General features: G+C 37.2%; 2 protein-coding genes, 4 long non-coding RNA genes, 2 other non-coding genes and 6 pseudogenes across 33 annotated transcripts, besides 16 other annotated features; 8 read left to right on the top strand and 6 right to left on the bottom strand.

Annotated features, from left to right (window-relative positions):
• On the top strand, positions 171,006-862,645 carry FGF14 (fibroblast growth factor 14). Of its 22 annotated transcripts, none has more exons than NM_001321946.2 (7): positions 171,006-171,326; positions 171,914-171,978; positions 206,836-207,004; positions 698,153-698,263; positions 704,621-704,724; positions 846,639-846,837; positions 850,482-862,645. In NM_001321946.2, the coding sequence occupies exons 4-7, from the start codon at positions 698,212-698,214 to the stop codon at positions 850,616-850,618; spliced, it is 492 nt and encodes a 163-aa protein (NP_001308875.1). In that variant the 5' UTR covers positions 171,006-171,326; positions 171,914-171,978; positions 206,836-207,004; positions 698,153-698,211; the 3' UTR covers positions 850,619-862,645. The 22 variants fall into 22 exon arrangements, with proteins under 22 accessions (NP_001308875.1, NP_001308867.1, NP_001308876.1 ...); NM_001321938.2 differs by lacking the exon at positions 206,836-207,004 and adding an exon at positions 352,516-352,752 and having other exon boundaries at positions 171,006-171,495; positions 171,851-171,978; NM_001321947.2 differs by lacking the exon at positions 206,836-207,004 and having other exon boundaries at positions 171,006-171,313.
• On the bottom strand, positions 177,744-178,871 carry FGF14-AS2 (FGF14 antisense RNA 2). The gene has a single exon (NR_036487.1). It is a non-coding gene; the product is annotated as an FGF14 antisense RNA 2 (long non-coding RNA).
• Positions 178,795-179,024: an enhancer, noted in NCBI's record as "active region_7964". NCBI's record gives its function as "activates an Ori minimal core promoter by ATAC-STARR-seq in GM12878 lymphoblastoid cells {active_cell/tissue: GM12878}" and the evidence as "EXISTENCE:reporter gene assay evidence [ECO:0000049][PMID:35858748]".
• On the top strand, positions 178,930-281,129 carry FGF14-IT1 (FGF14 intronic transcript 1). Its single transcript, NR_036486.1, has 4 exons — positions 178,930-179,095; positions 179,618-179,691; positions 206,836-207,004; positions 279,409-281,129. It is a non-coding gene; the product is annotated as an FGF14 intronic transcript 1 (long non-coding RNA).
• Positions 199,783-205,919, bottom strand: FGF14-AS1 (FGF14 antisense RNA 1). The gene is made up of 2 exons (NR_125912.1): positions 205,808-205,919; positions 199,783-200,025 (listed from the first exon to the last, which is right to left on the bottom strand). It is a non-coding gene; the product is annotated as an FGF14 antisense RNA 1 (long non-coding RNA).
• Positions 220,777-221,278: an enhancer, noted in NCBI's record as "H3K4me1 hESC enhancer chr13:103004521-103005022 (GRCh37/hg19 assembly coordinates)". NCBI's record gives its function as "activates a minimal SCP1, AML or CMV promoter by ChIP-STARR-seq in naive H9 embryonic stem cells {active_cell/tissue: H9 hESC(naive)}" and the evidence as "EXISTENCE:reporter gene assay evidence [ECO:0000049][PMID:30033119]".
• Positions 239,342-239,925: an enhancer, noted in NCBI's record as "OCT4-NANOG hESC enhancer chr13:102985874-102986457 (GRCh37/hg19 assembly coordinates)". NCBI's record gives its function as "activates a minimal SCP1, AML or CMV promoter by ChIP-STARR-seq in primed H9 embryonic stem cells {active_cell/tissue: H9 hESC(primed)}" and the evidence as "EXISTENCE:reporter gene assay evidence [ECO:0000049][PMID:30033119]".
• On the bottom strand, positions 260,625-295,161 carry LOC107984615 (uncharacterized). 2 transcript variants are annotated; one of them, XR_007063856.1, is made up of 5 exons: positions 295,050-295,161; positions 275,431-275,562; positions 274,939-274,981; positions 271,966-272,030; positions 260,634-260,706 (listed from the first exon to the last, which is right to left on the bottom strand). It is a non-coding gene; the product is annotated as an uncharacterized LOC107984615 (long non-coding RNA). The 2 variants fall into 2 exon arrangements; XR_001750082.3 differs by lacking the exon at positions 271,966-272,030 and having other exon boundaries at positions 260,625-260,706; positions 295,050-295,133.
• On the top strand, positions 310,196-310,611 carry RPL39P29 (ribosomal protein L39 pseudogene 29; annotated as a pseudogene).
• Positions 380,551-381,750: an enhancer, noted in NCBI's record as "MED14-independent group 3 enhancer chr13:102844049-102845248 (GRCh37/hg19 assembly coordinates)". NCBI's record gives its function as "activates an origin of replication core promoter dependent on BRD2, BRD4, P300/CBP and CDK7 cofactors, and independent of MED14, by STARR-seq in HCT116 cells {active_cell/tissue: HCT116}" and the evidence as "EXISTENCE:reporter gene assay evidence [ECO:0000049][PMID:35650434]".
• Positions 504,163-504,662: an enhancer, noted in NCBI's record as "H3K27ac hESC enhancer chr13:102721137-102721636 (GRCh37/hg19 assembly coordinates)". NCBI's record gives its function as "activates a minimal SCP1, AML or CMV promoter by ChIP-STARR-seq in primed H9 embryonic stem cells {active_cell/tissue: H9 hESC(primed)}" and the evidence as "EXISTENCE:reporter gene assay evidence [ECO:0000049][PMID:30033119]".
• Positions 504,663-505,164: an enhancer, noted in NCBI's record as "H3K27ac hESC enhancer chr13:102720635-102721136 (GRCh37/hg19 assembly coordinates)". NCBI's record gives its function as "activates a minimal SCP1, AML or CMV promoter by ChIP-STARR-seq in primed H9 embryonic stem cells {active_cell/tissue: H9 hESC(primed)}" and the evidence as "EXISTENCE:reporter gene assay evidence [ECO:0000049][PMID:30033119]".
• On the top strand, positions 527,445-527,515 carry MIR4705 (microRNA 4705). Its single transcript, NR_039854.1, has one exon. It is a non-coding gene; the product is annotated as a microRNA 4705 (primary transcript).
• Positions 554,661-556,877, top strand: L1TD1P1 (LINE-1 type transposase domain containing 1 pseudogene 1; annotated as a pseudogene).
• RNY1P2 (RNY1 pseudogene 2) lies at positions 556,380-556,496 on the top strand (annotated as a pseudogene).
• Positions 570,563-571,318, bottom strand: LIPT1P1 (lipoyltransferase 1 pseudogene 1; annotated as a pseudogene).
• On the top strand, positions 605,703-605,807 carry MIR2681 (microRNA 2681). The gene has a single exon (NR_039603.1). It is a non-coding gene; the product is annotated as a microRNA 2681 (primary transcript).
• Positions 654,672-655,173: an enhancer, noted in NCBI's record as "NANOG hESC enhancer chr13:102570626-102571127 (GRCh37/hg19 assembly coordinates)". NCBI's record gives its function as "activates a minimal SCP1, AML or CMV promoter by ChIP-STARR-seq in naive H9 embryonic stem cells {active_cell/tissue: H9 hESC(naive)}" and the evidence as "EXISTENCE:reporter gene assay evidence [ECO:0000049][PMID:30033119]".
• Positions 697,036-697,330: a silencer, noted in NCBI's record as "tiled region #11112; HepG2 Repressive DNase matched - State 9:DNaseU, and K562 Repressive non-DNase unmatched - State 24:Quies". NCBI's record gives its function as "represses a minimal TATA promoter and a strong SV40 promoter by Sharpr-MPRA in HepG2 and K562 cells {active_cell/tissue: HepG2 | K562}" and the evidence as "EXISTENCE:reporter gene assay evidence [ECO:0000049][PMID:27701403]".
• HMGB3P7 (high mobility group box 3 pseudogene 7) lies at positions 770,740-771,617 on the bottom strand (annotated as a pseudogene).
• RNU1-24P (RNA, U1 small nuclear 24, pseudogene) lies at positions 794,401-794,565 on the top strand (annotated as a pseudogene).
• Positions 821,513-822,014: an enhancer, noted in NCBI's record as "NANOG hESC enhancer chr13:102403785-102404286 (GRCh37/hg19 assembly coordinates)". NCBI's record gives its function as "activates a minimal SCP1, AML or CMV promoter by ChIP-STARR-seq in primed H9 embryonic stem cells {active_cell/tissue: H9 hESC(primed)}" and the evidence as "EXISTENCE:reporter gene assay evidence [ECO:0000049][PMID:30033119]".
• Positions 833,528-833,717: an enhancer, noted in NCBI's record as "active region_7963". NCBI's record gives its function as "activates an Ori minimal core promoter by ATAC-STARR-seq in GM12878 lymphoblastoid cells {active_cell/tissue: GM12878}" and the evidence as "EXISTENCE:reporter gene assay evidence [ECO:0000049][PMID:35858748]".
• On the bottom strand, positions 852,593-1,120,774 carry ITGBL1 (integrin subunit beta like 1). Of its 4 annotated transcripts, none has more exons than NM_001271754.2 (11): positions 1,120,518-1,120,774; positions 1,005,604-1,005,750; positions 997,903-998,025; positions 994,022-994,162; positions 990,093-990,233; positions 975,150-975,296; positions 880,748-880,864; positions 866,547-866,693; positions 858,898-859,011; positions 857,779-857,886; positions 852,593-855,950 (listed from the first exon to the last, which is right to left on the bottom strand). In NM_001271754.2, exons 2-10 carry the CDS (start codon positions 1,005,641-1,005,643, stop codon positions 857,795-857,797), a joined length of 1,062 nt encoding a protein of 353 aa, NP_001258683.1. In that variant the 5' UTR covers positions 1,005,644-1,005,750; positions 1,120,518-1,120,774; the 3' UTR covers positions 852,593-855,950; positions 857,779-857,794. The 4 variants fall into 4 exon arrangements, with proteins under 4 accessions (NP_001258683.1, NP_004782.1, NP_001258684.1 ...); NM_004791.3 differs by lacking the exon at positions 852,593-855,950 and adding an exon at positions 1,119,349-1,119,566 and having other exon boundaries at positions 857,003-857,886; NM_001271755.2 differs by lacking the exons at positions 852,593-855,950; positions 1,005,604-1,005,750 and adding an exon at positions 1,119,349-1,119,566 and having other exon boundaries at positions 857,003-857,886.
• Positions 864,976-865,500: an enhancer, noted in NCBI's record as "OCT4-NANOG hESC enhancer chr13:102360299-102360823 (GRCh37/hg19 assembly coordinates)". NCBI's record gives its function as "activates a minimal SCP1, AML or CMV promoter by ChIP-STARR-seq in naive H9 embryonic stem cells {active_cell/tissue: H9 hESC(naive)}" and the evidence as "EXISTENCE:reporter gene assay evidence [ECO:0000049][PMID:30033119]".
• Positions 884,409-884,640: a silencer, noted in NCBI's record as "fragment chr13:102341159-102341390 (GRCh37/hg19 assembly coordinates)". NCBI's record gives its function as "represses an EF-1alpha promoter that drives an FKBP-Casp9 reporter gene in an ReSE screen in K562 erythroleukemia cells {active_cell/tissue: K562}" and the evidence as "EXISTENCE:reporter gene assay evidence [ECO:0000049][PMID:32094911]".
• Positions 993,717-994,011: a silencer, noted in NCBI's record as "tiled region #3234; HepG2 Repressive DNase matched - State 9:DNaseU". NCBI's record gives its function as "represses a minimal TATA promoter and a strong SV40 promoter by Sharpr-MPRA in HepG2 cells {active_cell/tissue: HepG2}" and the evidence as "EXISTENCE:reporter gene assay evidence [ECO:0000049][PMID:27701403]".
• Positions 1,099,092-1,099,592: an enhancer, noted in NCBI's record as "H3K27ac hESC enhancer chr13:102126208-102126708 (GRCh37/hg19 assembly coordinates)". NCBI's record gives its function as "activates a minimal SCP1, AML or CMV promoter by ChIP-STARR-seq in naive H9 embryonic stem cells {active_cell/tissue: H9 hESC(naive)}" and the evidence as "EXISTENCE:reporter gene assay evidence [ECO:0000049][PMID:30033119]".
• Positions 1,120,692-1,121,196: an enhancer, noted in NCBI's record as "H3K4me1 hESC enhancer chr13:102104604-102105108 (GRCh37/hg19 assembly coordinates)". NCBI's record gives its function as "activates a minimal SCP1, AML or CMV promoter by ChIP-STARR-seq in naive H9 embryonic stem cells {active_cell/tissue: H9 hESC(naive)}" and the evidence as "EXISTENCE:reporter gene assay evidence [ECO:0000049][PMID:30033119]".
• Positions 1,122,530-1,123,729: an enhancer, noted in NCBI's record as "P300/CBP strongly-dependent group 1 enhancer chr13:102102071-102103270 (GRCh37/hg19 assembly coordinates)". NCBI's record gives its function as "activates an origin of replication core promoter dependent on BRD2, BRD4, P300/CBP, MED14 and CDK7 cofactors, with strong dependence on P300/CBP, by STARR-seq in HCT116 cells {active_cell/tissue: HCT116}" and the evidence as "EXISTENCE:reporter gene assay evidence [ECO:0000049][PMID:35650434]".

The raw sequence follows: 1,134,990 nt of genomic DNA, 5'->3' as shown, positions 1-1,134,990 counted from the left end.
CAAAAGTTTCTCCTCCTTTCATTTTGGTAAAAATAATGCAGTGCAATAATTTGTATTCAATACAGCTATTAAGGTTCAACAGTAATGATTATTTACTGTGAAATTCGGATACAAGATATGTACAACTCCCCACTTCATCGTTCTCTTTCTCCCTCAGAAAAGCTTATTAACACGAATGAGAGTTTCTTTGTTTAAGGAAAACCTTTATTTCCCTCTGACGTGCAAAGCTCAATGACTTTGCCACTGCACTGAATCTTGAGTCCAGTCTCACGATAAGAAAACTCCCCACCTCTCAAACTGCTCCTGGTAACGCTTCATTAGGAGCAAACACTTTCTTGAGACAAATCTCACAAATGATCAATAGAGTTTCTATTGAGACTCTCAGGTTGAGAATCTCTGATCTAAATGTCTAAACTCAATGAGCATAGATGCACTATTTATTTTCACTTATTCAACCTTTCAAAATGTACTTAAAATATCAATATTCTTACAGCAAAGGCCACTAGCGGCTTCCTCAATTAATATCTGGATGCATGAAATCCTTTTTCATTCTTTGATACTTTTAAGCAAAAAGGACACACTGATTCTCAATCATGGAAAATAATAAAGGGTTTTTTTTTAGACTAAAATGTGTACTGCAAAAGAATTAAACGGTAATTTTTTTTTTGTTTCTAAAGTTGTTGAACTTCTCAATAGAAAAAAAGCAGGCAGAGTTTCTGCTGATCTCACTATGAGGCACAAAGACTGAAATTTAGTCTTGTATTGATATGTAAATATTAAAAAATGCATATGATTTTTTCCTTTATTCCTTCTCCAAATCTGATGACCGGCAAAGCTCTTAAATTGCATGCACATATTTATGTGTCACATGTAAACGCTGTTCATGTCATCTGGATATCAGTCAGTCACCAAAACGAAAAGTAGGTTTGACAGGCCAGATCTGGTGGCTCGTAAATGTAGATTTCCATCAAAGAACAAAGACCTGAGCAGTGTTCCGAACAAGGAAGATCCTGTAGATGTCTCCAGTTCGTCTTCTATATTTGCACTTGTGAGATCATTAGTCAGCTGTATTATTTATCTCCTACACAAAAATATTTCAAGGTCTGTGGGAGTTTTCTCCAGTTAAGGTTAATCAATTTTTATTACTCTCAGTTTATAGCTTCCCAGATGCTTAAGTTGGTGAAGACTTTCTTGTTTTTAATTTAAGAAAAGAGAGTTCCTTATTTGTCCCCTTTCAACCATTCTTGAAGACTTGAACTCACATGGCTATTAAAAATGATGAACAGAGAGACTTAGATTTTCACTGAATGTCTCTGAGAAACATCTGCAGCATAGCATATCATGATAAAGTAAGAATAAGGGAGGAATGTTAACAGTTTTAGGCTTTGAAACTTAGTATGTTTCCCCTGAACCTTTTGAAAACCCATAAGCTCTACATTTTTAAACTGAGGAGAATTACAATGTAATTTGTTTAGCTAAATAAATCATTTATACAGGAGGAATAGTATTTGTGCTAAGCTCTAATTTACTATGAAACAAAGAGCTAGATTTAATGTAATTGTGTTTCTGCATATAATAAAATCTACACATACATTTTGTCCTAAAAATAAGTTATTAAGGCTGGACGCAGTGGCTCACGCCTGTAATCCCAGCACTTTGGGAGGCCGAGACAGATGGATCACCTGAGGTCAGGAGTTCGAGACCAGCCTGGCCAACATGGTGAAACCCTGTCTCTACTAAAAATACAAAAAAAGTTTGCCGGGCCTGGTGGTGGGTGCCTGTAATCCCAGCTACTTGAGAGGCTGAGGCAGGAGAATCACTTGAACCTGGGAGGCAGAGGTTGCAGTGAGCCAAGATCACGCCATTGTACTCCAGCCTAGGCAACAAGAGCAAAACTCTGGCTCAAAACAAACAAATAAATAAATAAATATAAAAATAAGTTATTAAGCGAGCTCCTGGGCTTCCATGTGACTCTGGCTTGCTATTACAAATGCTCCAGACCACCAAACTGGATTCCTTTCCTAAAATTGCAAATGAGATTTCCCCACCTTACCTTGGTATCCTCAGATATTACCTTTGCCGATATTTTCTTCATTGTTTCCCAGAAATCAATGATGCAACTAATATGATCTGCAATTTTTTCACCAATAGAGGGAACCATCCACCTGCATTTCTTTGCTGTGTCCTACCAGAGCCCCCAGGGCCTCATGGCTTCTGTGGGTTGCTTTCCATCTCCTCCTCTGGCTCCTGAACGGGTCCTGTCCTCTGTGCTCCAGCTGAAGCAGTGCCGTTTGTCTTTTCCCCTGCTCTCGCCAATCCTGTCTCCAGCAGATCCCTTTCAGGATTTTTTTGTTGTTACCAGCCAGTGCCAGGAGTGAAGAATATAGATTTTGGTATCTGTGCCTGCACTCTAATTCCACTTCACAGCAAGCCATGGAGTTTGCCTTAACTTCACTTCTATATAAAGCTGCTTTAATTTTCTTAAAACTCACGACTTGCATTTAAATTGATTCCATCAGTCAACAAATATTCCCTATATACAGCATTTACAAGCTTCCTGCAAATGCAATCCAAATGAAGAGTTCAGGTTAAAAGGGGCTTTCAATACACCATCTCGGGAGACTCGGTGGTAGAATCTCATGGGATACAGGCATTCATATGCAGTCTGTAGTAATAGTTTCCTACTGTGGAGATTTTTCAACATCTTTAGATTGAAAAAAACCATCTTTATATATAAATGTCATAATTTTTTTGCATGACTTTCAAGGAAAAAGTAATGGATGATATTTCTGGAGTACTTAGCTCCAAGGCTTAATGGGGATGAAGGTACTGGAGGAGATATTTTCTTTGATACAGTAAATGAATTAGGAAAGTGTTGCTTATAGGGACATTTAAAAACATGGACATGCAGAAACTTGCAAAGCGGGTAAATACATGTGAGTTAGAGACTGAGAGATAGAGAGAAGAAATGAAAGCAGGAGATAGAGCAAGTGTATTTTCATCTTAGTATTTAGCAAGTATAATCAGGCAGTGCAGGTGACCACACTGAACATAAGGCTGTCATCTGGGTGCTTCAGGAACTTCGTGCTGAGCGAGAGGGAGGAGAACAGCTGTCAGGAACAGCTGGAACAAAAAGGTTCTTGAATCATGTGACTACCATGCAATGAGATTGGCACGTGTCACCGTTGTACATGATCCTTATTAGATAGACTGTCACCCACAGGTCCTGTGTCTTTTCCATCTTTCACAACTCCTCCTTGCTGAGGGATTGCCCTCCTTCTCCCCCACACTGGACCATTTAACTGAATTCCCCAGGATGCAGAGGTCCTTAGTTGAGAATTAAGGAGTGCAGCCATACTCAGAGACATGCCTTCCAGGGCAGATGTCAGCACAGTAAAGACTGTCTTCTTTGCTATTAGGCAAGGCATGGACTGTAGTAATAGCTGCTGCATGTTGTTAAAACATCTTTGATACAGTAGATTCTCAGATTTTCTGAGCAAACTGCCTTGGGCAGAATAGGTACTCCATAAATGTTTATGGTTAATGGTTTCTAGGACTTTCATTATCAATGTCATCTTTACAGCTCACCATTCTGGCTGGAGAAATGGAAATTCAGTGAAAACAAGCAAGCAGTCCTGTCTTTCCTAGTATGAATATACCTAAAGAAATGAGCTAATCATAAATTTCTTACCAGACTGCAATTTCCCAATTGTTTTTGCTGAATTCTGTTGAGCATACATATGTGATGACTGCTCAAACGATTCCCTGTGACACCCCCTCAAATGAGAAGGCATCTGTTTGGCCTCAGTTGGGAAAGCATGCTAAAAATGTCTCCACTTTGGCATTAAATCAGCTTATTGCAGCAGTGTACACTCCAAAGTAGATGTTTCTTGCTTTTTCTCTTTTAGAGAAGTGATTTCATTTATAATCTATTTCTGGATAATCCAGGGACTTTACACATTGCATTTGACCTAAATGCTAAGGTAAGGACAAGTTTCTGCTAGTAAGAAATGATAACAGTTTTTTTTTTTCTTAGACAGAGTCTCACTCTGTCGCCCAGGCTGAAGTGCAATGGCACAATCTCGGCTCACTGCAACCTCCGCCTCCCGGGCTCAAGCGATTCTCCTGCCTTAGCCTCCCAAGTAGCTGGGATTACAGGCACGTGCCACTGAACCCAGCTAATTTTTGTATTTTTAGTAGAGATGGAGTTTCACCATGTTGCCCAGGCTGGTCTTGAACTCCTGACCTCAGGTGATCCACCCGCCTCGGCCTCCTAAAGTGCTGGGATTACAGGTGTGAGTCACTGTGCCCGGCCAGTAACTGTTTTAATTATAATATAAGGTGATCATAAAGAAGAGTTTCTTAATGTTTGGAAAGACTCCTGAGATAAAAATCATAATGACACATGGATATATTAGTTTAGTAGAAAAATCACTTGTCATCCTAAGCCAAAAATTGCCATTTAACAAAATTTAAGCCAAAAGGAGGACTTTCATAGGTGATTTTAAACAATAAGATGAAAGTTTACTTCAAAACAATAATAATTTAAGCTTCTCATCCCTCCCTAAAGTAATGAAATCACTTATTTAGTTAGGATAGCTACAACTTCTATGATATGGGTGCATTAACAAGTTATGTTTTTTTTTAATTATTTTATTTTATTGAGATGGAGTCTCTCTCTGTTGCCCAGGCTGGAGTGTAGTGGCATGATCTTGGCTCACTGCAGCCTCCGCCTCCTGGGTTCAAGAGATTCTCATGCCTTAGCCTCCTGAGTAGCTGGGATTACAGGTGTGTGGCACCACGCCCAGCTAAATTTTGTATTTTTAGTAGAGACAGGATTTCACCATGTTGGCTAGGTTGGTCTCGAACTCCTGGCCTCAAGTGATCTACCTGCCTCGGCCTCCCAAAGTGCTGGGATTACAGGCATGAGCCACCACACCCAGCCACAAGTCACGTTTTAATGCTTTAGTGACACACTAGAATTCACTCCTTAATTGATAGCAGTGATGCTGGAGTTTAGTGATAGATGAGAGTGTATGCTGATGTGACAAGAAGAATGTGCATGAACCCGGTGACATTATAGGTATACATGGTGACTAAAGTATTAGCAGTGTCGGAATAATAGATATCTTCATAGTAGAAGGTCTTTCTCCAAGACAGCCCTGGTAGTCCTCCAATCTTGTTTGCCATCATGAGAATATTTATTACTTTTATACACTGACATAAAACTGAACTCACATTTCATAATTTGGTAGGTGATTTCATGCCTTTTTGTGTTTCTGCTGGATTTAGGGCAGTTACAATTCCCTCCACTGGGCAGCTGTGTTCTCTCAACACCAGGTGAGTGGTCATACTGATGAGGGTTGAGATGTGGGGACCATGGACAGCAGAAAGTAAGTGCTCAGGGCTAGAAAGCAGTCATCGGTGGGGGAGAGAGAGTGCCTCCCAGACAAGGGGAAGCAGCACTGGAGCCTGTGGAAGAAGCTGGGAGAGGGAGGTCAGTGTGCTGGAGGAGCTGCACTACGGCATGAGCAGCTATTGCGGCCAGTGGTGCCTCGGACCATTCCTGATTTCCCTGCCACCTTGGGGGTGTCACCATTATGGCAAGACACCTCAGGACATGCCTCTGTTTACTGAAGTGTGTGCAACAAGGCTGTGTTACTTAGGAGATTTATTAAAGATGCAGCGGCTTTCACCTGATTAGGTGAGAGCTGTCAGCCTCAGAGGGTATCCTCAGAGCTTAGGAAGTATTGACCTTCCAAAACTCTATCAGGGAAGAGATAGAGCAGAGTCAGAGAACTGATGGAACCAGCGAAGCAAGTATCACCAGGGCCTTTTGCCCAGGTCTTGACTCTATGTGTCCACTCAGTAGGTGGGCTTCCTTCCTCCTTATTTCATGCGCTTTCTGCACATGACGGGACACGTGTCCAGTGAATTCTTGACTTTTACATGTCATGGTTTCACTAATAAAAGACTGCCCTTTTCTTTCTCCATAATCAATTCAAAAGTCTTTTTTTTTAATTTTAATGCCAGAGAGGGGTTAATTTGGATTTCTGGGTCAGATGGTCAAAAATTCCAAGGAAATCCCATTGAAACAGCTTAGCTCAGGAAGTCAAGCCTGTATAAATCAACTGTGGCCAGAGATTTGGGGTCAGTGAGAGAATGGAGCTGCCATTCTAGCCATGGGGCTAGCAGGCCAGCTACTCGAAGGAAGGGGAAGCACTGGGAAGAGGCATCATAGATTTTTGGCTACAGGAATAGTATCAGTCCATATGGTCATGATGTAGAAAGTTAATTTTTGTTATTACTATTATTGTCATATGAATGATGCCAATTTTATTTTCATTAAATTCTCAGCCCCATCTTTTGTTTCTCTTGTTCTTACCAAAACTCAAAGTGCATAATAGGAGCTAAAAGGATATTTGCTAAATTGAATGAGATTTACTTTCATGTTAATTATGACATATACATATTGTTTACAATTTTCAGTTAAGAATTACAGAAATTAGTATTCTAAATTTTCTTTCAACATCTGTTACAAAAAGTCTCTTTTGTAAGGAGGCATATTCACTACCCTTTGTATTTGCTTTATGTATACCCGTGAAGTGTAGAGATTAAGGAGGACATGAGCCTACTTTCTTTTTGACATTTACAGTAAGGTGACCTACAGCTTGCAAAGTGGCTGTTTTTTGTGTTCTTCCCTGCTGGGCTGGATGGTGGCCCACACAGGGCACCAGGGTCACATGTCAGGGATTAATGCCAAGTACTGTGAAGTAGGCTTTAAAGAGAAAGGAAAAACAAGGCAGAGTCATGAAGAGAAGTCATGGATCCCCCTCCCCACCTGCTTTATCTGGAGAGAAATGTTCTCAAGTCTGCTGGACACAAAACAGGGGTTGAATTTCAGTGGAGTCCCCTTTCTTATGGTGCAAGAGTTAACGCATCAGTAGGGAACACAGCATCAGTTTGAAAACCAGACAGTCTCGATTTGGGTGCCAACTGAAGATAGGAGTTTTCTGAGGAAACAAGCTGCTCAGAACCTGGTGACTTTGGGGACCTGGGGGAATGAGGCCACCAGAACTATGGGAAGATGAGATTGGGAAAGGCTCTTCCACGGGGAGAAGAGGATGTTTATGCTACTTGCTTAAGCCAGCTCATTGTCAGGTCAACCAGAGTGGGACATCACAGTCATGCTGGGGGCTAGGGAAAATAAGGGCGTAGGTGAAAAAAAGACTACTTTTAAACCGAGGGACCAAGATGCACTGGATATTTTCCATTTACCACTCCAGGTCCACTTTCTGTCCTTCTTCATCCTTCTCTGTGCTCTGAGAGAATGACTTTTCTCGTCAATGGGTTTCCTTCCATCCTAGCTCCTAGTAAATGGGAGGCCCTGGCAGAGATGGGATGGAGATAAGACAGGAAGGCCAGGGTATTTATTTCCATAGCTTCACCCTTTCGGGGTATCTGTGGTTGGCTTCATCCTCCCACCAAAGGCTCTTGTTGGTTGTCCCTCTTCTATTGTGACTGTGACTGCTCCCTCTGGTTTCCGCACATTCTCTCTGACCTGGCTCCTTTGCCTGTAGTGATAACTGCTGCTGAAGGGGCTGACCCTGAAGGCAGCTGCTGGGCTATGGGTCACTGATGTGGGATCTTGGTGGCACGTCGCCATGTCTTCAGCACCCTTATGGCTTCTACATTTGTATTCTACTTCCCCCATGGTCTTAAAAGTCTTTTCTAAATTAAAATGTCTTTGGTTCTAACTTTAACTTTTTGTTTATATTTAGTAATCTAAGCTTCTACTGTAAACCTAAAAAAATGATATTTATTGAAGGCCAACTATGAGTCTAATAGTATGGTAAACTTTTCCATATATTGTGCCTTTTACTTTTTTCCACAATAATTATGTAAGATGTATTAGGAACTTCATGAGGAGGCTCAGAAAGATTGAGCTTAAGACGCGTGTCTTTTTGACTTGGATACCTGCACACAAAAACACTACACCATGCCTCTTCAACCTTTCACGAAACAGGCAAAAATAACTTACTTTAATTAAAAACAAGGATATAGCTAACTCTGTATTTGTCAGTACTGAGCATTGGAGGAAGAATGCTGTGGGAAGTCAACACCAAACAACCACGTTAGAACCAGTAAATTTAAGCTACTCTTTAAAAGGTGCGATTTTTTTTTCCCAAAACTTATTTTGGGTTTTATCCCTAGAGAGACTTTATTGCTTCTGACTGTCTTCCTTCTGTCCTTTCACATATTCAATTATCTTAAAATCAATCCACCATGGCGTCTGAACTTCTCTTTGTTTCTTCATCATAAACACTCATCTATTTGCCTTTAATTCCATCCCCCATCTCTTCCTTGGCTCTACTCTGCTCTTGCAACCCTAGTGTTTCAGATCTTACATAACAGTCAGTCCCTCCTCTAGCTTTTGAGTGAAAGAAGTCACCTCGTAGGGGTAGATGTGGTTTCCTTGGCACTGGGCTTGGTTAAAGGATGCTGTCTTTGTACAAATTAGGATACAGTCCTGAGTTTGGATGGCACATAGTTCGGCTGAAAAAGCATGGGCTGAGTGCCCGTACCACTTCCCACCTTAGTTGGGTGTCCTTGCTCAGGGCCAGGCAGCCCTAGCTTGGGTCAGCTACCTAATTTTCAGGGTTTCTTTGCTGCTCTACCTCCTGTGGTATCTATTTGCTTATTTCTCTGAACTTAGAACCTAGTGATCTTGTGAGCACGCCAGGTAGCAAAATGCCTCTTGTACCGAAGATTCCACTAGTCTTTTTCCAGTTGTCTGGCATTGCTCCTAAACATTTCTTCATTATGTGCCTGATGTGTTTATTACAATTTTATTTGTAAGAGTAAAACATTGGAAACAAACTGGCTATCTGGCTATTAGAGAATGAGTAAATGATTCACTTGATGTCATGATAAAATAACAATTTTGAAGTTTTGGGACAATTGTTAATGATAAATGCTAAATTAAAAAAATTCTTTAAAATCTATGTATACTATGATTGCTCCTATGTAAAAATGTGTGTATAAGATTATTTGAAAGACATACTTAAATTGTTATTAGTTATTGTATTATGCAGTTATGAGTGGGTTTTTCTTCATTCTCTAACCTTTTTTTGGAGAACATTACAAAAATCTAATGTCTTGGATTTTTCCAAAAATGCTCATTTTGGAATATAAAAATAAAGTATTTCCTTTAAATTGATTTTCTTATTTTTAAAAAGGCTCTATTAAGTTGCATATCTATTAGTTGCCAATATAATGACTAATGAATAGTTGTTTATAAGCTATATGAAGTATAGAATCTCATAAAACATTGTTGTCTTACAGTGTTGCAACTCCAGCTTGAGGGTGTAGAATTTAGTATACTCAATTCAGACTGTAAAAGTATAAGTTGGATTTGGATAGATATTGCAGAATCTTAACTTAATCACAAAAAGCTGTGTAAGAAGTTACGTCTGCTAAGTTATTTTTCTGTAAGAAGCTGCTCAGGGAATGGCTCACATTGAATCATCCTGGAAGAAGCTCTCAGCCCTTGTACTTGATATCATAAGGCCAACTGCTGTTGCAAGCCCAAGAAAGGTAATTCTACCTTCTTAGTTAAGGGATTAAAGTGCATCCTTGAAAAGGTTTTCAAGTAAGAATAGAAATGATAAATAAATTTATAATTTTGTGGAAGTTGGATACACATAGGTATTACAGTAAGTTCTCTAGCTAGTCTATTCTTTGCCTGTTTTTTCTTTCTCTGCTTTAAAATATTTAAAGTAGTTAAAAGAGTGAGTTTCAAAATATATCCTTAGACTCCTTAGGTTGTCCAAGACCCTTTCAGGGGATCCTTGCGGTCAAGACTATTTTCATAATATAAGTTGCTATGTGCTTCCCCCTTCACATGTTATTTGCCTGTTAGGAGCCTGCAACTTTTAAGAAAACAACCGACAGTTTTTTGCCAATCATAAAGTTTCAGTTTTCAAGATAAAATTAGATACTTGAGTCTGTCACTGTGAGTTCAACACTTTCCCAGCACTTACTGAGACTGGGGGTGATACTGACACACTTTTTTTTTTTTTGATATTTTGAAGTAAAATGTGTCCACATTTGGAAGAAGTAATTAACTCAGTGAACCAATATATTCCAAATGACCAATGCATGATGTTATAAAATCATACATAGGTAAAAAATCTATTTTAATCGCAAGAAAGACCATTGGATTTTAATGTCACAGAGTACAAAAGGTTCATTAATATGATTTCAGATTCCACATTGCGACTAACTTTTACTAAACTATCACTTACGGAATTCTGGTGTAGTATCAAAGAAGAATAGCCGTAATTATTTGAAAAGATAATTAAAAATACTCCTACCTTTTCCAAATACTTGTCTCTGTTAATCTGAATGTTCTTTATATACTTTAACCAAAACAACATGTTACAATATATTGAATACAGAAACAGATATAAGAACCTAGCAAAGCTATCCTTCAAAAATGAGGGAGAAATAAAGTATTTCCCAGACAAGCAAAACCTGAGGGAATTAATTATCGCTAGATCAGCCTTACAAGAAATGCTCGAGGGAATACTACATTTGAAGTCAAAGATTATATCACCTTCATGAAAACATACAGAAGTATAAAGCTCACTGATAGAGCAGATAAACAAGGGATAGAGAGAAAGAAAACCCTTATAATTCCAGAAAACCACAAAACCACAATGATAAACACAAAAGAAAGAAGAAAGGAAAGAGGGATATATAAAACAATCAGAAAACAATAAGATGACAGGAGTAATTTATCATCTATCAACACTAATCTTGAATATAAATGAATTAATCTTCCACTTAAAAGGTATAGACTGGGTGAATGGATAAAAAAAATGACCCAATTATATCGTACTACAAGAAACTCACTTCGCCTATAAAGAAACATGTAGACTGAAAATAAAAGGATAGAAAAAGATATTTCAAAAAACCAGAAACCAAAAGCAAGCAGGAGTAGCTATATTTATTTGACATAATGTAGACTTTAAGTCAAAACTGTATAAAGAGATAAAGAAGTTCATTATGTAATGATAAAGGGATCAATTCAGCAAGAAGATATAACAACTGTAAATATATATGCACCCAACACCAGAGCACCCAGATATATAAAGCAAATACTAGAACTAAAGGGAGAGACAGACTATGATTCAATTATAGTTGGGGACTTCAACATCCCACTCTCAGCATTGGGCAGATCATCCAGACAGAAAATCAATAAAGAAACGTTGGTTTTAAACTGTACTTTAGACCAAATGGACCAACAGCTGCAGAATACACATTCTTTTCATTAGCACATGGAACATTCTCCAGGACAGACCACATGTTAGGCCACAAAACAAGTCTCAACAAATTTACAAGGAGTTAAATCATATGAAGTATTTTTTTCTGAACACAATGGGATAAAACTAGAAATCAATAACAAGAACTTTTGAAACTTTACAAATACATGGAAATTAAACAACATGCTCCCGAGTGACCAATGGGTCAATTAAGAAATTAAGAAGAAAATTTAAAAAATTATTTAAATAAATGATAGTAGAAATACAACACAGCAAAACTTATGGGATATAGCAAAAGCAGTATTAAGGGGAAAGTTTATAGCAATAAATGCCTATATCATACAAACAGAAAGATTTCAAAGAACCTACTAATGCATCTCAAATAACTAAAACAGCAAGAACAATTCATACCCAAAATTAGTAGAAGGAAAGAAATAATAAGTATCAGAGCAAAAAGAAATAAAATTGAAACTAAAAAAAATTACAAATGATTAACAAAATGAGAAGCTTGCCTTTTGAAAAGATAAACAAAATCAAGAAACCATTAGCTAGACTAACCAAGAAAAAGAGAGAGAAGACCCAAATAAATACAATCTGAAACAAAAAAAGGAGACACTACAGTGGTTACCATGGAAAGAATCTGAAGGTCTAGCTAGAGCAATCAGGAAAGAGAAATAAATAAAAGGCACTCAAATTGGAAAAGAGGAATTCAAACTATCTCTGTTTGCTGATGACATGATCTTATATCTAGAAAACCCTGAAGTCTCCTCCAAAAGACTTCTAGATTTGATAAATGAATTCAGTAAAGTCTCAGGTTACAAAATCAATGTACACAAATCAGTAATACTGCTATACACCAATAACAACCAAACTGAGAATCAAATCAAGAACTCAATCCCATTTACAATAGTCACAACAAGAATAAAATACCTAGGAATACACTTACCCAAGGAGGTGAAAGATCTCTACAAGGAGAACTCCAAAATACTGATCAAAGAAATCATAGATGACACAAACAAATGGAAACACAGACCAAGCTTATAATATATTGGAAGAATCAATATTGTGAAAATGACCATATCATCCACAGCAATCTATAATCAATGTACTTCCTATCAAACTACCAATATAATTTTTCACAGAATTAGAAAAAACAATTCTAAAATTCATATGGAACCAAAAAAGAGTCTGATTAGCCAAAGCAAATATAAGCAAAAAGAACAAATCTGAAGGCATCACATTATCTGACTTCAAATTATACTATAAGGCTATCATAATCAAAACAGTATGCTACTGGTATAAAAGTAGACACATAGGCCAATGGAAAAGAATAGAGAACCCAGAAATGAAGCCAAATGCATACAACCAACTGATCTTTGACAAAGCAGACCAAAACATATGCTGGGGAAAGGACATCATATTCAATAAACGGTGCTGAGAAAATTGGATAGCCACATGTAGAATGATGAAACTGGATCCTTATCTCTCATCATATACAAAAATTAACTCAAGCTAGATTAGAGACTTTAACACCCGAAGCCATAAAAATTCTAGAAGAAAACCTAGGAAAAACTCTTCTGGATATTGGCCTAGGCAAAGGATTTATGACTAAGGTCAAAAGCAAATGTGACAAAATAAATAAATCCATAAATGGAAACTAATTAGACTAAAATACTTCTGCACAGCAAAAGAAACTATTAACAGATTAAACAGACAACTTACAAAATAGGAGAAAACATTTGCAAACTATGCATCTGACAAAGGACTAATATCCAGAATCTACAAGGAACTCAAATAAATCAACAATAGAAAAATAAATAATTCCACTAAAAAGTGGGCAAGTGACATGAGCAGACATTTCTCAAAAGCAGATATACAAATAACCAACAAATATATGAGAAAATGCTCAACATCTCTAATAATCAGGGATATGAAAAATTAAAACCTCAATAATATACCATCTTACCCCAGCCAGGGGACCATTTTTTTTTTTTTTTTTTACTTTAAGTTCTAGGGTACATGTGCACAGCATGCAGGTTTGTTACATAGGTATACATGTGCCATGTTGGTTTGCTGCACCCATTGACTCATCATTTACATTAGGTATTTCTAATGCTATCCCTCCCCCAGCACCCCACTCCCCAACAGGCCCTGGTGTGTGATGTTCCCCTTCCTGTGTCAACAGAGTGAAGATGCAACCTACAGAATGGGAGAAAATATTTGCAAACTATTTATCTGACAAGGGATTAATACCTAAGAGGTTGATAAAGATTATCCTCAATGTCTACGGCCTCTATTGGGCTTTCTTCCTCTCTAGAATTTCCCTGCACTTACCAGGGGCCTTGTGACAACCCCTCCTTGACAACCCCACCCCCAAGTATGCTACTTATTGGGTTCTTCCTGGAGACACTTCTCATATCTCTTGGCCTTTATCAAAATGTGCCTGTCCTGTGCCCACTTTTCTTAGTTATCTATGTTCCTAACACCTGTTAATGGGTTTTAGAAATATATTTTAATATCTAAATTTCTATTGTGCATAGAAAGGATTGTTATACTTACTTGTGTTGTAAATAACATGTAACTTGTTAAAAGTTTAATTTTAAACTTTTAAAAAATATAGCCTTTACTATTTAAATTATTTAAACTCTTAGAACTGATAAATTCAGTAAAGCTGCAAGATACAAAATCAACATACAAAAATTAGTAGTGTTTCTATACACCAACAATAAACTAGCAAGAAATCAAGAAAGCAATCTCATTTGCAAAAAATCTTATTAAATTTATAAAATCAAACTAGTAAATGCTATACAAAAATACGAACAAAGTTATCACTGATTCTTTAATGAATATTGAATTAATTTGTAAATACAAATTGATTTACCTTAGATAATCAACACAACTTATATACTTCAGACATTCCCTAGGATATTTTAAGTTAAACAGGAAAAAATACAGTTCTCTCAAACTCTTCAAAAGACAGAATGACAAATCTAACAAGGAAGATTTTCTGAGGTTCTTAGGAAACCTCTATGTCTTTAATAAATCAGACATGAAAAATCAATAAATCAAATTCTCTTAACTTGTTAGTTCTCAGACCTTCTGGTCTCAGGATTATTTTAACTCTTAAAAAGCATAGAGAATCTCAAAGAGTATTTGTGTTTGTGTGTTTTTTTCTGTTGACATTTACTGTATTAAAATTAAAACACAAATTTAAAATTTTTATTTATATGCTTAACATGAAATGAAATTTTAATTTAAAAAAACTATATTTTCAAACACAAAATGTGTGAGAAGAGTAGCATTGTTTTATACTCTTGTAAATATTTTTAAGACTAGAGTTCTGCAGCTACAGGCCAAGGACACCAAGGAATGCCGGCAACCACTAGGAGCTGGAAGAGGTAAGGAAAGGTTTTTATCTAGAGCCTTTGGAATGAATGTGGCCCTGCAGACACCTTGGTTTTAGACTCCTGGCCGCCAGAACTATGAGAGAATAATTGTGTTATTTTAAGCCACCAAGTTTCTGATAATTTGTTACTGCAGCTTCAGGAAGGCCTCTAACATATGGTGTTTTATTGGGATAAACTCTTATCCGTAATAGTATGCCTCTTTAAAAACAGGATCCTATTTTCAGAATTATATATATCTGTCGCCATCAAAGCTATATTTAGGAGGTATAATCTCATGACTCAAGTGATTTTCTTGATATGGATAACAAATCTCTCATAATGGTCTAATATTTAATCAAGCTTGAATGCACATTGTAAATTTTATATCTTCTATCTCTGCAAATATTTCAAGGTGGTAATGACATTTTTTCCAAATGAACTGTCAGGTTTTTGATCAGGTTTCATCTCACTTATTTGTAAAGTCTACTCATATTTCCTGCCGACATCAATCCCCTCCTTCCTAATGGCCTGTCGTTTTTCAGTGTCTGAACTATGCATTTTGGCACATCAATCAAACTTGCTTCTGCTTTGTATAACATAGTACAGGTTAGTCATGACTGGGTAATAATAGCTACCATTTATAAAGCACATAGTATTTATGTATGCTTAATATATGTCATTTGTAAATCCTTTAGCTATAGCAATATAGCTATCTGTATTTATTTATATATCCCTATTTATATATATATCTATATAAAAATATATATGATATAATATATCTCTCTATATAGGATATAGCTCCAGATATATAAATATATATTTCTGTATATTATAGATATATCTATAATCTGGACTTTACATATATAAATATATACCTATATATTTATATTATGTATTATATAAAGATATATCTATATATTTATATTATGTATTATATATAAATATATATCTATATATTTGTATTATATATTATATAAATATATATCTATAGTTATATATTATATTAAATATATAACTATAGATATATATTCTATAAATATATAACTATAGATATATATTCTATAATATAACTATAGATTTATATTATATATAATATAAATCTATAGATATATATTTATAGAATATATATCTATAGTTATATATTCTATAAATATATAACTATAGATATATATTCTATAATATAACTATAGATTATATATTATATATAATATATACCTATATTTATATTAATATTATATATTATATAAATATGTATCTATATATTTATATTATATATGATATATACATATATATCTATATTACATATATAAAATATATCTCTATAGATATATAAAAATATATTTACATTACATATATTATATATATTTATATTACATATATAAAATATATATCTATAGATAATATATGTATATTACATACATTATATATGTATAATACATATATAATATAAAATATATATCTATAAATACATAAATATATTTATATTACATATATACATGGTATCTATAGATATATAAATATATATTATATATTATAAATATAGATCTACATTTTATACTGTATCTGTATAAAATATATCTGTATTTTATAAATAAGGAAGCTGACATTCAGATAAGTTAACTGACAGCAAATATAGGGCAGAATCATAATTGAAATTTACTGTCTCTTTGACGTCAAAGTCGCAAGCCTTTCTACCAGGCTATTCTGCTTCCTCAGAAATTTCTGCAAGTCAGCAATTTGAAATCTGAACAGAGAAACCAAACCTCCCATATGTTTATTTAACCTACCTGTACAACAACATATGCAGCCATAGATAAATGTCCACATATGAATTCCAACTTAACTTATGTTGAAAATATTCTCCCCAGTTGGGGCAGCAGAGTTTGGGAACTTAAGCTCCCGATCTCTGGAAACCAAGTGAGTTCTTCTTGGCAGGATTTCTTGGTAGGATCTCTGATGAGGTAGGGGCTTAAGGTCTTGAAAGAGATCCCAAGGGTTTGGGGAGCAAACTGCTTTGGAGGGGCACTTCACCATCTTTGGCTGGATTAGACCCTGGGCTCCAGAGTCTCTTCCTTCTGCCTGCTACTTCACGGAGAGTTTTGAGGAGCAGTGATTTTGTTTGCAGGCTTTCATTTCCACTGCAATTAATAGTTGATTCCGACGGGGGGTTCTTTCCTCTGGCCTACTGCTGAGTAGAATAAAATCTACTCTTTTAAAATCTACAGCTTTTCCCAAATAATTGATATAGGCATGGAACTCTTTAAGCATGTTTAGTGATTTTTAACCATAAGCAGTTATGGGGAAATACAGGGCAGAAATAGGAAAAAAGTAAAAACTTCTAAGAAGTCTCCCTAAAGCAGCTGCCGTTGATGTTTATTGGATGCTCACTCTCTTATCTTTCCCTTGCTACAAATTCATCTCTACTCTTAGGAGCTCCAATCTTCTCCTCTTTTTCTTCTAGAATTTGGGGCTCAAGTCTCACTTTCTTCTAAAAAAAGCTCCAGCCCACGTCTTCTCTTCTCAATTGCCGTCTCCTAGCTCTTGAACCTCATCCTTTTTATTTTGGAGTTTTTTGATTAGCCTCTTGGGGGCAGCAATCTCTCAGTTCTGAGTGACATTTTCCTGGACAGATGATGTTAAACTTCAAGTGAATCAGCGGCAGCTAATTTGTTTTGTCTTGTCTAGTGGAGTTTGTTGTGATGTCACTGTTTTAATTCTATGCTTCAATCCACTAACTGAAATAGTAAACCTGTGAATCAAAGTCAGATGTCTTCGTAAATTAACAAAGAACGAATTTGCATGTTCAATGAAAGGAGCAGTTGATAAATTGGCTCACAGCTTAATTTAGCTCATTTTCATTTTTCTGAAAATCTATAGAGTAAAATTCAGTTTTTTCATGAAATCACCCAAATAATTGGATTGTTAACTGTCTTATGTGTTTATTTCTATACCAGACTGTAACCTCCATGAGGCCAAAGGGAATAAGTTATTTTTTCATTTGTTTTTTAACTAGCCCAATGCTCATGAATGCATAGGTAATTAGTAATGTGAAAGCTACTGGCTTGAATTTAGTTCTTGTTTGTTTGTTTGTTTGTTAGTTTTAGAAACAGGGTCTTGTTACGTTGCCCAGGCTGGTCTCGTACTCCTGGCCCCAAGCAGTCTTCCCGCCTCAACTTCCCAAAATGCTGGGATTACAGGCGTGAGCCACTGTGCCCTGCCTCAATTCTTTTAATGAATATTTAAGTGTCTCTTTCAGGGCAAGCATAATGCCAGATAATTGGGACGCGAAGATAAATAAGATATAATCCCTTTATTCTCAAAGACCTCACATGTCTTATTTATTTTTGTGCCCTAAATCTTTATGCATTGATTTGAATCAGTAATAAGGACACGTGATTCCAAATTAGAATGATAGCTTCTACTTATGTCTCCATCCAGCCCGCACTCCCAGTCCAATCAATCCCCATTTGGTATCATCTTCACTAATTCCCCGTGTATCATTTTAGGGTTTCTTTTTGCAGACAGAGTGTACGCTCACGTGTGCGTGCGCACACACACACACACATTTTCCTTTCTTGCTTGCTTTCTTTCTTTTTCCTTCCTTCCTTCCTTCTTTTTCTTTCTCTCTCTCTCTCTTTCTTTCTTCTTTCTCTTTCTTTCTTTCTTTTCTTTCTTTCTCTCTTTCTTTCTTTCTCAAAAGTTAACAGGTAAACCATCCCTGACCTTTTTTTTTTCACTTAATGTATTACAAAGATCTTTTAATATCTGTACACAGAAAGTATTCCTATTCTGTTTTTAATGGCTGCGTAATATTCCATTGTGTGAATGATTGTTTAACCCAAGATTTCTCACCCTCAGTTCTAGTGAGAATTAAGGCTAGATAATTTTTGTCGTGGAGGTTGTCCTGTGCAATATAGGATGCTTAGCAGGATCCCTGGCCTTTACCCACTAGATGCCGTAAGTTTCCCTCTCTCCAGTTGTGACAACCAAAAATAAATCACTCCTGGTTGAAAATCCCTGGTTTAAACAATCCTCTAATGAGGAACATTTTTGTTGCTATCAAATTTTTATCATCACAAGCTATGCAGTAATGAGTAATCTTGTAACATGTTATTTTGCACATGTGCAAGGATATTTGTAGAATAAATTACTAGCTATGGGATTTCTTGGTTAAAGTGAAAGTACATTTTTAATTTTGGAAACATTGCAAAATTTCCCCCATAGAGATTGTGTCATGTTGTATTCCCATCAACAACGTATGAGATGCAATCACCTTTCTATGTGATAACTGAAAACCTAAAGAAACATGTATGAATGATGTATGCCAAAAGGTCATTGCACCCCTTCTGGTAAAGAAATCTGTGTTTGCACTAAGGAAGGTTGAATGACATGCAAATTCCATATTTTTGTACAGGTATCCTTCTGCCTAGACTTACACTATCAACCTATTTAGTGAGAGGCCAATAACAATTTTGAGGCTTTGCCTTCCAGGGATGAATGGGGGGCTTTGTGACTGGCTTTGACCAAGAAGCTATAATTTCTAGGCTCATAGTCTTTAAACAGAATAAAAAGAAACCTGACTTCCTTCCATTTAGGTACCAAGTGGATGTGCAATAGATTCCCTGCAGAAGCTGAACTCTAAGCTCAGTAGGAAGGATGTTTCTCCCTACCTTCAACAAAAGTGAGCAGGCAGTACCTCCAGGATGTTCAAACAATTGATGTTTTCCGCCTGTAAACAGAAGGCCTGGAGCAAAGCTCAATATTTAATAAGGAATAAAAGGGTCTAAGGAAACTATGACTAGTTTCTTTCTTTTGGTGTTCTGACATTTCCATCTTATTGAGATCCAAGGCCTAAAATATAGCAATATGTAGTCAAAGGAGGAGGAGTACATCTAATTGGGCAGATCCCAAAACACTATGTGAAATACAGCATAGAGATACAAGAATGAACACAGTTCTAGGGGAACACAAACAATGGATCAAAAGAGCCTGGGGAAGTGATGAGGGAGAAGGGGAGAAAGGCCCTCTAGGCAGAAGGAATGGTATCTTCAGCCACAAGAATCAAGACTGGTGCACTCAGACACTGAAAAAGGCTCACAGAGAGAGGTGGGCAATGATCGGCAGCAGTCTTAACAGTCTTTTTTTTTTTTTTTTTTTTGAGACAGAGACAGGGTCTCGTGGTCTCCCTCTGTTGCCCAGGCTGGAGTGCAGTGGCACAATCTTGGCTGACTGCCTCCCGTGCTCAGGCGATTCTCATGCCTCAGCCTCCCAAGTAGCTGGGACTATAGATACGTGCCACCATGCCTGGCTAATTTTTGTAATTTTAGTAGAGACAGGGTTTCACCATGTTACCTGCTGGTCTCAAACTCCTGAGCTCAAGTAATCTGTCCACCTCGGCCTCCCAAAGTGCTGGGATTACAGGCGTGAGCCACCATGCCCAGCCCGGAACAATCTTCTATGACAAAGAAGAGGGTCAGGATTTGATGATGTAGGAAACATGGAGCTAATAAGAGTTTGTTAGCATGACAGTGGGGCAGAATAGAGTTCGGTCTGTGTGCAAGACAAAGACAGTGGCTCACTGTCTTTGGAAGAAACTCACCTGAGTGGGAAGAAACTTGTGGCCTGGACTTAGTCGTTGCAATGGTCCAGCAGAGAGAAGACGGGCAGTGGGCTTAAGCCCAGATGAGAGACCAGGGCAGAATCCTCATGGGAGAGGTTTCTCCTCACTCAGCAGGCTCCTTCCATACTACTTCTCCAATCTGAGGCTAGAACATAAGTTGGATCATATCACTTCTCACCTCAGACCCCTCTGGTGGCTCCCATCTCATTATGAGAAAAGACCTAACTGATTAAAATTACAACAGGGCCCTATATGATCTGCTAGACCGAGACCCTAGAGGGAAACAGAAGCTTTCCAGGAAAGAGGGCATGTGCACAGGCTTGACTTCTTCCACTCCCACCGGCTTCTCTCCCTTTCCATCTCAGTTACAGAGGTCTGGGAAGCACCAGGATAGCTGGTTTCTGGACCAGTCAGGACAGAAGTTCAGGACAGAGCTTGTTGGGAGGAACAGGGGATTGGGAATTCAATGTGTGTAAATAGTTTCCATCCTAGTGTTTAATGTAAGTGGTAGTGATGAATTAGCAAATGGGGAAAAAAAGCAAATTAATTCTGATTCTCTAATAGTTGAGCTCCTTGGCATGCTGTTGTAACTAATAAAATATATTTTATTCAGACTTTGATTGCCACGAAGTCACAAATATGTGTATATTTATTTGCAGTAAGCTTCTTACCCAGTTTTCTTTTGTGTTTATCTTCTTTCATTCTCTATGTTTGTGACCTTTTATCTTGGATTGTCTTATTGTGGTGGGATGAATAATGGCCTGCAATGATGTCCACATAATCACCTGGGACCTGTGAATGTTACAGGGAAAAGGGACTTTGCAGATGTACTTGAGTTAAGGATCTTGAGATGGAGGATTGTCCTGGATTTTCTTGGTGGGCCCAGTGTAATCACAAGGTTGTTATGAAACAAAGGAAGGAGACATGAGAGTCAGAAAGAAGGCGATGCAATCATGGAAGCAGATTGGAATAAGGTGCTTTGATGGCAGAAGGGGCCATGAGCCCAGAAATGCAGGCAGCCTCTAGAGGCTGGAAACACAAGAAAATGAATTGTCTTCTCAGAGCCTCTAGGAGGAATCAGCCCTGTGACGCTGTGACATTGGCCCAGTGGAACTGACTTCTTCCTTCTGGTCTGTGTTATTTTAAACCAATAAGTTAGTGGTGATCTATTATAGTAGCAATAGAGAACTAGCAACCTATTGACAGCTTTTTTTTTTTTTTTTTAATACAATGATCTACCTAAGAGGTATAGTCTAGTGATCAAAAACATGGTCTTGGGAGACAGGCTCCTGGCTCTACCACTCACTATCTGTGTAGACTTAGCCAGGCTATTAAACCCGTCAAGTGCCATTTTCTTTTTTTTTTTTTTTTTTTGAGACGGAGTCTGGCTCTGTCGCCCAGGCTGGAGTGTAGTGGCACCATCTCGGCTCACTGCAAGCTCCGCCTCCCAGGTTCACGCTATTCTCCTGTCTCAGCCTCCCGAGTAGCTGGGACTACAGGCGCCCGCCACCAAGCCCGGCTAATTTTTTTTGGATTATTAGTAGAGACGGGGTTTCACTGTGTTAGCCAGGATGGTCTCGATCTCCTGACCTCGTGATCTGCCTGCCTCGGCCTCCCAAAGTGCTGGGATTACAGGCGTGAGCCACCATGCCCGGCTGTGCCATCTTCTTCATCTATAAAATGGCATATTGATTTATACCCTACAGAGATTTGTGCAGATTGTACTTTGACACTTGTGAAAATGCTATACCCAATATCTAGTGTGGAGTAGGCCTTCAAAAAACTCAAAATACAAGCACTGGAGGAGTAGCTAAGTATATTAAGTTGCCTTCATCCAGTCTGCTGTGCATTGAAAATAGGGTTCAATTTATTAAAATTCCATTTTGATTCATGTTCTCAGGGACCCAAATAACCTATGTTTTCAAACTATTTTATAGTTTCTTCTTTCCTTCTTTCATTAACTATGAAAACCAAACATTTTTAATTTTTGGATCAATAGAGAAGTTACAACTTATTTTGGGGAAGTTGTTGCCTCCCTAACATGTCATTTTTAATGGCTTAAGATAGTACTCTCACTTGCAATGTCCCTTACCTAAAAAACAGAAACATTTAATGGAGCACAGTAGTTTAAACACAGCTTAAATGACACCTTAATGATTTCTTTATGTCTTAAGGATCCTTTCAGCTTCAAGTAACAGAAATCCCAATTCAGATAATACAGAAATATGTAATCTCACCGTCACAGGACTTCTGAGACAAGGTAGCTTTCAGGGTTTGGTTCAGTGGCTTAACAAAGATATTGTTGAGCCCTTTCTTTCTATCTGCTCTGACCTCTTCGATGCTGGCTTCATCCCCAGGCTGGTGGCATGATGTTGCTGCAGGCCGTCCCTCATGTCCCCCAGAGGTCAGAATCCTGAGCCAATGGCTGGCAAGGAAAATGAGATTATACTAAAGACAAGGGCGGAGTCAGCTTTCCCTGTGACCACTGTAGCTGGGGAAGAAAGGTACACACTTTGCGGATGTATTCCGGAGGAAGAGTGGGAGAATGAATGCTGGCTCAGCAACCATGATCTTTGGAGAGTTCTTCCGTTTTATCATTTTTCTAATGGGATCCCTCTGTGGAAACTGCTTCAAGGTTTTCTCAGGAAATATTTCTACTTGAACACTTATAAATGGTTAAGCACAACTTCTGAAATCAAATTTTTAATTTCCTAGTGTTTTTAAATTTAAAGAGACACACGTTCTTTTCTAAAATTCAAGCAAATTCTTTTGGTTGAGATATACTATAGAAAGTTCATGTGAGAGGATGATTTAAGAATAACTAATAGCTTATTGAGGGAATATTTTATCACTGTAGTTATACAGCACTGATGGTCATTGCATAAAATAACTCCACTATTCAATAAAAAAGTAAAATTTTCTTTGTGCAACTGGGAAGTGGCATGGCAGTGATACACACACACACTCTATATATGTGTATGCACATATGTGTATGTATATACTATATATAGAGAATATATATATGTATGTGTGTATGTATATACATCACTATGGTTTCATTACAATGACAATAAGTCTCTGTTCTCATGTTGATAAAATATCATTTACTCTCTTCTAAAACTCTCATATGATTGACAAGTTTTAGCTTTTTACTTTGTGGATTTTTCCTCCTATTTCTTCTGGTTCTATTTGACTCCATCCCAAGGGTTGCTCTCTTTGGACCATATTCTAGGTCTGTTATGGTCCTTTTTGCTTTATTTATTGTAAAAAGAGACTAAGGAAATATAGTTATCTATATTTCACTCAGAAAAATAATGTTACAATGTCAAGAAATATTGAAGGGAATTGAAGAATGTAAAATAAAACCATATTTTGGGATCTTGTTTCACTTAACTTTGTTAGCAGCCTCAAATTATTCTCTATTTTTCCATGGAGGGATTCTTTAATCACAATAATTGAGATTTTCCATTTCCAGGGCAATTTAAAGTGTTTGTGAAGGTTTCACATTGACTCATTATTATTAACCTCAGGGGGCACAGAAATGTAAAGAAACAATGTGTAAGTGGAGAAGGCTCTTTAAAACTGCAGAGACAAACGTATGAGAATATCAGCTATTTCAAAAATAAGGTGTTTAAAATAAACAGCCTTGGGAGATTCATAAAGACAGTAGCTTGACACACAACAAAGCTGACTCTGGCAGGCTTTAAATATTGCTGGGACAAAATCAACATGTTTGAACACACCTCAGGTTCCAGGTTGTCTTTAAATCACTTTTTGTGTACTGTCCCCTCTCAAAATAGGAATTAGCCATGCCAGTATGTATACATGACACCCCTTCATAATCACTACTGTGAAAACATCAAGGCTAATTACACATTTTTTATATCATGCCATTGATCTGAGTTCTTGCCCCACCTCTCTATGGAAACCTAACTCCCCTCAACAATCCCATCTTAAGAGTACTTTAGGGACCCCCAACTCTGCTCTTAAAGATACCTGGGCATCTTTATGTGTAGTCAAAATCAACATCTACAATGGCTGGTAATTTCCTTGTCTGTTTCTCTCACTTGAGCATGGAATATTTGAAGGCAAAGGCTGTCTTACTCACTTTTGTGTCTGTCATCATTGCATCATTTGTGACACATGAGGCTCAGTAAACATATTGAGGAAAGAAAATAAAGAAAGGCATGAAATACTTTTTCCAACACAGTTTTCCTTTTAAACACTTCTAGGGTTGTCTTTGAAATATCTGCATATTAAATAGTGCCAAGATTTCCATGTCACTTTAGCAGGTGCTATAAAGGTGTGGCTGGATCTTTCTTTTTGTTGAATTCCTGGTATGGAAAGAACACAGATGCGATGCCTCTCTGGCTCTCTACAACCCCAGTGGGAATTGCATAGATGTTTAAGATAGAAAAGAATTTCCCTGAAATATCCAAATGATGGAGTCTGAGCACATTCAAGCTGTTGTGGAGAGGTGTAGGTTAAACATTATTTGTTTAATTTCGGTTGAATAGAGAGCACAAATGGCTAATTCAAGATAAAGTACACTTTGGGTAATGCCCAAATTTTCTACTTTAATTCATTTTGTTATCAAATAATCACCAAGTCTGATTTCTTTTCTATTAGGCAGATACAAGGGAAACCTTTGCTGTTTTTCAGTTACCCAGGTAATTGTTTTCAGGTTCCTTTTTTTTTTTTTTTTTTTTGGTTGACAAGTTTCAGGGAATTACATTCACTTTCTATAATGAAATGGTAACAAACCAATTGGTGAAATTGGTGAGCAGGTAAGGGGAGAACCCTACAACAGACATTTCAAGAGGAAAAGAAGGAGCAGAATGATTGATGTGGAAACAGTGGCTGTGAGACTGATCTTCATGCTTTTTTTTTTTTTTTTTTTTTTACAATAAATAGGGTTTAGAAATCTCTTTGGCACTTTGGAAAGTAGTCTGAGGCTTAGGTCTTCTCAATAATGACCAGAGAAGTACTTGAGGAAAGTTTCAGGGGAGCTGGGGTTCATACCATTTCCTTTAATGTAGATCATTGAAGACTGCCATAAAAATGTAGTTATTATTTTGATAATACAGTACTGCAGTGCATAGAGGTGAATCAGATATCTCTGACTGGTCAGCTAGCAGACAGAGGGGTTGATGCAGCCACTTAGCATTGCAGGACATCTGGGGGCAAACACCCTGAAGGAGAAGAGAAATTACAATAGAGGTGTAAAAATTAAATTTTGCTTTAATTTTTTTAATCTTGGAATTAACCTGACCATAACCAGGAATGGCAAAGATAGCTCTTCTATGAAATGAATAAGTGGTAAAATATTTGCTTGATTTTTTCATTTCACATTTATGCCCTAGTTAAATATACAGTGAATTCATTTAAAAGAAATAATTCTGCAAATTTTTCTTAGTTTAGCCTTTAGTCGTTTTGTTATTTTTTCATATAAAACATACAATTAATTATAAGACATTTGTCCTGTGCTATTACTTTTCAATCATTTAAACATATGCAGACTGTAATTACATAATATTGATTGTTAAAATGTGGATGCTTAGTTTTTAAAATGTTAAATTAGATCCAAAAAGGATGATATGCAATAGAAATCTATTTGTTTTATCTCAATTAGCACCATCAAAGTAAAATAATTTCTAGTCACCTTCTACATTGTGTGTTTTTTTCTTAAGATGGAAGAAGGAAAGCAACTGTTTCTTTATCAATTATTCTCATAATAATTTCAAAATGTTTCAAAATCTATCTATAGGTGTTGACCTACTGAATATCATTTTAAAAATAATGTATACAGGAATAAAAATATGTTAATAAGGAAATGATATTGCCTGTTTGCCTATTTGTGACTTTTTTTGGTATTTCATTTCATTTTATTTTTAAATTTTTCCATAGGTTATTGGGGTACAGGTGGTATTTGGTTACATGAGTAAGTTCTTCAGTGCTGACTTGTGAGATTTTGGTGCACCTATTGCTTGAGCAGTATACACAGTATACACTGCACCCTATTTGTAGTCTTTTATCCCTTGCTCCCCTCCTATACTTCCCCCTAAATCCCCAAACTCCATTGCATCATTCTTACGGCTTTGAGTCCTCATAGCTTAGCTCTCACTTATCAGTGAGAACATACAATGTTTGGTTTTCCATTCCTGAGTTACTTCACTTAGATTAATAGTCTCCAATTTTATTTTTAATTTTATTTTTAAATTTTTCCATAGGTTATTGGGGTACAGGTCACTGCAAATGCTGTTAATTAATTCCTTTTTATGGCTAAGTAGTATTCCATCGTATATACATACTACAGTTTCTTTATTCACTCGTTGATTGATGGGCATTTGGGTTGGTTCCATGATTTTGCAATTGCAAATTGTGCTGCTATAAACATGCGTGTGCAAGTATCTTTTTCGTATAATGACTTCTTTTCCTTTGGGTAGATACTCAGTAGTGAGACTGCTGGATAAAATGGTAGTTGTACTTTTAGTTCTTTAAGGAGTCTCCACCCTGTTTTCCACAGTGGCTGTACTAGTTTACATTCCCCCCAGCAGTGGAGAAGTGTTCCCTGATCACCACATCCACAGCAAAATCTACTGTTTTTTGATTTTTTGATTATGGCCATTCTTGCAGGAGTAAGACGGTATTGCACTGTAGTTTTGATTTGCATTTCCTTGATCATTAGAGATGTTGAGCATTTTTCCATATGTTTGTTGGCCATTTGTATATCTCCTTTTGAGAATTGTCTATTCATGTCCTTAGCCCACTATTTGACGGGATTGTTTGTTTTTTTCTTACTGATTTGAGTTCGCTGTAGATTCTGGATATTAGTCCTTTATCAGATGTATAGATTGTGAAGATTTTCTCCCACTCTGTGGGTTGTCTGTTTACTCTGTTGACTGTTCCTTTTGCCGTGCAAAAGCTCTTTAGTTTAATTAAGTCCCAACTATTTATCTTTGTTTTTATTGCATTTGCTTTTGGTTCTTGGTCATGAAATCCTTGCCTAAGCCAATGTCTAGAAGGATTTTTCTGATGTTATCTTCTAGAATTTCTATAGTTTCAGGTCTTAGATTTAAGTGCTTAATCCATCTTGAGTGGATTTTTGTATAAGGTGAGAGATGAGGATCCAGTTTCATTCTCCTACATGTGGCTAGCCAATTATCCCAGCACCATTTGTTGAAAAGGGTATCCTTTCTCCACTTTATGATTTTGTTTTCTTTGTCAAAGATCAGTTGACTGTAAGTATTTGAGTTTATTTCTGGGTTCTCTATTCTGTTCCATTGGTCTATGTGCCTATTTTTATACCAGTACCATGCTGTTTTGGTGACTATGGCCTTATAGTATAATTGAAATCAGGTAGTGTAATGCCTCCAGATTTGTTCCTTTTACTTAGTCTTGCTTTGGCTATATGGGCTCTTTTTTGGTTCCATATGAATTTTAGAGTTGTTTTTTCTAATTCTGTGAAGAATGATGGTAGTATTTTGATGGGGATTCTATTAAATCCATAGATTGTTTTTGGCAGTAGAATCCATGAGCATGGGATGTGTTTCCATTTGTTTGTGTCGTCTATGATTTCTTTCAGCAGTGTTTTGTAGTTTTCCTTGCAGAAGTATTTAGCTTCCTGGTTTAGGTATATTCCTAAGTATTTTATTTTATGTTTTATTTTTGCAGCTGTCGTAAAAGGGTTTGAGTTCTTGATTTGATTCTCCATTTGGTCGCTGTTGGTATATAGAAGAGCTACTGATTTGTGTACATTAATCTTGTATCTGGAAACTTTGCTGAATTCTTTTATCAGTTCTAGGAACTTTCTGGAGGAGTCTTTATGATTTTCGAGTTAAACAATCATATTGTCAGCAAACAGTGACAGTTTGACTTCCTCTTTACCGATTTGGATGCCCTTTATTTCTTTCTCTTGTCTGATTGCTCTGGTTAGGACTTCCAGTAGTATGTTGAAGAGGAGTGGTGAGAATGGGCATCCTTGTCTTGTTCCAGTTCTCAGAGGGAATGCTTTCAACTTTTCCCCATTCAGTATTACGTTGGCTGTGGGTTTGTCACAGATGGCTTTTATTACATTAAGCTATATCCCTTGTATGCCGATTTTGCTGACAGTTTTAATCATAAACCAATGCTGGATTTTGTCAAATGCTTTTTTTGCATCTATTTAGATGATCTTGTGATGTTTGTTTTTAATTATGTTTATGTGGTGTATTGTCTTGTGTATGTTAAACCATCCCTGCATCTCTGGAATGAAACCCACTTGATCATGGTGGATTATCTTTTGATATGTTGTTGGATTTGGTTAGCTAGTATTTTGTTAAGGATTTTAGCATCTATTTTCATCAAGGATATTGGTCTGTAGTTTTCTTTTTTGGTTATGCCCTTTCCTGGTTTTGGTATTAGGGTGATGCTGGCTTTATGGAATGAATTAGGAAGGGTTCCCTCTTTCTCTATCTTGAGGAATGGTGTCAAAATGATTGGTTCCAATTCTTTGAATGTCTGGTAGAAATCTGCTGTGATTCTCTCTGGTCCTGGACTTTTTTTGTTGGTAATTTTTAAATTACCATTTCAATCTCACTGCTTGTTATTGGTCTGTTTAGGGTATCTAATTCTTCCTGATTTAAGCTAGGAGAGTTGTATATTTTCAGGAGTTTATCCATCTCTTCTAGGTTTTTTAGTTTATGTGCTTAAAGGTGTTCATAGTAGCCTTGAATGATCTTTCATATTTCGGTGGTGTCAGTTGTAATACCTCCCAATTTTTTTCTTAGTAAGGTTATTTGGATTTTCTCTCTTCTTTTATTGGTTAATCTTGCTAATGGTGTATCAATTTTATCTTTCCAATGAACCAACTTTTGTTTCATTTATCTTTTGTATTTTTTTTTTGTTTCAATTTCATTTCGTTCTGCTCTGATCTTGATTATTTCCTTTCTTCTGTGGGGTTTGGGTTTGATTTGTTCTTGTTTTTCTAGTTTCTTGAGGTGTGACCTTAGAATGTTAGTTTGTGCTCTTTCAGTCTTTTTGATGTAGGCGTTTAGGGCTATGAACTTTCCTCTTAGCACCGTCTTTGATGTATCCCAGAGGTTTTGATAGGTTGTGGCATTATTGTCATCCAGTTTAAAGAATTTTTAAATTTCCATCTTGATTTTGTTTATGACCCCAAGCTCATTCAGGAGCAGGTTATTTAATTTCCATATATTTGCATTTTGAAGGTTCCTTTTGGAGTTGACTTCTAGTTTTATTCCACTGTGGTATGAGAGATGGCTTGATATAATTTAACTTTTCTTAAATTTATTGAGGCTTGTTTTATGGCCTATCATATGGTCTATCTTGTAGAAAGTTCCATGTGCTGTTGAATAGAATGTGTATTCTGCAGTTGTTGGATGAAATGTTCTGTATAAATCTGTTAAGTTCGATTGTCCCAAGGAACAGTTTAAATCCATTGTTTGTTTTTGTTGGCTTTCTGTCTTGATGTCAGTGGAGTATTGAAGTCCCCCACTATTATTGTGTTGCTGTCTATCTCATTTCTTAGGTCTATTAGTAATTGCTTTATAAATTTGGGAGCTCCAGTGTTAGGTTCATATATCTTTAGGATTGTGATATTTTCCTTTTGGATAAGGCCTTTACCATTATATAATGTACCTGTCTCTTTTAACTGTTGTTGCTTTAAAGTTTGTATGTATGATTCAAAAATAGCTACCCCTGCTCACTTTTGGTGTCCATTGCATGAAATGCTCTTTTCCACCCATTTACTTTAAGTTTATGTGAGTCCTTATGTGTTAGGTAAGTCTCCTAAAGGCAGCAGATAGTTGGTTGGTGAGTTCTTATCAATTCTGCAGTTCCGTATCTTTTAAGTGGAGCATTTAGGCCATTTACATTCATTGTTAGTATTGAGGTGCAAGGTACCACTGCATTCATCATGCTATTTGTTGCCTGGCTACCTTGTTTTCTTTTTTTTGTTTTGTTTTTGCTTTTTAACTTGTATTTTTTTTTATAGGTCCTGTGTGCTTTAGGCTTTAAAGAGGTTTTGTTTTGATGTGTTTCCAAGATTTGTTTCAAGATTTAGAGCTCCTTTTAGTAGTTCTTGTAGTGGTGGCTTGGTTGTGGTGAATTCTCTCAGCATTTGTTTGTCTGAAAAAGACTGTACCCTTCTTTAATATATGATGCTTAGTTTTGCTGGATACAAAATTCTTGGCTGATAATTGTTTTGTTTGAGGAGGCTGAAGATAGGGCCCCAATCCCTTCTAGTTTGTGGTTTCTGCTGAGAAATCTGCTGTCAATCTGACAGGTTTTCCTTTATAGGTTACCTGATGCTTTTGCTTTTGTCCCATAGCTCTTAAGATTCTTTCCTTCATATTAACTTTAAATAATCTGATGACAATGTGCCTAGTCAACAATCTTTTTGTGAGGAATTTCCCAGGTGTTCTTTGTGCTGCTTGTATTTGGATGTCTAGGTCTCTAGCAAGGCCAGGGCAGTTTTCGTTAATTATTACCCCAAATATGTTTTCCAAAGTTTTAGATTTCTCTTCTTCCTCAGGAATACCGATTATTCCTAGGTTTGGTCATTGAATGTAATCCCAGGCTACTTAGAGGCTTTGTTCATATTTTCTTATTCTTTTTCCTTTGTCTTTGTTGGATTGGGTTAATTCAAAGATCTTGTCCTTGAGCTCTGAATTTCTTTCTTCTACTTGTTTAATTCGATTGCTGAAACTTTCCAGAGCACTTTGCATTTCTATAAGTGTGTCTAATGTTTCCTGAAATTTTGATTTTTTTTTCCTTTATGCTATCTATTCCTTGAATATTTCTCCCTTCACTTCTTGTGTCATTTTTTGGATTTCCTTGCATTGGGCTTTGCCTTTTTCTGGTGCCTCCATGATTAGCTTAACAACTAACCTCTTGAATTATTTTTCAGATAAATCAGAAATTTCTTCTTGGTTTGGATCCATTGCTGGTGAACTAAAGTGATTATTTTGGGGGGTGTTAATGAGCCTTGTTTTGTCATATTACCAGAGTTGGTTTTCTGGTTCCTTCTCATTTGGGTAGGCTCTGTCACAGCGTCTAGGGCTGAAGGCTGTTTTGTTTTGTTTTGTTTTGTTTTGTTTTGTTTTTTTGACAGAGTTTTGCTCTTGTTGCTCAGGCTTGAGTGCAATGGCACGATCTCAGCTCACCGTAACCTCTGCCTCCCGGGTCCTTCAGAGGGTCTGTGGTTCTTCCTGGGATTTCTGGTTTGTTCTTGGAGTTGTTCTGGAGCTAAAATTCACGATGCAAGACTCCACATGCTGCTCTGTTCACCAGAGACAGAGTTGCAGTCTAGTCCTGCCTCCTGTCCGCTATGATGATCTCCTGTTTGTCTATTTGAATAAATCTAGTCAGTTGTTCAGTTTACACAAAATTGAACCAGAAAATTACCTAGATTCAAATTTTAAAGGAAATTTTAATCAAAATAAGACCATGCCTTAATACTAATTCTGTTAACTGTGATAGTCTCTACTTTGATGTCCTTTTTTTTTTTTTTTGACAGGATCTTGCTCTGTCACCCAGGCTGGAGTGCAGTGACACTATCATGGCTCACTGCAGGCTTGAACCCCCAGGCTCAAGCAGTCCTCCCACCTTAGCCACCTCAGTAGCTGGGACTACAAGCATTTGCCACCACAGCAAGGTAATTTTTTTTTTTTTTTGAGACAGAGTCTCGCTCTGTCACCCAGGCTGGAGTGCAGTGGTGCGATCTCGGCTCACTGCAAGCTCAGCCTCCCGGGTTCACGCCATTCTCCTGCCTCAGCCTCCCGAGTAGCTGGGACTACAGGCGCCCGCCACCACGCCTGGCTAATTTTTTTTTTGTATTTTTAGTAGAGATGGGGTTTCACTGTGTTAGCCAGGATGGTCACGATCTCCTGACCTCGTGATCTGCCCGCCTCGGCCTCCCAAAGTGCTGGGATTACAGGTGTGAGCTACCGCGCCCGGCCACAGCAGGGTAATTTTTAAATTTTTTGTAGAGACAAGGTCTCACTATGTTGCCCAGGCTGGTGTTGAACTCCTGAACTCCAGTGATCCTCCCACCTCAGCCTCCCAAAGTGTTGGCATTCCAGGCATGAGCCACCATGCCTGGCCAATATTCTCTACTTTGAATCTTACTCCTGGCCTTTGTATAGTTTTTATTAAAAATAGGACACATGAAAAGAAAAATTTTGTTATTTTGTTTCCAGATATACCCTCTGTATAATTATTTAGTTTCTAAAAATTTAGAAAAGTTTAGTATACACAATGTATCTTTCACGTACATCTAATGTAACTTAAAACAACATTTGCTAACTTCTGGAATAGGTCTTGTTTTCTTTAGTTTATAAACAAAATTGATCTTTTTTGTTCACCAAGGTTTTTTTGGTCTATTTAATAACTATGATGAAAAATTGACAGCTTTATCTAGGCAGCGTTTCTCATGCTTTAATGGGTATGTGAAATAGCTGGAACTCTTGTTAAAATGCAGGTTCTGCTTTAGTTGGTTTGGGTTAAGGCCTGAGACTCTGGATTTCTAAGTTCCCCGGTGGTTCCAGGACCACACTTTAAGCATCAAGGACATGGGGAAATGCCTTCATTTGCAAATCTTCAGGTGTTTCAGCACTGCTTGAAAACCTGCTGGCTGGTCAGAGTTGATGCCAGTCTGTGAGAACTGGCCATAACATGCAGATTATAGGAATATTTTACCTTGCCTAGACTTCCTACTACTTTAAAAGTATTGGCTATGGACACTTTCCTTATCGTTATAAACTTCAAAATATTTTAATAAAAGTCAACTCATTCTTTTAAAGAAAAATAGCCTTCCTTTAAAAAAATCATACTTTTACCTGAATTGCCAAAGCAATCTTGAGCAAAAAGAGCAAAGCTGAAGGTATCAAACTACATAGCTTCAAAATCTACTACAAAGTCTACTACAAAATTTACTATTAAGACAGCATGATACTGGCATAAAAACAGACACATAGACCAATGAAACAGAATAGAGGACCTAGAAATAAATACAGGTACTTGCAGTTAATTGATTTTCAACCAAGGCACCAAGAACTCACAATGGAAAATAGACAGTTTTATTAGTAAATAGTGTTAGGACAGTTGAATATCCACAAGCAGAAGAATGAAATTAGACCCTATGTCACACTGTAAAAATTAACTCATAATAGATCAACAACGTAAATGTAGACCTGAAACAAAACTACTAGAAGATAACATAGGAGAGAAGCTCAATGACATGGGTCTGGATAATAATTTTTTGGATATGACCCCAAAAGCACAGGCAGCAACACCAAAAATAGAGAAATAAGATTACATTAAACTAAGAAGTTTCTGCACAGCCAAGGAAATAATCAAGAGGGAACAGACAACCTATGAAATGGGAGAAAATATTTGCAAACCATGCATCTCATAAGGGGTTAACATCCAAACTTAACAAGGAACTCAAACAACTCAATAGTAAGAAAACAAATAACCCGATTTAAAAATGGGCAAATGACCTTTATAGACATTTCTCAAAAGAAGACATACAAATGGCCAACAGGAATATGAAAAAATGCTGAACATCACTAATCACCAAAGAAATGCAAACTAAAACCACAGTGAGATACCGCCTCACACCTATTAGAATGGCTATTGTCAAAAATAAGAAAGATTGCAAATGTTGGTGAGGATGTGGAGAAAAGGGAACCCTTGCACACTGTTGGTGGGAATGTAAATTAGTACAGCCATTGTGGAAATCAGTATGGAAGTTACTAAAAAAATTAAAAATAGAACTACCATATGATCCAGCAATCCCAGGACTAGGTATATAGCCAAAGGAAATGAAATCAGTATGTTGGAGAGATGTCTTCACTCCCATATCTATTGCAGTACTATTCATGATAATCATGGTATAAAACCAACCTAAGTGTTCATCATTGAATGAATAAAGAAAATATGGTATATATACGCAATGGAATAGTATTCAGCTATGAAAAAGGACATCCTGTCATTTGGGACAGTATGGGTGAACCTAGAGGATGTTACGTTAGGTGAAATAAATAAGCCAGGCACAGAAAGACACATATTGCATGATCTCACTCATATAAAAATTTCATAAAGAGATGTGGGAAGTCAGAAGTATGAGAGATTTCCCACTGAGCAGCGTAAGAGTACTTTTTGTTTAAATAATATTCAAGGGTCAAGTATTAATAATGGAAACCCCATTTGAGCTTCAACTTCAGCTTGGTGGATGTGTGGGAAGAAGATGTATTCAGAGCTGCTGTGTTGTGGGATTATTCATTTTTGTGTAATGAAATATTTAAAAAAGCAAACATACCTTTTATGAATGAATGGTTTGGCCCGTTGTTTTTCAAACTGTGATCCTCAAACCAACAGCATCTGCATAACTCGGGAACTTGTTAGAGTCCCAAATTCTCAGGTCCCTTTCAGACCTATTGAATCAGAAATTCTAGGGGCAGGCCCTAGCAATCTGAAGTTTAACGCTCTCCAGGTGATTCTGATGTACACTAAAGCTTGAGAATCACTTGTTTAGTTAACATAAATCTCAAAGGGATGCTTTTACCCCACACTCCCTTCTGCGGACATTTGGCAATGCTTGGAGATATTTTTGATTGTCACAACTTAGGGGTGGTTGTGTAGGGGGGTGCTACTACCATCCAGTGGTTGGAAGCCAGGACTGCTACTTAATGACAAATGCAGCCCCCCACAATTAGCAACCCCCCAAATGTCGGTAGTGCTGAGGTTGAAAAATCCTGAAATAAATCCTTTAGGAGGACTTTCCCAAAAGTAGCTAAATTTAGTCAACAGAAAGATCATGGATTAGCAAAGGCCTAGAATTCAAATTCTGCCTCTGCTAATTAATAGTTTGTGGTTTCATGTAAAACCCTTAATCTCTCAGTTTCAGTTATCTCCTTTACAAAATGGGAATAATTTCTGCCTATTGCATGGATTACTATGAGGATCAAATGAGATAATGTGTATGAACACACATTGTAAACTGTAATGCTAATTAAATCGAACTGAAGGATTTTTCCAGTGGGAGGAAGATATAGACCAGAAGTGGGCGTAGAATGCTAAAAAAGGTTTGAGCATCTGATTCAGCTGTCTGAAAATAACCAGATTCTTTAATGTAAATCTGATTTGTGTTGGAGACTTTTTCCCTTAGTGTTTCTTACTTCCTTTCCTGTAACTACTTCATCTCAGCTTTTTTTTTTTTACTTTCAGTCACTGCATGATACAGAAATAACTTGCTCCTGGCTTCTCTTTATACTAGGGGTTCTCTAAGTTTAGCCTGCATCAGAACCACCAAAAGATTCTTGTTAAAGCTTGTCAAAACGAAGATTACTGGGTTCCATCCTCGAGTCTCTTACTCAGTGGGTCTGGGAGGAACCCAAGAAATTACACTTTCTGACAAGTTACCAGGTGATACTGATGCTGTTGGTCTGGTGAACACATTTTTAAGAACTACTCTCTGCCTTGTTACTAACTGGAGGACAGAAGATAATGGTTAGATTGCTAATTTTTAATTGTCACTAGCAAGGTTTGGCTATGTACATCTCAATGGTTCATTGCCCAGTGCCTTTTGACATAAGGAATAGCTTTTATTTTCCTGGCAAGTGAAACCATTCCCCTTATTTATTCTTTGTCTGAAGTCCCATTTATTTCTCTTTCCTATTCTCAACGATGTTAACAATTTTAGCAATTTAGTATTGATAATGGCTTTGGCTTGTCTTCTGTTAATTGAGGCCACTGTGCTTTAACAATCATATATAACAGCAGAGGAGGCACATTTGGCTTAAACAAAGACAGGATGTGCTGGCGTGCTTCAGATAAAGAATAGCTTAGTTATTCAGTGTTTGTCCTCAATCCAGGAATTGCTGCACTGTCAAAAAAAGCAAAATCATGAAAATGAAGGGCAGGTCTGATCTGAAATCTTTGTATTTGAAATGTACGTGTACACAGTGTGGCTTATGTACTATTTGCCTCCAAGTAAATTGGGGTATTTGTTTAAAATGCAGCTTCCTGGGCCCCACCCCAAAAGTGAAGATGGTCAAATATCAGATGCTGTAGAGGGTTTCTGAGAAAGGGCCTTGCACCTGCTGTGCCTCAGTTGAGCCCAGGGTGGGGAGCACAAAGCCCTCCAGATGGTTTGGGGCAGTGATGGCACATGGCGCTGGGTGGAGCATGCTTCTACCAGCGGAGAGAGTCCTAGGTGTCAATGGCGCCGTGCCAACACAAGAGGAGCCAAGGTGGTAACTGCTGGCCCAGTCAGAAGGGGCCTTAGATAGTCCTGGGAGTCTCTGACGTTTCTCCTGTGGCACAGGCAAGCCTCCAACAGTTCCTCAAATTCCCAGGCAATAGCTAAGAGACACCTGGTAGGCCTGAAGTGACTTTGCCATTAAATGAAGAAACTGTCAAGGGCTGGCCAGAAGTTCGTGCCAGGGGATGTAGGTTCTCAGGGTGCCTGAGTTTTGCCTTTGGGCCCAGATGAGCTTCCTCTGGGTGGAGGCGAGGGCGGTATAAGAGCTAGAAAACATATGAGCCACCTGGGGGCAAAGACAAGTGACCTGCAGTGGTGCCAGCTAAGAACGTCCATCTAGGCTCACACCTACATTTCTGGGCACACTGCGGACACATGGCACTCACAGCCACGTCAGGATCTGCAAGTTCTTGTGCTCACATATTTGAGGAAGAAAATAGATTCGTCAGCAACTTTTTCAAGGGAGGGAGTACACATAAACTAGAAGCAAATTTACAAAGATTTATTCTGATGCAGTAGGCGTCTTCTGGATCAAGGTTATAAACCCCAAAAGGAGTCATCAAAGATATCAACAGCCTGAATATATTAAAGATAAATTGTGTATAAATTGAAAGTATCTTATTGGGCTGAACATAGCCTCACAGGTTTAATGTTCCAGGTGTGCCCTGTTAGGTGTTAAGAACCACCTGAGCCTCACACATCATGAAGAGGGATCTAAGAGAGAGGGTGTGTGTGTGTTAACTTCTGTAACATCACAGTTGTCAAGGAGGCTGCAACAGGAACAAAGCACATTCCAGGTATGGAAACTGAGCTATGAAACTGTGTTGCTGTATTGAAAGTGGAAGATTATATCAGCAGTTCTGTGAAATGAATAGGTCTGTTACACGGGACAGAAATGTGGCAAGGTAATGTCAAGTATTCAGAGTGTTAAATGTGTAAAGTATTCAGTGTGGCTTGTCCCCCATTGTCTTGTTTCCATGACTTCTCTCTGTGTAGGCTTTGTGTCATGAGGTATGGAAATGAGGGAAAGGAGAAAATCTGAATACACTGATGTGGCCGACAGAATAATGCCCCCAAAAGATGTCCGTGTTCTAACTCCTGGAATGTGTGGACACGTTCCCTTACATGGCACAAGGGACTTTGCAGATTTGAATAAGGATCTTGAGATGCAGAGGTGATGCTGGACTATCTGGGTGGGCACAGTATAATCACAAGGCTCCTTCTGAGGGGAAGGGAGGCAAGAGACTGAGAGAAGGGGATGTGGCAGTAGAAGTTGGAGTGACGTGGTTGCTGATTCTGAGGAAGGATGAAGGGGCCACGGGCCAAGGAATGTGGCAGCTTCCAGAAGCTGGGAAAGGGAGATGAATAGATTCTCCCTTAGAACCTTCAGAAGAAGCACAACCCTGCAGATGCCTTAGGCTTAACCCAGGGTAGCTCCTTTTGGGCTTCTGACCTTGAGGAGTGTAAGTTAATAAACGTGTGTTGATTCAAGCCTCTAAATTTGTGGTAATTTGTTACAGCAGCAATAGAAAGCTAACGCAACTGAATTTCAACCTTAACTTCGAATTCACCAGTAGTATTCTCTGAACTTAAACAGACGGGTTTAAAGTGGAAATTCAGTTCATCAATAGAAAACTGTCTTGAGAACTCACTTTAGAGGCACTAATTTATAATAATAACTGCTGGCTTGAAGATTTAAAATAGAAGATATCAAGCAGGGCAGCAATCTTTCCTTATTTATTTGAAGGTGTAGTCTATTAAGTAACCACATTCATTTTTCAGCGTGCTTCATCAACTGTATTCCCAGTAAATTGAATATTTAATAATATATATTCCTTCATCCACCTGCAGAGGATGAAGGCATGCCACCACAGATATTGGTACATTATTCTGCAATTTGAAGACTTAAAAAATTATTTTACTTGATATAGTGCAATAGCTAAGTCTTCAATTTCACTGACCATTTAAAATGATCTAGAATGGTGCATTAATGGGTGTTTAATATTTTCAAAATCATAGCATCATCTATTAACTGTTCTGTGATGAGAGCAGACATAGACAAGATAAGAGTCTGTATTTCATGTAACTTTCAAGAACCAGGGGTTTTTTTTGTTTTTTTTTTTGTTTGTTTGTTTTTGTTTTTTTTTTTTTTTTTACCTCATAGTGCCCTTTCCCATGTACTTCTCCAACTTCTTTGATGAATTAATATAAATTTAATATTGAAAAATGACTCTTGAAGACCAGCTACCTCATTTTACCAAGTTCATAATGCAGGGCCGTGGATTAAGTATCTTCAAGTGTCCCCAACTAGAAGGTAGATATGCCAAGGGCAGGGAAGCTGTGATCAACAGGAAAAAGCAGACAGCATTTCTCTTGGCATCCAGGTTACATTCCTGTTTCCCTACAACATTCAAAGTAGCTTGTCTTTCAATGTCTTTTGCAGCAATTTAGATGGAACTGGAGGCCATTATTCTAAGTGAAGTAACTCAGGATTGGCAAACCAAACACTGTATGTTCTCACTTATAAGTAGGAGTCAAGCTATGGGTATGCCAAGCCATACAGAGTGGTATAATGAACATTGGATACTCAGAAGAGGTACGGATGGCAGAAGGGTGAGGGATAAAAAGCTACATATTGTGTATAATGTACGCTGCTTTATTGGGGGAAATTCAGCCAGATATCGGGCGAAATTCACCCCCGATATTTCACATAGGTTCTTTTCTATTTTCGCTAAGTGTCAGCCGATCTGAGAAATAAAGGGAAAGAGTACAAAAGAGAAATTTTAAAGCTGGGTGTCCAGGGGAGACATCACATGTTGGCAGGTTCTGTGATGCCCCACAAGCCACAAAACCAGCAAGTTTTTATTAGTGATTTTCAAAAGGGGAGGGAGTGAGCGAATAGGGTGTGGGTCACAGAGATCACATGCTTCACAAAGTAATAGAATATCACAAGGTAAATGGAGGCAGGGCGAGATCACAGTACCACAGGACCAGGGCGAAATTAAAATTGCTAATGAAGTTTTGGGCACACATTGTCATTGATAACATCTTATCAGGAGACAGGGTTTGAGAGCAGACAACTGGTCTGACCAAAATTTATTAGGCAGGAATTTCCTCATCCTAATAAGCCTGGGAGCACTACGGGAGACTGGGGCTTATTTCATCCCTACAGCTTTGACCGTAAAATACAGCCACCCCCAGAAGCGGCCATTTTTGAGGCCTCCCCTCAGGGACACATTCTCTTTCTCAGGGATGTTCCTTGGTGAGAAAAAGAATTCAGCAATATTTCTCCCATTTGCTGTTGAAAGAAGAGAAATATGGCTCTGCTCCACCCGGCTCACCGGCGGTCAGAGTTTAAGGTTATCTCTCTTGTTCCCTGAACATTGCTATTATCCTGTTCTTTTTTCAAGGTTCCCAGATTTCATATTGTTCAAACACACATGCTCTACAAACAATTTGTGAAGTTAATGCAATCATCACAGGGTCCTGAGGTGACATACATCCTCCTCAGCTTATGAAGATGATGGGATTAAGAGATTAAAGTAAAGACAGGCATAGGAAATCACAAGGGTATTGATTGGGGAAGTGATAAGTGTCCATGAAATCTTCACAATTTGTGTTCAGAGATTGCAGTAAAGACAGGCGTAAGAAATTATAAAAGTATTAATTTGGGGAACTAATAAATGTCCATGAAATCTTCACAATCCACGTTCTTCTGCCATGACTTCAGCCGGTCCCTCCGTTGGTGGTCCCTGACTTCCTGCAACATTGCCTGCATGATGGGTGCACTAAAATCTCAGACTGCACCCCTATAAAATTCATCCATGTAACCAAAAACCATTTGTACTCCTAAAGCGATTGAAAATTTAAAAAGTAGCTTGTCTTTTCCCCTAGACTTTCTCATCCTTGCTCCTGTCTATAACCTGATAAAACTGTGTTCATTGGTGTGCCAGCTGCTCCCTGCGGATCAAGTTCTCCAAGGTGGCATGGCCAGAATGGTATTTGCATTTTAGGGTAGAGCTCTCAAGCATAGAGTAGCTCTGCTGCTCTCCTCTCCAGCTTTGTGCCCTATTTCAGGCACTCGTCATCCCTCATCAGTTAGGATGGCTTTGCTTTGCTTGCTTTGACTCTGCCCTAACAATATACGTTCCACATTTCCGGCAGGGTTTTCTCAATAATTACAATGGCAGGATCCTTACATGTCAGACATACTTCAAAGCTCGTTATATGTATTAATTCCATTCTCATAGCAACCCTGTGGAGGAGATTTTATTGTCTCCATTTTATGCATGTTCCTCCTTCGAAATTCAGGGAAGTTAAGCAACTTGCTCAGGATCACAAAGTGGTAATTTTAGGATTTGAACTCAACAGTCTGGTTGCAAAGACTGTGCTAAATTTGAGTCTTCTGCCCCTTAAGTCACATCGCTACCCTGCTAAAAAATCTGTGATGGTTTATATAGCATCCATTTCACACTAACCTTGAGAGTTGGAGAGCAGACTGACCTCACTGCATGCCTGCTTTGTTGTATTTGCTGAGCAACTAAACTGCTCTGTGCTTCTGGCTTGTGTCTGTAAAATGGGAGTAAGAAAATCCATTTCAGAGTCATCACCAGGAACTAACCTGACAGCACAGGCAAAAAATTTAGTATTGCGCTTAAAGTGCAGAAGAATTCAACAAATGGTAGCCATTTTAATGCTATAAAATTGTGATTATTTCACATTTGAAATAACCCACTCTCTGCCCCAGGCAATATATTTCTTGCAGGAAGTACTCTTCTGCCAATATTCCTTGTTAGAACTTAGTGTGAATTACTGGCAGTCTTTTCAATTTGGGATAGAGCCTGTTTAACTCATTTCCCAATTAGTATTTATTTGCCTGATTGCTGGGTAGACTTAGTCACCAGTAATCAAAATTCCCAGTGTATTAGATATTTCTAGGTCCAGGTATTATTTATCTAAATTTTGGAAGGATTAATTGATGTTAAGATTTGAAACTAAGAGATATACTGAAAGGAAAAAACAACCGTAAATGTCAATAATAAAGAGCCCAACAGAATAGGTAATTTAGGTATCTAATAATGCATTGAAATATATTTTGGGTAGGTAGATTCACTTTTTTTTTTTGAGATGGAGTCTCGCTCTGTCACCCAGGCCGGAATGCAGTGGCACAATCTCAGCTCCCTACAACCTCTGCCTCCCAGGTTCAAGTGATTCTCCTGCCTCAGCCTCCTGAGTAGCTGGGATTACAGGCGCGAACCACTGCACCTGGCTAATTTTTGCATTTTTAGTAGAGGCAGGGTTTCACCATGTTGGCCAGGCTGGTCTTGAACTCCTGGCCTCAGGTGATCCACCTGCCTTGGCCTCCCAAAGATTCACTTTTAAGTAATTTAGTTATCTCATGCCACGTACCTTCTCAACTTCTTCTCTCTTGCTTTTCTCCACACATCCTAGGTGTAAGCCATGTTTAGTTACTAACGATTTTCTAAACATGATGAGAAGTTTTACGTCTGTGTCCATGATGTTATTTCTACCTGAAATGAAAAATCCTGAGAAATCCTCTTCATCTGAAATGTATGTCTGCCTTTCCCCTGCCCCTGCACCCTCTTTAAAAAATTCCATCTCCAGCTAGCACTTATCATAGCATGGGAAGCATTACATTGGCTGAGTTCAATTAAATTAAATCTAACAATAATTTCTCAGTACCTGCTAGGCCATGCTAGTGCTGAGGGGACAAAGACAGACATGCAGCATCTTTTTCAAGGATGTTTGAAATACATGTTAAATGAAGCAATTCCACATATTGTGGTAGATGCGTACATACTTTTATTGTGGAGATGAAGAGAAGGGAGTAAGTGACTCAACTTGCAGAGGCAGAGGCCACTTCACAGGAGAAGTGGCACTTGAGTCTTGAAGAATGGGCAGGAGTTTTCAAGGCTCACAAAGACAAGAGCAGTCAAGTTTGAAGGAACCCCTGTCCAGGAGCACAGAGGCATAAAGTAGCTTCAGTAAAAGAGGTGTATCTAAGGGAATAGCAAGAGGCGACTCCATAGAAAGAAGCAGGGTAGAGGCAATTTCAACATCTCAGAGAGAATTGCCCTGAACGAGGGCAATGCCAGCCAGCATGGGGCTGAGATTTGGAAGTAGAATTGACAGGCTTTGAGGCTGCTTAGCGGTTGGCGGTGAGTGAAATGGCAGAGCCAGGAATAATTTTTAGGCTTCTCATTTGGATGAATGAATGATTGCCATTAATTAGGTTTGACAACAGAGAAATCAATCAGATTTTAGGAGACGAGAATTGAATTTGGTTTCTGCCAGTTTAAGTCTGATTTAACTATGAGATACTCAGGTAGGGGTGTCTGGTAGCCAGTTTGTTGGAAGACTCTAATACCCTGGGACCTGGACTGAGGATAGTTTTGGAATCATCTGCAGATTATAAATTAATAAATGCAAATTACTTAAAACTAAGGCCTGGCACATGGCAAATGCTATTATGCATGTAGGTGATAGCAAAATCCACAGTAGTGCATGTAATTCCCCACAGCCAACAAGAAACTTGCTGAGCAGACTCCAGTGGACCTGCGATATATGGGGACAAGTTTGAGGACCTCAGGCCAGCCTGAGATGGAGAAGAGATGGTCAGAGGGAAAGGAGAGCACAGAGCACACAAGAGTCAGGTAAGCTAGACAAAGAAAATGTTTTAAGAAGGGAGTGCTGTGTGCCCCCGAGCTGTCTAGTGTCTGTTTATCCCACAGTGGAAAGGCATTATTTCCCTTTCTTCGTTTTCCTCTCCGTCCTAACCTACAGCTTTCATCTGAAATCCATGGCAGCTTTGTGTTCCCTACAGAAACAACTCTGGGAATCGGGGTTGGATAATAGAATTCCACTTTATAAGCTGCTAGAAGTTCTACTGGGCATAAAGAGTTTGACTGCCCATTATTTTGCATTGTTAATCCTCTGTTTTGTTGTGTGGGATTTCATTCTACATTTCTTTGGGTTGAATCTTTCTATTGTAATTTATGAACACTAGAAGCCTCTAAAACTCAGGCATAAGGGAAATGATCTGATGTTAGAATTTCAATGTTTAGTCACTATTAGCTCTCAATCAGATCTTTGGGGCATCATCTATCTCTAAGGAAGTGGTGATGGTTACATCTCTCACTTTGCAAATTAGGTATTTCCTTGAAGGTAGGAACTCTGAACTGCGTCTGTCTTGCTCATCATATATATCCCCAGTGACTCTACCTGAGCAGGTGATAAATAGTTTTTGAATAAATCAATATATTTTTGTGTTAAAATAATTTTCTTTTCTTCTTACTAGTATTTTTCACAAAGGCAAGATATGGAGGTCTAAAATGGATTTTTTCCCAGTTGGTGTAGTCTATTGTAACTTCTATTCCTATTTATTTATTTTAACAGCTTATTGGGGGTCTAAGTGATATACAAAGAACTGCATCGGTTTGATGTGTGCAATTTGATTAGGTTGGACATATGCAAGCCCCTGTGATACTATTACCACAACTCAAGGGAAAAGATACATTCAACGCTTCCCAGAATTTCTATGTGTTCTTCTGTTTTTGTTTGTTTTTTAGTGATAAGAACACTTAGTATGAGAGCTATCCTCTTATTAAATTTTGAAGGGCACAATGTGTATTGTTAATTTCGGCGCTGTGTTCTATGGTGGATCTCTAAAACGTATTCATCTAGCATAACTGAAACTTTATACTTATTGAACAACAACTAGGGCTGTTTTTATATAAGGTAGGCAACGTAATCAGTAACAAAGCACTTTAACTTACAAGGTGTTTGATAGGCCTCTACAATCAATGAAAGCTCTTGGAGCATTGCTATCTGGTTTCTAATTTTGTTCTTTTTGGATTATGAAACACATATGTTATCCCGCACTGTCAGTGAAGTTTGCTACAGTAGCCACCTGTGGTTGGAATGTGGAGACAAAAGGCTGTATCCACACTTTGGGCAGAGATGTGGGAAGGTATAAGAGTAGTGCCCAGAATGACAGGTAAAAAATGTCACCAAGGACTTGCGAGAACTTAGCCTCAGAAACATGCAAGGAGGTGCCTGAATTTCCATTGTCACACAGAATGAGGCGTAAGCTTAAAGGGCATTAAAGAAAGAGCAGGTGGTCCTGGAAGACTGGAAAACTTGGTAGTACCTGGTAGATAAACAGGAAGAAATTCAAGGGCATGGCATGTAGCAGGAGAGCAAGTGCTCACTAAAAGGAAGCAACTTAATAAGGACATGCTATCACGATGATTCTCCAAAACTACAGCTTGTGTTTGGGTGGCACCTTGCCATGTACCTTGTGATGTTTCTTACTGTAGTCCACGTGGGAAAAGCAGGATTAACAGAATTATCTTTTGAGATAGTGACTCAGAAGTTGTAACTAAAGCCATGGTCACCAAACTGTTTCTTTGCAGAGAGAACTCAGAGGATGACTTCCATCTCAATACCCTTAGTGTGTTTTAGTGATACATTAATTGAGGAAAATGTGGAATTTTAAAGTTATTTACAAGTGCAATTTAAAGAAGGCTTAAAAACCCTCCTTGAGGAAAGGCTCGTGTTGATTTCATTCTTGTAGCCTCACTCTGCTTTGTAGATTATGACATGATGTGTATTTGTTGAGTGAATATTGGTTATATATATTTTTTATTTTATTTTATTATTATTATACTTCAAGTTTTAGGGTACACGTGCACAATGTGCAGGTTTGTTACATATGTATACATGTGCCATGCTGCTATGCTGCACCCATTAACTCGTCATTTAGCATTAGGTATATCTCCTAAAGCTATCCCTCCCCACTCCTCCCACCCCACAACAGTCCCCAGAGTGTAATGTTCCCCTTCCTGTGTCCATGTGTTCTCATTGTTCAATTCCCACCTATGAGTGAGAACATGCGGTGTTTGGTTTTTTGTTCTTGCGATAGTCTACTGAGAAGGATGATTTCCAATTTCATCCATGTCCCTACAAAGGACATGAACTCATCATTTTTTATGGCTGCATAGTATTCCATGGTGTATATGTGCCACATTTTCTTAACCCAGTCTATCATTGTTGGACATTTGGGTTGGTTCCAAGTCTTTGCTATTGTAAAGAGTGCCACAATAAACATACGTGTGCATGTGTCTTTATAGCAGCATGATTTATAGTCCTTTGGGTATATACCCAGTAATGGGATGGCTGGGTCAAATGGTATTTCTAGTTCTAGATCCCTGAGGAATCGCCACACTGACTTCCACAATGGTTGAATTAGTTTACAGTCCCACCAACAGTGTAAAAGTGTTCCTATTTCTCCACATCCTCTCCAGCACCTGTTGTTTCCTGACTTTTTAATGATTGCCATTCTAACTGGTGTGAGATGGTATCTCATTGTGGTTTTGATTTGCATTTCTCTGATGGCCAGTGATGGTGAGCATTTTTTCATGTGTTTTTTGGCTGCATAAATATCTTCTTTTGAGAAGTGTCTGTTCATGTCCTTCGCCCACTTTTCGATGGGGTTGTTTTTTTTTTCTTGTAAATTTGTTTGAGTTCATTGTAGATTCTGGATATTAGCCCTTTGTCAGATGAGTAGGTTGTGAAAATTTTCTCCCATTTTGTAGGTTGCCTTTTCACTCTGATGGTAGTTTCTTTTGCTGTGCAGAAGCTCTTTAGTTTAATTAGATCTCATTTGTCAATTTTGGCTTTTGTTGCCATTGCTTTTGGTGGTTTAGACATGAAGTCCTTGCCCATGCCTATGTCCTGAATGGTAATGCCTAGGTTTTCTTCTAGGGTTTTTATGGTTTTAGGTCTAACATTTAAGTCTTTAATCCATCTTGAATTAATTTTTGTATAAAGTGTAAGGAAGGGATCCAGTTTCAGCTTTCTACATATGGCTAGCCAGTTTTCCCAGCACCATTTATTAAATAGGGAATCCTTTCCCCATTGCTTGCTTTTCTCAGGTTTGTCAAAGATCAGATAGTTGTAGATATGCAGCGTTATTTCTGAGGGCTCTGTTCTGTTCCATTGATCTATATCTCTGTTTTGGTACCAGTACCATGCTGCTTTGGTTACTGTAGCCTTGTAGTATAGTTTGAAGTCAGGTAGCGTGATGCCTCCAGCTTTGTTCTTTTGGCTTAGGATTGACTTGGTGATGCGGGCTCTTTTTTGGTTCCATATGAACTTTAAAGTAGTTTTTTCCAATTCTGTGAAGAAAGTCATTGGTAGCTTGATGGGGATGGCATTGAATCTATAAATGACCTTGGGCAGTATGGCCATTTTCATGATATTGATTCTTCCTACCCATGAGCATGGAATGTTCTTCCATTTGTTTGTATCCTCTTTTATTTCCTTGAGCAGTGGTTTGTAGTTCTCCTTGAAGAGGTCCTTCATGTCCCTTGTAAGTTGGATTCCTAGGTATTTTATTCTCTTTGAAGCAATTGTGAATGGAGTTCACTCATGATTTGGCTCTCTGTTTGTCTGTTGTTGGTGTATAAGAATGCTTGTGATTTTTGTACATTGATTTTGTATCCTGAGACTTTGCTGAAGTTGCTTATCAGCTTAAGGAGATTTTGGGCTGAGACAATGGGGTTTTCTAGATATACAATCATGTCGTCTGCAAACAGGGACAATTTGACTTCCTCTTTTCCTAATTGAATACCCTTTATTTCCTTCTCCTGCCTAATTGCCCTGGCCAGAACTTCCAACACTATGTTGAATAGGAGTGGTGAGAGAGGGCATCCCTGTCTTGTGCCAGTTTTCAAAGGGAATGCTTCCAGTTTTTGCCCATGCAGTATGATATTGGCTGTGGGTTTGTCATAGATAGCTCTTATTATTTGGAAATACGTCCCATCAATACCTAATTTATTGAGAATTTTTAGCATGAAGGGTTGTTGAATTTTGTCAAAGGCCTTTTCTGCATCTATTGAGATAATCATGTGGTTTTTGTCTTTGGTTCTGTTTATATGCTGGATTACATTTATTGATTTGCATATATTGAATCAGCCTTGCATCCCAGGGATGAAGCCCACTTGATCATGGTGGATAAGCTTTTTGATGTGCTGCTGGATTCGGTTTGCCAGTATTTGATAGAGGATTTTTGCATCAATGTTCATCAAGGATATTGGTCTAAAATTCTCTTTTTTGGTTGTGTCTCTGCCCAGCTTTGGTATCAGTATGATGCTGGCTTCATAAAATGAGTTAGGGTGGATTCCCTCTTTTTCTATTGATTGGAATAGTTTCAGAAGGAATGGTACAAGTTCCTCCTTGTACCTCTGGTAGAATTCAGCTGTGAATCCATGTGGTCCTGGACTCTTTTTGGTTGGTAAGCTATTGACTATCATCACAATTTCAGAGCCTGTTATTGGTCCATTCAGAGATTCAACTTCTTCCTGGTTTAGTCTTGGGAGGGTGTATGTGTCGTGGAATTTATCCATTTCTTCTAGATTTTCTAGTTTATTTGCATAGAGGTGTTTGTAGTATTCTCTGATGGTAGTTTGTATTTCTGTGGGATCGGTGGTGATATCCCCTTTATCATTTTTTATTGCATCTATTTGATTCTTCTCTCTTTTCTTCTTTATTAGTCTTGCTAGCGGTCTATCAATTTTGTTGATCCTTTCAAAAAACCAGCTCCTGGATTCACTAATTTTTTGAAGGGTTTTTTGTGTCTCTATTACCTTCAGTTCTGCTCTGATTTTAGTTATTTCTTGCCTTCTGCCGGCTTTTGAATGTGTTTGCTCTTGCTTTTCTAGTTCTTTTAATTGTGATGTTAGGGTGTCAATTTTGGATCTTTCCTGCTTTCTCTTGTGGGCATTTAGTGCTATAAATTTCCCTCTACACACTGCTTTGAATGTGTCCCAGAGATTCTGGTATGTTGTGTCTTTGTTCTTGTTGGTTTCAAAGAACATCTTTATTTCTGCCTTCATTTCATGATGTACCCAGTATTCATTCAGGAGCAGGTTGTTCAGTTTCCATGTAGTTGAGCGGTTTTGAGTGAGTTTCTTAATCCTGAGTTCTAGTTTGATTGCACTGTGGTCTGAGAGACAGTTTGTTATAATTTCTGATCTTTTACATTTGCTGAGGAGAGCTTTACTTCCAAGTATGTGGTCAATTTTGGAATAGGTGTGGTGTGGTGCTGAAAAAAATGTATATTCTGTTGATTTGGGGTGGAGAGTTCTGTAGATGTCTATTAGGTCTGCTTGGTGCAGAGCTGAGTTCAATTCCTGGGTATCCTTGTTAACTTTCTGTCTCGTTGATCTGTCTAATGTTGACAGTGGGGTGTTCAAGTCTCCCATTATTATTGTGTGGGAGTCTAAGTCTCTTTGTAGGTCACTCAGGACTTGATTTATGAATCTGGGTGCTCCTGTATTGGGTGCATGTATATTTAGGATAGTTAGCTCTTCTTGTTGAATTGATCCCTTTACCATTATGTAATGGTCTTCTTTGTCTCTTTTGATCTTTGTTGGTTTAAAGTCTGTTTTATCAGAGACTAGGATTGCAACCCCTGCCTTTTTTTGTTTTCCATTTGCTTGGTAGATCTTCCTCCATCCTTTTATTTTGAGCCTATGTGTGTCTCTGCACGTGAGATGGGTTTCCTGAATACAGCACATTGATGGGTCTTGACTTGTTATCCAATTTGCCAGTCTGTGTCTTTTAATTGGAGCATTTAGTCCATTTACATTTAAAGTTAATATTGTTATGTGTGAATTTGATCCTGTCATTATGATGTTAGCTGGTTATTTTGCTCATTAGTTGATGCAGTTTCTTCCTAGCCTCAATGGTCTTTACAATTTGGCATGATTTTGCAGTGGCTGGTACTGGTTGTTCCTTTCCATGTTTAGTGCTTCCTTCAGGAGCTCTTTTAGGGCAGGCCTGGTGGTGACAAAATCTCTCAGCATTTGCTTGTCTGTAAAGTATTTTATTTCTCCTTCACTTATGAAGCTTAGTTTGGCTGGATATGAAATTCTGGGTTGAAAATTCTTTTCTTTAAGAATGTTGAATATTGGCCCCCACTCTCTTCTGGCTTGTAGAGTTCCTGCCGAGAGATCCGCTGTTAGTCTGATGGGCTTCCCTTTGTGGGTAACCTGACCTTTCTCTCTGGCTGCCCTTAACATTTTTTCCTTCATTTCAACTTTGGTGGATCTGACAATTATGTGTCTTGGAGTTGCTCTTCTCGATGAGTATCTTTGTGGTGTTCTCTGTATTTCCTGAATCTGAATGTTGGCCTGCCTTGCTAGACTGGGGAAGTTCTCCTGGATACTATCCTGCAGAGTGTTTTCCAACTTGGTTCCATTCTCCCCGTCACTTTCAGGTACACCAATCAGACGTAGATTTGGTCTTTTCACATAGTCCCATATTTCTTGGAGGCTTTCTTCATTTCTTTTTATTCTTTTTTGTCTAAACTTCCCTTCTTGCTTCATTTCATTCATTTCGTCTTCCATCACTGATACCCTTTCTTCCAGTTGATCGCATCGGCTCCTGAGGCTTCTGCATTCTTCAAGTAGTTCTCGAGCCTTGGCTTTCAGCTCCATCAGCTCCTTTAAGCACTTCTCTGTATTGGTTATTTTAGTTATACATTCGTCTAAATTTTTTTCAAAGTTTTCAACTTCTTTGCCTTTGGTTTGAATTTCCTCCTGTAGCTCAGAGTAGTTTGATTGTCTGAAGCCTTCTTCTCTCAACTTGTCAAAGTCATTCTCCGTCCAGCTTTGTTCCGTTGCTGGTGAGGAGCTGCATTCCTTTGGAGGAGGAGAGGTGCTCTGCTTTTTAGAGCTTCCAGTTTTTCTGCTCTGTTTTTTCCCCATCTTTGTGGTTTTATCTACTTTTGGTCTTTGATGATGGTGATGTACAGATGGGTTTTTGGTGTGGATGTCCTTTCTGTTTGTTAGTTTTCCTTCTAACAGACAGGACCCTCAGCTGCAGGTCTGTTGGAGTTTGCTAGAGGTCCACCCCAGACCCTGTTTGCCTGGGTACCAGCAGCGGTGGCTGCAGAACAGCGGATTTTCGTGAACCACGAATGCTGCTGTCTGATCGTTCCTCTGGAAGTTTTGTCTCAGAGGAGTACCTGGCCGTGTGAGGTGTCAGTCTGCCCCTACTAGGGGGTGCCTCCCAGTTAGGCTGCTCAGGGGTCAGGGGTCAGGGACCCACTTGAGGAGGGAGGCAGTCTGCCCATTCTCAGATCTCCAGCTGCGTGCTGGGAGAACCACTGCTCTCTTCAAAGCTGTCAGATAGGGACATTTAAGTCTGCAGTGGTTACTGCTGTCTTTTTGTTTGTCTGTGCCCTGCCCCCAGAGATGGAGCCTACAGAGGCAGGCAGGCCTCCTTGAGCTGTGGTGGGCTCCACCCAGTTCGAGATTCCCAGCTGCTTTGTTTACCCAAGCAAGCCTGGGCAATGGCGGGCGCCCCTCCCCCAGCCTCACTGCCGCCCTGCAGTTTGATGTCAGACTGCTGTGCTAGCAATCAGCAAGACTCCGTGGGCATAGGACCCTCTGAGCCAGGTGTGGGATATAATCTCCTGGTGCGCTGTTTTTTTAAGCCTGTCGGAAAAGCATGGTATTGGGGTGGGAGTGACCCGATTTTCCAGGTGCTGTCTGTCACTCCTTTCTTTGACTAGGAAAGGGAACTCCCTGACCCCTCACACTTCCCGAGTGAGGCAATGTCTTGCCCTGCTTCAGCTCGTGCATGGTGTGCTGCACCCACTGTCCTGCGCCCACTGTCTGGCACTCCCTAGTGAGATGAACCCGGTACCTCAGATGGAAATGCAGAAATCACCCATCTTCTGTGTCGCTCACACTGGGAGCTGTAGACCGGAGCTGTTCCTATTCGGCCATCTTGGCTCCAGCTCCTGGTTATATATTAAGGTACATTTTTCATACCTGCATCTCTTAAAATTACTGACATTTTTTTCTTACTGATAAAAGGTTTTAATTCATTCTCTAATATCAAAACCCTATAAATACAGTTTGTTTTTCACTGATCTTGGCTATATAATACCATCATAGAAATGTTTTCAGGTATAAAAACAATTTATTTTCCAGAACAAGCAAAATCATTTTTTATTTAGTTTTTTAAAGAATCTAATCCAGCTGGAGAGGTCTCTGATTTTTCCCAAATCTCTCTTTAAAAATCTATATTTTCAAAAATATTCATGCGAAGTTTATGAGGATAAAATTGACCCCTTGTTAGTTTGACTCTTTTACTTGTCATGTGATGAGGTTGTAGTAGAAGACTCTGTCCATCCAATGACATGGGAAGCTTTGGACATATAAATGTAAAATAACTAGATTCTTGTTCCTATTACAAACATTACCTCACTATTTCCAAATATTTCGTTTGATATCAATATTTAAAATCTATCAGTTGCTTGAGTATTCTTTTTTTTTTGAGGTGGAGTCTCACTCTGAAAATTACTGACTTTTTAACATTGAAAGCTGTTCTGGAGATCCTTGGCTCTCTCTTATTTCTGATATGGGGAGGACATAGGTGCACAATGATTGAGGTACTTGTTCAAGGTCCTACCTCAAATTAATGACAGAGATAGAACCAGATCCCAAACATTACTACCTTCCATAACATTTTGCTGTCATTTCAGACAGTTAGGACACAGGACAATACCATTGGCAGTCTTTTAAAATCAGTGTTTCATTACACACTTATGTTTTAAGTAAGGTGTTTTTCCATTATTAAAGGCCTTAGTAATTATCTTGCAAATCTGTGACCCCTTCTCTTTGTTTTTTAGCCACATCGAACTACTCACTTCCAGTCCCTGAACAAAACAAACATTCTCCCACCTCTGTACCTTTGCTTATGTGGTCCTGCTCCCCAGAAATGTTCTTCCTTTCTCCTACTCAGTCTTCAAATCCCAGCTTAGTAAAGACTTCCTGACCTAACCCAACTGATTACTTACTTTTTCCTCTGAGCTCCCGAGCATTCCAAATGTAACTCTAGACTTGGTTATAGCACTTGTCACGACATTGTCTGACAGACACCATCCCCTCTGATAGCCTACTATTGCTAATAATAAGTTGAGGTCTGGAAGGATACAGATGTGCAAACAATTCAGGACCCTGAGTCATTTATTTTGAATCCTTTTTTTTTTTTTTTTTTTGAGACGGAGTCTCACTCTTTTGCCAGGCTGGAGTGCAGTGGTGCAATCTCGGCTCACTGCACCCTCTGCCTCCTGGGTTCAAGACATTCTCCTGCCTCAGCCTCCCAAGTAGATGGGACTACAGGTCTACGCCACCAGGCCAATATAAAAATTTTTATATTTTTAGTAGAGACAGGGTTTCACCATGTTGGCCAGGATGGTCTCGATCTCTTCACCTCGTGATCTGCTCACCTCGGCCTTTGAATCCTTCTTATATAGAACCAGGAGCACTAAATTTACCCAAAAAAACCAGATTCTCCTTTTTTGTCTTTTTTTTTTTTTTTTTTGAGACAGAGTCTTGCTCCGTCGCCCAGGCTAGAGTGCAGGGATTACAGGCATGAGACACTGTGCCTGGTCAGATTCTCCTTTTATGTTGATATGTGGCATATTCAGGCCATGGAAACCTTCTAGACCTCGGGACACAGTATTTTACACTGGATTCTTGACTCTGCCTCTCTCTTTAAATCCAGCTAGAACAGTGTTCAGTACCTAGGATGTACTGTGGAAGAAATTGCTGTTCTTATTGTTCAAAAGCCAGAACTTCCAACATTTTGAATCAAATGCAGATCTTTTCCCATAGTTTCACTTTCTCTCTGGGAGACTATCACTTTGATACCGACTTCTGCTTTCTGCTCTAGGCTAGCCTTGAGGAGGCAGAAGCTGGGGACCAATTCCTAGAGGAGGACATGCTGGATCTGGGTCTTGAAAAGTTACTAGGAGACATCTAGATGAAGTGGGTGGAAGGGAGAAAAAGATCCTGGTATTCCAGGCAGAACAAAGTTGTGGAGGCACCAAAAAGCATAGTGGGGTCTGGAAGCCTCAAAAAGTTCAGTACAGAAGGAATGTAAGAATCAAAGAGAAGCTGCTTGCAGAGAAGAGGGAGGGCTACGTGGTTGGCACTGGACGGAGGTCTAGGATTTGATCTGGCAGATTACTGGCAGTCAAGAATGGACTTTAGGCAGAGAGAATTTCATTGATCAAATTTCCATCTAAGACTTCTGTCAGTATTTAGCAATCATTGTAAAGAGTAGGCTTTAGGCTTTAATAGAAGATGTATAACTACAGAAATAAGAAGACTCTTTCTTGCTAGAATGTATGTAATTCATTCTTACTAGAATGTAAGCTACGTAGCTTCAGAAATAGGGAGAATACCTTGCTAGAATGTAGTGTATAGTCTCTTTCTCTCTTGTTTTATTCTTTATATATATATATATATAAATAAATTTTTTTTTTTTTTTTACATAGAGTCTCATTCTGTCACCCAGGCTGGAGTGCAGTGGCATAATCTTGGCTCACTGCAACCCCTGCCTCCTGGGTTCAAGCGATTCTCCTGCCTCAGCCTCCCAAGTAGCTGGGACTACAGGTGTGTGCCACCATGCCCGGTTAATTTTTGTATTTGTAGCAGAGACTGGGTTTCACCATGTTGGCCAGGCTAGTCTCAAACTCCTGGCCTCAGGTGATCCACCTGCCTTGGCCTCCCACAGTGCTGAGATTACAGGTGTAAGCCACCGCGTCCGGCCTCTCTGTTGTAATATTAATGTGGACAGAAAACTCTTAAGTAAACTTTACTGCTATTTATTAACTATTTATGGAACGCAATTGTTTTAAAAAAATCAATTTGTAGGGCTGAGACAATTCTCTTGTCAACCATTGCCTCGCCTATCCAGTCAAATATTTATTGAACTCCTATAATTTACAAAGAGCTGCAACTGATGAGGGGAATACAACAACAAATGTAAGAACTGATTGAGGTTTTGCTGTGTACCTGCGTGCACTATGCTAAATGCTTTACACGCATTTTCATTTACTCTTTGTGAAATTAATTGTACACTTTATTCTGTACAACTTCCTAGAGAAATGTTAAATAGCCCATTATCTACAAGTTACTTTTAAACTCATTTAAATGCAAGTCACCTATTTGACTTATATTTCAACAATAGTATCAATACATTACTGAGGATCTTGTATATATAAAACATAAGAGTATAATTTCTGACCATAAAGGTGTTATGTAGTCTGGTTGAGTAAATTACATAATTACAAACACACGTGTTATAGGGCATCTTAACAGTGCTATATGTACAGTTGTTGGAGAAATTCAAAGGAAGAAGATATGCACACTAGAAGAGGTAATTCAATTGGTTCTCACTAATTTTGACAGGTTCCCCAACATCACATTTAAATAATAAAGCTGCAGCCTAGTTAAAGCTTTTCTTCAGTAATATGAGTAAAACATAAACAAACCTTACTTTTATTTATAATCTGGGCCTTAGAAATATACTTTTCATCCACTGGCCTACCAGGTTTATTCTGGCATTCAAACAGAAGCCAAAGACGAAACAGGTGGTAAGTGTTTGCTTGTAACTTACAGGGGAATGTGGCGGGGACAAGAAAATAATTTAATTTTCTTGCAAAAACAGAGCAGCAACTCTTCGCAGTAAGAGCATTGGCTTCAGCAGGCCATTATATGCAGTATGCATTATGTGCAAGACTGAAATTGTAGAACCTTATAATTTGTAAGTATGTGTGTGTGCACATGTGCCTGTGTGTTTCCAATCGGCCTCCTTGCTGAATGACTCACATTATAGTTGTCAGGGGGGAAAGATGGAAAGATGAATCAGATTAACCAGCTCCTTTAAGAAGCAGTATTTCCACCTACAAATATGCCAGTTATGGTGATTCTCTTTCCTCAAAGCTTTTCCTTCTTGGAAGGAATTCTTAATACCCTGCAGCAGCACAGGCCATTAAAGTCCAGGTGGAGTTTTGAAGAGTTCTTTTGAACCTGGGACTACCCATGTTTTGTGGAGGATAAGTCAATGTTTTCAGCAGAGTGAAAGAATGGAACAAAATAATGATTCCATGTCCCTGTGATTGGACAGGTTCAAATGTTAGTCAAGCAAAGTGTTGACAACTAGTTGCACCCTGAAATTATTCTTGCTAAATAAGCAAACTGAATTTTTCTTTTACGTTTTTGTATTTTCTTGCTTCCTAGTTATTTTATATATTATGCTAAATGAAAGTAAGTTTCCTCAAATTCTAACATATTCTAAATTTTCTCATTACTAAAATGTTATCCTTTCATTTCATATTTTTGTTACATTATTACATTATGCATCACAGATCAGTGATCTGTGATACATATCTAACTCTGCTAGTTAGATAATAAAGTTTAACTGCTTTTAAATTTCTGTAAGTTTAATTTTATAATCAATGATAATGTAAGAATGTGATTTCTTCTATAAACTGGGCTGATATCCAAGTTGTTGCAGAAGATATATGTATAACATATATATCTTCATACATATATAAATATACATGTAAATATATGTATTTAAAGGTCTGAGTAGCTCCAAGACACTCCCGGATACAAGGTTGTTAACCTAAAGTCCATGAATCACCTGAAATTTTATGCACACTTGTGTGAATATGCATTTTTATGAAAATTGAATTCAAAGCTTTCATTACTTTCCTCAAAGGATTTGTGATTCAAAAAAGATTATGAATTACCATATTGAATAGTATTTAAATGCCTTGATAATGCTACCAGGAATTATATTAATTAGGAAAATATGTTTTTTCTATTAATGAAACTGAAGTATTTTCCCTCAAAGTCTGTGTTGTAATAAAAACTTATACAAAGAAAAATATGATTTGACATTTTCATCCCTTTTCTTCTTGCAGTTACGATACCTCTATGTATTCATGATGTGCGCTGATATTTTTGTAGATCAGAGCTTCAAGTTTGGTGGCTCGGTTGTTAATTTAAAATAGTCTGGATTTATACCCACACATTTCATATCTTTGAATCTACCATGTCCTGATAGATTCCTCATTATTTAACTGTCTTAATGGAAGATGTCTAAAAAATTTATCAGAATGTATATGCAATTTATCTGGTTCTGTTCTTAATATCACCAAAAACAGAAGACTGACCATTTTCACTTCAAAATAAACTTTGCCAATACATAAACTATGTAGTGATTTTTTCTGAAAAGGATTTTCCCGAGGTAGTTTCTTAGCAGAAAAGACATTTGTAGAATAGACCTGACCAATTCTGACATTTAAAGATGGTTACAAGCCAGTAAAAATTTTCTACTTCAAAATATTGAAAGGCTCAGACATTTAGTTGTTCAAAATTTGAGTTGCTAGTGTATTGCTGGGCAATCTGAGGCACTGAATACCCAGATTAGTGAAACTCAAAGGTATCTTGCTCCAAATTACTCATTTTATAGATAAAGAAACCGAGACTGTCCTAGGATGGTCCTTAGTTAGCCAACAGAATCAGAGATCACCTATTTTGGCTTTCTTTAACCCACTCCCATGCACCAGTAGATTTGGAGATTCACCACCTGGCACTGATGTCATAAGAAAAAAGACCCAAATATTCTGTGTGGCGAGTAACAGTGGAAGTGGTACAACCTAAGCCATCCCATGGTTTTCAAGCCTTTGTCATAAACAAGGACGCTCATTTTCCAGACATGCTTCTGCTTTTAAGGGTCTTGGGCCATTATATGGCCATTCCAGGTCTCCACCCCTCCCCGACCCCTCCCCAAATGGAACTTAAGTAAAACCAGAGTACTTCAGAGGCTTCAAACACTGCTGTTTGTGAGTTGAGATTATTGGTTTTCAGAGTTTCTAAATTTAAGGTCAATGAAAGAACACCAAAACATATGCACGTGTAATTAGAAATGTTCGGAAGCTTATTTTGGAAAACATTTAGGCATATTAAAGATTTAGGTGGTTAACTCACCTCTTTTCAAAATGAAACTTTGAGGCAACTGTGTCATAAAATATAATGTTCCCACCATGAGAATGAAGGCAACATGTCAGGTGGGAAACAGTGGCAGTGTTGGAGTTGTTCAGAAGTGGGTTAGAATCCACTTCAGGGCTGTTTTATCCTTGATCAAATTACTGAATCTACCTGAACCTGTTTTTTCATCTGTTAAACAAAAAGTGGGGATGAGTAAGGTTTAAATTAAATGCTGCTTGACTATTCAATGGTATATACATTCTTCTACATGATAAATGGAAGATGTATAGCCCATGATAGGCACTCAGCAGACAGTGACCATGTCTCATTCTATATACTCAAAAGATCAGACTTAGGATAAGAGAAAAAATTATTTTAACATTTATTTGTATGTCATAAATTAAAATCAAAATTAGAAAGGCAAATCAGACTGTTAGACTGGTACTTTCATAATACTTAAGATTATTTAAAGTAACACATGGACTGAACATCATTAGCAATACATCTTTCTAGTTTCTTTTAGAAGCTAGAACAGATTCTCTGTCTTGCTTAGAATTGAAAAGTAATAATAGCAGCAAAACACCCCCACCTTTATTGGGTAACTAATATAAATGTCATTCTACAACTTTCAAAATTTAGTTAGACGTAAATAAAATGAGTCTTTGTAACTATAGTTCAGCCAGTAAATAAAACGATTTGCAGCAAATATCATTGTAAGTACTTTTGTTAAACCTAGACACACAGTGAAAAGAAAATTGCATAAATATATGCCTAGAAAACAAGGCTAATAGCTCCTGGTGCTCTTTACACCTAGTAAAATGCTATTAGGATTTATTAAATTGTACTATGTTTGCTTTATAATAGGAAAACTCATAGCGAGTTAAAATAATATGACTAATGATGTAAACAATTGACATTATTCTGCTCGATTTCTGTATAATCATGTCCAACATATTTTCAGATTTTTTTTTTTTTTTTGGTGGGGGGAAGTCAGTAGGGATTGTTGAGACTGATTAAAAATACAAGCTTTGTTTTATCATCATTCATCCTTGCTCCTCTTCCTTCTTCTTCTTTTTCTTCTCCCTCTCTTCTTTCCCTCTTTTTCTTTCTACTTCTCCTACCCCTCTCTCTTTCTTCTTCCTCCTCTCCCTCATTAGTATTCTAACAATTCAATGTTTATTCAAGAAAGATTATTTTATGCTATTAGACATGTACCTGGGTTCCATCTTTTTAAAATCCAGCAATGACTCTAACACAGTGTCTAGTAGGTATTGAATAAATAATGTAAAGGCTGGAAGGCTCCTGACCCAGGAAGAGGTGATATTTCCACTTGAGTCTGAAGGCAGGGAAAAGCTGAAGTCCCACCTCAAGGCAATCAGGCAAGAGGAATTCCCTATTATCTGGGGGAGGATCAGCCCTTTGTGCTATTCAGGCCTTCATCTGATTGGATGAGGCCCCCACCCACATTAGAGAGGGTGGTCAGTCTCCTTTACTCAGTCTCTCCATTTTAACGTTACACTCATCTAAAAACACCCTCATAGAAACACCCAGGATAACGTTTAACCAAAATCTGGGCACCTCGTGGCCCAGTCAAGTTGACACATAAAATTATCCATCACAACGACATTTACAGTTTTCAAGAATACGGGTCAGAGATTTTGTAGAATGTCTTTCAGTTTGAATTTATCTGATGTTTTTTCCTCATGATTAGCCTGAGATTATGGGTTTTGCAGAGGAAAAATCACAGCAGTAAAGTGCCAGTCTCATTGCATCATGTCAAGGGGATGTGCTATCAACATGATTTATGGAGGTGGTGTTAACCTTGATCACCTGGCAGAGGGAGGGTTTATCAGGTTTCTCTATTGCCAAGTCACTCTTTCCCCCTGTTTGTCCTGCAGTCTTTGAGAGGAAGTCACTACGTGGAGCCCACACTTAAGGAAGGAAGAAGAATTATGCTCCACCCTCTTGAAAGTAGAGTAGCTGATACATTATTTTGAATTCTATCCTCCTCCATTTATTTATTTATTCAATCACTTATTTATATCAGTATGTACTCATAGCTGTGTATTTCATACTTTGGGTTATAATCTAATGTAATTTCATTGATTTTGTTCCTCAAATTTTCCTGTTTGGCCACTGGGGACTGTTTTGGATGGCAATTGATTATGTTTTTAACCAATCTGATCTGGGAAAAATATTTTATTAATTTTGATTTTTCAGGTTGCAGATGAGATTGGATAGTTTTCATAGCTTTATTGTTCTTCAGTGTTGTTTCTTCTGTAAAATAATTTTCCATCCTTTGCCCAATAATAAATTTCCATCCTTTGCCCAAAAATGAATTTATATTGGTAACTCATAACTTATATATTTTATATGTGTGTATATATACGTACATGGCTTATATAATCTTATTCTTTATCTTTTATTAAATATGTTACAAATATATTATCCTATTTCTTGTCTTTCATCATATAGAAATTGCAAGTTTTATACAGTCAAATTTGCCAATACTTTCTTTTATGGTTACTGTTTTTTTTTCTTTGTTGTATTTAAGATTATGAAAATGTTCTCATGTTTTCTTTTATATTCTGCTTTACGTCAGTATCTATATTAATCTGAAGTTTCTTTTTTTATAGATAGGGATTAAATTTTATTTCTGCTTTTTCCATGGATCTACCCAGTTGCTTCAGTACTATTCCTCAAACAGACCATTCCTTTCCCAATTATTAGGAATGCCATTTTTTTTTCCTCTTAGGCTCAACTTTTCTATATGTATGGATCTGTTGCTGCAATGGCTACTCTCTTCTGTGATCTATTCTCTTTAAAATAAAGTGGTGTGTATCACTGCAAATTTCAACCTTGTGAAGCTGAATTAAAACTCCTGTGACTTGACTTTGGACTGTAGAATTCTTGGCCTAGTTGTTGAATATAAGATATGGCACATGGAATCTTTTACAGTAAAAATATTTCTGTATGGTACATTTTAAGATGACATGCAGCCTACATTTGTGAATAGCATTTTCCTGAAAAACACAATTATTCTTGGCTTTATTTAGTGTCCGATTATGTTTAGTCAGGGTTCAAGTGGGAGAACAAAACCCATGCCAGGAAGAGGAAATTTAGCACAGGAAACTAACTAAGGGGTTAGAAGGGCTGAGAGAGTGAACAGAGGAAAGAAAGGCAACCAAAAGAATAACAATTACAGAATGAAAGGAAAAGGGAAGAGGTGGTATTGCTGGAAGAGCCTGAGCCACCTGGATGGTACTGGGCTCACCTGACGGTAGTTAGACCTGTGGTCTAAAGGACTGGGAGAAGGAAGTTGGACTGAAGAAGGAGATGCAGCTCCCACTGGAGATTCCTGAAGTAGGGAGAAAGCTGAAGAAATGCTCTGGCTTCTTCACTCTTCTCGCCCTTCAGTCTACCATCCCTGAGTATCAGAGAGCCTGTGGAATACAGACCTGCAATGCCAAGCAAGCAGGAGAAGTTTGGGAATGGATCCAGGTCTAAACAGTCACTAATCACCAGCGATGGCTACATGGTTGTATTACTCTGCCTGGGCTGCCATAACAAAACACTGGGTAGCTTACATAACAGAAATTTATTCCTCATGATCAGAGACTGGGAAGTCCAAGATCAAGGTCCTGGCGAGCTAGGTTTCATTCTGAGGCCTCTTCTCTTGGCTTGCAGATGGCCACCTTCTTGCCATGCCCTCACATGGTACAGAGAGAGAGAACTCTGGTCTTTCTTCCTCTTCTTATAAGGACACTAATTTTATCAAATTAGAGTTCTACACTTAAGACCTAATTTACCCTTTTTTAAAATAATAGGGCCAAAAATTAAATCCCGTAATAATGACCACTTAGATTAGTATAAGGTTTTATGCTTTCAAACTCTTTTGAATATATCTTTTTATTTGATCTTCATGGTTAACCTTGGCATTATATAAGGGCAATGTACCAGTTAGGGTTGTGTTAGGTAACCTAAAGAATAGCGATAACAAGAATGAAATGAAAAAGGGAGGAGGCATTACCACTGGAAGAGATTGAGCCACCTGGATGGTCAAGTTAGATCTATGGTCTAATGGCCAGGCAGAAGGAAGCTGGGCTGAAGAAGGAAGTTATTTTAACTTCCTCCTAAGGACACTATCTCCAACTACAGTCGCACTGGGGGTTAGGGCTTCAACACAAGAAATTTTGGGGGAAGTGGGGCACAGTTCAGTCCATAGCAATGGTAATAGGAATATCACTGAGTGGAGACTCAGCATACTTAGATATCAGCCCTGCCTTTTCCATTCACAACTTTTGTAGTTTCTCATCTGAAAAATGGGCATCTAACATCACCTGCAGAAGAGTCTGCTAGTTCTCCCTCAAAATCCATTAATCTTTTCTTCCATTGTAGTAGAAACTTCAATTTTTTTAAGGACACATGGTCTCTCAGACTAAAACAAAATACATTTGCCAGTCACCTTTGCAGTTAACTGAGACTTTGAGACTACATGCCAGTCAATAGGATGTGAGCAGAAATGTCATAATGCTCATGACATTTACATGATCCCTTATAATACTTAGGATGTACCCTTTGTCCTTCCTCCTTTTTATCTCTTCTTCTGTTTTGCAGCCTCCAATTATAAATGTAATGGATAGAGCTTTAGTCCTCATCTTGGCCAGGAAGATGAGGGCTCTACCCTGTTGATGTGGAAAGATTGGTCTTGAAGGAGCCTGGAACCTGGAATATTTCTCAGAGGAGGGTTATGATAACAATCCTGGACTTTATCATGAGAGAGAAATAAACTTCTGTCTTATTCAAGCTACAATTATTTTGATCCTTGTAAGTGATGATGAACATAACCCTAACTGGTACATTGCTCTTATATAACTCAAAGGTAAACTGTGAAGGTCAAATGAAAAGACATATTCAAAAGACTTTGAAGGTGTAAAATCTTATACTAATCTAAGTGGTAATTATTACAGGCTTTAAGTTTTGGCCCTATTATTTTAGAATTTCCAAATAGATTCATTTTGTTCTCTATAAAGTCATTTTTTCATATATGTATTATCCAGAGGACTTACTAACATATGTGTCTCCCAAGTATGTGTTATCCAAGCAGCAGTTGAATATTTTTATCTCTTTCATTCATATTCAGAAGGCAAAACTCTTTAGAATTTTGATGTATTTCCAAATGACCTTACCCTAGAATTGTTTGGTAACTGTGCATGGAGAGTTATGGAAGAATAGAGGGAGGATATAACCACTGGATGTCAGAGCTGTGGTATTAATTAATTATTCATAGTTCCATATTTATTAAGTATATACGTGCCAAGCACTGTGCTAGGAACTCAGGATAGTAAAGTAAATGAAATAGCTAAGGTTTTCATGGAGCTCAGATGCAGGGTATAAGACAGACACTATCCAAGTAATCAAACTAAAGGAGGAAGTACCACAAGTTTGGGGGCTAAATCAGCATAAAGCAGGGAGCCCTAATCACATTTCATGGGTCAATGAAATTCTTCTGTAGGAAGTGATATTTGAGTTGAGACATTAAGCAAGAGTAAGAGTGAGGCAGTTGAAGAATAATATTTTAGGAACAATATTTCAGGCAAATATTCTAGGTAAGAAAATAGTTGAGGTAGCAGCATCAAGGGGAAGGAAGTTAGGGCTCCTTTGAGGAACTGAAAAATCTTGAGCATGACTGGAGGTAGTGTGAGTAGAATACTAAGTCTAGGTCCAGGGAAATGCGCAGAGGCGAGACCCTGGAGGTTTATCATCTGTGTGACTACATTACAGAGTTTGAATTGTGTCCTAGAGACTGTATGGAGCCACTGAAGGGCTTTAAACCAGGAAGTGATCTGAGCAGATTCTCATTTATGAGAAGTCATTTAGTTAAAAATGGAAAGAATGGATTAGGGAGTGAGAAGGAGGGGCAGAAGATGGGAAGCAGAGAGAAAAGTTAGGAGGTCATTGTAATCAGTCTTTTACTGAGAAAGATTCATTTTTCATTCATTCAGTTGAGCAAGAGGTGATAGTCTGGAGGAAGTGAGGAGGCAGAGGTAAAAGATAAATGTAGGGATTTGACTTGACAGAATTGGATTGTGTTCATCTGTTCTCATGCTGCTAATAAACGTATACTCAAGACTGGGTAATTTGTAAAGGAAAGAGGTTTAATGGACTCACACTTCCACATGACTGGGGAGACCTCACAATCATGGCAGAAGGCAAAGGAGAAGCAAATTCAGGTCTTACATGGTGGCAGGCAAGAGACTGTGTGTAGGGGAACACCCCTTTATAAAACCATCAAATCTCATGAAACATATTCACTATCATGAGAACAGCCTGGGAAAGACCCTCTCCCATGATTCAATTACCTCCCACTGAGTCCCTTCCATGACACGTGGGAATTATGGAAGCTACAACTCAACATGAGATTTGGGTGGGGATACAGCCAAACTATATCATTCCATCCCTGGCCCCTCCTAAGTCTCATGTTCTCACATTTCAAAACCAATAATGCCTTCCCAACAGTCCCCCAAAGTCTTAACTCATTTCAGCATTAACTCAAAAGTCCACAGTCCCAAGTCTCATCTGAGACAAGGCAAGTCCCTGCCTATGAGCCTGTAAAATCAAAAGCAAGTTAGTTACTTCCTAGATACAATGGGGGTACATGCATTGGATAAATATACTCATTCCAAATGTTGGCCAAAATGAAGAGGCTACAGGCCCCATGCAAATCTGAAATCCAGTGGGGCCGTCAAATCTTAAAATGATCTCCTTTGACTCCATGTTTCACATCCAGATCATGCTGATGCAAGAGGTGAGCTCCCACTACCTACGGTAGCTCTGCCTGTGTGGCTTTGCAGGGTACAGCATCCCTCCTGGCTGCTTTCATGGGTTGGCTTTGAGTGTCTGTAGCTTTTCCAGCACATGATGCAAGTTGTCAGTGGATCTACCATTCTGGAGCCTGGAGGATGGTGGTTCTCTTCTCACAGCTTCACTAGGCAGTACCCAGTGGGGACTCTGTGTGGGGGCTTCAACCCCACATTTGCCTTCTGCACTGCCTTAGCAGAGGTTCTCCATGAAGGTCCCACCCCTGCAGCAAATTTCCACCTGGACATCCAGGCATTCCCATACATCCTCTGAAATCTAGGCAGAGGTTCCCAAACCTCAATTCTTGACCTCTGTGCACCTACAGGCTCAACACCATGTGAAAGCTGCCAAGGCTTTGGGCTTGCATCCTCTGAAGCCCTGGGCCAAGCTGTACCTTGGCCCCTTTTAGCCACAGCTGTAGGGGCTGGGAAACAGGACACCAAGTCCCTAGACTGCATACAGCAAGAGGGCCTTGGGCCTGGCCCATGAAACTATTGTTTCTTCCTAGGCCTCAGGGCTTGTGATGGTAGGGGCTGCCATGAAGTTCTCTGACATGCCCTGGGGACATTTTCCCCATTGTCTTGGTGATTAACATTTGGCTTCTTGTTACTTATGCAAATTTCTGCAGCCAGCCTGAATTTCTCCTCAAAAAAAAAAAAAAAAAAAAAAAAAGGGTCTTTCTTTTCTATTGCATTATCAGGCTGCAAATTTTCCAAACTTTTATGCTTTGCTTTCCTTGTAAACATAAGTTCCAATTCCAAACCATATCTTTGTGAATACATAAAACTGAATGCTTTTAACAGCACCTAAGTAACATCTTGAATGCTTTGTTGCTTAGAAATTTCTTCTGCCAGATACTCTAAATCATCCCTCTCAAGTTCAAAGTTCCACAGATCTCTAGGGCAGGGGCAGAATGCTGCCAGTCTCTTTGTTAAATGTAGTAAGAGTCATCTTTATTCCAGTTTCCAACAAGTTCCCCATCTCCATCTGAGACCACCTTGGCCTGGACCTTATTATCCATATCACTATCAGCATTTTGATCAAAGCCATTTAGAAAGTCTCTAGGAAGTTCCAAACTTTACCACATCTTCCTGTCTTCTGAGCCCTCCAAGTCTCTAGGAAGTTCCAAACTTTACCACATTTTCCTGTCTTCTTCTGAGCCCTCCAAATGGTTCCAACCCTGTCTAAGTTCCAAAATTGCTTCCACATTTTTGGGTATCTTTACAGCAGCACCCCACTCTACCAGTACCAAGTTACTGTATTAGTCTGCTTTTGTGCTGCTAATAAAGATACCAAAGACTGGGCAATTTATAAAAGAAAGAGGTTTAATGGACTGAGAGTTCCACATGGCTGGGGAGACCTCACAATCATGGCAGAAGGCAAAGGAGAAGCAAAGACACATCTTACATGGTGGCAGGCAAGAGAGCAGCATATGTAGGGGAACTCTTCTTTATAAAACCATCAGATCTTGTGAGAGTTACTCACTACCATGAGAATAGCCTGGGAAAGACCCTCCCCCATGATTCAATTACCTGCCGCCGAGTCCCTCCCATGACACATGGGAATTATGGGAGCTACAATTCAAGATGAGATTTGGGTGGGGACACAGCCAAACCATATCATGGATGAATGATGGGATGTCAGCATGCGGATGTGGGGAGAAGCAAGATTGCCCCAGGTTTGTGACTGTGGTAGCCACTGGAGGAGAAGCAGGTTAGAAGGCTGGAGAGTGGCTGGAGGTAATGCTGGTAATAACAACCAGAGCTGCTGAGGGTTTCATATGTGTCAGATACTGTCTAGATACATAACATGTGCAAGCCCATTTAATAGGAACCAGAACCCTATGAAGGAGATGCCATTATTATTCACATTTTATAGTAGGGGAAACTGAGGCACAGAGTGATTAAAGGCTGTGTTCTAGGTTACATAGCTAAGAGGTGTTTATTAGTCCATTCTCATGCTGCTATGAAGAAATACCTAAGACTCGGTAATTTATAAAGAAAAGAGGTTTAATTGACTCACAGTTCTGCATGGCTGGAGATGCATGAGGAAACTTAAAATCATGGCAGAAGGCACCTCTTCACAGGGTGGCAGGCGAATGAGTGTCAATAGTGGAAATACCAGATGCTTATAAAACCATCAGATCTCATGAGAACTTACTATCATGCGAACAGCATGGGGAAACTGCCCCCATGTTTCTGTTACCTCAACCTGGTCCCACCCTTGACACATGGGGATTATTACAATTCAAGATGATATTTGGCCAAACCATATCAAATAGCAGAACAAGAATCTAATCCAGGCAATTGTTCTAGAAGCCATACTCAATCTTTTCTCTGCCAATGAATTAGTTTTGGAGTCTGAGTTTGGACCTGGGATTAAACTCTGGGCTGCCTGTGTGTGAATGATGAAATCACAGAGAGCAGCTTCAGTCATAATCAGAACATTTTAGTTTTTATTCCACCCTTTGGCAGAAAAATAACTGGATGATCCAGGGGAAAAGCATGGAACAAAAATATCAAAGAATCTTTGTTCTAATAGTATCTTACATTTGTTCATAACACTTTGTACTTTTCAAACTGTTTCCATGAATACTATCTCATTTATTTTGCAGAATGATTAGCAAGGCAATTATTATTATCCCCATTTTACATGGATGAGGAAATTTCAGCTTGGAGGGATTAAGTAAACTCCAAGCCCAAATATCTTATAAAATGGAGCACCCAAATTTAGATTCAAGTCTTTTGATTTCTTTCTATTCAGGATTATTAGGGAGAAAATTGTGAAGAATGCAATACTTTCTAATCTCAGTTAAAATAGTTAATTTTAGATAGTTTTCTTCTCACTACAATCATCTTCAAGTGGCTGCTGTGCCATGTCTACTTTATTAACTGGAATTATAGTCAGCCAAAATAATTGAAAATTTCAATATATAGAAAGGAAGCTTATGTATTTTAGACATGATTGAATCCAACTTATTAATCATGAAAGCCATCTGGACATTGGCATTCATTATTTTTCTTCTTTGGGTAGATATTTCTAAATTGACTTTAAACAATTGTCTCTCAGTCTGTTTTGTTCTTGAGTCAACATTTAAGAAACACTGTTTGAGAGTGGGCTTTGGCTTTGAATTGTAAAGAGGGAGTAGGGGGGAAGCAAAAAGCTTGACTCATTTTCCCAAATTATGCATGTTGAGGAGAGCAGCACAATCAGCGTACTGCTCATAACATTTGCAGTGAATGCTGAAGGAAAGGACCCATGGTAGTGTGTACTGTCCACCAAGATCACTGTCATTTTTCAACTGGCTAGAGGTTGGTCCTTTTGTTCTTGATTTCTGCCAAGCTCCTAGTTTTGTAGCCTGTACACCGTCACTGTCACTAAACATATATAGAACAATATTAAGGGTTCGCAATTTGGCATATGTTTTATTGAGAGCCCTAGGAAGTAGGACAGGATTAGGGTATATCGCAAAATTGAAGATAAGGCTGTGAAGTTAATATCATGTTTCTCTGTCAACAAGAAGCTTAACTAAGGCCTTAGAACCATTGACTCAAAGGTTTACGTGCAAGTGGATCTCTGAGAACTGATAAAAAATGTTTTTAATTAATTGATTAAATATTTATCCACCATTTTAGTGGAATACGAGACAGACGTAATGCTTATCCGTATAGAGTTTACAACTTAATGGGAAAGACACAAAATTAAACAAGGAAGCATCTGCTTGGCTGCCAAACCACTGGTTATCCAACCCTCTCATTATCGTATCTAGTGACTGGACTATCCTCACTCCATAACGTGGTGGTATAAGGCCTAAAACTGAGGCCTAGCATTATAGGTGCCTTGACATTTGGGGAAAACTGGGAGGGCCTCAAGTGGCCAAACTGCAAGTTCTGCTACTTCCTCTGCTCCCATGGATGAGGCCCCCTAGTCAAACAACCCTTCTTGATCATGGGGACTATGCACAGTACCTATTAGTCCCTGAGTTGTGGACTTCAGTTTCCTGCCAGCCTGCAAATGTATTCAGACAAGCAGTTACATACACCCTCTGCTAGAAGTTAGGGGCCACCTCCCTTTGCCCACAGCCCCCGATTGTTCACTCAGTTCCAGAGTGCAATCCCTGCATGGCCCTGCATGGTGTGGTGTCCTTTTCTCCCAGACTGTGAGTACATGTAGCTAATACACTGCTCTAAATCTCATCTGTCCAGTGCTGGATGTTGTGTGTTTGGTCATAATCCTAGGGTAGGAATCCCTTCCTCAACAATGGGCTGAACAAGAGGTGATCAAAACAAAGGTACTTTAGATATAGGGTTAAAATTCAGTTTTTAAAAATAATATTCACTTATTGCAGGGAATTGAGAAGTGAATGGGAGTTCAGAAATAATTGATATAAATGTAGACTACTCTTGGAAGTGGTTGAACTCCAAACAAACATACAAAGGGGAACACTTAATACTGCTGTCCCCCTTCCCTCCAAACCTTATTATTGTGAACTCAGAAATGGTTAAACAACATTGATACTTATTTGTCAATTAGTTGTATTTATCTGAGATATAAATCAATAGAATTTAGAGACTTTTTAAAGGGACAGAGATTGAAATTTTATATTTTTCAGTTCAAATGGTTGGCTTACTTGGAAGGTTCAATTTTTCATCTGTCAGTTTTCAATCCTAAGTTTGATTTAACAAGTCTTGCAGAAAATTATTCATCTTTGTGTCAGAAATCTGCTGGGAATGGTGGACACACACTTACAATGCATGTCAGGATAAAAATGAGGTGGCTTATGCCTGTAGCAATATTACCACTTGCTTTCCCGAAGCAACACTTCCCTGTCTGAGGACAGACTCATCACTTATCTCATCTTAATTAACTTATATTTTCATTTCAGTTAAAAGCAAACACATCTCAGTCTAGCAACCCTGAAGATGGATGCTCTTCAAGTCAGATGCGTGCTGTGTTTGTCTGGCTACATGCCATGGCATCCATGATGATGCTGGTTTATAATTGTCGAGGACAATTTTTACTTAACTGGACAAACAGTGATTGGAATAAAAATGCATAACGGTTTAAAAAAGTAATCAAAACAGCCATATTGTGCCACACAGTAATTAGAGTTGGAAATGGCAAATCAAAATTGTACCCCCATTGTCAGCCTCGTATAGTCAGTGGTGACGAAGGGTCTTATTGAGAGGCAGTGGGACGACACCTTGATCTCCAGGCTGCTTCACTCTTTGATTGTGAAATTCTACTTTGAGTTTTTTCTATCCTATCCTGGCATCTTTAACTTTAGGGGTATTAGAATGGTATTTTATTAAGGGAATAGATGGGGAGCAGGGAGATAAGAAAGGAGGATCTTAAGGGAAAAACAAGATGAAGTTGGGAGGAGGGAGGCTCTAAAGTCAATTTGTACTCACTTTAACAGTCTATCTGGAGACCTGCAGATAAGAGAATGGAAAGAAAGGGCAGACGAAAAGACACGGTGAAATTTGATAGGATAGAATACTTATAGCCACCACTTACTGAAAGTCTGTTCAGGGACAGGCAGTGTATTAGATATTTACATAGACAGTACTAACTCAATAGGGTTCTAAAGCTTGGCAGCACCTTGGCATCACCTGGGAAGTTAAGAAAACAAAACAAAACTGACACTCAGCTTCCCTCCTAGAGATTCTGATTTAATTGGCCTAGGGTTAGGCTTCAGCCTCAGGATTTTGAAAAGCTTCCCAGGTGATGCTAATGTTCAGGAAAGTGCAAGAACCACTCAAGTTAATTCTCCAAACAACCTCAGAAAATATGTATTATAATCCAAATTTTAATAGTGTCATAAATAAATAAGATTCAGAAGGCAAATTATTAAAAACCAGGCAGCCAAAAAGTGTCAAGGCCAGGACTGGAAACTTCCTCTGCCCGACTCTGGCCTGTGCTTTTCCTGAGCTAATCTACTGCTCTGATTATATTGGAGGGCAGGGCAGGGAGAGGAAGGAGACCCTGATTTGGGTAAATGAGAGCTGACAATATAGCTTTGCTACTCATTATTCACTTTTTATATTAGGAGCAGATTGTACATGTAGAAACTGGGACTTCAGCAGCTTAAAAAATGGTACCATCATTTAACAGCCCTACGTTCCTAAGTTAAACTGATTTTTCTATATTTAGAGATGTCAGAGCTGAGTCTGGTTCTCTGAGCTCCTTGACTGCAAGAAAAGAAAGGTTATATTGGAATTATGCTTCAAAGATTGAAATCGGTTCTCTTCTGTTTTATGAATGAATTGCATTGAATATATTTGGCATTTTATAATTTGTCTTACCACTCCCATTATCTTTTTTCTAGTTCACTTTTCAAGTGACAGAGTGATTTATTGACTGTCTTTTAAAAGTTCCATTTCACTGAGCAAATGGTAAATATGAAAATCTGCCACTTGACCTAACACTGACTCAGATATCCAAAAGCTTCATTTGATGAAAAAGAACTCATGGAAATGGAGGCCAATAAATGTTAGAATGTAAGGAAATTGAGAAAATTCCAAGATTTGTTCTTTCAAAAATCAGCAGGAGGCAATCTAAATTACATTTTCTTTTAGGGTGACCAGAGGCTGGGTTTGCTTACGCTTTGTAAATAACATGTTTTATGTCACATTTTGTCTATCTCCATTGACTTCACCTCAGGAACCAAAACATATTACCACAGTTAAAGAAATACTCTCAATAAACATACCTCCTTTATCCCTCTTCCAAAATCCAGAGCTGGTTACTTGCAGAAGGACTTGAATGTGTAGCTCTAAGCCAAAATTAAACTTCTATATTCTTTTAGGAGTTATTTCATTATGAAAGTTCTGATAATGACTTATGAAAAGCCAGACTGGAAATAACCCAAATGATCCTCAGTAGAAGACTATTCTACAACTATAAAATGCCCTTACTATAGACTACTATGAAGCATGCATTATGTTATGTTTCTTAGGTGTGATAATGATATTGTGATTTTGTAAGACAATAGAAAATTTGTGTTACAAACTCCATAAGTGGAGAATGTTCTAGTTTCCACTGGTCTTGGGGGAATATTACCTATAACCTTTATTGCTTAAAGTAGCCAAGGCACTGTTTAACTGACATGACTCAGTTTAGACTGGCTGAGATTTTAGCAAAACAACATCTTGTTATTTTAATACTGTAAATAACATTGGAAAGGAGACTTGCAAATGTCTGCAAGCTTCTAGAAAGGACTTTTTCTGGGACAAATTTGAAAGACAGTACCAATTTGCCTTTGGAAACTTCCTTTGATTCCTATACTATTCGTTTTCTTATTCTGCTTCTTCCAATGCAGGGAGCAGTGTGAATTTTGGGGGCACTTACCTGGGTCTACCTCTTTTGTCAATGCTATGCCACAGGTCCAAGCCACTCAGGACTTCTGTGCTCCTTTGCTACACTCCTTCCTCTTTATTTCTGCTTACCTTTATCTTAAATATATCTATGTTTAATTGGGAGAGTAAGATGTGAAACAAATGCAATCTGGGGGAGCAGAATTTGAGTCTTAAACTAGGTGACACTGCAAAGGAGCTGAAAGGGTCTTAGGCGGTAATACCTCCGGTTTGCTGCAGACACAAAATATAAATGCTCTCTGAGTGAAAAAATCCTCAGTTACAGCCTCCAGTATTTCTACAGATTAAGATCAATGAAATATGAGCTTATATTAATCACATTATTAGATACAGAATATAAAATGTTTGTAAAATATTTAACAAAATAAAGAGTAAAATTTTAAAAAATCAATGGGGTTATTCAAAAAATGACCAGTAATATATAAATATAATATAACATGATAGTTGGGTTGATCTTACAAATGCAATGTTAAATGGCACAGACATACTCTGGAAGATCTTTTGGCTGTTTCTTATAAAAGTAAGCATGCACTTACAATGCAAACTAACAATTACACTCTTGGGCATTTACCCTAGAGAAATGAAAATTTCTGTTTACACAAAAACATGTGCATGGATGTCCATAGCAGTTTTATTCATCATAGCTCCAACTGGAAACAACTAAAATGCCCTTCAATGAGTGAATGGGTAAACATATGTACTTCCATATCACGGATCACTATTCAATAAGAAAAAGAATCCATTGATACATGCAACAACTTGGATGGATCTCAAGGGAATTATGCTGAGTCAAAAAGCTAATCCCTAAAGGTTGCATAAGGTATGATTGCATTCAGATTGACATGACCACATTATAGAGATGGAGAACAGATAGTGGTTGCCAGGGCATAGGCGAGGGTTGGGGGATGGGGAGGAAGCAAGGCTGATGTGGATACAAAAGGGCAGCCCAAGGAATTCTTATGGTGATGAAATTGTTTTGTATCTCAAATGTGGTGGTCACATGAAGCCACACATAAAATTACATAGATCTAAATACACACAAACACACACATGTGTACAAGTGTGTGTAAAACTGGTGAAATCTGAATATGATAGGGGAATACTATCAAGGTCAATTTCCTGGTTGTCATATTGCACAATGATTCTGTAAGATGTTACCCTTGGGGAAACTGAATGAAGCATGTATGAATTTCTTTGTATTATTTCTTATAATGCCATGCAAAGCTATAATTATTTTAAAATGAAAAGATTAATTAATATTACAAAAAGATACCTTTTTAAAGGAATAAAAATGTAAGGTATGTTGACAAAAATCTAACAAAATTTGTGCAAGAGCTGTATGGACAAAATTATTATGTTTTTCTGTTGGATTTTTAAATTAAATTTATTTTTAATAGTTGTGGGTACATATTAGGTGAGTATATTTATAAAGTATATGAGATATTTTGATACAGGCATACAATGTGTAATAAACACATCCAGGTAATGGGGTTATCCACCTCAAGCATTGATCATTCCTTTTTGTTATGAACATTCTAATTGTACTCTCTGGTATTCTAAAAAGTACAAAAATTACTGTTGACTGTAGTCACCCTGTTGTGCTAGCAAATACTAGATCTTATTCATTGTATCTAACTATATTTTTATACCCATTAACCATCCCCATTTCCTGCTCCTTCCTCGCTACCATTCTCAGTGTCTGGTAACCATCATTGTACTTTCTACCTCCATGGGTTCACTTGTTTTAATTTTTAGCTCCCACAAATAAGTAAGAACATGTGATGTTTGTCTTTCTGTGCCTGGCTTATTTAACTTAACATGACGACCTTCAGTTTCATCCACTTTATTGCAAATGATAGCATCTCATTCTTTTTTATGGCTTGATAGTACTCCATTATGTATAAGTACCACATTTTCTTTATTCATCTGTTGATGAATACTAAGTTGATTTCAAATCTTGGCTATTGTGAATAATGCTGCAATAAACATGAGAGTGCAGATATCTCTTTGATATACCAATTTCCTTTCTTTGGGGTATATACCTAGCAGTGGGTCATATGGTAGTTCTAGTTTTAGTTTTTTGAGGAATCTCCAAACTGTTCTCCATAGTGGTTGTACTAATTACATTCCCACAAACAATGTACAAGTGTTTCTCTTTCTTAACATTCTCACCAGTATTCATTATTGCCTGACTTTTGGATATAAGCCATTTTAACTGGGGTGAGATGATATCTCATTGCAGTTTTGATTTGCGTCTCTCTGGTGATCAGTGATGTTGAGCACCTTTTGATATGCCTGTTTGACATTTGTATGTCGTCTTTTGAGAAGTGTCTATTCAGATCTTTTGCCCATTGTTTAATAGGATTGTTAGATTTTTTCCTATTGAGTTGTTTGAGCTCCTTATATATTTTGGTTAATCCCTTGTCAGATGGAAAGTTTGCAAATATTTTTCTCCCATTCTGTGGGTTGTCTGTTCATTTTGTTGATGAAATATTTCGTTTGCTGTGCAGCAGCTTTTTAACTTGATGTGATCCTACTTACCTATTTTTGTTTTGATTGTCTGTGCTTTTGGAGTATTATTCAAGAAATTGTCACCCAGACCAATGTCCTGGAGAGTTTCCCCAATGTTTGCTTGTAGTAGTTTCATAGTTTGAGGTCTTAGATTTAAGTCTTCACTCCATTTTGATTTTATTTTTGTATATGGTGACATATAGGGATCTAACTTCACTTTTCTGCCTATGGATATCCAGTTTTCCCAGCACCACTTAATGAAGAAACTGTACTTTCCCCAATGTATGTTCTTGTCACCTTTGTTGAAAATTAGTTCAATGTAGATGTATGTATTTATTTCTGGGTTCTCTATTCTGTTCTATTGGTCTATGTGTCTGTTTTTATGTCGTACCGTGTTGTTTTAGTTACTGTAACTTTGTAGTATAATTTGAAGTCAGGTCATGTGATTCCTCCAGTCTTGTTCTTTTTGCTCAGGATGGCTTTAGTTATTCTTGGTCTTTTGTGATCCCATGTATATTTTAGGATTACTTTTTCTATTTCTATGAAGAATGTCATTGGTATTTTGGTAGAACTGCATTGATTCTGTAGATTTCTTTGGGTAGTGTGGACATTTTAACAATATTGATCCTTTCCACCCATGAAAGTAGAATATCCTTTTGTGTGTGTGTCCTCTTCAATTACTTTCATCAATGTTTGACAGTTTTTATTGCAGAGATCTTTTACTTCTTTGGTTAAGTTTATTCCTATATATTTTATTTGTGGCTATTATAAATTGGATTACTTTTTTGCTTTTTTTTCAGATTGTCTGTTGTTGCCATATAGAAATTCTACTGATTTTTGTGTATCGATTTTGTATTCTGCAACTTTACTGAATTTCTTTATCAGTTTGAATAGATTTTGGTGGAGTCTTTAGGTTTTTCCAAGTATAAGATTATATCATCAGCAAACAAGTATAACTTGACTTCATCCTTTCCAATTTGGATCCCTTTTATTTCTTTCTCTTGTCTGATTGCTCTAGCTAGGACTTCCAGTACTATGTTGAATAACAGTGATGAAAGTAGGCATCCTTGTCATGTTCCAGATCCTAGAGGAATGGCTTTCAGTTTTCCCCCCACTCAATATGATACTAGCTGTGGGTCTGTCATATATGGCTTTTATTGTGTTGAGATATATTCCTTCTATACCCAGGTTTTGAGGCCTAGACTGCCTTTCAGGATGCCAGAGTGCTTTATCCCACAGTGGTGGGGCTAGCTGGAACTCAGACTCTGACTGCTGGGATGGACTATTCCCATCTGGTTAGGGCTGGACTAAATGCTCCCTTTGTGGGTGCTGGCCAAATTCTGCCCTGTGTATGCTTTCTATTGTAACATGGCAGCACTGGGTTCCAATGTAAAGTTCCATAATCACTTTGCTCTTTCTCCCCCAAGCACACAGATTCTCTCTGCCCCTCATGGCTGCTGCTGGGGAATGAGGGAAGAATGGTGTTGTCAGTCCAAGACTGTTATACCTACCCTTTTTAGTGTTTCTTTCCTTGATATAATGTTAAAACTAGGTACTGTGATCACTCACCTGATTTTTGGTTCCTATGAACGTGCTTTCTTGTGTGAATAGTTGTTCAATTTGGTGTTCCTGTAGGGGTAATGATCTCTGGAGAGTTCTATTTGATCATCATTCTCCACCTCCCTCAAAATTATTTGCTGTATTAGGAGACACTATGAAAGATATAAATAAATGGAGAGATAAACACATTAATCTATTAGAAAGTTTACTATCATATCAAATCACATTAATAGATATCATACATAAATGGAATTACAAATGTTCAACACAGTTATACAAAGATGCTTAATCTTATTAGAATTAGGAAATGACAGTTAAGACAACAATGAGATACCATTTTATGTTCACTGAACTGGAAAAAGAAAAGAAGTCTGTTAAAGTTAAGTGTTAGCAAGGAGGTAGAGTCATGGGAGGTTTTTGCATAGATTTTGTACTGGTATAAAAAATGTACCTTGCTACAATGCTTGTTGTTTGTTTGAGATAGAGTCTCACTCTATTGCCTAACCTTGAGTGCAGTGGCATGATCTCAAGTCACTGCATCCTCAACCTCCCAGGCTCAAGTGATCCTCCCACCTCAGCCTCCCAAGTAGCTGGGACCACAGGCATGCACCATGATGCCTCGCTAATTTTGTTTAATTTTTATAGATATGAGGTCTCACTATGTTACCTAGGCTGGTCTTGGATTCCAGGGTTCAAGCAGTCCTCCCATCTTGGTCTCCTGAAGTGCTGGGGTTGCAAGTGTGAGCTACCACAGCCAGCCTACAGCAATACCTTGGAATGCAATTAGGTACTAGCTGGTAAAGTTAAATAGTCACATAACTTCTGATATGGTTTGGATTTTGTCCCTCCCAAATCTCATATCAAATGGGAGGAGGACCCTGGTGGGAGGTGATTGGATCATGGGGACAAATGTCCCCCTTGTTCTCGTGATAGTGAAAAAGCATGTGACACTTCCCCCTTCACACTCTTTCTCCTGCCACCATGTAAAGAATGTCCTTGCTTCCCTTTCGCCTTCTGCCTTGATTGTAAGTTTCCTGAGGCCTCCCAGTCATTCCTCCTGTTAAGCCTGCAGAACTGTGAGTCAATTAAACCTCTTTTCTTCATAAATTACCCAGTCTCAGGTAGTTCTTTCTAGCAGTGTGAGAATGGACTAATAACAGAATATTGGTACTGGGAGTGGGGCATTACTATAAAGATATCTGAAAATGTGGTAGTGATTTTGTAACTGGGTAATGGGCAGAGGTTGGAACAGTTTGGAGAGCTCAGAAGAAGACAGGAATACGTGGAAAAGTTTGGAACTTCCTAGAGACTTGTTGAATGGTTGTGACCAAAATGCTGATAGTGATATAGACAGTGAAGTCCAAGCTGAGGAGGTCTCAGATGGAGATGAGGAACTTATTGGGAACTGGAGCAAAGGTCACTCTTGTTATGCTTTAGCAAAGAGACTGGCTGCATTGTACCCCTGCTCTGGAGATCTGTGGAACTTTGAGCTTAAGAGAGATGATTTAGGGTATCTGGTGGAAGAAATTTCTAAGCAGCAAAGCATTGAAGATGTAGCCTGGCTGCTAGTAAAAGCCTATGCTCATTTGGGTAAGTAAAGAGAACTTATATTTAAAAGAGAAATAGAGTGTAAAAGTTTGAAAAATTTGCAGCCTGACCATGTGGTAGAAAAGAAAAACCCTTTTTCTAGGGAGAAATTCAAGCCTGCTGGAGGAATTTGCATGAGTAAAGGAGAGCCAAATGTTAATAGCCAAGACAATGGGGAAAATGTATCCAGGGCATTTCAGAGAACTTCACAGAAGCACCTCCCATTACAAACCTGGAGGCCTAGGTGAGAAAAATGGTTTAATGGGCCAGGCCCGGGGCCCAGCTGCTCTGTGCAGCCTTAGGACTTGGTGTCCTGCATCCCAGCCACTCCAGCTCTAGCTGTGGCTTAAAGGGGCCAAGGTATAGCTTGGGCTGTGGCTTCAGAGGGTGCAAGCCCCAACCTTGGTGGCTTCCACATGGTGTTGGGACTGTCAGTGCACAGAAGCAAGAATTGAGGTTTGGGAGCCCCTTCCCAGATTTCAGAGGATATATGGAAATACCTGGATGTCCAGCCAGTAGTCTGCCACAGGGACAAAGCCCTCATGGAGAACCTCTAGTAGGGCAGCGCAGAGGGGACATATGGGGTTGGAGCCACCACACAGAGTCCCCACTGGGGTACTGCCTAGTGGAGCTGTGAGAAAAGGGCCATCATTCTCCAGACCCCAGAATGGTAGATCCACCAACCACTCTCACTGCACACCTGGAAAAGCTTCAGACACTCAAAGCCAGCCCATGAAAGCAGCTACAGGGGCTTCACCCTGAAAAGTCACAGTGGGAGAGCTGCCCAAGGCCTTGGGAGCCCATCTCTTGCGTCAGCATGCCCTGGATGTGAGACATGGAATCAAAGGAGATTGTTTTGGAGCTTTAGGATTTAATGATTACCCTGCTGGGTTTCAGATTTGCATGGGGCCTATAGCTCCTTTGTTTTGGTCATTTTCTCCCATTTGGAACAGGAGCATTTACCCCATGTCTTTACCCCTATTGTGTATTGGAATAACTAGCTTGTTTTTAATTTTACAGGCTCATAGGTGGAAGGGATTTACCTTTTCTCAGATGAGATTTTGGACTTTTGAGTTAGTGCTGAAATGAGTTAAGAAGGTGTTGAGAAGGGTTAATTTTTTGCAAAGTGAGAAGGATGTGAGATTTGGAAGGGGCCAGGGGTGGAATGATATGGTTTGGATTTGTGTCCCCACCCTAATCTCATGTTGAATTGGAGGAGGAGCCTGGTGGGAGGTGATTGGATCATGGGGGTGGATGTCCCCTTTGCTGTTCTCATGACAGTGAATGAGTTCTCACAAGATCCTATGGTTTAAAAGTTTGTGGCACTTCTCCTTTCACTCTCTCTCTACCTCTCTATCCTGCTGCCATGTGAAGAAGTTGCTTGCTTCCCTTTTGCCTTCTGCCATGATTATAAGTTTCCTGAGGTCTCCCAGTCATGCTTCCTGTTAAGCCTGTGTAACTGTGAGTTGATTAAATCTTTTTTTTTCATAAGTTACCCAGTCTCAGCTAGTTCGTCATAGCAGTGTGAGAATGAACTGATACAACCTCATTGACAGAAATTCCATCCTTAGAGTACATACTAGAGAAACACTTGCTCATGTGTCAGATGTGTATATGAATTCTCTTTACAACATTGTTTGCAGTATCAAAAAACAAAGTAAACCTAAATGCTTAGTGATTAGAAAAAAGATAAACTGTTTTACATTTTATACAGTAAAATACTACATGGCAAACAAATGAAATATAACTACATGTAATAACTTCAATGAATCTTAGAGAAATCATAGAGTGAAGAAAAGGTAAGCTATACTAGAGAATCTTTACTATGCCATCATTTTCATAAATCTTCAAGATAAGCAAAATTAAACATTTTATTATATTTATTATGTGTTTGTATTCGTCCTTTCAGGCTGCTATAACAAACTTCCATAAACTGGGTGGCTAACAAACAAATAAAATTATTCCTCACAATTCTGGAGGCAGGGAAATCCAAGATCCAACTTGTGGACTTGATCACTGTGTGGTGAAGGTCCACTCCCTGGCTCATAGGTGGCTGTCTTTTTGCTGCAACCTCACGTGGCAAAAGGGACAAGAGAGCTCTCAGCTATCTCTTTTATCAGGGCCCTCATCCCGTTCATGAAGGTCCTTCCCTCATGACTGAGTCACCTCCCAAAGGCCCCACCTGCGAAAACCATCATATTGGGGATTATGTTTCAACATATGAATTTTGGAGGAAAACAAAAACTTTGTCTATAACAATATCATTACAATGTATTTTAAAACAGAAATAATAAACAATTAAGAGTAATGATTACCTCTGAGTGGGTGTAGGAACAGGGAGATGCCAGGTTAATAATATAAGGAAGGACCACATATAAAGATGCAAGCTCTCGGCAATGTTCTAGATCTTCAGTTATAAGTTTATAGTGTTACTTCATCAGTTACATATATGTTACATATATTTTTCATGTATCACATATTAAATAATACATTTTAAATAGAAAAAAGAAATGTCCCCTATAGAAAATTTCAAAGACAAGTTCAAATGTCAGTACAAATTTAAGTTCCTACCTCAGCATAATATCTATTGATTGAGAAATTACATAATAAAAATCTATTGTGATTTTCATACACTTTTTGAAAGAATTAATATATTATCAATCATAACTGTATCTATATATATTTAAAAAAAGACTATGACATACAGTTAGCTCCTCATACAGTTCTTTGAGGGTTAAAAGAGATAATAGATGTGGAGTGCTTAGGAATGGTGGCCGGCACATATTAAATGCTCATTAAGTGTCAGTTGCCCATGTTGTTATTTATTCAGTTTAAAGACAAAGTTTGGGATACCTATGGGTTCAGCATTTCTGTAAAATCATTCCAAAGTTTTAGCTCATGTGTAGGGAACCAATGAGTTAAACTCATCTGTGGTAAGCAGAATAATGATCCCAAAAGATGTTTCAGTCTTTAATCCTGGCACCTATAACTATGCTGGGTTATATGGAAAAAAGGAGTGTTTGATTTTTTAAAACTGCTGTTCTTGTTTCTCCCATTTTGAGATATGTAGCCTTATAGTCATTTTGAAAATCTGTGGGGGCCCAGGGGAGCATTTACTTTCAATCTGGTGTTCACTTCAGATGCTCACATTTTTCTCAGGGCTGAGTCCGATTGCTGACCCAGTGAGTAAAAGAAACTGCCTAGGAGATATGTTGTAAAAGGCCATCTGCCCAGGTGCATCTTTTTTTTTTTTTTAATTTCTATTTCTGTGTTCTAAAATATAGGGATGCCCAGATATAGGCATGAGGGCATTTAGGGCCATTCCCAGGCAAAATAATGAAGCAGAGTCTCGCAGCTGTTCAATCTGTGCTTACCCATGCAGCCTGCCTCCCTGCCCAGACAGCTTAATTTTGGCATTCTGGTCCCAGCTCCCTCCCAATGCTGCTGCTGCCTGTACTGCACCTTCCTCCCTCCCCCTGCCCAACTCAGATGTGCCCATCCTTCTAAGCAGCCAGGCCCACAGGCTTCCCATTGTTTGTCTACAGTTTGGAACTTTCTATTTTTTTTCCCCCTTAATCAAGAGTTATGTATGAATATAAATTGAATTTAATATAACCTGAGTGAATAAAATCTGGATTTAAGTCTAGAAATGTCTCTAGTGTGGAGCTGAGCTGCTTTCTACCTGCTGGAAGAGCCTGCAGAAGAAAGATAGAGAGACTTTGGGTGGGTTCAGAGTCGTGGCGTTGAGTGTAACAGCTGCTAGGAGCAGTACTGGTTACTCCTGTCATTTCTCAAGTAGTCAGGCAAGATTTGCTTGACCTGATGGTTAACATTTTCACAAGGGATAGAACAGTGTTTGGGCAAAAGGAAGTCTTGCACTGTGGCTGAGGGTAAAATTAGGGGTGGGACAGAGAGAAAGTTGGTCATGAGAGGTAAACGGACTCTTCTTCTCTGTGATGTGTTTTCCAAATTTTCTACAATGGGCATGCGTTACTTTTATAAAAAAAAAACAGTAAAAATATTCAGTGGCTATGTATGTATGTCCCAACAATGAGTTGAAGAGTGAGAGTTTCAGGCCATATGGAGTCCCATAGGGAAGCCACTATGGAAGGGCATCTGGTATCTTTCTTCTTTTTCTAAAGTACACCAAATATAAAGTGCTTTTCTCTTGAAAAATCAAATTAAACTTGTTCTATTTGCAATAAAGTTGCCCACTGATGTCTATTTGGAAAGCACACTTGACAATTAAAAAGTAAATGTAATATGGATTTAGTGGTAACTAATGAGAAATCATGTTATTTACTTGGATATTAGTGATGTACCAATAGCATGGCTAAAAGCTACCAAATTTTCCTTTAAAATGTTATATTTATTTCTTTAAAAAGTATACAATAGGTCTTTTTTTAAATTTTCATAGATTATTGGGGAGCAGGTGGTGTTTGGTTACATGAGTAAGTTCTTTAGTGGTGATTTGTGAGATTTTGGTGCGTCCATACCCCAAGCAGCATACACTGCATCCAGTTTATAGTCTTTTATCCCTCACCCCTTTCTCCCTGAGTGCCCACAGTCCACTGTGTCATTCTTATGTCTTTGCATCCCATAGCTTAGCTCCTGCTTATGAGTGAGAACACACGATGTTTGGGTTTCCATTCCTGAGTTAAGGAAGTCATTATTTTGAGTTAATTTCATAGCACTTTTACTTTACAGTCTTTTCTTTGGTTGGTCAAAAATTAATTGTGTCATTCAGTTGAAACATTAATATTGCATAAGAAGGCAAGACATTTTGCAAACCTAAAAATAGTTTAAATGTAATTCTTGAATTGTCAAGAGACTTACTATTAATTATTTAGAGGCTTTTTGAATTTTTGTACTGAAATCTTAGTCATTGTTTAAAATGGATCACTTATATAATTCTCTCAGTTATTCATTTATGCATCAAATTTATTTTGGTTCTCAGCTATATGCAATATATTCCTTGAGATATAAGAATGGGTGCCTCTCTTCAGAGAGCTTACAGTCTAGTAGAGGGGATAGGATGCACACAAGGAATACTATAAGAATTAGAAGGTGGTAGGTCCTGCAGGAATTAAGATAGGTTAAGGTGGTTGCAGTATGTGGGCAGGATAGGGACAGACATAGTAAGATCATTCTTAGCGAGAGAAAGAACACAGCAAAAGAAGTAAGGCAAGAAACCCAAGATGTGATCTGGGAACAGCAAGTAGAGGCTACATGTCTATAGAAAAAATGCTACTGGCCTCTAGACACTATGTTTATATAAAGTTAATGGTAGATTTGTGGGTTTTATGGTTCTTGTTTTGTAATAACCTCCAACCCACTAAATATGACAAGTAGATTTTCATTTGACCCAGTAGACATATACTACTCAGCCTGGAATTTCACTTCGCTGAGGAGTGAGTGTCATTGTTTCATTCCCAAGGCTGTCTCGATTTCTCTCATGGTCATTGATGAAGCAAAATCCTCTTTTTTGATTTTCATACCTGTGATGGACAGTTTTGCATGTCAACATTGCCAGACTATAGATCTGAGCTATTCAATCAAATATAAAATCTAAGTGTTGCTGTGAAGGCATTTCATAGATGTAATTAAAGTTTATTATCAGTTGACTCTAAGTAAAGAGGCATTATCCCAGATAATCTGGGTGGGCCTGATTCAATCAGTTGAAAAACCTTAAAAGGAGAGCTGAGGCTTCCCTGAGAAGAAAGGAACTGTACCTGTGGACTGGAGCTCCAGCCAGTGCCTTCCCTGCCAGCCTTCCCTATTGATTTTAGGCTTGCCTAGCCAGCTCCTGCAAGTGTGTAAGCCAATTCCTTTCAATAAATGTCAATATGTATCTCCTAATGGATGTACTTCTATAGTTGAACCATGAGACAAAACAAAGCTTTGTCTACTCCTTTTTGAAATTATGCTCCTTGGTTCCCTTTGCTGAATGTTTCCCTTTCCCAGTGGTCTAATATATGTAAAATTCTCCAACTTTTCTCTTCCCAAGCTTTATTTATTATTTTCCATTGCTAGCTCATAATTCTCTTGCTTTTTACATGTTTATTTTACTCCATTTCTTTAATCTTTACTCCTGTATTAGCCCGTTTTCACACTGCTATGAAGATACTACCTGAGACTGGGTAATTTATAAAGAAAGGAGGTATAATTAACATCCACAGTTCTGCATGGCTGGGGAGGCTTCAGGAATCATGAAGGAAGGCAAAGAGGAAGCTAGGCATGTCTTACATCAAGGCAGTAGAGAGAGAGAGCACAGGAAAAACTGCCACTTTTTAAACCATCAGATCTCGTGAGAACTCCCTTGCTACCACGAGAACAGCATGGGGGAAACCACCCCCATGATCCAATCACCTCCCACCAGTCCCTCCCTCGATACGTGGGGATTACAGTTGGAGATGAGATTTGGGTGGGGACACAGAGCCAAACCATATCAATGCCCTAACAATCCTTGGCTCTAGTATGTTCTTTCTCTCTTTGTTTTGGTCTGTCTCTCTCATATATATCAATATCCGTTTACCTTTAGAAAGTCAGTTCCACAGGACAGGGAGTCTTTGATTGATTCATTGATGTTTGCCAAGCACTTTAGAACTGTGCTTCACACATAAGAGATGTTTTTTTGTTTATGAAAGTATAGATTTTATTAAATTAAATATTCATTAAATGACGTATTTTATTTATTTGTAAATGTCTTTACACCTGAACACCATTCATCGAATGATAATGGCATTGCGTGAAACATTTCTCTCTGCCTCACTGTGGGGTTTGTTGGTGCAAGGCAGTTATTTTGGATGTTTCTGCTTTGAAGATTCAAACTCTCCATCAGGTGCGTAATCTCAATATCTAGACATAAGACCAAGTATAAGGCAGATAGATACCCACTGTAGATCTGAGCTCTTCCTTCCAATTCAGCATTACCGATAACACAGGTAGCTTAACCCCTATCCATCTGTTGTCTGCATTTCTCTCTCAATCAGTTCTAAACTCAGAGACAGTTGAAGAGGTATGCTTAATTCTATCCGCCAAATTCTGCAACATGTACTGTGGAACAAATCTATTTTTAGTATTCTCTGGGAAAACATGCTTTTTCTCTTTTTGGAGAGATCCAATTCCTTTTCCTACTTAAAATTTTTTTTGTTATAGTAGAACTGCCGATCACATAGTAGTCTTTCTTTCTTCAAACGTGTGTATGATTGCAAGTGAGAATTCTTCCCAGACAGTTTTTTTTTTTTTTTTGAATTGGGATTAAGAAAAGTGAGGCTGCTCTTCTCTGGTGTCATTCTGATATTTTATATTTTACCTTTTTTCATAAAATTAAAGATAATAAGATGGCCATCTTTCTGCAAAATTAGTTGTGAATTTTGGGAAGTCCCCTGAAGGAAATTGTAGAGGGAATTGACCAAGCACACCCTTGGCACTGTATTGGCACCAATTGAAATGAGACATAATTGGTTCAGGAAGGCCCCAATGCATACTTTTATATGGTTTTCTTCACTAATGCTAAAGACATAAAGGCAGGGAAGGAAGTTGTGGGGTGAAATAGGATGGAGGCTACTAGCTAAATTCAACTTTCGAGTAGTTCAGGTGGTAGGTGGTAAGATGTCATGCAGCCTGTATTACTGAAAAAGAATTTGCATAGTAAAATTAATTGAATGACACCAGTCACTATTTCCTGGGCTCCAAAATGCCTATATCTTTGTCTGCTTTCTCAGGTAAACAATCTGCAGTTACTGTCCTTGGAAGCCTCCCTAGAATTCTCAACCTAGTTCTCGCATTGGGCATCCTCTTATGGCCTCTCCTCCTGGTTCATAAACTGAATCTGGCACCCACTAAATATTTCCTTAATATAAACTCTTACAAGCCACAGACTCTGCTGGGTACATTAATATCCAGGTTCTTTTACCAGACTAATATTACTTAGTTCTTTTAGTAGTTTAAATCTTTCAAATTGTTCTCTAGTAATAAAATAACAGTGCATTTTTATTTGGGAGAACGTAAAGATTTATAGTCTTTTGAAATACTGGGCTTGTCTTACTTTCATTCAATACAATATTTATCACTTTTGGTCATTAGAACATAATGTTCATCTCAAAGAAAGTCAATACTTTTATATGCTTGTGAACATGAAGTGCTGTTAGATTCTAAAACTGATTCAAGTAGACAATAGAGTGACTAAGCAATGTGAGTTTGCCTCTTTTTTGAAAACCTCCCACTTGTAGAAATTTGTGATTTATGAGGCAAACTGAAAAAGCTTATTAATCTCTCTGGTAATCAGACAATTATAGCAAAGAATACCATAGTTAGAACTTAGGAGAGGGATATTTGAAGTCAAGTATAGGGCAAAATCAAAGGAAACAAAAACAAAACATTAAAATCTTCCAGGTAGATGTAATAAAATTCCTTATGTTAAGAACAAGAGGCATAAAAGTGTCCCCTGGCCACGTTCCTGCCATCCCTTCTGTTTCTTTGACACTGGTGTACTTTCCAGCAAATGCATTGTCAAGGCAACATCATTGCTCATTTGCTGAATGTCTGTTGCTTGCCAGGCTCTGGGCCAAGAATTCTGCTAAATGTGAACATGTGCAAAACGTGGCTTCTTTTGAAGGGGAGCTTGTGGTCTCCTGAAGGAGCTAGACAGATAGGAGGTTTGTAAGTCAGAAAGGTGTCAATATGTCTGATTCCACCTTGAGGAAAGGGCCAGCCAGGTTGTTCCATGCCACTGGGAGATTTGGGCCTGCATGGAACAGGGTAATTCCCTGTTATTCTATTGATTAGCATTTGGGTAATTTTCGGTTTTTGGTTATCATGAGGGAAATGATTGTAGTAAGTGGAGCAGGAGAAAAGCTAAGGGCTGAGTGAAAATGGCTGCAATTGGAAATCTCAACATAGGAGGTAAAATTGGGGGCTAAGATCTTGGGAATACTAGAATATGATAGGAAGTAAGCAACATATCAAGAAGGAAGCAAGAATCTTTAAATATGTCTGTGATTCGAACTCAGGTATCAGAGGTTTTCTATTTTTTTCTTTGTTTGAACAATGTTTTCTTCACTTTTTTATTGAAGTATAGCATAAAGAGGAGTACAAAAATCATAAAATATATGAGTTATTTAGTGAGTTGCCACACTGTAACCATACCTATGTAACTACTAGCCAGGTGTATTAGTCAGGGTTCTCTAGAGGGACAGAACTAATAGGATAAATGTGTATATGAAGGGGAGTTTATTAGGCAGATTGACTCACACAATCACAAGGTGAAGTCCCACAATAGGCCGTCTGCAAGCAGAGGAATAAGGAAGCCAGTCTGAGTCCCAAAATCTCAAAAGTAGGGAAGCCAGTAGTGCAGCCTTCAGTCTGTGGCTGAAGGCCTGAGAGAACCTGGCAAATTACTGGTGTAAGTCTGAGTTCAAAAGCTGAAGAACTTGGAGTCTGATGTTCAAGGGCAGGAAGCATCCAGCATGGGAGAAAGATGAAAGCCAGAAGACTCAGTAAGGTCTTCTTCTACTTTCTTTTGGCTGCTTTATTCTGGTCACGTAGGCAGCTGATTGGATGGTGCCCACCCAGATTAAGGGTGGATCTGCCTCTCCCAGTCCACTGACTCAAATATTAATCTCCTTTGGCAACACCCTTACAGACACACCCAGGAACAATACTTTGCATCCTTCAATCCAATCAAGCTGACACTCAAAATTAACCATCACACCAGAACATTACCAGGGCTTTACAAACATTACCAGGGCTTTACAAGCAGCCCTCTCCATCATTACCCACTTCCTCCTTCTGACTATTCCCAGTAGCCCCATATTTACCCATTTTTGAAATCTGTTTATTAATATTCCTTCTTTTTTTTTTGATACAGAGTTTAGCTCTGTCACTTAGGCTGGAGTGCAGTGGCACCATCTCAGCTCATTGCAACCTCCGCCTCCCAGGCTCACACAATTCTCCTGCCTCAGCCTTTGGAGTAGCTGGGATTATAGGCACCCGCCACCACACCTGGCCAACTTTTGTATTTTTAGTAGAGATGGGGTTTCACCATGTTGGCCAGGCTGGTCTTGAACTCCTGACCTCAAGTGATCCACCCACCTCGACCTCCAAAAGTGCTGGGATTACAGGTGTGAGCCACCACACCCAGCCTGTTTACTAGTAATTTTGAACAGTATTCCACAGTATAAATATAAAAATGTTCTTTAAAATTAATTCTATTGATTAGCATTTGGGTAATTTTCAATTTTTGGCTATCACGAGTAGTACTGCTATCAATTCTTATATGTGTCTTTTGGTGAACACACAGGTACTTTACACATTGAGTAAATGCCTAGAAGTGGAATTTCTGGGTCGTGGGATATGCACGTTTAATTTATTAGATGATGCTAATAAGTTTTCCAAAATGATTGTAGTAGCTTATACTTCCACCAGCAGCAGATGGAAGTTCCAGTTGCTCCACATCCTCATCAACCTTTTTGTTTGTTTGTTTTAGCCATGTAGGCAGATTGTAGTGATATCTAGTAATCTCATTTTGTTTGCAAATTATATTTCCCTGACAACTAATACAATTGAGCACATTTGGCCACTGACATGTCATCTTTTGTGAAACACCATTCAAGCCTTTTGCTTCCTGCCCTTTTTAAAGTTTGGTTTAACTCTTTTCTAACTAATTTGTATGTTTAAAAAAATGCATTCTAGATATGAGTCCTTCAGTCCTGTGTTGAATATGCATACCAAATATTTTCTCCCCCTATCCGGGTTGCCTTTAACTCTCTTAATTGTACTTTTTTGAACCGAGGTTCTTTACATTAAAAATTTTTATTTTTTTAAGTTAGCACTTTAGCACTTTTTGTATCTGTTTAAGAAATTTTTGCCTACACTGAGGTCATTAAGACATTCTCTGACGTTTTTGCCTAAGATGTCATTGTTCTACCTTTCACATTTATATCTGCATTCGACATGGAGATAGATATCAAATTAAGTTTTTTCATGTGTGTGCCCAACTGACCCAGTAATAATTTATTAAAAAAATCATCCATTCTCCCTCTACATTGCAAAGTCACCTATGTCATAAAGCAGGGTACTGCATATATGTGGCTCTATTTTTAGACTCTTTATTCTGTTTCATAAGTTAGTCTATCCTTGTACCAATTCCATATTGTTATACTTCTGTATTTTTATAATAGGTCTTAATATCTGGAGGTATAAATTATCCAGCTTTGTTGTTCTTTAAAACTGTCTTGACTATACTTGCCATTGGATCACTATTTATATTTTAGAATCAAACTGTCAATTTCAAGAAATAAAATTCTACTGGGTTTTGAATGAGTCTATTGTATTAGCTGTCTATTGCTGCCTAACAAATTACAAATTACTACAAAACTTAGTGGCTTAAGCAACAATGTTGATTAATTCACTCTTTCTGCAGGTCAGGAATTTGGGCATGTTTTAGCTGAGTCCTTTGGTTCATGGTCTCTTGTGGGCTTCAGTGAAGGTATCAGCCGGGGCTGTAGTTATTTCAAGGCTCCACTGGGGAGCAATATTGTATACTTCCAAGTTTGCTCCTGTGGTTGTTGGCAGGATTCAGTTTCTCAATGATTGTTGGACGAAGGCTGACCTCACTTTCTTGCCATATAGGCCTCTCCAGAATGGCATCTTGTTTCATCAAAGCATGCAAACCAAGCAGGCAATAGAGAGAGAATACCAGCAAGATGAAAGTTTTTAATGGAAGCCACATCCCATCACTCTTGACATATTATACTGATTATACACAGGTCAGTAGGTCCAACGCACAATTAAGAGTAAGTTATTTAAAAAGAGTGAGAGTAGTAGAAGATGGGGGTCATTGGGAATGTTGTTGAGTTGTAAGCATTTTTAATATATCCTGAATACTAAACCCTAATCAGATACATGGTTTGCATGTCTTTTCATGTTCTTTTTACTGTCCTTTTATGCACAAAAGTTTTAAGTGTTAATGAAGTCCAATTTGTCTATTTTCTTCTTTTGTTGCTTGTGCTTTTGATGTCATAGCTAAGAATCTATCAAAATTGAGAAATGTGGGCCCTCCAACTTTGTGTTTTTTTTCCAAGAATGTTTTAGCCATTTGAATCCCCTTGCAATTCCCTCTGAATCTGAAAATCATCTTTTCTATTTGTGCAAAAAAGACCATTGGAATTTTGATAGGCATTGCGTTGAATCTGCGGATTGCTTTGGGTAGTATAGACTTCTTAACAATATTGTCTTCTAATCCATGAACATTAGATGCTTTTCCATTTATTCAGGTCTTTAATTTCTTTCAGTAATGTTTTGAAGTGTTATATATATAAGTCTTTTACTTTCTTGGTTAAATTTATACCTAGGTATTTATTCCTTTGGATGCAATTGTAAATGGAATTTTTTTAACTTCCTTTTTGGATTGTCTATTGTTGGTTATTCTTTTGCTTTTTGAGTCTCATGAGAGCTCTTCTCAATTTCAGCCTCTCATTTACAATCTCCAAAATTTTCAGATGCCTCTAAAGGAAAAGTGGTCCAAATGCTGCACTTAGCACCTTGGGCTTCCCTCTTCTTCTGGATTTTGGCCCCAAAATTACATGCCTATTCTATAGAAAAATGTGTTGTCAAGTAGGACGTAGGCCCTGTGGTATTTGGTTGGGTCTACTATGGTTCAGAGCAAAAGATCAGACAGTGACAATACAAGTTTAGCACAAAAAAGTGGGAAAGATAGAGCAAATAGACCTGCAACCATCCTGACCTCATCACTCTATTTATGTTTCCATGAGGAGGTATTAAAACCCTTTCAGTGTCAAGTTTGTTATCTGAATGGAAATAACTACCTCATAGAGTTGCTTTGTAAATTAATGATGATAAAGTGAGTAAAACTCTTCACAAATAGTAGTTATCCTTCCTAATTGCCATGTTAGAGACAGAAAGTAGTGTGAGGTTTGGCTGATAAAACCAAAGTAGCCTCAATTGATCCAAGTTGATACATGTTCTTTATTATTTTATAATGCTGCCTATCATCCTAAAGAATTCAGCATTTGCCAAATTGATCTAACAAAATTTATTTAAAATTAAACAATTTTTTAATTTATAATGTTTTAATTAAAAATATTACATTTGATAACATTCTAAAATAATTTCAAAGTGAAACGTTTTTCTTTTGAACAAAACTGAATATAAGCAAGTCTTAATTTGGTCCTATATACTGGAATTAGTGTCAAATGGGGGACATCCATCAGATATGTGGGCATCCAAATGCTCTATGCACAGCAACAAATGCTTAAAACAGTAAATGGAAGAAAAAAATTAAATAGAAACATTAGCACTTGATCATATAAATATGGATTTAGGTCTCAATCATAATTATGATTTTTGAAATGTTCTGCAGCTATGTTGTACACTGGTGCATTAGAAATTAAAAAATAAGTAGGCAAGCTAGAGCACAACACCTAGATATTAAATATAGAGATATTTTCTAAAGCCTTCAATTATTTTTATTTATTTATTTATTTTTGGGACAGAGTTTCACTCTTCTTGCCCAGGCTGGAGTGCAGTGGCATGATCTTGGCTCACTGCAACCTCTACCTCCTGGGTTCAAGTGATTCCCCTGCCTCACCCTCCCAAGTAGCTGGTATTACAGGCGTGCGCCATCGCATCTGGCTAATTTTGTATTTTTGGTAGAGATGGGGTTTCACTATGTTGGTGAGGCTGGTCTCGAACTCCTGACCTCACGTGATCTGCCTGCCTCAGCCTCCTAAAGTGCTGGGATTACAGGCATGAGCCACCATGCCCAGCCAGCCTTCAATTATTAAACAACACTTATAAAATCAAAAATTCAAAAAAATGATAGTTTTATTTCTATCCCTGCTTCTGTAAATTTTGCCTGTCTCCAACTTTTGCCAGCTGTAAAAGCAAAGTCTGTCACTTGTCACATGGGCAAAGGGAGGGTAAATGAATTTGCTTATCTCCATCACTACAGGTGGAAAACAATTTTTTTCCTGTCCAAATAGTGAGTTATTATCTCTATTTTCTTATATAAAAGATAACACATCATTTTTTCATTAGTTCAGCTACAAACCTTTTGAACAACTATTGATAAGATTAAGTGACTTACTGACAATTTCAGCCAATAAAATAATGATGGCTTATGTTAACCTCTGAATATTTGTTGTTCAAAAGATCTGACTTAACTACATTGAAAATAAAGTTAAGAACTTCTTTAAAAATGCTTTCTTTATTACTTTATGATTGAAGTCTTAAAAATATTTAAGCATGATACATTTTCCAAGTTTATTTGAGATTTTAGTTGTTATTCTTAAAACATAAAATAGGTTTCTAAGGTCAAATGAGTTCCAGAACCTTGGAGAATTCCATCAAGGTAACATTTTTTTTTTTTCCTCTTCAAGACAATGCAAAATCTGTAATATGAATGTCCACTGTGAATCTCCAGGAAAGTGAGTTTGGGGTGGAACTTACTAGGTATCAGTTCCCACAATCACAGACTGTGTTTCTCAACCTCTTTTCTTAGGAACATTTAGGAGAATTCCTATAAGTACTTGAATTTAAGAGAAAGTTAACTTCTTAATCAAATCATCCACAAATTGATCCACTTCAAAAATTTTGTGCTTCAGAATCTAGCAAAAATGTTACTGAGATGTTTTAATTTGATTTGCCATTATCTGTTAGATTCAGTTATAGAGAAAACTCATATCTCAGGATCCCATATAGTAAGAAATTCAGCATCAATATATGATGAAATGATATGCTAAAAATGCTTTTTTAGTGAATATATTGGCAATGACTCTTTCAATGGCAAGTAATAAAAATTACTTGAACCATATTAAACAACAAAAGAAGGATTTATTATAATGATACAAATTTATTCTCCATGTAATTTATTTTCTATCATCAGAACCCACAGGCAAGAATGTATCTGGGTGTCAAGATTGTCTAGAACCATGCTGTCTGATAGGAAAATGTGAGCAACAAATGTTGGCATATCTGTAGTCCTGATTTTTCTAATAGCTGGATGAATTTAATTTTAACAATATTTTATTTAACCCAATATATCCAAAATATTATCATTTCAATATGTAATTAGCCTGGAAATATTAATGAGATATTTTCTATTCTTTTGTTGTTGTACTAAGCCTTTAAAATCTAATGTGTGTTTTTATGCTTAAAGAACATTTTTATTTTATTCTATTTTGAAAGAACATTTTAATTCTAAGTAGTTACATTTCAAATGCTTAAAAGCCTTATGTGGCCAGTGGCTATCATACTGCACAGTGCAAGTCTAGAGCAAAGAATAAAAATTTAGGGAACCCAGGTAATTCTCTCTCAGGTTTAAAATTTCAGAAAAAGTTATTTTGTTGAAAACGTTCTAAATTTATTTATACCTGTTCAAAGGCAAAAAATGGCACAGAAGATTGAAAAATAAATGCATCTGTATGTTGTTATTTTCAGGAATTGAACCTAGAATAGAGGACAAAGTTTGAAAAATAAGAACACAGAAAAAGATTTATTAGGCAAATATCAATTAAACAAAACAGATTAGAATATCACATGACAGAGGCTCTCAGGAATAAAGAGGTATGAAGCATAATAATAAAGTTTTCTTCAATTCACCCAAAATACGTAACTCCATACTATGTACATAACATAGCCTCAACACATATACAGTAAAAATTGGGAAAACAAAGACATTCACGAAACAATTGTTTTAGTGGAATATTTTAAAACACTTCTCATTGTAATTGATAGAGGAAGGAAAAATTAGGGAGGATATAAAATATTTAAATAATGCAATCAATGAACAATCTTGTTCTAATGGACATATATAGAATTCTGCACACAACAATCAGAGAATACACATTTTTTTCAAATATACATTTAAGCCTTTCATTTATGAAAAGCAGCAGCATACTACACCATAAATCTCAATGTGACTTAAGCAATGTTATTATACAGAATACAACTCAGTAAAAACCAGTAATAAAAGATAATTAAAAAGTACTACACACTTGAAAATGTAAATATGCAGCTTTAAATAACATATGAATTATAAAAGACATTTTAATGGAAATTAGAAATCACCTAAAACTGGTAATAAATATGCTACATGTAAAAACTTGTGTGATACAGTTAAAACCATACATAATAAAATTTATATCCCCAAATTTTTGTATACATGTTACAGAAGAAAGGATAAAAATTAATCAGGTCTAACTTAAGAAATAAAAAATGAGCAGCAGAAGTTCAAAGAATCCTGGGAGTCCAATTATAGCATTTAATTTCCTTTTCTTTCCCATGTAAATTTCTCACATAATATTGTTGATTCTACTTTCTCATTTTCTCTGATATCAGTCTTTTCTTCTTTATTTCCCATGCTGTTGTACAGGTTCAATCTTCCTCATGGCTTCCTCATTTCACTGGTTTTTTTTTCTTTATCACCTGTGTACCCCATGCTTTTAACCCAATCTCCATAACACCAGAGGATCTTTCTAGATCATACATCTGATAATTTTAATCACCAGTTTAGATTTAGTCTTAGTGTAAATTCTTTGTGTATCTACACCCTAAAGAGCTTTCCCACCCTGGCTCCATGGGGTTGGATCATGATCGGTCTAGTCGTGGTCTTATCATCATTTTTCTCCTGTCCAGGGATTGATTGATTCACGGGCATGTGACCAACTCTGGCCAAATACTCCTGAGGATAGTCCTCGAGGGGCTTTGCAAATGTAAATTAGTAAAGCCGTTATGGAAAAACAGAATGGAGGTTCCCCCCCACAAAATAAAAAATGGAACTATTGTATGATTCAGCAATTCCACTATTTCATGTATATCCAAAGGAAATTAAATCAGCATGTTGAAGAGCTATATACATTCCCATGTATGTATATTGCAGCATTATTCACAATAGTGAAGGTATGGAATCAGTCTGTGTCTATTGACAGATGAATGGATAAATAAAATGTGATTATGTATACATCACCCTCTACATATATGTGAAAAGTGATATGTATATAACATGTATATACACACACACATATAATGAAATATTATTCAGCTTTAAAAAAAGAAGAAAATCCTGTCATTTTCAGCAATGTCCATAAACCTGGAGGAGATTATATTAAGTGAAATATGCCAGGCACAAAAAGATAAATATTACATAATATCACTTATATACATTATCTACAAGTTGAACTCAGAGAAGTGGAGAGTAGAATGGTGGTTATGAGGGGCTGGGGGGATGGATGATGGGGAGATATTGTTCAAAGAGTACCAAGTTTATTAGACAGAAGGAATAAATTCTGGATGTCTATAATACATTATTATTAACTATTTTAACAATAGTTAATAATAATGTGCAGTACATGTGAAAATTACTAAGAGAATACATTTTAAGTCTTCTTATAAAAATGTGAGGTGATGGAGATGGTAATTAACTTGATTTAATCATTCCACATGCATACATACATCAAAACATCACATTGTACAGCTTAAATATTTATAATTTGTATTACTTACACCTCTATAAGGTTGGAAAATAGTACTAAAAAAGTTTATTGTGGTGGGTTTTAATATTTTCACATTCTTTATATTAAAGGGGAAATATCAAATTAAAAAAACAAAATAATAAACATTTAAATCCTTGTTTTGGAATTTTCTTTCTCAAGGGCCCAGACAAGAAACCCTTTCTTTTTGGTAACTGATATGGTCTGGCTGTGTGTCCCCACCGAAATCTAATTTGAATTGTAATCTCCATAATCCCCATGTGTCAAGGGAGGGACCTGGAGGGAAGTGATTGGATCATGGGGGCGGTTTCCCTCATGCTTCTCTTGTGATAGTGAGTAAGTTCTCACAAGATCTGATGGTTTTATAAGTGTTTGACAGTTCCTTCTTCATGAGCGCTTCTCTCTCACCTGTTGCCGTGTAAGACGTGCCTGCTTCCCCTTCCGCCATGGTTGTAAGTGTCCTGAGGCCTCCCCAGCCATGTGGAACTGCGAGTCAATTAAACCTATTTTCTTTATAAATTACCCCATCTCGGGCATTTCTTTATAGCAGTGTGAGACTGAATTAATACAGTAGCTTTTCTGATTTTATTTTTCCTCTGATAGTGTGAAGTTCTATCATAGTTATTTCCTAGATTAGGTTTTGTTTTTCTTCTGTTTCTCCTGATCATACTCAGTGGGCTTGTTCCAACCAAAAACTTTGGTCTTGTCATAATTCTTGAGAATATCTGTTTATAGTACTTTGAATATTGCTTCTCCTACATTCTCTCTAGTCTTTCCTTTAGGTGTCACTAATAGATGGATATTGACATTCTAAAGTCATCTCTTTTATGTCTGTTAACTTTTCTCCTCACTCTTTCCTTCTCTTTAATTCTGTGAACTGTGTACTTGAGTACTTCCTTAGTTTGATTTTCCAGATAGCCAATTCACTTCTTATGTCCAGCCAACTCTTCATTTGTTGAGTTTTTATATTTAAAGTTTAAATTTTAAACAGGTAGGTTTTTTTTGTCTTTTTTATTGTGGTAAAAGATATATAACATAACATTTACCATTTGAACCATTTTTAAGTGTACAGTTCAGGGGCATTAAGTACATTCACAATGGTGTGCAACTATTACCACCATCTAGTTCTGGCACTTTTTACCCCAAACAGAAGCTCTGGCCCATTAAACAATAATTCCTTCTCCCCAACTCTTCCAGCCTCTGGTAACTTCGATTCTACTTCCTGTCTTTATGCTTGTTCCAGGTACCTCATGTAAGTGGCATCATACAACATTTGTCCTTTCTTGTCTATGCTTATTTCACAAAGTATAATGTCTTCAAGATTCCTTTAGGTTGTAGCATGTGTCAGAATTTCATTTTTGTAACTAAATAATATTCCATTTTATGTATGTACTCCATTTTTGTCATCCATTAATCTGTTAATGGACATTTGTGTTTTCACTTTTTGGCTATTGTGAATAATCCTGCTGTGAACTTTGGTGTACAAGTGTCTGTTTGAATCCTAAACAATTATTTTTTTAAAAGAAATGTTAGGATCTCTAAGTGGTACTTTTCCATGAAAATCTACTTTTTGTTTTATAACTTCCTGTTCTTATTTATCATTTGACTTTCCTTTATGTCTTTACAGTCTAAAGGATACTTACTTTAAATCTTTTATTGTTCTTCTCTTATTTCTGTTCAGATGTAAGTTCTTCAATTTGTTGGGGTTTTTTTGTTATGGTGGTTTTAGATACATGTCTTTCATGGTGTAGGCATCCCTTATAGGCTTGTTGGTTCTTTTGAGCTCACCTTATGTAAATGGAGTTTTCCTACCAGTGTCCTAGTCTGCATCATTTCAATGGCCTATGTCGCTGAAATTGTCTAGTCATAGGGCATTAAAGGTACAGTTTCCTGCGAAGGTAGTGGCATCTTATTTGGTGACAATTTGCTGGAGTAGTTTTGATTTAGCTCTGAAGTTAATGTATTATTACTTCCTCTGAAGTTGCCACAAAGCCTCTGGTGTAAGAATTCCTTCCTTTGCATCTTGAAGGCAAGTATGTATTCATTAATTAAGAATTTACATATATATTTTTCTTTCTGTAGGTGTAGAGCAAAAACGGATTTTGCTTTGTTCATTTCTTCATCTTGAAGCTGTCATCCTTTTTCTTTATTATGCCAGAACTTTCTTGCATTATTTTCTGCTCCACTTTCTTAGTGATTATATCTTCTTGAACTCTATCCAGGTGTGCTGATTACTCATAAAGTTTCTTCTGAAGTCTTCAGGAGTGTGCTTCCAGGAGAATGCTCTTCCCCAGAATCCAAGGTTTGGATGTTGTTAACTTTCTCTTGCTCTGCAGTATGATTTCATGAGACTCTTGCTTATCTATTTTAATATATCAAGATCTGATTAGACCCAATGATTGTAGACACAAACAAGCGGATTGTTCTCTGCACCACTCTCTGTTTGTTGATATTCAGATGAAATTCTCACCTTAAGTCTGTAGTGTGAGTCTGAGTTGATGTGCTTAGTGGCCATCCAGTCCATTTCTAGCATGTTTTTACCTCCAATACTACTTTTCACTATGTTTTTATCTTCTCATAAGGCCATTTCTTGATTTTATGATCTGACAAAGTATGTAAAAAAATTGTCAGTATGCGTTTCCTGTATTTTTTTTCTTTTTTTTTTGTAGTTTCTTTTTCCTACATCACAAGTCATCAAGCAATCTTCCTATATTTTCTTAATATGCTTTTATCCTGTTTCCACCCTATGCTTTACTCATACAAATTATTTGCTCCAGAATAAGCTAGCTCCCTTAACCTGCTTGCATTCTATATGTGTACATTACAGGCAGAAGAACTTCTAGGGGATTTAGTTTTGGTTGGTACCAGATCTGGGTCTCTAAATTCAGGAGCAGATCATGGGAGATGAAAAGCATCTCTTTACAAATTTTTAGGAGTGGATTCAGTTTAGTCAATCAGAGCTGGGTGGATTATTATTATTATTATTATTATTATTAGTAGTAGTAGTAGTAGTAGTAGTAGTAGACAGAGTCTTGCTCTGTTGTCCAGGCTGGAGTAAAATGGCACAATCTTGGCTCACTACAACCTCCATCTCCTGGGTTCAAGTGATTCTCGTACCTCAGCCTCCTGAGTAGGTGGGACTACAAGCATCCACCACCATGCCTGGCTAATTTTTTGTATTTTTAGTAGAGACGGAGCCTCACCCTGTTGCCCAGGCTGGTCTCGAACTCCTGAGCTCAGGCAATCCACCCATGTTGGTCTCCCAATGTACTAGGATGACGGGCATGAGCCACCATGCCTGGCCTGTATTGTATTCTAAAATCTGTATAGTTTTCAGTGTAATTTCCATACTTTATCTGTAATTACTTACAGATTCTGGTTTTAGGTTGAATGTTGTCTTAGTTTTTGATACTGTAGAGAGTTTTCCTAATAGCTTTATAATTATTTAGAGCTGTTAGAAAAGACCACATTGGAATGTGCTAAGTATACATGAATTTAAAACTGAAAATCAGTAATTCTTTTTGATAGAATAAAGGGATAAAACATCAAAAAGGAGATAAAGTACCTTTTTTTTTAAAAAAAGTGCTGCTTTTGAATTATCAGAAAATTTCAAGTAACAGTGAGTAGTTTTATGTTCTATTGTTCTCACTGTTTGCCTCTTTTTTTTTTTCAAAAGGAAGTGTGAAATTACTCCTTTCTGAATTAAAAATAGACAGTTATGGTTGGCTTCCTCTACTGCAAGTATATACTATATCATGATAATGATTATTCTGTGGATATTGAAAAAGGAAGGAGAAATGAAAGAATCTGTAAGAAAGACAGGGCCTAAAATTTATGAGAAATGATTTCAGCAGTAAGCTAAAATCTACAGCAATAATTTCTTTAAAACTCATTATTTAGGAATTCTTTATTTCATTCCTTAATGTTTAATACTGAAATTGGCTTTTTTCTCTATAAACGATTTTTCTTCAAAATAATTATAATCAAGCAGAAAAACAAAGAAGTATCTCTCTGTTTTTGGATATCTGTTTCAAGTAAAGAACCATGAATTGGGTTTGCCACCTGTTAGCAGGTGGCAAAGCCCCCAGGATGATTTCGTATATACACGACACTAGCAAGAATAACAGGTATCACAATTCCATTCAGCTGTTTTTCCCATTAAATAAAAGCACTTAATAAATGTTACCAAATAGTTGAAAGTGAATTATTGACTAATACAGGGAGATTATTTTTCTAATTATGTGGCTTAATAATATTTTGTCATTTTCAGCTTTATTGGGAGCTTTAGAAGTTTTATAGTGTTTTGAGTGTAGGTTTTTTTTTGTGTGTATATATATATTTAACAGCTTTATTGACATATAATTCACATACAATATAAGTTACCAATTTAAAGTGTACAATTCATCAACTAACGTTTTTTATTGTGGTAAAATACACAACATAAAATTAACCATCTTTCTTTCTTTCTTTTTTTTTTTTTTTTGAGAGAGAGTCTTGCTCTGCTGCCCAGGCTAGAGTGCAGTGGCACAATCGTGGCTGACCTCCTCAACCTCCACCTCCCGGGTTCAAATAATTCTCCTGCTTCAGCCTCCCAGGTAGCTGGGATTACAGGCACCTACCACCACGCCTGGCTAATTTTTTTGTATTTTTAGTAGAGACAGGGTTTCATCACGTTGGTCAGGCTGGTCTCAAACTCCTGACCTCAGGTAATCCACCCACGTCAGCCTCCCAAAGTGCTGGGATTACAGGCGTGAGCCACCAGGGCTGGCCTATCTTACCCATTTTTAAGTGTATATAGTTCATTGGCATTATGTACATTCACATGGTTGTGCAACCCTCACCACTATCCATCTCCAAAACTCTTTTTATCATGCAAAACTGAAACTCTGTACCCATTGAACAATTACTCCACATCCCTCTCTTCTTAAAGTCTCTGGCAACCCCCGTTCTTCTTTCTGTGTCTATGAATTTGACTACTTTAGGTGCCTTAATAAGTACCTACCATATAGTATTTGCGTGTGTGTGTGTGTAATTGCCTTATTTCACTTAGGATAATTTCCTCAAGATTCATCCATGTTGTAGGTCATATTAGGATTTTCATCCTTTTTAAGGCTAAATAATATTCCATGGTATTTGTGTATCACATTTTATTTATTAATTCACCCATCAAAAGACTTGGGTTGCTTGAACTTTTTGGCTATTATGAATAATGCTGCTATAAACATGGGTGTTCAAATATCTCTTTGAGTCTCTGCTTTGGATTCTTTTGGTTATACCCAGAAGTGGCATTGGTAGGGCATATGGTAATTTGATTTCTAATTTTTTGAAAAACTGCCATTTGTTGTCCATAGTGGCTGCAGCATTTTACATTCCCACCAACAATGCACGGAGTTCCAGTTTCTTCACATCATTGCCAACACTTGTTATTTTCTGTCTTTTACAAAAATAGTAGCCGTCCTAATGATGTGAGGTGGTTAAGTATATTTTTGAACACATAACATTCAACAGACCTCAGCCAATATTAATGTTTCATTGATTTCTAAATGAAATATCTTCTCAAAGCATTACACAGTGGAAATACTAAGTCTAAGAAGCCACTAGTCTACCAACTCTGTGAGGGTAGGGACTGCACCCTAGCACATGCCTGCCACATGACTGCATCTGGGAGAGAGCAAGGCCCATTTGCTGAATAAGTGAAGGGTGTGTTTCTATTGACAATGAGCTTGGAAATGAATGGTGTGGTGCTTGTCATCCTGGGTGGAGGAGACCAATGTTAAACATGCAATTGATGGCAGCAGCCACACTCCAGGCAGCTTGCCACTGCCATCACACCAGCTGCAGCAGGGAGGCATGGCTTGGGCTGCATGCTCTGTGGAGCTGGTGGGAGCAGCACTCCTTCCAAGTTGGGGCAGGAGTTCCCCAGGTGGCATTGCAGTCACCCAAACCATGGCTGTGGATCTGAGCCTCCCTCTGCTCTTGGTAGGCTGGGAGCAGGCAGCTGCCCAAACCACAGCTGCATGGCTGCAGACCCAGGAAAAGGCAGGAGCCCCCGTCCACCATCCCTGCACTCTTGGGTGCCCGGGAAGGCCCTCCTGCTCTCTCAGGCTTGGTAGTGACTGCCCCTGCTGCCTGGCTTCTCCCTGCTTTAGGCACCTGCTCTGACCCTGGAGCAAAATCCAGCAAGCCCAGGGCCATGAGTGGCAGCAGGAGGCAGACAGATTCCTGGGTGAAAGGGGGTGGGTTCCAGTAAGGCCTCATCTTCAGGCCAGGGAGGGCCTGAAGGCTAGTGGCCAGGCTGCCTGTCCCAGTGGACTGGAGTGGGGACCTCTGGTCCCTCTTCTGGGCCACCCGTGGCTGACCATGGACCAATTGGCATTCACTTCCTCCCCTCTGAGGTTCATAAAACCCCTGGGCTCAGCCAGAGCAGGGCAGAGGACAGAGAGGATGGAGAGATGTCTGCAGAGAGGAGCTACCCTTTCTGCTTAGAGCTGGGATGTCTACGGCGACCTGCCTGCAGACAGGAGCCACTCTCTCCAGGACCTCCTCTCTGCTGAGAGCTGCAGAGATAACAGGGAAGACCTGCCCTCAGAGAGGAGCCACTCTCTCCTGGGCCTCCTCTCTACTGAGAACTGAACACTGGGTGAGATAACCTGCCTGCAGAGAGGAGCTGCCCCCTGAAGTTCTCCTCTGAGCTGTCCTGACACTCAGTAAAGCTTCTCTTTGTCTTGCTCACTCTCCACTTGTCTGTGTACCTCATTCTTATCCTGGATGCAGGACAAGAACTGAGGCAAAGGAGCCACTGGCCACAGAGGTTTCTAGCCAGAAAAGCGACACCCTAAAGATCCCATAACACAATCAGTGACAAACCTTGGGATCAGGCTTGTTACACAGGGCAACAACAGCCTTGAGTTTCTCTTTAGCGGTGGGTGACACGAATGACTACTCTCCTTGTTGGCATCAGTTGATTTTGAGCTCTCAATGGGTAGTAATGAGTTGCCATTCCTTGTGTTCCCTGAGTGCCCGGCTGGTTTACCTTTTAGAGAGGCAGCATAGCGGAGTGAGGAGAAGATGTGGGGAACAGGGCTCTGTATCCCTGGCCACGTGACCTTTAAGAACTATCTCATCTCTCCAATGCCATCTCCTCGCCTGTAAAATGAGATTAATAATAGCCACTCCAGGAGACTGTTGAGAATTTAAGTGAAATAATGTATGTAAGGTGCACTGCGTACGTATGTACACATTATTGTAAACATTTTATTTTTTGTTTTAGAACTAGTTATTTTATTAAATGATATTAATACATATTTCAAAGAGATTTCATTGTTGTTGCTTCCAAAGCATGTACTTGTTTTGTTTTCCACATTGAACCCATGAGAATATGACTTCAACATATCTAATTTTGATTTTAACAGGCATCCCTGCCCATTTTTGAAAAGAGGGAGGAAAGTGAGGTGGCGAGGGTGGCAGGGGCGGGAAGTAGTAATTTACAATGGCTTCAAAAAAATAACAGTTGGAGCTGAATTCTGCATAAACTGGTAACTTCAAGACTGACAGTGAATTTTCATTGTTGTTTTTCCTTTAATGTGTGACCTTTTGTTTCTGCTTGTCCTCCACTTTGTGCCATGAAACTCTCTGATAGTTACAAAGTATTCAAAGTATTTCACTACTTTTGTTAACTTATTCTTTTTTTTTTTTTTTGCAAGTGACTCTCAAGACACAGGTTGCCACACATAAAGTCAGTGCTCAAGAGATGTTTTATTCACCAGAGTTCCTCACAATGTGTACTTCAAAGACATCCTCAGGGGCTTTGGCTGAGGCCATCTGCTAGTTTTGAAGACTAGATTTCAGTGTGTTGGTGACTGGACTCATGCATATTCTGTCCTGTGTTTTGCAGCTCCTCCTACAACAAAGAATCTTCCTCTTAGAATTTAGAAGGAAGTCCAAGTCTTTTGTGTTTTATTATCTTTACACCAGTTCTGCTTTGGCTATGCTCCTTTTGTTTCAGCTGCTGCTGTCTCCTGGGTGAGGCAGTGAAGTGGACCCATTCTTCCATCACTGTTTATTGAGAAATGCAGAAACATTTGTACAGAAACCACTATGGGTTCAACAGATTTCCTGGTAGAGAAGTAGATAAACCAGCCAGACAAAGACGTTTTGAAATGAGATGTTATCATGTAGCCAACAACTGCAAATTTACAAGAGCTCTCGGTTGAAAATATAATTGTGGCGTTCAAAAATCTCATGAGAAACATCTGAATTAGAATGATTTTCAGAGGGCTCTCTCACAATGCTAAGATTTTGCTCGGATGATCTCTGTCGACCCCTGAAAACAAAAATAAAAGTTTCTGAAATACCATAATCTTTTATAAAGACATCTTAATAACTTTCAATATAAATAACTTATGTTAAATATAAAGTATACAATCATATATAAATGATATATATTTCTTTTTTTTGAGATGAAGTTTTGCTTTTGAATGATATATATTTCTATAAAACTTATATACAAACTCATATAGATGTGAAGAAGGTAAGCTACCATGAGTAAAATAAAGCACATATTATACCATAAATATTTCAGGGTGAGAATAGTCAAACTATGCCTCACAGACCAAATCTGACCCACAGCCTATTTTTATATTGCTTGCAAACAAAGAATTGGTTTTTACATTTTAAATGAACTACTTTTAAAAAGAATGTGTAGCTCCCAAAGCCAACATGTTTAATAGCTGCCCCTTTACAGAAAAAGTCTGCTGAGCATTCATGTAAAAGGTAATGTTACTTAAGCAGCAATTATCTATTAAAACAAATATTATATTTTTCAGAAACATGAAGTGGAAGCTTAAAAATAGCTTGCTCAAATGGGGAAAGGATTCCCTATTTAATAAATGGTGCTGGGAAAACTGGCTAGCCATATGCAGAAAACAGAAACTGGGCCCCTTCCTTATACAAAAATTAACTTAAGAAAGATTGAAGACTTAAATGTAAAACCAAAACTATACAAACCCTAGAAGAAAACCTAGGCAATACCATTCAGGACATAGGCATAAGCAAAGACTTTGTGAATGAAACACCAAAAGCAATTTCAACAGAAGCCAAAATAGACAAATGGGATCTAATCAAACTAAAGAGCTTCTGCACAGCAAAAGAAACTCTCATCAGTGTGAACAGGCAACCTACAGAATGGGAGAAAATTTTTGCAAGCTACCCATCTGACAAAGTTTAATATCCAGAATCTATAAGGAACTTAAACAAATTTACAAGAAAAAAACAAACAACCCCATCAAAAAGTGGGAAAAGGATATGAACAGACACTTCTCAAAAGAAGACATTTATGTGGCCAACAAACGTAAAAAAAAGGTCATCATCACTGGTCATTAGAGAAGTGCAAATCAAAACCACAAATGAGATACCATCTCATGGCGTTAGAATGGCAATTATTAAAAAGTCAGGAAACAACAGATGCTGGTGAGGCTGTGGAGAAATTACGAACGCTTTTGCACTGCTGATGGGAGTATAAATTAGTTCAACCATTATGGAAGACAGTGTGGTAATTCCTCAAGGATCTAGAACAAGAAATGCCATTTGACCTAGCAATACCATTACTGGGTATATACACAAAGGATTATAAATCATTCTACTGTAAAGACACATGCACACATGTAGCACTATTTACAATACCAAAGACTTGGAACCAACCCAAATGCCCATCAATGACAGAGTGGATAAAGAAAATGTGGCACATATACACCATGGAACACTATGCAGCCATGAAAAAAGGATGAGTTCATGTCTTTTGCGGGGACATGGATGAAGCTGGAAGCCATCATTCTCAGCAAACATTTTCAGGAACAGAAAATCAAACACTGCATGTTCTCACTCTGAAGTGGGAGTCGAACAATGAGAACACATGGACACAGGGAGGGGAACATTACACCCCGGGGTCTGTCAGGGGGTGGGTGGCAAGGGGAGGGAGAGCATTTGGACAAATACCTAATGTATGTGGGGCTTAAAACCTAGGTGATGGGTTGATAGTTGCAGCAAACCACCATAACACATGTATCCCTATGTAACAAACCTGCACATTCTGCACATGTATCCCAGAACTTAAAGTAAAATTTTAAAAAAGCTTGCTCAAAGTTGTTTAATTGATAATAATCTTGTATCAGTGTCTTTAACATTTCACTTCATGTAACTTCTATGAGAGTCAAGTAGTGAAACATTATTAGTTCTGAAGGAGTAAGTTGTGACTAATGAGCAAGAGACTTGTAATCTGATTAAAAGAAATGTCAGTTCAGGTCAAGAAAATAGCTAAAGTAACATTAAAGTAGTGTATTATGCTCTGGTGATTGTTGAACTTTGGGTGGGTTTATACTCAGATATTTTTAATTTAACCATCCACCAAAATGTATTGATGTAAGATGACAACCTTGCACAACTCAGCTTGGATGCTGAAGTCAGCAGGTCTCTGCTTCCCACCAGCTGCCCACACTTTAAAACTGTCCCTTTCCCCACCTCACTTGACCTCTTTGCAGGGGTCCTTCCTCCTTCCAAAAATTATCTTTTGCTTTGTCATCACAGCAGCTGATAAGTAGGAGAACTACAACCCTGGTTCTCCTTCTACATATCAGTCTCGGACCCTGTAACCAGCTTCCCTTCCTCAACTGGACCTCTAGGCATAGGAATCCATCAACCTCTGCTCTCTTCCTGTGCGTCCTTGCCTGGCTGACCTGAGCCAGCAAATCTGGTGCCTCCCACTTCTGTCTGTGCTTCCATCCACTCTTGTCAGCTTCGAATCTACTAACTCTAATATCTAGACCATGTGTGAATCTGTTTGGTGTCTTTTTTTCTTGATTATCACTCATATAGTCTTGTCTTTTTCCATGTCTGGTAATTTTTTGTTGTAAGCTTAACATTATGTATAAAACAAGTCCAGAGGCTCCGGATGACATTCTATCCTACAGAAGATTCTCCTTTCCTCTTTTAGGTAGTGTAGAAGCTTGATCACTTCATCCTGGTAAGAATTGAGGTGGTCGGCCAGGAGGCTGAGGCAGGAGGATTGGTTGAGGCCAGGAGCTTGAGACTATCCTGGGCAATATAGTGAGACCCTGTCTCTACAAAAAATTAAAAAAAAAAAGCTGGGTGTGGTGGCATGCAGCTATAGTTTTAGACACCTGAAGGCTGAGGTGGGAGAATTGCTTGATCCCAGGAGTTCAAGGCTGCAGTGAACTATTATTATTGCACTACTGCACTTGGCTGACAGACCAAGACCCTATCTCTAAAAAAGAAAAAAGAAAAAAAAAAACCCAGAATTGAGGTGGGTTGAAGCTGGATTGCAGTTTTGGCAAGACCCAGCCTACTTCTGGCTTCACTCCAATTTTAGGGGTTGGCCTCTCAGACTTTATTAGAGGTTTTCAGCTTAGTTCTGTAGCCTCTCATTCCACATAGTTCAAATGCTGGAAAATATATTGAGAGGAACTCCAGGTCTGTGTTGCCTTCCACACAGCCCGCAGCTCAGCAAATGCCCTGTCGTCTGTGTGTTTGAGGCACACCATGTCCCTAATTAGTCAACCCAGACCTTGTTAACTGCCAAAACTTTGCTGAATTTTTTCCACCATAAGATCTCTTCCTGGATTCCGGCCAATCCTGAGTTTATGCACAGAATCAACATATCTTTAGAGGAAAAAATTTCTGGAATATGTTAGCTCAACTGGAAATGGGTCTCCCTCTCTTATGCATATAACAATGTGATAATTGTAATTTATCAGGCTTTTTCTCATTGGAGTGTTAAGTTTCCATGAACACTCCATCCTGCATAGAAGCAGAAAGCTTCTGGGAATGACATTTACAATTGAAACTTTCCTTTCACCTCATCTCCCCACTTGTGAGAAGTTACCAAGTTCATCAGCTTTGCTTCTAATAATTCCCCAATCTGTTCACATCTTTCCAATTTCACTTTTATCACATTGTCCAATACCATCATATCCCATCTGGACTTCTGTAATACTCTCGCTACTTTTTTAACACATTCTTTCTCCCTTCAGTGTATTCCTCATTCTTCATTGAGAGCTATTCTTTAAAATGCAAGCCTTTACGTCACTTCCTTGGTTAAATCCCTTCAGCAGCTTTCTATTCCCCCTAAGTCAAAAATCCTTAAAAATTCTTACTGGTGCAGCACCTTCAAATCTCTAGGGCCTCAACTCACAACTTGTGTCCCTTCTCTTTTCCGTATTTCTAATTATGGCAGCTAAGCCCTTATTCTGATTCATATGTAGATTCTTTCAAATATGATTTTCTGTTTGTCTTGAACACTCTCCCCACCCTTGCCTTTTCTGCTAGCTAACTCTTCCTTATCTTTCAGTCCTACTTTAAATAAACATAAATTTTATAAGGAATCCCTTTTTAACCCCATAAAATAAATCACATATTCATAATATATGCTCTCATAACACTGTATATGTTTTCATTTTAGGATTTATGATGAGTGTAATAATTATGGAGACATATGATTCGTTTCTTTACTTTTCACAAAGGGAGGGACCATGTCCATGTTGTCCTCCGCTATAACCACTATTACAGGGTATCTAGCACTGATTAGGCATTCAATAACTCTTGGTGGAATGAGGGAATAAAGAAATAAACCAATGAATAAATTCATAAATATTATAGAAACACATCCAACTATATATTAAATCAAATCAACTTGTGGTGATGAAATGTATTATTTGAGGGTTTTTAGGAGCTTAATATTACTCATATATGGACAGCCATCTTTGCCAGGAAGAAAGCCACTTTGTTCCCTTTTATAAAACCCTTGTTCCCATCTCTTCACCTATAATTTCAACACCTGTCCCCAAAATCTATTCACACACTCAAATACATGTGCACACGCGCGCGCGCACACACACACACACACACACACACACACCGTGTCATACAGGCTGTAGAGGCTGCAGGCAACTCCCCATTCTGCCCTTCGCATCCCGACCGGCTACCCTGTCACTCCCTCTCACTGATGCCGTGGATCTATTACGTTCTCCCTGCTACTTCCTAGTTTTTGCAGCTGTTAAGGCTCTCCTTCCTCTCTCCTCCTCACAGTAGCCAGTTTTGTATACAGAATAAAAGGAAAGAGAAGCTCTCCATCTAACTGAATTGTAAAAATTCCTAGTCTCCTAGTTGAATTCCTACGATAACAATGTTAAAAATTGTGGTTAGGCCTAACACTCTTAGAGTTTAGAGACAGGAAGAAATGAAGGTTCTGTGGTGGAAATTCCGAAATGCATTGCTAACAGAAATCCTACCCTCTCTTTGAATGTTTGCACCAGCACAGATTCACAGCTTGAAGCCTCATAACTAGAGAAACCCACTTAGTCAGTTCCCTGTATAACATATAGGATGAAGAATGTTCTATTTTATGGTATATTTGAAAATCACAAAGAAAGTAGATTTTATGTGTTCTCATCATAAAAAACAAGTATGTGAGGTAATGCATACGTTCATTTGCTCAATTTAGCCATTCCACAATCTGTATATATTTCAAAACTTCACATTGTATACCATAAATATATACAATTTTCATTTGTCAATTGAAAAAAATTTTTAAAAGAATTTCCATTTCATGAGATACATTTGGAGGTCTTCTCAAGACCTCCAGATTCTCAGATTCTCCATTCTCTTGGCACATATAGTAAAATCCTCCTTATGTATTACGAAAATCCTGGCCATAAAAACTATATGTAGGCCTGCTATCTGATCCCTGCCCCCATAAGTTTTATCTTCTATTTATGGCACCATCTTTGGCACCCATGGCCAATGATCAGTTCAATCTTATTTTTGGTCCTGGTCAGGGTTGTAGACATCTACAACAATGATACATATCGCCACTTCCCTTCTCTTTTTAATAATCTGATAAGTAATCACAAGTCTCAATGGAACAAGGGAACTTTAAAAAAATAATGCTAAACACAGCTAAATCAAACTCTCGAGAATGAGAAGTGTTTTGATTTTTGGCCGTCAGAGGCTCCTTATATCTCTGGGTCTTTATACATTCTAACATCACCAAAATAAATTTTTGAATATTTTTATTTCTAAAAAGAGTGTCGTGTACCCATGAACAATTACTGTCCTTCTTCCTCCAGCCTCACCAAACCTAATCAACCACTAATCTGCTTTCTGTGTGTATGGGTTTCCCTATTCTGAAAATTTTATATCAGTAGAGGCAGCAATATGTTTTCTTTTGTGTTTGACTTCTTTCACTTAGCATGTTTTCGAGGTTCATCCATGTTGTAGCATGTATAAACACCTTATTCCTTTTTATTGCTGAATAATATTCCCTTGAATGGATATATCACATTTTTTCCATTCATCAGTTGATGCACATTTGAGTTGTTTCCATGTTTTTCTGCTTATGAATATGCTGCCATGAACATTCATGTACAAGTTTTTGTGATGACATATGTCTTCATATCTTTTGGATATATGTATTTATATATATAGATATCCACTCAGGTATATATATAGATTTACAGATATCTTCATGTCTCTATATATGTATATATAATATATGTATATACTATCTATCATCTATTTATCTATCTATCCATTTATCTATCATCTATCTACCTATCCATCTATCTATCTATCTATCTATCTATCTATCTATCTATCTATCTATCCATCCATCTATCTATCTATCCTATCTAAGAGTAGAATTGCTGGGTCACATGACAACTCTATATCTAACCATCTGAGGAATTGCCAGACTGTTTTTTCTTTCTTTCTTTTTTTTTGAGACAGAGTCTCGCTCTTGCTGCCCAGGCTGGAGTGCAGTGGCGCAATCTCAGCTCACTGCAACCTCCGCCTCCCAAGTTCAAGTGATTCTCCTGCCTCAGCCTCCCAAGTAGCTGGGATGACAGGTGCCCACTACCATGCCTGGCTAATTTTTATATTTTTAGTAGAAATAGGGTTTCACCATGTTGGACAGGCTGGTCTCGAACTCCTGACCTCAGGTGATCCATCTGCTTTGGCCTCCAGAGTGCTGGGATTATAGGCATGAGCCACTGCGCCCAGCCCAGACTGTTTTCTAAAATGGCTACACCATTTTACATTTTCACCAGAAATGTATGAGGCTTCCAATTTCTCCACATTCTCACCAACACTTATTCCTGAATTACTCTTGTTAACAGCCATCCCAGTGGGTGTGAAGTGGTATCTCATTATGGTTTTAATGTGCGTTTCCTTAATGACTAAGAATCTTGCTCATCTTTTCATGTGCTTATTGGTTAGTTGTATACCTTCTTTGGAGCTATGTCTATTCAAGTCCTTTGCTCATTTTATAAATGAGTTGTTTGCCTTTTTGTTGTTAAGTTGTAATAGCTTTTTATATTTCTGTATTCTGGATACTAGACCCTTAGCAGAGGATTTGCAAATATTTTATCCCATTCCATGGGTTGTATTTTCACTTTCTTGAGGGTATCCTTTAAGGCCAAAAGTTTAAAATTTTTTCTCTTTTTTTTTCTTTTCTTTTGCTTTTGGTGTCATATCTAAGAAGGTTTGTCTATCTAATCTGTTAAAAGCAGCCAGAAGCAACAACACGCTATCTCCTAGAAATGTTTTCCATTTTTGGATACATGTTTCCTTCTTTCTGGCTTTTTGCAAAATTCCTAATGAGGATTCTAATTTTATAGCCCTTATTTTGAAACCTCCACCAGTATCTACGGCATCATCATCACCCTTCCCCACTTCCTGCGTGTCATCATGCTGTTAGAATCTCTTCAGTTCTTCCCTTTCCAGGTCCAACCCCTAACAAGTCTTCTTTCAGTCTTTGATTGGCTTCTGACAAATAGTAGATAAATCAGTTGACCCACATAAATCATTTCCCCAAAATGCCATCCTGACCACCAGCAAGGCAACCTTTCCTATTACCTTGCAAAATAATTTGACTCTTCTTTATCCTAAACTCCTCTTTCTATACCAGGCTCTGGACACCACTTTGTATAATTAAAAATGCCCATTAAGGTATTTCCCATTTACCCCACACTTCAAAAATGTTCCCACCAAATGTTCACTCTTAGAATGGGAAGAGGATGGCAATTAAAAAAATAGTAGTTTTTAAAAATATACCATGTGTCTTTTGGTAGGAAGGAGGGGGACATATGGCAAAAAAAGGAATAATTTTTTCCCATTGCAATAGAGGTGTCATCAGTGCAATGTGGCTTTGGTACAGTGTCTCATCTTGGGAAAGAGTCAGTTGAAAGTAACAGCAACAGTAGAAGGGGGCACCTGGCACAGTGGTAGCATACCTAGCTAGTGCTTTGCAGACATCATGAAAATAGCTGTAAGACATTTTTATCTTCTATCTGAATACAAGAAAAAAAGAAATATGTTGAACAGGTTAAAGGAGAGTTGTTGTTCAGAAATGCATGTGAGACACCCCATTGTAATTTGTAGAAATAGTTGGGGAGACTGTGGAAGTAGAACTACAGATTCTAAAATGACAAGTGGGGTCAAATAAAAATAAAAAAAGGATAATTTCTACAATACTTCAGAGCCTGCATAAGGATGGCTTCATGCAGAAGTGAGCCCTTGGATGAAGCTTAGAGGTGGATTTCTAATTTAGGAAAATAATAAAATGGATAAGTTTTTAATTTTTTTACACTGACTTCCTATAAAACCTGGAAATAAACTTTATAAGTTCCAGGACAATGATTCATTAATTGAATCTGACAGTAGCACCTTGCAGAACATATTTATTGATTTCTCAATTTTTTGAAGTACAGTTGCATTTACTGTGATGCCTTCAAGGCTAGACAGAATATTAAAGACTGACAATTGAGAGAACTTACATAAAATTAAATAAATCAATGTGTTCTATCATACACTTGAATACTTGCTAAAAAGAAAAATTAGTTAGCATTAGAAGCATTCTATCATTTTATATTAAGAAAACTGTATTTTCTGTGTGTTTTTATGGAAAAATATGAAAATCATACAGCTATAGGCATTCCTATGCACTGACTCAAACATGGGCCAGTTTGGAAGCGTTGTTTATCCTGTTATGGTAAAAGGCAAATGTTTTGAGTAATACAGTCTGTCTTCATTTCTGTCTTACTATCATTTCATGAGGTATTATAAATAAATAACAATTCAAAGGCAAGTGAATCAGAACCCCTGATTGTACCATCCAATTCAGTAGTCACCAGCCACAGGTGTCTCTTGAGTCTTTGAAGTGTCACTGACTGAGAGATGTATTGTGAGTGTGACATACCCTCCAGGCTTCCAAGAAGTAGTATTTAAAAAGATACAAAATATAACATTAATCATATTTTTATATCGATTACATGTTGAAAATATATTGGCTATATGGGGTTAAATAAAACATATTAAAATTACTTTCACCTGTTTCTTTTTATTTTTGTTGATGTGGCTACAAGATAATTTCAGATAACTTAGTTGCTTGGATTATATCTGTTGGACAGGCTGCCTGCAAGAATGCCAAATGTTTTAAGTATTGTTAGGAATTGGAGGGTGCAGCAGGCCAGTGTGACTCAGGCGTTGCGGCATCTGTGGGTCCTTCTGCCTTGGTTATTTGGCGGAGATGAGCTGCCTGCCAATTATATCCACCCGAGCTGTAGATCCGGTTTTATCCAAGACCTTCCAGAAGGGACCAAGAATGCATTGGTTCCACCCCTGTCCAACGGACCAGAACAGGCAACCGTTTGAGGACCTAGACCAACACCTGCTCAGGCTGCTTTTGCGTCCTTGACAACAGCTTCAAGACGCTCATGTCTCGAGTAAAGCCCAAAGACAGCAGTGTTTGCAAGTGAACAAAAAAAATCTACAAATGGATACATTGGTATCAATCTAATAAGAATTTTGAGAAGATTAAAGGAAATTATATGTAGAAAGTCTAGATCAGTTAATTCACTTTTGATGGCATAGGGGGAAGTATTAGAAACTTTGGGAAAGAATAATAAAGAACCCTGGGTGGTGAGAATATTGTGAACCATTCAGTTAATGAAGCGATGTTTAACTGTATTGCGCAGAGCCGCAGAGTCGCCTTGAAATGGAGAATGGAGGCCACACCTGCATCAGTCCCAGAGCAACCAGGAAATCTGCTGTTACCCGTTTACATATTAATGCATGTGGTTTATAGATTTCATGAAATATCAACTAAAAAGTCCTCTGCCCTTTAAAAGGTTGGATAGTCATTGATTTAAAGAAGTTAAAATATGTATTTGATGTAAACTGAACTGAGTTTTTCAGTTTAATAATGTCATTTTACCTCTTTCTTAATCTCTAGGTGGAAATATTTATTTGAGGACACTGAAATCTGGCATTAAAAAGTAAAAAATCAAATGTTTTTACCATAACATTAAGAAAGCATTTTTATTTTATTTTTGGTTTAAGAAGAAAGGGAGTTTATCTAGGGATAGTTCACAGTTCTTGGGGTTTCTGAGAATTTCACAAGAGCATAATGGAGGTGGTGTGCGTCTGTCCCATAAAGACCCCAGCTTCTGCCGCTTAGTGTGAGTGCTCAGGATCACTACCCCTACGATGGCTGCTGAGTGTGGGGTCCACTGCCACCCTTCCCTGGAGTGCACCTTGTCAGACCCTCCTCCAAATTCTCCAAACCGGCCATCTTGAGCAGGTGTGTCTGATTGGAGGAGCCTGTGCCCCGTGCCTGTTGTAGCTGCGATGGAGGTGGGGAAAGTGAGATTCCAGCTTCTGCTCTGGGGACCCGTAGCTCATAAAACAGAGTTGCCCAAACATGGGAGAGGCTTCAGAGCCTTCTTCCATACCCATGCAAGCGCCTTCTCCTCCACGTTTCTGTATTTCCTGTGCAGAGCCTTGCTTGCCCTCTGGTGTCCCACAGTATTCTGCATGGACCTCCGCCACATTATTCATCAAGCTAATGGTCAAGAGGTCTGCAACAGTCTGCGAACTCCAGCTATTCATGTTTGGATCCTCATTCCATAGCATCGTGCCTGGCACAAAGAAGATATTTAGGAAGTGTTCGCAGTGAACAAAAAAGTGAATTAACTGCAGTAGATTAATTTTCCTAAAGTAACTGCTTGCCTCACTGCCAGCTTACCATCAAAAATTCTAGGGGACATCAAATAGGTGCTTGGAGAGAGGGGCACGTATGTTCGTCTAGAGCTGCAAAAGGGTTACTTTGGGGACAGAAGAAGAAAGTTCTGAGGAAGTTGGATCATGTTTTATTATTACTACTATTTTAATAAATACTCATATTTAGCTATTACCAACATAACAGCTTACTTGCCACGGAAGGGGATGAGTCTTAGCCCTCTCAGATTTGGCATCATTCAGGGTCCTCAGTGAATAAAATTCAAGGGAAGAAATAGAACTTTGCAAGTTTCAGACCCAGGGTGGCATCCCCTAGTACCTGGCCAAGAACAACTAGAATGTGGCTGAGAAGTTGAAAGGCTGTGTCCTCCCTCGCCTTCCCTCCTTCTTTCACAGACCCAACCTCTTTCTCTGTACATTTATCTAAAGTGTGGGAACATAAGAAAGAGAAGATGAAGCCCCAATTTCACAGAACAGTAGCCGAAATTACACAGAAAAGCCATAAAGCAGTGCTTCTATTTCGTTTCATTTTTAAAAGTCATTTACTTTATGACTATAAAATCTGAAGCTGTTTCTCCCCCCAAATTAGAATCCCATGAACTAGAGAGATAAGTTACTAAGATTTTTTATTTTTTTATTTTTCTGAGACATCGTCTTGTTCTGTCACCCAGTCTGGAGTGCAGTGGCATGTTCTCGTTTGACTGCAACCTCCGCCTCCCTGGTTCAAGTGATTCTGCAACCTCAGCCTCCTGAGTAGTTGGGACTACAGGGGTGCATCACCATGCCTGGCTAATTTTTGTATTTTTATTAGAGACGGCGTTTCACCATGTTGGCCAGGCTAGTCCCAAACTCCTGACCTCAGGTGATCTGCCTGCTGTGGCCTCCCAAAGTGCTGGGATTACAGCAGGTGTGAGCCACTGCACCCAGCGGAGTTATTAAGATTTTCATATCTCCTTTAAGCAACTATTTCAATGCCCTTTGAATTCCATATATAAGGCATATATTTGGATATGAATACTATATGAATATATGTAAATATGATCCTGGTTAAATTACACATGATGTGAGGCTTGATGTGCTGCCTTTTTTACTTAATATTCTGTCAATGCTTTCTAATGTCATTGAAATGTGCTGAAGGCTTTATTTTTAATGCCTGCATAGTATTTCTCAATATGAATTCATCATATTTATTTATTTCCCTTTCATGTAATTTATTCCAAATTTGTCATTGTTATAAACATTCAGGGATTAAGCCAGTTGTAACCTTGGCTGTAAACTTTTATGCTGACAGCCAAATCAACAATTCAACATATCATGAGAAGAGGAGAAAGGATGTGAAATTTCTCACTGTGGTAACACTTGATGACTGTAATTATGACATTGATCCTATATCTCACCTCCATTGGTAGATATAGAAACTGAGGCTCATATTGTTAAGAGAACATGCCCTAAGTTACACAATTAATCAGTGGAAGAAGTGAGATTTAAACCCAAGTCTACCTCACGTCAAAATCCACACCTTTTCCTCTGTGGTGTATGTCCCTGTTCTGACTTAGGAAATTTCCCTCTGTAACTCCAGTGGGGCTACTAAGTGTAAACGGGTATTGTGAAGGAAGGTCCGTCTTAGAGCTGCAGCCAGTATGCCCTGTTCCACCAGGGGTACAAAACAGTTAAATCTCTATTATTCTCCAAATCAAAGGAATCGGGCCCTCCTCTTACAATCTTTGAAGATCTTTTTGTTTTCTTACCCCTGGAATTTTACTTCTATCAATTTTCACACCTGAAGCACACATACATGCGCGCACACCACACACACACACACACACACACACACACACACTCCACATGACAGGTCAAGAATCTCAGGCTATCCTAGATGACGTGTCAATCACCTCGCACAGAGGAAACCGGAAGTTTAAAGGTTGTCTGCAGTCCCTGTAGCCATTGCTGCCACATGGTGTCACTGTTGAAGCACAGGCAGACCAGCTGCCCCAGTACTCTCTCCTTTGTCCCCAGAGTTGGGCATGAGCCTCCCTACCTCCATGTCCCCTCTCTAAACGACATGGTGACCTGGAAATCGGATACAATCCCTGGCTGCCTCTGGCTCAGATACTTCTTTCCATGGGGCAGAGTCGCCATCATTCATTACACATATATACAAGACACACAGGTATGTGAGCTGCCTGTCTCAGGTGTGCAAACTTAGCCCACAGCCTCTTGGCTAGATCACATACCAGTGATCTAGGTTCAACGCCACCCATTGGTAATGTGGCTACTTGAATTAAGACAAGTAGTGGGGGTGACCTGCTAAAGATAGTGCTATCAGTTTCTTTCCTCCTTCAGCCAAAAAACGTTCTTTTTTGCTGTTGGGTATGTGGAGAGCTGGTTTACTCATCCATGTGGAATGATGGAGATTTTTCCCTTCCACCCCTTCTCAGACAGAGGATAAAAGCCCTTATGTTTTTAGGATCTAAGTCTTACTGTCTCTTAGAGAAGAGAAAAAAATTTCTTTATGTCTCAAAAGTCCAAGGTTTTGTCTTGGGCAAACGTGTAATTTTAGAGAGAAAAAGTTGGTGTTTCAGGGAATGAAACAAAAAGCAGTGAACTCTGTGATTATCCCCAAATTCCAGGAGAAAGGGCAAGGTGGGTGTGGATTTCGTTATGGGCAGGTGACATGCATGTTTTGGCACAGGAATCCCTAGCACTGTGCCTAGTGCTGTGGCTGGGGTGCCGGATGCAGGTACCATGTAGAAGAGGAGGTGGAGACACGAGCCATCAAAGAACCTGACTGGTCTGAGCCTGCAGCTGGTGACAGCCCTATTTTGTTGTGATTGGGAGGGCAGGTTGCAAAATCAGAGAAAGAAGGGCCACTAGCACCTGCGGGAGCTCAGCGACATCAAGACATTTCTCCTCTTAGGAGTGCACATTTGGAGGAAGCCACCTCTGGGACATGGAAGATATTCCTTTTCTTTGAATATCTAATGGGAAGTGGGAGAATCCCCAAGAGTTTAAAAATGGACTTTGTGTCAATCTGCCATTTGGATGCCAAGCCAGATGAAATTTAATGTGGAGACATTAAAGCAATGTGAAATTGCACCCCAGTGTTGAGTAATAGTCTATAGAATTACCCCTCATGCATACAACCACCTGTCCAGATTCAAGCCTCTACTATACTGATCAATTTTACCTACCTCTTGTCAGAATAGAAGAGACCCATCTCATCACTGACGTTCAGGATTCCATCTTGTCCAGCTGGCTCAGGGACTTCTCCGTCATCACCTTCTCTTTCTTCTGTGTCTTCAACCCTTTGCTTTGCCTTGATCTCTTTCCCATCAGCTTTTTAAATACACCCTAGTCTCTTCCATCTTAATAAGCTTTCATCATTTGCCAAATTATCTTTGCGTTAGGCCCTTGTTTGTAGCTAGAACACTGACCAAAGCCTTCAGGAGTGGTCCTGCTCTGTTGTCTGCCAGAATAACTGCTTATGACCTGAGCAACCAGTAGCAATATCAACAATAGAAATTTTGGGAGCATAATGGAATGCTAGAGCCCAAAGCTAATCTGCCTTTAAGACATAATCATGGCCATCCCTAGTATGCCTCAATTCACAGTTTGCTTTGGTTATCCCCATAAGTCCAAACCTCTGAGAACGTTTGCTACCACTTGAACTTCCATTTATGTTCCTCTCTGTAAATCCCTAATATGTCCCAATCCCACAACCTTCCCTGTCACCTCAAACCCCGTCACCGTGCCTTCTAGAATTCCTGCTCTGTGACTGGCCAAATCCTCTTTGTCTCAGCCAGCTCAAGTTGCTATAACAAACGATTGACTGGGTCTCTGAAACAGCAGACATTTATTTCTCACAAGTTCTGGAGTTTGAGAAGTCTGAGATGAAGTTGCTGGCAGATTTGGTCCCTGGCGAGGTCTCCCTTCCTGGCTTGCTGATGGTTGCTTTCTTGCTGTATCCTCACATGGTGGAGCGAGAGCAAGCTCCAGCCTCTTCCTCTTACATGGACACTAACACCATCATGAGGCTTCACCCTCATGATCCTATCTAAGCCCAATTACCTCCCAAAGGACTTACCTTCATATACTATCACATTGGGGATTAGGACTTCAACATATAAATTTAAAAAACATTATTTTGAACACATACATTTTGAAAAACATTCAGTGCATAACATTAGGCCCCTGGCTCCCCACTCTAATTCATGTCATTCTTGCATGCAGAGTACATTCATTCCATCCCAACAACCCCAAAGTCTGAACTTGTTCCAGCATTAACTCTAAAGTCTGAAATCCAAAGTCTCACCTAAATATCATTGAAATCAGATATAGGTGAGACTTGAGGTACAATTCATCCTGAAGCAAAATTCGTCTCCAGCTGTGAAACCGTGAACCTGGATATGTTTTGTGTTTCCAAAATATAATTGTGGAGAAGGCATAGGGTTAGACATTTCCATTCAAAAAGAGATAAATAGTGAAGTAGATGGTGATGGGTCCCAAGCAAGTCAAAAACCTAGCAAGGCAAAATCCACTGCTTTTTTTTTTTTTTTTTTTTTTTTTTTTTTTGAGATGGAGTCTCACACTGTCACCTGGGCTGGAGTGCAGTGGTGCGATCTTGGCTCACCGCAACCTCCTCCTCCCGGGTTCAAGCAATTCTCCTGCCTCAGCCTCCCAAGTAGCTGGGATTACAGGCACCCGCCACCACGCCCAGCTAATTTTTTGTAATTTTAGTATAGATAGGGTTTCACCATGTTGGTCAGGCTGGCCTCGAACTCCTGACATCAGGTGATCCACCTGCCTCAGCCTCCCAAAGTGCTGGGATTACAGGCGTGAGCCACTTTGACAGGCCCCCACTGCACCTTTAGATGGAGAATACTCTTGTGGTTTGATGCTCTGCCTTCCCAACCCACAGGACCCACTGGAGCTGCTATCCTGCCTCCTCAGCTCTGCCAGGGGGCAAGGTGAGGGTTGTGCTCCAAGACTTCCAGTGGCCCCTCCCTCAAGGCTCCAGGTGGCCACAGTCTGACCTGTTGAAATAGAAACTGAGGAGATTCCCCCAACTCCCACCCTTTGAAATAGGAAGAGGCAGCCCTGATGATCTCTGCAGAGACTTTGTGGTCATTCTTCCCTTGTATGAAGAAGGGTGCATCCAGTGGAATAGCTCTGTAGTCTGTTTCTGCAGTCTAAAAGCCTTCCTTCATTTCCTCCCATTTTCCCCTCCATCCTCAAATCTTGTTTTCACTACTCCTTCCAAGCAGGGCCTCTAACAGAAATCTGGCTGGTATCTCAGCATACAACTTCCCCTGAAGCCTTTCAATTGGAGGCATTTTTTCCCCTTCTTAATTCTCATCGCCACTTCTGAACGATTAGGCTCTCTCTCACTTTCTCTTTTTCTTTTAAAAATTTTCATGCTTATACCATCTGATTGATTCTATCATGGTATCAGTCAGAGTCCCAGCTAGGAAACAGATGGCACACTCAAAGTAGGAAAATTCAAAGAGGGGTTTAAAAAAGGAGCATTTACACAGATACAAGTAGGCTATAGAGAAACTACGAGGAATAGTGCAGGAACCTGGAACTAGTAAGAGTGGTCACCTCAAGGGAGGCATTCGGGAGTTGTTATCAAAACCTAGAGTAAGAGACCCATGTAGAATTGGCTGCTGTATTAGTCCGTTTTCATGCTGCTGATAAAGACATACCCCAGACTGGATAATTTATAAAGAGAAAGAGATTTAATGGAATCACAGTTCCACGTGACTGGGGAGGCCTCATAATCATAGCAGAAGGTAAAAGGTGCCTCTTACATAGTGGCAGACAAGAGAGAAATGAGAGCCAAGCAAAAGAGGAAACCCCTTATAAAACCATCAGATCCTGTGAGACTTATTTACTACTATGAGAACAGTATGAGGGAAACTGCCCCCATGATTCAATTATCTCCCACCAGGTCCCTCCCACAATACATGGGAATTATGGGAATTATAATTCAAGATGAGATTTGGGTGGGGGCACAGAGCCAAATCACTTCAGCTGCCTTGAGCATTCAATGACCTGGAGCCAAGGAACAATTTGACGCAACCTAGGGAATAAGTAATCCGACCTTCCTCCCTTCAGTCTCCCAAAAGTCTCCCCATTGGCTGAACCCCACCAGAAACCAGGGTGCAAGGGAGCTTTTTGAGGTGTTCCATGGGGGACTCAGTGGTGCACAGAGCAAGTGCAGAGCTGATCTGATGAGCATACAGACATGGCTCACAGCAATCATTCTCTTCTTTTCCTCACCGCTGTGGTCTACTGACCTCCTATTCTATTAGACATTTAATAACTTATTATTAAATTTTAAAACCTTATTTTCTCTCCTTCTGTCATGTTTTTTGGCCTGGTAAAACCCCAGTCTGTGATGACTCAACCATCCAAGCACATTTCAGTGCTTACATACAGACAGCTGAACATTGCAGGAGGAGAGTGATGCAGCCAGGCAGACTCGTGGCTTCCCTTTAAAGAAATTGTATAAAACTCCAAGGGGCCACTCAACCCTGACTGACAACTCACCTGCATTTGTCTTGTAAGTTGCTTTTCTCACTCTTTAAGTGAACTATTTTCTGCCTTTTCCTTTCTCCTCAAACTTCTCATTTCTCCTTCCTATACTTTCATCCCTACTCTTAACTTTGCCTCTTATTTCATTTAAATGTAGCAATCGTCAGTGAGGAGTCTCTTCATCTTTACACTTCCAAGTCCAGAAATCTACCTGCATTTAAATCTGTGTCCTTCTCTCTAGAGGGAGAAAGATCATTTTTATAAAAGTGCAATGCCCACGCCCACGTTTACCTATGTAACAAACATGCACATCCTGCACTGTATCCCAGAACTCAAAATTAAAATTAAATTTAAAAAACTGCAATGCCTCTACTCTTTCATTTGGCTCTGAATCCCATTATCTTTTTGGCCTTCTCACAAGCTCTGATTAGATCTCCACTTTCAGCTTACTTCTCTCTCTTTCAACTGGAACCATTTCTGCACAAATATTAACAATCTTTTGTACCTCGTATCTGAAGGAACTAGAGTCGGTCTTCTGACTTTGCCCTTCCTTCCACTGTAACTTTATTTCTCTACATCACTTCTTCTGAGTTGGTTTTTTATATTCCTCTCCTTGATTTCCTTCTACATAATTGGCAGCTTTTCCTCAGGCTCCCTTTTTGGAATCTCCTGCTCTATCCACCCTCTATCTGGAGGCGCATCCCAGAGACAGTCCTGTAATTTCCCTTCTTCAGAGCCCCCATTCATTCTTTTAAATACAGATAGCCCCTGACTTACCTTGGTTTGACTTAATGACTTTCCCACTTTATGATGGTATGAAACTGATATGCATTTAGCAGAAATGGTACTTCAAGCAAACACACAACCATTCTGTTTTTCACTTTCAGTACAGTATTCAGTAAATTACATGAGATATTCAATACTTTACTATAAAATAGAATTTGTGTGAGATTATTTTTTCCAAGTGTAGGCTAACATAAGTGTTCTGGGCATGTTTAAGGAAGGCTGGGCTAAGCTGTGATGTTTAGTAGGTGAAATGTACTAAATGCACTTTTGACGTATAGTATTTTCAACTTGATGAGTATATTGGGGCATAAGCCCATGGTAAATCAATGGGCATCTGTGTCAACCACATATCAACAATATTTTCTCCTCTAAGGTTATGCACTGGCACAGGGACAAGAAGGAGAGGAGGAATACATGAACTTGAAAACTTCTGCACACTTCCTGATATTATGCGTTTCTGCATCCCAGAAGAACTCTCATGGATGAGGAGTCTTACAAAACTCCAGCCATTTTCCTGGAAAGAACAGTTTCAATTCTTGTTGGCTAATCTTCATGGCCAAAGGCACACAGGGAGGGCAGACCTGGGTCTCACCAGCTCCCACTCTTTCCTCCCGTCATGGCAGGCACATGCCAATACTTTTTCCCAGCTAATTGGAACATAGCCCCATAAGCTTTCCCCAAAGAGCTGTCACGTCATCCACTTCCAATTTATTTGGTCTGTCATAGCAGATGAACCTAATTTGCCATCCTTGGCCCAATTTCCTAAATTTAATGATCTTTTCATTAAAGAATGTTTCTCCTTCTCCAATTTAGGGAGTCCATTGAAATGGTAAAAAATGTTTTAATATTATGAATCATTCCATGGAACATCTCTAATATCTGCATCAACTAACAACTCTTCTTATTTAGGTTGGTAATGTGATTTTTTCTCTAGATTTTTTCCTTTCTGAAGGCTTAAGTTCACAATTTATAAAAATCTATAGCCCTTTCCATCATAAAAGGGGTCAGCCATTGTACTAGTCCGTTCTCATGCTGCTATGAAGAAATACCCGAGACTGGGTAATTTATAAAGGAAAGATATGTAATCGATGCACAGTTCACCACAGCTGGGGAGGCCTCAGGAAACTTATAATCATGGCAGAAGGCGAAGGGGAAGCAAAGCACCTTCTTCACAAGGTGGCAAGAAGAAGTACAAGCAGGGAAATGCCAGATGCTTATAAAACCATCAGATCTCATGAGAACTCACTCACTATCACGAGAACAGCATGGGTGAAACCACCCCTATGATTGAATCCACTGGGTCCCTCCCAAAACATGTGGGGTTTATGGGAACTATGATTCAAGATGAGATTTGGGCGGGACACAGCCAAACTATATCAGCAATACAATATTTCAGTTGAGATGTACCAAGCTCGCCTACTATAGGTCTTAGCACAGCACCAAAAACAATAGGCCATACACAGTGGCTCACACCTATAATCCCAGCACTTCAGGAGGCTGAGGCAGGTGGATTACGAGGTCAAGAGATCAAGACCATCCTGGCCAACATGGTGAAACCCTGTCTGTACTAAAAATACAAAAATTAGCTGGGCGTGGTGATGCGTGCCTTAGTCCCAGCTACTTGGGAGGCTGAGGCAGGAGAACTGCTTGAACCCGGGAGACGGAGGTTGCAGTGAGCCGAGATCGTGCCACTGGCACTCCAGCCTGGGTGACAGAGCGAGACTCCGTCGCAAAAAAAAAAAAAAAATGTCCAGGAGTCCTCCTTGCCAGGGCCCAGCAGGTAAGACTGGAATATAGGAAGCTTGTCATATTAATAACAGTGTGAAATCTAGTGCGGATATCAGTCCTGTGCTCTAGCTTGGCGACAGAGTGAGACTCCATCTTTAAAAAAAAAAAATTCCGTGTAACCTAAACTACACAGAGGTGTGGAATCTTGTTTGCTCTGTTGGAGTCCTTGGAGTAAATGTAATTCTCTTAAAGAAGAAATAAGGAGTCTGAAGCAAAAAGTCCAATCTGCTACTTTTCGTTTGGGTTATCAAAAATGTTTCTAGAAATAGATTCTAGAAAATAACTTTTTTCATTTCTCAGCCTCAGATCTTCTTTCCAATTACATAAGAAAATATTCTTGGCAGTGATAATATTTGGTGAGCTCATCAATTTCAGTTAAGAAAAAAAGTTCAAGGAATAATTATGGAGCTCTGTCCTCATGCAATAAGAACTTGTTTCTCTCTATTTTGATTCAATCCCCATTTCCTCCTTAAAATGGATGTGTTTTAAAACTCTCATTCACTAAATAAGATACACTTGGATTCTTTGGATGCTTGATTTAGTAATCATTGTCCCTTATATTCTAAACGCTTTAGGTCTGAGAACAAAGATGTTTGCCAATCCATATACCAGGATAATAGTGGTAATAGGCTTCCCAGAAATGAATAGGGGTTTTTACTTTGCAACTTCTATTTCTGAAGTCATGGCATGAAAATTATATCCCCAAATCTATTTGCGTTATTGTTTTCTTATCCAGCTTAATAAACACTTCCACTAGTTCTTCTTTTTTTTTAAAAAAAATTTCTTTCTCCCTAATTTATTGGGGTACAGGTGGCATTTGGTTACATGAGTCGGTTCTTTAGTGGTTATTTGTGAGATTTTGGGTACCCATCACTGGAGCAGTATACACTGCATCATATTTGTCATCTTTTGTCTCTTGTTCCCCTCCCACTCTTTCCCCTAAGTCCCCAAAGTCCATTGTATCATTCTTATGCCTTTGCGTCCTCATAGCTTAGCTCTCACATATCCGTGAAAACACAAAATGTTTGGTTTTCCATTCCTGAGTTACTTCACTTAGGGTAATAATCTCCAGTCTCATCCAGGTCACTGCAAATGCTGTTAATTCATTTCTTTTTATGGCTGCACAGTATTATATATATATGACATATATATCTATATATACATATATCGTATAATATAGATATATATACATATATCTAGATATATGTATATATCTATATGATATATACCACAGTTTCTTTATCCACTCATTGATTGATGGGCATTTGGGTTGGTTCCACGATTTTGCAATTGTAAATTGTGCTGCTATAAACATGTGTGTGCAAGTATCTTTTTCGGATGATGACTTCTTTTCCTCTGGGTAGACACCCAGTAGTGGGATTGCTGGATCCAATGGCAGCTATACTTTTAGTTCTTTAAGAAATCTCCACACTGCTTTCCATAGTCGCTATACTAGTTTACATTCCCACCAGCAGTGCAGAAGTGTTCCCTGTTTACTGCAACCACGCCAACATCTAGTTTATCGATTTTTTGATTATGGCCATTCTTTCAGGAGTGATGTGGTATTGCAATGTGGTTTTGATTTGCATTTCCCTGATCATTAGTGATGTTGAGCATTTATTCAAATGTTTGTTGGCAATTTGTATATCTTCTTTTGAGAATTGTCTATTCATGTCCTTATCCCACTTTTTGGTAGGATTGTTTGTTTTTTTCTTACTGATTTGTTTGAGTTCATTGTAGATTCTGGATATTAGTCCTTTGTCAGATGTATAGATTGTGAAGATTTTCTCCCACTCTGTGGTTTGTCTGTTTACTCTGCTGACTGTTCCTTTTGCTGTGCAAAAGCTCTTTAGTTTAATTAGGTCCAAGTTATTTGTTTGCTTTTATTGCATTTGCTTTTGGGTTCCTGGTCATGAAATCCTTGCCTAAGCCAATGTCTAGAAGGGTTTTTACAAAGTTATTTTCTAGAATTTTTATGGTTTCAGGTCTTGTATTTAAGTCCTTAATCCATCTTGAGTTGATTTTTGTATAAGGTGAGAGATGAGGATCCACTTTCATTCTCCTACATGTGGTTAGCCAATTATCCTAGCACCATTTGTTAAAAAGGGTGTCCTTTCCCCACTTTAAGATTTTGTTTGCTTTGTCAAAGATCAGTTGGCTGTAAGTACTTGGGTTTATTTCTGGGTTCTCTATTCTGCTCCATTGGTCTATATGCCTATTTTTATACCAGTACCATGCTGTTTTGGTGACTATGACCTTATAGTATAGTTTGAAATCAGGTAGTGTGATGCCTCCAGATTTGTTCTTTTTGCTTAGTCTTGCTTTGGCTATGTGGGCCAAAGCAAGACTTTTTTGGTTCCATATGAATTTTAGAATTGTTTTCTCTAATTTTGTGAAGAATGATGGTTGTATTTTGATGGGGATTGTATTGAATTTGTAGATTGCTTTTGGCAGTATAATCATTTTCACAATATTAATTCTAACCATCCATGAGCATGGGATGTGTTTCCATTTGTTCATGTCATCTGTTATTTCTTTTAGCAGTGTTTTGTAGTTTTCCTTGTGGAGGGCTTTAGCCTCCTTGTTTAGGTATATTCCTAAGTATTTTATTTTTTTGCAGCTATTGTAAAAGGGTTTGAGTTCTTGATTTGATTCTCCTCTTGGTCTCTGTTGGTGTACAAAAGAGCTACTGATTTGTGTACATTAATTTTGTATCTGGAAACATTGCTGAATTCTTTTATCAGTTCTAGGAGCTGTCTGGAGGAGACTTTTGGGTTTTCAAGGTAAATGATCATATTGTTAGCAAACAGTGACAGTTTGACTTCCTCTTTGCTGATTTGGATGCCCTTAATTTCTTTCTCTTGTCTGATTGCTCTGGCTAGGACTTCAATACTATGTTGAAGAGGAGTGGTAAGAGTGGGCATCCTTGTCTTGTTCCCATTCTTAGAGACAATGCTTTCAACTTTTCCCCATTCAGTATTATGTTGGCTGTGGTTTGTCATAGATGGCTTTTATTACATTAAGGTATGTCCCTTGTATGCTAATTTTGCTGGGAGTTTTAATCATAAGGGGATGCTGGATTTTGTTGAATGCTTTTTCTGCATCTTATTGAGATAATCATGTGATTTTTCTTTTTAATTCTGTTTATACGGTGTATCATATTTATTGACTTGTATATGTTAAACCATCCCTTCATCCCTGGTATGAAACCAACTTGATTATGGTGGATTATCTTTTTGATATGTTGTTGGATTCACTTAGCTAGTATTTTGTTAAGGATTTTAGCATATATGTTCATCAAGGATATTGGTCTCTAGTTTTCTTTTTTGGTTGTGTCCTTTCCTGGTTTTGGTAGTAGAGTGATGCTGACTTCATAGAATGAATTAGGGAGGGTTCCCTCTTTCTCTATCTTGTGGAATAGTGTCAAAAGAATTGGTACCAATTCTGCTTTGAATCTCTGATAGAATTCTGCTGTGAATCTGTCTGGTCCTGGACTTTTTTTGTTATTGGTAATTTTTAAATTAGCATTTCACTCTAACTGCTTGTTATTGGTCTGTTCAGGGTATCTCATTCTTCCTGATTTAAGCTAGGAGGGTTGTATTTTTCCAGGAATTTATCCATCTCTTCCACGTTTTCTAGTTTATGCGCATACAGGTGTTCATAGTATCCTTGAATGATCTTTTGTATTTCAGTGGTGTCAGTTGTAGTAACTCCTGTTTTGTTTCTTAGTGAGGTTATTTGGATTTTCTCTCTTCTTGCCTTGGTCAATCTTGCTAATGGTCTATCAATTTTATTTATCTTTTCAAAGAACCAGGTTTTAAATTTATCTTTTGTATTTTTTTGTTTCAATTTCATTTAGTTCTGCTCTGATCTTCGTTATTTTTTTCTTCTGTTGGGTTTGGGTTTGGTTTGTTCTTGTTTCTCTAGTTCCTTGAGGTGTAACCTTAGATTGTCTGTTTGAGCTCTTTCAGACTTTTTGACGTAGGCCTTTAGGGCTATGAACTTTCCTCTTATCTGTATCCCAGAGGTTTTGATAGGCTGTGTCATTATTGTCTTTCAGTTCAAATAATTTTTTATTTCTATCTTGATTTCGTTTTTGACCCAATGCTCATTCAGGACCAGGTAATTTAATTTCCATGTATTTGCATGGTTTTAAAGGTCCCTTTTGCAGTTGATTTCTAGTTTTTTTTCCACTCTGGTCTGAGAGAGTGCTTGATATAATTTCAATTTTCTTAAATTTATTGAGACTTGTTTTGTGGCCTATCACATGGTCTATCTTGGAGAGAGTTCCATGCCTTGTTGAATAGAATGTGTATTCTGCAGTTGTTGGATGAAATGCTCCATATATATCTGTTAAGTCCATTTGTTCAAAGGTATAGTTAGATCCATTGTTTCTTTGTTGACTTTCTGGCTTCATGAGCTGTCTATTGCTGTCAGTGGAGAATTGAAGTCCTCCACTATTATTGTGTTGCTGTCTGTCTCATTTCTTAGGTCCATTAGTAATTGTTTCATAAATTTGGGAGCTCCGGTGTTAGATGTATATATGTTTAGGATTGTGAAATTTTCCTGTTGGATAAGGCCTTTACCATTATATAATGTCCCTCTTTGTCTCTTTTAATGGCTGTTGCTTTAAAGTTTGTTTTGTCTGATATAAGAATAGCTACTCATGCACACTTTGGGTGTCCATTTGCATGAAATGCCTTTTTCCACCCCTTTACTTTAAGTTCGTGTGAGTCCTTATGTGTTAAGTGAGTCTCCTGAAGGCTGCAGATAGTTGATTGGTGAGTTCTTATCCATACTGTGGTTCTGTATCTGTTTGTTGTTGTTGTTGTTGTTTTTTGTTTGTTTTTTTGACAGAGTTTTGCTCTTGTTGCCCAGACTGGAGTGCAATGGTGCGGTCTTGGCTCACTGCAACCTCTGCCTCCCGGGTTCAAGCAATTCTCCTGCTTCAGCCTCCCAAGTAGCTAGGATTACAGGTACCTGCACCATGCCTGGCTAACTTCTATATTTTTAGTAGAGACAGGTTTTCACCATGTGGACCAGGCTAGTCTCGAACTCCTGACCTCAGGTGATCCACCCACCTTGACCTCCCAAAGTGCTGGGATTACAGGCATGAGCCACTGCACCCAGCCGGTTCTGCATCTTTTAAGTGGAGCACTTAGGCCATTTACAATCAATGTTACTATTGAAATGTGAGGTAGGGTTGCATTCATCATGCTCTTTGTTGTTTGGGAATTTTGGATTTTTTTGTTTTTTGTTTTTGCTTTTTAACTTTTAGTTTTGTTTTATAGGTTCTGTGTGATTTATGCTTTATAGAGTTTCTGTTTTGATGTGTTTCCAGGATTTGTTTCAAGATTTAGAGCTCCTTTTAGCAGTTCTTGTAGTGGTGGCTTGATAGTGGTGAATTATTTCTCTCAGTATTTGTTTGAAAACGACTATGTCTTTCCTTTATACATGATACTGAATTTTGCTGAATACAGAATTCTTGGCTGATAATTGTTTTGTTTGAGGAGGCTGAAGATAGGGCCCAATCCCTTCCAGCTTGTAGGGTTTCTGCTGAGAGATCTGCTATTAATCTGATTAGTTTTCCTTTATAGGTTACCTGGTGTTTCTGTTTCACAACTCTTAAGATTCCTTCCTTCGTTTTAACTTTGGATAACCTGATAACAATGTGCCTAGGCGAAGATCTTTTTGCGATGTATTTCCCAGGTGTTCTTTGTGCTTCTTTTATTTGCATGTCTAGGTCTCTAACAAGGCTGGGGAAATTTTCCTCGTTTATTCACCAAATATGTTTTCCAAGCTTTTAGAATTGCCTTCTTCCTCAGGAGCACCGATTGTTCTTAGGTTTGGTCATTTAACATAATCCCAGACTTCTTGGAGGCTTTGTTCATATTTTCTTATTCTTTTTTCTCTGTCTTTGTTGGATTAGGTTAATTCAAAGTCCTTGTCTTCGAGCTCTGAATTTCTTTCTTCTACTTGTTCAATTCTATTGCTGACAGTTTCTAGAGCATTTTGCATTTCTGTAAGTGTGTCCAATGTTTCCTGAAGTTTTGATTGTTTTTTTCTTTAAATTAGCTATTTCCTCAAATATTTCTCCCTTCACTTCTTGTATCATTTTTTGGATTTCCTTGCATTGGGCTTTGCCTTTCTCTGGTGCCTCCCTGATTAGCTTAATAACTAACCTCCTGAATTGTTTTTCAGGTAAATCAGGAAATTCATCTTGGTTTGGATCCATTGCTGGTGAACTAGTGTGATTTTTGGGGGTGTTCAAGAGCTTTGTTTTGTCATATAACAAGGGTTGGTTTTCTGGTTCCTTCTCATTTGGGTAGACTCTGTCAGAGGGAAGTTCTAGGGCTGAAGGCTGTTGTTCAGGTTTTGTTTTGTTTTTTCCCCCACAGAATGTTCCCTTGATGTAGTACTCTCCTCCTTTTCCTATGGATATGGCTTCCTGTCAGCCGAATTGCAATAATTGTTGTCTCTTTTCTGGGTCTAACCACCCAGCGAGTCTACCCGGCTCTGGGCTGGTACTGGGGGTTGTCTGCACAGAGTCCTGTGATTTGAACCGTCTATGGGTCTCTCAGCCGTGGATACCAGTGCCTCTTCTGGTGTAGGTGGCAGAGGATACAATGGACTCTGTGAGGGTCCTTAGCTTTGGTGGTTGAATGCTCTATTTTTGTGCCGATTGGCCTCCTGCCAGGAGGTGGTGCTTTCTAGAGAGCATCAGCTATAGTAGTGTGGAGAGGCACAGATGGTGGGCAGGGCCCTAGAACTCCCAAGATTAAATGCCCTTTGTCTTCTGCTACCAGGGTGGATAGTGAAGGACCATCAGGTGGGGGTAGGGCTAGGCGTGTCTGAGCTCAGACTATCCTTGGGTGGGTCTTGCTGCAGCTGCTGTGGGAGATGGGGGTGAGATTCCCAGGCCACTGGAGTTGTGTACCCAGAAGGATTATGGCTGCCTCTGCTGAGTCATGCACATTGTCAGGGAAATAGGGGAAAGCTGGCAGTCACAGGCCTCACCCAGCTCCCATGCAAAGACATAAGAGCTGGTCTCACTCCCACCATGCCTCCCCCAACAGTCTGCTTCCAGGTGGAGGGCAAAGAAGAGCTTGAAAACTTTCCTGAGGCTTTCCTCCTTCCAGCTGCGAAAGAAAAGGGCTTTAGTTCTTCCCCTTCCTGTGAAGTCTGCATGCCAGATTCGCACTCTCCCCCAAGTTCTGGCCAGGAGGCTTCTTGCCCAGTTCAAATTGTTACAAAGGCCAGCTAAAAACCCCCTGTGGAGTTTTACCCCCTGTTCCTCTGGCCACCCTCCCTATGGATCCCTGTGGTGCCAGGCAGGAATGGGCTGCTTGGGGACCCAGCGAGCTCCCAGGGCCTTTCTGCTGCTTCCTCTACTCCCGTATTTCGCTGGGGTCGGCTCTCTAACTTGACTCAACTCCAGGTAAAGTCAGAAACTTCTCCCACAAACAGACCTTCAGCTTCTCCAGTGGGGGTGTGTTTTCAGGAGAGGAGGGCCTCCCTTTCCCACTTCTGTAGTTGGGGTTACTCATAGTATCTAGGGTGTCTTCGAGGTCCTGCAGGAGCAGTCAGCTTCCTTCAGAGGGTCTGTGGCTCCTCTCAGGATTGCTAGTTTGTTCCTGCAGTTGATCTGGAGCTAAAATTCACATTGCAAGCCTCCACATGCTGCTCTGTCCGGAGCTGCAATCTAGTCCTGCCTCCCATCCGCCACGATCCCTGCAAATCCCCACTAGTACTTCTTAGTTTAAAATTTGTCTTGGCTATATGAGGTTTAAAAAATAAGGTAACCAAATGATTTGTGAATATTCTATTTTATATGCTGTCTTGTTTAGTATGTCAGAATTTATTCTTATTTTTCACTCTTTCCCTAAAGCCTGAAAGAAGGGAAGAACAGGTTCCACATTCTCCCTATGAGACCTACTCATGATATATTCAGTTGTCCGTAATGTCTGACACCAGAAATGTTGGAGGGCTTCTATAGAGAGTTCATTAAAGTAAAGCTATTGAAGATATGTAGAAAGAAAAAAATGTTAATCAGATTAAGTCAATTTAATTATTTAATTTCACTTGTTGAACTGTCAGTATAAAGAAATTTGGGTCTGATATATTAAAGGTTAAGATGAATAGCAACCAGTCTATTTCAAGGAGATCTAATATTTCCATACCAATAGCAGAAGGTAAGGAAGAACTAGGTACTAGGTAACTTGCAGCATTAATCCTTTATTAGAAAATATTTTTCTCCCAAACTACCATTCAGTAATACTAATTTATGTTTATAAATCAATGTGGGTGGTTTCCTTGTTTGATTCAATGAGCCATGTCTTTAAGATTTGACACAGGGAGAAATACTTCCAAATTTTTTCCAGGTAAGTCTTTAATAACAGCAATGATTTGTCTAATTATTCCTCTGGTTTTGAACACAAATTAACAATTTCCCCCTTTTTAGAAATAATAACAAAAACATTTTAACTTTTTCTAGTTAAAAACACAGCAATGAGCATCTTTGCTTATAAAATCATACTACGTGTAAATTATTTTCTTGACAGTGCAATTTCAAGTCAGAAATTAGGATATAGAAAAAAATCCCACAGGAAAAAATAGGTCAAGATTATAGTGAGGTGGGAAAACAAGTAAGAAAAACTCCCAAAACAAGGTGCTATTTTTAAAATCTCATAAAAACAAGAGAAGAGAAAATTTTGTGAGCTTGAAAAAAAGTTAGTAGAGCTAGCTAACCAATCTTTCTTCTAAAATTTGGGAAAATAAAAAGAAGCAATAAAAACATATTGTGATGAATCCCATGCTATAACAAAGAGAAAAGAAGGGGCATGCTGGAAAGACATGTTTAGGAAAAGAAAAAGGAGTGTGTGTGTGTGTGTGTGTGTGTGTGTGCAATTTCTAGCTCTATCCATAAAGAGGTCAAGAAACAATGACCAGCTCACTATGAACACACATTCACAGCATCCAGACTATGGTCTCAAAGATCATTTCTATTTTTTAAAAAGAGGGGTTCTTGGAACATTGATTGTGGACAGGAAGTGTACAAAATGAAACTGGGACATTTTGACATACCAGATAGCATAGAAGCTATAAAAAGCTACTAGGTTTGTGTCAAAAGGACACAAGAGTCAATTCAAAGAGGCTTGTATTCACCAAGGGTAGGATAATTTGAACCTTAATAAAGATACAGATTTCAATGGGTTAAAAACTATCAAATATGTTTAAACTTAAGAGTCTGTAATGACTATCAACAAGAGAATATCAATCTATGTATCCTGCCTTTTCTATATAGCCGCTATCCCTGGGTAATCAAGTAGCAGATGAGCAGAAGTGTCGTTTTACAAAATTATTACAGCCAATAAGTGAAAACAAAATGATAGAATTAAAATATTACCATTTGTAAACTCCTGTGAATTAAAGGGTCCTGAGCATTGAGCATCAAAGGCTGCTAACATCAAGAAAGAGAAAGACATAATGTGCTTCATGATGAATGAACACACCACCACTCTAACCTTGCCAAAGGGATCAAATTGATTCTGATCAAGACTCTGGATCCAGCTGCCAATATGCAGGAAAAAGCAACATGTTGCCCTGAAGCATGAGAACTCACTTAGCAAAAGCCAAGCAACGGGAAACTACAGCTCACAAGTGTAGGCTCTTCCAACAAATGAGTTAGGAGAGAAGAAAAAAGATAGATTGAAAGGAAGTTAAAGGTATTGAAGGAAGACAGAGACCCTCTCATATTGTTTTATACTCAGTACCTGTTTTAAGAAAAAACAGCAAGGAAGTAAAACCAAAGACAGGCAGCCTGGCGCCAGGCCAGAAACCAGGTCTGAGCATGCCTGGCCTAAACCCAGTAGTTAAAAATCAACTCATAACTTAGAAACCAGTGTTATTCATAGATTCCAGACATTATATAGAAGAACACTGTGAAACTCCCTGCCCTGTTCTTGTTCTCTCTGACCACTGGTGCATGCAGCCTCTGTCATGTACCACCTGCTTGCTCAAATCAATCATGACCCTTTCATGTGAAATCTTTAGTGTTGTGAGCCCTTAAAAGGGACAGAAATTGTGCATTCAGGAAGCTCGGATTTTAAGGCAGTAACTTGCCGATGCTCCCAGCTGAATAAAGCCCTTCCTTCTACAACTAGGTGTCTGAGAGGTTTGGTCTGCGGCTCGTCCTGCTACAGTATCAATTTTAAGAAATGAGAAGGCTAAACTACAGTATCTAGGGATGTAAATTAGGATAACAAAACAATACAGTAATAATGTAAGGAAATGAGTCCTCTAAAAGCTGTGAGAGTAATTCCTCATGGAGGTAGAGAGCTGTGGTTGGTCCTGGACATTCTGGGGGCCTTCTGGAGTGGCTGGAGAGTTCTTTTTCTTTCTTTCTTTTCTTTTCTTTTCTTTTTTTTTTTTTTGAGTCAGGGTCTCACTCTATCACCCAGGCTGGAGTGCTGGAGTGTGCTGATGCAATCTCAGCTCACTGCAGCCTCTGCCTCCGGGGTTCAAGCGATTCTCCTGCCTCAGCCTCCGGAGTAGCTGGGATTACAGGCATGTGCCACCACACTTGGCTAATTTTTGTATTTTCAGTAGAGATGGGGTTTCACCATGTTGGCCAGGCTGGTCTCGAACTCCTGACCTCAGGTGATCCACCTGCCTCAGCCTCCCAGAGTGCTGAGATTACAGGGGTGAGCCACCGGGCCTGGCCTTTTTTGTTTCATTTTTTTTTTTTTTGAGATGGAGTCTCGCTCTGTCGCCCACGCTGGAATGGAGTGGTGCAATCTCAGCTCACTGCAACTTCTACCTTCCGGGTTCAAGCGATTCTCATGCCTCAGCCTTCTGAGTAGCTGGGATTATAGGTGCCCGTCACCTCGCCTAGCTAATTTATTTTTATTTTTAGCAGAGACAGGGGTCTCCCCATGTTGGCTAGGCCAGTCTCCAACTCCTGACCTCAAGTGATCTGCCCGCCTTGACCTCCCAAAGTGCTGGGATTACAGGCATGAGCCACTGTGCCCAGCCTGGATAGTTATTTTTCTTCATCTGTGAAGTGGGTACAGAGATCTTAAAAGAGACAAAATCAGAACAAAACTGACTAATTTGCAAGCAAGAAGCAAGAATGGAAAAGAATAGCGGTAATGTAAATTCAAGTACTTGCAGGATTGAAAAGAGAACTGTTTCTTAAACCTAATTATTAAAAGATAAAACTGAGGAATTTTTTTTTCTTTTTTTTGCTCCATCATCCACTGACACAGAAACCTAGAGGAATTTTTGGAATACAACCTAACTTTACATCTCGAGGAACTAGGAAAAGAAGAGCAGACTAAATCCAAAGTTAGCAGAAGGAAGGAAATAATAAAGATCAGGCAGAATTATTTCTACTAGAAAATCTATAGAAAAAATCAACAAAAATAAGCGTTGGTTTTTTGAAAAAATAGAGAAACCCTCAGCTAGACTAAGAAAAAAGGGGGGAGTTTTAAATAAATAAAATACAAATAAATGTGGAGGCTAATCAAAACTTAGCGTTAAGATGAGGATAAAATAAGAGCATGGTTGCCATATTCATTGTTAAAACTTCTGAAGAGATTAAGGTTTTCCCAGTAAATTCTTTTAGTTGGATAAAATGGCTGAAGAAAAACAGACAAACATGTAACTCTCCTATCTCTGTCTCATAAACACAATATACATGCATGTATGTTAGGTGTGGGACATGGAACAAGAAAATTGCCTGGAATAAAATAGGTAATAAACTATCTAGATTTTTGAGAGAATTTTGTTGTGCCAAGGGCCATCACTTGGACTAAAAGAGGCTGTAGCTGGTACTTAAAAAGCCACATAGGCACCCATGCTTCTGCTAGAAGGAAGCTGGCTAAGAAAGCTGCTCAGCTCTCAAGGAAGGCGTTTTCTTCAATGCTCTCTCAAGGTGTGGTTAAGGACGATAATGGACAAAAGGAGGACCCCTCAGAGAGCTGAGCAAAGGGGCACAGAGAGCAATGGGCTGGGAAGGTCATGTCAGAGAGGAGACCACATCTCACCCTGAATACGAGCCCCTCAGCACATATGCTCTGCGTAACTTTGGAATTGTTATTTACTAGTGACTTCTCCTATTTCTGCTCTTTCAGGAGAGGATAGTGTACAGGTGTTATCCCTTCCCATTGCCTTTTTGGAGTGTAAAGGGCCGATACCTTGTCTCTAGTTATCAAATCTCCAGATCAAAAGTCAGATCTAGACCCAATGTAGAGGCTGTTGTGCGTCACTTGGAGATCCTGAACTTTGAGAGTAGTGATTGGTTGGAAATTTTGGATATGTCCTTTGGGGAGAGGTTGAGTGTGATTTGCACTGAGAAAGAAGAGGAAAATAAATATTTGGCAGGCCCTGAAAAATTGCATGACTGCTTATCCGTTTCTGGTTTCTATTTTATTGGAGAAATTGCATTTCCTAACTCTATCAAGCTCAAGTGCAGTTATGAGATTTACCTTAGGCAATGTAGTGTGAGTGGAAATGATGTGTTTCACGTCTAAGAGGAAGGCTTTAAAGCTGGTGTATGCTTCTCCATACTCCTCCCCAGCCCATTCTGCTATAATTACTGAAAATATTCCAGTAGTCTGTCATAGTATGTTACTCACTGAAGACACAAGTGATGAAGTTATCTGAAAAATATTTTGAGGGAAAAGATAACATTATCTTCCTCTGGAAAGGTTTTTTTTTTTTTTTTTTTTTTTCCTTTTTGGGGGCACTAGAAACAAGGATTCCTTTAATCAGTTCCAAGACTTGAGATTATCTGCTCATCCAGTTGATTTGAACTTGGTTCAGCCATGCTGACTTAGACACAACCCTTGGCTGTCTGGGGACTCTTTGACATTGACCTGCAGCTCTGGGATGTTGTCACAACTGTGGCTCAGTCCATGAATAGCTACTTTTTGATGACAAATGCTTCTAGAGAAAGAGGTGCCATATAAAGAGCTAAAGTCTCTTGATTCTTTTCAATACTTTTGACCTAGCAATTCTTTACATTTTGTTATTTATTAAAAGGAAGTTGATTCTACAAAGTATACATATTTCAAAACAACTTGTTGTACATAATAAATATATACCATTTTTCTTTGTCAATTAAACAATTTGTTTAATGTCTAAAAGAAGGAAGATACCCTTAGCTGGAGTGGTGGAATGACTTATCTAGTCTTCTGTTACTGTTAGCTGAAGTAAACTTTTATTATCTGTATCTCCAAGTTCTCTTGGAGGCACTATGTTGTCCAGGTAATGACTATATTTGGTTTCCTTAATGATCGCCTGTGCATTATTATTTACTATAACAAAATTTTTCTAATTTGTCATGTTTTTGTTTTTCCCTTGCTTTCTAAAAGCTCAAATTTGAAGCTTACTCATTGATCCAACTGAGTCTTTGTTGATTTTATACATAATTTTATTGTTCTATATTCTTGCAAGTATCCTGTAATAAATTAATTTTAAATACAAAGATAAAGAGGCAAAATTCAAGTAATTCACCAAAAACACAAGATGCAAATTAAAAAATGGAAATGGTTGATCTTATTTTGAGGGAACAGGATTATACATCGCACAAATCAAATGAACATGCAAAACATAACTCTGAATATTCAAGAGGTCATTGATAATATTCCAGACATTACTCAATATAATTGTTATCTGAGTAACTCCCTATCTGCATTTGTTTCTTCTTAATTTTTTGAAAGAAAATAGAGAGTTTCTGATAATACTTTATTAATTTGTGCATTACCTAGAGAGTTATCATGCAATCATAGTCTAAATTTTTAGTGTAGATTGCCTAGCATTTATATAATTAATTGTCGTATTTGTCCCTGAAGTCAACAGTTCAATGCCAGCTCCATTGATGTTGGTTACTCCATCTGTTTCATGACTTTGTAAGCTTCTAATTGCCTATATTAAATTCTTTTTTTTTTTTTTTTTTTTTTTGAGACAGAGTCTCGCTCTGTTGCCCAGGCTGGAGTGCAGTGACGCAATCTCAGCTCACTGCAAGCCCACCTCCCGGGTTCACGTCATTCTCCTGCCTCGCCTCAGCCTCCCGAGTAGCTGGGACTAAAGGCACCTGCCACCACGCCCGGCTAATTTTTTTTTTTTGTATTTTTAGTAGAGACGGGGTTTCACCATGTTAGCTGGGATGGTCTCGATCTCCTGACCTCGTGATCCGCCCACCTCGTCCTGCCAAAGTATATTAAATTCTTAATTTACTCAGAGTGATTTCTCTTTCCTGAGTCAAACATTGACTGATATAATCTTTGTTTCCACTGAATTTACTTTAATGTTTATTTGAAAGCCATGATGGAAAGGTATTCTTTTGCCTGCCAAAACTAGTACTCGCTTCTTTCTTTAACCCCCTCCCTATTTTATCCATGTGGTTTGAATGAGTGTTGCCATGTTATTAGATATCTGACACCCAAGACTACTTTTAGTTGGCTCAGGGTGGCCAACTCAACTGACCTAAGATGAATCAAGCAAAGCTGGAATCCCTAAATTTGGGTCTAGAGAACAAGTCTTGAGTTTATCTCTACTGGTAAAGCTGTGAGATATAAGACATAGCAGTTTCCAGCAGCCATTTTTCCCACTCTTGTGAATGAAGCTGCTCTGATAGAATAAAGCTGACACATTGAGAGGAATGGAGATAAAAGGCAGAAAACTCTTTTTCTTTCAGCTTTGAGAATCAGTGAAATTTTTGCTCTTCTCAGACTTACTGGAGTCAACAGAGTTGTGTTTCTATCACGTACAACCAAAAATGTCTTGAATTAAAAAAAAAATCAGTTAATGTGAAGCCACTCAGTGGAAATGGCTATTCTTCAGTTGGCCAATATATGGATGCTAGAGTTTCAGAAAAAGGGGTTTATTAAGTGATAGCAATTACTAAGTGGTCAGTAGAGATGTTAGAGCTTATATTTTCCATATTAGTCAGAAAAAATAGATGCACATCCCTTGGTGCTTCTTCCATTTAATCTTTATTGACAAACACTTATGATTAAAGGTGGGTGAAATTAAGATGGTAGAGTTTAGATGGTTAATAAATATGGCACAGTAAATAACATCTTAAATTATTCTTTTTGTCCCAATAACATTATAGTGATGGATGCAATATAAAAACCAGAAACCAAAAATTACACAGCCAGGGTATTTAATATTGAAATTTTCACAGACCAAGGCAGGGAGTGGTGGCTCACACCTATAATCCCAGAACTTTGGGATGCCAATGTGCGTGGATCACTTCAGCTCAGGAGTTCAAGACCAGCCTGGTCAACATGGTTAAACCTCATCTCTACTAAAAATACAAAAATTAGCCAGGCATGGTGGCTCATGCCTATAGTCCCAGCTACTCAGGAGGTTGAGGTGAGAGGATCACTTGAACCTGGGAGGCAGAGGTTGCAGTGAGCCAAGATCACGCTACTGCCCTCCAGCCTGAGTGACAGGGCAAGGCTGTCTCAATCAAAAAAAAAAATTTTTTTTCACAGACCAGAAGTAGAATAGAAACTCCCCAAAGAGATGGAGGCAGAAGCCACAGTGAGATTAATATTGGCAGAGGCATCTGGGAGTTTGGTTCTTGAGGGGTAGCAGGGCCTGGAGGCCAGGAGGTGGAATGAAACTCCTTGTTTTGTCAAAGGACTCTGAAACACAATTGTGCTTGCTACTGAGACTTGGGCATTTATGAGCCTAGGAAGAACAGGAAGATAAAGGCAAGTCCTCATGGCTAGGTATTGCCTTGGGGACTTAATTTAATCCTGAGTGTCACTGCATATTGTGAGCACCAGCAAATCCATGCCTTCTATTTTAGACTATGGTCCTAGGGGATGCTAGAGGGAGGCAACCATGAGACAGAGTGGGACAAAACAAGGAATAGAGAGAACAAAGAAAAGTAAACAAAAATCTTTCTTCTTATTTTCTTAAAACCAAAATTCAAACACCCATTTAAATTGAATGCTAAGAAATACTACTAATGAACTCAACAATCAGAATATGAATTTACTCCATATTAAATTTACTTGATGGGACAATGTGACCAAGACTTTAGGGAAGCAAAAGAGCAGTTTACATAAAACATAAGCAAAAAAAAATTGGAAAACAAAGACAAAGTAAAACAGAATCAATATTTCTAATTTAGAATTTCCAATAAAAGAGAATGGAGAGAATGGCTAAGAACAAATATCTGAAGAGATAATATCTGAGAATCTTGGAATTGAAGAAGGCTACCCACTGAATAGAATGTAGGCTCAATAAAGATAAATCCACTCATAAGCACACCATAGTGAAGCTGCAGATCATCAAAGAGAAAGGGGAAAAGCTTAAGAGTTACCAGAGAGTAAAATCAGATTACTTGCAAGGGAAAGACAGACTGTGAGTGAGCAGACATCTCATCAGGACAAGATGGGCTAGAAAACAATGGAATAATAGTCTCAAATTGCCTAGAGAAAAAAGTGTCAATCTAAAATTTTATAACTAGCCAAACTATCATTCAAGAGTCAGACAAAGGAAATACTAAGAGCATTTTCCAATCATTGTCATTCACTAAAAGAATTGTTAGAGACTACTTCAGCAAGATTAAAAGTGACCCCAGAGGAGAGATGTGAGATACAGAAAACAATGTTGAACACAGAAACTGATAAAGTATATCAGCAAGTAATTATTGACCACTCAAATAATCACAAGTTTTTGTTCAGCTATCACCAAAACTCTTAAAAACAGTTAGAATACTAGGAACGGGTGGGCAGTTTCCAATGAGTCATTAAACTGTGTTGAAATTTCTGTTGTGATAAGGAGAGAAATACCAAACAATCATAAATTTTGTTAGAAAAACTTCAAGTCAAAGATCGTGCTGGGTATCTTCAATTTGCCTCTCTAGATCCAACTTTTCCCTTCTGGCTTCTCAGTGATGTGCCAGTGGAGCCCTCTTCAGAAGATTAAAGGGAGGCAGGAGAGTGAGGTTAGTATACACAGCATCTTCTGTCTCCAAGTTTGTTCAGTTCTAGTACCCTTTCTTCCTCTGCCCTTCCAGGCCTAGAGGGAAGTAATAACCCTGCTGTACCTTCTCCTAAGTTTCAGCACTATCCTGTATGGTTTATACCCATGTTGTTGCCTACCTACATACTTTTATTAACATCTTTTCAAATAGCTGAATATGAGTGAGCTATCTGGGACCTTGAATAATAGAAGCATACATGTTAAAAAATGCAAACTATGAAATAATAAAAATTTAATCTATAGCACCTAAGCCAGTAGCAAGAAAATAGATTTAAACTCTAGCCAGGGCAATTAGGCAAGAAAAGAAATAAAAGGCATCCAAACTGGAAAGGAAGAAGTTAAATTGTCCTTGTTTGCAGACAATATGACCTTGTGTATAAAAATTCCTGAAGCCCTGCAAAAATCGTGTTAGAGCTAATGTATGAATTCAATAAAGCTGCAAGTTATAAAATCAACATACAAGAATCAGTAGCAGCTCTATACACTAACAACAAACTATCTAAAAAATTTTTAAATCCCACTTACAATAGCTACAAAGAAATAAAATACTTAGGAAAAAATTTAACCAAGGAGGTGAAAGACCTGTACACTAAAAACTGTAAAACATTGATAAAAGAAATGAAAGAAAACACAAACAAATAAAAAGATATCACATGTTAATGGATTAAAAGAATCAAAATTGTTAAAAATTTCTATACTACCCAAAGCAAACTATGGATTTAATGCAATCCTTATTAAAATTCTGATTACATTTCTCACAGAAATACAAAAAAAACCCCTAAAATTTGTATAGAATTACAACAGACTCCAAATAACCAAAGCAATCTCAAATAAAAAGAACAAAGCCAGAGGCACCATACTACCTGACTTCAAAATCTATTACAAAGGTGTGGTAATCAAAACAGTTCGCTAGTGGCATAAAAACAGACATGTAAACCAATGGAGTAGAATAGAGAGGCCTGAAAAAAAGTCCACGTTTATGGTCAGTTGATTTCCAACGATGGTGCTGAGAACATACAGTAGGAAGGATAGTCTGTTCAATAAATAATGTTGGGAAAACTGGATATCCAAAAGCAGAAAAATGAAGTTAGATCCTTATCTCACACCATATACAAAAATCAACTCAAAATGGATTAAAACTTAAATGTAAGACCTGAAACTGTAAAATTATTAAAAGAAAACATAAGAGAAAACTCCATGACACTGGTCTAGGCAATGATTTTTTGGATATGAACCTGTAAACATGGGCAACAAAAGCAAAATAGACAAATGAGATTATGTCAAACTGAAAAGCTTCTGTATAGCCATGGAAACAATCAACAGAGTGAAGAAACCATCTACAGAATGGAAGACAATATTTGTAAACCATACATCTAATAAGGGGTTGGTACTCAAAATATATAAGGAACTCAAACAATTGAATCGCAAGGAAACAAATAATCTAATTAAGAAATGAGAGAAGGAGGGAGGAGGAGTTGATAGTGTGGCAAGAGAAACAAGAAACTGAAGAAGTTAAGGGAGAAGAGAGTTTATGAAACTCTCTTCCAAAGGAGGAGATTTGAAAGCCATTGCAAAGGATCTGAAAATACATTTCTGAAAGGAAAGGAAATGGCCAAAAGGTATATGAAAAAATTCTCAACATCACTAATCATCAAATAAATGCAAATGAAAACCATAAGGACAGGAGTGACATCAGCAAGATGGCTGACTAGACTAGCTGGTGCTTGTGTCCCCTACAAGAAAGGACCAAAGCAATGAATACACAGCTAAGATTTGACTGGACTGTCAAAGGGAGAGTGCTAGAGTGCAGTGGGGGAGTGGAGATGCACATGTGGTGATTAGAAGTCCAGGAGAGTAGCATGAAGACACCTGGGTTCTGTAGCCGTGTCTCCTCACCAAGATCAGATCAGCCCAGAGACAAGAGGGACTTCCTATTGTGGGAGAAAGGTAAGCAGAAGATCCCCACAGTCCCCATTGCCACCACAAACACATACAGTTCTTACTACAGGAGATTTCCATGGTCCTCACAGCCTTGAGCCCAGTTTGGAGGGCTGCTGGGAATTCGCATAGCTGCATTGCCCCAGATTAGGAGCACAAAGTGTGTACTTTCCACTCCCCACACACTCTTTGTGAGCCAAGCTGCTAAAACGTAGTATCATCTTGAGACCAGAACTGCTTCTGGAGTGCCCTGCTCTGGGAGCCAGTAGCCACTGCACCTCTCTAGCACTGGAGCTTCAACTTCATTATGCCAAGCCCACAGAGGTGGCTGAACACCAGAACCCCAACTATGCAGCTTAGGCCTGGTGCTGGCTGTGACGTGGTTTTGAACAGCAGGGAAATCAGCCCCTGCCACTGCACTTCCAGCCAGAGGAACAATCTGCCAGTCCTACCCACAGCAAACCTACCCTTGAGCTGACCAAACCACTGCATGCCCTCCCCCAAGCAGGAGAGACCCCTGAGTCCCTGAGCATCTGACACACCCTCAGTTCAGTGGAATGGCTATGTGCTCACTCACGGGACCTAAAAAACAGCCCTGCAGTGCCCCCAGCCCCTGAAGACATGCCCCTGGACTTCCCAATGGACCTGCACTTCCAATATGGGCTTGAGAAACAGTCCTGCAGGCCACCCTAAGAGGGCATGTCCCCAGGATCATCCAAGGGCTAAAAGCCCACACCCCAGACCTGAGAAACAGCCCCATGGGCCACCCTTGGCAGGCATGCCTTTGAGCTGGTGAGCAGCCTTGAATCTATGTCTCAGACTTGAGAAGCAACTCTGTGGGATGCCCCTAGAAGACACGTTCCCAGGCCAGCTGAGCAGCCCTGTGTCCATATTCTGGGCCTACAAAATACAGTGTGAGCCACCCTTGACAAAAACATCCCCAGGATAGGCAAGGAGCCATGCATCTATGTCCTGGACCTGAGGAATTGGCTCATTCCATTGGCTAACCCCAGCAGACATGTCCCCAGGCTTGTTGAATAGCTGTGCGCCTGTGTCCTGAGCTGGAGGAAATGCCCTGTCAACCACCCCCAACACACACACACCAGGCCAGCTAAGAAGTGTGTGACTACATTCTGGGACTGACAAACACCCCTGTGGGCTGCTTCTTGCAAATATACCCCCAGGCCAATTGAGCAGCCTTGTACATGCAACCCAGGCCTGAGAACTTCCCTGTAAGCTGCACCTGGCAGGCATGCCTTCAGGTCAGCTGAGCAATGATGTGCCTGTGTTCCTGGCCAGAGTTACAGCTCCATGGTCCCAACCCTAGTGATCCAGACCCTGAGTTGGCCAATACACTGTGTGTTTGCACATACCCCTAATCTGAGAAACAGCCCAGCCAGCTTGCCATTAGTTGAATGGATTACAGCTGAAGATATTACGTGAAGAACACATCACTGCATCCACCTAGAACCAATGCCAACGCAGTTCACTGAAGTGACACCCTAAGACCCATTTACATGAATAATTCTTTTCCTATAAAACCTACTCCATAAAATTGGAAGAGATGACTATACCACCAGATGCATAGAAATCAACATAAGAACACATCAACCATGAAAAAGCAAGGAAACATGTAACCTCCAAAGGAAAATAATAATAGACCCCAATCATAAGGAAATACATGAAATGTCAGAAAAGGAATTCAAAACAATAAAGTTAATAAAACTCAGTGAGATACAAGAGAATGAACACAATCAATACAATGAAATCAGAAAAACAATTTATAATTTGAATGAGAAATTCAACAACAGACTAGACAATGCAGAAGAAAAGGTTTCTGAACTTGAAGAAAAGTCTTTTGAAATCACATAGATGAATAAAAAAAGAATAAAAAAGAATGAAGAAAGCCTACAGGACTTATGAGACACTATTAAGTGAACAAATATTGGTATCATGAGCATTCCAGAAGAAGAGGGGGAAAGGTGAGGAAAACTTATTTAATGAAATAGTAGCAGAAAACTTCTTAAGTCTTGGAAGAGAGATGGATATCCAAGTCCAGTAAGCTCAAAGAAGTCCAAACAGATTTAATGCAAAAAGATCCTTTCCAAACAAAGTAGTAAGAGAAAAGCATCAAGTCACACATATGGGAATCTCCATTAGATAAACAGTGGATTTCTCAGCAGAAACCACTGAGAGGAGTGTTAGGGATATGTTGGCCAAAGGATTCAAAATTTTAATTAGATGAAAGGAATAAGTTTATGAGATCTATTGTACAACATGGTGACTGTAGTTAATGCATTCTATTCTTGAAAATTGCCATGAGAGTAGATTTTAATTGTTATCATCACAAAAAGGAAAAGCATGTGTGGTAATGTGTGTGCATTTAGCCATTTCACCATGTATACATATTTCAAATCAACATATTGTACACAATAAGTATACACCTTTTCGTCAATTAAAAATAATTTAAAACAAAAAAATACATGCCAAAACGAAAAGAGAGTGTAGACACTGAATCCAACAGAAGTCAGAAAATACTGTATAAAAAGGCTAATAAATAGAAACCAAAATTACATGATGGAAATAATTCTAAATATGTCAGTATCTCAGTATATATCAACATATGAAGATCACACAACTAAAAGGCAGATATAATCACATCTAATAAAATTCTGTCACATATATGATAGACACACTTGAAACTACACAGGAATGTTAAAATTAAGGAAGTATAGTTAAAAATATGGAGCGTAAAAGTACCAACCTAAAAGGTAAATTAGTATAGCAATACTAATATGGAGAAAATACCACTAAAAACAAAACATCTTAATAGAGGTAAAGTGAGATACTAATTAATTATAAAAGAACAATTTGACAGGAAGCCATGAAAGTCATAAGCCTGTATATACCTAATAATAGCTTGTTCTAATATATGTTGAAGTTTCATCTGAAGTGTATATAATGGGCCGGGCACATTGACCCATTCCCATAATTCCAGCGCTTTGGGAGGCTGAGGCAGGAGCATCACATGAGCCCAACAGTTCAGAACAGACCAGCCTGAGCAACATAGTAATACCCTATTTCTATTAAAAAAAAGTTTTTAAAAGTAAAGTATATATAATAAGAAGGAACATGTACTGTTCTCAAGTGCACATAAGACACACACAAAAGCAAACCACATTCTCTCTCTTTAAAATGGAATACCAAACAGCAACAAGAATGAATGAACTACTGATTCACAGAACCATGGGATGGAATCCCAGAAGCAATGTCGAGCAAAAGCAGCCAGTGAAGGAGTGTATACTGAGTTAGTCCACGTATATTCAGTTTAGGAAAAGGCAAAACCAATAAAATGGTGTAAGTTAGAATAGTGGTTATTTCTGAGGGCGGGTAATGATTAAAGGGGGCCAAGGAGGTTACTATTTCATGTCTTGACTAGGGTGCTGGTGGCGAAAATTCATTGAAATTTGTATTATAATTTGTGGCTTTTATGCATGCTTGTTATACTTAAAAAAAAAGTTTACTGAAAAAATTACTATGTACCAAGCCCTAATGGAAGGCTCAACACATCATATTCTCTGAGCATAACACATAATATAATATAATATAATATATTATAATATATTATAATATAATAATAATAATAAATATGGTCATCAGAGATAATGAAAATATAGAAATTATAATAGATAATTAAAAGGTCATAAATTATTGTGAAGAACAGCTTAAAAATAAAAATATACTTAATGATTTTCCCCCACATATTAGTCTAATTTTTAATATACAAATATGATATTGGACAATGCAAAAGGTTAATGAGGCATTTTGCTTAGGAATTGCTAGTTAACTTTCTTACTTCCTATAGCTTCATTGTGGATGGAGGTGGTAGAGAGGAGGTAACAGAAATGATTTGTTGGCCTTGGGAAATGATGTAAAAGCCAAACCTCGTGGGATTTTACTCAGCTCCATTTTGCGGAAGTGATCCAAACCTGTATCACGTCCTTACATCCCAATGCCAAGGTTTCTAGAGAGACATCTGTGAAAACACTTTCTGCAGACAGCATCATGCCTCTTTTTTTTTTTTTGATGAGAAAAACAAATGGTCACCTTAGGAAAAATTAAGTTCAAATAGCTGTGTTTGTGCGTGCACTCATGCGAGTTACATGTTACAGGGACAGAGAGGGGGAAGAGACAGAATTAATAGAGATGGTCTGAGTTTCAAAACTTTCATTAGTTGGTGTTATGAACTGAATGTCTGTGCTTCCCCCAGATTCATAGTTGAAGCTCTAATTCCCAATATACTGGTATTTGGAGTTGGGGCCTTGGGAGATAATTATGTTAAATGAGGTTATGAGGAGGGGTCCTCATGATGGGATTAGTGACCTTTATAAGAAGAGACACCAGAGAGTCCTACTCCCCCGCAACTTCCCACACCAAGGAAAGGCTGTGTGAACTTACCTCGAGGATCTGCAAGCCAGGACTAGAACCGTCACTAGAAACAAAATTGGCTGGAAGTTTGTCTTGGGCTTCCCAGCCTCCAGAACTGTGAGAAAATAAGTTTCTGTTGTTTAAGCCACCCAGTCAATGTATTTTGCTATGGCAGCTTGAGCAGACTAAAATAGTTGGTCTCATGTAGACAAAGCCAAAATCTTCTAGAGCCTCAGAAACAGATTTTCTAATACTCCCAGAGGCTTGCCAAATTTAATTCTAATGAATTGGCTGGCTAAATGTTGGAGATAAAATCGGCAGACATGGGTGATACAGATTTGCAAAATTAAAAAAATATAAACTATCAGAACTATTAATTCTCCAGTACTTTAGTTACAGATAAGTGTTAAACTCTACTTTGGGTTAAATGCCTTTCAATGCTGATTTTTGTATGTTTAAGATAAATATTCTTCACGTGCAGAAGATGACATACCACAGGTTGGAGAAATGTGGTGTTTGAGAATAGACTCGGATACAAAGAATTTAAAAATTTTCAGCGATTAGCACCCACTTTTTAAAGAATGACAACAAACTTATTTAGAATATTATCAGGCACATTATCTGAACTCTATGATTTATCTTTGAGGCTCATCTTTGTAAATTGATTGAGAATAGCTGCTTCATTTGAGTAGCTGCTTCCTTGTGACACCTGAGCACATTAATGTGCAGAGAAATACTCTGAAAGCCAAGTGTTTCTCCATTTTCAAAGTGGTAATAAAGAGCATCACCTTTGGAATTTAGTCTTGGGTAGAGTGTCTGCTCTACTGAGATGAGTGACATCAGGGAAACTCTAAACTTTAGTTTTCTTCTCAGTGAAAAAAGTAGTAGTAGCTTTAGCGTTGTTGAAATTTTAAGTGAGAGATATGTACAAATCACTTACCACTGTGCCTGGTACTTAGTAAATACTCAAAAAGATTTAGCGATTATAATTCCAACATTATCATCACCATCAAGTAGGAAAGGTCTGAATTATAATAGTTATGTATTCTCCCTTCTGAATAAGTACATTTCTAAAATATTAGACACCAATATAGTTATATTTAAATATAAAAAAGCTCCCAAGGCTAACTTACCTCTTAAAAATGTTTCATCCTTTTGGAGACATCTTTTCCATTAGAGTAATATTACTGAATTGGTTTGATCAAATGTATCTTGCTATTTCAGGTGTGATCACCTCCACTAATCCTCCATGAACTCTCTGAGAAGACATCAGTTAATTGTACTCACCAAAGGGTCTTTGGGAAAATAACCTATCCTGGATGATGGCTCTTCCTGGGAGCTTTGTTAACTTTCCTATTTTGACTTTCAGAGCTCTGGCTCCAAACCTGTTTTCCATGGCCAGCTGTGTTTCAGGAGCACAATATGCCAAGAATGGTTCCTTCTTTCTTCAGTTAATTCCAATGGCTTCAGAATAAAGATTCCATCATAGGTGCAGGATATGGGATACAGGAGCATTGTTGGACATCAAGATATCTACGAGGTTTCCAAAGGCTTTTTCTTCCTGTTTTTGCTTTTAATGGATTTAATTTTTTGTTTTAGTTTTTAATTGAAATATAACAAAATCTAGAGAAGTGCTTAAATCACAAATGTTCAATGAATTTTAAAACATGTGTATGTATATGCCTGTGTAACCAGCACCCAGATACCTTTCTGTATTTATTAGTTTTGGGAAGTAAAACACCTTATCTTCTAACAACATAGATTGGTTTTCCTTGCTTTTGATATTTATGTAAATGAAATTATACAGTATATACCATTTGTATCTATTTTGTGTTCTTTTGAACATTATTATGTTTGTGAAATTTACTCAAACGTCCACATGAACATAGGTGTAGTTTTCCCTTGTTATTGCTATAACCTATTCCACTATGTGACTATAACAAAATGTATTTATCCATTCTTCTCTTAATGACCATTTGGATAGCCTCTTGTTTTGTGCTATTGCAGTTAGCATTATTAAGAATGTATTATTAGGTGGTTGGTGCAAAAGTGTTGCAGTTTTTGCCATTAAAAGTAATGACATTAAAAGTAATGGCAAAAACCACAATTACTTTTGCACTAACCTAATAGTTGCACATTTCTTTTGGAGGACATATGAGCATGTTACTTCTGAGTATGTATGTAGGTATGGAATAACCAAATGATGGGCATACCTATGTTCTACTTTAGCTGATACTGACAAACAGTTTTCCAAAGTAGGTTTTTCAATTTCCACTCCCACTCACTGTATGAATGCTCTAATTGGTATTTTCTCAATATTCTCTGTCTTTTTATGTCCATACTCACACACAATCATTTAAACTATTTTGTGGGGTTGTATAATCTCAATGCCCTTTGAATGCTGAGTAGTTCTTTTGAGTATATTTTCAAATGTTCATTGACCGTTTAGATATCCTCTTTTGTGGAGTGCTGGTTCAAACCTTTTGCCCATTTTTCTATTGGGTTGTCTATATTTTCTGTATTGATTTGCAAGAGTTCTTTATGGATTCTGGATATGATTCTCTTGATAGGTACATGTTTTGCAAACAACTTCTCTAACTCTGCCAGTTGTCTTTCCAGTCTGTTAACTGTGAGTTGTTGACAGGGGCTATTATCATTATCACTTATATTTTTCCCTCATGGTTATTTGTCTTGTTTTTAAAAATGTGGTGTACACCAAGGTCATACAAATGTTTTCCTATGTTTATTCAGAAAGCTTTATTATTTTACCTGTTACATTTATATTTGCAGTAAATCTTGAATAATTTTTGTGTAAAGTGTGATGTATGGGTCAATCTACCCTTTTTAAAACATTTATACAGTTGACCCAGCACGATTTTGTGAAAAGATGATCTTTTTACATTGTAGGACAGTGCCACTTTATCATAAATCAGGTAATAGTGTAACTGTAGGTCTGTTTTTGGACTCTCTGGTTTGTTCTATTGGTCTATTTGTTTATCATTGCACTGATACCACCTTGTCTTAATTGCTGTGGTTTAGAATAGGTCTCGATTACTGGCAGTATAAATCCTCTAGTTTTATTATTCAGGATTCCTTGACTATAGTTGCCCCTTCATATTTTCATTTAAGTTTCAGAATCAGCTTGATCATGTTATTTAAAATGATGCTAAAGTTTTATTTGTGATTGCCATTAAACTTTGTGTAAAATTGACAAATTTACAATTTGAGTCTTCAACTACATGAATACAATATATCTCTCTGTTTATGTAGGTCTTTAATTTTTTAAAAATCTTTTAACAGGCTGTGTGTAGAGGTTTTGCACATCACATAACTGATGCTTCAGGTACTATTATAAAGAGTATTATTTATTAAATTTTATTTTTCATTTTTAAATATATCCACCTTAAATTTAGGGACCTTGCTAAAATCACATATTAATTTTAATCTTTTTAAAGATTCTACAGAATATTTCTTATGCCTTCTTGTGTAATGACAGTTTTATTTTTTCCCTGTAAAACTTTTTACTTAAGTCTCTCTCTACATTCTACAAGCCCATAACTAATGCAACTTCCTCCTCTCTACTATAACAACTTGCACCTCATGAAATGCAGCAGGTGCACCGTCAGGAAATAGAAGACAAATGAAACTTACAGTGACATCTCTGACCTAAATTCAAAACATTTATTTTTTTAAATGCTTTTTTTTTTAACTTTTATTTTAGGTTCAGGGATACATGTGCAGGTTTGTTATGTAGGTAAACTTGTGTCATGGGGGTTTATGGTACAGATTATTTAATCACTCAGGTGCTAATCCTAGTACCCAATAGTTATTTTTTTTTTTATCTTCTTCTTCCTCCCCCCGTCCTCCCTCAAGTAGGGGCTAGTGTATGTTGTTCCCCTCTTTGTGTTCATGAGTTCTCATCATGTAGCTCCCACTTGTAAGTGAGAACATGTGGTATTTCATTTTCTTCTCCTGCATTATTTTGCTGAGGGTAACGGCTTCCAGTTCCATATATGTTCCTGCAAAAGATAGGATTTCATTCTTTTTTATGGCTGTATAATATTCCATGGTGTATATGTACCACATTTTCTTTCACCAATCTGTCTTTGATGGGTATTGAAGTTGATTCCAAGTCTTTTCTATTGTGAATAGTGCTGCAATAAACATTCGCATGCATGTGTCTTTATGGTAGAATGATTTATAGTCCTTTGAGTTTATATTTAGTAATGGGGTTGCTGGGTCCAATGGTAATTCTGTTTTTAGCTCTCTGAGGAATTGTCACACTGTTTTCCAGAATAGTTGAACTAAATTGCACTCTCACCAAGAGTGCATAACTGTTACCTTTTCTCTGTAACCTTGCCAGCATCTGTTATTTATTTATTTTTTTACTTTTTAATAATAGCCATTCTGACGAGTGTGAGATGGTATCCGATTGTGGCTTTGATTTGCATTTTTCTAATGATTAGTGATATTGAGTTTTTTTTTCATAGGCTTGCTGGCTACATGTAAGTCTTCTTTTGAAAAGTGTCTGTTCATGTCCTTTCCCCACTTTTTAATAAGATTGTTTGTTTTTTTCTTGTAAATTTGTTTACATTCCTTATAGATGTTGGATATTGGAACTTTGTCAGATACATAGTTTGCAAATATTTTCTCCCACTTTTTAGGTTGCCTGTCCACTCTGTTGATAGTTTCTTTTGCTATGCAGAAGCTCTTTAGTTTAATTAGGTCCCACTTGTCAATTTTTGTTTTTGTTGCAATAGCTTTTGGTGACTTCGTCACAAAATTTTTTCCTGTTTCTATGACCAGAATGGCATTACCTAGGTTGTCTTCCAGGACTTTTATAGTTTTGGGTTTTACATTTAAGTCTTTGGTCCATCTTGAGTAGATTTTTGTAAGGTGTAAGGAAGGAGTCCAGTTTCAATCTTCTGCATATGGCTAGCCAGTTATCCCAGTACCATTTATAGAATAGGAAGTCCTTTCTTCATGGCTTGTTTTTGTCAGCTTCATTGGAGATCAAATGGTTGTATGTTGGAGATCAGATGGTCATATGTGTGCAGCCTTATTTCTGGGCTTGAAATAGATTCTGTTCCATTAGTTTGTATGTCTGTTTTTGTATGAGTACCATGCTGTTTTGGTTACTGTAGCCCTGTAGTATAGTTTGAAGTTGGGTAATGTGATGCCTCCAGCTTTGTTCTTTTTGCTTAGCATTTCTTTGGCTATTTGGGCTCTTTTTTGGTTCCATATGAATTTTAATAGTTTTCTCTAGTTCTATGAAGAATATTATTGGTAGTATGATAGGAATAGCATTGAATCTGTAAATTCCTTTGGGCAGTATGGCCATTTTTAATGATTTTGATTCTTCCTAGCATGGAATGTTTTTCCATTTGTGTGTTTCATCTCTAATTTCTTTGAGCAGTGTTTTGTAATTCTTCTTATAGAGATATTTCACCTCCCTGGTTATCTGTATTTGTAGGTATTTTTTTTTGTGGCAGTTGTGAATTGGATTGTGTTCCCGATTTAGTTCTCAGCTTGGCTGTTGCTGATGTATATAAATGCTAGTAATTTTTATACATTGATTTTGTATCCTGAAAGTTTGCCAAAGTTGTTTATCAGCTGAAGGTGCTTTTGGGATGAGACTATTGGGTTTTCTAGAAATACAATCATGTTGCCTGCAAACAGGGATAGTTTGAATTTCTTTTTTCCTATTTGGATGTCCCTTATTTCATTCTCCTGCCTGATTGCTTTGGCCAGGACCTACAATACTATGTTGAACAGGAGTGGCACGAGAGGTAAATCCTAGATATTTTAAATTTATAACACATGTTCACAACTATCAAAACATTTCCAGACAGTGTCATATTGTCCAGACTTCTTATTACCAATATCATTGCTTAGGTCTTTCCCTGGGTTTATACTTGATAAGTGAAACAAAAATAAAACTTAATAAATCTTGTGCTGGAAACCTAGGAAAAAGATAAAAGCAAAATGTTCAAGGAAAAAAGGAAGTCCAAGGCATCACTGGGTAGCTCTTTTTATGGACAAGGAACTAGAGTCTGGTGCATATCATGACAGAGTAGCCGATATGGAATGAAGTCTTCTGCCAATAATAATTATAAGAGCTGGACAAATCCAACTTAAAAAATCTGAAGGCACTGGAAAGCCATGAGAGATGGCAAAAACTGAAAGGAGTACATCCTTAAAAGAATGAGATCCACATTTTCATAGCTTTCTTTGAGGGCACGTTCTAGTTTTCCATGCTATGAGTGAGTTCTGTGCAATGGGAACTGTTTTTCTTGACTGAGACATAAACAGGAGACGAAGACTGTCAGGGCAGCCAGAAATTGAAAGGCAAAACTTGCAGAAAGGAGAAAGGCACAGAGGAAGAAACAACAAAATCTGAATGTAAATTTTCTTCTAGGCTTGACTTTCAAGATACTCAAATACAGGATATGACTGCAAAAAACCCAGTAGAATGCATCAAGTTGAAGGATAAATATTTTAGCATCTGGCTCGTTCTGTAGAAGCAGAGATTGCAGTTTAAGTTTCATAAGTTATGAGAGGCTTAAAAACAACAACAACAAAGGCTTATAGTTGTGACCTCAGAAGGGCCACACCCATGACAGGATTAAAATGATCGGCTGGTACTCTATCGGCCTTCCAAAATAAAAATACAGTTTTTTTTTCAGGAATAAAACAAAGTTACAGTTTCCCCAAGTTTATATACACAATGTGGCATTCAATTAAAAATACAAAGCATGATACAAAACAGAAACAATGCACTTGAAACTAAGAGAAATAACAAATGATAGAAGCAGACCCAGAGAAGATTTACTTACTGGAGTTTTCAGACAGGTATGTTTGAATAATTATGATTCATATATTCAAAATAACAGAAGAGAAAAAATTTCAGCAGATAACTGGAATCCATAAAAAAGCAAAACTGAAATTCTATAAATAAAACTTAAAATAACTAAAATTAAAATTTCAAGAGATGAGAATAACAGCAGCATGAAAACAATATTTGTTATCTGAAAGATAGGTCAGTAGCAAGTTTTCATAATGACACACACAGAAAAAACATGTAAAACATAGAAAAGAATTTGAAAGGCACATGGGAAATTTTGAAAAGATGTAGTAAATCTGTAATTGGAATCCTAGGAGAATAGAAGAAAATTAATGGGATAAAAGCATTATCTAAACAAATTTCCCAAATAGCTTAAAAGACATCAACTTACAGGTTTAAGAAGCCCAAGTCAAATAAATGCAAAGAAAATCACATGTAGTCATACTATGTTCAAGTGGGAGAAAATAAAATACAATGAGAACAAAAGCAGTCTCAGAAAATAAAACACATCACCTTTAGGGAGACAGCAGTAAGGATATTGCCCACTTGTCAAACAAAAAAAAATAGCCCAGGGAATATAAAAAATAGTAGCAATATATTTAAAGTGTTTAATGAAAAACTTAACCTGTAATTTTATACCTAGCCAAAATGTCCTTAAAAAGGAAAATGAGATAAAGACATTTTCAGACAAGGAAAACTGGAGAATATGGTGTAGAAAAGAACAAAGAGTACCCCTGAAAGATAAATGTAAATAAATATTGATTATAATTACAATACATAATTAAAAACCTATGTAAAGTAAACTGTATGCAACATTAGTGCAAAAGATGAGAAAGAGTTAAGTGAATTTAAACTGTTATAATTTTCTTACATTATTAGTGAAACCACTAATAATGCACTTTAAGTTCACTTACCTACTTGAAATTAGAAGTAAATGTCTTGAAATAAGACATTGTGTTACAAGTAAATCACTTGAAATTAGAAGCAAATGTCTAAAACATTTTTAAGAATTTTTTTTTTGGAGACTGAGTTTTGCTCTTACTGCCCAGGCTGGAGTGCAATGGCGTGATCTCGGCTCACTGTAACCTTTGCCTCCTGGGTTCAAGTGATTCTCCTGCCTCAGCCCAAGTAGCTGAGATTACAGGTGCCTGCCATCATGCCTGGCTAATTTTGTATTTTTTTAGTGGAGATGGGGTTTCATCATGTTGGTAAGGTTGGTCTCGAACTCCTGACCTCAATTGATCAACTCACCTCAGCCTCCCAAAGTGCTGGGATTACAGGCGTGAGCTACTGCGCCCAGCCTTTGAGAAATATTTTTAACAGAATCTGAGCTTATATTCTTGGCCCCCTATAAAGAAGCCTATACTTTTGAACACACATACCCAAACAAAACAATATTGTGATGAAGAGATGGCAAAATAAATCACTATTTCACTTATGTAAATTTGGTTAGAAAGTTAAAAGAAAAATACTCAAAGAATTATTTTACAAAAGTGGAAAGATCTTCAATTAAGCTACCAAAAAATCACCTGGAGAATACAAGATGTTTCTAACAATAGCAATGATTAATTGATTCAAAATTTTAAACATTTCAGGTTTATAGTTAAGCTTTAGATGAGTTGTATAATATAAAATGCTGCCCATTTAACACTTTGGCTATGCTTTGTCTCAAAATATTTCAGTTTTTTTAAAGAAATTTCAATGTGCATTCTAAAAAATTTAACTCCTGTCATTAATATTTTTGGAACTTTCATATTTTTCAAAGAATGATTTCAGATAGATATAAAAAATTTGTTCTATCACAGTTGTCAATGTTCCAGCTATGTTAGGTCAATGATAAAGATTTACTGATATTTAATGTGGGCCTGACATTTCTCTAATTGCTTCATTCTACTGCATGACACATATTGAAAATATCTGTAACTCCAGTTTTTGAAGCAAACTATCAAAAGTGTCATGGATATTACTATTAAAATCATTTAGTATATATGCACAAATGTTATGGATCACCAATTTGCAATTTGTAGAACTGTTGTAAGAAATGAGACAATCTAATAATCTTGGATTTTTTTCTAATGTTCACTTGTTAAATGGTGGAAAAGTTTTACACGGATTTACTATACTTTTGAATCTAATTCTGTATTTTCTTAAAGCAAAAGAAATGCTTGCTAAATGTTTAATAGTCAAAGACAAAAAATGACAGTAACTTGTTTTCTCACTAATATTATACTGCACATTAATGAGCTAAATTTGAAGTTCCAAGGAAAGGAAAAGCTAATTTCTGACCTAACTAGACAAAATCAAAAATATATGTTGAAATGTTGAAATTAAAACTTTTCATCATACAAATGAGCAATAATTATTTCATATATTTTAGCATAAATCAGCATAAAGAATATGTTAATTGTTAACAACATTATGTAAACTGGCTTCAAAATCTTTAAGGAAAATTCAAAGAATTATTTTTGAAATTAATAAATTTAGAATAATCACTCAGTTTATGCAACACTCTTTGAATTAAATATTAATAATATTCTATTGACACAAGATTTAGTAAATTTAACTTGGAAAACACAATTTTAAAACTAATATACTTTTGCTTAAAAGTCAAATCAATTTTTATAGAAAAAAACCTCAACAAATGCTGTTAATGTGAGTGAGATTATTAATGGAAAATGATTCTTAGTAGTTAAAGTTACTGGAAAGTGTTTAAGTGTATTTTGAACATCTTGGGTATATGAATCTGCTTCTTCAACTGTAATTTTATGAATTAATATAAATCAAATAGTTCAGATAAAAAGTTAGCATTTTAAATGAGATACACTGTCAGTGTAAAACACATCCTCAATTTTAAAGACAGGACAGGAAAAGTAAAATATTTCTTAATAACAAAATTGATTAAATATTGAAATGATAGTATTTTGAATATATTGTTTCAAATATAATATATTATTAAAATCAATTTCTTTTTTATTTTACCTTTTTAAATATTGCCACTAAGATTTTAAAATTACATATGTGGCTCACATTATATTTCTATTAGACAGTTCTGATATAGATTATTTTTACGACAGTATGAAAGGACTGAAACTAATCAACATGTAGAGAACACTTCACCAAACTACTGAAGAATATACTATTTTTTAATGTTCATGGAACATTTTCCAAATAGAACATATTCCGAGCCAAAGTCACTCTTAAACATATTTCAAAGGTTTCAATCATATAAATGTTTTTCACTGATCACAGTGGCATTAAACTAGAAATTAGCACCAGAATATAAATAATGCTTGAAAATTAAATAATATACATATTAATAACAAAAAATCAAGGAGGAAGTAAAAAAAATCAATTAGAACTTTTTTTCTTTTTGAGATGGAGTCTCACTCTGTTACCCAGGCTGGAGTGCAGTGGCGTGATCTTGACTCACTGTAAGCTCTGCCTACTGGGTTCACACCATTGTCTTGCCTCAGCCTCCCAAGTAGCTGGGACTACAGGCACCCACCACCATGCCCGGCTAAATTTTTTGTATTTTTAGTAGAGACAGGGTTTCACCATGTTAGCCAGGATTAGAACATATTTTTAAATGAATAAAAATAATATGACTTCAAAAACTACAGGATGTAGGAGAAGTCCTTAAAGTGGAATTTATGACACTAAATGCATATATTAGAAAAATCAAAAGCTTGAAAATAAGCAATCTAAGCTTCTCTTTCAGAATGCTAGAAAAAGAACATCAAACCAAACTAAAAAGGTAAATGGAGATAAGAGAAGAAATCAATGAAAATTAAAAGTTCACCAACAATAAAGACATTCAACAAAACCAAAAGTTACTTTTAAAAAAGATATTAATAAAATTAGTAAACCTGTGGCAATAGTGTTTTTTTTAAAGACAAAACTTGAGTGACATTACTAGAAATAAAATGGGGCATCATTATAGATCCTACAGACAGTAAAATCATAAGAGGACATTTTAAACAACTTTATGTCATTTCATTTAGATAGTGTGAAAAATCCCTTGAAAACATAGCAAAACAGAAATAGAAGAATAGAAATAAATGAAAAAATGTGAAGCATTCTATACTTGTTAAATATATTGAATCTGCAGTTAAAACCTTTTCACAAAGAGAATTACAAGTTCAGATGAGTTTGCTGGTGATGTTTTCTCATGCATTATTGAAAAATAATATCAATCTTACATAAATTTTCCCAGAGAAGAAAAAAAGAGAGCTCACTTTCTAATTCATTTTATGAGGCCAGTATAACCTGATACAAAGATTGAAAGATGGTATTTCATTAAAAATTAAGAACTTCTAATAATTAAAATACAACCTTAGAAAACTGAAAAGGCAAGTCACAAGCTGGGAGAAAGTATTTGCAGGCTGGGCGCAGTGGCTCATGCCTGTAATCCTAGCACTTTGGTAGGCTGAGACGGGCGGATTACCTGAGGTCAGGAGTTCGAGACCAGCCTGACCAACATGGAGAAACCCTGCCTCTACTAAAAATACAAAATTAGCTGCGCGTGGTGGCACATACCTGTAATCCCAGCTACTCGGGAGGCTGAGGCAGGAGAATTGCTTGAACCTGGGAGGTGGAGGTTGCAGTGAGCCGAGATCGTGCCATTGCACTCCAGCCTGGGCAACAAGAGGAAGACTCCACCTCAAAAAAAACAAAACAAAACAAAACAAATAACAACAACAAAAAAAACCACAAAGTATTTGCAATGCATATACATAACAAAAGATGTGGACTCATTATGTAAAGGACTCCCAGACATCAATAGTAAATAGTAGACAACCTAATAAAAAAAAATCACATGACTTGAAAAGGCACCTCATAGAAGAAGGTAAACGAATGGCGAATAAGCATATGAAAAAGTGATAAACATGATTACGCATCAGCGAACTATAAAATAAAACCACAGTGGGGTACCACTACACTAGAATGCCTAAAATATAAAAAGAGATTATTCTGATGTTGGTGAGAGTATAGAGAAATTGTAACCCTTGTATGCTGCTGGTGGGAATGTAAATTTTCACAGTCATTTTGAAAAACTGGTAGTATTTATTAAAGTTGAAAATATTGCTAATCTGCAATCTAGGTAACTACCCAAAGAAAATGGGTTATCGTGTCCACCCAGACATAAACAAGGATGTTCATAATCCTGATATGGAAAACACCCTAAAGTCCATCATTAACAGAGTGGGCAAACAAATTGTGGCATATTCACAGTGGAATCGATCACAGCAATCCAGAGAATGAACCACTGCTACATGTAACAGTATGGATGGTTCTCACAGATATAATGTTGAGCAAAATATGCCACCCAGGAAGAGTACATTTATGATTCAATTTGCATGAATCTCAAGCAAATGTAATTCTTGGTAAAAGAAATCAGAATAGTAATTTCCTGTGGGAGTAAATTTACTGGAAAGGCACACAAAAGAGCCTGTGGGGCACTACAAATGTTCTGTTATTATGTGCATTGTGGATGCCCAAATATAAACACGTGCAAAAAGATCAGTGTACATTTAAGATTGTATACTTCTCTGTTGTATGTTACACTAATTGTAAAAAGGTAAGGATAGTAATCATGCCTAATTTTGAAATTAAAGGAGTAAAAAATGCTAAGCAAACATTTTTATTCTCAAACTTTGCCATTTACAGAGATATTCCAGTGTGGATTTTTCAGTTTAGTATTTCCCTGCTCTATACAGCATACCCTAAATCCATGTAGCTTTCACAATTAAATGGCCATTTTTGGTCTGGCTCTTCTTCTCCAGAATCCCTTAAAATTGTGGATTCCTTGGACCACAGAATAAAACTTCCACCACATCCTGCCTCCTCCCTTTCTTCAACTCCTTCATTTGGCAGCTTTTCTGCAAAGTTACCCCAAGTTCTAAGCCAGCTTGCAAACTCCATCTGCTTCCCAGACTCGGAGAACTCATGACTCAAAGACTCAGAGCAGGGCAGCATAAAGGGAGTAAGAACTACGGAATGAGAGCACACATGCGAAATTCTGACCGTACCACTTACTGGCTGGGATTCTGTGGGTAAATCTTTCAACCTCATCGAAACTTAGTATCCTCAGTTATAAAACGGCCTCCCATTTCATAGTTATTGGGAAGTATCAATTTATACTCAGCAAAATGCCTGACATGTATTAATAGTAAATAAATGCTCATAAATATTAGCTATTGCTTCTTAACATTGTGATGTAGACTTAATGACATGGGAGATTAAAGCTGAAGATATGCAGTAAATAGGTCCATGATTAACAGTTTATGAGGCTCATATGTCAGGGCTCAGGGTCTATTATGGATTATCTGTGGCACAGACCACCACCCTCCAGGATAAAAATAAGGTCACCATCAAAGCCTGTCTTTAATAATGACTAGAATTTCCCAGAGGTTACCTTGGAAATGATCCTTAGTAAAGTCTTCTTGGGGCTACCTATGTTATTTCTTTTGCAGCCACCTTGAACTGATCAAAAGAGAGACACCAGGAACCAAGGCTATGCTGTGTTTCCTCATGAAAAGGGATGTCATGTTCCCTAACTTTGCGTTATTCTGTGCAACATACATCCCAAAGTATATGGCTGTGTATCAACTGCAAAAGGGTACTTACTGGGTGAGTGCCACTTTGGACAAGTTACTTAACTTCTCTGTGCCACAATTGCTTCATTTTTGTAGGATGAAGGGTACCTATCTCATGAAGTTGCGGTGAGAACAATGTGTAGCACAAATTAAGCCCTTGCTAAATCTATTATCACCATCATCATTATTATTGTTATCATCATATATTGTGGTAGTAACATCCCACATTGCCATTTCTTGTCTGTTAGCTCTACAGATGTGTTATTCATCTTTCTCTGCTCTGTGCGCCACGAGCCTGGACTGCAAACACTGCATCACCTGGGCTCCCCTGTCTTCTATTTTCCAGTTGGGTTTGACAGGGAGAGGCAGTAGCTGGAGAACAGTGGCTAGAAGGAAAAAAGATCAGAGTATTTTTTTTTTTTTCCTATGTCCTCTCCTCTGTTCCTCCACTTTGGTCTTGGAAGTAGACTTTTCCCTTGACTCATACAGCTCATAATGTCAGTCTCTTCTTCTACTATTCTGGCTCTCCCTGCAATCCAGTAATATTATGTCCTCGATTTCCCCTTTGAACAGGGTAGCGGTAATGATTTTCCACTGTTGCTGGTGTCTGGTGAACCTCAACATCACTTGTTGGTTTCCTTAACCCTGCTCATATTGCTACACATACTCTCTTCAATAAACTCTCAGTGGGTAAACCTTTCTGAATGGAACTGACTTCTTACTGAAATTTATTACGAATATAGTGTTAAAAATAAAACTACTCTGGTGTCCCTCTCTCTGCACCCTCCACAATCAGCCACGAATCCATGGAAAATAGGCCACAATCAATAAATTTCAAACTTCGTACTGTATTCAAAAATCACCATTCTTTGTGAATCTGAGTCTGTCTTCTTTGATCTAGCTTACGTGTCTGAACAATTCTTTGAGGATGGATCTCCTGGGTCTCATGGGTACTTCTCGTGGGCCTCCTTGGCCCACGAGTACATAGCCAGGGAGGCCAAGCATCCAGTGCTCTATGCAAATTAGAAAAAAAATCTCTTCTGGATGGACCAATTTTAAAAAGGTACACTTTCTAGGTTGACTAATCAGAAAAAGCATATCCTCTGGGCTGCCCAATTAGAAAATGGGAGCCAGCCGCATTGGGATGAACCAGTTAGAAAATGGCAGCCCCTTTGGGATGAGCCTATTAGAAAAAGATGCCTTTCCTAGCCTAGGCTTTTGCCACCCGGCCAGGGAAGTGACTGGGCTAATGGATGCAAGCTGCATTTTAGTTATAATTCATGCCCCATTGGTCAGCTGATGCCTTGGAAGTTTCAATGTTCAAGAGTTAAATGGCAGTGTTTTGCTGTAAATAGTTGTTTTTTCCCCCAATACTGTAAGAAATAAAATAGAAACATTATTGATAGATATTTTTAAATTCAATTTTAAGTTTTCTCCTAAATTCTACTTGATTTTTTTGGCACCTGCTGCTGCTAATGTTCATACCGTAATCTGATAGAGATGGTATAAGTTTTATCACTAAAGTATATTTGATAACTTTAATTTTACTGTAACACTATTCCACATGCCTGTGCATTGAGCATCATTACTTCCAATCTCCCACTGCTTGAACATACTTGAAAACCTTACTTTAAAATGTTACCTTAATGCAATAAAATCAGACCCAATTGACCAATGGCCTTTTAAAACAGATACATTCCTGAACATGGGAATGTCTATATAAAAAGTATGTGCCTATTTTAAGAGGTAAAATGACAACAAACAAAAATGTGTATCTTAATGTGTATCAGAGTTTGAGAAATGTATATATTGATTAAGGGAAAGTAATTGATATTGAGGTTAAAATATGATTTTTGCATACTTTTATTCCAATGTTACGCAAATTATAAATTCCTTAAAAGTAACCTAATATGTGAGTCAAGATATCCTTGACTAATTACTTATATATTGTTTATTTTAATATTTATCAAAACAATTAAAACTAAGTGCTAAGTAGTGTTCTGAGCCATCATATGTATGTGTGTATTCTATTATCTATCTCATTCGGACCAGTAATAAAGTAAAAGTGCATTGCTGTCAAGATGCCAATACTACATTAAACCCAATCAATGTTCAAATGCAACATTTAAGCATTTTTCACACCTTCATAGACAATTCAATTATGTGCATCTAAATCTACAATATTATAAATGCTCAAGAGGATCTCTGTTGACATGAAATAGGATTTTTTTTCACATAATGTAATCTTCTGAATCTAAATTGTTGTGGAAATTAAATATTTTGGACATGAGCAATTAAACGTGTATATATCCGAGATTATTAGGATGCTGGATTAAGCAAGTTCAATAACCTTAACTTTTGACCTCTGGAAACTTATGGTCCAACAGACTTGTACCATTTATTTTTTTGAGTATAAAATCTCTCTGGGTTGGCATTTTTCTTCATTAAGTTTGTAACCTAAATGTTACAATATATGACACATTTTTCTGAATTGCAATTTTTACATTTATTTTGAATAATAGCTTTTTGAATGACTCATTTTAACTTTATGACAGGAAATGTGAGATTACAAGTGCAATGATTTTCATGTTTTTTTAACCACTTATCCTCAAGTTCTAGTAAAATGGTTTTCGTATATTTTCTTATGTGAGGGTTGAATTTGATTTTACAAATCTCTTATTTGAAGAAATATGATAAATAAATCCAACTGAGTCATTTTCTTCAGAGCAAAGTGAAAAGTGCTACAGATTCAACTTGATTCTCTCCGAAACAGGCCTGTTGGAAGCCTATGCTCAGTAAGCACTTATGGAAGGAAATAATCCCTGTTTACATGTTTCATAGTGCATGTAACATGTGCATATTGGATTGAAGTTCTCATTGTCATACTAGATGTTTAGGGATCAAGTAAACCATTGCAAACTCAAAGCGAATTCCTTATCAGTAAGCTACCAGGTACCTATAATGGCTTAGAACCTAGGCAGAGAAAACACTGTGTATCCATCTGGGATCAGTCAGGAATACGTTATTTGGTATTTTCTGGTTTCAAAGTGTTTTAATAGAGGAATTGGAGACTTAGAACTGTTGGGAAAGCTGGGAAATGAAAGTCAGGGAAACTATCATCCATGATCTCAGCCTGAAGTACTGAAAGTGGATGCTCTTAAGAGTTAATTGGGAAGTGGCTGAGATTTTTGTCTGCAGCAGCAAAGCGATGGTTTTTAAGAATGTGCCAAGAATTGACTGCGAATCTCACACTGGTCCTGACAACTGCCTTCAGAGAATAATGACCTCTCTTCTGCCACCCAAATCTCTTGTTTGTGGGCCTCTCATTGGAGAAAACTATCCTGCAAACACACAGAAAGGGTAGTCTGGGAAATTTATTTCTGGCTTCTTCAGGTGAGCTTGGAATGGGGTTGGTGCAGAGTTGACCACGGAAAATTCATCATTCAGAGGGAGGCATCTCTTCCATTTAGGTACATATTTAATAATGTTATTTTAATTCTCCAGTTATCCAAGTTTTATAACCTATTGTCCAGGGTAAATAATATTCTAAATTTTTGCATATATAAATCTCTCCTCAAATGGAAAAAGTTCAGCTGACAAATTTCTCCTGTGATTTAAAAGTGATATATCCAAAGTTGTCCCATTCAATGGCTATAGAAATTAAGAAACTGGATTCCATGTATGTAAAATATTGTCTGACCTTAGAATACTTCAAATCACAGGCAACAATTATTTTCAATTGGGAGCATACTTGCCTCGAATAAGGCATCAGAAAAATTTGGATGAGTGGGAAGAAAGTAGCGTGTAGTTTGAATTAGTTTATAAAAGTTACTGTTGCTTTGCTTTTAGTCAAGGCCTTAATTTCATATTGAAATTTAAATCATATCAATGAAGGTTTAGGAGGTTTATTAATAGGAGACATGGGTTATAAAGGTCTAGAGGCATTGATACAAAGAGCTTTGCTGCATATGTCCGCAAATTGTTCAGGGCCAATTCAACTTGTAAAAAGATCCCCTCACGTGCCTCAAAGGATGCAGAGAGGGTCCTCTGAACTCTTGCTGGGCTGTACAGGGAATTGGGGTTTTATTGTCCGTTATATCTATGTAGACTGTGATAAAGTTCATTTCAGTGAGAAGTGAAGCCTGTGGAATATTGCCAAGAGAAGCTCATATTTCTGAGGACTCAAGGGAATTCACCTGCTTTTATCTGTATCTCTTGGCAGGTTCTTCACTGTTTTATTATACTTTCTGAACATAATTGGAACAAAGGAGGGTTTTTTTCTTATATTATTTTCTAGTATTTGGGGGCCTTAAGAGGTGATCATTAATTTTCCCTTTTCCTCCTACTTCTGAATTCAGATTCAATTAAGAAAAATGACCACACATGTTAGAAAGATGAGAATAAAAATACTATTTATATTACTGATAAGTTTGGTTGGGGGCTGGAAACTTGGCCTGAGGACAAGAATTTGAGTCTCTAGATACTTCCTCCACATCTGGAAATTGCAGTGGCCATCTAAGGAAGGGTTTGGATTTGGAGAGCAGATACTTTTATCCAAAACCCCTGTTGTATCTGTTCAGCCTTGTCTTGGCTTGATTTTCCTTAGAGGACAGATTCTGGTGCAAGTAATTTACTTGGGAGGAAATACAGCAGGTGAGTCAGGAGTGGATCTAGGGAAGGGGAGGAAGCCAATAGTGTGGTGATAAGCCAACTACTCCAGTGGGAGACCATGTCTTTATCCCACAGGAAAACTGTGGATGGATGTAAAACACATGCTTCATCATTATCCCTCCCAAGAGGCAAAGGAGCTGGAATATTTAGTGATGGAGAAATTCTCCTAGGGAGCGTTAATCTCTAGTCTTTTCTTTGAGTGCCTAGATAAAGGGCCTTCTGTGGTTTAAATAAAAACCCCTGGAGATCAGATGAGATTGGGTGCATTCAGGGTGGTATGGCAGTCAAAGCAATTACAACAAAAACAAAAAACTGACAAATGGGACTTAATTAAACAAAAGAGCTTCTGCACAGCAAAAGAAACAACCGACAGAATAAACAGACAACCTACGGGATGGGAGAAAATATTTGCAAAGTGCATCTGACACAGGACTAATATCCAGAATTATAAGGAACTTAAATCAACAAGAAAAAAAAACAAATAACCCCATTAAAAAGTGAGCAAAGGACATGAACAGATACTTCTCAAAAAAAGACATAGCAGACAACAAATATAAGAAAAAATGCTCAACATCACTAATCATCAGAGTAATGCAAATTAAAACCATAATGAGATACCATCTCACACTAGTCAGAATGGCTATAATTAAAAAGTAAAAAAATGGCCGGGTGCAGTGGCTCAAGCCTGTAATCCCAGCACTTTGGGAGGCCAACGTGGGTGGATCACGAGGTCAGGAGATTGAGACCATCCTTGACAATATGGTGAAACCCTGTCTGTACTAAAAATTCAAAAATTAGATGGGTGTGGTGGCGCGTGCCTGTAATCCCAGCTACTCAGGAGGCTGAGGCACGAGAATCACTTGTACCCAGGAGGCGGAGGTTTCAGTGAGGCGAGATCATGCCACTGCACTCCAGCCTGGTGACAGAACGAGACTGCATCTCAAAAAAAAAAAAGTTAAAAACAAAATAAAACAAATATTGGAGAGGATGTGGAAAAAAGGGAGCACTTATACACTGTTGATGGGAATGTAAATTAGTTCAACTCCTATGGAAAACAGTCTGGAGATGTCTCAAAGAACTGAAAATAGAACCACCACTCAACCCAGCAATTCCATTAGTGGGCACATACCCAAAGGAAAATAAATTGTTTTAGCAAGAAGACACCTATACTCATGTTTATTATGGCACACTTCATAATAGCAAAGTCATGGAATCAACATAAATGTCCATCGACAGTGGACTGGATAAAGAAAATGTGAGACATATACACCGTGGAATACTATGAAGCTATAAAAAAGAATGAAGCTGTGTCCTTTGCACCAATATGGATGCAGCTGGAGGCCATTATCCGAAGCGAATTAATGCAGGAACAGAAAACCAAATACTGCATATTCTCACTAATAAGTGGGAGCTAAAAAATGGGTGCACATGGACATAAAAATGGAAACAACAGACAGTAGGAACTCCAAAAGAAGGGAGAGAAAGAGGGAGGGGCCCAAGGGCTGAAGACCTACCTATTGGATATGATGGGTACTATCTGGGTGATGGGTTCACTAGAAGCCCAAGCCCCAGCATCACACAATATACCCATGTAACAGACCTGCACATGCACTCCTGAATCTGAAAAAAAAGAAGAAATCTCAAGCTCAGAGATAGAGATACTGGCGATTAGAGGTGACTCAATGCTTCTCACGTGGAAGAGCTGAGGCTGAGGAGTCTAAAAGCTTCTTGCAGGCAGGAAAGCTTCTTGCAGACAGAGAGAAAAGAAGGGGTTGGGCCCCTTAAGTTGTTTCTCCTTCATTGAGGAGTTGGGAGGGGAAGAGAGATGAACTCAAGTTACCTTCCCAGACTGTTCCCTCCAACATAGAGGAGCAGAGGTTTTTTATATCATGGGTAAATGTAGGAACATGGGGAGAGGAAGAACAGGTACTAATGAGTAGTATAGAGATGTGAAATTTAGAATTATTCCTTAAAAGGTGAAGATAATTGTTAGCAACAAAAATAGAGAAGGAATACATGTGCAAACAACATAAAGCTTCATCTTTTTGAAAAAGATTTACAAGGTAAATATAGACACTGAAGTCCTTATATACACATTGGTCTTTTTTTTCTATCTCTAGTGCCTTGACGGCCAACTCTTTCAATCACTTTGCCCTTCTATTTCTTCGGTGATCAAAGCTTTTTTGTCACGGCCATAGGCTCTAAACTGCCATAGGTTATATTTGATGAGCAGGGAGCAGGACAGAGAAGGAGGCAGGGAAAGTAAAATCTGACAGTGGGATGTTTGCACTCGTGCTGGAAATAAGCAAGGGTGGCTTGCAAGAGGCAACTAAGAGATAAGCAGCTGCTGTAGTGAATGGAAATGAGAGTGGCAGACTGTGGGTAAAGCCATAGGTATATGTTATGTACTTAAGTTCTTTATTCTTTTAAAATAAATAACTAACCCAAATATAAGTGCGTTGTTATTAACACAAGCCCAGCCCATAAGGTAGTAGAGAGAATAAGCTGCTGTAACAAATTCACACAAAACACGTGGTCTGCTATGGATGGTTATGTTCCTCCAAATCCAGATGTTAAAATTGAATGCCCAATGTGATAGTATTGAGAGGTGGGTCCTTTTGGAGGTAGTTAAATCAGGAAGGTGGATTGCTCATGAATGGAATTTGTGTCCTTATAAAAGATACCCAGGGGGAACTTGTTGTCCCCTGCCACCATGTGAGGTGAGGACACAGGTAGAAGTCACTGTATATAGGAAGCAAGCCCACACCAGACAGTGCTGGCACCTTGATCTTAGACCTCCTGCCTCCAGAACTGTAAGAAATAAATATCTATTGTTAATAAGTTACCCAGTTTATGGTGTTTTGTTATGGCAGTGAGAATGAACTAAGACAACCTCAAACAAGATAAAAGTTTCTTTCTTTGTCAACAGTGCAGAGCCTGGTGGGCAGGGTAGGTTGGTGGCTCTGTCCAAGGTGCTAGCTTTCTTGAATCTTGATACTACACCACTCTTGGTGTGTGTTCCTGTCCACATGAGTAGTCAAAGCTACTCACACCATTTTCTTTCCAGCTCACAGGAAGGATGGAAGAGAGACGTGGAAGGCAAGGAGCTTCCTTTGAAGAATATGACCAGGAAGTTGAACATGTCACTGCTGCTCACATCTCATTGATCAGAATCTAGTCACGTGACCACACTTAACTATGATGGGGCTGAAAATTGTATTCTCCATCTGAGTACCCATGTGCCCTTCCAAAACTGTAGAGCGGGTGGGGTTCAATACTAAAAGGAAGAGTGCAATAGAAGAGCAATAATTGGAAGCAAATAGTAAAAGCATGCTGCAATAGTTTTACAGATTTTTGCTGATTAATATCATGAAAGTTCACATATCTTACATTAAAATAAAATGCAAATGTGATTGTGTCATGAAATTCTGGTCATTACAGTTACTTTTAGAATTGTTTACTATAATATGCTGAAGGTAGGTTTAATTTTTAAATGAACTTGTTTATGAGTACTGGGTTTATTTTACGTTAGCCTTATGAAAACAGTCTTACAGATTTTCTCTCCTATATACTACAAATTTTACTATCAATTCTTACAGTCTCAGATTTTTAAATCTTATTTCTACTTACATGCATTTCAAAACTTGCATTTTTCCCCATAGTTTTTCATTTTTGTCATCTAATATTGATTGGAATGTAGCATGGCAAAGAGTAAGCAAACATTTTGATATCTTCCAAAACAAACCTTAAATAATTGTCTGGAATTCAGGTCAGCATCATATGTATATTTGAATCATCCATGATCTGGAGGCCCCAGAACCTGAGTTAATTCTTGGACCATACTTAGTCTTTCTTGTATAACTGGAAATCTGGTTCAAGTTCATCATTTAGTATCCAACGTGGAGTCTTGTACAGTTATTTTCACTGAGCGGATGCTTAATAAATATTGGTTGAATGACTGAATTGGGCTACTCAGAAAACATCAAAAATTGAGGGTCCTTTAGACCAAAAGTAACCTTAATTGGTTAGTCATCTTTTCCAGACAAAAACAATTGCTTTTTGCGGGGTTTAATGATGTGAATAGTAGCCTATGTAACCTAAGTAAATAATATATCAATAAATATAGGAAAGAAGTGCAGAAAGAGCAAAATGTTATACATCATAAGAAAGTTTCTCATTCCTCTAAATAGTATAAAATATGAGAAGCAACTAACACATTGCTTGGCATAATAGATTCTCAATAAATAGTAGTCACAGTTAATTGTCTTTTATATTGTTCCTTAGGTCACAAGTCAAAGAAGTTTTTCACCAACATGTAGCAAAAGAAATGACAGTTTTCTGGCAGTTATTCCTTATTTCAGTAGGGAACAAATTCACTGTCAGAATGCAGAGAAGAAAGTCAAATTCTCATATTCAAGAAGAGCTGATTTGAGACAGACTGTCTTTATAACAAACTAGCATTTAAGAAGATCCAATAATTATAGAATATTTCCCCAAATTTTACTCTATTTGTGAAATACTCCAGGGAACTCAGAAAGTTTTAACATAACATCAGAGCCTGTGAGTTTGGAAGGCCTATTTATATTTCAGCTATTTCTCTGGCATTTGCCCAGTGATAATATATTGGGATATTCTGGAACCCCCTAGGAGACACCAACATGTTATAGAAGCAGCATATGGTATCTGTCTCTGATTGATATAAAAATTATTTTCTAATTATTTGGCCATGCTATTCCATTTTTCCTCTTTCAAAAAGAATTCCACTCTTCATTTTTTTTTTTTTCAGTCTGTTTCTTCTTAGTAAGTCACTGGCATTACATTCAGGTACTTTTAGTATTCTCTATTTCTTTACCTCACAAACCTTTTTAGACCATATTTAAATTGTAGTAATTTTTAAAAGCTGTATGACATGATCCTTTTGACACATCAAGGCCATCATGATATAGCTTTCCAATGTCTTAACCTTTATGGGATTTACTGGTTTTAAATTCTTCTATCTTACCTAGAATTGACTGATGTTTCCCAGAAGGTCAGGATATCAATGCTAATTTTAGCATCCTAACTAATAGAAAACTCTAAAAGTGGTAAAGATGTTTATTCCATTTTTTGTTTTTTGACAACTGATAATCAAGGAGTTAGTCGATTTTCTTTAAATCAACTTTTAAAATCAAATCAGTCTTTTCCATCAATCCTCAACTATATAAATCGACATCTAAGTTTATATACCATGCAGTAGAGGCAGTAGTTTTAATTTTTTTGAAATTATGAAGAAACTTCTAAATATATATATTTAAATTAGAGTTAAAATTTTTATGTCAGTTTACCTATAAAAATAGAAATAAGCTGGCATAAGTTTAATTCATTTACCTACAGAGAATGGGAGTGGTCAGTTTTACTTCTTTAAAATCCTTATCTCAAAAATATGATGAAATGCTAAGTTACTTTTGAGTAGCGGGTACTCTGGAGTTTGTTATATTATTTTTTGTAATTGTTTGTATCACTTTGCACATTGTATTTTCCTCCAAGTAGAATAAAATAAAATAACAGCTTGGTCTGAAATCCTTTGATTTTTCTGGGCAAGTAGGAAGCTGGGTTATATGTTGGTGAAAATAGAAAACTTGCCTGTTTTGTTAGGTTGGATTAGTGTAGGTGAGATGTGCAGATGAGAAGTAAATGAGGGTGAATTTAATGTTAGCTCAATTAATGAGTGCAGAAACATGCAAAGAATTAGGGCGTGATTTAAGCAGGGACTTTCTGCACAATTATTTAAAGGTAACGTGTTGTCTATAAAAGGCATACATTTTCTCATGTATACATGACCCTCCCCACAAAAGTACAGTTTGCCACCTAGATTTTAGTGGTTGTCCTTTTAAGAGGCGGTTTCTGGTAATATCTGTTATATATCTAGTTTACATTTTTCAAACAGCCCCTCAAGTAGGAGTCCAATAATAAGAATTAAAGGAACTTGAGTTTTCCTTAATGTTTTAGGTGCATTATATGCTGCTTTTGAAAATGTGAAGGTGGAACTGATTTTGGCTGGGTGGAGAAGCATTAAACCCATTTTTCTCTTTATTTCCCCCCCACCTCCAACCTCCCAACATGCATTTTCTAAGGTTTACTCATTATAATTTTTAATTTTTACTTTTCAAAATTCACTTTTAATAGAAGGCTGTCAGATTGGCTCCAAGAGCAAACAGCAGGCTGACTGGCGCTTGGCGGAGGAGGGAGAGGGTCGCGCGTTGGGTCTGGGTTTGGGGCTGGGGCTGGAGCTGGCGGGTGGGGAGACTTCAGGAGGGGCCCTAGCAGAGAGACTGCAGTGACACTGCCCTCCCTGGGCTGGTTGAAGCATCTCACTGGTGACGGGTCTGAAAGCACGTGGCTACGTCATGGAAAGCCAGTCTTTTCAATGCAAACTTCAACTCCTCCTCCTCCTCCCTCTAATGCCTGTAACTCACATCCGAGGCTGGGCGAGGAATCCGGAGGGGAGATTTTCCTCATGCTCACGGTTGTTGGAAACTGGAAGAGTGAGAGGAAGGAGGAAGGGGATTTGTGGCGCTCTCTACCTACTACAAGACTGACAAGGGGAGGGGGCACCTAAATTTGCATCTTTTCTTCGTGGTGATTGAGAACTGCAGGTTCAAACCGATCCCACTGAGCACTGGCGATTGATTATAAAAAAAAATCGACACTGGGAGAAGGGAGGCTCTGTCTTCGGCTGTCAGACTCAATCTCGGAGGTGGTATTGGTGTGTGAGTGTGTGTGGTGGTGTTTTTTTTTCTTTTTTTTTCTTTTTTCTTTCTTTCTTTCCTCTTTTTTTTTTTTTCCTTCTCTCCTAGGGGCTACACAATGGCAGTCTTCTCTCAGTAAGATGAATCCTGCTTTGCCTTCTGCAGATCCACCCATCCTCATAGCGATCAAGTAAAAAGGCTATGGTTTTCTCTTTGGGGATCTTTTGTGCATTACTGTTCTCCCTGATTAGTTTTGATCTCAGTTGGGATCTCTTTGCTTTTCTGTTTGGCTTCATGCTGAAAAAGGATTTTTTCTCCAACCCTTTGGTAATAATCCGGTGGTGATCGAGGGGGGATAAATCATTCACCCTGGCCGAAAACAAACAATCACTGAGAAGTCTCAAAGAAATATACCACGTGAGGGGAAAAAACTGGGAGAAGATCCGGAATATTATCGTTTTTCCTATGGTAAAACCGGTGCCCCTCTTCAGGAGAACTGATTTCAAATTATTATTATGCAACCACAAGGATCTCTTCTTTCTCAGGGTGTCTAAGCTGCTGGATTGCTTTTCGCCCAAATCAATGTGGTTTCTTTGGAACATTTTCAGCAAAGGAACGCATATGCTGCAGTGTCTTTGTGGCAAGAGTCTTAAGAAAAACAAGAACCCAACTGGTAAGCGAAACATGCATCATGTTATGTTTTTCCTCATAATAACCTGTCTGTTGCTCATCGAGCTAGATCTGCAGTTCTGCTATGCAGGAAGGCAGGGGAAACATACCAGGAACCAGGACAGTGTTGCATATAGAGGTGTTGCATGAATAAACAAGTAACAGCTGGATCGGCGTCTACGAACCCCAAAACCATTATTGGCATCCCTTGGCTGTGACACAATCCATCACTAGGAGGGAGGAGGAAACTTTTTTTTTTTTTTTAATGTATTTGGTTGCCTATGTTTGGTGGAATAGTGAAGGGCTATGGCTTAAGGTTGTGCCCCAGGCAGCTGAAGCTTCGGTAGTTGCCAGGAAAAAGAACCGCGAGCTCCCCTTACTTCTGCAGCAGGTTCGAGGGACGTAGCTGGGTTCCGAGAACCTGCTCTAGACTTTCTGATTAGCTTGCACAATATTCGCCACCACGATCACCTTTACCAAAGTAAAAGAGGCCCCCTCCCTCGCGGCCCCGCTCCTCCGTCAGCCCCCGCGTCCCTCCCCCGTCCAGCTCCGGGTGCCCGAGCATTAACTCATTCCCCCTGTCTGCCTCTGACACATCCTGCCACCGGGAATACTTGAGCAAGGCTTGCGCCGGGAGGGAACCCCAGACTGAGAGGACAAGCCCAGCCCCTCTAATATTTGTAATTGAAGTCCCCCCCTTTAGAAAGCGGTGTCAAAGCCCTGCGTCGGGGTCCCACAGGGCCAGGGGTGGGGATGAGCCAGGCCGTGAGTTCCTGCTTTTAAGCCTACTGGTGATCATGCGCCCCGATTCCAAAGGGCTCCAACAAGGGAACTTGCAGTACATTACATAAGAAATGCAAATGCATCTGATTTGGGGAGTCGGATCCCAGGGGTTCCCGTCCCCGCGTCTCAGTCCGAGGCGATTGGGGGCGGCCGCGGAGCTGTGGGCGAGCAACCCAGGGGAGGCAGGCTGGAGGGCTGCATGGTGGTGGCGGCGGCGCTGGCGAGGAGGCTGGGCGCAGCCTTTCCCGGAACCGCTCACGCTGGCAGCCGGGAGTGTGTGGCGTCCCCTAGCTCCGTTCAGGGTGGAGAGGGACCCGGGGCCGGCTGTTTTTGTCTGGGGTTGTGTCTGAAGGAGGGAGCGGGCAGATCGGCCGTCCCGCAGTGGCAGCCCGGGCTCTGGAAGCTCCTGACGCTGGCACTGCGGTGCAGTAGATCATGGCTCTCCACGGCCTCCCTGACGCCCTGGGCTCTGCCGGGGGCCGCACTGGCACCCAGAGCCCCAGCGACTGGGGCAGCAAGTGGCTGCTGCCCTCCAGCCTCCGAACCTTGCCAATGCAACGTAGCTGGGGTGGCGCGCTCCGAGGGGTCTGCCGCCTGCGGGTGCAGCGCGAGGCAGAGGAGGAGGAGGTGCGGGTGGGCGGGGACGGAGGCGGTGGGTGCGGAGGCTGAGACCGTTTGCGGCCACCATTCCTGCAGCAAAGGAGAAACTGCGAGTTGTTAGACAGTCTAAAAGGGCAGAGGCTCCTATGCTGGGGCGGAGAAGATTGCCCCCAGCTGGTACTTTGGGGTGGCAATTGAGGCTCTGGTAGTAGCCTCTGGCTGCTCCGTGGACTCGGTGCTGCAGTGGGCTCTGGGCTCTGCCCTGAGTCCTCCTCCCTGTGTTCTAGTTCTTACACCGTTTCTATTCACCCCATCTGTTTCCTCCTCCTCCGTCCTTTTACCCTCCTCTCTTCTTAACTCCTCAGCGTTTAGCAACTCTGAAACGACACACCAACCTGAGAATTGCCCAAGGGGAAAACAGTGTTGTCACCTTTCCACCCGCATGTCTAATTCAGCTATGAAGTGTACCCCAAGATGTACTCCAAGTCCCCGACATCAAACCTAAAACTTGCTGACGCTTGGTTCATACAAAACCAACTTACATCTGCAACACTATCTCACAGCCTAATATGAAGACCCTTTTTGCAAGACTTCTCAAAGTGAGAAAGGCCAAGGGCTGCAGTGGGAAGGGCAGGGGTGACTGCTTTACACTGCAAAAATGGTGGTCTTTTGAACCCTTCTTGTGTCTTTCTGTGAAAAGATTTAACTCTCTTCTGAGAAAGGAATAGTGCAAAAACATTTTTTATTTAGATGTGACCATTTGTCTTAGGGACCTTGAAGTCAGTCCTTCCATAGTACTGGAGAGTGGGAAATAATTTAGCACAGAACAGTAAGTTTCTTTGTAGGCCTTTATAATTTTTTTTGTAAACAATTTTACCGGAAACACTAAATTTCTCCCTATACACGAGTCACAATCTTATTACACTTCCTCCATCCCACCCACTTTCATCTCTCTGGAATAGTTTTTCCCCCCTTCCAAGGCATTTTTGGAAACTGTGGAACAAATGACAATTTATTTTTAGAACAATTCATTTTGCAGCTTATGAATGCTAAAGTATTTGGGTATGAATTGATGGGCTAACTCAAAGTGTATCTAAGAACATTACCAACTATTCTAATAGGATAATTTAGTGTTAGATAACCAGGGATATGAGTTCCAACCAGGGAGTTGGAGCATTTAGTATATATATATATTATATATTATACATATATATAATATATATATTTAAATGGGACATTAATGTGTCACATTATTTATCTTACCTTCTAAAAGTTTTAGCCTGTTAAGCTTGAATCGAACCCATGCCAAGCCATTCCCTTTCACTATTGTACTTCGTGAGTTCCATTCTCCTGCTAGTAACATAAAGCCTAAAATCTTTTGCAGGTTTTTGATCCCAAAATAGCAGTAGAACTAAAAAGTTAATTGGGTAATTAAAATGAAACAAACACTAAAATTCTTTTAACTGTTACAGCCAAAAGGAACAGATTGACTACTACCTATTATGTTATCTTAAATTTAAAAAGAGAACAATTAACTGGTTTCAAACTAAGAAACTTGGGAGAATACTGCCAAATACCAGTGAATTTGGTGTAAAGCACCTATTCTTATTTCAGAGATAAATAATAGGTTAATTTTCCTTCCTATATCTTTGGAAGTTATGAAATAATTTACTGATTATTTCCAATTCGCTAAACTGTCAACAAGTGTAGGTGGTTCAAGCATTCGTGGAATTTCAGAGCACCGCTATATAATCAAGTTGGTGTGAAAATAAGCAGAAAATAGAGTTACGAATTTAAGGACAAAGTTATTCATCTACCCAAAAGTTATTGATTAGCTCATTATTAATACTTATATAAGAGGTCTTCATTAAATAGTGTTTTGGGCTTGTTTTATGTAAAATTTAACTGGAAGAGAACATGAAAAATGTGTTTGCACAATATATGCTTTTTAAAATAAATTCCAATAGCTTAAAAGTCCTGGATATAAAGTAAATTTGCTATCTTCATTAAAACACCCAGTCTAACAACTATTATCAGAGAACACACACACACACACACACACACACACACACACACACTCTTAAATGTCCTACTTTCCTAGCAGAGCAACAGCTATGCATTTAGAATAAATGTTACCTGCTTCAACTTTCACTGTAGGAGTCATGCAAGGTGACTTTATTTTAGGCAAATCATTAAATAGGGAATACTAAGTCCAAGGCATTTATTTTGCTTGAAGGAGGCTTCATAGGTTTCTTTAAACCAGTATGATAGTTTGGATTGACCAATGTATATAATAGGCCCGTTCTGGAAATAATCTAGGTCACTGCACTTTAAGCCAAGGGTACTAAGGAAAGAAGTGTGGTTGAAAAAAGAAAATCCACAATAAACATAAATACTAAGGTCATGTCATTGCTGTCTCTTCAGGCACATAATGTAAAACAAGCAAAGGAAGCCACAGACCCTCAAATAGATATACCCACTCAACCACACACAGGATATCCCCAAACTTCCATGGCTTGGTAGGATTTTGGAAAACACAGATTTTAAGATAAATCATAATCTAAGAGGATTTTATTGAGTACAAATGTCAGTGCCCAGTGTTAGTACGAAGCAGACGCCCTAGACCTAGTTCTGCACAGCACACTGAGAACATTCCATCAATTCTCTTTTTCTGAACTCAGTCTCCCGCTCTGTCGTGTAACTTTGAGGTGGAACATGCAGGGCTTGGTAGGACCCATGATCACTTTCTATTTCCTACTTGTCTGGCTGCCTTTCAGCTCTGCTTTTGCCTTTCACTAAGCTGTTTTAGGTGCCAAAACACCTGGTATGCCACTGTTACTCATTTAAATATACGTTTTTTTAAAAAGCTACTTGCTTTACATCTAGGGCTGTCATGGTGTTTGGAAGTGAGAAAATAGGAAGAGAGGGAAGAAGAGTGAGCACTTTTTACTCCCCTCCTTCTCAGCCTACCGACTCATCCTAGGTTCCAGTAGAGCTGGGTGAGCCACAAATGGGCCACAACCTCTGCAAGTCTAAACACTGAGTATATTTCAAATGAAAACATCAAATTCAGACTGCACGTCTGGAACAGCAAACAGATGTAAGCTGCTTCTTCTAACATGCTTGGCTGTAGAGTGGGATTCAATGTAGTATTAGTTGGCCTTAGACTCCATCCAGGAAGCTTATTTACTGAGGTAACAAAATGGGTTTTGTAGAGCAGTGCCACTCCATGAACCAAAGGATGGCATTTTAGGTAGGCTTCGGAGTACTGCCTTGTTGGGAGAGTAGATTTTTCTTTTTTGAAATGTATATCCCAGTTAATAAGTGTAAAATTCAATGCATGATAATCTAAACTTAGTTTTAACAATGAAGATGACTTTGGCTGTACAACTTGTTCTCATCTTAGACAGCATCCATAACTGAGAAAATTTGTTCAAATGATGCAGTACTTTCTGAAAGTGCTAAAGCTAATTCTATACTATACTTCACGTTTCCTACAATGAACCATTCCTTTAAAATGTTCGAACCCAGTCTTCCATGTTTTAGCAACACAAACATTGGAGACTTTTGTGAAGTGTTTTTATACATATGGTAACAAGGACAACAACCAATGTTTTCACTCCTTTGCACATTTTGGCATCATACCTCACTCAAATTGACTCATACGCCTTCTATAAATACCACGTAGATGTCTCAAAATGGAAGCATTTATTCAAAATAGTGTCTTTTGCCTTAAGGGGAAACAGTTGGGCTGTTTGAACAGTCTAACAGGAGCTCTTCTCTTCAGTGTTAAACAAGTCATTGCACTGTGCCTATTTTTAATAAAACCTTTGAGCCCAACTCAGTATTACCTCCAGGAGGGACTGTGGAGGTAATACTATTTACCTCCTGTAAATAGGGACAGGGAAACACCTATTTACACATCTGCCTGCTCACTGCCATAGTCTGTGTGGTGTTCCTTAGGACTTGTGTACCAGGTACAAGGTTTAGTTATGTGTTGAACCCGGGTACTGAAGGGCATGGAGTTTTCTGAGGGAGACTTCTCAGCTCCCCGTATACCTCTAGAGATGCAATAGCTCTTTTGTATCAAGACCAACTATGTCCTGATGTTTTCCCTGTGTAGTTCTCTAGCTGCCACTATTTTTTTTACTTTGGTCAGAATGTAAAAGGTAGGATGATGAAGAGAAGGGAACAAAAGGAGGGATTCTTAGGGACTTCCTAAACTTGAAGGCAAAAAGGATGAATGTCGCAGACATGTTTTATAGGGAACAGTGAAGTTCTTGTTTGATTAGTCTGGTAACATCATGTAAGAAAGTCACCCAACAACTGCTGGGCACCACTGCCTTTGTCACTGTCTCTTGACAAAAACTCTGTTCACGACACATGGTAGGTTTTCAATACACTTTAATAAAATAGTGAAAAATAGGTATCTCTAGGATAGTGAACTATGGGACTACAAAGGGCAGGACGATACATTTTACTTGGTTAAATTCGCTTAATGCTTACTCCTTTCTCAAAGCGCCAACCAAGAATTTGGCTACTAAATAAAGAAAAAAGCTGTTAGTGGCTCTTTATCCGCCACGATAGGGTGCTCTGAAACCCGGTCCTGCAGACATTCCCTTGGCCCACATTTTATAGCTTCCTTCTCAGTCTCAAGGCCTGTAGTCTACTGTTCACACTCGAGCCTCTCGCAAAATACACAAGCTCAAAAGCTCATGGCGTTCTCCCCATCTGGCATTCTCGGCCTTAGAATAGCAAACGTTAGGGCACCATTAGGTTCATAGTTGCCAGACCCTTCATTTTCTTTTTTAATCTTTAATTTTCTTCTTAACAAGGAAGACATTCCGCAAAAAATAAACTCCCTCTTTTGAGCTCCTTTCTCTGAAGATGGTAACTGGAACTCTCATTAGTAAAGAACCTCGAGTTCCAGTTGCTTTGGACGGAGTTTCTCGCTTAGTATTTTGCTCTTTGGCAGTTTGAAAAGCAGTAATCTTCCAACTTCGCAGCTCCCTGCACTCGCGCCTACCACCCTGATCTATTTGGCTTTCTCCTTTTTGGAGCCACTTTAAAAGGTGCAGGGTGCTGGGCCGCTGTGGCCTCGGGCTGAGAGGCGGGGAGTTGGTGTCCGGGACCAGAAAGTTTGGCAGAAGCCACGGCTCTGGGCCCAGGCCCCGGGCTTCCAGAGAAGTGTGTCATTATTTGTTTTCTGCAAAGCCGCGAGCGGGCCCACGCTGCAGCTCTGCCTCCAGGCGTGGAACCCCTCGGTAATCCGGGTGAAGCTGGGTTCCGAGTGTGGACTGCTTCGGCTCTGAGGAGGAGGGAGCCCAACGGGCCAGGCACGGGCTTCCTCCTGGCTTTACCCATTGGCCCAGAGTCCCCGGTCCCGCCGCCGCTGCCCTCTGCTCACGGGGACCGGCCATCACCGCGCTCCCAGCCTCGGCTCGCCGGGGGCTTCGCTACGCAATGCGGCGGAAGCGGCCCGTTGGAGCCGCCGTAGCGCGGGAAGTTTCCGTTGCCACGGAGATGACCTCTGACCCTAGGGCGTCTCTGGGACCCGGCAGCTTGTGCTGTTGTTGCTATGGAAACCATGGCGGCCGGAAGCCGCCGCGCGGGAGAGACTTGGGGCGCGGGTCGGGGCTAGGGCTCCTGCCCTGGCAGAGATCTTCGCTCTTCCGTGGTGGCCGGGGACCGGGCAGTGAGCGGCCGGCTCTGCCGCCCGCGGGGCGCGGGTTTGCAAGGTCACTCCTCCGGCGTTGACGCGGGGGCACCCCATGTGCACTGCTGGACCTGAGGGATGGGAAAGCCACAGGTGGCTGCCTTGGCCCTCCCGGTCTGGCCTCCCGCTAGCGGGCGCCAGCTCTGGACCCGAGACCCATCTGAAGGAAAGGGAAGGGAGCTGGCGTTGCTGGTGATTCTGCCCAAGCTCAGGACTGGGAGAGAACGAGCCAAGTTCTGGTCTCAGCTTACACACTAGCTACTGGGAGACCCTGGGCGGGTCCTGAAGTTTTCTGGGCTTCAGTCCCCTCGGCTACTACAAGAAGGATATTGATTAGAGTAATCCCAGATCAGCCCCAGCTCTAATATTCTAGGTTCCCATAACGTTCACACCCAGTCCTGATTGTAAGTAAACTTCCCTCACCCCTTCCCTGTATCTCTCCCGGACTATGTTAACTATATATTTAAATTGTACTCTAAATTCAGAGACCATCAGAGATAAGAGGTTGACCTTAGCGATCACAAACAACCTGTTCCTTTTACAGGTGTGGCAACTCCTTCCCAGTGGAGGAAGCGACTGTTCCAAGAGCCAGTTTTGGAATTGTAGGCACAAACACAGGTAGAAGCTTTGAGCCTTGGGTGAAGAAACGCGTATTTTACTGGTGACACTAGGAAGAGCTCCTCATGCGCTTCATAGAATTGTGTGGTTGGTGCTGAAATAGATGGCATTCCATTTATCCATTATATTCCCCAGATACCTTTTCCTTAGACAGTTTTAAGATTTTCGGGGTAGGGGAGGGTATCTTCACTAGTTTATTTTTCCTTCTCTCATATCCATGCTATTGGGAAAAATCTTTCTTAAATCTTTTTTATAAACCTCATTTGTAAATTAAGAAGTTGAAAAAGATTATTTTCAGAGTTTATTACAACTCTGAAATTTATGAATTATTTCTTTTAGGTCCACGTGCTTTTTATCACTTTTTCAGTAACTACAATCTCAAAAAAACAAAAAACAAAACTTAGTAAACACTTAAAAAGTGCTGCTGTGTTTGAACTGTTGATGCTGGAGATACAGGGGTGAAGAAGAGTTCTTCCTTCAAGGAATTAGCAGGAAAGACAAAAGACAGGATCAATTATGATGTGGTGAACAATTCTGTGTAGGTGGACCAAGGTGCTATAGGGCCAAGGAAGAGGGGCATGGAAAGGTTTCTGGAGGGAATAAAACTCAGACTGAGTCATGAAGAATGACTAAGAGTTAGCCACGTGGTAAAGGCACTGGTTAGGCTGTCAAGGAAGAGAAAGAAGCATACTTTAAGCTTTGGGGGCGTCAAAGATTGTGGTGCAGACCGAGAATATCAAGTACAACTGAGAAATAGAGGGTGTTTCTAGGGAGTGGCAGGTAGTGAGTGGGGTTGCAAGGTAGTGAGGCACAGATCGTGAGCTCTCTTCTGTGTCATGATCATATCTACCCTTTAGACAACCATTATGACTACAGCGTGGAAAACAGCTCTGGGTTGGGCAAGGTTGAAGGTGGAAAGACCAGGGAGGAAGAGCAGTGAGCAGTGGTGAGCGGTCCAGAATAAGGCAGTGACAGGCACTAGAGAGGAAGTGAAGTCCATCCATCTTAGTGGCCAGTTTGAATTTGGGAAGGAAGTTGAAGGAGGAGTCTGGAATTTTCTGATTACAGGTTTTTGATTTGGACAGTTCTGGTGAGCTAGTCTTCTGGCCATTTGCCAACAGAACACTTCCATCTTCTTGAGACATGGTTGGCTGTCTTCTGACTGTTTATATTGAGGGGCCGAGGTAGCTTTTAACAGCAAGTAGGAGACTTAGACAAGCTTCTCTTTCTAGATTAAAATTTAAATGGACAGTTCTGGGAGAGTTGCTGTGGGATAAAAAGTTCATCTTGATTTCAAACCCGAAAATCCTTAGGACTGGGAAAAAATGCTTTACAATAAAGATATGCCAAAATGATTTTTTTAAACGATTATGTACAATTCTTTGTCAATAGCAGATGTTTTTATGGACACAATACTTTGTTCAGTTTGAGGAGTCAAGTAGTGCAATTAAAAGCCAAGTTTTCAGATTTACTATTCAGGTCTGGCAAGAAAAGAGAAGGAAGTATGAACTTTATTGAATTTACATATGTAAGTTTGCACACGTGCTTTTTTAGATAGGAATGAATGTAGTTAAAATGCCTTTTTTTCCTCCTGTAGCATTTTGTTGTCTGCACAATTATAGTGGATCACTGAAGTGTGTGGTAACCTTATCTGTAATGCTGCATCTTAAAGGTGTAGCTTGGGAGGGATTGTAATATCTGTTCTTTCCACTTCCTGTGTGGAGCACATGGTATAATATTGTACTTTAAGAAATATGAACATAAGAAGGCTTAAAGACTAAAAGAGAAATCATATCTCATAATTGTAGTCCTTTTTGTTTCAACAGCCACTTATTTGTAGTCTGAAACTCATCTTCTTTAGTTGTATTGCTGCTGTATACCAGGTGTTGTAACTTTTAAGCAAAGAAAGGACCCTGTCTGCTAGGAGAACTGAGTCAGTTTTCTACGTAAGCACTCAGTAGTAACCATCATTTGGCCTTAGCATTTTATTGTTGGGACAAATTGAAAGCAGTAACACAATATGCTCTTTCCTCCTTCATTGCTAAATGAGTTGATTTGTTTCCTGAGAAGTGATGTTTTCCATTAACTTGATTATTTTTTCTTGTACCTTTAAAAATTTTTTCAACTCACATGACAAGTAACATAAAATACCTCACATCTCAGACAAATAATAATGACTGTTAAATATTGGAAATACTTTTAATGAGATCAGTACCAAATGTTAGAGATATTTTAATGATGCAGTTAAGAAATTTGATATAGGATAAAAATTTTACATCATTATTGCTTATTATTATCTCTTTTCTAGTTTTCTTTTAAAATGTTGGGAATAATTTTAAACAACACAGTACTGAGGCCATTCTGGTACATGTGTGGCAGATGTGACTCTGTATGGGGGATACTAACTGTGACATGAATGCTATAGTTAGTATGTGGTCTGATATGCAGCCATAAAGTCCGCCCAGCTTTGTCAGACCGCTTGCCCTTTGTTGTAGCAAAGTGCTTTTCCAGTACTGATATTTCATCCCTTTGTCTCCTTCTCCCTGTATTTGTACTATCCGATTCTAGATTTTGTCCTTTTACATATTTTTTAGTCATGTTTTTCAAAAATTTTGTCATCAACTTACTCTTCAGGCAAGATCAGGATTAGTATTCAATTGGATTTACCTCTTTTACATTCATTACATTAGGAAAATAGACCCAAAATAATAAAATAGTTGTCTGAGAGTAAATGAGAAACATCTGTCTGAACTTGAAACATTTACCCAAAATGATATTTATTCGGCTTAAGTTTTTTCTTTCTGTACTTCAAATTAACATGTAAAAGAACGGTGATGTGGATCTACTGCATTATTTGATTATATAATTAAATGACTTTTAGGGCATGGTAAATCTCTCACCTAGTTTTCCCGTTAACGAATGTATATTACACTTACTAGATTTTTAAAATTATATTACTCTTTTGCTTTAACAGAAATGTTCTGAATTATTTTGAATCCTGTGTTATTATTAGTTGATAACAACTAATCTTTAGAGAATGCTTCTATATACTAGGCACTCTACCTATACTATCTAATTTCATCTTTAAAATCACAGGAAAATCTTTTATACTTCTGTTAAAAATTATGAAGCCCAAGCATGAAAAGATTAAGGAAGTTACTGGAGAGTACCTAGCTAGTAACTGAAAGATCTGAGTATAAAACCAAAACCAAGTAATCTGACTCCAGAATACATACTCTTAAATCCCTAAATTGCAGCTACCGCTCTAGAAAGGATGTTGAACAGAATGCTTGTGAAAGTGATCAGTATTTCTCCTAATGTTTTTGTGAATTATTCTGTCCTGAAACTAAAAGGGACTGTGATATATTCACTGTTTAGCTATCTAGAATTTTTAATGCTTTCTTAGTGAGATATAATTTATATACATTAAAATGCACAGTCTTAACTTTATAGCTTGATGTATTCTAACAGTTGTGTGCATCATTGTAACCACTACCCTAGTTAAGATATGGAATATTCCTATCACCCGCCCCCAAAATTTTTCTTATTTCCATTCTGTTCCTACCCATCCCCACTCTGAGAAGCAACCGCCATTCTGATTTCTCTCCCCTTAGTTTGACCTATAGTAGAACTTCATATCATTAAATCATGAAGTCTTCACACTTTTGAGTTTGCCTTTTTCACTCAACATATTGTTTCCGGGATATGACATTGCATGTTAGACGTGGAGAATTCAACATGGTAGCTTCTGTTTTATTTTTTAAACCGGAAACTCCTAACATCTAAAAATTTCAGGAACTACCAAGGGTCTCACAGTTTACCCAGCTTGCTAGTCTGCTGCAGTTACATGATGCTGGCAGAAGACAGGGGACTCCTGGGTCAGAGACAGGGGATTTTATCACTCAGAGCATAGAAGACAGCATGAGCTTCATGTGGTTGTCAGTTCCCTGTATGTCCCAAAATCCTTTCAGGGGCAATGCTGAGTGTCTCAGGTGGATGCTTGCTCACAGCGGATTTGTGTCATTGCTCAGTGGTCTGTAATGCAGCCATATCAGGAAATTCCCAATCTTTTAAGGGGCTTCTAGCAAAGCTGCCTAATCTTTCTCTGCAGGGAGGTGTTATCTTTATTATCCTGGTCAGGAAACAAATCTGTCCTCTAACCTGGAGGGAGGCACCATCTCTAGATGACAAGGTGGTTTGTTATGCAAATATTTTTGCAAGGACAGTCTGGTACAAAAGCTGTTAGAAGATGTGCAGTAATGCCATGAGAAAATTCTCATTTAAATCTATTTCTGCAAGGTAACTCTTTCTTCCTTTTCTATTTCTCTTGGCACTGCCATGCTTACTGCTCTGTTGATGTATTTACTCTTTAGAAAAATAACTGTTATTTGGAAATTATCTTAAAATCGATCATGAAGTTTTGAGAAGGTAGTATACATCCTATATGATAAACTTATCTGCATTTATTAAGTAACTAATATGTGATATGTTAACATTACATGTTAGTTACTGGGGGAGATTTAAAACATTCTATAAAGGTTTGGTCTTTGACCCACAAGTAATAAAACTAAATGTATGGAGAATACTAGATATGAGAAAGAATTCTGCTAGAAAACTCATCGAGGATGAAAGGGGAAGAAGGGGAAGAAGGGGAAATCTTTTAGAGAAGCATGACCTAAGTTGACTCTTGAATGTGTGTTTCTATTGGTAGGAGAGATAAGCATATTCTTGGCAAGAGGAGTAATGTGAATGAAAGTCAAAGGCTGGGATTATTTATGGATAGAGTGAAAGGTACATGATTGGGAGTTATGGGAAGTTAATGGAATCATATTTTAGCGGCTTAGTGAAATCATATTTTGGGGTCCAAAAGCCTTGTAGAGGAATTAGCTGGGATGTGGTGAAAATTAGTGAACTAGAGAACTTTTCCAAAAAGAGAAACGACATGATTGAGAATGGCTCAATTATAATTGGGTTGTATAACTGATTGTGGGGAGGGGCAGTACTAGGAGGAAGGAGGGATTTTTGTACTAAGAAAGCAATAAAATGAAAATGTCCTTCTGTTAGTTCGAAATGGGAAACAGGAGCTTGGATGAAGGGATGGTTCTGGGTATGTAATATGAGCAGGAGAGAAATTGCTCAGTAATTAGGAAGGGATGAATCGAAGGCATACGTTGAGAAATTGTGGGCCAGGAAGGGCATTGCTTTCTTGGAACCTGGAAGGATGCGTGAAACAGAAGGTGTAAATGAGAGACATGGGAGTCAACTGTGGACTGTGGTGCCTCATGGGAAAGTGGCCTCCATCGACTTTTGGAAGTCATAGATGGTTTGTTGAGAATGTGAGATAGGAAATCTAGTTAGCAGGTACATTTATGTTGTTGTTACATGTAGTTGATAGTTGTCTGAGCATACATTATACATCTTTCTATACAATTTGAGCCTACTTTGTAGTTTTAATTTTCTTATGCAATTTGGAGTCACTTTGCTAGCCCTGATGACGTTACTGGCTTTCTAAATAAGGGGAGAATGGCTTTGACTACTTTCTTCAAGATACACTGAACAACTTTGTAGTATTGACATACTCTTCTTAGCAGCATTTTATTTCCCTGCAAAATGATGTTTTCTACATTGAGTACACATGGACACAAAGAAGGGAACAACAGACCCCAGGGACTACTTGAGAGTGGAGAAAGAGAGGAGGATGAGGAGTTGAGGATCAAAAAACTACCTATGGCCTGGGCACGGTGGCTCGTGCCTGTAATCCCAGCACTTTGAGAGGCTGAGGCGTGTGGATCATGAGGTCAAGAGATCGAGACCATCCTGGCCAACGTGGTGAAACCCCGTCTTTACTAAAAATACAAAAATTAGCCGGGCGTGGTAGTATGCGCCTGTAGTCCCAGCTACAGGAGGCTGAGGCAGGAGAATCGCTTGAACCTGGGAGGCAGAGGTTGCAGTGAGCCGAGATTGTGCCACTGCACTCCAGCCTGGCGACAGAGCGAGAGTCCATCTCAAAAAAACCCAAAAACTCTCAAAAAACCAAACAAAAAAAAAACTGCCTAGTGGGTACTATGCTTATTACTTGGATGAGAAAATAATCTGTACACCAAACCCCTGTGATACACTATTTACCTACATAACAAACCTGCACATGCACCCCTGAACCTAAAAGAAAAGTTTAAAAATATAAAAATAAATGATGATGTTTTCTAGTAAAGCCCTGCAACTAAGAAGGACTGAAAATGTCATAGGCTATTTGGATATAAGGACTTTTTTTTTTTAACCAGTTTGGACCATTATTTTTTCTGTAAGAATTCCAGCATGCTGCTGTGGCTCTAGTGTTGATCATATGTTTTAGTAACCTTTATGATCATTGCTTAGAGGAGATACACATTAAGGAACAGTTGGCTAAAAGCACAACTTTTAGAAATAATTTTTGCTTTCCTTACTCTTTTCTGTTATAAAATTTGAATTGTGTTTCAAGGGGTCAGTATCTGGCTCCTGGATGTTTGAATGCTTAAGAATGACACAAAATTTATAAAGTGATATTTTAAGGAAGGTAACTTTTGTGAAAATGAGAGCAACTAAATTCTCAATGGCTATTCAAATTTTATAAAAATGTAACTAATAATGCCTTATTCTCAGCAGTTGCAATTTCTTTGATTTAAAACTAGGATCCTTATTGGAAATCATGGTTTATAAGACTGGTATTTATAGGGCCACAAGCATGATTCATACAAGAAGGGGAAGGGTCCATTTTAGGTGGTGATAGCAGTAGTAGACATACTGTGGTGGGAGCAAATTGGCAGCACAAACCTGAATTCTGTCATTTTAGTGGGTGAGTGAGTAGTGATTTAATCAAACTTTTCGCAAATGAGTGCGAATGCAATAGACAGCTGCACAGTACTAAATCCTGCAGCATTAAATAAACGGTTTGAATTTTGTATGAACATAACTTTGAATGAAAAAGTAAAATGTACACCCTTTCCATGTAGAGGTGCCACTTCGGAGTCACGAACAAATCTGTGTCATATGGAAATGTGCACAGTTTCCTACCCAGCCTCTCTGGTGCCAACTAACTTGTATTTGTGAGAGCCTGAGGAAAGGAAGTCAGGGTCATTCAGTTCACTCTGTGTCTTACAACTTTACTCTCGCTTTTGTTATTGAAAGCAGAAGGAGGCATTATGTCAGCGTATCTTGATAACAGTTTTTGCCTGACTATGCTTTTTCCTTTTAGTGTTACAGTTTTAATGTAAGACAAATCTTTGACCATTTTTTATGTATCCTTTCAAATTTATAATTGGTAGAAATACTTTTAAATATTTTTGTAGGGGCCAGGCGCGATGGCTGACACCTGTAATCCCAGCACTTTGGGAGGCTGAGGCGGGCAGATCACTTGAGGTCAGGGGTTCGAGACCAGCCTGGCAGACATGGCAAACCCCATCTCTACTAAAGATATAAAACTTAGCCTGGCTTGGTGGCACATGCCTATAATCCCAGCCACTTGGGAAGCTGAGGCAGGAGAATCACTTGGACCCAGGAGGCAGAGGTTGCCGTGAGCTGAGATTGCTCCACTGCACTCCAGCCTGGGAGACAGCAAGACTCCGTTTCAAAAAAAAAAAAAAAAAAATTACTGTATATTTTGTTGGGAGCTATTCTTATCTCCCTCCCCTTTAGAATTACAAGAAAATTAAGGAAAATAATAAGAGTTAGTACTGTTAATAAATATGCCAGTGTAAGTTCAAGGAACTTCAAAAATTGTGTAAAAGTGACGTTCGGGTAAAACACATCATATTTATTTCCTAAACGCTATATTACATTATGGCAAAATTGCTGTATTTTAAGCTGCTAAATAGTGAAATACTGCTTTAACACAGTACTTCACAGGTTAAATTTTTGTTTGAGTTTTCCCAATTTGAAAGGCAAATACAAAGCAAGTTGAATGTATTTATGGGTGTGTATGTATGCCAGACATTTAGCTTGGGACAAAATTTTAAGTGTTTGTGCACTTACCCCATCTGTTGGCCATTAGAATCTTTCACCCAAGAGAGCTACTCAGAAAGGATTGATATTAATAGTAATTTGAAGACAGAAATAAATAGCTTAGAAGTGGGTTCAGTACAAAAATAACTTTTTGTGTTTTAAATTTGTGATTTTGAAAATAAAAAATGATATTTCATATCCACATCAGTTCATTTCATGGCTTTCAAGTAGCTTTTGTTGAGATTATTTTAAATTAAAATTTAGATGCTGAGATCTACAGAATAGGATGTAATTGAAGAACAAGACATTTTTAAGTATGTCTGTTTCCTGTATCAGGTTTACTAGTCAGGCATCTTGGTTATTGGTATTTATTCATTGGTACAGTATAACCAGCTATTACTCACTTCTTCTCATAAGTAAGTAAGCCACATAGATAACTTAGAAGTAAGTGTTGGAATCTCCAAATGTGTGGTATATTTAAGTTACATTATAGGTTCTTCTATAGGTTCAGGGTTGTCTGATACCATGATTTTTCTGTATACTAGCAGGTATTAGAAGAAAGGCAGAAAATAAGATGCAAAAGAAAAAATATGTAGTCAGTAAGTCTTTAGGCTATTCAAAACTTCACAGGGAGGAAACGAAAAATGTTCTGAATAATTCTGTTGGCTGCTGTCTCCATATGGTCATTGCAGGAGTTTTAACATATCGTATATCATTGATTTCTATTGTATGTGGTTAGACATACTTGACAATAGTTGCCAATACTTTTACCTTATAGTCTCCTAAGGACTGCTATGACTCTTTCATATCTCCTTATTAATCTTTTATGTAAAAGAACAAAAGGTGAAAATCTCTGGTGTAGGTGCTGTCCTGCATTATTTTTTGTTTATTTTGTTTGTTTGTTTTTAGTTTTCCTTTAGATACTTTGTAAGCAGGGAGGAGATTCAAAGGTTTTGATTCCAAGACTTCCTTAAAAATTAATCAACTTGTGATGACTTTGAGAGCTGATCTCCAAGTTGATCAGAAGCGATGGTTTAATAAAACAGTAAATAAAATATGTAGACTGTGGCATGTATCTGTAAGGGTAACATTTAACAGTTTTTTTTCTGATTAGTATTGTAGGGTACAGTAATATCATAGAGTAATCTTTCATTTTTGTGGCTCTGATGCTATAGGGCTCAAGAGGAGGGCATGGCAGGCTTCCTGCAGGGCATAAAATTCTGACTGACTCACAAAGAATGATTGAGGATTAGTCGGGTAGGAAAGGCACAAGGTAATTGTTCAAGAAAGAGAAAACAGTAAACCTTAAATATTTTTAGGGGCATGAGAGAGTGTGGTGAGTACCAAGAATGACAAGTATACATAAATGAGGGGTAGGAATTTGAGTTGATTTGCCTTCCAGTAGACATAATGATATGTGAAATCTGAGAGTTTTACCTTATCAAGAATATTTATCCTTTGTACCTCCCAAATATACCTCTAGTAGTTCTTTGTCGTGTAATACAAGAGACAGATTTGCAGCCATTTTTTAATTTGCCACACATGATAGATAATATTCTCATGTCTAATGCAATTTTATAAATATTTTTTCCTACCCACAAGTTTTAACTTCCCTTTTTTGCTACATCTCAAAAAAAAATTATAAATCATGTAACAGAAATGCTACTAGAAAAATAGTTTTGAATACATTTTGATTATAGAAAAAACAAACATTGAAAAACACTGGAACTTTTTTATTATTAACAAGTTACTTGAATAACATCTTGCGTCTGATCATGGCATGTGAGTAATTGGAACACCATGACTGAGAACTGATATTACATTTTAACATATGAGAGTTGGTCTCCTTTTAAAAAAGATATTAAAATTTTTTGTAACATTTTTAATGTGTGATACCCCATTTCAGATAGTTGATTTCACACCCAACCCTTCCTGAATTCCTTCTACATGAAGGAGAGTGCGCTTGGCCCCATGGGTGATACATGAATCAGACAGGGTCTTAATCTTCCCAAGGGGATTAGAGGGCACTGGAAAGTTGGATAAAAATGAAGAATTGCTGGGGATGGTCAATCCTGGAGCTAAAGCAGTGATTGATAGAGGTGGAGGAATAAACGGATCTATCCTCATTCCCCTTTTTTCTCCCATTCCCTTTCTCTCCTTGTCACTGCCAGTCATGACAGGAGATTCTACTCATTGGACCAGATTAGGAATAGATTTGGACTGGAATATTTCCAAACAGAATGAAGAGTACATGGCTGTCCTTAGATAGCATTTGATAAGTTGGGTACATTTTTAAGTTGAAAAGATAGTAATATGTTGAAAATAGTAATAGCTATTACTTCTACAAAGTAGGTTATGACTGGAAATTGGTTTATTGTCCAACAAAGCTGATTGACAATGCTTTTAGGGCCTTTGTGCATTTTTTCTTTTAAATATGCTTACTTCACCACAAATAAACATATTTGTCTAATGAATACTAACACAACTTCAAAGAACTTTTTTGTTATTTAAGAAATCTAAAATAATTGATATAACAATTATTTTTATAACATATTTTTATGTAAGAAATCTAAAATAATTGGTATAATTGATCACAATTCTAGTTGTAATTGCATTTCTTAAGCCCAGATTGAGTTATAAATCTCACTTTTGTAACAGCTTTATTGAAATATAATTCATATACCATAAAATTTACCCTTTTAAAGTATACAATTCAATAGTTTTTAGTATATTCACATAGTTGTGCAACCATTACCACTATCCAATTCTAGAATATTTTCATCAACTTAAAAAAGAAATCCCATACCTATTAGCAGTAACTCTCTATTTCCCCATTCCCTATCCCCTGGCAACCACTGATATGCTTTCTATGTCTTATGAATTTGCTTATTCTAGATATTTCATAAGAATGGAATCATTCAATATCTGGCTTCTTTTATTTAGAGTAATGTTTTCAAGATTCAAGCATGAATCTATATTTCATTTTGTTTCATTATTGTATAGTATTCCACTGTGTGGATATACCCCTTTTTAAAATTCATTCTTCAGTTGATGGACATTTGGGTTGTTTTCATTATTTTACTACTATAAATAATGCAGCTATGAACATTTATGTATACATTTTTACATGGACATATGTTTCAATTCTTTTGGGTATGTAACTAGCAATGGAATTACTAGGTAAGATGATAATCTATGTTTAACATTTTGAGTGACTACCAAATGTTTATCAAAACAGCTGCACATTTTACATTCACTCTAGCAATGTATGAGGGTTCTAATTTCTCCATATCTTTGTCAACACTTGTTATGATCTGTTTTTTTGATAGTAGTAATTTTGGTGGCTGTGAAGTATGTCATTGTGTATTTGATTTGCATTTCTCTAATGACTAATGATGTTGAGCATCTTTTAGTTGCTTACTGACCAATTGTATATCTTTGGAGAAATGTCTACTCAAATTATTTGCCCATTTTTAATAGGGTTGTCTTTCTATTTTTGAGTTGTAAGAGCTCTTTTTGTATTCTAGATACAAGTTTCTTATCAGGTATATGATTTAGAAGTATTTTATCCCATTCTGTGGATTTTCTTTTCACTTTCTTAATGGTGTCCTCTAAAGCACAAAGTTCTTAATTTCGTTGAAGTCTAGTTTATGTGTTTATTCTTTGTCACTTACATAGTTGGTATCATACCTAAGAAATGATCTCCTAACCCAAGATCATAAAGATTTTGTCCTAAGTTTTTCTTAGAGAGTTTTAGCCCTTATATAGGTCTGTGATCTGTTTTGACTTAATTTAGTAGATGCTGTGAGGTAGGGGTCCAACTTCATTCTTGTGCCTGTAGACATCTAATTTTTCAAGGAACATTTGTTGATAATCTCATGGGACATGTAAATCTCATTTTGAATTGACATATAACCAAAATACCTTTTTACCATTCTTAATTTGTTTTACCAAAGAACACTCTAAAAATGTCCTGGTGTTTCAAAGAAATAAATTATTGTATATTACATGAAATGATAATAGGGATACTGTAAACATTTTTTCTAACAATGCATGCCTACTTTTACTATAGCTTTACTTAGAACTTTTAAAAAATTAATACTCTTGTGAAACATATAAGCACTTTCAAGAAATTAATATCCTCTTGAAACTAGAACATGTTTTAGCCCATTCCGGCTGCTATAACAAAATTCCTTAGACTGGGTATTTATTAATTTCTCATGTTTCTGGAGGCTGAAAAGTCCAAGATCAATGCACCAGCAAATTCAGTGTCTGGTGAGGGCTTGCTCTCTGCTTCAAAGATGGTGCCTACTTCCTGCATCCTCACATGGCAGAAGGGAAGAACAATCTTCCGTGAGCCTCTCTTACAAAGGCACCAATCCCATTCCTGAGGGGAGAGCCCTCATGACCTAATCATTTCCTAGAGGCTCCACCTCTTAATATTAATTGCATTGAAGATTAGGTTTCAACATATTAATTTTGGGGGAACGCAGACATTTAGACCACAGCAAACACTAGACTATTTGTAGATAATGGAGTGAGCAATTTTTATGTACAGATGGTTGCTGACTTAGAATGGTTTGACTTACTATTACTCAACTTTACAGTGGTATGAAAGCAATATGCATTCAGACTGCCCATACAACCATCCTGTTTTTTACTTTAAGTACAATATTCAATAAATTGCATAAGGTATTCAACACTTCATTATAAAATAGGCTTTGTGTTAGATGATTTTGCCCAACTGTAGGCTAATATGTGTTCTGAACATGTTTAAGGTAGACTGGGCTAAGGTAAAGATGATTAGTAGGTTAGGTGTATTAAATGGATTTTTGACTTACAGTATTTTCAGTTTACAATAGGTTTATTGGGACATAACCCCATTATAAGTTGAGGAGCAGCTATATTTATCTTTGATTAAAAATGGTTCTGACTCTTTATCTGTGTTTATTTTTCAAAGCATAGGCATTTCATTAATACACTGACAATATGGTGCTATATTTACTTTTAATTTGTCTACTTAGTTTTAAAGTTAAATGTAATGAAAGTCAGGATTCACTGTGAGATGTAAATTACACTTCTTGTATTTAAATTTATCCTGGTTTCTTTATTAAATGTCTCTTGCAAAACGTAAACATTCCTTGATTTGAATGTAATCTAAAGTTGTAACAGACCAGCCTCTCCTGCTGCAGCTCTCTGTGCTTTGTTAGGAAAATACCCGATTGAGTAGATTAAAGCCCTGTCATCATAAGTAGGTAGAGCCTCTCCTGAAGTAGCTAGACATTCTCAGGGTCAATCATCTGAGGAAAGTTGCAGCCATGAACTTGAACCCTGAAACTGGGAGTTAACTAGATAGCAAAAGGGACTTCATGCTCTGTTTCATACATTTCTTGGGTTTGGATATTTAAGTTGCTAGATATAATTGGGCATTTGGGGCAGGTTAGAGCTGAATAGGGAGGCACTCGTGCTGAACTTTAAACTGAAAACAGGTAAACTATATGCCTGTTCCATGACATTCTGTTTACTTGGAATGTCAGTTCCATGTATGTCAGTTCCATGGAATGTCAGTTTCATGACATTCCATGTAATGTCAGTTCCATGGAATGTCAGTTCCATGACATTCTATGTTTACTTCCTTTGTATTATATCTAAATATTTGGTTATCTTGCATTTAAGATTTCAGCCTTGCCTTGGCTGTGCTCTGAGAAATTAAGAAAAGGGACATTTACCTTTGCTTAAACCAGAGTGTTAAATTCAGAGAGTATTAAACTCAGAGCCTCACTCACTATTCTCTCTTTTGAAGCCATCATTAGTGAGCTATCTAAAGGGGAAGATGAGTCTCTGGAGGCTTGAATAAGGCTTTCAGAGACCTAGCTGGCTTTCCAGTGAAAACTTTGGAGGCTCTTGGTTTATTTTCTTAAGGAATATGGCAGTTTTTCTCTTAAAAGATAAACCTTTTGTTTTATGATAGCAAAAAATATTTTCTTTTCAGTTACATTGCCAGAGAAAAGTACAATTATGTGAGATGAGTTGCTTTACCTTTCTAACTTGTTTACTCGTTAGATAAGTAAACAAAGTTGGCCTTTTAGAAGAGGTAGACTTGTTAACATGAACCTGTTAGGATGTAGGTGTTCTTTTGCCTTAATCTATATGCACGTGTTACATTCAGAAACATAGTAAATGTTTGACCACTGAACTATCTCTCTTTCTCTCTTTGCATATTGGATGTGTATATGTGTGTTTGTGTGTATGTATATATATATATACTTTAAACTGAAAGTTTAAAAATATATATACACACACCCATATATAAAGGTATATATATATATACATACACATATATATAAATATGTGTGTGTGTGTGTGTATGTGTATATCTATGTTACCTAAGTGTACAGGTAAATCAAATGTAGAGAATAAAACATATGTACCTTTGCTGTTTCTTTACTTTTAGTGTCAAGACATACTGCTTGATGCCTTGTGGGTTTGCTGAATGAATGTAGTTAGAGTAATATTGATTTCCTTGAAAATAATAGTGGTATGTTTCTAATGCCTTTAATTTAGATATCTCTAGCCCAAACTTGAAAGTAGAGCTCTTTCAGTACAAATAACCACTTTATAGAGATTTTTGATGATGTTATTATAATGTTAAATAATACAGTGTTTAAAAATTGGAATTTCGATTTGCCTGGGTATTTCCCTTTAATAGACAGTGTCCTCCAGAATGAATGAAAAAGCTCAATCTTTTATGTCCTCCTTCATAGGCTGGACAGAGCTTTTGGTACAACTCCTAGACAGATGATCGTACCTTCTTTTGGCTTGTACTGGTCAAAGTGTGCCCAATCCTGTTGATATCGATGGGCCAGTTTTATGTAACCCTGTGTAAAGGCCACTAAATGCCTCTGTGTTTTCATTGTCTTACTTTGCAATTATTGTTAGATAGTCGTCTGTTTTAAAAATCATTTTTGTTGCTTTTTTTTATTGATAAAGACAGCACTATATGAACTTTGGAGTTAAAGATGAAAATTCTAGCTGTAATTTCTCTGTGCCTCAGGATTCTTTTTGTTTTTTTGTTTTGTTTTTGGTAGTAGAGGGAGAATACCGCCTTTAAATATGTAGTGATTAAAAGAGAAGATATATATATATATAGATAGATAGATAGATAGATAGATAGATAGATAGATATAGATATATATAACATACTTAATGTAAAACCTAGAATGTAGATATTTATTTATTCTTGCCTGTCCATTTCCTTGTCAGAAACAATGTTAGTTTCTTTCCTTCGTTCTCTGGTAAATGATCTATGCTGAAATTAATATTTTTATTTGTATAGTATTTTAAAGCTTTTACCTATAGCTAGTAGCATAGGGCTTATAAATCAATGAAGTTTTTAATTTTTAAAGACTTTATATTTTTGGAGCAGTTTTTGGTTTACAGTGAAACTGAAAGGAAGACATAGAGATTTCCCTTATACCCTTTGCCCCCACAGATCCATCACCTCTCCATTACCAATATACCACACCGGAGTGGTGCATTTGTTACACCTGATGAGTCTACACTGACACATCATCACTCAGAGTTCATAGTTTACATTAGGGTTCACTCCTGGTGTTGTGTGCTCCATGGGTTTAGACAAATATATAATGTATTCACCATTATAGTATCATGCAGAGTATCTTCACTGCCCTAAAAATCCTTGTGCTTTTTAAAAGTATCCAAGTTAAGCTTGAAGGTAGACATATTAGAGGCCTAGTAAGAGCCTTGTTCTGTCACTGAGTCTTCTTTTGTACCTTGTAGGCCTAACGAGTTCTTGATTTGCAAGCCTTTAGGACCTAAAGAAGCCTAGAACAGTTTGTGTTTTGCCTACAGTGAGACTGGCTATAGACAGACAGTTCTGAAGTCTTATATTGTTCTTGAATTGTAAAGAAAATTGTCAAGTTATCTGTGCTAGAATTTTTTTGTTGTTGTTGAGACAGAGTTTTGCCCTTGTTGCCCAGGCTGGAATGCAATGGCACGATTTCAGCTCACTGCAACCTCTGCCTCCTGGGTTCAAGTGATTCTCCTGCCTCAGCCTCCTGAGTAGCTGGGATTATAGACATGTGCCACCACACCCAGCTAATTTTGTATTTTTAGTAGAGATGGGGTTTCTCCATGTTGGTCAGGCTGGTCTTGAATTCCCAACCTCAGGTGATCTGCCTGCCTCAACCTCCCAAAGTGCTGGGATTACAGGCGTGAGCCACTGCGCCTGGCCCTTTATCTGTGCTAGAATATTAAGATACCTGCTTTTCTTGTATGTACTCTAATATTAGTCATGTGTATATGCCAAAATGGATATTTTAAAATATTTTCTAGACTTTTATAATGTATGTATTTCACTTCATTTTTACTATTCTCTTCCCTAATTATTTACACCTAAAAATAAATATCTCAAAAACTTTGAGGTGAATTTTATGGTCATTCCCATTCTCTGATGCTTTTTACTCTAGTTATAAATGAACAAAGCACATATTAAAGCAAACTAAGTATTTAAGCCTTAGCTTTGCTATTGGTGATTCTGCTCACACCTGAACACTATAAATAGCCTGTCCTGTCAATTTTTTATATTCATGCAAATTGTAGCCTTTCCTTTATTCCTACCTGACTACTTTGTGCTCTGTCATTCACTTCTTTTTCTTAGGAAAAAAAAAAAAGGTGACCTAGATATTTGAAGACTAGCTTGAATTTGCCTTTTTCAAGGACCTTGTAGGAAACTCTCTGCTCCGTCAATAAGCATCCTGTCTTGGGTGGTAGAGAAGTTGGGCCCAATAAGCGCATTTCTCACTGCAGGCTTCAGGTCACTGGGGCTGTTCCTCACACTTGGTGCCCATGGGCTTGTGCCAGTGACAGCAAACAACAAACTTCTCCCTTTCTTGGGAATATCATTGGAAAACATGGAATTCCAATGTGCTCAGAGAATATGGTTTAGAGAAACTTGCAAGTGAAGATGACCTGATTCAAAATGTCAATCAACTAATTAAATAATTGATTTCCTATTGAATATTTAATATCCCAGCAGCAATTAAACTTCATTTAAAGTTACTTCATACTTCCTTGGATATTTTATTATTTAGAATGTTACAGAATTATAGCGAGGGTTTTCTTTTTCCAGGAGAGGCAATGGGTGAAAGGAAATGTCTTTTAGAGAGCTGTAGACCAGACCATTGTGTATACTACTCACAAAGGAGGCCTGGGCTATAAAAGCCATGATGACATCATCAGTGTCTGACTGCTAATTGAAAACCTGGGAATGAATGAGGGCATGGAGGAGAGGCAGACAGTGGAAGGAAAAGAGCACAGAACAGGGTTGTATTAGTCTGTTCTTATACTGCTAATAAAGACATATCTGAGACTGGGTAATTTATAAAGGAAAGAGGTTTAATTGACTCACAGTTCCACATGGCTGGGGAGGCCTCATAATCATGGCAGAGGTGAATGTGGAGCAAAGTCACATCTTACATGGTGACAGGCAAGAGAGCTTGTGTAGGGAAACTGCCATGTATAAACCGTCAGATCTCGTGAGACTTATTCACTACCATGAGAACAGTATGGGGAAAACTGCCCCCAGATTCAATTATGTCCACCTGGTTCTGCCCTTGACACATGCGGATTATTACAATTCAAGGTGAAATTTGGGTAGGGACACAGCCAAACCATATCAAGGGTGCTTACAGATTCCAATAGTTAATGAAATAATAGGCCCAGCCACGCATTTTTATTGACAGTAGAACCAGCAGATTTATTCCTTAAAATTTCGATGTCAATGTGGAGATGTACTCTAGATACTACAGCTTCAAAATTAACAGTTTTTTCATTTCAATTAGGTTTGAATTCAAGAAGATACATTCAAAGAAAATATATATTAGTACATCCTATTCTTTTGGTTACGATTTTTGATTTTACATGTGCAGTTTTAAATTTGTTGTTGATCTTTTTAAGGAACAAGATTGGAAAAACAAACAAGGCAGATAGCTTTTATTGATACTTTAATTGCTGATTTGGGTTTGGGTTCTCTTGAGACTAGAATTGTTTTTTCTTGCATGAAAAGAAACTCTCATGAATATTTTTCCTTACTGGAATTTGGAAGATATAACCTAAAATAGGAACTAAAGTTTATATTTAAAATTGTAGCCTCCCATATAAGCAGTCTTATTTATTGAATTTCGAGTATTTATTTTATTTCACTCAGAAGGTGGGTTTTATATGTATGATTTTAAATTTTTTATTTGTAAAGCCTTGCCTAGTCTTCTACAACGTTATTAAATAACGATAAATTGAGTCAAAGAGTTGATTTCCAGTCATTAATTTACTACAAAGTCTTATGCTTTCAGTTAAAACATTTTATTATTTGTATTACACTATATACTGGCTGATTTGATCACCGCTGTGTCTTGTACACTGTGCTAGAAATCAGGATACAGGAGCACAAAATACTTAATCTTGGCTCTAGCTGAGCACCTGCCCCTGGATCGATCCTGCCTAGTAGTGAAGATTAAGACAATATGGATGTAGATTTCATTTGTGGGGTGTAACTGTGGCAGCAGAGGTATTACTTTTTACCAGCATGAGTGACCTTTCCTATCACTGTGTGTTTCCAGTTCCATTTGGGTACAGTGAGCTGAAATGATTGGCCAGATGTTATGGCTCATTTTTCTAAAGTCTCCCTTTAACTAGTTGTGTTACATTACTCTGCCTTTTTGAACTCTGTTTTGTTTAGTTCAAACAAACAAAAAGTTTAGTCAACCAAAGCAGAATTTAGCAAATGTGTATTTATTAATCAAAATTCTCTCACATCTCACATATTCTTTATCTTGCAGAATCAGCATAATTCACTAGCAAGCCTGTATTTTAATGAAATTGTTTCAGGTTACTGGAAATTTAGTTAAAATTGCATAAACTACCTATATCTCTTGAATCACTTAAAAATTTACTTTAGCCCTTAATTGAAAAACCACCAGAAGAAATTGATTTGGTTTTGTATAACGTAATTCCTTTTGGTGAATGTTTAGTAAGGCTAAAGAATCTGACACGTCTGCTTACTGACATATATATATATATATATATATATATATATATATATATATATATATATATATAAAATATGTAAGATATGTATTAAAAAATATGTGAAATATCACCTGAAACTTTAAAATTTACTTTTACATTTATTATTCTTCAATAAAGTGAATAAGGTATGGACTTTTGCAGTGATAAAAAGAATACTTCTGCCAGCCTTTCTACTTCACAGCTGAACATAATCACTTAAATGAACCATCATGCACTTAGACTGCAAACATACTCCCCTTACTTTTGTAGTACAACCATTTGTGCCCATTGAATTGTAAGTTCCAAAAAAATCTGACTCTGGCTTACTCATTAATAAATGTTCAGTACCCACATTTTTGTGGGTACTGTGTTTTGCTGACAGTAGATGCTCAGTATATTTTTAATAATTGAATTGATTAAATTGTTTATTTTAAGGTCTCTTCAATAGATAATCAGAACTTGAAAGAGAAGTGTAAATAATAGCAGCATCTTCTTTGTACTTTGAAACTACATCTAGAAAGAATGACTGTAACGATGTATTCCTAATTTGTATATCCAAAGACATTTCAGGTCTGCTTTAGTACGATGTCATAGTAGGGTCACATGTACAATTAGACATAGACTTTCAGAGTTGAAAGGATCCTGAAATGTCATTATTCCAGCTTTCCATCCAATGCTTGAGTTCCTTCTGTAGCAGTTGTTCTCAACTTTTGCTGTATATTAGAATGAGTTGGCAAGTTTTAAAAATCTCAGTGCTCAGGTCCCACCTCAGCCCAATTATATGAGAATTTCCAGGGGTGAGACCTAAGCATTGATATTTTTTTAGAACCCCATAGGTGATTCCAGTGTGCATTCAAGGTAGAGAGCTGTTGTTCTACAAGATCTCTACAAAATGTTTTTCCAATCTAATTGAACTCCTCTGAAGATGAGCACCTCACTACCAAAGTTTGACTTGTGTTTATTCCATTTATTCAAATAATAAGTATAAGAGTGTTTAAATTATAAGCTGGTGAAGTGAAATAACACAAATCAAGCTCACCAATTTTAATACTCAGCTGTTGATAAACAACACTGAAGAGTGACATTTAAATTTGAATTATCTTCTTTGAAGTAGCATTGCAGCACTTTTGAATGACTTCCAAAAGGCTGATCATAAAAATCACTTCAATCATTTTCAAATTTTACTTTAGCAGCAATGAAGTTATTTGGTATGACTCAGATGAACCTTCTGCTCTGTCTTGGAGTTATTATGGTCATTTCATTTTCTGCAACCTGGGGAAACAGAGAAGGGATGAGCAGACTTGTTTTTACATGTACCTTACATATTTACCTTACAGTGTTTATAGTTAAAAGTTAGGCACTTTCAGAAATGTGCTAGCTTCACAGGAAGGTAATTTACCATGTAGAAAATTTCAAATATACTGAAAAAATTGAGTGGAATAGTGAAGGCTTGGATTTTGTAAAGCTCTTTGATTTTAGAGAAGAATTTTCAGAGGAAGCGCCATGTGACCACACACACAAACACGCAAGCCTGTATTCTTGCTTAGGAACTTATCTGTCCTGAGACCATCCACCTGTATGACAGCTCTTTTGAGTACCTTTACATTTTTGGTTCTTTAGTAGGACCTGGGTACGAAAAGTCAATATATAACATCACTGATAAATATTTAAGTAGTTCTAAGGTCTTAAGAGCTGTGTTTGAGTTTCACCTCCCTTCCTACTCATGGTGTAGCCTTGGGTAAATTATTATTTTCAGCCTTAGTTTCCCTATTTTTACAGTAGAAAGAATGCCATATATCTTGTAGGAATGTTATGAAGATTTATAGTAGTAATGCATATAAAGCTTCACAGTAGCCCCTGCGTTGTAGAAAGGGCTCGTGGACTTAAATTTTGTGATACATTGGAATACCAGCATTGCTGGGCAGACTACAATGACGATACATTTTCTTGTTTTTCCTGACAGTGGTAGGAAAAAGTCCTGAGACTAGTTCTGTAGAGAACATCATCTGTATGCTCCTTTATAAAAAAAAAACTATTCTGAGACATGATCTTAGATTGTTCCTTTACCAAAATGAGTTTCCTGTTGGAAGTCCTAATGCCACAGCACATGGGTAAACATGGGTCTCTTTAAGAATATAGAGGATAGGGGATGGTTGACGCCCTTAGATTTTCTCTGGGGAACCAGGAAAGCTAGCCTTTCTAGTGGCATACGTCAACCAAGACTTTCCTGGCATGTCTTCATCGCTAGTCTTCTCGTCTGCTGCTTTGTAGAGTTGCCAGATAAAGGACAGCCATTTAAATTTGAATTTCGGATGAATAACTAGATTTCTGTTAGTATAAATAGGCCTCAGATGTTGCAAGGGACTTTTATATTTATTCATTATTTACCTGAAATTAAAATTTAACTGAGCATCCTGTAGGTTTCTTATTTTTTCTAAATCTGACAACCCCTACCTACGTGCTATGTAGGAATTTTGGGGTTAGATGTTGGGCAGGTTTTATCCTAGACTAATACATTACTATTTTTGAATGAAGTAGAGAGAAATACTTCTTAGTAAGTGAAAAGACTAAATTATAGCATTAAAATGGATTCATTGGTTAAAATACTACAAATATGATTGTTACAAATTAATATCAATAAAGAAAAGTAGACGATGATCCAGATAGAAGAACATCTTCCTACTTATCTGATCCCAAGAACTTCAGGGAATCTTGAACCTAAGCATCTTCCAACTACATACTTAAGGCATATTAAAGAGAATGTGTGATAGTATAAGTATATCCTTTTTAAAGAAAGTCTGAAATTAAACAGGGTTGAAGTTTGATTATTCTTTGTTTAAAGCTTGTTATGTACATTTTATTTACATATATTTTACATATATGTTAGTGTAGCAATTCCTAATTACTCCATAACACACTGAATTCTCCTTTCTGTAAACTTGTAAAGCATTTACTTTGTTATTCATTTATTCATATTAAGTAAGCATCTTATTTAATATTCTTGGCACATCGATCTTCTATGTGCCAAGAATTGTGCTTAGTGCTAAGGGTATAAAAATAAGAGCAAATCTCTGTCCATGTGGAGCTCATCATACAGCTCTGGAAACAGATACAATATTGACATTATAATGCAACGTGACAAGAGCTATAACAATGAAATGAATTGCTTCTGAGATCCAGAAAAAGTAGTCTGATGGAGGTTTCACTGGAGAAGGGACATTTAGACTGGATTTTCTAGGATGAATAGAAGTTTGCTGGCTAAGAAGGGAATAAGGCTATTTTAGGCAGAGGAGAGAGAGAGATAATGAGTAAAAAAGAATAAAAAAACCCTCAAACCCAGCACCCCATCCTGTGAAATAACCTGTTGTGACTTGGAACCAGTGAGAAGATGGCATGGGGAGGGGCATCCTGGAAACAGGGTAGAATGTACAGAGTTGGTGATTCGATTTAAAGACAGGCAAGAGGAGCCCATGAAGAACATTTTGTATCAGGTTATAAATTTTGTTTTTATTGTATAGTCAACAGGGTTTTAAATAAGACTGAGGCCTTAAGTCGGTAAGACCTAATTGTTTGTTTCAGGAATATACCTGGAATATGAAATAACACGTGGCCAGAAATTATTGCAATAGTTCATGGGATACATGAGGACAATAGGAATAGTGTAGTTGCACTAGAAGTGGAGAGATCTTGAATGCAAGACATTTCTAAGTTAGAATTATTAGGATTTGAACAATTTTTCTGTTGGTTTTTTTTTTTTTTGGTATGCGGAAGAAGGTATGAGGATAAAAAATAGGGATAGTTCATGTATGTGAACTATGTGTGTTATTTCCTTAAGGCCTTAAGGTCATTAGAGGCAGGGTTTCTCTCCTAACAAACAGTACTCAATACATTCTTGTTCAATTTAAGAAGAAACACAAAATGTTTAAGATGGGTGCATTTGTGTGTCTGTACTTCATTATTATTTTGACAAATCTAGTCGGTATTATAAGAATAACAGGATGCACATTGGCAAACCCATTTTTTATCTCACTTAGTTAAATAAAATAATCCAGTTGTCTGACACATAATGATTTTATCAAAATTAACCTTTGTCTTTGATAACTTCTGCCCTGTGATTGTTATCATTTACTTTAAAATATAATCATGGCCAGGTGTGGTGGTGTATGCATATAATCCCAGCTACTCAGGAGGCCGAGGTGGGAGGATCAAGACCAACCTGGCAACATAGTGAGACCCCATCTCATAACAAACAAACAAAAATATTTGTATCAAAACATCACATGTACCCCATAAATATATGTATGTATCTATTATGTACCCATAATCACTAAAAATTTAAAAAATAAAAATATAATAATGTATAGTTCTTTTCATTTTTTAATGTGTCAATAGAATTGTTCTTTGATGCCAGGCATGGTGGCCCACAATTGTAATCCCAGCACTTTGGGAGGCCAAGGCAGGGATCACTTGAGGCCAGGAGTTCAAGAGCAGCCTTAGCAACATAGTGAAACCCTGTCTCTACAAAAAATTTAAAAAATTAGCTGGGCATGGTGGCATATGCCTGTCATTCCAGCTACTCAGGAGGCTGAGGTAGGAGCATTATTTGAGCCTGGGTAGTTGAGGGTGCAGTGAGTTGTGGTTGCAACACTGCACTCCAGCTTAGGCAACAAAGCAAGACCTTGTCTCAAAAAAAAAAAAGATTTATTCTATTTGATAGTTAAAGAATTCAATGCTGGGTAATTCTGAGGCAGACCAAATTGTGGACTTTGAATTCGTAGTTTTAGCTTTGTCGCTCAGCATTAAAATCATAAAACCTGAGACAAAGAAGCAACAAGCAGTAATGCTTTATATGTAAGGACTTTCTTGTTCCAAGAAATGTATCACCTTATATACAACACAATGTACTATTTAAATGTAACATAAATTATATATTCCTATGCATTATTTTTCTGTTCATGTATATTTTTATATTCACAAATGCTATTTGTGAGTCGAGTTTTACATGGGTGTATTAAGGGAGGCACACCAGTTGATGAGGTCTTGTGTGAGGTCTTTAAACACACCCAGACTCTAAGGCAGCAATGGATAACCTTGAACAGGTAAGGAGCAGGTGGCCTTAGGGTAGGGAGAAAGTGCGACATTGTAACATCCCTTTGGATAATGTCTGCAGCCAGATCCTGTGTCACCATGACTCAGCATCGAACAGACATTGATTGCACAGCATAAGGAGCACACAGGAGGCAAAGCTGGTCTGTCACATGGCAATTAGTTTGAGACACCACACCTGTATTCCCACAGCACATCTCATTCCCCCATATCTTTGGCTACCACAGAGGAAAGCAGAATGGATCTGGGCAATTTATTGTCTTACTTTTGTTGAGGAGAGGGAGAGCAGCAGAATGCATGCTGTTCCACTTTTTCTGTGCTGCAGTGGGCATATTGGTCATTGCTGGGAGCCCTTCAATGAAGGACAGTGACAGAACACCAAAAAGTGTCAGGAGCTTCCATGTGGCTGAAAAACCACATTCAAAGGACATCAGCCAGTGTTCTAGTGTTAGGCTGTGACTTGGGCATGTAAATGGGCCAATGATTCCAGTTTTGCATGGAAAAGACACATGATTAGTTTTTCAGTGAGGAAGTAGACAAGTTTTACTAATCTGTTGACTGAGAGGTTATAATATACTCATGATGAAATCTCTCTGGAGCAAGTCCTGTGAAACAGTGTAATGACTTGGCACAGGATGGCTGGATTCGCTTTAAAAAATTATTATTATTCATGTTTATTTAGGTCCAAAGGATCCATTATACTTCAGCTTTATATGCTATTAAATTTAGAGATGACACAAGTCAGGACACATCTTACATAGTTCCTTTCATGGGACAAAAGACCTGATAGAATAAGGTGGCATTTATGGGCCTTTAATATCAACATTACAAAAGAAGGGGAATTGCATTTTCTTTATATGTAAGAAAATAATGACTAATTTAGAGTAATTCTGAAATGAAATCATGGCATTATTGTCAGGATTGGTAAATCTTTTAAGCTATTATCATTTCTGTCATGCAGCTGCATTCAATGTCTTAAGTAGGCAATGTGATATTTTCACAGGAATTATCAAATAAACTCAGTATGTTAGCTTCTCAGGGACTCTGGAGCTTTGAATATAGAGGAGGAGAAGGTCCGATGAGGGGAAAAAGACCTTCTGAACCCCCCGTGGTCATAATTCCAGGGAAAGAAGGAGAAGAAACTTAAATATTTATTAACTCCTTACTGGCTGTTAAGATTTTTAATGTATTTCATTCCCTTTAATTTTGAAAGCAATTCTGTGAGTTGAATATTATTTCGATTTTTTTGCTAATGAGAAAACAAGCTCAGACAAGGTGAACAGAAACTGACATATTAAAACCCCTATCATGTAGGTACTGTGTAGGAAGTTAAGATGTATTTTCTCATTTAATTATCAAAATAAGTATTATTTTATGTACGTGAATTAAAATAGGCTAGATTATACTTTGTTAACAAATAGACCCCGAATCTCAGTGGCCTAGTAATATAAAGGTTTATTTTTCGCTCACACAAAGTTTACTCTGATGCCAGGGGACTTCCCAAGCCAGTTCCTCCTGTGGTTCCTTGGCAGTCGAGGCCAAGGGAAGGGAATTAGCACCACGATGCGGTCACACTCCCTGGAATGAGGACTCCTTGCTTGTTGCCGCAGGGAAAAGTAACAGGAGAAGAGTGCATGGGTTCTTAAGGCCTCAGCCCGGAACTTAGGCACGTCCTCTTCCCTCTTAGTCCATCGTCCGGGGTCTAGTCACATGGGCTCACCGCACCGTGGGCAGGCTGGGAATTGCGAGAGAGAAGATGGATAGCAGTGACCCCAACTGGGTCTGCCATGGCACTGTCACCCCCATTTTAAAAATGAGAAGACTGAAGTTCAGAGAGGTTAGATCATGTATCCTTGATCACTTCCTTGGTGATCTGTAGACTTAGTTCTTGAAACTAGATCTCTCTCAGTCCAAAGAATCTGTTTTTTTGCCCTCTACTCCATCTTACCCGACACACACTCCGAGTAATTTGGTGGTTTGGAGTTAGGTGTGGATCTGTGGTCGCCAGCCTTCAAGATGGCTCCTGTCATCCTTGCCTCTTGGGGTTCATGCCCTTGTTGTTCCCTCTGTCAGTGAATAGAGCTGACCTGTGTAACCAGTGTGGTATTGCAGAAGGGACAAAGTGTGACTTCTGGGACTAGGTCATAAAAGACAGTGGTGTTTTCATGTGTCAGTGCTCTCTGTTGGATCACTTGCTCTGGGGAAAGCCAGCTGCCATCAGGTGGGGACACTAGAGGAGCCCCAGGGAGCTCCCATATGGCAAGGAACTGAGACCTGCTGCCAACACCCAGGACCAATTTGCCATCCATGAGAGTGGGCCGTCTCGAAAGTGGGTGAGTCAACCCAGGTCAGCCTTCAGATGGCTGAGCCCAGGCCAACATCTTAACAGCAAACTCATGAGAGACCCTGGGCCAGAACCACTCCACTAAGCTGCTCCCAAATAATTCTTGACCCACAGAAATTGTGTGAAATGATAAATGCTTACTGCCATTTTAAGAAGCTAAGTTTTGGGGTAATTTATTATGTGGTAATAGATAACAGTACAAACCTTTTTGGATTATTTCCTTTCTCTGTGTTTTTCCCTCAACTCTGGGACAATTCCTGCTTTTAACGGTGAGTTTTTAAGTTAGCTAAATGAGAAAGTAATTGCCACACAATGTTATTAAATTTTAGTTAAATACATCTTATTATTTACTTTAATCTTGTAGTTCTAGGCAAGCTCTGTATGAAGGTCTATACTAAAAAATGATATACTCTGCTAGTTCAGAAGAGAGAAGTTTTGAAATTTACTTTCCATCAGATGTGTATTTTTCTGTTTTAAGATATTACCTGCTTGAGATTATTTTATAGTTTAAATTACATTGTGAAGTTTTGAGAAAGAACAAGCCAAGTACATTTTTATTAAGAGTTTACTGTCAGGAGGAAGACAGAATCTAGAAGTAACCGCTTTTTTTTTTTTTTTTTTTTTTTTGCAAGGAGAATGTGGTCAGTGTTTCAGCCAGTGCTTGCTGCTGAGGCAGGAGAGAATAATTGTGTAAAGAGGGGGCTCCCGCAGTGCAGGACAGGAAGCCACCATGTGAGCACCACATCCACGTGCAGGTCGCAGGCTTCATCATGTCCTGAATACCATGCCTTAGCATTTTATGTGAGTAATCTTAGATCATTCATCAAAGAACAGGTTATGTTTACAAATATAATGGTTTTAAGGAATATTATAATTCAGCATCTTGACCACTGGTACTGGTACGACATGTTATAATATACTGTGCTTTTAAGTATTTCAGTCACTCATGATTTACTCTTTAATGTTGTACAATGTTTCTGAGATTGTCTCTAAGCTGGGCAATCTTGTGTTTCCCAGGGTACCAGGAGGGGAAGACTGGGTACGAGTCAGTAGTCTATGAACTCCAGTGAAAGGCAGCAGGATACAATTTCTATTTGATTTAACATTCTCTTAATATCGCTGTTTTAATAACCTTGTGTTGGGTGAGATAAAATTTTCTTAATGAAAACCTTTTCACTAACCATTGATGCCCATTTGCTCCCTACCCCCATTAACAAACACTTCCTATATATGCACTCTAAACTTTCTATCTTAGCTTACTTTTTGACAGTTGGGCAAATGACAGTGGAGAGAACATTGTTTAGATCAAACAACATATTATTGTTGGAAATATGGCTGTCTCATAGAAATATAGCCAAGTCAGGGAAATAGTGACTATATATTATATTCACATATACAAATTTTGTAGGTCTACATATACAAAAAATACAGACACATATACATTTCCACATATAACTATATATAAACTATATATAACTATAATTATAACTATACACACACACACACATATATACATAAACAGGTTGGAAGTAGGAGATCCCCAAGGAAGTGGAGACTGAAATTCAGACATGAGGACCTTAGCAAGGTGAGTGAGACAGAGAACTGATGAGAGATTCCGTGAAGGAACATCTAACAGATTTTAGTGGACAAAGCAAAACAAGGAATCAAAGATAACGCAAAAGTTTCTAATGAAAAGTCATACTTTAACAAGCATGGGGAAATATAATTACAAAATTTTGATATACATAATAATTTTTATGAGTAGAATCCAGAGGGGTGGCTGCAGCAGGAATTATTATCGCCGTTTTGTAAATGAAGAAACCGGCTCAAAGAATTCTAATTGATTTTTTTAAGGTTTCATAGTTAGTCGAGGATAAAGCCAAAATTGGAATCTGGGGGTGTTGACTTCAGATCTTTCCATTTCCATGGATTCCTCTACTGGCTGTCCAGGCATGGCCCTCTAGGATCCATGCTGTGCTATCCTGTCATGCCTAGGCTGTGTGTGTGTGTGGACTTTCCCGATTAGAGGACCCAGACTTTGAGATTCTCAAAGGGGCTGTGACTCGATAGAGCTTAAGAACTTTGTTTCTCCCTGGTGACTGCCTGGCTCAAGGGACCAAAAGGATGCCGAAATTAGAGGGATGGTCCTGCTTAATAATTAGATCATGGAAAATTACATTCCCACAATGGAGAAACCTAGTGGTGTAAAGACAAAAAATAGCAAGAGCGTTGGAAGTTAGGTAAATTTTTAAGGGAAAAATCTTACTTGGGACTGGGCTAACTCTGCATCCCACTTAGGGAAACAGGTCAGACTGAACAGTTTAGGCCACATGGATGTTATGACTAAGCAACAGTTTTGCATCTCGCCCATATGTGTGCGGTTTCCAGTTTTTTGGACATTTCTCCCATAGACAGTTGTTTTTGCGCTGTGTTGTGTGCTGATGCTCAACTGCAGAGGAACTGAATGGAGAAGTTCGGAGAGACCGTGGTTTCTGACCACTGGCTGCGGTGCTGTGGATGGTTCCAGTGAAGGGTGGATGCCTTTTGTTGAAAACTCGCTTAGACTTTGTCATCAAGGTCTGTCTCTGCCATTGTATAATCTAAAGTCAGATCTGTTTATACTTCGTAAGTATTGTTGGATTTAATTGGCAATATATAGAAATGTCTATTGAGAAGTCCTTCAATTGCCATAATTCCTTTTTTCTCAGGAGTAGTAAATAGGAAATACTCTTAAGCATGAAATAGTGAAGAGCTAAAGTGGGAGGGCTGGAATTTGAAACTGCCTGAACAAACTCAGTCTGTAGAAGAACCCCACTACTGTTGGAGTTACTGTGAATATGTGAGCAACCTTCTAAGGCTGAATTGAGTCCACCATGAAGTTGTGGCCTGTTATACACATTTCAAAACCATGAAAACAAATTGGAATGAAAGTAGTGTCATGCTAAAGCATCCTGGTTGCTCTTAAACCTCAAGCGTGGTGCCTGGAAACATATTTTACAGCACAAGTGCTTTTGATCATTTGAGTGTTCACTAAGGAAATCATTGCATTGCATTATTACAGATGTGCACATTTGTCCTGTTGAAATTGACTTAAAAAGTTTAGTGTAAAATCCAGTGGCACTTACGGCATCTTCCTTATAATAAAAAAGTAGCAATAACACAATTTCCTTCAGATCCACAACCACGTACCTGGGTACCCAAATGATCTAAAATTGTTAGCTTAGTTCTGCCTCCATCTCAGGTGCAAACAAGGAAGCTGAAAGTGTGTTTGGGGGCTAAGATATTCAAATGCAACAAAATGGTAGTCAAGATCTTTCTTCAGGAAAAGATCCATTGAAAGATGCTTGACCGGATCCTGCAGGGCACTGAGTTCCATTCCCCTGAAAAATGGAAATACCTCCCTGTTAAATGTTAGACATGAAGGTAAAGAATCTTGGCTATACATTTGTGGAAGACAGATAGAGAAGAAATCAATCAAACTATTCAGAGTGGCAACAGGACAAATAAAGAGCTCCCAACAGCGGTCACAGGCAGATGATGGAGACATCACATTAGAGAAATAAAGAATAATATATTTTCTCTGGTTCAAGAAATGCCTTTTGTTTTTCCTTCTTGCATGATAATAATAAACATTAATCTTAATGGCAGAATCCTGCTATGGGAAAAAGAGCCTTTTCTAACGGAATGCAGTGGTGGTGTACTGGAACACATAGTGTTCTAATTGAGCATGTACCATGCCTACATTTTTAGAGCACTTTACAGTTTACAAAGCTCTTAATACTTCTTATCTCATCCAAATAGGCTGGAGTCCTATTTCTGATTTCCCAGTTGACCATGTGAAATACAGAAACTTGCTCAACCTCTCTCAGAATCACTTTCTTTTCCTTGCAAAATGAGGAAATTAATGCCATCCCAAATGAATATTTTCTTTCTAAATCAGTGAATAAGAGTATGTTTTCTCTATAAATAAATTAGCAACTCTAATAACTGGAGGTCACAACTGATCTAAATGTTAAGTCGATTAGCCATTCAATTTGAATTTCAGAGTATATTAATTTTAATTGTGATTGGTGCAAAATTACATTTCGATTTCTTTGTTACTTAAACATTTTTCTTTCAGATGTGTATATCGCTTAAAACATTGAATTTTATTGTATTTCATGTTACCACAATGAAATATTATTAAAGTCAAGTCAGTTTTTATGCCTTAATGGTTTAATATTCTTAACATGCTCACTATTTTTCATGAGTTTTTTTCCTATAGAAAGTAAATCATTCTCTTTTTCAACACTTCAATAAAGTAACCTTTTCCATGTGGATTTAATTAACATGTAAGTTTTTCCCTTCATGATATGATTAGATAAAGATAGTTATTATTTTAATCTGATTTTGAAAATTTTACCCTGCAAAATCGTTATTTAAAATTTGATTTTTTTTTCTATACTTGTATGGACTTTAGAAATGAATACCAAAATAAAATTCTTTTCTTTCTTCTTTTGGCATTGGATAAAATAGTGGTGTGGGGACCGTGGGTTCTGTTCTCACTAAACTCATAATTTTATGAGAAAGAGAGACACAGATTTATTGAACATACAAGTGCTAAGTCAACAAAGTGCTATTGTACATAGAGGTAACAGCTGATTTTGCCTGCAGGCAAGATTAACTTACCCCATATCATTCTGTTCATATTGCAGTTATCCTGTTGATAAGATATTATAATGAGTAAAGTTTCCATCTCCTCTGCTAAATATTTAACCTCTTAGAGCAGAAGCACTTTTATTTATCTCAATATCTCTATTCCTTACCTTGAATTATGCTCATTAAACATTTACTGAATTCAGTTTGGTGGAGAGAAGTTGGAAGAGTCCATAGAGGAGATAACATTCAGCAAATGAGATAATACTTGACATAGGCTTGAATAATAATGAGCCAGAAAAAGGATAAAATAGGGGTGAGGAGGAAAGTACAGTCCCAGCAAAATCACGAGGGAATGAAAGCTTGTAAAGTATTTGTAAAAGGGTGACCTAGTGTTAGGAGTGGCTAGAAATGGAGATGAAACGGTTAAACCCAGGCCATAATTATAAGGGCCTGGACTATCATGGCAATGAATTTAGAGTCTTCTGGAACAAACAGATCACATCAGTTTCTGGCAGTAGTGAGGACACTGCCAGCAGCAGTGGCCCCAGGAAGAAGGGCACGACAATACTTCAAATAAGAAGATGAAGTCCTGAACCAAGGCAGTGGCCATGGAAATTGAGAAGAGGACATGATACCAAGAGACAATGAAGACTGAAGGAGACTGGGCTACTGACACCGTGAAACCACCATGTCAGCCCTGGACTGCTTTTCATGTCCACACTGTTATTTGAGAGATTAAAAAAAAAATCCTATCTTGTTCAAGCAAATGCTATTAGGTTCTCTGTTATATCAGTTAAAATCATAACCTAATGAATACAAGGAACACATCCAATTGGTTCAGTTTGGAAGATGTGAAATCTGAAGTTGTTTTAAGGGTCTAGAATTCAAAATAGTGTTCAAAGGTAAAGACAAAAGTTTGGAAACGAATCCCACATGAATTCATAGCTGAAACCATGGAACTGAAGAACAACAGCATTTGCAGGGAAGGCAAATAAGGAGGGAGTGGCAAACGGTGCAGAAAACATTCAGGGAAAACAGAGCAGCATTTCTGGAAGTGGATTCTGTTACAAATTCCTATAGTACTGGCCTGTACGTGTGCTATGAAAGAAAATTCACAACCAACACAGCTTGGCTGGAGTCTGAGACCTAAAATCCCCATGGCCAGTCTACATCTTAAGCACCATTTCCTAAGACATTTTGGCACCTGAATGTTTTGAACATTTTGGGCATCAGGCTTTGAAGCCAGGTTAACTTCCGTTCTTCTCCATGCTGTCTTTTCCAACTTGATGTCCTTCAGGTGAATAATATTCTGCCTGTTCTTGGCTCACCTCCTCTCCTGGACCACAGACAAGTCCAGGTGAAGAGTGCTGAGCCTCTGACTTTCTGTTGATGATGACATTTGCTTTTCTTTGAAACCGCTCTGATTTGATGGTCTGTCTTGAAATGAGATGCTCAAAAAAGAGCATATCAATTAATATTGCTGTATTATATAACTTTTTAATTTACAATCAAGACACTGAGATACCATTTGCTTAGTAATTTTTACCTGGAGATCTTAACATGCACTCTTTTTTTTTAAAGTTCTCCAATTTAGACAGGGATATAATTTCACTGGGAGATATTTTAGAATTACCTTCAAATGATACAGCAATCTAATCCCTTCTTTGCTTTGTAATTTATGGCCTTCTTTGCTTTGCAATTTGTGGCTCGTGTGTGTGTGTATGTGTGTGTGTGTGCACGCACAAGTATGTGTACTGTCCAGTGTTTAGAATGGAGTATACAGTGGGAACTGGCTTGGTTAAGACACGAGGACATAAGAATTGTATTTTGACTGAGGGTAAAAGTCCATCTAAGAAGTGTTCTCAGACAGGTGTGAATGGTTGACTGGACAGTCTGATAATTTTGCTCCTTGAAATTGACTTCAAAAGGTGTTTGTATTCTTCTCGCTAATTTTTCTCAACTTACTGTGGAGGTATTACCTGTGATTTATGTAAACTCTAATTGAGAGTTTATATTTTCATCTTGTACTATCTCTTAAGGGTAATCATTTTACCAAGTAGCTAGTACTGCATGGGATACTATTTTATTTGTCTCATAATTATTTCCTTAATTTTTAATGGACACAGTCAAGCTCTGTCATTTCTTTTTAACCTGCTCTACCTCATCCATGACAGGGAAAATTTTCAGTCACGATGCTGCCATCTAGATCAACATGCTTGGGTTTATTTACCTTTGAGCAGATATAAGTAGCACACATTTTGGGGCAAGTAATTTAATTATTTTGTAGGCTAATTTTCAAATATGTAGACTGTTCCCAACAAGATCATCTGGAAATTGTATGCTATGCCATAGTTTTAAAATCACCACAAGCTGACGAAAGGGATGATCTTGATCCTTCTTCAAATGAGGATTTTGCACATAGCATATCCTTTTTGTGTGTATGCCAAGATAGTGGCTTTAAGTAGTATTAATTATTGCTTAATAAGAGTGAAGTTAGAATGGCTGAAGGGGCAAATGAGTAATGAATCCATATTTTTATGTGTTATAGCTACTTCTGATATTTATAGCTCTTTAGCTTTGTTTTAAAGACATCATCGTGTTTTTTGGTTGAAATTATATTTTTATTCAAAATCCAGTCTACTCATTCTATGTTATTCTGTATACTATAAGATTTCCTTCTGTTATTTTTAGGGCTTAGAAAAAAATTGTAAACACAGCAAATTATTTTCCCCTTGGACTGTTTTTTTTTTTTTTAACATAAAGTTGATTTTGGTTTATTTCTCTTCTAAACCACCATAGTAGTTTCCCAATGGAATTATGTTGAGATTTTCAGAAAGTTAACATATAAAGGAAGTGAATTCTCTTTTTCCTACTCTACTTAATGCAAAGTTTCACTTAATAAGAGAATTTCACTGAGATATAAAGGGCTAAAAATGAAGTTTTAATTTGGAACAGCAGCTTATAACTTTAACTAAACCACTGTACATCTTCACATGTACTGTTACCAATTTTCAAATTGATCATATTATTTTTCCTTAGGGAAACTGAATAGTGGAAGAGCTGCCTTTTAGCTGGTGTTACGCAGAAAGAAATGCAAAAGTGAAAACTAGCAAGATGTATGGGAATTCAGATTTCTGTGGTATTTTGATTACATCATCAAAATGTGGCCAGAAATTTATATACTAAAAATTATGATAATATGGAAAGAAATATTAAGGTGCAACAATAGTTTATATTCTTGTCTGTTGTATGTGAAGCACATATTCTTTTTAATTTAATGTAATTTTAAGTTCTTGGATACATGTGCAGGATGTGCAGCTTTATTGCGTAGGTAAATGTGTGCCATGGTGGTTTGCTGCATCTATCAACCCATCACCTAAGTATTAAGCCCAGGATGCATTAGCTATTTATCTTGATGATCTCCTTCCCCCCACCCCCACTGACAGGTCCCAATGTGTGTTGTTCCCTTCCCTGTGCCAATGTGTTCTCATTGTTCAGTTCCCACTTACAAGTGAGAACATGCTGTGTTTGGTTTTCTGTTTCTGCGTTAGTTTGCTGAGGATAATGGCTTCCAGCTCCATCCATGTTCCTGCAAAGGACATGATCTCATTCCTTTTATGGCTGCATAGTATTCCATGGTATATATGTACCACATTTTCTTTATCCAGTTTATCACTGATGGACATTTGGGTAGATTCCATGTATTCACTATTATGAATAGTGGTGATGCACATTTTCCTTGTGGCTGGCACGTATCAGATTATAAATCTTATCTGAATCTGACTAATGAAGATTTTTCTAGGGTTTAACTCCATTCATTATAGAGTTAATCTCAGATGAGCATTTAAAACATTTGAAAAAGAAAATTTTATAATCTGCAACCTTTCCAATATCTTCATTATCTTTAATTTTTGTTAAGAGACGTATTTTGTGGTCCATGCAGAGAATGGTTTTGTGTTAGGGAAGTAAAAACAAACACACACTATATTGTGTTTTCAGGTGGAGTACAGATCAGAACATACGCACACACACAGATGTACACGATACTACTTGTAGATTAACTGATGACCTCAAATCATAAAGTGAACTGGGCCTTAACAGCTTGTGCAGTCTTCACTGCACTCTCGACCTTTGCTGGTTTATTGGCACCAAACTGTTTTCAGTCCTCCTAGCAAAACAGTATGTAGTTACAAGCCTGTAAGTTAGGAAACCTCTTAAGTTCACTGGGATGTATTGGAATATAAAATCTTTATAACTGTTATGGTGTCAATGTCTACTAAGTACAAACACTAATTAAAAATGGCCCTCAGTGAAGGTCATAGACAGTGATGATAAATTACTTGTTTCATATAATTAATGTATTCCTGAAAATATATACATGAAACACATTTTTGTTAATGATTCATATTTCAACTGTTAATATGCAATCATTATTTAGAGGACACCAAGGGTTTAAAAAATTATGTTCTAATATAATTTTTAAAGGTAAATAATTTTAATATAAAGTTCAAGAGTTTTAAATATAAAGTTCAAAATTTTGCCCATTAAAAATAAGATTTTCCTGATGTGAGGTCAAATTGGAAATAACTCTGGTCAAAATAGAAATAATCTGATTGCTGTTGGTGAAAAATCTTTCCCTTCTGATATCTCTGCCCATACAACTGTTTGGTGTGTAACTGCTGGTATAATTCCTGTGTATCTACAGATATGTACATTTTGCTCTAGAGGACGGTAAGCTAGACCTTGAGGGCTAGTGTGTGTGTTTCTCTGTGAATGTGGCTATTCTTGAGACATTTATAAAGTGAGTATAATCAGTGAACCCATTTTCAATAATAACACCTTGCCTACCAGACAAGAACACTAGCAAAAAGTGACATTTATTGAACACATGATTGTCCAGGCACCGTTCTAAACACTTCATCTATACTAACTCATTGAAACTCCACAATGTCCCTATTATTTCTGTCCACATTTTATAGGCTATGGAATTGAAACATAGAGAAATTATTTAATTTGCTCAAAGTCCCCTAGCTAATAGCTGATGGATTCAGGATTCAAATTTAGACAGTCTGACTGCAGAACATACTGTTTTAACAGCTACATTGAGTTGCATTTTAACAAACAAATATTTAACAAATAAATATTAAAATATTTAATTCTGGAGTTCTTATTCTGTTATTTCTGGACCTTGGCTACTGCTATTGGTAGAACTTCCGTGTATCCTGACAGACATATTGTCAGTGCCCTCGCACACTCTCCCAGAGGAGACCTCTGGGCCCCACTTCAGAAAGCCCTGGAGTGTGCATGCAGGTGTGGCTCCTTCCTCCTGGAGATCTTACATAGTACACTGTGAAGGACCATGAGGGACGTAAGATGTATAATGTACATCCTACACCCTCGAGGTGTGCAACCTGGTGTCCTTGTTGGAATGTGAGGAGTTTACCATGATTAAGAGCTCAGATGCTTTCATTAAAAAAAAAAAAACATTATAATGGAAGTAGCCTGTGTTAGAATTAAACAGCTCAGATTTTATGATTTAGAATGTACACTAGTCCCTGCTCCTCCACCACTTCCTAGCAATAGTCTCTTTTAACAGTGTGAAATGGAACTTTCTAGATATTTAAGAAGTATCTACAGATATGAATATCTGTTTGTGTGTATATATATATATATATATATGCATTTTATAGATTAAAATCATACTTTACATGTTCTGGCATTTTTTTTTTTACTTAATAAGTTATAATTATCTTCCAGTCTCAGAAGTCCATGTCAGTATATTGGGAATTAGCTCATTTTAAAAACAGCTGCTGGGTATTCCAGAATATAAATCTTTTTAATATAAATAATAATGCTATTAAAAGTAATCAAATAATTTATGTAACCAATGCCCTGCTATTGGAAATTGGGTTGTGTCCCAGTTGTGTGATTCAATGGGACAGTAAACAGTGGGACTTGGACATTGAGGATAGAGAGGCACAATCTTGCCCTCAGGCATTGGTGCATTCCTGCCTCTTAGACCATCAGATCTTTAGCAAATTTTCAAGGTTTTTCATTAATAATAATGACAGGTTTTAGGTAACATATAACTTTTTGGTGGGGAAGCTTAATGTACTCTATGTGGTTGACTGACATATGAACCTTCACTATGTTTTGTCAGGCAAGAGGTAGGCATTAACTTTCTGAATCCTATATTTTTAAAGCAATTACAACTCTTTCACACCTGAAGTTCTAGATTTATGTCTAATTGCTTCAGAGTTATCCTTCTCTTGCGAAGAACTCTTCAGTGTTGTTTAAAGTTGCATGGTTGCGTTTTAAAAAGTTTTGCTCTTAGTAAGGAGCAAAGAATTGTATTAAGGAAGAAGTGATGTTTTCTGGGTCTAGCTTTACATTCAGCTGAGATGTTTTAAGTGCTTATCAGCAAGTAATCATTTAAGTCTCCTTTCTTTGACCTTTGTTAAAATGTTCATCTCTTTATTTTTCTCCAATTCTCCACTTAAAAATGTTATGACCTAATGTTAGGTAGTGAAACTATTTTGTGAAAAGTTCTAAAAATAATAATCCTGAGCAAGTGACTTCTAAATGGCAATTAAATTGATGTCTGGGAGAGACGGGGACATTGTGCTAACTCAACTGCTATTCTCTCTGTGCAAAGTCACATGAGGTTTTAATAGCATAGGTTGTTACCTGAGATGGAAAAAAATCTTAGGCTTGAATTAGTCCTAAGATAATCTATAATTGCATTATTTTGTTGAATTTATATGAGTACTTTCTGTAATTTTTAGAAAAATTAATCGAAGGAAGAATTATTTTAAATATATTCACATACGTTATGTTCAAAATATTCTGCACAAGGTTTTCAGAGTATGAAGACACAAACTACGGTGGAGACTATACTGTTATTAATAAATTGTAATTTTTTAACAATTTGAGTAGAGTTACTCAAAATTCTGTTCCTTCTACAGAATACCTCATGCTTGTATGAATTCATGGGAAGGGCAGATTGTGTTATTTGGGGTAACAATTTCACACACCTTGTGTCATACGAGATGGGGAGTTTCCACTGTCCTAAGGCAAACATTCCTACTGTGTCAAAGCTGCAAACTTCCAGCCAGCAGCACATACTTAACTTTCCAAGGAATCACCATCTGGGGGAGGCCTCAGTAATACAGCAACACCTTGTTAGTCTGGACATATCTCACTGACTCATTCTTCGGAATGTGTCACCAGCATCCAACCAACTATAGATGGAGGACTTCAGTATTGTGAGTGCAGGGATACCTGTGAAATATAATGGTTGTGCAAATTTCATTGAACAGTCGTTAATGTGACCTACAAAGCCTAATGCATTTGTTTTTTGTCAGGATCTACGTAAGTCCATGCTTTGTTGGAATCTGTGTTAGAAAACATGTCAGTCTATTATTCCATTATTGTTACTGCATTTTGCTACTTCCATCATTCATCCCTCAACAAACATTCATTGGGTACCTTTTAAGTAATAGGTAGTAGATACAGAAAATACAGAGGTGAAAAAGACGTACCTTTTTCCCTGAAGACTGTCACAAAGGCAAATAGTTCCATGACAGTGTGAAATGGGCTACAAAATATGTAAGAATATGGGTCTTGATCGCACAAAGAAGGGTATGACCAGCTGCAGCTGAGATGTGAGGGGAGGTCAAGGAAGTTTTTACAAATAAGGTAACTCAAACTAGGTCTTGAGGGATGAACAGATTTTACCAAATATATAGGAAGGAAAACACTTTCTCTCCAAAGAGAGAATAAGAACAGAGGTGTGTATTTAACACATTATATAAAGGGAAGTGCAAATGATTCTTTCAACAATATTGATGAAGTTGTGAACCAAAAGTATCTGAGATAGGACTCAATCAATTTAGAAGTTTATTTTGCCAAGGTTAAAGACACACCCATGACACAGCCTCAGGAGATAAAAAAGCTACATACCTTCCTCACAATTTGCCTACAAGGAAATTCTTTGTGGGCCTCAAGATGATGACACGTGCCCAATGTGGCTGGGGTACAGCTTGGTTTTTTATATTTTAGGGAGACATGAGACATCAATCAATATGTGTAAGATGTAGATTGGTTTGGTCTGGAAAGGTGAGACAACTTGCAGTGGGTAGGAGGCTTTCAGGTCATAGATTGGTAAGAGACAAACAGTGGCATTCTTTTGAGTCTTTGATCAGCCTTTCACTGAATACAGAATTTACATGTGAGAGAGGGGGTAGAGGAAGAGTCACTTTTGTCTTAGTCTGGCTCAGTGAATGTACATTTTTGTATAAACAATAGGTGAGAAGAAGCAATCAGATATGCATTTGCCTCAGATGAGCAGAGGGATGACTTTGAGTTCTGTCCTTTGTCCCGCAGCTGTGAAGATAAGCTATCAATTTACATTGCCAAGGTGAAATCCAACTGAACTCCTTTAAGATAAAGATCTTGAGTCCCAAAAGGAATTTCCTAGTGGGCAAATTGTGAGGGAGGTATGTAGCTTTTTTAATCTTTGTAGTTATCTTATTTAGGAATAAAATGGGAGGCAGCTTTGCCTGAGCAAGTTCCCAGCTTGACATTTCCCTTTGGCTTAGTGATTTTGGGGTCCTGAGATTCATTTGCCTTTCAAAAAGTCTATACAACAGACATGGTGAATGTAGGCTCAGGGTGGGAAGCTACCAGAAGGGAACCTAGAGAAGAAATGAGAATGAAGTCAAAGTAGGCTTCCCATAGCTATCAAAATGAACTTAGAAGAGCCTGATGGTTGAAGTGGAAGCCACAGAAGGATTTTAAATAGGAGACTAATACAGTTAGGAAAAACACTCTGCAGGGTGGAGAATAGATTTGAGGGGTCGAGAGTGTAGGATGGGAAGAGTGAATGAAGAGACTGTTGCAATCAGTAGTCTAAGTGGGAGGTAGCGAGGTCCAGGAAGTGAGGATGGATTGAAGTGATCCATCTACTTTGCAAGAAGGCAGAGTGTGGGAGTACTGGGGACTGATTCAATTTGAGAGGACTGGAGGTGTGAAAAGGAAGCTTGAATTACAGCGTGATTGTACCAGGAGGCACCTGAGGAGGAACTTCCGTGGAGAAGATAATGCTTTCAGCTTAGGACATTGTGGTAAAGCTTTTCAGAAGGCAGTTGGGTATCTATGTCAGAAGCTTAGAAGAGGGGCCTAGGTTGGAGGCACAGCTTTGGGGTGATCACATTGAACTGGTATTGAAGCTACAGGGGTTGATGAGATCACCAAGTATTTTAGATGAGAAGACAAGAAATGATACACAGAACTTTGAATGACACCAACAGTGAAGACTTGGATGGTGAAGGGGAGATGGCAAAGAGATTGAGAGAGAATGCACAGCAAGACAGAAAAACAAGAAGTTTATTAGCAAACTGTATTTTCTTTATGCCTCACTGCTCTCGTGACTATGTCTAATATTTTTCCATGAGTCCAATATACATTTTTACTAGGTATATTGCTTTTATTTTTAGATATAATGGTTTTCAATTCCTTGTGACTTGACACTGGACTCCAATTATTATAGACAAGGCATTTTGGAATTTAAACTATATCCATTCACATAGTGTTTATAGAAGATGAAAGTAAATCTAAACTCTTGATTCAAGACTCTTTCAGGATAGCAGAGGTGCGCAATGGGAAGGGGAAGAGGAGTGAGAATTAGAGCAGTCTATTATAAGAGAGGATATTTTGAGAGGAAAACTTTTCTCTCCTAAAGACAAATTGTTTTCTGGCTAACTATATCTTAACATCTTTTTTTTTTTTTTTTTTTGAGACAGAGTCTCGCTCTGTCGCCCAGGCTGGAGTGCAGTGGCGCGATCTCGGCTCACTGCAAGCTCCGCCTCCTGGGTTCACGCCATTCTCCTGCCTCAGCCTCCCGAGTAGCTGGGACTACAGGCGCCCACCACCGCCCCCGGCTAATTTTTTGTATTTTTAGTACAGACGGGGTTTCATCGTGTTAGCCAGAATGGTCTCGATCTCCTGACCTCGTGATCCGCCCGCCTCGGCCTCCCAACGTGCTGGGATTACAGGCGTGAGCCACCGCGCCCGGCCAATATCTTAACATCTTAAAAGAATCCCTAGTTTATGTAATTGCTGATGGCTAATGATGGACTTGTCCTGGTGTTTGAGTAAATGTAAATAAGGTTTATGAGCCATTTATTAAAACAACTTGTCTCCTTAGTAGCTAAAATTCCCCCCATGTTTTCCTCAAGGAGTCATCCAATCCTGTTATTCTCTATGGAACCCTATAGCTATTCTGTAGGTATTTCAATTTTCAAATGAATGTTGCAGGTGTGTGTGTGTGTGTGTGTGTGTGTGTGTGTGTGTGTGTGTGTGTGTATAAAGGTACAGATATTGTGGTTGTTTGGGTATTTTATAATGATGAAATCTATAAACTTGCAGCTTTCAGTACATTTCAAAGGCTCAGTAATACACCATAATGTTTGACAACGTCCCAGCCATATTTATATAATATGAGGTGTATCTCCTTTACCAAAAAAGCTGCGTTTTAAACATTTGCTTGTAGTTAGGTTGCAGAACACTTTTTCCCCAGTGGAAATAATGTCATAAGTGGGACTTGCATTCAAGTCCTGCTTACTGTGGTTGTTTGAAATATGTTCAGAAATTCTTTGACAAAACCTTCAAATGGTAGAGCTAATTCCTCTCCCTTCAGCATGGGCTGGATTTAGTGACTTACTTCTAACGAATAGAAAAAAAAGAAAAAAGCAGAGGCAACTGAATGTGGCTTCAGAGACTAGATGACAAAAGCCACCTTGGCTCTCTTTTCTCCCTTTCTCCTGGATCCCTCACCCTGGGGCCAGCCAGCTGTCACATCCTGAGGATGCTCAGGCGGCCTGTGGAAAGGCCCCCATGGTGAGGAACGGAGGTCTCTGACCAAATGCCATGTGAAGACGCCAGCTTAGAAGTGGACCTGCCAGTCCCTGTGAAGCCTTGAGAAGACTGCAGGCCTGCTGATAGCCTCACTGCCTAGAACCACCCAGCTAAGACGCTCTGCATTTCTGACCCACAGCAACTGTCAGATAATACATCTTTGTTGTCTTAAGCCACTGAATTTTGCAGGAACTAGTTACCCATAACTAATACACCCACAAAACCCTGTTTAATTCAATTTAAATACTCTCTGAAGATTTCCAATGAAAAACTATTAAAATATAATTTCAGGCAAAGGAGACACTGTAAACCTGAATAAAGAATGTAATTTGAAGACATGTTCGAGGGGAAAGAAAGCACATTTAATTAGAGAAAGATGAGGAAGAAGATCGTTTTTTTTTTCTGTTATGATTTAGGTTCCAAAGGGAAATCCTGGGTTTTTAACTGGGTATAATTTTATTATACTTGTAACTGTACTTTTTACAAAATTTTAGTCTTTTTGATTCACATAGGAAAGAAATATAATGAGAGATTCAGAAGGAGGAAGAATAATTTTCCTGAGGCAAGAGTTAGAAGAGAGGTAGAAAGGGAGATGGGGAGAGATTTCCACGAGGCCTGAGAAAGGAGAGGAGGCCCTTAGCAGTTAGTGGTGAGAAGCAGAAGGGAGTACCCAGTGCTGGCCTGCAGGTCTGAGGAGGAGCAACGTGGGTGTTGTGGTGGATACCTCCACCCCCATAAGAGGAGAATCTGTTGCTCCCTGAAGCAAGTTAGGTTGGAATGACCTGGAGTTTGGTGAGAGGGAGGCCGTGTCCAGTGACCACGCTTATGTAGAAAGCTTGCAGGAGATGAATAGACATTCGAGAGAAACTTGTATGAATATGGCTGCATCTTACGCCACTCCTTACTTCAGTGGAAGCTCTGTTATTCCCACATAGCGTCCTTTGAATTTCCATATCATCATTTTACACCTGAATACGTGGACAGTTGTCAAGAAGTACAGTGCTTGTCGGCTGACTGGTCATCCCCTTCCTGTGTTCTATACAAAGGCTATGGCAGGCAGCTTGACTTTTGCCAAGTACAAAGAGGACTTTTATTTATCCTAAAAAGTTGTGCAGTTTGCTAAGGAGGGTGTGCAAGTTAACTACACAAGATAGGAAGAGAGATGGGAAAACAAGACCCATCAGAGTTTCCACATGGGCAGGAAGTATAACAAGGCGTCTGCCTTTGCTCCACATGAGCTCAAAGGACATTTCTGTGAAGCTGATGGATTCTTTCTTTAAGCCTGTTGGGGAGATGATTTTTTTTTTTTTTTTTAATTAAAGAGGGTTTCACTCTGTCACCTAGGCTGGAGTGCAGTGCGATGGCACAATTATAGCTCACAACAACCTCAAACTCTTGGGCTCAAGGGATCCTCCTGCCTCAGCATCCTGAGTAGCTGGGACTACAGGCATGTGCCACCACACTGGCTAATTTTTTAATTTTTTTGTAGAGACGGAGGTCTTACTATGTTGCTCAGATTGATGTCAAACTCCTGGCTGAATTTTTGAGGTTAAATTACCTGCTGTATGCTGTCATATAAGGATCTGGTAAATGTGTGTTAATTTATTATTAATGAATGTTTTCACAAGTGTGTGTTTTTAACAGGTCACCATAGTCCATATTCACTCTTGTCTCTTCTCCATTTTCTTCTCAGGTTTGTATTTGAAAACAGTGCAGCATAATTCAGTGTGCACGCACATGTGTAATTATAATTTTCCCCCCTTAGTATCAGCTTTATTCTGAGGAGAAAAATGAGGTTCATCATTTCCATGGGACTACTGATTAGTGAAAGTAATATTTGAAAAATATTTATAGATTTGTTGCACCACAATTTCCCATATAGTGAAAGTACATATTCCCAGAATTTGTCCTACTTTAACCTAAACCCATGGGTTCATAATATGTTATATTTAGGTAAAACCAAGGAATCAAACATGCTCAGGGTTTTTAACTTTCTTTCTAGAAAAATTCACTTCTCAGCCTTCTGACTTTTAAGTTTCTATTGATAAAAAGAAAGTCAAAACTGTTTCTGGAGAGATGCATTTTTATTATCTTTCTGGAGCTAAAGTTTGCAGATTTTTATGACTCCTGATAAGTGGCATTATTATGGAAACTCTCTTAATATGCTTGTTCAACACGTTCAAATCAGAAAACATGACTGCTAATAACATGACATCAATTCTCTTTTGGGGTTTGTAAGCAATAGAATGAATATTATATTCATCATTGACATGGAGAATGTAGCTGAGAGGGTTGTGTCGCCTGAGAAAAGCCACATGTAATTAAATTGAGCCTATGGAGAGCAGACATGGAGAAGTTTGGGTATAAAGGGAAGTTGACTATGTCAGCACAACCAGGATTTCACAGTGCTAGTGGAACTAGTTTGAGCTGGAGGAGTGGAGGAGCAAAGAGATGATGCTTGGTGTGAATGTAGTTTCCGGGGCAACTGATCTGGATCATGGTTTCTGAACAGCAGCACTAGTGACATTTTGGTCTGGAGAATTCTTTGTTGTGGGGAGCTTTCCTGTGAATTGCCGAATGTTTAGCAGCATCTCTGCCCTCTACCCAATAGGTGCTAGTATCATTACCCCACTCTCACAGTTTTGACAACCAAAAAGGTCTCCCACTTTGTGATATGTTCTCGAGGGGCAAAATGGCCAGAGTGGAGAACCAGTGGTCTAGATAAAACCAGAGGGCAGCACTGGGATAGAAATCTGGGCATCAGTTTCCAGGAAGAGAAGATTGCTGAGTAAGAAGTACCTTTTTGCTAAAGGCATGCAAACGAGGTTAGAGAGAAAAAGGATTGGTAAAGAAAAGTGGTCCCGTGTCTGATGTGGCCTCCTACAAACCCAACACCCGGCTAAATTGCTCAGCCTGGGCTCGGGGAGGATTCTTCTTCAGTTTCCTGGTTTCTTGATCTCTCTGATTCATTTGATCCCAGGTGGGGCTGAGAGGGATTTTATATTTCAAACTGTGGTTTCTAGGTGATGCTGATGCATTGCAAAGACGTCACATTTTGAGAACCACTGCTCTGGAATAACCACCTTTGCTGCTATCTGGTGTTAGACTTTTCTCGATTATCTTTGTGATTTTCTCTATGCCCAGGCTTGCTACCCTTAGTTTTTCTTATGTTGGCTGCTTCTGTTTCATCTTGGCATTGCTCACTTCCTGTAGTCCTTAATTGTCTTCCTTAATTCACATTCTGCACTATGGATGGAGGGAGAAATGCCTCTTCTTTCTTTTTCATCTCTCACTGGTTGTCTGTTTTTTCTTTGCTTCAAACTACAGGAGACTCAGTTTCCCTCATGCTGTATCCCGTAACATCTCCCAAGGCTGCTGATCTTTTAGGAAACTGGTTCCTTAAGGCTAGGTTACATATACCATGGTTGTCAATAATGTAGAGTTCTTAACATTTTATATGCTATTTCGACTATAGTAACACATTTTTAGGGAATATCTGACTTTTAGATCCTTTTCTGAGCTGTAACTGATTTCTTGGAACTCATCTTTCTACAGGGGACATTTGAATTATTTTGCATAAATGAATAATTTTACACTTGCCCACATCAAAGCTTATCTGCGAATTTCTTGCCCACTCACACATCCTCATGAGATGTGCTTATCAGATTGCTTTTTTTTTTTTTTTACCCAGAAAATCTTACTTAGGGTCGTATGCATTCTTAGAGATATTGCTGTATCTATTTTTTCTTAGTTATTAAAGATTTTTTGTTATAAATAGAGATTGCCTCCTGGGAGATCATCACTGTTTATATTTTTATAAACATTCCCTTTGCTGCATGTTGCTAAATGACTCCCTATCCATGACAAAACAGAATCATATGATTCCATTCGAATTTCGGGTTAAAAGTAGACTGTTTCCTCTCTAGCATCACCTAGTGTTCCGAGGCCTGATTCCGCTTCAGTGGCTGACCCCAGTGACCCACTGTAAAGCTGACAGTTCTGTCACTCTGGATCTTGCAACATGTTCCTGTTAGGTGTGTTTCATGGCCAGGGCAGTTGGGATTGCCAGCGCTGTTAGGAGTCATTGCTTCTTATGCAAAAGTGCGAGAGGGCTTCATTGATTTCCGCAGCAGGCCTTACTCCCTCCCACTCTGCACACTTCCTAAAGCCTCCTTCCACCTTTACAAACTCAGCCCCCTCCTGGCCATGTCAACTCCTGATGATGTGTCAGGTGTCAGCTTGTACACATCCACCTCACCATCTCAGGGGGGTCTTCTGTGACACCGATGACAAGCTGCCACACTGGGTGCTCCTTCAGCACCTGCATATCTCCTTTAGGACACTTTCTACGGTAGAATTATTTAATTATTAGCAATACTGTGATGAGTTACTCACCCATGAGTTCTCTGAGGGCAGTGATTGTCTCTTGAGTCATTGTAAATCCCTGATGTCGAGCATAGGGCCTGGTACCTAGAAGGACCTCAATATTGACTGACTGGCAGGTCTGCTTCTCCTGTCCACTTCTGGAATAACACTAACGAACCCAGCTTCTGAACTTTGCCATTTTAACTGGCCATGGTCATGCATCTCACCATGTATTTCCCCTTTATTTTTGGGCTCTGCTCGGTTCCTTAGCTTTTCTTGATAGGACATGGGCTCCAGACCTCCTACCATGCTGGCTATCCACTTTTGGATGTTCTATTGAACACGGTGTTCTGGGCATCAGTGCAAGACACGTGAAAGTGGTTTTCCACTCCATTAGAATATGGCTGTTCTTAAATACACAACAGAACTGCTTTAATGATTGTAGCACCTGTGTCATATTGTTGACTAATACTAAAATTCTGATCACTGCAATGCCTCGCTAGTCACATGATGCATTTTAACTATACAAGCAATACATGATCACTATAAAAACTAGAAAATTCAGATGAAAAATAATAATTTAAAATCAGCAATTAATGCCACTACCGAGAAACATCCAGTGTTGAAATTTTATAACCTTGAAGACTTTTCCCATGAGCCATCTTTATTGATATATATGCATATGTTATGTGTAATGTGTGTATGTATATGTATGTGTATATATTCTGAGCTTATATGTTCTCTCTCTCTATATATATAAATATATATGGCTCTGTACGCTGCCATATATGACATAGTCTCTTTATGTCAGTAAACAGAGTTCCATTCTGCCTTGAGAAGCAATGTGACATAGTGGATAACAATCTAGGGTTTGAATTCAGATGGCCCTAGGCTGTACATCCCATTGCTTACTAATTATATGACCTGGGATGGGTTACTAATCTTTTCTAAACTTCAATTATATAGTTATTTATAGTTAGTTATACATTTATATAGTATATGGAATTATGTAGTTATAGAACATATTTATAATAGCCATATGGTTTATTTAGCTATATAGTATTTCATTTTATGAATATACCTATTTACAATGTCTTTAAATTAGGTCTACTTTATCCTACCATTCAATTTTTGAATCCTGAAGCTGAATTTTTTATTTTTGTGCTTGTTAAATTTTATTTTATTGATTTCAACCAAAATACTTCAGGATTTGGGATAATTTAAAGATACTTTTCAATCTTTATCTTTTGAATCTGTGTGTTACTACACATTTGATAATCAGAAATTTAATCCAAATGATAGACAAAAATGTTAAATGTAGTAGAGAACTATATATTCCATCATTGTTACCATTATAGTAACTCTCCCCATTGTTGTCCTAGGGATATGAATACACTAATAACCAGTACACTTTGATTAATGTTATTAATTGGCTATTGAATCTATCCAACTGATTGGTCTGCTCCTGATTAACACCCTTTTCCAGTCCAAAAGGAGAGCAAGAGAAATCCTGCCTGGAGCCCTGAAGAAATAGAATATATAATCTTTGTTGCATTCTTACATTTTACCTCTCCAAGAAGAGTTTCATAAAAGTAAATAAAGTTAGGTTAGTCTAATACATGTTTAGTAAACTCATACTGCCTCCCTGAAATGTTCACAGCTTTCTTAATAACGTAGGAGCCATGGCCACATGGGTGAAGATGCTAACTCTTCTAGAAAAGAACAACCCACGGCAACAGATCTATACCAACATATACATATGAGACAAGCATGCTCCAGCTTTTTACTTTAGAAAGGGATGGGGGAAAAGGCATGCTTTGTAGGGAAAAAGGAAAGAATGGAAAAAAAGATAGGTTGAGAGAGGATGGAGAGAATTTTTATTTGCTTTATTTGTTTTCCCTTGGGACAGCACTGTTTTTTAAAAAAAGAATGGGAGGACATGCCAAAGTAGTGCCATGTTTAATAAACTCATCATCGCATTTGCTTTATAGAAATAGGTGCTATCCACACATGCTGTAAGATGTATGTGCTTGCTATTTCTTGTTTGCCTTGGGTAGTTCATGTGATGCATAATACTTATTATTAAAATGACAATATTCTTAAGTAATATTGTGGTTATGTTCTCCAAATCCTTTTTACTTCTTCAATATACCTGAGTAAGTAGGTAGAGTATCTCTTGAAAGGGAAGAGGGATGTAGAAAACCTAAGTGATTTTCCCCAGATGTTTATAGCAAGTTAGTGCTGGAATTAAGACCATAAACCAGAGGTTGTATTACATGGCCCCTCACTTGAAATTCAGTAAAATTTTTCCTCATCCTGTCTTAGGAGAGTGAGCCAGCCTCATGTTCTAGAAGAACATCCAGGTTCCAGGCCTTCCCTGCTTCAACAGCGTGGTTTCCCACAGCTTCTCATTCTAGGTACATCAAGCTACCAGTAGTTGTTCCCTGCACCAATGCTGCTCCATACCTTTGTATGATATTTTAGGCCACGTAGATTCATCTATATAAAATGCTCTTTGCACCTTTCTTTACCTGGACACACTACTCTGTGTCAAACTCTAAGTCTTCTTCTCCAGGAAACCTTCTTTGAACCTCATGTGCATGACTATGCTAGCCCTGGACCTTGTCCTTGAGAGGGCAATGATCTCTTATGTGCCTCTCTTCTTCCTTACTGCAGATCCTTTGTACATCCAGAGACTGACAGGCAGTGAGAGCTCAAATACTATGAAAGTGGCTTAAACTGACAGGTTGTCTTATATCAAACAGGATATGAGAGCAAATCTCAATCAACCAACAGATAATACTCTTGGACTACATTCTACTTAGAAGGAAATTTAGTTTGATTTTTAAAAATACATTTTTCAAATGCTCTGGTAATAGATGTTGTGTTGTTACACATCTAATTAGTGTTTTGCCCAAGTGGGCAAACATAGGTATTCTTTACCCAGAAGCAACACGTATTATAATCTCAATAGCTAATAGGTTTTGTAGGGTTCTTTAGAGAAGCAGTTCTATTTTAATTCAGATTCCTTAAGAAGTTGGAGGATCTTTACCAGAAATCGTAGCATTTTGACAGTATCTCTCTTTTAAAAAATATTCTGACATCTAAGTGATTTGATTAATTTAGTTTTTAATAGGTGTGAGGTAATTTTAAAAATATCATAGCCGCAGGATAATTTATTCATGGAGGATCATTTCGTAAGTGATTGAGTTTCATGCCTTCTTTTCTGGTAGAAGTAGAAAAAAGTACGTGGATTGCTGCTAACTTAATAACTTTACTGATAACTAAGAATGGAACAGATCTTGCTGTGAATTACATAAGCAGCTTTAAAAGCACTCCATATTCTTTCTGTGACAGAGTACGAAAAACACAAGGCAGAGAATATGGTTATGAGAATGTTTTCCTGCAAAAGCTTAACTATGTTGTATTTAGTAGTATAGTCAGGGAAAGATGGGGTTAGAATGATCATAACAGCCGCTTGAAAAATGTATCTTAATGTCAGCCTTGAATGGCTTTTCTTTTTCCTGCTAAGGGAATCTAACAGGATATTAAAAAACATATTAACCTTCAAAATATGTTTAGATTCTGCTATGCTTCTAAAGAGGCAATATGAATGTGAGAGCTATGTTTAGTAGAAGTTTTGACCCATAGAATTCGTAGAAAGGGGTCACTTAAATTTAGTTTGGAAGCCAACAGTCTCGCATATGACTGTCTGTAATATCACACCCTTCTAATCCATTCTCTATGCAGCTGGTAGAGTTATCATTCTAAAAGAAAATCTGATTATGTGATTCATCTGTGTAAAGCCCTTTAGTGGTGAAATCTAGATGCCTTAGCTTGGCAGACTAGGTCCTGCTTGAGCAGGCCTTGCAACAACTGCCCTAGAAATCCATGTTTGAGCTATAAGGGAGCAGCTCACAGTGCCTAGAATTCCTCAGCCAGTGGCTACTTACTGCAGTCATCCCTGTCTACCTGAAATGCATGGTCTCTGTTCATCCTCCCCAGGGATTGACCAATCCCTCCTTTGCACCAATAATCTGCCTTTACATCACAGTTCTTTCAAGCCACTCTTAACAATTTTTGTATTCAATTACCCTTCTCTCTTAGACCCTAAGCTCTTATTATCTCTGCGTGGTCATTACCCTTCCCTCTTTGACTCTAAGCTCTTATTATCTCTGCGTGGATAGGCCCTGCATGACAATTAGTTGAGTTGATTTATAAATAGATTCACTGATACCTCAGAGTCAAAACTATTGACTGTGCCTACTCTCAAAAACTGTATCCTTCGTGGAAGTTTTGCCTGCAATTCCAAAATAGTCTTCATCTTACTCTTACTGATTTTGTATTAATGTTGTAGTTGAAAACATTGGAGACTAGTTGCTTGGGTTTCTAATTTCAGTTCTTACTCAAATACTTATATTCCTACAGAAGAAAATACTTTAGGCTAAGAAAAACAGCATTGTTGCTAAAATTCTCAATTTTGAGCCCCACCCACCCCACATTTTATCTATGGAAATGTGCCTATTGACCCATTTTGCCCTCCACTGGTGTTCTGAGATGGGTTTAGAATTTTGTAGGAAGCATATAGAGGAAAATGACATCAACATTTTTTAGCTAGACTCCTGTTTGGCTTCCTGTGACTATTAAGATTGGTTCTGTTATTTTGTTCCTTGAGCTATCACTGATCTTGATTACTGGATTATTGTTATTTCTGAGTTACTGAAATAATATAAAGTCATATATTAGTATGTTCAGTATTATATGTAGTAATAGAATTAGTCATTGCCATTGCTGCAGGCTTAAAAGTAATTACCAAAGTAGACACCATCACTGGAATGTAGGTTGAATCAGAGAATGTTAATTTTGTCCATTTTTCTTTCATATTTTTTTTTAAAGTTTAGAAAGCTGAGGCCCAGAATCTTAAGTAACTTATGTAGGATTTCATGGCAAATTAAAAATGAAGCCCTGAGTCCATGCAAAGCATTTCCAAAATGCCTTCCTCCCCTTTTGTATTTGAGAATCATTCCAGTAGCACGTTAATGTAGGGACTATTCAGGAGACATCAGGCTTGGAGCTGGGAGTTATGCCACCGCTTACTTTCCATTGCTCTTCATTGTTCCCCTGCAGAAAAGTGCCCCAGGAACGATAAGTCCTCAATGAATGGAGAGATTGAGACACATAACTCCCTCGTAACTTATGGCTTTATCTAAATGGCTTTAAACTTGTAGGTGTTGCCTTAAAAGTATCAGAAAACACTGATTTTCTACTGAAATCAACAGAAACTTTGATTGCGTGAGTGAAGATTCCCAGTCTGTTATTACTTGTGTTGATGAGTGGGCTTGTTTCCCTGTAGCTTAGGAGGCTCCATATCAAGTAGGTTCAGTTTGGATGACAACATGGAGCTATGGAGAAGCTAACCACAGAGGCAAAGGAGAGAAAGCAGTCTCAGAGACAAATGCAAATAGTCTTGGGAATCCTTTCTAAATATATTCACTCATCAATCTCTCCAGGGCACCTATCTGGTATTTTCCCTCAGTAGGTCAACTATTGTTGCTTGATGGCTTTAATCATTTTGCAATTTCAAGTAAAAAGAAGAGTAATACCATAGCTGTATGTCAGCTTTCTGTCTTATTCATAGGAAGAAGGACATAAACAGTTCTTGAAAAATGCCGTGTCTTGGAAACCTTGAAAGGTGGTCGCCTTCTCAATCATACAAATATTTCAAATAACAGCTTTGTCAGCCTTCCTGCTTTGAGCTCACAATAGGGATGGTAGGTAGGTTGGGGAAGGGGAAAAGAACAGCCTTTAATTATACATCAGCAGCACTTTCAGGGAAGGAACTATATGTTTTTTGTATTCTTCAAAGCCTGCTATTGTCTTCAACACACAATCTGCACTATGAAGTGTCTGCTGAATGAATGAATGGGTAGATGAATGGATGATGGATATTGTATATGTACTTTCTGTTATTTGGAATGAAGCAGGAACCCAAAACAAATTTGTCTCCTCATAATGGAATGATTTTTCTTTCTTTTTTATTTGCATAAATAATTGTCCTCTTACTCTTCTCTAGTCTCATATAAAAGCATTTTCTCTACTCTGTAAAGCTATTCACTTTTATTCTGGATTAAATCCCATCCTACTTCTTTTTTTTGTTATAAAATTGTCAGAAACAAAAGTTGGGTTTTTTCCCAGGCTAGGGGAGTCTTTTTTCCCCCCTTTTACTTTTGTTAATTTTGCCCTGAAGGTACAGTGAAAGTGGCACCTCCTCCTTGAAGCTTCTCATTGGTTATTCTACCTTACTCCATTTCTATTTAACACATATTTAGTTTTCTTACCATAATTACACCGGCAACAAGTGTAATAGCACATATTTTACTTAATAAAAATCTCAGCATCAAATTCAGTGATGAGCAGATAGTAGCTGATTAGCAAATCCTTCTTGATTGAGTAAACTATTACACATGCATGGGATATTCTTGCTTTCTTGGGTAAATCTGATTGCCATTTTATTACAAACTCTGAAAGCCCACGAAAGTACATTCATCATGGTAATTTAACTGATTACCTTGCCTTTAGCTACTGTAATAAGAAGCCCTTTGCATTTTATGACTGCCTTCTTGATCCACATATAGATTTTAAGTTTTGTTTGTTGGACACTTTCTCTATTTCTTTTCATATTTAAAGGTCATTCTAGTTGTGAGCTATTGTTTCAGAATCAGGAAATATGATAGTTAGACAAAAGGACTGATGAGCTAATCTCTGATGGTAAAAGATATTTTGGGATGTATCACAAGGTTTTAGGGTAAAAGGCTTGTATATTTTGTGAACCTTCTGGAACTGATGAACACTCTTTTTTTGGCGTGTGTGTGTGTGTGTGTGTGTATGTGTTTGTACTGTGGCAAGGATGTGCGGGCAAAGAATAGCTAGCAATCCTAGATGTAACTCAAAAGAGAAGCAAGATTATTATGGCTATGCTTTTCTGTCTTAGTTTCTCTGAAATAAAAATATTTTTTGATGTGAAACGCAATTGCTTCTGATTCTAAACTACATGGCTCCCCTCTAAGGGATTCGCCAAAATGGCAAAAGATGTGGGGATGGGCAATTTGAATCTGAAAACATTGCAACTGGAAAGAAATTCAGGGCTGGGCACTACTAGACAGAATTGTAAATGAGCTGAATTTGGTTGCGTTTCCATTAGTCTAGTAGGAATCTGAAGATACTAATTACTGTGTTTTTTTTCTTTCTTTTCAAAAATAAACTAAACAAGTCCAAGTGCCTTTGAAATTCTGTTAATCTCTTATCCAAACACTAGTAGGCTCCTTTCTTATTCCGTGTGTCGTTAACCTCAATTTTGCCTCCAGTTGCCTCCTAGCAAGCTAGTAAAAATGGAAAATGGAAAATGAATTGTGGTGAGTGCTTAACTCACTTTAGATGGTGTGGTCCTTTTTTATTCTTTTTTACTGTGAGTTTACGTAGCCCATGCTATCATTGTTCAAACTTCTTTAACCCTTTTTATGTGGGACCTTCTATCTCTTGGATTTCCTATTATCTCTCACCATGATGACTTCTTGATAAAGGAAAATAATATGTGATATTACATGTCTAAAAATGTCTTTTTCTATCCTCCTTTTGGATTGATAATTTTGCTAGGTGCAGACTTATAGAATGAAAATTGTTTTTCCTTGGAATTTTGAGGATATCACTGCATTCGATTCTAACTTTCAATAATGTTGAGAACTATGATGCCACTTAAAAAAATCCTTTGTATGGGACCTTTGCTCTCACCTCACCCCTTGGAATTTTTAAGCATATGATGTAGATTTTTACTGATTTTGTTAGACATTTTCAATTTTAGAGATTTACATCTTTCAGTTATAAAATTTTGTTTTTAAAATTATGTCTTTGATCATTTCCATACAAATTCTTTTGTTTGGTCTTTTCTACTGAAACTCCTGTAAGATTTTGGAACTCATGGCTTTTCTAAATAATTTCTTTATGTTTGTTTGTTTATGAGTCCTTTGTCTTTTTATTCTTTTTTGGAACAAATTTCCTTGAATCTATCTTTTTTAATTTTTACATTTTTTTATTTTCAATTTTTGTGTTTAAATAGTAGGTATATATATTTATGGGGTACGTGAGATGTTCTGATACAGGCATGCGGTGTGAAATTTGCACATCATGGAAAACGGGGTGTTCACACCCTCAAGAATTCCTTGTTTTTAATCTTCTAATCCCCTTATTGGATTAAAAAATTACATATTTATATTTTTATTTTCAGGGAACTTTTCTTTTCTTTCTTTTTTTTTTTTTTTTGAGACAGAGTCTTACTCTGTTGCCCAGGCTGGAGAGCAGTAGCACAATTTGGCTGACTGCAGCCTCCACCTCCCGGGTTCAAGGGATTCTGCTGCCTCAGACTCCCGAGTATCTGGGATTACAGGTGCGCACCACCATGCCTGGCTAATTTTTTGTATTTTAAAGACGGGGTTTCACCATGTTGGCTAGGCTGGTCTCGAGCTCCTAGTCTCAAGTAATCCACCCGCCTCAGCCTCCCAAAGTGTTGGGATTACAGGCATAAGCCATGGCACCTGGCCCTTTTCTTATTTTTTTGTTATTCCTTTTTATGATATCTTGTTTTTAATTCATGGGCACAACATCACATCTTTGATGATATCAATGATAGATTATTTGAATTTTTCAGTTTTGTTTCTCACTTTTGTTTCCTATTTTATTCTCTATTTTAAATTGGAGGCTTTCTCAAACGTGGTAATCTTTGTTTTTCTACTTATGTTCATTAAACATGGATGGGAAGCTTTGTGAGAAAGTTACATTAGTTCATTGATCAGCTTTTCTATAACCAGCCAGATCATTTTTGGTTGGGGGTCCCCAAATGTCAGTCAGTATGTCCACATTTTCCCCCACTCTCTCCAGAGCAGGATTCTCCAGTCTCCTTTTAAGGAAGCAGAAACTTAACTGTTTACATCCTAAGCTGGGCAGAAGGGGGGGCATGGATGTCAGTGTTTCTCACTGTCACCCTCCAATGTTCCTAAGAATCTCAGACTCAATTTCTCCACCTAATATTTCTCAACATTCCTGAGGGAAGGAACAATGGGTAATCATGTAATAGATTGTGTTGGAAGTAGGGATGCAAGAAATTAAATGTTCCTTATGGAGACTTTCAAAATATTCCCTTGTATGCATATGTCATCTGATTTTGAAAAAACAACAAGAAAAAAAAAACCAGACAAAATATTACCATGTTTTTCAACCCTTTCCCTTGAATGTACAGGCATACCTTGGAGATATTGCAGACGAGCACAGTAAATTAAATGTAGAAATAAAGTGAGTCATGTGAATTTTTTGGTTTTCCAGTGCACATAAGAGTTATATATACACTATACTGTATTCAGTCAAATGCGCAAAAGCATTTTGTCTAAAAAAGCAATGTACACATATTAATTTAAAAATACTTTATTAGTTAAAAAAAATGCCGACAATCATCTGAGCCTACCATGAGCCGTAATCTTTTTGCTGGTGGAGAGTCTCGCCTTTATGTTGATGGCTGCTGACTGGTCAGGGTGGTCGTTGCTCAAGTTTGGGGTGGCTGTGGCAATTTCTTAAAATAAGACAACAATAAAGTTTGCTTCATCAATGGACTCTTCCTTTCACTAGAAATTTCTCTGTAGCACATGATGCTGTTTGATAGTATTTTACCCACCATAGAACTTTCAGAATTTGACTCAATTCTCTCAAACCCTTCTTCTGCTTTATCAAGTAAGTTTATGGGATATGCTACATTCTGTATTGTTGTTTCAACAACACTCACAGCATCTTCCATCAGGAGTAGATTCCATCTCAAAAAAACACTTTCTTTGCTCATCCATAAGAAATGCTTTCTCATTTGTTCAAGTTTTATCATGAGATTGTAACAATTCAGTCACATTTTCAGGCTCCACTTCTAATTCTAATTCTCTTGCTTTTTCAACCCAATCAGTAGTTACTTCCTTCACTGAAGTTCTGAACCCCTCAAAGTCATCCATAAGGATTGGAACCAACTTCTTCCAAATTGCAGTTAATGTGGACATCTTGACTTCCTCCCATGAATCAGGCATATTCTTAATGACATCTGGAACAGTGGATCCTTTCCAGATGTTTTTAATGTATTTTACACAGGCCCATCAGAGGAATTACTATCTATGGTGGCAATAGCTTTACAAAATGTAGGTCTTAAAGGATAAGACTTCAAATTTGAAATGATTCCCTGACTGATGGGCTGCAGAATGCATGTTGTGTTAACAGGCATGAAAACAACATTAATCTCCTGTACAATCTCCATCAAGGCTTTTGAGTGACTAGGTGCATTGTCAATGAGCAGTAGTATTTTGAAAGGAAGCTTTTGTTCTGAACAGTAGGTCTTAACAGGGAGTTTAAAATATTCAGTAAACTGTGCTATAAACAGTTTTGCTGTCATTCAGGCTTTATTGTTCTATTTATAGAGGACAGGTACATAATTCTTGAGGGCTCTAGGATTTTCAGAATGATGAATTAGTATTGGCTTCAACTTCATATCGCCAGCTGCATTAGTCCCTAACAACAGAGTCAGCCCCTCTTGGCTGAGTTTGAAGCTTTGAAGCCAGGCATTGACTTATCTTCTCTCACTATGAAAGTCCTAGATGGCATTTCCTTCCAATAGCTGGCTGTTTCATATACATTAAAAATCTGTTGTTTAGTGTAGACACGTTCATCAATGATCTTAGCTAGATCTCCTGGATAACTTGCTACAGCTTCTGCATCAGCACTTGCTGTTTCACGTTGCACTTGGATGCTAGAGAGATGGCTTTTTTTTCCCTAAACCTTATGAATCAACCTCTTTTAGCTTCCATTTTTAATTCTGTGGCTTCTTCACCTCTCTCAGACTTAATAGAACTGAAGAGAGTTAGGACCTTGCCCTGGATTAGGCTTTGGCTTACGGGAATGTTGTGACTGGTTTGATCTTCTCTCCAGACCACTAAAACTTTCTCCATACCAGCAATAAGGCGGTCTCACTTTCTTATCATTCATGTGTTCGCTGGAGTAGCACTTTTAATTTCCTTTAAGAACTTTTCCTTCACATTTACACTTGGCAAACTGGTGCAAGAGGACTAGCTTCAGCCATCTTGGCTTTCAACCTACCTTCCTCACTAAGCTTAATCATTTCTAGCTTTTTATTTAAAGCGAGAGACATGCAGCTCTTCTTTTTACTTGAACACTTAGAGGCCATGTAGGGTTCTTAATTGGCCTCATCTCAATATTCTTGTGTTTCAGGGAATAGAGAGGGCTGGGGAGAGGGAAAGAGATGGGGGAACAGCCAATTGCTGGAGCAGTCAGAACCTATCACATTTATCAATGAAGTTCACGGTCTTACATGGGCACAGTTTGGGGCACCCCAAAACAATTACAATAGTAACATCAAAGATCACTGGCTACAAATTACTATAACAGATATAACAATAATGAAAAGTTTGAAATATTGCAAGAATTACTGGAATGTGACACAGAGACACAGGGTGTCTTGGAAAAATGGCACTGATAGACTGGTGCAACACAGAGTCCACAAACCTTCAATTTGTAACAAAGCACAGCATCCGTGAAGCGCATTAAAGAGAGGCACAGTCAAATGAGTCATGCCTGTACTCCTCCCTTGCATTGTATCTGGTACTTCCAACTCCTAGGCTTTTTGTGGGTTCTTCAGGGTAAAATGGAGTGCACCTTCTTGGTCTCTTTCTTTCATAGGCATTCGGGCTTTTCTTTCCTCTTTTCTGTGAAGTGTTTTCACTATATTTTATTTCTTGGTGGAATGGGGTTTGGGTTGTGTCTGCTAAAATTACTTAATCTTAACAAAAGACTACTCTTATTGAGAACCCTTATGGTTATTTATGGAATAGGCCAGTGCATAGATGTAGATGCATAGATAGCAATTAGAGATAATTTAGAAAATCCATGAGGTCCAAAATCTAACAGGGGTTTCAGCAGGAAAGACCAAACAAAATAATAGTATTGAAATGATCAAAGAATAATGAAATGAAGGCTAGTGTGGCATGTTTGTGCATTGGTGAAGATGTTGTTGTCTCTCTTTCCAGTAGCTTCAGAGATTGGGCCAAGTAAAACAGGGAGTCTAGCTTGGAATGCAGAGATATAAACTGAGATGTGATGTATTAACAAGTCACCATGAGCTACCTTCATCGTACAGAGACACAGGGAGGGCCCTGAAGGAATATGGATATGCAATTATAGGAAAGTAGGGTTTGATGGAAGAGGGTATAGACGGGAAAAAAGCAGAAGATGTGACAATGACTCTAAGATGTGGCTTCTAGTCAGTGACGGTCTGCTTGGTCACTTGGGGTCTTACTGTGGATTGAAAACAGGTCCTTTCTTGAGGATGGAGGGGTGCCTCTACCAACATAACTGCTGAAATGGTCCTAGATCCCAGAAGTTCTCTTGTTATCATAATGGGTTATTTTGAAAAATCTAGGACATCCTTCACATGATCATCTCAAGGATAACTAAAAATGCAAGACACGTTTTAGGGTACAAAAAGCAAAAATTCAAAACATCTTAGAAAGCCAAATTATTTCTATTTGAGTTCATAAATACTGTGCATATAACATGAAGTTAGAATTCTGATCACAGAAGCCTTATACGAACACTTTTTTTATCCCAACTAATCTGTAGTGATTGGCATTTCTTTGTAATAGATCATAAATCTTGGTGCAATGGGAGGATCATCTTGAGGCAAAAGAGAACATCTCATTTGTTTTATTTCACTGAGTAGAGCTACATGACACTGCTGTTTCTGAAGAGTGGCCATCATCTGCATGGCTTGCTGCAGAGAATTTTTCTGGCTGCAGTAATTTAGGGGCATTTGAAAGCTGAGTTTGAAGGTGCACTACCAAACCATCAGGCTAATGCTGAACATCATGTCTTCTGAGGTGGGTTTCATTTAGTAGGTTGTAAGCAACGTGCATTTTTCTTGACTCACGGAATCTACCCACCTATATGTCTATCAGATAGGACTAAACCACAGATGTTCAAATCAACTTAACATTTGCCTAGGGAAATAAACTTAAAAATAATTGTGCCTGCCCCAATCCATGACTTGATTGAACTTGGCTGCTAACAGAGGAGATAAATGGGTGGGCTACTCAGGCTGAGTCTTCCGGTTTACTTTGGGTGGCTCATTAATGGGGCTGAAGCACACCCCTTTTGACGTCATCTTTCTGTGCATGTTTGGAGAGACTGGGACCTGAACAGATGGCCTCTATATGGGCTCCCATGACTACCAGGCATGCCAAGCAGGCAGATGAGTGATCTGGCTTGTTCCTTCTCTTTTAGATTGCTGTCAGCCAGGGAAAAGTGGTGAAAATAAATCAATGGCTCCCTCCTCCAGACCCAGCATGCACCCTTCAGTCGTCAAAATAAGAAACATCCTGTGGTGGCTGTTGGGTGATTTCTCTGATGGGAAGAGCCCTTTACACGCTGGTGATTACCATAACAAATGACCAAATACCTCTTTTTTCTTTGTCCTGGATCAAATGTTGGCCCTAAGTGGCAGCAGCTGGTTTGGAGTGAGCATTGTTTATTCACTCCTAGACACTTTACGTCCTTTCTGAATGAGTTCAGTATTTTTGGTAATTGGTTGACAGCTGTTTACATGTTCCATCATCAGAACACAAGAAATCATAAACAAGAACCATGCTGAATATCTCTGACATTGCCTTTGTGTTCCTACTTTACCGAAAGCCCAGGGGCCTCTTCTTGCGTAACATCCATGGTTTTGACTCTTCAGTGAGTCCATAGGAAACGGTATAGCAGGGGACTCAGTTTAGAACCAATGACATAAGCTTTAAATCTTGCTTGATCTTCAAATAACAAGTTGACCCTGGGCTAGACTGTTTTATGGGCCAGCTTTCTTTTATTTGGAATAAAGACCTTCCTACCTTGCTTGCAGATCTATGACTCATATTCTCACAGACACACACTGATTTTCTAGTTATAAATCATGGACATTTGATGTGTTTTCAAACAATGAACACTTCGCATATGTGAGAGCCACGTTGGGTTAAGGTAGAAGGGAAGTTTTACTTTTTGGCATGAATTACATATATATAATCAAGAGGCTTTTCAATTTTGGAAGTTTCATATGGCCCGTGGGTGGCATGTTGGATATCCCAAGATTTACTTAGTGCAGTATGATAATCTAGTTCCCAAATTTTACATAGCTTAACACATAGAATTTGTAATGTTTCTAGAAATACCGCATATAGAAATATCTTCATAAGAGTTCTATGTTGTGATCTCCTTTAAGTTAATTCTCATTAGTTAGCTAGAAGAATTATGGGACAGTCACATCAAGGAATAAAAAATGGGACTTCTGGTCTTAGTTCTGATTTGTTTGTAACTGAGCTATTTATTGAGAAGTATCACTTATCATGTCTTTTCACTGATGCTTAAAATATATATGCAAACTAGAGCTGTCTAACTTGCAAAGCTTTTGGGGGGTCTTCTTTTATAAGTGTTAAGAAACTTATAAGTAAAAATTATTATTAATAACTGACATACTTAGACCTGTCAAGAAGGATGGTAACATTTCAACCAGCACTTGAGAGGAGACAGGTCTGCTGTGAGTTAGTCATCATCTGTGGATGATGTATTTGAGGACATGATGCACAGAAGTTGAATTTATAAAAAAAAATGTTGGTAAAGCTCTTTCTGGAGAAATCATGGGTTGCAGCCTTAAATTCTGGGAAAATGGAATTTTCCTAGTTTTACAAACATGGCAGAAGGGATCCTCACTCTTGCATTTTTGGATTCTCATTAATGTTTCATACACACACAGAGTTAATAAAATCTCTGATGATTAAAAATGTGATTTTAGATTTAAGATATATTTTTAAAATATTAACATACAATGGCATCTCAGAATAATGAGTGTTTTACTTCTACTGCATCATTTATGCATTTTCTTTGGGGAAATGGACAGTCAACTCTTTTTCATACTTACTCTTTTTTCAAATGTTTTAATTTTTCTATTTATTGAAATAGAATGTGATCTTTAGGATCCACTGTCCTACCACAGCTCTGGGAGTCTTTAAAAAAACTTTAAAAAGTTTCCCATCTTTTCCTATCTCTACAAATTACAATCAGTCACTTAACATGCTCTTAACCCTACTGACTCTGCCGTTTAGTACAAAGAGGAGAAAAAGGACACCAAGAAGTAAAGTTACTTATTCAAGGAGAATTTGGGCAGAGCCACAACCAGAATTCAGGTCATCATACCCTTAATTCAGTTCTTGCACAAATATTTATTGTGTTGGGTGCTGCGCTGATTGCTATTTCTGTGCCCTTTCTATTCCATTAAGCTGCCTGTCTGTCTCTGCTATGGGGAATTTACTCTGTGGAAGTTTTTCCCTTCCATGGGGAAGGATTTTCTTAATGCCCATTCTCTTCACATAAACTCAGTGGATCGCCTCACTTTTCTCATTTATATTGTAAGGATGCTATACTACCAATTCGAAACTTTTATGATTCTCTTGTCCACCAATTATGTATGAAAAATGCATTTGAACCCTAAAATCCTTCATTGTGCGTTTCATGTAGCTTGTGTTCATTATACTGTGTTTCAGTTATTTTATTTCACCTTGTTCTTAAAGATGGCATGAGAAATAATGCTATAAATCAATCCCCTTGGAGATGCATTGTTCAAAGGAAGAGTGAAGTTATTTTAATCAGATGTTGACATTTTGCTTTAGGTCTCTTCACATCATTGTGGGTGGTTTTCTGTGCTTTTCTGGGTGGTATGTGCACCCACACATTAGGAGCATTGTGAACTACAGTGTGAATGTACAATAATGAAGTCAAATGTTTAACCAATACATGCAAGCTGATGATGCACACATGTGATGGAGTAGAACAGCATTTCCAATATGGGTCCAAGCTATTGGGATTATACCAATATCCATGTTAAATTGCATAAGCTGAAACTATGTCTTTAGGGGCCTTGGGATATTAAAATATGAGAAAATGGAGCAGTTCAGAATTTAATCATTAAAACGGCTTTGTACCTTTTGATCTGGGACAATGTAAAAGTGGCCATTCATTTGTTGGTTGTTTTCTGTGTCCCAAGGAATTTTCTGACTGCTTTATATATAACATTTTATTTACTTTAATAATTTTATGACATACTTTATTATCCACATTTTACAGTGAAGAAAACTGAATTGCAGTGAGGTTCAATGACACGTCCAAGCACCAAAGTTGCTGTTCAAATGGAGGACGGTCTGATTCCAAAGCTCTGGTGTTAATTAAGCACTATGCTATAATTCTCTCACATCCATTCATTAATTTATTTAACACATATTTATTGGCATATTGCTATTTTAGATGCCAGAAAAATTGCAGAAAATAAAGTAGACAAAGAATCCTGATTTCATGGCACTTTCCTACTTGTAGAGGGGAGACAGATAGTGAAGAAATAAATACATGCATGGAACGTCACATGGTAACGGAAGCTTTAGAGGACAATGAGGCCATGAAGGGAGGAGGGAGTGATGATCAGGGGTGTGGAGCTTGCAGTTTTGAGTAGGGTGGTCAGGAAGGCCTTGCCAAGAAAGTCACCTTGCAGCAAAGGCATGAACAGAGGTATACTTGAAATGGGAGTGGGGCGGGATTGAAACTTTATTGTAGATAGCTAAAGAGAAACTGGAGGAAGAACTGGAAGGAGCAAGAATATAGGCAGTGTTTTGGAGTTAGGTGTCCCAAAATTATTCCTGTGTCAAGAGAGTATGGGATTTTTTTAATTTTGTAAGACTTGAGATATTATAGTATGATTAATTGGTAAAAGAAAAATAGATGATGCAGGAGAGAGAGTTGAGAATTGCTATAGCAATGTTCTTGAATAGGTGAGATGGGATGGGATCCAGTACAAAAGTGTAGGACTTGATCATAGATAAGAACAGAGAAAATTGGTTCACAATAATAGGAAGGAAGGCAGCGGATAGGAGCACAGATGCTGGTAGGTGAAGAGATGAACTTGTGGGAGTTGAGGGCATTCTCTTCTGTTTACTTCTATTTTCTCATTGTGAAGGCAAAATCAGATCTTGAGCTGAGTGCAGACAGGGAGGCTCTGCTGAAATTTGGAGTGGAGAACAATACTGAATTGTCCTCTAGAAGAGGGTTAGAGTGACAGAAACACGTCTCTGCTGGCTCCCTGCCTGTCAGCATTAAGGGTCCACTTGGGGTTAGCGGTTGTGTGATCAGAGTGAGAATAACTGGCACGATTGCGGGTTTAACTTTGGGGAAGTGAACATGATGCTCAAGTCAGGTTCAGGATTCACAGATTAGTTGGTGAAAATTTAGGTTTAAATGTGATCAGAGTTTTGCCAGAAGAGTGTAATAAAGAGCTAATAATTATGAAATATAAGCTGAGAAGTGAGGGCATAAGGTGGGGGTGCGTAAGGGCCATGGAAAGGGTGAGGAGATGAATGGATTGTACAACATGGTAGGGTTAAGATTAAAGGAGTAAGGTGGAAAACAGGAGGTGTTGATCTGAGCAGGGGTGCTTAGTAATGAGGTCATTCAGGAGATTCAGTCTTCTTGGATACATCCACAGGTCTGAGCAGCTGAAGTTGAACAGAGCACAAGGTTGGAGGAAAGATGCAAGGAACTGAAAGGCCACCATGAACTGGAAAGGGAAATCACCAAGGATTATTTTGAATACTCTTGGGTAGATTGATGATGAACTAAAAGTTGAAGAACTCCAACAGGGAAGGGAGTGGTCAGCAGGTGGTTGCAATACAGAGCAAGTGGTTGATGGGTTTTAAGGGAATGACAAAGGTCTGCTCACATTGAGTCCTGCTCACAGGCAGTGCAGAAGAGCTATAGGTCTTTCGGGAGGGGGAATGGAGAGAGATCTGGCAAAGAACAAGGAGGCTTTTGACACTACTGTTGGGGTCATGTGGAAAAAAAGCAGCCTTCACTCACAGGGCTAATAAGAAGCCAAATCTTCAGAGGAGAGCCAGCTCTCAGCCTTGGAGCAAGAAGCTGAAGGGTAGAGTCAGAGAAGTTGATCAAATAGTGGGTTGTACTAATAACCATGAGCTTTTGTACTAGTAGCCATGAGCTTTGATGTAAGCTCATGGGTATTAATGCAACCCTCTATTTGCTCAACTGAAAGTTGAAAGTGAAAGAACTTCAGCAGTTAGGTCATAGTGGATAGGGCCAGAGAGGAGGATGTACAGAACCATATGGGGTGACAGTCTGAGAGGTCAGGAACGAACTGGAACTCCTAGGCTTCTTAAAAATGGAAAATAAACTTAGGCTGTAGGAGGCCTAGGGACATTATGGTGGTGAGGCTTGGTGTGATAAGGGGAGAGGAGAATGGAGGGTTTGCCAAGAGCATGTAGGGCTTCAGGATTTTCCTATTCCTACAAATAATGGCATCAGTTTCACCGGAACACCAGAATATCTGGAATACTCTTATAACTCCTGGAATATGAGCAGTGTTAGGGCTCCATTTATTTGTTAGGGCTCCATCTTAATTTATACATGTATAATGTATCTTAATTTATACAAGATATTTATACTAAGGAACTCATTTTCCCCTTTACCACTCTACGTTATTGCTCCTCCTTCGTGTATCACACGATACAGCTATTCTAAGCATCCACAATGTACCAGGCAGTGCTCTAGAGCTTTAAGTGTGGGAGTAGGTGGGAGCTCCATGAATGGACAGAATTCTTGCTTTGAGGAGTTCACAGTCTAGAGGGGCAGACTAATATTCTAGCAAATAACTACAAGGAGGATAGAAACCTGTGCTTTATGTGGGAAAATAGAGGAGGTAGAGACATGTTTAGATGTCAGTTTTTCTAGAAATATGGAAGATAAAATAGTCTATCTGGAAGACAAATTCACCTATTTTAGCCAGACCACTCACAGAATTTTATAGCCACTTGCAAAGAATTTGATTTCTGCCCAGTTAGTGCTTGGCACAGGTTTATACATAGTTAATGGTCAAAATTTTTGATAAATAAGCGATTAAATAATAAATGTACTTATGAAGAACTTCAACCTTCAAGATGGTTAACTTGAATAAGTTGCAAATGTTTGTTTATGTTAAAATTCAAGTACAAAATAAAACAGTGAGACTTCACTGCCTTTCATTCCAGAAGGGAGAATGGAGAAGACCATTCGTGCTCTGGTTTGAGATAATAGGGAGACTTATGAGTTTTAGGCCACTTTCATTTTTCTTTTCATAGCAGTGAAGAATTTCTGCTAATTCACATTCCAGCATTTATTCTGTTTTTTTTTTTTTTGATCCTTCCAGGTTCTTTTATCCTGCCTTTTGCTTATAAACCATTTATTTATTTTTTATTTATTTTTATTTTTATTTTTTTTTGGAAATGAGTCAATTCTTGATATCCTTTTTTTTTGTTTGTTTTTTGTTCTGTTTTTTTGGAGACATGGTCTCACTCTGTCAGATTGGGGTGCAGTGGCACCACCATGGCTCACTGCAGTCTCGACCTCCCAGGCTCAAGTGATCCTCTTGCCTCAGCCTCCCAAGTAGCTGGGGCCACGGGCATGCACTACCATGCCTAACTAAGTTTTTAAATTTGTTTTTGTAGAGGCAGGGTCTCACTATGTTACCCAGGCTGGTCTCGAATTTCTGGCTTTGAGTGATCTTCCTGCCTTAGCATCCCAAAGTGCTGGAATTATTGGTGTGAACCACCACACCCAGCTGATCTCCTCTGTTTTCATGATCGTAGTACAGTCGCCCTCTGTTAGATAAAAGAGATTTATATAAGTGATTTGGCCAAATCTATTTATTTGAATTAAGGTAATTGTTTGGAGTTGGAGGCATCTGTTAGTAATTCAATGGATACTTGCCCTTGCATTGTATATTGGTGTAAGCTTATGCGAGATAACAATAATAATTAGTGGTGACTTTTAAGTGGTTTTATGTTGTGGTGTGTTGACTTGACCCACTGCTCCCTGCCAAGTCACCTTGGATCCTAACAGATGTGTTGCAAACCAGCCAAATGTGAGAAGCTGTGTTTATAATTTTATATTAACATTAATGTTACTGAAAGTAAAGAAATAGGGACTTAAATAGTTTATGCAATTTGGAGGACCAGAAATCTACACCAGGTAGGCTGGTAGACCATTACTTGGCATTTTTGAACTTTATTTTGATGAAGACACCTTGAACTGTGATCATAGTTGCTGGGAAATTCTATTTATTTAACTTGTTTCAATTTGGGCTTTTGGATTTTTTCTGTGTTTATCTTATGCTGGGTTGAACTATTATTATGGTTTAACACATGAGCTGAACAGAACTTTCCCTTCAGGTTCAGTTTCCGTGGGGAATAATTGGGGTTATCTTGACTGTTTCAAAATCATATTCTACTAGTTCATATATTTTAGTTTTCATGATCCCTCTTTTTTAGTCACAATTTCCCATATCTGAAACATTGGTTTGCTCATATATATTTCCTTCCTTCCTTCCTTCCTTTTTTTTCTTCCTTCCTTCCCTCCCTCTTTCCTTCCTTCCTTCCTTCCTTCCTTCCTTCCTTCCTTCCTTCCTTCCTTCCTTCCTTCCCTTCCCTTCCCTTCCCTTCCCTTCCCCTCCCTTCCCCTCCCTTCTCCTCCCTTTCCCTCCCTTTCCCTCCTTCCCTCCTTCCTTCCTTTTTGAGCTATTTTCTTGTGTGCATGTTTCTTCTATCCCCCAAACCCCATTTCATAGCCAACTTATAAATAGATAAGTACTTTTTTCTTCCTTCAGCGATGAGGAAGTAGTGCTAAATATTTATACCATTCATTATTTATTTACCAATCACTAATATGTCCCAAGAAAAGAGTTTACTGGGCCAAGAAAATCATAAGCAAGAGGTCAGTATTCTTCTTTTGGGTTTGATTTATTTAAATTGAACTTAGGCTATATAATAATTCTATATAAGTTCGGCTTAATTATACTGATAGTTTTATTTGCATTGTGCAGTTTGTCACTTTAGCATATTTAATGGCATTTTTCAATACAGTATTTTGGCTGACATGTTTTCAGTCAAGAAATTTATTGCATTTTCATTTGATGCTTGCATTTGATGCTTTGATTGTTATTCCTGGGCTTCTGGGCTTATTTACAAATTTCATTTAGTTATTATTTGAGGTTATGCTTTAAAATTTGAATTGAACAATACTCATAGTGATCTGAATTCATCTCACATTTCAATTCTACAAGTAACAGAGATGATTAGTTTTCCTTTACTCTTAAAGATGCCCAATCAGAAGTGCTAGGCTATTTTGTTTGGTTTTGCTTTTAAGCATCACCTATGTCCATTGGAGCAAGTATGAAAAAAATTATAGGTATTTAGGATTTATTGAACAAACACTTTTTGTTTGTTCACATTAGTCACAGTTTATATTCACCAGAGTACACCAGTGAACAGATGAATGAAAACAAACACAAATGAAGGCAAAATTCTGTGCCTTCGTTGAGCTTATATTCATTTTGGACTAGGCAGGAGGAAACAGACAAAATAAAAGATAAACATGGTAGATAAGTAGAGCACATAGTGTGACCGAGGATGGTAGTGTTAGAAGAAAAATAAAGCTTAGGTAACTGGGATCAGGATTACTAAAATACGGGTGAGGTTGCAAATTGAAATTTTAAATTGTAAGGACAGTGCAGGCCTCTTGAAGGAAGGAAGGGCCTTACCCATGATACACTCCAGACGATAGAATTCCAGGCAGAGGAAACAGCCTGTTAGTATGCCTCTTTGCACATTCAAATAATACCACGGTGCCCACAATGGCTGAGTGGGGTGCACAAGAGGGTGTGGTAAGACCCAAGATCAGACAGAAAATGATCATGAAAAGGAAGTACAGTCTTTGAATGGCCCCAAGCAATATTGTAAAGACTGTTGGTATTGTTTTTTCTTAATAAAAAGAGAAAAATAATTTCACAACGTTTTTCTAAAATTTTTTTCTTCTGTTCATAACCTTGATCTAACAGGATGCTCTCCATTTCTTTTCAAAATTCTTTGGAAAAAAAAAATTCCAGGTTTAATTAAAAACCCAGTATAATTTTTTCATCTTTCCTTTGGGATCCTTTATGCCTTGTTTCTGTAGGCTATTTGACAGCTGTTTGTAGAAGTCTGGTCCCATCTTTTATTTTCAGGTTTCTTCCATTTCCTTTGAGCATTTTCTCTTTGATGTGCTATGATTGCAAGGATCTTTTCCTCTTTTTTTAAAAAAATCTTTTGATGGTGCTGTGTGTGCATATGTATGTGTGTGCTTATGATATTGAATTGAGAATCACAGTAAAGTTTTTAAAAATTCACCTTTAACATTTGCAAAATTATCAAAAAAAAACAAATATCAATTAATGGTTAGCAGGCGATATGGTACAGTGAAAAGGGGGTGAGTTTTAAGGAGTTATTATTTAAGTGTATTCACATTTGTAACACGTTTTGAACACACAGATCTTCTCATATAAAAATGCAATATCTGTCTTTAATAGAGAAAAACAAACTATAAATGGGCCAGACATCTTATCTTATTAGCCTTAGTTTCCTAATATGTAAAACAAAGTTAATAACAGTTACCCTATTGTTGTGGGGATTGGAGATCATGTCACCTGACACCCGGTGATAATTATCCTCCCATGAACTGACGTTTTTTGAGGGCCTGCTCTGTTCTAGCCACTGTGTCAAAGACTTTGATGCATGAGCTGATCTAACCCTGACAAGGACCACTAGCATTAAAGCTCCACAAGGGGTGGGAAGAAAGCTAGGTATTGTTTATGATTGCATCTCAGGATGCATAGCGCCCAGCATGTATCAGACATTGAAGACCTTTTTTTGTTGAATGAGTAAAAATAAATGCCCCATTTTACAGATGAAGAAACTGAGGCTTGGTGAGATTAGATAAATGACTCAAAGGACATACTTAGTAAATGGTAGAAACAGAATTTGAACCCAGTCAGTCTAACCCTAGAGCCCAAGCTCTTCATCACAACACATATGAGGCTCTTATTAGTGTTGTAGGGAGGGCACTAGAAAGAGGGTTCTCTCCCTCCATTCCTTAAGCCCACAGCCGCTTCTTTCCACTTTTATCTTAGAGTTAGGATATGGCATTAGGCACACTGAATTTTATAGCTATGATTATTGTCCTTGAGTGTAAAAATATTATCATAGCTTTCTTTTTCCCATAAAATCAGACAAGGATATATATGATAATGCCTCCAGATGTGTGCCTGTGCTCACATACAACAGCACATGTACAGCAACACACACACACACACACACACACACACACACACACACACACACACACATACTGCACGTTGGGATCCTTTAAAGAGTCATCTGATATATAACATTCTGTTAAGCAGTGGTTTGAAGGCTTAATGAAATAATCACTGACCTGAACTAAATTTGTTTCCTTTAGTTGTACATTACAAGTGGGAGAGCAGCAAATTAATCTCAGAACCTGAATTCAAATCTCCTATGAGTATGAGATTTTATTGCTACTAGGAGGTTAACTTAATTCCAATTTGTTCTTAATGATTGATAGAATATTGATTATTGTAGGTCATTTATCTTTTCAAGGCTCAAAGGTCAAAAAATATAGAGGGACGTCTGGTAAAATCTTACTGCTATATTCACAAAGGAGCCAATACAGTTTTTAAAAAGAAAGGACTCTTGGTAAATTTAATCTTGATTACTACACAAATGATATGATTTCAATTTGTCTCTGAGATAAGCTTTTGATCTTTACCAATGTCATATCAATGCCTTTCAAATGGTGAAACCAGTCTTTTATGTATTTATTGGTTAGACAACTTATATGAAAATTATAAAACAGACTTTAATGAAATTCAGTTAGCTTACTTCATCAATAACAAAGACAGGAAATGAAATAAAAAGAAGCAAGTTAATGAACTACAGAAAATATGAACTTATAAATCCTTTATAACTACATATAATCCTGATTTAATTTGAGGACTCAGAATTCCAGGTATTCTTAGAGAAATCTGTGACTAATGCAGCTTAAAAGGTCTCAAACTGACATGGAACAATTTTTCTCAGTGTTTCTCATATACTGCGATGTGTCAAATGCTGACACAGATTAACAATAATTTATAAATTGACATTGCAGCAACTTTTTTAACCTTACACTTGGGCAAAAATGGAAACAAAAGCCTTTGGAGTCAATACTAACCAAATTTACTTTATGAGCAGAAACCACAGGGCTTCTGTTTCACCTTTAAGCTGTTTGCCAGTTTAAGAAATGCTAGCGTAAGGATCAATTTGTGAGAAAAGCAAGGATCAAAGAGGTTAAAGTAGGATATTTCTTTAGCTTATACTTTGTTTTGTTTTCAATATCACATGGCAACTTTTTTTTTTTAATGTTAAGTTTGGTGATAGACTGGAAGAGGTAGAGATGGGACAGTACGGGAATGTATGTGTATTTGTTTCTATAATAGGGATGTGGAATTAGAACACATATTATAATGCATGTTTTAGGAATAATTTAGACACATTTTAGTATGAAGCTACAAATGTATTCATCCTCTGAAATTCTAGAAGTTCCATGCAGCCCTGTGTTTTACATTGTTTTTGCCAAGTCAATGATGATAATTGTACCAAAAGGAAATCATGCAGAAGACAGAGAAAGAGCTATTGAACCACAACTTTATTTATAAGTATGAGAAGACTTCAAATTTAAGACAAAGTTTTGGATAATTTTTTAAGGATTATGTGCATCTTAGGAGTCCAATCAGTAGTCGGTGAAGTGCTCTATCTTCATAAATGCCCATGACTCACCACCAGCCATTAAAATCATGGCAGTTATAGGATCCCCAAAAGCCTCAGGGATAAATTATACATTGGCATTGTGACAGACAGGCCTAATAGGTCTTTCCCACCAGTAATAAATATGTTCCTGCACTCTATGCCAAGGTACATTTTACTGACTTCCTTTGATACCATGGTGAAGCCTCAGTCTTAGTAGTAAAGGATGTTTCCGTTTAAAGATGCTTCACGGCAAGCATTAAGCCACTGAGTTAACTGCTCAAGAAGTTCATGGCAATACCCTGTACATCTTAGCATGACATTTAGAGACAATATGTAGGTGTGTTTAGTAAAGCAATGCTTAAGCTCTTCCTAGAAGGCAAATCTCCAGCCCATTAGTTTTTCATTACAGTGAATGCTGGAAGGAAAAGGGCTTGTCAGCCACCCTCCTTGTGTTCCAGGGTTTGGGTGCCTCTCTCCAATCTCACCCTTCCTAGGCTCAATCTAATCCTGTCTGGGTCAAACCACTCTGGCTTGGATCTGACTTAGGAAATTTGGTCTGCTCCCAGTACAGAGTTGAAAAACATTTAAATGCCACTTTCTACCTTTGGGTTTGAAGACAGTTAAAATGGGACATTGGCAGGGGGTGCTAAATTAATCTGAACCAATTAATCAGGATAAAACATGATTCTTTATTAGTTATGGAATCCAAACTACTGAGAATTGATAGAGTCATCATATACTTAATGCTCCTGATTATGAACTAGATGTGGAATCTAGTTTTGTTGTATTTGGTATGCCCTACCCAAGTTTAGAAAACACATTAAGGCCTAATCAAAATTAGTGAAATGTAAGCAGATTTTGGCAGTAGGTCCCTATTCAGTTACCTTTGCTTGTAATAATCTCACATGCACACAAACGTACTTTAAACAATAGAGTATGGAAAAGCCACTAACAAGAATTTATCAAAAATTTCCAATAATTAGCAATTTAAAATATATGGATAAATGAAAATTTGTGTTTATAATGACCCTGGGAAGCATTATGTTTCAAATTCATTTAAAAATTGTATTCTATATGTTGCATTGTTAAATACTTATTTTTTGCATTATGATTCTTTGAGAATTGCAAATTATATAGTAACTCCATATATGGAGTTACATGGTAATTTCAAGTTAACCAAAATGCCATACCATATTATTTATCGACTACCATGGAAATTAAAACAGTCCATATAACTTGAATTTCCAGCACTGAATTGAAAGCTTTTTAGAGCTATAGCTTTCAATTCAGTCATTTTATTGAGAAAAAATGTGCTCTATTGCAATGAAGGGGTCTGTCCAAGGATATATAGACATTTGGCAGTTAAGGAGACACTGTGGTCTGGCCTCCTGACTTGCAAATTGGTGCCCTTACTTCTACAGAATATCAAGCAGGAATCAGACATTCCAATATTTTTGAATGGCCAAAACTTTTCTACGTATGAACTGTACCAGCTACCCAGGTTATAAATTGAGCCCATATTAGAGAGAGGCTATTTTGAGTATAGCCATACTGGTCCTATTGGGAGTCTATTTTATGTAGAGTTGGCTAAGAATTCAGTGTGAAAGGTGAATGGGAGGGATGAAGGAAATAGGAAATGAGGTATTGCTCCTTAAAGAGTTCACAATGAACATTCACTATCCATTCTCCTATCTCATGTTGCTATTTTTTCAGCTTTTGGCATAACATGCACATCTTTAGCCCCATTCAAGGGAATATGTAGGTGAGTAGATAGATGCTGCTCAGCTATATCTCCATGTGCTTCTAGGGAGGTCCTCCCACATTGGCTTTCAAAGAGCACAAACTCCTAGGGGAGGAGCTACCTTGCCTCCTACCTCTAATTGTGAACCAGCAAACCAGATCCCTTTCCTTTAAGACTGTATGACAAAATAAGTCTCCAAAACAGGAGGAAATGGGAATGAAAAAGAACACTGAAGAGGAAATTGGTTTAGTCACCATTTTCCCTAGGATAACTCCAGTCCCACAGCAGAGACTCAGGATGCAGTCATATGGCAACTCCAGTGCAGCACCAACTGAATGCATGCCAGGGAGGTGCCCAGAAGTGTTTGCAGGGTCAGGAGAGATTAAGCATGTCTCCACCTGGATGAACACAAGGTTGCCTGAAACTTTTGCCATTGATTTTTACCTTTGTTGACTTGTGAAGTCTCATGAGGGTCATTTTTTTTTTTTTTTGGAGTTTTCAAGGTTCTTTCACATAATCTCTTTAATTGCATGCTCATACTTTGGGTGATAGAACTCATTCTTTCCATTTTTGATCAGTGGCAAGACTGGGACTCAAATCTAGGACTCCTGATTATCTCCCGAACGATTATTCTGTGCAGTCCCCTACAACTGCTGCTTTGGGAGCACACACACGCACACAGAGGCACATGCATGCATTTTGAAAATGGAAACTATATAGGTGTGTATCTTTCCACAGGAATACTATGGTAGGTACTCTCAGAAACAACACCAACAATATGCTCTATAAATCTGGAATCTGTAGTTCAGTGGTTATTTGGGGATATCAGCAAAGTGGCTTTCATCAGTATGCATGTGCATATATATGAATATATACATACATACATGTATATATAGCATTTGGCACATCTATGTCTATATCATCTCTATTATATATTTCATCATCCACATATCAGTCACTATCCTTAGCTAGTGCCCAGGTGCTCCAAAAAATGCACAGTGGCTATCAGCATAAGCTGATAGAGTTAATTGTTTTAGAGTTAATAGAAGAACACAAGCAACCGGTCATTTGGCTCAAGAACTGAGAAACTTCTTTACATTCAGACTTTCCTGACACTGCTTACATTTAAGTAGCAATTGTAAGGCATCGCAGCTGGTTCGGCTCCTAGCAGTGACAACAAAGTTGTTATTGTATGCAATTGGTGGCCTTCCTCCCACTGGCCATGCCTCACCATAGCGCAGCCATGCTGTATGGTGTCTGCACTGCTGTGTGCTGGTGGGGGCAAGCCCCAGAGAGGGATGGGGGAAGGCAGGAGGCTTGGCACTTACAGGACTGAATTTCCAGGTTTTCTGGGAAATTTTCAGAGGTTGTTGATGGCGTCTGTATCTAAGCAGAGCAGGGGGTGTGTTCCCCAGTCCAGGTGTGCAGTTGCCAACCTTTGCCAACTATGATTAGACATGGATTCATGCATCTAGATGTAGTCCATCATTTGCATATGTAATTAATTATAATATGGTTAGTTCTTTCTGATCTCCCTTTCCTATAAATTGAATTACTCAGGGACTCTCATATGACACTAAAATCTTTTTAAAAAGTACACATGACATTTTGAAGGATAAGACTAACTGCTATTTATAGCACTCCAACTTCAAATTCAGAGCCTTCTGCTGTGATCAGACAGCAAGGAGTGCCTTCGTCTTTCAGCAAGCAGCCTCAGAAAGCTCGCAGCAACGGCTTCTCTCCTCAATAGTCTTCAATGCTCAATGGTGATCATGAAAATCACGACACCCCAAGTTAAAGACTTCTTCACTGGCACTCAGAAAGGATGATTCACTCATGCATTCGTTTATTTAACTCACATGTGTATTGAGTACCAACCTACTGTGTGCCAAACCCTGTCTCAGATGATCTACAGGTAGCCATCAATGTCATTCCTGGAGTTATGGGTTGAAACGTGCCCCCCTCAAATTTATGTGCTGAAGTCCTAATCCCCAGAACCTCAGAATATGACCTTACTTGGAAATTCTGTTGTTGCAGATGTAATTAGTCATGATAAGGTCATGCTAGAGTAGGGCAGACCCTTCGTTGAATATGACTGTGTCCTTACACAAAGGGGAAATTTATACACAGATAGGGACTCGGAGAATGCCAGTCGAAGAAGAAGACACAGATCAGGGTGATACTTCTACAAGCCAAGGAAAGCTGAAGACAGGCAGAAAAACCACTAGCAGCTTGGAAAAGGCGTGGACCAGAGTCTCCCTCCCAGTTCTCAGAAAGAGTCCACTCTGCCAATACCTTGATCTCAGACTTCCAGCCTCCAGAGCTGTGAGACAATACATGTCTGTTGTTTAGGCCACGCAGCTGATGGTGCCTTGTTACAGCAGCCTAGGACACAAATACATCTGAGTGCCCAGTTTGGGTAGGGTGGGTGCTCTAAGGCTGAGGATACGCAGTTGGGACCCCCTGCTGCCAGCAGCTCCTATGGCACCCAGGGCACTCCCTATGTGAGTAGATTTCAAACTGAATTCTGGCTCCTTCCAGGGGTTTAGATCTTCCCACTGCTTGGCCCTAAATGTCTGCAGGTGTGCTGAGGTGTTGATCCTCTCAGCTTTCAAGATACTTGGGAAAGACCCAGGTGGCTGGGGCCTCCAACTCCCTCCATTTACTGAAAATGCCAGATACCATTATCAGTTTTTTCAGACATGATGGTAACATGATGAATAAACCCTAGTCTAAGCAAACAAAAATTAAAAATCAAGCATGACTGGGGCCGATGTCTATGGTCTTGCAATTGTTGTAGTAGGCCAGATTGTGGAAGGGGAGGATTTATCTGAGCTGGACTCTAAATAGGGCAGCTTACTGAAAGGCTCTGGCAGGAACCAAGCAAAGGTTTCCACATGGTCAAACTGGACTTTTGCAGTCTGGCTGCTGCCCAGTGTGTGGGAGGGGGACAGGAAATCCAGCTCTTAACAGAAGGCCAAGCAGGCAAGTTGTCACATTTGGTAGAAGCCAGAAGGGGTGGGATGTTTCCTCCCCAGTAGTGAAGGGAGGGGCGGGTCCTGTCCAGGACTGAGGGATCTGCTGCTCTCCTTGGTTCTCAGCTTACTCAAGCCTCTCAAGTATGTTAAAAATTTGGTCCTATATTTTGGAAAGTGTTTAGAAAAAAAACAAAGGTTTAAAAACCAGAATGTCTCAAAGCTATAGAGTAAAAATTCATTCATTTATATTTAAGTGATATAATTTATAACAGAGACAGAAGCAGAAAACCAGGAGAAAGGATGAAACATTCTTAACTCCTTCAATGTGTGTAAATGAGGAAGGAACATATCAGTTGGTTCATAATATCTATATATATATTTAATTCCTCTTGTTTTTGGGGATCTTTTTTTTTCTAATACTTATTACCACTATACAGAATGCAGGTGGGAATAAAGGAATAACGAAAGAATATAAATTACTGAATCGATCTTGCAAATGTTTATGTATGGTTCAAATTATTTACTTCTAGAAAAGGTCTTAAGAATCTTACTCAGAACCTTTATACTCTTATTTTCTCACAAAGCTAGTGACTGTATAGTGTAAATTAATGGCTTCTTGCAGAATAAATGTAGCAAGTAGTTAGTGTAGGAGAAATGCATCTGTGCTAGAGGCAGGCATACTGACATCGGTGCCTGTCTATATCACATGTCTGAGAAGGTACGTGATGGAATGAAATGAATTAATGAATGGAAAATGGCCCAAAAAAAGATGGAAAATGGCCTAAAAAAGCCATACAATCAAAAGAAGTATCATGAGTATCATGAGGTGAATTTACTGCATGTCAGAGCTACTCTTTCCACATCTCAATCATCCTGAAAGATGCCAGCATTTAATATCAGTAATCATGATGATAACCCTGAGAATGGATTACATTATTTTTACTATAATTTCTCAGGTGTTTCAGAGGTTGTATGATTAACCGTGCAAAAAGGAGTTAATATTTTCAAAAATTCTGATTTTTAAAGTGGTCTGTTTCAGGACATCTGAACAAAAAGGTTAAAGCCTACAATAATACCATGGCTGAAAAACTACACGCCAATATTTGTAATATTTTATATGCATATATATATACACACACACATATACAGAGATAGTTCAAGAGAGTGATTCAAGGCAATTTGTAAATGTATTTTGTTTAAGTTGTCCTAAGTGGTTCTCAATGTTTTAACATGTTTAGTTTCATAGTCAACTTGCATGATGTGTGGGATTTCTATGTGCAAGATATCCTCCCTTTTAAAAATTATTCATTTATTTTTAATTGATAATAATTGTATATATGTATGGGGTACAGTGTGATATTTTGGTCTATGTAGAAATATTCAGGCGAGCGAATTAACATATCTGTCACCCCATCAACTTACCACATTTTTGTTGAATGTTCAACCCTTGATGTGCATGTTGAGAGACTATTGTTGGTAACATTGCTTTTGACATGTCCCACAACTGATTGTATGTAACATGATAGTATGCCATGAAAACTTGGTTGAGTACTGTGGCAGAAAGGTCAGGATTTTAGGATTTGAGAAAGTTAAATTTTTCTCCAGTCACAAAGCTTATCCTTCTGTTAATTTCTGTTATTTTGCAGTCTGCTGGGTTTAATATGGGACTCCAAGGGGGCTCCTAGTTTAGACCCTTGCCTCCTGGCAGGACATATTTTCCCCTAATGAGACAGCACTGGCCAAATGCTTTATTCTTCTCTGCACAGTGTAGCTGTGGGATTGCATAGGGCTCATTATGCACCCAAGTAGTCATGTCCTAGTTTCTGCTTTTTTGCAGTGCTGGTATATTCATGAAAGAGTGTAATGTAATATACAACAGGTTTTTTTTAAAATATCTTGGGATATTGTAAAAAGGAGTAATTTGCTAGAAAGGTAAGAAGAGGGAATTAAAGCTTCAATAAATCTGTGTTAGGCTCACTGCCTTGCTGTATTTGAGGTCTTACCTAGTTTATTTCAAGCTTGGGGTTCTCCCTAAGGTACACAGGACCCAAGCTGATATATTTTAGATGCAATAATATTTGGGACAGAAAATTCCAACTCTTGTTTTGTGAAATGCTAGGGGATCCTCAACTATTTCAAGAAGGATTACAAGACAGCTAAAAGGAAAATGATTTTAAAATTAATTTAATAAACTAACCCATGCCATTGAGTTCCCTTTTTGCAGTATTGGGTTATGACCCAAACTGTGCCAAATACAAGGCATTTAAACACAAATGGTTCATAATGCTGGCTCTCAGAGAACTTAGTCAAGTAAAAGAGGCCCGCAAAAAATGCAGTGAAATGTTACAGGCATTGCCTACAGGGGAGGGTTGAGAGAAGTGATAGTTTTTGAACTTGAGGTAGGGCTTCAGGGAACTGCTCTACTGTCCCCTGAAGGGGTGCAGGCTGGGAGGCACTTTGGAAGCAGTATCTTCTGTCTGTGAAAGTGTGACTGACTCTTAGAGCAATATGTGTTTCTTTTCAAAAAGATCCCCTTTACAGAAAGGAGGAATGCCAGATTTTATAATATTTTTTCCTTGCTACTCATTTCTTTGACCGATTTATTAGGGAAGGCATGTGTGTGTGTGTGATATAATATTCACACAATATACATATATATTACCACATTACCACAAACATATATACATGTTTGTACATATATGTTTGTATATCCTATGTATATATGCATATATGTATACATGTTTGTATGTGTGTGTAACATTATGTGAATCTTTTATTATACATTAATATGTTATTTATAATAATGTATATGTTATATAATATATTAATATAATATGTATAATTTTGTACATTTATTATGTATTTTTATATATAAATTTTTAGCCAAAGCTAATAGAAGTGAGATCAATAAAACATTATATTTACTCCCATGTCGAGAAATACCAAACCCTTCTGGCAGGTGTGAGCAAGTACTTGCTTTCAGAGCTTTGCAGGAAATTCCTGAATTAATACACAAGACGACTTTTTTTCCTGATAGCAGAAATTAACTTTCAGAATAAAAACAGTAACTCTTGTTGTAAACAACTTTGAAAGAGTGATTGGCATTTGTTTATTTGCATGTACGTCTACCTGTTTATTCACCAAATATTTTCTGAGTGTTTACTATGAATAATTGTGAGTTTCTGTGATAATAAAACTATACTTTCAGCTCTCTGAGGGCAGGAAAGCTTTTTTATTAATCATTGGATCCTTGTATCTAGTACAGTATCTGGAAAATGCAGACATTCCATATAGTATTAATATGTTCGGTTTGTTGAAGTAACATATACCGTGAAGACACTTGGAATGGTCCCTTCAGTTCAGGAAATATGTATAGCGCGATTGAGGACATATTCAGAAGGAACTAGTAAGTAGTCAATATAGAATGGGTGCTGCTTAATTTGTGCATGTAATATATGTTTGGGGCCATCGGTGGAGAGAGACAGTTCCAGCTGAATAAAACATGATGATACACAAGTGAATACACTTTATTGATGACTTCAATTTGTAAGATGATCAGGTCAGGCAAATTACATTGTTGCTAACTGACTTCAATAAATTTTGACTGTACAAGCAGCAGAAAGAAATTTCTGTCTCTTATATTTCAACTGACCTCTCAGAAAATTAGCCATTTTTTTTCAATACGTAATGCCTCATGAAGATGGCTTGCGTGGCCCCTGAAGTAGTGAGGTGCATTTTCTTAAGTGGACTGAACATCTTGGTCGTCTGTGTGCTGGCTGTGTTCTCCGGCCTCAGCCTGGCAGAGTTGTTTCGTAATGGCTGCATTTTCTGCCTGAGTGATGGAAAACACGTTTGGTAGTTTTAGAGAAAATAATTGGTATTTTAATTTCTCTGTCTTGAACGTCTAGTACTACTTTGTGGAGGAATTTGTGACGTGATGTTGTTGCTTTCCATTTGGACTGTTGAAGAAGTCATGAGGGTTGATGCCTGAATGATTTTCCATAGAAATGAACCTGAACAGTTTTGGTGAAAACCTTCTTTAATGCAAACAAGAATATATTTCTTTTGGGGTTGGGGCTGAAAATAGACATTTTAATTTCATTATGTTATTAGTTTAAAAATCTATTAAAACCAACAATGTGAACTGTTTTGAGCTCTTACCCCCCTCCCCTGCCCAACGCCTTAAAAGGTAAATGGAGTATTTCTGAGAGAATTCCCAAAGAGTATCTTGTTTGGACCACCAACTACAATTTTGACTTTCACTTTCTCACCATTTCCTGTAAAATCGGGACTGTTTCATCAGTGATGATCTGCATTCTTTTATGCCTTTCCCTGAGACGAGAGTGCCCTTCCCTGGCTCCAACAAACAACTCCTGCTTATCTTTCAAGATTGACTTTAAATGTTACCTCGTGAGACTCAGTTTCTGAGTTCTCCACTTCTGTTGTAATTGATGAAGAGACTAGGCACATAATTGTAATTGAGCTATTTCCACGGCTGCTTTCCCTGTGTGTGAGTGCTTCCAGGCTCAGGATTGGGTTTGACATTGCCTGGTGCCTTCCAGGAGCAGTGCCCTGCCCACAGTGAGGTGGAAGACACTGTTGAATTGATTGTTGGATAGCTGAATGTGAACCTTGCAGAGGGGCCTTGCTTGGCCCTGCCTTTTTCCCTGGAGAACTGTAAGGCTATCAGTGCTTGGAAGGTGCTCTGTTGTCCTTGAACTAAATGTCTGCTCCTATGGCTGTGGCTCAGGAAGGAGTAGGTTGGTCCGCTACAGGAGGAGGAGAACTCACTTGCTTTTGTCAGGGTTGTGTCTCCTCTCTACCCCACTTGACTTTTCACACAGCCCCTGAGTGATGTACCTGCCGAGCTCTGGACTGAAAGGGATATCTGGGGCTGTGGACGGAGTCCAGAAGTAGGGCTTCGATGGAAGAGCTAAATGTTTCTTTATTCTTCATATGTCTCTGAGGATGTTGTTGATAGCAGAAAACAATCAGCAAGAAATTTCTGCTATCAGAAGCTTTCAAATCCATGCCCTGAAAAACAAAACAAAACAAAACAATACACTTCCTTCTCCTATAAGTTCTAATTCTTATATTTTTCCTAGGGCTATCACTGATGTCTCTATCCCTTTAAGCCATCCAGGGGGGTAGTTGGAATTCCTAACAGCACTAGGATTAATAGTGCAGTGGTATAATGCCATTCATAAGTGTTTGTGGGGAATACAATTTCTAGTGGATTTGATTTTTTATAAAACATACAGACATTTTAAACCCTTGGCCCAAGTATCAGTCCTATTTATTCTTTTAATTGGCATTAGTTTGGTGATCTTGGATCTGAATTTCTCCTTGGTAAACAGTAATAAATATTAGCTTCCAAAGTTTGTTGTAAGAATGAAAGACAACGCTGTAAATGAAACCTCCTTGAAAATAGTATTTTTGAAAATTGGTATTGTCCAGAAGTAGGTTGCTAATATAAGCTCTCTCCCACTTAAGTTTTTTTTTTCTGCTTTCATTTAAATGAGCAAGCAGAGTTTGCCTTTTTTTTTTTTTTTTTGGTTTAGGTCTTGTACTTGTTCATTATGTAATAAAATGGAAAGTCAGAGAGTACAAAAGAGAGGACAATAATGGTTTCATAAATCGTAGACAACCTTAAAGAGAATGGAATACTTTAGCAGATAGGGAACTGAAACTCAGAGTAGGTAACATACCAAACGTCAAGCAGTTCTTAGCGGCCCAGCTAAACTAAAACTCAGGTCACTTGGTTCCCAAATTAAAATGTTATTAACCCATAAATATGAAACATTAAAATGTGTGGGCCAAATTGAACAAATGTTGGAAAATATGAGACCCTAGTAACATTGAGATACTCATTTCCCTTTGGCTTACCTCAATATTTGAAAGAGACTTTTTAGCACATCGGTAAGTTGTCTTATTTATTCTTCTGGCAAATGTTGTGTTATGCCTTCTGTATTTCTAAGAACCATAAAGGGATGGGGGATAACTTGTTCAGCTCTCATCTATGATCACAGATATTCGAGAAGTGTTTGTAGTTGTGCTTTAAAATAGCTCAGTTCTTTGTTCGTTTCAAATATCCTGTGTTACACGCTGTCTTTTTAAGCCCTTTGCTTTGCCTGACCCTTAATCTCTTCTGCTTACTTTCTCCTCCTCTCTCCTTTTCTACAGCTTTATTTTTGGTTCTGGTAGTATGACAGCACTTCTGAATTGTAATGGGAGTGTTTTTCCACACCTCCAACCTGTCCCAAATGCATGAGGTGACTTTTAAATCGGCCCGATTCAGCTGTGGGGAAGGATGGACTCTTGCCAGCAGGGGCATTGTAGCTAGAATTAAAGACACCATTATTTCTTGGGGAGAATCATTGACAAAACTTAGTTTTACTTTAAAGAGCTCACATAGAAAAGATATTTTCTTCAAGACTGATCAGATAGCTGCCCCTAGTATGTCATAAAGCTCAACTCCCCAGGGCCCAGAAACCAGGCCAAGAGAAACTCCTAATGCAGTGTGATCTGTTCATGACCCTCTTAGAAAAGAACATCCTTGTTCTCCCTAAGGAATGCATGTCCAAATGCATCTTTCTTCACACCCTTAAGAAATAACCTCTTCCCTTGGACCATGCTGAATGTAATGAATGGAAGAACACTGAATGAGGGTGCAACGGAGCAGTCTAGCCTAGTTAATGGCTGACCGAATCCTTTTTAAATTGTGTGTGTGTGTGTGTATGTGTGTGTAAATTTTGATGCAAGTGGGCCATATGGGACACAGCTGATCATATTAACAGAGGCGATGCTGGTGTGGTAGAAGGACACAGGCTTGAATTAGGTCACGCCCTGGATGCAGTTCTTAGCTCCTGAAAATGAGACCCTGGCAGTGACTTCCCACCCCCAAGGGAGAACAATCTGGTCTGGAATCTGGCCCCAAATGATTAGTTAACTCCTGAGACCAGGGACTTCAGACCTGCTGGAGGCCAAGCTTCCTTTACCTAGACCTTGGGGCTGGCTACCTTATAGAAAAAGGAAAGGGGAGTTTTCTAGCAGTTAAACAACCCCCACCCCCCCCCCCCCACACACACACAGAGAGAGAGAGAGAGAGAGAGAGAGAGAGAGAGAAACGGGAAGAGAGAGACAGAAAGGAAAGAAGGTTTTATTCCTTGCCTCCCTCTATCTCCTGGCCCAGAAAGACACTTTTCAGTCCCTTGTGGGCACAAACTCTGAAGACAGATACAACAAAGATGCATATGGAAGCTCAGCTCATACTTAAAGCAAAAAGACTTCATTCTAATTTCAAAAAGTAAGTTCTCTTCTCCTTTAATACTTATTAGTTCCATTCATTCCTTGTGCTCCTCAAGGTCACTTCTATTTTTAAAATTCGGGAATTCTGCCTGTTAGGATTTCTCACTTTAAATAGTTGGTGATCCAAACAAACAAACAGTAAAAATATACTCTAAGTGAGGAAAGGGGGAAGGATGTGTGTTTGTGTATGCACACACACGTGTGTTTCATTTTAACCAAGACCAAAGAGGGCAAGAGTAAAACTATCCTCTTGTTTTTCCTTCTTCTCACCTTCTGGGCTTGTTAGAATTAAAGCCTTTCCAAAGTTTTCCCAATTCAAAGCCAAGCCATTTAAAGATAAACTGATGCCAGAATGACAGAGCTATTATAGAAGGAAGCAAACCTTTTCATTTTATAGGGTAAGAAAAGGAGTTCTAAACTGGTGAAGTGACAGCTTAGAGTCACACAGAGATGTTTGTGGAAGTGGATGCCTTATATATTTTTAAGAGATATCTGTGCATGGGTAAAAAACAATTAAAGGTCATGGAGACCTTATCAGAGGTTTCTATCCAGATGAGATTGCTAGGTTCAAATGAAACTTGTCCAAGAGTTGCTGAGATTCAAAGGCTAAAGCAAATGCAGGATGAAGATTCAGAGAGGTCCCTGCCATCATATATGAAGAAGGAGGGGAAAAGAGCCAGGATATGTGCTCTAAGAAGATTTTAAATTCTGAGAATTTTCATTTATATAATCCCTTTGATGGATAAATATGTGGCTGCTTCATCCTTTGCAATTTTATAATAGGCAGCACTAATTTTAGCATATTGTTTATTAAACATTTCAGTGCTCATCCGATTTTTGCATTTGATTATTGAATTGACTTTTTCATGATTCAGTTCTTTTTACCCAAATTGTATGGTCCTTTTGTGCAAGAGAAATCACTTGTGGGCAGTAAAATGCAACTTTCTCATCTCTTTGATTCTTTCCTAGCAGATCTAGGCAGAATCCCATTTGCTCTGTGGTACTCTGCAGTACCAGAAACTATAAAACTGCACTTCCCAGGGCTGGTTAGTGCAGGCTGATAGCCCCGTCATTTCAGCCGGTGAAGTGAATGCCTTTACCTAGCTGATGAAAGCATGGGGCTTTGGAGAAGTTCCAGAAACTCCTTTATGCTTGTAGGAGAACGTGGTAGCGTTTCCAGGCATGCTGTGCGCTCAGCGAGTTTGGTGCAGTGCAGCAAGCTTGTGTAATAGCACCATGTTGATCGGCTCAGTGCTCCACTTGAAGGACTGGGAGGCACTCAACGCATTACTGTGCGAGATGTGTGTGTGTGTGTGTGTGTGTGTGTGTGTGTATGTTATGCATGTATGCATTTGTGTGGGTGCATGTTTACTTTTCATTTAATCCCATTAACCAAGTATCAAGTACATCAGCCATTACTAACATAGCAAGGTTACTATTTCTGGTGTCCCATTTTTATTCAGGTCTTGGAAAACTCACTACATTTCTGCAGATACTTTGGAGTGCTCTTTTTCTAGGGTCTGTTTTTTTTGTGTTTTTTTTTTTTTTTTTTGTATAAGAAACCCTCCTAGTTCATATACAAAGTGGCTCCGAAGTCTGGATGTTTGCCATCTTCTGCCCCCAATAACACCCCAGGTACCAGGTCCCACTCCAGTCTTATTGTTTAGCACATTGCCTGACTGTAACCACTCTCTTGTGTGAGGGCAGATTGGCAGATTTCAAAGAGCAGAATCGCAGAACTCAGAACTCAGAAGATATTTGATATATTGTAGACTGATCCTTTTATTTTACAGATGAAGAAATGGAGGCAGACATGTAAAATGACTTGTTCAGATCACTCAGGCAGAGCTGGGGCTAGAAACTAGGTCTGCTACCTTTTAGTCCAATTCTTTTTTTCCTGACATAATTGCATTGAATTTTACTAGAACATTATAAGAAGTTGATCAGACTTCCCCCTTTATACATCCTGTAAGTTTCTTTAGGGCCGTGGTGTTACCCAAATGTGTTACTGAAGCCCTTTTAACTTCTCTTGAAAGTTATAAAGTATAAATCAGTACCCCTGGAGAAATTATACCTGTTTGGATGTTCGTTGATGCTCATTATATTGATCTGCTCATAGTGGACATCCAATACATGTTGAGTCACTTTTGTAATCAGGATTGAATGTAAAAAGTGGGAACGTGATTGAAACTTTTTATTGTTAAACACAAATATCCTCAGTTGTCCACTTGGTGGATGTGCAGCCCACCCTCTGCCAATGGAGAGGATCTTGAGTATCTTAGGGAGATATCTGGCTTGATCCAACGTCTGGAAATCTGTTAACTGAAATAGTCTTCTGAAGGTTCTTAGGGAAAGGACATCTTCAGGTAGCCACACATTGTTGATGCCAGCCCAGCCTTCTGGTGTCTCGAGGACACCCTGGATGTCTGAGAGGGCCTGTTCTGAGGTCAGTTCTGGCTTTAGCAGCACTATTTGTTCATTGTGAGACACCTTGAAAGTTATTAAAATTTTCTAGGCCCCAGGTTTCTTATCTGAAAATGGGGTGCTATTGGGGCATTAGTGCACTAGTGAATGGGAGGTACTTGGCCTATTACCTAGAACACAGTATATTCCTAATAAATGCTTGCTCCTGTTAGAGAGCTGCAATGGGGGTTGAGTGGCCGTGGCACCTTATGGATATCCTTTCTGTCTCAATTCCCTCATCTGTAAAATGGGAATCGTAATAGAAGTTGCTTTATAAGAATGTTGTGAAGATTAAATGAATTAATACATGAAAATGATTGGTACAGTGCCTATCACATCCTAACATACATGTACATATACTAAAAATATTAGTGATTATTATTGCTATGTGAAGCACTTAGTACAATAACAAGTACATGGTGTGTCCTCAATAAATGGTACCACTTATTAGTCTTAAAAGTTCATAAAAATAAGTGGTACCAACATTTCTGGATATTGTACAGAATTTAGTTTTATAAACTCAAATTATAAGCCAGTTCTTGTGACTCCATTTTTAAGTGACAAACAGAATTTATTGGTGTATTAGTTTTTTTAATGCTGCTGTAACAAATTCCCACAGATTTGGTGGCATAAAGCAGTACAAATTTATGATCAAACAGTTCTGCAGGTCAGAAGTCTCCTGTGGATCTCACCTGGCTAAAATGAAGGCATCAGGGGCCTGCGTTCCTTTCCGGAGGTTCTCAGACAGAGTTCATTTATTGCTCACTTGGATGTTGGAAAAGTTAGGTTCCATATGGTCATGGGATTGAGCTCTCCACTTCCTTGTTGGCTGTCAGCTGGAGGCCTCTCTTATGTTCTAGAAGCCTCTCTGCCATCCTTGCTTGTGCTCTGCTACATCGAATTCATGTCACGCTGCCATCTCTTTGACCACAGCTGGGAAATCTCCACTTTTAAGGCCTCCTATGATTGAACTGGGCCCACTTTATAGGATTAGATTGGACCCAGAGAAATGCCCTGGGTCATTCAGGATACTCTTTCCATCTCGAGGTCCTTACCCTTAATCACTTCTGCAGCACCCTCTTTGCCATGTATGATAATATGGGCACAGATTCTGAAATTAGGACGTGGACGTATTTGCAGGGGGTGGTCTTTATTGTGCATACAAGTTAGAATGTGAAAATATATGACTCTGGCCTTTTTCTGATAGATGGTGGATAGTTCTAATTAAGTATACTGTGCACTGCAAATTTCATTGTTCAAAAGGTTAAAAGGCCTGAACACTTTGAGAGTAGGTATGCTAATTTCTTTCTTCATTCTTTTGGCCTTATGGGCCCTTGAGAAATACTTATGTGATTATTATTTTTTAAGCAATGTTTTGGGCACACAGTCTTACTTTGCAGAAGCTCCAGCTTTGTGGCATAGGGTCCCCTCTTACCTTGTCAAAGCCAGCTGTCCATTGATGAGCTTCTGCCTAAAGACCAAACTCCAAGGTCATGATTTTCATGACATCCTTTTTCTGTAATGCTCTGTTCAGCCTGTTTAGTACCTATTTTTTCCAGAAGGCCTGATTCTTCTCTTTGTCTTCCCCTCCATCATCTGCCTTCTCTCAAGCATGATATGTCTTCCCTGCCCTGCAATGTCTATGCGTATGCTTGAATCTCCCACTGATCATGAGCTGCTCCACAGCCAGGAATGGCTCTTCATCTTCTTTGTATCCTTAGCACCAAATACAGTGCCTGGTAGAAGATAAGATGCAATGTGTGTTGGCTGTATTCCAGTGTACTGATTAGAAGAAGAGTATTTGTCTAATCTGTCACTCAGTAGTGATCTATTGGCCAAAACCAGGATGCAAAACTTGGGGCCAGAGGCAGAGCCATAAATAGACACAGTTCTGGTAACCTAGGGGTTTACAGCCCAATTTCTAGGGAAGCATCAAAGTGGTACCTCTCCGACAAAATGAGTTGTATATTCCTCATTAGGGGATGAATGCTAAATGCTTTATTTGTGGGCAGGGCAGGGCATTGAAATTATTTAGCATTTATCTCCTAAATGCTTCCCCAGGGCTTCAAAAGAGAAGCCAAATATTATCCTCATGTCTGTTGTCTTCAATTTTAGATTTACAGCAGTTCTTCTCTGTAATGTGTGATATAACAAGACCAGAGTAAATATTGGCAACCTTAGGTGCATCTATAAGTTGGGTATACCCTATTTCATCTGTTTACTTCAATATCTGAAAATTGACTGCAGTTGACAATGTGGGTTCACTTGGCTGAGTTCACTCTCTGTAATATCACTCCAAGGAGGATGTCATAAATCAGGAAGAAGAAAAATTAGTTTAGAATGACTGAACTCATATGTGGAATGATTTATGTTCAAATTTCTAGTTGGTTTAGCAAACTTGTATTTATATAAGGAAGTAAAATACTGATGTAATTACAATGCTATTCTGATATTAACACCAAACTTTCATCCTTAAGGCAAATATTTCTGTTTTAGTCCTGGTCTTGATATTTTCTTTCATAATCACACCCTGACATTGTCTTTAAGCTTCTGTATTGTGCATCTGTTTCTATCGTAGGCAATCCACATTTGATTGGTTATTATTATATTTTAAAGCAGGGCTACTGCATTAACAGCAGAAAATTATGCTTCTTAATTTTTTTTTAAAGTTCAGAGTTTAAAGTTTAAAGTCATTGGAGCTCTGTTTTTTTAAATTAGTTAGGCTATTTGTGCTATTTTACAAACTTATTGAAATACTGATATTTAGGGCTCTACTGACAGAAGAAAAAGTCAGCTAAAAGCTTTTCATAAAGACTCATAATAAAAACTCTAAGCTTTGTAAAAAGACAAAATCATTGTTTTATCTGTTTTATATATCCAATACATTTTCAGTGCTGAGTTGAATTTCTACACAATTTTCTTTGTCATAGGACTCATGACTTTTCAGGTTTACTTTCCTTACAAATGGATTTTGTATGCACACTGTTTTAGTTATTTTTTGCTGCATAATAAATTTCCCCAAAACTCAGTAGTTTCAAACAGGAATAGACATTCATCATTTCACACAATTTCTGTGGGTCAGGAATTCAGGAGTGTCTTAGCTGGATGGTTCAGGCTCAGAGTCTTTTGTGAGGTTGTGGTTAGAGTGCTGGCTGAAGGCACAGTCACCTGAAGGTTGACTGAAGCTGGAGCACCCTCTTCTAAGATGGTGCCAGCATTTGGATAGCAAGTTGGTGCTGGTTGTTGGCAGGAGGCCTCAGTTCTTCACTAAGTAGACTTCATAGGGCTGCTTTTGTGTCCTCATGACATGATCACTGGCTTCCTCCAGAGAGAATAATCTAAGTGCAAGGCAGATAGCCCAGTGTCTTCTATGGCCTAATCTCAGCTACACAGGTTATCTTATTTGATATGAGAGGGGCCCATAGAAGAATGTGAATATCCAGAAGTGAGAATCACTGGAGTCCCTCTTGAAGGCTGGTTAGGACCACCGATTCCTTTTTCTTACTTCTTAAGCCTATCTGACTGAGTAATGGTGATTCTGCAAAATTTGAAAGTACAATTTCAATGTATTTAGGGTTGAATAGAGAACCCGTGTTAGGGAAGAATCAGGAGCTGGTAGAATGTAGAGTTGACAGTATTGGACATAGTAGGGCTGAATTTAGGATCAGAGTAGCAACAGGAATCTGAGGCAGGAAGACAATTCCAAAACAGAGTAGGTATTGAACCAAGTAGCATCTCAGGGTAGCTGCTTCCTTTAAGCAAGAAGTTCGTGGGGTTCAGTAGGAAGACAGGACTCTAGGGACTGGGTTTCAGAGAAGAAAGCAAGGTGTATACCTTGCTATTTATCATTAGAGAAAATAATGTAATAGATTTTTCTTGTTTGTGCATATGATGATGATGATGATGATGATGATTTGGGTTCAGTAGTGACTTGGCAAACTGATTTTAATAACTTGAACATTTGCATCAATAAACACCAACCAACTTTTGAGGGCTAAATTGAAGATATGCTAATTCCAAAGTCACAGCATTCATTTAGCAATGAATAAAGATATACTAATTGTCTAAAATCGCTGTTGGTAAATTTGTTGCTTAGCAAGCTACACAGCTTTTTGAATCTGATAAGTTATCATTCAGTGCTTTACCTACTGTGTGCAGTTTGAATTTTAAAGACACTAATTGCAGATGCTTATTAAGTGTTTAATGTACACTAAGGTCATTATCTAGGTTCGTGGCAGTGACACAACCATAAGATACATGGAATCAATTTAGAAAAACAATGGGTTGGGATGTGAAGTGAAGCAGGCTTGAGTGTCTGTCTCAAGTCCACCACATACTAGCTATAGCTGTGGGACATTTGGTGAGTTATTTGATTTCTGTTAGCCCTAACTTTCTTATTTGTAAAATTGGAGTTTACAGTACCTGCAAAATACTGAATGAACCTGATAGATGGCAAACACCCAATAAATGTTAGATTTGATTATTCATATAAATATCTTTTTAAAATTTCCACTCAATTATTCATTTGGCAATTCTTTATTGATTTCCTTTTATTTATAGTTTTGAAATCTGTGAAACAGAACTGAAAAAAATGATCAAATCCCCATCCTCATGGTGTGTTTATAACCATAAAGTAAGCACAACAATACAAAGTGTTTAAGATGGTGATCAATTCTATAAAGAAAATAAAACAGAAAAGGAGGAGAGCAAGTGCTTTCACTGTGGAGCAGATGCTGTTTTGTGTAGGATGGTTAAGGAAATCCTCACTGACATTTGCCCAGAGGACAGAAAGAGTGGCAGAAAGAGCATACAGGTGTCTGGGGAACACAGACAGTCTAGGCAAAGGGAGCAGCCAGCGCAGAGATGCCGAGGTGGGAGCATTCCTGGCTTGGGCAACATCAAGAAGTCCACTTTGGGTGGAGCAGAGTGAGTCGGGGAGAAAGTGGTAGGAGATGATGTCAGAGAAGCAGGATGTTCTTCTGGGGGCAGCTCATTTAGGACTTTGTAGGACATAGTGAGGGGTTTGCCTTTAACTCCTAGGGGACAGGAAAACACTGAAGGGTTTTGAGTGAAGGAGTGGCAGGATCTGACTTATGTTTTATAAGGACCACTCTGGCTATTGTGTAGGAATAGATGGCAGGGGCCAGATTTAGAATGAAATACTAGAGATTGTGCAGGCACAAGATAATGGTTGGGTGGACAAGGGTGGTTTTGGTGGAGAGAGTAGAGAGAGGTCAGATTCTGGACATATGCTGGAAGTAGACTTGACAGGAGTCAAAGATCATTCGAGTTATTTTGGCTTGAGCAACTGGGCAGAGAGAGTTATCACTGAGTTTGGGAGTTTGTGGGAAGATATCTGGCAGTTGGGAGCAAATGTCTGGGTTCAGACATGCAACATTTAAGAAGCTTTTAAGAGATGTCTAAGTGGAGGTGGTGAGCAGAGAGTTGGATTTCTGAGTCTGGAATTTGGGGCACAGGGTGAGGATTGGGGATGTAAATTTGGGAGTTGTTAGTAACTGAGTCCATGGCTCCACCTGGAAATCAGTATAGATAGTGACAAGGCCTGGTTTGGAGCTGGACTGTTGGGCAGGCTGATCTTTACAGCACAGGGATTTGAGGAAGAACCTGGAAAAACATCTGATGGGAGGAATGAGCAAGCATGATTCCTGAAGCCACATGGAAGAGTGTTTTAATAAAGAGGGGAGATTAATTGTATAAAACGCTGCTGATGGATCAAGTGAGATGTAACTGAGGATTAACCACTAATATATCTCCAACATGGTTAACTGGCACTCCATTCAATGCTCTGCAGAAAACAATTCAATATGCTAGATATAGTATTTTAAAAACCTTTTGAATTCTCCTTAATCTGGTAAGAAAGCAAAGAATACTCAAGGAGAAAAACTGCTGTGGTAATGCTCTTGAACAAGCAGTGTGAGGAAGGATCTGGGATACAGGTGGAGGAGGAGGCCCTATCTAAAAGTGTGGACATTTTGACAAAAGTAGCAGAAAGGAAGACAGAGTGTCTGGACACAGAGGCAGGTGGCTGTCAGATATGGTGGTGGGCATGTGTTCTTCCGATGACACTTCCTTTCTTTCTCAGTGAAGGCAGAAGTAAAACCATTATCTGAGAGTAAAGTGTGTGTGTGTGTGTGTGTGTGTGTGTGTGTGTGTGTGTGAAGTACAGGAAGATTTGAGAAGAAAGGAGGTATAGAATGATCTCCAGGGAATACTGTAAGATTGCCTTCCAGCACTAAAGGCGCACTTGAGGTTAGTCGTCATAGATTGAAGAAAAGTGTGCTTGTGGAGCTGCCTGTTTCCCCTCAGGTGTGCTCATCTGCATGCATGCAGAGGTGGAGTGAGTCCTGACTGGTAAGTCCAAGTTCAAGAGGGAATGGGTAAAGCAAGATGAGAGGGCAAGAGGGAGAGGACAGAAGCTCAGAAGTCAAAGCTTTCTGTTTTTCCACTTTGTCATGGACTATAATCCACCTCCTTTATTAATTTACATTTTTATCTACCTACCCCAATAGCTGAGGAGCCCATGTTTTATTTGGTGTTTCCAACATACTCTTAGCAGGTTTTATTGTCTGCAAAGTAGGAAATTCATAACTGTCAATTGAATTGTGTTTTCCTATTTTTCTTAGTCATTATACATCAGCTACATTATGTGAAATTTTGTTGAAAACTCTTTTTAAAAAGTCAACTCCATATAAATATGTATAAGGAACTATTCCATTCCAAAATGCTGCTTTTGATTATAGATATATCAGCAAGGCTGAGATAAATTAAACTTTTAACAATATGGCCAATTTTGTCAATTAAGTAGATGGATGAAACTAAATATTTCAATAAAGCATTTGGCCTGATCTATTTCATTTGACTGTTTACATTTTATCAAATTGACTCATTGCTTGCCAATTTTCCACTTTATTTTGAGGAAAGCCTAGAAGATGAAAAAAAGATAATAGCCTAATAGCCTTTTTCTTTTAAAAATAATTTCTATATAGTGATTATCAATTTGAAATGTTGTTAAGGTTAAACGTGTGTGTGTGTGTGTGTGTGTGTGTATGTGTGTGTGTGTGTGTCTGTGTGCATATTGGTAAGGACTTTGGGGCGTCAGGAAAACAGGGAATATAAGCAAATTTAGATCAGTGTTCTGTGATGGGCAAAAGATCCCTGAAAATCCTCTCATGTGTGATTATGTGAAATATAAAGGCTAACAACTAAAATAATTGCCTTTAGATATAGTAATATATAACTTTAGTCAACAAATATGCACTGTGTATCTTCTTGTGCCAGATATGGTACTGGGTAATGGGTACAGTATTTCAAACAAATCTAATATTCTTACTATGATAGAGCTTAAAATCTGATGGGGTTGTAAATTATAGTCCGTACGGAGATAGATTGGGCACACTTTGGTAACTGATTAGAGATGAGGGGCCAGGGAGAAAGGGTTATAGAAGATTATGTAGAAGTTTTGCTCTTGAGCAACTGAGAGGATGAGGTTGGCATTAACTTCTTTAGGGAATACAACAAGACTGTCAAATCTGGAGAAAGACACTTTTCAGCTGTTGAATAATTTGCTGAGGGGGGTACATATGGACATTTGTTTAGAAATGTCCAGCAGGTATTAGGTGAGATTCTCGAGGCATAGATTACATTTAACATGAGAAGAAGGCAGATATGTATGATGATGCTGTAGTTTTCAGCTGGAGAGAAGGGAAGATTTGAGGAAGCAACAAGAAGGTTGGTGGGAGAGATGAGTTATGAGCCAGGTTCTAAAGAGAAGAATGCTCACTGTTGCTCATTTATAAAACAATCAGTTCTGGTATATTTTAGGTATATAGTTGATTCTAGGCTTTGAATCTAAGGTTTGTATTTTCTTCACACGGCTGATTTTAAATTATATGAGAATGTAGCAGAAACTAGAAGTGTATTTTAAAACTGATTTTGGTGGTAGAACAGTTAGCTTAAAAATACCAGTTAAATAAAATTTAATTTCAAACACACGAATGATGAAATACACATATCCCAGAAGTTTGTTTAGGGATAAGATCAGCGAACTTTTAATGGTTCAATTCAATTTTTGTGTTCAGTTTACATATATGTTTTTCTCTCATATTTGTTTTTACTCATATTTTGTGTTACCCAAGTTGATGTGTTCTCAAAAATCTAACCTTCCTAGGGCCTAGAGCATTTCTTTGGTGCTGCCCCTCATCTTGTTTGCTTATTTCCTCATATTGTGCTTTTAGGCTCAAGGTTAATGCTTGTAGGAAGCAAAGAAAGGAAAAGAAACAGGGAGCCTATGCTATCCTGAGACCTCGCTTCCGGGGCCTCCTCCTTCCTTCTGTCACCATCCCTTTCCCTCTCCACCTCCCGCTGTCCAGCCAAGTCTCCTTGCCTAAATCGGGAAAGGTGCAGGTAGAAATTCAGGCAGCCCCAGTGGTTCTACTCCTGTTTGATTTTCCTCATGATCTCTTGCCTGCTTGCTAGCTGGGATTTCTGACAATAGTATGATCGTAATGGAAACAGAAAAGGTCCAGCCAAGCCACACGCTGAAATTCTCCTAACCTTTAAATGTGCACATGGCTTAATCCTAAGAAGCACTGCTTTTGGATTGTTTGCACTGCTTTATATTCTTAAGGTTTGGTTGCATCCATTTTGACTCCCCTGGATTGGTTTCTCAAGTATATTTTTATAAATACCCTATTTAAAAAAATCACTTCTCCAAACCATACTTCAGACTCAACCACCCTAATTTTTTAAGAAGCTTTTCGTTTTCGGTGAACAGCTGAATTTGTAAATAACCGTTGAATTTCATTTGTTGTATCCTTGGAGCATCTTGCTATTCTTTTGCTTAGAAAATTCTAACAGCTTGGAACTATTCAACTTCGATTAGAATGAGTTTTCTACCAATGTAGAAAAATCTGCTTTATCACCATCATTGAGAAAGATAGATTCTGTTAAGGAAGGTAAAGTATGTCTTAGTGATCTTGCTCTCAGCATAAAACAAGAAACAGATTCACGTCTAGTGTAATCTGTATAGTGCAGAATTTATTACCTAGAGGCCAAGAGAGAAGCACATCACATTTATTCAGTTCTCATCTTCGCTCCTACTTAAGAGTTCTTAGAAAATAGAGTCACTTAATTTTGAAGAAATGATGTTTTCTCAGACACCGGAATTTTAAAAAATAAAACAACATTTTAAAGCTCTTTTGTTCTTGGGGATATTTTTCCTCCAGCTTTCATGTGGCACTTTGCACTGTTCATCTAAGAAGCCACTTAACTAATCTGCTTCTTATAAGCAGCACAGTATAATTAGGCAATCACCCTTGTGTCTAGAGTCCACCAGGGAAAAAAAGGTGACAGAAGTGCACAACGCATTTATTATAAAACAGTGTAAAATAAAAACCGGAACTTACCAAATAAAGGACATATGGTAAAAGACATACTGTAAAATACTAACACATAAAAGGTAAAATGAAAAATCACCTTCAATAGAATGTCTTCGTTAGTCAATTGGGATCAGGAGCAACTGGTTAATTGAAAAGATAAATTCACAAAAATAGAGAGTAAAACAGGACAATTATTAAAAATGATACACACATGCCTTGAACATTTTATTTTATATTAAATATATAAATGCTCATTCATCAGTACTTTGAGATAGCTCCACCCTGTGTTCTTTGATTAGGGTTGAACTGATCTGAGTTCCTGCAGAAATCACACCCACGATCTATGATTTCTAATTTTGGTGTTTTTAAGTGGAGCAGAACTTGAAGAACATAAGCAAGCTGAGTGCAGCATCCTTCTTGATTTTCATGAGTTTTTTTCCCCCAGTCGTTTATGGCATGAGAACACATGTACTTAAATAAATACTCTTAGACATTTGCCTCTACCGGGTTTTGCCAAATCATCCAATCCATTTTTCATAGAAATAACTCTGTCTTTTGCAATTATACTTGTGATTTCAAAAATTCTTACACTGCAACAGTACAATGTGTATAAACAAAATTACGGCCATGTGTTGTTGAGACGAGAACTTCCCTGCATGCACATTCTGTGAGGGCATCCCAGCCACTGTGGCCAGCTTTCCACGGGCACCATCACATTGAACTGTAAAACAGAAGAGATAAAAAATAGTTTTGGTTCATTTAATAATGCAGTCATTAATGACTTCCTGGGATCAAGCCATCCTCCCACCTCAGCTTCCCAAGTAGCTGGGACTGCAGATGCACACCACCATGCCCTGCTAATTTTTTGATTGTTTTTTTTTTTTTATAGAGGTAGGATCTTGCTGTATTGCCCAGACTGGTCTCAAACTCCTGGGCTAAAGCAATCCTCCTGCCTCAGCCTCCCAAAGTGCTGGGATTATAAGCATGAACCCCTATGCCCTTTTTTATTTGTAATAAACCTTTTATTTCAGAATAGTTTTAGATTTACAGAAAAGTTGCAGAGAGAGTACAGAGTTCTCATTATATCCCACACCCAGCTTCCTCTTACATAGCCTCTTATGTAAGTATGTTACATTTGTCATAACTACTAATGAATCAATATTGATACATTATTACTAACTAAAGCCCACAATTTACTAGGATTTCATTAGTTTCTACCTAATGTCCTTTTCCTGTTCCAGTTTTCCATATAAGATACCATGTTACATTGAGTCGTCTGTCTTTTTAGGGGTCCTCTAGACTGTGACAGCTTTGCAAACTTTCCCTGTTTTTGATGGCCTGAACAGTTTTGAAGAGCTTTGGTTCAAGTATTTTGTAGAATGTTCTTCAATTTGAATTTGTCTGATATTTTCTTCATGTTTAGAAGAGTATTATGGGTTCTGGGGGGAGGAAAATCCGAGGTAAAATGCCACCTTTTCCCATCACTTGAAGGTTATCTACCAATACTATCAGTATGACTTATCACCATTGATGTTGACTTTGAGCACCTGTCTGAGCTAGCATAGTCATGTTATTCCACTGTAAAATTACTTTTTTTGTTGTTGTTGTTGTTGATTAAATGATTCTAGTAGGTAGATCATGGGTAAGATAACTTCTGCTATATTTGTGTGATTTTTATGCTGGGGTGATTTACTACACTAAAATGGAAACATGTAAATTATTTCAGCTATGTTATCTCCATGATAGAATGCAATAGTTTGGCCTCTTTATGAGGATTTCATGAATAGCTGAAAGGAGTGCACTTAATTTTGTCTTAGCACTGCTGCTGAATTCTAGTTTCCCTGGGTTGTTTCACATTTCTTGAGCTTTAGCATCTAACTGAAGTAAAGACAGTCTCCAAAGCTGCTTTTCTGGGGGAAGTGGTTTGGAAGGAGAAATGGAGAACTATGGATGCACAATTGTGCTTCTATAGTTGTGTGATTTAGGTCTTCAAGCTCAAGACTAAATATGCCATTCTTTGGTTCAGTTTTAGTTGAATCTGTGGTTAGCATTTTGATGACATTTTAATTTTTCTTATTACTCTTAAGTGCACTTAGCAAAAATTTAGTTGCTAATTGCCTTGCAGTACATCAGGGATTATCAAGGCCAATGAAGTGTCCATAAGTCCATTGCCCTATTCTGCAGACCACCCCAAAAATGCAAAGTGATTCCAATACGGTGTGCAGAGGGGTTTTGTGCACCAAGCTGCAAACCACGATAACTCAAAATCTTATACTTTTCAGAAGAAGTTGCAGAAATCCTAAGAAACAATTTTTTAATGAAGAGCCAGACTCCTACACTATGTCAATCTATTGGAAAACATTTTAATATAGAACACAAAGAGATCTCTAGAACTCAGAGACCATCTGTTTTCTTTGTGGGCCTGGGAGACATGATGAGAAATGTCACACCAACTTCATTTTACCTAAATATCTGAAGGGGATGCAAAACTTTTAATTGTAGAGTTGAAATATACAAATAACAATGGTTTTCTAACCTTCCAAAAGGAACAGAAACAGTGGTCCTGACAATGCAAACTCAGTTCTACATAACCAACATTAAGGAGCAACACGACTGAGGTCAATTCTTCTGTTTTTTTTCTTCTATAGTTCAAAGGGACTTTATTTTTCAACTCCATTTTGGATGGATAGGGAACTCAGGAATCTATTTTCGCAATCTCTGCATCATCTGGATGGCCTCAGTGTGAACTTGACCCAGAGCTGCTGAATGGTGTAAATATTTTACTGCCCATTCAGACATTATTTTATCGTTTCTGTCATTTTCTTGGTCGCTGCCCATTGCGGAGGTATTTGCTTCTGCTAATATGGTTGTATGAAGCAATGTGTTTTGGGTAAAAGCAATGTGGTGCTGTGAAAAAACCTTTGGAGAGAAAATCCTAAGACTTGGACTTTATGTTTCTCTCTGGTACTTCTAATTCTGTAATCTCAGGCAAGATCCTAGCCTTTGATTTTCAGTGCCCTGAGGGAGAATGAGGGAATAATTATGCCTGCTTCGCCGACCTTTAGAAAGTTGGTTTTAGGATCCATTGTGTAATAATTGTGCAAAGGTATCACAAACCACACAGTGCAAAGGTATCACAAACCACACAGTACCGTACAAGTCAAAGGACAAGAAAAAAACTTAAGGCTGCTAAGGGGCAAGGAAAAGTCTAGAGTAACTAGGAATCCTCTTTGCCTACACCACGAACCATTAGATATCACAGTGCATGGTGGAGTGATGATCTTTACTGTTCAGAAGATGTTGATGAGAGGGACAGAGACGAAAGTGAATTTGTAGATACGGTTGAGAACATCTCCATGCCCCGAGCTTAGATAAAAATGCGCTCCAGTGGCACCAGAATCGATAAGAAGTATAACTAACTGAGGAACAAATGCCTGGTGATAATCATAATGATGAAGAACCTCCTGTAGAAGTTGGACAACATGATTTTTATGGTTCTTTCTGGTTTTAAACTCCTATGGGTGGCCAACTTAAAATAATCATACCAACTACTTAAAGTAAAGTAATCCACAAACTGATGGGAGAAAAACAAATCAAAGTAGGTATTTTAAAATATTTTGAATAATAGCATTCACAATGAAATCACTTCAATTTTCAAGTTGAGAACATTAACACAGAGCTTACTCTGTGCCAGACATTGTTCTAAGTGCTATTGTAACTCATTTAGTCCTCACGGTAACCTCAGGAGGTAGATCAGGAAACTGAGGCACTGAGAGAGCCGTCTTTTGATAGAGGTCACACAGATGGTTCTGAGGGAGCCAGAACTTGGACAATGGCAGTCTAACTATATAGACTAGGGAAAAGTGAAACTAGAAAAATTTCACTAATATTATCAGAAGGAAACAGCTATTTTGACCACTGGAGAAATAGTGGAAATAAGAAAGGAGGGGAGGGCAAACAGAAATTGACAATCTAGTTCCCAGCAACCACTCAAATATTCAAACACAAGTGACAGAGTTCAAGCCAAGTGGATGCCACGGGGTTAAAAGAATGCCCCTGGAGTTAATATTTAGAATGTGTTTATTTTTAGAGATAACATGAAATAAATTCCCTGCTGATATTAAATAAATTTTTAAATAAAGCAGTCCTAGTAGTTTTCCTAATCATTCAGGATGTGTTTGTTTTTTTTTTTTGGACCAAACAGTCTTCTAGAAAAAAGCAGTGGAAGATGAAGATTAAGCAATGGAGAAAAGGCCTGTTATTTTAAGAAAATTAGTTGTTAAAAAGTCAGTGGAAGATGAAGATTAAGCAATGGAGAAAAGGCCTGTTATTTTAAGAAAATTAGTTGTTAAAAAGTCATAGAAAAGACATTTTATTTGAATAAATATGTTTTCCCATTGACTTGAGTACTTTAGTTGTAGCAGATCATTCATAGATTTATGCCATAAGATTTTGACTAGAGAAGCCTCTTGTATTATGATTGCATAACAACTGCTATGTTTCATTTGTTAATTTTTGCTTGGTATTTGTGGATGTTAAGTGTTTGTTCATTTTTTTCATATTTCAGATTTCAGGTTTCTACTTCTACATCTCCAGCCCTGAATACTCATGGAATATCGCTGTACCTATGACAGGTTGCATGATTTTTCCCCCTCTGTGCACTCAATTTGTGTATTATTGTATCATATGACATTCTGAATCAAGTGCTGCTAGTACCAAGCTGCTATCATCAGCTGATGCCAAAAATATTCGTTATAACACTTCTCAGCATGCAAGTGAGAGCACTTCAAATCACACAGACAGAATTTCCAGCCATTGTTCTTTTCTTCTTTGCTTATTATACAGCAACAAGAATCAAAACAAAAGGGGATTTATTAGAAAATAATGCTTCAGTAAAATGTTATAAAACATGAGGTTTATTGTTTGTGAAGATAGAGTGAAATTCAGTACCACATTATAGATACCACCTCAGAGGCCTATTTTCCCCTTCTTTTCTCTTTTCTCAAATGTTTTTCAAGTGGCATCTTTTTTTCAGTCTTTGATTACATTAAGGTGCAAACTATTTATCCATCTGGAAATAAGCAATACTGTCAACAGAGAACCAGGAAATGAAAAGTGCAGCCGGCCATATGCCTTCTCTACGGCCTCTTTATGTTACTGTGCTGATCAGGACAAATGCAGTACCTATGGTAGCAATAGGGAGAGTGAAAATATGTATTCTCCAAGGGAAGACAATTAAAAGACAAATTCCATCAGGAAGATTTGTCATTTTTTGAGAGTGCTGATCCTGCATCTATCAGCAAATTTCACATAAATTAATTCATTTTACAGAGTGAATGCTGAAACTTGGAAGCCAACTGACAAGATGCCAGGGATGGCATGGCAAGGAAGAGAGAGCCTTCATGGCAATTTTGAATACCTGATCTCTTGCTTTCATCATCTTGTCTAGGGGAAGAAACACGGAGCCTGGTAGTTGGGAGGTGAGAGGCAGGAATGGATACCAGAGATGGACAGACAGTGGGGTGGTGAGAAGGGAGCTGCAATTTGCTAATCCTTGTAGTACTACCTGTCAATCATCTTGCTTTCCTTAATCATCGATCCTGGAGAGACTTTGAGGAAAGGGCTGGTGGAGTTGCGCAGATGTGATCTTCATTTCAGCCTTATGAATACATACCAAGGTCTCTTTAAATCTGTGGTTCCTGCACAAAGTGCTGTGACTTCAGGCTAATAGAGAGGTCCAGATGTCACATGTGCCAATTAGAAAGAAATGAGGACCATGGCTATGGCCCACTGTGTTCAGAAGACACGCCCAAGCCACCCATTGTCATTCATTGTGTCTAATACTTGACCTGTCCTGCTGTTTATTATGTGGGGTGGCTCCATATTTTAAAAACTGTATTCATAAAAAGATATTTCTCATCCTGCTGAGTCTCAGGCCCATTGTTGTAGGTGAGGTGGTTTCTTTTGTTTGATATATAACGTTTTGCTGACTTTCGACTTGGGAATTGCAAAGGCTTACCCAAAACCCTGAAGGAAAAGCTAAGAATTCATACTTATTAAGCACTTGGTAGGTGTCTGACACTGTAGTAGATATATGCGAGAGCCCAGAACAAGCTGATGTCCATGTACATATCTTTAAAAAATATAATGATCTAGTCTTATCTGTGGAAACTGCTTCAGATACTGATCTTACTCTTTCCTGTTACATCAGAAATTCTGGAAGGTAATATCCTGAAAGATTTATCCTCAAGAATAACAATACATTAAAATCTTCTGCTTTGAAAATGCTTTGAAATTGTCAGTTTTTTTTTTTTTTTTTTTTTTTTTTTGCTATAGAGTATAAGGTAGGAAATATTTGGCAGGTAAAATGAGACATCCTCTCAACTCTGTCAGTTTTTGTCAATTTCTGGGATGATGAAAGATATGAGAACTAGAAGGCTGGTTTAGTACTGACTCCTGGTTTATGTTAAATAATGAAATGCAAGCCAGAAAAACAAATTGGCGGGGGCTCCGGCCAGCCAGCCATTCTGCAAGCGCTTGGGATTGGGCAAAGTGAGAGTCCAGGTCACAGACAAGGCCGGCTCTAATCCAGATAACTGTGGAGTCAGCATTAATGTGCTGACTCACTGCAGCGACTCTCAAGCATTTCTCTTACCCTTTAAATGCTTCCAAGTTTTATACTTTAAGTCCAAGTAGGCACCACAGGCACCATGTGGACAAGCAGGAGGGTCGGCCTGGGGTCCTACAATAAGTGATACCACCTCCCTTTTGAGGTGGTAAAAACCAGAGCATTGGAGGAGTCAGGGCAGAGGTGCAGACACCTTCCTGGGACCTGTTGAATCCTTTCAGGTGTACGTAGCTGCTGGGCTCTGAGCTCTGTATTTTTTTCCCAGCCTTATTCTTAGGGTCTGATTTTATTCCAATCAAGTCTTTAACATTCTTTCCTTGGTTTCTTCAGTATAGCACACCCCACAGTATGGTATTGTGTGGGGACTCTCAGCTTGATGGATGCTGATTTTTCTGGTTCTAAAAAATGTTATTTATTGATCTATCTATTTTAATTTACACCTATGCAGTTATTTATTTACTCTGGTGAATAGAGAACACATTCTTGACACGGGGAAGGAATACACTCCTTTAAGCTTCTCCTAGCACCACTGTGAAAACTTCTAGACTTTTTTTCCTCCCAAATCCTATGAACATGTTAGCGAGTTCCTCTCTGCCTTCTACTCAGAACTCAAAATACAGTTTCTCTAATCTGAAGGTAGGACCAAACCCCATATATAAAATTACCAGAGTAATATTTGTAAAGACAGTTTCAAAAGAAGAAAAGGCTTAATTGTAACTTGTAAATGATGGTTCATGAAGGAATGTAGATAATTTATAAGACTGGTTTGATTTCGTTGGTAGAAATATTTTCAACAGCGTGTGGCTGAAAAGTTAGAAAATTTCTATCAGTCATGCTTTTTAGCAAAGCATCTTTTTACTGCTTTTAGAGTCATGCACAAGAAAACATGCAGCTTACTAGCTATAAAATACTATTGCTCCATTTTAACTCTCTCTTTGTTTTGATTTTTTCTTTTTATTTTTCAAAATATTATTGGTTATAGAATTTGTACTTGGTTTCTGCAACATCTTATGCTCCCCTAAAGAACAATTCAAACTATATAGGTTTGCATAGATCCACAGAGTAGGTCTCACAAAGACAGAGTTATCCTTTGCTGCTGGTATGTCATTTTGTAGGCATGGTAGCTGTGGCAAGGGCTGGTGACAACTGCGTAGGGTGAAAATGACTATATGATTTTAAGGATTGTGGAGGGACGCAGCAATAAATCTGCTCTGGTAGGAGTGACAGTAGCCCTGGACCTAGCTCGGGGCTGTACCCTATCACTTACTCCAGAATAAAGCTGAAGACCACAGCCAAGTCTTGCATATGCAGAAGGACACAATACTACATTGGTGCTGGGCTCAGGCACAGCACTAGAATTTAATGGAAAAGTTGGTAGTTGGCACCAGAACAAAGTAGATCGGGTCCAGAGAGCCAAAGATATGTTTCTCTCAATCTTAGGAGACTGTTAACTGTTGCACTCAGGCTGCTCCAGGAAGGTAGCAGTGACAATTTTGATGATGTGCTGTGTGGCTTATTACCATTTGTCTTAGTCTGCTCAGGCTGCTATAAAACATACCCTAAGATGGGTAGCTTATAAGCTAAACAGAAGTTTATTGTCCAGTTCTGGAAGCTGGGATGTCCAATATCCAGGCACTGTCAGGGTAGGTGTCTGGTGAGGGCTCATACTCTGGCTCTTAGACAGTGCCTTTTCCTTGCTTCCTCAGGTGGTAGAAGGGACAAGAGAGCTGTCTGTTTCCTTTATAAAGGCACTAATCCCATTTGTGAGGGCTTCAGTCTTATGACCTAAGCACCTCCCAAAAATCTCACTTCGTAATCCCATTACCTTGGGGATTAGACTGTCAACATGTGAATTTTGAAGGGACATAATCATTCAGTTCATTGTACCATTTGAGTTACTCAACTGAGCTCTTCTTTGAAAACTAAGTCTCTTTCTAAATATCCTGAACTTAATAGAAATAACTTACCTTTTAAAGTAAGAATTACCCTTTAAGAATAGAATAACCCTCTCAGGCTACCACGTTCTGACTTCACTAGAATCTTAGAAAGAAAGAGAGAGAGAAAGGCAGAGAGAGAGAGAGGGAGGGAAAGAGAGAGAGAGAGAGACCAAAAAAATCATTCACACACGAACAAGGTAACCATGGTATTAAGAGAACCATAAATTATTTAGCAGTGATTCATCCTCTAAGCATGTGTTGAGCATGTACAATGTATAGAGCATTGTCTAAGGCCTGTACCTATGTTGGCAAATTAAGATATGACACAGAATCTCTTCTTATGGGTCTGAAAGTCTAATGCAGGGGTCAGCAAACTACGATCTGCAAGCTGAACCTACCTCCTACTGGTTTTCGTACAACCCTCAAGCTAAGACTGAAAAACACTAAAAGAAGACTAGTATTTTGTGTCATGTAAACAATTATGTGAATTTAATTTAGGGGTACAGACACTGAAATAAAATTTTATCATAACATAGCCATCCTTATTCTTTTACATATTGCCTATGATGTTTTTCATGTTATAATGTCCAACTTGAGTAGTTACATCAAATAACTTTTGGTGCACAAAGCCTAAAATATTTAATTTTAGCTCTTTACCAAAAGAGTTTCAATGGGTTTTCTAATGGTCTAGAAAGCCATTAATCAGATTATCACACCATTAAAAGTAAGCATGTGGGAAATGCTGGGAATGAATGGTGTATCAATGTATGAATGTGTACAATGAGATCTAGAAATATAGTGATGGCAAGCAGACCCATGGTGGAATTAAAACCTTCATCACTTTTTGTTTAATTCTTTACAGGGCTCACAAGAGACCACACTCAAGGAGTGATGAACAAATTTTAATTGGTAACATAATTCTAGTAATACTAAGTGTTGAGGAGTTTCTGACTGAATCCCTACTTCTCTGATGTTGAAGGTGTTGTAAGGCAAAGGGTCAATAAATCAATTTAGTGACATCCTATAATGCCCAGGCTTTCATTGGCTAACCTTGGCATTTATTGGTACTCCAATTGAAAAAAAAAAAGAAACCTGACAAATTCACAGAATATAGAGAAAAATGTTGAAGGATACAAGCTTTTAAAAATGAGAAAAGAGGGTGAGGAGTGGTGGCTCATGCCTGTAATCCCAGCATGTTGGGAGGCCAAGGCAGGCGGATCACTTGAGGTTAGGAGTTTGAGACCAGCCTGGCCAACATGGTGAAACCCCATCTCTACTAAAAATATAAAACTTAGCTGTACATTGTGGCAGGCGCCTGTAACCTCAGCTACTTGGGAGGCTGAGGCAGAAGAATTGCTTGAATCCAGGAGGTAGAGGTTGCAGTGAGCTGAGATCTTGCCACTGTACTCCAGCCTGGGTGACAGAGTGAGACGCCATCTCAAAAATAAAAATAAAAAAATTTTAAATAAATTTAAAAAAATGAGAAAAGACATCAGCTGTATAGATATATAAAAATATAGGAAATGTATTTTACTCCACAAATAAGCAAAAAGTGGATACTTTTGTGTCATGAAAGGACTATTTAAAATTTATGGGAATAATATTTTTCTTCTGAGAGAGTCAAAGTACTTGTTTTGTTTTAATTCTATGAATATTATTATGGAATAGTAAAAAAGTAAATCTCTTATGCTGCACTTAGAATTAATACAAAGTTAGATCTTTGAACCAGTTTTTCTGTTAATTATTGTGAATAACAGGATATGTGAGAATAAGGCTCACATTATTTGTTAGTTGTGACAAGTTGTTTTCACCAGTTTGCAGTAGATTTTAGTTGGCAATATTACATAAACATGACCACTTTATTAGCCTTTTCTAATTATGATTGAGGAAAATAAAAAAGCTGGAGAAAATGAAGTCATTGTTTCAAAGTAGTATTGAAATAAAATAAACTGTCATGGTCATGTAGAAGAGCCTTTGAATTTTTAGACTCTTAGAGAGATTCAACTTCAAAGACTACTTTATTCTCTGATGCAAATGCTTTTTATCATTCATCCTCAAAAGATATTATTAGTTCATTTGTGTGGCTTCAAAAGATTCTCATTTATTTATTGAACAAACAACTACTGAATGCCTACTGTGTGCCAGGCACTGCATCTGATGTTTGGAATAAGAAGACGATTAGAGAGTTTCTGCTGTGCTTAGGTAGTGGGAAGACAAAGGTAAAAAGTTGGACTCCAGTGGCCAGAGGATTATCCCCCCAAAGTTGTCTGTAATAAAGTAAGGGGTTTAGCATGGAAGTAAATGGAATAATATTGTCTGCATACATTTTATCTCTCACTTTTAAAATTTCATGTGATATATTTTATTAGCTCTTCTTCAGCCTTTCAGATTAAAAACAAGAACATTTAAAAATTAAACATTCAGTATTAGAAATTTGATCAACTAAGGTATTTTCTCATTGTGGAGATATAAGTTACTATGTAATCTGCTGTACTATTCTGGTCTGAAATTTAAATAAAACACAAGTCGAAAACATTTTGCAGAGGAGAAGAAAAAAAGGCATGGCCTTAATAGAGATGTTTTCAGAAAGAATTATCCCCTAAATTGCATGTCTACCTTTTAAGTAGTTACTAGGAAACAGATATGTTCATAGTGATTATAGTGATTATATCCAAATAATGTCATAAACTAAGGTGGCTTTGCTATTTAACCTCCAGTCACATTTAATTTCATTGTCTTAGTATTACACCAGACGCAGTACATGCAAGCATGCTGTGTACATGCACATTTACAGAACGGTCAAAGCAAAATCAAAGCCAGGGACTGTAGCCTTGAGTTACTAGCCTTCTTCCTAATCGCTATCACTATTTTTTTCTCTGAAATACTGTTTTGTTTTCTGTTTGTTCTTTTTTTTTATTGTACTTTAAGTTCTAGGGTACATGTGCACAACGTGCAGGTTCGTTACATATGTATACATGTGCCATGTTGGTGTGCTGCATCCATTAACTCGTCATTTACATTAGGTATATCTCCTAATGCTATCCCTCCCCCTCCCCCTCCCCCATGACTATTAAAGCTCAAATATCACAACCATTGTCAAGTATGTGTCAAAGATAGGGAGGGAATGACCAGGGATGCAATGTATTCTCACTAGGCTTGAGAGAATAAGGAAAATGTTTGCCTTCTTTAGAAATGAATCCCAGGGATTAGTCCATAGTGTGGCTCCTGTAGAATTATACAAAGTGCCTTTGACACATATTAAATGTTATTTATTTTAAATAACTAGTACTGGATTAGGATCACAGTCTTTTGTTGTAATACTGCAAACAATTACTGACTCAACAGTGAAATAATTCATTAGTCAGTATGGACTTATTGAGCATTTTCTTATGCACCACAAATAGTGGGTTGATGGAAGTTATGACATTCACGGATACATTTATTTAACAAGTACCCATTAGGCAATTTGTGTGAGCAAACACCATGATGAGCACTATGAGTTAAGCAATACTTATACATAGAGAGAAGTAATACTACATGGTCATTGGCCTCAGAGAATTCCCAGGTTAGTTACTCATGCAGAGAAGCAAAAACATTTCAATGAAATATGTGACTGAGTGTAAAGTACAGATGACAAATGCTGTAGCTATTTAGGTATTTAAGAGGAAAGGGGGCATTTTGTGGAAGAGGTGGAACTTGACCAGTTCCTATGTGATGGGTGAGCTTTGGGCAGCAGGGGGTTTCTTTCTGGGCAGCGGGAGGGGGCAGACTGGTGGGCGGGGGAGAACGTGGTCAGGGAAGTTGGTGCTAAATAGTTAGTGCTCATAATGCATGCAGGAGAGAGCTTGTGGACAAACCTGGTGAGAATATGGCAATGATTGCTTAGGAACGCTGGCCCCTAAATAAAAACATTCATGAACGAGACTACTTACCTCCCTCTACCAAGTTGGAGCCTGTTGTGAACAATGAGACCTATTTTGCTCTCTGAGGATGTTTTAGGAGTCTCAGACCAATGGTTCTGGATATAAATTCCAGTGAGTTTTCCTTCCTTCTTGATGCTGCTTTGCTATTGAATCCTGTTCCATGAGGGGTACCCCCTCCTTAGTCTTCCTCACCAATCCTCTATCTTGTACTACGATCTCTGCAACTCTGCAACCCTTTGCCTTGAAGTATCAGCCTTGACTTCATGTGTTACAAGCTGTTGTAACCTTAGGCAAATTACTTTCTTTCTCTTTGCTTCCATTTTTTCATTTGGAAAATGGGAATAAAAATAATACCTACCCTATTGTAAGTTGTAAGTATTTAAAATATTTAGAACAGTGCTGGGTACTGATTAAATGCTATCAATGTATTAAAAGGCATCAAGATATTATTTGGCTAGTTCACAGAGATTTATCTTATCCATTTGCTGAATAAACACAGGTCTAAAAATGTAGAGAGTTTGTGAAGAAAAATCATTAGAAATGTTGGAATGTAGTGTACTCTCAAACAGTTTAATATCAAAATACAGAAGAATTCAGGGCAGAGATTGTGTGGTATTAACTCTTAGTGTAACCTTCCAGGTTATTGAAGAACCGAGTTTATTGTTGATATAAGTCTTAACTAGCATTTACCCCACCAACTGTCAGTTCAGTCTAATTCCTGAAATTCACGGATGTAAACCATTCCAAGAAAGTGAGTTTTCTATAATTCTTATTATCTCCAGAAAAATAGCTACCAGAAATACATTTATATAACATCACACATTCCAGAAATTCTTCTTAATAAAATAAGTCTTCACTTCGAAGCAGAATGTATAACCAAAAAAATTGTATTAATCCAGGTACCAAGAACATTAATCAGATCACCAGAGGGATTTATTATGGACTCATGAGTATTATCCTTTGCTCTGTAAAAAATTTCCTCTGACATTAGGAAAGTATAAGTAGATGTGTTCTTGTGGCTGCAATTTCTAAATGAATAAATATGTTCAGTCATGGAGTCCTCCAAGGTTCATTCTTTTTTCTGTACTTTTTGTGTCTTTGGTGACTCTTCTTTTCCTTCTTTTTGAAAAATGTAATGTATACAGCTCAAAGTGGTGAGAAAGAGAAAGAGGGAGGGAGAGAGAGACGGAGGGGGAGAGAGAGAGAGAAATAGAAAAGGAAGAATGACAGGGTGAGAGAGAGCTAAGACTTAAACATTGACTATTTGCAATAAGAACCAATGATTATATTAATTATTTAGGGTCTTCTTTACTCCTCGGTAAAAAATACCATTTAATTTTTTAAAAGTAGGATTGTCTGCATCAAAACCATGAGTAAGCATTTATGTTTGATATTCCTGCTGGAATGCTTTAGTTTTGTGTTTCTATTATTTTATAGCTGACTGTCGAACTCAGATGGCTTTCTGTACTTGTACTTAATGCATAGAATTGTATTTAATCTAAAAAAATTCACACTGAAATTAATATTGTAAATTTCTTAAAATTTTAGAGTAAAAAAATCTAGAGAGCATCTAGACCAATTTCATTATTTTTAAATAATATTTTTTTCATTTTTTAATGTGAGAGGTCATTGCACTGTTTATTCCTTTATTGCTCATATTATGCAAAGGTTAAACTTTATCCAAAGTAAACTTTACTAATGAATTTTTTCATTAAGACTTTGCTACATTTATCATTAGGTTCTGCCTTATTTACCCAGCAACCCTAAGTCATTCCCGTCATCAACAAATTTTATTGAGGACTTCATAGAGTCCTTCATGAGGGGCAGTCCTTTATAAGATCAAGATAATCTTATGAAGTTTTATAATTGATTTTGTCAGAGTTGCGATTTGGAGACATTCTGGCTATGCCATCTGAAATATGCTTTTGTGTATGCAAGACCTGTTTCCTAGACTTTGAGATGACATCAAGAAAGCTGCTCTCTCTTGCGGGGGAAAAAGCACCAATTTACTACAGTGTTGCCTGAAGTTCCAGTGCCAGCACTTCTGCATTACCCACCCTTTACTATTTTTTAAATCACAGAAATGTAGAATATTAAGGATCATCTAGTTATAATACCTACTTTTTGCCTGCAAAAGTAAGTGCCAACGATGATTGACTACCTACTACGTACTGACATATATATGCATTATTCCATTTAAACCCCACAACAATACTGCAGTATGCATTATTTTCATTTTACAGAGGAAATGAGACTCAGAAATTGATACTTGGAAAAATCAACTGACCTGCTTATGGTTACAAAGCTAGTGAGTGGCAGACCTGAATTTAAGGATTAGGGAGTGAAACAAATTATTTAATGTAATTGAATGTTTCCCTTTTGTATACACACCGTTAGAGAAAAGAAATTTTGATTGCATTTTTTCAATGAAGTATGGTTACAGTGGACAGTAGGTTCAGAGAAATTGTTTACTGTAAATCTTTGAAAATATTTAAAAATATTTAATAAAGGAATTTTCTAAGAATGGTTGGAATTTACACTAAATTTGAAGAAATGGTGAAATAAAATTGATGGCAAAGGACTGTTTTTCAATGTGAACGTTTGAAGATGTTAGATATTGCTGGTAAAACACTTCCTTCTAGATCACTTAATATGCATCCTCCATAATCTTATTCTCATTCATCAGGTCTTTAGCCCAGCATGTACCAGAAGGGGTTCTGGACCTGTTATAGCAGAGACTACAAATTCTTCTCCATTTTCTGTTCTCTTCTTCTTCTTTTTAAAGTAATAAAAGAGGTTTCAGCTGAGCATAAGATCATGTCGCTAAAGGCTACATTTCCCAGCCTCCCTTGTAGCTAGTTGTGATCATGTGATCAAGCCATAGCCAATGGAATTTCAGTGAAAATAGTGTAACCAATTCCCAGGTCATTTGCTCAAAAGAGTGCAATATGTCCCCTTCTTTTCTTGTCTCCATTGAGTGGAACATGAGCGTGATGGCAGGAGCTGGGGCAGTCATGGATGAAAAGTTGCTTTTGCAGGACCACAGAGCAACAAGATAGAAGGAGCCTTGAAACCACCATACAAGCTTTGGGCTGATTGTGCTCTCTCAGAGAAAGAGATAAATGCCTACCTTATCTAAACCACTACTAGTTTTCAACATAGATAATCTGAATCCTAACGTTTTTCAGATATTAATAAACATAACTTAATAAAAGGTTTGGAAAACATTGACATAAAGAAGCTAGAGAGGTTTTTTTTTTTTTTTAATTGCATGACTTCTCAGAACTTTTATTGGATAGCTATGTGATCAGCCTTGGCCAATGGAATATGAGTGAAAATAGTGTGACCTAATAGTGGTTGGAATGAATCTCCAAGAGGAGGTGTGAAGTGTTTCTAATATTTATTCGATTACAAAAATTATTTTTAAAATGGGGCTTCCTATATGGGCTTCATAGGTATGTGGGGTGGATTTTGAGAACTGCAGCTTTAGGAAGCACAACTTGAGAAAGCTCTTAGTGGCTTAGCTTAAGATAAATGTTGAAGGTAGGTGTGGGCATGAGGAGATTGTGTTGTAGAGAGCCCTTCAATTCCACATATCATTATGGAACACTAAGTATTATGGAGATAAAGATATATTTCATTGGAAAGAAAATGAAATAAGTTATTGTTACAGATACTAAACTGACATTAAGACAGATGAAATAATTTCAAAATAAGAAGTGGCTCAGATTCCTTATGTGATAACCTGTAAGAAGTAGGGATAGGAGGCTGGGCGTGGTGGCTCCCAGCACTTTGGGAGGCCAAGGTGGGCGGATCACCTGAGGTTGGGAGTTCGAGACCAGCCTGACCAACATGGAGAAACCCCATCTCTACTAAAAATACAAAATTAGCTTGGCATGGTAGTGCATGCCTGTAATCCTAGCTACTCGGGAGGCTGAGGCAGGAGAATCTCTTGAACTTAGGAGGCAGAGGTTGCGGTGAGCCGAGATCGTGCCATTTTACTCCAGCCTGGGCAACAAGAGCAAGACTCCATCTCAAAGGAAGAAAAAAAAAAAAGAAGCAGGGTTAGGAGAAGCGGCAAGGTCAGCCTCTGTGGCATCTTCTGAATTTATATGTGTGGGGCCTAAGATGGTAGAAGAAGTTGCTGCATTTGCAGTACGGACATATGATTTTCTTTCTTTGGTATAGTTGTGAGAGGTGCCTAGTAGAGAAATGATCAATCTTGACCTGGTCATCCCTTGTTGCCACCACTGTTTGGGACACATAGATAGTGAGTTATTTAGTAAGATATCTAGATGGACATGTAGTGTATGCTTTTGGAAATAGAGGCTTGAAGCTGGGAGAGATGAGAAATCTGGAGAAATGTTTTTGGAAGTCATTTCAGTACCCCTGAACTTGTACCTCTGAACTTAAAAAAAAAAAAAAAAAAGAAGTTAGGATCAGAGCAATAGTGGAATACGTAAGATAAACAGAGTCAAAGATTCCAAGGTGAGGTGAGTAGTTTTTATGACAAGACTACACTTCAGGAGCAAGTGTGGAGACATGGAAATGAAGAGAAGATTGCTGGTTTTGATCATTAGGAGGTTGTTGGTGACCATGGTGGAGTAGAGTCAGGTCAAAGCACTGACAGCGGTAGGGGCTTGTTTCCTCTGCTTTGAAGAGTGGATAACTGTGAGGAGGGAGATGAGGTGGGACCAAAACATGCTAGAACATTGATGAGACATACCCTCTCTTTGCTGGGCTGATGAATAGAGTTTTCAGGGAGAGGGCCACTCTTGCTTCTTCTTTACTGGACATTTCTAAATCCAGAAAAGCATTCAAGGACCAATGGCAGCACAGGCTCAGGGACAGCCCTTACTACCTCCTGAGCTTACTCAGAGCCTGCATACAGGTAACTCAGTTTTGATGCTACTCTATTTTATAACCAGTAAAAAGAAAATCTTACTTTTCATCAGAACAATGGCTTGATTTCATTTAGAATTCCTTAAAATTATTTTATGTTTGGCCTTGTGAAAATATTACTACTGAAACTCAAGCACTTGGGGAAAAAAAGGAATAAAAGAAAGTAATAGCAGAAATAGATGAAATCTAAGTCCAGTTCTCCAAGCACGTTGGAAAGCACCTTTTTATCCTGTTTATTTTATACTCCTCCTCTAGAGATTGTATCTATCCCTTCATGGAACTATGATGTTAGGTTCCCTTGAAATGTACACAGAGTTGACCCAAACTCTCAACTTTATATTCTGTAGGAAGCTCAATGTCCTTCCCATGATTTCTGGTGTTTCCCAGGGGCACCTGTTCTCATGTTCACTCTAGATCTGTTTTCATATTCCTATTAAACTCTAGATCTTGTTTGTTTGTTTGTTAAATCTTAGCTCTTGGAGCTGTTCTTATTTCTTTATCTCATGCATACTCCAAAATAAAACAAAAACCACCATTCAAAGAAGGCATTGGTGTGTATAATGGCTTCACTGAAGGTTTGCAGTGACTAAGGCAGTTTACCTTGCAGAACCAAACACTCATTCAGCTGCTGTCCTGCATTCCTGACACTGGAATTTTTTAAATTGACCTCCTTTTCCACATGATCAAACATCCTGTTCCATTGCTGACCACTGCCCCCTCCACTCTCACTGATGGCTTGCCCTCTCTCCTTTCTTGATATCTTCTCCACCCTCCAGATTCTATGAGCATCTCATGGAGCAGTCAGCATCAGTTGGTTGTGCAGTTTTTCACATAAAACATTTCCTTGGGTCATACTCCCCCACTTAAAACAGTCTCTCCAGGTATTTTCCTAAACAAAGGCAGTTCTCTCTCTTTGGGAAACTCTGGTACCAGCTGTTAAAATGACATTTGTTTCCAACCTGCTACATAATTTTAAAAAGATAAATATGCTATTTATTCTTTAGTAGCTGACATGTCTGGATAATGCTGAAATAATTGCCTATTTTCCTGCAGCATGTGGTCTGAGAAGGTACTGTTATTTGAACTGAGTGAAAAAAGGAAAAATAATTTGTATTTAATATCTACAGCACTGCATCCACATTATACTTAAATGATATTTGTAATTATTATTTACTATGTATACAACTTCCTCCCTAATATATTAAATCATACACAGAATATAACTTTAGGCCTGGTCTCTGGGCAGCATGTCTCCAAGTCAGTCTGTTTCCAATAGATGTAAATGCAGGAAAGAATCTGTATAATATTAGGGAGAAGACTTGGAAGGCATCTGTGCATTCAGCAGGGAGAACTGATGGCCAGGCATTTTCCAGGGGAGCCTAGATGTATTTCAAATAGAGTTCCCAAAGGGTTTTATTCTGAACAAGATGTTAATGGTTAGTTTATAAAGCTTAGACTTTTAGACTGTGTTGTTTCCAAGAAGGGTTCAATTTTTTTTTAACTTACTTTTTTTAAGGGGAGTAAAGCTGAGGAAAGAAAAAATATAATTGAGTATGCATTGGGCACTGTGCCCATTATTTTGTACTATGTGCAAATATATGGAAAGTGCTTAGAACGGTGCCTGGCATACGTTTACTAGAATTAGTATTACAAATTAGTGATCAACAATATACAAAATGAGGAACAAAGTAATAGACACAAATAATATATTAAAAACAATCACATAATATATAACTCAAATTTGGAACGTGAAGAAGCAAACCCTGGCAACTAAATTGATTAAATGTAATGTGCATTTTGTTAAAATTTTGCTAGTTGTAGTGTTAGTTTAATAGCCAAAAGGTAGAAATAACCTGAACCTTCAACAATAAGAAATAGTTAACAGATAAGCTTATGTATGATGGTACCTACCAAAATACCATGTTTTCCATAAAACATGTTTCCATGTAAATATATTACTTGGGAGAAGAATGAAAACATTGTATAAACCTTATTAAATCTATCATCTATTTATCTATCTATCTATACAAACATACATAAGTATAGAGAGGTTTGGAAGAAAATATAGCTGTATGTTCAAAATAATCTCTTGATGGAGGGATTATGGGGAATTTAAATTTTTAATTTGTCCAGTTTTCTTCCACTAGTTCTCAGTACTTTCATAGTCATAAAATAACATTTAAATAAATTAAAACAAAACAATCCAGTTCATATATGTCAAATATATATAATATCACCTTTGCTTTTTATGACTTTTATATCCAGCTGGTATATATAAGTCGCAAAATGTGTCACATCATCTTTGTTTCCTGGGCACTTTTGTACAAGGTCACTATGGAGGGCTCAAAATGCGCTCTGTGTTTATACTTCATCATTGCACCCTCGGCAGATGGTACCAGACTTCTGTATCTGATGGAATTTGATTTCCTGTCTCACAATTGCTGTTTGCTTTCAGTCATTTATCTTAAAATGTAACAAATGAGCGTTATGATAGCAGAGAGGGATTTTTCAGAGTAATGCATACACTGGAGCTTAATGAAGTGTGTATGTGTGTGTGTATGTGTGTGTATGTATATATATATATATATATTACATAAAATGTATGTAGAGTGACACTTACATTGCTTACACTTGCATTTTGGGGTCACACATCTAAAAGCCTGAGTTTTAGAGCAACTTGATTTTGTTTCCAGAAGGAATGATGCATTTTGAACCTATGTTCAATCACCCCTGTTTCATCTACCTCATCAGATGGTGAAATGCATGAGTTTATAAAAGACCAACTTCAGGAATGGCTATGGCTGATGTCAGTACATACCACTGTATTGTTTGCGCTTAGCTTGAAGCCACCTTTCCAGTTTTCAACTTGTCCGCTGCTTCCTCTGTGAAGGGCAACCCTGAGCCTCAGGAGATGGATGCCAGTCAGCTCTAATTCTGCACAAACCGTTTTACCTCACTGGGCCTCCATTGTTTTGTCATATGTGAAGAAAGGCACTCTTCAGAACCCTTAGCCTGTGACTCATTGCCTCTTTTAATGGGCTATGGATATGAGTGGGATCATCTAAAGGATTTTAGCTACATTTTGTGTTATTTCATTAGAATTCAATTATGGAAGCTGGTAGCAGAGCCACTTCCGTTGAATAGTAGGTGGGCTCCCACCTTGAATGCAGCTTTAATGAGGCTCTTCAAAGACCACAGTCAGCCCAAGAGAAAAGCATGTACTCTAAGGCTTGTATTTGATTCTGGGGCAATCATTTTGCAAAGTGAATTGAGCAGATATGATCCCATTTGTGCAAAATTTGCAGTCCAATACAGGTAATAATGACTTGGATGGTGATATTAAGGATGTAAATAAACAAATACACATTAAATTAGGTCAGTTACAAAAGTAGGCTAAGAACTCAGTGAATGCAGGAGCACTTTTGTGGGTTCACTGTAATGGATGTCAACATGTGGCAGAGAAGGGTTTGAATGGCTGTAAAATTAGTGTGAAAAGCAGAGTTCAGTAGTTGGCTTTCTTCCTGTTTCTCAAGAAGATCTGGTAAATGGTTGAGCTTATGAAAAGTCTTCCCTCTCCTGGGATCCTCCCCTGCTTGGGATGCTGTCCAGCGGGGTAATGGGAGGCAGCAGAGCAGAGCCCAGGGCTGGCCTCCCGATCTGCCTGGAGCTCCTCCAGGTCCCTCCCCTGGGAAAGGGAATAGTGTCTAAAGGCTGCAGGTTGGGCTGGTAAGTCAAGCTGATGAGGAATCATCTACATAACACCAGTGGGCACGCGGTGGGGCCAGCATGCTGCTCTTGCCTGGGAGGGAGGGCATTGAGTGCCCTGCACACTTCCCAGAGATAGCTGAGAGGGGGACATTCTCTCCTTTAGGACAGTGAGTCATGGTTTTCCAAGTTTTGAATAACTTTCAGCTTAAGCTCAACTTTAGAATTAATGAGGAATGTGCAAATTTAAAACAAAGAGACACTGCAGTTGTTTTAAATAGGAATATAAAGTGAATAGTGATTTCTAAAATAGATCTTCTTGATAGTCATTCTAAAAACAATTTTCGTCAACCACAATCTCTGGCATCTGTTTAAAAATAAGGTGGGTAAAATTGGCCATATTCTAGTAATGTGGCAGTTGATAAAATTAATCTACAAAATATTTGAACAGATAAAGGAATTACAATTTAAAATGATGAAAGTTAGGCAACATATTAATCCTTCCATCATCTTTGTAGGTTGACATGCTTTTAGCAAGCACCCTTAGCTTCATAACTTTTGCTTCTTGGCCTCCATTAATTTTAGATAGGTGACCATCAGCACAGATACCTGTGAACATACTACCAAGTTAGTCAAAGTAACTTTATCCTATTATTGTTTGCAACACTGAGGCCTCATAATCTCTAACTCTTTGCATAATTTACTGTCAATTTTAAAATGTCATGCTGTTATAGTAACTAAACATATCATTCCTGTGTTTCTGGTTGCTTACATAAGATGTTGCTTAAATAAAAAATTCTCTGAAAACATTAGGGCTCAAACACACATCTCTTTGTAGTTTGTTTATACTGTTTCAGAAAGAAGACTGCATACCGTGACACTTACATGTTTTGTAGGCAAGTTGAATAATGCACCAAAGGCTTTCAAACTTCTTAAAAGGAAAAATAATTCTTTGAACTGACAGTGAACAAACAATCTTTTCAGAGCTGGAGAATTTCTGTTTGATGGTCTGTGTCAGATGCAATGAACATTAAGAAAGTTTCCATACTCTAAATATGTCAGTAGTTTGGAGATTTCAAGAGATCTTTGCTGAAGTGCTTCTGATTTCAGAAATGATGAACCAATAATGTGTATATATATATATATATATATATATATACACACACACACACACACACACGTACGTGTGTGTGTGTGTGTGTGTGTGTGTGTGTATTTCCAAGTTAGGAAGACAGAGATTTCCAGAAGCCTCTAGTTAGTATTATTCAGTAGTTAAGGCAAAAGCACTGTTGACTGAGATTTCATCTGTGCAATGGTTTTCACTTACATTATCTCAGAATTATGCAATTCTCAGGCCAACTTTGAGTCTCTACTTAACTAATGGAAAAACTACGTCTCAGACTGAACAATTTGCTGAAAACATTTCATAGGGAATTACTAACTTTTATAGTCATTTCATATTCTACAATGCTTCCTAAAAGTAAAATTCCACTTTAATCTTTACAGTAGTAGAGAAGTAGCTCAAGAAGTAGGTATGAAGGAAGCTTGTTTTGTTTGTTTTTTTACTGTTCATTGCTCTTAAACTCAATTTAAGATTACAATTATTTTATTATTATGTTGCTGAGATCAGTCAGTGGTCTCATTCTGTCTTGTATATATGTTTCATTTTAAATAACTGTTCCTTTTTGCTACTCTTGGGAAGATTGTAGAGGGAGTTAAATTGGAGCCTGAGTTGTCTAAGCTAAGCAGAGGTGACAATTGGAAAGAAGTATTTTCTTGGAGGATCCAGAATCCTTTGGACTCACACTACTCACAGGACAGAACTTTAGAAGTCCTATTTGTGTTCCGAAATCTAGTTTATTAGGCATAAAAGTCTGAGATCCCGATTCTATATCTAATGTTCTTTGCAAGGATCCATTTCAGCTGTTGAGATTATTGGCAAGTAATTTCCCAATGGAATGCCTTTATGGCTGAATACTTGGATCTTTACTTTCAAATTCATTTTTATCATCTTTTCAAATATTTCAAATGTTATGTTTGATGTAAAGATTAGGAGAGAAATCCATTCTATTTTAAATACAAATTTTCAGAGGTTGTAAAAAAATATAATAGCCCCTTGTCCAGATGTTATGATTTAAATTCTTCATTAGATAATATTTTTGGCATATTTTTTAATTTATAAAAATACCAAAACAAATATGACCCCTTTGGAATTTTAGAGTGGCAGAGAGAGAGAGAGAGAGAGAGAGAAAGAGAGAGAGAGAGAGAGAGAGAGAGAAATCTGCCTAATCTCAGTTGGCAGATTAGCAGCTTCTGCAGGACATTACAGGAAGTATTACCCACAAGGTCAAAATGCAGAGAAAATAGTTAATCTCTGTCATTTGCTATGAAGATAGGACATAATTTAATGCATACAGGAGAAAATGCTTCAAATATGTGCTAAGATTCTGTCCTAGGCAAAATACAATCCTGATGTGTTCACAGAAAATCAAGATACATTTAATTATTTTGGATTTTATAGATACTTATGAGTTGAATGCTGTTACCATGTTGAATGCTATTACGAGTAAAATGCTATTTTACTCGTCATTATTTAATAAATAATTATTTATTATTTATTAAATAATGACGAGTAAAAACAAAACTAAAACTCTACATTGGTTACAAGATATATGGGCATGGTTTCTACATTCCATATCTGAGGATCAAAGACAGAATACTCCAAGTCAGACATAACCAGAATATGGGTTAAATCATTGGTTTTCAATATTTCTTCCACCAAGGGCCAATGGCTTCTTTTAGTATGTATGTGTATGTGTGTATGTGTGGGTTTGAACCCCTTGTTTGACAGGCTTTTAACATTCTAAACAAGCTGCATTCTTTAAAAAATATATTATATATATGAGTGTTAATCAGAACTTCTGAGCAACATTTTATAAAATTGGCATTTCATTCTTCTTGTTTATTCATCACCTGCAACCTGCATTTTGCTGGACACAGCATTCAAAATCCAAAGAGACAGCATCCTTGCTTTCATGAATATTAAAATATGGGTTTGTGTGGGTGGGGGTAGGGGACAAATAAATAACTAATAAAATTCCAGATCCATTAGAAAGCAACTTGACATTTTAGTTTGTACAATGTTGCCACAGATACATGCAGCATTCCTTATGGAACTTAAAAAAATCAAAATCTTTCCGACACTCAGAGGTATAGGTGCCCCAAGGTGGGATTCACTGTGGGATTCAGTGATGTTATTGTATTAAGTATCCAAAAAGCATGTTTGAAGAGAATGAATGATACAGGGAATTGCAGAATGCGGTGGGAGCCCCATGTGTAGCTAGCCAGGCACAGGCAAGGGATAGTGGCAATGGCAGATCCACGATAGAACATTTGCTACGTGCCAGCAGTTTTCCACATGATATCTACAGCTCTCAACAAACCCCTCAAGGTGACTACTATTGCTGTCAGTTTCTTTTTTCTTTTCTTTTCCCCTTCCCTTCCTTCCCTTTCTCTTTTCTCTCTCTCTTTCATTTTTGAGACTTCTTTCTTCCTTTTTTTTTTTTTTGAGACAGGGTCTTGCTCTTGCTCTGTCTCCCAGGTTGGAGTAGAGTGGTGCAATCACGGTTCACTGCAGCCTTGAACTCCAGGGCTCAAGCAATTCTCCCACCTCAGCCTTTTAAGTAGTTGAGACTACAGGCACTCACCACCATGCCCTGCTAATTTTTGTATTATTAGCTGGAGTCTCACTATGTTGCCAGGCTGGTCCTAAACTCCTGGACCTGTAGAAAGAGAAAAGAAATTAAAGATTTTTAAGAGGTGGAAAAGCATTTACTATAAATTAGGAAAACAGCTTGATCAGTTAAAAAATAATAAAAATCACTAATTTCTGCTTATGACATTTCAGGTGTTCTATATTAGTACACACACAATCTGTTACTAAAATTAAGTTTGAAAATGTAACTATTTTTTACTTCATTCTTCTTTAGATCACAAAATTCACTTTTCAGCAAGCACAGTGCTTATTTTTATCATGTGGCATAAATGAATGCCTTGAGTCGTTTTGAGGGGAGGCCATTCCAAATCTTCTGAAAAGCAAACCTCTGAACAGGTGGCGAGTCTTCAGATTTCCTTTTGGTGAAGGCTATGCACAGGAAGGAAATTACATGTTGTGGATTAATTCTGTCCCATGCTGCTATTTCTTTTTGTCATGAATTCTATTTCCTATAAACACGATTAGTCGACGGATCAGTGGTTTGCTATTATTAACTAGGTTAGGTCTATTTTTTAGTGTCCCTGTCCAAAAGTTACTCAGCACGGGCTTGAACCACACCATATGTCCAGCGTTGCTACCTTTTTTTCAAAATAATGCAATGTAGTGATGTCCCTTATATTCCCTTCAACTAGAGGAAAAGTCTTTGCCTTTTTCTAAGGACAGACATTGGAATTAGCTCTCACATAACTAGTTTTTATTTATTTCGTGACAGGTCATAGGATATGATATCAACAATGACAGCCTAACCTGCTTTATTTTTAAAAAATCTTCTGTGAACTCATGAGATATATTTGTTTATTAAATTAAACTACGTTTGAAGCTATCTTTAAAAGTCTTATCAATGAATTTCTTTCCTTATTTTAAAATGAGATGTACATAGTACAGTGGTTAAGACAGTTGGGTCTCCTGTCAGTGTGACATAATTCAAACTCTGGCCCTCAATATCTATATTGAGTGATATATAGATATATATAGATATATCACTCAATATCTATACGATCTTGGGCTAGTTATTTCACAGCTTTGTGTCTCAGTTTTCCTATCTGTAAAATTGGGATAATGACAATGACTACCATTTCTACTGCAGAGTTTCATCTGGGTATGCATTTTTATTTAAAATAAATAAATTAACACATATGCAGTATTTAGGACAGGACCTTGTGTGCCGTAGTCATTTAATAAATGTTAGATATTATTACTACCGTTCCTGCCATCACCATATCCACATTTAGGAATATTTACTTTGCACCTGCTTTGTGCCAAGTACTGGACTTACAAGGGTGAAATAAATTATGGACAAGGTATCTTCTATCCTAAAGCTTACATTCAATGGTGAGATACAAGTAATCATAATTTTTAAGCAAAAAAGTCAAATAAACAAAGAGTAAGAAATGCATGAAGTAACATAGAGTGAAATGATTAAAAGACAAAGGGGTTTATTAGAATGAGTTGTCCGGGAAAGCTTCTCTGCGTTTGTGATATTTAAACTCAAATTTCATGATAATAAAAAGCAAGCCAAGAAAGTGAAAGAGGGAAAATGGGGAGGGAACTGTCGGTAAAAAGGCTACAGCACTGAAAACCTAAGGGGTGTTTGAGGAAAAGAAAAAATGTCAGAGTGGCTGGAGACTGTTGGCAAAGTGGAGGGAATCAAAAAATTCGGCCAGGGTTGGTGTGTGGAGAGCAGCTGGACAGGCTAAGGAGTCTGAGTATTACTTTTTTTGCAACTGGAAGCCATTGCAGAGGAGAGACAGATCACATGTATGTTTCAAAAAGATTCTTCTGAGTCCTCACTAGAGAATAGACTATTGGGTTGGGGCAAAGGAAGAAGCAGAGACTTAGGTTAGGAGGCTACCAACGTGGCCCATGTGAGAAACGACGGTGACCTGGTCTACAGAGGTGGGAGCCAGGGTGGAAAGAAGAGGAAAGATTCAGATTAAATTTTTGGAATTATTTTTGTGCCATGCTGTCTACTTGACCACACATCAGACAGACATCCAAAAGTGCTCGATGATAGCGATTGTCATTCATAACATTTATTGCAGACCCAGACACTGTACTAGTTATTTGGAATTTAAACTTATAGTTTTGTAGGGAAAATGGACATATGAAAATTAATGAAACACAACGTGATATTAACTCCAGTGAACCTAAATAGATGGAACGAGTACTCAAAGGAGCTCACTCATCTGGGGCTTTCCAAAAGAATTCGTGGGAGAAATAATATTTGATTTTAGCTTCCATTGATGATGGGTTGGAGTTTGGTATGTTGAGAAATGGGAAGAAATGCACTCTGGACAGAAAATGGAGGTGCGTGGCTCAGAGTTATAAATGTTCATGGAGTATTTAGAGAAAATTACATGAATGGCTGTGACTGGAACACGGCAAATGGACGAGACAGAATGGTGAAGAGAAGAATGAGTATGATGGAGTTTTATTTTGCAGGAAGGCGTGCTGGGGAACTGGCAAACCAATATGAGATATAAAAATTGTTAAAAATTTGGCAAAGATTCAGAATTTAATTTCAAGAAAAATTTCACTAGACACCAAATTAACCAAAAACTGTATATCGTAATATTAATTCTGATAAGTATTTACCACAAAACCAAGGGTAATTGACTAAATCACTCCTTCACATAGCAAGATGAAACTAATAATATCTCTGTAGAGCATGTGGAGTAACTAGCTAATATGAATACAGAAACTGTGTCCTTTTAAAACCATGTTAACTGCTTATTGTATAAATGTTCATGCATTCATTTCTTTCAGCAAACAGCATAAGCAAGGAAATAATACTTTAATGCATTTATTCAGTGGTAACAATGATACTTGCATTAAATCAAATTTATCTGACAACAAATTTTGAAAGCACTTTACACAGAATATATACCCAAACACCAGTTGCTACAAACATGACAAAGGACTAATATATTTACTCTATCATGAATTCATAATAATCAATAAGAAAAACATTAAGACAAACAAATAAATGACAAACAGCTTGAACAGACAATTCAGCAAGAAGGAAAAACAAATACCCAGACATAAAATACAATGCAATGTACAATATATATGTCTATATGTCTATATATTTATGCTCACTTACAGTTCAAAGCATGTAAGTGAAATTCAACTTATATTGTTTACAGAAGTAAATTCTTGGCAAGCAGGTTGACAATATGTGTAAAGATCCTTAAAAGCTTTTATATATTTGGTAAGTAATTCTGTTTCTGAGAATCTATCCTAAGAAAACAAACCTAAGTAGGCAAAGTGTTACAGTAATGAAAACAGCTGAAATTTCTATCTATAGAGAAATGTTTTGAGATTCAGTGGTAAAGTCATTTCATGTAATATGATACAGATTTTGAAATATGATTTATTAAAATTGTGTAGTAACATAGGAAATGCTTCCAATACAGCATAAAATAAAAATCAGAGTAAAAATTATGTTTATGCTTAAAATATATGAAATACCTTAGAGACACACAGAGAGAGAGAGAGAGAGATGAAAGACATTTACTATATGGATGTTTCTAAGTGAAGGAATATGGTTCTTTTATTTTTTTTTCCCTGAATGTTTCATATTTTCTTGAAGCAGCATGTAATACTTTTATAACATCATTTTACTTAAAATTTTACAACTTTATTGTCAGATAACAGATTAATTCTATTTTAAATTGTAAACATTTAAGACCAGAGAATTTTTTTAAACTTGCTCAGGCACAGTACTAGGTACTGGTGAAATAATGGAAAAAAACTGGTCCCTGCCTTTGAACAGCAACTCCACTCGGGCGTGGTGAGATGCAAAGCTCCTGGTCAGGCCTCTAGCTTGTGGACACCATCTTAACCAGGCCTTCCAAACAGATGGTATCTATGCACTAGTTTCTGATTTTTTTTTTTGAAAGGGTGAGTCTCATTGTGTTGCCCAGGCTGGCCTTGAACTCCTAGGCTCAAGCAATCCCCCTGCCTCATTCTCCCGAGTAGCGGGGATTACAGGTATGTGCCACCACATCTGACTTCCATCAACTTGTGTTAAAGATTGCCAGGGTGGAGCTGGGTGTGATGGCACATGCCTGGCAGTCCTAGCTACTCAGGAGGCGGAGACAGGAAGATCACTGGAACCCAGGAGTTCAAGGCAAGCTTGAGCAACATATTGAGACTCCATCCCTAAAATACAATAAAATATAATAAAATAAAATACAAAATAAAATAAAGATTGCCAGGCTGATAATTTAATGCCTCAGAAATTCACCACATCCCTACTTACATCTGAATAAAATTCTGTCATATAATTTTTCTTAATACTGTTTTTATAAGAGATGACAAACAGTTATCACCATTCTTTATATAATAGCTCACCTAAAATTAAAAGCAGAATTATGCTTTTTATGGTCTTCCCCAATCTGCCTGTGCTATCCATGCTGACAGACACTTTCAGAGTTAACACGAAGAACTTTGTTTTACAATTGTAGTCTATTGCTGATTGTGAAATTTGTGATATATTAGCAGAAATTGCCTTGACTGTTGAATTTGCATATGTCCAGTTGGTCTCCACCTAGGACTTAGTGGCTTTTGGTTTTCCTGATGAACTGTTTTTCACTTTTCCAATATTTGTGCCAAACAAGTCATTCACTGCCTGTTTCAGACCACATTTTTCTGTATCACCCAAACATTAAGCTTGAATTATGTTTTTCTCAGTTGAATGTTACTTCACCATTTAGTAAGAAAGTTGTATCTCTCCAGATTGCTAATTGTTAGGTGATATGGTACACAAGCTAAATATTATTTTGCCAGCATAAATAACATCTCTATCTTCTCAGTAACCTATTGAATGATCTTCTTGTTATAGAGGCAGATAAAATTGGTTGCCATGGTGAGTTTATCATTAAACTTATCAAAAGATTAGTCAGTCTTTTGATGGAAATATTTTTTGTTAATTTATTTCTATTTGAATAATATAACATGTTTTCCCCTCATGTATTTTAGTGATTTAACTTAAAGGATTAAATTTTTGACTAGAAATTTCCAGGTAACATCTGTAGTCTTTATTAAGTTTTGATTTATATGATTTAAATTATAAAAACACCATCATCATATAAAATTAAAATATAACAGGTCAGAAATGAGAAGTGAAATTCTCTTTCTCCCATCATCCCTAGTTTCCTTTATTAGAAACTCTATTGAGATTTTCACATGTATTTGCATATATTATTCTAGACATTTTCCTGTATCCACAACATTATATATGTATATAATGTATTATAACTTACATAACTTTTATATAATGTCTACATATTTTGGTTTTACTCAAATGATATCATAGTATAACATTATTCTGCAGCGTTTTCACCAAAATTATCATGCAAAAATGTTCACATCAGTCATTTTTAGATCTTCCTTATTGTTTTTTACAATAAGGAAAAAGTTTTTTTTAACTACACATTATTCCTTTGTGTGGATTATTATGAACTATTTCACTAACCCTTAGTGAGTTAGTCAATGACACCGAGTGTCTGCAATGTGCTTGGACTTATGTTGGATGTCATGGAGACAGTGGCGAACAAAGACCAAGATTTTGTCCTCAAAGTGCTCACATTTTTGTGTCCTTAAGGATGTTTTTCACTATTATGGCAGCTTTTCTATTCAGAATAAATTTTATTCCATTTACATTTATTGATTTCATAAATGTGTGTGGTCCTATTCTGATGTCTTAGAAGATTGTATTTCATGATTTATTGTTTCCTTCTTATCTATTTATAGCTAAATTGAATGTACTCTTTTTTTTTGTATTTTTTGAGGCATGAAAAACATCAGCTCACCTAACCAGCTTCTTTTAGTAGTTTTCTCAATATCCTTAGATAATACATTTGAATAACTATTTTTTGATTAACTGTATACAATTTCTGTCTGCTTTGAAACTTAGAAATTACTATGTTTGTATTTTCTTTTACCCCCAAATTTTAGTACTTTACATGATTGTAAAATACCAAGGATTATAACATTTACATTTGGTTCTGTAACCATAATTATCTTGTTTATTTAAATCTAATTTTTCATTTATATTGATCTAGCACTAGCAGTCATCCTTTATAGAGAACACATTATTTAAATTTATCTCTTGCTTGAAGATATCTTTCTCTCTCTCTACACATAGCCATATATATAACCATAGATATGATACATATATCCTTTACATGTATGATACATAACTTTAAAAATGGCCAATACATTTCATATGTCCTTCAATGTTCCAAAAATTATTATTTTTGTCTATACACTTGACTGAAAAATCTTGGCTGAGTATACAATGTATGAGTCATGTATTTTTTCTGTTAGAATTTTGCCAGCATTTCTCCACTGCATTGGTCATTGGAAGTTGATGTCTGAAATGCTCCCAATTTGCTTTTTCTCCACCACACTGTTCTAAGCACAGTGTTCAGTGCTGGAGGCACAAAGATGGAGAAGTCTCAGGTCCCTTCATTGAGAAGCTCCCCGACTAGGGTGTGGTTGAGCCCCAAATCATTCATCTGCCTCATGGACATAATTCTAACCCAATAGTTGTGAATAACTTAAAGTATAATAATAATAAAATAAAATTACAAAAAAAAGAAAGTTTATCTTTTGTCTTAAGGTCCAGTAACTTCACTAGAATCTTCAGTTAACTTTCCACATCATTTCTTTGTAAATACAGTGTGATTCCTTAACTTCATCGTCTTTTATTTCAAGAAAGACTTCTTTTGTTAAACTATTGAAATTTTGTCTGTTTCTTTGTTTTTGTTTGTTTTCTTCAAGAATATCAATTTTGACCATTTGGTTACTTTTTGTCTTCTGTAACTATTGTTTTCTGTCTCCAGTGAGTTTATATGTTTATTCCTTTACTTTTGTGTAATTTGCTTTTCAAGCTTGTGTTTTACCTTTCTTACTGATTTCAGCAGTATATATTCCACTCTTTTCTTTCTCAAGTGTAGTTTTCATCTGAAAAATGACTATACTGATATTTTCAATTTATTTTCTGAAATTGGTGAGTTCATGTTTTATCTCTGTTTTCTTTGATCCCTCTTTTATATGTTTAATATCTTTTTAAAATTCTTTACCCAGAATCCATGGTCCATGTTGCATGTTTTCTTTATATTCTTTAAGAATATCATTTGATATAAATTTGCTTCTGTTTATTGGGAGCAATTCTTTTATAAAATGCGGTATTTATCTGATCTTTGCTTCTTTCTCTCTCTTTCTCTTTCTCTCCCTCCTGTATTCTCTCTTTGAGATGAGCAGATCACCCACAAAGAGGATTAGCCTTGTTGTAATTGGATGTTTAAATTACAGGTTTTTATTTTGTAATTTAGAGTTTGCTTATCACTGATATGGTGACCTCGGTATGCAATTACAAAGAGGGAGGTTCCTCTCTCTTCAGCTCTTCTAACTCCATCTAACTCCATCTTTGGCAGTTTTTTGGTGTCAGGAGTTTTAATGGGAAAACAAAAACAAAAATGGCCAATATTTGTCATTCACCTTTAGTCAGCCTCTTCTACTGTTCTGGGAAGTAGAAGTTGAGCCTATATTTTCTCACCCCAAGTAAAGGATCACTAATTAGACCTTTTTGAATTTACCAGTTACTTTTAAGAAATCTGCGTCTTGGTTAAGATCTAGAGAGATGAGTTGTCCCTTATTTTTTCTCTCATTTTGTATTGGTATTTTGCAATAGTCTTCTTAGTCTTTTTTTGTGGGGCTGTCATAGCTTCCCAATTTCATTGCAATTGTAATTTTATCTAATTCTTAATTATTTTAATCAATTTTTTAAATGACAATGCAGGAAGTAAACAAATTTTTTTTTCTTCTTATATTTTACAGGAAATCTCCATTAGTATGCTTCAAAATAGAGTAATCAAAGTAAGCATTTGCATCAATTTAAAAAATATTTTTATTGATTTTGAAAAAGAAGCACTTTTCAGTGTTTTCAGTTCTTAGGTAAAGTGTTTTCAGTTCTCAGGGAAAAATGTATTCTGGAATTCTAATTTTGATTTCTTCACTTACCAGCTGTGATTCTTCTATTTAGTCATTAAATTTTTCTCAGTCTTAAGGGTATAAAAATTCCTACTTACCTCACAAGGCTATTTTGTGAGAATCAAACAGAATAAGACATGAAAATCTGGAATGTTACCAATTCTAATGCAACTATCAGGTACAGTCAATATTTACATTTTACATATGGAAAAACACTTCCATTTTTCCATATGGAAGAAAACCCAAGTCATGGCTTATAGAAGACCATAATGGATTCTGCCTTTTGCTTGAATTATATTCAGATGCGCTATTATTTTTCACCAAGTCTGATGGAGATCGACAACAGTGCATATCAGTGTGTCCATGCTTGCAATTACTTCCCTTATCCTCACCTCCCGCCATGTTTGCTAAAAGAGATAATGAACCTGGCAGTTCTGTTTCTGAGCATTTGCAAAGCAGAAATGGGTATGGAGAGTTAAGGAGTTTATACCAGAAAGCGCCAAAATTTACTTACACAAAAACATAATGGAGAAATAAAGGGTAGTGGAGACCTTGTTTTGGAGGGAAGTTTTGATGGAGGATGAGAATGAGAAAGGAAGAGAGAGGCCAAGTTAAAGAGAGAGAAAAGGCATTTTAAATTGTTTTTTGGTTATGAATTGAATTTCTTTTAATGTTTTCAAAAGATACAAGTAAGTATTAGAAGTATTTTTAATTACTTTGGGGTGAAGGACTGTGTTTCTTTATGATACAGAATGACATAGGACTTACATGATATGCCTCCAATTTCCTCCTCCTATCTACTCTCAGCTCTTCTCCATCCCGTGCTGTGCCCTGGGAGACTGACCTTGACCTTTGGCCAATGGGCTGCATGATCAAACAACTAGCAGGAGAAGAGTGAGATTGGGGATTTTGTCCTAATACCCTCCTCCTGACAGTCACTGTGTACCAGCTGTGTCCCTTGACAACAGGTCATGGTTCCTCTGAGGGAAACTTCTCTGACTCCAGGTTTAAATAACCACTCCCCTCTTGCCCTTTTTGACTCAGGTGTTTTAGTCCCCCACCATCTTTAGCTCCCAGATAGTGTTACTATCCTTTGTGGTTTCTGTACAACCTGTAAAGACTCGTAAATAATTCCTTTATAAAATCCCTACTCAAACAACAAGAAGTGTGTTATTTTCTGCTATAGAACCCCAAATCGTATAGGACCAAATGAGGCCCTTAGACTTATTTGGTTTGTAGAAATATGCTTTAAGTGTCTGGTATTGTACTAGAAAAAACACAGACGATCTAATAGCCATATAACTCAATCAGCTGAAGTGGTCAGAACTTTTAATTTTGGCCAGTTTTCGTGCTTTATATATTTCATGCTTTCCATGTCAATAGTAGATGCTAATTTTATGGAGAAGGAGCAAAGAATGCAAACTTTTTTTGAGCCTCAACTTTGCGTTGGTGTCAGTGTTCAGCACTGCATTGTCCCTATGCAATCCTAGTATGAATCTCATGAGAAAGGTCTATTTTGCTTCATTTTACAGATGAGTATCATGAGTCTTAAATTGTTTCACCAACTCTCAAAACTGGCAAATGACAGAGCTATGATTCAAACAGCTTTGATCTCAATCCATCTAAAATTGGTTCCCCGAATTTATTATACCTCAGAAGTACATAGGAATTCTTTTAAAAATACAGATTATTAGGACTATCTCAGATATGCTAAAAAAAAAAAAAGGAAAGAGAAAACCTCTAGGGGTTCTCGATTTGGAAAGCTTATATAAGCCTTCACCCCTCACTTGGTGATTCTGATATGCAGCCAGTTTGGAAAGAATAAAGTTTCGAATTGATTCTGCCCCTAAATGACACTCAACTTTTTTCCCCTGGTTCTTACATTTGGCCTTTCAAATACGTTAAACAGAGCCATATACCAGAGAGTGAATTATTTCACTGTCTAAGAGTGTTTATTCTGATTTTCCCTATAGGTCACTTCTTAAACAAATTCTGAATTTTAGCAATTCTGCATGAATTAAAAGCAATATGAATTATGTCCAGAAATACTGTACTAGAAATATTTTTATCTGTGCTAACATTTATTATTTAAAACAAAATTATATTAGAGTCCATGAAAATACGTAGAGCCTAAATTAGTAATTCTGATATTGTAAAAAGTGAACTAAGTATATGTTTTTATAAAAGTTGGCATAAAATGAGAATATTGGTATTGAATTACTTCATAATCTCTCTCTAATCTTCATACATATTAGGTACTGTCTCTATTGGGGGTGCCTTTCATGTGTTTAAGGAATGAAGAAGAAAATGTGGTATTATGTAAACCCTTAGCACTTGAGACTAAATTTTTGTCCTATTCATCAAATTATGATACTACATAATTTTTCACTGCTCACTACTCCATTTCTCCATCTTTAAAATGAGTAAGTCCACCTTACTAAAGCTCAAAGAAATATCCTATAAAATCTGCTTTTTAAAATAAATCGTCCTTTCTCTGCCATCGTGGTGTGTGCTTGACTGCGCTTCTCGCCATGTCTTCTCACAAGACTTTTAGGGTTAAAAGACTTTTAGGATTCCTGGCCAAGAAACAAAAGCAAAATCATCCCATTCCCCAGTGGATTTAGACGAAAACTGGTAATAAAGTCAGGTGAAACTCCAAAAGGAGACATTGGAAAAGAACCAAGCTGGGTCTATGAGGAATTGCACATGAGATGGCACACATATTTATGCTGTCTGAAGGTCACAATCATGTTACCATATCAAGCTGAAAATGTCACCACTATCTGGAGAGTTGGACATGTTTTGTTGGGAATATATATTTTTTTCTCTCTGAATCTGTTATGAACGCATTGGTTTGCTGGGTTCAGTAATAAATACGTGAGACCTTTCGTTCACTTAAAAATCAATCAATCAATCACTGACTTCTGAGATGATATAAAATAAAAGCATCAAAATAAAAGCAATAAAATAAGGTAAACATGAACTACTATGGGCTTCATAAAAAGTCCAAATATCAGTGAAAGTGTGTTATTCAACCATTGAGAATCCACTGCCTAACATAATGCTTACCTGTTAGTGGGTGCTAAATTTTGGCTTTACTTGGCTATATTGGATCATTATTATATAATTTAACAGATATGTGCATGGATTTTTTTAGAGCTACATTTACACTTAAAAATCTATCAAAATAATTACTCCTGCTAGGAATTTTAGAAAGACTTTTTAAAATAAACAATTACCCACCAAGAAACACAAGGTTAGAAGGGTGTCAGTGATAGGAATTGTAGCACCAGTTTTTCTTTATAAAGTTCCTCACAGGGACAGAGTGAGCATGAAATAAAAAGTGATTTTTCTTTTTAAGTTTGATTGGTTGAAAGGGAGGTCCAAGCAATAGTAGGTAGGAAATAATGATTCTGAATTTTTATTTCCATTGTAGATAGCAAACGTTTACTTCTGAAAAGCTTTAGAGTATTTAACCTGAATACCTAAATATTTCATCTTAAGCACTTAAAATGTTTATTTTAAGTGTCATAACCTTAACATGCTTTATTTTTAACATCTATTAGAGTAAAAATGTACAAGTATTTCTTGCTGTATCCATGAAAAAAAGGTTTTCCCAATAGTGTGATACTAAAGATCAGCATCTGCTTTATAACATTCACATCTGTTTGCTCAGTGGAATTTACCCTGCCCTCAGCCACAGCTAGTACTGAGTGAATCCACAAGGCTACTGCTTCCAGGAAGAGTCACTTAGCCAAACACCCAATTTAAGTGGGCCCCCTTTCTCCATGCGTCCTGATACAGTTGCTAATGAAGCCATGCATCCCATCTGTCAAGCATTTTAGGTGATCACACCAAAGAGGCCATGGACAAAAAGACTCCTACATATCCCCAGCTCAACAAAACCTACTGGGTACCCCCTATTTTATTTTTAGGGTAATATTTTCTTCTTTATTTAAAATTCAATAGGAAAAATCATTTTGTCTTTAAAAACTTATGAAAGTCTTTGAAAATTAGACTGTTTAATTTGAATTCTAGGAATGTGCTTACATATTTCCTTATGTGTGATGTATTTTTATAGAAGATATTGGACACTAAAAGCTGATAGCCACCCTTGTTAGAAAGGAACTATTTAGTCATTATTTCTGAGGCCTGCTGTCATCTTTCCTTCCCCGGTTTGGGAAAGAGAGGGTAGTATAACGGGTTATTTTGGAATATGCAAGACATGTGCTGATGAGCTATAATTACATAGTGACATCTTGGGAACTGCTATTTGGATGCTGCTTCCAGCTAATTTATAATTCTTTAAAGATGCTACATTCACATTGGTTTTTCATTTACTTTCATTTTTTTCCCATTTCTTTAAAACTGGTAGCATTGCTATAGGTTTAAATATCTCAACGATTTTCTTCTACAACATCCAACCAAGCTGAATTAAAACTTATTGTAACAGCCAAGAAGCTAAAGGTAAAGCTCCTTAAATATTTTCCAAAATTATCTAATTGCTTCTTACAAAACTTTTCCTTTGTTTTTGGTGCCTTGTTTTATCCTAATTATCATTCAGTCCAAGTGGATCTTATTAGGATCCCATGGTCTTTTTGCCCTTGCTGGGGCCTGATGTCATTTTTTGTAGACACTGATCTAAAATAAAATGACATGAATCTGTTCAGATGAAACAATTTCAGTTATTCACTTTTCAGGTATCTGAGTGTCTCCTATGGACACAGTTTCTGCCCCTAAGTAGCTGACAATTTTTGGGGACAGGGACAGGGAAAGAGGCAGTCACAATAGCGGGCACAATGGGAGTACCTCTCTGGAGGAGTTAGGAAAGGCGCTGGCAAGTAACTTCTCTGTTGAGACACTTGGTATAACAGGCGTCATTCAGAGAAGGGGATAGGGCAAGGAAGAACACTTTAAGCACGGAAACAGGATGTCTCACAAGAGGGAGGTGAGAGTGAACAGGCTACACTGGGTGTGTACTGCAAGTTGCTGGGTAGGATGAAGGTTCTAAAGGCACACTCAGTCCATTTACAGAATGTCTTAAAATATGGAGAGTTAGTTTTCTCTTGATCCTGATGCCCGTTTTGCCTCTTGGCACGTTACAGCAAATGAACAGGAGTCAATGTGATAGCGATAGCAAAGCTGTCTCTTTAGTCACCCTATTAGCATGTTGTAGTGAATTGGAGAAGAGAAGCAGCTGCAGGTTTGCAGAGGAAATCAAAACAGAGCCATTTCCGATACTCCCCATGGAACCATCATGAAAGCTCAGCACAGAGAGGCTCTAGGGAGCCCAGCAGGCTGAAATGCTGCCACGCCAGTGCCTGGAGGGCATTACTTTGCTCTCCACTGCATTTGATTCTCAATCTTCATTTGACACTGAAACAAACTTTCAGTAAAAAAAAGCGTGGTTGGGTTTCCAAGATCAGTGGCGAACTGATCTATATTTTACTTGAGGTAACTTGAGATTTAGTTTTAACTTTAGATATAAATATCTGAGAATTTGAGTACCAGTTAACCCATTCAAAAGATAACTAGATTTCAACTGTGACCCAAGGAAAGGTTACATAAACTTACTCTCTCCTCCCCTCCTCCCGCTTCTTTTTTTCTTCTCTCTTCCTCTTCCTCCCCCTTCTCTTTTTCTTGTTCTCTGACTCCTCCTCCTCCCCGCTCTTTCTTGCCTGAAGATCAAGGGCTTCGCTAGTGATGTGCTCACCCTTAACCAACATGTACATTATGAATCTCCTGAAAGGGTGTCGGGAACGTGGGAAACAGCTCCCTCTGTCCGGTGAGGACTGAAGAAGTAGTATTTATACTTATGTTTTTAAAAGATGCAGAAAAACATGCTCCTGCTTTTTTCCAGAGCAAAGACATAAAGCAATGGGTGTCATAGAAACAGTACTGGAATCAGAGACAGATTCCTACTTCGGGCTCTATCACAGACTAGCTATGTGGCATCTTGGGCTAGTATGGGATGTTCAGTGCTTTATCTTTATCTATAACTCTGCTTCATTCGTTCATTCATATAAAAAACATATGTGGCGAACCTAGACTGTTCTAGGTGCTATGCTGGCTTCTGGGGAATGTGAAGGTAAAAACATCCTACCTTGATAGAGCAAAGAGTGGATGGGGGGGAGGGCTCCCACAGGGTCGATAAATCCAGAGATAAGCAAATTTACTATGATAGTGGGATGATATATATGCTATGAGACAGGAGGACGTGAGTATCTACAAAAACAAGGAGGAGTGTCTCCTAACAGGGACTGGAGAACCAAGGTTGCAGTCAGGGAAGTTTTTATAAGGGAAGAGATGTTGGATGGACAACATAGAATGAGACTCTGTTTCAAAAAACAAAACAAAACAAAACAAAAAACCAGTCAAATAAAATTATTTAGGAGAGATGGCAGGGGGTGGGGATGTGCTCACAAAGGGAGTGTGGTCTGTTGAGGAGCTGTGAGGGGCTCAGTTTGTGTCCACAGGGCAGCTGGGTTGATGAGTGGTGGGCATGGACCTGGAGGGATGAGCTGAGGCCAGAGCCCCATGCAGCCTAGCATGTCATGCTTTGTATCTCATCTGGAGAGTGGCAGGAGCCACTGAAGTCTTTCAACAGAGGAGTAAGATCATGTTATTTGCATTTCAGGACAGCCTCTTTGTGCCTTGGTAGCGCCCATCACAAAATGAGCAGATGAATGAGGAGATGATTTCTAACTTTTTCAGATCATGTTCTTTTTTGAGAATATTAATTTTTTCTCTAGAAAAAATACACATACAGGTAAAACTATCTATCTATTAACTTCCTGGGAGGCATAAAGAGCCCCTGAAGTCCAACCATGGATCACAGGTTAATCAACTCCCAATTGTAATGGTCTGTGTTTACTTTTCACATTAGTTTTACTTGAATAGTATTTGTCCCAAACCTACTTAAGAGATCCTGACATTTTTTTACATTATTGTTTGCATGTTCCTCCATTCACTTAATGAAACCAAGAGCACATCTCTCACAAAGCTCATGTGCAGCCCCTCTGACATTACCCACAGCACAACAGGTGGAATCAGTGATTCATTGAGACAGCTATCATTCCAGGGAGCTTGGGCTCAGGGATGGTGGAGCGACCCATCTGCTGCCATCTGCTGCCATATTCTTCTCATGGGCTCCCGTCCCCAGACTGAAGGTATGGGGGCAATAAATAAACACTCATGTAGGGGTTTGGCCATCAATGCCCAAGCTCCCAGAGTCCTAGGCAGGCCAGTGTCTAGGGTGAGGCAGTCCCAAAAGGGAACAAAGACAGAGGACCTCAGCCAATGGTGGCAGAGGAAAGGACACAGCAGCCTGGGCAAGCAAGAGGGGTGGAGGCAAGCGACCTCCATGGTCGCTTGGCCTCCTGGCCACACTGGTGGGTGGGGCACAGTACAAATGTCCCTCACATGTGGGCTGAAGCTGCTGCTGTGCTCCCAGCTTGATATGGTTTGGCTGTATCCCCACCCAAATCTCATCTTGAATTGTAGTTCCCATAATTCCCACGTGTTATGGGAGGGACCTGGTGGGAGATAATTGAGTCATGGGGGCAGCTTCCCCATACTCTTCTCATGGTAGTGAAGAAGTCTTACAAGATCTGATGGTTTTATATGAGGAAACCCCTTTCGTTTGGCTCTCATTCTCTCTTGTCTGCTGCCATGTAAGACATGCCTTTCACCTTCCACCATGATTGTCAGGCCTCTCCAGCCACGTGGAACTGTGAGTCCATTAAACATTTTTCTTTGTAAATTACCCAGTCTCTTTAAGTATGTCTTCATCAGTAGCATGAGAACAGACTAATACACAGCTATAGGTAGAAGTGGCTGATGAACTGGGCCATAAAGGGACATGGGTTAGTTCAGCTTGAAGAGCTAGGAAGAAGAAAAGAAAGGAGAAGACTGAAGGTGGCCCCTCCAGAAACACTGCAGACTGTCAGCCTTGTCAAATGCTTGGGTTCTTGCATGAAGCGCTCCCTTTTCCTTGTGGCTTAGTGGCAGCAAGTATGAAAAATGGAAGTATTGATGGAAAAAATATACATTGGCAGAAGATGGGTAGTTGGGGACTCTATTGGTTAGAAATGCACATGCAAACGGCTGGGCGTGGTGGCTCACACCTCTAATCCTAGCACTTTGGGAGGCCAAGGCAGGTGGATCACTTCAGGTCAGGAGTTTGAGACCAGCCTGGCTTCTACTAAAACTACAAAAATTAGCTGGGCGTTGTGATGTATGCCTATAGTCCCAACTACTCAGGCTCCTGGGGCAGAAGAATCACTTGAACCTGGTAGGTGGAGGTTGCGGTGAGCCGAGATCATGCCACTGTGCTCCAGCCTGGGTGATAGAGTGAAACTCCGTCTCGAAAAAAAAAAAAAAAAAAAAAAAAAAGAAAAGAAAGGAAATGGACATGCATGCAAAAAGGAAAAAAAAGATGTCAAATTAAAACCATCAGCAAACTATTGAAAGAATTCACTTCCAGAAAATGTCCCTATTATTGGAGGTAATGCATTTCTATCTGTTGGCAGGTATGCTTTTTGTTTTTCTAATAGGTAAACTGTGTATACCTACCATTATATACTCTGATACTATTGTTGTGAGAGAAATGCCAATTTTAAGTTAGCTGATGCTTAATTTTGTAATAATCTCACTGCCTTTATTATGCCAATTATTATGCAAGCCAATTCTCCTTTTTCCTTATATACCAGATCAAGTTCAATACAAGCCACCAAATTCAGATAGAAACGTGTTAATTCCATGTGAAAAGTGAAGGAAAATGGATGTTATTTCATTGAGCAAAAATATGATTTATTTTTTCAACATATTTTCAATTCATGACCAATTATTTTAACTCAAACTACTTAGATTTAATTTATAAACCTGATATTGCATAACATATAACTTAAAGTCAAACTGTTCTACATGGACTAATTTTATTGTATTATCAGCATCGACTCTTAATTTTAAATCAAGCAATGTCACCCATTTGTTAAGCTTCCCTTATGTTCTAGCATGAGCAATTACTAGTAAGTTATATAATAATTTAGGACAGATCTTGTGGAGGAAGTAAGTTCTGCTTAAAATGTGGGAAATTCCAGAAGATGTGTTAACTCTTTAGAGCGTCTGATTCAGTAGTTCCCAAGGGAAGTTTGAGAAATGTTCCAACAAAATTTGACAAGTTGCTAGGCGCCTCTGTTTTAACTTGTACATTAGCTACTTTTTTCTTCCTTTTTTTTGAGACAGGGTCTCGCTCTGTCACCCAGGCTGGAGTGCAGTGGCGTGATCACAGCTCACTGCAACTTCGACCTCCCGGGCTCAAGTGATCTTCCCACCTCACCGTGCTGAGTACCTGGGACTACAATGTGTCCCACCATGCTTGGCTAATTTTTTTTTAATTTTTTTTTGTAGAGATGGGGTCTACCTGTGTTGCCCAGGTTGGTCTTGAACCGCTAAGCTCTCGGTCTTCCAAAATGCTGGGATTACAGGCATGAACCACCATGCCTGGCATGTTAGCTACTTTTGAAAGACTTCATAGAATGTATGTGACCTGTTCTCAATCTTTTCATTTCTCCCTCTCTTCCATCAACTCATACCATCCCTTTATATTTCCAAATCAAAACACTGCTCCATCCTGATTTAGAGTTTGAGTAATTGCTGTGCCTCACCTGTCCCCAAGTAGAAACTGAGTGGTCTTGGGTACTTTTCCAATCAATGAGTTTTTTTTGTTTTTAATTATTATCAAATTCAAGTTTATTTTCTAAAACCCGTTTCTCCACCAGAACCAGTCCCACCATCAAGCATGCCTTGTAAAGGTTTCCTGACATTAAGTTTAGAGGAAGATGCATTGAAGTACCAAGGTTACAGTCCTAAAGCAGCATGCTCACTCACAATATTAGCCCTTTAGAAGTTAGGTGATGGTGGGTGTCTTTGCAGACCTATGGTTTTAACTCAGCTAGACATGTACAAAATCAGGCAATAGTAACCTTTTTTTCTGCCAGCATAAGTGTCTTAGACAGAAGAAAGGCTGTTTTTCTTCATCTACTTGCCCCCCAGAAGCAGAATTCCTTGATGAGATAATTACTTACTCACAGCTTACCCAGGAAATTACATTACTTTGTAATCTTGCCTCATTTATAAGCAAGGGTAAATCTTCCATCATAGGACCTTTCTGACTGTATCTCTGCCTGTGGGTTAATAAGACAACTGATTGTACATGACAGCCTCTTTTCTTTCCTGATTTATAAATCTTATTTATTCCTTTAAATGGATGGCTTCCCCCTCTCATCTGCTTTATTTCTTTTTTCTTTATTGTGTGATAATCTCATGTAAAAAGCAAAGGCAAATGGATGTTATTTCTTTGGGTAAAAATGCTATTTATTTTTCAACAATTTTTGGTTCATGTTTTGTGGCTGACTGAGTAGTTTTCCTATCACTGTACTTGATACCGAAAGATGGTTGGACATTTGGATTTCCCTTCTGGCCTTTCCTCTCCCTTTCAAAATCAAATCGTGCTCAAATTTAATCAGAATAAGTGGCCAAAGGAGTAATAGAATATAGAAGAATAATTTACTATCTCTGGAACTCAGTGATGAAAGAGAGAAATTTTGAGGTGGTCTGCATTATCTTTCTGGTTGATGAGGTCTAAATGATTCAGTTTTGATTCATGGAAACAGCACTGTGAACAATGACCAGAATAAAAGGGGTTTCAAATTTAACATTTTCTTCCAAAGCAGGAATGGTAACTTTACATTAAACTGTCGCAGATGATCAGTGATTTAGAGACTTCACCTAGCTGTTTCCTAAAATAGTCTATTAACAGTTAATTAAAACATGAAGCAAGTTGGTGAGAAGAGTCCATAGCCTGCAATCTCTATATTTTCTCCAGGTCTCCAGGACTTCAGCTATGTCAGTGGTTCCCAACTGGGAGCCATTTTGCTCCTCAGGGGACATTTGGCAATGTCTAGTACATTTTTAGTTGTTATAACTGAGGGATGATGCTACGTGCATTTAGTGGGTAGAGGCCAGGGATGCTGTTGAATTTCCTACCATGGACATGACAGCTCCCCATCACAGAATTCTTTAGCCCCCCAAATGTCAAAAGTTCTGCTGTTGAGAAACCCTCATCTGTACCAACGACGAGGACCACGTGGTAGGTCTTCCTTACAGATAGCCTCAAATGGAGGTCTTCTAGGGGCTTCTGGCCATCAGAATTCTTAGGAATCTTAATAAAGTATAAAATTGCTTCTGAGTCCAGGGTTATTTGGAGTGACAAAGAGGCTCCTGGACTCGCCTGGAAGCTCCTGTAAACCCAACTATGAGGATCTTGGTTCAGCCCCTGAGCTCCACCTGTAACGTATTTTCAACTATGACCTCAGATCTGATCCAGAGCTCCAGTAGATCCCCCAGGCTGACTTTACCCATCTCTAACATTTTGGGACAATGGCCGAACCCTCACAGACAACCTGCATTGTGAGTTTGTGCCATAAGCACTCACCGTGAGATTAACAAAAATATTAACCAAGTTAACTTTATAAAGGCTGCTATCCATGTTATATTTTTGGAAGTTTTGGGATTGTTTAAGGTTGTTAACTTAATGAGCAGTTTTTCCAAATAATGGAGAAATTCACCATCACCAACCAGTCTTTCCCTCTCTTGCTGGGGTGGAAACCTTACTACCCTTGGGTGGTGTTACCGTGTACTGTGTTCATTGTTTACCTTCACTTGACCTGTATTAGTTCAAAATCACATGAGGTGAGGGAATAAAATCTTCATCTTTATTGAGAGGAGGGACAAGAAAGAGACTTGTGTCAATGAAATGGAAATTTTCCTATCCCAGTTTACTTCTAATCACAAGGGTTCCTTAATTAAGAGGCTTATATAGCATTTAAAGTTTATTTGTTTATACAGTACAATTTACAGTTTACAGTTCTTTCACCTCCAGCCAGCCTTCTGTATCTGATTCCACATCCCAATTCAACTAACCACAGATCGAAAATATGTGGGGGAAAAAAACCCATAAAGAGTAAGAGTACAGCAAAAGCCAAAATAGACACATGGGATCTTATTAAACTAAAGAGCTTCTGCACAGCAAAATAAACTATCATCAGAGTGAACAGGCAACCTACAGAATGGGGGAAATTTTTGCAATCTATCCATCTGACAGAGTGCTAATATCCAGAATCTACAAAGAACTTAAACAAATTTACAGGAAAAAAACAACCCCATCAAAAAGTGGGCGAAGGATATGAACGGACACTTCTCAAAAGAAGACATTTATGCAGCCAAAAGACATATGAAAAAAAGCTCATCATCACTGGTTATTAGAGAAATGCAAATCAAAACCACAGTGAGATACCATTTCATGCCAGTTAGAATGGTGATCATTAAAAAGTCAGGAAACAACAGATGCTGGAGAGGATGTGGAGAAATAGGAACACTTTTACAGTGTTGGTGGGAGTGTAAACTAGTTCAACCATTGTGGAAGTCAGTGTGGCGATTCCTCAAGGATCTAGAACTAGAAATACCATTTGATCCAGCAATCCCATTACTGCGTATATACCCAAAGGATTATAAGTCATTCTACTGTAAAGTTACATGCACACGTATGTTTATTGTGGCACTGTTCACAATAGTAAAGAATTGGAACCAACCCAAATGCCCATCAATTATAGACTGGATAAAGAATATGTGGCACATATACACCATGGAATACTATGCAGCCATAAAAAATGATGAGTTCTTGTCCTTTGCAGGGACATGGATGGAGCTGGAAACCATCATTCTCAGCAAACTAATACAAGAACAGAAAACCAAACATCACTTGTTCTCACTCATAAGTGGGAGTTGAACAATGAGAACACATGGACACAGGGAAGGGAACATTACACACAGTGACCTGTTGTGGGGTGGGGAGCTAAGGGAGGGATAGCATTAGGAGAAATACCTAATGTAGATGTTGGGTTAATGGGTGCAGCAAACCACCATGGCACGTGTATTCCTGTGTAACAAACCTGCACGTTCTGAGCATGTACCCATTTAACCAAAACTTAAAGTATAATTAAAAAAAAAAGAATAAGAATACAACAATAAAAATACATATAAGAAACAATGGAGTATAACAGCTATTTACATAGCATTTGCATCATATTAGGTATTCTAACTCATCTGGAGATGATTGAAAGTATATGGGAAGATGTGCCAAGGTTATATGCAAATACTATGCCATTTTATAATAGGGACTTGAGTATTTGCAGATTTGGGCATCTCTGGGAGGTCCTGGAACCAGTCCCCTCGGATACCAAGGTACGGCTATATTTCATGAAATCCTCGCCTTGTTAAGCAAGTTATTATTACTGATTCCATTTTATTGATGAGGGAATTGAAGCTTAGCAAAGTTGTACAGCAGTTAAGTGGGAGAATCAAAACCTGAATACTGCTTTTGCCCCATGAAACCAGTGAGTTTCCCACTCTAGCAGGGCTGGGTCTTGCCTCAGTGGCCTCAGCCATGTAAAAAAGTGCATGTCAACCCTTAGGATGTGTCCTGCTCCAGTTCTTCCCATGCAACCTACATTTCGCAAGTGGCTCATTTTCTTTTTCTATTTGGTTGCAAAATGTGCATAATGCCTTTCCCAGCTATCTTCCTTCCTAACATGGTCCAGATAGATTAGATTAGCCGCATCGATATACAGGTGTCTGGGATCAGTAAAACATTGTGACTGGACTGGTACAGCATTATGCTCATAATTAATTTTATCCATTTGTGGGTCATAGCCTCTGTAGGCTGAGATGCAGAGGAACAAAGAAAATGAGTTCTCTGGATTCATAAATTTCATTTCAAATTTATCAGTGATATTTAGATAAGGGTGTGCTTTTGCAAATAAAGGGAAAATTGTTTGGGGATTGGATGAGGCTTGGTGGAAGGAGAGATTTGGTAACATCATTTGGAGGATGCAGGAAGGGAAGTCTAAAAAGAGTCATGTAAAGGGTGTGGCATCTGATTTCCACTGAAGCACGAGGGATACTGGGTTCCAATTGCCCCAACGTGAATTTGGAAAAGGTGTCTCCTCTGATTGTGCAGAGCATAGCTAGTAGAGAAAACCCAAATCCCATAGGCTCAGAACTCGATGGCTGGCATCTCTACTGGACTCTAGCCCTCCTCGCCCCTTGTTTTTGTCCTTTATGCAGTGTACAAACTTTACTGTCTGCAGCAGTCCTCAGGATGAAGGAAATGCTGTTTCATCATGAGATCCTGTTTCTTGATGTTTTAAAAGATTGAATTTGGAAGTGAATAAAACAAAATCCAACAAGCCAACAGAAAAGGTTCTTGGGGAACCAACAGTTTTTACAAAGTCCAGAGGCTTAGAGTGCCATAAAAGCTCCAGCCCTCACTCAGAGCCTTCTGACTGGGTGCAGCAGCAGACAGGTGGATTGCAAGACAGGAAATAAAAGGAATTTTCAAACAGACATCCAGGCCTTAAGAAGTCAGCAGCCAGGAGGGAACCTTGTACCTCTATCTCCGTAGTTCCCAGAGACAAAGATACCATACCAATGAGTAGTGATTTGATGTAGCATTCATCAAATATAATGAATTCATCAAATATAATGAATATAGCATTCATGTTTATAATGAAACATTCATGTTTATAATGAAAACTTCGTGTAATAAAAATCTGAATTCAGAGGTTTTATTTTCAATGGTTGATATTTTTAAGTGTTAAAGTTTATAGGAGAAAGTTCTGGTTATCCAGAAAATTCGTGTATGTAAGATGCTTAATTTCTCAATGAGGTTAGCTAAGCAAAGATTTGCAGAAAAATTACTCTAAAGATATTTTATTACAAAATTTATAAATAAAGGAATAACACTAAATAGGTCCTTCTTTGGAGTAAGTCATTTTGTATGTAGGCATTCCTAAATATGTTTTACGGGATAGAGATTTAGTAATATGCCAAATGTCTAGAACAATGCTTTTCAAACTCTGTTTAATGAAATATTAATCTTAGTTTATCAGCATATTAATCAGCATTCTCTGAAACAAATATGTCTCTTTAAATAAATTTGGGAAATACCAGGGTTAACAAAGTGAACAGGCTTCTTTATTGCAGGATTTCTCAGGGCTTTTAATATAGCAAAATGCACCGTGGTTTCCCAGAAGGGGAACATAATATTCAATGCCAGTCACACTTATGTCTGAACTCATTAAAAATCAACTCCACTTTGCCTACCCTGTTCCTTTCCACATTGGTGGGGGTGGTCTGCTTTTCCTTTGGAGGAGGCTTGGATGAGGCTATGATATTTGATCACTTTCAGATAATGAAATTCCTCTTGCTATAAAAACAGACTTAATTCCAAAAGCATATGCACAATATACTGTGCAAAAATTAAGATTCCAAAGAAGTGCATTAACCTTGGACTTCTCCCAGGTCAGAGGAGGTTCACATTGGAAGCCTGTGTCCCAGGGAAATTGTGGCTGTCCTCTCCTTGTGCACTTCCTCCCTTTGGTAACTGCGTTTAACTCCTTGATAGGGCACAGTGTAGGTAAGAGGCTAGGCAGAAAGACAGTTGTGACCTAGCTCTGTTTCTTTCTGTCAGCTTGGCTGATGTTAAAGCTTACTCCTTCCATGATGGTGCTTTGAGGGGTGTCCTCTCCAACAGTTCCATTGATAGGGAACACATGTGTCTTTTTACCCTGGGGGTGGTCTTCTTACATAGGCAGGATCAAGACCATCTCCCTTTCTTTTGTGGCTGGGCCTGGTCCAGGGAGGAGTACTCATGCCTCCCCCTTAGTCCACTGTCAGAGAGCATAGCCAGTCCTTCTCCCTCCCAGCCCATGGTAATTGGTTCTAGAGTCCATGAGAGATTTCTCATGAGGAGGAGGAAGAAAATGCTCTGCACTCTAACTGAAGAAATCCTTTATGTATCTTTGAATTGCACCAAATAATTCAAGAGATGTGAAAGAGTTTCCCAAGACTGTTGCTTAGGAATTGGGGAACAAGAAGGAAGTGCTGTCTTTCACTCAGATATCTGAGGACCACCAGATTGGTGACTCGGTTGAAATAGACACAGGTGTAGTCCTATGTCAACATTCAGCGTTACATATTTCAACACAGAAGATAACAGAAGATACCCTCAAATGTGCATGCGCCCATGTGTGCGCGTACACACACACACACACACACACACACACCCCTCTCAGTACCATACCATAATTCTCTGAGCTGTTGGTCACTCTCACACACAGTCTGCATTCCGCACTGTCTGCTCTGTCCATGACCCTCAACGACAGCTCCCATTGTTCTGCAAAACTGCTGTCTTCAAGGCCAACCTTTTCTTTCTGATTGTGGTCAATTTACATTTTTTGTTTGTTTGTTTTTTTAGCACTTGTGCTCTCTGACCACTTTAGGAATATCCCTTCTGATTTGAACAACATTTTGCTATCCAAGTTCTGTCTACTTTTTTAACAAGTTCTTGCTCCGTGTGTCTCCTTTTGCTTGTTCTCAAGTAAGGGAGTAACAGGGATAAACTCCCACTCCTTGGTAAATCTTTCTATCATTTTTGGAAATCTCATCCATTGTAGTAAATGCTCTTAAATCTTCATCTTCAGGCCGTGACTTCCATCTAGCCTCCATTCACGTTTCCGGGTTTATGTCTGCAATGAGCATTCCGTGGCTCTACATAGATGCCCCACCATACCTAGAACCCATGTATCTCAAACTCAATTCTTTCTTTCCCAGGACATTACTTCCTGCACTTCCTTAGTCTATCAATGGCACTGTTATTCTCTTGACCATCTAGACTTGAAATTTTGGGGTTTGGACTCCTCCTGCTCCCTTGCTTTATATGTAATCAGACATCAAGTCTCAATCATTCTTTTCTTTTAATGCTTTTTTCAGCTTTCGTTCTACTGCCTGTCTTGTTCATTTATTTTTCACATCACGAAAGATGGTGTGGACATTTTTTCTCTCTTCACTTTTTCTTTCTGCATGTAATATGTTTTGTGTATTTCACCTGAAGCCGTCCTAAAACATGGCTTTCATTCTGTTAATTCCTGGTGCAAAATACACGGCTCACAATTTCCTGGTGAATTTAATCCAAACTTAGCCCAGAATCCAAACCTCTTGGTAATCTGGCCCCCATCTCCCTCTCCCACTCTGTACTCCACTTTTCCTTTTATACAAACACTATGCTTGAGTCAGACTGGTATCCACATTTTTATACTGAACACATCAAATCTACTTCCCACCCCTCTGCTCTTACTGGAATCTTGAATATCTCAAATAAGATATATGTACTCTAAACCTGTGTAAAATGCATGTCTGCAGCATTGTCTCATTTTATCTGTTTCCTCATTTTATTTTAGTTGGTAAAGAAGTATACATTAATAATTTCTAAGAGTCAAAAAGAAAGGGACAATATTTTCTACTTCTTTATATATTCCAAAATGCTGAAAACCATGCCTTACAAGCAAAGTATATACTTTTAAAAAAACTTTTATTTTAGGTTCAAGGGTACATGTGCAGGTTTGTTAAATAGATAAACTCGTGTTGTGGGGGTTTGTTGCACAGATTATTTTGTCACACCAGCTACTAAGCCTAGTACCTAATAGTTGCTTTTTTACTGTTCCTCTCCCTCCTCCCACACTCCACCCTCAAATAGGCCCCAGTGTCTGTTGTTTCTCTTTGTGTTCATGTGTTCTCGTCATTTAGTTCCCACTTCTAAGTGAGAACATGCACTATTTGGCTTTCCATTCCTATGTTAGTTTGCTAAGGATAAGGGCCTCCAGCTCCATCCACATTCCTGCAAAGGACATGATCTCCTTTTATTTTATGGCTGTGTAGTATCCCATAGGATATATATACCACATTTTCTTCATGCAGCCTACCATTGATGAGCATTTAGGTTGAGTCCATGTCTTTGCTGTTATGAATAGTGCCGCAATTAACATATGTGTGCATGTGCCATTATGGTAGAGCGATGTATTTTCCTTTGGGTATATACCCAGTAATGAGATTGCTGAGTTGAATGATAGTTCTGTTCTTAGCTCTTTGAGGAATCACCACACTGCTTTCCACAATGGTTGAACTAATTTATACTTCCTCCAACAGTGTATAAGCATTCCTTTTTATCTGCAACCTTGCCAGCATCTATTATTTTCTGAATTTTTAATAATAGTCATTTTGATTGGTGTGAAATGGTATCTCATTGTGGTTTTGATTTACATTTTTCTAATGATCAGTGATATTGAGGGTTTTTTTCATAGGCTTGTTGGCCTCATGTATGTCTTCTTTAGAAAAGTGCCTGTTCATGTTCTTTGCCCACTTGTTTTTAATGGGGTTGTTTGATTTTTTTTTCTTGTAAATTTCTTTAAGTTCTTTATAGATGCTGGATATTAGACCTCAGATGCATAATTTGCAAATATTTTCTCCCATCCTGTAGGTTGTCTGTTCACTCTGTTGATATTTTCTTTTGCTGTGTAGAAGCTCTTAAGTTTAATGAAATACCGTTTGTCAAGGTTTGCTTTTGTTGAGATTGTTTTTGGCATCTTCATCATGAAATCTTTGCTAGTTCCTATGTCCAAAGTGATATTGCCTAGGTTGTCTTCCAGGGTTATTATAGTTTTTGATTTTATATTTAAATTCTTAATCCGTCTTGAACTTTGCATATGGTGTAAGGAAGTGGTCCAGTTTCAGTCTTCTGCATATGGCTAACAAGTTTTCCCAGCACCATTTATTGAATAGAGAGTCATTTCCCCATTGGTTACTTTTGTCAGCTTTGTTGAAGATCAGATGGTTGTAGGAGTGCAACCTTATTTCTGGGCTCTGTATTCCATTCCATTGGTCTATGTGTCTGTTTTTGTACTAGTACCATGATGTTTTGGTTACTGCAGCACTGTAGTATAGTTTGAAGGGTTACGTGAAGCCTCCAGTTTTGTTCTTTTTGCTCAGAATTGCCTTGGCTATTTGGGATATATATATATATATATATGTTCCATATAAAATTTAAAGTAGTTTTGTCTACTTCTGTAAAGAATGTCATTGGTAGTTTGATAGGAACAGCATTGAATCTATAAATTGCTTTGTGGAATATGGCCATTTTAAACTAACTTGATGTTGATTCATTGAAACATAATAGAGTCAATCATTAACTGCCTAACAAACCTGGATATAAAATTTCCTCATTTTCCCCAATGAATAACAAGGATTTGTGTTTCTCTGTGTTGAAATTTGCTTTGCCTTCTCTGTCAGTGCCAGCTCCATCTGTTTTAAGTGCTTTTGCATGGCGTTGGGATATAAGTTGAGGGTTTGCCATTACACTTTCAAACCAACTCACCTTGATTTTCAAAAGGTAGCCTAGATAGTTACATCTGTGTAGCATTGCTTGCTCTCCTTTGTTAATTCAACATTTGAAGGCTGATTGGCTATTTGAAAATCTTAACATTATAATGACTGCCAAGGGGTGTAACAACGTTGATACTGATGGTCATTTGCTTTATCAATTCTCATATTGAGTATGATCATTCTTAAATTTTTTGAGAATACATATAGCAAAAGCAGTAGTCTAGCTGTAAAGGAGAGATGAATTCTGTGAATGTATCTCGCAGTGGCTTATCAGATATCTTGGCTAAATTACTTGAACTTTCTGTGCTTCACTTCTTTTCTAAGACAAAAGAAAATGAAAATGTCCACCTATCACATAATCTGTTTTAGAAAGAAAGGAATGAAACAAAACATTGGTAATGTTTTATGTATCGTGATCAATTGCAAGTTTTTCAAGTGGTAAGTAGGAAAAATGAAGGCATCCGGTTTTTACCAGACTGTAAGCTGCTAAGTTTGTGTTTTTCTTACTATACTTTAAAATTGTATGCACTTGATCTGTCTTGCACGCAGATTTGTTCCTGAATATTAAGCAAAAATTTAAATTTTAAATATCAAATGACACTTTAAAAACATATCTCAATTCTCATAACTGTTTTTTGAGGGTAATAGAAGCCCTCAACACACGCAGTGTGCTTATTAAATCAGGTAATGCTGAGAGGTGTTTATTTAGTCCAGAGGATAGTGTGTGTTCAGGAAATGCTACCATCCTATTAAAATTATTTTTCATTAAATCCTTATAAAATTAACAATCTAAAGGAAATTATATAGAAATATTAATGTTAGCTGAATTTGAGTTTATGGATAATTTTTTTCTACTTCTAAGTTACCATTACTTATTTCATAAATTTACTCCTTCATTTAGAAACCTTTCTATTGAATCTCTCCTATATGCTAGGCACTTTGATGAGCCCCAGTCATGAAAATAAAAATAAGGCCAACATGAGCCTTTCCTGGTAAAACTTAGTCTACATTTTTAAAAGACTCATCGTAAATACTTTAAAGACATTTCAGTAATTGTTCTCTAACGTTTTCTAACTACCAGCTTCTAATAGAAGTGTTTATATTTACAAACTGCTATAAGCATAGGGAGACACACAACTACATTATTCTTTTGGATCTGAATTATTACAAGTAACTCTTCGGAGAGGCTGTCTGTGTACCTTGTCTTTGTATAGATATGACTGCATGACTCACTCAAGCTCAGGTAGGCTGTAGATGGCATTTGGGATCATTTAAAGAAAGAGCACACATACGGAGCTGATTTGTCCACTGGTTGGGATTTCTGAAAAGAAGATGTGATAAATATCTCTGCAGGCATTCCCTAAATGGAGAGCAACTGCTTTTCTTATCTTTTGATGTTGATTAGAGGTAGTTAGTAGTTTCCATATTTCATGTTATAAGAATAAATTGATGTTTTTTCTACTACCTTATTGAAAGGCTACTATTGTGAAATTATATCATTTCCGGGTTTAAACACATTAAATCTGTTTTCCTCTGTGTATTTATGTGTGTTAACAGAAACATGTGGTTCTTCCTTGGAAAGGTATCCTAGGATACAAGAGGCCATCCACATGGCCTCTGCTGGGATGGAGCACAGTTTCTTTCTCTGTGCTGGGTCAGGCACATTTCACTGGCATTTTCAATATTCTTTACTTGAGAAGAAGATATATTTGCCTCACAAAACCAGTTGTGTGATTAAAATGGCACCCTGATCTTCACCTGATTAAAATATTCAGCTCATTGTATGCAATGACATGAAAAACCTAAAGGACTTGAGATAATTCATATAGATTCACATGACAATTGTACACTCGGCTCTCATCCATTGTTTCCCCAAAAGCCTTCAAATTTCTTTAATTTGATAATAATATAATTTTAAGGAAGTTTTTTTTTTTTCATTTAAAGTGCTGTGCTTATTTATTTATTTATTAGCTCATGCAATTTTGTGTGTGAATTGGTCAAAAAGTAGAACCCTAGGAAACCAGAGAGGATGTGGGAGCTGCACAAAAACCATGGCATCCCTATTTCTGTGTATCAGGGATGAGATTTCTACTGCACACCCAACTTGCAAGTTACACTTTTCAACAAAAGAACTCAAGACAAATACAGAACTCAAAAATGCATAATTCAGACCCAGCACAGATCTACAGTACTCCTCAAATTCCAAGAAGATTCAGTCTCAGAGTAATAAGTACCAGTTTAAATTTTACAGGACACATGGAGAATACAGACCGCGTTTGTAGTACTCTCATTTAAAACTTAGAATTTAGGGGAAGCTTTGAAGGAATCACATAGGTAAGGAATTAGCGCTTACTAAATATAATGATGAGGGGCTTCTACATTAGGAAAAGCATCCCAGTGCAGAACAGGATGGGATGAGAATAGTAAGAGATGCTTCAGAGCATCTGCTTAGTCTAGACAACCCAAGAAGAGAAACCTGAGCGGGACTTGAAAGAGTTCTCATCAACATAGTTGCCAAAGGATTTTTAATAGTGTTTCAGTGAGAGGAATTGTCCTTTATAGCTGTTTTCTGTATATATGTTCATTAATTAAAGCACTACTGCTAGTAGCTTCACTCTTGCTGACCACCTATTTGCCAGTTACCAGGCTAAACACTTATTTTAACATCATGTGGTGGATTGTCATACTCTCTTATTATATACATTTCATCGAGGGCCAGAGAAATGTAAAAAAAAAAAAAAAACATGCCCAAAGTCACACAGCTCTTAATTGTGAGACCTTGAATTGAAACCTTGGTCTTCCTGCCTCCTTTCCATGTTACCATACTTTTTATCACACTGATACCCCAACTTATTTTATATCAGTACTTGAAAATTAGTTTTTTTGTTGTTAATTGTTTCAATTGAACAATTCAATTATGTGTTGTTATAAATAAATGTCGGGCTTAGATATTTATCACCAGTGACTTGGGTTTATACAGTTACATAATCTATTTTGGACTTTAAAACATTTTTGAATTATCAGGATTCCATATTCAAATGGAGTTCCTTCTGGGAAAGGTGGCATTAAAAGGCAGAATTTGGTTGAACAAGTCAATTTCTTCTGTATTTGTGATGGTAAAAGCTAAGCTGCTATGACAAAGAGACCGTCACTTAAAGAAGATAGAAAGTTATTTTTCTCCTATTGTAGTTCAACCAATTTATTCTGACAGAGTAGCTTGGCTTTGTTATGTTATTCAGAGACCCAGCATATTTCCATGTTGCTGCTCTGCTATCCTTTAGGGCTTTATTGTAGCTGACCACCATTATGTCCCTGTTTTAGCTTATGAGGAAATGAGAAAAAAGGAATGGTGGAGTACATAACTGAGGTTTTATGGCCAAGCTTTGGAAGTAGAACACACTGTTTTTACTCACTTCCATTGATAAGAACCTAGTCACATGACTAAACCTAAAAGCAAAGGAGGCCTGGAAATATAGTTTCTAGCTGTGCAGCCCAATGCCTAGGGCAAGAGTAGAGAACTGATTTTGAGGGAAAGCTTGTCTGTTGCACACTGGAGGGAGTAGTATTCTAAAAAGACAGGATTGGTTAAACAAATGGATTTCCAAGCAAAATACTGTGAAAAGGACAAAGACTGTACATGAAGTGGATATGCCCAGAGGAGATAATGCATGTGCTGTGGTTTGAATGTGTTCCCCCAAAAGCATATGTTGGAAACTGAATCCCCAATGCAGCTGTGTTAAGTGGTGGGGCCTAATGAGAGGTGATTAGGGCATGAGGGCTCTGATGCCTCAGGAATGGATCAATGCTGTTATCATGAGAGTGGGCTCATATTCGTGGAATGGATTCCTTATAAAATAACAAATTTGGGCCCCTTTTCTCTCTCTATCTCTCTTGCTCTCTCTTTGGCCTTCCACTTTCTGCTATAAGATGATACAGCAAGAAAGCCCTTGCCAGATGCTGACCCTGATCTTGGACTTGCCAGCCTCCAGAGCCAGGAGCCAATTAATTTCTGTTCATTATAAATTACCCAATCTCAGGAATTTTGTTACAGCAGCTGAAATGGACAAAGACATCATGTCACTTCACAGTATGGTCAGGGCTTGGCTCTTCCTGCCTGTCAGACTCTTTTTGTCATATTTACACCTTAAGTGCAACTTAAATGTAATATTTTCTGTATTGCCTGAGGAATATTCAAGAAAGAGGGAGTTAAGAGTAGAACCTCTGTGAGCTAATAACTTATTCATACAGTTTACAAATATTTTACATGTATTTCATTTTATTTTAGCCTCCCAAACTAGGTTACTCTGATGAGGCTCATTATACAATGCTTTGTACTTGAAATTCAGACAATGACTTGAAGGAACAGGGGTTTAACTTCAAATCAAAAGCCACTGTACCTTTCATTACCCTCATTTTGGGGTCTTAAAGCCAAAAGAGAGCATTTAGTTGATTTTTTATTTTCAGGTTGCCAAGAATAAAGATTCTTTGAATCTTAAATACAAAGCAAGCAGAACTTGCATGGCTTGTAGAAAATTATTTCCTAACTAAAAATAAGACTTCCTGGCAGGAGCTATTTGCTGTATCAGAGCTTTAGGGCTTCTCATTGGCAAAACCTTGTCCCCAGTGGTTTGTCTATCTTCATTGTACTCTAAACAAACTCTTTCTTCATTAAGTGGATGGCTCTGTAGGTAATGGAAGGATAGGCTGGCTGCTACTCATGGAAAGGGTTTTTTAATAATGGAAAAAAATAAACTGTCTTGATGCTCAAGTTCTTGAGCTCAAATTAGCAAAGCAGGTGGACAGATCATATTTTTTTCTATAGCATAACTCCAGGAGGATTCTGAGCTGTCTTTGTTAGTTGTCCTAGTTTCTTTTGACTGATATTCAACAAAGAAATCTTCATCTTATAACTTTATTGCTGTTTCTTCTAAAGAGTCTTTTTACGATGGGGAAAGAACAGGGCTGTTGTGTTTGGCCACATGGATTGTATGGGGTACAATTGCAGAACGACTTGGGAATGTGAAGGCAACAAGTGACCCTTACCATTTCTTGTTTATACTAGGGTAAAGGGATATGGGACTTGAAATTATGCTCCTTTTTTTGTTATAAGTTTTCTCATACATGCATGTAATCTGTCCTATCTATGCAAAGGGGAAAAAAATCACCAGGAATTGGATTGCTATTGCGACAGAGTCTTCTAGCTAGAATCTACAAGAGTGCCCCTTTCTGTATGAGTGCCCCTTTCTCTACAATGATCAAAGCGTCCACTGTTCATTATCAGTCTGGTGGGATATAAAGACTCGAATTCTTTTAATTTGTGTTTTCCTGATTTCTGGTAAAGCCAAACATCTTTATTCATGTTAATTTGACATTTGCATATTCCCCCCACCCTCTGCCACCCTGAGAATTATCTTTTCAGAACCCTTGCCTATTTTTACATTTTGCCCTTTGCCTTTTCTCCTAATGATTTGAAGAAGCACTTTTCATGTTATGGACCTTAAACATTTCCTATTATGTATTTTGATAATTTTTTTAAATAAGAGGGTAAAAATTATTCTCTTGTATTGTTTCTCCTAATTTTGTTTATTCCATTAAAGTTTGCATCTTCAATCCTTCTGGAATTTACATGTTATTCTGTGGTAGGTATTTCAAAAAAATGTTTTAAAAAATTTTATGTGTTACAAACATTCCAATTATACTCTTTTAGTCATTTTTAAATGGTAGGTATTTATCTTTCCTCTCCTGTAGCTGTTTCTTCCAGCAATACTTACTGAGTAGTTCATAGCTGAGGAGAACTGGCACTGCAGTAGTTGTCCTTACAAGTTGTGTGTTTTCCAAGAAAGGGTGTTTTTCTATGAAAGAGGGAGACTATAAACCAGATATGGTGGGAAGCAGAAAATTGGTCTATTATTTTGAAAGATGCAAATATCAGCTCTTGAATTTGCCGGGAAATGTTTATTTTAGTTGAGCAATGTTAACAGTAGAGGTAGGCAAGGAAAGCATGCTTTGCAGAGTGAAGACATGTCTTTATTATATAATGTGTGAGCCGGGGAAAGCATTATTTTATAGAGCAGGGAGTAGCAAAGATAACAGAATGACTGCATTTGGTTGGCCATATGCTTTATATTCTGTTTTGAATTAAGATCGCTATATATAGAGATATTTTATCTGTACCTTCTAAACTCCTGTTCATAATCTTGCTGAGAGTTATATATGTTATCTGTAAGAAGCATTTTCTCCCTATGATGCTGATAAAAAATAACAATGCAGGTGCAAGGAGACAGCCAGCATTTCTGGTAATATTCTTGAGATAGACTATGCTATGAAGTGGTAAAAGCATTGTGTTAAAATTTCCATTGTAAAATAACACATTTTATAAGTGTGCCTTTTAAAGAGAGCCTTTCCCCAATCAGAACAAAATGCTAATATATCCTTTGCATTTATCTTGTAAAATTACATTCTAGATTTCTTGATCCTAATTACATACTTTGGATGATTTTTCTGCTTCCAGTGACATTTGTTAAAGGTGTATTTTCTTAAACTTTGTGTTTAAAAAAGGACATTCTGGTCCTCTTTTTGGAAGATGACCTGTTGTGAAGGAGGGAATCAGAAATAATTAAGACAATATCAGAAGGGTTGCAGTAAGAAAAGTAAATACTGAGTCATAAAACCCAGGAAAACTGTGTCCAGGTTTTCTTGGTCATTTAGTGGCTCCATTCATTTGCAGAGCTCCAGAAATCAAAGGGACCACTTTTGGTTAGGGGCATTATTTCATAATCTTTATTTTTTACTTGTTAGTCACATGTGCAGCTAATGCTATAAATGCATGTTCCCCATTTAGCAGTTTCACCAGCCTCATTCAAATTCCAAAGCAGAAAATTGGTAGGAGTCTTCCGTAAGCCTTGCTACTCAGTGTGGTCCTCACACCAGAAGCATCAGCATCTCTTGGGAGCTGGCTAGGAATGCCCAACCCAGAAGTATTGAGTCAGAATCTGCATTTCTTACAAGATTAATGTTTGAGAAACACTTTTCTGTAGCACTAATGGAACAAATATAATTTGGCTTTTAATTTCTATCATCTTTAGTTCGTCTGATAAGTACACTAGACATTTCTTTGAACAGAAAACAAACAAGCAATATAAACCCCAAAAAAACCAGTTTGGCCACAGTATGATGAAACAGAAAAATCTGTACAGTAACTGGGTAATAGACATTTCTACAATGCAATTGCTACTTCAGGGCTTTGGAGTCTGACAGATGTGGGCTGGGATCTTGGGGTTGTCATTTACCGTTTTTTGTTTTTTGTTTTTTGTTTTTTTTTAACCAGCGAGTTACTGAACTTTTCTCTTCCTCAGCTGCAGTGAAGTGTTCTGCCTCTGAGTTCCATCGTCTTTTGAGTCCACCATGCTTTCCACTCCATTAAGCAGATAGGCAACATAGGTCATAGGTGTACAGAACTGTATTCAGTCCTGCTATTCTTTTCAGCAATGTGCATTTTATTTTATATGTACTACCTTTCTAAGGACAGACACATGAACCAGACACATAAGTCACATAAATGAGCAAGAGGTAAGGGAAAATAAGGGGAGACCTGTGTAAAAGCACTGTGAGGTTATTTTAATAGTTTAAATAGCATTAATAAATCTCTAACTAATTACATTAATAAGTCTCCAGCTAATTTGCTCTAAAAATGAATCAATGATCCTGGCTGTCTGCCATATCACTGTCTATACTTTGAATCTGCCTTCTTGGCTATAACAACATGGAAATACTTCTCGTGAAAATATAATGCTCTCACTCATTGACAACTTATAAATATGTACATTATTATAAACTGTGTTCATAAAATACATCTTAAAGAGGGAAGTTCAGTTTCTCTCTGAAATATCATCTGATTGAGATGTGAGATATATAAATGGCTTTTAATGGAAAGAAACAGTGTCAAGCATGCTGATGAAATGTGTATCTTCTACAGTTTAGAGTAACAGTCCGGAAAACAAATATCGCTGCAATAAAAGAGCATGTTGAAAGGATATACAAGACAGGACAGAAGATGGAAACATTCTTTATATTCTACACATTTTAAATCATCTCTGGAAAAGTAGTTGCAACCTGTTTTATTTTGAATTGTGGCATTTGTTAATCCTTGGATTAACCTTTATCTCATCTCTTAAAGCCATCACTTTGTATATTCTTGTTAAATCCTTTCTTTAATATATTTTAGAATATTTTGACTGAGTGCAGCCTTTACAATACAAATTTCTTATGTTCCAATTATTTCATTTAGTAAGCATGCAATTCAATTAAGACACAAATTCAATGATAATAAAGAAAACGTTGCCCATGAAGCACATCCCAGGTACATAAATGGTAACTAACTAGATTTAGGGGAGTATAAATAGCTGCATAATTGAAACTTAAGTAGATCTTAAAAACATGACTATTTAGGTAATATGTGTCCTTAATACCAGTTTAGAGTGAATGCCAAGACAGATTTCCTCAATAGATGTGGTCCAAAAATCTGCATATGTATATAGTTGTAAGTCAAATCACTTCTTTATTGAAATCAACACCTCACTTTTAAAAGATGTTTTAGATTTGTCATTTTAAACTCATAATTATTATTTGTTAATTTACAGAAGATTGAGTGTTCAGGGGTCAGTTCTACACTTACATATTTTTCCTTGAAAGGCTGAAGACAGTTTTTTAGAAATGTATTTAATTTATGGCTTAGATGACTTAAAAATTCTGGTAATATCAAAAAATTTTTAGCTTGATTTGAACCAGGTTTGTAATTCTTTTTTTTTTTTTTTCTGAAGTGTAAAAAACCCCAAGCAGTTTAGAAATCTGGTGCAAATACTCCTTCTGCTGAAACAGGGTTTGCACCAAAGTAACAGATGTTCAATTGTGAGCTGTGACATTCACCACTCCTCAAGGGGCTGGGCATGCGCCCCTCGCAGGGATGAGGGACAGCCTCTATTCCCAGGGATTTATTCTCTTCCAGAGCCTCTCCGGGGCTTTTGCTGGGGCTGGAGAAAGACATACCCGGCTCAATCCCCTACTCTGTGCAGAGGGCCTCCTGCTGCTCGGATGCAGGGAACCCACCTCACGTTTTTCAGATGTTCTCAGAGAAAGAATGCCCCACTCTGCAGACATGTGAGTCTCTAGGGTTTTTGAATGTCGGCAAATGTGTGTGGGAAGGTCTCAGGTGAGTGGGAGTGTTGAGATAACGCTCTATCAGAAAGTCTTCCTTGTGGTGGACAACACTAAGCTGAGCAAACAACAGAGAAGATGGGAGTCCTTCAGCCTGCGGTGTTCCTGGCAGCCTCCTCTAGGCCTGGCTTGCCAGCAATACCTGTGAGGCGTGATCACACAGGAGAATGGCATTCTTGGGACCTAGTGCGGCCCCCTCTGTGGTCCTTTGCAGTCCTGCGCAACCAACTCTCAGCACTCCAGCGCCTTTCCAGTCCCCTCCTGCTGGGAGGCCCTCTGAGAGCTCAGCACTCTCCAGCCTGGCTTCTCTGGGCCTTTCTCACTTCGGCATGAGTGAAGGGAATCACCCTGCACCTGCTCTAGGCTGATGATGCAAATGAGGGTTCCGCATCCTATGTCCATGTGGACTTACTAGACACCCACTTTACTAAGAGGCTGCAAGAAAACACGCTTACTTGTTAGCTTTCTTTGCTCAGTGTGAATTGTTTGACCCCAGGCACATTTCTAACTCCTATTCCAGAGGTCCTTTAGAGGGTGGACAATGCACAGTCCTGGGGGAGGGAAACCAGGCACTAGCCCGAGATCAGGCTCTTCTTTCCACAGCCTGGAAAACTCCACTCACTTGTACTGTTTGGCTTCCCGGGACAGTGCACCTCGTTCTATTTGTGCCACCAGTCGTTTGCTCTTCAAATAGGTTCAGGCTTCCTGTTTGCGTCCGGTGAGAGTTCTCAGTCTGTCAAAGGGTCAGCAGGCATTGATGGGCTATTTACTGCAAGCAAAAGTCTTCCTGAGTCTGTTGAAGGATTTTCCTTCTGCAAAGGCCTGTAATTTTAGGCCATTCTTAATCATTTTTTCCTGTTCTCATCCCTGATCTGCTGATCCTGTTACCAGAAAGGGGTCCTGATCCAGACCCCAAGAGAGGGTTCTTAGATCTTGTGCAACGAATAATTCGGGCAAGTCCACAAAGTAAAGTGAAAGAAGTTTATTAGAAAGTTAAGAGATGAAAGAATAGACAGAGCAGGGCATTCCCCAAAGCAAGAGGAGGGACGCACTCACCTTAGGTTTGAAGCTTGTTTACGTATAAGACAACAGAGCAAAAAGTCATGGGGAAGGTGTGCTCTACTACAAAGGTTCCTGACAAAGGATTGCCAAGCTTTGTGTAACTATTATCTTCCACAAGAATTTATGTTACTATCTTTAAAGCAAAACTAATTCTTAAACTATGAATGCTTTTACTGTTAAGATATTGGGACATCAGGACTTTTGCTGGGTCTGTTACAAGTCCTGGGTCTATTGGGTAAATATTACGAATCTGTTCCCTGAATTGTAAACATCCTGTGCCTAAAAATGCCTCACCTGGGAATGCAGCCCAGCAGGTCTCAGCCTCATTTTACCCAGCACCTATTCAAGATAGAGTCACTCTGGTTTCAGTGCCTCTGACAATCCCAAAGTTTTAAAGTCAGGGATCTTGCATCAAAATATCCAGTTGCCTTGAAGAGACACATTTTTCTCTAGAAAATATGTTTTACAAGCTAAGAAATAAGGGATTAAAAAATAAACAAATTTTCTTCCCTGATCCTGATCCTTTTTGACCATAAATTTGCAACATTTGTATGGTATATCTTTATATATCCCTAGGAAGCCCTTCTCAAATGTTAAGGTGCGCACGAATCAGCTAAGGATTTTGTTACATGAGATGTAGGTGGTGCCTGGGGTTTTCTACCTCAAACAAGTTCCCAGGTGACCAGGGCACTTATGGCTCACAGACCAAACTTTGAGCAGCAAAGAACAAAGCAAAAAATTTTCAGTGAATGATTGTATTTGGTTATATTGACAGCTAAGTGGATATTAGATCTCTGAATTATTCATAACTTTAATTGATTCATTTGTAAAACTTTAATGACACACTGGAATTTTAATATTATCCTACATGATTAATGGATCATATTGTTTGGCATGATTAAACATTACAGAAAAATATAAATAGATCCCAAAATATAGCTTCCAAAGGAATAAATGCTGCCAAATGATTTTGTGTTTTTTGTTTCAGAAATTCACTGGGCATATATGCAGTAGACTTTGTGAGTAAACCAAATTTATAAATCAGATAATTTTCAAATGATACATTGGTTTGGCCAGACAAAATAATCTTGTTCTGTGGGAGCTCTCAGTATGACAGATACTGTATTCTATGTGGAAACCTGAGATATAGCTGCACATGAAGCAGAGTTCATGTTCCTCTGATAATAACAAGACTTTACTTCTCCTACCCAAACAGTGCTTTAAAGTATCACTCATCCATACAGTCTTTTCTACACATGGCTTCTCCATACACAGAAAGTAAATGGAATTCCAGGTTCCAATGTCATAACTCATACACATCGCTGGGGAGATGACAAACGTGTATGTTTCATAAGCTCAGATGTAATTTATGACTAATATGCATTCAATGTGTCTGACATATATATGTATATATATTAATGAAGTATGTACAGAACTTGAGAGAATAATTCTGAACACTGTGAAGATAGTAATGTAATCTCTCAACATTTCAGAAAAAAATGTTGAAAATTGCCTATTATTTAAAAAATTATTTTATTTTATTTTTAATTATAGTAAAATGCACATAACATAAAATGTGCCATCTTAACCATTTTTAAGTGTATATTTCCATGGTACTAAGTACCTTCACATTTAAGTGTATATTTCCATGGTATTAAGTACCTTCACATTTAAGTGTATGTTTTCATGGTATTAAGTATCTTCACATTTAAGTGTATGCTTCCATGGTACTAGGTACCTTCACATTTAAGTGTATGTTTCCATGGTACTAAGTACCTTCACATTTAGGTGTATATTTCCATGGTATTAAGTACCTTCACATTTAAGTGTATATTTCCATGGTATTAAGTACCTTCACATTTAAGTGTATATTTCCATGGTATTAAGTACCTTCACATTTAAGCGTATATTTCCATGGTATTAAGTACCTTCACATTTAAGTGTATGTTTCTGTGGTATGAAGTACCTTCACATTGATGGTGGTGATGTGTACAACCATCACCACCTTCCATCTCTAGAGCTCTTTCCATCTTGCAAAACCCAAACTCTGCCTGTTAAACCACTCCACATTCTCCACTTTCCCCAGTCCCTGGCAACCACCTTTCTACTTTCTGTCTCTGATTTTGACTAATCTAGATACCTCATGTAAGGTGGACAGTTGTCTACCATATAGTAGTCAAATATGGAAGAGCATAGTTTATTTAACAGTTGAAGATAGATGTTTAAAAACTTGACGAGAAACCAATTAGAAGCACATTAAAAGTCAGCATGATGCAAATAGAGGCTTCAGTTACTCACTGACCTCATTGTTTTGTGTGTCAACAACAGTAAGCTTCCTGGAAAAGTGTCTGGGTTGTGTGTCGACAAGAGTAAGCTTCCTGGAACAGTGGCTGGGTTTTCTACTAATTTATATAGGCAGTATGATGTCATAGAAGATTCTCTTATCTGACTCCATCTTCAGCTATGGGGAGTCACGTGTTTCATCTACAGAATTAGGGAGTTGCACCAGAGATGATCTCCCAAGTTCACTCATTTGCTTAACAATTTAATTCAAGCTCTTCCTAGTAGCAGGCTCTGTTATAGGTGCTGGGGGTACAGCTGTGAACAAAACAGGTAAAAGTCCCTGCCCTGGTGGAACTTGCATTCCAGTGGGGGAAGCTAGACAAAAAAAAGCAAGTTAAATAAAAAAATGAGGCTGGATGCAGTGGCTCAGGCCTGGAATCCCAGCACTTTGGAAGGTCAAGGTGGGTGGATCGCCTGAGGTCAGGAGTTCGAAAACAGCCTGGCCAACATGGTGAAATCCATCTCTACTAAAAATACAAAAATTAGCCGGGTGTGGTGGGCGCCTATAATCCCAGCTACTTGGGAGGCTGAGGCATGAGAATCGCTTGAACCCAGGAGGCGGAGGTTGCAGTGAGCCGAGATCATGCTACTGCACTCTAGCCTGGGCAACAAGAGTGAGACTCTGTCTCAAAACAACAACAACAACAACAAAAATGGCATATTAGACGCTGAGGAATGCTTTGGTAGAAAAATGAGTCATAAGGGAATGGTGTGAGGTGGGACCAGAGGAGGCTGCACTGAGAAAGTGAGAGGGGCAAGACCTCAGGGGAAGAAGGGAGGGCTGCACGGATGTCTCAGGCAGAGCAGGCAGCACCGGAAAAGGTGGGGGACACTCCTTTTGGACCAGCATATAATTTGGTTAAAGCCTCTCCTGTTTCACCTAATATATAAGCACATTTCAAGATAAAACTACTACTTTATTGTCATCAAATATAAAAGTAATTTTTTATTCAGGGTTTTCTAATACTCATCTATAAAGGCATTTCTTTCCCACATGGCATGTGTTACAGGGTGTTTAACTTAAAGCAATTGTAAAAGAAAAGCCTGAAGAAATAAGTCTACAACGATTTACATCGTGTTTATTTTTGTGTCAAAATATATGTTAAAATATACATTAGCTATACTAAGGGAATCAAGAGAAGATCATAATTGCTCTTATGACTTGGGATTTAGAATTCTTACATTTTCACCTAAAATCAACTTGTTAATTATTCATAATTTTATGTTTTATTTCTATATGTCAAAATAAAAGAGAAGGGTTCAGACTGATATTTGCAAATGCTTCTCTGAAAATAAAACATTGTAGATGTGGTAGTTTTATTAGCAATAAATAAAAAACCTAACAGAATATAATTGTCACTGAATGTTTGCCTAGAGTTATTTCTTATTTAAATTTCTTGTGATAGCTTGATAGGATATATAGCATTGCAACTTACTGTTTAGGTAAAGTTGTTGTTGATGTGGATGTGAAAGTTATTTTTAGTTTTATTCTTTTCTTCAGCTTGTAGCTCCATATGACTGTGATTTTTTTTCTACTTTTAATCACCTAATAGCTAAAATAAAAACATGTTAAACATTTAATGTTAACTGTAGTTAGGTTTGTTCAATGTATGTGTAATACATGACTTTGGATACTTAGGTGTAAATTATTGAGGGATTCATTTATTTAATTTCATGTTTATAGTAGTCTGCCTCTTTCTATTGATTAGCAAAACAAGTGGGAATAAGGATTAGAAAAAATAAAAATAAAATCCCTACATAAACCACAGCACACTCTAATATAGTTTGCACTTTAGTCTCAGGCTATTTTCTCTATCACAATCAGCAACAGCTAATAATAGTATCAGTTAATTGAGCATTTTTTATGTGTCAGAATTTTTGCATTCATTCTTTTGTTTAGCCCTTATAATGACCCTGTGAGTTGGGAATTACTGCCATACTGACTATCTTGCAGGTGGAGAAACAGAGTTTTAGAGAGCTTAGGTAATTTGCCAATGTGTTTCAGCCAGAAAGAGGTGGAGTCAGTTATCTGAATTCAGACTGTCCTCTTGATATCACTGGATTGATGAGATCTGACTTCTCTGTGCTCTTTCTCTAGCAGGTTCTCATGAGTAACGAGATAGCCATTGGACAGGTCACAGGAGGGAGGACATAACATATGCTATATTTGGCTGGTTTGTCAGTTACTGAATGCTGAAGAAGTAACATAATTCTAAAATAGCATAATTAGTATATTTCTGTTATAAATCTCAAGAATTGTGGCTTACAGTTCTTTAATTCTATCGATGAAGCTGTTTTACCCCACAGACCCTGCCTTCTGCTCTTGCTTTAAATGATTTTTCTCATTTCTAAACATTTCTAGCCTATTCTTGTAGCCAACTCACCTCCTGTCACTGCTGTTCACAAAGAATATTTTTCCAGATTCATAGGACACCAAAAGGTGAAGGAGATTACTTTTTAAAGACATAAACGGATCAAAATGCAAAGCAGAGTACTTATTTTATGTGACCTTGATAAGCTGTTGATTTGCAACCTGCTGTTCCGTGTAAACAGCTCTTTCACCATTAATTTAAAATTCAGGACTTAAAAAATGATCCATATATTTCACAACATATTAAATTTGTATCTGAGAGACAGAGAAACTGAGACAAATATTTTTAGTGGCAACTTGGCTCACCAGATTGACAGATATCAAAGTATGACATTATAGACAAAAAAGAAAAGGGAAATAATTCAGTGGAAATAATACATTTTGAATCAAGATACCCCACGTCAGATTCCATCTTCTCCACTTACTACCTCTGAGACCTTGAGTATGTCATTTTAACTCTTTAAATCGTTTCTTTACCAGGTGAATAGAGATAACTTCTCCCCCAATTAGTTTGAATGTTAATGATACCTATAAAATATGGCTTTATCCATCTATAATTATACATTCATTTAATAAAAGTTTCAGTAATATTATTGCATTTTTTTCCAATGCTCTTTACAGGTATTATGGCAAATTACAAATAAATGCTCAGAGGGTTTCCATCTACTCGATCTTATAACTGAGATGGATTAGGGTCTTTGAGGAATAAATGACACAAGTTCTTTCCAGAATGACTAGCACACTAATAGACATATTAGCAAAGTGCACACACACCTCCTTTTTCTGGACTGTTCTTTACCCTTTCCACCTGCTACCGCCTGCAAAGTCCCCTGGAGTCACATCCCTCATGAGGCCCACTCCCCAACACTGGAATTGGGCTAGGAAGGGGGAGCTGGTATAAATGAACCACTTTTTCCTTTGTACTCCCAGTATACCTTTTATGGAGCTCTAAATATAGGACCCTTTTATTTTACTTTGTAATTGCAGTGTTTGTTTATACCTTTCTATTCCCTGGTAGACAGGGAGCTCCTTAAGGACAAAGGTTATCTTCTTAACTTTGGTATCTGTCTTAGTCTGTTCTTTCAGGCAGCTATAAAGAAATATCATAAACTCAGTGGTTTATAAACAACAAGCATTTAATTCTCACAGTTCTAGAGACTGGGAAGTCCAAGATAAAAGCACTGGCAGATTCAGTGCTGTGTGATGAGGGCCCACTCCTCATAGACAGTGACTTCTAGCTGTGTTCTCACATGGTGCAAGGAACAAACAAGCTCCCTCGGACCTTCTTATAAGAGCACTAATTCCAATTATGAGGGCTCTGCCCTCTTGACCCAATCTCCTCCCCAAATTCCCACCTCCTAATACCATCACCTTGGGGGTGAGGATTGCAATACGTAAATTTTGGAGGAATGTAAACATTCAGACCACAGCAGTATATCAGTGACTAGTACAATGCCTGGAATAGAATCGTCATTTAATGAATTGAATAACAGAAGGCTGTTCAGTTTGAGGAAGCCTTCCACAGCATGCTCAAATAATTCACCCTAAGTTCACCTCTGATCTGTCCACTGTCACAATTCAGAGTTAATCTGGAAAATTTGGAATTAAAACTCCTTTAGTCTTCATTAAATCCTAAATCTCCAATTATAGCCATTGGTAAGTACACACTTAGCTGTTGGAAATGCAACACTTATTTTATTAACCATGACCAAGGCCTGAGAAGCCTTGAGGTAGAATAAAGAAGGAGAATCCACAAGAGGAGGCTGAGGAGGGACTAGAGAGGGAAGAGGACAGCCAGGAGAGTGGTGTCTTCCAAGCCAAGAGAGCAGCCCATGTTGAGGTAGAGGCAGTTGTCTGCCATGAAAATCCTCATTAGTCACAACTTTAGGATCTTTTATACCTACCCTTACCAGTAGCAAGAAATAGTGGAAAGAATAATGGACAGTGCCCACAAAATATAAGTTCATTTCTCCTATTCATCACCATGTCTCTGCGCCACACATCATCTGTGAAACGGTGATAATAGTCGTTCTAAGCTGTAAGCTTGTTGTGGGGATGAAGTTGTAAAAGTCATGTGAGATTTTCTGCATGGAGTCCTGCATGTCTTAAGTACTAAGTAAACATTAGTTATTAATACTCTTGTTGGTTGCATGATTTAAATGAAATTAGGACAACAGAGCTTAATGTAATCATGTAAGATTTTGGAGTCTAGCAAACGTAGGGTATCCACAAAACTCACAAAGTCTGCTGTGAGTGAGAACTCCCAGGCAGCACTGGCTCCTTCTAGGTCTTCTACGTGTTAGGGCAAGGTTGGACTCTGACATCTTCCCTGGGGTGCATAACCATTCAAGATGCAGCCAAGAAAAACAGATATTCTGCTTCCTCAATACAGAAGGAAGTGAGAATATGAAATAAAGGAACATTAAAATAAAATGATGTTAGGAGGAGAGAAGACAACATTCAGTAGTCTTGAGAACTGTATGTTTAAATCAACCCAAAATATATTCGAGACTGTGCTTAAAATATACCTAACAATGGAAGAGGAGGTTTTATATTTTAATATTCAGCTTGCATAGGACAGAGGTGTGCTATGTTTAGAAGACAGTATAGCAGAACTGTTAAGAGCACACTTTTAGAATCACTGAAACAAAAATTCTGATACTAGCATTTATTTAGTGTGCAATAACAGGAGGATTCTTGACTTCCCTAAGCCTCTGCTTTCTTATCTGTAAAATGGGAATTATTATAGCCAACTCCTCGGGGTACTTTCAATATGAAACTAGATAATGTTAACAAAAAACTTAGCAAAGGGTTTGGTGCCTAAGAAAGGATCAGTGAGTACAGATAATGTTAGTATAATTGAATATGATAGATGAATGAATGGATAGGAGAACATTGTTTTCAATCTCAAGGAAAAGGATATTAAGTATTCATTAGGCAATTTTAGTTTCAAGCTTCTTTAATCATATGCTATTCAATTAATACCTCTGAGTAAGTTTAAGGGGCAGAGGGCACCTTCAGTGTTAGAGAGGAAGATAATGAGATTTTGATTGACTTTAGTGTTCTGTTTGTTTCGTTTTCACCATTTCCTAAATGGCACCCCCTACCACATAGGAATGTATCTTAATTTTTTAAAGCTACCGTTGAGAAACTAGAAACTACATTTTGTGTTGGTGGAGAAGAAAAACTGTCCAACATACCTGAGGATAAATATAGTGGGATAAAGTTAACATCGTTCATTTTGGATGAAAACAAATCTTTGAAACAGGGAAAACTGCCATGAGGAAGAAATCAAAAGAGCATGTTTCCGTTTTGCCATTTCACAGTTAGCAAACATGAAAGAAAATGTTGGTCAACATAAACGTTCAATAAGAAAACTTGGCTGTTATTCAATGAGGAATGAAGAGTATCATATGCAGAGTTTCCCTTGGTAAACATATTTAAAATAAATAAATCTGGAAGTGTCTGAGAGTCAAAAATGTGGTGCATGCAATATATGATGTAAAACAAAGGCGGGTGGTTTACGTAGCTCAGCAGACAAGACGCCAGATGGTATGTATGCTTGATTGAAAGTACCCACCTGTTATTCTGCGAACACAATGGGAGGAACAGAATCCTACATTTCCTCATCCCCTTTACTGAGGACTCTCCTTCTTTCATACTTAGTATTTTTATATTACCTGTATCTATTATTCTACGTGGCAAGAAGTCCTTTTGGGAAGGCAGAGTATAAATAATGTAGTTTTATTAATAGATAAGTATTAGTAAAACTTTGCATTAGAAGATGTATGACTGACGTTGCATAGAGTTGTGTGATGTAGAGTAATATTCATGGTGTACACATCATAATTATGTTTGCGAAACATGAATACCTACTACAGGTCTTTGTGATAGACATCAGGGTGGGGATGCATAGGGGACAAAAATGTACACAATTTTGTGTCTGCTCTCAGAGAGATTACATAGTAGGAGAGGAAGACCCAGTATTAAAAAATAGAATAAAGGCAAGTGCCCCAAATCTTTGTCATTAATTTTGACTGGAAGAGAGGCTTAGGAAAGATGAGACATTTAAGCATTGCATGGAGGAAAAAAGAAGTAGATCTCCCTTGGCAGGTGGATAGGCTAGGACATTCCAAACTGAGAAAAAGCAAGAAAAAAATTCCATGAAGCAAGAGAGTATGTAACAGCCCTAAAGGAGTAGCCTATAGGATTCCCTAGTTGGATGGAATGGGAGGCAGAAAGAGATAGGGCTTGAGTGTTATAATAATAATATAGGCTTTATTTTGAGAAAAATAAGAATCCATTAAATATTAAACTGGGAAGAAAAATGGCCAGGACTAGACAGGCAGTCATGTTTGAAAATAAGCTCCAGGAATTTGATAGAATATAGGAAAAGTGGCTCTTAAATGTATATTGGGGGAGGAAATGGAGTTAAATATGATCTTAATGTTCCCGGCTAGGATGTCAAGTTTAAAAATTGGTACCATTAACCATTTTCTGTAGAAAATACAGAAAGAAGAGAGGTTTGAAAAGGGGGTAGAGGAAGGAAGGTAGAATGTGTGGTTAAACTGATAAATTGAATTCTGGTGGCTGTTCATGAGAAAATGTGCTGACAGTGTTAGAAATAAAGATTTGGCTTAAGTGGGCTGCAGACATAGATTTGAGAACCATCATAATCAAAGTGGTAATTGTAAGAGAGTAGATGATGTTCCCTAAAGAGATCAGGTACAATGAGAACTAAAAGGCCAAAAACTGGAAGAATAAGCAGATTTCAGAGATGAAGACAGAACTTACAAAAGGAGACTGAATAATATTCAGAAAAATAAGAGGAAAGCCAGGAGGAAGCATTGTTGCTGAAGTATTGAAGCTGAAATGTTGAAGAACATCTCAAAAATATTACATTCCAAAATATTATCTATTGTGAAAAATTGAATAGAATAAGAAAATAAGAATATTGAAATAGGCATTATACAGACAGCAGTAAGAATAGTTTTAGGAGATAAATGGGATAACTTTAAAATTAGCATAGCTAGCTATTATTTATGGAGCTCTTTCTTTGTTCCTGGTCTATTAGCTAGAATCCTCACAACACTCTAGTGAGATAGGTTTCAGCATTAGTTCATTTTTCAGTGGAGGAAACTGAGGCATGGAAAAGTCAGATGGCTACCTTAGGATCATAGAGCCAATAAATGACCAAGTTCTGATTCAAACCCAGGCCATCTGGCTGAAGAGCCCACCTTTGTAACCACCACATATAGCATCTTAGGAAGTGTGCTGTAAGGGACGGGCCAGCTGGCAGACTTCCTGGTGCACTATCATTTGGAGGAAATTGCAACACGCGTGAACCAAAGTATAATTAACCCAATGTCAATTCAATGTCAATGTCGATGTCAACTGAAGTTGCCAAGAACTTTAAGTGGACAGGTAAAAACTCTTCCAAGGATGCTTTCACAAATTGAAACAATGAATAAATATGCGGCCACGACCTCAGCTCAGGGACTATCTCAATGACAGTTTCTGCAAGTGGTCAGTTACAATATGTACATCCTGTAACTGAAAAGATGCATGGCAGAATCTTGTTTTCAAGGAAAATATAATTTACTTCATTACCTAAATGTTAATTGCTTTAATATGTCTCCAAGAAGTAGTCTGGTTTGTAATATTGCAATAGAAAACCAAAAAGAAGATATATTTTGCAGAGCTGAGAGTCAAAACAGTTTTTATAAACATTTTTGAATCAGCCTTCTAATCTGTAATTTTCTTCTGCCTTTAATGTATACTCAGGGACCTAATATTATCAGTTAGAGGTGACTGGAAATGAGCAAAATCAAGGACAATTCTAAATCAGTTAACAGCATAGGTTTAGTTCATGAAATAAATCCCTTATTGAACTGATGGAGAGACATACAATTTGCATTCATAAAAATTGTCTTCTCTAGTGCAGCATAAAATAAAGGAAGATAAAATAATGGTTTGAAAGGGCTTGAAATAATTAGCCTGTCCGGAGGGCTAGCCTGGTCTAGCCCTGAATGAGCGGGTAGTTAAAAGTGGAGGTATAGTTACTCTGTCTAGCAATGTCACCTTGAAGAGGTGGATGTTGAAGTACTGGAGATTTAGGGGAAAGTCAGGGTTGAAGAAAGATTTTTTTGGGGTTCAAGGCCTTGTCCATGGGCTAAGGGGAAAGGCCAGTGAAGAGAGGAGGGAGAGAGAGGGATTGAAAGAGGAGCTGCAAAGAAGGAAGCAGGTTTCAGAGCTCTGAAGGCCTGGGGGACAAAACTCACAGGAGGAGGAGCTCTCGTGGAGGAGGAGAGCTTTCTAAATCAAGAGGTAAGACAGGGCTGAGACGTGGGGAAGCATGTGCTGTTTTGGGGAGAGGCTGCGACTGTGACCCTCAGAAGGGCTCCTCTTCAGGGAATTCTGCTGGGAATTGGGGGCTTGGCATAGGGAAGATATTTAGAACATTTCTGTGAAGGAAGGGAAGCAGAGAGTAAAATGTTTATGGCTCAGCATTGAGGACGAGGTTGCAGTTCAGTGCACCAACTTAGATTACAGTGTGTTAAACATTTCCTCCTCGAGGCATCTTTTAAGACAGCCATGATTATTGTTCATCAAGGTATTTGCTCAAAGGGATAAAACTAAAGCTAATGTTTGAGTAATTATATAATGTCTTATATTTGATGGAAATACATTATGTAGTATAGTTTCTTTAGGCTCAGAGACATGAGGATACTTAGCAGCATATTGAATAGTTTAAAATCTATTTGGTATACATGACACAAGTTACCATCTAGAAATACTGTCTTCAGCAATCCTTGGTTCTTTTTAAAATTATTTTTTTTGTCAATTTCAGTTGGATAGGACCCTGAATGTTGCCCTCTTTTTGTCCTAGGACAACTTGTGGTAATGATAAATGGGATCTATTAATTCAGCATAGCGACATTCGAATCTATAACATGATGGTGCACCAAAAAGTTGACACCCCTATAACCCTGAGCACACGGTTTTACACAGTACAATGAAATATCTTCTTTCTTAGGAAAAGATCACTTCTCCACCACAGATCTGATACTGAAATGACATTTTTATTACTAATTTTTACACTAAAAATTCCTTTAATCTGGTGTTTCTTTGCAAGCCCTGCAAAGACCCTGCCGATGTAATACGGGGGAGAGCTACTTTCATCCAAGGGCTGTTGGAATGCATAGTAATGTGAGAGAGCCTTTTGGAGATATGTTTTCTTTATTTAATTTTTACTATTAATAATGATAGGAAAAAGTTATATGATGAAAATAATCTTTCTACTTTTTCACAACCAAATATCTTTATTAGTTACAATATGTTTATACGTGTTTATGTATGAAAAGAGAAGCCAAATGATAGAAAAATAATGCCATTTCAGAGGCTGTAGAGACGTATCTCTCACCATCCTGATTAATCTGTAACTCAATTCAAGTTCTTATTACCATTATGTTATTCTGTCATTTATATCAGAATGAAAACTAAAAAAGATTAATATAATAATATTCTAAATTAGGATGTTTTGTTTTGAGACAGCGTCTTGCTCTGTCATCCAGGCTGGAGTGCAGTGGCATGACAATAGCTCACTGCAGCCTCAAACTCCTGGGCTCTAGGGCAGAACATTTTATAAGTTATGCTGGTAAACTGTGGTAGCAACGTTTGGGATAGATATTTACAGAGATTGAAACAGATAGGATAAATGTGAATTATGACAGTAGATAGAAAATATAGGCAAAGACCCTGTTGATTTTTAAGTGTTTCAAAAGTGGAGTAAAGTCCTTCTGAAAGCCATAGACCAAAAGTCCTTCTGAAAGCCGTAGGCCATCGTAAATAACTGTCACCATGCAGAGGAAAAAAGCAGAATAAAACTATCATATCAAATCTAAATAAGAGGGAGCCTAACAAAATTCTAGTCCTTCTTAAATAATATTTAAACCACAAAGCTGACAAGAGTACTTGCAGTGATCCCAGGGGCAGCACTGAAAATGGAATTAATTGGGAGGATTTACAAATAAATAATTTTGGTGCCTTTTGGATCTCCAGTAGCCAGGACAGTTTTCACTCTTGAACTGACAAGCTCCCAGTTTCTGTGCATTGCCCTCTTCCCCAAACCAGATACCTGTCTCTATGTCTAGCTAGTCACTGATGTTGCTTCAGAGTCACCAGCCATATTTTTTAGTAAAGTGGTCTTACATACACCCTTGCCCCCACTCATACTAAATTTTGGTAAAAGTGTGAACTTGTGACTTTAGCATTTTTCTGGGGTGATTTTTCTCTAGGTAATTTGAAACCTATATTTGGAACTGTAGAAAATGAGGTTTTAAACAAAGTGAAAGCTAGCATATTCCAGGATAGTTTAACTGACCCAGATAGCATCCCGATAGATGATGAAAGACTTCTATTGAGAGCTTATTTCTACATAGTCTCTTAAAATATGATTTCATTATATTTCCTCCATTTTCTCCTAAGTAGGGTCTTGGGCTGCGTTAATGGAGGCCTTGACCTGGATTTTGGTATGTAATCAGCACTTCGGGCTGGACAGATTCCCTTAGAGGACTATGTTCATTTCTGATGCTGTATTTCGAGAAGGACATTGATTAGAGGAGTGTGTGTTCATGAAGAATGAGCAGGATAACCACAAAGACTACTCAAGGAGAATGGGATGCTTACCCTGGGGAAGAAACATCCTGAGTGAGACAGGATTGCTGACCTGTATCTTAAAAGAGTATCCTCTAGAAGTAGTAGAACAAGCTATTCTGCATTTTTCTTAACAGTTACAACCAGTGGGAAGGAGGTACAAGGAAGATTATTTCAGCTCAAAAGAGAATTCTTTAACAGCTAGGGATGCCCTTCTCTGTAATAACTAGGACTGCCTTAGGAGCTTATGACTACTGGAGGTATTTAAGCTGGCGATGGCAAACCATTGGTCAAGGTTTCTTAATTTGATATAAGGCTGCAGTGCATGTCTTTAATAATGCCTTCAACTTTCAAAATTACATACGTTGTCAAACAAATAATGGTTGACCAGATGTCTGCCAAACACTGTGCTAGTGCAAGGCTGAATATAAAATGAACCCTGCCAGAAGATCTAGCAATCAAATTAGGGGAAATGGCATGTATAAGACTAAGTATAATACACATAAGTGTAAGTGCTATAATAACAGTGTAAACAAAGTCCTCGAAAAACCCTAGGAATAGCAGTGGATGAATTCAGCAAATACTTACTACATACTTACGATGCTATAGACAGGCATTTTGCTATATTCTGTGTTCAGAGTGAGACTGAGCTTCATAGTCTCTGAAGACTGTATGGGGTAAGGAGGATTTGGAGGTGTATAATAAGTTTCATAATAGTACCAGTTTTTGAGAATCAAAAAGTATTGTTGCTAAAGATAAACAATTTCTGACTCCTAATCATTTTCTAATCTGTGATAGAATTTCTAGTGTCTACAGAATTAAGTGGTTTCAGACAATCAGTGGACACTTATTTATTAGATGCCAAGTTTGTTTTAGTTAGTATTGGAAATGTAAATACAAAAGACAAGAATTTTACCTTCAAGGAACTTGTAGTCTAGTTAGGAAATTAAGCAATGACATAAAATAATTAATAATTTAAAAATTTGACAAATGTTTATTGCACTGTAATTCTACATTTGCAATTGAACTTCAACATGACTTTCATCTCACCTCTTTGTAAATTATCTGTTAGTTCAAAGAGCTTGTGATCACATTTTCACTTAAAATCTGTGTGTGTGTGTGTGTGTGTGTTTGTGTGTTTGTGTGATGTCATTCATATCAACCCAGCCCTCAAACATATATTCTGAAAGGCTGAAATGGCTGTGCATGTTTCTATTATATGCGGTCTCCTTTTAAAAGAAATTTCTCCCTCTCAAGTACTCAGCTCCTTAAGGACAGGATTCTAGCTTGTTTTTCGGATCCCTTTCTGTGGAGCAGAGATAGAAAATGGGTTTAGATTTATCATCTTATCAAATTAGTTTCTTCTTTCACTCAGTTTTCTTAAAAGACCTAAATTTTCTAAAATTTAACCTTCCGTCCTTTGGTATTGGTGGGTTTGTGTTCATTAGATAACTGTGGCTTCAAATTTATTTCATTAAATTTCCATCTGAAAAAAAATCACTTAATCCCCAAATTTAGTTCTCTTTTGATAAGAGTTGTCTCCATAATGCAGTTTGCCTAAAATCACATAGATATGTTTGTAAATATTCTGTTATTTAATTATTTGCATTGCTAGAGTACCTAGAGTTAGTTGAACATTGAAAAGCAAGCAAGGGCTCTTGGGAAACATTCTTTCACAGAATCTGTTGTATGTCCGCTCTCCTTCTAACATGAAGAATGTTAATGCTACCATAACCTATTTACAGAGTACTCTTAAACTGTCATTCACTTTTATACCTGTTATCTCAATACCCCTGTGTAGTGCATTTCCTTATTTTACAGACAGGAAGAGGAATGTCAAGGAGATTAAGTGATTTGTCCAAGATTATACCGCTAAAGAGAGGCTGAGCTGAGACCAACAGGCCTGTCTCATGAGCATGAGTAAGAGCCAGCCGGGCTGATGTTAACTTGTATAATCTTATGCTCTGGAAGGTGTGCGTGCCACGAATCCAATAAGGAGCACATTAGTAAATGCAACTTGCAGACATCATGTGAAGTGACTCTTGATGCCAAGAGAAGGTACAGCAACCTAGAAAATGTGCTTTTGAAAAATGTATATAATGCCTTGAAAAACTCTGTTATTTTAAAGCAAGAACGTGATCAAATATTTTACTTTTGTGCATTAGACAGGGAAGACTAACTAAGGAGAATAATGGCAGTATTTCAACCGTCTGCAGTGTTTTGAATTGTATGTTGGCGAGTACAATAAGTAAAAATATATCTAATGTCTTGAAACTTCAAGATATGTAGCTGTCCTTCTTAAATTTCTGTGTTTTAAAAGGAATGTCTACATAAAATACACATTTTGGATTTTATGTGTAGATCTAGAGTTTATCATGTTGATGACTAGAAGTGAGACTTATTTAGAAATTTTTTCTTTGGAATCTATCTTCTTAGTGAATTGCTTATATGACATTTTCATTTCCATTCTTAAATGAAAAATATAATCACATATTTTTGTTAAGAGAATTACTAAAATAAGATTAAAAATTAGATGCCTCTTCTCAAGTAAAAGCACTTTTCTCTTACAGGGTTGGGACGTATGAGCAGAAAAGTTTAGAATTCAAAAAGACTAAATACAGAAGACATTTTAGAAATTCAATTTTCATCCAACTTTTAGCTTTTATGGAAGGGAAAATGGAAATCCAGAAATCTAAGGTCACTTACTGGAATATTATTATTCATATTAATAATTATCATATGAAAACTACATTATATGGAATTATTACATCACTTACTATTACATCACTTACACTTATGTTGTATTATACTTAGTCTTATACAAATGTAGTCTTCCAATGATAATTATTAGTATAAATGCTACTGTTAACAAGATTAAATTCAACCATAACCGCACTATAAAATACAAGTAATGTCCCTGGGTTAGGTTTCACAAATACATATTTCTTGAGAAGCTCTGAACATGTCTCAGGCTTAACTAAAAGAAAATCTTTTGCCTTTCAATTGTCATTATTGGCTTCACTTTGATCATTTAATAGAATTCAGAACTGTGAATTGTGAATTGGGGCTTGAGATATATAAACTGAGTATATTTTAGTATCAATTTCAACAGCTGAACCCCACCAAAATGGTAATCCAGCCTTCCAATTTCAGGAGGAAGTTAAAAAGTAAACATTGTAAATTTCTGCCTGAAGCATATTACTTTTTCTTTCATGGTTGGAAGTATCATATATCCAAATTCCAAACCAATTTCCACAAGCTCAGAAGGTTCAATTCTACAACTAACTTTAGCAAGATATGAAATGGAAGAATTTCACTCAGCAGTAGAAATCTAGGGAGCAGGGGTTGATGTCAAGTCCTGGGTGAAGAAGTCCTTCTTCTGTCTCTGGGGTAACCATTGCATGGAGGTAGCAGCCCCAGGAGGTAGGGCAAGAAAATGCACCTCCATGTAAGCAGGCAATGGGAGACTCCAGAGATGCTGGGAGTGGACGCAACACCCAAAGGCCCACACAGGAAACAGAAAATGTCTTTTATCCAACCAGTGTAGCTGCTTTGAAGCAAGAGAAAATGTCAAAAGAAAAAGAGGACAATTTGAGTTAGCACAACAGGGTGACTAGAGTCAACAGTAATTTATTGTAGATTTCAAAATAACTAAGAGTATAATTGGAATATTTGTAACACAAAGAAATGATAAAAGCTTGAGGTGTTGGATACCCCATTTTCCCTGATGTGATATGTGATTATTATGCATTGTATGCCGGTATCCAAATACATCATGTACTGCATAAATATATACACCTACTATGTACCCATAAAAATTAAAATTAAAAATAAAAAGGACAATTTGAATATTATGCAGACATGAAAATTGATGAGTTAAAAATGAATTTGCTCTTAAGAGAGCAATTTATAATCTTAGGTTTATAAAATGAAAAGAGTGTACAGGTTTATATTACTACATATTCATATAAATGCATATATATGAGTGTATCGTTTTATGAGTAAGCATAAAAATGAGGATAAAAACACCCCAAGGTGGTGACATTAAGTGGATGTGCCATAGATGCAGGCGAAAAGAAAAAGATTAAAAAGGGTGAGAGTTATGGCACCCTAGCTTAATTTGGTGGCCCTTTAACATAGAAATAAATATGATGGGATTCAATGATGGGAACCCCATCATTGACCACCAACCTGAATGATGGGATTTTTCCTCTAATATTTGATATTTTCTTCCTTCTAAGTTTTCTTGCAACCACCCAGAAGATTCCGAGTTCTCCACAATTCAACTAGGAATTCTACCTATTTCTGTTACAGTTTCCAAACAAAAAACTGCTCTCTCCCCTCAAATTCTAATTTCCCATGGCCAGCTGTGCTCTCCCACGTGCTGCAGGTCCAGCGTGGGCCTGGTAGACCCTTTTCTTGTGGAGTCAAGGTCTATTCTGATGTGGTCAAAGCTCTAGCTCTCAGTAATATTTGCTGAACAAATCAGATGGAAGGAAACTTCTGCTTTGTGGTCAGGGCTTTTTATTCAAGCAGAGCTCTGGCATTGAGGAGAAAATACGGATTTGATGAAAGATCTTCTTTCAAGCTGAGATTGATTTCCTCTTGGAATCAATACTGCATTTGCAGAGTTGGGCAAAGCAAAATTGATGAAGGTCCCAAGGCAGATTGTGCTAGTAAAAAATGGAGCACACGAATACAAGAGAGAGTCCTCTCTTGAAACGGGCAGAATTTGGCTTCTGAGGGGAATTTTCTAAACAATTTAAAATACTAATTTGTAAATATATGTGCATATTTTTTTTACTGTGCAATATGGGCTTGATCTGCACAGCCATGATGGAGTTGGGCTGGTCCTGAACCCAGCCACCAGTGTTCCGGGCTTTCTCAGCTTACTCTGGTTGGCACAGTTCTGCAGCAGAGTGCTCCCCTCATCAAGGCAGCACTTCAGCTGGGGCCATCTCAGCTGTAGCGCTTCACCGGTGGACCTCACATTTGCTGCGTTGGTTGCATGTTGCTCTGCCTGCGGAGTTGTGTGAAACAGGGGTGACTTCTGACATCCTTATTAATTACTTTTCTTTTTCTGAGTCAACATCTTCTTTCTCTGATTCTCATGTTTGCCACTATTCCGGGAAATTAAATTCCAATTTAATTACACAGAGTGGGCTTTTATTTGATCCCCATTAATAATTATGAAATGTAATGTCTTGAGCATTGAAATGCCTATTCATCTCATTTGTGGCAAATGATCTTTTAAAATATAAAAATGATTTTTTAGCTAATAGTAAATTGAGGTATTTTCTGCACAGTTGTTGTAACACTGAGATTGGGTCTGTTAAATTCTTGACTACTGTTTTCTTTAGAACAGAAATGTCTCTATGAGCGTTTTGATAGTGGCTTATTCTTCTCCATGGAAGAAGATAGCAATAAAACTGTGTGTGCATGTAGTTTATTTTTTTACTCCCAGAGTATCTTAGAATTGCATTGCTTTAAAGTCTTCTTTAGAGAATATCAAGTTTTCTTTTCTGGGAATTAGTGGTTAGCTCATAAAGTTTTAAATTGCCATTGTATTAAGAATGTTCACTACTGGGTATGTATGTAAAGGAAATGAAAACAATATGTCAAAAAGATACCTGCACTCCTGTGTTTATTGTAGCCCTATTCACAAATAGCCAAGATATAGAACCAACCTGTGTCCATCAGTGGATGAATGGAAAGAGAAAATGTACATCTACACAGTGGAGTATTTTTCAGTCATAAGAAAGAATGAAATCCTGTCATTCGTGGCAACATGAATGAACCTTGGAGGACATTATGTTAAGTGAAATCAGCCAGGTTTAGGAAAGCAAATACAATATGACCTCATTCATATGTGGAATCTAAGAAGTTGTTCTCATTGACTTAGAAAATAGAATTGTGATTGCTAGAGGCTAGGGAGGGTCAGGGGAGGAAGAGGATGGTGAAAAATTGGTCAATGGGTACTAAGCTATGGTTAGATAGGAGGAATAAGTTCTGGTGGTCTATTGCATAGTTGGATGACTAGTTAACAATGATATGTTGTATGTTTGAAAATAGCTATCGGAAAGGTTTTAGAATGTTCTGATCACAAACAATAAGTGTTTAAGGATATGCTAATCACCCTAATTCAATCATTATACAATTTACACATGTATCAAAACATCATGTTGTACCCCACATATATGTAAAATTATGATGTGCCAATCTTAAAAAAAGCAATGTTTATAATTCAATTTTGCTTTTACTATTGTTAAAATGTTTTATCTCCATTACTTAGAATACCGCGTGATGTGATCATAGAGCCTTCCATGTAACATTCTCTAGTGCCCTTGATTCTTTACCTATGTTACCTCAATCCTGCTGTGAATAAATGATTGTCCCCACTTTGAGGAAATGGAGTTTGGGGAGAGTTGAGCGACTTGGTTAAGATCATCTGGCTAGTAGATGGTGAAGCCAGGCATTCTATCTGGTAGAATGATGTGGCTTTCCCAAACCTCATCCTGTGTTATCTCAGAGCTACTCAGAGGTATAGAATGAGGCAAATAGATTTGGGCTCTGGATTGAGAGGCAGGCATAGCACCTGCAAATTCTATTCACATCCCAGCGATGCGAATCCCCTTTCTTCTTTTACCATGCTTTCATAGGGTTTTTTGTTTTTCTTTCTACCACTGCCTAACTGTATGCACCCTTTAGTCTCTTGCCTCTTCTGTAAATACTGACCTTCTCAGTCTGCACATCTTCTCCTGTGGATCCATTTCACATTTCTGGATCTAGCTGCACCTCTGTCTCTGACTTTTCTTTCTCTCACTCCATCTGCTTTGGCCACTTGAAAATTACAAAGTCAACCGCTACTCATCAGTGAATGAGAAGAGTGCTTTAAGAAGAGGAAACGTGTGCCTAAAATAATGTACATAGCGTCGTCCCTATTCCCTTTTTCACTCAAAAATAAAAGAAGAGTTTCAGATGATTCAAAAACTCACAGTCTACTTTTGAAAAGCATATTATCTCAGGAAGGATACAAAATGTTCTAATCAGAATTATATAAATAGCCTAAACATACACACACAGTAGTGTGGATGGTAAATATGGTTGTGGGCTGTGGGGAAGGGGCTCAGATCTGACATAAAGGTAGGTTGGTTTAACCTGGCTGTTAGGACCAAATATCACTTAATTAGAAAGGCTTGATGCAGGCATAGGAACTAGAGATAATTTTTATTTGGGAACATAGGCTGTCTAGGAGAGTTCTTTTTACCTTTTCTGAGTTCTGAGCCAATTTGCCTGAAACATATGTCAGATTTATACTTTATTTTTAAGAGGTACAGAGAAAAAAATAAAGGAGTAAAAAGCAGTGCCAGCTTCTGCTTAAAAGATTATTTTTAAAAAGCTGGAATCAAATCAGTGAACTTCAAGTACATGTGTTATGTTATCAGTTATTCTAACTCAAAACCCATGATATGCTGATGTATCCAGTGCTGGAGCATGCTGACCTTGGAGGTTCTCTCACTTCTCTGTGCTCCCTCTGCCTCAGCTCTGTGCAGCTGGACCAGAAGAGTGGGAGCAATTAACCTGTCAGTGTCTCCCATTTTTAGTACCTTATAATTTGCATATGAACCAAAAGAAGAGGTAAATTGTGAAATTTTAAACTTAATTTTCCTAGAAGAGTGAATAGTGATATGTTTCTCCTTCACAGCATGTGGGTGGTGACATTCAGTTCCCACCAAAAAAGAATCTGTTTCCCACTCCTTTCTTCATAGGTGAGTTGTTCTTTCAGGTTTTATGGGAACTCTTCAGGCTGATGAGTAAATGGCCTTTCCATACCAAATATGAGCAACTTAGGCAAGATAGAACGTCTAGAACAAGATTTCTCAACCTTGACATCACTGACATTTTGGGCTGGATAATTTTTTATCTGCGGGGCTGTCCTATGCATTATCAGATGCTTAGCTGCATCTCTGACCCCTACCCACATGATGCCAGTGGCAGCCCCCAAGTTGTGACAATGAAAAATGTCTCCAGCAGTAGCCAAATATCTCTTCCGGTTGAGATCCCCTGATCTAGAAATATAAATTATACATAATGAACTTAACAACACAGTGAGAGGAGATCATTCCAGATGGTTGCCTAGCTTCTGTAGGGAGTGGTGAGTGTTGAAACTAAATGGCATTCCAGGGATTATGACTTAAAGGATGAATTTAACACACTTAATGAGTATTTTTGTTGTGTTTATTGTGTGATGACCAAGTTGCTCAAATAGTTTCATAAAAGGCTGTGGATCCTTCTTGGAGCCACCCAATGATGTATCCTGAGGAAGGAAAACCTATATACATTTGTATATATTTTTTTAAGCTTCTGAATCTTAAATGATGGTTTAGAGCCTCAAAGTAAGAATAGAAGGAGACAATAAAAATGACACTGCGTGATAGCTTCAAAATAAACAGAACTTTAAAAAATGACAACATTTCATCATTTGGTTGAAAGTAATTAATGGCAAAGGAAGGGAATTAATGAGCAAGTCCAGAGAGTGAAAGGATCTTCCTGAGCAACAGCGATGGACCAATATTGTTAATTTTGCAAGTGCAGCCAACTCAAGTATTACAAGTTATGGAGTGCAACTCAAGACAGTAAAGGAAAAGGTTAGGCTAAGGCCAAATAATGTGCTGCAGCGGAGGGACTCGATGCTTGCTTTTCAACTGGTCAGTCATTTCAGGAGAGGGGCCACCTTGTCTGTAAGACCTGACTCCTGAGTGATGATCTGAATTCTCACCCAGAGGCTTTCTCAGGCCAAAGGTATCATCAGTCTTCCTCATTCTTGAGGCTGGAGCATCTGAGTAATACCTATTAGTACCATAGACTGAGCTGTCTCCTAGTTAAAGGAGACAGGAAGACCTACAGGTTGTTTTTCATTAGTGCCATCTAAAGAGGCTGGTAACTGATGGCTGGGACATATAGGGAGGGTATATAGTGTTTTCTCACTTGGCTTGGCTGTTGGCAGGCAGAAGCAAACACTGTTGAGGCTGCTTGTTGGGGAAGGAGGATAAGGAATGATTCCATTTAAATTGTTGAGTCTATTTCTCCTCACTCATCAGTGCCATCTCCCTGATTTATTGCTTTTTTCGTTAACATTGACAACAACAATAATTATCTAAATGTATACAATATTTCAAGGTTTCCAAAGAACTTTCTCCTTTGGGCCTTGATTTATTGGCAGCTGCTCCAACAGATTCTTAACTTTAAAGTCGCCTGATGACTCCATTCCTGTACTCCTGAAAATCAGCTTCACATTTATTTCACCTACCATTTAGTGATACTTTGATCCTAATTCCAGCCCTGCCAATAGCTGGGAAATGCAAAGTGCTTTGAGAATCACAAGTGAAAGGAATGTTCTAGGAGGAATTATGTTATTTTTAAAGTTATGAGGTTCTAAACCCTTTCATTTATATTTTTTCCAGTGTAAATTACTGTATTAACATATAGTCCTCCTTGGTGGAAAGAAGTAAAGCTCTGTTAATATTTATTCTGTTTCTAAAAGGTAACGGCAGAATTCCCTGGGTTGTTCACTTGATTTGATGTATACTGATCCTGAAATTGCAAGGCAGACGGGGTAAATGTTGGCTGCAGGCGTGAATCTCCTGCTTAGCAGGCTGCTTTAGAGCTGTTTTCGAAGAAATCTCCATCTTTGTTATTTCTTTCAAGGTGTTGTATAATTTTAAAAGTGGCAGTTGCCACAGTATGTAAAAAAGGCTGACAACTGGCAGCATTCAGCTTACTTTTCTGTCCCTCTTGCAGAAAGCTAAGTGTTTTGCACTGTGGGGGGTGGGGAAGTGGAGTCACAGACTTTATTTGGATTTAGTTGCAACATGCAGCCTGGTGACAATAGACTCCTACGGAGCAAAGCTTTTTGTAAGCTATGCTTGGCAGTGCTGGTAGAAGCCCATCATAATTCAACTCATAATATGTGTTGAGATGGCTGTAATGTCAGGATATCTGTAAATTTTGAAGAGGTAGAGAGTTATTTGCCCTCCTCAATTGTCAGACTTGTAATTAGTCCTTGTTAATCTGATAATAATGTTAGAATCATAATTCCCTGTTTTCTTCATTCAATGCATATTTCCAAAGCTGTGCCCAGAGTATGTTATTTGTAGCTCTGAAGTTGTCAAGAGAAGGAGAAGGAGAAGAGAGATATGGTTCCTCACCTTCAGAAGCTTAAAGATGGAGGCAGAGAAAGGCAGATTCTGAAATGAACAGAATAGCAGGGGGACAGGGCTGCCCAGGGAGCACTGTGCCCTCAGAGCTCTCCTGTGGGAGGTGAAGGGTGGAGGTCAGGGGGATTCAGGTTCAGAGATGCTTTGAGATCCCTTTGGTAAGTTTCTGGGACTATTGCATGTTAGACTTTACTGTGTTCGATGAATTTGTGTGATGCTCAAGGTTGATACTCTCCTTCCATTTGCTTATAGCCTGGGAAACAGGTTGACCTACCTTAGTTCTTTAAAAAAACATGTCATATTAAACCAACAAACAAATGAAAAGTTTTGAAGGAGGCCTGAGACGGCAGAGAAGGAAGTCAGTGGGAACTAGTATGGAATAAGATGCACAAAGATCACCTATTTGGGCAGACCAGTTGTGGAACTGGTTGGGGAATTGGAATCAGGGTCATCTGTTTATTCCCTAACGTCCTCTAATGAGAGAAAACCTGGAAACGAAGGAGCCCTAAGTGCTCTTTCGGAAAACAACTGAGTAACTGTGAAAGGGAAATTTAAGCAAACTCAGGGAGCTTGACTTAATGGAATGGACATTTAGGATTGATACGAGAAAAATTGAGCAAAATTATATGCATGTCAAATTGAACCAAGAAGCTTTAGTAACAAAAGGCAGTCTCAGAATTGAAGTCCTATGTATGAAAAGCGATCTAGAGTGCTTGCCCAGCTCCTCTGCTCTGTTTGGCAAATTATTCTGGTTATGAATAAAGCTGTTTGTAACTTTGCTGATCTTGAACTCTTTTTGAGTTAGGGTTTAAAAGAGCAACCAAATTTCATTGAAAATATATTGAACAAAATTAAAATGTGAAGTAGGTTTGAGAGCCAGCCCTTTCTCTGGGCCCACCAGCTTCCTGGCACACAAGGGTCCAGTGTGTGTTTGTTGTAGCCAAGTAGCAAAAGATGTACTAAGCAGGGAAAAATTGTCTGTTGGCTTTTTCCCCCCTTAACTCTAACTTCAAAAAGTTTTGGAAGTAATTGAACCAAAGATCTGATTAATTTTGAGCTAAAATGAAAGATGCAAAAATAATCTTTGAAAGTAGTAAAGTGATCATATGAACACATCAATTCTGACTAAGATGAGGGGAGTAAGCAAATTTACAACAGAGCAAGGCATTCTTTAAATGCTGTTGTTTAAAATGTTCTTTAAAATGTTTTCTTAGATAAGAGTGGGGTAAATCACACACATATTATTATTAATATGTATTTTTTTGGAATGAAAATAGATATAGGGATTTAAGAGACTGACCAGAGTGTGTTGTTAATTAACTCTTCCTTCCTGTAAAGTTATTTTGGCCAATCTGTCTCTTGTTCTTGGTAAAATAATGAGTGATTTTTATGTTGTTCCCTTTTGCATTATAACTATAATATTTTCTTTTTTACTAAGATGGGGTCTTTAAGCAGAGAGATAGAAAGATAAAAAATGAGAATAAAGGGAGGAGGGCAGTCAGAGAAATAAACAAAGGTGGTCATAGTTGTTGCAAAAAAGAGAGAACCCAGGGGTCTTTCGTCCCAAGAGGTTGTTCACCGCCTAAGACAAGAGTTACCTCATGACAATAAAAACAATACTGCATTCGGCTTACGCTACAATTGAGACTATGATTATTTTGACTCCATACCATGCACTATTTTGCCCTTCTGGAGTTTGGTGAGTTGGATTTTTCTCTACCTTGAAACCCCCTCATTTTCCAATATTCTCTGTCCTACGTGGTTTTAATGTGATCAGTTTTTGTTCCTTTACTGTGCTGGGTAGGGTTCTTAAAATGCTTTCTTGACATTTAATTAAACATGTTTCTGTTGGTAGTCCTAAGGTTCTGGATAGGCAATAGTTTCAGGGCCATGGGAAACACACCATTTATAACAATAAGTAGCTAAGAGTTGGGAGGGACTTTAAAAACAGGTACTCTGTCAGCTGTTTTGCTTTTGCACTACCCACCCCCAAAATAATTTTGGAAATCTATCTGTCCCCTTGCACATTTTTAAATGAAGCCTAAAATTTATATCACAAATTTAAATACTACAGTCCCAAATTATGTAGTTTTTAATGTAAATGTTTCCATTTTAGAACAAAAATGGTACATCTCTCTTTTAAGAATATATGATTATATCTGGAAACTACCGTGATTTGTTCACTACTGCTATTCATTTAAAATACATAAATAATCTCTTCTTTAACATATGGAAATTTTTCTATCCTTTCCTTTCCTCCATGAACTGTTATTTCCATTTAACTTTCTTCACAGAACTTAAAGTAATATATCTATACTTTAAAGGCTTTTATTGATCACTCTTTCATACCTCTCTATAATGAAAATATTTATATAAATTAAAAATTTTTTTTTCTGAATTAGATTTTCATTAGTATCATTGATCAAAATAATTTTAGATTTAGGTAACCAATAAAAATAACTATATTTGTTTTAAAATGCATCTGTTAATGAAACAGATGGGCTTTAAATATTTTAATTAGTTTATTCATCTGGGGTGACATTACTTATTACTAGAATGAGAAAAGGCTCAATATTAATTGTATTTTAATTTTTTATTTTTATAGTTTTAAGTGCTGAGAACAATTGTTTTTATAAATGAATTGATGAGAAAAAGATATATTTGTCTTTCCTCTCTTCCCAGTTTTTAATTAAAAATTTGTTTATTCTCTCTTTTGTTTAATAGGTGCTTGCCTTTCATTGGCTAGGAACCCTTAATCTATTGTAGATGTTAAAAGTTTGAATCAAGATTGCTCTAGCTTGAAATTGCAATTGGTGGTGCTTGCTACAATTTAAAATCCCCTTTGTAGGGATACTATGGTACTCTTCCTAGCTCCCTGCTTCAAGTCAGAAGCATGATTCCCAGATGCTGAGAAAATGGACAACTGATAGCTTATAGCTGCCTCTCACTGGAGAATTGCTCTCATGCTCTCAGCCAAAGGGACCTGCCTGGCCCTAGATTAACATGCTGGTGTACAGCCCTGTCTAGCTGGTGCAGGGGTACAAATGCCTGGCTTCAACTGGAACAAATCTTCTTTCTTTTTTAAAAGTACATTAATTTATTGTATAGTGCGGAAAATGCAAAATTCATGAAGAACATACTCAGCTTCAGACACCAACAGTTTTTGACTGTTTCTGTTTATATTTATTCTGATACTAACTTGCAAAATTCTAAATAATATGCCTAGGATGTCTCCTTCTGGATTCATGATTTCACAAAAGTGGAGGATTTGGTTCATTACAAATACCCCAAGGTTTGGGCTTTGATTGAAACTGTCACCCAGATAAGGAACCTCATACCCAACTGGAAACAAAGCTGAAGGGTCAGCTCAGCTCTAGAGCTCCTTGTAGAATTGGCCTAAGGCTTCTGTTGGAACCATTGAGCTTTCCCCTCCACCCAGTCCTGCCTTCCTCGCGTCCTCGCAAGTGTATTCTTGGGAGTACCTCTCATAGCTGTTTTCATCTCTGAGTCTGTTCCCAAGAAACTCATTGTAAATTCTCCATTCAAGAAATTTCACTTTTGGAGTGTGATTCTGCTGGAGGGAGTGAAAAGAATCATTTAAATTTGGGTAGAAATAATACAACGAGCCTATTTCATATATTGTGGTTATTTTTGCTAGTGTCTTTTTATATTGTTTGTGTTACGAAATATCTATATTCAACAGGGGGACAGCTGTTGAAAATATGACCCACCCTTGATAAATACTCTCTTTGGATTTTTACTAATGAGTCAATAATATTTTGGTTATGTCTTGGATGATCTCCTTTCATTCCCAAGTGTGAGGTAGGATAAACTCAACTGCAATATACTCACATTTTAAAATGTAATAATCCTCACATTTAAAATACCTCAACATAAACTATGTTGTAGTTAAAGATGTGGTTTTTAACAGGGAATATGTACACAAGCACACATATTCCTTAGTAGCATGGAGCCAAGGGAAAAGCAAACTACAGTTCATGAATAATGCAGAATTTTTCTGTTTATGCAATTTCTATCTGTTGTGTGCATGGTATTTATGATATTCACAAGATAAACTGATAGGAGTGTGTGATCTGCTAATATGTATATTTTAAAAGCTTTAATTACTGTTTTTATGGAAGCATGATGCTGTGTACTTTGACTCCAGGGAGATGAAAATTAGAAAATAAAATAGCAACACAACCAACACAAATGCTCCTGAACAACAAGCCTTTTATTTTTAAATGAGTGATACTTGATGTGTGTCTTAGCACACTCCAGGACCTCAAAGGGCTTGTCAGCATTGCTTTCTGATTACAGATTAAATGAAAAAAGAGAACAGATTTGAGTGGAGCGATTCTGCCTTTCCCCTTGCGAATCTCTCACCGTCACTGCTTTTTGCTGGCTATGTGTTGCCTTAGTTGAATGAAGAGAGGTGACTTATGTTTTTCAAATGCTATATTAACCTTGGAAATGATCTTGGATAACTTATCTTGGAAATTAAAGTTTTAATGAAGTGAGAGTCCCTAGAGAAAATTACAGAAAAACACATTTTTTTCCTCTGTAAATCAAAGGCACAATCCCACTAAACATTTTTGTGAACTCTGTAGATTTATGAGCTGATGTGATTTAGTGGAATGTAGTGTAGATGGAGGAACTGGCTTCTTCTATCATTGGGTAAGAAAAATCACTGGTTCACTGTGCAGCTATGAACAGATCATTTAACCTTTTTGAACTATTGTAATTAGAAAAATGCAATGTTTGGGCTAGGTGATGTCAAACATTCAGCACAGACATTTTGGAAAATCCTATATGCACTTTATTTTCACCTTCAAAACATTCATTTTAGGCCATTATGTTTGAAAGACCTTCTAGGTCTATAAACACTGTCTTTTTTTTTTTTTTTTTTTTTTAATGAAAACTGACCCTTTTTTCTCAAGGACAGATGTTGCAAAACGTGTTAAAATGTCATTGTTATTTTTTTTTCAAGACCAGCATTTTTCAAATGCTTTTCAGATACTTTGACTCTCCCCCTCATTTGTTTTTTGAAAAAATTTACTAAGTTGTTTTGCTTGTTTATAAATATGGCTTTCTTTGATGACCATTTTTTGTCAATTTCCCTGAGTTTAGAAACTTTGAGGTGTAAAATGGCTTCTCATGGGTCCTTGCATTAACTGAATTGAGAAAATATTAAATCTAAGGTTTGGAGGGGAGTTTTTTTCTTTTTTTCTTTCTTTTATTTATTTATTTATTTTTTCGAGATGGAGTCTCACTGTATCTCCCAGGCTGGAGTGCAGTGGCATGATCTCGGCTCACTGCAACCTCTGCCTCCTGGGTTCAAGCGATTTTCCTGCCTGAGCCTCTGGAGTAGTTGGTATTACAGGCATGTGCCACCATGCCTGGCTAATTTTTGTATTTTTAGTAGAGATGGGGTTTCACCATGTTGGCCAGACTGGTCTCAAACTCTTGGCCTCACGATCTGCCTACCTCAGCCTCCCAAAGTGTTGGGATTACAGGTATGAGCCATTGTACCCGACCAGGAGGGGAAAACTTGTTTCTGACCTTTTTATCCAATACAGGCTTTTACGAATTATTGACATTTAGGTAGTCAGTGGTGTGATTTAAGATGAGATAGTGCCCCAAATATTTGGCTTTATACCTGATAAAATGATGCCCTAATTTTCACCTGATTAGAATATTTAGCTTGTTGTGTGCAATGGCATGAAAAGCCTAAAGGATTCAAGATAATTCAAATTCCTATTGATTCACGTGATATTTTCACACTCAGTTCTTTCATCTGTTGTTTCTGCAAACACCTTCAAAACACTTCAATTTGATAATAATATATATATTCTTTGAGACAGGGACTCACTCTGTTGCCCAGGCTGGAGTGCAGTGGTGCCATCTGGGCTCACTGTAACCTCCACCTCCTGGATTCAAGTGATCCTCCCACCTCAACTTACTGAGTAGCTGGGAGTACAGGCGCACATCACCATGCCTGGCTAATTTTGTATTTTTTGGTGGAGACAGGTTTTCATCATGTTGGCTAGGCTGGTCTTGAACTCCTGACCTCCAGTGATCTGCCCGCCTCAGCCTCCCAAAGTGCTGGGATTACAGGCGTGAGCCACTGCGCCGGGCCTGATATTAATATAATTTTAAGAAAGATTCTTTTTTTCATTTAAAGTGCTGTGGCTTATTTATTTATTTATTAGCTCACAAAATTTTCATCTGAATTGGTCAGAGTAGGACCCTAGGAAACCGGAGAGGATGTGGGAGCTTCACAGAATTCACTGCATCTGTATTCCTATGCATCGAGGAATGAGATTTTTACCGTACACCCAACTTGCTCTGAAAAGGTCCTCTGAAAAAACAAATAGCATGTAGCCCGTGTGTGTGTGTGTGTGTGTGTTTGAAGGTTGACTAGTGTGAATTAGTTAAATGCTTTGTTTCCATTCCAACCCCTAATGAATTTACCTGTAATCCTAGTAGCTGGAATCTAATGCTTTTTTTTTTTTTTTTTTTTTTTTTTTTTTTTTTTTTTTTTTTTTTTTTTACCACAGGGAGCTTCTTGAGCTACCTTCTCGTGGAAGCCAAGTCCCAGTGACTGGTCCACGTCACCCCAACTGGATAGTCTAGTGTGTGATGCTCCTCATGGCTTCCACTAGGAGTGTGTGAGTTGCTGCTTGCCTGACCCACTTTCCACTTCCCATTTTGCATAGGGGCTCCTACTTTTTTGTTTGTAGACACACTGAATTATGAGGGAAGTTTAAACAGTTTATTTATGGAGGTTTTTTTTTTTTGTCTCTCAACCTTTCTCGGGGGAGAGATGGCAAAATGCTTTCATGTTTCTTTCCCTTTCTGAAGGCAGTTTATACCCCTCCAGTCTAGCATCTCCCATTTGGAGAACTCTTTCCCTTTGGAGAATATATACCAGGCTATCAATTTCTTCCTGTGGTTTATTAATTCCTCCCCCTCTGACCCTTGAAGGCAAATTGAGGTCAGGGACCATATGTTATACTTTGCATCTCCCATAGCACAATATCTATGACATGTGTAATGTCTAATGCCCACACACAATACCTACAGTACTTTAGTTAAATGCTTTGTTTCCATTCCAACCAAGTCCAATTATTATATATTGACTATAATAATAGCAATAATTACCATTGGGTTTTTTTTGAGTGTGTGCGCCTTGTTTTATGTTAAGCATTCCATGTGCATCATCTCATTTAGACTTTATATCAGTTTTGTAAGGTCAATATTAGAAATATTCTCCATTTTATAAATGGAAAAACCAAAGCTCATAGAAGTTAAATAATTCCCAGGTTAACACATGTGCATTCACATGCACACACACACATACACACCTAATGCCATGTACCAAAGCCCTTCTTCTCTCAGTTTCTGCTGGCTCTGTAAGCAAGGGAGAAGAAAGCTATTCTCAGAATAAGCAGTAGAGAAGAAAGCTGTCTCAAGATGGGGCCAAGTGGAGGTGTGCAGAGAAGGAAAATACATATACTCTGATTGCCAGTTTTCCCCTGAAGTACAAAATCAACCTAACTTGTACCAAGACATTTTATCTCTTTTTGTAGAATGCCCCCACATTGTCTACTTTATCTCCTTGTGTTGCCATGGCTTTAATCTTATACCTTGTGATATAATCATCTTGGCCATTTGTCCTTTTCCTGCCTTAAGTTTTATCATAAAGATCCTTGCACCAATCCTAGCACTTTGGGAGGCCGAGGTGGGAGCATCACTTGGTCAGGAGTTCGAGACTAGCGTGGCCAACATGGTGAAACCCCATCTCTACTAATAATATAAAAATTAGCCAGGCGTGGTGGTGCATGCCTGTAATCCCAGCTACTCGGGAGGCTGAGGCAGGAGAATTGCTTGAACCTGGGAGGTGGAGTTTGCAGTGAGCCACGACCGCACCACTGCACCCCAGCCTGGGTGACAGAGGAAGACTCTGTCTCAAAAAATAAAATAAAATAAAATAAAATAAAAGATGCTTGCCCCAAATTAAATAAAAATGTTTGAACCTGCACCAACCATATATATGGGCCATGCCCAACTCACTCTGCCCTGCTGTCTCTGCTTTCCTGGCCACTAAACTGAGGTTTGGCACAGAGAGGTGTGGTTACAGTGGGTGGGAGATGAGGTTGTCCAGTTTATCCAGCCCAAATCGTAGCTTAGATATCTGAGATGGGAGGAGTATGAGTGTGTGTGTGTGTTTGTTTCTTCCTGGGAAAATTGAACTAAGTGGACTCAGGAGAAGCAGTTTTTGAGCAACCATCACATATGGTGGAGGCTCAGACAAGCTTGGCTGAAGTGGGCCAGACAGCAATGTGCGAAACACAAACACTACCTACCTCCTAAGTTTATCTGGGTCCTGTAAAACCTGCCCGAATCTGAAGCTGAGTCAAATCACAATTTTGGATATTGTTGCCATGAATTCAGTTTCCACTGTGGTAACTGAAAGTTTTAATTGGAGCAGAAACTCAAAATCCATGTTGTTCTGCAAGACTGGAGACCTTGGCCATCTATAGTACCTGGTCATGTAGTCTTTCCCACTGAGCATAAACCAGTTGTTCTGTCAGAAGCCACTTATCTAATTAAGTGAACAGTGCACAGAAGGTAACAATTAGGCTTTAATTAGCAGTTGTTTCCAATCATACAGTCCAACTTTAATGGGGGATGTGGTGCATGGTCTCATCACATTAAATTGTATTTGTCCTAATGCAAATTGGTGTCAAAACCTGTGTTAATTGGAAGAAAAAAATGAAGATTGTAACTTTATTCCATAATAAAAAATTAGACTTCATGAAGTACACTTAAAAGCAAAGTGGAACAATGTTTAAAATTCACTGTTTCAATAAAATTTTATTTTTCCTTAATAAAAGTTTTCCAGATATGAATATTCTAGATTTTAAAAATAATAAAACATAATTAAATTTCACTAATATCCTCTTATTGGTCTCATTTTGTATTAAAATCAAGAAATTATGTAATTTACTTTCAAAGAGGTCATAGATGCATTGTACAAAATTATAACTAAAGGATCCTAGGGAAAGGGCTCTGTGCATGCTTGTTCTTGGGCCACCCAGTGCCTCTCCCCAGAGGCAATAGTTCTATAGTTGCGCTAATATCTTTCTAGGGTTATTCAGGATTTTATTCTTTCTTATAAAAATTATAACAAAAGTCTTCACATACATCACGTAGTTCAAGAGATTTATGACTATGTATTTACAAAGCAGATTCTCTTTTGTCTTTTGAGGGGCTGACATTTAATTAGTTGTTGATATGCACTTGGGAGATGCAAACTAATTTATTACAGTATTTACATAAAACATAATTAAGAAGACAAATATACTGCTATCAAAACAAAGGAAAACACATGCTGTAATAAAACATCGAACTGGAGTAGAATTTGCCCTGTGCTTTAAATGATGGTGGCTGTGGCTCTTCATAATGCTGCTGGAATAGGGTTTCCTGTCTTCCATGCCTGTCTCTGCCTTGGAGGGACTTTGGTAAATCCTGATCTGGTTATTAGTTATCTACATTAAGACTGAAGGTTTGGACAGCACTGCCTCCTGAGCACCAGTATCGAGGCCTGTGGGCTCCTTTGCCCATTCTCCATTTCTTTGAGAGTTTTGGACGGGGCATTAAAAGCACAGCAGCACTGCAGTATTCTAAGTCTGAGCCCTTTTCTTGCTGGTGGTCAGAATAATGCCATGGAACTCAGAAAAGGACATTTTACCAAATTGTCTACTACGTAAGGATAGCACTTCTCTGCAAATGCTTTTGAAGTTCTGGAATAAAAAGTGAAAAACAATAACTCTAAGCACACTAGGTCAGACCTTTTCTAAGATGAGAAGGCTCTCATTATGAGGCTTCAAAAGGTAGCAACAGCCATACTGCTAAGATGAGAAAGTTTAATTCTGTGAAACAACTGCAAAGGACTTTTTCCCCCAATGCAGCAGGATATCATCTGGCGTAAACTGAATGTTTTCTGTGTAATATGAACAGACTAGTGGTGATTCAAAATGTTCTGTAATTCCTCCTTCTGCCCTGGCCATCACCCTCACTTATCACCTTCTCTCTCTGTAGTATCATAAACTTGCTTCCTGCTCATGGGTCTCCTTTTTGTGTGGGGGAATGAGAACTAGTGTTACCAACTTCCATACCACTTCTTCTCATCAATGACCGCATCCTTATAGGCCCTTGGCACTAACTGTTTCCCGACCATGATAATCTTTCTTGGGGCCCTGGCTTATGGGAGTATATTAGTCCATTCTTGTTTTGCTATAAAGAAACACTGGAGACTGGGTAACTTATAAAGAAAAGAGGTTTAACTGGCTCATGGTTTCGCAGGCTGTATAGGAAGCATGGCAGCATCTGCTTCTGGGGAGGCCTCAGGGAACTTACAGTCGCGGTGAAGGCGAAGGGGGAGGCAGCACTTCACATGGCAGGAGCAGGAGGAAAAGAGATTGGGGGAGGTGCCACACACTTTTAAACAACCAGATCTCATGGGAGCTCACTCACTACACAGTACCAAGGGAAGATGGTGCTAAACCATTCATGATCCCATCACCTCCCACCAGGCCCCACATCCAACACTGGGGATTATAATCCAACGGGAGATTTGGGAAGGGACACAGATCCAAACCACATCAGGGAGGTACATTGTCTTTCTGGTCGTACTGTCCGTCCCCCAGTAACAGAAATAGGGAAACATTATTCTTTAGTTTTCAATCCCTGCCTCTCTCCAGAGGAAATTTGTCCCTCAGCATTCTCTTCAGCTTCAGGATCACAACAGTGCCAGATTAATATTCTTTCCAAACATTTCCCTCTGCTATCTTCTTCACCTTGTCTTATACATCATGCTCAGTAGCTCATCATTCAGTTTCTGGACCATCTAAGGTTTTGCATCCTCTAACATCTTGGTAAAGAATCAAATGCATGTGTTCAAAAGAGATTTCATTATCTGCCCTGGAGACGATTTTCAGTGAAACAACAGAAGAATTAAATTTGTGAATCACACCTCAGAGAATTTTTTCAGCCAATCCCTATTCTTAGGGAATTTATAATCATTTTGGAGGGTTTTGAAAAATGATGGTAGCTGCTTTCCTTTGTACACTAAGGGCATTTCTCTTTCTCTTTTCCTGTGAACTCTACATGTTCACGGATAGATTTTACAAATCCCTTGGCACCTTTGTTATTCTCTCGCAGCTCTCTCCATGTTGTCTTTACTTGTCATGTTGGAGAATCCTAAAGTAGAGATGGATTCAAAGGAAACTAAGTAATATGAACTAGCTTGAGGAGATCGCCCACTAGATCTTAAATTTTAGCATTCTCATTTCAAACTGTTCCTGAGGAGACTTTTGATAAAGAAGACATTAGTCTTTTTTTTTTTTTTTTTTTTTTTTTTTTTTTTTGAGAGACGGAGTCTCGCTCTGTCGCCCAAGCTGGAGTGCAGTGGCGCGATCTCAGCTCAAGCAAGCTCCGCCTCCCGGGTTCACGCCATTCTCCTGCCTCAGCCTCCCCAGTAGCTGGGACTACAGGCGCCCCCCACCACGCCTGGCTAATTTTTTGTGTTTTTAGTAGAGACGGGGTTTCACCATGTTAGCCAAGATGGTCTCGATCTCCCGACCTCATGATCCGCCCGCCTTGTCCTCCCAATGTGCTGGGATTACAGGCATGAGCTACCGCCTCAATGCTGTTGTTTATATCTGCCCACATCTTCAAGTTGTCAGGGTGTTTTTTCATTGCAATGACACCCTCCAAATGAAGTCGACACTCCACCTACTTGGTGCTGCCCACAAATAGTAAGTAGAGTCTCTGACTGTCATTAGTAAAAATGAAGTCCGATTTATTAAGGAAAAAGCTGACAGAACAGCCTGGTTGAAAAAAAAAAAAAACAATCAAATGGGAATGAGAAGACCTGCATTTCCCAATGGCTAGTTGGCTGGCCACTTTCTTGCCTTGACGTTTTTCTAACATATAATATGGGAATCATGATTTCTCCCTAGAGGTCTTGGGAATATTCTTACTCAAGTATTTGGGGAGCATTTTTTATGGTGTATAGCACTGTGCTAGAATCTGAGAAAGAGAAAGATATAAATGAAAAGAATTGCTGTCCTTTAGGAATAAAAAATGTAGTTGAGGAAGCAAAATATACATACATAATAAATCAGTTTAGCAACAGTAATGATTGTTTACCTCTTTAGAGCATTTTATAGTTTTCAAAGTTATTATATGTGGGTATACAAAATTATATATATATAAATGCACATATATTCATGCATAAATATAACAAGGATTAAATGAAATTCTACATATGTGAAAGTATATGCATATAAATATATACATATATTTGTGTGTGTGCATATATGTGTGTGTGTGTTCACAATTTCATTTAATCCCTATTAGCAACTCTATGCGGCAGATAGTAATGACTCCCCATCACAGATGACAACACTGAGGCCACATGATATTAAGTAAAATTGCAAGTGAAACAGGATTTTAACACCTGTCTCTGGATGCTAAGCCCTGTGATCTTTCTATTGCAGCATACATTATTTTCTTAATCCAGGACAAGGGTGCATCCCCAAAGTGTAATGTGCCTAGTAAGTGCTGTGGAAAGCTTGCTTGGAGGAAGTGGGTTTGAGGTGCAGAAGAAGATGGGGTCTCAGATAGGGAGAGAAACACGCTCTAAAGTCTGGCATGTGGCACACTGAGAAAGAAGAAAATTGTGAATGCGAAGGATGTGTGAGTTTGGATTTTTCTGAAGGATTGGATTACATGAGTGAATATATTGCAGTGCGTGAGATTAGAGTGTAGACTGGCTGTGGAGTGGGTTACAGCATGGGATCAGAGAGGTGGGTTAGAGGTCTTTTGTACTCTCCAAACAGAAAATGCCTAAGGGAAAATATGAAAAAGAAGAGGCTGGATAGACGGACCCTTTGGAAAGACTTTGTAATGAATTCATCTAGTCTAGTGTCAAAGATTGGGTTTCTGGCTCCATGACTAACTAGGTTTGCTACCTAATCAAGTTGTTTATCTTCATCAAGTCACAAAAGTACCTGGCTCATTGGGTTGTTCTGAAGACAAATAATCCATAGAAAGCCACTTTAACTCACCAACTCACCACCTAGCATTTAGAAATCATTCATTAAATGTTAGCTAGTTATCCTAGTATTAGAGGTAAAGTGGTAGAAGGAAAGATATAAAAAGATAATCTATTGTATGAACATGTTTTAATTCCTCAGAAGAAAGACGAACTCTCTATTAAACCAAGGCTTTACACTGTTTTAACTAAAAAGCAACCAATACCAGCTTTCTCTGTGGACAAGATTTATTTTAGTTTAAATGGACAGTTTCCACTATGAAGCAATATTAGTGACTCACAGCAAAGATAATAAAACTAAGAACCACCTACACATCTTTACAAACTTTAAACTATTTGTAGTAGTGAAATAATAGTGTTTCAGGTTCTGATTTATATCAGCTTAAGCCAGTTCTTTGTATATTTCAAGACCTGCATCATCATTGTGACATTTAGACATAAGGATATTGGGGGTTTCACTGAGGCAGTCGTAGTTTTAGAGTTTGACAAAGAGTGAGGAGTAAGCACTTTCCATTTGTTCCAGGAACTTAAACATTTAATCCCTTTGGAACTACTGAGGATGTCCATAAGCCATGTCAGAGATACCACATGAGGAAGGCATTGAATAAAATACCTCCCCTCATCCCACAGGGTTGGTATTTTAATGAATCTTTAAAGCATTTGACTAATCAAATAACTTTGGCAGATTTCCTCTCAATATTTAAATGACAGTCAATTCCAAGTGCAATATTTACAAAGTCCAAAAGGATACAGAGTTTATCAGGTGGAACAGAAATTTTCTCTGGTCTTTAGAAGGAGGACTGACATTACCACGCCCTGTCTCCTTACTCAGAGGGACGCTCCGTTCAATTTTCCCATAAATTGCCTGGCTGCATTTTCCAATTCAGTCTCCTACGCCTTCCTAAAGGCAATTTTAAGACTAGGTGGCTGCCAATATAATATAATTTCGGTGGAAACAGAAAGGCCCACCTGCCTGAAATCTTCACTCAGTGGCTAGGTCATCCTCTCTAGAGGGCTACAATTAAAATTAATGTGTTATATTTGGCACTGGTGTGCATTCATTTGTCTGAGAATTCTACAGTCAGAAGACACTTTGCATACCACTGTGGTCTAACTTCGTTTTCCAGTTGGGACAACTGGACCATCAGCTCCAGGAGATTGTGTTTTATTCCTCTGATTCTTGCCTAGCACTGTGCTGTGGCTTCCGATGGTGCCTAAAAAAGCATCCCTGTTTGAGGCTGCCACTGCAACATCTACCTCCAAGAGGTGAGGTACAGAAACAGCACATTGCAAGGGGGTTCCAGAGTCATAAGATGACAACTCTGCGCCAGGGCGGGTAGGGGAAGGATAAAGCTGGGAGAGGAGGAAAGAGTCGGTGCCCAGTTAGAAGAGGACCATGGCTAGAGAGTGAAAAAAGAAAAGTGTTGCTTCGCCATGATTTCTGAGGCTATTTCTACTCAGACAGCATGTTTCACAATATTGGTTGCCCTCTATTTAGAGGTTTCTCATTGATTAATGCCATCTCAAATCAGGAGTGGGCTACTGTGTACCGTGAGGCTTTTCTGTGTTTTGATTCTGAGACCCTGAAATAATTTTGTAATGATCTAAAACTATTTTGGATGGGCTGTTGGGAGACTGTTTCAAAACACTTTTATCATAATATATTTTGTTTATATAGCATATGTATATCTATACGTGTGTTATGCTACGTATGTATATATAATTACATATAAAAGATATCAATATGTATCTATATATGTGTAAATATATTGATATTTGTATTTATGGCTTTATTATGTATAAATATATAATTATTTATGCATAAATATATTTATTTTAAAGGAATTGAGAGATTTATTTTATATGATAGGGGCATCTAAAACCGCCAAATTCTAAAGATGCAAGAGAGCTCAACCAGTTCATCTTCCTCCTTTTTTAGGTAAAGAAACTGAGAGAGTCAGGAAAGTTGAGTGACTTGGCCAAGGTCTCAGGAAAAGCAAGAGCCCCACCTAGAGCTCAATTTGTACTTTCCAGGCCAGGATACCTTCCAGTGTACCCCTGGGTCTAGGGCAGTAGTACTTGGTGCTGGTAAAGGGGTTAGGCTCTGGGTCTTGAAATTGTTTCCTACTCATGATTCTGAAATGCACTACCTCATACTTTGACTTGATATCCACTTTAGAAGGGCCAAAAGGAGAATGTGAAGAAGTCATTGGCTTGGAGAGAGTACGATAAAACCTCAATAGGAAAACTAAATGTGGTTGATTTGTACATTCATCAAATGTAAATGAATACCTGTTCTTACAATGGAATGTCTATAACTGTGTCCTGAGAACCCATCCTAGCAGATACTACTCACAGAAATAGGTCTTTCCTTTCTATTTTCTCTCCTTATCATTGAGACCACTAGAGTCCATCTTGCTTTAAGTTTACATTGTAAGAGCAGAAAAAAAAAAACCAAAAAAACAAAATCTGGACTCAGGTGTGGACTCTTCAAAGATAAACCACTGGTAACAGTCATTCTAGTCTCCACCAGTGATTTATCTCTGAAAAGGGCCTGACAAAGGGGGATGGATGGAAAGGGGGTAGATGTTGATCAAACGGTACAAAGTTTCTGGTAGACAGGAATAGTAACCTTTAGTGATCTTTCACACAAAATGGTGATTATAATAAATACGATTGCATTACATATTTCAAAATTGCTAAAAGGGTAGATTTGACATGTTTTTGCCACAAAAAATTATATGTGAGGTGATGAATTTGTTAATTAGTCTGATTTAATCATTCAACATTGTGAACATATATCAAAACATCACCTTGTATGCTATAAATAAATACAATTATTATTGGTCAATGAAAAATAAAATAAAAATTTTAAAAAGATAAACCACTACCTTTTTCTTTACCAGAGGCTGTTTATCAGATGTCCTTCAGTACTAGGCAAACTGAGAACCCCACTGTTTGGATAACATTGCTGCAGCAGGAAGGATTTTTTTTTCTTTCCTGAGGCTTTTTTGCTTGAATCCAAATTTCTTTACAATTGACTCATTCATTTCTCCTACCCCTGCCTACTTCTGTCAGCTCTTCTGGGAAAAATAGCAAATGAATTTAACATTTTCACCCAGTGGCTGGAGGCCACAAGACTAGGGCACTTAATATGATACGGTTAGCTTTGTTTCAAATTAAAATTGGAACCAGTAATGTCTTAATTCTCTTGTCTAGACGATTGTCACGGCTGTAAATTATCATCATAATAGCTATTGTATGGTTTCTAATGACTTTACCAAAACATTATTTGCCAATCCTATAAACTTTTTGAACATGCTGTTTAGTTTATCCTGATGAATCTATTAAGAGGTGACACATACATCCTGCTTCCTCTCTCCAAAGAGACATTTGTGGATTCAATTCCTTGCTTGTTGCTAATGCCACTTTGTAATCTCAATACTGATCTAATTCTGTTTTCTGTCTGTCTACAACAAATTTAATCAGAAAAATCATTATCCAAATGTAATGTTCTGTGTTAGTATAATTACTGATAAAGTAAGCTTTACATCTGCCATTTTGCCACATGTGGGTTTTTTTTACTGTTGTTTTGATTTGAGTTTTTTTTTTTTTTTTTTGAGACTGGGTCTCACTGCGTCACCCAGGCTTGTATGCAGTGGTGTGATCTTGGCTCACTGCAACCTCTGCTTCCTGGGCTTAAGTGATCCACCAGCCTCAGCCTCCAATTGGCCACCATGCTCAACTAATTTTTGTATTTTTTGTACAGATGGGGTTTCACCATGTTGTCCAGGCACATGTGTTCTATATGTCTTTTTTTGTTTGTTTGTTTCTCTCTTTTTCCATTATTTTCTTCTTTTATGCTAAATAGATGTTTTCTAGTATAACATTTTAATTCCATTAATATTAATATTTCTTTAATTGTATTTTTACATTCTTTTCTTAATGGTTGCTCTGAGGATTATAACTAGTATCTTAACAATTTAGTTTGGATCAATACCAATTTAATGTCAGTGGTATATAAAATTTTGCTGCTACATAGCTCTACTTTTCCCCCTTTCTTTGTGCTCTTATATAAGAATAAATATTTACAGATTATAAGTCCATCAGCACCATTTTATAGTTGTTGATTTGTATAGTTACCTTTTAAATAAACAGGGAAAAAATTACAAACCAAGGGTATATTCATACTATTTTTTATGCTTATTTATATTGTTACGTCTACTGGTGCTGTTAATATTTCTTCATGTGGATTCTATTTATTGTCTATTGTCCTTTATTTTCAGACTGAACAACTCCGTTTAGCATTTCTTATAGAGTAGATTTATAAGTGACAAATTATTTCCATTTGTTTATATGGCAATGTCTTCACTTTTTTTTTCATTTTTGAAGAATAGTTCTGAAAATTATAGAATTCTTATTTGACAGTATTTTTCTTTCAGTACTTGGAGTATGTCATCCCGTTGCCTTCTGGAAACCATAGTTTCTGATAAGAAATCAATTGTTCCTCTTATCAAGGACCCCTGTATGTGATGAGCCACTTCTCTATTACTGTGTTCAAGATTCTCTCTTTATCTTTTACTGTTGACAACAATTCGATTATGATATGTCTGGGCATGGATAATTTTAGTTGATCTTACATACATTCTGAGTTTCTTTTAATATGTATAGTTTAATGATTTTCAAATGAAATTTTGAAAATTTGGTTACTGTTTCCTCAAATATTTTTTCTACTTTTTCTCTTTTACTTCTTCTTCTAAAGTTTTCATTATGTGGATGTTGGTACACTTGATAGCATCACAGGGACATTGGAGACTTTGTTCATTTTTCTTCATTATTTTTTCTTTATATTCCACAGACTAGATAGTCTCAATTGACCTGTCTTCAAGTTCACTGATTATTTATTCTGCCAAGTAAAATTTCCAATTAAGTCTCCCTAGCAGGGGAACAACACACAATGGGGCCTGTCAGGGGGGCAGTGGGAGGGAGAGTATCAGGATAAATAGCTAATGCATGTGGGGCTTAATACCTAGGTGACGGGTTGATATGTGCAGCAGACCACCATGGCACACATTTACCTGTGTAACAAACCTGCACGTCCTGTACATGTATCCCAGAAATTAAAATTAAATTAAAAAAAGAGAAAAATAAAGCATTTACAATACATTTTAATGTGTATTTAATATGTATTTTAATATGTTTTAAGCTCTCAATAAAAGTTGGCTAATTTTGTAACATAGAAAAAGTCTCCCTAGCAAATTTTTTATTTCAGTTATTGTATCTTAGAGCTCTAGAATTTCGATTTTTTAAATAATTTATATGTTAAGTTGATGTTATCTATTTGCTGATATATCATTCTCATGTTTTTCTTTAAATGTGTATTCATGGTTTACTTTTGGTCTTTGAAAATAATTGTAATGGCTTTAAATTATAATTTAAAGTTATTTCAAATTTTTGACTAGGAATTCTAATTCATGGACTTTTTCAGGGACAAAAATTATAATAAAAAAATTCATGACTGATTTTATCCCCTTGTTTTGGGGCCATATTCCCCTGTTTGTTTACATGTATCATGATTTTTTTGAAACTGAATATTTTAGATAATATGATGTAGCAACTCTGGAAACCAGATCCCATTCTTCACAGTTTGCTATTGTTCCTGTTTGTTATTGTTGTTCTTTGTTTCATGACTTTCCTGTAAGAACTCTATAGTTTCTCATGTGTAGTAACTGGTTAACATAATTGTCAGCTAATGACTAGACATGCATTTCCTTAGTATCTTGAACGAGCAACTCTCCCAGTCTTTCCTGAATAGTTCCATGTGTGTTAGGTGCATGCCTTCAATTTACTGGTAGGCAGTTGAAAACTCTGTTACCATTAATGTCCTGCTTGCTCAGATACTCAAGGTCAGCAAAAGTTAAAAAATTAGGACCTTTTCAGGTGTCTCAACTTCCTGCACATGTGTGTTGCCTTCTAGATTCTCAGAAACATGTTGGAGCTTTTCAAAGTCCTTATTGTGTTCTCAAAATGTCTATGTTGTAATTACAGTTAGATGAGATCATGTGACTGGATCCCTCATGATGAGATGAGTGCCCCCAAAAGAAGACACCAGAGAGCTTGCTTCTCATTCCACACGCATGCTCCAAAGAAAGGCCATGGCAGAGCACAGAGAGAAGGAGAGCTCCCACCAGAACCTGGCAAAGTGTGCTGCTGGCATGCTTGTCTCATAATTCTGCCCTCCAGGACTGTGAGAAAATAAGTTTCTGTTGCTTAAACCACCTAGTCTATGGTAATTTATTATGGAAGCCCAAGAAGACTCACACTAATTTTGGTACCAGGAAGTGGGGTGCTGATGCAACAAATACCTAAACATGCGTAAGTGGCTTTAGAAGTGGGCAATGGATAGGGGATGGAAAAGTTTTGAGGTGTATGCTAGAAAAAGCCAAAATTGCAGTGAAGTATTTAAGGCAGTTGGAGTGAGGGCGCAGAAAGAAAAGAGAATAGCTAAGGGGAATTATCTATCTTTCTAGAGATATAATAATATAATAAATAATCGTGAAGAGAATGTTGATATCAATATGGATGTTAAAGGCCATTCTGTTGAGTTCCCAGATGAAAATGAGGAAAAACATTACTGGAAAATGGAAGAAAGGTGATCCTTTTATAAAGTGACATAGCACTTGGATTAACCATGTTCTAGTGTTTTGTGAAATTGATATTTTTGACAAACAAACTTAGATAATATTTAGATAAGACTTTGGATTTTGCAAGTGATAAAATTAGATAATTAGCTAAGGAGATACCTAATCAAATTGTTGAAGGAGTGGCTTGGTTCCTCCTGTTTATGGTAAAATGTGAAAGGAGAGAGAGAAGTTGAAGAAGAAATTGTTAAGCATAAAGGAACCAGAGTTGAAGATTTGGAAAGTTTTCAGCCTATCTCTATTGCAAATAAATAAAAAAGCCTGTGGTGAAGACAACAGGAAGGGTGTGGTTGAACAATTATTTGATAAAGAGATCGTGGTAATGACTCATGGACTGAATCAGCCATCTCAGAAGAGGCCAGGAATAGAGATCAATTATACAAGCAAAAACACTGTCAATTTGAACTAAGGGGTCAGAAACAAATGAGATGAAATAAAGGCTGCCAGACTTTTAGATCTTGCAAGACCAGACCAGAGAGCTATTTGGCTCTAACTTTGTGCTTTTCAAGAAAATGAAGTAGTGACCCCAAAGGCAATTCAGAGATCATCAGGTCAGTGTCCTTTGTGGCAAAGGGTGGGACCATTGCCTCAGTTTCAATAGGCCATATGGCCTCTGACTAAAGCCTGGGGGTGGGGCCTTGGAGACAGGGCTGTGTAAAAGCCTGGAGGCAGGATCCACTATCCCTGTAGGTCTAGAATAAATGGCATTAAATGAAAAAGAGATATCTTGAGACTTAAGAGCTAATGGAATTTGCCTTGGTTGGTTTTAGACATTCTTGTGGCCTGTCTCTCCTTCCTTCTTTCTTAATTTTTCCTTTTGGAATGGGAATGGCTATCTCATGCCTATTCCACTATCTGTTGTAATTTGGAAGCACATAACTTGTATGGTTTTACAGGTTTACAGCTGGAGAATAATTTTGATTTTGGGGATAAGGCTTACTTATATTTGATTTAGATACTATTTAAATGAGACTTTGTACTTTAGAATTGATGCTGGAATCTGTTAAGACTTTTGAGGCTTTTGGGATAAAATTAATGTATTTTGCATGTGAGAAGGACATCTTGGGGGTCTAGGGCAGAATGTATGAACTGAATATATGTGTGCCACTCAAAGTTATATGTTAATATGATGATATTCAGAGATGAGGCTTTCGGGTGGATAAATAAGGTTAGATGAGATCATGTGAATGGGAACTCATGATGGGATTAGTGCCCTTAAAAGAAGAGATACCAGAGATGTTGCTCTGTCTCTGCATGTTAACCAAAGGAGCTCACAGTGAGAAAGAAGCCTGAAAAAGAGGCTTTACAAAAACTTCACCATGCTGGACCATTCTAGCCTCCAGGACTGTGAGAAAATAAATTTATGTTGTTCAAATGATCAGTCTCTGGTATTTTGTTGTGGCAGCCCAAGCACACAGACCCTATGGACAATTCATTCACCACATTTTCCATGTAAGGTTTTGGTCAGCTTCTTGTTTGCCCAAATTTTATAGATGCCTCAGGTAGCTGATATTAAGCAATTACCATGGATGGTTTTTGACCGATGTCCTGGGGAAAGGTTGTTTACAAGGAGTTATCTCTGAGTCCGGTCAAGTAAAGACAAGCCCTACTAGTAGAGGTTTCCAGGAAACTACCAGCCAGATCAAATAATAACAACTGGTAAGGGCACTTTTGAGGAGCTTCAAAACTGTTTTTCCCTCTCCTTTGGTTGGTAGGCTGCTGTTTTTTTTATGGCTATGCTTGTCACTGCTATCATATTTACCAAGCTGTTGGTTTTCAAAGCTATTGTGGAGCTGAGAAGAGAGGATGGGAGTAGGGCAAGTTAAAACACCAGAAAGGTCACTGTTCTCATTGAGATTCAGCTGTTTTTTCTTTAATAAAGAATCTTTGAATTTCTCTGTTGGTTAGTTGACAGAGTTCTTAAAATGTTGATTTAGTGTTTTCATTGCCATTGTGGAGGAGCAGATATTTGGAAGCCTTTCACTGCAGCATTCTTGCAATGTCCCCACACCCCAACTCAATTAATTTTTGTTGAGTATATTAATTTAATTGACTTTTCGTTGTCTTCCTAACATTGGTTTTATCCTTATCTATTAATGTAAGGTGGGATTTGGAGCTGATCTCACACCCAGATCCAAGGATGACCCCTAATTGTTCAAAGCCAACATTCTCACTCTGAACACTATTGAAATTTTGGGTCCAATACTTCTGTGTTGTAGGGGGCTGTTCTGGGCATTGTAGGATCCTTAACAATATCCCTGGACTCTACCAACTAGAGGCCAGTAACACTGTTGCAGTTGTGACAATCAAAAATTTTCCAGACATTACCAGATGTCCCCTGCTGGACAAAATTGCCTCAGACTGAGAATCACTGTTCTAACCACATTAATATAGTTTCATTATTATAAACACAAAAATTGATTCAGGTAAACAAAACTTATGTCCTAAAGCGTATGTCAATCCCCTGATCACAGTTATTAGTTCAGGAATGGAAATGTAACCAATTCAAGCCAGGGAGGTATGAGGGAAGGTTGCTGGAAACAACTAGAGGAAGTTTCTTTTTTTCTGTTTTTTGTTTGGGTTGTGTGAGGATGTGAAATCCATTGGATGACCAGCCTTAAAAGGAATCTAAAAATGACACATAACATGTGATATGTTTTGGATGTGTGTCCCCTCAACATCTCGTTGAAATGTGACCTCCAAAGTTGGAGGTGTCTAGTGGGAGGTGTTTGAGTCATAGGAGCAGATTCCTCATGAATGGCTTGGTACCATCTTTTTGGTGTTGAGTGAGTTCTCACTCTATTAGTTCACTCAAGAGCTGGTTGTTTAAAAGAGCCTGGCACCTCCTCCCTGCTCTCTTGCTCCCTCTTGCCATGTGATCTGTGGGCTCCTCCTATGCCTTCAACCATGATTGTAAGCTTCCTGAGGCCTCACCAGAAGCCAAGCAGATGCTGGTGCCATGCTTGCATAACCTGCAGAACCATGAGCCAAATAAAACTCTTGGTTATACATTACCCAGTCTCAGGTATTCCACTATAGTAATGCAAAGTGTGGTAATACAATGTGTCTGGCACTGAGTAGATATTAAGGGTCATTGTTATAGCACTGATTGGGCTTATGGCATGACCTTTACTCTTCCTATGAGACCTATTTTATTCAAACTCTTTGAACTTAAAGGTGCTCCTAAATGTTGTAAGGGATTCTACCTCCATAATACCTCTTTCAAGTTTAGTTCTTCTTTTTCATATCAACACTCTAATTCCCATTTTACTTCTTAATTCTTAATTGGTTAAGTGGAATTCTTTTCATAAAATGCTCTGATTTTTCCTCTCTCCACCTTATCCTGCCATCCTTAGTTATTTTCCTAAAGTGCACCTCTGATTTTATCACTGCTCTGTTCAAAATGTTTCAATGATTTCTTTACTATCTACCAATTAAACCCTATATCTCAGCCTGTTTTTCAATTTGACTAAAACCAACTTTTCAAACCTATCAACCTCTACTTTTCTTCTATGATCTAGTCTTTTAACCAAATGAGCATTCTCACAGTTTCCAGAGTAAGGTCCTATGTTTCTTGTCTCTGTTCTCTCTCTCTCTCTATCTCTCTCTCCCTCCTTTCTCTCTTTCTCTTTTTCTTTCTTTCTTTCTTTTCTTCTTTCATTCTTTCTCTTTCTTTCTTTCTTTTCTTCTTTCATTCTTTCTCTTTCTTTCTTTCTTTCTTTCTTTCTTTCTTTCTTTCTTTCTTTCTTTCTTTCTTTCTTTCTCTCCTTTCTTTTTTTTCTCACTCTGTCACTCAGGCTGGAGTGCAGTGGTGCAGTCTCAGCTCACTGCAACCTCTGCCTCCCAGGTTCAAGCGATTGTCCTGCCTCAGCCTCCCCAGTATCTGGGATTACAGCCATGTGCCACCATGCCCAGGTAATTTTTGTATTTTTGGTTGAGAAGGGGGTTTCACCATGTTGGCCAGGCTGGTCTCGAACTTCTGGCCTCAAGTGATCCACCTGCCTCAGCCTCCCAAAGTGCTGGGATTCCAGGAGTGTAGCCACTGCACCTGACCTCTGTTCATTTTCTTATGCTATTTCTGGCACCAATATATTAAAAGTAGTAATTATAATAAAAATACATAGCCTTTACTTAGCACTAGCCCTCTGCCAGATACTGTGCTTTATCTCATTTAATTCTCAAAACAAAAACAAGAAGAAAGAATGTGTTAGGTACTTCTATTTAGCCTGCTGGCACATAAGAGGAAATTACAGCTTGGAGAGGTTAAATAATATCCCAAGGTCACACAGATAATTGAAATAACCTGAAACTCAAACTCAGATCTTTCCACTTGTTCATATTTTTGTTCTTAGTCACAATGCTATATTGCTTTCACCTTACTTGTCTTTGTTGTCTCTCTCTGTCATTATCTGTTGAAATTGTTTTTTTCCCAGTCTAAATTTTTATGTTATTCATAACATGTGTTCTAGTCTTTTAACCCAGAAACATTTTTTTTGGCCTCTAATATCTCACTGACCCCAACAGAACACCTGGTACTTCATGATAGATAGCCAATATATGTTTTAAATAAAGGAGATGGATATTTAAGTTGGAGCCTAGGTATCTGGTTCTTGCATTTCACAATTGCTGTAAAGAGAAAAATAAAAATTGTTCAGTATTTTCCAGAAAATAAGCACTCTATAAATATTTGTTAAATTTAATGAATTGCTGAATTCAATAAATCAGCTTCTTAGGTGTCTACTTATCTTTCAACTGTCCTTATGCAGACCATAACTATATATGTAATAGCAAAATGTCAAATCATTTACCCATTATATGTGGAATACCCATTACTTTCTGTGTGGATTGTGCAGGTGAGCAGACCTGGGGGTCTATTTGTTCTGTAATTGATAGCGGAAAAGGGCCTAGTCTTAAATGTTTCCAGGGGAATTCAGAATTTCCAGCCACACAACCAACTGTAACTATGGCTTTTCTTCCACAGAGGTGCTGTTTTGTGGGCTTTCAGACTGAAAACAAATCTGTTTCATGGTATGTCTGTTTTGTCTGTCCTCAAATGTGCGTGGTACTTAAGAACAGCAAGGACAGGGCACGAAGGTGGAAAAGAGAGGAGAAGCAGCAGCAATGAGGAGAAGATGAAGGGCAATGATGGGGACTAGATTAAATTAAATGCCAGAGCTCCCAACCCTTAGAGGCTGTTGCGGATGCTGTTGCACTGAGTTAGCAACATAAATCAATAAGTCAGATCCGGCTGAACTCTGGTGCCCCACAAGTTCTATTCAAATCAGGAATTCTAGGATTCTGTTTTATAAAAAACTTTTTAAAATGTTTGGACATAGGTCATGTTATCAATAGCAGAGTTTCTCAAACAAGAGTATATGAACATTTTCCCTGTGCCTGTGTGTTATCCAAGAAAATAATCAATTTTGTAATTATACTTTGATTATAGCCCTAAAAAAGTAATCTATGCATGTCTGGGTTATCTGGGCCTCCTAATGCAGTTTAATCATGCAATTTTTGTAGCACACTTTTGATGAATTAATAATCTGATTAGACGGAGGCAGTGCTATTTATTTATCTTGAGTTAATGGGAAAAGGCTAGATTTGTCCTCCATATGTAACCGAGGCGTTGCTTGTGTGTCCCCCATATGTACTCTACCTAAATAACTCAGGCATGTGCCTATTTGTGCTCCATATGTGCACCACATGTATAACTCAGGTGTGTGTCTGTATGTTTTCCATGGATTATGTATGTAACTCTGATGTGTGTCTGTGTTTCCTGTGTGTGCTGTGTATGTAACTTATGTGTGAGCCTGTATGTGCACTACATGTATAACTCCGGTGTGTGCCTGCATTGCTTGCATATGTGCACTATTTATGTAACTCAAGTGTGTGTACATGTTTTATATGTGCACTGCATGTATAACTCAGATGTACGTGTGCATGTGTTTCCTGTGTGCACTAAACATGTAACTCAGGCATCGCTCTTATGTTCCCCCTATGTGCACTAAATATATAACTTAAACATGTATCATACCACTGATTTTACAAAAGTTGGAATAGACAAAAATGTTGAGAAAATTATATGTATAGACATGTCAAACTTTACGTGTGCATGTATACTATCATATTCACATTGAGAATTATAACTTACTTTCAGTGAAATAATGTGTTTATTCACATCAATGTTATTGATTTTTACACTACTTTAAAGATTTTTATTGCTTTTAATGTATAAATTAATTTTTAGTTTTGTAGTTGTTGTAAAAGGACCATGAGGATAGGGCAGGCAGATTATACCTAGTGGCATATATTAATATTGTTGTAAAAATAAGTTGTCAACATTGGCAGTCAGTGAGATCTTTTTCCTTTAAAAGAGATCTTTACTAAGTTTGAAAACAAAAAGAAAACTATACCATTTGATTTCGAAGTACATATAAGTTCTAATCTGTTGACCCCAATAAGCCATCTTAAGAGAAAATATTTCTGTTACCTAGGGAAATGCTGCGCTTATAAGTGGCAATATTCCATTTATTATTAGAGTAGCTGCTTTCTGTTTTGTAAACTATCAGCTTTAGTTATTGAATCATATATATATATTTTTTTAACCTGGAAAAAAATCACATCATGTTAATGCTGGTAAATTTTTGAGCTGCACTCAAGGAAATGTGCCCAGGCAATGAACTTTGTCCAGACTGGGTCACCAGATCTATTAAATATACTTTTATTATTATTATTTTCATTTGGATAAATACAGCATGTTAATAGCATGAAGAGGCCCTATCAAAGACTTTTTCCTTCTTTTGGTATGAAAGGGTTAAACAGTGACTTCACAACGTCGCAGTCACTTCCACATGTATTATCTCATATCATCGCAGTAATGCTGTGAAGATGATGTCATCTCAGCTCCACACATGACAGATTTGTGAGCCAAGGGACTGAGTGAATTGTGCCAATCATAAATCTGGTGGATCCATCTCCAAATACAGGTGTTCCAACTTCAAGCTTTGGGCTCCTTTCACTATATCATGTGGCTTCTCTAAATTAAATTTAAACTAATTTCCTGATAGATAAATTTATCTAGAGAAGGTGTAATATTAACTCATATGGAGATCTTTAAGAGATACATTTCTCATCCTGTATCTGATATAGTTTATTATTGTGAGTATAGAATATGCATATATTTCTGCTGACTGCCAGAAAAGATTTAGATAAAACACGAGAATATAAAACAGGTCCTTTAACATGGATTAAAATGTGAAAGTCAAGTAATAGAGGAAGAAAATAAGGCTCCGTCTTCAAGAATTTATGCCACCATCTCTTAATTTCTCTTTCCACTGTGTTGTGGCCTTTCCAAAATCAATACAGTATAAATAAAAATATCGTTTTCCTGTTACCTTTCTTCTCATGAACATAAGGCCTCAGAACTATGAAAGAAAATGGATGAGAACAATTCCTTTTTATCTTTTGTTTTTTTCTTATTATGATGATTATGTTAGCTTTATGTTCTTTCTGAGCTTAAAGATGAGGCATGTGCTTTGTAGAGAATTTGGAAAAATATGAAGAATCAGGAAATGTGTTCATTATTCCAGCAATAGTAATTTCTTAGTGTATTTTTAAAAATAAATTTTTAATTTACCTGAGAACATATGCTTTCTTTACTTGACATTTTTAATGTTATTAAATTTCCCTATATTATTAAAAAGCTTTTATGTTTAATGGCCACAAAATATTCTACCATATTGATATATTCTGTCTTATTTAAGCATGTACCTAATATTGAATACTTGAGTGATGTCCAATTTCTCACTGTTATTATAAATGATGCACGTCTGTGCATAACTTTTGTGGGCATTTTGGCATATGGTAGTTTCTAAGAAGAATTAATAGGCCAAAAGAGATGAATATTCTAAATTATTTTGATGAACATTACCAAATTTCTTTCTGAACTCTCATACCAACCCATACCCCTATCCACAACATCAGAGTGCGTGTATTTCACTGTGCCCTCATCTACACGGATGTTCTTGTTAATTTCTTTCATTTGATAGGCAAATGCTGCATCACATTGATTTAATTCGCATTATTTAAAAAACTGAACTATTACTGCTCGTATTTACTAGTCATTTCTATTCTTCTTTTGAAAATTGTCCAACTAATCTTCTTAACTCTCCACTATCATTCATCACCACTTTACTTCAGGAAAATAGAATCACAAAAATTAAAGACATTTACAGCTGCAATCAGCATGATCAATCTCTCACTATACATGTGAGTCTAGATAGATTCAGGGACTGGACCACGAGCCCATCCCTGGGATGCTGAGTGACTGAGTAATATGTGTCTCTAAGCCTTCTGCCTGTCTTTATTGTCTCCTCCTCCTTCTTTTTACTGCCCTCCCCCACCTTTCTTCCATGCACCCTTCCTTGTGATGATGTTCTCTCCTCAGTGTCAACGTTTTGACATCTTTGTAGTATCCTGGGATTAGTAGGCTTGCCTGTGAATCTAGAAACGGAAGTCAGTACTGGCCTTTATTCCAGGTTGTCTGATGTCCCATCCCCACCTTCTCTTACCCACAGCTGTGTGTCTACGAGTACAGCAGGGGCTCCATTACCAAGTCCCCTGAGTGACTGGAACTCAGTGATTTCACAAGACTCCTGCAGAATGTGCAAAGAAGGCTAAGTGTTCTATTTGTTGTATTTCTTGATATTTACTTAACCTCCTAGAAGGACATTCATGGTTAAAATGTACCCAGCACCCTGTATGATGAGCCAACTGGGTGAGCATCTGTGTGGTTCCTGGTCAGTCCTCACAGCAACACTGCAAAGGATATGCGATGGTTCTTATTTTACATCTGAGCCCTAGGGAACTGTGTCCCACATCTTAGACTATTTTCCCACCATTACATAGCTAATAAGGAGAGAGGGCTTGAATCTAGGTCTGTCCGATTCCCAAGTCTGGCATGGCCTCTCTGCTATATTTCTTTGCCAATCTGGCAGTGGGTAGGGAAATCTCAGCTTGTGCCTTTTCTATGCTAATGTGACCCACAGACTGACTCACATGGGGTGGGAGCAAAGGTTAAGTGCACCTTCCATTCTGACAGCAAATGACTGAGTTCATTGAGGAACAGGGGCAAGTCTGGGGTTCTTATTCCCAGCGTATGGTAGACACTTGACAACTATTTGTTATTACTGAATGAAAGATGCTTTTCATTAAGCTACATGTTTCTCTCATGTAAAAGTAGGGTTAACTAGTCTATATGGCAGGGACGATCTGGCAGTACTTATCCTGCTTTATAATGACTTTGTCTTTCTTTAGCAATTGATTTATGCTCTCTTAACTTTCCATTCTTCAAAATGAGGCTACCAAACTGCAAGTGTTGTGATTAAGATGAATATGTTTTGAACTCGTAGAAAACATGATTAATTTAACTTTACTGAAAATATAATAGAAATTTTGAATTCTAAAAAAATCCTTAGGGGAATAAATTCTGAACATATTATAGGTGAGTCTTTTTTTTATAGGCAAATATTTATTTTTCTATTTTTTATTTTTAATTTTGCACATTCCTATCAAATATGTTTTTTATATAGCGCTCCATAGTGACAGTGCTATGAAGCTACCTGCCTGCAGCCAGGCAATGTCCTGTCCATCTCTCTGGGATGAGTGGGCTTGCTTGTATTCCAGAAATTTAAGTCAGCACTCCCCTTTGTTCCAGGTTATCTAATATCTCATTCTGACCCCATACTTAACATGCACTTGCTGTCCCAACTACACTATACTATGGTGGCACATCACAAGCTTCACAAATCAAGTTTTTAGATGCAGGAGTACAGTCATAGGAAGAATGGATATGTTTCTTTTAATTCTTTTTGAGAAGTACAACTATACAAATCTTTATAATCCATCTACTTCTGTAATCTGAACTTCAATAAACCATTGGGCAAGAAATGTAGTATTTCTAAATGGAAGAGCCACATTAAGTATTTTCCTTTTAACAAACTTGAAATTTGCTAACACTCAAAACCAGAGGTCAACAAATTTTGTAAAGAACCAAATAGTAAATATTTTAGACTTTATGGGCCAAGATGCAAAATCAAATACATTATGTAGGTACTTACCTTACAAGAGAGAAAACAAATTTTCACAAAGTTCAACAAAATTAAAGTAAAAAATAATATTAATAATAATAAGGAACAGTTTTTGTAATACAAATCTATTGTATTAGTTTTCTGTTGCAGCCATAACGTATTATCAGAAACTTGGTAGCTTACACACAAAATATTGATGATATTATGGTACAGTTCCAGAGGTCAAAAGTCCAACACAGTTCTCACTGGGCTAAAATCAAGGCGTCGGCAGGGCTCTGCCCCTCCAGAGGCTCTGAGGTAGAGTCTGCTGTCTTGCCTTGCCAGTTGTCAGAGGTTACCTGCATTCTTTGGCATATGGCTCTTTCCTTCATATTCAATACCAGGAATCATATTCATATTCAAGGCCGGGAATGTAGCGTCTCTGTAAACCTGCTTCTATTGCCACATTTCTCTCTCTACTGCAGCCTGGAAAGTCTCTCTAGTTTTAAGGATCCATGTGATTACACTGGGCCCACCTGGATAACTCAGGATAAATTTCACAATGCAGGGTCCAGGAGTTAGTTTTCTAGGGCTGCCATAACAAAGTACCACAAAATGGGTGGCTGAAAACAACGGCAATTATTTAAAAACGTTTTCACAGTTCTGGAGTCTAAAAATCAGAAATCAAGGTTTCAGCAGGGCCGCGCTCCCTGTGAGGTTCTGAGTAGGATCCTTCCTTTTCTTGTTCTTTCTTCCACAGATGCAGTTGGCAGAATAATGGTCTCCAAAGACGTCCATGCCGTAATCCCCAGAACCTGTGAATACATTACCTGACATGGTAAAAGGGATTTGGCAGATGTGATTAAGGTTATGCACTACTATGGATCCAGCGTAATATGTACAACCTAGCAACAGAGTTTCATATAGCACAGATGCAAATATAATTTAGAATCTGTATAATATAAAGAAGCTGACCAACCATAAAGACTTTTTTGAAAAGGGATGGAAGAGCTATGCCCATCAATCCTTAGCATTTTCTGATTTGCAGCTGCATTGCCTCAATCTCTGCTTCCATCAGCACAACGCCTCCTCTCCTCCTGTGCCTCTGTCTCTTCTCCTCTTCTTATAAGGCATCAGTTATATTGGATTAGGGCTTACCTTGATGACCTCATCTTAACTTGATAACATCTACAAAACCCCTTTTTCCAAATAAAGGCACATTCATGGGTATCAGGGATTAGGACTTCAATATATCTTTGTAGGGGACATGGTCCAACCCATAATAGTCCATAACCTTAATCACATCTGCCTTTTACCTTTTACCATGTCATGGAATTCCTTTTACCATGTCAGGTAACATAATCATGGGCTCTGGGGATTCGGGCATGGACGTCTTCGGAGATCGTTATTCTGCCTACTGCATTTAATAATAAGAACACTGAAAATCTTTTAAACTTTTTTAAAAAATAACATTCTGTTTAATTGAGATTCAAAATTAGCTTTCTTTATCATCAAACTGATTGCAAATCTGGAGAAATTATTCTCAATGATGGGTCGAAGAACAACAGGTAGAGAGCTAGATTTGGCCTGCAGGCTGTAGCTGGCTGACTCTTCCTCTAAGCAAAATCTTACTGAGGCCAAAACCTATTAGAGTGTTACCAGAAATACCATTTACTATAATATAAACATGATTTTTAAAATATATTAGAAATTAATCCCAGTTGGGCTGGAATACACACGTAGGAGTGAACCACATGATAAAACAGATCTTTTTGGGTAATGTGAACAAGGTTTGCCAGATTTAGGACTCATGATCTATATCCTTGATTTATTTCAAAGAAATGCTAGTATCCAACTACCTGTGTATATTTCTCCAGGGTAATATGTACAGCCTAGCCACAGAGTTTCATATAGCATATACATTCTTCCCAGGCAATTACTAATAACAGAATAATATTACTAGGCTTCTCGCTTAGGAAAACACCAGTTAATTGGTAAAAGCATATTTTTAAAATCCAAAATAGCTTCTCTTGGCCGGGTGAGGTGGCTCACGCCTGTAATCCAGGCACTTTGGGAGGCTAAGCAGGAGGATCACTGGAGGTCAGGAGTTCAAAACCAGCCTGGCCAACATGGTGAAACCCCATCTCTACTAAAAATACAAAACTTAGCTGGGCATGGTGGCAGGTGCCTGTAATCCCAGCTACTCGGGAGGCTGAGGGAGGAGAATCGCTTGAACCCAGGAGGCAAAGGTTGCAGTGAGCTGAGATTGTGCCACTGTAATCCAGCCTGGGTGACAGAGTGAGACTCTGTCTCAAAAAAAAGTAAAAAGTAATGAAAATAGCTTCTCTTACTTGGTATTACAAATTTCAATATTTGAGCAGAATTATAGCATGGAAATGACAGTAAATAGTCCTAATGATTAACATTCATACTGTCAACAGAATAGCATCAGCAATTTTATATGATGTGTCTTTCAAATAAGGAAATTATATCTGTGACATTTAACTGGCCAGTCTATATAGTCTTGCCTTAGAAGTCAATGTTAACCTTTCTCTCCATTGACTTCCACAGAAACTCCCTGTTTGCCAGAAATGCATTAGATTTTTTTTTGCATTAGCAGTAAAACATGAAGTTAGTAGGGCTAGTTGGGATGGTTAAGTGGTTTGGTAGAGATGAGGAGTAATCATATTTATAGGTATGATTGAATTTCTCTGGCAAATATATTTTAGAATTCATATAATATAAAGAAGCTGACCAACCATAAAGATTTTTTGAAAAGGGATGGAAGAGCTAGGGTCCACGTAATCCTATTCACAAGGCTTTCTTGATGGAAGAATTATATACTTCAAATTTTAGTTATATATTTGGAGTTTTAAAGATTTATTATTAAGTCTTCACTTGTGAGCTTTAGCATAGAATAGTGATAAAGAATGTGGTCTTTGGAACCAACATACAGGTGTTTAAATTTGGGATCTGCTACTTCACAACAGATCACTTAACCACTGTAAGTCTCAATTTACTTCCCTGAAATGTGTATAAAAGTAGTACCTAAGTATAAAGTGTTTTGGAGAGTGCCTGGTGCATAATAAGCATTATATAAGTGTTATTCATCTGTTTGTTTATTATGAGTATTGGTGATGGTGGTGGTGTTAAAAGGTACCCTGTGTTCCTGCACGTATCTGTTAAGGAATGTGCAGGCCTAGGGCTCACAGAAGATTGTGTGGTCCCCAAACCATTAAGCAAGTGATTAAGTAGCTGAGAGACTCCAGTTTACAGTGGAAAAACTTGAACCAGGAGTGAACGAAGTGACTGAAGAGGGGTTCAGGTCTGGGACCATTTCTGGGATGAAGCATGTGAGGTGGTGGTAGAGGCAGAGACAGGGCCATGCTCTGCTGACACTGGGATAGCCATGATTCTTGGGAAAAACTGGGTGATTTTTCATGGTACTCACCTATTTCTTTACCACTTGCTGCAGGAAGCCCAAGAAAAAGTGGAGACTTCCTGTTACGACTCGCTTCTCTGCTGTTTGGTCTGTGGCTATGCTACTGCCATGGGCTGCATGACTGAATCCCGTTCTGCAGACGACACTTGACATTACTTTTAGTTTTCATTCCTTCATTTCTCTTTTTACTTTTTTAATGTCCTTATTCCCTGATTTCCTCAGTATCTCTTCCTCATCACTGCTTACTGTTTGTACAATATCAGGTTCCCCAATGGATGTATATAGCTCCATGATTACAAAAGTGAATAGATAAAATATTTGCATTTGAGTTTAAAGTACAGTGGTAAGTACAATTTAAAATTTAAAATTTTTGGTATATATATACACACACACATATATATATCTCACAACTTTTGTGAGATGTATTTATACACAACACACACACATACGATAGATTACTACTCAGCCACAAAAAAGAATGAAATCATGGCTTTTGCAGCAACATGGATGGAACTGGAGACCATCATCTTAAGTGAAATAACTCCGAAACAAATAGTAAAATACCACACGTTCTTGCTTAGAAGTGGGAGCTAAATAACGTGTACACGTGGACATAGAATATAGAATAATAGGCATTAGAAACTTGGAAGGGTGGGAGGGGGATGACAGACAAAAAATTACTTAATGGGTACAGTGTCCACTATTTGGGCGATGGTTACATTAAAAGTCCAGACTTCACCCTTATGCATTATATCCATGAAATAAAACTATACTTTTACCCCTTGTATTAATGCAAATAAAAAATAAAATAATTAATGGTGAATATTCAAGAGTTATATTAGAGATCTAGGTGATTTGAGTGAAACTGGTGACCTAAGTCAGCAAAGTCAGTTTTTAGTAGCCATTGGGGTCACATTTTCCAGGACGTGAAAATTACGATTCACTTTGGAAAGTTTTGGTTTTGCAACCTCCTGAGCCATAATGGTGTTTCTGTAATTCCCACTGTTGTCAGTGGCTTAGGTCTCCTTCTCTTCCCCAACCTTCATTGTATTTTCTCTTCAAGCTGCTGAAGTGGGGCAGGGCACTGGGATATGAGGGAGCTGGTCGAAGAGACGTTAGTGCTATGTTTGTGCTGGAGGTGAGGGTGTGATGCTGGAGGATTTCTGTTTGGGATGTTGCTGTGAGTTGCTGCGGTGCTGTGGTCAGGGGAGGTTTGGGGCATGAACTGAGAGAGACATGTGCTATGTGCTGAATGATGAATTGATATCATGGCTTGTGATATTTTCATATATACTTATTGAAGATATAATTCAGGATTTGCATATTTTCTCTAACAACACATTTAAAAGAGTATAGTGATACCAACTTTCATGTAAAAATCATAAAATGAAGATTACTTTTTGAGATGGAGGTTTTTTTTTTCCTTTATAATTTCTTCCATGTCACACTTGCCTTAAATAGCTCTTGGTAATAGACTTCCCTTTGGATGAATACAGGATTTCCATGAGCCATAAGGTTCCTGAGAAATCACTCAAGCAGACTTTAAGAGTTTTGCATTATTTTTCTGGGAATAACTTGCTGACAAAACATTATAGGATAGATTTGGCACCCAGACATCAGCAGATGCAAAATTGGAAATAGGCAATGCAGAAAAGGAATGGTATTTCTGAAAAGTAACAGACACTGTGGCACATATTAATTGAAAAAGCTGATGATTTTCCTTGGAAAGAAAGAAAGAAGCACTGAGTGTTTTTCTATAAGTAAAATGAGGAGTTTACAATCTAAAGAAGTGAGAGGCACACCAGCACACAGTTTAAAGGACACTAGGGCTGAAAACATCTGAAGTCACTGTCTTTGAATTTAGCTTGGTTCCTAGCAGACACTGTGTAGCTTCCAGAGGGATCTGGCTTACCCAGACTCAAACTCTGGCTATCTTTTCTCCACTCTGAATGAATGAGAGAAAAATCAGTTTTCTAGAAAATTCATATCTTCCAAATTAATAGTTGTTTAGTTACTGAATGCTAAGCTCTATGAAGACGTATTTCACATGGGATCAGGCTGTAAGCATCAATGAACGTGTGTTGTATTTGAGTGAAGTAGATCCAAGCACTTGAGCATGCTTCACTGTGCAGTCGTTCTTTCACTATCTGAACCATTGTTTGGTTGATTGATGTTTTTATGAAGTAGTAAAGGACTTAGCTACAGCTGACTCCTGTTTTTTAAAACTGACATAGCATATGGTAAGCACTGATCTAATAATGAGGGACAACTAGTATACTACAGGTTTGTGCAAGTATTTTTTAAACAACTTGATTAAAGTGTAATTGACATACAAAAAAACCACACGTTTAATGTTTACAATTTAATGAATTTGGCCAAATGCATTTACGCATGAAACCATCACCATGATCAAGGTAATAGACATGTCCCTCACCTCTAAAATTTCCTTGTGCCTCTTTGTTTTTTCTTTGTGTTTTTCTATTATGGTAGGAACACTTAGCATGATATCTATCCTTTTAGCAAATTTTTAATTGTGCAATACATTATTGTTAACCACAGATACCCCAGATCTCATGAACTTACTCATTTTGTGGAACTGAAATTTTATTACTATTATTATTTGTTATTTTATTACAGATTAAGTGGGTATATGTGTAGGTTTATTGCATGGATGTATTGTGTAATGGTGAGGTTTGTGCTTCTAGCGAACCTACCACTCAAATAGTGAACATTGTAACCAATAGGCAATTTTTCACCCTACAACCCTCTTCTACTCTCCTCAGCTTTGGAGTTACCAGTGTCAATTATTTCCGTCTTTCTATTCATGTGTACCCATTGTTTAGCTCTCACTTATAAGTGAGGACATACGGTATTTGGTTTTCTGTTTCTGAGTTATTTCACTTGGGATAATAGCCTCCAGTTCCATCCATGTTGCTACAAAAGACATGATTTCATTCTTCTTTGTGGCTGCATAGTATTTTATGATGTATAAATACCACATTTTCTTTACCCAATAGACCAGTGGTAAACATTTAGGTTGACTTCATGGCTTTGCTATTGTGAACAGTGCAGCGATAAACATATGAGTGCACATGTCTTTTTGATATAACAATTTCTTTTCCTTTGGGTAGATATCCAGTAGTGGGATTGCTGGATGAAGTGGTAGTTCTGTTTTTAGTTCTTGGAGAAATCTCTATACTGTTTTCCGTGGGGGTTGTACTAATTTACATTCCCACCGACAATGTATAAGCATTTCCTTTTCTCCACATCCTCGCCAACATCTATTATTTTTTGACCTTTTAATAATAGCCATTCTGACTGGTGTGAGGTGGTATCTCATTGTGGTTTTAATTTGCATTTCTCTGATGATTAGTGATATTAAACATTTTTTTCATGTTTGTTGGACACTTGTATGTTTTCTTTTGAGAAGGGTCTTTCATATTCTTTGTCAACTCTTTAATGAGGTTATTTGGGCTTTTTTCTCTTTTATCTGTTTGAGTTCCTTACATATTATAGATCTTATTTCTTTGTTGGATGCATAGTTTGCAAACATTTTCTCCCATTCTGCAGGCTGTCTGTTTATTCTGTTGTGCTGTGCAGGTGCCCTTTCATTTAATGAAACTCCATTTGTCGATTTTTGTTTTTGTTAACATTTGCTTTTGAGGATATAGTCCTAAATTCTTTGCTGGGCCAAGAGTTTTTCCTAGGTTTCATTCCAGGAGTTTTTATAGGTCTTAACATTTAAACCTTTAATCTGTTTTGAGTTAATTTTTGTATATGGTGAGATAGGAGTCCAGTTTTGTTCTTCTATGTATAGCTAGCTAGTTTTCCCAGCACCATTTATTTAATAGGGTGTCTTTCTCCGTTGTTTATTTTGTCAACTTTTCCAAAGATCAGTTGGCTGTAGGTAGGTGGCTTTGTTTCTAGGTTCTCTATTCTGATCCACTGATCTATGTGTCTATTTTGTACCAGTACCATGCTGTTTTGGTTACTATAGCCTTGTAGTATAACTTAAAGTCACATAATGTGATGCTCCAGTTTTGTTCTTTTTGCTTAGGATTGCTTTAGCTATTCAAGGCTGTTTTTTGGTTCTACAGGAATTTTAGAATTGTTTTTCTATTTCTATGACATTGGTAATTTGATAAAAATCGTGTTGAATCTGCAGATTGCTTTGGGCAGTATGGACATTTTAACAATATTGATTCTTCCTGTCTATGAGCTTGGAATGTTTCTCCACTTATTCGTGCCAGTTACAATTTCTTTTTTTTTTAATTTCAACTTTTATTTTAGATACTGGCAGTACATGCACAGATTTATTACATGAGAATATTGTGTGATGCTGAGGTCTGAAGTACAGATCCTGCCACCCTGGTAGTGAGCATAATACTTGATAGGTAGTTTTTTAATCCACTCCCCCTCCCCTCACCCTCTAGTAGTCCACAGTGTGTTTTGTTCCCCTATTTATGTCCATGTGTGCTCAATGCTTAGCTCCCACTTGTAAGTAAGAACATGTGGTGTTTGCTTTTCTGTTCCTGTGTTAATTTGCTTAGAATTATGATCTCCATTATCCACGATTTCTTTCATCAGTGCTTTGTAGTTCTCCTTGTAGAGATTTTATATCTCCTTGGTTAAATGTATTCCTGGATATTTTATTTTTGTGTGTGGCTATTGTAAATGGAATTGAGTTTTTGATTTGGTTCTCAGTTTGAGTGTTGTTGATATATAGAAATGTAACTGGCTGGGCACGGTGGCTCATTCCTGTAATCCCAGCACTTTGGGAGGCTGAGGTGGGTGGGTCATCTGAGGTCAGGAGTTCCAGACCAGCCTGGCCAGCAAGTGAAACCTTGTCTGTACTAAAAATACAAAAATAAAAAAAAAAAGAAAGAAAGAAAAGAAAAAACTAGCTGGGCATGTTGGCATGCTCCTGTAATCCCAGCTACTCGGGAGACTGAGGTAGGAGAATTGCTTGAACCTGGGAGACAGAGGTTGCAGTGAGCCGAGATCGCGCCACTGCATTCCAGCCTGGGCAACAGAGTGAGACTCCATTTCAAAAAAAAAAAAAAAAAGAAATGCTGATCTTTTGCATGTTTTGTTTCGTATCCTGAAACTATATTGAAGTTGTTTATCAAGTTTAGGAGTCTTTTGGAGGAATCTTTAGAGTTTCCTAGGTATAAGATCATGTCATCAGCATATAGAGATAATTTGACATTCTCCTCCTTTCCAATTTGGATGCCTTTTATTCTTTCTCTTGCCTGATTGCTCTGGCTAGGACTTTCAGTACTATACTGAATAGCATTGGTGAGAGTGAGCATCCTTTTCTTCTTCCAGGTGTAACTAAAACTTCATACCCATTGAACAACTTCCCATACCCCCCTACCCCTACCCTCAGCTTTTGATAATCACCATTCTAGTCTCTGCTTCTATCAGTTTGACTATTTTAGATAACTCATCAAAGTGAAATCATGCTGTATTTGTCCTTTGATTGGTTTATTTCACTTAGCATAATGTCTTCCAACCTAACTATGCCCTAACAAATGACAGAATTTCATTCTTTCATAAAGCTGAAAAATATTCCATTGTATGTATATGTCACATTTTCTTTATTCACCCGTTGATGGACATTTGGGTTGTTTCCACATCTTGGCTGTTGAGAATCATGCTGCAGTGAACATGAGAGTGCAGATATCTCTTCAAGATACTGATTTCAGTACCTCTGGATTAATACTCAATAGTGGGACTGCTCAATCCCATGGCAGTTCTATTTTTGATTTTTTGAGGAAGCTCTGTGCTGTTTTCGACAGTGGCTGCACCATTTTACATTCCTACTAACAGTGTATAAGAGTTCCAATTTCTCCGTGTCCTCACCAATGCTTTTTATCTTTTTTTTATGACAGTCATCTTAACAGGTGCATGGTGATATCTCCTCATTACTTTTGATTTGCATGAATAGTAAAACCATTGAGCACCTTTTCATGTGTCTGTTGGCTATCTGTATGTCTTCAGAGAGATATCTATTCCAGTCCTTTGCCCATTTTTAAGTCAGTTTATTATTTTTTATTTTTGCTATGGAATTGTAGAAGTTGTTAATATATTTTGGATATTAGCCTCTTATCAGCTATATGGTTTGCAAATATTCCAGTTTCATATGTTACCTTTTCATTCTGTTAGTTTATAAGCTGATATGCCCATTTGGCCATCCTGATACTTCACAGCCAGCCAAACAGACTGTTTGGTTTCTGTGTCAAACTGTTATTAAACATATAGAATCTCACTTAATTTGGTAGCTGGCTTAACAAGAGTCCAAGAAACTTGTCCATTGACACTTCAGTATCATGTGGTAGGTTAACCAGGTGTGCACCTGGGGCTCCCCACCTCTCTAATTCTGTCCCATATTAGCAAGATGATCTCCAGCTCCAGGTGAAAAATACAAGAAGTATTGATGGAGAAAATATTTTTCTTGTGTGAGCAGACAAGGGCCTTTAAGGCTAATGCTCTTCATTGTGGGCTCAAAACATTTGAACGAGGTATGAAGAGAGTGCTGAGTGAGAATGGTGGCATCACAGAGCTCATGCTGATCACAGTCACATTCTTAAGAGATGAGGTAATTCAAGGGGAGAGTACAGTCTCCCCAAAAGACTAAGTGCAGTCATATTAGGAGGTTTCTGAACACTTTTTCTAGAATGATTCTGATTCAGATTCAGGTATGAGTGGAGTGTAAATGTATGTCACTACATTACTGACTAGACTAAGTTACTCTAAATTCTCCTTCTTTTCTGCAGCAAAATGCCCCAAGTCTATGTTAAGTCCTGCCTTTTTGGTCTTGTCCCCAACCTTTCCTTCTGCCCCCACAACTTTCTAAGGGTTTGTCATCATTGGCATGCTAATAAAATTGTCGAAGGAAGGTAATTCCAAACTGGACTGGGGAAAGGCTGGCTTATTTGTGTGGAATAGAGTTGTTTTAAATCACTGGTAAGAATTGATTTAATGTTTACTTTCTTCTCCCTGAGATTTGATATCAGTATTTTATGGTATGTCCTAGAAACATACAGGTTTAAGTTTAAAAGGTGAAGAGGGCCAGGTGTAGGGGGTCATATCTGTAATCCCAGCACTTTGGGAGGTCGAGGGAGGAGGATCACGTGAGCTCAGGAGTTCAAGACCAGCCTAAGCAACATAGTGAGACTCCGTCCCTACTAAATAAATAAATAAATAAATAAATAAATAAATAAATACATGGTAAGTGCATATCTTTTTTTGCAAAATTTCTTTTGAAATGTCTTTAAAAATATACAGAACAGCAAAAAAAAAAAAACCTAGAATATTTAAAGATTTTGTGTTTTTATTTACTGAAGAATAACTGGAAGGTGGGCAATGTCCAACTCATGAGTGTATCTTGGTATCTTGTAGTGTTTCTTAAGAGGATAACAGCTCTCATAAAAATACTGGCATTAAAAATGTTTTACTGACTGACAACATAAATCTTTACCATTTTTCAATTAAAGAACAAATAATTATTTTCAGAAAAAAAGAATGCACTGTCATTTGATAAACAACTTGTTGCTTGCAATGATTTTACTTATTTTTCACACAAAGAATAATTTTTCCAGAAGATTTAAGTGAGAAAGACATTAAGTCTTGTTGTTTTATTTTCTTCTATTTATTCATTTGCTAAAAAAGAAAGATAGGCTTTTTGTCTCTTCCTGAAGGATTTCCCAAATAAGAAAAAAATTAACCCAAAGGGAGAGACTTCCTTTTATACCTAGATGAAGAATCTAATCTTAAAAGCTACATTATCATTTGTCATTTCTAATGATGGTAAGCATGTAAGCATCAGGATTTTTTGAAGACATTATTATGAAATCTATTTCCTGAATGCTTCCTCATGCAATCATTTGTTGACCAACTCATTACTGTTCTTGGGAAGTTGTAAGTGTCTTTCTCACAGCTGACAGTGGACTCCTTGTTTAGGACTGACATAGAAACAGCACATGATAAACACTGGTCTAAAAATGCGGGATCGATCAATACGTTAAATCTTTGTGCAAGTATTTTTTAACATGGTTGTGTCTATATTGCCTCAAATATTATATGTTTATATCTCCAGTTTTTGACTTTTTTTACAGGACGGTTTAAATTGATATTATCCTATAGTTTCATTTTTGCTAAAATAACTTTAACAAAGTCAATCACTTCTTTAAATTCCTGTTTTCATTTTTAAGCTTTCATTGTTAAAGATTTTAAAGCAATGCTTTACATTGTTTTTTGTAACTCACTATGCTTTGTGAGATATTGACATGAACCATTTTGCACCAGAAGTGGTTGAAAATGTAGATGAAAATAACCCAGAAGTTAGAACTGAAAAATATATTATTAGATGCAGGTATAAATTCACTATTAAGAACATAGAAGAAAAACAGTCCCTACCTTCTGCCATGAAAAGGGTTTACCTTTGGTTTCCATGGTTTGGAAGAATATAGTGCTGGGTAGCTGAAATGTCATTGGAGGTTTTTTGTTTTGTTTTTTCATGTTTTTCAATGTTGTTAAAACAAAACATTGCTGAGGGACATCTCGGCCCACCTATAGTTTTATGAGCACAAAAGCTGCCTTGTGTCCTTGGTCATTGTCGGCCTTTCACCAAACTGCAGCACTGAACTGATTGTAAAATGCGTGCTTCTGTGATGGGAGATGCACTTAGAAATGTCACGCTGTGCTTCTGTTGCATTCGTCTGTAAATGACTTTCTCTCTAAGTTAGACCAGGTCAGCCATCTGCTTGGGTGTAGGGCAGAAGTAATAGCCTTGCTATTAAAGAAGGAGAAGGACGAAGAGGAGGAAGAAGTGCAAGAAGAGGAAAAAGGAGGAGGAGGACAGGGAGAAGAAGAGGCAAAAAGGAGAGTTGATATTTCCTATAATAGGATTTTTGTGCCCTCATGGAGATTAATAGACTTGAAAGCTAGGATCTATTGAAACAGAAAACGATTAGTATCTAAATACCCTTACCTCCTCTTTTAACATACCAGGAGCCAGCCACATCTCAGAGTTTTCCTGTATGCCCCACGCTGGAAGACTGTAAGCCCCAAAGAAGGGATGGAAAGCCAGGCCTTACCTCCAACCCAGCCACTATGATAAGATGAATGAAGACAAGGACTTTGCCCCTTTCCTGTCTTCCTCACTGTTTCTGCCACAAACTCATAGGAGCATCTGTCATTTATAGTTATGGGTTTCAATTCCACAGCCACTAGCCAAATGTGGCTATTTAAATTGAAATTTAAATCAGTTAACATAAAACTGAAAAAAACTTCAGCCCTTCAGTCTCAGTAGCCACATTTCAAGTGCTCAATAGTTACATGTGCCCAGTGGCTGCTGGACTGGGTGGTGTAGCTATAGAACTTGCCCATCATTGCCAAGCCTACTGGTCAGCAACTTCCACGTGGAGACTGAATTCCTGAAAGAACTTTCAATAATTGGAATAAAGGTTATCCAATTAAATTGCTTTTGAGTGGAGGTTTTAAGCAGATTTAGATCAGTTAACAGGAAACAAAAAAAACCCCACTTCTTTAACATGTGCGCATCTTCATACAGTCCTGTAAATTTGCAAATATGGTTCTGTAACTTTAAATAATTGAATTATTTGTTTTTCCTTGCAGAGTGGCTTTTGTTGTATTACTTTTCCTTTCTTGAATGTCTTAGGGAATTATAATAATGATTACCTCTCCTTTGATCACTTCTCATCTGGAGTTTCTTATTTCTTTTACACATGGTTCAGAAACACACAAAACTTTGTCTGAGGTTCTAGTCTGGGTCCTGTCCTCAGGGGCATGAAAGAAATTGGCTGCCTGACCAAGTACAGGTGTCTAGGGAACCACGGGGGATAACCAGGTGTTAGGTGGAAGGGGTGAGTGGGGAATTGGAAACCGCGTGGAAATCGAGAGCTTTTGGATTGAAGATATTAGGAAAATGTGGGGAAGCACAAGTAAGGCCAAAGGGCTCCACAGGTGAGGCTGTGAAAAGCCGAGCCTATAAATGAGAGCAGCCTTGCTGACTTAAAAGTGTAGGCCCTTTAGTGTAATCTAGTTGCCTAAAGCTTACGAATCTTACAAAGCTTCATATATCCTAAGGTAGGATCTGGGATCAATGACAGAATCAGTGCTCTAGTCTCAGAGGATGGAAGAGTAAACTGTGAGTGTTCTTTTTTTTTCTTCTCTGTCTCCCTGTTCTGGATATAATTTAGCATCTAACTGTGCTCTAATTCTCCATGTTATTTTCTCCATGATATTATCGTAATATCTTAAACTCAGGAATCAGTATTTTACAATGCTCCCTATCCTGCTTGCCACAAGGCAGATCTTCAGTGTGTGTTTGTTGACTAAAACAGTTCGAGGAGGAATTCCACCTCTGAAGAACATTATCATGGCCTGAGAAAAATAAATATGTGGTAGTACATTCCTGCCCAAATCAGTTTTATGTCAGATTTCCCCAGCAATAAAATATTAGCGTATTTTCAAGAAGTGACATTTGTGCCTATGGTTTATTATAAGAAGTTCAAAATAAGGAATCCAGTGATTATTCTGCTACATGCATTGGATTTATACAAGGCTATTTCTTAAAGCATTTTTCAGTTCCTACAGAGTGTTAACACCACATTAATCAAAGGGTAGCCCTGCTCTAAAACCCATTGTTTAGGGTCAGTGGAGTCTTTGTATTAATGTAGTACCAAGAAAAGAATTAGGCTAGGTGCAGTGGCTCATGCCTGTAATCTCAGCACTCTGGGAGGCCGAGGTGGGCAGATCACCTGAGGTCAGGAGTTCAAGACCAGCTTGGGCAACATGGAGAAACCCCATCTCTACAAAAAACTACAAAAATTAGCCAGGGATGGTGGTGTGTGCCTATTGTCCCAGCCATGTGGGAGTGCAATTTGATTAGGCGCTGAGGATCTGACGTCTTTGCCTGCCCTCCCCATCATACGCACCTTTTTCTTCATTCTTCAGGAAATGTTTACACTGTCAAAGCACGTGGTTTCTATTAATGCCATAATCAGCAGCACTATGCAAACTATGCAAACATAAATTTTCATGTTTAATGAAAAGTAGTGAAGGTTTAAGGAATGGCTGTCAGTGATTTGTTTCACCCATGGTCTGTGTGAGAAAAACAAAAATATGTGGTTTTAGGTTTTTGAAGCTATAATTTCACTAAAGGAGAGTCAGCGACTACATAAAAAGCCATGACATAGAGGGCGAGAAAGTTAAATTAGAGATGTGTGTGTGTATGTTTGTGTGTGCGTATACCTGGCTCTTTATTTGTTTTTATTGATCCATCACCTAAAGGTTACATTATATTTTTCTCTTATGAATTGACTCCCCCTTAAATATGTTTAGCATCTTTCAAACGATATTTCTTAAAAAAAAAAAAAAAGAGCTAGCATGCCAGTTTCTAATATCTTAATGAGGATTCTCTAATGGATTTTTCAAATCTCAAGGCTTTCAGAAACTAAAAAATCCCACTTGTATACTGTTCTTGACTCAACAGGTTCAGTGTTATTACTTACTTTTCAGACTTCCTATTTGCCAACTATTCAGGTAGCAAAACAGTGAAAATTAATCTAGGTGGAATGATTCACATAGAGACACAGAAATTAGAACTCCTATACTTCCTATACCCAGTGGGTTTTTTTTAAGTAAACTATTAAAAGTATTGCTTGGATTTTCATTAAATTAAAAGGAAATAGTCTGAGTAAGCAAGCCAGAAAATCCAGGCAGAGGTGGCTTCTTTCCAGTGACTATGAGCAAATCTTATGCTTTAATTAAAATAAAATTCTGGTCTGGAACTTGGTACCATGTTGTCTCAATAGACGCAACCTGAGGTAACAATTTCCTTTTTTTTTTTTTTTTTTTTTTGAGATGGAGTGCAATGGTGCAATCTCGGCTCACTGCAACCTCTGCCTTCAGGGTTCACACGATTCTCCTGCCTCAGACTCCTGAGTAGATGGGATTATAGGGGCATGCCACCATGTCCAGCAAATTTTTGTATTTTTACAAAAATTTTTTAGTTTGTGAAAGCCTTGTATTTTTAGTAGAGATTGGGTTTCACCATGTTGGCCAGGCTGGTCTCGAACTCCTGACCTCAGGTGATCCACCTGCCTCGGCCTCCCAAAGTGCTGGGATTACAGGTGAACCACTGCACCCTGCCAATTCGCTTTGTCTTTATTAGCCTCTTCGTGCCCAGCTTCTGTTTTATCTCTGTTTGCAATACCTCTTCCCCAAACAGCCAATTCTTGATATTCATGGTAGTTATGTTCTATAAAGTCACTGAAAACAGTGAATTAGCAAATACTGAACCTCTGTTTCAAGAGGAAATACACGGCTAGGTTCTTGTGAATCTCCGGTCACAACATTTTCCTCAGCCCCTCAACACAGAACCTTGTTTAATATGTGTTTCTATTGGAAGACGCCTTATTTTAGTACCTATTGTTGATTCATTAGCATTGAACTCATGACCAGCGACATTGTAACTCATGTCTGAATGAAACATATCAAACCCACGTATTTTCCCTGTAAGGGACAGCACGGCTCTGTTGCACTTAGAAATGGCAGAAAGCGCTTAAACACTATGCTTGGAGGCCGTTTTAAACAGCAACATCACCAACTCCAAAAACTCAAAAAATATGGCACTAAATGAACTCAAAAAGGACACTTGTGCACGGTATGAGAGCTGAAACAAGAAGGCAGAGCGTTGCCATGTTGGACTTCAGCTGGGAATGCACGCATCTGCTAGACGACTGGCATTTTCCTCTATGCTGCACTTGTCTGTTAATGACGGAGAAAGTCCCGCAAGTATTGATTTTGGGGTTATAATATAAATTGTAAAATAAATCTATTTAATAGATTACTTTACGAAATTTATAAATTTCGTAAAGTAATAAAACTAAATATAAAATAAAATAAAGTGAATGGCAAATTTGCAAATACAAACTTCACAAATTATGAGAATAGACTGTATTCTTTCTTTTTTCTTTTCTTTTTTTTTTTAAATGTTGTATGCTTTTACTTACATACCTAGAGTAGTCAAATCTAGAGAGACAGAAAGTGGAATGGTGGTTGCCAGGAGCTTGGGGAGGGGAGAATAGGGAGTGTTCAATGGATGCAGAGTTTCTGGTTGGGAAGATGAAAACATTCTGGAGATGGACGATGGTGATGGCTGGACAACAAAGTGAATGTACTTATTCCCACAGAACTGTGCATTTAAGAATGGTTAAAATGAAAAATTTTACCTGTAATCACATTTTTTTTTTAAAGGAAAAGAAAACCATACTTATAAGTATCCTCATTCCTCCTGTTTCCCTTTCCTCCAGCCTCTGGCAACCAGGAATCTACTTTCTTTTATTATTATTATTATTATTATTATACTTTAAGTTTTAGGGTACATGTGCACAACGTGTAGGTTACATACGTATACATGTGCCATGTTGGTGTGCTGCACCCATTAACTCGTCATTTAGCATTAGGTATATCTCCTAATGCTATCCCTCCCCCCTCCCCCCACCCACAACAGGCCCCAGTATGTGATGTTCCCCTTCCTGTGTCCACGTGTTCTCATTGTTCAATTCCCACCTATGAGTGAGAATTCGTGGTGTTTGGTTTTTTGTCCTTGCGATAGTTTGCTGAGAATGATGGTTTCCAGCTTCATCCATGTCCCTGCAAAGGACATGAACTCATCATTTTTTATGGCTGCATAGTATTCCATGGTGTATATGTGCCACATTTTCTTAACCCAGTCTATAATTGTTGGACATTTGGGTTGGTTCCACGTCTTTGCTATTGTGAATAGTGCTGCAATAAACATACGTGTGCATGTGCCTTTATAGCAGCATGATTTATAATCCTTTGGGTATATACCCAGTAATGGGATGGCTGGGTCAAATGGTATTTCTAGTTCTAGATCCCTGAGGAATCGCCACACTGACTTCCACAATGGTTGAACTAGTTTACAGTCCCACCAACAGTGTAAAAGTGTTCCTATTTCTCCACATCCTCTCCAGCACCTGTTTTTTCCTGACTTTTTAATGATTGCCATTCTAACTGGTGTGAGATGGTATCTCATTGTGGTTTTAATTTGCATTTCTCTGATGGCCAGTGATGAGCATTTTTTCCTTCCTTTCTATTCTTCCCATCACCATTTTGATCTAGGTCACTCATTGGTTGCTGAAAAATCCCCTCACTATTCTCCTCTCCAGCCATGTCTCATTAATTCTCCCTTCTTGCTAATACTAATCTTTTCAATTACTTTCATATTGTCACTATGCATCTTAACTTTTGAACTTTTAAGTAAAAGAAAATATCCCAACATTCAAAAACTCTCTGGTTCTTTATATTTTCTTATTTTATATCTTTTCCTAGACCAGCACTGTCCAATAGAACTTTCTGCAATGATGAGATGCTCTCTGTCTGCACTGAGCTAGCTGTACACAGCTGGTGAACACTTGAACCGTGACTAGTCAAACTGAGGAACCAGCTAATCTATTGGACAGCACAGACATTAACTACCGATTAAGAATAGTTAGCTCATTCTGTCCCAAAGATTATGTAGGAATTTCTCCTTTCTTGCCTTTGTCTCTATGACTTTACCCTCTTCTTGTTCCCCATCCTGGTCTTAATTGCCTGCCTGTTTCATTTTTCTCTATTCTCATTCCACCCTGTGGGAAACCATCCATGATCCATCCCATTCAGGCAGAAGAAATTTCTGTGCTTTCTGAATTCCCAAAGATATTGTTTGTTTAATGTCATCTCTTCCTGGCATGGTCGCAAGGTCTCTAAGGGAGAAAAAAGCTGGTCATCAGTAAACACAGTGTCTAATATTCAAGTAGAGGCCTAATAAATATGTATTCATTGATTGTCAGCAGTGCTTTTCACCACAAGAAAACAGGAAAAATAAAATGCACACTGCTTTGGAGATTTTAGAAGTCAGGCTTGGCTAGGAACAGAAAGATCCCCAAATCTCAGCAACATACAAAGAGAAAGATTTATTTCTTGCTCGTGTCCTGTGGTCCTATGGCATTGTGACTTGGCTACAGCTCTGTTATTCCAGGACCTTGGCTGATTTATCAGCCTCTGAAAACTTCTACCTGTAAGTGACATTACACTGGACAAAGCAATATGCCTGGTCACTGCTGAGGTCAACAGGGAGAAAGGACATGGTCTTCCTGCATGAAGGACATGAGGACATTTGGTAAAACGTGATAATCTACAACGGGAATCAGATTTTTAAGTTAGGTTTTCACTATTTCTTTTTCATGTCTGGAATGGCTTCATTAACCCATCTTTCCATGCTTCACTTTGTTCCAGACTTTAAGTGGCCTCCAGAATGTTTTCTGGGGGGGGCAAGTCTGATTATTTCTTTACCTTGAACTAAAGCCTTCAGAGACTTCCCATTCTGTGTATGAAATGCCTAAACTCCTAAACATGGTCCCTGCGAATCTTCCCAATCCAGGCTCCCTTGGTCACTTCCCCACCCTACACCCTATACTTTTGTGTTCCTCAATTGCCTTTGCAGCCAGCCAGATCACCTCCTCGAATACTGGTCCCTGATAACCATCCACCCAGATCAAAGTGACCTCTGAGAACCCCCCAGAGATTTCAATCCTAGTTGGTGCTTCTCTAAGACACGGTACACAACTCTTGTTATAGAGCATTTCTTAAGTTCATCGTATTCATGGGTTTACACGGCCTTCCTTCCACTTGCTCTAAACTTCCTCGATGGCAGAGCCTCAACACTGCTTTCCTCACCTTTATAACCCTGGAGCTTAGTATGGTGCCTGTCACAGCTGGTGCTTAATAAATCCTTCCTCTATGGAAGAGAAGTAGGAAAACCCCTCTTCCGGTAGACCATATTACACAAGGCATGGCATGTGGTTTCTAATACCTCTGTGCTAGAGGATAATTTACAAAATAAAGGCACAAGGGCTATGATAGCCCTAAACTATACAGTAAGCATTTATTTGTCACCACAGGTATAATTCATCTATGACAGGTTATTAATGGAATTGGACAGAAAATGTTTACAAGTATTTACATTATTGAGAGTCTGGCTATGTTTGGAAGCACTGGAGCTTTTTAAAACAGAAAATCAAATATATTGTATCTTTGAGGAAACGTATGAATCCCTCTATATGAAATATGTGGATGTATTTTTACAGCATGCTTGTTTAGAGGCATTTTCCAATCAGATAGGTTTCTCCAAGAATTAGAACCATCATTCATTTTCTCCCTTAGTGTCGGTGCTACTAACCTACATACAAATGAGGGGGACGCTGCTAACCACTGCCAGTGACCAGAGAAAGAGCTACCAGACTTCTAGTATCCTCCCAAAAAGGCTTCACTGCACATACAATAGAAAAAACCTGGCAGCTCATTTCAACACAAGGCTGGGGTACATTTTCCACAGCATTCAACTCACTGGAGAGGCCCAGAGAAACAGCTATGGCTTCTTGTGTAGCTTACTGTCTCTATTATTCCATTTATAAACCAAATTTCACTCTCAACACATAATGAAGTCTTTTGTTACATTGAAGCATTCCATAAACTGTGTTATATTTTTAAGATCAGGACGTCTGCCTAGTAATGCATATGATAGTAGTAATATTATAAACTTGATACTTTAGGCCCTTTTGGTTCAAACCTTTGTGATACTTTTAATGATGCAAAGTGCCTATTTGTAAGCCTGGATATTAGTCTCTATCTTTTTGCATCTCATATAAAAGAATTGATTTTTTAAATGTGATGTTCATTTATATTAATTGCTTTGGAAATTTGCTCTGTGGGCTTCATAATACCAAAGACCAGAATAGCTCATGGCCGCTTTTGCCAAAAATCTGTTTTTCTAAAAGCTTTCTCTTCAATTGCTTTTCAGTAAATGTATTCCTGTGATCCATTCTTATAATTTATTACCAAATGCCTAAAATAGCAGGCTTTGTTCAGCCTTTGACCGAGAGATTCTGAGTTTGCTGAGACTTCAGTTGCCATTGAGAGAGCATCATTTGGAAGCATAGTGCCAACCGCCTCCCAGTTAGCTGCAAGTTTCAGAAACTTGTTCTAGTCCCTCCTCTTAGCATCTTTTAAAAAACAGGAGATAACTCCTAAAAAAGCTTGTTAACTGACAAAATGTCTCCCAAGTGTCAGATTTTTGTTGTTCCATTTATATTCTAAGTTATAGAGTAATATTAACACATCAGAAAGGCTCATGGAGGTGTTTCTTGAAACCCTACTGCTTACCTTTAGGATAAAAAAAAGAAAACAGTTATAATTTTCCTTGATAAAGAGATTAAATTTAGGTCCATATAGTGAGCAATGTCATTCACTCATTCTCCAGGTTTTTTTTTTTTTTTAATTATCTTCTAGGCGCACTATATTGGGAACGCAATGATGAATTAAGCAGTTCCTGCCCACATAGAGCTTAGTCTTATTGAGGAATTCTTAAACACATTTCTATTCTTCTTCTTCTTCTTCTTCTTCTTCTTCTTCTTCTTCTTCTTCTTCTTCTTCTTCTTCTTCTTCTTCTTCTTCTTCTTCTTCTTCTTCTTCTTCTTCTTCTTCTTCTTCTTCTTCTTCTTCTTCTTCTTCTTCTTCTTCTTCTTCTTCTTTCTTTCTTCACAGAAAGTTGGTTGCATAGAGAATATTGATATTTTACAACTAAGATAAGAGTTTTCCTTCATTTGCAAAGGCAAGCTTACACTGACTGACGATTGCTGTCATTTGCTCTCTGGAAAGAAATATTTTCTGTTTTCTCATCTCTTTAGCCAGCAGACACTAGGGATACAGTGGTGACAAGACAGCCACAGTTACTCCAGTGGCAACTGGAACGGCAGGATTATTTTTCCCTTGAGAATGATAATAATTCATTGTTTAGAGGGAGGAAAATCTTCCACAGAACATGGACCTGAAATTCTGACAACCGCTCTTCCTTTTTTCCTCTCTTTCTTTCTCCTTAATTTATTTTTTGTTGTACTTATGCATTCATCTCTTCAAGATGTTTACTTAGTACCTGATACATTGTAGATATTTTCACATTAATGATCCATGTAAATTTTATGAGAAACAGTTTTCCTTTACATTCTGCCTTCCTCCATTGTTTCTTTCTCTCTCTTAGGAATACTTTGTTTATTTTCCTCTCTATTTTTTCCATATTGATTTGAACTATCAATATGACTTTTAATATCCTCTAAGCAGAAATGCACGCATGACTTGAAGTGGCTTTGAAGACTAACTGAAGTGCTGAGGTTCAGTTGTGAGTTCTTCCGTTGAGTTGTAATTCAACACTACATTTTGAGCTGAAACTGAATGGAAAAGTTGGATGAGGAGCTTCATTCATTGTTTTACCACTTTATAAGCACTGTTTTTTTTTGCCACCAAAAATAGATGTGGCCAACCGTGAGCATTCAGTCTTCTTCTCCAAGCCCTACTATCTCTGGAATTCTCCTTTATCCTATTCTAGGGACTTTTGGTTTGCTGATCTTGAGGATATTCTAGCATTTTTTGTGAAAGGGCAGTCCCTCTGTTTTCTGTGGAACATGTTTTTATCTTCCCAAAGCCGACTGAGTGGTGTTCCAAGAGAAGCTATTGTCAGGCATACGATATCTGCCAAGAGGGGGAAATTATATCTTGTTTTTTAGTTGGACATCAGATAAGGCTAAGATTTGCTCATGTGTTCCTAAGTTTCTCTGAGACGAAGGGTCGGGGCAGAGAGCCGGGTGTGTGAGAAGATCAGGCTTAGAGAAGACACAGTAGTGGACGTAGCAGCCCTTTCCTGCCACAGGTGGTTTGATGAGGCTGCTGTTTCTGGGGGGTGGACTGGATGATGTAGAACATAGCTGGGCTTGAGCCATCCTACTATGACAGTATCTAGGGGGTTGTCCCTGGGGGAAGAGACCAGCATCCAGAAACAGTTGGATGGGCCACAGGAGGCAGAATCTGAGGAAGCGTGGAGGATGCTAGGGAGGCACCAGGGTCTTCCACATCATGTGCTGTCTTTGATTACCTTCAAGGAACAACAAGGAAAGAACCAAAAACGTACCCTTATTTCCTTCCCTTCTTAGAGCCCCCCATATTGGAGCCTAGGAGAGTGAGATGGAGGAAGGTGTGCCAGGGCAGAGCATTCCGTGCAGAGAGGAGACAGCCTTGAATAAGAGATGAGACTGAAGCTGTAAATGGACCTATACTAAGTTTTCACAATGAAATATTCTACCCAGCAGGAAAAAAGGATTTGACATAGCATATTTAGGAGTGCTGATTGGAAAAAATAAAACTATTTTTCAGTGGCATACCTCACTGAGATGAGATACTTAAATACACTGGTTACAAATGCTAATTTTCTTAGTATCTGACCCAGATAACTTTAAATTGTAAGATTTCTTACAGAGAAAATTTGAAAGAGGAAATAAAGCATCACTAGAAATTCAGCCAATACTAACTGTATGTTGTAATTTGGCACTTAATCAAATGCATGTTAAATTCTACTGTGGGTCAGGTACCATGCAGGATGCTTGGCATACAAAAATAAATAAGATAGGATCTCATAAGGCAATAAGCACACAATTATGCTACAGTTTGATAGGTGGGACAACAGAAGAGTGCACGATGAGCTCTGCCTCCGACTTTCTTGTTGAGATGTCTTCGAAAAGCCACACTGGAGGTGTGGTTTTCTGAAAGCCCATTTAATAACAGTGGAGAAGAGTTGGCATTTTCCTTTGGGAACTATGTAAGCTACAATTAATGAGGAATTCTATCATCTGTCTTCCACTTTTGTACTCTGTACTGATGCCGTGTTTGCTATCCCATCTCCCCATTTGGAGAAAACCGATTCATCTTTGAGGCCCAACTAAAATGTCAATGCTATGAAGCTTTGCTGGGTGGCAGCAGGTTAAATTAATGCCTTCCTTTTTCCTTTATAATCATTTGTTCATATCACTAATGATTACATTTGCCATATTCTATTACAGCTAGTTTTTCATATGTTCATGTAAAAACAGAAGGTGAACCCCTTGAATTTTCTTTTCTTTTCTTTTTTTTTTTTTTTTTTGAGACAGAGTCTGGCTCTCTTACCCATGCTGGAGTGCAATGGCATGATCTTGGCTCTCTGCAACCTCCATCCCCTGGGTTCAAGTGATTCTCCTGCCTCGGCCTCCCGAGTAGCTGGGATTACAGGTGCATGCCACCATAACCAGGCTAATTTTTGTATTTTTAGTAGAGACGGTGTTTCACCATGTTGGTCAGGCTGGTCTCGAACTCCTGACCTCAAGTGGTCCACCTGCCTCGGCCTCCCAAAGTGCTGAGATTACAGGCATGAGCCACTGCACCTGGCCGAATGTTGTTAATAGTGGCAAATAATAGTACAATTGTGATTCCTGTTATATAATTTATAGTAGTTTCCTGGTCTATTCCCTCTGATTTCACAGTGCAAAAATTATAAACCAGTTTGTAGATCTCCAGATCTAATTTTAGAATTTTCAAAATGAAGCCATTGGATCAGTTCAAAGATTTTTTTTTTTATTATACTTTAAGTTTTAGGGTACATGTGCACAATGTGCAGGTCTGTTACGTATGTATACATGTGCCACGTTGGTGTGCTGCACCCATTAACTCATCATTTAACATTAGGTATATCTCCTAATGTATCCCCCCCCCGCTACCCCCACCCCACAACAGGCCCCAGTGTGTGATGTTCCCCTTCCTGTGTCCATGTGTTCTCATTGTTCAATTCCCACCTATGAGTGAGAACATATGGTGTTTGGTTTTTTGTCCTTGTGATAGTTTGCTGAGAATGATGGTTTCCAGCTTCATCCATGTCCCTGCAAAGGACGTGAACTCATCATTTTTTATGGCTGCATAGTATTCCATGGTGTACATGTGCCACATTTTCTTAATCCAGTCTATGATTGTTGGACATTTGGGTTGGTTCCAAGTCTTTGCTATTGTGAATAGTGCCGCAATAAACATACGTGTGCATGTGTCTTTACAGCAGCATGATTTATAATCCTTTGGGTATATACCCAGTAAGGGATTGCTGGGTCAAATGGCATTTCTAGTTCTAGATCCCTGAGGAATCGCCACACTGACTTCCACAATGGTTGAACTAGTTTACAGTCCCACCAACAGTGTAAAAGTATTCCTATTTCTCCACATCCTCTCCAGCACCTGCTTTTTCCTGACTTTTTAATGATTGCCATTCTAACTGGTGTGAGATGGTATCTCATTATGGTTTTGATTTGCATTTTTCTGATGGCCAGTGATGATGAGCATTTTTTCATGTGTCTTTTGGCTGCATAAATGTCTTCTTTGGAGAAGTGTCTGTTCATATCTTCTCCCACTTTTTGATGGGGTTGTTTGTTCTTTTCTTGTAAATTTGTTTGAGTTCTTTGTAGATTCTGGATATTAGCCCTTTGTCAGATGAGTAGATTGCAAAAACTTTCTCCCTTTCTGTAGGTTGCCTATTCACTCTGAACAGAAGCTCTTTAGTTTAATTTTTTTGCTGTGCAGAAGCTCTTTAGTTTAATTAGATCCCATTTGTCAATTTTGGCTTTTGTTGCCATTGCTTTTGGTGTTTTAGACATGAAGTCCTTGCCCATGCCTATGTCCTGAATGGTATTGCCTAGGTTTTCTTCTAGGGTTTTTATGGTTTTAGATCTAACATTTAAGTCTTTAATACATCTTGAATTAATTTTTGTATAAGGTGTAAGGAAGAGATCCAGTTTCAGCTTTCTACATATGGCTAGCCAGTTTTCCCAGCACCATTTATTAAATAGGGAATTCTCTCCCCATTTCTTGTTTTTGTCAGGTTTGTCAAAGATCAGATAGTTGTAAATATGTGGCATTATTTCTGAGGCCTCTGTTCTGTTCCATTGGTCTATATCTCTGTTTTGGTACCAGTACCATGCTGCTTTGGTTACTGTAGCGTTGTAGTATAGTTTGAAGTCAGGTAGCATGATGCCTCCAGCTTTGTTCTTTTGGCTTAGGATTGACTTGGAAATGTGGGCTCTTTTTTGGTTCCATATGAACTTTAAAGTAGTTTTTTCCAATTCTGTGAAGAAAGTCATTGGTAGCTTGATGGGGATGGCATTGAATCTGTAAATGACCTTGGGCAGTATGGCCATTTTCGTCATATTGATTCTTCCTACCCATGAGCATGGAATGTTCTTCCATTTGTTTGTGTCATCTTTTATTTCATTCAGCAGTGGTTTGTAGTTCTCCTTGAAGAGGTCCTTCACATCCCTTGTAAGTTGGATTCCTAAGTATTTTATTCTCTTTGAAGCAGTTGTGAATGGGAGTTCACTCATGATTTGGCTATTTTTCTGTTATTGGTGTATAAGAATGCTTGTGATTTTTGCACATTGATTTTGTATCCTGAGACTTTGCTGAAGTTGCTTATCAGCTTAAGGAGATTTTGGGCTGAGACAATGGGGTTTTCTAGATATACAATCATGTCGTCTGCAAACAGGGACAATTTGACTTCCTCTTTTCCTAATTGAATACCATTTATTTCCTTCTCCTGCCTAATTGCCCTGGCCAGAACTTCCAACACTATGTTGAATAGGAGTGGTGAGAGAGGGCCTCCCTGTCTTGTGCCAGTTTTCAAAGGGAATGCTTCCAGTTTTTGTTCATTCAGTATGATATTGGCTGTGGGTTTGTCATAAATAGCTCTTATGATTTTGAGATATGTCCCATCAATACCTAATTTATTGAGAGTTTTTAGCATGAAGGGCTGTTGAATTTTGTCAAAGGCTTTTTCTGCATCTGTTGAGATAATCATGTGGTTTTTGTCATTGGTTCTGTTTATATGCTGGATTACATTTATTGATTTTTGTGTGTTGAACCAGCCTTGCATCCCAGGGATGAAGCCCACTTGATCATGGTGGATAAGCTTTTTGATGTGCTGCTGGATTCGGTTTGCCAGTATTTTATTGAGGATTTTTGCATTGATGTTCATCAGGGATATTGGTCTAAAATTCTCTTTTTTTTGTTGTGTCTCTGCCCGGCTTTGGTATCAGGATGATGCTGGCCTCATAAAATGAGTTAGGGAGGATTCCCTCTTTTTCTGTTGATTGGAATAGTTTCAGAAAGAATGGTACCAGCTCCTCCTTGTACCTCTGGTAGAATTCAGCTGTGAATCCATCTGGTCCTGGACTCTTTTTGATTGGTAAGCTATTAATTATTACCTCAATTTCAGAGCCTATTATTGGTCTATTCAGAGATTCAACTTCTTCCTGGTTTAGTCTTGGGAGAGTGTATGTGTCGAGGAATGTATCCATTTCTTCTAGATTTTCTAGTTTATTTGTGTAGAGGTGTTTATAGTATTCTCTGATGGTAGTTTGTATTTCTGTGGGATCGGTGGTGATATCCCCTTTATCATTTTTTATTGCATCTATTTGATTCTTCTCTCTTTTCTTCATTAGTCTTACTAGTGGTCTATCAATTTTGTTGATCTTTTAAAAAAACCAGCTCCTGGATTCATTGATTTTTTGAAGGGTTTTTCTGTCTCTATCTCCTTCAGTTCTGCTCTGATCTTAGTTATTTCTTGCCTTCTGCTAGCTTTTGAATGTGTTTGCTCTTGCTTTTCTAGTTCTTTTAATTGTGATGTTAGGGTGTCAATTTTAGATCTTTCCTGCTTTCTCTTGTGGGCATTTAGTGCTATAAATTTCCCTCTACACACTCCTTTGAATGTGTCCCAGAGATTCTGGTATGTTGTGTCTTTGTTCTCATTGGTTTCAAAGAACATCTTTATTTCTGCCTTCATTTCGTTATGTACCCAGTAGTCATTCAGAGCAGGTTGTTCAGTTTCCATGTAATTGAGTGGTTCTGAGTGAGTTTCTTAATCCTGAGTTCTAGTTTGATTGCACTGTGGTCTGAGAGACAGTTTGTTATAATTTCTATCCTTTGACATTTGCTGAGGAGTGCTTTACTTCCACCTATGTGGTCAATTTTGGAATAGGTGTAGTGTGGTGCTGAAAAGAATGTATATTCTGTTGATTTGGGATGGAGAGTACTGTAGTTGTCTATTAGGTCTGCTTGGTGCAGAGCTGAGTTCAATTCCTGGATATCCTTGTTAACTTTCTGTCTCATTGATCTGTCTAATGTTGACAGTGGGGTGTTAAAGTCTCCCATTATTATTGTGTGGGAGTCTAAGTCTCTTTATAGGTCTCTAAGGACTGGCTTTATGAATCTGTATGCTCCTGTATTTGGTGCATATATATTTAGGATAGTTAGCTCTTCTTGTTGAATTGATCCTTTTACCATTATGTAATGGCCTTCTTTGTCTCTTTTGATCTTTGTTGGTTTAAAGTCTGTTTTATCAGAGACTAGGATTGCAACCCCTGCCTTTTTTTTTTCCATTTGCTTGGTAGATCTTTCTCCATCCCTTTATTTTGAGCCTATGCGTGTCTGCATGTGAGATGGATTTCCTGAATACAGTACACTGATGGGTCTTGACTCTTTATCCAATTTGCCAGTCTGTGTCTTTTAATTGGAGCATTTAGCCCATTTACGTTTAAGGTTAATATTGTTATGTGTGAATTTGATCCTGTCATTATGATGTTAGCTGGTTATTTTGCTCGTTAGTTGATGCAGTTTCTTCCTAGCCTCGATGATCTTTACAATTTGGCATGTTTTTGCAGTGGCTGGTACCGGTTGTTCCTTTCCATGTTTAGTACTTCCTTCAGGAGCTCTTTTAGGGCAGGCCTGGTGGTGACAAAATCTCTCAGCATTTACTTGTCTGTAAAGTATTTTATTTCTCCTTCACTTATGAAGCTTAGTTTGGCTGGATATGAAATTCTGGGTTGAAAATTCTTTTCTTTAAGAATGTTGAATATTGGCCCCCACTCTCTTCTGGCTTGTAGGGTTTCTGCCGAGAGATCCGCTGTTAGTCTGATGGGCTTCCCTTTGTGGGTAACCCAACTTTTCTCTCTGGCTGCTTTTAACATTTTTTCCTTCATTTCAACTTTGGTGAATCTGACAATTATGTGTCTTGGAGTTGCTCTTCTCGGGGAGTATCTTTGTGGCATTCTCTGTATTTCCTGAATTTGAATGTTGGCCTGCCTTGCTAGATTGGGAGTTCAAAGATTTAACTATATTTACATTGTTGTTATTCTCGTGGATACCATATAGAATACGAGCTAAACTCAGAGATACTGAAGTTGGATAACCCAGAGACAAAGTCTGCCTTTGACTCTTAACCTCTTTAAATATTGATTTCCTTGAAGCTACAATAGAGAGAAGAACAATGCCTATCTCAAAGGATTTTGTGAGAATTAGATAAGACCACCTTTATAAATTGCTTAATATACTGCCCAGGTGTAGTAAGAGGTTATTAAATATTATTTTCATTGCATCTGTGATTACTTGTGATTCGTCCTTCTCTCTCATTCTCTGAGATTAGATGGATTTCCAACTAGAGAGAATAGAAATACATTGCTAACTCTGAGAGTAGAATGGTGGTTACCAGAGGCTGGGAAGGCAAGGAGGGAGGGAGAACTGAAGAAGAAAAATAATATAATGCACTTGCTACTACTGAACTGTACATTTAAAAATGATAAATAGGGTAAATTGTATACATTTTTTACCTCAATAAAAATAAAATAAACAAAATTCTCAAAATGGTAATTGTTTACTTACATTTCATGTACTGTATCTCATTTGATCCATATAAAACTGTAAAATAAATAGGCTTCACTGAGATGATGCCCATCCTATTGCATATGGAAAATAAATCTCAGAGGGGAGCAATTTGCTCAAGGGCGTGCAAGAAGCAAATACCAGATTTGCTGATATAAGCCAGACTTCATGAGCCAAGAATCAAGTTCTTTCTATTTCTATACATGCTGTTATTCTCTAGATCAATTGCCATCATCTTTATTTCAGAGAAAAATATGTATGCGTATCAGGGGCATCTACATATAAAAATTCTAGTTCTTTTTCTTTCTCTCTCAACAGAACAACAGAGCAGCAGCTAATCTTGGCAGTTAGTTCTGTTGTCTATGATGTTCTTTCTCCTCCAGCCTCCCTTGAAATATAAAAATGTCAGGTATGTCTACAAAAGCTCTGTCCTATTTGAGATAATTTTGAATTCGGTTAATCGCTTCACTCTATAGGCGAATTCAGGTTAATGCACCTGGAAAGGAGGAGAGCAGCAGCCTTGCAGCTCCCAGCAGCTCCACCCAAGCTGTGCACAGCCTGATGCTAGCAAGGACCTGGGCCTGCCACGGTGTAGGAGGGAGAATGAAGTCACATAGAAAGTCAAAAAGTGGTTTCCCAAGCAGCCAAAAACAGACCTCTTAAACGGCCCCCTCACATCTTTTAAAATTAAATGTTCAGCAGAACTTGAAACATTAGTTCATTAACATGTCAATACATCTTCCACATCACTGCACAAAGGTAAGCTCTAAGAATAAAATGCAGTGTTTAGATATATTTTTTAACATGTAAAAATTATAGGTAAAGCGGAACATGGCATAACTCCAAAAAGATCTTTCTGTTTGGGCATTGTGGTTTCAGTTACTTATGGATCCCAGATCTGAGCTCTAGCAAATTCCCTGACACCAGTATTGTGGGATGAATTGCGTCCCCCTAAAATTCATAGGTTGAAGTCCTCACTCCCTATACTCCAAAATGCAACTGTATTCGGAGATAGGTATTAAGTCAAAATTAGGTCACCAGCGTAGGCTTTAATCCAATCTGACTTGTATCCTTATGAGAAGAGATCATGACACAGACACACACAGAGGGAAGACCATGTGAAGACCCAGGGAGAAAATGGTGTCTACAAACCAAGGAGGGAAGCTTCAGAAGACCTCAACCTTGATCTTGGACTCTAACTTCTCATTTGTGAGAAAGTAATTTCTGCTCTTTAAGCAACCCAATCTGTGGTACTTTGTTATGGGAACCCTAGCAAACTAACATGACCAGTGAAGCCTTTGCTTTGATGTTTAGGAGCTTTACCAAGTCTTAAATTTCTAATGAAATCATGATGAGAGGTTGTCATCAGTAGCAAAAAATTAGCCTTGATAAAGAAAACCACCATTTTCACTTTCAGGTATAGAAAACCAGTATTTGTGTTCCTGAGTGTGGGGTGTGATGAAATACCATAAATATCCGTGCTTCGTATTGGGTAGAATGAAAAGCCACCACTTGGCAGTCAGGGGCTTGAACACCCTGTGAGCCTTGTGAACATCAACTTCCTGGAAATCTCCTCAGCAGTAAAATGGGCTAATAATGCATTGTAATCTTGTTGTGGGGAATAATTGAGCTAACATTTATGAAATACTAGGTTATTACAAGCTATAGAGTTACATAAATATAAATATTATGTAAGTATTATCTACTAATGTGAGTCATTATTTTACATGGACTGTTTACTTGAAGGTAAAAATGGAGGTCGGGTATGGTGGCTCATGCCTGTAATCCTAGTACGTTGGGAGGCTGAGGTGGATCACCTGAGCTCAGCAGTTCGAGACCAGCCTTGCCCACATGGTGAAATCCCGTCTCTACTAAAAACACACAAAAAATTAGCCGGGCATGGTGGCAGGTGCCTGTAATCCCAGCTACTCTGGAGGCTAAGGCAGGACAATCACTTGAACCCAGGAGGAGGAGGTTGCATTGAGCCAAGATCCCACCATTGCACTCCAGCTGGACAACAAGAGTGAAACTCTGTCTCAAAAAACAAACAAACAAAAAGGAACTGAAGGTATCTCATCCTCAGCATACGATTTGACATTAGTATAGATGTTAAGTACTCTCGTTTTGGGAGTAGGGGGCTTTTAAAATAAGGCGTAAGAAGATGATGGAAGCCTACCAGGATAGGTGAGAAAAAACAGGCATCACTTACTTTGGGTACTTTGGGTCTTACTTGGGGTACGCTGGATACCCCCAGCATCACATAATCAACATGGCACACAGCTGCTACTTCCATTAGGATTTAGCAATTTCTCCATGGCATATACCTCATTATGGTATAAAAGAATAAAAGAACTTAAAATAAGTTAGCCCCCTGCTGACCTGTCTCTTGGCTTTGTACTATAATAAAACCTCAAACACAATGAAGTTTTCCAATAGCATTTCTTCCTCTGCTCCACCAGATAGCTGGGGAAAAATTAAAAGTAACCTAAGTTCATTGAAAACTGTTAAAATGCAAAAGTGCTTTAAAAAAGCGTAATCTTCATAACCCCATTATCTACTGCTAGTGTATCCATTTTCTTTGCATTCCCAACACATACTTTTCTTTGCTAAACTCCCTACTTCAGTTGGGCCAGTTTCTCAGCCTCAGCTCTGCTGATATTTGGGGCTAGATGATTAATTGTAGGGGCTGTCCTATGCTTTGCAAGGTGATTGGCAGCACCCAGATCTCTATCTACAACATACCAGTAGACCTCCTAGACCCTTAGCTGACAACCAAAAATGTCTCCAGATTGCCAAATATTCCCTGGCAGGCAAAATCACCTGCATTTGAGAACCACTGGTCTACACCAAGAGAAAGATGTTTTGAGGAATTCCAGGCAAGAGTGTGAGAATGAGATGAGCAGGCTGATGCTCAAATGAGAAAAACCTCTGCCTTCACCCTTTGGTCCTTATCTTCCTTATCTTTTTACTCCTTGGCTTGTCATGTTTAAAGGAGGCAAATAGAATCGGGAATCATAGGACAAATAACGACCACAAAGCATGGAGTGAGAGGTGTGACTTGGAATAACGTAAGTGAGAATGGTGGGCACATGAAGAACCCATTGCAAAAGTGGCCATGCCTTAGAGAAATAATGTAACAATTTACATTTATGTTGTTAGTCTTTTATATTAAACTCTTATATCAGCTCTGTCAGGTTGATATTATCATCCCCACTCTATGTCACAATGTTTACTTCTGTTATTTAAGAAAAAAAAAAAACCTAAAAACACAAATACACAGAAACCACTCTAGAGAATGTAGACATTTAGGGCTTCATAGATTTTAGATCGTCCAGCCACATCTCTGCCTTTACTGATAATCTCTGAGGTCGAGATTCAAAGATGCTAAGGGACTTGACTGCAGTCATGGAGCTGGTGGAACTGAGACCAGAAAAATTTCTCAGTTCCCTGATCAATGCTCTTTCCACTGTCTTACTCCGCTTCAACTGGGGTAGCATTTTCCCCTCAACTCACATTCTAAGACATGCCCTAAAGATCCTGGTTCCTATACATGGTTCTAATACATATATATAAATATATAATGATTTTTGTCTTCGAATTTGTTGACAAGCTTCTCTTGAATAAAAACTGTGCTGTCATAGCTAAGTAGAGGCTTTAGAACAGGGGCCTGTGATTGTCTATTCTCCCTAGTAAAGGAAAGAAGAGATGGTTTAAAGGAACAATCATGTCCAAGTAGGGCTCCCTGTATTACCCAATTCGTTAACTCCCCTTACAAGGCTTCCGGAGCTCTGCCCTGGGCTGCTCTTGCTGCCTGATGTCCCTCGACTTCGTCGCCCTGTCTGGGCTCTGTGCCTTTGTCCCTATTACTCCCCCCAACTTCAGCTTCCCCTCCCCACCAATCAGTCAAGTGGAAAGTCTCCTTTCAAACAAATGTCACATCTAATCTCCTTTATGAGCATTTTCCACCTACCTGACTCTTCCATGAGGTTGCACTTTGAGTCTTTGTATTAATGTTTTCCAAGGTGTACTCTGTGTATATCAGGTCGGAGATGGGCTCTAAGATGTCGTGTGTCCTTGCATGAGTGTGATGTCAGGGTCTTCAGTCTCTGTCTCTCTCTCACAGTACTGTGTGTAGTTGTATAATAAAGGCTTTAAGAAGTGCTATGGTACAGAAGCCTGTTGACTTATTTTATCTTATCCTTCCTTAAACTTACTTAACCTTTCTTTTTTTAAGTAACACCTGTTTGCAGTCAAAGAACCTAGTGTTTCTTAGAATTCGCCATAAGAGAGGCCATTTTATATCAATGAGTGTTCCAAACATTTATTTATAATTATTTTAATAAATATAAAAAGCAATTATAGTTATTTTAAAATAATGATATTATTTTAATTATTCATATTACTTTAATTAATGACATGCTGCCTTAGATATTTCTGTTTTGACCCATGCAGGTAAAGCACTTAGCATATAGCTTAACACATAGTAAGTACTAGATAAATGTGGGCTATTACTAATAAAAAGTTGCAGTTTTCTATGTCTCCCTGACAAATGTATGCATATCCTAATATGTATAAAAGTGTGTTTGTGTGTATACATGTGCGGCACTGCAGCACACATTGTATATTCCAGGTACGCGCTGGTCAGTGATCACAAAGAGGCTCACCATCTATCTCCCAATTTAGAATCCAGTCCAGATAACCAATGAGTGTGGATTTTTTTCAAATAATGGAATGTATTAAATTAAATTAATTAATTATTTTTTTGAGACTGAGTCTCGCCCTGTTGCCCAGGCTGGAGTGCAGTGGTGCGATCTCGGCTCACTGCAACGTCCACCTCCTGGGTTCAAGCTCCTGAGTAGCTGGGACTACAGTTGCATGCCGCCATGCATGGCTAATTTTTTGTATTTTGGTAGAGACGGGGTTTCACCCTGTTGCCCAGGCTGGTCGCGAGCTACTGAGCTCAGGCAATCTGCCTGGCTAGACCTCCCAAAGTGCTGGCATTACAGGTGTGAGCCACTGCGCCTGGCCATCGAATGTATTTTATACAGAGTAAATTGAACCTCAGGAAACTTTGGCTTAAAACTCTATTCCTAACACAAACTTGATCCCTCACTCTATATGATGTGATGATTTTTTCATTTTTTAAAAGGGCAATATTGAACCAAATTATAAGACAATTAAAATATATAGTAAGAAAGTATCATTTTAAAAAATCAGGCTCAAAAATTCTTGTATATAATCAATACAACAATTAAAGTGATTTTATAATTATTTCTGCAAAAAATAATTCTGAGTGCTCAATCAGTTTCTTAGTTTGGAGTTTCAAAATGACTTTTTTTCCCCCCAAGTTACATTGAATTTAAATATAAGATAAGATTTTAGAGAGTAACTGCACAGAAGATAAATGAGCTTCTCATGTAGGATGAAACTTTCATTTTCGATGCAGGGACCGTTGACACATTATCTCTTATAGCCTTGGAGGCTCTATGCTTGGCAAAACATTTTAATTCAGATTTATTAAAAAAAGATTTTGCTAAAAAATTACATACCTTCCAGGTATGGGAAATTGCTACATTTTGGACATTTGCCAAATTTTGAAGAGTAATTATTACTTATGTGTGTGTGCATAAGAAGTTCTCTAAATGCATGGCCTGGCATACAGAATAAACTAAAACCTGCACAGTTTTTCCCTATTGAGATTAAACAAAAGAACCATTTTTGGCATGCAAAACCTTCCTATGAGACAAACTTGAGATCACTGACAGGAAGGTAAATTAACTCAAGTTCAGCTTTTTTAGTCCTTTCAGCCCCTTTTCTACCACTCCCCTTTTAGTGAAGCAGGCAGACCATCCACCTCCTCCCCAAGGACTCTGGGCTTCTGTGCTGAAATATTTGCATTTCAAAGGTCTAAATAGGTAGTACCAGAAAGTGGCATTTTGATGACATTTTTGACATGTACAAGAGAGATGGCTTTTAAAAGTTGTCCTTTTAGTAATCTTTTGTATCTCTGCACTGTCACAATATTTAACACATGACAATGAAATATGTTTGTCTGCCTTCCTTGTGTCACATAAGCTCTTGGAAAGTAGGCATGCTTTATTCATCTGTGCATTGCATTCTCCACCAGTGTCAGGCATATGGAAATGCTGAATAAATGGCCTGCACTATGAACACATACACCTGCATATTCAGAAGGCCTGGACTGCCTTCGTAACAAGCCCATGAATCTTACCTGGTCAAATTCAGGACAGAATCAATTTGGACAAAGAGTTCAGAAAACCAGAATTTGAATCCTATCAATTGCTTCCAGGCTCCCTGGGTCAGTCACTTCAGTCTGATTCTCACTTTCCCCATCTGCTAGCAAAGGGTCTTGACTAGACACAAGTAAGGTTCTTTCTATAAATATTTTCAATAAATATTTTTCCAAGGGTGGCCTAAAATAATTCAACAAAATACTTTATAACCACTAAATTGTACCATAATATATTCTGTGGGGCTACTAGTGGATGCTATTTATTTATTAAAAGAGCTTCCATCAATGAGCATCACTGATAACTCTTTTGATGTCATAATATAGGCTGCCAGCCACTGGCAGAAGCTAAAATGGAACCAAGGATTGATCACTAAGTTTCTATCAGCACTTCAGACTTTATTCTTTTCCCTCATGGGCCCTGTTATTTTATGTGATGTCTTCCCTGTGTTTCATACAATTCGTTCTCATTAGTGGTCTTCATGAATGTGTCTGATTACCAGGGCTGGTTGGAAAAAATGTATATTTTTATCGTTTGAAACTCATGCTTTTTCTTGGTTTAATTAAACACAGGCAGTTTTTTGGAGGATTTTTATATTATCTAAGTATCATGATGTAGTTGAAAGAGTGGTGGCCTAGATGTTAAGAGATTCAGAATTGAGTTCTGTTGCTGACACTAAATACCTGTACTAGTGTAAATTTCTTTATCTCATTGGGCTTCCATTTTCCCACTTACAAAGACCATGGAAAAGAGTGTCTTCTAGCTACGGTATTTATTACTCTGTAATATTGTTATAAAGGCAGCTTCAAAAGTATTGGTTGAACGAATTAGGAAAGTAATGACATATTGCTGTATTTAAGTTCTCTTGCACATGTCAAACATAAAAAGGGGCCACTTTTATTTCTGTAAACCCATGAGCTAATGACATTGTCATGCTATACTAATGCTTACCTTAAAATGAATGTGACTTTGTTGCTCATCCCACAAAATAATTTGTCAGCCACCAAAATCAACACTGACCTTCATCAGCTAGTGACTTCTTCAAGGTCCTACCAAGAGCCACTAGCATCAATCTAAGGTAACATGTACTGCGTGTAAATTACATGTTACACTGAGAAGGGTAAAATAGAACAAAACTTTTTTTCCCCAACTGACACTGATAGTCATTGTGAAGTGACTTTGTACAAGCAACCAGGAAGAGTTTTATGAATCACAAGAACAAGGCTTGCAGAATATAAAAGTTCCTGGGTAATTGTCCTCAGTAATTTGCTTTGCTTATCAGAGTGCTAATAGGTTGGATCTGCTCTTCTCTGATATACTCACTGTTTTCTCCTAATGCACAATCTTTGGAGCTTAAGTAGAATGCTATTGAAAAATAAATAGGAATGATTTTGCAAGGATGTAGTCTGGTTTGTTTCTTTCATAGTAAATGGATTTCATATCTCTTGCACTCAAATAAAATAATGTTTATATACTTCTCTAAATACTCTCTCTCCCTGTAGGAGGATTTCTGTGCTAAATGCATAAAGATAACCAATGCACTGGTTAATTTTATTAATCTACTGATATTTCCTAAGGTGGTTTGGGGGCCTAACATAGCTGTTGGGGAAAAGGCATATATATCACTTTTGCTATTGCTATGCAGCATAACAACTACAGTGATTTTGCAATATAAAGACTATCATTAACAGGTGTAACTGGTACACTGAAGGAAAGTGCATATTTAAAATAGGCATGGATTATATGATTTAACATAAGTCAGTACGAGAAACCAGAAAACCCAGCTAAAATGTTCTTAAATATAAATTAAAAGCCTGGAGGAAGGGAAATTCTAGTGTTGGTTAATTCAGCAGCATAATGACATTCATCTAGGTTCTGTTTTTTCCATCTTACCACTCTGCCACCATGGGTATGTTGGCTTCAGCCCTATGGGTGCAAGACAGCTTTAGCAGATCCAGACGTCACCCAACAATGCCCAAAACACCCTCCTTTTCTAGTAGAACTTATATAGTTCATTGGCTAGAATTGAGTCTCATGCCGATTTCTAAATCAATCATTGCCAAAAAAACCCAATTGCCATGATTGTCATAACTTAATTAGAAATCACATAGAAGTGCTAAGGAGGGCTCAACCTCCTCCAAATGGAGGATTCATATGCCTACCCACAATACTTTGAACAACATCGAGGTTCTGTTAAAATTGAAGAAAGAAAATAATAACTGTTGGCAACCCAAATCACCCATCACATTAGTCAGATAGCATAACAAAATCCAGGGATGTTTATTTAGGGATTTATTTTTCAAATATTACGGAAGAATTACCTGGTAGTCTTTATATATTCATTTTGCTTAAAAATAAATATATAAGTGGGCAGATAAATAGAAACGTATTCATTTTTAAAATGATTTACCTTTTCTGATTTAGATCATAGTTTTAGAATCTGTTGCATTTGTGTTTATGTGATGTTCTTTTAGATGAAAATTATTTGAAATACATGTACTTTTGATGACTTAAGCTTTGTGTTGCATGGCATCAAGCTCCTGTCAGTCTTCTCTTGGACTCTGGGATCAATGCAATTCAAGAATATTGCAAGGAAAACTGTTCAATTACCATTCACAATTATTTGAATGATTCATGATTTTTCCAATTCTCTACAACTCAGATGTACTACATAAATAAGCTAGGAGAATGACAGAAGGACTATAATTATTTCAAAGTTTTGTGTAAATATGGACTCTATTCTCTTTTATTTATATATAACTATCATATATAACACACTTATATTAAATCAATAATTTACTTTATAAATAGCTATCATATACTATAATACATTTAATATAAATTTGATGTAAATGTATATATGATAGCTATTTATAAAGTAAATCATTGATTTTACTGTAATCATTTTTATGTACTTCCATTTATTTCTTTTGGATAAGCAGTTCAGTGTAAAAATCCTGATCTAATCAAAAGTTTTTGAAGGAAAATCATGGAGAAGATGGAAGCAGTAGAACTGTTCAGAGATTAGGTTGTAACATATGCTTGGTGTGGATTTTTAAAAATTTTTTAATCTTACTATGCATGGCGGGCCAGATACAGTAGCTCATGCCATAGATATATATTAGCCAGGTACAGTGGTGTGCACTTGTATTTCCAGCTACTCAGTAGGCTGAGGTGGGAGGACCACTGGAGCCCAGGAGGTTAAGGCTATAGTGAGCTATAATTGCACCACTGCATTCCAGCCGGGGCAACAGAGAGAAACCCTGTCTCTAAAATAAGTAAAATAATATGCGTGCTGTGTCATATTTTGGCTTTAAAATTTGAGGGCATTTCTCATGATAATCTGGACCACTTCTACTTTGTAGGAAACTGTATAATAATATTGGTAACTTAGAGGACCTAAGTGATTCTATGGAATCTGTAAACTCAAATGCTCAAGGTGTGACAGCCAAGAGAGAGGAGGTACAAACATCCCCCAGGCTCTGGAAGATCCACTCCACCAAAAGGAAGCAACGGTTTTAATTTGTGTATTTCTTTATATATGTATTTTAGATAGAGGTCTGAAACATAGTGTCTTCGGGGTTAAATTAATTTTGAAGTCAATTTGACTCTATCAAGTCAGTAGAAACATGGGTTAAAGCTTGAATAACTGATTCTCAAATCCAGAAATTACTGGGCAGATATAAACTTCCTTTGATTTCTACTCAATAGGTCAATTTCTTAGACTATTAATGCACAAGACGAAAAACAAGTGTGTATTTTTTTCCCCTCAGGGAGAATGAATTGGCAATATTTTAGTAGAGGGTCATAATTAGTTTCAAAATGTTCACCATACCCCTCAGTTTTACTCTTGAAGGCTTTGTTGGTGTTAATTAGGAAGTTTTATATGTACTAATACATATTTGCATTTAATATATTACATAAGCACATAGCATGCATAAACACACACACATTTTTTTTTAAATCTGAGTAGAAGGGTTAATAGTTATTTTGCCACCTGGAAGCAGTTTGTGGCCCACCTAACCCCCCATACTTGTGAAAACCATTAATAATCAAGAAATTCTAGAGGACAAAGCATTTGAAAGTATTTTGTAGAGGAAACTCTACCCTCTGGCTCAGATTGAGACGTGCTGTTTCTTAAAAAGGATTCTTATTGCTACATGCATGACCATCACTGGGAGGATAAGTGGGTATCTGTGTCATAATTGCCATTTTCTGTGGATTCAGCCATGTATGGGGATAAACCATGGTGGAATCTCAAGTTGGCATCAGGAGGAAAATGACAAAACCTGAAGCAGGAAAGGAAACAGGATTGGACTAGAGCAAAATGTTTATAGAAGGTGCAGAAGGTGTGTAGATTTTAGTAGAGCATTTTTTAAAAAGAGAATAAAAGCGTATGTTGTTTTTAAAGGAAACATTGGAAGGGACTAAGCTGAGTGATTGAATGAACATCTATTAACTCCTTGTTTATAACATTCAAAATTTGTGTTTTAGAGAAATTTTAATAAAGTGAAGACAAGCTACATTTTGATACATTCTTGATGCTACTGTGAATTAGTGATGGGAAACATCAAGGTGTGAAAGGTATGGAAGCTACCAACTCATCACTTTTATCCAATTTGCGACAGCATTTTCACTTTCCTCATCATGCCATTCACCTTGCTACCCTTTCTACCTTAGAGGCATCTCAGCAAGCTTTGAACTTTGTTTTGGCTTTATTTCCAATACAATCATTGGCTCTCACAAGGCCCTTTTCCAGCAAAATAATAATAACCCTGAAAACAAATCAAGGAAGTTATCAAAACCTAGTCATAGTTATTAGTACTTGTCAGACATCCAGGGTGACAAGATTAGGGACTGTTTGCTTATTCTGGAGAAGTTGGGTTTTTTCCTTTTCCATTTTTTTTTTTAAGGAGTAAAACAGCTGTTGCAGATGGAGGTATTCTGCGAGCATGACTCAAGCACAGTATTGTGTGAAAATGCAACCAAATCATATCCTATTTTTACCACAGTGCTACATTTGTTAAGAAAAGATGCAATATATATCTAATATTTGCAAGATTTGGGATCAGTTTTGTGAACTGTATTGTGCTTGATGATTTAGGAGAAAATCACTCCAAAGATTGTAAGTGTGGTGTAGACAAATATGAATACTTTTGCTAATTTGTGGCATTTTGCCATGTTGCTGTAGCAGTATTTTTATGTGCTAGTCTATTTCTTGGTAGCCATTTAATTTTTATTATTTGTGTCTAAAATCTTATGAACCATTGATATTTCTTATTTCCCTCATGCATGTGTACTTTATTTTTGAGAGAAAGAGGGAAGAGAACAAAATGGTACACGGTGAAGTATGAGTATGTTTTGATTTTTCTTCTCAGATTTAAAGAAAACATGCATATCTACATATCTTAACTCAGTCACCGTTCCAAAATATGGAATTTTGTCATTTTCAAAACCTTTTCCCAGAAAACAGCCTTATTTGTGCCCTCTAGTGGTAGATGCATAAATTTATGCAGTAAGTCAGAGAAAGCTGCCTCTTTTTTTCTTTCGGTACATTATGATTCAGCATCCAAATAACTAAATAGTGTTAACTCATACCTATACTTAAAGAAAAATCCTATGTAATTGAGCTTAATATGTTTTCCAAATGCATCACAATTATGTATTGGAGAAATAACCCTAGCAGTTATCTAGCTAGAGAAACTTCTGAAATTACAATAGTATAACTCCTCATGATTTTCAGGTTCCTTTTGTCCAGCAAAATGCTGTTATTCTTTGAGAAAAAGTAAGTACATTTTCCACAAATGCATTTTCTCGTCTTGAAATCTGTTTTAAAAACTCTTCTAAATTGCTGCATTCGTTCATAAACTGTTTCTTGTTTTTGTACTGATAAGTATCACTAGAAAGCTACATGAAAGAGAAAACTGTCTTGTTTAACGTAGCAGTAACTGACCCTCATAGAAAAGGCCCAGATAGAAATGGCTCTTGAACTCATGGCTCCACTGAACATCTACTGGGTGTACAACCAGTTCTGTTTCGTGTCTCTGAAACAGTCACTGCCTTCATTCAACACGTCCATTTTCCTGGGTGACCAAAGTTGATTGGGCCAGGAATAGACTCCCTGTCCAAACCAAGCCAACTAGAATCCTCCCCTGGGATTTCTGAAACTAGTGCTGATAAAGAGAGTAGGTCTATTTCTAGTAGAGGAAGCCCTACAATATATTTTCTGAAAAACTATTGGTAGCCATGTTTACTGTCAAATGTTGGTGGTGAGTTAAGAATGGGAAAGAAAATTTTGGTGGCATTAATGCCTCTGGTTTCTGTTGTGAGGATGCAGCTGTCTGCTCTTCCTATAACCCCACTTTTCTTTTTTTGGTCATTTAATTCATCCTTGGATTTGGTAACACAATACATTCTTAGTATGCTTAGGTTAATTTGGGTTTGAGTTTAGTTTCTATCACTTTTTGCCGAAGTAATACGACAATACAACAAGGCATGTTGTCAGTTTCTATTCTTGAATTTTCTCATAACCCAGTTTATAGATTGAGTACTGGGGGCAGAGTTTCTGCTAAAGGGTCAGGGAGTCTCCTCAAAAAATTGTGACCTCTTTCATATTCATCTTGAGGTTTTATTAAGTTCAGGTTCTGCTACTTTATCCCTATTTAGAGGTATCAGCTGTCTTTCTTTAAATACCTTGGATTTTCCTATTTTCTCACTCCCCTTATCAGCATAGGTAATGATAAATCACATGCACACTGGACTTCCTTCATAGCAGTCTGTTACCTTTTACAGGTAGTTTTCAGCCTTTTATCTCTAAAATAATGGAATGATACACTTTGTTTCTTTTTGAAGTAAAAGTTGGGGAGAAAAATATGAAAATCCCTGGGTGGCTTAGGCACACATTTCTTTTGCATCTGAAATGATCCAACATCAAACATTGTGCCTAGTACACAGAAAGCACTGAGTCTGTTTTGGTTAAATATAATAGCAAAATTAGTTAACATTATTGAGTATCTGCTATATACCAGATACTGTATTGGGTAGTCATTTTATTTATGTCTAGTACAAGTTTTAACTTTTACAACTTTTTTGAACAACTTTTCAAAGACCCCATTATTATCCCCATTATAAATGAGCACAGATGGAGGGCTTGCCCAAGGCCACACAACTAATAAGATTCTCCAAATCTTACTACTCTGTCACCATTTTCCACCAAAGCACCAAACACGGATGACTTACTGCTGTAAGGGGGGGGGGGGGTCTTGAAGAGTTTGACCTAAAGCTGCCACCATAAACTTGATGTTACACGAAGGCTTGTACGTAATGACATTTATGTGATATTTTCAATCCACTGTGTTTCATGCAAAACAATTACATGACAATGAAAATATCTGGTATATCAGGCACCCCTGGAAGGCATGCCGTTCCTGCCCTGGCTTGGTTTGTAGCAGGCTGGCAGGGGAGGGGTTGAGTGGGTGAATTTGTTCCCATAGCTCTCCAGCCTGCAGCATCAAGCTGCTGAAAGCTGCTGAAAGCTTCTTGGGATAGAAACATCTTGGTCTTTCCTCGTTTCTTCACATAACTGACTACTCTTTGATTTTCTCACTCCTCTGCCCAGTGCCCTCTGATTCTAGGAATTAAGAGCCTATTCTAAGTCCCTCTCCTTCCATCCTTAACTAGCATTATCTCTTCCATGCCATCCCCCCCTCCACAGCAGTCATCCGTGGAGCATTGCTCATAGGACATATGAGGCGATGAATGGGGACACATTCTTTGGATTAATAATAATATTATCATTAGCTAATCTCTTTTGCTAAGCATTTTACATATTTTATCATTAATCATTATACTAATCCTGCAAGATATATGTTATTTTCCATTTCTCTATTTTTTTTTTCTTTCTTGAGATAGGGTCTCACTCTACCACCCAGGCTGGAGTGCAGTAGCATGATTTTGCCTCACTGTAACCTCTGCCTCCTGGGTTCGAGTGATTTTTGTGCCTCAGCCTCCCGATTAACTGGGATTACAGGCACGTGCTACCACGCCTGGCTAGTGGTATTTTCTATTTCATAGATGAGAAAACTGAGACTCAGATGAGTTATGAGCTTTCAAACTCTTCCGAGCTCCAATGTGGAAGACCCAAGATTCACACTCAGATCTGTTGATCACAGGGATTATACTATCTTGACAAGGGCAACCATCTCTGCCTTCAAAAAAGACCACAGGGATGTTGGAATACATTGTTTACATGGAACTTGTAGCAAGACCATCAAAGGGAATTTTACATATTAGGCAATACAAACCACTTTTGCTTTAAAATGTGCATAGTGATAAATAAAAAGTACACAGTACTCAGAAAACTCATAGCTTTTACATTTGATCATAGATCCCAAAGCAATTATAAAGTAAGAACTGAAACACTAAAACACGGTTTTACTGTATGAAAACAATACCAGTTGTGATCAGTTATGTAAGCTGCTAACAATTTGTGAACAACTCCCATGTTGCACAATAACTTTGCTTCACTTAATGGCACATTTATTGCTAGAAATGAGCACCCTTTAATTTGCCCAGCTCCTTCTGTTCAGGAGGAAGTACCTGGTGTCCTCTCCTCTGTCCTGTTCAGGACACTGAGGGCCTCCTCGGTGGCTGAGGCATTGGATGGACTGACACCTCACCACACTGCCTCTCCCTGTGGGCCACTCCTGTGTTGCCACTCTGGCCTTGGATGGCAGGATCCAGCTCTGCACTGTTTTCCATGTTTCCCAGGCAACTTGTTCTGGACTGTCATAGAAATTGTACTATTGTGTTATTGTCTTAGGGCCATAAGTTAGATCACATCCTTCAAGTGGGTAAGGCTTTGTCTGAAAAGAATGATGGTCTCATTGCCAATCAATGAAAAGGATGAGCCTGTTCAGGACACTGAGGGCCTCCTCGGTGGCTGAGGCATTGGATGGACTGACACCTCACCACACTGCCTCTCCCTGTGGGCCACTCCTGTGTTGCCACTCTGGCCTTGGATGGCAGGATCCAGCTCTGCACTGTTTTCCATGTTTCCCAGGCAACTTGTTCTGGACTGTCATAGAAATTGTACTATTGTGTTATTGTCTTAGGGCCATAAGTTAGATCACATCCTTCAAGTGGGTAAGGCTTTGTCTGAAAAGAATGATGGTCTCATTGCCAATCAATGAAAAGGATGAGTCCCGAGATAAAACATGGTGACACAGGAGGTGGGCCTCAGGCCAGGGCGATGGAGGAGAAAAGTACTCAGCCTAGGACTGGGATTTCAGCTGGGACGGTCCACTTTCCCTCACAAGGACTTCTCAGAACTTCAGTGTCTGAGGCCACCTGAAATCCCAGTCCTAGGCTGAGCGCTTTTCTCCTCCATCACCCTGGACTGAGGCCCACCTCCTGTGTCACCATGTTTTATCTCAAGGCTCATCCTTTTCATTGATTGGCAATGAGACCATCATTCTTTTCAGACAAAGCCTTACCCACTTGAAGGATGTGATCTAACTTATGGCCCTAAAAGACAATAACACAATAGTACAAGATCTATAAATTTCACAAGGTTTGTGTTATCAGACTTGAAGGGTACTGATGTGTCATGACTACAATTCATTCAAACAAAGACATTTTGAGAGTAAAATGAGGAGTTATTAATTATTATGCCTGGAAAGTAAACAAGAACTAGGATGTATGTTTCACCTACAAATTCAAGGTGTTGACAGTCCAGAACAAGTTCCTTGGGTTGCACCAAGCTTAAGTCCATTTCTTTGTAGGGATTCCTCATCTAAGTTTAAAAATTACCAGAGTCCAGACTTATTTGGGACACATCAGGCATATGACCAAACAACTTGGTTGCATATATTTTATTATGGAATAATCTACAGCCTGGACAACTATGTGTAGTTTCGAGATACTTTTGCTCAAGTAATTTTATTTGCTTGTCCGGAGTATATCTCTATGAGATAAGTTTGCAGTTAGTTGTGCAAAGTCAATAAACACTATTTAGTCATAAATTTTGGCTTTTAATCCTTGTCAGTTATCTTGTTTTGGTTGCCAAGAGGGATAGATGTCTGAAATGAGGTTGCTTCAGCATGAATATATTGTGATCACTGGAAAAACAAAAGTTGGGATTTTTATAGAGTGCCCAATAGACAGTGCTGAAGGAATGGCTGGTGTGGCTGTTTAAGAGCATAATGAAGCAACCACACCACATTAGTAGCCAAACTTTAGCATAGTTTAAAAGTGACCTCATTGCTGTTTCTAAAATATAAAGAGCAGTATGGCCTAGTTTCAGGCTCTTATCACTGTCACAAAGTTCGTAAATATTGTTCGACTAAGTAATCTAATGTCCCAGGTTTTCTCCCCGTCTTGATAAAAACTCCATGACTGGTCCATTAGCCAAGTATGGGAGAGAGGCAGGGCATAGCTCTGGATCATTGTTTTCTTTTTATCTGGCATACATCAAATACATATGAGCTAGTTAAGATAAACATGGAGAAGAATATGCCACTTTTATTTTGCTAACTGAACACAGTACATTTCCATATTCAGATCAGTCATACTTACTTTGGATTATTTCATGGTTCAAACCTATGGACTAACTTTATCAGTCTCAGGTTTTTTTTTTTTTTTTCCCATAGAATTTATTTAATCTGTGGGCTGCTTTACAGCTAGGCTTGCTGCCTATGTTGATCCTAGAAGAACTAACTCTTCCAAGAGGATCATTGTGGTTGCTATAGTGCCTTTTGCAATTAAAGCCATTTGAATCAGGGAGCCCATTTTCTAAGCAATGCTGTGGGTGTGTTGGAGCTGATTATTTTCTGTTGATTTGTTGTTGTTGTTATGGGAGGCATGAGCTCAAATGTGTAATAAGACTACCTGAGTCCAGTCGGTGGCTCTGCCACTTAACGTGTGATCTTGGACATGCCCTCTAAACTTTCCATGCCTCAGTTTCCTCATCTCTAAAACACAGGTAATAATTATGATGATAACACTTACTTCACAGGATTGCTGTAAGGGTTCCAAGATTTAAAACACATATAATTGGTAAACTAGTACTTGGCATCTAATAAGTTCACGATAAATATCAACTATCAGTGTTTGCATTCTAGATATGAATAATATTTTTATTGTTAAGGTGTAAAATGACATAGAATGGAGCATTAAATTTTAAAATCCTATCATTATCATTAAGCTAAAGAGTTCTGGGTCACAATATGATATATTACTGCTGAAGATCTTACTTCTTTTAGGGAATATAGCTCTCCAAGCAAATGCATCAAGATATGTAAATTAAGTAAAAAGATTTAGAGCAAAATTCTTATTTAAAATTTAACGGGGGCCGGGCGTGGTGGCTCATGTCTATAATCCCAACACTTTGGGAGGCCAAGGTGAGTAGATCACTTGAGGTCAGGATTTAGAGAGCATCCTGGCCAACATGGCGAAACCCTATCTCTACTCAAAATACAAAAATTAGCCGGGCGTGGTGATGCATGCTTGTAGTCCCAGCTACTCGGGAGGCTGAGGTAGGAGAATCACTTGAATCTGGGAGGCAGAGGTTGCAGTAAGCTGAGGTGGTGCCACTGCACTCCAGCCTGAGCAATAGAGCGAGACTCCGTCCCAAAAACAAACAATATTTCATTGCAATTGCACTTCAAATCCCACATGTAGAGAAATTCTGTTTACAGGCAGTTTTCCAAATATTATAAACTCCATTACAGAGCTGTTAACCAAAGTCCTAGTATCTTATCATTTTTAACTCTGTACTATTTGTAATAAAAACAACCAATTAAAAAAATTTTAATGAGAATTCCAAGTTTAACTCAGATAAAGCTTTTTTGTAATTGCATTCCTGTAAATGTGCTATTTGTTCGTATGGCTTGTAGAAACTAAATGCTGCTGAGCTTTCTCATGGTGCAAGCAGACTTTGTTCCACGTAATTGACTTGATACCAGATGTTAGCTGGGGCACATGGAGGGCTTTGAAGAGGAGACAATGCTGTGTTCATGAAAAAATTGTCACATTTTTTCCTAGTGTGTAGACCATTTCTGTGACTTTTATCCTGTCTTTTTCTTTGTTTGTTTGTTTGAGATAGGGTCTTGCTCTGTCACCCAGGCTGGAGTGCGATGGTGCGATCATAGCTTACTATAGCCTTGAAGTCGTGGGTTTAAGTCATCTTCTTGCCTCCGCCTTCCAAGTAACTAGTATTATTGGTGCACACCACCACGCGGATTTGTGTGTGTGTGTGTGTGTGTGTGTGTGTGTGTGTGTGTGTGTGGACACGGGGTCTCCCTATGTTACCCAGACTGGTCTTGAACTCCTAGACTCAAGCAATCCCTCTACTTCGGCCTCCCAGATTGCTGGGATTATAGGCATGAGCCACTGAACCTGGCTGATTTTTAGTTCAAAGAAATTTGGCCCGAGGCTACATTGAAAAAGTTTGGTTTAAGAATCTAGAAGGGACCAGGAAACATTTGTATCAACAGAGATTTTTGTTGTTTAATTAAAAAATCCTTAATTTAAGCTACTTTGTAAAATGATAACGAACAAATACTCAATTTTGAATTCCTCCATCTCAGATGCCATATCAGTCACTATAAGGAACACGCTGGTCATTATATTGTTGAGTTTCAGCATGGGGCCCCAGGCAATTAGTCCAACTTGTCACTTGAGAGGAAAGCTCTTTGTCAGTTTACACAGTGACCTTGTTCTCACAATTTCTACACCAAAATGATTCATATTAACTCTATTGTGTGCAAAGGCACAAATGCTAAGACAGGCTACATAATATTTGATGCCCATCATTACTTTCATTACTGATTCCCGTGGAGGTATAACATACATGCTTGCCTGTATGGGGCTGCCAATCATAGCACTGATTTTCCATTCAGGACAATTGATTATCTCAAGGTGGGCAGAAAAGTACCTGTATCATTCTCTTGAGCATATTGGGGACAAGCACACAGGTCTGGTCAAGCAACACTGCTTAGGGATTTTTTTTCCTAAGCAATGGGAAGAATAAGGAGCCATGAAAGACGGGACTGAAATAACCTAGAGCCTGACTGAACACACTTCTCTCTCACAGGCTTTTTTCCTACCATGTCCTTCATTAGAATGCATGACACCTGCACTTTTCTGAAGAGATTTTAGTCTTCTTACAGGCAGGGACTATAACTTATTTGTCTGTTCAATACTCAGTGTCTAGCCCAGTGCCTTGTTCAAGACATACATATAACATATGTGTTTTAATGTAATAAACACTACATAAAAATAAAGATGACAAAATGAAGTGTTTGTTTATTGCTTTTGTTTGTTGGTGTGTTCAGATATTTGCTTAATTTGTGTGTTTTGTAGAAAGAGATCAAGAAAAGTGAAGCGTGTCAGTTTTCCTAGAAGAAACAGCAGGGAAGAAACAATGTTAATAGTCCATTCCCCATGCACACTGACCAGACTTTTGGTGCTCATGACATGAGTATTAACCTCCACATGCAGCAACGAGGGAATTCTAAACAAGGTAGCCCATGCTTAACTCTGTTGTATGACAAATAAAAGCTAAAACATGCTTTTGGAAAGCACAAATGAAGCTAGTAACTAATTAATCCACCTCGTGTAAGCCAATTGTCGGTTAACAATTGATCTAAAATGTTGGGACTGTTTTAAAAAGATTTGCAACTTAGTAAATCATGATTGATATATTAGAATGAATATTTTTCCTTGGGAAATTTTACCTTCTGAATTTCCATTTCTATATAAGTCTCTTACTTTACATATTATGCTCTATAGAAATCTTTACCATATATTTAGTCTTCTATGATACATATACACACTTCTATAATATATATACATACTTAAATGCACACATGTTATAGAGAACTGATTTAACACAATCCAAATTATTGTTCATTTTAATAAGACATTCGTAAGTCTGATTTTCTTTTATTCCTTAAAATGTAAACAGCCATTCATATACACCTTTTATGTACACACTTGTTTAATTAGGAGAAGCTATTCCAACCTGATCAGATTATTCTAAATTGTATATAATAACTATGATCAAAAAGCTATTTGGAATAGTTTGATTAAAATCAGTGCAGACCTAGAATTATAATGGTAAACATAATTATTTCACAATAGCTATTCCATTAAATGTCATACTGCTGTGCTGGTGGGAAATCGCTGATGAAAATAAATGTGTTGAAGATAGAAAATAATGGTCAACAATCCATTTCAATATAATTGTAGGAGATGGAATAGAAAGGCTTTCAGTTTTGATGGTTTTGATAGCAGATGTTCTAAAGCTCCCTGGTGGCTATGTTTTCAGAGATAAATGCAAGTGCTCAAATGGAAATGCATTCAGGTTCAACAGAACACCTGAAAATCTTTTTAACAACTCCGCTCACTGTTTCATTGCTCACTTTTGGATTTAATTAAAGGATAAGTAATGTTATCTTTAGTCAAAAGTAAACCCACTTAAGGGCCGGGTGCAGGGGCTCACAGCTGTAATCCCAGAACTTTGGGAGGCTGAGGCGGGTGGATTGCTTGAGGTCAGGAGTTCGAGGCCAGCCTGGCCAACATGGTGAAACCTTGTCTCTACTAAAAATGCAAAAAATTAGCCAAGTGATGTGGTGATGCACACCTATAGTCCCAGCTACTTGAGAGGCTGCAGCAGAAGAATTACCTGTGGCAGAATTGCTTGAACCCAGGAGGCAGAGGTTGCAGTGAGCTGAGATCATGCCACTGCACTCAGGCCTGGGCACTCTGTCTCAAAAAAAAAAAAAAAGAAAGAAAGAAAGAAAAGTATGCCTTTTAAGAGACGAGACAGAAAACTGCCTATGACTTTCACATGACATTGCTAGATTCTGTATGTCCACATCTGTCTGTCATTAGCTGCTTTAGTTTGGACCTCAGATTGAGTTAATTATGTCTTAAAATGTACCAATATGTAATGTTTTATGTGTATATGTCTTAAATTTACAAAAGTAGTACTGTGGTAGAAAATATTTTGTATTTTCTTTCTTCTTTTAATGTTATGTGTGTAAGATCTCCCCGTGTTGTCTCTCTCTGCCGCACACTATTCTGCAGTGTGTTTCCAGTATATTTCACAATTCCTCTCCCCTGATGGACCCTGGGGTGGTCGCCAACTCCCCATTCCCACATAGGAGACCATGGAAAACATTCCCATTTGTGTCTGCTGATGGATGTTGTGAGAATATCTCTGGGATATTCAGGAGAGAGTGTATTGTGTCTTAAGGCAAAAAAAACCAAAACAAAACAAAACAAAAAAAACTTATTTTCCCAAGTCCTTCCAATCTGATCCAGAATGGCTGCACAACTTTACAAGGACGTAAGAGTACTTAATTCCTCCTATCTTTAGTCACAGTTGGTAATATTGACTTTCCTATTTCTGCTATTTCGATGAATCTCACGTTATTTGATCATTTCTTACTGTTGTAATTTGTGTTTCCGTGATTACCAGTGAGTTTGAACATTAGGTTCTGCCTTAAATCCTAAGAAAATTACGAAACAAGATGTGGGATGCAGTCAAATAAAGCCTAGAACATCTTAGAAGATTAAAAAGAAAACATAAACAAATTAGGTAGCAATCTCCGTGGCATTAAATACTATAGGATTTTGGAGTGTTTTATATTAATCTGAGTTGTAGTATTTGACCAAAGCTTCATATAGAAAATAGTATTCCAATTTATTCTATTGAAATGGCTTAGAGAAAAGGCACAATTTCAGGCCAGATAACATGAGTGACACCATGGAGATGAGAATGAGTTGCGCATACGGCTGAGACAGCAGACCAGGCTGGGGAGGGGAGAGGATCATGGAGGAGGCACCATGAGCTCATCTTAAGCAGGAAGGAAGCCACATCACAGAGACAATTAAAAGCTTTCATTTGCACTAATTTTAAATAAACAATGAGAGCTGCTGTGGTTTCTTTATAAAAAGCATCAGTTGAAATAGAAATTTAACTTGCTCTACCTCTTTGGTTTGCAAAGACAGCTGGTCACATGATGGATTTCATTATTGGCACAGGAGATATTTCACAAGTAGCAAGTACGCCAGCAATATATCCCAATTTTTCAGCTGCTCACTTTCAGAGGTTTAGCCTTCATTGCCTGCTGCTTTAGGCAGAAACATAAGGGAGAGGCAAAGGAGGGAATTCATGTCTATGAGGGGACACCAGAAACACATCAATTGGAGAATTTTGCTTTTAATTTCAATTAGTTTTGAGTCACACTCTTTAGGTGTGTTGACTGTCCACAATGCAAGAATGCACCTAGTTTTGCTATGCATTTATTCACTTGGTGGAATTTCCATTTAAGCAAAAAGTGGGGGCAAATGTATTTAATGGCTCTTGGGCAACATTTACACTATGAACAGCCCTTCAGAGTAAAATCTGAGCATTTGATCTGTTATTATAGCCTTCGGGTATAGTGGATTTCAGTCCTGGGCTGAGGGAGGCCTGTCCTTCCCTCACAGAAGCTTAAATATACCATGCCCTCAGCTGTTTGTTCACTTCAACAACCTAGATTAAGACAGGTGGATGTGATGTTTGAAAGTGTCATCCTAGGGCATTTGGCTTTCCCTTGTACGCTCTCTTTTTACTTTATTTTTCTTGTTTTTTATTTTCTACCTGTGATAGGTAGAACCGTCATTGCCAAAATGTGTCCACAGGCTAATTCCAGAAACCTATAAATATGTTCAGTTATCTGACAAAGGGGGTATTAATTTGCATATTGAATTTATTTGCCAGACTGCTGGCTTGAAACTAGGGAAATGAGCCTGCATTATCCAGGTGGACCCAATGTAATCACAAAGGTCTTTAAAATTGGAGAAGGGAGGCAGAAGAGGAGCTTAGAGGGATGTGATACGTGAAAGGTTCAACCCATCATTTCGGGCAAAGATGGAGGAGGGGCCACCAGCCAAAGAATGCAGGCAACCTCTAGACGCAGGAAAAAGCAGGTAGACCCAGCTTCCCTGGAGCCACCAGAAAGAACACAGCCCTGCCTTGACTATTGATCAGTGAGACCCATTTTGGACTCATTTACCTCCACTTTGCCAGTCCTTTTGTCAGACATGGGCATATTTGTTCAGCTTCTTCCCCGGGCTGGAGTTCCTGAATGGCTAACCATTTTTGTGAGATAGTAAGTGTTAATGTTAATGACAATAGTAATAATATTAGCCAACAACTACTGAGTTCCTAGTATGGACTACTATTCAAGGTTCTACTTTCTCTAAAACCTTAAATATGAGATACTAGAACTGTAAGATAATAAATTTATGTAGTTTTAAGCTGCTACATTTGTGGTGATTTGTTACAGGAGCAACAGGAAACTAATGTAACACTCTATTGCTGATTTTGGCCCAAGGAAAGCACATTTTATTACCCAATAGAATAGATCTGCAATGGAGAACTTTAATTTACCAGGTTGGCTCTTAATTCTTTTTTTTTATTATTATACTTTTAGGGTACATGTGTACAATGTGCAGGTTTGTTACATATGTATACATGTGCCATGTTGGTGTGCTGCACCCATTAACTCATCATTTACATTAGGTATATCTCCTAATGCTATCCCTCCCCCCTACCCCCATCCCACAATAGGCCCCGGTGTGTGATGTTCCCCTTCCTGTGTGCATTATCAGTAAGAATTTTTTGAAACTTGTGCTTGGCTTGTTTCTTCCCAAAGAGAACTAGTGTGTACACATTGTAAGGAATTGAGGAAGGGAAATACTCATGTAATATACATTTCTTTATTCGTGTCAAATAGAGACAGAAATCTCTTCCAATAGTAACAGAGTTTTAATATCAATATTTTTCCAAGTTTTGCTAAAGGAGAGAATTGATGCCAGGTTCAACGCTCGTCCACTCTGTGGAATTCTTCTAAACATGTAAAACTGTATCACATCAAATTTATTAATGAACTGCTCTGCTTCAAAGTTTAGTCAATGTCCTCAGTAATCAGTTCAACATGGAGTGAAAAAAAATCCTTAAAGGGAAGTTTTAATTTCTTTCTTTCTTTCTTTCTTTTTTTTGAGATGGAGTCTCACTCTGTCACTCAGGCTGGAGTGCAGTGGTGTGCTTTCAGCTCACTACAGCTTCTGCTTCCCGAGTTCAAGTGATTCTCCTGCCTCAGCCTCCTGAGTATCTGGGACCAGAAGTGCACTCCACTACACCCGGCTAAGTTTTGTATTTTTTAATTAATTTATTTATTTTGAGACACAGTTTGACTCTTGTTGCCCAGGCTAGAGTGCAACTTCTGCAACTTCCACCTCCCTGGTTCAAGCGATTCTCCTGCCTCAGCCTCCCAACTATCTGAGATTACAGGCGCCTGCCACAATGCCAGGCTAATTTTTGTATTTTTGGTAGAGACAGGGTTTCACCGTGTTAGTCAGGCTGGTCTCGAACTCCTGACCTCAAGTGATCCGCCTGCCTTAGCCTCCCAAAGTGCTGGGATTACATGCATGAGTCACCTTGCCCAGCCTAATTTTTAAATTTTAAGAGAACTCAGTATTACTGAAAAGCCTGCCTATGTCAAAGAGAATGCCATTAACCTTTTCCAACATAAATCACTTCTCTTCAGAAGACAGCACTTTTTCACATACGTTTGCCAGTGACCTAGAATGAGCTTCATGCTTCATTTCCCTTTGTCTGTTTTCAGTGACTCTAGAGTGATAACATGTGTTCATGGGGAAGTGAGGGTGGAGTTTTTCAGAATTAGCACTCACATTGGGGTGAGTCATGTGGTTAAAAGCCCAGTAAGTTTGATTTGCTAGAACAAGTTTAAACTTCCTTTCAATAGAATGTGGGTTCAGAGCCAAATGGGAATTACAGAATCAACTTCAGCTTTCTGTTAACAGTAACACCGCGGGGACCTCCTACCTCTACTTGGCCAATCCACTTGTCAGCCACAGGCATATTTGTCCACCTTCTTACTGGGGCTGGAGTTCCTGAATGGCTAACCTTTCCTGGGAGATAGTGTTAATGATAAAAGTAATGATATTAGCCGACAGCTACTGAGCTCCTAGTATGGGCTACTATTTGAAGGATCCACCCTCTCAACAGCCTTATGGATTAAATGCTTCTATCATCATCTTTTTTATAGATGAGAAAGCCGAGGCACAGAGAAGTTAAGCAACGTGTCCAAGGTTCCCTTGTTAGTAAGGGGTGTAGTCAGGATTGGATATCCGGGATGTGGAGTGAAGACCGCATTATGACACTGAACCCACTGCCTCTCTGTGAGAGCTGGGGCAGGCAGTGTTCAGAAAGGTGTTCTCTTTCCTGGAAGGGGCAGGTGCTTCCCCACCGCTGCGAGATGGGGATGGAGGGATCAGTGGGAGCAGAGCAAGTGTAGGTGAGCCCTGCTCACTTGTGCTGTCATTTACAGCTAGAGACAGCTGATAGCTGCCAGCTGAGACTCCATAGCTAACATGATGCAAAAGAATCATTGTTAAAAAATATGTAGCACTTCTAACAATCTCATTGTGAACACCACTCGTGTTAATTTATTTTAGTCACTTCATTCAAGTCATTGGCATTGCTCAGTGGTGAGGAATTTCTCCCATTTTGCCTTTCCTAGAAGGAATCTAGGATCAACCAACATTTTATGAATTTAACACTTGTAACAAAAAGAATAGAACATTAAGACATAAAAATTTTAAATAATAAAATCATAAGCATTCATGATTCTCTGAGTTAGGGTTTCTTATGGTTTTAAGTGTGAGTAAAAGTTATACAAATCCTCTTTGCATCTGATTTTCTTCCTTATGATAGATAACTCTTACAGAATAAGAAGAGTTAACATCATGGGCTTTGACTTTGGGTGCACTGAGAGTTGAAGCCTTGCGTTACAACTTAGTGGTTGTGTACACTTTTCCAAGTTCATTGGTTTTTCTGATATCTACTTTATACCTCATACAGAAAGAGGAAGTGATAATAACACTTAGCTCATAGATTTATTGTGAAGTTAAGATAATGTGTGTAAAACATTTGGTGTGATGCTTAGTACAAATGCATTATTCCATAAATACTTCAGGTTTATTATAATTGTAATAATCTTGGTCTCCAGTTTTTTCTCTCTTTTTACTTATGAGACAAATGGACTTCAGTTTAAGAGTAAATATGAATGTGTAGCTATACAATGATCACAATATTATCTTTTACATATATGTATATATATATAATATGAGTGAGGCAGGCATCCTGGTGCAATGGAAGAGCTGGGCAAGTCATTAAGAAGTGAGTTCTAGTGTAACTCTGCAGTTCTAGTGACCCTGCAGTTACTTACTCAGCTTGTTACCTCAAAGCAAATTGTTCTAGCCATTGTGGCCCTGATTCTACCTGTAAAATGACAACAGTTAAATCTTCTTTAGGTATTTTATACAGACAGAATTACCTGCCAATCCCGTCTACCACCAGATGGGACAAATGGCTTGATTTTTGTTAGTCCCAGTTTTCTTCTTGGTAGAATGTGGCTAATGATGGTAATTACTGCACAGAATCATTGAGAAAAATTAGATGAGATGCTGGCATACAGGAAATGATCCATAAGAGTTAGGTACTTTTATTAAAAGATTACTGTTGGTATTTAACTATTAAATTGTGATATAAAATTGAAGTATGGTTGCAAATATGTTTTAAAACAATTTTACAGTTTCTCAAAAAAATATGAAATTACCATACTGACCAATAATTCCACTCCGAGGTATATACCCAAAGGAACTGAAAGGAGGGACGAAAACAGATACTTGTTCTCCAGTGTTGATTGCAGCATTATTCACAGTAGCCAAATGGTGGACAGAAACTAAATGTCCATCAACAGATGAATGAATAAACAAAATGTGGTATCTACATACAATAGAATATTTGAGAAATGACGTTCTGATGCATGAGTGAAGTTCTACAACATGAATGAACCTTGAAAACATTATGCTCAGTGAAATAAACCAGACACAATAGGACACATATTGTATGATTCCACATGCGTGAAGTTCCTAGAATAGGGAAATTCATAGAGACCTAAAGTAGATTAGAGATGATCAGTAGCAAAGGAGAGGGAGGAAATGGGAGTTCTTGCTTAATGGGTGCGGTAGTTTCTGTTTGGGATGATGAATAAAGTTTTGGAAAAAGTAGTGGTGATGGTTGTACAATGTTCTGAATATAATTAATGCCACTGAACTGTATACTTTATAATGGTTGGGATGAAGGGAGAGAAAAGATCCAAGGCCTCTTTAGCTTAGATAAGCAAGTGAATGATGCTGGTAACCATGGACACAGGGAATTGAGAGAGAAGAGCTGGTTTGGGTGAGAAGTAAATAATCCAATCTCCATGCAAGCTTTCCCCTGAAATTTGAGAATTTTAAAATTGTATAGCTTTAGAGTTCTTAAGATATGACAGAGCTTTTATTTAAAGTTAAAATTTCATCGACTATATCCACAGCATCAGTTGCCAAAAGGAAAGTTAGACAATGAATATTTGTTGAAATAATGGTTGTGTGTTTTACACCATGACACACTATGCAAAATATATTTTAAAAAGAAACAGTTCAAATCAATTGAATGCTATACTAGAAAATAAAACAGAAAAAGTCAATAATTTTTCAAGTGCTTACTTCTTTGTCAAAAAGGCTGAATGTAAAATGGCTTTTCTGCCCTGCTATCCAGGTGTCTTCCTGAGAGAGAATATTTCATCCCATATCCCCAGAAGAATAGGTAGTATCCAGTGGTTGATGGAGACACACATACAGCAATAGTTATCATGAACCAGCATTTTCTTTCTATGTTAATTCATGGGCCAGTTTTTATACAACAGTAGGTGAAGCGTTGTGTCTATTACTCTTTGAGAATTGGCTCTATGATTCTAAATGATGATGCATAGCAGAATGTTAACAATGGTTATCTGCAAGTTGAGATATTTTGAGTGACTCTTACGGTTTTCTATGTTTTCTTTTTTCTATGAATATGTATTTTTAAATAATATAAATGCATGTGTAATAAGAAAATTCAATAAAAGCTTTCTTACTTGTCAAAACCAAAAATATAATTGACTAACAAATTGGAGAACTAGCTTGATAACCTTAGCAAAATAAATTTTCAATAGAAATGCAATATGGGAAAAGTTGATCAAGTGTACATATTAAACAATAATATCTGTGAGTTTAGCTTACCAAAAGATGAAGCAATCCACAGTTTAAAGTTTTTCAAAAGAGATAAACAAAAAACAATAACAGTGTGTTGTGAAACCATATGGTTATTCTACTTTGAATTATTGGAATTCCATGTAGTTTGCTGAACTTCAGAAACTTAACCTGGAGAAATTGAGGTATGTTCTGAATACTAGAGTAGTGAAATAGTATTTCTAAGAATAAAAGGTAAAGGAATTATTTTTCAATATAGAGAGAAGGAAGGTAAAGATAAGAATTTTATATACCATCATAAGCTTTTGTTCCTAAAATGAATGCAGAAGAATGTTTGCTATGAATATATATAAATAACAGGAAGATGAAACAAGAGTAAATAGGCTCAAGAACAAGCCAGAGATGCTAGAGAAAGACAAAAGGAAAACATTGGAAGCCTCAGATCATTAAAAGCAAGAAATGTGCTGGCCCTCCTGCTCCTGGATGAGGAGATAAAAATCCATCTGGCCCATCAGAGGACTTGAACTCATGCCTGTACAGTACATTTCCAGAACTGTATCCATACTGGTGCATTCTAAGGGTAAAAGACATTTGATGACTTTCCTTTTGTTTAAATCTTTAATTTTAGTGAATACCAAAACCTTCCAGTACTACAGAAAATTGGCCTTGTCTCTTCTAATTTTTAATAGCTGCATATTCCATTGTCTTGTACTTTTGCTGTAACAGAACCCCACTATGGCTACAACTCAACATTTTCCTCTTAAGAGTATAATCATCTCTATTTTGGTGGTCAAAATTACTGCTTATTTTTAAAACTCCATATAGCTTTCTATTCCATAAATTATGCTTTCCTATACTACCTTTTGTCCCAGATCCACACCGCACAGTCCACAGTAATTTTTCCTCTTTTCTCTTAATAACCCAGTTAATACTTTCAAGTGGGACAGCTTTTTAATTTTTAGTGACTATTAATTAATACTTCTTTCTATTCTTTCCCCTCTTTATAGCACTACCTTGTTCTCAGAATTTACCTGAGCATGAACATTTCTCATTCTTGCTTTTTGCCTTCAAATTATTTTCATGTCACTTTCTCTTTCTCATTGCTGTTCTGTTGTTACTCTGGATGTTGGAGAGTAAGGCTGGAGAAAATCTTTTATTCACATGTAAATCTGCATCTAATTCTAAATATACTTTGCATTCTGGAGAAGTGCTGAATGATCTTAAGCATGGCAGTATTTCCATTAACTACGATCATTTATGTGTCTGTTTCTAGGCTCAAAACACTTCTAATGTCAAACATTTAATTCACGTAAATGACTATTGTTTCACACTTATTCTATGGAGTGCCTAACCACTAGCTCTTTAAATTAAACCTAACATGAGTCTGAACATGCAAAACACTTAATATCCGGATGGGGGTCAAGAATCACTTATTTTAAAGCTACTAGTGATATCCGCTATCTCTAATAGAAAAACTTTGAAGATGTAGAGCAATATGAAAGTTGCAAAGTAATGGGAAAATGGTAGGGCCATTATCTAAGGACAGCTTCATAGTGTTTGAATTTGGAAAACTGTATAACATTTTGATCACCTGGGTTCAAAAAAATTTGTTTAGTACTATTTCTTTTTTGTCCACCCCTTGATATTCTGGGTGTTAGTGTCTTGCAAGAAAAATCAATTTTTACTTAATCTGCCTGTTACCTAAATTTCTATAGCAGCAGCATTATATGCATTTCAATTAATTGCTTGAATGCTTTTATCTAATATCTTAAGCAAAACTTCATTTTCTAACTTAATTATTGATTAACCTTGCATTCTTCTTTCTACCATCTTTGTAATTTTACTTAGCAAAGTGCTTAAAAGAAAATGTAGCTTCTTCTCAGTCTAGTAGGAAACATTGTTGGCTGCATATGACCTAGAAAATTCTGTTCCAGGCTTGATTTGATAACCTCCAAGTTCTTTAATCTTTCTGTGATTTGGTTTTGGTATACCAACTGATAGCTACTTCACATGGAGGTGTCTTCTTAATCAGCTCATTCTTACCATCCGTCTGTCTTTCTAGGTATCTCACTACCTGTCTATAAATTCTTTGTAATGCTGCCCATCTTAAAATCAAATCTCAATTAATCTGATTGCTCGATGTGTCTGGTCAAGTGAATTTTACAGGTAACTTGGCAGCATTTGGTAGGTAAAGGGCAGGCTAAGGCAACTTGAGATCAAACACTTGCCACCTCTGCGACTTGGAGCAATTTTTTTACACTTTCTCTTCAGCATCTGTAAAATGGAGAGAGTATAAATACCCATCTTACAGAGTTATCTGGGGGATCAAATGCTTTAATAAATATGAAGTATTTAAAATAAATATTGGAATATTTACATCCTCAATAAGTATTTGCTATCATTTATTTTTGAAATATTTATATCAAAAATCTTTCTAAGACCAAACTGTTCATTTTCCTGCTAGAGAAAATGCCATGTAGGGCATGTAACTAAATAGTTCTATTAAAATCAAAATGCTTATAAAAAGTTGCATTTTGATTTTCAGAAGTGTAAAATGCTGCCAAAGAGTCATTTGGCAGTCATATAACAACTGAAAGATACTCACTGGCTTTAACAACAAGATGAAGACTGGTTATTTTGGGGAGAGCGCTCTATATGATGAGCTACTCCCGCTGTCATAATATCTATGCAAGGGGAAATGATATTTGTGGGCACATATGGGCTAGGGGCTTGTTAGCAGGAAGCTGTGAGATGAAAGGTCAAGATATCTGCTGAAAGTCAGAGGTGGAGTGGAGGGATGAGATGTGATTAGGATTTCGAGATAATCCAGTTTGACGAGCCTTTGGATAATAAAAGAGAATTTCAGCTAGGATCAGAAGTCCTGTTACTAATATGTGGGCTGAGTATAAAAATACCAGCCTCATATACTACAGGGAAATTAGCAAATTCCTGAATGAATAGAAATCTTCAGTGTGTTGGATGGCATTTTTCTTGGGTGAGTTTGTGAATAAATTAAGTTGCTTTTTAATCTGTTGCTTTTAATTGCAAATACATCCCAGGAGAACAAAACTCATGACTCTAGTATATCCCATGAATTTGTGTAATCACAAACAATATTTCAATCATTGATGGTTTCTTATTTTGTCTTTGTCAATTTACGTTTGATTTCATTCCATTGAAACCTAACTTTTAAATGCCAGAATAAGGTTTCTTCAGCAGAAAGCCGTTTTCTTAGGCTACTCCAAAAAAGCTAAACTGTTCTTTTTGCTTATGTTAGACATCTTGGATTTTATGTTTAATTGCCTTTAAGCCAGATGAGACAAACCTTTGATTAGGAGCCTGATGAATTTACACTCCATTAACTTTGTTCAGAACACACTCGATATAGCAGAAGCTGTTCCCTGACATTCCCGTCCTCAATTTCAAAGACACGCTTTCAAGTCTTACGGAAGCATTTGGGTATGTACAACATATATACTTTAGACTATTTTTACAGCAAAATACAAGGGTGTATAAATTAATATAAGTAAACATTTCCACTTGGATCAAGTCTATAACACATAGTTATTGGCAACAAAATATGATTACAAATAAAAACTTAATTAAATAATTTTCATGGGACATAAGGTTCCCAGGGTTAAACTTTTTCTTCTGCATTTAGTTTTACTATGCTTATTAGTAGTAAATGATGAATCAAATAGATTTTTTTATTCAAAATATTTAGTAATTGTTAACTATAAAAACTAATTTTCTAAGGTACACATCTCTTCTGGAGATGGATGGGATAAAAAATGGTGAAGAGTATGGTCCCTTGGGCAAAGGAGATTTTGCCAACACAAATATTTTGAACTTCCCTTTGATAAGATTTTCCACCTGTAGGCAATGCCCCACAGTAAGATTCCTGACCACTGAGAAGTATGGCTTTCCTTTGTGAAGTGAGAAGCCCATTTGTGGAAGGAAGTTGTGGGCAAGCAGATTCCAAACAGGCATGCAACCCCCACAGCAGGTGCTGGCTCAAGCAGGTCAGTTGTGGAAAAATAGGGACTAACGATTTGGAATCTGATCCTGAAATCATTCTGGCCTGAGTACCTTGGAAAGTGTGTATGCTCGGAAGTACTCAGTCCCTAATTTAAAGATCACTTTTCGGCCGGGCGCGGTGGCTCATGCCTGTAATCCCAGCACTTTGGGAGGCCGAGGCAGGCGGATCACCTGAGATCAGGAGTTTGAGAGCAGCCTGGCCAACACGGTGAAACCCCGTCTCTACTAAAAATACAAAAATTAGCTGGGTGTGGTGGCAGGCGCCTATAATCCCAGCTACTTGGGAGGCTGAGGCAGGAGAATCGCTTGAGCCTGGAAGGTGGTGGTTGCAGTGAGCTGAGATCGTGTCACTGCACTCCAGCCTGGGCGGCAAAAGGAGACTCTGTCTCGAAAAAAAAAAAAAAAAAATCACTTTTCTATGGTAGATGAGCCGCAAGGCTATGCTGTGTTGTACTGTCAAATCTCTTACAGGTTGTGGACCATTTTTTTGGAAAGCTGCATTTCACCAGGGTTCTGGATGACGTCTTTGTGAGGGGAAGGGGAGGCAGAGCAGCTGGGGACACACATCTGTGCTGCTTCCAAAATTACTTTCTCTTCTAGTGAAAACACTGGTAGTGGCCTAGGCCTATCTACTTATGTCCTGTGTCCCTGGGTCCCAGCTTTTGAATCCCTGAAACAAAGGTCTCTCTGATAGCTCTCCTCATTTAACACTACTCATGACGCTGACATGAATAAATCCTAAGCATGACCTCATGGCTTAGCGGTACTTTTGGGACTCTCATCAGTATAGCTTTCCACTTTCTTTGCTTTTTTCCCTAGGTCTTTTCATTGAGTTGTTTACGGCTTTGTTTAGTGTTGCTGCTTCCCATATTAGGCCCATATCTTCCCCTATGGTTCACATTTGTCTGCCTTTGCAGTTTTCCATGACACCTCTCTTTTTGATGAATGTCTTCCTGGTGGGATTTTGTTTGGCCGTCCAAAAAGGCCTGTATAGTGAGTTGAAGAAAGAGCTCCCCAGGAGTCTTGACTCAAGGGGCTCAACGAGGCATCAAGAGCTCTGAGGAGGTGTCTGTAGGGCCAGGAGATGCCAGAATCTAGTGAGGTTGGGTGGCAGGATGGTGGGGCATGATGGGTGAGGGCAATGTTCAACACTGGCTGTAGATCAGTATCACATGGGAGTTTATTAAGAGTACTGATGCCCAAGCCCCATCCTGGCTCATCTGAATCTCTCTGGGTGGATCCTGCTCTCTGTACTTTTTCTGATTTTTGTGATAAAAGTGTTCAAACATACGGAAACATTTAAAAACTGGAACAATAAACATCCTTATTCACTATCCAGCTTCAATGATTGTTAACAGTTTGTTATATTTGGTGTGCATGCACAAATGCAGGGGAACACACGTGTGTGCACATACATACATATATAACATACTTTTATGTGTGCGTGAATATAGAATATATATATGCACACAGACATACATATATATTATTTATTTCCATCTAAACCATTTGAAGGGAAGCTGCAGACATCATTTTACCTCACCTCTAAGAATAAGGACTTCCACTGACATAGTCACATACCATTATTCTCCTTAGAATATTAAAAAATACTTTCTTAGCCTCGTTTAGTATTCTGTTCATATTCAGATTTCCTGTTTTGTCATCCCTAGTAATTTTCTTATCCAGGATCCAATCAAGGTTATTGCATTGCATTGGTTATTGTGTGTCATTAGTCTCTCCCAATCTAGAACAATCTCCCTAGTTACCCTCTCCCCACGATATAGTCTGTTTGGAAGACTCAGCCAGTTGTCTTGTAGAGTACCTGTGTTCAGGATAGATCTGAGTGATTTTTCAAAGTATTGGCTAGTTTGTTTCTCTGTGTTATTTTCTCTGGAATAAGGAAGGTAAGCGTAAATGCTTGATGAGATTCAGCTTACTCATTTTGGCAAGGATACCTCATAGATGATGCTGTAGACTTCATATTGCAACACACTAGAGGCCCATGAGGTCACTATTATTGATACTCAAGTTGATGTTAGACAGATCCCCCTGTTATAAAGATCCTAGCATCCAGTGATGATGTTTGGCTGAATCAACAGTTTTACTGAATTCATTAGGGGTTGTAGGAGTCTATCATTCTTCTAAATTTATTAGCTGGGAATGAACTACTCTTACTCCAGCAACGTAAAGGTAAAGGCATAATCATTGTCATTTGACCACCATTTTTTTCAGAGTAAGAATTGTATAACAATTATATCTAGTAAATTTAATTTAATTTTTTGGTGTAAGTGTGAATTCATATACTTATTTATGCTTTGTAAACAAATATGAAATATCTTCAGATTTATTTTTTAAGTGACATAAAATTGTATGTATTTAATATGCACATGATATTTTGAAGTATATATACATATATGATAGAATACTATTCAATCATAAAAAGAAGGAAATATAGTGAATTTTTTTTCCAAACTTGCAAAGTGGGAGTCCCCATAAGTTCATTCATGAGTTATTCTGAAAACCTACTGTTAATGTCTGATCAGTTATTTGGTTTCTGGCACAATATGTCTCAGGCTCATCTTGAAATTGTTCTAACATAGATGGACCACCATTTATCTAAGCAACGCAAGATCCTTTGAGTATAAAATAGTCTGTAGTAACCAATATTTGGGTGATAGAGGCTTTTATTGTCACTGGGGTATTATTTTCTTGGTCCGTTGTCAAAGTTTAAAAAAATTATTTTTAAATCAAAATTTAATATTTAATATTATAGGGTTTTCTTAAATTATTTTTCTCTCTCTTTTTAACATTAACAAGCTTGGTTCCTAATAACAATATATTTATTTATCCCATACGTATATAACTACAATGATGTCAAAATTATTTATCGTATACAATATATTTATTTATCCTATACAATGAATATAATAATTTCAAAATTAATATTTCAACATTAGTACTAACAAAACTACTGTCAAAATTTCACATTAGATTTTCCTTTGTCTTGAGTATATACACAGAGTTCTGTGTTAAAAAGCCACTTGAAATAATTATGTTCTCTTGTGATTGGGTACCAATTTGGCATACAGTTATATTCATTTATTGTAGTTTTTTATTTAAAATAGGTAAAATATCTACATGGCTCAAAATTGAAATTAAATAAAAAGGTTCACACAAAAAATTATTTCTTTCCCTAGCCTCTCTGCCCATTTTTCTTTCTACTTAGTAACCATTTGTGTCAGCTTCTGATTTATACTGCCACTGTTTCTTTTTGAAAAAATAAACAAATACACATACGTAAACTTACACATATTTTTCTTATTTTTCCCTGTCCTTACCAAATGTTGCACACCATATATATCATTCTACACAGTATTTTTTCTTTTAAAACGACTTATCCTTGGGATCATTCCAACACCGCTCTCTTTGTTCATCCTCTTCTCTGGCTGCATAGTGGATGGGTGTGCCACTGTTTATTCTACCAGTACCCTCGGGATGAACCCTTGAGTTGTTTCCTGGCTTCTCCTATTATAAACAATGCCTCCTTGTGCCTTATAGTATTTTGTACTTCTAGAGATATGTCTTCAGGGTAAATTTCTACCTTGATTACCAGTATTTTTCAAAGCTCTCCAAGTGATTCCTCTACGAAGCCGAGTTGAGGCTTCCTGGAATAAACTTAGGATTGTGAATTGGCTCACTTAAAAGTCAGGTGCTTAGAACCACAAAGAAGTTTGTGTTTCAGGTATGACAGGCCCAGAACATGGAGCAAGTCAGGACAGGAGCAAGTCAGGACGGGAGCAGACTAGAGTTGGGCTATGTGAGGTGGGAGGATGAGGACAGATAAAGGGCAGAAGCCAAGTAAACAGACAAGACATTTGGAAAAGCCAAATACAGAGAGCTGAATAGTCCCTGCAAAGACTGGGCCAACCACCAGCACCAGAAAAAATATTATAGAAACCAAAAAGGCAAGCTAGGTAAGGAGAAAAGCAGACAAGAAGCTCGGAACAGCTGAAAAGGACCTGGGGATCGGAGGCAAAACGTAGGCTCAGGTGCTCAGAAAGTGAGTGACCCCTACCTGGCTGGCATGAGGTTCCCAAGGACAGGGGAGTGGGAGCCTGTCTGCAGGTGGAGTGAGGGGTAGACTGCATTCTGCAGCGAAGGCCATGACCCCAAGTGGGCTGATCATTCAGTGTTGGTGCTGGGAGGTAAGGTAGGGCCGTGTGGACCTAAGAGGAGCTTAACTGGGCTTTTCTTTTCCTACTGTAATAAAATACTTGTATGTATAACATAATATTTACCATTTTAACCACTCTTACCTTTAAAATTCAGTGGCATTAGTTACATTTGGAATATTTGGCAACCATCTCCACTATGTGTTTCTAAAACTTTTTTATCATCTCAAACAAACTCTGTATCCATTAAGCAATAATTCTCCATTCCCTCATGCCCCTGTTCCTGGCGCCCTCTGATATACTTTAGGTCTTTATTAATTTGCCCATTCTGGCACTTCACATAAATCAAATCATACAAGATTTGTCCTTTCTTGCCTGGCTTATTTTACTTAATATAATATTTTCAAGACCCATCTATGTTGTGACATAACATCAGAAATTTATTTTTTCTTTGTGGAAGAATAACATTCTATTGTATATGTTATACATATGATTATAAAATATAATTTATTGTATATAGAATATACTCCTATACGTGCATATATACACATGCACACACACACTATACTACGCACACACACACCCCTAGGAGTAAAATTACTGATCATATGGCAATTCCATGTTTCATATTTTGAGGAACTCTCAAACTGTTTTCCATAATGACTACATCACTTCACATTCCTACCAGCAATGCACAAGGATTATAATTTATCCACATCCACAGCAGCACTTGCTATTTTTCCTTTTTTAAATTATTATAATAGCCATCCTAGTGATATGAAGTGGTGGATTGTGTTTTATTCTGTTTGTTTGTTTGTTTGTTTATTTGAGATGGAATTTCGCTCTTGTTGCCCAGGCTGGAGTCTAGTGGCTTGATCTCGGCTCACCGCAACTTCTGCCTCCTGGGTTCAAGCAATTCTCCTGCCTCAGCCTCCTTGGTAGCTGGAATTACAGGCATGCGTCACCAAGCCCGGCTAATTTTGTATTTTTAGTAGAGATGGGGTTTCTCCATGTTGGTCAGCTGGTCTTGAACTCCCGGCCTCAGGTGATCCACCTGCCTTGGCTTCCCAAAGTGCTGAGATTACAGGCATGAGCCGCCACACCCTGCTGTTTTTTTCTACTTTATTTTTGGTTCATTTGTTACATGGGTAAATCGTGTGTCGCTGAGGATTGGTGTACAAGTGATCTTGTCACCAAGGTATTGAGCAAAATACTCGATAGGTAGCCTTCCAACCCATGCTCCCTGACCCTCTCCACTCAAGCAGTTCTCAGTGTCTGCTGTTTCTATCTTTGTGTCCATGTGGATTCAATGTTTAGCTCCTGTCCGGAATCCATAGGAAACTTAAAGAAATCAGCAGGCAAAAAACAACCCCGTTAACAAATGGGCAAAGGACATGAACAGACACTTATTAAAAGAAGCCCTACATGTGGTCAGCAATGACATGAAGAAATGCTCATCATCACTAATCATCAGAGAAATACAAATTAAAATGACAATGAGATACCATTTCACACCAGTCAGAATGGCTACCATTAAAATGACCATTAAAATAATAATTGCTCATTTTTGAGCAGTGGTCTTGTGTCTGATGATTGTGATAAGACTGCAGTGGTATGGATATGATAAAGCCTTCCTGTTGTAAGCACAGAGAGGGTGGGGACAAGCGGGGAAGGGAAGGAGAACCATGGGGACAGCTGTGCTTCTGTGTTACCTCTGTGACAAAACCTGTTCCCCCAGGGTAACCTCTAACAAGAAGGCTTCTATTGATCCCATTCATGCATAAGCAACTGTGCTGTCATCACCATGAGAATCAAGGAAGAAGCAGCCCTCTAAATCATTTACCTGGTGGGCAGGGGTTCTCCACTCTCATTTCTCAAATATTATCCTTTACCATTGGTCCCATCTGTCCAATTCAGCCTTTTAAAAGGCTATACAATGAAATGTTTATTTTATTTTACTGTAAGAGCATGTAATATGCTCTTAACTAATTTGTGAGTGTTCAATATATAATTATTGACTATAGGTACAATGTTGTACCCCCAATCTCTGGAGCTATTCATCTTGACTGAAACTTTATGCCTCTTGATTAGTAACTTCTCCTCTCCCCCTTCCCTCAGCCCCTGGTAACCATCATTCCACTCCCTGATTCTATGAATTTGACTGTTTTAGATATCTCAGATGAGTGGAGTTGTGCAGTGTTTGTATTTCCATGACTGAGTTATATTGCTTACCATAATGTTCTCAAGGCTCATCCATGTTGTCACATATCAGAGGATTTTCTTAAAGCCGAATGGTATTCCATTGTATATGTGCACCACACTTTATCCATTCCTCTGTTGATTTATGTTTATGACAACATAAATGTTGATGGACATTTATGTTGTTTCTACATCTTGGCTACTGTGAATAATGTTGCAATGAACATAACAATGCAGATATCTCTTCCAGATTCTTATTTCAATTATCTTGGAATTGACACCAAAAGCTCAAGTAACAAAAACAAAAATAAACCGTGGGACTACATCAAACTCAAAAGCTTCTGCACAGGAAAGGACACAGTCAACTGAGTGAAAAGGCATCATACGGTATGGGAGAAAATATTTGCTAATCATGTATCTGATAAAGGGTTGATCTCTAAAATATATAAGAAATTCCTACAACTCAATAGTACCCAAAAATGAATAACCCACTTAGAAAACAGGCAAAGAACTCGATATTTCTTCAGAAAGACATACAGTAATCAATAGGTATATGTAAAATGCCCAATGTCACTAATCATCCAAGAAATGCAAACAAGACACTCTTTTAGTTTCATTTTCCTCCTTGGACTAGATTATTTGCACCACTCTCCTTCCCTTGTAGTTTGATCTAATGACCAATCCAATCTTGTGATATTTTCTTTTGCCTCTTGATGGTTGAAGGATTGGATCTTGTTAGGACTGGACTAGGTTCCTGTCTCACCTTGAGGTAAAATCAGCCGTCTCCACAGTGAGGTGAGCCCCAACATGGTGGCCTTGATGCCTTTTCTTGAATTTCTGTTTCTTGGAGTGTGGTAGCCTAAGTAGTAATGATTTTCCCCATAATTTTATTCCTTTTACTACTTGTGAAATTGGAAGATATATAAACTAAAATAGTTTTCTTCAGTGTAAACACATCTTAATTTTAACATCAGCATCTTCTGTTTATGACTCTGAGGGTAAAGGGGTGGAAGGGTCATGTCCCAACCCTTTGACCAGTGGTTCTCAAATGTAGCTACACAGCAGCACCGTCCATTAGGCTGTAACAAATACTGTAAAGAGATTTGGAACTGGTGGGTCTGGGGATAGTCCTTGATGTGTGCATTTTGAAAAAGCTCCAAAAGTAATTCTAACTCAAAGTTTTAGGTGGAGTCAATGTAGAATATAGATATATTGACAACTGAATTATGTTATAATTAAGATACTTTCCATGTAGTTGTATTTTACAGTAAATAGTCCCCAGGGATCTTTGTGGTTTAAAGAAGGGTGTTGTATTCTGCTATGCCACCTTCTGGGATTGCTGCATGGTTTGATCGATGTCCTATCCCTGAAGGATGTACACACACCACAGAGGGACAGGTTAGGAAGCAGAGAAAAAGAAAGGGATGAAGAGAGAAGCCCTGGTCTAGGATCCTAATGAATACAGAATCCAAATCAATCAGGAAGGTGGTTCCTCTTGCAAACTGATTCTGATCTTTTAACTGTTATACCAGCAAATCCAATTCAGTTTATCTGTAGTACAGCTTTCAACAGAGAAGCATGCTTGTTAATAGAACTTAGATCTTAAAGTAAGTACATGGTGAAATATTTGTCTTTAGATCTGTTCATACTGCTAATTGAATTCACAGGTAAAAACCAAACTAATTGTACTCCATGAAGATCAACTTCTGATTTAAGTAGATGTCAGTAAAGTGTATAGCTAAATATCTGACCTTTTCTGTAGAAATATGACCTACTTTTTCAAGAGTACAAGAACTATGTCTTAGAGTGCATTATGTCCCCAATCTTTGGAATACTGAACCCAAACTTGGAAGACTTCAGTCTTGAGAGAGCCATGAGAAAATTGCTCAAGCTTGATGAAACTATATTCTCATCTGTAAGGAATGTTACATACCTACCCTGCAGAGTTATTATGAGGCTCAGAAATTAAAGTGTAGAGTGCAGAAACTATAAAGTGCTGCACATGTTTTAAAATCAAATAATTTGATAAATTAATTTATTGTCATTACTATTAAGGATTTCATTAAGATATCCCAGAACCATTAACTATTTAATCATATCATGCCCCAAGATAATTTGAGCTGTGGTTTTATTTATTTATTCCAAATGCCTGGAGCACAGAAGACTTTCGGTAAATGTTGATTCAATGAATGAATAAATGGTTAATTCAAAACATGGGTTTTGAAAGAGAGTAAATATACCTTTCAAATGATTTAAAAATCTTCAGGAAAAAAAATCAATACAAAACTTGCGGGTGGTGTGTGAGAATTCCATGCGTGAGAAGTGACTCGGATTTTAAACACTGAGCTGGTTGGACAGCTCTTTGGGCTGGGGGGTGGCAGGTGTGGAGAAGGCGGGGGACCTGAGCTTCTCACCCCTGCCCCACCTGCGTAGATTCATGTCTAGCTGCGGTAGCACGGTGCAGTCCTGACCAGCCTGAGCTTATGAGATGGACTACCTGGGCTCGAAGCCTGACCTATTCTATTCTCTGGGTCAGATTACCTCACCACCTCTGTGTCCTCATCTCTAAAAATAATACCTCGCTCAGAGTTTTGAGAGATTAAGTGAGATAATAAGTATGAAGTACTAGAATAATACTGGTGTTTAATAAACAAATGCTTAATAAATGCTAATAATAATTATTAATTGGGTTTAAAGTATGTTAGACTTTATTTGAGCTATGATGCTAGATATGTAGACTAACTTACCAAACTGAGGATAACATGAGAATTAAGTGGGGAAAATACAAATTAAATTTTAAAAAGTATAGGAACTATTTCTAAAGAAAATTTCAGTTCTTGCATGTCACAGGAGACAATAAACTACAAAGTTGGTAAGAATAAGGTCAGAGTATGACCATAAGCTCCTGAAGGACTGGATTTATTTTGTTTGTTTTTGTTTTGCTTTGGTTTTTTTTTTTTTTGTTTGATGGTTGGCCTACAAAATTCTTTGTACATGAGACTATCTTTTTTTTTTTTTCTTTTTTAGACAGAATCTTGCTCTGTTGCCCAGGCTAGAGTACAGTGGCACAGTCTTGGCTCACTGCAGCCTCCACCTCCTGGACTCAAGCAATCCTCCTGCCTCAGCCTCCCGAGTAGCTGGAACTCCAGGCTTGTGCCACTACACCCGGCTAATTTTTGTATTTTTTTGTAGAGACAGGATTTTGCCATGTTGCTCTGGCTGTTCTCGAACTCCTGTGCTCTAGCAATCTACCTGCCTTGGCCTCCCAAAGTGTTGGGATTACAGGCATGAGCCACCATGCCTAACCCATGAGACAATCTTGATATGTAGTAAACAGTCAACAATTGCTAGTATTGCAGCTATCCTTAACCACACATGAGAATATATTTTAAACTTAACTCTGCCCAAAGCACTAGGCTAAGTTTTGAGGCTGTCAAGAGATATAAAAGAGTTCTTGCTTTGGTGAGCTTAACTCTAGTAGAAGAGGTAGAAAGGGAAACTCAAACCCAGCATCCACCAATGGAAGGGGATATTCCGTTTCATGTATAGATGAGAGGTGGTGATGGCTGAGGGGTGTGGAGGAAGCAGTGGTGCCTGCAGGTGGAGGAGGCTGTGAAAGGCCTGACTGACAGTGAGGCATTATGGGGCAACCTGAAGCAGGGGTGGGCAGGACTTAGGTGGTAGAAGAGGCAGTCTTGGGCAGAGGGCTGTCTGTAAGAGGATTCTGTAAATGAAGGTCTCAGGAACAGATTCTTCAAGGCCGCCTCTGTCAGGATAAAGATTCTAACCATTTTCTTAAGGCTAATGGGAACCTTTGTCAGTTTATAGCAAGAGTAGCAGGTAATGGTATTTCCAGAAAAGTAAATTATTATTTTCAAGTGGGAAGAAATGAGGCAGGAGAGGCAAAAAAGGAAACAATTGCAGGGTAGAGAGGAACTGAGCCAGCGAATAAATGAAGAAGATGGAGGGGCGCTTGAAATTCTTTCCCTAGAAGGCTTGGTGACTGTGAGATCTAAGGGGCGAGGGGGCTGAAAGCTGAGGATCACGTAACAGGCGTGTATGACAGACATTGAGAAATCAATGAATGTCTAGAGTGAGGATTGGCACACTTGTTCTGTAAATGCTGGTTAGAAAATATCTGTGGCTCTGTGAAACATGTGGTTCTGTTGTTCTGTTGGAACTCTTCAATGCTGTGATCCCAGCCGCAAAGCAGCCACAGACAAATCCTGAAGGAATGGGTGAGGGTACACTCCAGTAAAACGTTCCTTACAAAAACAAGTTGCGGCCATAGTCAGCCTGTGGTCTGTGGTCTGCAGACCACTGGAGATCCTGCAAATGTATTCCTTTCTATAAATGTAGCTGTGCATCGTTTTTTGGTGATGGGATTTATTATCACTAGATCAAGCAGGTAATTGTGAGGAGAGTGTCACAAAGTGTGACAGAAGAGCAACCCCTGATGGCAAACACTGTGCACAGCTTTGGGGAAAAAAACACTGCTTTCTACCAGAAACATTCCATTAAATGTCATTTTTTATAACAAATCTCATCACATTAAAGCTCTAAAACAAGTCTTTTGAAGCTATTATAAATTTTAATATTAATAGGAAATATCTTTATCTTAGCAAGTAGACTTAAGAGAAAACCTCAATTTTATGATTACGGAATACAGAAAAACAACAGTTCAAGTTAGAACATTATGGATTCTGATCCACATCCATTGAATCGATTTATCTTTAATCTATTTGTCTCTTTCCAGTATCTATGTATCTTAATCTTTAATTAATAATGCAGTGTTTTGCAATCTCTAAAGAATACTTACCATCTGGCTGTGGTGGCTCATGCCTGTAATCTTAGCACTTTGGAAGGCCGAGGCAGGCAGATCACCTGAGGTCGGGAGTTCGAGACCAGCCTGGCCAACATGGTGAAAGCCCATCTCTACTAAAAATACAAAAATTACCTGGGCGTTGTGGCAGGTGCCTGTAGTCCCAGCTACTCAGGAGGCTGAGGCAGGAGAACCTCTTGAACCTGGGAGGCGATGTTGCAGTGAACCAAAATCGCGCCACTGCTCTCCAGCCTAGGTGACAGAGCAAGACTCAATCTCAAAAACAAACAAACAAACAAACAAAAAACTTATCAAGCATTCTTAAAGTTCCTGCTAAAAATTACAAAAAATAGTGATTATATTATTTTTTATTGACAAATTATAATTGTATATATTTATGGTATACAACATGGTGTTTTGATATATATACACATTATAGAATGGCAAAATCAAACTAATTACATGTGCATTAACTCACATAGTGTTTTGTGTGTGGTAAGAACACTTAAACTCTATTCTCTTGGCAATTTTCAAGTATACAAAACGTTGTTATTACTACAGTCATGCTTTACAATGGATATGTTGAACTTATTCCTCCTGTCTACCTGAAATGTCATATCCTTTGACCAAAACCTCCCCAGGACCACCCCCCAGCCAATCCCTGGTAATTACCAGTCTACTCTGCTTCCATGAGATTTTCCTGAAAATCTTATGATTTTAACTTTAATTATAATTGAGTTCGAATCAAAGCTATTTAGGGTCACACTCAGAAGCAAACTTCTGGGGACTGTGATATTTTTGAAAATGTGATGAAAGACCTCTCTAGAAATATGTTTGCACATGCATGCACACACATGTTACTTTACTTATATGTTTATGTGTACATGCATATATACAATTTCAAGGGATTCATGACCATCATGAAACCTAGCTGAAAGCCTCTGGTTTTTTCCTTGTTAGTGATCTAAAAGATAAGTCAGATTGAGAGGTCTTTGACATTATACGTATAAAAGATGAAGTAACATAAGGACAATATGTGTTAAGTTGAAACATCTTATTGTGTGACATGTTCTGAGTCTCATAAGTATTATTTAAAGCCAACGAGGGGCTTTTCTTTAAAATCCTTTTATCCTGTTTGTTATATGGTAAACCAGATAGGTTATAGTAAAATTAAATTAGCCCTTTAAGAATGGAAAAACTTCACATCTATGAACAAGGGCTGTTCAATTAAATGTGCAATTATCCATACCTATTTCTATACATGAACTTATATACACACCCTTGCATCTATGCATATCCACCTGTATATACACATAGGTTTAAATATACACCTAACCTTTGGGGAGATTAAGACATAAAACCTGTCTTCAGAGGCTAAGAATCTTTAGAAAGAGCTCACACAATATCTTAACATGTTTCACAGAGATCCAATCTAATTCTAGATTTGACTTTTTAAACACGTCTCCCCGTAGGAGACATTTCTAACCCTTTGCTTGTTTGACCGATATCTACTACTATGTAATTCTGTGTCTTTCAGGTATAGCGTTAGGAATACGAACATATGCAAGATCCAGTCTTCTGGGGAAAATCACTGAGAAGTAATAAGTAGGAAAATGTGGGTGGTTCATAAAGAGCAAAATTACACTTGCAACACAGGGTTAATGGCATGGAAAGAAAATTTTAAAAATTGTACTGATTTTCTCCAAAATTGATACAATAGATAAGATCAAAAATTAATCTAGAGCACAAAGATAATTTTGATCATTTTCAAAGATGAAAAAATAGCATAAACTATGTAATCATATTTACTAAACTCCTATTTAATGACTATTTCATAAGTTATTAAATATAATTCAATTTAATGCCATTATTTAGTCTAAATAATTTATAAATGTCCTGAAGAAATGCTGTAAAATATATTCACATAATTCATTAGAACCATGAGAATATTTTACATAGTATGAATTTCCAAATGAGATTAAATATCTTTGTGAAAACTACATAACGTACTATCTCTATTGCTAAGGAAGGCAAAAGTTCCCTCTGTATCCAGCACGCCTATGATAGAGTCAAGCCATATGACTTTCTGTTTTCTGAGTATGTCTTGCAGTTTCTGCTGCAAGTGTGCCTTTGCTCATGCGATTCCATCTGCCCAGAATGCCATCCTTTTCTTCTCTGACTTCTGAATCATGCCATCTTAAGAAATTTTCCAATGCCAGTTACTTCATTTTGACATCATTGCTGCTCCCTCTGCACCAGCTACATGCAAACACACATGACCAGTTACATCTCTCTTTATGCATTCCATCATGACTAGTGCTTGGAATAGTGTCTAAGGATTAGTAAGAGCTCAATAAATACTGGCATTTTTCTTGTTTTTATTCTCCTCCACTTCCTCAGGGGCCAGTCTCTTTTTTTTCACCTTTGAATATCTCACCATGCTCCTAATGTACATTGAGTTGAATCAAATTTTACTCACTATGAAAAGTACAACTGTCAAGATGCAATTGGGTTAATCGACTCAAAAGAGACTTGCCAGATTTCCAGCTGTCTTTCCTTAGAATTAAAGCCTGCTTCTTCAATATGTTTTTATTACTTCTGACCTGAGCTTTAAATACTGTGGCACTCATTTAAATTCCATAACAACCTGTCAACAGTACTTGGAACCAGATTTCTAAGGGGTCAGCAACTAAGACAGTTGCCAAATTTCTATACTGAACTCTGTTTAATTCGTTTTTTTAAAAAAATAGGTTTAGGAATACAAGGCAAACTGGTTTTTATAAAAGTTGTCTCTAAACCACATCTCATATAAAATATGGCTAGTAGTCATCAAACTGAAGTTCAAATAAGCCCAAACATCAAAGAAAATCAACAGGACATTAATGTGTGTTGTTCACATTCTGAAACAGTCCACACTCTAAATGGTTTTCTTGAAATGCTTCCGTGAGCTATCGGACTGTTGCCTCAGTCCAGGTGTGGACCACCTGATTAATTTTCCTCACTCACAAACCACATTTACTCTAATGGAATATTATTTAGTTTAAGTAAAGATGAAATGAGTATGCAGTTAACTTTTATTTATAAACTACAAGCCATAATGTATTTCCCCTATGTTCTCAGGAAAGCATGTAAGCATATTTTCTCTTAACCAGCCTTCTTAGAAATATGTGAAGATACTGTTTATAAACACAAACAGAAATATTTGCACACAAATGTCTACCTTGTGATCATGTCCTTTGGGGGTAAAGGCTTTTCAGTTCTTTTTCTTTTCTTTTCTTTCTTTCTCTCTCTCTCTTTCTTTCTTTTTCTCTCTCCCTCCCTCCCTCCCTCCCTCCCTCTTTTTCGACAGAGTTTCACTGTTGTCACCTAGGCTGGAGTGCAATGGTGCGATCTTGGCTCACTGCAACCTCCGCCTCCCTGGGTTCAAGCAATTCTCCTGCCTCAGCCTCCCAAATAACTGGGATTACAGGCATCCACCACCGTGCCTGGCTAATTTATTTTGTATTTTTAGTAGAGGCAGGGTTTCACCATGTTAGCCAGGCTGGTCTCGAACTCCTGACCTCAAGTGATTCACCCACCTCGGCCTCCCAAAATGCTGGGATTACAGGCGTGAGGCACTGCGCCTGGCCAAGGCTTTTCAGTTAGTAAGAGTGAATTACTGTTACATCTTTTATATTTAAAGCAAAGTACATGCAAATTAGTGTGGATACCTTAGTAGCAATCACTCAGCACTACATTGACTTACTGCACATAAAAATATTCAAACTAAATTTTATTTTATAAAATAAATATGTTTATCTGGGAATAATATTTTTTCTAGCTGAACCATCTTAGATCTCCTTTCTGTGGTCCAATGTAAAAATATGTTGATCTTTTTGAATGTAAATGCTATAGGTGGAAACCCTGTAATCAATGATATATTTATTACAGTCTGTAATCCACCACCATCTTTCATAAATATTTATTAAGTATGCAAAATATTGATTGCAATATGTTGAAATGTATGTTGGCAATTGATAATAATTAATAGATAATGCCATTGATAATTTAAAACAAACACATTATGCATTGAATCCAATATCTCCTGAGATTCTGATTACCTAACTCATTGGTTGAATGTGCTGAAATGCTCTGAAAATTGAGTTTACAAAATGACAGGCAGTTCCTATTTAATTTTTTCCGCTTAATAAGCTACTGGTTCTGAATCACTGACTATATTACAAGAACAGTGTGTCAGCTAAGCCCTATTGGAATAACAAAATAAATGAAACAGTTTTCATGTCCCACTTAGCTATATTTAACATTGTAATATTTCACGCTTTTAGAAATCTACTCTCCAATAATGCAGAAAACTCTCCATTGAAGGTAATGATTATCAGTGATAAAAATGCCCAGAGATGCCTCCGAATTTCCATGATTAGGGATTTATAAACATTTACATTCAAGCTAGATTTTTCCCCCATTTTTTCAAATATTGGAAGGCAAATGGAATAAAATAGGTCAGTGTTTCCTCATGAAAAAAATATAATTGTCACCGATAGAGGTCAACCATGGTCAATTAAATAATCAGGGAAAAATGCCTAATTATTTCTCTAGACCTACTTAATACTGGCAGCAGTTTTCTTCTTTTCTCTTAAAAAAATAAGGATTTTTGCCTGAAACAATGGAAAAATACTTTCAGTCACAATGTGAAACTCTAACCTCCATCAGCAGATCATAATACACTGCCTTCAGAACACAATCATTAGTTTACTGACATTAAGAAAAGAGCCAACTAGCCTCATTTTTCTGTTTTTTAGTAAATGTCCTCTCCATCACAATAGTGGGGCAAGTGTTTGGTTGGAGCAGAACCTCCTTACATTAGAAAATTGATATTTTCCTTTGCATAAGTCATATTTTGCTGTGTATCCTGGATTTGGTTTCTGGACACAGTCCTTGCTACAGCGTAATCTGGATTCTGGAAATGTGTTTTATTCTTAATTTAATCTCTAAATACCCCTATGTCTTTGTACATAGGGCACTACTGCAAGGATGGTGATTTCAGGGGCAAAGGAAAACCTTCATGCCAGTGGCTGCTGAAATTTTACCAGGTAGCTCCTCTTCTCCTAAGACTTTTTGTTTTGTTTTGTTTTTAGATAGGGTCTCGTTCTGTTGTCCAGGCTGGAGTGCAGTGGCAAGATCACAGCTCACTGCAGCCTTTACCTATAAGGCTCAAGTGATCCTCCTACCTTAGCCTCCAGAGTAGCTGGGACTACAGGCATGCACCACCATGCCTGGGTAATTTGTGTGTGTGTGTGTATTTTTTGTAGAGATGAGGTTTTGCCATGTTACCCAGGCTGGTCTCCAACTCCTGGGCTCCAGTGATCCACCTGTCTCAGCCTTCCAAGGTTTTGGGATTACAGGCAAGAGACACTGTGCCTTGTAGAATGCAAATACCTTTGGCAGTGAGAGTTCTTAAATCATTGATTATTTATAGCGGAAGATAAGTAAATAAATGCCACTAATTGTGTGACCTATGGCAAGTTATACTGTGGTTTTCTACCTCCAGTGTTCTTATGTACAAAATGAATTAATGATAGAATTTTGTGTTATGGTGGGTCATTGTTCTGAAGATATTGTCAGAAATGAATGGGCAAGGTGCTTAGCACAGTGCCTGGCAAGTCATGCATGTTTAATAGATGTTGGTTGCTATTACTGTTATTGTTATCAAAACTTCTTTGCAACTTCAGTACAAGTTGGTGAGTATAATGACAGTACTGGTGCTGATGGCTGGTTTAGGGGAAAGAACAGAACCAAAAGGATCCTTAGTCCTCGGGGTTACTGAAGATAAATGTACTACTTGACAGTTTTGACTTAGGTCACGCCTGCTCGATATCCTTTTTTAGGGAGTGCGTAAGTGAGGGAAGGGGCATTGCAGGGATGGCAAACAGCAAAAACACAGTGGGAAGTGAGAAGGTCCCTGAAGCAGGAAGTTGGAGAAATAAGACTGAGCCTCAGCCTCTGCAACTAACCTGGTGGATGACCATGGCCAATGTCCCCAGGTTTTGATAATGAAGAAGGACCCTCTGGCGCTTATCATCCTGGATTTCTTGATGGTCAGTGACTTCTGCATTACTCTATGGCAGAGAACGGGAGAAAGAGTCCAAAGCAGGGTGGGGCCAGGACCTAAAATAAAACCTGCTCAGGTAAAGGACCTCTAAAACAGTGCTACTCAGTGTGCAAATAGACTGCCTGGAGACCTTGTTAAAATGCACATTATTATTGAGGAGATCTTGTTGGGCTTTGATGCTTTGCATTTGTAGCAAGTTACATGTGATGTTGCTTCATTTTTGCTGGTTATTCCTGTAAACATCAATGGCTTGTTAATACGAGGAAAATAACATCTGGAAAAGAATAGGAATATAATTTTACTTATAACCTGAGGTGCACTGTACCATTAGACAAAAAAAATCAGGGGCTCAGTTCATAAAAAACAAAATCTTATTTATATCCTAGCAGAGTATCAGAGTACCATCGCCTTGGTTTCAGGAAAATAGTCAAAAAACTTGAGTGTATCTTAAGATAAGTTTTTTTCTTTCTATTCTGTAAGGTGTGTGATCTAAAATGACACAGTTATTTTCATTACCCACTGAGAAACTTGAGATTTCTTTGCTTCCAGAACTTTCTCTTTCTTCCTGGGCAGCTTTTACTTTTAGCCTGTGAGCCTGTGACTTACCATTGGTATTCATTCTCCTACTTGGTTGTTCTACAGAGTTTAATCAGGAACCTTTACTTATTCTTTCTGTCCTCACCTCTTGTTTTTCTCTCTCTCCCTCAGCAAATTTCATCAGGTTTTGAAGGATGGCAAGTTGTTAGACCTTCAATGTCATTTCTGAAAAAATGGACTTTTTGAAGAAATAATATTTTGCCAGGCAGATGTCACAGATTCTCTTGTAATTTAGATCTTTCCCTGGAATTCTTTCCTCCTGGCCGTGTACTAGAACGAGGATTTGCAGGCTTGGAAGCTGGCCCAAGAATCCCTGAGTATACTGCGGGGAGAAAGGTTGCTGTATTTGAGATTTTAAAGAGACAGAGTCCTTTACTTGAATGTAAGTTACTTTTGTGCTTTTGTGTTACTCTTTGACCATCAGTTACCCTATCTGCAAAATGGAATCATACCTGTTTTAGTTACACAGAAGGTTAGAAGGATACCATGAAAAATGCATATGAAAGTTTATGAATACATATTCAAACTATCAGTAGTGGTATTTGAGTTACATGGGAGATTCTGTCACCCACTGACTTGTCTGAATTATTGTGATATTCAGTGGCAGGGCAGGGCACCATGGAGTCTTGATGGATGTTCAGTGCTGATCAAGTCATTGGTAAAATAGTGGCCTTCTGCCCCTCAAGCTTTTCCCTGATGAGGAGGTTGGGCAAAAGCTCCTACTCCCCAACTCTGCTGGTTACAACAAATAAGCATCATGAGCTTTTCTACTTTCTGTATTAAGCTGGCAATACAATTCTCCAAAAACAGCACTTCCATTTTTCTGACTTACATTGCCATTGCTTGTTGGACTACCACAGGCAGTTTATTACCCATCAAGTCAAGAACCATCCAGAATGGTAAGGAACCCACTTCTAAACTCATGATTTCTTGGTGACTTTCGACAAGAAACTGCCTTTCATTGCCATTTCTTCTTACACCTTGTTCTTGCTACTACTGGGTTAGAGCTCTCTTAAAATGGTTTAGCTGAGAGCACTTGGAAAATGCCTGATACATATATGATCATTTGTGCAAAGTTAATCACTCATACCAACTGTATTGGATCAGTTTTCATTAGAGTTTGTCTTTTGTTCCTTGAAGGAATGCTGAGTAGGATAAGTATTAGGCAACTTCCTTCTCTTGCAGGGTGTAGTTCATAAAGGAAAACTAGGCTGGGTGTGGTGGCTCACGCCTGTAATCCCAGCACTTTGGGAGGCCGAGACAGGTGGATCACCTGAGGTCAGGAGTTCAAGACCAGCCCGGCCAACATAGTGAAACCCCATCTCTACTAAAAATGCAAAAATTAATGGTGTGGTGGCGTGCATCTGTAATTCCAGCTACTCAGGAAGCTGAGGCAGGGGAATCGCTTGAACCTGGGAGGTGGATGTTGCAGTGAGCCAAGATCATGCCACTGTACTCCAGCCTGGGCAATAAAGTGAGACTCCATCTCAAAGAAAAAAAAAAAGTTGGGGGGAACTGATAGAATGTTGAGCATTCATTAGTACTCCTAAGAGTATATGTTGTACACCTGACTCTTCTCTACAAGTTTTTAGACTCTTTGGAACTGCACTTTGCTTTGGGATGAATGCAAAGTGTATTTGAGATAAAGAATGGGTACACTTTATTGCCTTTTAAAAGTTGTACCATAATTATGTCCAGCAGACAATTAAAAAGGACATAAATGATAAATTTGGCTGACATCTCTTTTTGTGAGGTATACCCATGAATTATCTGCTTGCTCATCTTTACCTTTGGGTTTCTCTACATTCAAAGGAAATTCTCTGGTTACTATATCATATTCTGTTGAATTACAAAATAATTATAGGGGAAGGCCCAGGTATGTATGTAACTGTAAATAGTTAAATTTATGAAATATTTCATAATGTTCCCAAATAACAATTTTTCTGAATAAAAGGTCATTGCTAGAATATCTGGGACTTAGTCTGAGGAATATGAGGAGATAAGTAAAGGGTCATGAAAAAGCACAGGATATAGTAGAAAGAATGTGAACACTAAAGCTGTGTGATTTGGGGCAAGTCACTTTACCTTTTTTTTTTTTTTCCTGGGGTTGCGGGAGACGGAGTCTCGCTCTGTCACCCAGGCTGGAGTACAATGGTGTGATCTCAGCTCACTGCAACCTCCGCCTCCCGGGTTCCAGCAAATCTTCCGCCTCAGCCTCCCAAGTAACTGGGATTACAGGCACCCACCATCATGCCTGGCTAATTTTTGTATTTTTGTAAAGACAGAGTTTCACCATGTTGGCCAGGCTGATCTCAAACTCCTGACCTCAGGTGATCTGCCCGTCTCAGCCTCCCAAAGTGTTGGGATTACAGGCGTGAGCCACCGTGCCCAGCCTCACTTTACCTTTTTAAGCTTCAGGTTATTTATCTTTAAGATATGAATAATGTACTGTTCTTAACAAATTGTTGCAGAATGTAACAAATGAATGTGTGTAAGGTATCCAGTATAGTGGCTCCCATGCTGTGTATGCACAAATGAGCTTGCTCTCAACAGGAGGCTAAATCATTCTGCTTCCAAGAACCAACTTGTGTCTTGCCCAGTCTCAACAAAGTATCCCCAAGTAGCAAGCAGCTTGTTACTAGTGCTCAGACAGATAGTTCTGATCATTGGTCACTGATATCACTGTTACTACTGACAAGCCTTGTCTGTGCACCTGACATGCTGGCTGGACAAGCGGTCCGGAAGCACCTCCTTCTGTTCTGCAAAGCCAGGAATCTGCTGCTATTGCAGGTCAGCCTCAAGCAATTAACTCCTTGTCTGGTATTGCTAGGAGGGCGTGGCATTTTGCTGAAGGTTGGGAAGGAAATGGCTCTCTCCTTGTGGTATGCTCTTGTAGGGAGGGTTCCACAGCAGCATTGCTTGGAACCCAATCTGCAGATCTTGAAAGGCAGCTTTTTTGGTTTGCATATATAATTTTTCTTTGACTCTTGGAATATATATTCTGCTTTCATGGCTAGGTCTCGAGGGTTTCAAGGCATTTGTCATTTTCCACCTGAATATATCATTTGATTTGATTCTTAGACCCTGGAACTGCATCCAGGCATCATACCGTACTTTTGTCTCATGATGAATTGTCTTTCATGGAATAAGAAAAACCTAGCTTTTATCTTCTCCTAGCCTCATCCCAATTCATCAAGCATGTCTATAGTTGTCTAAGCCTCAATTTAAGACATGAGTCTAATTTTTGCTTTCTTCAGAAGACTCCTCCACACCTAAATAAATCCATAGCTGTGAATAAATATTCCAGGGAAAAGAATTACCCTGAATGTACCTGAATATCAAATATCCCATTGCTAGGGCCCTACTAAACCTAACTATATATCATAGTCATTATTATTTTATTAATATTACTGACAAATAATTATTAAGAATTTTATTAAATAAATACTAATATACACATGCATTTATTAACAAATAATTTAATAATAAATAGTGCATCTTATTAACAAATAAGAGATGTTTTTGAGGTATTTATAATGAATTGGAGAGAGCTTGGGCTTTGGAGCCAGGGCAAGTTGGGTTTAAATTCCTACTTGCTAGTTGCTTATTATATGACTTTGAGCCTTTTTTGAACTGAAAAAAAAAATGGGGCCAGCAGATGGTTATAAGAATTAGGTGATATAACTGCATAAACTTCCTTGTGCAGTGTCTGCTCAATAATGGATGCTTAATAAATTGGTCCTATTTTGTTTTTATCATTGACAATCTGGCTCTAAGAACCCTTGTGTGGTTAAGAGGCAGTTGGTTGAGGATTTTAGAAAGTGGGATGCAGAGAGACGTTTAAAGAACAGTGCTTAGCGGTGCAAGAGCACGCTGTTTCTCTGCACGTAAATACCCCATTTTGCAAGCACTCTGTTATTTCTGTCCTCTTTCCACTAATTTTGGCCCTTGTAAAATATGCATTGCTTGCCTTTTTCCATCCATTTATCTTCTCTCTGTGTCCATTCTTCTCCCTGAAAAACTATGACTTTTAGGCCCATATAAATATGGTGTATGGTCAATTGGAGAAGACCCTCAGCTGAGAAGGGATGGGGAGCAGGAGGAAACGGGAATGACCCTCCCCCTTGGCAAAGCTGTGAGGTGGCCCCCTCCAGAGCCCTGCCCCTCACTGTTATATCCTTTTCTTTTTCTAGAGGCTTCCTTCCTGCCTGCTTCACATATGGCAGTCTATAGTTTCCTTCCCACTTCTAGGAAAACTGAGAGAAAATAGTTTTCTGTCCTTTACATCTTAAGGTAGATTCAAGTCAATCTGTTTTCTCTTCTTGGGGTGTTTACATTTTGAAGTCTAAGTTTAATATAAAAGACTTTACCTCTAGTTAAAATCATTTTAGGCAACAGGCCCATTGGAGGTTACCTGGTTGCAGGGGAGCCTTTTCTGTCCTAAAAGCGCACTAGTCAATGTCCCCTGATAGGTCCTCTCCAAAATGAAGGAGTAGGGGCACACCCAAAGCACACAGACCTCAGGACTTAGTTCATCCCAGTTCTGACCTCCTCTAGTCTCAGCCATTTCTAATAACATTTTAACCTCTCCTGCTTTCTGAACAAATGCTTGCTTATTTCACAGCTCAGTATCTAAATGTAATCAAGGCAATTATCATGCACAACTTATTTGTATAAATATTTTAACAAAAGTTGCAAGAGTAAATTATTAATAGCTGTAAATAGAACATCTTCCTTAAACTGTCACACACTGCCTTAGCATAAAAACATAAAAAGTATATGAATAATAAAAAAGTTGATACTTATATTTTACTCACAAAAAAATGATAGATCCTTTGTAAGATACAAATCTTAAGAGATCGTCTAGGTATTACACCTGGGTATATCAGCTAAATCATCATTCTGATTATAAATATCTAGGGACACGACTTTCTAGAAATGGAGTGCTAAATAAAAAAGCAAACTACTGACAGATTGTCTGTTTTCTGCATAGATGCAGGGTGCTGGAGGTAGAAAGGAAACTCTTGTTGCTGATGGTGATATGCAGAACTGGCTGGTGGGGGTCTTGAGACAGTTTCATCAAATGTGCAGAATTAGGGCAGGTCCAATCACAGGTGTACAGGTAATGCTGGAGATGGGACTCAGTCTACACCTGAAGAGGGAAAGCCACACATGACTGTGATGAGGCCATTTGGGCTGCATGGTGAGCCCTAGTGCATTCCAGTGAGCAGCAGGTCTCCAGACTTGGGCTGAGGCTCAGCAGTTTTTCTCGGGTTGACTGCTGATGGTGACGAATGGGAGCAGGGCTCTTAGCTCATGGTTTTGACACCCATGTGCTCTCACAGATATCAGCAGGGAGCTTTACACACGTGGCAGTTGTTATTTTCTGATCGTCTCTGCTCTGTTTACACAGAGTGGCTTCAAACACTCCTCAGAGTATTGTCTGACAGATGTGCTCTGGGAAAAATACAATTTTCCTGTGTGTGAAGGGGGCGAGGTTGGCAATTTGAAAATGGAAAAATGACAAACTCGTTCAGTCATCTTATACCCACCAGAGGGTTTTTGTGTCCCCAGTTTGGCCCTCAGCTCCAAAGTTACTTTTGTGCGTCTGAGTGTTACTGCGTCAGTCTAAGATTTTGGACTCTTTAATCACTTGGACCATGAAGAATATGGCAAAGTGTCAGCCAAGTCTACTTGGGAGACAGAATTGCTGCCTGTTAAAAGGGAAGGTGATAAATATGTCTGATTTGTTACTGTGATCAAGTAGGCAAAATACTTCATTAAACCATAAATTTGTCTAAAAGCATATTGGAAAACTATTTGTCCCAGACAGCTTCACCAAGGGATAGTATATTTCTAACGCTGTCTCTGACCAAATGCTTTTATAAGTACTGCCCTTTCTGGAAATTTGGGAAAATGTTGAATTCTGGATCTTTCTGCTCTAAAAGCCTTAAGTCATTTTAGAATAGGAGGCACATGAATATATTTTGAAAGCAACATGCTAACCAATTAGAGTTTTAACATAGTCAAAATTGTGAAGTGATGAAAGTTTGTCTTAGGCATCTTGTGATAACCACCTAGGATTTTTTAGTTCTACCTGGGAGGGATTTTTTCAAGAATATAGGTTTTTGTTTTTGTGTTTTCTTATGACCCCACACTACAGTGCTTAAAAAAAAAAAAAAGTCCTCCAGTCATTTGCCTGAAGCAGACAGTTATTTCATTGCAAGTATGGGAATTTATATGAGTACAGACTATGTACAAATAGGCAATTACAGTGGCTGACAGTGGTCATAAATTAGTCTGGCTGAAAACATGTCTTGTGGATAATTTCTTCTTCTTATTTTTTAAATTTCCCATTGTTCAAGCAAGGTCCTAGCTTATATATGGCCCAGTTTCTTTTTCTTCCTGACTGCATAAGGAATCTGTTTCCTGGTTAGTTGTATTTTGTGCCTACTCTCCTCTCAGAAGGGATATCCCAGGCATGTTTAATGGCAGCTTGAAATCTGATAGCTGTGGGTTGAAATCCTGCCTCTGACAGTTGGAAACTGCACGTGCTTGAAAAATTCAAGTACCCTCTCTGAGTCTCTGGGAATCCTAAGATGTAAAACAGGGTAAATATAATCGCCTTTCTTGGTTGTTACAATAAGTAAATACAATCACATATAAAAACATGAAAATATCATCATAGCGCATATTAAGTTTTCAGTGAATGTTACTTGTTCTTATCAGTTTTCCTAAGTTTTCTTAACCATTATCCAAATTAGTGGTGTGTTTTTTTTTTAATTAAAGAGTAAAGTATTAATAAAGACCAGGACAACAGGCATAAGTCAGACTGTCCTTGGCATACCAGGACATTGGTCACCATTTTTCAAGGAGGACTAGTCCTCAATTCTAATGAGTAAATGAGATTAGAGCTTCACCACTAGTTAATTCTGCTCATCATCTGGACATCAGCATCATCAGCATTTATAATTTTGTTTCTTTTTAGTTCACTCTCCTCACTCTATAACTTATTGTTCATTCCTAATTGTACAGATATTTATTGAGTGACCTTTGCTAAAAGGTCATTATTTCTATTTTAACCTAATAACTTTTCTTTGATATACTGTATATATAAGGCAATGTATCCCAACTCTAATAACTTTGAATAAGATACAAAACAATGTCCTCTTTATGTCAAATAAAGAAATATATTATATATATATATATACACACACACACACACACACACACAAATTGTATTTAAATATGTACAGTTGATTGATGAACAACATGAAGGTTTGGGGTGCTGACCCACTCACAGTAGAAAATTCATATATAACTTTTGACTCTCCAAAACCTTAACTACTAACTGTTGATTGAGAAGGCTTACTGTTAATATCAACAGTTGATTAACTCATATTTTGTATATGTTTTGTATACTGTAGTCTTACTGTAAGGTAAGATAGAGAAAAGAAAATGCTATTAAGAAAATTATAAGAATAGAAAACATACTTGCTCTTCATTAAGTGGAAGTGGATCATCATAAAGGTCTTCATCCTGGTGTCTTCACATTGAGTAGGCTAAGGGGGAGGAGAATGAGGAGGGGCTGGTCTTGCTGTCTTATAGGTGACAGAGATGGAGAGGTGGAAGAAGTGGAAAAGAAGGCAGGAGAGGCAGGCACATTTAGTGCAACTTTATGAAAATACATTGTAATTTCTGTATAACTTTTTGCTTTTTCATTTCTCTAAAAATGTTTCTGTAAGTACCAATCCTTCTTTCACCATTTGCTTTGTTTTCATGGGCCTCCTGTCTCATAGAGGGGCCTATGTCGTAAAAGAAGTCAAAAGGAATCTCGGATAATTGGAACCCTTCTGCCAAACTGATGACTGTCTGGCACGGATTCAGAAGCAGTCGTCTCCATCAAGTCATCTTCTGTTAATTTCTCTACTCTGGCGGTCCATTAGCTCTTGAATTTTTCCAAGATCCATTTCAGAAACCCTTCATCCTGACTTTTTTTCCCCAATATCCACAATATTTTAAATAATTTCCTTGATAGATTCTGTCATAATTCCTGTGAAGTTATGCACAACATCTGGACACAGTTTCCTCCGGCAGGAATTTATGGTTTCTGGATCGATGGCTTTCAGGGCATTTTCTATAACAATGACGGTATCTCCAATGGTATGATCCTTCCAGGCTTTCATGATGTTTCTCTATTTGAGCTCTCTTCCATAGTGTTGATAACCCCTTCCATAAAGTACCATGCATAATGAGTCTGAAAAATCCTTAGGACCCCCTGACTTAAAGGCTGAATTAGGGACATTGTGTTTGGGGGTGAGTAGACTGCTTCAATGTGTTCATTGTTGAACTATGGGGTTCTAGGTGGCCGGAGCATTGTCCGGTATTAAAAGAACTTTAAAAAGGCAGTCCCTTATTGATGAGGTACTTCCTGACTTCAGGGACAAAGTCACTGATGGAATCAATCCAGAAAAAGGGTTCTCATTGTCCAGCTCTTCTTCTTGTACAGCCAAAAGACTGGCAGCTGCTGTTTACCTTTTCCCTTCAAGGCTTGGGAGTTAGCAGCTGTATAAAAAGGGCAGTCCTAATCATAAATCCAATTGCATTTGTGCAAAACAGTAGGGGTAACCTATCCCTTCCTTCCTTGTATCCTAGTGCTTGCTTATCTTCATTACTAAGAAATGTCCTTTGTGGATTCCCTGCCCCCTCCAGAATAGAGCACTTTTGTCTGCATTAAAAACCTGTTCAGGTAGATACCCATTTTTTCTCAGTGATTTTCTTAATGGTGTCTGGGAAATCATCTGCTGCTTCTTGTTTGGCAGATACAGCTTCTCTTGTTATCTTCATATTTTTAAAACAAATCTCTTCCTAAAATTATCAAACCATCCTTTGCTGGTATTAAGTTCTTCAGCTTTAGATCCTTCACCTTCCTTTATTAAGTTGTCATACCATGACTTTGCTTTTTCTTGAATCATATTAGAGTTTATAAATATGCCTTTCTTATAGCAATTCTGTATCTACATAAAAGCTGCATTTTCAATTCAAGATAAAAAGGTATTTTGCAAAAAGTCCAAGATGTTCATGCCTGCTGGCATAGCTGCAGCAGTGGCTTCATGAGTCTTCTCTCCTCTCCTCTCCTTCCTTTTTTAGCTTTAGATCCTTCACCTTCCTTTATTAAGTTGTCATACCATGACTTTGCTTTTTCTTGAATCATATTAGAGTTTATAGATATGCCTTTCTTATAGCAATTCTGTATCTACATAAAAGCTGCATTTTCAATTCAAGATAAAAAGGTATTTTGCAAAAAGTCCAAGATGTTCATGCCTGCTGGCATAGCTGCAGCAGTGGCTTCATGAGTCTTATCTCCTCTCCTCTCTCCTTCCTTTTTTTTTTTTTTTAAACAATGATCCTTACACAGGATTCATTTATCTTGAAATGAAACCACAGCTGCAGACCTCAATCTGTAATACATACCAAGCAATTTAACTGTTTCTTGTAATGTCATGACTTTTCTCTGCTTCTTAAGAGCATTTCCAGCATCACTAGTGGCAGTTTGTATGGGTCTCATATGTTATTCAAGGTTTATGCTATTGCATTAAAACATGTTTAAAAAAATACACCAGAAACATGAGAGATCACTTTTTATTGTGATATGTAATTTACCAGGGTTATGACCTGCTCATGCAGAGATGATTAGCATTACATGGCATTTTAAGTGGATACTTTTGACACTTGAGCTCACTACAATAGCAACAGGAGGTGGCTATGAAATTATAGTAGTATAGTATGTGCTACAGTTAATTTTGTGCAGTTATAATTTAATACTGCATCTTTATGTGTGTTTATAATTCTCTCAACTGCAGTGATGCCATGTTTGGTCAGTAAGTATATACATAAATTTTGATACAATTTACCTTTTTACAATAGATTTGTGTAAATTTTATGGTAGCAAATCATCAAATAGGCTTGTATTGACATATATTTTATGTATTCATGGCACACCTAAGAATTTTTTTTAATATATTTCTAAGCCACATGGTTTCTCTGCATGTTTTTGCAAATTTTCACAAATCTCCACAAATTTTTCTAATACATTTATTGAAAACATTCTACATAGAAATAGATGTGTACAGTTCAAACCGTGTTGTTCAAGGGTTGTCTGTATATATATGTGTCCACACCAACAGGTTTCCCGAATAAAAATACACATGTATATCAACCACGCATGTGTACTTTCTCCCCTAACTTCAGCTTAATCTTGAGGGCCCTCTAATCCTAACCTTATGCTTCATGCTGCCTTCTTCTTCATAAAACCTTTGCTGTATAACATTTTTATTGATTTTTAGAATCATTTTCTGTCTTTTTCCCTTTTCTTCTCAAACCTTAAAGGCCGCTCTGGTGTCTTGTGTTAGGGTGCTCCAGGGTAACTAGACTGATAATTGTGTTCACCCTGTGTATCTAATGTAGTTGTGCCTAGGCATTTATGTATTATAATATGATTATGCACAAATATTACTATTGTTATTACCTGTACTAGTTTTATTTCTTTCATGTTAAAATTAACATATATTGATTGTAAAATGTGTTTATAGGGGCTAAGAATTTCTTTTAGGATATTATCCTTTTCATAAAAACTATCTTCATTATAACTTAGACTTTGAGACTTTTGCCAAGTGGAAAGAAGCATGAGGAGATGCCCTTTCAGTGTGGAAGACCCATGGGATGACTTATCCTCAACTAAATTCATAAAGGAAATGGCCTCTTCTGCCTCTGCCTTATTTTATTCTGAACAGATATGACATTACTCTAAGACATGATGTGGGCACAGTTTTGGTCACCCGTAATTGGGATAAGTGCAATGGCACTTAGTGGGTAAGAGTGAGAGTTTTTAGACAAACAGCAATGCATAAGACTGTCCTGAACAATGAATATTTTCATATCTTGTATGGCATGGCTATATTTTACATAAAAACACAAAGTGTATTTTCCCCCATTTTAGTGTGTGCTAACTTTCCCAGGAATGGAACTGCACTACAAATCAGGGCAGATTGTAGTTTCTGTCTAGTACATCATCAAGAGATCAAGAGTTGTTCATCATTTTTGAACCTAGCAATGGCAATGCTGCTAGTGGCTTCCCAGCCACCAATGTGTCATCCCCACATCAGTCAGTACCAGTAGCTGTTGCATTTATTATGATTTTATGCATATATATAAACTTATCACCAGGCCTTATTTCAAATGTCCAATAAAATGTTCATCTCAGGAAAGAAATAATGTTGACAATATTCAGTAGAGGTAGTGGTCAGAGTCCACTCTGGAGGCAGAAATGATACCAGCTATTTGAACAGAGAAGATTTAATACAAACACTTCTTAATTAGTAAAAAGTTGTCAGCTGGTAACTTAAAGGGTAGAAAAAGAAACTCTAAGGTATTGTGGAAGTAGCAACTTCAGGAAGCAGCTGCTTCCCACCCCCAGAATTGTGGGGAAAAAAAGGAAAACAAAAAACTTCGAGGGAAGGTCTAGTGAAACTCAAACTCAGACCTGTAAGCAAGGCGTGGCTCGGCTGGTGCTAGTATCTCTGAGCTCAGAGGAAAGACTCATGAAGCTGGAATCCAGACCTCTGAGGAGGACCAATGGCCGGCTGGTATTTGAGGGAAGAAGGAGACAATTAACCTGGTTCTCCAAGTGTTGAACAAAATTGCAAACTGTATTCAGCTGCTGCCACAAGGAGGCTCTGCTGTTGGTGGGGGGTGACTGAAGCATCGTAGAGTGATGCTCACAAGATCCACAAGCAGCCAAGGAGCTCCCCTAGAGGGACACAGGAAGGGGCAAGTTTCTTCCACCTCATCCAGCTTTGAAGTCTCTGGTGCTCCTAGTGGCAGATCCTAACAGAGAGAATCTTGGCAAGCAGAATGTAGTTTGCAGGGTCTCAGCCCCAGCAGCATAAAGCAGAGCATAGAAGTGCAAGTTTAGAACCGAGAGACAAAGAGTAAATAACTGGCACATTTGGCTATTGTTTTACACTTCCTAAATCCAGAGTTACCCATTATAACCACATCATCTGGTATAATTGTACCTAAGCATTTGCATATTATACTATTAGTACTCTATTTGTATGTGTTAATCTCTTACTATTGTCTTTTATGTCACTATTAACATATTACATTGATTTAAGATTATTCTTAGAGGGAGTTAGCAATTTCATTTTGGAATAGCAAAAGAGACATTAACAAATATTTATTATAAAAATGAGTTTCAAATATGATAGAACTGAGAGCCACTAAGTTGATTCAGACAGTATAATATATACTTAGACTTTAGACTACTGGCTCCTAGCCGACTCAATGGCAATGCCATCTGATCTCAGCTTCAAGGCTTGTAAACACAAAGGATCTCATCGCTGTTAGATTCTGACTTCATTGAGGAAGGCATCTCGCCGTTGGCATACACTGATCTTTTTTTGGAATGGACAGGCATTAATGGAAATGTGAATCTCAGCAGTCATTCTGGCTGTCCTCAGCTTCGTAGCCCTACTTCTGAAAGCGAAAAAGGCACGCAGAGGACGTGGCCTACTTGACCACTGCCATCTGTGCCCTTTCAGTGGCACAACTCTGAGTGACCATTACAGTCAGAGCCTGGGCTTTTAGTGAAAATTAAACTTAAACACAATGGTTACCAGTGGTCGAGCTTCTACAGCAGTAAACTACTCTGATAAAGGTTGTAAACACAACATTTCCAGGTAGTAATATCATCTTCATTTTATAGATATGGCGATTGACTGCAGAGACCTGGAACTTACCTAAGACACAGCTAGTGAGAGAACTCACTCTGCCTCTTTTCTATAACCTAAAAGCCATTTCCACTCTGCCTTCGAATAGTAGCACAGGAGACAAAGTCATTAATTTTAGGAGATTATTTTTGCAAGTAGTACAATTATGTGACAAATTAATTGCCATCGATTACTTGAAAAATTCAATAAGCCTGTAATAGAAATGGCTGACACATATTATAGTCTCAGTAAATATACGTTGTATATATTCAATGAGTATGTGTCCACAACAAATTTTTGTTGCAATGATAATTTTCAAATTGGTCCATTTTGATTTTGACCTTTTTATCTAGGTAGTTTTTCTAAAAAGCCATTTTGCACATATAAAGCTAATCATCTAACACTAGAAGACAATTATTCAACAGGGTCTGTTGCCATTTAAGCTTCAGATATGGCAAATGGAATTTCACAACACAAGAATAACAAAGACAAGGCCTGACAATGACAGTTGTTCCCAGAGAGTTTCTAAGTATAAACCTTGGACACAAAATAAAGAGTACTTTCATAGCTACACAGTGCAGAAAAGAACTGCTTGTAAGAGAAAACTAATTAAAATGATCTGCAGAAATTATATGATTGATAAACCACTTGTCTCAGCCACTCAGGAAATCAGACATCAAAACCATGATTCTTTTCAATTTCTATGTCTTGTAAGTTTTGATGAAACAGAATTGTGCTCAAAAAGTCAATATCATGAGGCACATTTGATTCATAGCCCCCTTACGTACATTGTGTAATGGTTGACAGAACTTTCATAACTGAATGCTAAATAATGTAAACTTCCTTGAAAGTAAAACTTAGGAAAAATGTGGAACGTTTAGGCAGTAATATCAACTAAAAGTGCAATCTTATGCCAGCTGTTAAAATTAGCTAACTGCTAAAAATACTAGCATCAGTTTCCAAAACATGATTTTATCCAGGTATATTAGTGCTTCTTATAGTCACACTGCAGGGCATGAATGGAAGCCCATCTTACTGAAAAGATACTTGTTACATTGGAGCTTTGCTTCCCTCTGTTTGAAATATCAGATATTGGGTTGAATACCTGCCAGTGCCCTCTTCTGGATAGAATGTAATACATTTCTAGACATTTTCTACCCTTTTTACATAGGAGCTAAACAATTTCTCCTTGACCTCAGAGAATGGAAACAATTGGTAACAGAACACAGTCTGGCTGTGTTGTGATCATAAAATATACGCTAGACTCAAATGAATGCAAACAAATATTTAAAATAGATTACCTTGGTTCTTAGTTTTCCCTACACTCTGGAACATTCCAGTGGGAAATTAAGATTGTATTCTGAATTCTGTATCTATGATGGCAGAAAACTGGGTTTTAGAAGTATTTTCAACAGGTAAAGTTGAACCAGAAAGGATTTGACTTTCCTTTTACAGAAGCACAATCTTTGAAATCTTGACAGCTTGGCTCCAAATTCTGGTTAGGTGTTTTAGTTTCCTAAGCTACAATATGTGGATCAAGAATGTACCTACTTTATACGGTAACTTTCAGGATTAGATGAAGAACTTTATGTATAATGTACTCATCTTTGTATCTGACCTACGGCAAGCATTTTCTATAATATTTGCTATGATATGAGTTTGTATGACACAAACATGTGTCTCTTTTAATTTAATATAAAGTACCCAAATTTGAAAAATTATTAGATTAGATATATATGTCTAAATGTTAGATTATAGAATTTTAAATCTATATATTTTTCCAGTTTAATACATATTTGTATATTTCAATTGTATATGTCAAATACCTTATGGATTGACTTTGATTTCTCAGTTAGAAAATATTGCAGTGAAGTATCTTTTACCATAAAGCTTGAAAATGTGGTATTTTTGACCTAAATATTACTCCATATCTTGATGAATAAAATAACACTGCATTTGGTGTACTTAATTACATTAAATTTCTAAGTTATGCAAATGGTACATTGTAACATGAACTTTTAAAAAATACATGTTACATGTGATGTGTGCCACACTTTAAGATTCATTTTCATTAATATAAAATAAGTAATTCTCTCTGCTTAGCACAGTTACCATTTTTATTACTTTTCCCAACTTGGCAGTGATTGTTTTTAAAGTGGCCTTCATTAAACTACAGCATTTCTAAAGTGACAAAATTTCAGGAGCAACTTAGTCTCTGACTGATTGCAGGTTGACAGTTGAGTACCTATGTCTCAATTGTGTATCATAGAGAAACGAACCCGAACAGGAAACTAACCCACTTACTAAAAAGTATGATTTTGGCACTTAACCTTTCTGGTTGTAGTTCCTGTTACATAAGATAATAATTTCAAATTCATAAGATAGATATGAATATTAAATGACAGAACTGATGCAAAGTTAAGTAACCACCATAAGTCATTCTCAAAATTATTTTTACATACATATAGAGAAGTAGAAAAGCCATGAGCTTTACAATCAGGCAAACATCTGCATACATATCATCTTCTATACTTATTTCTGGAATTTTCATTTCCTAACTGTAAGATGGTTGTTGTATTAAATGAGTTGAAATGTAAAAAGTGTATTATCTGACACAGAGAAGGCACAGAGTTGGTAAAGCTAATTTAGACAACATCTAATACTATTTTTGCATGTCACCTGCTTTGTGCTAGGCTCTGTGTTAAGAATTACAGTCTGGGCTGGGCGCGGTGGCTCACGCCTGTAATCCCAGCACTTTGGGAGGCCGAGGTGGATAGATCACGAGGTCAGGAGATCGAGACCATCCTGGCTAACACAGTGAAATCCCGACTCTACTAAAAATACAAAAAAAAAAAAAAAAAAAAAAGCCAGGCATGGTGGCAGGTGCCTGTAGTCCCAGCTACTAGGGAGGCTGAGGCAGGAGAATGACGGGAACCAGAGAGGCAGAGCTTGCAATGAGCCGAGATCACGCCACTACACTCCAGCCTGGGTGACAGAGCAAGAATCTGTCTCAAAAAAAAAAAAAAAAAAAAAAGAAATTACAGTCTATTTTTTACTATTTCTGGGCAAGGTACACATGAGGAATCTTGCCCCAGGTCCCATTGCTAGGAAACCCTTAAATTGTAGCAGCTCTTCTCTTTTCTTCCTTCCCTGATGCTTCACTGACTTGACTTCAGTCTGCCTGCTACTTCAGGTTGCATAGATCTTCACACTTTAGGGATCATCAAAGTATATAATTTTGCGAATTACACAAAGACCTTTCCTAACCCCAGTCCCATCAACTTATATCAGTCCTGTGACCTATTTCCCAAACCAGCTAATCTAATGAACTACATTATGGCAGGATTATTTTTGGATCTCTGTGTTCCTCTGACAAATGACAAATTTACGTCCTAATGACTGGTTTCTTGACCTCAAATGCTACAAGCCAGGCTCATAGAGGAGCTTCCAGGTAATACAGAAAGATCAGCTGAGCAGTTTGTGGGGAATGCTGTGATTCCCAATTCACTCCACATCATCAGACTGCCTCCTGTGTCAATCGCCTTTACTCACTCTACGTAATCCTGGAAAGTTTTAAAAGCCTAATGCACAGTTCTATGTGTGCCAGCCCATCTTCAAAGAAGTTATGATTGTACATATTGAAATTCCATCACACATTAAGAAAAATGAACATCTTTCCCCTTCTAAATTGGGTAGATTATTTGGGCCTGAAATACAGAATATGAGGAAAGAAAAAACTAATTCTTTGTCTACTGTATAGCGGTTCTAGCATAGGTGATCTTCAGATTCTGAGATTAAAAACATCGGGTTTTTTGTTGTTTCATAAAAATTTTCTTGAGAAAATACCTTAAATTCTCATTTGGAAAATGAAAGGCTTTGATAAAATAAGGTCGGAAGCACTTCTTTTTTTTTGAGACGGAGTCTCTCTCTGTCGCCCAGGATGGAGTGCAGTGGCTCGATCTCGGCTCACTGCAAGCTCCGCCTCCCGGGTTCACGCCAGTCTCCTGCCTCAGCCTCCCGAGTAGCTGGGACTACATGCGCCCGCCACCACGCCCGGCTAATATTTTGTATTTTTAGTAGAGACGGGGTTTCACCGTCTCTATCCTGGTTAGCCAGGATGGTCTCTATCTCCTGACCTTGTGATCCACCCGCCTCGGCCTCCAAAAGTGCTGGGATTACAGGCATGACCGAAGCACTTCTTAACCCCAAGGGCATATATATGTATTTGGAGTTGAAATTAGCAAATTGCATTTAAAGTTGAGAGTAACTATAGACCAGGAAGTTAGGTTTGAAATAAGCATTGTTTTTAGCTTTTAATCAAGACTTGTCATTTAGCATAACTTGCTAGCTAGTGCCCTTCTGTTAATTAATCCCTACATGGGTTTTAAAAGCAGTAGCCTGCCCTTTTGCTTGCTCTATGGACCTTGGATAGTAAACACATGCTAAATAGCCATTTATTTTTAGCTACAATTTAATACAGCTAAGAAAATATCAGAGGCTTGGTTTTCAAGACAGCAACTTAAACAAACTTCCTGGAGTAGAACTTAAGATGCCTTATTCCTTTGTCTTCAGATTTTCCTCCATATATAAGGTAGAGTGATTTTTGCTTGAGGATTTTCAGTCCATCTTAAGGGACTGAGAAAATTTGGTTTTAGCACCTCTGACTTTCCAACAGCCAAAGAAGAAGTTAAGTGATTGGTTTCATTATGCAGGTAATTGGATATATGAGCTTTTTCTGCCACCTGTGTACCTGAGTACATTTATTCTCACCTTAATAAAAATAAGTTATTAACTCCCCAGGATAATACATTGTCAGAGAAATTAGTGAAATCAGTTTTATTGTTCTGGAAATCAAATTAGGAAATGGCCTATGTCTTCCATTGTTAAATATTGCCTTACTCACTGTTTATTCCACTGTTTATTCTCTTAATAATTAACCAGAAAATTGTTTGACATCACTCCCATTGTTTATAACAGGGACAATAAATTGATTTAGAAAAATAATATAAAAATTTAAATTGCTAAACTTAGACCAAGTTATTTCTCTAGCATTTACCAGTTGAGGGATTTGGGGTGAGGGAATCTTCATTTTAGGATTGTTTTCAGATTCAATGAACTTGGATTAAGTACAATGCCTGGCACATACCTGGAGCTGATTAATTTTGTAGCTCAGCTCTTCCTTCCTCCCCCTCCCCCACCAGCACATACACATAGGAGGTGGGGGAAAAAAGGAAAGAGAAAGAGAAAAACTTAGCTTTAGTCTAAATAGAAGTGAATTTTACTGATCAAAAAAGTATGTAGAGCGTGTATTGCACAAAGGGGGCAGAGGAAAGGTGGTAAATGCTAAGGCCAATTATACTCCTTGTTAATGTCCGTTGTTTAACTTTGCTCTGTTTCAAATTTGGTCAATGATATTTCCTAAGATAATTTCAGGGACAGTCAAATGATAACTGCTGGGAGTTGTGGGGGAACTTTTCACTTAAAGAATAAAGTCCAAAACTTGTGATAGTAGGAGGCATTGAAAATCAGTATTAATAAGGGTTTGGGGAGCCATTTCTGACAGTTTTGCTTTTTGTAGTAAGGAGTATCACAATTATTTCACTTAACAAAGCACTCCATCTACCACGTTTATGAGAAAATTCACACCTGGACAAGGAGGCTCTGCTCCATCAGTGCATTTCGCTTGTGCTGATCATGAGGGAATACAAGTTATCTGGAAATACATCTTTAAAGTCGTCCTGTTGCTGGGGTTTTTATTCTTTTCCTTCTGTGATTGCCTCAACAACTTGCTTCCTTTGACAATGTATAATTTGTATTAGTGTTATAATAGTATTTATTTCTCCATGCCAGAACCGACCTTAATTGTGTGCTCTGTCCTGAAATGATTAGCAGATAACGCTAATCATTTTAATGAGTAGTTCACACAAGGTTTCTCCCTGAATCTCTATTATAAAAGGAAAAGAAAGTATGGAATAAAAAATGTCTTGTTAGTAAGGAAGCTAAATGAAAGAAAGAATAGTAATTTATTCTGTTATTCATTGAATTTCTTTGAACAAATATTTACCAGTAACTAGTTTTTTGTGCTGGGGCATATGACTGTGACCCAAAATAGACCAAAACATCTTACCAAAATGGAGTTGATATTCTAGTAGGGCAAGAATAATTACAATAGAGTATGTTAAAAAATCATGAGTGCAAAAGAAAAATAAAGAAACAGAGTTAGAGGTTAGGAAATGTGTGGGAAGTTCCATTTTAAATAGGGCAAGCCTCAGTAGGAAGATAGGATTAAGTAAACATTTAGCAATTATGAGGGACTTCACCTTCTGAATATGAGAAAAGCACATTCCAGGATGAGAGGTGCCTTGAGCAAAGGCTTCAGATGAGATATAATTTATGAGAAAAAAAAAGGCCAGTTACAAGAGAGAAAAGTAGAGAATTAGGAGATGAACTCGGAGATTAAGAGAGACTAATCTTATAGGGCCTTCAAGGATATAGAGATTTTGGCTTTTACTTTAAGCAAAATGGGACACTATTTCTTCAGTTTCATAATTTTGAAGAAATAAATGACCAATTGCCTTAGATTTAATAATGAAAACTCCAAATTCTGCCAAAATATTTAAAGAAGTTTATTCTGAGTCAATGAGTGACTGTGACCTGTGGAAACAGTTTCAAGAGAGCACAAGAAAGTGTGCCCGCGGCAGTTGGCTTACAGTTTAGTTTTATACATTCTAGGGAGATTGCAAATGCAGGTAAAATCATAAATCGATACATGAAAGGTATACATTGGTTCAGCCTGAATAGGCAAAGCATGTTGAAGCACGGCCTTACAAGTTGTCAGTGGGTTTTAGAGCTTCTTTCGTTGGCAGTTGGTTGTCAGAGCTAAGCTTTGTCTAAAGACTTGAGACATCAGTAGAAAGGAATGTTTAAGGTAAGGGGGTCTACTATCTGTCATTTAATGCTATACCAGAGTCAGGTTGGAAAGTAAGCCAAGTTATATTGGGTTAATTTTAAAAAAAAACCCAACACTTAATGAGATACTATGGTTTGTAAGACATAATTCCCCAGCCCTCTTAGAAAGAAATCTGGGCAAGAAGAAAAAAAACGGTCAGAGTTCAATCCTCAGATTTTGAAAGGCTGCAGAGTTGACAATAGGCTGAAGGAAAACAAGGATGGAACAGAGAGACCATGAAGCTTTTGCAGCCATCCAGATAAAAGATGACGGAAGCTTGGACCAAGGTGATAGCAATGGTGGTCATGTAAGTAGCTCTAAAATATTTGAAGGTAGAGTAGACAAAATGTGCTGAGGAATTAGTTGTGAAGTGGAGAGATAGAAAGATATCAAGGAACACTCCAGGTTTCTTGGCTTTGTTAGACGGATGGTTGTGGAAGCTGGATGAAAGAACCAAAGCAAGTGATTGTGTAGAAAAATTGGTTCATTCAAATTATTAAATGAGTTACCAAAGTACTCTTTTTTTCTTTTTTTTGAGACGGAGTCTCACTCTGTCTCCCAGGCTGGAGTGCAGTGGCGGGATCTCGGCTCACTGCAAGCTCCGCCTCCCGGGTTCACGCCATTCTCCTGCCTCAGCCTCCCAAGTAGCTGGGACTACAGGCGCCCGCCACTACGCCCGGCTAATTTTTTTTTTGTATTTTTAGTAGAGACGGGGTTTCACCGTTTTAGCCGGGATGGTCTCGATCTCCTGACCTCGTGATCCGCCCGCCTCGGCCTCCCAAAGTGCTGGGATTACAGGCGTGAGCCACCGCGCCCGGCCCCAAAGTACTCTTTAGAGATGACCCATTAATTTGAGTTTGGAATATTATACTTTGTCAAGGCATGGGAATGTACGCGTCTATTTTCATGCCGAGTGTTGGCCCCATTTTCATGTTTTGTATCTTTCAGTTTTGCATTTTACAGGGTTCAGAACACATCATTTAAGTCACTTGTTTATCCATTTTTGTTGTGGTTGTTGATTTTCTGGTTGTGACTCTGGTTATTGAAATTAATGAGAACTAGTCTTTGGGAAGATGGATTAAAGTCATTTGGAGAATGCCAGTTCTATATTATGTTATCACTGCTTTCTCTTCTGTAATGAATACAAGCTAACAAGAGAAGACATGGCTTAGAGTTTTTTTTATAATGCTAAGGAATAGTTGTGTTAGAGAGCTTTGCAAATGCCAACTGAAGTACACTGTTTTTTTTTTTTTTTTCCTTAAGCCCCTTCTATGAGATAATAGAATTTCACAATAATTCACAGGTATCTGCATCAGGACCTCTTTAGAGTGCTGTTGACAAAATGTGGTAGTCTTTTTTTATTTTCCATTTTGAAATTGCATCATGAATTTCTTAGAGGTAATTTTAAATACAGCTCCTGTATAGTAATGTCAGAATGGGTAAATTCATAACATCCTGATATGGAATTTTTGGCTTCCCTGTTTGTTTTGACTGCTTAAATAATTATAGCTAATTTTAAATGTTTGTTACTTAAGAGATTTTAGTTGAAACAAAATATTGCTGTATTGGTATGATTCCATTTATAGAAACTAAATCTGAATCATAATTTTACACTTGGAAACTCATTCCGCTTTTGCTTTTACAATTTTTATAATTAATGTTCTCAATTAATATAGACGTCTGCATAACACTACCTAAAAGTTTTGGCGCATTTTACCAACTAGATATTATCCCTAGATATAAAGAGTTTGTAGTTCTACATGGAGGACAAAAACACATGTCATAGTAATGTAAATAAATTAAAATACATAAGATAATTATATAACTAATGACAATCTTAAACTCGTAAAATGTCAGAGGATGAGTATCTATTCCAATTGATAATAAGGCCACAATTTTTTTTTTAAAAAGAGCAGGGATGAAAATCTTTTCATTAAGTGAAAGATTCAGGAAATGATAGAGAATATCATTGGGGATATTTTGACCAAAGCCAGTGGGAAGGTCGATGAATGTTCAGTGGCCGTGAGCAAAACATCACAACCAGAGTAAAGGCAAAGGAAAATGTTAAATGTCCTGAACATTTATTGGTATCCTCCAACATGTCTTCCTTACTAGTTGATGCCTACACCCTGTAATCAGAGTGTTATTCCTTTACCTGAAGGTTTTGATACATTCTTAAACACCTCAGGCATCTACTCAGAGTTTCAAGGGATTTGTGCCCAAAGGCAAGATGATGCAATTCTCTCTTTTACTTGGTTTAAGGATTATGCTTTGGCTGAATGAATGGCCAAGAAGGGCAACAATTTCACTTTAGCCAAATAGAAGGAGAAGCCTTCCTCATTCTCAAGTACATTAATTCAGGTATCTTTTATGGTTTGTTTTTTTACATGACTTACTATTTTGCCTCCTGCTATTTCAACCTTCTCTTTAAAATGTTTCTAATTGTCCTTGAATGTGAGAAGAAGGTTTCAGGCCAAATACATTTATTAGAACATCCCAACATCCCTCATGCAAAGGAATGGGTCATTGCCCTTTTGCTGGAGGAAGTCCTCTGTGGTCTTGGTTGCCTAGTGGCTTCCCCTGGGTAGTCTAGTGATGCTTAGTCTCCATAGCTTTCTGCTGAGAGTCAAATGTTAGTTGGTCTTTAATTCAATGGCACAATATGACAAATCTAATAAAGGTACTTTTCACAAATGTGGGTAAATTAGATTATTCCCACAGAACATGATGAACTCTTCTGGAGCCCAGCTAATCCTCATTCTGCTGTCTACATTGACAATTAGTTCTGGAGGGAGAAAGAGAGGCTGTGTAGACAAAACACCAACATTTATCCTTTTAGGTTGTAATCACTTACAGCACTTTTGAAAATAGCTTGATTTTCCCACACATTTTACACATTTGGAAACTGGATGGTTGATTTTTGGAAGAAGATGGGTAGAGAATCAAGAGAGTGATTATTAAATATCCTCATCTTAAAAGGAGAAAATGGCTAGCAGGAGAGCCAGCAGTCAAAGGGTGAGAAAGCGTATTTGGAGGAATTGAGGATGGCCCCAGCAGACTCGTCTAAAAGGCTTGTCTAAGACTTCTCTAAGCAAACTGCAGCACCAAACCTGGGAATCATCCTTGACGTCGCCGGCACCCACCCTGGTTCTTTCAGCAAAATCTGTAGACATTTCATCAAAACATAACCAGAACATGACAACTGCTCACCACCTCCACTGCATAACTCCAGCCCAAGTCATCGTCGTCTTCTGGATGCAAAAGCTTGCTAACTGGTCTTTTTGCTTCTACCTTACCCTCCTACAATCTTTTCTTTAAGTAGAAACGAGGATGAGCCTGTTAATACTCAAGTCAAATGGTATCAGGCCTCTACACAGACACTCCAGTGGCTTCCCAAGTCAATGAAAAGAGGAGGCAAGTTTGTATGATCTTCTTCCCTCCCACCCCATCCTTGCCCGGTGCGTCATGAATGCATCTCCCAGCTTCTTCCTCTTGCTCACTCTGCTCCAGCTATTACAGTCTACTGGCCATGTCTCATACATGCCAGGCAAGGCACCACTTATTGATCCTGCTTGCAGACTACTTTTCTCCCAGATATCTGTGTTTCCTCTTTTATATTCTTTAGGTCTTTGCTCAAAGGTCGTCTTCATAATGAGGCTTTTTCCCTGGCACACTGTAACAATGCCTTCCCTCTTATCACCATCAGACTTAATATATGTTGACACATCTATCTATATGTATGTGTGTATATGTAGTCAGTGTGTACGTATAGTATTTGTGATGTACAGAGTCGGTTTCCTCCCTGAAGAACGAGCTCCATGGACACAGACTCTCTGTGTTTTGTTCACTGCTGTGCCCCAGTATCATGTATGGTACATGGCGCATAAAAGACACTTAATAAATATTTATTGAGTCTAGATATGGTAGCTCACACCTGTAATCCCAGAATTTTGGGAGATTGAGGCAGGAGGATCACTTGAAGTTCAGAGTTCAAGGATAGCCTGGGCAACAGAGTGAGATTCTATCTCTAAAGATAAATAAATAAATAATAAAAGTAAATAAATACATATTTATTGAATAGATCAATGAATAACTTATTTTTTAACTTTAATATGATTTCCTCTGGGAAAGAAAATGTGCAAACTCTCTTTTTCCATGATTTCCTGAAAGTTCAGAGTAAACTGTATTTCATTCTGTAGAAAAAGCATACATTTTAAACATGGATTTTTGAAGGGCATTAAGTTGGTGCTAAGGAAGAAAGAATTTAACAAAAACGAGAGCATGGTAAGACAGGAGCCAGTGGCAGAGATCCTGTGTGTCTCTGGGGAAGAGACTGATGGTGAAAATAGAACTGGCCACTAAAATTAACTACCTAAGGGCTCCCTGGGTGACCATCAGCAAAGACTTCAGCTCTGAGGAACAGGAGGACAGAGACAGCTCTGACTGCAACCTAAATCCAACACTGTCTGAAGAACCACCAAGTCTGTTGGGTTTTCTTCCTGACCATTTCTATATCCTCCACTGTTCTCACAGCTACTTCCCATTGTCCACAGGACTTCTTACCCAGATTCTAGCCACCACGTTTCTCAGAGTTCAACCTTGCCACTTTCTCTACACCATGAATGTAGAACTCTTTCTAAAAGGTGAATGTGATCATGTTATATTCTTCCTTAAAACTCTTTGCTAGCTTTCCTCATTTAATCTGAGAGAATGAAGTTCGAGTTCTTAATACACGTCGAGAGTTTCCAACGTCATGGCTCACCATTCCTCCAGCTTTTAACTCTCTATAGCTGTGCTACATTGTCTCCAACTGCTGGGTCTCTATGAACTTCCATCCCTCTGCAGCGTCAAATCCTACCCCTCTGTTCATCTTCCATAGTGCAGTTGGATGAGAAGCCTCCCCTGATACCTGCTTCATTGGGCTAGATGTCTTCGTAAGAGTCCTGTAGCATCCTGCATTACGATACAGATTGCACATATTCATAGTATTATAATCACACTTTTTAGTCTTTTACTTATCAGTCTTTCCTCTAGACTGTAAGTTTTTTATTTTTTGTGTGTATTGTTTGACTTGTTTTTAGTTGACAAATAAAACTGTATATTTTTATAGTGTACATCACGCTGTTTTGAAATATGTATACATTGTGGAATGGTTAAATCAAGCTAATTAATATCTGCATCACCTCGTGTACTTATATTTGTGGTGAGAACTTCTTAAAATATTTTGAAATTTTCAAGAATATAATACATAGTTATCAACTATAGTTACCATATTGGACAATAGATTTCTTGAATTTATTTTTTCTATTGAATTGAAATTTTGTGTCCTTTGACCAAAATCTTCTGAGCCCCCACCCCGTACCCCTGGAAACCACTATTATTATGCTCTCAACCTCTGTGGCTTTTATTTTTTAAGATTCCCCATAGGAATGAGGACATGCAGTATTTGTTTTTCTAAACCTCACTTATTTCACTTACTATAAATGTCTTCCAGGTTCATCCATGTTGTTGCAAACACAAGATTTCCTTCGTTTTTAAGGCTTAATAATACTCCATTGTATATATATACCACATTTAAAAAATCCATTCATTTGTTCATGGGTACTTAGGTAGATTTCATATTTTGGCTATTGTGAACAATGCTGCAGTAAACATGGAAGAGCAGAAATCTCTTTGACATAGTGATTTAATTTCCTTTGGATACAGACCCAGTAGTGGGATTGCTGGGTCATGTGATAGTTCTATTTTTAATTTTTTGAGGAACCTCCATATTGTCTTCCATAAAAGCTGTATTCATTTACATTCCTTCCAACACAGTGGAAGAGTTTTCTGTTTTCTACATCCTTGCCAACATTTGTTATCTTTCATCTTTTTGATCACCAAAATAACAGGTGTGTGGTGATATCTCATTGTGATTTTAGTTTGCATTTTCCTGATAATTAGTGATGCCGAACATTTTTCATATACCTGTTAGCCATGTGTATCTCCTTTTGAGAGATAACTATTCATATCCTTTACCTGTTTTTAAGAATTTCATTCTTTTGTTACTACTGAGGTATATGAGTTCCTTGTGTATCTTAGATATTAACCCCTTATCAAATGCATTTACATATATCTTCTCCCATTTCACAGACTGTCTCTTCACTCTGTTGATTGTTCCCTTACTGTGCAGAAGCTTTTTAGTTTGATATAATCCCATTTGTCTTCTTTTGTTTTTGTTGCCTGTGCTTTTGGCTTTATATCCAAAATGTTATTGCCCGGAGCAATGTCACAGAGCTTTTTTTCTATGTTTTCTTCTAGTGGTTTATAACTTGTGTCATACATTCAAATGTTTAAGATTTATTAGGTTAAGTCTTCCATTTTGAGCCAATTTTTGTATATGGCATGAGATAAGCATATAATTTTATCCTTCTGCATGTGGATATCCAGTTGTTCCAACACTATGTATGAAAATACTGTTCATTCCCCATTGTGTGTTATTGACATCTTTGTCCTCAATTGACTATAAATATGTGGTTTTATTTCTATGCTCTATATTCTGTTCCATTGATGTATGTGTCTGTTCTATTACTCTATGTGATAGTACTTTGCTGTTTTAATCACTATAGCTCTGTGGTATGCTTTGAAGTCAGGTAATGTGATGGCTCCAGCTTTGTTCCTTTTGCTCAATATTTCTTTGGTTATTCAGGGTTCTTTTGTGGTTCCATAAAAAAAACTTAAGATTTTTTTTGGATATTTCTGTGAAAAATGTCATTTTGATAGAGATTGCTTTGGAAAGTATGGACATTTTAACAATATTAATTTTTCCAATCCATGTTCATGGATTTATTTGTGTCTTCAATTTATTTGTGTCTTCCATTTATTTGTGTCTTCAATTTTTTTCATCAATGTTTTACAGTTTTTCAGTGTACAAATATTTAACCTCCTTGGTTAAATTTTTTCCCCAAAACAGTTGTGTGTTGCTTAACAATGGGGATATGTTCTGAGAAATGTGTCATTACACAATTTCATCTTTGTACAAACATCACAGAGAATACTTACAGAAGCCTAGATGGTATAGCCTACCATACACCTTCGCTATGTGGCATAGCCTATTGCTTCTAGGCCACAAACCTGTACAACATATGCCTGTACTGAATACTGTGGGCAATTGTAACACAGTGTTAAGTGATTGTGTATCTAAACATATCTAATCATAGAAAAGGTACATTAAAATATGGTATAAAAGATTAAAAAGTGATACACCTGCCTAGGGCACTTACCATGAACGGGGCTTGCAAGACTGGAAGTTGTTCTGGGTAAGTCAGTGAGTGGTGAGTGGATGTGAAGGCCTAGGACATACTACTGTAGACTTCATAATCACTGTACACATAGGTTGCACTATATTTATTAAAAATAAATATTTTTCTTTAATAACGAATTAACCTTATCTTACTATAACTTTTTTACTTCATAAAATTTTTGTTATTTTTAAATTTTTGACTCTTCTGTAATAACACTTAGCTTAGACCACAAACGCATTGCACAGCTCTATAAAAATATTTTTCCTTATATTCTTATTCTGTAAGGTTTTTTCTAGAATTTATTCATTTACTTTTTTTACTTTTTAAATGTTTTTGTTAAGAACTAAGATGGAAACATATTAGCCTAGGCATATACAGGGTCAGGATCTTCAATATCACTGTGTTCCACTTCCACATCTTGTCCCACTGGAAAGTTTTCGGGAGCAATCACACGCATGGAACTGTCATCTCCTATGATAACAATGCCTTCTTCTGGAAGACCTCCTGAAGGACTCCCCTGAGGCTGTTTTACAGTTAACTTGTCTATTATAGTTAGGAGTACACTCTAAAATAATGATAAAATGTATAGTAAATCCACAAGCCAGTTGGATAAATAGTAAATCCATAAGCCAAATAACAGTTGTTTTTATAATTATCAACTATTATGTGCTGTACATAATTGCATGTGTTACATATTTTAGATGACTGGCAGCACAGTAGGTTTTTTTACACCAGAATCACCACAAACACATGAGAAATGCATTGTGCTAAGATGATAGGAATTTTTCAGCTTGATTATAATCTTATAGGGCCACTGTCTTGTATGTTTTCTGTCATTAACCAAATTCATTGTGCAGCAGGTAATTGTATTTTAAGTTTTTTGTAGCTATTGTAAGCAGAATTGCTTTCTTGATTTCTTTTTCTGATAGTTCATAGTTAGCATATAGAAATTCTACTGATTTTTGAATGTTGATTTTGTACTTTGCAATTATACCAAATTATTAGTTCCAACAGTTTTCTGGTGAAGTCTTCAGAGTTTTTAATGTTTAAGAATGTATCATCTGCAAACAGGGCTGATTTAATTTTTTCATCTCTGTCTTGGATGCCTTTTATTTCTTTCCCTTGCCTAATTGCTCTGCCTAGGACTTCCAGTACTTTGTTGAATAGAACTGAGAAGAGTGGGCATCATTGTCTTGTTCCTGATCTCAGAAGAAAAGCTTTCAACTTTTCCCTGCTGAGGATAATGTTAGCTGTGAGCTTGCCATATACAGCCTTTTTTGTTTTGAGACATTCTCTCTATATCTAATTTATTAAGAATTGTTATCATAAGAGAATGTTGAATTTTTTCAAGTACTTTTTCAGCATCTGTTGAGATGATCATACGGTTTTTATCCTTCATTCCACTAATATGGTGGATCATGTTTTTATGTTGAACTATGTTCACATCCCTAGGATAAATTGCACTTAATCATGGTGAATAATCTTTTTAATGTGCTGTGGAATTTGGTTTGGTGATATTTTGTTGAGGATTTTTGCATCTGTGTTCATCAGGGATATTGGCCTGTAACTTTCTTTTCTTGTAGTGTCGTTTTCTAGCTTTTATATCAGGGTAATGTTGGCCTCATAAAATGTTTAGAAGTATTCCCTTTACTTCAATATTTTGTGAAGATGTAAACTAAATCTATCTTGTTTACAGTTGTGTTTCCAGTGTCTAACATGACACCTGCCACATTAGGAATTCAAAACTTGTTTAATGAATAGTTGTATTTTTCCAGGTGTCAATATCTGAGAGTCATGGTTCAGAAGAATGCTCGCCAGGTAGGGAGTTGGGTGAAAGAATACGATATTTTTCCCCCAGGAACAAATGTGTAAACCTGGAGCTCATAAAGAATAGCCCTGCTGGGCGTGGTGGCTCATGCCTATAATCCTAGCACTTTGGAGGCCAATGAAGGAGGATGATTTGAGTCCAGAAGTTTGAGACCAGCCTGGGCAACATAGTGAGACCCCATCTCTACAAAAAAAATTTTTTAAAATTGCCAGGTATGGTGGTGCACACTTGTAGTCCCACCTACTTGGAGGCTGAGGTGTTAGGAATGCTCAAGCCCAGGAGGTTGAAGCTGCAGTGAGCATGAATACACCACTGTACTCCACACCAGCCTGGGTGACACAGCAAGATCCTGTCTCAAAAAGACAAGATAGCTCTTCCTTCTTTTATGAAACTGTCTCAGACCTTGTTGGGAAGGGCAGAGAGAGAGGGAGCGAATGAGAATAATATGCCTGGTATTGAGAATGATACAACTATTATTTCCCTGTTGGAAAAAGCTGTCATCAAGATCTTTCCTTAGCTCCAGGGAATCCCCCATCTCCCTCAGATCAAGGCCTTGGTCTTTGTTTTTCCATTAATTTTTACACAGTTCAACTATAAATACAGAGTTTTAAACATGTTAATGCAAGTATAATCATAGGCCTTTGATATAAAAATTACATGACAGAGAGATCTTCCATTTGATTGTTATTGCTTTTTCCCAGTTAGCATGAAAGATTTAGTCAACTAATGAAAGGTTTAAGGAATGAATGAGTCACTGATTTTATATGTTTTGAAAAATTTCCTTGCAATGAAGTTGGCAATAATGTCTTTCTATATAGCTTCAAAAGGGGAAATATGTTTTATTGGATAAATTTAACTTTCTTGGCACAGGATCCCAATTATACATAAATGTTGGGCTTTATTAGCTGGCACCACTGGAACAGAACAAATCTTGTGATTATTATAATCCATCATCAAAGGTGCTCCTAAATTCCACAGGAAGCATATGGTGAAGGCTGTGGCCTGCTGCCTGCTGCATGTTGGAATAGGCGTGCATGGGGAGGGACAGACTCAGAAACCACTGCAACAATGTGCTGCCCATCATCTTTTATTACAATTTATTTAATTTTTGTTTATTTATTAATTTTTTTGAGATGGAGCTTTGCTCTGTCACCCAGACTGGAGTGCAGTGGCATGATCTCAGCTCATTGCAACCCCTGCCTCCTGGGTTCAAATGATTCTCCTGCCTCAGCCTGCTGAGTAGCTGGGTCTACAGGTATGTGCCACCACACCCGGCTAATTTTTGTGTATGTGTGTATTTTTATTAGAGATGGGGTTTCACCATGTTGGCCAGGCTGGTCTTGAACTGTTAACCTCAAGTGATCTGCCAGCCTCTGGCTAGGTGGAGGCAACAGATACGGTAAGAAGTAAGATATATTTTCAGCATTTGCATTTCAGTGCCTTTAGGTGGGGCATGAACTCTTCAGTTTGCCACAAATATCACCACTTTCTATTGCCATTCTTCGCCCAATTTACACATTTATATTACTAGCCCTCCTCCAGTAAGACATTTGATTTTGAGACCTCAATTTACAACTCTTATTTCTCTATTTCCTAACTTCTTTGTTTTTCTTTTTCTATCATTTGAGTGAGGCTTCAGGTAATTTTTACAAAAGCGTAAATGAATAATATGCTGCCAGTCCTTTCTTATGTAAAATAGTCTTTCTGTTTTCCTCACACATTAAAGCAACTTGGCTGTGGGAAGATTAATGAGTTGTAAAAGTTTTCCTTAAAATTCAGTGTATAACACTCCCTTATCCTGTATTACTTAGTTGACAGTGTTGGTAGAATTTTGGGAAGGGCTATCATTAAATTTGTTAAGAACTTGTAGGGCCCTGTATTAAATGATTTCTATTAGTTAAATATTTCTTTCTTTGGGCTATTAATTGCTACTTTTGTTCTTGATGATTCCTTATGAATCCCATAATTCTGAGAGTGATACTTTGCCCTCCATCCTTTATTTATTTATTTATGTATCCTTTTCTGCTTTATTGTTTACGAATCAATTTTTATTGATTTTAAATAACTTCTGGGAAAGATTCTAAAGATTGTTCTGTAAATCAATGACCCAATTTTCCCCAAGAGTTAATGCTACTTTTTGCTATCTCCAATGAGAATGGCAATTTTGTGTCCTGAAATTCCATCTTCTCTCCCCCTTCTATCTCTGCCTCTTATAATGCCTTTATACATTGCCTTTTCCTGCTTTGTGATTTTCTGTTCTTCTTTCACAAATACCGTATTTACTTGCATCCTTATGTAAGGCTTTATCACAGCAGTGAGCTCTGCCTCTCAATTTTCATGATTTCCCTCCTTATTTTGCGGTGGTATAAATAGAGTCCTTGCTATTTATATTTTCCATTTACTTTTTTATATGCTGGGGGTTGGAGGGGAACGGCTGTTCTAGCCCTGATAGTTTTGCCAATAGTAAGTCTGTTCGTGAGAGTGTAATTCCCACCACTCCCACAGCAGATTGCGTCTATTACAATTTTTCAGGACTAAAATTGGACTTCCTCCTATTCCGATTGCCCAGATCTCTATATAGTTACATCTTGAATGATGAAAAACAGAAACAACTGCCACTATATCATTACTCAGTAGGTATCTCCTATGGAGAAATGAAGAGTAGAGAAAGATAGGATGTGTCTGTATCTAGTTGTCTACCATCAATGGAAAAAGAAGTGATGCAGAAAAGAAGTAAACGGATCACTTTCTATTACATCCGGAAAAACTGCTCATACAAATGGACCCAAGAAAGACAGTGATAAATCTCAGTTTACTGTTGCTTTTGAAGGAAAGATTTTTGCTCTGTTATTTAATCTTAATGTGATGATTATAAAAAATACCAAGAGGGAGGAAAAGTAAAACAAATAGTAAACAGGGGGAGAACAGTATAAAGCAAATTGGAGGCAAATTGATGACTGTCATCAATCTAAAATTGAGTATCCTCCAGAAGATAGCTGAAGCATCAGATCATCAAGCGAAACTTCCCTGTGACACATTTTACTGTGATTTATATGTATAATGAAAAAATGGCTTCGGTAGTTTTTCCTTTGCTTATCCACAAAGACATGATGTTTAAATCTGCCCTGCAATCTGGATCTGGTTCTCTCTGCCTTGTCGTGCTGTTACTTTTCCACCCACGATGTGCACACACTTGCTTCTAAGGGTAGCAGATAACCCTTGTTTGGTTATTTGTTAAACATCTTTTTCTCCTTCTGTGATGTTTACCTATGATTTAGAGAGAAAGTACTTTGGCTGATTTTGTTGCTGGTGTAAACTATGACTTATTTCACTGCTAAAGTTATAGGATGGCAGCCTGTTCCCTCAGATGAGCTTAGAAAACCTTTCAGTGATGTTTTTATGTGTGTGTGTGTGTGTGTGTGTGTTTTGTTTTGTTTTGTTTTCTAGCAAACAAGATTGCAGTCCTTAGAGAACCAGTTACCAACTGGACTTAACCTTTGTTGTAGTTTCGGCTTCATGGCATTATTCATGAAAATAGGATATGAAAATAGGTCTTTGTACTACAGTCTACAGAGGAAAAATTTAAATCCTGTTTTAAAAAACATGCCTTATTTAACACAAATATACCACATTTGTCTTATTTTCCATGAAAACTCACTGGTTTAGTTCAATTCCTTTGTCAAAATATTGCTGTTAGAATTTAAATGTGTACATATACATATTTTCTTCATTCATCTGATGATGGACACTTAGGTTGCTTTCAAATCTTGGGTATTGTGAACAGTACTGCAATAATCATAGAAATGAAGGTATCTCTTTGATATACTGTTTTGCTTTCTTTTGGGTATATGCCTATCAGTGGGATTACTGGATCATATGGGATTTCTATTTTTAGTTTTTTGAGGAACCTCCAAACTGTTCTCTACAGTGGTTGTTGTAATTCACATTCCCACCAACAGTGTACAAGGGTACCCTTTTCTCCACATCTTTGGTGGCATTTGTTATTGTCTGTCTTTTGGATATTAGTCATTTTAACTAGAGTGAGATGATATCTCATTGTAGTTTTGATTTGCATTTCTCTGATCAATGAATGATATTGACCACCTTTACATATACCTGTTTGTCATTTGTATGTCTTATTTTGAGAAATGTCTATTCTGATATTTTGCCCATTTTGTAATCAGATTATTCAAATTTTTCTTATTGAGTTGTTTGAGCTCCTTATATCTTCTGGTTAATCCTTTGTAAGATGGATCATTTGCAAATATTTTCTCCTATTCTGTGGGTTGTCTCTTCACTTTGTTGATTGTTTCCATTACTGTGTAGAAGCATTTTAATTTGATGTGATCCTATTTGTTCATTTTTGTTCTGGTTACCTGTGCTTTTAAGGTATTGCTCAAGAAATCTTTGTGCAGGTGAATGTCCTGGAGAATTTCCCCAATGTTTTCTTTTAGTAGTTTCAGGGCCTGAGGTCAGGAGTTCCACCCGCCAGGTGATCCACCCACCTCAGCCTCCCAAAGTGCTGGGATTATAGGCGTGAGCCGTTGTGTCTGGAATTGGTGGGTTCTTGGTCTCACTGACTTCAAGAATGAAGCCGCAGACCCTCGCAGTGAGTGTTACAGCTCTTAAGGTGGCGCGTCTGGAGTTTGTTCCTTCTGATGTTCAGATGTGTTCGGAGTTTCTTCCTTCTGGTGGGTTCGTGGTCTCGCTGGCTCAGGAGTGAAGCTGCAGACCTTTGTGGTCAGTGTTACAGCTCTTAAGGCAGAGCATCTGGAGTTGTTCGTTCCTCCCGGTGGGCTTGTGGTCTCGCTGGGCTCAGGAGTGAAGCTGCAGATCTTCCTGGTGAGCGTTACAGCTCATAAAAGCAGCGTGGACCCAAAGAGTGAGCAGTAGCAAGATTTATTGCAAAGAGCGAAAGAACAAAGCTTTCACAGTGTGGAAGGGGACCCGAGCGGGTTGCCAATGCTGGCTCGGGCAGCCTCCTTTTATTCTCTTATCTGGCCCCACCCACATCCTGCTGATTGGTAGAGCCGAGTGGCCTTTTTTGACAGGGCGCTGATTGGTGCGTTTACAATCCCTGAGCTAGATACAAAGGTTCTCCATGTCCCCAACAGATTAGTTAGATACAGAGTTTTGACACACAGGTTCTCCAAGGCCCCACCAGAGCAGCTAGATACAGAGTGTCAATTGGCGCACTCACAAACCTTGAGCTAAACACAGGGTGCTGATTGGTGTGTTTACGAACCTTGAGCTAGATACAAAGTGCCGATTGGTGTATTTACAATCCCTGAGCTAGACATAAAGGTTCTCGGAGGCCCCACCAGAGCAGCTAGATACAGAGTGTCGATTGGTGCACTACAAACCTTGAGCTAAACACAGGGTGCTGATTGGTGTGTTTACAATCCCGAGCTAGACATAAAGACTCTCCACGTCCCCACCAGATCAGGAGCCCAGCTGGCTTCACCTAGTGGATCCTGCACTGGGGCTGCAGGTGGAGCTGCCTGCCAGCCCACGCCCTGTGCTCGCACTCCTCAGCCCTTGGGTGGTTGATGGGACTGGGCACCTTGGAGCAGGGGGGTGGTGCTCGTCGGGGAGGCTCGGGCCGCACAGGAGCCCATGGAGTGGGTGGGAGGCTCAGGCATGGCAGGCTGCAGGTCCCGAGCCCTGCCCCGCGGGAAGGCAGCTAAGGCCCGGCGAGAAATCGAGCACAGCGCCGGTGGGCTGGCACTGCTGGGGGACCCAGTACACCCTCTGCAGCCGCTGGCCCGGGTGCCAAGTCGCTCACTGCCCGGGGCTGGCAGGGCCGGCCGTCTGCTCCGAGTGCAGGCCCGCCAAGCCCATGCCCACCCGGAACTCCAGCTGGCCCGCAAGCACTGTACGCAGCCCTGGTTCCCGCTCGCGCCTCTCCCTCCACACCTACCTGCAAGCTGAGGAAGACGACTCTGGCCTTGGCCAGCCCAGAAAGGGGCTCCCACAGTGCAGCGGTGGGCTGAAGGGCTCCTCAAGTGCCGCCAAAGTGGGAGCCCAGGCAGAGGAGGCGCCGAGAGCGAGCGAGGGCTGTGAGGACTGCCAGCACGCTGTCACCTCTCACCATCGTGCCCAGCCTGGTTTGCTCTTGCTTTTCTTCTTTAAGATACTTCATTAGATTGTTTATGAGATTGTTTATTTCAGATGTTTTCTTATTGCTTGTTAATGTCATTTTCTTTTGGATTGAAGAACTACCTTTAGCATTTCTTATAGGACAGGTCTGAGATTGATGAAATCCCTCAGCTTTTGTTTGTCTGCAAAGTCTTTATTTTTCCTTCATGTTCAGAGGATATTTTCTCTAGATATACTATTCTAGGGTAACATTTTTTTCCTTCAGCACTTTAAACGTCATGCCACTCTCCTGTCCTGTAAGGTTTCCACTGAGAAGTCTGCTGCCAGACGTATTGGAGTGCTATTGTATGTTATGTGTTTATTTTTTTCTTTTGCTGCATTGGGATTCTTTCTTTGTCTTTGACCTTTGGGAGTTTGATTATTAAATGTGTTAAGGTAGTCTTATTTGGGTTAAATCTGTTTGGTATTCTATAACCTTCTTGTACTTGAGTATTGATAACTTTTTCTAGGTTTGAGATGTTCTCTGTAACTATCCTTTTAAATAAACTCTCCACCCTAATCTCTCTCTCTCTCTGTCTCTCCTCTTTAAGGCCAGTAAGTACTAGATTTGCCTTTTTGAGGTTTTTGTAGATCTAGTAGGCATGCTTTATTCCTTTGTATTCTTTGTTATTTTGTCTCCCCTGACTGTGCATTTTTAAATGGTCAATTTGATTTTCCTTGGGAAGCGTGCTCTTGGGAAGGTCACTGAAGTGCTCTATTTGACTGGCTTGTTTTCACACTAAGTGGATCTTTTTTTTTGTGCAATCACCCAATTAGGAGTTGAGAAAATGGGAAGCTCAATATATTTTTATTGAGCAAAGAAAGCATCTCATTACATCCTATTCATCACTATTATCAATGTTTCTAAATTATTTGCATAATATGAAATAATAAAAAAGTGTTATTTCCATGAGGCAGAATTTTGGTTTTGATTTGTCAAGCTGAGTGGTCACTGTAGCTGAGTGGTCATTTACAAGTGACTTAATTACTTTACCATGCAACTAAATACGCATAGTTATAAAATGAAATAATTGACAATTCCCAAATGGCCTTTTGATGATCCTATCAGTTGAAATAAATCCAAATATCACATATATGTTGCTTGTTTTGTGCGAACTACTGTTCATGAGGATGTGGGGGAAAATGTGACTTCATAAGCCCTGCTATGCTCCAGAAACATAGTTTTAAGAAGTGAGGTGGAGACAAGAGATTTGGTTGGTAAGCAGTAGGAGACATGGTGAGACGGTAATCTAAGGCCTGACTGTGGAAAGCTTTAAATACAATTTTTTACTTTCTGTAAGCCACGGAGAACTGTGCAGCTTTTGAGCAGGCACATTTCATGATTCAAGCATGGGTTGTGAGGATGGGGAGAAACTGGAGAGAGCAGCAGAGGCCTGGAGGTTCATGGACAGCCTAGGTACAAAGGGGGGAGCTCTTGTTTTAAGAGGAGACAGGGATTCTGCAGATGCAAGAGATATTTCAATTGAAGCACAACTAGGATTCAATAATAATTATCACTTAGTTAGAGAAAGACCGTCAGAACTCCTAAGAACAAGGAGAGAGTTGTATGTGAAGAGAAATACTTCCTTGTTAAAACTTTGGAAACACTGTTTGAATGTATCATTTGGAAATTCAGAAGGTTATTGGAGGGAATAAACATTGTGTTATTTATTTGGGTCCAGTAACATATGTAATGGGAGCTTTATAAACATGAATTTAAACAATAAGATACATTTGATGCTGAAAAATCCATGCTTGTCAATGTCCTTACTTTTAATTGTCTTTGGTGAAAAGTATTGTTATTGATAAGGTAATTTAACTGGTTCTTTTATTTTTGAGTGCCTAATTTGTATCCAGTTGAAAATTAAGAACCTGATGCAAATTAGATGTCAGGAAAGCAATAGCTTTTTAATGTGTTCTCTAATCATATGCTACAGTAACAATGATAAAGGACTTCACTTACATAGTAAGGCACTTATTAGATATTGAATTAAGATTCATTTTAAAAATAATATTACCACTATGAATTATCCTCCTATTTTAAATTCTGGGCATTCTACTATAATAATTGGTATGGATTCATGATACGTTAATAACCTCCTGCTTAAAACCAGGATATATTTTAAGCCAAATGTTATTATTAATGTATTACTTAAGTGTATTATTTTGTGCTGACATTCTTAACTAGCTATATGTGAAATATGGTAAAATAGAGCCAAGAGCTACATCCACTATTCAAAATCTACATCACAAAAGTGGATTGGAATATGTTGAAAACTGAACTGTCTAAATATGCTTTTACTAGAATATATATCCATAGGTAATGATTTTTAAAATGATTAATGGTTTATTCATTATGTTATTTGATAACTTGGTAAATTCCTGGTCAAATAAAAATGACTTTTATATTTTATATACATAGTAACTATCCATGTTTGGACAATTACATATTAATAAATATTTACAAATATATAATATACATTAACATATTATACATTTGGACAATTGTCTAGGTTTGGACAGTTATATATTAACTGTCCATGTTTGGTTGAATCTGCAGATGCAGAATCCAGGGATACTGAGGATTGACAGTATTATTAAAAGACTCAATTATACAAATTTACAATGTGTGCTATAGAAAATGCCTTAATTTTAAGGCTACTATATGTATGCTTATATGAGGTGCATCCTATTTTTTGCTCTTTTTTGTATTTTAAAATAAACCATGTTATTTTCTGTTATCTTCCTTATACTTCTGGAATCAATTTTCATAACTCTAGGGATACCAATGTACCAGAAATATCTTGGAGTGTTTTAAACTGTGTCATTGTATACTCAAAGACCCTGTGGACATTGTTGTTGATTGAAATAAGTTATTGGAATTGGAAGAGCCAAGTGTATTGGGCTCCATTTGATTGAGCTCCTAGGAATGTAGCACAGTAGATCGTATATGAATGATTTGCTTTGAGCCACAAGTTGACATTATAAACACTTACAGTAATATATAATCCTGGAAGAAAGCACTATATCCATTATGGTTACTTCTAGAAGTACAGCTTCCTTTCTCCTTGACATGAAATCTATCCAGGCTTAATAGATGATGATGAATGTGGAGGCTGGCTGAAAGACATTAATTATTTCAATAATAATATTATTTGGAACAAAGAACTGGGTTTAAATTTTTGGAATTCTTTAATGGAAACATTTTCATGTGGAAAAGAGAGTGACATTATATTATATATCTGATATTTATGATAATGATTAGCATTCAATTTTCTTTTTAGGATTCATATACAGTCATCTCTCAGTATCTGTGGGGGATTTGTTCCAGGAACTTCTATGAATGCTAAAATCCAGGGATGCTCATGTCCCTCATACAAAATGGCATAGTATTTTCATATAGCCTATGCATATTCTTCAATATACTTTAAATCATCTCTAGATTGCTTACAAAACCTAACACAATATACACACTTTGTAAATTATTGTTATACTTTATTGTTTTTTACTTTTATTATTTTTTAAAGTATCTTCTGTTCATGTTTGGTTGAATCTGCAGATGCAGAACCCAGGAATATTAAGAGCCAACTATATCATTAAAAGACTTACACAAATTTGAATTTCGTGCTATAGAAAATGCCTTTATTTTAAGGCTACCTTTTATTTTCATTTTTATGCTTTTCCCATAAGTATAATATATATTTATATTGTTTTACTTATATTATTTTGTTTTTTCAAATTTCCATTTAATAGGTCAAACAATTTTCTTTTTAAAAACTGTCTTGGAGAAGGACCCCAAGTTGTATTAAACAACTTATGTTTTTTAGTTACGTTTTCAATTACGTTGGTCATCAGCTAGCTCAGTGTACTCTGACTAGGAACCCATCTAAAGGCTATTATGTCTGTCTTTATCTCAAATTAAAGATGTTTGATTTTTATGCCCTACTTCAGCTTTTACTTTGACTTCTGATAAGGCAGTAATTTTTTCTGTGAAGAACTAAAGTACCAGCAGGCATAAAACTGGGACAGAAAATACTGTCCAAGTTTTATGCCTGGTGGTACCTTAGTTCTTTTCTAAGACCCATCTTAAATATCAGTTCTTTCCTAAACCTATCATTCATTTAGCTAACGTAATTCTTCAACATCCTTCGGCCAATCTGGGTGACTGGGTAAATTAAATGTTCCTTGCTCAAATCATTATTTTATTTATTGTCATTCATTTTTAAATGTGTACTTTAAAAAACCTTTTAATTATAGCAAGTATGGTTTACTAATTTTATTTTACTTAAATGGAAATGTCTCAAAAAATTCTTTAAAAACATTATTGCCAGTAAGCTGCATAATAGTTCATCGCATGACATGTCAGCTTCATTGTTGACATAATATATTAAGTGTTTTTTTTAGTTGATTCTCTTGCTTTTAGGGAAATACATAGGCATATTATCTGCAAATTCTGACCAGTTTATCCACCTTTTATAATATTTGAAAATCTTATTCATGTTTTATATGTTATTGCATTACCTGTATCTTCAGATCTGAATAAAACACTAGTCATAAAAGACATTCTTTTTTTCATGATTTTAATGTTATTGGGTTAATGTTTTAGCATTGCGAACTTTTTTTTTTTTGAGACAGAGTCTTATTCTGTTGCCCAGGCTGGAGTGCAATGGCGTGATCTTGGCTCACTGCAACCTCTGCCTCCCAGGTTCAAGCAATTCTCATGCCTCAGCCTCCCAAGTAGCTGAGATTACAGGTGTGCACCACTACGCCTGGCTAATTTTTTGTATTTTGAGTAGACATGAGGTTTTGCCATGTTGCCCAGGCTGGTCTCAAACTCCTGAACTCAGGCAGTCTGCCCATCTTGGCCTCTCACAGTGCTCAGTTTACAGGGGCATTACCAATTTATAACACAACTACTTATATTACAGAACTACCTATTTATATTAGTATGTTTAGATGTTATAAATAGGAATATATCAATATTACTTTCTTGATTTTGACATATTTTGTATCTATGTCCAAAGAGAAATTGGTTTATAGTACCATTTTCTAAATTTTGTCCTACAGTCATTCATTTCACTATGTTATAGAACATTAATAATATTATGTGAATACAAAGCATTTTACAGTAAGGAAGGTTTGGAAGCACTGATCTATATACCCTTGGAGATTCATAACCCTCATTATTTTATTATAGATTCAGAAATTCTATAGTGCAACAGCAACAAATACCTTTAAAAGCAAATTTCCCAAATTCTTCTTAGCAGAGAACATATTTTTACTTCATGCAGATGTTATTTTATAAAAACTGCTTTGATTAAAATTTAGGAAATGCTGTTGGTTTTAAGCAACACCTTGGTCAAATTTTTAGTGAAAATTATAATATTTTTGCATAAAACTAGATAGCTTTCACTTTTTTAGTATTGCTGAACACATTTTTTCTTATCATTGAGAGTATATTCCATAATGGTCTGAAAGAATTCACAACTTAAAGAATAGCCTGGCTATGGAACAGATTGTGTAAGTTGGCATGATATTTTACATTTCTTCTCTTCAGGCATTCTACTGCTTGAATAAATTGGAGAAATTGAAATTTGTTTCAAATGATTCATTTCATTCAAATGTTTACATTTACCTGCTTGTTTATAATTTGAAAATGGCCTCTATATATTCACCAATGGTTTTATTCTTCATTTTGATGTTAGTTTTGTTTTTCATTCTTTTTTAGTCAGTGAAAATTACACTTACAAAAGGGTTTGAGTATGGTGTAGAGAAGTTTTTCAGATCAACTTAGTAACTGTTAGCTTCTGTTTTACTAGTCGTATTTTTGCTGCTATATTTATTAAATATTCTTTTTGGTTAGGCTTATTTTATTTTTTTCTTTTTGTTTTCAATGCCTCATATATTACATTTTAGTCTTTGATTTTTGGCCTTTTTGGAATTTTATTTTGGGTATTTATTATTTGCTAGTAAGTAGAGTTTTCTATTTTAACTCCATCTGAGTATCTTTTCCGGTTGGTAGCCATGTTTAAATCATTTGCATTTATTGGCACAACTCAATTTCTTGGTTATTTATTTATATTTTATGCTTTCTGTGGTTTAATTTTTTATCCATTCTTATTTTTTGCATAGACTTTTTGCTGCTGTTGTTAACTGTTATCCAATTGCCTATTGCTAAATAACAAACTACCATAAACCTTGTGGAGTGAAGCAAATGTTTTTTTCATTGTATCTCATATTTCTGGGTGTTGACTAGGCTCATCTAGGCCTTTCTTGCTTTGGGTATTCATGAGTTTGCAGTCAGACAGTGGTTGTGGCTAGAGAGTTCTCAGATGCCTCTTCATATGTCAGAAAAGTCATGGAGGATGTTACGTGAACAGCAGTGAAGTTTTCAGCCAGAACACCTACATGTGATCTCTCCGTGTGCCCTAGGCTTTTCAACAGCTTAGTGCTTGGTTCCAAGAACAAATGTTTCAAGAGAGAGGCAGGCAGAACTCGACAGTATTGCCTTCTGTGACCAAGCACTGGAGGCCACATGTGTCAGTTCTGCCTTCTATTCATGAGGCAATCACAAAGACTCTCCAGGTTTTAGAAGAGCACGTGGGATGGAAAATGTCGTGGTCATTTTGGGAAATACAGTCTGCCATGATAAGCATTGTTACCAGTGGTTACAAAGACTCATCAGATACATACTTAAATATATAACATTATTTGTCTATAAAAGTGAGTAAAACCCACTATTTTTGTCTTTTTGGAATATTGAAATGGGAGGAGTTTTCCCTTATTCCCCTCTCAGGGCGTGCCATGGGGCTGTGGCTCGTTTCTTCTGTGCCCCACGCGCAAACCTCTGGGAGGAACATGTGGACGGGCAGGTGGCAGGGCTCTGCCCCACGGCGGCATCTAGAGTCCAGTGTTTACAGCTCCCAAAGCCCCAGTGGGCAGGTGTTACAGTGCGCTCTTTCAGTTTTACTGTCTGCAAGTGGTTTGTCTTAATCAGCTCAGTTAGACCTTCTGCCTTAAAGCAAGGACAGAGGGCTTTCTGTATCCTGGGTTCTTGCCCTTGTGTACTGGAAAAATCGGGTCACATAAGGGCTTGGAGAATGAGTGCAAGGTTTTATTGAGTGGTGGAAGTAGCTCTCAGCCGATGGATGTGGAGCCAGCATGGGGATGGAATGGGAAGGTGTTCTTCTCCTGGAGTCCGGCTGCTCAGCTGCCGGGCTCTCCTCCCATGGCCCTTAGCCGAACTCCCCTAGGCGTCCGCATTGTTCCGCCATCAATGACCTGCTGGCCTCTGTTGGTGTGTTCTTCTGCTGGTGTGTTCTTCTTGACATCTGGCTACTTGTGTGCGTGCCCAATAGGGTCTTGGGTTTTTTTAGACACAGAATGGGAGCGTGATGGGCCAGAGTGGTCTTGGAAAATGCAACATTTGGGCACGAAAACAGGGGTGCTTGTCCTCACTTAGGTCCATGGGCACAGGCCCGAGGGTGGAGCCCTCGCCAGGGACCCTGCCCTTATCTACCCAGCACTTCCCTGCTCCCCCAACTCCTGTATCAATATCAAGGATTTTTACTGATTTTTAAATTTCTCCTTTTTTATTTATGTAATTTAAAGTGATAAAAACATTTACCAGTTAAAAAACATTGAGGATAGCTATCAAAAAATGTGAAGCAGTGATATAACTGTGTAAAACGTGTTTAGTTTAGATTTCTTCTTTTTTTGAGACAGAGTCTCGCTCTATTGCCCAGGCTGAAGTGCAGTGGCGCGATCTCGGCTCACTGCAAGCTCTGCCCCCCGGGTTCATGCCATTCTCTGGCCTCAGCCTCCCGCGTGGCTGGGACTACAGGCGCCCGCCACCATGCCCGGCTAATTTTTTTGTATTTTTAGTATAGACGGGGTTTCACTGTGTTAGCCAGGATGGTCTCGATCTCTTGACCTCATGATCCCCCGGCCTCAGCCTCCCAAAGTGCTGGGATTACAGGCGTGAGCCACCACGACCTGCCCAGATTTATTTCTTTACAGGTTGAGTGTCCCTTATCAGAAATGCCTGGGACCAGAAATGTTTAGGATTTGGGATTTTTTTTTTTTTGAATATTTGCATCATATTATACTTACCAGTTGAGCATCTGTGATCCACAAATCCAAAATTCAAAATGCTCCAATCAGCATTTCCTTTGAGCATGACCTTTGAATGTTATGCTGGCACTCAAAAAGTTTGGAATTTTGGAACATTTTGGATTTCAGCTTTTCAAATTAGGAATGCCGGTCTGTATTTAACTGATTTTAGTCCTTGGCAATTTATTCATTCTTTTTAATCTTTTGTTTTGTTTGTTTGTTTGTTTTGTTTCTTTTCTTTCTTTCTTTTCTTTTTTTTTTGTTTTTGTTTTTGTTTTTTTGAGATGGAGTCTCGCTCTGTCACCCAGGCTGGAGTGCAATGGTGCGATCTCGGCTCGCTGCAACCTCCATCTCCCGGGTTCCAGTGATTCTCCTGCCTCAGCCTCCTGAGTAGCTGGGGCTACAGGCGTGCAGAACCACGCCTGGCTAAGTTTTGCATTTTTAGTAGAGACGTGGTTTCACCACGTTGGCCATGCCGGTTTCGAACTTCTGACCTCACGTGATCCACCCGCCTCGGCCTCCCAAAGTGCTGGGATTACAGGCGTGAGTCACTGTGCCCTGCTTTAATCTTTTATTATTCTGGCCTAGCTCATTCATTGAATTATTTAGAAGACTTGCATAGTTCCTGCATTTTCTAAGTCCTTGCCTATTTTTGAGTGCTCTGTGTTGCTTTTTATACAACTATACTCCAAGCTGGCTATTGAGAAAGCATGTGAGCCACAGTGTTTTCCTTTTAGAGACACATACCTTGCCTGCTGGTTGGTGTGGTCACTCATTGTGAGAGTGAGTCCTCTGTCTTTCATTGTGATTGGTGCATTCTAAAGGCCATTGGCTTGCAGGGAGGAAAGAGATGCCACACTTGGTAGTATTGTTCTGAGGACTATTCCCCTATCTTGCTCCAGTTGATGATGTGACAATGTGTCCTTCCACTTGCCTCCTAGACATTCTAGACTTTCAGAGGACATTTCCTTCTTCAATCTCATTCAATCTGCTCTAGGTCTAGAGCACATTCTTTATTGGTTCTGGTATGTGAAGTAGCCTCATCATTATTTTCTAGACCATATACAGCCCCCAGTCTCAATTTGGGAAAACTTGTTATTTCACTGGAGATTTGATGAGATGGAGCTATATACTTGTGACCACATAGTCATCTTTTTTCATAAATCTCTATTTTTTTTTTTTTTAGTTAAGACTGATGAAATTCCTGGTCTGTTGAGCAATTCGATATCATGAGAAATGTTGACTATTTTAGAGTAAAAAGCAGTTAAGAGGTATGGCAACTAGAAACAACATGTGATACCACATTGGATTTGGACTCAGAAAAATAAGCAGTAGGGGAAATTTCAGGGCAAATTTGAGTAAGACTGGTTATTAGATTACATTAAAAAACTCATTAAAATGGAGATATGGACATCTTAACTGAAGAGAAAATTACAAACTAGGTATTGCATTATCTTATTTTGAAAAAATGCATATTAATGTGAGTATTTATTGGGGATGACACACTAAGAGGTAATAGTGATGGGGAGAATATAATTGTTTTATTTTTTACCCTTTATATTTGTCTACTCTCTACAATGCAAATATACAACTTTGTTAATAATAAAATACCAGTTTCATTTTTTAAAATAGGAATTATACACTTCATTAAGTTCATGGGCTAAGGTAAAACCCCTTGATGAAAGTTAAGAAATTACTTTTCCTCAAGAGGGAAGAAGATATGAAGACAAACTTTTGATCCTTACCTGATAAAAAATGAGTTGGATTACTGAGAAAATCAAACTAGATGCCTTCTTTGTGGGAGAATGTGTTTAGATTTTATTTCCGTGTTATTCACTTTCTGTATATGTCAAGGAAGTCCTTAGAAAACAAAGAGATTGTTAATAAAATAATCCTTTTTTCGGTATTTGACTACAATCTCTGCTTATGTCAGTAGCCATCACATCCATATAAGCAGGAGACATGTTGTGGTGGCTGTGGCTGTCACAAAGCCTTAGCTTCTCTGTAGCAATGTTTGATTATAGAGACTCATGTCCTTTGTTACAAGTGCTAATGAAAATAATAAAAGCTTCACAGGTTTCAGGTCCATCTGCCTTGAACATGTTCTTAGCAAATTACATGTTCTGAGCTGGTGGTTGAGACACAACAATAATAAAGTAATGTGATTATCAGTGGAGGAATTTCACAGGCTTCCACAAATTAACAACAAAGTATGCTTAGTGATGGAAAGTGATCCCAACATTCAGCACTTGGAGAAATTAAGACACTTCAAGAATTAACCCAAGGTCTAAAATATTCTATTAATTGAATTGGGAATAAATTCCTTACAGTGGTTAAATGTATTCAGTCACTTTATTTATCATTTATTTATCTATTCCTTTATTCAAGAAATATTTTTCAGTCAGCACTGAATTATGCATTAAGAAATTACTGTCAACAAAAATAAGTTCATGGCCACAGATGATTACAATGCACTATTCATGCCATAAATAGCTATTTACTCAACAAATATTTATTGCATGCTCCCTATGTTTCAAATACTATAATGGTCACTGAGAATACAGTATTAAAAAATAGGTATGGTCCTTGTTCTCATACTAACTATATTCTGGTTAGGGAAGAGATACTTTAAAGTATTAATCTTGTAAGAAAATATTATTATTAATAGCAGAATTACTCCATCCAATTGTGGGGCCTGAGGCAGGACTGCAAATGGAGACCATATTCCATACACGTAAAGAGCTAAAGTTATCAATCAGACTCACTGTTGACTGAAATGTATTCTTTCCTATGCTGACAAATAAGCATTCATCATAACAATTTGTAAAATATTCATTAAACTATAAGATTTTTATGACTAAAATTTAGCAAAGTACTAAAGGTGACTGAATCTAGTTATCATTGCTTATTTTTTTCATATTCTGTTAATGGGTCAGTTATCTTGTGTTCATAATATGATTAAAAAATTCATAGTTTATAAACAATTATATCATTACTCCTTTGAATTTACTTTTTCTGCTTTCATTTTAGCAAAATCACTAATTAAGCTAATATAAAAAGTCACATAAACCATATTTTATTGGCAGCAATGATCTAAAGAATTCAGAAATAAAATGTAATTGGATTCAAATTGTATAAAATTTAAATGTCATAAAAATATGTCAAAGCAAATTTTAAAAGTTGAAAAACAAATTATTTATATAATATACTAAATCATTACTTTTCTAAAATTCAAAATTACCTATTGCAATAAAAGGGAGAATACTAGTTATAATTCTATTGAAATTATTTTAAGAATTTCATTATATTTTATATAAATATATATTCATTTTAGTTTTATAATATATTTATATCTGTATTATATTTTACATATATATAAACAATATAATTCTGGTATTCATTGTTGAATCACTGTAGGATCCTGATTCTCATGTTCTTTCTAGACCTATTCATATTTAAATTTAAGACAAAAATACAGCTTTTAATATTACGAAATGTTTCTTAGTTGTCATGTGCAACTATTGCATATAATTTGCTGTATTGTGAGTATTTATGGAACCACAAATGAGACCATGAAGTAGGAAAATGGGCACTTAGCACTTTGGAGAAATTATGTTTTATTATGTAAGTATCTACTGCATCCATATTCTCTGAGAAGGATTTGACAAGTTAATTAATGTGTCTTTTTTCTACCAAAAGCACAGAAATGTTAATCTCTGCTGTTGGTAGTGGCACGAACTGAAAACTCTTGCACCAATTGGACAAAATGTAGCCTTTGCTTTGAAAACAAAGGTAAATGATTGTTGAACTATGTTTCTTTGAGCCTAAATGTAGGTAGTCTCAAGGGCAGATAAGAGTTATAGGCTGTGTCAATGGCTGGCAAATTTTTCTGTCATGGGCCAAATAGCTTTGTCTTTCTGGGCCATTTGTAACAAATACCCAACTCTGTCATTGTAGTGCAAAAGCAACTGTAGACTATGTATAAATGAATGAGCATAGCTGTGTTTCAATAAAGCCGATGTGATTTGTCTGTGTCCCCACCCAAATCTCATCCTGAATTGTAGCTCCCATAATTCCCACATGTGGGAGGGACCCAGTGGGAGATAATTGAATCATAGGGGCAGTTATACTGTTCTCGTGGTAGTGAATAAGTCTCATAAGATGTGATGGTTTTATAAGGGATTTCCCTTTTCCCTTGGCTCTCATTCTATCTTGGCTGCTGTCAGGTATGATGTGCCTTTCACTTTCTGCCATGATTGTGAGGCCTCCCCAGCCACATGGGACTGTGAGTCCATTAAACCTCTTTTTCCTTATCAATTACCCAGTCTCGGGTATGTATTTATCAGCAGTATGAAAATAGATTAATACAAAAGCTTTATTTGCAAAAATAGGCAGGCTGGGTCTGGCCCAAAGAGGTGTGGTTTGCCACCCCCTGTGTTGTGCTATGCCCCCACTGAACATTGAATCTCAAGTGGCAGAAGTACGCATGTCTCCTTTAATAAATGTATCATGGGTGTGGTATTACTATGCTGAAGTTTAGGTGCAGAACAGAGGCCTGACTGCCCAGTTCTAAGGGATGATTTGTTAATAGAACAGGGTAAAGAGTTTAGATTTTATTCCAAGTAGGATAACAAGCCTTTGAATGGTGTTCAACAGGAATATGATATAATCTTAGTTATGTTTTAAAAAGATCCCACTGACTTATGTTTGGAGAACAAACAAAGTACTATGAAAGCACAACAAAGAGACAGAGATTAATCCCTCTAGAGGAAAGCAATAAACGTTTCACAGAGCAGATGAAATTTATTTGAGTCATAAAGGTTAAGTCAAGGAAAGGCATGTCAGGCACAGGGAATAGTATGTGCATAAGCAGACAATCAAAAGAGCCTCAGCATGTATTGGAGATGATTTTAAAAATTCAAATTGACTAGAAAAACATGTGCATGAGGCATGTGGCAGGAAATAAGGCTGAAAAACTAGGTTGGATTTTTGTATGCTACAAATGGGGCATTGAACTGTGAGAAACAATTAAGGAACTGGCTAAGTCTTTAAGTGGGTATGGTGAGATTTTATTTATAGTTAGAAATAACTGTATTTCTCCATGGGACTGGAGAGTGGATAAAGGACTGGAATGTGAGACATGGATACCTGGTTGTACAGTGATTCAAAAAGATGGGTGATGAAAATCAGAAATGAAGGCATGGCTGTGGGAACAGAAAGCGGGAGTGATAGTTTCAGAGGATTCTTTGGCAATAATACTTATGAGATTTGATGAATGGTTTCATATTGGGGATGAATAAAAGGAGGGATAACTCTGATAACTACCTAGAAAATGTGGAAGCAGTAACACCTTGCTCTGTGGTGGGAGGAGAGGTAGAAAAGGAGAGAAACATAATGACTTGTGTTTTGGATACCCTAAGTTGAATTTGAGTTTAGACATCCAGATGCGATGTATAGTAGAAAGTTGAAGGATGTAGCAATACTTGGTATCAGCAGAGGGTGGATAGTAGCTGATGCCACAAAGAGTCTGAGAAAACCCAGGGAAAGTCCAAACACCTGACTCTGTAATTAAAATTGACATTAACACTAACCAATGGGGAACAGACTGAGAAGAGGTTAAGAAAACGGACTCTTTCTAATCCTGACAGTAATTCTGTGGCTAAGTATGCTTCATTCATTGTCTTATAGGGGAGATGGCCAAACAGTGGTATGGGACTATCTTCCTCACATTACAAAATAGCTTTAGTAAAGTGTAATTTACATGTATAGTCTAAACATTATGTCCACTATAAAAGAGGAGATAAAATTCTAGGAGGGAACTCCTCTAAATATATTGATTTTTTAAAAGCACTCTTTGTGATACATTATGCCACATCAAAAAGTGTGAGAAAAAATTAATCAAGATCATAGTTAACTATTATTTCTCATAATATTTCTTAAGTTACATTTTTAAAAAGTGACTCAGTATTCTCTCACATCAGTGATGACAGATTGGTTTTCTGTGCCTCAAATTTATCCCATTCTGTCTTGTCTTGTTCCTAAGGATGCTGCAAAATCTATAAGTAAATGTCCATAGCTATGGTGACATGTATATCAACCATGAAATAAATATTGCTTACCTGCTTGCAATATAAAGGAATTTGAGAAGCAAAATCTCCTTCACTCATTGATTTAAAACTAGTTGAGTGAGTACTATGTGCCAGGAACTGTGTTAAATGTGAAAGATAAAATGATGAAACCCTTTACCAGAACTTACAGTTCAGTAAAAACAAAAGAAACAGAACATAAATGAAGTAGAACTTAAGTTCTATTCACTTTTTATATAATGATATAATCATTCCAAAATCCCAGCTGTGCAAAGTACAAGTTCTAAGCCATTATATGTGTTTATTAACTTCTCTGGTTTTTCCTCTGGGAAACTGACGTAATTTTTGTCTACCCCAGAGCTTGTGAGACTTAAACATTTATAAAGCAGTAAGCAAATATCTAACACTTAGAAAGCTTTCTTATTTTCTTGATGTAGGCATTTATTGCTATACATTTACTTCTTAAAACTGCTTTTACTATACCCCATACATTTTCATAAGTTGTGTTTACATTTTTGTTTATCTCAAGACATTTTTAAATTTTGCTTTTAATTTGTTCTTTAATTGATCGGTTGTTCAGGAACATGTTGTTTAATTTCCATATGTTTGTGAATTTTCTGAATTTTCTTTTGTTATTTGAAATAATTTCTCTATTTTGGTTTCCATTTGCAAGGAATCCTTTTTTCCATCCCTTAACTTTCAGTCCATGTGTTTCCTTAAAGGTGAAGTTAGTCTCTTGTAGGCAGCATATTGTTGGATCATGTTCTGTTTCGTTTTCCTTATTGCTTCAGCCACTCTACGTCTTTTGATTGGAGAATTTAATCTCTTTATATTTAAGGTAATTATTGATATGTAAATACCACTGCTATTTTGTTATTGTCTTATTGTTTTATAGATCCTTTGTTCCTTTCTTGCTATCTTCCTTTGTGATTAGGTGATTTTTCTCTAGTGTTTTGCCAAGATTCCTTACTGTTTATCTTTTGTGCATCTACTATTGGTTTTTGCTTTGTGGTTACCATAAGGCTTTTTGATGTTACAATTTACATCTTTTTATATTGTACATCAGTTAACATATTATTGTAGCTCTTGGTATTTTTAATACTTGTCTTTTAGTCATCACACTAAAGACATAAGTGATGTACACACCACTATTACAGTATTAGAGTACTCCAAATTAACTGCTTACTTTTATTTATGAGTTCTGTACTTTCAGATGTTTTTGTGTTACTCATTAGCATCTTCTTCTTTCAGCTTGAGAAACTCCCTTTACTATTTCTTGTAAAACAGGTCTGGTGATTATGAACTTCCTCAACTTTTGTTTGTCTGAAAAAGTCTGCTTCTCTTCATTTCTGAAGGACATATTTGCTGGATACGGTATTCTTGGTTGACAGTTTTTTTTTTCTTCACCACTTCAAATCTATCATTTCACTTTTTCCTGGCCTATAAGGTTTCTGATGAAAAATTCACTGCTGCCTTATTGAAATTCTCTAATATATGATTTGCTTTTTTTTCTCTTGTTACTTTTAGTATCCTCTCTGTCTTTGAAAAATTGGTTACAATTTTTCAAATTTTCAAAAATTTTCAGAAATCCAATTTTTGAAAAATCGGTTACAATATGTCTTGGTATAGTCTTGTTTAGATTGAATCTGTTGACCTTCTCGTACCTGGATATTTATATTTTTCCTGGATTTGGAAAGTTTTTGCTATTTTTTTAAAATAAACTTTCCAGCTTTTTATCACTCTCTTTTCTTAACTGCCAGGACTCAAACATTTGCTCTGTTGATGTTGACCTATGAATCCTGTAAGCTTCCTTTATTCCTTTTTGTTGTTTTTCTTTTCTGATTATATATTTTCAAATAACCTGTCTTTGAGTATATAGATATTATCTCCTGAATACAAATAAATTCTTATGTTGATGCCCTCTATTTCATTTTCATTTCATTAACTGTATTTTTCAGCTCCAGAATTGGATTAATTTTTAAAATAATTTTAATCTGTTAAACTTTTTGTGTTGGTAATTCATTGTTTTCCTGATTAACTGAATTGTTTCTCTATTTTCTTGAAGTTCATTGAGCTTCCTTAAAACAATTATTGTGAATTTTTTTAAGCATTTAATATATCTCCATTTCTTTGTGTCAGCTACTAAGAGATTATTATGGTCTTTTGGTGGTGTTATGTCTCTTTGGTTTTTCAAGCTTCTTATTGACATTGATGTGTATGTATTTGGTGGAGTATTCACCACTTTCAGACTCTACTGGCTAGTCTTGCTGTGGAAAGACCTTCCTTTATGGGAGAGAGGGGATGTGAGAATGCTTGCTGGTTGTGGTGCAGCAGTTCTGACACCAGTAAGGGTGCTGCTGTGTAGTGTTTGTATAGCTCTATCAGCTAAGGTCAGAGTTGGCAAATGTTGCAGGGATCCTCAGCAGCCAACACTGTGCTATCCATAGTGGTAGTGAGCACTGGTAGGGTATTTGGTGGTGATGGCTGCCAAAGTCCTCCTGATCCCTTTTCTCACAGTGGGGAAGTTATGGCTCAGCAGGTCCTTTGGGGCACTGGGTCTGGCTTGTGGGTTCACTTGAAGTGGCAGTGGCACTGGTGTCTGATGTGTGGTGCCTGTGGATCTGAGGCCTGAAGTACAGGCATGCACAGAGTTTCTGTGGCTCTGGGATCCGGGAAAGTAATGGCAATGATACTCAGGGTACAGGCACTCCCCACTACCATGCTGGTAACATAGTGTGAGACATGGATACTTGTGGAGCAGAAAGAGATCTGGAAATGAGATCACAGATGGGTGAGAGTTAAATGTTGGGGTGGGGCCTAGCTCTCTATGGCAGCTGAGCCAGTGCCTGGAACATGGGCACATGTAATGAGATGTTTCACACTGTGGGCCCCAGAGCTAAGTCCTCACTCCATGTGCCTGAGACATGAGTGGGCTTAACGCAGCCACCAAGCCTGGGCCTGTAATGTGGGCACTTGCATATTGACCACAGCTCTGAGACTGAGATAAATGGTGGTTTGGGAGACGTGGTAGCTAATTTCCTGAAGCAACTTAATACAGCTGTGCAGCCATACCTGTCTCTGGTGTTCCCCATCAAGAATGGCTGTTGGTTACCTCAGTGGCAAGATATGCCAGTATCCTCTGCAGATGAGACCATGGGCTGATATTGATAGGTCCACCTTTCTTCTTTGGTCCTAGCAGTCTCCTGGTGTCTCAGGTATGCTGATCCCACCAGTGATCCTTTCTGTATCAATATTCTATGTTTTTTTTCTCTCTACTGTATTGCTGCCAATTTTTTCATGAGCCCTTGAGCTTTCCCTGGGTTTATCTGATTTGTGAGTAGCTATCTGCGCTTTTTCTTTTTGTGTGTGTGGGATGAAGGCTTGTCTCTTACTCTGCCATATTTGTGACATCATCTTGGTGACATCTTGGTGACTTGGTGTAGTCCACCATTTACATTGAGTCTTAAGGAATCTGTAGATTTATTAATTAATTTTGTTTCTCAATCATTATTAGACAGAACATCAGCTTATTCCTAAGAAATATATGGGCATCTTGAAAGCTATCAGTTGTTGGATGTTTACAGGGTGCTAGGTGTTCAACGTTTGTAGTTGCTACAAGTTCTACAGTGATCTGTAAAAGTTCGTGGTTATGGTGATGGAAGAGATGATGACCATAAAGTGTGACTCCAAAACTATATAGTTTTGTTTCTTTGCTTATAAGAGCTTCCCCATCCCCCAAGGTGGTTTTATGTATAAGATACAGAAAGCTTTTAGTTTTATGAGTTTATTAATCTATTTTTCTATACTGTGTCCTGATACAGATGGAAGGATAAGTACATCCTAGAAATTTCTCATTTATTTTCCTCTTAACACATTTGAATCATCCACTCAGCCTTGAAAGGAAATAAAGTACCTTGGACTTTGCCTTGCTCTTTCCATATATTTTTATAGCTTTTATAACTAAGAAATGGAACACTAAGTCTCAGCAGCATGTTGCTGAAACAACGTCATTGTATTAGTTTGCTAGGAGGGCTGTCATAACAAAGTGTCCCAAACTGGTTGGATTAAGCAATTGGAATCTATTGTCTCACTGTTGTGGAGGTTATAAGTCTGAGATCTAGGCATGAGTGGGGTTGGTACCTTTCAGTCATATGAAATAGAATATGTTTGATGCCTCTCCCCTAGATTCTGGTTGTTTGCCATCAATCTCTTTTGTTCCTTGGATTGTGGACAGCTCTCTCCAGTCTCTTCCTTCATGTTCACATGACATTGTGTGTTTGTGTGTTTGTGTGTGGGGGGGTGCGTGTGTGTAAATTTCCCCTTTTTATAAGGATGCTAGTCATATTGCATTAGGGGCATATTCTCATCCAGTATGAGCTCATCTTAATTTAACTAATTATACCTGTAATAATCTTATTTCCAAATAAAGTCACATTCTAAGGTACTGGTGGTTAGAACCTTAATATATGAATGAGGAGAGTAAGATGCAAACAGTAATGCTCAGGCAAGCAAACAATGTTTATTTAATGATGATTTGGACTTTTGGAAATCCAATTCTGTCTCCTATTTTTTTGTTGTTTTGAAGTGAACATATTATTAGAAGACTCAAAATCAGTAATCCCATTCAAAACAAAAAGAAGGGTTTCACAGTGACAGTGAGGCCCAATGACACTGGGTGCTCAGTCCTGGAATAATGATTTTAAAGTCAATAAAAATTTGATTTTCAGATTTATTTTTGTCTAGAAAGAGCACATTTATTGACTGGTTAAAACTCAGAATGTAGAGGTAAAAGAAAGGACATTTAATTGTGCAAATCAAAGTTTGTGTCTTTTATTTAAAAATTATATATAGCCTATAAGGATTTTCTGGCATGTTCAAAATTAATATCCTTTCATATTTATATTGATTGTATTTTTTTTCCTAAAATTTTCCTTTAAAATGGTTGATTGAAGTTTCTTTGACTATTGATTTTTTACATTGTTTTCTCAGGAGACATATGTCTTAGTTTTTTATTTCGTATCATAATTTTTGCCCTTTCTTGGAATCTAACTTTTTTCTCCCATTATCAGCTGAAATACAGCAATATCAAAAGACTGCTGTTTTAGGAAGGGAAGTTATTCCGATTTAAATAATTAATGTGACAGTATCTGAGGAATTAGAGTTGGAATCCAGAGTAATCAATAAGAGAATCCTCTTTTTCTCCATAGCTGGGGAAGCAAAGGCTAAATAACATAAGGAATGTGCCTGAGTGAAGACAGCCTCGGTTCTGGAATTGGGCACAAACTCTGGCTACTATAAGTTTCCAAAGGTCAATGTCATTCTTCCCCTGGGAATGTCTTCCCAGTGAGTTATTTCAAATAGCATGGGCCTGCTCCTTCTCACACAGGTGCAGCATCATCATCCCCAGCAGGTAACACTTACGTGGCACTAAGTATTGCCCAGATAGGATGAGGAGTGGAAACTTAATTCTGGATTTGGAACTGGAAGACTTTCAGATCTGTCATACACGACAGCGGGCAAGTCACTGAACTTCTAAGCCTTAAGTGACTCCGACTCTAAGATGGAAATTATAATTTACCTCCAAATGTTGTGGGCATAAAACATGGAATCCAAAGTGAAAGATGTAACAAAAAATGATAGTTACCGTATACTAACCACAAGGTATCAGGCACTCTGCAAACTCTTCATGTGTCCATTATCCCATACAATTTTCACAGCAACCATGCAGTACAGGTATTTATTATTCCCTCACACCCCCTTTTCTAGAAGACAAAACATAAGATTGGTACTTTTCCTAAGATCGCAACAGCTTTTGAACAACAGAGCAAGGTTATGACCTAAGAGCCATGCTGTTTCCTCATCTACCACATCATTAAACAGCTTGAACTGGGCCATTCAGCCAAAAGAAACCCAGTCATAGAAACTTGGAGCAAGTCGTTTCATGGAATAGAAACTCTTTTAATCTCTTCAGAGTAAACTTCAGTTAAATATGAAAAGTTTATATCAACTGCTGCTTTTTTTTTTTTTAAACAACTAAGATAATAAACCGGGCTTAGAAAGTCTCCTTCTAAAGGAACTGGCACCATACCAACTAAAAGGGCCCATACTCTTTTCTCATAAAAATGTATTTTTTGCTTCTAAATAGAAGGCATGAAAAGTGGGTTTAAATTTCCTTTTTAATGTTGAGAAAAACTATTTGTAAAGATGATTTTTTTTATTATACTTTAAGTTTTAGGGTACATGTGCACAACATGCAGGTTTGTTACATATGTATACATGTGCCATGTTGGTGTGCTGCACCCATTAACTCGTCATTTAGCATTAGGTATATCTCCTAATGCTATCCCTCCCCCTTCCCACCACCCCACAACAGGCCCCGGTGTGTGATGTTCCCCTTCCTGTGTCCATGTGTTCTCGTTGTTCAATTCCCACCTATGAGTGAGAATATGCGGTGTTTGGTTTTTTGTCCTTGCGATAGTTTGCTGAGAATGATGGTTTCCAGCTTCATCCATGTCCCTGCAAAGGACGTGAACTCATCATTTTTTATGGCTGCATAGTATTCCATGGTGTATATGTGCCACATTTTCTTAATCCTTTAAAACATTTCAATCCTTATTTTGTCCTGAACAGGCCAGTAATTTTTTTTTAAAGGTATAGCTAAATCTCCCTCAAGAGCAGAAATGATTACAATTAGAATCTTTTAGGTTTGCATTATTATTCTTATTATTCTTAAACCAAAATTTCGAAGCTGCCAAGATGTATGTATGTGTATGTGTGGGATGGTAGGAAGGGGATAAAATGGTTAATTTTTTATATAAAGCAAAAATGACCTTTTTGGATGACATTTCCTGCTGTCCATATGTATTATACTTCTAAATTTTCTCATTTAAATATTTTGTTCTCTTATCTAGGCTACAACCCAGAAAAAATATACTATTTATTCAGTTTTATGTGTGAATTTTCCATTTGGAGTATACTTCGCCAATTCCTGTCCAGAGTTGTATGATTTTGATTATTTGAATACTATAAAATAACACACAACAATTTTGTGCTAAAATGTAACACTAACCTGACACCTCCCCAATAGATCCATCTGCTGAGATGGTTTGGTGACCAATTAATATTTTTTTCTTAAGTAATTATGACAGCAGTACCCATGAAGAGACATTCATTATTGGAATAGCAACATTTATTCTAAACTAAATTATCAATGTAGAAATTATGCTTCAAATATAGCAAATGCATTTATTTACATTTTTAAAATCATCCCTTGCTAATGGTAGAAAAGATGTTAGGGCTTTTCATCTATCCACCTGTACTTTTCAACAATTTTCTGAAGATGTGATAAAGTAATTTCAATAAACCTTTTTAATATATTCCACCTTTTATTGGATATCACCGTCAGCACTCACAATTTGTTAATTGTGTCATTTGAGGTAGGAACAATGAAAGCAAAATGGTAGTTTAACAGAACGGTGCATTAAATTGTCAAATAAAGATTTATGACTAAGACCCCAGATTTAACCCTGGGTAGCTATACTCACTTTTCCTATTTGACGCAACATCATACTCCTGTTTTTTGTGGTTCCCCATTTAATTCATGTTTCTTTAAAATAGTAATAACATGTGAGAGCTTTTCTCTTAGTGTTCTTTATATTAATAAACTCAAAAATATTTTCTGACAATAAGCATTAATTTTCCCACATCATTATGCACAAGCTTTAATATTAATAATGTTTATTTGTAGGTGCAGTTAACTACAATCTATCTGTGTTTATAATTCTATGATATTGATATATGGTTTTCATGTTAATAATTTTAGTGGAATTATCTTTCCAGAAATCAGCCCCGTAGGAATTGACTAGAGAGAGGCTTAGGAAAAAGGAGTTAGGGGGTTGGGTAACTGGAGAGTCAGTGTTTCCTGCCCAGGCAAGAACAAAAGGCATCTCTTTTTTCTTGTGCAAGAAGTGGGAGTTAGAATAGATCTTGACATTGACAAAAGTCCTTAAGAACATGCCAAGGATTTACCACTTCTCTAACCCTCACAAGATCAATCACTTGGTAATTGCTGTGATAACAACTCAGCAATTACCAAGTGATTGGTTTTGTGAGAATGCTTGTTCAGCTCTTCTAGCCATTCCTCACAGGCTTGTCAGACCCCGGGCCCTTCTGCATGAATGACATGCTTAATGCTGTAGTGCCTCCAAGTAGCTACCAGACAGACTATCCTATAGATGGCAGAGCAAAGATTTTCAGGCTGAATTCAGTTGCTTTAATCACACAGTTGATTTGCTGAACTTAAAACTTACAACCAGAATGAATGGGAAAGAGATGTAGATAATTACACATCTCTAAACTGTATCAGGGATCAAATATGATTATGAACCAGATACATACAATTTGTGCTTTTTCCTTTTCAAAGATCCCTATGTACAATGTAACATGTTCTGCATTTCCATTATTCTGCCACTGCATGGTCTTTTAATTTTTTTTCTAGCTTGTTAAGGAATTTTCATGATAGAGATCACAGTTGCTCCACAGTAATCAAAATCAGACAATGAGTTGTCCTGATGGTTTCTTTATATGTTACCTGAGTTCTTCTACCACAGCCTTCTGTGCCATTTTATATTTTCTCCTCACCATTTATGAAATTCTAAAAACCTAATATTCGTGAAAGAGATCAAGCATTCCTGTTTCAGGCATCCTGTGAAAATTGAAACTTCTGTGTGTATTTACATATATTTATATCTATGGTTACAGCTTTTTTTTTTTCCATCTGCATAGCAGTTTCCTTTCCAGTCATCCCTAAAGGATGTATATTTAGCTGATGTGACATACTTAGTCTACCTCTGTGTGCACATAGATGCTTGATGGGAAGTGTCTGAGACAACTCTTGAAACTTCACCCTATAATGTATATTTTAACTACACAAATTGAATATCAAAATTATTAGATGAGTAAAATTCAATTGACACTCTCAGACTCTGAGGTCAGCTTAACAGACATGGATGGGGAACGTCAGTGAGGTTATAGACACATGTTTTTGCCACTATTGCTGTTCTGTCCTTGTATAAGAATGAGGATGAGTAGACACCTCTATTTGCTGGCCATGGTAGCAAGTCAGAGTACACCAACATCGGCAAAATTTCTCCAATAGATCTAGAGTATTTTGGTAGACATATGTCAATATTTCCATTAAACTGTAAATGATCTACATGCATCTGGCCAAATAAAATGCTTGAAATTTTGATGTTGGAAAGTTGTGGGGGACTGACGATGTATATCTTTCTTCTTCTTGAGTGGTGGAGGATGGTGGAAGGTAATTTGAGATTGTTTTCCTCCTGAAAGTGCCTTTTACAGCAATTAAATGGCTTTGAGAGATCATGGGTTTGGAAATAATTAAAATGATGATCACTTTAAGGCAGTTTTTAAACTGTGTTTAACTTAATGCTTCAGAGTATCTCCAAGCCACCTGAAACTTATAGAAAATTTTGTGCATTTTTTTTTTACGAAAGAGGAGACTTCGCTTTTATTCCTTTCTCAACAGATCGATGATCTGGCAAATAGTTGCCCTAGGATGCCCATTAGGTTGAACATGAAGGACAGGTTTTTATGGACTACTACTAATTTATTTATATATGTTCCTCTTCCAAAAGTTCATTTAATAAAAGCAGTTTTTTTTTTTATCATTGCAATCATCTTTTGCAGTTTAGGGGAGAAACAATAGGAAAGGAATCAGTTATCTTTTAGGGGTAATTAGCAGTTAGGACAGCATCTACCAGGAGGAGGAGAGTACCTGTGTAAGTCAGGATTCATTTGGAAAGTACCTCAACTGCAGCTCCCTATGGAGTCAAGGGGGATGTCAGTGGCCAGTCAGCTGGCCAACCGGGTCTTGACCCCAGGTGAGATGAAGTGGAGGAAAGCACATGTTCCAGCTGTATCTTCTGTGCAAATAGACTTCAAGACAAGTTAGCATGGCTGGCCAGAGCCACCTTACTTTGGGCATTGGCATTCACATTCCAGTGTCATTTCTATGCAGTTCCACTCATAGCTTCCCAGAGTTAAAGCTTAACAGAACTTGAGCACTGTAATTTCAGAGATCCTTCTGATTGCTGCACTTGTACAAGGATGGTGCAGCAGCCATGACAACAATCCAGTTGCTAGGTAGGATGTGGTAGCCGCACTGATAGTCCACATGCATGCCAGTTAAGCTGGCCTTTGGGCTGGAGACCATCTAAAGTGAGACCCAGAGAGGTTAAATGGCTTGCCCAAGATCAACAAGATAAATGCTGGAACCGTGGGAAGGAAAGGCCAGATTTCCTAGTTCCTAATCTAGTTTCATGTTTCTTATATGGCTCACTGTTTCGGTCAGATATTTGCTTTTACCCTGTTTTGCACTTTACTGGCCTTATTTGAGAAGGTTTTCCATTTTCATGTCCCATACTGCATTTTACCTCTTTTTAATTTCTCCCTCAAACCTGCCTTTAGAGTTATACCCCAATTTGATCCCTCTAGGGGAAAAATGTTCCACTTTCATCCACTGTCAAGTACTTGCCCTTCTAAAAAAGAAGCAAATTGTTTGGAGGTTTTGCCTCAGTGTTTAGCAAAGTATCTGGCCTAGAGTAAGCGTTGGATGAAACCTGTTGTTTGACAGTTGTTAAACAATTGTGATTTAATGCAGCCTGGTTCCAATTGGAAGAATAAGTCATCTGAGTGGTTAGTGGCTTTAAGTACGATTGAGGAAAAGTCCTGAGAAGAACAAAGACCACTAAAATATAAAGGTGACCTTGGGTGCTTCATTTTGCTTATCCGGATTGTGTTATTTAATAAAGGAGTCAATATCAACACTATTTTCCTGCAAGGTTGTTTTAAGGATTATATGCGTATGAATGGACATGACAGATTAAAAGAGCAATGTAAGACATTAATTATTTCTTTTTATGATCAGCACTAATGCTATTTGCTAGAATGCAAAGATAAATATGGTCCTGACCCTGTCATTCATAAGCTCATATTTTTCTCTTTATCCATTCGTCCGTCTGGTAAATTCGTATTTTTTAGTCCAGTGATTCTCTTGGCACAAATGTCTGAGATATTTTTGTTGTCACTGCTGGAGGTTTGCTACTGACACTTGCTGGTACTGCATATTCTACAATACGCAAAGCCCTCTGCAACAAAGAATTGTGCAGCCCCAACTATCCATAGTTTTGAGAGTGAAACAGCCTGCCTTTTGAATAAAATCATCTGAATAAAATTGACTCACTCACTAAAAACATGAGTTCTCTGTTTTTTATATTCTCCTAAAATATACACAGACATGTGTTGGCACATCACTAATATTAGAGAGATTATGTTCCATTTAACTGCAAATCTGCAAGGGCAGGTGTTTGTCTTTTTTTTACCTTTGTGCTTACATGGCATTCACACATATTGGACACAGCATTCACTTGTTTATTCATTCATTCTAGACATTTTTGGCTTTGAGCATCTACTATATGCCAGGCCCTGTTCTAGGTTCTGAGGATATATTACTGAATAAAAAAGACATGTTGGAAATTACATTCCAACAGGTGGAAGTACTTACTGTGACAGGTGCCTCTTAGAGTTAATATTAAATACAAGAATAGACAAGGTCACTGAGGAACAATGATTACGACCTTCTCAATTCACTGAGCTAGACTGCAGTGTCTCAGAAGTGAGAAACAGCTGAGTAGATTGTACTAATTTATTGATAATGATATGAATTTGTGTACATTTCACAGGTTAGTGTCATGCATGAAAGTGCCTGTTTTACTAAGTGATACCATATTTGTATAAGCATTCCTTGTCAGCTGCCATGCAGATGCAGACTGCCTCATTACCATGTTTTATGCCACATAGGAGTTCCTATCATGTGCTAGGTAGTAGGTGAACCAGAACTCAGATGTGAAAATTGATTCAGTCTTTTACAAAAGAATTTAGGCATAAGGAAATGACTAAGGAAGGAAAGTTTGCTCTTCTTTGAGTATGTTCGTTTGTTACCAAACATTTTGTTGTGTTGGATAGTGAGATGAGTCCTTTAAGTGAACTTTGGCTGGCTGGTCACAGTGTTAAGATGTGCATTCTCAAGCAATGGAACTTAGGAGACTTGTGAAGGAGAAATGTGAAGGAAATTAGAGACTTCACTGTGGATGCTGTTGGAATGTGAGGAAATCATGTCCAAAGGTAGGATCTGAAAGAACTTTCACCTAGATAGGTAGTTCTCTCTCCCCACTCCCAAGGAGACACTTCTAGAAGAAAATAAGGAAGCACTTCTGGCTTTTATGAGGTTAAGGACCTTCCCCCATCCAGATGTCTTTTACAGTGAAAGACAGTTCTGCACACAGAAGAAGTCATTGCTGTGCACACTCTGACTTTCAAAATTCCTGTTCTAGTTCAAGTAAAGGAAACATTTTTTAATAAAATCTCTCTTTTTTTTTTTTTACATGGAAACACAAAGTAATTTTTGCATGGCTTAACATACACTGTTTTTTTTTTTTAAGGAATTCACTTACCATTAAATCAAAAGAAGGTCATACTATTTTTGTTGATAATTTTACCAAAAGTTCACCATTTTGAAAAATCTTATCACAAATAGCAATAGGAATAAAACATATATGTATCAGCTTGAATTTGTAACTGTCATAGTCATAATGACTCTAATTTCACACTAATTACACTCCCATTTTTCTAAAGTTTATTCTATAACTTTACAACATATAGTTTACAAGGTAGTTAACTATTATTTCTTCTAGGATAGTCAAACTTGATCATTTATATATTGAGATGCACATTCTTTTTAAATAATTATATTTTTCTTGCTCTTTTATATTATAGGGCATTAAATTTTTAAAAAATATGTGTGAAGAGAAAGTTATATAAATTTTTTTTTCAGATTGGCAAATAGGTACAACATACAATATTTGTTTGTAAAAGGAGGGACTGGAGCTACTAGATTAGAAATCACCGACTTGAGTGGAGTTCAATTCAGTTCATTATTTGTTGAGCACCTGCTGGGTATGGTAGGGTGGGTAAGTAAACATTGGCTCTGCCTCAACAGGTGCACCAATCTGTGATTAGGTAAGCGATTTTTTACTACCAAGAATAAGAAATATGGTAGCTAAGACCTCAATCTTAATGAGGATCCAAGCATCTTAAACTCTTTGCAAAATGAGTCAGAGCATAAATTAATCAATAGAGAACCACTGGACCCAACAGAAACAGCAGACAGGCACTGCAATTTTCCCAGGTACCCCCAAATTGATTGCCCAGAAAGATAAAGTAACAAAAATGCATGTCATAGCTTTTCACTTATGTGTTTTCACCAAGATTCAATAGCTTTCAGGGCTTTAACACACGGAAGCAGAATTGGGAAATTAACACATTGACAGCCAACAAATATCCATCCAATTTGCCATGTCCAATATATCCTACAAAGAAGCTTTCCTAGCGTTTCACTGTATTTTTGTGACATGATTGCAAAGTAGTTTTTATTATCTACAGTTTACAGATGTGTAAGTCAGGGCTCAAAGATATAGAGTGACATAAGACTCTTTGTTACTGTTTCTGTAGCAACTGTCATTGTGGAAATGCAAGATTTTCTGAAATTTTTGACGGTATAGCTGTCAATTTGCTGAACATTTAATCAGCACCCTCTATGTAAAAAGGTATTGTATACCTGGAGATGTAAGAGAAAAAAAGACAAATATGATTATTTGCTCCGCCTACAACTAGTAAAATGTGAGCTAATAAGGAAGAAATACTTGATCATGAGGATTATAGGGGAGAATATAAAAAGCTCAACAGTACAAAGGAAACAACCCACTAGGGAGCAGAGGAGCAAGAGAGACATTTTTAGAGTAATGGGAGATCTCTGTGATCTTCACAGAGATCACAATTTGAAAGAGGCTTGAAGAACGGATAGGATTTTTGTTGCTGTTGCTGTTTATTGAAACAACAACTCACAGGTAACATTTTCAGAGAGGCCTGTAGTTTGGTTTGACTTTTAGAGCCCTGGAACGTGATGCATGCTGAAGAGGATTTTTTTTTTTAACATGTAAACACAAAGTAATTTTTGCTTTGTGTCTCAATGGCAGCTTTTAGGCTGCAGAGTGATGAGCCTCGAAGCAGAATTACAGGAAGAAAACTCTAGAGTTTACACAGAGGATGGATTTCTCTGACTGAGGAAGCCACCCAAAGGATTAAAACCCCAAAAGTACCACATCTTCTTTTCAGCGGATAAGATACTTTTCAGGGAATTACATCCCCTAAAGAGAGATATTGAAGTCCCTACCTCTGGTGCCTATTAATGTGACCATATGTGGAAATTGGGTCTTAGCAGACGTAATCAAGTTAAGATGAAATCATTAGGGTGGGCCATAATCCAATATGACTGTTATCTTTATAAGAAGAACATTTGGACACAGGCACATCTAGAATAGCACGCGATGACAGAGGCAGAGACAGGAGTCAGCACCGCAGGAGCCAAAGAACACCAGGATTGCTGTCAGCCTCTGAAGCTGGGAGAGGGCCATGGGATGGATTCTCCCTCAGAGGCTGTAGGACCAACCTGCTGGCCCCTTGATTTTGGCTTCTACCGCCCAGAACTATGAAACAATGAATGCCTGCTGTTCTGAGCCACGCGGTCTGTAGTACTTCCTTACAGGAGCCCCAGGAGACCCACTCGGAAGCTGTGGGCTTTTTCTCCTCTTGGGATGACATACCACTCCACAAACTCAATTATTTTCCATCTGGTGAAAGAAAAAGAAAGTTATCTTGAAACAGGAGAATGAATGGGAAAATATGAGTGGCTCAGAAAGCTTCTCTTTAATTATTGACAGCAACAAAATAGAGTGAAGATATCAGAATGTGTGGGCGAGAGATAGACTTTAAATCTGAATTGAATTCAAGTTCAAGCTTCCCTGCTATACCCACTAAGGGACCTGGCTGTGTCATTTACCTGAGTCTATTTTCCCCTATTACATAATGAGGATAACAGAACATATCTCAAGTGGCTGCTGTGTGAATTAAATGAGCTAATCCATGTCACTACCAGTAGTACAGCACCTGGTACAGTACATACTCAGCAATTGGGATCACTCATGGGAGCATTTGTACTAGTAGAAATAGTATTTATGGGACAGGAAAGTTTTTCCTAGAAGCTAATGTAATACTTTAAAAACTTTATTTCTTAAAATCAAGTATTAATAAATAAAATTTCAATATAATAGGATGTATATTTCATTTAATCATTTAAATATAAAATATTAAAAATTAAAACTTTCACACTGGTTCAAAATATGTTGGCTTTATTTTATGACATAAAATGGATCTGACTGTCTCACAGTGGGGGGTAGAAATCCAATGCATATAGCAAATACAACCAACTAAAGATGAGTAAGATAAGAATAAAAAAATTAAGAATTTCTTGCAGGTTTAGGAACATCCCAACTCCCTGCTTAATACATTTGTTGAAAACAAGTTATTCATGATGAATGTGAAAATGTATGGTTCCTATTGTAAAAATCAGAAATCAAGGAAATTAGAGGTAGAAAAATGGATAATATAACTGTTCCCGGGTGCTCCCTGGAAAATGTTTTTCATGTTGATTTATCAAGTTTTGCATACCCTAGGAGCAGGCTTCAGTCAATCTCTTCTACTGTGGTGTGTGTCATTCTATGGTCAAGGAACTTAGCAGTTCCTCAAAATGGCTATGCTCACTAATAACATATATTCCAAGACAAACTGTTACACTGGGTGATATTATTCCCTTTCCATTTTTGAATAAAAGAAGTTAAGATACTTTTAATGGTGGTTGATCCAAACCCATTCATATTTGGCTTTAGAATGGATTTATGATCATATAGTTGAATATGAGCATTTCTAAACTTGGGTAATAAAGCATTTCATGCAAAATAATGCAATCTTCCTTTGGATCCCAGCCTAGATGTATTTATTTGACTTTTTAGCAATCTCTCTAGCTGTACATTATTTCCTTCTGTACCTCACCTCTTCCACCAAGCAAGAGATCCATTTTATTCATATTCGTATCTCATTTACATTGTTTTTCCTTTCTTGCTTGTTCACACTGGATGTATAAAATGGGGGAATTAACATGGAGTTTGAGATATTTGATATAAAGGGAAATTTATACTTTCTAGGGAGTACTGAAGTGAGTTGACTTGCTGTGCATTGGGCAAGCATGGTGTCTATCAAGCCTGAGGACAGGAATCCATTACTAGGCTCAATCCACTTGGATACTGGTCTGCAACGGTTAATGTGCAACTGATTTTCTTTAATAAATGTTTATATAGTCATTTTGAAACAAGACAATTATTAACAAATTTAGCAAACTGCTGACGTTTGATGAACAGAGAACCAGGTACCCACTAGGTATTTATTTAGTGTTAGTAGTTGTGGTCCTTTTCATGATCTTTCCCCCATTCCCTTATTTCCTCCTATTGGCAGGAGGGTTTTGCAGATGTGATTATGTTAGGAATATGGATATAGGGAGATTTTCCTGGATTATCCAAGCAGCTCATTATAATTAGGGCTATGGTCCAAGAAGGAGATGAGTTTATGGAGGAAAAGCACAGAGTGATGCAATTTTGCTGGCTTTGAAAATAGAGGAGAGAGGCCATGAGCCAAGGAAGACAGGCAACCTCTACAAACCAGAAAAGGTCAGGAAACAGACTGTTCCTTAGAGACTCCAGGAAGGAACACAACCCTGATTTTAGTCCACTGAGACCTGTGTTGGAATTTTGACATACAGAACAATAAATTTCTGTAGATTAAAACCACTAAGTTTATGATAATTTGATACAGCAGCAACAGAAAATTAATACAATATAATAGAACTATAGGATATACCTTCATAATAAAATCTAGTTAAGAGTTATAGTCTCTCTTTTAATCCATGATAGTAATTAGTCACCAACAAACTCTCAAACACTCAAGAGATAATTTTCCCCAATTGTGCACTGATGAACATGGTTATCCATTAGGGTGATGACTAGATAGAATTTGGAAAGGATGCCACTCTGAAAATATGCTCCCTGTGTATTTTGCTCTGACCATTTTCAGATTTGTGATTGCCAAGCAGGAAAAATCTCCTTTCTTTCCTCAAGTTCATCTTTCCAAGAATTTTAAAATATAAGAGGAAATATTAGCATTCCTTTATCTTTCTCTAAGTTAATATTCTTCATTGCTCTCAAATCTGTGACATAGGATTCTGCATTTCTCAGAAGCTGAAGGTAGAAATTCATAGCTTTGACCCAAGGTGTGATGTGTTGTTGTTGTTGTTGTTCTTCTTTTTCTTCTTCGTCCTCCTCCTCATCCTCCTCCTTCTCCTTCTTCTCCTCCTCCTTCTGTTTCCTCTTTGATCCAAACTTTAGTTTCTTATTGCTTCCTTATATCTTCAGAAATTTCATATAAATACCGTAACTTATGGTATAGCATCATGGAATGCCCCTAGTGACATCATATGATGTTGTTTGGAAAATTGTTTCTGCTCACCACAACCAACCCAGATTGAACCTGAGCTGCTTCCCTCTCTCCCATTTCAGGAGCACCCTCGAGTGGCTGGAGGTAAACTTTGTCCCTCCTTTTGGTTAGAGTCTCAGTCATGGGACAGATTAATAGTTCTGCGTCTAACTGTCATGTGAACAGGAGGTGTATCCTGCTTAGCACATTGTAGGGACATCTGTGTTGGTGGTGTACATAAGACTGGCTAGCATATCCTCTTTTACCAAGAACACCTTACATATTGTTTCCCACTAGTCATTTTGATGTTGACATAAGAAATGTGATGGACATATCTTTAAACAAAGGCATTGACACTGTGCTTTAGCCCAGTGGTTTTCAGGCTTCAGTGAGCCTCAGAGTCATTATAAGAAGGGCTTGTGAAAACACATTTCCTGTGTCTGAAATACCTGGGATAATGTTTTTCTCTCTCTATTTCCCCACTCCCACATCCCCTCTCCAGCTTACAGCCTGTAGCTGTTACTCTTTTGCTCCTGTTAAAAATTTACCTTTCTGTCCTTAATTTATAACACCTGAGGGATTTCCCTTACATTGATCTTCCTTTCCCCAGGCCTTCCTTTCTGACTCGTGTCCCCTTTATGTGCTCCACACATTCTGCTTCTTTGATCCTTGTCTTTAGCACATTTTCCTGGACTTATCAACACAGCACTTTAGAGCTAGAAGGAATATTGGTGACTGTCTGGTAAAGCAACTGCATTTTTACCTGAGACACAGGTGGAGAGGGACGTATTTATCCTCTGACTCCAGAGAAAGATACTGTAGTAAAAACCTTAAATAATTTTGAAGTGCTAAAAGTTATTAAGATGTTATTACAGAAATATAGCTTCCTTCCTCATGAAACTAAAGAGAGAAGCTAATAATAACTCCAGCAGTGAAAAAGTAAAAGTTAGCAATGCAATGCATTTGAAAATGTTGGCTTCAGGTCCAGGGGAAGCTGTTGATTGATCAACTGTCCTGAGTCATCCAGTGGTACCAGTAGTCACACCTTCTACAAGGCCACATGGGACTCTTCCATATACAGGCTAGAGCCCAAGAGCAAGTAGCTAATTAGTATTGAAATGTGTTGCAGGACAGGACAGATAGGGCAAGGGTTGAGAGGCCCTTCCTAGAAACTTCACATTTAAATAAAGCTACCTGGCTTCTTTGTACTCATCTTCATCCAAACACATGGCTGCAAAAAATATAAAAATAAATATAAGTAAATACAAAAAGAGAGTCATACAGTCTCCTCTATTGCCTCTTTCTATGCTCACCCCAGATTTCACCCTTGCATATCCTTAGAACCTTATTTCTGATATGAATTTTGTTAACAGGCTCCTATACTGAGACATAGGGCTCTTTTTAGAAGGTGAGCAGTGTCTGACTCATCAACTCAGGCATCAGACAACCTCACTTGATTTCTCCGTATTATTTCAAGTTCTTAAAATACATTAAACCAGTCTTAGGATGAGTTTCATTGTTAGTGGATAATGGCGTGATGGGGTGGAAACAGCACAGAAGATGGTATTAGACATCCAGGATTCAATTCCAGCCCAGATGCTTGACTTTTAAGAACATCAGGTGCCTCATTTGCAAAATGGAACAATAATGGAAGCCTCAAAATTTTACAAGAACAAAGTGAGACTCTGTTCATAGAGAGTCTGGGGCCATACATTTACTCCAGCAGGTGCTCAAGGGTAATAGTGCTTTTTATTTTTAAAGTTTCGTGGCATAGCCATCATCTAATGCCACCAACATCCCTGTGAGGGGCAGGACCAGGACTAGGGTGAGGAGGGTGAGCTGAGTGGTTCAGATGTAAGATTGTTTTCTGTTTTTAATTTTAAAATGTGACTTTTTTATCATGGATATTTTTGCATTGATTTTCATTAAAATAGCTCTTATGTTGGAATACTACCTTGGTGACTGATGTTTTGGCACCTCATTACATTTTTGCCCAAGGCTAGTGCCTCACTTGACTCAACTTCATTGCAGCTCTAGTCGGAGGATTAGATGGGAGGAAGATGTCTTTCTTATTTCCAGATAGAATGTTTAGATGGCAGCGACCGATGCTGCCACTGTCATCCTCTCTGTTGGCCTAAACAGCCAGTATCATGAAGAAGTCATCTATTTATACAAATCACTTGCTTGATAGCTATGCTTCTAACTCTTAAGAGCCTTCTCATTCATTGTTCTCTCCACAGAATGAGAAAACATTGTGACTCCATCAGGTGTTCCAGCTGACTTGTAATGTGATGACTTGTCGTGCTCCATTGAGTCAGCTCTCTCTCATTATGTTGTATCCCGGAGTCCTGGGCTTCTGGAGGGTACAGTCTCTAGGGAAATTGAGTTGCAGCCTCTATATTAACATTCTCTCCTTTTGTATTGCTGCCACATTATGCAGTCTTCTCCTTTCCTGCTGTTAGATAAAATAGTGCATTGATCCCAGAAAGAAGAGAGGCACAGCTGTTGAAATCATGGCAAACACAGAGCTTGCATTTTCCTCTGCTGTGCGGTCCTCACTTTTCTAGGCTCATTCTCCTGAGATGCAGCATTTTGTAATGAATGGCTTTTCAGGCAGACAGCGTTCTGACACCATGCAATATATGGGCCCCACCTCTCCACACTGTACGTCTCCATGCTGTGAGCTGAGCTGGTAGGGAGTCTTGGTTTCAAGTGCATTGAATTGCAATTGTGAAATTGTTTCAGAGTGTTTTGCTGAAACCAAACGATTCTTTGCAAATAATCTTTAAAATTGATATAAATGCTTTAGAGCCAGTGAGCTTTCTTGCTGAATAGACATTGCATCCTAATATAACTCGGTGCCAGGCTCTCCTCTCTTTTCTTAAGCTTATGTTTCAGCATGGGTAGCTCAGATCTTGTCCTGAGAACAGCTTTACAGATCAGGAGAAAGTAATGCTGAGGTGACAAGCCTAAGAGTATAAGCCTTTTAAGTCTCTGAAATTTATGGTGTCATTGAGTATGCGTGCATGAGTGTGTGTGTGTGTGTGTGCGTGCACACGCAAGCGTAGGCTGAAATATTGATTTGAATGGGTCTGTTAAGCTTGGTGTTCTTTTAAAATATAGAACGCTTCTTTTTCTCCCAGGAATTGATCTAAGCTAAGGCTTCCCTTGTCATGTGCCCCATTTTAACCACCACTTCTCATGATGATTCTATTGTAGAACTACTGTATTTTATTTGTTATTTTATTTTACTTTATTTGTATACTGGTATATGGCTTTGTTACTGTTTGTCACACCATGATTTTCCATGGTTAGTTACAGTAAGATGGGATTCAAAATGTTCTGGAAATCAGAATATGCTTGAGATGTACTGGAAAAGTAACTGATCATGAAGATACTATAAATACTGGCATATGGATTCATGGAAAGGGATTCCAACTTTTAAAGTTTATGGGTAGGGTATTCAAGGATTTTCTTATTTCAAGGCATTTTTCTTGTGTATGAGGCAATTCCAGAAAGTGAATACACAGCTGTGGTCAAGTGAAGTTTTGATTGTTGTCATGAAGTTTATCCTCTGAAGAGTCTTGGACCACAGTTGGCCCCTGTGAGCTCCTTGTCATTGTTCCTTCTCAGGTAGGCTTCATGAAGAAAGCTCTGGGAATAAAATCTTGGTTGCTTAGAGGTGAAGATCCAGAAGGGATGAATAGGACATAGCTGGGATTACTGCTGCCTTCCCCATGGTCTTTTCCTCATGGACGGCCTCCGTATGGTGCCATCCTAGTACAGCTTGACAGTGCATCTGCAAGGGTCAGTGTTGTTCCTGAAGAGGAGCAAAAAGCCAGTGATAGTGTATGTCCCCTGCCTGGCTCTCCCCCAAACTGTGTCACACTGATATGTGGGTGGCCCACATAGTGCAGCCCTACTGGGGTATAAGCATTAAAGGACACAAACCAAATACAACCATGCAACAAAATGTGCCTCAAAATAAGTCAAATTCTATACTGGAATTTCCAAATGCCATAGGAAGATAAAAACTATGTCATTACTCAAAATACCTTAAGACCCTATTAGTTTTCTCTCCCATCCAGTATGTTCAGCTACTATGGCTGTTCTCGCACCTTTTTTTCAAGGTGTTTTATTTTTTTGTGCAATTCCTCCAGCTCTCTTTGCCTCTCTTGTTGCCCACTTTGTCTATTTCTTTCTGATTCTGAACCACAGAGCACAAGAACTAGTCAGACAAATTAGGACCCTCCTTGCAGAGTGGGAGAAGGAAGAGGCTGAAAGCCAAATAGAAACCCTATTTAGTGGGTAGTGGAGAGAAAAGGCTGAAAGCAGTTGCATTTCAGTAATTTTGATTCCAATGTGGATATAAGCTCCCAGTGGGTAAGGTCCTGTGCTGCAGGCTGTTTGGTCTGAGGAGAATGTGGAGCTGTGGGCCAGCAGGAGTTTTGGAGTCAGTCATCAGTATCTTCATGTTGAATATCAAGAGCAGCATATTTCTCACCTTCCCTTGATGTTATAAATTCAACATCCCCTCATCATTTTTATGATTCCTGTGCCAGGAGGCTAATGAACAGATTTGTAATGTTAGAAAAGTACGGCAATGAATGTTAATTTTGTTGTTACTCTTAAAACCTGGATGAACAAATGAAAAGAAATCTCATCACCATTATTCCTTAATGTTTCATTTCTTTATAAATTGTTTGATTAAGAATTCATATGAAAAGGTTTGACTATAGATTCCTGTCATGGGTTATACATACCCTTTTGGCCTTAAGGAAATACATTTCTAAAGGTCTTAGGGGACCCATTTATGGACTCAGTGCTCTTCAAAGGTCCAAAATGAAGACTGCCAATATTGTTATGCTTTTTTTTTTTTGCTGTTTTATGTTTTCATTATATCTGTATTGGGAGTTTAACCATAATTCAATCAAATAAGAAAATATAGATTTTTGGTCTTTTAGTTCTGGAGGAATATTTACAATTCTAATATGATAATGAGAGTGGAATGTTTCAAATTTAACTAAACTGTTATTAAATTGAGCATAAGAGGAAGAACTTTTAGTGAAAAAAGCATGGCTTTATAGTAACTCAGATCTGAATTCTAATCCCCAGCACTAGCTGTACGAATGTGGGCAAATAATTTAGCATTTTTGAGCTTCAAATATCATAAGTGCATAAGGAAACCTAACGCGTTGTGAGGAATAAATGGTGTGTAATGTGTTGCTAAGTGCAAACTACATTCACCTCATTATAATAAAGAACAATTTTAATTTCATTTTTACAACAAAAATAGTCTGTGCTTGGATCTTTTTCATGATCAGGACTCTAATTTTAAAGGGTACAAAATAAGTATGCAGAAGTGGAGAAAAATTGACCGGTGCATATATTCTTTCTGGGTTGTTACATAATAGGACAAAGCACAAAATACTTCATAAAGCATAAATGTAAAACATGGACATTTCTGCCACTTATGATTTTTATGTAACTATATGGGAGGCATGGAAACCAATTTTATTTTGACTTATGTTATAAAGCTGTTGCCAAACATCCTGTGCTTAAGTCATGTTTCATGGGGAGACAGCAATGCCTAGTGCATTTCTATGTAACATGGATCTTAATATTTCCCTGTAAGATCAGAAGTACAACATGATTTCATTGAAATTCATACCGAGTATTCGCTTACACCATATTTTCCATTGAGAATAACCTCAGGAGCCTAGATTTTTATGGGAACAAAAGTAAGACAATTACTCTGAGGGAGAAAGCTGGAGGGAGGTTTGTAGCTCCTTCTCCCACAGCCACCTTTCCTCTAGGCTTCCCCGAAGTCCCTGTGCGGGACTCAGGCTGTCCCCTGACATTGATGAGATAGGGATCAACCCAAGACATCAGTGAAGCCGTACGCCTGGACTCTTCTTGAAATGGGCTCCTACTGTTCAAGATTTTGTAAAGAAGATCAGAAGTCATCTTAAGGCCCCTTTCTGTGCTGAAACCATGATGTTTATGCAAATCTTTCCCCCGAATGTATTTGTTTCAGTCTTCTTTCATTGCCTGGTGACTGTCTCAAGAACTTGACCTTTTCCTGTGCCTTGGTTGTCCTTTCTTTCTGCTGAAGGTTGGCTGGTTGGTTGCAGCTATTTCACAGCAATGATACTCAAAACCATATCTACACAAACTGACCCCGTGGGGTCCCTGCCTCATCTTTGAAGGCATGTGGGGGCATGTGCTCCCTGGGACACTCATCTCTGGAACCTGGGGCAGACTGATTAGAAAAGCATATTAACTTTTACCACCCAAGAAGACTTTACAAAGTACAGTTTTTCTTGGCTTTCAATAAGATTATCTAAAAACAAATTATCCATAGACAAATATGCTTCTTTTACTAAAGTATGTCATTGTTTGTAGGAATTTGGGGGTTCAATAAATAATGGTATTATAAATGAAAAATCTCTCATACAGTTACCTAGTGTAGCTAAAAATTATATTGTATACTTGACACATAATACTTTTCTCTCCTAAAAAGAGGAGTCCGTAGTTTATGTATTTGTTAACTTGTTTGTTGACTGTCCCCCATGCAAGATTATAAACTCTATGAAGACAAGAACAATCATTTCTCTATTGCTTCCTCCTATATTCTTAGCATCCTGCACTGAGCCTAATGCATAACAGGGGCACAAGACACAAGATGTGTTAAATAATGAACTGAATAATCCAGAGCCTTTTCCCACCATTCTTACTAAATGTTTATTCTGGTCTCCCAAAGAAAACATCAGTTCTGTTTCCATTTTGGACTGCATTCTGTATAGATAAGTGATGGGAGTGGAGGGTTAAAAAACAGTTTTGTTTCATAAATTATGTTATTCCAAAGATTTTCAATTTATTGTCTTATAAAATCTCAAAGTCAAATTTTTCTGTAGCTTCTGCTTTGGGCTAAGTTCTTCAAAATCATAGCCTGGAGGAGCTGTAATGGGCAGTAGAGATCTTATAGTTTAATGTAGCTTAAACTTTGAGTTGTTTGTAATGACACAATTCATGTTGATCTACACACATGATGCTATACTGGCTCAAGTTGTTTCATTTTTCAAATGCATTTATTTCAGAATATTTTGTTCATTGGGCTAGCTCTGCTGTAAGATAAAATATTTGTGATGTAACTGATCAGTAGATATAAGAGGGGCAGTTTATAAATATGGGGATCTAGTTAATGAGAATGAGATGGAAAAAATCTTGCATCCTAAGTTATATTATTATAAAAGGGAAAATATCTGATTCTACATTTAGCAGCAGTAAATTAACCAAATCAGCTTTTAAAACATAAGAACGTCTGCTCTAAGTAGATCTGGCACTTGACTTTGAAGAAAGACACACACACAAGCAACATGAGAGCCTCATTTTGCCCTCCTTTTTGAAGTGCTCGTTAGTTGATTTTGGGATGATTTCCAAGCCAGCGAAGTTACCATGTGTGCTGTGACAATCCTGTCACCATTGTTTGTATATAAATCAGCCATGTTTTATTTCTGTACCGATGAGCTGTGGATTCCTAGCATGCCCAGAGAATGTGTTCTGCTGAGCCTCATTTTTAGCTGAATGCTCCTTCCCCTGTGGAGAGAAAAGGCACATTCTAAGGATAGCAAGGCAGGTAGACTTGCAAAGCTCAGGAGAGACGTGAATGCCATACACAAGATTAACAGTCAGGGAAGATTTTAGGTAAAATGATTCACTAGGCAAAAAGTTAATTTGTTTATAGTTCCCAGTTTTTCCTTATTTGATCCTCAATTATTCTGAAAGAAGGGCATCTGTGATTTAAAGCTTTAAAGATGAAAAACAAAACAAAAAAAACCCCATATTCCCTGACATGAAAACTTGGGGTCAGTATAATACCTAATTTTCTCAGTGGCTTCCTCAATACATGGAGTATTTACTTAAGTGCCTAGAAGCACTTAATAAATGTCTATAGAAGTGTAAGCATCTGATAAATAGTAAGCATTTGATCAATGCTTTAGTCAACTTAGGCTGCTATAACAAAAATACCATTACCTGGGTACTTATACATGACAGAAACTTGCTTCTCATCATTCTGAAGGCTCAAAAATTCGATGTCAAGATGCCAGCATATTTGATGCCTGGCAAGGCCTGCTTTCTGGGTCACAGATGGTGCATTCTCACTTCCACTGGTGGAAGGAGGCAAATCAGCTCCCCTGGGTCTTTTTTGTAAAGGCCCAGTCCAGTGCGAATACTAATTCCATTCGTGACAGCTCTGCCCTCGTGACTTAATCACCTCCCAAAGGTACCATCTCTTCATACCAGCACATTAGTGACTAGGTTTCAATATAAATTTGGGGGAAGCACAAGCATGCAGACCATTCGGGAAGAAAGAAAGAAAAGGCATCAAAACTTCTGTCTTTTGAAAGACACGCTTTCCTTTCCTTCTTCCCTTCTTATGGGGTTTTCTAACAGTGACAGTTGGCAGAGTTGTGTTGTACCATCAAGAACAGACAGCAGAGAGATTTAGGTGTGAGTGGAGTGAAAGGACACCAAATCAAAACCCAGAGGTGGCCACACTCTGCCAATAAAGGGTGATGAATAATCAGAGAACATAAACTTCTATTGGTTTCTCTCTATATAATAAAAAGGCTCCCTAAGATTGTCACCTCCTTTGGTGTCACAACAATAATAGTCATCGAGAGACGTTGCTATGGAAACACCTGCAGGTTAGCCTAGAATAAATACAGGTAAATCGTGACAGGATAACCCATCAGCCCCAGTCAAGCATGAAGACACACACATGCACCCACGTCCAGATTCCAACAATGTCCTAAACTATTCTCTTCTCTAAAAGGCTATAGTTAGCAAACAAGATTATACCGAGTCAAGCAAAGGATGGATAGCTTAGTAAATAAGATAGCCATAAGCTAGAATTTTCTAAAAAGTTTTGACATTTCTCATAGATTTGAGAAAACTTACTAGCCATTTTTGACATTTCTTTTATGTGTGGAATAAGTAAATTGGGGGAATTCAAGATAATTTAAACCTTTGCAACATGGTGTGTAAAATATCGTTAGAATTATCTTTCCTGCTAGCCGTTTAGGATAGTAGAAAGAGTATATATTAGAAGAAATTTGCTTATGTATCCCCCTTTCTCATTTAATCTCCATTTATACTGAAAGAAGAACATTTGTGACTTAAAGCTTAAAAAAGAAAAAAATCCTCTGTGGAATTATAATAATTATAATATATAGTCATTATCTATATTATATGTAATATAGATAATGCATATTATACTATTTTATAAATATATGTGTGTGTGTATGTGTGTGTCTGTGTGTATGTGTGTGTGTGTTTCTTTTTATTTCTCAAGTTGATTAAACCCCTGCTAATTAGGGAGATGGTTTGCCAATTACTCTTACTAGAAAGTTTGATTTTAAATCCAACCTTGACTTGGGAATTGACTATGCCAAAGGAGGAAAGATAGCCTGGCCTGAACATTAAACATATTCATAATTTACTCTTCAAGTTCTAGTTATTCTCATTTCTTAGACAGCCCCTTTAGGTTTATGAGTTTACTACAATGGGTAGAAAGACAGCTCAAATTGTCAACCTATTAACAGAATCTAAGTCAAGCTATTAATAGAATTTGTTGTAAAAGTCTTTCACTGGGTTCAATTCTAAGTGAAATCTGGTTGTGTTATATAGTGAGGAGCTTTTTTCCTCACTTAAAAGTGACCTTTAAAACAATTTCTTATGTAAATAATGACTCAGAGTAAGAAAAAACATGCAAAATAAGGGAAAATTAAAGTCTGAACCTTTATATGTACTGCTCTACCCAGTGATATTAAAGTGAAAAGTAGTTTTATTTCTAGCCATTGAGTGCTCTCACTATTCTTGACTAATTTAACTGGATTAAATGTGTTAAGAACTATAAAACTTATGTACAGAATATAGACGACAAATAATACAGAACACTAAACTCAGTTCTGGGAAAAGTAAAATGACCAAAAGATAGCAAATTTTTTTAAAAGCTTATTATAAAAAAATTCTACTTAATGTGTTCAAGATCTTTGAAGAACTAGAATAGGAAGAAACACTTCCCAATTCTTTCAATGAAGTTAATATTCTAATATCAAAAAAAGTATATTACAAGGAAATAAGTATATTGATCAATATCCTTTATGAATATAAATGAAAAAAATTTTAATGAAATATAAAAATCTTAATCTAGCAACATATAAAAAGAATATATACCATAACCAAATGGAAATATCTATCCCAGAATGCACTGTTGTTGTTACGTACATACATTCTTCAATTTAATATACCATATTAATAGAATAAAGAACAAAATATAGCATGCTCATCTCAATCAATGAAGAAAAAGCATTTGATAAAATTCAACACCTTTTCACAATGAAATCTCAGCAGACTAGGAACAGAAGAGAACTTCAATAAAGACATCTACCAAAAAAAAGCACATCAACATCAGACTAAATTAGGAAAGACTGAATGATTTCCCCCTAGAACAAGGAATAAGACAAAAATGTCTGCTCTTGCCACTTCTGTTTAACATTGTATTTGAAGAAGTAAAATTAACTCTATTTACAAATGACACAACCCCCTATATAGATAATGCAAAAGAATTCACACACACACACAAACACAACTATTAGAACTAATAAATGAATTTGACAATATTACAGGCTACAAGCTCAATATAGAACAATCAATTGTATTTCTATATACTAACAATGAAAAATCTGAAAGTGAAGTTAAGAAAATGGCACTTAGAATATCATCAAAAGAATAACACTTAAAAATAAATTGAACAAAAGAAGTACAATACTGTCTGGGTGCAGTGGCTCACTCCTGTAATCGCAGCACTTTGGGAGTCTGAGACAGGCAGATGACTTGAGGTCAGAAGTTCAAGACCAGCCTGGCCAACATGAGGAAATCCTGACTCTACTGAAAATACAAAAATTACTCAGGCATGGTGGCACACACCTGTAGTCCCAGCTACTCAGAAGGCTGAAGCATGAGAATCACTTGAACCCTGGAGGTAGAAGTTGCAGTGAACCAAGATCATGCCACTGCACTCCAGCCTGGGTGATGGATCTGTCTCCAAAAAAGAAAAAAAGTACAATACTTGTTCACTGAGAGCTACAGAACATCATCAAAATAAATTATATAATGCCTATATAAATAGAAAGACATCCCATGTTTACAGACTAGAAGACTTAATATTCTTAACATGTCAATATGTCAGTACTCGCCAAACTTAACTACAGTTTCAATTCAATTCATAATTCGTATCAAAATCCCAGCTGGCATTTTATTTTTAGAGTTTGACAACCTGATCCTAAAGTTTATATGGACATTGAAGGGACTTATAGCCGAAACAGTCTTGAAAAAGAATGAAGTTAGAGGATTCACATTCCCAGATCTCAAAAATTACTACAAACCAAATCAAGAAGTATGCCAGTATACATGGCATAAGAGTAGACATATATATAATATAATTATATGAATATATATATATGCATGTCTGTGTGTGTTTATATATGTGTGTGTGTATATATATAAATTCCATTTTACATATGTATATATATATATACACCAGTAAAACTGAATTGAGATTCTGGAAGTACATCCTAACATTGATGGTCAATTGATTTTTGACAAGGGTACCAAGACTATTCAGTGGGGGAAATGGTAGTATTTTAACAAATGGTGCTGGAATAACTGAACAGCCACATGAAAAAGATTGAAGTTACACCTTTACCTCACACCATATACAAAAATTGAATCATCGACCTAAACTATAAAACTCTTAGAAGAAAAATTGGTGTACATATTCATGATAGTAAATTAGGCAAAGTTTTCTTAGAAAAGACACAAAAATCACAAGTCACAAAAGATAAAATAGATACATTTAACTTCATTAAAATTAAAAATACTTATGTTCCAAAGGAGACCATCAAAAAGTGAAAAACGCTTCATATTATGGAAGGAAATATTTACAAGTCATGTATCTTATGAGAGATTTGTTTTCAGAATGTAAAAACACAGACCACATTAAAAAGAAAAATAACCCAATTAAAATGGGAAAAGCATTTGAATAGACAGTTCTCCAGAAAAGTTGTATAATTACCAATAAACACAAGAAAACTGCTCAACATCATTAGTCATTATGGAAATGCAAATACGAACTACAATGAGATACCTCTTCCCACTCCTAGGATAACCAAAATTAAAAGTCAGACAGAAATAAGTGTTGGCAAGAATGTGGAGGAATTAGAATCCTCATGCGTTGCTGGCAGAATTGTAAAATGGTACAGACACTTTGGAAAACACATACAGTTCTTTAAAATGTGAAACAGAGTAACTCAGGAATTTTATTTCTAGGAAAATTTTTATATACCTAAGAAAATTTTTTAAAAACACATGTTCATGTAAAACTTGTACATAAATTTTACAGCTGCATTATTTATAATAGTGTAAAAGTGGAGACAACTGAAATGTTCATTAACTGATAAATGGAGAAATAAAATGTGGTAGATCGACACAATGGAATATTACTTGTCAATAAAAAGACATTAAAATATCTTGGTGTGGGACCACAACTATTCTCCCTTCAACATTCTTGTTTATCTTCTCCCACTGGGACCTCATTTAGATTCCCATGTTTATTGACACCTTGTTATTTTATTCTCCTCTTGTGCATTATTTCAATGATCCTTATGCCAATGCCCTAAACTTTCCAAGTGAGGCCTTACTGTACCTGTCAGTGCACCCTGTTATGACATAAACGAACCTTAAAAATTTTTTCTAAGTGAAAGAAGACAGACAAAAGGCTGCATCTTGTATGATTCCATTGATATGAATTGCCCAGTATTGGCAAATTCATAGAGAAAGAACATAGATTAGTTGTTGTCAGGGGCTGGGGAAAGGGAAGATTAAGAAATGATTGATAATGAGTGTGTAGTTTCTTTTTGTGATGATAAAATTTTGAAAATTAGAGAGTGGTGATGTTGTACAACCACAAGAATATACTAAAGAACACTAAATTGTACACCATAAAAGGTGAATTTTACGGTACATGAATTGTATGTCAATAAAACTGTTATAAAAATAATTTATTAAGAGCTCTATTAAGAGCTCTATACCATGAGATGTCTAATCTCTATTTTTAATCAAGCGTGTTCTTCCCTTTATTAAAAATCTGTAGCACTTTAGTTGGTAGCACAGTGGAGTAAATGGAGGATAAAATTTGACTTTAAGTTCATATATTGGTTTGCTTCTTTCTAGGTATATAACCTTGAATAAGTGCTCTAAATTCATTTACTTACCTATCAAATGAGTTTTGAACAGCTGATATTAGGGTTAAACTGTAACATTCTTTAGTAGACATCTGGCAATCAGTTAGACACTACCTAGCAATGGTGATATGTTACGTATTTTGTGTGTGGCTGTTGGCTGTGTGTGTGTGTGTGTGTGTGTGTGTGTGTGTGTCCGAAAATATTTTACTACTTTTGTACAGTTTTCCTAATTGACTGTAAATTCTTTAGAGTAGAGGCCCTTCCTTGAACTTTGCCTTTGTCCTAGGGAGCCCAGCACAAGGCTTCACACAAGGTGCTTCCTCTCATTTGTTAATAGATTGAGAAATTTTCTTAAGATATCATAATGGGAAGTTACATTTAAAGTTTAATGTACATGCTGAAATCTAACACATTAAGCACTTACACGGAATACAATGTTTATTAATACAGAGGCTTTATACAAAGATATTCTCTTTTTTATAGTTTAAAATGGAACTGGCATATATTTCATTTGAGTATTATTTTACTATGATACAATCCTTAACATTTTGTGCAATTTTAAACATCTTAAATGAGTGGCTTTCTTTGCCTTTCATTGGCTATTAAACTGAATAAATGTATTGGCCATGTGAGACGGTGTCATCTATTTATGTTCTCTGGCATCCCTCCCATTAATTTATAATTCTCCAGCCATCTTCATACCAATTCAGCAAGATTGGGTTCCTCTGAGCAGATGGAGTGAGGAAAAAATAAAACAGCAACAAAAAAGGGAGGTTGATAATGCCATCTCTTTGAGCGAGTTTAGCTTGTCATCTCAATGATTCCTTGCTCTTATGACTCCAAGAGACTGAACAGCTTTGTGGACTTTCTTTTTCAAGGCCTGTGATTAGGAAATCTTCCAATTGCCCCTAATTTGTTCCCTCTCCTCTCATTTTCATTTAAAGAGATGAGTTCTGGCAATACAAAGGTATGATACCTGCTTGTCATTTTTTTGGAGTTCCAGTAGAGGCAACTGGCTATGTCCTTTAAAGAATAGAGGGCTATTTCTTGCCCAGATTAAAAAGGAAGCTCTTTTTGACTGTTTAGTAAGGCCATTGAGTAAGGGGGGTGGGGGTGCTGCTTAACAGCATTCTGGAAGTTTGTGGGAGGGAATCCATGAAGTAAGGTAGAATTAGGCAGGAAGTCTGCCCAAGTGGACGCAGAGTAGATATGGCAGTTCTATCTGGGGAGTCCCCGTGAATCATGACATCACTGATCTTGAGAACTGGAATGGTAATTAGTGATCATCTAGTTAATCATCACTCATGTTCTAGGTGAGGAGACTGGGGTTTGGGGTTGTAGGTAGTTGCTTATGATCTATTAGTAGAAGAACTAAGAATAGAAGTCATGGCTCCTGCTTCCTTCTTTTATATGATCTAAAAAGAATAGGCTGCCTCCTGTATCAGATACACACATTAGGTCCCAAGGATGATGGGCTATGGAAACAGTTTGGTATTTCTGGCAGTGAGTATAAATTATCTCATCTGTGGACTCTTAGCCAAAGTAATTTCTCACCAAATATATGTTGAATTTAATTGATGAACAATTTTCTCTGCTTGGTCCAGAGCAAACCAGTTTTCCATATCTTTTGCTGATTGTCCTTCCCTTAGCTTCAATTATGCCAGATACCTGGCATCTCTGTCTTGTGGCTCAGGGTTGTTGCTGAGTGACAGGCAACGCACAGCTACTCATAAAGGGCACCACCAAGAAAGAGTAAGAGTTAAGAAATCTGAGTTCCTCTACAGTTCTCCCAAAGGGCTCTTTCTCCTCTTATCACATTTCCCCAGGATTAGGGAGTGAGGAGTTCACGATATCCACCTTGAACTTCACTCCCACCAGAGCACAACGCACTTACTCTCTTTTACGAAGCCTCTACTTAGCTCAAAATGAGCTAAGTAGAATGTTTCAAGAATGTTGTCATAGAAATATATCATTGTTTCATCCTCCTATTCACTATCCATCTTATGCTCTTCCTTTATCCAAGACTTTGGCACCAGACTTGCTGTCTTCTTAACTCTAAATCTCCTTCCTCTGTAATGATGCATAATCTCCTTTACTCTCGGCCTTCTGTTCTTTGGCGCCCTTATCTCCAGTGTTTTTCTTCCCTCCACTTAAGGCACATACACCCAGTAGTCATACCCCTAGCTTGTCATCAAAACTATGCACTTCCAAAACCACTAATCAAATACCTTGTACTCTGACCACAACCTACTCTCCCTCCAACCTTCTTGTTTATCTTTTCCCTGCGAGGCCATTCTTCAGCCTTTTTTTTTTTATCTCTGTGTTCATCGACATCTTATTTCCTCATTCCCTTCTTATGTGCCATTTCAATTTGGTCATCATGCTGCTGCCCTAAACTAGCTTAACTCTGAGTACACATTGTATTTGTCAGGTAACATCCCATCTGTGTAGTGACCTAGTTGTTCACATTCAGAGTTCCTGCACTCTAGTTGCTAAATGCTGCTAGAGAAAGTCACAAACACTGGGAAAATGTTAATTTGTTATGACCAACCTCAATTGTACTCTTAGCACTACCCAAAATCCTGTTCCATTCTTCTAATCATCTTACTTTTCCACTCTTTGTCTGACATTTCTGCTCTTCTCTCTCTCTCTTTTGTTTCCTTCCTTCTCTCTCTCTCTTTCTTTGTTTCTCACAGAGTTTCACTCTGATTGCCCAGACTGGAGTGCAATGCGTGATCTCGGCTCACTGAAACTTCTGCCTCCCAGATTTAAGCGATTCTCCTGCCTCAGGCTCCCAAGTAGCTGGGATTACAGGCATGCACCACCACGCCTGGCTAATTTTGTATTTTTAGTAGAGACAGGGTTTCACCATGTTGGTCAGGCTGGTCTCAAACTCCTGACCTTAGGTGATCTGCCCGCCTCAGCCTCCCAAAGTGCTGGGATTACAGGCATGAGCCACCATACCCGCCTATTCTCTCACTCTCTTACCTCCTAGGTCTCCTCTTTTCACTACTGAACCTATAAACTTAGACATTTCTGCAACCACTCTCATGTCCCTCCCTCAAATAAGCCCATTTCCTCCACACTCCCTCCAAATCCCATCCCTTTCTCAGAAATTCACTCTAGTATGCCTACACTATTCATTATCATCAACATCATGATTATCAAATGACTGCTTTATATAAATTAATGAGTGTATTGTGTATGTTTTTCCTAAATATGTTACACAATGCAGTCTTTCATGCTTTTGTTTTATTTTTGCTGTAGGCAAGCACCTGACAAAAATAAAATTACTTTTTCGTTTTGAGCTAAATATTATCTCCTATGAAAGGCATCCATAATGTTCACACCTGCGTTGAATAGAATAACCCTCTTTCTTGGCAACAATACGAGTCCAATTCTCATCCTTTTAACAGAAGGACAATTCTGCCTCTCCCAGCTCTGTATTTAAAGTGTGCAGTTCTTGCATAAACAAGCAATGGAACATATCTTCAGTACAAGTACAACATGAAGAGAATTTAATTACAGATGTCTCAGGATTCAGCACTTGCCAAAGGCTTGCTTAGAACATCTCATTTTGGGGAGAAACATTTAATCAGTATGCTTTAAAAGTAGAAAAAGTGTGACCTTTGGAAACAGAGACCTGTTTGAATACCTGCTCCATTACTTACTGCTTATGGGAATTTAAGCAAGTTATTACTTCTCCAAGGGAGAGGTGGGAACATCAGCCTCAGGGGTATCCAGGGACAGATGGGATGTTTATCTGTCATAGAAATCAGGGAAGTCAGGCACAAGGCTAGCACTGGAGATGCTCTCGAGCGGGGCACTCAGGACCCTGAAAGTCTTCACTAGTAGAGGGAGGCAGGTGGGTAGACACAGAGGGTGTCCTGATTCTGCCTGGAAACAGGTCAGCAGAACCCTCGTGAATCATGACATAGAGCAGAAGAAAGTGATTCTTAAAACCCTACTGGCTGATAGGGCAAGAGTTACTGATACTCTCTTCTGAGGAAAGTTAGGTGGACTCCAATTCACTTGGACCTCAAGATGAAGATCTGGGATGGTTAGGATGTGAGGATAGGGTTTGACCAACTGACTATATTCTCAAAATTGTCATGACTGTTAGGTTGGCTCATCACAAAGCTGAGCATATTGTCATGATGCCTTGCAAAATGTCTACAATGAGTTGAAACTTGGTGATTGGTATTTATAGAGGACTGATAGATAAGGAAGTGCTTTGAATGTGGTAGATTATAATGACACATATTCTCAGCCTTGATTGAGCATGCAACTCATTGTGGGTATTTGTAAAATGTACATGTGCAAGCCCCATACTTGAAAGTTCTGATTCAGCAGGTCTGGAATGTTATCTGGTAATCTGTAAGTTCCACATTGATTCAGATGTAGCTCATTTTAAAAAAGCTGCCATATTTGAAAAATATTACTATGTAAAAAGTTGCTAAGCCAGAGTAGATGAACAACTTAGAGACTTAAGAGGAAGAGTTTTCTGAGCTAGAGGAGCTGGATGAAGAGGCCTCAGGGATGGAGGGCGATGGATAAGTGACCTCAGGGCTGGAAGAGGAGGCCTCAGGGCTGGAGGAGGAAGAAGAAGAAGAGACCTCAGGGCCAGAGAAGGAAGAGGAAGAAGAGGCCTCAGGGCTAGAGAAGGAGGAGGAACAGACTTCAGTGTTCTGTAAGGAATAAGACTCAACCTTTCAGGGTCATACTTTGGTAGATGCAAAGCATGGAGTTGAGATAACCAGTGATGGCATGGAAACTATTTTCATTGACTCAGTAGAGGATTCTGAGCCAGAGGAGGAAGAGGAAGGAAAGGGCTCTGAAATAGGAAAGGTAAAGCTACCTCCCTGACTGAGAAAAAAGAAAACTCACATAGACAAAAAGAAATTCCCTTTAGTTATTTGGTTGCGGACTCTGGGAAGAAAATGTTGGTGAAACACCAGGTGGTGTACAAAACCCAGGAGGAAGAGGAAACAGTTGTGCCCACAAGTCAAGGAACTGGCACACCCTGTCTAACTTTATGTTTGGCCTCTCCCTCAAAGTCACTAGAGATAGGTTATGATAAGCATAAAAAACATTCACATACAAATTTGAGTATTTCAACAGGAGTCACCAAACTTTTTAAGAAAACAGAAGAAGAGAGACACAGAACTCTAGAAACAGAAGAACTGACATCCAAAGAAGCAGACTTAACATAGGAAATAGAGGAAAACTTGAGAGGTAGTGTGATTAATAGCATCAGAGAGATAAAAAAGGAGATTGGAAATTTGAAAAGTTCCCATCCAGGAGTGTTGGAAATTAAAAATTCAGTAGATGATCTGAGTAGCGGAATGGACATACTTGAAGAAAGAATGAACAGTCTAGAAGATCAAATTGAAGAATTCTCTAAGAATACAGTCCAAACGACCAAAAAGATAATTAATAAAGAAAGGCAAAGAGATAGAGAGGATAGATCCAGAAGCTCCAACATTCATTTGATAGGAATTCCAGGAAAACGGAATAATGAGAATGGAGCAGAGGACATAATTAAGGAAATAATTGATGAAAACTTTGCAGAACTAAAGAAAGTTTCAAGTCTTGAGATTGTCAGTGCTTGCTGAGTACCTAGTAAGATTGATGAAAAGAGACTGACCCTAGACACATCTTGGTGAAATTTTGGAATTCTAATGATAAAGAGAAAATAATAAGGACTTCTATAGAGAGAAGAGAAATAATCTACCAAGGAACAAGAATCAGATTGACAGCAGACTTATCACTGGACACACTGGATGCTAGCAGTAAATGGAGCAATATCTTTAAAGTTCTGCAGGAAAAAGGCTTTAATCCTAGATTCCTATATCCAGCCAAACTAGCATTTGATTTTAGGGATAAAACAAAGGTATTTTTTGATATTGAAGAATTTAGAGATTATGTTTCACATATGGCCACTTTGAGTTAATTACTGGAGAATATACTTTAGCAGTCTAGGGTGACTATAAACACAATATGCTTTTCTCCCCCAGCACACATCCAAAAATCAACAAGTAAAACTGGAGAATACACTTCTACCCAGAAGGATGGACAGCTAGCAGCATACTTGGGGATGAGGAGCAAGGAATATTACAGATGTTACCTAGATGTTAATAAAGTTAAAGTGTATGTTAAAAAAAACAGGCTGGTCTGAAGGTAGTTAGTTATTTCAGTTGATTGTTCACAGTCAGTTACAGATAGAATTCCTTGTTCTACTTGCCTCTTGCCCCCATCTCACTACTGCAGTTGACTAGTCCTTTTAGAATTTATACTGTCCTAGCTTGTCTAAGAGTAAACATCCTATGCTACTGGGGGAGGGGCACACCTGTCAATATAACCAGTCAATGTAGCAGGAAAACAGGAGGGGGCAGTAACAGAGAAGCACAGGGGGAAAGATGGCAAGGTTAGTTAAAATAGAAAAAGCCACTGCTGTGCTTGGTGGCTCATACCTGTAATCCCAGCAATTTGGGAGGCCAAGGCAGATGGATCACTTGAGCCCAGGAGTTCAAGGCCATCCTGGGCAGTGTGGTGAAACCATCTACAAAAAATACAAAAAGAGGAAGAAGAAAGGATATTTCATAAATTTGTATCATTTGTCATGATGTGAATCTTGAATCTTTATATTAAATCTTTTGCCTTTGGAAAATAAAAGAAAAATATTACTATGTAATCTGGTTCTAAGACCTGTACAATACAGCTCACATTATGTTTAGGTCTAGGTATTTGTATTAATTCTGGTTCAACAATAAAAATTTTTAGAAAAATCAGCTATAGCAATTAACTAATCTCAGTTGTCTCACATTATTCCTTGTTTGTTCTAAGTGGCCTTGTTTAATTTTTAAAATTTAAAATATTTATTTTGCATTATATTTAAAATTTTAAAAATCTTTTCAAATTATCCTGATAGCAGGTTAGTTAAAATTTATAATACATATAGTCATATATATTGTGGTGCAGGAAGAGAAAATAGTTTGTTTTTGTAATTTCCCTAAACCACAATTTTCTCAACTGTAAAATGGGAATTATGTAGATTACAGTTAAACTACCTCCTAAGGTCATTTTGATGACTAAATGAACTAAAATACTTAAAATGATGCTTTGGCGTATATTGGCCACTCAAATGCAAGTTGTTATTCATGAAAATTCATGAATTTTATTGTCTCTTATTGAGAAGGGATATTATACCAAATTCATAAAATTCTCTTCCTAAGAGACTGATAATAGTGCTCTAATCTCTCAGCCTAGTTTTGAGCACTAATACATTAAATTTTGGAGAGTATTTCTATTGGTTTTTGCAATTTTTTAATAGATAGCACAAAACTTGCTGAAATGCTATTGAAGCTGAAAATATAAGTTTAACTAAGACTATATCCAGGGAGAGAAATGCATATTGTGTCTTTAAGTCGATTTTTTTTCTATTTAGGTAACAGCATGCATTGAGCTTTTAATTTTATTGGGAAGGCTGCTTTAGGATCTTTGGAAAAATAGCACAGAAGGAGACAGTTTTGTTCCTACCACCCTATCCTCCAGGCCTTGACCCCATGGGGAGTTTACAGTCTGGACATGACACTGATGCATTGCCTCCATGTTTGATGGGCAGAAAGGAATGTGTAATGATTAGTCCACATATCCTATCCAGTGAACACTTAGAAACAGCCTACCATGAATTTTCTTGAAAAGAATTTACTTTACAGTCTTTCTTTGCTAAGAACAATGGTTGATAAGAAAAATTAATGTATAATTGATAGTATACATTTTTCTTGCTAGTCTAAAGGTAACTGTTTTTTAAATTCATTCTTCTACTATGGATCTTTTGACAATCAAACATTTTCAAGTGTAGAGCCTGTGACAATGTGAAATAAGTTAACAGATTTTAAAAATATATATTCCTTTGGTGATACGAAAGCAGAGCTTTTTTCTATTTAGACAGATGCGTGGTAAATAAAAGTATCTAGAAATGTAAACAAAGTATAAATTCTGCTGATGTTTCTCATAAATTTTAGCAGGCTGAGCACGGTGGCTCACGCCTGTAATCTCAGCAATTTGGGAGACTGAGGCAGGTGGATCACATGAAGTCAGGAGTTTGAGACCAGCCTGGCCAACATGGTGAAACCCCATCTCTACTAAGAATACAAAAATTAGCCAGGCGTTGTGGCACAGGCCTGTAATCCCAGCTATATGGGAGGCTGAGGTAGGAGAACCGCTTGAACTCAGCGGTGAGCTGAGATTGTGCCATTGCACTCCAGCCTAGGCAACAAGCATGAAACTCTGTCTCAAAATGAATAAATAAATAAATGAATGTTTAGCAGAATAGAAAAATCTTTTTGACTGAATCTAGACTTCAACCATATTTTACACACATGACCGTTCTTAATTCTCATGCCCTCTTTCCATCTTTTTTCTGCAACAAAGAACCATGGCGATTAATATAAAAAAATAAGTTTGTCATATTTTATTTATTGTGTTTTTAGCTGTTCTGTATTATGAAATAATCATTTACATACGAAATAAGTGACTGTGGAGTAGAAAATGGAAGACTTGTGTTTTTGAATAATCAAAAGCCATTATATGTCTTTTTAAATTCAAATTTCCAACTATTGTGGACTGAGGAAAAAGTTGAATGTAACTCTTGATTTAATTGAATGTAAATCACTTTTCGATAATTGGTTCCTCTGCATTGCTTATCATTTTTGTTTGCTTTAGTTTACCTGGGATCCAAGTCAATGCACTTGCGATGATGCTTAAAATATAGACACAATCTTATCACTTCCTGGCTATCTTTTATACTTAGCTTTTTCCGTGCACTATTAGGAATATGCCTGGTTCTGGTCAATCTATACATATGTGAAATTATACTGAATATTATAGAGTTGTTACACTAGTGGAAAAAATTTTCATTTAAAAATTAACTAAAAGTTGCTTTTTGCATTACAGCTATGTTAGTCAACCAAAATGTTTAGAAGTCTTTTTTTTTAATTTTATTATTATTATACTTTAAGTTTTAGGGTACATGTGCACAATGTGTACATCACTATTCAGTTCAGGTACTATGAATAGTGATTCCAACTTGGCCAGGCTGCTGTGGCTTAAGTCTTGGCCTCATCATTTACCTGTTTGACCTTAATGTTCATTAACTACTCCATACCACATTATCTTCTTATTTAAAATGATACTTTTATAGATTTTTAAATTTGTTGTAAAGATTAAATTCATTAGTACATTAAAAGTACCTGACATATAGAAATCACTCATTGAACATTAGCATTTGACCTCCTTTGTGCTCTTTCTATTGGAAGACGTCTGCTCTAAACCTGATTATGCCTCTTGCAAGCTGTTAGACTCTAAGCAAGTCCTGTCATCTCTCCACCCAAAGATATCCTTGGTTTTAAAATAAAGATAAAATGCTTATTTGACACAATTGTCCGAACAATGAAATAAAATGTCATATATGATCAAGCCTAGTAGGTAGTAGGGGAATATGAAACAAATAAACATGAAAAATAAACACTTCCAGGCAACCTTACGCTTCTGAGATTGGGAGGAAGGCTGATTAAGCCTAGGAAATCACTCATTGTGTTTAAATTGTCAAATTGTGCAGCCAATGGATTCTGTTATTCAAGAATTGCACAATTCCTTTGGGTTTATTCATCTGTTTATTTATAAATTCATGTTTCAGTGGGGAACATCTTAAACAGCTCCATAGCGAGACAGCAGTTAGTTTGTGAGCACCTCAAAATTTGTGACAGAAACCTAAAATACCATTTGACAGTGTTTTCTTCCAAGAAGATAATCCTTAGAAAAACTGTAATACATGCAATCAGTAATTTTCTTAAAATATCTGTATTTTTAACATTTATTCTCATGGTTTTCTCAGAAAGGCTTATGATTGATCCAATTTTTAAATTAAATTTTAGCACACCTGAGCAGGAAATACTACATGTAGAAGGCTGAGTGCATTTAATTTTTACATCATTTCCTTCTTTTTCTTTGCTCTTCTCTTTCCCCTGTCCTACTTCTTTTTATCTCTGGTGTTTTTTGTTTGTTTCTTTTGTGTGTGTGTGACAGGGTTCTGCTCCGTCATCCAGGCTGGAGTGCAGTGGCATGGTCATATCTCACTGTATCCTTCACCCCCTGGGCTCAAGCAATCTTTCTGCCTCAACCTCTCGAGTAGCTGGGACTACATGATTCTGTGTTAGTATCTATGTTTTTTACTAAAATTGGTGAGGAGATGCTTTGAATGGGTAATTCATCACCCCATTAGCAGTCATGAATACCCCGGCTTGTATCAACTCCATTGGTGATCACTTGGCATCACTTTATGAGAATAAACAGAGATGAGATTAATAAGGGGGCTCAGACATCCAGAAGAGGCGGGTTTCATATGTGAGCCAGTACTGGGCATGGATGGAAAGGCTGAAAATAGAAAGTGAGGCAGTGCCACGGGAGAGCTGCTCTCTATCCTCACAAGCCCCAGTGCGGGAGGGGTTCCTCTTCTCTTACCATCTTCATTTTGTCACACTCCAAAAACTCAAGATATTACATGACCACACAACTTTACTTTTAACTTGTTTTGCTTTGTTTGGTATTGAGTCTATTTCATTTCACTGCAAACAGAAATCTACTGTGAAAGACCTTAATTTTTGGCATTGCCTGTCCTTTATCAGCTGCCTCATGTTTGTCTAGCTATATCCTGCCAGTGACTAAAATGACCCCCAAATGACAAGCTTTGGCAGGAGCATGTGTATGAACCTTTCAGACACAGACAAAATAATCTAGAGAAAAATTCTCCAAAGGCCCAGACATAACAAAGGCCTGCTAGGAAATCTAGATTGTTACCAGAGAGTAACTACTTGTCACCGTAGCATTAAAGACTTTGATTTCTCTTTCCAGACTCAAGCACAGGAGTGAGAAATATTATGATTATAATGAAATTTTAATTTTCATAATATTCATGGCTTGTGTAGCTGAGACCATGATCTTTTCTTCTCTGCCCCTTCACCCCCAGCCCCTCCTTCTCTTCTGTCCATTTCCACAAGGCATTTTCAGGTCACTGGATCGGCAAATTGATTAGTTTATATTTAAAGTTTAGGGACTGTTCAAAACTGAATGTGACATCTCCCTCAGTGGCAGCATGATAAAAGACAGTGATATTTTACTCCTGTCCCTCATTTTGGTCTCCAAGCTAAACCTAGAAAAATCTCAACAAACAAACATATTTGGGTAGCAAAAATAAAAGAACGAATTTATTACCACAAATTACCATTCATGAACAAAGCCATGAGTGATCGCTGAAGATGGATGATTTGCTTCATCTGTCCTTTAGTTAAGCAGTTCTCCACTTAATTCAGATGCTGGGAAAATATTTCCTTGGCAGATGGGTGAGCTGGAGATCAGTATTTATAGAATCATTATACCCTGTCACATTGTTGCAGAGAACACTCTGAGAGCTTGATGACCGGAGACTTTGCACTTCTGTGGTCGCATTTCTGTGATCCTTCCAGAAACCCTCTTCTAAAGACTGCCACTCCCTGTATGGCAAAGCATCTTCCAAAAGTCATTCTGAAGTGATCCTGCCTGGGTTTGTCTGAGCTGCTCTCTATGCTCTCAGCTATGGATAAGCTTCATACTCCTGCGTATGGCAAAGCATCTTCCAAAAGGCGATCCTGCCTGGGTTTGTCTGAGCTGCTCTCTATGCTCTCAGCTATGGATAAGCTTCATACTCCTGCGTATGGCAAAGCATCTTCCAAAAGGCATTCTGAAGTGATCCTGCCTGGGTTTGTCTGAGCTGCTCTCTATGCTCTCAGCTATGAATAAGCTTCATACTCCTGCAGCGTTAGGAATAGACACTTAAGTCTTATTCTCCCAGGTATAATCAAGTAAGAAAAGGGAAGGAATATGGATTGTAGATCAGTTTTTTAATATATTGGGTACATTTTGTTGGAAGCTCCAGGAGAGAAGGTTCAAAGTATGTAATCACAGTACTTTTCTCCATATAGTGTTTAGGAAAATATAGTAAAGAAGGCAATTAATAAAATGTTATTACAACAATGCTATCCTAAATGATTCCCAGAGGAATGCAATATAACAAAAACAATGTCTTCAAGTTTTCAAAATCTTGTTCCCATGGAGATGGGACTCTCATCCTCTCATAAAGGGCACATCACTAAAATAATACACTAAAATGAACAATGGCATTATTAAAAATAGAAAACCTATTCTAAATATACTCAGTTCTTAAATTTAGCATATTCTGATTTATGTAGGCAATGTTAAGAGAACAAAAACTCACTTTGATTTTCTTAAGTGTAAGTTTCTCCACGTTCTCTCATCCTTCATCCCTACCCACAGATGATTGAAATTGAGCAAGTGGCTGTCACTCTGACATACTGCCCCATTGTTTCCTATCTTTCACCATTCTGCCATTTGCCGGTTGCCAGTTGCATTATCTAAAATACAGTAATCTGGGCAGGAAAGCATTATTATCATCTTCATTTCACAGACGAGAAAGCTGAAATCAAGGGAAGTTAACATATCCCAGTATTGTAGCCGGTAAGTGATGAAGCCAGGTTTTGGACTTAAGTCTCCTCAACTTTAAAACCTAGGTTTTTCCAGAAACTCAGCTATGATCACTTCCCTAGGATTGTGTTCAGCATCAACAACATATTGTGCAAATAAAAGCTTATAACATTGTCTTTATAAAAAATAAACACTTTCTTTTTTTTCTCAGTGGTTACATCATAGAACAGGAATCCGATTCTGGGCAAAGTTGATTAGTTGTGTTATTAGTTCTGGTATCTCTGTGGGATAGTCACATCTCTGTGCTCTAAAATGTGGACCAAACCAGGCTAATGTTGTGCTCGAGGCTTCTTCCTCTCTCCGTAGAAACAGCCCCAGCCTTTATGCACTGGTGACATATGCTGCCATTTTAACTGTTTGGGTTGATGGTTTCACATCAACTTTATTTTCTGTTTCAAACCTGTTATATAATATAAAACCCACTGTGAGAGAATGTTCTGTTTCTAAACTAAAGTGAGGAGTTATGCCATTTCCACCATGCACCTAGTAAAAAGAGAATAGCTCATTTGGAGTGTGAAAATAACTAAATAGGGCCCAGAGGTAGCAGCAGTACCATCTTCTTTTCCTCTGCTCCACTGTTGCTTAATTTTAGAAGGACTTGATTCTTTCCTCCATTTTTCTCTAGGTATATTATTTTCATCATTCAACATTTAAGAACTTTTAGATCATGAAATTTTATAGTCAACCTTGGCAAGGTTTCTATGAAGAATTGGAAAATATCATCATTCTTTGTATCATCTTTGTATGGCTTTGGAAGGCTTCACTAATAACCTCTATATTTCTAAAACATGTGTTGGGGAAGGAGAGGAAAAGAGAAGTGACGGTACTTTTAATTCTTTAGATTATTTCCTTTGGAAATCTAGTAACCAGTCTGTAGTTTACCTACTTATAAATGAGTTGAGTCTCTTATTAAAATTAGTAACACAATGAAATGTTAAAACAAGAAACAACTAGTTTTTTTTTCAAAGATAATGACTAGTAATTGTGAAGATGTTCAGAAATTTTCAAGGTGGTATCCTCATGGTGGATGTTTAAATTGGTGTAGACTTTTTGAAGAACAATTTTTTAATCCCATAAAAATATTCAGAAGAACATATATTTTGACTAAACTTTTTATTTCCAAAATCATATTGTAAAATAATTTAGAACATGTGTATAGATATCAATACAAGTATGTTGATTACAATGCACAGTGAAACCACAAACTCATGCACGTCAAACTGATAAAAAACTATTTCCAACCAATTGACAATAGGAGATTGATTGGAAAATTTACCAATAGAGTTAACTACTATTTAGCCATCAAATATTATATTGTAAATATCTATTACCGATTTATCCATCCATCCATCCACCCATCTAAACTGTTCACATGGAAAGAAGTTTATAGTGTATTACTAAATAAAAATGTGTTACAAAATATGATTTCAAGCATGATCTTATAGACACACACAATACACAGAAGGACAAATGTACATGGTAAAGCCTGAATGAATATACAGCAAGGTGTTAAACATGTAAAATATACGGCTTTTTCCCTAATTTTTAAATCTGTACTCCATTTGTTTTCTTCAAAGGACATGTATGGCTTTTATATTAAAGGAGAAATTTTTTTTATAATCTCATAACCAACAAATATTCAAGTTGACCTACATTTTTTAATAGTCTTCTGTAAATTGGAATGGATATATTTTATTTTTATTAAGGATATAATACAGATTTAGAAATGGTAAAATTAGATCGTATAACAGGAGTAATTAACAGATGACACTTTCTTGATCTTTCCCACCCAAAAATTAAATTGTGTTGTGATTACACATCAGTTTCACTGTTCTTAAAAGTCCCTACTGAAAATGTGTTTGATTTATATTAAATAGATTAGTTCCCGTAACAAGTTCAAGAGAACAGCTGCTCACATCCTGGAAAACATGAACATTTACATCCATATTCATATTTTTGTAGTTCAAGAGAGCAATAAAAAAAAACACGTGGAAAGAACTGAGAAATATACCAACCATCTTGTTATTTAAAGGCTGTCAATTATCCAAATGTGTGACCCAAAGGCAATGGAATTACATTACATTACATGACTGAACGTCACTATCTTTGTACTTTCCCAGTGCAAGATGTCAAGTCTTTCTAGCACCTGACCTATAATATCACAGTTTAATGGGAAGACTTATAGAACCCAAAATACACAGATGCCTTAGGAAGTGCAGAATAGCACTGTTGAGTACTGAGGTCTGTTCATCAAATGAACAGTCAACAGAAATGACTTTTAATAAAGGTGGAGTGACTTGGAGAGGTCTTTCCTCACATGGGAAATAATAAGAAATTTAGTAGCTGTGGATCAATATGTTTTCAAGACAGATATTCAGAAGATCATTCCATTGCTTTCAGGTAGTAAAGATTTGTGCCAGTCTCTAGCAGCCCATGCATACGTAATAGATACACACCAATTAGATGGCAGTTGGTAATCTGATTTTCCTTTATTTTTCTCTTGGCGATCATTATAGTGTTGTCTAATAAGATGGAATTAGAGGATCTCTAGAGGATGGTAATTTCTACCTGAATTACAAATAGGGATGCAGTGAAATAGGATGATTCATTCTCACCTGTAGCCTGGTCTCATCCCTGCCTTGATTCTCAGTGCAATCTAAAGCTTGTTGTGTTATACACCCATTCCAATGCAATCTAAAGCTTCTTGTATTATACACCCATTCCCTGATTTCTTTATTCTTCATCTGCTCCACTTTATTCCAACAAATAACAAAATGCCTTGGTACTGAAGAAACTCATTATAGCTTTCTCATTATTATATTATCTAAAAGACATCCCCGGGAGAACCATGTCCTTTAAATATAGAAATATAGAGTGAAAAGTTAATAACCCCCTGTGATTATTTTGATGAAAATCAGAGGCATTTTCACAGCTCTTCCATTTTCAGAGTGAGCTCTCACAGGGATAAGCTCCTTGGCAATTAATATAAAGAGTTTGATGAACATCACTTGACAAAGAGATGGAGTCACAGAGTCCCTGAATGTCACCACCTGTTGGACAGTGTCAGAGCGAGGTGGGACTCACCTCTCTTACCTAGCCAGTCTTGATTCATGCTTTGTTGCTCACTAACTAGGAGTCTAGAGACGTGCTCATTGTTCTATACTCTGCCCAGTTTTGTTTTTATGTGCCCTATTTCCCACATCTATACAATAAATGCAATGCATTCATGGCTTTTGATTATGAGACACATTTGCCTCAAAATGCAACTTGCTGACCATACCTCAGATTTATTAATACTTGAACACATACACTATACATAAAGCATTATATTCAGTTTAGACCATTTCATGATTCAGAGGGAGATCATCACAACTGAGGTTATACCTTAGACCCTTGTTACTCATGAAAACAACTACTTCCTTTCCTTTTGTTTTCTCTAAAACAAATTTAGAGGACCATGCTAATTAAAATAGCTGCACTGGGGATTACAGTTTAAAACTTTATTTATAAATGTGTTATATCCTTTGTTTTCTAGAAAATTGATTTCTTTCTGATTTATCAGTATTTGACCACACTCTAAGAAGTAAGATTTTGGCCGGGCGCGGTGGCTCACGCCTGTAATCCCAGCACTTTGGGAGGCCGAGGCGGGTGGATCATGAGGTCAGGAGATCGAGACCATCCTGGCTAACAAGGTGAAACCCCGTCTCTACTAAAAATACAAAAAATTAGCCAGGCGCGGTGGCGGGCGCCTGTAGTCCCAGCTACTCGGGAGGCTGAGGCAGGAGAATGGCGTGAACCCGGGAAGCGGAGCTTGCAGTGAGCCGAGATTGCGCCACTGCAGTCCGCAGTCCGACCTGGGCGACAGAGCGAGACTCCGTCTCAAAAAAAAAAAAAAAAAAAAAAAAAAAAGAAGTAAGATTTTGTGACTCATATTTCAGTCCTTGGTATTTTTCAAGGCCTTTGGTTATTTATTTTGGCTTATTGTAGGTACTAAAAGGCTTGTGTCTTTCAAAATTCAGTTTGGTTGCTTTTGGTTTGGGTGTGCTTGGGTGGAACAAAAAAGGAGTTACCTTTTAAAAAAAGGTCAGGAGTTTCTACAAAACTTCTATGATATTTTGTGGTATTTGTAAAATAAGTTTGCTTTCAGGGTCTCACTACATAATGACAACAGATTGAAAATAGGTGGCCTCACACTGAGGCAGTGGTTTGCCAGATCTACCTTGTGGTTAACTGGCTGGCTTATCCCAAGGCCCCCAGTATTCACCATCAGTATTGTTGATTGGCAAGTAACACCTGCTGTTCTTCATCAGCTGTCTTTATTTATGCCTTATTGCTTTGTAATTACACATGGATATATTTTAGTTCACAAATAAGTTTTTTGTAACAATTTTTCTTGAAATAATTTCAGATTTACATGAAGTTGCAAATATAATGAGTTCTGTATACATTTCCCCAGGTTCTCCCCTTGTTAACATTTTCCCCAATAAGATTTTAAACTTCTTAATGACAGAATATGTCCCATTTGTCTCTTGAGCCCTTTGTAGCACTAAGAACTTGTACCTAGTACTTACTGATTTTATTTGAATAAATTGAGGGTAGATAGACAACTGGAGAAGTAATTTCAGCTCATGTACACTTTACAGATAAGTAAGAGTGGTGGTTGTATTTATTACAAGTACAATACAAACACCCTACATAATTGCAAGCTTGGGAACAAGCTCTCATTTGCTTTAATTTTTCTTATGACTTTTCCAAATGATTATCATGATGGCCTTAATTATGCAAAGGCTTTGCCTAATTTATCTCAGAAATGCTTGAGAGATCAAAATTGGTCCATTTCTCCAAACAGATTACAAATTATATCAGGAATAGTATTTCAGGAAAGATTGACATTTATTTCATGTATTATATCAGGTTTATGTGTTTTACTAGCTAGTTTTATAAGATTAATTTACATCATTGGACTTTTCCGTGTTTTATTGGTGCTGAGAAGCCTTTAAAAACGTGTCATCTAATGTCCTTTTTCGGATGACTTTGGAACTCTCAGCAGTCATCTTTGTAAATATCATATTTGCTTGTGCTGATGTGCACTGAACTTTAAAAATCAGAGAAACTTCTAACATCAGTCAGAAAAACATACATAGCATATTGGAGAGATCTGTGAACTGGCACTGTTCCTGCTCTGTGGAAAGAAAAAGATGAAAAGCATTAAAACCTTGAAGCCTAGTGCACATTAAATGTTTTGTATGGTGCTGGCATTGAACACAGAAATCTCTGTGCAAGTTTAAAAACTCTTATTTGCATAGAGAATGCTGTAATTCAAGAGCAAAATAGACATTTCTTGGGCTTATTTGCATTTGATTATATATCCATGTAGGGATTTTGATAACAGCATCACTGAATGGATATGATAACTAAAAAGGAGTCCTTTCTGTGGAAAACAGGTACTAAAGCAAAACTTGCACAATTTGTATTAAAGTTTGAATTACTTTCTCAGAATAAATCCCAGTAATAAATGAAATCATATGTCCAAATGTCATCCATTGCCTGACATTCCTAATGCAATCTCTTCTTTGGAAAGGAATTGATGCCTCCACATAAATGCCTGTGTGTTAGTTCATTTTCATGCTGCTATGAAGAAATACCCATGACTGGGTAATTTATAAAGGAAAGAGGTTTAATTAACTCACAGTTCCACAGGACTGGGGAGGCCTCAGGAAACTTACAGTCATATCAGAAGGGGACGCAAACACATCCTTCTTCACATGGTGGAAGGAAGAAGTGCCAAGCAAAGGGGGTAAAGCCCCATATAAAACCATCAGATATTGTGAGAATTCACTCACTATCATGAGAACAGCAGCATGGGGGTTACAGCCCCCATGATTCAATTACCTCCCATCGGATGCCTCCCATGACCTGTGGGGATTATGGGATTCAAAATGGGATTTGGGTGGGGACACAGCCAAACCATATCAGCCTGTTTCTCCAAAGGCAACTCAGTCAAGATAATTACTGAGGAATAAGATAACCTCACATCCAGTTCCAATCAGTAATCAGGTTCATTGGTGCATCGAGGGACTATAACTAGAGAGAGGCTTGTTGTTATAGAGAGAGAGCATCACTAAAGTTTTCACACATTCCAGTAAAGATCAGGTTGTTTTGCTACAGAGAATACTTTGGCTGAAGTGTCTCTGGTTTCAAAAGAAGGCTCCCAGTCACACTTTTGCATATGCCATCCCTTGGTCTATGGTATGGTGAACCTAGTACATTCCAGTCTGGTCTGATGAAACAGCTGTTGTCTACTCCTGCATTGAACATAACATTCTGAAGTGACTCATCTCTTTTCTCTCCTCAAATGTAATCGAACTAGCAGAAAATGTCTGGAATTATTTCTAGACCCTTTTCAAGTATAAGTTTATTAGGAATGTCCCTTTCCCTCTCTCCTAAAGTCACCGTATACTTTACCTTCCAACCTGATGGAGTAAATGCTATTTTATTTTATTTGTGTTATTTTGATTGAATAATGCTAGTCAATGCAGAAGCATGGGATACAAGCTCCCTGATGAAATCTGGTACTCAGCAGCACTTGAATCAACTTGGCAACTTTCCTGTCAGTGGGAATAACATAGAGATAACTCTCTGGGGAGGTATGAGAAAGCAAGAGGGGACATTTGAGAAAACAACAAAAGCACCAGGGAGTTGAAAAGCCGGGATTTCTTCTCCATTTGATCACTAACTGAGTGGTGTCTTCGATTTCCTTATAAAGTTCAATATCTATTCATTTTGGCTATATATATGGGCATTGGAAGCATTTAAAATATCCACTAGTTCCAACTAGAGGATGCCATTTTTGAAACCAGAAGAAAGCTGTCAAAGGAAAGAGCAGGCCTTGCTTCTTCAGGTATTTCTTAGCATTATGTGCATTTTCTATGTAAATTGTTCCCAATGCCCAAATTAAAAAAAAAAAAAAAGCTAACCCCTTGCAATAAAGAAACAAGCAAACCAAACAAAAAGAAAGCACCCAGACAACAACAACAAAAACTCAAACATATACTTGGTCACAACATCTTTGATGTAAGAAACTAAGCTTATCTTGTGGCCTATGGTCCCTCAGCTTAGCATTGTATTCCCATAGAAATAGTTACGTGGTTCCTGAGACAGCTCATGTCTTACACTGCCCTGCCCACCATTAGGCACAGAAACACACATTTATAATCCAGTCAGCCTCATCAAATTTATTTCAGTCCCTCAAGTGAATCTTTTTTTAATTTGAAATTTTTATTTTCTCATTGAAACTGTCAGCATTAAGAAACTTACCTGGAATCCCATGGCTCTCTTTATTCACAGGGAGTATTCAATTTCCTCTGTAGTACATGGTCTTCTGGACATATTCTAAGCAATATATTTGTTAGCACAGTCGTTTCAACTGGGTAAAACTTACTGGCAATAAGACTTGAATTTACTTTGTTATACATTTCCAGTGATAACCAAAGCTTAGGTGCTTTAATATTATAAATTTTAATTCTCTCATTTTTTGTATCTATGAATAATTTTCCAAGCGTGACTGTTCATATAACAAAGTAACTGTCTATACTAAATTTTGGAGTTTTTCCATATATCCACTCCCAAGCCTGTCATTCTGTGACTTTGCTGTTAATTTCAGGAAGCAGTGTTGGGTTTATTAATTTAATGTGGGAAAGTCAACTCTAAGGACACAGCTGTAAGGAAAGTCAACTTGATATTACCCATATCATCTGTTGGGTTTATTAATTTAATGTGATTATCAATTTGATGATAAGCAGAATATTCTGCAGCAATAGCATTCAGCAGTACTTGCACGCCAGAATGAGATCCTTTTCCAAAATAGTTTTAGCTAAGTAAGGTATCTTAGCAGTTATATTGCTCCTAATCACTTGATAAGGGCTCTTTACCAAAGAAGACAAGATAGTCCCATTAGCGCTACGTAATAAGGTGCAATAAAGTGATCAACAGTCATCTAGCTAATCTTAGAAGCTGTTCCTGACATTTTAAACTGTTCTTCAAGTAAAAGGGCAAATATTTTGGTAGGCTGCACATTCCATTTGGGTTGGACAGCATTCAGAGCTCTCACAACTAACTTCAGATTTTCCATTGTATCATACTTGTTTGCAGCTGTAAGGAAAGTCAACTTGATACTATCCATATCACAGTAGGCTGCTCCTCCTCCACTTCTTCTGGACAGTTTTATACCTTCCCTCAACAGGTTCAGGTTACACTCCTGCCAAGGACTGTGGTGCCTATCATTTATAACAGCAGCAGACTTTCTCCAAAAGGAAAAAACTGGCTTGTCTTTTAGATTTATATGGGCGTGGATCCAATCTTCTATGGCCAGATTTTGGTAAACATCATTGGAAATTAACTGTGAAATAAGCCCATTTTTTTTTTAACTACACTTTTAAAGTCAGCTTCTGGAATCTTGAGGCGTTACAGAATTACTGAAAGCCATTCTCCATTGGCAGTGGGATCAAGGGTCCCAGGCATGTTTTATTTCACTTTTTTGGCTCTTGCTGGGTGTGCACACAGCTGGCATCCACAGGTTTTATATTTTATAGCCTCCTGTGTTGGGAATAAACCATTCCTAATCATGAAATTGGATCATCCCAAGAGCTAAGCGTAAGCTGCAGTGCCTGTAGCACCAGCCAGGGATGGTCCCAGGAGGTGTAGATGTGGGACCTGGCCTCAGGGTCTCTGGTTCCCACCTGCCACCTAAATGAGGGGCACAGGACACAGCATACCTCCCTTGGAATTAATCTTTTTGCTCTTCTCTTTCTCTGGTTTTCTTGCAGTGCTCTTCTCTTTATTCTTTATTCTGTTGACAAATCCATTGGTTTCTAAGTTAGATGTTATTTCCTTGACAGTCGTTCCCAATCTACTCCAGATGAAATTAGGCCTTCATTTTAAGTGGACATCACTTGTGATGTCCCTGGCATAGGACTTATGTCCCTGCAAGGTACTACCATATAATGTAATGTAAATAGTATATCTCTTTATCTATATTCCCAGCTCCAGAGTTACTCTTACGGGTGTGGGATACACCCATGTTCTTAGAATGGGCAGTGGACATGTGGATCATTTGATCTCCTAACCCTCAAGGGTACCTGGCAGAACTTAGGGTCTCATCCCTTTATTCCAGTAAAAATATTATATTTTCTGGGCACCCAGGTGTGAAAGTACATGATCCAAAAGTCTCTTTGAGCCTAATGCTTGCTGGTTTTCCTGTCATAAGGCTTTCTTGGTGAGCATCCATCACTCAAAAATTTTGTTCCTGGATTTTATCCCTCCTCTGAAACCAGGTATTATGCTTAGGATGATTTTCCTTATTTCCAGTCATAAAATACAATGTATCAAAATGTTTTTAGTGTGTCCTTTTCCCAGAATTGTTCTTAAATAATCAATACAATATTTTTCCTATGAATCCTTTTAAACATTTTCAATTTATTCTTTAATTGTTCTGCTCCTGCTGCTGCCTATATCATAACATTTAATACTTTAGATCTTCCTTCTTGGTTTCCATGACATCACTTTTTGCTATTTATGCTCTCTGTTTCCTGACTCTATTCTTCATCCCAACCCTAAATCATGACCCTCTCCCTAAACTCCAGCCTTGAACTTTTGTTCTAGTCTCTGCCCTTTAAGGATTCCTTGGCTTTTGTTCCCCAGGCTTTTGCTGTCCTCAGTAAATAAATGACTTTCCATCTCATCTCCAGCTGAAGCCTCTCATTTATAGTTTCAGTTGATTATAGGACATTTCCATTGGCATTTTCTATCACAGCCAAATTGTAAGAGTACAAAAAGGAGCATTAGTTCCCTTTGAGATCAGAGGTGTAGTGAGCAGGTGAGCTGAGATCACTATGAGCATTTGCATTTGGGAACACAGTGATAATGGGAGTCAGGGATGAAAACTGAGGGTGACCAAAAAGCCAGCGATAAAGGGAGAAAGCAAAAAGTATGGACTAGATAAAGCCAGCTCAGAATATTTCCTTGCTGGACTGTTTCTCTGCTATTCAGATACCTTTTTTTCTTTTATAGTAACAAAAATACATACTTGTGAAGAATATGTGAAAATCACAAAACTATAAATGAGGCCAATTTACCTGCAATATTATCACCTAGAGTTAATGGTCATTAATATTTTGGTGTATATTCTTCCATACAGCCTCTTTACAGATATTTGCATCATAATGTACCTACTTTTTGTACTCTGTTTTTAAAACAATATAAGCATTTTCACATGCTGTGAAATGTTCTAGAACATGAGATTTTTTTTGTTTTTGTTTTTGAGACGGAGTCTTGCTCTGTCGCCCAGGCTGGAGTGCAGTGGCACAATCTCAGCTCACTGCAAGCTCCGCCTCCCAGGTTCAAGCCATTCTCCTGTCTCAGCCTCCTCAGTAGCTGGGATTACAGGTGCCCGCCACCAGGCCCGGCTAATTTTTTTTTGTATTTTTTAGTAGAGACGGGGTTTTACCGTGTTAGCCAGGATGGTCTCGATCTCCTGACCTCGTGATCCGCCCGCCTCGGCCTCCCAAAGTGCTGGGATTACAGGCGTGAGCCACCGCGCCCGGCAAACATGAGTTTTTTAATGGATATACTGAGCTTCAGTATATAGGTTTTATATCATGTATTTAGAAAAGTCCCTATTGTTAAATCTCAGAGTTAAGAATAGCTTTGAAGAAACTCAAGGAATTTGAGTGACCTATGGAGAAACCCCCTTTGAGTGGATCCTTAGTGGCAGAAATAGAGAAGAAATAGTGTGAACCACTAACAGAAACATAGCTTCAAGAGTCAGAAGATAAGGGCCTGGCACTTCACTTATCGTATATATGATGGGATCCATTACCTCACATTTCTGAGTCTCTCTTTATCTATAAAATTAAGAGTCTTGGGTTAGTTTACCTCTCAGCTCCTTTAGCTCTGACATTTTAAAAAGTCACTGAGGATAATGCATGAAGAATAGTTAAGTGCATGGCATGGAATTCTAGTGGAAGCTGAGAAATGTGGAATTCAGGTCAAAGCTCCTGAAATGAGAATAAAGTAATTGTCCCATTTCCGAAGCAGCCACCCACTCATGGATTCTTCTGTCCTCCCAGCCTTTCACCCCTATCTCCAGGAGGCAGATGCTTCCACCAAGAAGAGCTACTTTGCAAAATAGTTTGCTGCTTTTGGAGATCTGTGTGTTAAGAGGAGAATAGAACAAAGAGACTATGAAAAGCAGAAACAGCTGATGCTGTGGGCGACCCAGACTACCACACCATGGCCCTCTGGTCTTTAACCCAGTCTCTACACATTGCTAGATTTTTTCCATTTTCTTTTGACTCTCATCTAGAAATTCAACTCATAATTTAATCAATTTCTTTCAGTGTTTCTTATCACTTATTAATCTATATCACCTTTGATGAAGATTTAAAAATGCACATTCTTCTTTAATGTTAAATTATAAAATGAGTACTGTGACTAATTAGATAATAAGGTTGAGGTTTTCTCATTGATTGCTTTCTAAATAAATTATGCCCCAGTCTGCCTCTCCCTAGTCTTAGCATTTGGTTTTTCACTTGGAGATTCTGAGAAGCATAGTTTGAAATCATTTATAGGGTTAATAAATAGGTGAACCTCTTAGAATACTAGGGTTAAATTTTTGGCTTATAGAGATTTTAGAAAGTATTTTGGAAAAGAAAAAAATGGGTGTTTAATAAGCACATACTGTAGAGCAGACACTCTAGGTGTTTTGTGCTATGTGTGTAATTTTATGGGATAGGTATTACTCTTCACCACTCACCCCTAGGGAAACAAAGGTGCAGAGAGATCCAAAGCCACACAGCCGAGATGGCATGCAAACTACATTTTGGCCACTTACAAAGTTCCTCCCATTACATCATGATCATATGCATACACCGACGGGGAGCCTCCAGCCTATGTGCAGATGTGAAGATTTTCAATGTGTGAGGGTAGACTGGAGCATTGACTGAAGGTCTTGCACAGAATCTGTAAATACATTTCAGAAATACTTCAGAATCACAAAACAAAATCCAACTAATAAACAACAATCTTTCAAGAACTGATTTGAACCTAATACAATTTTCTAACCTATCTAAGATGATCATACCTCTTTGGATAGTCCTATTTGATAGCTATTAACCCACTGTAATTAATAGCACCCCATTCTCTCCCAAAGAGTTCTGGTTTGTATGACAAATAACATGATCCTTCTATTTATATTATGTTTAGTCATTAAAATTTTTGTGGTCTTAAATCATACATCAAAAAAGGGCCCAAGAGAAAACATTTAAAGAGGAAATTCCCAGGGCCTTATACTGCATAATTGTACCAAGAAATGTTCCAATATTCTTTAATGTTGTCTTGAGAGTAAGCAGAAGTCCTATGGTGCATTCTCCTTCTAAGGATATCTTTCATTTTTCCATTAGAGCATCAGTGCTTTTTTTAATATGAATTTAGTTTTTTTTGAGAAGCGTATTGCGACTGAATGAAATGGAATATGATATCTTAACCCAATTAGCAAATCAAAAGAGTTCCAAGTATCGTAAAAGATTATATTCAGGATTTTTTGCTAAATGAGTAAATTGTAGCTGCTCTGGCCACGCACACACACACAAAGGGGTGTGATGATAGATACATTCATTTGCTTCACTGTAGTAACTGTTTTGCTATCTATAGGTATCCCATAACATCATGTTGTGTACTTAAATATGCACAATTAAATTAATGTAAAAAATTTAAAAACTAAAGATAAGAAAGAAAACTTCAAAAAATGGGCTGAAAAACCCCAAGCCTTGGGGACAGACGAACAGTAATCTCTTCTATTAGGGGCCTACTATTTTGCCACCAAAATACTGCAACTTCTAAACTCCCAAACTCTGTAGACTTCTCTCATGTGTATGCTGCAATTATGTTATAGCTTGTAATGCAGTGGTTTTCAGTGTGCTCCCCGGACTAGCAACATCTCTATCACCTGGAAGCTTGTTAGAAGTAAATTTTTGGACCTGGCCCAGACCTACTGAATCAGAACCTCTAGACCTGGGGTCCAGCAATCTGCTTTTAAGCATGATTTTAAGCAAGAAGTGATTCTGATCTTTGCTTAAATTTTAAAACCACTGTTATAATGCCTAAAATCTGTAAAATCAGTTATCTCCATGAGTCTTAGCATTAATAATTTTATTTAATTTAGTAAATAGGACATAGTTGTCTTGTGATTGAGAGTTATACATGTAGTAACCAATCAACTTGAAAACTCTTGAAACTGGGATATCTGAGAGCTCCAAGTCCAAAATCAAAGCAGCATCCATTCATTTAATTTTTATTTAAGACTCAGTGCATAGTGGGCACTGTTCTAGAAGCAGATGGTGTAGCATTGTTTGTAAGCAAAACAAAGGCCCTGCTGTCATGGAACATTTTGTTTTCTACCGGGGAAAGACAGACAATAAACAATAAATGCACACATGTGGAGTAGTGTATAGTATCAAGACTGGTGGTGAAAACTGCTAGGAAGTGCTTTGAAGCCTAGTAAAAGAGTGCCCGGCTGAGCGACCACTGCTAATTCAGCTGGCTGCAGAAGCCCTTCTCATCAGATGGCATTTAAATAAAGTGAGAGTGAGTGGTGCCCTCAGCAGAGGGAACAGCAGGTGCAACTGCCTTGAGGCAGGAATATGCCAGGCATCAGAGAGCACCCTTCCTACACTTGTTTTATAATTAGGGTGCTGGTGGATTCCATTGGTTTCTGTTGCTTCCTCTCTATGTTTGGAAGGTAGAGAAAATTGTTCCATGCAGCAGTAATTTTGTAAACCAGCTTCCTTGATGTCACTTATAAGTTTGGAAGGAAGAGCAATGAAAACCTAAAGGAGATCACTTGAAGTATCAGGAATGCCTTTTATTTACTGACCACCAATTCCTAACTTACTTACAAACTAGATTTGTGAGGGAGCTGCTACATGAATTCCCAATGGTCAGCTCTTTATTCTCAGATCTGCCTCTCTCTGAGTTCCATTTCAGGGACAAGATTTCAACCACGCCAAAACCCAAGTTATATTTTATCTCATCTTTTTCTTTATCCATCCCCCAAATCTAATCCGAGTTTATCAGCTACATCTCCTAGTTGTTTTCATGACCACTTCTCTTTTTCTCCTCATCATTTTTCACCTGAATTACTCAGCCCCCAAACAACTGTCCTTGTCTCCATTCTGTAAGTCATCCATTTTGCCACTGGAGTCTGATTCCAAAAATAAGGGAATTAGTCACTACCCTCCTCAGAAAGTTTCTCCATCAACACAATGCTCAACACAATCTACTGAGCTCCAACATCAAGGTCTGCCATGATCTGCCTCAAACTACTTTCCCACTCTCATTTTTCACATATCTGGCAATTTGTACCTATTCAAAACACAAAAAGCTTTCCCTTTCTTGTTTTAATATAAGATTTTATTTATTTTTATTTTTAATATTTGTGGGTACACAGTATGTGTATATATTTATGGGGTATATGAGATGTTTTGATACAAGCATACAATGTGAAATAAACATATCATGGAGAATGGGGTGTCCATCCCCTCAAGCATTTATCCTTTGAGTTACAAACAATTCAGTTATACTCTTTACATTATTTTAAAATGTGTAATTAAGTTATTATTGACTATATCACCCTGTTGTGCTATCGAGTAGTAGGTCTTCTTCATTTTTCCTATTTTTTGTATGCTTTAACTATTCCTAACTCCCAGCCCCCCACTACCCTTCCCAGCTTCTCACAACAATTCTTCTACCCTCTATGTCATGAGTTCAATTGTTTTAATGTTTAGATGCAGTTTTCAAAGTCCCTTTCACATTTCAAGGCCCAAATCAAATGCCAGCTCTTCTAGGCAGAATTCCCTGATTTGAGACTGAAGAGAGTTGCTCTTCTCTCCTCTTCTGTGGCACAGTAGCTTCGCTTTTCTTTAGTACTCAGCCTTCCATTACAGTTACATGTTGGCTTATACGTTATCCCTCATTAGATTCTGATCTGTCTTGAAGTTAAAAATGAGTTTTAATCATTTTTATATTACTCTAATTGGTAAGATAATGTACTTACATGCTTGTTAAACTGAATTAAGTATTAGAAGTTGAAATAGTGTATGTTATAAAGTAAACATTAGGCAGAATATTTGACTCACCGCCACACTCCTGTTTCATCAAAGCTGAAAAACAATTATTTTGCTTTTCCTGAATTGCATCATGTGCATACTTCTGATTTTGTGGTAACTGAGAACTTTTATCTTTTCCTTAAGCCATGACCTTTTGGGTTTAGGGCCATGCTGTGTAGAGAAATCCCTCACATATCCATCTTATATTGAGTGGCACACACATAAAACATACGCATGCAAATACAATTCTTTCAAAGAGAGAGGGAAAACAACAACAAAAATGAGACTTTCAATGAATTTTAGAAAATTACTGCTCTTCAGATATTTTTATGATCACTTACATATAACGATTGATAACAGACATTATGATACTTTAACAATATGCTCTATTCAAATTGCTATAATTATTTTTATCCTGTGGTTAAGAAATAATTTAAAGTAGAAAAATAGGTGTTTATAATGGCCTTGCAGTTTCAGTAGTATATTTGTAATTAGTAGCCAAATAATGTATTGCATAATTATTAGCCATATAATGTATAATGTAATATGCATTATATGTATGCATATGTAACGCCTAATTACATAACAAAATTTGTAGTAGGACTGTAACAGGCCTTTTGATTATGTTGGGAATATACTATAGAATGCAAGGCATATTTTGAATAACTAGGAAATTAACTCGGGGGCTTAGATTTTTAATAAGGGATAGCATGAAATATAATTGTTAATTTAGCAGAATGTGTTTATATTAGCTCATATTTAATTTTGCATGCTACTAATTTTATTTCCTGAAGTTCCTATAAATCTCAAATTACATATAATTACACAATTATATTACTCGGGAAATGAAATAAAAGTTGCACAATTTGTAATTTATGGGTTTACCTGACTGGTAGCTGATGATTTGGTAGTCTCGATGACAAAACCAACTTACAACGGCACTCTGAAAATTGGAGTAAAAATAAGTAACAGCATTACACACAAAAAGTCTTGTTATTTGTAAATTTGAAGAACAGGTATTATCAAGATCATTGGCAATAAGTCCTCCCATAAGCCTTGAGATTTTTCAAAAGACACCTTAAAGGTTAAAATATAGATTTTTATCAAGACCTTTGCTGTAAAACCAAATCTACAACAAATAAAATAGGTATATACTGACATTAATTAATCTATTTATTTATTTTTCTAACTTTTAATTTTATCATGTATTGAACATGTAGGAAACTAGAATGAACTGTACACTAAATGCCATATAACAATCATTTAGAACCAACAATCATTGGAAAGTTTGTTCTCTTTATCTTTATTTGCACATAAACACATGTACATACACACTGGCTAAATCATTTGAGATTAAGTTTCAGACATCATAACATTTCATTTCTAAATTATTTACTATGCATCCTTTTAGAATAAAGTCTTAATCCCATGTAACCATTATACTATTATCACATGTAAGAAATGAAGGAATTTCTTAATCTCATCTAATAGCCAACCTATATTTATATTTTCCCCATTTTTCAAAATGTATCTTTCTTTTTTTTATTTTATTATTATTATACTTTAAGTTTTAGGGTACATGTGCACAATGTGCAGGTTTGTTACATATGTGTACATGTGCCATGTTGGTGTGCTGCACCCATTAACTCGTCACAAACTGTATCTTTCATAGATTTTCTTTGCTGCTTTTTTCCTCCATTTTTTTGCCTTCTCTGGTTCTAATTGAGCATCCTATATAATCCCATTTTCTCTTTTCTCTGAGATTATCAATTGTACTTCTTTTAAAAAAGTGTTAGTGATTGCTAAGGAGTTTGCAATATACTCTTACAAGTAATGTTTATCCACTTTTAAATAACACAATACTGCTTATTGTGTAGTGCAAGCCCCTTCGAGTATTTCCAATCTCTCCTGCTCATCGCTATTACACTGCTGCCATACATTTCACTATTCACTAGCTATGAATACCTCATCTATTTGTTGCTAAAAATATTTTGAAAAATCTGTTATCTGTTAAAGTACAAAAAAAGAACATATTTTATGTTTACTTATTATCTAATGCTCTTTCTTTCTTCATTTAAATCCAAGCTTCTCTCCAATATTGTTTTCCTTCTCTCTTAAGACCTTTGTTTAACATGTCTTGCAAGGCAGCTCCACTGGCAAAAAAATTTCCTTGTTTTGTTACTCTAAGAGTCTTTATTTCACTTTTGTTTTTGAAGGATAATTTTTCAGGATATAGAATTCCAGGTTGGTAGTTGTTTTTGTTTGTGTGGGTTTTTTTTTTTTTAATCAATGCTTTAAATATTTTACTCTACTTTCTCTTTGAGTGTGTGATTTCTAAAGAGAAGTCTGGTGTAATCCTTATCATCATTTCTGTATATGTAAGGTTTTTCCCCACTGTGGCTTCTTTTGAGATTTTCTCTTTCTCTTTGTTTTTCTGCAGTTTGAGTATGATATATTTAAGTGCAGATATTTTGCTATTTATCCTTCTTTGTGTTCTCTTAGATTCGTGTCTGTAGTTTGACATCCATCGTTAATTCTGGGAAATTCTTAGCCAGTGTTACTTCAAATATTTCTGTTCTTTTCTCTCTTTCTTCTCCTTTTGCTATTCCAAAAATGTGTAAGGTATACCTTTTTAATTATTCCCCAATTCCTGGATATTCTGTTTTACTTTTCAAACTCTTTTTGGTTTTCAATTTTGGAAATTTCTATTGACTTACTTTCAAGGCCAATGATTCCCTGGCCATTTTAAGTTTTCTGATGGGCCCATTAAATAAATTCTTCATCTCTGTCAGTTTCTTTTTAAAAAGTTCTTATTTTATAGCATCTCCTTTTGATTCTTTTTGGAATTTCTGTCCTTCTGCTTACATTTCCCATCTTCTCTTACATCTTGTTCACTTTTTTTCATTCGATCCCTTAACATATTGTTCAAAATTGTTTTAAATTTCTGGTCTGATAACTCCAAATTATCTGTCATGTCTGAATGGAGTCCTGATTCTTGCTTGGATAATTTAGCCTGAGGTTTTTGTTTTGTTTTATTTTGCCCCTTAGCATGACTTTGTTGTTGTTGTTGAAAACAGATATGATGAATTGGGCAAAAGGAACTGGAGTCAATGGCCCTTTAATATGAGGTTTGATATTTATCTGGCTAACATGCTGTGTTTACTGTTTCCTCTAGCTATGGTGTCAGTGGCTAAAATTTCTGTGACTGGCCTTATTTTTGTCCCCCACCCCCCAATTGCTTTGGGTTTCCCAAAAGACTTTTAAAATAGCATCTGAGGCTTGTAGTTCTTTCAGCTATAATCCTCTGTTTTTATATGGAAGCCCTATTTATATGGTGGTGAGGTGTAGAAGGAGTGAAAGCATCTGTAGGCTTATGTTTAGGTCTGAGTGTTTAGTGAGCCTTTGCTCCTGGCCTGTGGCCTTTACAAGTACTCTCAGCTATCTGAGAAGAATAGAGGAGGCTGTCATTGGGTGTTTTTCTTCTTTACATGGGTTATGCTTTGGCAAAACCCTAATCAGTTAGACTCTGGTAAAATAGCTGGCCTTGGGGACATATTTCAAAAAGGTCACTTTGTCCTTCTCCCTGCGTGAAGGAAACATGAGGGGATTTTTCTTTGAGAACACAAAGCTGCTGGAGGTAAAATTTAAGAAAGTGTGGGCTTCTTGCCGAGACTAGCCCCTTTCCTCAGATTTTTTACTCTCAACCTGGTCCACATTGAGTCTTCAGTCATTCACCGATTACAGCTTAAGTGTTCCTACTGATACTGGCTTCATCTGTAGGACCTGGCCCTGGGTTTCTCTGCCATTTACATGTGATTCTCTGTACCCACCTGTCTCTCCATTTTGGGAAAAGCAGTTGTTCCTATGATCTCAATTCCCTTATAGATCTAAGCAGTGTTGTTGATTTTTAGCTTATCCAGCCTTTTTCTTGTTACGAGAATGGGAGTGACAACTTTGAAAACCTTTGCACGTCAGACTAGAAACTGGAAGTCCATAATTTTTCTGTTTGAGGCCCAGGAACTAATCATAGGCTACACATTTCAATTGGTATTTTTCCACTGTATTCTCCTTAATCTAGCAACAATCCAACTGAATTCAAACTTTTTTTTAAAAAGTCATTGCCATTTCAATTATAGAAGTTTTACACTGATTTCATCAGATTGTTTCCTTATGGAAGAGACATCCTTTGGTGATATTGAAAAATAAATTCAAGAATATATTAGGTATTTGGTGGTGATTGTTACCCAATTCAGTATTTTAAAAAAGTATTGAATTATGCACTTTAAATGAGTAAATTTTACATAGTATACAAATTATATCTCAATAAGATCATATTTTAAAGCATATATTGGTTATATAACGAATCTTGAGAAATTCATTATCTGTGAAAGATACAAAACAAGTTTTTCAACTGCAGGGTTAAAGAAGTATTGTGCTCCATTGTGCTCCAAGGTTAAAAAGTAATGTGCTCCATTAGTATAAATAGGAGCACATTAGTACTGTTTCTTTTCACTTAAATTTAGATTCAATTGTGCTAGATGTTCTGTCGATTTTACTTAAATTACCTTTATCAACCCTCATGACAACTTTGTGGAGTATGTTTTATTATCTTAATGCTATATGTGAAAAACTGAGATTTCAGGAATAACATAATTGAGATCACATGGCTCCTAACAAGCCAGAATTTATTTAAGCCATTTTTCTCTGATTATAATATTATTTGTAGCTAATGGATGTTATCACTCCCCCATTTCTACAGAGCAAGTTGTCTAAGTCAAAAACCCTAGAGACCTGTGCATAGAGAGCCTGCTGCCCAGGCCTGTGCATGAGCCACCCCAAAGCCCCATACTGATGCAGTGCTAGAGATGGCCATCTTTTTAAACCTCATGATCAAGTCCTCCCTCAAGGACAATCATCCTTCAAAGTCAAGTAACTTTGAGGCCGTCACTAAGTACAACTGTTAATATGTAATTGGACATAGATATAACTTGGCATTTAATTAGAAAAAAAAGTGTTGAGTAAACATAAAAAAAGGATTTTGATAACCACCCATTCTAAAGTATTTAAAATTGTTAAAAATCATGCCCTTTCTTAACTATATAGGCGTATGCCACTAAATTCTAATTCAAAGTTCCAGTTTAGGAAGAGCAAGCAGAATTCACCTTGTGTGAAAACCCAATAAATCTGTAGTTGCTGCCTGTGGTTGTGTGTAAGGAATTGTGAGGCCAAAAGTGGTCAGTAACTGATGAACCATGTCTGCCATGTTTGGTGTAGGCAGTGGCAGCACTCAGGCCCTGTGATTGCTAGCTCTACTCAAAGTGAGACCACGAATCATAAAATGTGAACAGAGATTCAATTAGAGTTTTTCTTGTTTGTGTGTTCCGAGTTTTGACTCATATTGTTTTATGAGCACCACAGCTCATATGATTTTGGAAAGTTATTTCCAAACAAAAAGTTGACAAAAATATTTGGAAGAAACGGTGAGACAGAGTTCTTTTAGGGATAATTTATTAATCTTATAATAAATCCAGCGTGTGCTTGGAATGAGTAATACAGAGAACTTGGCAAGAATTTATAGTTAAAAGTTCTCAGTGAAATAACTACAGGATGACATTCGAAAGGATTAAAAACAATAAGTTAAGTGAAGTCTCTAATTAACTCCTACAAAAGATCCTGTACTAGAGAACCTAGTTAAAGCCCCATAAATGTTATTGTGGAGAAAATCAGAAGGCTTGCTTACCTCTTTGCCAAGTAGTTTAAGACTAAAACATATTTGTTAATTTAAAATGCTACTAAATCTATGAACCTAATTAATGTATTTGTAAGCTTTAAGCCAACAATTATATATCTACATATACAAAAACATATATGCATGGCTCTATGGCATGGTCCATGAAAACTTTATTTATTAAAAGAATTGCTGTAGCATTTCATTAATCATTAAATCCCTGTCTAAGGGATTTAGGAAATAGTCACTGTGAAATTGACTAAGAATAGTACAGTATTTATGAGGTATAGAAAACACGTTATAATGTAGGAAACAAAATGTACATTATTCTTCTTTATAATCAACATAGAATTCTCCATCTTTCATAAAACTAAAAACTCATGGATAATTGTTTTGCATGTGGGAGGTGAATATGAAAGGCATAAAAATCCACTTAAAATTATATTTGTGAATTGGAGTTTTTAATAATTACAAATCAAAATTGTAACTTTTTATAATTTAAAAAGTAAAATTTATAAATAACAATATATCCCAAACAGAGAGGACAGTAAGTTACTTGATTATTTCAAAGCCCATTAATTCTCTCAGGCCTGTACAGCTGTTTTGAAAAGTATATCTTCAGTGAAATAAGTGATTATTAAAAGATTCTTTTTAAATCACTTTTAGTGCCAGAAAGATTGAAAAACTGAGGAAGACTGGCGAGAATTATCTGATAGGTATTTCTCAAGCAACCTGAAAATTCACTGTGACACCTCCAGATCCTTAAAAGCAATTATGTTTGATCTTAAGGTTGAAGTCTTTAGGTACAAATTTTCCATCTGTGGGTAAAAAAACAAACAAACAAATAAAAGAAACCCCACAACAACAAAACATATATTTTATTTTTTTATTATTATACTTTAAGTTTTAGGGTACATGTGCACAACGTACAGGTTTGTTACATATGTATACATGTGCCATGTTCGTGTGCTGCACCCATTAACTCATCATTAACATTAGGTATATCTCCTAATGCTATCCCTCCCCCCTCCCCCCCACCCCACAACAGGCCCCAGTGTGTGATGTTCCCCTTCCTGTGTCCATGTGTTCTCATTGTTCAATTCCCACCTATGAGTGAGAACACGTGGTGTCTGGTTTTTTGTCCTTGCAATAGTTTGCTGAGAATGATGGTTTCCAGCTTCATCCATGTCCCTACAAAGAACATGAACTCATCCTTTTTTATGGCTGCATAGTATTCCATGGTGTATATGTGTCACATTTTCTTAATCCAGTCTATCGTTGTTGGACATTTGGGTTGGTTCCAAGTGTTTGCTATTGTGAATAGCAATAGCAAAACATTTATTTGTGTTGGGTTGAATAGATCGGAACATAGTGCTTCATTTAGCGCTATCCATGGTGCTAGCCAGTTACCCCTTTTTCCTTCTCCCTGAGCTATTTTGATGAACCTGCCATCATCCTGTGCTTCTGCTTGTTGGCTTCTTGGCCAACAGTGGTTGCCATCTGTTTCTGCAATTTCACTTTGATATGTTTTGTTCATTAACATCAGGACTAACATCTGCGGATTTGATCACCATTTGTTTCCATCTCTGCTACAACTATCTAAGACCCAGCTTAATGTGTCTTTGCTAATAAATCAGGAACCTTCTCGCCTTTCTAAAACTAAATTATTGTATTTTCCTGTATAAACTTCAGTGTCTCTAAGAGATTTACATATGGCTTCTTATGCAAGAAATATTATTTTTCTATGTATTTCATTCGTGATTCTAGAGTGGTAATGAAAATACATCATAGCTATTCACTCAACACTTAACAAATGTGCCAGGATCAGTTGTGGGCACTGACTATATATCCATAAACATAGTATACACCTCTGCACTTAGGATCTCATGCTGTGGTGGAGGGAGATGATCATTGATCAATGACTCAGGTGATGTCTACTATGAATTTTCCTTAAGACTAATAATGAAAACAGAATTAATGACTTCTTAAAAAAACATATTATATATTGTGTTCACATTGGTTATTTCAGTCATTCTTCATAGGATGCCCACATGCAGAACATTGCTCTAGGTACTGAAGATAACTGTGCAAAACAAAAGCAAATGAAATTATGCTCTCTTGGAGGTAATAACAGAGTGACATAAAAATAAACTAGTAAAAATATAAACTTTCTTATATAAATTATGTGATAAAAAGAAAAAGATAAATTTGTAAAATTAAGTGCTAAAACTTGCTATGTTTTAGAAAAAAGGGCAGGGAAGTGATGAAACAAAAACACTTCAATATATGGGGGTCGGGAATAGCCTCTCAGATAAGGTGACATTTGAGCAGAGACTTAAAGGAAATGAAAGAAGAGAAGCAAACATCATGGCAAATGGAGAGTTCTGGAAAAAGGCAGGCTGCTGAGCAGGAGCACCAGTGTGTTCTCAGTACAGGGAGAGAGAGCAGCAGACTTGGGATAGGAAGACTGATAGGAGAGCAGGGCGCAGTAGCTGTCATAGTGAGAACATGACCTTTTTTTCCTGGAGTGGGATGGGAAAGTATTGGAAGATTTTTAATAGAAATGTGATATAATCTGAACCTTGTTTTAAAAAGAAGATACTAAGTAGAGATTAGATTAGAGGTGGAAAGAGTGGAATAAGGGCAACCAGTTAGCAGACTTACACAATAATCTAAGCCAGAGTCCAATCATGGCATGGACTAAGGTGGTGGCAGTTGAAGTGGTAGGAAGAAATTAAGTTATATTATGAAGATGGAGCTGATAGAAATTCATGACAGACTGGTGTGTGTGTGTGTGTGTGTGTGTGTGCATGCACATACATGTGTGTGTATACATAGAGAAAGACAGAGACAAAGAGACAGACAAGAGTGTCTCTAAAATTGTTGACCTGAGAAACTGAAAAGCCATTATTGGAATCTAGTGAAAAGGGGGAGGTTTAAACATGAATAGATTTTGGTTGGGGGATATCAAGAGTTCAGTTTTAGACAAGGGTTTGACACGTCTATGAGACATTCAGTGGAGATTTTGTGATGTGCACATGGATAGGTAATGTGTTTTCTGAAGTATCTCAAAGATGCTACTTGCTCCTGAGCAAGGCCTGCTCTTATTAAAAATATTTTCTAAGCCTCATTTTTAAGGTTCTTAGAAATTTGGCAATAAAAACAATAACAGCAAGACCTACGCAACTTTGACTCATTGTTTCCCTTTTGTATTTGACTCAGAACACTCTTTTTCTTTGGGGTTCCTATAAATATTTAATCAAACATCAGTATTCCCTGGGGTACAGCTTGGATACGCTGACTTGAAATGTTAATGGAGAGATATTCACAACTCCAGTGTAAGATTGCTGTAGATTCAATATATGAGAAAGTTATTGAACTATTATTGTGTCATAGCTTTTCAGTAGATATTGCCAGGAAGTAGAGTGGATCATCACAAACCGGAAAGGTTTTCTTTTATTCCAGAAAAGGAAGCAAAAGAAACCCAAATTGAAAAACTTGTGCGCTACTGGTGTTATGGAAAATCCTTATGAAAAGCTAGAAAATAATAAACAATGCCCAATAATGATTGTACTTTTCCCAGGTAATAGTGGTTTATTAATCTTATAATAGACCTAAATAATAGTCAACTTGACATTAAAACAAACAAATAAGCATCCTTAAGTATCAAATTGAACTTACAGTGTTTTCTTCTCCAGGCAAAATTAATTTCCTAACCTTGAAATTGGATTTTCATCTGTCTTCTGTGTGCACATAGATCAGTCTTTAAGAATCAGAAATGTAAACCCTTATCTTAGGTAGCAGTTGGATGTTTTCTGAACACTTGCAGATTTGGTAGGAGGGGTAAATATGGCTTAGCCTAATAAGAAGCTATTTTGAGAACTTTTTTTTAAGAACATGGGAAACTGAAAGATCATTTTATTCTACTTTTAAATATTTAAGCTGCATCAAAGTCCCACAGCTTATTCAGTTTATAGTTTGGTTAATTTTTGTTGTAAACTGAATAGCAATTATTGTTCACAAATTTATGCATAGCATTTTACAGGATGACACTAGGAGCTGGAAAAAGAGCGAGAGATAAAGATGAAAAACACATATTTTCAGGTTTCTTTATTACAACCGTAGACTCTTTTTTACAACAAAGAAAAAGCCATTTCCTTAGTAGATGTTCTCACACCATGAAGGACAGTACTAATGCATGAGGAATATGTCATCTATGATTAATGCTGATGATTCAGTGAAACACAGCAAGATACTGAAATAATGGGATTTTTCTGCATTTTAGGAATGCAATCATCTTAACACATGGTCCATGGAACATTTTAATACAAGTGCTATGTTTTTTTATTTTTAGTAGTTATTTAACATCATAATGTAATGAGTTCTGTATAAATAATGAAACACACATACGTATAACTCTTCTTTTTCTAAATAGAAATCACATACACATATGGAAATTCAGTCAGTTCATTTAATTAAACTAACTTAGAAATTGCCAGTGGATTGGCAGCTCCCTCCATACCTTAAGCTTCCATGCAGGGTTAAACTCCTTTTTGAAGATGATAAAAGTAGCCTGAGGGTCTGCTTCTATAGGAGTAGAAAAACTGTTTTCTGAAACTAATTTCTGAGATAATTTTTTGTTGCTGTTGTGGCAAAAAAAAAAAAAACAAAAAAAAAACCCTTGAATTCATGGCCAGGTCTTTATACGCTCATGACAATCTATATGGTTTTATGATGTAGCTATTTTTTCACATTTTAGGTGCTTGTCTTTCCTAATCTTATAAAATCACAAAGTTTTAACCATAGTCCAAGTGAGTCTTGCAAAAAATTAGATTTTTAAGAATATTTTTATGCTTTTCTTATTGTTGATTATCCAGATTCTATAATGCTACCTGCATATAATTGTAATATTTTCACAACTCAAGCCTGTGTCCCCACAAATATCACTTTTCTTAAAATTTTATGAACACTTGTCTTCAGTGTAATTTAGTTGTCATGATTTGTTTTTCACTTCATGTATGTGTCTTTGGGGAATGCAGATCCTACCTGCCTCCTAAATAGGCTACTCCTACCTAGGACAGTACCACATTTTATGGAAATTGATAGTTGTGATGGACTTACAAAATAATGCTGGTTAAAAATGGTTAAATAAAAATGTAATAATGTAGAATTGAACATATCCCTTCTTTAAGTATTCTTAAAAATTACAGTTGGAAATGAGTTTTAGTAAAATATATTTTATTCACTTATACATGAACAACTTTCAAAGAAGAGTAATTTGGTGGGGTCCTCCATCTTATTAAACAGATTGAAAATCAAGTACTAGATAGATTTTTTAAAGAGAGTTTAAAAAATAAAACTTGATTTATCAATATTGTTTAATGTTCGTGGTTACAATTGATGGTTGAATTAATAAACGGTTCTTAGAAAATTTAAGACTACTAAAACCAATTATATGTGCATTTTTTTCATGTTTTAGTGTGAAATACGGAGAAGGTGCCAAATGAAAAAGCATCACAATGCCAATCTTGGGATTTATTTACCAGGCCTTTTCTGACGTCAATATATCAATATAGTCACATTTTCGAGCGCATATTCCATAGCAGTTACTTTACCTACATCATCTTGTTTAGTTCCCACAGCAGTGGCAACAGGAAGGTGATATTATCTCTGTTATATGAATGGGAAGGCTGAAAGAGAAGCTAAGTAATGTATTTAAGTTACAGAAATAGTAAGTGGAAAACCTGGATTTTGAATTCAATTCTGACTCCAAAGTATAGATGGGAAAGCGTGACCAGTGATCCCAGATCATTAGGAAACACTGTTGCCTGCATAGCCACTAGCCCCCAAGCTCTCCTCCTAGGGGGAGCCCAGCTAGTAAGGCAGTTCTATATGGGTGTTAGCCAGGTAGACGTTGGCAGGATCCATTTTTATCCAGACCCAAGGCCTTATCTTATTTTTCAGGTAGTCTATGGCTGCCCAGAAATGCCTCAGCACGGCCCTGGGTTTGAGTTTTTTGAAATATTTATTCTGTCAATACTAACTCAAGGTCACTGGTGGAAAAATATGAGGGTAGGTTCTTCATTTCATAAAGTATTCCAACTAATATAGTAAGTAAGGCCAGGAAAACAACGTGAATTGCATACACAAAATGCAATTTAACTGGCCTGCTATTTCTACCTTAGTGGAAGGATCCAAGGCTAACAATCAAAGACATTAAAATGTTTTTTTATTTTTCTCTGGATTTGGATTGATGACTTATTGCATTCCTATTCATAACAAGGATCTTATTTACTTTAAATATTTAAAATGAGCTTTTGATACGTGGCTGAGATCTGACCAACGACTTGAGTTTCAATTGTACAGTGTTGGAAGTATTTTAATAGTAAACGAATAGAATATGTCACAAAGACAGTTCAGTATTTATTGGACCCCTTTATAATTCTGATATAAAATATAGAATTAAGCCATATGCTATAGGTTAATTCCTTTGTCAGGAATCCTGAATGCTTTATCAGGAATACTGAGTGCTGATTTGGAGAGATACAAGGGTACAAATGATCTGGGTAATAAGCAGCTGCACAAATGTTTATTTATAGCCTAACATGTTAATTCTGAAAGCCTCTTTACCAGTTCATTTATTTATAACTCCAAAGAGACAATACACAAACAGCCATTCATATCAACTGCTGGCAGTACTCAATTGATATGCTTTTGTTTGGGCATCTGGTAGATTGTTTCCATGAGAACTTCTAAGTAGAAAGTTCATCCCTAAAGGAGCTTCTGTATAGCATTAATGTACCCAAGCTTTTCATGTATACCTTGTCTCTTCAAAAATATGGGTTTGTATAGGAAAACATTCTTTCCAGTTTTTTCATCTGTTTGCCGGAAGCCTAACTTGGATAAATGATGTAGAGCCTTTAGAGCTTTCTTCATATTTATGCAAGATAAAATATTTAAGTCAGACAATAAATAAGGTTTTATTTTGTTTGGTTTTTCTTTCTCCAGGACAGAGAGGTCAACTATCTTCGTAGGGTACTTCAGGCAAAACGAGGATAGGGCCTTTTGTCTTTATAACCCAGTTCCTTAAGCTTTTGTGAGGCCTAGCATGCCTAGCTACCTAATATTTAAAATGCAAATTTGCACTCTTAGATAACAGATGAATTGTTGTGATCTATTTTATAAAGAATATCCTACAAGTTAGACATTCACATAAAAGATGTTGCCTTTTAATTCATCACTGTTAGGGTGGCAGAGTGTGCACGCCTTTATTCTAGAATATGGCAGTATTCAAAGCTTTGCTGGAAATTCTCTTTTGTAATTCTTACTCTGCAGCATTTTAAAGACTTTTCATAGTGTCAAACCTTAACATTTTGAGAAACAAAATAAGAAACAACAAACCTTAACATTTGAGAAAGAATTTCTGTGAACAATCAAATACTTTTAGATCTAAACCTGCTGCATAAAATAGAAAAGCATAATTTAAAACCATGTATTAATTAGAAATATATATTTAGTATGTTCTGTAACTGTGATGGAGCAATTTATATCAAACAAGCATTGGAATGAGAAGAATTAGTCTAGTCTTTTTATACCTGTTGTTCCACCATAATTATTACTAGCATCACTCCTTAAAATCGTTCTCTTTGATTGTCAAATTTTATGGTGACCCTACTAACTGGTGAAATTAGAGAACAGCATTGGTCCCACTCATTTTTCACCCAATCACTACTCTAGACATTAACTAGGCTACATCATTTATTTTCCCCTGAGATCCACCCCATAGGCAGTGTAAATGCCCATGGTAGCTAAGTCTATGGAACTCAGGTGAGCTCCTACATTGGCCTAATATCTTCCACTAGCTTCTCTCTTGCTGTTCATCCTTAGCTAAAGGTGGAGCTGATTTGTTTCATCTCTGCCTTTCTCAGCTTCTGTTTCACCAGGAGTCTGAAGAGTGTTTTTCTTTCATGGAGCCTTCCTAATCTTCAACAGACCCCTGAAGGGCCCAATTTGAACTAAGCTTGAGAATCAATGGTTTATATTCCTTCTTCCCACCCTAGTATAATTTCGAGGGTTTTTGTTGTTGTTGTTGTTGTTGTTTTTTAATTATGGCCACTTTCTCTCCTATGGGTTTCATCTTCTGATCTTTCTCAAACCTATAGCCCTTACAGTGATGGCTTACTTTACTAGTATGTTGGTTAGGCCCCACCTAACTTTTCCATGTCTGCCACATGTTGTCTTAGTCTATGTGGGCTGCTATAACAAAATACCCCAGACTGGGCAGCTTGCAAACAACAATTTATTTCTCACTGCCCTGGTGGCTGGGAAGTTTAAGATCAAGGTGCTGGCAGATTTGGTATTTGGTGAAAGCCTGTTTCCTGGTTCGTAGATGGCACCTTCTAGCTGTGTCCTTACATGGCGGAAGGGGCAAGGCAGCTTACTGGGGCCTCTTTTATTTTTATTTTTTTGAGACAGAATCTCACTCTGTTGCTCAGGCTGGAGTGCAATGACGCAATCTCGGCTCAATGGAACCTCTGCCTCCCGGGCTCAAGGGATTCTTCTGTCTCAGCCTCCCGAGTAGCTGGGATTACAGGTGCATGCCACCATGCCTGGCTAATTGTGTGTGTGTGTGTGTGTGTGTGTGTGTGTGTGTGTGTGTGTGTGTTTTAGTAGAGACGAGGTTTCACCATGTTGCCCAGGCTGGTCTGAAACTCCTGAACTCAGGCAATCCACCCACCTCAGCCTCCCAAAGTCTTAGGATTACAGGCTTGAGCCACCACACCCAGCCCCTGGGGCCTCTTTTATAACAGTACTTACTCCGTTGAGGAGGGTGGAATCACCTCTTAACGACTCTACCTCCTAATACTATCACATTGGTGATTTGATTTCAACATAGGAATTTGGGGTAGACATAAACAACTCAGACCATAATACCTGGCCTGGATAGATTTGTTCCAAAAATCTATTCCTTCTGCATTCTGTCCTGTGCTGTGAAATGTAGATGTAATATTAGGGGTTATGCTTTAATGTGTTAACCCTCCCTGATGGCTTGTTGGCACTTGGTAAGAGAAAGATGGTTTTCTAAAGAAGATGCCTTGATCCACTGTAGCAAATGTATTGGAATATTGCGGAACCCATAAGAGATGTTTTCAAGCAGGCAGCTGCCTCTTCAAAGACCCTGAAAATTTTAAACAAATGTAAATCCTGAAATTTTGTCCTAACCAACTTCTCTCTAATGGAAAATTTATCAAAATTATTATAATGCTCTAGTTTAAATATTATCATTTTTATCATTTACAGTAGACTTCTTTTACATTATTTCTCTTACATATATGCAGAGACTTTTAAAAACACTCTCATAATCGAAAACCTTAGAATGCTTTCTAGCCCCGTTTTTTTTTTTGACATTTTCTGGTAATAAATAATATTATAAAACTAACCACTAAATCCCTGTAAAGTCCAAATAAAAAGACTAGCCTTTATCTATAATTTTTATTTAGGTAACTTAAATTATTAGAACAAGTTACCTCATCGTTTTGCAATTTTACTTAATTAAATTAGACTTCATTGCACATTTATCTGTTTATGAAATAACAGGGTGTTTTATCTACTACAGAATGCCAGAAGTAATGAGATGGCTTACTTGTAGATAATTAATCCTTTCATTCTTTATAAATAGTAGCAATAACAGCATGAGTCTTGGCATTTCTAGGTAGTAAAAAGTGCTTAAAAATGGTATTGGTTGCCTCACTGCTGAGAGTGGGCAGCTGTTTTCCTTGCAGCAAACGATTTAGTGTTGACTGGCAATTTAGATGGGAATCTAGTGTTTGCATTTCCGATGCCTTATCTGGTTCTACTTTGCCCTTTGCTTATAGTAAATGGCTCTGTATTGTCATCAAAGTGAATTTCTACATTGTGCCTGGTTTTCTTGTCATTTTCTTTTCCTCGTATAATCAGTTCTATGTAAAGCTGTTTTGTTTTTGTTTTTCCATGGGGTGTACTAACTTTGATTATATGATAGAAATGACAAAGAGCATCCCCTTTTGCCTTCAACCTATTTAGTATTTGTCTTTATCTGCTGCATTTTAAAATACCTTCTTTCTACTTCAACTTCAGTCCTTTACCATCCTATCCCAGCTTCTAGATATAAGGTTGTGCAATGGAAAAACAAGCAAATAAATAACACACCAGGTTTGGGAATGATGGGGACCTGATGTAAATCATGGTGCCCAGGGGAAGTTACTTAAACTCTCTGTTCCTCGGTTTTCTCTTCTGTAAAATAGGGCTAATAACAAGGCCTATTTTGAAGTTTGTTAAGGGAAATTCAGTGAGATAAAGGAAGTAAAACATCTGTTCCTTTCTCCTTTGTGGGAGCAATGAAAAGGGCAAATGTCAGTAAACAGCCATAGTAAATGTCAGTCCCATTTATTTGTTTACTTACCAAATGTGTATCATACTTGATATTGTTCTAAGCACTTTACAAATATCAACCTATTTAATTTTCATAACTACCCCAATAATTAGGTCCTATTCATTTCTCCATTTTTATGCTTGTGAAAATGGAACCACGGAACAGTGCAGCATCTTGCTGAAGGCTGTGCAGTTGCCCAGGTGGGATGAGAGCCAGGAGGTCTGGCTCTGGAGCTCATGCCTCCAACCATACCACAACCCCTCCTTGCAGGACTTGCACTCTCTTTATTCCCTGCTTAGGGAAAGGGTTTAAGGTGACAAGCTTTCTTGTCTGATTCGCCCATGGCTGCTCTCTTGGCTACTACTCCTTTCCTTTGGCTCTCTGCTTTGGAATTCCATCACACCATGGCCATTTCTCCAGGAAAGTCTCCGTCACTTTGTGGCAGGTGTGGTGTGTGATATGTAGCAAGAGCTGGCCTTTGCAGAGCTGGGGGAAATTAATTCTCCTCTTCCAGGGAGGGCTTATCTATCAAAGGTACTGTCATGCTTCCGGAATCACAGTACCCCTTGGTGGCCTGATAAGAGGTAATTCATTCATTTCAGTGGAGCTACTCTGAAAGTAGAACTGGCATTTACTGGAATTATCATTGTTTTCCATAAATGCCTAGCGAATTTAAGTGATGTTATCAGCATAGTGATATTGGAGATGTATCCCTAGTCTGGTTTTATACTTATCCTATTTTAATGCTTAGAAAACCCATTTGGTATTTAATTTAAAGCTATCTCTTTGTTTTCACCACAACAAACAACCTCATTTTTTAGAAAAATATCATTTGCTTTGGCTTTTTAAAAGCATTGGCAAAAGTGTCTTTGATAACAGTGTTTTTTGGATGCTATTTAGTGACCCTTCTGGCTCCATGCAGTTATGATTAAAATCAGAAACCAGGATGAGATGTCAGGTCTCCTATGCAGATTAGGCAGAGACAATTAAAGAGTATGATTATAGTAGCCTAGAAATGTCAAGAAAATGCCACATCAAATATCACCATTCTGCACATATTATAGATAAGTGGAAAACTTCATTAGCAAGGCAAGGACAGCTAGGAAATTTTGCTTTGAAAATGCAACTCTATTAAAAGAGAATATTTGCTGCATCTGGAAGGTTTCACTTAACAGAATAATTTAAAACCACAAAAAAGCACCCCAATTTTTGTTAACCTGTTTAAATCTCCCTGTTTTGGAAGATATATGAGTGGAGTTAATCACAGAGTCCTAGAAAGATGAACCAATTATTGCAGAAGCTGGCTTGGCTGATTTTTCTCTCAAATGGAAATTTTAGTTCACTAGCATTTTCTTTCCTGTTGGGAAAATTATATGCTAGTTTTTTTTTTTTTTTTACATTGAGAAATGGCTGTTTTACATTACTGAAGTTTCCATTTAGCTGATAGTTAGCTGATCTTATGATTTAGTAAGCATGTAAGTTAAAGAAAACCCAAATTCAAATGGACTTATATAAAATGGGAGTTTATTGGCACACATTAATGTAGAGTCCAATGATGATTCAGTGGTTCTAAGATGATACCAGGGAACATTTTTTGTTTTTGTTTGTTTTTCATTTTTGCCAATCTGCCGTCTGTGATGTTGGCTGCATCCCAGGGATCACTCGGTTTCCATTTGCAAGATTGCTGCCAAGGGTTCCTGGGGTCATCTGCTCTCTTGTCCAGCTCAGAGATGGTATCCTATTAAAAACATAAAAAGAAAGAAAGCAAAGAAGGAAGAAGGAGGAGTAGGGAGGAAAATGCTGGGCCGTTTCTCTGACTGGGTCATCTTAGGCCATTTGACTACCATGGCCAGGAAATTCTATGGCACAATTGGTTTAGGTTCAGATAAGAAGTCCAGCCTTGAGCCTTTAAACCAATTTGGGATCAATCTGCCAATCTTCATAGCTGCTTCACAATGGGGGAGAAGTAGAAAAGATGATCAGGAAAAAATCATTTTTTTTTCACTGCAACTCAGAAATGGCTATGTTTCAAAAAATATGGTGTATTCATAAGCAGTACTTTCCTGTTTAGGAATCTCACATATGAAGTACAAGTCAGGATTCTGGTTAAGTTTAGGGAGGAGGGGAGTAGTGCCTGGGTCCTGGGCATGAGGGATCCTCATGGGTGTTGTTAATGTTCTACTCCTTGATCTGATTGGTAGTTATGTGGATGTGTTCACTTTCTGCAAATTCTTCTATCTATTCATGATTTATATACCTTTCTGTGTTAATTATGCTTCTATAAAGAAACTGCATATCAAATGTAACTGACAATAGGAAAGTTTATAACGTTATTTGTGTACAATAATATATATGGAATGTAATGATATTATCCAAGGTTCACAAGCTATGCACTGAGGCACTACAGGGCACCACAGCAAACTCATAATGACACAATGAGCTAGTTTAGAATTCTGAAGGAAACACAGCAGTATGCGATATCTGCTGATCATTGCATAAACTACCAAGTTGGGGTAGTTTACAGCTTTCATATGAAATAATGCTATCTTCCTTTCAATGAAGTCCTAACTTTACTAATATATTTTTGTTGTTGCCATTGTTGGCAATTGCTATGATTTAACCAAGTACTGAATGAAAAATCAGTGAGGAACAGGAAATGAGGGTGATGGCACAGTGTCCAATCTGATTCTAAGATTTAAGAAGTTGTGCAGATAGACACTGCAGACTACTAGAGTGGGGAAGGAAGAGGGCGGGTGTGAGTGGAAAAACAACCTATTGGGGGCTAGCTCACTACTTGGGTACAATACACCCATGTAACAAACCTGCACATACCTCATTGTATCTAAAATAAAAGTTGATTTTTTTTCAAAAAAAGTAAGTTTTACAGCACCCAATAGGAGCACACAGCCCATTTGTAATTATGGTTATTGAAGAATACAACAAAAATATCATAGCATTTTTTTCAATGGGCTACTAAGTTGCTAGCGCATCAATGCTTATTAAGTTGCTTAAACAGAACTTATTAATAAGTGTAACTGTTATATATTCCTTCTGAAATACAAACTGGATAAGGTATAGAGAAAAAACTGAGACATTAATAGCGCTATGAATTGAGAAACTTTGGAAATCACTGGATTATACTATTTTGGGACTGATCAATTACCTTTCACTGTTTGAGCACTGAACAATCAGGTCAACACATTAATGAACTAAAAAAAAATCAATGACATATTGTATAACTCTCTGCTTTCTAAAGCAGAGCAAATTTAATAAATGAAACATTTTCATTATAACCCAGGCTCATTGTTCTGAACACGAATCTTCACCCTGGACTTTAATGCAGGCAAATGCTTAAGGTTCCAAATGCTTCCCACAGAACCAGGCCGTGGTTGGTAGGCCCAACGGCCCTCTTGTGACTTTGTGTGGCTATTGATATGAATATATTTTAGGCTAATATTTTCTACTTTGTCCAAGTGGATTTTGTTCTCTCCTGTCACAAAAACAGGATATAGTGATGGAAGGGTCAAGGGCTTTATGAAACCTGTGCTAGAATTCTGGTTTTAACACCAGCTTTTTCTATTTTAGTAAGTTCCCTCTCTGAATCTCAGCATCTTTGCTGTAAAAAGAGGCCAAGAAGGCCTATGTTTCAGCGGGAACGACTTTGCAAGAAATGTGGTAGATGACAGACATTTAAAACCCTGTCAATACAAATATTTTTGATGTAACTCATCTGTGCTCAAGCCCATGGAAGCTAAAACCATGATTAAGACACAGCCCTGTGTTTAAGCAGGTAAACCATGTAACAGAGGGAGTTGCAATGTCATGAAATAACGAGGCAGGAAGAGGAGGATGGTGTCCTGGAGGTTTTGAGAGTTGATGAGAACAAGAAGGAACGCTCAGAATGACTTCTGAGTGAAGAGAATGGGAATGTGTTTTGGAGAAGGTGGTGTTCATGGTGGGGGGTCAGGCATAAGCGAATTTCACCAGGTGAAGGTGGAGCTGAAGGTACTGATGTGAGGAGTCGAGGGGGTTAGTGCTGGCTCCCACTGGAGGACAGCCCTGGGGAAGCAGCTGGGCCCTGTGGGGTCACAGCACAAGGTAGGAGGTGAAAAGAGTACCATGAGAAGAGGCTGGAAACACAGCTGGGGCACAGGAGGCTGGAGTTTGGGCTTCTGTCTGTAGTTGAGGGTTCTGAGCAGTGCCAGGGAAGGTGTCAGTCGTCATGGAATGTGAACAGCCAGACAGGGCAGCCAGGAAGCCAGGGCCACCTCAATCAACGCATCCCTTCATCTTCTCTTGTCCTTTTTGCTGATTATTTTACGCTTCCCACCCCACTCCCCTGCCTCTCCCAGCCCCTCATCTTTAGGCGTATTTCTCAGATGCTTCTGTATTTCTCAGCTTCTACCTCAAGAATTTTGGCTTCTTTACCCATCACATCACACTCAGTGAGAAATCTCTTATTTCTGATCTGGGCCTGGACACACATTCATTCAACAAGAATTTGTTGGATATCTGTGTGGTACATTATGTGGTAATTTGATTTTGCGTATTATCCAAAGAAAAATTCTTTTTGTACTACCTGTGGTTCACTAGTTTTTTTTCCACTGTCCGTGAGATTGTTTTTTAACTTGTTTATCAGAAAGCCTTGTATCACCAGGGCTGTCAGAGCAGCCCTGCAAGCTCAGCGCATTACTTCAAGAGGGATCATTCCTATAGTATTTGATGGGGACAGTGGCCCCTGGAGTTGTGCAATGTGGTAGCTCTGTTTCAGAGAGCAGGGATACATTGTATTAGGGTAATTATATTTAAAATATTATTATGTTGCATTGCCACTGAGTATAGGAACTTTTCAGTCATTAAAGCTAGTTTATATTGATATAAACTAGGCATATAGCTAGTTTAAATGTTTTGTGTGTTTTATGACAAACTAATATGAGAGGCTTGCTGCATAGTTATGGTCCTGGGGAGTCCCAGGTCTGCCACTTATTAGCTGTGTGACCTTGAACGTTTTACTTAATCTCTCTGAGCCTCAGCATCCTCATCTGAAAGATGAAGAAAATGCTATGAAGCTCTGAGAGTTCATGCAAAGATTAGCAACCATAGATGAGTTCTAAAGGTGTGACTGTAGAGAGGATCTTCAAATGGTAACAATTCAAACTTTACAAGGACTGACTTATTTCTGTATTCCCTATTTCTAGATATGGACTTATTCTCTCTTGACTGAGTAGCAGAGGCTAACTCAAGTCAAAATGAACAAATAGGATGCATAATTTATTAACCAGATTTTAGGGTTGTCAATGATACATCATTCAAAGATTGCAATGAATTATATTGCATGAAATATTTCCATTCTAATAAGTAAAACAAACATCAGACCTTTAAAGGAAGATCTAAGGAAGCAGGTATAACAGTGACTAGCAAATAAACTGAATAACATCAACCATCAAATTGGGGTTTCTTCATTGTGATGGTTAATACTGAGTGTCAACTTGATTGGATTGAAAGATACAAAGTATTGATCCTGGGTGTGTCTGTGAGGGTGTTGCCAAAGGAGATTAACATTTGAGTCAGTGGGCTGGGAAAGGCAGACCCACCCTTAATCTGGGAGGGCACCATCTCATCAGCTGCCAGCACGGCTAGAATATAAGAAGGCAGAAAAATGTGAAAAGAGAGACTGGCCTAGCCTCCCAGCCTACATCTTTCTCCCGTGCTGGATGCTTCCTGCCCTCAAACATTGGACTCTAATTTCTTCAGTTTTGGAACTCGGACTGCCTCTCCTTGCTCCTCAGCCTGCAGTCAGCCTATTGTGGGACCTTGTGATCGTGTGAGTTAATTCTTAATAAACTCCCCTTTATATATATATACATATTCAATTAGTTCTGTCGCTCTAGAGAACATTGACTAATACGTTCATCCAGTGTAAAAGGGAAAGTAAAATAATTACTGTAACAAAGGAGAATATCTCCAAGCCAACCTGCATTATTTCATAAAATATTTATCTTTATACATGGTGTTCAAGTTTTCCTTTGAAAGAATGGATATATTTTATTTAAAGGTATTAGCAGGTTTCCATGACTACGACCTCTGGAGGAAGGGGATAACTTTTTTTAAACCTTCCTGTGTACTACTCAGTTCCAATTATGTACCAAACCAGCTGGTTCAATGCATTCTCAAGAACTTTAAACATAGCAATAAAGGCAAAAAAAAAAAAAAAAAAGAAGCACACTTTATGATGTGCTGTCAGCTAGAGACAGCTATGAGAAAAGTGAAGAGAGTTTTCTTCTTTTTAAGTGAAGGAGGCTATAGTACTCAGTGGGTGTTTGTCCAATCCACCGAGCAAGTCAACAATATTTCTGCAAACAAATCTCAGACCTCCTGTTTGTCAATTCTTCATCAAGCTTATCTCTTTCCATAAAATCAGCTCTTTCTCATTGCATCTGAAGCTCTCCCCCAGCAAAGGAAAATCCCTATGCATTAAATTTATTGGCTTTGGCTTACCTGAACAAAGTAAAATAAAATACAACTTTAAGCTGGGCACGGTGGCTCATGCCTGTAATCCCAGCTCTCAGGGAGGCAGAGGCGGGAGGATAGCTTGAGCTGGGGAGTTCGAGACCTGCCTGGGCAATATAGCGAGACCCCTTTCTCCACAAAAAGGGAGAAAAAAAAAGACAAAATACAACTTTAAAAGAAAGAATTTATCAATAAGATTGAAATGAGTCATGAGGGTGAAAGGAGAGTCTTCTCTTTTTCTGAAAGTGAGGAAAGAGAAACCTGGAGGCAATGATCTCTTAGGCCACTTGCAATTCCAAATATTTTGAAATTAGAGAAAATTTGGAGCAGGGAATATCTGCAGATGAGTCAGTAACAATGTGTTTTTCAGATTCTACCTTCCTTATTCCAAAATATGGCAGCCTCAGGCAAAATTGTCCATGCCATCAGGCGCCAATTCTCACGTAACTACAAAAATGAGACCTTTGTATTTATTTTAATGTTTTCAGTTGGCTGCTTTGAAACACCCTGAGTCAGGTAGTCATTCACTGTGCCTCATGAGAATCTGCTATGGTACCAGCAACCTCGTTCAGCACTGGGCTTGCAGGTGAGACAGGATGGGAATGAGCTACGTGCTGTCCTCACTAAAGCACAGAGTGCCTCGGAAAGCAGGACCACATTTATTTAAAGCATGTAATCTTTCATTCCTCTGCCATTGTACTGAGTCTGATTCATCTGGAAATTGTGGTGGAAACTTAAAATCACATTGGTAGAGGGGCAGAAACATTTGTTTAATTCAATGTATTCCCAGTATATGTTTAAAAGTCATTCCCCCAGTGCTCCTGTCTCCGCCCACTTGTGTTCCTGAGCATTGAGCTCCCATTTGGATCCCTCCATGGCAAGCGCAGTGGTGGAAAACATGGCCCAGGCCCTGCCATGTAGAATACACGTGTGAAATTTCAAACAGTTATGTATTGGCTGCACTGTGTTATTACTAACTTGATTTTATAAGGGACAGCAACTTTATAGTGGAAAATAACTTTCGTGTTTTACTGTCTTAGAGTCAGATACCAACTCTGACACATCCTAGGTGGCCCAAGTGGTTTATTTCTCTGGGTCCTATTTCTCTCATCTGTGAAATGGAGTGATAATAACTACTTCAAATTTCTATGCTGAGGCTGGGTGTGGTGGCTCACGCCTATAATCCCAGTATATTGGGAGGCTGAAAAGGGTGGATCACCTGAACTCAGAAGTTCAAGACCAGCCTAGACGACATGGCAAACCCCTATCTTTACCAAAAGTACAAAAAATTAGCCAGGCATGGTGGTGCTTGCCTATTGTCCCAGCTACTCAGGAAGGTGAGGTGGGAGGACTGCTTGAGCCTGGGAGGCGGAGGTTGCAGTGAGCCAAGAACATGCCACTGCACTACAGCCTGGGTGACAGAGTGAGACCCATTTCAAAAAAAAAAAAAAAGTTATATGCTGAGACCTTGAAGAGATAATTTATGTACCTGGTATGTAATATACATTCAATAAATGAGCTCCCATCCCCACTTTTTCCCTGAGACAACTTGTGTTCTTCAAACTTAGAAGTGTTATGTAGCTTTAAAAACACTGAACAGAATTAAAACTTAATTTTGCATACAGAAATTTCTGTATCCCCTATTAAGTAACTGGAAACATCACTGCAAAAAAACTATAAAATCTATATTTTGTTATTTTCTTATCTATCTAGGATCTATTGGGGTGAAGGGAACTTTCCACCCATCCTCTGAAGGTTCGATCTCTGTAATAAACTTGATAACTTGATAGTAGAGAGATTAACAGAAGAAACAGCATATAAACTATGTGCATATGCATAGGAGTCCCCAAAAATATGAGACTCAGAGAAGGGCCAGATGGTTGACTCTTAAATATCATTTTGAGCTACAGAGAGAAATAGGGGCTTCAAGGCTCCTGGAGGGTGGTGGTGACAGGCTATGGGAGGGTTGGTAGAGTGAATGCACTATGAACAAAAGTGGTCTTATTATGCAGACAAAGTCTCTCAGGCAGCAGAATAGACAAAACAGAAGAATAGATGAAAAGTCTGTCTGCATGTAGTGTTTTGGGTGGGGAGGTCTTTAATATGCTCTCCTGCACCTTCTCTGGTTAATTTAGATTCCAAGGAAGGCGTTTAGAGCAAATGCATTTTTTCTTCTGGTGGAACTTTCCTTACAGTCAGACATGGAGACTCCAAAGAAATCCCCTTCCTGTGCTTTAGGAGAGGCAGAGGGGCAAAAGACACAGGACAGAAGAAAGTCAAAGCAACCTTGATTCTAAGGCTTCTTTAGTTGGAAGTACTCAGCATGTCAAAGAGGCATGCCTTGGGGTATTGTTTTCTGAGCGGAAGCAGATCCCAGGATCTGAATATTTGATTAATCTGCAATCCTGAAAAGTCACTCAGGGGATCCTCTAGACAGAACAAATTACAAGAGAATCTCAAAAATGTTTTTGGTTGAAGGAACCATATGAAAATAATAAAATGTATTGCATATAAGGGCAATTAATTTTAAACCCATACTGGGAATAAATTGAATTGAATAAATGTTTCCTGTTGTACTGAAGATAAAAATAGGCTTTGAGTTCAAAGATCTGCATACAAGGTCTAGATCTCCTGTGTATTGTCTCTGTAAAGAACCGAAAAATATTCAGCCTCTCTGAGCCTCAGTCCCCTCATCTTCAAAATATGACATTTAAGTGGGGTCTCCCAGACTTGATAACCAATGGAGTGAATTAGCAAAAGCTGCCACACTATTATTCATCTTGAATAAAATAAAAGACAATCAAGAGAGATTAAGAGATTGCTATAAGGCAGATGACAATAAGGCCAGAAGAGAAAGCATCTGAAATGTTCTGACCCATAAATTACGAATGTTTGCTACCGGCAGGAATACTTAAAAGAAATGAACACTCAGTTTTTGCCCTTTAAAGGCACTCATTGTCAAGATATGGGGTGTTTTGTAGACTAGAACAATAGAGCAACCTCCACCCAACCTCTCCTTTCACCCCAGTCATCACAACTCAGGGCCTCATCAAATAAAAATTCCTTTTTTCTAATTGGATGCCACTTTTCTACTCTAGGCAGCAACTTGTTCATACAAAATGTAACATAAGCCAAAATTTAAAATTGGTAGAAATATGCAAATTTTGAGTTCAATTTACGGTGAAAAATAGTCTTACAAGCAGTCATGTGGATGTAGTGTGTGCAATGATAATAAGAAATGAGGGAGACCACAAGGCTATTGATTAGGGTTTCACAAATGACTCATTAGAGCCCTATTCCTTCACCAGATTGAAATATAATGTTTAGAAGGCATCAGGAAACTTCAAAGGCAGGAGTATTTTGGCTTTACCAATGACTAACAGCCAGAAACACTAGACTATACCATTTCTTTTTTTTTGTTATTTTTAGTAGAGACGGGGATTCACCGTGTTAGCCAGGATGGTCTCGATCTCCTGACCTTGTGATCCGCCCACCTCGGCCTCCCAAAGTGCTGGGATTACAGGCGTGAGCCACTGCACCCAGCCTAGACTATACCGTTTCTTATCCTTCAATCCCCAGTAACCAGACCAGATGAAGTTGTTTATTTGGTAACTTACCCACCCATGATAAGTGACAACTATGAGCTAAGTGCTGGCACAGGTAGTTATGAAGACCTAGGCAGTCCACCCCTTCACAAAGGTGGATCTAAGCATGACTCCAAGGCATGGAGCCCACTGGCCAGATTTTCCTTACCTCCCCTTCCACTGACCATCCTTGTTTCTTTCAACTAGTGAGTTCTGTGCTAGCTTCAGGCTCTAGGCATGCCCTTCTCTTCTGTCCATACCAAGGAATTGTGGATGGAAAGTGACCTGGTGATAAAAACCCATCTTCCTTAAAGTACCCTCCCTGCTTCCAAACCCCCAGCTTTTTTCAACTCAAACAATGCCCAGATTTAAAAAAAAAAAAAAAAAAGGCTGTTGATGGAATGCATGATTACAGAACAAATGAAAAGTGAGTTAAAAGAGTTGTGGGGGAACACTTAGTCTGGCAGCTGTATGATCTCACACTTTTGTGGCTGTGACTTTTGTAATTGTGGTATTCTTAAGTATAAAATACAGGAAATATTGATATTGAGGTTTTTTTTTTTTTTTTTGGAGACGGAGTCTCGCTCTGTCGCCCAGGCTGGATTGCAGTGGCACGATCTCAGCTCACTGCAAGCTCCGTCTCCCAGGTTCACGCCATTCTCCTGCCTCAGCCTCCCGAGTAGCTGGGACTGCAGGCGCCTGCCACCACGCCTGGCTAATTTTTTGTATTTTTAGTGGAGACGGGGTTTCACCATGTTAGTCAGGATGGTCTCGATCTCCTGACCTCATGATCCGCCTGCCTCGGTCTCCCAAAGTGCTGGGATTACAGGCATGAGCCACCACGCCCAGCCTAAGCTGTATTTTTTTTAATGTGTTCAGTAGCTGTTAAAATAAGATTTTGTACATCCAACAGGTAAAATATTTTGTTACTGTTCAGTATCTTGCAAAAAATATTTTTTAGACTTTTTGTCAGGCTTATTATGACATGCTTAATAAATTAGGCATAGCCATTACATAACAATTTCACCTTTATGCATTTATATGAATTTATCTTCATTTCTTAGACAAGATTTATCTACTTATAACTGCACTTTCACTCATTTGAGTAACAGAGGTTGGTTGTAGAATGTAATCAATTATAGATTCCCTTCCAAGTCATCAGTCATGCTAATAAAATGAAGACAATCATTTTAAGAATTATTTTCAAGTGTTAGCAGAGAGCTACAAATTTACAGCATGACCATTGACCCAGTGACTCATCTCCATTACAGTTATGGGTGAACTTGCAATTTGGAAATAGAAAATGTTACCTCTGTTACCAGCATGTCCAAGCCATCACCCCATTTTATCCTGGGAGTGTTCATGTATCAGATTTTCTTCCTTCTGATTAGGCAGCAGGAATTTATTGGGTGTTTAATGTGTCTAAGCCATGCAATAGGTTTTGTAGAGGATTCAATAGAGGTTAAAAAGACATCAAGAGCAAAGATATGCTCTCTGCCCCCTTTTCACGCATTTGTGTTTTACCACCTCCAGGAGACTGCCCAAAGACTCTTCAGTATCATGGAGTTGGTAAAGCACAGATGCATGAATAATTCAACGTGTAAGCTATCTAAAGAAGCACCTTGATTAGAGGAATCAATGAGAGGAGAACATTTAAAAACAGATGTGCTTACTTATGCCTTCCAGTGTTTGCATTGTTTTTCTTGTATTTTGCTTGTGTTATTCATTAGAAGGAATTAGAGGTTCCTCCCACACAGCATAAATGTTCTCACTGCATGACCTTGAAATAATCAAGCTTTGTTTATACTGCAGAAACTGATATTGGTACACATTTAGCTCAAAACAATTTTAACTTTACCACAATCAGAAGGAAAACATTATGAAAACAGTCAAGTAAACATAGGACAGTGGTTCTCTTAATGTATACAAGGATTATCTATCTGAGATTAGTTTACAAATGACTTTAGACATTCTGACTCAATAGAACACTCCACCCTCAGACATTCTTACTCAACAGAAGAAGTCACTTTGATTCGGTAGGTTTGGGATGAGCCTTGAAAAATCTGAATTTTAAGGTTCATTCTAAGTGACTGAGATGCAGGAAGCCCAAAAGCATCCTCTGGGATGTTGTGCTACAGAACCTAATGAATGTCACAGAGATGCTAGCTTTGTGCTGTTTTTCAAAGAGCTGAACAAAATAGCATTATGTCAGTCCTGGATGTTCTTATTAAAAAACTTGGTTTAGGTAACTGCTGATATCAGTTTAAACTGACAAACCAAATTCTTACACTCGTAGAGTAATATTCTTAGGCATTCCTTTAAGTTTCTTTCATTATATGAGCCGGAGTCCAGCTACAGTTCGCCAAACAATAACGAACTGTCTCACGATCCTTCTGTCTTCTGTATTTCTAGGTCGTCCCTAAGAAAGCATCAACAACTGAGTGGTTTAAACACAATGATTTGGCCAGGCGCGGTGGCTGACGCCTGTAATCCCAGCACTTAGGGAGGCCGAGGTGGGTGGATCATGAGGTCAGGGGTTCGAGACCAGCCTGACCAACATGGTGAAACCCCATCTCTACTAAAAATACAAAAATTAGCTGGGCGTGGTGGTGGGCACCTGTAATCCCAGCTACTCAGGAGGCTGAGGAAGGAGAATTGCTTGAACCTGGGAGGCGGAGGTTGCAGTGAGGCGAGATGGCACCACTGCATTCCAGCCTGGGCGACAGAGCGAGACTCTGTCTCAAAAAAACAAAAACAAAAACAAAAAAAACCACAAGATTTATTCTCTAACAGTTCTGGAATCTGAGTCCAAAATCAAGGTTTCTGCAGAACCATGCTCCCTCCAGAGTCTGTATTTGCCTCTTCCTAGTTTCTGCAAGTGGCCATTGGTCTTTGGCAATCCTTGATATTCTTTGTCTCGTAAATCATCACCCCAATTTCTGCCTTCATCTTCTCATGGTGTTCTTTTTGCATAAGTGTGTTTTCTCTGTGTCTAAATTTCCCATTTTTATAAGAACACCAGTTATATGGCAATAGAGCCCACCCTGATGACCTCATTTCAACCCACTTACCTTTGTGAAGAACCTGTTTTCAAATAAGCTTACAGTCTGAGAAAATGGAGTTTAAAACTTCAACTTATCATTTTTTAGGGAGTGGGCACAATTCAATCCAGAACATTTCCCTTCCCCTTAATTCTGTTGTTGGATATATTTAAGCACTCAGAAAAATTTAGGTACAGGAATAGAAAAGTTGATTGTGGTTCTGGTGACGGTGATGTGTGGATACATCTGGCTGACTTCTTATAAAAGTATAAAATTACCAATTATTTTTTCTTTATGGAGTGACACTTTTCAGTTGTGCCCATGAAAAATGTTTGGACTGGACTGTGTTAAATGAAGGAAACTTGCTGTAACCTCATCCTGGGGTTAAGTCAGTTCCTTAAAATTGATTGCCTTATATTTTCAGTATTCTTTTTTCTCTACTTAAAGTAAATTGACTTCTCCTATCCATCTTTTTTTCTTTAGATTTTTGGTTTTTTCTTTCATGTTACTTACAAAAAAAAAAAAACTAACACAAAATCCTTTTTAGGATCTCACATTCATCCTAACATTAGATCCTGGAAAACAACGTTTTATTCTCTCCTTAAGTATTTGGATTAAAATAAAATTTGCCAAATTGTCAAGACTTAAAGGCAGAGCCTCTGATGATTCTGTCAGTTGTTCTTAATCCCTTAGTTATTAAAATTTTTAAAATAAACTCCAAGTCAGATAAGAATTTTTTTTATATTTGATGTTTGGTCAAATTTGACAACATTTAAATTTTTCATCATTTTATATAGTAAGTGAGCAGACTGTGAAGTTATTCTGCCATGCAGTTCTTCACATAGCATTGACTCATGGAGATCTTTGTGCAGCTTACCACCTGTGAAGGCATGTGTAGCGTTTGCAATAACTTCACTCTGTAGTTAACCACAAGAGGAGGTTTTTTTTTTTTTTTTAGACAGTCTTGCTCTCTCACCCAGGCTGGAGTGCAGTGACTTGATCTCGGCTGACTGCAACCTCTGCCTGCTGGATTCAAGCAATTCTCATGCCTCAGCCCCTCGAGTAGCTGGGATTACGGGTGCCTCCCACCTCGCCCAGCTAATTTTTTTTTCTGTATTTTTAGTAGACAAGGGGGTCTCCCCATGTTGGCCAGGCGGATTTTGAACTCCTGACCTCAAGTGGTTTGCCTGCCTTGCCCTCCCAAAGTGCTGGGATTACAGGCATGACCCACTATGCCTGGCCATAAAAGAGAAGGTTTTGAAGGAGATAATATGCACAAAAGCCAGAAGGAGAACCAGAATGAGAATGTGCTAAATATGAAAACAGAAAGCTAACCATAGCTATTGGGAGTTTCTCTATCAGGGAAAGTGCACAACTATTTGTATCCTGAATAAAAGATAGACATTGGCTTATGAAGCTTGCCATTGAAAAGAAAGAAAAAAAATGAAAGTAGAAAAGGAAAGGGAAATACTATTCTTTAATTGCTAGAAAAGAAGGAGAACTATAGCAGAGAAGATGCCATCTAAAGAGTAATTATTTTTATTATTAACATGGTACTTTTTGGGCCACCAGCACATGGAAGAGTCTCAAGTCTTTCTCTGGGCTCAGTGATACTCTCTGGATGATGGCTTATATCATCATATTTCTTTGTTCATGTTGTGTGATATCACAATGATGAGGCTCTAAAAACGGGTGTCAGGCAATGTCACAAGACAGGATTGAAGTCCTCAGCCCTTGCAAAGCAGGCTGTTCTTCATGGGCTGGATAGACCCAGCTCCCAGAATGCATAGATCAGAAATCCTGTTTGGCAAGTTTTCATTAAACATCATCCTTAGGAACCTGTTTGCATTTCGTATCCAGTTGTGGGGATACACATTTATTAGTATAAATAATATATGTTTGTCAAACAATACATGAAAACTTTTAAATACCCAGGTTAAAAAAAAATCTTTACAACTAAAAAGTCATTGGGATAGGAATAATTTATCCACAGAGGGGAAACCCTTAATTTAATATATTTAATACATTGAACTGAAATGAACTTTCTTGATTATTCAATACTGTATATAAATGTCAAAAGCCAAACATCCAACTTTTACCTTCAGTGATCTTGCTGAGAAAATCGTGGTTTTAAGATGGTCATGTTTCATGATAAATTCCCTTATGACTTTGTGGTTTAAAAATAAATCATGTTTGAAAACCACTTCAGCATTTATTATTATATCTTTTTATTACATGTATGTTGTCTTTCCTCACACAAAGTGTTTCAACTCCTCTTGTCTGAGTACATTACACTGTTTTCCTATAAAATTGAATTTATGACATTCCTGCCTTATACTAAGTACTTAAAAATCCTCATAATCTCAAATTTTCTACAACTGGAAATGTCTCTGTATCTCCCATGACTAACACAGTATATGGAAAGTAGTATTTGTTGATTAAATCTTTGTTGGATAATAATAAAGTAATTCATTGTGAACACAGAATGAGTTCAATGATGCTACTGAAACCAACATGGCTACTAACAAGTTTATCCATACAGAAGGGTGACAGAATATAAATGCATTCATATCATGGATATCCTTGAAAGCCATGGTCAGGAGCTCATGCATTTATGTGTAGAAAATGAAGAGCTATTGCATATTTTGATTTCTACTGTATCTTAGAAAAACAAGGAACTTCCGGCAGAGTGGGGCACAGTTAAGGATGGGAATGAGCATTAGTTTGTGACATAGGGGGAAAAAAGGGTGAATGAGTGCCCCACAAATGTCAGAATTAGAGGGACCATTTGGAGGCATGTAGAAGGTGGAGAATCAAGGAAATGGAGCAACTCAGTATATCTAGTAGAGTCAGAGAATACAGCCAAAACAACTGAAATTTGAACAAAGAAAGAAGAAAGGGTGGGGCACTCCCTAGATAAATAAAATGGGGGAATTAACATTTCTAGAATAGAAGAGTCACAAGTGTGAAAACACGAAGCAATCGTCAGATGTAGGTTGGTTGGAGCAATGGTCCTTAGAAAAGAAACCAACATTTCATTCTCTCCTTAAGTATTTGGATTAAAATAAAATTTGCTGAGTGTCAGCAGTTGAGAGTGAACAGGATTGAATGGCATGAGAATGCCATGGAACTTGATCCTGCCAGTAACGGGAGACTTTCAATGATTTTAAATGGAAGAAGCATGATCATATCCAAAGAAAGAAAGCCAGGAAGGAAGCTATGGCAGTTCTACGGAAGATGAAATATAGTAATAACAGTTAACACTCAATTCCACTTCCCATGTGCAAGGTGCAGGTGCAAGCAGTTTACATTTATTCACTTAATCTTCACGGCAAAGGACAAAGTTAGGGGCTCTTATCACCACTGCTTTTCAGATAGGGAAACGGAGCAGCAAGCTGGATGCAGTACTCTAAATTATTGTGCTATTTAGTCTCCAAACAATACATGTATAAAAATAAACATGTTGCATACAACTGTCATGAAGTTATCACAAATTTTATATTCAAAATATAAAAAATTTAACTGAAGCTATTCATAAAGTGTAGTAGAGTTCTGTATAATTTATTTTACAATTTCAGTGAAAATGAACTTTATTTTATCCTAAATGGCTTTATGACAAATTATCTTATGTCTATTTTTCAATAGTGTTTTTTTTCTGATATTCCCTTGAGTGCCTTTGGTTTTGATCACAACTTTAGTCATTCTATGGGTTATTAGGACCTATTAATTCAGTTTACATTTCCTAATATTATATCAAAATTATAATCTGATTAAGAAAAGAGAGACAGGATACAAAATCAATGTGCAAAAATCATAAGCATTCCTATACACCAACAACAGACAAACAGAGAGTCAAATCATGAATGAACTCCCATTCACAATTGCTACAAAGAGAATCAAATACCTAGGAATACATCTAGCAAGGGAAGTGAAGCACCTCTTCAAGGAGAGCAACAAACCACTGCTCAAGGAAATCAGAGAGGACACAAATGTAAAAACATTTCATGCTCATGGTTAGTAAGAATCAATATCTTGAAAATGGCCATAATGCCCAAAGTAATTTATAGATTCAATGCTATACCCATTAAACTACCATTGACATTCTTCACAGAATTAAAACCATTATTTTAAAATTCATATGGAGCCAAAAAAAAGCCTGTATAAACAAGACAATCCTAAGCAAATAGAACAAAGCTGGAGGCATCACACTACCCAACTTCAAACCATACTATGAGGCTACAGTAACCAAAACAGCATAGTACTGGTACAAAAACCAGATACATAGACTGTATTAGTCCATTCTCACACTGCTATGAAGAAATACTTGAGACTGGATAATTTATAAAGGAAAGAGGTTTAATTGACTCACAGTTTCACAGGACTGGGGAGGCCTCAGGAAACTTATAATGATTCCAGAAGGGGAAGCAAACACATCCTTCTTCACATGGTGGCAGCAAGGAGAAGTGCTGAGCAAAAGGGGAAAAGGCCCTCATAAAACCATTAGATCTCCTGACACCTCATTCACTATCATGAGAACAGCATGGAGGTAACCGTCCCCATGATTCAATTAGCTCCCACCAGGTTGCTCCCATAACATATGGGTATTATGAGAACTACAAGATGAGATTTGGGTGGGGACAGAGCCAAAGCATATCACAGACCAATGGAACAGAATAGAGAACTCAGAAATAAGACCAGACACCTACAACCACCTGATCTTCAACAAGCCTGACAAAAACAAGCAATGGGGAAAGAATTCCCTATCTAATAAATGGTTCTGGGAAAATTGACTAGACTTTTGCAGAAAATTGAAACTGGACCTCTTCCTTACATGTATTACAAAAATTACCTCAAGATGGTTTAAAGACTTAAATGCAAAACCCAAAACTATAAAAACCCTAGAAGAAAATCTAGGCAGTACCATTCAGGACATATGCATGGACAAAGATTTCATGATGAAAATGTTGAAAGCAATGGCAACAAAAGCAAAAAATTGACACATGGGATCTAGTTAAACTTAAGAGCTTCTGCACAGTGAAAGAAACTGTCATCAGAGTGAATATACAACCTACAGAATGGGAGAGAGCTTTTGCAATTTATCCACCTGACAAAAGTCTAATATCCAGAATGTACAAGGAACTTAAACAAATTTACTACAAAAAAATCCCATTAAAAAATGGGCAAAAGATATGAACAGACACTTCTCAAAAGAAGACATTTATCCTGCCAACAAACCTATGAAAAAAAGCTAAACATCAACGATCATTAAAGAAATGCAAATCAAAACCACAATGAGATACCATCTCACTCCAGTCAGAATGACGATTATTAAAAAGTCAAGAAACAGCAGATGCTGACAATGCTGAGGAGAAATAGGAATACTTTTACCCTGTTGGTGGGAATGTACATTAGTTCAACCATTGTAGAAGACAGTGTGGTGATTCCCCAAAGACCTAGAACCAGAAATACCGTTTGACCTGGCAATCCCATTACTGGATATACACCCGAAGGACTATAAATCATTCTATTGTAAAGATATATATACGTGTATGTTCATTGCAGCCCTATTCACAATAGCAAAGGCATGGAATCAACCTAAATGCCCATCAGTGATGGACTAGATAAAGAAAATGTGGTACATATACACTATGGAAAACTTTGCAGCCATAAAAAGGAATGGGATCATGTCCTTTGCAGGGACATGGATGGAGCTAGAAGCCATTATCCTCAGCAGAAAACCAAACACCACATGTTTTCACTTATAAGTGGGTGCTGAACAATGAGAACATGTGGACACATGGAGAGGAACAGATCACACATTGGGGCCTGTCAGGTGGAGTATGCTGGGGGAGGGAGAGCATCAGGAAAAATAGCTAATGCATGCTGGGCTTAATACCTAGGTGATGGATTATAGGTGCAGCAAACCACCATAGGACATGTTTACCTATGTAACAAACATGCGCACACTGCCCATATGTCCCAGAACTTAATTAAGAAAGGAGACAAAGTAAACATTTATTTAAAGAAAATTCTCAAGGCCAGCTTATATGCTTAATACCACTTTTAGTAATTGCTGAATTGAAAATAATAAAAATATTCAGGTTGAGGCAAGTGAAACTGATTTGTGTTAGTCAACAAACAGTTTGATAATTTGACATTTTATTCAATAAATATGTTCGTTACTATAACATAGATGAAAAGCTTTAAATGGTTAAGCTGAGATTATTAAATTAATTTACAGACACCTCTCAAAGTTTTCAACTTTAACTGAGCAGTTTTAGACTTCATCTCCAGATTCAATTTAGCAAATATTTATTAAAATTGTGTTATATACCGAGCAGAGACCAGGCAATCACCACAGAAAGGAGAGGATGGATGAAGCATGACTGGAATTCTCATGGAGCTTCTATAGCGAGTGAAGAAGTAAAGAAGAATACAAATCACTATAGTGCAAGATCAAATAAAGTAAATGTCAAATAGAGTATGAACAAAACACTCAGAAGAAAGTAATAGGCTTTGACCAGAGAAATCAGAGAAATTTGCTTGTGGAATTTAACCTGAGCTTTGAAAGGTGAACAGGGTTTCAGTAGCTGGGAGTCAGAGGAAAGAAACTCCAAGTTGGAATAACAGCTCAGCACGTGCAGCATTGTGAAAATACAGTGCATGTTGAGGAAATACAAGTAGTTTAATGAAACAAATATGCGACTGAAAGTTGTGAAACAAAGTCAGGGAGGGCATTCAAGATGACACTGAATTGTTAATGCTTTTCACCCAAAGACCACCAGTAATATACCTGTAGTTAAACAAATTTTGTTACTACACATTGCAGCGAGAGAGAACACACACCATGGGCAACTGTGGGGTATCTCGGTAGGAGGGTGCTAGAAGGAAACTATTAGAGCAGAGGTTCCAACCCTGATGGCCTGTTAGTAACCAAGCTGCACAGCAGGAAGTGAGTGGTGGCTGAGGAGCATGACCGCCGGAGCTCCACCTCCTGTCAGATCAGGGTGGCACAAGATTCTCATAGAACACTAACCCTATTGTGAACTGTGCATGCGAGGGATCTAGGTTGTGCACTCCTTATGAGAATCTAGATAATGCCTGATGATCTGCAGTGAAACAGTCATCCTGAAGTCATCTGCTGCATTAGAAGATTGAAGGTTTGCTTGGGTAATTTCAGGGTGGTCTAAGGGGTGGGGAGGTGTGTTCTGAATGCTGTCAGAGAGTAATGGCAAATCTCTGATTGTGTATCTCAATAAGTCTTATCCATAGGGAGGAGTGACTACATTGAGGATAGAAATGCAATTGATAAAGCCATAGCAATTGCTTATGTTATGCCAAGAGGGGATGTTTGGTATTTTGGTGGAGGCGCAGTGACCTTGATTTTGTCATTGCTTAGGCAACGTTATAAAATACCCTTGCTTTGTCTCACTTTGTTATGGTCTCAGAGTGACTTTTATCTGAGGTGCATATGTTCTGAGATTGTTTATACACAAGAGAATATCTGAGTGTGAGGCTGGCTTCTAAATGACAGGGATGCTCTTTTTTTCTCTGTCAAGACTTATAGTAGTATTCTATATGTAGTCAGAGTCGAAGACTTGTGAGATAAGAATTAATACCTTCTGACTTTATTGTGCTTTGAAGAGCAGCAAGTGGAGTGTAGAGAGAACACAAGCCAGGAGAGCCATTGCAACAGTTCAGAAAAGCAAGGAGGCCTAAACCAGACTGAATGGAGAGCAGGACCACTGGGGTCCAGGAGGATGTGCAAGGGCTTTGGACTCATAAGTGGGACAGGAGGAAGTAAAGGAAAGTAAAGGAGTGATGAAATGAGTTCACAATTTTGCCAGGGGCTGGCACTCCTACATGCTTAACATCTTCAGATTCCCTGCCAACACTGGAAGCTGCCAATCATGGGTCACTTTTGGTTAACTTCTGTCCAAGGTCATTCAGAGCATTGCTTCTGGAGGAATAGAAACACCTTCCTTTATAAATTGCCAACCTCACAGACACAGAACATGCTTTAGAGAAGCTCTCTGAGTTTAGGAAAGCTCTCAAGTTCTCTGAAAGCTGAGTAGGAGGAAGGCATCACTTCCAACAATTAGGTATTCAGGTGAAAGTTGTTTACAGATGTTAACACGTTTGCCATAGACAATGTGTTTTATTTACTGTAATTTATAGTACATTTTATTATATTTTAAATCGTTATTTTCCTATACTATTTACTATATTTATTTACTCTATTTTAGTTCATTATTTTGGACCCATTTGGCCCTTTCATTCCATGTTCTTCACCAATTTTTTTTTCTTGTCATAGTCAGATGGATAAGAAGTAACTGCCTTTGAACACACATGTGATCATATATAACGTGGATTAAGAGAGTGACAATGGTTTCCTTAAGTCATGCCACACATCCTCTAGAGTTGAGTCTCATATGTGTTTGCAAATAGTAGGCCTGTGTAAATGGATAAAGATTGCCTATGGGAAATGATTTTCTGGTTATGAGAAATTAGGGTGGATGGAAAAGATGAGCTCTAATCATAATAGGCCAAAATGGATGACTCTGAGTTAGATCTGCTCAAATACTAATATGCATATGAGTCACTTGGAAAGCTTGTTAAAATGGGGAGTCTGATTTGGTGGGTTGAACAAGATCGAGAATTTGTGTTTCTAACAAGTTACTGACCAATGGCAATGCTGTTGGTCTGGGGACCATACTTTGAATAGCAAAGCTGTTTGTCTTTGCATTTACTTAGTTTGCTGACTATTCAATACTCTGTGAGCTCTGGTTCAGTTTCTCCTAAGGTTCTGTATTTTCTTCGTCTTATTCCTCTTTGTCTAACATATATAGTGTCTCTTTATTCCTTTCTTCTACTCTCACCTGCTTTTCTTGCCCCAAAAGAAAAGCCTTAGTAAATTTACTTACTTTTTTACTTTACACTGAAAGAAACACACCGAAGTTTGGAAATTAGACAAGAAAAGTGCAGCATTCAAGGGATGTTGATTCATATATCTGTATTGTATATTCTGTTTTGTATTATACTTCACATATCTCAATGCAAATTTGAGTTGCTGGAGTGAAACACTGGGAAGATAGGCCCTCCTTGAAGTTCAGTATCTTTATATCCTGGAAAGCATCTGCATTCATGAAGCAGATTCTTGATTAAATTTCTATACATTATCTTGAATATATTGATTATATTTAGCTATGGTCTCATTATTCTCTCAATTAAATGTGTCATGGTAGTAAGAGTTTAATTTTCTACCTCTAAAATGAAATAATGAAATCTATACATAAGAAAGAGAGAGAGAAAAAAACAAAAACAAAGGAAGGACGTCTCTTTTTCTTCTTTCCTGGGAGCATCTCAGCCACATTTCTTTATAGTCTTGAAGATTTTCAGTAAATACTTTTACTTTTTCTTTTTTTTTTTTTTTGGTAAAGTGAATAATATCTGAAGATAGGGAGCTTTGCATTTAAAGACCACCAACTGTGACTCCTTTTGCAAATCAAACCTTAGTTATAAAAGTTATTCTATATGATATGTTACTACTTAAATAGCTTGTGGATATTATATTTTTACCTCATTAACCCCAGCAGATATTTAGGTCCATCGTTATTGTTGTTTGTATATTGTTGAGAACCGAGGCTCAGAACTAAGACAAATTTTTCCAGAGAATCTAGCCAGAGAGTGAGGAAGCCAGCAATAAACTACCAGTCTCCCGATACATTCCAGGCCTTGTATATTTCACCTCATGGAATGATCATTTCCTAATATAGATGTTGGGCAAATTCAGGTATTTTTCTATTTGACTTAAAAATTATTCACCACTATAATACGATAGTGTAATCTAAAATTGGAGAGGAGTTACATGATAATACGCAATGTCAAGTGTGTTTTATGTAAAGAGAGATGTTATCCGTCTATCTGTATCTGTATCTATCTATCTAAAGTTTAATATTCATATTAACAGTGCAATTTATCACATGAATATGTGAACCAATGGGCCATTTTCTTTACTTGGGTAGAGATTTTTCATGCAGCATGCCTCATGCCTGGGAAACTAGTAGAATTGACTTGCTTCCTCAGAGAGTTGCAGAGGTTGCAGGAAATATTTTGAGATGATGAAGTGACAATATTTTTATAGACCACTTTGTTTCTTCCTTATATTTCTCTCTGAGTCTTCACCAGTGAACCAACTTGCCAAATACTTAAATGAAAAGTGAAAGTGAAAACGTGGGACTTGTTTCTTGCCCCTCTGCTTTGTCTAGGTAACACGAGGCAGCAATTGTCTTTGGTTTATGTACCCATCTGAGATTTATCTTTTAAAAAATTCGGTTAATGAAGAAAAGGTAACTTGGATGGTAAATAGCTCTCTTGGATTATCCATGGAACTGCTTTCTTCATCAAGTGTCTCTTCCCTTTTATGTTGGAGCAAAGGTCTTGATTCCAGATCAATCTGTTAAGAAACATAAATGTTACCATAGTAATTTTACCATAGGGAATACCATTGAAATCAGCTGTCCACATAGTTTCTGGTCAGTATTGGACACTCATGTCTCACCCTTCCCCTCAGGAGACTTGCATGTGAAGGTGGCGTGTCACGCACATCCAATGCTGTCATCTATAACTTTGACACCTACCTACCTATGCATTTTATAATATTTTTAAACCATTTTCCCATTTTATTGACATGAAGCAGTAGAATAAATCATGTGGAAAGCTAATTTTTATGTCTTTGTGAGCTTGTTTCCTTGCATCACAAATTGTGTCCCTTTGTACTTTCACAAGAAACCAGCTTTTCCATGGCTGACACAAGCCACAAATCATTGCCCCACTCATGAAGGCAGGAGGCCTGCTGGTTGTGAGAATCATTGAAGCCACATTAGAAGCTAAACCCAATTGCAGTGTAGAACGATTTAAAGGAAATTGCCTACTAGTTCAAAGAGATTCCTGAAAACTGAGTTCCATTTAGAAAACAACTTTGGTGTATTGCTAAAATTTTCAGACAACTAAAATGAAAGTGTTCAGGCTGCAGTGATCATAGCTCATTCTGGCTTGCTAGATCTACGTACAGTCTCCAGCTGGGAATGCGCCCATCCACACTATTCAAGAGTTAGAGGCCTCAGTACAGGTGGCAGCTTTGTTCAAATAAAAGAACCAAAAACAACCTAACAGTTGGTAAAAGCCCCAGCAAGAGTTTCTGTCTAATTTTTATTTTGGAAATAGTCTTCATTTCAGATTTAAGTTGGAGAATGGGGGATTATTAGTCCATAGAGACCATATTATTTCATCTATTCCTCCTGACTAAGACACTCTCCTCCAGGCTAAATCTGTTAGCTGAGATGTTTAACAGCCACTTCCAATACTGATTTCCTTCAGTCTCTGAATTCTCATAGCTGCTAGAACTTATACTGCTATTTTGTTACCTCTAATGTTTGCTTATCTTATGGCTGTGCATGTGCACACACTCGTGCACAAGCACACACACACACACACACACACTTTCAGTGAATTCAGAACTGTCTTCTGCCGAGTGCCCTCAGGGGCCATGGGAGCATAGCTCAGCCTACACAGGTTTTATATATTGGACTTTCCCTTAGCCTTTTATTGAAGAAAGAGGTTAACAACCAACAGAAGGATGAAAACCATAATGTGTCTCAGATCTTTATTTTTAACTTCTTGCAAGCATAAAGGAATGTTCTCAATACTGACCATTGGGCAGTAAATCCTAACATGGCCTTGCTTTTACGTGTTTCTTCAAAAATTTAGAAGAGGGCCTGTCTTCTCTCAAGCCCATAGTGCTACAATGAAATAAAACTTTAGACCAGGGACATTATTTGAGCAGGCTCTAGTTATTGCATCAAATTCAGTTACCACCCCCCCACCCCGCCCAGTGCCTCATACATTGTTGATGCTCCATAACTCTTCAGGGACTAATTTTACTGAACAGAACAAGTCAAGGTCACGCCTGGTCAGGTTTTTTGACGTTACAGAGTTGAGTCTGACATCTCGGCTTCTCTGGTGATTAGTTGACGCATTTAGTTCTATGGGAATGTTCTCAACACTGACCATGGAGCAGTAAAACCTAATCCGACCTTGCTTTTACCTGCTTCTTCAAAAATTTAGAAGGACAGTTTTCTGTCAAGCCCACAGTGCTGTAATGAAAGAAACTTTAGACTGCAGACAATGTTCAAGCAATCTCTAGTTATTCCCTCAACTTCAATTAATCTTTTTTGTTGAGACATAGACAGAGGGTGATGGATGCTTTGATCTAAAATTTGTAGTAATAGGTTGGTAAAAATCTAGAAAGCTGGCCGGGCACGGTGACTCACTCCTGTAACCCCAGCACTTTGAGAGGCCGAGGTGGGTGGATCACCTGAGGTCAGGAGTTCATGACCAGCCTGATCAACATGGTGAAACCCCGTCTCTACTAAAAATACAAAATTAGCCAGCCGTGTTGGCACGTGCCTGTAATCCCAGCTACTTGGGAGGCTGAGGCAGGAGAATCGCTTGAACCGGGGAGGCAGAGGTTGCAGTGAGCCAAGATTGCGCCATTGTACTCCAGCCTGGGCAACAAGAGCAAAACTCCATCTCAAAAAAAAAAAATAAAAATTATATATATATATATATACACACACACACATATATATATACACATACAGAAAGGTAGCAGTTGACCAAGTAACATTTCAAGCAGTAGAAAGAACCTTTAGAGAAGAGTGGTCCAGGAGTGAATATGACATTGGGTTCGAGTCCAGAAGCCACCTATCACTTTGCTGCCACATTTGTTCATCTCTGTCCTAGCAGAACAGCTCCCAGATCCCCTGCTGGGTTAAACACTCAGGGTGTTCAGCTGAGTAGAGAGAGTTGACAACTGTGTGCAGGTGGTGGAATTAATTAAAAAGGAAAAGATAAACAGAAAAAAGTCAGAAGAATATAAAACCGTTGGTGCACAGATGAACCTGAAGAAAAGATGGTTTTCAGTCTGTGCAAACAGAACAGGTGAAGGTAGGACTGAGATGTTGACAAACTTCTCAAAATGACATAGAACAACTGTTGACGCTTCTGAGATTGTAAAGTAATAAAGCAACTCTGGCCAAATAGTAGAGGGAGGGTAAAAAATGGGCTATCTACACAACTTTCCAAGACAGTTTATTTATTTATTTAGAGATGGAGTCTCACTCTTGTCACCCAGGTTGGAGTGCAGTGGTGCAATCTTGGCTCACTGCAACCTCTACCTCCCGGGTTCGAGCAATTCTCCAGCCTCAGTCTCCTGAGTAGCTAGGATCACAGGCGCCTACCACCATGCCCAGCTAATTTTTTTTGTATTTTTAGTAGAGACGGAGTTTCACCATGTTGGTCAGGCTAGTCTCAAACTCCTGACTTCAGGTAATCCGCCTGCCTTGGCCTCCTAAAGTGCTGGGATTAAAGGCGTGGGCCACCACACCTGACCTCCAAGACATTTTTTAACTTTTATGTTGATCCATTCATCAGAAGTGGTTTAGGAATAGTCCAGATGAAGTTTATTTTGGTGCCAGGTTTCTTTGATAGGTGATATTTGCCTGTTCTTTGCCATGTCAGGGAAAAAAAGAGCTCTATGAAGGCAGGTACTTGATGTGATGCCCTTAACTACCTATGGAAACAGCCACAGGAAAGTTATTTTTGCCAATTGTGTCGTTTCATCATTCAGATTTATTATTCTTATGCAACAAACTAATCACCTCAGACAAAACATTTTTTGCTTGGGACTTTTTTTCTTTCAGACAATAAAGACAGAAAAAAAAAAAAGTAGCCAAAAACGGACAAAGAAGCAGTTATGAAGACAGGTGTAAAAGAAAAACAGGATCTAGAGAAGTCCTCATTTTAAAATGTAACTTCATGCCGTATAACAAAGGGAAACTTCTGATGATCATAGTGTATGGTAAACAAGCCAGCCTTGAATTTGCAGTGGAAAGACTTGGAATCCTTTCCAAGACCTACTGTACTCTTGCAAGATTGTAGACAAGTCATCTTCTTATCCTTCATATTCTTATCTATGAAGTGGGATAATAATGCATAGTTTGGATGCTTATTTCAAAGACAAAATGAAAAAAAAATATGAACAAAATATCTTCCAGCATTTAAAATAGTAGGCACTTGACAAATGTTGACTGGGTTTAATTAAATAAATTGTATCACATTTATAAAGCACAAAGTATTAAACACAATGGGGTCATTTTGTTAATATGATTGGAAAATTCTGTAAACACTAGAGTTGATATATTGGCCATACTCAAATATTTGATAGGTGATTCCAAGAAATTGAATATGATGTAGTATTCTCCTTCCAGTATTAACAAATTTAAGGATTGAAAAGAGGATGGTCTGGTTTATTAATGTTATTATTAACCATAAGAATGATAAATGATGATGCTGCTGCACTGTATGCTGTGAGGACATGGCCACATAATTATTAATTAGATTCCAATTTGGAATTCTTGTGAAAATCCTGTTTATTATTTGAGAATGACATCAGATTCTAAATTGGTGAATCTGAAGGCTTGAAATCAACTAGTTTGAAAATCAACAAGCTCAAGTAGTCATAAACAAGACAAATAATGTTGAAATTCATCCCTTTTAAAGAAACAAGGAATATTAATTTTCTTGGGAAATATAATTTGAGTCTAATTCTTTTACCATGTTCCTTAATGTTTCCAAACTTCTAGAATCTATTTAATATAATCAATGACTTGCTTCTTAATAAAATTCCTAAAATTGTCCAATTTACAGATTATAATTGGTTCTAGAAAACTGAAAAAAAATAAAGGGATTAAATTATTTCTCTTCCTCTTTCCACTGCCATGCTCTATGCTTAGACTTTCATCACCCTCTTAGACTGGTAAAACCTCTGAACTTGTGCCCGTATTGCTAATAATACCTCTTTCATAGTGCAACCTTCTACAACATGCATCAAATCATATGAACATCATTCTTTGATTACAAACCTTAGGCAATTTTCCATGTTTGTTCCTTAATAAAGGACAACGTTCTTAGCCTGATTTATAGAATCTTCAATGATATGATGTCAAATAGCCATTTATCTGACTGCATTACTTTTGTAGTATAAATTTCACCAAAAATCCATGCTGTAGCTCTAGCTATTTTCTTTAGTTAGAATTCTCATTATTCACCCCACATTAACCCAAAAACCAAAAACCCAACAGAGATTTCTAAACTAAGCTACTAGTAGTTTTACGTACCAAAAACCTACCTGCTCTTTGGAGCACTTTCCAACACTTTTCTTTAAAGAGTAAGTAAGCATTTCAGGAAAAAGTAACCCCTTTTTGTTTGTGGTATCTTGCCATTTTTTAATTTGACCACTTGAACTACCATTTTCTTTTTAACTCTGCAAACCTGTTCTTCTCCTATTAGCTTGAAAACTCCTTAAAGACAAAAAAAAAAAAAAAAAAACATGATTAGGTTTTCTGTTTAATAGGATGATCACATTTTTAAATTTGGCATTCAAATGCAAAACCTGCTGAGAGCAAAGGCCTGGCTTAACTAGCTTTTCCCTTTGAACGAAAAGGCATTTTGAAGTTGTGACTACACAAACAGATATCTTTGAGAGGCTGGTTTCAGTGATCCTAAGTTGTTTGACATTACTGAGTTGACAGTTATGCAAATTTTAATTGAGTATTTCTGAAGCATCTCACTCTAGGTGTCATGTTTAGAGACAGGATATTAAAAGACAGTAAAAGGCATGCTTTCTATCACTAAGGACTTTACTAACTAATGAAGAAGATTAAAATAACACAAATCAACACAATCATGTATAGCTGTCCATGGAGGTCCTGAGTTAAGGATAACTAATGTTGCTTTTTATTCATACCTAGAAAATACCTAAGCGTATCAATTAGGATACATTCAGCTACATGTAACAGAGTAGCCAACTACTAGTAGCTTAGTTTAGAAATTTATGTTGGGTTTTTCATTCTTTGTGTAACTTGGAATGTCTGGAGAGAGGTCATTATAGACTCGTTGAGTGGCTCTTTAATGACTTAGAAACCCAGGCTTTTCTGTTCTTATTGGGCATCTGGTAGGTACAAGATGACTTCCATAGCTCTGAGCATCTCTTGCTTATAAGGATGTCCCATACAGAAAGAGGCCAGACAGAAATGGATTGTCAGTTTATCAAGGAGGAAAATGAAAAAAAAAGAAAAAGAAAAAGAAAACTTGCCTCATCACCTCTCCTACCACACCCTACTTCCTGCCACCTGCCCAAGACCTCCCTTTAAAAAGCAACTGGGTCCAATAGCTACACATATCTTCAAGGAAAGCAGGGGAAATGAATTTCTAGAAAAGGGAAGTGGGTTAGCCATGGTTGGCTTAGAGCAGCTGTGTTTCATTCCCTGGAGTTGAGCATATTGCCACAATGAATGAGATTGAGGTTCTCTCAACAAAAATGGATGCAATGCTGCTTGGTGAAAACTTAGTGTATCCCACAGCAAGCAATTTGAAATATTTTACTAACTCTTCTTTAGCTCTTTTTCAGTGAGTTAACATCTTTCTGGGGAAAATATAGGCATTTGGGAATATGCATGAGCCCTCTTAAATCCCCATAGTACAGTAACTAAAGGGCATGCATGTCTAAGAACCAATGTGCCTTTACTGAATTTCTTTTCTGTTTACTTTTCAGCACTTACCAAATTAATGGTATCTGCAAATGGCATCCATTTACTAAATAGTACCCCAGTGGCTCCAAAGAACCACTCGTTCAGCCCCTCAGGTTTCTGCAGTTCCGCAGCCAAGCAGCTGTGAGAAGCACTCAGGAAGAATAGGAAAGCAACTTTCTAGACAGAAAGGACTCCAAGCAGTAGTCATCAGAACTGTGTCACCATGGAAGTCCACACTGGGCAGTGATCGCATTAGAAAGTAGGACAGAATTTTGAGTTATTACCAGGAAAGGTTCCCGGTAGGGACAAATATTGGGCCACCTTTTCGATTTTGGTCAGATTTCAATCTCCACAAAATGCAGTTTATTGACCATTTCATAGAGAGAAAACCGAGGCACATATTTAGAAATATTAACCTAAACGTAAAATGGACAAACCACTGGTGAAAGCGGTTTGTGCCATTATCTTGTAGTTCATCACCCAGTTCCTGTTGCTGCCCATCTCCCCAGCCCCCAACACACCCATACAACTGGAAAAGAGATAGGAAATCAATATTTTCTCCAAACCTTCAAATTCGTACAAATGAGACCATCATAGTCACTTGAATTGGGCTTAAGAGTATGGAACAGTGATTTTAAAAAATAAGACAGAAAAAAAAACTTTTGCAAAATTGCAGGAAGATTATGTTTGTATTTAAAAAATTCAAGGCAAAGTTGAGCTAGCATTTCCCCTATTCTAAAAACGTTTGATGATTGTATTTATTTTAAAAAACTTTGGCAAATGTTAACATTCTGTGCCAAACTTCCTTTTTATTTGTTCTTTTTTCATAATTAAAAAAACCTTTTTATTTACCACTCATTTTTGCTTCTTTGTCATTATGTATTGGGAAGCTTATGTATTGGGAAGCATTATGTATTGGGAAGCTTATGTGTTGGGAACCCATTTACTATCATTACGAATGAGCTCATTTTAATATTTGCATTTGTGATTAAGCTGACTTCTTTAGAGAAGCCTAGAAGTCTGCTCTTCCCATAGTGAAAATGTAGTATACTTGTTTCTTTATATATATATATATATATTTTTTTATTATACTTTAAGTTCTAGGGTACATGTGCACAACGTGCAGGTTTGTTACATATGTGTAGTATACCTATTTCAACCACATCTATTCCCTCTTCTATCTCCCTCTTTCTCTTCTGTCTTTTCAGTGGTTCCTATAGAATTCTTTAACAACATAATTCTGAATTTGCATTTGGCATGCTATATATTGGGCAAGGAAACCTGAGCTATTTCAAAATACATGTGGATGACTAATTGCTACTAATAAAAAATAAACTCCAAAAGTAACATATAATATGCCCTACAAAGATATGACCAAATGTCTTTGCTTCACCTTAGCATTTACTATGTACCATTGCTAAGTTTTAGCATATCGAAAACATCTTTTGACTACAACGCTAAGAATTGACAAAAGACAAAATGGTAGTAGAAATCCATTCAAATGGCCTGCTTGGATACCATCACCTCTCAGCAAAGTTTTTCTTTCTTTAAAACATGAAACTTTAAATTTTATTTGAATCAATATTCTTTATTTGTCCTGAAAGAATTGGTCTGTTTTTAAAAGTCTTGTTTCTACCATTAAATTGTTCTACATATTATTATTGCTTCTTACATATTGCTTTAATTTTTGGAAACAACAATTTTTTTCTTCAAATTTTATTTTAGACATAAGGGGTACATGTACAGGTTTGTTACATGAGTACATTGAATGATGCTGAGGTTTGGGGTATGGATCCTGTCACCTATGTAGTGGGAAGAGTACCCAGTAGGTAGCTTTTCAATCCATGATCCCTCCCTACCCCCTCTAGTAGTCCCCACTGTGTGTTGTTCCCATCTTTTTGCCCATGTGTACTCAATGGTTAGCTCCCACTTATAGGTGAAGACATGTGGTATTTGGTTTTCTGCTCTTGCATTAATTCACTTAGAATAATGGCCTCTAGCTGCATCCATGTTGCTGCAAAGGACATGATTTCATTCTTTTTTATGGCTGTATAGTATTCCATGGTATATATGTATCACATTTTTTTCTAATCCAATCCATTATTGATGGGCACCTACATTTTATTCCATGTCTTTGCTACTGTGAATAGCACTGTGATGAACATACAAATGCATGTGTCTTTTTCATAGAACAATTTATTTTCCTTTGGGTGTATACTCAGTAATGGGATTGTTGTGTCAAATGGTAGATCTGTTTTAAGTTCTTAGAGAAATCGCCAAGCTGCTTTCCACAGTGGCTGAACTAATTTATATTCCCACCAACAGTGTATAAGCATTCCTTTTGCTCTGCAGCCTCGCCAACATCTGTTATTTGTTGACTTTTTAATAATAGTTCTGACTGGAGTGAGATGGTATCTCATTGTGGTCTTGATTTGCATTTCTCTGATAGTGATAATGAGCATTTTTTTCATAAGTTTCCTAGCCACTTGTATGTCTTCTTTTGAGAAATGTCAGAAACAACTCATGTTAAAGAAAAATTTATCTTTAGGATTGCATTATCAGAGAATCTCAGCATTAAGTGGATAAAAACTCGGGGCACTAAAGAGTTCTTCCTCTAGATATAAAAATATAATAACCTCACTGGGTTCAATATTATAAAAACTATTAAAATCAGGCAGCCAAGTGCCTCATGAAATGATCCTACCTCCCAAATCCAGAAACAAGCCTCCATTGAATTTATCTAATGTAATCCACCAGTGACAGACTTAACATCAGCCTTGTGACCTAGTCCTGGACAGTGAACTTGGAGGACTTTGGAGAAAAGAGTTTGTATTCTTAAAAAGTAGTCCCTGTGAGAGACAATCTGTTTTCCTCCTGGATGTTACAGCAACTGTTCATGGTGCCAGAAGTTGCTGTAGTCATTTTACTGTTAGCCTGAGGAGGAAAAACTAACTCCACAGATGGCAGAACAGGGAAATGGACAGACCAGAAGGGTGATATTTGAGAACATAGTGGAACTACTGGATCAACCATATGGACTGCATTGCCTTTGGAGTTACTACATGTTAAATAATACATTTTCTTATTGTTTAAGACAGTTTGATTTGGAATTTCTGTTATCAAAAAACATCCAAACTGCTAGAGGGGGACTTGGGACTCAGCCTCTTTTTTTTTTTTTTTTTTTTTGATGGAGAAGCAGCTGCTTTTATTAAATGAAATCAGAAGGGCAATACAACAGGACGTTGGGTAGATGTGGGGACAACAGAGAGACAGTGGCAGAGCAGGACTGCAGATCTGTGGAAACTGCCTGGAAGAGTCAGCTCCAAGGCATGGGAGTCCTGAGGGTGAAAGAGAAAAGGGGAAGACTGCCCTTTGATCGTATGAGGCTGAAATAAGGAGATCTTAAACACGAGTGAGAACCCTGTTGCCCCAACCCAAGGTGACTTTAAATCCAAGGTATAAAAGATTAGCATGGATATTAGTTTGAATAAGGGAAATGAGAATTCTTTCTTAGAGACTGAAAAAAATGAAAGAATTGATTTTTGATTAAGAATTGATTAAGGCTTCACGATGATTCAGAGTGTAGGGATGGGAGACAGAATAAATTCCCTAGTGACCCACGTATAAAACAGTCTATAAATAAGAGAATGAGACTTGAGGTCAATTAAAGGTCATCTTGCCCATGCCACCATGGAGGGCAACAGTGCCATAATGCTCCGTGGGCGTTAAACACTGCATCCTTCCATTTCCTCCCCGTGTTGAAAAGTGTGCCGTGTCACAGCAGCAGAGCTGCCTGGGCTTTGGCAGGTCAGGAATACCCACTGCTAATGCAGTGGGAGGTAGGGATGAGGATGCTGTCCCTGGTTTTGTGGGAGTGCAGACAGAAGGAAGGCAGAAGGGAAACAGGCTGCTGAGGCAGTGTTTGTAATATGGGGTGACCATGGGAGGGCAGTAGCAGACACAAGAGTTGCTTTATCAGGCCGAGGTGCAGGCCCAGAGGTTCAGCCTCTTGCCACGGTCCACCAGCATCCCTGCCAAGATAGAGGTCTCCCCCAACTCCAGCAGCAATTGTGTATGGCTAACTGTTCTAACAGTTCATATAAAATACAACAGGAGTAGAGCAAGTGAAGACTTACGTGTTTGGATTATTTTTTGCCCTTTTATTCAATTATTTTTTTCTTAAAATTGTGTTAAAACATGCATAATTTAATATTGTAACCATTATTTTTTTGGGATGGAGTTTCACTCTTGTTGCCCAGGCTGGAGTGCAATGGCACGATCTTGGCTCACTGCAACCTCCGCCTGTGGGGTTCAAGTGATTCTCCTGCCTCAGCCTCCCAAGTAGCTGGGATTACAGTCATGCGCCACCACACCCAGATAATTTTGTATTTTTAGTAGAGATGGGGTTTCTCCATGTTGGTCACGCTGGTCTCGAACACCTGACCTCAGGTGATCCACCTGCTGCCTCGGCCTCCCAAAGCGCTGGGATTACAGGCGTGAGCCACCGCGCCTGGCCTGTAACCATTTTTAAGTGTACAGTTTTATGATGCTAAGTACATTCACATTGTCTTGCAACCATCACAGCCATTCATCTCTAGAACTTTTCTTCATGTTGCAAAACCAAAACTCTGAACCCATTAAACACTTACTCTCCACTCCCTCCCCACTCCATCCTCTGGCAACCACCATACTACTGTCTGTACCTATCAATTTGGCTATGTTAGGTACCTTATAAAGGGGGAATCATTCAATATTTGTTCTATTGTGACTGGCTTATTCCACTTAGCATAATGTCCTCAAAGTTCATTCATGCTGTAGCATGAGTCAGAATTTCCTTTCTTTCTAGGGCTGAGTAATATTGATTTGCCTGTGTATACTACATTTTGTTTATCCATTCATCTTTTATGGACATTTGGGTTGCTCCCACGTTTTGGCTATTATGAATAATACTGCAATGAACATGGGTATAAATAGTGAGCTTTAATATTGTAATTAAGTTTTAATCTTTAATACGTATTTGATAGTCCAACTCAGGGATTGGCAAACTATGACCCTCAAGTCAGATCTAACCTGACATCTGTTTTAATAAATAAAGTTTTAGATAATAGAACACAATTGGATTTGGTTTGGGAAGGAAGGAATGTTGTTTGCAGAGAGTGGAGTTTGCATACAAGATTGACCAAAAGAAAAAAATAATATGTAAATACTTTGGAGGACAGAAATAATCACTTTTAGGGATGTGTTCTGTGACAAACATTACAATGATATAATCTTTGCATTACTTCATTTAATCCTGAGGAAGACCATAAAGTAGAAATTCCCTATCCATTCCTCTTTTCTAATAGATAAAGAAAACTGGGCTTGGAAAGTTTAAGTATTCATGCCTCTTTGGCCATAAAACTTCTGCTCTTTCTGCAGTATGGCACTGTCTTTGAAAATATGCAGACAACTTCACAGTCTAAAAGCATTTAATCCACCTCACAACCATAATTGTCTGCTGAAAGTGGTTTTGTTTTTTACCATGTTTTTTTTTTGTTTTTTTTTTTTTTTTGAGACGGAGTTTCACTCTTGCCCAGGCTGGAGTGCAATGGTGCTATCTCGGCTCACCACAACCCCGCCTCCTGGGTTCAAGTGATTCTCCTGCCTCAGCCTCCCCAGTACCTGGGATTACAGGCATGCGCCACCACACCTGGCTAATTTTGTGAATATATATATATATATATTTTTTTTTTTTTTTAAGTAGAGACAGGGATTCTCCATGTTGGTCAGGCTGGTCTCAAACTCCTGAACTCAGGTGATCCGCCTGTCTCGGCCTCCCAAAGTGCTGGGATTACAGGCGTGAGCCACTGCACCCAGCCTTTTGCCATTTTTAAGGGAGGAGATTGAGAGGCTTACGGAGTTTGTGCAAGTGTCTGAATGCATGCAGCGGGTAAGTGGCAGAGTCGGGGTTCAAACCCAGCTTCTCTTATTCTACAGCAGCTTTTCTCAACCCCTGCAACAATTGATGTTTAGACCTGGATAATACTTTGTTGTGAGGGGCTGTCTTGAGCCTTGTAGAATGTTTAGCAGCATCTCTGGCTTCTACCAACTAGATGTCAGTAACACCTCTTCCCCCTTGTGACAACAAAAACTGTCTTTAGATTTTGCCAAATTACCCCTGGGGGTGGCAATCACTTGGAGTTGAGAACCACTGGTTTATATCCATGTCTTTCGACCATGCCTCTCTGGTTTTCTACTCTGAAGCAATTCACAATCTAGTAGATGGTAGCAGACACACGGTTAAGTCTAAAACAGGAGAGTATTATACTGAGAGTCAGTATGGAACCCGGAAGAGTGAACCTAGTAGTTTCAAGAGTATAGGCTTTCCAGCTAGACTGCCTAGTTACAAGATTCAGATCCTACATTTACTAGTTGTTATCCATGGACTAGTTATTAGCATTCTGTACTTCAGTTTCCTCATCTCTAAAATGGGATTAATACTAATACTTGCTTGACACAAAGTAAACACCATGGCTATGGGAAGCTGAGGCCCCCTGCTGTGCAGGGCAGAAAGTGGGGATTAAGAGGGGTTCTATTTTGAGCCCACTGCCTGGTTTTCATTAGCTCTGCCGATTGATTTCCATAATGCCAACCCTGAGGGCTGAAGCCTATGCTTCTGGCCTCATTAAGGAAGGAAGAGCTGTTTTATATAGTTATTTTCTGGCTAGAGATTAAACAATTAACACCTTACCTGATTATACAAGTGAAGCAAAGGCTTTTAGCTCTAGTCTATCCTGAGAGAGTCATAGAAACACAGACACCAGTGTAGGAGTTCTTGGCCATTTTCTAGTTTAGCTACTTCTTTTACAGACAGGAGATGACTAAGATCAGAGTAAAATGATAATCTGCCCAGAATTGCAGAACTAGTTCCTAGGAAGCCAGAACTGATGCGGACCACTGCTTTTTAGCTCAGTTTGTTTCTTTCACTGATTGTCAGTGTTTTCTCAGAGAGATATAATTTGCAGATGCATAAGATACACTGGAGAATGATGATGATTGGACATTCTGCAGCTAATAGATCTGTTCCATAAATTAAAAAGACAAAATCAAATGAGTACTAAATTTTTAACTGTGAAAAATTATTTCTTAATAATATTTTCATGTTCAAGAATAACACTAGTATTTTTTTTCTAGAATTTATTTTGTTGTTTTTCCAGAATAGTTGCCTATGTTACAGGCTTCTGCTCTGTCTAAGGGAATAAGGAGAAGGCATTTCCTGAGACACTAAACAGGCTTTTCTCTAGTTACTCGATGGTGATAACTAGAGTAACAGTGTCCACTGCTGGCAAATCAGATAATTGCACCACACTTTACACAGTTGCTGTATGTGAGGAATAACATTTTACTTTCACCAGGATGTATTCTCAGGTAAGGGTTTTAAGGCATGCAATGTGAAAAGATGCCATTATTATTTAAGAGAAAAATATTAGTTTTATATTAGCCCAATAGTCAATTAATGATTGATCAGCAATCAATTTGCCTCTCTAAACCTAAGAAAACAACATAGTAACAATTCCTATTAAGATAGTTGAGGTTTAAAATATTAAGAGAGTAAAACATATAGTTTTACAAACTAAGGTTTGTACTTAATGCTACCCAATAAGCAAAAGAAATGATTACCATGATGCAACTAAGTTTTGTCATCATTTAAAACAATTACTCGCCAAAAATTTACCTGGGTTTATTCTTTTCAGGACATTCATCATAGGTGTGGAAGAGGAAAGTAGAAGACTATGGGAATGGGAATTCTTCCTTAATTTATTTGAAATACTTAAGGACATTTCAATTTGTTAAACCTTTGAAGCACATTTTGTAATCTAAGAATTTAATTTATTTAACTAGACAGTTGGACAAAAGCCTAACTAGAAATGGCCTCTTTTGCAAGATTTCTGTGTGCTTTAGAAAAGATTCCTGGGTTCAATGCCAAAAACAGGCAGCAGAGGGCCCAGGAAATGGAACTCTCAGGAGTCTTGCTGCAACTCAGGACAGTTTGTTACTCTCCTTTTAAAATTTCTCCTTGAAATTTGTACTTGTAAATGGTGAAAGATGTATTTTTCTTTTTGCTATAGGAAGAAAAAGTCACTAGAATACATGGATAAAGTGGTCTTATCGTGTTATTATAACTTATGGAAATCCACAAATAGCAATTCTAGTTATAGAAATATAGCTTGGCCAGTTAAGAGCTAGTGTGGAATCTTGCTGTTTACTTGCTTTGAGATTGGGTAACTACAGCTGTAGCTGGGAGCATACACTACACATGAAGGCTGTGCATATCGATGATGATTGTTAAATTTTGTGAAAAGGTGTTGACTCCATCTCTGCTCACTGTGTCCTTGCTTTGTGATGAATCCCATTTTTTGAGATTTGGAGCTGTAAGGTCCTAGACATCAGGACTGAGTAGTTTGAAAACATAAATCGCTCCGCAATGTTGCTCTTTTCAGCTCATGTGTTTATTCTTCTGTGACCCTTCAGGTTTTCACTTGACCTGCAGGATCAAGACTTGTTTTTTTTTCTAAGTCTTAGAGATGTCCCCAAAAGACTCTATCTGTTCTTAACTTACTTTGTTTTCATTTTCTGTCTTCTAGATCTTTCCACATGCAAATTTTATTTTGCATATGAAAAATTTGCTTATGAATGAAAAATATTTTTTAAAAAATTCTTTCAATATTTGTTGAATTTTACTGTGCTGGGAGCAGGGAATAGAGCAATGAACAAAACCTAAGGGACCCCTGATCTCATGGAATTTACACTGTAGAGGAGGAAGACTGATCATCAAATGTATAAAGACAAAAATCAAAATGAGATATGCTGACAAAAGACTTGAGCAGACAGAGAAAATAGGTGAGGTCTAAAGAGTGCAGGTGGTTACTGTGGATTGTCAGTTACTTTAGATTGGATGGGTAGGGAATGCCTTTCTGAGGAGGTGATATGGAGTAGAAACCTGAATGAAAGGACAGGGTCAACCCTATCAAGTAGTTCAAGTAGAAAAAAGCAATTTGTACAAAAGCCTCAAGGCGAGCACAAGCTTTTCATGTTTGAAGAATGGAAAGTAGGCCACCCTCTCTGCCTGTACTCTTTCCCATTCACCTTGGAAAGAACAGGTGTGCACAGGGGATATTTTTCTCATTCATCTCCCACTGGAGAATTAAGGCTCTATTGAATGCTTGAGCCTCCCTTCCTCTCCCTTGACCGCCACCTCTTGCATACTTCCAGAGGAAGAGGTGACCTCTTTTGGGAGACCTCCCGATCACCCTTTTAAAACACTGTTCTTCACTTTCTCCTGTATTCGACTTGTATTTGACAGCCTGCCTATTTCAGTGTGTGATCCTTGAGTTTCTCAGTAGCCAACCCAAGGCATGGATACAACTAGGGATTTACTGCTTAGAAGGACTTGAAGCCAGATCATTCAAGATAAGTCCTCTTTTGCAGGTCCAGAGAGGTGACTTGGCCAAGGCCATTTTGCCAGTTAAGGAGAAAAGAGAAGCAAAGGATTCTGCATCCCACCCAGAGCTCTCTGAATTACCTTGTTCTGTCTGTTGTAATATATCCGTCTGCAAAATTTTATTGTTTTCTCCAACTACTTTTTTTCCTTCTTCTCTTGTATATCATGGTTCTTTCACTTTTTGACCCTTTCATTCATGCTATTTCTTTCTAAAGCATGCCATTTCTTTGTCTCGTTTTTATTTAATATGAGGTGGTTTTTGACTTTAACTTTTTTCCAATAAACTAGATTAAATACAAAGAATGTCCATATTGAATCCTTCTGATAGTGAGACTGGTTCAGACGGATAATGCAGGTATACAAAACAGATTGACATTTACAGTCTGTGAATTAGAAACAAGGAAGAGGATAGAAGACTGCACATTGGTGAGATTTTTACAGAACTTTGTTACTCAAGATGCAAATCTAATAACCATGGTCAGTGGTGCATTTTAGGATTTCGCATTAACCCAACACCCTGGGGCTTCCTGGCCTAAGTGTAACATCTTCACTCAACCTTACTTAAGGTAGGAGTTAGGCTTACTGTCAGAGATAATGGACAGAAAGGATGTGCTGTAACTCTTGGGACCATGGAAAGTCAGACAAAAATAAAGTAAGAAATGGACTGAGATTGTTTAGTAAGCTGCCTGTGGCTTACTAAGCTATTTCTAATCATTAAAACGAGTTTGTGTAATGGTGCTGTTAGTAACTTTAAACGTATTTTTAGGAGAGCTGAAGAAATTCTGCCACTAATACTCAGACAAAGGAAACCAAGAATATCTATGAAACGCACAGATTGTATTGAACAATTGTTTCTCTGGAATGAGAAAGTATAACAAAGGAAAAGTTAGAGATCAATATAGGTTTTTCCATCCTCAAACACTGAATGTTTGACTAGGGCCATACCAAATTATTCTGATGTTTCCAATCTGCTCACTCCATGCCAGGGCTCCTCAGCCTTGGCACTATTGGCATTTTGAGCTGGTTAATACTTGGTTTTGGGAAGGGATGTGCTGCATGATGTACAATGTTTAGCACATCCCTGGCCATCAGTGCTCATCCCCACTCCATTATGATAACTGAAAAATGTCTTCGGATATTATCAAATGTTCCCTGGAGGGCAAAAATGCCCTCAGTGAAGAACTACTCTCCTTAATGAAGTTATCTTATTTTCTAAAAAGGATAATTCTGAATTATCATCTATGTCCTAATTCCAGCTAAGAATTTGAAGAAGCTTATGGGGGAAAAGCAAAGTTTGGTACATTTGTTGGTTTAAATACTGAAGGTCAAATGAAATGTAGTGGTGAGGGAGAGACATACACCCGATATCTAGGCTGAGGATAACAATTATATTTTAAAAATGTGCTTAGCTTTGAGATCCAAGAGGATACATTTAGAAGGAAAAATAAGTTGTATAATCCTCATTAATTTATAAAAGGGAAAAATAAATACTAATTTTCTACAAACAAAATTTTCTCAATGGCATGGATTTTATTGGGACAAACTTGGCAGAGTAGTATTTTGGTAGCCCTTTTTATTAGGAACTAAATCAATGTTCTTTCCATATTCATGTCTAATATTAACTCAAGATAAAAGCTGAGGAAAGAATTATAAACACTAATTTCATGAAGATATTCTCTACCAGATGTTCATCATAATTAATGTTAACAGTGCTTGAAAAAGAGAAATCATTCTTGGTAAATACACATGACAGACAGCCCTCTCTATGCCAATGGATTTTTTTTGTTGTTGTTGTGTATGAAGCAAATGGTCAAATGTAATCTTTGTCTGCAAGGGGATGGTGCTTTTTATTCATAAGTGGATTTAGTCTCCAAGATGAGAGTGAAATCAAAAGTGAAGGCTTGATGGGTTGACCATTCCGACCCCCACTGATGTCAATGCAGGCAGCACGTGGCTGGCAGAACCCCATGAGGACCTGGCCTCTGTGGTGCCCTGTCTGGAAGCCAGTATAAAGCCATTGCTTGTCTATTCGGTGCATGAAGGCAGGCCTTCTTGATTTCAGATTTTTTTCTTTTAACAGAAGGGTTGAGTTCATTTTCAAATAATGTATTAGTTTTCTAGGACTGTCATAAGAAAATACCACAGACTGGGTGGCTTAAATAACAGAAATGGGCTGGGCACGGTGCCTCATGCCTGTAATCCCAGCACTTTTGGAGGCTGAGGCAGTCAGATCACAAGGTCGATAGACTGAGACCAGCCTGGCCAACATGGTGAAACCCTGTCTCTACTAAAAATACAAAAAATAGCTGGGCGTGGTGGTGAGCACCTGTAGTCCCAGCTCCTTGGGAGGCTGAGACAGGAGAATCAAATCGCTTGAATCCGGGAGGCAGAGGTTGCAGTGAGCTGAGATCACATCACTGCACTTCAGCCTGGAGACAGAGCAAGACTCCTTCTCAAAAACAAACAAACAAACAAACAAAAAACAGCAATGAATTTTCTCATAGATCTGGATGCTAGCAGTCCACGGTCAAGGTGTCAGTAAGGTTGATTTCTTCTGAGGCCTCTCTCCTGGGCTTGCCCACGGCCACCTTCTCACTGCATCTTCACATGTTTCATCTCTGTGTGTGCACAACCCTGGGATCTCTGTGTGTCCAGATTTCCTTTAATGTGAACACCAGTCAGATTACAGTAGGACCCACCTGACAGCCTCATTTTCACTTGATCACCCTGTCTCCAAATGCAGTCACATTCTGAGGTACTAGGGGTTAGGTCTTCAACATATGGAGTTGGGAGGAACATAATTCAGCCTGTAACAATTAGCTTCCATGTCAGTACCACAGATTACTGGGAATTATTCTGATATGTTCATTATTCTCAATTAGTTCCACTAATCCATAAAAAGACATAGATGTAAAGAGAGAATTTTATCTACAGTGGCAGTGGGTTTCAAGTCTGGAATGTCCTTTAGGGCTGAGGCAGGCTTGGGGATGCTGTGACAAATTAAAGCGCCATCCTTTTTAGCAAGGGGAGTTTGCATTTTTCACAGAGATTATGAGTTGTATAAAATACAGTCTTCATTCCACTGGTGTTTCAAACACCCCCATCTCTACCCCTTTGATCTGACATTTTTAAACTGATTTGCTTCTATACACTAATTAATTTTTCTGCCTAGGAAGAGAACATTCATTTGCAAATATCTTATGGATGGTAAATTAAGGCTTTGTAGCAATTGACTGAATGTTCCATTCTGAGAATATTCTCTCATTCATTCAGTCCTTCATTTATTCTTTCAGCACATATTATTGACAATATACGCCATGGGCTCAGTATTGTGGGGAAGATAGTGAACAAATAGCATTCATTGCTTGCTCTGGAAACAAGAAAAATAAGAGAACTTTAGGAAGAAGGCAGCTAGCTCCCAGAGGATATATTTCTGGTGCTGACTTGGCATGGTGGTCCTACATTCTAGATCTTTTGGAACAGGCACTAATTAAAATATGTTATCCCGTGATCCCCACAAACTGTTGAAATGTCCCTGAAATGCCTGTGTTTTCCTATCCACAGTCACCTGCCTCTCATAGTTACAAAGTTGGAAGGCTGATACTGGCAACTGGTATTCCTGACTTGAGTTCTGAAATCCATGGTGACTGTTACTCGGCAATGTTTAGGGTTAGGAGACGTGGCCTAAGGTATGGACTTTAGGGCACCTGAAGGCAAGTGGCAGGATTTGTGCATCCCTCAAAACTCAGCGCTTCTCAGTAAATCACTAATAAATCAACTGTGAAATTCTTTTCACTTCTTGACCACGTAAGTGCCCACAACCCTCGTGGGTCAGGCATTAAGAAGGAGTCCTGAGCTGGTCTCAGCAGACTGCAAACAGCATGACCCTGCAGGAGCGCACTGGCTGCCTCATCTGGACAATGGAAGGGAGAATTTCTCCTTTATAAAATTGTCTCAAGGATTAAATAAGATAAGGTATGTTAAAGCTTGCTGCTGTGCCTGGCATTCAGTACATGTTAGTTTATATGGGATGTTTAAGACCATGGACAGATCCTTTCTATGACTACCTTAAAAATTTCCCCTTCATTGACCTGTCATAGAACCACCAAAATATTATCCTTTTGGGATTTCATACTATGTTTAAAAATCTCTAATCTCACCTAAGCAGGAAAATATGATGCATTTAATGCATTCTCAAATTAATCAGTCACGGTAGCTAGATGACAACTTAGAAGCTCTGTGGAGAAAAGAGACATTTGCTGGATGGATAGAACATCTCTGTGTGTTTTGTTTTGGGGGGCATATGTTTCTGGGGATTTGGTTGGTATATTAGTCCGTTCTCATGCTGCTGTGAAAAAATACCTGACACTGGGTAATTTATAAAGGAAAGAGGTTTAATTGACTCATGGTTCCGCATGGCTGGGGAGGCCTCAGAAAGCTTACAATCATAGTGGAAGGCACCTCTTCACAGGGCAGCAGGAAAGAGAATGAGTGCAAGCAGGGGAAATGCCAGACACTTATAAAACCATCAGATCTCATGTGAACTCACTGACTATCATGAGAACAGCATGGGAGAAACCGCTCTCATGATCCAATCACTCCCCACCTGTTTTTCCCATGACACAGGGGATTATGGGAACTGCAATTCAAGGTGAGATGTGGGCAGGAACACAGCCAAACCATAGCAGTTGGGGTCAGCTTGAGAATCAGGACCAAGAAGCACCTAGCTGCTCTGTCAGCAGAATGTGAGAAGCCAAAATTGCCTGGTTAGTGAGGACTCAACAGTGGATTCTAGGGGCCCCAAGCAGCTGCTGGATGTAGCCCTGAAGGGGCAGAAAGGAGGATACTGCTCTCACATCAGCTTGCTTACATTGGCCTAAGCCTCATTTCAGGAAATGATGAGATTTCCTTTATTATTTCAACTTTAGTAAGAAATATTTTATTAAAATGTATTCTTGTAAATAATTGCCCTACTTTTCTTTCTTTGAGTTCAGTGTACTGTATCTGTAGCTCCACAATCTCCTTTTGTATCTCAGTGAGCCTAAAACAAGTTATGCAAGATGAAAAAGTTCTAGGAGCCAATACAATATGTACAATATCGTGTCTGTAGATAACAACACTGTATTATACACGTGAAAATCTGTTAAGAGGGTACATCTCATATTAAGTGTCCTCACTGAACAATATTAAAAAAATAGAATTGAGTTTCCTTTGTAACAGTGGGAACCATGGAAATACTCACCCGGCAGACAGTCTGCAGCAGTAGAACATTCCATTCTCCCAATCTCCACCAACCATCAGGGGGTCTTCATGTATAGAAAATGGCAGTGTAGAGTGAGGGGCATTTGGACTTTCAGAGAATCTGCATGCCCTAAAATTGTGCATGGGATTGATGCTTCATTTCAGTTAATGGGTTTTTCTGATGTTCATTTGAATTAATGTTCTTATTTGTTTATTTTGAATAGCACTTTATTGAGGTCTAACATATACAAAGTAAATAACTTAGGTAAACATATCGATGAATTTTGACAAATGTGTAATCCCTGTAACCATTGCCCATATCAAGGCAAATAATATTTCCAGCACCCCAAAAAGTTGCCTCTTGATGCTTTCCAGTCAATCTCCCACCTCAGAGACAAAAATTCTTCTGATATCTATAGATACCACATTCCATTTTTTAAAATGGAATCACGATTGTGCTCTTTTGTGTCTGGCTTCTTAACTGCTCAACATAATGATGTGGAAGTTTATTCTTGTTACTGGTATACCAGTGATTTGGGCTTTCTTTACTGATAGGTAGTACTAAAATGTACGAATATACCACTTTGTTTTGCATTCTACAGATGACATTTGGTTCGTTTCTGTTGTGCTTTGAAGAATCAGCTGCCTTCACCTGCCGCTGCATCTTGCAGACTGCTTTCTAATTTAGCAACAACCACACTTGTTTACCAAATCATTTAAATGTTTCTTATCTTCCCATTATTTTCTTGCTAGGAAGAAAAGTCATCACTTAAAAATATTAACCAAATTGAATACAAGAGTTGATAGTTTTATCCTCTGCCAACAAGGACAATCCAAAAGAAATTGTGTTAAAATTTGTTTCCTGCTCTGAATTATACATATACATACATGTATATATATATGTGTGTATACATATATAAAACATACACAGTCACACATATATAAAGTATTATTTGTCAAATATATATACATATGAGCAATAATATTTAGAGTAATATTTGGTTATCTAAATTAATGTAAGAAAGAGTAATATGTAAAATTTAAGACAGATTAAATATACCAATACATTATATATGTTTTTGTTTGTTTGTTTGTTTGTTTTTTGAGATAGAGTCTCACTCTGTTGTCCAGGCTGGATCGCAGTGGTGCGATCTTGGCTGACTGCAACCTCTGCCTCCCAGATTTAAGTGATTCTGCCGCCTCAGCCTCCCGAGTAGCTGGGACTACAGGCATTCGCCCCCAAGTCCAGATAATTTTTGTATTTTTAGTAGAGACAGGGTTTCACTGTGTTGGCCAGGCTGGTCTTGAATTCCTGACCTAAAGTGATCCTCCTGTCTCAGCCTTCCAAAGTGCTGGAATTACAGGCATGAACCACCATGCCCGGACTACCAATACATTATTAATAACAGTAATTCTGTAGAATTCAACAGAAATTCACAAAGACAGTTAGCAAATCTTGTACCGGATAACTTCTTATTTATTGCTCTCAAAGCATTTGTTCTATGAATAATGGAAGAACCTCTAACCTCCCATTATTCATAGAACAAATGGGAGTTAGAGTTAGACACAGAATGTCTGCAAACACATGCAAAGAGGCCAAGAAAAGGGATATCGATAACTTTGGTTAGTTTTAATGGATTTGTTTGAACTTGTTTTGACGGATAAAAATAGTTAAACTAAGTTTTTAAAATATTAAGAACAGAATATATAAAATATCACTAACTTTACTGAAATTAATTCAGTCATCTTCATATTATGATCAAGTAAGAAAGATGGAGATGAATAGAGTGAAAAATTATGACAAAAATAGATTATTTTAAAAAGAAACACACCTAGGAAGAAATAGGACTTCAGGACATCACTGTAGCTCGTTAGCTGTTTCCATTTTCCCCTCAGCTGCTATCTCCCATCTCATCAATTTTGATCTCAAAATTCATTGAATTGGGTTTTTATCTTTCTAAACTTGTCCACCGTGTTAAACACTAAAGCCAAATATATCTTGGCCTGGGATTTCAGAACCTGCTTCTTGTCCTCATAATTTTTTCTCAGTGCTTTTTTTTTTTTTTTTTTTACTGTAATTTTAAAAGGGAGAGGGATTTATCAAAAGTGTGTAGGGGCAACCGACTGACAGATAACTTCATTTTAGGAAACTTGCCTATCTCCTAATTCAACTCAGCCAGTAGTTACTTGTGGCTCAAGAAACAAAGCTTCCCCAGTACTATCCTATGTAAATCTGTAATTTTATTATCGAGTTTTATGTTTTGTAATTTCTTTTTTCCTTTTTTTTTTTTTTTGACATGGAGTCTCACTTATGTCACCCAGGCTGGAGTGCAATGGCGTGATCTTGGCTCACTGCAACCTCCGACTCGCAGATTCAAGCGATTCTCCTGCCTCAGCCTCCTGAGTAGCTGGGATTACAGGCACCAGCCACCACGCCCAGCTAACTTTTTTGTATTTTTAGGAGAGATGGGGGTTTCACCATGTTGGCCAGGCTGGTCACAAACTTCTGACCTCAGGTGATCCACCCACCTAGGCCTCCCAAAGTGCTGGGATCACAGGCATGAGCCACTGCACCCGGCCTGGAATTTATTTTTAAAAAGCAATGAAAAGAACGCCATACACCTTTTCCTGTGGGCTCAAAATAAAGGCAAGACTGTCTTCCACTAAAGAACTCTGTTTTGTACAAACTAAAAGGAAAATTGCAGAGCAAGGCTGCAGGTCAGCATATGAAAGAAATGCGTTTCCACAAAATCTTTGAAAAGATATTGCCTTAATTTTAATGGAATCCCTGATCATTTATATAATATCTTAATATTTGGCATTGATCTTGGAGAGCTTTTAGGGAAAGTTCTTATAACCAAGACACACCCATCCCCAGAGAACCTTTTAGAAGTGTCCTATTTGATTCCAATAGGCAGCTCTTTGGAGCTCTGCTGGATTCAAATAATAAACTAATTTCTAATAGGAAATGTGGTGAAGAAGACTTAGGAGTGACATGTAGGAAGTTTAAAATGGGTCAATCGCGTTCTTCAGGTGCTTTGCGAGGTACAGATCCGCTGAAGTACTTATTCCATTTTCTCTGTGGTGTGCATTTCTGATGTGAGGCTTTCACGTGGGCATCAGTGTCCTGTCCGGCTCACCCGGAGGAAACCAACCTTTCAAAGTTACTCTTAACAGCTGTTCATTGAATTGCTTCTGTGGGCCAAGCACAGTGCTAGCCGCTGAGGGTAGACTGGATGCACAGTGAACAAAACAAAGTCCCTGACTCAGGGAAGCTGAAAATCTCTCATGCCTTTCAGACATGGTGGAGGAGGAGAGAGGGGAGCATCCAGTCCTAAGGTTTTCAGAGAATTGAGATAATTGCAGCCTCATTGTGAAGTCTCTTGGTGTTGTGACTAAAGAGAGCATCAAAATGTGTATTCTGAAGAAGTGCCAAAGAAAGCAAATGCAAACTACTAACTAAATTGCTGGTGAAAAACCAAGAGACAGTGAAATGAGTGAAGACTTGGAACTGAGACAGCGTGAGGGAGAATGGAAGGAGCTGGGAAGCCAGGACCAGGGAGAATGAAGAGGATGGGAAGGGCGCCTTTGCATTCCAGAGACAAGCAGAAAAAACCTACAGGGTTCGTTTGATCTCAGCAATAGCTCTCCTGGGTGGGTCAACGTCAGTGAGGTCTCCTGAAACTAAAGGGACAGAAATAAATAGGGTAGGTTTTGTCATAAAATATTTAAAGACCATCATATGGAAGAAGGATAAATATTTTGTTCCGATGGGCAATAAGTGAAAGATGACTGGACATTTTAGAAAACCAGGCTTTGGGGCCAATTCTGAGAAGGGCATGCTAAAACACAAGCCATCTCAAAAAAGGAGAGGGGTAAATTTGTTGGACTCTAACTTGTTGGACCGTCTAAGTGGAAAACAGGCATTCTCTTTACAGGGCTGTTAGAACACTGTAGGACCAGATGATTGTAAGTCCCCTTCCTACTAAACTTTTGAGCAGAAGAATAAATGTGGATTTAACAAACTAGCCTCTGGAACTCTATATGGAAGCAGATATTTTTATTTTCCTTGACATACCTAGAGGGATTAGCAGTATTAGTTTAACTCTGTGTGTGAGTGTGTGTGTGAGTGAGCATGTTTGAATCTACAATGATATGCAAGGATTGTTACAGTGTAAAATACTTTTCGTCTGTGAAGAAAATGAAATTAAACTGTTCATACCAAGTAGCCAAGGAAAGTTGATGGAAAAAACTTTGCAACTGACTGAGTCCCTCTAGGCTAAAAAGAAAATCGCTGAATGATTGTGTAACCACATAAGGAATGTTATGAAAATGGAGCATTCCAGTGGCTGAGATTCATTTCTGTGTTTATCAATACAGTATTAACACTAGGATATGGGGACATGAGTGTGCTATAAATACAATGAAGTATGTTTACCCAGGAGCCAAGGTATGACCATAAAGAGAGCAATATTTTAATGCAGGAAATTAATTTGGCTCTTTTTGACATAAGACCTTGTAAATACTCTCAATATTTCTCTAAAAAGCTATACTGAAGTTGCCTCTGAGATTTGCAACCTTGATTTTTCAAGGAAAAATGTTTTGTTGTTGTTTTTGTTGGGTTTCTCATTTGGTTTGTTTTTTCAAGTGTCTTATTGGAACAGAACTATTTCATGTCTTTGAAAACAGGAAGGGAAGGGAAAAAATTTGATGTTTAAGAATTAGAAATGCAAGCCTTTTGATATAAATAGAATAAGCTCTCACGTTAAAACGAGTAATGGGATGAATTAAAATTTGGAAGTAAAGCCCTCTAATCAGCTAGTGGATATCCACAGCTTGCTCCACAGCTACAGACTTTTTCCTTTATGTATGTGTTGCCCCTTTTTTCTCTTTACTAAATGAACACCTATATTAAAAACAAAGTCATCCTTCTATGATTATGCAAGTTGCACATGCTCCTTGTGAAAAGTCAGGGAAAAGTGCAAAGAATAAAAAACATAAAGGGCTACAACCCACCACCTACTGATAAACACTGTTTATACTTCAGTCTATTTTATGTGAATGTGTGCATGTATATATGTGCATATATGTATATATTTAATGATATATAACACATATAAATAAAGATGCCATATAATGTGTACATTTTTAAGTCCAATGACCATGTCTCACACATTAATAGAAAAGCATGGGAAGAGGTCAGCATGAAAATAGTCAGATGACGTGACAACGCCCAGGTAATTGAGTGGGTCTACTGCAAACCTATGTGGAAAATAGCTCTTCATGAATATTATTTAATGTTTATTACCTCAGCTGGTTCTACAGCTGGTGTGAATGTCCCCAGTGACATACAAAATTCCTAATTTCGTCACTGACAGGCTTTTTGTATCCTTTTCCCCTGACACAGATTAGGCTGCTTCCGCTTACCTTCACAGATTAGGCTGTGCCTGTAACTCAGGGTTCCTCTATTTTGACATTTTCTGACTGCAATCCCCATACCCACCTTGACTAGCTGGTGACTATCTCCCATCTTTTTAATCTCAGCTCCAGGTGTTACTGTTTCCATGAGACCTTTCCCAACCCATACCAGGTGGAGCTGACTCTTTCCACTGTTCTTGCACGTGCTTCACACCCAGCATCTGAGACACTTAGGCACAAGCGCCTATGTCAACATCTTCCCCGCTATATTCTGAGCCACTCAAGGGGAGATGCCTGAATGCCGGGTCAAGTACAGTGGTGCAGAGTTAGCGCTCAATAGACGCATTAATGTAATGAATTATTTGATGATAAATAAAGGTTGATCATATAAACCAAGAGGTAAACCTTTCTGAAAATTATGTTTTTATGAATATATTGTCCAAGCGAGGCCTATTTTGCAAACATTGGAGGCAGTAATTCATATCCAACTCAGAGCATTTAATAATAGTATGTATAGCTGCATAGAAAAAAAAAATGGACTGTGCTTAACAAGAAAAGAGAGATAGCCATGTTCCAGAAATGCTCTGGAGAGAGTATAATGGCCACTCTTCTGCATTGTAGCCAAGGCCTTCTGAGAAGTACAGAGCTGTGATGGAGAGGTCCTGGCACACCACATCAGGAGAAGAGAAATCAGGCTGAGAGCTGCTGCCAGTTAGCCGTGAGCTTAGCAAATTACCTAACCTCCATGGGCCTCAGTGTGTTGATCAGTAAAATGGGATTATTAGTTTTAAATCATCTCTAAGGCTACTTCTTGTTCTAACCTTCAGCCTGGCAACAGAGTGGGACTCTGTCTCAAAAAAAAATAGGGAAAATAAGATAACAGTAAGATTTCAGTTCAAAGCCATAAACGAATAAAATTGAGAAATATAATATGAAAATATCCTGTGCTCAGTGACTTTCCCTGTTGATTGAAGTTAGCAAAAACTACACACACACACACACACACACACACACCACAGCAAGTTTAGAATGTTTTAAGTATACTATTAAAAAATTCAAGTTGTATTAGTTTTCAGTGATTTGAATAAAAAATGGTCCTCGATTATGTTAATATGTACTAAAAAGTGTCTTTATTTTCAGACTCATTATTATCAATGAAGCCGAAAGCCTGCATTTGGTTGACTTTCTTCCTTTTCCTTTGCATATGCCATTCCCTTTTATTAAAATGTTAGGAAAATCTCCTGGGCAGCAGACCTTCCACTTCCTTCCACATGCAGAGTGTCCAGCTCGTGGTCATCCAGAACTCCACAAGCCTCTGCCCACAGGGCCTCTTTTAGTGCTTCAAGAGTAAAAGTAGCTTCTTCTAGAGAGGGACTATTTTTTTTAGATATTTTGAAAAGTTCTAGTGTCACCGGGGATGAAAGAGGGAAACGGGACGGAGGGCATATGTGTCTTACCGTTGGGAGGAGGATTAAAGACATCAGGAACAGTCCAGAACCTGGGACTATTCCTGTCTGAGTCTCATCCTCCCTTTGACAAACACTGACTGAGCACCTGTGGTGGGTCAGGCACTGCTCCAGGCTCTGGGGAGGTGGAGCCCCTCTGATCAGGAGCTGTGTGTTGGGAAAGCCAGGAGTGTGTAGGAGTCAAAGAAATGATCCCCGGAGAGGCAGGGAAGCTGGGAGCCTGTGCACATCGTTGACTCACCGAGGGTAGAATGACCCTTCAAAGAGGCCAGAAAGGGGCAACTCCCGGTCCTGGAAATGAAACCTATGACAAAGAGCTGGGAATTAGAGTATTTGAGTATCAGCTTTGACTCTTGCAGCAGGGCAACAAGGGCTCAGATCTAAACTTTGTACAGTACAAATATGTAAAACTGCTGTCTCCTATCTGTACTCAAATACCCATGACATAAATGAATCTGAAACTTGTCCTGCTAGAACTAAATCTCTTGAGAGGATCACGAAGCCCATTTCATGGAGAAATGAACACAAGCCTGTGAGCATGGCCAGTGCAGGCCTCTCCTGAGCACAGCTGACTGCATCGATTAGGTGTCTTGGGGAAAAATTTGTGTTTGGACAGTTTATCCCTCCCTGTCGGGGAGAGATTCATTTGCTGATATGTCTTGGTGCTTTCAAATATTTTATGTATATATACAATACATATAAAACAAAACCTGTCAAGTGCAATGGCCGCTATTCCTGACTCACAGCCAAAGCCTTCTTTTAACCATTGGGTACCCTCATCCCTGAAAGCCAGTTTCAAATCTCTGTAGGACCTCAGAGGAGGGTACAGAGAGAAACAACACAAAAAGGCCAAAAGGGGTGAAGGAGTGAGCAAAGAAAAATGTGGTGAGCAGGGCTTGTCTCGGGGCTCTAAAACTTGTTTATTTAAAAATATCCATGATGTTCTCTCTGAAATAATTCTTTTTCCTGAGGTTCCTCTTCCTCTGTCCGCATAAAGCTTCAGGAAATATTTCTGATTTCTTTAAAAATCTTTTGCATAAATGGCACCTTTCCATTTGCAGTCAGTGTCAACCTATACGGTTAAGGCAAATTCTTACCTAAGGAGTTCATCTAAATTTCTAAAAGGAAAGACCAATTATCTACTTCCCCTACAGCTATATAAAAATGAAAGTGGAATGGGGAAAAAAGACTTGCAGAATGTATTTCCTTCATTTGGCAATAGCCTTAGGCCCCAAATCTCATTTTGTAAAGCATCACATGTCTAGCTTTAGTTTTATTTAGCTAGATTCTATGGCCTTAAATCTCATGAAAGGCATGTTATAAACTCAAGAAATTAAATTCTTCATGGATTTATGTGGGGCTTAGAAAAATGCATTCTCACAATTCACTGGGGAGCCTAATGGTCCTGTCTCCACAATCACTGAGAATTGCTGTACGTTTTTTTCTGAGCGATGCAATAATTAAAGTTATAAGAAATTCAGGTAAGCAGGTGGTACTGGAGCGGTCCAGCAAATGATAACAGGTAACACTGAGCAGGGGAGTAAAGCAGCCTAGGAAGCAGGAGCAGGCAATCATTAGAGATTCAATCGAGTAAACAGCTGCTGGTGTTTAAAAAATTATGTTGGTAGGAAACCGGACTCTCATTTAAAAACTGGTATTTGGAAGCAGCTATTCTGTCCATCAGAGGGGCGTGGGTAAGTGTCAAAGGCTAGGAAGGATTCTGTTTCTGTGTGTTTTGGATACAGGGTAGGTGTGGTAGACAGAATGATTGCCTCCCCCAAGGTGCCCATATCCTTATCCCTGCAACTTGTGAGTATGTGAATACGTCAGTTTACACGATTTTGCAGATGTGATTAAGTTAAGGATCCTGGGATGGGGAGATTCCCCTGGATTATTGGGTGGGCCCAGTGAAATCACTAGGATCTTGAAGAGGGAGGCAGGAGGATCAGAGTCAGTAGTAGGAAATGTGACAATGGAAGCAAGATGCAAGACATGGTCTGTGAGCCAGGAAGGCAGGTGGCCTCTGGAAGATTAAACAAACAAAAAGCAGCAGGGAAATGGATTCTTCTCTCAAAGCCTCCAGAAGGCTCTGCAGACATCATGACTTAAATCCAGTGAGATTGATTTGGGACTGTCTACCTGCAGAACTGGAAGAGAATAAATGTGTATTTTTAAAAGCAACTAAGTTTATGCTAATTTGTTACAGAAGCAATATGAAACTTACACTGTAGGTTACTGAGAAAGACTCGGGAATAATTTAAGATCTATATTTTTAGCAGTTACATACAAAGTAGAAACTAGGCTCAGGAATAAGGCATTAATTTAAAATTATAACATTTCCTACATGCATGCACTTTGGAAATTACTTTCACTTGCATCTTTTAGAAGTAGATTACAAGATCAGAGGCAGATTAATAGCAACTTTGCCAGAACCTGAAGGCTTCCGGTATTTAACTAGACTTTCTGAAACCCTGCACACTGAAGTACCAGTTGTCCCCAGAGATTAGAGCCTGCAGAACCTGCAGGAGGAAGTGCCCTCTTAGTTGTAGAGAGTTTTTGGAAGAATGTAGAATATGTAGTCCCTGGTACGCTTTCAGGTCATATAATTAAAGTGTATGGTCTTTGATGCACTGGCTTTTACTGCATTTGTGTCTTCTCAGTCACCAACCTGGGCCAAAAATATGATAGCAAATTTGTATGTAAAATAACGTTCTAAAAAACTGGAAAAATATACCAAAACATTTGAATGTTGGGATTAGAGGCAATTTTTATTTGTCATTTATTTTTATATTCTAATTGTACTTTTATAGTCAGAAAATGTAGAATTGGATGTTGTGTTCTCATTCTCATTCTTTCTTTGCCCTCCTCTACAGTTTTCGGTTCTTATTCTTGCTTTGCTCACAGAGCTTTTTAACAGTTGAATAAAAATTGTGAACCCTGGTGTTATCAACATGCACATGCACACCTTTTTTTCAGCATAAATTTCAGGGGAATCAGATAATCCTACACCCATCCTTGGAGCTTCTGGAAGTCCTTGGCTCCCATGTAAGAGTTCTTATTCTACACTGGTCACTGTGTCAGACATGTATATTTCAAATAGCTGACTTCTGGGTGGCAGATAGTGTGATAGAAAAGGCATGTGCTTAAGATCTTGTTCTTCCACTTCATAGCTGTGTAACTTTGGCAATCATTTAACATGTCTGGGGCTTAATTGCCTCTTCTGTAAAATAGAGATCATGATGTCCACTTCACTAGAACTAAAAGCTTTTCACATACTATTATACACATATTATTTGGATGTTTTATAAACAGACATGCTCTTGTTCCCATTTAAATAATTATGACCGAAATATTCTCTAATTTATTATTAATTCCCACTTAACTATTATCCAGAAAACTTTCAAATGTGAATGTAAAAGTTCTATACTGTGAAGGTAGTAATGAAAACAGGTTACTAGGAGGCATGAACTGGGAGTTTGAAAATGGCTTTTTTAAAAAAATCACTATTTTAATTACCTTTAACAGAGTCAGAAATTTAGTTGTGTGTTTTGGCACAAATGCATACAACATGTGTGTGCAGATGTACAAGTTTACATATATGTTTAACTCATGTATGCTAAATGCAAAGAACATAATCTTAATCCAGCTCACTTATTTCCTATGAAAGTGGTCATTCTAGAAATTATTGAAAAACTCATTACAGTGCTAAATATGAAAAAGATTATATCACATGTGCACAGGGACTCTCTTTGCATTGAGATTATAAATGAACTTTCCTTTCTCAAACTTTCTTGGAAATTGAGTAATTTTTTTTCTGTTGAGGTATTCAGTAGTGTTAAAAATTCACTGATCTATTATTAAAATGCTTGGTATTTTAATCTTCCACTACTGATTTAGAGTAGGAAAAGATTTGCCAATATTCACAACTCAGAAATGACTTCTATGCCCATTTTGGATTCACTTTAGTATTGAAGGCTGGAAGCTACTGAGAATATTTTTTCCAACGTATTAGCTGGATTAAAAGAAAATCACTAAATTTGTAAAGCTAAACCATCTGCTAGTATCAATCTGGTATTGCTTCTATAGGAAAGAATGTTCACAAGTTTTTAGTATCAATAGTTTCTACTTTTCCTTTATTGAATCAAAACATTAAGCAACAATAAAATTCCTTCCAGTTTTTTAATAGATAGAAATCTGTTGCCTACCAGAAATAAATATATCCAGCAAAATTAATCAACAAGACTGTTATAACATTAATGCAATCACTTGGTTTTTGAAAATCTAATTTAGAATTATTTAATATTCAGTTAGATCAACCTTTGATTCTAAAATAAAGGTCAATAATACTATCACGGAAAAAAATGTGATCTTGAACTTAAACTGTAATGAGCGGATAAGCAGTCAGTCTTAATTAACTAGTTGAAAATTTGCCCCAAGTACATACTAATATGACTTTTTAAATATTCTTCCAAATGAGTAAAAAATGAAAAGGGACATCAATATCGATTACTTTTCCGGAAGTATTTCAAACATTTTCAAATAGAACCCATTTATCGAGAAAGGAGATTTAAACAAATGCCAATATATATCATCTTTAATTCCACTGAAGCTCACCCCAAATTGGTTTATAATAATTTAATTGTGGAAAAAATAATGTTGGACTTTCATATTTTATCTTTAATTTTGGAGATGTTGAAAAATGTCAAAAGTGATTCACAAAGGAAACCATGTGACAAAACGGAGTGAGTCACTTAATGTATGAAAACGATCAAGTACACGTCATATTTTAGTGATTCTTAGATGCCAATACTTTTTATGTATAAACACCTTTAGAATTCATATGCGTATTATAATCTATAAAATAACATAGCTTAATGAAGTGTTTTTATTTCTTTCATCGAAGTACCTAAAATAATCTTAAAATTAACAGCTTCTTAAATTTGACAAATTTAGGAAAGGCGAAATAGTGGCCGTGGCAATGGCAGAAATGAAGGAAAAGTAATAGATTTTTATTTGGAAAAATAACATGATAGAATTTAATATATATATCAATGTACAAAATATGTTTTTTGGATTTTTTTGTTCATTTGAAGGATAAATAAAAAACAAAATCCAGGCACTTTTTTTTTTTAGTAAACTGTATCGAAACTTATCTACTTGGAAGGCAAACAATGTATGCCACAAAGTCATCCAGAACATAATGGAACTCAGAATGCAATAGGAAAAAATTTAATAATCAATTCAATTTCAATAAGGCTGTTTCTTGTTTGTATACTCTCCTCACTTCGAGTTTATATACTTTAATATTTATAGATAATTTTAACAAATACATTTATCTGGTGTCAAATTCTATAATGGATTACATGATTAGATGTAGCAAATTTGAAAAAGGGCATATTGTCAATTTATCAATCAACAATCTGAAAATGAGGAGGCAAGATAGAAAACTGTGTGTGTGTTAGGAAGTGTGGAGAAGTGGTGAATCACAAATACCAGAAGTCCTTTTTGATTCAAATGGAAACAGTCTCACATCCTTCAGTAAGCCCCGAGGGTGTCACTGTTGAAATTCAGAACTCAAACTGTTTGTCATGTTTGGTTGAGCCCAGGACATCAAGCAAAGGCTAAAGTATTTTCGGTGTATCCTATTTATGAAGTTGAGATTGTGTGTAATCCAGATAGAATTTTAGGTGTCTTGGTGCTTAAAGAGATCAAGGATCTCTTTAGGTACCATGGGGTACTTCATCCTTGACAGACTGGATTAAGCAAGATTTTCTGTTCCTCTTATTTGGTATTAACTGTCTATTTGTTCAGATATCCAATGTCTTAATCCTTTCAATACACAAATCTTTATTGAGCACCTACTTGCCTGGCACCATTTTAAACACTGGATATGTGGCAGTAAACAAAGGAGACAAAGTCTGTACCTTTATAGGCTTATATTTTAAACGGGGAAGACAGCCCAAATAAATAAGGAAAGTACATGGAAATTTTAAAAGTTGTACGTGCTATGTAGAACCATAAAGCAGGGTAGCAAGAAGGAAATGTCTGTGTTTATGAGTTGTAATTTTAAATAGATTTATGAGCAAAGATGTGAGGAAAGATTCATAGGAGATGAGAGTCAAATGCAACAGCAAGTATAAAAGTCCTGTCATAGGATCATGCCAGGTGGTTTGATGGACAGCAAGTGGTAAGTGAAGGGAGATGAATAGAGATGATGTCAGAGAACAACTGAAGGCAGAGATGGGGCACAAATCACATGAGCCATGGCAGGCCACTACAGTGAGGACTTTGGTTTTGAAGTATGGGATTTCGTAGTTACTATTGTAGTATAATCACCCAAAAGATGATGGTGGTAGGTAGTAGTGGAGGTGGTGAGAGTGATATCTTGGATATATTTTGCAGATAGACAGAATAGATCTTACACAAATATATACGGGGTATTAGAGAAAGAAATGACATTAATATGATACTAAAGTTTTCAGCCTGAGGAACAAGAATGAAGTTGCCATTTCAGAAGTGGCGAGGATTGGAAGAACAGGTTTAAGAAGGAAGAACAGTAGTTCGTTCATGGCCATTTTAAGCATGAGACACTTACCTATCAGACATCTTTGTAGAAGTTTCAATATAGCTCTCTCTTTATTCAACAATTGCTGGTGTTAGTAGAGGAATGATGAAGTTTTTAGAAGGTGCCCTAGATTCAGTGTTAATTAGGGGTAGGTGGCAAGAAGTTTCCCAGAGAAGATATCTATGCTGAGACCTAAACTATAAGCTCCATCAAGACAGAGCCAAAAAGTCTCTTTATTTTTATTTAAAAATCTGTTGGCAAGCCATGGTGGCTCATGCCTTACTCTTTAGCTGATGATTTTTTTTTTTTAATCATCAAGAGGAGTGTGAGGATAGGGCAATAGAAATTTTCCAGGTAGAGGGAACAACATACTTAAAGTTGGAGGACCAAAAGGATCATAGCATCTTCAGGAGACCATCAAGCACAGTGTACTAATTACCTTCCAAACTGATGCTTGTATAGTATTTTAGTGTTTTTAGAAGTACTTTCTCATAGACCCTCATCATAGTCTCTGAAAGGTAGAGAAATGTTTTTATTATCAATCAGTTGGTGTGAAAGTAGGCTTACGGGACTCAGTTCACAAATGTAGTTAATAATAACTAAGGTTTGAACTTGGGACTTATTTCGTCAAAATTTAAAATAACTTCTTATGTTTCGAATTATCTAAAATCTTGTCATGCATCCACTGTGGGGGGGTGGTGGTGAGGAAATATACATAGGGAATACATATATTTTGATATTGAAAAAACATGGAAACTGCAAAAGAATTTACAAGATAGAAATGAGTAAACTGGAAGATGATGATAATACAGTCATAGCTGTCATTTTCAATTAGGGTGCACCAGATGTGGTACTAGGATCTTTACATTTATTTACTAAATTTAATCTCACAGCAGTTGAAAAGGAGGCTCTGTTTTCACCTCAATTTGAGAGATGAAGAAATTGAGGCTGAGAGAGACTAAAGCAACACCTTGGAGGTCATTATACAGCTAGGAAGTTGCAGAGTCAAGAAATGAACCAAGAACCTCTGAAATGAGAGTTCAGGCTCCCAATAGCTTGGTGAGGAGCTACACCACCTGGGCCGTACTTTATTTTCCTCTTTATAACGTCAAAGGTAAAATTAACAACTCCAAGGAGGTTCTGATGAGTGACAAATTATTTTCTGAACTACAGTAACCTTTACATTTGTGTTCACCGGCCCTGAATTGGTTTTCACCCTAGCTTTGCACATTCTTTTATCACAGCTTAAGACAGCAGATGGCTCTCTTGCGTTTTCTTTCACTTACCTCCATCCGTAAACAACTAAACAGCGTTTTGGGGAGGTAAAATGAAAACGCAGGGATTAACCTAAAAGACCTTGATTATCCCAATGCTGCCCCCCTCTCCAAGATCCCTTAAAATAGGAAGCTACGTTGAAGAGAAATGACCGCTTGAGGCTCCTGAAATTCACAGCCAGAATAGATGCCCGGAGACTCCGGAGTCCGCTGTTCAGGCGCTGCGCCAGGGGTCGGGACGCTCGAGAAAGAAAGAGTATCTCTCGGTTATGGAAAAGCTGAAAGGCTTTGTGTTCCAAGGTGTTATTAACGTCGGTAGAAGCTGTGAAGATCAATTTCCTTCCCATCATGAGGGAAAAAAGTGAGAAACTGCTTTTAGGGGAGGAAAGTGTCAGAGACCCTCACAGCCAGCGCTTTTCTCCATCAGCGAACTTGCTTCTGCTGGGAGAGGTAGGGCTGGGGCGGGATCCCTGTCCGCGGTGCTGAATGTCAGGCTGGTCCGAGGCTGCTGAACAACGAAGGGAGGGCTCTGAGAGGGCCAAAAACTGACCTCCTGACCCCCAAGTCCAAGGATTTGGGGGAAAGACTGCAGCATAAGAAAATGCCTGCAAAAATAGAGGCACGGCTATAAGAACAAGAAGCTTAATGTCACTCTTTTCAAATTAATATTGTTGGCACATACATCAAAAGGCTTAAAGAACCTTTAAAAATAAACTAGGTGTGTTGGGGAAGTCATACTAGATTTAAGAGGTCACTATACTTAACATTTTACTTTTTTGAAACACTCACTGCAAGAAGCCTTTGATAATAAACCTGGATGCTTTAATCTTACAGTCATTTGCAAATTCAAATCTAGAACTTCTGAAATGTACAAATGGCGTTTCTTCAATAATAGAAACCAAGAGTAGTGACTCTTAATGTTCAGTAGGACTCATTTCAGTGAATTAAAACAACAGACACACTCAATAGCCATTTAGTTATTTTCATCTCTCTATAGACATCTTTCCCTTTTTAAGCAGGACTACAGCAACACAACATAAATGCACACTCACAAAAAAATGGAAGAAAAGAGACATATGAAACTGAAAATAGAGAGGGAAAGGCAGAGCAAAATAATTAGCATTCCCCTTTTTCTCACTTTTGCTATTTTATGAGTGACTAGGGATTGCAAGTTTCTAGCAAAACAACTCTAGCATATTCCTTTTAATAATTGTAGAATTTGTAGATGTAACATAGCAAAGTGTAGAAAATAAACTTCCAGAAGTACACTTTGTAATATATGACAAACACCGTCGTAAAGCCAATGATCCCTGCCTTAGATCTAAATCTACACACTCTCATCAGGTTGCATTTCCTTCCCAAAAGGAGACTTGTTGGTAAATGTGGAGTGAAGGTAACAAACAACAGCCCAGCAGTGGCTGCTTCCATGGAGAAGCTGTGGATAAGTTGCTTAGAGCAGAAGGTGCCCAGCCTCCCTGTAATCTGCTGCACTTCCCCCCAGTTGCCTGGTGGCGAGTACTCTACTGCCTATTCCTGAGACAAAGAGAAAGTGTGTTTTGGTTGAGAACTGCTCCCAGGGCTGCCTGCGTAGTGTGCTTGCCCTCTTTCCAGCTCTAAAGCAGTCACTGGAGAAGAAGGTTGTTGCAAGTCTCTTGATTACCAAGTGAGCCATCTCTCCCCCTTGCTTCACACTGAATTTCCAGAAGTCTAGTTCGAGCATTTCTTTCTCTTTAGCTGCCTGAGCTGATAGGCAAAGCAGTGTAAAGGGAAGAGGAGAAAAGTAAGAAGCCCGGAGCCAGAGCTGCACTTGGTTCTGCCACTCTGGTGTATCCTAGAAACCACGGAACTGTGTTCATCCAAGCATGAAGTGTTTCTCTCCCAACCTCCCCCCGGCTTTTTGTTTTTTTCGGGTGCCCTCCACTGCCGCCCTTTCTCTTGGACCTTCACATTTTCAGGTATCCAGGAGGGAACCGCTGTCGGGACACAGACAGAAAATCAAGGGGGAGGAGACGCCGGCTGTTGTATTTGAATTTCAGACACAGTTCAGATGGCTTTGCTCCCTGACAGAGCTTCTTTGCCCAGGGACACCAGAAGATGACAGCTCAAATTGGAGTGTCCTGTCTGGCTGCTTTTCACTGTCCCTGGAATAGTGTGACACCCTCCTCTGCCCCTTATATTTCTGCCCTGACTTCTTCAACATTCTCCTGGGCGTTTATCCTACCCAGCTGCTGTTCTGTAGCAGCTACTGCGGCTGTCATCTCCTCCTCCCAGGGCTGGGGAGCATATTTGGGAGTGGGGTCTTTCTATCTCGCTTAATCACACCTTCTCTCTTTCCATTCCCTCCTTTTTGCTCCGTGTAGCCTTTCAAAATGACAAACCTACCCTTCCTGCAGCAGAAGGGAGGGTCCTGCAAGTTTGGGTGGACTAGGTGAGGAGTGGAGGCTCCTCCCTCCAACCCGGGGTTGGGGGTGGCGACGGGGGGGCGTTGGTGCTGGAGGGATTAGCAGGGAGGGCGGAAACCACCTCGCCCTCCAACCGCTGCTGAGAGTTTCAGTGCACCGGTAACCACGTTAAGACCGAGAAGCCCCAACCAAGCCGCGGAAGGCTCGGGAACCAGCGAGTTGCATCTAAGAAAAAGCGCCCCGATGTTCCTTCAATTCCACCTGCTTTGGCTCGGCCTCTTAGCACCCCATCCCTGCAATCCATCTTAGCTTTCTTTCTTATTATTTTTAAATCATTATTACCTATACGTTTTGTTTCTTTCTGAAGAGGTACATCAGGAGGGGGACCACATAGGTGGAGGGGGTGTAGTGGGGTGGGAACGGAGCGTTTGATTAGAGATCTCAGGGGAGAAGATTGGTCTCTCCAGATGCTGATTTCCAAAGCACTTGACAATCACCGGCAGAAGCCGAGAGCGGGCGGCGCCGGCGGCGGCACCGGCCCGCGGGCAGCTGGAGCCCGGCGCTGAGTCCTGCCCAGCGCGACCCGGACCGACGGACGCGCAGAGACCCTGCCGGGACCCGCCCTCCAGCCGGCGCCCGGGGAGCCGCCGGCCGGCTCTACCTCCCGCCCGGGAGCCGGGCAGGGCGAGAAGGCAGCGCGAGTGGCGGTGGCGACCCCCGCCGGGGTTCCTGCGACGAGCGGTGACCAGCAGCGCCCGCAGCCGCGGTCCCGCTCTCCACTCGGACGTGGCCAAGCGGCGGCGGCCACGACGTCCGGCTTCCCGGGATCGTCCGGCTGCGCCCTGGGCGCATCTGCGCGCCTGGCCCCGCGCCCCGCGGAGAGGGCGATGGGTCCCGGTCAGGACTGAGCCCCCCTTCCCCTCTCCCCAGTCCCGCCTGGCACCCCCTCCTCTGCCCCGAGGGCGAGCCACGGTCTGCGCCGCCGCCTTCCCCTCCGGTGCCCCCGGCTCGCCGTCCTCCCGCGCCCTCCCTCCCCGGACCCGTTCCCGGGGCCACCATGGCCGCGGCCATCGCTAGCGGCTTGATCCGCCAGAAGCGGCAGGCGCGGGAGCAGCACTGGGACCGGCCGTCTGCCAGCAGGAGGCGGAGCAGCCCCAGCAAGAACCGCGGGCTCTGCAACGGCAACCTGGTGGATATCTTCTCCAAAGTGCGCATCTTCGGCCTCAAGAAGCGCAGGTTGCGGCGCCAAGGTCTGTGGGGGTCATGGTCGGGAGATGCGCCCCGGGTCGCCCCCTCCCCGCCTAAACGGAGCTTCTCCAGGCTCCTTCCCTCCCTCGGTTTTCCCGGCCCACCCCGGCCCCGGCCTCCCTTCTGAGCACTCTGGGTGCCGTCGCGGGGACCCTGGAGTCCGCTGTCGGGCAACCTGTAGCCGCCGAGAAGTGCAGCCGCCAGAGATGGCAAGTTGGCTGCTCCTCGCCGGCGGCTCCTGCCCTCCGCGTCCCTGCAGGCTGGGCTCTGGGAAACCTGTTCCCCCTGAGTCTCGGCTTCCCGGGAGGATAGGGACTGGCACTGGCTCTGGAACGCGGGGCACCCCTTCCTGCCACACCCGGGGTCGAGCCACCGCTCGCAGTCTGATCTGAGCTGGTGGGGGTTTCCATGGGGTGGGCCTGGCCTCACTTGGTCTCTGGGGTCTCCTAGAAACCTCCCGGGTTCCCAGACCTTGGACAAATGTGGATATCCTGGCGGTGCCCCCAGCGGGAGCTGCTGTAGAAGGAGTGGAGGGTGTGTGAACTATGGCCCAGTCCGCTGAGGTTCAGCAGAAGGCTGCTTAGCGCGCAGCCCTGGGCTCTGCAGCCCTTCAGTCAAATCCTGGGATGGGGACAGAGGCTCAGGGAGTCTAAAGAAAGAATCCGAATTGCGGGGAGCGGGGGGCAGAAGTAAAAATCCCTAATATGTGTCAGTTTTAATTGAAAAACTGGCGAATTGCCTGAGATACAAGCCGTTACTATATAAAGGTGACTAGAATAGTTACCTTACTACAGGTATTTCTTTGAGAAACTAGTACCTAGGATGACCTTTCACTGCCTTTGAAATGCCAGGGTCTGAGAAGGCATCCTATTCAGGAGCCAGGCGCTTTTGTCTCTCTCTCTGCCTGTCTCTGCATCCAGTTGCTAAGGCTGGTTGTTTTGCGAGCATGTGGTGTGTTCTGTGGGGGAAATGGGCATTGCTGGCTTTTCATAACCAAGTGGGGTTGGTAGGAAACATTGAAGAATCTATTTACGTTAATGGGAGTATATGTTTGCCCAGCACATTACATTGTCGGCTCCCAGCTGTATTTGTTTTAAATGCCCTGTTGTTCCAAAGACGGGGGATAGAAGCATAAGCTATACATGTGTTTCTCAAAGAGTGAGTGCGTGTCCTTACATTTGCAAATTGATGACCAAAAGTTTTGATGCTTTTTTTTTAAAGGCTAATGCTGAATATTTTAAAAGGACAATTTCTTGTTGTCACATTTAAGAAATTGGAGATTACTTGCTCTTACTATCAAGCTTCAAAGGCAAAGATAGGAAGAAAATCAGAGTGGAAGTTCTGTTAGAGAAATAAAATTATATAAGTAAAATAAGAACTTCTTGTTGGAGAATTTGGGATCAATCATATTTTCAGACCAGTGTAGGAGCCATTAAGAAAAAAATGGATTTTAATTTTCCACATTAGCCTAGAGCCTTATTCAGCCCACCTTTGTGTAATGAGACCAACTCGACTGCCTTAATCACCGTTGATAGACGGAGGATCAATCTATTATGACTTAAATTGTGCTTATCCTCTTATGTCATCAAACAGACTATCTTTTAGAATACAGTTTTCACCACATACAGCTCCAAATTGGCTGTCTACATAAAGTAAATTAACATACTATCTACTAAATAAGCTTATTTTAATATAAACAATGATTAAAACTTGTGTGTATTTCTTAAGAATATAGCCAGTAGATTATTTTATAAATATGAACAATAAATGTTTTGTGCCATATTGGGTGGCGAAGGAGGATTTGCTTTACACTTAATGAATTTTAAGTTGGGTGTTTACTTTTTTGTCAGTATAGAAAGCTGTCTGAGTTTTCTAATGGTCCGTTTCTCCATTTTCAACCCTGACTGCTCTGTTGGTATTCCTGATTTTGAAATGATAAGCAATCTTCAATGTTCTGTAAGAAAAATATATTTGAGGTCACTTTTCTACCTTACTTTGGACAGGAAAATAGAAGGGAAGATACGTTATAAGGAAATTGTATGAGAATTTTTTATTCTTCTTATATTTCTTATATAAAAGTATATATATTCTTCAGAGGAGAAAAATACAGATATATCTCTTGAGTATCAGAAAAGGATTAATTTATTAGTATCACTAATTTTAAGCAAAACAAATATTAAGACTTTATGTTATGTAAATTATATATCGACATATAATAGTATGCTTTTATATTATTATATATAACAATATAATTATTCATTTAATTAAGTCTTATTGTCGAACATATTTTCAAGCATATTTACCTTCTTATTACACACTCTTTACATAGGGAATTGCCCTCAGAAAATTTTAAAAAATCATATTTATTAAAGATACAACCTTTAAGTCTGATGGTTTTATATGTCTTTATAGCTGAAAATAATATAACAATTATTGAATCTTTACAATCTGTTAGGCTCTGTAGCAGGTATTATATATACATACAGCAGTGAATAGAAGAGTTGAAGTTCCTGCCATCATGGAGCTCACAAACATGGGGTAGAGAGTCATTGCCTATGGAAAGGAACAAATTAATAAGAAATAATAAAATTCAAAGTCCTATAAAGCATGAAGAGAGCTGGGATAAAGAATTATGGAGGAGAGAGGGGTGGGGAGAGGGATCTAATTAGATAAAGTAGTCAGGGTGGGCAACACTGGGATCCACAGGTTGAGAGATGACAGGTAAGAAGGATGCAGAGATTTTAAGAGCAGGTAGAAAAAGCAATGTGTGTGCAGAGACCTTGAGGTGGAAAAAATATTGTCCCATTGGGAGAAAAAAAAGAGGCATAGAAATTTTAAGCACATTGTCAAGTAGAATATAGTGTGATATGCTTGAAAACAGAATAAAGAATAGCTCCACATTTTGTGTTTTGGGGAAGGGTAATACACATTTTTGAAATGTAGGGTTTTAAAAAATCCTTTATTAAGTAGTAATTTATTTAATGTAAAGATTATTGAGTTGGAGCCCTACACCCACACTCTTTCCTATCTCCATCACCCCTACCCCTATAGAAGAGTGATGTTTATACCAGTTGACTTACTCTTGTGAAGGACAGAAATTTGCAAGATGGCTATTAATGGTGTGGTAGGCAGCATGACTGCAACCCACCTTTCCAGATTCAGCTCCATCTACCCTCCACCGACCTCCACAGATTTCAAACACAATACAATGCCACACACCCCGCAAATTAGTCATATGCTTTCAAATCCTTATCCTTTTGTTTGTGCTTTACTGTGTGTCTAGCATCTTCTCCTCACTTCTACATTCACCTGTTGAAATTATGAAATTATTCTCATTTTGAAAAGCTGAGAGAAAATGCCATCTCCTCTGAGAAGCCTTCATTTATTGGATACAATTAAAAATAATTCTCCTGTGGTATTTCATACGTCACTGTTGTTGTTTATATATACCTGATAATAATTAATTAAGTATACATATTCAGCTGATTGTAGGGAAGAAGCAAAGTCTGTGTTTTCTGCATCTTCATAGGCTCTCAAATCTTGAGAGTGTTTGCCATACACTGGGTTCTCCTCATTGCCCTTGGATTGGAGTGAAATAAGGAAGGTTAATAGGCCCAAGCTAAAAAAGAAAGTATCCTTGAACCAGAGTGATCTAACTAGATAATTTTAGACATAAAAATACTTTTCAAATTTTATACCTTTTTTACTTTCCCTAAATAAATATAATTATATCTTTTTTTAAGAGAATTAGAGGGATTACATATTTGTGGGTTATTTATAAGAATGCAAGAACATAAACAACCTCATTTTAAAGCTTAACTAATATATGAACAAAGATATTTACATATATTGATTTAGCCAAAGAAAGGGGAATTTACAAGGAAATCAACAGTTTGCAAATAGTTTTATTATTTGGAATCTTAACAAAAATGAAAACTAAAGTAGCCACTGACTACAATGGTGTATAATGAACATTGTATCCCCAAAAGTGTTATGTTTTTATTATGAATTTTTCAATCAAACAAGAACCATAATTGTTCACAGGATAATAACCTTTCTAAATCTTTGGCATGGCTGCTAATGCAGTTGTTTCTTGAGATTTACTTTTTTGGGGCTGTGATCATGAGAGCTATGGTATTATGTGCCATGTATGCTTAATCAGCAGGTGCCTGGGCTTCTTACTAACATTTTAACTAAAATAAATTACAGTATGTATAAGGAATGGAAAGTGAGGTACTTAAAATGTGTTTTCAAGTTAATGCATAATATAAAAAGCAGAAATGCATGTACACCTATAGAAATAAACTGCTTTGCTCCAGTGTGATAGTGAAATCCATCAGTTATTCTAAGAAAAGTGTCCTTCCTTCTTACAAGGTGCTATGTAAGGAAACAAGTGTCTACCGTCTCAGAAAATAATCCACAGCAAATAGTCATCAAAAAAAAAAAAAAACACTGTTTTTGTGCGCTACTGTTTTAGTGTCATTACCATGTGCTCATACAAAGACCACATGCTTGTTTGTTTTGGCTGTTTTGGCTAAACTAAAACAAGGGAACATTTTTCTTCAAAGCACTTTTTATTTTTTGGAAGATATTTTCTCTTTGGTGTTGGTTTTCTAAGGCCATACCCATTGGAGTCTTACTACATATTAATACCTGTTGCTAACTTTTTGATAATTATAATTTTATTATTTGTTAGTTGTATTAAGGTTAGATCAAATTATGGTCTTCTAAATTAAAATGTTGAGTTTTGTTTTGTTTTGTTTTTAACAAGGGACATACTATAAATGCAATTTCTAAGCAGGGAATCTTATGAGAATATTACCAGATTGGTCAATGAAATAATGTTAGAGACAAAAAAGGCATTCATTGTTTATGCATTTTCCTCCTGTGGCTTAATTGTTATGATTTCACAGTCCATATTTGCTATAGGTTTCTGAAAATGTTTAATACCTCAGTAGTTCAATAAGTAAAGTGTAAAATAGTGTAACAGATTAGGTATAATGTAATTAAACATAAAGAAGATGGTTTGCTTTGGGTTTAGTTATATCCATAGATTGAGTTGAGTTTACATATATTAATAATCTATGGCCAACTGTCTGGTGAAGAAATCCTGTGACCTTTCCTAACAAGATTTCAGATACACAAAACCTTCTGTCCCAAAGTTACCGTAATCAATTACGGGCTTCACTTCACATTTTGAATTTGAATACTTTTACATTTAGCCCCAAACTTGTGATTTTTGTTAGTAATTCCATTCTCTATGATGTTACTGTGAGAACAAGTATTTTCAAACCCAACAAGAACCTCCCTTCTCTTTGGTGTAAAGTTACGTCTTCTAAATTTTATTTATTTAAATTTTTTTAAATGGTAGAAATTTAAAAGGAAAGGTTTCTAAATATGATTTATCCACTTAGTTATGGAATTCTATATTTTTCTTAGATATAATTTATATTAATGTCTCCCCAAATGTTGAGAAACTTTAGCCAAAGAGGACTATGATATTTAGATAATACAAATGTTATATAATATTTCAAATATTGTTTTAGCACCCAACAACTAAAACACACACACACACACACACACACACACACACACACACACACACACACACACACACGAATCCAAATCTCTAAGAGACCATTTCAGAGACGTCAATGCAATTTAAAGCCAGTTACAGTGTTTGCATTAGAAAACAACTAATTTCATAGTTTTGGTCTATAATGGTCCAGCATTCAATTTAAGAAACTCAGATCACATGAAAATGTCACCATTTGCTGTTTACTGGGGTGACAGTATACCAGTAGGCATGCGTAGAAATGCAGACACAGTGTCTACACCATTTTATGATAGGTACTACTTTGTCATTCAGAAAAATGTCTCCTTTCATAAAATTAAATTTTGTAATTTATTTTGTGGAATGTATGTTTCTCCCTATGATTTTATGGTTTTTGATATTGGGATTGATAGGAACCCATACGGCATCACCATAGGGAAGGGCCACTTCAAAGTCATTGTCTCACCAGTGCCTGGCATACAGCTAACACTTCAGAAGTATTTGTTGAGTGAATGAAACATACCACATTTGTCAGGACATATATGCAGCAGAAGCATAGAATACAATTGAGATAAATGAACGCATAGCAATGGCTATAATTGGATAATTATTATTATTATTATTTTGGTCTGATTTACTTTTTATTTTATTTATTTTTTTATACTTTATGTTTTAGGGTACATGTGCACAAAGCGCAGGTTTGTTACATATGTATACATGTGCCGTGTTGGTGTGCTGCACCCAGTAACTCGTCATTTAACATTAGGTATATCTCCTAATGCTATCCCTCCCCCCTACCCCCACCCCACAACAGGCCCTCGTGTGTGATGTTCCCCTTCCTGTGTCCATGTGTTCTCCTTGTTCAATTCCCACCTATGAGTGAGAACGTGCGGTGTTTGGTTTTTTTGTCCTGGTGATAGTTTGCTGAGAATGATGGTTTCCAGCTTCATCCATGTCCCTACAAAGGACATTAACTCATCATTTTTTATGGCTGCATTGTATTCCATGGTGTATATGTGCCACATTTTCTTAACCCAGTCTATCATTGTTGGACATTTGGGTTGGTTCCAAGTCTTTGCTATTGTGAATAGTGCCGCAAGAAACATATGTGTGCGTGTGTCTTTACAGAAGCATGATTTATAGTCCTTTGGGTATATACCCAGTAATGGGATGGCTGGGTCAAATGGTATTTCTAGTTCTAGATCCCTGAGGAATCGCCACACTGACTTCCACAATGGTTGAACTAGTTTACAGTCCCACCAACAGTGTAAAAGTGTTCCTATTTCTCCACATCCTCTCTATCACCTGTTGTTTCCTGACTTTTTAATGATCGCCTTTCTAACTGGTGTGAGATGGTATCTCATTGTGGTTTTGATTTGCATTTCTCTGATGGCCAGTGATGATGAGCATTTTTTCACGTGTCTTTTGGCTGCATAAATGTCTTCTTTTGAGAAGTGTCTGTTCATATCCTTCACCCACTTTATGATGGGGTTGTTTGTTTTTTTCTTGCAAATTTGTCTGAGTTCATTGTAGATTCTGGATATTAGCCCTTTGTCAGATGAGTAGATTGCAAAAATTTTCTCCCATTCTGTAGGTTGCCTGTTCACTCTGATGGTGGTTTCTTTTGCTGTGCAGAAGCTCTTTAGTTTAATTAGATCCCATTTGTCAATTTTGGCTTTTGTTGCCATTGCTTTTGGTGTTTTAGACATGAAGTCCTCGCACATGCCTATGTCCTGAATGGTATTGCCTAGGTTTACTTCTAGGGTTTTTATGGTTTTAGGTCTAAAGTTTAAGTCTTTAATCCATCTTGAATTAATTTTTGTGTAAGGTGTAAGGAAGGGATCCAGTTTCAGCTTTCTACTTATGGCTAGCCAGTTTTCCCAGCACCCTTTATTAAACAGGGAATCCTTTCCCCATTTCTTGTTTTTGTCAGGTTTGTCAAAGATCAGATAGTTGTGGATATGTGGCATTATTTCTGAGGGCTCTGTTCTGTTCCATTCATCTATATCTCTGTTTTGGTACCAGTACCATGCTGTTTTGGTTACTGTAGCCTTGTAGTATAGTTTGAAGTCAGGTAGCATGATGCCTCCAGCTTTGTTCTTTTGTTTTAGGATTGACTTAGCAATGCGGGCTCTTTTTTGGTTCCACATGAACTTTAAAGTAGTTTTTTCCAATTCTGTGAAGAAAGTCATTGGTAGCTTGATGGGGATGGCATTGAATCTATAAATGACCTTGGGCAGTATGGCCATTTTCATGATATTGATTCTTCCTACCCATGAGCATGGAATGTTCTTCCATTTGTTTGTATCCTCTTTTATTTCATTGAGCAGTGGTTTGTAGTTCTCTTTGAAGAGGTCCAATAATTGGATAATTATTAATGTATTTAACAACTACCTGCATGACACTCTGTGTCTATTGAGTACTATTTAATCTTCACAACAAACCCATGTGGTAGGTACACTACATTATCCATTCATTAATACACTAAATTATCCAGTAATCGATAATACACTAATATTATCCATTCATTCATTTTACAGATGAGGAATCGGAAACAAAAATAAAAAGCTTGCATAGCTTTGAAGAGTGGGGCTGGGATTAGGAGAAGATCTGCTAACTGTTTAGCCCATCTGCCTGCCTACTATTTGCCTGCACTTACAAGGCTGAATTTGGCTGAAGAAAAATACGCAGACACATTGGTCCTACTTTAAATTCACAGTCAATAACCTCAGGGGGCCCCTTGGTACATTTCTTTTTTAAAATCCATTTTCACTTAACTGGATCATATTTCTTACCTTACTTCCCTTCAAACCTCTTATGTCTCCTCTCCCATTTCTACTCTCAGCTATATCCTTACTTCTATTTGTCTGAGAAAGTAGAAATAATAAGAAATAAATGTTCACATACTCCACAACTGCTTTTATAAGTCTATCTGCAGATCTATCCATTTACTCCTCTTTTTATTTTTTTACTGAACTTGGGGATAAACTCCTAGTGCTGTAATCTAAGTTCAAGACCTCATCAAATTTAGCATTAGACCATCTCTCCTACTCAGGGAAATCAATCCAATAATTTTCTTCTCTTCTGCATCATCCTACTGTGTTATCCCACATCCTCCTGTATTATCCTTAACAGTATTTAAATATGCTCTAATATTTAGAACATCTTAAATAATTACCCCATGTTAAAAAAGAATCCCCTCTTGGTTATGCATTTCTCTCTAGCTATTGAATTAATTGTCTGTTACTGGCAAAACTCTTTGAAAGAGAAATTGCAACTATCCTTCTCCCATTCTCTCTTGGACCCTTTCTAAACAGGTGTTTGTCCCCAGTAACAAACTGTTCTTGTCACGGTCACCCATGACCTGCAAGTGATCAAACTCAAGATTCTGTTTTCAGTTCTTATCCTACCCGTATAGTATTTGGCATTCAAATTTTCATAATAAATTTGTATTTTTTACTACAAAGTGGTAAAGTTAGCATCGAAATACTTTAAACCTACCATTTACCCAACCAGTACCCTTTATGCGATCATCTTTTTATAGTGACGATATATTTGGGTTTCTAATTGAGAGTATTAATACGTTAACTATTCCATGTGATTTGATGTTCAGCCAAACACTAATAGTACTCAGTTGGTATTCGGGTACCATTAGAAGGCAATGCTTGGTGTTTCCTTACTTGGGAAGAATATTCCTTTCATCACATGTATTTGTGTTTGGACAGAGTGGCTTGTCTCTATAAAACAGAAGAAGATGAATGGTCTTTCTGAGAATTAGTCTTTGTATTTAAATATAATAGATTTGTGATTAAGCAACGGCTGCTTTTCAGACTCCTTAATTACTATCATAGCAAATAATCATTGGCAAACTAAAATATTAGTTTGCTTAATGATAAATATCACTCAAGTTTAAGCATTATGTAGAAAGAAATAGTCATAAACTTTGGAAGGGCCGTTTATCATAGTTCATTTTCTCTATGTGGAACGTTTTCATGGATAGATTTGTTCCTTATTTTTACACCTAAGGGTTTCAAGTATTGATAATATGTTCTACCTCTTCTTTACCTACCTATTACACAGACATGATTAAGGTAATGTTTCTACATTTGTGTTTTTAGTTTTTCTATGTTAATTTTTTGTCAAAATGACAAACAGCTTTTAAGGTATAAGCAAATGGCAAAGAGCTGGCAATTAGAGTAGATGAACAAATTTATAGACATGATAATATTATCTCTTCCATTGAGATTTTCCGGGGTAACATGTAACTACTTGGCTCAACAACGAGACATGAATGCAGTGTCTTTTCTCAGGAAACTCTTCAATGATGGATGGGTATTTACTTGTTTGTTTTCTTCAGAATCCAACAATTCTCTTTCTTTTGAAAAAGCCTTTAAAATAGTGCGATTCTCATTGCTTAATGTCTTTTTATTACACCACATGCCTCATTTTATCTCTTTGAATTTCTGTAAATAATTCCTGCTTATCCTTGGATACAACATGCCCTTTAAATATTTGTTCATGGCTTTTTTATTCCTCTTACCATTTGGCCAACTTACAATTGTTTAACCCTATTAATCTTTCTGCATAAGTAAATGCCACCAGCACCTTAATCATTTCTGTGGCTTAGATTGTTCAATAATTACCTCATCCTTATTCCAGCAAATGAGATGACTGCTGTTTTCATGAAGAGAATTTCATGCTGAGGCCAAACTTGGGGTAGAGAAGACTGAATGCATTTGCTGTCTTGCTTCTCTCTGGGGTGGGATCTGATCTGAATACAGGGATAAGGATATTGTACAAATCTATGCTAGGTAGAAGCAGTCTTCTTGGTTTCATACCTGATGAATTAAAGGAAAGTGTAGGGAAAGTAACCAGACATCTTCACTGCATCTGCTCAGATGAGAAGTGTTGCATACCACATCTCATACTTCTCCCAACAACAGGGTGTTGTTGGTATTATTTTCATTTCATGGATGAGAGGAAGTGAAGGAATTTTTCCAGGAACTCATAGTGGTCAGGGGTAGTATTTGAACACAAGTCTGACAAATATGGGGTACAGTTTTAGAATTAACTCAATGAATCCTTAATCATAATAAAAGTCAGCATTATACTCTAGTGTCTTCCTGGATGTACCCATAGAACAGGCTAGAATGTCAACCACAAGATTCCCTCTGTTCATTCCTATAATTTATTATTATTATTATACTTTAAGTTCCGGGGTACATGTGCAGAATGTGCAGTTTTGTTACATAGGTATACATGTGCCATGGTGGTTTGCTGCACTCATCAACCTGTCATCTACATTAGGTATTCCTCCTAATGCTATCCCTCCCCTAGCTCCCCACCTCCCAACAGGCCCCAGCGTGTGATGTCCCCCTCCCCATGTCCATGTGTTCTCATTGTCCAACTCCCACTTATGAGTGAGAACACGCGATGTTTGGTTTTCTATTCTTGTGTTAGTTTGCTGAGAATGATGGTTTCCAGCTTCATCCATGTCCCTGCAAAGGACATGAACTCATCCTTTTTTATGTCTGCATAGTATCCCATGGCGTATATGTGCCACATTTTCTTTATCCAATCTATCATTGATGGACATTTGGGTAGGTTCCAAGTCTTTGCTGTTGTGAATAGTGCTGCAATAAACATACATGTGCGTGTGTCTTTATAGTAGAATAATTTATAATCCTCTGAGAGAACATGATGCAGAAACTGCTGGGACAGTAATGTTACAAATGATGGCCACCCTGCAGAAAAGAGCCTTCTCCAGATCTGCCTCCACTCCTTTCTGTTCAATGCATGGGACAATAGTTTTAAAAGTTATACAGGACAGCAGAGTTCAGACACGTCTGTTCCATCATCTCTTAGACTTTCCTTTTGGAGTAAGCCACTAAAGAGGGTGAAGCAAGATTGAAGTTTTCCTACAAGATTTCAAGTATTTCATGTTTGACCAACTTTTGTTTTCTGCATCCCAATGCCTTTGCATTTTGGAAAATTGTAAAAGTTGCAAAAGTTGCTAAAGTTTCAAGAATATGGCACTCATGAGCAAAGGTTTCCTGTTCCCATGCTACTGCTGCTGAACTGACACATTTTTTATCATTAGAAATGCCCTTAGTGTCCAAACACTCCCATAAATGTTATCATTTTTACTTTCTGCATGGTTGTATAGTCAAGTGAAACTGAGATGCATATTACACTGTTAAGTACTTTTTGCAACTTTCTATACTAACAAATCAGGCTAACCTAAAGGTAAAGGTACAATGTTTGTGTCTTTGTGAGTTTTGCTTTTGCCCTATGGTAGTAGTTATAATGAATTCTCCAGCAGAATCTCCCCAGGAACATTCGTTTACAAGCTAAGTCTTTCTATTTGTTCACTTTTTAAAAAAGGAAACAGCACTTTGCAATATCCATTTTTTAGCAATAACTGGTGTCATCATAATTGACTAGCCTCACACTGCTATTCCTTCTCTTTTTTAAATTTTCTGCAACATTCTCATTGGCATCTCCAGAGATAGGCCTGTTGATTTTTTTTTTCTTAAAACCTGAATATAAGAAAATACCCCAAATTTCACCTGCATTTTGTCTCACACATTTCCATCAGTATTATTTACCACTATCCTTACTAGAGCCCAAAGGTCCACAAAAAACTGCCACTCTTCATGGTGTGGTCGGTGCTGGTAAAGCCCTGGAGGTAGACACACTGGGCCTTGTGCTCCCACAAACTGGCTGGAAAACTTGGGCAGGTCTGTTAACACGCAGAGACCTCTATGCAATGAACCCATTGAACAAGACAATTTGATAGATGCCTCTCAGCTTTCAGTTCTTCTTTTGCACGCTGTGTAGAGTCCCTCATGAATTAGATCTTAGAACATTGAGACAGTAGTGTATTCCTTTGCCAGAGCAATTATATGTTACATTAGAAGGCCACCTACATTGTGGTTTTAATTTGTAGGATGGATACTTAAGGTATCCATGACTTCAACACTATGCAATCTATGCCTGTAACAAAATTGCACCTGTACTCCGTACACTCATACAAACAAGCAAACAAACACAAAAGGCCCTCTGGAGAACAGGACTGTCCTCTAGATGCTGACAGTCTATGTTCAGTGCCTGTCTCCCTGTCTCTGCCTTACCCCCTTTCTTTAGGGTTGGCTTAGACTCCATGCTTCCTGTTAGCTGCTCATTAAATGCAGCCTGAAAATAGTTGGTTAATCATCTTTGTATATTCTATAGATTCTGTATATTTGTGGCACACAGCCCTCCCTCCTTCCCTATAGTCACCCTGCTCTATATTTAGGCATATAAAAGCTACAATTCTCCTGTATTCACAGATTTGAATATAGAGACAGGAAAAAAAAAGCCTACCCAAGTCTCCACTAAAAGTCTGTTTAATGCCTCCCAGTATTTATAGAACTCGATTCTTCCAGACACTTTTATTTGTTTTATCTTAACAAGTCTCATTATTTTCTTCTAGGGTTCGAATCTGTACAGAATTATTTTTAAAAATTACAGCTTGTGTACATAACAGCAGTCACACTAGGTGCAAAGTTAAAACCCATTTAAAGAGAATAAAGCTTCAATGAGGAAATATGGAAATAATGACAAGCCTAGGAAAAGAGGTCTAACTAACATGAATGACCACACACACACACACACACACACCACAATTAGAGTCTCCACAACTCTGATCTGTAACTTAAATGAATGTCAAATTGCCTCACAGGAATTTCAGATCTTCAGTCTGAAGTTCTGGTAGATAATATTGAACATATTCCTCAGCAACAGCATGCATGCTTCTAAATAGCCACTAGAATTCATTGGAAAAGAGCAATATACAAACAAACAAAAAACCCCAGAAAACTGGCAAGCTGATCTAGATGGCAACATTGGATGAACTAGAAAACTGAGACCACTGGATACTAACCAGTTTGAGATAACAGTATCAGCTGGCTTTCTTTGGAAGAGAGAGAGAAGCACTAAATAAGTGAGGTTCTCAATTTTAATAAGTTGCATTATTCAAACATAGAACTAAAGCTATTAGATTTTTATTAAAAGTGCCTCCTTTGAAAGAAGGCTAGACTAATGTGTTTCTGATTAGCAGTCAGCCAGTGAAATTTCAGATTCTCAAAACCATGACAGGATTTTGAGCAGGAAAGACATCCCTTGATAAAACTCTCAGTAAATAGTAATTTTGCAAGTGAAGAAAATAATTATAAGTCAAGAGAATTGCTTTATGGCTTCAGGAAGTTAGTTATTCTGCACTTACTGGCGCTTGCATTTAAGGTGATTTCATTTAGATTGTATTACACACAGATGGTTTGATTAAACATATGAGTTAATAGTGGCTTGGTATCAATATTGGCTGCATCACTATTGGCTGCAAGCATCTTGTTTCATGAGGAAAAATGGGGTGGGCTGTAAACTGCATATATTGGCATGGTATTTAAAGTTCCAATTAAGAAACTATATAACACACACAAATATTGGGTATTTGTCTCTTGGGTTTGTTGTTAAGAAACGTATGAGCCTCTTTCATTTAAATACCTCTGGACACTGTAAAGAACCTTAGATAGACACAAGAAAAGCCAAGAAGCTTAAAAAAAGAAAGAGAAAGAGCATAAGGACAGAAAATAATAATATAATAAAAAAAAGGGAGCGATAAACCTCTAAAATGTAGGTGCCAGAATTCTTGGGATGGGGGACCTTGCCTACTCTTGTATATATTCTCATCTCAGAGTGGCTCTAAGTATATGGTCCTCTTTAAGCACTTTTTGTTTTGAATAATCTAAGAATGTTGCTAAATTGATAAAACTGAGATATTCCTATGGTTTCAAGTAAAAATAAAGCAACCAATATCTTAGCTCATCAAACTTCATCATTATCTGCATTGAACTTCACAAAAACTTTGATGTGGTGATGGTATCACAAGTATATGAATATGTCCAAACTCATCAAAATGAATTGCATTTTTGTATGTTAATTATGTCTCAGTAAAGCTTAAAAAACCCTTTAAAGTAGATAATATTCTCTTTATTTTTCAAACGAAAGAATGGAAACTGACAGATGTTAAGTAATTTTTCCTGGGTCATATAATCTATGGTAGTAGTAGTACTTTTCTATTTCTTCTGCACAAACTCCTCGCGTATCTGTTTGTTTGATTAGTTGGGTTTTTTGGGTTGTTTATTTGTTTGTTTTTTGAGACAGAGTCTTGCTCTGTCCCCCAGGCTGGAGTGCAGTGGTGCGATCTCGGCTCACTGCAACCTCCACTTCTGGGGTTCAAGTAATTCTCCCACCTCAGCCTCCTGTGCAGCTGGGGTTACAGGTGCACACCATAACCTCTAGCTGATTTTTGTATTTTTAGTACAGACAGAGTTTCACCATGTTGTCCAGGCTGGTCTTGAACTCCTGACCTCAGGTGACCCACCCGCCCCGGCCTCCCAAAGTACTGGGATTGCAGGCATGAGCCACCGCATCCCATCTGAATTCCCCATTTTGATATGACTCCCTCTTCACTTGGGGTCTCTTTGATAACAAATAAGAAAAATGGACAGAGGGCTAGTTGCAAGAAATCAGATTTGGAAGTCACTACTTGGGAAGTGGGAGGGAGACATCAAGAATTATGGCTTTAGTTCATCTTCTCCCATCCCTTTCTCGCAAATGTTGCTATTTCAATAATAGGAATTCCACCATATTTTTTTTTTCAGAAAGACTTTCTTTATATTTTCTTGTTTCATAAAATTTGAAACACCATAAAATCCAGGAGACAACCTAACAGAATAAATGTTCTTCCCAACCTGTGGGAAAAATTATAATCCTCTTTCTGTCCATTCCTAGCTTTTATTTCTCCTCTAAAAGGCATTTCTTTTATTTTGATGAGAAAATCCTTTCAGTATTTCTCAAGCAAGACTAAAGTTGAAGATACACAAAATTCCTAGAGTAGAGCACTTGGGCAGATTTATTAAATAACCTATATATTGAAGATGATATGGAGGTCATTTAATTCTATTTCATAAATATAGCAGTTTTTACATTCAAAATGCTCTTTCACTTTCAAAATAAATATTATTGAGATATAACATGCACATTAAAAGAAGTCCACAAATCATACACAACTTAATTAATTTTTACAGAGTGAATAAATACACTTGTGTGAAGACCATGCGGATCAAGAATAGAGCACTACCCGGCCCCCAAGAAACGCTCCTCATGTGCTTTTCCAATCAATGAAAACTAAAAGCAGCCACTCTCTTGACTTCTAACACAATATATTAGTCTTGCCTACTTGAAAAAACTATATATCAATGATGTTATGCAGCATGTACTTTATTGTGTCTGGCTTCTTTTACCTAATATTGTATTTGCAGGTTCATTCATGTTATCTCTGCTAGTAGTTCATAAAATCTGTAGTGAAGTCCCCCTTTTTTTGAGATTGACGACTTGTACCTTTTCTCTTTTATCTCATGCAGTTTCGTTTGGGTGTATTAAATTTTATTTAGTCTTTTTCAAAGAAGTGACTTTTGGCTTAGCTGATTTTTCCTATTGTAATTTTTTTGTATTAAAATTTCTTCTTAATTTTATTATTTGTTTTTAATTCCTTTAGGTTAAATTTGCGTTCTTTTAACTTTGTGCAAGTATAAATTGTAAGCTTGTTGATTTTAAGCCATTGAAGAATTTAAACATTCATGGAAAATGGTAAATTTACCTGTAGTCATGGCTTTAGCTACACTAAAAAGTAGCTCTCTGTTATATTTTAATTTTCACTTAGTAAAATATTTTCTTATTCTGTGATTTCTTTCACTTAGGATTATTTAGAAGTGCTTGTTTAATTTCAAAATATTTAACAATTGTCTGGTTATCTTTTTATAACAAAAAATTACTAAATTTCTAGACTAAATCTACCATAATCAGAGAACAAATAAAATAGCAAATTGAAAACAAAATGTATGTTTTATTTTGTAGCCAGGTGCAATATTCTCTGTATGACAATTACATTAAGTCTACTGATTTTGTAGTTCAAATTTTTATTTTTTAATTTACTTTCTTTTCTCCATTTTTATCAGTTACTGAAGCAAACTGCATTAAATATCTCCCATTATGATTGTGAATTTTTCTATATTTCCTCCAGACCTGTCAGTTTTTGCCTTCATTCTTTATAGGCTAATATAACATTATTATATCTTACTGGTAGATATATCCTTATATCAGAATATATTGCTTTTCACTTTCATGTTTACTTTTTATTTGCTATAGTATAATAACACCAGCTTTCTTTGGTCTTTATCATAATGTCCCACATGTTTTTACTCCCTTTTTTAGATTTTATACATTTTTTATGTTCTTTGCTTTAGGGTGGCTATTTTCAATTAAAACATTTTAAAATTATTTATTCTTCTCTTGCTATTGAACTCATCCATTGAATTTACCTTTCCAGTATTATATTTTTTTCCAGTTTTAAAACTTCCATTTGATTAATTCAGTTCTTTGGTTATATCTCCATCATTTACTTGATTTTCTTAAATATATTAATTATAGTTATTTTAAAATCTGTGTCTGTTAACTCCTATATGTATTTATTTTTTTAATTGTTCCCTTTGGTATCTTTGGCAATTTCAGTAGTTTTAATTGAGTGTTGGACATTTTAGAAAGAAAACTATAGAAGCTATGATTTTATCGTCTTTGAGGAGGATTTTTTTTCTTTTTATTACAGTTGGGGCAGAAGATTCCAGTTTACTGTAGTATGAAATATATTTGAAATTGGCTTTCACATATATGTGTGTGCTAGCTTGTCTATTTCTAGTTTGATTTTTGGCTAACGTATAGTTTATAGGGGCTCCAACTGAAAACCTGGATGTTTACCAAGGCTACTCTTTATTGGCAAGCCTTGAACTCTAATTTTTGTCTCCTTAGCATTGTGGATTGCCAAAAGCTTTGCTCTGATTCTCAGCTTTTTGCCTTCCTCCACTTTTGAAGCAGCAAATTCTTGAGAGAAAGAGTAATGTACAACACAGTGCTCATCTCCATATGTTTTCCTTTCTTCCAAAATGTTGGCCCCTTAACTCCTGGTTGCCTTGGAAGCTCTCCAGTGCCATCAACCAATTTTCTTTCTTTTCTCTTCTTGTTTTTAAAAATATCTAGCTTTCACATATGGTAGGAGTGTTGGTCTTATGCTTGATAGTTGGTTATAACTAGAAGTGAAAATTTTAAGTCATAATTCTTAGAGAAACTGGCTATTAGGAAATATTATTTCCATTTTGGGTCCCTACTTCTTAAATATAGAAAGACTATCAAATATCTTGACAAAAATAGAGAGGATGTTTTTCTTATATAAAGCTCATGACCAAGTCTTCAGCACCAAATTTGTATGTAAATTCTTTGAATTTTTTGGAAGAAAAATATTGACTAGCTTTTTATTTGATTTGATCTTTCAGAACATTACCCACTGAGTAAATCCATATTCCACTCTAAGTTTTAATAAAATCTGTGACGGAGATGGGTATTTCTGTCAATACTCATTTCTGGGGATATGTGTGTGTGTGTGTGTGTGTGTGTGTGTGTGTGTTGTATGTTTCATGCCTTTATACAGGTTGAGTATCTCTTGTGTGAAATGCTTAGGACCAAAAGTGTTTCAGATTTCAGATTTTTAAAATATTTTTGAATATTTGCACTATTCTTACTGTTTGAAGATCCCTCATCTAAAAATAGAAAACTCAAGGTGCCATGGCTCATGCCTGTAATCCCAATATTTTGGGAGGCTGAGGCAGGTGGATCACTTGAGGTCAGGAGTTCAATACCAGCCTGGCCAACATGATGAAAACTTGTCTCTACTAAAAATACAAACATTATCTGGACGTGGTGGCACACACCTGTGGTCCCAGCTACTAAGGAGGCTGAGATGGGAGGATCACTTGAACCCGGGAGGCAGAGTTTGCAGTAAGCCGAGACTGCACCACTGCACTCCAGCCTGGGCAACAGAGTAAGACTCTGTCTCCAAAAAATAAAAAATAAAATAAATTAAAAATCCTAAAGGCTTCAATGAACATTTACTTTGAGCATAACCATTGAACATCATGTCAGTGTTCAAGAAGTTTCAGATTTTGGAGCATTTTTTATTTCAGATTTTTAAATTAGGAATGCTCAACCTATGCTACTAATACTACTAGTATTTTTGTTGTAAAAATTGGGTTATTCTTTCACTTTCCAAGTTTATTTCCTGGCAGCAACAAAGTTGTAGATTATCAAACCACCTTCCAGAATGTTAAAAACCTATGAGCTTACCTGAAAAAGTCTCTAATAAAGATTTGTGTGGGATCTAATTATGACTTAGCTCTTAAAGTTCACAAGAGAGGTTGGAAACAGCATATCTCTTACTCCAGGCTGCTATAACTCTGGGCAACAGGTGTATTCTTACTCATAAGCACCCTGCAAAGACTGGAGTAGCCCTGACAAGAAATCTGAGTATTCTTCTCTGAAGCCTGTGGTTCATTGTGATGCTGCTGCCAGCTTTGGCCACACCCCAAATAGACCTCTATTTGCAGAGCTCTTCCACATTAGACCTGTGTGCTTTTGAATAAGTGACTCGGCTGCTCTAATCTTAATATCCTTATTTCTCAACTAAGTTTATAATTCTATCTATTCTGCTTAACTCACAAGTAAAACTTGAATGAGATAATGCATGTGAGAGCATTTGTGAGTTGTCACACTCTAGGCACATATGGTGAGCGGGGCAAACCCAGGACCTAGGTAAATCTTTCCACATGTCTATGGATCAGAACCCTTTTCTTCTCCTGTACACATAATAATATATATCCTAGCATACCATGTTTCTAATTTCATTTCCAGGAATAATGATATAAATCAGTTTGGAAATGTGAATTGGGAGAAAAAGATAGAAGTTATTTGTTACTTACTTCCATCTTTCTTATCCTTATTTGTCTCTAGTATATTTTCTTATGTCTTGCCTAGAAGCAGTTTCAATGATTATCAGTTCAGTCATCTTATTTTATAGATAAAGTTACCCCAAAACATAGATAAGGCCCAAAACTGTGAAATCCCCTATTATGGTCTCATGGTGAGTCATTGTCAGAGCCTGATGAGAAATAACTCTCCTAATTGGTTTTATTGATTACTGTTGATGCAGCATTGCATCATTGTAGATAAAGCACACACACAGATATACATGTCTGCCTGCGTGCATGTAGGTACACATATGCCCTCCAAAAAATTGCTTATCTGAGGCTGTAGGAAAGGATCTATTATATTTTTCAACTCTTCCTTCATCCCTAAGTGACAGGAAAGAAGGGATTTCCTTTCCACTCAGATTCCCCGCTGTTAAAAGCATTAATGTTTTCTTTTTGGAGCCTTTTGCTGCCTCTCATTATGTTTTTCTCCATTGCGGAGTTGGAGTCACACTATGAGAAAATCTGAATATTAGAACACAAAGTCTGCGGATATGACCCATAGGCTTGCTGAGGAGTGATCTAATAGCCAGGGAGTGATGGTAGGTGAGAGGTGAAATGTACAGAGTGGGGGGCATAGAAGAGGGAGCTATGGAGTTCAGGCAAACGCAATGCAAAAGCCACAGCACCTTAGTGTGAGTGCCATCATCTGAAACTGTCCTTGGTGGTATGGGAAGCGTTGATTTGGGGCAAGAAAAAGGCAAGATATTTATTTGATACTGACTTGATGATATGAACACAAAATGAGAAAAATATTCAGGCACTGCTATTGCCCCACCTTAATAGTAAAAAGAAAGGGAAGGGAGGTTTCTGCTAGCTAGCAAACTTTGCAAATGGGTATGAATACCCTTGGAGAACCAAGCAGTACATGGGTATGAGAACCCATAGGTATATCTTTGTGCAGTATCAATTTTAATTATGGTTAAGTAATTTAAAATACTTGATATCAAACCAAACAGGTATTTAGTAGATTATAATTGTTAGGATATTCAAGTAGAATACAAGATTCCAAAGAAATTCCTGATTACCAGATGCTTTGAGACTCCATCCCTCAGGCTCACCAGGAAACGTGACCATTTACTTTCCTCTACCATTGAAAGTACTTACGTAAAAAAAATACGTGAGAATCACTGGAGCATTTTTGTTATAGAATATTTCTAGGCACTCCATATAACTCTCACAAATCTCTCCTTTCATTTTTGTCTCTAAATAGCAAACAACAGATGTTCCCTTTTTAACTTCCTAATGCAAAGTATAGAAAGTTGATTCATTGCAAATTGATGCATTCTTTTCTTACGTTTTACCTTTTTAAAGTTACTTCTCTCGGGCAGGTATGTTTGCACTTCAGTGACCCTTCTGATGAGAGTAATCATCTTTCACTTGGTTTTTAAAGGTCTTAAGATTTTGAGTGATTCTTTACTTAGTGTGAGACAACATGTTACATTCATGTCTAGAATAAGAACAAGTATTTTTATTGTGCAAAATTAACTTTGAATGAATGAACAGAAGTAGGAAGTAACTGGAGGAATGGAGATGAAATACATAAAGTATTTCTTTATGCTTTGCCTGGATTTATATACTGAAATTGACATCCTTACTTTATACTTATAAAGGACTAAAGGCATTTGTAAGAAAATTACATTATCAAACTTCAGAAACTGTTGAAAATCCAATGATTTCTTTAAAAATGTTACTTAATATACCTTGTAAAATGATCTTTCCCAAACAGTCATTAGGAATTTAATGACTTAGGTAAGATCTCTGAAGCATATACCCACATTAACATGACAAGAAAAGGATGTACACTTAAACCTTTATTTAAGGAAGTCCAGAGATGGATATTAATATTAACAGAATTTCAAAAGTTGAATTACTGAGGATATATTCAGCAAATAATTTAAGAGTTCCAGATTTAATGATTTGAAACATGTCTCCATATTGGATGAACTAATATTCTTTATGTGATTCTTAAATGAGGGCAAAAAATGTTTTCATCTATTTTATTTTGTTGTCTAAGGTTACAGTAGAATTAATATTTTTTTTCTTTTTCCATGCTATGCTTCTCGATGCAAATGCAAATTGTGCTGGAAAGGCAAAGTTGAAGGTGACTAATAAAGAGCAACAATATCTTTGTCAGTTTCAATTACTGACACCATTGCTACTAAGTAGATTTCTCCTCACCTTCCCTCCTTTTTTTCTTTAATCTTACAGTAAAGGAAAATCTTATTATATGTCCCAAACCATGATAGGAAGCTAGAGAAGCTCAGTTTCACATCTAATGCTCACTCTACATTAGTTACCAATGAAATCTGTCAGTGGGTATATGTTAAGCAATATAACATGCTATAAAGAGCCTCTTGGCAGAAATAGTAGGTTAAAATGGGAGCGGAAATTTCTTTGTCAACTTCGCAGCTGTAGCGCTGGGTGTGGGGCAGGACTTTGTGTTTCTGAGACTGCTTCTTTGTACTTAGGACAAGGATAAGTCTCAGTCAGTTGCCCTGACTGGGGGAGTTCATTGGACTAATAGATAATTCCTGAGATGCTATCTACTGCTAATATTTTATGTCTATGGCCTATACAGGTGGTGTTTCTTCAATTAGAAGCACCAGCAAGCTAAATAAAGTATCATGACAATAATCACACAAAGGTGAATTTAAAGCTTTACCTTTTCTCTCACCTAACCATTTTCATTTTTCTATCTTCTCTTCCATATTTGTATATTTGTAAGTTATTTTAATCATAATGTAGATACAATCCAATCTTAGCAGGAGTTGTTAAATCTCAAATGAGTTAAGGTATATGAAATCACCTTTAAAACTCTAAAGGGCTATTCCAAATGCAAAAGAAGCCTGATATTATTGTCACTCTTTCTTAAATATCTTTCCATATCTCTGCAAGATAAAAAGTGTGAAAAAAAAAAAAGCCAGGAAAGGTTGGGTTGAGCTGTTGTGTTTAGTGAAAGCACTTTCACTAACACAGAGGACCTGCCTTATGATGCCTCTGGGAGTCAAAGAAAACACAGACCCTCCCCATGAGATGCTAAGAATCTTGTCAGGTGTATTGGTTTCTCACTGCTGTAACAATAAGTCATTACAAACTTAATGGCTTGAAAGAACATAAACTGATTATCTTATAGTTCTGTGGGCTAAAATTCTGACGTGGATCTCGCCAGGCTAAAATTGACTTGTCAGTAGGGCTCTGATCCTTTTTGGAAGCTGTAGAAAAGAATCCATTTCTTTGCCTTCTTCCATTTCTAGAGGCCATCTACATTCCTTATCACGTGGCACTTTCCTTGAACTTCAAGGTCAACAATGTTGCATTTTTCTGATAATTACTTAATAGTCACCTCTGCCTTCCACTCTCCTTTTAAGGACCCTGTTATTACACTGGACACACCCAAATAATCCAGGATAATCTCACCATGCCACAGTCCCTAACTTAATCTTGTATGCAAAGGCCCTTTTGCCATGTCATGTAACACAGTCACACACTTCAGGTATAAGAATGTAGGTGCTTTCAGGGAGCCATTGTTCTCTCCACCACAGCAAAGCAATCACATGGACACATAATCACAATACATCATGGTTAATGCCATAGCAGCACTTGGCTGCAGAATATTGTGATGGTACAACCCAGGCTGACTTCATGCAGCTCAAGGTGCAGGAGCAGGAAAAACCTGCCAGAGGCAATCATGGACAGAGAGGTGATGACAGGGTGAATAGGAACTAGCCATTTGAAAAGATGCAGAGACTGGCTTTCAATAGCAGGCAGCCCACGCAGAGAACAAGCCTCTATTAAAATCCTACCATCCTGCCTCCCACATTACTCTCACAATTAAGTCCTTGTCACTGTCCAGCCTCTGAGAAAGGATCTGGCATCTACTGCAGGGTCATGGGTATGGCATCTTAACTGCATGCATCATACCCAACATCCAGTGACCAGAGTGATAGTTCACCTGTCTACGTATGATCTTGCCACTGCCTGCTTTAATCTACTGACCTCAAATATTCTTAGGATGCAATTCATTTTTTGTATAATTAACAGACCTCCCAAGATTTGGACACTTGGCCATCTTTTCCATCCTCATTCCGTGGTGATGCTACTTTCTTATCTAAAATAACATTTGAGATTCATACAGCATCCTGTGCTGTTATTTGGCCAGATATGGTTATGTCCACCTTTCAGAGAAATTCAAGAGGCTATGACTTACATTAAACCACATAGCTAATTGGCAACTGAACCCCACTGTTTTCCCAGCACACTATGGGGAGACCAGCCTACTGTCAAATGTTAGATTTTGTTCCTGGAGATTTTAGGATGAATATGGGACAAACTACCTCCTTGTTCTCTGCAAATTCATTTTCCCTTTAGCCATATAACACTGGGTTTGGGGTATTTTGGGGACGTGGTAGTGAGTCATAACAAGCTTAATTCCTTTTACTTCACATGTTCAATGGCCCATGTAATTACAAGGCCCAGGGATTTCCTCTCTGCTGTTAAAAGAATTATCAAGTTAAGAATGTTTTGATCTTAATTAGCTTTTACTAGGCCTTTCTGATGCCCAAATAATATATGTGGCTAAATGGTAAACAATAAGGATGAGGCCTATTTTTTTGTTTGTTTCTAAAACACTTTTCAAAGAATGTACAGTGGGAACCTACATGGAAATCTTCATAACAAAAATTTTTTAGGTAATATAAGGCACTTTTCCTTAGGGGAAAATTAAGAGTTTAGATAAGGGACACATTTTTAAATAATCAAAAAAAATTGAAAAGATGCTTCTTTTGCATCTTTGGATTGTGTTGTGTTCAATTCCCTATTATTTTATTTTCCTTGCTATGCAAACTCTAGACATCTTGAAAATTAGCTATTGGTAATCTTATCAGTTCTCCTGTAAGTCTGCCAAGTAATTGGATAGCTTTTCTTGTTTTTTGCTATGTCACATCTTCGTACCTCTAACATGCACACTCTCATTCTCTGTATTTATTTATAGAGCTCTCACCTCTCAACTTCTTTCTCTATTTCTGATATTCTCCATCTGAAGCATGTATCAGAAGTTCTCTCTGTGATTGGTGGAATAAATTAAAACTGTGTGATTATTTACTACTACATTCAGCAGCTTGGATCAAAAACCTAGATTTACAACTTTCTAACTGTGTGAACATTGTTAAATTTCTGATTGGGTTAAGTTTCTAATTTTATATGTATATTTATATATGTGTGTGTATACATATGTATATTTGTATATGTATGTATGTATATATATAGAAATACATATATAGATTTGTGTATTTACATAAATAAAATTAGTGCATTAATAATAGATTTGCATGGTTTTCAAAGGATGATGTCAATTAATGTTTATAAAATTCTTAGTAGTGTGTTTGACACAGTGAATAATGGCTAAATGATGGCTGTCATTCTTATTACTGTTGTTATTACAACCAGCATGGTGACTGCATATGGGAAGATACAGAGCAGACTATGAGGACCAGAAAGAGAAGGATGCATTCTTGTATTACTACTAGGCATTAGGTTGCTTTTTGCAAGGTGGTGGCTATAAAGTATTCTGGGATGGCACTATCTGAACGCTGAGAGCAAAGGGCCCATCTCCAGAGGGCACATCTGGAATTGGGTTATATTCCTCACAACTGGAGACAGGGAAGGCCAATGTGATGTGAGGGCCCAGGCATTTGGAGCAAGGTAACTAGACTACAGGGGCTATTATAGAAGAAGAGGTACAAAGCAAAGGGTAGTGGGTCTCCTCACACAAAATACTCACCTCTCTGTATTATGGTTGCCAGTTTCACAAAAGATGTGAATTATGAATTCAAACTTAATTTCCTGTAAAAGGTACAGTGAAAATAAATAGCAAAAGAAGAAAAAGTTTTAACCTCGGCTTAGCCTGTACTAAGGGCCAGATAACAGTTCTGAAACCACCATCCACTGGATCTTGGTGATCCTACCTTGATGGGGTAGACATTATTCCCCTTGTCTTCTTATCAATAAGAAAAAAAAAAGGCTCTTGAAAGGTAAGGCACCTTATCCAACTCAGGGAGCTGGTGAGAGGGTAACTGGCTCCACCTTTGCCCCTACTTCAAGTTCTTTCCTCCTCCACCCCCAATCCCGTCTTATCCGGAGTCAGTGCTGCAGATGTCTGAGCAAGGCAGGCAGAAGTACACGTGGCTCTGGGCCTGGACATCTTGCTGTGTGTGGCATCACCAAGGTAATGCGCAGCTACAGGACCCCTTGACCTGTCTGCTTCCATGAACGTACAGAAGCGTAAATTCTGTTCCTTGACTGGGAAACATTTTGTTCCCACATGGAGGTTGTGTGAGAGTAGAGCATTGTGGATACACCCCATATTGTTGTAACCTATTTTCTGCTGTTCTTGCCGAGATCTGAGGATTTTTATTTAAAGTTCTGCCTTTCTGGGATGACCTTAGGAGCTATAGATTTCATTTTCCTGGAGGGACTTAGAGGAACAGAGGTCCCCAAATGGTTCTCCCTGGCACACTGCAGAGCAAAGCAGACAGAAAGGTTTTTACAAGTCCTGGGCAGTCAGCGTTAGTCCGTTTTCCAAGAACAATGTGTTTTTTTTTTCAGGTAAGACAGGAAATGCTTTTCACTTATTAAACTTAGAGGTGTGCTACAGGTGTGGACTGCTTAAGAAAGAAAGAAAGTCATGAGACAAAAGCACCCAAACCTCCTCAGCAAGGCTCTGAAATATGCAGAAAAGCAGTTGTTCCTATCTAGTACTGAAGCCCTCGCATAAGTTAAAAATTATATCAGAACTGAACTATTACACTTTTTAGTCTAAAGGAGCTATGTCTTTTGTTTTGTTTTGTTTTGTTTTTGCTTTTGTATTGTTTAAAGGAACTGAATTTTAGAACTCAGCAAAGATGGTTTGGTACAATATCATAATTAGGGAACACAAAGACTGGTTCTTGACAGGAGAGATTAGAAACTATTTCATAAATGGGGATATTTAAGCTAAGCCTTGATATAGGGCAGTGTTTTGACAGGTGTAGAGTCATAGGAAATCATTTGAATAAAGATGAATATGATAAAAATGCATGAGCATAGGCTAAGTAGCACTGCAAAGCACTCTCAGAGCCTGAAACATGTAGAGGTTGGAATCAACTCTCTCTCATTAACCAGACAATACTAAGCAGATGATGCACGTTCTCAGATGCAGATTTTCTTCATGTATTGCATGGGGTAGGTTTCAGATGGAAATAATGTATGTTAGAAGTTTCTGGGTTAAAAAGTACATCGTGAAGTTCCCTTGCTCTTTCTTTTATCTGACAAAACATCAGCTTGACGTTTTGCTTGATGAGTGGTTTGCAGTCTATTTCCCAATGTGGAGATGGATGGATTTCTTCAGACGTGGGTTTATAAATATGTCTGGTTATTTTTTTTCATTTATTTATATTTCACATGAGTAAAATCAGGGCCATAAAATAGCTCTACAATTCCATTAAACTTAAAAATCTAGAAAACATATCATAGTACTTAAATGTTGAGACAGAAAGTGAATATCAAATTCCTTTCTTCAAATACTTTAGTGAATGAGAAAAGGCAAAAACTATCCTGGGAGCCGGGTGCTACAACTCAGATTTTTCTCATAGTTAGCTACATAGTCCTCTGAAGTGAAGGCGGTTTTGTCTCTAAATCGGTGAACGTGGCAGTTGAACTTTATTTTTTTTAAATGGCAATTCCTCTATTAGTCTGCTGGGGCTACCTTAACAAAGTATCATAGACTTGGTGGCTTCAATAACAGAAATGTGTTTCTCACAGTTCTGAAAGCTGCAAGGTCAAGATCAAGGCACTGGCATGCTTGATTTCTCCTGAGGCCTCTCTCCTTGGCTTGTAGATGCTGTCTTCGCCCTGGGTCTACCTGTGGTCTTTTACCTGTAGTTGTCTGAGGTCCTAATCTCCTCTTCCATAAGGATACCAGACCTATTGGACTAAGGCCCAACCTAATGACCTCATTTTAACTTAATTATGTCTTTAAGGGCTCTGTCTGCAAATGTAGTTCATTCTGGTTAAGACTTCAACATATGAGTTTTAGGGGGACACAATTCATTTAATAATACTCCCTTTGATGCTTTCACACCATTAGACACAAGTAAGAAGAACTATATCTTTGAAGAAGTGTTTTGTTGTGCTCTATATCAGAAGGTAATCTTGAAGACATGTGGTCCTTTACAGTTGTCTGCCTTTGAGTTGATCAGGGAGATGCTCATTTATTTAACTGCATGAACACATTTCAGAAAAATGTTGACAGGGATTTAAAGCTTTGCTATTGTCTACTAATGATCTTGTTATATATCCTCCATCATAAGGCAACAGAGTAAGCTTGATTAAAAATTATTTAAATTAACCCCATGTGGAAATGTCAGTAGGAATCATATTGAATTACCTAAAGTCACATAATTTTTTAAAAAGCCTCCCAATTCTTGAGCACAAGCTTTAAATTTTACACACACACACACATTCATGTATATATTTATGTGTATGTATATGCACACAGAAAATGCTACCATTCTCCACAGAAAAGCTTAACATTTCAGAATTAGAAATTTAGAAATACAGTCCAGTACTTTTTCAGGTTAAAATTTTAACATTTATTTTACCAATCATCTATTGAGTGAAGAATAGGTTACCGCTACCAGCAGTTCCCAGTGTTCTCTAAAATGTGACTCCGATGGGTCACTTCTTGAGAAAAAGCTGAGAAAATATGTTTACTATTTCTCTGATGTTCAGTGTGCAGACTTTTAGCTTGAGTTTCATGCGTGCCCAGAGCTGCCTGCAGACTGCCATCAGCCTCACCTACTGTTATCCCCAAAGCCTCCAAACCCATCTGTCTTCAAAAAATACTTTGGACTTCCTCCCAGGAGGACATCTCCTTACCTGAAAAAGGTACTTCATTCCATCATCCACATCTTGGCCATCTCTGACTCAATTTCATCTCACTTTCTCTCCAAAGCTTTCCACTAACCACCTGGATTAAAATGACCAGATGTTAACAATTTGTATCTATAGCAAGCATTTTTATTGTTAATTTTTTGATACATAAAGATTGTGCATATTTCTGGGGCATGTGATATTTAGATACATAACTACAATGTGTAATGATCAAATCAGGGTAACTAGGATATCCATTGCCTCAAACATTTATCATTTCTTTGTGTGGGGAACATTCCAAATCTTTCTTCCTACTATTTTGAAATGTACAATAAATTATTGCTAACTATAGTCACCCTAATGTGCTATCAAATACTGGACCTTATTCCTTCTATTTAACTGTATTTTTGTGCCCATTAAACAACCTTTCTTCATTATTTACCCCTACTCCTTCCCAGCCCCTGCAAACCACCATTCTGCTATCTCCGTGAGATCAACTATTTTAGCTCCCACAAGAATATGAGATATCTGTCTTTCTGTGCCTTATTTCACTTAACATAAGGTCCTCCAGTTCCATCCATGTTGCTGCAAATGAAGGGATTTCACTCATTTGTATGGCTGAATAATATTTCATTGTATATTATATAAATTCCATTATATATGTGCATGTGTGTATGTGTGTGTGTGTGTATATATATATATATATACACACATATATATGAAATATATTTACATCACATTTTCTTTGTCCATTCATCCATTGATGGACATTGACCCCCATATTCTGGCAATTGTGAAGAGTGATACAACAAACATGAGAGCACAGACTTTTTTTTCATATACCCAGCAGTGGGATTGCTGGATCATATGATAGTTCCCTTTTTTATTTTTTGAGAAACCTCCATACTGTTTTCCATAGTGGCTGTACTAATTTACTTTCCCACCAAAAAGCATATGAGGGTTCCCCTTTCTCTGCATCCTCCCCGGCATATGTTATTTTCCTCATTTTGATTATAGCCATGTCAACTGGGGTGAGATAGTATCTCATTGTGGCTTTGATTTGCATTTTTCTGGTGATTAGTGATGCTGAACATTTTAAAAATATAACTGTTGGCTATTTGTATGTCTTCTTTCAAGAATGTCTATTCAGATCTTTGTCCATTTTTAAATGGGGTTTGTTATTTTGTTGTTGTTGAATTGTTCAAGTTTCTTATATATTCTGGTTATTAATCCCTTGTTAGATAGATAGTTGGCAAATATTTTCTCATTCTGTAGGTTGTGTCTCCATTCTGTTGGTGGCTTCCTCTGCTGTGCAAAAGTTTGTCAGCTTGATATAATCCCATTTATCTATATTTGCTTTTCTTGCTTACACTTTTGAGGTCTTAACCCCAAAATTCTTGCTCAGACCAATGTCCTGAGAAATTCTTTAATGATTTCTTCTGGTAGTTTTAAAGTTTCAGGTCTTACGTATTACATTTAAATCTTTAATACATTTTCAGTTGATTTTTTAATATAGTGAGAGATGGGGATCTATGGTTTTGCATATGGATATCCAGTCTTCCTAGCACTGCTTATTAAAGAAAGTGTCCTTTTCCCCAAGTGTTTTCTTGGTGCCTTTGTCAAAAATGAGTTTGTGAACAAAAATGTGTGGATTCATTTCTGGGCTCTCTATTCTGTTCCATTGGTCTATGTGTCTGTTTTTATGCCAGTATCATGCAGTGTTAGTTACTATGGCTTTGTAGTATATTTTGAAGTCAGGCAGTGTGATGCCTCTAGCTTGTTCTTCATAGCAAGCATTTTTATAGTTACTTCTAAAGGATGATCATCTTCCTTGGCCAGTGACATCATATAAATTACTATAAAGTGTTTTTTGATGCTGAGCTGTTTTCCATATAATCCAACCTGATGGCCACATAAAGCTGTAAATGTTTTAAGGAAGAAAATACCTTAAACTTCCTAGTAGATTTGGATCTTAACACTGTCTTTTCATAGAGCTGAAATTAAAGGAGGAGTTTTTGTTTGGTTTTCACAAACATGTCCTGAAGCATTAACCTGAAATTTTAAAACTGGTTTGAAATATTAGGTTTTCTATCCCCTGCAAAGCTGTACTATAAAATTAAAGGAAACCAAAAACAGGCATGGGAATATGATAGTTAGGTGGTGTTCCTGAGTGTGGTATTTTAAAGTTTTGACTTTCAGTTTCCTCATGGCATTCACTTGAAACCTGGTTCATTGAGGGCTAGCTGCAAACCTTCCAGATCTTGTCCTTCTTTGCAGCTCCAGGTTTCTCTGGCCTATGGTTCTCCAGGACCCTGCAGTTTTTTTTTTTTTTTTCAGAGGCCTGTGCCACATCAGTTACACACACAAAAAAAGGCTTTTGGGTAAAGGGAAACTTCATGTACTGAGCAAGAAGCATGAATGTAAAAATATAGAACCCCTAGGGATAAGGAATTCAGTGGCTACCTATGCCATTCGAAAGGAGTGTGCCAAAATGTGCGCTGAGTAGTGCCTTTCCCAGCATTTTCTTTTTTTAGAAATTAAAAGTATGGCTCTGATGCCAAAGCTACAAACCATAAATCCAATTAAAGTGAAGGACTTAAATGTACATTTGGGAGAGTCGGGGGAAAGTGGAAAGAGGATCTGTTTCTGAATCACCTCGCCTCTTTCTCTTCCTCCCTCCCACCCTCCACCCTGAAAACATGTCCACACAGTGGGATTGCTTGTTAAATTAGGACACTATGACTATGTAACTATATTTGTGAAATAGAGTCAAATTAAAATTGAAAGAAAACAACTGAAATGCAAAAAATATGAAAAGAAAGTTGAATCCATGCTCTAGTGCAAATGTTCTTCCAGCTCAAACTACCTCTAAAATAGCCCTGGACTGCGTGCAACTCCACATCTCACAGTTTGCTTTATGAAGTATCAAAACATTCTCAAACTTTTGACTGCAATAGGTTTCCATGTTTTTAAACTTTTGCTCTAATAAGCAAGGTCTGTCTGTTTTCTTTTAACAATTTTATAAGAAACTGTTTCCTTTTCTCCTCTCCATTCCTTCACTCATGTCCACCCTTCCTCACTTACTAATTATTCATAGTCAAGCCCCTAAGAAGAAAGGGGCAGCGTTTGCCATACTTTACTCTGTGTGTGTGTGTGTGTGTGTGTGTATGTATGTGTCTGTGTGTGTGTTTGGTCAAGATTAGGCAGGGAGACAGGGATCCTAAACTAGTGCTTTTTAAATGATAATACATTTCCACCGTTTAAATAAGGTATGCTTTTTTTCTCAAGATTTTTTTCAAAGCAGCAATTCCCTTCCCAGTTCCTGTAGCAAATGACCATCCAACTGCTTGAACACTTTCAGCGACAGGGAATGCATTACTTTGTGGGAGAGTTGATTCTTACACAGGATAGCTAGGAGTATTGGACATTTCATTGTCCTTTTGGATGTATTTATTCATATATTAATGATGTATTTATTGAGCACCTACTATATGACAGGCTCTGTTCTAGGCACCTGGAATCTAGCAGTGACCAAAGGGACAGCAACCACTGCCCTTATTTATGTTCCATCTTGGTGTCACTCTACTTATTTGTCCTAATTCTGTCTTCTGAGGCAAAACTAAATCATTCCATTCCCTGTTTTTGTGACAGCCCCACAAATTGTTGAAAATGACATGTCATCATCTTCAGATTAAACATTTTCTTACACGGTTTTCCCCAGGCCCACCCTGTCTGTCACTCTCCTCTCATCTGTCAGTGCCCCTTCACTGTGTGTTTGTATCAGGGGTGGTCTGAGAACACTGGGATGTCCACCTAGAGCACAGCTGAGTGGTACCTGGGCAGCGTGAGAGGCCAGATCACAGAGGCTTTCACATTCACGCCATCATTTCCTTTTTGTGTTGCTCTTGCACACATCATATAGTGACTCTCTGCCTCCATTTCCTTGTCTTTTTTTTTTTTTTTTTTTTTTTTTGAGATGGAGTCTTACTCTGTTGCCCAGGCTGGAGTGCAGTGGTGCGATCTGGGCTCACTGCAACCTCCGCCTCCCAGGTTCAATTGATTCTCCTGCTTCAGCCTCCAGAGTAGCTGGGATTACAGGCACATGCCACCACACCCGGCTAATTTTTGCATTTATAGTAGAGATGGAGTTTCACCATGTAGGCCAAGCTGGTGTTGAACTCCTGACCTCAGGTGATCCGCCAGCCTCTGCCTCCCAAAGTGCTGGGATTACAGGTGTGAGCCACCATACCTGGCCTCATTTTCTTATCTTTAAAGTGAGGATAATAATGCTACCTAGCTCAAAAAGTCGCTATGCATATTAAATGAGTTAGTATTTTTAAGAAGAGCACTTAGAGTCGTTTCTGGCCCAAAGTGTATGCTCAGGAAATGATAGCTATTATTCTTACTATTGTTATCATTAGCGCTGGATATTACCTTTCTGTTTATACAGCCTCATTGTTTTAGGACTCACATCATGCTATTGGTTTAATGATGATGTGGACAATTGACAGCAATCTGCTTTGGTTGTAAATTCCTCTCAGCTCCTAACAAAACGCTTGGAACAAAGTAGATTCACAGTAAATGCCTCCTAAAGGAGCAAGTTAAATATCTTGGCATTTGAAAACATGCTTAAACAAAACATAGAAAGGATTTCTCCTCCTGTTTTCCAATGTAAAATGTTGTATTTCTGTGGCTGTGTTGCAGAATTCTAGAGATAGATGTGTCTGTAAGATTGATTAAGGGTGATGTTATGAACTGCCTTTCTAAAATTTTAAGCCTTAATAAATAAAAATGGTCAAGAGGCATCACTTCCTGGTGATAAAATAAGGAGAAACTTTGGGTTTTAGAGATGCATATAACTGGTTGCAACTGAATTCAAGAGCAAATGCTACAGTATCCTTCATGAAATTTTCACACTGATTTCCAGGAGTATTCTTTTCTTTCTTTCTGTACATAACATCTGGTTTAAATGTTTTTCCTGTCTGGTTAAAAGTGTAGATGTCTACTTGGATTCATAGGTATCGTATCTCTGAATGCCGCCTCTTTTCTTCTCCTTCCCTTGCTGTTTGGGAGATTCTGTAGAGAGGATTATTAATAAAAAAAAAATTTTATCACTCCCATCTCCTCCCAGAAGCAGCTAGAAGACAAATGTCTGGAAAAGAAACTCAGAAGGGAACAGAGCTCAGATGTTTGTACCTTTCTTTAAATGGAAGTAGCTTTAAAGTGTTTATCACTATCATTTCCAACTATCTACCCATTAGGTGGAGGTCTCTAAATAGTTCTAGATATGAACAGACAAGATGAGTGATATTCTTGCTCCAAAATGTTACTTCTTAAATATATGAGCCTCAACTCTGGAGGATGAATAGATCAGTCCTTGCCATGTGCAGTTATTTTCTTAAATTCACCCACTGCTTATTTTTTTAACATAAAACATTTAAAGAAATGCTTCCTGGCTCTAAAGCAAATGTATAAAAAAAAAAAACAGAAAATATATTTTTTTCAGACAAAGTTCCCAGTTTACTGCTCTACTATTTATCTGAAGAAATAGATAAAACTGCACATCTGGTGTAATTCTTGTTTTCATGGTTAATGCAATATCCTGATGCAATATAACTTTCCCTGAAAGGCTTTTGATTCTGAATTTTGTTACATAAAAATGCATTTTTTTTTCGACAGATGTCTTTGGTTCTTTAACATCTACTTTTTGTCATGCTAATTCTGTATTTCAGACAATGTAATGGCAGCTGAAGAACAAATTAATACGGTCTGCTATAGGTTTAACTGGCTGTGGAAAATTCTGTGAATGAATCAAGCAGCAGTTTTTCTTCAGATTCTTTAAATTTAGGGAATCCTATTTCTAGTTTCCGAAAGGAGAAGTGAATCATTCTGCGTAGTGTTTTAGCTGAATATGTTAAATCTGTGTATTAAATTTAACATAATACTGTATCTACAGTTAAAAAAAGAATAGTATTTAGATAACAATTAAACTGAATTATCTCATATTTCCCTCTTTAGATGACAATAGCATTTAAGAACTTACATAAAATCCTCTTTGCTTCATAATCTGGGACATATGTACTCTCTCAGCTGGCAGTGTAGTCCTTACTAATGTTTATGTTAATAGAAGGATACATAAAAGTTCCTGAAAGTACCATAAGTGTCTTTTAGTGTTTGGTGTCATTGACATATTAACAAGGAGTCTGAAGATGAGTAACACACCCACATCTGTCAGTGCCACAGCCGGCACTTGAGCGACACACCAGCACCTCAGACAGAGCATACAGCTTCTTTGCTGGTGCGCTTGTGTTCTGGGAAGGAGCAAATGAAATCATTCACAAATCAGGAATTCCTGGCACAATATAGAATCAGGAAAGCTTTTTCTAGATGTGATTGTAAGTGATGGATTGACTTGGATCCCAAATGTTATCACCAAAAGATACGTGCTTTTCTTTCTTTTCTTACTTAAATATGCACAAGAATTTTGCTGATTGTATTTTGCAATTACATAATTGATATTTAGGATTTAATTTGGAAAATATGTAATTACAACTTAAAAATAATAAATTAGTAGGCCAAAGCACACGATGTTTTATCATACAATTATTCATCTTTGTATGTGATGAATAAATAAGGTGGGACAATAGATTTGATATTTTGGCCATTTTATTGTCCATTTCTGGATTGTGTGGGCCATGAGAGCTCCAATGTGTTTCTAATATGTTAGAACTTTGCAATGAGAAAATTTCATTAGAAAATAGTGTTGGAAAGAGTGCTTTTCTGAGTTCCAAAGATTTCCTTCCTTCTGTAGTTTATATACACTGGATATTCAAAAAGCTAGTGAGAGTTCAACCCTGGGCTAGGAATCCCAAGATACTCCTGTTAAGTCTGTTCCTTGGAGATAAGGGTCAAGTATTAAGCAGGATTCTTACAGTCTCCCTTCCCTTTAATGATCTCTTCAAACATTTTCCCCTAGAAAAAGTCTTTGCCCATAGTCATTCTCTTAATATACTTTACCTAGAGGAAATGTTTTAGCTACAGTAGTTAAAAAGCTTAAAATTATTTGTGTTTCCGTTTCAAAACCCACATTTATCTTTAGCTCAAGCATGCTTTTCTCCAACTCTTAAATACAATATAAAAAATTCATTTTGCCTCAAAAACCATTTATAGATATATAGCCACTTTAAAAACAAAACAGAAAGTGAATTCGGTTCAATAAATACTATTTGAGCATCTGTTCTGTGGCAAGCACCGTGGTAGGTTATTTTGAGTAATATGCAAATTATCAAGGGATTTATCATTTATTTGCAGAGCAGAAAGACATGCAAACCCGCTAATTTAACACATGGCTGATTGATATAAAGCCATATTATAGTTTCTTTCCTCTCCTCAATAAACAGCAAACTCTTTGAGGGCAAGAGCTGTTTGGGTTTTTCATTTGTTTATTTTTGTTGTTGTTAGTTTGTTTTTGAGATGGAGTTTTGCTCTTGTTGCCCAGGCTAGAGTGCAATGGTGCGCTCAGCTCACCACAATCTCTGCCTCCCGGGTTCAAGCGATTCTCATGCCTCAGCCTCCAGAATAGCTGGGATTACAAGCGTGTGCCACCATGCCCGGCTAATTTTGTATTTTTAGTAGAGATGGGGTTTCTCCATGTTGGTCAGGCTGGTCTCGAACTCCTGAACTCAGGTGATCTGCCCACCTCAGCCTCCCAAAGTGCTGGGATTACAGGCGTGAGCCACTGTGCCTGGCCTGTTTGTTGTTAATGCCAGATGCTATCTCTAGTGCCTGCAGACATAGGATTCTGATAGGCAGAGAAGTGGTGGAGAGCTATTCTAGCCTGTGGAAGAAGTGTTAAAATTTAACACACATAATAGTACATTGGAATGGGACCGTGAGTTGGGTAATCACTCTGAAGTAACTGGAACCAGGTTCCTAGAGGGAAGGGGTTCTCGAGGTAGCATTGGGTCAATCCATAAAGGAAATTCAATGTAATCTTAAGGGATAAACAAAGATAGCAAATTTTCCCATGCCTTTAATTTTATCTATCATTTTCCTTAGTGTCCCTATCCCACCTTTATTTTCTCAGTCCTTTGGAAAAGTTCCTGGACACAGTTTATTTTTGTGGTTGGATTATATGATAATATATATCTTTAAGCAAATTATTCAAATACTATTTTCTGCTACTGGGAGTGCCAAAATCTAATTAGATCTGCCACATTTTTTTCTGCAAAAATGTACATTACAAAAGTTGTTTTTACCCTATAAAAATGTGTGATTTTTTCCATAGCTAATAGAAGAGAACTTACGTTTAAGAACCTATACTGATAACCAATTAGTACTGAGATTTATGTGTATATAAACATAGTTCGTATGATGTATATACATTAATGTATTTGCTACAGAAAAACATATGTCATAGTGTACATTTTTCCATTTAAATCATAATTTAAAATAAGTACACCATTTGATTGGTTATCCTGATTCTTCTTTCGCCAGTCTTCCCATTGCATGAAAACCATTTATGACGGTGTTTAATTTAATTGAACTCATTTCTAAGAGAATGAGTGTTTTAATTAAAAATGTTGTGTATTTTTCCCCTGAATCTGAAGGCAGTCGGACTGATTTGCATTTCTTTCAGTTCTGAGTGTTGAGGGTAATATATTATGAAACATCTTTTTTTCTTGATATGTATGCACATTAGTTTTCATTATTTCTATTTTAATATCACAGATCATTGTTAGCACAGAGTTTTGTGCAAGGAGTATCTTCAAAACGTTTTTAGTAAAATTATCAGGCACACTAAATAGAAAATAAAAGACAAAACTGGAGGAAAAGGGGAATTAAGACAGGCAAAGAAGAGATTCTAAGTTTTTATATTTTCTTAAGCAGAGTAGGTATTCTGAACACGAATGTTTCAGAAGAGAATAAAGAACTAATAATTTTATGAGTTAAAAAGTATTTTGCATTTTTGCATGGCTAGCTAAAATATAGGTGTAGGACTTTAGATATTTATTTTTCAATTATTCATTGGGAATCTGTATTGTAAGACTTTGGGATACATCAGTATTTAAAACAAAAATACTTGTAGGCCTTATATTTAACGTTTACTAGAAAAATATCATGCAAGCCTTCTTATTCTATCAGTTTATTGAAAAAAATGAGCATTTTTTTACATATTACATGTATTTTTACATATTACATTAATACATGTTTGTCTTACACATGTAATATTTCCACACTTTTATATCTGAAGGTATGTGCATTTAGGATGAAGTTTCATTTTTTATCCTAGTAACTATATTTCAGATTGTCTTTACATTTTCAAACTCTTTTGGCTAATTTCATGTTAGATTTCAATAGATCATCATTTGTTTTTGTTACTAGTTTCTATACTTGTTTTTAACCACAAAATCCATGTAAAAGAAAAATCTCATCTTTGTTATTTGTTTTGTGTTTATTTTAGCTTATTTTATTCGTATCACCTCTAATCCTTATTCTCTCTATGGGATTTTTCCCCCTAAACTATTCTAACTTTAGGTAAACTAGATAATATAACTTATAAATCTACTTAACCAGGAACACATAAATTGCTACACATTCACCTATGATACCATAAAATTACCATAAAATTGTCCAAAGGAAGAATTTGATGTCATCTGAAGTTTCAGGAAAGTGCTCTTGAGGAAATGGACGTGTTGATAGAACCAGAGTGGGGAGGAGGAAAAGGAGGCAGCTCTGCAAAGGTGTGTGCATGTGGGTGCATGCCTACACAGATGTGCAAAGGGGCATTTTAATGCAGGTGGCCATATTTGAGACAGATAAGGTTAAGGGAACAGGATAGATGTGGGAAATTATGGAATATTTATAGGTAACCCACAGTGACCCAGGTGAGGCTACTTGCAGGGGATGGATAAGGGCTATAGTGAGCAGAGCCATCAGATAAGATAGGGCCTTACTGCGGTAAGGTGCATACGTAACTCAGTGGATGGTGAAGAGTCACTGCATATTTCCAGACATGAAGGATTTGAAAAGGAAAACTGCAGGTGGGAAGACCACCTAAGAGAGGTAATGAGGGGCTGGCAGTGAAAATAGAAAAAAAGAAAAAGAGCGAGAGATGCGGAAGATGCATCAAAAGGAATTGAGCAACCCATTTGTTTTAAACTTATAGTACTGAACTAGCAATTTTGGTAAGGTTTTAATGGGGCAGAGATGTATTGGAAATGTGGCCAATGGAAAAGTGAGATGGATCTGAGAAGAGGTTTTTCAAGATCTTTGATCCTTTCTAACCTTTGCGTTACTGCTTTGTAATCACAAATTCAGCTCTGGCTAGCAGGATTTGGGTTTAGACACAGTGGCAGTTAATCTTCAAAATACAAGTTGGTTTTGGTTTTTTAAAGAGATTTGATTTGCATTTTATTTTTAGTGTTGAAGACATTTTAGTTCAATTATTCCGCTTGTACAGGCTGCATTAGGTAGCAGTTAAGTGGGCAGGGTCCAGAGCTGAGTGATCAGATTCCAGCTGTTAACTTACTGGTTATGTACCCTTTGTCATATTATTACTACTTAATTGCTCTGTGTCTCGATTTCTTCATCCTCCAAGTGGGCTTCTATTAAGTAAGGTAATGGTGAGGATCCAAGAGTTAATAATAGAATGTGCTTCTAATAATGCCTGGCACCTGAGAAGAATAGAATCAATGGCGTTATGATTTCTAAAAAGGAAAAACGTCAAACAATATGTAACCAGATGAATCAAAATCAATTTGGTTGTATTTTCTCGAAGTTAAAGGAGAAAAACATAATTTTACATTTTATTTGTGCTCCCTCACCCAAAATGAGGCATAATCCCAAATCTCTCTGTATAAGCATGAGGGCGCGTGTGAGTGGGTGGGTAGGTGGCTTCTCACTGCCTCGCCTGATCTAGTTAATTCAACTCCAGAAGACAGAGTAGCTCAAATAGGAGACTGCTTAGGAATAAGTGATGTCAGAACATAAAAGTTTTACAGAAAAATTGTAAATCACTAATATTCTCATTTTTTTTCTTGACAAGAGAATAATAAAAAATTCTCTTTTTCATGTTTTTAACTCTTTTTGCTTTTATTCGCTTCTTTTCCATGCTACATATTTTCAGTGAAGAGCATAAATAAAATACAGCAAAACTAAGGAAGAAGTCTTTAGTACTTAGCCCAGTCAGGTCTTCCAGGTGATGGGCAGACTTAGGCACAATAGTATTTTTTTTCCACTAGTGCATATCTTAGAATTATGTGATTTGGGAAGTTATATACTACAGAATAAGGAACATATGTAACGCAATGCAATAATCACTTAGATATTTATTTTTAAAATCCTACTCTTTTAAAAGCTTTCATATTCTAATACAGCTAGTCACACTGATGTTGTGATGATCTGCTGTTCGTGCATTATTTTCCAAAAGGATTTTTCCAATATTATACCATCTATGAAGCAAGTCTAGGTACAATGGAGTCACGTCTCAAATGATCAGTTTTAAATGATGTGCATAGAAATAGATACTGAAATTCTTTGTAATTTCTTCAGGACTAATAAAGAGCTTAAGGATAGCTCTCAAAAAAATTTTTTTGTCTTCACCTATTTGCAAGACCACAATTTTTCTATTGATTATAAGGTGCTAGGTTTCATTACTCAGTAACGTCCGACTGTTTCGACAGCGGATTGCATTAGCATGGCCCATTCAGCTGTTGTGGAGAGATGCCAGTTGCCATGGTGAAGATTATGATGTCCCACATCCAATCTATCCCTGAGATGGGGATGGCTTTTGCAAAACCACATGCAAATATTTGTTTTCAAAGGTACAACTGACTCTTTGTGAAGCACTGGATTACTAGAGTGGATGTCTTTTCAATGAATCATCAAATGAGGATCTATTACCACATGATTTCCCTTTTTGTTTAAATAAACTTCCACTGCCCTCTATCTCAATGCCCGTTGACAAAGAATCAGATTTCATATTGTATAACTTGACTGTCCTTTTTAGTTATACAAGTTAATGAGTTTAGCAGTTTAATTTGTCTAATTTCTCTATTTGATTGCCTCAGAGCTGACCTCATATGCGTGGGTTTGCTGTGTTTCCCCTGAGCTCACAAGTAGAGTTTTCCGTTTTCCTGTGAATATGTCTAAGCAGCACAGATACTTCCATGGAAGTAACAATGACCCTTCACACATCCAGGGGTTTTCTCCAAATTGGGGCTTTTCCTAAGAATATGTATCATATGTTAGTATGAATGTTTTTAAAATATAGGTATTTTTTGTTTTGTTTGTTTTTAATTTTGGGAATACTTGTCAACTTAAGTAAAAGGAGAACTCCATTAAAAAACCTTTTAATAAAATTTCTGAGAGTCACCAGTTTGCAAAATTCTTGTCCTGCCATCATGAATGATAATATTGTTTATAATAATTCGTTTATAGTTTAAACTAATAATTAAACTGACAGCTTAATTAGTTTAATAGTTTTAATTAATAATTTAAATATGCATATACCAGTTTTATAAAACAGCCTGTTTCTGTGGCTTACTACTGCATTTCCTTTACCTTCTATAAATAGAATACTGCAGGTTTGATAAAACACAGAAGAATCTGAGAGACAAAATAAAATATGCTACTTGTATAAAATGTCCTCTTCTGAAAAAAGAAAGAGAAACAGAAAAGATAAAGGAAACTATGGTGACACATTGTGAGGCTTATGATAACTATGTTTGCCTTTCAGATCCCCAGCTCAAGGGTATAGTGACCAGGTTATATTGCAGGCAAGGCTACTACTTGCAAATGCACCCCGATGGAGCTCTCGATGGAACCAAGGATGACAGCACTAATTCTAGTAAGTGACAACCTCAGGCCACCAGTTACATAGTTGGTAGAAGATACACTGCTACTTAAATGACTTTTTAAGATTCATTTGCAAATGTTTGGTCGTGTTGGTTCATCTTTACAAATGTTACACACTAGGATGCCATTTACAATTTTATTTAAACTACGTGGATGAAAATATTAATGGAGTAACCAAAGAAACCTATGGTTTAAAGATGATTATGTTACTATTTTTGTTTTTTATTCAGACAGTTATCATACCCAGAAAATTACTGTTACTTTTAATCTTATTATTGTAAAAGTTAAGTAAGTACACTAGTGTATTTAGGTAAAAATTAATTACATGTTTTCTTTGGATGTATTATTTTATCAGGCTCTGAGGTTCTTAACGATGCCTGTGGAAACTCAAAAGCTACAAGGAATAGTTTTGTTTTGTTTTTTTACATAATAGAAATATAATTTAAAATTCTTTGCATTTAACAAAAAAAACTTTCTTATAGAAAAAAACATAAAGGTTGTGTACTTTGAAATTCATTGTGCAAAGTGTTTGCAGAATTGCATCTGTGATCATTTTTAATTAAAAAGCTACACATCTTCCACTGTATAAATGTCTGTGTTCTTTTTCCTATTTCTTTATGTATAACATTTCTCCGTCTGGTGCCTCTCCTTACTCAACTGTCTGTGTTTTGCTCTCCCATTTTCTGTTTATATTGGCATCTGATTCATTTTTAATTTAGCATATTAGTTCCAAAATAAGCACACTTTTTACTGTTTGGGGGAGTTAGTGAAAAGCAAAACTATTTTTATTAGAAATACTTAATCATAAGAAACATTATCGGTGGATCAAAAATAGATATGAATTTTTTCATTAATGTATGTCTTATTCTTCACATATAAACATCATTCCATGAAAAGAAGTGAGGGTTTGAATAATACACATAATCAAATCAGAAGGCACTTCCTTTTTTATTTTTATTTTATTTATTTTTATCAGCTCAATTTAAAATTCAGCACTTCCTTTTTTAAATTCCAGTGATCAAATTGCCAGTAACACTGATTCTGGCAGTAGTTAGCGATACAAAATAGGTTATTTTTACATGTCGTTTTGCCATGTGAAATATCATTATTTTTCCAGCCATCGTGTTCACTTTTTGTATTTTGTGCATTGCTTCACTTTTTATTTTTTCTTCAATTCCTTTTTAATTGTTGTGTATATCTACATTGTCCTCCGTGTCAATTTCTAATCTCTTTACTCTCTTTGTGTCTCATATCACTCTTTTTTATTTTTAAATTTTTCCTTTTTATGTTTGTTTATTGGTTTATTTTTAGTTTATTTCCTTTTTGATATAGGAAAAGAGAAGGTAAAACAATTCAGCTACAGAAGAAAGAGGAGGCGTTTTATGCCAAACATGTACTTTTGCAGCTTTTGTTATTAGTTTGAACTTTCAAAGATTATTGGTAGTTGACAATCTTTGACCAACAAAAGATGTCAGTTTCTTATGGTTCAGGCTAATACATGTATCTCTGCTCAGTTTCTTTTCCCCTTAAACTCTTTACCCATTTGTTGACAAAAACCATTTCCTTTCTCTTACGTGTTACTGTTGTGTAGGTCACAAAGTTTAGCGATTCATAATTTCTGATGTCTTCAGTGTTCTCTCATTTTGTTTGGCCTGGGAGGATTAGAACGTAATAACTAGTTTCCCATAACTCTGATCACTAGGTGAGCTATGACACTCTGAAAGATTCATCAGGCTAAAGACTGATGCCATCCATTTTATGACAAAAGTTTTCAAGACAGGACATACACCATAGCTTCATAAATATATTGCTTTATTGGACTACGTGAAAAATAATTTCACTCAAACAAAGGTTTTATGTGTTTTTTCTCTAGCATTTTTTCTTTGTGTAATTTTTGCAGAGCCAACAAAATTGGTTACCTTTAATGATAGGAATCAATATTATTTTGAGAAGTGTCTATTAGACATTGCCTTTTAAAAGCATACTGCTTCAGAATTGAATAAGCACTTTCTAAATATGGAAGTGCAGATTTATTATGTGCACACATACAGGTCTGGTTATCTGAATAATTTTAAAGACTAAACTGGAAAGCTGAGATACTAAAAAACACTCCACCTTCTGTTCTGTAAATATATGTTTTTTTTTTTTCTTCTGTATCTGCAGTAGAAGGAGCAAAAACTCAGAACGAATCTTGAAATTTCTTCTGACACTCTAAATGCTAGTGAGACACAGTCCTGAGAAGAAAGATGAAACAGGATCCCCTTTGTAAAAGCAAATCAGAAGAAAATCATAATGCCCACACTCGAGGGGCTCAAATTCCTGTGCAAAGTTCTGGTCCACAGCTTTTCTGAGACATTATATTGCATTTCAAGTGCACTGTAAGCCAGTTAGTTTAGTTTTGTTACTATTTCAACATTTGCAAAGAAATAAAGAAAAACAGTGGGTAAAATCAATATTCCCTCCTCAAAAGGTTCTACAAATTATATGACTATAAAATTTAATACAATTGGCAGAATCGTAGCAGATTTATAAAAGTAATGGAAATTACTAATTAACTTCATTTTTATGTCCTCTGGCCTATGCAAATTGCAAAACGGTGTTTCTTAGGATGAATTTAAAGACATTTTCTTTTCTCTAGTTCATTTCAATAGTCTCATGAATCTTATGAAAAATGTAAGCACTGAAAAATTCTTTAAAAATAGGAATGTGCTTTAGAAAGGCTGTCAGGTCCTACTTAGAGTACAGCTCTTTTGTTGTGAGGACAGAGGTGATGTAATAATCATATAGTTTCCTAGTTATGAATAACCAACCCATGGTTTGTATTCAGGGAGTTATAAAAAATGGAAACATGTTTATGAATAATCATTCATAAACATACTGAACATAAACATTATGAATAATCATTCATAAACATGTTTCCATTTTTTATGACTCCCTGAATACAAACCATGGGTTAGTTATCCATAACTAGCAAAAATAATTTTAAAAAAACCAAAAACTCACCCAGATAGCACTGTTAAAGTCACTAAATAACAAAATTGAGGGCTTGAACTTTCGTATCTTCATGAATTGAGTTCAATACATTTCCCACACTAAATATGGATATTTAGAATGAAAAAAAGACAGAACCATCCTGCTAAACTGCCTTTGTTAAAAATTTCAGATGAATTAAGAAGAGGGGAAAAAGGCCCACTGGTAGGCAAACGTTGGTGCCCCTGTTCTCCAAGGGTTTCCAGTCTAATATATGTAGATCTCTGGGAAGGAAAAGTAGCACAAAAATTGTGGATGATGGGTAAATGGTTCTGGTGGAGAAAATACTGTAGCAAGTCAACTGCTTTATTATTGACTACCATAATAATGGAAAGATCTTTCACAAAAGGAAGTGAGCACCTAGGTAACCTCATTACCACTCTCATTTAAAGTTCTTCTAAATGTCAGCATCCCCATGAACTACGGTACTTTATTAGTGGGTGAGTTTTCTTTCCCCCCACTTTGCTTTTGGGGATGCCATGGATTTTTTCTGTGCTCTTAAACTTCATTGTTCCTACTGACAGACAATAGCTACTACAAGCAGAATAGGACTCTACAGATATCAATACACTATTAACTATGGTAATGTTAAAACCTCAAAAGTCCCTCTCACCTTAGAAATGCTCAACCTGGTAACTTGATGTGTAAAATATTTCGATCACTCAGTGGCCACCACCCCACAGGATTTAGGACGGCAGTTCTCACCGTCCTTAGTTGTATATTAGGGTTATTTGAGGAGCTTTTCAAAAAAATTCCTTATGTCCTAAACCCGTTCCCAAAGATTGTGATTTAATAGGTATGGGGTTGAGCCTGGCCATTCTATGTTATGAACACAGCTAGTTTTAACGTGCGGCCAGAGTTGAAAATCACTGTTATATGAAGAACTAGAATGTTCCATGAATGAACAAAGTCACAAAAACATCTCCATTATTCTTACTCCCCTAGGCTTTGTGACATTGCCTTATAATTATGTAAGAAGCAAAGAGAGTGGAGAAATAAAATTATATCTCAATTAATGTGGGTATCTGTGTTTTTAACTAGTACCGGTTCCATCATGGCCAGCTCTGAATGGTTCTCCACATTTTAGTGTACATAAGCATTCACTTTCCACTATCATTCTGTAAATTATAATACCTTGTTTTATGTATGTATGTATGTATGTATGTATGTATTTATTTATTTATTTATTTATTTTTGAGATGGAGTTTCGCTCATTGCCCAGGCTAAAGTGCAGTGGCGTGATCTAGGCTCACTGCAACCTTCACCTCCCAGGTTCAAGCAATTCTCCTGCCTCAGCCTCCTGAGTAGCTGGGATTACAGGCATGCCCCACCACGCCTGGCTAATTTTGTATTTTTAGTAGAGACGAGGTTTCACCATGTTGGTCAGGCTGGTCTCGAACTCCTGACCTCAGGTGATCCACCCGCCTCGGCTTCCCGAAGTGCTGGGATAACACCACGCCCGGCCAATACCTTGTATTTTATAATTCAGGTCCCAACCAAAACACAAGGGAAAAACACTAGTATTTTTTCAGTATGATCATTTTAAACTATCTTATATAATTTTTATGTTTCCCATAACCACATCATTTTGGTGAATTCATGATCTATTTGTTTTCTAAAATTATACTACCTGGCCTATATAAAATATGTGGCACCTACAAATATCATTCTGAGTGTGTGAAAGTTAGAAGAGGAAAGTTAGAATAATTAAATTTGAATTGATTAAGTTAGTGTACCTTGCGTGGACAGTCATATGATTATGGTTTTCCCTCCAAAATTTTGTGTATAAATCAGGAATTATTCTATGGTGCCCATTCTTTCAAGATGTAAGGGGAGATGGTACAGTTCAGGTGTTCTAAACAAGAGTGAATATAGCCATCTCCCACCAAGAAGGAATACTGAGAGTCGCCAAATGGCACAGGTAGCTGTACTCAACAACTCCACATCTATATTTAATATTAAATAATGGAAATGAGGAAAAAAAACTAATTCTTTCATAAGAATAACATAATCCCCTAAAATCCTATAGCAGAAAATCTGATATTAGTTTACGTAGTGAAACTAATATCCAACTAACCATAGATGCCCCTGAGTATTTTTCCAGGGATAATATTCATGGCTCTGGCCTGAGGTTTTCCTTTTATATTTGTGTAGCACAGACATCTTGGGATCTTGAAAACAGTAGCTTGTAATAATCAGAAGAGAGGGTGTAATTTTCTTCAACCTATTAGGAGGAAACATGTCCCTGAGAATTAAATATAACACAATTTGTAAAGTTTGTTTTTAATTATGTACTACTTAGACCCTTGGAATGAAGTCCAAATTGCCCACATTTTTCAAATGACTTGGTTTTGTGCAATACAGTTGAGAGCCTGAGTTTGGATACTGTACTTACACTTACATCACTATTTTAGTGCTTTCATTTCCTGTTCTGTCCTGCTTAGAATTAGACTTAGTTAAGAAGGACTTGAGTAGCAGCAGATAACCTCACTGTAAATAATTAATAGTTCTCTTACAAATGTATCTATAATAAAATCTCCAAAATCATCAAGCAGTTATCTCTAAGACTGATGCAAGAAAACCTACTAAACATTCAACATGCAGCACTGCCATGGAAATACATTAAAGGGATGTTAAGTTTTTTTAATGTTATAACGTTGCTATCTGCACTATGCAAAAATATATAAAATGCTTTTAACATTTTATCAACAGAGAAGAAACAAAACATGGAAACATAAATGAGTAGCCTCTCTGACATTTGCATGCCATTCAGTTTTGATTAGTTCTTTCTAAATTTAGCTCCTTGGCAGGTGCACATCTTTTCCTGGCTTCGCTGGCGTATCATATTGGTTCTACCACCGTCATTTAGTTTTGGAATCACCTGTTTAACTTCTGGCCTGACCTCATTGCAATGACAAATCACACCTTCTGTGCGAAGGGTCAGAATAAACACTCGACTTGGACTTTTAAAATTCTGCTCTTTGAGAGACTTCACAGTTGATTTCTTTTGGTATCTAATGGTGTCAGAGACAGTGTTTCTAGAGGCACGATTACAGGCTTGGTTCTGTTTATTGTCGCATCAGCCCTTCAGAATGCTGTCAGCAAGACTGCTCACATTTAAAGGTTGAAGCTGAAGTACTCATTTTACCCATAGCAGAAACTTCTTACTTATAAAGCAAAATATAAGTTATTTAATTGGAATTTCTAGAAAGTATTGGCAAAGATGATGTTTCTTAAATAAAATAAATCAGAAAGAAAAAATTACACTCTGCCCTGCTTCTTCCTGCCCATTCATGATAGACAATGTTTATCTTCACAGCACTCTTCAACCTCATACCAGTGGGACTACGTGTTGTTGCCATCCAGGGAGTGAAAACAGGGTTGTATATAGCCATGAATGGAGAAGGTTACCTCTACCCATCAGTAAGTAAGACGCCAAAGATCTCGGCCATTCGTTCAATGCATGTAAAATAACAATGGCAGCAACAACAAAAAGAAAGTTCTATGTCTGTTGTTTCTGCCAGTTTTTGCCTTAGTATTTGATCTTTGCGAGAATGCTTAGAAGCTGTTTATTATTCACCAGTGTTTAGTAATATGAGTTTATCTAAAGGAAGTGTAATACTATGTCTTAAATAGTGCTTTTGCCATATTTTAAAAAATAACCTAGTATACACGTGAATCTAATCTTTTGTATTTCTAGTTAGAAATGCACTTATCTTAGAGAGTTTCTTATAATGTTTTTAAAAGAAACAATATGAATTCTAAAAAAAGAGAAAAGTAAAAGGAGAGTATTTTCTAAAGTAAGAATTCAAATTGTGTGGATATTTTACTGAAAAAATAACTACTTATAATATTGAAATGTGTATTTCTTGCAAGCCTCTGTGTTTTGTGGTAATATTTATTGGAAGCTGAGCACTTTTCTAGCCATATGACCTCTTCTGAAATATTTTCTATTTACAACCGATTTGCACTCAGATATGCTGTATTCATGCATATAATGTAGTTAGAATTTATTTCTGCCACAGGTTTAAGCAGTAAAGACTTAAAGGTGCTTTTTTCTATTATCCCTTGAGCAAAAATTGATAAAGTCTTAAATGCATTAAAATATGCTCTTACATGTCATCCTCATGTAAATTCGTTGAAACTCTGTCATTGTTAAATATCACCACCAACAAAACTATAGATAAATATACACATATTGTGTGTGTGCGCGTGTGTGTGTGTGTGTGTGTGTGTGTGTGTGTGTGTGTGTGTGTGTCTTAAACAGAAACATTCTCCAGGGGGCCTCCCAGAAAATGTAATCTATTTTCTTCAGTCAATTTGGGAAATCCTGTCACAGGGAAATGAAGTCTGCGCTGTGGATTCCCTTCATGCTGAGCTCAAAAGTGCTGGCTCTTCTTATTCTGAGTTCCCTGAAGGGTGTTCCCACACAGAGAACTGGGTCCCACATTATGCAAATTGTGTTCTCTCGCACAAGACGAATATGCAGCATGTTGCCAGCAGGATCAAGCTAGAATTCCCTATGCTCCCTTTAGAAAAAATTAAATACGAAAAGGATTACTTTCTAGAGATGCTTTATTTTCAGATACAGCTCAATCTTTTTGATTTGGAACTTGCTCTGTTATTTTTGTTTCTTTATCTTCTTCCCAAGTAATATTTTAGGGGCCTAAACATCATTAGATGCAGTGTCTACTGTAGCTTCTAGTTCTATCTTTCTGTTAGTAATTGTATCACATTGCTGTACTCTGATACATATGTTGATGACAGGGAAATTGAAATATTTGTTTTATCTTTGTGCTGCTGAGAGAGTTGCTTTTTATTTATTTATTTTTTGTCATGTGGTTGTAAATGTATGCCATTCTTTTTTAAAGGTAGGGTATATCATTTTGAGTATGTGTCTTAGCCTAAAATAAAAGTATTGATTATGCTTGGTGCAGGCTAAGCAGTAGGAATAGAAACAAGAAATGTGTTAACTGCCAAGTCCAGTCCCCTGCATTTTAAATATGGTTTCCGCATGCAGAAATCAGATCTCATGAGGGTCACTGCGTGCAATAGCATTTGCCCAGGGTGAGTCCCGGGAACAATTTAAGGCTTGTTACTGGGTACGTTGTTCTCTCCTCTCCCTTCTTCCTTCTGATTCTCCAGTTGCTTGGCTTCCAGGCCTCCCCTTTGGTGGCTTTATTCTCTGACTTACAGATGTTGGTGTTCTCCTCTTCCCATCCTTGACTCTTTGTTCTGAACCCAAAGTCTGGTAAGAGACACAGTTCACTCAGCCCCTACCCTAAGGGATCTCCTGTGCCTAGGCCAGGCCACTGTATGTCTTAGCCATCTTTGGAAAGAGGACTTGGATAAAAACCAAAAGCGATTATGAATCTATATCAGTACCTCCTAATTAAACTGCTCTGTTTATTTCAATGTAAAAAAATTTGAACTTCAAATATTTCAGTACAAATAATTATCTGCAAGTATTTATTCCATAATTTGTTACTGAGAGCCTACTAAAATAGTAATATAGAGCACAATATAGCAATTATTATCCTATAAAATAATAGCTATATCTATACAATAACAATAGTGATGATATTTGTACAATCCACTCTGTCTAGCACTGTTCTAAGCACTTTACCTGTATTAGCTCATTTAATTATCCCAATAACCTTTTATAAGCAAATATTATTAAAATAAGGACACTGATATACAGAGAGTTTAAGAATCTGCCCAAAGTCACTCAGGTGGTAGATAGAAAAGATAAGATTGGAGCATAGTTAGTATGACTCATTAGCTTACATTTTTAACTGTTTTATTATCACTGCTTTTATGTGCCAGACATTTTTTCATAATATGGTCTGACACCTTTTCTAACAAGAAGTTATAAACACATTATGATGTAATGAAAAACTTTTAGGGAATTGTTACCTAGGAAATAAACTGTATTTCAGTGCAATTATTGAGAAGTATAATTTCAAACATAATCTGTTTCCTTTAAAGATTTTTGAGTTAAAATTAAAATAATAGAAAATTTGTCAAGAAAAAGTTTGATATTATATTATGGGTATTAATTTTTTTTATATTTATTACATTTAACATTTAAGCTTTAAGTTTTAAAAGCCATGACAAACGTTGTTAACCCAACTAAGAAGTTTTGAACTAAGATGAGTAAATTTTTGAAAAAATGACAGCTCCAGTCAAGCTCAGATTTAAAGAAAGAAGTTAATGGAGATTTAAATCAGACAAATGAAGTCATCCATTCTAAGTTTATCCTAATTTTTTAAAAAGTTAATTTAATTTTTGTGCAGTGTAAACTAGAGTCTAATATGAAATTGATTTTTTTGAAGATCCATAGGTTTAGAAGTAGTCAATAAAATACTCAGGTCATCTAATTTGAATTCTGGTAAACGAATATCACAACGGTGATTTGACTTGAGGTGTATCTTCCTCTATTTTTATTTCAGGAAGTAACTTTCATACTCCTTTGCTATCCAAATAAGATACTTAATGTGTCAGATAATTCCACCTTCTGGAGACAGATAAAAGGTACTTGACTGAGATGTAAGTTCCCATTTCCAATGCTAAAGGCACCTGTTCTCTGGGGGATCTTTTCTTCAATATGATGATAGTTATTTCTTTTGTGGTCCTAATGATTGCAATATGGTACTTGATATTGTGCTACAAGAGATTTAATGTCGGATACAAGCCATTTGATTGAAGGTACAGTGTGGGCTACAAGGACGCAGAATAGAAACTGTCAGAGTAATAATTCTGCCAAAAAATTAGACAGTTTAAAATGATGTTTATGAACAAAAATGTACTTTAACCACTTATCACTATTTCTAGTGCTGAGAGAAGCAGTCAAGTTTTTTGTTTGCTTGTTTGTTTTCCAAGCCTGTGACTTTGAAAGACTAAGAAAATCTTCCGTAGAAAGCTAAGGTTTGGAATGTAAATTGTAAACAATAAGGAAAAACTGGTAATGAAAGGAAAATGTCATTCATCATCAGGGCAGGGATAAAGGATAGTTGAAGTGAGAATGTGTTTCTGGCATAAGAAAGATGGAGAAGAAAAAGAAGGACGTAAAAGAGACTGATGATACAATGAGTAAATCTCTGGGCTTTATTCAGAACACCTGGGTCCTGGATCTGACAACCAATACCTGTGTTAAAACTTCCTAATCTCTCCTAGTCTGCCCCCTCATCTGTCAGATTACATGATTTCTCTTGAATCCTTCAAGTTAATTATGGGGTTTACAATTCTGGTTTTAGTATGATTGATTTTTCTGAATGATAAGGTAATCTTACATAAAATGCATAGAGATTCCTTATTGGTATTTTATCACAGGCTGGCATTTATGAGAATATTATTTTCCTCCTGGTGCCATCAGTGCTTCCATGTTCTAGGTGCAGGCATCTTCGCGGTCGTAAGTGCCAGTGTTCTCCTGAAATTAGCATCTCATCTGAATCTGTTAACCAGATTGTATAAGTGGAGAGAAATATAATCCTTTTTCATGTTGATTTTAAAAATAAACCAGGAAAATTCAAGGTTACCATGTTTTGCAAATATTAGGGCTCACGCGAATCACCTGGAAAGCCAAGAAAAGTACAGATTCCTTGGATCACCATCTAGATATTTTAGTTCAGTGGGTCTAATGGGAGGCCCGAGAATCAACAGTTTGTAAGGGTCACCCTCCCTCACTTCTGCCGGTTATTCTAAAGTTACTATTTCAACTGTGGACAATCACACAACAAGCATTGCTGCAATGGTATCTGGGGGAGACGGTGATAACGTTAGACCAAGGTGATGGTAACAGAGTTGGTGAAAATCAGTAAATGGACTACTCAGGCATTGAAACTAAATATTTGGATTTTCTAACTGTTCTACCACTAAGCTGAAGTTTACAGAAGTTTGAAAGCAGACCAGCATACTTCTTCACTTAAGCAACAACTCAGAACTTCTGGAATAGGGACTGGTCATCTCTGTGGGCTGGCATCACCTCTCCTACCTATCCATACAGGATAAATATGTATATATGAAAGTTCTTTAATCAAGGAAAGAAAGATAAATGCTATGTATTCCTCAGTAAGCATTTTCAAGATCATCAAAGTCTTATCCACTCTACATAAGATAGTGTTCTGATATCATATCTTTCAGGAGCATTTTCAAATGAGCCTCTTCTACAAAGGTGGTTTCACCTGCCCTCCTCTGTGCCAGCAGGCTTCTCTTATTGATGTGTCCTGAGTTGTGTTTCCGTCTGTCCTTAGCTTTCCAAGAGCACCCAGGCATAAAAGCATCCGAGCAACCCACCTCATGCTTCCATGAACTGTTCATCTTCTTGCAGGATCTATAATTCTAGCAAAACAAGGTGGAACAATGTTATTTTCCTCTTGAAATTTATTCCTCTCTTCGTTGCTCAAGTTTAGGGTATAGAAATACAACTGCTCTGTTTTATCAGTATGGTACCTATCATCCTTCAGAGTCTTTCTAATCTTCCCTAAGAGTAACACACCCAAAGACATACATGTCCCTCACCTGTAAGTACACACTCATGGAGTATTGCGTGAATTCATTGCCCATCCCTAGCACCTGTCCTGTCTCTGAGTAACACCTTTACATGCCGATTCTCATAAAAATGTTCACTATTTACTCAGACATTGGCAGGGCTTCCTATTCCTCCTCCCCCAGGTTTTATGTTTATTTGTTTTGTTGTTGTTTGCTACCAGGCAGTGCATGTGCTTAATCAAATAAACTGAGCTCTAGTGGCCATCACTGGCCATCAACATCCATTGCAGGCAGACCAAGGGCCTTGGCAGCATTTGAGGGTTGCTCATCCTGGGGAAGAGCCTTTCATTCTCCCTGGGAGCACTAAGGCAAAGCTATACCAAGTTCATCTAGTTACACACAGGTGCCCCTTTAAGAATGGAAATTATTTTATTCTTTATCTTTTATTCTTCATCTCTCTGAACAGGTTGGTTTCTTTATCATAAAAAGTATATTAAACTTGAGATGATTATTAATGTCTCCAATTATTATAACAATCTATGACACTATGCATGTTTTTCTGCACAAACAATATCTAACACTTTTTGGGGATATATATACACATAGACACACATATATAATTCTCATATGTATGTGTATGTTTCATTGGAATTATGCATTCTCCTCAAATTATATATACATTTATCCCACGATTATGAGTGTTTCTGTTTATATTAATAAAATGTTAAATAACAGTTTTACATTTGCACATACTTTAAAGCTTTACTTGTCATGCTTTAACAATATTTCTTTTTTTAATCAAGCTTTTCTGTGACTTCTTTCACATTAGAGTTCAGTTGGATATATCTGCCAGGTTGAAATGGCTATTATCCTTTCTTGGTATCTTGGCCAAGATAATTTATAGTATTAATAAAGCAAGTATGATACTTCAGCTAATTTTCCCCCTAATGCTAATTTCAACATCCAGCATTCGTGTAATTCCCATGACATTGAATATTGATGCACAGAATGTAATTGGTTATGTCCAAGAATGCCATTATCTACTTAGGGTCACTAACTGGAAAGGAAAAGAATTTGAGAAACAAATACAGCTAGTAAACTGCATTTAACTAGTTATAAATCATCTTTTGGACAACAGAAATTATGGAATATCCAATTTTTTTATTTGTTAGGTTGAAGCTAGATAACAGAAATAAATTACTTTGATACTATCCAGATTCCAGTGACATTTTATGGAATATAAAGAGAGACATTGGAGTGGATAGTGAAAAAGATACTGAGAGCCTAAGAAAAAGAAGAGGAAAAAAAATAAATATAAAGGAAAGAAGATAATAGAACAGCAGTAGTCAGATGCTTTGGCAGCATTGTGGAAAGAAAAGAGAAAAGAAGAGAAAGGAGAGAGGATGGGAGGATGAAAAAGGAAGGAAATGAAGAAAACCCATCACAAGAAGAGAAAGGGAGACCTTGTTTTCTGCCTACTCCACCATGTTCCTGGAATCCACCTGACTCCTGATTCTAACTTTCTACGTGGTGTAGAAAAACAAAACCATCCCTCTTAAAGCTCAGCCCAGTTTCCTACCATACCAAAATTACCTTATCTGCTCTAGCCCCTTGGACACATTCACCTATTTCCCCTTCCCAAAAGTCCTCTTCTAGAGTGATGGCTGTGTTTGCTTCATGTGAATTTCAGGCAAAACAAAGAACAAACAAACAAGAAAACCGCTATGATCATAGTTAACTTCCAGAGGATTTCACTGGTGACAGTGAGAATGAGTGGAAAGGGATGTCAGCAGTGTCTAAAATCTACCGCAGTTATCCGAATGAGGATACTGAAAACTTGAATTAAGAAAGAAAGCTAAATAAGGCTTGAAAACTACGAAACATTTGTCATTGCGTTTTCTTGGCTTGTTTTTGGATAATGTGCGTGTGTGTATGTGTGCTGTGGGGGCAGGGGTTCTGTGTGATCTGAATGCCTTTAGGTGAGGCATGCACTCCACTACTGTGGCCACATGGTAACCACTCCTTAATTTTAGAAAGGAAGACACAACACACACAGGCTCCCTTTGTTTCTGTACATATGTTGACTTTGTTTATGTGCCTTGCAGACACTAGTGTCTGCAACTTCTGAATTAAAGGGGTGGAAAAAATCAGAGATATTTAAAAGTGTTTTCTGAGGAACTGTGGAAAGAACTTCATGGTTGTCTGGGTATGGAGACAGCAGAGTCACAGCTCATCTGGTAAGACTGGCTTAGAACTAGGTAAGCTGTGATGCTTTTCACTAAGAAAATAAAGCCCAGAAGCAGGACAGGGTGGGTGGATGGAGTAAGATGCTGCATTTGGTTAGGGACCTGCTTAGTTTGCCCACAGGACATCCAAGTGGATTATAGTCATGGAATGACTATTGGATGATGATGAAGCTCATTGATCCTAGAAGGATCACATCTCAGGGCTGTCTTGGGAAAGCTGTGCAGATAGAATCAATTCTGTGACAGATGGTAATTGTTTTTCTATTCTTCCTGCATGTGAGACAAAGATGAATATGCTGGGTCAGTGACATCAGCATAAAGTTAGATATTACAAAGAAGTTTATTAAATAACATGAGGTCTTGAGAAATCTTTCTCACATATTTTGATTCATAAGTATATAGAATCTACATGCTCAATTTTGGATACTGGATAATAGAGCAGAATACTAGCTGAATTAAATTCAAAACTTGTGTTTCTACAAAATTGATGCTAATAATATATGAAGGGAATATCAGGGCTTCAGATCCTCTCATAGTGGTTCACAAACATCAATATTTATAAGACTTATTGAAATGATTTTGAAAATGACCTGATCTCAGATATTAACAAAACAGAATCCAAGACTCCAATTAAGTGGTTTCAACATGCCTCAAGAATCATAATTTTGAGGGCTAGGCACAGTGGCTCATGCCTATAATCCCAGTGCTTTGGGAGGCTGAGATGGGGAGATAACTTGAGCCCAGGAGTTCCAGGCTGCAGTGAGTTGCGATCACACCACTGCACTCCAGCCTGGGCAACAGAGTGAGACTCCATTTCTAAAAATCAAAAAAGGAATCATAATTTTGAATATATATCCCAGGCATGTCTAGTGCTGGTGACCAAGGTCTAAACTACTTTCCCACAAATCAGACTTTTCAACTGCCTGCTTTTATATCTACCATTGATTATTGTCATTACTATTATTATAATTTATAAATTCCTAGTTCAGGGCTTGAACTAGGAGTAAGCAGAATGACATGACCATACATAGAGCTCACCTTTTCCATTAACCAGATGAGTTGGCCTTTGGGGAGTGCATAGAGAAAACTTCTGGTTGTGGTCACTCCTCTTAGTCTGTGGGAAGAAAAGGACAAGAAATGTCTCCTCGAGCACCAAGATGGTATAGAGAAAGACAAGACTTCTGCTGAGACTTCAGAAAATGAAATAAGAAATGATAGAAAGAAAGCAAGACATTAAATTTTCAACCAATAATGGCTGGTTTGCAATCTTGAAAAAGAGATGTAGTCTGCACCACGTAAAGCTCAAAGGAGAAATCAGCCTGAGACCATCGACAACAGGGCTGGCAGGCGCCTGCTGAGTTGAAGGGCATGACAAGAGCATCCTATTGGAGCAGGTTGTCAATGTCAACCAACCTGGATTGTTTCAGAGGTGGTTGCTTTTTAGATTAAAAAAAAACAATAAAAATAGATAAAACTGTATTTAATAAATCGCTTCCTTTCCCTAGCCTTCTGTTTTCTCTGAAGCTTCATTTTGTCTGTATCTAAGCAGAGATTTCCAGACAAGTTCCATTTCTGGGTTAGAGGAGATGTCCTTCTCCTTCCAGAGGTGATCAGCAGTTACATCAAGGTGCTCAGTATGAGACAGAAGTGGCTCGTCCTCCATGTCCAGTGTGGACAGTGGGTTGTTCCCATATGGGCCCATCATAACACGTATTTCCTAACTACAACCAAAACCATACGACCTACTTAACAAATATCAAACACACAAACTACTAACAAAAGGGTTTGCAAGAAATATGTGGAAAACCATTCAACTCAATATTCATAACTTAAATATATGCTGAGGAGTAGAGCTCTTGGTATCAAAGTGTATATTAATGAATTCATTTATTTGCTCTTTCAGCAAATATTTATTGTACTCCTTCCATTGTCAGCTATTGTACAACATGTGCGAAGACTTCAAAGATAAGTTAAAAATTGTGGTTTAAAATTGAAAAAGAAAAAATAACAAAAACCTGAAAGTCCAATAGACAACAGTTAAGTTAACCATTGAAGGACATTTTGACTAGATGAATTCTAAGAGTTCTATCTTTTCTCAGAATCTGTGATTCCATGAAAATATTTGTCCCATTTCCTCAAGTAGTGACAGCTATGTAGGGAGTTTTTAATCTGTACTTCTTGATTAATTATTGTTAAGGTGAAACCAATTTTCACAGTACATTTTATTAATTTATTCCTCGAGTGGCTTCATGTTCATGAAATGTACTGTGCACATCACTTGTCTTTTTTCCCCGCTGAAAAAATTCAGTGTCAGCAAAGAAGATATGTCAATTTCTCAAGTTAAAATTGCAGAAAAGTACTTATTTACACGCTGCTTTGCTGAAAGAGCATGATAAATCCACAGACACAGAGGCAGATGTTCAACGGCTGCATTCTAATATGGCCATATTTGCATTAATGAAGTGAGTGGTAATGTCGTCTTTAACTTAAGAGAGAATCTCAGGGGAGAAAAAATAAAACCCTAATTTTTAGTAAATGTTGCCACCACTTAAACTTGAACGTTTTAAAGCAAGAGCATTAATAATTATAATTAGAAAAAGAGCTTTGTTATTTCTACATGTTCATAAAATGACACAAAATACTTTGGTTTTATATTTTCTTTCAGCGTCAAAGAAGAAAGTCATAAACATCACTGCAGTTTGCATTTTTATCCTGATTTCCTCTGGGGGTTAAAAACTATATAAACTACTGTAAATAGTAACAACATTTATATTGATCAAAATGTTTCAAATTTTGGTTAGCTATATTTGTGAATGGTACATGGTAGGTGGTAGATGGTGAAAATAATTTTTATATGTAAGGAGTTTCAAAGATGATCTAAAACATGAAGGCCTAAAACAATAGATGAAACACTATTTCAAAATGTATTCTCTCTTTGTTTTCACTCTCCATGTTACAAAAATGGCAACAAATTACGTAAATGCCAAGGAAGCCAATATATCATATGGTAAATGACAAATCAACTGTAACATTGAAACAACAATTAATAGCTATTATAGCTATTAAAATTTGAAGCAAAATTGTGCATCTTTAAAAATTATACACACATGTGAGAGGACTCATGACTGAAATCTCAATATACCATCTATCCAAGTTGAGTTATTTTCCTTTTTTTTTTTTTTAAGATAATTATTCTTCTTCCTACTTCTGGGAGGGACAGTGTATGGGAGGTACCTGTCAGGCACTGTGAGAACCCTGGGCTCTGAACAGATATGGGGTATTTCTCTCAGTATCCTCAATGCAGCTCCAATAACTAATCCCATTTCTTAATCACTTTGGAATTAATAAGAAAAATAATTTATTTTAGAAATTCACAAAAATATGTAAAACAACTTTTTTCTTTTTTTCCAGAGGAATAACTAAAACAATTCTTATTGAAAAGCCAAACTATACATTTTTCTTCACAAGTTGTATACTAAAAATTGGCAAAATAACTCCCTCAGTGATAACTTTCATTGTTTTTTCTTTTTTATGTTGTTTGTTTCTATGGATTTTATATAGTTTTAAAACTATAAGCTATTGAAACAATAGTGTGTATTTATTTGACTGAAAATATTGGCCACATTTTTATGGTAATATGACCTGTCCACCAGAATTGATCTAACACATTCTAGAGCTTAGAGAAAAATAGTGATGACAAAGATAGACGCAGATGCAGTCTTGTGGGACCTAAGAGTTTCTACAGATGTGAGTTCCATGCTCACTACATTTTAAGTTTGACTTCACTACATTATGGAAAGACATATTGTGCTCTGTGCTATTTAGGGTTTCACTAAATGTTGGTTGTTGGTGTTCAGATAACTCATCCAGCCTGGAAGGCAATTTCATTGAAAGGGTGCACAATGTTCTTTTCAGCAGAAACATATTAGATCTCTGAGGGGTTTTGTCCAGGGTTAGACCTTGGTTTTAAGATTTGACCACTCCACTATATTAAATAAAGAGAGATGAGTCACATGTTAATAAACATGTCCCAGCCCATACAAAAGCACCATAATTGGTTGCTATTTGCTGTTCTAATTGAGGTAGAGACTGAATGGGAATAACGTATTTTTTGTGAGGCTTAGGAATAACTAGATTTTTGTTCTCTGACAAGGTGGAGGTATTTTATTTGGGCATTCATCCTGGCTCCTATCTATTATTTAGCAGAAATCATTATGTGGGCAAAAAAGAAACATCATTCTACTTTACTATTAAGCTGACACTAGTGTCTAATGGTACTAACCCAATAAATTGGTGAATATTGGTTTATTCCATGAGAAAAGCATCTGTTGATGTTATGAAATAAATTAACTGTGTGTGCCCTTCATGAGGAAACAATGACAAAGAGTTGATACTTAATGACTCCCCGTTAATGTAAACATCTCCAATGAACTCATCTGCCTTTCCACTATGGACCTTTTATAATACTGTTTCTATTACCTATACCGTAGACCACGTGCAAAAGAGATGCCTGTCACAGCAAATTATTTTCTATGGTGGGCAATACTGTGTTATGGTTCAAAAGTATCGGATTCCTAGCTGTATTTCAGACATAGCTTTGAAGAAATCAATGTCTTTCTTGCTTATAGGTAATATAGAATAAAATTGTAACATGATGATATATTACCTTTGAGAGTTGTATAGTTATTGTGTTATAAGAAACAACTGTTTTATTAGAAGTCAGAAGCATAGAAGGTAAAATGCTTACAATGCAAAGATGCAAATTTATTTGCAAGTGCCTTCTTTGTAATCAAAATGTGCTCATATTCTTACGGTTGTGTTAAATGGTAAAATAATGGTAACAAAATTATGCAACTCTGGAAGAAGTCATAGCCTCGACCACATTATTATTTAAATATTGCCATTTAACATTTCACTTCCTGTTTTATAATCATAAATTGTTATCAACAGAGGTAATATAATTTTTGTATTAAAATTATCAGTAGTAATTATTGAATAAAATTCTTCCTCTTGGTATATAGTAATAGATATTGCCAGTCGAATAACTCTACCTCCCATTTAATGGTAGCCACTATGCCTAAATTCTACACTATTTTTCAAAAATATCAATTAGAAATCTATATTTCTAGCAATATTAATAACAGAAATCAACTTTTAAACCATTCAAAAGTTGTCTAGACAATTTTTACCTAGAGAGGAAGTAAGAGGCATTCTTTTAATGTCCATGGAGAAATAAACTCTAACTTGAAATCTTGTATTAAAATAATAAAAATTATTAAGAAATTTTTTCCACAGATGCCATAAATGGTTTAGCTATTTTCCTAATGTAGTTTGAGTCATTTGAAAGACGGTTTTACAGAGTTAGCAAAGCCAAATGGATACTCAGGAGAAGTAGCAGTGAGACTTTATTTAATTTAAAATTACATTGTACAAGAAGGCTTGCACACTGAAGTGGATAGACAGAAGAATTGGGCAAGAGTTCCCCTGTGTTCTTAAAAAAAAAAAAAACTTGTAGGAATTTGAATGCAGACAAAGGTATGATTAATTTTTATGCATCATCCATGCAATAACAACAACAACCATAAAAAGAAAACCATGTCAGCAATATGCGGTTGTTTAAATGCAAAGTATGTTAAATTACACTCTGGTTCTCTGAGCCACGAAAGCCAGTCTTTATTTTACTTTATGCTTCATGGTCAGTTCTTCAAGCCAATTAAAAATCCCTCAGACTTTTCAAACCATGAACTATCAGGTCCAAAATATGATGCAATTTTAACTTTTTTATAAATAATAACTTCATTATGTTTCTAATAGTGATTAGGAAATACTGTTGAATATGGCACATAGCAGGACTTAATTTCAATTATCAGATATTCCAGCCATTTTCTGAACAAGAAAGAGACTGGCCCAGGGGTCTGCTGAAACTTTTCATATCTGGCAAATAATTAGTGTATACTAATTTATACAGTGGTAGAATGTTAAAATGAACTTAACCATTCTGTTCAATGTCTAATTACATTTTCTATTGATGTCAGTGTTTTACCTAGAAGCATTTGGTACTTTAAAATAGTTTTGACATTTAAAAAGTGATATATTTCATTCTTGATTATGTGAAATGGTGACAGTAAGAACAGCAAGTTGAAGATGAAGACACATAAAGCCCAGGTTGTGCAAAAGTAGGAAACCCAAAGCCCAGAGTCACTGTTAATGTATTAAGAAATTATTATCATTAATGTCACGTCAAAGTGAGTTTGTTAAGGATAAGTCTATAACCTGAAGGGTTGAATGCAGAATGCGTGGGTGTGATACCACTAGAGAAAAGTAAAATGAGTTTCTTAAATGTGTTGTGTGTGTGTGTGCATTTGTGTACAATTATTATATAATCATGAACTAATAAGACAAAGTCTTTCCTACACAATGGGAAGGGTACACACATAAAATTTGGTATTCTGATATGTACTCATAGGTATTTTTCTCTTTGTTATAGTTAAGGGATTTTCCTGCACACTCATTTGTGGAGGCTATGAAAATAAAATCCATCCTTAGGGCTATTGTGTAAGATCTATAATTCACAACTTCTGATATTTTTAACTCTTCAAAGGCAAATGACTTCTGGAATTCATTTCTTAGGTTACAGAGTAGGATTGATAGGTGGACAGGTATCATGGGAGGAGAAAATGCCCAGCTCAAAAGATTGAATGAGAGTTGGCAATAGGACCAGCACTTATTTAAGCATATGGGCCTCTGAGTGACCTTGAGAATTCTGAATGACTTTTTACAACATGATGATGACATTTGAAATGCTTTCCAAGAAATGCATAAAACACTCCATTATGTTTCGTTTAATCTTCAGATATTGTGATTACATTTTGACAGAATGGTGGCAATTAATTATACTAGGTCAGCAAACATCACCATGTCCATCATATACACATGAGGAACAAGTCAGAATTTCAACAGCTCTGCAGTAAGCCTGGTGTGTTTAGTGTGAGCAGCAGTATTCTCCTCTCTCTGACAGTTCTTCTAATACCATAGAGCAATCTCAGTGATGAAACATCAGTTTAGTAGGGAATGAATGAGTGTTGTTTCTATTCTCTTATATACTTTGGGATCACTCTTAGAAATCTTAGGAAGACTAAAATTATGATAACAGCAATAAGCATTTATAATTATGCATAAATGCATATACATACTTGTTATAATCTCAAATAAAGAAAAGATTCCATCCAAACACATGATTCTTCTAAATTGTACGCACACAGTTTGAGTACCTGTAAGATATCTGCAAATGGAGTTAAATGTAATAATTTCTAACATTGTGTTTGCCTGCGTTAGGAACATATCTCAACAGTACTGCAATGTAGAATAGATAGTTTAAATGAGCATTTTTATCTCATCATATAATAGTGATTCAGCAAATATGATGGTTGTGCAGAGATGTTTGAGACTGAAATCAAAATAGAGCCGTCAATGCATGTAATAATTTTGAGGTCACATAATGAATTTGAAATAAAATTAATAGAGAATCCTTTTCTTTTGATGAGGAGTTAAAATATATATAATGAATACTTGAGTATCAGTCTGTAATTTTTTTTATTCCCCAAAGTGATTAGTAGTGAGGGCTATAATGTGTGGGAATATTCAAAATATTTATATGGCCATGCATGGTGGCTCACACCTGTAATCCCAGTGCTTTGGGAGGCCGAGGCAGGAGGATCACTTGAGGATAGGAGCTTCAGATCAGCCTCGGCAATATAGTGAGACCCTGTCTCTACAAAAAATAAAATTTTAAAATATTATCCAGGTGTGGTAGTGTGCACCTGTAGTCCTAGCTATTTGGGAGGCTGAGGAGGATCATAGGAGCACAGCACTTGGAGGTGACAATGAGCCATGATCATGCCACTGCACCCCAGTCTGGGAGACATAGCAAGGCCCTGTCTCTAACTAAAAAAATTGAAAATAAAAATAAATAAATAATACACTGAAGTATTTTTGTGCAGATTTATCAGATATGTATATTATTATTGCTTTCACTATGAAGAGAGAATTTGTTGGTAATAGGTTAGTGTCAAAGTTGCTTCTTTCAGTGACTGTCAGTCCCTTTCCTTGCCACTCCCAAAGGGGTGATGAGGTCAGATACTTCCCCATGAACCAGAATAGACAGTGGGGTGACAGAAAGGTTGTCTTGGAAATAGAATAAGAGAAACAAGGTGGCGGGCCAAGATTGGGTATCCTACATACCTCCCATAGTTATTTTGATCTTTTTATGTGATCATTCTACACACTCTCAGGTGATCACAAGACTGGGCAACCATCTCTCTCATTGTGTCTCTTATACACCTGCATCAAGCAAGGTGTTCCTAAGTCCTTAATATTCTAAATAAATAGCACTTTCCAAGTATCTGCCTATTTCTGTAGGATTCCCTCAAGGAAATTATTAATTTCCTTACCATAGTCATTAATTCAGCAGACATTGATTTAGGGTGGAATTTGCTTCAATTGCTGGTATTTAAATAGTGACCTAAATGAAATTGTTAGTTTTCTGTGAATATAATCAAGGACACCAAGTTCTCTGGCATTTAAAATATTTCAATTATTATCCACTAAGCAAGACATCTATTTGCATATCGTGTTGGGAAACATAGGTATCTGGTATCATGGGTCCTTGTCCTGGGAAAGGTGGATCAGGTAGGGAAAGAATAAGGAGTTTTGACATCAAGTATTCTTCTTATGTGTCATTAGGTCTGTTGTGGATCTCTGAGTCCTGATTTTCTGTCCTGACAAAGACATTTCCTTTAAGAGAGTGTCATAAAACTTAAAGAAAGGATGTATTTAAAAGCACTTACCCCAAAATCCACACTCAAGTGTTATGACTGTGCAGACAGCCCCACATACGCAAATGGTGTTACTGTTTCACACTGTCTTGTCATTGACTTTTGTCAGCAAGTAACTTGGGATTGTTTTTTTCCTCCTTCAAGAAAAGGATAAAATAGTGTTATGTATAAGAAAAACCCCATATTCTTCAGTATAGAAGGTTGTTTGAAAATTCTACCATTAGAAATATTGTCATGCTTGTGGGTAATTAGGAATTATGATATGTATTAATGTCTTATTGGAAGGATTACAATGATATGAATAAAGTTGAAGTACATAGACCCACGTTTTCTTGACGTCAGCTTTTCTTTGAACACTCATGTGTTTCGGTGGCTGGCATTTCAGAATTGCAGTGATATTGATAGATATGGCAACCAGCCTGTGATGTAATTATTTTAGTAAAATAAAAACACCTCAGTAGCATAAGTGTAATTTCAAATGTTACTTTATTTTTGCTTCTAATCTTCCACTGGGAAAGTCTTTTCTACGCTAGCAGATTATCCAAAGAAAAGCAGAATCTGTTCCTTGAGAGCCCCAGCCCTAGGCACGGCTGACCTGACTGAGCCTCTGATTCCACCACCTACAAGCTGTGTGACCATAGGAGGCTACTTCCCTTAGTGGATAGTAATTGAAATATTTGAAATGCCAGAGGGCTTGGTGTCCTTGATTATATTCATAGGCAACTAACAATTTCATTTAGGTCACTATTTAAATACCAGCAAATGCCTTGGTTTTCTTTGGTTTTAAATGATGGCTTTTCAATTGTGACTATTGAATGAGTTAAAAGATTAAAGTACTCAGAATGATGCCTTACACTTAGCAAGGGCTCTTAAAATGTTAGTAGTGATGAAGACGACGAGGAGGAGGAGAGAAAGGCGAGCTAGGAAAGGGGATGAGAAGAAGCCAGAGGCATAGGTTGAAGTCCCTCGCTTTTGAATCGCCTTGTTTAAACCTCCCTTAAATCCATTGCAGTAGAATATTACTTGATAATTTTATATTATTTCCTTGTCCAGATTGTACATTGCTTAAATGCAAGTGACTGGTTGTAGGAGTTTGCTAGGACTGCGGTAACAAAGTACCGCAAACCTGGTGGCGTAACCAACAGAAATGGATCATCTCAGTTGTCAAGGTCAGAAGCCCGAGATCGAGGTGTCAGCACTCTTGGTTCCTTCTGAGGGCTCAGGGGGAGAAATCTGACCCATACTTCTCCCATGCTGAGTTTGCTGGCAATCTTAGGCATCCCTTGACTGGTAGAAGCACCATCCTGACCTTGCTGTCATGATCACATGGCAGATCCCACAGAACTAGGTAAATCCGCCTGTGTGCCTGTCTCTGTCTCTGTGTTCATTGTCCCTCTTTATAAAGACACCAGACATATTGGATTAGGGCCCACTCTAATAGCTCATTTTAACTTAATTAAAATGAGTGCTAAGTGTCAAGCACGGCTCTGAGTACTGTCATGTTTCAACTCACTTTAAAGACTCTACCTCTGAACATAGTTACATTCATTCATAGCTACTAGCAGTTAGGAGTTTGATGTCTTTTGGGGAAACACAGTTCAATCCATAATGCGCATCTTATTTAACTTCCTATCCCTCATAAATGATATGTAACACCTTCTGCATCTCAGAGACTCAAAAACATGTTGAAAGAAATGACTGAATAAATGAAACTGTTTTGGTTAGAAAGTTGCAAGTAAAATATGAAGAAGGGAAAATTATTCTCATGACTTCTAGCATTTCAGATTGAGCAAAAATCTATTGGGCAATAGTTCTGGATATAGAATATATATACACACTCTATATATCTTCTCTCTCTATATATGTATTATATGTATATTCTATATATATTCTATATATATTCTATTCTCTATATAGAATATATAGAGAATGTATATATCCATTTCTATATATATAGAATATATATGCTATATATAGAATTATATAATATATAATTCTAGAATTCTATATATAGAATATATAATTCTATATATATATATATATATATATAGAATATATAATTCTATATATATATATATATATATATATATATATATATATATATATATATATATATTGCCTTTAGAGACAGAGTCTCGCCCTGTTTCCCAGGCTGGAGTGTAGTGGCACGATCTCAGCTCACTGCAACCTCCACCTCCTAGGTTAGAATGATTCTCCTATCTCAGCCTCCCGAGGAGCTGGGACAACAGGCGCCTGCCACTATGCCCGGCTATTTTTTTTTTTTTTTTTTTTTTTTTTGGATTTTTAGTAGAGGCAGGGTTTCACCATGTTGGCCAGGCTGGTCTCGAACTCCTGACCTCAAGTGATCCACCCACCTTAGCCTCCCAAAGTGCTGGGATTATAGGTGTGAGCCAGCGTGCCTGGCCAGAACACTTAAATATTATATCCACTTGAGTTAGAATTTATTTTGCTTACATTGCATTTGGATAATGGATTATTTGACCCTTCCTCTTCTTCCTGCCTTCCTCTCCCTCTCTCATATTTGCTTCTTATAAATCTCATACTTTTTTTCTTTATTAAGGAACCACATTTATAAAAAATTCTAACTTGTGTGTTTAATTTGGAATGGCCTACAGATCTCAGAGCTTTGGTGGTAGCCTTGTCCCACATCTTCCTTTCATGATGGTGGATATCCCAGAGGAGCTGAATGAGTCTCCCAAGTTCACTCAGTTAATTAGGGGGAGAGCTGGAGTTTGACCTGGTGCTCATGACTCCCAGGAGGAACATTTTCAGGAACTTAATTGCCTCTCAACAATGCAGGATCAGGCATGGAGTTCTATACCATCCATAAAGGAAAGCTTGGCCAAAATACACCTAAACTATGCTCAGCCATGTATCTCTCTCTCATCCATTTCTTTTTTGGATCTAGGTTTATCTTGTTTAATAATCATGTTTCCTCATATTTGTCTAGATTTGGTCGCATACGTAAGTCATACATTTTATGTAAATATCATTAACGTATTCATTGAAAGATAGTATGGATTCTAAGTATAAACATCCGGCATCTTCTACATCAGTGCCCCTGTGCCTAGAGAAGGAAAGTGTGGAGAAGCTTGAGTTGGAGACCTTCCTACTTTTTGTGCACAAGCGGCTGCCCATGTTTATGAAAATTAATGGTAGACAACTAGGGAGTTAATGTAGTAAAACAAAAATGTTCCTCCATTTAAATAAAATTGTAAGCAAACACCTCCTGATTTTGTTATTTGTAAGCATTTGGTTTCCGGTCGCTTACGGTGATTTTGTGTCCCTTCCAGTCCTCAGAAAACCCCCTTTTCCCACTCTAAATGCTGAACATATGTCAGGAGTCAGCAGAAACTACTCAAAGCTGCAATTTGTTAAAAGTATAGATGTGTGAATAGATTTTTCCACACACAGAGACAGAAAAATTCTAACTAGTGGCACATGTCACATTCAAATAATCAGCACTACAAAAATGTCCTAGTTTAAAATACAGGCTGGAAGAACTGAGCAAGGAAGGAAGAGAGGAAAGGAGGTCAGAAGATACAAAAAATGAGCGAGAAAGTAAAAGAAAAATACAAGTCCAATACACTTTTTTTCATTTATACCAACATTTTAATTTTTTCAGGTTTGCAAAGTAAAGAAACTATTAACATTCAGAAGATTTTTTTTGTATGAGTTTCTTTAAATTCCAAACAGACTTTTATTTTTTTATTTTTATATATCTTCAAACTTACAGAAAAGTTGTAAAAATACTGAGAATAACTTCTATACCCTTCATCAAGGGTCAGTAATTGTTTAATGTTTTGCCACGTTTACAAATACTTTTCTCTCCTTGTCTTCCCCTCTCTCTTTGGGTTTATATTAGTACTATTTTCTCAAACCATTTGAGAATTAGTTTGACTATTATTCCAGCCCAGAGTGACTTTCATGGTTATAGTCTCTCTTTTTCTGTTATCCGGTGGCTGGAAAAATTACCTATAGTTCCTGGATTTACCAATCATCTCTAAAACATATAACAAATCTAAACCTCATTCTCGCTGAAGGAATGTGTCTCCCTTGGCAGTCACTCATTTCTTTTGCCTCCTCCTTTCTCTTGTTTTTGATACTAAATTATTACATTACACTTTTTTAGGTTTTTGGAGCTTGACATTTTATTAAATAGAAATGCAATGGAAAGACAACTGGAGTAGGAGTCTATAGAGTTATGTTGTAATTCTGATGGTATATAAGATTACTCTTATGTTCTAATTTTTTTTATTTCCTCTTTGTTCAACCTTTGGGTCTCTAAGAATCCATGTATTCAGTAGTATGAAAGGTAAAATGCATATCTTGACAGGGTTGATGAAAAGATAAAATGGCATAATATAAATTTATGCATATTAAATATGCTTCATTTCCTTGATTTTTAAAAAAATATAATCCTAAGCCTTTCAAGAGGTATAAAATGGTTGCCTCCTTAAATGAAATATGTTAAGTTTAGAATATTAATGTAGTTTTCTAACTGTCTAAACCATTTTAAAATTTCTTCATAAAGATGAGAGTTCCCTGCTTGCGTTGACAAATAGACCTGCTTTCCTACCACATTTAATACTGGTTGTTTCCATTACTCTACTAAATGCAAGGTAGACTACATTTTAATCATAATTTTCTTTCTCTCAGATGTTTGTACTTTACATGCTCTGTTAAACGTTTCCTGTGATTGGAAAATGTCTTAATGTTTTTAATAGGCTTTAAATTTCATTGGATTTCTTCAGTCTGAGATCAACTGTATTCTGCTTTTTATTATATGGGACTACATTAAAGAGATTCTTCTTAAGGCAAAGCCTATGATATTCTTCAATAACTGTAGATTTGAAGATGTATTAACAAGAATTGGAGTTTCTCTGAAAGGGTTAAATGTTTATTTCATTCATTTCACAGAGTATGGTATGAAGTCTTCAACAGAAACTTGATTTCCATCAATCACCCCAATACTTGGCTAATTATCATGTTTTTGTCTATACAGACATGCTTAATCACAAACATGCACACGATCATGTTCATAACAAAAAGAAAGATGCAGTTGTCTTATATTTAACATTCACTAGTTTACTGTCTATTACATTTGTTCCCATTTCTGATTCAGAGATAAAAGAGCTAAGTTATACTTAATGTTAGCACCTAAAATTATCCTATAGCTCATATAAGAGAGGCAGACAGAGTTGACACAGATTGAGAGTCTCAGTGGGCTATAGCTAGGAGGGTGTTGATAGGCATTCAGCTGCCTTCAATCAGAGGCAGTGATCACTGACAGTGACCCCAGGCATATAAAACTACAGTTTCTTTGTAAAGATCTCCAGAGACAGGGATAGTTTTACTAACTTTCTCAACCCAGATGAGTGTTTCTTCTTTATTTCTAACCTAAATTCTAGTACTGTTTTCTAGGGAGGTCATTTTCTTTTGTTCTGTCTCAAAGTTGGCTAGGTAGAAGTGTTGAATTTTAGAATGGAAAGGAACATCATAGGTCGAATGTTTTAACTTCTTCAATTGAGGTATGAAAAATCTGAGGGTTAGAAAGGATGAGGAATTTATCGAGGACCCGCTTGAAAAGGCAGAAGAGAATTCAGATTTATTTTCCATTATACTGCATGACTTCTTCTCCCAATTAATTGACTATGAAAAATCCATCTGCCAGACTTGGCTCCTCTAAGCCCTTCTGTCTTCCCACATAATTCTTTTGTAATGCTAATTTTCATTCTCCACTGAATGAACTCAATTTCGCATACACTTTTAAAGCCATGAACTTACACTTACCTGGAGGCCTTTAGAGAGGACTTGGCCAGGACTAAAAACATTGATATAATAAATTCTGAAACAGCCACTCTGGCTATCTTAGTATGTAGACGTAAGTTATCATGTAGTCATCCCATCAGGGAGAAATCTGAATTTTAAGATCAACGTTGGCTGTGCTGAGGTCATCCTATGTGCCCACTCTTTTCATTCTCCATCTTAGCCACAGCATCACTGAAGAAATCAAGGAGATTAAATTTCAACAGAGAAGAGGGGAACATTTAAGAGTCGGCAAAAATGCAGTGAAATGAGGGTGTAGTCAATATAGACTGCACACATTCCATTCCAGAGAGTCAGTTTATGTAACTGGAAAATGTCTGCATTTTTAGTAGCTCTTAATATGCTGACATGCTACCAAGTAATTCACAAATTTTTCTGGTTTTCTGAGTTTCATAAAGGCTGATGATTTTTTTTTTAAAAAAAGATGGAGTAATTTTTTTAATGTAGTATTCCAGTTAACAAAGTGATATGCCCATAGGAAAAAATCACCTGGAGCTTTGTGGTCAAAACATGTTTTCTTTTCCTTTTTTAAAAGATGTTTAACTCCGTTCATTTCATTGATAGACATTAGTATTTCTTTATCTGAAGCCTCCACTAATTATTACTAGTTTTAAAACTTAAACTACAATGTTAGGTATCATGGTAGCACTATTAATAAATTGTATACATTTGGCAAATACGTTAGACTCAATTTCTATGAAAGTAACTGTCCACTGGACTTTGAGTGAACAATGTGGCAAAATATTGGAAATATATAGTTGCATGTTGGCCAGATTATTGGCACTTCGACCAGATATGTTCACTATACATATGACTATAGTTATATGCACTGAGCCCTGCCACCACCTACCCCCTGCAAAGGAAAGTCATGACTCTTTTCTCTGGAATTCAAAGCTTTCTGTCAACATAATCTATGAAGCCATTCATTCCAGTCCCACTGCCCCTAATCCCACTGCATCTCAACACAAAGAATGACTTTTCCTGTTCTTGAAACACTCCTAGCATGTTACAGTACCTCATTTACGCCTCTGGTGCCATTCTTTATTTGCTTATAAGCATTTGTTTACAAGTCTAAGATTATCTCCTGACTACCCTTTTATCTAGTCACCTTCTCTTTCTGTCTCATACTTCATTTTATTGTTTCTGTCTCTCTCAGCATGCCTTCACTGTCATATCTCTGTGTTTTCCTGTCTCCATGTTGTGCTTTCACCAATAGTCCCAAGTCATAATCAGTTTCTGCCATTGGGTATTTTCAAGTTAATCATTCACCTTTACATTTGCCTTTGTAAATGGCCATATTAGAAGTCTGTTCTTTTCCATGCCAGCAGAAATTCTCCCTACCCAGCTGTTATAATTAGAGGAATTGCTCCCCGAGTTTTCATATCAGATCAGAACTGTTTTTTGTTGTTTTGCAAGGTCTGCACACATAAAGAGTTTTTAAGCAAAACATTTATGGTCTAGGATTAGAAATGCTTCGACATGCAAACGTAGACTGTGATAGCTGTTGTGACAATTTTTGAAAAACAGCAAATTTCTAAATATCACCTAAAATTTAATTTTTCAGGAAATTTTGCTTCACCGATGAAGGCGTACTGTATTATTGTCTATTTTCTGAGTTGCTGACATTACCTGACGTTTGCAAAGTACTAACAAGGGCATGGCATGGTGATTTGTATCTTGTAGGACAAGTCCTTCCAGGCTGAGAGTTCACATCTAAAACAGATCTTGGGAATTTATTATTATTCTACCAAGTACCAGAGACAGTCAGCTGAAATGAAACATTTTCTGGACTTAAACCCGTCCCTGTAAATTCCTACGATGTCAGGGGACACGGGAGTGTTAGTTGCTGGCATTTGCAGTGTAGTCTTCTAGACTCTGCACCATAACTCTTTGCTCCTAGTTAAATGTTTTGGATTTGCCAAGGTATGCGTGTTCAAGCACACACAGGTACCCCCACAGAAATTTTTCCTAAGCAAATAGCTGTATGTGATATAGGGAGATTATATTTTTCCTGAACGTCAATGGAAATGTACACTATGTATGTAATGATTATATTTTATCACTGAATATTTGGGAAATATAAAATGGGAAAAGTGCACTGCCCATGCTAAGTCCAGAGTATCATATATTATAAAATCGGTGGTTCTGTTCTGCAAGGGATGAGAGGGTAAAAAGAAAATAAAAAGAAGCTCAGCCATACTGTAAGAGAGCTGTAAAATAGAATTAAATATGGTTAAATAAAATGCTAAATTCTGTAATTATATGGTTATTATGATAAACGGGCTTTAAATATATGTTCTTCATTAGCCAGGGCTTCAAAGCTGAAAGATTTCTATGGAAGGTGATGCTCTTATGCACAGTCTTGAAGTCAGTTTCAAGGAATGGTGTCTTGTGAGGTTGAGAGTGCAACAAACATGTTTTCAAACAGTGATCTCTGTATAAGTAGTATAATCTCAAAAATCACTGATTATACTACTTTTCCATGTATCTGGTCTTCCTGGTTTTAGTAAATCCCCCAATTGTTAGCAATACAAAGATGTATTTTTCATGATTTTAAGACTGTTGCATTTTAGAGGCTTCAGTTTGTGTCCTGATATTTGTGGCAATAAATAGAAGACACACACACAAAAAGGCTTTTTGTAGTTGAAAGGGCTTATATCTTTGAAACTAACTCTGTCCTTTAACACATTTCATTTAAATAATCACTTTCTATCTTGTCCACAGAAGGTCTTTACAATATGACACTATGGATTAATTTTAGGTCTCCTATTAGGGTTCTTTCTTTCTCACAACAATTTAAAAATGAAAGATATAGATAACTAACAGTATTTGTTCTATTTGTAGGTCTCATGTTCTTACTGTAAATCCCACAGAGTTTGACAGAGCTCTCTTTACATGCATTTCACTGTCTTTCAATATGCTCACCTCCCTGTCTCCCCAAGCCACAATTCATGGATTCACTGTCAGGAAAATTTCTATTCATTGACCATAGATTAGGAGAAAGTCCACGTTCACTGATCCCCCTGAAGCAGATGTAGTTATTATTTCTTCCTAGTCCCTATATCTAGTTACGTAATCCTTGTGTTCCTTATGATATCATAAGGATTTGTTTATGTTGCCATCTTTTTCCTATAACTAGAGTTAACTACTCAAGTTAAGTATATATTTCAATTTTGAAAGTAGCATCATATTATGCATAAGTTACTCAAAGTCAACCATACATATGGACTTGAAATACTTACGAATAAATGGTGGCAGAACATCTGAGCATGTGCCCAGAGTGAGCATCAATGGGAGGCATTGGCCTGCCCCCCACTGTCAGACTCAGCTCTGTGGATCCCTTATGCTATAAGCATCTCTACACAGTGACTACACTTTGCTGTACAGTAGATGTAGCAATATGAAATTGTAATACACATCGCCCCCTAAATGCATGTCTCCTACTTCTTCTGAAATACAGTGAGGTAGGGGCAGGGGTTGATTGGTTTAATGCTAGAGGAAAAACTAGATCTGTTACCTGTGTTAAAATGATACATTAATCTTCAAAAAATTCATAGGTTTAAGAAGTGCTCAAGAATACTTTTGATACATTTAACTTCTGCCTTGCTTGCTAATTTTAGAACTCGGTCACCCCTAATTAGAGATGCAACTGTATTATACACCCAGCCACACTACAGGTGCTTAATACATATTTGTTGTTGAAAGCCTCAATCGTGTGTATGTTTCCGTATAGACGAACAGTCGTTAGGATGATCGTTTGTCCGAGTTTGGCCAGGACACTTCTGCTTCACACAAGTTGTTCCAGTGTAAATATTAATAGCACCCTCTTTTATCCTCAAAGGTGTCCCAGCTTGGAGGATAAATTATATAGTCACCCTAGTTATAGTGATATTTGAAGTAATTTTTGTAAGTAATTTGGGGATTGGCATGCATGATGTAATAGAAACAAACAATGCTTCAGGCAAAAGACTAAAACCATGATGAAACATGCTTAGTGATGCTCCTTGCTCTCCGAGTCATGCTGGTCAGATCTGCTGGCCTCACGTCTGTTCTCTCCCTCTCCTCAACTGTCTTCTTTCCTGTTACTATTACTATTTGCACTAAAATAAGACTCTTTCTACAGTCCTTTTGTTTTCTCAGAGTAGTTTGAACATTCCTACCCAGGCGTCCAGTAGCACATACCCTTTGGCTTCCTGAACATAGTCCTCACATGTATTCACCAATCCTCTTCCTTTTCTGGGTCTGAATTTGACCTGTTGAAGCCATAAGCACTCCTGCCCTTGTGGGCTTCTGTGTTGAAGAGGATCTTTATTTTTCCATTTGCCATTTGTAAAACTAATATTGTACAGGTAATAACACCGACAAGTGAAGCTTGACCTTATAAAAAGGACTGCTAATGTGCTGAAGGGAGGAAAGTCCTAGATGGGTTATTAAGGTAAAGAGAGCAGAGGAAAAGAGAAGAGGCACAAAGATGAAATGAGGATGTGATAGCAACCTCTGACGCCTGTTTTCTGAGGGCAGAGAAGAATACTGGAAAAAGGACAAAAGAAATTTGGCACCATATGGAGCTTAATTGCTTTTTTTCTATTACCTGTATCTAAAATACTTCAGCAAAGATTAGCTATAAGCCTAAAACCACACCAAATGAGCAATAAATTCTATAGCTCAGTGACCATGAATAGATCATAACGTTGCCAAAGAAAATTTAAAATATTTTAAAACTGAATACATTTAATTATATGCAAATGAGTCATATCCTGCAGGGTAATTAGGTGGTTCACATAAATGATTATACTGAGTGAGTATTCTTTTCACGTGCAGAAAAGGTGAGCTCCTGGGGACTGCTATAGAAAAGGTGGGAGGGGTGAGGAATGCTGAAAGAAGCAGAAAGTCTTGCATTTGTAATTCAGGGACACAGATGATCAAAACACTGGGCCAGCAGAAAATCTGAGGCATGATTCAAAGAGAACACTGACAACAAGACAGTTTGTGTGTCCTACAGAAAGACGAGTCCTAGGAACCTGGCCACCAAGCAACTACTATAAGGTCAAGCATTGATTTCCTAGTGACTGTTACCATTCCGATGTTCAATCAATGCTGGCAACTGCTTTCTACCTCTGAACACTTTTCTTGCTAGTCTTAGGTTTTATGACTTCTGAGATATGAGACTGAATTTGTTTGAGTTTACTATAATGGGATTTTGCATTATGTATGCTCAGTAGTAAATAATATGTATGCTTAATAGTAAATTATTTTGGGAAAATGTCTATTATTGCTACAATTTAACTTAGGCTAACTCAAAGTTTCTTTGACTTGCTAAGCAGTTTAGATACTGGAAAAAAAATCAGCACAGATCTTTGACCTGGAACCCAGTATAAGAGTATATAGAGATTACTTTTTTCAGTTCAATCGGTGGCCAGTTGGGTGATTTCCTGGTAAACCACTATCCCCTTATGCCATGTTTACAGTGTATTCGGGGTGGATAACATAATGCAATGAGAAAAAAATAATAAAGTAAGGAATTTAAATAGCTTTTTAATTTTTATCTCCTTATTGTATATGCCACTTAAGTTTTTTTTAAATCAAAGGAGAACTACTACCATTGAAAGAAGTATTAATTTTCATCCCAAATACCAAGGGGACACCAAACTTGGACTTCCCTGATTTCATAGGTTCCTTACAGGAAAACATAATTAATCCATTATATTTACCAAGGAGGACTTTTCCACTTAAGCTCCACACTTGAGATTGTAAATTTCCCACACTTGACAGCGTAAACTCCTCATTACAAGGAGACCTAGAGGATAATTGCCCCGATAATGGCATCTTTGTACCAGTTTATGTAGACATAAAATGTTTAAAACTACTGAACTCAGTTAGACTATTTATTATCCATTGTAAAAACACATATTCTTGATTTTCTCTAAATATAAATAGGTTTGAATAGTTAAGATTATGATAAGAAAAAAGCATGCCATTTTAGGGGAAAGGGCTCTGTTATGTGTGCATGCTGACCTATGTGTTGCAACAATTTGGTTGATATACATGCACAAAATAGTACATTTACAACACTGCATGAATGATTTAAATGTAGGTAGCAATGCCTTTGACTTCAATCCATGATTTCTTACAGTATTATTTCAATACCATTCTTCTGAATACCTTTTAACTATCAATTTATAAATATGAGTCTTGTAGCTATCAAAGTTATATAATAGAGCCAGTCAAATTTCTATAAATTATATATTAATAATTATATTAGTGAATAAGAGTTATTGTATATGCATCACTGAGGGAAATAAAATAACAGACACTAAATATATCTGTTTTAAGTAACTGAGAAATAAGAAAAAGTTGTCTTCAAATAATAAAATAAGCTATGAGAAATTAGGGATTGGTTTTTCATAACGTATTTTAAATGGGGGGAAATAACAAATATAAAATGGCCACAATAATTTCTGTGAATTTCATAGAAGAATAGGGCAGAATAACTGAAAACTAGTTTATAATTTAAAACAAATTTAGAATCCTTTTAAAATAAACATACTCAGTATTTTCTTTATAACAGCATATTTGAAATATCATCAGGTGTCCACTTTACATTGGAATTAATTGAACTGGTATTTACATTTCCAAGTAGTTATTTCTCATTTGCCAAGAAGAGATTGAGGCTTGGTTTTCCTTCAATAATATCTTCATTGGGCATTAAATCACAAGTATTTATTAAACTGCTGGAGTTAAAGGGACACAAAAACAGATCAGCCATTCTTCCCGAGTGAAATTGATTTTATTTTCTCCTAGCTCGGTTCTCCTAGCTCAGAGAGTAGGTTCTAGCCTTATTTCTGCAGGCAGAAAGATCCTTGGAGTGAAGATAGACTTCTAATTTGGTTTTCAAAGCATAGAGCATACATTACATTTTCTTCATTTTGAGTCTGTACACATGATGTGATGATCGTCAAAATGATGTACCGTTAACCTATGGCTTTCTTTAATATTCCATTAACTATAATTCAATTTCAGCAACAAAAAGAGCAGTTGGGAAAACACCATAGACATAATCAATAAGGAAACTCTGTATTTGAATTACGATACCTCATTTTCCATGATGTGGTTATAATGCATTGCATGCCTGTATCAAAACATCTCCTGTACTCCATAAATATATACATCTACTATTTACCCACAAAAATTACAAATCAAAAAATACATATATATGTTTTCTGAGGCTATCCTAAACCTCCCTTCCAGTTTTCTGTGGCCTGTATTAAGCCAGGAGCACTGGTATTACTTTTTCATGAGAGTCATAATTGGCCCAAACCCAATCTGTCTTTCTATTTCTAAATGTCGCCTTCAAGTACTAAATTCTATTTTTCCTTAAAGTTAAAATCCAAGACTTTTCTCAGGATCACATTTGTATGTCTATAAATTAGACTTCACATGGGCCATGATTGCTAGAAGGAATCAAAGAGACCCTAACTTTGCATTCAACTTAAAATTAATAAAAGGTTTTGAATAGAGTATATTAAAATTGCATGTTTCATCAGACATGGAACAGTGCGGTGAAATGGGTGTTAAAATTATTAGGTTCTAGAAATTAGTAGAGACACACCATTTGTATTATCACATCTTTCATGTTAATTTAAAGAAGGAGAGTTCAGCCTTGACTACACCTTGGGTGACTTTTAAATTATATTGATGCCTATGAATCTAATATAATGGTTTGGGAAAGGGTCTGGGCATCTGTGTCAATAATTTTGAAACCTCGCTTGATATTTGTAAGAGATACCCTGGCTTCCTCTACTTATAGCTCTAAAAGCAGACAAAAACGTGTCTGAAAAGAAGTGGAAAATACAAGCTTCTGCCTCATTGATTACTGCTGTCCATTGGAATTTTTGCTTGGCACAAATTGTTTATCAACTTTTTCATTATTTAGGAGTTTTAATTAGGTATAACTTATTTGCATTAGTTGCTTCTCTTGAAGAACCTTTGTTTTTTCCTGAGTTAGCTGCCTAGTTCAAGGTCATATTACAGCAATGTTTATTTACATGAGGATTTTGTTTTCGGTCTACTTGACACAGTGCCAGAACTTCTTGCTTATTTATGTTAGATCCTTATAAGAACAGGAGGGTAAAAAGTACATTTACTTTAGAAGAGTTCTTATGAAGGTTATGTGATTACCAAGTGACCAAAATTCCTTGCATAAGCACTCATTTCTACCAGCAATTCTCTTTCAAATATAAATTTTAATATTTGGATAGTGACTCCCATGCATATTTTGGCTTTAGGATGAATCACTGTGCCTGGAGCAAAATCTTTGTCAAGGATGGAGCCAAGCATCCCAAAGAGTGGCTGGGAATCACAGGGGAGCCCGCTGTCTCCATGTCACCTCTTAGGGGAATAACAGGACATCACAGAACGAAACCGAGGGCTGCAGGAAGTTGCAGGGTCACAGATGAGACTTTTTAAAAATATATATATATGAACAGGGTTAAGAAGAAGTCCCTATTGAGGACTGTATATGTCAAGGTTCTCTAGAGGGATAAAACTAATAGGACAGGTGTATACATAAAGGGGAGTTTAGAAATATTAAGCAATATTGACTCATATGATCACAAGGTGAGGTCCCACAATAGGCCTTCTGCAAGCTGAGGAGCAAGGAAGCCAGTCCGAATCCCAAAGCTGAAGAACTTGGAGTCCGATATTCTAGGGCAGGAAGCATCCAGCACCATGGGAGAAGGACACAGGCCGGAAGACTAAGCCAGTCTAGTCTCTCCACGTTCTTCTGCCTGCTTTTATTCTGGCTGCACTGGCCACTGATTAGATAGTGCCCACCCAGATTGAGGGTGGGTCTGCATTCCCAGTCCACTGACTCAAATGTTAATCTCTTTTGGCAACACCCTCACAGACACACCCAGGAGCACTACTTTGCATCCTTCAATCCAATCAAGTTGACACAATATTAACCATCGCAAGGACAATCAGAATATATTTCAGGATAAATTGAAAATTGTGAAAGTGATTATCGTTAGATTATTTTAAGGAAGTTTGACTTAGGAGTTTGTTAGCCATGGCCCCAGGTATATAGGTTGAGGGACCTCAGAGTTTATAAAGTTGTCTTTCTTAAAAGAAGAATTTCTCAAAGATCAATATAAAAGCCTTTAAAACATCATTGTTGTTAGATATACGTTTCATATACAAATGCCCTAAGGGCATTTGTGATGATAGCCATCATTTATTCAGCACATTACGCAACAAGCTTGATTGTAAGGTTTTCCACACATTCTCTCATTTTATTCTCACAACAAACCTTATCTTTTCAAGAGTCTGAGACTTAAGGTAGCAATTCCCTAGAGTTCACACAAGTAATAACTGGCATAGCAGAGCTCACATTTAAACTCAGATACACCTACATTTTTTTAGTTAGGCCAGAAGTGGCAAATCGGACAGATAATGAGAAAATAACTAGAGAATATTAAAATGTAGATAGCCATTCTAACAAAACATGACCAAGATGGCACACAAATACACACACACAAACACACATACACACACACACACATATAGTACCAGCTCAGTCACACTTGAAAAATTCAAAATAAAAATATTAGCAACTAACTCCAGTGTTTCATTAGATAATGAACACGACATGCCTAAGTAGGATTTATTCTTCACGTAGTTTAGCCCAACATTATACTAAAAACATGAAGGAGAAAGTTCCTCTCATTATATTCATAGATGCTAAAAGAAAGTCTAATAAACTTCAGCTATCAATTCTAATTAAAAAATTGTGGGTGAATTGAAATATGAGCTCTATAAACATGAACTATTTATACAAAAATCATCATTACATATTACATTAACTATAAAATGCAAATTCCAGTGGCATCAAAATGGTGAACTAATTAGGCATGATTTCTCTTCTGCCAGCTCTCAAAAATCTCTTGCTGGTTCTACTTAATGCAATAGGACAATAAAATAAAATAATCATAAATACTAGAAATTAAAGTTTTAATTGTATATGATACTGTCATACACTTGGAAAAGATCAAATCCTTAACAATAACTAGGAACTAATAAGGTATATGAATACAAGATAAATACGTGCAAAATATGTATTTTTTATAATTTAGTTTGCCAAACAAGTTAGATATACGAGGATGAATTTATAAATCAGCCTTATTATTCTTCTTCTACTCCACTTCCAGTTGGCTCTACAAACTAATTACTGACTCCTTCGGTTGTTACCTCAGGTAGGTCCTCACTTTTTGTGCTTGTTCAGTCACAAAAACTTCCTGACATTTAAAATTCTGGTCCAGTATAGCACTAAATTCCAAATTCTTATTGCAACTAAAACATCTTTATTTATCTAATTTGGGCCTATCTAGTTATTGCTGAGAAACCTGTAATAACTAGTTGCTATTTTGGAGGGAGGAAAATGAGAGCATACAGTCAGGTAGAATCTTATTTGTCTTAGAGCAGTCATAAGAGCCTTTTGTTCTTGGCAGATGCACATTTACCAGCTTGTTCTCTTGTTCTCTCCAGTTCCCTCACTGGAGACTTCAAATTGCTCAGTCTTTTACAAGCAAAGTGCTAATACCACAGTCATGTTCTGACTTACTGTCAGTCACCTCAGATTAGAGTAATTACTGCCTGTTTTAGAAACATATCACTGCACCAGGTCACTATTCTGCTGCTTATCACTATTATGGATTCTGCATCTGGTCTATGCAAACCCCCCATTTTTAAAAGTACAACTGGCTCCCAACACAGCCCTCTCTCTCTTTTGCATTGTACTTCCAGGCAGCCTGTAGCCTTTAGATTTCTTCCAGCAACAGTCAGACCCCATTGCTGTGGCTGTTTAATATCCAGGAACATATCTTAAGCTTTCTCAAGTTTTCTTGAAATCTTGTTTCCTGCTTGACTTTAAAGTAAGGGAGGCACATCCACTTATTCCCATGATGGCAGGAGTGGGTAGCCGCAAGCACAGTGCCCTAACCATTCTCTCCAGAGACCTCCATCTTGCCAGTGTCTCCACTTTACTCACAGAGCTTATTGTGTATTTGAGCAGAGCTGGTTTCTCAGACCCTCCACATGTCCTGTTTAGGGGGGTTAGCACTGCACGTTAGGACTTGGGACCACGCTGTGCCTATTTTACCCTTGATATTCGGCTACAGCTAAAATCATATCAAAAAAAGTCATATCGATTACCCTGCTATATTGGCAATAACAAGATATAGTCGACCAATAAAATTGGAAAAATATAAGAGCAAGACACTGCAAACGGCATATAAACATATTCAGGGAAATGAAAACTAAAACAACAATAAGATAACTTGATTTTTGTCCTTGAGGTAGGCAAAAATTAGCAATTGAAAAAATGTGCAACTGTCCAGTTTCATCAAGTTTGTGAGAAATTGGATATTGAAAAAGGGAAATATAAATCAATCTCTCTCTTTCCCTCTCTCTCTCTCTATTTCAGTCTCTCTCTCACACACACACCCACATACACAACCTTGAAAGGCTGTGCAGAAGCAGCACTATTACTTTATCTTCAAAGGTTATTTCCAACTCCAATGTATCAATCTAAAGAGTAAATTTGAAACCTTGTTTTGAAATAATAAGAGAAGTTGAATGTAGATTTATCATAAATGATTTTAAATGCAGTGCTATCCTTTGTCATGATTTACAAATTCTTTCTCTTATTTCCAGATATCCATAGGCCATCATAGTTAACCTCTGTTTCTCCCTGTGAACCAACAACAAATATGTTATGTCTAGTCCATGTGTGGCCTGTAAATATAAGTAATATTTACAGAATTTGCTTTGACTTGGTTAAGATTAGTAAGAAACTTATGGTACCAGAACATCTTAACCAGAATACTTAGGACCCTAACACTGTATTCCTCATTTATAACTCTTGTGCTGGTTAAATATGAACTCTCATTCATATACATTTATTTGTTGTTTATCACCATTGACATCTAGGAGGTTTTGAGTGACTAAGTACCTTCACCAATCTGTTTCCCAACCTTTTTTTCTGGATTGTTCTGTAACGGAAAGGAAGAATTATGTCCCAAATGATTGTCCTGTTGAGAATGGAGATTTAAATGTATTCAGTTCTTTTTCCAGGTCTCCCTTTGAAATCCTGTTTTAGAATGATACTCAGCCTTCTTATTTCCTGTTGAAAATAATAACACATACTACCTGCCACTTAGCACATATAAGTGGGTGTTTGGAAGAATCTTTTGACTGAATTTAATGAAACTGCTGAATTAAGTAAAAGCTTGTATCTTTTTCTCAGGTAGTGACTCTCTGTAGCTATGGACCACCACATATTTGCCATCCCTTTGCTGATGGTTTGATTTGGAATGTGTCATTTCGTTTGTGAAATGAGACATAGTCAAGGTACCCATGTGCTCAAGTGCTTAGATTACAACAATGTTTTGATGCAAATGTGCAAAGTACTCAGAGATCAACACTATGGTCTAATAACAGGCCATAGCAAAATAGAGCAAATGAATCCTGTGAAATCAGAGAGAATGCATCAAATAAAGATGTACTACCTAAAGTGCAAAATCTACTAGGAGCACTTTGACATTTCAGTTCAAGTTCTACAGTGTTTCACATTTTTTCAGTCTCTATTGTAGTCTCACTTGGAGGTGATTGCTTGATCACTAGAGGAATATGATATTATTCGTTTCAGAAATGAAGCAGCTATGGTGTTCTCTTGTGAATAGCACTAGATATGAATTAGGATTATGATCTTGTTTGTGTAGAATGTTTCATTACATTTCAGATATTTGTGTCAGGATATAACAAAGTGCATTCATCAGCTTAGGAGGTTTGCTAACTTCAGCATTCAACGTAAGTTTAGTTGCCCCAAGTCTACAATTAAACAGCAAGACACAACGACAGGCTTTGAATTTTAATGGAAATTGGCAAGATGCTGAATAGCAATGAAACCAGTGGGGATGAAGAATTACTTGCAAATTTGAACTGTGTGCAAACTAGCCAACATCAAGCAAATAGTCTTTATGATTTCTATATATGTATGTACATACATATATACACACATATGCATATGTATACACACACCTATCTGTCTGTATATATGTATATACACACAGAGCAGTATTTCTATATAGTCCTTTAAAAAATGTAGGCATCTTGTGTCTTTGCACAACTTGAAAGGGATTGTCTTCTCATTGTCTAGTTATAAATTAAACTTGTAGACCTTATTTTTTTGTCTGAAGAACAAGAACCCTATTTCCTCAACTCCGTATCCCCAAGCATTGAATAGTTTATGCCCATAACAACTATTCAGTCAACGCTGTTGAAAATATGTCTTAACTGAGAATCCACTCCTTTTCCTTCACAAGCTCAAAAGCACATACAAAAGAGCAATGAGGCTGATAAATCTGACTTTTCAGAGGCATTTATCAGACAGAAACTTCCCATTCTGAAAAGTATTTGTGTATCAGAATAGTTCAGACTCATGGCTACACTGATCCTTTAAAAGCAAATAAGCTCTTAATGCCATACCTGTTTAGAAAGGTGCAGAATGGGGTATGCACTGCATGGAGAGACCCTACCTCCTACCCACCCTGGCCTGACATGAGTGATAGGAAAAAGTGGAAACCTTCTCAGCCCTGGGCTACCCATGCTAGACCTCTGATTCCAGGGCGGTGAACTACTGCTTTTCCTCGTGTGTGGTTTCTTTCTGGTGTGATGTCAAAGAGATCCGGCAAACAAAAGTAAATTCATTTACAGACAATTGACTAGAATTTGTGAGAAAACCACAGAAGAATGGCAACCCTGGTAGTTCTTTTTAAACATATAGATTCCAAACTCTTTCATGAATAACTCAATTGCTTCTTTTTATCTTAATTTTGTGATATAAACTCATCCCACACTACTCCTAAAACCTTTCTCGAGAATTCTTATGTCTTTCTATCTCATTACTCTTCATTTAAAAGTTCATGTCCTTTTCACTCTTCAATATCATTATCATGGAGCAGTGGTCCCACTGCCAGGGTACATGAAAGCGGGGTAGGGAGGGATAATTTCAGTCTCAGCTGCTACCTTCATTCTACTTGCTTTTACTTCCACTCCGTTCTTGGGTTCTCTCAATTCTTGGGGTTGAAAATGCCAACCATGCTGCAGGTCATCGTGTCTTGTCTCCTCCTCTATCAAGTCCAGCTGATCTCTACAATTTCTTCAGAAGTGACCAACTCAAGCTTCTTCTTCCTAGATTTAATGACGTTCCTTCCCTTTAAATATCTGAGTTCCCCACCTTTTCAATACTTCCAGTGTGAGTTTCCTGTGGCTGCGGTAACCAATTACCACAAAATTCATGGCTTAAAACAGCAGACACTGATGCTCACACATTGATGCTTCTCCAGGCCAGAGGTCAGAGATCAGTTTCAGTCTGTTCAAATCAAGCTGCTAGCTGGGCCGTGCTCTCTCTGGAGCACTTAGAGAATAATCTCTTCCTTTCCTTTCCTGGTTTCCGGTGGTTTCCAGCATCCCTTGGCCTGTGGACACATCACTCAATCTCTGCCTCTGTGGTCACAGTGCCTTCTCTTCTGCGTATATCGGATCTCCCTCTGCCTTTCTTACGAGGAGACATATGTGATGGAACTTAATCTTTACCCAGATGATAAAGGATAATCTCCCAATGCCAAGATCCTTAACTTAATTGTATCTGCAAAACTTTTTTTTCTAATAACGTAATCTTTACTGGTTCCAGGGATTAAGACCTGATATATTTGGTGGCCATTATTCATTCTACTTTAAATCCCAATCACACACTATCACGCCCAATATTGGCAGCTTATTTCTACCAATCCTTCTCCATCAGCACTGACATGCTCTCTGTTTCTCTGCAACCTTAGATTTTACTCTAGCACAGAACAGTTGTGCCTATTTGAGCTTGACAGCAGAATGCATTGATAATTGGTCTTATTTTAAGCCAGGAATTGATCTATCAACTTTCTAGCTCATTGACAGGTGAATTGAGGCAAAGATCTATGCAGAGTCTGGTACAGTAGAAAAGTAAATGCTTACTAAATGAGTGAATAATGAATTCTCAAATTTAGAAAATTCTTGAGACAACAAAGCCATTTTGTCTCTCCTGGGGAAATTCACTTTCCAATGGTCTAGGATTGCAATTCGGTCTCAGAGCTACAGAATCTTCCTGAATGTATGTTGCAGTGTTTTTGAATCCAGAGTTACTGCTAGTGCCTGGGTTTTCCACAACAGGAAATATTCATGAAGCGTATGATAGAAGATGAAATTGAATGGAATATCCTATAACTCTCTGATGAAAATTCAATAGTAACTAACAGGTTGGGTATGGTGGCTCATGCCTATAATTTCAGCACTTTGGGAGGCCAAGGTGGGAGGATTGTTTGAGGCCAGGAGTGCAAGACCAGCCTGGCCAACGTAAATAAATAAATAAATAAATAAATAAATAAATAAATAAATAGTAACTAACATATGTAATACTTATTAGACGTCTGGTACTTTTCTAAGTGCCTGACATGTTTCATTTCATTCTCAAAAAATCATATGGGATGGTAGGGTAGGCAAAATAATGTCTCCCACCAAAATGTTCACATTGGAAAGGCAAAATGTACCCTATTACTGTTACCTTACATGGCAAAAGAGATACAGCATATGTAATTAAATTAACGACCTTGAGATGAGATTAGCCTGAATTATGCAGGTGGACCAGATATAATCACAAGATTACTTAAAAGTAGAAGAGAGAAGCAGAAGAGGATCGGAGTGATGAAATGGTATTTGGCTGCCATTTCTGGCTTTAGAGATGAAGAGAGGAGCCACAAGCCAAGGAATGCAGGCAGCCTCTAGAGCTGGAAAGGTGAAAAGGTAGATTCTCTCCCTAGAGCCACCAAAATGGAACATAAGTCTGCCAACACCTTGATTTTAGCCAGTGAGACCCTTGATAGACTTCTCATCTGCAAAACTGTAAGATGAAATTGTGTTGCTTTAGGCCCCTAAGCTTATGTTACAATGCTAACAGGAGTTAATATAGGAAAAATTTGAAAATTTAGAAATTTCCTAAAAATTAGGAAAATGAGTCACAGAGAGAGAAAGTGACTTACTTAGGATCAAAGGGCTAGAAGGTGGTAGAAGCAGAGTTCAAATACACGAAATTCGCCTCTTGAGGTAATGTTCTCAACCTCACGTTAATTTGCATCTCAGCCCATGTACAACCGGTAACTAAATTTATTTCCTGAATTTAGTCCTTCTTGTCTCATACTGGAAACATTTGCTGCAGCTGTAAAATTCCAGCCTGCCAGGGACCTGTACTTCCCAGGGCACTTGGCAAATGATAGAACATCTGGTGCTGCTGACATAAACTCTGTGCTTTTCCTTCTTTCTATCCTTCATCACAACAATTTCTCTATTATCACTGCCTCCTCTCCCAGGCCCAGGATAACTGTAAGAGCCTCTTCCAAGATGATGATGATGACGTGGAGAAAAAAATCAAATGGTTGCTACTAGACTTCTCTAGAGCTACAAGTATGCTTTCCCAGGTTTCTGCTGCAGCCACTGTTTCATTTAAAGCACTGCAACTCTATTCAGTAGGCAGGGATGGTTCCTGTTACATACATTTTACATGCAAGATAACTAATACTTCAGGAGATTCAGTCGCCTGCCTAAGGTCTCCCAGGGAGTAAGTGGTGGGAATAATGGCCATCCCTATTCTCACCCAGTGCCTGTGCCACAATGAAAAGGACAAAGGTTTTGAAGCCTATGATTCTAAGTCATAATACCCAGAAACATCACTTAAAAATTGTGAGCCTCATTTTCAGAACCTGAAAAATGGAGGTGAAGAGCCCACCTCATATATTTGCTATGAGGACTAAACAGAATAGTGGGCTGAAAAGTTTGCCTCACTGTGAAAATTACTGGAATGCTAATAGAGTTTTGAAATCTTAACCCCTAGTGAATCAAGAGTCTACTGTGAGTCCCTGATGGGGTCATTCAACCAAGGCAGTTATTTCTGAAATTCTTCCAACTCTGGCAGATCCTGGTATTTACTTTAGCCCTGGGTCATCAGTTTTCCTAATGAACCACATTTTTTTTTTATGATGACGATGCTGGAAATGGGTTTTAAATAGGGTAAATTCTTATTTGTTCTCAATACCTCCGGAATAGCTGAAGAGTGAACACTTTAAAGACTGATTGGCAATGCTGACTGGCTAGTGTATTCTTAGGTGGTACAAAAGCAGTATAATTCACTACTTTTTAACCACTATTAAAACTCCTGTTTTCAGGCTTTCAATGTTTGTGATTTATACAATTTTTATTCTCTTATTATGGTTGCTTCTTCTTTGTAAATTAAACTCAGGAGAAACCTGTAATAACACATTATGATACTGCACAGAACTGATTTCACACAGATTCAAAGCTAATATTACCCTGCTCTTTGACATCTGCATCTTTAAAGGTGCTTCTTCCACAGGGATGTCTAATAACCAGAATAGCTGTGAGCTAGCTGGTTTCTTTCCCAACTTTATGTATGCTTTCTGTAAAGACTTTTGGATGAGAATAATATTATTCCTTGACTTTGCTTTTTCTTTATTCCTGGATGTCAGTGCTTACCTGCAATTAGATCTATCTCCCAGCCCAGGGATAAATAGCAAAAACTTGAATTTGGAAACACCAGAAACACAGCAGTTACAGACCCCGAGGGGCAGAAACCACAAATGAATTTCCCTGACCTTTACTTTGTTTGCTATCAGCAGTCTCTAACACCTAGTATGATATTGGTAATGAGTTTCTAGTGAGAAGACAGGAAAGGTGTGAGGGAACTACGGTGGAACTAGTTCTCTTTGCCTTCCATTCCTGAGTACATATATAAAAATAAATGCAACCACAGCACATCAGTAGACTTTTAAAAATACATGTCCCTTCTTTTTTAAAGCAAGAGATATTTTTATCTCAACCCAGCATGGATAATCGGAATAAAATTAGAGCATGTATGGAATTGAATTAACCTGTGGATTAAACTCATCCATTTGGGAGATCATGGTTATTACTGATTTAATCTAAACATCAGTGCTAGCCGTGTGCATATGTGGAACTCAGTGCTGTATGAATGCGAAGAATACAGGATGCCTTTTCAGTCTTCAATTTGGAAACTTCATCATGATAACACTGATTATCAGGTAAACTCAAACAGTACAAGACATGCTTTCTCTCATCTTGCAAAAAAAAAAAAAAGTCTTTTATTTTTAAAGTATTTGAAATAGTTCTATCAATTGTTTGACAATTAATGATTATCATTTGGTCATAGAAACAGTTACCAGGGACGAGTATGTTCATTTTAAGTGACTTGGAGGCAGGATCCAGTGTGCATATTCAATTCTCGATGAGCAGTCTTACAGAAATGATTTTCCTGCACTTTGCTTGACTTAGTCATGTAGACAAAACTTATTGGCATTTTGGACATATTGGCGTCTGCAGATTGACTTGTAATAGGTAGTTCAACTATTGCATTACAAGAACTGCAAATCATCTATTCGTGGCTGTTGTTCTTTTTAAAAGAGTCAGAACAATATCTGTATGTGATATATGTGTGTGTGTATGCATATTTAAGATATATATGTGTGTTTTATTTGTAATGTATAAATTATTTATTTGAATGACTTGGGAGATTAAAGTAGTAGATTTCATAATAATTCAGACATGATTTTGAAATTTATATCCTGACATGCCTAAAGTGAGCATACCAGTATACCACACTTTTTTCTTTCTTTTTTTTTTTTTTTAGAAATTAGCCACATTTGATTTGAAGACGATTTGCTTAAATTCACCTCTAATGATTTAGGTTAATGACTCTGAGTACTTGAAGATGTCTTATGGTAATAAAGATCTATGTTGGCATGATTCAATTAATGAAACTAAAGTGAAACTCTGTGCTTTGGTTTTACTTAAGTTAGCAGTAATTATTAATGTAATGTTTCATAATTGTGGTTTCCATGAATAGTCTGAATCTCATAGACAATCTGGGTTATAAAAAAAGCCTAGGTTAAAAAATGTTGTTTTCATTGTCAAATATTTCTTTATAATAAACCACAAAAATAATTGAAGTAATGAATTTTAGCACATACTTTCACAGGTATTTTATATATATCTTATGAATAGCCTTACTCTTTCTTGAAGTAAATAAGTATAAAAAGCATTTATAAAGAAATGTATAAAAAATAAATCTTAGATGGTTTTAAATAAGGATGATACACTATACTTTAAAATACAAATATAAAAACTCACATTTATTTTGGAATACCAAACAACTGGAACAGTTGGAGGTTGATATAACATTTTATTATCCTTACACTACTTAACAAGTTAATATTTGGCAATATACTACCTCTGGTAACTATTTTGTCAATAACACCAAGCTATGTGCATTGTAAATATAAAGAAGGTTATTTACACCAAGCTATCTGCATTTTAAATGTAAAGGTTATTTTCTAGTGCTATACAAAATCCATTTTAAAATTATGACATCTACTGTCTAAACATTAACTCTCTAAAAGTTTGCATTTAAAAATGAAATTTCTATGTATGATTATATTATGTATTAACAAAAATAGAAATTTCTTTCTCTTCTAGCTGGAAGCTGTCATGTTCTTAAGAATGTAAATTACCATAAAAGTGTATCCTTTTATTTCCTACAAAGTAAGATTTACTGTTTTAATAAATGTTCACAAGATTATGTTACCTCTGTACCTATAGTGTCTTTATCTAGTAGTTATTGCTGTGACTACCGAGGCAATTGGTTATTTCATAAGCTAAATATTTTGAAGTCCTACATGTCAGAAAAGCCACAGTGAGCACTACTCTGCATTGCTCAATTCAATTCTCAATACATTAGAATTATACATATTGTAAAAATATTTGCAGACGTCTGTTAAATAAAAATTCCATACTTAATTTTTAAATGTAAGCTAAATTTAGAGTAATTTAAAATTTTTAGTGATATCAATTATCCAGCTCATTTATCTGGCATCAAATTATGTACACCATTTTAGGTACAACTACTAATTAATAGATTTTACTATATAAGAATATAAGACATTTCTATTTATTTTAATTAGAAACAAATCTAAGATGGTGCTGTGTACTTTCCATTCCACATACTACATTTTTACGAAAAGCAAATTGAGAGCTTTGGGATATGGGAAGTTTGAGGTGATGAATTCTCTGAAGTCAATATTAATTGACCAATACAATTTGAGATTTAACTGGGATAGCTATTTCATTGGTTATTTGTGTCTGATCGGTCTACTCAAAATTTGATTAATGTCAATGTGGGTATTTAGTGATAGGTTGAGACAAGTGAATCAAATTATCCTCAGACTCATAAATTTCTGTAGAATGTGCCTCAGGATAAAGCTTTATTGCTAGGTGTTTCTGTGTATCGGGGACGGGGGGAGGTTAGTGAAATGGTATTTAAATATGGAAACATTGAGAGAATGGTAGAAAAAAGACTAAAAGATGAATATATTTATGGCTGCATGTTTTAACGGTGAGAAAGAAAATTCTCGTTTTTGAAATGCATCATTTCTATTCTACTTCCCTTCCAAAGGCAATAGAGGCTTAAAATGATAGATAAAAGTTACACAGATATGCATTTGTATATAAACTGAATTATAATTTGGTAAACAGGATGTGTCTTACAAATATATGATAAAAACATTGCATAACAGATTGACATGGTCTTATAAACCAATGTTAGAGGACTCCTTGTATTATCTTTTAGGGATATATGTGATTTGATTCTTATTTTCAAAAACTTTATATCAGGAAATATCAAATTCAACCCCCTTACAATCCTCATGGGATACTTCTAATGTTATTTATGTCTTGGGTGGAACTGTCTCAAGTTAAGTGCATGACCACCTTACAAATAGCTTGAGACACTTGAATCTCAATGTATTTTAATAGCCCCTGCCCCATCTACTTTAGGTTTTGTAAATAATGGATAAATATTTATTTAGATTTTATTTTTTATTTGATACATAATGCATTCTAATGATATTTACACCTCAAAATCTGATTCAGTATGCATGCTTTATATCTGAGTGGACTTTTCTGTAACGCTAACTATAGTGATGAGTATTATACCATACTATCTGGTAAGATAGGAGGTATCACAGTCTATTCTAGATTTCTTAATAATCGGCAAAGATTGAAAATGTAGAGATAAAATTAATGGTATTTTCTTATAGCCCTCCTATTTCAAGAATAGCACTTTAGTAAAAGTTACAGACTCAGGATTGTGTTGAAATCCATGAGTAATAGGAAGAAACAAACCATTTCTTCTCTTAGTATACTCTCAAGAATCTTTACTTCTGATGCCAGATGTGATTTTCTTCACACACTTCAACTCTCCATTGGATACAAACGGGAGTCCTATGATTCAATTCAATTCAGACACTATCTGCCTGGAGTTAGTGTCAGATCTCACAGGTTAAGGGTTCAGTCCCACAAGACTCCCTCCCACTTTAGATGCTAATTGGAAGTCCTGGCCTCTGGAACTGCTGACCGACCAGCTGTAAATTGTGGCTTCCCACCTCTTCCTCAGGTTCCATCAGTTGCTAGAGTGGTTTACAGAACTCAGGGAAATGCTTTACTACCAATGGCCGATTTATTACAAAGGACATATGAAAGGATACAAATGAAAGCCAAATGAAGAGATACATAAGGTGAGGTTCAGAAGGCATCCAAGTGCAGGAGCTTCTGTCCCTGTGGAGCTGGGGCAGCTACCCTCCTGGCAAGGGGATGTATTTAGCAACCCGGAAGCTCTCCAAACCTTGTCCTTTTAAGTTTTCATGGAGGCTTCATTTAGTAGGCATGATTGATTAAAATCATTGGTGATCAACTTAACCTTCAGCCCCTCTCCTCAGTTGGAGGTTAGGAATGAGGCCGAAAGCTGGAATCCTCAAATCACGTGGTCGGTTCCTCTGGCAACCAGCTCCCATCCTAAGACTATTCAGGAGGTTTCAGCCATCAGTCATCTCAAATGCACATAAAAAGACATTATTTTGTAGATTTCAAGGGTTTTAGGAGCTGTGTGCCAGGAAGCCTGGACTAAGACCAAATATTTTTTAATCAAAAATCATATCTCAATTCTTCATTTTAGTTTTAATACCAAATATTTATTTACCTTAGATGAAAATGGCATAGTAATTTAAAAAATCAAACAAAAATAGAGACATCATCTCAAGAAAGGAGAGAAAACGAAGAAGTAATCAATGCAGAGTCTATGGCTGAGCAAGCTGGTGAAAAAACTTACAGAAGAAGTGTGATTAACAAGCACAGAGAACCCCAAGAATGGTAAGCGTGCACGCGCGCACACACACAAAGTAAATATAAGCCCATCATATTCAAACGGTTGAAAACCAAGCAAATAACAATGTCTAAAGGCAACCAAAAAATTGCAAGGAATGAACAATAAAATTTAAGCTGACCTTCTAGTAGAAAGTATGAATCCTGAAGAAAAAAAGAAAGTAATCATTAAAGTGTTAAAAAAAAGAAGTCAGTCTATAATTCTATAACAAGCAAAAGCATCCCTCACAATTTAATTTTAAGTACTTTGGACAAATAATATCTGAGTGAATTCTTCACTAGCAACTCACTACAAGGTATACTATTAGGAAATTGTTCAAAATAAAATAAATTCATCATCAAATGTAAGCATATAACAGAACATAGAATTATGTAGAATACCAGATATTTTAAATGTGTGCATAAATATTATAATTGATTATTAAGAAAAATAACAGTAACAATGCCATATAGGATTTTTAATATATTTCTGAAAATTATTTATACTAAATATAGATACTATTTTATATATATAAAAGATATATGTACATATAATATGTATCTTTATAGATACTATACATAGTATATCTTGTATAAGATATCTTTATAAATATATAATGATAGGCTGGGTGCAGTGGCTCACGCCTGTAATCCCAGCAGTTTGGGAGGCCGAGGCAGGTGGATCACCTCAGGTCGGGAGTTCGAGACCAGCCTGACCAACATGGAGAAACCCCGTCTCTACTAAAAATACAAAGTTAGCTGGGCATAGTGGTGCATGCCTGTAATCCCAGCTACTGGGGAGGCTGAGGCAGGAGAATCGCTTGAACCTGGGAGGCGGTGGTTGTGGTGAGCCGAGATCGCGCCATTGCACTCCAGCCTGGGCAACAAGAGCAAAACTCCATCTCAAAACAAACAAATATATAAAGATATATGTGTATATATGAATATATACAAAATATATATTATATATACAAAACATGTATTTATAATATATATAAAATATACTATTTTTTGTATGTATATACATATACAGAGAGAGAGAGAGTAGAATAATAGCACGAAGAACAGCTCCTTTGAAAACAATGTCAATTCCTCAATTAAACATAGAATTGCCATATGACCCAGCAATTCAACTCCTAGACTTTTACCCAAAGAAATGCAAACATAAATCCACACAAATACTTGTATTCAAACGTTTATAGCAGCTTTACTCATAATAGCCAAAAGGTAAAAACAACACAAATATCCATGAAAGGATGAATGTATACACAAAATTAGCATATTCATACAATGGAATATCATCTAGCCATAAAAAGGAATGAAATTTTGGCATATGCTACATTATACTAAGTGAAATAATCCTGCACAGAAACCCAAATATCATATGTTGTCACACATGTGTGGGAGCTTAAAAAAAAATCTAATGTGGGTGGAAAGTAGAATGATGGTTACCAGTGGCTGGGAAAGATAGTTGTGGACAGAAGGATGAAGAGAGATTAGTTAATAGATACAAAAATGTAGTTAAGTAGTGGGATTTAGACCTAGTTTTCAGTATCACAATATGGTGACTATACTTAAAATAATTTATTGTATACTTTAAAATAACTAGAAGAGTGGATTTGAAATGTTCCCAACACAAAGAAATGATGAATGTTTGAGGTCATGAATATTCCAATTGGCCCTGATTTGATCGTTACACAATGCATGCTCATATCAAAATATCATATGTACTCCATAAATATGTACAAACATGCCATAGTCATGAATTGGAAGACTCAATACTGTTAAGATGTTATATCTCTTCAAATTAATCTAAAGATTTATTAGGATCCATGTCAGAATCCCAGCAGGTTTTTTTTTTTTTTGGTAGAAATTTACAAGCTGATTTTAAAATTTATATGGAAATGTCAATGTTATTGAAGAAACAATTTGAAGTACTCACACTAACAGATCTCAAGATTTACTAAGAGCCAATGTCACAATAAGACAGTTTGTGCTTTTGGTACAAGTATAGGAAAATTTAATATTGGAATAGACTAGTATATTTTCCTGAATTATGGTAAAGTCTCCACTGCAATTCAGTGGGTGTGGAATGGCCTTTTCCATAAAAAGGTGCTTAATCAATAGCATATCTATTTCAGAAAGAAGGGAGTGGGAGCCATAATCCCTACCACCTATTATATGTACATACAGATTTGAAGTAGGAACTTAAATGCAAAAAGTAAGGCAAAGAAAAGGTTTCTAAAAGACAACACAAATGACTATCTCAATGATCAGAGAGTAGACACAGTTTTCCTACAGTATGTTAAAAGCACTATTCACTTAAAAAAATAAGTGATCAACTGAACTTTCTTAAAATTCAGAACTGTTCCTTACAAGACAGCATTATGAGAGTGAAAAGATGATATCTGCAGTTCTTATATCTGACAAAGAACTCATGCCCAGAATATTTAAAGTATTCTTATGAAACAAGAAACAAGACTGACAAATTACTTAAAAATGGGCAAATAAATTGAAACAGCACTTCACAAAAGAAGATACACAGATAGCCAAGAAATTTATGAAAAGGTGCTCAGCATCATTACTCATTAAAATACCACAAACTGATACCATTAGACTCCCACCAGAATTGCTAAAATTAACATGGCTGAGAATACTGAATGCTGGTAGTGTTGTAGAACAGAAAGAACTCTCATATACGGCTATTGGCATGTCAGTTGCTATAACCATTTGGGAAAACATTTTGGCAAAATCTACTAACGTTAAACATATTTACACATTCAAACATAGCATGTCCACTCCTGGGTATATAGTCAAGAGAGACAAATGTTTCTACTAAAAGTTCATGTACAAATAATCTTAATAACAGCATTATGAATAATGGCCCCCAAACCGGAACAAATGAAATTTCCATCAGTAGTAGAATGGATAAATAAATTACAACATATTCATAACACAGAATACTACACAGCAGTGAAAGTAACACACTATTGATACACACAAGAACTCAGATGGATCTCACAGACATAAAAAGGAGAAAAAGAAACCAGACACAAAAGAATAAATGCTGCACGATCAATATGTGTGAAATTTTTAAAAAGAGCAAAATTTGGGCCGGGCGCAGTGGCTCACGCCTGTAATCCCAGCACTTTGGGAGGCCGAGGCGGGTGGATCACGAGGTCAGGAGATCGAGAACATCCTGGCTGACACGGTGAAACCCTGTCTCTACTAAAAATACAAAAAATTAGCCCGGCGTGGTAGCGGGCGCCTGTACTCCCAGCTACTTGGGAGGCTGAGGCAGGAGAATGGCGTGAATCCCGGGGGGCGGAGCCTGCAGTGAGCCGAGATCATGCCACTGCACTCCAGCCTGGGCGACAGCGAGACTCTGTCTCAAAAAAAAAAAAAGCAAAATCTAATCTTCTATGATAGAAGTCAGAATAGTAGTTACCTCTCGGGGGAGACTGGACTAAAAAGAAGCACAAGTGTATCTCCAGTGCTAAAAATGTTCTATTTATTGATCTGGTATCTGTGTGTGTGGTGTGTGTGTGTGTGTTGTGTGTGTGTGTGTGTGTGTGTGTGTGGTGTGTGGTGTGTGTGTGTACTGTAGCTGTAGCTATAAGCTTAATACTTGGGCAGTTTAATATGTGTAAGTTATACTTCACTAAAGCAGAAAAAAGGGGGTATAATCATAGCCTAAGAAAGCACTTTCAAAGTAGCTTTTCACAATTCCCCTTGCATAGCCATAGATACTATCTACATAAATGAATATATATGTAATTGTATTTTGATAAGCTTTTATATGAGAAACATGATATTGCTTTAATTCAAATTAACTTTCCTTCTTAAATGTTAATTATGACTTTGCTGCACACGTTCAACCCAGAAACACAACCTGAATGTAAAGGCTAGTCTTCATCTTGGATATGTTCATTTTAGTCTGATTTCACAATTTTAATTTTGTTATCAGCCAACGTTTATTTTATTTTAATCTGTTTTCCATGATTCTTAATTGCAAAATTATTAAAATTATATAGGACTAATCTGTTCACTATTGGTGATATGCATAAAGAAATCTTGCTTTAAGTAGCATATCTGCTGAAAAACTGTTTTTTTTTCTTTATACAATCTCATTACAGAACACAGCATCATTTATTGCCATAATATGTTTTGTCAAACATCAGAAACATTTGGTTCATTGATATATTGCTGCCACTGTTTCTCTGACATTTTATATCCTTTGGGGCCAATGAGCAAGTCCCATAGGCTTGTCCCTTGATAACTTTATATCGGTGTAATTAATTCTCATCTTAAATCTTTTTACCTGCTGTCAGCCAAGAAATAGCTAGGAAAGCTGATTTTCCAAAAGCTTGTGGATCTTAGATGAGAAAAATGATGAGTATAATGTTGAGGCTCATGTACCATCCTTTTTTCTAATTACACAGCCTGTTCTCTGAAATATCTTTCCGTCGCATCCATCAGGGATGCCCTCAACATCAGAGGGAGAAGTGCATGGCTGTGCAAAAGTGAGGATTTAAAGTCCCAAGACAGAAGACACCAGGACATGTTTTCTCTCTTATCATAAGACATGTATTTGATTTATCATGTATCTTCAAAACTATTCTAAAAATCCATATTATAATAACTTTGGGAATGAATGAGTATCATTGCTAGAAAATAGGAGATACCTTCTTGTCTGATGCTGGAAATAAAACTAAGCTGACGATTGCTGATGCAGTTATTTTGAAGTAACTTGAAAGATTCAATTTCACATCCTCAAATTTTAAGTACAAAATTACGCCATATAATTCATTTTTATTTACTTGTAATTTAAGTTTACTTTTACATCACTGATAGGTAGAATATAATGGAAGATAGCTATCCCCTTACTAAAGTGCCCATTTCTCTCCTATTCACATTGAGTCTGTGAACCCAATTTTGGGGCAAGATTCCCCACTGCTAACCGGGTTATCACAGGATCTCTGGATTAATTCATGCCACATTCTGGGACTTTCAGTTGAGTATATTTTATTTTTCATAAGAGAAATAACTGTCTTATGAAGAAAATAATCTTGGCTGTTTTTCTCTCCTTTCCCTTCTTTTCTTGCTGCCCTTCTTTAGATGATTTAATTTGTCACAAATTAATTTTTAAGACCTCAGTTAATTTAAGTGTTCTGAGGTATTAGTGACTTCTCTAAGCTCCCTGAGCTTTAGTTTACTCTACTGTAAATTTGGGATAAACAATCCCTACCTTGTAAGCTTGTTACAATGATTGACTGGGTACAAAGCACTGGGTATACAGTAAATGCTCAATAAGTGGCTGCTGTCAGTTTTGCCTTTTTAAATTTGTAACTGCTCAAGAGGACCCAGATTGTAACCTGGGGGGTAAGCTTCACAATAAGGGAACAGAAGAAATAATGAAAGGGGTAATTTTTGACCAGGAGTAATGGATGAGTAATGCATAGATGAACGAATGTTGGGAAAAATAGGAAAACTGGAAATCCTATTACTAAAATCATTTTAGGTGGGCTTAGCTCTGCATAGGGATTATTGCCATTTTAAAGGTTCACGTTCTGCTTCCTTTGGTGAAATAGACCTTTGTTTATCTTAAGTTAGTTAAGTTGTGTTACTCTCTGAAAGCTTATAAACCATTTTGGTATCATTAGAAAGATAATTTATTGGGAAACATTACTGGCAGGTTGTAATTCTGCTTAAGATACCTATTAATATCTATTAATAGAGTTCTCCGAACCATCCAAATGCTAAAGCATATAGTTGTATTACCCCCCAAAACCACAAGAATTTCTAATTTATGTTATGGTTGTGCAGGTAATCCCCATTGGTTTCAGTCTGGCTTCAGTTGACTATAGCACATATATACCTATTTTTCAATGGTCTTTCACAATTATAAGAAAGCTGGAGAATTAGCAGAAGCTAGGAGGGAGGATGCTACCCAAAATATCCTACATGGCACAGGGAGGACCTGTTTTGGCAGCATCCAAGCTCAAGTCCTTTGGAAGGGCCAAAACTGATAGCAAAATGTATAGTATGGTTGATAATGATTTCTTTATCAGAATTTCTGAGTTTGAGTTTGGTCTAGAAATATTCCCACCTAAAGAAGTTTCAAGAAAATAACAAGAGAAGCAAAAATGAATCTTTCACTCCTGACAGTATGACACAGAATATTCTTAGTGGATTCAAGCTTCACTGAGCTTCTGAAGGTTTCACGTGTCTGCAGGTATTTCTCCCTCTGTTAGAACATCTCCAAGTCATGGTTTGTGTCTTAGTCACCTTGACCTTCCAAGAGTCTTGCATACAGTTTCAGATGTATAGTAAGCACTTAGATGCATCTTGACTGACTGAATAACTGAGAGAGTGAAGAAAAATGAGATGGCATACAATTTGTTTAGATTGCTTCTGTTGTACACAATCGTACGTGGTAACTAATATTTTTACAATCTCTATTTTTCTCTTGTTTTCATCATCAGAACCATACTTGACAATCCTCTATGAGACAAAAGGGTAGAAATGTTTCTCAGACTGTTACTAATGCTAGGAAAATTTCATTCATTTTCTCTGTTTTGTATAAACTCATGCAGCAGCCAGATCCTAGTGGCACCCTGAGTGCTGTTGAGGTCCGGAGAAGAAAGGCAGTGTCACTTAGCAGAGCGCCTTCACCCAGAACACCAGAGGCTGAATGTAACCTCTTTATTTCTCCAACTTTTCACCAGTTAAAGGGAAAAAGTGAATTAAAGTGAAAAATAAAAGATTAGTTGAAGTACCTTTTCAAAGACTATATTGCAAAACCAAGTAATAGCATTAGAGATGATGAAATTGTGTACCTGCAGGTATATTGGACAGAAAGGAAAAAATGCAATTTGACTGTGCTTTGCTTTTCTGAATAATCTGCCACCTTTTTTTAAATTTGAAGATAAGTCTCAAAAAAGTAATCAGTGTTTACATTTTAGAGCAAATTTTGTATTTAAGGTTTATCCAGGGTTTTATTTTATGCTGTTTCAGGTATTTAAAGATTCTTTGTTAATTAATTGTAAGACAAACTTCACATGTTTGTATTAAAGAGAAAAAAAAAGGAAAAAGAGGGAATCATTTCTTAAGCAATGATTATATAAAATAAAGAAGATGTAGCCTGAGCTTTGCTAGTATTCTGATGCTCACTGAGAAACCAGGCCCTGTGATCCTGGGAGATGATAACAGTAGATTCACTTATGTACCTTTTTGGAAATTACTTAAGTTCTCAGAACAATCCAACAAGTGTGCTCTGTTAGTCCTTTCACAAAATTATTTAAAGAGGAGAGGAAGAGGCAGGTGAGGTGTGGCCTGAAAAGTTTCTTTTGAAAGAAGAAAAAATTATTTTACTTAGCTTTCAAAACCTGCCTGAAATGAATAAAAAATTAATCAAAATTGAATTTTTTAAACTTGGGCTTAGCAAAGTAACAAGTATGCTTAACATTACAATAGAGAAAATTTCCCACTGGTAACAGTGATAATCCTTCTGCTGTAGAAATAAAGTGATAATTATTTTAAAATTTACTTTCATATGGTTTTATTTTCTGATAAAAATAAATATTATGAATAATATTTTAGATATCTCCTTCAGTTAACCTAGAATTTTATAATCAGATACCTATATGATAGAATTAAACTTATGCATGAGGGCATAAGAGCTTTAATAAAGATTTAGAATAGCATATTTTTTATTAAAATATGCAAAAGTCATGATAAGATGAGCTGAACTTTTTGTATCCAGTCCAAGTAAATTACTGCTTAAGATGTATAATTTTTTCAGATCTCTGTAGCTGTAGGGCTTTTCATATAATTTTGTTTTATTAAATCACAGATCAAAACAGTGACCCAGGTAATTATATTTCAGGGAATAAGTTGCTATTTTCTTATTTGTTAGCCAATTGTATAATTTCACTTTTAGGTGAATTTTTAATCCTTCTCTTTCACCATGTTGGCGGGGGAGGGAGAGCAAGAAGTTCCAAAAGTCAGAGAGATAAACATTAAATAATACATTTAACCCTGATATCTCCCTTTAGATTTCGGGTAAGCCAAATTTTTTTTTTTTTTTTGAGACGGAGTCTCTCTCTGTTCCCCAGGTTGGAGTGCAGTGGCGCGATCTCGGCTCACTGCAAGCTCCGCCTCCCAGGTTCATGCCATTCTGCTGCCTCAGCCTCCCAAGTAGCTGGGACTACAGGCGCCCGCCAACACGCCCGGCTAATTTTTTGTATTTTTAGTAGAAACGGGGTTTCACCGTGTTAGCCAAGATGGTCTCGATCTCCTGACCTCGTGATCCGCCCGTCTCGGCCTCCCAAAGTGCTAGGATACAGGCGTGAGCCACCGCGCCCGGCCAAGCCAACTTTTTAATAGCCTTCACAATGATGCCAAAAATGATCAAAGTTTTAATTTGACTGTTAATTCAGATGAAATTCCCCTTGTCTCTAGCTAAGAGGGCTTATTCCTTCTCTTGCTTATACCCATCACCCACCTGTCAGCACTACACTCCTCAGTTTCTTCCTCATATCATTCTTGACTTTTGCCTAATCAGGCACTCAGAACCACCGAGTTTCTTCTTGATAAAGTGCTTAGGAGAAATCTACATGGGGTGGGGGGGTATTATCTCAATGGGCTACACCATCCTCTTCCAGCTGCAACTAGTTAGCACCTTGGGTGAGCTAAGGAGGAGATCCCTTTTAAGTCATTGAAGGGAGTCACCACTAGTGCTGGTGACTGTGATAAGATACGATGAAGCCCTCACTTAGCTTCATTTATATTGCCTTTTGCCAAAGTAACTCCAATCCGCCCTTCTCCCTTCTCTTGTTTTCAGTGCTTCTTAAAATATAAGGTTTAGGGCAGCCTGAAGTACCTGGTAGCTGCAGCTTCATGAAAGAATTCCAGGCAGGCATCAGTGACCTGTTGGAGGGTCTCTGTGATTAGCCCTTTGGAGGTGCCATATTGCCCAGGTGATAAGCATTCTTTAAAGACCCAATACTTGACCACTCTGAGTAAGCCTTTCATCTTAACATTACCTCTTTCATGCCTTTCCTCCTCTGCCTGTCATTTGTTTCCCAGGCTTAATCACTCACTCCACCCTCCACTTCACTCCTCCCACACCAGTCCAGTTATGGTAATTTACCAAAAACATGGATGCTTACTGTAGACTCCCATCTTTTCTTTCTTTCCACCAGCTCAGATATCAGTATCCAGTTCTAGTAGGAACGTCATTCTTCCTCTAACCCTCTTGTGGAATTGCAGAACAACATTCTTTCTTCCACTTGATAGCATGAGGCTCCCTCTGCGCATGCATAGATACCCACCTTGTTGGTACACATGTTGCCAGAATGACCATCAGGGGTACTAATAAGTCTCTTTGAGTCTTTTATTGTTATTGTTTGGTTTTATTTTATTTACAGGTTACTTGTAAATCTGACTGCCAATTAATACTTTTCAAAACTATCGTGGAAATAGAAAGACTTATATGAAAATGTTTATGGCTCTATTATTCATAGTAAGCCCAACACTGGAAACAACCCAAATAGCCATCACTTGATGAATGGATAAATAAAATGTGGCATATCTGTAGAATAAAATGCTTACTCACTGATCCCTGTAGGTTTACCTCAAAAACATTATGCTGGGTGAAAGAAGCCAAGCATGAAACACTAAATATTATATGATTCCATTTATATGAAGTTTCCACAAAAGACACAATTACAGACTCAGAAACCATGTCAGCAGTCACTTGGGGGTAGGGATGAAAGTGAGGATTGGCTACAAAGAGGCAAAAGGGAATTTTTAAGAATGATGAAAGTGTTCTAAAACTGAATTGTGGTTATGATTGCATGATTGTCTAACTTTATTAAAACTCATTGAATTTTACCCTTAAAAGGTAAATTTTATGGCGTAAAATTAGAAAGCTGTTAAATATTGTGAAGATACATTTTTAAGGTCACATAACTGCTTTTGCATAATTTTATTTCACATGTTTTTCAGTTACATTCTCTTTCTTCCTACAGTCTTTCACCCCCATGCCAACATTTTTTTTCAGCTCCAGTGTTCTTTGGACAAGGTTTCTTAAACCTGAATGTGCACGTGAATCACCTGGGGATCTAGTTAAAATGGGATTCTGATTCAGTAGTTGTGGGATGGGAACTGAGATTCTGCATTTCTAACCAACTCTCAGGTGATGCAGATGCTTCTGTTCTGGAAACCATGCTTTTTGTAGCAAATATTTAGTTGTCTGTCTACTTGCTGAGCCTGTAAGAATAACTTGATTTCCCCTCTAAATAAGTGGAAACATCCATAACTTCATCCAACAGCTTACAACATGGAAATAAACTGTTTAATGAATGAATTCTTTAGTTATGTCAATACTAGGTCCTTTGCCCTTTAAAATGTTTGTTGCTGCTTTCTACCACTTTCAGTGGTCATTTACATTAAGCCTGATGATTGTTTTGGTTCCTCGAATCCCCTGTCAAAGGTATGCTGTTATTATGGTTTTAGGAACAAGTATCTCTGCGAACAGAGTGTTCTGAAGAAGGAGTTTACCTACATTAACTTCCATTAGAGGTAATGCAATTCAAATACCTGATGCCTTTATTTTAATTTTAAATACATCTGTTTCTGGAACACTTTGTACTGGGCCAATTTGAAATACTATTTATTCCTGCTCATACACTGTTTGAGGTTCAAATAGCAAGGGCATTGTAAATGGTGACTGTCTGCATCTGTTTGTGCTACTATAACAAAATACCTGAGACTGGATAATAGATGAAGAACGGAAATTTACTTTTTGCCATTCTAGGGGCTGGGAAGTTCAAGATCAAGCCACTGGCATTTGGTGTCTGGTGAAGGCTTCTTGCTGCATCATCTAATGGTAGAGTGGGTCAAAAGTGCCAAACAGACAAACGCTGTGTTCTCACATGGCAGAAGAGTGGGGAGAGCCAACCCACCCGCTCAAGCCCTTTTACTAGAGCCCCATTTCTATCCATGAGGGCTCAGTCCTCAGTAACCTCCTCCTAAAGCCCCCACCTTTTAAAACTATCACATTGGTCATTAAGTTTCAACATGGGAACTTTGGAGGACACACTCAGACCATAGCAGTGAGTTGGAGAGAAGGCATGGCCTGGTGGAAAGGACACTCGTTTAAAATTCAGGAGATCTGGATGCAGGTAAGGGTTCTTTGGGTACCTCCATGTGCTACCATAAGGATGTCACCAACTCTCACCACCTGTACACAAGGAATGGTTTTGCCATGAACTTCACCTCTTTGGCAGTCTGCTTAAGTCTTTGACTTCAACATTTAAAGAAAGCATTTTGAAATGCACAAAAGTATAGGATTGCTAAGGAAAGCAATTATATTGAAAGAGAGTTTTAGCTGGGCATGGTGGCTCACGCCTCTAATCCCAGCACTTTGGGAGGCTGAGGCAGGTGGATCACCTGAGGTCAGGAGTTCGAGACCACCCTGGCCAACATGGTGAAACCCCATCTCTACCAAAAATGCAAAAAGTAGCTGGGTGTGGTGGCATGTGCCTGTAATCCCAGCTACTCAGGAGGCTGAGGCAGGAGAATTGCTTGAACCAGGCTGGGAGGCAGAGGTTGCAGTGGGCTGAGATAGCGCCATTGCACTCCAACCTTGGTGACAACAGCAAAACTCCGTAAAAAAAAAAAAAAAAAAAAAAAAAAAAATATATATATATATATATATATATATATATATATATATATATAGTTTTAAAAATATAAAAAAATAGTGATATATGTGCTTTTTGAAATTAACACATTAAATAAAATCTAGTGGCCAATCTAAGTGGTGATGATCATAAATATTTTGAGATCTCTGCAACAACTAAATATAAAAGATCTATAAAGTTTATGGATAACAAAATGTTAGGTTTTGACAATATCACTGTCATTTGCTGCTTATGTCTATAGTTGAAAGAAATGCTGAGGTTTAATATGATATTAGAGAACATGAAGATGTATTATTTACCACCTTAGTTTGCATTTCCTCTGTACCCTATTCATTCACAACTTGGGAGTCTATGGTCCTCAGAACATCTGCACCAAAAATTCTCTAAAGTCTAAAATTTATCAATTAACTGATGATTCGAGTAACAAAATTTCCAATCCTGTAATATCTTTAAATAATTTAGAATGCTATCACATAGCTTCCTGTGAATGACTCTAATGGGGAAGAATGACATCTTTTCATCTCTTTTTTAATAGATGAATGAACTTAGATATAATTTGAAGTGCTTAGCAGAAGTCTTCTAACTGTTCAGTGATAAATCTTTTGAAATCAGATATGACAGTTTCTGGGAGTCTTTTTCACATCATCCTTCAATTTAGGGAATTAAATAATAAAATTTACTTGTTCATCTTTCACTGTGTAATTTAAGCTTTACAAAATTACTTGTTAGAGACCTTCCAACTTTATACATACAAGATAAACTTAAATATTTAGGCTAGTCCTTTCCTGTTAGAGATGAACCAGTGAGGCTCATTCAAACAGCAGTTTGCTACCACTACACACCTATTAGAGTGGTCAAAATCTAGGACACTGTTAATGTCAAACGCTGGGGAGCAACAGGAACCCTCAGTCATTGCTGGTTGGGATGTAAAATTTTACAGCAATTTGAAAGACAACTTGGCAGTTTCTTTCAAAACTAGACATAATCTTGCCACACAATCAATCCAGCAATCATGTCCCTTGGCCTCTATGCAAAGGAATTGAAAACATATGTGTACACATAAAAAATGCACACAGATGTTTATAGCAGCTTTATTCATAATTCCCAAAACATGGAAGCAACCAACATGCACTTTAGTATGAGCATAGATAAATAACTGGCACACCCAAACAATGGGGTATTATTCAGCACTAAAAGGAAGTGAGTTATCAAGCCACAAAAAGACATGGAAGAATGTTAGAAGTCTCTTACTAATTGAAATAAGCCAATCTGAAAAGGCTACATACTGTATGATTTCACTATATGACATTCTGGAAAGAGCACAATGATAGAGACAGGAAAAAGATCCATGGTTGCCAGGGGTTATGAGGAGGGAGAAATAAATTGGTGGAGCACAGAGGATTTTTCACTTCAGTGAAAATATTCTGTGTGATAGTATAATAGTGGATATATGTCATTATACATTTTCCCAAACCCATGGAATGTGCAGCACCAAGAGTGAACCCTAATGTAAGGGATAGACTTTGGCTGATTATAATTTGTCAGTGCAGTTTCATAGATTGTAGCAAACGCACCACTCCAATGGGGAATGTCGATAATGCGGGGGCCGGGGGGGGCGGATATGTGTGTTTTGGAGCAGGATGCATATGGAAAATCTTCATACCTTTCTCTCAGTTTGGCTGTGACCTAAAACTGCTCTAAAAATTAAGTGTGTGTTTTTTTAAATAAGTGAAACCAGTAAAGATTAAGTGTCATACCCAAGTTAGGACCCATGCTTTTCCATTTTTTTCCCTACAGCATCTTACGGAAAGGACAGGAATCCGAAATTTCTTTGAAAATCCAAGACAGTCAGAAATATTTGAAAAAGCAGAATATTTTGGAAACTAAATAAAGGCCTTCCTGTCTGTAGAAATGGATTGTGAATCAGCCTAAAGAAAGAGCTCCCTTGAGGGTTGGTTATTGATGTCAAAAATGTCCTATCAGGTTTAGAATGCAAAGATGAGGCTGTAAGACAGAGACTGCACAAAGGCAAGATAAGAGAGGGCTTAAGTGATGTGGAAGACTGGCAAGGACAGGGTCATCCAGTCCTGCATGTCAGCGAAGCAGGAGATCTCTAAGAAGCATGACATGTAGCAGTGATATGGTCGTCAGCATTAGATTGCCCACTAAGCAGGCTTCATCTAATGCATCAAATAGAGTATAATGTGAATTATGGTATTATCCTCATGATGTAAATGGTGGGAAGGATGGAACTATGACTATTCTATTATTTTTAATTTAAACTTTATTTTAACTGTAAGTAAATTCAAACAAACCGTTATAAAACACAATACTATGCACAGTTGCCTGCATAGATCATAAAAATAAATACATAAATAAATAAAAACCAGAATGCTGAGTGAGTACTGGTGGTGAAAACTGCAGGGCTAAAACTTGCTCAACAGCGAACTAGAAAACACTATGGCTTAATGAACATGGCCCACCCCTCCTACTAATGGTTTTGTCAACTTTTGGACCTAGAAATTCTAATATGTACATTTGGGTAGTAATGATGAAGTGGGAGTTTTGACATTATGTCTTAGTACAATTGTATACAACTGACTAAAAGCTACTAATCTGTAAATACTATAGGAACACACAGATGATTAAGCTGTGGATTCTGTTTTCAAGATCTTAAGTAGTTAGGTCAAAATCTTGATTCAAATCCAGACTCTTCCAGTTCACTAGCTAATTATCTAGTTGTGTGACCTTGGGGGGTCTCTTCCTCTATAAGATGTGAATTATAATGGAAAAAAAACCTTATAGGGTGGTTGTGAGAATAAAATTAATTTATTGGATAGCTGGCTCTGTTTGCTGGGTTGACATCTATCAATCAACCCCATAACCCATTTAGACATGAGTTAATCTACACAGCATTCAGAAACTGCAAAATTTAGGAGTCCTATACAACCCCATTTCATGCTCTGTTATATTATAATCCTTTAATCAGTTATGCACTCTAACTAGATCTTTTGCCCTAGATCCAGAGTGGGAAAATGTGATGAGCTTGTTGTTGCTTTTCTATATGTCTCTTTACCTGTTTAAGTCTGCCAGCTTGTGTCCTCTCAATTGGTAATAGTCCACTGTGCACATTTGTAGGATAATTAATACAACTGTTTACTGAAGCAGCAAAATGGAGTCCCATTTAACTATTGTGAGTTTTGCTGTTTTTAGATTTTATGATAAACTCTTCATAGCCTGCACCTGGGAGAGCCTGGCAGTGTGATAGCATCTACAGATAGGACATGAGACTATTGACTGTCACCATAGTTATTGGCCATTGGTAAAAAGGCATAAGGTTAAAGATTTTTAATCATGTGTTCTGAAAACAAAAATAATATTCTAGAATCCAAGTTAAGTTCTTTTTCTCTACATAAAGTAATTTTTCTGAGTATGTACATGTTTATCAACTTATCTTTACATATTATGTTATTGTAAAACATAAAACGGGAAAATTTTTGCTTGAATTGTGAAAAAATAAGTTTTGCTGTCACACTCTTAATATAGGACACATATTAAAGTGAGATAGTACTGGATCAATTCCCCAATTTATCAAAAGCCAAGAACTCCCGGAGATTTGAAAGCATGCATTCAAATGTTGTCTGCATCCTGGGAACTAATTAGAGTGGAAGAGAGTAAAATGAATTCAACAGCGGTGTATCCAGGAGCTGCACACGAGGACTTATATTTCCCACATGATATAGGAAGTTGTAAATTACATTATGCACTAAATTACTATATTTTATGATTGTTTTCTATATTAATAGTAAAGTATTTCAAAGTAACATAATTTACAGATATTTCTGTTTTATATCTAGACATTGCCAACCTCATTCAATATATGCTTAAAGTCTTTACCTGAAAAAAATGTCTGAAGTAATAGGTTAGCTCAATCTCTTATCTTCTGGGACTCCTATCTCTCAGTATTCATTTCCAATAAATAGCAGGTGTGTTGTAGAATCATGGCTATCCAACAAGAGAGGCCAAGTTATAGCTACCACGTCATATTTTCATTACTAATAGCTCATTTTAGTTTTGTTAGCAAAAGCTGTTTTGTCATTCCTTGGATTGAAGGTGAAGACAGTATTTCTTATAATTTATTTAAAAATCACAAATTCACTATTGTAATTTTTAAAGATATGACAAACATTAATTCAGTTTTAAAATTGAGCATAATATAATTTGTATTAGATTGAAATTAATTAATGCACATTTCATTTCTAAATAATGATTAGCAAATGGAGAATGGTATAGGTAAAGAAGCACAGAAAGAAGATGGGAGAAAGAAAAGAAAAGATGAAAAGGATAACAGAAGGAATAGGGATGAGAGATAGAGAAAGCTATCTCTCAGAAGGATATTTAGTAGATTCACAGATGCATGTAAGTTACAATAAATGGGTTTATCTTCTTTAATTAACACTGCAAATCACTTGAGCTATGAGTTTCTATTTGCTACTTTTTTGGAAATATTCATTAGTTTTCTCATTCCATAAACATATATTGTACCTCCTAGACACAAACCACAGAGCTAAACTCTGTGTGGGATAACAATATATAGTATATTTCTTGCTTATTAGCTATTATTTGCATCTCTTCAACTGCTCCAACCTTTCAACCACTGCATTATCCACTCAGACACAAATAATTTCTGGTGTCTACCAGTATTATGCAGAATAATATCATTTCTGTACTATATAAAACCCTTTTGAGGGCCTGAGAATCCAGCATTCTTCTTACTTCAATGACATGTTATTATAGAAGTTATTAAATGTAAAATTGTAAGCTCAAATCATTAAAATATCTCTTTGACGTGGCAGCATGTAACAGTCTTCCCAACCATCCTCTATTTAAATCTGCACTTCCAGCCACCTCCTTTCCACTCACTCCTTTGTTTCGAAGTGATATAGATTAAGTATACCTTTCCTGTTATAGAAATTGGATATACTCAGTAATTATTTTCCCTGGCCTAAGGGTCAGGGAATTGTACCTACCTAGAGCATATATATATTTTATTCTTTCCAAATTATAAAATGTTAGGTGAGAAAAATGATGCTTTAATTAAGAGCTCAACACAGCAAAATGCACATATAATCCAAAAAACAGTCCACTTAATAGAAGGACGTAAATGAATACATATATCATATTGCTTTGATACCTTTTAGCTTTCAGAGAGAATATTTAAGGTGAGTAGTCTTCATCCAATTCCAGGAAACATTATAATGTTATAGGGCCATTGAGCCCTTTCTACTTTAGTAGAAAATTCTACTCAGCAGAATTAGCAGCTTGAGGAGCATTGATGAGTTTGTGGATTTGCTCAAGAAATAAGTTAAAGTACTGATGCAACTCTAATTCTTTTCAATGATCAAAATGGGAATGAGTAGTGATTATGTCCAGAAACTGATAGATAAAAAAATATAATTTATGCTCAGCATTGGTGGCTAGTCCACTAAGAGTGATGTGCTGTCTGGAGTGAACTAAAAGAATAAGGTTATAGTCAATACTTTTCTTCATTGTATTCTTGTTTTCTTTCTTGCACCATCCCTGCCCCTTTTCTTTTTCTTATAATCTTCTCCGCTTCCTTTTGTTTTTAAATTTAGTGTGCTATGTTATGCTGGATAGAAGTCCGCAGTGAAAGTTATAAGGAGATTTTATTCCAGAGAAATGAAAAAAAGTCACTCTGAGTAGGTATTAAATCTAGTTATGTTGAATTCGGAAGCTCTATCACTGTGAGGGAACCCCAGGATTCTTTTCAGGAACAATAGTCTTTACTCCCCAAACATGACATCATTAGGTCCCTTTTATTTCAAGTTGGGCCTAAATTTGGTGATGCTATTAATAATACTGTTAATGTTAGAAAGAAAAATCCAGCTAGTTTTATTTTTAATACTTTGATACAGGCAAATTAAATAACATTTTCAGGATACTATAGCACAATTTCATAAAGTACTGTGCTCCAGTACCTAAATGATTCTATTAAACTAGATTATTTTAAAGCTGTGTCCCTTTTTCATAAAATATAATTTGTCATTGACTCTTACATTTATCAAATATTTCAATGCCTAATAAATCCCAGATGCTAAGATGATTTTTTAATTACTTTTTGTTCATATTTTGGAATGAAAACAAAAAAAAAAATTTTCTCAATGTACATATACATATATTTTTCTTCCTTTTTTTTTTTTTTTTCTTCTTAGACGGAGTCTTGCTCTGTCACCCAGGCTGGTGTGGAGTGACACAATCTTGGCTCACTGTAACCTCCACCTTCCAGATTCAAGCAATTCTCCTGCTTCAGCCTCCTGAGTAGCTGGGATTACAGGCACACATCACCATGCCTTGTTAATTTTGTATTTTTAGTAGAGACTGGGTTTCATCACGTTGGCCAGGCTGGTCTTGAACTCCTGACCTTGTGATCCACCCACCTAGGGTTCCCAAAGTGCTGGGATTACAGGAGTGAGCCACTGCTCCCGGCCATATTTTTCATTAATGCTTTTACATATTAAATATTTACATACCAATGTGACACATGAATTTTATATGTATATACATTATATATTTTCATATACATATATTACGTATATGTATGTTCCATATACAATAATGAAACTGATAAATATATGTATATGTATATACATTTTTATACATATCTATACATTTATATACCTAAATTGAATATACATATGTCATATAATATGCACTAATAAAAACTGATGAATTTGCCTTGTTTCAGGAAAATTTTTTAGAACTCCATTTGGGCTTTTGTTTTTTGATATATTTTTATTGAAGTGTTTTTTGACTTGGGTGGTATTGAAGTTGGCATCATACATAGTAACAGCTTCATAGAATAACATTGAAGTTAACCTGCTTGTGGGAAGGGGGGTGGTCAGAATGTTATATTTATTGTACACTGGTTGTCTGTGCAATTTTGATAATGTTAGTCACTCAAAATTGTTCTTAAAAAGAATATTATATAGCCATATTTCAGATTAGCAGAGACTGGAAGCTATTGCTTGCATACAAATCTTTAACTTCTCTGTAGGAAAACGCCACTACATGTTTGGTGCCCTTAATGGCCTTTCATTGGCCCCCAGAATTAACTGTCTGAATTTGTGTGTCTGACATTGGATAAAATGTTTATATTTCTTACCTGGGAGAAGCTCAGAAACACAGCAATAAAAGTGAATTTCAAAGCCTTTGGAACCAAATTACAGCTGTCTATAGCTTTTATATTTCTTATATTTTAAAAATACAAACCACCATTAATAGAAATTTCTATAACATTTTAGACATAATGATTTACCTATGATAAATATCTTTGTAGACCTCCACACAGTTTCTTTTGTATTTTCAACCTTGTTTTCAAGATCTTCTCAACAAGGCAACCACTAAGAGAGCTGTTTTTACTTACTGTAGCTGAGTGTTTCTCAACCCTATCAGGCTTCAAATACACTTTATACAGCAAACATTTGAGACTGTCCCTTTGCTAATTTCACATGAAATTCATAGATAATATCACCTGCTTATAGTCATAAGTTTTAAACTGTAATGTAATACCTTACTATAATATAAAGAAAATATTGTAGGAGATACTGTCAAATTTAAAATATATGTATTTCAGCATGTGACTTCTCAAGCATATCCATACAACAAGGCACAATGATGCCGTATGCTTGCATCTTAGGTAGAATCATTATGAATCCAACAGTTACAAATGCAGTTTGATGTAGGTGTGTTGCATTGGGTATCCAGGCACCATTAATGAGGGAACCATCAAAGATATAATTTTCTTAAATGCGAAACAATTCTTGGTAACTGTCAAGTAAAACAAAAGATAATCTTTCTTTGGTTTACATGGTAGTTGCATTTTTGTAAGAGCTAGTATATGGAATATACATTAGTGTATGTATATATGTATGTGTGTGTGTATATATATATATATGTATTTTGTATGTATAAAATACAGTTACAACTTAAATCTAGATAATTTAAATGTGCCTTCCCACATCAGCATATGTGTGTATGTGTGCTTGTGTATGTCTAATGGAGTTGTGATTTAAGTGCAGATGCTTATAAGTAGGTTTTTCATCTACCTGAGTGTCCCATGAGGCATGGAAAATCTGTGCAGCATGCAGGATAACTCCCTTCTTGTGTGGGGGACTATCTTCTTGTGTGTAGGAGTGTCTGTGAGTTTTGTATGCTAAATACCAGCAGTACTTACCTTTACACACCAACAAATTTCCAGAATTCCTTTGGGATGCATTGTGATCCCTCTTCATTACCATTGCTGTAGTTTTTTTGTTTCTCCATTTCATTCCATCACTTTCTATCTACTCTGGGACCCACTTTAATGTGGTGTCCACTCTCCTTACACATCCAGCCCAAACTAAAAGAACTGTATTGAAACCGTTCTCACTAAGGTCTCTAAGTACTGCAAGTTGTTAAATGCTCATCGCATCTAACTTTGAAGTAACCGTAGACATAGATTCCCCATCTGGACCACCTCAGTGATCTCCATGGTAACACATCCTTCCCATGCTCCTTCTTATTCTCTGGCTTTTTTTTTTTCTAAGTAATCTTTAAATATTGTGGTTCCTTCGAACTTGATCTTATGCCCTTTCCAGCCTCACACACCTATTCCTATGCCTAAAATTTTCAACTAAATGCAAATAGCTTCTATATATTTCCAGCTTAAATTCCTCTTCCGAGCTCCAAACTTGTATATTAATTCAACTGCCTACTCAGAAGTTCCATAACCATGTCTCACATGCATCTGAAATGCAATATGTCTGAGATTGAATTCGTGTCCTTCCGCCCAAAACCTGGCTTCCTCCAGTGTTTGCTGGCTCAATAAATGCAGCAACATCTGTCCAATTCCTCATGCCAGAAGCCTAGGTGCCATCCAGGACACATCTACAGGATCATATAGTCAATCTGTTACTAAGTTCTATATAGTCTACCATTTATTTTTTAAAATGCATTACTGCTTATTTAACTTTACTGTTTATTAACTTCAGCATTCTAAACATACAATTACTGTTTATTAACTTCAGCATTCTAAACATACAAAAAAACAATATTGCCAATTATGTTTAAGCACAGAGGTTCTTGAACTTTGATTGATGCAGTGGCTCTTCCCTTTGCTGACAATGAACAGTTCTGCAGTTTGTTTAAGACCAAAGTTTCAGCTGGGTATGATAGCTTATGCCTGTAATCCCAGCACTTTGGGAGGCTAAGGCAGGAGGATTGCTTGAACCTGGGAGTTCAAGACAAGCCTTGGCAACATAGTGAGACCCCCAATTCCATAATTTTTTTTTTAATTAGCTGAGTGTAGTGACGTGCAGCTGTGGTCCCAGTTGCTTGGGAGGCTGAGGTGGAATGATCCCTTGATCCTGGGAGGTTGAGGCTGCAATGAACTGTGATCATGCTCCTGCACTCCAGCCTGGGTGACAGAGAAGGACCTTGTCTCAAAAAAAAAAAAAAAAAAGTTTCAAAATGACAGCACTTAACTAAAAAAAATCCAAACAATTTTCACGCCAGCTGACCCCCTTTGTCCAGAGCAAAGAATGGCAGCAGAATGCTATCTGACTATATACAGAAACAAGACAACTAAAGCTAAATGGGGGCCCATTGCAGTGGCAGCAGGTCCAGCCTCACAGTGCATGCACTGAGCTCCAGTTTCTCCAAAAGGCCTCTTCTCCCACAGCCTCAACACGAAGCCAGGGGCCTCAAAAGTTTGTCTCTATTTTGTTCTTTTTACAAAAGATATGTATGTACACCTGACACCTCAGGATTTCTAGCCCATAGCCAAATAGTAAACATCACCTTACACATGTTTTTAAATGCCAGAAACATCTTTTAAATGCCTTATCATGCAAACAGCAAAGTGCACAGTGTGAAGAAAACACAAGATTGCCTTTTTATTTTTAAAAATGTTTGGAAATACATATAATTTTGATACAGTTTCAGGATGCTCCAGACACCCATGGCCACTTGACATAAACCACTGACAATTTCTAGACCACTTTGAAAAACTACAATATGATTCTGATCAGATTTTGTCATTAAACCTAGTGAGGGCAGTAGACACTTCTCAAATAGATGTGTCAGTTACAGCACTCTCCTCCTCTAAAGTATTCACAAAGAGACAGATAAAACAGTTTTTTTTTCATCCTCCTCCTCCCCTTCCTCTTTGTCCTCCATGTTTTCTTCATCTTCCTCTTCCACCTTTTTCCAGGCAACTTTAGTGGGGTGCTTTGAGCCATCAAACTCTCCTTTACACTTACTGTCAGCAACGTCCTTCTCATACCTCTCTTTCAGCTTCTCTGCCTTAGTGATGTCAGTCTGCTTTGTCCTGTCACTTAAGTTATTCCACATCTCACCCAGCTTTTTGCCACGGATGCCAGGATTTGCAGATTTGACCTTGAAGTGGACTTCTGAACAGAACGGAAAGAATTCAGATGGTGGCCTTCTTGGGACATCTTCTCGCCTCCCTGAGCTGGTCATAATCGTTCATTTCCCCATCCGAACCTACTTTTTCTGCCTTTGCCATTTTATCAGATTTATACTTATCTTTCCTAGACACTGTCTTTCACCTGTCGGAGCACATCTTGAAAAATTCTGCTAAATTGACAGGGACCTCTGGGTTTTTCTTTTTATGTTCTTCTCTGCACATCTGCACAAAGAGAGCACAAGCAGACATCTTACCCTTTGGTTTCTTGGTGTCACCTTTAGCCATCCTGACTGTACTGTTTTGCTAATCTGGGCAGTGTAGGGCATGATGCCTTGGCTTAGTGCTCTCCAGCATTGAGCTAGCTGCCTCCCTGAGAGGCCCCTCTCTACCAATTAAATAGCTCTTACGTCCATCAGATATTCTCCATTTCCATTTCACCATCAACACTGAACTCTGCCAAAGTCATCCTCAGTTCTTGCTGGAGCTTGTGTTTCAAACTAATTCTTAACCAACCTGTTTTCTCAGATGCTCCCACTTCTTTCTATTACCACTTCTAAATAGATCAGTCAGAACTAGCTTCTGAAAACCCTCAAATCTCAGCACATGGGTCTGCAAGAAATGATCCCTGGGCCAAATCTGAACAATCACCTATTTCTGTAAATAAAGTTTTATTAGAGCACAGCTGCACACTTTTTAAAGTAATATTTTCTATGGCTGCTTTCACATTACAACAGCAGAGTGAGGAGTTGCAAGAGACTTGATACTCCAAAGCCCAAAATCTATACTGTCTCTTTAGAAAAAAAAAAAAAATTGTCAACATCTGCATTGAGCATATACTGAATATGCAGTAAATATATAATTAATTGTTTTAGATCATATTTTCCAAACGCAGCATAGCTCTCCTTATAGACCCTAAGACTCTATATGGTTCCTCATAGCTTTCCTTGTAGACAAAGACCTTGTGTTTTCAGAACTTGTGTTCTGTTCAGGTTTCAATCACGTGAAGAAAAGAATTATTCATTTAGCATCAATAACAGCAGATGCCAAAATAGCGATTTGAGATAGCTTTCAAGTTTGTGCTCTTTGAGAGCCAGCTTCGAGGTAGCTGTCCCTCACTCAGACACCTGCTTGCGGGCACCCAGTTTTGATATTCCTTTTAAAGAGAATGTCTGAGCATTATCTCACGTTTTCTAAAACAGTTTAACAGTCCCTCCTCCAGGCAGATTCATTATTAAGTGCATAATGATATGAAGGTTCAGGATGGCCTGAAATCTGGACGATCACCTATTTCTGTAAATAAAGTTCTGTTAGAGCACAGCTGCACACTTTTTAAAGTAATATTTTCTATGACTTTTGATTATGGTTGTGAAAGTTTCCCTGCTAAGGTGTGAACTCTGTATCCAAAACTCCCTAGAACAAGGTGAAAATGTTCTCCGTAAAGCTGAGCTGCACTTCCTCAGACTGTCTTGCCATCTGTCTCCTTCAACAAAATATGCCAATCAAAAGTGTCTGGACACACAGAACATAGGAATTGTTGATACATTTAATTTCAATTTTTGAAGTAGATACCTATTTTATAGATGGAAACTTTTATTGCATTATAGTTAGAAGAAGCATTATGATCGGTTGCTGTTTTTGAATAATTGAGGACAAGATTTTTAGATTCGTGCAAACAGCAAATGGATAAGTCCCTTTTGGTTTGACACACTTCATGTTTATTATAATATCCACTGTTATTACTATTATTTTATATGAATATTATCACATTATTACACATGTAACTTATGACTATCATATTTTGCAGTTAAATTTGAAGAATAGATGTCAATTCTCATTTGTTTTTATATTTTATATTTCCGTATCATTTGTAAGGACATGAAATAGTCTTTGAAATATAAATTACTTTAGGTAACTTGAGGTTACCCTGTTCTAAAACCATTTAAGTGACAAAGGGGAGGGTAGTCCCACAGGAAAGTGAAATAAATTTTCAGCTGACACACAACCCATAATGATTTTCAGATACTCAATTTTTATTCGAGACACTCTTTCTGTCTGCAAATTCTAAAATGCTAACTCATTAAAATAAAGGGCCATTTTTTTTATGTCTCTATGGAGACGTGTCTGTGGAGAAGTAGGTAGGGAACATTCCTTAAAAATCGACATTCCTTCTATGTAAAGTTTACTTAAAAGGCAATTCATTTGTCTGCACTAAGTCTGATAAAATCCATATACAATCTTCTATACATGTTATCATGCAACCCTCCTTGTAATTTCCATGAAATCATTACTGTGGACAATTCTGAAGACTATTTTTCGGTGTCCTTTTCCCCTTGAGTTGTTCATTTTGAGCATTTTTATAAAGTCCTTAGTTCCTAATGTTCATTTGTATCACTGTCCTTCCATTGATCTTTTTGCTTTGGGTAGTCTTCCAATTATCCTAAGAATAGTAGACTTTGGGAAGGAAGTGGGAAGGGTCTGCCAGGTAGAGCAGAATCAACGATCTTCAATCCAGACAGTGAGAAACAGTAATGACTATTGCAGACTAATACGTGCATACTATATATTTATCAATTTCCCCCAAATGATCGGCTGCTCACTGTTTCTGTCATTGCCACGCATTATTTAAATTGACCTAACGCCATGTTTTGCTGCCTTAAATCCTTTATTTCCAGCACTAAACTATGCAAAGAGATCTTCTGCTGTGGCAAATCACCTCAGCAGGGCACTTGCCTACACTGCTTGCAGGCTCCCCTCTGCTTACCAAGAGAACAGCAGCTGAGTCTGGAAAAGAGTGAAGACAGGCTTCTGAGATATCACATCAATGTCACACGAAGGCACTGATGTGACTTCTCTATCCTTTGGGCTCATATATCCTATGAAACTTCAGGTTTGAAAGACAAAATGAGTATCAGAGAGAACAGCATGAATTTGAAATAAGAAAGATCAGACAGGGAGAAAAAAAGTCTCCAACCTCCCATTCCCAAATGGACTTCAGGTAAAGAAAAAGCCAAATTATGCTGAGACTTGAGTAGATGTTGAACAATTGTGTACACTCATGTTGCATAAAAAATTCGCTGGAAGTCATTCGTATGCAGCAAATAGTTATTTTGTGTTTACCGTATATGTATGAGGCAATCTTTACCTTAGATTAACTCATTGAGAAATGATTAATGCTCTAATTATTTATACATCTGCCGAGTAGCAGAATACTGTATAGTTTTAGGAAACAACACTTTAAAACTGCAGTTAGCTCAGAATTTTGCAAATGTCATGCCAAGGTCGTTGATGAAGCTGACTTTCTCACTGCTTACGCCAGCCTGCACAGTCATAAGTTTAGTGTATACACACAAACACTCACAAATACACATTTCACTTCCTTAATCCTACATTTCAGTGACTTAAATAAGCACATATCTAAACAGCCTTCCCTTAGACACAGGCAAATGCAACCCATGATTCCACACAGCCCTTAAAATGGCAACTCGCAAGATGTACACAATTTTAAAATTGTATTAGCCTATTCATAGCAAGATTCTTCATTAACCTATGTGCATATTCAATGTTGACCACATGCCCCCCAACCCCACCCACCAAAAGACCAGTTAGAGATCTGAGATGTGGAAGAGTGCTATTCAGTTTAGATATTTTTTTCTCATCTATTACTTTCTAGATGAACTGTCATGAGTTAAAATGTCAATAAGGACACCTGTTTATGATCAACATAATTGAGCTATTTTAATCTCAAACTACTTCATCGTTAAGATAGTTTTCAGCTCAGAGGCTGAGATAAAGACCCAGCCAGTTTTCTAGGACACACATCATTAATTAGAAAACAAATTCTTACCTCCTTCCTTGTTGGTTTTACTTACAGGACAGGAAACATCTCTATGGAATTAAATTGCTCACTACATGCTCCTAATATGTTTTGTTTTTATGCTTACTCCAGGGAAAACTGTGAGACATGTTGAGACCAGGATTTGTTGTTTTCTTTTGATAGAAAAACATAGCGATTCAAGTCAGCTTTTTTCTTTTATTAGAATGCAAAGTTCCTTAAGATCAAATACAAAAAAACAGAGTCATTTAAAAGTACTGAAAGGATATAAAAGGGAAGACATTTTAAACTACAGCTTATCGAAGAACAGCGAGTAACGTTAGCAAGTACTTTCGTAACTTTCAAATCTTACCATTTACTGATAAATATCATGAGTTTTCCAAATTCTTTGTTGTTGTCTTTATGTCTTTGAACAAAAGACTGCTTTTTGAAACAACTTCAAGACAATGATTATTGAACAAATGATTATTTGGTTTTTTGAAGGTTCCTAATTTCCAAGCTAACATTTTCTTATTGACTCTAACCATCTCTGTTTCTACTGAGGTTGAACACACACACACACACACACACACACACACACACACACACACACACATCAATTCATGACATTCTCTTTAGTTAGTGCCTAAGGTTGCAAATCTTCATTTTCTTTGGTCAGATAATACATTTTCATAATGAACAAATGGAGTGCAACTCTCAAAGCCAGTACCTAACACTGGAAAGCAAAGGCTGAAATCAAAGCTTGGTCAGCCTGCTAATATGATGCGCTCTCTGTCGACTAATCACCTTCCAATAAATATTTGTTCTGTTAACTTCTACTGTGGCTCCTCCCTCATGCCCAACCCTACCATTTATATACTGTAGATATTTTATGAGAAAATTGACCCCTGTTTATGTGCGTCATTCCAGTCACCAACAAACACACCTTTATAAAGGACGCACAATTACATGTGACAAATTAATTGGTCATTTCATTTTGTGTCCAGAAAGTACTCTTTGAGGAACCATAGGGCAAGAGCTGTCCTAGCCACCCTGTCTATAAAGATAAATAAACTTAACCCGTATACTCCAGCATCCTGCTACCTAGAAGGAAAAACCAGAAGCATAAACAATTAAAAGTGATGTAGCATAGAATATGTTGTAATTCAAGAAAAATGCATTCAGTAAGTTTACAAAGAAACAACAACTGTGTTTGCACACACACTGTCTCATGTTGTAAGGTGGGTATTATAATTCTAATTTTAAATATGAGAAAAAGAAGACTTGCGAGAATATTTCCCAAGCTGATAGGCAGTGGAGTTGGGTGCTGGGTCTGGCTTTTGTAATTCCAGCCCCAAGCCCTGCACCACAGAGAAGATAGTTATCCCGTGGAGGTCAGGATTTGGAAATATTTGGCCAAGGAGGCCCTGATTAATCTGGACATAGAAAGTAGAGCAATAGCTTGAATGACCTTGCAGGAGGGGACAGCAATCAGGATATTTTTGTCTGCTAGGGCTGCCGTAACAATGTACTACCAACCGGGGGGCTTAAAGCACAGAAATGTATTTTTTTCACAGTTTTGGAGGCTGGAATTCTGAAATCAAGGTGCCGGCAGGATTGTTTCTTCTGAGGCCTCTCTCCTTCACTCATAGCTGGCTGTCATCTCTTGTGTCTTTTCATAGTCATTCCTCTCTGAATGCCTATGTACAAATCTCCTCTTTTTATAAGGATACCAATACTATTGGATTAGGGCCTATCTTCATGATCGTATTTGTCTTTAATTGCCCCTTTAAGACCCTGTCTTCAAATACAGTTGTACTCTGAAGTGGTAGGGGTATGGACTTCAATATATGAATTTGGGGGGAATATAATTTATCCCATAACTGATGGTAAGAGGCCACAAAAACAAAATATGGGGGCATAAGGACCCCCCAGTGCATGCTCAGGCTCAACATTATAGCAGAGTAGACACAGAACAGTATGGAAGGTGAGCACCAAGATATAAAGGGTCAGGGGAGGCAGGATCAGAGTGGAGAGATCTGGAAGGCTACAGCAAGGTGTTTTATCGAAGGCGTTATTGCAGGTTCTTGCTAGAGTGATCATTGAGAATTTAAAGAAATGAATTTTAGTAATGGGTTTAGTATATATTAAATCATGTTCATATAACTTAAAAATATTAATTTTAAGCTATTTACTGAAGAAAAACATGACCACTCAGTGGAACTTTATATTTTACGATTTCTAAAAATATTATAGGTTATTTTTCTAGGAACTGCTGTTAATTTTGGCCATTACTGCCATATACTTTGGACATATATAAAGTGTTTTTTGGTAAGTATCTGAGATTACATTTAATATCTACATGTAGCACACTTTACACAAGCTAAATTCTATCGTATTTGGCATTTTTTCCTCAATTCAGCTGTATTTTCAGAGAAAACACACAAGATTACAGAGCTATTTCTATGCTTAATAGAATACTGTCTAATGATTTCTGCATGTAGCAAAATCCAACTTTTTGGATTAACATGGCTACATGGTAATCACCCACTAAATATTTACAACATGAATTTATCTGTGACTCACTTGATGTACCGTGATTGTGTGTGCATCCTAAGACGTGATTCCTGTACTATGGTTGAGTAATTGTCATGGCAGGTTTGCCCCTCTAGTGTTGGCTTCTCGTTTTGCTTTGTGCTGCTTTTCTCTGCTATCCAGGCTGCCATTGCTATTTTTATTTTCTACTTCTGATGGTTCAGGAATATGAAGGCAAGATAAAAAGAAAGTATGTGTTGCCTTACTGCCACTATTCTATGATATGAGTCAGGGGTATGGAAAAGCTGAATTTTTAAGGAGACAGCAAACCTCACAGATTCAGGGGATTTAATTTCCCCTCCTCATATCCCAGAAGGTCTAAGTTACTAGTTACCTTAAACAAAAGAAATAATTAAACAATGGAGAAGATGCTATAGAAAAGTTTCCCTTTTCTTTTCTTTTTAAATATACTTCTTATATGCAGTCCTAAAAGGACTTTCTCTCTTCTTATAGCTTAACAATCAAACAACAGCTTAGGGCAGCATTTGGCAAACTGTAACTGCTGGTTAAATCTGGCCTGTCCCCTATTTCTATAAATAAAGCTTTATTGGAATGCAGCCACACTCATTCATGTGAATGCATATTGTCTGTGACTGCTTTGGCAAAATAGTGGTGGAGTTGAGTAATTAATACAAGCGCTTTTCAGCCTTAGAGCCTAAATTATTTACTATCTGGCCAACTCACTTTTTGGTTTAAGGTAATGAAATTTTAATTTGCACACAATAATGTACATGTTTTAATATGTGACAATAAAGGTTTTGCTGCATTTATGCAGTACATTTTTGAAATTAAAAATAAACTTGTAATAGAAATATAGTTCTAAAGAGTTTCACCATCTTGTAGATTTTTCAATAATTTTTTCATATAAAGTCAATACATCTTTATAGAATAAAATATTTTAGAATCTAGTTTATAGGAAATAGCATAAACATCTGTTTCGATAAACTTCCCCTAATAAAGACATACCTTGAACACGAGCTATTGTTTTGCATTTGCCAACTTTTCCATTTCATAATTGTATTAAATTGCTAGAGATGGCTTTGTAATCAAAGACATTAGAATATTCAGTTGAATATAGCATGGGTTTCAGGGACACATTTTTGTTGTTGTAGTGGTTTTTGTTTTTAATTCTCTGCTGCTAGGTAGCACTAAATCCCCAAGGGACTCAAAGATGAGAAACAGGAAAAAAATTTCAAGCTGTGAACTGCTGCTAAAGCAGAGAAGCCCTGTCTGTGATATTAGTTCGTGTATCAAAATGCTTGCGATTTGGCCCTAGAAAAAGGGACCGCTGGCAGTGTTGTACATAAGTGGTCCTGCTTGGTTTGCCCATGTGGTATTTATCTCAGTCCCTTCTGATCAGGGCCAGAAAGTCTACCCAACAGGAATATTCTATATTGAGTAGCACCTGACTACTGACCAAATCAGATGTTTTCCTTTGGTAGATTTAATAACCGTAGAGAAAGAGAGCTGACTGCAAAGTGCTAGGAATGACTAGAGACTGAGAGAGAGCACAGATGCTTACAGAGAGCCTCAGTAGTTACTGGCAGGAAAGAGAACCAGGGGGAGAGAGACAGTGAGCAAGAAAAGGAGGAGAGACAAAGATGGAGAGGAAATAAAGTAAAAACAGATAAAGCAAAAAAAGAAATTGAGTCAGAAGAATGACAGAATGAATATGGTCAGAAGCCAACTGCACCCATTTATGAGGACATAACTGCTTGAATTGCTGATGTGACATTGGAAGTTTGTGTGTGTGTGATGCAGTGGCATTCCAATTCTCCCTGAAGGTATTTACCTATCTCCCATATATTTCCATGTATCTGCAAGAAGCCTTATCACCTATGACAGAGCTACAAACATCAGAGTCTCACTAATATATATATAGCTAATTGATTATTTTCAAAATAAAATGTGAAGGGAATAAATCACACAACAGCCCTATTTATGGTTTAGCAAATGATCTCAAACTCACATATTTAGGGGGTCAGGTGCGTCAATGAGTGAATCAGTTTGGGTGTAGGAAGTGATGGGTCAGGTTGAGGGACAGAAGAGGCTGTGCACTGCTGGTGGGACTGTGAATGAGTGCTGCCATTATGGAAAATTGTATGGAGGTTCCTCAAATAACTAAAAATAGAATTGCCATATGATCCAGCAATCCCTTTTCTGGGTATTTACCTAAAAGATTCGAAATCATTATGTCCAAGAGATGTCTGCACTCCCATGTTGATTGTGGCACTATGTGCAATGGCCAACTTATGGAATCAGTCGAAGTGTCCATCAACACATAAATAGATAAAGACAATGTGATACATACATATACACAATGAAATACTATTCAGCCTTACAAAGGGAAGAAGTTCTGTCATTTGCAATAACATGAATGGAATTGGAGAACATTATGCTAAGTGAAATAAGCCAAACACAGACAAATACCACACATTCTCATACAGAAAAGTTTTCCTTTTCTTATAACTTATATGTGGAATGTAAAACACTTTTATTCTCACTTATATGTGGAATGTAAAACAATTGCACTCATGAAAACAGAGGGTAGATGGTGGTTACCAGAGGCTGGGGGGTGGAAGGAATGGGGAAATGATAATCAAAGGATACAAAGCCTCAGTTAGATAGGATAAATAATTTTGAGTATTTTTTATAGATCTGTTGCACAGTGTAGTGAATACAGCTAATAACTGAGTAATGTACATCTCCATATCACTAAGAGAGTAATTCTGAAATGTTTTTGTTGCAAGAAAATGTCAAATATTTGAGGTGATGGATAAGTTAATTAGCTTGATTTAATAATTCCACATTGTATTCAGAAATCATAACATTGCTTTGTACTTCATATATATATATAACTATAATTTGTCAGTATACAAAAAAAGCCAATCAAATTTTTTAAAAAATGAAAATAGCCAGGTTCTACTCAGCTCCAACTGATTGTTCCATCAAGGACTATAGGGCCCCTTGCTAAATCTTCTGATTTTTCAAGAGAAGCTAGAAATCACAGCTTTATGTGAATTCTCCTCATTTTTAAATGTAGAGTTAATTGGTTAAAACAACAAAAATGATGGCATGAGGGGCAAAGAAAATACTTGTGCACAAGATTTGTTTTATGATGTTGGATTTACAACTAACAACAATTTATATTTTTCACAGCCCTCTTGCAATGGCAGTCTATTTGGGGCATAAATCAATAACCCTTTTCTATGATTTTTTTCCTCCACGAAAATGGCCTTGATTCTAGTTCATCTTGTGAAATGAGATTTCACTGTGTTGTTCAGAGTTTTCATTTTTGCTGGAGGCTTGCAAGGCCCATACCCTCAAGATAGGCAGTGATGAGTTGTGACATGTATCCTGTGCATCAGTTGTCAACCTGAGTGACACTAAAATGAAGAGCTGTCATTTTGTACCAGAAATGTCTTAGCTTTATTTCCTGTTGTTTCAGCAATCCAAAGCAATGGTGGTGTTTGGGTGTGGACCACAGCTCTTTTCCTCAAATCTAAGGATTTCATCTGACAATAGGAAAATAGCTACAGTTCACTGTAGTTGTTAATCTTTATACCACTCTTGCCAATTTTGTTTTTCTTTCTTCACTTATTCTACTTGCATTTTCCTTAAACTCTACACTGTTAAGAAGGTAGTCTCTTGTTTGGATATTATTTCCTGTTAACAATTATAGATCTTTTTATTGTAATCATTTAGATTTACATATATTTTCTCACTTGTCACAAAGGCCAAATAAGGCTTCAGTAATAATTTCTATTTATGTTCATTGGGTAGTACATTTCATTGCATCATTCTCTAGGGAAAGTTAGTACTGTGTTAATTTCAGGGTCTAATGCCAATATATAAACACATCCAGCTTGTCATTTGATATCCAGGGAACATTACTTTTCAAGTGGGTTCTCCAAATGAATGGGTTTGACTCAGTCATCTCATTTCCTTAATGCTCACAAATTTTTTAGACACATTTTTACACTGTGGGTTTCAGTGAACATTTGCACATTTTACTCAAAGTTGGTCAGAAGAGTTAAAATTAACAATAATGGGTGGAAATGGGGTAGGAAGGTCAAAGGTCATCTTGAGTGATCTTGGTTTTTAGAAATCTGCCAGTCTGCTGTGCCTTAGCAGTTGCAGAAGGCCATGATTGACTCTCTCCCTAATAATAATCTCCTTGCTTGTAAGGAAGTATTGGAGAAAGGAGTTGAAAGTAATATTAGCAAGAAGCCTTTACTAATGAGTAGGTATGCTTGTAAAGTCCTTCACTTGAAACATTTGTCAAATGACTGTCCTTTGTCGACTACTATATTTTGAGAAATTCCAGAGGAAATAAGGTGAGACTTCAAAACTTACAAAAAAATGTAATGTAAAGGTTAGGAGTGGTGAGTGTAGAAATGGGAGAATAAAATTGTCAGCTCATTAAGGCTAGAAAATCCAGCATACAATGCTTCACACCCCAAAATATTCATGCCGCCTATATTTCATGCCGGTTACAGCACCTTACAGTACATTTTCATTTGAGCCTCACAACAACCCTTTGAAGTAGGAAGTGCCATCCGCAGAGTATACTCAGAAGGGACACACATTTGAGAGGTTTTGTGTTTATTCAAGGCCACCCAGCTGTAAAGGGGAAGAGACAGAGCACAGGACTTCCTTGCCCACCAAGTGTTCCTTTACAGCCACTTACAAAAAGAGCTAATGCTTGTGTGTTAGCAAATATGTTTCATCAACATTTTGCAAATTCTTTACTTCATCTGACTTATTGATAGAACAAAAGAAAACACAGCATGCACTTTCAAATGCAAGCACCTATATCTTTGGCACAAATATCGATACCAAATTCACGTTATAGTTGGTACACATAAAAACAAATATAATGAATTGCAAGGTTCTGCAGATTTACGGCTAATTACTCTTTTCTACTTCTTCATCTATATTTATCATAATGTGATCCAAGATCAAGTTGCATCAAAATCACCAGGATCCTTACATAAAATACTCATTCTCCAACATAAGCCCAGAACTATTTAACCAACACCTTTATGGTGGACTCAGGTATAAGGCATTAAAAATTTTCCAAAAAGGGACAATGAGGCATGCTGAAGTGTGAAGAATGCACCTAGCTTTATGGAAATTGGTGTTTAACGTCTAGGTGGTGTATTTATTTTAACAATGTACACTTAATGATGGGACACACATAGATAGTTAAAAGCAAATAAATAGTACCCAATGGGTAGTTTTTTGCCTTTGCACCTTCCCTCCTTCCCATCACACAATATACCCATGTAACAAACCTGCACATGTACCCACTGAATCTAAACAAAAGTTAAAAAAAAAAAAAAAAGAAAATGAATAGAGCCAGCTAGTAAATCTACCCCAATCCTAGTTCTCTTCACTCAAATGTAGTTGACTATGCTCTAGACATTATTAGGAACAGCTTAGTTCTTAAATGTTTACGGCAGTTACTCTTATTGGATATAATTACATAAAAGATGGAATGCCTTGATTACTAATTTTAAAAAAGGTAGAGTGGATAAAAGAGAGTAAAAAGAAGTTACTATTTTAAAAAATAAAGCTTGGTAAAAATGAGATTTGGGAGAAATTAATAGAAAATGAAAAAAAAAACCAAAATACTAGAATTAGAACCTCACCTAGGGAACAAACTGAAATGATTATAAGATTTGATGATAGAGATGGGACCCAGAGGTAGAATCTGAAGTCTTAATATCAGAAAGGCATTGAACATCTGGTTGAAGACCAAAAGCAAGGAGAAGAAGCCTCTTTCAGTATACATTATTTGCAATGAAGAAAAAAATAAGAATAATGTAAGGGCATTATTATTAATAATAATATGAATAATAATGTAAAGTCATTTAAATATTAAGAGGAGATTCTGAAAATTGTCTGAGGCATAATAGAAGCTTTTTAATAAAAAGTCCTTATTAATATATATAAATGTTATTGGAATTTTTAATTTAATATACTTTTTTATCTTAGAAAACTAATACTATCTATAAAAAGTTTCATATATTTGTTTTAAAATTCGTCTTCTCACCCCAGTTTACCTCGGGTAGTCCTGAGATCCTTTGAATTTTACTGGAACCTTTTAAAGTTGGAGAACCCATGAACCTCAGGTGCATGACAGCTTATGCTTTACATTTTGAAGTGATCCAAATGATTAGAGAAGAATTTAGAAACTTACATGAATCAACTTTATGATGGTCAGAGAATCTGTGAAATATGTTTCAAAAAGAGGATCTAATTTAGCAGAGCGTAAGGGGCATGATTTTCCAGGTGAGTCACAAATTATGTTTTGGGCTGGGAAATGAAGACCAAATCTCACAGGACTAACCTGGAGATCAGAAACTGGGGCATGAAGGCACCTATGAATCTCTGAAAAGTTGATAATATTAGGTACTTGCTGACCTGTTGAGGAAGAAAGAACCCCTAATGGTTCCAGAATCACAAGCCTGGAGACACAAAAGAGAATATAAGTGGTGGGAAGCATGGAAATAGGGAAAATGATGTCTTAAGAAAGAGAGCTCCATTCCAGACATTAATTCTAGATACTGAAAAATTTGAATGGAAAAGTTCTTACACATGTTCAAGTACACCACAGTGAAAGAGAAATAGAAGCTCTAAAATCAGAGACATCTGTGAGTCACCCTGGCTAATAAATCCCTGAAGAAAGATTTGGAAAACCAAATCATGGGTCGTTCTGTTGAAGGAAAGAAGATAATCTTATAATAAATGTACAGAGTATAGACTATTTATCTATCTCTGTCTCTCTCTCTCTCTCTCTCTGTCTCTCTCTCTCTCTCTCTCTCTCTCTCTCTCTCTCTCTATATATATATATATATATATATATATATATATATATAGTCAAAAAAGGCACAAATAACATTAAAGAATTAGGATTTCTCTTAAATCAGGAAGAATCCTGGGAAAAAAGGGCAAAGAAATATCCAAAATCCTAACAAGTAGGGCTGTTGATGCTTCCAGAACTGAAAAGAAAATTCTTCTGGTTAATATCACAAACACAAACTAGAGAATTGCATAGAAAATACACTTTGAGAAATCCAGTTAAATGCCTGTCTCTCCTCCCCCTTGTATCTAGTTTTGAACTTGATCACATTCAAAGTAAGCAAGGAAGGCAAGCATGTAATGTCGAAGTCACATTAAAGGAATCGAATTTGTCTCTCTTACAACAACATGCTTCCGGTTCATAATAAATTAATCCAGCATTCTATCTCAAAACTGCCTCTTTTTATTATACTAGCAGATATTTCAGGGTTTTCCTCAGTGCTTACACACATGTATAAGTTTCCCATAGGGAGGATGCTAATTACAGTCCCCAGAATTAATTTTCCTATGTACAGTCCTCATTATCATTTAATTGCTCTAATCTGACAGAGACAGCCTGGACAGGGAAATCAGAAAGCAGACATTTCAACAATCTCAAAGTAGCTGGGTGGTTATCCCATATCACTGGGTCACCCTGCCCTGGAGTACCTGCACTCTATACCATGCTAGCAGAACTGCCCTATGATTTCAGGAAAAAAAAAGTGGAGGAGGGGGCAGGGGGCAGGGGTGGTGGCTCACGCCTGTCATCCCAGACTTTGGGAGGCTGAGGCAGGTGGATCACCTGCTGTCAGGACTTTGAGACCAGCCTGACCAACATGGCAAAACCCTGTCTCTACTAAAAAATACAAAAATTAGCTGGGCGTAGTGCCACAAGCCTGTAATCCCAGCTACTCGGGAGGCTGAGGCCGGAGAATCACTTGAACCTGGGAGGCGGAGGTTGCAGTGAGGTGAAATCCTGCCACTGCACCCTAGCCTGGGCAATAAGAGCTAAACTCTGTCTCAAAATAAATACATAAATTAAAAGGTAATTGAAAACAGCCTGGCATTTCTGTGTGGTTTAAGCTTTTCAGTGGACAGAGATGAGTAACAAGGTGAAAAGAAACACCAAACCCAAGCACAGTCCCACACATTGCTGGGGTAACAGCAGAAGAGACTGGAAAGATGCTTACATACCACTATGGATGGGTGGGGGCTTGGAGGCACCGGGTAGGAGGACAGAAAAGAAGACAGGATGCTTGCTACCCAGAAAGAAATGCAGCTGACATGCTCTGAGGAGAGGCAGTCAGTCATCAGAAAGCACAGGGAGTTTCTCCTGAGAACCATGTAGGGTTATGCGTTGAGGAAACTGAGCTGCTTGCAGACACAATCCTTTTTTTCCAGGGGTTTGTAACTCAGTGGAAAAACAGATCAGTAAAGTTAGATTTAAAATACAGTATAAGGAACACTCTAATAAAGGTAAGTGGAGAGAGTTATGCGATCCATAGGAATGGAAACTAGCTGGTTTTAAAGGATAAAACAGCGGTTCATCCATTCATTCATATGACAATAATCATAAAAATGGACAGTGACAGCTATTCAATATGCTAGATGGTACTTTACAGCTTTCAAAACACATTCATTAGAGCTTAACTTTATTACAACACTATTTGAAATCAGGGAAAGTATTATTGGCTTAGCTTTATGATATACTCTTGGACAGTGTGTTGAAGATACATTATTGTGACATGGATGATGTCACATTTTCTGAATTATAGCCTAGTGTTTTTTTCACATTGCTTATTATATATTTTGAATGAGCACCTGGAAATAAAGAGCAGAATTAGCCTTGGATTCTGCATTTTAGATAATACATAGCAAAGTGGAATTGGGAAGACAAGACAGATTGTATGTTAGAAGGTGGGACAGGATTAAATAGCGACATGATGTGAGTCATCAGTGTTGACCTCCCTGGCTTGTGTGTTGAGAAAATCCAGTGTGGAGACAGTTGGTTCTTTTCAAGTTTCTTAAAAGGCACAACACCATCCAACTTCCACCAGCCTATATAAATGCTATGTGGTTTAATTGTCAGCAACAATAAGAGAATACACAAGAATCAGATGATCTGGAAAAAGAAAAGCTTTATGGGTTGAATTCTGCCTCCTTCCCCCAAATTTTTGAGGGTATGTTGGAGTCCTAACCCCCAATATGATTGCCTTTGAAGATAAGGCTTTTAAGGAGGTAATGAAATCAAAATGATGTAATTAGGGTGGGCCCTAATCCAATTTGATTGGTGTCCTTACACAAAGAGGAAATTAGGACACAGACATGTACAGAGGGAAGACCTGTGAGGATACAGGGGAGGATGGCCAAGAAGAAGAGGAGAAGGCTTAGGAGGGAACAACCTTGCCAACACTTAGACTTCCGTAGACCTTAGACTTTCTTAGACCTTAGACTTTTTTAGACTGTGAGGAAATACATTTCTGTTGTTTAACTCCCCGTCCTCCACCCCTCCAACCATGGTATTTTGTTATGGCAGCCCTAGAAAACTAATACAAAAAGTATTTTCTCTTCATCATCAAGAATCATCAGAAATCTCTAAGCAAATAATTAAGTCTTTCCCTATGTAAAAATTCCTGTTCTCAGAGAAATGGGAGAAAACAAAACATAATAGGTAGTTCATGATGACAGACAGACTTAGTGAAGATGAGTTCTCTTAGAATTCTGGGAGGTGAGGTTGAAGGTGTGGTCTAATCTGTGAGCTGGTGTCTTACTGCCAACACATCAGACCAGCAGTGGGCACTTTGGTGGTGGTTGTGAGCAGCCAGCGCTGTTTGTTGGTTATAGAGAAAGGGTGACATCCAGTGGCTGGTTCTATCAGCCAAGCTCCTGGACACTGACTCAGGGTGCATGCCAGATGGCAGAGAAGGGTCTTCAGGAACATGGATGAATCTTATGTCCAGTTCAGTTCCTGGCAGGTGACAATGAAACTTGGGCAAAATGCAGTGATCACTCTATGTCCTAAAACATAGGGAGTGGGGTCCATGCATTGTTATTAAAACATTGAGAATACACTGATAGCAAAGAGAAGCACTATAAATTAACTTAATCTTCAATACACCTTACACTTGATTCTCTCTATCCCGTAGAAAAGACTCAAAAATGATTTATGAAAGGAGGAAAAAAACCCTCTGAACACATATAATACTATAGAGCCAGCTACTTTGATAATAGAATACGGTTACAATATATAAGGTATCCTACTTTAAAGATAGATATTGATAATAGTTAATAGATAAATAGATAGATAGGTGATAGACAGATAATGTAGTTTAGTTTAAACTTAAAGTTTAACTTGTAGTACCCAGTTAGTAATATCAAGAATGGCTTAAAATGACACAGCTGCAAACCCTACATACATCAAGTTGCCCAGCTCTTAGATAATATTGTTTTACTTTATATTATCTACTTTAATATTGTTTTTCTTTATTTATTAATATAGAAAATAATATTGTTTTCTAATAGCTTTTGCTTTGTTTTGGTTTGGGTTTTTTTTTTTTTAATCTTTGGGAGAAGCTAGGCTTTGAAACTGTGGATATTTAAATAGAGTCTGTCATGATCAGCTGGGGTTGCTAACCCTCACCGCAAATATTCTTTACAAAGCAGAAGGGATGCTCCCTGCCTTTGAATAATTTACATATCTATATATAATTTTTAAAATATTAAAACTAAAGATATACCAATGTCACATCCATGTATGCATTATATGTACATTTGGAAGACATGTGCTTTTTTGTGGCAGATGTAATGACTGCACTTCTCATTCTACTCAAATAGAGTACCTAGGAGACAATGTGAGACCCTGAACACATTTTAGCAGATCTGGGGTTGGTTGTTTCCTCTTCATGTGGAACAGTATAAATAAAGCTAGAAGTGATCCTGAGAACTATGCATGAAATAGATGTCTGGGGCCCCTTTCATGACCTCACTAGCCTATTGTTAAAGCCACCTTAGCATCTGATACTTCCCCCTTGCCACACTTGATCCCATAGATTGCGTATGCAGTGATATGAGTGCTGCACCAAAGCAAAGATCAAGTCTAATTCATTCAACAGTGTATGTCTATTGTCTTAAACAGTTCAAGACACACAGCAGGTGTTTCATAAACACATGCTGACCCTGGAAAGCCATGAGTAAAATTGACAAGTGGGACAAGAGAAAGATTAGATAAGAATGGGAAAATAGCTGGGAAATGGGAAGATTATATTCATTATATGTTACCATTCAAACATTGAAAAGGTTAAATAATCTTCAGAATGACATCAATTAAACTTTACATAAGACTAAAGTCTAAAGGGAAGAAAGGGTAATATTAGAAAGTAAACAAGAAATTTGCTCCCTGGAGCACAAATATGTTAATGGTTTCTCCTGGAATTGAGCAATGTGGCAACCCAATCAGAAATGGCTTCATGAAGGTGGGTCATAAGTGGAGCCTTGTGGGATCTGAATAAATTGAGAGAAGAAGAAACTATATTCCCCAAAATGATCAGAATGTAGAAAATTTTCTGGCAGCAAAAATGAGTAGGGCATATTTAAAAGACTTCTCTGAACTAGAGGATATTAAAGAATAATAGAAGTTAAGATCAGAAGGTCTATTGGGACCACATTGTAGATAGCTACTTCTAAGCTATGATGTTCAAACTTTGAACTGTGAGCAGTGACTTGTTGAAAGAACTTTAAGGAATATCAATTTGGCACTAATGTACAGGATAAGTTAGAGGAATCAGGAAACAAAGAGATCAATCAAGAAGCTGCTGCAGGGCTACAGTAACCAAAACAGCATGGCTTTGGTACAAAAACAGACACACAGACCGATGGAACAAAATAGTGAACTCAGAAATAAGACTGCACACTTACAACTATCTGATCTTTGACAAACCTAACAACAACAACAAAAAAGCAATGGGGAAAGGATTCATTCCCTAGTCAGTCAATGGTGCTGGGATAACTCACTAGCCATATGCAGAAGATTAAAACTGGGCCCTTTTCTTGCACCATATACAAAAATTAACTCAAGATGGATTAAGGACTTAAATGTAAAATGCAAAACTGTGAAAACCAAAGAAGACAACCTAGGCAACACCATTTAGGGCAATGTCAACAAAGGCAAAGATTTTCATGACAAAGATGCCAAAAGCAGTTGCAACAAAAGCAAAGATTGACAAATAGGATCTAATTAAACTTAAGAGCTTCTGCACAGCAAAAGAAACTATTAACAGAGTAAACAGGCAACCTAGACAATGGGAGATAATTTTTGTAAACTATACATTCAACAGAGGTCTAATATCTAGCAGCTATAAGGAACTTAAAAAATTTACCAAAAAAAAACCTCAACGCCATTAAAAAGTGGGCAAAGGATATGGACAGATACTTTTTTTTTTTTTTGAGACAGAGTCTCGCTCTGTCACCAGGCTGGAGTGCAGTGGTGCAATCTCAGCTCACTGCAATCTCCGCCTCCTGGGTTCAAGCGATTCTCCTGCCTCAACCTCCTGAGTAGCTGGGATTATGGGCATGTGCCACCACACCCAGCTAATTTTTGTATTTTTAGTAGAAACAGGGTTTTCCCATGTTGTCCAGGATGGTCTTGATCTCCTGACCTTGTGATCCACCCGCCTCAGCCTCCCAAAGTGCTAGGATTACAGGCTTGAGCCACCGCGCCCGGCCAACACTTTTAAAAAGAAGGCATACATGCACCAACAATCATATGAAAAAAAGGCTCAACATCACTGATCATTAGAGAAATGCAAATCAAAACCACAATGAGATACCATCTAATACCAGTCAGAGTGGCTATTACTAAAAAGTAAAAAATAACAGATGCTGGCAAGGTTGTGGAGAAAAAGGAATGCTTATACACTGTTGGTGGGAGTGTAAATTAGTTCAATCATTGTGGAAGACAGAGTGACAATTCCTCAAAGACCTAAAGACAGAAATGCCATTTGACTCAGCAATCCCATTACCACAGGGATTACAAATTGTTCTACTATAAAGACACATGCAAGTGTATATTCATTGCAGCACTATTCACAATAGCAAAGACATGGAATCAACCTAAATGCCCATCTATGATAGACTGGTTAAAGAAATATGGTACATATACACCATAGAATACCATGCAGCCATAAAAAAGAATGAGATCATGTCCTTTGCAGGAACATGGATGGAGCTGGAGGCCATTATCCTCAGCAAACTAATACAGGAAAGGAAAACCAAATACCACATGTTCTCACTTATTAAGTAGTTGCCAAATGATGAGAACTCATGGACACACAGAGGGGAAGAACGGACACTGAGGTCTTTCAGAGGGTGAAGGGTAGGAGGAGGGAGAGGATCAGGAAAAATAATTAATGGGTACTAGGCTTAATTAATACCTGGTGATGAAATAATCCGTGCAACAAATCCCCATGATACAGGTGACCTATGTAACAAACCTGCACATGTACCTGTGAACTCAAAAGTAAAATACAAAATAAAACCACAAAAAAGCAGCTATTGTAGCAATCGAGGTGTGAATGCACATGGATTTGAAATATGATATTGGCAGTGAAAATAGTAAATTTGATGTAAGTGCAATATATAGACATAATTTAAGGAAGAATGAATAGGATATAACAATTATTTGGCTAAGTAATTAAATATGGCTAACGCTTAGTGTCTGGGAAGGAAAATTTAGGACAAGGAGCCAGTTGGGGACATAGAGTAATACTGACTTTGAGGACATAACGAAAAAAACTCAAAGTGAGAATATTCAGTAGACATTAGGAGACAGGACTGGAATTCAAACTGAAGGTCAGTCATAGAAATGCAAAATTAAGGTTATGAAGTCATCAAAAAGAATGAGATCTCCATAGACCAAAAAGAACATGTACTGAATTTTAAGGGATACCTTTATTCAAGGGAAGTTGGAAAGGAGAGCCAGAGAAAAATGAAAGCATAGTAGGCTTTATTGATTCAATTGCTGGTTTGGCTCTTTGCTTATATAAACATTCATTTAATTATTTATCTTATCCCAGCTGCTGAATCAATTACCTAGTAATATTAACCACTTAACTAAAAATCAACAAGTCTGTAAACTCTCTAAGCTTCTTTAAAAACTATTTTACATCTGTGTTATGTGGAGACAAAAGTATCAAATTTGGAATCTAAAACCCAGGGCTTAAATGCTGGCAGTCACTTCCTAAGTGTATATCTTTAGATTGGACAAGTTTAGATTGGGCAATTTAAATTCTAAAATCAGAGGCTTCAGCTCTAAAATGAGAATGAAAGATACTCCATATTTTTTAATAATTAAATGAGATAATACAGTTAAAGGAACTACGTCAGCCCTCTGCTATATACCATGCTAGTCCCTGACTCTTTCCTGCTTTTTTAGAAAATGCAACAATTGAAAGTCTACTATTCGATATATGTATGACACTCATGTATTCATTTAGTCTTTGAGTTTCTATCGTGATCAGGCACAGCTCTGATGCTGAGAATACGGTAGAAAAAAAGACAACATCCAGTCTTCCTGAGGCCAGAGACTAGTGGAACAAAGCCTAGTGGAAGAAACAGTGAACTGAAAATACATAGAAATTCAGGCAGTGATAAACTCTTTGAAGTAAAATAGAGCAGAATAAGAGAAAGGCAAGATCAGTTTGGGAAGGCTCTATTTCAGATGTAGCACTCAAGGGACATACAACTTAACTGAAATGAGTGAGTGAGAGAGAGAGAGAGACAAAGACAAAGAGAGAGCAGGGGGAGCATGCTATGGCAAGACGCTTGGGGAGGGAAAGCATGTGGGGTGGACAGCAAGTGTAAGAACCGTGAGGTGGCCATGAGTAGCAAGCGCGAGGATCATTAGGAAGATGGACATGTGTGGCTGATGAGGCACGCGCACGAAATAGAGGCAGAGTTGTCAGCAGTGGGAAGGCCATGCAGGTGCATGGGCTGTGGGAAGACACTGGAGCTCTTAGAGCAAGGAGCCGTCTGCTTCGGAGGAACGTTAGAGTTCCTAAATTCAGTTAATGAAATGCTTGTTAAACCCCTGCATTGTGCTTCTCCGTGCCCCTGATCTCCCCTTCCCCATAGCCTGTGTATCAGTGCTGTGTGATGAGTTCTGTTCTGGGTGAACTGCACAAAGACCCTTCAAAGTTTGAAGGGAGTGGGAAAAATCAGTTTTAAAGGTTTAATAAGGGTTTCTTAAAGAAAAATAATAAAGACATGTCAAGTGCACCACCCCTTTCCCCACCTGACTTCAAACAAAGAGAAAATCCCACCATGTGTCATTATACACTGTCATTTAGACAAAGACACTGACCATGACAAGTCAACAGTGGAGATTTGGACTTCATGTTGAAGAATAAAAGTAGCAAAGACTTTAAGTTGTAGATTGGCATCTTTAGATTGACATTGGCATAGTGACTTCATTTTTTAAATGCTGCCAGAATTTCTTAGAAAAAAAAGTTAGAGCATATGGTGATTCACAAGTGCCTGGTGGAAAATTATAAAATCAGCAGCAGTATTTCTGGCTGCTGAGATCCTGTGAACCACAACTACCTTCAAAAGATAGAGGGTAGCAAAGGAAGCAAGGGTGCCTTTCTAACTCCACACAGTTTGTAGTATTTTACAACTTGTTTCCCTTTAGCAAGTACTGGCAGTTCTATCAATCCAACAAGTGGGGAACCTTATTAATAATTATTTATTTTAGCCATATCTCAACTTTAAATAGTAAATATTGTACCACCACCAGTGTATCCTTTCCAGATACCCAAACTGATGCTCAGGGATATTAAGTGAATTGCCCAGTGCCAGTCAGTTAAGAAGTAGCTGAATCAAAATCCGAATGTGCGACCATCAGGTTTCAGAGTCTATGCCCTTGATACTTTACCATAGAACCACAGAGAAGGGAGGTTTTTCAAGGCATGATACTTGCTGAAAATAAAAAGATACAACTTTAAATTTGTCCAAGAAAAAATTACTAAAGAAACACATAGCCCATGCAGTTTCTCTAAGAGATTCTACATGACATTATTGTTTGCTAGAAAGTAGGGTGCTAGTTGTTCCTTTTGTAAATATAATAGTCAAATCATGTTACCATTAGGACACATTAAAAATGTCAAATTACCTTGGGACCTTATATGAACATATTAAGATAATAATGATAGTGTTCAGTGCAATATTCAGATCAATAGTTTAAACCCAAAATATTTATACCTTCAGATTAGATGTATGCAAATGCATTGATTCATGTGTCTTTTATCTGTTGTTTACATTTGGAGAAATATTTGAGAAATATTTCAAAATGGAATTTATATAAATTTAAACACATAATGGTTTTATGTAAAAATATTGCTAAATTACATTTTCCCCTTAATTCTTATTTCTTGGAAACGTGCCTTAGTCGCTGAAATATTCATACATTAACACAATGAAAGAAGTGAACCTTACTAGGCTTTGACTATCAGGTTTGCTGTTGGTTTTTGACTATTGTGAAACTATAGCCTGATTTCTAAATCAGGAAGAAACGTGTATTGTTGTTAATATGGACACATGACATATTTGTCTGCCTGACTTTTGATCCCAGCTACAACCTCTGGCCTTTTCAAATGATTCTTTAATATCACATAAAGGGAGGTGAGATAACTAAAGGGGGTGATTCCGGACTAGGAGGCAAGGGAGGGCAGATAACATGGTGCTTTGAAATCTTCTGTGACTTTTCAGTCACTTATTTCATTAAGTGATATATCTCACTAGAAGTGAGGTAGAACATAACAAATCCATGTTTGCTGGGCATATGTTATGACAACAGAGAAATTCACAGACTGGTCTTACCCGGCAGGGGAGATGGCATGATCATGAAAATGGTTTTTCCCAGGGTGAGCTTACCCATTGCATTCTGATGTGCTGATTTCCGTGATTTCCCCAAATGTGGGAAACTCACTCGGCTGCATAATTGGTGGTAGTGGGGGCTGTGTTATGCTCTCTCCTTGATGTCAGTTTTTTTTTTTTCTAAAAGCAAACAAAAACAATTGGCTTCAGACATTTTGAACAAAACAAGCAGAAGCTGTTTTCTTTAAGAAATTACAAGCAGTGTCTATCTATAGATACATACATAGTCACACATGCTCATAAAAACACACAACCACAGCAAAATTCATGCTGTAATCTATAAACACTTTTTAGAAACGGGGAGAGGTTGTGTGGGCCTAAAGAGCCAGGTGGGGCAGAACCTAAAAGGACCTTGAGAATGACAAACATTTGACCATGGGAAGCAGGACAGGAGAAGGATGTTACAGCCAGTGACCATAGCATAGGTAAAAGCAAAACAGGTACCAAGGAGCACACTGTACAGACCATTCAGCAAGGAGCCCAGCCTGACTGCCAGGAAGAGGCTGCCTGCAGGAATGGTGTGGAAGACCATCAGCTGCAGACTGAGGCAAGGCGATGGAGGTTTAGGCTTGCTTCAATAGGTGAGCTACTTACACAAGGAGAACCATGATGAACCATGATGGAAGTGGTGTTGCAACATTCACATGGTGTGGGTTGTACTGGGAAGAGATGGACAATAGGGTGGCTTAGCGATGGCAACGGGCATCTTTAGATGAGAAGAATGTACGTGAGATTTCGAAAAAAATGATCAACAGAATTGAACTGTATTGAGCACTAAGCTAGTATAGGCAGACAGTTCCAACTGGGTAAAATAACATTATAACCACTTCTTAAGTAAATAATTTGGCAGCCGGACTTTCCTTTGCCTCACTGACTGAAGCAAGCATCCCAGACATTTGATTTACCAGGCACTCTCACGAAGTACCTCAAGGATGTGCTTCCGAGCATATGTTTTATCACAGTTTCATTACAGTGTGCATATAGATTCTTCCCCTCTGGGTTTTATTTTATTTTATTTTGAGATGGAGTCTTGCTCTTGTCACCCAGGCTGGAGTGCAATGGTGCGATCTCGGCTCACTGCAACCTCCACCTCCTGGGTTCAAGCGATTCTCCTACCCTAGCCTCCCGACTAGCTGGAATTACAGGTGCCTCTCACCATGCCCAACTAATTTTTTCGCATTTTTAATAGAGATGGGGTTTCACCATGTTGGTCAGGCTGGTCTCAAACTCCTGACCTCGGGTGATCCACCCGCCTCGGCATTTTGGGGTTTAAAGGAAGTTTAAAATCTCTCTCTAACCTTGAGATTAAATTAATGTTATTTTAGATTCAAAACTTTCTCCTGCACATAGCAGATAATTAATGTAATTGAAAGAGATTTGATTCCCAGATGTTGATGCATCTGTGATCCCAAAGGCTTCCCTCGGGGAGTCATTCTCATTTGCAGTTAGAGACACAATGGAAGGACAGCCTCAAAGCAGGCAAACAGTGTCAGTTAAATTCAGATGTCAAACCTGGGTTTTGGTGACAGCCCTGGAACTCTCACATCAGCTTCTGAATTTTGCAAATTATGATATTACCAAGACTGCTCAACAAAGGCTGGCATCTTAATAAAAGGCCATTCTTAATTGCTCTTCCTCCGTTACTCACTAGTGACAGAATACAACCTTCTTATAACAAAAGAAGTTTGCACTGACTCCCATCCAGAGAAATCTAGGTAGAATAGGGGCTACAAAACAATGGTACTCAGGGCCAGGAATTTAGAAGTTAGATGAAAAGTTAAGACAAATACTAAATACCTGCCAAAGGCCCCACTGTCTAATACCATCCCCTTTGAGATGACTATTTCAACATATGAATTTTGGGGGAATAAAGCAGTCAGATGATAGTACTATACAAAGCTTGAAAAGGTACAACACTTCGCCTTTTGAAACATCTATAACTAGAAGCCAAATAACAAAGGTCTTTGGGAGTTGATTAGGTCATGAGGGTGACACCTGCATGAATGGGATTAACAACTTCATTTTAAAAAAGGCCTGAGAGACAACCCTTGCCCTTTCCACCCTGTGAAGACACAAAAAGAAGGCATTGACTATGAAATGGAAACCCTCACCAAAAACTGAATTTGCCAGGGCCTTGAACTTGAACTTCCCAGCCTCCAGAACTGTGAGAAATAAATTTCTGTTGTTTAGAAGCCACCCAGTTCATGGTATTTTGAATGTACAAAGAATACCGAATGTACTAAGACAGTATTGCACATAAATTACCAGGAGACACAGAAGAGTAGCTATAGAACATGCTTCATGCGACCAGATCTCAGCAATGAGATGTGCTGTGGAAGAACCATGCGTTTTGTTCTGCAGCTGGGATTTTCTTATGCTCTTCTTGCCTTTCAGTGACTCTAGCTGGAGCTGTGGTCTTCTCCATTTTGAAGGAGACACCCTCGAAGGCTGCCTTTTGCCAGCTGAGATCTGACACTGATTTGTATAAATTGAGAGGGGATTTAGTCTATTGTCCCAGAACTGAGGATGGAGTCCCTGAATGGCAAGCTTCAGATGAAAATACAGTCTGATGATTATCCATGTGTGCCCTGTACGCTGCCTTGAGAAATGCATCCTAATGATGATGGCTTCAAGTTAAGGTGGTCATCATAACACCAGGTAATTTTCATTTTGGCGTTTCACGGAACATCTACCTTTCCAGAGGACAGTTCTAAATTTTAATAGCTTCACGTTCTGGCTGATTAGCTGACAAATGAAGTTAAATAACCAGCTTTCACTCAGAGAGATGATGCAGAAAGAAAGCTGCCCTCTGATATCCCCACTGATAATAATGTGAAGTGTGGAAGGCCTCAGATGTCTTTTCTGGATACCTATGTGTAATGTTCATCTATATTAATGGAACTCGTAAGCGCACCACGTGAATAAGAAAATGAATCTGTAGAAGGTAGTCCCTGTTGACTAGGCTGGTTTTGAATTTCAGAAAGTTGTGTAACGCTTCCATGAATTTTTCTTTATCTTGGAAAAACATTGCCATGCAATGTATTTTATAATTACTTTCAGAAATACAGCGTTTCTAATTGAGAAGTTTGTGAACGTGGCCTGAACATTCTAGCTCATGTGCGTAATTGATAGCAATGAATTATTTTACAAGGTAAAGATGTTTCCCCCTTGGCTCAATAACTATTAATATCAAATGAAAGCACACACTGGCATCAGGGGGAACACAGCCTCCTCACCCTTCCAATTTCATTTCACATTACCTGCCAACTTCCAGGAAATCCTTTAGGCATCATTACACTTTTTCCCTAGGCCCCCTATCCTCCCTTAAGACCTCCACTCTGCTATACTAACCTGCACAGGGACAGGGAAATAACTCTAAGTGCATCTCTTTTCTTTCCTAAGATATGTTGCTTAAATGTAAGGGAAAGCTACTTGGCAACTCTAACACACACACACACACTCACCCCAGAAATTCTCGGCTCTTCACAAGAGTGTGTTTTCTCCTTATGGAAGAGTTGATGTGGTTCCATTTATAAAAATAGCAGCTATTTAAATGGGAAAAGCTTTTTCTCATATCATCTGTGGGCCAAATGTTTTTCTAAAAACATACATTCTCTTTTTCTAGCAGAGAAGACAAATTCTAAATGGATTCAAGGTTCATCAAATTGCTAAGTTTTCTTTGGGTTAATGCATTTGACAACCAAGTTCACAGAAGTGCCAAAATGAAAATAAGTAAATTAAGAACTGTTCTATCTAATTTCTTTATTAGAACACACATTTTTGTGTGTTTTTCATGTGTGTGCATTATATTTATAAACTGATGTGATTAATATATAAACTGTGTTAATCTGCAATTATTTTTATTTCCTACATAGAATTTTATATGGTGATTTTTAGGAAGTTGGAACACATAGTCCATATAAATTGTTTCTTAAGCTCTGCTTTCTCTACTTCAGGGAAGCAAAAAGAGAAGTTCATATCTCTTCTTTCCAATCCTTTTTTTTTTTTTTTTTTGAGATGGAGTTTCATTCGTGTTGCCCAGGCTGGAGGGCAATGGCACAATCTCGGCTCACTGGCTAATTTTTGTATTTTTAGTAGAGACACGGTTTCACCATGTTGGCCAGTCTGGTTTTGAACTCCTGACCTCATGTGATCCTCCTGCCTCAGCCTCCCAAAGTGCTGGGATTACAGGCATGAGCCACCGTGCCTGGCCCTTTCCAATCCTTTTTAAGCTCATGTATTCATCACCACCTTCATAAGTTCCAATTTCTCTAGCTTATATTCAGCTGAATATGACCTTGAAATTCAAAGATTCACTCTTTATCCAATGCAAGATTCTGTCTATCATGCATATTCACTGCTGTTTAAACATTTCCACTAGTGATGACATCAGACTATGCAGGGGATGGGGTGGTGTAGGGGTTGTGGTAGGCAGGGCTTCTAAACCAGCAAGACTACCTTCATTCCTCTGGCCGTATTAAATACCTATAAGAGCTAACGAAAGCATTGAGATTGCTATGGATGAATTGGTTCAAGATTAGTTCATTATCCCTGTCCGCCTCTAGCACCAAGGCTGCTCTAGGCTTTAAGCCTCCCAGTGAAAGACTCTGGATCTCGACTGGTTTCCAAGGGTAGAGAGAAAATTACAGGATACATTCTAATTATTAATATTACAGATGTTGTCCTTACATTGAGACACATCTGCCTGGACAGTGGTCACCATCTGCTCCTCTGGAACTACATACAAAAATGGGTCCAATCCCTTAAATAAAATAGTTCTTCAAATATTTGGAGACAGCTCTGTTCTGCTAATCTTAGCTTTTTCAGACTGAGTTGTATCAAATTCTCTAAGTATTATTGGTAGCATTTCTCAATGACAGTAGCAATTGCTTATGTTACCACAGCACTTTGGAGTTTCCAAAACACTTTCACAACTGTAGGTTCTTAATTTTATAAATGAGAAAACTGGGGCTCAGAGAGGATAAGTTACATTACCTTAATAATTGATTTAACAAGTACTAATGGAGTGTCTACTGTATGCTTGGCACAGCGCAAAATCCTAGGATATAGGAGATAATACATCAAGAATGGTGCCCCCCTTCTAGCTCTTATGATCTAGTATGGGAGGAATACATTTTTAAAAATTACAGATGATACCCAGATAATACTCACACCTGGTTGGGACTTTAGCCCAAGTCTTCTGTCTCTAAACCAAATTAACAGACCATTAACTTCAGTACAGCAGACACTGCACTTGGATTCATGAAACCCACTTAAGCTAGTCTTTCTGCAACTAGCTGTCCTGGTACAAGCTCTTCTTAAGATGTACCTTCTTCATTCCATAACTAAATGTGTGAGGAGTCTGTGCATGTGTGGTTAACTCAGAGGAGAACTCTACACTGATTTCTATAAAATTGTATTTTGCCATTTTCTTTCTACCTCTCTAAGTTGCCAACCTTCTTTTGAACTCTTATTTTATCATTTCTCACACATTAGATCTTCCTCTCAGTTTCTGTCCATCTGCAAGTTTTATGAAATTGTGTTCACCTATATCACTGACAAGAAAAAAAAAATGCCCACAAGTGCTTGGTGTGAAAGAAAGAGCACACATTTGTCATTAGTCGCAGATTAGATTTCCTATTAGCTAAGTGACCTTGGGCAGATAACATCCTCTCCCAGAGCAACTGATTACTCATCTGTGAAATGAGGAAATCAGGCTGGAGAATTTCTGAGGGATTTCCCTGCATTAAAAGTTTTATAATTCAATATGTTTTAAAATGCGAGGCTGAGTTTTAAAATTCTTTCCTTCTGAGTGTGGAGAGAAGAAAATGCAGAATATGTCTACTGATATTTACTGATAGGCATCACCTCCTGCTTCACTAAAGGAAGGAAATACATCAGCAAACATTGGTGCAAAATTCATACAACAGGGGCCACTTAAGCAGAATAGCTACCACACCTTTCCTTAATCAAAAACAATGGCTTCATGAAGTCCCTGATAGTCCATTTGCTATCTATATATTTTTTATGTTTAGAAATCAACAGAGTAAATTGATTATAAATAACTAAGCCAAATAAATGATTAAAAATAGTTCATAATTTGGAGTCTTCGGTGAGTCCTCTTTTTCTGCTCTGTGTAGGAAAATTATCTTTGATTCTATAAGTGGTAGCCTTCAAATGCTTCTTCCAAACATTTGCCTAATAAAAGAGAATCCTTATTTTCTAACCTTAACAGAACGCCAGAAATTATTTTAGTCTTTGAACTTGAAGAATTTGTGGGATCTTCTTTCTTAACATTGCTTCATTGCCACATAATGTATCTGTTTAATTCAGCCTTATTTGGGTTGCAATATGTGCTATAATTTATTCCTGTCGTTTTAAACTTACCAATTAGAGTGAATTCAAATTTAATTAATAGAAAATTTCGCCCACATTTAACTAGAGATAAATGAGAAGTAATTATAGAAACCAAAGCTTTTCTAGCCTGAGAGAAAAGAAAATAAAGAGAGCACCCAACCCAAGACATAATTAATCATCTCTTCTACATGGAAAGTCTGTCCTGATACTATAGTTTAAAGACAGACTGTCTAAAATGCATGTCTATGTAAAGGCATGTTGCAACTATTTTATTTTTCCATTCAGAGACGATTTGCTATTAATTATATGAAACCCCGTGGTGGCTTAATTAGCAGGCAACAATGGATTGGCTTTTAGATTGTGCAGTTAGAAAATTCTGGCACTTTTCAGCTTTTAACTTTAAAGCTAGAATTTATTTTTGTCTTTGAACTTGAGTTATTTGTGGGTTCTTCTTTTTTAATATTGCTTCATTGTCACATAATGTATATGTGACATAACATAACTATAGCCAAATTTTCTCTGGTCTAGGAAGCCTCCCCAATGTCCTCCTGAACACAATAATTCATGTCTTATTTCAACAATGCCTTTTCTTTCCTGTGAATGTGAATGGCTGTTGTATTTGAATATATTACTTATGTATTTTATTGAAATGTATCAAGAGCAGACAGAAAATAACATCTGTTTGACAACATTGTTTTATACATGTATATGGGCTGGAAAGGTGGTACAAGTACTTAACTTGAGAGTTTGTCTAAACTCTCAAATTTAAGAGAAAAATTTTAATCCCTCTCCTTTAAAGTATGTATATTTTTATTTCAAAAATCATTAAAATGTGTTTCAAAAAAAAGGAATCTAAAACCAAGTATGCAGAATCCCTAGAATTCCACACAACTCAAGTTGAAAAAACTTCGGAAAGTTTTACCTAAAAATGTTTTCAGCCCATTTCCTGAATTCATAGATCAGAAAATCAGGCTGTAATTTATCTATGGGCCAGATTAATATTCAATATTACAACAACCCTGATTGAGTAAGCATCCAGATGTGTATTTGCCTGAAGTCTAAAATTTACTACAAGTATAATTTTATTGAAGCTGTCAATGCCATATTTAAAGTGTTCATTTTAGTTGTGTGCACAGACTTACTACTCAACAAAATTGGGCCACATGAGTGATAATAATCTACTAATGCTTTAATCCTGATTTTTAGCCTAGCCATAATGAGGAGAAATCTTTTCTCAGGTCAATACTTGGGTGGGGGGGCATTTTTCACATTGACGATTAAAGCCTTGTAACATGTTAAATTAACCTTTCATCATGTGTCTCATTAGCCTCAATGTATTTGCCAAAGCTTTCTTCTACTCTCTTTGTGGATGTAGAGATAGAATGCTACCACACTGCTAATGAAATACGGTGCCAAGTGGAGCTAACACTGTAGGGGCTTGAATCTTTCCATGGGAAAGAATATGAAGATCCATGCTGATTTGCACCAAACATCCTTCTGCACTACAGCCCCCATGCTAAGATATTTAAGCATTAAGCATCCTCTACAATATCTTAGATCAATTAACTCAACATTGATTTTACTAGATTGAAAATATTCACACAGTTTTAATTTAATTTAGTATAGTTTAATATAATTTAATATAGTTTAATATAATTTTAAATCTGTGTGTTTTGTTTGTTTAATATAGTTTTAAATCTGTGCATTTTGTTACTATTTGTTGTATATTTCCTCAATAAGTTAGTTCCTTGATAGTTCTATGTCATTCTTTGATTTAAATAATGTTCCTAGAACACTGCAGTAGATATTTGAGTACTATTGATTAGGTTGTTTATAAATGCAGTGTGTTCTGTCCATTTGCTCCAAATTAACAATTTTTTGAAAAGCATCAGGTTTAGTATCTTACTATTATGCTAACCCATTTTAGCTTTTGTAGTTTCTTACTTGGTATTTTTCACTATGCACTTTAACAGGAATTACTCATTGATATATAATTGACATTTCTTTCTTGTTCTGTAGTTACAGAAATGTCATACAAGAAAAGAAAACAATTAGATGACTGTTTTGTCTTATTAATAATTTAAGTACTTTCAACCCTGAGCTGAGATAATAGGACTAATACTAGTATTTCAGGCTATTCTTTTTTAGTGCAATATTTATTTTATTAATCATTAAATGAAATTTAACCTGTCATTCATTATCCAAATGTTTGTTTTAATGAATCCCACTTATAAAACAGTATTTAATATTTCAGTTAAAATGTTTGTGTTTTGTAGTCTCACTAATATATACAATAACGAGGTAAAGATAAAAATATATAGCAAACATGAGGGAATTACTAACAGCATTAATGTAACAGCACACATTAGCCCACAATGAATGGTTTGTACAAAAATTACAGTTAGACCCAAACAATTCATAAGTGATTCTTCCGTTGTGAATGCAGGAAAATCCACAGGAATAAAATCTTGATATAAATGTACTTAAAAAAAGACTTTTATGTTTTTACAGCACTCTTAGATGCTCAGAAAAAGTGAGATGAAGGCACAGAGATTCCCCTTATGCCCCTTGCCCCCACATGCAGAGTCTCTCCTGTTACCAACATCCCCCACCAGAGTGGTGCATTTGTGACAATTGATGAACCTACATGATGCATCATTAGCACCCAAAGTCCATCATTTACATTAGGGTTTATCCTTGGTGTTATACATTCTGTGGGTTTGGACAAATATATGATGACATGTATCCATGATTATAGTATCATACAGAGTATTTTCACTGCCCTAAAAATCTTCTGTGCTCTGCCTGTTCATTCTTTTCCCCACCCCATTTCCTGGCAACCACTGATCTTTTTACTGTTTCCATTGTTTTGCCTTTTACAGTATGTCATGCAGTTGGAATCATGTGGTATGTAGGCTTTTAAGATTGGCTCCTTTCACTTAGTAATACACACGTAAGTTTATTCCATGTCTGTTCATGGATTGACAGCTCATTTCCTTTTAGAGATGAATAATACTTCATTGCCTGGATGTTCCACAGTTTACCTATCCATTTGCCTACTGAAGGCCATCTTGGTTGCTTTCAAGTTTTGGCAAATTATGAATGCAGCTGCCATAGATATTTGCATGCAGGTTTTCGTGTAGACAGAAGTTTTTAGCATTTTAGGGTACATATCAAGGAGTATGACTGGTGGATCATGTAGTAAGACAATGTTTAGTTGTTATGAGAAACCATCAAACTGTCTTCTAAAGTGGTTGTACCATTTTTTTTTTATTCCCACCAGCAGTGAATGAGAGTTTCTGTTGTCTAATACTTTCTTGTCAGTATTTGATTGTGTAAGTTTTCTGGATTTGAGCATTCCAAATAGGCGTGCAGTGGTTGTTTTGATGTGCATTTCCCTGATGACATATAATGTGGAACATCTTTTCATATGTTTATGTGCCATCTGTATATCTTCTTTGGCAACTTATCTGTTAAGGTCTTTGGTCCATTTTTAAATCAACTTGCATTGTTTTTTATTACTGGGCTTTAAGAGATATTTGTATATTTAAAATCAGATATTTCTATTGCAAAAAAAACCTTCCTCCCAGTCTGTGGTTTCTCTTCACATAATGTTGACAGTCATTTGCAAAGCAGAAATTTTTAATTTTAGTGAAGTCCAGTTTATTAATTATTTCTTCCCTGAATCATGCCTTTGGTGTCATATATGAAAGTCATAGCACAACCTAAGTTCATCTAGATTTTCTCATAGGTTACCTTCTAGGATTTTTATAATTTTGCATTTTACATTTATTTACGTGATCCATTTTAAGTTAATGTTATGAAGGACGTATGATCTATGTTTGGATTTATGTTTTGCATGTGGACGTTCCAGTTGTCCCAGTACCGTTAGTTGAAAAGACTACTTTTTCTTTATTGTATTGCTTTTGTTCCTTTGTCAAAGGTCAGTTGACTGTATTTATGTGGGTCTATTTCTTTGCTCTTTCCTGTGCTCCATTGATCTATCTGTCTATTCCTTCACCAATACTTCACTGTCTTGGTTATGGTAACTGTATAGTGAGTCTTGAGGTTGGGTAGTGCTAGTCCTCTCACTCTTTTTCTCCTTCAATATTGTGGTGGATATTCTTGGACCTTTGCCTCTCCGTGTAAACTTTAGTATCAGTGTGTCAAAATCCACCAACTAAGTCACTGGGATTTTGATTGGGATTGAATTGAATCTATAGATCAAGTTGGAAATAACTGATATGCTGACAATATTGAGTCTTCCTACCCATGAAGATGGAGTATCTCTTCATTCATTTGGTTCTTCTTTGATTTTTCCATTAGAGCCTTACAGTTCTCCTCATATGGACCTTGAACATGTTTTGTTAGTAAATGTACTTTTAAACATATTTTCTTCCCACTGTTTTATGTGGACATTCATCAAGCTTTTTTTTTGCTTGATTCAGTCTTTTCAGAGTATGATTTTAAGGTATGTATTATTTTTAAAATAATAGATATTTTATCTTATGTACAGTTAGAGATTTCCCTGTTGACACTAAAATATTTACATGTTGTTGATTTTTATGTTTTGCTTTTATGTTCGTTTTAGAAACAATAATGCCTACTCTAAATTATGAAAACAATGAAATACAAATATGGGCATCAAAGAGGAAAATGAAGAAGCTATTTCAAGCTGTCAAGAATATACTCTTAGCTCTGTATTCAAAAGTACTTCATTTGTATAAAAAAATTAAATTCAAATCCACACTTTAAAATTTTTAAAAAAGTAATTGTTTCTCTCAAAATACGTATGGTCAAATGACCATTTTTTTCCTTCTGTGTAGTTGCTTATTTTAGAGAGCTTTGTCCCAACAGGGTAGCAGAGAGATAATGATTCTACTATTGTCTTTAAATTCTTACCCGCTTCTCTGCCAGTCATCGAACTACTCCCTCTACTCCAAAACTTGGTCTGCTCTGCTCTAAATCAATGAGATATTGCTATCTGTCTGATGCAGGTTACATTCCAGTATCTTATCTTTCCCAGTTTGTATTGCAATAATATTGGGGTAAAATATTGCATGGGTTTACAAAAGGGATTCAGTAAAATACAAGCACACATTTAGAGCTTGTTCTTGGATTTGATTTGCATTGTCAGTTTGGTGCCTTCAGGAGTCATTTCACATTCTTTGCTTCCACATATCAGCTTTTAGTAAAGCTTTGCTCTATATCGGTAGCTTTCAACCTGTGCTGCACTTCTGAAACCCTAGGGAGCTTTTAAAAAAAGAATGATCTCGTATCACACCAGACCAATTAAATCAGAATCTCTGGAGGCTGGCACTCTGGCATCAGTACTTAAAACAGCTCCCCAGGAGATTCTCAAAGGCAGCGATGGTGACAAACCACAGCTCTGTACAATAGAACAGGCTGCTCCTTTATAATTATTAATCATAGTGTATATTAATTCATCATCACATACGTGGCTAGAAAAAAATTTAGAACAAAAAGATATGTGATATGTAAAGGCCTACGATAATTCAGACTTCTTTGAGGAGAGCTTTTATTTTATTGTTATTCTTATTTTATCTCTTGTCAATATAAATTGAGAGAATAAACAGACAAACATTACAAATTAGTGATTAATTGCATTTAAAGCCTAGTTAAGACTATTTAAGACTATTATGCATAATACAGGAAAACTACCTGTATTATTTATAGTGGGTGCCTTCTGAAGGATCTGAAGGAGAATCAGTTCTATGCCTCTCTCCTCATTCCCAGGAGGTGCCTGGCATTCCTTGGCTTGTAGACGCATCACCCTAATCTCTACCTCTGCCTTCACATGGTGTCCCCTGTGTGTGTGTTTTTGCCCCATGTGTCTCCTCTTTTTATATGGATGCCAGTCATGAGATTTAGGCCCACCCTAAACTACTATGACCTTATTTAAAGTAAACTTAACTAATTACATCTGCAAAGACCACATTTCCACATAAAGTCATATTCAGAGTTCCAGGTAGACATGGATTTTTGGAGGACACTCTTCAGCCCAGTACTGCACTCATATTACTCAACTTCTCCACTGCTTTTGATGCTGTTCAACACTCTTCTGAGAACTCCTTCCTCCCATATCTTCTGTGTCTATTTTGCCTGTTTTGCTCCCTTCTGTCATAATGCCCCTAACAACATATTGCAAGAGTCTGCTAAATAAATATCTGCTTCCTCTTATTGTCTGTGCAATCCTGGAGGGCAGGGAGTTGACTTATTCAGGTCTCTATGTGAACACCAACCAATTTTTAGCTCATGGAAGCCCGTAGTAAGAATTGGAAAAAAGGAAGAGAGGAAGAAAAAGAGAAGGTTGTGACTTCTGCCTCCATGGACATCATGAGGAAACACACACGTGCCTTGACTTGATGGAACTATGCAATTCATTTTTTAAAATATTGGCATTTCATACTCACATCAAATATCTTGCACCTGAATGATATCATTCCAGCTAGTACAGTTTCTGGTTATAAAATTGTAGATGAGGATTAATGATTATTAAGCCCGGTTTTCCAAATTATTGAGGCTCACAATTTTGAGAAGTGTGATTTCCATAGATTTGTTTAAGAAGTAAAAGGCTGGCCAGGCACAGTGGCTCATGCCTGTAATCCCAGCACTTTGGGAGGCCAAGGTGGGCAGATCACCTGAGGTCAGGAGTTTGAGACCAGCCTGGCCAACATGGCAAAACCCCGTCTCTACTAAAAGTACAAAAATTAGCTGGGTATGGTGGCAGGTGCCTGTAATCCCAGCTACTCAGGAGGCTGAGGGCAGGAGAAGCTTGAACCCAGGTAGCAGAGGTTGCAGTGAGCCGAGATCGCACCACTGTACTCCAGCCTGGGCGACAAAAGCGAGACTCCGTCTCAAAATAAATAAATAAATAAATAAATAAAATAATAATAATAATAATAAATAAAAGGCTTCTATATGCACAGAGGATTTGTTTCACATATTGATTCTCTTATGTGGTCTTCATTTCACAACTGTATGAATCTGTAGCATGAAATACATATTTGGCAAGTAAAGATTCTATAAAGGAAAGAGTAGGAAGGTATAACGAACCAATTCTGAGATTTCCCTAAGCAATCAGTTCACCTGCTTGCCTCCATGGAGGCCATCATTGTCTTCTAGCACAATTTGTGAGAGACAGCAAGGCATCTTTTTACCACTATTAACCTAATCTATGGCAGTGTTCCCAGGGACCAATGTTGTCAGTTGTAGAGTAATGCCATTTAGAGGCTGGATGGGTTTACAGTTGCAGCCAAGCAAGGGTCTGCATTGAATTGACCCAAACAGGGAATTTTCAAGTAATTTCTCTATCTTTGTATGTGTGAGTTTTTTAGTAGTCAATTCAATTTTCATTAGCTTGTCAACTCTAATATCTGACAACTGAAATATAAAGTAGGGAGGAGAAAGAGCAGAATTAAGAGAAGGAATATATGTGCCAGAGGCAGAGTATTATCATTGTCCTGATGTAGTCATGATGACCTAAGTCATCCTTTGATATTGCTTTCATATAAAGGTTGTAGAATATATGAACCAAATCAAAATGGGACAAGGAGAGCTCCTTGCTCACAAAATGCCTCTGATCTATTGTGTGCATAAAGCATGACTTTATGACAAACACATAGAGACTCTAGATGGGGGAAGTTACAGTCCTTGAGTGATTTTCGTATTCAACCCAGTGGGATCACTATCATTTAGTGGTATATTAAAATGCTAATTCTCATCCAAGGTCAAATTCAACTCCATACAAGCTGTTTTAAAATTCAGAATTGGTTGCTTTATGAAAAGTACATTTGAGACTATTTGGAAATAAAGACTATTTGAAAATTTTCCGGCTTCCTTAACTTCAGTACCTCTTGCCATTGTGTCACAGCTTGGGTGTGGTGGGGGAGGTGCAATCTTCTGGGTAGAGACCAGGAATCCCACTAAGCCTACATCGTATGGGATAGCCCTATGACAAAGAATGACATGGCCCAAAAGGCCAATCATGCCAAGCTTGAGAAACTGCTCAGAATAAGCAGGGAGAGTGAAGAAACAAGCTGATGCTCAAACTAGTGAATCTCATTTTGTTGTTAATCGCCCCTTTTCTGCAACACTTGTGGGTTAGGGAAAATAATTCTAAAGCAAGAGCAAAGACAGAGTTGGGAGATCACCAGTGAGGTTCAATTTTCCATCACATTCACTCTGCTCCACACCTCAGATAATCATGTGCTTAACTGCGCAACTTGCTTGACAATTACAGAACACTTTCTCACCCATTACTACCTTGATCCTCACAATTCTGTGGGGTAGTAGGAGCAGATGCTGAAATTGCCATACGCAAATCAGTGAACTGAAGCTTAGAGACCTCCAGCAGGGGCAGAGGGTCAGCGGAAACTATCCCAGGGTTCAGCCAACAAGAAAGTATATTGGAATCAGAGTATTAAAATAAGAATAATAAAACCAACTAAAATTTACCGTGCTTTTTATTTCCACTCAGTGCCAACAATTCTTAACAGTGTCAGTGATGGATCCCTGTGCCCCAGGGGACAGACTTCTTACTAGCTTCTGCCACTTTGGTCAGCTGCTGTTCTGGGGAGGTTAACTTTCTTACTTCAAATTCACACTAGAGAGGAAAAGGAAATGCATACATATAGGACCAAATTTCACTCCTGATGTCTCCACACACAAAGCTCCTTCACCATGCCAGTCTCAATCTGCTGCTCTGGGGAGGTTAAGTTTTGTTTGTTTGTTTGTTTGTTTTTTGAGACAGAGTTTCATTCTTGTTGCCCAGGCTGGAGTGCAGTGGTGCAATCTCGGCTCACTGCAACCTCCGCCTCCCAGGTTCAAGCCATTCTCCTGCTTCAGCCTCCCAAGTAGCTGGGATTACGGGTGTGCATCACCACACCTGGCTAGTTTTTGTATTTTCACTAGAGATGGGGTTTCACCATGTTGGTCAGGCTGGTCTCAAACTCCTTACTCTCAGGTGATCCACCTGCCTTGGCCTCCCAAAGTGCTGGGATTACAGGCATGAGTCACCATGCCCAGCCAGGAAGTTAAGTTTCTTACCTCAAATTAACGCTAGAGAGGAAAAGGAAATGCATAAATACAGGACCAAATTTCACTCCTGATGTCTCCACACACAAAGTTCCTTCACTATGCCTGTCTCAATCTTGTCATTAAAGTGGTATTTCCTTATTAGGAAAAAAAGAACTAGGTCCTTAAAATACTGTTCATTCCATCCCATGGGTTGAGTACATTACATATTGACAGTGGTACATTCCAGCCACCTGAGACAACCAATCTTATGCCAATCAGTGCTACAGAGAGCACCCCTTGCCTTACAGCTGGCCTAACCACAGCTGGGGATGACTGACTGGAGAATGTTGTGATCTTTGACTTTGTCACAGGTAAAATGGTGTTTCTAACTGTAATCACAGGTCTCTGTGCTGTGCCTTTCACTTCATCACACTCTATTCTCTCTAATTCCAACCCTGCCAAACTCATTAGGCCAAATTTGCTTACTTCTGTGCATTCTACACACTTCCAACAAACCCTATGTTTGCCTTTCCTTGTGATGATAAAGAGAAATGGCAGTTAGTGGTCTGAAAGATGGCGTCTGACCTTTTTATGATGGGGCTGAAGGCTGGATGCTGGAGGCAGGGTGTGTGTTTGGTGCAGCACTGATATTCCCTATGGCAGTGTCAGAGCCTGCCTAAATACAACCTACTGACTAGCATGAAAATATTCCTCTGGGCAAGAGGGAAAAATGTGACACCATGGGAGGTAGGATTTGACATGATACGGATTTGGAAAAATGAAATGTGACAATTGCTAATTCCATACAGTTCAAGGAAAACTGGCCTATTTCAGGTTCCCAGCAGGTATTTAATACTGAAGTGTAAAGAAAGATGGCAAACTTACAATTATTTTGATTGAACTATGGTTATCTCCATTCAACTAAGGGAGCATTTGCAGCAATGCCGATGGGCCAGCTATTTTGGTTTTGCCATATTGTTTCATTTCTTGACCCACGTTACATAATCACTCAGACCAACAACAACTGACTGAATTGTTATTATATTTATATGTATTACCTAAGTATATATTTCCTGTTAGTCTTTCAATGGATAGCTCAAAGCAGATAGAGTGAGAAGGACAATTATGCCTTTGCTTGATTTACTTGAATATAATGCCCCTGACAAAGGTATTTTTGATATAATAAATGTGTGAGTTTCTTGTTTAGAATCTTAAACTCGGTCCGAAGGTTGGGATTTTGCACAATGGGGTTAGAAGAATTCACTGAAACACTTATCCAGCTGAAGGCATATATTGCCAATTTCATATTTGTGTCTTGCTATTTCAAAATATTGCATTGCCAGGCAAGATTTACTGCAGCATTCTGTAGCTTAACCCTCTTTCACATAGGCACACATCCCTCCAAGCTTTTCCAAAGCATGTTTAACAGTGCTACTAGAAATCAGACAAAATGCTCCTACCATTTGGATTTTGGCTTTACCAAGTTTATTAAGTCTCTATCAATGGAGCAGGCTACTCACAGCACAGCACAGTACCTCACATGGTTGCTACACAGATCATCAACCTATACTGCTTAGTATTCAGATATCAAAATCAGCAGAATCAAAAAGGGCTGGAATTAGCTGGTTCCTGTCCAATTCTAACTCCCTGGCGGCCTCTCTCTTAGGGACTCTTGTGTTGGTTTGTGTTCCCAGAGATGGGAGCCTTTAATTGTGATTTTAAGCCATTAGATTATGAACTGAATAATGGCAGAGAAATGCCTACCCAACTGCCATTAGTGAGGACAAGCGTTGTTTTCTTGATAAATTGTAATGTTTAATTTTTTAATTGACAAATCATAATTGTATATATTCATGGAGTACATAGTGATGTTTTTATATATAGTGTACAGTGATCAGATCAAGGTAATTAGCCTAGCCATCATCTCTAACATTTATTATTTCTTCGTGTAGGGAACATTCAAATCCTCCTTGGTGCTCTTTGAAACTATATATTATTGTTAACTATAGTCATTGCTGCTAACTTGACCAAGAAACCTAAATAAGCATTTGTCTATAGTCGACCTTTCTGCATGCCTCAGAACAGTAGAAGGGGACTTGCTGACAGAGACCCACAGTCACGTGGGGTCCAAGTTTTGAACTTTCCCCTGACTGGCCAAGTGACAGGCAGCAGTCACTGTGGTCTTTAAAATACCCCAAAATACAACATAGATTGTGGTATAACTTTCTCATCTGAGTTTTCCAACTAGCAAGAAAATCTCTATCTATGTGTGTCATTATGTCTCATTTTTCCTCATTTTTAGGCAGTATATAAGTTAAAGAATCTGGTTTGTGTTTTCTCCTGCATATTCTGTGATTTATTTGAAGGTTCGCAAATTATATAAAGCTAAAAGTTATTTTTACATGTAAACTACATAGAATCACATAGCATTATTTTGTTGTTTTACTATGACAAATGTCTCTAATTTAAGGCATTGGGCCTTATAACCTTTGTTAGTAAATGGAATTGGAGAAGAAGTGTGCCTAATTAATATTTTGGTTTGAAAAGTAAGATTACTGTATTAGAATTTTATCCAAGGATTAAATTTTTAATAGGGTATTTAGGTGAAGTAATACTTTTTTTTTCATCCTTCAAGAGAGTAATTAATTCTACAAAATATTAAGCCTGCTGACTTTGAATATTTTTAAATGCTTTAGATTTATTAGACAAATGCTCATTGTCTACCTGTTGTAGGCTACTCTAGGACTTACATTCCAGTGGAAGAAGACAGATCATAAACAAATAAGTTTCAAAAATCAGTGGGTATTGGGAAGAGAAAAATAAAGTAATGGAAGCAAGACGGGGAATACCAGGGAGGCTGGAAGGAATTAAAGAAAATACTATATCAGGTGATCAGCATGCAATAGATGCTCAGTAAGCACTTGTTACCATTTGAATGAGTACATGGATGGATGAGGTGGTTGGTTAAGGCAATTTCAGAGTATCACATGCCAAAAGCAGTTTAAGGGATGGGGAGCCACTGACGGCTTTTGATCAAGGGAACAGCATGAACAGTTCTTTGAGCACGTGAAACACTGGAAAGCCATTTTCAAAGTGCACTTTATGCTTACTTTTCATCGATTTTGTTGCCACTTTAACTCTCCCTGCGACAGTCTTTGTGACTCTGAAAATTATCATGTGAATAGGCATCATTTAACAATAGGTATTGATAGGGTGAATATTAAGTCACCAAATAAGTGAAGGTCTTAGACAAAAGCCTTTTTAATAGAGGGTGAAAGCTAGACAGGAAGCAGTGAACGTAGAGTAAGCCCCAAATAGATATATTTTATTTCCCAGACTCTAGGAACTGAAATGCTTTCAAAGAATCTGATAGGAATAGTCTTGCCTTTCATTCTCACGTACTGGTTCATATTTCACTCAGGTTTGTTTCCATCAAAAATAGTTCCATCTAAGGATACTTTGTTACCCTATGTTGTATGAAAAAGTGGATTTTCTCTTTAGTTGCTAGTACTGTATTCTGTGCGGAAAAGACCATTGGAGTCACCCCTATTTTTTGCAGGCTCAGGGGTTGGTATTAGATGAAGAAACACAAGATTTCTCTGTCAGTTGGGAAATCCTTTTTCCTCTTAGGAGTTTATTAGGTTTTTTAGCTGCCACTAAGTTTAGCTTATAAGAAGAGAGGGAAACAGCCTCTGAAACTTCCAGGCTGATCCTTTCATTTATCTAAATTCCATTTCTACCTCTGCAGAAAAGGGCTAGATAACAAATCTGATCCTCTTTTCTCTACAGTAATAGCTCCCACCCAAAGACTATTATAAGGCTAAATAGGACAGGATCTTAAGGACTGAGAAGTGCCATAGAGAACATTGCCTCCTCCCTCTTAATTTTACAGCTGAGCAAACTGAAGCCCAAAAGATTAAGTTATTTTCCCAGGAGTCACATCAGTAAGAAGGTCATATGTAAAATTAAAATAGGTGAGACAGTTATTCATTGAATGATGTGAACCTGTCTTTCCAACCTAGGGATCAGATGTTAAGAATCGTAACAATGGGTCGGAAGGGTAATGGGCACTCAGAGAATCTGTATGAATCCCAGGCAACCAAGCTACTATGGGAGAGAAGAGAAATAGCCCAGCCAGATACAGTCTGCATGGGCTGCACCACTGGCCCCACCTCCGCTAACTGCTTATTGCCCACTGATGCGTTATGATCTTTAGCCATCCTGATCACTCTTGGATTCATCACTGCATTCTCTACTCCATCCCAGGTTCCCTAATACATGTACATATATATGTGCCTCACCCCCTCAAGATTCAGACTCCCAGTTGAGAGCATCTCATTGGCCACATGACATCATCTACGGTTCCCTAATTGCTGGGGTTAGTGGAAGGGGACAGAAAAGTTAGGGATAGGCTCTTACCTCTCACCTGTCTTGTGACTCTACCCAAATCAACGTGTGTTTGGATGCAGAATTGTCAAAATGACAATACTCACGATAACTCTGTGCAGTAGTAGCTCTGTTCTGCACTTGACTCAGAAAGCAGTCATAGTCAGAGCTCTGGCATGCTCTAAACCAAGATTTGGTTGGAAATTTGATCTCTCATGGAAAAGGTGCTTTTGTTATTGTTGTTTTCTCATGGAAGAAGCAACCAAACATCTGTTGAATCTTTAAGTCAGATTGTCTCAAAGCATGTTGGAAACAACACCTACATCAGAATCATCTAGGGTGCTTATTAGAGCAGATACCTCATCCCTCAACCCAGAACTGCTGATTTGAAATTCATGGGGCCCAGATACAAATGCACACTGAATTGTGAGGACTGCTGATCTATACTCAGTCACTACATATGTTCCTGTAGGATGTTACATCCTTTCATGGACTTTTTCGATTTGTTGCCAACCACATAGAGAACTAGAAAGTTAGGTCAAGAAATAAGAGAAAGTATTAGGTTTAGATTTCTGGGTGCCAAGCAAGCCCTGCAATTATTTAGTTATTGTGTCTTTATGGTTACTGTATCTTTATTGTTACTAGGTCCACATAGTTACCATGTTATGCTCTACAAGGGCAGAAGAGTAAAATATATTAAGCTACTAGCAAGTGCTCATCATACTCACACTGAAGGAATTTGCTAGCAAAAGCCATATTTGCATTCTAACTTGGTGCAGTGATTTACAAAGTGTGGTCCCTAGACAAACAGCATCAGCATCACCTGGGAACTTGTTAGAAATGCAAACTCGCTCCTACTCTGTCCCCAGACTTACATTTTAACTAGCTTTCTGGGTGATTCTGATGCATGCTAAAGTTAGAACTGCTGCTCTCAGCTTCCATTTCCTTGTCTGAATAAAACAATGATAATTGATCCTTCATAGTTTTTCTTTAGATTATTTTCTGTTGTCATTATAAAACTAAGATAATGTACAAAAAGGCACTTAGTTCAAGGTAAGTGTTCAATAAATAGTAAGCATATTATTGAGCTTATATTTAATTTACAAACACTGCTCTTATTTTCTAATTGTTTAACTTCAAGAGAATCCACAGGTTGCCTACAATATAAGCAGTCATGTTAGATGTTTTATATATATAAGTTCTAAATGGGATGCAGAAGTTCTAAAATTGTGATACTTAACCAGGAAAATGGCAGATTTTTATTCTTCCATTTTAGAAATTAGGACCAGGCTACTTACTTTTCTACTGTCATTTAAATCCACTTTAAGGTATTCACAATGACTTTAACATGACATTAATAAGCTTAGTGGGTCTTTGAATTTCTTAATCCCAGTTTCCTGGGGCTAAATACAATAATCTGTATCTCTTCATCTTTGACACGCTGATAAAAATCCCTGAACCTGGATTTGCATTTGGTTTTCAAAATCAATCATTTTGCTATTCAAAGGCAAGGCAATTGAGTGAGGTTTGAGATTGAAATACATATCAACCCCACTAGAGGGTGACCTTTATCTAAATCAGGGTGCATATAAAGTAAGGGCATCTTCTGTAGCCATCTCATAAAATTGGATTGTATAACTGTTTACTCAAGGTGAAGGAGAGGCTGAGAAGTGATTCTTACATGAATAATTAATAACTTTCAATTTCTAAATAATCTATTAGTCTTGTGGGAATATTTAAAACCAAGCTATTGCAAATTTCTCAGTTTGTATTTTAGGATAAAATTCCTTATTAATAAATTCAGCTCTGAATTTTAAAATTATCTGCTTCAATTCCAATTCAAAATATATTCCCCCCTTTTCTCCCAAAAGACACACACAACTAAACATATGAGAAAATAGAACCCCAAATTTGTTTCATAAAAACAAGCAAACAAAAGGCTATAGGACTTTGTTAAGTTTTATATGGTGATTTAGAAATAAGACAAACATATTCTCTAGATACCAAAGGAGAAAAAGAAAATCCAAATGTTCACATAGTAATTAGAGAGCTCAGTTTAGGTCAACCTTAAGAAATTAATGTTGAACACCATATTTGGTTTATCTTTTATAGTTCAGATTTAGAAAGTAAAACATTTGTGTTATAACTCCTCTGCTAAAATCTCTCGGTTTGATATCAGAGTTCAATGTTATTCTTAAAACCACCTCAATAAATATTTTTTTGTAGTACTTAAAATTTCAACTCAAAATTTGCAACACTATGAATACAAGTAATATTTATGTATTCTGAGCACTTTTTATACTAACTTAATTTTTTAAAATTTGATCTTTAATAATTATTGACAGAAAAAATCTGGGCTCAGGATAGTGCCAATTGTATGAAAATATGTAGATTCAACTGTTATTTGCTTCTTTTCTAGGACAGTTTTTTGTTTGTTTGTTTGTTTGTTTTTTGTTTTTTTGGTGGTGGAGGAAGGAGTCTTGCTCTGTCACCCAGGCTGGAGTGCAGTGGCACGATCTCAGCTCATGGCAACCTCCGCCTCCTGGATTCAAGCAGTTCTCCTGCCTCAGCCTCCCCAGTAGCTGGGATTACAGGCATGTGCCACCGCACCCGGCTAATTTTTGTATTTTTAGTAGAGACGGGGTTTCACCATGTTGGCCAGGATGATCTCAATCTCCTGACCTCGTGATCCGCCCACCTCAGCCTCCCAAAGTGCTGGGATTACAGGCGTGAGCCACCGTGCCTGGCTTTAAGACTATTTTAAAGAGTGTTTCTAGAACACTGAATGGTTATCTTACAAATAAAAAAAACAACTAAACTCATGCAAAACAAGACTACGGCAATTAAACTTGGATTCTCAGGTACAAATGACTTTCATTTTTATCTACCTCTACAAGCCAGAAAAATAGCATATTATAAAAATGCATTTCTATTAAAACACAAAGAAAGGTTTTATGTGGCATGAATTAGTCTAAAATAAATTTTTAACTTTAATCTAAGTTCATAAGGAGATATTAACTTTGGAAAAAGGTAAGTCTTTGAAGGATGGGTGGCTTTATCATTATTGTATTTTTGAAGGAAGGTTGCAGTCTGAATTGAAACCTTTCTTCCAAGAAAATTCAGCCTGCTGTGCTCTCGTACTAAAATAGTATCTGTAACAATGGCATATGATTTTTATATAGAATTGGGAAGAGCTACACTAATAACTTTTACAATCTCTCTTGTTCATGTATTATTTACCTGAGAATAGCTACTCCTGTCTTTAAGATTAGGTACTTTTTCCATTAATTAAAAAACTCCCATTTTAAAACTATAGAAGACGTTCTTGAAAAGTGTATGTGGGTTGAGAATAAGCATATACTCTTATCACTAACCCAGCCTAAAGCTGACATGGGGCTAAACTTTCCTTTGCAAATTAGAGTTGAAAGAGAAAAAATGCAATTCAATTACTTCATGAGGAAGCCACTCAGACTTTCCCACCAGTTGCAGACTAATCAGATGACAAATATGCCTAATTGTTTGTCAACTGATAAGATATGACAGTCCTGTCCATGTGGAGAACAGCAATTCAGGCAGTTTCTTCAATTCTCTCTCCAGTTTGAGATCAAATTACCCCAATTTTTCTGAATTCCTTGAAAATTTGATCTGATTTATTTTTAGCCAACTCTTTTGATCATTATTTTTTATTTACTCATTTTTTTTGGAAGAGACGGGGTATTACTCTGTCACCTGGAGTGCAGCGGTGTGATCATACCTCACTGCAAACTGAAACTCCGAGGTGCAAGCAATCCTGATTCAGCCTCCCAAAGTGCTGGGATTACAGGCATGAAACACCATGCCTCGCCTCTGGTTCTTCATGTGTAACGTAAAGTTTAAGAGGCAATTGACAGACATAAAGAAAATTGGGAAAGAATATACAAGGATTAAGAGGGTGGGTAGTGTGAAGTGAGAATTATTTTATTCTTATGTTATGCATCTTTGTGAAAAAACGTAGCTAACGTGAGCTATTCTAAGTATTTCTAGAATGTCTTCTCTGCATTCTTTTGAACTAAACTCAAAAGTAATTTTAACCCAAAGTTTGATATTTCCAGACATTGTTATGATTACTATATCACATATAGTAATGTTTCTGTAGTATTTGTTTGTATAAGTTTATATGTACATACTTAGATATTTACTCCTTCCTGTTTTCTTGCAACAATGTTGATATGCCGTATAAGTTCTTAGGCAAAAAGATATGTCATTTAACTTCCATTTCTGTTAGGAAGTGTATTCTACTTAGCATTTTAACCCTAGTTTACAGTTAAATGAGAACCGAGAACTGATTTTTTTCTCCAAGTTTAATAACTGTCATCTTCCTCTTCATCATTATTATGAGTATTTTGGATTTTCAGATTCTCCATTTATAGAATGGAAATCACAGGAACTGTTCAACTATTTTTGTTAAGAAATTATTATTATTTTTTTCTTTTTGTTATGGAGTCTTACTTCGTCACCCAGGCTGGGGTGCAGTGGTGTGATCTCGGGTCACTGCAATCTCCGCCTCCCAGGTTCAAGCAATTCTCCCGCCTCAGCCTCCTAAGTAGCTGGGACTACAGGTGCATGCCACTACGCTCGGCTGAGTTTTGTATTTTTAGTAAAGATGAGGTTGCACCATGTTGGCCAGGCTGGTCTTGAACTCCTGACCTCAGGCGATCCACCTGCTTCACCCTCCCAAAGTGCTGGGATTACAGGTGTGAGCCACTGCACCTGGCCATTTGTTATTGTTAAAATGAAGGTATACTCTAGTGATATGGCTTAAACACATTAGAAACACTGACAAAGATAGAGCAACAGGGAAAGATACTGTCTGAGCAGAGCTCTGTGATAACTCTTGGCAACAAAGAAGAAGCTGGCTTTTCTCTACTTTTTTATTAAGGCAGGAGGAAACACACATGGGTGGATGGCTCCTTTGTCCATACCATCTGCACTGAAACAGTGACCATGCGGCACCCTGGATCAGCCCCTAGGAGCCCCAGCAGCTGAGGAGCTTCAGGGAGCCAGAGAAACAGCCTAGGAGACACCTAATCCAACTCCAAACTAGGAAGATGACAACATTCATCCTCAAAACATTCTTAAGAGTAATCTAGCTAGCACGAAAAGGCAAAGAAATGGCTATTCCAGGCACGCGGGCATACGTGGTCTCCAGATTTGGCCGCTTTCTTACTTTGTTTTCTATTTTGTTTTGTTTTTGTTTTTTTCATGGGCAGTGTTCAATGGCCTCATCTGGCTACTTTCTTCAAACATAGGTCTCCTTGCCTGGCATTTAAAGGATGTTTTTTGAGCTTTTACTCAATAACGAGTACCAGAAACTCTCCTACACTGTTGAGATAAACAAGGAAATTTTTTTTTTTTTTTTGAGACGGAGTTTTGCTCTTGTTGCCCAGGCTGGAGTGCAATGGCTCCATCTCAGCTCACTGCAACCTGCGTCTCCCGGGTTCAAGTAATTCTCCTGCTTCAGCCTCTGCAGTAGCCGGGATTACAGGCATGCGCCACCACGCCCAGCTGATTTTTATTTTTAGTAGAGACGGGGTTTCTCCATGTTGATCAGGCTGGTCTCCAATTCCTGACCTCAGGTGATGCGCCTGCCTCAGCCTCCCAAAGTGCTGGGATTACAGGCGTGAGCCATCGCGCCTGGCCAACAAGGAAATTTTAATAAGAAAAATATTGGTTTAAATTACATTTTCAATGACAACAATAAAAATTTGCAAACCACAAAATCCAAAAAAGCAAATCAATATTTAGGAACAAAATACTTTAAGACTTTAAGTTGAGAAGGTGGAACTAAAATAGAATTTAGGTCTTCTTTTACCACCATTCAAATTACAGACCGTGTGTGTGTGTGTGTGTGTGTGTGTGTGTGTCTGTCTGTGTGTGTCTGTGTGTGTGTGTATTTGATCATATATAATATATGGAATGTGGTATTACTGAATTGCATTTGCATGTCATATTTTTTAATTGGGTCATACCATTAAATATATATCACTTATATATTTAAAATGTTGCAAGAGAAAGATAAATTTACCTTAATTCCAAAAGAATTCCTTCATCCTCACTAACAGAACCTGCTTTTATTAGGGGGTCATATGTCCTAATTCTGGAAGTTGATGTTTGGTTAAAGGCTACTAAACAATTATCAAACCATAATTAAACTGTGATTAATACATTTCACTTTTTATATCTGTCATAGCAGCCCCACTTCGCTTATCCAGTGATTAGTCTAGGTGTGGTTATGTGCCCCTGGTTCTGAACATTAAGATAAATAATATTTTTTAGAAAGCTGCTGAGAAACTATTTTCTTTTTCCAAAAAGATAGCCATTTTTTGGCCCTGCCCTCTTCTAGCCTACTTGGGATGCTGTTCTATGAAAATATAATGTTTGGAGCTAGAGCAACCATTATGTGCGAGAACGTCATCAATAACTTAGAATGGCAGAAGGGAAAAAATAGAGAGAACATGAGTTCCTGATGAACTCAGAGGCACTGATCTAACACTAGAAGCACCAAGGTTTAGAGACTTTCTGTATGAAAGGGGCTCACTTTCCACTGCGTAAGCCAATGCAGTTTGGGAAATCCCAAATTCAGCTACAATTCCCTTGTTGCTAAAAGCATTCTGAAATGATACAGAGACTGACTTTGCCAAGTACTTTCATTTAATATCATCATTCATAATATTATTTTTAGTTTAATATCATCATTCACAATATTAAGACTTGTTTGTATTTTATACATGTAGATTACTGTTCTTTTGTATTTTATGCAACTGATTAAAATTTGTATAGAATATGTTAAAAATTCATTTACATCAAATTCTAACTATTTCATTCTTCTCTGGTCAACAGTGCATTAGACTGTTGAAAAGATAAAGATGATATAAACATGTTTTTGATGTTATTTCTAGTGAAGCAAAAACAAGTACTTCATATTTCTATTTTTCTCTTTAATGGTTGATATTTCTTTACTTACAGACTTCATTTAAAATGTGCCCATTCATATTTACTGATAGGAGTTAAAGTGTATCAAAGGTGATAATTAAAAGTGAAATAAAATATATGGTGTAGAATGCTGTTTAATCTGTTTCACAATTGAGTTATTTTAATGAATCAACATGAATATTATGTTACCTCTATAGATCAGATAGAAAAAAAAATTCTCCACAGTAGTCTCTGCAAATCTCATATTCTCACAGGTATGTGTCCAAGGATGGAGTTGTTTTTTTTGTTTGTTTGTTTGTTTTTGTTTTGTTTTGTTTTTTTCCCCCAGAGAAGGTTTCCACATCTCAGCATTATTTTTTTTATATATAACATTAGGGAATCCCATGAATGCTATATTTAGCCAATAGGAACTAGAGCAGGAGTCAGCAGGCATTTTCTGTAAAGTGCAAGTTAAGTGTTTTAGGCTTGTGGGTCAGATGGTCTCAACTGCTACTCCTCCACTGCGTTTGGACGTCAAAAACAGCCTTAGGCAATATGTAAATTAATGGTCTTGGCTGTCTTCCAACCATACTTTCCTTAAACAGTTGGCAGGCTGTATATGACCTAAGGGCTTGTTGTTTTCTCACTCCTGACCTAGAGATTCCATTTTTGCTTCGTCAACCTGGGCTTTTAAATGTGGTTCTTGGAAACTTAATGTATGTATTTTCCCTGATGCATAATTGCTGAGAATTCCTACTGTGGAACTTATTAAGACATCAGTGGGGGAGCCTTTGCAGCACCTACGACAGTTCTGCCTCCAGACCAACATCCTCCTCCACCCTGAGTCAAATTTCTCTTTTAATTTTTTCAATTAATAAACTTTTAAAAGCAGTTTTAGCTTTACAGATAAATTGAGCAGTAAGTAGAGCGTTCCCATAAACCCCTTTTGCTCCCATCCCTCCCTCCACCTATTTCCCTTATTCACATCTTACATTAGTATGGTACAAATTTTATAATGAACGAGCCAATATTGATAAATTAATATTAGCTAACGTCCATAGTTTACATTAGAGTTAACTCTAGGTGTTGTACATTCTATGGGTTTTGTCAAATGTATAATGACATGTATCTACCATTATAGTAACATACAGATAGTGTCACTGCCCTAAAAATCCTGTGTGTTCACTTACTCATCATCCCTCCCTCTCTCCACCCTCCCCCTCTCCTCTAGACCTTGGCAACCACTGATATTTTTACTGTCTCCGTTCTGCCTTTTCCAGAATGTTATATAGTTGGAATCGTATAGTGTATAGGCTTTTCAGACTGGCTTCTCTTACTTAGTAATATGCATTTAAGGTTTCTCATATTTTTTGATGGCTTTATAATTTTCCTTTATCACTGAATAATATTCCATTGTCTGGAAAGCTTGTTTGTATATTCCCCTATTGAAGGCCATCTTGATTGCTTTCAAGTTTTGGCAATTAGGAATAAAGCTGCCATGAACATTTACACCAAGTTTTTGTGTGGATGTAAGTTTCCAACTCATTTGAGTAAACACCAAGGATCAAGGTTTTTAGATCCTATGGTCAGTTATCTTTTCTGGTGACCATACTAGCCCCATCACTCCCAGTTACTGTTTGCATTAGTTTTCATTTTCATTTCTACATCACATAACAGTCACTCCTGTTATTCACAATATTATTTTCCTTCACAAAGACTTCTCCAGCAGAAAAGAAGATGGATGAATGCCATTCATCCCTCAAAATTGGAACCTTTCCTCAAAATATGTGTTTGTGTATGTACTACTATTTTTAAAAACTTTTATAACTTGCAGTTTGTTTTCATCCTTAAAGGTTATTGTCAGTTCATCCTGCATTTTTTTTTGTCATTCTGTATGTATAGTGAAATATAGTCAAGTGCTCTATATCAGTAAGTCTGGAATGTTCCATTCTGGCAGTTATATGCTGGGATACATAACATTGTTGCACAAGCCAGAGTAAGTGTAAAGATTGCTGTATCTTATTTGTGCTCTGACCATAGACATGATCTTATTCTATTCAGGCTGCTACACGAAAATACTATAAACTGTGTAGCTTATACACAACAGAAATATATGTCTCACAGTTCTGGAGGCTGGGAACTCCAGATCAAAGTGCTGGAAGACTTGGTATCTGATGAGGGCTTTCTGGTTTGGGGACAGTGTTTTCTCGATGTGTCTTCACTTGAAAGGGGAGAACTCCAGTCTCTTCAGTCCCTCATAAGAGCACTAATCCCATTTCAGGAGGGATTCATCCTCATGGCCTAACCACCTTCCAAAGCCCCACCTTCAAATACCATTACAGTGGGGATTAGGTTCCAACATATTAATTTTGGGGAGGGACACAAACATGTCAGATCACAGCAAACACCAGCTTTAGTAGTCATCTCTTTAATTATTTCACAATAGTTTATAATTTTTTAAACTATCTGATAGGAAGCTCTCAGTTGGACTGTATTTTTCAAAGTCCATGTGAAGAAAGGGCAAATAAAATTCTGGTTTGAAAAGTAACAAATGTTCTCAGATGCAACATTTGCTAAACTCCAAATCTTTATATAGATTTATATAGACAAAAAGTCAAACGTGTCTCCTAACCCTAACACACATGTAGAGAAAACATTGGATTCTGAACATGGAGGTTGTAAAATAGGGTTTATTTTCCTTTTGCATACTTAGAAATTTTAATTGTGATAAAAATACAAAATTTACCATCTTAACCCTTTTTTATTCTCTATTTCTGTATTTTTGTCATTTTAAGAGTGTTACATAGATGAAATATGACAATATGTAACCTTTGGGATTGACTTTTATTGTTGTTTTGCTCTGTATAATTCTCTAGAGATTTATACATGTTGCTGCATGTATCAATAGTTCATTCCTTTTTATTACTGTCATATTCCATGGTATGGATGTACCACAGTTTGCTTAATCTTTCCATTTTTAAATGTACACTTGAATACTGTTCGGTATATTTATATGGCTGTCCATCAGATCTCCAGAAATCTCACCCTGCGAATCTGAAACTCTTCACCTACCAAACAACTTCCCTTTCCTCCTCTCCCTAGCCACCGGCAACCGCAATTCTAATTTGTTTCTATGAATTTAGCTACTTTAGTTACCTCATATAAGTGGATTTGTATAGTATTTGTCTTTTTGTGACTGACATATTTGACTTAGCGTAATGTTCTCAAGGTTCATTCATGTAACATGTATCAGAATTCTTCCTTTTAAAAACTAAATGATATCCCATTGTGTGTACCTACCAAGTTTTGTTTATTCATTCATCCATTGCTGGACATTTGGGTTGCTTCCACCTCTCAGATGTTGTGAATAATGCTGTTGTAAACATGGATGTGCAAGTATCTCTTCAACTCCCTGTTTTCAATTCTTTGGGACATATACTCAGAAGTGAAGTTGCTGGATTATATAGTAATTCTATTTTTTTTTTTTTTTTTTTTTTTTTTTTAGAAACCTCCATACTCTTTTCCTTAGTGGCTGCAAGATTTTATAATTCCACAAACAATGCACACAGACTCCAATTTCTCCACATACTTGACAGCACTTGTTATTTTTTGTTTTTTAATTTGTATAATTTAGGGGCTACTAGTACTGTTTTTCTTTGTTGCTGTTTTTTTACATGGCTGTATTGTATAGTGGTAAAGTATGGGCTTTTAGTGTACGTTGTACCCATTAAAGAATTTATCTGTCGTCCCCCTCCTATCCTCACCCCCTTTCAAGTCTCCAGTGTCTATTAATCCATACTGTATGTCCATGTGTACAGATTATTTAACTCCCACTTATAAGTGAGAACATGTGGTATTTGGCTCTATGCTTATGAGTTATTTCACTTAAGATAATGACCTCTAGTTCCATCCATGTTATTGCAAAATATATAATTTCATTCTTTTTTTATGGCTGGGTAGTATTCCATGGTGTGTGTGTGATACATATATATGTAACATCTTCTTTATCCAATCATCTGTTGATGGACACTTAGGTTGACTACCTATCTTTGCTATTTTGAGTAGTGTTGTTATACACATAAAAGTCCAGGTGTCTTTTTTTTATAGAATAATTTCTTTTCTTTTGGATATAGACCCAGTAGTGGGATTGCTGGATTGAATGTTAGTTCTATTTTTAGTTCTTTGAGATATCTCCGTACTGTTTTCCATAAATACTGTACTAAGTTAAATCCCCACCAACAATGTGTAAGCCTTTTCTTTTCCTCTGCATCCTCTCCGACACCTTCATTTTTTGACTTTATAATGATAATTATTCTTTCTGGTGCAAGATGATATCTCATTGTGGTTTTAATTTGCATTTCTCTTGATTAGTGATGTGAGCATTTTTTCATATGCTTCTTGGCCATTTGTATGTCTTCTTTTAAGAATTGTTCCTTTCCCCACTTTTTAATGTGGTGTTTTGTTGTTGCTGATGTTGTTGTTGTCTGAATTCCTTGTAGATTCTGCATGTTAATCTTTTGTTGGATGCATAGTTTGCAGATATTTTCTGCCATTGTACAGGTTTGTTCCCTCTGTAGCCATCCTAATGGGTGTGAGATGATATCTCATTGTGATTTTCATTTTTATTTTAATGATGATCAGCAATGTTGAGCATGTTTTCATGTTTGTTGGTCAGTAAGGTGAGTTTTTGTCGTTTTCTTCATCATCAGCCTCATGTAAGTGTCCTAGTCTACCTGCAGTCTTGTCTCATCCCTTAACAATTAGAAGGAGAGTCATCATTTAAAGAACTTGCCAAAAGTAATTAATTAGATCTGTTTGAATTTTTTAATTTTCAAAGTAGCATTTTGTAACTTTTCTTTCTGTCTAAATTTCCCAGTAAACTTCCTTGAGGGCAGGAAATTATATCTTTTTCACTGCTGAATCTCTGACACTTATTATAGAGCTTGCTAGTTAATGGGTACCTAATACTTGTTTGCTGGATGAATCACACAGTCTTGATGAAAGACATTTTTTCCCCAGCATCTATCATGTACTCATTAGCAGAGCTCAGTCGCTAAATTGCCTTTACCAGAGGCTATTCTGAGGCTTCTTTCTTTGGCAGGTACTCATCTATTTCTTATTTGGGGCTCATTATCTAATGGAGAAGAGCTTCATTGACAATGCTCAACATACCACTTTCCTGCCACAAAATGCCTTATACACCATAGAGACTTTAGTTACCAGGCAAACCTAGAGGCAAATATCATAGTTTAGACAGTCTACCCAGAATGAAGTATATTTTCCAATCTAATAATCTAATGTTTTCTGAGAGTCAAAAGGTGTAGAATGCTGTTTCTTGCTGTAACTATTGCTAGTTTCTGGAAATGAATACAATTAAGTTTCTAAAGTATACCAGAATTATGGCTAGAGAATGCGTTATGATAATTTTAAGGGGTTTCCCATGTGAATATCACATGATAGAAGGGACACCATTTTTCACATTGGACAACACTGACTGCTTAACATGTAAATAATCACTCAGGTTGAGTAAAGCACACTCCTGGCATTGATAAAGTGCCTTCTCATGCTCCTGCCTACCTACTGTTGATCATCACACAAACTCTACCAGGCACTTTATGCAGTTTGCCCTTCTCGCCTAAAATAAAGCAAGAGAAGGGAAAATAAGTAGCTTCATCTACTTACCTAATTACTTAGAGCAACAATTCTTAACTGCACTCTCTAGGAGTATATGAACATATTGAAATTGCATTCGACATTGCATGAGTACTAACATTTTTGGGGGGAAGCACCACTGAGCTAGAGTTTTCAGTATTTTCTAATAATAAATACTGTCAGTATATAAGATGACTGAGAAGCATGTGAATTGAGACTGAGAACAAGATAGAGAATATTGTCTGGTGATTTGGGGCATAGGTTTTCATCTCTACATGCCTTTTACATCATTACTTTTGAGAAGTTTCTGTTTGAACTCGGTAAACCTCTTAGCATAATCTAGGTTCTAACTGAATAGTTGTGAATTAGTGTCTAGACTCATAAAATGAAGAAATTGCACAAAACCAACTCATTAAGGTTCCAAATAATTAATCTCAGCCACATTTGAGAGGGTTGGGTTCAGAGGAGTCCAATGTGACAATGTTAAATATTTCTAATTGCAGGCCATTTAAAATTTCTGTAACATCTAAATACCATACATATTAACCATACATATTTATTTTCTTCCTCCATCTATCCTGCACATCTCCGCTGAATTGATCTGTTCTTTCTTTCTATCACATTCTTTCTAGGACACTATAAATGAATCAGTCTGAAACCTACCTCCTTTTCCACTTTTACCTCCATCTACAATCTTGCGAGCACTCTGCCCAAGCAAACTGTTTCCATCTTCATTCCCCTAAGTGTGTTCTCAACATTTCACCTCCATATGTAGGTTCTCACCATGAAACCCACCTACACTCCACTCTTCTCTCCATATAAGCTTTATTCTTCAAGACGTGGTCAAACCTACCTTCTTTGAAAAGTTCTTCCAAACCATCTACATTTAAAACAGTATCTACTAATGAGCTATCAAGCCATGAAAAGAGATGAAGGGAGCTTAAATGCATATTGCTAAGTTAAATAGACCTACTTGTAAAGACTACATACTGTATGATTTCAACTATATGACATTCTGGAAAAGGCAAAATTATGGAGACAGTAAAAAGATTACTGATTACCAGGGATTAAATTAGAAGGGAGGAATTGATGAATGTGTGGGACACAGATATTTTTTAGGCAATGAAATTGTTCTTTGTGATACTATAATAGTAATGCGTGACTTTATACATTTGACAAAACCCATAGAATGTACAGCACCCAAAGTGAACCCTAATGTAAAGTATGTACTTTGAGTGATGATAATGTGCCAATGTAGGTTCATTGATTGCAACAAGTATACCACTCTAGTGCAGGACGCTGATAATGGGGAGGAGTTAGGCATGGGGCAGTGGGTATATGGGAATTCTCTGTACTCTGCTCAATTTTTCTGTGAATTTAAAACTTCTCTATTAAATAAAACGTGTATATATATCCTTACTAAAGCACTCGCAGAATAAGTGTGCTATGTAGTTCACCCAGCCAACAAGAAAAGACATGAATAATCATTTAGTTACATTCTTATTATTTAAGTTCTTACATATTAATTTTCTCCCAAATAAAATGAACCCCTACAGAATCAGGAGCGGCATATGATTCTTTGTCATTTCTGCCATTCTAGTCATAATTCTGACCACATACTAGTGTTCAAACATTTATTTGATGTTTGGTGCCTTCTTTTTCTCACTACTGAAATATAAGGTCTTTGAGGGCAGGGGATCCAACTTATTTTGATTATTCATGAACCCCAAACACCTAGAAGAGAGTCTAGCACAAGGTAGCCACTCAATAAATGCTAACCGAATGAACATACACGCATGTGTTAATAAGTAAAATGAAATAAACTATTTAAAGCATCAATTCTTAATAAAAATGACACGTTTGTTTTTGTTTTGCAGCTCTAGATCTTACAAGTATACAATGGGAATATTTACATCCCCTAGCTCTTAGATTTAAAAGCTATTTCTTTTAGGCTGTATTCCCCCACATACAATCCTGGATGCTCAGAGAGAACATTTTTTAAAACCACTTACTTATTCATTCATTCACTCATTTAATACGTGTTTATTAATCATCTACTGTGCATTATTCTGGACACTGGAGACTCACTTGCAAAGGTGACTGACAAAGTCCCCACTCTAATTGAATATAATGCATTCTGCTAAAATGAAAAAAATGTAACTCACAAAAATAAGATGAATAGTGATTTCTGGATGTTGAGGAGGGAGATGGGGAAACTACATAAGCCAGAAGGTCAGGAATTGTGACTTTGTCCCCGAGAGTTGTATGACATACATGTAGCAGCCCTGAATTAGGTGGTAACAGCCCTGAAATAGGTAAAGTCTCACTGGATGTAGATCTGTAGGATTTTTATAAGGATTTATGGCCAGGCTCTAGCATGCTACTTTCAACATATACAATAAAAAAATCACCCACAAGCTCCCAATCAAAGCATAAAGGCAGAAGTTTATATTCCTAGTGTGCATTTTAATACCTTAGTAAGATACAAAGGTTGCAAATGTTACTGAATTAATCCTCAGCCATTTTAGTGGTCATGGGAACATGGTGAGGGGTTGCTCACAGAATCATCTCAATTTTACAATGCTGCATTTCCTTAGGATCCTTAACTCTTATTTTGGAACTTTTATTTTGGTTTCTATTCTAATTTCCTAAAACATGTGCAGTATATTTGTAAACAATTTTGAGGTTAAATACTATATTCAAATAGAGTGCTCTAGCTTTTAAATACTTGATGCAATTATATATGTATATATACCTGATTTGTAAACCCTCTTTAAATATGGTTCAGTTTTTAAGAAAATGGATGAATATCTTAAATCTTTGAAATAAGCTTATGGTAAAAATATCTACAGATGTGAATATGTTCAATATTTATTTTCTCTTTCAAAAGAACATCAAACTTAAATATAGACAGAGCATAGACATTGCTTCGTTGTATATGTTTCTTTATCTGAACATTCTATCACTGACAGTGTGAAGGCAAGAGAAAAATAATTTCTAAATGATTTTCAAGTGACACTTGCCTTCTTTATCAGTTCTTCAAAGAAGAGGGATTCACCCTCATTCAGTTTTTATTAATATTTTGTTACAAATTAGACAATCACAGATAACAATGTTTTGATGATGGTTCCATTCATAGCATCTTCCAATAAAGCAAAATAAATAAATTAATTAATTAAAAAGCCTTAAATTTTCCTCCTTAAACAACAAGCTTATGTTCCCATTTGTAGAATTCCACAATTGGTAAACAGATCTGAATTCATTTTATTGATCTGCCTCACAGTTATATGAATTCTGCCAGACAGTATTACAGATCTCTTCATTCTTAGTCTCTGTAAACCAAAAGGTATCTGAGACAGGTCTCAATCAATTTAGAAAGTATATTTTTCCAAGGTTAAAGATATGCCTGTGACAGCCTCGGGAGGTACTGACAACATGTGCCCAAGAAGGTTGGGGCAAAACTTGGTTTTATACATTTTAGGGCTACATGAGACATCAATCAATGTATGTATGACGCACATTGGTTCAGCCTGGAAAGGCGGGACAACTTGAAGCAGGGAGGGGACTTCCAGGTCATAGGTAGATAAGAGAAATATGATTGCATTCTTTTGAGTTTCTGATTAGCCTTTCAGTGAATGCACAATTTACAGAAATAGTCACTTATGTCTTCATCTGCTTTAGTGGAACAATGGGGCAGAGGAAGCAATTAGACATGGATTTGTCTCATGTGAACAGAGGGATGACTTTGAGTTCGGCCTGTCCACAAGGAATTTCCTTGTGGACAAATTGCGAGGGAGGTATGTAGCTTTTTTATCTTTGTAACTATCTTATTTAGGAATAGAATGGGAGGCAGCTTTGCCCAATGCATTTCCCAGCTTGACTCTTCCCTTTGACTTAGTGATTTTGGGGTCCTGAGATTTATTTTTCTTTCACATCTTTTAATCATAACTATGGCTAACATTTATTGAGGGCACACTTTGCACCAAAAACTGCCAATCCTCATGAAATTCAATAATTCCATAGAGGTAAATATTTTATTTTGAAGGTGAAGTGATGTTTCCAAGACAGTTGTTAGTAAGATGCTGGGGTGGGAAGCAAATCCAGGTCTGTTTAGTTTCTAAATCTTCAATCTTTTTATTTTCTAAATCTTTAATCTTAATGTCTGCACTATGCTTAGGGTTAACCATCCTCAATAATCACTGGTTTTTCATCTGTAACTTTCTCTTCTTGTTCATTCATTCTTGATGACTTTAATGTAACAGCATTCATTTATTTTTAGTTCTGGGATACATGTGCAGAACGTGCAGGTTTGTTACATAGGTATACATGTGCCATGGTGGTTTGATGCACCTACCAACCAGTCATCTAGGTTTTAAGCCCTGCATGCATCAGGTATTTGTCCTAATTACATGGATGAAGCTAGATTCTCAGCAAACTAACACAGGAAGAGAAAACCAAACACCACATGTTCTCACTCATAAGTGGGAGTTGAATAATGAGAACACATGGACACAGGGAGGGGAACATCACACACTGGGGCCTGATGGGGGTTAGGGGACAACTACATTCATATTTATTGATCTCTAACTCTAGCCACTTCCTGACCCCTCACCTGATTTAGTTTTCTTTCTCTGCATTTTTCTATTATCCTTAAAAGTGTAGTGCTTCAGGGACCACTCATTCCCCTAGGGACAGGCTCAGGGCAGCTATGTAAAAAGGTGTGCTAATACTTGCTAATTTACTTTCAATTTTTCTCCTTAGGGGGCCCACCTTTTAGTTGGCCTTTTTAGTTGCAGCAGCAAACTGGACTGACCAAGTGAATAGAAGAACTAATCTATGAAACCAGATCTGAAAGTTTACACAATTTAATTTGGAAAGCTAAATGTGCCAAGAATAGAATCAAAGTATATAGAATAATAAAAGGCAGGGAAGTACTCTGATGGAATTCTTTTTTTTTTTTTTTTACTGTAATAAAATGTGAGCATAACAACTATTTTTAAAGGTTTAGATGAATTTGTAAATGGTGGATTTGCCGTTGACATCAGTAAGAACCATATCTCATATATTATCCTGAAAAAGTTAAGAATTTTACTTCAGCAGGGTTTTTTTGGTCTTTTACTGATGTTTAATGGATTCACTGACTGGGAATATAATGGTTTCCTATGGAAATAACATTTCTGTTTACTGCTCACCATTAGTAAGCTGATAGTCTCCTACTATAGTACTGCTCATGAGAGAAACCTTTTGCAGATTGATTGATTCTGAGATGGAGTCTTGCCCTGTCTGCCAGGCTGGAGTGCAATGGTGTGATCTCAGCTCACTGCAACCTCTGCCTCCCTGGTTCAAGCAATTCTCCTGCCTCACCCTCCCATATAGCTGGGATTATAGGCACCCACCACCATGCCCAGCTAATTTTTGTATTTTTAGTAGAGACAGGGTTTCACCATGTTGGTCAGGCTGGTCTTGAACTCCTAACCTCAGGTGGTCCATCTGCCTCAGCCTCCCAAAGTGCTGGGATTACAGGTTGCCTCCAACTGGGAAGTCTATCATGGCCATTGTCCTCTTATGTTTCAGTGGTGATGTGGGAACCACTTTGCTTACTGACCGGGGACTTTTTTATAAAACATAAAACCATAAGAAATTTAAGGACCTTTGCCCCTCAAATTCCAGTTCTTTATCTTTCAACTTATTTGCTCTGCAACTAACAATATGTGGTTTGTCTTTGTTATAGGAATGCATGAAGATTTCTGAAGTAATTTGGTACTGAAAAAAAGACATACCCACCAAAAAATAAAAATAAAAAACAGGTTACTAAGGAAAAACTTAAACATGCAACATTGTGGAAAATTACCCTATAGATATTTGAAATGATATTCTGTAAAAGGACAGAAAGCACTCTGGAAACTTATGTTATACTCTTACGCTTTTTTTTTGCCCAAGAATACAAAACTGCAATATTTGACCTTTCAGAAGCACCAATGAACATGGACAAAATGTCATCCAGTTCCACAGGCTAGAAACCTGCACACTGCTTGACACTCTGTTCCCTCAGCTGCCATATACAATTACATAGTGCTGACCTTCTGACCTCCTAAATATTTCTCCAATCAGCCATGTTTTGTCCACCTCCATTGCCAATGCCTTGGCCCACACAACTGTTATGTTTTTTTCTTTCTGGTACTATAATGGACAAACCAGAATTCTTATATCCAAATTGGCTCTCTTTTAGGCTTCACATTTTGGCCAGACTAGCCTTTCCAAATTTGTATCTGAGTGTGACATGTTCCTGCTTAAAACTTCTAATGTCTTCCCATTGCTTTTAGAGAACGATGAAAACCCTTGTAGCAGAATGAGCCGCAGACAAAACCTCTCAGACATTGAGTTGTAGAAGGAAGGGCTTTATTCAGCTGGGAACATCGGCAAGCTACTGCCTCAAAATCTGAGCTCCCCGATTGCAAAATTTCTGTCCCGTTGAAGGGCTCACAACACTAAAGATTTCACCTGAAAGGGTTGTGATTGATTGAGCAATCTAGGGGATACGTGACAGGGGTTTCATGCCCTGGTAGTCAGAGTGAAACAGAACAGAGCAGGGAGTTTCACAATGTTCTTTTATACAATGCCTGAAATCTATGGGTAACATCGGGTTCTAAGTTGATTTTTAACTACTGAGTTTAGGCCAGGCATAGGGTTCTAAGTTGATTTTTAACTACTGGGTTTAGGCCAGGCAGGCCCAGGCCTGGTTTCAGGCCTGGCGCTGGGCTGCCTGTCTTTGGTTTTACTTCCTTGTTGTTTTTTCTTTTTTTCTTAAAACAGGTACTGAGTATAAAACAATATGAGAGCGTCTCTCTCTTCCCTCACCCTTAATGTGACCACTGGTTTCACTCATGCCTAATACCCAAATCCCAAATCCTACTGCTGTGTGTTCACATTCTGCATTCTGATTTCGTTGTTTTCTCTTTTTCATTCAAATGCCTTGTCTCTCCTCCTGCCCCAGGGTCTTTGTATATTATATCACCCTTTCCAGGAATATTCTTCACGCTGCTCTTAGTCTAGTTAACTCATACTGGTGTTTCAGATCTCAGTTCAGAATTCAATGCTTTTCCTTACCACCCAAGCTAGGCCAGATTTATCTATGTGATCTCATAGAAATCATTCCTTTTCTTATAAGAACCTTTCTTAATTTGTAATAATACGATCATTAGTGTAAACATTTGTCTCTCATTAGACTGTACACTTCAAAAAATGGTAAACTATGTCAACTTTTGCTTATTCTAACTTCTCAAGATCAAGAACAGTGATGGCTAAATACTAGGATCTCACTAAATATTTACTGAATAAATGAATGCATGAATTTTAGACATCATTAAGTAAAGAATAAATGGAAATTTGTTTCCATGTGTTCACAGTACTCAAAAATTTTAATTTGTTATTTAATATCTGGTAGACCAATTTTAGTATTTGTAATGGTATATATATATATATATATACATGTATATATATATATATATACTGTTAAAGTATGAGACTATGAGGTGGGAAGAATCATCTTTGTAATTGGTACACACACACCTATATATATATATAGATAGATATACACACACACACATATAAACACACCAATTGGCATATATATATATATATACACACACACACATACAATATATACATATACATATATATATATACCAATTGGTATATACACACACACTGCAATTGGTGTATGTGTGTGTGTGTGTGGGTATATATATATATACCAATTACAAATATTATGATTCTTCCCACTTTATAGTCTCACACTTTCAACTAACAACCTGGAAAGTAAGACAATATAATTCATTAATTTCTATAACATTTCATAATATAATATGAAAATTCACTGCTGATTTTTAGAGGACAAAATCTATAGCATGGTGAACTTTCACAGCTCCAGCTTTATCTAGTTAGAGTTATTTAACCCACAGGTTGACATTCTCCCCTCCTCAGGGTCTCTCTTTCCCCAGAAGGTATTGCCTCTTTTCTTGCTTTCCTGGCCTCCCTCTTCAGTGTTTCATGTTTGTCCTTTTGTGTTAACCTTTGGAATTATCAAACAAGTTGTTGCCAGAATCTGGGGACTCATGGCCGATGTGTTCCCGGCTAATAAAGCAAAACCAAGAGAAAATAATCCTCAGCATTGCATTTCAGAACTATGTGGGCTTCCTTTGTATTCCACAAATTCAGTGTTGCTGATTCTTATCAGATGCTTAATTTCCTCATATCCCAGTAAGATGATTTATTTGGTGCCCTGGGGAAAAAATTAAACCCCTTTTATCTGTTTTGTATTTTCAACATTGTAATTATTAATAAATATTTACTAAATAGCAGCATGATGTAGGTGAAATATCAAATTGGTAGAAATAAATGCTTCTTAATCTATTATGTCCTCTAAGACACAAAATCATCATCTATGACATGGAGATGGTGCTGTTTTTCTTCTTAAAGCATCTTTCACAGCATTATTGTATCAAATTTAGTATACAAGAATAGTCTTTGAAAATCAAAAAGCTCAATCAGAAATTATTATTATTTGAAGAATATGGTCTTTTAGGAGAATTGTAGAACCTGCTTATATTTCCTCCATTTTTCTATGAAAGCTTTCATTTTAAAGGTTGGCTAAACAGGTATTTTTGATCCTTTTGTTTCATTTCTATTTATATAAATAAGTGGTTTTGATGGGGTACATTCTTATTAGGAAAAGTTTACAACACATATGCTTAATATTAAAATGTTTGATATAAAGGTCTAATTTAAAATGTGGTTGAAAGAGAAAAAAGTAGAAAAATCTTGTATATGCATGTACACATAGGCCTAAGGAGAGAAGCGTATGGAATTGCAAGAATATTATTAAAATACAATTCAAATAGTTAAGGGTAGGAAAAATGTGATGAAAACAACTGGATTTTTATTCATAGACTCCAGCAGAGTAAAAATCACAAATTTGGTTTTTTTCCAAAATATGTCATTTTGTATTCAATTATTCAAGACAGAATGGGCAGAGAAGTACAAGGAAATGAAAGAAAATATTGATAAAGGAAGATAAAGTAACCAGACTAGATTTTGGTAGGATATAGCAAGACACAAAATTGATATCTCCTAACTACATAAACTAAAATACTTCATTTTTTTGCACAGCAAATTCTATTCTTGTTCTGGCTAACAAAAATTCTGTTGGAGTAAATTAAAACTGTGATCATATCACTTTTTCGTTGGACATAAAAGAACTAAATATTTTCCATAACATTTGTTCCACTCAGGAGTATCTTTCTTGCATCTTCCTTCACCTCCACTCCCATGATAATCGCCACCATTAAAACCGTTATTACTAAGAACACAGGTATTTGTTGTCTTTTTCCAGATTCTTGGGGTCTCTTAATTACAAAGTAATTTCTTAAATTATGCCTCCCTTTATCTTTCCTCTATTTTTGGTATTAGTAATATCTAACAAATCTAGATCAAGTAGGCCGTCCACACCAGGTCATATCCTACTCCCAACCCAATGCTTATAAAACATAAGGCTAAAATAATGAAATAAGATTAAAAAATAGAATAGTTGCTAAGACTGATAACTTTTAGAAATAATTTATCTAAACAAATTGAATAATCTTAAAAAATCTTGTGGTTGCCATTGCTGTTGTTAAGCCACATTTCCCTCTTTGATTTCCTTTTAGAACTGTATTGTTTTGAGAACTGGTATAATTAGTGATTTAGAGCGAAGGCTGTAGACTCAGGTTGGCATTAGAACCTGCTTCGCCACTTACTAACTGTACAAACTCTCATCAAGATATTCACCTGCAGCACTGTATTCTGTTAAAAGGAATGCAATGAGGTAATGTATGCAAAGCCTTTAGCATACTGGTTGCCTCATACCGATAAGTAAATAAATATTAACCATCACCAATTCTCACCTTAGCTCTCCTTTAATTGGATGTACATTCATATCCAAACCCATGTATAATAGAGCAGTGGCCATCAGACTGCATGTGGTGAAGGACAGTACTTTTATTAATTGCCAGTTTTTGTAGAAAGATAATATCATAAAATACAATAAAATTCAATTAATAGGAAACGTAAAAATATACAAAATAAAAGCCCAGAGATTTTATTGTTATATTCAACAAATATAAAAAACATTCTGTTAAATTTCTATAGAAGTTTATAAATGTTTTCACATAATTTCTGTACTTGCTTTATTGCAGAGGGGAAATAAAATCTATAGACAGGCACAAGTTCCTTGATCATACTTCTATGAAGAATGTATATTTTATTATTTCTCTTTTGAATAAGATAACCCTATTTCTAAAATATTCAAATGTTCATTGATATAGTTATGTATATATACACTTATGTATACACACATAACAATACACATACATATATATATTTGGCTTAATGTGATATTTGTGTTACAATGAAAGTATAAATCACTGAGTCTGAAGTGTCCTTAAAATAGAGGATGAGGCGAAACTGACCATCTGGCTTTGAGCTATCACTAATCTCTACTTTGATGCCTGAGTATTTGTCAAACAAAGAAACGTTTTGCATATTACTGTGTATATTTGTTCTCTGTTGACATTATTTACTCAGATAATCCAGAAATGTTTAAAAAACTGATGGAAGCACTTTCTCTTGATTTTGTTACATATGTACAGTTTGATTTCTTTCACGTAAAGCAGTATCCATTTTACATTTTTCTTTTAGACAATGTTCTATACAGTTAGTATATTACCCTACACATGCCCAAGAAATGTACCTTTGAGAAGCTGATGTATGACCAAACATGTTTGATCTTAGAGCTCAATTTTTACTCATGCCACCACCCACTATGACACCCTCATCCCATTCTACCCCTTCCTGGGGAGTTAATAACAACAATGAGCTTTTTTTTTTTTTTTCCTATGGGGATAATTGGCAATCCAGGGAAGCCAACCCAATTTCTATTTTGTTCAATGTTTCTTTAATTGATCAGTGAGGGGGAAAAGGTGGATACAGGTTGCGTGAAGAGGAGGAAAGATTCATTTTGAGTACCTATAAATTTTTTGGTACTTTCTTAAAAACTCTTTTTAAAATATGCTTCTTTTTCTTTACCTTTTTGCTCCTTATATTTGTTGCTTCTAAGAGACGTGTCACCTCTGCTAGGGTGATAGGCTATATAATTCCTTACTGCTTTCATCTATATATTTTTTTATCTGTAGGTATAGAGGTAGATAAAAATCAGCAGCATAAAATACATATTTTCTATGTCTAGTTGAATGAGTGATTCAGTGAAATTGATAATTATATGTATCAGTTATCAACTGTATAATGAACAACCACAAAACCTGGCATAAAACAATAAGCGTATGCATATTGCTTGTGAAACTAAGACCAAGTGGGCCTTGGCTAGGTGGCTCTGTAGATCTCGGCAGGACTTGATCACCTCTAGGAATAGGTTAGTTTTGATTGAATCAACCTGGCTCTGCTCCCCACTCTCTCTCTCCTCCAGCGAGAGTAGCCCAGGCATGAGGGAGGGCAATCCCAGCTGCACAAGCACTTGTTAAGCCTCTACTTTCTTTATCTTTGTTCAAAGTAAGAGAATGCTGCAAATTACATGGCAAAGGTCGTTGGTTGGGAGGAGGAGGATGAAGAATTAGAATCATTTTTGCAATTGATCACATATCTTAAAAAGTAAATTCTTTCAATTGAACAATATGATAAATTAGTAGGAATAGTTAAATAATTATATTTATCTTGATGAAAGTAACGTACTCGGGCAAGTTACTTCAACCTTCTGTGCCTCGGTTTCTTCAGTTCTAAAATGGGGATAATAATAGTGTCATCCCATACGATTATGGTGAGGGTTAAATTAGTGTATTATGTAGTGTGTAGAGCAGTGCTCAACATAGAAATATGCATAAGGTGTTAATTATAGTTATTAACATCATTATTATTGTTAATATTGAGGCAACACAGTTGAAAACTGACAAATGTGTAAAAATGATATATGGTTGTCTTAATACTTTCTTGAGCATATTTATTTTGTGAATTTTTGGCTAATATTTATAGCACTGGTGCCATCTGTTCATCTTACAAGGATTATTATTTTAGGAGTTTATACATGTCTATATTCCAGAGAGAAAGATTTTACATTGTAGAACAAGTTGGGACACATTTTTATTTATAATCTTAAAATATCTTACTTATAGACGTATTGTAAATACCACAGATTTTTGTTTCTATTTTCTTGCTTTTATAAATTTTGTACTAATGTTAAGAAATGGTAGCAAGCTTATGACTAATGTCAATTTAATTGACAGCTCTTAAAATGTGATCATTAATTGATTTGTTCTATGTAGTAATGAGAATATATGCCAATATGTCCCAATTTTAATGTGCATACAGTCACCTGGGACCTCGTTAAAATGCAAATCCTGATTCTGTAGGTCTGAGGTGGGCCTGGGATTCTGCATTTCTAACAAGCTTCCAGGTGATGAAGTTGCTACTGGTCCCTGAATACCACATTTTAAATGTACGTGCACACACACACACATGCACACACACACACAGACATCTCCTTATGTATATTTAAAAATTATGCACACATATAAAATACATATTTTAAAATATATAATACATATTTATATTGAATAAGTGAAAATTCAAATCAAATTATTTGATATTTAGTTATTAAATGTTATAAAACATGTAATAAATATAATGAATCAAAGTAACATATAATATTTAATAAATAAATTATTGTATCTAATGATGTGTTAATCTCTAAATGTTGAGAAATATTTTTACTGCCAAAAAATGCTTTAATTTTCCATTTTGTTTCCCGGGAAACTACTTAAGTAACAGAATTTGGCCCTATAAATATAAGTTGCTGTCGAGACTCCTTTGTTGGTAGAAATATACTTAAATTTCCTGGGTCCTGTAATCAGGATAAAAGTTGTCTCTCTCTCCTCTCTCTCTTTTTTTTTTTTTTTTTTTTTGATGGAGTCTTGTTCTGTCGCCAGGCTGGAGTGCAGTGGCACAATCTCCGCTCACTGCAACCTCTGCCTCCCAGGTTCAAGTGAGTCTCCTGCCTCAGCCTCCCGAGTAGCTGGGACTACAGGCATGTGCCACTACGCCCAGCTAATTTTGGTATTTTTATTAGAGATGGGGTTTCACCATGTTGGCCAGGATGGTCTCCATCTTTTGACCTCATGATCGCCTGCCTTGGCCTCCCAAAGTGCTGGGATTACAGGAGTGACCACCGTGCACTGCCAAAAGTTGTCTCTTAAACTCGTACATAATTATGCTTTTATTTGAGGTACACACACAACCAATTAACTAATTTTTTTTCTCCTGTGGGCATTAGTCACAGCCCAATATTAAAAATTTTTGACTACATACAACTTTATATAAATAAAGTACATTAGTCAACTTAATTTTCTGCTTTTGAGTGTTAACTACAAATATTTTGTTTCAACTTCAGGACTGTAAAATCTTTCTAAAAGTTCACGATATTCTTTTCTTTATAAGTAATCTTAAGAGTACTCTGCCTTTTTGTTTTAAAGAAGTGGTTAGTGTCAGAATAGTAGCATTAAAGGATACAATTGATTTTAAAACTGTAAAAGATGAAAGAGATTGGGATAAATCTCTGCTGACCTCAGATAAACTCTAGTAGATCAAATCTCCAAAATGTAGAAAAGGGAAGAAAAAAAATTGAGAATTCAGATTAAGTGGATCTGAATATGGGAATTCCCATCTAAAGGTATGTGTAATTAAGTTGAAATCTATTAAGAATAATTAAATAACAGCCTTCTTCATGATAACAACATTTGAGTTGCACTTTCAAACTCAATTTCTCGTTGTAAATATAACTACAGATTACAACTTAATTTCTAGTCCATAAATTATTTTTCACCTCTCTTATCTTATTTGATATTTGAAAGAACCCTTTGTTGTTTAATATTATACTCAAAGTAAGAACTTGGACTTGGAGACCTCCTCCTCCTTTAAGTTCAAGCCTCCTCTGAGGAGAGATACTCCTAAGGAGTCCAGGATGAGGGTCATTATTGAGCTGTTACTGGGAGGGGACTGAATTCGTGGATGACTCTGGAAAATAGAGGTTAGTAATATATTAGTAGCTATTATTTATCATGTATTTATTATGTGCTATTTGCTACTTGTGTCTAATATCGTTTCTCTATTTCCTCTTTTTAAGTTATTTTGGAATTGCCTAGTATTCTAAAAAATGTTATGATTGTGTTCAGAATGCCCCTTTTATAGTTTTCCCTTAAATGGTGATGGTGGGCAAACTTGAAGACATTAACAAAAACATAATTTTCATTTAGTCTTAGATAACACCAAGGTGACATAGTAACTAAGTGGAGTTGGTGGGCTAATTCCTAGTGGAAGCCTGGGCTCGTAACAGAACATAAAGGCTTTTCCAAGGATGAAACACTGGTGAAGCTCCTCCTTCAAGTTGTATATGTTTGCATATGTGAAAATATGTGCAATCCAAGTTTAACTTGGGAATGCTTAGCTCCTTAGGAATTTGCTACTGGGTTAATAACTCTTCCCTCAATTACTTAGGTTGGAAAGTCCTCAAATTTTACCTTAGATCAGGATTGGCAAACTTTTGGCAAAGGACCATATAGTAAACATTTTAGGTTTTGTGAGCCATAAAGATCTTTCTCGACCACGCAGCTCTGAAATTTGTAGTGTAAATGCAGACACAGACAATATATAAACAAAGGAAAGTGCCTGTTTTCCAATGAAACCTTATTTACAAAAACAGGTGAAAATTGTGTTTGGCCTGAGAGTCAGTTTGCTGGACCACTGGATTAGATTCTCAAGGTCACTTTCAATTCTGAGGTTATGGTTTTGCCAGATTATCTGAGTTATTCATTCCTGATGAGTTATGGAAGGAGAGCTCCTTCCAACCAGAAGTCTCTCTTTGTACAAGCAAATGGCCCATCACGGTATTTTCCTAAACAAAGGCATTTCCCTCAGAAGAGGAATTCTGCTGCTACTGTTAAGATAATAAGTACACCACAGATGGTGCTTTCATTTCAAAAACAACCACAACATAAAAAAGATATAACATTTCTGTTTAATTATTGCATTTTTCTATCCTATGACTTGATGATTTAGTTTGGCAGTGGTGCAAATTAATATTCAAGCTTCTGCTGGAACTCATCTGTTGTTGATTTTGTTGTGGTGGGGGTGATGGTTCTAAACATAGTCAAGGAGGCAAGGTGAGAAAAAGATACATCAAACTCCTTATCGATCTCGTTTTGGCAGATTCAAAGAGTTTATATTTAAGCCTAAATTTAAATAAGCATTTTCATATTATCACTGCCAGTTTTAGAGAGTGTTTCACTGGCACAATAATTGTATTATCCAACTGTATAGCAACTATCAATTAGACTAGGACTGCCTTGAGAAGCAAAGTAGGGCTCCTCTTTCTTTGGTTCTTGCTGCTGTACATTGGAGGTCTCATACTGAAGGCTCACAGGCTTCCCTGTGGCCCCTTGACCCACTCAAGGTTGAAAAACAAAAACTAAGAAATAGTTGCCAATGTTAAAAGGAGATTATCTGTAGAAACTTACATTTCTTACTTCCTTTGAAAAATCAGATCTTCTAAAGATCTAAGGTTTTTATTTTCACAGGAGAACCATGTGAGGGACGGCTGCTTTTTTAAAAAAATCATTGCTTCTACCACTGTCTTCATCTCCTCACCACAGAGCCTGAGTCAGAGGCCATTTATCCTCATTACGGTGCCATGATCATGCCAGCTTTCCTCACTCCTGTATCTACCTGGTCATTAGAGGCATTTGAGTTTGTGGCCCGTGCTGTGCACATTATCCCTGGAGATCTCATCAATTACAATTATTTCCACCTACTGGACTTTAAGTAGTTCTACCTATTGGACATTTTCAATGCAATCTGTTTTCCTAAAGCATACTGCAGGATTGAAGCACAAAGTATGACTGTGCAATTACTCTCAAGAGCATTTTTGTTTATGTTGGTCAATGTCAGTTTTTTAGGTCCCTTATAAGGAAATACCTTTTAAAAATTCATGCCAAGAAACTTTTCATTTTCAAAAAGGAAAATATTTTCTTTCTTGAATAATTTTTGTAACATTATAGTCTTTCTCTTTTTGTCCTGGCTACCAGAAAGTTCAGAAGTCAGTGTGTCATAATCCTGATATTATTTCTCCCCTTACTTTGTGTGTTCTGGTTCTCTATTTGTAATATTAATACTAACTATTAACGTGAACACACATATACTCATGTGCTACAAACAACTTTCAGGTTCATTTTGTGAGAGATTAGGGTTGAAAACATCAGTACGACATGTTCTTAACTTTTCGAAACCATCCTCCACACTGACAACAGATTTGTATTTATAACATACGAATCAGGCCCTATTATTATTCCCTTGCATATTCAGGAATTCAACATGTCTTCCTCTCACTTATAAGACATCTAATTTGTTTATTAGAGTTTTCAAGACCCTTTATTATGTTTCTCAAACCTATCTTCCCATCTACAACATTCTCCACTTCTGTCCCACAAAGCGTGTATCTCAGTGATGAACTATTTACAGTTCTCCAAATGTACCAGGCCATTTCCCACCTCTTGCCTTTCACAATACCATTTATTCTCCCTATAATCACTCTAGTATTTTATAGGTAAGTCACTCATAACAAATATTATATTGTTCTGTCATTTTTCAGTGAAATGAATGACTATTATTTATCTTGGTATATTTCATGCTGAACCCAATATTTTGTGTAAAATGGTTTTCATTGACTAATTATGTAGCTGACTTTTGGTGAGATTTTCACAGAATTGAAATAACTGATCAGGATATATTTTTTACTACAAATAATGAGAAACTTTTAAAGAATAATTATTGAGTGCTCACTGTATACCAAGTTCTCTTCTAAATGTGTAATACGTATTTATTCACTCAATCATCCCAACTACCTTATTGCCCTATGATTTTTGTCCTCATTTTAGAGATGAGGAAACTGAAGCCCAGAGAGATTGAGTAATTTCCCCAAGAACACACAGCTAGTGGGGTCAGGGTTGAATCCTACTGTCTGCCTCCACAGGTGATGTTTATCTGCTCCATTGCTTCCCATTTACGTGTTGAAAGTATATCACTTATGACATCAAATAGCAACTAACCTCAACTTCCATTGGTTCTATCGGTTCTATAGGAAATGCTGGGATTATTTGAGACTTCAATATTGGAGGAACAGATTAAGTTCTCAAAAAGTTTTGAGAAAATGTATTAGACAATAACATCTTTGAATGTAACATGTGCATTTGTGTGTGCATTAATTATTTAGCCACAAATAAGAAGGCTGAAAATATACCAGTCTCCACTATCACAAGCAACTGAAGGCAATAGTTCTACAGAAAGAATCACCTATCTGTGAAGTCACGGGCACAGCTCACAGAAAGGTGCTGTGGAATTGACTTCTTTGGAGTCCTATGATGTGAACATTTCATCTGAAAAGATATAGTGTCAGAATCCTTAAGGTATCCACCGAGAATAAATTACTTCCTCTACATCAAGCATCTTCTTCTCTTCCATATTCAACACAGTGAATTCATAATGGAGACAATACATCCCTAAGTTGCTGATGGTGTTGCAAGCACCATTCATGTTTTGGACATTATGGCAGTGACGATCAGAAGAGAATCCTGTGGACCTACGTTTCTGGTGTTTGTAGCAACAGGATGAGCATCAGTGAGCCAGGTTCTGGGCAGAGACACCCGAAGCCCAGGAGGCAGAGCCAGATTCCCCTGACTTCCACTAAGTGACCCACTAAGTCAGCTCTCAGCATGTCACTCATAGCTGATTTTGAGATAGGTTTTTAACTGGTAAGCAATATGCTTAGGTGCCCTGCCCTGTCTCAGTAAAAAGACAAGTGAAATGCCAAAGTCTAATCCTTTTGTTTGAGAAAGTATAGTTTCAACCAATATATTTATTAGTCTCTTGGGGAGAAGCCAGATTTATAGCATTCCATTTTGTTTTACTCACAATAAATGCATGAACATGTACTGTTTTATCAATCTTTTTTTTCGGGCGCATGGCCTGGACATTGACTCAGTGGACTCTCATTTATTAGTGAGAAAACTAATTGGAGGATATATGGAGATGCAGAACTCAGTAGAAAGCCAGAACATTTATTTGGATGGGATCTTATTCTAATCTGAGGTAGCATCATCAAGAAGAAATAAAGATCTACATAAGTTGCTCCAGGAGGGGGCTAAACCTGTCATTTGGCTATTGTGATTTCATCAAATTGATCACTGTAACTGTCATCTTTGTCTTGAAAAGCATCTGCCACTAACAAAGGCTGTTCCCCTTGGAAAACTATTAGCTCTCAGTGAATGAAAGTTATTCAGCACACTGAATAAATTGTCTCCTGCATGAGACAGCATTTGATAATTCACACTTTTATGGGGAATATTGAAAGGAAATTTCTACATGACATTAGGTCACATTCCTAATTACAGTTAGCATAAAGTCAAGCCCTTAATGTTTTAGTTTTTAGCCCCTAAGGAATATTTTTCAGAACAGGTATACAACATTTTTAGAAGAAAACCAAAAATTATTATTTTCTGCAATAATAAAATCTATTAAAGAAAAATGAAAACTTTGTGTATATTTTTTAGTCCAGTGGTATTTTCAAAAAGATCAAGGACAGTAAGGATCTATTTTCCATCTATATTTTATATACATATAGAATAGCACAGTGTTGGACCTATTTAAAACTAGCTAGGTGTCTTTCATGGTCTATAACCAGACAGGTTGAACTTCAAATTTATTTTTAATAGAGGGCTATCAAAAATGCATATGTAGATTGTACCCTTATTAATTTTTTATTTATTTGGCATGGGATTATATTCATTATTATTCATCCCAAAGTAAGAAGTATATAAAAATCATCTGTGAATATTTCTGACATTAATAATAATTGTAAAGTAGTAAGCTTTGTGCTGCTCATCAATTAATGCAGACCATGGCATTGAGCATAATAGTATTTAACAAACTGTATGCTTTCCAAAAATGCTGTGTGGTTTTTCAGTTGGAGCAGCTTTTGATGTTTATCTTCAAGAGTTCCAACGGGACTCAAACCTTTGGAGCCCCATTGAATTATTTTCAGCTACTGTCACTATGACCAGCTAACATGACACCTAACCTCATCTGGTTATACAATAGCTCTAGTGGCTGGCAAGTAAGCCAGCTGATTGTCTAAGTTTTAGTTTGAGGTTTCAGTTTGTTCCTTTGTAAGTAAAATGTATCACCCTGTGATTTCAGTGATCCAAGGAGCAACTGGCAACTGTAGAGTATTATATCACTGTTCCTATGGAAACATGTAAAATGGATTATAAAATATCTGAAATGTGTATTTTATTTGGTTCACTTTATTGTGAATATCTGATGCTACTTTAATGCTCCCTTTCTGATTATACTCTGGTTGAATTGTCTTCTGTTTAAGTTAAATCTTTAGTTTGCTCATGTATTGTTTTCTTATGATATACTTTTGCTTCTATATATTTTCAATAATAGTAGGTTCTTCTCAATTTATTGTATATTTTAAAAATGTATAGACAATTACTGTGCGCAGGAAGGGGTATATCCGGTCCTCCATGCCAAAGCACTCTTTCACCATGCTGGGAAACTTTCTAGAGAATGAGTAGAATGTACAGTGAAGATCAAGTTCCTTCCTCTAACTTTTGTTTCATTTTCTCTCCACAGGAACTTTTTACCCCTGAATGCAAGTTTAAAGAATCTGTTTTTGAAAATTATTATGTAATCTACTCATCCATGTTGTACAGACAACAGGAATCTGGTAGAGCCTGGTTTTTGGGATTAAATAAGGAAGGGCAAGCTATGAAAGGGAACAGAGTAAAGAAAACCAAACCAGCAGCTCATTTTCTACCCAAGCCATTGGAAGGTGAGTATTATGCATGCATTATTATTACATAGACTTATTACATATTTTATTTTTCAAATTGATAGGTCTACCATGGCTCTAAGAAACCTTCACAAAGTGCTGGAAATGTCATTTATTTTGATCTAGGTGATGGTTGCACAGGTGCCTACTTAAGTTATTGATTTAGAATTTGTGCCCCTTATACACTTTACTATATTTGTGTATGTATGTGTACCAGGAAAAATTTCTTCTCTGCCACCTCCAAAGGCTCAAATCCTCACTGCTACAACCACTCTAACCCTTAGATAATTTAAATTAATTAAGTTAAAACAATTTTAAATCTGTAATGATACAAATCTGCGATGATAAGTATATTAGAAAAAGATAATAAGTATATTAGAAAAAATAAGTTTTGAGCGTGGAATCAAAAGTATTTTCCATTTTGATATTATCTAGGTGAAAGTAATTACCTACTTGTGGATTATTATAATTACAGAAAAATAAGAGATAATAGCTTGACTCTTAAAGAACTTGCTGATATTACACATCTGCTTTCAAATTGTGTAATTCTTCACTGTATACATTTGTAGCATTACTTCTTTTACTAAAATAATTTATCCACATTCATTTGTGTGCAGGAAGGGGTATATCCAGTCATCCATGCCGGATGAATGGAAATTTCACATTTACTCCAATCAGATACCCAAAGAGCAGGCTACAAAGTTTTTTTAATTAATCAACAACATCTGCACCTCTCTCATTAATGATTCTGCCAAAAGTGTCATTTACTTTTATCTATGTAACATTTGAGAATTACAAAAATATTTGATTTTAGGATATTCACATGTGTTTCTATTCAAGTTCTTTTGTTTACTCTTTTGCAGAAGATCAGATCTACAATAACTCAGTAAATATTTTAAGCTAGCTTGGACAGCTCAATTTTCTTTTTGTGTTTTATTCCTACAGGAAAGGCTTAGCCATCACGAGAAAATGCATATTGTTTTCATAATGCATATTCTCTATATTGAAATAAAATAATTTAAAAATTTGAACAGTCAATTCTTCATCATCTGTGAGTGTATAATTTTCAATTTGCCTAAATTCAGAAAATCGCTCTTGTTGGCTAATACTACTTCTGTAATTTCAATGATGTTGACTTAGTGTCACTCTTAATTATATTTTTCTGTAGAACAATTTATTGAAACCCAAACAGTTAGCTACCAGGGCCTATACAGGAAAAGACAGATTATTCCAGAGTCTGAAATATGAGTGAATTATTCTCAGTATATGGTGGATCATAAGGATGATTAGAGTAGAAAGAAGTTAGAGGATTTCCCTGTTCCTCCCAAAAAAAACACATCCATGATACACTTTCATTGTTTTAAATAAATTTTGATAACATTGGACTCACCTATATTTAAATGCAAATAAAAAATTAAAAAATAAGCCCACAGAAGCTCTAATAAGACCATTGTTTATTTGCCACCGTGCTTTATCTCTTTTCACTCATTTTATGTTTTGTAAATAGTTAAGAATTGACTAGATTTTTAGAACCTTACCCTTTAGCTGCATAAATGTAACAAAACCCAAAAGGGCTGTTATGTCATTTAACCGAGGTAAAATTTGGGAACCAGTTATTTTGCATATCTCATAGAAAATATCTGAGACAACAATGATGTGGTATAGAATGATACTTGGTATTTCACTCATGTATTTGTTATGTGTATATGAGTGTTTTGTGTGTATATATACATATATATATATGAGAAAGAGAGAAATAATACTTTTTATGTTTTCAAAAAATTAGCAGAAGTACTCTAAAAACAGTTAAGGGGGTAGGTACTATAACGACAGAGATTATCACATTGTTTACTTGATAGAGGAAAATTAATTTCAAACTTTCAAAACCCATACCGAATATAAATAATGTTATTGGAAATGTTTGACAAATTAAGTACCTGGTTAATTATTGGTACTCTAGGGCATTCATATCTTTGTTTTATATATATATATATATATATATATATATATATATTTTATTATTATACTTTAAGTTCTAGGGTACATGTGCACAACGTGCAGGTTTGTGACATATGTATACATGTGCCATGTTGGTGTGCTGCACCCAGTAACTTGTCATTTACATTAGGTATATCTCCTAATGCTATCCCTCCCCCATCCCCCCACCCCACAACAGGCCCGTGTGTGTGATGTTCCCCTTCCTGTGTCCAAGTGTTCTCATTGTTCAGTTCCCACCTATGAGTGAGAACATGTGGTGTTTGGTTTTTTGTCCTTGAGATAGTTTGCTGAGAATGATGGTTTCCAGCTTCATCCATGTCCATGAACTCATCATTTTTTATGGCTGCATAGTATTCCATGGTGTATATGTGCCACATTTGCTTAATCCAGTCTATCATTGTTGGACGATACAACTTCACTACATAGAAAATCAAGGTCAATGCTTCATGCTTTTGTCTGCTAATTTAATTAGTAATAGGAGTGAGGGATTGGAATGTGCTTTCAGGATACGCATTAGTTCCTTTTGCTACCTTAGCAAGTAATTTAATAGAAACCTTATGTACATTTGCACTTTCAAGTATGTGTGCTGATGAAAACTCACGTGATGCATTGATACTAAAGGCCACATTCTACCCCCTTGAACATAGGGAATGCATATGGTAGTTCATCTTAACTAAATCTAAGGGCTCTTCGTAAAATACCTTAAACTTTCAAAAACCTAAAAAGCAGTTTGGGCAGCTCTAATGCACTTGTATTTCTGATGGCAGATGACTTTAATCCCTAGTTTTCCCCAACCATCAGTCACTCTTATATGTCCTTTCTCAGGACTTCCAGAAATCATTTTCTAAAAAGCCACGTGAACTACTATGATTATGCCACCAGACACTATTTAGATAAATCCTCAGAGTTTATTCAGGTAGTTTCAGTTGCTGTCTTGCCATTCTGTTTTCTGCCCCTGTATCATGTCAATTATTAGATTTTTAATAACATAGCAGAAAATGAGTTGCCTTCTGCTGCCCAAGGGTCTTTTTCCATGATTGTAGGAAATGAACATTGAAATGATAATCTCCTGAAGGCTCTGGCTTATGGGAAGAGAGTTATTTGTTATTATTTTGTGTAGCTTTGAAGTTGACACTAGTATGACTATGTTGCTTTTGAACCACATGAAAGAAAGTAATTTAATGTTCTAGGATGTAAATACCGCAGCTCACAAAGATTGATTGAAGTGAATGAGAAGTTCATGTGTTGATATTAATGTGCAGTGGAAGGGATGTCTGAGTTTTCTTTTTTTGAGAATTAAGTTAAATGCCTGTCATTCTCCTATAGTGTGTGTGTGTGTGTGTGTTTTACATCATGGACCCACAAAGAGGCCATAGCTCCCATTTAAACCTGCTGTCCTAGACAAAAATCCATGCACACTCATATACATATTTTAGGTATACAGACCAGAGAATGTGAAGGGAGTAATGTCCTCTGTGGGCTGGAAATGATTGCTTTACAACAGGAATTCTGTCTCAATGGAATTGCTTTACTTCAGGGAAAACAGAAATGGGCAAACTGCAGTGGTCTATGCAGGTATGGATGGACCATTCTCACACCTAACCAAGCAATGTTTGCTTTTCCTCCTCCTTTCTTCCCATCACTAGTTGCCATGTACCGAGAACCATCTTTGCATGATGTTGGGGAAACGGTCCCGAAGCCTGGGGTGACGCCAAGTAAAAGCACAAGTGCGTCTGCAATAATGAATGGAGGCAAACCAGTCAACAAGAGTAAGACAACATAGCCAGATCCTCACAGGTGTTGTGACTTATTCGTCCTGAGCACAGTTGAGTGATTTATCCTCACCAGACATTCCTGCTCCGTGGCTGAAGAGCAGCAGGAAGTAAGCTAATGCTTATTCTTTGCTGTCTCCGAACTTCTCTGTTGCAAGTGGATAAATCTCAACCTGTTGCACCCCCCACAACAAGAAGACACCTGGATAACCAGCTAAACTCAGACCATGGAATGCCCTACCAGATATGGAATGCCTTTTTAATATCTTTTCTGTGACTGTGACACTTCATGTGAATGACATACTTCACAAGTACACTCGATACCTTGCCTGCTGACAGCTACCCATAATCCTTTTTGAGTCCTGTTTCAGCGAAATCTATGTGTTTAAGTTCAATTTTGTAGCACACAAATAATATTGAGTAATTTCTAGTTAGACGCTGTAAACCTGTGCTATTACGGATTTCTCTTCTTCCCATTTTTACAGGGCTGCTCGCTCCACTGTCTGTGACCTTTTGCAGGGATTTTGTTCCTCTAAATCTTAAATGTTGCAGTTGGCTTAGGTCGGAGAGCAATCAGGGAATCAGGAAGCCTTCTAAACCTATTATTACAAATTGCATCTATAAAGAAAGATTAAGAAAGATTGTTGTCTCTGGCTCACACTATCGATTAAACACACATATACGCTCTGTCCAGTAGCAGATACTGTGCTCCCAAGGTCGGCATTGCCTGGGTGGGAAATGGCTCAAACACAATCCAGGGAAGCTCTCTATGATATGTGTTTGACATCCCCCTCTAGTTTCTTTGTGTGTGTGTGTTTTATACATATCACAAGCTTACTGGTAATGGTAACATTTGCCTTGCCCAGCGAGCAAGACCCACTGGTTTTTGAGAAAGTGGGTCCAAAGATTTCTGTAGGCCTTGTAGGCCTGATTAAGGTTCATTTTTCATCTATTAATTCTCATTATTTGGAAAAAAAAAAAAAGGAAAATCAGTAATTATAACCTACAAGAATTGCGCTACCTAAATCCATTTCAGATATACTCCGTCCTGTTTTTAATGAACCAAACTTAACGCCATCCCCGTTTCTGGCTGCGTTCCCCTCATACTCAGCAGAGCATGGGCAAGACGGCTGTTGTGTTCTTTCCTGCAGCAGCAATGCAAACGTTAGTTATAAATTAATTAGACTTTAATATTTTTGGTGTTTAATGACAAGTTTTTAAACTGGACATATTAGGAAAAATATTTTTTTTAGCTCAGCATGCTGAGTCCGGTACTGTGTATTTCACCAGTACATGCCTCTAGCTCAGCATCTGGGGCTCATGTTGCCCAGTGGCTGGGTTAGAGGTGCCTTGCCATGATCTCAGAATACAGTCTGTTGAATTATCCTAGATGAAAATAAAGGCAAACCAACACATTCATCCATGAGGATTTTGGTCCATTCCATTTATTTTCTTTTATTTTGCATTCTTAATTTCCTTTTTAGTTTAACACTGTTTGTTTGAGCTTAGGGAAGACAACTACCAAGAAAGGCCAGGAACAGTTGACTACACAATGAAGATTCCATGCAAAATGTTCAATATTGGATCTAAAGGGGTTCAAAATGTTTCATACTAAACTGTTTGGGAATTTATTTGTTAACTCTGTGTACACCTAATAAAATTCAATGTTTTCTTCTCAGAAGAGTTCATTGAGACCAAACTGAACCTCATTTATTGAAAATTATATGTGGGATCAATGTACTGGCCTCTTGTTATTCTTTCTATGTGGGAGGATGACCCAGTCATCATTTTCCCCATCTGCACTGTATTTATTGGGAAATTATTTTGTCACTGCTTTCATAAATCTTCTTCATGACAGCCCTTGCCCAGCATTAAAAAATTCTGGCCTGCTTAGCTGATTAAAGGTTTAGTAGAAATTTAACTGTTTGTTTATGCTTATTTCATTTTCATATTGGATTCTACTTGAATAAATAAAAAGTTAGCAGAACGTTTGAGTAGATTTATTGCCAATGATGCTAAATTACAAATCTAACAAACAAAATGATTCCTTTGGTCATTTTTGATTTGGTGTTATGTCATCTTGAAGCCTATTGTTTTTAACAGGAACAGTTAAAATATATTAGATAACTTCCATTAACCAATTATTTTCAGAAAACATAGATCCCATAATATGTGGCCAACTATATGAGTAATTAACTAACTTGTAATACAGTCAAATGGGCTTATGGACACTACTTACAGCAGCAACACTTCACTTCACACAAACACACACATATACACACACACACACACACACACACACACACACACAGAGCAAACACCCCCATCTATTTGTTACTGATAATTAGCCCTACTTGCTGGTTTCTTTTTCCCCTGCAAGTCTGTTTATTGGTTTAAATTAAGACAAGATTTATTTTTGTAAATGACTGAGATTTATGTAAATGTGTATCTCTGTTGTGTTTTATATATGGGGTGTCTATAAGGGCATTTATCCCTATGAAGGATGTCAAATACTTTCTTCTAATATATGTTTAGACATATTGCAGAGGGGTCCTTGTTATTTGTAATTGAGTTAGGTCATTTACTTTGTGTCTGGTCTCACCTGTAGCATGGGAAGAGGACAGCAATGATGAGCTGCATGTAGTAGGTACCTGTGTATCAAGAACTGTTGGTATGTATTGCTAATTTGCATACAAAGAGTTTGTCTGTCTGCATTGTAGTTTGTGTTTAATATCATTTGTTAAATTCACAAATACAACATATTGAATAAAATATTTATATGAAGGCATATTAAAAAACATCAAACAACTTTATGTAACAAAATGGCATTGCATTACTCACCAATATAGAGAAATGTCATGTAAATAAGTTGGTAAACTCAATTTCCCCCTTTACCATGCCAAAGAAAATTTTAGCTCTTTGATGATACCTCTCTTGCTATTTGTTTGGGATAAGACTTCGCCATTTTTTTCCCCTCAGAAATTAAGTTTGCTGTTATTAAGTAAGAAGTGCAATCTGTCACTACTGATGTTCCGTATAGTAAATCTGATGGAATTCATTTGTATTTAGACTGTGTGTTTTGTACCTCCATGTGCATATGTCCATTGTATCAAGTCTCTATAATACTCCATTCCTTCTGCATGCATATCTGGTGTGGGAGGGTTATTTCTACTGATTTGTTATAGTAGCTGATTGCTTTGCCAGTCCCTCAACAACGCTCAGAAATGTTGTTTTGGTATTTCAAGTGACAACATTTTTGTTTTCTAATATAAGATTGCTTTTTAAAACATTTTGCTACCACTTTACTTGGAAAAATTAGAGAAGACATGACAATTCTCCACCCTATGTAAAGAGCAAAATGGAACTGAACATCATTTCATTACAAATCCTGAAGAATTTGGAGATTCTTGCTCTAAATGTTTGCTTGTCCTGAATGTTTTTGGGTAGCAGTGGCTTAAAGAGATCCACGATGGGTCCAAAGGACTCCCGCTCCAGTTCTTCTAATAGTTTGCCTCTTGGGGAGCAAGCAGAAGTTCTTTATCATACCTAGCCACTTGCTTAATTAATGCTTTAAGCACTAAAAGTTGTTATTTTTATCAGGATGAACAATATCAGATTTGGTTGTCTTTAAAAGCAAAAACCAAAAACTTATTCTTTAAGTAAGTTAGACACGTATCACTTCATTTAAAATTATCTCCCTAATATTATGGATCATTAATATTTGATACATATTCAAAAAGAGACCACATTGACTAACATCCAGTTGAGAACAAGATGAAAATAATTGAAATATTTTTTCCATTTTAATTCAGAACAAGGCTATATCAAGGGAAAGCGACTGGGCTAAATCCTCAATTTTTTTTTCCAAAATGCAGGCATATCAAAATCCAGGATGTACATGGTCTTACTTTGAGTGAAATAGTAGTCATAGCTGAGGTTTCTTAGCCTACAATGTGACATAGGGCCTGTTGACTCTCTTGAATATGGAGTAGGGTTTCAAAGTGTTGACAGTTGAGTCTGCAAACTAAGGCTGAGTTATATTTTAGTTTTTTTTTTTTTTCCTGGTTTTCACTAAGTCTAATTCCAATGTCTACTGGCAGAGATTGTGTTTGCATTTGAGGTAGTGGAGGGCGGTACTTTCCAAGTGCTGTTGGAATCCAGATAAACTCAAGGAGCCCAGAAAGACAACGGGTATAATGGCTCTCCTCTTATGACTTAGCACTTTAGTTGACTTTTTTGAAAAAGTCTCTGGGTGGAATACCTCAGTGATGATGATTTGCCAAACAAGCAGCGTTAGTGCCAACACCTTCTCTAAACTTGCTGCATCCCTTCCAATTGACATTAATCCCACTGCAACTTCCTAAAAACAGGAATGAGCCAATGAGATTTGCTTATTTTCTCTCACCCATTACAAGTAAGTTTGTTCTTGCCCTGCTTGTTTTTTAGAGGGAGTTTCTATCATAGAGTTGAAAATCACATTTAAGAAGGAAAGAGTTTATGTCTTTACATGTAACTATTTTATTTTTTCCAATCTAAATTCAATCACTTCTTAATAGATATATTGGTGTTTGCATTGCTGGCATCAAAACCACACATACACACACAAACACACACATACACACAAACATAGTGGACAGAAATAAGTAAAAATATTTCTGTTTTCAAAGAAAAAGCATTCCTTAGAGTTTAGGTACCATTAACTTCTACTATAATACAGTTCCGGTACTATGGTTTCTAACTAAATGAACACTAGAACAGAGCTGACTATATTTTCATCTTTGTCCAAAATTTTAGATGAATCACATTTTGAACTTTTTATGGTATGATAATTTCTCCAATATCTAAATTCTTTTTCTGAGAAAACAAATGCCGAGGACATTTTTGACACTCTTCTTACATGAGACTATGAAAAAGAGCAGCACTTTTGTTGTAGTTGTTGTTGTTAATAAAAAGGATAATAACATACAGAGGATTATAAGAAAAATAAGACATACCTGAGGTTTTGTGATGAGCTATAGAGAATCAAGGGCAGTTCCAGTGGAGCTGAGGCTGACAAAGTACTGCCCAGCTGCCAGCCAAATCCACCCTTAAGTTGCTTTTGTATGGCCTGGGAGCTCAGAAGGAATTTTTTAAATTTTTTTTACAGCTTTAAAGTATTAAACAGAAACCAACAAAGAAGAATATGAGACAGGGACGTACGTGGTCCGTAAAGTTTAACTTTCTGATCCTTAATAGGAGGATAAGCGCCGTGATAGAGAAATCCAAAGGTCATTTGTATTACGATGGCTAGATAATGTAATGAATTCCAATGTCTGTGCATCAGCGAATACGTCATCAAAATTGCTACAAAACAATAATAATAGGTTGTTCACAGCTTAAAATGTTTAGGTAGTGAAGAGGAAAGAATATAACCTACATTATTTATTGACTACTTATATTTCCCTCATTTTACGGAAGAGATCTATCAATTTACGTACTCAATAATAGAACTACAACATGGTTGCACTCCTTAATCTCAGGATAGAGATAACAATTTTTATAAATCTATTACATTATGAGAACATTGTTAGTACTATAAAAATCAGGATCAGTTAAATGTTCTCTTAAAATAATTTTCAATATTAAATTTTTAAGTAACTCAGTGGATGCATATTTTCCTTATTTTTGGAAATTTGACTTATAAAGTTTAAGCCATGACTAGAATATTTACATCATTAAAATAAAATTTCCAAGTAAAAATTTTCATCTTAAAGTAATACGGAAATGATTTTGCTACATTATTCTAGGATTTTACAAAGTAATTCACCTTTAGAAAAAAAGTGGTTTTTTTTTTAGCTCTAAATAATTAAAGGTTGCCTAAACTAATGTGTATAAGTAGATTTACCTGTAAATATGTAAGGGAAGTCCCAATTATTGTACACTTTCATAATTCAATGTGAATTTCATACAAAGCAAAGTTTCACCATTAAGAAAATAAACATTTTGTTCCTATCACTGAGTGAATATTTGTAATTTCTATTTAAGCCATTTCTAGATTTTTTTTTTTTTTTGGTCTTTTGTGAGCTTCTGAGATTGGTGCCATTTTATCACAGTATTTCTCGTCTTGACTTCTTTGCATGACCCCAGGTTTCCAGTAAGTAAGGTATCCTTAGAAAAAAAAGTATTTTAAGGGAAATGGATGCATACTTCAGGCCCATTTTATATGTAACTCAATATTGTCTTTTTAAAAGGCCACACTACCATGGAATAAATTAAAATAAAAAATCAGATTTCTTGTACGCATAACCCCTGCCCAGTTTTAAAAATGTGATCCCTTATTTCTAGAAACCTAAAATAGATATCCCTGAATAACAATTCATTTTTAATTATCAGTAGATATATATACTGACACAGAGTATAAACAACTTCTGTCACTATTTATTTAAAATGTTAAATTGTACATTTTTCATAATTTCTTTAAGAGAATCTTCTTTGGTGAGTTTAAAGTGAGAGTAGACAAATAACTTAGTGGCTAAATGATTTAATGTCAGATGACTTAATGACCAGTTTTTGCCCTTGATCCAGCCCCACTCTGATATTCTACCTCCTGTGTGCTTGTCTTCATTGTCCCCATATTAAAATGGTGACTGATACGGAATTCTGGAAAAATCTGATCGATTAATTAATGTGAATATGCATGTTTTCCTTAGATTCTAATATGGTCTTTCTTGTGTAAGAATGTGGATTTCTAATAGCCATATAACTCAATGTTTCTCAGTTTGAGCCCTATTGGCATTTGGGGCTGGATAATTCCTTGTTTGGGGGCTGTCCTGTACACTGCGGGATGCTCAGCAGCATCCCTGGCCTCTACCCACCAAATGTCTGCAGCATACCTTCCTACCCGACCCAGTGTGACAATCAAAATTGTCTGTAGATGTTGCCAAATGACTTTTGGGTGGAAAAATTGCTCTCGTTAGGAACCACTTATGTTAATTATGGAAGAATCTTTTTTTTCTAATGTTATTTGCATCTAAATTTGCATAACTCATTTCTAATAGGTACTCGGATTTCATTCGTAATTCAGAAATAGAAAAACATACAATGGTCTTTTTAACCTGTCCTAGTGGTGAATATACATGGTTTCCTTCGCATTTATCTGTTCTAATGGCCCAGAAAAAATAAGAATCCAGACCTCTCTCATGTAATTGTTAAGGATATTCTGAGCCAAGCCAGATTTCACATGCATTTCCATTCCATCCATCCCAGCATTCACAGTTTCCACAGCTACATATTCCATTCCCTGCAATAAAATACATATAGGTATCATGATTATGATCAAAATGTGCCAAATTTAAACATGCTATTATAAATCACAAGTGTCCACAATGAAATCATTTCATTCATCCTTGGTAGATTTTCTTATTGTGCAATGATGTTATTATTACATCTTATTAAGCAGCTGCGAGACATCTAATCTTTCAAACAATTAGTGGCATTTATTTGGTGCCACCCTTTACCGATCAGATAGTCACCATCCTGTATCACTCCAGCTAGGCTTTTAGGTGACAATTTTGTTTTCCCTTAAAGAGCAAGTTATATCTGACTTATGAATAAATACAGAAAAACATAAGGCTCTTTGACATAACATGAGGCAGGCCAAGTAATCCGTGAAGAGAGTCTTACGTAGTAAGGATGGGCAGAAAGCAAAGGTCTAACTTAATGACACACAAAGAGTCATCTTTTACCTTCAGCTAGAGCTGAGGAGAAGTATACATGTCTCTGTTTCCTCGTAACTTGGCTAAACAAATGAATTTATAACCAATTATGAGGACTCAATAAATTAGGATAGCAGTGGCTATGACACGGCTGAGCCCTCTTTATACCTCTCCCCCATACACACATCCAGTTCCCTAAAAGCAACCAACACATCAACTAGTGGTACCCAGATTCTGTTTAAAAGAATATTTCATTCCCTATACCATGTTCAAAGTAAAATGGTTGCCAACAAAATTCTTTTCTGTGTTCAATATACAACTGCATACATGTGAGTTTGAGGGTGGGGAGGTTACTTTGTGGAAGGATCCCAAATAATCACAAAATTTAGCTTCATTCTCTTGTATTCTTCTATGCCTAGGAATAATGTGAGGCTTTTGTGAGGGCTTTTTCCCAAATGCCCACTTCGCCTTTGGTAGATATTTCATATTCACGGTTGGCCCTGTTGGTCCAGCCACCTAAAGCATTGCATGACGAGTGTCTCTTGGCTCTATAACAAACTGTGGCATAGAGCAATTAGAAAAGGTTAATACTGCACCTGTACAAATGAGACCATCATGTTTGTCGCAGTCTCTGTCATCACAGTCACAGAACTCCCCAGAAATATACCACTCTTCAGCAGAACAAATGCACTTCCCACAATGACAAGAACCTGAAATTACAAAGGCTATTACTCACCATCACCTTATAACTAAAGGTTTCCATCTCGAATAGAATATCGTTGACACACTGACAACAGGCTTCTAATAACCCATCATCCAAAGGTAAAAGTGTATTGAATGGCTGGTTTCTCAGAGGGGAGCTTTACTTACTGTAATTCATAAAGGTCACCCAGGAAAGCCTTCATTATGGATCTAGACAGTTGCAATTAGCCTTGAACAAATGTCCCATGGCCCAGTCTGGTTGAAATGTCAATGAGAGCAGGATGGGGTTGATTCTTATAGATGGTCTTCCAAAAAAGTATTCAAAAATAGATTTTTTCCTCCTAAATTGAATCATGTTTTTAAAGTGCCTGCTCTTTAAAGGAAATGAATAGGGAATTGTATTAAATTAGGTTGCATTTCTAATTAAAACAACTACTAAATTATTGTGCTTATAATTTTGGATTTTCGTTTACATGATTTTCTTGGAGTAGGAGCACACCTGCATATTGGGTGGCTAATTAAAGTGCTAAAAATGCATACAGTCACTCAGTATATTTGCCTTGTGAGACTCATCCTCAGGACCCTCTGTCATAAACTGGGATAGCTCAAATTACTCCCAAAGTTCATATTTTATGAGGCTCTGGATTCAACTCTTTTTCCCTCCACTTCACCCATTTCTCCTACCTAACTAAAAAACTTCCTCTTTGGTTATTTAAAATATCTTTACTTACTGAGTAAAAATTTTATTAATGATATATTTAAAATAAAAGAAAATAAATGAGATGATGAATGGTATCCAAGACAGAAGTTCTCTCAGTCTAAACAGCTTTCCATGACAGACTAAAAACCCTTACATGGAAAAACTGCCTCAACGACAGCAGGAAAGACTTTACAATGAAAAAGAAACAAATAAAAAGGACTTTCTTTTCCTTCTGTTTCCTTGGGTTGGTTGTTCTTTCCAAACATGACTTCCATTTACTAAAAGATGGCTGTATTCTTTTTGAGTCAAAATCACGTTGAAAAAATGTGCAGTTGAAAAGAGTATTTTGACATATTTAACAAAACTGCAGAATTGGTAAGTTCAAAATATATTGAAAAGGGGCAAGAATCAATCATTAGTGCTTCTTTTAAAACACAGTGATTAAAAATGAGTTAACAGCCTGGGTGATTAAAGTGATCAGGAAAAAGGAGTTGTGGTCATCACAGATATCATGAAAGGATTCAGGTTCATGTGTCTCAACTATGTGATATTTCATATCAGGGAAACTGGTATATGCATTTCAGCTGCAAAAATCCCCAAAGTCCAAATTAAATGTTTGCCATTTCTTGACACACTTCTCAAAGTAAGAGTGCAGTCAGAATTATTTAGATTGTGACAATTGTGTTTTTTAACTTCTTGCGTAGCTATGGCATAATTGTATTTAGTCTTGACTTGTTTTCCTGAGGGTCCAGGTTGATTTGCATGCTCTTGAGGAAATATACACGTCTTCTCAGTTTTAATAATTGACTGACAGCCCTGTGGTTTCTCAGGACCCAGTGAGCTGCTGCTCCCAGGTCAGTCTGCAAAGGATGCTGGTTCCCTTGTGGTCTCATCAAGGTGAGGAATTTCCTGATTTTAGAGATTTCTTTATCCTAATTTTGAAGACTTTCTTTCACATTTCTAGGCATAAAAAAATGTACAGCACTCTACTGCTTGTTTAACAAATGGATAGTGATATATCTGCCAACAAAGACCACATGGAGTATTTCATTGACTATCAGAGAAGTTTCCTCGAAAGGCACCATACTTAGTGTTTTATTTCCATGAGTGAAGGAAAATTAGTTATTTGAAGTATTTGGCTGTCTTTAGTTGTTTCTAAAGTAGTGCTGATTTTATATGCCCATAATATTCATATATACACCCAGGATATCATTTTATATATGTCACAATTCATGAAATATCTTATATTTCATCTTCAAACTTATCCTCTGGCCCTGGAACTATTCTAATCACTGCTCTTGCTTCTGGAATGCTTAGCTTCATGCCATAGTAGAGCATTTTCAGAAAACTGGTAAGCTCAGCTAAAGCTAATATGGCATATATGGATAGAACATTTGATGAGTAAATTCCAGTTCTGAAAGTCTACTAGTCGCTGAAATACTTAGAATAAAAAATGAGGATTGATTTTGTATGTGTCATGAAACAGTAGCATTTCTAGGTCAGCATTTTCCCAGCTGTGTTATTCTTTCCTGTTTGTCAATGCTCAGTGCATCTTAGAGGTAGGAAATTATTCTACTGCTTGTGAAACTAGAACTAGATAGCACATAGTAATAACACAGTGTGAATAGTTATTAGGACCTATTATAGCACTTTTCCTGTAGAACGCTCTAGCTGTTTTCTTCCATAACATGGGTCAAATTGTGCCTCTCTTAAATGGGAAGCACACAGGGAGAGGGTTCCATCAGACAGATGTAGGCTGCATGACTATCAAGAGGTGAGAAATGGTTCAACTCAGCTGGCCAAGACCCACTCACACCCCTGAGACCCAGCCTAGCCAGAGAACAGCTGGCTGATCTTGGCAGGAGTTTTAGGGCAGATAGTTCATCACCACAGCACCACTAATCCATTCATTTTCTTTCTCAATATAAGGACCCTTGAGAATGTTCCCATCTCCCTTCTGTGCATTTTTGCTGGCTTCCATCCCTGGGGAATCAGCCACATTTTCTCATGTGTCTTCAGGGCATCTTAGGACATAGGAAGGGGAAAGAAATGAAATTTTACCTTCAAAGATGAGAATGGAAGAGAGAATAAAGGAAACTGTCCTGGACCTCACAGGCAATAAACAAACAGTTAACTGAAGACTTCACTCTGATTCAATCCACTCTTCTTTTTAGTGATCTGCCTATCTGTGATGTATCTCCAGGCAAAAACTTTCATATACAGTAGTTTAAAAATGAGCTGTTTCTTCCTGCAGGTCTGACTGCACAGGCATATTGAGCGAGGCAACTTGAACACCAGGCTGAGGCCGATTTTGTGAAGCATCTTTCACTCTTTCTCTTTTCTGGGGATGTGGGACAGGTTGTGGGTGGGTGAGTGTGTGTGTATGCTGGACTTCTTTGGAAGATGTGGGACCCAAGAAGTATCACTGTGAGAGTTTAAGGAGACAGTTAATGACATGTGTTTACAGCCATTGTCACACAACAGCATCTGTAAGAAGATTGGACGTGATTATCTGGATCTAGCTTGAAGTAGTCAAGGCAAAGATATAATTGTGTAGTCTTGAAGCCAAATAAATCCCCAAATGAACAAAACAACCCACAATGAATTATATCATGTACTTTGCAAAGGTAGCTAAGCTTAGGGAAGACCCGGCACTGCACTAACCTCATCTCTCTTGGTTATTCACAAAAACAATTTGAGTCTAAGGGCAAGGCACCTTTGTCAGTTGCCCATTCCATTACTAATGTTGGACTTTCTTTTTCATTCAAGCCTGACAAAATGCTGCAACCTGACATCCCAGCAGGCAGTTTTCACTATTGTACTAACTACTCCATCTGTTATGAAGGTCACAAGAATGTATCTTGTTTTAAATTTTTCTATGGAGTGATTTATTGTCTTGGCTATAAATTTGTAAAGAAATAAAACGCTATTTCTTCATCGTCTCCTGAGGTGACAGCTTTATTCACAGCTCATGGGAAGTGCACGTTTCAGCCTTTTGGTGGGTACAGGCCACCAAGCTGTGTGCCATGGCGATCTCATGCCCACTGCTAAGATCTGTCCCATAATCAAATAAAGAAAGAACTTGAACATCTTTTGTGACCATCAGGGTGAGGGACTTTCATTGACAAATTTGAGAAAAATGATAGAAAATTTGGACAAGTCCATGAAATTGATCTAGAAATACATGGCCCCAGTCAAAAAATCGGAAACAGGTTTTTCTTTTCCATCACCATGTTAAAGTCCCTTAGTCTATTTCATGCATTACTTTTCCTGTGGTTCTCAGGGTGGGTTGTGGGGTAGTGCTCCCCACTGGAACCAGGAGTAACTGTGGCATCCCCATTATCCTCTGCGCCTATCATAGATCACAGTTCCATGATCCTGGTTTTATCCCCTTTCGTCATCGATAATCCAGCATTGATGTCTCCATAAAAGGGGAAAAGAAGGGAGATCACGATCAGCTGCTGCCAACAGTCCGGAGGCCGGTCCACTAACATGAATGTCAAAATGTGCAGCCTTGAGGCAGCTTTCATATTCCCTTTTAAGTTTAAGGACTCCCAAACTCCCTACCCATTGAAGGATAAACAAATAGTTTACACAAATATGCTTTCAACCCTTCATTGATCTCTGAATATATCGCCACCTCCCAAAGCAAACAATTTGCAAAGGCATTAGCTAGAGGGACTCTTTGGCTTTGTTTTGTTTTGTTTTCAGGAAATGCCTTTGAGTCAATATTTAGTCAACCTATTTTTTTCTTTGTATTTTCTACATTTATGATGCTGAAAGATGAGAATCTTTCCTAGGGCTGTAATGACTTTCATAAGCATATTTATTTTCTGAGAAGAAACAACTCTTGTTACATGACCTTCAGTTTAGGAAATGGAAGACTGCTATTTGTTACCCTGGAGGGTATGGCTTTGTGTGTTCTTCCTGTACTCGCAGTTGGACAGGTCTTAGGGAAGACCCGCTTATGGAAAGTGTTAATGATTCAATAGTGAGCGTAGTAAACACACAAACACAAACAATAGTTGACTCTTAAAATAAACAAATATAAATAAGCACACTAGTGTTTTAATATGTATGGGTATCTTTTTCAGTAGAGCTTCTGTGAAAAGCTTCTATTCTTATCCCAGTGACAATGCCATTACAGAAAACCAAGTAAAAAAGTATCTAAACTTAAGTGCTCTATGTCTGAAGCCATGCTCAGAGGAAAAAAAAATCTAATTCAAAAACGATTCATTCTCAGTATCTTTTTATACACAGATCATTCCCCTCTGATAACATCTCTTTTATTCTCTCCTACTTCTCTCTTGCAGTTTAATTCCATCCCTGCCTCCTTTCCTGCTTTTCTTTTTTTTTTTTTTTTTTTTTTTTTTTGAGACGGAGTCTCGCTCTGTCACCCAGGCCGGACTGCGGACTGCAGTGGCGCAATCTCGGCTCACTGCAAGCTCCGCTTCCCGGGTTCACGCCATTCTCCTGCCTCAGCCTCCCGAGTAGCTGGGACTACAGGCGCCCGCCACCGCGCCCGGCTAATTTTTTGTATTTTTAGTAGAGACGGGGTTTCACCTTGTTAGCCAGGATGGTCTCGATCTCCTGACCTCATGATCCACCCGCCTCGGCCTCCCAAAGTGCTGGGATTACAGGCGTGAGCCACCGCGCCCGGCCTCCTGCTTTTCTTCCTTAATCTCCTTCTCCCCAATTCTTTCCCTTGTTTTCTTCCTTTTAACCTTTCCTTCTTTTTGGTTGTCCCAACACAGCTTGAATTCAAGGTAGGTGTTTCTAGGGGCTGAAGCCCCCTGAGAACAGAACTGGTGGAAGATCTGTTTGGGGCTTGAGATTAGATTGAATTAGTGAGAGAACAAACAAGGCACAAAGCGATTGCTTTAAACTCATTTTCCACCTGCCTGCTGTAATGACATTAGGTTGATGGCATGGCCTCCTTGCCTGAGCATTGTAAATACAAGTGTTGAACACAGAACTCCTGGAAACCAAGGACACTGTCATCTATTGAAGTGAATACATCTGCATTCATTTTCATCCCCCTTCTTGGCACCACAGATAGTCACAGCATCCATCCTCTTTGATGTCTGAAGTTCTGCCAAAAAGTCTCTTTCAACTTGATAGCATTGGTCTTGCATACGAGGCAAAACAAAAGCTACTGTTTAGGGGACACACGGCACATCTTGCTTCAGAGACCTCCTTCCTTCGTGTGTGGCAGCCTCACTGGTGTGGTTCTTTGGCAACAGGATTCAGTGTCTCTAGCACACTTTTGCTTTGCTGTCTTCTTCAGAAAATTATTTACCTGGTCATCCTGACCAGCAGAGGTTTTGAGGGTAAATGAAGCTTCAGCCAGAGCTGTGCCTTGTCAGAAAAAAAAAAGTGTGTCTGTGGTGTAAAGAGGATACTGAGCTGAAGAGGAGAGCTGGGAAGCCCCTAACTTCAGTTTCTTTGAAGCGCTGCTCCCCAGACATGAGGTGAGAATCTTTCAGGCTCCCTGTGTCTTCCTAGTCACTAGCAAAGAAGAACACAACAGCTTTCTAGATGATGCCATATGCATTACAATGGCAGGATTTTAAAGTCCCTTCAAGAATAGTATACAGAAACATCAAAATCAAGGTGTTCAAAATTTAATCTATTAGCATTCTTTACTCAGGGGAATCCTCTTCCAATTTGTGTGTATGTGTGTGTGTGTGTGTGTGTGTGTGTGTGTGTGTGTGTGTGTTTGCATGTGTGTAGGATGGGAGATGGAGAAGGCTTGCTTTTTCCTTTAATATGTTTCCATGGCAAATGTTTTATTGGGTTGGTGGCTTCTATTCAACCAACTTGTAGGTTATAACCATTTGGCAGGCTTTTGTTTTCTTTGTTTAATTATTACCTTTTTTTTTTTTTTTTCTGGGAGATGGAGTCTTGCTCTGTTGCCCAGGCTGGAGTGCAGTGGTGTGATCTCAGTTTACTGCGACCTCCACGTCCTGGGTTTAAGCTCCTCCCCTGCCCCAGCCTCTCAAGTAACTGTAATTACAGGTGTGAGCCACAATGCCTGGCTAATTTTTTTGTGTTTTTTTTAATAGAGTAGATTTTTGTATTTTTCACCACGTTGGCCAGGCTGGTCTAGAACTCCTGACCTCAAGTGATCCACCCGCCTTGGCCTCCCAAAGTGCTAGAATTACAGGCATGGGCCACGGTGCCCAACCGAACAATTACCTATTTTCTTATATCAGGCTGCACATGTTTACTTGGAACAATTGGTGATTTTTAGGGCAAAGAAAATTCCATCAGACTTGTGGGATACTACCCCTCCCCCATAGCTTTTCTTTCCTTTTTAAAAAAATTAAACTAAATTAAATATTTTGTCTCCTTTTATGTCTTCTCACACCTTCAATCTTCCCCTGCTCCACATACAGCTAAATAATTTAGCCCCAGAAGTTCCCAAAGTCATATCTTTGGGCAGCTCAGATGCTTGTGATTACTTTTCTGTAGTTCTGAGCTGTGTTGTTTCAGAGGTGAGCCCAATAATCATTCTTTTGCCTTTTTTCCCCATTTTTGGGTCCATTTAGTATCTGGTATATTTTGTTGTCCTAATTTCTTGATAAAAGTATTAATTCTATTTCATTCAGCAATAACTTTGCATACAAGGATATTTTTGCATGAATCCTCTCACACGCATTTCATTTTCTTAGATCCAAAACTTCATTTGGTTAATCTTCAAGCTTCAAGTTGGGGACAGCAGAGGACATAGTGGTTTGCTTTCATGCAAAGTTCAGTCTGGGAAAGACAGTTGCTACATGCTGTTCTACAAATCATGTGTCAGAACAGGAATGGAGTCCAGGCACCAGCAGAGATACTCACCCTTCCCCGAGCACAATATGCCATCTGCTGATTCACACAGATTCTTGCTTTGTTCTTCCGTCATGTTACACTTCCGCGGATGTTGGCAGAGCTTTCCAAACCATCCTCTCTCACAAACACAGCGACCACAGGAACATGTGCCGTGGCCTGTGAAGCAACCACAGGAAAGGAGTGAGAGGATGAGGAAATAACCAGCTGAAGCAGAGAGTTTTAAGAAAGAAATGTGTAAACCATAGGATCTCATTTCCCATCCAACACATTCTTCTTTATGCATAGTCAATTTGGCATGTAATTGTTTGAAAGAACTTACAACAGAGTTCTAGCTTAACATAATAAATTTGAATGTAGCATAGGAGATGACTTGAGAGAAAGAAATCTTGCAATAATTTTAAATGGAATTATACCACCTTTCTTGATAGAAAATACTTCTTCATTTGCATTTTTATCAGTATGGAGTCTTAGCGCTATTCTTCATTGCACACACCATGCCATCCAGACCAATTTGCAAGGCTAGTCACATTACCACTGGTGGCAGTATTTATTGATTGTTCTCCTATTGCTTACTAATAAAACAAAAGGGTAACTTTCATACAAATGGCATTTGGTACTATATTAGTTTATCTGTATACCTCTCTGCTTACAAATAACAACAGATACAAGTGGAAGTAATGGTGTCTCTCTATTATTGCATAAAAATTAACATTAGCTTGGATTCATGTTTGGCACATTTTTTTTGGTTTGGTTCCTGACATTGGTTCCTGGTTTTTCAGATGTTTATCTTTTGGTATATATGTAACATTGTATTTGTGACAGCTATATACCAGGATGTACACCTGTTTATTGCCTGCCACCAACACACCATTAGATTGCATGATATTCCATTTCAATTTCTTCCATTTCAGTTTCCGCTCGACCCTTTATTCCTTTTCCTGATATGTGCATTACCTTACAGCAGGGTCTCTCTGAATCAACTATTTGCCTAGCGAAGAGTTACTGAGTATCTGTTATCAACAGAGCATTTTGCTATGCACTAGGGGATACAAAATCAAGCACCATGGACAAAGTGGTCCCTGCTCTTCTCCCAGGGACAGATACGCTCATCATTCACACTGATTAGCCTCTCTGAAGCTGTTGACACCGTTCTCTCCTGACCATTTGCTCTGGCAGGACCCTCAGGAGTGAACCTTGCTCCATCTGCTCCCCCTCCATTCAGCTCTCCACAGGGAGGATGAGTAACCAATGCTTAATGGTTTGCAATTAATTATTATAATTATTTTTTCTTTTTTTTTTAGGAGTGATAGGAATTTCTTTAATTTCTACAGAAATCCCTCTAACAGTTTAGTGGAGAATGAAATAGATGGCTGTGAGAATTGAGAGCATGAACGTGTGCAGACTGGTGGAGAAGCCCAAGTTTTGGCATGAGAAATACAGTGAAAAATGCAGTAGAGTAAATGGAGTGAAGGACACTTGCGAGAATGCGGATCGGTAGGACGTGGTAAGTAACTGTGGTGAAAAGGTTTTTGATCACTGAGAGGTAAGCAGAAGTCTCCTGGAGAGGGTTTCTTGGAAAACTATTTTTTTTTGTTGTTGTTGTTTTTTTTTTTTTTTTTGCTTTTTAAATTAAATAAGAGAGATTTTCCCTGGGTTATACCACATCCCTACCTCACAGGCCATGCAACAAGTGCCTCCTAACAGCCAGAGAAGGTCTGGGAGAGCGGTTTTTTAATCCAGCATATGTTGCTCCCCTGGAGAAAATTGGGATCCTGAAAGAAAGACAGGATACTAGGAATGTCTGACATTCTTTTAAAAAATATTCTGGGAAAAACATCGGATACGAATGGGGGACTACTAAATCTGCAAGAAAAATGTCGCTGCCATACCTTTAACATGCACTCAATCAGCAAGTGCTCTGGCACTTTCTAAGGCTAATGACTGTTCTTGTCACACAGGTTAGCAAAAAAGGAAAAAAGTAAATAAATAAACAAATAAATGAGGTAATTGTGGTCTTTTTCACCTAGCTTGATTTACATGCAAAGTAAAAACAAACAAAGAAACAAACAAAAAACCCAAAAACTGAAACCATTAAAGTTTAAAAGTAGCATGCATGTAAACATGTGACCGATAATTGGCTCAGCCAGATCGGAACTGACTCTAGTTCCTCTGATTCCAATGTCTACACTCTTCCCAATGTGTTGCTTTGCTTCTATATTTCACTTTAGAAAGTGAGACACAGCAGGATTTCTTAATTCTTGTCTCTTTCAACCACCACATCATTTGAAGGTATATATTTGATATTCACAGGCACTTTCTCTCCTTGCAAGTCTCTTCTCTATTGGCATGCCACAAAATTCTCTTGGCCTCATTCAACACTCCTCCTTTGTCTCTATTTATTCTTCTACTTTTTTTTTTTTTTTTTTTACTGAATGAATAAGTGCAGGTATTCACCCAATGTTTATCTTTAATCATCTTTTTTAATCTCTCCATAATTTCTTTCTTGAAAAATCCATTAAATTTTGGGCTTTCAGATAACTGCCAAGACCACAGGGCTGTATCTCCAGCCCCTGATTTTCTCCTACATTCCCCTTTCATGATTCCACACTTTGTGTTCTATTAGCATCCCCACTTAATACCTCCAGAGCTACATAGGCAGGGTCCGACCCATAGACCCTGGTGGAACAACGGATGAACAAATGCACCCAGACACAGGTATCCAGTGAAAGAGTGGGCTAGGGGACCAGGCTGCTCACAGACACCAGACACCAAGGAGGGTGCTGTAAAGAGTCAGCAGCCGTGGCCCTGACAAGCTGGCACTGCAGGCATTTATTCAGTATAGATTTAATCACAAAGGCTCTGAGTCAACACACTTGTGGGCAATTTACATGGTCTCTCCCGTCCCCTCCCCTCCCCAGAGAGAGTAGTCCTGCACTCAGATGATCAAAGCCCAGGTTCCAAGGCCTATGTTAACTTACTTATTTAGATTAGTTTCACCAGATAAGAGAATCTGGCTGCCTTCAGCCAAATCCTTTTCCAAAGCTTTTGTAAAATCTTCCAGCCTTCCAAGAAGGTTTGCATCTTCTACAATTTTTCCCACCACCCTGACCGATCTCCTACATCCATATATGATTTTCTTTCCAAAAGCTGCTTGTCTTTCTCATTTCTTTTAATGTAACAGCTATCCTTTCAATCAACCAGTTCATGATGTTTTGAGTCTCATTTGAATTTCCCTTACTGCCCTCATCCAGCTTGTTGTCAAGTCTTGTTGAAACCACCTCCAACATTCCCACTTACATCACCATCACAACGTTGGAAAAAACTTCCTGTCATGTCTCTCCAATACTCTGGCTCGTAGATTCCTACAGCACAACTTGCCTTGATATTTAGTCCCGTATAACTTCCTAATACTCATGGCATAGAGTTTACCTACTCTAGCCTTTGTTATGTTTTAGCTTCTTGAAAAACAGAAGCTACATTTCCAATTGTATTCCTTCTCTTCTCCCTTTAACCAAACTGGCCCATTCATTGTTTCCTGCACATTTGTCATGCTTTTCTGACCTCATGTTTTTGCAGAGGTAGAAGTACCTTTCCCTTACTATACACATTCAGGTTCTGAGTAATTTTCAAAGCTCAGCAAAAAGCGACTACCCTTCTGTGAAGATTTACCTAATATCCCTAAGTGAGACTCATTGTCTCTCCTCTGAATTTCTGTAATACCTTATTTTTTTTTTTTTACCTCCTGTGGAACTTTTTTGACTTCCATCTCATGGTATATAGTTATGTGTCAAATGAATCCACTACTCTACTATGAATTTTCTGAGTATTACTTCTGTCAGCACTGTAGTCTTCAGAGTGCCTAACACAATGCCTGAGACACAGTGGATCTTCAAAAACTTGGAGGAGATTGAAATTGTCTTTTTCAAAACATCTTTCTCATTTTTACCCACAAATCAAACTGTAGAGTAGAGCCAAGTTAGAAAACTGGCACCCCTACGCCCCTATCTACTCAATGAATAATTGTTAAATTGAGTACATCTTTACTTCTCCATGAAAACCAAAGTCCACTTAAAGTCCAGATGTCCTTAAAGAGTTAAATAAAAAGTTGTCCATCTTTGAAGGCAGAGAATCTGTTGTACAAGAAACCAAAAATGAAGAGAAAGAGAGCTTCTAGTACCAGCTCAATTGGGCTATGAACTTCTCAAATGCTCATGTTTCTTACTGACCCTAGGTTGGTAAGAATTATCACAATTTGACACAACTGAAATCATTTAATCTGTATTGCATAGAAAAATATTCTGTCTTTTTTTTGTTTTCTGCCTTTTTTTTTCAAATTTAATTAGTACTATATGGAAAATGAAAATACATATTATGAAAATGTGTAGGATACAGCAAGAGTAATACTTGGAAAGAAATTTACAGCATGAATGCAATCAGAAGCAATGAAAAATATAAAATCAGTGATGTAATCTTTCACTTTAAAACACTAAAGAAGAGCAATATAAAACTAAATTGGTCATAAGAAAAGAAATACAATCAATTCCATGACAAATCAATACAACTGGAAATAGAAAACCAACAGAGAAAATCAATAAAACAAAAGTTGGCTATTTGAAAAGATCAATAAAATTGATAAATATTAGGCCAGGCTAAACAAGTAAAAAGAGAGAAGACACAAATGTTCAATATGAAAATTAAGAGAGAGATGATTATATCTTACCTTATGGACATTAAAAGGATAATAATAGAATATTACAAACAATGATTTGTCCAAGAATCTGATAACCTGGATCATTTGGACCAATTCCGTGAAGACACAATCTATTAAAACCCACATAAAAAGAAACAGATAATTAAAGTAGACCTATGGCTACTTTTTTCTACAATATTTTTTATTATGGTAAAATAGATATAACATAAAATTTACCATCTTAACCATTTTAAGTGTATGGTTCAGTAGCATTAAGTATATTCTCATTGTCGTACAACCATCACCACCATTCATCTCTAGAATATTTTCATCTTCCCAAATTGAAACTAAGCACCCATAAAACAGTAAGTCCCATTCCCTTCTCTTCTCAGCTCCTGGAAATCACCATTCCAGCTTCTGTCTATATATCTGACTACTCTAGGTACCTATATAAGTGAAATCATACAGTGTTTTTCTTTTCATGACTGGCTTATTTTATTTAACATATCTTAAAGATCCTTCCATGTTGTAGTATGAGACAATTTTTCCCCTTTTAGAAGTTGATATTCTGCCTTTGATTTACAATATTATTAAGAATAATTTTATGGCATCTCATTGCAAATAATATAAAATGTTATGCAAGAAAATAGATGATTTTTTATTTATTTATTATTATTTTATTTTATTTTTTTGAGATGGAGTCTTGCTCTGTCACCAGGCTGGAGCGCAGTGGCAATTTTGACTCACTGCACCCTCCGACTCCCGGGTTCAAGCCATTCTCCTGCCTCAGCCTCCCGAATAGCTGGGATTACAGGCATGTGCCACCACGCCCAGCTAATTTTTGTATTTTTAGTAGAGACAGGGTTTTACTGTGTTGGCCAGGATGGTCTTGATCTCCTGACCTCATGATCTGCCCGCCTCGGCCTCCCAAAGTGCTGGGATTACAGGTGTGAGCCACTGTGCCTGGCGATGATTTTTTATTATTAGCTAATCTATTATATCCTTCCACGAAGTTAAGTTGGTATCTAGCTCAGCCAATCATCAAAATACATTAATATTCAAATGCTTTGAGTTGTCATTTATATGACTTTACTTAAGAACAAAACAACTTTCAATACCCTCTTTTTAATAAACTCTAATAATTTAGTTATCTCTTCAAGAAATATTTTCTATGTATCAGGAATTGTATTAACAGCTTAGAATATAACAGTAAGTAAAATAGGCATTGGCCCTGTCTTCATGGTAATTACGGTCTTCTAGGGAAGAAAATAACGATAAGCAACATTTGAGTAATAGAAGACAAAAAGAAAATGCTAGTATATTCAATAGCAAGAACACTGTTAACTAGGGTAGTCAGGGAAGGGTTCAGTGACAGCCAAGGGATGAGAAGGAGCCAGACAGCCAATGTTCTAGGAACAGAGCCTAGAAAAACAAATGAAAAGTTCTTGGGACAAGAAATAGCTTGGCATGTTACAGGCAGTAAAAGAAGGCCAACGTGTTTGAAGAATAGTAAGTCAAAAACACTGAATAATGAAGGTGGAGAAATATTCCCTTCTCAGAAATGAGAACATAGCAAATGATTTACTCTTGGTAAAAAAAATCTAAATTTATTTTAAGAGGATTGAGAAATGACAGAAGGATATTAAGGAAGTGAATGATGTGACGATATAGTTTACACTTTGCAAACTCATTTGGCAACTAGGTGGGACAGATTAAGGTATGTTGGGAGGAATGAATATGGGGAAGTTAGAGGGTTCTTGCTGTTTTCCAAGTGAAAAGTGATAGAAGCTTAAAGGACAGTGGTGGCAGTGGAAACACAGAGAAGTACATGGAAATCTATTTTGGTGATGGAGCCTGTATATGTGGGACACAATGTTGGACTGGATGTGGCAAGTGAGGAAAAGACAAGACAAGTTTTCTAGCTAGAAGAAATAGTGTGAATAATGATGCTGTTTATTGGGTAGGGGCACTTCAGGAGAAAGAGGTTGAGGGCAGAAAAACAGCTCTGTTTTGAGCCTGTTGTATTTGAGACACTCTTAAGACAATGAGATAGTGAGGTCAAGTAAGCAGCTAGGCACAAGCTGCTGCTCAGAGAACATGTTAGTGCTGGCTCTAGGCATACACATGTTAGAGCTTACAAATGTGGATGGCACTTAAAGCCCTAGAAGTGAAGCAGCTATCCAGGGAGAAATTAGTCTTGGGGACCCCAATATTTAGAGTTAGGTAACTAGAGAAGCCAGACAAGAACATTCAGTAAGGAAGGAGAAAACTAAGATTGTGTTGTCTCATGAAATGACAAAGGAGCGTGTCCCATACTGGAGGTCTACTAAGTGGAATGTTCCTGGAAATTTGAGTTTAAAAAATAAGACCATAGAAGTAGTTTTATTCATCTTTTGTCTCACCAACACGACTGTGTTGCCACTTAGACCTGTAAGAGGAACACCCAGGAGTGGTGGAACTGTTGGAGAATCATCTACATGGACCATTCATTGATAACAACATCTGTGTTTAAAGAACTGCCCAAGACTCGGTAATTTGGAAGGAAAGAGGTTTAATTGACTCACAGTTCTGCATGACTGGGGAGGCCTCAGGAAACTTACAATTATGGTGGAAGGGGAAGCAAATATGTCCTTCGTCACATGATGGCAGGAAGAAGAAGTATGAGAGTCGAGTGAAGGGGGAAGCCCCTTATAAAACCTTCAGATCTCGTGAGAACTTACTATCATGAGAATAACATGGAGAAAACCACCCCCGTGATTCAATTACCTCCCACTTGGTCCCTCCCACGACACTTGGGGATTATAGAAACTACAATTCAAGATGAAATTTGCGTGGGGACACAGCCAAACCATAACAATGATAAACGTCATACTGGAAGGGCAGAGCAGAAGAGAGAGATGGGGTTCAGGGACACTGTGGTGCTCAGGCAGTCGCCTCACCATCCAACCCTGGAATGACAACCTGAAGACTCAGTATTTGTGTCTATCACCTTCAGCCAAACACAGGACTAACTGATCCTCTTACAAATTCACGAAACAGGTGTGCAATTTTAAGATGTAATTTGGAGACAATCACATTCTGACTGTATTGTTCAGTTAAGAAAGGGTTAGTCTGAGTGTGTGATCTGATCTCTTCCTCATACAAGAAATCCATCAGTGCCTGGGAGTCACTGAATTCATACTCTCAGGCGGCATGATCTCCTTCAAATTGCAGCGATGAACTAGAGAACTCCCTGAAGAAATGTGAACTGATTGTGTAATTAAGAGGTGGCTCTTCATTATCCCTTCTTGTTTTTTAAATTGGACTCATGGGTAGCTATTCCAGGAGTATAGAGGAAAGAAGAAAAGCAATAAGCAGCCTAGTTCTTATTCTCACCCTAGGTATATGGCACACAGGAGGGAAGTCTCTGATTTAACTTATATTAGGCTAAACAATTAAACACACATGTGCCAGTATGTGAATATATTTCACTTGTGTAATCTTAAAATGATATACCAATAAAATAAATAAATCTTACGAACTATCACTGGACAAGTCATGCTTTTTATAAATAGTGACTTATCTGATAATAAATCCATGCATGCATAGGTTGCATAACATCTTCTTTTAATAAAGATGTTTTGAGAACATCCACAGACAGTCTATGATGATTGAACATGACTCACAAGTTAATTAAATGAAGAACGATCTCACTTCATGCTGATTTTCTTTCTGCTAGTCATTTTCATGACTCTTTTCCAGGTTGTAATTTTGGTGTAATCAAAACTGAACTGTAAAAATTATGAAATTAGTTACATTCACCTTCAGGTACAATTGCTAATTTATCCAACCTATCAGAATTGGTTTAATCATCTTTAGTGTTATTGGTAGGAAAGGGGATAAACACTATTGGCTCTTAGTGCTCATGCATCTGCTGATCAGTTAAGTTTATACATGTTTTTTATCTTACTTATTTGCTTGTTTGCTAAAATGCTAAGACAGTCCCTGATTTTGGAGTCAAGTACCATATTTTACTCTCTGGCCACATGTTGGATATATAGGTTTTATATTCTCCATATGAAAGGCCACAGATCTTATGGTTTAGTGTCTGGTGGAGAACTAAAAAAATTACCAAAATGAGTGACTCTCTTATTTTGTTATTCTCTGAAGCCATAACAGAGGGATGATGTCTGTGTGTTTCACATTCTCATATTAGTAAGATTTGTTCTCCACTGGAGAGATGATGGGGGGGACTAATTGCTTTGGAAAAACCAGCTGCAATTTCCTCCCCGAGGTACAGAGCTGCTGATTTGTGTGAGTCCAACTTCCTTGCAAAACGCTCTGCAGCTAGTGCTTCCAGATACCTGAGACAGATGTATTATTTTGTTCTGTAATGCAGATGGCCACTACAATCTTTTATTTTTATTACAGATACAGGGCATTCATCAAATATTCACTGGCACATAGTACCAGGCACATTTCCGTCTTTATGTCTCTTTCTTTCCATAAAGCCAAATGGATTATTATCCTTATTGTATATAGGAGTAAACCAAGGTAGACAGGTCAAACAAATACATAGGTAAACCAAAGCAGAGAAGACAAACAACCTGTCCAAGTTACTACAATAAGCAGGAAATAGACCCAGAATTAAAATCCTGGTCTGTCTGAATACAGGGTTCCCATTCGTCTTGCTATATGGCACTGCCTCACTTAATTCCAAAGAAAATGGTTACTTCTTCTCACTTAAATCTTACATGAAAAAATGCAACAAAGTGCACACCATGTACATTAAAGCAACTGAGGATACCATACAATGTGGACTTTCTCTAGACAAAATATCAAAATACCCAAAGAAGATTTATGAATTTATATTTTGAAAATAATTTTACTCCTCAGAAACAAAACCTAGGAAGAAATACAACATAGTGTCATCAGATATTATTCTAGGATGATCAATTAATGGGTGATTTTTATTTTGTGGTTTCCATTTCTCTCTATATATTTTTTTAATTTTGAAAGCAAAAACACCAATTTAACAATATTTTTAAAGACCTGATATCTAAAGATGAGCCAAGTATAAGAAATGAAGGTGACATAATATATATTATAAATAATACATGAGTAAGTAATATGTGAAAAAAATCCTTTCTAATGATGGGTACAGAAGCAGCTGAGAAAGAGCTCTTGATGTAAAAAAAAAAAATGAAATCGATATTTTCCTTCAATATCTAATAAATAACTTTTCACCTGTGTGCTTTTGCCCAGCTTTCCCAGGCCTAAAATATTCTTCACATCCTATTTCTGCACATCTAAATACTAGTTGTTCAAGGTCCAAATCACATCCTCACCTCAACTTGAAGAATCCTGTATCCAAAACTGGAATAGTTCTTCCTTTCTCATTCTCCTTAATTGTGAATCCTTTACTTGATCATTTATTCAAATAAAAATATTGAGCACTAACCTTTATCCTAGCTTTGAGCATATGATAATGAGAGAGAGAGATTGATTATATCCATGAGAATTGTAGACTTAAAGAAAAGGGACACAGGGACACTCTCAATACAACTTCATCACACTACGATGCAGGTGGTGCGGTATAGAGGAAGTAGGACATCATTTCAGAGAGGCTTCCTATAGGAGGTAATTTGGAAAAATCATGGAAGAATGGAAAGACAATAAGTTATTCACAAGGAGAAGTGACAATAAGGACTAGGAGAGGGAACTAACATACCCAAGGGATATGTTCCAAAGGGAGCAACATATCCAAGTTTCTCCATCTCTGTTGCTCTCTGTGAAGAAACCAATTTTTCAAGAAATGGAGACAACTGGTCAAGACAAGCATAGTCTCCTCCACCATTCAGTTGCTCAAAACAGAAACCTGGTGTCATCCTTGATCCTACCCTGCCCCTCATATTGTGCAATCATGAATTTCCTTAAATATGCTTGTACTCTGGGGAGGGAGCTCTAAGTTTCAACTAAGCTCTCAGGCTGACACTTGCCACCAATCTCCTTTGAAGGCTGTGGGACAGGAGCCACATCTTACCAGCAGGCACTGTCAGGCACCAGGATATACCCATGGGAGTTCTTGCAGGAGTTCATGAGGATGAACTCATATAATTGGGGACTATTTTCTCTTGGGATAACACAGCCCATATGCACAGAGATGAGATCCACACTGCACAGATGTTGAGGCTTTTCTGGCTTAGAAGAAGTCGCACGCCCAACAGGAGCCAAAATCTTTCCCGATGATTCCGTAAACAGCTTTCAAGGAGCCCACAAGGGACAAGACTGTTGGCAGAGTTATGACACTTATGAAATCCAAAAGCATGAGGTTCCCATCAGCTGCTTATAGTTCAATTCATCATCTCTTCCAATGTAGTTGAAACTTATCAATCATAAATCATTATGACCATGAGCAATGTTGCTTGTTAACACTGCAATGCACCATCTTCATCTGTTGCCAGGGAACCAGAGCTAGGAGTTTAACAGAGTGCTGGAGTCTCTTGCAGCAGGGTGAAGGGTTTTGTTAGTCTCTTGACCCCACTGCTTCTAACATGTTCTCCAACACATTCAAGATCCTCCACCTTTACTGTCTTCCATCCAGCTAAGGCACCTTCATCTCTCACCAGGGCTCATCTCCTAACATCCAGATTCACCTACCAACCCACAAACACACATAGTCCTTGGAGCAATCCATACTCCATCTGACAACCAGAAGTACTTTTTAAAACACTGTGATCATGTTTAAGCTCTGTTTAAGCCCTTCCTTTGGTTTCCTGTCACCTTTAGAGTAAAGCCTCAAGTTATTAACATGTTTACAAAACACGTCACACTCTTTTCCCTTTGGTTTTCTAATCTGCAATCACACAGGGTTTTTCTCTGGTCCTCAAATGTTCCTGGCACACGTCACACACTCTCTTTTCTCCCACACAACTGAGCACAAGCTGCTCTCTGACTGTACCCCACTTCCCCTACTTGGCCAAGTTCCATGTATCCTATTACTACCAAGTATTGTTGTGAGGTGTAGTTAATACCTGTAAAGCACATAGTCTGCATTACATAGTTGTTATCCAGATATGAAGGCATTAGAGAAGTCTTTCTTAGCCTTCAGCCTATGTTAAATCCCCGTTATGTATATTCCCATTGAATCAAATCTCTTTTCAGATCACTCAGCTCCTTTTCATTCCTTTCTCAATGTCCTCCCTTCACGCTCAACCATAAGCTCCAGGAGAGCAAATGCTCTATGTTCACCACTGAATGTCTAGTGCTGGCAAATAGTAGACACTCAATGAATATTTGTTTAGTTAATGAAAAAATAATTACTTCAGTTTAAACCATGCGTAATTTGGAGGAATTCCCATATGAAAATCTTTTATTAGAAATTGAAAAGAATCTAAAGCCAAGGATGACTGATTGCTGATCAATCATTTCAAGAGACATTGACCTAAATATGAAAGTGGAAGAGACTGAGATTACTCCAAAGCAACAAATAGACAGAAAAAACATACAAAAGCCATTTCTGGCCAGGCTCAGTGGCTCACACCTGTAATTCCAGCTCTTTGGGAGGCCAAGGCAGGAGAATCCCTTGAGCCCAGGAGTTCAAGATCAATCTGGGCCACTTAGTGAGACCCCCAAATCTCCACAAAAAATAAATAGCCAGCTGTGGTGGTATGTGCCTGTAGTCCCAGATACTCAGTAAGTTAAGGCCAGAGGATTGCTTGAGCCTAGGAGTTTGAGGTTTCAGTGAGCTCTGCTTCTACCACTGCACTCCAGCCTGGGTGACAGAGTGAGACTCTGTCTCAAAAAGAAAAAAAAGAAAAGAAAAGAAAAGAAAAGTAACAATGGTAACAAGAGCAGAGACATGTAGATGGCACTTTCAAGGGGCCAGGCAAGCTTTTTATACATGAATACGTATATATACATACATACATATTGCTATGATAAATAAATGAGTTAATATATGTCATGTCCTTAACAAACAAAAAGAGTAAAACCTACATAGGTATTTCTGGTTAACTAATACCAGTGAACAGAGGATTTAACCTAAGAATAATATTGACATATTGTTAAAACACGTTGGTGTCACTCTAGGGAAAACTGTGACTGACATAAGGAACGATCTGTGAACTAAATATCAGAGCTGAAATTCTGGGTCTGCCACATTTTAGTTATGGGATGTTAACTTCTCCAACCTCACTCTATTTTCCATTTATGAAAGAAAAAATAGTAGAAACAATCTCTTAGGGTGGCTGCCATGACAATGGCATAAGATAAACTGCCCAGCACAGCAGATGTTTTACGAATTTATGCCTGGTGTTCCATTATTGGGACGCTAAGCATGTGGGAGTTTTTTATATCCTACTGCTCCAGGTCATCACCAAGGTCTGACTGCAAAAATTCAAAAAAGTCTAACCTCAGTCATTAACAGGTTAAAAGGGCTTTTCCCCTCAACTCACAGAGAAAGGAAAGAAGAAAGTATTTTTTTGTCAGGTTTCAAATGTCTTATCGTTGGTTAGAGAGAGAACAGGCATATGGATGATTGATATAGATAGATAATAGATACACAGATAATAGATGATAGATAGATAGATAGATAGATAGATAGATAGATAGATAGACAGACAGACAGATAGGATGGATGGATGGTGCCTCAGCCTTCCATTAAGACACACACTCTACTACCCATTAGTTATTTTTCCTGATCCTCTCCCTCAACCCACCCTCCACCCTCCAATAAGACATATGTAACAAGCCTACCTATGCATCCCTGAACTTAAAATAAAAGTTAGAAAAGACACACATTCTGTTTCTTTCCCCCAATAAAGGGATATAATTATTTTCTTGTAATGTAATTCCATGTCCACATCACTTCATTTATACTGGAAACGTGGAAAGATCTGTAATTCACATGCATCAGCCTCAGCGATATGAACTTTTTCAAGAATGCAATGCAAGAATAATGTTGACCCACATTCCCAGCCATGGAGGTGCTCGGATCAGCACTCTACTCCTGGGACTCTCATTTTTGTGGGTTACCTCTGCTCACTACCTTCTATCTGCCTCACTCATTCTCTGGACAGTTTATTAATGCCAGTGAGCTCTTGTTTGGGTATGAGAGGCATCATAGAATCTGAGCGTATACCTCTTGTGATTTCTAAGAGTAATCTTACTCCATTTTTTCAAGTTTGTGGGTGATATTATACTTTCTCCTACCAGTGTTTATAAATAAAGTAATGAAAATCATGTTAAAATGCTGACTTGCCCCAAAACCTTTCACGATCATAAAGTATCTTAGTACTTAGATTCAATGATCTTTTATTGATAGTGTACTGCGTACTTTCACATACCTGCTAAATAAAGAGTTCAGGGAAATAAAAGTCATTACAAACCTAATTGTATATTGCTTTTAGGTTCAATGGTATATTGCTTTCTGTTTATCTTATTTTTAACAGCAATTGAAAAAGCAAGAGTCAGTAGAATAACAAAGGCAGGTAAAGCAAGTTGCATGCAGGTAGCATACAGCTATGAGAAAGGTTACTACCTCCACAGACCACACCATCGAGGTCTTCACAGCGGCGATCATCACACTCACAAGTCTTGCCATACACCCGGCGATCTCCTGGAGGATAGCAGGTGCATTTGCCACATTCACATTTACCTGGAAAGTATAAAGAAAGTGCACACTTATGAGGAGAGTCCCGGAATCACTAAGGCTTTCAAGGAGGTGAGCACACTATTAAACCCAAATCTCCTAGAATAGTTCCAGTCTGTGCCTGATAATAGTTACACAAATACACATTTCCAACCTCCCTAAGGTAAGCTGAAGTTCAAGAAGAAATTCCGTGGTGGTCTGGAGTGGAAGTGGCAGTTGCTGTCTCAGAAGTCATTCACATTTGCTATTCTCTAATTTTTGTTTCATTCATTTTTGAATAAATCCATTATAAAACTCTCTGGCTATTTCATATACAACTTATCCTGATGATTCCTTGAACATAACATAATACATTATATATACTGACATAATTTAGTATGATGTGGCCATTTTAAAATGTTTTAATCTTGGGTCTATCTGCTCCATGAGAAAAAAAAAGTGGTCATAGGTAATATTTCAATGTGCTATTTTAGTGACTATTTGTAGTCAATTTTATAGTTCATAGAACTCATTTTAGCATAGAACCTATGTCAAAGAGCATAACCTAAATATCTTTATTATCCTCGTCTTAAAATTTAAAATTATAAATATTTTTGCAATGAATTTGGTTCATCGTTTGGGAACCCCTTAACTAGTCCCATTATGCTGACTTTCATCATGATTTATTGAGTGGTAACTATGTGTCAAACACTATCATTCCCTGCATGACATCATTTCATTTTCCAACACCACACATTGACTAGAATCATTACAATCATTTTACTAAACAGGAAGCCGAGACATATTGAGGCCAAGTAACTTTCCAATGGTGAACCAGCTAGGAAGAAATAGATTCAAAATTTACATCCATTCTCATTAACCTCAAAGTTTGCACAACTAACCATTAAACCACATTGTATCTTAATGTACATCTAATGCAGCACCGGAAGGCTATATGAGAAAGTAAATTTCTTTTGTTTGAGGAATCACTACTGGTTTGCCAGAAATTTGCTTGGGTGACAGTGCTCCGAGACATCTGTTACTCCCTGTCATTAGCCCAACCATCATAATTACACACCCACTGAAATAATCACAAGATGCTTCAGGGCTGACCTTGCAATGTTGTTAGTCACTCTGTTGCTGAACTTGTATCTTGTTAAAGAAATTCTGAGTTGGTGGATGATGGGGGAAAGAAAAATTAGTATTTAGGATCATATAATTTCAGAGCTGTAATTAAAGATAATCTAATGCAATGATTCATAATATTTTCTAGCTGACATGATGGGGTCACGATCCCTTTGAGAATCTGGTGAAAGACATGGCAATACAGTGTTGTGCTGGCTGACCTTCAACTAATCTCTACTTGGAGGTAGTCCCAGGTTCAGCAGGAGGCAGGGGTCCCTCCTTCAACGATATTCCCTCTTCCTATACCCTGGCAGCTAGAACAGGCACACATCAGACACCCTTGGTCAGGGCTTTTATTCTTGAGGGTGAAAGCAAAGGCACAACGTCTGTGGGCAGTGTGGCAAATGCAACAGCATAGCAATTCTGGGAGCCTTGAAGCTCAGCCTGCAGTGGCTGACATTCAGAAGTGATGGCAGCAGGAACTGGTTCTTGGCAGTGCCTTGCTTCCCCAGGTTGCTGCAGGAGCTAATTGTTCAAAGTTGCATTCTGAGCCTAAAGCCTTCTAATAAAATATTTTTTATCCCTTTTAATGAAGTTGGTTTTGTTGTTTGTAATCAAGAACCATAATTGGCAGAACACAGATCTATCCCTGGAAAAATATACCAATACACATTTTTTTTGGTAAAATGTCAGAAGGATCCATGACTTCCTTCAATTTATTTAATAGATGAGGAAACTCAAGCATGCTGGGGCTAAATGATTTGCCCAAGGCCAGCTCTCTATCTATTAGTAGTGTTGGTTTTAGAACCTAGATTTTCTGAACTCCAGTCACCTTTCAATGTGCATAAATGCTCTAATCTTTTTCATGGGTGGATGTGCAAATGATTCCAATAATGCAGGCTGTGGGGAGAAAGAGGCAAACTGTAGTACCATCAGCAGTGTGGTCTGGATATGGTGAACTGTTCCTTCACACACAGATGTGGGAAGCCATGATCATCAGTTGCATTATTCCTGAGGGGCAATGCATTCCAGTTACATAGAACCAGTTTCTACGTTTCAGGGTATATGTATTCATGGTGACAAATTTATTCACATTTTAAGTAATTTTAAGTAATTCACATTTTAAGTAATTTTCCTGAATGTGCCTCATTGGCTTCTGTGCCTCTTCAGAAAAGATGAACTAAACACTGGCATATGTGTTCAGATTTCAACATTCCGTTGTTTTCATTGTGGATAATTTCTGTCCCATATTTTTGTGTAAAGTTAGACAATAAAGTGTTAATATTCTGGCGTCGGCACATTTTCTTTCCTGATAAATAACAATTCACATATCTTTTTAAAATATCAGAGAATATAGTAACCAATTTCCAATTCTTTTTTCACCATGTATCTATTGGAGTTTTAAAATGACTAATACTAAGGCAACTATGAGATGAATTAACCTTTTGCATGTAACCCTAATACAGTTTATAAGATACAGTGGCTTCTGATAAAAATCAAAAATAACGTATTAGGATGGGCACCAAAAATAGAATAAGACGTACTGTTTGGTAGCACAATAGGATGACTACAGTCAATAATAACTTAATTGTATATTTTAAAATAAGTGAAAAAGTGTAACTGAATTATTTGTAACTCAAAAGGATAAATTCTTGAGAGGATGAATAACCCATTTTCCATGGTGTGCTTATTTCACATTGTGTCCTATATCAAAACATCTCATGTCTCCCACAAACATATACACCTACTATATATCCACAACATTTTTTAAAAAGTTAACAATTAAAATATAATGCATTAGGAAAGGCTAATTTATTGCAGACAGAGAGGTAAAAAAGAGTAAATTCTTCATGCATTCCATATTTTTTTGGGTTTTTTTTTAGAGACAGAGTCTTGCTCTGTCACTCAGGTTGGAGTGCAGTGGCATGATCTCGGCTCACTGCAACCTCCGCCTCCTGGGTTCAAGCAATTCTCCTGCCTCAGCCTCCTGAGCAGTTGGGACTACAGGCACGTGCCTGGCTAATTTTTGTAAGTTTATTATTTTGCTGCCTCAGTTCACAACTTCTATTTAGCCACTACCACAAATCACTACCAATTTTGTTTCAGTCATTATCATATACCTATCAGGTAAATTTCCAATCATTCTTCAAGGTCCAAGGAAAACTTCACCAAATCTGTGACATTGGCATCCTCCTACTCACACAATTTCACAAATACAATAAAATTAACTATGCTTCTTATGTGTCCTCATAATTTTTTTTTTTTTTTTTTTTTTAGGCAGAGTCTTGCTCTGTCCCCAGGCTTGAGTGCTGGCAGTGCAGTGTTGCAATCTTGGGTCACTGCAACCTCTGTCTCCTGGGTTCAAGCAATTCTCTTGCCTCAGCCTCCAGAGTAGCTCGGATTGCAAGCATGCGCCACCACACCCAGATGATTTTTTTTTTTTCTATTTTTAGTAGAGACAGGATTACACCTGTCGGCCAGGCTGGTTTTGAACTCCTGGCCTCAAGCAATCCACCCGCCTTGGCCTCCCAAAGTGCTGGGATCACAGGTGTGAGCCACTATGCCCGGCAATCATAATGTTTTGAATCAATATTTATTGAACACGTGCATTAAACAGTAATCATATATAAATACTATAGAAATATTCACACAATACATGAGCATTAATGGTAGAACTTGAATTTGAAATGGTATATCTCTCCCAGAATAGATATTCATTTCCAATTGCCTGAATACCTTCATTTGTGTTTTCCATGGTCAGATCAATTAAATATGTCCCACGACAAATTCATCATCTGTATTCACAAACCTACTCTTCTTCTTGGGTCTTCTGTGAAAATCCACATAATCTGCTTTTTAAAAACATACATATGATTGTGTAATTCCTTTGCACAAATCCCTCTGATGGCCCCATGTAACCTTCAAAGCAAAGACTAGATTCTTCAACAGAGTTTTCCACACATGGTCCAACTTAAACTTTTCAAGTATATATCCAGCAATTATAGAGCACTCATGTTCAGAGACTTTATGTTCCCTATTTCTTCCCTCCGTGGTGCACACCACCATTTTCTCTGTAAAGTCCTACTCGGTGTTCTATAGCCAGCCCAAATCTAATCTCCTCTGAAACCTTCCTTGCCATCCCAGGTTGGTTACCTGGAAGAATTGTCACCTTTCTGATCCCACAGCCCTTTGTCTATACCTAGTAGAATACTGAATGCAAAGTTTAAACTAGATAAGCAAGTGCCTCAACCCAATTGTTAAATGATAAAATCACTACGGTCCAGACTAACGGTGAGATTTGTATCTTGGTAGCAGCCAACTAAGTTCTCCCTTAATGTAGTAGAAGGATGCTGACATACAGGTTTATTGACTTGATTTCAGATAAGAAATTGAGTCCAATCTTTTTCTTTTGTTTACTAAATAATATTATTATTATTATTTCAGTGATTGTTTTACTGTTATGGAGATACAACTGTGGCTTCTGAAATCAATACCAAATTAATATTCTCATACATGAGAAAGAAGGAAAATGGAAATCTGCCTTTCTAGCACTGTGCTACTTTATACGACATATTTAAAAGAAAATCTAAAAAAAGAGATACCCAAAGAAATAAAAATAAAGCAAGTAATTTGCAAGAAGACAATTCAGAAACAGACAGAAAGGAGCATAGAAATAACTGTGTGAGAAGAAATTAATTCAGCCAACATCATCAATATCATCCAACCAAAACTTATCTGAAATTTACTCTACATTGAGTCTGCCTACTCTTATTAAGTTTTAATAAAGTAGATAATCTTTAGGCACATATAAAATCATTCCAATGATATCATTTCATAAAGAACTGCATTTTTTATGAATTATATTTTAAAGCTCATTATAAGCTATCAAAGAAGAATAATGAACTAAGGCAGATTTTTAGAAGTTCCGATCAAAATAGATTTTACTTAAAAATTCAAACAAGTTCAGACTCTGAACTTGTGTAAAATATAGACAAATTATAAGTCAAGATATAAGCAAAAAGCCCAACTATGTGCAGGTAATCATTTTAATAAAAACTCTTAATTTAAATCTCTTTAAATTTATATTTTCCCACAATCATTAAGATATAAGATTCAGATAAAGTGTCTATTTTCACCTTAGAGTACATTTTTTTCTCATAAGAACTACATGAAAATGTGAAAACCTTGATTCACTTACTCCAAAATATTTTATATAAAATTCAACAAATATTTAAGAATCTGTTTCGTATGAAATACACGATTAGATATGGGAGTACACTGTTAAATAAAAGATATATATGTCTCTAAAGTCTGCTATTCTATAGCATTTACCTCATTTTACTGCATATTGACTACCAAAAAATGTGGAGGAATGATTATATCACCAAAATTAAACCCTAAACATTTTGACCAGCATTACTAACTTCATAATAAAAAAATGCTACTAGTATAAAACTAAAAGGTCACAATATATGTAATAATTGTTTAATAGAATATATAGACAGCTAAAATTTACTAGAACATTATCTCATTCTAACCTTAAGCCCAATTTTCTATATAACTATCTCAAAATATTTAAAGTATTCATTAAAAAGGAAGCTTAAAATTTTAGAATGTTATATGCATTTTTGAATAGCATTTTGTGTATTGAATATTTTATATGTAAAACTAATTCTGGAAATAAAACTCTGCTCTGGGTTTATAAAATAGTTGCCACTTGAATATTCGTCTGAAGCCCTTCCAGACTTCACCTACAGACCACAGCACCCTCGCCCACTAGTAATGAACTGCCTCCAAAAATTATCTCAACATAATCCACATTATCTCATTCTAACCTTAAACCCAATCTTCTATATGACTAGCTCAAAATCTTTAAAGTATTCATTAAAACGGAAGCTTAAAATTTTAGAATGCTATGTGTATTCTTGGATAGCATTTTAATGCTATTAGATTGAATATATTATATGTAAAAATAATTCTGGAAGTAAAACCTCTGCTCTGGGTTTATAAATTAGTCAGCACTTGAATATTTGTCTGAAGTCCTTCCAGACCTCACCTATAGACCACAGCACCTTCTCCCACTAACAGTGAACTGCCTTCAAAAATTATCTCAGCATAATCCATGAAAAATACATCACATTATTTTTTTCTCTTTATATGGTTGCCATATATGAGAGACTAAACCTCAAAGGCAGCTAAAAGGAGAAGCAGGAGAATAAGGAGGAGGAAAAGGAGGCTTAGTTAGAACTGCTTCATTCTAATAGGGGAAAGCAGTGGTGGTGGTGGTTGCCGGGAGGAGTAACATAGGAACCGGGCAAAACATAGATGAGTAAAAGATAGAAAACACCTTGTGTTGCAAAAGCATAGCAGCAAAGTACAATTTAAAGTAAACTTCCCAAAAAGAAGTTTGCTGCTGTTCTCTTAACTCCAGTCTCATCTCAACCCAATCCAATTACCTCAAGATACTGCTATGTGACAAGTACTTCTTCAGCAATGTCTCCAATGACCCCAACCCAGTGGCCAATTCTCTGTACCATCTTATATAACCTCTCAGAAGCTTTTGAGAGTTGACCCTGCCCTTTTGGGAAATACTTTCTTCTATTAGCTATTATTGGATTACGAATTCTTCTTAGGCTATATTACTGGATTCTCATCTTTATACAAATATCTAAATCTTGGATTGCCCCATGGCTCAGCCCTGAACCTTCTTTCCTCTATATTTTCCAAAATTTCCTGCTATCCCATGGATTAAACAACTGTCTTACATGATGAACACTCTCAAATATATCACTGGCCTAGAGTCATCCCCTGAGAAGACACTATTCTAGAAAATTGCTTAAATACTAATGCCAACAGGTATATATAATAATCTTTTCAAAAGAAATCCAACATTATGGTTAACAGGGAGTGATCTAAGTTAGAGATGGGAGATGTTTATAACAACCATTGTTATAGTTTAAGTGCAATTTAATAAAAATTAGACAAACAATATAATAAAGAGCCAAGATCATTATTAGCAGATGGTCTGTCTTTATGCCCAAGATTTTAAAAATTACAAATGCATTTAAAGGAATAAAACATTTTGGCAAGGTATCTTGTGACAAAATTAACATACAGAAATGAAAAAATTTTTATGTGCCAACACTAACCCAACCTAATATAATGGAAAATTGTTTCATGTACAAAAATATCAGCAACGTAAAATAAATGAACTTATACAACTTTGCATATAAAGTCATAGTGAAGGCCATAGGAGAAGACTTATAATTTTTAAAAGGACATACTTTCTTATTAAGAAGTGTCTGATTTTTCCTGAATTAATAAATCAATATTGTACCAATCAAACTCACTGAATGTTTTCAAGTTGATGAAATGATTCTCAAATTTGTCTGAAATAACAAGTATGGTAATATTCAGAAATACTTTAAAAACAGAGTCTGTGTGTATCTATGGAAAATAAGTGGAGAAATGTCATAACAGGTAAGCTGAACAATGTAAAATGACTCTTTTTATAAGTCAAAAATAGTCAGACGTCATCAATTTTATATTATTCAACCAAATAAAATGTCCTCTAACTATAGTAAATAAAGTGTTTTACTAGTGAAAAAGGAAGAAAGAGGAAGAGAGAAAAAATGTTAAAGGATATGCATGCACTTAATAATAATAATTGGTTGGTGCTAATGGTAAACATTTTAAAACCTTCTATTTGGATTAGGAATAAGAGAAAGATAAATTTATCTTTTAGTTCTATCCAACATTGCACTAGATGTCTTTGTCGGTAGAATATGGTAAGGATAAAAAGATGACATAAAGAATTGAAAGAAGGAAACAAAAATTACTTAACCGAAAACTGTGCATGTAGACAATGCAAAAACTACTAACAAATAATATGGATTATTAAGAGAGTATATTAGTTGCCCTATAGCAAACATATATACAAAAATAAATCACATATGTATATGCAGCATAGACAAATGAAAGCTTTGAGATTTAAATGTGAAGAAATACTGTATGCTTATTATTCAATATTGTTAAAATACCAAATATCCCCTAATTGATCTATAGATTCGATGTAACTACAACCAAAATCTTATCAGGATTTTTTAAAGCTTAAAAGCCAATTATGACATTTATACAGAAATGGAAAGCACCAATAACGAAAATACTTATGAACAAGAAGGAGGTAGAAATACCTTTTGAAATAGATATCAGGGCTTATTTTAAAGGCACAGTAATCATAAAAGTTGGATTTTGGTGGAAGTGGAGACCAAGTAGAATAGAATAGAGAATCCAAAAACAATTCCTTGCATATACAAATACTGGATTAGGACAAGGTGACACTGAAAAGCAACAAAGGAAAGATGACTTTTCACATAAATGGTGCTGGAGTAAGTAACTAAAAAAGAAAATATTAACCATTTGAATTATAATTAGGAGCTCTAGTACATTAGAAAATAAGAGAGTGAAAAGGTGAGCCACAGAATGAGAGATGATATCAGTGACACACATATCTGACAACTGTCTCATATCCAAACTATTTAAAGAACTCTAACAACAACAACAACAAATACATACAATCCATTAAAGACATGGGCAGGAGATCTGAATGGGCACTTCAGCAAATGGGATTGTATGGCCAGTAAATATATGAAAAGATACTCCTCCTCTTATTCACATGGGAAATGCAGACTAAAACCACAAAAAGATTCTGCCCCAACCCAATCAGATTAGCAAAGATTTAAAAACTGACCCTAATAAGCATTGGCAATGGTTTGGAAATACAGATAAGTCTTTTGCAGAGGGTGAGAATATAAATTGGTAGAATATTCTGGGGACCGTTTGGCATTATCTAGTGAAGTTGGCATGCATAATCTAAGAATCAGCAATTTAATTCTTGGGTAAGTTCCCTAGAGAAAAAAGCATACACATGTGAACCAGGAAATGTTCCAGAATAATCATAGCAACATTATTCTTAGCAACTTCAAAGGAGAAATGCCCCAAATGTTCATCAATTACGGAATACTTACATATCAGCTATATTCTTAAATGAAACACTATAGCAATTAAAAGAAAGAATCGCAAATACATTCAACGTAATGCCTGAGTCTCAAGAACATAATGTAGAGTGCGAGAACTCAGTCATAAAACAATGCATGCTGTTGGATTAATTCCAAAAAAGTCACGTCTAACTATCACACTGTTTGGGAATATATATCTAGGCGGAAAACTTTAAAGACAGGTATAGAGGTGATTACATGAACATGAGAATAAAGGTTATCTTTTTAGGGAGAGGGTATGCTGATTTCAGAGAAGTGAGAATGGAGCTTTTAGGATTCTGGCATTCTTCTATTTCTGAATCTGGGCATGTGATTACTTTATATGATTCATAATGCTATAAATTTATGTTATATACTTTTCTGGGCATAATGGATTATTCAAAAAATATGTTTGATAAAATTGGTGAGCCATGTTTCAAAAATATTCATTTCCTTTACTTCACTCCTTACAACTAAATACGTTTCCAGGGGTTTCAACATTCAAATGTAAAAGTTTAAGTCATAAAACTAGACAAGAATATAGGTGAGAGTTTTCATAACACTTGGGTGAGAAAACTATTCTAAATATGACACCAAATCAGAAATATAAAGGACAATATTAATAAATTTGACCATAAAATATTCAATATTCAATTTCTATAGAGCAATGAATAACCTAAGACTAAAATATAAACAATAAACAAGGACAAAATATTTGTACAAACAATATAGACACTAAGAAAACATTACTATGTGTATAAGTTAAAATAAAAATAACTAATAATAAATGAGCAAAAGAAAAATGAACTGAGGGCAAAAATGGGTTATTCACAATAGAAGTAATATATATTGATCATTGTGAACATGAAATTACTTTTGTCTTTTAGTAAATATGATGGAAATTAACTGCAAACTTGAAATAATTACACTTTTAGGAAAGTTACCGTGTTCATTGAAATACTTGACATTTCTGAAATCTTTGTTACTAAATTTTACTTGATATAGCCTGGAAGAAACTCTCATTCACAGTTTTTTTGGAATGTTATCCATAAGATACTGCAAGATTTATATAAACAAAATACTATTATTTTAATACTAGAAAGACAAAGTCGAACTTTTCTTTTACTTATAGGGTAAGTCAGTATATCTAAAGTATAAGACAAAATGAAAAAGAGTAGCTTGTGACCTTTATAAAATACAGATTGCCTCATTTGCATTATTACAAATAGATTAAAACTTTAGTAGTTTCATTGGTTCACATCCTGATTAATTGCTGGAGTGTAGTTACAGTAGAAATAATCAGAGGGTAAGAGAAGAAATGGAAAGGTCATCTCTTGTTCCACAATCTTTTATTTAACTATTGTCTGTCTTATTTTTTAATAGTTAAACATTCATGGATGACTCATATCTGGAAGCACTGCCTTATGGAAAGTTGTCAACTTCTGGTAGAGGTTAATTTTCTAAAACTGGTATAAGGTAAAGATTGTGAAATTGTGAAGTTTGACATTTGTTTTTCAAGCTATATTCCTCTTCTTCTTTTCTCTCCTTCTCTGCCTCTTCTTGATCCTCTACTCCCTCCCTTTCCCCTCTGACTATTCTCTCCCAACACACACACACATATACACACATGCGCACATGCGCACACCCACACACACACAGACACACACCACCTTCACTCCTTCCCTCTTTCTTCCAGGTTTTTCTTTTCTTCTTGGATTCCTCTTTTTTCATAATCTCAACCACAACCAATATCTCAAGCCTTAGACTTTGACATCTCCTTCCCTCACTTTCTTTGATTTTCTCGCTTTAAGGTCTCACTTCCACATGACACAGGTTTCAAACCAGCAGGGACTAAGTTTCTAGATCTTGGATGGGGAGACAAGAAGACGAACAAGACAGACACAGTCGCCCACTAACCTCATGGATTGACAATCAAGAGAGTCCTCAGATAACTAATTCAGGAAAGTCATTATTTATTCAGGACCAAGTACATCTCTTCTGCATGACCACCAGTAACATTTTTGCACATTTGTGAAAGGGTGAAAATCTGTAAACTCAGAAGCCACAGGGTAGATGCCTGGACTTGAACTGCTAGTGTTAAAAATTGTAATCACCTTCAGAAACCATGACTGAATATGCAACACGCACACACATATGCACACAGGCACACGCACACACATACACATACGTTTCTTCCCTATATGGTCACATTTAAAGTGTTCCGCTGAAGAATACTAACTTCCTTCTAACTACCCCACATAGAGAACACACATGTTCTTGCTGAAGAATAGGTTTAGCAGGGCTCACAATCTTAAATGTCTGCATTACTTTGATCATTCCCCAGACACATTTTGACTATCAACTGTGGGGTAAGTATCATGCTAGATATTGAGATACAAAAGAAAGAAGGATGTTTTAACACTTTTACTAGCAGGGGAAATTAAGGTAAAATGCACGTGCACACAGGGCCTGCAGGGTTAGAGAAAGGTTCTGGCAAAGATAATGTGGGGTTGAGTCTTAATGTGTTTGTTTAAGTGTCTAAAAGGGAAATACACTTTGTGGCACAGGTACAATTAAAAATGTGGGCTCTAACTTTTAATAGGTCTGGATTTTAATCTTGGTGCATACACAACTAAATGTGATTCCTTGGAAGAATAAGTTAAACCTCATTTATTGTGGCTGCATAATGGGAGTAAAAATAATACCCATAGCACAGGATGATTGTAAGGGCTGAATGTTATAATGTGTACAAACTACACAGTACAGGGCTTGGCACATAGTATGTGTTCAACAAATATTAGATATTATTATCATATTTTAATAAGTAAAACACAGCTGGGAGGCTTGGAGTTCAATTACTCACATACAATTTGTTCACTTCCTTTTTCATTGTACTTTTCTATGAAAAAAAAAAAAAGTGTATTCCCGACCCAGAATGAGATGATTTCAGGAGAGCACTGTATCATCAAATGCACCTGCTGGTGTGGTAACAGTAGGCACACTCTCCATGACCTTATTTTTTTTTTCACTTTTTAAAATGATAAAAACCACACTTGCAGTATGTGCTCAATAGTTGGGGAGTAATTAGAGGCTCACATAAAACAGAAAATAGATTAGCACTTTACTAACATAGTCCTTCTTCGCCTAAAATAATAGGTTTGCCATAGCAACCTGATTGCACTAGAGAAAGCGCCTGCCAAATGCATCCTAAGTTCCCTTGCAATTTCTATGAGAAGGAATTAAACACTTGAGAACTATAATATTCTGTGCCATTTCAGCTAAGTACAAATATTTTTGTGCGAATACAGTAATCTTCCTTCAGACATTTGAAAGTGAAGAGGCACCCTCACCTTCCATTTCAAAACAGCCAGTAAAACTTCATATAATGCAAGCCACGTTGACATTACAGATCAATCGTTAGCCAAGAAAAAGTTGCTCATAACTTTAAAATACAGATAAATGTCGATTCTTCTATTTGTGTTTTCTTAGTACACAAGGATTAAAGTAATCAGTCATGGACTATGTGAGGAACTAAGACATTTAAGCAAATTCTGTACTAATATAATTTTCTCTTCTCTGTCTTAGAGTGTCTAAAATTGAAAATGGGAAGAGAAGCGCCAGGCCACACTCATCTCTAAAGGTTTTCCAAACCATAGAGCAAAACATCACAGAGGAGGTCATTTAGGATTCTAACAGATTATCTCATTATTTGAACCTTGAGATGGCTTCTACAACAACACCAAAAACTATTCAAGATTCACCTTTTTCTAACAAAAACGCTATAAATTAGGTAGTAATATCATACTCATATACAAAAGTAATTCTGAAACTGAGTGACAGGTCCAAGTTTAAAAAGTCAGTGAATGACTGAGGTAGGAAATGTAGAGCTGAAGTTCTTAACCAGTGTAGTCCACCATGAAGCAGCCCATGTAAATTAGAGTAAAAATCTCCTTTTTTCTAGCTGGCAAAACCCATTGATTGGTCATCAGGCAGTGCCCTGCTTTCGAAACACAGTTATGGATTTCTGAATACATAAGTCCTATGAAATACTGGCTGATCTTTGACATTGACTTTAATGATTTCATTCCAGATTGTAAACAAACACACTCAACTGTAATTCACCATAAAATTACTTTATGAGATAAATGCTGAAGGACACACACAGGCAATCAACGTCATGCACCAGTGAAAGAAAGTGTTGTCGTTGATATAATCAGATAAATGTTTCTATAGAAAGTGTTTCTCGGCCAGGCGCGGTGGCTCACGCCTGTAATCCCAGCACTTTGGGAGGCTGAGGAGGGCAGATCACGAGGTCAGGAGATGGAGACCATCCTGGCCAACATGGTGAAACCGCATGTCTACTAAAAATACAAAAAATTACCTGGGCGTGGTGGCACATGTCTGTAATCCTAGCTACTTGGGAGGCTGAGGCAGGAGAATCGCTTGATCCAGGGAGTCGGAGGTTGCAGATCACACCACTGCACTCTAGCCTGGGCAACAGTGAGACTCCAACTCAAAAAAATAAAAAAAAAAATTAAAAAAAGTGTTTCTTGAAGATGAGTTTATTTGGGGAGGAGAAAGGAGTAGGGTAGAATCAGGCTCTAGTCACTTTGAACTTCTTGGTACTAACGCTTTAAAACATTAAAAAGTGGGCCGGGCACAGTGGCTCATGCCTCTAATCCCAGCACTTTGGGAGGCCAAAGCAGTGGATCACCTGAGGTCAGGAGTTCAAGACTAGCCTGGCCAACATGGTGAAACCCAGTCTCTACTAAAAATACAAAAAATTAGCTGGGTGTGGTGGTGAGCACCTGTAGTCCCAGCTACTGAGGAGGCTGAGGCAGGAGAACTGCATGAACCCAGGAGGCAGAGGTTGCAGTGAGCCGAGATCGTGCCACTGCACTCCAGCCTAGGTGACAGAATGAGACTCCATCTCAAAAAAAAAAAAAAAGTCTCAGTGAATCTGTCACTTCCTTAATACACATTTCAGAAGTGCTAATTAAACTGTTTTCTTCCCAAATCTGGGATAATTAGCAAATATATTTTACAAATTGAACAACAAAATCAATAGAAAAATACATAATATACTTTCCTTCACAAATAGGCTTATCTTTTAAAATTAAGAAAAATTCACCATAAAACAACAGTTTCTTCTAGCTTATCTTTTTATTAGTCTTTGTTTTTGACTCTACCAAAATAAACTTCCCCAAGTCGCAGACATTAGAAAGAATATTGCATACATACGAGTTTACACATATGTGAGAATGTATGTACATGCGAATTTGGGATGATGCAAATTCATGTGAGCAACTTATCCTCAAATAGTTTATGCAAAAAAGCTCTTTGTACTATTCTTAAGTCTTCTAAGTTTGAAATTATTTCAAATAAAAATAGTTTATAATTTAAAAATACATAAGTAAAACTATATATAATTTATGTAGTTAAATGGTATTTTCAAAAATAAGGTCGTATCAATAATCATGTATACACCTACTCACACATTTTATATCCAATTTTGGAAAACAGTTTTTAGCATCATATTCGGGATGTAAGCCATTTTTATCTATGAAGCCGTGTCAAACATATGCAGAACCTGGGAACTGTATAGCCCCAAATGCCAGAAACATAATAAGCTTAAAGTTTAAGGATGTAGTAAATTTGCTTTGACTTTGCCATTTTACAGCACATTCATCATAGGCAGGATTAATAAGTAAGAGTTACAGAGAAGTAGAGTTTAACATACTATAATAAATAGGATTCTACCCATGAGCATTGTCCTGAATGGAATGGATTAGCATAAGGGGGAATACATTTCTCCTCCCAGATGGAAGTGAAGCCAGGAAGTTCATATTTCATAAAGGTTGGTCGTTTGTGCTCTGGAGTCTGAGACCTACGAGAGAATTCCCTATCTACCACTTATAAGTGCTATAATTTTAGGAAATAATGATCCTCCCTATTTCCAAAAATTCAAAATTAAGAGTATCTACATAACTGCCTTTAAAGAGGCTGAAATAGAAATCTATTTACACAAGTACTACTATTTGGATTTTCTGGGTACCACTGTGATATGAGGTTGTGGTACAGTGTCTGAACAGCTTTAAAAATTCAAGAACTATATAACCTAAAGAGTAAAAGCCTTTCACAAATAGACCTACACATATTATATTTTTGTATATGACAGTGGTATATAGTTTTTTCACACCTAATATGTTTCTCATTCTAAAATGAATTTCTGCTTTCTTCTTTTTCCCCCTCTGCCGACAATATGTTTCAGATAACTTATGGTTTCTCTATTAAGTAGTGCTAATTATTTATGTATTTATATATTTAGAAAGAGAGTCTCGCTCTGTCGCCCAGGCTGGAGTGCAGTGGTGTGATCTCAGCCCATTGCAACCTCCACCTCCCAGGTTTAAGCAATTCTCGTGCCTCAGCATCCCAAGTAGCTAGGATTACAGGCATGTGCCACCACGCCCAGCTAATTTTTATATTTTTAGCAGAGATGGAGTTTCGCCACCCAACTCCTGGCCTCGACTGATCCACCCACCTCAGCATCCCAAAGTGCTGGGATTACAGGTGTGAGACAGTGTGCCCAGCCAGTAATGCTACTATGCTTATTTAATTTAATGGTAATTTAAATAATATCTTATACGAATATCTTATACTGACATTATTCTTCAACCGACTCCTTTTCCACTTTAAAGTCCTATTGGAATTTTTGTCTCTGTTGTAAGAAATAATTTTTAGATTACCAAAAATCCAATAAACAGTATTAAGTAAACCCAAAGGCAACCAGGATTTAAGTGGCCAAGATACTAGAGAAAAGAGGACCATTGGAAAGTGACTTCTACCTTCTATCCAAATAATCTCTTTGATGTATTTGTCACTTCCGAAACTATTTGGGGCAAGAGGTTGAAATGCCAAGCAGAAAACAATATCTAAAATATGAATAAACTAGGCAGAACTTTTGGCTTTTTGATCTTGCTGCAAATACAGTAATTGGAACACAGCAACCTTCAAGAAGGAGGTATTGATAAACATTCCATAAACACCACAGATTTTCACTTTAGATATTATCTCAATTCCTAATTGGATATATATCTATATCTATATTTATATCTATATCTATATATCTGCCAGAAAAAAAGTAAACTGTCCCTCAAGGAAGATCATATCATTTACAAAATTCTACCGATTTTGATAAACAATGTTTAAACACACCAAAACCAACAACAACAACAAAAATGCAAAACAAAACAAAAACAGGTATGTCAAGAGACAGGACAGATTCACTAAAAATAAAAGAGAAAAAAACAGACAATAGAAAGAGATTAAAAAATGATGCAGGTAACAAACTTAAATCATCAGTCATTGACTAAAATATCTATTACTTTTAAAATGTTCAAAAAATATTACTGTGTGGAGAAACTCACTAGACAATTATCTGTAAAAAACAAATAAAGTGGAAATTCTGAATTTAAAAATACAGTAAAATTAAAAATTGAATAAGGATATTCGATGGTAGACTAGACACAGAAGGAAAGATTAGCAAACTGGAAGATAGGATAGTAGAAAATACCCAGATTAGATAGGGAAGAAAAAGAATTGGGGAAAGGAGCATAAGAGATACATTGGACTTGAAATTGTATCTCATGCATCTAATTGGGTTCTCAGAAGGAGAAAAGATAGAATGAGGCAGAAAGGACATTTGAAGAAATAATGGATAAGACATTTACACGGCTATTATTGGATGAAATATCCCACCCCTAAATTTATATGTTGAAGTCCTAATTACCAGTACCTCAGAGTATGATTATATTTGAAGATAGATTCTTTAAAGTGGTAATTAATGTTAAAGGAGATCATTAAGGTGACCCTAATCTTGGTGACCTTACTAGAAGAGGAGATTTGAACACACACATTAAAGAGAAGAGATCATGTGAAGACACAAAGGGAAGGCTATGTACAAGACAAGGAAAGACGCCCTTGGAAGAAATCAACCTTACTTAAATCTTTGTCTTGGATTTCTAGCTTCCAGGACTGTGAGAATTAAAATTCTGTCGTTTAAGCCATTCAGTCTTTAATAATTTTTTTGACAGTCTTTGCAAACTAACACAAATGCCAAACTAATTCAAACTACAGATCTGAGACATGGAACATAAAGAGAATAAATAAAAAGAAATCCACAGAGACATAACACAGTCATGACAAAGTCAAGACAAAGAAAAAGGGAAAAATTTTTACAGTAGTAAAAGATAAAAAGATGCATTACTTTCAAAGGAAAAAGCAACAAGACTGATAACTGAATTACCAAAACAAATGGCCAAACCAGATGATGATGAAATGGCATTTTAAAAATTCTGAAAAAAATTGTCAAATTAGAATTCTGTGCATAGCAAAAATATCCTTTCATTTGAAGGCAAAAATCAGAACTTTTCCAGACAAACAGATACTAACAGAAGTTGTGACCAGAGGAGCCTATCAGAAGAAATGTTAAAGAAAAAATTTCTTCACATATTAGATAAAAGATCAAAAAGAGAAAGAGAAACACTGAAGTCAAGAAGCAAATAAAGAAAAACAAAAAGCAAATATAGGGTAAATCTAAGTGAAAAAATTCCATAAAAATAAGATGAAGTTAAACTAAATCTAGAATGTAAATATTATGATACTAGAATAGCATGGATACAGAAATAACATAAAGACATTAGGAAAAGGAGGTTACAAATCAATCTCATGAACTTTGAACCCAGAAATATACAAAAAAATTTATATAAGTAGATTTAGTCAAGGAATAGAGGGTTGCTTTATCATTTTAAAATCAAAATAAATAGTACCTTTGACAGAAAAAAAAATTATCTCAACATATATACTCTATATTAGACAATATTTAAAATCATTCATAAGAAAGAAATAGAAAGTAACTTCCTTATTTTGATGAAGGTAATCTAAACTAAATTTATATCAAACATCATATTTAGAAGTATAATATTGAAAGGTTTCATCTTAAATAACAGAACAGAGAGAGGTTCTCCAAAGATAGTAAGTTTACTCAGGAACACGCACAGCAATGCAGAACATGTCATAGTAAACTATGGAAGTACTCAGGGTGGCAAAAGAAGACAAGGGTTTTTAAAGGTAAAGTGAGGAGGGTTACATGAGTTATTTTGAAACAGCTATTCTTAGTTGCAAGGATCAAAAACAAGTCTGACATTAGTCCAAGGTTAGACAAGCAGATATCCTCACAGAAGCGTGTGCATGCACGCGAGTGTGTGTATGTGTGTGTGTATTAGGTTGCAATGGCTTTGTATATGATTGTAGTTTTGTCAAAGTCTTATTATCAGGCAATTGTGCATGAAAACGCTTTCTTCATGGCCTTTCCTGGCTTCATTATGTCAGTGTCTGACACAAGTGACTTCATTTTGATTCAGACAACTTTCACATTTGCCCCTTTTGATCAAAATACGTCTCTAAAACCATTGCTGACTAATCATTCTGTGGTTAGATTTTCATCATCCATCAGTGCCAGGATGAACTTGTTCTGGGTAACTCTGATCCCATGTCAGAGGGAAGTGATTGCTGATTAGGAGTCAGTATGAAACCCTTTAGCCACATTTGAGCATCAGGAGTTCTGTGGGGAGTGTTCGTTGTTAAGTCCAACTTCATCAGTTTCATAGACAAGGGTTATCATCTCAAAACTCTGAGCCAGCATTATTCTCTCAGGAGTTGTACTTCTGCTGAAATTTGACAAGCAATAAGTACAAAGTTTATAAAGAAAAATACAAAGTAAAATTAATAGTAATAGGAAAATTCTAGTTTATGTAATAATATTGAGCCAAGAACCTAGGCTTGAAAGCAACTGACTGAATCAGCCAAATGACCATGGGGAATTAGGTAAGTCCTGTTGTAACTATGTGGCCTATTTTCTTGAGTATTTGCATCACAACTTGCCCAAAGGGGTTTATCCAGGTACAGCATGTATTATTGGCAATAGCACAAATATCTCCTTATTTAACCAATAGAGAATCTAGAGCAATTCTATCATTTCGTATCTTATAGCTGGGTTGAATTAAAACACAGAATGAGCAACAGTTGTACTAGAGATGCTGTTGAAGTTACCCATTGGGCAGGCTAAGGGCTTATCTGTCAGGGCATGTAAATATTTAGGATGGGCATGACAGATGCAACATTTTTTACAGCTTCCTGCAGAAGCTATTGATTGTGAAATTTTAACTATACCATTATCCTGCCAAGTGAAAAAGGTAGGCACAAGCAAGGAAAAATTAAGAGGGGCAAGAGTCTCATTATGATAAGGAATCTTATTTCAATGTCTTGGGAAGAATTTTTCCCAGCATGAAATTGTCAACTTCTCACCCTGGTTTGTGGTTTGAAGGTCTCTGGTTACAGCATTCGACAGTTTGGTGAACTTGCCGTGTGGCTCAAACATCAGGCACAAGTCTTGTCCCTTGAAATTTACATCAAATTGTCTAGCTTCATTCTACGCGGGTTTAGAAAAGGGTGGTTTTGTTCTCACTAATTTCATGAGAGAAAAGTGGATTGGAGGAACCTACAAGTGAAGTGGCATCATTGTCTGGGGTAAATACCTGGGGTTGGTCATTTTGTGCTGAGAAGATTAACAACATGGACACGCACACATGGAATGGGTTAAGGAGCGGAAAGTTTAATAAGCAGAAGAAAGGGGAGAGGAGAGCAGCCGTCTCTGTCTGTCTCTTGCCAGAGAGAGGTATCTGAAAAGGAAAGACCTGCTGGTGGCAGAGTGCACTGGATTCTACAGGCAAGCTTGAGAAGGCACTGTCTGATTTATGTAGGGCCCACAGATTGATTGGATCAGGTGTGACATTTACATTGTGTGTGGGAAGGCTGGTCGCCCCACCCTAATCTTATTATGCAAATGGACTTTCCACTTGGCCAGAACCATCTTGTCTGCTCCTTACTGTACGTGTGGCTGGCAAAGAGAGGATGGAGCTGCCATTTTGAGCCTGCCTATTCCCAGGTAGTTTCTTCCTATTGGCACAACTGCCAGCAATAGGCTGCTCTTCGTAAGAAAAGAAAATGATTTGGGGGCTGCTTTTCATTAAAAGGAAAACCTTACTGAGGACTCCCATATTCTCACTATCTGCCTAAGTAATTTCTTCTTAACTCCTATATCAGAAGAATTCAAGATCCAGTCTAGTCTACAGATAGATAATAAAAACTAAGAAACTATGCACAGGGCCAACATCTAACAAGTATATTAGAGTTTTTCTTTAGAAACATAATTTTTCTCTCTACAGTCATCCCAATCTTTACTAAAGATAATGAGAATAAGATTAATTTGTTTGTAAAATAAGTTTAATTTTGTCAAATGTGACTGAATTATTTACATAAATGTAGCAAGAATAGTGATTAAACATATAGTAATCTCAGATTGGACCCTTAAATATCTCTTGAGACTAAAAAGTCAAACCAAGGCAGGCTTCAGGTTTTGTCTGTAGTACCTATAAATAACTTAAATATCACATCTCAGTCAAAACCTTTGTAATATAGCCAATATTTCCAGTTCTATTCTGTTATAAAGAAAGCAGATTCTTATTGAACTTACACAAACATATATACTGCCATTAAAAAACATAAGAATACTCATGTAGTTTCTGAATTTTGATAGGATCAAATAGGGATAAAAAGTAAATTTTTCCACTTTAGTTTACAAAGGTATACTTTTGGCCGGGCGCGGTGGCTCACGCCTGTAATCCCAGCACTTTGGGAGGCAGAGGTGGGCGGATCATGAGGTCAGGAGATCGAGACCATCCTGGCTAACACGGTGAAACCCCGCCTCTACTAAAAATACAAAAAATTAGCCGGGCGTGGTGGCGGGCGCCTGTAGTCCCAGCTACTCGGGAGGCTGAGGCAGGAGAATGGCGTGAACCCGGGAGGCGGAGCTTGCAGTGAGCCGAGATCACGCCACTGCACTCCAGCCCGGGCGACAGAGCGAGACTCCGTCTCAAAAAAAAACAAAAAAAAACAAAAAAAAAACAAAGGTATACTTTTGTCAAATAGCTGTAAATTATAATTAGCTTAAGAGGGAAAGTTTCCTTAAATCTGCAACTGAAACGTTTTAAGTAAAGAAACAACAATGTTTCAAATAAAAGTCATAAAACATCATCTTTGTTAGTTATTTCACTTCATGTAATTAATTTTTGTTCTGCTTGATTTTTGTTAGCAGTTTCATGAATGTATCAGTTTCTTTATCAGAGTTCTGGAAATTTTCGCTTGGCCTACTGAGTTTAGTGTTATCAGAAACCTGTAAGCAAGAGTAATTACTGGAGTCTTTTCTAGGCATCTGAATGCACATGTGTTTAGAGAAGAAACAAAACTGTAACAGTAGATGACAAAGATTTAGAATAACTATGGTTTAAAAATCTGATGAATTTGAACTCTGCAGGGTTCATTATAATAATGACAAAATTGATGAAGAAATTCGGTTATTTCTATCGCATGTAACATTTTAAGATAACAACCAGAATTATGGTTGACAGCATCCAACCAGAGCCATCAGACTTCTATAAATTTTACATAATCTTTGGAACATTCACATCAATAACATATTCATATAAATATAACTTGAAAAAGATTTGGCATCACTCTATTATTAGACAATGCTTACCAGACAACCCAACATATTAAATAAGCCTAATTCGTTTAATAACTCTTTCATAAGATGAGAGACACATCCTTCAGAATTTCCTGACTAGAAATTCCCAAAGTTAATTTGAAGTCAAAAAGACTTAATTTAGAACTTTGATACTGGGGAAGCCTGCCAAAGATGTCAAAAGGTTTAAAACATTTAATTAAAACAGAATCACATGTCATCATGAAATAATAATTATTCACTTAACTAGAGTGACAGAAAATGTCAAAAATAAATACAGAAAATTACAAGGATGTAAGAAAACTTTAACTCTTTCAAAGCTCAGTTTCCCTCACTAATGAAAAACCTAGTAAGACAACATAAAGCATAGGGAATTATCTTGATAAAACACAAAATTTTTGTTTCTTAGGCCCATCATCAAAAGGTTTAAGAAACACACAAACACGAACCTCCTGCAGTGTGATTGTTGTCTGCTTATGGAAGTCCATTTAAATAACCTGGAAGTTGAACCCAATGAAAAGATACCAGAATTCTCTAAGACACTGGAATTGTCTGCCCGAGGTTATGAGTGCACTTCATATCATAGAAGTAAACAAGAAAACTAGTACCTTGAGCAGGGTAATATGTGGCTCTTAAAAAAAGTAAAAGCATGCAAAATTGCCTCATTACATGGAACAATTCAGACACATCAAGAAAAGCCAAGAGAACAGATCAAGTTATCCTGGAGGAAGACATTGCTCTTCTGGGCCTTCAAGACATTTTCCAGCATCAGACCACAGTGGCAGAGTAACAACTGGAGGGGGAAAAAAAGGCAGTAGGAGCTGACTAAAAAGTCAATGGAGAGAGTCACAACTTTAACAATATGAAAAGATGTACCTCTGCAGGAAGAGAAGGAGGAAGAGCTAGAGGCAATGATGTATGACCTGCAAATTATGTGCAGTGAGATGCAATGAAAAGTTGAACTTCTGAGACATGAATCTGAAAAGCTTCAAGAGGAAACTCCAATTTGTGAAATTAAATTGGTATTTTAAAAGAAGAACATAGCAATTTTAATCTGGAATTGGGAAAAAATAAATGAAAACTGTAAATTGGGCAAAAGATGCAGTTCAGAAAATGATTGAAAATTAAAAGAAACAAGTTTTACAATTAAAAATAAAAACTTTCTGCAAATTTCACTGAGAGCAGATCAATAATCCAAGAAAACTGTGTTGCTTTAAACACAGAGGACTAGATTCTGGTTTTGTATCAGTATAGTAATGTTCAATTTTAGAAAGAATTGTAAACAATTCTCTTCTAACTTAAGCCAACTTGATTGCACACAAATTCCTTTCATAAGATTATACTTTACAAACCTTTGCATTCTCCTCAGACCTTTTACGACTTGATTAAGCTTTCAGTTTTCTCCTATATTTTCTTCTTTTTAAATTCTACCTTAGCACAAACATTTATTTTTCTTATTTCCCTTTATCATTCTGACCACACAATATTATTTTTCATATTATTCACTTTCTGCTTTTAACTTCTTTACCTAAAAACACTTCCTCATAACCTTCTTTGCATCCCTCTCACTCCCCTAATTATTGGCTTCTTTTTGCTTTGTTGTTATTTCTTTTAATACTTTGAAATAACCCTTAGACAAAATTATTCTTCCTTCCTACCAAAATTTAAATATTTCCCATGCTTATACTTTTTTTTTTAACGAAAAAGGTATCTTACTTCCTTGTACAACTTACATATAGAATTACATATATTAATTAAAAGGTTTAACTCTTTGTAGCTTTAATTTCTAGTTAAAGCCTAGGAGGTAAGCATTTTGAACTATTTGTCATATAGCAACAGCTTATGAATATACATCTTACAACTTCTAGGAATGTGTGCTTCCTCATAGAACAAATTTTTAATGTGAAACATGATATAATTTTTAATAGATCCAAATATATTGTGTTTTCCTGTAAAATTTAAGAAGCCAAAATTAAATAAACATGAACCTCTGATCAGAAATTAATGTTTATTATTTTATCTTATTTGGAAATAATCCAGTTTATGAATATTACTTAATTCAAAATAACATAATTTTAACATCTGAAATTACATGAAAAGTTCATTTATACACATTTATACCATTTATATTCACCTATTTATTTTAAACAATTATACCAGATTATTCATGAAAACTGAGATATTAGACAAGCTAGTTCTCATTTCAAGTTGATTCTCTGTTAACTATTTTTGAAGCCTGTGAATATCAGGTGTTCATCACCCAAGTAGGAACCTGAAATATATGGGTATTTTGCCAGTAACTCAGAAAATACAGCTGTTTTTCTTAAACCAACAATATTAGTCATCTTTTTTAAAGAGCTACACAAACAAAATCTATTTTGCTATTAAGCTGAATATATTTTATTTTATTTTACCTATTTTTTGAGATGGAGTTTCACTCTTTCACCCAGGCTAGAGTGAAGTGGCATGATCTCAGCTCACTGCAACCTCTGCCCCCTGGCTTCCAGTGATTCTCCTGACACAGCCTCCCAAGTAGCTGGGATTATAGGAGGCCACCACCATGCTTGGCTAATTTTTGTATTTTTAGTAGAGACAGGTTTTCACCATGTTGGTCAGGCTGGTCTCGAACTCTTGACCTCAGGTGATCCACCCACCTTGGCCTCCCAAAGTGCTAGGATTACAGGCATGAGCAACTGCACCTGGCCTAAGCTGAATTTATAGTTTTATGACTGTAAAACATCTAACAGAGATCAATGTAATCCTGTCTAACCAGCAAACCCAGGCAACAAAATGTAAGCTAACAATTCTGAAACAAATTTTTATTTTACCAACAAATTTAAAACCAATTTATTTATCAAAGATTCATATGAATCCCATGAGCTAAAAGGCATTTGGGGTTTTTTTTTTTTTACACTTTTAAGTGTCATTTGCATATCTTATCTCTAAGCCAACTTGAAAAGAATTCCTTAAAGGATTTCTGGCCAACTATGCCAGATTGTATTATGTATATACAACATACAACATAACACATGCATATGTGTCTAAACACACATAAACACATATACACACAAAGATCTTATAGCTTTCATTTAAAAATTTTAGTCATGAGACAGTAAAATAGTAATATAAACTCAATGGTTTATAAAAGGACAATTGAATCTAAATTCAGTTTCTGACACAATGGGAAATGTTCACATGGCTAAACTTAAGATTTTCATTTGTCCTGATGGGTAATATTATGAAGGCTGTGCATCAAATTTTGGGTAAAGCAGTTTCTCTAGCAACTTTGTTTTAATAAGTCCCTTTTACTTTCTTTTCCTTTTTTTTTTTCTCAGTGTTAAATTAGATTAAGGATTAATTCCTTGCTGTTTATGTTTCATTGAAATGCCATGAGAAAAATAATCTCCAAGCAGACTTTGACCTATTTTAGTTTCAAGAACAATTGCAGCAGAGAGTTTCTCTTCCAATGCAAGCAAAAACGTCAGTATATTCAAATAGGCAGAGATAAAATAGAAAAATAGGAAACTTAAAAGACTATATGTTAGCCCTCTAGTTGCACTTTTCTAATTCATTTCTGAGAAAAACAAGCTTGGAAGGCCAAAACAATCTCCATAATGGCCATACATTATTCTTGGTGTAATTTTCCCATCAGTTTAAAAAAATGTTCATGAGAATGGACCATAAATTTTGAATGTATAGCAGTCTAAGGGTTTGGCATGTCTTAGAATTTTGGAATGTCATTCAGTTTCTTATTAATCTCTGGAGAGCGACAGATAATCCTATAAGCCCTGTCAAGGAATTTTAAGGATTTGGACAAATCGTTTTGCTTTCACAAGTGTACGTGGCACAAGATTCCTTTATTTCATACTTGGCAGATGGCTTGTGCCCTAATTCTTTGACCTGTGACCAAGTTTCCTTCATTGTATAGAATTTTTCTTGGAACCGACTGGGTTCCTGAAGGTGACCTTGCCTGTCCGTAACAGTTGATCTTGACATGGGAGACTTTTTCTCTGAGGCTCTTATTATTAAGGTGCCACAAAGATGGTGGTGACTGCTCTAGTGACTTTCAATTTGCCATCCCACATCCACTGTTTAAAATGCCTATTTTTGCTTTCAAAAGATGTTCATAAACAAGAGGGAGAAAAACATAAAATTGCTAAATCATTAGACACATGTAACCAAACAAAAATAAAACAAAATTCTGTACTCACAAAAATTTTAAGCCAGTGGTACAGATCAAACAAAACATTAAATCAAACATGAAGAAAAAATCAAAAGTGAATTCACGAGAAAAAAAAAACATGCCTCACAAATAATGTAAGTTCTGCAGAAATCCAAGAACTCTCTGGAAAGATACTTGTCCTTCTATTAAAAAGAACTTGCCAGAGAAGACAGGCTCACAGTTCCAAGAGGGATGCAATATCTTCTACTTGAGGCAACCGGATAAACCAGTGCGGTCCCAAGTCAAGTCAAAAGAACTCACTAAAAGGAGGCAGTCCAAGAATTTAAGAGGAGAATCACCAGGGCAGAAAAGGTGACTCCTGGAAGCAGAGAGTACAAAGGGTTCATTCAGTTGGTACTGCACTTGATTCCAGGGGCTGCCCGGCTGTTCCAGGTGAGCTTACTTCTGTCCCATTTCTTGATACCAGATTATGTCAGTCTTAATAATGGGCAGAAAGACAGACATTCTCCAAAGATAATAAGTTTATCTGGCAGTGGGCAGTACAGCATGGAATAACATAGCATAGTAAACTACAGACACCTTCAGGGGAGGAAAACAAAAGACAAGGGTTTTTGAAGGTAAAATGAGGAGGTTATATAAGTTATTTTGAGATAATTATCCCTGGCTACAAGGATCAATAACAAAGCCAGTGTCCGTCCAAGGTTAGGCAGGCAGTTGCTGGGCAGATCCTCACATAAGTATATATATTTTTGTGTGTGTAAGACTGTGGTGGTCTTTGTGCAACGCTGTGGTTTTGGCAGTCTCTTATGATAGTTCTTGTTATTAGGCAATTGTGCATAAGAACCCTCCCTTCATATTCCCCACTTTTTTTTGTAAGGGTTTGACAAAAGTGATTCCATTTTGATTCTGATAGCTTTCACAAAGCATTTTCTCCAAGATTGGGAGCACGACAAGAATGCTCACTATCACTACACCTAACCAACATTACACAGAAGCCATAGCTAATTGCCCCAAAGCAAGAAAAAGAAATACAAACAGTACAGAAAGGAAGAAATGCTACAGTCATTATTCACATATGACATGATTATATAGGTAGAAAATATAAAAGAAGCTACATACAATTAATAAATTAATTTAGCAAGGTCCCTAGATACAAGTGGTTAATAATTTTAAAAATAGTTATATTTTTATATAGTAGAAACAAACATTTAAAATATAAATTTTTAAAATTATGTCATTTATAATAACATATAAAAAACAGAAAATAGGAATATTCATGAAATATGTCAAGACCTCTTTATAGAAAACTACAAATTATTAAGTGAATTAAAAAATATACAAATAAAAAGGAAGGCTATAGATTAGAACATCAATGCTGTCAATTCTGTCAATTGATTTATAGATTTAATGCATCCACATCAAAATCCCAACAGTTTTCATGTTAAGAAAATTCACAAGTTTATTCTAAAATTTATACACAAATGCAAAGGCATACAAATAGCCAAAGCCTTGCTGAGAAAAAAAAAATTGGTGGACAGATGTCAATATCAGATTTTAAAACATACTGTAAAGCTATAGTATTTAAGAATGTATTGGCTGGGTGAGGTGGCTCATGCCTGTAATCTCAGCACTTTGGGAGGCCAAGGCAGGCAGATCACCTGAAGTCAGGAGTTCAAAATCAGCCTGACCAATATGGCGAAACATCATCTCTACTAAAAATACAAAAATCAGCTGAGTGTGGTGGTGGGTGCCTGTAATCCCAGCTACTGGGGAGGCTGAAGCAGGAGAATCACTTTAACCTGGAAAGCAGAGGTTGCAGTGAGCTGAGATGATGCCATTGCACTCCAGCCTGGGCAACAGAGTGAGATTTCATCTCACAAAAACCAACCAAACAAACAAGAATGGATTGCTAGTACAAGATCAGACAAATAGGCAAATGAAACAGAATAGAAACACCACAAACAGGTTCATACACATAAGGTCACTTGATTTATGGTGGGCTAATGTTACAGTGCAGTGAAAAAAGTTTATTTTTCAATAAATTGATCCTGGATCAATTATATATCCCAACTGCATTTAAACAGTATTTTTAACCCTTACCTTACATTATAGACATAAATAAAAAATAAGTATAATTAAACAATATTTAAAAAAGAAACAATATATAAATATTTTTCAGAAAGCTATTGCTGCCTTTTACAATTATTATAATAGAGATCTCTCAGGATACCTGTAAATAATTTGATTCAAGATTTCCCAAAATAATACATTTTGACTATTGTTCATTATGGAAGTCCCATATATATTATGTCAATGTAAATTGACTAATTGGATGATGCTATCTGATCTGACACTCTGTAACTTTATATTAGGTGAACAGAATGTTAAGCTCTAAATTCTCCTTCTCCTAATAATTTTTTCTGGAATCCAGTTACAAATGTAGCACATAAAACTGCGAAGTTAGTCCAGTCCACTTATTTTCAGAGCCTTTGTATTTCACAAATAACACTCTTCAGAACATTAATTTGACAAAGGGCTGCTACCACAGTACCATTTCATTGTTCATGTGGTTAATTTTTCATATAATGATTACACTCAATCTGCATGTACTTTATATCTGCTGACCTCCTCAAAAGCATTTTGAGATTATTATGACAATAAATCTGCTGTTTCTCAAGAGAGAGAGAGAACATTTTAAAACAGCACTTCCTCTCTCTCTTTCCCTTAGGCCACCTTGAACATTAATGTAGTTCAAGTAAGAAAAATATTTTGTGGTGTTCTTTCATGGTTTTTAAATTGTTTTTTCAATCATCATCCAAGTTTTAGTGCAATGTTTATTTTACATTAGTAGTAATACAGACAAATTCCAAAGTGTACACATTTGTTTCCTTCCTGGAGACAATTAATTAGAGAATTTAAATACATAACTAATACCCAGGATGCCTTGGCCTCAACCACTATCTCATCTGCTTTTGATTGGGAAACCTTGTATGACAGTCAAATGGAACATTACCTCAATTTGGATTATAAAATATAAATTTCATGTTTATTGTAAGGATATGCACAAGAAATGGTGGACAGACTGGAATATGCCCAGGCCTGATAGGAAAGTAAGAATCAATGGTTGGTATGGGCCAAGCACTGTGATGGCAGCTGGGAGGCCCATTTTGATGACAGTTTTAATTATGTAGCCTGGATAAGCCACTTTTGCTTCTCAAAGATTCAGTTCCTTGTTTTCTGCACAAAGAGACTAGATCAAGCGATCTCTAAAGTGTCTCAGATGTAATAGAATTAGAGATTCATAAAGCTACACCAGTTGTAACTACCAGTCCTGTTTTCTACTTAAATGTTTCAAATATGTGCAGTCAAGTTATATAATCTATTAGACTCTGATAGCATCTATCATGGTATTATTTGCATTTTTTCCCAAAGACATTTACTATTATTACTATGTAATGTACATATAAAAATCATACTCATTTATTCAACATCTATTTAAATATTAAAATTGTTATCTTCCATCACAGATAGAAACAAAGCTGCTTGTGGTTCCCTTCAAATAATCTTTCTTTCCCTAAAGAAGCTAGGATAGAGAAACACCTTCTGCCATTCACTAGTAGTTAAGTATAGAGGTACAGTTCCAAATAATGGAATTTACTGGGGCAATAAGTGATCCAGAACTATGAAAATTAGATTTGTAAATTATATCCTAATGAATATTTTCTACAAAGACAAAAGCGAATAGTCAAAAAATCATGGAAATAGTTCAGACACTGTGGGAAGACATATGAAAAAAAAATATTGACTATCTTTTTCACTATTCCAAGATAATTAACAATGTAACCATAAGTGAGACCAGAAACTTTCAGGGACAAACTTAGTTACCGAGAAAAACTGAACGGTGATCAAATAAATTAGGGTGCCCTATTTTCCTCACATTCTACCAGATAAGAGGAAATATTCCACTTTAATAAGAATATCAAAGTGGGAGGGATGGAGACAGAGGAAGAGATGGAAATATGCTTCCAATTACAGTAAAGAGAAAGGGAGGGAGGCTGTTGGAAAAGTAAGAACAACCAAATGTATGTGATTATGTCTATATTGGTAATGGAAAAAAGTCAGAAAATAGAGGAATTTGACATGCAGGTCCTTCATGCAAGCCCTCATGTCTCCCTGACTATAGAAAATGTAGAATAAATAGTATTTGCTTGAAATTGAAATTAAACTTACTTTAGCTCCCATCATACAACTTAAACTGTGCTTATGTCTCACTCATTCAAAGCTTCAATAAAATCAAAAGAGCTCATATGGAAGAATAAAAACAAAGTAAAATTTTAAAATCACGTGTAAATGCTAATTGTCAAGAACATTCTTGCCATTTTTGGAAAGCAGTGTCTCATTGAAGTAACAGGAAATTGCCATGAAATGACTTTTGCTTTCACCTGATGGTTATCAAAATAAATAAACTATTCAATCAGTCCAAACAGTGATAGTTAACATCATACTACAAAAGCTATTCAGACAATGAAATGAAGGCAATAAAAGAGAACAAAGAATGCCTAAGCAGTTCGATGCTTTAAACAATGATAAGCTCTATGTCACATAAAAAGCGATGTTGGAGGAACCCTGATTACTTTTGTCTTGAATTATCTTTGGCTTAAATACATCCGATTGCCTGAGAGTACAAAGGATGGATTACTTGCCCATGATGTATTATGTAATGAGTCACTGCATTAATTCCACTGGGAATTTTAATTTGCAGTTCATTTTTATCCGTTTAGAAAATGACAATTGCTTTTTCAGAAGTATAATTAATAAACTTTCTAAACCTAGTCTTTTCTAAGTTTCTCGTTTATCTTCCACTTTACTTTTACTTTTGAAAAAAAATATTAGGTGGTGATATGATCTCAAATGTCAGCTTTTAGTAATTGTCACATTCTGAAATAGCATGATGAAAGATATATTACAATGAAGCACACAGTATATGGGCTTTAGCTTCCAGCAATGCAAAGACCAAATAATCTATTATACCAAATATCAATTGTTTGTTTTATTACTGGACTTATAGGAAGTAATATCCTTCAGGAAACCCGAAAACAAGAGCTATAAGCTGAAGCAAGAGGAATAAACCATAAGCTCACATGAAAGGAGCTCTGTGGGTAAATTCCTACATTGGTACTTCAGGCCATAAAGGTGGAAAAGATAGACCCAAGACTACCTGAGTAAGCCGGGGAGTAGGTGTCATGAAATGAGGACTGAAGAGGTGCAAGATCAGTAATATTCATCTCAAAAATGGACAAAACTTATTGAAAAACGTGTCCTGAACTTAGGTTTCAAGATATTCCGGAGTTTAGGATAAGCTCGAAACTGAAGACCAAAAAATACACACACAAGGAAGCAAACCACCATGAACCAAAGTCAGGAAAAACAATATTCTTTGAGTTATCTGTACTTTAGACTGGATATTGTCCAATTACCCACCTTGCCATTTTTTTTTTTACTATGTTTGTTATAGTTATTTAAATATGTATATCCGTTAATTCCTAATAACTGGTCATTTATGCATCTGCTACTACTGTCTGTTGTTGTTTCCTTAGTCCTGTTTCATATTTCTTTAATTGAATGTCAACAGTTGTATGGAAAAGACTATAGAGCATCTGGATGAAATATTCCCCGCAAAATGATTCACCCCTTGGTAACAAATTTAGAGCAGTGTTTTGTGTTTCTCAATCCCAGACAACCTCCTACCCATCCCAACCACCTGCTCACAAAATGCCAGACATTTGACAATGTTTGGAGGCATTTTTAGATATAACAATAGAGAGGTCTTGAAACTGTCTTTGCAAAATTATGAAAGTAAGAGAAATCTGACATGGTTGAGTCCATCTTGCTTCTAGCCTCAAGGGTGGCTGTCTTCGCACATTTTTGGGCATGGGCAAGGTTAACTTAGGGAGAAATTTAGTTTATAGTTTAAATGATAATAGCCCTTCCCCAAAAGTAAACTGCCCTTGTAAAACTAATAAAAGGCCACCAGGTTAGGAAGATGAGAGGGACCTGAATTCTGCTAAGATGCAAACATAGTTACATAATTAACACCCATTATTCCAGAGGTCGTAAGATTTGCAACTTCTCCAATTTCTCCTGCAGATATCATTGCTATTGTAGAACCTGAGACTAGCCTTTTGAGATGTCTTTTCAGGATTTTGCATTTCTGAAAACTGGATGGCCCCACCAGCATTTGCCAACCAGTCCTGAGTCCTGTGGCTCCCACCCAGGAACTGGCTTAGAGCAAGAGAACAGCTTCAACTCCCTATGATTTCATCTCTGACCCAACCAATCAGCACTCCCCACTCCCTGGGCCCCTATCCACCAAACTATCTTTGAAAAAACCCCTAACCTCTGAGCCTTCAAGAAAATTGATTTGAGTTACAACTGTCTCCCACGTGGTGTGGCCGGCCTCAACTTTATTAAACTATTTCTTTACTGCAATGTTATGGTCTCCATGAATTAACTTTGTTCAGCGGGCAGGAAGAACCTGTCTGGTGGTTACAGTGCTACTGGCATCTATAGGGTGGAGGTCAAGGAGGCTCCTAAACACCCTACAATGCACAGAAGAACAGTCTCCACAGCAAATAATTATTTGGTCCAAAATGTTAGTAGTGCTGTTATTGAGGAACCCAGAAGTGAATGAGGGTCAATTACCTTAATTAATTCTGTGAGTGATTGAGCTCATCTGAGGCTGAGTTGCATCATATCTCTTGCTTACCCTCTCCTTCCCCAGAGGTCCAAACACACTGGCATCTGCACTCCTACACACATATACTTACATATGAACAGATACATAGTTACTTAAAAATTACCTCACCAGGACCTGTGCGGTGGCTCACACCTGTAATCCCAGCACTTTGGGAGGCTGAGGTGGGTGGATCACGAGGTCAGGAGATCAAGACCATCTTGGCTAACACGGTGAAACCCCACCTCTACTCAAAATACAAAAAATTAGCCAGGTGCGGTGGCACATGCCTGTAGTCCCAGCTACAGGAAAGAATGGCCAATTAATCAAGCTTAAAGTAAATTAATCTACATTTGAAATTCTGTCAGCAGGAATAATTCAAATGTATACTTCGGCTGGTACCAAATATACTTGCTCCTTTTAAGAAATAATACTATATTTTGGGATGAAGTTCAACCACAATTTAAGTCTTGAGAAAGGCTACTGGGAGAACGATCTTAATTAAAATAAATCATTTTCAAATTGTTCCTAACTAAAATATTTGTTATAATTATAGATGAAATTATATCTCATTGTTTACTCATATCTGGAAAAATAGGTGTAGTTAAAATACTAGAAGAAAATCAATTGAAATATTAACAGTATTTGTTCTTAAAGCTATGTTTAATAAGGAATTTTCTGCCTTCTATTTATGTGTTTTAAGTAGACTCTGGAGGCTGAGGCAGGGGAATCCCTTGAACATGGGAGGCAGAGGTTGCAGTGAGCTGAGGAGCTGAGATCGCCCCACTGCACTCCAGCTCTCCAGCCTGGGCAACAGAGCGAGATTCCGCCTCAAAAAAAAAAAAAAAAAAAAAATTCAATCACCACTCTAAGGCCTGATTAGGGGTCACTATAATGTTTAAGATAGAAACTTGTTAGTGCTGTAGTCTAACAAATATTGATTTATCTAAAATGTACACCATGGTGTCAAAGTTTGTTTGATATATGTATATTTTTATTATTTTTTATTATTTATTACTATTATTGTTTAAAAGCTGACTTTCAATAGACGGTAGTGAGGGAGGTGCTCCGCTGCTTAGGAAACCCCAGCCCAGAAACAGGTTGACTGTGAATGATTTAGCACCAAGTTCCTCATATTTTTTCCATTAAGCTGCTCATTTGCATCTTTCATTCAATGCTTGTGCAGGTCATTAGCACTTTTATGCCATTACCTGAGATTCCCATCCACTACATATTTTTAAAATGTATTATCCCAGTTTAAAAAACCACTTCCCTAATTGCCAGTTCAAAATTTTAATATAAGTATATAAGACACATATGCATATACATGCATACACATGCATGTATATGCACTAAAATCACCTTTTATTTTAGATTATAATTTAACTGATTTAAAAAGTATTATCAAAGCAACACACATAATATTAAAGCAATACACGATCACTTTAATTTTTTTAAAACACATAAGTAGAAGGCAGAAAATTCCTTATTAAACATAGCTTTAGGAACAAATACTGTTAATGTTTCAACTGATTTTCTTCTAGTATTTTAACTACACCTATTTTTCCAGATATGAGTAAACAATGCAATATAATTTCATCTAAAATTATAACAAATATTTTAGTTAGGAACAATTTGAAAATGATTTATTTTAATTAAGGTCATTCTCCCAGTAGCCTTTTTCATGACTTAAATTGCAGTTGAACTTTATCCCAAAATATGGCATTGTTTCTTAAAAGGAGCATACATATTTGGTACCAGCCAAAGTACACATTTGAATTATACCTGACAGAATTTCAAATGTAGATGAATTTACTTTAAGTTTGATTAATTGGCCATTCTTTCCTAGTGAAGAGAGAATGCAGATGTAATCACTTAAATCAGTAAGTAGACCATTTTTTGGATAAAAGCATCTATCTTCCTACAGAAGTCTTTTAAAATTGCTCATGAACTCTCTCAAATGCACTTCTTTCTCTTGTGTGCTACCCAAAGGATAAGAAGAGCTGTGAGGGCTGGGGACCCTTGCTCTGCCCACTTCTTTCAGGACTGCTGTAACACTAGATTATTAAAGAGAGGTCATTTGTTCTTTGCTTTATTATTTGTAGAGACAATCATTAATATTCATCCACATGTGCAGCATTCTAGGTATTTTACGGAACATGTAGTGTTCAACATGTAAATCAAATAGATTTATGAATACTGATGGCCCCATGGGGGAATATTACCCTGCAATATGAAGTCCAGTTTCAACAAGTAGAAAACCAATCTCAAAATATTTTGTAACTTTAAAAAATCTACAACAACACCATTAGAGTTTAGGCATATTTAGCTAATTTGTAAAGAGACTCAAATGTAATAAAACAAATGAAAATCAAAGAATGGGACCCATATAAAATGCAGAATGGGACTAAGATGTATCAAAGGAGTTTTAAAGAAAATGTTTGATGGGCACTTGAGGAGTCAAGTGGAATTTTATACTCTCTGTATATGTGTTAACATCAGACCGTTTACCTAAAGCTAGCATATCATCATTGATTAAAGAGGGAATATGTTTCAGAAAAGCTTAAAACAATGAGGTTGAATAAAATATTAATAAATCATTTTATCAAGAAGCAAAATAATAAATTTTTGTGCAACTTGAATTAAAAACTGAGGATACACTGGGCTAAGCATAATAAAAGTTCATTAATTTAATACAATACATGTAGCAGTTACATTCATATTCAAACTTAAAACACAATGCACACTGTACAAGCTTCATTATATTTAAGGCCAAGTCAAGCCATTTTCCTCTCTGCATTTGGGCTAGCCTTCTATAGAAGCAATACTGACGAGTTAGTGGGTGCAGCGCACCAGCATGGCACATGTATACATATGTAACTAACCTGCACAATGTGCACATGTACCCTAAAACTTAAAGTATAATTAAAAAAAAAAAGAAAAAAAGAAAAAAAAATAGAAGCAATACTGGGAACACAGTCTAATTAAACAAAACAACACTATTTGAGCTAAAGAGGAGCCTGACTATATATTTAAGATGTATTTTATTGACAAAAAGAAAAATAAGTAAATAAGAAGGATGCAAAAACAGATGATGTAGACTTGGAGCTGCAATCGATGTATTACATACTCTTGAAAGACATGTTTGATAAAGGTGAAGATTAGTTATCTATAAATGAAAGAAAAATATTGTCACCTATTACAAACAAATTACAATATGAGTGGATTTTGAAAGGGTAGAGTGTTAAGTGGGTGATCCTTACTTTTTTATGAAAATGCATCATATTCTCTGGATATTAAGGACTAAGCTCTGATTTTTTTTATCTTGCCCAAGTTCCTAAGTTGTCTAGAAAGTCATGCCCTACAAACCATAAATTCTCATCAGATGGATTTTATTTAACCCTATATATTGTGGCTTACTTTCCACTCTGACTCAGGCATAACATTACAAAACAAGGAAGAAAATCAAAATATTTTAGCCCAAAACATGTTTCCCTGCCATATGTTGAAATGGACCTGCAAAGCTGTCCTTTGTGGGGGGAAAACTGCATCAGTAAAGAATCTCTACTAACAGCTAGATCTTTTTCTTCCAGGTTCTCCCAATCCTGAAGAGATTAACTAAAAGTCTAGCACCTTTTAAAGATCTGAATGGGAAACCTTTGACATCTTTTGTCTCTAAGGGCAGCCACTATAAAACTTCAAAAGAACCTTGGTCTCCACAGTCTCTTATCTTAATCTGAACATTTCCTTTCTATATATCCCAGGTCTTCAGACAAACTCAACCAATTGTCAATCAGAAAACGTTTAAATTTACCTTTAGCGAGGAAGCCCCCCTCCCCCACCTCGTTTTGAGTTGTGCCACCTTTCTGAACCAAATCAATGTATTTCTTAAATGTATTTGATTGATGTCTCACGCCATCCTAAAATAGATAAAACCAAGCTGTACCTTCGACACATGTTCTCAGGGTCTCCTGAGGCTGTGTCATGGGCCATGGCGACTCATATTTGGCTCAGAATAAATCTCTTCAAATATTTCACAGAGTTTGACTCTTTTCGTCAACAATATTAAGGCTTTCATAGCATCTCTTTGGGCATTGCCAATTATCACTTGTGGCAATGGCCAGCGTCATAAGATCTGCCTCCATACGATCAGCTCAGGTACTACAACACAGCACATCAGAGTTGTGACTATCCGATTTAACAATGGAGAAGCAAATGAATGTTGGCAGGAAGAGTGGATGTTTTAAATGTCAAGAGATAAGATCTAGCATTAGCTTCATAGAAAGGGGAAGTGAAAATTGGGTTTACACACAGAAATAATAGAAAGCATAGGAGAGGGAAACTTAAAATTTTCAACACTTCTTTTCTTTCACACCAGGTTGTTCTCAATTCCAATGCTGTGGTTCCCCTGTGTTATCAATGCTTTAATTACATTTGTAGAAATAGGAAAATAACTACAACAGGGATTTGCATTTTCTGAAGATAATTAATGCATAAATTTGACTAAATTTTTCTTGTCTATCACCTTGCGTTTCAGTACATTTAAATGTGCATGTCTGGCAACTGCTTTTTGCAATATGTCCACTCCTCCCACATAAGAAAATAGAGAGATAAGATAAAACAAAACATCCATTCTGTGCCATCAATCTAGTTTCAATCTAGCAGTGTGGTGAGATTTCAAGGGCAGGGTGCTTTGATGAATTAATTCTCCTCTTTGCCAAGATCCCCGCCTTCATGGCACACTTTGCTTTTAAGCAAGTGCATCATTCCTTGCATCACTTTCACCTCAGTCATCTTCAGAAATCTGTCTCCAGATTGCACGCCACCAAAAGGAAATGCGTCACTATTCTGATCTATTCCTCGTGGCCCCTTCTCCTCTGCACTCCCTTCCTAATGTCTGTGAAATTTAATCTGTCATCACCAAGGTCATCTATACCCATACACCTTCTTCTCTGAACATTGCTTTTATCTTTTTGCTCTAACTGAAATCTGCCTGTTCCTCAGCACTGCTTTGACCCTTTCTTCTTGGTTTCCAGGTCTCTCCTCCCAGACCTGGAAATGTTGCTTTGTCCCCAGCCTTTCCCATAAGTAGACTTTCTCCCTGGGTGGTTGCATCCAGGCCCAGAGCTTTACACCGATCTGCATTCTGAAGACATGACATCTACATGTCTAACACAGACTTCTCTTTTTACTTTCAGACGTGTGTATTGAACTTCTCACTTTATATCATAAGCACCTCAAATGTAACATGACCGAAGGAGAACCACTGATTTGCCCATGCCACCATCGAGTCAGCTCCTCAATGCCTTCTGTTTCTCTGTTAATGGCATGACTCTTCAGACAGTAACTCAGACCAAAAATGACCTTGATTCCTCCCTTTCACTCATATTCCAAATCTCAAACCTTTGGTAAAATGGATGTCAAATGGAAATTATGATACCATTTCCACCGCTCCCAGTCTAAGCCACCATCATCTTCTACCTGAACTCCTGTTGTGTTTCTTAGTTGGCCTTTGTCCCCACCTTCGGGTCCCTGGAGGCATCCACCACATAGCAGCCACAGTGATCTCTCAAAGGAAAGAAAAGTATGTCACCTTCCCCTTCTAAAAATCTTCCAAGGGCCTTCATTAATTTGGAATAAAATCCAAACTTGGACTTCAGGGCCCTGCATGGTCTGTTTTCAGAACAAGATCTGAACTCATCTTTCTCTGTTCCTCGGCCTCAGTTATGATCATCTGAACACAGTGATCCTTTTCGTTCCTGAAATCGGCAAACTTGGCATTTTTTATTTGTTGTTACTTCCGCTTGTAAAGAATTCCCCCCAAATTTTGTTCACTGTCTTGTCATTTATTTCTCAACACATAAGTCATCTAAGAAGCCTTCTCAGGCCAGGCACAGTGGCTCATGCCTGTAATCCCAGCACTTTAGGAGGCGGAGGTGGGCAGATCACGAAGTCAAGAGATCGAGACCATCCTGGCCAACATGGTGAAACCCTGTCTCTACTAAAAATACAAAAAAAAAAAAACAAAAAACAAAAAAAGTAGCTGGGCATGGTGGTGCGCACCTGTAGTCCCAGCTACTCGGGAGTCTGAGGCAGGAGAATCACTTAAACCCAGGAGGCAGAGGTTGCAGTGAGCCGAGATTGTGCCACTGCACTCCAGCCTGGCGACAGAGTGAGACTCTGTCTCAAAAAAAAAGAAGCCTTCTCTACCACCCATATTCATCTCTTACTGTGTGGTCATAGTTCATAATAGCACTTGCCAAAAGCATGTATTGTCTTGCTGCCTATTTACATGTTTTTGGAGCCCTCTTCTTACTAATTAAAATGTATGCACTTAAAGTCAAAGATTCTATTTTGAACACCAATGTAATTCACATATGTACCTAACATATATTTGTTGACTGACTTTTGTTGATTGATTTTGGTCATGTTTTTAGTGCTGCATTTCCTTTTCCCATTTATTCTGAACTCTTCATGATCCCAGAATTCCACTTTTCTTCCTTCTTACTCTTAAATATAATGAATCTGATAAAATCAGTGATATCCCAATATTCACCTGAATAAATTCAGAAGTATCTCTTATATGGTCAAGCTTCTTCACCTCAACACTAGTAACAGGCTTTTCCACCATGATACTGGCCTCAGTTAGTCAATGGCACAAATTTCTCCTTCCTTCCTTCCTTTCTCCTTTCCTCCCCTCCTCCTCCTCCTCCTCTTCTTCTCTTCTTTGTTTCTCCTCCTCCTCCTCCCCCTCCCCCTTGTTTCCTTCCTTCCTTCCTTCTTTTTCTTTCTTTGTTTCTTTCTCAGTTTCACTCTTGTTGCCCAGGCTGGAGTGCGGTGGCGTGATCTCGGCTCACTGCAACCTCCACCTCCCGGGTTCGAGCAATTCTCCTGCTTCAGCCTCCCGAGTAGCTGGATTACAGGCATGTACCACCATGCCTGGCTAATTTTGTATTTTTAGTAGAGACAGGGTTTCTCCATGTTGGTCAGGCTGGTCTCAAACTCTCGACCTCCAGTGATCTGCCCGCCTCGGCCTCCCAAAGTGCTGGGATTACAGGCACGAGCCACCACACCCGGCCGCTCAAGTTTCTTATTCTGTGATGATCACTATATTGAGGTAACTTTGGTGCGTCTATTTCCTTCTCGTGCATTTTGGGTGTTTCTGAGGAAACACTTCTTGAACCTTCTTCCAGTCTTCCCCATCTAGAAGTTGATAGGTTTGAACAATTGTAACAAAGCTCTTGTAAGGGAGTAGATATTCACTGACACCTTCATTGTCCTCAGACAAAAAATTTGGATTCTCCACCTATGGGTTCTAGGTCTGGGACTTCTGAAAATGTCCTGAAATCACAGGTATGCAAGAAATAGGCCTGCCCTGAAGCATCTGTGTGACTATGACCAGTCAACTAGTTTCCTGGCATTATACTAAATATTCCTTGTCCACTGTTTGATTCTTCTCCACCATGACCCTATAAAGAGGGTTCTGTTTTTATCAGTTTTTCAGATGAGGCACATAGACTTACAGGGTTTAGGTAACTTACATAAGGTCACATGGCCACCCTGTTGCTGAAAAAATGTAAAAAAAATTAACTAGGTGTGGTGGCATGCACCTGCAGGCCCAGATCCTCTGGAGGCTGAGGCAGGAGGATCTCTTGAGTCCATGAGTTTGAGGCTGCAGTGAGCCATGAATGCACCACTGCACTCTAGCCTGGGCGACATGACTTCTTGGTCTTTTGGCTAAGATAAAGTGTAGCCTGAACTACAGAGTGAGATCCTGTCTCTAAAAATAAATAAATAAATAAATAATTTTTTTTAAAAAGTCACATGGTAACCAAAACAGCATGGTACTGGTACAAAACAGACACATAGACCAATGCAACAGAATAGAGAACTCAGAAATAAGACTGCACATCTATAACCATCTGATCTTCAACAAACCTGACGAAAACAAGCAATGGGGAAAGAACTCCTTACTTAATGAGTGGTGCTGGGAGAATTGGCTAGCCATACGCAGAAAATGGAAACTGGACCCCTTCCTTACATCTTATATAAAAATTAACTCAGGATGGATTAAAGACTTCAATGTAAAACCCAAAACTATAAAAACCCTAGAAGAAAATCTAGGTAATACCATTTAGGACATAGACCCGGGCAAAAATTTCATGATGAAAACGTCAAAAGCAATTGCAACAAAAGCAAAAATTGACTAATAAGATCTAATTACACTAAAGAGCATCTGGACAGCAAAAGAAACTATTATCAGAGTGAACACACAACCTACAGAATGGGAAAAAATTTTTGCCTTCTATCCATCTGACAAAGGTCTAATATCCAGAGTCTACAAGGAACTTAAACAAATTTATAAGAAAAAAACAAACAACCCCATTAAAAAGTGGGCAAAGGACATGAACAGAAACTTCTCAAAATAAGACATTCATGCGACCAACAAATATACGAAAAAAGGTCAACATCACTGATCATTAGAGGTCAACATCACTGATCATTAGAGAAACGTAAATCAAAACTACAATGAGATACCATCTCGTACCAGTCAGAATAGCCTTTATTAAAAAGTCAAGAAACAACAGATGCTGGAGAGGTTGCAGACAAAAAGGAATGCTTTTACGCTGTTGGTGGGAGTGTAAATTAGTTCAACCATTGTGGAAGACAGTGTGGAGATTCCTCAAAGATCTAGAAGCATAAATACCCTTTGACCCAGCAATTTCATTACTGGGTATATACCTAAAGGAATATAATTCCTTCTACTATAAAGATAAATGCATGGATATGTTCACTGTAGCACTATTCACAATAGCAAAGACGTGCAATCAACCCAAATGCCCATCAATGATAGACTAAAGAAAATGTGGTACACATACACCATGAAATACTATGCAGCCATAAAAAGGAAAAAGATCATGTCCTTTGCAGGGACATGGATGGAGCTGGAATCCATAATCCTCAGCAAACTACCACAGGAACAGAAAACCAAACACTGCACGTTCTCACTTATAAGTAGGAGCTTAACAATGAGAACACATGGACATATCAGTGGGCTGTGGGGGAGCAGAACACACACTGGGGTCTGTCAAAAGGGGGACATGGGAGGAGGAATATCATCAGGAAGAAAAGCTAATGGGTGCTTGGCTTAATACCTAGGTGATGGGCGGATCTGTACAGCAAACCACCATGGCACATGTTTACCTATGTAACAAACCTGCATATCCCGCACATGTACCCTAGAAATTAAAAGTTGACTAAAAAAAAAAAAAAAGAAAAAAAAGAAGTCACCTGGCCAGCAGATGGGGAGCCAGAACTTGATCCAATTTTTGTATTTCTCAAAATTTGCATTTTAAATCACTGGTGATACTTACTTTTTATTTTGGACAAATGCTAAAGAAAAGTAATTAATATTTTCAATTACCATGAATGTATTTATGCTTTTCAACATGAAATAAGGGTCATGATATAAAAATTACTGTCAAAGGAAGATACTGGGAAAATATATAATACAAACATTCAAGTATTTACCATAAGGTACAAGAAAAAAAAATGTATATCATCTCCTTATAAACACATTTGCAAAACAATTAGTTCATTTAAACACAAACTAACTTAATATTCTTCCTAAAAGAAAGAAAGTAAAGTACAGCTTCTAATGCTGTTAGTATATATCTGAGAAAATATAAGACCACGGTGCAGGGCAACAATTACATTTACTTTAATCAAAAAGTTTTTGAGCATTTTAGAATCTGATGAGAAAGCTGAGACCCAACAGTACCATGAGCATTAAGAGGACAATGCATTTTCAGAAAAAAACGCTAATTATCTCTCTCAGTCTCTCTCTCTCTTGCTTTTATTCTTACTCTAAATCCTTCTCAGGTGTCTTACACTTTATTGGGCAGAGCAGACAAATAATCCTACATGTTATAACTCAAGGTGGTAAGAATGTGGGAAATGTAACTAGATCACAGATATCTGGTTCCAGCCCTGAGAGCTTCTTGAAAAAGGTCACACTTTCACTGAGGTTTGAAGTGAAACTAAGAGGGTATGGTAGAGGAAAGGAATCTAGACGTGTCCTAAAGTCTTAATAAACTTTAAGCTGAAAAATTAGAAAATAAAATTTTGGCCAGATTACCTTGAAGGTAGTGTGGTGAATACATAAATCAAAGTGTACAAGATGAGTAATAGGCTGGTCAGTAAGAGCAGCCAAAGGCTCTTGAGCAATACAATTGAGAAATCATGATCCTTGCTAAGGTTGTGACAGAAGCATCTAGGCGATCAGACATTACCTCATTGGACTGGAAAAAAAATATCTAAACAAGTATAGATTTCCATGAGAAATATCATCCGCAGGTCCCTTACCTTGACAATATTTTTAAAAATCTCTAATTCAAAATGTAGCTCTGCTATTCACACTTTAATTTCTTTAATCATTTATTTAGGAACCCTTCTTACATTGACCTTATAGTCTAATTGAGAAAGACAGAAATCCACAGTAGAAAAGGAAATATTTAATATATTCCTTATGTAAACAAGCCACCAATGCAAGTTGCTGATTTCAGGACTTTATTGTACTTCCTCCTCACAAATAATAGGAAGACACATCCCTTGTGTTTTGAATAATTTCTCAGTTCACAACTGTCTCATTTCAGAGTTGACCATAAAAATATGAATCAGAGAAACAGATGTGTTTTCACATTTAAATTTCAATAAAAATTGAATATCTGTGAACCACAAAAGTGAACAGATGTTTAAAAGCCAACAAGACTCTAAAACTAAAATTACCAATTTCTTGATTCATATGCATACTCCTCTTTATTAAGAATAAAAGTGTGTTAATCATAATTTTAATTATGGCTCTTATCACTCTTTAAAATCTTATGTAGATGTCTCATATTCCTAGTATGTCAATCTTAGTATCACTTATCATGCATATACAGAGAAATGCACAAATCATGAATTCATGACTCAATGAATTGTCATAAAGTGAACAGATCAATTTAACACTCAAGTGAAAGAAAATAATATTACTAACACCCCCAGATTTCCTCTTCTGTCCCCCACCAACTCCACCACTAACCTAGCTTCTATTACTGTAGATCAATTTTTGAAATTTTTGTAATTGGAATTATGCAGAATATACTCTTTCATGTCTAACATTGTTGCTAGGATAGTTGTACAACTAATTTTTTCTTATATTCTTATTTTCTATGAACTTTATTTAATAATTTTAATGGTTTTCCAGAAATTACTTTATGTCATTGGTGAACAATAACAGTTTATTTCTTCCCTTCCATTTGTTATGTCTTTTTATAATTTTCTTGCCTTTATATATGGACTAAGTTCACCAAAACAATGATGAATACAAGTGGTGCTATCAGGCATCCTTGCCTTGTCCTCGATCACTGGGAGAAAGCTTTAAATATTTCATCATTAAATGTCTATCTCTTATTTGTTTTGACTAATTCTCTCTTCTGTTATGCCCAATCTGTGTTAAACGCACTACTTGAGTTCTCGATCTTAGTTACTGCATTCTTTTACTGATTCTAAATATCTTTTGAATTCTATATCTTGTCCTCTCTTAAACATATATCACACATATTTGATAATTCCAATATCTGTCTCACCTTTCTCTTTCTATCATCTGTATTTCCTAACAGTCCTAGTTTGTTGTTGTCTGCTTATTTGTTTTGTTTGTTTGGATATATTTTTATTGAATGTAGGACACTGTAGAAGCTCTGAACGGTGTAATAATTCTCCTGAAATAATTTATCCTATTGTCTGGCAGTCATCAAAATTAGGGGTAGATCTCACAAGTCCAATCAGCGACTGAGCTGATGCCAGGGAGGTGGCAGTCTTTGCTAGGTTTGATCTCTCTGATTCACCAATACTTCCATACGCTTCTGTAAGAACATGAGGTCCATGCTTCTTCATGGATGTTGAAATTCAGTATTTGTTTTCCAAGCACACCAGCGCTCCCACCAGTTCTAATCAATTTGTTAGTCACTTTCTTCTTGGCTTCTTATTCTCTAATCTTTCACTGTTCTTGAATTGGCAAATGCTTTGGAGAAAAAAACCAGGGTGGAATAGCTGGCTCCCTTTTTCGCACCTCCTTTGTCTCCAAGGTCATGACCCAAAAGGGCTGGTGGCTTTAAAAGTCTCAACCTTCTATATTTTCTTCCAACCCTGTAAGAACCCAGAAAGTTCTGACATCTTCTCTTCTTATATCCAAGTTATCTGCTGAACTTCTCACCCTCTTTCCCTGCACAGGGTAAAATTCAGCAAATGGCCTGAGAGGGAAGAATTGCACACCCAAATCAGCTTCTTTTCCCTATGAGATCTGGGTTTCTCAAGCACTGGCTGCCTTAACGGCATTCCCATTCCTTCAAATATATTTTTTTTTGTTGGTATTTTATACAGCTTTTCTTGTTGACTTTGTCAGTAGCATTGGTCTGCTAAAACTATTTCATCATAAAAAGAAACTGAACCACATATTAATTTTTAAAATGTGTTAACAATAAAATTTTTCAATAAAAATCTTGTATTATAAATGAATTATAGACAAATATTTTCTCATCATAGATGGTTTTGAAAATGAAAAATATTAATTTGGATAACTATTTCTATTACTACTGAATTACTTGCTTGAGGTTAATTAATTTCTATAATTGTGGTAAACAGAAGTCTAAAAATTTATTCTCATGATTATGTGGCATTTTTGTTCTCATCTGTCCTAGAAATTGACTTCATATATTTCAGTGAATAACAAACATCATGCTAACTAAGATATTTAACACATTTTAATGACTGAACAAATATAGATTCACTGTCTAAAATGGGAAAATAAAAAAAGAGATGAAAACAAGAGTAATACATAATTGTACCACTCAGGGTCTATTACTTTTAGATTTTTGGCCCATTTAATTTCTATTATTTCTTGTTAACGGATTATATACAATATATGTTATAAAACTCCAGGATTTAGCTTTTGATATTTGAATTTCTTTCTCCAACTGAACCTCTCTTGCATCTTTGAATCTTACTTATTTTACATATGACATCAGTAACATCTCATGTCTTTCACTGTCCTTTGAAAAGTTTTTTCCTTTTTGTTTTGTTTTGTTTTAGTGTGGTTCAGCATTCTATTTAACCATTTAATTCTCTTATTAGATTTTTAGGTTGCTTTCTTTTTTCCAATATTAGAAATTAAATTTCAAAGATTGTATTAATACATATATATAAACCTTTGCATTTTGTAGCATTTACTGAGGTAGACTCTGTAAAATAAAACTACTTGGGAAAGGGGTATAGATGTTTAAGGCTCTTTATTCACACTGGCCAGTTACTCCACGGTGAATTCTTATCAACCCTGAATGTCACTAAAAACATCCTTCCAATTTATAAGTAAAAAAGTTTCATATTTCCAAATTAATGGAACTTTTATATATACATTTTAATTACTTTTTTTTAACCTTTGGGTAAGTTATTTCTTAAGGTTCTTTGACCATTCGTTTATGTAATTTGCAATCTTCATATATTTTTTAGGCTTTTTCACATTAAGAATGATTTTTTTTTAACTGAAATACAACAAGGTAAAATAATTACACCTGGTGGCTCTCAAAAGGAAACACCCATTACTGTAAAAGAGTTTTATTCTTAGGGAAACTCAGTGGAGTGGTGGAATATGTGAGAGACTACAACAAGAAGCATACTGTCCTCAAAATGGTGCTTGCAGTTCACGCCATTGCAGATGCAAAGAAACAATGAAGGGTAAAAGCCAATGGAAACACATCAATCAAAGGTGGATACTGTCCAGCAGCTCTGTTCCTCCCTCTGAGCACTCACTCTTTGGCATTAATCATTATTAACTGCTTTCATTAGGCAGAGAACAGCATTATATTGCTCCTCCAGCAAAACTGGAGACTGTTTCTGAAGTCAGATGCAAGAGAAGTTCAGTTGGAGAAAACAAAAAATTCAAATATCAAAAGCTAAATACTAGGATTTTTCCCCACTTAATTTCCAAAAAACAAAAAATAAATTATCCCAGAACACAAAATATGAGAAATGAGAATTTATAAAACACACTTACCTAAACTCAGTCTCCTTACCCACGTGTCCCTCCTGCGTGAGGCAGTTGCGGGGCATGAACCTCATGCTATGCCCATCCCTGAGCTTTTCATCTTCACTTCTTAGAGCCCGTATTCAGATTCCCTGTCTCACTCCCTGGCTGCTTACCTGGCTCACCCCAGAGAAGGCTTTTGCATAGAACCTGCAAACTATGCCTCAAGGTATTGATTATACTTAATTTCCCCGAATGAGAGAAAAAGCAATGAGAATGCTAGTTGCCTATACAATATAATGACCCCCTTGTTTCTTAGAGACAAATTTTTTTTTTCAGGTTTATAATGTGCCCAAATACGAAGCTCTATTCCCAGGCTCATTCACAGATAGGCATAGCTATATCCTGTCGAATGCAATCAAAGTCAATGAAATATAATTGTATGAAAAAGAAACAGAAGCCACTGAGTGGGCTCCTGAAAAGGTGGCTTTAAAGGTGTCAAGTTCTTTACTTAAAGAATAAGCAATGTCGTTTTGTTTTCCCTTGGCATTTTACTTTCTTCCTTCCTGAGACGCAGGGATGACTCTAGGGTCCCTGCAGATATCTTAGAGCATGAGTGCAAGTGTGGTTCCATCTTACAGACCACAAGCCAAAGCAAGCCTTGGTCTCTGATGAGAGACTTGGTCATGTTACACAGTGGTCACACCAGCCCTAACCTGCCTACCTTTACACTTCCTCAAAATAAGACCTCCCTCAAAATTTGTTTAAACTGCCATTTGATTGGGAGGGGGTGTGTCTGTTATTGAGTCAAAAATTATTCCTGAGTAATGCAATTCTCCAATTTACTTATCTGGTCTCTATTTTCCATTGCTGCTTATTTTGATGACATTCATCTTCTATCTAAAATCCTTTTATCTGAAACTGACAATATTTTCTCTCCAAGAATCTAGTTCTTAAGGTATTACATGAATTAGAAATCCATGCCTTATACATTCTAATATTTTCATTAGGTACTCCACAATATCTAATTTATTCCTTTATTTGTCAATTGCTTATTCACATAAATGAGTAAATATTACTCATCTAAAAAAGAGTTACTGGATTTTTCTTAGACAAATTCAGAGGCGTAGTTACATTTTGTTCAAAATGGTTACAGCGCATTTTGAACAAAATATAAATGTAAATATAAGGATGACTTTGCTTTTCAAGTATTTGCTGAATCCCTAAAGAGGAATTTAAATCTTTATTTGGCAGCTTTTGTTTACTTTTTTCAATGAAAATTTGATGAACTTCATTTTCCTGCTGTAATCTCACTGTGAGTATAGAGTAGTTATAAATCTGAGGATATCCTACTTAATATCTCCAAGGCGACATCAGTGTCCATAGGCATCGCAATCATTTGATCTCACCATTATCTGAAGTGGACATTAGACACCACTTCTAATATTTGAACTCCTTGTTGTCCTTTCCATGAATATCACTCAGATTCCAAATGCAATGAAAAGGATAAAATTGAGCCTGACCATCTCCCTCTACTTTATACATAAAACTCCACTGTTTTATATTCTGGTGGAGAAAGAACAAACTCACATATCTAGTGACCAAAGTAGTTTTTATTGAAGGTGCAGAGTCAGTGTTTTATTCTCCATTAGACTGTACTCGACAAGTATGAGGGTAACTGGAAGCTTCCACTAAGGTTCAGGTAAGGGAGCAACAGGGAGGGCCAAGCATGCATCCTTCAAAGACAGCAGCTACTATGCCCCGAGGTGACACGGCCAGCCAGGGATCTGGGCCAAAGTTGCCGGATCTTCCACTTTTCAAAGAGTTTCCAGAAATCTGGATGTTGGCTCTAAGTTTGAAATGGAGCTAACGTTGTGTGGGCCACTCTGGAGGACCGCCAGTTTACAACCCCAGAAAGAAGAGAAAGAGCTTGGTATTCATTGAGAAGTTGTAGCACTTCTCATTGCAAAACCAGAACTGCTGAACACAAAACTTATAAATAAGTCACTTATTTATAAGAACTTATTTCTAAGACTTATTTATAAGAACTCAGGTGAGGGGATAGAGAAGTGAAGAGATCAAGCTACTCTCCCAGCCCCTACAGTGGATCCAGCTGGTTCTCAAATTGCTCCCCTGTACCCTGTATTAGAAATTTGAGGGAATGAAAGCAGCTCATTCTCACTGGTGACTAAAGATTACATATGAGAAAATGAAGTCCTAGACTTTATTTTCCACAAACTGTGTTCTGTGATCACAGTGGACTTTATTCCAACATACTAATGCAATGGAGAAAGACACATAAAGCCTTCCTCTTTGTCCCTGTTTGCAGATGACATGACTGTATATCTAGAAAACCCCATTGTCTCAGCCCAAAATCTCCTTAAGCTGATAGGCAACTTCAGCAAAGTCTCAGGATACAAAATCAATGTGCAAAAATCACAAGCATTCTTATACACCAATAACAGACAAACAGAGAGCCAAATCATGAGTGAACTCCCATTCACAATTGCTTCAAAGAGAATAAAATACCTAGGAATCCAACTTACAAGGGACGTGAAGGACCTCTTCAAGGAGAACTACAAACCACTGCTCAAGGAAATAAAAGAGGATACAAACAAATGGAAGAACATTCCATGCTCATGGGTAGGAAGAATCAATATCATGAAAATGGCCATACTGCCCAAGGTAATTTATAGATCCAATGCCATCCCCATCAAGCTACCAATGACTTTCTTCACAGAATTGGAAAAAACTACTTTAAAGTTCATATGGAACCAAAAAAGAGCCCACATCGCCAAGTCAATCCTAAGCCAAAAGAACAAAGCTGGAGGCATCACGCTACCTGACTTCAAACTATACTACAAGGCTACAGTAACCAAAACAGCATGGTACTGGTACCAAAACAGAGATATAGATCAATGGAACAGAACAGAGCCCTCAGAAATAACGCTGCATATCTACAACTATCTGATCTTTGACAAACCTGAGAAAAATAAGCAATGGGGAAAGGATTCCACATTTAATAAATGGTGCTGGGAAAACTGGCCAGCCATATGTAGAAAGCTGAAACTGGATCCCTTCCTTACACCTTATACAAAAATTAATTCAAGATGGATTAAAGACTTAAACGTTAGACCTAAAACCATAAAAACCCTGGAAGAAAACCTAGGCATTACCATTCAGGACATAGGCATGGGCAAGGACTTCATGTCTAAAACACCAAAAGCAATGGCAACAAAAGCCAAAACTGACAAATGGCATCTAATTAAACTACAGAGCTTCTGCACAGCAAAAGACACTAACATCAGAGTGAACAGGCAACCTACAAAATGGGAGAAAATTTTTGCAACCTACTCACCTGACAAAGGGCTAATATCCAGAATCTACAATGAACTCAAACAAATTTACAAGAAAAAAACAAACAACCCCATCAACAAGTGGGCGAAGGACATGAGCAGACACTTCTCAAAAGAAGACATTTATGCAGCCAAAAAGCACATGAAAAAATGCTCACCATCACTGGCCATCAGAGAAATGTAAATCAAAACCACAATGAGATACCATCTCACACCAGTTAGAATGGCAATCATTAAAAAGTCAGGAAACAACAAGTGCTGGAGAGGATGTGGAGAAATAGGAACACTTTTACACTGTTGGTGGGACTGTAAACTAGTTCAACCATTGTGGAAGTCAGTGTGGCGATTCCTCAGGGATCTAGAACTAGAAATACCATTTGACCCAGCCATCCCATTACTGGGTATATACCCAAAGGACTATAAATCATGCTGCTATAAAGACACATGCACACGTATGTTTATTGCGGCACTCTTCACAATAGCAAAGACTTGGAACCAACCCAAATGTCCAACAATGACAGACTGGATTAAGAAAATGTGGCACATATACTCCATGGAATACTATGTAGCCATAAAAAAGGATGAGTTCATGTCCTTTGTAGGGACATGGATGAAATTGGAAATCATCATTCTCAGTAAACTATCGCAAGAACAAAAAACCAACCACCGCATATTCTCACTCATAGGTGGGAATTGAACAATGAGAACACATGGACACAGGAAGGGGAACATCACACTCTGGGGACTGCTGTGGGGTCGGGGGAGGGGGAAGGGATAGCATTAGGAGATATACCGAATGTTAAATGAGGAGTTAATGGGTGCAGCACACCAACATGGCACATGTATACATATGTAACAAACCTGCACATTGTGCACATGTACCCTAAAACTTAAAGCATAATAAAAAAAGAAAAAAAAGAAAAAATAAAAATAAATAAAATAAAATAAAATAAAAAAGAAAGACACATAAACACAAGTTATGAAGGAGTACACCCCAAAATTGAGAATAAAAACCACAATGACATAAATAGACAATCAAAAAATCAGAGAGACTTTAGAAAGCACACATTTTAACTCCTTTTCTATATAGACCAAGAGGAAATAATTTAAAATATGCAAAAAAATAAAAAGAAATATATGTTTATTTCTTCACCTTATTCATAAACTGACTGGCAGATTATTAAAGTAATGCATTTATTTAACAACCATTACTTGACACCTACTGTTGCACTCAGACATTGACTCATCATTCCCTCACTGCACACATTGACACTCTGCTGCTAATCTATGTCAGCCATGATAGAACTCAAAAGATGAAGCTATTGTAAGTTCCTGCCATCAGCATGTTTGCATCCTAATTGAGAAAAATAACTCATATATACACATGAAACAACTAAGGAATAATTACACTCAGAACATAGGCATAAAAAAAGACCCATGAAGTTCTGCAGTGCAGATTTCAAAACCTTTAGTCATAAGTGCCATGGTAGTAAAATGTACACTAATACTAAATAAGTAATGATGGATATTTTTCATTCCTTCAACGTTAGTCATCAGCTATTTATTAGGACACTGGAGTACTTGACATGCTAATGTACTGCTCTCAGGTTTTCATTTATAAGTGGGAGCTAAACATCGGGTACTCATGGGCATAAAAATGGGAACAATAGACAGTGGGGACTACTAGAAAGGGAGAGAGGGAGGGGGACAAAAGCTGAAAAACTACCTATTAGGTACCATGCTCTTTGCCTGGGTGATGGGATAATTCCTACCCCAAACCTTGACATCACACAGTGTACCCATGTAACAAACCTGCACATGTACCCCCTGAATCCAAAATGGAAGTTGAAGGTTTTAAAATAAAATAAATGCAAATTAAAAAAATTTAAAGACCACAAAGCTAAATAAGAAAAGTGTGCGTTCTTCTGTAATTTTATCCTAAAAGGTAAAATAGACTTCTAGAAGTAAAAAAATATACGGTGAGATTTCAGGTAGTAAAAAATGTACCCAGGTAGAATATACAAGGGTATGGGATAAATCAAGAGAGTGCCTGGTGTAATCTAAATTGAGTGGTCTGGGACATTGTATTCTTCTCCTAAAGTAAAAGTTTCATTTTCTGTCAAACAGACTGCCTTATTTTAAAATTTAACTTTAATCCAAGAAAATTTACATTGAGTAAGCCAAAGTGTTATCATGAATAATTGATTTTATTCCACTTGTGATAAACAAGAACTTTAACTTGTGATAAACAAGTAATAAGTTGAACCCTTAAATCCTGAATGCTTTATACTCAGATAATTTTTTTCTCAAAAGCAATAGTGTACACTGATTTTCATGGACTTCTTGTCTTTCTGAAAGTTGATTCAAAAATTAGTGTGTAAAGTTCTTTCTTGTAAGTATAATCATTTTCACTTGTGAATATGGGCAGGGAAGATTATAAGTTGTCAAGAATTTCCAGAGCTTCTGCCCATGACAGAATGATGGGTCCACATGCTGTATTTAAAACCCAGCTGAATGGATAAAAATAGTATTTAACTTTCATGGTCATTATGAGCTGAAGGAATTTATTGAACCCTTCAATCAGTAAAGAAACAAAAGACAGGAAATGGGTGAATGACTCACTTCTTCATGTGTTGTCTATATAGTGCTATTCTGATAATTGGATGATCTGAAGTTTAACCGAAATTGCATTAAAGCATTTTAGAGGAGAAGCAACCACCAAATATTTCAAAAACAAAACTAAAATGCTGAGAGAACCCAATGAAACATGGTTTGTAATTGGAAACACACAAGACGGTGTGTAATGCAGAATAATAAAGCCATGCTAAAATAAATTAAAAGTAAGGAAGACAGGTCCTACTTATACCTAAAGACCCAAATTGAAATCTGAGTCTATTCAATGTAGTAAACTATTTTGTTTTAGAATAAATCTTAAAAGTAAATATTTAACTTCTTCTTATATATATTTGAAGGAATTGTAATTTCAGAAATATCTGTGAGCTGTAATTTAAATAATGGATTTGATTTTATTTCATATGAAATAACTTGGAGATGACTCACCCAATTCCAAATGATGATTAGATATGTGTATCTTCAATTCTTGAGCAACATTATCAGTCTTTCCAAAAATTGATTATTCAAGCAATTATTTTATCCCATGAATTTCAGAACAAAAGAAAACTTTGTCTCAGGGAAATATTGGCCACGAGTAGAAAATATGGTATAGAAAATCTATGAGAAGTCTGAATTTTTTTGTAATTTCTAGATAAGATATTTAAAGCGAATACTCTGAATACTATCTTCCAAATGTAAACAGCTATTTTAGGTCTTGACTTCAGGTAGGAAAGGTTGATGTGTAGATGTGGGCTCCTAGAGATGAGATAGGAGACAGGACTGGGGCGTTTCTGAGAGAAAACCATATGCTTGTAAGCCACAGCATCTACTTGCCTATAACACTGTTCATTTCCTTTCTCTTTTTTCTTAGTTTGTTAGTTGTTACTTTTTACCATTTCAAAAAATTAATAATAAATACAGTTAAGTAAAACATTCAACATTATGACTGTTCACGATTAAAAGCCAAAATTTATTTGTACTCAAAATGCAATATTAAATAATATTTTCAATCTCACTGTTGCATTTGATCATAATTACTCTGAATAATAGTGATATGGTTTGGCTGTGTTCCCACCCAAATCTCATCTTGAATTGTAGCTCCCATAATTCCCATGTGTTGTGGGAGGGACCCAGTGGGAGATAATTGAATCATGGGGGTGGTTTCCCCCATATTGCTCTCATGGTAGTGAATAAATCTTATGAGATCTGATGGTTTTATAAAGGGAAATCCCTTTCGCTTGATTCTCATTCTCTCTTGTCTCCCGCCATGTGAGATGTGCCTTTCACCTTCCACCATGATTGTGAGGCCTCTCCAGCCATGTGGAACTGTGACTCCATTAAACCTCTTTCTTTTGTACATTGCCCAGTTGCAGGTATATCCTTATCAGCAGCATGAAAACGGGCTAATACAAATAGTTTTTTTTTTTTTATTTTTTAAGAAAGAAGGTAAATACTGAAAGCCTAACATGTGCCAAGCTGTGTGCTAGCTCATTTAATACTCAAATCAAACTGAGAGGTGGAAGGGTATGCTCTTTCCTTTGACCTTCAAGTGCTGTCCCTTATGGGCACCAGCAACTTGTCATGCACATGCTATGTAGCAATTACAGATGTAATGTTTTTGCTTTTATATGGCATTAATTACCTTTCATTTCTACAAAATCCTCTGTAAAATAATGTCATTGACTCTCTTTGAGGAGGAAGACTTGAGCTTCCAAAGCATGAGAAGTACCCTTTCATTAGAGCCTCTCAAAAAACTCTGCAGTTGTGTATAATGACATGTAAAACCTTACTTGATATATTTTATAGCAGATCCTTCCTTTGTTCTACCATCAAATTAATATCTGGTAATATATTTTATAGTGTAACAGGAATATTCCTTTCAAGTAGAGTATTACTTTACTTTATAAGAGTTTACTCTTCATAATCATTAAATGGGGCAACAGAAGTAAATGAAGATTTGTTTTTCATTATAGATCTATGCCTTACTGCACAAAATCAACTCAGTCATGAGCTGCTAAATGACCTCTAAGATTGAATGTTAGCATTGCTGGACAATGTGAAAGTGTACTGCAGACTCCTGGAGAATTTCTCTGTAGCCAGATATGGTATGCCCATGTAAACCAAAGGTAAAAGAGAGAGTTGGCTTAGAGTGATGGTAGTATTTCTGTTGGTGTGATGGCAGCCAAGATGTCAACAATTAATGTTCTTAAAATTATTGTTCCATGGTGCATGGTGGCTCACGCCTGTAATCCCAGCACTTTGGGAGGCCAAGGCGGGTGAATCAGGAGATCAGGAGATCGAGACCTTTCTGACTAACACAATGAAACCCCATCTCTACTAAAAATACAAAAATTCAGCCAGGTGTGGTGGCACGTGCCTGTAGTCCCAGCTACTCGGGAGGCTGAGGCAGGAGAATGGCTTGAACCCAGGAGGCGGTGGTTGCAGTGAGCCCAGATCGCACCACTGCACTCTAGCCTGGGTGACAGAGTGAGACTCTGTCTCAAAAAAAAAAAAAAAAAAAATACTGTTCCAATCATTTTGACTTTGTTGTCCCCAGCACCGATTTAACTTCAAACCATACTTGACATTTCAAGTATGGTTACATACATACACAAATTTCTTTGGGTATATAACAAACATTGAATTGAGGTATGCTTTTAAATTATTTTATTTGAAAATATCATCACCTCCAAGTCATTGAAAGTGCCTACACATATGGAACATTAGCAAACTTGTTCTACATAACTTTGATGTATCTTCCCATTTTGTTATTTTTGGTGATACGCACATGAACACTTTATAACTATAAAAATAGTCTAATGAATACCCATAGAATTTTCTAGATGTAGTCAATTTTAAACTTCAGCCCCAGTAAAGAGTTGCTTTCAGAATTAAGTGGATGTGATATTTTGATATAACATGTAAAATTAATTTAATTAAATTCCTTCACAAAAAATTTGATGTGATGAGCTAGAACAAAATTTATCAAAGCAGTAGACTGAGTCTTTGGCATCCAAATAAATAATATGAAATAATATATTCAGAATAAGATACAGCAGGATCAATATTAGAAACTTTAGAGATGATAGAACGTATTTCAATATTGAAAATCACCAGGACCAGTGTATTACACAGTGTGAGGAATAATTATTTTCTTTAGCTTCTCCTTCCCACTTCTGCAAAGCACAAGATGCAGCTATTTTTAAGTAGTTCAATGCTATTAATCCTCTGCTAACCTAGGAGTAGAACTTGGTGTCTCCAACGAAAGTCAATAAGAAGGTTCCAATTAATTTTTCAATAGTTCTGTTCATTAAAAAATACTGAAGAAATATAAGTAACATATTAACAAGCCTATAGTCTATACATGTTTGAATAGGCTTCTAAACAAATATGGAGATTTTATATTGATCCAGAGTGCCAATTCCTCCTGTTAGCCCTTGATTAAACATGTCATAAGTTTCTGATTTGTTCAGATTGAAAATGATTATGATTAAATGATAAATTAAGGTAACTTTCCCACTAAGTGGATATATGTTTGAGTATTAAAGGAATAGGTGACTCTTGGATCCTTGACACTGGCCAATTAGAAAGTAGTTTTTCTTCCTGAAAGTGTCTGCAGTAGGCTGTTGGTACCCAAAATCAAATTTCTAGAGTTAAACACTCTTCTATTCTGAATTGCCATTAGGAATCTGTTGACCAACATATAGGGACAAACTGAAAAGAGGAACATATTCTGAAAACTCAAAAGTGTATTGCATGGAAGAATAAAATACAAGGAAAAGTATTAAATATGGTCTCAGCCTGTTGGGATAAAAAAGTTCTCATCACTGAGTAAATAATTAATTTGTATAATTTTTATGTTCTTTAATTTTTAATAGTTAATTGGAAATTAAGTCATTTAAAACAGACATAACTTGGTTAGGTAAACAGTAATTGTTTCCTCTCAGTTTTCTTTAGATACTGATTGAATTATGCCACAATTAAGTTATGGTAAATATAAATGGTGGATGCAATTTTGATCTGGATTTTATTCAGTTCCATATGAGAGTAGAAAATTAGCCCAGATATTCTTTAAAGTGTTTGAAATGACTTAATCTGCCCTTCTTTATGCATATATAATTACTACCTCCTATATGGTTTGGGTCTACATTAGTTACTGGAGTGAATTCTAATACACAAAGAGCTGCACATTTAATCTATAGTACCTGAGTGCATACAGATTAAGAATGTATCTTCTGTCTTTACCATGGGAATCAGCAAGTATTTGAACAATAGCACTCATTGAAATATGGCCACATTTCATATATTTCTTGACTCTACGAGCAAATAATACAATTGTACTTCCTTTAATAAGCTTTGAGACTGATTTTTTAAACCTCACACAACTACATGGCATGTAATAATATCTATGACTAGCATGAGTTATTTGTTTATGACTAAATTGGAGTTTATTTCAAAGAGATTATATTCTTATTCATTCTATTGAAATAGATGTTATTTTCGGTTCTTTTATTTCGTTTATTATGCAGATATTTAACATGTGTTTTATTTCCTTCGGTATGACATTCTTTTTTGAAGGTAGGCCAGGGGTGGAAATAACTCAGTGACTAAATCTTTTGCTCCATAGGATATTTTGTGCCACAAAAGCTTGAGAGACTCTTATTTGCTGAGGCAACACAGATAATTTAGGGAACCAATTTTTTTTTCTAAAAGTCTGTATGAATGATACGAAACCTTCCCAGATAATTGTACATTCTCATTTTCTTTTGACTATATAATATACAATTTAACATGTTCCCAGCATAGCTGCTACAGTTAAGATATGCACATAAAGCTAAAAAAAAAGGAAATTCGAATTGAAATTGAGCATAATTGCCTATAAAACTAGAAATACACACACACACACACACACACACACACACCTTTTGCTTATATTGAAAGTATATCTATGCTTCTTTAGTTCATTCGGGTCTTAGATAAAACATTGGTTCCTTATCAGCTCCCTTTTCATTCACCCCTTCCTCTTGCAAATACTATCCCTGCCCCTTGCAAATAGCCACACTCTTCTTTTATCATTTTCTTCATTGCACTTCTGATTTTAAAAAGGAATTCCTTTGTTTCTTGTTTATATCCCCCACTGAAATGTAAGACATCTGTGAGAACAGGATAATTTCCTATTCAGTGCATATGACACACACCTGGCACTCTTAGCTGAGTAGGTCCACTGTAAAAACGTAATTAAGGAATAAATGAATGAAATGTTTAAGAAAGCTAGTCCCAAATGACTAGCCCAGTGGATTCTCAAAACTTTCTTTATATAACATCTTTATTGAAATCTTTCCCATCTCACTGGAAAAGTATCTTACTTTGCATATCCCTAAACTTAATCTCGTCATTAAAACCAGCCTCCTAAGCACAAAACTTGGATATCAAGGCCTTTATTATGTCTCCTATGAAGCTTTCATTTTCTGCCTCATTAGCAACCAAAATACCAATGATCTGTTACATTATCATGTTGACTTACTTGACTAAACATTTCTTAACTAGGCTAAGGTCATCTCCCCATTGGAGTCTATCATCTTCCACTTTCAAAGATCAAAATCTCAGTTCATTTACTCCAAGAAAGCTAATTAAATTGTACTCCAAGTTTTGCAGAGTAGAAATTTTTAACTGGAACATTTTGCTTTCAGTTCTTAAAAATATATTCGATTGAATTTGAATGAGAAAGCCAATTCTAGTGAAAAGGAGTTTCTGCTATTGTCTATAATTGCATTAATTCTGCCCATTGATTAGAATATTATAATTAAAAGGTTAAACTAGTACTATTGATAACTTTTCTCATTATATTTGTACAAAATCTTAGTCATATTTCATAATTTTATGCATCATCACACCACAGTACATTTGAAATAAATCTTTTCCCAGAATTAGTGATGTCAACTCTCTGTAAACCTTATTTTCTCCCCTATGATTTGAGAAAAATTATGTAACCATTATTGTGATGACTAATACAAATAAAATACATAATCAGCCTATCCCAATACCTGACACCAGGTATGAGATATAGACTATTTGTGGATTTTTTCTAGATTTTGCCACAATAATAACCCCAAAGTCTCACTGAGATACAACAATTATTTATTTCTTGCTCAGGTTACATGTCAGCTGCAACTCTTCACGTATTTTTCTTACTTTGGCCGAAAGATCAGTCACTATCTGTGACGTGCCATTCTTACTGCAGAAGGGAAAAAGCAAAAAGGCTGAGAAGCCACGGGAGGCTCTCAAAGCTTCTGCTCAGAACTGTCAGACTCACATTCCACTTGGTTTTTTTGGCTGACAACTCACATGAGTTTCACAGCAATAGAAGTCACAGGGCAACATGCATGGATGGAAGAACTGGGCACAGTCATGAAGCCACCACAGCATTCAACCTATTTCAGTAAATCAACGAGATGGCTTAAGAACTCATACACTTTTTGAAATTGTCAACGCCAGGTCAATTAGAAGATACAAAACAATATGCATACCCTTCTTAATCTAGTTCATCATTTCACTATTGCTTCTCCTCAGGTCAACAGGTCAAGTAGAAAGGAAAACGGTCAATTTGGGGCAAAAGTAGATACATTCATTATGGAGGTGCCTAAAATGGCTTAAAATGAACTCAGACGGTGGTCCCAACTGTGATATGCCTGAAAGGGCAGGCTTCACCACGCTCTGATATCCATGTACTCTTTGAAATACAAATTGTGAAAATACATTCTTTTCAGCCCTTCCAATTCCAACAGAAAGTTCATTATCCAGAGCACTCATCTATCCTGGACCAGCAGTGCCAGCATCACCTGGGAACTTGGGAGAAATGAGAAATCTCAGGCTTCATTCCAGTCCAGCTAAATCTGAAACTCCAGCGGATCCCCATGCACATTAAGGTTTGAGAACCTCTGCTTTGCCATTCACAATCATTATCTGATCAAAGCAATATCATCAGGTGAAATTAAACTGAAGGCTAGACTTAGTCTGTGACTCAAAAGTTCTCCTCTACTGAAGTGATGTTTTAGAAGACTAACATTCTTACTTCTAAACTTGTAAACCTGATAGTCTCTTTCAAGAAAAACTCAGGTAAAGAAAGAAAATGTGTATCTTTCACCCAAATTAAGTAGAGATTTTTGATGAATGGAGATAAAATACAAGCTATATAAATAAATCCATATTGTTGTCTTTATCAGTAATTTATTCCTCTTTATTATTGAGTAATATTCCATTTTATGAATGGAATAATTGGTAAGTGGTGGTTCACTTACCAATACATATTGTTTGCAGACATTTCTCTTGGGTTAACACCTATGTGACATTGCTAGGTCACAGAGTAGGTGTGCACTTTCTCCAAAGCAGGTGTTCCATTTTATACTCCCAACAGCAATGTATGAGAGTTCTGGGCTTTACAGCCTAACCAACATATTGGTGCTTTTCAGGCTCTTTAATTTTCTCCATTCTAGTGGTTGTGCAGGGATAACTCATTGGGGTTTTAATTTATATTTCCCTGATGATGATATTGAGCACCTTTCCAAGTGATTACTAGCCAAGCATATACCTTCTTTTGTAACATCTGATAAAGTCCTTTTCCTATGTAGTTGGGTTGTTTACCTTTGTATTATTTAGTAATAAAAGTGGTTTATATATTTTAGGTATAGCTTATTGTCAGATATATATATATATAGAGAGAGAGAGAGAGAGAGAATATTTTATCCATGTGTGACTTTCTTTTTCATTCTCCTAAGAGTGTGTTTTGATAAGCCAAGTTTATTGTTTTAATTATAAGAAATTCAATCAATTTTTATAGTTTTTGCTTTTTTTTGTGTACCGTATATAAATCTTCATCAACCCAAGGTCAAAACAAATTGTTTCCTATTTTCTTCTAGATTCTAGTTTAGACTTTTACATTCGGTTGTATATACTGTGTGGAAGAGGTCCATTCATTCTTTTTCAAACATTTATATTATTGTTCTAGTACCATTTGTTTAAAATGTTTCCTTTACTCATTAACTTGCCTTGGCAACTAGCTGTAGCTGTGGAGACCCTCTTGACTTTCATTTTTCAGATACTTTTGTGTAAATATCTTTTCATATTCTATGTAGCTATAAAATAATGGAGCAAAATTTTCATGATACACAAAAAATGAGTCATTGACACTTTACAATAACCTCTCTCACACACAGTTCTTCAATTAGCAAATGTAGGCAAAAACATGACTTCACATCCTATAGTTAGCTCATTTGACATCTTTTAGTAATCCCTTGCAAAATTTCAACATCATCTATGGTAGTAGGACAGTGTAAATGTGTTTGCACTTCTCTTCTGCAGTTTCTCTGTGTGGGTATCTGAAAATGTGTCTATACAAACTCATTAAATGCCTTTCCTCCTCATTTAAAGAACTATGAGATATAGACTTAACATCTACAAATCATTTTTACATTGCAAAAAAAAAAATCACTGGGAAACTGCATCACAATTTCTTTTCATTTGTAAAGAAACTGCAATTAAATAGAAAATCAAATAAATTATCCTTAAGGTGAAGATGAATATTAGTGTATAATCATAGCAGTGAAAGAATTCCCCAAGATATTTACTAACTATAAGACGACATATTTTTAACCATTTGCGATCAAATATGATTTCATGAAACAGTAGCTCTGTAAGGTGTTTCATGGGGAGAAAAGTTCCAGGATCAATTAATTTCAGGAAATATTGGTTGGACAGAGTTAAAGACTTTTCTTACTGCAGGATATATCAGAGTCTTTAACTAACCAACAAGTGCTGAACATCTCCAAGAAGAGGACAGAGTGATCAACATATGTCTGATCAGTTGGAGCATAAGATAGAGCTACAGAACCAGCAAAGCGACAAGTCGAATTCAGAACACATGCTTCAAAATTATTTTAGCAGAAACACTAAAAGAAGTCTTTATCTTTACTGATTGCAGTAAAAGATATAGCTCCAATTAAACAATAACAAAAATGCCATACAGAGACAGAGAGGCAACTAAGATTACAAGGGAGCAGGTAAGAAAGAGATAACAACAAAGAAAATAAAAGTACACTTGTAAAATTAAATTTGCCATTGAAAACAATGCAGATCAGCACTTACCAGGGGAGATCTAACAATGATTTGGAATACAAACTGAAAAGTATTTCAAAAATGCATAGGAAATGAATAAGGGAAAATCACTGGAAGATGATGATAGATGTAGAACTATCCAATCTAGGAGTTATGGGTCTTCTCTAAGAAAAATCAAGTGCAACAGTACCAGATGTGACGTTGAAGAAACCATTGAAGTATACATTTTGTACCTAAAACCAGGTCTCAATGTGAAGTTAGAAACAACTTACCATGCTCTGTGGGTAGATCAATTAAGAGATTCACATCATGAAAGAATTTAAATATACAAGTGAGAAATACATGTAGACCACCTACAAAGGATCAGATTTCTTACAATTAAAACAGCAAAAATGGAGCATTTAGAGAGAAAGAAAATATTGTCATTCAAAATATTGAATGATTTGTCATTTATTTTATTTTCAAAATAAATATTGAATGACAATACTTATTTTAAATAACAAAGGTAAACTGTGTTCATGGTTAGGGCAATAGAAAAAGTAATCTTAGGTATTCAAGGTTTTAGAAAACAAATTGTCCAAATAAAATTCTTTCAAAATTTACTTTGAAATTTTAACAAAAAAATAAATAAGGCCAGGCGCGGTGGCTCAAGCTTGTAATCCCAGCACTTTGGGAGGCCAATGTGGGTGGATCACAAGGTCAGGAGTTCAAGACCAGCCTGGCCAACATGATGAAACCCCGTCTCTACTAAAAATACAAAAAATGAGCCGGGCGTGGTGGCAGGCACCTGTAATCCCAGCTACTCAGGAGGCTGAGGCAGGAGAATTGCTTGAACCTTGGATGCAGAGGTTGCAGTGAGCCGAGGTTGTGTCACTGCACTCCAGCCTGGGTGACAGAACAAGACTCTATTTCAAAAAATAAATGAATAAATAAATAAATGGGCTCAAAATATGGGAGAATTGGAAAATGGGGCTGTCTATATTACGTTAATCAATTCCTATAGTAGTCGGATTTAAGGACCACTATAAATACGGTTATACAACTCAATGGAAATATCAAAATTAATGATTAAAACAGAAGCACTATAAAATAGTTAAAATTTTATTTACCTAGTTATAAAAAGCAAAGTTTATACTAATAATTTCCAGTGAGTAAAGATGGGAGGAAAATTGAAAAAATGCTATATCTTTCATTTTAAATAGATGAAGAACAAATGACACCATTAAATTTGAGACCTTGATATAAAATGAATACTGACAATGTTTTTAAAATAATATAAGGTAACCATTAGGATAAATAAAAATATATATTTATTTTCAAAGGATTGGGCATTAAACTGTATGCAGTGTATTTTATAAAATAATTGAAAGAAGACACAAAATTAAAAATGGTATGAAGAAAGGATAAAATAAGTTGGCAGGAATAAAATCAAATATGTCAATTATGATAGTAAACTCAAATATTTTAATCCCTACTCTCTTACAGCAAAGATTTGTAGATTAGGTAAAAAATTAACAAAATCATAAATCAAAGTGTATGCTGCCCCAAAGTGACAAATCTGACTCAAAGGAATGAAGAAGAATAAAATGTAAAGGGTTGTCAAAGATTTATCAAGCATATAGAAAAACGGCATGGTAGCCTAAATTTCAGACTCAGCAGAATTTAACACAAAACAACTAAACAAAACAAAAAGGTCATATGATTTTCTTTTTCTATAATTTGAATGTTAAGGAATATGTGAAGTCATGAATTTTTGGTCAATATCACTCATTATCAATATATATGACATAAAAACTGTTAGAAACAGATGAGAAGTTGATTACTATTATGAGAAAGTCTAAGCAGTATTATATAACTCAGAACAAAATAATTAATAAGGATAATTTATTTAATATGTCAACTTTGCCTCTTACTCTAATCAACCTTCTCTAAACTATCCACAGAACATTTATGAAAAATAGAGATATCCATCATATACTAGATCATGTAAAAAGCATTGAAATATCAAGAGAGGGCTGGGTGTGGTGGCTCACGCCTGTAATCCCAGCACTTTGGGAGGCCAAGGTGGGTGGATCACGAGGTCAAGAGATCAAGACCATCCTGGACAACATGGTGAAACACAGTCTCTACTAAAAATACAAAAAAAAAAAAAATTAGCTGGGTATGGTGGTGCACGCCTGTAGTCCCAGCTACTCGGGAGGCTGAGGCAGGAGAATTGCTTGAACCCAGGAGGCAGAGGTTGCAGTGAGCTGAGATCATGCCACTGCACTCCAGCCTGGGTGACAGAGCGAGACTTTGTCTTAAAAAAAAAAAAAGAAAAAGAAAAAGAAAAGAAAAGAAATATCAAGAGAACAAAAAGATAAGTCATAGACAAGGAGAAAATATTTGCAAAAGACATATCTGATAAAGTTCTGTTACTTAAAATATACAAATAACTCCTAAAACTCAACAATAAGAGAAAAACAATTTAAAAATGGCCCAAAGATCTTAACAGATGCCTTATTAAAGAAAACATACAGATGGCAAACAAGTACATAAAAAGATGTTTCATATTATATATTGTCATCAGGCAAATGCAAATTAAAACGATGAAATACCACTATACGCTTGTTAGAATGGCTCAAATCCAGAACACTGAAAACACCCAACACTGGCAAGGATGTGGAGAAAACACAGACTTTCATTCATTGCTGGTGGGAATGCAAAATGCTACAGCCTCTTTGGAAGACAGTTCAGCAGTTTCTTACTGAACTAAACATACTATATGATCCAGCAATCACACTCCTTGTTATTTACCCAAAGGAACTGAAAACTTAATGTCCACATGAAAACCTGCAAACCAACGTTTACAGCAGCTACATTATAATTGCCGAAACTTGGAAGCAACCAAGACGTCCTTCAGTAGGTGAATGGTTAAATAAACAGTGGTACATTCAGACAAGGCAGTATTACTCAGCAATAAAAAGAAGTGAGCTCTCAAGCCATCAAAACACACTTAAAAAACTTAAGTGCATATTCGTAAGTGAAAGAAACCAATCTGAAAAGCCTACACACTGTATGACACTCTGGAAAATGCAAAACTATGGTGACAGTAAAAAGATCCGTGCTTGCCAGGGGTTGTAGGGAGAGAGGGGTGAACAGGTGGAGCACAGGGGATTTGTAGGGCAGTGAAACTACTCTATATGTTACTGTCATGGTGGGTACGTGTCATTATAAAATTTACCAAACACATAGAAAATACAATACCAAGAGTTAATCCTAAGGTAAATTATAATAATTACTTTGGGGGATAGTGCTGTGTAAATGTAGGTTCCTGACTTGTAACCAATAGACCTACTGTGGTGGGGTGGGGGATGATGACAGGGGAGGCCATGCATGGGTGAGGGCAGGGAGTATATGGGATCTCCCTGTACTTTCTGTTCAGTATTACTGTGAACTTAAAAGTGCACTAAAAAATAAAGTGTATTACAAAAAGCATTGAAATATCACATGTTTTCTACAAGCTATGGTCTGTGGTCATAATTCCAAAAAAACTTGTAAGAAATATAAAAAAAAATTACATGAAAGAGGAATCTTATAACTCAGACTACACTTTGAGAAGCAGTGAAAATGAAAGTAAAACATGAAACCTGTTACAGAAATGAGTGAAACAGAAAACCGCAAGTTTCAATCCTTATTTAATTCTCGTGTTTTATCTTTATTTGCAGACAAGATGAAGGAGTCTCCAAAAGGTTAAATGACCTACGCAAAGTCATACAGCCTATAAGTGTCTGAATCAGGATTTCACTCAGATCTTCTGCCTCCTAGTCCAGGGCTCTTTTTAAGATATACCAGTGTCTCCCTATTGAAGAAACACTAAGATTAAATTTGGAAAACATTTAATTAGCTAAACCCTTAACTCTAAAATGTTGTTTTCATATTTTAAGGTTTCTGAAATTAGGATCAATTTTAAAATGATTTCTTTATAAAAAAAGATGTACTCCTATTGTCTGAGAATTGGCACATTAACATCAATAAAAATATCTACTGATTAGATTTTCTCCACAACGAAATTATCTTTAATAATAATGTGTGCAGCTGGATTTTAATTTAAATTCAAATCCTTCATTTGTATTAAAAATAGCTTTAGAAAGCACTGAAAAAGGCCATCATATATGCAAAGGACTGTCACAAGCAAAGCAATGCAGATAAAGGTAGTAGAAACTGCCAGGTTTCCTGGAGTAGATGGTACTTTTTAGAGATAGATGAAAGATCTGTCTGATTCAGCAAAAGGGCTATCTCTCGGGGACTCACATCAATCAGTCCCAAGCTAACTTCTAAGGTAAGCTGCTTATTTCGGAGAAAATTGTTATTCACTTACAATGACATTTTTCTAAAATTAAAATGTCCACAAAACTCATTCTTTTCTGTGCCATTAAATTGTAGTGTAATTTTCAAAGTGCTTAATAGATCAAAGATGATGAGAAAGGCTATAAAAATCCATGGGTGGTAGTGATCTTCATTTTAAAATAGCAAAAGCATTCCAGAAAAGTTTGTAGACACTGTCTATGAAGACTACAAATCACCTGGGATCTCTTTAGAATGCAAATTCTGATTAACTGGGTCTGAAGTTGTATCTGAAATACAATTTGATGCTGATACCGTTAGTCTACAAACCACACTTTGAATAGCAAAGGTACAATGGTTAAGAGGCCCATCAACTCAATGAGTCGAAGTTCTACCATTTATTAGCCATGTGATCAGATCCAAGCCATTCCCTTAAGTTCTCCTTTCTCCCTGGGTAAAAGAGAAATCTACCGCATTTTAAAAATACATTATAGGGTTGATGAAAAATACATGTGCAGTCTTTAGAACAGTGTCTAACGCATCATTAAATGCTCAATAAAATTAGCCATTACTGGCCGGGTGCGGTGGCTCACGCCTGTAATCCCAGAACTTTGGGAGGCCGAGGTGGGTGGATCACCTGAGGTCAGGAGTTAAAGACAAGCCTGGCCAACGTGATGAAACCCCGTCTCTACTAAAAATACAAAAAATTAGCTGGGCATGATGGCAGGCTCCTGTATTCCCAGCTACTCAGGAGGCTAAAGCAGGAGAATCGCTTGAACCCAGGAGACAGAGGTTGCGGTGAGCCTAGATCGTGCAATTGTACTCCAGCCTGGGCAACAAGAGTGAAACTTCATCTCAAAAAAAAAAATTAGCCATTACTATTATTAGAAATAAAATACTGAGTGGGACCTGATGAGCCCTTGCAGTGCAGTGTAGTTACACAACTATCGAGCTACCACTGCAACCCTTAACCTACAGAAGAAGCAATATCATCCCTTGAATTCAAATTAAGTCTGTATATGATTTGTTCCTGGCCGGCTGAGTTTTCATTGGCAAAGCAAAGACATACGAAGGCTTAACTGGCAGGAATATAATGAATTTAGAATTTGAGCAGCTATATGGAGAATCCACCCATTTATAACTAAGAAGTTCCTCAACGGCTAAAGTCTGTGCCAAGAGTGTTTACTAAGTCAATCTGTACACAGCAGGGCTGCTGTCACTGGGCTTATTTCTGTCACTTTGTGACACCAGTGCTCCATCAGGCATGATGATTAAATCTACAACCTTTCATCTGGTAAAACAGGAAAGGTAATTTCAAGAGTTGCAATTGCATCACTGAATGTCTCTTGCTTTAAAAAATAAATATGCTGTCTTTGCCTCTGCATTTATCTACCGGCAGGGAACCATTATATACTGACAATGTTCTGTTTCAGAAGCATTATCTCTGAATAATTACCTGTTCCTTGTCTCCATGGAAAGCTGTACCGCAAAACCTCTTTTAATTTGGTATATGGCAGAATTCACAGATTGTATTTTATTACTATAAAAAAATACCTTTCTCCACCCCCTACGAAAATGAAGGTAAATGTTAGCCACGTCATGAATGATGCTGCAGTTTGGAACATTGCAGCCCCCTGATGGGGAGGTTCTCCTTCACCTTCCGGAAGCACTCATCAACAAAGGGAATCTGTGGGTGGCTCCAGCTGGTTGCAGGGACCAGAATTTGAAGGGAGAGGAAATCCCTGATGCTGGGCCTTCCTGCCTGATTCTCCAAATGGTGACAGGGATAAAATGCAGAGGGGTAGTGAGCGCTGTGTCAGGACTCGGCAAAGAGAAAGCACAGATGTTCACTGAGCTCTTCTCCCTTTCATTTTATTCTACCTCTGTTTTTCTTTTGGTCTCAATTCATGAGCAACCCCAGGTCAATCTGTATCCTGAGTCCTCACCTCCCTTCCATGGACAATTACTTCATTTCCTTTGGAATTACAGACTATTTTAAAATGCTTTCAGGTGAACACTTCAAGGCTCAGAGCAGGGAAAATAAAAGGAAGTGTAGTTATTGGGGCATAAAACATAAATGTTTATCTGGAGAGGAGTGGTTTGGAGGGAGCTGTGATTCAGGAAGTAACGGTGTTTGCTTTCGCTAAAGCAATAGTTTTCACATTTGCACAAGAACAGAAAGAAACCGGCAGAAACATTTCATTCCAAATGAAAGTATTAACAGATCCATGCTAAATAAAACATATGTAAGTGAATTTGCCCAGAGAAAGCAGTAGGTAGGGTAGGTAAAGCTCAACAAGCCCAGATTTCTTCTCACTCTCCAAAGCAACCTAGTAAACATCTAAGCATATCTCCAGGAATCCTGGTGGCTTTAGGTCATCCTGTACAAATCACTAAGCCACATGAATATAAGAGATTGTATACATTGTAAACTGGGTGGGGGGAGATGTTTAGCCAGTCTAATGGAATGCTTACAAAATTTGTTCTTTTAGCTGTTTTAAGCAATAGGGTTTTTAAAAATGGGATTTAAAACAGGGCCAGAAGGCCAAAAACAGGCCCAGAAGGCCAGAAGGTATACCCAAAAAAACTTTCATTCCTTTAAAATATTCTACAGTCAGACTACTTACCACACTGCCCTGATGATCTCACCTAATGTGAAGGAGAAAGGTCATTTGTTAATTGTCCACTTTTAAATCATGAGTCTCCCTTTAAATTTGTGCTCTGCGAAGGTTAAGTGTGATTACAACAGATTTCTTTACATCTTTGAACTACAGTGACTCACGGTGAACCCACTGCCTGTCCTCAGATGAAAGTCAACAGGAGATTTGAGTTATATAATTTTATAGAATCATCTTACCAGGAATCTGTATGGGAGCCATACATGAAGGAACAACTGTATTTATCAGCCTTTTATAAAAATAATGACATAATGCTTCTCCATGTGTAATGAGAAGTGTATGTATCTCATAACAAAATGACAATTGTATGTTAGATAATTGGGTAGGAATAAGAAACTAATTTCAGTACACAAAGATATGAAACTTGATTTTATTTCACAAACATTTTTATGACTTTTAGAGAAAAGTGTAGATAGTTTTATTACTGTGGGCCTTAAGAGGTAATCTCTGAACATTTTTTACAAGTTGTTGATTATATAGTTAACATTAGCTTACTCTGTCATGGGATCAAGCTAAATTATAAACCTCGGATTGCATTATCATATTAATATTTAATATTTTAAAATTTGTAGTAAATTATTTTTAAAGGGAAAGATCAAAACACACAATTTAAATAGAGAATAATATTTATCCTAGTTAACATTAACAAGCGTCAGTGATTTTCAAAAATCACGTTATTAACGAATTCAAATTGTTTATCTGCAAAATATAATCTAATCTCAATTAGAGAAAACAAGCATAAATAATGAAAAGTTCTCATATTATCTGCAATTGTCTTTGATATTAAGTCACAACTACAGGAAAACACACACACACACACACACACACACACATACATACCCCACACACACATCCCAGCCTCATTTCAGATTCAATTTTCTTTTCCCTTCCAGATCAGTGCTGGGGAACCTAGAACTAACTGAATACTAGGCTAGAGGCCTCGTATTAAATTAAATAAAGATTTTCTATTCATGGATCTCTAACTACATAAGAATCCATGTTTAGAACCAGTTCTGTAATTACTGGTACATGATCATTTATTTAAAAGAAAAAAACACTGGATCCATCTGTGCGCTCATGTAGTCATTTGTTTCACAGTCAATCATTATTCTTTATTCAGTCAAATGTTTGCTAGATTCTAGGTTTTAGAAATACAAAGAAAATCAACACTACTCATGGAGTCAGAGAGACCAACACCAACAAATAATTATAGTAAACGGCAAATACAAAACTAAAAGTGCGCACCGGTTTAGCTGGAATATGGAGGAAAATGTGATCACAGCTACATGTGAGGTTGCATTTTTTTCAGGCTTACAAGGTGTCAGTGGTTATTCTAGACAGAGAGAAGGGCAAAAGCAAGAACCTAGACTGAATTGGTATTGATGGAAATAGGAATGATTAAATTTATATAGACAGAGACGCTGGTGTTATTACTAGCTGTGTAGGGATAATCATGATACTACCATCATCATGAGGTTGATGAGATTATTAAATGACATAAGTCAAACATTTAGAACAGTGCCTAGAACTCTATAAGTACTCACTTAATGTTAACTACTATTATTCATTAAATCTTCCATCTAATATTAGAAGCCTTGTTTAAGAACAAAAGTTTAATCACATAGATGGATTTCTGGATACGGAGAAAGGTGAAGTCAATCAACACTCTGTGCAGGCAAAGGAAACACAATAAATAGAAATAGAAACCCCTGCCTGCTTATTTATATTCCACTATCTTAAATGTATTAAAACATTTCCTCCCATTTCTTTCTTTCTATTATTTTTCTTTGCTCCCAACCAGCCTCAGCTCTTGACCTGAGGGTGCACATCTTCACTCAAATCTATGCTGCCTCTGGCTTATTTCCTTGTCTGATCCAGGCTTTGGGGATAATCAGCCATACTTTTCCATTTCCTTATTTCAATTATCCCCTCAAACTTTAATTTGTCATTGCCAACAGTCTCATTCCCTTTTGACTAAGATAAAGGTCTGCCTTTTCCCAAGAGAAGACTTTTTGAGACTAAAAATTTTGAAAAAGCTTTCTTTTTGTATTATCTTCATTTCAATGCATTAAGACTGAAAAATCTCCTGTCTCCAAAGTCTTCAGAAGAGATGGACAAGAGCATTTTAAAAGGTGGAATAAAAATTCTAGAGTGTGGGAACCTTTTTCAATGGCTATGCAAAGCTCATGTTAGGCTTAGCAGCAATCTGGGTGGGTTAGTTTCTTTATCCCTTTTTAAGTGGGAGAAAAAAAAGAAGGGCTCTAACCCTGAATTTCTATAATAAAAGTTGAGCTTTTCATGGACTGTGAAACTAAGGCTCAAGGTCATGTTTTCATTTTGCTGGAATGTCTGCAAGGGGTTCAGGTGAGAAGCAACACTCTGTATGACAAATAAACAGAAATAGAAACACTGAGGCCCCAGGCTATACACTTCCAGATTTTAAAAAATGTGTTTGAAAGCTGATGAAGTGGTACATGTTTCTAATTCCATACACACCCAGGGAGTGGAAGGATGCCTGGGATGGAGACATACACTTGTACAAAGCTATTTATTCAAACAGATATTTTCCTGTTAATATTTCAGAAGAACGTGTATGATATTAGCATCAAGCAGCAGAAAGCTGCGTAGGTACAAAGGTGTCAACAGTCCTTTGGGAGACCATGATAAACCCAGGAAGGCTTCACCTTGTCTGGTGATATAAAGAAAGGCTGAATCACAGCACCTGCTCCATCTTCACAATTGATTTGCTTCTTATTCTTTTGGAGAGGAAAGGTGGAAGGTCAATGACAGTCACGACACAGAAACTCACTGTTCTCCACTTTGGGTACAGCCCCAGGTGCAGTTGTTCAGTATCAATCATCAAAGAGACAGGCACATTTACCATGGAACTAACAGCAACTATTCTTTAGATTTCCTCACTGGTGGGAGTCTCTGGCACTGAGAAGGACCATGACAATAGATGACATACGTGTTTTAAATTTTTCCAAAATAAGAAATTTTGAGTGAAGTAAGATGACTGACTCTCCTTCTATTCTAACTTTGACTCATCCACATTTCCTCTCATGTCCAGTGGCTCTGGAAAGACTCCAGGTACTTCTGAGATTCAGCCAAAGAGAAGGTGGGTTGAGGACACATTCATTTTGCTATTAGTGGGGTACCATCACTTCTGTGGCTTTTCAGGGTATAGAAATGCCTTCTAGAAATACTGCTGTAGCCCTCTTGGGTCATGACAATTTAAGACGAGAGATCAAATAATAAAATTGTATGCATCCTATAATGCTCAGCCCACATTTAAGAAGTTGAGAATGAACAAGTTTTGAAATATACAGAGCCACTTACAACAGATGTGTAAAATTATAATTACATCATATTCTAGATTTGTGAGGTTTATGGTATCTGTCTGATATAAAAATGTAATTTGTGCTGATTGCCTTTTCATCCTAAGTTAGTATTCACCTTAACTAACTTTGTACTTTTGATTTTGAATTCATTTTATTAAAAAGGACTCCCAAAATGTAAACCCTGCAAAATGTGAATCTACTTATCTACGTTAGACAAAGACATGCATCCCAAATTGCAATGTAGAATTACAATGTAAAAATAGTAAAACAATTTAGGCCATAATATTAAAATATTGTAATTATGTTCATGGGCCATTTAAATAGAAAAATTGATTAAACGACGGAATATAATGCATATTATGCTTGGTTAAAATATGTTAATGTGTAATCATTAAAAACAATATACCAAGATTATATTACAACATGGAATAAATTGTAAGACTTCAAATAGGTGCAACGAGTAAGCTATAAAGTTGTGCTTTGGAAAAAGTTATAAGAGGACTGGTTTCATTTTAAGACAAAGCAAGAAAAAAGCCAAGAAGAAAATCATATCTCAACTAATCTATGTTTATGCCTATAGTTGAGATACTCTCAGTAAAGGAAATAATCTTTTATACATAATTCTTTTTCAGATTTTTTGTAAAAAAGCTTTTCAAAATACATGGGAATACATAATTCAGAAACAGCTTCTGATGTATATTCTGTTGACTATGCCAAAGAATATGTCCAAAGATCACTGTATTCATTTCCTGGTCCTACAATAACAAATTACCACAAACTTTATGCCTAAAAACAATACACATTTATTGTCTTACAGTTCTGGAGATCAGAAGTCTAAAATGGTTTGGCTGGGCTCAAATCAAGGTGTCGTCAAGACTACATTCCTTCTGGAGGCTTTAGGATCTCTTTCCTGGCCTTTTCAAGCTTTTAGAGACAGGCTGCATTCTTTGGCTCTTGGTCCCCTTTCTCCATCTTCAAAGGCAGTAGTGGTAGGTTGAGTCCTTCTCATGTTGAATCACTTGATTCTGACTCTTTCTTTCCCATGTCCACTTGTAAGGGCCCTTGTGATTGTATTGGGCACACCCAGATGATCTAGTATAATCTTTTGATTAGCAATCATAAGTCCCTTTTGCCATGTAATCTAACATATTCACAGATTCAAGGGATTACAGGGGTGTCTTTGATGGGGGCAGTATTCTACCTACCACAATCATCAATGAATTATTTTGTCCTGTTGTGCTGTCATTTGGTTATAAGTCTGAAAATAAGCTATGTATCATCTTTGTTACATTAAGAAGGCTGTACACGTAATCAATGATACTCAAGATCAATATCAACCTGAATGCAGTTGTATCTAGTGAAAACTGTGGTCTGCTCAGAAGGACTCCTTAAAGTCTTACAGTCTCACATCTCGTTGCCCCAATTCCCACCTGCCCCCAGTGGTGACCCAAATTTAGAACGCTACCATCCCTCTATCATCAGTGATTGGTTCAAACCTGACCATTTCATCCAAGCAAAGTCAATCTGAGTTTTCCCCCTGAATATTTTTTTTCTCCCTTAAACTGCTAAGGAAAAGCCTTTAATCTTTCTTGGTCAGAGCATAGTAAAACTATAACCTTAGACGATGCTAAAATCCATGTTCCTCCTGTATGGAGAAAAATCCATCTGCAGTAGACAAGATTCAGATTAAAGGGCTGATAAAAGCAGAAACGTGTGTGTTGGAGGCTGTTGCGTCAACCCATGTGCATGCGTATGTACACGGGTGTAGGTGTGATACAGAAAGTGAAAGAGTGAGAGAGTCTGTGGGAGGTTGTCTAAGTCCCTTTACCATTCTTCCCAAAGGTCATCTGTACCCCTGTCCTTTTTGGTTTGTGAGCACATAAATCATTTATTTGTTTCTGGTTGTTTGAATTGGGATTCTGCCACTTTCATCTAAGGTCTTTTAATTAAAATAGATGCTGTATAGTTTTCTTATATGCTCAGCACTATAACTAATGACAAAGGATTTTAAAACGTAATAAAGGAAGCTAGAATTCTTTCAGGACATAGAAAACGAAGAACAACTCTTTATATGTCCCAAACTGGAGATTGCTGCAAAGTGTGATCTGGTACCAGCAACACCATAGCTTTTTGTTGCTAAGTCTTTGATCTATAGTAGGCATCAACCATGTCTTCTTTAACACTTTCCTAATCTATTGCCTATGTTGAACAAATAATAGCAAATATTCTCACTAAACATAATTTCCCCCCATGTAGCTAGTTAATAGCATAGAAACAAAGTCCGTGGATTCAACCAGAATCTATAAGCAGCATATGTAAGAGGTAAATAGCAGCAACCCAAATTATTTCACTAAAGTGAATACTAGGAAGATTCTCTAGTTACCTTATATTGCCAATGTAACTAATCACATTGAGTGAATGATTAAGTACATGAATATATAGTGAAAAAAATTGTTCTAAGCCCAGGAGGTAGGCCCTGGATCATTCAATATCAACAAACCACTGTTACTACTGCTTCATGATCCATTAATACTTCTTCACTACTGTCTCCTCAGGTTCTGGGTGCTCTGCCACACTGAAATTGTCTTTGACAATTTAGCCATATCCCACACATTCACAAGATTCATATGGATATTCACTAGCCAAAGTTAAAACAGTAATAATACGGCTGAAGGTTGATTTAGCCAGTCTATAAACTGGCTAAATATTAGGTTAGAGTCATGTAGGAAATGCAAAACATCAATTATATTTTTTATTAAATTTCTATAGTTTTAATAAAAGACTGTATTTTTATATAATGAGATGAGTCTGCTTAAAAGACTTTCAAATGAAACTTGATTAGCATAGAAATTAAAATTATTTCTCTTCTTGTTTCTGTATTCCTATTATTTCTAGGATGCCAGGTTGTACTCATATGAGCATCCAGTGCTTCCACATTAATCAGAATAGAGATCCTTCTCATGGATACACACTAAAACCTAAGGAATTATAGAACAAAGATCACTGTCTTCTGAGAGTAAAACAGGAGAGGAATTCTTTTCTCTGCTTGAACTTCTGCTTGTTACCAATTATCCTTAAAAGAAACTTCAGTGACAAATTCTTATGACTTATAGTAAAATAATTTGGGGCTTGGTCTACCTTTTTATTCCAATTTTTTAAAAGCAGAATCAAAAACTATAAATAAAACTGGATATCACAAGGTACTTCTATGTTTGACTACCTTTTGAATAATTTACTAATTTACTTAGTAAACAATACAGTACCTAGTTAAAGCATATGTAGCTCAAAATAATATATTGTGACAGCTAAAAGTCTTTGTTTGATTTTATGCAGAGATGTCTAAATCACTGCCACCTTTGTTGATATTATGGAGCCCTTTTATAATCTAGCCAAAGAAGCTATGGACTCCTTCTGCACAAAAATATTAAAAGGTAAACACAATATATTTGTGCCATTTTAAGGTGTTCTCATTGTCTGATACCTAACCATCCTCTGGGGTTGCATGAATTCCAGGCTAAGAGTCCCTGGATATGGGATTCCCCAACTCCCTCATTACAATGCAGATTATTCTGGCCAAGGAAGCACATCAGAGAGTACCTCTCAGAAAACTAGCTATCGGCTGCCTGCAGCGGCTCACACCTGTAATCCCAGCACTTTGGGAGGTCGAGGTGGGTAGATCGCTTGAAGTCAGGAGTTTGAGAACAGCCTGGCCAATGTGGTGAAACCCCATCTCTACTAAAAATACAAAAATTAGCCGGGCATGGTGGTGCATGCCTGTAATCCTAGCTACTTAGGAGACTGAGGCAGGAGAATCGCTTCAACCTGGGAGGCGGAGGCTGGAGTGAGCTGAGATAGCGCCACTGCACTCCAGCCTGGGCAACAGTGAGACTCCATTTAAAAAAAATAAACAATTATAAAAAGAAAAAGAAAGAAAACTAGCTATGAAGGCAGAAAGCCGATCTCAGAGTTCTGAGCAACTTATACCACAGAAGGAAAGTTTTATGAAACAGATTTATACCCCCAGAATTTAAGCCAAAATACTTCATATTCACACTGGAGATCTACTTACAAATAAAGACTCCCATCCTACCTTGGATATACATAAGCTGGATGAAACAATTACCTGAACTTATCATATCCTTTCATCTTTCTGTGCTTCGTGATGGGATTTCCTGTCTTGGACATATTCTTCCCCCTTTCTCCAGGAGCAAACTTCTGACCATTCAAGACCTCCCTCACCCTCTTAATTTTGCTGGTAGAGAGCACCTCAAATATCTCCGTCAGAGCATTTACTACATTCTACTGCAATGATTTATGTTTTTCTCTTTCTTTTTTACGCTGTATCTAATTGAACTTTGATACTTGTCTTAGTCCATTTGAGCTGCTATAAAATATACCATAGATGAGTAGCTCATAAACAACAGATATCTATGCTTTGCAGCTCTGGAGTCTGGGAAGTCCAAGATCAAGCCACCGGAAGATGCAGTGTCTAGCGAGAGCCTGCTTCCTACACATAGATGGCACCTTCTCACTGTGTCCTCACATGGTGGAATTGTCAAGCTAGCTTTCTGGGGTCTCTTTTGTTATTTATTTATTATTTTATTATTATTATAATTACTTTTAGAGACATGGTCTCTGTCTTCCCGGCTGAATTGCAGTGGTGCCATCATGGCTCACTGCAGCTTCAAACTCTTGGGCTCAAGAAATCCTCCCACCTTAGCCTCCTGAGTAGCTGGGACTACAGGCATGTACTACCACACTCTGGGGTCTCTTTTGTAAGAGCACCATTCCCTTTCATGAGGACTCCACCCTCATGACCTAATCACCTCCCAAAGACCCCACCTTCTAATATCATCAACTTTGGGGCTAGGTTTCAACATGTAATTTTTAAGAAGGGCACAAACATTCAGGCCAAAGTAATGTGCACAAATCAGCAAATAAAGTAGTATATGGTGGATAAGACATTTATTTTCTGAATAAATATCTCTGGTAGAAGCGGGCTTGATTTCCCCTAAGAGGGTATAATCAGTTGAATAGTGTTCCTCAAAATTCATGTCCACCTAGGACCCCAGGGTGTCACCTCATTTGGAAATAGGGTCTTTGCAGATATAATTAAAGACTAGAGCTGAATCATCCTGGATTTAGGGTGGGCCCTAAGTCCGAAGACTATTGTGCTTATGGGAGAAAGGAGAAGGGAGCTTGGACACACAGAGAGGCAGGTAAGATAGCCATGTGAAGAGAGAGGCAGAGCAGGGAGTGATGCAGTCACAAGCCAAGGAACGCCAAAAGCCACAAGTTAGAAACAGCAAGGAAGGATTCTCTCCTAGATCCTTGGGAGGGATCCTGACATTTTTCAATTTCAAATTTCTGATCTCCAGAGCTGTGGGAATAAATTTCTGTTGTTTTCAGCCATCAAATATGTGGTCATTTGTTTTTGCAGCCCTAGGAATCTAACCTGAGGGCAGGGTTGGGGTATACCTCCAATGTGGATCACAAGGGGTCACCTGCAGCTAAGACAGAAGTGGTGTTTCAAAATCGGGCTCTTCAAAAGAAGCACTATGCAAATGAAGGGTTTCTGGGGAGCATCTGAGGACAGCCTAACTCTCTCTGGGCTATCTCCCAGCATTGGTCCTGAGGAGCCTCTCTCTGGACAACATGCAATGGTTTTACTGCTAAACTCGCCTTGGCTCATTGCTCCCCTGAGCATGCGCCTCACTTCTCAGAAGTGTCGCCTCTCACCGTAGCTGCGAAAGCCCAAACAAAAACCTGGGGACAAAGCAGACAAGGAGCCAGCTTAGCAGCGGACCAAGCAGGAAGGCTGGGCTGGGAACAGATTGTAGGGAGCTGATATGGATTCGCTGGTCAGTTCTTTGATTTAATAATGGAAAATGTGCTCAAACTGCACCTACACAGACTCATCCACAAAATTCTTAGTTTCATTAACAAGGAAAATATAATCCTGAGGAATGCCTCTCCTCAACACATAAGAAAATATGCATGGGAAAAAAGACAACATGGAAAACAATTAGTACTGTTGTGGTAACAGAACTAAATAATATTTTATTATTAAATATCACCATGGCTATTCTAGGAAAAAGAGTGGCTAAATACATTCCTCCATATTATTTTTCAAAGCAGAAATTATCTATGGCGAAAACCCAAAATGCATTTCTGACAAAGCCCCTTTTCTGGACTCTTTGACAATTCTATCTATTCAGCCAATTATCTTTCATATAGAACAAATAATCATTGTCCTGTATGCTGCCGGTATTCAAACGTGCCTAAGGTGGTTCATTGTTCAAGATCTCCTCTCTGTATTTCTCTCTACACCCCTACCCGACCCACCCACCCCTCTTGTCCCTGACTCATTCCTTTCCCTCCTATCCCTATTCAACAAAGCTTTGGGAAAGGACACCACAGAGCAATAAGTTTTGTGCAACTTTTAAGCACTCCCTAAAGCCCTGTTTGCTCAGTGGGAAGTAGGGCAAAAACTAAAGTGTCCATCCTCCTGCTGCAGGACCGTGCCTGTTATACAACCCTGCAGAGTGGTGAGTCTTCATGTGGCTGCTCAGCAGAGTCACCCAGGGAGCTTTTAAAATCCCGGACGCCCAGGCCATATTGCAGACAAATCAAGTCGGGTGGGAACTCAGCACTGGTATTTTAAAAATACTTCTGCAAGCTCTCCAAGTGCCCTCATCTCCTCCATGATTTTTTTAAAGGATGAAGCCCACCTGACTTACATCTCCTTCCAGAAAACTTTATCCCTTGAGTCTGAAATTGTTTTCCTGTTTCCTCTGCCATCTTCCCTGAGTTGTCATGTGGCCCACTTTCAATACTCCAATCTGGCCAAATATGACTTCCTGGGAGAGGGTCCCTGCCCTCCGTACTTACAGCAGCCCCCAGACTTCATCTTGGCCACTCTCTTATATTCTCTTGATTTCCCTTCTCATAGGAGTATCTGAAATTATTTGTTTTCTGGTTTAACTTATTTTCCCAAACTCTATGACATCCGTTGCCTTGTCTATTTTTTCTCAGCACTGAGAGTGGTTCTGGGAACACAGGAGGACCCTGGTAAATATATGTTGACTGGGTGAATGAATGAATGAATGAATGAACGTTGACCTTGTTTTCTCTATTAAATCGTATGCCCTGGAGGTCATTTTTATGCCATCTACTTAAAACCTTGTAAGCCCGTAAAATTGTATATTAAAGTTAACAAAGAAGTTTCATATATACTGTTTCAAGGGTCTCTCACAACAACATTTCAGAGTAAACAGCAATTGTTCTAATGCCATTTTTATAGATAACAAAGTTAAGGGTCCAAAAAGTTTTTTTAAAAATACAAAACTCTACAAAGTCACATTAATAATAAGTGGTGTGAGACATCAGCTCTATGAGGGTGTCATGCAGCCACGTGGCCATCTCTTCCATCCCTGCCCCCTCAGAGCACACGCCCTCACAGTTGGAGCCTGGCTGTTTTGATAAGCTACGGACGCTGAGGGAAGGCACGGTGTTGGCAGCATGTGTGTCTTTCTACCCGAACAAGAAACTGATGCCTGTTAATAGTGTTTCCAGGGACCTTGCCAGTGAAGAGGAGAGTATCACTGATGAATAGATGAGCAGGGGTGAATAGTGTCGCCCTGTGCTCACCCTGTCATACCCTTGTGTGGTCACAAGACTCCAGGCCTCCTAACACATCCAAAATCTTATTTACTAAGAAGCCTAACCTAAAAACTGCAATCCCTCTGGGTTTTCCTCTCTATGTAGAGTTATCCAGAATATATCTAGACTCAAGCATAAATTATGTCACTTGGATTTTGCTACCACCTTTTTTTTTATAATTACATTAAGCTACACTCAAGAGGGTGAGTTTTACAATTCTCTCTCACCATTGCAACTGTAATTCAACAGTATCATTAACCATACCCAGACTTCCAGCAAATTAAAGGAAGCAGTAGGAGAGACTTTACCAGGCACTACATACTCCATATTTTCTTATGTTTTTCACATTCCTTTTAACTTCCTTTGGTTAACTATTATACAATACAGGGCTCTGCAAAGAAATCTTGGCAAAAGAGTTCACATCTTTATAAAGGACTTTATACATGACCTCAAAATATTTGCTGTTTCACCCTAGAGACCATCCAAATCTTAAGCAGCTTACAACTGTACCATGCCAGGCCATTTGGTATTATTTACCAACATCCACATGGCATGAATATTTTGAGCATCAAAGAGGCCAAAATTATTTATAAACTTAAATAGGAAGCCAAAGAATCTTGCCTTTTTGCCTTTATCCAAATAGTAGGCAACACATGAAAAATAAATATTTATGGAGAACCAAAATCTCATCCATCTTAAATTGTTATATTCCAAAGGAAAGAATGCCATAACTGAAGAATATATTAGTTTGAATCCCAAGCAGACTCTTGGTAGAAAGCAGAGTCTGAAAGAACGATGGGTTAGTCACATGATTCTCATGAGACGTAGTTAGTCAGATCTTAGTCTGTCTAGTTAGCTTTGCAAAACCAGACACAAAGTCTGCTATGAAGGTATGTCAGAAATGACAGGCATGGTGTCCATTTGAGTAGATATAAAATCTAGGGGTCCGGATGAGTCAGAACACAGTGTCAAATTCACTTATTGCAAAGAGAGGTTAAAGGGAGGCAATGCAAGCTTATGGAGCTAAGTTCAAGGTCACCGAGAAGGGTTCTGCTGCCAGTTCAGTGTATGACTTGCTGGGTCACACAGCTGGCTAGTGACTGAACCCAGACTAACTCAGGGTCTGCCCACCTCTATCCCAGTAGCTTACTGTTCAACTAACTGTGCAACGTGACCCTTTCCCATTTTAAACATGTAGGCATCTATATACATACCCAATATCTAGATAATAGTAATCTCATTCTCAAAATACAAATCTGACTGCTGACAGTTGTCATTTTAATACTTTGCTGATATAAATGCCTTCGAATAAAACAATTTTGGATTTGTGCTTGTTTTCTCATCTTCTGTCAGTAGTTAAGTAAACATGATACGAGGTGCAGAAGGGCACATGAAAGGATGTTAAAGTATTTGTCTTGTTCATGGAAAAACTTGAATCTCGCTAAATTCAGTTAAATAAAACTTGGCATTTTAGCAATGACCCAATGGATGGGCATGAAGCAACGTTAACTTGGCATTTCTATGACATCATTTTACTAACAATTAACCTCATAAGACAATTATGACATAGAGAGCTCTGCAAAGAAGTGGATTTTTCTGTCTGAAACCTGTCAATCACACAAGAAGAAGTTAGGTGGGAGGGAGAGACATATTTCCCCCCAGGCTGTCTCCCACCATTTTCTTATTTTTTCTAAATCATCACAAGTGAGTATGCTTCCTGTTCTTTACACATTATTCCCATCATAACTCAGAGTTTCTGTCCCTGCTCTTCCTCCTACCTGGGATGTCCTTTTATTTTTGTTCTAAATTATTATCTGCCTAATGCTACTACTCATCTCTGCAGATACCCACTAGGTTCACTCATTTCATGAAGCCATATTTGCACACAAATTGAGCAAATGTCATCTTCCTCTGATTCTCAAGACACTCAATCCCTTCTCCCGACATATTTGTCACAATTATCACAAATGCTTAGCTCAGGGGTAGCAGGTTTTTTCTGTAAGGGGCTGCATGAGAAATATTTCAGGCTTTGTGGGCCCTGTGCTCTCTGTGGCCACTACTCAACTTTGCCATTACAGCAAGAAAGTAGCTATACGTAAACAAATGAGCATGGCAATGATCTAATAAAACTTTATTTACAAAAAGAGAATGTAGGCCTAACCCTAGTTTTCTGACCACTAGCTTAGCCCAGAGATACATGGTGGTAAGATCAATAAATATTAGATTGATTATGATAAGCAACATCGTTTATGAAAATATGATGTACATGTTGTCTGTATGCTGTGAGTGTAGAGTATCTGCATTCGTTTTGCAACTATAGCACAATGACCAGCCCTATTAAGTTTTGTGTATCCTAAGAGGGGCATCGCAGGTTCTGATCAGCTATGTGACTCTACAGGCTACACAAAGGGATAACACTGTGCCTCATTGGTTTTCTATTAGAAAGAACATCTGTTGAGGCTGATTCTATGAAGATTATGGCTGATAACCAGAGCAAATTGTTTCCCATAAAAGTATCTGGTTTGCCTGTTTATATTGAATGAAATCAGGTAAATAACTGCTAAAGCTCTCCACTACAATCTGCACTATAATTTTAGTATTTTAATAGAAATAAATATATAATCATAGTAACAAAATTTTCATAACTGTCACATTTATTTTAAGCTTGCCTGGAGAAATTGGAATTAAATTCAAGTCCAATTTTCTATTTTCATTTCAAATACATTTTGACAATACTGGTTGCAGTCTTTACTAGGAAGTTATCTTAGCCAAAGAATTTCACTGGTTTTCAACTTACAACATAAAAATAATGCAAAATGTAATGAAACTTGTCTATTTATTTGGATCAATTCCTATCTTTGATACAAACTGTTCTGTTGCCATAGATAAAGATTGTTTATTTAGAACAGGAAAAAAATACTCTCTCTTACTTGGTAGTAATACAGTTTTCTGGACTATTAGTTAGAAAAACCTCAGTTAATTAAAATATATTATGTTTATTATTTTCCACTGAATTATTTTCTACCATCTCTTAAAAATAAACAAAAGTATTAAATTCAGCTTCTGGATTCTTCTTTTCTCTCTGTTCTGTTGAATATAACAATAGCAAGATGAAAGGCAAGATCAAACACAAGAGGAGAAATAAGGAACATAAATACCTACTGCAAAGGGGAATCTCTGAAAAATCAACCTGAATGAGATCGTCTCTTCTATTTAACAAGGCTCTTTTCCATTCCCTTTAATAATTTCTTTTCACATATGCAGATTATGTCATTAGCTTAGTAAATGCTGCTTCATCATATGACTGAGAGATTTAATACTGGATTTAACTAGGACCTTCAAGTAGATGACTATTCTGAGCACCTGCACCTTTGGCTATCTCTATGAGAATACACAATGTCCCAACACAGAAATCCAAGTGCATCATAAAGATAGATAAAGGATACCAGAAGCACCCTATTTAATTCTCCCTCCATCTCAGTCTTCTCATATCAGTACTATCCTTAATAACCTCATAATAAATAACAATTACATTCCCGACATGTTCTGAAATGTATGATGCATATACAGTTTAAGATATCATAATGAGTATAAAGAAAGCAAATGATAAACAGGCTCTTCTATTTCTACATATAATATTACTATTATGGGCTATTGCATGGTAATAGAGCATATACAACCCATAATAGTGGGCATTGTCAGTTCAAAGCATGATCAAAGGTGCATGGAAGACTCCCTGGTGGTATGCAGGCTTATTCTTGTCATTTAATGTCCATAACATGACAAAGTCCAGGCCTTTCCTTCTGAAAAAACTCACCAATTCATTTATATTTCTCCCTATTTGATGCACACTAAAAGCAGGACCATTCCTCTTGGATAAGAAATAGTAAATAAGTTAATTTTGCAGGGTCATTTATTTATCATCTTTGGCTATAGTTTATAAAAACTAGGTTTCAAATGGCATAACTCAGTTCATGACTATTCCAGGGTCCTCTAGCACTGGCAGAAATAATGAATCAATCTAGCAGAAAGCACAGAATAGGGTAAATCTGAATCCCACTTGCTTTCTCAAAGTACTACTGGAAGAACACATTGGGGGTTCCCTTGTTACCTAAACACTCAGCACATTTCCTGCAGCAGCAAACTTATGATAAGATGGTTAGTTAAGCCACAAAGGATTTTAAAATATAATCATAATCACTGTATATGGTATGCTGCTTAACTGAAAATGTTTGGAGAACTTCCAAATTTTTAAACTTTCTCTTTGTTCCAAATAAATAAACTCTCTGTAAACATGAATAAGAAAGGTAATGATTCAGCTGTCCAAAATTACATAGAGTAAAAAACACACAGGTCAAAAAGAAAAAAAAAAAGGAAAGAAAGCATGTATCATGAAAACTTCTCTGAAAAATAAAACAGGAAATTAAAGATGGGCTTTCCCAATAAAAAGGAAAGATAAATTGTGACTTCATTGAAAAATATCCAGATGGTGAGAATTTGGCATGCTACTATTCTTTGAAAGTATGTTCCTAGGTAAGGGAATTGAAACAATTCTTAATTCATTAATTAAAGCATGCTAATTGATAAAAATGAGGACATGGTTTCTATTTTCTAGAAGTTACAATATTAAATAATTAGCCTCCATCTATCATTCTTCCCCCATTTCACACCTTCCCTTATGGGGGTGTATGGTTATGTGTTTAAGGAACTAAAACATATGCAATACCGCATAGAACAAGTCTGATAAAAGAAAACCAAAGGGCAAACAGGACAGATAAGAAAAGCACATGGGATTGCAGTATCAAATGAAAGGATGACTTAGACACAAGGACAAACGATGATCAAAGAAGGCAAATACTGAAAACACAAGCCTCTGAATAATAATGCCTGCAGATAAATCATTCGTTTTGATGATTATAGAAGTCAATGAAAGAAGTTTGATAAATGGCAAAAGTTTGTAACACCAACAGCAATATACATTGAGAAGAGCTAACTGATAATTTAAATTGTCACTAGTGGTGGGGGAAGAAGACTTTTCTTAAGCCCCCGGCAGGAGAGCACACCTGTATAATTTATTTTAGAGATTATAAATTGGACTTTTTTCTTCAAAATATTTAACTTATTTTTTTTCATTTAAACCTATGTATTCCATATCCAAGAATTAATACTAAGAGATTTGTACATGAATCCTGCTGCAAGAATATAAATTATGGCATTTAGAACTTGAATAAAAGAACATATAGATATCTAATAAAAAGAGGATTGATTGAATTATTTTGCTACAACTATATAATGGAATATTATGCAGCCATTTCAATTATTCTGCAGAATTATATTTGTAACAGGAAATATGTTTAATATATATTGTCCAATAAATTGGCATGTAACAAGAACCTGTAAGTTATCCAAAACAACAACCTTGGAGTCAGAGAACATGTATTAATTTTTTTTAAACTTGCACCATTGCAATTATGTAAAATGGCAAACTGTTCAGATATCTAATTTCTTCTTCTGTAAAAAGAATAATAATTATACGTCTTCCTACCTCATTGTGTTTTTAGGAAATTTTTAAAAATGTATTCAATGTTCTTATCATTTTACCTGTTGACAAAGTGCACATAAATGCTGTTGACAGAAGAGCATAAACACATCATTTATAAAATATATGCATGGTTTTTTTAGACCTATGTATTCCATATCCAAGAATCAATACTAAGAGATTTGTACATGAATCCTGCTACAAGAATATAAATTATGGCATTTATAAATTATGTATATAATACAAAATATAAATTATGTAAACATGATTTTTGCTGTGTTTGTTTATCTTGGCTTAACCACATTCCCTACATTTTATATGGGGAACCGATTATCAGTCAGGGATTCTCCTGCAAGAACACCTCCCTCCAAAATCTCACTTGTTTAAAACAACAGGTGTTTCTTTCTCATTCACATCATAGAACCTTGGTGGATTAATAGAGGTTTCTCCTGCCCATCCTCATTCAGAGAGCCAAGCTAATGGGTCAGAGACGATCTCCAGCACTGCAAATCCTCCTGCCTGAGACAATGGCAGATTTTTCACTGCTTCTTATAGCTTCTGCTCAGATGTGATGCAAATTAACTTTACTCACATTTTTTTAAACCAAAGTCAAACTGATGCTCAGGAGAACATCGATAATAATAATGATGTATTCTTTAATCAGGAAGAATGTAAAACTAACGTTTAGCCTACCATAAGCCATTATAGTTTTTGAGCACAACACTAGGAGACTAGAGAAAGTGTTTTCCCACCTTTACTCCCAGGAACCGAAATTAGGACGAATGTCTTTATACCTATAATGGCTATATGAGCTACATCTAGTTACATGAAAATATATCTACAGCCAATATGGTATAGAAATCAAGGAATCACAGGATACAGAATGTAAGACATCATCTAAGTTATTCTACCTTCAAGACATAATGATCACACTTAGTCACCACCAGCAGAAATAAGAAATTAGAAATTTAACTTAATTTCTGATACATATATCATATATATATGATATAAGGCTATATATATATATATATAAAAATCCTAATAGAATATACTGAAGTATATCAGGGACCACGTGAAGGCTATATATATATATAGAGAGAGAGAGAGCATATATATATATATAGCATATATATATATCACATATATATACAAGGATAGCCTTATATCATATATATGCTATATAACATATATACATATATATGTGTATATATACACATATATATACACATATATGCATATATATGTGTATATGTGTATATATACACATACACGCATACATATGTCTATATATGTGTACATATACACATGCACGCATACATGTCTATATATGTGTATATATACACATATACACACATACATATGTATATGCATATATATACACATATGCACATACATGTCTACACACGAGTACATATACGCACATACATATGCCTACACACGTGTACACACATATACGCACATACATATGTCTACATACGTGTACACGCATATACGCACATACATAAGTCTACATACGTGTATACGCATAAACACATACATGTCTACATACGTGCATACGCATACACACATACATGTCTACATACGTGTATATATATACGCATATACACACGTACGTGTCTAAATACGTGTATATATACGCATATACATATGTCTAAATACGTGTATATATACGCATATACATATGTCTATATGTGTATACGCATATACATGTCTATATATGTGTATATATACGCATATACATATGTCTATATATGTGTATATATACGCATATACATGTCTATATATGTGTATATATACGCATATACACACATACATGCCCATATATGTGTATATATACGCATATGCACACATACATGTCTAGATATGTGTATATATATATACGCATATGCATATATACATGCCTATATATGTGTATATATACGCATATACACACATGCCTATGTCTATATGTGTATATATACGCATATACACACATGCCTATGTCTATATGTGTATATATACGCATATACACACATGCCTATGTCTATATGTGCATATATACGCATATACACACACATATGTATATATACACATATACACATGTATATTTACACATATACATATATACACATATACACATATACGCATATATGTATATACACATATACACATATACACATATATGCGTATATGTATATATACATATACACATATACGCATATATGTATATATACATATACACATGTACGCATATATGTATATATACATATACACATGTACACATATATACATGCGTATATATACACACATATATGCACATATATATGTGTGTGTGTGTGTATATATATATATATATATATATATATATATATATATATATATTGCCTTCACCTGGTCCCTGACAAACTTCAGTATATTCTTCTAGGATTTTTTTTTCCAGCTGGTGAGGTGATGGCGGCTGTCAGGATTGAGAAACTGATGGGTCTTATAATTGCTTTCCTAACTCATGTAACCACAGCTGCAGTTTTCATTCATAAATTGCAAAACGAACTCTTTACAAGTTTTCATACTGGTCATTTGCTTCAAAACATCCAGTACCAATGTGTTTGCAGATGTAGCACTATGAGAAAGAAAGGGTCCGTGACCTTGACCAAAGGCACTCAACTGGCTGTCATAAATTCTTGGTTTTCGTTTTCAAAAATCTTACATACTGTCATGATTCCCTGCAAAATTACTTTGCTCATGTAAGGAAACTGATGAAGCTTATTTAGTTTTAAAGTACTTCAAGAGGCTGAAATGAATTATAAACAATTTTAAAAATCATAATTCTATACATTTACTCAACACCTTTTTAATAAAATAAAGTTTAAACATACTCTATTGCTTAAAAAATGGTAGCTAAATAAGTTAGTGAATCTCCAGAAAGACAGGAAACATGCATGTTTGAGGAAAAACCTAGTGGAGTTTATAAAAGATCAATATATTAAGTCCCCAATAATTTCATTTTACTTGTTCTACATATTAAAAAATTTAGAGACAAATGAAAAACCATTGCTATAAGTATATACTTACAGTGATTTTCTCTGTTTGAGAGCTATTTTGTATGCTTTTCTTATCTTTCTATTATATGGTTTGACATTTTTAACTTCAAAATATAAAAGCATTTGTTAAAAGTATACATTTTGTTCATTTCTTTGTTTTAAAATATAAGTGCATATCCCTATTGGTTTCTGTTCTGTTTACTTCTACTAGCAACATAACCATTTGGAGTTTAAATAATTTTACCAAATGTAAACCCTTTAAATAATGTTTTAAGATATCAGATCACCCTTTGCTTTGTTTACCACTTTAAGATAACAGTAAAAATCACTGTACCTAAAGTTCTCTAACTTAAATGTAACTGAAAAAGTATCCTCAAGATCAAAAATCTATTTTTGAGATGAAGTCATTTTCTTTACTTCCCAAGGTTTTTAATTTGAAATGGAATTGTCCCTAGGATTATAATACATTTTTGAAAATACACACACATTTTTTTTAAAAAAGAGACAGTGGTTAGCCTTCCTATGGTCATTTTTTTTACATGTCTGGGCCCAACAGATAAAGCTTTGTGTAAATGTAAAATAATAATGTAAAATTATTTTTTGCTGTAGATTACAAGTGTTGGTAACTAAGCAGTCTGAGGGATATGAATTTTAATCTTTGTTACTTTAAAAGCATGATGGCTTATGCAGCACTATAATGACAATATTCCAATGCAGATAGAACAATGGTTCCTGTCTGGGGTTACTGGTGAAATACAGGGCTAGTCAAAAATACTTTTGACATTAAAAAGATTATTATACCCATATCCTACTCCTCCACTCTTCTACTTACAACCCTTAGGGGAAAATAATGGATATGAGAAAATATCTGTGCTGCAAACAACCTGAGACACTTTCTGGAGTTTTCTTTATAAAGAATACTCTAAAGAATCAAAAAGACAGACAATACCAAGAAATGGCAAGGATGTGGACAAACTGGAAACTCCACACGCTGCTGGTGGAATGTAAAATGGTACTGTCATTTTGAAGACGGTCCTGTGCTACCTCAAAAGGTAAAACAGAGTCACTCTATGACCCAGCAATTCCACTCACAGATACAGACCCCAAAGAAATTAAAAGACATGTCCACCCAAAAAGTCGCACAGGAATGTTTGTAGCAGCATTATTCATAACGACCAAAAAGTAGAAATCCTATGTCCAAATGCCCATTAACTGATGAAGGGTTAAATAACGGTGGTGTATCCATACAACAGGATATTATTCAGCCATAAAAAGCAATGAAGGACTGACATATGCTACAACTTTGATAAACCTTGCAAACACTTATGCTAAGTGAAAAAAGCCAGATGCGAGAAGATCACATATTTTATGATTCCATTTGTATGGAATACTCAGAATAGACAAGTCCATAGAGACAAAGTAGATTGGTGGTTTCCAGGGGTTCTGGGACAAGAGAATGGGGAGTGGCTGCTATAGGGTAACAGGGTATTTTATGATGATAAACTTTTTTTTTGGAATTGGACAGTGGTGATGGCTGCATAATTATGTTAATATATCAAAATACTGAGTGGTATGTGAATTTTGTGGTATGTGAATTATATCTCTATTAACATATATTTTTTAAAAAAGAAAAACGCAACATAAAATTAAATTTCTGATCTAATGTTCAAGTGAAGAAAGTCTTTGTTTCCTTTCTTGAACAAAATTGGTAATAATGTCAATTACGACTTCTTCAAAAGCATATTTCATATTAACTTTGTTATTCTCATGTGGGAAGTGAAATTGCATTTCTTATTTTGATAAATCAAGAGGAATGGAACACGTGTTCTTCTAGATGAATTTGTCCTTCTCCAATTTGTACTGATCTGATACCAAGAACACACCTGAGGCTACATGCCTTCCTTCTCAAATGACAAAAGCTTATTCATAGCTATTTGTTTATACAATGAATTTTCAAAAGCCAACACTGTCCTCAAAATAATGTTACTGGGTTTCATAAATGTCAGTGGACAATTAGATGGTCTCATTCAGAAAACTTTAAGCAAACGTCTAAACTGTGTTTTTTAATGTAACATTGAACTGAACTGAACTGAAATTGAACATACCTTAAGGCTAAAGTAGGCTGACAGTGAGTGAGAGTGTCTGTGTGCAAAAGATATATATAAAGAGAGAAAGAGAATCATATTTCTCCATGTACTTTCATTCATGGAAATTGGATTTATTATTAGTTCTAAAAAGACTAATAGCCCCTCATTCAGGGATCTCAGCTGTTTTTTAAATTAAGATGTGTGTGCATTCCAGACCACACCTATTCCAAAATTGACCACATACTTGGAAGTAAAGCACTCCTCAGCAAATGTAAAAGAACAGAAATTATATCAAACTGTCTCTCAGACCACAGTGCAATCAAACTAGAACTCAGGATTAAGAAACTCACTCAAAACCACTCAACTACATGGAAACAGAACAACCTGCTCCTGAATGAATACTGGGTACATAACGAAATGAAGGAAGAAATAAAGATGTTCTTTGAAACCAATGAGAACAAAGACACAACATACCAGAATCTCTGGGACACATTCAAAGCAGTGTGTAGAGGGAAATTTATAGCACTAAATGCCCACAAGAGAAAGCAGGAAAGATCTAAAATTGACAACCTAACATCACAATTAAAAGAACTAGAGAAGCAAGAGCAAACACACTCAAAAGCTAGCAGAAAGCAGGAAATAACTAAGATCAGAGCAGAACTGAAGGAAATAGAGACACAAAAAACCCTTCAAAAAATCAATGAATCCAGGAGCTGGTTTTTTGAAAAGTTCAACAAAATTGATAGACCGGTAGCAAGACTAATAAAGAAGAAAAGAGAGAAGAATCAAATAGACTCAATAAAAAATGACAAAGGGGATATCACCACCAATCCCACAGAAATACAAACTACCATCAGAGAATACTATAAACACCTCTACGCAAATAAACTAGAAAATCTAGAAGAAATGGATAAATTTCCTCAACACATACACTCTCCCAAGACTAAACCAGGAAGAAGTTGAATCTCTGAATAGACCAATAACAGGCTCTGAAATTGAGGCAATAATAGCTTACCAACCAAACACAGTCCACGACTAGATGGATTCACAGCCGAATTCTACCAGAGGTACAAGGAGGAGCTGGTACCATTCCTTCTGAAACTATTCCAATCAATAGAAAAAGAGGGAATCCTCCCTAACTCATTTTATGAGGTCAGCATCATCCTGATACCAAAGCCTGGCAGAGACACAACAAAAAAAGAGAATTTTAGACCAATATCCCTGATGAACATCAATGCAAAAATCCTCAATCAAATACTGGCAAACCGAAACCAGCAACACATCAAAAAGCTTATCCACTATGATCAAGTGGGCTTCATCCCTGGGATGCAAGGCTGGTACAACATATGCAAATCAATAACTGTAATCCAGCATATAAACAGAACCAAAGACAAAAATCACATGATTATCTCAATACATGCAGAAAAGGCCTTTGACAAAATTCAACAACCCTTCATGCTAAAAACTCTCAATAAATTAGGTATTGATGGGATGTATCTCAAAATAATAAGAGCTATCTATGACAAACCCACAGCCAATATCATACTGAATGGACAAAAACTGGAAGCATTCCCTTTGAAAACTGGCACAAGACAGGGATGCCCTCTCTCACCACTCCTATTCAACATAGTGTTGGAAGTTCTGGCCAGGGCAATCAGGCAGGAGAAGGGAATAAACGGCATTCAATTAGGAAAAGAGGAAGTCAAATTGTCCCTGTTTGCAGATGACATGATTGTATATCTAGAAAACCCCATTGTCTCAGCCCAAAATCTCCTTAAGCTGATAGGCAACTTCAGCAAAGTCTCAGGATACAAAATCAATGTGCAAAAATCACAAGCATTCTTATACACCAACAACAGACAAACAGAGAGCCAAATCATGAGTGAACTCCCATTCACAATTGCTTCAAAGAGAATAAAATACCTAGCAATCCAACTTACAAGGGATGTGAAGGACCTCTTCAAGGAGAACTACAAACCACTGCTCAATGAAATAAAAGAGCATACAAACAAATGAAAGAACATTCCATGCTCATGGATAGGAAGAATCAATATCGTGAAAATGGCCATACTGCCCAAGGTACTTTACAGATTCAATGCCATCGCCATCAATCTACCAATGACTTTCTTCACAGAATTGGAAAAAACTACTTTAAAGTTCATATGGAACCAAAAAAGAGCCCACATTGCCAAGTCAATCCTAAGCCAAAAGAACAAAGCTGGAGGCATCACGCAACCTGACTTCAAACTATACTACAAGGCTACAGTAACCAAAACAGCATGGTACTGGTACCAAAACAGAGATATAGATCAATGGAACAGAACAGAGCCCTCAGAAATAATGCCGCATATCTACAACTATTTGATCTTTGACAAACCTGACAAAAAGAAGAAATGGGGAAAGGATTCCCTATTTAATAAATGGTGCTGGGAAAACTGGCTAGCCATATGTAGAAAGCTGAAACTGGATCCCTTCCTTACACCTTATACAAAAATTAATTCAAGATGGATTAAAGACTTACATGTCAGACCTAAAACCATAAAAACCCTAGAAGAAAACCTAGGCAATACCATTCAGGACATAGGCATGGGCAAGGACTTCATGTCTAAAACACCAAAAGCAATGGCAACAAAAGTCAAAATTGACAAATGGGATCTAATTAAACTAAAGAGCTTCTGCACAGCAAAAGAAACCACCATCAGAGTGAACAGGCAACCTACAGAATGGGAGAAAATTTTTGCAACCTACTCATCTGAGAAAGGGCTAATATCCAGAATCTACAATGAACTCAAACAAATTTACAAGAAAAAAACAAACAACCCCATCAAAAAGTGGGCAAAGGATATGAACAGACACTTCTCAAAAGAAGACATTTATGCAGCCAAAAGACACATGAAAAAATGCTCATCATCACTGGCCATCAGAGAAATGCAAATCAAAACCACAATGAGATACCATCTCACACCAGTTAGAATGGCAATCATTAAAAAGTCAGGAAACAACAGGTGCTGGAGATGATATGGAGAAATAGGAACACTTTTACACTGTTGGTGGGACTGTAAACTAGTTCAACCTTTGTGGAAGTCGGTGTGACAATTCCTCAGGGATCTAGAACTAGAAATACCATTTGACTCAGCCATCCCATTACTGGGCATATACCCAGGGGATTATAAATCATGCTGCTATAAAGACACATGCACACGTATGTTTATTGCGGCACTATTCACAATAGCAAAGACTTGGAACCAACTCAAATGTCCAACAATGATAGACTGGATTAAGGAAATATGGCACATATACAGCATGGAATACTGTGCAGCCATAAAAAAGGATGAGTTCATGTCCTTTGTAGGGACATGGATGAAACTGGAAACCATCATTCTCAGCAAACTATTGCAAGGACAAAAAACCAAACACGGCATATTCTCACTCATAGGTGGGAATTGAACAATGAGAACACATGGTCACAGGAAGGGGAACATCACACACTGGGGACTGTTGTGTGGTGGGGGCAGCGGGGAGGGATAGCATTAGGAGATATACCTAATGCTAAATGACCAGTTAATGCATGCAGCACATCATCATGGCACATGTATACATATGTAACAAACCTGCACATTGCGCACATGTACACTAAAACTTAAAATATAATAATAAAAAATAAAATAAAAAAATAAAAAACAAAAAAACCAAAAAGCAGAAAACAAAAAACAAACAAACAAACAAAAAGATGTGTGTGCATTGAATTCATTTGAATTGTGATGGAGAGGCCGTGGGAAGCCCTGAGAGACCTCACTTACCCCTCCCAGAGCAAGGCAGATCCGAGCTTCCCTGGCACTTCCTGATGCTCTCCTCAGCTGACAGCGTGCAGGACTGTGGGTGCTCACACTTCTTCCCATACCAGCCTGCTTTGCAGTCACATCTTCCGCAATTACACTGTCCATGACCTTCACAGTGAGAGTGGCAAAAAATAAAAATGTACATAAAGATAATGAAGTTGGAATTAGTTTTCATTCTAACAGCAAATGTCACAAATGAGTCAGGATCTTGATGAACATAATATAACATATTAAGGCAAACGCACATTTTTCTCAAATTCTTAAATAACTGACTTATATGAATTGATCTTGAGGGGTAGAGAAAAGCAACAGATAAGATAAACAGTTTAGTAAGGCTATAAACTTCAAGCTGTCAAATTCCAGGTGCATGTGATTGTATTGGTTTGCTGGGGCCTTAAAGGAGTATTTGGGCCGGGCGCTGTGGCTCATGTCTATAATCCCAGCACTTTGGGAGGGCGAGGAGGGAAGATCACGAGGTCAGGAGTTTGAGACCAGCCTGACGAACATGGTGAAACCCCGGTCTCTACTAAAAATATGAAAATTAGCCAGGCATGGTGGCGTGCACCTGTAATCCCAGCTACTTAGGGGGCTGAGGCAGGAGAGTCACTTGAACCCAGGGGGGCAGACATTGCAGCAAGCCAAGTTCATGCCACTGCACTCCAGCCTGAGCGACAGAGGGAGACTCCGTCTCAAAAAAAACAAAAAAACAAAAAAAACAACAAAAAAAGAAAAAACGGAAAGGAGTATTTGGTGGATTTGGCAATTAATTTGCATGGAGGGCAGTCACAGGGAAGGACTAACTGTATTTTTGAAGCAGGATTTTTTTTTTTTTTTTTTTTTTGCTTTTTAGACTACTTTTTAATATATAAACGCTCCTTTCTCAGTAATTAATGCAATTAGTGAAATTAAAATCAGTATGGATATAGAAAAGTTGACATTAACAGCCCAGTAGACATAATTAACATTTATAGAGCACGCTAACAAACAATATCAGAGAGAGTACATATTCTTTTAAGACTGTTTTCTTTTTAGAGCAGTTTTAGGTGCACAGCAAAACTGAGAGAGATGCGGAGATATTCCATATACCTCCTTCTCCCTCACGTGCATAGCCTTCTCCATTATCAACAATTCCCACCAGAGAAGTACACTTGCTGTAACTGATGAGCGTACATTGACACATCACTATTACCCAAAGTGAATAGTTGACATTAGGGTCCACTCTTAGTGTACATTGTATGAGTGTGAGTAAACATATAGTGACATGAATTCACTACTCATACACAGTAATTTCACTGCCCTGAAAACCCTCTGTGATCTGCCTAGTCATCCGTCCCTCTCCCACACCTTTCCCCAATCCCTGACAACCTGATCTTTTCACTGTCCTCCATAATTTTGCCTTTTCCTTAATGTTATATAGTTGGAGTCATACAGTATATGTAGTCCTTTCAGTTTTTTTTTCAGTTGGTAATATGCATCTAAGATTCCTCTATGGATAAATAAACTGTGGTATATCCAAAGAATGGAATATTATTCAGAGCAGGATTTTTTTAAATTAACCATTTAATGGATCGCTATTTATTAAGGTCTCACAACCACGGTCAAACTGGGGGCCATGAACTGACAAAAAGCATGAAATCTAGAATTCAGAAGAGGTCGCTCTTTTCTTCCCCAAGATTTATTGAGGTATAAGTGACCAAAAAATTGTAGATTCTTAAAGTATGTAACATGATGTTTAGATATGCATATGCATTGTGAAATGATTACCACAACCAAGATAATAAACATATCCATCACCTCACACAGTTAACTTTGTGTGTGTGTCTATGTGCAGTGGGAATATCTAAGATGTACTCTCCTCATACAATGCAAGTAGACAGTATTACAAACTATAGTAACCATGCTGTACATTAGATCTCCAGAACGTATTCATCTTATAACTTTGAAAGTTTGTATGCAAAGTCTCCCCATTTCTCCTACCCCTTGGCCCTGGGTAACCACCCTTCTACTCTATTTCTAAGAGTTCAACGTTTTTAGATTCCACATATGAGTGAGATCGTGCAGTGTTTTTTTGTCTATGTCTGGCTTATTTTACTTAGCAGAATGTCCTCCAGGTTCATCCATGTTGTGGCAAATGAAAGGATTTCCTTCTTAAAGGACGAATACTATTCCACTGGGTATTTGTGTATATATAGATATATATATATACACACACACACATATGTAAATATATGCATATTATGCATATGCATATCAAAACATCATGTTACATATATAGATATATATCTCACATTTTCTTTACCCATTCATCTTACAACAGACACTTGTGTTGTTTTCATATCTTGGTTATTAGGAGTAATGCTGCAGTGACCATGGGAGTGCAGACAGCTCTTCAAGATAGTGATTTAATTTCCTTTATACATAAATCCAGAAATTCCTAGATCATATAATTCTCTTTTTGATTTTTTAAGGAAACTCCATAGTATCGTCCATAATGGCTGTATCAATTTACATCCTCACCAACAACATGGAAGTTTTCCTTTTCTCCACAACCCTGCCAACATCTATCTTTTGACTTTTTGATAACAGCCATCCTAACAGTTGTGAGGTCATATTTCATTGTGGTTTTGATTTGCATTTCCCTATTAGTGATGTTAAGCACTTTTTTCATATACCCACTGGCCATTTGCATATCTTCTTTGGAAAAATGTCTATTCAGGTCATTTGCCCATTTTTTTAATCTGGTTGTTTGATTTTTTTTGCTATTGAGTTGTATGAGTTAGATATAGTTTCAACGTTTGTCCTCTCCAAATCTCACGTGGAAATGCAATCCCCAAAACTAGAGATGGGGCCTGGTGGGAGGTGTTTTGACTATGGGGGCAGATCCCTAATGAATGGCTTAATGCTGTCCTTTTGCTGATGAGGGAGTTCCTGCTCTGGTAGTTCACGTAAGATCTGATTGTTTAAAAGAGTGTGGCGCCTCCTCCCAACCTCTTTTGTTCCCTCTGTCTTCCTCTCTCTCGCCATGTGATGCACTAGCTCTGCCTCCACTTTCAGCCATGATCAGAAGCTTCCTGAGACCTCACCAGGAACAGAAGCTGGTGGCATGCTTCCTGTACAGACTGCAGAAATGTGAGTCAAAATAGACCTGTTTTTGGTTTTTTGGTTTTAGTTATTTATTTACTTTTTTGAGACACAGTCTCACTCTATTGCCCAGGCTGGAGTGCAGTGGCACAATCTCGGTTCACTGCAATCTCCAACTCCCAGGTTCAAGTGATTCTCATGTCTTACCCTCCCCAGTAGTTGGGACTACAGGTGTGCGTCAACACGCCCGGCTAATTTTTGTATTTTTAGTAGAGACGGGGTTTTACCATGTTGGTCAAACTTGTCTACAACTCCTTTCCTCAACTGATTTGCCCACCTCGGCCTCCCAAAGTGCTGGGATTACAGGCATGAGCCACCATGTGCCTGGCCCAAAATAAATTTATTTTCTTTATAAATTACCCAGCCTCAGGTATTTCTTTGTAGCAATGCAAAAATGGACTAGAACTCATATATTTTGAATATTAACCCCTTATTGGATATATGGTTTGCAAATATTTTCTCTCATTCCAGAAGTTGCCTTTTCATTTCTGTTGTTTCCTTTGCTGCTGTAGAAACGTTTTAGTTCAATGCAGTCCCACTCATTTATTTTTGTTTTTGTTGTCTGTGTTCTGGTGTTATATCCAAAAAAAAATCATTGCTAAGACCAATGGCATGGAGCTTTTCTCCTACGTTTCTTCGAGTAGTTTTAAAATTTCAGGTTTTACATATAAGTCTTTAATTCATTTTGAGTTGATTTTTATATACAGTATGAGATAAGACTCTAATTTCTTTCTTCTGCATGTGGACATCCAGTTGTCCCAACACCATTTATCGAATAAACTGTCTTTTCCCTATTGTGTGTTCTTGTCATCTTTGTTTAAAGTCAATTGGCTATAAATGTATGGGTTTATTTCTATGCTGTCTATTCTGTTCCACTGGTCTATGTGTCTGTTTTTGTGTTAGTACCATACTGTTTTAATTACTATAGTTTTGTAATATAATTTGAAATCAAGAGCTATGGTGCCTTCAGCTTTGTTCTTGCTGAAGATTGCTTTAGTTATTTGGGGTATATTGTGGTTCCATGTGAATTTTAAGATTTTTTTGTTATTACTATTAAAAATGCTAGGAGAGGTTAAAAATTATTATATGTACATATTTATGGGGTAGAATCAGATGTTTTGATACATATATAGGTTGCATTATGATCAAATTAGGGTATTTCACATGATGATCACCTTATGCATTTATCATTTGTGGTAAGGGCATTCAAAAGCTTATCTAATTATTTTCTAATTATAATATGCCATATCTTACTGTTAACTGTCCTCAACCTACTGTATAATAGAAGTTGAACTTATTCCTGCTATCTGATTGTAACTTGGACCACAGACCAACCTTTCCCTATCCTCCCATCTTCCTCCTCCCGTCTCTGGTAACCACATTTTAAACTCTCTGCTTCTATGATTTCAATTTTATTTTTAGATTCCAATTTTTTAGGTTTTGAAATAAGGTCTTTCTGTGCCTTATTTAACCTAACATGATGACCTCCAGTTCCATTCATATTGTTGCAAATGACAGGATTTCTTTCTTTTTATGGCAGAATTATCCATTGTGTATATATACCACAATTTTTTATCCATTCATCTGTTAATGGCCACTTGGGTTGATTCCATATCTTGACTACTGTAAATAGTGCTGCAATAAAGGGGTACAGATATATCTTTGACATATTGATTTCACTTCTTTTGGATATATATCTAGTAGTGAAATTACTGAATTATATGCATATCACAGCTCTATTTTTAATTTTTGGAGGAACCTCCATACAGTTTTCCATAGTGACTATACTAATTTACATTTTCACCCACAGTGTGTCAGTGTTCTCTTCTCTACCTCCCTTGCCAACATTTGTTTTCTTTTGTCTTTTTTTATTATAATTCTATAATAAAACCGATTCTAACTGGAGTGAAGAGGTATCTCACTGTGGAGTTGATTTGCATTTCCCTGACAATTAGTGATCTTGATCATATCTTCATATACCTGTTGGACATCTGAATGTCTTCTTTTGAGCAATATTTATTAATGTATTTTGCCTATTTTTACTTGGGTTGTTTTCTTGCTGTTAAGTTCCCTATGTATTCTTAATATTAATCCTTTGTCAGATATATAGTTTGCAACTATTTTCTCCCATTATGTAGGTCTATTTGTCATTCTTTTAGTTGCTTCCTTTGTTGATCAAAAGCTTGTCAGTTTGATGTCCTTCCATTTATCTATTTGTTTTTGTTGCTTTGCTTTTGAGGTCTTATTTTAAAAATTCTTGCCCACAGTAAAGTACTATCCTATGTTTTCTTCTAGTAATTTTGTAGCTTTGGGTTTTACATTTAAGACTTTAATGCATTTTCAGTTGATTTTTGTATATCATGAGAAGTAGTGATTTAATCTCATTCTTCTGCATATGGATATCCAATTTCTCCAGCACCATTTATTGAAAATATTATCTTTTTTCCAATGTGTGTTCTTAGCACTTTTGTTGAAAATCAGTTGGGTGTCAGTCATGGGACTTTTGATAGGAATTGCAACGAATCTGTAGATCACCTTAGGTAGTGTGAATATTTTGACAATATTCATTTTTCTGATCCATGATCATGAGATATCTTTCCATTTATTTGTGTCTTCAATTTCTCTCATCAATGTTTTACAGTTTTTGGTGCAATAATCTTTCACATCCTTGGTTAATTTTATTCCTAAGTATATTATTTTTGACACGACCGCAGATAAAATTGTTTTCTTAATTTCTGTTTTGGTTACTTCACCGAAGCAGAATGTTATCTTATGGAGTCTCCACACTTTATTTTCATGCACTTTTTAAGCAAATACTACATGTTTAGCCTGGAGACCCTTAGAGTAAAACCAGTAACCTACATGGAGTTTACAATCCTTGAAGATTAGCCTAGTGTATTCCAAAGAAGTCAGAAAAGATATTAAATTTTTCAACACATGAATATACAGTTTGCAAAGAATTGTGAGAAACGGTGTGGTTTAGCAAAAATCGACCTACATTATCAATAAAATAATGGGTTCAAATCCTGATTCTGCTTCCTACAGAGTGGGGCTGGTCAAATGACCACATCTGAGTTTCAGTTTCTTCATTTTAAAAAGGAAGAAAATATATTATCAATCCACATTTCTTCGGAAGTACATTAAATAGTTTAAAAGCTACATAAAAAGGAGCTACTGGTTTTTGTATTCATCAGTTCCCACATTATAAGCAAGTAGAGGAAAGCACAGTTTCAACTGAGCTTTCCATAATTCCTAATAAACATGAAGCTACTCATCACCGCAGATATAGAACAAAGTAGATTTCTATAATTGCTGCAAAAATGCATGAAGAATTTTAAAAGTGGAATTACACTTTTTAAAAGTACATAGAAATGCTAATGGATGAAAATGCATGCTGTCTTTAGCATCTGATATTAATGTATATCATCCAATATGAAAATTGGCCTCCAGTAAAGACTAGACCATTTTACTAATATTCCTTGAGGTTTGCGGTTCCATCTTCTGAATTTGAAGAAACTGGACAATACACATATGTAGAAGCTTTTCACCATTTAACTAATTTTTAGTAAAAAAAAAATCACAAAATCATAAATCAAAGTGGAATGAGACATTAGGGATCACTGAATTTAAATCTCTCATTTAATCCCAAATTCAATTCAATTCAGATGCTCATTTGTTGATCATCTGCTATGTAACAGAGTCTATTTGACAAATTGTTGCCATAATTATCTGTTCTAGACCTCAGTTGAAAGGAAAAGAAAATTGTTATTATTAATAAACATACATGACATATGAATATGATTAGACTTTACAGTATGGGAATTTTTGTAACGGTTTATGCTTATTAACAATTATATTTCATAGGTTGTTGGGTTCTATGGCTTTTGCCATTCATTCATCTCAGTTTAAGAAGTTCCCATCGGACGTGGTGACTCACGCCCATAATCCCAGCACTTTGGAAGGCCAAGGCAGGTAGATAACCTGAGTTCAGGAGTTCAAGACCAGCCTGGCCAACATGGTGAAACCCCATCTCTACTAAAAATACAAAAATTAGCTGGGCATGGTGGCAAATGCCTGTAGTTTCAGCTACTTGGGAGGCTAGGCAGGAGAATTGCTTGAACCCAGGAGGCGGAGGTTGCAGTGAGCCGAGACTGTGCCACTGCACGCCAGCCTGTGTGACACAGGGAAATTCCAACTCAAAAAAAACAAAACAAAGAAGTTCCTATCTTTCTTTATTTCCAGCCCTCATGTAAGGTTAAGGACAAACATTGCAAACAGATCTACATTGGAAATGCCTATATAAATAATGATTTTAACACATAAATATTTCACATTTAAAGTACAGTCAATTCTGTTGTTTCACAGGAGCCAATGGCTTTGAAATTCTTGGAGACAAGTGGTTTTATTTCAGCGACAGATCTGTTGTGAGGAAACTGGGCAAAGTACAGAACATGCTGACATTTGCGAGAGACTTGTTGACACTGGAACAATAACATTGCTTGTTGACACTTTAACAATAACATTGAAAACCAGATTGAAGAGGGAGAAAAAGTTTCTCCACTCTTGAAAGTTTAATGGCTGTGAAGGTTAGAACAATACATCTAGCCGATGCGGGACCCAGGAAGTCCCTAACTGCCCAAGAGAATGTCATCTGCCACTAAGGCCCACCTGAATTCACAAGCAGTGACGTGCCCCACAGGAGGATTCCCTCCCTGGGGAGGGAAAATAAAATAGAAACCTTGGGGATAAAGGCAGGTACAAAGGGAGACACACGACTGAAGGGAGAACGTTCTTAAGTTGCATAGTCGGAATCCATGTTTAAAAGCAACCATTTTTTCCTATCTGAAATCCATTCACATGTTGACATCTTTAAAAACATGTGGCAGAATAAAACAAATCCTAAAGGCAGAAGTTATTCAAAAGAGATTTTTAAAGTTGGAATCCTATCCAATTAGTAACAAAAGCCAGATTAGCTGTGGAAGCCTTAATAATTTTTCGTTTTTTAAGTTCAGATGCTCTAGACCTGCAGGAAGAAATCTTTGGCGGTCTTTCACCTTTATTCTCCCATAGGCACGTTCTGTTTTCTTATCATTTTATTTTTCTCAGTTTTTAATTCTCTCAACCTTTTTCCCCTAACATAATTCTATTATTGCAGCTTTATTTTTATATCCCATTGCTATTTCTGATGCTCTTCTACAAACATGAGGGGGAAAATACAGCCTATAAGCTCCCACACCTCTTTTCCTGTGTACTTAATGCAACATCATGAACATTCTCCAGGATCATGCTTCTAAATGCGTGCTTCACCTCCAGGCATTGCCAACTATAAGCAAAGCTGGGAAGAATATATATGTGTCCTTACTTTGGCATGTGTGTGATGACTCCTCAATAATCTTCTCAATAACACACCTGCAGCCAATTGCTTGCACATTGGGATGAATTTAAGAGATTGTATCATTGCTGTGATTGGCTGAAGGATAAAAGACCTTAGCCCTAAACAGGAAAGTATCAAAGTGGGAGAACATTGTTTAGTTCAAGATGGCCAATGTTCCTCCTCAAATCATCCACTGATATGTCTTCTATGCTTTACCACCAGGATTTGATATTAATTGAACAAGTTCAAGCTAAGGAAAGAAGAGGTATTTAAATATGAGTGACATACATAAGCCATCCATAAAGAATGAAGTTCCTGAAAGTCAGCGAATGTATGGTCACCAGTTTAAGTGACAAAATAGTGGCACAGAAAGTGTTTGATGGTTTTATTGTCTGGGGAGAGTAGAACTGGTTTTATTGTTTGGGGAAAGTAGAATTTTCTAAACAAGATATCTTACTGTATATCATAGAAGAAGCAAGCATAAAAGTGCATGGATAAACTTTCTATAATTCTAGCCTACCATAATAAAAATAGTATCGACAATGGTATTGCCTAATTTAAATGTTTATTACAGATTAATTGACAGAGTTGAAACAGAAACATAACTTTTGCTTTTTCAGTAATAAAAATTATATACTACATATTTCAAGAAGTTAGTCATGTGCTGTCAAAATATATTTTAGAATATTAGAGATACCACTTTAAGTGAAACTGTACATGTCCTACAAAATCCTTTGTGATATTTAACTGGTAGAGTTTAAAAATCACTTAGAAATATCAGGTGTTGGTACCAGATTCTCAGGCAGGTATTGGGCTTTTCAGATAAGACAGAAAATTATAAAACAAAATTGCAACTTTTCTTGTGAATTTACCAGTTTCTCAATTCCAATTTTAAAAGTTATGCCAAAGAAGGAATCATTTGGTAGAGATAAAGTCAAGAAGATGAAAATGTTGGGTTTTGCTATATAGAAGAGTTTAGAGATAATGGTATCTATTTAGCATGAAAACCCTTTAGACTGCCATAACATTACATCAGGTTTTTTTTTTTTTTTAATAGACAAATAGTGAAAAGGTCATAAAAGAAGAAATCAGGAGACTTGTGTCCTTCATCTGATGTGCCACTATCTTTTCTGGGCCTTATCTCAAATTGCTTTATCTTTCAAATGACAGAACTAAAAAAAGATCAATTTGCCACATGGATCTGAAATGCAATGCTTCCATGCTGGTTTGTCAAATTTATGTGTATGTTAAGCCTGCAGGTTTTAGTTTCATTACTTCTAACCAGTATTCCTTTAAACTGTGTAGGCAGAAGATCAATGAAATAGAGATGAAAGATTCGGCATGGTGCTGTTTGTCTTGATATCGAACATCAGAAGAATTCAAATAAGAGAAATGCTCTCTAAAGATCTCTCTGTATGTACACACACATGCACACACACACACACACAATGGAAGAATACAGTGCTTGGTGTTGGTATAATCTACCTACCATAAAAATGACTGCAGCCCAAAATACCCATACGAAAAGGAAGATTTGCAGCAAGAGCAGCCATTGAGTGGTCCAAAGGCCATGCTGGGAAGGCAGGAATTATTAAGGTTCTCAGGCCATTATAGGAAAGGGTGTTAACTAAACTTTTTCTTGTTTATTTGTAACTATTGTGTTCTTTGGAGTTATGCTATCCAAACTCCAGAAACAGGTGCAGGTGTTTCAGCACAAGTGCAGTTGCATCTATTCCAGACAAACACTTCTCTGCTTTAGAGGATACTTCTTTCTTTTTAAAGGATCAAAAAATGCCTGTGAATTTGAATCGTCTGTTAACATGTTTACAAAGTAACATGAAGACCATCAATAGAGAAAAGCTTTGGGGAATAACTTAGATCTAGGTAGTACTTGCTATTTTTTTTAAATTCAATATATTAATTTTTCCTTTCAAGAAAATGTGGTCTGGATATACTTAATCATTTCCTTTAGTTTCTTTCTTAATGCTTTGACAATCCACAGGGACAAATTTCACCACATAATATGGTTCTATCAAAATATTCCATTTTCCAAACTAATGTAACTCTAAGCCAAAACTTTCCCTATATTTTCATAATTTTCTTAGGCAGGGAAAGCTGAACGATAAAGTTTAAGGTCACATTGCAGCGTATTTTTCCAATTATGGGATTTGGGTAAATAGACCTGAGTGGTAAGCGGCCATTAGGAATAAAGCAGTTATATTAGAATCAGAAAGTAAATTGGGTGTAACAAACAGGACAGTCGGGACACGTCAGGATGCCCATTCATGCCCTGATCATTTCAGTCACACTCAAATTGTGTCAACCGTATTGTCTTTGAGGGGTGCGTGTATGTGTGTAGTATAACAGTCATGTTGGTGTATGGGCAAATGAACATACACAAACACACATATTTTGTGGATGATGAACAACAGACAGGATTAAAAGAAGTAAATAAAATTGATTTATTTGGTGGGTGCAGGGACCATGTTTCAACATATTTGTGTTCCCTATATTCATGATGTGTTAGGCATAAAATATTTACATTTAAATGCATTATTGAACAGATAAATGGAGAGAATGGAAATGAATGAATAAAATGAGAATGTCAATTAAAAGAGCTAACTTAAACTAATCCGTCCAGAGACTTCCCTTGGACTTAAATAAGACCAAAACTCTCAGGATGGCAAGAATAGGAGCTAAAAATAAAAGTTCATTTCATCAGAGCCTTATTATGTTCTAGTCTTGCATGAAAGACTAGAGAATATTGATGTCATTGGGTTACTTCTGTCTCATAACACAAAGGTATTAATATACTCAATAATCAACTATATGGCACTCTTCTTACACTGCAACTTAGACTGTTAATTAGGAAAAATTTAAAGACTAATAAGCATAATACCATACAGTATATAGAATTCTACAGATTCTGTAAGAATGATGAAATACTGCAGAGGTTGATGTCTGCTCCAGATTGTAATGATGTTCAGAGAAGCTTAGTTTTATTTTAAAAAAATCTGAGTACCCAGAGGACAGTTCTTCCTCAGAAAAATAAAGTAAAACTGGAGAATTGTATTTGCATCACCTGGAGATTAAGTTACATGAGTAGTCAGGCTATATGTGTTTTCAGATGACACTTTTATGGCAGTGTGAACTTTATCAAGTTACTTAATTTCTCTGAATGTATTTTCTCTTCTGCTAAACTATAGACAATAATGCCTCCCTCTCTGAGTTAGTGTGTACATAAAATGGAATGAGGTTTATAAAAGAACTCAGCAAGGGTCCAATAGAGTAGAGTCTCTGTAAATATGAGTTTCTTCCTCTTTCCTCAATTCCTCATTCTAAGTGTGGGAGCCAAGCTGTGGAAAGCTGGCCATGTTCAATTCACTTCAACCAGCGAATCATAAAATCACAATAATAGATTGATGTTTTCTTGTTCAAACTACAGCCAATTGTGCCATCACCTCTTCCTACCCCTACCTGTCCATACCCACTGTGTGGAATCTCATAGGGTATGAAAGAAAGGAAAATGTGAGAAAAAGGAAAACAGGGAAGAGGGGTTGGAGGGGAATAGGTGAGGTGGAAAATTAGATTCCAGTGCAGCCTCCTTAATGACACTTCACCTGCTCAGCCTAGAGTAAGCACTCCAAGACTAAATGACACGCTGCGGGAATTGCACACAAGCTTACACGAGGATTGAAGTGTCAGTTCAGGAGTGATCACCCATCTTTACCCCATGACCCCACTCCCTCACAGTGAGATGGACTGGCTCACAGGACCCTGAATTATCGCTATAATGTAGTTAGTTTGAATTTTTCAACCCCAGTCCAAAATCAGGATCAACATCAGAATTATGGATTTCACAAGAGAGTGAATACCCATAGGAAAAAGGGGCTCCATATCAGCAAGTCACACACTTACAATTTTAAAATACTGCCTTTTATATGCCTCCCTTATTTTCTTATTTTAAATTGTGTCAAATCATGTTTATCTCAAAAGCAATCTTAAAATGACATTGCCGCCGGGGGAGGTGGCTCACACCTGTAATCCCAGCACTTTGGGAGGCCGAGGCTGGCGGATCACAAGGTCAGGAGATTGAGACCATCCTGGCTAACACAGTGAAACCCTTCTCTACTAAAAATACAAAAAAATAAGCCGGGCGTGGTGGTGGGCACCTGTAGCCCCAGCTGCTCGGGAGGCTGAGGCAGGAGAATGGTGTGAACCTGGGAGGTGGAGCTCGCAGTGAGCTGAGATCATGCCACTGCACTCCAGCCTGGGCAACAGAGGGAGACTCCATCTCAAAAAAGAAAATGGTATTGTCAAATGGCATTTCCTGAATGCCAGCATAGTTTTAACCACCAACTCTATGCTTACAACTTGAAATTCTCTTGGTTTAACCCTGACCCTGACTCACATATTCAACAGGCTGGGAAAAAATATAAACTTTGGCTTACCCTTTGCCCTCTATGCTGGAGATGTCTAGAAACAAACTTGACAGCTTCCTTCCATATTCCCTATTTCAGTAAATGGCACCAACATTTTCCCAGACACTCAGACTAGAAATCTGGTGATGACAGCACTCTATTGCCTAAAACCATCATTAGCTCCTCATTGCCTTTAGAATAAAACCTGGGTCTGCAGGAAGGTAAAAAGCCCCCCAGTTCTTGTTTCTCAACCAACTTTACCTTTTACCACATGCTTCCTTAATTCTGCATTCTGGTAATTTCAAACTGAGTCTGGTCCTATACACAGATTCTATCCCTCTGTTCCTTCTGCTTGGAATGCCCCTCTCATCTTTCTTTACCTGCAAGCCTATTTTTTTTAGGATAAAACCCACATGCACTGTGATCCAATAGCCTCCTGCAATTCATGAGCCCTACATCACCACCACTGTGAAGAGCCACATCATCCTAATTAAAATCTCCAACAGGCCTCTTCCCCACTATTCTCATCATCTCTTTGGAACACAGAAGCCACTCACTAGTCATGAGCTCTTTTATTACCACTGTGTTGACAGCAATGATAATGAAGAACATGAGCATGTATAATTAATAATAGAAAAAAATACCCTCAAGAGAATAGTGTTCACAAAATGTTTAGGAAATCCTCTGGAGCACAAGAGATTATCAGAAGAGGGAAACCCTTCTGCAATGGGAAGATTTAGCAGCAGGCTTTCCCCAGTCAGTCTGGAGAAGCCTTTGAAGTTGCACACTCATAATTAAATGGGACAGTTCTTTTATCTCCCTTTGCTGGCAAACTTTCAGGAGACCAGAGGAGTTTCTATCCATCTGCATGCACCAATGAGGCAGTCAAGCTTAGCAAGATGTATATGTGTATGTGTCTACCTTATGGGTTATCAAATAGAACTGGACTGAAAATCTATAACTCCATTTTTGCTAAATGATACCTTTTCAGATAGACTTCTGACTGCTTTCTTTTTCTTTGCACTATTAGACATCCTGGACTTACATATTTTATTTATTTGCATTTAGATTGCAAACTCCATGAAGTCAAAGTTCATGGCTGTCTCCTGTCCCCTACTGGCTCCTACTACACCAGTAGCCCAGATGTCACTCAGTCCCTAACAGACAGTATCTGCCCCACAGTATTTACAGTCAAAGATTTTTGAATCTACTAATTGATATTTAATTACAGACTACATTGCAGAATAACATTAAAGCCTATCAAAGAGTTAATGCACAAAATAACCCTGAGCACTGTATTATCCTGTTTTGTAATACATTAATATAGGTGCCCTAATGATAACTATCCTGTTCATTGTCAACAGCTCTGCTAGTTTTGTAGTCTCAGAGTTGAACTGAGTAGCTATCTAGAGCTAATGGTTCTCCTGGGTGAGGAATTAGACTAACTTTAAAAGAGTGGGTGCCCTCTCATCTCTAGTCTTTGCCAACTTTGGGAATTCTCTGGAGGTTTTCCAAGTTACCAGTAGGAGCACTGCAAATATAAGATGCTTTAGAATACACATTCAGTTTCTTTTACAGGGTATGTGAGAATCAGAAATCTTGAAAACAGGGAAATATGCATTTTTATTTTTTATTCATTACTTTTTAAATTTTTGTGGGTACATAGTAGATGCATATGTTTATGGGGTACATGGGATGTTTTGATACGGGCATGCAATGTGAAATAAGTACATCATGGAGAATGGGGTATCCATCCCCTCCAAGCATTTATCCTTTGTGTTACAAACAATCCAATTATACTCTTTACATTATTTAAAAATGTACAATTAAGTTATTGACTATAGTCACCCTATTGTGCTATCCAACAGTATGTCTTATTTATTCTTTCTAATTGCTTTTTTTTTTTTTTTACCCATTAACAAGCCCCACCTCCCCCTCCAGAAAAACAGGAATTGGAAGAGCCCTTACCTGAACAGAAGTCATCAGAATATCGGTCATAGACAGCTCTACAGTCCCTCTCATCACATTCACAGGTGTCCCCATGAATATCTCCCCAGTCCCCAGTCGGATCAACATCGTGACAGGTACATTCACCACATACACAAGTCCCTAGGTGGGAAGAAGAATTTTATAAGAATCCAGTCAAGAAAAACCATGAAAGAAAGCATTTCACATATCGCTTATTATTTTCTGTTTACTTTGTGTTTGAAAAAAACACATATATTCAGACAAAAATATTCTAAAAAGGAAAAACACCATCTAATATTGATAATAGAGATTCCTTAATAAACAAAAGTTATTATCTATTCTATAATTATGTGAGTTGGTGGAATGTGTCATTAGTATTATGTTAGTTTCCTTCAAAGATAACACTAAAACAATTTATATAAGATATAATCCTTTCCCCCAAGAAGCTTGCAATCTATTTGGCAAATAGAAAGCTAATTAGAAAGAAAAATTAACAAACACTAAAAACAATGTGCAAATATTTTGTAAACTAAGACATGAATGCTCTAAGAATTTGGAGAAAGAGGATCAATGAGTGTTGGAGTAATTAGCAGTGGATGGATTGGATATATAGGGATTAGAGGAAATGTTCTAGGAGACATTGGAGGTAGAACTAAGAGAAAGTCAAGAAAAAAAGACTGAGCAAAGAAGGGTAGGGATGGGCATAGGGACCCTGAGGTGCATGTTAAAAAATAAAAAAGACTAAGAAGTAAGGTTTGCTAGATCAGATGAGCCCAGATTATAGAGAATGTTGGAGATCAGATTGAGAGACATAAACTTGGTCATTTGCAGATTTGCAGAGGGAAATGCCCAGCTGTACATCATGTTTACTCTGTGTGGATTATCAGTAACTGTCTTTAGGGCAACCAGCTAATCATTTGATAGAGACATAAAGTTAAATCCTTTTCTTACCTCTTACATCAAAATAAGTACCAGTTGGATTAAAGATTTAAACGTACAAAATAAAACTGTATAATATGAACTAAACTCTTTTTATTCAAGACCCCAAAGCACAATTACTAAAAAAGGAAATTGAAAATTTCCATAAAAATTGAAAATTTTGGTTGGAAACAAAACACTGTAAAAAAAAGACTGACAAAGCTGAAACAAGTAGTTAATATGTCTGTAAAAGACAAAGAACAATTTCAAAAACATATAAATAAATCATAGAATTGAATATATAAAGGATTAATATGCCCAAAGTGAAATAGACAAAAGGAAAGAACAAAAGGAAATTTCATACAGAAATAATGACAGATAAAGATGAAAAATGTTTATCACTCAATCAACCACTACTAAGTGGGTAGCAGTGGCAGATCTTCAAAATAATCGTGATTGGCAATTATTTTAGAAGTCAGATCGTCAGAGGTGGAAAATATTGTTGGATCCAGACTCGGTAAAGGTGTGGGACAATGGGTACTTTCTTGCCCTGAAGGGGAGTACGAAATGGTACAACTTTCTGGGTAGCGATTTTGCAATATGTACTTTTTATATCTGTGTTATTATTCAGACTTATAGCTCACTTTAATTAATGTACCCAACAGAAAGAAAAAGTACACACAAGTGTATGTTCAGAAATATAAAATATAGTTGTATTTATGTTTTTGAAAAATTACTAGTGACCGAAATATTGTTCAATGGGGAATTAGCGCAGTAATGGTACACACATATGGACTACCTAGCAATCACTAAGTAATAAATTAGGTTTTTGCCCCATAAATATGGAAAGATAAACAACATATATCATGAAATAAAACTGTAAAATTACAAATCAGCACGTGCAGTATGATTTGATTTTTTTTCTTTAATAAGAAGGAAATACAGGGATAGGGCAGCCATAAAAATGAATTTTAATAAATAAATACGGACTGAAAGCTCATGTACCAAAATGTAAAAGGAGGTTACACCTGGAAGTTAGGTTTATGGGTCACTTTCTTATTTTTCTGTGTACTCTACTTTATTATCTAGATTTTAAAAAATGAATATGCATTGCTCTCATAATAGGATAAATGAGTTTGGTCAGGAGGAACAGGGACTAGGAGCTATGCAGATGTGACGAAGAAGCAGCTTCTCAGCCACGTGTAAAGGGGTCCACTATGAAACTCAATAAAACAGATGGGCAATAGAGGACATTTGTTCTATTAATGCTTATGTCTGCAACATTGGTTTTTTGGCCCCTGAAGATGGGGAAAAAGGAAGACAAGATAGGTATGTGCAGGGACCAGTGTGTTTCTATTACCTATGGATGCAATGATGCAGAAATGCTTTCAGGGTAGTCAGGAGTATTATCTTTTGAGAAAAAAAAATGACTCATCTCAGCGCCCACTTCTGCCCTGTCTTCAAGTACCCCTGAATCTCAGAAGCTGTGAGCCTCGCTCAGGCAAGCTGCTTCCCATTCTGCCTCTGCCATAGCTCCAGGTCAGAATGCTCCAAGCACAGCGAAGTGGGATGCAGGTGGCTTAGCTTATGTTTCTGAAGGACATCGTCTCTCACAGCCAATGTAACTCTGCTGCAGAACCTGACCTTAATCCACAGCCCAACCAATTCCATTTTCCACCTCTCTCTTTTTGACAGCCAAATAGTCATTTTCCACAGTACCAGAGTTCAAGCTTCATATACTTAAAAATGGTGACTGTGACCCCTACTGCATAAAAGGACTTATGCAGAAAACACATTGGACACAGGAAGGAGAACATCACACACTGGGGCCTGTTGTGATGTGGGGGTAGTGGGGAGGGGAAGCATTAGGAGATATACCTAATGTAAATGATAAGTTAATGGGTGCAGCACACCAACATGGCACATGTATACATATGTAACAAACATGCACGTTGTGCAATGCACCCTAGAACTTAAAGTATAATAATAATAAATAATAAAAAGAAACCATAAGGTAAATTAGTATGATATATAGTAAGATTTAGTCCCCACAAAGGAAGACTTCATGATTTTGTTCCAAGTTCCTGCCTTTTTATTTATTTTCTCTATGTAAAGAAATGTGGCACATTTTACTCCTCTATGTCAATTTCTGACAGGTGGTATGCTACGATTTCTGTATTAGCATTACCTATTGCAATGCATTATTCATGTATAGAAATGAAAAAAAGTTTTCCAGCTATCTAGATTTTTTTAGTTTTAAAGAAGTATAATCACTTTTTAATGCCATTGGATAGGCAATGAAAACTTTAGTATGGCTCTCTTTATCACTACAGCAAAGGGAAAATTAAGTATTTTCAAGGAATTTTAAAACTATGTTTAAACTGTTTGATTTTACATCAAAAGTTAGTTAACTACCTTTAAATTATAGTTTAGCAATATTAATATATTTGTTAACTTCCTTTGTAAAGTCAGTGTACATTTCCTATGGCTATTGGATACATACTTTGTATATCTATTGTATTCAATATCAAATTTTTATTATTGCACACGGAAGTTAAATTAGTCCATATCAAATCTGCATTTCAACCAAGCCTTCCATATACTCATAATTAAGACAAGAGGGTTTTCTGAATTCTCTACGGATAATTAGATGCTCATGCTGTAGATGGTTCTGTTAGTCAAGAGACATTTAACAGAAGTATCTAAAGGAATTGCCTTTTAGCTGCACTGTGCTATGTCTGGAGGGCTGCCAAAGAAATTACAGTCCCTAAGTTAACTGTTTATTCAGTGAAGCTTAAAGAATGACAGCAACTTTCTTATCTTTCTCTTTTCTACTCAATAAAAAACAAGACAGAAAAGATTGTTGGGATAGTAAATGTTGATTTACATCAAAGTAAATGGTTAGAAGATAACTTCCTCCCACACTAGAGGAAATACAAAGAAAAGAAGTGTTAACAATTAAAAGCTTTGTTTGCCTCCCCATTATGTAGTAACATGTATGAATGACACACCTCTGTTACTGCAGATTTTGCCATCTGGAGACGTGCATCTTCGCTTGCTTTCCCAGGGGGTGATATCGCACTGGAATTCACATTTATCTCCATGCCAACCAGCCTTGCAGTAGCAGTTTCCACAGTAACACTTCCCATGGCCTTTACCCAAAATGAATTTTATACAGTGAGGAAAAAAGCAACTTTCATAAGCAGAATTAACTTTCTATCTCTTTGTGATCATTTTTGCCTTCTGAAATACTGTCACAGCTCCACATTCCTTGCCTAAAATAATCAAATTATACAGCTTTCTCCAAACACATCATGGTTGTGCCTATACCTGCTTAATCATACAAAAAGAGCAAAGTGTCCTTTAACTTGGCCTAGACAGGGAACTGATTAAAAGTATTTTTAAAGAAATGACATGAATGACCATGACAGTCTATTACTTTTCCATCTCAAATGCACACATCAAACCCAAATATATATGAGCATTCACTCTAAGGACGTTTCTTGAATTAGTTATTAAAATATTTCATTTGAAATCAACTATTGAGAAACCAATGGTGCATATTTACCTAGATAGACATTATGAATGACCAAACAACTCTTTAAAGCAGAATAAATATTTCATCTTTTCACTCAACTGTGCCCCACAAGCTGTTGTGTTCCACCATGTGAAAGAGAGGTTTTCAGCCTAGTCCATGTTTAATCCTCATTTAGACAAACAAAATACCATGGGCCCTTGGCCACGCAATCAAATTCCCTTTCTACTTGTCAAGGGGATACAAATGACAGGTAAGGGCACTCACCATTTTGTGTCCAGATGCCCTCTTTCAGCTCCCACCTCTCTGTAACCTGTTACCTGCTCATCTGCACTTGCCTCCAAGCCATCTGTAGTGAATTATCGCACCATTGCTTTCCTCATCCACACCTAGCAATCCTTCTGCAAATTCCCCAAAGATGGCATTTATCCCAAATTTTACTTCTTATACTCTCATCTTTGTAGTTATATCACCTAAGTATAAATGTATGTCCTTGTTCTTGTTTTGTTTTTAGTCTATTCTTTCTGTATTATAGGAGTTTGTGTTTTATCAGTCTATGGCTAAAGTCTTTGTTCTTTCCATCTCTCTTCTCTTACAGCCAAACTCCCCAAAAGACAATGCAAAACTGATTATGAGACTACTTTTCATTGTCTTATAAGCATATTTATCATTCTAACACTATGGTATTTCTGGCCAATGGCAAGAACATTAATAGGACCTGTAAAACTCACATAAGAAGCAAGAAGTACAACAGAATATTCTGGTATCCTACGCTATTCATGTCCAGCAGATGAGACTTCCATCAAGAAGATACACATCTGAGAGACAGAGCCAGAGAGATGAACAGAAAGAGTGCTATAGTGAGACACAGAGAAAGAGACAGGGACCCAATGCCATGTTCTCTGTCTAAATAAGTTATAATTGGGATATTCAAAGAAAATCACTTGTTAACCTAAAAATCAATGACCATTTCCACAATGAATTTGAATTTTAAATTTGTTTACTTAAGCAAATGCAAAGGCTGTCAAGTGATTTAATCAGTACAGAATATATCATCTATATATCTTATTTATGAACTTAAAATGGTGTCTACTTGCACACACAAATCACATCCTAGTGATATATCACAGGCCTCAAGAACTCAAGGATTACACTGAAAAAAAAGCAATAGTGTATATTAATTGCTTTTCTTAGGAGTCAGGTTTGTACGACCCAATCACCTTTTTAGACTACGGAATTTATTTTCTCTGTAATTTCAGAAAATTTATACAGAAGGTGCAACATAAGTAAGGATTACTATATTAATAAATGATAGAAAATCTATATTTCTCACATCCAAATTCTTTGAATATTTATACAATTCAGTACTGAATTAGGGTTTTACTAAGAAACCTTTGAGTTAGAGGTAAATAAGGAAGCAAAAATTATGTAACAATACACGTCTATGCAGGTATGGAAAATTAAACAAATATCCACATAACTCAAATAAAAATATTGAACAAGACACATCTGAATAATTGAGATTAAAATGTGTGCTTTAGGACAATACATATTCCAGACAATAAACATAATTCTTTGCTTTGTGCAAACTGATAGAGCAAGAAAATGTCTATTTGTACTACTTCACTGATGAACTGTGGAATCATCTCTCAGCAGATTGGTTTCATGTGAATGACACATGGAAAGATTTACAATCCCAGGCAATGTCACCCCCAGAGGGTGTTTACTGCAGTGCTGGTGTCCTTGTTCAGAGACTTTGCACCATGAAATTGCTTAAGCCTCAAACAAATGGAAATAACAACTAGAAAGTTTGAAAGTTAAACATTTTCTGTTGTGTTGTTTCAAGTTACATTTTTCTATTGATACATGCAAATAGACTCTGCTTTTGTGGTGTTTATCAACACACACTGGCCCCAAAGCATGTTCCCGTCTTCTTCTTTTTTTTTTTTTCCATCTATAATAATTGGAAACTAAACATCAAGAGGACAAACACATATATTTGTGGATGGATTTGTCTAATTGATCTAATTATTTTGGACTGAGCCCTTTAAGAAAGAATTGTCTGAGCAGCATCTTGCTTAGGTCATTGGCTCGGAAAAATGAAAATAAGGTTTTTGTGTTTGTTTGTTTTATCCAGGTAGTTTGTACAGCCAGGAGATCAAGGAGGGAGGGCCAATCAGGCCTAAAATAAGTGTATTTGGATGACTCACAGGAATTGAAGCTACCGAAATGTAAACAAAAGAACAAGCTTGTCCTATGCTAGCCACAGTTTCTCAGGGTTCTCTGGTTCCACGTGGCCCCATTGGGCCCTAGTCCTTCCAGAAAAACAATACTTCTAAAACTACCATTTCTGCACGCAGGGCAGTCTTCCTTCAACTGGAATCCCATGAGATAGGAGTGAAATATAAGTTCAGAGCAGAGAAAAATTTACCTAAACCAAATGATTCTCTCTGCTTTCTACTTTTCTTTTCCTACACCAGTCAAGGTTGCAAATGGGAACTCTGGGCACAGGCTTGCAGGTTGAGCAGAAGAGATGAAAACTGCAAGTGGTGAGGAGAGACTCCTCTTGTGGAGCTCTGAGCTCTAAGGCACTGATGCAGTCGTGAGTGGTGAGGCATCAGGAACATAGACTTTGGCATCACACAGACACGAGCCCAAATTCTACTATTATTGGTGGACTGACCCTGGGTTCGTTACCTAATTTATCCACGTCCCAGGTTCCACATCTATCTATGTAGATAAACATAATTCTTAGCCTAGAGTGATGTTGTGAGACAAAACATAATGAATGTAAAGCACTTATTGCAGAATTTGTCACTAGCAAACATGCAAGAACTGCTACAACAGAAAAATGAATTGAGTAATGGTGGTACACAGAAAAGGTCATTGAAAATGTTATTTAAGTGTTTAGGGACAGAGAGGGGGAGGTAAACTCTAGGCTAATAACCCTATTGACCTTCATTGTCCCTGATAGGACATGAGACTCATGTTTTAGAAAGGGAAAAACAAAGAAATGAAAATGTACACTTAAGAGAGTAGGAGAAAGGAAAATAAAAGTGACTAAGGTGAGCAGAGGAGATGGTATTCTACTAGGACTACTTCAGAGCTATGCAGTTGGCCTGTTGCCATAATGACACAGCTCTCCTCTGGGGACAATTTGGCTTTGCATCTAAAAAGTACTAGTCTACTCTTAATGCCATAGTCTCACTCTCCTTATGTGAAATGTTTTCCAGATAAACATAGGTTTAAACTACATTAGCACACCTAGAGCAGAAACTTATGTAGAGATAAAAGAACAATGAAATAGGTGAAAAAAACAGGTACTTTTATTAATTTCTACAGAGCCAATATACATACCTCCACATATTTCTTCTGTTTCATCGTCTATGCATTCTCTATCGTCACACTCACAAAATTTACCATACACAAGTCCACTTCCATCTGAATTATCACACTTACACCTGCCACAGTGACATGTACCTAAACCATGAAAACAAAAAAGACTGTTTGTTACATGCACATAAAATTATAATTAATGAATTTTTATACCATCTCTCTCAAGAGAGTAGATAATCCAAATCAATTTAATATTTCAATTAGATATTTCTGTGGGCATGGTGAGGTAAAGCACATGCTACTCTTTCTTGAGGTTATTTTAGCATGGCAATTATATTTTAGATCACACAACTATTATTATTGACCTCTAATGGTTTAATGAATGTAAATTTGACCTCTCCAAGTGCAGAGCTACTCCACATATAGCCATCCAACCAATGCATGAATGTCTTCTGATTACACCTGGGTCTGAAGTGAAATAAAGCAGCAAATTCTAAGCTTTGTGAGGGAAGCAACCTTGCTTATCTTCCTCACCAGTATTTATTCAATGTTTTGCACTATGTTTGAACATACTATTTATATAATAAATATTTGTGGAAATAATTTATTATCAAATGCATAAATAAAAATCATATGTGCCCCTGATAATTTCTCCTCCTCAGCATTAACTTATACTGATACACATGTCCTTACAATAATGGGACAAGAGTGGATTTCCTTAGGCATGGATTGCTGGTAACTCACCAGATTCTCAGGGGACCTCCACGTTAGAGAGGCATGGTAGTCATCTGGTCTACCACGAGCCATATACTCATCCAAGTCTGAAGATTCTACCACATCCCCCAAATGTAATTTCACCAACATTAATATTGCACTCAAACAATTTTGAGAGGTAGAATGCCCACTTGAGAAATTTCCTTGTTAATTTATCTATTTTGAGTTTTAATGCTCATCACAGCCATCACCATGTATCAACTGAGACTTGATCTCTCACAAGAAACCACCCTGGACTCTGAAAATCCAACGGGAATCAAGTCAGCCATAACCCTCCTCTCAGAGTTTTATATGAGCAAAAACCAATGTGATAAAATAAATACAGAAGTGCAAAGTGTTGCAGAAGCACATAGCAAGGGGATTTAACTGAGACCAGTAGGTCAAAGTCAGAGTCCCTGAGGAAGTAGCTGAGAACTAAAAGCCAAGAGAAAAAGCATAGCTAAGAGAAGTGAGATGGTGAAGAGGCTTACTTCCAGCATGAGACAATAGCACAGGCTCTGCAATAAAAGGGGAAGTGAAGGAAAAACACCACATGAGAACAGCATGAAAAGTGGCATGAAATGAATAAAGCAACCTGAGGTGCAGTTCATGGAAGTCTTATAGGTCATGTTAAAGATTTCCAGCTTTAATCCAAAAATAATTGGAAGACATAGAAGCAAGGGAGTCCTGTGATCATGTATGAATTTTTACCAGATTACTCTGGTTGTCATGTAACAAAAACTAGATGAAGCAATAGCATAAGAGTGAATGAACTGAAATGAGGCAAAAGTGGATGCAAAGAAATGAGTTAAAAGGCTGTTATATTTGTCTGCAGGAAAGAAGACAGTGGCTAGACACATGATGCGATGAGTTTAGAATGGAACAAATACATCTGGGGATATTTTTAGGAGAAAGAGTAGAGGGCATTTGGTGACTGAGTGTAAAGGGTGAAGGATGGGAAGGAACCAAGGAAGCTGTTGCTAATTTGGTTTGAATTACTAGATATTAGCAAATCTATATGTGATCTATTAGAAAGAGAATGAACTTGTGAGTAAGGTAGAGCTGTAGCTGAATTCCGAGTTTTAATCCTCATGAGCTATGCATTTTTAAAGGCATTGCTTTCATTTCTAATTCCCAGATTCCATATCTGCAAATAATCTCTGCTTCATAGAACTGCTGCCAATACCAAGTGATGAATATGTACCCAGTCATGTTTCTAGAAGCACTGCTGCACCTAGTACATAGTAGGATTTGAGAAAATTTGGGTTCTTCCTCTTCTCCCATTAAGATATAGAGTATATTCATCATATTTACAAACATTTTCTCCAGAAAATATATTTATGGATGCTGACAATATCCTTGTTTTCATATCCTCTGCATGATTCTGTTACCCAGATCACTTGCAAGTCACTATTATCTATAAATTTTTCACTCACAGTTACATATAAATGGTGATTTTGCAGAATTTATTTTTCTATCTTGCAAATACTCATGTGAATTTTCCTGTCATTAAACTTCATTTTATTGCATTTTTCCCTAAAAGCTAACTCAATTCATAAAAGTAATTTGAAATCTAATGCTATAATTTATGCTATTGCTTCATCTAGTTTTTGTTCTCTAATTATCACCCTTCTTTTTCATTTTCACATTTATTCATCCTGTCTCTCAACCACCCACATATCCAGCCATTAAGCTTTCTTGTTATCTGTTATGTTGTTTGCAAGGAACTAAGTGCTATAGAAAATAATGAGATGCTTAAAATTAAGTAAATCATAGACCAGGAAGAGATACCCTATTAATACATTTTGTATAGCATTTGCCACAAGTCTATTGCAAAAGCCTTTGTGTCATATGTTTTCTTGTTTTATAACTACAAATATAAACCTATACAAATATTATACATGTAACCATATATAATATGGGCCTCTCATATATAATATGAGAGCAGGAAGTCACTTGGTTAGGACTGTGTATGAGGAAGTTTTTTCAGGAAAGATGGGAAGGAACAGCCTCTGCCTCCAAATTCTATGACTCCTCACTGAAGTCCCCCATAGGCAGCTCCCTCTCATCCACACATCGGAAACATTCCCGGCTGATGTGGGAAGTTTACAACAGCTCAGAGACTTCCTGTCTCACCCATAAAGCAGAATTCACAACGGAGCCTCCAAGACATGGCATATGGACGCCCAGGCAAAAGCTCCAGACTCCTGTGCTCATGCTATGACACACACAGCTTCTCTCTCGTGGTTGCCAGTTAACTCAGCCTCTAGGACTGGTCTTCTGCCTTACACTTGATGATTTTTAGCTCTCATTTTTCATAGTGCCCAATAGAACTGACTCTCTCTAGGATGACTGACCAGACATGTACACCAGCCCACACTCCTGTACAGTGGTGCCGGGGCCTCACCCTGCTCTGCACACTGGACCTCCCTTCTACTTTTCCCACAAAGTTAGCCTCTGGAACACTTTGATCCCCAGCTCTGCCTCATTCTGCCCTTCAGTCTCATTCCCCAATCCATTTAACTCCTCTTCCCCTTCTGCTCCAAACTACTTCAGAAAACCACACTGTGATATGAAAGGGAAGGATTAATAGAGAGACTTCATAGGCTAATGCAATTTGGGGGAAATGGTCCTGAACTCGGAGGGTGGAAGTGGGTATTAAAAGAAAGACAGGTGAGAATGAGACTGCCAAAGTAAACATGAAAGGCTTAGATATTTCTACAAGAGTAAATGAGACAGAAAAGATTAAATGTAACACTGAATATAAATGTATCTTTTGGCCAATTGCATTTCTGGTAATTTGCCTTGAATACACACCTCCAAAAATATAAAAATATATGTGCACTAGATCATTCTGTGCACTATTATTTACAATCCAAAATACTGACTACTGTCTAAATGCTCAAGCATAAGAGCTTGATTGAATAAATTACATTGCATACATAGAATCCAGTCCTGTGCTTTTGAAAAAATAAAGAGAAGGATTTCTATGAACTGATTTGGAGTGAATTCCAGGAGATTATGTTGAGTCGTAAAAGCAGAGTGCAAAAGAACACATGGAATGAAAGCACAACCATTTGCACAGGAAAAAAATGAGAAATAATAACACACAAATATGTCTATTTATCTTTACACAAAAAGAAATACATGCACAGAGAAGGAAGAGAGCAATAAAGTTGGTTATCTATAAGGTGAGGGTAAGCAGGGTGCAAGGTTTGAGGAAGAGAGGGATGATTCTCTGAGTATACTTTTCTGCATAGTTATGACTTTTAGAAGCATGTTAGTGTACTATACATTATAAAATATATTAATACAGATGGGAAGGAATTATAAAACCTAAAATTGAAAGTGATCTGAAATAAATAAGCTAAATTGTATTTCAAATGAGTACCATAACCACACTAAAAGAGAAGAAAATAAAATAAGTCTGAGTGACTTATGAACACGTCATTCGACTACATACCCCAATCTTGGGCATGATTGAGGTACAGTGAGTGGGGGGAAGTGGAGAGGGGTGGACTGCAAATCCTAATCTCTTTTGGTACATTTGCTTGGTTTAGTGGTGTGTCTGCAGCACTTCTAGAAGTAACTAGAGATGTAGTATAGGATTGAGCAAATAAGTAAATATGTTGGTGGTATTGGGAGCCAGGGTTCTCCCTGTGAAAATGGGACATGCAAATATGGAATGGAGAAAACAAGAAGTAATCCTGTGAGGTTGGACTGGAATTAGATGCACTGGTGTAAATTCATGATTTCTAAAATATGCATGTATGTGTATGTGTACATGCATATCTGTGTGCAAGTATGTGTATATGTATTTGTGTGTATATGCACAGGCATATATTTACTAGTGTCAAGATAAATTAAAATGGAGACAAGGCCTAAAGAACCCCTGAGCAGACTAAGCCAGTTAGGCCTCATAAATGATCCTAACCTTGCCTGACAGGCAAAAATAAGTGAAACTTAGCTTAAGTTATTTCTTATAAATGTCTACATTAAAGAAGAACAGAACTTAAGTTTAACCAATCAGAAGCAACCAACAAACTTATAATTATATAACTAGGGACTTTCCAACAGGATAGACTAAATAAGGCAACCATATAACATTAGCCAACCAACTATTTTTCTTTGCTTTCTTTTTCTGTTCACCCTATAAAAGCCTCCCACTTGCATTCCCTCAATGAAGCACCTGAATCACTTCTGATTTGGAGCTGCCTGATTCATGAATCATTGTTTGCTCAGATAAAATAAAAATTGTATTATGCTTCAATCTACTTTTTTGACACAAGCCTATTTGCAGAAAGGGCCAAGAAGCAAATACCCTCCAGTGGAAATAAGTATCCCTGTGCCCACAATTTTTATTCAAATACCATTTTCACTAAAAGGAATCAGGGCTGTTTGGATAAGTGGATGATTCCAAAGGTGCAGTGAAGCAGGTCCAATATGACCCTGGAATATGTTATTATGCCAACAAGTAAAGAATTGCAAAAACAAAACAAAAAACAAAAACAAAAGGCAGGCATGTCACAAAAACACAAAAGCTAGCCTGATGGGCTTTAATACCTAATCTGGAAAACTCTGTGCACCAGAATAATTATGTACAAAATGAATAACAAATCAATGAAATAATAAGAATTGTGCTTCTAGACTGATAATAAGTCACTAAGTAAATGAAATAACAAATAACTGATAAATGAGAGAGGAGGATTCCTGTTTGTGGTGGAATACTGAGTGCCAACTAGTCAATTCAGAGAGAATGTTACAGTTCATAAATCATCATTTTCCAGTCATCATTGTCAATACTGTGTCAGGTGATTGTCATCAGCGGATGTTAAATCTGGGGTAATTTTAGTGAGGAATGTGATACATGTATGGCTTTAAAGTATTTCCTCATAGAATGCACATTTGTGAAGAGGGTAAGTCAGAAATAACACAGTTAAGACACCAGCCAACACCTTGACCAGCTCATCAAAACTGACATCACCAATATGAGCAGATGGACATCATGTGCTTCCAGATGAAACATTTTGAGAACACAAAACCATTTCTCTAGTGTTTTACCTAAGAATATGTATTATGAATCTAATCATGGCGGGGGAGACATCAGACAAATCCAAGATAAGTACACTTTTCTTTTAATAAAATGGGGACAACTTTCTTCACAAGTTTCAATGCTCTAAAGCCAAAGTCTGTGGAAATGACCCAGATTAAAGAAGACTAAAGAGAGATATAAACATAACATTTTCAATAGTCTGAATCCTGTAAGGAGAGGAAAACGCTATACAGGACATTACTGGGTCCCTTGACTAAAGCAGGTTATGAACAAAGGTATTGCATCCATGCTTAAAAAATGAGAGAGTACAGATGTCCTAGAAATGCGTTTACATTGTATCAAATATGTTTTATCATCTACTGAAACACTTCTGTATGTTTTCTCCTTTAAGATATGTTAATGTGGTGAATTACATGTTTAGATTCCTTAATATTAAACATCTTTAGAATCCTAGACTACCACATTTGATTATAATGTTCTCTAAAAAAAAACCCTAAATTTGATTTGCAAACAATAAATAAATAAATCCCAAAATAGATTTCAAACCCAAAACAGAATTCAAGTCTTGTTACTGAAACAAGTTTGAAAAGAATAATTTTTTCAAGATGAAAGACGCTATGGGGCATGCGCGCGCGTGCGCGTGTGTGTGTGTGTATGGAGGGGTGGGTGTTATGAATTGGAAGTAGAGAAGTGTGTGTGTGTGTGTGTGTGTGTGTGTGTGTGTGTGTGTGTGTGTTTGGAGGGGTGGGTGTTATGAATTGGACGTAGAGAAATCCTACTAAGAAGAAAGAAAGACTGAAGTGCTAGAGAAATATGATGAGAACATCATGAACACAGAAAGGGACCTAACTGCTAAGACCATTTGTCATGACCCCTGACGGATCCACTCACACCTCGCTTTGGATATGGTCTGATTCCTATCAGCAAAACACCTTTAACTGAGCTCAGTCTAAAACACACAATCTGTTGCAATCAGACTGTGGGGAATTCTCAGCTCTGGTTAGAGATGGGCCCTACCAACAATGTGAGCTTCAGGAAGAAAGGTACTCATTCGTGAAGTCAAATCCTCACCTTTAGCATTTAGAGCAATGGGTCACACACTCATCTATATTAAAATCACCCAGAGAGCTTTAAAAAAACCACCAACGTCAAGGCCACACACCAAAGCACTTGAAACAGAACCTCTGGTGTACTACATGAGAACTGACAGTTTATTCCTTTCTCCTTGGGATGCTGATGTTCAACCACGGTTGAGAAAATCTGATTTTGAGGCTTCACCTGCCCAAATGTAAAAAGAATATTTAATTACGGTAACACTCGCTAAATACCATTGAAACCTAAACTGCAACTCTTTTATATGATTTTGCTAATAAATTTTAACAGCATTGCTACAATTTTGTAAAAAATATTTTCAAATAACTTCTATGAAATAAAAAATATTTTGATCAAACAAAAAATCTTTCTGTGACTGTATCCTTCAAAGAGCTTTATAACCAGTATATCTGAAACTTCTATCAAATTTAAAGTATTTGGTTCTATTTTGCGAAGGTAAAAATTCAAAGCACCCGTGATCTGTAACAGAAAATAATTAAGTCAGTTTATATAAATCCTTTTTAACAGATGTAATCCGGTATTCAATATCATGGCTCACAATTTACATAAAATGTGGTTGGGGTGTTGTTTCCAGTGAATATCCTGCTAGAAGGAGGCATTTGGAACAGCTGGAAAGCATCAAACTTGCCAGTCTCAGCAAGATGGCATTTTTTTTCTATTGATTTATCTGAATTTCACTTCTAAAAAACATACTCAAAAGCAGACTCACTCTGAGATTCAACATTTCTCCACGCCCACATATTTCCATTAAAAACAAAATTTGATTATTCCACTTAACAATTTTCACAGGGTATACTTCTTACCTGCATTAGAGCAGATGATGTCTTGTGAATTCTTGCACATTTGGTTACTTTTCTTCTTTGTCAAGTCACAGTTAGTTGGGTACTGGCAAGCATCCCCATACCATCCCTGGTCACACTTGCACTTGCCACAGTCACACTTACCATGGCCTGGGGATTGAACAACATCTAGTCAGACTCAAATTGTTTTCCAAAGATAACCACTACTGTAACACATACTCTTAACAGTGACATTGATTTGGGACTGAGCTATAATAAATTGAAACTCATGTATATCGCAGTGGCTGAGGGGTAATGCTATTATATAAAATGCAATGGAATATGAAAATTTTATTTCAATAGTCAACCGATAAATTATAAAAACATTAATTTATAAAGACATTAGGATAATACATTAAAAAGCCTAATAAATCACAGGGTCAGAAAATTCAGCACTGAAAAACCATTCTATCCAGCATCTCAGTATTTAAGAGACAAAAGTCCAACGAAAAAATACTTCTAGTTTACTGTATTTTACATAACACATTAAACCACAAACCATGAATAAAGACTCTTACATGAAACTCTACTAAACTAAACACTGGCCTTACTGTTAACTCGAATTAAGCATGTAATGAAATTTATGGATATATTAAATACCAACTTCAGTAATATGGACATAAAATACGTATATATTTTGTTTCATATTCATCTGCCTCCACATAAATTTCTCAATCTTTAATGTTCTCAATAGTCATTTTGCTTTAATGCATGTTGTTTTCATTGTTGTGATCAGTAATGTTATTAAGTCCTGCTTGATGAAGCCTACTAATGTTTTTATTGATTGCACATTAGTCTGACAGAAGTGCAAAACATGTGCAGTACTTGGTCCTTGTCCTCAAAGAATGTACAAACTTCAAAGTCAAGGCTAATATACAAAGAAGCTGATGTGATTGTCAGCCAGAAGTGATTGTCACCTTGAGTTAAGCTGAGCGATAAAGTCTATGACCTATAGACGTAACAGCAGAGACTTTCTGGACTTCCTTGACTGTTAACTGGCCCTTGAAAGTTGAGCAGATTTTGAATGGGTTACAGGAAGAGTGTACATATATTACTCAAGACAATACTACTATGTCTAAATGCCTAAAATTCATAGGCCACATGAAGTCATTGATCTGATTCAACATGGTAGCTGAAATCCAAGGGATAAGGTCCAGATGGTTGGTCAGTATGAATGGCTTGGAGGCTGCCCATTTGGGCATGTTTGGCAGAGCCTGAATCTGTGATTGGCTGTGACTTTAAAACTGCTCTTTATGTGGACCAGTCCATGTAAATGTTCCTATTTCTGTTGCATTTATAAAATTAATTATTCTATTTTATAACCAAAACCTTGCAAGTATTTTATTAGGAATTCATTCTATTCAGCACACATTACTCCCTCAAATTGACTGCATCATTTTGCATTCCTGCCTGGCCCTACAAAATATTGTCAGTCTTGCCCAACTTGGTATCATTTTTAAGCATAAGTGATCTCACCTGTCAACCACCTAGCCTATTTATAAAAGCATTAAGCCAAATTCTTGCAGTGGTTAAGGCTCTTTGATAAATCAACTATCTTGGAAACTGTGTTGACTCTTTAATAACATTAATGTATTTGGTTGAACCATATGGAATTGCCACTTTCATAAGTTGAATATCAGCTGTTTCTTATGGTTCCACACCAATAAACAGTAAAGAAAATAGAAATGATTTAGAAGATAAAGCATTATGGTAGCAGTAATTTGGTGAATCAGGAATAAAAGACTACTCAATGTGATTTTTTAAATTTTATATTAAATAGGACATCTTAGATCCTAAAGTATACACAGTAGAGATGGGAAATAATTTGTGGGTCAAAGGAACATCTTTTTAAAGGTGAGATGGTTAAAAATAGAAAGAAAGGGGGAAAATAAACAAAATGTATACAGGATAGGGAGAGATCCATCCCTTCCAAATTGACCCAATGACGCATCAATAGAAGCAATATTCTAAGTTGCTTATCCCCTGAAGTGGGTTCATGGAGGCTCAGTTTCATGAAACTCTCTTCACAGAAGATTCTAGGGTAAAATAAACATGGAAAAGAGTCTGCTGTCTTCTGTTCTAATGTGTCACGATATATATCAGCACACTAATGAGCCTCATATATCCTATCATGAAAAATATTTTTAATTTTTTTAGCTTAGAATTTGCAAAACTTTGGCTACGAGGCCCCTTTTCTCATAACCTGTATTAGCATCTTAGGCACATGCTTAGACTAACACTGTGTCAGACACTGTAATGTGTTTTCAGCTTCTTCCTTAGCATCTGTTTGGAGGCAAAGATGACAGCTAATGTCAGACAGGGCCATCTGCCTTTACATTCTTTCTAAGCTTTATGCCCAGTAAGGGTTCCATGATTCATTTTCTTCCATTTAGGAAAACTCATTGAATAGGAATTGATTTCTGACTGTCAAGAATTATCAAATAGCCTGTGTAACCTTGTTTAAAGATAAATATATATTTACAAAATAGTATTCAGACTATTGTTTACAATTTTTTCTAAGGTTAGTAAGAGCTTTAGCAGACCTCGGGGGATTAGGTTGCTATATTATTGTGGCAAGGTAATCTCCATTACAGTGTCAATAACATGGCTTCAAAAAACACCTCATTTTTCAAAATAATTTATTTGTTATGTGTTAGTTTCCTGAATCTTCCATAACAAAGCACCACAAACTTGGTGGCTTAAAAAAACAGAAATTTATTCTCTCACAGTGATGAAGACTGGAACCTGAAATCGGGTTGGTTAGTTCTGGAGGACCTGAGGGAGAAACTGTTCCATGCCTCTCTCTCAGTTGCTGGTGGTTGCAGGTAATCTTGGGCATTTCTTGGCTTGTGGCAGTGTAACTCTGCTCTGATGATACTGCATATCCTTTCATATGCTTATTTGCAATACATCTATCTTCTTTTTTTAAATTTTATTATTATTATACTTTAAGTTTTAGGGACATCTATCTTCTTTTGCCCATTTTTGTATTGAAATTGCAGAGTCATTTTTTATATATGACTATATAACATATATAATTACATATACATATATGTACATATACACATACATATATACCTGTGTTTCTATATATATGTTTTAAAATTTATACATACATGTATATGTATGTTTATCCTGGATACAAGTTCATTGTCATATATATGTATATATAAAAACATATATATATATCAACATATACACATATATACATGCATATCCAGGATACATATATATGTACATAAATTGTTATATATTGTTATATATACATATATGTACGGATATATATGTATATAAATTGTTGTATATACATATATATGTACGTATCTCCTGGATAGAAGTTCATTGTCACAAATGTAATTTGCAAATATTCTCTCCCAATTTGTGACTTGCCTTTTGTTCTATTAACAGTATCTTTTGAAGAGTAAAAGGTTTTGATCTTAATTAAATCCAATTTATCAAGTTTTTTCTTTAATAGTGGTTTTTGTGGTATCTACTTGAAAAACCTTTGCCTAACTCTAGGCTTATTCTTCTGCTACAACCACAGTCTTGATTACCCTAATTTATAGTAAGTATGGAAATCAAGTATTCTGAGAACTCCAACTTTGTTCTTTTTAAAAAATTATTTCAGCTCTTGTAGTTCCTTTGATTTTCTATATAAAGTCTAGAATCAGTATGTTGACATCAGCAAAAAAGCTTGCACAGATTTTGATAGGGATTGCATTGAATCTATAGATAAAAGTAGAGAGAATTGCCATCTTAACAATATTTAGTCTGTGACTACAGTGAAATACATTGGTTGATTTTTTAATGTTGTACCAGCCTTGCATCTTGAGATATACCTCATTTGGTTGGTAATAAGTATTATATTTTTATATATTTCTTTATATATTGGATTCCATTTGCTAATATTCTATTAAAGATTTGGTGTTCTATGTTTATAAATCATACTGGCATGCAGTTTTGTTTGTTGTAAGGTCTTTGTCTACTTTTAGGATAAGGAAAATTTTGCCCTAGTGAAATGATTTGAAATGTATTCTCTAATCTCCTAGTTTTTGGAAGAGGTAGTATAGAATCAGCATTATTTTATCCTTAAGGGTTTGGTAGAATTTGCTAGTAAAATCATTGGAGCCTAGAATATTCATTTTTACAAATGTTTAACTATGATTCACTTTGCTTGACCAATATTGGCTATTCAAGTCATCTATTTCTTTTTAATTGATTTTTGGCAGATTGTGTCTTTCAAGGACTTGGCCCATTTCATTTAAATTCCTGAACTTAACAGGCATAGACTTGCTTATATCATAAGCTTACTATCTTTTTAACATGCATAGTGTTGGATATTATGTATGTTATTTCATGCTGATGCTGGTAATATTTGTATGTCCTGTATGTTTCTTGATCAGTCTGCTTAAAAATAAATCAATTTTATTGTTATTTTCAAATAATCAGCTTTTGGTTTTATTGATTTTCTTTATTGTTTTTCTCTTTTCAATTTCACTATTTTTTTCTCTAATCTTTATTATTTTCTTCCTTCTCCTGTTTTTGGATTTAATTAGGTCTTTTTTTTCTATTTTCTAGGGTAGAAGTATAAATTAATTTTAAACACTTCTTCTGTTCTAATATAAACATTTAATTCTGTAAATTTTTCTCTAAGTACTATGTTAGCTGCAATCCACAAATTTTTGATATGTTATATTTTATTTTCATTCAGTTAAATATTTTTATTTATAAATTATTTTATTTTCATTCATTAAAATATTTTTAATATCCTTTGAGATTTCCTATTAACCTATGGGTTATGTAGAAGTGTGTTGTTCAAATTTTTTTCAGATCTATTTCTGTAATTTCTAGTTTAATCACATTATTATATGATAATACAGTTTCTTTTAAATTTCTGAAGGCTTCTATTATGACCCAGAAGATGATCTATCTTGTTCAATTTTCCTTGTGCATTTTAAAATAATGTATCTTCTGCTGTTCTATAAATGTCAATTTGGTCAAGCTGGTAATATAGTTTTGTTCAGGTTTGCTATATCCTCACTAATTTTCTATCTACTTGTTCTGTCGACTATGAGAAAGGAGTATTGACATTGACTACAATTGTGGATTTTTTCCCCTTTCAGTCTGTCATTCTTTAAATTTATGTATTTTGAAATGCTTTATGTGTATATATACTTAGCATTTTAAAACTTAGGATATAATTACTTTTTCATTGTGTAATATCTCTCTTTATCCTTGATATTATTTCTTGTCCTAAAGCCTACTTTGTCTATCATCAGTATAGTTGATCCAGTATTCATTTGACGGGTGTTTGCATAGAATACCTTTCCCATTCATTTATATTTAACCTGTCAATGTCTTAAAGTCATTTCTTATAGATTAGTCGTGTCTCAGTTTTTATACAATCTGACAATCTCTATCTTTTAACTGGTGAGTTTAAAGAGATCACATTTAACATGATTTTTTACATTGCTGGATATAAATCTACCAACTTTCTAAGCAATTTTTATTAGCTTTATCAGTTCTTGTTTTTGCCTCTTTTTTCTGCTTTCTGTTTTGTTTATTGAGCATTATTTTTTATTCTATTTCCTCTGCTATTTGTATACTTTGATTTTTAGTGGTTGTCCTAGTGTATACATTATATATCTTTAACCAACCAGAGTTTACATTCAAATAATATTGTACCACTTTATATGTAATTCTAGGAAAGAGTTAAAACTGTAAGAGTTAAAACATTAAATTCCCAGCTCTTTCCTCCCATTCTTTGTGCCATTTTATTTTTGCATAAACACACACACATTTCCTATAGACACACAATCTACTGCCATTAATTTTGTTTTAGACAGTCAGTTATTTTTAGAGCAACTAAAAATAAAACTATAATGCTATTACACTTTAATTTATTCCATTTTCATTGCTCTTCATTTCTTTGTGTAGATTCAAGTTTGTCAAGTATCACATTCCTTTTGTCTAAAGAACTTCCTTTACATTTATTTAGGGTAGGTCTGCTGTAATGAATAGCCTCATAAAAATCCTTAATTGTTTTCATTTCTGGAATATACTTTTTGCTGGATATAGAATTCAATGCTAACATTTATTTCTTTCAGGCTTTCAAAGACGTCTCTCCATTTTCCCCACGCTTGCATGGTTTCTGACAAGAAGTCCCCTGTCATTAGTATCTTTGTTCCTCTGCATATGTTTCTTTTTCTGTAACTGCCTGTAAGAGTTTCTGTTTGTTTTTGTGTTTGGTAATTTGAAAATGATAAGTCCACCTCTTTGTTTTTGTGTGATATGTTTTCTTCGTTATTTATCTATGTTGAGCTTTCATTTATTTATGTTCCTGTTTCCTTCCCATAGCTGCCATGGATACTTACAAGTGCCCTAAGAGCAAGGAGATGTATTACCCTTTCCCCGACAGTGAAAGATTTTGTTTTATAGGGGAAACAGGTACTAAATGTCTGGATAGTTTCATGACCATCCTGGAGGAGCTGCTCCTCTCTTCCTTGAGTTCCCCACTTCCTGGATCTGTTTTCAAAAGCATCTTCCAGTCCTTTCTGTGAGAGCTCAGTAGGATTTATAGATACAAATCTGAAGAGGGTTTGGGCTCTCTCAAATTCTGCAGCACCCGGGGCTTCATGCTCATTCACGAGGGCATACTTGGCCGCTACCAACTTTCCCACCACCCTTCTCAGCACCTAATTATGTCTACCCAGCTAAGCCCGAGCTCATTTCTCTCCCTTCATCTGCCTATCTATCTCCAGATTTGGGGCCAGTTGCTTTTCCTGTGACTTCAGATCTTGGATGAATTCAGAAACACATGGGGATTTTTAATTCGTCCCACTTTTCTTCAGTGTAAGAATGGGAATCACACTTTGTAACTTTCTACATCCCTAAGTGGAAACCAAAATCTTACAGACACTTTGCAAATAAGTTCATCAAGGGTAAAGAATAACTATAGCTCCCATCCCCAAAACCTGTGATGCTACACAGCCCTGCATTTACATGTATATTGGAAATAAACAATTATAGCTCAGAGATTGTAAATACAAAAAAAGGATAATTTGAGTTACTTGTATTTGTCTTCTTAACCACTTGGAATGTTTACTTGTTTTACATTTTAAAACAGCATACAGAGGGATGTAATGCATAACTTTTGAGGTAAGTGCAAATTTTTGTTCATATATAAATTATTTAACTTAATTTTGCAATATCTTTTAAAAGTAAATGTATTATTCTACATACACTGTTACTTGTTTTAAGACTAAAAAACAAATTTAAAAATCTGATTGTTAATTATCTCTTCATGATTATTACTGGCAACAATTTTATCACATAGAGAAGGATAGGTATTAAAAATTTATTCTCTCTGTGCATCTGATAAGCTAGGTGTACCACTGCTACAGCCTCATGATAACCTTGAAATAGGGGTATTTTAATTTGAACACTTAGTTGACTCTGCCAGCTAAAATTCATTTGCTTTGTTCAAATATGTAAATTCCAAAAACCTGTTTTGTGTCCTATTTTCCAGTGTATTCAAATATGCTCAGTTTATAACAGATAAACTCAATTTTTCTCTAGTCATTTTTGAGCCACCATAGATTCCTAAGCCTTCTCTAGTAATAAGAAACAAAAAAACAATGTAACATCTAGAATTCTAAGAAAAGATTGTGAAAGAATTCTTTATCTGACAGTACAATTATTTCATGATTTGAGATAGAAACTTCACCATTTTTAAGACAGGGCACCAGTCCCTGGCTTGCTTCTCAAGCTGAGAAAAAAAATGTTCCTTAGGTATTTCTGCTTTTCATTCCTGAGAGCATTTTCATGTGGACAACGGAAGAATATAGAGGGTTCCACTGCCTCGAAATTAAAAGGTCTCCACTCTTGTCCTGCCTGGACACTAACTAGCCATGTAATCTTGAAGGAAAATAAAAAAGAAGAGAAGAAAGGGAATCTAATAATTATTGGCTTCCAGTACTATGATAAGTACTTTATGCAAGTTAGTCTGATTTTCATAATGAGCCAGTGAGATGGGCTTTGTTTTTCCATTCTACAAGTGAAAAGACTGAGCAGAGTTTAAGTAGTTTGGTTTGGCTCAAGGTCATATAGCTGGTAAGCTCAAAAGCTATGTTTTTCCCATGACAGCCAACATTATCTGTTTAGTTCTGGAATTTAGCAATGGACTTGAAAGGACTCTTTTGCTGTAGGAAGAGTGGTGTTAGTAAAAGCTATGGATTGGTTGTTGGATAGCACTGGTTTTATTTTTACTGCTTCCTTTGAAACACACATGCTTAGAATTGGATTATTCACAATCCTTGGTGAAAGAACTATAACAGTAAATTATTGAACTTCACGATTTAAAATTGAATAATGCTAAAACTACATGAAATAATTCAGAAATCTAGTCATGAAATTTTTCTTGACCTACTTCACTGTATTCACATGCAAAATTAAGAGATTGGATTGAATAGCCCCAAGATTCCCTTCATCTGCAAAATCCCATACTATATCCTCAATTATTTTCTTTTTCTCACAACAAAGTAGTATTTTCAAATTGGGCACTCAATCTATTAAAACAAGGGGGTGACAGACATCAATTAATTGTGATCAGATCTTGTTTGCTACTAAAAGCAACCATGACCAGTTAAAATTCTATGTGTCATTCAGAGTATCCATTAAAGTATTGCAGATAATCATGATATGTTTATTGTTAAGGTGTGTTTGCATTAATGCTACTAAAATTAGGGGGTTTTCTAATAACCTGTGACTAAAGGATGAAATTGAAATTATAGTAAAGCAAAACACAGTATTTTGGCTGAACTTAGAAAATTTTATAAAGTCAAACATATATTCATGTATCAAATTCATGAAAGTTATATAAACACACACACACACACATACACACACAAATACAAATACACAAGCACTAGTTTGGGATTCAGGAAACCTCTAGGTGTTAGTATAGATTATGTCACTGCTAGCTCTGTGGCCTTCAGCCAGATGGTTAATCTTTTAATTTTTCTGGTCCCAATATTTTTGTCTGGTAAATTAAAAATGTATATGAGATCAGAATTTCTTGAGGGAGGCAAGGCATGTCCCTTTAAGAGGGTATCGGAATTATCTTCCTCTGCCGTTTCATCCACGTAAATCCCAAAAACTTGGTGACCCTTTCCCTACCAGAGAATCCATGATAATAAAAGAGAGTATGGCATATCTCAGGTGTCCTGAGAAGGGAACGAGAGAAAGGGAAGACCACTAGATTTGATGACAGACATTCTCCGTTCTCTTTGTCACCTTCTAGCTTTCAGTTCTAAGACTCTATTTGTCAGAAATCTTTTTTAAAAAATTTAGATTCAGGGGGTAGCAGTGCATGTTTGTTACATGGGTATATTGCCTAATGGTGGGGACTGAGCTTCTAGTGTACCCATCATCCAAATAATGAACATTATATCCAAAAGGTAACCTTCCAACCTCCACCTTCTCCCTCCCTCCCCGTTTCTGGAGTCCTCAGTATCTTATGTCTATCTTTATGTCCCTGTGTACTCATTGTTTAGCTCATTCTCTTGTAAGTGAGAACATGCAATATCTGATTTTCTGCTGTATCAGAAATCTTTAAAGATTCCTCCACCTCTTTTGCAATAAAAGTAATCCTTGCTTTAGTTTCCTCCTTGCTCTTTTACCTTCTCGTTAGGCTTTTTTTTTTTTTTTTTTTTTTTTTTTTTTTTTGAGACGGAGTTTTGCTCTGTCTCCCAGGCTGGAGTGGCGCGATCTCGGCTCACTGCAACCTCCGCCTCCCGAATTCAAGCAATTCTCCTGCCTTAGTCTCACAAGTAGCTGGGATTACAGGAGTGCATCACCATGCCTGGCTAATTTTTGTATTTTTAGTAGAAACATCGTTTCACCATTTTAGCCAGGATGGTCTCAATCTCCTGACCTCATGATCCGCCCACCTCGGCCTCCCAAAGTGCTGGGATTACAGGCATGAGCCACCGTGCCCGGCCCCTCATGAGGCATTTTATTTAAGAGTGTCTGTTAGCATCGGACACACCAAATGACAGAAGCCTCTCAAGCCTGAGAACTTAACGTCTACCAATATTTATTGGTCAGTGGAAGTGAACTTGATAATCAAACAGGAATCCAAGACTCTTGAAATGTTGTATCCAGAATAGGAGACCCGAGATAGGTGAAACCTCCCCTGTTTTACTGAAAAAAAATATGCATCTTCACAAATCACTCTTATTTCCTCCCTCACTGTAGAGGAAGGAAACTAAGTCACATCTAGAATTCTAAGAAAAGATTGTGAAAGAATTCTTTATCTGATATTATAATTATTGCATGGTTTGAAATAGAAACTTGACCATTTTTAATACAGGGGCACAAGGAATCTGGTTAAATGAAGAACGACATGCACATTTATATGTGCATATATGTGTGTCTATGTATTCACATATGTATGTAAGCATATGCCAAGGAGATCAGCAAGGCTATAAACTTTATCTTTTAAATGGCGACTCAAAGTAAAAGCACTGTGTAATGAGATGATATTTAACATGCCTTCCAGTGTTGAAAATGTTTTTCAGAAATCTTGAATGTGCATCTTTGATAAACATTAATAATATTCTTCATCTGACAGTGCTGCGTTCTTCATCCTAAGTTCCACTGGTTGCCTAAGGAAAAATCTCTGCCCACAGCCTTATTCCTCATGCCCCAGCAGGAGCTGTGCATCAGCATGGCACCGCTCTGTCTGTCCCCTGAGGAGGGATAAGGCAGGGCTGTGGAGTGCAGGCTCCAATGACAGACTGCTTGACTCAAATTCTGCTTGTATGACTTGCTCACTATGTAACTTTAGGCAACTATTTAATCCATCATATTAGTTTCCTAAGAACTGCCATAACAAAGTCCCACAAATTGAGTAACTCCAGACAACAAAAATGTTTTGTCTCATATTTCTGGAGACTCGAAGTCCAAAACCAAGGTGCGAACAGGACCAGGGTCTCTTGAGACTCTGAGTAGAATCCTTCATTGCCTTATTTTGGCTTCTGGCAGTGACCTACATTTCTTGGAGTTTCTCAGCTCACAGTTGCATCACTCAGATCTTTGCCTCTCCAATCACTCCAATTACATGGCCTTCTCCAGTCATGTCTCTGTGTCTCTTTTCTTCTTCTACTTTTTTTTTTGAGACGGAATTTCCCTCTTGTTGCCCAGGCTGGAGTGCAATGGCACAATCTCGGCTCACCACAACCTCCGCCTCTGGAGTTCAAGCAATTCTGCCTCAGCCTCCCGAGTAGCTGGGATTACAGGCATGTGCCACCACCCCTGGCTATTTTGTATTTTTAGTAGTGACAGGGTTTCTCCATGTTGGTCAGGCTGGTCTCGAACTCCCGACCTCAGGGGATCCGCCTGCCTCGGCCTCCCAAAGTGCTGGGATTACAGGCATGAGCCACCGTGCCCAGCTTCTTTTCTTCTTCTTATAAGGATACCAGCCATATCAGATTAAGGACCCACTCTACTCCAGTATGATCTCAACTTAATAAATTATCTCTGCAAGGCCCAATTTCCAAATAAGATCACATCCTGAGGTACTGGGTGTTAGAACTTCAACACATCTTTTGGGGAGATCCAGTTCAACTCATAACACCTCTCATTATCTCTGCGTCTTCCTTTGTGAAAAAGGAGCTAATGATAGCCCCTCTCCCATAGAGCTGTTAAATGTATGGAATAAGTCAGTATGCACAAAGCACTTAGAACACTGCTTATCAGTCAAATCATAGCTATTACTATCCACACTGAAAGTGTTTGGAGAGCAGGTTGCCCTAACACAACTGTCTTGACCATCACAACCCTAAGCTTAAATGAAGAAGTACTTTTGCAGAATGAAATAAAGGACATTAAGTGAAAATTCTGAGTCTGAGTCCTTCTCTCATATAGCACACAAAAATCCCTGATCAAATACTAATAGTGCATCTGGGTTACAGAGATAAGAAATTTTCCTGGAGAATGTCCACAAAACTAACAGACAAACCTACTAACAGATGAATTCAAAACCAATTGGAGCCAGATAAGAATTTAAAGACTTTAAAGTGCTAACCAATGTTTTATCTATATAAAACATACACACACACACAAAACACTTAAATACATGCATATATATACACATACATATATGTAGATACTTAAATACATGCATATATATTTTCTTGTGTGCGTTGTCTGTGTATTATTTTAAGATTCCTAAACGCCACCCCTTCCCATATCCATATTATACCTTGACATCAGCTGCCTTTGGAAAAGCAATAGAAACATAACCAACAGCAAAAATTAATTTTTCTGTGTTTTTCATCTTCAGAGCAAAGGTCCTGATACACACTGGTGGTTTCCAAAATATAGGGCCCTCGTTGAGGGAGTACAAAAAAAAATATTTGGGATACAAGAAGAAAACACTAGAATTAATACATATCCTTATTTTTGTTTTATCTTTAAAAATGGTTATTTTGTACATTTTATGTGCACAACATATTGACGTAAAATATGCCTATATAAATTATAAATGAATATGCATGTATGTGTAAGTTTCACTTTTGATGTGTAATCAAAAAAGTTTTGAATTGATGTAAGCTTAGATTTGCAAAGCTATAAGAAAAATTCTATTTTTTAAGCTGGGTGATGAACACACAATATTAATATTGTCACTTTTTATACTTTATGATAATATTTCACTCAAAAATTTAAAAAAGGAAAAACATATGTCAGAAACAGTCTTTCTATAAGCAGTAATATTAAAGATGTTGTTTAACTATGATGTTGTTTTGGGATTTCAGTGAAATCAAGAGATGTTACAACTCATAGTATCCTGACACATTCATAAGTCACTGCCTGGGGGAAGACAGAGTAATACTAATCTTTGCAACCTGAGGGGCTGTGAAGAGCCAAGAGAATGTAATTAATGACTATTTAAATGAAAAGGACACTATTATTCAGAAAAATGTGATGCCAGTATGAGAAATGCATAGAAAAGCTATGAATTGTGTGGCACTCCACAAAAGGGCCCTGTCCCCTGCCCCACCCCAGGAGGGGTGGAGTACAGACAGGGAAAGACAGAGCCTCAGGTCCAAACTGCATATCCCTGGAGAGTTGCAAATTTTCTCTGAATCATCTCAGAACAATTTCAACAGAATAAGGCACTTGTGGCTGTTAAGGCCACACATGCCTGACATAGGCCACCAAATGTTCCACAGACGCAGCATGGCTCATGAGAACAACCATAATTGCTTCAAAGGAAGGTTGCTGTCTGAAGAGGACCTATGGTGAGAACAAGTAGATGGGCCCACAAGGACTGCCCACCATTGACCACATGGCAAATACAGATGTCATCGTGTAAGACAGCAGCTAGAGAAATGAGACATAAGCAGGGACCAGGTGACAGTGGCAAAGCCCTGTGAACTGTGAACAGTTTACTCCCAAGGATTATTGTCTTGACTCCAGGGAAAATCCACATTGATTGAGAGCAACCTAAATGGAATTTAATAACATTCTGTCATCAGTGGACTGAGAGCTGTTATGGGCTAAGTTGTGTCCTCCTACAATTCATATATTGAAAACTTAGACCCCAGTACCACAGAATGTAACCTTATTTGGAAATAGGGTGGTTGTAGATAGAATTAGTTGAGATCACACTGGATTAGGTGGGCCCTTAATCTGATATGACTGTTATCCTTATAAAAAGGGGAAACCTCGGCCGGGCACAGCGGGGGCTCATGCCTGTAATCCCAGAACTTTGGGAGGCCGAGACAGGAGGATCACCTGAGGTTGGGAGTTCGAGACCAGCCTGACCAACATGGAGAAAACCCGTCTCTACTAAAAATACAAAATTAGCTGAGTGTGGTGGTGCATGCCTGTAATCCCAGCTACTTGGGAGGTTGAGACAGTTGAATTGCTTGAACCTGGAAGGCAGATGTTGCGGTGAGCCGAGATCGTGCCATTGGACTTCTGCCTGGGCAATGAGAGAAACTCTGTCTCAAAAAAAGGGGGGAAATATGGACACAGCGGCAGGCACACCGAGAATGCCTTGTGAAGATGAAGGCAGGGATCGGGGCAATGTGTCTACAAGCCAAGGGTCATCAGCCGCCAGAAGCTCCCAAGGGAGTATAGAACAGAGCCACTCGCATAACCCTCAGGAGGAACCAAGTCTGCCAACACCTTGATCTCAGCCTTCTGGTCTCCAAAACATTGTGACAAAAAATTTCTGTAATTCAAAACCATCCCGTTTGTGGCACTCTGTTATAGTAACCCTTGCAAACCAAGGCAGAAACTCAAGGTACAGTCTTCAAAAATTGTAGGAAAATGAAGGTATATCATTTTGCGTTTCTGAGTTTGCAGTTTCAAAAAGTAACTGCCACACATTGACATATTAATGCATTTTAATATATATGCTTAAGAGGTGACCTCATAAATGAGGGTTGAAATTTACATGAATCTTGGGAGAAATAATTAAATCTGAATATTGTACCTGACATACCCAGGGCCATCCTGAAAATTACATCAGAAGGCAAAAAGTTCTTAACAAAAGTATATATTTCTCCTTGCTAACATGTGTCTAAAGGCAGTAGGAAAGAAAAGCAATAGAAATCTCCCATATAATGAAACACACAGCTGAGGCAATCACTAAGTAACAGGCCAAATGTCTCTCCATGACTTCTCTTTCTAATTCTACTTGGGATTCCTCCATTCCCCAAAGTTTGTTGTCTAAAAAACAAGACCACTTTCTTTGTCTGAAAAAAATGTCAGTCCTCTCCTACTAACAACATTGCATCACTGAATTCCAGTGGGCTGTGTAAAGAATCCCCCACACAAAGCTGACAAATTATGCCTGAGGAGAAGATGTTTCATAGACAGAGAGAACATTTTTACTGCTCCTTCAAATAAATTTGTGAAATGGCTAACACAAAGATTACCAATAATCACCTTATGATCTACAAATGTTATGATCACTCAATTCTTTGGAATGTTATCTTCTCCTCACCCAACTGAAAAGGAGAAGATTGCAATAATTTATTTTTCTTTCCTTCTCACTCAGTTCAAAATTAACAAACATTTATATTTTGAGTTAACTTTATTGTAAATCCTCTAATTGCAATGACTTTTCTATTAACTCTAACTCCCTAGGGAACCTCCACTGTAAGCTGTTGTAAAGTGGGTAGTTAATAAACATTATTGACAGTTTGCTTGATCTGACTTAAAACAAGGAAATTATTCTCTTGAAAGCCAATAGAAGGACTTGAAGGCAAGAGTTTTCCTACAAAACAAGATCAGCTATCACAAAAACATCTGCATTTGGCATGGAGACTAAAGTGAGTTCATTGCTATTTATTCTTAAAAACTTCATAACTCGTGAAGTAGCTCACAAGATTTACAAAGCAATTCATGGACAAGGGAGAAATATTTCAAATGAATTGTCACTTTTGATTCTATTTAAAAAAAAACACCTAGATCAGTAGACAGAAAAATTAAATTGAGAATAAATCCATAAGCCAAGCAATATTTTGCAGGATATGATACTCTCTCTCTGTTCTGATGCCCCATCTCCTTTCTTGAGGACTAAACACTGGACACAGTTCATTCAGCAAGTAGAACTCTCATAGAAATCATGTATTTTGGTAAAGGGACTGCAAACTGTACTCAGGTATGCAGTTAAGGAAAGGTTGCTAGAGTGGCCAGTATGCACAGCTGTTTTGAAGCCATTTAAAACCAAGGAGCTTGGAGATTGAGGAAAGAGCATGAAAACAGTGGTGGAAATCACTTCGACAAAAAGGAATATCTTCCCATGAAAATATGATCAGTTCAAAACTCACCACCCCCATCAAGGCTGCCCTCCCTGCTCTTGACCCATGGGCTATATCACCCCACATTCTGAAAATCTGTCATGATAGATAATCTTCACTTAGTTTTACATTTACAAACTATCTCATTTTTAATCATTCTAGATAATACATCTTGTCTTCCTTTTGCATTGGCATACCAATATTTACTTTGGAAAATAGCTTTACCAAGTTTATAATGCATAAAATAACATAAGCATATGTTAATCTTCTGAGTTAAAAATCACTTTGACTTGCAAAATGGCATGAAAAACAGAAAACATAATCATCCTCACTTCTAGAAAAGGAAATTCTTGGTGAATGTCTTTTCATGATTCCTCCAAATTTTTAGCCAATTTCTCAAGTCACTTACCCAGCTCAGGTACCCTGGAGCTGAGGAGCAAGACAGAAATCCCCTCCCTTCCTGAACTTCCTTCCTGATCCATCTTGCTCCCTTTTCTCCAGCCCCCAAGGCCATGTCTAGGTCCATTCCTTTCAAGGAGCCTTGACTTCTTTGCCTTCTGGTTCTTTGGGTCCCGAATTCCTCTCTCTTCTCTATTTCAACCTTGGCTTCATTTTCGATACCTCCCCTTAAACCATACAACTGAGCAAGTGTCTCCTGTTCTTTACAAAATATAATCAGTACTACATTAGGCGAAGGTAGGTTTCATTCCAAGACTCACCTTTTATTTACAATCAGATTTTATTCCCACCATCCTACTGACATTTCTCTAAGATAAACTAATATGCTTTTCACTGCTTAGTTCAATTGCCTGTTAAATCCTTACCTCATTTGTTGCTTCTTTGTCTTTTGACAACTTCTCTTCTTTCTCCTACCCTCCCCATCCTCCTCTGTATCCTCACCCCTCTCCATCATGCCTACATGATGACAGAGGGTCAGCAAAATCCATACACCCCAGTGCATCCAAGAAGCGATGAAGCAAATAAAAGAACAAGACTGGAACATGTATTCTGAAGAATGTTAATTAAACCTAAAGATATTCTTCACATGACTGAATCACACTAAGTTTTAAGTAGGCTTGAACTAAGTTATGTTTTATTAAGCTTTGTTCTATTTTTTTTCCTGGCATTCAGTGAGCAGTTGAAAAATAGGAAGAAAGCTCATGAGAAACATCAGAGAAAATAGAAAGGAATTAAAAGAAATATTTCCTTTGCACATTCAAGATAAAGAATGTGAAGTTTAATCTTCCACAAGCACACACTTATCAGTTTTCTTAAATTTATTACTCTACCATACATACTGCTCTGAGCCTTGGTTTATTTTTCCACCTACAATATATCTTGGAGAACTTTTGTTGAGAACTGTGAAAGGGGACTGGGATTAGATTTCACCTTACTTTCAAACTAACAAATTAGCCTGCCACAGTTTCACGGATTCTGGCAGAAGACATGAGACTCTTGAATCAGCGTCAAGGGGCTTTATAATGGCAAGATCAGTAACTGGAATATCAATTTGAGATAGTTATCAAGTTTTACTTCCCAAAAGGCAACACAATGAGAACCAAGTGGTGTTTGAACATGCAGTTGGTTGTGTTCCAGGAGAGGAACCCTCAGGATACGGGGTCCCTGCTCTTTCACAGTGGGCAGTAAGTATTCCTGACCTTTGCCCCAGAAGGAGACAGTAGTTTATTATATTATGCTATAAATATACTCTTTTTCTCCAGAGGCAGGCACCATGTCTGTCTTCCCAGGCTGTTCTCTGAACAAACAGCCATGAAAAGATAGTCTGGAACAAAATTAGTCAGGGCCTATGTTGACAAAAATATGCAAACACAAGAGGCCCATGGAGAATTTTCTCCCAATATCTAAACATATCTATATCCCAGCTCATAGAAAAAGACTTATTCTTTTGAATAGATGCATAATTTGTGACTATAGTATATAGCCATAATCATCTAGCAGTCCTTTATTAACTAACTAGTTTTTGACCATTTACCACTACAAATTATATCATCATAAATATTCTTCCTTACAGGAGCATCTTTGTGCAGAAGTGTGACTAGACCTCTGAGATCAATTATTATATGTTGAATTTACGGATGAAAGCTATGTATATCAATACATTGTTAATAGATATAGCCAGATTTGTTTTCAAAGTTATATTAAATTTATTTTCACCGACAATGTGTAAGAATACACTTACCAACACATAACAAAAAAAAAATTACCAAATAACTTGTGTCAATCTTGGCACTGAAAATTATACTGGATATTTTCACTGACATGTGTCAACTGTGAATAAGATTCAAAATCTTCTCATTGGTTTATAAATCGTTTTTGTTATATAAAAAATCTTTTAAAAAATTTTCTTAGAAGTTCTCCTCATATATTTGGCTTATTTTCTACTGAGTCTTGAACATTTTCATTATTTTTCTGGGCATTCAATTCTGTATGTTGTTTTCAGCCTTTTACTTCCATCATGTTGCAGCCATTTTTCAGTTTATTTTTGATCTTTTGACTTTTAATAAATGGCATTTTTCCATAAAATTTTAATATTTATTGCTTGAAAATTATTTAATTTATGAATTCTAAGTTTTGTGACATATATAAAGTTTCTCACACTCCTAAATCATATGATCAAATTCTCTTATGCTTTCTTCTTGAAAGTTTGATTTTATGCATAAATCTGGAAATTTTATACTGTAAGATAATATGGTTACTGTCCATAAATATGGACATAAAATATGGTTATCGTATGTCCATAAAATATGGTTACTGTCCATATTTATTTTTTCCATATGGCTAGACAGGTTTTTGAAGGACCATTAATTAACAACTTATTTCTTTCTCATTTATTTAAAGTCACCTTTGTTAAATACTACATTCCTGAATATTTATCTTTTTCTCAACTCTGTATAATCTTATGTTGATATCTGCTGATCTCAATTTATGCGTGAATTCATGTGTGACTGCCAGACTTTTAAATGTTCAAGTGTAATAATGTATTTTTAAAAAATAATTGGTAGGTCTGATGTCCCTTTTGTATTCTTCATTTTAAGCCTTTATTTTTCAACTCAGCTTATTTAATTCCAAAAATAAATCTTGGAATTTCTTGGAGAGAGTAGTTAATCACATTAAACATAAAGATTAATGTAAGGTAAATTCACAGATATACAATAATTTATAATATAGAAACAGTTTGTCAATTTCAATAAATTGTCTACTATATTCTCTTATTAATTCTAATAATCCTTTTGTTTCAGATATTTTGTTTTCTTTTGCTTTAGCTATATAATAAGATCTTTATCAAGTTAATGATAGTTAAATAGTGAAGACAATTTTTTACTTATTTTGTTATTTTCCCTTCTATGTATAAAACAATGTTTAAAATGATAACAGACATGGATATATGTTTCTTATTCTTCACTTAAATGCACTAAACTTAATGCTGCTTTTTGGGGAAGACTATGATATGCATTCTTTTCATATATAGAAAATATTCACCCATTTTAAATTGTGGTCATACATTTAAGGCATAGATTAAGATAAATTTTGTTAAATAGCTTTTCAATCTCTGTAGAAATGATCACAGGATTTTTAAAGTAGATCGATCTCTCAATATGGAAAATGATATTAAAAGATACTAAGATTAAGCCAGCCTTCCCTCTTTTGTACTGACACCATTAGTAATAGCATAGTATCCTTAAACATGCTGTTATTTCTATCTGCTAATACATTACTCAAAGGCTTAGCAATCCAGTGAGTTTGGTATAGTGTTTTGTATTGTCATATTTATCTGGGGATATAGTCAATGTTTTGCAGCCTTGAAGAATAAACTTTGGAAATTGACCTTCTTTTCTACATTCTAACAGAATTTAAGAAGGAACTAAACTTATTCTTAAAAGTTTTATGTTTATCTGTGAAACACTTTGTCTTGTTTTAAGCACTTGGTGGTAACAAGACTTTTAAACATCTAAAATGGTAACTATGGTTAATAAACCTTTTTAGAGTTTGCTTTATCTCTTTTTGTGTGTGTGTGTATGTGTATATACATGTGTGTATATATATACACATATATATATATACACACACACAGAGATATATACACATATTTAATGTAAGAAAGCAATTTTTCTTTTTCATTGTTGTGGGTGCATAATAGGTGTATGTATTTATAGGGTGCCTGAGATATTTTGATACAGGCATACAACGCATAATAGTCATATCCGGGTAAATGCAGATCTATCACGTCAAACATTTATCCTTTCTCCGTATTAAAAAACAATCCAATATTTTAGTTATTTAAAAATGTACAATAAATTATTTTTGACTGTAGCCATCCTGTTGAGCTGTCAAATACTAGATCTTATTTGTTCTATGTAATTATATTTTTGTACCCATTAACCATCTCAGTTCCCTCCCCACTACCCTTCCCAGACATCCATTTCATCTAGGCTTTAATATTTACATGCATAAAGATTTTTTTATTTGCAACACTCTTTTTGTATACTTCCAAAGAGGTGTTAAGGAAAAAAGCTGTATTTTAAAATATTTTTCTTACTAAACAAGAAAGAATAAAATTAATCTTTTAATTAAAAATAAAGTCATTAAATATCAATTCTTAGAAAAGGAGAAGGACTAATTAAAGATGATAGCAGAAGTTAATAAATTAGAAAATAATCACATGAGTAAGTGAGCTTAATATGTTCAATAGCTAGTAAAATGGCAAAGTCATTAGCTTTCATAATAAATTCAAAAAGGAGGAATATAGGCATACACAAAACAAACAAGAAAAAATTAGCAATAAATTCTAAAAGGAAAATAAAGTGCTAAGTCAATAAACAATATAAATAGGTTATATAGACACAAACACATTTCTGATATTCAGGATTTTCATTATTTTTGTAATCTTGGTGGTCTGCAGTCTGGGTTTGACTTTTGTTGTAAGATTTCCAAGAGATATTTTTAGTAATCAATAGGATTTTATTTTGTGTTTTATTTTCTCTGGTTTTATTATTCTTTTCTTTCTAAAATTATAGAGATCTACTGATACTAAAATATTTGAGAATTGTTTTTCCTTCACATTGCTATGCTACTTTGACTTCACTTGGTAGCATCTTCAGTAAGATATGAAAACAGTTGTGATTATTAGCCACCTTATTTAATTCCTGATAGTTTAACATGTTCTATCTCTTTTTGAGTCAGATTAAAAAATATTTCTGGGAAATTGAGATTCATCTAAATTTATAAGCTTGCTAGATAAAAGTTGCTTGCTATATTCTTAATTCTATGCTAATTCTATAGTTAATGTATACAGTTTCATTCTTAATATATTTACCAATTTTTTCTTTGTTGCTTTTCTGTTAGGTTTGTCTGTTGCTTTTCACCTTTGTTTGTTCTGTTATGAGTTTGTTAGTTTTTAAAATTAAGTTTGCAGGAAGACTATACAAAGACTTAACATTTGACTTTTTAAATTATTTCTATCATTTTTGTTTGTTTTCATTATCTTTCTTTACTTTTTTAGGTTTATTCTGTTATTTTCTTACTTCGATTTTGGACCCTTAAAATGTTCATTTTCATTTGTTTCATTTCTGCCATGTGAATTGTTTTGTTCCACAATATCATGCACACTAAAGTGTACATATAAACCCTACCTATCGTTTAACACCCAATAATGAAATTAAAGCCATGTAACCACCACCTCGACAATGAAAACCAAAATCATGAGTATCCCTTGTAGCCCACTGCAATTGCACCAACCACCCTGAATTTTATGTTTATGATTTATTTGCTTTTCTTTACAGTTTTATTGAATTAAATATGCATGTGACCAGTTTAATTTCACATGTTCTAACGTTCATAAAGGAATCATACTACATGAACTCTGTCACTCAAAGCTATTATTTTTTATCATAACATTTTACCCAATATTATGTTTGTAATATCTATAATATTGTAAGATTCATCTATTTGGCTACTTGTAGCTGTATTTCATTCTTTTTCACCTTGATATAGTTCATTGTATGATTATTTTAAAAAATTATTCTTTATTCTGCTGTGGGACTTTGGGGATTGCCTTCAGTAGTTGTCATACTAGGAATGTAATTATAAACAGGTATAATATTCAAAATGTTTAACTAGGAGTAACCAATCTGAACATACAACAGTCAGAGGCTTGCTGCTTTGCTCTGCCTTCTCCCTTTAGTTGTTGAATCATAGGCTGGTCCATGAGTCCCAGCAGAGGGCCCCAGTGATGGCTGTTACTATAAATTCCCTGAAGAAGATGACTTTTTTTATTGTTTATATTTAGCTTGGTTCTCCCATTAGATTTTTTCCTTATCTTTTGAATGCACTAACTTTACCATGGAAGATTTTACTGCTGAATTATATGTCGTTTTTTTAAAATATTTGTTTTCCCCCAGGACATATTTTTCCCTGTCTACAGATAAAAGTGTACATATTTTCAACAAGTAATCTTGAATTACATCTTTGAAAATTATTCTATGTTTTCTGTTCTCTTCAGCAAGTGCACCAATTTTGTTTATGTTGGATTTCCCTTTTTTCCTTCTATATTATTTTCTCTCTACTCATTGGTGTAACACTTGATTACTTTTCATTCAATTCTAATACCTTTAAGCCTGTGTTTCTTGTTCCCAATGGGCCTGTGTGCATCTATTCTTCTTGTGACAACATTCATTCTAACACTGTTAATTCTTAGAGTATTTTTACTTTTTTCTATATTTTTCTCCAAAACACCGCCAGCTCATCTTACTGTTTTAGAAGCAGCACAGCATAGGGGTGGGGCCAAGATGGCCAAATAGGAACAGCTCCAGTCTACAGCTCCCAGTGTGAGCGACGCAGAAGATGGGCGATTTTTGCATTTCCAACTGAGGTACCGGGTTCATCTCACTGAGGGGTGTTGGAAAGTGGGTGCAGGACAGTGGGTGCAGCGCACCGAGTGTGAGCTGAAGCAGGGTGAGGAATCGCCTCACCCGGGAAGCACAAGGGGTCAGGGAATTCCCTTTCCTAGTCAAAGAAAGGGATAAAAGACAGCACCTGGAAAATCGGGTCACTTTTCCTAATACTGCGCTTTTCCAATGGTCTTAGCAAACGGCACACCAGGAGATTATATCTCGCGCCTGACTTGGAGGGTCCTATGACCATGGAGCCTTGCTCATTGCTAGCACAGCAGTCTGAGATCAAACTGCAAGGCAGCAGCAAGGCTCGGGGAGGGGTGCCCGCCATTGCCGAGGCTTGAGAAGGTAAACAAAGCGGCCAGGAAGCTTGAACTGGGTGGAGCCCACCGCAGCTCAAGGAGGCCTGCCTGTCTCTGTAGACTCCACCTCTGGGGGCGGGGCATAGCCAAACAAAAGGCAGCAGAATCCTCTGCAGACTTAAATGTCCCTGTCTGATAGCTTTGAAAAGAGTAGTGGTTCTCCCAGCATGCAGCTGGACAACTGAGAACAGACAGACTGCCTCCTCAAGTGGGTCCCTGACCCCCGAGGAGCCTAGCTGGGAGGCACCCCCCTAGTAGGGGCAGACTGACACCTCACACGGCCAGGTACTCCTCTGAGACAAAACTTCCAGAGGAACGATCAGGCAGCAACATTTGCTGTTCACCAATATCCGCGGTTCTGCAGCTGCCGCTGCTGATACCCAGGCAAACAGGGTCTGGAGTGGACCTCCAGCAAACTCCAACAGACCTGCAGCTGAGGGTCCTGACTGTTAGAAGGAAAACTAACAAACAGAAAGGACATCCACACCAAAACCCCATCTGTACGTCACCATCATCAAAGACCAAAGGTAGATAAAACCACAAAGATGGGGAAAAAACAGAGCAGAAAAACTGGAAACTCTAAAAAGCAGAGCACCTCTCCTCCTCCAAAGGAACGCAGCTCCTCACCAGCAACAGAACAAAGCTAGATGGAGAATGACTTTGATGAGTTGAGAGAAGAAGGCGTCAGACAATCAAACTACTCCGAGCTAAAGGAGGAAGTTCGAACCCATGGCAAAGAAGTTAAAAACCTCGAAAAAAAATTAGACGAATGGCTAACTAGAATAACCAATGCAGAGAAGTCCTTAAAGGACCCGATGGAGCTGAAAACCAAGGCACGAGAACTACGTGACAAATGCACAAGCCTCAGTAGCCGATTTGATCAACTGGAAGAAAGGGTATCAGTGATGGATGATCAAATGAATGAAGCAAGAAGAGCAGTTTAGAGAAAAAAGAATTAAAAGAAATGAACAAATCCTCCAAGAAATATGGGACTATGTGAAAAGCCCAAATCTGCGTCTGATTGGTGTACCTGAAAGTGACAGGGAGAATGGAACCAAGTTGGAAAACACTCTGCAGGATATTATCCAGCAGAACTTCCCCAATCTAGCCAGGCAGGCCAACATTCAAACTCAGGAAATACAGAGAACGCCACAAAGATACTCCTCAAGAAGAGCAACCCCAAGACACATAATTGTCAGATTCACCAAAGTTGAAATGAGGGAAAAAATGTTAAGGGCAGCCAGAGAGAAAGGTAGGGTTACCCACAAAGGGAAGCCCATCAGACTAACAGCTGATCTCTCGGCAGAAACTCTACAAGCCAGAAGAGGGTGGGGGCCAATATTCAACATTCGTAAAGAAAAGAATTTTCAACCCAGAATTTCATATCCAGCCAAACTAAGCTTTATAAGTGAAGGAGAAATAAAATCCTTTACAGACAAGCAAATGCTGAGAGATTTTGTCACCACCAGGCCTGCCCTAAAAGAGCTCCTGAAGGAAGCACTAAACATGGAAAGGAAAAACCAGTACCAGCCACCACAAAAAAATGCCAAATTGTAAAGACCATCAAGGCTAGGAAGAAACTGCATCAACTAACGAACAAAATAACCAGCTAAAATCATAATGACAGGATCAAATTCACACATAACAATATTAACCTTAAATGTAAATAGGCTAAATGCTCCAATTAAAAGACACAGACTGGCAAATTGGATAAAGAGTCAAGACCCATCAGTGTGCTGTATTCAGGAAACCCATCTCACGTGTAGAGACACACACAGGCTCAAAATAAAAGGATGGAAGAAGATCTACCAAGCAAACGGAAAACAAAAAAAAGGCAGGGGTTGCAATCCTAGTCTCTGATAAAACAGACTTTAAACCAACAAAGATCAAAAGAGACAAAGAAGGCCATTACACAATAGTAAAGGGATCAGTTCAACAAGAAGAGCTAACTATCCTAAATATATATGCACCCAATACAGGAGCACCCAGATTCATAAAGCAAGTCCTTAGAGACCTACAAAGAAACTTAGACTCCCACACAATAATAATGGGAGATTTTAATACCCCACTGTCAACATTAGACAGATCAACGAGACAGAAAGTTAACAAGGATATCCAGGAATTGAAATCAGCTCTGCATCAAACAGACCTAATAGACATCTACAGAACTCTCCACCCCAAATCAACAGAATATACATTATTCTCAGCACCACACCACACTTATTCCAAAATTGACCATATAGTTGGAAGTAAAGCACTCCTCAGCAAATGTAAAAGAACGGAAATTACAACAAACTGTCTCTCAGACCACAGTGCAATTAAACTAGAACTCAGGATTAAGAAACTCACTCAAAACCGCTCAACTACATGGAAACTGAACAACCTGCTCCTGAATGAATACTGGGTACATCACGAAATGAAGGCAGAAATAAAGATGTTCTTTGAAACCAATGAGAACAAAGACACAACTTACCAGAATCTCTGAGACACATTCAAAGTAGTGTGTACAGGGAAATTTATAGCACTAAATGCCCACAAGAGAAAGCAGGAAAGATCTAACATTGACACCCTAACATCACAATTAAAAGAACTAGAAAAGCAAGAGCAAACACATTCAAAAGCTAGCAGAAGGCAAGAAATAACTAAGATCAGAGCAGAACTGAAGGAAACAGAGACACAAATAACCCTTCAAAAAATCAATGAATCCAGGAGCTGGTTTCTTGAAAAGATCAACAAAATTGATAGACTGCTAACAAGACTAATAAAGAAGAAAAGAGAGAAGAATCAAATAGAAGCAATAAAAAATGATAAAGGGGATATCACCACCAAACCCACAGAAACACAAACTACCATCAGAGAATACTATAAACACCTCTACACAAATATACTAGAAAATCTAGAAGAAATGGATAAATTCCTCGACACATACATCCTCCCAAGACTAAACCAGGAAGAAGTTGAATCTCTGAAGAGACCAATAATAGGCTCTGAAATTGAGGCAATAATTAACAGCTTACCAACCAAAAAAAAGTCCAGGACCAGATGGATTCACAGCCGAATTCTACCAGTGGTACAAGGAGGAGCTGGTACCATTCCTTCTGAAACTATTCCAATCAACAGAAAAAGAGGGAATCCTCCCTAACTTATTTTATGAGGCCAGCATCATCCTGATACCAAAGCCTGGCAGAGACACAACAACAAAAAGAGAATTTTCGACTAATATCCCTGATGAACATTGACGCAGAAATCCTCAATAAAATACTGGCAAACCAAATCCAGCAGCACACCAAAAAGCTTATCCACCGTGATCAAGTGGGCTTCATCCCTGGGATGCAAGGCTGGTTCAACACACAAAAATCAATAAATGTAATCCAGCATATAAACAGAACCAACCACAAAAACCATCTATTATCTCAATAGATGCAGAAAAGGCCTTTGACAAAATTCAACAACCCTTCATGCTAAAAACTCTCAATAAATTAGGTATTGATGGGACGTATCTCAAAATAATAAGAGCTATCTATGACAAACCCACAGCCAATATCATACTGAATGGGCAAAAATGGAAGCATTCCCTTTGAAAACTGGCACAAGACAGGGATGTCCTCTCTCACCACTCCTATACAACATAGTGTTGGAAGTTCTGGCCAGGGCAATCAGGCAGGAGAAGGAAATAAAGGGTATTCAATTAGGAAAAGAGGAAGTCAAATTGTCCCTGTTTGCAGATGACGTGATTGTATATCTAGAAAACCCCATTGTCTCAACCCAAAATCTCCTTAAGCTGATAGGCAACTTCAGCAAAGTCTCAGGATACAAAATCAATGTGCAAAAATCACAAGCATTCTTATACACCAATAACAGACAAACAGAGAGCCAAATCATGAGTGAACTCCCATTCACAATTGCTTCAAAGAGAATAAAATACCTAGCAATCCAACTTACAAGGGATGTGAAGGACCTCTTCAAGGAGAACTACAAACCACTGCTCAATGAAATAAAAGAGCATACAAACGAATGGAAGAACATTCCATGCTCATGGACAGGAAGAATCGATATCGTGAAAATGGCCATACTGCCCAAAGTAATTTATAGGTTCAATTGCCATCCCCATCAAGCTACCAATGATTTTCTTCACAGAATTGGAAAAAACTACTTTAAAGTTCATATGGAACCAAAAAAGAGCCCACATTGCCAAGTCAATCCTAAGTCAAAAGAGCAAAACTGGAGGCATCACACTACCTGACTTCAAACTATACTACAAGGCTATAGTAACCAAAACAGCATGGTACTGGTACCAAAACAGAGATATAGACCAATGGAACAGAACAGAGCCCTCAGAAATAATGCCGCATATCTACAACCATCTGATCTTTGACATACCTGACAAAAAGAAGAAATGGGGAAAAGATTCCCTATTTAATAAATGGTGCTGGGAAAACTGGCTAGCCATATGTAGAAAGCTGAAACTGGATCCCTTCCTTACACCTTATACAAAAATTAATTCAAGATGTATTAAAGACTTAAATGTTAGACCTAAAACCATAAAAACCCTAGAAGAAAACCTAGGCAATACCATTCAGGACATAGGCATGGGCAAGGACTTCATGTCTAAAACACCAAAAGCAATGGCAACAAAAGCCAAAATTGACAAATGGGATCTAATTAAAGTAAAGAGCTTCTGCACAGCAAAATAAGCCACCATCAGAGTGAATAGGCAACCTACAGAATGGGAGAAAATTTTTGCAATCTACTCATCTGACAAAGGGCTAATATCCAGAAACTACAAAGAACTCAAACAAATTTACAAGAAAAAAACAAACAACCCCATCAAAAAGTGGGTGAAGTATATGAACAGACACTTCTCAAAAGAAGACATTTATGCAGCCAAAAGACACATGAAAAAATGCTCATCATCACTGGCCATCAGAGAAATGCAAATCAAAACCACAATGAGATACCATCTCACACCAGTTAGAATGGCAATCATTAAAAAGTCAGGAAACAACAGGTGCTGGAGAGGATGTGGAGAAATAGGAACACTTTTACACTGTTGGTGGGACTGTAAACTAATTCAACCATTGTGGAAGTCAGTGTGGCGATTCCTCAGGGATCTAAAACTAGAAATACCATTTGACCCAGCAATCCCATTACTGGGTATATACCCAAAGTACTATAAATCATCCTGCTATAAAGACACATGCACACCTATGTTTTCTGCGGCACTACTGACAATAGCAAAGACTTGGAACCAACCCAAATGTCCAACAATTATAGACTGAATTAAAAAAATGTGGCACATATACACCATGGAATACTATGCAGCCATAAAAATGATGAGTTCATGTCCTTTGTAGGGACATGGATGAAGCTGGAAACCATCATTCTCAGCAAGCTATCACAAGGATAAAAAACCAAACACCACATGTTCTCACTCACAGGTGGGAATTGAACAATGAGAACACATGGACACAGGAAGGGGAACATCACACACTGGGGCCTGTTGTGGAGTGGGGGGAGGGGGGAGGGATAGCATCAGGAGATATACCTAATGCTAAATGACGAGTTAATGGGTGCAGCACACCAACACAGCAGATGTATACATATGTAACTAACTTGCACGTTGTGCACATGTACCCTAAAACTTAAAAAAAAAAAAAAAAAAAAAAAAGAAGCAGCACAGCATAAATCTCAAAGTCACACACTCCGCAACCGTACCACTGATGGTAAAGCTCCACTACATGGATTTGCTGTGTGAACTTGAGCAAGTTATTTAACCTCTTTATATATCACAGAATATTCATCTGTAAAATGAGAAAATGGTAGTATTTGCATTACAGAATTTCTATGTAAAATAATGACTATAAACTGCTTAAGAGTGTTTGTCACATAATAAACACTATGTAAGTATTTCTTAAATCCTTTTAAAAAAGAACTTATCTCTGCTCTCATGTAATTTTCCCTTACATGCCTGACATTTCTCCTTTGAGCTCTTATTTCCAGGAAGTTAACATATCCATTAGCTTATTAGAATGAAACACTTTCTTTTTAATTTTGTAAAATAAAAATTGTTCATAATTTATAGTTCTATAGTGAGATCTTTCAGGTGCTGATTTTTTTTCTGGAGTTTTGTTTATTATGTTCGTGTTATGTTTTTCAAAAATGAATTTCTAAAGGTAAATTTAAAAAATCCAATCTTCATAAGTTTCATAGATATGGCCTTATAGTTCTTTAAAATGGTTATAAGCAATTTTCATTTCTACCAACAACTGTAAGCCAGTGTTTCTTCCTTTTTGTTTACTATTTGAAAGCCTTCTTAACCCTCAAATGGGAGAGGAAACTTTTCTAGACCCCCCAGTATGCCTCCTCATATTCATTACTTCTAGTCTGTTATCATCTCTTTACACGGCCCCCCAACCCCAGTAAACTGTTTCCTTCTTTAGAACTAAGAATTCATCTTCTTTAGAACTATTTGCTTATGGGCACACCACTGATAAATAGCAAAAGTAGAATATGGATCTAGTTCTTGTCTCTACAAATCCTATTTTCCTACTATACATTTCCTTAGTTACACCAATATAAATTTTAAAACTTGAGTCTCGGTCAAAAACCTGTTTTACATACATGAAATTATAATTATCCTTCAAATGACTCTTACAAATAACTTATTTATCCTAATACTGATAAAATTATGATGTATGTGTGCATAGACATTATTAATAAGCTTTAATTAGTGTGAGACTTTAAAGCATGATCCAAACATAGTTTTTAATCTATGTAACCAAAGTTTGACATAGGATTAACAGTTCTTCATGAAATTATTGTATAATTCTTTAAGTTGATTAAGCTGCAACTGACCACCTGTCAATCATAATGACTAAAACTCAGTGGATCTTCATGCAAACAATCTTAGAATCCATTAAACAAAGCTAAAGATATAGACTACCTGTAAAGTTCATTCTAAGGTAAAAATGACTGGGAGTTGATCAAAGCAATTTAATACATTGTGATCCACATGACAATTTTAATTCTCTGGGAAATAAGAGGGAACCCTCTGCTTTACATGAAAAATGTGTGTTTTTAAATTAATAATTTAGTTTTGTTAAGATGATTGAATCAACCTTGAATCTAGGAAGTTTAGTGAAGGTACCATACTGCTCTATGCTAAGTGAAACAAACTGTCATTTAAAATGTACACTTTCATTTTAATTTGACCTTTTCCAAGGCCACAGTGAGCAACAGCATCCCAAAATTGCCACATATCATCAGACTTCATGACTGAGTTCAAAGCCTTCCTTTGAAATGTTATATTTTTCTAAAGATTAAGTTTCATATAAAATTATTTTAATATCATCCATTTGTTACTGGAAATATGTATTCCATTTTAAATATTTCCTAAGTTACTTGACCAAAATTTGTTTTGGTTCTTGGTTTTCTTCTCAAATGAGATGGAATAGCCTGGAGAGCCAGTCTCTGACTGCTAAGATGTGGTTTGAGGCAGTCAGAGCTGATATAATATTTGTGTTTCAGGGCTGATAATATACAAGTTGATTAGAATATGATGAATTTCACATGTCTCAGGAGACTGATTATTGAATGTTAGAGAAGGTACGACTTTAACCTTGTCACCTCTATATGCTTACATACGTTTTATCCAATGGGGAATAGAAACACTGGGTGCTAGAACAGGTTTAGGAAATGGTTTATTTTAAAATGTAGATAAGTTTTCATCACAGACAAAAGCATCCTTCTCAAAGTAGAGATAAGCAAAGAATATCTATGTATTAAAAGTTTATTAAATGTGATCAGTTTAAATTAAACCTTTAAATGCCATTCATTTCTTAAATATGCTCCAGTGACATCTGCTCCAGATATTTTCTGGAAATAATTATTAATATGAGATTATAGTAAATTAATTTGACCAGAAATCATCTTCTGTATTGAAAGGTATTATTTACTAGTGAGACAACCATAGGGAAATAATAGAAGTCTTGCATCAATTTACTCAGAAGTCTTTATGAGGCAGATTAAAAATCCTGAGGGTAAGAAAGGAATACATATTGTACCTAGGTCCTCAAATTTATTAGCACAATGAATTATTGACCACAACTTATGAGTTGAGAATGAGAAAGCCAACATTTAGAACAGGGAGACCAACTGACTTGCCTCAAATCATAAAGTTATACTCAATCTTAATATCCATGGTCTTCTCTTTTCTACAATACTACTCAGCTTCAACAATTGCTCTCAATTTTGCCTCTTCTCAATAATGCTTTCAAGAAAATGCGTGCCCTCATGGTTATTTATTTTACAATTATATATGTTTAGAAATTATGCTAAATAATCTTTCCTGTATTAGTCACTCTGGTGAAAATAGTTGTTGTTTTTTATATTTCCTCTTCTGGAAACTGAAAGCGTCTAGAAGTTAAAAATAAAAATACAATTTGTTCTATTAGTAAGCCTGACTTCAGGGAGGGATAGGGTACAAATACTGTTTTTAGAAGAAACAAGTATAGCCTAGTCTTTTGATTATTTGCCACGCAGAGTCCTTTTAAAAGAAAAGGGCCATTCTAACTGGTGTGAGATGGTATCTCATGTATACATATGTAACTAACCTGCACAATGTGCACATGTACCCTAAAACTTAAAGTATAATTTAAAAAAAAAAGATAGAAAAGGGCCACCAACCTTCCCCAGATATTCATATTTAAGGTAAAGAGAATAAATTGAGGATCAAACACAAAATCTATTTCAAAAGCTAAAGTACAGAACTAACCATGAGAAATATACTTTAAAAACTCTATTTCAACACAAATTAAGCCAATTATCAATATTCAACTTATAGTTCCTAACAGCCATATGAGAACTTTTCACTTGGACTTTTAAGAATGATTATGAAGAAGAGATTCGAATTGCAAAATTTTGCAAGGAAAAATTTTTTTCAGACTCTTCGCAAAAGTTTTTGGAATCAAATCATCTTTGAAGAGCTTAAGAACATCTCCGAACAAGTTGTTATTGTTATTGTCATTGTTGTTGTTTGTGAAGATTATGTCAATTAGCTTCAACATGTTTTCAGTTCTGATATATGAACTCTCAACTTATCCTTAAGGAAAGAGTCTGAACCTAGATTAAGTTTAGATAAAGTTTTCACAAGGACAAGCTCTGAGTCAGCCTAGATTCTCAAGTCAGAGGAATTTTAGAAAACTGTCTGGTCATGAATTTAATAGGGATTCAAAGATGTTTTGAGAGAGGTTGAAAGTTTAAACTAAAATAATTTGACCAGGATGTCTCTGCCAGCTAACATCATATTCTCTAACTATAAGGTCTAGCATTAACTCCAAGCACTCCCAGAAGAACACAGCCTCCTGGAGCTCTGAAAGAGTGGGTGAAGCCTCATCAAAAGGTAATGTCTGGGTAACATCAGAGTACACTTTTCCTAGTCTTCTGCTGGAGTAGGTGAAAGTTTGCTCTTTTTTTTGAGTTAATAAAAACATACTTAAGATTCCTAAAATATCATCTGTGAAGATTCACCTTTAATAGGGCATTATCACCACGTAGATATATTGAGCATAATGCAGCTAAGGGCCAATGACAGCAGAGAAAGAAAAGCCTCTTTCTGGGGTCAATTATGGAAAGCCAATCCCAAGTGGAGTAAAAGCAATGATGCTTCTGACGAAGATACTGTGAAGACAAGAGGAATATGACAAACAAAGCTACAGAATGAAGGCCATAAGCATGGTGGTCACAATCATCTTTGACAAATGCTCCATCTCTCCTTGCTGTAGCACCACCAGAACATCTTATGTTACACTGTTTTATTTTACCCTGGGTTAATTTCACAATCTCTCCTCTCCACCTGGATTAATAATTACTGCTGGAAAAAAATTGTACTTATGTGCAGATTTATGGAATGAAAATCATGGTCTCCAGATTTCTCTGAGCACTCAACACAGCTTAATAAGCCCTTTACGGCCTTAAAAAACCCTCCAACACCTTCTTTCAACTTTTTGACCTTTATGAACATTTAACACCCTCTTCCTAAGCTTCAGCCTTTTCAGTGCTAACAGGCTGCCTTTTTTTCTGCTTCATCAGGAAGATGGAGGCCATCATGAACTAAGATTTCTTCTCACTGGTCCTGTCAGTTGTGACTGTCCAACCTCTGCACTGACCCTTTCCAGGGTCTTTCCATTTTTAGAGGAAACAGGAAACTGCCTGTTGATTCCTTACTGGTGTATGTGAATCTTGGAGTCCTTCTTCTATTTCCTCCTGGATTTGGATCCATCTTTCTCTTACACTTTTAAATTGTCTTATCTTTTAGTGTGTTGCCCTCAACCTAAAACCATTCCTACCTATTTCTTCTTCTAAAAAACAAAAGCAAACATGAAAGCAACCTTTCTCAATTCTAAGACTTACGTACCTATTTCTTGTTTTATCCTTTCCTTCCCAACCCAAGCTTCTGGAAAGAGTAGCCTATGCCTGCTGTTTCTCCTTCCTCCCCACCCATTAATGGTTCTCCCCTTCCAAACTTTTGCTGTCATTACTCCCTGAACCTATTCTTTTCAACGTTGACAATGACATTTGTGCTGTGGATACAAGAACGGTAGTCTATATTTGTTTAATTAGACTGTGCTGATTATGATGCTGTTGGCCAGTTATTTTTTCTTTGAAAAACTATCTTTGTCTTCCCTGACACACTATTTTCTGAATGCCTTTCTATCTCTGATTATTTCTTCTTTGTTTCCTTAGTGGCTTATTTTTTAACTTGGAAAATAGGCAAAGATTTGAACAATTGGACCATTTCCTACTTTACTAATTTAACATTATTAATGGAATATTTAATCTTCTTTGATTTCAAGGTGTCCAAAGTAGCAGCCAAATAGATTGTTTTTATTAGAAAAGAATGTTTTATGAATCATATTAGGAAAACACTAATGTTAGGCCTTAGCCAAGAGATGCTTAGCCAAACTCTTTTATTGTACTTCAGCATTGGAAATCATAATACTCAATTACCTGCTGCAAAGTCTTCTCTGTTATAAAGTTTAATATCATACCAAATGAGTTTCAGAATGTGAATAATATGAACAAAACTTAGTGTTTGGATTTACACTTAACTTCTAATCAAAAAGTTTTAACCAATACATTTAACATTTATTTAACATCAAATATAGGGAAGGATCCAGACTTGAAGGATTACGTATCTCAATGAATGAGTAAAGCATCAAGTGCATTTGTGGAAAATACAAGAAATCATGCTACAGTTTTAAGTCTGCTTCTAAAAATATTCAGAAACCATTTCTACCAACACTGCACAGAGCTTTGTTTGAAGACAGTAGGTCCAATCCCTGGGTTGCAAAGGAAGCAAAGCATTACCTGAATCATTTTCTTTGAGAGAAGGAGAAAAGCTTGATAATGTTGTTACTGCAGCATGACTATTAGCAGTAAGCTATACTAGCAGAGGTGGGTCTGGCTCTTCCAGAGACACAAGTTGAAAGTCAGTGTCCTTTTAGAATGGCAAATGTGCAGCAGGTTCATTGCAGAAATAATCACATGGCAGTGCTGAGGAACTTTCACCCTACATTACAATGCCATGATTTTGAAATTTGACCATAAAACCTTTTAATGATAAAATTAATATCATTAAAGTGGTAGTCACTTTCAGATACACTCTTGTAATCCTAGAAGTATGTCCTATGATGATGATATTCAGCTTTGGCCTATGCTTAGTTTAGCTCAATGTTGATTTTAATATGCAGCCATTGGAAATATGGCCCCTCTATTATGTATTGTTAATTGTGTTTCCAACAGTAGTTCTTTATTTTCTATTCCAATAATACTAGGTTAGTTTAATTGCATGTCTTTGAACAACCAGGCTATAAAAGTTGAAACTAATATTAGGAGTTGGGACCTAATGCTCTAGGCTTCCACTGATAATTACAATCATCCTTATGGCAGTGAAATGCTATTATTTAGAGTTGTTACTTTGGTCAGTCTCTTCATTTTATCAAAACGTTGTTATGCAAAAAAAGACTTTGCAAGGCAATGGTTTAAAATTCCTTTGCATATGTACAGTTTCATTTGATAATTTCATGTTCAAAGAATTTCTTTTGTTCAGTTACTTTCCTTTTTTCTTTCTAATCTTAAGCACCAGAGAGTGAAGAAGACTTCACCAGCAGAAACACTATTTAGAAAATCTGCAATAGGAATAACGTTTATAATCCATGGAACTTACATTCTAGGAAGAAAGATTAACTTGCAATTAGCATCTAAAGATACTCATGCTGAATTCCAAAAATATATATTAACATATATTTGGAATCTGCTAAAATATAGTTAAGCATCTATTAAGCAGAACAACTAGGAATTTGATGATTTTCAATTTGCAGTGAATAACACACTACTTGATAGATAATGTACTGAATATTTACTCTGTGCAGGTTCTTAAGATAGAACTTGCCTTCTTGGATAAGGAGAGAATTACTGAAAATGATTTTGTGTACTTCTTTACATATTTTGTTTTAAAAATTTATTCAACAGCAACCATATGATTAAAAATAATCTCTTCAAATAAATAACTTCTAAGAAATAACTTGAAAAAAATTCGTTCTTTAAATACAGATACACAACTTATTTTAAGATGTGCATGTTGTATGTCTTGAATATTGGAGAGTAAATTAAAAAGTATAAAACTGGCCGGGCGCGGTGGCTCACACCTGTAATCCCAGCACTTTGGGAGGCCGAGGTGGGCAGATCACGAGGTCAGGAAATCGAGACCATCCTGGCTAACACGGTGAAACCCCGTCTCTACCAAAAAAATAAAAAAAATTAGCCAGGCCTGTGGCAGGCGCCTGTTGTCCCAGCTACTTGGGAGGCTGAGGCAGGAGAATGGCATGAACCTTGGGAGGCGGAGCTTGCAGTGAGTCAAGATCGCACCACTGCACCCCAGCCTGAGCCACAGAGCGAGACTCCGTCTAAAAAACATAAATAAATAAATAAATAAATAAATAAATAAATAAATAAATAACAAAATAAAAAAAATAAAACCTTCAAGAAAAATCAAAATCACTAATAAAATACCTAAACTACTTAAGAAATAAAGTAAATCCCCTCCCCCCAAAAAATACGCTATGAAGTAATCGGGTGTAGCGTGTTCCAGAAACCAACTACCCCTGTTTTCGAGTGCAAATGTCTTACTTCCAATTCTGCAAAATCCTACTCACTGACCTTGACTTCACTCTATATTGTTAATGGCTTTTTAATCCTTTCCAGAGTATTGCTTTAAAACAGCACAATATCACACCCACAAAAGTAGCAGGACCTGGATAAATATTTAAGAACTGAATAAGTGAATGAATATTAATGATTAGCAAAAACTGAAACTGAAACTTTAAGTTACAGCTAAGTTAAACTGCAATTCAGTGGAGCAGCAGCAGAAATATCAGAGCCCCGAAAACATATCATGTAAACAATTGTTTACTTTTTTGTATTCCATAACTTTTAGTCACTTACATTACATAAATATTGACAATTTCTGATTAGAACCAACTAGTATACGTTTTTTTAAAATCAACAGTTACAACTAAATATATAGTACACACATTTCAGTTAAATTTCATAAACTTAGCCATTATTGAAAGTTTATCCTGTATGCCTCCAAAGTTTTTAAAATAAAAAAAATCCTCTAATATTTCTTCCTATATTACAGCTCCTCTAGTAGTTCAAAGAAAGAAAGACAAGAAACCTCCATGGACTTTCGAACATGATTTTACTTTTCTTAGTGATTTTTTAAGATGAATCTAGACCCAACCAGACACTAAGTAAATGTGGTTTGCCCTTCAAGAATTTGAAGTTGATAGTCAGTCCAAGAAGATTTCATTAGAAACTGTTGCTGCTTACATGCGACATATCCCAAAAATGTGTTTTTAGGTCAATAGCCAACCTAAAGAATCAAAATCTCATCAGTGTATTAGATTAGATAAAATTGAAGATTTAATGTGTGTGTTAATTTTTTTGTAAGCTAAAGGCTACATATGTAAATTACCAAACATATTCAAACAAATTTAGATAAAATATATAAAATATCAGGATGTAAAATAAAATAACACTGATTTCTATTACAAGAAAAATGTCCAGAGAGTACACATCAGCATAAACAAACTTGACTTTCAGTCTTGGTTTTGGAAGCCTTCCACCAAAAGGGAAGGGCTGGGAAACTAGAAGACAGTGGCAAAAGCATTTTTAAGGGAGAACCATCTAAGCAAAACCCTGGGTGGGGAAAAGGATCACCCTGATACATGGCACCCAATTATGCCTGGCACAGAAGCAGCAAGGCAATTGCTAATATTATTATAATTACTCTTACTTATAAGATACTAGTAGACATCACTATAGTATATTATTTTCTTTAAAGTGAAAATGTAATTTGATTGTCCATCACTACTCTCTCTCTCCCCTCGCGCTCTCTCTCTCTCTATATATAATTACATTTCATACTTTTCCCCCATTAACCTGCATTTAGTCATAGTTCTACACTAAGACTTGTTCTAGTCTTCGTACTAAAGTAAGACTTGTCAACAAAAGTAACTATGTTTTTAATGCTTCCCACCAGTGTTTAATGTGTACCACCTGTCTCTTCTCTCTAGGCATTTTGGTTGTTTTAGGCTGTTTCTTTATTAGATTACTCAATATTCCCTGAGTTCTTCCTTATAGATAACAGTTTGTCTACGCCTTTTATACTGGAAGGTGATTTTTTTAGATAGAAAATTGTGGGCTCACAAGTTATTTTTTTCTTGATTATCTTAACTGCTGAATTAGTTCGTTTTCACACTGCCAAAAAGAACTACCTGAGACTAGGTAATTCACAAAGGAAGGAGGTTTAATTGACTCACAGTTCTACTTGGCTGCAGGGACTTCAGGAAACTTAAATCATGGCAGAAGGGGAAGCAAAGCAAGTCTTTTATGGCGGCAGGAGAAAACGAGCAAAGGCAGAAGTGCCACTTTTAAACCATCAGATATCATGAGAGCTCACTCACTATCATGAGAACAGCATGAGGGAAACCACCCCCGTGATCCAATCACCTCCCACTGGGTTTCTCCCTCAACACGTGGGGATTACAATTCAAGGTGGTGACACAGAGCCAAACCACATGAACTATGTAGCCTCATTTTCTTCTGGAGTAAACTATACTTGCCAAAAATAGGGATGCTAACATAGTTTTCTTTTTCCAGTGTCACTTACTGTTCTTTCTGGATGCCCAGTTGTTATTTTTTCTTTCTTTTTCTTTAGAATCTGGTAGTTTTATTAGAACATATTTTGGTCTTGGTTAATTCTGGTCAATGTGGCATTTGGTATGCTGTTTCAACACGTAGTTTGAAATCTTTTTCATCTTTTTCTCACTGCAGAAACTTTTTCTGAATTATAGATTTTAGTATCAGTTCTTTCCCTTGCTTTTTTTTTCTTTAGAGATGCCTATTAACCATATTTAAGAAGTTCTTTATTCATATTCCACGTTTCAATTTCTCTCTCAAATTATATGTATTTCTTTCTGCATTTCTCTTTCTCAATTTTTTTCTACTTTCAACTTCGGTTTTTCTTAAAGCATTATCCATGTGTTTATTTGTTCTTTTGATATTTCTAGTTTAGTCTTCATTTCTGAAATTATTATTTTCTTTCATTTCTATTTTTCCCTATGGTATAGTGCCTAATTTTTGAGTTTTTCTAATTCTGTTTTATAATGTTATTCCATGTTTTGCATTATATTCTTAATGTCATTTAGCTAGTTTTGAAATACAAGTTGATATTTTTATTTATTTTATTTGACTAGTTTTTATTACCTCTAGGGATGTTATTTGTCTCATTCTCTTTTGTCTTACAATATCTTACTATGGGATTGGGCCTAAATATTTTGCTATGCTTATTTTTATAGAAAATTACTTGATCCATAATTTTGAAGTTCAGAAATCCTTGTTTACCTTTACAAAGCTCCCTCTTCTGTTAATTTCATTTTAAGAACTACTTAACGACTTTGACAGAACATTCATTATATACATTCAGTATGTGGAGAACAAACAACTTGTTTCTAAACCATAGGTAAAATAAGAAATCACAAATAAATTTAAAAAATATTTTAAGCAAAATAATAACAAAATAAAATGCTAAAAATCAATGATCTAAGAGTTCTCCTTATGAATCTAGGAAAAGAAGAACACAACATGGCACAAATAAATTAATAAATATAAGGGCTAAAATAAAGGAAATAAAAAAACAAACTATAGAGAAAAATCAATGAGGCCAAAAGCTGACTTCTTGGAAAGATCACTGAAATTTATAAACAACAATGTACACAAACATTTATGTTAAAAACACAAGTAATAAACAAATTACAATATTCTAAATTAGAGTGAGCACAACTAGAGATTCCTTGAATATTATAAAGGCAATAAGACAATATTATAAATAGCTCTATGCCAATAAATTGAAAACTTAGATTAAATGGATAAATTCACTGAAAGACAGAAATATAAAAACTGACAAAAAAGAAAAATATTAATAAACCATTAAATATTAATAAACCTATATATATTTTTATATAAAAACAATAACTTTGTAATAAAACATTTTCCAAGAAGAAAACACCAGGTTGCTTATATAGCAAACAAAACATATGAGCCATTAAAGAAAAAATAATCTACAAATTGGATTTTAGCAAAACCATAAACATTTTACCTTCAAAGCATACAATAAGAAAAGTAAAAGGCAAGCTATGGAATGGGAAAAATTACTTGCAATATGTATACCTGCCAAAGGATTCCTATCAAGAATATATAAATGTTCTTCTGAGTAATGAGAAGACAAATTCCTAAATAAATACGATAAAATTTGAACATTCACTTTCCAAATGAATGTATATAAATGGCCAATAACCATATGAAAATATTCAAAACATACTTATCAGTGAAATTTGATACTAGTAAAATTTAACTGAAATTTGATATCAGTGAAAGTTGAGCACATTATTAGAATGGCTAAATTAAAACTCTGAAAAAAACAAGTCTTGACAGATACAGAGTAACCAGAACTCCCAGACATTGTTGAGGATTATTAAAACTGTTTCGCAGTTTCTTCTAAAATTAAATGTATTATTGCATTTACTCAAGAGAAACAAAACACATGCCTACATGAAAACTTAGGAATGAATATACATCATAGTTTTATTCATGATAGCCTCAAATGGAAACAACTCAAATGACCATCCATAGTTGAATGGTGAAGGAAATAGTGATATATCCATACATGTACTACTATATGCAACAGCATGGATGAATCTCAAAAGCATGCAGAGCAAAAGATGTTGGACACAGAAGAGTACAATGTACAACATTCCTTTTATATTACATTATAGGAAATGCAAACTAACTTTTAACAACAGAAAGTAGCTCAGTGGTTGCCTATGGGCTGATGGAAGGAGAGATGAATAGTCAAGGGACATGAGGAAATATTTTGGAGATGATGATATTGTTTTGTATCTTGATCATGAAGTTAGAATCAAACATGCATGTATGGGCAATATGCACTAAAGTGTATACTTTAAATGGGTGCGATTCATTGAAGTCAAATTTTATCTTAATAGATGTGATTTTTTAAAAAAGAGACTAAAGAGACATAACTAGGGTGTCTGAATTTTTGTTGGCATAGAATCAAAGAAGGTATCTAGCTTTAAAAATATTCTGGAAATAATAGGAAAATGTTACTTTAAATTAGATATTATATAAGAAATTATTATTTTTCTTGGGTGTGATTATGGCATTATGTTGATACAAGAAAATGTTCTTATTTTTAGTAAATGCAAGCTGGAGTATTTGGGGGTAGAATGCCATGATACCTGCAACTTATCAAATAATTCAGAAAAAATTATAAGCAGATAATACATAAATCTATGATGGCATTATAGATGAATAAACATAAAAATATATTATAGAAAAATGCTAACTAGTGTTTAATTTGGGTGCTAAAGGTGTTTACTGAACTTTTCTTACATACACACACACACACACACACACACACATATAACTTCAATGCTGATTTTTCAGATTTCAAAATCAAACCAAAAGAGCGCCTAGAAACTAGCCTTTGGCTTTCTATTCCTGTGTTAGTTTGCTGAGAATAATGGTTTCCAGCTTCATCCATGTCCCTGAAAAGGACATGAACTCATCCTTTTTTATGGCTGCATACTATTCTATGGTGTATCTGTGCCACATTTTCTTTATCCAGTCTATCATTGATGGGCATTTGGGTTGACTCCAAGTCTTTGCTATTGTGAATAGTGCTGCAATAAACATAAGTGGGAGTTGAACAATGAGAATACATGGACATGGGGAGGAGAACATCACACACCGGGGCCTGTCAGGGGGTGGGGGGCTAGGGAAGGGATAGCATTAGAAGAAATACCTAATGTAGATGACGGGTTGATGGGTGCAGCAAACCACCACGACATGTGTATACCTATGTAACAAACTTGCACGTTCTGCATATGTATCCCAGAACTTAAAGTATTTAAAAAAAAAAAAAAGAAGAAGAAGAAGAAGAAGAAACTAGCCTTTGGCTCCAGAGTTCTTACTGCCACAGTTTCAAGTAAAATGTTTGTATTTGAAGGCAGAACAATCTAAAGGTAAGAGTGAAACAGACTTCTTGATGTGAAGTAATCAAAATAGGGTTGTTATTTTTCAAAAGTAAAAACAAACAACATATATCAGAAATATATATGAACATATATGAAAATGCAAAATTTATGATTCACTGATATTGATTTGGAAAAATAGAGAGAAGAGAGTCTTGAGGTACCACATATCAAAACCCATAAAAACAATGATATATGTATATATGCATATATATTTAAATGCTTAATAATAGAGGTATTACTGCTTAAAGAGGGCTTCAGTTTTAACTGTAATACTCTAATGTTACACAACGAGAATGTTTTCAAGTGTGCACATATCCCCTATTTTTATAATAAATACAAATTAAAATAGAAATAGTAAGTGTAAAACATCACTGATTGCAAGTATTTGTTCTTTCTATGGGAGTAATGCATTTCTCTTCAAAATAGTTAGCATTTATTAGAAAATAGACACGGAATTCATCTGGAATAGTGGAAGAATAAGAAAAAGAAACCTAATTTTTTCCACATAAAAAAAAAAACAAGGTGCCTGTGTTTCTGCAGAGTAATCTAAGGCCAGAATAAGGGGGCCAAGAAAAGGAGGTGATGAAAATGTAGCTCTGAGTCAATTCTATTTTAGTTGCAATAGACAAGGTGACCCCAACTAACTTTTTTTATAGTACTCTTATTTTTCCATAATAAAATTCTTTCTTAAAATAGTTTAGGCCATTTGTAATTAACAACTAATCCAGTTTTGTGAACAATGCTTGAATGAAAAGGAATGAATCCCAAACAAGAAAAGTCCATTAATCAGGACATAAATTACATAAAGAAGGTTGTCCCTTAATATCAGTCATTTTTCTATACAATTATTTTATTTTTAAATGGTAAAGTCTATATATGAACATATATCAGTTCAATAAAAGAAAAAACTTTGTAATATCCAAAACTTCTGAAAACACATTGAGCACCCTTATGAAGAAAACTTTTTCTCTATAGCTAGAGGTGCTCAAAAAAGCTTGGACAAGCACTACAAAAATAAAAAATAAATTGCATAAAATTTCAATTATAGGTATTCATTCATCCTTTCACCAACAAACATACAAATGGAGTGCCAACCATGTGCCAAGGTTGTGTGCAGCCCTCCAAAAGCAGTGTTGAGCCGATGCATCTGTGATTACCTCTACATATACCTGATACTACAGTAGGAGAAACAGATGTTAATTAAATAATTACACAAACAAATGCAAAATTACATCAGTGATGACAGCTATACGTCAGTTGGCGTAATGACCACCAATATCTTTCCCAAATAAATGTGTATTCATTTTTTTCATAGTCTACCCTAGATATAAAGCCCTAGTGTCATTTTTTAATTTTGGTATTCAGGAATATTTGCAAAAAAAAAAAAAGAATAAGAATACATTGAGTTTTACAATCTATCTCTCACTAAAAAAGAACCTGATACTACAGTAGGAGAAACAGATGTTAATTAAATAATTACACAAACAAATGCAAAATTACATCAGTGATGACAACTATATGTCAATTGGCATAATGACCACCAATATCTTTCCCAAATAAATGTGTATTCATTTTTTTCACAGTCTACTCTAGACATAAAGCCCTGGTGTCATTTTTTAAGTTTTGTATTCAGGAATAATTGCAAAAAAAAAAAAGAATAAGAATACATTGAGTTTTACAATCTATCTCTCACCAAAAAAGAACTTCTTTTATAAAATAAATTAGGAGAAGTGCAACATGAGATGATTATATAGAATCTGAAGCATATCATGAGTGGCATTGTTTTTTGAAAGGCTATGCTCCTAATGAAGAGAATTTCTAGCAAAGGAGCAATTGTTCCCTTCTTTCAACCTTCTGCCAGAATAAGTTGTTTAACTTGCAGTATAGAGGAGAGCTAGTTAAAAAAAAAAAAAAATTAAAAAAAAAGTTTGTTTTTCCCCTTAATCTCATTAAGAAGACACAGATTAATCACACTGCACTGCAGTAAAAATGGTTCTGTCACCTCTCTTTCACCCACTTACAGCCAGGGAATGACTACTCATTTGGCCAGAGTCCACAATTCTCTCAGCCATCTCATTTTGCCTCTACAAAAACAGACGTGGTCTGAGGAGCAGTGAGTGAAGCTTTTGGAAAAGTCATCCTGGACCACACAGCAGTTGCTCATGGCAGCATGAAATGTCCGTCCTTTCTACCAGCTGGTCCTGAATCACTGGAAGTGACACATGCTACTTCTGGGACAAAACTGAGGATTACTATGATGGAGCAACACATGAGCACAAGATTTAATTTTTTTTCTGCAGTCACAACCCCTCCAAGAATTGGCTTGTGTGCATCCATTTGAAGTTCGAAGTGTTGTCAAGTGAATAAAAATAAATCATCTTAAATGTGAACAACATAAACTCCTCTAGTGAATAAGCAACATCTTTAGTTTTGACGTTTTGGAAGTCATCTGCTCTAATAACAAGTTTATGGGTTTTAACATGAAAAACCAGCAGTCCTGGATTAGCATTACTCCGGAGCAGAAGGTTCACTGTCAATAAAGGTACACAGTATTTTTGTCAAAACATGCCATGTAGATAGCAAAACCGCATTAATTTGACATTCAGTTAGCAAAAACACTTTCAGCTTACAATATAGTGGGTGGTGAACTGCACGCTCCAGGACATCTTCTAATCCAACTTGGAGGCGGACTCTCACAAAGAGGATGGTTTGCCAAAAAAGGAAGTCATGGGAAAAATGAAAAGCCTTCTGTGTTTGTCATCCAGGCCTGGCCTTCTCTTATGAACAGGTAATTTGGGGTCATTCACAGATTACTGAAACATGTCCAGCAATAAATTGAATTTCCTAAGAAATCCAGGAGCTAGGGCCAAATATTTATTTCAAGGACAAATGGAGCTAGGATGGACAAATAACATTTGTTTCATAGAACAGATATGTGCTAATAAAGGTAGCTAAAGATTGAATTTTCATAAAGCAGCATTATTTCCATTTGTCTGCATTTTTAACTTGCATAAAAGAAAAAACATCTCTGAGCGATCTGAGGTGAAATCTTTGGACGAGAGAGGAATGCATTTTGAGATGTCTGTCCATTTGGCATTATTTTGCCTGCAGCGATGTAACCAACGGCTTGTCCTTTGTAGATATTGCTTCATTGTCCTAACTCCAAGACTTTATTCCATTCCTACTCTCTGCGCTTGCTCTTTGTCACTTGTCTGCCTGGATCAAAACAATGTCTTCTTGTGTCTGGGTTTAAAGCTCCTCAAATCTGACTTGTCATCATTTTTATCAAAGGCAAATAACAAAGAGCCCTGACTTGTTCCTGGCACCTAGAACTGTATAAATGTGTTACAGTAGATACAGGCACATTGTAGACACTCAGTAAATATGTACTGACTGAGGAAACTTCTGTCAATGTCCCACATAATAGCCACATCGAATTTTTCTTAGAGTACTCTAAAATCTACTTGATAAGTCTCCCTTCTCCTAATCTTCCTACCTCCCACAAAGCAGTTCATGTTTATCTTCCTAAATCACGGTTCTGATCAAGGTATATTTCTTCTCAAAAGGCTTAAATGGCTCTTCACAGCTGAACTCAAATTTCTCTATGACATGTGTTAAGAATAACAGAAATCATAACCTCCAGGGCTGGCCCAATGGAGGGAGGGAATAGTAAGAGTATCTTTCTTCTTCTCCTTCTTGTAGTGTAGCTTTGTGGATGCAAAGTAACTAGTCTGTAAGGTCTTTATTAGTATAATATAGACATTTTTTAATGCTACATCTTTAGTTCATATACTATTATGAGCCAAATTGTGTCCCCCCAACATTCGTATGTTGAAGTCTTCACTTCCCATGTGACTGTAAGTAGAGACAAGGCCTTTTAGGAGATAATTAAAGTTAAATGACATCATAAGGATGGGGCCCTGATCTCATAGAGCTGGTGTTTTTATAAGAATAGGAAGACACCAGAGCACTCAATCTCTTTCTCTTCTCTTTGCTCTCTTCTCTCTCTCCCTCTTCCTCCCTCTCTCTTTCTCTCCCACTGTGAGCATAAAGACCATGTTGCCGTCACAGCAGAAGGTGGTGTCTGTTAGCCAAGGAGAGATGCCTCACCTAGAGCCAATCCTAACAGCATCTTGATCTTGAACCTGAGCCTCCAGGACTATGAGAAAATGAATTTCTGTTGCTGAAGACAAAAAGAAAAAAAAAAGCAAGAAAAGGAAAGGTAAGGAAAAAGAAAGAAAGGAAAAGAACTAGTCCAGAGGGACAGCTGTTGCAATTTTACTTGTGCGGATTGTAAATGGATACATCAGGAAAGGGGCAGGATGCTCTTCGGCACTCCTGTGGGAATCACACAGGGAACAAGGCCTTCTCCATGCTGCCAGGATGGAGAAGCAATCCTCTTCTGTCCAGGTCTTCGAGCTGGTTCGATGAGACTCCATGGCATCTTCTGTCCCCACCCATCACTCCTCTGACGTCATCTCCTCCCACCCTCCCTTCTCATTCCCTTGGGTCCAGATCCAGGCACACTGGTCTCTGTCTTGTTCCCTGGATACAAAAGTGAGGTCCTTTGGATTTGCAGGCCTTCCCTGGCAACCCAATTTAAAATTGCTTCTCATCGGCCCAAAAATCCCTGATCCTCCCTCCCATGTAATTTTTCTGTAGTATTTATCACCATCTAACCTACTTTATTTTTTACTTATTTTCTCACTTATTGTCTGTTTCCCATATTACAATGAAAGATGCATGTAAGCAGAGATTTTCGTCAGTTGTATCTGTTGCTATGTCCCTTGCTTCTAGAAAAATGCTTGGAAATGAATGAAGAAGTGAAATAATGAGTGAATAAAAGGATGAGGAATAACTTTCCAATATTATCTCAGAATCTATGCCCCAAACACAGCTCTTACATTAGCAAAGTTCTGTTCTTTCGAATCGACCCAGAGTTTGTAAATGTACTACATATTTTTCCATTCCAGCACTTTTTATCACTCTTTCACTTGGTAACCCTTTATTATTTTATTTCTGTCAAAATCCTGTCTCTCAGTCGGCATTCTGATCTAAGACAGGAATCAGCTACAAAAGGACGATGTTCAAGCCTTCTAAAGGATGTGGGTTAATACTGTATCATCCTGCTTGTGACTCATTACCACTTCCTTCTCAGGCCCTTGCCACCAATGGGTTTGAGTGGAAGCACATCTGGCCTCTAGTATGCTGCATTTCCACCTCCTTTAGGCCCCTTGGCTTTGTGATGGCCAGCAATCCTCTGGCTTCTCTCTTCTTGTTTTGCCGTCTCAGCAAATGACTTGCATTCCCAGCTTAAACTTGCTTTTCTTTCCTAGCATTTGCTAAATCCCTTGGTTCCAGCGAGGCAGCCTTGCAGGGTCCCACATCCTTCCAGCATTCCCCACGGAGTGAGCAGGGTGCCCTGAACAGAGCAGTGGTTATCCTTTAAAAGAACATGATTGGATTCCATCACCTCCATGGAACTATGGCAACAGTGAAAGATGGAAGCTGATACATGACTTGGCCATGCTGATACATACTTCCAAGGCCAGATGATTACTTCTTCAATTTTTATTCCCTAGGAATACTGGATTTTTCTCTATCATTGGCTACTATCACACTCATTTAAAAAACTGGGCCTGAAACTCTCTCATTGCAAGGTTAAACAAAATAAATGCTGCTCTCTAAAAAGCACTGCTAATAATTGGTTAAAAAAAGAGATGCAAAAAATAATTTCATCTGGAGTTTTGATCGTACTCAACCACTGATTCTAACATCTTATTTATTTTGTGTCAAAAAGTTATGAAGAAATCCCACAAAATTTATGTTTTTCATTGAATCTTAGAGTCTTTCATATTATTTTTTTATGGGAACTATGATAACACAGAAAGAGAAGTAGATGGAAAAGAAGACAGGAACTTGAGTACAAATTCTATGTGATCTGCAGCAAATCCCTCTCACTGGATTTTCGTTTTATTACTAGTAACACAAGGCTAATATTTCAACCCTAAACTCAAAAAGCATGTCGACATGCTCAAACATGAGCAGTTACCCCATACTAATAAATCACTATATACACACATGGCTTTATTGACAGGAAATATATTACTACATCAATGAGTAAATATCTGAATCTTTTTACCACATGAGACACTGATGTAGAAATGGGGACCTCCTTCTATCCCATTTGCTAAATGAATACAGCATTAGTGTCAGTATCACCATCATCATAATCATTATCATCACCAATGGATCATCATTTATAGCAGGAAGTCTACTTGATGCTTTACATATATTATCTAATTAGCTCAAAAAAATTACCATAATCAGGATCTGTTATTGTCTCATTAGTCCTAAAAATAATGATATAAGTAGGTGTTGTTATTTACTGTTTGCATTTAAGAAGGAAAAACGCATGCATTTACTCAGATTATTAAAAAGCGAATTTTATTTGTCTGATCCAAACTTTATATTTATTCTCTTTATTGGAAAGCAGGAAGAAGGGAAGACAGGCAGGCAGGCAGGCAGACAGGCAGGAAGGAAGGAGTGGTGGGAGTAAAGGGAGAGAGAGAAAGAAGCAGAGTAAGTGCAGATTAGCCTGCACTTGGCAGTACCGTAGCCAATAGCCACATATGACTACTTAGATTTAACCTAATTAAGATTTTAAAAATTAAAAATTCAGTTTTTAATTTGCACTACGCTTATTTCAAGTGCTCAATAGACAACCATACTGGGCATTGCAAATGAAGAACATTTTCATCACTGCATATAGCTGTATCAGGCAGCCCTGGGGTAGACTATGGTGCCCTTAGTGCAGTATTCTCATATCAAAAACATTTTTGCAGAGGCCCGGGTACTGTCTCTCACATCACCCCCAAAAAGGTTTATTTTCAAAATATTTCCAGGCTCCCCTTGATATTCCATTACGGATTTGAACATACGTATTTTTAATGCGTACCACTGACTTTATTTTTAAAGTTTAGTATCTATTAGAAAAAGGAGTATTTTCTGCATGTGGGTGTGCATGTATCTGTCTTTACAACAATTACTTTAAAACATCAAGAACTGCCTTCAACTTGTATGTCTAAGTATAATAGCTAAAAACATAGTGCAAGTCCTAACTGTGGTAACTAGCTGAGTAATTGGAAAAGTGATTTGAGCAGTTTCCTCAACTGTAAAGTGGAGATAAAATAGTAAATATCCCCATGAGATTATTGGATTAAGCAAGACAGTGTTTACAATGTACTAATATGGTCTCCAACACATAGTAAGAATGTAATTAATGTAAATTATTGTTACATTGATAAAAACATAAATGCCATTATATTTGAATTAGACTTTGTATGGCAGAATTACATTTTCTCAAGGCCAATATTATACATACCTGGGGGATCCCTGTCTAAGACAAACTGAAATGATATCCTCAGTAATGGTGCTAATCAATATACTGTTCTTTTTCTCCCCTTGAATTGGCTTTAAATGTTCACCAGGTAATTAATCCAAATCAATAATTAAGAAGATTCTGAATGACAGGAGCAATAACACTGATTAGATTAAGATAAATACTCTGGAGTAGGTATCAGTTGATACCATTTTAAACGTGACTCTTAACTGTTTGGACAGATGACAAAAGTACCTTGGGAAAACAGAGATGAATTAGATTTATCCAGCAACATAACAATGTATGTATATGAACACTTCATGTATTATGTATCTTAACATAACGATTGATGGTAATATACTTTTTAGTGATTATTTTTAATCAAATTATTGCATACTAAAAAAGTTCCTTCAGGACAAAAATGCATGATTTTATGGTTCCTTATAATTGAAAAAAGGAATTTACAAGCTTTTGCTTTAAAAAGAAGAGGAAACATCGGTTGTACTGACCAGGAGTCTCAGTTTAATGATTGGTTCCTTTCTTAACATTTTCATCTGAGGTCAAATCTCTGAGAAACAACAAACATGTAGTCATTTTCTCAAGTGTGGAGAAGACCGAAGAGGAAAAAATTTTGAGGGACACTTCACGGCAGGTACACACCAGCTCACGTCATGCCATAACATGGCATGGGGGAAAGAAAATGGCCTATTGGTGGGGTGAAGGGGCAGTGCTGTGGGGACTTGAGCCACCACTGATCCACTGTGGACAGATGCCTTGGTGCACATTTCAGCAAGGCTGGCACAGGTAAGTAGCCACCCAGGACAGAGTCCTCTCCAGCCCTACCCCCAAATAATGTAGCACTCTCTGAACCCATTGTAATTCACTTGCATTCTCATGGAAAGGAAGAACCCTGAATTGGCCAAGATTAACCCTCCACCACACTGGCTGAATTACAGAATTTGGACCACACAACTCATAATCAACCTGTATTTCTTGAACATCTGGATTTGCAGTCTAAGATCCTTATCCTTTACATATGTCAGGATGTAGGATTATGATATCATTTAGTGGTCCTGGTTTACAAGACAGTGGTTCTCAAACTTTGAGTGCTTCTCAACCCATAGTGTAGTCACAGTCATGAGAGAGAGCTTACAAAACTACTGAGGTCTGGTTGAATCCCAGTCATTCTGATTAATTGGTCAGTGATGCAACCTGAGTATTAGGAATTAAAGAGCACCCCTAGATGAGCGTAACGTGCAGTCACAATTAAGCACCAGTATTCTAAGTTAAATTTTATATTTTATTTTTTGAGAGGTCTTAAAGTCTTGAAAAAAATAAACATCAATAGCTTCAGATAGGAAGGTCTCTGGATATCATTGGTGGCTTTAGGCATAGGTACTGATGTAGGATTTAAGAGCTGGGTGATGCAGGTCCTCTCGCTCGCCACTGTCTCTCTGTGTTGGGAATTCAGTTTTTTGGTCTCTTGCCTGAAATGCAAATATAAAATATAGCTAGGGGCAGACAGAAGCAAGGTGAGGTTGGCATATCCTCAAGTCATTCTTTTCTTCTCATACCCAGAATCAGTGAAGAGAAAAGCCACATTTCTCCCTAGTGACCAAGGAAGCTTAATGTCACCTTGAGTGCAAGAATATTAGCCATAGAAACCTTTGCAAATAAATGTCAGGAGAAGCTTTTAAGCCAAAGTTCATTCTCTGCCAATTTGATTTCACACAAGCTAGATAGGAATAAACTTTCTCTCTAAGTGGTAAATACATACAATTGGAGTGGTATCTAAGAATGCTGAATTTCAAAATTAGAGCAATTATTCAGGAAACTTAGGAACCCAAATCAGTTTACATGGAAGTGTGTGAACATACTAATTAAAACATTTCCAGGTATTTTTTATTCCTAGACAGTATAAACTTAGAAATAATATGATAATTAACAAAGATGTTCCTGAATAAAATCTATCTAACCCTGAAAATTTGCCTTGCTTGTTAATTCAAAGACTTCTAAGAGGAACATAATACAGTTAGCTTTTGGGCTATGATAATATCCAGTCACTATCAAAATTGGTTGTTGCATTTTTTCTACCTTTTCTTTTGCTTGTGCATATTTTTAAAATGCAGTCAATTACTAGTTGCGATATTGTGGATTTCCTTGAGCAGAAATTGAATGCAAATGCCTGGTGAACATTATCAGATCAAAATCCCACTGAATCATCAGGACAAACTGGACTGGATTTGTTACTATGTGATTCTGAATAAAACTATTCAAATTTCCAAAATAGATTGTATACAAAGATAGTTTTATAACCGCATTTCATTTAGACATGATAATCTAACCCTAGAGATTAGAGTGCTTTTTAATCACAATTGTCTCATGAAAAGAAAGCAAAGGATGGGACAGAGGAGGATTTAAACAAAGAAAGCCTGCTTTCAGAAAAACCGTTTTAAAAACACATATCAAAACATAATTCAAAACACTGCTTTAAAACTATTTCAATAAATACAAGGTGCACCAAAATTAGCTCATTTTTATTCTCTTTTTCTAAAGAAAAAGTACAATCAATAATTCTCAGACCAGAATAACATAATGGATAAAAAAAGGGGAACAGATTGTTTTATTTTCTTCTGCAACACAACATTGCAGTCTCACAGTCAAAAAGACAGCATCTAGGTGTGGGTGTATAATTGAGTTAGTTAATCAGGCCTTCCATGTTGCTATCCTCTTTGATGCACATTTAAGTGCAGAAATATAAGTAATGTGTTCTAGAAGAAAAGCAATTGAAAAAGGTAGAATGGTTAAATGCCATTTTCGGTTACTGATGATAAATGAATTGTAATTTTTAAAGTACATCGCAGAGAAGATCAATCTGATGACTCATATGAAATGTTTCACCTAGATTCAAAGAGTTCCTAAAGAAACTTCAAAGTCTGTTCCGCTGTCAATTACAACAGTTTCACTATTGGCTAACCCTACCCTCTACTGCACAGCAGAAATATGTCTGCATACATAAATACTTTGGTCAGCACCTGGTCAGTACAAAACCAAACAAATTACCATCAATGAAAGAAAAAGAAAAAAAAATGGCAGATACCTTTGCTGCTTCTAAAACCCTGAGAGGTATCCCAGCATGTCTCAGTAACTGCAAATGGTTCTCGGCTAACACAACCCAACAAGAACTAGTGGAAAGACTCACCAACGAAGCAATTCTTTGTTTTTCTCCAATGGAACTATTTCTTACTACCAACACACACTTAAAGAAACCCTACCATCTTGTTGTCTAAAGTTTTGTGTACCATCAAAATGCTGGGCTAAAAAAAAAAATACCCGGGGTTTTAATAGAGGATTATTTATATAGCTAGCTTGTGATAAAAAATTGTACTCCTATGACTAGAATCAGTTGTATTTTACATCATTCATATGTAAATAATGGATTTACATCCAGATTTACTAACATTAATATTTAAAATGTGGAATCACCAATTAAGTATTATAAGTCTTATCATAACCTCCCAAAACAAAGACAAAACCAAACATAATTTCATAACTTTATTTTAATGAAAGTGTTGAGTATCCCAAATTGGTTCATTGTAAGTATTTTATATAAGAACACAATGGGTTTGGAACACTTTCACTCTAGAGAGAACTATATCATAAATTCCTATAATATTTTCTATTTGATGGTGAACTTTATGTTAGTTGCACTTTGTATTTTCATACTTAGATGGAAGGAATATGGGAGCCCTCTGGTGGCCAATATTAAAGTGCTTATTAGTACAACCCAAATTCCCCTAGCCTGGGACCTCAGGAGCAAAGGTGGATAGAAGGAATGGAAGGCATCTAAGTTGGAATAAGTGAGGGTACACACATACCACACCCATGTGTATTCCAGTTTTTAAGGCAGTATATTTAGTGGTCATTTCAGGTTCAAGGTTAAACTTTCATATATGAGGGATAACAAAGAAATTGAAATTCAGACAATAAATAGATGTGATGTTGACAACAGCTAGGGGGAGAAATATGGAAATTTCATAATATTAACAGATACGGTTATTAATAGATACAATTAATTTGTTTTTATATTTCTCATCATTTGTAGAGTAGCTTGTTAATATCTCTCACTACACAAATGACATTAAAGAAGAAATGAGAGACTTTAGGAAATAAATTAGCTCCTAAAACTGATTCCTAACCAAAAAAAATAATAATAATTTGATGTCATTCATGAAACAGCACCTTTGTGACTTAGAAGTGTTTATGCACTTCTAAAGTGATTAGTTTTTTCCAAGGGAGATAATTATTCCCTCTAAAGTACTAAGTCATGGCAATTTCAGTGATGAAACTTAGCAAATTTTTAACAGATGTTAACATTCTGACTGCTTTCAAACTGCAAGTTTCCCTTTATCTTCCATCAAGCAACCAAATTATATCTAACTATTAAATTAGCATACACCAGCCAACACACTTCTTCATACAATGCAAGAATATGGGGACGTTTAGGATAGAATATTTAGGATATAGTTATTTTGTCTCACTTTAGAATGTGTCTTCATTTATAGGTCATCAAATGGAAACACAGAACATGTGTTTGTGTTTACAGATGTGTTAACTATCACAATTGCCACAATAATGCAAAAGATATTAAATTTAGGGCATTAACTTTATATGATGAAATTCACATTGAATAAACAAACACTATATAAATATTTATTTAAATATGCACTTCATTCTCAGTTATTGCAGAAAAATAAAAATAATTATACATTACTAAGTTGTTCTTTGAGATCAGGAGTATCACATGTATGATATTTTCCAAGATCACTTAAATCTAGAATATTGGTGCAAAATAATTACTGCAGATGTGAATAATACATCCTCGTTAACAATTCATTACTTGTTGGTCAATTTCAGAACTTGATTTCATGGGGTCAATGGTTCTTCATTAATTTGAAGTATAATAATTACTGACCATTTTAAAGGCTTTAGACTTAGAAGTGCAAGAGCATTATAAAGGCAGAGGAATTCTAGCCATAAGTAATTTTGATTAATGAAAATGATTTTAAGGAGTATATAATTTCTCTTTTAAAATTATAACATTCTCTTAAAGACATAATACGTTGGATAAAATTTTTGGTATTTTGTCTTCCAATGATCATCATGATCAACAACAAAATTTTGGCACCATGTAATAATTTTCTTAAATTTCAGTGTACACAGGAATCACTTGGGAGGCTTATTGGATCCCCAAGCTCCATACCCAGTAATTCTCATTTAGTCTTACTGGTCTTACTGTGTACCTGCCTTATGCCATAAGCAGTTGCACACCTACCCAGACTCATCAATATCACCTTCACAGTATAACTCACATCTGTCACACCTGAGAGGCATTTGTTACATACTATGGGGGCAACACTTTTTCATTTTTATTTTTAAATATCCCTCTTCACACTCTCTGGAATATCAGGCAAGTCCTAGGTTCCACTGAAGAAAAAGGAATTATACAAACCCATTACTCATAGAGGGTTCCTTAGGGGTGTGTGCCATAGTACTGTACACTCAAAGGCTGTTCCTTTAGAAGTTCTCATCGATAATGCCTAAATAGGTGGACCCATAGTTCTTGCAAGTTAAAGTTGTTGACAAAATGCTTGCCAAATGAAAGAATGCAAGATTTTTAGCAAAGAAAGAAGCCCCAGACAAAACGATTCACCAGCACAAACAAAAGAATTTCCTGCCACACAAATGGGCAGGACACCAAACCACTGCTATGTCCTGGTACAGGAAACACCCAAGCAATCTTTATAATTTATTCTGTTATAATATATTCTGAATCCCAGCTTCAAAGAATGAGGCACAGATGCAGGACCTGGGGGAGGCTTTAGCATGCAGATTGACTTAAGGGAAGGTAATTATAGATAAGAATCCACATACCTCAGAACATTCAGAACAGAAAAGACATCTTCCAGTCAAAGAATAACTACATTTCCTTGCAGCACTCTGGCTCTCAAAACAAAAGGTCAACCACCCCATGGGAAGGGTCCTTGTGCTCACTCACAACCTATGAATGACAATCCCACAGTCCTAAATCTTTGATGAGGTGTTTAAATACAATCTGTATCCAATTCCGATGAAAAGCTTCATGTCCACTCAAGGTTACCTAACCATTTGTTCACTAATTCTCAAGGAAAATAAATAAATTTGTGAAACATAAATCTTACAAAGCAAATAGACCTAAATCCACATTTCTAAATTTGAAACATCATTCAGAAAATGGAAATTCTTAAGTACAGGTAAATCTTAGAAGAGACGTGGAGACAGAAATTTCCTGGATGGTGAGTGGCCTGAGGAGAAGCACGAGTGGACCCAGAATGGGAATAAAAATAGAAATAAGCGAGAAGTGAGGAAGAAATACAGAAATAACCCAGCAAAGGCAAAGTAGAAATAACATGCAGAAGAAGAGATCAGATCATCAAACACAAAGGCAAGTGGAAGAGGGATATCCATCTGAGCTTGGAAGTAAAATGACTTAAATGAGGATAGAAAAAATAGGACGAGTAGTCGAATTACAAAGAAACACAAAATCCACAGGAGTAACTGCTACTATTTGTCAGAGGGGTATTATTTCAAATTAGAATGACAACATTCAAATTAATCTGCAGACTGAAAAGGAAATTGCACATTTTGGTATGTCTGAGAGAAGGAATTCTTCCTCCCTTAGCTGATGCCATCAAGGAGACTTCTGGTTTTCATTTTCCAGTGCAGCATAACAAATGACCACAAACAAGATGTTTAAAGTAACATCTACTCATGATCTCACAGCTCTGCAGATCAGGAGTCTGGGCACAACTTAGGTGGGTATTCCACTCAGGAGGCTGACATGAAGGTGCATGTCTGGCTGCATTCTCATCTGGAGACTTGAACGGGGTAGACTTTACCTCCCAGCAACCACAGGTTGTTTGTGGAATTCATTTCCTTGTGGCTATAGGATGTATGGAAACTTGCTTCTTCAAAGCCAGGAAAGGAGGGCGAGAGTCTCTGCTGCTTTGAAGCTCTAACTCCAGGGAAGGCCTGGCTTTTCCTTTAAAGGGCTTACCTGATTAGGTCAACCCCACCCAGTAAAATTTCTCTTTTGATTAGCTCAAAACAAAAGGCTAGGGACTTAATGCTTCTGCAAAAATCCTTTCACCTTTGTGTATAAGTTAACAAAATCACTGGAGTGACATTCTATCACTTTTGTCATATTGTAGTGGCTAAAGGCAAGTCTCAGGTTCCACTCAAGAAAAAGGAATTATACAAGGTCATGACTCATAGAAGGTTCCTTAGGGGTGTGTGCCACAGTACTGTATACTCAAAGGCTGTTTCTTTAAGAGTTCTCATTGATAAGGCCTAAATAGGTGAACCCATACTTTCTGCAAATTAAAGTCATCTCTCTTTCTACTCCTGAAGTTTTCTTTTTTTTCAAATTGGAGTAGAAGAGAATGATTATTCTAAGAAAGAAAACAATAAATTAGGAAAATTGAATGTAAGACCTCAAACTATAAAGTTCCTAGAAGAAAATCTAGGAAATATCCTCATCGACATCAAGCTTGGTAAAGGATTTATGGCCAACTCCCTAAAAGCAATTGCAACAAAAACAAAAATTGACAAGTGAGATCTAATTAAACTAAAGAGCTTCTTCTGCACAGCAAAAGAAATCATCAACAGACTAAACAGACAACATACAGAATGGGAGAAAATATTCACAAATTATGTGTCCAACAAAGGTCTCATATCGAGAATCTATAGGAAACTTAAACAAATTAACAAGCATAAAACAAATAACCCCATTAAAAAGTGGGCAAAAGACATGAACAGACACTTCTCAAAAGAAGATATATATGTGATCAACAAACATATGAAAAAATGCTCATCACTAATCATCATCAAAATGCAAATCAAAACCACAATGAGATACCATCTCACACCAGTCAAAATAGCTATTATTAAAAAGTCAAAAAACAACAGATGCTGGCAAGGCTGGCAGGAAAAAGAGAACTCGTACACTGTTCGTGGGAATGTAAATTAGTTCAACTACTTTAGAAATCAGTTTGGAGATTTCTCAAAGAACTTAAAACAGAGCTACCATTTGACCTAGCAATCCCATTACTAGGTATATATCCAAAGGAATATAGATCATTATATTGCATTCAGATGTTCACTGCTGTTCTATTCACAATAGCAAAAACACGGAATCAACCTACATACCCATCAATGGTGGATTGGATCAAGAAAATATGGTACATATATAGCATAGAATACTACACAACCATAAAAAAGAATGAAATCATGTTCTTTGCAGCAACATGGATGAAACTGGAGGCCATAATCCTAAGTGAATTAATACAGGAAGAGTAAGCCAAATACCACATGTTCTCACTTACAAGTGGAAGCTAAACATGGAATACACATGAACATAAACATAGATACAATAGATGCTGAGGACTACTAGAGGAGGGGATGGAGGAAGGGAGCACTGGTTTACAAACTACCTATTAGGTACTAGGTTCACAACCTGGGTCCAATATACCCATGTAACAATCCTACACATGTACCACCTATATCTAAAATAAAAGCTGAAAGTAAAAGATAAATTAATTAAAGCTAGTACTCCTAAAGAAAAAAAAGAGAAATTGGATTTCTTTTTTGTACTATCTTTTGTTCTTTCAAGATCACTGCATAATTCATGTCTAGGAAGGCACTCTGTTGAATTAAGTAAGTTAATTGTTATAGTAACCAATGACATTCTTTAAAACATTGGGGATTTGAATTCTGACATGAAGTTAATAACAGGAAACTTGAAAAATGGTGTTTTTCAAGGAGATTAGACTAAAGGACTTTATTTGATAGGTTAAAACTTTAAAGGGACTATGGGAAGTCATTTCTGTTCACTCTGGAATCAGACACGGAGGATGACTGGCTTTGTGCATCACTAAAACCAAAATTTCCCCATTCATTTTTGCTTTGGGAAGTCACTATGATCAGTTTCAAATCTGAAATTAGGTCCATGTACAAACCTTATCATCCAATAATAATAATGATATTGAATATCGGTTAATATTGAAACAATCACAACATGTGCTAAGTAAACCGGGTCCAATGGTATTATTCAATTTAGAACCTGGGTAGAATATTAATTTATGTTTGTAAATAAAATTAAAATGAGGGATGAATGTTTGAATGTGATTTTCAGAGTTGCTTAATGCTGGTATAAGAATAAACAGATATAAAAGACTATATGGTTTGGCTGTGTCCCCACCCAAATCTCATCTTGAATTGTAATTCCCACAATTCCCAGGTGTCATGGCAGGAACCTAGTGAGAGGTGATTGAATTATGGGGGCAGGTCTTTCCTGTGCTATTCTGATGATCGTGAATGAGTCTCATGAGATCTGATGGTTTAAAAAATGGGAGTTTCCATGAACAACTCTCTTTGCCTGCCACCATCCACGTAAGATGTGACTTGCTCCTCCTTGCCTTCCACCATGATTGTGAGGCCTCCCCAGCCATGCGGAACTATAAGTCCATTAAACCTCTTTCTTTTGTAAATTGCCCGGTCTTGGGTATGTCTTTATCAGCAGCATGAAAATGGACTAATATGACAGATATGAAAGCTTTACTTTTCTTTTCTTTTTTGTTTGTGATTTATGTTTGGTTCCTTAGTCAATGTTTTCTATTAATATGAGCCAATGTTCTTTACTAACGGGAGCCAGTTTCAAGTTTGGGAAAGGAGAGAATTTTTTAAAAAACCTTAAAATACAGTTTATTACAATAAATTTGATTTAAAAAGTTTCTCAAAGAGTTGAAATATTGAAAACATCAAAGAACAAAATATGGAATATTCATCTGAGCTCTGGACAAAAACTTTCTTAATAATGACAGAAATCACAAATAAAAAATCAATTGATTTGACTACATATAAATGTAAGACTTCTAACATAGAATAAAACAATGTAAATTTTATTTCAAAAATATGACCAAGCATAAATATCCATAATATAATAAAACTTAATATTTATCAGAAAACACACCCTCTAAGCTTTAGTGAGAAAAATTAGCAAATATTTAAATATGAAAATATTCAATTCCAGTGATGATGTGATAAAATGGAAGCTCACACTTTGCTGGCAGGAAAGTAAATAGAACCATATTCTTATAAAGCAGTTTGGCAAATATAAGAGATAAGATGTTCCATACCTACCAATTCAATAACTCCTACCAGTCTATCTTATGGAAATGATCAGAAACGTAGACAAATATTTTTATGTAAAGATGCTCATCATGCAGTGTTTATAGTAAACTGGAAAGAAACTAAATGTACAACTTTTGGTGAATTGATCGTATTACAAATGTGTATAAAATACATAAAGCCCTGGCAAAATGTTAGGTACTGAGGATACAGTATTGAAAGACAAAGTTCTTGCTTTTATGGAGCTTACATTCTAGTAGTGGAGACAGCCAAGAGACATAAATAAATAATTACAGATTGCCACTAATGCTACAAAGAAAATAAACTGGGTAATAAGGTAGAGTAAGTGGGAGAGGTAAGCTGTGAGTCAGTGAGCAGATAAAGTCTCTCGTCTCATCAGAGTTGACTTTTGAACTCAGATTTGAAATATGTCAATAGGTTAGTTGTAGAGCCAGCTGCAGAAAGAGAGGTCCAGACAAAAGAAAACTACAAAAATACACAAGAAAAGGTTTGGTGCCTTAAAAACTACATTCCCATACTCCCTTGCGAGCAATGCCCTATGTACAATCTAAGTTTTATGAATGCAACTTGGAAAGAGAACAGGATAAATGTGAAGTTATTTCCAAAAGCTATCTTGAAATCTCTTCCTTCAGTTGTTCCAATGGCTCTGTGACCTCATTATATCTATTTTGCCTTAAAGTTATTTCCAAAAGGCCAGTCTTAAAATCTCTTCCTTCAGTTGTTCCAATGGCTCTGTGACCTCAATATATCCATTTTGCCTTAAAACACCAGCCAGAAATGACGCTGTATAAAAATGGTGTATGCAAAGAAGACAAGAAAGACTACATAAAAGAATTAAGTTTCCTAACATCGATGATATTGTGGGTGCTTTCTTGCCTCACATTATTGTGTATTTTTAAAATATCAAATAATTTATATATTTTTTATCATTAGGAAAGGTAAAAAATCATTCTAGAAATAGGTATTATTTGAAGCAGGATGATATGTGAAGAAAAATCTTTTTGTTCAACACAATCACAAAAATAAAAGCATTTATTTGTAAACAAAAGCATTTATTTGTAAATAAGTAAGTCATCTATTTGTTGAAGTATTTTCTGGATATCCACTCTACCAAGCACTGTCCTTGGTGCCGGGGTAAAGCAGAGAACAAAGCAGGCTGTCCTCCTGCCCTCATGGAACTTCTGGTAGGAAAAGCAGGGAATAAATAGCTCTGACTTCTCAATAGATGAATGAGGAACCACTATCTTCCTGAAGATTTCATGAAGTTGCAAGGAAAAGGGTTGACTTTACATATTATGTGGGAAGACTTTACTGGGGCGTGGAGAAGGAATCTTCTCTACATGTATTCCTTTTTCTCCCAAATGTCTTCTTCACCTCAGCAACCAGGTTTTTCTTATTTCTTCTTCCTCCACCCCAGCAGTTCTCCTTCTCCCAGATCTTCCCCAATGTCTTTATATTTCCTTTCCTCATACACAAAAGCTTACCTCTTCCAATTACATCTTCAAACCCCTCATCTCCACTGAACAAACAATGACTCTCTTTAAGATCCACAGTTCTTGGAAATTTGAAGCATATTTTGTTTTCATGTCACAATGGGTAATTAGTTTACAGTCAAGAGAGATCTCAGGAGAGAAGGATCCTACATGTCACACAAGTCAAAGGAAATAAAAAATAAAATGCAAGTCACAGGAAATAATAGAAGGAATTCTTTAAGCTGAAGCAAATTTTATCTCAGTTACAACACCTTTTATGTTTCCTCAAGAGTCAGGAATCACTCTTCATATGGAAATGTGTGCAGCCTGCAGGTGACGGTTGGTAGAGGTATGGAAGCAGGGCAGGGACAATTCTGGCTCTGCCGACCTGGCTGTGCCCTGATTGCCCATTTGTGCACCTGCTACTTCACCCTGAATACTTGGCAAATCTTCTAAGCATCCCAATACCTTGCTGCATGTGGTCTTTCAGAGTCGCTATGAACAACAATGCCTCCCATCAAGACCCCATTACTAATCTGATACACATTACTCTAGAAAGTTATCCCAGAATAAACAAAATAAATTATGACATTGTCTTTGACACATGTTAGTTTTGTCTTTAACAATCAAACAAATTTAACATTTCTTCTGTCTTCAATGTCACAGATGCTAGAAAAATGTAGAGAGATATGCCTCCTGGTCTTTTGTCCTAAATCAAACTAAGTTCCAAAATCCAACACATCAGGAATGTCTTATTTGGCTCAGCAGTACATTCTCACATTTTAGGACATCTGAAGTATTCTTGAATGTCCTTAGGTTAGTTCCACAGTGAGCGCATTGTAGTAGGCTTGCCATCAAAAGAATATTCACTTGGTAGGAAAGCCCACCTCTTCAGAAGCAGCTGAGTCTCTTGCTAATAGATCTCTTTCTCATGTCACTACTGTACTGTCATCCCAGGGCCGACATGCAGCCAAAAAAGGGAGCTCAGATGCTGGTGCTCTGCTGCTGAAGCAACTTTCAAACCTGCAGGCCTAGTCCCAGCAAGCTCCGCTTCTTCTCTGTTGCCAGTTTAATAGTTTCTGAAGAACTGGAAAGCTGCCACCCAAAGTTGTCAGTGTCCTCCTATTCAGTGGCTAGTTCAAACAGTGGTAGAATTGCTCTGGGGAGTATTAGCAAGCAGGAAGAGGAAGGGAACATCGACTATTGATGGTTTCTCAGACGGAGAGAAAGCCTTAAGCTCATTGGCTGGCAAGGAGGGTAGAAACCTCAGATCTTTTGCAGTTCTTCACAATGCTGTCTTGTCACCCATGTGTTCCTAGCACCAAATACAGTGCATGGCATACACTGAAGCAATCAATAAAGATTGAATAAGACAATAAATGTTTTATCCATTTCAATACAGATTGAATAAGATAATGAATGTTTTATTCATTATTACTCCCCTAAATCCTCCAGGCGGAGTTAGCCACAACCTGTTTAGGGTCCCCAGGGCAAATAAACACCCTTCTCTCCAACATTTCATCACATTCTACTCTATAGATTGATTTATTTACATCTTCTGCTAGATTATGAGTTCTTCAAGAACATGCACATCCAGTCCACAGTAGGGACTCAGGAAGTGTTCATAAAATAGGTTAAAAAAATTCCATTTACATGCACACTTCTACTACAGGAATCTTCATCATTCTGATTGTCAAAGCCAAATGACAAGGAGAGAAGCACAAATATCCTTTGAGACAATGCCACTGACGATCCATCTAACAGCAGAGAAATCTCATTCAAATACATTTTCATTGTGTGAATGCACTCACTGTTAATGTTGGCCTTTTGTAAAGGTCTCAGCTTTAAATGTTTATAATAAATAAGTAGGGAGGCTTGAGAGATGGTAACAGCTTAAAGCACAACACGAACACCCAAAACGCCTCAGTATTAAACACTTCCTGGAGAGATGACCTGCTGAATGTTCTATTTTGCCCTTCCCTTCTTCCACTTAGGTAGAATTATCCCTAATTGTACAAAAAGGCTGTGTGATGCTGGTTTTTTCTTTGACATTATGTGAAGATTTCATTTTCTCCAAGTATGGTGCAATGCACATTAGAGGAATTTGCCAGGTATATTTTCCCCCTAAAACACAGGCAAGACAGAAGCAGCAGCTACCAAAGCAAGTCATAGCAGTGAGTCAGCCAGCCAGCTATCATTTGCAAGGGCTATTTCACCTTCTTTAAATTATCTTTCCACAGAATAGGTATAAAAAGCTAAGGAGAGACACTCATGCAACGTTTCTGACTTCACTATTAATACTTTCACATAAAATATATATACAGGCCGTGTTTCAATTAATTTACCTAAAATTAACTTACTAAAATGTTGGTTGTAAATATTAGTTGTGGATGGATAATAGCATTTTGATGTTCTTGATGAATAATTTGATATAGATATGGAAGGAAATGTACAGAACATTTGCTTTATTAGTGAATGGTATTCTATTTGGCCATAAGGTTATGATGCACTCTTATTATCATCTTATTTAATCTTCCAAGCAATTCTGAGAATCAGTGTAAAATAGTAGTTAAGAGCTTGGACTTGGGTGTCAGATTGTCATTTTCAGGTTCTTTGCTGGATCGTGACTCTGAGAGGGCATGATTCCTTTCCATCTACTTTGTATCTCTGGTAGCATGTGTCAAGCACAAAAGGGATGAACAGTTTTATAAGAAAAACAGATCTTTAACTTTTTAAAAAATAAGTGTATGTATCCTAACCACAGTGCCTTTGACAGCCCTCCTGGAAATATATGTTTATAAAGCAAAATAATTATTTTTAACAATTATTCCAACATTTAGCAAAAATATGTCTTCATTTACAGTTCATTTTTTAATTGCCTTTATCTTTTACAGATTGAAGGACATGCCTGTGTTTCAGCCACAATCTGAACTTTTTATGTAATCTTTGCTTTACCAAGTCAAATTAGCCTAAAACCATCAAAGTGAGAATAATGATTTCACGATTTAGAGAAAGCCAGACTTGAATACTCCCTGTCTTCCTAGTGACAACCTGCTCCAGCCTATCACAGGCTGCTGTTTAGTTATTGGTTGCTCTGATGTCCCAAAACATCATCATCTTTAACAGCATCCATCATCTAGTCCATCATCCTTAACAGCAAAGGAAAGTCTCAAGTCTACCATTCATCACTTCCCCACAGTTTTAGCTATTGAGACTGAAGGAAGATTATTCCCTCCCAGGGACTAACCCCTCCACACAAAGAAAACCAGTTCTTTCTGTTGTCAGTGGTTCCTCATTTTTCGGGAAACTCAGGGTGTACTCCCCTAGGGGGTGTGTTGGAGGTCATTTCAGGGGTGCCCACTAGTGTCACTTCTAAAGGCATAATCTCTAATAACCATGAACAAACTCTGCATGGATCCAGCCCAGGTGAGTTCCTGGCCCACCTGGGGGCCCTTTCTTGATCCCAGCCCCCAAGAAAGGAATGTGGTCTCTTTTCCTCCATTATTTCAGAATAGTGTTTCCCATTCCTGGAGTCTGATTCTTCAAATTCTTGTTAGCATTTCTTCCACAGGTTCAGCAATGCCTTCTGTGGAGTACACACCTCCTGAACCCCTTAAATGGTCATGCCAATGAGAGCCTCACCACTCCCTGACCCTGAGTACAAACAGTCCAAGGAATAGAGGGTTAGGAAAGATGTGTACAACACTAAGTGCACAACCATATTTTTTCAGGAGATCCAGATCCTTTTGCCTCAATCTTAATTTTACCTCCCTAAATTTCACAGTATAGGAAAACTTGGAGGACTTTAAAATTGATTACCCCATATTTCTTTTACCAAATATGACATCTGGCTGGTGGAACACAGCACTTGCTTCAAATTTTGTGTGAGTTTGAACAAACCACTATCAGATTAATGCCATTTTATTGGGTACACATAAAATAAGTTCCCAAGAGCACTGCGTTTGAATTAGAGGGAGGAAATTGTTGGAGGGCACAATCTGTAGATGGAGAGGCATAATGGAAAAACACTAAGGAACAATCCAATACATCTTGCCTCATTCTCTCTTGTCTCCAAGGGAATGACTGATGTAGAAAGAAACATCCTAAATCTTTCTTTTTTTCTTCCTGGAACGAGGCACATGAGAATTTAGGGGAAAAGGGCCTCTGGCATTCTTACTGGTAACATTTCCTTTGCATTATGTTTGGATAATGTATAATCATTGTAGAAGCAAAGACTGTGGTTTACTCATATCTCTCATAATTGCCAAACAAGGCATTAAATATTCAGAGTTAGCAATAAAAGTAATTTAATTAGTAAATGTATGAACCAGCCTACCTGTCCCCAAGTAAACAGAGCAACCATATAACTAGCAGTTTTTGAGAATAAATTTGCAGGCCAGGAGAATAAAATTAATTTAGAATGTTATCTCATATACCTAAGAGACCATTCTGAATCTTTCAGATGGAAAAGATTTGACATATGCCAGGCACACCATAATGCTTGTTGAATAAGTGAATAAATAAATGAAGGACTAGGCACCAAGATAATGATCTCTTTTGAAGAAAGAGAGTGAGAACAAACTTAGGATGGGACACAGGGCTCCAGCATGGCCACAGACTAATTTCTTAGCCTGAGTAGTAAATGTAAGAATTCAACCTTCTGATAACTTATTATATCACACATGGTCCTATGTGGTTTCCTTAATGTGTGTTTTATTTAACGAAGCAAATGTTTTAAATTGGAAAATAAAAAATAATAATGTGCATAAAATTAAAGACTTAAGGTTTAAGCTATCAAAGAGCATTAGTTGTTTTTTTTAAGTGTGTACTTATATCTATGATATCCATTAATCCCTAAATTAGGGTGTCTGCTTGGGGGCCAATACACATTCTTATTTTTTGTTTTGTTTGTATCCCACTTTCTTTCAACGATGAGGCTCACCCAAAAATGCCCTTTCAGGTGAGAGGGAAGCCTCTGGGGAAAAGGAACTGGCTTACATTCAACCTTCTGGTCCCCAATTTCTCCATCTTTGTGATAAAGGATTCCCAAAAATTCAACCATGAGCCACTTCAGGAAGCTGGTTAGGGAGCACATGTTATACCTGTCCTAGTCTGCTCACCACTGATCCAAAAGTTTATCTGTTAGGACAGACCTTGGAGATGTGCTGACCTTATGGGAACACAACAATCAACATTATAGTATATTCCATAGAACAAAACTGACCTTGCTGGGGAGTAGAGCCTAAGGTCATGTAGCCCTTACAGATCTTTCTATCAAAAAGTAGGAGTGGTGAGGGAGTTTAAGGGCTATCATGGGGCATTACAATTCTCTGGAACACTGTGGTTTCCTTGCTGGGTAATATCTAAGAGTCATTTTTCTTTTTTACGACATTGTATTTTTGTTTACTGTAATCATTGTATTTAAAGTGTTGTTGAGGATGTCAGTGTCAGCTGCATTCTCGAAAGGAAAGCTCTTCCTTGGTTTTGCCTGGAAATTGAATTCACAGGGCACTGCATGCCAGGACTCCCATTCCACTGGGTTCCTGGGAGCCAGCAGATAAGCTGGCAGAATAAGTCTAGCCACACCAACAGTAGATAACAGGACAGTCACTCTCCATACTATGGTCAACCATTACTGCAAGGATTCTGCAGAGGAGTGTGATTCAGGGAATTCTGGAAGCCTGGGCCACCAAAGATAGATCAGGAAATATGGGAGGAATTCTTACCATCTCTTCATTTCACCCTTCCTTTCCTGAAGAAAGGTCATCAGATTTAAGCCAGATTGCCTGCCAATCATCAATTAAGCCAAATAGCAGGAGCCAAAAGGTGAACCACCCATCAAACTAAACTCTACCCATTGTGAAGCAGAGGAGACACACAGTAGTAATCAGAATAACAACCACTAAGTTATATATCCCTTTACTGTTTTAAAATAATTGTCATTATTATTTCATTTACTGTCAGGAGGAAGCAGGAAGAGCAATTAGGTTAGATGAACTGTGAGTACATTCAGCTAGGTAATGAAGTTGGGATAGGATTCCAAGTTTAATTTGCTTTTGTCCTGAAATGGTTCAAAGGCACCCTCAGACTGGATGTTGCAGTAGACTCTGATATTTCATCTAGACTCAAGCCTCACAAAGGACTTACATGTGTATCCAAATAGTTTTCATTGTTATTATATTTAGAAAAACAGTCTGCTTAAAGGCTGTAAAATGCTACTTCCCACCAGGATGCCCTTCTGCATCTATGACTGACTTACATGAAAGTGCAGGAAAAATGCAACTGAATGGTTACTAACCAACCCAATATCAGAGAAGGGGCAGTTTCCTTTACCAATGGGTAAATCTGCTCGAGTTCTTTCTTTTTCTGAGAAATTCAGGAGGATTCATTAGTAAATGATTTTTAAATTCATGTAATTTGAAAGAATAATAATCTCTGAAGAATTTTGTAGCAGTTGGTTAATATTCAGAAAGAACATTTCGCTCCTGAGAAGAAAGGATTCACACAGATATAATAATATAGCATAATGAACCTCATTGACAAAGAGCAACATGACATTTTTAACTTGGCAATGCTTTAATTGCATCCTTATAAATGAAACTTTCATTTCCAATATCAGTCAGCAGGAATTTCACTACATTAAACTCTGTTATAAATGGGAATCCAATGGACTCCACTCATAACTATTCAAGAAAACAATTTATAAAGAGATACTGCATAATATATTTTATTGGACTTTTTTTTTCTGGCTTGTTGGAGCAGGCAATGATCAAAAATGATCCTCAACATGAGGAATTAAACAAAGTGTATTCTGGATTTACTGTCTTTATCCTTAGGTGTTATTTTGTGAGACCACAGAAAATGCAAGGGTCGAGTGGCCAGTTTTAATAAGACAAACTGATGGTGGAAGATAAACCTATGGCCTTCAGTGGGGGAAGGCATCAGATGAAAGGAGTGGTGACAGGCCCAAGGCCAGCCAGTGGCCACACCTGGAAAGCCACACTGAGGTCCAGGAGGTTGAAGAGCCAGTGGAAGGAGGCTGACGCAGCAGAAGGCAGGAATGTCCTCCATCTCAGGGGCAAATTAGGGGACACAGGCATCTAAGCCCTGAGCCATCTCTTATTTCTTGTTTCTCTTTTCCCCAATTATTTTTATGAAACATTTTAAATACAGAAATCTCTCTCCTTTTTTAAAGTCAGAGTAATCCAGTAAAGATTCCTATGGGGATATCTGATTATAAATAGAAAAATCAATTGCCAAAGTCTTCTATGTGACTCACACTAAAGGGACAGGGGAAGCATGAGGCATTTATTTGCCCAAGCAAGAAGTAGCAACTCTAGATCACTTCTCTTGTTCTCTTTGCTCCAGTTCCAAAAGTGAGTCAGGGCATTTTATAGTGAAAGTCAAAGTCGGGAGAAACGAACTTAAGGAGAAGAATATCTGAGTGCTAGCAAACAATTTTCTTTCTCCATATAAAACCATAAAAACTTCTACTGCCTTCTACTGTAAGGCAATCTCTGCAGCCATCTATGCTGCTGATACAATATATTTTGTACTGAGTACCTCTATGTAATTGCAGTGTAAAGACATGAGGGAGGGGTTGACAGAATTAAAGAAAAGTAGAAGCCAAAGCAGAAATATCCAGCAACACCTGGTCTTTGATAACTAGGATAAAGTTTGTAAAGCATAAGAAAAGTATATGTGGCAAATGCAGGAGTCTGAAGCTGCATTTTATTTTATTATTTTTGCAGATAGCCAGGAAACAAGCAGCATGAACTTAGAGCACAGATAACACAAGGCAAAATTGTGCCTGAAGAGGACATTCAGAAACTGATATGGTTTGGCTGTGTCCCCACCCAAATGTCACATTCAGTTGTAGCTCCCCTAATTCCCATGAGTTGTGAGAGGGAGATAATTGAATCATGGGGGCAGGTTCCCCCATACTGTTCTAGTGGTAGTGAATAAGTCTCATGAGATCTGATGGTTTTATAAGGGGCTTGGTTCTCATTTCTTTCCTTGCCCACTGCCATGTAAGACGTGCCTTTTCTCTTCCACCATGACTGCGAGGCCTCCCCAGCCACATGGAACTGTGAGTCCATGAAATCTGTTTCTCTGTATAAATTACCCAGACTCAGGTACGTCTTTATCAGCAGCCTAAAAACAGGCTAACACAGAAACCTAGGTAAAATCCCCATCTGCGGCCGTTCATGCTATTAGGCTCTAGGAGAAAGGACTGGAGGTTTAAGCTGAGTAATACATCATACACCTATATATAAGTATACAACTGAACAAATTATTTAGGTCATCTGTATATTTTTTAAACTGAATGCTTGATGACATTTAACCTCTTCCTATTTTTTCTTCATAAAATCATAAAGCCTTGAACAAAAATTACTTGAATTCTAAATTAACCCTACTATAGATCTCTAGATGTAAGCTGACAAAAGTATCACCCCTTACCATCTGTCTTGGATAAACAAATCACAGGTACTAACTTAAATACAGAAGAACAATTATAATGTGTATATGTATTTATGATTAAAAATATGCCACATATTTCTACTCTAAGACAAATCATTATGGAAGATTATTTTAACAGTCTTGGATGTACATCTTATTTGAGAAGTTAAAAATAAAAAGCTTGTTCACATCTGCAAGGGAAATACATTCTCATCAGGCCATATGGAAAGTAAGGCTACTCACTGGGATTTCAAAGGAAATGTAAGTTTGAAGTGGAGACAACTCCCAATAGAAGCTATATGAGGTCTCGGATACAGAACATTTTTTTTTGGTACAAAATTTAAAAAAAAGAAAAAGTGCAACAAAAATTTAAAGTGAAGGGTCAGATATATTAAGATGTGCATACCAGGAGTACCAAATCATAAAACTGAATGGAAAACCTTACTGAGTGAAATCCCAACACAGAACCAGACACTACTATTGGAAAAACATCCTGATCAGACAAAATCTCCCCCAACCTCGGCTGGAACTGTAGACGTATTAAACTGTGTGGAAGGAACATTCATCTTTGAATCCAAGAGCAGAGAATGTTGTAGTGGCCCGAAAAGGTAAAAAAAAAAAAAATTATCAGCTTAATTACTGTACTGAGAAGAGACAAAATATTTGCTTGAAGAGCCCCTCCACATCAGAGTTAAAATCTTCCCTACAAACCATTTGGTCATCATCTGGAGAGACTGCCCTTAAGGAGCGTGACATGGTCACTTGGGGAGTAAGGACCGAGAGCTTCCATCTCAGGAAGACAAGTACCACTAGAGACAGTGAGCACCTTTGCTCAGGAACTCCTGGTGGCCAACTTAAATTAAAACACACCAAGTGGAATCAAAACTTGTCTTTCGTTTCCAGCTTCACTTTTTCACTACTTTGCTCAATTACGTAGAACTTTTCAGACTCTGCCTCCATGGTTTACATGTCCTGGTCCAACGAAACAGGAAAAATTGACATTGCAATTACATATTTTGAGGATGGCATACGGACTGTGGGGTGAGTAGAAGGGAAAAGAAAATGTCATCGCCTTGTGTCTAAAGCTGGCTCCATCGCCTGCTACTCATATCACTGGGATCAAGTTTTCAGAACTCTCTAGTACTTAGATCATCAACCTACAATTGAGGGATTCAAAAGGATTTACTTAAAAGGAATAATGTGAGGAGTTAAATCATTCTTTTACAGTACTTATCACAGTTCCTTGCACATTTGTAGAATTAATGTTAGTTATAATAATTAATATGATTGTCAGGTAAATTTACTTACAGAGCCAGAAGGCTACTTCTAAAGTAAAGGGCCACAATTCTAGCTTCTCTCATCCTGTAAGGACAACTCTCCCTCTCTTTTCCCTCTGGCCTCAGAACTCCCAGGTGGGTCAGCAGGCCCCCAGGCCTCTCACACTGTGGGCTTTGCCCTCTGCCATGCTTGTCCCAGGCTCCCCTGGCTCCTTGACATCCCCTTTACTATGATCTACATGCCTGATACTACAACATCCCAGGCTTTCCACAGGCCCCTGTGAAACAGATCCTGTTTACCTAATTCCTCCATGTTCATCTCTGGATTTTTAAGGACACCTTTATTCAGGATATGGCAGGAAGCTTCCACAAAAGTACCTTTATTGGATGAAAATTAAGGACATGGGAGAGGATTGTCCTACCTGAAAGTCAGAACAGGAAGAATTCAGCTCTGCAGGAATTAATATTCAACATAATGGTCTCTAATATATGTGTGGATTTGTGATTACCGCTATAATGACAGAGAGCAGTGGCAAGAAGGAAGTTGAGGATGGTAAGGGTAAAAGGTTCCAAGGGAAAGTCAAAGGCCATTGATACTGATTATCAATATTTTAAAAAACCAATAAGATGAGAAGTGGAAAGACTTAAAAATAGATTTTTTCTCTGTAGGAGTAAAGCTAATTACAGTCATTCACTGTGCCCCATTATCATGCATGCCTAATTATCATGCAAGCACAAGCACAATTATGTGTATTGTTAAATATTAAAATCATAGAACCAGAATTTTCAAGCTTGGAGAGACTTTTGAGATCATCTAGGTCAAGCCACTCCTTTTACAGTGAGGGAATTTGAAACACAAGAATTTAAATGACTTACAGGATCAGAGATCTGTGCTCTGGCAGAGAAAACCCCAGCCCAAGTCTCCCAACTATATGCCCAGGGCTGTGTCCCTGCTGAACACTAGCCTGCCCGGGAGCGTCTACCTCTAGATTACATTGGATTGGAGTGTGAAATTCTACACTGAGCACTATCTGTTGTTTTGCAACAAAAATAGGTTACATATTAGTAAATCATTCAAGTAGAAATATTCTGTAAGAAATAGCAACTCTGGAGAAATATAGGCTGGAATATATGTATCTGTGAGAAATGGTGGGTATCTGCATGTAGATAAATTGTGGAATTTGAAGCTGGTGGGAAAATTAAAGAATATTAAGAAAACCAATATAAGACAAGTAAGCTTTCAAAATGTTTCACTATATTATGAAATATACAATGTAAGATATATCAGTTTCTCTCTCAATGAATTGCTTTTACCTAGAATTACAGTATTATTTGTCCTGTCTTGAGATAAAGGAAAGCTATACCAGTTATGTCAACTGTAAATACACCTACACAAATGGGAAAGGTTACTCCTTACCAGGTCCCAGACAGACACCATGAAATCTCATACACCTCCCTGGTAGCTCCAACTAAAGACCCCCCCTTAATCTTCTTCTAATTCCCCTACTCATGCCCATCCTTATAGGAGGTAGGCCCTTCATATAGACTGATTGGAAGTGTACCAAAAATCATTTACTTAAAAAAAATCCCTTTTGCTAGTTACCTCTTTGTACAAAAAAAAAAAGTGTGGGGACCCAGAAGATTCCTACACAAATAGCAATCCCACTGTTGAGGAGCTGCACCCATACATGGATTAAATCCGGGGAGTCAGTGAAGTAGAAAGCCAAACCTTGAGGGGATGAGATGAGAACAAGCACATTTTCATGAGAGGACTCTAGGAAGGGAACAGAAAAGCACCCTTGTGGGGTTGACCGTGTGTCTGTCTGTGGAATACAGACAGAGCATTACCTGTGTGGGGCCTGGGAAACAAATGTGAATTCGTTCACAGCTACGACAACGGCCAGCTCAGATCCCACCATTTCCATCACTTCCACATCAGACATTTCTAAGCAATGAACACCAGGAGTTTTGTCTCAGCCACCATTCCTGCTACTTATATATTTTGGAGCCCATTTAAAGTCAATACTCTTTCTGGACAATTAATTTGGAATATAGAGTAAACTACATAAAAGTTAAAAAGGGTTGGCAACTTCCATGCTCTTGCTGATCAGTTCATGAACCTGAAGAACTAACTTAGAAGGATTCAAAACCCTTCCAACATCAATTAAGAATGTCAATCATGGGAAGTAGAGAAATATAGCACTTGTGTGAAATAATCCCCATCACTCTTGGTCTAACGCATTCCTATTCTTTGGCAGTGGATATCATACCACTGTAATCATGGTGTGTTGTAGAACCAACATTAACTTACAGAAAAATATAAAAGTAGAAAAGCGCTTATAATATCATCAACCTAACACTAAGTATTTCATAGACTTTTACATTTTTGTCTTATGCATGTATACTTTTCATATAGTTGAAAGGAAAGCGAATACAGTGGTTCTGGCTTTTTAAACTCGATTGTTCATCATATTTCCATATATTGTCTTCATACTCATCATTTTAATGACTGTAAATTACCACATTAGTTAATATGCTATCATTTATTTTATATTATTGGATACACAATTTGCCTATAACACTTGGCTATTATAGCCATCATATGTATAGCATTTTCCTTCTTCTGGATTATTGTCTTAAGATAAATCTCTGGAAAGAGCTTATTGTCACTGAAGTTAGAGCTCTGTATGTGAGAAAGTGCGTATGAAGCATATGTAATAAAAATATATTTATTTGTATACAAGTGTGTCTTTGAATAGTTTTTTTCTGACTACAGTATTATCATATTTTAGCCCTTTTCCAATGTTTGCCAGAAAATAATTTTCACAACTTTTTAAAGATTTGTTAATCAAGGAATCATAAATACAATCTGAAGAATAAATGGTCACCAAAACTTCAGTGCTGCAGGTGATCTAGAACTTGAAGGCAAATTTCATCTGAAATATGAGCTAATTTTGAGACTTTAAGTAAGCCGCATAATTGCTCTGAGTTTCAATTTACTTATTTAAAACAAAACAAACAAACAAAAATAAACAGGAACCTCTAAATCCCCTGTTTGCTTTTTGGCTGTCTGTTACCAGGCATTATTATTTGATAACTACCAAATAAACACATGCTGCATGTAATGTCTTATCACAGCAAGTGGCAGGTAAACAATGTGTCTCCTCAAAGTGGCTGAATAGTGGAGTATTCTGATAAATGATATTGAAAGGACAAACCTAAGTATGTGATCTTGGGTTAAGTACAAAGAAATAGAATTAGTTAAAATGTCTATATAAATCTAACCTGGCAAATCTCTTAAATGGATCTGAAATTAGAAACTAGCAACAGATGGCAACATACTTTGCACAAAGCCAAGTTTCCTATAACCTTGAAATTCTGAAAGGTCCCCAAAGAAGAAACATCAGATAGGCTCTTAGCCGGGATTGTCCTCAAGACAGATGAAGCTAATGGACTTGTGTCAAAAGAAAGAAAATGAGATAGATGTTCTACAGGCTTAGGTCCCCCAGGTGCAAGGACATTTTGTCATCAGGCATGTGGAATAAATCTTTAGGTGAATGGGAGGACAGATGTGGAAAATATATTGGCAGGATGAACAGGTGATGAAGGCACAAGTCACATATCACTCAGGAGGAGAGTTGTCATGCAGCTGAAGCACGTCCCGGACAAAGAAAATCTTGATGCTGATGTTATCACTCCCCCCATAGATCAGAATCACTCCAGACCATAAAAGTGAGTGCAAAATGTAATTTTAATCAAAGCCCCACAAAACACAATTTACTGCAATATTGAGAATCGTAATAAGAGTACATGACATGAGGATTATTAAAACTATGTAATCGAAATAGCTTTTTTTTTTTCAATAAGTGACATTGTTGGTATCTTCTTAAAGATACCCAGCCTTCATTCAGTTCATCATCCTTCAACAAATCTTTGGGATAGAGGATGAAAGACAAAAAAGCAAGAGCTCCAATTCTGCTAAGTAAGAAACTCATACGGTTCAGCTGGCCCTTTATTTATAAAATAGTAGAGGTGTATCTAAGCTCTAAATATCAGCTCCTTGAGTAAAATCTTGAAAATTCCAAGGATGATTTGAAATCTACTCATTCCACAAAGTCTGTAATTTCTACCTCCCCTTCCACCCATTAACCCATGGATTTATCTACACAATAAACTTTGTACAACATCTACTACATGCTTAACAGAGATTTACTCCCAGAAAAGTTCTGTGTAAAGGAATTCTTCATAAACGCATTTTATCCTTAGGCAGCCTGAAGCTTCTGCATTTGAACTTGGAAAAGGAAAGGGAGTGAGGAAGTTTAGGATTATTACAGAAGCAATGCGAAGAAAGAAAGAGTTAATATTCGGCTTTGGGAATTCAAAAGAGGATTGTACAGTGAGACAATATACTTGAGAGCCAAGAGAAAGGATTGTCTAAATTCCTCTGGTAGCTACCATTTATTCCACCAACAGCTGAGGCTGGTGAATTGCATAATGGAATTCCAAGGAGGGCAGCAAGGGAAAGAAAAGGAAAATCTCACCCTTTCAAGCTTTGAGGAATTTGGGAAAAGAAAGGCAAAGGAAAGAGGGAACAGAGAAGAAGAGGCAGAGGAGTAGACCCACAGAAGTGAATCCAGACCACCCTCTTAGGGCATAGCTCCAGCTTCTGTTCCAGCTGTACAGAAGCTGCCAAAGAAAACTTGAGCAGGAAATTAGTATCCACTGTAAATTACAAAAAGGTCCTAAAAACTGCAATAAACTGTGTCAGCTCCATTGAGCCAAATGGATTTCTGGACTCTAAAAGCAACCACATTCATTTCATATCCCTGTTCTCAGAAAATAGCAAATCACCTCCTAAATGAATAACTGCTGAGCAGGACCACAAATACAGTCATATATTGACTTAACGCCTTTGAACTTTCAAAAGAAGGAACTGCATTTATTTCAGACACCTCTGTAAGAAAGCGATGCACTATATCCTTGAGGAATCACCACGCTGTCTTCCACAATGGTTGAACTAAGAACCAGAAATACCATTTGACCCAGCAATCTCATTACTGGGAATATACCCAAAGGATTATAAATCATTCTACTTTAAAGACACATGCACACATATGTTTATTGCAGCACTATTCACAATAGCAAAGACTTGGAACGAACCCAAATGCCCATCAATGATAGACTGGATATAGAAAATATGGCACATATACACTATGGAATACTATGCAGCCATAAAAAAGGATGAGTTCATGTCCTTTGCAGGGACATGGATGAAGGTGGAAACCACCATTCTCAGCAAACTAACCCAGGAACAGAAATCCAAACACCAACACTGCATGTTCTCACTCATAAGTGGGAGTTGAACAATGAGAACATATGAACCCAGGGAGGGGAACATCACACACCGGGGCCCTGTCAGGGGGTGGAGGGCTAAGGGGAGGATAGCATTAGGAGAAATACCTAACGCAGATGACGAGTTAATGGGTGCAGCAAACCACCATGGCATGTGTATACCTATGTAACAAACCTGCACATTCTGCTCATGTATCCCAGCACTTAAAGTATAATTTAAAAAAAAATAAAGAAAAAGAAAGCAATGCTCATCCAGGTGATTCAGAATTTTTCATCTTACAAATCCACTTAAAAATCATCAGAAGAATGTGTGGCATAAGAAAATGACAATGTGTGATGGAGGAAAAGTTGTTACAATTTGGGAGGCCACAGGGCTCTCTACCGTAATGTGACAAATTATAAAATCCCTTCAAATGTAACAATCTGAATAAAACTTCACTACTTATATCTGCTAGATGAAGTTGCTCATAATGATAAAAAATGTTCAAAGTAGGTTAATTTGGAAGCTATCTGCTTTATAGGGTAAGTTTTGCAGTGATGGTAACGGGGAGAAGGAGGGTCTGAGGATGGAGTCTTAAGACAGTGCTAGAACTGGGCCCTGACAAACCCTATCTCCTGACCTTGCAGAGGAGAATGTAGGACAAAAAAGACCGATGCATTTTATTCATAATCTTTAATCACAGACAGAGAAGCAGACAGAGTTTCATTAAGGACAAAATTATTCACAGTAATTTACATAGTTACAGGTTGGAGATATATAAGCACTTACAAATTATATTGCAGAAAAGTCATCAGAACCTTAAAAAACTATTTTTATAAACTTTTAAGTGGTCCACCAAAAACCAAGACAGACATTACACACACAATGTGTGTCACACCACTTATTAACAATGAGACCAGTCTGAAGATGTTTTAGAGGTTCTTTACTAAATGTCAGTAAGTATCTGTGGCCCTTGGGCAACCCTAGGGATTCCCAGCTAATCAAGGGAAAAACCTGTTATTCAGCCATGATTTCTCAAATGAACCAGAAACTCTGCCCCTTCTCTCTATAAATCTGTCAGACTAAAATCTGAGCAGGAAGATAAACAGAGCCAGAACTACTGCATGTGGCTTTGCCTACATGTGTTAGGTTTGGCATATTTTGTCAAAACACTTATTTGTAGTTTAGCCTCTTCTCTGTGCCCATTTCCAATTTCCTGTCTTCAGAAGCTGTACCATCTCAAGGCTACAAATCCCTCTTACTCTTCAAGACTCAGCTCAAACAGCACCACCCACAAGATAATCCCAGGCAGAATTAATGGCTACTTACTGTGTGTGAACAACACATTACTCACAGCCCTGTTAGTAGTATTATTTTAATTAGTCTTGTCTTCACTGGCTTCAGGGTTAGACTGTTCTTTATTCCTTAAGAGGACTCTGTGCATAGTAGCTACTTATCAAGTGTGTCTTAGTCAGCTAGCACTACTACAACAAAAATACCATAAAAAGGTGGCTTAAACAATTGACATTTATTTCTCACAGATCTGGAAACTGGGAAGCCCAAGAACAAAGTGCGGGAAGATTCAGTTCTTGGTGAGGGCTCTCTTCCTGGCTTGCAGATGGCAGCCTTCTTGCTGTACCCTCACATGGTGGAGAAAGAAAGCTCTTGGTGTTCCTTCCTTCTCTTATAAAGGTACTGATCCCATTATGGGGCCCCACCCTCATGTACTCAACTAAACCTAATTATCTCCAAAAGGCCCCACCTCCAAATACCATCACACTGGGGGTTAGAATTTCAACACAGAATTTTGGGGGTAAACAAATATTCAGTCCATAACAAAATGCTAATAAAATTTAATGAAAAATACTACTTACCTTTATTAAATGCTCCCATCACTGCAACTAAGTTCATGAGACAAAGTTTAAAGTAAAAATATTTTGTTTTCTGCTTGTTCTAAAAGCTAGCAACCGTCACACTAACCTTTAGTCCACCTCTCACTGGTTTCTATTTTTCACCAATGAGTCAGACAAACTGAATGCTATTTTATCAGTTTGATCAGTATCGCAGCATCCTCTGATATCAATGACCTCATCCCAAGCAGGACATTTGGTTGCTTTGTTTTGCTTTTTTCCTGTACTGTGAAAAATAAAATAAAATAAAAGTTCCCTAACTCTCTTCTTTCAGAATGGATCTTACCAAATGTTATTCAAAAGCATACTTCCCTGGCATTATTTACATTCACTCTTTTCAGAAAACTAATTTTTCTGCTACAGATGCTATGCGATATTTTTCTAACCATATATCTGATATATATTCAACTATGTCAGCTGCTCTCTCCAAATCACATACCAAAGCATTTAAGGGGAACTAAATTATATTGAGCCCCTCCTATATGCCATGTATTAATAGACGAGGAAGGGTTCCATAAAAATTTAATGGGTGTGCTGAGGTGAAAACTGTCATTTCAAAGCTATAAACAGTTTATATCTCAAAAGAAGTAGAATTTGATCCCTACTTTGGAAAGATTTTTGTTTGATTTTTAACACCACCTGAATCAGACCTCCATCTACCATGTGTTTATCCATCTATCAATCCTTTATTTCACATTCTTAGAAGAGACTGGAATGCCAGGGCTATATGAAGTAAACTTCTATCTGTGTACAATTTCGGTAACCTTTCTTTTAATTGTTGGATCCGTAGATTGACATGATGAAAGCTGTCTTGTAACACATTTTAAAACAGAGTAGTAATCTAGCCACTCATTACAGTTTCTATACTTAAAAATATACTTTAGAGATAAATCAAATGTCTTCATTTGGAGGCATTAGCATTAAGAAATTTATCTTACAGAAAAGGCAAAATAACCACACCTCCTAGCTTCTTTAGTGTGGTGTTTTGGCTCCTACTGGTAAACAGCCATTAACATCTGCAGCTGGGCCACTTCAGCGGCTGCAGGCAAAATGGCTTCCTGAAAACACCAAAAGATGAAAAGGAACAGTCACAAATGAAAGAAAAGGAATATAACTCCCTTTTTTTTGAGAACTGGGAACCTAATATTGGCATGGCTTTAATCTTCTTTAATCTTTAATGAGTCTAATCTCATTATCACTCACACATAAACAAAAAATTCCATGAGGAAGACGCAAAATTATTGCTGTTGTCAGAACATAACACATATCTCCAAAGGTTGTAGTGGGGGGTTCACGAATAAGACATAGGGTACTTAGTACAATGCCTGAGCACACAGTACATGCTCAGTAAACTGCACTTTCTATTAACATGTTCTGTTCTTCCGCTTAGACAAGGAAACTGAGGTGGTTAACAGCTCTCTCAAGTTAAAGTTGACAGTCAGCTTAGGTCTTTCCGGGTTCAAAGCCTGTGACCAGGAAACTCTTCCAGTGTCAATTCCTGAAATCACTCCAGTTTTACTCCCCTCAAAGCAGTGAACGTGGGAAAGCTAAGCAGGCATATGCCTTAATCCACTTAAAGGTAAAGAAATGAACTTGGAAGTGCCATGCAGTCTTCTCTGCCATTATAGAGAGTCAGTTAAATGTATACATCAAGCTAAAAACTAGACTCCCTTTAAAGTGATAACAGAGGATGAACAGATTGCTCTGAAAAGGCTGTGCCTTTAATGTAAAAAGCAATTGCTCCTTTATCTTCAACCTCATTTGGAATTGTATACTCCCTCAAATGTCAATGCTAAGGCTGGCTCCTTGGTTAGAAAAGCATGGGCTGTGAAATCCAAACATCCTTCAAGAAAAACCAGTATCTGTTTACTGTAAGTCCCAATCCCTGCCATCCTCCATCCCTTCTCTCCCTTCTCATCATGAGGGAGGCCCATTTGATCTCCTCCTCCGAAGCCCAGCATTCTTACCATCACCACCTCCTCAGCCTCAACCTCCCTGCATGGCTGTTTGCAGTCAGGCCCCCTGTGCCAGTTTCACACTGAACACAAACCTAGTTAACAATTCCTGTCTTCGGAGCATCATTTGAGTTAGGAAGATTAACCCTTCTTTCTGACCTTAATGAACTGTAAGGAAATAAAACCTACAAGCTAAGACTGAACATACTTCAGTTGATGCAGAAGAGCTCTCTGCATCCAGTTTCTTAAAAAGCATAAGAATTCCTTACTTTAGGCCAGTGTGCTGCCAGTATATCTGAGCAGGAGATTCACCGAGGACACTGGTTAACCTGCACATCTACGGAATGCACTTCGGAAAAGGGGCTTAGGAAACTGTATTGCAGAAACACACCACAGGTAATGCTTATGATCACCCAAGCTTGGAATGCATGGCCTTAGGCCATCAGTGATAACTCTATATATTCCTGAGGTAATTGAACTAAACATCACATTGATTTATATTAAATATTTTGTCAAATATAATTGCCAATTTCAGCTAAATTTTCGCTACCAGGATTTCAAAAATTACAATCATATTTTTGAATCCTAACTTTCTTTTTTTAATGACATTGGTGTAAACCTCCAATATGGGTTTTACATTTAAACAAGAGGGTTGGTAATGTGGCAAGTTTGGTATTATTTTAGGTCACAGGATAAGGACAGGCTGTTATCAACAGGCTCCATATAATTTCCTGTGTTCCTCAAACATCTCCCAGCAACAGACCTGATATGATTTAAAATTAGCCTGAGCAATTTGACAGGATCATAACACCTGCCTTGGAGCTGTAACTACACATTTCTCTTGTGAAATTTAATATGCCTGGTAATAGGTGAAGCCTGAACATTTATACCTAACAAAGATATAGTAACAAATGATAAGATAGGCTATCAAAATCACTATGAGAACCTAGAAGCAATAAAACAAATCCAAGGTTTATGAAGAAGTATTATAAAATTTTGTTATTATTGACCTTATGAATGTATTTAAGTAGTTATTTACATTTTTTTTATAATTCTTCCCATTTGGCTGATGCAATCTAGAAAGCATTAAAAATAAGAGCTGACATTTAATACCTACGTAGGCATTTTTGGGTGTGTGAAATTAAACCAAATAAAATACAGACTACTGGATGTGTGCTTATGTTCCTTCTAGTGCTAAACAAACATGCATTGACTGAATAAATGAATAGTAATATAGCCACAGAGAATAGCAATTAGCATTAATGATTAAAATTACCATTATTTACAATACTAAACATGACATTTAAATAGCATCATGAAGTTTCAAAGCTGCAAGAGGTCTAGACTTTTAAAATATGAAACTTACATTGTGGATTTGCATTATTTATCATTTTTGCCCATTTCTCAAATAGTCTTTATTTCCCCAGTAACCTGCTCTCCTGTGTTTTTCCCCAGTATCTTTCATCACTTATTTTTTGATGGGGGTCTTATTTCCCCCATATTCTTTCCCTCTGATCTTTTCTAATTTTTATTTTTATTTCAATAGTTTTGGGAAACAGGTGAAGTTCTTTAGTGGTGATTTCTGAGATTTTGGTGCACTCATCACCTGAGCAGTGTACACTGTACCCAATGGGTAGTCTTTTATCCCTCACCCATCTCACACCCTTCCCTCTCCCAAGTCCCCAAAGTCCATTATATCATTCTTATGCCTTTGCATTCTCATAGCTTAGCTCCTACTTATAAGTGAGAACATATATTTGGTTTTTGATTCCTCAGTTACTTCACTTAGAATAATGGCCCCCAGCTCCATCCAAGTTGCTTCAGAAGACATTATTTCACTCCTTTTCAAGGCTGAGTAGTATTCCCTGGTGTATATATACCACATTTTTTTTTTATCCACTCGTTGGTTGATGGACACTTAGGTTGGTTCCACATCTTTGCAATGGTGCTGCTGTAAACACATGTGTGCGTTTATCTTTTTCGTCTAATGATTTCTTTTCCATTGGGTAGATACCCAGGAGTGGGATTGCTGGATTGATGGTAGTTCTACTTTTAGTTTTTTAAGAAATCTCCACACTGTTTTCCATACTGGTTGTATTACACTAATTTATATTCTCACCAGCAGTGTAAAAGTGTGCCCTTTTCACCACATCCCTACCAACATCTATTGTTTTTTTGATGTTTTAATTATGGCCATTCTTTTGTTTTGTTTTGTTCTGAGACAGAGTCTCGCGCTGTTGACCAGGCTGGAGTACAGTGGCGTGATCTTGGCTCACTGCAAGCTCTGCCTCCCGGGTTCACGCCATTCTCCTGCCTCAGCCTCCCAAGCAGCTGGGACTACGGGCGCCTGCCACCACGCCCAGGTAATTTTTTGTATTTTTAGTAGAGACGGGGTTTCACTGTGGTCTCGATCTCCTGACCTCGTGATCAGCCCACCTCGGTCTCCCAAAGTGCTGAGATTACCGACGTGAACCACCGCACCTGGCCTAATTACGGCCATTCTTATAGGAGTAAGGTAGTATCTCACTGAGGTTTTAGTTTGCATTTCCCTGATGATTCGTGATTTTGAGCATTTTTTCATATGTTTGTTAGCTGTTTGTATATCTTTTTTTGAGAACTGTCTATTCATATCCTTTACCCACTTTTTGATGCAAACTTCTCTTTAAAAGACATGTGAATAAAAGAAAAATGCACCACATATATTTACCCATGTAATTACCATTTCTAGTTCTTTTCATGACTTAGTGTAGATTCATCTTTCCACTTGGCATGATTTTCCTTGTGCCTGCAGAACTTCCTCTAGCATTTCTTCTAGCTGACATCGACCAGTGATGATTCTCTTTTGTAAGCCTGAAAAAAGTCTTAATTTCACATTTGTTTTTGAAAAGTATTTTGCTGAGTTTAGACTTCTAGGTTTACATTTTTTCTTCAATCCTTTAAAGATGTTGTTCTACTGTCTTTGAAATAAGAGAAATCTGCTATCATCCTTATTTTCGTTCCTCTGTATACAGTATACGGTTTTTTCTCTAGATGCTTTTTAAGATTGTCTCCCTATTAACGGTTTTGAGCAATTTAATTTTGACATGCCTCAGTGTAGTGTCTTCAGATTTCTTTGTTTATAGTTCAAGTTTATTGAGCGTCTTGTGCTTGTGGATATACAATGTTCATCAAATTTGAAATATTTTCATTATTATTTCTTCAAATATTTTGCCAGTTCCTGTCCTTCACAAATTAAATTATACCTCTATTAGATCATTTAAAATTGTTTCACAGCTAACTGATGTTCCATTCATTTTTAAAACCTATTTTCTGAATAGTCCTAGGAGATGATTACACTAAAAACCCAGACTTCCCCCGCTATACAACATATTCATGTAGCAAAACTGCACTTGTAATCCTAAAATTTATACAAATAAAAATATTTTTCTGTTTTAATTTGGATAGCTTCGAATGCTCCATCTTCAAATTCACCGTTTTTTCTTCTGTGATGTGAATCTGCTGTTAATCCCATATAGTATTTTTCATATCAAATATTGTGGTTTTCATATCCAGAAACTCAACTTGGGTCAATTCACAATGTTGGAATAGAAAAATCACTGAGAATTTTTAAGAATTAAATAAACCATGTAGAAAAGCTATACATAATCACTGATAGGATAAATAAAACTAAATTCATGGCAGGAAATATTTGAAACCAGAAATCATTATCATTCAGTTCTAGGTATTTTGTAATTCTCTTGTTTTCCTAGGGTATTAGAGAAGTAAATTTTTTATGCTGATGGGTTTTTACCTATCCCTTTTAACCACAAAAATAAAAATAAAACTTAGAAAAATGCTGGGAAAAATTAGCTAAAATGTTGCTTCTGGGAGTTTCATTTTTTTTGGTATTTGCAAAAGTATCTACAATAAGCAATATATAACTAGTTAGACAAAAAGCAGGGGAAAAAAAAACCAAATATGCCGTCTACAAAAAAGAATAGAGATTGATGAAGAAAAATCATGACGAAGTTCCACAGAGCCTCAACTTTGAAGTACTGTTTTTCCATTTCAGGAATATCTGCCATATCTGAGGCCCTGCTGTGTGAATAGAGGATTTCTGATTAAGGCTAAGCTTCCTTTTAAAAAGCTAATTGATACTTTAATTATCTTAATGATGACAAAGCCTTTAATTAGCCTTTAATTATCTGAGTTATTTAAGCCATTCCACTTAAAGAAATATGTGATAACAATCAGATTAGATTTCAAAAATATGTGGTAAGATAGTAAAATAAGGACAATTTTTATATTAAGAAGGAAAAAAATTGAATTTTAGAAAAACATATTCAAATAAATGTTATTTTACAAACATCAAGCCTATCCTCCACACTAGCCCAAATAGCCCAGTATTAATAGTGTAATCAAGGTTATGAAACTAAAATTGCCCTCTAGGTAATAGGACATTGGAAAATGGGACTGTGCATTTTCTGTGCAAGTGAACATTTTTCTCCTTCTCCAGTCAAGTGATTGACTTCTAGAGCATCTCTGAATTTTTCTTTCATCAATAACTTCAGTTAAATAAATTTTGGCCTGAGGTTGTCTTCTGAAACAACTGAATCTTTGCTGTTTGTGACACATTGTCAATGATATTCTACATCTTCTTGTCCTTCTTGTGGCAATGCCCCCATACTAAATTAATTGCAACCTTGACAGTGGACAATATGACTAGAATAAGACAACTGGAACATCCCATTCACTCAGCATTGTGATTGGCTGAAGGACAGAGATACTCCCTGAGTCAGGCTACCCAGGAACATCAAGAGGATTCCAGGTGAGATAATTTCTCTGTCCACTGGACAGGGTGCTGTGATGATATGTATCTACTGTTGTCATTAGCCACCATGTGAAGCCTGGGTGTGGGGCTATCCCAGTGCCTAGCAGAGTCCACCTTTAGATCCTGGTGGTATCCTTTGAACCGTAAGTTGATTTGCACCCAGGGATAGATCCAGCTCTATACCAGTGTTTCTTAAACTTGACTATGGAAGCATCGGAAGCTGGAGGACTTGGTAATACACAGGCTGTTGAGCTCCACAGCCAGAGTCTCTGATGCCGTGAGTATGAAACTGAGAATTCACAGTTTTAACAAGTCCCCCGTTGATGCGTGTGCTGCTGATTCAAGAATCACACTTTGGAAATCACAGTCCTAACTACTTCAGTTAAGTGGTCCAGTAAATTGCAATTTTTTTCCTTACACACCCTTGGCTTGGGTTTTCTATTATACGGACCCCAAATAATGTCACAATCAGGTGTATCCTACCTGATACACCTATGAGTATTTGAAAAACATCTGCCTCCTAAATTAACCTAAATTACTTCACTTTATTTAGTGCCTATATATGGAAAGTATATGAGGAAATTATTACACAGCATAACATAAATTTCATGGTATATTTAGGGTGTTTTCCATTTCATACTATGCTACAATTAAATTTCATTCCATATTGTAATCAAATGTCATAGGTACATAAAAAACTAATACTTAGGTTTCTTTTCATTATAAAAGAGAGTAGGTTTCTGATATTTTTCATGAGGAATTTTATTATTGACAAATTTAAATGGAAACTATTTTTACAAATAAATATAATTAACAAGGCAGATAAGTATCATTTTACTTCAGATATAGTAAAAAAAAAAAACCTATACTCAGTGTCACAACCAGTGTTTTTCTTTTTAACATGCAATCTATAATTTTATTTCTCACTCATCTTTCCCAGTCCTAATGAGAAATGGCTAACCCACACCTAAAGGGTCAAAGTGCCCTAGACAGATACCTACAAATAAAAATTTAAATAACTAGAAAAACATCCAGATTCAATATTTTAAAGAAAATGTGTCGCATTCAAAAGTCAACTTTTTCAAGCCTTCTCGGCTAATACATGCTCATTACGTAATAAACTGGTAATCTTTGGGAGTTGATGTCTTCTTTGGCCCCCACTTTCTACCTTCAGACTGTCATTTCATGAACAACTGCCCCTCATTCCTTTGCCTCCCAAATATTGCCTTCTAAATTTCCCCTTTCTGGCCCCACCACATTCCCCTTGACTCTCCCAGGTACGATAAATATTTGCGGTGATGGATACGCTAATCACCTTGATTTGATCATTATACATTGTATACATATATTGAAATATCACTTTGCCTACCGTGAATATGTGCAACATTAATCTCAACTAAAAATTAAATGGGGAAAAATAAAAATATATACAACTCAAAATAAAAAGAAAATCTTGCATGTTAGTGAGGAGTATATATAGAGAGAACAATGAATGAATTTAAAAAGATTTAACCAAGGATGAGCAAAAGGTATTAGTACTTAACATCAGAGCATGATGGGCGTGGGTGTTCCTCCAGATATTCAGGGTTTTAACTTGAAATTCAAACCAAAAAGACACTCAGATATCTCTGGGATAAGGTGGAGGAAGGGTTGTAGAACTTGCAATATTTGAGAGCCAGAAGTCCATAACTAGTTACATTTACCAAATTGCAGCCCCATCTCCACCTCTTAACCCAGTCTCCAATTCCTGTCAGTTCTATAATATCACAATGTGCCTAGCATCATTCTTTCCCTTTTCTTCCTATAGCCACCCACAAAATTTTAGAATATTATTAATTTCACTATTAGCTATTAAAATAGCTAAATAGCTTTCTCCTTGGTACCTCCATTTGAAGGCTTTTATCTTTTTCCTATTTATCCCAAGAGTGATGTCCCAGAAACTCCTTTCTGGAAAAGCCAATTCTCTGCTCACATTGCCTGCCAAGGGCGTTCACAGTCTCTCTCTCTCTCTCTCATATGTATATATATGCTCTCTCTCATATATATATATATACATATATATATGCACATGTGTATATATATGTGTATATACATGCACGTGTGTGTATATATATGTGTGTATATATATGTATGTGTGTGTATATAGTTACACATATATGAGTACACACACACACACACACACACACACACACACACATATCTTTTGGCATTAAAAGGCTCCCTATGAGCTGCTCCTATTGATCTCTGAAGGTTTCTCTCCAACAGCATCTTTAAAAGAACCTGCTGGCCTAGGCAAGCAAAATGTCCATGATATCCTACCTTAAAATTTTGCTTGTTTGACTACAATGCAATTCTTTTCATACCCACCAGTCAACATCATGCTCATTTTCAAAACAACCCCAACTCCTCACATATAAAGCACTTTGTACTTCTCTAATACTGCATTATGCTATACTATAAACCTACTACTAAGTTTCTCAAGGACAAAATCATATGATTTTTTACTCTGAATTTATTTTTTTATTCTTACTTTTTATGGGTACATGGTAGATGTATATATTTACAGGGTGTGAGATACTTGGATACAGGCATAGAATGTGTAATAATCACATCAGGGTAAATGGGGTATTTATCTCCTCAAGCACTTATCATTTATTTGTGTTACAAACATTCCAATTGTATTCTTTTAGTTATTTTTAAATGTACAATAAATTATTTTTGACTGTAGTCACCCTACATTCATCTAGTATTTGTGTTATCAAATGGAAAAAATAGCATCATTGAGCTATCAAATACTAGATCTTATACACTGTATCTAACTATATTTTTGTACACTTTACTCATTCCCACTTCCACCCCTCTGCCACTCACTGCCCTTCCCAGCCTCTAGTAACCATCATTCTACTCTCTGTATCCATGAATTCAATTGCATTGATTTTTAGCTCCCACAACTTAGTGAGGACATGCAGAGTCTGTCTTTTTGTTCCTGGCTTATTCACTTAAAATAACGTCCTCCAGTTCCATCCATGTTGTTTCAAATGACAAGATCTCATTCATTTTTTATGGCTGAATAGTACTCCACTGTGTATAGATACCACATTTTCTTTAACTGTTCATCTGTTTATGGCCACTTAGGTTGCTTCCAAGTCTTTTGTGATAGTGAATAGTGCTGCAATAAACATAACAGGGCAGATATCTCTTCCATACCCTGATTTCTTTTCTTTTCGGTATGTATCCAGCAGTGGGATTGCTTGATCATATGATAGCTCTATTTTTAGTTTTTTGAGGAACTTCCAAATTGTTCTTCACAGTGGCTATGCTAATTTTCATTCCCACCAACACTGTAAGAGGGTTCCTTTTTCTCCAACTCTCATACACTGTTGGTGGGAATGTTACTGCCTGCCTTTTGGATTAAAGCCACTTTAACTGGGGTGAAACGATATCTCATTGTAGCTTTGATTTGCATTTCTCTGATGATCTGTCATGTTGAGCACCTTTTCATATGCCTGTTTGCTATTTGTATGTCTTCAAAAAATATCCATTCAGATCTTTGGCCCATTTTGATTGGATTTTTAGATTTTTTTTTTCCTGTTGAGTTGTGTGGGCTTCTTATATATTCTTGATATTAATCTCTTGTCAAATGAATAGTTTGCAAATATTTTATCCTATTCTGTGGGTTGTCTCTTCACTTTGTTGATTGTTGCCTTTGCTGTGCAGAAGCTTTTTCACTTGATGTGATCCCATTTGTCCATTTTTGCTTTGGTTGCCTGTGCTTGTGGGGTATTACTCAAGAAATCTTTGCCCAGACCGATGTCCTAGAGAGTTTCCTCAACTGTTTCTTTTAGTAGTTTCCTAGTTTGAGGTCTTAGATTTAAGTCTTTAATACATTTTGATTTGATTTTTGTATGTGGTGAGAGATAAGGGTCTAGTTTTATTCTTCTGCATATGGATATCAGTTTTCCCAGAGCCATTTATTGAAGAGATTGTGTTTTCCTCAATGTATGTTCTTGGCACCTTTATAAAAAATGAGGTCACTGTAGATGTATGGATTTATTTATGTGTTCTCTATTCTATTCCTTCAGTCTATATGTCTGTTTTTATGCTAGTACTATACTATTTGGGTTACTATAGCTCTGTGTTATAATTTGAAGTCAGGTAATATGATGCCTCCAGTTTTGTTCTTTTTGCTCAAGATGGCTTTGGTTATTCTGGGTATTTTGTAGTTCAATAAATTTTAAGATTACTTTTTCTATTCTTGTGAAGAATGTCATTGGTATTTTGATAGAGATTACATTTTATCTGTAGATTGCTTTGGGTAGTATGGATGCTTTAACAATATTGAGTCTTCTAATCCATGAACATGAAATCTCTTTCCATTTTTTGAGTCCTCTTCAATTTTTTGCATCAATGTTTATAGTTTTCATTGTAGAGATCTTTCTCTTCTTTGGTTAACTCATTTTATTTGTAGCTGTTGTAAATGAGGTTACTTTCTTGATTTCTTTTTCAAATTGTTTGCTGTTGGCATTTAGAAGTGCTATTGATTTTTATATTTTGATTTTATATCCTGAAACTTTACTGAATTTATCAGTTCTAATAGTTTTTTGGTGGAGTCTGTGGGTTTTTCTAAGCATAAGATCATATCATCTGCAAACAAGGATAATTTGACTTCTTCCTTTCCCATGTGGATGAACATTATTTCTTTTTCTTATCTGATTGTCTGACTAGGACTTCCAGTACTGTGTTGAATAACACTGGTAAAAGTGGGCATCCGTATCGTGTTCTTGATCTTCAAGGAAAGCCTTTCAGTTTTTCCCCAATCAGTATGATACTAGCCATAGGTCTGTCATATGTGGCTTTTATTGTGTTGAAGTTTGTTCCTTCTATACCCAGTTTTTTGAGGGTTTTTATCATGAAGTAATAGTGACTTATCCAATGCTTTTTCAGTATCAACTGAAATGATCATATGGCTTTGTCCTTCATTCTGCTGATATGTTGTATCACGTTGATTGATTTGCATATGTTGAACCATCCTTGCATCCCAGGGATAAATCCCACTTAGTCATGATGAATGATCTTTTTAATGTGTTGTTAAATCTGGTTTGCTAGTATTTTGTTGAGGATTTTTGCACCAATGCTTATCAGGGATATTGGCCTATAGTTTTCTTACTTTGATGTGTTTTTGTCTGGTTTTGGTATCAGGGTAATATTAGCCTCACAGAATTAGTTTGGAAGTATTCCCTCCTCCTCCATTTTTTGAAATAGTTAAAGTAGGATCGGTATTATTTCTTTAAATGTTTTGTAAAATTGAGCAGTGAAACCATTGAGTCCTGGGCTTTACTAGGCCAGGAAACTTTTCATCAATGTACAATAAACTATGGTTTCAATTTTATTACTGTTATTGGACTATTTAGGTTTTGAATTTCTTCTTGGTTCAATCTTGATAGGTTGTATGTGTCTAGGAATTTATCCATTTCTTCCAGGTTTTCTAATTTATTGGCATATATATAGTTGTTCATAGTAGTCACAAATGATCCTTTGAATTTCTGTAGTATCAGCTGTAATGTCTCCTTTTTCATCTCTGATTTTATTTATTTGGCTCTTCTTTTTTAGTCTGGCTAAAGGTTTGGCAATTTTGTTTATCTTTTCAAAACACCAACTTTCCCTTTGGTTGATCTTTTGTTATTTTTTTAATTTGATCTCATTTATTTCGGCTATGATCTTCACTATTTTCTTCCAGTAATTTGGGGTTTGGTTTGTTCTTGCTTTTCTAATTCTTTAACATGCACCACTAGGTTGTTTATTTGAAGTTTTTGTACTTTTTTGATGTAGGTCCTTATTACTATAAACTTTCCTCTTAGTATTGTTTTCATTGTATTCCATAGGTTTGGGTATGTAGTCTTTCCATTTGTTTTAAGAAATTTTTAAATTTATTTCTTAATTACTTCATTGACCCATTGGTCATTCAGGAGCATATTGTTTAATTTCTGTGTGTCTGCATAGTTTCCAAAGTTCCTCTTGTTATTGATTTCTAGTTTTATTCCATTGTGGTCTGAGAAGATATGTGATATAATTTCAATATTTTTGAATTCTTTAATACTTGTTTTGTGGCCTAACATATAGTCTACCCTTGAGAATGATCCATGTGCAGAGGAGAAGCATGTGCACTTTGCAGCCATCGATGTTCTTGGAAATACCTATCAGGTTCAATTGGTCTGTAGTGCAGATTATGTCTGATGTTTCTTTGTTGATTTTCTGTCTAGATGATCTGTCCAATGCTGAAAGTGGGGTGTTAAAGTCTTTAGCTCTTATTGTATTGGGGTCTATCTCTCACTTTAGCTCTAATAATATTTGCTTTACATGTCTAGGTGCTCCAGTTTTGGGTGTATATATATTTACACTTGCTATAACTTCTTGCTGAGTTGACTCCTTTATCATTACATAATAAACTTGCCTCTTATATAGTTTTTGTCTTGAAATCTATATTGTCTGACATAAGTATAGCTATTCCTGCTCTTCTTTGGTTTCTGTTTGTATGGAATATGTTTTTTCATCCCTTTATTTTCAGTCTATTTGTGTCTTACAGATGAAGTGTGTTAGTTGTGGGCAAATGTTCATTGGGTCTCATTTGTTTTGTTTAGTTTTTGAATCCAGTAAGTCACTCCATGTCTTTTGATTAGAGAGTTTAGTCCATTTATATTCAATATTATTATTAATAAGTAAAGACTTAATCTTGCCATTTTGTTACTTGTTTTCTGGTTGTTTTGTCATCTTTCCTTCTTTCTTGCCTTCCTTCTTGTCTTCCTTTTTGTGAAGATTATTTTTTCTGATGGTATGTTTTAATTTCATTTTTAAACTTTTTATCTGTCAGTTTTTGGAATTGAGGTTACTATGAAGCTTGCAAATAATATCTTATAATTCATTATTTTAAACTGATGACAACACTGATTGCAAAAATGAACTAACAAGCAAAGAGAAAACTAATGAAAACTCTACACTAACTTCATCCACCCACTTTTTAACTTTTTATTGTTTCTATTTATGTTATTATGTCTTAAGAAGTTATTGGAGTTATTATTTTTGATAGGTTCATCTTTTAGTCTTTCTACTCAAAATATAAATATTTTACACACAATTACAGTGCTATAATATTCTGTATTTGTCTGTTTACTTACTATTACCAGAGAGTTTTGTACCTTCAGATAATTTCTTATTGCTTGTTAACATCCTTTTCTTTTAGATTGAAAAACTAGCATTTCCCATAGGACACATCTGATATTGATGAAATCCTAAGCTTTTGTTTATCTGGGAAAGTTTTGTTGCTTCTTTATGTTTGAAGGATATTTTCACTGAATATGTTACTGTAGGATAAAAGTTGTTCCCCACCTCCCCAGCCCCCACCACCTGCCCCCCATCAGCATTTTAAATATGTTGCACCAGTCCCTTTTGGCCTGTAGGGTTTCCACTGAGAAGTCTGCTCCAATGTATTGGAGTTCCTTTGAATGTTACTTGTTTCTTTTCTCTTGCTAATTTAAGAATCTTTTCTTTATCCTGGACCTTTGGGAATTTGACTATTGAATTCCTTGAGGTAGTCTTATTTGGGTTAAATCTATTTGATGTTCTATAACCTTCTTGTACCTGAGTATTGACATATTTCTCTAGGTTTGGAAATTTCTCGGCTATCCCTTTGAATAAATTTTCTATGCTGATCTCTCTCTCCCCCTTCTCCTTAAGACAAATAGCTCTTAGATTTACCCTTTTGAGGCTATTTTCTGGGTCTTGTAAGCAAACTTCATTCTTTTTGTCTTTTGTCTCTTCTAACTATTCAAATAGCCTGTCTTCAAACTCACTAATTCTTTCTTCTGTTTGATCAATTCTGTGGTTGATAGATACTGATGCATTCTTCAGTATGTCAACTGAATTTTTCAGCTCCAGAATTTCTGCTTTTTTTAATTATTTCAATCTCTTTGCTAAATTTATCTGATAGAATTCTGAATTCCTTCTCTGTGTTATCCTGAATTTCACTGATCTTCCCCAAAACAGGTATTTTAAATTATCTTTGACAGGTCACATAACTCTGTCACTCCAGGATTGGTCCCTGGTGCCTTATTCAGTTTGTTTGGTGAGGTCATGTTTTCCTGGATGGCCTTGATGCTTGTGGATATTCACTGATGTCTAAGCATTAAAGAGTTAGGTATTTATTGTTGTCTTCACTGTCCAGGCTTATTTGTATCTGTCCTTCTTAGAAGGGATTTCCAAGCATTCAAAGGGAATTGAGTGTTGTTATCTAAATCTTTGGTCATTGCAGCTGTGTCTGCATTAGGGGGCACCCCAAGCCCAGTAATGCCGTGATTCTTACAGACTTGTAAAGGTATCTCCTTGGTGGTCCTGGATAAGATCCAGGAGAATTCCTTGAATTACCAGGCAGACTCATGTTCTCTTCCCTTACTTTCCTCCAAACAAATGTAGTCTCTCTTTTCACACTGATCTGCCTGGAACTGGGGGAGGGGTAACACAAGCACCCCTGTTGCAACTACTACTGGGACTACTCTGGGTCAGTCCCAAAGCCAGCATGGTACTAGGTCTCACCCAAGGCTCATAGCAACCACACTGCCTGGCTACTGCCAATTTTGTTCAAGGCCCAGGGGCTCTTCAGTCAGCAGGTTGCAAACTGAGCCAGGATTGTGTTCCTCCCTTCAGGGCAGCAAGCTACTCCCTGGCTCAAGGCTGGCCCAGAAATGCTGTCCATGAGCCAGTGCGTGGAGTCAGGAAACTTAATAATCTACTTAGTGCACTGTTCTGCTGTGACTTGAGTTGGCACCCAAGCTGCAAAACAAAGTTCTTCCCACCCTTCCCTCTCCTTTCCTCAGTCAGAAAGAGTGTCTATCCATGGCCATTACCACCCCAGGCTTGGTACCAATGTTCACTCAAGGCTCAGCTTGTGGTGAATGCTACCAGGCCTTGGTCTCTCCCTTCAGGGCAGTGGGCTTCCCTCTGGCCCAGTGTGGGTCCAGAAATGCCATCCAGGAGTCAAGGCCTAGAACTGTAGAACTGGGGACCCCAGGGATTCACTTGATCCTCTAACCCACTGGGCCAAGCTGTTGCCCAAGCTGTAAGACAAAGTCCCCTTTACTTTTCTTTCTCCTTTCTTCAAGCAAAAGAAATCTCTCTCCATGGCCAACACAGCTTGAAATATGTTGGATCACACCTGAATCTAGCATGGCCCTGGGTCTCACCCATGGCCCACAGCAAGTACTGCCTGGGTACCACTGATATTTATTCAAAACCCAGGTGCTCTTTAGCCAGGTGATGAATTCTGCCAGCACTGGGTCCTTCTCTTCAAGGTAGTGGGTTTCCTTCTGGCACAAGGAGCTAGTGCCTCGAATGGGGGCTCTGGTACACTATTTTATTGTGGCTGAGCTGGTATGCAAGTTGTAAGACAAATTCCTCTTTACCCTCTCCTCCTGGAGCTATGAGCTGCACTGCCTAGGGTCAAAGGAGGGGTGATGCACACACTCCCTTGGCTGCCCTGGCTGGTGTCTCACCAGGTCACATGCATCCCACATCCACTGGCTCCAAGCCCAGCACAGAGCAGGACTTGCCCAGAAATCTTAGTTCTTATGGTCTAGATTGTCTTTCAAGTTTATTTAAAACACCAGACTACTTTAGTCCACAGTGGTGGTGCTAGCCAGAACTCAGGCTCCAACTGCTAGAATGGATGATTCCGCTCTGGCTAGGGCTGATCAAAATGATCTGTCTGTAGGCATCAGCTGAATCCTGCCCCTTGTTGTCTTCCACTGTACAGGGCAAAACTGAGTTCCAATCCAAAGTTCCACAATCACTGTTCCCTCTCCCTCAACAGCACAGAGATGATCTCTCCACACTACATGGCTGCTGCCGGCGGATGGGGTAGGCATGGTGTGGTGATTCAAGACTGTCTTTCCTACCTCTTCATTGCCTCTTTCTTTGATATGGTATTGAAACCGGGTACTGTGATCACTCATCTGGTTTTTGGTTCTCATAAAGGTGCTTTCCTGCATGGATAATTGTTCAGTTTGGTGTTTCTGTGGGGTGGATGATCATTGGAGGGTTCTAGTTGGCTATCTTGTTCCACTTCCCTCTCAAGAATCACATTTTAATCTTTATAACCTCTGCAGCTACAAATATAGCATCTTATAAATAGTAGTTCCTTAATAAATAACTGTTGATTGAACAACATAATTATACACACAACATAAATATATACAACTCTTAATTTATATATCAATATATAAATCCTTGACTCTATATATGAGAAAGCAGTCCATTTTTAGAGTTTTAATTCTTAAAGATTGTGTTCATTTGATATGGATAAATATGTTTGTCAAATATATTTATACAAATATGGACATCAAATCAAAATGTATATTAAATTTCAAAATTGATGAAACTTTATGGAAATATTAGTTCCTAAAGGAATTAAAGTTCCTCATTAAAAAAAATGAAACAACCCTCTGCATTAAGTTAATGGACTTCACAATAGCATTGTCAGTTAATTTAAAACAGTTGACTGGCCACCCAATGCCTGTGTGAGAGCTAACACCATTTAAAACCATTTACGTTTTCCTTTCTTCTCAAGTAAGTTGAGTTATATGGTTTAAAAACCCCCAAAACAGAAATCTGAATAATAATATGTTGACTGCTTCCAATACTCTTGAAGTTCTCAAGAAATTCTAAAAGTAGCTTATTCAAAGATCTAAGCATATTATCCTACATAAAATATTATTTTAAGGTAGAAAACGCACGAAAATTAAAGTAATGTAACAAAACATAGGTAAGCAGCTTACTGAATGTGCATATAAAAACAGACAACTACTGAATCTGTCTCATGATTTGTACCAACAGTTTGGTTGTTATCTTTGCTGTGCTTTATGGGATTTGTAACATACATTTACACTAAGAGCATTTGGAAGGTGCCATAAAGTGGCATATTGGATATATTTCAGTGCAGTGTTCTTTAACTCATAAGACATTAAGTCTATATTTAGGAAATTAAGGATTTTTGTGAAGGGACATGAAAATTTTTAAACAAGTAAAAATACATCCAGAAGTTAATACATAAGAGAGTTCATATCAATCTCATAAAAATGAATTCCCTAAACATAGACCTAATGTCTTATGATGTCAATATAATTTACTATGTAATTGATTAATATGGTTATACTTAAAATAAAAATAAAATGTATTTATTTCCAAATTAAATTTAAATGTCAGATGTTTATGATCATGTCAATAAATTAATTTCACTGAATATTTGAATATCCCTTCTAAATCCTACTGATGGTATTACTGCTGTGAGCTCCTCACTCACTCCCACCATGCAGAGCAGAGATATCTGGCTTGGGCCTGTGGCTCCTTTTGCCCAGTGATGTTTGGATATAAAGTGCATGTTATTGGTTCAGAGTCAAAGATTTAAGAGATCTCAAGTATTTCGTCTCACTTTCTAGTGCTCCTGTGATCCACAATACCGAAAACGTAGCTTGGGTAGCATAAAAATAACGTGCAGCAGAATGCAGCCAGCCTTCAGCCTGAAGTCCAGGCTTGCCTAGCTGAGTTGTAGCTCATTTGCACACCCAAGAGTGAGAAATATATATACACACACACACACACACACACACACACACACACACATACATACACACACACACACACATATATATTTGTGTTGCCTTTCTGTAAGCCACTAAATGTTGTGGTGGTCTGTAATGAAGCATTCTTGAAGCAATAACAACAAAGACCTAAGAGAAAATCTTACAGAAAATCAGATACTATTCCTGCCCTTGAGGAGTATATAATTTAATCATAGTGACATGGGAATGGCCTGATAATACTGATAACAAAAAGAAGTTGCTGTTGAGGATTTATTACCTGCAAGGGAGTTTTCTCAATAATAACACTATGATAAGAGGAAACAGAGGCACAAGCAAATCAACTAACTTCCCAAAATCGAGCCAGTTTTGGAACCCATATAGTCTTTCTCCTTCAATCTCCTCAGCATTCTCCCTCTCACACTTTCACATATGAAAATGACATTTAATTATGGTAGATTAATAATGCATGTGATAATTCAAAATTCAGAAAAGAGATTTAATACTTCTTGGGGCATTTGTTAGCCAGTGTCACTGTACTAAATGGTGTAACTTAATAACAAAGTGACTGATTGCACAGTTTTTATTTCAGACAACATGTGATCTTAAACATTTTATTTAATCTTTTTGAGGCTCATGCTTTTATCTTTAGAATGGTAAGATGATATTTGTTTATTGGGAGAATTTAACACCACACAAGAAGGATGTAGCAATTCTAAATAAATGTTAGCTGTATTATCATTACCTTATTTCAAATTAAGAATAAGCATATAGGATGATTATAATTAAATAGATTTTTAAGGGCACCCCATAGAATGTTGTCCTACTAGAAAAGGAATTTTTTTCCAGACTATTGCTATTCTCTTCTAAACACCACCCCTCCACCCCTCCCACACACACCTCATTCATTAGTTGTTCTTCAAAGTCATGGCTCTCTTGCTAGGTTGCCTAGTTGACTTTCATATAAAGGGCAGCAGAGACTATTATGGTTTTTGATAACTATACACCCAGAGGGTAAATGTTGAGATGCACACAAATATCATTATTTCATTGTGCTTTAACAGACTGTGTGCATATAGTTGGGGAATTAAAGACAAACACCACGTCTACTTTATAAAATAGTAATGCATAGGCAGGAGAATCACTGGAACCCAGGAGGTGGAGTTTGCAGTGAGCCGAGATCGCGCCACTGCACTCCAGCCTGGGTGACAGAGCGAGACTCCATCTCAAAAAAAAAAAATAAATTAATTAAAAAAGGAATAAAATAGTAATGCCTATATTATACTATCTTTCAAGCACTGGACATGCATTAAATAATTATTTATGGATATGAAAGTTCTTAAATCCTCAAGGAAAGCAGAGCTTCCAAGGTTAGCTAAGGTAACAGAATATTTCGTTTTGCAGTCAACTGTAAGAAAACAAATTCTTTCCACCCTCTTATCAAATCTACAGTAACTGGAGATCCAGCTCCTGTTGCCATCTGATGGCTGAAATCTCACAGCTAATGAGGCTAGGTCTGATCATAAGATTTCCCTGTTCTTCTCTAGACATCCTTCTGGAGATGTTTAATAAGTGCCTTTTGAATTTAACTGAACTGAGGCTCAGAGAAGTTACGTGATTTGTGCAAGATCACACAGGCAGCAACAATAGCGGAGAAAGATCAAACAGCTTTGTTTTTTAATTCCAATTCCCAAGCATTTTCCAGAGCATTCTGCCTCTGCATTTTCATCCTACCCAAACCTGCCTGCTTAGTTTTCCCAAGGAAAAGATTGTTAAATTCAGTAAAGACTGTACTATCTTTTAATAAAAGATCAGCGCATTGCCACTCATAGGTCTTAAAATACAACATCTGTTTTTGTGGTGTTTTTTGTTTTTGTTTTTTTATAGATGGAAAGATGGAGTTTCACTCTTGTCACCCAGGCTGGAGTACAATGGTGTGATCTCAGCTCACTGCAACCTCCACCTCCCGGTTTCAAGCAATTATCCTGTCTCAGCCTCCCAAGTAGCTGGGATTACAGGCACCCACCACCATGCCCAGCTAATTTTTGTATTTTTAGTAGAGACAGGGTTTCACCCATGTTGGCCAGGCTGGTCTCGAACTCGTGACCTCAGGTGATCCACCTGCCTCGGCCTCCCTAAGTGCTGGGACTACAGGCATGAGCCACAGCGCCTGGCAACAACTGGTGTATTAACAGGGATATTTGAAATATTGAAAGACCACAATATCCAGAATCCCAGGTAGGCAGGATGTCCCCATAAGCCTTCATATTATGACCCACGGTCCACCCATTCATTTCCAAGATGCAAAGTGAACCTACATGATGATCCATTCAAAACTGTTCAGCTTTCTGTAAATGCCTTTCTTCTCTCTCTTTGCAGTATTGTTGGCTCGCATAGCTTTGATCTCAAAAAGGCTATACGTATATTAAAACCTGCATGTGTTTAAATTTTTGGAGCTCACTTTATGAAATGTAATGTTATAAGAACAAAAGAGAATCTCTGATGTGACTTATTCGTAATAGCCAAAATATGTAATACACAAAATAATGTAAGGTAATGCCCAAGGAAATAACAAATATGTAGATTCAACTCTCCTACCTACCTTTTCTTTCACTTTTATAGACAAGAAAAATTAGGTTATGGAGGAGTTCCTTCAAAGGCTGACTCAGGAGGATCCTTCTTATTTGGATATGGTTGATGTTAAATGCAATCTCTCTAAAAACTTCAACTACAGCTGAGAAAATGCTCATTATCAGTACGACAAGTAATTTTGTCCCAGTGATTTCGGCTATCTCACTTTCTTTAACATGAGATGCATAACGGGTTCTTTTGCCCAGTACTTTCTTACCATTTGAGCTTTTACATGCACTCTCTAAGACAAAAATAAGAATCAAAATCTACTTTTCCAAAAAGAAGTTATATTTTTAAATGTAAATAAAGTTTCTGAAAATTATGTTTTTCTTTCAGTACTCCAAAATTCATGAAGAAATTATCCCTACATATGTGCTTTTAGGATAATTTTACTATAATGCTGAAGAAAACCCTTCTATTGATTTGGGGTGGGAGGAATTTCTCCTCAGGCTTACTTAGCACAATAGTTGGAGGATAATTGTTTTGACTATCTCTTAAAAGTTATTATAAAAAGTGAATGAATTCATATGTATGAAAATATTTTCCAGCATACTATACTCAAATATAGGTAGATACTACTCTTACTCATTTGTATTTCTAATGTAGCATTAATTTCAAGGCTTAAAATTATCCAAACAGGCAACTGAGAGAAGTCTCTCGAGCACATAGTTAACAAATCAAATACTTTCTTTCTTGAAGCAAGTGAATTATTTCCATGTCAAGACAGCTCTTAGAGCTCATATAACTAATGGTGTTGCCCAGGAAAGAAAAGAAAATAGTCTATAACTTGTCTTTTGTATTTTGGAGAGGAAACTGCTTAAATGGCCAAGTCACTTTGTTTATAAAAATAACTAGTTTTGTCTAACTATTTTGCTCAGCAGAAAATGATAGCTTTGAAAAAGCAGTAATGAACAATTAGGAAATGCATTTACCACGTTTTCATTTTCTGATTTTGGCTCCTTACTCTACCCCATTGACTAAGTCATGAATTTACAGTTAATACCTTGCCGTAAGAGAAGTTTTTAAGCAATGCCCAAACTCATTGACCTCTTTTAAAAAAAAAAATTTAGCCTACCTTTCCCTAGGAAGTTTCCAGATAAAATAACAGAACAGGAAACTAGAGTGGGTAGGTATTCACTTTAAATAATTCGGTGTTTGAACTAGTGACTATGTACAAACAATTACAACGATAGGGCTCTTGGTACAGGGACTGATTTTATCGTATAACCTAAGAGTGGGGTTGTACAAAGTCAAATCAGTAAGCACCCTTATAAAAGTCTTATTTTTCTTTTCTCTTTATAAAGCCCTCATTCTTCTACCCAGCCTTAAGTAAGATGATTTAGAGTAGACAGGAGAATGACTTCTATTACAAAATATAGTTTCTTATTTGCCAGGAAATGTGATTCTTGGAAAGACAAAGCACTCCTTTTCCAAAGAAAATGAGATTTGCAACCCCCATGCAGCTCTCTATCTTTATCAATTTAGAAGTTATTAGAAAATAGCTTGAGAATTTACCCACGTAGAGTCCCAAAAACGCCCTGGTAAATTCCCCTGATACTCTCAGTCTAGCTGTACCAGACTTTTCCACCTTCTTAGATGTGACTCTTGCCTTTAAATCTCAGACCAGGTTTGGAAGCTAAATTTCCCAAAGGACAAAGGCTTCAATATCCCCGTCCCACTGATGTGAGGTTTCCCTTTGCCAAGGTCAGCTAGTAGACCGGCTGCTATGATATAAATATTGACCCATATTTTGGAACCTAATCCCCAACGTGACAGTATTAAGAAGGTGGGTGGGCCTGCAGGAGGTGATTAGGTCATGAGCACTCCAGGCTCATTAGTGGGATTAGTGCCCTTATAAAAGAGGCTTGGGGGAGCCTGTTTACCCCTTCCAACATGTGAGGATACAGTTGCCATCCAGGAAGCTGAAAATGAGCCCTCACCATACACTGAATCTGTTGGCACCTTGATTCTAGACTTCCCAGCCTCCAGAACTGTGAGCATTAAATTTGTCCTGTTTCTAAATTACTCAGTCTAGGGTATCTTGTTACAGCAGCCTGAATGGACTAAACCATCTACCCTGCAACAAATTCTAAAGGAGTCCTTCCTTCGGGTTGACATAAAAGGACACTAGACAGTAATTCAAAACCATACAAAGCAGAGCTCCAGGAAAGATCGATCTGTACTGTTTACTCAGAACTGTGCTAAATACCTATTTTTTGTGCTAAATATTTTTGTTTTTAGTTTCCAGAAAAATATGTGAGATGGTGCTAGTATTCAGAATATTCAGCATATTTGTAAACATAAGAAAACACGTGAAATCATGAAAAATGTGTTTGGTGTAGACTGTATTAAGTGACAGTGATGTTAAGATCTAACTAGAGAGATGGGAGCATACAAGGTGAGAAAGAGGAAGCGGGTCAGCATGCCATTAAAGAGGAATCAGATTCTAGAATGTCTTAATGGCCAAGTAGATTAGAAGCCAAAATTTAGATTTGATACCTATAGTATATACCCTCAATGTGTGTTCATGAAGTGAATCAAAGCAGGGGTACAGAATAAGTGGCCAGTATAAATGGTTAGAATGATCTTTGAAGTGAATTTGAAAAGCACAGATACTTGACAAAATGTCACTTACGGTGATTCACCAAGTGGTGGTATACAGGATAGACAGAAGGGAAGACAGCCTGAATGAAGCATGAGGTGTGATAAGAACTTTACTATTACTAATATTCCTTGTCAAGGGAAATGAAGGCTAAGCTAAGTCACTAGCAATAGAACTAAATTCAGCAGAAAATTAAGTAAAAACATTAGCAATATTGGCAGGATATGAGAGCAAATGAAAAGGATGAGTCAAAGTTGGCCATAGTTTAGTTGGATGACTAAGAGGATCCCCTCCCCTCCAAGTTTTCTTGGCCTTTCTGACTCCACGTCTTCATTTTGGTTGGCTTGTCAACTGTTTATCAGTAACATCACTACCTCTGCTCTTAAAGTTATGAGTGTCTTTATCCTCTACGCTCTACAGTTACCGCTATCCTCAATTATTAATCTTTTCAGATGCCTTTACCTAAATATTTATTCCATAGCCATAATGGTAATTTAAATAAGCTGAATCTCATTTATTCACTGAACATATATTTACTGAGCCCCTACAAACTGCCAATTACTCATTGCAGGGATCCTCAACCTCATACCTTCTCTTCAAAAAAGTCAGAAGTACCATACCAAATATAAATGGGTGACTGTTATTTGCCAAGATCACATAGTAGATAAGTGGAAAAGTAGATAATAGGGCCTGTTTCTCCTGTCTCCTAATCCAGTTATCTTTCCACTGATGCAAGCTGCTTCTTAAGGCAGAGGGTCTTAAAACCGGACAAATCTAAAGCTGATTTATCACATTATTTTATTTCCTTTTTTCTTCCTTCTGAGATGTGACTACAAAATTCACAGTAATTTAGCAAAGAATAGCATATCTGTTAATAGATATCAGAATTTATTATTAGAAGCAAAATAATACAAGCAGCTATTATTGCCTCAAAGATAGAGAAAATTTATCATAGTTTTATATTTTTAAGACTATGTCTTTCAGAGGACAGCTATAAGAGAATCCTGAGTGATTTTTGTCTCCAACCCTAGACTCAAGGATTTCCAATGAAACCTAATTTTGGTGACATTTCCAAATACTCCACAAAAATGTATATAGCATTAAAATATATTAGTCATAAGAATGTCACTATTATTTATTTTGAAAAAAGAAAAGAAGCTGTTTTCTCTTTTCTATCTTTGCACAGTTTTAGTATAACAATATGAGGACCATTTACCAACTATTAACTGTAATTCGAATGTGACTTGAATAGCCTAAAAGCATTTAGTTAACTCCATAGTGAAAAAAGAATCCAATTATGAATCACCCAAATGATACGTCATTGTTTTCATGGCATTCATTAAACAGATAAAGACACAAAAGTATTCCCCAATGAGATATTGATTTCTAGCAGGTTTACACATGTGGCATCAATCCCAAGCAACCTTTATATCAAGAGTGTCAGCATTACAGAAATTTGAAAGTGGACTTGACTTCGATCTGCAGGTAGTGGTCTACCAGAAAAGGGCTTACGCATGTATGTCCCTGTGTATAACATTTAGACTCACACATATATACAAACACACATATATATGTATGTTTGTGCACATACTTACATATTCACATATGTATGGCGTATGTGTATAAAATTAGGGTATCAAATATGTATGTATACATATATAAATATGTGTATATATATTATGTTTGTACAGGCAATCAAAATATATACATATACCAAATATAAATGGGTAAAATATATGTATTTTGATTGGCTATACAAGCATAAATAATATATAGGAGGATATATAAACATATGCATATATATATATATAGAGAGAGAGAGAGACCCTCTCTGGGTCTTCTATGTATACATATACATAATAAACCAGAATGTAAAAAACTACATATATACATACAGACACATGCATATATGTCTGTGTCCTTAATATCTGAGTACATCAACACTTGGGGTACAAGCCAAGATTTTAGAGGCCATGGATGGGCAAAAAATGAGATGACAGAAATAATAACTAAACTCCTTGTGAAAAATGAACATTATTTGAAAGTGAAATAAAAAAACAGAAATGTGATGAGAAGGAGGGGATCAAACAGGATAAAGAAGAGAGGCTGAAGTACATAACAAAGCATTGGGAGTTTTAAGAATGGGTCAGGCGTGGTGGCTCATGCCTGTAATCCCAGCACTTTGGGAGGCTGAGGCGGGTGGATCGCCTGAGGTCAGGAGTTTCAGACCAGCCTGGCCAACCCAGTCTCTACTAAAAATACAAAAATTAGCCAGGTGTGATGATGGGCGCCTGTAGTCCCTGCTACTCAGGAGGCTGAGGCAGGAGATTCGTTTGAATCCGGGGGGTGGAGGTTGCAGTGAGCTGAGATCACACCACTGCACTCCAGTCTGGGTGACACAGCGAGAATCTGTCTCGGAAAAAAAAAAAAAAAAAAAGAACTAGAATGACTCCTATTCAATCTTCAGTAGTTTGCATTCTTATGATTAAATAACACACAACCCAATGTCTCCACAACATTCAGTAATGTTTATTACATATTTTTAAAAATATGTGAGTTATTTTGATTTTGTTTTTTTATTGTGTTGCTTTCTGCAGTTTTGCAACTGAAGAAGCAGTTTCTGGGATCAACCTATTTGGGATCAACAATTTAGAGGAGATCAAGGAACACCCTAGAAGTACAGGCATCTCAGTGGAGGGAAGAGTCAGAAGCAGAATTGCACTTATAGAGTAAGCCCTGGGAGTCTGCAGACGTCTAAAGGTTTCCAGCAGAGAAAAAGCATGAAAATTCCAAATTCAAGGACTAATTATACAGTTCTGAGGGTAGGGTTCTGGAGCATTCCATTAGATCAATTATGATCATATAAATCAGGGTACAGATTTCAGGGACAGGAACACAAAAGGCAGGTTCTGAGACAAAGACATATACAAGACTCAGACGGCTGGCAGTGCAGTGAGTTGGGGCATGATACAGTAAGCTCTCAGATTCCTCATGCTGGCCAGGGCTGAGGGCACACCCAGCCCTGGCACTATAGAGTAGGCAAGCTTGTTGGGATATAATAGTTCAAAGACTATCAGAGTAATTCCAAGACATGAATTTAGTAATGGAGGAAGATATAACATGGAAAGAAAATTGCTTATTTGAAAATAAATATCTTAGGACCAGGAATTACGCTAGGGTAGGAGAGGGGTGTCTAGCATATTTAAGCATAATAACTCCAGTGATTTATTAATCACTCATATGTGTTTGGCACTGTCATTATCCCTATTTGGTCTTATTATTGCCCTCTTTTCAACCATAAGGAAACAGAGGTTGTAACCTCTTGGGTAACCTCCCTGTAGCTCCACAGTGGGCAAGTGACAATGTCAGGAACTGAATGCAGGCAACTGTTGGGCTTAAGTCCCTCTCTTCATGCTTTAGAAAGACACTTAGTGTTCTTTATCAGAAATGATATGGAAAAGGCCAGGTGCCATGGCTCACGCTTGTAATCGCAGCACTTTGGGAGGCCAAGGCAGGTGGATCACCTGAGGTCAGAAGTTAGAGACCAGCCTGGCCAACATGGTGAAGCCCTGTCTCTACTAAACATACAAAAATTAGCCAGGTGTGGGGGCGCATGCCTACAGTCCCAGCTACTCAGGAGGCTGAGGCAGGAGTATCACTTGACCCCGGGAGGTGGAGGTTGCAGCGAGCTGAGATTGCTCCACTGCACTCCAGCCTCGGCAACACAGCGAGAATCCAACTCAAAAAAAATAATGATATGGAAAAGATGGGCCAGAGCAATTAGATCATATAGATAACCTCGGAAAAGAAGGAAAAGACTCAGCCCTTGCATCCTCGATGGAGCATACCAACAGCCAGATATGAATGGAGTTGGAACCTCTCCCTTGCCATTCACACATACAGAGTGCCCTGCACTTTATAGGAGGGTGACTATGCTGAGAAGACTATGGGCCTTCAAAGATAGCCATACCCTTGCTCCTGAAACCTGTAAATATGTCACCTTACGTGGCAAAAGTGACTTTGCTGATGTGATGAAGTTTATGAGTCTTGGATGGGAAGCTTATCCTGGATTATCTGGGTTCAGTCTAGTTAAAATACACCTTAAAAGTGGAGTATGTTTTCCGACGGTGGTAAGAAGGGATGTGATGATGGAAGAGGCTCTGGGAGACAGCGGTGTGAGAAAGGTCTCACAACCTGTTTCCAGTTTTGAGATTTGGGAGTGGGGTACTTGTAAGGACCCGAAAGTAGCTTCTAGAAGACAAGAGGGACCCCAACTGACAGCCAGCAAGGAACTGGGGACCACAGTCTTACAACCACACAGAACTAAATTATCTCAACACCAATAACCAGGAAACGGATTCTCTCCTAGAGTCTTCAGAAAAGAACAGAGGCTATCAACACCTTGGCCCTGGAAGTCCCATGTCAGGGGACCTTGAGACCTACAGAACTCTAGAAAAGACATCTGAGCTGTTTAAGCCTCAAGGTTTGTGGTAATTTGTTGTAGCAGCAATAGAAAAATAATACAAGGGCAGGATATGAAGCTTGGCAAAATGTCTCGTCTTACTTCATAATTTTGCAGACAGGGAATTCCCCCAAAGAATGATAACGGGGCTCTCTGCTCCCAGGGAATTTTTTATTTTATTTTTTTGAGACAGGGTCTAATTCTCTCACCTAGGCTGGAGTGCAGTGGCCTGATCATAGCTCACTGCAGCCTCAATCTCCCATGCTCAAATGAGCCTCCTGTATTAGCCTCCTGATAGCTGGCACTACAGTCACCCACCACTGGGTCTGGCAATTTTTAAAAAATTTTTAGTAGGGAGCAGGTCTCGCTATGCTGCCCAGGCCGGTCTCAAACCACTGGGCTTCAAGGATCCTCCCACCTCAACTTCCCAAAGTGCTAGGATTACAGGCGATGTGAGCCACTACACCCAGTCCCTCCTAGGGCATTGATCACCTACCTCAAGAACATGAACATGGTGAGTCACAAGGTCAGATGTAACAATATGTATATGAGGCTCAGAGAGCTGAGCAGCTTTTGTGGGGGTTTATGATATCAAGAACATGCGATGTCAGTTTTAGCATTGTGTTTCAAAATATATTGAAGACTCTGAGAACCTTATGAGGGAGGTTTATGTTTTGCAAATTTAAAATTTGTAATACAAATAAATTTGTTTCCATATGTTCCTTTCCTTTCTCATTCTGGGGAAACTTTACATAGAAAATAACTCCTGAATTTCTCACATTTATACTATTTTATCTAAATACCACAATGCTATAAATATGTTCCTCTAGATCATCAAGGTGCAGGGATGACCTAGTCCAGGGCAAGGTATGTCTGTCTCTGTGTGATATAGTTTGGATGTGTGTCCCCTCCAAATCTCATGTTGAAATGTGATCCCCAATCTTGTAGGTGGAATCAAGTGGGAAGTGTTTGGGTTATGGGGGTGGATCCCTCATGAATGGCTTGGTGCCCTCCCCAAGGTCATGAGTGAGTTCTCTATTTGTTCACAGGACAGCTGGTTGCTTAAAAGAATGTGGTACCCCTCCCTCTATCTCTTGCCATGTGACATGCCAGTCCCTCCTCACTTTCCATAAGTAAAGGCTTCCTGAGGCCTCACCAGAAGCCTAGCACATGCTGGTGCCTTGCTTGTACAGCCTGCAAAACTGTAAGCCAAATAAACCTCTTTCCTTTACAACCTACCCAGTCTCAGGTATTCTTTTACAGCAACACAAAACAGACTAAGAAACCATGGTAGAGCTGCAGAGCCCTGTCCAAATAAAGCAGTACAATTGAGGAAAATTGCTGTGCATGTTTGGCACTTGCTTTCAGAAAGAAAACATTTAACTTTTATACGTCACTTGGGCTAAGACAATATGCATTTATCGAACACAGATGAATGTAAGAAAGTAGAGCTCCCGAAAAATGGCTTACATGCAGTGGGTGAGCTAGTGGGGAACTCCTGAATGTGTTTCCAAAAACTACAAGCGATGTGAAGACTATGAAGAAAATACAGGAAAGAGGCAATGTGAAAGCCAGTCTGTCTGTTACAGACATTTATTTACTGGTGAAGGGGATTCAAGGCAGATAATATTCTTACGTGCTTGGTGCCTCCGACTCAGAGACATGGAAGGGCTATTTTGCGAAAGAGAGGGGGCGGTAAATCCAAGATGGGCTAGACGGAGGTGAAGGAGTGGGCAAGGAAGACAGGATGAGGATTGAAGGAAGGGAGAGAAGATGAAAAATAGAAAAAGACTAGTAAAGAAAAAGCCTGAGTAAATCCACAAGTAGGCTTGGAGGGAGATCGTTCAACAATCTAAGAAAAATGCAATTGGAAGGGAAAGGCAAGTCGAACAGTCCTCAGGCAGCCTCAAGAGCCAGGAAGTCCAGTTCTCATGAATAACCACATATAATTCCCATACTACTTACTTCGTAGTATAAAAGTCAAATATCTTCAAGAAAAAAAATTACTAATTTTTACATATTAAAAATGTTTCAATGTATTCTAATTATTTTAATTGTTATATTGTTAATATTTGAACACATAAATCAATGTTTATAAGAATGGCTTATATTTATTTTTTATATTTATTTCTTATTTATTTGAAACAGGGCCTCCCTCTGTTGCTCAGGCTGCAGTGCGGTGGCATGATCATGGCTCACTGCAACCTATGCCTCCTGGGCTCAAGCCATCCTCCCCTCTCAGCCTCCCTAGTAGCTGGGACTACAGGTGTGCACCATGCCCAGCTAATTTTTGTATCTTTTGTAGAGACAGAGTTTCACCATGTTCCCCAGGCTGGTCTCAGACTCCTGAGATCAAGCCATCCCAGCTACCTCAGCCTCCCAAAGTGCTGGGATTACAGGTGTGAGCCACCACACCCAGCTAAGGATGGCGTATAGTCTGAATAAATGTAGAAGTATATAAAGGATATGAATATTAAATAAATTTATACATACATACATAAAATCATGCTCAATGTCACACAGAATAGAAGGTTCTTCATATCCATAAGGATACTGTTACAGAAAAAGGCACTAAATATCAGGTAAATTAAAAACCTGGCTCAAGGTTAACAACATAAACAAGTTAACCCACGTTAACAATTCAGACAAGATTCCCATCCTGCCCCAAACGTGGTGGCCAATGAAATCAGAATCTCTTTCTGCTAGCATTAATTTTTCATTTTATATCAATTCCACTTAAAAATGAGAGTTCTTTTAAAAGAACTTTAAGTCATGGATTTGGTTATCTGGTTCTTTCCTGTGATTTCTTGACTCCATCAGTTCCATCACACTTCTGATCTCGCAGACTTAAAAACCCAGCATGAGTTTTAATTCATCTTACTCATCCTTGGACACTAATTCATATTGATTTTACTTTTAAATGGCCTTTAAAAAAATAATAATTCTGTTCTTATTGCCTCTCCCGTGGAGTTCCTCCCCATTGGTTCTCTACTTTAACTTGCCATGCTTTTGGGCACCATACGGTCGGGCCTCCATATCTGTGGGCTCCTCATTGGCAGATTAAAACTATTCAGAAAATAAAAAAGTGTAGTACAAAATAATACAACTAACATACAGTATAACAACTATTTACATAGCATTTACATTGCATGAGGTATTATATGTAATCAAGAGATGATTTAAAGTTTACTAGAGGATGTGTATAGGTTACATGCAAATACTACACCATTTTATATGAGAGACTGGAACATCCTTGGTATCCACTGGTGGGGGAGGCTCCCTAGAACTAATTCCCAGCAGATATCAAGGAATGACTGTATTTCTTTCCATAAATCAGAGCACTAATGATCACTCCTATATTTGGACTCTTAATAGCTCTTATATGCTGTTTAATCAAGAACAAACTCTCTACAATATGATCAACTGTAATTCTCAACATATCTTTTATTACTTTCCTTACAGCTCTAAGATCCAGCCAAGCCAACCCTTGTAGCCCTATTTCCCAAACATCCACATGTTTTTCTGCTTCTACACTTTTGCTTAAGATTTTCCTTACTCAGAATTCCAACAGTCCACTTTTTGGATTAAAAAATCTCCCAGTACTCAAGTGCTTATGTCAAATGCTACCTCTTTCTCAAGAACTTTTAGCCATAATATATAACCCCTGGCTCAATGGAGCCCTCATAAAAATTTGTACAGATGATATTTTGCATTACATTATAGATATCTGGTATTTCTCTGTGTCTCCCTACTCAATGGTAAGCTGCCTTCTATCCCTCATCTTTACACTCCCTTCAACAGGACAGAGCCTAGAAAATATGCAGTGCTTCATAAGTGTTGCTAAATTGAATTCAATTAGCTCTTCCTAAATTACTAAAACTGAAACTCTTTAAGTGACATATTTCAACAGCAATTTCAAAAGATTTCTAAGAAAACAATACATTATTTAAGTGTCATTGTAGCTGGTCATGGGGTCAACCAGGAATGCTTTAGAAATATCAACTGAAAGTTTCTTTCCATGCAATCAAACATTTTGCCATTCTTTCTTTTTTTCTTTCCTTTTTTGTGATGGAGTGTCGTTCTGTCACTCAGGCTGGAGTGCAATGGCGCAATCTTGGCTCACTGCAACCTCTGCCTCCTGGGTTCAAGCAATTCTCCTGCCTCAGCCTCCCGAGTAGCTGGGACTACAAGGCGCACACCATCACACCCAGCTAATTTTTGTATATTTAGTAGAGACAGGGTTTCACCATTCTACCAAAATTATTTTACCCCTTAATAGACCATCACATCCATAGGAACACTCACTTGGCTGGATCTTTATGCTATAAAAGTCTGTGGAAGATGCATGTGCCACGAACAAGTGGACACTGGAAGAAACAGACTTCTAATGGAGGGAACCTAATCACTTTCAACCAGCGCAAACTATAATAAGTATGGTTCTTATGATTCACAGTATAATAATCCCAATGGACTTAACTTTAAAAGGGCATAGTGTATCTAATACAGCTGCCCTGAGGCTGGGCCAAAATAGTTATCCCTACTTGACTTTTTGGGCCTTGAATCAGTAACAGACCCAGACTACATGAAGAGAAGTAAATTGCTCTCACTGCATTAAATGCCCAACAAACACTGGGCCAGCTATCTATCTACCCATCTGTCATCTCCATCCACCCATCCTTCCATCCATACTAGCCCACTTGTTATGCATCATTGTAATAATATTATGTATATATACATTTTAATATGTACTGAGCACTTACTTCATGTCAGACACTAGTCTAAGTATTTTACATATGTTAAACCTTACAACAGCTCTATAAGTTAGGTACTGTTATTCCCATTTTACAGATGAAGAAATCAAGGCTCAGAATGTTTAAGTAACTGCCCAAGTTCATACAGCTATTAAGTAATAGGACTAGGATTTGAATCCTGGAAATTGTCTCCCAGAGTCCACACTTTTTTTTTGAGACAGCGTCTCATTCTTGTTTCCTAGGCTAGAGTGCAACGGCATCATCTCAGCTCACTGCAACCTCTGCCTGCCGGGTTCAAGCGATTCTCCTGCCTCAGCCTTCCAAGTAGCTGGGATTACAGGCACATGCCACCAAGCCCAGCTAATTTTTGTGTTTTTTAGTAGGGATGGTGTTTCACCATGTTCTCCAGGCTAGTCTTGAATCCTGACCTCAGGTAATCCACCTGCTTCAGGCTTCCAAAGTGCTAGGATTATAGGCATGAACCACCACACCCAGCCCAGAGCCCACACTTTTAATCACTCCATGATATAGTACTATAAGAGAAGGATTTTGTTTTCTTCTTAGAAGTTGGAGAGGTCTCCGAAAGTTACTCTATTTCTGGAAAGGACCTACAGGAACTTTCATGGAGGTGAAAGCACAGGGGCACATAAACATAGGAAACCTGCTATATTTCCATATTCCAGTGATACAACTGGAACTATCTCTTAAAAATAAAACTGAGAAGCTAAATTTGAAGCATGGAATACATCGACGGGCTCGCAAGGCAGCCCTAGGTGCTACTTGTAGGGATCTCCGCATGGGCCCCACAAACGTGGTCAGGGCATTTGCGGGGACAGATTCTGCTCAAGGCCCTGTAGAGTAAGTTTTGATGGGCATCAGTCAGCAAGATGAGAATAAAAAATGAACTTCATTATTCCATTCAGTATTAAAATAAAGAGAAGCATTTCATCTTCTACAGAAATGCATGCATAACCAAACAAAACCATGCTTGACTCAGTCCTGCATTTCGTATCAAGAAGGAAGGAATGCAGTGACTAAGATGCTATGAGTAAACAACATATCATTTTCTATGGGAGGGAAAAAGGAATGCTGTCTACCACAGCATTCCTTCTGCATAGTTTCTCGGAGAAAAGCACCAGCCTAGGTTCTTCAACAGGGAAAGTGAATCTGACGACACTCACAACTTTCACCAGTTAAAGGCTGCATCTTACCTCTTACTTCTCTAATAAAACAAGAGAAAAAGCCCTGGAAAATTTGTTCAAAATTCATGATATTGAAGAGGGCTTGCCAGAGGCCATAGGTCAGAGAAGCCAAGTAACAGTCAAATTTGGAATGAAATATTAGGCGGTAACTTAGCTTTCATTCCAAAGGGCTACCCTTAATTATACTGCGGTTTGTAGGACTGCGAAGTTAAATAACAAGTTGTGGCATCCAATATTTTAATTTTATTTATTAATTTATTTATTGAGATGAAGTCTCGCTCTGTTGCCCAGGCTGGAGTGCAGTGGCATGATCTTGGCTCTCTGCAACCTCTGCCTCCCAGGTTCAAGCAATTCTGCCTCGGCCTCCCAAGTAGCTGGGATTACAGGCACATGCCACGACGCCCAGCTAATTTTTGTATTTTTAGTAGAGACTGGGTTTCAGCAAGTTGGCGAGGCTGGTCTTGAACTCCTGACCTCAAGTGATTCACCTGCCTCGGCCTCCCAAAGTGCTGGGATTACAGGTGTGAGCCACCCCACCCAGCATTCAGTATTTTTAAAGAGTTGATCCACAGCCTTCACAGGGAAAACAAATCAAGTAGATGCACCTGCGCCCCTCCAAATTTCTTCTATGACTATTTTTTGCATTGCCAAGCAGCCTGCATATTAAGTAACTTATACACTACTGGGCCCAGGTTCCGAGAAAAAAATATTTTGCTATAAACTCATTCTTGATCTTTCTATGTTAGTGTTGGCTGTCTTATTATTCTTAGCTACATTGAGGGTAAAATAAGTGGCTGGTTTTTCCTACAAATTTGCCAAACCCTGGCTGGAATGCATTGTGTTGTGCTTTCACTAATGGAGTTCTGTGTCACTCACAAGGCACTAATTGAGGCTCTTGGCCTTAAGTAAAACGACACAGGTAAAGAGGTTAAGGGTGTTCTCTGGGAAGGAATTTTTTGACCCTTTCCAATATCAGAACCTGAATCACTCCTTAAAAATGTGCAAGGGAAATGAATGTATTTTCACTCCACCCTCAGAAAATACCAAGTTTCATTGCAACTCAAAAATTCAAGCAGCTAGAACAATGCAAGAACAGTCATTCTAAGTAAATATGTGCCCGTTTACTTTTTTCCTTGTTACAGTTTTCTGATATGCACTCCTGCCTGTGAACTATATTCTAATAATGAGAGGGCAAATCAGGCTTCAAAGACAAAACCTGCCTCCCTAGAATGGAGGAAAATAATACATTCCCCCTCCCACTGTTTCCTATGTAAAATAAAATACAGGCCTAAGATCTACAAATATTATCATTAACATTCTTGATAGGGATAGGAGAACCCAGTAAAATAACTCCATTTGTGAGGACATTGGGGAATTTAGTCTATAATGAGGAACTTTAGAGGCAAGTGAGATTTTAGAATTAAGCAAATGACGGCCAGGTGCAGTGGCTCACGCCTGTAATCCCAACACTTTGGGAAGCTCAGGAGGGAGGATAGCTTGATTCCAGGAGTTGGGGGGGGGGGGGGGGACCAGCCAGGGCAACATAGCAAGATCCCAACTTTAAAAAATCATAATTACAATAAAATATATAATTAAGTGAATGAATTTTTAAAACTTTACTTCCATTCAAGTTCAGAGCCTGGGGGATAAAAGTGTTGTGATAAATGATGCCAGAATTAACTAGCCAAAGTGTGACAATCGCAGTAACTTAATTGGTGCTTATGTGAAGGGAGGCGTGTCCCCACCCTTCACTCTTCTAGGGAGTGGCAGAAATCCCAGAAGAGGAGTTTCGACCTCCCGAGGGAGGAGACAGCGCCGCCCTCTTACCTGCACAGGTGCTCCCGTCGTAGGTCTCGCACACCCACTCATGGCACTCACACAGGGGCCCGAAGAACATGCCCGGCTCAGTCACGTGGCAGATGCAGACGCCGCAGTCGCAGCGGCCCCGGCCGTGGCACAGCGCGGCCCCCGGGGGCTGCCCAGGTGCGCGGCAGCGTCGCTCCGACTCGGCCCGGGACAGCCTGCAGGCGGCGCCCGGCCAGCTCCTGCGCGGGCGACAAGCAACCGGCAGGCCGGGTCAGACGCGGACGCCGCCCCCTGCTCCGAACCCACGTTTCCTCCCCAGTGTCCCCTCCAGGTGCAGACGTACAACCCCAAGAACAGGACGCCTGAGGCCCACATCTCTCTGGGGTCCAAGCGCTGCCTGGAAGGGCTGTATTTTCCCAAGCAAACAGGTATCACCCACCAGAGAAATGACCAGGGCCCAAAATGTGTAATGGGTGACCTGCCCCCGGACACAGGTCCTTCCTCCAGGTGGACAGAGGTGAACTGCCCTGCTCTTTGGTAGTTTATCACTAAATCTTATATGCACATTTAGATTAAATACAAAGTAATCCAAGGTACGGCACTCAGCTGACTTTTCAGTTCTCCTTTAAAAAACGTCCCACTGCTATCTGATGGCCAATGGGCACTTATATTACAGAAGAGAAAACGTGAATCTATAGAAAGAGTTAGACATGCTATGATAGCATCGGGCATAATTTGCATTAAGCAGTCTTTAGGAACTCTACTTTTAAAAAGTTTAGTTTCACTATTGCAGTGTGCCTCACTCAGTCTCTTTCAGGATGATACAAAATGTAACACAGACCTCCTGTTGCTGCCCTTGGGAAACAGATCATTCTGCTTTACATGTTGTGAGAAGATACTGGTACACATAGCATTTTAACTCACAGCAGGAATTCCTCCTGATATGTATTTGCAGAAAAGAAAATTATATTTTTATTCAATGATTGCATTTTTCCAAAGGAAAAGCAAAAGGACAGACATGAGGCAATACACGCTGTAGATATAAGGAGAGGAAAAGGAACAGGTTGAAAACAGTTTATCCCTTGTCCAATTTAATAACAGCTCTTGGCTTAGGGCAGCCATCCTGCAAGCTTGAGCCCTGCCACATAAGCAGGGCAGGTCTGTACTGAAGAATAACAAACCAAACTTACCTCAGAGATGGCGAGAAGCTTTGAGGAACAGCTGACAACCCAGCAAAGAGAAGGGAGGACGCCAGCAGCAAGAAGTTCCTGAAGCCTGGGGGACGCATGCTGAGCTCCTGGGCTGCTCCGGGCGAGCTGCACTTCTGCAAGGTGGGGTTCACCGAGGGAGGCGGCAGGAGGGAGAGGTGCCACCAGCAGATGGCTGGGCAGACGGACCCACGGACACCCAGGCTTGCAGGTCCGGGGCTCCAGCCGGAGTTGCAATTGCGTTGATGAGCTGCCTGCGAGGATTTGGGCAGCGGCACTGCTCTGGGCGGGGTGCTGGTGCCAAACCCCTCAGTGGAGAGTCTAGGCAGGGAAGTAATTAGAAACAGTTGTACAAGCAGATGGTTTATTTTGACATTAAAAAAAAAAAAAGTGTCCTGTTCACAGATTTCAAGTACGGGCCACAGAAATATTTGACAAGAGAATATTTGGACTGGCCGATATTAAAGAAACCTTTAAAATAATCCCTGAGTTGTGGAGAAGGGTGAGGCCAGTGACAGTAGTGGGAACACTTGGGTAGGGAATTACTTTCACCACACGCTTTTAAAGTAGATGCACTCTTTGGAGTTTGGGTTGGGGCCGGGGCAAGGAAATCTGACAAACACAACTTTTTCTTGCATTTATTATCCTTTGATTTAAACTGGATATTTCATTTCTTTAGTCTTTAAAAAGCGTGTCATGCTTCCAGCTGTTTAGGCCAGTAGCTTATCACACCACAATTTGTTGGTGACTTGGACAGTTTAAATTGTAGTTGTCTCAAATTCACCCCATTCTCCCCATATATCAAATGTGAGAAAAGAAAATTAAATGTTTATTTATAGCACAAATTGCACTGAAAAACAATTGGTGTCATTTACTAAGCACCTACTATGTGCCAGTCATTTAGTATGTTTTCTCTAATTATGACAATAATCACACATTTATTTATGCATTAGCAAATGGGGATTTAGCATCTATCAGGTGCCAGGTTTTGTGCAAGACAGAATGAATATAACAGAGAACTAAGGAGACATGATCCCTGCTCTCTCAGAGTCCAATGAGCTAGAAAGACATTAATCAACACAAAACCACAAAAAAAAAGAACAAAGGGTTGCAAGTGCAGTGAGAAGTTACTTCCAGATGAGATACAGGCACTTGATCTAATCAAAGATGGTAGCATCTGAACAAAAAACTGAAAAAAGTATTGAATTAAATTGGGTAGAAATAAGAAGGAGATGGAAGAGAACAGGGAGACATTCTTACTCCCATTTTAAAGATAAAGAAACTGAGGGCAAAGAGGTCAACTGACTTGCTCAAATTCACAGAGGAAGTTAGTCGTATTTCAGCTGAAATCCAAAGTGCATACACTATCCCCTACATTTATGGTCATCTGGGAAAATGTGTAGAGGGTTATATGGAAGGGGGAAAACATTTTTCATTCACCCTAAGAAGAGCACTGTACATGCAATCCTTCCTCATGAAATAGAACCATCCAAGAATCATCTGTGGTCCCAGATCCTTAAAATCAGGGATGAGCCATAATAGGATGGGATTTCTCCCTGTCCTTTATATATAAGTAGGTATAAGGGTAAGACCACCACAACACTAGCCTGCTGGAGCAAGAAGACGATGAAGGTCCTCTAATCATAGTACATTTCTGTTTCTACCCCAATCTCCACCCTGTAATAGGGGAGGTTTTGCATGAGGCCCATCTGTGTGTCCCCCCACCCCCCAACCCCTACCCACACAATTTAACCTTTTTCAAATAGCTGATTTTCTGGCCACACTTAGATACAGGTGTGTACACACTGGTGGAGTCTTCTATTGCAAGGACAGACTGGGGACAGGTATGCACAGTTTTGGGAGGCTGTCTGGACAGGTAATTCTGGGGTCTTGGATAACCAAAGTGCGGCTTAGGAAAAAAGGACACAGGTTCTGAGTTGGCAGGTTCCCTAAGTCACATGAACTGCAGCCTGTGGGGGAAGGGCCTGTCTAAAAGAGACAGAATGGGAATTACTAAGTCAGTTGTTCTTAAAGCGTGGTCCATGGACCTGCAGCAACATCAGCATCATTTGGGAACTTATGGAAATGCAACTTCTCAGGCCCCAACCCCAGCTCTAAGGAATCACAGAGTGCATTTGAATAATATCCCAAGATATCTATTTTTACATAATAATAGCTTGAGAAGTTTGCAAAGCACAGGGCTCAGGGCTGACGCCTGAGGGTGCCTGGATCTAAGAGTGGAATTTCCACCCACCTTTAGTACAAATTCTAGAGTTACATTTTATCCTGCCCACGTGTGATAGTACAAGGACATAGGAACAGGCTTTCCTGTCAACATCTAGAAACCTAGTGACTCAGAGAATGTGGTAATGATAGAAGGGAAGTATCTATTCCAAAGCCCAACTAGGAATTTGCAATAAAAACATGGAAGCTTTAATAAATGAGTCATGTATTGTTTACTCCTTGCATATTTTCTGAGGGAAAATTTATTATGAAATAGGGACTTGATATTTGAACATTTTTAATGGATTTAAGTGATTTTTTAACCTGTAGTATTTTCATACAGTGTAGTATTCAATAAGCAATATTCTCTTTAATATATTATTCACCTTTGAAATGAAGTTAGTATGTACTAGGTAACTGAGAGAATATAAATGTTCAGATCATTACATTACTATGACTCAGAAATAATATTCCCAGTCAGTTGAAATAGTTATATTGTGGCTGACTTGGTGACTCAGTCGAAAGTCTTGGATCCACAGAAACTCTGTCAAAATCAAAGGGTAACTTTAAATTTATGCCTTTTAGCATTCTTTTTTTTTTTTTTTAACCAAAGTATTGAATGCCTTGGAAACACCTACTCCTTCCATTTTCCCAGTTTTCAGAACCTCAAGGACGCACATGTGCCAAGAAAGGTCCTGAGTTTCTCACTTCTGCTGGCTGGGGACACAGCAGTAGGTTGGATGCATAATGAAGGGTGCCTGAAAGGACCGGGTGCATCTGGAACTGAATTCAAAAAGATTGAAAACACCCTAGTCCTTGAATGGAGTCCTTCAGTCCTCAGGTTACACAATCAGAGAATTTCAGCCTTCAAGGTATTTTTTAAAGGTTGTCTAGTTCAAAACTAAATTTGTTGATAACATACCGTATATTTGCCAAGTAATTAGGTGGCCTTGGTAAAAAAACAAAAATTAAGAGGACCACATCCTTTTCTGAGAATTGCTTTGAAGGTTTCACCCCTTGGTTCCAGGTCTACTCTAAGAAGACATTTAAAATAATATTCTAGCCACTAGCCTTGAATCAAATATTCAATGATGTAATAGTATATTCCCCAGTCTATATAACCCCCAAACAATTCTACACTTCTTAAAGATAAATATTTTCATTGCCTTCACCTCTTTCTTACGTATTATAACTTCAAGCTTTCAAAACCCTGATTTTCTGAGCATTTTTGCTTTTTCTGGGATGGATGCCTTTTGGAAAGTATGATATATACAACTGAAACCATTCAAGAAGCTGTGGCCTAATGGATGTGGAATAGATCAGTACTTTGAGTATTCTTGTTTCATATGCTATATTTCTCCCAATAAAACTGAAGGTCATATTCACTTTTTTGAATGCCACGTTGTCCCAGTTGTGTGCTTTTAAAAGTGTATTTTTCCCCAAACACAAATTGATATTTATCTTTATTATTTTTCATCTAAGCTTTGTTCTTTTATCCAGTCGGTAAAAATAACTATGGTTACTTGTTTTATATTTATTTCACCCTCTCAAAAGTAATATGATGAGCACACATTCTGTACCTTTATTCAAATAATTAAGAAGATATTTGAAAAAAAATTAGGCTGAGGACCAAGTTTAGATACAATCTTTCTTAAGACAATATTAGCCTCTTAGCACATATTGAAGAGGCCATCCAACCACTTACAAGTGTACTGAGTTGTCTGATATGAACCTATTTCTTCATTTTGCCCAGAAAAATATTATGAAAGATCCCATCGGTTGCTTTACTTTTCTTAGTTTACCATTACATAGGCTACCACTTTTTTCTGCCATCATCTAAAATAGTGCCCAATACATATTACATACTCGATATATATTTATGGCAAAAATAACTAAAAATAATGTACAACATAAATAATAAATTTATGAGTCAACAAAGGATGCAGGTGATATAGTGGATTCTGGATCAGTTGTCAGATGACATTTTGGCCTTAGGTATCCCCCTGAGATGACTGTGGATTCAGCTTGAATCTATATAACACCAGATCCTTTTCCTATATTCCCAATTTTTGTTAATCATATCATTTTAACTTATTCCCTGTAGACATAATTGTGAGAGTTACCTTTGGTTCCTGTCTACAATTCATCTGGATTTTCTGGTAAATCCCTGAATCACATTGAGCCCACCTCTTAGTAATCTAGCCTTCCACTTCAATGTATGTATTTCAGATCTTCATCTTATACCTCGTACACTATTGCCATAGCCTCCCAACTGGTCTCTCTGCATTTATTCTTATCTTTTTGTGTCTACATTTATCCTGCTCCCTAAGACATCTTTCTAGCATGCAAATTTCATCACGTCCATTCCCTATTGAAAATATTGTAGTAGCTCTCCATTGTTTATAGTATAAAGCCCAAATACTCTCTGAGTTCATAAGTTACTTTGTATCTGGACTCTGACTGTCTCCCTAGTGGATGTTGTGGTGCCTCCCAGATCCCCTCTCCGGGGCCCATGTATCCACCCATCTCGCTGATGACAGTAATAACTGCTGATGAGTCACAGCTGCCCCTCTCACCGAGACTTGCCCTGTGCATAAGAGGACAGGCTTCCCAGAGGCTGATCACTCAGATTCAAGACAGTTCCCTAATCTCTACCTCCAACAGTATTGACATCATTAAGCCTCTCACATATGGAAACTGTAGAGCTGGACAGCTCCATCATTGTGCTTCTGTCAACAATGCAGAAAAGACTCAAAGATTCAAAAACTGAAAGCGACAAGATGTGTGAGGTGTGAGGTTAACAAGAAGATTTGTATAAATACTCTTACAGGAGAAATTTGACCTCAGATTTTCACCTGTGATCTTTCAGATAGGAAGTTACCTCTTTCCCAATTGAGACCCCAGGCTTTAGACTCAGGAATACTGGACACAGCAGAAGGCAGTATGAAAGAAAAGAGGAATTAAGTGAAACTGAGCCAACTGAACAGCGATAATCCACCCTGTTTCCTTACTTGGCCTATACGAGTCTTATTTCCCTCAGGGGCTATCGATTAAATTGTTAGTTTTTAGAAAACTCAACATATATATACATATATATATGTATATATACACACACACACACACACACACACACAATGGATATGAATGTGAATATTTGAGGCTTTCATAAAAAAATTATCTGTGGTGGAGCTCACCCTCAATAGGTCCTACTAAGATACTGTGAATTTACACTCTGACTTTCAAAACCACACTTTTAATAAAAAGATTGCTAAGGATTACTAGGCACCAGAACTTGAAGGAGCCCCTCCAAAATAAAAGACCCAAGTCAAAACAAACAACTAAAAAAACAAAGCACAAATGAAAGAAACTCAGATGACAAAGATGATGAAGGCAACAGGAAGCAACTTAAGTAAGAAAGTATAATCCCTCTCCTCAGAGAGCTAAGCAGATCCGGGCTTGCAAAAATGTGCAGCCATAAAAATAGGACAATCAAAAATGAATGCAGTGCCAAAAAAGTGAATTATAAATTAGCTGGAAAGAAGTCACTAAAAGGGTTGAAAAATAAATGAGGAGAAGTTTCCTAAAAATGAAAGCCAAAACACTGATACAAATAAAGACTAAAAAATTAAATGACTGATCTATGAGATTTGACGTCTAACTGATAGGAGTTCTGGAAAGGGAATAGGAAAAATAATAAAGGGGATAAAATTATTGAAGAAAAGTTCAAGAAAATTTCCCCAAACTGAAGACCATGAGTTTCCATATTGGATAGTCTCACTTAACAGGTAAAAAGATGAATGAAAATGATGGAAACCAAGGAACATCTTGGGGAAATTTCAGAATAATAGGAAAGTAATATTTTTAAAAAACTTTCCAAAAGAGAATAAATGGTCACATACAGAGAACCAGGAACTAGAGTGGTATTGGATGCTTTAATAGTAACATTGGAAGCAATTTTTTTGGAATTCAGAATGATGGTGATTTTCAGCCCATAATTCTATATCCAACATACATGCTAATTAAAATACTTTCAGATATATTGGTTTTTAAAAATGTTTCATCCTGGCCCCCTTCCTGGGAAGCTGATAGAAGATCTGATTCACTACTCTCAGGTCAAAAAATCAAGACAGGGAAGACATGGGATCCAGGAATTCAGATAAATCTCAGAAGAAAAATGAAAATAAGAACAAATAATGAAGTTAAGGGGAATTTCAAAGGCAAGTTCTATGTTGCAGAACAACTACTCTCGACTGCTATATAACAATGTGAGGCTTTAGAAGGCAGATCTTCAAGAGAACAGAAAATGGACCTACCAGATCTGACATGATAAATTTGACAAGTAGAAGCACTGGATTAAGGGGAAAACAAACCATATGTACATAGACAACCAAGCAAATAGAAAACTGGTAATATCACCAAATTAGGAAGCAGGGGTATAGAGGAAATGGAATGGTAATATGAGAGAGCTAAAGTCTTCTCTACCATAAATCAACTACAAGCAGCACAAACACATACTTAGAAACATGGAGGTAAATGCCATTGGGGAGAATGGCACTGCAGTTGATTCAGGGTAGAGAAGTTGAAGGTTCTTGCTTCAGGGTAGCCACACTGGAGATAGGAGGATGGGACAGGGGATTCCTACATAAGTCTATTAGTAGTGCATCATTTGTCTTTTAAAACTGTTTTCAAGGATCATATTCCTTTAAAAATAATGCAATTCATATGTATACCAAGGCCACAGAGTGATGAGGGGCAATCCAGTTCTTAGGGTATGAAGTTCTATTCAGTAAAGTCCACTCTGCACGGGGCAGGGCACTACCCCTATCTCTTCTCTGAGGGTGCTGGTTTCTTCTTCCTAGCACCACCCAACAGTCTCTTGTCTACATGCATCAATTAATAAACTCATTGTTCAAACATCCCCACTGCAGAAAGCATTCCCATGACGCTTCCATTTCAGGGGCTGAAATGCAAGCATAAGATGGTAAATTTCCTCAAGATTTTAGTAGGAAATGACTGGAAATCTTGGTAAATCCAGTCTTTGTTGCTTTATTTCTAGTCATACACTTCTATTCATCATCAGAAATCAAAGCTCTTTCTAGGCTAAACCCTTTCTTTAATTATGGCTTGTCTGGATACAATCTCTCTTTTCTTTTACTTTAAAGTGATGCCGGGCTTTAAAGGCAAGTTGAATTGTGAGATATTAAGCATTATTATTATAACTTCTCCAGTAGATTCTTTGGGAGAATATGACAGTTTGACCCTTCAAGCTTCTCCAAGGACTGGTCTGAGACTGCAGAAATGTAAATGTGAACAAACATGACAGCAGTTCTTATTGTCCATCAAAATGTGGGTGTGGATAAAGATATCCCCAGGGCTAGAAGATCTTAAATAATCATACCAAGCCCTGTTGTTCACTTGTTTGCTTTTTTTTGGACACTGACTTAGTTGACCAACACAAACTGGTTTGGTCATTCAGATGGATTTTTGGCAACATCAGCAGTATCAGGTGGTTCCCAACAGAGGGAGAAAGGAGAGCTGTAAGTTTCTGCCCCACAAACTATCAGGCATTTGTCACAAGGAAAGTGAGCCTCAGACCTGAAATAGCCAAACACGTAGGCATTTATCAGCAAACACGCAAGAGTGGTCACACAGCCTATCTGGAAAAGTAATATCCCTACCCCTCTGTCTTCTGATATACCAACCTAAGCTTTGTATAGAAGCTTCCCTCTGAATCTTCTGAAGCATATTCAGTGGCATTTTTACCACCCACAGGATTGGCAAATCTCTTGTGGTCAAGGTCTTTAGTGAATAGAACCAGAACCCATGGCCTCCAGACCTCATGTACCTCAAAGCTGGTGTAACTGATGGGCTGGCTGGTTTTAACACTTTATTTATGCAAGAGCATCACTCCAAGCCAACCCCTTAACTTAAACAACATATATCCCACCAATTAAAAACTGATTCTAATATTCATTATACTGATAAAGCACATCTAAAGTATGATACAAATAAGGATCAATGTATGCGTACACATACCACACTACACATTATACACATGTTGAAGCAATTCGAATAACCACGAATACAGATAGTACTGGTTAAAGCAGTTTCAAATGTGTGTATCTCTTTTTGTTAACTTGTTTCCGTTTTCCAGCTGCCCGCTCCCCTATCGTATTACCTATATTAACTCAGACCAAGGTATGCCGTGCTCTGACCATCACTATCCTTGGAAAAGGCAGAATATTCTTGTCCAATTCAGTTCTAGGTACTTTTAATTTCTCTGCAAAATCAGCGTTTGTATCTTTACACAATATCTCCCTTCCTTCATTCCTTCCTTCCATCTCCACTCACTCTTTCACTGATTCTTCCTCCCATTATTACATTGCTCCATAAATTTCTGTTGATTACTTACTTCCCAAATCCTACAAAGCCTTGTGTGATGTGGCTCTGTCAGCCTGTCTAACCTCGTCTCTCATTACTGTTCCCCTTACTCACTACTCTCCAACCATTCAGAGGCTTTCTGTTTCTCATGTTTCTAGAACATCCTAAGCTTGTTCTTTGCCTCAGTGCCCCCTTTGCAAGGATCCCTCTCCCCCAGGTTACATGCTGAGTGGCTTCTCTTCGAATGCCACCTTCTGAAAGAGGAGGCTGATCCCTGATTGTGCTGTCTAAAGCCACTCCCCTGTCCAAGCACGCTTTATCCCATTTGATTGATAGTACTTACGAGTATCTAATATTATTGTTTCCATATCTTTATCTACTTGTGAATAATCTACTACTCCCCCATTTCAATGCAAGTTCTGTGAGAGCAGGGACCATTTCTCTCTTGTTCTTTGCTGTAACCCCAGTATCTTGCACAGAGAAAAGCCTCAACAAGTATTTGCTGACAGAATGAATTATAAAATAAATGAATAATAAATGGTTTAAAATTTTTAATAACATGTTGATTAAACTCAACCTTTTGAACTAAATGAGAGTATTTCAAGCTTAATGGAAGGCAAAAATCAACGTGCGGTAATGAGATGAATTTAGGCAACTAAAATATAAAAACAAAGAAAATTCTATCTATTATGAAAAAACATCAAGAAAGCCAATCTACAGTTAGATAATAAACAGCACCTACTGAACTCTCCATATATGTGTGGCACTAATTGTTACAATCACTTACAGTCAAGTTTGAAGTTTAAAAAAAATCTCAATTTCACTCAAAACCTACTTGAATGATATTTTCACTCAAAGGCACCTTCCAGGTTTTCAAATAGTAAAAGGCACACCAAAGTTTTCAGGAAGGCTAAATATTCCCAGGCAGCAATAAAAATAAGTTTGCATTTCCAAGAAAAAGAGCTTCTCAGCTGAGCCAGATCTGTGGAATTAGAAAAAAAAAAAAGGTGTATAGTTAACATCTTTTCCAGATGTTAGCACAGAACCAGAGGGCTTTTTTTCCCTCCCACATAGCAAAAACACCTGGAAATATTAGGAGTCTCTGGGATGAGAAATATTCTTTCACTCTTCTGAATATTTCGGCCGTTCTAGTTGATGCTAGAAGGAAATTTTAGGAAAAAATTCTAGGAGTCATTTTCATTGACTTTAGGGGAAAAGAAACTTATCACATAAATATTATTCTTATGCCAATGAATAGATTTTTAATTCTTAAAGTGGTATTTAGCTGTTAATAAGCAGGAGGATGTAACTAGGCACACACGTAACTAGGCACACAAGTGGCATGGAGACTTAACCGTTCAGAGATGAATTGTGCTGCTGCCTTTGTAATCCAATAGCTGAAGACCTTGGCCAGGTTTCTTAACCTCCTAAATTCTGTTTCCACAAGGGCATGCTTGAAGGGAATATCAGTTTTCTCTAATGCTGAACTTCTATGATTATATTATGTATTTGTCCACAGTGTCTTCTAGTAATAGATGAAGAACAGATACACATACACACACATATGTACACGTGTGTATACAGACACACACGTATATTATACACACATAAACATATATACATATGTGTTTTATATATTCATATAATTTATATATAAATGTATATAAATATTTCATTTCCAACTCTAATATGTAAGTTTTATATGTATGTTTTATATTATATATTTAATATAATATAAAATATTATATATTTTAACATACAAAATATTTTATGTACTATTAAAATATATTACATAATTTATAATATACATTATATAAAATATATATTATGTATATTTAAAATTTTTTATTTTAATAGGTTTTTGGGAAACAGATGGTGTTTGGTTATATGAGTAAGTTCTTTAGTGGTGATTTGTGAGATTTTGGTGCACCCATCACCCAAGCAGTATCCACAGAACCCCATTTGTAGCCTTTTATCCCTCACCCCATTCCTACTCTTTTCCCCCAAGTTCCCAAAGTTTATTGTATCATTCTTATGCCTTTGCATCCTCATATCTTAGCCCCCAACTCATGAGTGAGAACATACGACATTTGGTTTTTCCTTCCTGGGTTACTTCACTTAGAATAATGCTCTCCCATCCAGGTTGCTGCAAGTGCCATTAATTCATTCCTTTTTGTGGCTAAGTAGTATTCCTTTTTATGGCTAAGTGTATATATATATATATATATATAATAGTTTCTTTATCCACTCATTGATTGATGGGCATTTGGGCTGGTTCCATATTTTTGCAATTGCGAATTGTGCTGCTATAAGCATGTATGTACAAGTATCTTTTTCTTATAATGACTTCTTTTCCTCAGGGTAGATACCCAGTAGTGTGACTGGTGGATCAAATGATAGTTCTACTTTTAGTTCTTTAAGGAATCTCCACACTGTTTTCCATATTGGTTGTACTAGTTTACATTCCCACCAGCAGTGTAAAAGTGTTCCTTGTTCACTGCATCCATGCCAACATCTATGATTTTTTGATTGTGGTCATTCTTGTGAAAGTAAGGTGGTATTGCATTGTGGTTTTGATTTGCATTTTCGTGATCATTAGTGATGTTGAGCATTTTTTCATATATTGGTTGGCCATTTGCATATCTTCTTTTGAGAATTGTCTGTTTACATCCTTAACCCAGTTTTGATGGGATTGTTTGTTTTTTTCTTGCTGATTTGTTTGAGAGCCTTGTAGATTCTGAATATGTGTCCTTTGTCAGATGTATAGATTGTGAAGATGTTTCTCCCACTCTGTGGGTTGTCTGTTTACTCTGCTGTTTCTTTTACCATGCAAAAGCTCTTTAGTTTAATTAAGTCCCACCTATTTATCTTTGTTTTTGTTCCATTTGCTTTGGGGTTCTTGGTCATTAAATCTTTGCCTAAGCCAATGTCTAGAAGGGTTTTTCTGATGTTATCTTCTAGAACTTTTATAGTTTCAGGTCTTAAATTTAAGTCCTTGATCCATGTTGAGTTGATTTTTATATAAGGTGAGAGATGAGGATCTGGCTTCATTCTCCTCCATGTGACTTGCCAATTATCCCAGCACCATTTGTTGAATAGGGTATCCTTTCTTGCTTTACGTTTTTGTTTGCTTTGTCGAAGATCAGTTGGCTGTAAGTATTTGGGTTTATTTCTATTCTGGTCCATTGGTCTGTGTGCCTATTTTTATAACAGTACCATGCTGTTTTGGTGACTATGGCCTTATAGTAGAGTTTGAAATCAGGTAATGTGATGCCTCTAGATTTGTTCTTTTTGCTTGGTCTTGCTTTGGTTATGTGGGCTCTTTCTTAGTTCCATATGAATTTTAGGATTTTTTTTTGTAGTTCTGTGAAGAACGATTGTAGCATTTTGATAGGAATTGCATTGAATTTGTAGATGCTTTTGGCAGTATGATCAATTTCACAATATTGATTCTACCCATCCATGAGCATGGGATGTGTTTCCATTTGTTTGTGTCATCTGTGATTTCTTTCAGCAGTGTTTTGTAGTTTTCCTTGTAGAGGTCATTGACCTTCTTGGTTAGGTATATTCCTAAGGTTTTTATTTTTTTAATTTTTATTTTACAGCTATTGTAAAAGGGGTTGAGTTCTTGATTTGATTCTCAGCTTGGTCGCTGTTGGTATATAGCAGAGCTACTGATTTGTTTACATTAATTTTGTATCCTGAAACTTTGCTGAATTCATTTATAAGTTCTAGGAGCTTTTTGGAGGAGTCTTTATGGTTTTCTAGGTATACAATATTATCATCAGCAAACAGTGACAGTTTGACTTCCTCTTTACTGATATGGATACAATTTATTTTTTTCTCTTGGCTGATTGCTCTGGCTAGGACTTCCAGTACTCTGTTGAAGAGAAGTGGTGAAAGTGGGCATCCATGTCTTATTCCAGTTCTCAGAGGGAATGCTTTCAACTTTTCCTCATTATTATGTTGGCTGTGGGTTTGTCATAGATGGCTTTTATTACATTAAGGTATGTCCCTTGTATGCCGATTTTTCTAAGAGTTTTAATCATAAAAAGATGCTCTATTTTGTCAAATGCTTTTTTTGCATCTATTGAGATGATCATGTGGTATTTGTTTATAATTCTGTTTATGTGATGTATCACATTTATTGACTTGCGTATGTTAAATCATCCCTGCATCCCTGGTATGAAACCCACTTGATCATTGCGGATTATCTTTTTGATATGCTATTGGATTCAGTTAGCTAGTATTTTGTTAAGTATTTTTGCGTCTATGTTCATCAGGGATATTGGTCTATAGTTTTCTTTTTTTGTTATGTCCTTTCCTGGTTTTGGTATTAGTGTGATACTGGCTTCATAGAATGATTTAGGGAAGATTCCCTCTTTCCTTATCTTGTGGAATAGTGTCAATAGGATTGATGCTTTATTTATATATTATATACAATAGATTAATAAAATATATATATATATCTTACATACATATCAGAGTTGGAAATGATGAAAACAAGTATGAGTCTTCTGCTAATAGGTATTCATATAGAGCTATTTTATATAGCATAAGTTTCCAGAAGTTAAAAATATATTTCATTTATGTGTATTTTGATCTGAACTCTGTGCCAAGACCTTTCCTACTACACAGCCTGGTCCACTAGAGCTACACTCGGGAACCACAGGCAACAAACTAAATACAGGTTCCATAGGTGAAGAGAGAAGCTCATGAGGTTGTGTGCTAGCGCCAGGGTCAAGAGACTCTGTCCTGAGTTGTGTAAGACACTAAAACGTGTTATGGGAATAATAATCACAGTATAAAAGCCAATATGAGAGCCCAAGCATTTTCCCATAATAATATTCAACTTATAAAACTGACATTATATGGATTTTGATGTAATTTCTTTGACCAAATTGCCATAAACACTGCCTTATTGTGATGAAAACTGTCCACAAAACTTTTTCATTTTCATAAACAGAAAATGAAATTTAGTCATAGAAATTTTTATTTGATATAATAATCTAGATCAATTACTAACAGTAAGATATGAATTTCTTTATGGAATAAAGGAGGGGTAAATAAGACCAGTAACCAAAAAAAAAAAAAAAAAAAAGTAGCTTGAGTGAGAAAAGTATTGAATGATAAAGCCAGCAGCTTGTTACCTCCTCTGTGGGTAGCCCAGTCGATTACCACTTCTCCTATCACCTTCTGCCTTCCTCTTGACCAGGCAACACAATAAATTACACTTGCCTTTCAAGCTCTGGTTGAAATGGTCAAGCAACTTGTTCCTTCAGTTACTTTAGCCCCTAAATCAGTCAGTTTGGCATTGTAGAGTCAAATGAAGCTTCACATTAAATAGTTATTGAAAACCTAAATATTCTTAGAAGTGTCCTGGTGTACTGAAAGACTATTTAATACAATGGAAAGAAAATGCAGTTCATTGTTTTTTAATTGTCATGTTTTAAATTAACTGTCTTCCTAGGTCTATTTATAATTGATTGGATATAAAAGCAGAAAAAAACAGCATATACTTCTTTCTGTTAATGAGAAACCTATACTATGGAACAAGAAGATATTAACTGGATGGTTTATCTTCTATATTTTTATTTTTATTGTGTTTGTTATTCTAAGGAATTCTTTATAATGGCTTACCTAAGTTCTTTAAGATTGGTAAGCAACAACTAATAAAAAAAATCCAGTCCATTCACTTTCATTGAGAACTTATGATGTATCAATTACTTTTCATGCCATAGTTTATCAAATACAACCATCCATTGAGAGATTTTTCATCATTTTATGTACCACTGTAAAAGAAAAAAATGTGGCAAACTAAACTATGACACAGGCTCTTATCAGTTAGATT

The sequence above is a fragment of the Homo sapiens genome, chromosome 13, assembly GCF_000001405.40.
Source record: "Homo sapiens chromosome 13, GRCh38.p14 Primary Assembly".
NCBI classification, from domain to species: domain Eukaryota; kingdom Metazoa; phylum Chordata; class Mammalia; order Primates; family Hominidae; genus Homo; species Homo sapiens.
The sequence above is the reverse complement of the archived record's forward strand: the minus strand, read 5'-3'. Positions and strand labels throughout refer to the sequence as shown.

Bases quoted from the DNA above. Each gene is read 5' to 3' on its own strand.
- ITGBL1 (NM_004791.3), bottom strand. From the start codon at position 1,120,615: ATGCGTCCCCCAGGCTTCAGGAACTTCTTGCTGCTGGCGTCCTCCCTT. The intron at 994,163-997,902 runs GTATGTATATTG...TTTTGGGTAAAG, and splicing joins AACAGAAGAAATATGTGGAG to GCCATGGGAAGTGTTACTGT. The intron at 880,865-975,149 runs GTAAGTGAGGTC...TATACTTTCCAG, and splicing joins TCTGCCTTGCTCTGGGAGGG to GTAAATGTGAATGTGGCAAA.
- FGF14 (NM_175929.3), top strand. From the start codon at position 171,771: ATGGTAAAACCGGTGCCCCTCTTCAGGAGAACTGATTTCAAATTATTA. The intron at 171,979-698,152 runs GTAAGCGAAACA...TTTGCCTTTCAG, and splicing joins GAAAAACAAGAACCCAACTG to ATCCCCAGCTCAAGGGTATA. The intron at 846,838-850,481 runs GTGAGTATTATG...TCCCATCACTAG, and splicing joins TCTACCCAAGCCATTGGAAG to TTGCCATGTACCGAGAACCA.